The 917,194-nt window shown below is 48.3% G+C and overlaps 287 protein-coding genes across 287 annotated transcripts; 139 read left to right on the forward strand and 148 right to left on the reverse strand.

Moving 5' to 3' along the window:
• Window positions 1-331: 331 nt before the first annotated feature.
• Window positions 332-2,339, forward strand: T069G_04730 (heterokaryon incompatibility protein (HET) domain-containing protein; the record flags this gene model as incomplete). The annotated part of the gene is made up of 3 exons (XM_056171940.1): window positions 332-809; window positions 870-2,258; window positions 2,326-2,339. 3 exons carry the CDS (start codon window positions 332-334, stop codon window positions 2,337-2,339), a joined length of 1,881 nt encoding a protein of 626 aa, XP_056028798.1.
• A 3,565-nt stretch (window positions 2,340-5,904) lies between these two features.
• T069G_04731 (uncharacterized protein) lies at window positions 5,905-6,291 on the forward strand (the record flags this gene model as incomplete). Its single annotated transcript, XM_056171941.1, has 1 exon — window positions 5,905-6,291. The coding sequence occupies one exon, from the start codon at window positions 5,905-5,907 to the stop codon at window positions 6,289-6,291; it is 387 nt and encodes a 128-aa protein (XP_056028799.1).
• Window positions 6,292-8,601: 2,310 nt separating this feature from the next.
• T069G_04732 (beta-L-arabinofuranosidase) lies at window positions 8,602-10,940 on the reverse strand (the record flags this gene model as incomplete). Its single annotated transcript, XM_056171942.1, has 7 exons — window positions 8,602-9,287; window positions 9,337-9,478; window positions 9,528-9,649; window positions 9,691-9,824; window positions 9,876-10,402; window positions 10,458-10,828; window positions 10,874-10,940. The coding sequence occupies 7 exons, from the start codon at window positions 10,938-10,940 to the stop codon at window positions 8,602-8,604; spliced, it is 2,049 nt and encodes a 682-aa protein (XP_056028800.1).
• A 305-nt stretch (window positions 10,941-11,245) lies between these two features.
• On the reverse strand, window positions 11,246-13,030 carry T069G_04733 (uncharacterized protein; the record flags this gene model as incomplete). The annotated part of the gene is made up of 3 exons (XM_056171943.1): window positions 11,246-11,415; window positions 11,824-12,759; window positions 12,916-13,030. 3 exons carry the CDS (start codon window positions 13,028-13,030, stop codon window positions 11,246-11,248), a joined length of 1,221 nt encoding a protein of 406 aa, XP_056028801.1.
• Window positions 13,031-14,343: 1,313 nt separating this feature from the next.
• T069G_04734 (RTA1 like protein domain-containing protein) lies at window positions 14,344-15,419 on the reverse strand (the record flags this gene model as incomplete). The annotated part of the gene is made up of 3 exons (XM_056171944.1): window positions 14,344-14,843; window positions 14,913-15,164; window positions 15,239-15,419. 3 exons carry the CDS (start codon window positions 15,417-15,419, stop codon window positions 14,344-14,346), a joined length of 933 nt encoding a protein of 310 aa, XP_056028802.1.
• Window positions 15,420-17,053: 1,634 nt separating this feature from the next.
• On the forward strand, window positions 17,054-18,229 carry T069G_04735 (endonuclease/Exonuclease/phosphatase family domain-containing protein; the record flags this gene model as incomplete). Its single annotated transcript, XM_056171945.1, has 1 exon — window positions 17,054-18,229. One exon carries the CDS (start codon window positions 17,054-17,056, stop codon window positions 18,227-18,229), a length of 1,176 nt encoding a protein of 391 aa, XP_056028803.1.
• Window positions 18,230-18,820: 591 nt separating this feature from the next.
• On the reverse strand, window positions 18,821-23,498 carry T069G_04736 (ankyrin repeats (3 copies) domain-containing protein; the record flags this gene model as incomplete). The annotated part of the gene is made up of 8 exons (XM_056171946.1): window positions 18,821-19,339; window positions 19,619-20,484; window positions 20,608-20,910; window positions 21,241-21,758; window positions 21,822-22,446; window positions 22,495-22,755; window positions 22,837-23,137; window positions 23,190-23,498. The coding sequence occupies 8 exons, from the start codon at window positions 23,496-23,498 to the stop codon at window positions 18,821-18,823; spliced, it is 3,702 nt and encodes a 1,233-aa protein (XP_056028804.1).
• A 1,041-nt stretch (window positions 23,499-24,539) lies between these two features.
• T069G_04737 (uncharacterized protein) lies at window positions 24,540-25,931 on the reverse strand (the record flags this gene model as incomplete). Its single annotated transcript, XM_056171947.1, has 1 exon — window positions 24,540-25,931. One exon carries the CDS (start codon window positions 25,929-25,931, stop codon window positions 24,540-24,542), a length of 1,392 nt encoding a protein of 463 aa, XP_056028805.1.
• A 984-nt stretch (window positions 25,932-26,915) lies between these two features.
• On the forward strand, window positions 26,916-27,761 carry T069G_04738 (uncharacterized protein; the record flags this gene model as incomplete). Its single annotated transcript, XM_056171948.1, has 1 exon — window positions 26,916-27,761. The coding sequence occupies one exon, from the start codon at window positions 26,916-26,918 to the stop codon at window positions 27,759-27,761; it is 846 nt and encodes a 281-aa protein (XP_056028806.1).
• Window positions 27,762-28,402: 641 nt separating this feature from the next.
• On the reverse strand, window positions 28,403-28,828 carry T069G_04739 (uncharacterized protein; the record flags this gene model as incomplete). Its single annotated transcript, XM_056171949.1, has 1 exon — window positions 28,403-28,828. The coding sequence occupies one exon, from the start codon at window positions 28,826-28,828 to the stop codon at window positions 28,403-28,405; it is 426 nt and encodes a 141-aa protein (XP_056028807.1).
• A 712-nt stretch (window positions 28,829-29,540) lies between these two features.
• T069G_04740 (glycosyl hydrolases family 11 domain-containing protein) lies at window positions 29,541-30,276 on the reverse strand (the record flags this gene model as incomplete). Its single annotated transcript, XM_056171950.1, has 2 exons — window positions 29,541-29,940; window positions 29,996-30,276. 2 exons carry the CDS (start codon window positions 30,274-30,276, stop codon window positions 29,541-29,543), a joined length of 681 nt encoding a protein of 226 aa, XP_056028808.1.
• Window positions 30,277-36,422: 6,146 nt separating this feature from the next.
• T069G_04741 (cytochrome p450 domain-containing protein) lies at window positions 36,423-38,055 on the forward strand (the record flags this gene model as incomplete). Its single annotated transcript, XM_056171951.1, has 5 exons — window positions 36,423-36,528; window positions 36,593-36,784; window positions 36,837-37,168; window positions 37,236-37,671; window positions 37,766-38,055. 5 exons carry the CDS (start codon window positions 36,423-36,425, stop codon window positions 38,053-38,055), a joined length of 1,356 nt encoding a protein of 451 aa, XP_056028809.1.
• Window positions 38,056-40,735: 2,680 nt separating this feature from the next.
• T069G_04742 (aminotransferase class I and II domain-containing protein) lies at window positions 40,736-42,339 on the forward strand (the record flags this gene model as incomplete). The annotated part of the gene is made up of 6 exons (XM_056171952.1): window positions 40,736-40,812; window positions 40,878-41,210; window positions 41,286-41,455; window positions 41,518-41,733; window positions 41,795-41,896; window positions 41,948-42,339. 6 exons carry the CDS (start codon window positions 40,736-40,738, stop codon window positions 42,337-42,339), a joined length of 1,290 nt encoding a protein of 429 aa, XP_056028810.1.
• Window positions 42,340-43,292: 953 nt separating this feature from the next.
• On the forward strand, window positions 43,293-44,998 carry T069G_04743 (major facilitator superfamily domain-containing protein; the record flags this gene model as incomplete). Its single annotated transcript, XM_056171953.1, has 5 exons — window positions 43,293-43,412; window positions 43,471-43,494; window positions 43,573-44,471; window positions 44,530-44,724; window positions 44,797-44,998. The coding sequence occupies 5 exons, from the start codon at window positions 43,293-43,295 to the stop codon at window positions 44,996-44,998; spliced, it is 1,440 nt and encodes a 479-aa protein (XP_056028811.1).
• An 836-nt stretch (window positions 44,999-45,834) lies between these two features.
• Window positions 45,835-47,172, forward strand: T069G_04744 (pyridoxal-dependent decarboxylase conserved domain-containing protein; the record flags this gene model as incomplete). The annotated part of the gene is made up of 2 exons (XM_056171954.1): window positions 45,835-46,930; window positions 46,991-47,172. The coding sequence occupies 2 exons, from the start codon at window positions 45,835-45,837 to the stop codon at window positions 47,170-47,172; spliced, it is 1,278 nt and encodes a 425-aa protein (XP_056028812.1).
• A 1,205-nt stretch (window positions 47,173-48,377) lies between these two features.
• On the forward strand, window positions 48,378-49,247 carry T069G_04745 (iron/manganese superoxide dismutase; the record flags this gene model as incomplete). The annotated part of the gene is made up of 3 exons (XM_056171955.1): window positions 48,378-48,507; window positions 48,599-48,864; window positions 48,948-49,247. 3 exons carry the CDS (start codon window positions 48,378-48,380, stop codon window positions 49,245-49,247), a joined length of 696 nt encoding a protein of 231 aa, XP_056028813.1.
• Window positions 49,248-49,726: 479 nt separating this feature from the next.
• Window positions 49,727-50,972, reverse strand: T069G_04746 (uncharacterized protein; the record flags this gene model as incomplete). The annotated part of the gene is made up of 2 exons (XM_056171956.1): window positions 49,727-50,538; window positions 50,594-50,972. The coding sequence occupies 2 exons, from the start codon at window positions 50,970-50,972 to the stop codon at window positions 49,727-49,729; spliced, it is 1,191 nt and encodes a 396-aa protein (XP_056028814.1).
• Window positions 50,973-52,381: 1,409 nt separating this feature from the next.
• T069G_04747 (uncharacterized protein) lies at window positions 52,382-54,010 on the forward strand (the record flags this gene model as incomplete). The annotated part of the gene is made up of 3 exons (XM_056171957.1): window positions 52,382-53,659; window positions 53,714-53,765; window positions 53,823-54,010. 3 exons carry the CDS (start codon window positions 52,382-52,384, stop codon window positions 54,008-54,010), a joined length of 1,518 nt encoding a protein of 505 aa, XP_056028815.1.
• Window positions 54,011-54,160: 150 nt separating this feature from the next.
• T069G_04748 (short chain dehydrogenase domain-containing protein) lies at window positions 54,161-55,171 on the reverse strand (the record flags this gene model as incomplete). The annotated part of the gene is made up of 1 exon (XM_056171958.1): window positions 54,161-55,171. One exon carries the CDS (start codon window positions 55,169-55,171, stop codon window positions 54,161-54,163), a length of 1,011 nt encoding a protein of 336 aa, XP_056028816.1.
• Window positions 55,172-55,994: 823 nt separating this feature from the next.
• On the reverse strand, window positions 55,995-58,355 carry T069G_04749 (heterokaryon incompatibility protein (HET) domain-containing protein; the record flags this gene model as incomplete). Its single annotated transcript, XM_056171959.1, has 3 exons — window positions 55,995-57,858; window positions 57,970-58,034; window positions 58,089-58,355. 3 exons carry the CDS (start codon window positions 58,353-58,355, stop codon window positions 55,995-55,997), a joined length of 2,196 nt encoding a protein of 731 aa, XP_056028817.1.
• Window positions 58,356-60,250: 1,895 nt separating this feature from the next.
• On the forward strand, window positions 60,251-60,970 carry T069G_04750 (DJ-1/PfpI family domain-containing protein; the record flags this gene model as incomplete). Its single annotated transcript, XM_056171960.1, has 1 exon — window positions 60,251-60,970. The coding sequence occupies one exon, from the start codon at window positions 60,251-60,253 to the stop codon at window positions 60,968-60,970; it is 720 nt and encodes a 239-aa protein (XP_056028818.1).
• A 1,051-nt stretch (window positions 60,971-62,021) lies between these two features.
• T069G_04751 (alpha/beta hydrolase fold domain-containing protein) lies at window positions 62,022-62,756 on the reverse strand (the record flags this gene model as incomplete). Its single annotated transcript, XM_056171961.1, has 1 exon — window positions 62,022-62,756. One exon carries the CDS (start codon window positions 62,754-62,756, stop codon window positions 62,022-62,024), a length of 735 nt encoding a protein of 244 aa, XP_056028819.1.
• A 1,695-nt stretch (window positions 62,757-64,451) lies between these two features.
• T069G_04752 (tetratricopeptide repeat domain-containing protein) lies at window positions 64,452-67,977 on the forward strand (the record flags this gene model as incomplete). The annotated part of the gene is made up of 3 exons (XM_056171962.1): window positions 64,452-65,127; window positions 65,185-65,740; window positions 65,793-67,977. The coding sequence occupies 3 exons, from the start codon at window positions 64,452-64,454 to the stop codon at window positions 67,975-67,977; spliced, it is 3,417 nt and encodes a 1,138-aa protein (XP_056028820.1).
• An 865-nt stretch (window positions 67,978-68,842) lies between these two features.
• Window positions 68,843-70,187, reverse strand: T069G_04753 (cryptococcal mannosyltransferase 1 domain-containing protein; the record flags this gene model as incomplete). The annotated part of the gene is made up of 3 exons (XM_056171963.1): window positions 68,843-69,223; window positions 69,278-69,872; window positions 69,949-70,187. The coding sequence occupies 3 exons, from the start codon at window positions 70,185-70,187 to the stop codon at window positions 68,843-68,845; spliced, it is 1,215 nt and encodes a 404-aa protein (XP_056028821.1).
• Window positions 70,188-71,109: 922 nt separating this feature from the next.
• Window positions 71,110-71,565, reverse strand: T069G_04754 (uncharacterized protein; the record flags this gene model as incomplete). The annotated part of the gene is made up of 2 exons (XM_056171964.1): window positions 71,110-71,247; window positions 71,302-71,565. 2 exons carry the CDS (start codon window positions 71,563-71,565, stop codon window positions 71,110-71,112), a joined length of 402 nt encoding a protein of 133 aa, XP_056028822.1.
• A 745-nt stretch (window positions 71,566-72,310) lies between these two features.
• T069G_04755 (peptidase a4 family domain-containing protein) lies at window positions 72,311-73,105 on the reverse strand (the record flags this gene model as incomplete). The annotated part of the gene is made up of 1 exon (XM_056171965.1): window positions 72,311-73,105. One exon carries the CDS (start codon window positions 73,103-73,105, stop codon window positions 72,311-72,313), a length of 795 nt encoding a protein of 264 aa, XP_056028823.1.
• Window positions 73,106-75,935: 2,830 nt separating this feature from the next.
• On the reverse strand, window positions 75,936-76,344 carry T069G_04756 (uncharacterized protein; the record flags this gene model as incomplete). The annotated part of the gene is made up of 2 exons (XM_056171966.1): window positions 75,936-76,132; window positions 76,188-76,344. 2 exons carry the CDS (start codon window positions 76,342-76,344, stop codon window positions 75,936-75,938), a joined length of 354 nt encoding a protein of 117 aa, XP_056028824.1.
• Window positions 76,345-77,428: 1,084 nt separating this feature from the next.
• Window positions 77,429-79,757, reverse strand: T069G_04757 (fungal zn(2)-Cys(6) binuclear cluster domain-containing protein; the record flags this gene model as incomplete). The annotated part of the gene is made up of 7 exons (XM_056171967.1): window positions 77,429-77,924; window positions 77,976-78,011; window positions 78,080-78,149; window positions 78,264-78,433; window positions 78,500-78,816; window positions 78,881-79,558; window positions 79,614-79,757. The coding sequence occupies 7 exons, from the start codon at window positions 79,755-79,757 to the stop codon at window positions 77,429-77,431; spliced, it is 1,911 nt and encodes a 636-aa protein (XP_056028825.1).
• Window positions 79,758-81,592: 1,835 nt separating this feature from the next.
• On the forward strand, window positions 81,593-84,943 carry T069G_04758 (ATPase family associated with various cellular activities (AAA) domain-containing protein; the record flags this gene model as incomplete). Its single annotated transcript, XM_056171968.1, has 5 exons — window positions 81,593-82,645; window positions 82,702-83,386; window positions 83,435-83,778; window positions 83,840-84,050; window positions 84,117-84,943. The coding sequence occupies 5 exons, from the start codon at window positions 81,593-81,595 to the stop codon at window positions 84,941-84,943; spliced, it is 3,120 nt and encodes a 1,039-aa protein (XP_056028826.1).
• Window positions 84,944-86,038: 1,095 nt separating this feature from the next.
• On the forward strand, window positions 86,039-86,815 carry T069G_04759 (uncharacterized protein; the record flags this gene model as incomplete). Its single annotated transcript, XM_056171969.1, has 1 exon — window positions 86,039-86,815. The coding sequence occupies one exon, from the start codon at window positions 86,039-86,041 to the stop codon at window positions 86,813-86,815; it is 777 nt and encodes a 258-aa protein (XP_056028827.1).
• Window positions 86,816-87,148: 333 nt separating this feature from the next.
• T069G_04760 (uncharacterized protein) lies at window positions 87,149-88,453 on the reverse strand (the record flags this gene model as incomplete). Its single annotated transcript, XM_056171970.1, has 4 exons — window positions 87,149-87,587; window positions 87,644-88,017; window positions 88,087-88,191; window positions 88,304-88,453. The coding sequence occupies 4 exons, from the start codon at window positions 88,451-88,453 to the stop codon at window positions 87,149-87,151; spliced, it is 1,068 nt and encodes a 355-aa protein (XP_056028828.1).
• Window positions 88,454-89,265: 812 nt separating this feature from the next.
• Window positions 89,266-90,603, forward strand: T069G_04761 (short chain dehydrogenase domain-containing protein; the record flags this gene model as incomplete). Its single annotated transcript, XM_056171971.1, has 4 exons — window positions 89,266-89,382; window positions 89,673-89,957; window positions 90,062-90,347; window positions 90,431-90,603. The coding sequence occupies 4 exons, from the start codon at window positions 89,266-89,268 to the stop codon at window positions 90,601-90,603; spliced, it is 861 nt and encodes a 286-aa protein (XP_056028829.1).
• Window positions 90,604-90,816: 213 nt separating this feature from the next.
• Window positions 90,817-92,756, reverse strand: T069G_04762 (cytochrome p450 domain-containing protein; the record flags this gene model as incomplete). Its single annotated transcript, XM_056171972.1, has 6 exons — window positions 90,817-91,115; window positions 91,173-91,456; window positions 91,517-92,000; window positions 92,063-92,245; window positions 92,339-92,363; window positions 92,442-92,756. The coding sequence occupies 6 exons, from the start codon at window positions 92,754-92,756 to the stop codon at window positions 90,817-90,819; spliced, it is 1,590 nt and encodes a 529-aa protein (XP_056028830.1).
• A 1,538-nt stretch (window positions 92,757-94,294) lies between these two features.
• On the forward strand, window positions 94,295-96,146 carry T069G_04763 (GMC oxidoreductase domain-containing protein; the record flags this gene model as incomplete). Its single annotated transcript, XM_056171973.1, has 3 exons — window positions 94,295-94,498; window positions 94,563-95,367; window positions 95,419-96,146. The coding sequence occupies 3 exons, from the start codon at window positions 94,295-94,297 to the stop codon at window positions 96,144-96,146; spliced, it is 1,737 nt and encodes a 578-aa protein (XP_056028831.1).
• Window positions 96,147-98,048: 1,902 nt separating this feature from the next.
• Window positions 98,049-98,966, forward strand: T069G_04764 (ubiA prenyltransferase family domain-containing protein; the record flags this gene model as incomplete). Its single annotated transcript, XM_056171974.1, has 1 exon — window positions 98,049-98,966. The coding sequence occupies one exon, from the start codon at window positions 98,049-98,051 to the stop codon at window positions 98,964-98,966; it is 918 nt and encodes a 305-aa protein (XP_056028832.1).
• A 2,052-nt stretch (window positions 98,967-101,018) lies between these two features.
• On the forward strand, window positions 101,019-102,869 carry T069G_04765 (FAD binding domain-containing protein; the record flags this gene model as incomplete). The annotated part of the gene is made up of 3 exons (XM_056171975.1): window positions 101,019-102,165; window positions 102,244-102,520; window positions 102,581-102,869. 3 exons carry the CDS (start codon window positions 101,019-101,021, stop codon window positions 102,867-102,869), a joined length of 1,713 nt encoding a protein of 570 aa, XP_056028833.1.
• Window positions 102,870-103,789: 920 nt separating this feature from the next.
• On the reverse strand, window positions 103,790-104,922 carry T069G_04766 (EF-1 guanine nucleotide exchange domain-containing protein; the record flags this gene model as incomplete). The annotated part of the gene is made up of 4 exons (XM_056171976.1): window positions 103,790-104,019; window positions 104,145-104,521; window positions 104,775-104,814; window positions 104,883-104,922. The coding sequence occupies 4 exons, from the start codon at window positions 104,920-104,922 to the stop codon at window positions 103,790-103,792; spliced, it is 687 nt and encodes a 228-aa protein (XP_056028834.1).
• A 519-nt stretch (window positions 104,923-105,441) lies between these two features.
• Window positions 105,442-107,874, reverse strand: T069G_04767 (uncharacterized protein; the record flags this gene model as incomplete). The annotated part of the gene is made up of 6 exons (XM_056171977.1): window positions 105,442-105,751; window positions 105,829-106,085; window positions 106,150-106,462; window positions 106,522-106,933; window positions 107,008-107,251; window positions 107,317-107,874. The coding sequence occupies 6 exons, from the start codon at window positions 107,872-107,874 to the stop codon at window positions 105,442-105,444; spliced, it is 2,094 nt and encodes a 697-aa protein (XP_056028835.1).
• A 1,898-nt stretch (window positions 107,875-109,772) lies between these two features.
• T069G_04768 (ankyrin repeats (3 copies) domain-containing protein) lies at window positions 109,773-113,580 on the reverse strand (the record flags this gene model as incomplete). Its single annotated transcript, XM_056171978.1, has 6 exons — window positions 109,773-109,836; window positions 109,884-111,656; window positions 111,707-112,147; window positions 112,223-112,523; window positions 112,578-113,021; window positions 113,097-113,580. The coding sequence occupies 6 exons, from the start codon at window positions 113,578-113,580 to the stop codon at window positions 109,773-109,775; spliced, it is 3,507 nt and encodes a 1,168-aa protein (XP_056028836.1).
• A 3,102-nt stretch (window positions 113,581-116,682) lies between these two features.
• On the reverse strand, window positions 116,683-117,143 carry T069G_04769 (ribonuclease domain-containing protein; the record flags this gene model as incomplete). Its single annotated transcript, XM_056171979.1, has 2 exons — window positions 116,683-116,795; window positions 116,861-117,143. The coding sequence occupies 2 exons, from the start codon at window positions 117,141-117,143 to the stop codon at window positions 116,683-116,685; spliced, it is 396 nt and encodes a 131-aa protein (XP_056028837.1).
• A 2,581-nt stretch (window positions 117,144-119,724) lies between these two features.
• T069G_04770 (cellulase (glycosyl hydrolase family 5) domain-containing protein) lies at window positions 119,725-121,176 on the reverse strand (the record flags this gene model as incomplete). Its single annotated transcript, XM_056171980.1, has 4 exons — window positions 119,725-119,873; window positions 119,934-120,201; window positions 120,275-120,888; window positions 120,945-121,176. The coding sequence occupies 4 exons, from the start codon at window positions 121,174-121,176 to the stop codon at window positions 119,725-119,727; spliced, it is 1,263 nt and encodes a 420-aa protein (XP_056028838.1).
• A 1,618-nt stretch (window positions 121,177-122,794) lies between these two features.
• On the reverse strand, window positions 122,795-124,262 carry T069G_04771 (beta-lactamase domain-containing protein; the record flags this gene model as incomplete). Its single annotated transcript, XM_056171981.1, has 4 exons — window positions 122,795-122,917; window positions 123,020-123,725; window positions 123,788-124,052; window positions 124,163-124,262. The coding sequence occupies 4 exons, from the start codon at window positions 124,260-124,262 to the stop codon at window positions 122,795-122,797; spliced, it is 1,194 nt and encodes a 397-aa protein (XP_056028839.1).
• A 689-nt stretch (window positions 124,263-124,951) lies between these two features.
• On the forward strand, window positions 124,952-125,980 carry T069G_04772 (NUDIX domain-containing protein; the record flags this gene model as incomplete). Its single annotated transcript, XM_056171982.1, has 2 exons — window positions 124,952-125,004; window positions 125,083-125,980. The coding sequence occupies 2 exons, from the start codon at window positions 124,952-124,954 to the stop codon at window positions 125,978-125,980; spliced, it is 951 nt and encodes a 316-aa protein (XP_056028840.1).
• A 2,230-nt stretch (window positions 125,981-128,210) lies between these two features.
• Window positions 128,211-131,311, reverse strand: T069G_04773 (bromodomain-containing protein; the record flags this gene model as incomplete). Its single annotated transcript, XM_056171983.1, has 4 exons — window positions 128,211-128,567; window positions 128,662-130,728; window positions 130,813-131,131; window positions 131,247-131,311. 4 exons carry the CDS (start codon window positions 131,309-131,311, stop codon window positions 128,211-128,213), a joined length of 2,808 nt encoding a protein of 935 aa, XP_056028841.1.
• A 2,674-nt stretch (window positions 131,312-133,985) lies between these two features.
• T069G_04774 (dip2/Utp12 family domain-containing protein) lies at window positions 133,986-135,194 on the forward strand (the record flags this gene model as incomplete). Its single annotated transcript, XM_056171984.1, has 1 exon — window positions 133,986-135,194. The coding sequence occupies one exon, from the start codon at window positions 133,986-133,988 to the stop codon at window positions 135,192-135,194; it is 1,209 nt and encodes a 402-aa protein (XP_056028842.1).
• A 1,106-nt stretch (window positions 135,195-136,300) lies between these two features.
• T069G_04775 (uncharacterized protein) lies at window positions 136,301-138,337 on the reverse strand (the record flags this gene model as incomplete). Its single annotated transcript, XM_056171985.1, has 1 exon — window positions 136,301-138,337. One exon carries the CDS (start codon window positions 138,335-138,337, stop codon window positions 136,301-136,303), a length of 2,037 nt encoding a protein of 678 aa, XP_056028843.1.
• An 8,530-nt stretch (window positions 138,338-146,867) lies between these two features.
• On the forward strand, window positions 146,868-149,567 carry T069G_04776 (uncharacterized protein; the record flags this gene model as incomplete). The annotated part of the gene is made up of 1 exon (XM_056171986.1): window positions 146,868-149,567. The coding sequence occupies one exon, from the start codon at window positions 146,868-146,870 to the stop codon at window positions 149,565-149,567; it is 2,700 nt and encodes an 899-aa protein (XP_056028844.1).
• A 1,042-nt stretch (window positions 149,568-150,609) lies between these two features.
• On the reverse strand, window positions 150,610-155,315 carry T069G_04777 (NACHT domain-containing protein; the record flags this gene model as incomplete). Its single annotated transcript, XM_056171987.1, has 8 exons — window positions 150,610-152,162; window positions 152,490-153,689; window positions 153,741-153,990; window positions 154,051-154,320; window positions 154,383-154,439; window positions 154,496-154,721; window positions 154,783-155,123; window positions 155,184-155,315. The coding sequence occupies 8 exons, from the start codon at window positions 155,313-155,315 to the stop codon at window positions 150,610-150,612; spliced, it is 4,029 nt and encodes a 1,342-aa protein (XP_056028845.1).
• A 990-nt stretch (window positions 155,316-156,305) lies between these two features.
• On the forward strand, window positions 156,306-156,797 carry T069G_04778 (uncharacterized protein; the record flags this gene model as incomplete). The annotated part of the gene is made up of 1 exon (XM_056171988.1): window positions 156,306-156,797. The coding sequence occupies one exon, from the start codon at window positions 156,306-156,308 to the stop codon at window positions 156,795-156,797; it is 492 nt and encodes a 163-aa protein (XP_056028846.1).
• A 3,227-nt stretch (window positions 156,798-160,024) lies between these two features.
• T069G_04779 (amino acid permease domain-containing protein) lies at window positions 160,025-161,866 on the forward strand (the record flags this gene model as incomplete). The annotated part of the gene is made up of 3 exons (XM_056171989.1): window positions 160,025-161,480; window positions 161,555-161,666; window positions 161,728-161,866. The coding sequence occupies 3 exons, from the start codon at window positions 160,025-160,027 to the stop codon at window positions 161,864-161,866; spliced, it is 1,707 nt and encodes a 568-aa protein (XP_056028847.1).
• Window positions 161,867-162,134: 268 nt separating this feature from the next.
• Window positions 162,135-163,619, reverse strand: T069G_04780 (uncharacterized protein; the record flags this gene model as incomplete). The annotated part of the gene is made up of 1 exon (XM_056171990.1): window positions 162,135-163,619. The coding sequence occupies one exon, from the start codon at window positions 163,617-163,619 to the stop codon at window positions 162,135-162,137; it is 1,485 nt and encodes a 494-aa protein (XP_056028848.1).
• Window positions 163,620-167,069: 3,450 nt separating this feature from the next.
• Window positions 167,070-167,909, forward strand: T069G_04781 (major facilitator superfamily domain-containing protein; the record flags this gene model as incomplete). The annotated part of the gene is made up of 1 exon (XM_056171991.1): window positions 167,070-167,909. The coding sequence occupies one exon, from the start codon at window positions 167,070-167,072 to the stop codon at window positions 167,907-167,909; it is 840 nt and encodes a 279-aa protein (XP_056028849.1).
• A 348-nt stretch (window positions 167,910-168,257) lies between these two features.
• T069G_04782 (fungal specific transcription factor domain-containing protein) lies at window positions 168,258-170,131 on the reverse strand (the record flags this gene model as incomplete). The annotated part of the gene is made up of 6 exons (XM_056171992.1): window positions 168,258-168,836; window positions 168,936-169,193; window positions 169,264-169,538; window positions 169,598-169,696; window positions 169,791-170,012; window positions 170,095-170,131. 6 exons carry the CDS (start codon window positions 170,129-170,131, stop codon window positions 168,258-168,260), a joined length of 1,470 nt encoding a protein of 489 aa, XP_056028850.1.
• Window positions 170,132-170,819: 688 nt separating this feature from the next.
• On the reverse strand, window positions 170,820-173,049 carry T069G_04783 (hsp70 protein domain-containing protein; the record flags this gene model as incomplete). Its single annotated transcript, XM_056171993.1, has 8 exons — window positions 170,820-171,152; window positions 171,238-171,473; window positions 171,534-171,766; window positions 171,831-171,983; window positions 172,035-172,082; window positions 172,137-172,496; window positions 172,536-172,736; window positions 172,856-173,049. 8 exons carry the CDS (start codon window positions 173,047-173,049, stop codon window positions 170,820-170,822), a joined length of 1,758 nt encoding a protein of 585 aa, XP_056028851.1.
• Window positions 173,050-175,906: 2,857 nt separating this feature from the next.
• T069G_04784 (protein kinase domain-containing protein) lies at window positions 175,907-178,262 on the reverse strand (the record flags this gene model as incomplete). The annotated part of the gene is made up of 2 exons (XM_056171994.1): window positions 175,907-178,036; window positions 178,098-178,262. The coding sequence occupies 2 exons, from the start codon at window positions 178,260-178,262 to the stop codon at window positions 175,907-175,909; spliced, it is 2,295 nt and encodes a 764-aa protein (XP_056028852.1).
• Window positions 178,263-185,935: 7,673 nt separating this feature from the next.
• T069G_04785 (stc1 domain-containing protein) lies at window positions 185,936-187,435 on the forward strand (the record flags this gene model as incomplete). Its single annotated transcript, XM_056171995.1, has 5 exons — window positions 185,936-185,970; window positions 186,205-186,436; window positions 186,499-186,660; window positions 186,714-187,232; window positions 187,289-187,435. 5 exons carry the CDS (start codon window positions 185,936-185,938, stop codon window positions 187,433-187,435), a joined length of 1,095 nt encoding a protein of 364 aa, XP_056028853.1.
• Window positions 187,436-188,133: 698 nt separating this feature from the next.
• On the reverse strand, window positions 188,134-190,004 carry T069G_04786 (mitochondrial branched-chain alpha-ketoacid dehydrogenase kinase domain-containing protein; the record flags this gene model as incomplete). The annotated part of the gene is made up of 4 exons (XM_056171996.1): window positions 188,134-188,281; window positions 188,476-189,509; window positions 189,592-189,740; window positions 189,890-190,004. 4 exons carry the CDS (start codon window positions 190,002-190,004, stop codon window positions 188,134-188,136), a joined length of 1,446 nt encoding a protein of 481 aa, XP_056028854.1.
• A 4,373-nt stretch (window positions 190,005-194,377) lies between these two features.
• Window positions 194,378-195,694, forward strand: T069G_04787 (uncharacterized protein; the record flags this gene model as incomplete). Its single annotated transcript, XM_056171997.1, has 3 exons — window positions 194,378-195,148; window positions 195,282-195,361; window positions 195,460-195,694. 3 exons carry the CDS (start codon window positions 194,378-194,380, stop codon window positions 195,692-195,694), a joined length of 1,086 nt encoding a protein of 361 aa, XP_056028855.1.
• A 1,523-nt stretch (window positions 195,695-197,217) lies between these two features.
• Window positions 197,218-199,390, reverse strand: T069G_04788 (uncharacterized protein; the record flags this gene model as incomplete). Its single annotated transcript, XM_056171998.1, has 4 exons — window positions 197,218-198,131; window positions 198,191-198,293; window positions 198,357-198,925; window positions 198,994-199,390. 4 exons carry the CDS (start codon window positions 199,388-199,390, stop codon window positions 197,218-197,220), a joined length of 1,983 nt encoding a protein of 660 aa, XP_056028856.1.
• Window positions 199,391-203,293: 3,903 nt separating this feature from the next.
• T069G_04789 (pyridoxal-dependent decarboxylase conserved domain-containing protein) lies at window positions 203,294-205,189 on the reverse strand (the record flags this gene model as incomplete). The annotated part of the gene is made up of 3 exons (XM_056171999.1): window positions 203,294-204,287; window positions 204,392-204,997; window positions 205,089-205,189. 3 exons carry the CDS (start codon window positions 205,187-205,189, stop codon window positions 203,294-203,296), a joined length of 1,701 nt encoding a protein of 566 aa, XP_056028857.1.
• A 1,697-nt stretch (window positions 205,190-206,886) lies between these two features.
• Window positions 206,887-207,954, reverse strand: T069G_04790 (galactosyl transferase GMA12/MNN10 family domain-containing protein; the record flags this gene model as incomplete). The annotated part of the gene is made up of 3 exons (XM_056172000.1): window positions 206,887-207,102; window positions 207,166-207,593; window positions 207,660-207,954. 3 exons carry the CDS (start codon window positions 207,952-207,954, stop codon window positions 206,887-206,889), a joined length of 939 nt encoding a protein of 312 aa, XP_056028858.1.
• Window positions 207,955-209,183: 1,229 nt separating this feature from the next.
• Window positions 209,184-210,143, reverse strand: T069G_04791 (RING-variant domain-containing protein; the record flags this gene model as incomplete). Its single annotated transcript, XM_056172001.1, has 1 exon — window positions 209,184-210,143. The coding sequence occupies one exon, from the start codon at window positions 210,141-210,143 to the stop codon at window positions 209,184-209,186; it is 960 nt and encodes a 319-aa protein (XP_056028859.1).
• A 655-nt stretch (window positions 210,144-210,798) lies between these two features.
• Window positions 210,799-211,968, forward strand: T069G_04792 (proteasome subunit domain-containing protein; the record flags this gene model as incomplete). The annotated part of the gene is made up of 5 exons (XM_056172002.1): window positions 210,799-210,842; window positions 210,907-210,926; window positions 211,046-211,096; window positions 211,177-211,776; window positions 211,850-211,968. 5 exons carry the CDS (start codon window positions 210,799-210,801, stop codon window positions 211,966-211,968), a joined length of 834 nt encoding a protein of 277 aa, XP_056028860.1.
• Window positions 211,969-212,256: 288 nt separating this feature from the next.
• T069G_04793 (regulator of chromosome condensation (RCC1) repeat domain-containing protein) lies at window positions 212,257-213,470 on the reverse strand (the record flags this gene model as incomplete). The annotated part of the gene is made up of 3 exons (XM_056172003.1): window positions 212,257-212,740; window positions 212,846-213,170; window positions 213,317-213,470. The coding sequence occupies 3 exons, from the start codon at window positions 213,468-213,470 to the stop codon at window positions 212,257-212,259; spliced, it is 963 nt and encodes a 320-aa protein (XP_056028861.1).
• A 2,328-nt stretch (window positions 213,471-215,798) lies between these two features.
• On the forward strand, window positions 215,799-221,114 carry T069G_04794 (ribonuclease III domain-containing protein; the record flags this gene model as incomplete). Its single annotated transcript, XM_056172004.1, has 6 exons — window positions 215,799-216,620; window positions 216,701-216,729; window positions 216,846-216,894; window positions 216,955-217,204; window positions 217,291-219,756; window positions 219,829-221,114. The coding sequence occupies 6 exons, from the start codon at window positions 215,799-215,801 to the stop codon at window positions 221,112-221,114; spliced, it is 4,902 nt and encodes a 1,633-aa protein (XP_056028862.1).
• A 261-nt stretch (window positions 221,115-221,375) lies between these two features.
• Window positions 221,376-222,268, reverse strand: T069G_04795 (AAA domain-containing protein; the record flags this gene model as incomplete). The annotated part of the gene is made up of 3 exons (XM_056172005.1): window positions 221,376-221,888; window positions 221,957-222,062; window positions 222,129-222,268. The coding sequence occupies 3 exons, from the start codon at window positions 222,266-222,268 to the stop codon at window positions 221,376-221,378; spliced, it is 759 nt and encodes a 252-aa protein (XP_056028863.1).
• Window positions 222,269-222,737: 469 nt separating this feature from the next.
• Window positions 222,738-223,495, forward strand: T069G_04796 (peptidyl-tRNA hydrolase PTH2 domain-containing protein; the record flags this gene model as incomplete). The annotated part of the gene is made up of 2 exons (XM_056172006.1): window positions 222,738-223,098; window positions 223,179-223,495. 2 exons carry the CDS (start codon window positions 222,738-222,740, stop codon window positions 223,493-223,495), a joined length of 678 nt encoding a protein of 225 aa, XP_056028864.1.
• Window positions 223,496-223,849: 354 nt separating this feature from the next.
• On the reverse strand, window positions 223,850-225,578 carry T069G_04797 (uncharacterized protein; the record flags this gene model as incomplete). The annotated part of the gene is made up of 2 exons (XM_056172007.1): window positions 223,850-224,821; window positions 224,883-225,578. 2 exons carry the CDS (start codon window positions 225,576-225,578, stop codon window positions 223,850-223,852), a joined length of 1,668 nt encoding a protein of 555 aa, XP_056028865.1.
• Window positions 225,579-225,947: 369 nt separating this feature from the next.
• T069G_04798 (uncharacterized protein) lies at window positions 225,948-228,450 on the forward strand (the record flags this gene model as incomplete). Its single annotated transcript, XM_056172008.1, has 2 exons — window positions 225,948-226,050; window positions 226,118-228,450. The coding sequence occupies 2 exons, from the start codon at window positions 225,948-225,950 to the stop codon at window positions 228,448-228,450; spliced, it is 2,436 nt and encodes an 811-aa protein (XP_056028866.1).
• A 145-nt stretch (window positions 228,451-228,595) lies between these two features.
• T069G_04799 (uncharacterized protein) lies at window positions 228,596-230,202 on the reverse strand (the record flags this gene model as incomplete). The annotated part of the gene is made up of 5 exons (XM_056172009.1): window positions 228,596-229,007; window positions 229,069-229,175; window positions 229,233-229,361; window positions 229,438-229,677; window positions 229,756-230,202. 5 exons carry the CDS (start codon window positions 230,200-230,202, stop codon window positions 228,596-228,598), a joined length of 1,335 nt encoding a protein of 444 aa, XP_056028867.1.
• Window positions 230,203-230,974: 772 nt separating this feature from the next.
• On the forward strand, window positions 230,975-232,167 carry T069G_04800 (oxidoreductase family, NAD-binding rossmann fold domain-containing protein; the record flags this gene model as incomplete). The annotated part of the gene is made up of 2 exons (XM_056172010.1): window positions 230,975-231,572; window positions 231,644-232,167. The coding sequence occupies 2 exons, from the start codon at window positions 230,975-230,977 to the stop codon at window positions 232,165-232,167; spliced, it is 1,122 nt and encodes a 373-aa protein (XP_056028868.1).
• Window positions 232,168-232,823: 656 nt separating this feature from the next.
• T069G_04801 (NACHT domain-containing protein) lies at window positions 232,824-236,483 on the forward strand (the record flags this gene model as incomplete). Its single annotated transcript, XM_056172011.1, has 7 exons — window positions 232,824-233,964; window positions 234,049-234,443; window positions 234,501-234,900; window positions 235,237-235,371; window positions 235,462-235,527; window positions 235,687-235,770; window positions 235,825-236,483. 7 exons carry the CDS (start codon window positions 232,824-232,826, stop codon window positions 236,481-236,483), a joined length of 2,880 nt encoding a protein of 959 aa, XP_056028869.1.
• A 1,088-nt stretch (window positions 236,484-237,571) lies between these two features.
• On the reverse strand, window positions 237,572-238,789 carry T069G_04802 (EGF-like domain-containing protein; the record flags this gene model as incomplete). Its single annotated transcript, XM_056172012.1, has 1 exon — window positions 237,572-238,789. The coding sequence occupies one exon, from the start codon at window positions 238,787-238,789 to the stop codon at window positions 237,572-237,574; it is 1,218 nt and encodes a 405-aa protein (XP_056028870.1).
• A 1,278-nt stretch (window positions 238,790-240,067) lies between these two features.
• On the reverse strand, window positions 240,068-240,793 carry T069G_04803 (uncharacterized protein; the record flags this gene model as incomplete). Its single annotated transcript, XM_056172013.1, has 1 exon — window positions 240,068-240,793. The coding sequence occupies one exon, from the start codon at window positions 240,791-240,793 to the stop codon at window positions 240,068-240,070; it is 726 nt and encodes a 241-aa protein (XP_056028871.1).
• Window positions 240,794-241,902: 1,109 nt separating this feature from the next.
• T069G_04804 (uncharacterized protein) lies at window positions 241,903-247,387 on the reverse strand (the record flags this gene model as incomplete). Its single annotated transcript, XM_056172014.1, has 8 exons — window positions 241,903-242,070; window positions 242,125-242,433; window positions 242,497-243,430; window positions 243,488-244,105; window positions 244,166-244,513; window positions 244,582-246,245; window positions 246,296-247,157; window positions 247,215-247,387. 8 exons carry the CDS (start codon window positions 247,385-247,387, stop codon window positions 241,903-241,905), a joined length of 5,076 nt encoding a protein of 1,691 aa, XP_056028872.1.
• Window positions 247,388-248,639: 1,252 nt separating this feature from the next.
• T069G_04805 (uncharacterized protein) lies at window positions 248,640-249,940 on the reverse strand (the record flags this gene model as incomplete). Its single annotated transcript, XM_056172015.1, has 12 exons — window positions 248,640-248,714; window positions 248,772-248,789; window positions 248,838-248,858; window positions 248,920-248,940; window positions 248,991-249,011; window positions 249,141-249,161; window positions 249,221-249,262; window positions 249,324-249,344; window positions 249,632-249,646; window positions 249,718-249,753; window positions 249,843-249,857; window positions 249,935-249,940. The coding sequence occupies 12 exons, from the start codon at window positions 249,938-249,940 to the stop codon at window positions 248,640-248,642; spliced, it is 312 nt and encodes a 103-aa protein (XP_056028873.1).
• A 4,026-nt stretch (window positions 249,941-253,966) lies between these two features.
• Window positions 253,967-255,450, forward strand: T069G_04806 (uncharacterized protein; the record flags this gene model as incomplete). The annotated part of the gene is made up of 7 exons (XM_056172016.1): window positions 253,967-254,130; window positions 254,184-254,249; window positions 254,303-254,580; window positions 254,651-254,807; window positions 254,863-254,952; window positions 255,003-255,036; window positions 255,103-255,450. 7 exons carry the CDS (start codon window positions 253,967-253,969, stop codon window positions 255,448-255,450), a joined length of 1,137 nt encoding a protein of 378 aa, XP_056028874.1.
• Window positions 255,451-257,832: 2,382 nt separating this feature from the next.
• On the reverse strand, window positions 257,833-259,248 carry T069G_04807 (uncharacterized protein; the record flags this gene model as incomplete). The annotated part of the gene is made up of 5 exons (XM_056172017.1): window positions 257,833-258,221; window positions 258,284-258,664; window positions 258,731-258,821; window positions 258,892-258,996; window positions 259,063-259,248. 5 exons carry the CDS (start codon window positions 259,246-259,248, stop codon window positions 257,833-257,835), a joined length of 1,152 nt encoding a protein of 383 aa, XP_056028875.1.
• A 1,005-nt stretch (window positions 259,249-260,253) lies between these two features.
• Window positions 260,254-261,750, forward strand: T069G_04808 (FAD binding domain-containing protein; the record flags this gene model as incomplete). Its single annotated transcript, XM_056172018.1, has 3 exons — window positions 260,254-260,555; window positions 260,706-261,121; window positions 261,194-261,750. The coding sequence occupies 3 exons, from the start codon at window positions 260,254-260,256 to the stop codon at window positions 261,748-261,750; spliced, it is 1,275 nt and encodes a 424-aa protein (XP_056028876.1).
• A 2,785-nt stretch (window positions 261,751-264,535) lies between these two features.
• Window positions 264,536-267,334, reverse strand: T069G_04809 (uncharacterized protein; the record flags this gene model as incomplete). The annotated part of the gene is made up of 1 exon (XM_056172019.1): window positions 264,536-267,334. The coding sequence occupies one exon, from the start codon at window positions 267,332-267,334 to the stop codon at window positions 264,536-264,538; it is 2,799 nt and encodes a 932-aa protein (XP_056028877.1).
• A 2,357-nt stretch (window positions 267,335-269,691) lies between these two features.
• T069G_04810 (alpha/beta hydrolase fold domain-containing protein) lies at window positions 269,692-270,661 on the forward strand (the record flags this gene model as incomplete). The annotated part of the gene is made up of 3 exons (XM_056172020.1): window positions 269,692-269,807; window positions 269,861-270,444; window positions 270,489-270,661. 3 exons carry the CDS (start codon window positions 269,692-269,694, stop codon window positions 270,659-270,661), a joined length of 873 nt encoding a protein of 290 aa, XP_056028878.1.
• A 419-nt stretch (window positions 270,662-271,080) lies between these two features.
• Window positions 271,081-271,728, reverse strand: T069G_04811 (uncharacterized protein; the record flags this gene model as incomplete). Its single annotated transcript, XM_056172021.1, has 1 exon — window positions 271,081-271,728. The coding sequence occupies one exon, from the start codon at window positions 271,726-271,728 to the stop codon at window positions 271,081-271,083; it is 648 nt and encodes a 215-aa protein (XP_056028879.1).
• Window positions 271,729-271,752: 24 nt separating this feature from the next.
• On the reverse strand, window positions 271,753-272,430 carry T069G_04812 (major facilitator superfamily domain-containing protein; the record flags this gene model as incomplete). Its single annotated transcript, XM_056172022.1, has 1 exon — window positions 271,753-272,430. One exon carries the CDS (start codon window positions 272,428-272,430, stop codon window positions 271,753-271,755), a length of 678 nt encoding a protein of 225 aa, XP_056028880.1.
• Window positions 272,431-273,864: 1,434 nt separating this feature from the next.
• On the forward strand, window positions 273,865-274,758 carry T069G_04813 (nmrA-like family domain-containing protein; the record flags this gene model as incomplete). Its single annotated transcript, XM_056172023.1, has 1 exon — window positions 273,865-274,758. One exon carries the CDS (start codon window positions 273,865-273,867, stop codon window positions 274,756-274,758), a length of 894 nt encoding a protein of 297 aa, XP_056028881.1.
• A 1,686-nt stretch (window positions 274,759-276,444) lies between these two features.
• Window positions 276,445-280,131, forward strand: T069G_04814 (WD domain, g-beta repeat domain-containing protein; the record flags this gene model as incomplete). The annotated part of the gene is made up of 6 exons (XM_056172024.1): window positions 276,445-276,482; window positions 276,536-276,913; window positions 277,124-278,033; window positions 278,083-278,221; window positions 278,279-279,268; window positions 279,524-280,131. 6 exons carry the CDS (start codon window positions 276,445-276,447, stop codon window positions 280,129-280,131), a joined length of 3,063 nt encoding a protein of 1,020 aa, XP_056028882.1.
• Window positions 280,132-280,427: 296 nt separating this feature from the next.
• On the reverse strand, window positions 280,428-283,816 carry T069G_04815 (uncharacterized protein; the record flags this gene model as incomplete). The annotated part of the gene is made up of 4 exons (XM_056172025.1): window positions 280,428-281,435; window positions 281,496-282,040; window positions 282,080-283,136; window positions 283,184-283,816. 4 exons carry the CDS (start codon window positions 283,814-283,816, stop codon window positions 280,428-280,430), a joined length of 3,243 nt encoding a protein of 1,080 aa, XP_056028883.1.
• Window positions 283,817-284,962: 1,146 nt separating this feature from the next.
• On the forward strand, window positions 284,963-286,404 carry T069G_04816 (uncharacterized protein; the record flags this gene model as incomplete). Its single annotated transcript, XM_056172026.1, has 7 exons — window positions 284,963-284,965; window positions 285,075-285,239; window positions 285,297-285,384; window positions 285,438-285,652; window positions 285,719-285,981; window positions 286,047-286,071; window positions 286,153-286,404. The coding sequence occupies 7 exons, from the start codon at window positions 284,963-284,965 to the stop codon at window positions 286,402-286,404; spliced, it is 1,011 nt and encodes a 336-aa protein (XP_056028884.1).
• Window positions 286,405-287,079: 675 nt separating this feature from the next.
• T069G_04817 (uncharacterized protein) lies at window positions 287,080-287,908 on the forward strand (the record flags this gene model as incomplete). The annotated part of the gene is made up of 2 exons (XM_056172027.1): window positions 287,080-287,512; window positions 287,577-287,908. The coding sequence occupies 2 exons, from the start codon at window positions 287,080-287,082 to the stop codon at window positions 287,906-287,908; spliced, it is 765 nt and encodes a 254-aa protein (XP_056028885.1).
• A 2,028-nt stretch (window positions 287,909-289,936) lies between these two features.
• T069G_04818 (CHD5-like protein domain-containing protein) lies at window positions 289,937-290,751 on the reverse strand (the record flags this gene model as incomplete). Its single annotated transcript, XM_056172028.1, has 3 exons — window positions 289,937-290,304; window positions 290,400-290,586; window positions 290,665-290,751. The coding sequence occupies 3 exons, from the start codon at window positions 290,749-290,751 to the stop codon at window positions 289,937-289,939; spliced, it is 642 nt and encodes a 213-aa protein (XP_056028886.1).
• Window positions 290,752-291,076: 325 nt separating this feature from the next.
• Window positions 291,077-292,105, forward strand: T069G_04819 (uncharacterized protein; the record flags this gene model as incomplete). Its single annotated transcript, XM_056172029.1, has 1 exon — window positions 291,077-292,105. One exon carries the CDS (start codon window positions 291,077-291,079, stop codon window positions 292,103-292,105), a length of 1,029 nt encoding a protein of 342 aa, XP_056028887.1.
• Window positions 292,106-295,919: 3,814 nt separating this feature from the next.
• Window positions 295,920-297,583, forward strand: T069G_04820 (eukaryotic aspartyl protease domain-containing protein; the record flags this gene model as incomplete). The annotated part of the gene is made up of 3 exons (XM_056172030.1): window positions 295,920-296,096; window positions 296,155-297,250; window positions 297,309-297,583. The coding sequence occupies 3 exons, from the start codon at window positions 295,920-295,922 to the stop codon at window positions 297,581-297,583; spliced, it is 1,548 nt and encodes a 515-aa protein (XP_056028888.1).
• Window positions 297,584-298,295: 712 nt separating this feature from the next.
• T069G_04821 (beta-1,3-glucanase domain-containing protein) lies at window positions 298,296-299,630 on the reverse strand (the record flags this gene model as incomplete). The annotated part of the gene is made up of 1 exon (XM_056172031.1): window positions 298,296-299,630. One exon carries the CDS (start codon window positions 299,628-299,630, stop codon window positions 298,296-298,298), a length of 1,335 nt encoding a protein of 444 aa, XP_056028889.1.
• A 785-nt stretch (window positions 299,631-300,415) lies between these two features.
• T069G_04822 (amidase domain-containing protein) lies at window positions 300,416-302,299 on the reverse strand (the record flags this gene model as incomplete). The annotated part of the gene is made up of 8 exons (XM_056172032.1): window positions 300,416-300,576; window positions 300,627-300,815; window positions 300,876-300,998; window positions 301,056-301,182; window positions 301,235-301,606; window positions 301,665-301,781; window positions 301,835-301,981; window positions 302,045-302,299. 8 exons carry the CDS (start codon window positions 302,297-302,299, stop codon window positions 300,416-300,418), a joined length of 1,491 nt encoding a protein of 496 aa, XP_056028890.1.
• A 1,336-nt stretch (window positions 302,300-303,635) lies between these two features.
• Window positions 303,636-305,256, forward strand: T069G_04823 (aldehyde dehydrogenase family domain-containing protein; the record flags this gene model as incomplete). Its single annotated transcript, XM_056172033.1, has 4 exons — window positions 303,636-303,866; window positions 303,932-304,234; window positions 304,295-304,615; window positions 304,684-305,256. The coding sequence occupies 4 exons, from the start codon at window positions 303,636-303,638 to the stop codon at window positions 305,254-305,256; spliced, it is 1,428 nt and encodes a 475-aa protein (XP_056028891.1).
• Window positions 305,257-305,632: 376 nt separating this feature from the next.
• On the reverse strand, window positions 305,633-307,335 carry T069G_04824 (FAD binding domain-containing protein; the record flags this gene model as incomplete). Its single annotated transcript, XM_056172034.1, has 5 exons — window positions 305,633-306,116; window positions 306,180-306,492; window positions 306,549-306,903; window positions 306,966-307,199; window positions 307,252-307,335. The coding sequence occupies 5 exons, from the start codon at window positions 307,333-307,335 to the stop codon at window positions 305,633-305,635; spliced, it is 1,470 nt and encodes a 489-aa protein (XP_056028892.1).
• Window positions 307,336-307,774: 439 nt separating this feature from the next.
• T069G_04825 (cupin domain-containing protein) lies at window positions 307,775-308,934 on the forward strand (the record flags this gene model as incomplete). Its single annotated transcript, XM_056172035.1, has 3 exons — window positions 307,775-308,063; window positions 308,143-308,577; window positions 308,630-308,934. The coding sequence occupies 3 exons, from the start codon at window positions 307,775-307,777 to the stop codon at window positions 308,932-308,934; spliced, it is 1,029 nt and encodes a 342-aa protein (XP_056028893.1).
• A 347-nt stretch (window positions 308,935-309,281) lies between these two features.
• T069G_04826 (amidohydrolase domain-containing protein) lies at window positions 309,282-310,308 on the reverse strand (the record flags this gene model as incomplete). Its single annotated transcript, XM_056172036.1, has 2 exons — window positions 309,282-310,145; window positions 310,207-310,308. 2 exons carry the CDS (start codon window positions 310,306-310,308, stop codon window positions 309,282-309,284), a joined length of 966 nt encoding a protein of 321 aa, XP_056028894.1.
• Window positions 310,309-311,057: 749 nt separating this feature from the next.
• On the forward strand, window positions 311,058-312,720 carry T069G_04827 (major facilitator superfamily domain-containing protein; the record flags this gene model as incomplete). Its single annotated transcript, XM_056172037.1, has 3 exons — window positions 311,058-311,878; window positions 311,948-312,339; window positions 312,410-312,720. The coding sequence occupies 3 exons, from the start codon at window positions 311,058-311,060 to the stop codon at window positions 312,718-312,720; spliced, it is 1,524 nt and encodes a 507-aa protein (XP_056028895.1).
• A 952-nt stretch (window positions 312,721-313,672) lies between these two features.
• T069G_04828 (fungal specific transcription factor domain-containing protein) lies at window positions 313,673-316,129 on the forward strand (the record flags this gene model as incomplete). Its single annotated transcript, XM_056172038.1, has 8 exons — window positions 313,673-313,734; window positions 313,819-314,051; window positions 314,107-314,607; window positions 314,654-314,846; window positions 314,904-315,065; window positions 315,121-315,581; window positions 315,637-315,849; window positions 315,903-316,129. 8 exons carry the CDS (start codon window positions 313,673-313,675, stop codon window positions 316,127-316,129), a joined length of 2,052 nt encoding a protein of 683 aa, XP_056028896.1.
• A 170-nt stretch (window positions 316,130-316,299) lies between these two features.
• T069G_04829 (zinc-binding dehydrogenase domain-containing protein) lies at window positions 316,300-317,650 on the reverse strand (the record flags this gene model as incomplete). Its single annotated transcript, XM_056172039.1, has 6 exons — window positions 316,300-316,484; window positions 316,548-316,734; window positions 316,789-317,006; window positions 317,071-317,173; window positions 317,231-317,361; window positions 317,425-317,650. The coding sequence occupies 6 exons, from the start codon at window positions 317,648-317,650 to the stop codon at window positions 316,300-316,302; spliced, it is 1,050 nt and encodes a 349-aa protein (XP_056028897.1).
• Window positions 317,651-318,648: 998 nt separating this feature from the next.
• Window positions 318,649-319,589, forward strand: T069G_04830 (methyltransferase domain-containing protein; the record flags this gene model as incomplete). The annotated part of the gene is made up of 3 exons (XM_056172040.1): window positions 318,649-318,768; window positions 318,823-318,843; window positions 318,903-319,589. 3 exons carry the CDS (start codon window positions 318,649-318,651, stop codon window positions 319,587-319,589), a joined length of 828 nt encoding a protein of 275 aa, XP_056028898.1.
• A 247-nt stretch (window positions 319,590-319,836) lies between these two features.
• Window positions 319,837-320,952, reverse strand: T069G_04831 (uncharacterized protein; the record flags this gene model as incomplete). The annotated part of the gene is made up of 1 exon (XM_056172041.1): window positions 319,837-320,952. The coding sequence occupies one exon, from the start codon at window positions 320,950-320,952 to the stop codon at window positions 319,837-319,839; it is 1,116 nt and encodes a 371-aa protein (XP_056028899.1).
• A 2,129-nt stretch (window positions 320,953-323,081) lies between these two features.
• Window positions 323,082-323,729, forward strand: T069G_04832 (ahpC/TSA family domain-containing protein; the record flags this gene model as incomplete). The annotated part of the gene is made up of 1 exon (XM_056172042.1): window positions 323,082-323,729. The coding sequence occupies one exon, from the start codon at window positions 323,082-323,084 to the stop codon at window positions 323,727-323,729; it is 648 nt and encodes a 215-aa protein (XP_056028900.1).
• Window positions 323,730-324,606: 877 nt separating this feature from the next.
• On the forward strand, window positions 324,607-325,743 carry T069G_04833 (short chain dehydrogenase domain-containing protein; the record flags this gene model as incomplete). The annotated part of the gene is made up of 4 exons (XM_056172043.1): window positions 324,607-324,750; window positions 324,811-325,219; window positions 325,289-325,625; window positions 325,680-325,743. 4 exons carry the CDS (start codon window positions 324,607-324,609, stop codon window positions 325,741-325,743), a joined length of 954 nt encoding a protein of 317 aa, XP_056028901.1.
• Window positions 325,744-325,865: 122 nt separating this feature from the next.
• Window positions 325,866-327,472, reverse strand: T069G_04834 (uncharacterized protein; the record flags this gene model as incomplete). Its single annotated transcript, XM_056172044.1, has 4 exons — window positions 325,866-326,523; window positions 326,591-326,897; window positions 326,957-327,058; window positions 327,130-327,472. 4 exons carry the CDS (start codon window positions 327,470-327,472, stop codon window positions 325,866-325,868), a joined length of 1,410 nt encoding a protein of 469 aa, XP_056028902.1.
• A 480-nt stretch (window positions 327,473-327,952) lies between these two features.
• On the reverse strand, window positions 327,953-328,956 carry T069G_04835 (metallo-beta-lactamase superfamily domain-containing protein; the record flags this gene model as incomplete). The annotated part of the gene is made up of 2 exons (XM_056172045.1): window positions 327,953-328,684; window positions 328,750-328,956. 2 exons carry the CDS (start codon window positions 328,954-328,956, stop codon window positions 327,953-327,955), a joined length of 939 nt encoding a protein of 312 aa, XP_056028903.1.
• A 479-nt stretch (window positions 328,957-329,435) lies between these two features.
• T069G_04836 (fumarylacetoacetate (FAA) hydrolase family domain-containing protein) lies at window positions 329,436-330,442 on the forward strand (the record flags this gene model as incomplete). The annotated part of the gene is made up of 3 exons (XM_056172046.1): window positions 329,436-329,712; window positions 329,764-330,270; window positions 330,336-330,442. The coding sequence occupies 3 exons, from the start codon at window positions 329,436-329,438 to the stop codon at window positions 330,440-330,442; spliced, it is 891 nt and encodes a 296-aa protein (XP_056028904.1).
• A 2,631-nt stretch (window positions 330,443-333,073) lies between these two features.
• Window positions 333,074-333,907, forward strand: T069G_04837 (cutinase domain-containing protein; the record flags this gene model as incomplete). The annotated part of the gene is made up of 4 exons (XM_056172047.1): window positions 333,074-333,224; window positions 333,270-333,430; window positions 333,489-333,668; window positions 333,737-333,907. The coding sequence occupies 4 exons, from the start codon at window positions 333,074-333,076 to the stop codon at window positions 333,905-333,907; spliced, it is 663 nt and encodes a 220-aa protein (XP_056028905.1).
• A 221-nt stretch (window positions 333,908-334,128) lies between these two features.
• Window positions 334,129-335,181, reverse strand: T069G_04838 (zinc finger protein domain-containing protein; the record flags this gene model as incomplete). Its single annotated transcript, XM_056172048.1, has 1 exon — window positions 334,129-335,181. One exon carries the CDS (start codon window positions 335,179-335,181, stop codon window positions 334,129-334,131), a length of 1,053 nt encoding a protein of 350 aa, XP_056028906.1.
• An 872-nt stretch (window positions 335,182-336,053) lies between these two features.
• T069G_04839 (heterokaryon incompatibility protein (HET) domain-containing protein) lies at window positions 336,054-337,460 on the reverse strand (the record flags this gene model as incomplete). Its single annotated transcript, XM_056172049.1, has 1 exon — window positions 336,054-337,460. The coding sequence occupies one exon, from the start codon at window positions 337,458-337,460 to the stop codon at window positions 336,054-336,056; it is 1,407 nt and encodes a 468-aa protein (XP_056028907.1).
• A 1,919-nt stretch (window positions 337,461-339,379) lies between these two features.
• T069G_04840 (peroxidase domain-containing protein) lies at window positions 339,380-341,336 on the forward strand (the record flags this gene model as incomplete). Its single annotated transcript, XM_056172050.1, has 5 exons — window positions 339,380-340,027; window positions 340,128-340,195; window positions 340,247-340,541; window positions 340,605-340,976; window positions 341,034-341,336. The coding sequence occupies 5 exons, from the start codon at window positions 339,380-339,382 to the stop codon at window positions 341,334-341,336; spliced, it is 1,686 nt and encodes a 561-aa protein (XP_056028908.1).
• Window positions 341,337-343,744: 2,408 nt separating this feature from the next.
• Window positions 343,745-344,649, reverse strand: T069G_04841 (cobW/HypB/UreG, nucleotide-binding domain-containing protein; the record flags this gene model as incomplete). The annotated part of the gene is made up of 2 exons (XM_056172051.1): window positions 343,745-344,390; window positions 344,480-344,649. 2 exons carry the CDS (start codon window positions 344,647-344,649, stop codon window positions 343,745-343,747), a joined length of 816 nt encoding a protein of 271 aa, XP_056028909.1.
• A 511-nt stretch (window positions 344,650-345,160) lies between these two features.
• T069G_04842 (uncharacterized protein) lies at window positions 345,161-346,379 on the reverse strand (the record flags this gene model as incomplete). The annotated part of the gene is made up of 2 exons (XM_056172052.1): window positions 345,161-345,853; window positions 345,924-346,379. 2 exons carry the CDS (start codon window positions 346,377-346,379, stop codon window positions 345,161-345,163), a joined length of 1,149 nt encoding a protein of 382 aa, XP_056028910.1.
• A 3,157-nt stretch (window positions 346,380-349,536) lies between these two features.
• Window positions 349,537-350,848, forward strand: T069G_04843 (ras family domain-containing protein; the record flags this gene model as incomplete). The annotated part of the gene is made up of 5 exons (XM_056172053.1): window positions 349,537-349,604; window positions 349,738-349,765; window positions 350,208-350,405; window positions 350,492-350,626; window positions 350,690-350,848. The coding sequence occupies 5 exons, from the start codon at window positions 349,537-349,539 to the stop codon at window positions 350,846-350,848; spliced, it is 588 nt and encodes a 195-aa protein (XP_056028911.1).
• A 2,930-nt stretch (window positions 350,849-353,778) lies between these two features.
• Window positions 353,779-355,641, reverse strand: T069G_04844 (transmembrane amino acid transporter protein domain-containing protein; the record flags this gene model as incomplete). The annotated part of the gene is made up of 4 exons (XM_056172054.1): window positions 353,779-353,807; window positions 353,879-354,451; window positions 354,523-354,685; window positions 354,754-355,641. The coding sequence occupies 4 exons, from the start codon at window positions 355,639-355,641 to the stop codon at window positions 353,779-353,781; spliced, it is 1,653 nt and encodes a 550-aa protein (XP_056028912.1).
• A 1,553-nt stretch (window positions 355,642-357,194) lies between these two features.
• T069G_04845 (uncharacterized protein) lies at window positions 357,195-358,709 on the forward strand (the record flags this gene model as incomplete). Its single annotated transcript, XM_056172055.1, has 1 exon — window positions 357,195-358,709. One exon carries the CDS (start codon window positions 357,195-357,197, stop codon window positions 358,707-358,709), a length of 1,515 nt encoding a protein of 504 aa, XP_056028913.1.
• A 2,155-nt stretch (window positions 358,710-360,864) lies between these two features.
• Window positions 360,865-361,885, forward strand: T069G_04846 (cytidylyltransferase-like domain-containing protein; the record flags this gene model as incomplete). The annotated part of the gene is made up of 2 exons (XM_056172056.1): window positions 360,865-361,211; window positions 361,303-361,885. 2 exons carry the CDS (start codon window positions 360,865-360,867, stop codon window positions 361,883-361,885), a joined length of 930 nt encoding a protein of 309 aa, XP_056028914.1.
• Window positions 361,886-363,042: 1,157 nt separating this feature from the next.
• On the reverse strand, window positions 363,043-364,619 carry T069G_04847 (uncharacterized protein; the record flags this gene model as incomplete). The annotated part of the gene is made up of 3 exons (XM_056172057.1): window positions 363,043-364,244; window positions 364,397-364,457; window positions 364,521-364,619. The coding sequence occupies 3 exons, from the start codon at window positions 364,617-364,619 to the stop codon at window positions 363,043-363,045; spliced, it is 1,362 nt and encodes a 453-aa protein (XP_056028915.1).
• A 2,430-nt stretch (window positions 364,620-367,049) lies between these two features.
• On the forward strand, window positions 367,050-369,029 carry T069G_04848 (FAD binding domain-containing protein; the record flags this gene model as incomplete). The annotated part of the gene is made up of 1 exon (XM_056172058.1): window positions 367,050-369,029. One exon carries the CDS (start codon window positions 367,050-367,052, stop codon window positions 369,027-369,029), a length of 1,980 nt encoding a protein of 659 aa, XP_056028916.1.
• Window positions 369,030-369,226: 197 nt separating this feature from the next.
• On the reverse strand, window positions 369,227-370,101 carry T069G_04849 (uncharacterized protein; the record flags this gene model as incomplete). The annotated part of the gene is made up of 3 exons (XM_056172059.1): window positions 369,227-369,357; window positions 369,433-369,982; window positions 370,072-370,101. 3 exons carry the CDS (start codon window positions 370,099-370,101, stop codon window positions 369,227-369,229), a joined length of 711 nt encoding a protein of 236 aa, XP_056028917.1.
• Window positions 370,102-370,806: 705 nt separating this feature from the next.
• Window positions 370,807-372,603, forward strand: T069G_04850 (major facilitator superfamily domain-containing protein; the record flags this gene model as incomplete). The annotated part of the gene is made up of 4 exons (XM_056172060.1): window positions 370,807-371,157; window positions 371,247-371,422; window positions 371,475-371,868; window positions 371,929-372,603. 4 exons carry the CDS (start codon window positions 370,807-370,809, stop codon window positions 372,601-372,603), a joined length of 1,596 nt encoding a protein of 531 aa, XP_056028918.1.
• A 128-nt stretch (window positions 372,604-372,731) lies between these two features.
• T069G_04851 (hemolysin-III related domain-containing protein) lies at window positions 372,732-373,205 on the reverse strand (the record flags this gene model as incomplete). Its single annotated transcript, XM_056172061.1, has 1 exon — window positions 372,732-373,205. The coding sequence occupies one exon, from the start codon at window positions 373,203-373,205 to the stop codon at window positions 372,732-372,734; it is 474 nt and encodes a 157-aa protein (XP_056028919.1).
• A 2,141-nt stretch (window positions 373,206-375,346) lies between these two features.
• T069G_04852 (male sterility protein domain-containing protein) lies at window positions 375,347-377,815 on the forward strand (the record flags this gene model as incomplete). Its single annotated transcript, XM_056172062.1, has 1 exon — window positions 375,347-377,815. The coding sequence occupies one exon, from the start codon at window positions 375,347-375,349 to the stop codon at window positions 377,813-377,815; it is 2,469 nt and encodes an 822-aa protein (XP_056028920.1).
• Window positions 377,816-378,374: 559 nt separating this feature from the next.
• On the forward strand, window positions 378,375-379,844 carry T069G_04853 (uncharacterized protein; the record flags this gene model as incomplete). Its single annotated transcript, XM_056172063.1, has 1 exon — window positions 378,375-379,844. One exon carries the CDS (start codon window positions 378,375-378,377, stop codon window positions 379,842-379,844), a length of 1,470 nt encoding a protein of 489 aa, XP_056028921.1.
• Window positions 379,845-381,068: 1,224 nt separating this feature from the next.
• T069G_04854 (fungal specific transcription factor domain-containing protein) lies at window positions 381,069-383,171 on the reverse strand (the record flags this gene model as incomplete). Its single annotated transcript, XM_056172064.1, has 6 exons — window positions 381,069-381,207; window positions 381,264-381,591; window positions 381,643-381,913; window positions 381,968-381,998; window positions 382,046-382,164; window positions 382,218-383,171. The coding sequence occupies 6 exons, from the start codon at window positions 383,169-383,171 to the stop codon at window positions 381,069-381,071; spliced, it is 1,842 nt and encodes a 613-aa protein (XP_056028922.1).
• Window positions 383,172-384,051: 880 nt separating this feature from the next.
• On the forward strand, window positions 384,052-385,635 carry T069G_04855 (major facilitator superfamily domain-containing protein; the record flags this gene model as incomplete). Its single annotated transcript, XM_056172065.1, has 4 exons — window positions 384,052-384,351; window positions 384,444-384,700; window positions 384,756-385,152; window positions 385,213-385,635. 4 exons carry the CDS (start codon window positions 384,052-384,054, stop codon window positions 385,633-385,635), a joined length of 1,377 nt encoding a protein of 458 aa, XP_056028923.1.
• A 244-nt stretch (window positions 385,636-385,879) lies between these two features.
• T069G_04856 (subtilase family domain-containing protein) lies at window positions 385,880-389,616 on the reverse strand (the record flags this gene model as incomplete). The annotated part of the gene is made up of 8 exons (XM_056172066.1): window positions 385,880-386,562; window positions 386,631-386,724; window positions 386,803-387,420; window positions 387,490-387,642; window positions 387,694-388,100; window positions 388,161-388,709; window positions 388,749-389,188; window positions 389,231-389,616. The coding sequence occupies 8 exons, from the start codon at window positions 389,614-389,616 to the stop codon at window positions 385,880-385,882; spliced, it is 3,330 nt and encodes a 1,109-aa protein (XP_056028924.1).
• Window positions 389,617-390,153: 537 nt separating this feature from the next.
• T069G_04857 (uncharacterized protein) lies at window positions 390,154-391,050 on the forward strand (the record flags this gene model as incomplete). Its single annotated transcript, XM_056172067.1, has 1 exon — window positions 390,154-391,050. The coding sequence occupies one exon, from the start codon at window positions 390,154-390,156 to the stop codon at window positions 391,048-391,050; it is 897 nt and encodes a 298-aa protein (XP_056028925.1).
• A 357-nt stretch (window positions 391,051-391,407) lies between these two features.
• On the forward strand, window positions 391,408-397,527 carry T069G_04858 (ankyrin repeats (3 copies) domain-containing protein; the record flags this gene model as incomplete). The annotated part of the gene is made up of 7 exons (XM_056172068.1): window positions 391,408-391,688; window positions 391,746-391,971; window positions 392,031-392,093; window positions 392,145-392,210; window positions 392,293-392,761; window positions 392,844-397,132; window positions 397,186-397,527. The coding sequence occupies 7 exons, from the start codon at window positions 391,408-391,410 to the stop codon at window positions 397,525-397,527; spliced, it is 5,736 nt and encodes a 1,911-aa protein (XP_056028926.1).
• A 1,095-nt stretch (window positions 397,528-398,622) lies between these two features.
• Window positions 398,623-400,678, forward strand: T069G_04859 (heterokaryon incompatibility protein (HET) domain-containing protein; the record flags this gene model as incomplete). The annotated part of the gene is made up of 4 exons (XM_056172069.1): window positions 398,623-399,032; window positions 399,090-399,429; window positions 399,499-399,900; window positions 399,980-400,678. 4 exons carry the CDS (start codon window positions 398,623-398,625, stop codon window positions 400,676-400,678), a joined length of 1,851 nt encoding a protein of 616 aa, XP_056028927.1.
• A 2,338-nt stretch (window positions 400,679-403,016) lies between these two features.
• On the forward strand, window positions 403,017-404,217 carry T069G_04860 (glycosyl hydrolase family 88 domain-containing protein; the record flags this gene model as incomplete). The annotated part of the gene is made up of 2 exons (XM_056172070.1): window positions 403,017-403,527; window positions 403,595-404,217. The coding sequence occupies 2 exons, from the start codon at window positions 403,017-403,019 to the stop codon at window positions 404,215-404,217; spliced, it is 1,134 nt and encodes a 377-aa protein (XP_056028928.1).
• Window positions 404,218-404,584: 367 nt separating this feature from the next.
• On the reverse strand, window positions 404,585-404,893 carry T069G_04861 (uncharacterized protein; the record flags this gene model as incomplete). The annotated part of the gene is made up of 1 exon (XM_056172071.1): window positions 404,585-404,893. The coding sequence occupies one exon, from the start codon at window positions 404,891-404,893 to the stop codon at window positions 404,585-404,587; it is 309 nt and encodes a 102-aa protein (XP_056028929.1).
• A 2,829-nt stretch (window positions 404,894-407,722) lies between these two features.
• Window positions 407,723-408,996, forward strand: T069G_04862 (uncharacterized protein; the record flags this gene model as incomplete). The annotated part of the gene is made up of 2 exons (XM_056172072.1): window positions 407,723-407,879; window positions 407,936-408,996. The coding sequence occupies 2 exons, from the start codon at window positions 407,723-407,725 to the stop codon at window positions 408,994-408,996; spliced, it is 1,218 nt and encodes a 405-aa protein (XP_056028930.1).
• A 92-nt stretch (window positions 408,997-409,088) lies between these two features.
• On the reverse strand, window positions 409,089-409,943 carry T069G_04863 (uncharacterized protein; the record flags this gene model as incomplete). Its single annotated transcript, XM_056172073.1, has 4 exons — window positions 409,089-409,313; window positions 409,369-409,544; window positions 409,608-409,703; window positions 409,763-409,943. The coding sequence occupies 4 exons, from the start codon at window positions 409,941-409,943 to the stop codon at window positions 409,089-409,091; spliced, it is 678 nt and encodes a 225-aa protein (XP_056028931.1).
• A 1,915-nt stretch (window positions 409,944-411,858) lies between these two features.
• T069G_04864 (uncharacterized protein) lies at window positions 411,859-412,617 on the reverse strand (the record flags this gene model as incomplete). Its single annotated transcript, XM_056172074.1, has 1 exon — window positions 411,859-412,617. One exon carries the CDS (start codon window positions 412,615-412,617, stop codon window positions 411,859-411,861), a length of 759 nt encoding a protein of 252 aa, XP_056028932.1.
• A 1,438-nt stretch (window positions 412,618-414,055) lies between these two features.
• Window positions 414,056-414,706, reverse strand: T069G_04865 (uncharacterized protein; the record flags this gene model as incomplete). The annotated part of the gene is made up of 1 exon (XM_056172075.1): window positions 414,056-414,706. The coding sequence occupies one exon, from the start codon at window positions 414,704-414,706 to the stop codon at window positions 414,056-414,058; it is 651 nt and encodes a 216-aa protein (XP_056028933.1).
• A 1,054-nt stretch (window positions 414,707-415,760) lies between these two features.
• Window positions 415,761-417,891, reverse strand: T069G_04866 (uncharacterized protein; the record flags this gene model as incomplete). Its single annotated transcript, XM_056172076.1, has 4 exons — window positions 415,761-416,532; window positions 416,784-417,152; window positions 417,209-417,783; window positions 417,844-417,891. The coding sequence occupies 4 exons, from the start codon at window positions 417,889-417,891 to the stop codon at window positions 415,761-415,763; spliced, it is 1,764 nt and encodes a 587-aa protein (XP_056028934.1).
• Window positions 417,892-420,036: 2,145 nt separating this feature from the next.
• Window positions 420,037-421,454, forward strand: T069G_04867 (alpha/beta hydrolase fold domain-containing protein; the record flags this gene model as incomplete). The annotated part of the gene is made up of 5 exons (XM_056172077.1): window positions 420,037-420,251; window positions 420,314-420,741; window positions 420,791-420,977; window positions 421,036-421,156; window positions 421,215-421,454. 5 exons carry the CDS (start codon window positions 420,037-420,039, stop codon window positions 421,452-421,454), a joined length of 1,191 nt encoding a protein of 396 aa, XP_056028935.1.
• A 705-nt stretch (window positions 421,455-422,159) lies between these two features.
• On the forward strand, window positions 422,160-423,242 carry T069G_04868 (nmrA-like family domain-containing protein; the record flags this gene model as incomplete). Its single annotated transcript, XM_056172078.1, has 1 exon — window positions 422,160-423,242. The coding sequence occupies one exon, from the start codon at window positions 422,160-422,162 to the stop codon at window positions 423,240-423,242; it is 1,083 nt and encodes a 360-aa protein (XP_056028936.1).
• Window positions 423,243-423,358: 116 nt separating this feature from the next.
• Window positions 423,359-425,062, reverse strand: T069G_04869 (voltage-dependent anion channel domain-containing protein; the record flags this gene model as incomplete). Its single annotated transcript, XM_056172079.1, has 5 exons — window positions 423,359-423,499; window positions 423,612-424,197; window positions 424,268-424,335; window positions 424,395-424,695; window positions 424,821-425,062. 5 exons carry the CDS (start codon window positions 425,060-425,062, stop codon window positions 423,359-423,361), a joined length of 1,338 nt encoding a protein of 445 aa, XP_056028937.1.
• Window positions 425,063-425,894: 832 nt separating this feature from the next.
• T069G_04870 (fungal zn(2)-Cys(6) binuclear cluster domain-containing protein) lies at window positions 425,895-428,283 on the forward strand (the record flags this gene model as incomplete). The annotated part of the gene is made up of 10 exons (XM_056172080.1): window positions 425,895-425,932; window positions 425,983-426,028; window positions 426,099-426,219; window positions 426,278-426,443; window positions 426,512-427,079; window positions 427,131-427,169; window positions 427,225-427,293; window positions 427,347-427,606; window positions 427,669-428,159; window positions 428,225-428,283. The coding sequence occupies 10 exons, from the start codon at window positions 425,895-425,897 to the stop codon at window positions 428,281-428,283; spliced, it is 1,857 nt and encodes a 618-aa protein (XP_056028938.1).
• A 1,356-nt stretch (window positions 428,284-429,639) lies between these two features.
• On the forward strand, window positions 429,640-433,623 carry T069G_04871 (repeat domain in vibrio, colwellia, bradyrhizobium and shewanella domain-containing protein; the record flags this gene model as incomplete). The annotated part of the gene is made up of 15 exons (XM_056172081.1): window positions 429,640-430,015; window positions 430,077-430,114; window positions 430,212-430,940; window positions 431,020-431,146; window positions 431,409-431,479; window positions 431,565-431,811; window positions 431,882-431,897; window positions 431,969-432,050; window positions 432,118-432,304; window positions 432,369-432,628; window positions 432,772-432,893; window positions 432,950-433,265; window positions 433,328-433,393; window positions 433,467-433,527; window positions 433,598-433,623. The coding sequence occupies 15 exons, from the start codon at window positions 429,640-429,642 to the stop codon at window positions 433,621-433,623; spliced, it is 2,724 nt and encodes a 907-aa protein (XP_056028939.1).
• Window positions 433,624-438,356: 4,733 nt separating this feature from the next.
• T069G_04872 (anaphase-promoting complex, cyclosome, subunit 4 domain-containing protein) lies at window positions 438,357-440,997 on the forward strand (the record flags this gene model as incomplete). Its single annotated transcript, XM_056172082.1, has 5 exons — window positions 438,357-438,597; window positions 438,677-438,989; window positions 439,067-439,658; window positions 439,725-440,634; window positions 440,723-440,997. 5 exons carry the CDS (start codon window positions 438,357-438,359, stop codon window positions 440,995-440,997), a joined length of 2,331 nt encoding a protein of 776 aa, XP_056028940.1.
• Window positions 440,998-441,243: 246 nt separating this feature from the next.
• On the reverse strand, window positions 441,244-442,568 carry T069G_04873 (gtr1/RagA G protein conserved region domain-containing protein; the record flags this gene model as incomplete). The annotated part of the gene is made up of 4 exons (XM_056172083.1): window positions 441,244-441,431; window positions 441,480-442,102; window positions 442,165-442,266; window positions 442,330-442,568. 4 exons carry the CDS (start codon window positions 442,566-442,568, stop codon window positions 441,244-441,246), a joined length of 1,152 nt encoding a protein of 383 aa, XP_056028941.1.
• Window positions 442,569-444,674: 2,106 nt separating this feature from the next.
• Window positions 444,675-447,051, reverse strand: T069G_04874 (subunit of cleavage factor IA pcf11 domain-containing protein; the record flags this gene model as incomplete). The annotated part of the gene is made up of 6 exons (XM_056172084.1): window positions 444,675-445,055; window positions 445,119-445,314; window positions 445,372-445,655; window positions 445,821-446,228; window positions 446,286-446,756; window positions 446,890-447,051. 6 exons carry the CDS (start codon window positions 447,049-447,051, stop codon window positions 444,675-444,677), a joined length of 1,902 nt encoding a protein of 633 aa, XP_056028942.1.
• A 1,406-nt stretch (window positions 447,052-448,457) lies between these two features.
• T069G_04875 (uncharacterized protein) lies at window positions 448,458-449,255 on the reverse strand (the record flags this gene model as incomplete). Its single annotated transcript, XM_056172085.1, has 1 exon — window positions 448,458-449,255. The coding sequence occupies one exon, from the start codon at window positions 449,253-449,255 to the stop codon at window positions 448,458-448,460; it is 798 nt and encodes a 265-aa protein (XP_056028943.1).
• Window positions 449,256-452,840: 3,585 nt separating this feature from the next.
• Window positions 452,841-453,953, forward strand: T069G_04876 (uncharacterized protein; the record flags this gene model as incomplete). Its single annotated transcript, XM_056172086.1, has 2 exons — window positions 452,841-452,860; window positions 452,921-453,953. The coding sequence occupies 2 exons, from the start codon at window positions 452,841-452,843 to the stop codon at window positions 453,951-453,953; spliced, it is 1,053 nt and encodes a 350-aa protein (XP_056028944.1).
• Window positions 453,954-454,103: 150 nt separating this feature from the next.
• Window positions 454,104-455,935, reverse strand: T069G_04877 (GRIP-related arf-binding domain-containing protein; the record flags this gene model as incomplete). Its single annotated transcript, XM_056172087.1, has 6 exons — window positions 454,104-454,310; window positions 454,365-454,494; window positions 454,551-455,383; window positions 455,459-455,641; window positions 455,697-455,827; window positions 455,890-455,935. 6 exons carry the CDS (start codon window positions 455,933-455,935, stop codon window positions 454,104-454,106), a joined length of 1,530 nt encoding a protein of 509 aa, XP_056028945.1.
• Window positions 455,936-456,744: 809 nt separating this feature from the next.
• On the reverse strand, window positions 456,745-457,970 carry T069G_04878 (RNA recognition motif domain-containing protein; the record flags this gene model as incomplete). Its single annotated transcript, XM_056172088.1, has 3 exons — window positions 456,745-457,766; window positions 457,828-457,890; window positions 457,943-457,970. 3 exons carry the CDS (start codon window positions 457,968-457,970, stop codon window positions 456,745-456,747), a joined length of 1,113 nt encoding a protein of 370 aa, XP_056028946.1.
• Window positions 457,971-458,487: 517 nt separating this feature from the next.
• Window positions 458,488-459,289, forward strand: T069G_04879 (uncharacterized protein; the record flags this gene model as incomplete). Its single annotated transcript, XM_056172089.1, has 5 exons — window positions 458,488-458,580; window positions 458,631-458,704; window positions 458,769-458,886; window positions 458,990-459,077; window positions 459,180-459,289. The coding sequence occupies 5 exons, from the start codon at window positions 458,488-458,490 to the stop codon at window positions 459,287-459,289; spliced, it is 483 nt and encodes a 160-aa protein (XP_056028947.1).
• A 1,867-nt stretch (window positions 459,290-461,156) lies between these two features.
• On the forward strand, window positions 461,157-462,190 carry T069G_04880 (uncharacterized protein; the record flags this gene model as incomplete). The annotated part of the gene is made up of 2 exons (XM_056172090.1): window positions 461,157-461,706; window positions 461,763-462,190. 2 exons carry the CDS (start codon window positions 461,157-461,159, stop codon window positions 462,188-462,190), a joined length of 978 nt encoding a protein of 325 aa, XP_056028948.1.
• Window positions 462,191-463,066: 876 nt separating this feature from the next.
• Window positions 463,067-467,623, forward strand: T069G_04881 (ankyrin repeats (3 copies) domain-containing protein; the record flags this gene model as incomplete). The annotated part of the gene is made up of 8 exons (XM_056172091.1): window positions 463,067-463,229; window positions 463,287-464,835; window positions 464,881-464,923; window positions 464,996-465,707; window positions 465,807-466,269; window positions 466,366-466,700; window positions 466,788-467,431; window positions 467,489-467,623. The coding sequence occupies 8 exons, from the start codon at window positions 463,067-463,069 to the stop codon at window positions 467,621-467,623; spliced, it is 4,044 nt and encodes a 1,347-aa protein (XP_056028949.1).
• Window positions 467,624-470,594: 2,971 nt separating this feature from the next.
• T069G_04882 (ankyrin repeats (3 copies) domain-containing protein) lies at window positions 470,595-472,688 on the forward strand (the record flags this gene model as incomplete). Its single annotated transcript, XM_056172092.1, has 1 exon — window positions 470,595-472,688. The coding sequence occupies one exon, from the start codon at window positions 470,595-470,597 to the stop codon at window positions 472,686-472,688; it is 2,094 nt and encodes a 697-aa protein (XP_056028950.1).
• A 2,880-nt stretch (window positions 472,689-475,568) lies between these two features.
• T069G_04883 (eukaryotic aspartyl protease domain-containing protein) lies at window positions 475,569-476,735 on the forward strand (the record flags this gene model as incomplete). Its single annotated transcript, XM_056172093.1, has 1 exon — window positions 475,569-476,735. One exon carries the CDS (start codon window positions 475,569-475,571, stop codon window positions 476,733-476,735), a length of 1,167 nt encoding a protein of 388 aa, XP_056028951.1.
• A 919-nt stretch (window positions 476,736-477,654) lies between these two features.
• Window positions 477,655-478,243, forward strand: T069G_04884 (polyketide cyclase / dehydrase and lipid transport domain-containing protein; the record flags this gene model as incomplete). Its single annotated transcript, XM_056172094.1, has 3 exons — window positions 477,655-477,723; window positions 477,800-477,943; window positions 477,998-478,243. The coding sequence occupies 3 exons, from the start codon at window positions 477,655-477,657 to the stop codon at window positions 478,241-478,243; spliced, it is 459 nt and encodes a 152-aa protein (XP_056028952.1).
• Window positions 478,244-479,195: 952 nt separating this feature from the next.
• T069G_04885 (uncharacterized protein) lies at window positions 479,196-479,689 on the forward strand (the record flags this gene model as incomplete). The annotated part of the gene is made up of 2 exons (XM_056172095.1): window positions 479,196-479,529; window positions 479,589-479,689. 2 exons carry the CDS (start codon window positions 479,196-479,198, stop codon window positions 479,687-479,689), a joined length of 435 nt encoding a protein of 144 aa, XP_056028953.1.
• Window positions 479,690-481,438: 1,749 nt separating this feature from the next.
• Window positions 481,439-483,220, forward strand: T069G_04886 (major facilitator superfamily domain-containing protein; the record flags this gene model as incomplete). The annotated part of the gene is made up of 4 exons (XM_056172096.1): window positions 481,439-481,548; window positions 481,630-481,699; window positions 481,757-482,225; window positions 482,304-483,220. The coding sequence occupies 4 exons, from the start codon at window positions 481,439-481,441 to the stop codon at window positions 483,218-483,220; spliced, it is 1,566 nt and encodes a 521-aa protein (XP_056028954.1).
• Window positions 483,221-487,937: 4,717 nt separating this feature from the next.
• Window positions 487,938-490,367, forward strand: T069G_04887 (uncharacterized protein; the record flags this gene model as incomplete). Its single annotated transcript, XM_056172097.1, has 1 exon — window positions 487,938-490,367. One exon carries the CDS (start codon window positions 487,938-487,940, stop codon window positions 490,365-490,367), a length of 2,430 nt encoding a protein of 809 aa, XP_056028955.1.
• A 430-nt stretch (window positions 490,368-490,797) lies between these two features.
• T069G_04888 (uncharacterized protein) lies at window positions 490,798-492,360 on the reverse strand (the record flags this gene model as incomplete). The annotated part of the gene is made up of 1 exon (XM_056172098.1): window positions 490,798-492,360. The coding sequence occupies one exon, from the start codon at window positions 492,358-492,360 to the stop codon at window positions 490,798-490,800; it is 1,563 nt and encodes a 520-aa protein (XP_056028956.1).
• A 1,629-nt stretch (window positions 492,361-493,989) lies between these two features.
• Window positions 493,990-496,267, reverse strand: T069G_04889 (uncharacterized protein; the record flags this gene model as incomplete). The annotated part of the gene is made up of 5 exons (XM_056172099.1): window positions 493,990-494,885; window positions 494,946-495,419; window positions 495,493-495,700; window positions 495,753-496,017; window positions 496,089-496,267. 5 exons carry the CDS (start codon window positions 496,265-496,267, stop codon window positions 493,990-493,992), a joined length of 2,022 nt encoding a protein of 673 aa, XP_056028957.1.
• A 606-nt stretch (window positions 496,268-496,873) lies between these two features.
• On the forward strand, window positions 496,874-500,336 carry T069G_04890 (ATPase family associated with various cellular activities (AAA) domain-containing protein; the record flags this gene model as incomplete). Its single annotated transcript, XM_056172100.1, has 3 exons — window positions 496,874-498,446; window positions 498,537-499,274; window positions 499,336-500,336. 3 exons carry the CDS (start codon window positions 496,874-496,876, stop codon window positions 500,334-500,336), a joined length of 3,312 nt encoding a protein of 1,103 aa, XP_056028958.1.
• A 407-nt stretch (window positions 500,337-500,743) lies between these two features.
• T069G_04891 (eukaryotic aspartyl protease domain-containing protein) lies at window positions 500,744-501,949 on the reverse strand (the record flags this gene model as incomplete). Its single annotated transcript, XM_056172101.1, has 1 exon — window positions 500,744-501,949. The coding sequence occupies one exon, from the start codon at window positions 501,947-501,949 to the stop codon at window positions 500,744-500,746; it is 1,206 nt and encodes a 401-aa protein (XP_056028959.1).
• A 2,406-nt stretch (window positions 501,950-504,355) lies between these two features.
• On the reverse strand, window positions 504,356-506,046 carry T069G_04892 (cytochrome p450 domain-containing protein; the record flags this gene model as incomplete). The annotated part of the gene is made up of 3 exons (XM_056172102.1): window positions 504,356-504,646; window positions 504,706-505,566; window positions 505,636-506,046. 3 exons carry the CDS (start codon window positions 506,044-506,046, stop codon window positions 504,356-504,358), a joined length of 1,563 nt encoding a protein of 520 aa, XP_056028960.1.
• Window positions 506,047-507,882: 1,836 nt separating this feature from the next.
• Window positions 507,883-508,692, forward strand: T069G_04893 (GDSL-like lipase/Acylhydrolase family domain-containing protein; the record flags this gene model as incomplete). The annotated part of the gene is made up of 1 exon (XM_056172103.1): window positions 507,883-508,692. One exon carries the CDS (start codon window positions 507,883-507,885, stop codon window positions 508,690-508,692), a length of 810 nt encoding a protein of 269 aa, XP_056028961.1.
• Window positions 508,693-509,088: 396 nt separating this feature from the next.
• T069G_04894 (polyketide synthase dehydratase domain-containing protein) lies at window positions 509,089-516,275 on the reverse strand (the record flags this gene model as incomplete). The annotated part of the gene is made up of 3 exons (XM_056172104.1): window positions 509,089-509,937; window positions 509,998-515,999; window positions 516,086-516,275. The coding sequence occupies 3 exons, from the start codon at window positions 516,273-516,275 to the stop codon at window positions 509,089-509,091; spliced, it is 7,041 nt and encodes a 2,346-aa protein (XP_056028962.1).
• A 1,856-nt stretch (window positions 516,276-518,131) lies between these two features.
• On the reverse strand, window positions 518,132-519,273 carry T069G_04895 (uncharacterized protein; the record flags this gene model as incomplete). The annotated part of the gene is made up of 2 exons (XM_056172105.1): window positions 518,132-518,861; window positions 518,924-519,273. 2 exons carry the CDS (start codon window positions 519,271-519,273, stop codon window positions 518,132-518,134), a joined length of 1,080 nt encoding a protein of 359 aa, XP_056028963.1.
• A 674-nt stretch (window positions 519,274-519,947) lies between these two features.
• T069G_04896 (pyridine nucleotide-disulfide oxidoreductase domain-containing protein) lies at window positions 519,948-521,957 on the forward strand (the record flags this gene model as incomplete). The annotated part of the gene is made up of 4 exons (XM_056172106.1): window positions 519,948-519,993; window positions 520,107-521,301; window positions 521,353-521,617; window positions 521,676-521,957. 4 exons carry the CDS (start codon window positions 519,948-519,950, stop codon window positions 521,955-521,957), a joined length of 1,788 nt encoding a protein of 595 aa, XP_056028964.1.
• A 958-nt stretch (window positions 521,958-522,915) lies between these two features.
• Window positions 522,916-524,771, reverse strand: T069G_04897 (FAD binding domain-containing protein; the record flags this gene model as incomplete). Its single annotated transcript, XM_056172107.1, has 3 exons — window positions 522,916-524,170; window positions 524,233-524,433; window positions 524,497-524,771. The coding sequence occupies 3 exons, from the start codon at window positions 524,769-524,771 to the stop codon at window positions 522,916-522,918; spliced, it is 1,731 nt and encodes a 576-aa protein (XP_056028965.1).
• A 3,687-nt stretch (window positions 524,772-528,458) lies between these two features.
• Window positions 528,459-529,224, forward strand: T069G_04898 (uncharacterized protein; the record flags this gene model as incomplete). The annotated part of the gene is made up of 4 exons (XM_056172108.1): window positions 528,459-528,527; window positions 528,605-528,667; window positions 528,740-528,995; window positions 529,070-529,224. The coding sequence occupies 4 exons, from the start codon at window positions 528,459-528,461 to the stop codon at window positions 529,222-529,224; spliced, it is 543 nt and encodes a 180-aa protein (XP_056028966.1).
• Window positions 529,225-529,993: 769 nt separating this feature from the next.
• On the reverse strand, window positions 529,994-532,285 carry T069G_04899 (fungal specific transcription factor domain-containing protein; the record flags this gene model as incomplete). The annotated part of the gene is made up of 5 exons (XM_056172109.1): window positions 529,994-530,725; window positions 530,784-531,315; window positions 531,368-531,583; window positions 531,652-531,895; window positions 531,955-532,285. 5 exons carry the CDS (start codon window positions 532,283-532,285, stop codon window positions 529,994-529,996), a joined length of 2,055 nt encoding a protein of 684 aa, XP_056028967.1.
• Window positions 532,286-541,001: 8,716 nt separating this feature from the next.
• T069G_04900 (FAD binding domain-containing protein) lies at window positions 541,002-542,566 on the forward strand (the record flags this gene model as incomplete). Its single annotated transcript, XM_056172110.1, has 3 exons — window positions 541,002-541,306; window positions 541,403-541,674; window positions 541,743-542,566. 3 exons carry the CDS (start codon window positions 541,002-541,004, stop codon window positions 542,564-542,566), a joined length of 1,401 nt encoding a protein of 466 aa, XP_056028968.1.
• A 1,336-nt stretch (window positions 542,567-543,902) lies between these two features.
• T069G_04901 (short chain dehydrogenase domain-containing protein) lies at window positions 543,903-545,006 on the forward strand (the record flags this gene model as incomplete). The annotated part of the gene is made up of 3 exons (XM_056172111.1): window positions 543,903-543,989; window positions 544,053-544,809; window positions 544,873-545,006. The coding sequence occupies 3 exons, from the start codon at window positions 543,903-543,905 to the stop codon at window positions 545,004-545,006; spliced, it is 978 nt and encodes a 325-aa protein (XP_056028969.1).
• Window positions 545,007-545,401: 395 nt separating this feature from the next.
• Window positions 545,402-547,339, reverse strand: T069G_04902 (multicopper oxidase domain-containing protein; the record flags this gene model as incomplete). Its single annotated transcript, XM_056172112.1, has 4 exons — window positions 545,402-546,485; window positions 546,543-546,741; window positions 546,787-547,026; window positions 547,075-547,339. The coding sequence occupies 4 exons, from the start codon at window positions 547,337-547,339 to the stop codon at window positions 545,402-545,404; spliced, it is 1,788 nt and encodes a 595-aa protein (XP_056028970.1).
• Window positions 547,340-548,470: 1,131 nt separating this feature from the next.
• Window positions 548,471-549,439, reverse strand: T069G_04903 (uncharacterized protein; the record flags this gene model as incomplete). The annotated part of the gene is made up of 2 exons (XM_056172113.1): window positions 548,471-548,769; window positions 548,821-549,439. The coding sequence occupies 2 exons, from the start codon at window positions 549,437-549,439 to the stop codon at window positions 548,471-548,473; spliced, it is 918 nt and encodes a 305-aa protein (XP_056028971.1).
• A 767-nt stretch (window positions 549,440-550,206) lies between these two features.
• Window positions 550,207-551,436, forward strand: T069G_04904 (uncharacterized protein; the record flags this gene model as incomplete). Its single annotated transcript, XM_056172114.1, has 1 exon — window positions 550,207-551,436. The coding sequence occupies one exon, from the start codon at window positions 550,207-550,209 to the stop codon at window positions 551,434-551,436; it is 1,230 nt and encodes a 409-aa protein (XP_056028972.1).
• Window positions 551,437-552,019: 583 nt separating this feature from the next.
• Window positions 552,020-552,652, reverse strand: T069G_04905 (uncharacterized protein; the record flags this gene model as incomplete). Its single annotated transcript, XM_056172115.1, has 1 exon — window positions 552,020-552,652. One exon carries the CDS (start codon window positions 552,650-552,652, stop codon window positions 552,020-552,022), a length of 633 nt encoding a protein of 210 aa, XP_056028973.1.
• A 3,654-nt stretch (window positions 552,653-556,306) lies between these two features.
• T069G_04906 (fungal specific transcription factor domain-containing protein) lies at window positions 556,307-558,310 on the forward strand (the record flags this gene model as incomplete). Its single annotated transcript, XM_056172116.1, has 6 exons — window positions 556,307-556,385; window positions 556,537-556,773; window positions 556,836-556,910; window positions 556,989-557,275; window positions 557,346-557,600; window positions 557,663-558,310. The coding sequence occupies 6 exons, from the start codon at window positions 556,307-556,309 to the stop codon at window positions 558,308-558,310; spliced, it is 1,581 nt and encodes a 526-aa protein (XP_056028974.1).
• Window positions 558,311-558,709: 399 nt separating this feature from the next.
• Window positions 558,710-559,802, reverse strand: T069G_04907 (short chain dehydrogenase domain-containing protein; the record flags this gene model as incomplete). Its single annotated transcript, XM_056172117.1, has 2 exons — window positions 558,710-558,830; window positions 558,886-559,802. The coding sequence occupies 2 exons, from the start codon at window positions 559,800-559,802 to the stop codon at window positions 558,710-558,712; spliced, it is 1,038 nt and encodes a 345-aa protein (XP_056028975.1).
• A 5,172-nt stretch (window positions 559,803-564,974) lies between these two features.
• On the forward strand, window positions 564,975-566,533 carry T069G_04908 (FMN-dependent dehydrogenase domain-containing protein; the record flags this gene model as incomplete). The annotated part of the gene is made up of 7 exons (XM_056172118.1): window positions 564,975-565,291; window positions 565,348-565,477; window positions 565,548-565,622; window positions 565,684-565,826; window positions 565,884-565,908; window positions 566,018-566,446; window positions 566,501-566,533. The coding sequence occupies 7 exons, from the start codon at window positions 564,975-564,977 to the stop codon at window positions 566,531-566,533; spliced, it is 1,152 nt and encodes a 383-aa protein (XP_056028976.1).
• Window positions 566,534-567,004: 471 nt separating this feature from the next.
• T069G_04909 (uncharacterized protein) lies at window positions 567,005-567,346 on the reverse strand (the record flags this gene model as incomplete). Its single annotated transcript, XM_056172119.1, has 1 exon — window positions 567,005-567,346. One exon carries the CDS (start codon window positions 567,344-567,346, stop codon window positions 567,005-567,007), a length of 342 nt encoding a protein of 113 aa, XP_056028977.1.
• Window positions 567,347-569,128: 1,782 nt separating this feature from the next.
• Window positions 569,129-570,128, reverse strand: T069G_04910 (ecdysteroid kinase domain-containing protein; the record flags this gene model as incomplete). Its single annotated transcript, XM_056172120.1, has 2 exons — window positions 569,129-569,147; window positions 569,212-570,128. 2 exons carry the CDS (start codon window positions 570,126-570,128, stop codon window positions 569,129-569,131), a joined length of 936 nt encoding a protein of 311 aa, XP_056028978.1.
• Window positions 570,129-573,127: 2,999 nt separating this feature from the next.
• Window positions 573,128-574,445, forward strand: T069G_04911 (uncharacterized protein; the record flags this gene model as incomplete). Its single annotated transcript, XM_056172121.1, has 6 exons — window positions 573,128-573,265; window positions 573,323-573,424; window positions 573,478-573,774; window positions 573,879-573,964; window positions 574,022-574,064; window positions 574,131-574,445. 6 exons carry the CDS (start codon window positions 573,128-573,130, stop codon window positions 574,443-574,445), a joined length of 981 nt encoding a protein of 326 aa, XP_056028979.1.
• Window positions 574,446-577,053: 2,608 nt separating this feature from the next.
• T069G_04912 (oxidoreductase family, NAD-binding rossmann fold domain-containing protein) lies at window positions 577,054-578,451 on the reverse strand (the record flags this gene model as incomplete). Its single annotated transcript, XM_056172122.1, has 3 exons — window positions 577,054-578,045; window positions 578,146-578,279; window positions 578,339-578,451. 3 exons carry the CDS (start codon window positions 578,449-578,451, stop codon window positions 577,054-577,056), a joined length of 1,239 nt encoding a protein of 412 aa, XP_056028980.1.
• A 793-nt stretch (window positions 578,452-579,244) lies between these two features.
• T069G_04913 (uncharacterized protein) lies at window positions 579,245-581,072 on the reverse strand (the record flags this gene model as incomplete). Its single annotated transcript, XM_056172123.1, has 4 exons — window positions 579,245-579,666; window positions 579,733-580,019; window positions 580,080-580,944; window positions 581,003-581,072. The coding sequence occupies 4 exons, from the start codon at window positions 581,070-581,072 to the stop codon at window positions 579,245-579,247; spliced, it is 1,644 nt and encodes a 547-aa protein (XP_056028981.1).
• Window positions 581,073-581,901: 829 nt separating this feature from the next.
• T069G_04914 (pyridine nucleotide-disulfide oxidoreductase domain-containing protein) lies at window positions 581,902-583,042 on the reverse strand (the record flags this gene model as incomplete). Its single annotated transcript, XM_056172124.1, has 3 exons — window positions 581,902-582,002; window positions 582,062-582,549; window positions 582,612-583,042. The coding sequence occupies 3 exons, from the start codon at window positions 583,040-583,042 to the stop codon at window positions 581,902-581,904; spliced, it is 1,020 nt and encodes a 339-aa protein (XP_056028982.1).
• Window positions 583,043-584,177: 1,135 nt separating this feature from the next.
• On the forward strand, window positions 584,178-585,690 carry T069G_04915 (cytochrome p450 domain-containing protein; the record flags this gene model as incomplete). Its single annotated transcript, XM_056172125.1, has 2 exons — window positions 584,178-585,229; window positions 585,306-585,690. 2 exons carry the CDS (start codon window positions 584,178-584,180, stop codon window positions 585,688-585,690), a joined length of 1,437 nt encoding a protein of 478 aa, XP_056028983.1.
• Window positions 585,691-586,059: 369 nt separating this feature from the next.
• On the forward strand, window positions 586,060-587,379 carry T069G_04916 (o-methyltransferase domain-containing protein; the record flags this gene model as incomplete). The annotated part of the gene is made up of 2 exons (XM_056172126.1): window positions 586,060-586,291; window positions 586,361-587,379. 2 exons carry the CDS (start codon window positions 586,060-586,062, stop codon window positions 587,377-587,379), a joined length of 1,251 nt encoding a protein of 416 aa, XP_056028984.1.
• Window positions 587,380-587,814: 435 nt separating this feature from the next.
• T069G_04917 (ABC transporter transmembrane region domain-containing protein) lies at window positions 587,815-592,243 on the reverse strand (the record flags this gene model as incomplete). The annotated part of the gene is made up of 13 exons (XM_056172127.1): window positions 587,815-587,958; window positions 588,029-588,088; window positions 588,155-588,417; window positions 588,479-588,868; window positions 588,918-590,304; window positions 590,366-590,951; window positions 591,004-591,079; window positions 591,131-591,554; window positions 591,616-591,684; window positions 591,746-591,788; window positions 591,829-591,931; window positions 591,988-592,066; window positions 592,115-592,243. 13 exons carry the CDS (start codon window positions 592,241-592,243, stop codon window positions 587,815-587,817), a joined length of 3,753 nt encoding a protein of 1,250 aa, XP_056028985.1.
• A 1,249-nt stretch (window positions 592,244-593,492) lies between these two features.
• T069G_04918 (cytochrome p450 domain-containing protein) lies at window positions 593,493-595,428 on the reverse strand (the record flags this gene model as incomplete). Its single annotated transcript, XM_056172128.1, has 5 exons — window positions 593,493-593,917; window positions 594,000-594,650; window positions 594,829-594,910; window positions 594,966-595,100; window positions 595,159-595,428. 5 exons carry the CDS (start codon window positions 595,426-595,428, stop codon window positions 593,493-593,495), a joined length of 1,563 nt encoding a protein of 520 aa, XP_056028986.1.
• A 525-nt stretch (window positions 595,429-595,953) lies between these two features.
• Window positions 595,954-597,447, reverse strand: T069G_04919 (fungal zn(2)-Cys(6) binuclear cluster domain-containing protein; the record flags this gene model as incomplete). Its single annotated transcript, XM_056172129.1, has 1 exon — window positions 595,954-597,447. The coding sequence occupies one exon, from the start codon at window positions 597,445-597,447 to the stop codon at window positions 595,954-595,956; it is 1,494 nt and encodes a 497-aa protein (XP_056028987.1).
• Window positions 597,448-600,106: 2,659 nt separating this feature from the next.
• T069G_04920 (uncharacterized protein) lies at window positions 600,107-600,927 on the forward strand (the record flags this gene model as incomplete). The annotated part of the gene is made up of 3 exons (XM_056172130.1): window positions 600,107-600,483; window positions 600,534-600,605; window positions 600,657-600,927. 3 exons carry the CDS (start codon window positions 600,107-600,109, stop codon window positions 600,925-600,927), a joined length of 720 nt encoding a protein of 239 aa, XP_056028988.1.
• Window positions 600,928-601,134: 207 nt separating this feature from the next.
• On the forward strand, window positions 601,135-602,577 carry T069G_04921 (membrane dipeptidase (Peptidase family m19) domain-containing protein; the record flags this gene model as incomplete). The annotated part of the gene is made up of 7 exons (XM_056172131.1): window positions 601,135-601,198; window positions 601,251-601,404; window positions 601,465-601,768; window positions 601,829-601,905; window positions 601,958-602,047; window positions 602,115-602,416; window positions 602,471-602,577. The coding sequence occupies 7 exons, from the start codon at window positions 601,135-601,137 to the stop codon at window positions 602,575-602,577; spliced, it is 1,098 nt and encodes a 365-aa protein (XP_056028989.1).
• A 239-nt stretch (window positions 602,578-602,816) lies between these two features.
• Window positions 602,817-610,911, reverse strand: T069G_04922 (AMP-binding enzyme domain-containing protein; the record flags this gene model as incomplete). The annotated part of the gene is made up of 8 exons (XM_056172132.1): window positions 602,817-603,143; window positions 603,200-603,673; window positions 604,280-605,098; window positions 605,237-606,637; window positions 606,695-606,784; window positions 606,840-608,480; window positions 608,562-610,240; window positions 610,302-610,911. 8 exons carry the CDS (start codon window positions 610,909-610,911, stop codon window positions 602,817-602,819), a joined length of 7,041 nt encoding a protein of 2,346 aa, XP_056028990.1.
• A 332-nt stretch (window positions 610,912-611,243) lies between these two features.
• T069G_04923 (cytochrome p450 domain-containing protein) lies at window positions 611,244-613,027 on the forward strand (the record flags this gene model as incomplete). The annotated part of the gene is made up of 6 exons (XM_056172133.1): window positions 611,244-611,327; window positions 611,431-611,594; window positions 611,652-612,243; window positions 612,297-612,531; window positions 612,575-612,648; window positions 612,707-613,027. The coding sequence occupies 6 exons, from the start codon at window positions 611,244-611,246 to the stop codon at window positions 613,025-613,027; spliced, it is 1,470 nt and encodes a 489-aa protein (XP_056028991.1).
• Window positions 613,028-613,134: 107 nt separating this feature from the next.
• T069G_04924 (aminotransferase class I and II domain-containing protein) lies at window positions 613,135-614,507 on the reverse strand (the record flags this gene model as incomplete). Its single annotated transcript, XM_056172134.1, has 5 exons — window positions 613,135-613,650; window positions 613,710-613,819; window positions 613,868-613,958; window positions 614,019-614,152; window positions 614,219-614,507. The coding sequence occupies 5 exons, from the start codon at window positions 614,505-614,507 to the stop codon at window positions 613,135-613,137; spliced, it is 1,140 nt and encodes a 379-aa protein (XP_056028992.1).
• A 563-nt stretch (window positions 614,508-615,070) lies between these two features.
• On the forward strand, window positions 615,071-616,100 carry T069G_04925 (methyltransferase domain-containing protein; the record flags this gene model as incomplete). The annotated part of the gene is made up of 4 exons (XM_056172135.1): window positions 615,071-615,272; window positions 615,330-615,396; window positions 615,453-615,920; window positions 615,977-616,100. The coding sequence occupies 4 exons, from the start codon at window positions 615,071-615,073 to the stop codon at window positions 616,098-616,100; spliced, it is 861 nt and encodes a 286-aa protein (XP_056028993.1).
• A 235-nt stretch (window positions 616,101-616,335) lies between these two features.
• On the reverse strand, window positions 616,336-617,124 carry T069G_04926 (DJ-1/PfpI family domain-containing protein; the record flags this gene model as incomplete). Its single annotated transcript, XM_056172136.1, has 2 exons — window positions 616,336-616,460; window positions 616,527-617,124. 2 exons carry the CDS (start codon window positions 617,122-617,124, stop codon window positions 616,336-616,338), a joined length of 723 nt encoding a protein of 240 aa, XP_056028994.1.
• Window positions 617,125-620,626: 3,502 nt separating this feature from the next.
• T069G_04927 (short chain dehydrogenase domain-containing protein) lies at window positions 620,627-621,486 on the forward strand (the record flags this gene model as incomplete). The annotated part of the gene is made up of 3 exons (XM_056172137.1): window positions 620,627-620,713; window positions 620,772-621,139; window positions 621,198-621,486. 3 exons carry the CDS (start codon window positions 620,627-620,629, stop codon window positions 621,484-621,486), a joined length of 744 nt encoding a protein of 247 aa, XP_056028995.1.
• A 3,128-nt stretch (window positions 621,487-624,614) lies between these two features.
• T069G_04928 (ankyrin repeats (3 copies) domain-containing protein) lies at window positions 624,615-625,858 on the forward strand (the record flags this gene model as incomplete). The annotated part of the gene is made up of 3 exons (XM_056172138.1): window positions 624,615-624,693; window positions 624,756-625,352; window positions 625,500-625,858. The coding sequence occupies 3 exons, from the start codon at window positions 624,615-624,617 to the stop codon at window positions 625,856-625,858; spliced, it is 1,035 nt and encodes a 344-aa protein (XP_056028996.1).
• Window positions 625,859-635,012: 9,154 nt separating this feature from the next.
• On the forward strand, window positions 635,013-636,743 carry T069G_04929 (fungal zn(2)-Cys(6) binuclear cluster domain-containing protein; the record flags this gene model as incomplete). The annotated part of the gene is made up of 4 exons (XM_056172139.1): window positions 635,013-635,130; window positions 635,210-635,793; window positions 635,858-635,932; window positions 635,997-636,743. The coding sequence occupies 4 exons, from the start codon at window positions 635,013-635,015 to the stop codon at window positions 636,741-636,743; spliced, it is 1,524 nt and encodes a 507-aa protein (XP_056028997.1).
• A 205-nt stretch (window positions 636,744-636,948) lies between these two features.
• T069G_04930 (uncharacterized protein) lies at window positions 636,949-638,058 on the reverse strand (the record flags this gene model as incomplete). Its single annotated transcript, XM_056172140.1, has 1 exon — window positions 636,949-638,058. One exon carries the CDS (start codon window positions 638,056-638,058, stop codon window positions 636,949-636,951), a length of 1,110 nt encoding a protein of 369 aa, XP_056028998.1.
• Window positions 638,059-639,847: 1,789 nt separating this feature from the next.
• T069G_04931 (fungal specific transcription factor domain-containing protein) lies at window positions 639,848-641,446 on the forward strand (the record flags this gene model as incomplete). The annotated part of the gene is made up of 1 exon (XM_056172141.1): window positions 639,848-641,446. One exon carries the CDS (start codon window positions 639,848-639,850, stop codon window positions 641,444-641,446), a length of 1,599 nt encoding a protein of 532 aa, XP_056028999.1.
• A 548-nt stretch (window positions 641,447-641,994) lies between these two features.
• On the forward strand, window positions 641,995-643,105 carry T069G_04932 (NAD(P)H-binding domain-containing protein; the record flags this gene model as incomplete). Its single annotated transcript, XM_056172142.1, has 4 exons — window positions 641,995-642,099; window positions 642,162-642,388; window positions 642,442-642,776; window positions 642,849-643,105. 4 exons carry the CDS (start codon window positions 641,995-641,997, stop codon window positions 643,103-643,105), a joined length of 924 nt encoding a protein of 307 aa, XP_056029000.1.
• Window positions 643,106-643,489: 384 nt separating this feature from the next.
• Window positions 643,490-645,010, reverse strand: T069G_04933 (uncharacterized protein; the record flags this gene model as incomplete). The annotated part of the gene is made up of 3 exons (XM_056172143.1): window positions 643,490-644,456; window positions 644,514-644,747; window positions 644,823-645,010. The coding sequence occupies 3 exons, from the start codon at window positions 645,008-645,010 to the stop codon at window positions 643,490-643,492; spliced, it is 1,389 nt and encodes a 462-aa protein (XP_056029001.1).
• Window positions 645,011-646,237: 1,227 nt separating this feature from the next.
• T069G_04934 (taurine catabolism dioxygenase tauD, tfdA family domain-containing protein) lies at window positions 646,238-647,047 on the reverse strand (the record flags this gene model as incomplete). Its single annotated transcript, XM_056172144.1, has 1 exon — window positions 646,238-647,047. One exon carries the CDS (start codon window positions 647,045-647,047, stop codon window positions 646,238-646,240), a length of 810 nt encoding a protein of 269 aa, XP_056029002.1.
• Window positions 647,048-647,633: 586 nt separating this feature from the next.
• Window positions 647,634-649,303, reverse strand: T069G_04935 (uncharacterized protein; the record flags this gene model as incomplete). Its single annotated transcript, XM_056172145.1, has 3 exons — window positions 647,634-648,584; window positions 648,640-648,888; window positions 648,947-649,303. 3 exons carry the CDS (start codon window positions 649,301-649,303, stop codon window positions 647,634-647,636), a joined length of 1,557 nt encoding a protein of 518 aa, XP_056029003.1.
• A 926-nt stretch (window positions 649,304-650,229) lies between these two features.
• On the reverse strand, window positions 650,230-655,161 carry T069G_04936 (uncharacterized protein; the record flags this gene model as incomplete). Its single annotated transcript, XM_056172146.1, has 1 exon — window positions 650,230-655,161. The coding sequence occupies one exon, from the start codon at window positions 655,159-655,161 to the stop codon at window positions 650,230-650,232; it is 4,932 nt and encodes a 1,643-aa protein (XP_056029004.1).
• Window positions 655,162-655,877: 716 nt separating this feature from the next.
• T069G_04937 (phytanoyl-CoA dioxygenase (PhyH) domain-containing protein) lies at window positions 655,878-656,895 on the reverse strand (the record flags this gene model as incomplete). Its single annotated transcript, XM_056172147.1, has 2 exons — window positions 655,878-656,300; window positions 656,407-656,895. The coding sequence occupies 2 exons, from the start codon at window positions 656,893-656,895 to the stop codon at window positions 655,878-655,880; spliced, it is 912 nt and encodes a 303-aa protein (XP_056029005.1).
• Window positions 656,896-657,729: 834 nt separating this feature from the next.
• T069G_04938 (glycosyl hydrolases family 18 domain-containing protein) lies at window positions 657,730-659,034 on the reverse strand (the record flags this gene model as incomplete). The annotated part of the gene is made up of 2 exons (XM_056172148.1): window positions 657,730-658,457; window positions 658,524-659,034. The coding sequence occupies 2 exons, from the start codon at window positions 659,032-659,034 to the stop codon at window positions 657,730-657,732; spliced, it is 1,239 nt and encodes a 412-aa protein (XP_056029006.1).
• A 1,693-nt stretch (window positions 659,035-660,727) lies between these two features.
• On the reverse strand, window positions 660,728-661,947 carry T069G_04939 (phospholipase/Carboxylesterase domain-containing protein; the record flags this gene model as incomplete). Its single annotated transcript, XM_056172149.1, has 4 exons — window positions 660,728-660,812; window positions 660,959-661,368; window positions 661,446-661,481; window positions 661,555-661,947. The coding sequence occupies 4 exons, from the start codon at window positions 661,945-661,947 to the stop codon at window positions 660,728-660,730; spliced, it is 924 nt and encodes a 307-aa protein (XP_056029007.1).
• A 597-nt stretch (window positions 661,948-662,544) lies between these two features.
• T069G_04940 (uncharacterized protein) lies at window positions 662,545-664,072 on the reverse strand (the record flags this gene model as incomplete). Its single annotated transcript, XM_056172150.1, has 2 exons — window positions 662,545-663,674; window positions 663,742-664,072. 2 exons carry the CDS (start codon window positions 664,070-664,072, stop codon window positions 662,545-662,547), a joined length of 1,461 nt encoding a protein of 486 aa, XP_056029008.1.
• Window positions 664,073-666,198: 2,126 nt separating this feature from the next.
• Window positions 666,199-670,163, reverse strand: T069G_04941 (tetratricopeptide repeat domain-containing protein; the record flags this gene model as incomplete). The annotated part of the gene is made up of 10 exons (XM_056172151.1): window positions 666,199-667,706; window positions 667,791-668,242; window positions 668,291-668,300; window positions 668,485-668,514; window positions 668,618-668,846; window positions 668,898-669,188; window positions 669,238-669,297; window positions 669,364-669,589; window positions 669,670-669,707; window positions 669,765-670,163. 10 exons carry the CDS (start codon window positions 670,161-670,163, stop codon window positions 666,199-666,201), a joined length of 3,243 nt encoding a protein of 1,080 aa, XP_056029009.1.
• A 1,066-nt stretch (window positions 670,164-671,229) lies between these two features.
• On the forward strand, window positions 671,230-671,916 carry T069G_04942 (acetyltransferase (GNAT) domain-containing protein; the record flags this gene model as incomplete). The annotated part of the gene is made up of 3 exons (XM_056172152.1): window positions 671,230-671,640; window positions 671,691-671,756; window positions 671,824-671,916. 3 exons carry the CDS (start codon window positions 671,230-671,232, stop codon window positions 671,914-671,916), a joined length of 570 nt encoding a protein of 189 aa, XP_056029010.1.
• A 766-nt stretch (window positions 671,917-672,682) lies between these two features.
• Window positions 672,683-673,915, forward strand: T069G_04943 (FAD binding domain-containing protein; the record flags this gene model as incomplete). Its single annotated transcript, XM_056172153.1, has 1 exon — window positions 672,683-673,915. The coding sequence occupies one exon, from the start codon at window positions 672,683-672,685 to the stop codon at window positions 673,913-673,915; it is 1,233 nt and encodes a 410-aa protein (XP_056029011.1).
• A 524-nt stretch (window positions 673,916-674,439) lies between these two features.
• Window positions 674,440-676,218, reverse strand: T069G_04944 (adaptor complexes medium subunit family domain-containing protein; the record flags this gene model as incomplete). The annotated part of the gene is made up of 5 exons (XM_056172154.1): window positions 674,440-674,529; window positions 674,592-675,393; window positions 675,449-675,642; window positions 675,699-676,142; window positions 676,216-676,218. The coding sequence occupies 5 exons, from the start codon at window positions 676,216-676,218 to the stop codon at window positions 674,440-674,442; spliced, it is 1,533 nt and encodes a 510-aa protein (XP_056029012.1).
• A 1,089-nt stretch (window positions 676,219-677,307) lies between these two features.
• T069G_04945 (uncharacterized protein) lies at window positions 677,308-679,767 on the forward strand (the record flags this gene model as incomplete). The annotated part of the gene is made up of 4 exons (XM_056172155.1): window positions 677,308-678,408; window positions 678,463-679,201; window positions 679,262-679,690; window positions 679,745-679,767. 4 exons carry the CDS (start codon window positions 677,308-677,310, stop codon window positions 679,765-679,767), a joined length of 2,292 nt encoding a protein of 763 aa, XP_056029013.1.
• Window positions 679,768-683,616: 3,849 nt separating this feature from the next.
• T069G_04946 (magnesium transporter NIPA domain-containing protein) lies at window positions 683,617-685,259 on the forward strand (the record flags this gene model as incomplete). The annotated part of the gene is made up of 6 exons (XM_056172156.1): window positions 683,617-683,630; window positions 683,708-683,751; window positions 683,834-683,859; window positions 683,961-684,051; window positions 684,120-684,663; window positions 684,746-685,259. 6 exons carry the CDS (start codon window positions 683,617-683,619, stop codon window positions 685,257-685,259), a joined length of 1,233 nt encoding a protein of 410 aa, XP_056029014.1.
• A 1,359-nt stretch (window positions 685,260-686,618) lies between these two features.
• T069G_04947 (KH domain-containing protein) lies at window positions 686,619-687,773 on the reverse strand (the record flags this gene model as incomplete). The annotated part of the gene is made up of 2 exons (XM_056172157.1): window positions 686,619-687,387; window positions 687,751-687,773. 2 exons carry the CDS (start codon window positions 687,771-687,773, stop codon window positions 686,619-686,621), a joined length of 792 nt encoding a protein of 263 aa, XP_056029015.1.
• Window positions 687,774-688,954: 1,181 nt separating this feature from the next.
• On the reverse strand, window positions 688,955-691,429 carry T069G_04948 (myotubularin-like phosphatase domain-containing protein; the record flags this gene model as incomplete). Its single annotated transcript, XM_056172158.1, has 3 exons — window positions 688,955-690,523; window positions 690,569-691,288; window positions 691,415-691,429. 3 exons carry the CDS (start codon window positions 691,427-691,429, stop codon window positions 688,955-688,957), a joined length of 2,304 nt encoding a protein of 767 aa, XP_056029016.1.
• A 631-nt stretch (window positions 691,430-692,060) lies between these two features.
• Window positions 692,061-694,140, reverse strand: T069G_04949 (b3/4 domain-containing protein; the record flags this gene model as incomplete). Its single annotated transcript, XM_056172159.1, has 3 exons — window positions 692,061-692,106; window positions 692,195-693,892; window positions 694,088-694,140. 3 exons carry the CDS (start codon window positions 694,138-694,140, stop codon window positions 692,061-692,063), a joined length of 1,797 nt encoding a protein of 598 aa, XP_056029017.1.
• A 1,451-nt stretch (window positions 694,141-695,591) lies between these two features.
• T069G_04950 (HEAT repeats domain-containing protein) lies at window positions 695,592-698,024 on the forward strand (the record flags this gene model as incomplete). Its single annotated transcript, XM_056172160.1, has 8 exons — window positions 695,592-695,657; window positions 695,767-695,872; window positions 695,980-696,131; window positions 696,193-696,684; window positions 696,746-697,005; window positions 697,062-697,162; window positions 697,234-697,571; window positions 697,653-698,024. The coding sequence occupies 8 exons, from the start codon at window positions 695,592-695,594 to the stop codon at window positions 698,022-698,024; spliced, it is 1,887 nt and encodes a 628-aa protein (XP_056029018.1).
• Window positions 698,025-698,617: 593 nt separating this feature from the next.
• Window positions 698,618-699,556, reverse strand: T069G_04951 (methyltransferase domain-containing protein; the record flags this gene model as incomplete). Its single annotated transcript, XM_056172161.1, has 2 exons — window positions 698,618-699,389; window positions 699,501-699,556. The coding sequence occupies 2 exons, from the start codon at window positions 699,554-699,556 to the stop codon at window positions 698,618-698,620; spliced, it is 828 nt and encodes a 275-aa protein (XP_056029019.1).
• An 805-nt stretch (window positions 699,557-700,361) lies between these two features.
• On the reverse strand, window positions 700,362-701,347 carry T069G_04952 (eIF-6 family domain-containing protein; the record flags this gene model as incomplete). The annotated part of the gene is made up of 3 exons (XM_056172162.1): window positions 700,362-700,995; window positions 701,055-701,126; window positions 701,313-701,347. The coding sequence occupies 3 exons, from the start codon at window positions 701,345-701,347 to the stop codon at window positions 700,362-700,364; spliced, it is 741 nt and encodes a 246-aa protein (XP_056029020.1).
• A 1,263-nt stretch (window positions 701,348-702,610) lies between these two features.
• Window positions 702,611-703,744, reverse strand: T069G_04953 (uncharacterized protein; the record flags this gene model as incomplete). The annotated part of the gene is made up of 1 exon (XM_056172163.1): window positions 702,611-703,744. One exon carries the CDS (start codon window positions 703,742-703,744, stop codon window positions 702,611-702,613), a length of 1,134 nt encoding a protein of 377 aa, XP_056029021.1.
• Window positions 703,745-704,987: 1,243 nt separating this feature from the next.
• Window positions 704,988-708,149, reverse strand: T069G_04954 (uncharacterized protein; the record flags this gene model as incomplete). Its single annotated transcript, XM_056172164.1, has 3 exons — window positions 704,988-705,088; window positions 705,149-706,000; window positions 706,112-708,149. The coding sequence occupies 3 exons, from the start codon at window positions 708,147-708,149 to the stop codon at window positions 704,988-704,990; spliced, it is 2,991 nt and encodes a 996-aa protein (XP_056029022.1).
• A 3,063-nt stretch (window positions 708,150-711,212) lies between these two features.
• Window positions 711,213-713,029, forward strand: T069G_04955 (cytochrome p450 domain-containing protein; the record flags this gene model as incomplete). Its single annotated transcript, XM_056172165.1, has 6 exons — window positions 711,213-711,541; window positions 711,609-711,639; window positions 711,695-711,842; window positions 711,925-712,080; window positions 712,136-712,775; window positions 712,840-713,029. The coding sequence occupies 6 exons, from the start codon at window positions 711,213-711,215 to the stop codon at window positions 713,027-713,029; spliced, it is 1,494 nt and encodes a 497-aa protein (XP_056029023.1).
• A 1,998-nt stretch (window positions 713,030-715,027) lies between these two features.
• On the forward strand, window positions 715,028-716,363 carry T069G_04956 (domain found in IF2B/IF5 domain-containing protein; the record flags this gene model as incomplete). The annotated part of the gene is made up of 2 exons (XM_056172166.1): window positions 715,028-716,011; window positions 716,076-716,363. 2 exons carry the CDS (start codon window positions 715,028-715,030, stop codon window positions 716,361-716,363), a joined length of 1,272 nt encoding a protein of 423 aa, XP_056029024.1.
• A 499-nt stretch (window positions 716,364-716,862) lies between these two features.
• Window positions 716,863-719,483, reverse strand: T069G_04957 (THO complex subunit 1 transcription elongation factor domain-containing protein; the record flags this gene model as incomplete). The annotated part of the gene is made up of 5 exons (XM_056172167.1): window positions 716,863-717,108; window positions 717,186-718,085; window positions 718,141-718,296; window positions 718,360-719,142; window positions 719,199-719,483. 5 exons carry the CDS (start codon window positions 719,481-719,483, stop codon window positions 716,863-716,865), a joined length of 2,370 nt encoding a protein of 789 aa, XP_056029025.1.
• Window positions 719,484-720,086: 603 nt separating this feature from the next.
• On the forward strand, window positions 720,087-724,661 carry T069G_04958 (AAA domain-containing protein; the record flags this gene model as incomplete). The annotated part of the gene is made up of 6 exons (XM_056172168.1): window positions 720,087-720,370; window positions 720,435-720,535; window positions 720,601-720,987; window positions 721,054-722,224; window positions 722,309-724,137; window positions 724,198-724,661. The coding sequence occupies 6 exons, from the start codon at window positions 720,087-720,089 to the stop codon at window positions 724,659-724,661; spliced, it is 4,236 nt and encodes a 1,411-aa protein (XP_056029026.1).
• Window positions 724,662-728,794: 4,133 nt separating this feature from the next.
• T069G_04959 (MIF4G domain-containing protein) lies at window positions 728,795-733,702 on the forward strand (the record flags this gene model as incomplete). Its single annotated transcript, XM_056172169.1, has 6 exons — window positions 728,795-729,388; window positions 729,455-730,090; window positions 730,136-730,456; window positions 730,523-733,102; window positions 733,170-733,519; window positions 733,594-733,702. 6 exons carry the CDS (start codon window positions 728,795-728,797, stop codon window positions 733,700-733,702), a joined length of 4,590 nt encoding a protein of 1,529 aa, XP_056029027.1.
• Window positions 733,703-734,905: 1,203 nt separating this feature from the next.
• Window positions 734,906-739,522, reverse strand: T069G_04960 (DNA polymerase family B domain-containing protein; the record flags this gene model as incomplete). Its single annotated transcript, XM_056172170.1, has 4 exons — window positions 734,906-736,663; window positions 736,723-738,996; window positions 739,060-739,163; window positions 739,225-739,522. 4 exons carry the CDS (start codon window positions 739,520-739,522, stop codon window positions 734,906-734,908), a joined length of 4,434 nt encoding a protein of 1,477 aa, XP_056029028.1.
• Window positions 739,523-740,240: 718 nt separating this feature from the next.
• T069G_04961 (PPR repeat family domain-containing protein) lies at window positions 740,241-742,392 on the reverse strand (the record flags this gene model as incomplete). The annotated part of the gene is made up of 3 exons (XM_056172171.1): window positions 740,241-740,368; window positions 740,460-741,891; window positions 741,955-742,392. 3 exons carry the CDS (start codon window positions 742,390-742,392, stop codon window positions 740,241-740,243), a joined length of 1,998 nt encoding a protein of 665 aa, XP_056029029.1.
• Window positions 742,393-742,923: 531 nt separating this feature from the next.
• Window positions 742,924-744,118, forward strand: T069G_04962 (uncharacterized protein; the record flags this gene model as incomplete). The annotated part of the gene is made up of 4 exons (XM_056172172.1): window positions 742,924-742,966; window positions 743,068-743,198; window positions 743,278-743,790; window positions 743,855-744,118. 4 exons carry the CDS (start codon window positions 742,924-742,926, stop codon window positions 744,116-744,118), a joined length of 951 nt encoding a protein of 316 aa, XP_056029030.1.
• A 1,624-nt stretch (window positions 744,119-745,742) lies between these two features.
• T069G_04963 (protein kinase domain-containing protein) lies at window positions 745,743-749,067 on the reverse strand (the record flags this gene model as incomplete). Its single annotated transcript, XM_056172173.1, has 5 exons — window positions 745,743-746,617; window positions 746,713-747,451; window positions 747,511-747,670; window positions 747,726-747,925; window positions 748,012-749,067. The coding sequence occupies 5 exons, from the start codon at window positions 749,065-749,067 to the stop codon at window positions 745,743-745,745; spliced, it is 3,030 nt and encodes a 1,009-aa protein (XP_056029031.1).
• Window positions 749,068-752,037: 2,970 nt separating this feature from the next.
• Window positions 752,038-753,732, reverse strand: T069G_04964 (RNA recognition motif domain-containing protein; the record flags this gene model as incomplete). The annotated part of the gene is made up of 5 exons (XM_056172174.1): window positions 752,038-752,234; window positions 752,304-752,424; window positions 752,497-753,144; window positions 753,235-753,330; window positions 753,394-753,732. The coding sequence occupies 5 exons, from the start codon at window positions 753,730-753,732 to the stop codon at window positions 752,038-752,040; spliced, it is 1,401 nt and encodes a 466-aa protein (XP_056029032.1).
• A 2,583-nt stretch (window positions 753,733-756,315) lies between these two features.
• T069G_04965 (uncharacterized protein) lies at window positions 756,316-757,596 on the forward strand (the record flags this gene model as incomplete). The annotated part of the gene is made up of 3 exons (XM_056172175.1): window positions 756,316-756,387; window positions 756,460-756,603; window positions 756,745-757,596. The coding sequence occupies 3 exons, from the start codon at window positions 756,316-756,318 to the stop codon at window positions 757,594-757,596; spliced, it is 1,068 nt and encodes a 355-aa protein (XP_056029033.1).
• A 975-nt stretch (window positions 757,597-758,571) lies between these two features.
• T069G_04966 (PH domain-containing protein) lies at window positions 758,572-759,873 on the reverse strand (the record flags this gene model as incomplete). Its single annotated transcript, XM_056172176.1, has 2 exons — window positions 758,572-759,594; window positions 759,664-759,873. The coding sequence occupies 2 exons, from the start codon at window positions 759,871-759,873 to the stop codon at window positions 758,572-758,574; spliced, it is 1,233 nt and encodes a 410-aa protein (XP_056029034.1).
• A 1,963-nt stretch (window positions 759,874-761,836) lies between these two features.
• T069G_04967 (cytoplasmic tRNA 2-thiolation protein 2 domain-containing protein) lies at window positions 761,837-763,089 on the forward strand (the record flags this gene model as incomplete). Its single annotated transcript, XM_056172177.1, has 2 exons — window positions 761,837-761,925; window positions 761,994-763,089. 2 exons carry the CDS (start codon window positions 761,837-761,839, stop codon window positions 763,087-763,089), a joined length of 1,185 nt encoding a protein of 394 aa, XP_056029035.1.
• Window positions 763,090-763,630: 541 nt separating this feature from the next.
• Window positions 763,631-764,752, reverse strand: T069G_04968 (mitochondrial carrier protein domain-containing protein; the record flags this gene model as incomplete). Its single annotated transcript, XM_056172178.1, has 3 exons — window positions 763,631-763,878; window positions 763,965-764,641; window positions 764,736-764,752. The coding sequence occupies 3 exons, from the start codon at window positions 764,750-764,752 to the stop codon at window positions 763,631-763,633; spliced, it is 942 nt and encodes a 313-aa protein (XP_056029036.1).
• A 1,632-nt stretch (window positions 764,753-766,384) lies between these two features.
• On the reverse strand, window positions 766,385-768,452 carry T069G_04969 (carboxylesterase family domain-containing protein; the record flags this gene model as incomplete). The annotated part of the gene is made up of 6 exons (XM_056172179.1): window positions 766,385-767,155; window positions 767,217-767,534; window positions 767,598-767,920; window positions 767,987-768,110; window positions 768,168-768,231; window positions 768,301-768,452. The coding sequence occupies 6 exons, from the start codon at window positions 768,450-768,452 to the stop codon at window positions 766,385-766,387; spliced, it is 1,752 nt and encodes a 583-aa protein (XP_056029037.1).
• A 2,726-nt stretch (window positions 768,453-771,178) lies between these two features.
• T069G_04970 (uncharacterized protein) lies at window positions 771,179-772,626 on the forward strand (the record flags this gene model as incomplete). The annotated part of the gene is made up of 5 exons (XM_056172180.1): window positions 771,179-771,364; window positions 771,420-771,459; window positions 771,521-771,588; window positions 771,663-772,098; window positions 772,187-772,626. 5 exons carry the CDS (start codon window positions 771,179-771,181, stop codon window positions 772,624-772,626), a joined length of 1,170 nt encoding a protein of 389 aa, XP_056029038.1.
• An 824-nt stretch (window positions 772,627-773,450) lies between these two features.
• On the forward strand, window positions 773,451-774,742 carry T069G_04971 (WD domain, g-beta repeat domain-containing protein; the record flags this gene model as incomplete). Its single annotated transcript, XM_056172181.1, has 3 exons — window positions 773,451-773,588; window positions 773,656-773,890; window positions 773,946-774,742. 3 exons carry the CDS (start codon window positions 773,451-773,453, stop codon window positions 774,740-774,742), a joined length of 1,170 nt encoding a protein of 389 aa, XP_056029039.1.
• A 304-nt stretch (window positions 774,743-775,046) lies between these two features.
• On the reverse strand, window positions 775,047-776,917 carry T069G_04972 (carboxylesterase family domain-containing protein; the record flags this gene model as incomplete). Its single annotated transcript, XM_056172182.1, has 5 exons — window positions 775,047-775,378; window positions 775,421-775,711; window positions 775,781-776,000; window positions 776,061-776,541; window positions 776,601-776,917. 5 exons carry the CDS (start codon window positions 776,915-776,917, stop codon window positions 775,047-775,049), a joined length of 1,641 nt encoding a protein of 546 aa, XP_056029040.1.
• Window positions 776,918-780,458: 3,541 nt separating this feature from the next.
• On the forward strand, window positions 780,459-781,526 carry T069G_04973 (phosphorylase superfamily domain-containing protein; the record flags this gene model as incomplete). The annotated part of the gene is made up of 1 exon (XM_056172183.1): window positions 780,459-781,526. One exon carries the CDS (start codon window positions 780,459-780,461, stop codon window positions 781,524-781,526), a length of 1,068 nt encoding a protein of 355 aa, XP_056029041.1.
• Window positions 781,527-781,700: 174 nt separating this feature from the next.
• T069G_04974 (alpha/beta hydrolase fold domain-containing protein) lies at window positions 781,701-782,833 on the reverse strand (the record flags this gene model as incomplete). Its single annotated transcript, XM_056172184.1, has 2 exons — window positions 781,701-781,864; window positions 781,942-782,833. The coding sequence occupies 2 exons, from the start codon at window positions 782,831-782,833 to the stop codon at window positions 781,701-781,703; spliced, it is 1,056 nt and encodes a 351-aa protein (XP_056029042.1).
• A 518-nt stretch (window positions 782,834-783,351) lies between these two features.
• On the forward strand, window positions 783,352-784,906 carry T069G_04975 (fungal zn(2)-Cys(6) binuclear cluster domain-containing protein; the record flags this gene model as incomplete). Its single annotated transcript, XM_056172185.1, has 3 exons — window positions 783,352-783,412; window positions 783,488-783,957; window positions 784,022-784,906. The coding sequence occupies 3 exons, from the start codon at window positions 783,352-783,354 to the stop codon at window positions 784,904-784,906; spliced, it is 1,416 nt and encodes a 471-aa protein (XP_056029043.1).
• A 1,159-nt stretch (window positions 784,907-786,065) lies between these two features.
• On the forward strand, window positions 786,066-787,809 carry T069G_04976 (NACHT domain-containing protein; the record flags this gene model as incomplete). The annotated part of the gene is made up of 3 exons (XM_056172186.1): window positions 786,066-786,777; window positions 786,874-787,616; window positions 787,753-787,809. The coding sequence occupies 3 exons, from the start codon at window positions 786,066-786,068 to the stop codon at window positions 787,807-787,809; spliced, it is 1,512 nt and encodes a 503-aa protein (XP_056029044.1).
• A 1,577-nt stretch (window positions 787,810-789,386) lies between these two features.
• On the forward strand, window positions 789,387-791,213 carry T069G_04977 (uncharacterized protein; the record flags this gene model as incomplete). Its single annotated transcript, XM_056172187.1, has 5 exons — window positions 789,387-789,610; window positions 789,675-789,966; window positions 790,008-790,089; window positions 790,155-790,536; window positions 790,586-791,213. 5 exons carry the CDS (start codon window positions 789,387-789,389, stop codon window positions 791,211-791,213), a joined length of 1,608 nt encoding a protein of 535 aa, XP_056029045.1.
• Window positions 791,214-791,601: 388 nt separating this feature from the next.
• T069G_04978 (subtilase family domain-containing protein) lies at window positions 791,602-795,428 on the reverse strand (the record flags this gene model as incomplete). Its single annotated transcript, XM_056172188.1, has 5 exons — window positions 791,602-792,597; window positions 792,676-792,951; window positions 793,034-793,217; window positions 793,301-793,724; window positions 793,868-795,428. 5 exons carry the CDS (start codon window positions 795,426-795,428, stop codon window positions 791,602-791,604), a joined length of 3,441 nt encoding a protein of 1,146 aa, XP_056029046.1.
• Window positions 795,429-796,012: 584 nt separating this feature from the next.
• T069G_04979 (uncharacterized protein) lies at window positions 796,013-797,035 on the reverse strand (the record flags this gene model as incomplete). The annotated part of the gene is made up of 2 exons (XM_056172189.1): window positions 796,013-796,830; window positions 796,915-797,035. The coding sequence occupies 2 exons, from the start codon at window positions 797,033-797,035 to the stop codon at window positions 796,013-796,015; spliced, it is 939 nt and encodes a 312-aa protein (XP_056029047.1).
• Window positions 797,036-797,778: 743 nt separating this feature from the next.
• T069G_04980 (ankyrin repeats (3 copies) domain-containing protein) lies at window positions 797,779-804,755 on the forward strand (the record flags this gene model as incomplete). Its single annotated transcript, XM_056172190.1, has 9 exons — window positions 797,779-797,912; window positions 797,990-798,200; window positions 798,267-798,326; window positions 798,385-798,450; window positions 798,577-798,819; window positions 798,875-798,995; window positions 799,042-803,330; window positions 803,389-803,721; window positions 804,366-804,755. The coding sequence occupies 9 exons, from the start codon at window positions 797,779-797,781 to the stop codon at window positions 804,753-804,755; spliced, it is 5,847 nt and encodes a 1,948-aa protein (XP_056029048.1).
• A 662-nt stretch (window positions 804,756-805,417) lies between these two features.
• Window positions 805,418-806,870, reverse strand: T069G_04981 (ribonucleotide reductase, small chain domain-containing protein; the record flags this gene model as incomplete). The annotated part of the gene is made up of 3 exons (XM_056172191.1): window positions 805,418-806,365; window positions 806,480-806,749; window positions 806,841-806,870. The coding sequence occupies 3 exons, from the start codon at window positions 806,868-806,870 to the stop codon at window positions 805,418-805,420; spliced, it is 1,248 nt and encodes a 415-aa protein (XP_056029049.1).
• Window positions 806,871-808,815: 1,945 nt separating this feature from the next.
• On the reverse strand, window positions 808,816-809,810 carry T069G_04982 (uncharacterized protein; the record flags this gene model as incomplete). The annotated part of the gene is made up of 3 exons (XM_056172192.1): window positions 808,816-809,350; window positions 809,425-809,639; window positions 809,736-809,810. 3 exons carry the CDS (start codon window positions 809,808-809,810, stop codon window positions 808,816-808,818), a joined length of 825 nt encoding a protein of 274 aa, XP_056029050.1.
• Window positions 809,811-811,085: 1,275 nt separating this feature from the next.
• On the forward strand, window positions 811,086-813,132 carry T069G_04983 (dcp2, box A domain-containing protein; the record flags this gene model as incomplete). The annotated part of the gene is made up of 2 exons (XM_056172193.1): window positions 811,086-811,116; window positions 811,190-813,132. The coding sequence occupies 2 exons, from the start codon at window positions 811,086-811,088 to the stop codon at window positions 813,130-813,132; spliced, it is 1,974 nt and encodes a 657-aa protein (XP_056029051.1).
• A 569-nt stretch (window positions 813,133-813,701) lies between these two features.
• Window positions 813,702-815,346, reverse strand: T069G_04984 (uncharacterized protein; the record flags this gene model as incomplete). Its single annotated transcript, XM_056172194.1, has 7 exons — window positions 813,702-813,864; window positions 813,962-814,215; window positions 814,275-814,835; window positions 814,890-814,945; window positions 815,013-815,094; window positions 815,153-815,171; window positions 815,333-815,346. The coding sequence occupies 7 exons, from the start codon at window positions 815,344-815,346 to the stop codon at window positions 813,702-813,704; spliced, it is 1,149 nt and encodes a 382-aa protein (XP_056029052.1).
• A 1,135-nt stretch (window positions 815,347-816,481) lies between these two features.
• Window positions 816,482-817,886, forward strand: T069G_04985 (uncharacterized protein; the record flags this gene model as incomplete). The annotated part of the gene is made up of 3 exons (XM_056172195.1): window positions 816,482-816,550; window positions 816,633-816,656; window positions 816,729-817,886. The coding sequence occupies 3 exons, from the start codon at window positions 816,482-816,484 to the stop codon at window positions 817,884-817,886; spliced, it is 1,251 nt and encodes a 416-aa protein (XP_056029053.1).
• Window positions 817,887-818,811: 925 nt separating this feature from the next.
• T069G_04986 (uncharacterized protein) lies at window positions 818,812-819,719 on the forward strand (the record flags this gene model as incomplete). Its single annotated transcript, XM_056172196.1, has 3 exons — window positions 818,812-819,050; window positions 819,116-819,401; window positions 819,459-819,719. The coding sequence occupies 3 exons, from the start codon at window positions 818,812-818,814 to the stop codon at window positions 819,717-819,719; spliced, it is 786 nt and encodes a 261-aa protein (XP_056029054.1).
• Window positions 819,720-820,614: 895 nt separating this feature from the next.
• On the forward strand, window positions 820,615-822,661 carry T069G_04987 (AMP-binding enzyme domain-containing protein; the record flags this gene model as incomplete). The annotated part of the gene is made up of 5 exons (XM_056172197.1): window positions 820,615-821,029; window positions 821,084-821,826; window positions 821,882-821,976; window positions 822,039-822,160; window positions 822,225-822,661. 5 exons carry the CDS (start codon window positions 820,615-820,617, stop codon window positions 822,659-822,661), a joined length of 1,812 nt encoding a protein of 603 aa, XP_056029055.1.
• Window positions 822,662-823,463: 802 nt separating this feature from the next.
• T069G_04988 (2OG-Fe(II) oxygenase superfamily domain-containing protein) lies at window positions 823,464-824,579 on the forward strand (the record flags this gene model as incomplete). The annotated part of the gene is made up of 2 exons (XM_056172198.1): window positions 823,464-823,826; window positions 823,881-824,579. The coding sequence occupies 2 exons, from the start codon at window positions 823,464-823,466 to the stop codon at window positions 824,577-824,579; spliced, it is 1,062 nt and encodes a 353-aa protein (XP_056029056.1).
• Window positions 824,580-824,824: 245 nt separating this feature from the next.
• On the reverse strand, window positions 824,825-825,404 carry T069G_04989 (uncharacterized protein; the record flags this gene model as incomplete). Its single annotated transcript, XM_056172199.1, has 2 exons — window positions 824,825-825,148; window positions 825,243-825,404. The coding sequence occupies 2 exons, from the start codon at window positions 825,402-825,404 to the stop codon at window positions 824,825-824,827; spliced, it is 486 nt and encodes a 161-aa protein (XP_056029057.1).
• A 495-nt stretch (window positions 825,405-825,899) lies between these two features.
• Window positions 825,900-826,604, reverse strand: T069G_04990 (uncharacterized protein; the record flags this gene model as incomplete). Its single annotated transcript, XM_056172200.1, has 1 exon — window positions 825,900-826,604. One exon carries the CDS (start codon window positions 826,602-826,604, stop codon window positions 825,900-825,902), a length of 705 nt encoding a protein of 234 aa, XP_056029058.1.
• Window positions 826,605-830,563: 3,959 nt separating this feature from the next.
• T069G_04991 (uncharacterized protein) lies at window positions 830,564-832,171 on the forward strand (the record flags this gene model as incomplete). The annotated part of the gene is made up of 4 exons (XM_056172201.1): window positions 830,564-830,924; window positions 830,979-831,244; window positions 831,295-831,410; window positions 831,466-832,171. 4 exons carry the CDS (start codon window positions 830,564-830,566, stop codon window positions 832,169-832,171), a joined length of 1,449 nt encoding a protein of 482 aa, XP_056029059.1.
• A 119-nt stretch (window positions 832,172-832,290) lies between these two features.
• Window positions 832,291-833,482, reverse strand: T069G_04992 (bacterial extracellular solute-binding protein domain-containing protein; the record flags this gene model as incomplete). The annotated part of the gene is made up of 3 exons (XM_056172202.1): window positions 832,291-832,931; window positions 832,988-833,269; window positions 833,326-833,482. 3 exons carry the CDS (start codon window positions 833,480-833,482, stop codon window positions 832,291-832,293), a joined length of 1,080 nt encoding a protein of 359 aa, XP_056029060.1.
• A 4,720-nt stretch (window positions 833,483-838,202) lies between these two features.
• On the reverse strand, window positions 838,203-842,115 carry T069G_04993 (WD domain, g-beta repeat domain-containing protein; the record flags this gene model as incomplete). The annotated part of the gene is made up of 3 exons (XM_056172203.1): window positions 838,203-838,685; window positions 838,764-840,332; window positions 840,496-842,115. 3 exons carry the CDS (start codon window positions 842,113-842,115, stop codon window positions 838,203-838,205), a joined length of 3,672 nt encoding a protein of 1,223 aa, XP_056029061.1.
• A 3,280-nt stretch (window positions 842,116-845,395) lies between these two features.
• Window positions 845,396-846,127, forward strand: T069G_04994 (GPR1/FUN34/yaaH family domain-containing protein; the record flags this gene model as incomplete). Its single annotated transcript, XM_056172204.1, has 4 exons — window positions 845,396-845,534; window positions 845,598-845,708; window positions 845,766-845,811; window positions 845,863-846,127. 4 exons carry the CDS (start codon window positions 845,396-845,398, stop codon window positions 846,125-846,127), a joined length of 561 nt encoding a protein of 186 aa, XP_056029062.1.
• A 697-nt stretch (window positions 846,128-846,824) lies between these two features.
• On the forward strand, window positions 846,825-847,630 carry T069G_04995 (HD domain-containing protein; the record flags this gene model as incomplete). The annotated part of the gene is made up of 2 exons (XM_056172205.1): window positions 846,825-847,044; window positions 847,113-847,630. The coding sequence occupies 2 exons, from the start codon at window positions 846,825-846,827 to the stop codon at window positions 847,628-847,630; spliced, it is 738 nt and encodes a 245-aa protein (XP_056029063.1).
• Window positions 847,631-847,808: 178 nt separating this feature from the next.
• Window positions 847,809-848,501, reverse strand: T069G_04996 (uncharacterized protein; the record flags this gene model as incomplete). The annotated part of the gene is made up of 1 exon (XM_056172206.1): window positions 847,809-848,501. The coding sequence occupies one exon, from the start codon at window positions 848,499-848,501 to the stop codon at window positions 847,809-847,811; it is 693 nt and encodes a 230-aa protein (XP_056029064.1).
• Window positions 848,502-852,311: 3,810 nt separating this feature from the next.
• Window positions 852,312-853,106, forward strand: T069G_04997 (peptidase a4 family domain-containing protein; the record flags this gene model as incomplete). The annotated part of the gene is made up of 1 exon (XM_056172207.1): window positions 852,312-853,106. The coding sequence occupies one exon, from the start codon at window positions 852,312-852,314 to the stop codon at window positions 853,104-853,106; it is 795 nt and encodes a 264-aa protein (XP_056029065.1).
• A 533-nt stretch (window positions 853,107-853,639) lies between these two features.
• T069G_04998 (f-box-like domain-containing protein) lies at window positions 853,640-854,938 on the reverse strand (the record flags this gene model as incomplete). The annotated part of the gene is made up of 1 exon (XM_056172208.1): window positions 853,640-854,938. The coding sequence occupies one exon, from the start codon at window positions 854,936-854,938 to the stop codon at window positions 853,640-853,642; it is 1,299 nt and encodes a 432-aa protein (XP_056029066.1).
• Window positions 854,939-855,576: 638 nt separating this feature from the next.
• T069G_04999 (FAD binding domain-containing protein) lies at window positions 855,577-857,108 on the reverse strand (the record flags this gene model as incomplete). The annotated part of the gene is made up of 3 exons (XM_056172209.1): window positions 855,577-855,698; window positions 855,765-856,911; window positions 856,971-857,108. The coding sequence occupies 3 exons, from the start codon at window positions 857,106-857,108 to the stop codon at window positions 855,577-855,579; spliced, it is 1,407 nt and encodes a 468-aa protein (XP_056029067.1).
• A 610-nt stretch (window positions 857,109-857,718) lies between these two features.
• Window positions 857,719-858,848, forward strand: T069G_05000 (alpha/beta hydrolase fold domain-containing protein; the record flags this gene model as incomplete). Its single annotated transcript, XM_056172210.1, has 3 exons — window positions 857,719-857,836; window positions 857,891-858,177; window positions 858,297-858,848. 3 exons carry the CDS (start codon window positions 857,719-857,721, stop codon window positions 858,846-858,848), a joined length of 957 nt encoding a protein of 318 aa, XP_056029068.1.
• Window positions 858,849-859,821: 973 nt separating this feature from the next.
• On the forward strand, window positions 859,822-862,122 carry T069G_05001 (fungal specific transcription factor domain-containing protein; the record flags this gene model as incomplete). Its single annotated transcript, XM_056172211.1, has 4 exons — window positions 859,822-860,469; window positions 860,527-860,688; window positions 860,751-861,017; window positions 861,076-862,122. 4 exons carry the CDS (start codon window positions 859,822-859,824, stop codon window positions 862,120-862,122), a joined length of 2,124 nt encoding a protein of 707 aa, XP_056029069.1.
• Window positions 862,123-864,084: 1,962 nt separating this feature from the next.
• On the forward strand, window positions 864,085-866,487 carry T069G_05002 (pyridine nucleotide-disulfide oxidoreductase domain-containing protein; the record flags this gene model as incomplete). Its single annotated transcript, XM_056172212.1, has 10 exons — window positions 864,085-864,790; window positions 864,863-864,883; window positions 864,937-865,040; window positions 865,096-865,278; window positions 865,366-865,462; window positions 865,511-865,579; window positions 865,630-865,668; window positions 865,731-865,981; window positions 866,071-866,299; window positions 866,369-866,487. The coding sequence occupies 10 exons, from the start codon at window positions 864,085-864,087 to the stop codon at window positions 866,485-866,487; spliced, it is 1,818 nt and encodes a 605-aa protein (XP_056029070.1).
• Window positions 866,488-867,074: 587 nt separating this feature from the next.
• T069G_05003 (short chain dehydrogenase domain-containing protein) lies at window positions 867,075-868,248 on the forward strand (the record flags this gene model as incomplete). The annotated part of the gene is made up of 4 exons (XM_056172213.1): window positions 867,075-867,617; window positions 867,689-867,869; window positions 867,929-868,045; window positions 868,106-868,248. The coding sequence occupies 4 exons, from the start codon at window positions 867,075-867,077 to the stop codon at window positions 868,246-868,248; spliced, it is 984 nt and encodes a 327-aa protein (XP_056029071.1).
• Window positions 868,249-868,413: 165 nt separating this feature from the next.
• T069G_05004 (heterokaryon incompatibility protein (HET) domain-containing protein) lies at window positions 868,414-871,026 on the reverse strand (the record flags this gene model as incomplete). The annotated part of the gene is made up of 3 exons (XM_056172214.1): window positions 868,414-869,887; window positions 869,984-870,178; window positions 870,230-871,026. 3 exons carry the CDS (start codon window positions 871,024-871,026, stop codon window positions 868,414-868,416), a joined length of 2,466 nt encoding a protein of 821 aa, XP_056029072.1.
• Window positions 871,027-872,739: 1,713 nt separating this feature from the next.
• T069G_05005 (uncharacterized protein) lies at window positions 872,740-874,709 on the forward strand (the record flags this gene model as incomplete). The annotated part of the gene is made up of 4 exons (XM_056172215.1): window positions 872,740-872,908; window positions 872,948-873,254; window positions 873,326-873,561; window positions 873,763-874,709. The coding sequence occupies 4 exons, from the start codon at window positions 872,740-872,742 to the stop codon at window positions 874,707-874,709; spliced, it is 1,659 nt and encodes a 552-aa protein (XP_056029073.1).
• Window positions 874,710-875,803: 1,094 nt separating this feature from the next.
• Window positions 875,804-878,246, forward strand: T069G_05006 (peptidase family m49 domain-containing protein; the record flags this gene model as incomplete). The annotated part of the gene is made up of 6 exons (XM_056172216.1): window positions 875,804-876,127; window positions 876,212-876,998; window positions 877,094-877,143; window positions 877,199-877,637; window positions 877,706-877,803; window positions 877,860-878,246. 6 exons carry the CDS (start codon window positions 875,804-875,806, stop codon window positions 878,244-878,246), a joined length of 2,085 nt encoding a protein of 694 aa, XP_056029074.1.
• Window positions 878,247-878,339: 93 nt separating this feature from the next.
• On the reverse strand, window positions 878,340-880,841 carry T069G_05007 (uncharacterized protein; the record flags this gene model as incomplete). Its single annotated transcript, XM_056172217.1, has 6 exons — window positions 878,340-878,601; window positions 878,743-878,928; window positions 878,980-879,477; window positions 879,529-879,873; window positions 879,923-880,466; window positions 880,520-880,841. 6 exons carry the CDS (start codon window positions 880,839-880,841, stop codon window positions 878,340-878,342), a joined length of 2,157 nt encoding a protein of 718 aa, XP_056029075.1.
• Window positions 880,842-885,869: 5,028 nt separating this feature from the next.
• On the reverse strand, window positions 885,870-887,528 carry T069G_05008 (beta-lactamase domain-containing protein; the record flags this gene model as incomplete). Its single annotated transcript, XM_056172218.1, has 1 exon — window positions 885,870-887,528. The coding sequence occupies one exon, from the start codon at window positions 887,526-887,528 to the stop codon at window positions 885,870-885,872; it is 1,659 nt and encodes a 552-aa protein (XP_056029076.1).
• Window positions 887,529-888,777: 1,249 nt separating this feature from the next.
• On the forward strand, window positions 888,778-892,195 carry T069G_05009 (NB-ARC domain-containing protein; the record flags this gene model as incomplete). Its single annotated transcript, XM_056172219.1, has 7 exons — window positions 888,778-889,068; window positions 889,145-889,343; window positions 889,407-889,946; window positions 890,009-890,579; window positions 890,647-890,806; window positions 890,852-891,690; window positions 891,748-892,195. 7 exons carry the CDS (start codon window positions 888,778-888,780, stop codon window positions 892,193-892,195), a joined length of 3,048 nt encoding a protein of 1,015 aa, XP_056029077.1.
• Window positions 892,196-893,465: 1,270 nt separating this feature from the next.
• Window positions 893,466-894,602, forward strand: T069G_05010 (uncharacterized protein; the record flags this gene model as incomplete). The annotated part of the gene is made up of 5 exons (XM_056172220.1): window positions 893,466-893,804; window positions 893,859-893,946; window positions 894,008-894,104; window positions 894,163-894,413; window positions 894,499-894,602. 5 exons carry the CDS (start codon window positions 893,466-893,468, stop codon window positions 894,600-894,602), a joined length of 879 nt encoding a protein of 292 aa, XP_056029078.1.
• Window positions 894,603-895,583: 981 nt separating this feature from the next.
• Window positions 895,584-896,905, forward strand: T069G_05011 (o-methyltransferase domain-containing protein; the record flags this gene model as incomplete). Its single annotated transcript, XM_056172221.1, has 3 exons — window positions 895,584-896,075; window positions 896,208-896,602; window positions 896,659-896,905. The coding sequence occupies 3 exons, from the start codon at window positions 895,584-895,586 to the stop codon at window positions 896,903-896,905; spliced, it is 1,134 nt and encodes a 377-aa protein (XP_056029079.1).
• Window positions 896,906-897,868: 963 nt separating this feature from the next.
• Window positions 897,869-899,186, reverse strand: T069G_05012 (carboxylesterase family domain-containing protein; the record flags this gene model as incomplete). The annotated part of the gene is made up of 5 exons (XM_056172222.1): window positions 897,869-898,155; window positions 898,220-898,270; window positions 898,340-898,654; window positions 898,718-898,856; window positions 898,917-899,186. The coding sequence occupies 5 exons, from the start codon at window positions 899,184-899,186 to the stop codon at window positions 897,869-897,871; spliced, it is 1,062 nt and encodes a 353-aa protein (XP_056029080.1).
• Window positions 899,187-901,796: 2,610 nt separating this feature from the next.
• T069G_05013 (alcohol dehydrogenase groES-like domain-containing protein) lies at window positions 901,797-902,962 on the reverse strand (the record flags this gene model as incomplete). Its single annotated transcript, XM_056172223.1, has 3 exons — window positions 901,797-902,076; window positions 902,148-902,583; window positions 902,662-902,962. 3 exons carry the CDS (start codon window positions 902,960-902,962, stop codon window positions 901,797-901,799), a joined length of 1,017 nt encoding a protein of 338 aa, XP_056029081.1.
• Window positions 902,963-905,474: 2,512 nt separating this feature from the next.
• T069G_05014 (ankyrin repeats (3 copies) domain-containing protein) lies at window positions 905,475-909,497 on the forward strand (the record flags this gene model as incomplete). The annotated part of the gene is made up of 7 exons (XM_056172224.1): window positions 905,475-905,768; window positions 905,832-906,031; window positions 906,101-906,203; window positions 906,279-906,389; window positions 906,468-907,171; window positions 907,223-907,321; window positions 907,391-909,497. The coding sequence occupies 7 exons, from the start codon at window positions 905,475-905,477 to the stop codon at window positions 909,495-909,497; spliced, it is 3,618 nt and encodes a 1,205-aa protein (XP_056029082.1).
• Window positions 909,498-911,519: 2,022 nt separating this feature from the next.
• T069G_05015 (uncharacterized protein) lies at window positions 911,520-911,914 on the reverse strand (the record flags this gene model as incomplete). Its single annotated transcript, XM_056172225.1, has 2 exons — window positions 911,520-911,797; window positions 911,866-911,914. 2 exons carry the CDS (start codon window positions 911,912-911,914, stop codon window positions 911,520-911,522), a joined length of 327 nt encoding a protein of 108 aa, XP_056029083.1.
• A 1,518-nt stretch (window positions 911,915-913,432) lies between these two features.
• On the forward strand, window positions 913,433-916,116 carry T069G_05016 (major facilitator superfamily domain-containing protein; the record flags this gene model as incomplete). The annotated part of the gene is made up of 9 exons (XM_056172226.1): window positions 913,433-913,841; window positions 913,951-914,290; window positions 914,407-914,419; window positions 914,490-914,525; window positions 914,592-914,988; window positions 915,111-915,218; window positions 915,287-915,602; window positions 915,645-915,948; window positions 916,042-916,116. The coding sequence occupies 9 exons, from the start codon at window positions 913,433-913,435 to the stop codon at window positions 916,114-916,116; spliced, it is 1,998 nt and encodes a 665-aa protein (XP_056029084.1).
• Between the last annotated feature and the right edge of the window lie 1,078 nt (window positions 916,117-917,194).

A 917,194-nucleotide genomic window follows, 5' to 3' on the forward strand; every position in this document is an offset into this window, starting at 1 on the left:
TTAAGCGATCATACGAACGGGCATCGGCATAGGAATTGCCCCGAGGGAGAGAGGCAACCATTTCACCCTGCCAGTTGCCTAATAAAGAGGATTTAGATAGCAATGCCCAGCTACCAAAATGGAAAGAGACATTGTGTTATATGTTCTTTCTCTCTCATAGCCATGATTTGGTAATTTTGGTTAATAATACTCAATCCCCGCCTTTGGAGTAAAATATCAAGCGCAATCTACGACTGGTAGTTCGGAGAACAGATATCTTACTCTATGTTTCTAGAGATACTACTATCTTCCCATCACTCATTTTATGTCCATCATTTCTTATTGCGCAGACATGGCTACGATGAAAGATTACAAATACGAATCGTTGCCCAATGGTCCCTCGATCCGCCTATTGGTTATCCATCCGGCTAAACATCTTGATGAGCCGTTGGTCTGCGATGTCAGAGTTATTTCACTAGATGAAAACCACCCAGACTATGCAGCACTGAGTTATACTTGGGGTGACAACACTACGAACAACAACAACGTTGCCCACTATGTTATCTGCAAGGGACAAAGGCTGGCCATTACCACAAATTTGAATCAAGCCCTCCGGCGATTTCGCCAGTTCGAGACCTGCGAGTATATATGGGCCGATGCTATCTGTATCAACCAACTCGATAACATGGAGCGCAACACACAAATTCTTCTCATGAAACGAATCTATCAGCAATCTAGAATGACCTATATATTTCTCGGAGAGCAGGAAGATCAACCCCAAACACCCAATGCAGTTGATTATGTGGAGAAAACGATATTCCGTCCTCTACGCACGTTATCTGAGCCGTCGATATCGATTTCGAGTCTTATCAGGTGCTTACACCACCAAGATATTAGGCGGACAAACGAGTTGTTGAAGGATATTCTACATTATGTCGAAATGCCACAAGAAGATGACTGGGCACCATGGATGTCATGGCAAATTCTCCTAACACGGCCATGGTTCAATCGGATATGGGTTATTCAGGAAGCTACTGCGGCACCTGATCGTACCATCGTCCAAGTTGGCGCCTTTCGGATGACGTGGAATGAATTAGTGGCCGCAAATGCTGCTTCACTCGAATTTCTGTCTGAAAGTGATGTGAATCTTGGATTCTCTATGGTCGGCGGCTACAATGTCGGAGGACAGAAACTCGATGCGATCGAAGCCATTACGAGATGGAAGGCAAACCGAGTGACTTTGGAAGCTATGGAGATGATTTCGCAAACTCTCCATCCTGGACGCGATTATCTGAGTATTCTGCTTGGACCAAGGCGCAAGATGGTGATATCCGATCCTGATCCGTCTCCTGTGAAGTACTGGATCCCACTCGCAGGGAACAACAACGTCCCAAATCATCTTACATCTGGAATTGTAGGCCTTTTTTATAGTCGAAGCAGGGCGAGCAGTCTACCAATTATTGCAAATATCCACGAACAAGGAGAAACGGATACTCGAGATGGAGGCTCTGATAATGCGTCGCTAACAGAGTCAACACTGCAAGGGACAGAGGGAGGAAATGATGCGGATTGGAAAGATGTATTGAGACTTACCGCTAAAATACAGTCCCTTCACCTTTTCCAGCTTCTAAAACGATGCTGCAACTTCAAGGCTTCGGATCCAAGGGACCATCTCTACGGCTTGCTGGGTCTCGCGACCGACGCACATATGGCACCGAAACCAGACTACGAAAAATCCACGGAGCAGATTTATCGTCAATTTGCCGAGTACTTTGTTTCGCAAGGATATGGAACTGAGCTGCTATCCATGAGTGACTCGAGAATGAGCCCGTCCTGGGTTCCGGATTTTGCTGCCCTCGGCCAAAATGTCCCAGGTCTCGCTGAAGGTTGGGATCTCAGGCACTTCTCAAAATTTACCGCTGGTAGGAGCGCCGGTGGAGATATTCGTTTGAACGGCGATCGATTGACTACGAGGGGTGTTATTGTTGACGCTGTCGTTGCTCTTGGGCCGCAGTTGCGTTCTAGTTCATATTTCGCTTCTCAACCCAAATTACCAGATGATAATAAAGAAGCATTGAAGAAATTTGAAGGCCATATCACAGATTGGGATCGAGAAACAACTATGTTTATCCAGAATGCACATAAAATGGGCATGTTTCAAGGTCAAAGCCAAACAGCGTTATCGAGAGTATATAACATAGTCATCTCTGCCGGGAACAAAGTGATCCATGGAGGAGAGATGCAGTCAATTATTGCCCAATTGGGAACCGGATCTTACAGTACGGAAATGAAAGATGACTGGGAAAGGAAAATTCGTGATCAGATTGTTGATAATCTGCAAGGAAGGAGAATTTGCATAACTAAAGGCGGCCTACTAGGGTTGGTCCCAGAAGGAAGTAAAGAAGGGGATATTATTTGTGTTTTTCTTGGTTCCCCTGCTCCTGTCGTTGGTCGAAGAAAGGGAGATATGATAACAATAATTGGCATATCGTATTTTCATGGTTTGATGCGAGGAAGAGGAATTTCCCAAAGTCAAAGTAAAATACAAGATATCATCATAGGCTAGAGTAAATAGTTTTATCTAGTATAATACAGTAGTTTTACTGTATATGAAGGACAAACTTCTTAAAAACTAAGATTAGAATACTTGTTATTGAACATTTGTCCAGCAGTTATTGACTGACAGTAGCCTAACGGACTCACGTCTTCTCTTTCGTTGATAGCTTAGGCTGCCCTCATTTACCTTGCTTGTTGTTGAGGCTCCGACAAACCTTCTCTGCTATGTTGACTATGCTCTCATTGCACTTCTTTTCATCAGTGGCTGTTATTTTGGCCGTAATCGCAGACAGCAAGTTGAACAAAGCACGATAGCAACTGAAGCAAGAAGATGTTCATGTATCGCAAAAGAATCGGGAGATTTACGGCAGTATAATGACATAGTAGTTATGATACAATAGGGAGATATCCAAACTCCAATAGCATAGAGCAGAGCGTGAGCAGTGTGTCCACGTCTGGAGCTGATCAGACCAGGTCTTTAGGCTTTTATTCTCCCAAAGAGAGTATGGACTACAAAGTAGACTTCTCTAGAATCATTCACCGCCATTTGGAAGACATCGGAAGAGGCTTGCGAGGGGTAGTCCCAACTGTGGGTGCATCATCCGATGCCATTGGTAAGAAATTTCCATGAGGCTCGTATTTGCGGATTCTACGACGAGAGGTGGTCAGCAAGAGTTATTAAAGCTACTGCGCCAGCTGCCTAGCCGTGAGCATTAAATCCGAAAGGATTCCGTAATATGTATTATAAGCAGGATGTGTTTGTCTTATTTTAACTACATGTTTCGATCAACTGCATGAAACGCCAAGATATTATCGGTCGATGGCAAAAAATGAATGTTTAATGGCGAGTATATGCTGCAGTCTAAGTGTGCTTTATGATTCGATCGCGCTCATTCCACATACTGACGCAAAACTTTTTGTAATTTTTTATTCTAAGTTGCTCTAAGAATGATACATCCTTCATTATTGATATGGCATTCACGGATAGCGTCCATCAATTGGAGTTTTCCAGAGTCTCTAGGGTAGAAAGTCGGGTTGAGAATCCATCCGCTGACCTTTTTTGAGGATTTGAATTATCCAGCGACTTGGAATAATTATTCGTATACTCTCTAAAAATAGATACTGAATAGCAAGAAGTTTGGTAGGGCCGGAAATTGGTACCGGTTACTCCCATATATTGGGCTGATTAACTGTATGGGCTTGTTCACAGATAATCGCATGCTAAGCCCTAATACTGGCGTATAAATATTAAATACTTATAATTGTTTGACAGGAAGAGGTAATTAATTTTCGACATTTGGATCAAGTTATTGAAAAGAAGGTCATATCTGTCGTCATGCGCAGCATATTAGCAGCAGCCTTGATATGGCCAAACTAGTACAAGAGATGCAGCACCGAATGGAGAGAGGTTCGTGCTTGTCTTTAGATGATCCCAGCCAGGCGTGTCAGATTCCTGAAGTTGCCTGCTTCTCTCAAAAGCTGCGGATGAGTCATGACCGTCCAGAAGCAATTCCAAATTAGTGAATACGAGTAAGGGCAGATTACTTCTTATTATAGCAACTGCCGATTATGGATGGAGACAGGGCAGGATGCAATTGACGGTTATGTAAAATGTTATTTTGGGTATTTGATGATGTTTTTGTAACTTCCACCTCAGCATTGATAAACATGAGCACTGATTATCGGGAAAAGGACATGAACCGTGGCACCCATTTACCAATTTTATTACGTACAACCTTTTCAGCTTATTCTTCTCACATTGGATATGATCAATAAGATCTAAGGCTGCCTGAAATCCGCATCATTCCTTGACATAAAGGTGGCTGAGCCTAGTCATGAGTAGTGCCTCGGCATCAGGCAATATTTTGACTAGTGCTCGGGATGCTGCAGCCTCACCGGAAAAAAGAACGCAGAATGTAGAGAGTGAGAAGTAGCTAGAGGATGAGATCCTGCCAACATGCCCATGCAAGTGCGGAGAAATTAGAAAAACCTAATCTAGGCGATATTGTGAAGGGGGGGAAGGGATTGTAGGCAAGAGGGCCAACGAAGGTATGTAGCTATTTCTAGCTTGTGATAGAAGACCTACCGCCTCTCACTGGTGTGAAGCTTCATTTAGCGAGCCCAAAGAAGATCATTGCCCTAGACGTTTCTGACAATAAGATCTCCAAGGCTCTATATGCATTAAACTTGTTTTGCGTGGAGCTGGTGAAGAAGGTTTCAATCCGCGAGAGCCACTGGGATGTTTTTTCGGAGGGCACAATTAAGGCTGTTCAGTGCAGCACGCAGCCCATCCTTCGGGATCCTCTCCGTCCAAGGATTGGGCTCAGCTGAGGCGGAATGTTAGAAGAAGTTGGTGGTCTCGATCCTGGTGGCGTTGAGACAATATACAAACGACTGCCCAGCTTGTGGGAAGAAAATAAGTTTCGCTTGAACAATGCGTTGCGATCGGGTGATCATAAAGTTTGGCTTGCAGTAAGACCGGCTTATGAGAAAGACCATTGTGAGAGATGTAAGGCTGATCCGAAGCTCTACGTCATCTGAGACATGGCATTGGCACGATGAGGGTCCAGTAACTAACTGATGATTGGGGTAATTGAAAGAGATGCAGAGAGGAGAAACATGCAATTGTAAGTTGAAGCGAAGACATCACGACGGTGCTAATTTTAAGCCAGCTGAGAAAGCGTCCCGTTACACACGGAATACACTGCCTCCGGGCAGCGGCTTGTGGCTCATTGCTTGAGTCCCTTAATCAGCAATCCCCAGGGTTCTCTTGACAGCTCAGCGGTGCAGTTTTGCGGGCACAGCTGATCCACCCGTCAACGGGGCGGGACGCCGGGAAGCCGGGACTCCGGGGCTAAAATGACATCGCCATGACATCCGCACCGTCCGACCAGAACGTGGACTACTCAAGACAGTAAGCCAGTGCTAGCAAAAGTGAGTTTTACGAGGTAAGCAAGTAGGAACGTGGCTTATAAAGCCACAGCTAGCTTGAGGCGAAGGCTGCTAGTAGGAACCGGAGTCAGCTTATACTATTTATAAGCTCACTGCATGGGCTAGTAATAATAGCTTGTCCAAAAAAGAACTTCACGTGTTGTAGTGGAATAATGCTGCTGGTAACACAATTAAGCCACTTCGTAAAAGTCAAAATGTGTATGGTGTAAACATCTAATAATAGGGTATCAATTTGATAATAGGCATTGAAGCTGAACAATTCATCTATATAAACATCTCTTCATCTTCCTCTCCAAACATTCTTCTCATCATCCACAACAACATCTACAGCTACAACAACTACTTCAATCAACAACTACTCTCTTACCACATCTTCCAATCTAAACCTTCAACTCAATAACTCAAATCACCATCAAAATGCAGTCCGCTATTGCCTTCACTGTCTCCCTCCTTGCCCTTGTTGCCTCGGCAGCTCCCACCACTCGCACCGTTGGCACTGTTCAAGTTCAGTTTGCCAACGATGTCACTGGAGCAAACGGCAACGCTCGCATCCCTCTTGACGGATCCAACATCAACCTTGGAGAGGCTTATGGCAACACCAACCTGGAGAAGGACGGCACCCTCTTTGTCACCAGCCTGCAGTTCACTGCCGACTTCCAGAACGTGCAGTGCGTTGTCCTCAAGGACTTCCAGACCAGAGTCGCCTTCATTGCCGACCCTCACACGGACTTCCAGACCTTCTCTCAGAAGCCCCTGGACTGGCAGAACAACTTCACCATTGCTTGCAATGTCGCTTCTTCTTAAGCATTCTCTTAAGCACTCTCTTAAGCACTCTCAAGGTCGCGGGGTAGAATGGACAGGTCTTTGGAGGGGCGTCGATTTGGTTTGATTTTTATCTCCTTTGTCAGGGACGGAAGCGATCGGCTTAGCACAAATGGCCAGAAGGTACCTAGTTAATACATAACTAAGAATTACATCATTTAGACGGATAGGATGCATTAGCAATATACATACATTCATTTCAGAAATTCTTGTCAATTAGTTTAAACTACAGATGAATTATCAATTACAAAATGGATAGACAGCCTCAATATTGTTTTGTTTCATTACTGTAAACGTTCATAAGTATGATACATTTCTCTGGCCTACATAAAAGTCGAAATGGCTGTTTCACAGGGAAGTTCTTCATATAAAAGACCTGCCTCATGATTAAATAGCACAATGATAATCTACCAGCTAATTTCCCATAATCTACCAGACATCGACCGTAGAAAAGCGGCTGGCAGAACAAAGAACATTGAAGGCTGCCGTCGTGAGTGACATAAGCTACAACGCCACAACATTAACAACACCATGCAACCACATTTATCAACACAACATGTTGATAACGTGCAAAAAAGAATTAATGCAAGGAATGAAATAAAACATATAACAATAGGTTTTTGCCAGTGGTCGCCTGCGTGTGCCGGCTAGTAGCTTATTTATAAAAGGGCAGGGTTTCTCGCTTCCTAATTGAACCGGGCCTGACATTTTGCTATTTCCTGCCTTTGAGACACTGCCGAGCTATCTTGGTTCGCACGTGCGAAACGGCAATCAGACGTGCACCTCCATGTGTGCGAACCGTGGGCGACAGAACTACGCCTCATAGCTAACTGTGTTGGCTGCCGAGCTGCTGTATGTAGCCTGCATCTTTTGGCGGCACGGGGAATGAGTTCCGTGTTGTCTAACATGGATGGAATACTAGACTAGTCCTCTCTCCATCTCTCGTCTTTCCATGGGCCGTGCCGCACGGGATTTAAGCATGGAAGTTCCTCCTCAGTAATACCCCACCGATAAATAAGTCGCTGGACCCAAATCCCATCGATGTAACTCCCAAATCTTCCAAATCTTCCAGTCCCGCAGGTCCCACACAGCCGCGCTTGACCCTCACCATGGCAGCTAGTCAAACGGACTACAGCTACTACATCAATTTGTTCGTCACTCAGCAGGACTTCAATAGGATACCAAAGGGGTTTTCAGCGGCCCTTGCTGCTGCGCAGCGTGCAGAAGAACTTCTAGTGAGAAGCTGTTCCTAAACCATGGTGGATCCTCAACTTGGGCTGCATACTACCTCGCGAGACGTGATGCGGAGTCTGGCTCTCATTTTGCTGGTCAAGCCAGGCTTGCTAAATCGCTGCGTACATTCGATGAGAAACCAGTCGAGTTCCGCATATCAGTAGTGAAAAGAGTCAAGGACGCCCTGCCCTCTGAATTTCATGAGAAGTTCCAAAATTTTTCGGAGAAAGCAAGAAAAAGGCAGCGTAAGTATTTCTTTAGTTGCCCCTTTCCCTTACTAACAGTCAGCTAGGTACAACAGCAGCTTCCGCAGATTTAGGAGAGGAGAATGACCATCAACGGAGAACATCTGTGCATACCCCTATTGGATCAGCAGATAATATCAACGTTTCTACAGATACATTCCAAAATAATCTTTTCTTTAACGCGGAAGGGGTGCCGGGTTTAAGGCTCGCAAATGTTTTCCCACCATTTCTCGCCGCTTCAATTAGCGCGCAACCTTCAACTAGCCATTCTGGTAAACAAGCAGCGGACATCACGATGTCATTCCCTCTCGCCATGCATACCGGTAACAAATTTGACTCCAAAATGAGTTTAAAACTTAAGCCTCACAGAGTTGGATATTTTGTAATGCGATTATTCGACATTTATATGGAATCGATAAACGAAGAGCGATGCATGGTCCTACTGCCCTTTGGCTCGCAAGCTGTTACTTCCAGTGAATGGATCATACAAGGCTGCAAACGGGAGGTCATTTTGGAAGTGTTTGGGGAAATTGTGGCTACAGCTGTCGAAGCAAGCCTGACTTACATAGAAGACGAAGCGCGAGGAGAACCTGTGACGGAGTGCGTGACCATGGCGGTTTCGGGCAAGGCTAGTGAGGGAGCTGTTATAACTCTATCTCTGGCTGAGAAAGAGTGTGTTCAAATAAAATAAGCTCTATGGCCAAAATAGCTTAGAACGGCCTCTGATAATTACTGCGCTTACTGCCTTGGTTCTAAAAGGCAAAATAATTCATTTTCTTCGATAAAGCTAGTATTTAAGAATAGTATAGTTTTCTCAAGTTTTGTTTGGAAGCCTAGCAACAGGAAACTGGGCTATATGTAGCTTCGAAGCTCCATATGGGATTAACTTGAGTCTTGTTTTTGTCTCTGGGTCTACCTCTGGATTTATAGGAGGCAGAGCAGCTGTGTCAAATTGTATCGGCCAGTCGATTGGATACGCGTCCACGTATAGTGATATTAGTGGCCCACCGCGACTGAAGATGGGATTCGGAAGAGTTTTGCCCTGCGCGGAGCCAGTGTTGACTGAGATAGTCTCGGGATCGATGGCGAACTTCCATGGCGATACCGGCTCGAGAATGTGGTCCATTGCCTTCGGGTGCGACTCAGAGTCGTCGAGTGGGGTGCGGTCTGTCCAATTCAAGGGCTGATGAGCTGTTTCCTTGTATGCAATATCGGCAGCATAGAGCAGAGGACCGTAGTAAACACCAACGGTCTCGTTGCGAGTGACAATATGTACGTCCATGGGGAGCTTGACTATGATCTTTGTGACTCCTGGCAACACTTTAGTGTAGTGTAAGCCATTAGAATCAGGGGAGAGGTGGCAAGGTCTCTGCCGTCCAACTTGTGCAGTGGCCTCGGGCGTCGTCCAGTTAGGAACGCGGACACCAAATTCGAAAGATGTCTCTGTAGTTATTGTGTATTGCAATATGGATGAGAATGGATAATTGGTATCACATTCAACTGGCCCGTCTTAGCAAGGTCCTGGGCATGATTTTCAACTCAGACTGACCTTTGACTCTCTTTCCTTGGAGTTTGGTTTCTAGTGACGTGGGGCCTAGCAGAATATGTGCAATTTTATTGTGCTCCGTGTAAACGTAAGAAGATGCAACATATTTTGGGTACCCTTGAGGGTGGTTGACAGTGCAACAAGGCTGGATAAGTCAGCTTGGAGCCAAGGGCATTAAGAGAGGCGTGGCATACAAAATTAGGCTCCAGCCCGTAAGTGTTGCCGTATGAGACAACATTGAAGAAGGGATCCCCAGTGAGATTCCGCGACCAAGGCTCATTCGTCTGCGTGACGTATTGATGCGACCACCCTAGAGCTGTTAGATAAAAAGCCAGCGATGTTGTTAGATGCACTCACAATCAGGACTCATCGCTGCTGGGAAGGCGTTGAAGGCGGCCAGCTCAGCACGGTCGGCAAATTCGTTAGCACCGTGGAAGCGGTAGAGGTAGGCATACGAAAACATGGATTCAACAGCCATGCAAAGCTCAGAGCTTGTAAGGCAAGTCAATATCCTTCAATAGTGCATGTAGAAGTCGACTTACCCTCGTTGTGGGCTCAAATTACCGATATGCTCGTCTCCAATTATTGTCCCGGACAGTGATGTATGATACGTGGCGGTCATGTTAACAGCGTCGAAGGTCTGTTGAACAAGGGCTTCACTACTGTTGCGTCTATACAGCACTGTTGGATACCGCAGGCCCTGTGCCAAGTTAACACCATGGGTGAAGCCGCTAGTTTTAAAATTGCCATCTTCTGGGAAGACGCCTTTGACGAAGAACTTAGTCCAGTCCCTGCCGCCAACACGGCCGCCCTCAAACATGAGATCAATTGTCTCAAGGATGACGTCCCCATTCTCACGGGGATGGTTTTCGTACAGCCACATCAGGGAGATGGGCAGCTCGTGGGTTCGCGACAAGCCAAAGCCGAAAGGGTCGAAGTTGTCTTCCAGAGATTTGTCCTGCAGTAAACCAGTGAAATTGTCTTTGAGCATGGAGTGGACTAGTTTCGTAAAGCGGTGCATAGCATCAACAATTCGCTGCTCTTGGCTTTCGTCGGCTTCGGCGTATTGCTTTACTGGTTAGTGCTTGTTTTTTTTTTTCTTTTTCAGTGTGTTGAATCCCTACAGTTAAGCCAAATGCTAGCAGGCTTCTCGCCCATATGCCCCGTGTCTGTCTTGTTGTCTCAGGCCCGAGCCAGCCGTCATCAGCTTGATTGTCGAGTACATAATCGAGAAACTGCCGTGCTTGTTTCTTCAGTCGCGCATCGTCAAGAGTCCAGGCGAGAGGCACGATGTAGTTGAACCAGTAGGGCGCTGACTCGTGAAGCTCGCTATACTCATAACTACCGCCGAGCCAAGTAGAGCGGGCAACGTAGCGGTAGAAATCGAATAGATGGCCACCAAGGCCGTCCGCCGACAGCTGGATCTGGTCTCGTAGCCAACCCCCTGGACGAATGGACCCAAGGGGGAAATGATCAAACTTGAAAGGCGCGAGGGCTTTGGAAATTAGCAATGCCATCGAGAGTTAGATTCAGCACCTACAAGCTTGGTGTGCGACAGCAGACGACATGCTCGCCAACAGGGATGTGAGGACAGCAGAAATTTTCATAATGGCAGACAGTCAACATCCAGTGGTGCTGTCTAAAATGGTTCTGTGACTGTACTGTCGCTTAGCTGTAGGACCCGGGGGTATTTTCTTCTTCCCTCGCTCAACTACGCGATACCCCCCATTGGTGGCAGTTTTCCAACTCGCTTCATCGTGCGGAGATGATGAACACCCAGAAATACCGTGTATAGCTTGGAGTTGTAGGGCACTGTCGGTACATCTTCCGGTAGACTGCCCGGACCTAACATCTTCGCTTGGTTAAAGATTATTCGTACAGATCTAATCCACCGAGGTCCACGATGGGCCATCTACGCTTGGCGAGCCTGACCACTACGTAACGACACAGCCTTTTCAAAAGCATATAATAGTAAAAACCGGGCCGCAGGCTCTCCGCCCTTGAATCTTGAAACCGAACTTTTGGACAATCGACCGGCGTGAGGTTTTGCATCATCCGGGATTCGGGAAAACTCTCGGAAAACTATCCGAAACATCTTTGAAGTAGTTGGGTTTGCATAAGGTCCCAGAGCTAGCTATAGCCTAACTTATTTAGGCGCCGAGTTAGGTTCAGCATAAGTCTGAAGGTGAGATTCCAGTTCCATATACATGTGCTCATGAGATTGTCAAATGGATTTATTTGGGGTATCTCATTATCCAGTACATATTCTGCGCCCCATACGACAGGATAGCGATGAGGAAATGAATACGCAGCAACATAATTCAAATTTTGTCGTTACTCCTCAAATCACTCTTGGGCACACAATATTAAGTGTATAGATGTTCAATAATGCGTAATCATGTTTGCACAGCCACTTAACGCATCATAGAGACTTCAGAACGTCATTCGGCCAAGCCATCCAGTCTTGCCAATATGTACCTAGATATTTACTGGCGGATTCTATCATGAATCGACCAGTATCGCCAAATACCCAAAACTCACGGTCGCGATATAGGAGCACGGCCCAATGGGCTAGAACTACTAGTGCCTCTGGCCTTCGCTGCTTAAGCATCTGTAGATAGTCGAAAGAGACGAGTACTGGCCATGCCATTGTGATATGTGGATGGAGCTCGTCGGGAAGACCACGCTGCCGCCCAATGACCCACTGGAGCGACTTGACAGCCTCACAGCATGCGTTGAATGAGGAGGGACCGAGGCTTTCGATGGACGCTGCAAGATGGGCCAGGAGCCCGTCACACTCACCGCAAGAGACGGTTAGCTGAGGGTCCAATTGGTCGAGCGCGCTTATTGGGTCGATGATATGTTTCATCTCGGTCTCATTAATGATGTGCCAAGATTGTCGAGTAACGGTGCGTATTCCGCGATGAAGGGTAACGAATTGGATAAGCTTGTCCAGAAACTCGGTGAAATCTCTCTGGTAGATGGTTGTGTCGAAAAGCGTATGCAGGCCGAGAAATGAGGAAAACAGGAACAGGGCTGTACAATTTTCATCGGAAACCCTTGGTTGGATTGCGTTGAAGTGGCCGAGAGCTCGCGTCTGGAGCTGTGCCGCTTGGTGGAGGTATTGGTTCTTCTCTGCCGGATCAAACGTCTGGGTGCTCAGATGAAGAGCAGCCATAGCGAGAAGCTCATCCATAAGAAACGGAGTCGTTATGGCGGATTTAAAGATCAGCTTGGCGATCTCCCCTGCTTTCGTGGCATCAGGGAAAAGACCTGCGTCACCGGAGTTGAGCAGGTTGCTTTCGAGGTGATGTAGGAGGGCGAGATGACCGAGGTTGTAAACATCTGGTAGTAAGCTTTCAGTTTCGGATTCAACCCCATCCGTAGGATGAAAACCGGCCGCCCCGATCGCGGCCACAAGATTTGCTGGGGAGAAACTGGGTGATGTATCGGACGCAGTGGGGGTTTGCGACGAGTTCGCGAGTGTAATCATCCCAGCATCGTTGGCACCCAACCGTTGGCTGTAAGAGCACTCGCGATCACAGGTAGAGCAATTGACGCAGGTCGGTCGATGCTCGTCACATTTCATATGACGTCGTTTACATTGCTTGCAGCCATTGCGAGATTTGCGGTGTGGCCGTCGGATTGTATTGCTGGGCGGGTTAGCATCTCGGGCTTGTTTGGAGACGCGAGCCATTGGAAGGGGAATTGATTCAAACAGCTAATCAGTAAATGAATTCAGAAGAGCCGAGAGGACGGACTATGCGTATCGGGGAAATGAGCTTGCACAACTGGGGAAGAGCCTCTTTGCATGGATTGAGCGCATTCAGTGAGCTATACGGTGGTGGCACGTATTCTACATGAATATACGGCATCGAGTAGAGAATTTACGCACTCGGAAGCTTGAAAAGGAGGAAGGTACTGTGTGGGCTAGCCCTGGAGAGAGTAATGAGCGTATCGAAGCTCAAACGTATATGGGGCTAAATCGCTACTGACAATACGTAATCACCTTGCACCCTTAACCTTTGGACGACCCATGGCTACTACAGTAGGTAGTTTGCTAGATACTGGAATCGAGATACGGAGTATGGAGTACTAGCGGTCCAAAATGTTGGGTGGCTTAGCCAGATACGTAATGAAGCCCCTGACATTCTGAATGATAGTGGTCCGTATAGGCAGGCATTGGCGACGTCGAAATACGCGTATTCGACGTATTGGCGTATTGGTTATTCCGAAGTGCCGATTTTCTAGTTCCATGACAGCTACTACTCCGTTATGGGGACAATAATCAGCTGCGGTTCTTCTATTGAGGATATGACTTGCCCCACAAACTTGCATCAGACTTTTAGCGGTAACTCTAGATGTTGTCGTAATCTCTTTGGTGTTGGGCTTGGTATTGGTGACTAGGCTGGCTCGGACTGACACCTCATCAAAGCCGCTCGCAGGGGCTTCGCGGATAGTGTGAGCCCTCTCCCACAGTTTGCGCACAAATTTGCCCCGGTGCCAACGGAGGAGGAGAGTGTGTAAGTTCCCTTTTGCTTGGCCGATGCCGTTAGATACATCAGTCATAAATGAGAAAGTTAAATTTTAGAAGAGCTGGTAGCGTTTGCATTCGGTTTATTTGCTAGCCGAATAAAGCTCAGACGGTTACAGGCAGGGCGTAGCCGAAATCTCTATTTGAGTACGACTCTGCTGCAGACATTGTTCCAATGGTATGCTTATTGATGTAGAGAATGAATCAGCCATAACTTCACCAAAGAAATGATTTCACGAGGAATTAGTGTAAAGCATGTAAAGCGTCGTATAAAGGTATATTGGACTATAAATGCTTCGTACCATAGCGGTTTATACTATAGATGCTTAAAACAGCTACCGTCTACTCATAAATTCCTTGAAATGTGATGCGACATTTCTTCTTCTTCCCCATCTAAGCCGGCTCAACCCCGATCATATAAGAGGGGGAAAACAGTACTAAAGAAATCTGGTACACCCGAGCCTATAGCTACAAATTTAATGATCGTTTAAACTTTGTAAGTTAGACTCATCCGCCCAATATCTTGCAGACTTGGAATCTTTGCGATAGTTGTAAAGCTGAAAGCCGCTGGTGAATGGTTCCTGTCCTTTTAGAAGCATTCCGATTTCTCCGGGGTGCTTCCACAGTAGCCAAACAACCACGATAAACATAGGAAGACTGTCTAAAACATAGAGAAATACTTCGCTCGCCATCAAATATCCGGAATTTCCCTGAGCATATTCCACGACGCGATATAGAGATCTGATCATGATCAAGGCGCTGACAAAGTAGAGCGTATGGAGGTAGTTTTGCCAGCGAATTCCCGGCTTCAGAGAAGATGCAGTCGGGACTAGTATCATACGCCGGTGGAAGGTTGCAGCAACGATGACGAAAAAGATGAACCACAAGAGCTGCAATACAAGCCCAGCGATGATTATGCCGTTCCCGATATTGGTCATGGATTGGTTGTCTCGGCTCCCAGCCATGAGACCACCACCTGAATCTCAGTTAGATAACATTGTGTAAGACGCACAAACCTTTGAGGAGGATGCAAAGAAGGACTCACCTCCAGACTGAAAGAGAAAACACAAAAGATCACCAATGACGAAGGTTTTCGTAAGCCAGCGCTGCTTGATGATAGAATGTATCTCGCCATCTGTCAACAGTATGATTCTTCCTAGAATCATGTATATAGAGGCCGCAAACAACGGAGGGCCCAACAGGATATACATGTTCTGGATGATGTATGGCATCAGTTTCCAGCAGCCTGGCTCTTGGCTCGCGGAAGCAGCTCGAGCGGTGTAGCCAATGAATTCGACTGACGGGAGAGTTAGCAATTATAAGGGTTCGCTGGGTTTTTTTTCCCTCTTGGTTTTGCAAGACTAGACATACACAAGCAGCCAAACACCAGAGCTGACAGGAACCAGGTCTTTGTTTTGAACATTTGAAACAGATGCAAGCCTGTTGCGACTAAAAATAAAAGGCAGAATATAACAGCAGCCGCTACCGATGGCACATATCTGTAGAACGACCACGTTGCATGCAACCAGTCGGGGTTACAGACGATAGCCATTTTGAAGGCGGAAACGACGTATGAGATTGGTGGATGGATTTGGATCAGGAGATTGGACGATTGAGAACAATAGAATGCAGAAGATCACGGGTGTGCTGAAAGTTGGGAGAGTTGGTTTATATCTAATTTGAGTCTTATTTCTCCATGCTCCATCATGGCCCAAAGCGCGACAAAGTGTACACGGCAACTATCCCCAAGACAAACACGGATTATCCCAAATACAGACGCGGCAAGGTGATTACTCGCTTAACAATCGCCATTTATGCCCTGTGGCATAGGCTATGTGTGAAACAGCGCGTACAGATGAGTCGACCCAAGTTCGGGGCTGAAATACGTGGGAGAAAGATCGCATACGCGGAAGAAGGATCGAATACGCGGAAGAAAGATCGAATACGTGGAAGAAAGGCTGAATCCGCGGGATAGTAACTCGCCTGTGGTGTGGGTTTACATGAGCCAAGGACGCGGTTGTCCTTCTAAATATGGTTAAGTCGTCTGTGTTTAGTAGCTTCTGGTTGGAAGTTGTTTGTTTGATATAGGTTTCTAAGCGACTGTATTAACATCATAGATATGAGACCTTATGCGCCAAAAATGCGTGGGAAATAGCTGAGTTCCAGAGTTGACTCATCCATTGTTATCACTGACTGTGGCAATGTGGAATGATGAAAGCTTTTACTCTGATGGAGTGATTATTGACTTGGGTTTCGTTTTTATTCGATTTGTTAATACACTTCATTGATCTTATAATATAATGATAGCTCTTGTATCCGATTAAGCCGAAAGTTATTTTGATCTTAGATATTCAGTCATTAGCGCAATAGTCAAACTAGATGTTTGGTATCTTATCACTAAGCTACAAGACTCAATTGACCCGACTTATCTTCTCTGCGAACATAACGTAAACTCAAGTTTTTCTCATTTACTAATTCTGAAGCCTACCCCATATTACCGGTGCATAGATTGGAACGCTGCAATAATAAAACAAATAAACGAATAATCTAGCATTTATGGTTTAAACGGATGTATTATAAGCTGTGGAGGTGCTTTTTAGGGAAAAGAAAGGATAAAGAGCCTGTTCTTTAGGCCTAGAATTAAATATACAACTATCGAGAGACTGGCATGCAGGGTATGAGTATAAAGAAACCATCATCATCAAAGGCAGGCGGCGGGTCCATGACATCACGTGAACTCAATGCCAGTGTCATAATTATATCTACACTGTGGACTGTTGCCAAATTCCTATGGCTGAAATCCAGCTGACCTGAAGCTAGCAGCCGTCTCAGGGTACATAAAACCCAAATCCTTGGATCATCTTGTCAGAGTCATCACTTCCATTTAGCAGTATCACATCGATAGCAGAGCAGTGGCAATTTTGATATCACGACAACAAGACCAACGCTTAACCTGCATTCATGAGTATGTATGGCCCATTTACAACCCGAGGCTTTTGCCTTTCTATGAATAGGACTGTTTTGGTACTATATCTAGGTCAACGATACCATAGATATAGGAGTTCGTTTGATAGAAATGGAGGTTTAAATCAGCGCTGGAAGTCAGGGTTCCAAAGAAAACCACAAAGCACGAATCTAATTAGACCTTACCACACTTCTCAGTACCCATCACGGGAATCTCGCCTAATGGCTCTCGAACTCAAGCGTCGAGGCGATTTCCGCAACGTCGACGACCTCTCTGACTTTGAATTCAACGATTTATATCTCGACGCCATATCAGGGTCCCTCGAGTTCATGGTCGACACAGCTACTAAGACGTCCATACCACAGTCTCTCATCGACCAACAGACCAGCCCCAACTTCCTCCAACCACAGATATATAACTCCCAATCTGCATCCTGGGCACCTTTTAGCAATGAAGCCAGAACACTTAGACGGGGAGATATCCTTAAAATTGCATCCTGGAACTTGTTTTTCTCGGCTCCCGCCGCCGCCGCTCGTGCCTCCACCGCCATCGCCTATTTGCGGACCATGTTTGGCCAAGAACCTCATAACCTCGTGGTAATGTTCCAAGAACTCCGCCAAGAATCACTAGAAGTCATCCTGGAGGACAAGTGGACTCAACAAAACTTTGTCCTCTCCGATACGGAGCCACCATACTTCGATTGTGCAGACAATAAATCCTTTGACGAGAAACCCAACTGCATACCCAGTCGATATTTTACTCTCATGATGATTTCGCGGAATTTGCCAATATCAAACTGCTTCCGTCTCCCCTTCGTCTCTGAAATGGAGAGAGATGCTCTTGTGGTTGAAATTCCCGTGTCCGAGGACCATGGCCCCGAAGCATCAAAACGGTCACTTCGCCTGTGCACAACACACCTTGAATCACTCTACACAGGAAAAGAGCTCCGTTTTCGCCAACTCGTCCAAGTATCAGCACTACTGAAAAGCGACTCGCCTCAGGGGCAGAGATTCTATGGCGGGCTGGTTGGCGGCGACATGAATTCGGTTGATCCGTCCGAGCACAACACTCACCGAGCACCTGAGGTAAACCTGAAGGACGTTTGGGAGGATGAGCCAGCGCGGACACCGCCGGCCCTAAAGCCCTTCCAGAAAGATATCACATATGGCAAAGCCAGAGGAAATACGTGGGGCTACCAATCCGACAGAGCTAAAACCCGAAAACGGTTGGACAAGTTTCTCTACACAGGGTCTATTGAGACGTTTGCGTTGAGTGAAGCTCAGGACATCACTGGAAAATTGGGTCGCTTTGGAATAGGGCTGAAAACCAAAGCCGGTTTGGATGATGTTTGGGTCAGCGATCACTTTGGGATTACTGTTGGTATTAAGGTTATCTGAGGGCTTGAACTCTGACAGATAAGTTCACTGGCACTCGCTAATCATTCCTTGCCCATCGAATTCAACCAAGATTCATATAAACCAAAAAGCACTGTATACCTAGCGTCTCCTAAAGACAATTAAATCCCTTACTCTCTTACCCCATCCACGAATAGTTCCTCCTCTCCACTCGCAACATTGGATGGCTCATTACGACCATAGCAAAGCTCATTCACGATATTCAACTTCTCGCCCTCGATGGCGGTAGTGTTCGTGGCCGTCAAGCAGACCCTAGTAGACAGCGGTCACAGCAAGGACGTCCTGTGGTGTGTTTCCCTACACTTCCACTCGTATTATGAGCGCAGTCGGAGCTCTACGGCTAAAGTTTGCTTCCTTCCTAATGTAGGAATCTGTAGCAATCCATCATAACGGATACTTGTGACACAAAAGATTACCATAACCGCAATTGTAGCAATCTTACACCATACCTGATAAAGGGAGTTAATAAGGGGTACAATTTGTGATTTTGCTGAAGTGCTGTCTAATATAATAAGCAGGAATTGGAGCAAACCAGTCAATGATACATAATAAGAATTATCATTTACCAACCTCCTATACAATTCTATTCCCATGTACTTTCCAAAATGCCTCCCACCTCTGCACAGCACCTTCGCCATGCTCCTGTCGAATTTGCCCAAGCCAGGCCTCATCTCCATTCTCAATAAACTGGCAGCTTTGCTCTCTTCCCTTTTCGAGCAAGATATCCACAATATCCCAGTGACCTCTGATAACTGCTGCGTTCAAAGCATTTCTATACTTACCCCCCCATATGCTTATCTGTGCTCCCCTTTCTAATAGCATGCGAACCGACCTCGTCTGACCAGAATATGCCGCTGCTTGCAAAGCTGTGCCAAAAATTCCGCCCTGGGCATTAACATCAATACTTTGACAACTGTTGGCAGTGAGGAGAGTCATTGCCCCGTGGGCTAAAGAATCAAGATTAGTATATGCAGGAGGTGCGCGATAATCATCTAGAACTTGTGGTTCCACTGCGCATGCTGCTTGGAGTGGAAGACCATATTTGCCACCTGCAAGGTTGACATCAGCTCCCAGGTCGAGCAGGAGCTGAATCTTGCTCGCCCATGTTGTTTGTAAGGAATCAATATTCCAGTTGTTGGCTCTACCGTATGCCATATACCAGTGCTGCGATAATACAGCATGCAGAGCCGTGGCGTATGGGTAGGTCTCTGGGAGCACATGATTGACTATTGCACCGTGTTCGTGTAGCAGCCGTAGTAGCTGGAAGTTATCCACATTGTCACAGGCATTTTGAGCAGCAGCATGCCATGCACTCCCGTATTTTCCACCCAGAAAATGAATATTCGCACCGCGTTCCAGTAATAGACGTACTGTATCGAAACCACCACTGCTGGTTGCACAAGCCGCCTGTAGTGCAGTTCCATATTCACCACCTTCAAGATTCACCTCAGCGCCATGGTCCAGCAAAAATTGTACAATAGCAACACGCTTTGTAGTATCATTGGGGGTCCCCTTTCCGCAAAAGCACGCTGCTTGCAACGCCGTGCCGTATTTCCCACCTTGTGCGTTGATGTCGACGCCGCAGTCAAGCAAGAGCTTCAATATTTGAACGTCAGGTACCCTCCGAGGATGTCCACACGCCGCTTGCAATATGGAATCAAACACACCACATCTGCTGTGGACATCAGCTCCATGATCAAGCAACAGCTCGACGAGAGGTAAATCCCTCTCATAGCAAGCAGTATGAAGAACACTTCCACATTCCCCTACTTGAGCCCAGGTGCTTATATCAGCGCCATTTTCCAAGAGTAACTCCATCGCGGATTGGCCGAAGAAAACCTCGTCTGCTTGAAACAAATTTCCATACTTTTCTCTGAAAATATTCACATCTGCCCCTCTTTCGATAAGAAATAAGGCTATTGGAGTCATGTATCCGTAATCTATAAAGAGATTGTTCGTACATGCCCGGTACAAAGGGGTACCAGATGTCTCAGTTGAGGCATTCGGGTCCGCGCCAAGATCAAGTAGACGTTTCATCCGCTCCAGGACACGGTCTAATGGTCTTCTCTTATGCACAAGCATATTTAGTGACATCAATCCGTGAAGGGGATACCCCAATTTTCCAGGGAGATTGACGTCTGCGCCCTTGTCGAGCAACAAGTCAAATTCATCCCAGTATCCGCGGCTTGCTGCTTCATAAAGCGCAGATGCATTACAGTCAACGATATTGACATCAGCTCCATTTTCAATCAGATATTGAAAGCAATCAGAATGCAACACGGCCGATGAAAGGATGCATTTTGTCGTATCTGGCGTGTAATTTATTTTAGCCCCGCGGCTTAGCAAGAGCTCCAACGTACCAAGCTGACCATTTCGTCCTGCAAGTTGTAAAGGTGTCGATAGTCTTAACGTCCGATCCCAATCGCTAATACTTGAACCTTCTGCTTCGATATCAGCCCCCTTATCTAGGAGGAGGTTCACGATAGCAAGATGCCCTTTGGATGCTGCGGCTAATAGCGCATTACCGAATGGCTTCCCTTTTGCGTTTACGTTGGCACCCTCGTGTAGTAGCTTCTCCACGATTGCTTTATTTCCCCCAAGTGCTGCATCTTGGAGTGCCAAGTCCAGATCTTCTTGCGTTCGATACCGGTTTGCACCAGAGTCTTTCGGAAGGAGCAAATTTGTCAACTGAAAACACCCCCGCCGGGCGACGTAGAAATGCGGTCGTTGCAGCATCCGTTCAACATCGGTCGATCCATATCTTATCTCTACCAACCAGACTGCAGAAAGCATCTTTTGTAAACTATGGCTTCGAGCTGATAATGCATTCAGGGCATTTTCAGTCATTGTTGTAGGCCAAAAAACATAAGGTATCTTTTCTAAATGCATCGGCCACTGGTCACTTGCGTAGTCGCGTAATCTCCAGTGATGTTTTGAACTAGCGTGGTCGAAATGTGAAGAACTGAGTAACTTGTGGTAAGCTATGCACGAACGTGCAATCCAAAGGTGGGCGTCGATATCTGTGAATGAAAAATCTGACATAAACCCTTCGCGCATTCGATCAGATGTTAAATATTCTTTGATAGAAAAGTGCGCTAGGCGAACTTTCACCTCTCCTGGCGAATAAGAGTAGTCATGATAAAAGGCGTCTTTTTCCTGGTTATAACCTCGTTGATCATCAGGCTTGACCTTGTATGTGATAACGAGTCCTGAAAGGTATTTCAGGACGTCGTCAGAAGAAAACAGCTGATCTTCAACTGTCAGAACAGCATCACAATCTGGACGTAAAATAAAGATGTCTGCAAGCATATCAAGGGTTAAGATTTCGTTTGAAAAGCAGAGCCACTTCAACAGACTTATAACTTCCTGGCGAAAATTGGAGTGTATGTTCTGAAACATTCGGTTATATGTCTCATCAAGGCCGGTAGGGAGATTCTGCAGGGCCTCGTTAACTCTGAACATCGAATTTAATCCCCGTAGTGCTTCGAACTGATAACGGACGTATTGGAACCTGAAATTATGTTACTCAAAGTGCAAGGTGTAGTTTTGAATGAGAACTCATTGGATGACTCACATGCCATCCGACTTTTCTATGAGAACTTTTCTTGCTTGAACCTTAACTTTCTCCGGCCAAGACTTATATTCTTCATCTGACGAGAGAGTAGAATCCACGTATCTTCCAATATCATGGTCAATCATATTTCGTTGAGACTGTAGATCAAGTTCGATTCTTGTGGGCGCAGAGAGCGCAGGTGATAGTCCGGTCCGAATATCTGGCTCGTTGCGGCTTGTGCACAGTATATGGAGATTATCCGGCGCATTCGTTAAAATGCTGCGTAGGGACTTCAGTAACTTTTTTCGATGTCCACCGAGTTTGGCGCATTCATCCAGCCCATCGATAATAATGTAAACAGCCGAAAATCCGTACACACTTGATAGCAGTACTTCTTCAAGTCTTTCAGTGTCCGGTTGGCCACCTTTGGTCTTAAATTCGCCTAGTTTCTGGGCTGCTTCTGGTATATCTGGTCGACAGCAACATATTTGCTTGATGAGTGATGATAGCATTGTATTCACGTTATGCTCTTTTGAAAGAGTAAAACTGAAGTAAAAGTAAGCCACGGCAACAGTTGGACTTTGAATGCGTCGAGTCTCCAAGTATTTAATGACCGTTGAACTTAAAACCGATTTCCCACAACCGGCTATGCTTGTCAGGGGGAGAGCTTTGAAGAGTGAAATTTCAGATATACCTTTACCATGAATCCATAGAAAAGAACCAGAGCTATCTTTCCACGCTCTGAACTTTGGGCTCTCCTGCAGTAACCATTCACCCGTGCCATTCTCGTGCATATCGCGGTTAGTATTGTAAAATAATGTTGGATCCGCATTGGATAGCCAGCTCAGTAGGTCTTGGCGACCTCTTTGTTCATTGGCATCTTGTATGACTTTCTGGAGGCTAGAAATGGAGATATTGGTTGTTCCCCAATTCTGCATTATTTCCTCATGTCGACCTTTGGCAGTAACACATTCCTCGTCATATTGCATATCGCGCCAAATCTCACTGACTTCAATGAATACTTGGTTTTTCTCACGCACCTTGTCCATGAGAGCATCCCAATCATTCCACTTAATGATATCAAGACCAAGACGAAATGCTCCATTATTAGCATAATAGCAATAACTTGTCATCTGAAAGCGTAAAATTTCTCTGTACAGCGCTTCCAAAACTTTCTTGTAATCATCGTGAAGTAATTCAAAACCGCCGATTGAGCCACGAGACTTATAACGCCGATGATACAGCTCTTCCCGCATACGACTCTGCACGATGAGCGAAGAAATGCTCTCCAAGCCTTTTAAAAGAGATGCTGCTTGTGTGCTTGGGCGAAGGAAAAGCTACATGATCAGTTTTATCGCCTCTGTTTTGCATGTGTATAGAGATACTCACAGGCAATAGTAAGCTTACACCAGCCCATGCAATTGATGCATACATATTAGTTCTTAGAGATGCGGTGATGTAGTCGTTTGCGTGACTAATGATGGCTAGGATAGGTGGCAAGAGATCCCTCATGTGGATCTCTGCGCCGCCAAACTTGAGTTTCCAAGCGGTTTGAGTAACTTCATCCATCTTCTTCCTCAATATGATGTCCATCTGCTCTCGCACATTTTCCTTAACACCCAATGGCAGTATTAAGGCGGTAGACACATTGCCTTGAAGTTTCCTCTCATAGTCTTCGACAAGCGTGGAATCCTCCATTTTAAGCCTCTCATATGCTAAGCTCCATAGTTCTTTGATAGGAACATGTATGAGATTACCCTCAGATCTTGATACTGGGGATCTTGGCAGGCTTGACGAACTTTGAGCTGGTTCGAGTGATGTGACATTTGACGATATGGGCGATGGGATCGCATGGGAACTGCTGTTATTGATGAGCGCTACCACGGGCATTGCTTCAGCACCATCTCGACTGGCCTCTCCACTTTCATTATTGTATTTCTTTTTTTTGCTCCTGAATACTCGTTTGACCTTCCCCTCCAACCTTTGTTTTAAATCTGCTGATGTGGACCTACTTGCCATCATAAAAAGCGCCGCACAAAATTTGATGATTCAGTAGACGTAAAACGCTGATGCAGAAATTATAAAATGAATAAGTTTGAGGCTCGATGCGCGAGATTAATTTCATCATACAGGTGTCCTAGATGCCTAACATCAAATGTAGGGCTGACCGAACTGCAAGGTTGCCTAAGGCAGCAACAGGGGTGATCCATGTAACCTCTCAAGGCTATGAAGTGCATATGAGCATGTACTTCCAAGGTTATCAATTCCCGATAATATTGAGTGTACATTAGTGATTTCAATGCGACGGCCAATAGCCCTTGTAGTCCTACCAATGGAGACAGGGCAGGCAAGAATAAAAGCTTTCGCCCGCGAAGACCACGTTGCGATACGACATGGGTTTAGCTGATGATACCAGTTACAGACGATGCTCAACCAATATGGGGGAAATAGCTCCATTGCGTGGCCATGCCAAATTACATATCCGTATTGATTAGTCTTCTGTTGAATGTCTGGCCTGCTACAGATAATTACTCTCATGTCAACTCGCAGTTCGGAGGCAGCTGCAGAACACAAATAATTCGTGTGAGTCCTTCAGACTATTACACAAAGGTGAATCGTGGAACCGCCTATTGTGATTCATGGCCACTTTTATAGAGACAAGTATAACTAATTGAGTTCCACGGAGTACAGAAATAAATAGCAGCTGCGCCATGTAATTGTCGCTTCGAATGCATGAGATCACCAAGACATTGGTAATTGATAGTCTTGCCAATGATCTTCCGTGTCAGCCTCCCTCCATTTCCCTATCCCACCAGTTACACCATCACCATCGACTGCCCACTTTCTTTTCTCCACCATATCTGCCCAGTGCCACAGAACATGCTTTAATTGCACGTCGTGCGTCTGAATGAAATGATTAAATCCCTGTTGGTATAACTGTGTGCTACGTGGCACTGGGCTTGCTGTTGGTCCTTTGGCGTGCGTATTTTCTCCAAATAGTGAGCCATCGCTTGTCCGAGCCCAGCCATTTTCTCCGATAGCATAAGGCAGGATAAGCTTGCAGCCGTCTTCAAATGGATGCGCGCCGTGCGGATCCGTCTCCGTGAGATAGATCCCGGCAGGGTAACTTGTGATTTCTCCAAAACGCTGCGGAAATTGTAATATGGGAACTTCTTCTCCCCAAGGCGTTTGTTCCGTATCTTGATGAGCCTCCTTACTGCTCTCAAAAAGAAGGATAGGCCTTATCTTCCCTTCTTCAACGTTGATTGAAGAAAACGGCTGCTGGCGGGCTATACGAAGGCCAGGTGCGATGTGGCTAAATCGAGTTTTCCGAGCTCGCGCCAGGAACTGGCCTGCGAAGCTATTTGGTGAGAACTCGCTCGAACTTATCGCATCTCCAAGGCGGTGCGTTTCATTACTTCGGGTCGCAGGCATGCGAGACTCAACCGCATGTGTTAGTCGGCTGAAGGCTTCGAGAGTCTGGTCCAAGTCACAGACCGTATAAGAGGGCATAACCCAAGGCCTGACTTTTTCTTGCTCTCCGTCATAGGAAGAATCCACTGCAAGAGCTTTGCCTTGGTCTATCATGTCAAGGAAGGTTTCGAGGATGAGTTCGAGTGGCAGCCAGATTTGACGACCGTTCATTGTGATGCTTGTGTCATGAATAGACATGTGCTGCATTGCCGTAGAGGTCTGCTGGTCAAAGACGAGACCCAGTGGATGGCTTGCGCCCAGCGCCCAATTCGCCATGTAGAGTGTCACATAATGCGCTTTGTTCGAGTCATCCTCGCCGTCGCCATAGTGGGCGTTCTCCCAAAGATCATCCGGTGAGCAAAGTCCCGAGAGGTACCTGAAGAATGCATGTTGTGGTTGTGCTGTAATTGCGTAGCCATGCCACGCTGTTTTGAGAAACGCAATCACAGAAGAGCTCAATTTCGCAGCGTGTGGCGACAGTTCCGCGTCCCCGCCATAACACTCCCACCACGCCCGTCGGTCGAGATCGCTCAGGCTGCGGCCGCTTTCAGTCCATCCTCGCTCAATGATGAGATTGTGTAGAGCGGCACATCGTTCATGGTCAAGTCCCTCAGTTTCTCGGAGTGGATGCTCAGCTGTTACTCGCCATTGTGACATGGTTGTAATGGGACCGTGTCAGGACTGTTTCAGAACCATGTCAACACCAAATAATGTGTCTGTCTGATGATAGCGTTGCATTAATAAAGCAGAACAACCATCTTTTTGTGACTGGTCCGTCGGTCCGTATATAGTTCCGATTACCACCGCTGCCTTGTTGCAACCACCAGAAATCTGGTTGGAGATGACAACAAGATCATTGGATTGGCAAATTAGATCCCGCTACATAATGGTGTGTTAGATACGGAGTACTGTACCTGGCTTGTGAGCCGCGGTTTTATAGCGCAGTACTTCATTCTCAGCTTGTTGCGCAGGTTGAAGTTCAACTCATCACAAAAAGTTGAACCTCATCCATCAAGTAGGTACATGTAGGTATAGGCTACAAGGTGCCATCAACTAAGAGAGATATAAGGTAGTCTATGATGTATCCAAGCCGATCTCATTCCAGGGCGGAGATAGAGCTGTATGCCTGCACTGTGTTGAAGCACATCTGATTGCCCCGCGCCGACGGGCCGACATCAGCTAAGCCGAAGTGCCACTGCAACACAAACATCCTAGAGGAACAAGGAAAAGACGTCACAAATTCCTTGTTCAATTTTCTAGTTGACTCATCCTATGCCGAGATTAACGTCCACAGCCGCGCCAAGCCTTGTACGAGACGGTATGTATATCATCATGTAGGCTGTGAGTCAATACTACGTGCCCTGCAGAATACTACCTCGTAATAGTCTACAGGTTGACGCTCGTTGTGTAAGGTCTATCGCTGCAGCAGTGGGGAGAATGTTGTGTTCAGAACTAGCGATCCAATAGAATATTCTACTTTCCTCCCTAGTTTTGTGTCCCTGAGTTGCAGGATAAGTACCAACACTTTGCCACCAAATCTATTTAATGGACACATCTCGTCCTTCAGTTCAAGAAACCGAGAAACTTCAATTGACTCGCAAACATCACGACATCTACCAACATTCCTCCGCATAAATTGCCATGGCGACAACCTCGAACTCCACATCCATGGGCACCATTGTCTTTTATGACATCGGCCATAGGCCCCCCGTAACTGAGTCGTGCTGCTCACCGAATCCGTGGAAGACTCGCCTTGCGCTCAACTTCAAAGCTGTTCCGTACTCGACGTCGTGGGTTGCCATGCCCGACATCGCGAAAGTACGCCGCAGCCTGGGCGAGAGTGCCGGCCGCAAGTTTGCCGACGGTTCTGATTTCTATACCTTGCCTATGATCCATGATGATGCCACTGGTTCTACAATCAGCGACTCTTTTGACATTGCTGTCTACCTGCAGCGTACATATCCCGACTCGGGCGCTGGCGACTTGTTTCCAGCTCAAACTCTCGACTTCACTTTTACGCCTCCCTTTGACCTGGCTGTGCCACTGTCAGAACGCGGAGATGGTGGCTTTCCCGAGTATTACCGATTCAATACAAACGTGGATGCGGTATTCACCACCCACACTCTGCTCATGGTGAGCGGCATGCCGCTTGATCCAGCGACGATTGAGCAAACCAAGGCTGAATTTGTCCGTCGTGCCGGCGTCCGCTCCTGGGATGATTTCACCTTGACCAGCGAGGCGCGCGAGAAGCTCATGGAATCTTTTCAGAACGCACTGGGAGGCCTGGCCAAGCTGTTTCTCGAAAATACTGAAGGCCCTTTCTTGTTAGGGCAGCGGGCCAGCTACGCGGACTTGATTGTTGGCGCCTGGTTGCGAATGGCATATGTATGTTTGCCCAAATCCGAGTGGGAGGAAGTGAAATGCTGGCACGATGGTGTTTTTGGGCGGCTGCATGATGCGCTGGATACATTCGCCGAGGTGAAATAAGACCTTTCACATTAAGCCATGATAGAACTATAGAGAGTCAACGTGATGGGAATAAACTACAATATTATATAGGTTATGTATTGGTAACCCATCCTGCAGTAAACCTTGAAATGTGATTTATATGAATCAGCTACACTAAATCTCCAGATATAGGAGAGGGGTCGAGTCCCAAAATACATTTAATACTCACATTGCTTAAACAATTAAGATCAATAAATTTTACAATTCGGTATGAATGATGAATAATTACCGTCCATACCTAAAACTGTCCCCTTTCATATCTGAAAGACGGCAAAGAAATTTCTATGCGACGTTTAAGACTACCTACTCATATAAAACTAACGGAGCATAGAGGAAAATAACACAAGTTCATTTCATTCGTATCTTCATCTGTAGGAGACATCTTTTTGTGGAATGGCTAAAGAGAAAACTCATTACATTCTCATTTTCAGAGTCTCATGTTGCTCGTATAGGATGGTGCTCCGGGGCAGATTCTGAGATGGTCCTGTCGTACACAACGTCTTGACGGAGGCTTTCTCTGTCCACCCTCAACTGATCCCAAACCTAATCACATGAGAAATTTGAAGTAGGGACTCTTCGATTAGAGCTACAGATTATGTTAGCCATCGTCTAATGAGCGATCATGGTTTCCGTACACAGTAGTAGACACTTCGGCAGATGTTACCGTTGCCGCCAAACAGTTGTCGGTTGTTATCTTTATAACAGTTGAAAAATCTCTCTCTGTTTTCACCTTGTCCGGCATATTGGCCAGTAGCCAAGTTCTGGGCTCCAGCGTTGATGTTGCTAGTAAACCTTTCGCCAGACGGGAAGTTGCCGCTGCGAACGGTGCCCTCCCAAGTAACCACGTCTGCACAATTAAAGCCTTCTACGCATGCTTGATTGTCAGCAGTCGGGAATTCAGTGCCACTTGGGTCACCATCCGCATAGTAAAAGAAGGCGCTGTGCAGCTTGCCATCGGAAGTATACTGGCAATTCGAAAGGAAAACCTGCTCAGCCGCCACAGAAAATACCAGGCAGGATAGGGAAAGAAGTGATCTATAAAGCATGTTGAAGATGAATTTATAGCTGATGGGCGAAATGGTTTTGGATGTAAGTATTCGAGTATAATAATGATTCATGAAGGTGAAGAATTGGGTATCTTATATAGCTTGGTCATCGCGACCACGCCCTAGTTCTCATCGAATTAGCGGATGACGGCCTCTTCTAAAAAGAGGCAGTAGTACGAATCACATACCAAAGCTTAAGATGATGCAAATCATCAACTTCTCCGATACATCATGCGGCTGTTGTTGGAATCTTACACAGAGCTAGATCCCTAAGTTACTAGTTTTTGCTTCTGCGTTTCTCCTATAGGTGGTTTTCCGGAATAAAAGGCTGCGGATTTAGATGCTAATGTCGCTGGTTGGTGTAGAATAGTGGACCAAACAACACAGATCGCATCAGCAAACAGCAGAGATTGCATCAGCAAAGCCCCATTCACACTAACCATATATACTATAGATGATTATTTGTTTATAGATAGTGTAAAATAATTTGGTTGATTCCAGCAAAGCTTATAAGGTATGTGGAATTATTGCTGACTGGTGGAGGCATGCAGTTCTTTTTCCTCGGATTGCACGCGCTATACTTATGATATATCACATTTCCGATGCTGATAAACAGCTGAGTTATAGTCATACAACACAATCAGCATCTAATGCTAGATAAGCGTGGTAGGGGCAATATCGTATTATAACTTCTCGGATGCTGTTAAGAATACTAATTCGAGACAGTTTGTTGCACCCCGCCTTGGCCGCCCCAGCCTTCCACAGCTAAAACCTGATAATTCATAGTGCCTAAGTTCATTCCTAACGATTTCCATGCATTGAAGTGATTTGCAACAGTTACTGTGCCACTGGATCTTTTGGAGTTCCGCACGGAGATATACTGGTTAAAGGTCGCTGTGCCCTGGATGGAAGGCTCATTGACCCGCGTATTCTCCCAGATCGTGTAACTGGATCCGTCACTGGTGACACTACCCTTCACCGTGCCGGCGGAAGGATAGGCAAAGTTGTCTTCCATGATGTAATATTCAACAAGAGGGTTGGTGCTCCAGCCATAAACAGAGAGCAGGCCAACTCCGCTGCCGACACCAAAGTTACCGCTGAACTTGATGGGGCTTTCGAATGTTGGTATTAGCAAAGGAATGGGAAAGAAAGAGTTATGATTCTTACGCGGATCCTCCAGTGCTCCAACCAACTCCTACGACGAAATCATTGGGAAACGACCAGTTAACCGCAAATCCTGTGTTTGAGTGGGTGTAAACCACATCGCCGCCAGTAGTGTAGTCTTGGTTATAGTTTATGGCAGAGCGGCGAACGGCATTATGTCCCCCCAGAACGAAGTCGCTGGGTCCACGCTCGATTATGTTGGCATTGAGAGACTCATCCAAGGGAGCAGCCAAGGAGCTGCCAATGCCGACTAAGGCAACCAAAAGTGATGAAAAATTAACCATCATGAAAATTCCCTTTCTGAAAGCAGTGATAAGATGATAAGATGATAAGATGCTGTTGATATGAGCTCAAGATTGAACACTTTAAGTTTATATACATTTCGCACCAACGGAAACATTTGGAGTATCTTCATATCAACTGACATTGAAAGGAAGCTTCATCAACATCCGCTTTCGGATTTTGCCTAAAAGCGGCACATGCCTGCTTCACGGCACTTGCGTGCCGATGGAAATTACTAACCATCCATAAAAAGAGGACTGATATCAAGAGTTTGGAAGGTGATGCATTGCGCCAATACTGTTTCATTGGCGCGGCAAGCGGATCTGGGATCTGGGGGGCATCCGGTTAAGTATGGGATTTAGCCTACTAATTATACTGATCTATTTTCGGGGCTGCGGAAGGGGTAGCATTCCAGACATCCGATATATACAGAGCTACTCGCACGAGAGATTCTTAAGTTAATTACGAAAGCAAGTTAGACATATGCTTAACTTTGCATTTTGTATTGCGGGATGTTAGCCTCAGACATGCGTAGAAATTATGTGTTATTAAACACTAATGGCGTCAGGTATCTGTCAGCATGGTCAAGCAGTTACTGTAAGTAGAGGTTAATACAATTTGTGACCAAGTAACCTTGCTTCCGCACATTCCGTTGTTCTCCTTCTATACTCGCCTCGGTTATTATTTAGAAACTAATTTTCAGTCATATAGCTGTATCTTTAACGTTTGTTAAACTTCAAATTTTGTGTAAAAAAATGATAACCCAGAAGTAGTAGTTGTAACGTAATAATTGGCATCGGATAGAACGGCAACGATTTTATTTTATTTCCATTTTTCTCTTATATTCCTGGCTTCTAAACTGAAGCTTTTTAGTGCTCTTTTAACTTAAGCTTAACATAATTCTTACCCCGCATTGCTGTTACGAAGAAGCAACTTGAGATTACAAAATATGGACTCCATATTACTGATGTTTTGCAGTCAAACGTGACGCCTACAAGCACAAGGCTGCATCTGCCTAAATGCAAAAATATTAGCCGGTTGTGTAGATACTGAGCGGCCGAACTTATTTGTGCATCATTTTGTATTACTACAACTATGCCACACATCCAGAAGCGACTAAATCCATTCCTTGATGAGTATCGTGGTAACTTTGTTTTTTCATCTATGGTGTAGATATACTGTCACTTCATGATATTGGGGTCCAATAATTCATCATTTTATAGCATCAAAAGAGATCGTTGATATGCCCTTGAAGGTGAAACTATTTGAGTCTCATAATATTGACGGAGTTATATATGAATACAATACCAAAAACTCTTCCAGACTTCAGAAGACTTAAGAGTGACATCACGTTCTGGCGCAAGGCAGCTGCAGAGATACTAGTAAACCTTGTTGCCTTCGTTCAGGCCTCCTGAGTCTGAAGTCATGCTCCAAATGAGAGAGATCTCAAAGGGTTATTGTTAGTAATGTAGCGCACTTGTTCTTAAGTGATCTCTTACTTTTATATGAATATGACTATGTGCTCCTGAGGTACTATCATGGTAATACTACCTAGTTACGGGAGAAATAGCGTGATGGCGACTTTCTAGAAATAAGAATATGCCTTAGCCTCCACTACTCCATTGAAGAGCGTGCAAAAGTAGTTATTTATGTCCCATAAACTGCCAATTATATAATTACGAAGATGCCACATTTTATTCAGTAATCATGGCAGTGACTACTGGAACACATCTTTAGACGTTGTCGAGAGATTGGTATCTTGCCTCCGGTGCGCATTGGGATTAAGACTTAAAATGCTTCGTGTGGAATTTCGACACACTGGAAAGATTGAATAGAAGAACCTAAACACAGGCGTGTATATCTCCAATGACATTTTGAATCATGGGAAATTCAAGGCTGAGCAATGCCCTTTTGAGTTAATTTGCCTCCACAGAGATCCTGCACGACTTGGGTATTTGGAGTGACGCCTTCGATCGAAGCTAGATTACCCATTTACACCCACCTCACTAGTGTCCTATTATATTTGAGTTTAGTATATAACAGTTCCAATCAGAAAATTGTTACAAATGAAACCGAGTATACACAAGAAAATGGTCAAGATAACCCGCTCCGCAACCTAAGTTTACCGTGATGCTCTTCAATAGAGGCCTTTGTCAAGTAAGTATAAGACCATATCGAAGATTTCTCCCATATGTTGGGATACCTAGAGGCGATTGAGATTCCTGCAGATCATTCAATGACTGTTGACAATTGTGTCATAGCGGTACCATCGGCGACTAATCCCAAACTCGGGAATAATCATGCAAGGAACTACTGGGGTACGTCTTCGGGAAATTTCTCACCCAGCTTTAGCGGTGTCTTTATTACAAGTAATCATGAAGACTTGTCCGCGGTTATCTCCGAGAAAAAGCAATAAAGTGATACAGCGGCAAAAATTATTGATATCGGCTCAATTAATTTCCATGTTGGAGTTATTTATATGTCCACGACAGCCCACCACCCCGCGGCAGTAAGCATAGATCGCGACCTAGCGTGTGGAAGTTATCAAGAACTTTCCGCATTATTCACTTTACTAATTTATCCTATCTAGGAGAAGCAGGACTCTCCTCTTCTCCAAGAATCCATCTGAAATCTGAACACTACGATTAATGTCTAATACGTAAGATTGCAAAGCTAACAATATGCATATTACTCTGACATCCCTAGGTCATTGCTGGACAATGCGATCGAGGCCGCCGGCGGCCTGGAATACTACAACTCGATTAAATCAATTTCCATCAATGCCTCTCTTTTAGGATCAATAATGGAGCATAAAGGGTTGACTTCACAAGTTCTCAAATTTACTGTGGATACAAAGACGCAGAAAGTCGACTTTCATAAATTTGGCGATTTATTTAAGGGTATTTATACACCCCACAGAACAGAAATTTACTCTCAAAATCCAAAGTCGCCGACCAGTATCCTCTACAACCCTCGTCCACGTTACATGGGATGTAGCAGTGGAACTAGGGAGGAATTACACTACCAACTGTACTTCTATGGCTATGCATTCTGGTACTACTTCAATGTACCATTCTGCCTCAAGCTTCCAGGATTCTCTACGAAGGAATTAAGTCCGTGTTATCGTGATGACGGAGAAGTGTGGAGAGTTCTGGAGATTGTTTCCCCCGACGACTTTCACACGCATACCAAAGTACATCGCCATTATTATGACGAGGAGTTCAAGCTGCGCAGAATCGACTATTCCGATGATCTCCTAAAATCGGGCCCCGTGGCCCATTACTGCTATGATCATACAAAAGTTGGTAATCTCGTCATTCCCAGGTTTCGGTTGGCGAATTATGACTCTCCATGGTTTTCACACAACGATGCATTCATGTTACTTATTAGTTCAGTGGAAATCCACACAACCTCCGATTGGGGTAGATAGAAGAATGAAGAGGTCTAGCCTTTGCAGCCCAACGCCTGAAGAGTCATTCATGGGTAGGCTACATGATGCCATAAATACGACATATGAAAGAATATTATTGTTCGTGACATTGAACGCATGTGAACTAGCAATATACTAAACAATTTTACCAGAGTATCTAAAGACATTAGCATGAATCAGTCTTTTAGAAATAGAGAATATTAGAGATTGTTGCCCAATTTGTGATTACTTCAATAAATTAGAACCATGACACTTAATGCATGATTACCGGAACAATCGGAATCGGGCGTGCCTGTCTATGTAACTTTACTTATGAGAGAAAATCCGAGCACATGCACTTCTTATCATGGGATTTGGCTTCTATGTAACGCAGCGCTTGATACCATGCTGTACTCAGTAGCTATACGGACAAAAGATTTGCCATGGTAGACAAATAAATGAGATCCATACCCGATTATGCTCCTCAGGCAACCATGAGAAAACCGACCCCAGAAATGCAATCCTACTTGGGGATCCTCAAATGCGTACGTATATGTATACGAATGATCAAGTGAATTGTGCGCTTGAGAACTTCGATTCAATGCGCGCTCGATGTATCGAGAATTACCGAGTTCTTAGTACTCAGGTAATCATGCATGAAACATCACGATTTCGGATCTCCTTAACTGGCCCGCGGCTGCAAAACTAAGAGCGTGCATGCAGATGCAGTCAGCTTTACGTAAAATTCCCCTGGCTCTCAAGGTATTCCCGAGGGCAAGTCTTTCGCAACCCTCGGCAGTTCTACTTGGGAATACACGCTATCGAGACCATAAAATAAAGGTAAGGTGTAATATGAACCGCCACCATGAAGTATCACGATTCCGACTCCATTATATCGTATTACAGTCATGTACCGTGCTCAATGTACAACTCTTCGCGTGATTACGACAACTTCGCACGAATGACAGGGCATCACATGCCTAGTAATCAAGTTCTCCTTACCCGTGATGAATGTAATTGGAATCATCATTGACCTCAATACGAGTATTGACGTCAAGACTAAGATCTACAACTTTGCCCAGTCGGCTCACTGCCCGGACCAGTCTTTCGAAATCATTATATACACTAGTATGCGGTATTTGCATTATAGAAAACTCCGCATAACCGCGCAGCTGCAAATCGTGTGCATCCAAAATAGCCAAAATGTGAGTAGTGGCTGCGTATACTTCCTGTTCTTCCGCAATGTCTTCCGAGATGCCCTAGCGTAAGTCGATGGCAGTCAGCTTAAGGTATCCGTACCCACCCCAAGAACCCCGACGAGAATGCAGTGCAGCACCATCATCTTATTCAGCGGTCAGAACTAATTGTCTCATCATGTCATAAGACCTAGGAAGTGACAGTGTGGGCGGCAAGCTTCGTTCTGACATTAGCTCAATAATAAAGTCAAAGTTGGAATGCGCCGTTTGCGCTTTCATCCGACGTCTTATTGTCCATTGAACATTCACCACACAGACATATATATATTGTGATGGTTAAATGACGATGATATTCTTAGGATTATCAGGAATGACACTAAATTGCTCCAGGTATACTATTTCCTCCGACATGCATCACATGGCCGGAATAGGGATTTGATGCAGCCACCAGTGTCCACACATAAAGCGAACGCTATATGAGAATGCGGCATGGTTTGAATACCTAACACCAGATGGTTTAAGATAGAACTAGCAGTTTGGAGAACACGAATAGGAGGCAAGGGGAAGGGAATCCGTGGAGTGCGAAACCGGTAACGGGCAAAAGGTCACATCAGCATTAGACGACAAGAGAGGGGGTTAGTCGTAGCGTAGCCTTTATAAATGATCAGAAGCTGAGTCGACAGAGAGACATCTCGACTTATAACAATATATGCAAGAGTATTGACAAGGGATGCGGGTGATAGGTGATGCTCTAACAATATAGATCATTGCAGAAAGGGCTACTAGGAGAAACACGCCCAATTACATATGCATTCAAATATATAAAGAGGCGCTGTGTCATCGAATGGAGAGCCGTGGAGATGAAGTTTTCGTGATCCTGAATAAGCCCTAGCAATCCTGCTCGCGACGCCACCAATCACATAGTGCTAATTACAGCGTGTGGACTGAAAGAAGTGTAACAATAAACTTATAGCTGCGAGTCTTCTCGGTTCTCGGCTAAGTTTGGTAAGGTGGCTTGGTAAGGACTCCCAAGTTAGCATTTGGAGCACTAACTTTCATCGCGCTTATATGCCCCCTCGCATACGAGTACCTATCACGGTAAGTTATTCGAGCTTACTTTAAAAATGCACTGGCCTTGAGTCTGATAAGAAGAGTCACTCTTTTCTCCTTTCTATTTCTTCTTTCACGCCCAGTTCAATCTTCTTCAGGCATCGTCTCGTCTCGTCTAATTCTAACTGCACAATTATATGGCACCGTCACCATGAGGTATGAGCTACTAGGTGTCGCCTCGGCCTCGGCCGGCGTTCTATCGCATCTTCTCTACTTCATCCATGGACATAAGGCCATGCAAGCGCCAAGAATTTTTGTTTTCTACTTGATGGCAGAATGTTTACTATGGGTACGATGCTTTTACCTACAGGGGGCATTTCAAGGGACTCTCAGTGCTACCACTATATCTCTGTCCTACTTCCTAGGCCTCTTTGCTAGCATCGCAGTATATCGCCTCTTCTTCCATCGCTTAAGACGTTTTCCTGGACCGTTTATGGCAAAGCTCACCAAGTTCTATGGGCCCTACAAGGCTCTGGGCGGCAAATCACACATTAACTTCGTCGAACTCTTCGAGAAATACGGAGATGTTGTCCGAACTGGTAAGTTGCCGGCCAACGACTGACATCGAAGTGAGGATATTGACTTGTCTATTTTTGTTGTCAGCTCCAAATGAGCTCATAGTGTTATCAACGGACGCTCAACAGAAAGTCTTTGGAGTTGGTACCCGATGCTCGAAAGAAAACACTTCTTATGAATCCGTGGCCTACAAAGGCTTCCAAAATTTGGAGGCTGCGACAAATCGTGAGGAACACCGCAAGAGACGACAAATCTGGGACAAAGCTTTTTCTACAAAGGGTAGGTTACATGTCTTTGAAACTTGTTGATCTAAAAGCTCAGACAATACTAGCCTTGGAATCCTACGAAACCTACGCTCGCGAAACAGTATATGAATGGCTGGGAAAGTTGGCATCTCTGCAGGGCCAACCGGTTAATACTTCATTGTATTCTCTCTTGATTCCTTTCGAAAATATGGGCCGCATGGGCTTTTCCATCAATTTTGGATCCATCCAAAAGGGTAAAGAGGACATTATGTTGCACTACCTTGAAGAAACGCTTGGTATGATCGCAAAACTCGGCACAATGTGGTGGCCGATTGCTTTGATCAACTCGATAGGAGGCAGCGGTGATCACATTGAATTCGAAAAGCTCGCTTGTAGGATGGTCGATCAGAGAGAAAAGGTAGGTGATGCAGCATGAAAGCTCGGCGTCAGAATCTCCATAGCTCAATTTGCTGACATTCTTATAGCAAGCCGATGATGAAAATGAGGACATAATGAAATATATTCTTCAGGACCATCACTCAAAAGTTCCGAAGGGTTTTCACCATCATGATCTTTTATACGCAGACGCGCAAGTTATCATGGTCGCAGGGACTGATACTATCGGGGCAACTTTATCATTTGCTTTCTACCATCTAGCCCGCGATCCTGCCCTACGACAGAAATTGCTTACGGAGCTTGAGCCTCTCTATGGACGCACGTTGACTGGTGAATTCACCAACCATGACTTGAGCGACGCTGAAGCACCATACCTAAACTCGATTATCAATGAGACGATGAGATTGGATAATCCGACTTGTTCTAACGGTGGTCGACTTACGCCACCTGAAGGGCTCGAGGTTGATGGTATCTTTATCCCCGGTGAGGTGGTGGTCTATACACCAACGCATGCTATACAACGAAGTAAGTATCTTTTCAAATACAAATCTTTCAGTTTTAGTATTCTGTCGGTGTCAAAATTCTAGTAGATGCCTTCTAACCATCTCAATTATGATAGGCGCCAAGTACTTCAAAGACCCAAACAATTTTATTCCAGAACGTTGGACTACGCGACCCGATCTAATTATTGATAAGCGGGCATACCTTCCGTTCTCTTGTGGTTCTCACAGCTGCGTGGGAAAGAAGGTTGCTATTCTTGTGCTACGCTTGATTTTGGCGTATACGGTCTGGTACTATGACTTCCAGTTTGCTCCCGGTGAAGATGGGCTCGCCATCCACCGAGATTCGATTGATGCATCAATTTTGAAGCCAGGCAAGCTGGAATGCGTCTTCTCTCAAAGGACTTGAATCAGGGTATGAGTGTAAGCACCATGGCTTTGCTTGTCGAGTTCCTGAATTTCTACTAATATCAGGCAGATGCAAATTGACGGCATGCCCGTTGGAAAAGAAGTGGTGATGTATGTGCAGTCACTTTGAATGCCACCGGCATAGTTATTAGGTGTTCCAATCAGCAGCTACGACAAGAGGAGGTATTCCGTAGCCAAGCAAGAGTGATGAACAAAGACGGCGCGGAAGCAAATAATCGGCCGGCGCGAGGTCCGAGTCTTGAGTTACATGCAGGGTTCAAAAGTTTCTTTCCGATGAACTAGTAATCAATCTCAGACGTACAGTAAGAATATGATATCAACGGCTAGATTCCGGATGGTTGTGATTGTAATATCGCGAAAGAATATAGCGTATGTGCGGCGCTTATTAGTGCTTAGTTCATCACAATGGTATTGCCTGATCGCTCCGACTCATGGAGCGACTGTGTCCATTAACCTACGGAATACAGCGCTGAACAAACTTCGCGACTCTACGGAGCATTGCGATTCTCCAATATTCTTCTGGATTAAGAATCATTGGTTACGGAGTGCCTATGGATGTAATAAGTGGCTTTTCCGTAACCAGAGTGTACCAGAAACGATGCCTATCTCTCATTTGCTTTCTGCCGTCAATAGTTGCGTAAGAGTCCACACACCGGCTACATGTACTCAGCACTTGTAGGTGAGCGTTAGAGCTCGGTGGCCTTGTGGCGTAGCCAGGATTCAGAGTGCTAAAGATTTGGATCCGGTTTCCGAGGCGATGTGCATACCTCCACGGCATCACTTATTAGATCCTCCGAGCTGTCGATCCCTTAAACAAGCTGAACTGACTTAACCTTCTGCGACTCAATAATACTTGTGCACTATAGCACAGCGTTGAAGTTGACGATACCAGGGTTGAGAAGGACAGAGGCGAGGAACTCAACAACACTTCAATTGAGTATCGAAAGATGGCAACAAGATATCAAGAAGACTATATCATCCTATTTTGGGTTCCATCGTCACCTCATCATTTTGAAGCGATATTTCTTCAGTATTAACTCAATGCAGCCGAGAGAGACTCAAGATTAAGGATGCTGAGATTCACGAAAACCGACATTTAAGGATGCGGGAACTGCCGAAGAAGCAACTATATTATCCTGAATGGGCAAATTCTCCTTTCTGTGATTAGTTACTCGTCCTGGCGACCATGGATGAGTCCGCCCAGGACGCACAACATGAAACTGGTGATTCATGGTAGCATACCACGCTTTTCTATTTTAGGGCCGTTGATCCCTTGCCAGCGAAGTATAGCAGCTGGAATCCTGTTTATAGGATCAATTTCCCTTTAGAGTAATAAAGCGATTACTTTTCCAACCCATCAGATTGAATGCAACGCTCCCTTCTAAAGTAAGGATGCTAGCTGAGTTTGGCATCACGCCGACGACGCCATCAAGCATGGTAAATGGGGTCTGTGGGACAAGAGTTTAGCTAGCCTCGTGGGAATCTCGCAGCTGCAACTTGAATACGTAAAAGTTCAGATCTATCAGCTATGGCTAACAAAGACACGAGAGAGCTTGCTGGTGATGAACGGAGTGGGTCGTCGCCATCAGCCTTACAGTATTGTGCAGTTTACAGTACATCCATGCCCATGTATGTGGCTGGCCGGTGATCGGAAAATCTGCCGTATTTGTTTGCTCTGTAGTCCGTAGCAGCATAACTCACATGCGGCAATCGTGTATGTATAGACTACGGATGTCGCTCCGCAGTGGAGCGAAAGATTCGCCTTAGCCACACGCGAAGGGCGAAATCTTGAGCTTGTCAGACGCAAGACCCGATCCGGAGACTCGGATCACTGAACATAAATAACCCAACGCCGAGAATCGGAGTTCTGGTCATACCTTGTCGCTCCGATTTTGCAATCTTCATTTTGGCCCATATTGATCCGGGTAATAGGGGTTTTCTCTGAAGTGCCAAATAAATAGCGGTGTTAAGAGAGCTGTGTAGGCGATGTTGGATTCACCGCGGCAAGCTCGGATCAATATTGCCTGAGGAGGATGGTCATGGAATTAGTCATCGTAGTAAACATCGAACTTATTACGAAGCAGCAGTGGCTTTATTCGAAAGGATGGCAATCAGGGGCGGCTTTGTACATTCTGTAGATCTGCTCAAATTTGTAGACCGGTGCCTTTGTTTGGCTGAGCTACGGGCCGCCGTGTCGCGAAACGGGCGACAGTAAGGCGACTACTGAGTAGCCACTAATGAACTCGAGAGGCCAAAAAATCATTAAAGCCAGTAGCACAGCTATACATATCATTAAGTGGGCGCATACGGATCGAGTTTACCATTCGACTGGAAACAATAATGCCCGCAGTAATACACAGCACCCCATATAATGGGAGAGTTGAAGCCAGTAACATTGAGTCATGCTTCAACCAAGTTAACACAGTCGGTAAGCTGGCGCAAGTGCGCGCGGGCTTGAGAATCCGATGGCAAAACGAATCCACCCTCGTAAGATTTTAGATGCCGGGGCGTGTACGGCGTGTACGGGGCACTTCTTTCTGGGATGGGTGGAATAGTCATATATAAAGCAGGCCATGGGCAACTCTGCCATTCGTTTGAGATGTTGAATCACTCGGAAGAATAGCTGTTAAACGTTCAGACAACTTCCATCACAATACAAAATGACTCAATTAAAAAACGGAATCAAGTCGCCAATTCAGCCCTCCCCACGAGTAGCAGGCAACGTGCAAGATGTGTGGTGAGTATCCATAAGAGACTCATACGAATGTCTTACCTTGATTGTGACTCACTGATTGCATTCAGGTCTATCATCAACGCTGCAGCTGCAACTACGCCCAATCAGCCTGTGGTGAACATGGGACAAGGCTTCTTTGGCTACAATCCTCCCCAGTTTCTCATTGACGCCGCGAAGAGTGCGGTAGAACGCCTCGACTGCAACCAATACGCACCTCCAAAGGGCCGTCTCCGTCTGAGAGAAGCCGTTTCCAATGCCTACTCTCCTTTCTGGGGCCGGAAGCTTGACCCAGAGACCGAGATCACCATCACCACGGGCGCCAATGAAGGTTTTCTGAGCTGTTGCATGGCCTTTCTCCAGCAGGGCGACGAGGTGTTGCTGCTAGAGCCCTTTTTTGACCAGTAAGCGTGCCAATCTTACGCCGTCTCAGCAGCCGGCTTAAAGATATGAAGTGTTTTGATGCTAAGATAAAGCAGATACATCAGCAACATTGAGATGGCCGGTGCCAAGGTTGTATCTGTGGCGTTGCAGCCACCAAAGTCAGGAATGACAAAAACTCACTCCGCTGGCGAATGGTCGCTGGATGTTTTGGCATTGAAGAAGGCCATTACTCCTAGAACGAGAATGCTGGTTTTAAACACACCTCGTTAGTAGCGCTCCTGTATCCGGATATCGGTGGTGATGCGGCTAACATATTCGATCTGGTAGACAACCCATTGGGCAAGATTTTCAACCATGAAGAGCTGAAACAGATTGCCGATGTTTGCGTTGAGAACAACATTCTCATCATCTCCGATGAAGTCTATGACCGACTGTTCTACGTACCATTTTCTCGCATTGCGACCATGTCGCCCGAGGTGGAGCGCATTACTTTGACTCTCAGCTCAGCGGGAAAGAACTTTTATGCCACGGGTTGGCGAGTTGGTAAGAAGCTTCGCCATATAAGTTAGTTTATGATCTTATCGCCAGCTGACTGAGTATACAGGTTGGGTTATGGGTCCATCCGAACTCGTCTCATACGTCACAAAGGCGCATGCACGAATTTGCTATTGCTCTCCATCACCTCTTCAAGAAGCGTTTGCCATTGGTACGTTAAGATCGCTGATATCAACATACAAAGTACTAATGAAAAACACAGGTTTCGAACAGGCTGAAGCAAATGGCTTCTGGGACGAATGTATCTCTGACATGAAGTCCAAGATGGACATGTTTAATGAGATTTGGCACGAGCTTGACATGCCTTACTCCGAGCCTGAAGGTGGCTACTTTGTCGTGGTCAACATGAGCAAAGTGCAACTACCAGAGAATTACGACTTCCCTACCCACGTATTGAATCGTCCAAGAGACTTCAAGTTGGCGTGGTTCCTGATCCAAGAACTTGGAGTGGCAGCGATTCCACCGAGCGAATTTTACTCACCGGCTAACCAACACATTGGAGAGCAGTGGATGCGGTTTGCCGTATGTAAACCGAATGAAGTACTGGAGGCTGCTAAGGAAAGACTAAGAGGATTAAAAAAGTATATTAATTAGACGATTCACGTGGATCAGCTGGCGCTTTGTTATAGTAGATTTGATTAGTTGTATATAGATGCCCCCATTTGTCAATTACAGCCAAGTGTTTACTCAACATATTCGCAGAGCCTACTGTATAATGTGAGGCCCAAAACTACAATTCACCGCCCATCTAAGGTCGAGATCTCTGGGATTAGCCCCATCGTACAGCGGTGTGGAACTTGTGGTCAGCTTATTTGTTTATGCTCTTGTTGATGGAATCATTTACACGACTCTCCATAACTAAAAATAAGGCAATTCAAAAAGAACCGTTGCCATTACTCGGGTAGTGTTAGTGTGCCCGTAGGGCTACACTTTCTCTTATTACTTTAGTGGTTTATGTACCTGAAGCCACTACTCGGTTGTTTAACCTCTTAAGTGCTTACCGTTTAGTAACTAAAAATCCCAGAGAGGGGCAGAAACAACATGCGTTGGGCTCCAGATCTTGTTAGGTTGCCATCAACGGCTGCAGCTTCACTCAACCCTTGATGGCTGAGAATGGCAGGTACCTAACTTCTAGCAGCATGAAAATGGCCCAATTTCATATAGATGCAAACGATTTTGGTACTAAGTATCTGCTACTATATCTATATTTCCCTAATAATCGCTACTATATGTATAATTCTCTAGTACTTGCTATTTGAATTATGTACTTATTGATTTTACGGTCTTGCTTTTTCTGACCTCCGCTTGCTAGGGTGTCGATCGACATGCGAGTCGGTATACCCTGTCTAGCTTTTTAACAGGGAAATAACCATTGGTTTCTATCCGATTGCGGGCGCTGATCTTCCCGGAGATGGGTGGAGAATGCTCAAGTGCCGTCGTTCTCGTCGAGTAGTATTTAATCTGACTACCTGGCAATTGATCGTCGTTCTCCTGTGACTGCTTCAATTTTTTTTTTCCTTCGTTTTTCACGTGCCAGTACTGCGCTGATGGCGACAGAAAACAAAAGCGCCGTAGAGGCGACGAGCGAGGCCAACTTGCCCAACGTCTCCGAAAAAGATGTTGATCGCGCGCTGCTACGAAAGATTGATTGGCGCGTGATGCCAGTGGTAAATCTCTACTGTCCACATTTTTTTACTCAAGATACTGACATGACATGTTTCCCAGCTGTGCATTACATATGCCCTTCAGGTAAAGACATCTCTGTCCTTCTATAGCAGCCACTTGGCTTTCGTTGTTAAGGCGAATAACTGACCAATTCCGTATTAGTACTGGGACAAAGGTTTGCTTGGCCAAGCAGCTGTATTCGGGCTACGAACAGACCTTGGCTTAACCCAGGGCAAATCTTTCTCTTGGGTGTCTGTGGTATTCTACTTTGGTCATATAGCCGGCATGTATCCCGGCTCTCTACTAGCACAACGGTTTCATCCTAAGCGCACCTGTTCCATCCTGGCTATCGTCTGGTCCATCATCATGCTCACCACGCCAGCATGCACGTCTTATGCCGGTATTATTGCCAATCGCTTCTTCCTCGGCGTGGTCGAAGCTGGCGTTAACCCCGTCTTCATGCTTGTTGTTGGTACATGGTACACGCACTCGGAGCAGGTCCTGCGATCTAGTATCTGGTATTCCTTCAGCGGAGGCTCATTGTTAATCTCTCCGGTCATCAACTTTGGTCTTGCCCACATCCATAGCAGTCGATTGAACCCATGGCAGATAATGTACTTATTTGCAGGGGGTATTTCCTTTCTTTGGGGCATCGCATTGCTTTGGGTCTTCCCAGATACCCCACAGCGTGCCAAGGGCTTTACGGAAAGCGAAAGGGAACTCATCGTCGAGCGCACGCGTGTTAACAACGCAGGCACCGAAAACAAACACATAAAGTTCTATCAGATCAGAGAAGCTTTATTCGAGTTCCAGTTCTGGGGAATTCTCGTGCTATCCCTGTTGAGCTGCACAGGCTCAGCTGTTGTCACGCAGTTTGCTTCCATTGTGTTTAACGGACTGGGTTTCGATGCTTATACCTCGCTCTTGCTTAACCTCCCGACCGGCGCGATGGCTTTCATCTGTGTCCTGGGCTCAGGATACCTTGGAAGACACTGGAAAGACTCACGATTCTTCATTATCTCATTATCTTGTCTACCGGTCATTCTTGGCTGCTCACTTCTGTAAGTCGAAAGTCTCCTCCCATCCAATTACTGTTCAGAATACTGATATGCACTCAAGCTGGAAACTTGATAACAGTAGAGGTGGGAAAATCTTCGCCTTCTATTTGCTGAACTTCTTCTCGTCTGCCTGGGTTCAATGCATCGGCCTGGGTACCTCAAATACGGGCGGTTATACAAAGAAGGCTGTGTACGCTTCTGGAACCTTTATTGGCTACTCGTTAGGCAACATTACGGGCTCTTTGCTCTTCGACCAGTAAGTGACGAGAATGAGCTCAATTTTTTTCACTGGCAACCGAATGGATGCTAATGCCGTTACCACTAATAGGAAATTTGCTCCCAAATTCGGTCAGAGCTTCACGGGTGTATTGATCTGCTTTGTGATTTGCTTCTTCCTCGCACAGGTAGTCCGTTTTGTGCTTGATAGAGAGAACAAAGAGCGGACAAGGGTCCACGGACCGCCCACTTTTGAGAAGGGCCTTGATGACTTGTCGGACAGGGAGAATATGTCATTTAGATACGCACTATGAGTGGCTCTTAACCACTAGGATATCAGGATTCCCCATAGCAGGTAGTATTCGACACCGAGATGAGCGGGACCTAGGTAGAATTGCATGATTCACATGCTGTTTGGCTCCGGTCCTAGGCTGGGGGCCAGATCCATTCTTATAGGGCTCGTATCAATTTAGTGGTTTCTTTCTGCTTAGCCGCCATAGCCTCCGAGACAGATCCACCCAATCCCATCGCAGGACTTTTAAATGTGCATGCACGTAATGGTCACTGAGCTCCTGGAAGAGCGGATTGGTTGCATGCACGAAAAGAGATTCGGTCCCCCGGCGAGCGCTAGAAGAGGATCTACCTTTGAAAGGTCAAAGATGCTTACTCTTCCGAAGACGGTGCCTTTTTCAGCTGCCAAGTTTTGCCCTTCAGCTGGAAACACGACATGTAGTCTCCAGCTCAGCTGCACGTAAACTAGCTATAGGCAGCCACGACGATTTGATCTAGATTATCTTGTGGTCAAAAGAAACATCAAAGCAAAAGATGCAATAGGAAGGCATATGTCAAGGCTTTTTGGCCAAATAGACGCCCTCTGATAGTATATCTATGTAGATCATTTCGCAATAAAAAATAGAATTGCTTTCTTGAAAATTGACGGATCTTCTTGACATTGAGAAGTTGAGCTACGCAAGCTTATCACACCTCTACAATGGCAGATCTCAACTTTTATCAAAATGATGGGAGCACATCCCCGAATGCGACCCATATACAACTAATGGAAGAGCTGTGTAACTATTTCTTAATCACGCAAAAATTATCCTTGTCATCAACAATTGTCGACATAGCAAATGAGGACGAACTTGCATATATGCGAAATGCCGCGAGGCCAGGCGCACAAGCATTACCGTTGAACCAGGTTATCGGTGATATGACCAAGATCATGTCTCATCGAATAGCAATGGACCACCCAAGATTTTTTGGCTTCATTCCTTCTCCGGTCGACGAAAACTCATTTCTAGGAAGCATGCTCACTACCATGTATAATGTTGGCGCTGGTAGCTGGTATCAGAGCTCTGGCGCCAGCACCGTGGAAGATTCTCTCATCAAGTGGTTCGCTGAGCAAGCTGGGCTTCCACCATCATCCGGCGGCATTTTTGTGTCTGGAGGCTCAGTAGCCAATTTGACGGCTGTTGTAACCGCACGCGATGCCAAGTTGCAATTCGAACAGAGGCCAAAGGCAGTGATTTACATGTCTGAGCAAACACATTCTTCCATGGCAAAGGGCATAGTCGTGGCAGGCTTTCACCGGAACCAGATCCGTCGTGTGCAATGCGACTCGAGTTACCGGATAAAGCCTTCGAGTCTTAGGCAGCAAATCGAAAGCGACAGAAAGAATGGCTTGATACCATTTATGATTGCGGCAACTTGTGGTCTTACCAACACCGGGGGCATAGACGACTTGAACGCGCTCGCTGACATAACCGAGTCCGAAAACCTGTGGCTTCACGTCGATGGCGCATATGGAGCATCCATACTTCTCTCAAAGACACACAAACATTGTGCTGATGGCATTGGTCGCGCGGATAGCTTAACATGGGACGCTCACAAGTGGCTGTTCCAAGTGTACGATTGCGGCCTGATACTCGTTCGAGACAAGCGCAACCTAATCGAAAGTTTCGCGACGGGTGCCTCATATATCCGAGATGCTGATGAAGCCTCATCAGAAAAGGTTAACTTTTGGAATCGAGGCATCGAGATGTCTCGGCCTGCGCGGGGCATGAAGCTCTGGTTTACCCTTCAGAGGCTGGGCCTTGACAAGGTCAGCGATATGATTGACCACGGAGTCGACCTCGCAGAATTCGCCGAACTGGTATTCCGAGGTTTCGAAAATTGGGAGATTCTCTCACCAGCCCAGCTGGGAATACTCAATTTTCGTTATGTTCCGCCCATTTCTCAGCCTCTGGGTGAGGGCGTGGATTTCGATCAGTTCTGCGATAGAGTGAATGCAGAAATATCCCGATTAGCGGTGGAACGGAATATTGCAGCACCTCTAACAACAAGGATCACCAAAGTCTTGAATTTGCGAATGTGCACTGTCTCACCTCATTTGAGTAGGGATCAGCTTTTTGAAGTGATACAAAGTCTGGATTCGATTGCAAGGGAAATTTCTGCCTCTTTCGTGATGAAGAGAATTTTGAAGATTTGAGGTGGCCACTTCTAGTTAAATATCTTCTCTTTTGTGTATAGTTGGACATAGACTTTGTTGAGCGCGAGTATACAAGGGGTTGCTGCCTAGGTAGATAGCTGGCAAAGCAAAGCCAAACTAGAGTGGTGGATTTTTGAATGCGAAAGAATGCCTCGAAGCAGTTTCCAAATATTTCAGGAGTCCCTTGATTGAACTTCATTTCGGTCAACTACCACGGATGTCTAATTGATGTTAAATACATTAGGGGTAGCATTAAGTACACAGTGACTCATCAATCTTTGACTTACATGGCTCTTTAAGTGAGTAGATATGATGCTATAATGCCACTTGGATACTGGTTAAAGACTTAATGGACATAATCGCCCTATTGGTTTTATCCTAGAAGCTATAATAGAACATTAGATATATATTGAGATAATTCATTTTTAATATAGATGAGCTGATGGGCGGTTGTGTCATGGATGGTATAGGAAAATATTGTAGCTGTAGGGTGGTAAAAGCGAGTTCGTCAGCTTACCTATGTCATGATGCATCCAGTAACACCAACATAACAGCTCTAATGTAGGTACATATTCCATCATTATTGCATCGCCAGCAAACAGAAAAATCAATATAGATGAAGATACACCTACATGAGCCGTCATCTTCAACACTCTTTACGTCTGAATGAAGCTTCATGTCTTTGCAGATCTGGTAATTCTTCAAGTACCGGTACCAGCTCCCCCCCGCCATTCCCGCACCCCGCCATCAAGTAACAGTACCAGCTCCCCTACCTGTAGCTCCATCCCTCTGACAGCTCTTCCCCCCGGGTCCCCCACCAAAGTGACGAAACGATGCGCTCAGCTCCGCCAGAGCTCGGCAATCCGAAGCAAAGCTCCCATTTAGCCCGAAGACTTCCGCTTTTCCCTTGACATCATCTTCCTCTCTCTCAAGCAATCCGCCTCTGTATCCATTGGTAAGCGCCCTTCGGCATTTTGCAATTCCCCTTTCCAATCTCATCATTCCAAAGGCGCATCTTTGAATTGCATCTTCATCTGCCTTTTCTCCTCCCAACTCTCCCAATTGAGCTCCCCTCAAGCTCTTTGCGCCGCTGCCCCTCATCCCGTCGCATCTCCAATTTCCCGCGATTCAACACAGCAGACAGCTCCGGACTCTTCTTACTTACCTGCGAATAGCTGCGATAGACCAACAGCAACAGAGCCATCATGTCCTCCTCCCTCCTCCGTACGACGCCTCTCCTGCGCGCCGGCCTTCGCGCCCGTGCCGCAAAGCCTCTCGCCGCCATGGCCACCACAAGCTTCACCCGCGGCAAGGCTACTCTCCCCGATCTGCCTTGTAAGTTGAAGAGTTCCTAAAGCAGAACAAGAACGACGTCCCTGCTCCGAATCATGCAGCACAGAAGAGCTGATAGAATACTGCGACTCAGACGACTACGGCGCGCTCGAGCCCTACATCTCCGGCCAGATCATGGAGCTCCACCACTCCAAGCACCACCAGACCTATGTCAACGGCTTCAACGCTGCCGTCGAGGCCCTCGCCGAGGCTGAGGCCAAGGGCGACTCTAAGGCTGCCGCTTCTCAGGCACCTCTGCTCAACTTCCACGGCGGTGGTCACGTCAACCACTCCCTCTTCTGGGAGAACCTCGCACCCAACGGCAAGGGCGGTGGTGGTGAGCCTGAGGGCAAGCTTTTGGTATGACTCGACTCACTCCCCTTTGAAGCTCTCTTCTTCCTTCGCGCCAAGCATTTCGCTGACCAGTATATGTAAACGTACAGACTGCCATCAACCAGGACTTTGGCTCCTTCGAGAACCTCAAGAAGCAGACCAACGCTGCCCTCGCCGGCATCCAGGGCTCCGGCTGGGCCTGGATCGTCAAGGACAAGGCTTCCGGTAACCTCACCCTCGTCACCCGCGCCAACCAGGACCCTGTCACCGGCAACTTTGAGCCCCTGCTGGGCATCGACGCCTGGGAGCACGCTTACTACCTCCAGTACCAGAACCGCAAGGCCGAGTACTTCAGCGCCATCTGGGATGTTATCAACTGGGGAACCGTTGCCAAGCGATTTGGACAGTAGACATTCGCATCCGAGTCTGCACTGAACAATCTGTAAAATAAATTAGCATGTAGCACATTCCATATTGTTACAAGTCTGCAATGTCAGTTAGTAGGATTGAAAGCCCAAAGCGTATCCATCCAAGACAACCCAGTTTGCTGTTTTTGTCAAAACACTCAGTCCAGAATACACAACATTCATTGCTGATTTGCTACTACTAGCCGAGGGAGCAATGATACACGCAACGTAACCTAAGCCTCACGTATATTGATACACTGCATACACTTGACATTTGGACCCCACGCCATGCGCGCTCATCCCCTTCACATGTATATATATGCGATGCTGTGAAACAGGCGAACAACGATCTCTTTTGCGCATGCGTCTGATGGATCTCAATCCACAGCGCGCATATATGAGAGACAAATAAGCATGACCAAAAACCCGGTATACTCGTACAGAGAGCCATGAAAAATTCCATGCTGCCTTTTCAAGCAGATTCACTGTCTTTGGCATCTTGCAATGCCTTGATACGCCACTAGTTCGCTCGGATAAGTTTCTGCAAAAATATCGCGAGCATAGTCATACCAGTCTTGGTTTTCCGGAGCAGTGCGAGCCTCAAAGAACTTGACGTATTCCCACCACTCCGGATACCAACCTCCACTGTCCCAGCCGAGAATACACACAATCTTGCTGTTCTGAATAATGATATTCTTTGGGCTGAGCTCGCCATGAGTGAAGCGGATATTGTAATCTGACCGAAATTGACAGGTTAAGGCATCGGCGACCTGTGTCGGAACAGATTGGACAAACGACGCGGCCAAGAAAGCAACGAAGTGACGGCATGTGGGCTTGACACGGACCGCCCAATAGGTATTCTGGAGATGCTGGTCCAGTATCAGAGAGTAGGGGCCAGAAGAGGCAGATCCCAGCATGGCCCCTTTGCCCAATATAGTCGAGCTGACACGAATTGGATTCATGCCACTTCGCATATTGTTGAGGATATGACGCAGTTGGCGGGCATAGGCAAACTTTGCCTCAGGTGTGAGATCGTACCAAGCGTTTTCCAGAAGCTCTCCTTGAACGACCCGCTTTATGGTCCCTTCCACTTCGCTCGGAACTGGTAGCTGTAGAACCGGGAGATCTAGATGGTATTGGATCGCGTTTCCCAGAAGCAGTCCTGCATCTGTAATTGAACGATACTGGGTCGAAATCGACTGGCCAGCACCACACCATGAATTGAGCGTCAACTGGAGGCAGCGTGGCGTAAGTAGGCTTTCCAGGTACATGGTGTGCTCATTTGGCGCTGGTTCTATGAGGCAAATGAGACATTACTCAGGCATAATGGTGAAGACTCATCCACTTACGCGGAGGCAATGAAGGAGGATTCGAGCACCACTGCTGCTCTGAATCGTCTAGATGATCGCGGGGCCTCTTCACTCCCGCAATCACCGAGGGAAGATTCCTTGGAGTATACACAAGCGATTGGGATCCTCCATTTTGCGATGGAGGAAGCTCTTTTTTAATGGTCGTAGGCTTGTGAGAGGTAGCCACGCCCAGTTTGAGGGCGTTGCTACCCGTCTTGAGTGGCCCAACCGCGATTTTGGTTGGCAGTTCTGGAGAGCGTGGCTGCAGCAATCGCATGGCACGCTCTGGATTCAAGCCCTCCATCTTGCTGAGGGGATCTTTCTTATCGCCGTCGATGATGGGAGTAAGGCGGAGATTGTCTGCCATCGTATCCGCCATTTCTCGAGTCTTGGGAGACCTAGATGCGTTAGTACTTAGAGGGAGACGGTGCAGCAGACGGCGGCTCAGTCAGATGGCAAACTGCTGCTACCTGAATGATTCGAATTGTCGTCACTGTTTGTGGAAGATTGGAAGGGGAGGATAGCTCGACAACATGCACAATTGGTTAAGGAAACAACAAAAGTGAAGATGAAGCAGCAGAAGAGCCTCCTCTTCTTGCATGGATGAAACAAAGCGGTGCGAGTTGACAGAAGATGGAACCTTCACGATAAAGGAGAAAAAGGGGGAAAACAAAAAGAATAAAATGCATGAGGAATTTCTGTTTGTTTCCTTCTTTGTTTGACTTTGGCTGGGCAACGGTTTGGAGGAAGGAGCAGACCATGGGCAGTTGGCGGCCAGTTGCCTTGGACTGACTTGCAAAACGGCAATGCGGCACTCAGGCAAAAGGTACATGCACCTGAATATACCCTGTTAATGTTTGTATTAATCTTACATAGTATTCTTTAACAAAAATGATTGAATTGGCTGTTAATGAATGCATCGTGAGTTGAACAGCACTTGACGACGATCTGTTGAGCAAGCTCTTAGTACTAAAGGATACGTCTTCCTGCCAGGGCAGCCACAAGCATTACGGCGGTTACCGACAGCAATATGAGCAATGGACCCAGTGAATAAGGACCAGTGAATTAACATACTACTAATCTAATAATACATTTGCTGACATGAGTGCTGACTGGCTGGTAAATGAAGTCTAAATTTTAAGTTGAATGAATGAATGAAATAGTGCTGATGTACTCTTGTCATCTTGGGTGGTTAATACAGCACGCGTTGCAAGTGCGGCGAACTTGTGTGCGGCTACGGTGTATTTGATTAGTAGACGGCCAACAAATATACCAACAGCTGCGACAAACAACCAACTGCCATGTCTCATCTGTAGAACTACACCATGCACATACATCCATGGTATTATCATGTTGCTGCCTGATCTCAACCAAGCACCTGTAGCGCCGCAGAATTGTGGATGTTACCTGTCTGTATTTACAGCCTCAATGGTTGACAGCCGAAGCCGACAATTACATCCATGGATGCGCTTACCAATGAGTGGATGTAAGTAAGGTTAAGGTATATCGTTTTTACGAGTTACTCCGTAAATGACCTCCGAACCCAAAATATTTCCGTGAAAAGATATACCATAATAGATCCAACACTCCGTCCTGATTCGCTACTGATAACAAATCCTCTCAATGGTTGCAAACAAGGGTTGCCTGAGCCAATCGTAGCGGCTGTCATCATCCGAGCCGCTTGCGCTGAATAAGTCTGGTGTCAGACCAGGAACGCGTAATGCCAGCAAATCCTCCTGGCCGTGAAATCCATGAAATGAGTCTTTCGTTACACATGTGTTGCACACGATGGCTTCCATCGCAGTTAACATGAAGTTCATCACCTTGCTAGCTTCCGTGGCGGCGGCTCAAGTCCAGACATCACCAATCCGCCCAAGTCATGACAGCGCAAAGGCTAATGCCAACCACATCTTCAACGCGATTCATTCTGCCGGTCGTCAATGGGGGTCTTCCTTGAACCATAACGGCTTCGGCTTCATCCCTGTTGTTGTTCCAGCGGGGACTCTGCTTTATCATGGAGGCTACTTCGAGGATCCTCCCGATCGCTTCGAGTGGCTGGCTTTCGAAGTTGAACATGCGGAAAACTTCGTCAGAGTACCAAACAGGGGCCGTGTAGGTTGTGGGGATGAGCAGCCTCATCCTCCATCTTCTGACCAGAAACTTCTCGGCCAGCCGGAAACAGGTCCCGGTGACTGTGAGGAGGGAAGAGTGAGAGGATATCTACAGACCTATCAGACGACGCGCGACGTGCGGCTGCTCTATCTCGATGGCACATCGGCAGGGAAGAGCCCCATGGGGACCCTAGACTCACAAGATGAAGTGCTTTGTCCCAGCAACGATTCAGACAGGGGGTTTGGAGGCGAAATGTATCGTGCAAAATGCCTTTGTGATCTAGTGACCGAATGGGGATGGGATGGCATTATGCGCATGGAGATTGGTTTCGAAGCTATATACTGCAACTTCAGCGCCGGCTTACATCTTGATTCCTCAGTGCGGACAATTATCCCAGAAGAAAGATTGAAGCCTGACGGCTACATGATAACTTATCTGTGGTCAAGAGCAGCCGCCGAACGATATGATGACATTGGAGGCGACCGAGTTCAGATGGACTTTTCGTCCATGATATCTGGGTTTTTCTTCCCTATCAACGTTTCTAATACGGACCCAGACCGGCCGGACCTTATTAGACTGGGGGCTGCAAAGCGAGAGCATTTGAAAGATATCAAGACCTATATACAGAGCGCTGTGGAGGAACCCAAAAAGTTCAATGTCAACTGGCAAGCCGTTGTAGACATGATCATCACTCGTTTCAGTAAGAGGCTGGCAGCAATGGCTTCGACGAACGTATCGACAGATTTATTCATCGGCGAGCTGGAAGGTGCAATAATGACCTATCTCGAAGCCCCAAGGCTCCCAGGCGATATCACGGTGGCAGAAGATGACGATGGCAAGAATAGAACCGCCGAGGCTGTTGATCGCTGTGCTTCACACTACCTGAAACCGGCGCTGTTATCACAAAAAGACTGGACGCTGTCAGACTCATTGATTCACACCGCCCTCGGAGTCGTAACGCAGCGCATCTGCAGTGACCTCTATCTCATCCGATCAATCCTCCTCCAGGCGTCCCCAGATGTGGAAGCCGATGCATACTTTATCAAGAGAGACGTAAAAAGTGCCGATATGGAGATAGCAGCGAATCAATCCCGCGCAATTGTACGCGATCTCCTAGAAGATCTTGCCTGGACCACATGGAAGAAACCGCAGCTATGTGATGTGGATCAGATCCTATTAACAGCAATGTGGCCGTTTGGAGACAGCGTCGACCACTTCAACCCCGGCTGTGTCTCCGTCCAAAATGTCACAGCGCGCCGAAGAAATTATTGGACTCCCCATGAGCGAAGGCCTTTTACCTATTGAATGGGACTAACCACTTCCATATAACCTCATTTACCTTGTGCAGAATCGAGAAATTGGACATGACGAGACACGAAGGATTTGTTATCAATATTTACAACTATATAATGCTATGCTATTTCTTTGCGCCAGTCTTCTCAACTATGTGCCAAATTAAGCCTTGACTCCGAGCAACTTCTCGGTGACCTCCCAAATCCTCTTCGCAGCAGTCTCGTCGTAGGTATGACCAGGGTGTCCCAGCCACTCCGGCTTGTCCGTCTGCTCCGTGGGAAGTGAAACACGACAATCCTCCAAGTACTTTCCTCTGGCCTCGGGAGCCAGGACATCGTCGCTTACCGCCGCCCACACTTGCGTCGCAGCGCCCTGCGTGTTGTTCTTGAAAAGTTTAGAAGGCCAAACGTCCATGAACCCGTCAATGGCCTCCTGGGAATATCCGGCGTTCTTCATAAAGGCCGACTCCATGATGCCACCGGGGTGGACGCTCCAGGCGAAGAGGTTCTGGGCTCCGTAGCGACGGTCAATCTCGGTGGCCGTGTAGATGCTTGCGGTCTTGGCCTGGGCATAGGCGCCTGTGGAAGGGTATTCTCCCTTCTCAAAGTTGAGGTCGTCCCAGTTGATGTTTCCGTAGCGGTGTCCGAAGCTGGTGACATTGATCACACGGCTAGGGTTGGAGGCTGATGCGCTTGCAAGCAGAGCGTCCTTGAGAAGGGCGAAAAGGAGGAAAGGGCCCAGATGGTTGATGGCAAGCTGCTGCTCGAAGCCGTCAACAGTAACCTTGCGCTCAACGAGGACACCGCCGGCGTTGTTGAGCAGGACATTAAGCTTGCCACCAGACTGTTTCAGGAACTCGGCAGCAAAGGCCTTGATACTGGCATTCGACGCCAGGTCAAGCTCGAGAAAGTGGACATTGGGAAGGTCGGCGATGGTGGGGAGAGCGGCCTTAGCCTTGGGAATGCTTCGGCCGGCGAGGTAGAGAGATGCACCAGTAGCGGCGAGGGCTACGGCACTGGCACCGCCAATACCGGAAGAAACACCGGTGATGATGATGACTTGGCCCTTGAGGTCTTCCTTTCCGGCGTCCTTGATGATCTGTTCGGCAGAAGGGCGGGCATCGCCAGGTCCGGCGAGCTTATCCCAAGCGTGAACCGCAGCGTAGCGAGCCATTTTCTATATAGAACGGTATGTGTAAAAAGTGGTTTAGAGTTGATATATAAGTGGTAATAGAGTATTGAAAGCGTATATGGATGTTTGTTTGTCTGTTTAACTGAAACAATGAAATGTATCTCGACGAGTCGTTCAGTCCCTCTCTCTTATATCCTTTCCACCATCATCTAATCATGACATTTTCAATTCTAATCTCCGTCTATTTCTTCCCGTCGGCTCCATCATGCTTTAAATCCGCGAAACAACATCCGCAAGTTTTATGGATGTTTTGCGGACTCTCCTCAATCCCGTGGGTTTGCCTCCTCTTTCAATGGATGCATTACAAAAGGGTGCTCCACTACGTATGGTCCGTCTGCCAATAGAATTACTTCAATTGCGAGCTGGCCAATGAAGTGTAATATCTGTTATGCTAGTGGGGCGATCTGAAGATTTTCTTTCGGGCGGCAATTTTGATGCTGTGGCTGTTCAGCATTACCTTAGTTTAGCAAGGGGCGGAGCTTCTCTCCCCCCTTTGTATGCTTCTCTTGTATGGAAATGATACAAGCCTTCTTGATGTGTTGGAGGCGGAGATAGACTTCTTACAAGTGGAAGGCTGTAAGCGGAGAATAGCGGTAACTCCCCGCGTGCTTAACAACAGGGGTAATATGACGCAAAGAGGCGAGCTTTCCGGCCGTTGAGAGCAAAAGTATATACTCCAACAGTTGCTATGTAGACATGAAACCTGGTTAACTTAGTCCATTGTTATCATTTTGTTTTGGGCTTGTTGTATTTGAGGATTGCAGCAACACAGATCCGATACGTATCCCACATCCACATCTTATCTTCACCAGCTCCCCCGCACTCTGGCCATTCTTCTCGCATCCTCAAGTACGCGTTTCAATGCCAAAACATTACCGTTGCCTCGAGCCGCATCAAGTGCCTCTTTTGTCATTCGGACTTCGCTCCCCCTTTCCTCCAACAGAGTAACTAGTACCGACTTTTCTCTGTTATTTGCTGCTGCCACAACCACTTCTTCTGTAACCTCAAATTCCGTCCCTTTTGCTTGCAATAATATTTTCAACGCCGGAAATTGTTCGTTTTCTGCTGCTGCGACGGCAACTTTCGGTGTAATCTCGATCCTGTCTTTCCATCTTCCAAGGAGATAGACCAACACAGAGCGTTCCCGATTCTCCGCTGCAGCAATGACAATTTCTTCTGTAAGGCGAATCTTGCTTCCATGTCTCTCGAGAAGATACTGCAGTACAGACTCATTGTTCCTCATTGCCGCTTCTATGACTACCCTCTCTGTAATCCGTATCTCGTCTTTCTCTCTCCCAAGTAAGCACCATAATACTGAGCTGTCGTCGTTCTCCACCGCCGATATAAGTATTTTTTCTGTAATTTGGACTTTCTCTTGACAGAGTAAAAGGTACGTTGCCTCGATATTCTCTTTATTGACAGCTCTTAAAAGCAGAGTTTCCATCGGCGGAGGAGTATATTTTTTTCGGCCAGGCGTCTGATCAACTTCCGCTTCGCTGTTGAACTTCTTCTCTGCTGCAATGACAGATTTCTCTGTAACTTCAACGTCTCTCAAGCTTGCTTGGGCTAGAAGGACGGCAAAGTCTTTGTCCGCCATCAAGGGATACCGTCCGGCCATCTCTAATAAGCTGGCTACTTTGTCGAAATTCTTCGCCCTGTGAAACTGTCCTTGGCCTTTGCACATTGCCACAAAATTGGTCACTTCTCTGACGATATCTTCACGTCTCTCTTGCAAATTCATCCTCGTCCAGAACATTCGCCAAAACTCGCTCTCAGCTTCCCATAAATGGCCTGTTCTTCCGTACATCAAGGCAAGTTTGCTCATACACGTCAGTGTTCGTCGGTCCGCTTCTCCAAAGTCTCTTGCGAAAGCATTCTTCATGTATTGGAGAGTGTCGATTATAGTTTTGTCGTTGCTCCCTGCATTGCTCATAATCAGAGCCATAATCCCCAGTCGCGTTTGCTTGTCAGGATAATTTCTCGACTCTTCTTCTGAATACAAGTACTCGGGCACTCGACTTGTCATCCATGATTCATAATCTCGACTTGTCGTCACCTCATCGGAGCTATTCCAATCCCATACAAGGAGGAAATCATGTACAGAGGAAGTCTCTAGCTGTTCTAGCCGCTCTAAGTCCATTTTTTCCATTCTGTCATCTTTTGGAGCAGTGAATTCAACCAGAATGATCGTAAAATAGTCATGGCGCGGCCTAATGACCATGGGTTTTGTAGCTCCAAGTAAGTGACAGAAGAGGTCGCCAGCCTCGATTGGCTTCCCCGCCACTTGGATGGTCCATGATGGCCCAGGGACGTCCCTTATCTTCAATTTGACGTGCTGCTTGTCTCCACGAGAATCGTCATGCGCCATTTGAACCGAGGACACGATGCCAATAACACATCCTTTCGCAAATACCACAGTCGCCTCCTGCTGCATCCACGACTTGACAAATACCTGGTCGCCTAGTATAAACTTGACAAGTTGTGCCATAAGTTCGTCCCATGGCGTTTTGTAGTTGGGCAATAATCCGTGGGTGGTCGGATCATTAGAACTCATTCCTAGGAGAGCAAATATTTTGTCATGGCGCTCAGTGGCCTCGTGTGTGTGGTACATATCTATGAGCGCGCCCAGAGGACGTATATCTAAAGATATGCCACCCAGTGAATTCATGCTATACTTTGGTCGAAATATGCAGCCTCTCATCAGATAGGTTACCGATCTTATATGACTCGGGATATCTTCATACGTGAGAAGTGACGGTAGGCCTAAGCAAAAAGCGTACCCATCAATTCTTGTAGAACCACACATCATGACAATATGCTGAGCAGCAGCAACCTCTTGAAGAATCTATGACGAACATTAGTGCGTCTCATTACACGGTGAAGTAAATGGTAAGTTCACCCATATTCGTCGAAACCATGGGCGCTCCAGTATAGTCAGAACCGCCTGTTTGTCCGTATCCTTCTGGAGCGATTGGTGCTCCTCATCTGCTGCCATTCGTATGCTCTTAAGAGCCTGATCGCTATTGTCAGCTGTTTCACCGAGCCACACAATTACACGATTTGCTTTGGAGTAGATCTCTGCCATATACTGAATCTGTTCTCCTCGCTCTTCGATGTTGGTCTGGTCAATGCAAACGGCGTCTATCCATAATATCCTCTCAATCATTTTATCTCGAAGACGTAAGAGTACCTCGTAGAGGTTTGCCGTGATTGGCAGGCTCCTTTCATCAATATGTAGAGCGTGTGCCCTTTCTGAGCTCCCCCACACATATGATAACGCCTCGTACATATGTTGTCCATCGCTCAACTCCAACATAGGGTAATCGAAGAGCTGAGAATGAAGTGGGGCATTCTCATTCCGGTCAGGTAGCAGGCGAAGCAATCGAATGTGCCGATGGCCCAATAATGGTGAATAATGGTAGGCGTTCTGAACATCTTCATAACGCTCATTCGTAGGCTTCGGGAGTAGTGAATTACGGTTGGTAGATGCTATCCGAATGTCGGGTTGTGTGGCTGCCGGTAGAGGCGCAGCAAGAGGAGAAAAGCCAAACCTGTTCCTCCCGCTGCCTTGCACGACAGGCATCTTTTTGTTGTTTTCTGGAGCTGAACGGGTTAAACCAAGAGTATGCATTCGATTGGTGCACGAGGAAACCTTTAAAAAACGCCAGAACTCATATTAAGAGGGAATACTTTGCATCTGATATATCATTAAGGTATGCTTCAATTGTTTTGTCTTCATTTGCGCCTCCGCACAGCGATTGGGCATTAAGAATTTTGCCCTGGTTTAGCCTCAAAATAGCAACAGGCAACAAGGCGTTCTACGACTCTGTCTGCAACGTCTGACATGCCCGAATACGTCGACTTGGCGCCGGTGTAACCTGAAAGTCACATAATAAATTAGTAATCATGGATAGCAGCTACGTGGGTAGTGAAGATGAGAATAATCGGAAAATAAAGATGATTTGAGGGAGTGGACAGAATAGCCTTTGCCTGTGTAGAAAGGCAGATGAGATTAACATCTGGAGACAGCCGCAGGAAAATGGGTGGAGTTTCTCCTCGCTAGAAATACAAACCCGCCAATTTCCAATCGCATGGTGCAAACCGGTCCACTCTTCTGTCACGGAAAATAAGCCTTTCCTTTCCGACTTGTTTCTGGTAGGAAGTAACGCTTCATATTGCCAAATACGGCGCGGTGATGCAAGATTGATTGGTTCAGAAGTCCGTGTTGGTTGACCGGATGGAAGCCGGGTAGGTAGATGACGCCAGTACTCTCGGGCTGTGGCTGGCTCATCGGGTCGGAATAAGCATATACTCTAAATCTATGCATAGCACGGATTTGCTTAGGAAAGGCCAAAAAGATGACCTGTGCACAATGCAAAGGAAAAAGAAAACCTAGAATCGATTATCCATGACTTGAGCTGGGTACAGGTCAACGCGGTTCAATGGTGTAGGTGGAACGGTGTGCATATTTGTGTTGTTTTGAGGAGGCAATGATGTTCTTGTTCTTCCTCTTTGAAGACGCATTGACTCCCTACATATTCTTCTCTAGAACTCTTTGGCCCTGGCAGTGTATATTGCAGATCTATCCGAGAGCGCTCGGCTTAGATCTGTCTCGGTAATTGAACATGTCACATCGCACCGCCTCCATCATAACTATAGAGTGCGTCTGAGCAAGTTTTTATTGGAACTGAGCAAGTTTGACTGGGATCTTAAAACTCCACCTATCTAGTCAACACCGAAGAGGGTCGGGTTTAATGCGATAGTTCTCGATTTTGCCGCCAATTCATATCAAGTTACGCAACATTGAGACTTTAAGCTCACAGTAATTTAGTAATTTCGGAAGAGATCTGACAAATACCGTGCTTGATAGGTGCAAAATCCTTGCTCTTCCAGTGAACTCGACAGAATTGGAAATTCTTACGAGCTCTACTTTCGATTCATGGACTATATATACTACTCAACCGTTTCATTTTGTAGACGCAGAACTCCATCAACACACTTCCTTCATCAAGTTTGCTCTTCAAAATCCCAATTCTATTAAAAAAAATCCCTCTTATCAAAATGGCTCCCATTGTTGTTGGTTCCCTCTGCTACCAGTATCAAGCCTCCGATGTCATTGCTCCATTTGACATGATCGCAGGTGGTAGCAAGCAGTTATTGGAAGCTATCAGGACGTACTCGCCAGACGTCACCGATTCGGGAATCAAGAACGCCCCAGAATTCGTCTTTCATCACATTGGCCTTTCTCGCGACCTCGTGGACCTGACCGCTGGCACAATTATAAAACCTACATGCACTGTGGATGACTGCCCTCAGCTGGACATCCTTCTCCTTGGAGGTCCAAACCCCGTCACTTTCGAACTTGACCCACGATACGCCGAATTCATTCGCAGACACGTCGCTTCTGGAAAGATACTCTTCACCAACTGCACCGGTGCCTTCGTTGCCGCCATGACGGGTGTATTAGATGGCAAAAACGCCACGGTCAACCACATTGAGTATGAGTGGGTTAGGCAAAAGTACCCGAAGGTGAATTGGTCAAAGGACAAGAAGTGGGTTATCGATGGAAACATTTGGACAGGGTCTGGTCCTGTGGCGGGCATGGATATGATGATTCACTGGCTGCGGGAGAAATATGGGGAGGAATCGTTTAAGTGGGCGGCTCTGAATCTTGACTTTGAGCCTCGGGATATTGACGGAGTTAATGTGGTTCCTTTCCGGTATGGCGCGGATGGAAAACAGCTGTTTACCTATGTTCATAACTATTACGATTCCTACTAAGGGTCTACTTAGAGATGGGAGTTGAATGACTAGTCACTCTTTACTAAACCAATATAACTTTCCATGCTACGTGTTTCATCAGTGTTCAACCACCTCTTCATCAGATAATTACGAAAAAGAATTAAAGGGGGCATTCTATTGATTACGTACATTTTCCTACAAGAAATAGAATCTGCCACTGCCTCGCCCCTTGGAGTCCCTCGCTTAGTAGACTTGGTGTGGGTTCTCCTTGGTTCTGGGCTAGAGAGAAACTAGATTACACGTTGAAGCTAGCTGTATAAATACATGCAAGTTAAAGGATATCGGAAAACAAGAGTAAAAAGAGTGACAATAAAACCAATGACTGCAAAAAAGAATCTAATTACGGAACCAACACCAGCAACGGCAATAAAGAATCTTTCTTAGACAGAAGAATAGTGAGATTAGGTTCAATAGTCAGCTTCAATGCGCTGTGGCTGCTAATGTTCTGACCAATTCCGATAAGCCCTTGTCTGATCTCTTGGTAAAGAAAAGCCTAAATTTCCCAAGTAAGCTTTTAGTTTATATTTGGCCGCATGAGTATGTAAATAATTTCTATATCCGGGATGATACGGATATAGGTATCTTCAAAATACGGGAAAATTCACCCAGTGCTTGTTGCTACAACTATCCATTTACCTTCGGCTTTAATGAACCTTCGGCTTTAATGACTTCCGCTGCTTCTTATTCCGTGCCTCTTCCTCTCTCTATCATCGTCCCACGAATTTCGTAACCTAATATTGCAGGTAGAAATTATTAACAGGGATCATGAAGACTTCTGATGGAAGGACATAAGGATAAACCTGCAATTCAATCATATATTATACTGCAAGACGTAACATCTAATTGCACCTTTGTTTGGCGTCGAATTTAAGTTTTGAATGGAGTAAAATTGATATAGATTGAATCTATACGAACTCATCATAGGATTCTACACATCGATTTCGGGTTTCGAGAAATTGATTCTTGATCCGCTTCTCATTGCAAACATTGATGCTGTCATCTCGACTAATTCTAACAGAATCCAGAGGAACTACGTCGATCTGACTTTGTGATCAGCTTCAGCGCAGTCTTCCTCCGAAACCTCTTTCCCCAGCAACCAACCGAACCCTTTCAAAATATCCCTTCTTTGTTTGCGGGATGAGTCCAGCTGTGGAAAAACATCATCGTATCCATGAGGAATGCCAGGATACACGTCAATTCGCGTTTGAACTCCATGATCGCGCAGCACTTTCTCATAGATAAGTCCATCATCCCTTGCCGGATCATTTCCATTCACCTGTAGATACACAGGTGGGAGACCTTGATGCGGACTTTCGGCGTTGAAAGGTGAGTATTCGGGCGAGTTGATATCTGGTTCATATAACGACCGAGTGAATTTTAGCGACGCTTTATTGAGAATAATCGCGTCCGCATTCTGTTCCCTAGAGAACCACAGTTCCTTGTATTGATCAGGAACGTATTGCTCTTCAAGCAAGACGGGCATGTTTAGCCAGAGTCCAGTCATACGAGGGGATACTGCTTGAGTGACCCATTTTTGGGCTGCGACGGCCGCCAGGCTCGCTCCAGCGGAAGTACCGCCAACAATAAAACCGGTAGACAAATCTGCACCGAGAGATTGCGCGTTCTCTTGGATGGATAACCACTTCAAGTTATCCCAAACATCATTCGGTGCAGTTGGAAACTTGAACTCGGGAGCCAACCGATAGGATATACAAACAACAACAGCGCCATATAAAACGCTTAATGTTTCAGCGTGGGTCCTCATGAGACTGTTATCGCCCAAACAATATCCCCCGCCATGAATCAATACGATCAATGGCCTGGAACGGGAAACAGTTGTCGGTTTGTAAACCACAGCGCCATTCTGGTGGCCATCCCTCATAGGAACGGTGATTACCAAGGCATTTCCTGGTGGTGCCTGTAAGGGCAGAGTATTCTGTCGGGACATTTGCAATAATGTCGGGAGAGGTATCAACAGCATTGGGTTTTTGGAGCCCTCATTTGCAAGGTACTGAAAATAGTCAGTCTCGTTCAGTCACTCTCTACAGTATTGCTTACTTCAGACACCTCTGGGCTATATAGTGCGGGTGTTATTATTAGCTATACACCAAAAGCCATGGAAAAATAAGATGCACATACTCTATATTGCCCAGACTAGAGACATCTGCTTTGGTATTGTATACAGCCATTGATAGAATGAATTGTCGCTATGAAGTAGATGCTGGTGTTTTTGGTATTGTTAAGAAGATGCGATTTAAATTGCCATTCAGGTGGATTACATTGTCTTTTTATATCTTTTGGTAGATTTGAAGATCCAAATGAACATTATGAATATTCTTCTTAACGTTGAGGCCATCAATCTAGTTGGTGGAATAATAGTTGGTGGAACAATGGGAATAATGTCCAGGCCCCTGGTTACTAGCCTCTTACTATATCGTGAATATCACGGGCACATTGCTACTTGTTCAGTCACGCCAAGAAAACAAAACGTAAACGTTACGGAAATAAGAAACAGCAGTTGCTAAAATGCGGAATTCCGCTTGCTCACTTTTTCTTATACGTCGCTGGTTGAAGTAGGGACCCTTGCCATCACCCTCGTCTGTATCAGAAAATTAATTCCATATTTAAACAATGGCCAAAAGTCTTGAATAGTCATTGCGACCTAGGGGTAACCTTTAACTATTTAGGATAAGGTCTTACTGGCCTCAAGAGTGGGCTCATATCTGTTACAGCACATAGCCAAATGACGCTGAGTCTCAATTGGGAGCTACCTCAAACTATACAATAGTACTGCAGCGTGGAGAATGCTGACACGCTATAACTCTAAAGAGGAGGAAATTGAAACTCGGGAGATCTTTTGCGAAGATTCCGTTATAGGGCACTTTCTTTGTAAATCCTTGCATAAAGTGACAAGACTCTCTATAGGCTATGATATCCAGAATAAACCCAGGTAAGATGACTTATCGCTATTACACTTGGGAAGAGTCTCATTGGGCGGATATTTTTACACGATACTTAACAAAATGTTTAAGAATGACCGCTCCTAACCGGTTGCTGCCTAACCGAGCCTTGTTTGTCCTGCAAGTCAGGTCAAATGAGCAGGCTACCAGTGATAGGACTGCAGATGGCGGGGAGGATTCGCGGTGTGACAGCCAAACTCTTGTTCGGTGTTCAACAGCCTATCATAACGGACAATGTACGCCTCATTCTCCCGAATGGCATGTTATGTTCAAAAAACCAATAGGCTGGCTAGAAATTATAGAGTACCTATTGAGAATGTATCCCAGAGAACTGCTCTCTTCCCCGCTTCGTCTACTTGTTGACATATGGTCCCTCCTACGCATACTTCCGCCATAGCTCTTTGAAATACAACGGAGACAGCGCTTCTAAGCTTCTCTACCAGCCTCTTGTGTACTCGATTTTACGAACGATTTCCGTTGTGAGCGCCACTATAATCACGATGCAGCGACCACTCGTACGGGAAGACTTCGAAATAGGCATCATTTGCGCGTTGCAATGCGAGTATGATGCAGTAGCTCTGTTGTTTGACGAGTTTTGGGATGAAGAAGGAGATCTTTTCAACAAAGCCAACGGAGACTATAATGCCTACAGAACTGGACGCGTTGGCAAGCATAACGTTGTGCTTGCTCTTTTACCTCACATTGGCAAGGTAAACGCAGCAGGTGCAGCGGCTAGCTTTCGATCGAGTTATGGTGCTCTTCGGCTAGTGATTCTAGCAGGAATATGTGGCGGCGTACCTTTTATTCAAAGCCGAGACGTTGAAGTCTTGCTAGGAGATGTTATTATAAGCAAGAGCGTTGTTCAATATGACTTTGGCAGGCAGTATCCAGATAGGTTTATCCGCAAGAACATGGACGCAAATAACTTCAGCAAACAGGATAAAAATATCCATAACTTGTTGGCGCTATTTGATACGAGAAGCGGCCGAGAGACTCTCGAAGAAAGAACTGCCTATTTTCTCAAGCAGTTACAGTTGCATGATGCAAAGCTTTGGGGTAGTTATCAATATCCAGGTCCTACCGAGGATAAGCTATTCGAGTCGAAATATCGGCATAAGCACCACCTATTACCAAATTGCACCTGCGGCGGCTGTCAGGAAAAAATGGATCCTGTCTGCGAGGATGCTCTTCGCTTGTCATGCAGTGATTTGGGATGTGATGAAACATATTTAGTTACAAGGAAACGGCTCCAGCAGGGAACTCCAAGGTCTATTATCCATATTGGAGCAATTGCGTCCGGTGATAGCGTTATGAAGTCTGGAGAAGATCGAGATCGTATCGCTAAAGAAGAGGGCATCATTGCATTTGAGATGGAGGGAGCAGGTGTATGGGAAGAATTACCATGCATCATTGTCAAAGGTGTGTGTGATTACGCTGACTGCCACAAGAACAAGAAATGGCAAAACTTTGCAGCGGCAGTGGCGGCGTCGGCGTCAAAAGCAATTCTCGAGCGATACATCAAAACAGACAGACGGTCGCCATATCTTACGCAGAAGCAATCTGACTCGAAAGGCGAAATTAATTCGGTGAACGCCAGCCTTTATATTCCGCAAAAGCATTCGAGTCCACACTTTATAGGCCGAGCGGACTATATAGATCGAATCGCCGCCTTCTTCCAGCCTCGACGGAATGATGAACCTCCAGGCCGGCGAGAGTTTCTCCTGCATGGACCTGGTGGCTTCGGGAAAACACAAATTTGTCTTCGATTTGCTGAAGAGTATTCGAGACTGTAATTGACCCCAAGCCATATACCGATGATAACCTCGTTGACTTTATAACAGGTTCTGGAGAGTATACTGGATTGACGCGACCAATAAACAGAGTCTCAACAACAGTTTCCACAGGGTTGCACAAGATCCAGAAGCTAAGAGTGCCGGACTAGACGGCTCCATTGAAGCTACTTTCCTGTGGTTATCAGCACAACGTCGAGAATGGCTTCTGATCTTGGACAATGCAGACGAATATCATGATTCCTTAGATGAGTCAATTCCTGGCGGCATCCGATCCAATATCTTGATCAGTAGCCGAAGTGCCAGCCTTCAATATCGTGTTCCTCATGATCAAGCCATGCGCGTCAGCGAGCTGAGCCCTGATGAGGCAAAACAATTGTTATGGAGCGTCGGCCCAAGCCACCAATATCCCGAACTTACAGCAAAAGTGGACGAGGAGCTTGGTAAGATAGTACAAGAGCTATCTGCCATTCCTCTTGCCATCCACCATGCAGCAACTGCAATTCTCAATGGTTACTGCAAATTGTGGGAATACCGAGAAATGCTCAGCGATCGTAGGAAGTTGATGCTGCAGAGCCCATCTTACCGCGGAGACTCGGGGTACAACAACACTCTCTATAGTGCATGGAGTTTGACGATAACTCAGTTAAAAAACCGGACCAATTCTAGGATTCCTAGTTCTAGTTCTAAGGGCGAGATAAGTAAGGACTCAATATGTCTTGAAGTCGAACTGCTCAGCCTTCTGGGATTTTTTCATCACAGCGCCATCTTAGAAGATATATTCCATCGAGCAGCAATACAACATAACGAGAAAGTACAACTAGTACATGAGGTCAAACTCCCAAGGGTCTCATCAGACATACCTCATGGCCTCCTTAACCTCAACAAGAACGGCAATTGGGACCAGCATTGCTTTCGTGAGGCTATACAGGCCCTTCACGGAGCATCTCTGATCCAAATCGATGTGGGCCATAACACTTACTCTATCCACCCACTCATTCATGCTTGGTCTAGGGAGCGGCTCACACCGAAGGAACAACAACGAATATACTCGGCAGCTAGGGCGATTCTTGTCCAGGCAATTGCTAGCGATACGACGCCAGACGGCCACAATCTTAATCGCCAACTTATTCCACACATGATTTCGCTTCGGAAAGCGATGGAAGATCTCAATTTGAAGGACCTATATGCCGATGATTATGCATCAGACTTTTGGAGAGTTTTTCTAGCACATGGGTACTATGCCGAAGCAGAAGTCTATGCGAGGATGCGGAGGGACGGCCGAACTCATCATCTATGGGAATTGCACCCCCTCACGCTCGAAGCGATTGAGCGACTAGCAATGACTATGAAGGAAAATGTTACTCCTGCTATATTGAAGAAATCGATTGACCTTTTGAGTCACGCGGTTGAGATTAGAGAGCTACTGCAGCCGGAGAGTGTCGATACTCTCAATGCTAAAATCGCTCTTGGCACTCTATACCAACATAAGGGTGAGCGGCAATCTGCTGAGGTTCTGTTCAAATACGTATGGGACACAGCCAAAAATCGCTTTGGCGAATCAGAAGATGTTTCTATCCGGGCTGCTACAGCGCTTGGTGCGATCTACATGGACCAGGGAAAGCTTGATGAAGCAGAGAAGTTGCAGCGAGTCATACTCTCTTATGCTAAAGCAACATTTGGGGAGGATCATGAAAAGACATTAGGCATTATGGGTACTTTGGCAGCAACGTTAAACCTCCTCAACAAATTGGAGGAATCAGAGGCGCTGAAGATTCACATCCTAGAAAAGCGCAAAGTAATTCTTGGAGACGACCATCCGGATACGCTTCTTGCCCAAGCAAATCTTGCTGCCACATATTCTCGGCAGAAGAAATGGCAAGAAGCAGAAGCAACCATCCGAGAAGTGACAGACAAGAGACTGAAAGTCTTGGGAGAATATCACCGAGAAACATTACGAGGTAGGGTTGTCTTGACAGGTTGCTATATCGGACAAGGGCGATTCGAGGAAGCCATAGATGAAGGGCGGAAGGCTTTAGAAGGTAGAGAGAAGATTCTTGGCCACAGCCACCCGGATACTTTATGGGCGATGCGGAAACTGGCAGAGGCGTTGGAAGGTCAGGGTCAAGTTGAAGAAGCTACTGGTCTGCGAGAAAGGGTTTTGAAGCAGCAGTGTGCCAAACAATTTGATGCGGCGAAGAATATTGTTGGTGAGAAATCTGCAAATGCTCCGTAGAAGATTGAGCTCGGGAATGTTGGCGGTGATAACTCAGTTTAATTCAATTCAAATATCATTACTCCTCCAAAATCCCCAATTGATTGATAAAGAAACACGAATACTGAACTTCATCACGTGGGGAGTGCACAAATTGACAGACAATAGTCAACGTTCTTTGGAGCCCACCGACGCTAAATCAACCAAATGTGAATGACTTTCACTCATGTTGAAAGAATTAAGTACTGCATATTTGGTTCGGTATTGAGTACGTGTAGAGGATGAAGAGCCCAGCCAAGATGCCGTTTCTCTTTAGGAGACTCTTCGTGATGCCAAGCGCATACGACCATAGGTAGTGGAGAATTCGGGGTCTCGTCTGCTCCCCCAGAGACAAGCCACTAACCGGCAGATTAGTAGTTGAGTGGGAGACCATCAGCGAACACCGGCTGTTGTATGTTTCTTTTTTTGTTTCTTCTCTCATTTAATCTCATTTTTTGGTGGTCTTTTACCTACGGCTTCTGGAATTAAGCCTGTGCTTCGCATCGTACATTACTTAAAGCTAATGGACAGCGGCAATAGTGACTGACGACTGAGAGAGGCTCTGAATAGTTGTAAGTAACAGGAAAAGGAGTCCAGAGCGTGGATGGAGAAAAACCTTTGTCCATGTAATCCTAAGCCGGAGGTAGATGCATGTGGTGCTAAGATTCTGGGCTTAGTTGCCATCTTTGCTGGCGAAAAGTGAAGGCAACCCAGATTGCCATGTTCAATATCTATTATTATATTTAATGCTATTTCATGTCCTAATTGTTAATTTTTTTTTTGCTTCATCGCTCTGATATGCACAAAAATGCCGGAAAACAACACGCAAAGGGCGGCCCAACCGCACCTACGGCTTCAAAGTCTCATTCCACGACTGCCAATACTGATTCTCCCAGGTAGGCATGCATTTCACCATACTTGGAGGATCGAGCCGCCATTCTATTTTATCGCCCTCAGGCTCTTGTTTCGAGACTGTGTCAGACGTAAATCCCTTGGCTTCCTTGATCTTCTTTGCTTTTTCCACAGAGTACTCAAGGTTTACGGACGGAACGACGGCGATTTTGCGGTAGCCCTTGAACCAGAGGTCTTTGCAAAATAACTGCGGCTCACCTTGTCTGCATTCACCAGCGGTTTCATTCGCTGCCCTAAATTCTACAGTCTTTTCTAAAATTGGCTGGACTGTGAATGCTGTAGCGCCGTTCCAACACGAGAATACTTGAAAGGGACGCTGCGAGTAGAAACGATCTTGAGTCTCATCGGCGTTCCAGAAGAGATTCCATGCCGAGTTCCAATTCCCGTCCGGGGGGATTTCGAAGAAAGAATCGCCATGGATTGTGCGGGCAATCCATACATCGTAAAAGGTAGGGTGCTCGCCAACATATGTCCAGTCCATGGCGCATGTCATATCGGCACCAAGAACATTTCTTTGATGGACAAGCTCGAGGATATCTTCGGAACATGCGGATACATCGTTGAGGAAGATGACGGTTGTATCACTTGTCGCTTTACCATGCAAGTCCAGGAGCGGTGCTAATGCTTTGTTTCGAAGCTGTGCAAGGCGCGCCACACGGTTGTCCTTGCTTGGATCAATTGCAGATGACTCGAAATAATATGTGACTCTTAAACTCTCAAGGGCTGGCCGGAGAGCAGCAAGTACATCGGCGGTGCCGTCTGGAGAGTTGCCTTCAACTATGGACAGTACACATTGTGTCGGGCCGAGAAAACGAATCGCTTCGACAATGCTGCCTATTAGTTGGGGTAACAAAGGCAAGTTTTGTCGCAAGTTGAGGGCGAAGAAGTATTTGATGGCGGGATCGGAAGGAAGTTTGCTATTGAGCGAGCCATATCGTGTTCTGTTGATCGCAGGACATTCTAGACTAGGTAGCGTTGAAAGCTGTGGTGTGAGGATTGCCTCGAGATATTGCGTGATATTCGCGGCCGGCAAGATGCTACCTGGGAGATCGAGAAGGGTCAGCCAAAGCTGGTTGTGTTTGCGAAAAGAAACAACGAGGGCCAAGAGCAGAGTACCAACCATCAAGAGTAGGCTTTAGCTCCGGTGTCTTGGGTCTTCTATCATCAGCGTCCTGTTGAAACAAAGGTCGCGCAAATCGATCCCTTCCCATTAACAGAGTTGTAGCGACAATGAAGCCCGCGATCAATGGAGCTGCCAGTATCAACAATCTCGTACGCATCTCGGGAACTGACAATTACACAGCGCGTTGGCTCAAAATTGCATCCTCGGCTACATCATGAGGCACAGAAGAGGATGCGAAGACTATCATATTAAGGGGACTGTAGCCGCTGACTGGTAGTTGTTGGTTGTTGGTTGATGATTACATGTGCATCGCGCAATCCTTCCAGTGGTCAAGCTGAGCAGAATTGCGGGCCAAACGAGGCCGCGAAGCGCCGAGTCTACCGCAGTCGCCGAGCCGGGGTGGGGGCACTATCGGTGCAAGTGGTGCCACTGTTGAAGATAGAGTAGCCGCCCAGGTTAAACATGGAACCAACAGCTTTGTTGAAACCTCAGCCTTGACACCTGGAGCAGTTGGGTGTTCGGGTATGTTGTTTGGGTGTCTTGTAACATGCTATATGTATGGCTGAGGAGAGGGGGGAACCCGAGCATCGGGTAGAGTGATACAGTCCTGCTCTCGTTCTCAGAGTTATCCGCTTCCACTTATGTTGCAAATCCGTCACAATATTTTCATGGTATACCAGCTAGGGCATGATAGAAAAGAGCCATGGTTGTATATATGACGAAAATACTCGCCTTTTTCCTTTTCTTCTCCCAAGTCAACAAGTGTAGAGCGTGGAATCATGGCAATACACTACCCACTCTCGCACCGCAGCTGATTCAACGCAATGCAACGGGATTCGACAGACGAGCTGTTATGCAGACAGAAATGTCTACTTGCGGATACGAAAACGGCGATCCCAAAAAGATTCGCACCGCCAATCCTGGATTCGACTGTCGAGTTGACACCATGAATGGCCTCTGGGGCTTCTGTCCCGTCACTGTCATAGCAGCTACCGACTGCGGCTTGGCTGGAAGCTGTGTCGACCATGCATCGTGCTCGAGTGGGTGTGGAAAAACTGCCAATACCAAGTTGACTACATTTACTTGGTAGGTCTCATCTTCCAATAGTCCCAGATTGTCTTTGTGGTGCGGCGGTTGTTGATGACTTGACTCTGCAGCGGGCCAAAGCAATTCTGCTCCACCGCCCTCTTGACTTTTGGCGTCGACCAAACATACTCCTATATTGGCTGTGGCGGGAGTCCCAGAACGGACCATTATCTTATTTCCCCTACCGCCGATTCTGGTTCAGTCTCCGACAAAATATCTTCACCAACGACACCGGCTACCACACAGATTTCGACGACTGCGCTTTCATCGTCATCGTCATCCACTGTTGACAATGCATCAGTGTCGATAACACCATCAATTGCCGTAGGGCCTGCAAAAGAAACAAATGGCGGCAGTGACAGCACCAACAGTGGTTCATCTGCAAACAACACTGGAGCAATCATTGGCGGTGTCATTGGCGGCATAGCTCTGCTGTGTTTCTCCGGCATTGTTGCAATTTTGCTATTGAGGAGGAATCGATCATATCGCCGCCAGACACCAATTAAGAGAGTGCAAAGAGATACTCATGAGTCTTGGTATCATTCGAGTCCAAAAAACAAGCATCGTCGCACGGGTGGCTGGGGACCTATAGAATTGCAAGGCTCACAATATGAAAGAACCCTTAATCATGCAATAGAACTACCCGGCTAGCACTCTCAAACACTACCTGGGTAAGTTTTGCAAAGGCAAACTTGAGGGGTTAATATCTAGAGCGCGAGGCAGTAGCGATTTCCCTGGGAAGATCTCGAGCATCTGAAGCCTGTTGCCAAATACTAAGGAACGGCAAGGTGCTAGTGGCTGAAGGGTGTTGGTGAAACGAAGCAACCACCATGTTAAGCAACGTTGGTCGGTGAAACACCAACAGTTATATGTCTATTTGTTGTCTAGTTTTTTACTTTAGTTTAATCGCAATTCTGTTACGTTGCTATTCTCAATATATAGTCTACATTTTGTGTGGCAACAGGTCCTGTTGGTGGCTATTGCCGATGCTCTCGTGGTGGAAAAAACATATAAAGCAAATCAACAGTAGTATATTTGGCTATTGCATATGTTAAATAAACTACCGATGGGCCCCTTCATCCCCTAACTACTGTCTGTCCTCAACCCTAATATTTTCTTTCTTATTCTCCGCATTTTAGCTCAGCAGGGAATCAAGTGTAAGCTCAAAGGCAGACTTTTTATGCACATAGACGCTTAGACGTAGGTGTCGGTAACGGTTGAGCCGTCAATGGTGACGCTGGTGAGCACCTGGTTGTTCTGTCGAATGTCGATGACTGAAGCGGTAGAAGCATCCAGCGAAGAGCTTCCGGTCGATGCCGTGGCACCAGTAAAGACAACGCTGCCCCAGTTGGCGAGGGAAACCAGAGAGGAGCCTTCCTCGAAGTCCTCGACAATCCATTCCGCATTCTGGCCTCCAAGAGCATAGGTAGAAGTGAGAGACTTGGAAACGCTCTTGCCGGTGGTGACGTTCTCGATAACTGCAACGCCAGCTTTGCTAGAGGTTGAAGTGACGGTAGTCTTGATGGTATCGCCGGGAGAGATGGCGAGAGTGAAGTCGTATGCATAATCGGGGAACCACTCATACCAAGCGTCGTAGCTCACTTTACCATTCGTAACGGTAAAGTCAACGCCTGTCTGCAGGATAGCATTCTGGTAGGTGTCGCCATCAATACCAACCCAGGCGGAGGCACTGTAGGTGCCGCGAGAGGAGCCACCCGAGGGAACCTTGGGAGTGGGCACGACGAAGCTGGCCGAGACACTCTTGAAAGTCTCGCCAGCTGGGGGAGAGGTGATGACGGCTCCCGACCAGTTGCTGGAGTAAGAGACGTGTGTGTCATTGCCACTGGCCACGGATTCAACATCAATGCGTTGATTGGGCCTGGAAGAGCGTCCTTGTCTGCGGGCAACACGCTCGCTCAAGGTGCTCGGAGCGGCAGTGACATAGCCAGCGAGCAGTGCGTAGCTGAGAGTAATGGCGGAAAACTTCATTTTGAAAGGTTGAAGTTGTTTTTGAGTGTTTTCAAGTTGTGCTGGTGCTATGAGTAAGAGCTGGATGCTTCTGGACTGTGTTGTTGAAGAGTGATGCTGAAATCCAAATTCACTGGCAGGTCCGTATGCTTTTATAGACATCACAAGATAGCTTCACTCACGAGAATAACCATATGTATATAGCTTGTATGCTTATTGATACTACCTTCCCAAAATATCGAGTTACCACTTAGCTTACTGAAGACAACAAAAAGCATGCAAGATAATGCAATGAGTGAACTCCAGCATGTGATAGTTGGCATGTTGACTCCGTCTCTGGATGAATCGTAGAGTAGCAACTCGTCGTAGTAAGTGACGACCCACCATCTCTGCTGCATTCCTATCCCTAAAAAGAAATTCGGATCCGGGAACCTTTGCATTATAAAGGCGTAATTACAGGGCTTGTATTGCTAGAGATTATCGTGAGAGTTTGCATTGGCGCGGATGCCATGGAAGGCATCACACTTCAGTGCCGTGTTCCGGCAGATGGCACTGCTTGCCAAGACTCGGGAATGATCTTGTAAACGATCTTGAACTAATATTCCGCATCGTTAACCTCAGACTGATTCACCTGCCTAATTCAGCGCATCCTACCGAGATTCTAATGGCGTATTGTGTTGCTATAATTGCCCTATAAATCGTTGCCGTCCCAATGGCGTATTTTGTTGCATAAATTACAGAATTACGTGGGTTGTTGTTGTGATACAGCATTGCATAGTCGCCATAACTAGGCCGTGTCGCGGGTTAATTACGGACCGAGCCGTTGATGAAGCCAATGGCGACCCAAAGCGGCAATTGGTTAACAGCTAGATGGAATAACTTTAAGCGAAGGTTGCTTCCGAGTGTTCTGAGAATGCTACATAACTACATGACTATTGTACCAACGGGCTTAAATTGGGGAGGTAGGTGGCGAACGTGTAAGCAAAACTAGGCGTTCTCCATGGTTGTGGACTGTGATCAGGTGTATCATATGATCTTACGAAGCCTATTCGTTTATATCTTTCGAAGAACCCGGCAGGATACATTTCATCAAAAATGAAAAGGATGTCGCCATGTCTGTGTAAGTGCATATTGAATCCAAATTCGTCGGGGTGGAGTTCATTATCATTATGAGTGCGACATCGCGTTAGCTCCTAACAACCTTGCATTAGAAAGACCAACTGATCAATGTCATGTGAGAAAGCTGTGTTGTTTGTTACAGATCAAAGAAACATGTTTAAAAAAGTTTTAACTGTCAGCTATGAAAGACATGGAACTATTACATAGTACTAAGAAATGAAGCCAAGAGGGTTCCGTGAGTAGATCAACTGGGTTGCTGTATCTGTACGGTATGCCTCGTCTTGGGCAGAAACATCACCCAAGCGTGCATGCAGTGGTTCCAGTTGACCCTCATGCGGACAAGATTTCGTCATACGCACTCTGTATGAGGCGTAGTTCTTGTTCACTTCGTGTACTCTGCTATGCATCAATAAGGTTGTGCAGGCTCAATTGGGCTTAACCAAATAAGGGAGCAAAGGATGAGTTATACAAAAAGGATGATCAACAACCTGGGTGATGAAATACTTGGATGAACCTTGAGTAATGGTAAAGTACCAAGGTCAGTCAATCTTAAGATTGAAAGGTTAATACCGGTAGGGAAAAACTGCCATGATGCACAGAAATAGCCGACTGATAGCCAATGCGGTCAAGCGATGTCATCTGCAGATGATTCTGATTCTCTAATCATTTGTTGGAGGTTAATTATGAAATTGATATGCAGGTGTATATACTTGTACATGTATGGACATCAAGCGTGTACAGCTAACAACCTCCACGGATTCATATTACACTGCTATTCATACTTCACATTTTACTTCGTACAAGTCTGGAGCAGAACCATATGTGTCTCTCCCAGTATACTGTACCATTTTCAACTCATCTAATCCCTCGCTAGAAAGTTAACTAAATTACCTTGCCAACGTCAATGACTATTCAGATGTTTTATAAGAAACTCAATAAGCTTCTGCTGTTTTATAAAAACTTCCTTAAGAGACTGGTATAGCCCACTGTTTGCAACTTTTTGTTTCTCCAATACCTTCAACTAAACTCTCGAAAACAGCCTTCTTGGTATAGGGCTGTTGTCCAAGGCTTTTCAACTAATCCTCTCTTCTACGCTCTCTACGCATTGCTAAACCCAAAGTAAGAAAAAAATGGGGAGCGAGCCGCAAGGTTAAGAGTGGACTTTGCCAGAGAAACGAACTGGGTCATAATCCAAGGCATACTGGCACGGATGGATACACTACTCTCCCATGGTAGAGAAAATTAGAAGGAGGAGTATCGTATAACCGATGACGATGGTTGCACTCCTCCACTTTGAGCATGCAATTACGTCTATTCTGCACTTATTGATCAGCTATCCGTTTTGGCACAAAGCTTTGGCACAAACAAAAAGAGAACAGACATCACAGTAACATTCGCTGTATATAATACCTGGCTTGTCATAACAGTAGAGGGGGAGACAGATAGCCAGGACCGATGCCCTTTTGTTCTTCATGTCCTTATTCCATCATTGATCCTCAATTCGCTTGTCACCTAACTAGAGGCCGCTCAAACATCCCATGCAAAGCATCTTTTGTAGTTTGTATCAAATTTATAGCTACAGATGATAAGCTCAGATTTATATTCACTTTTGGACACTTAAATAGCACACGGCGGTAATGGCTTCTCAAGAACAAAGAAGTTTCATTCATGCTCAGACAACGGCTAATTACAATTCACTACCACTGGGTATACCCATCTTCACAAAGAAAAGTTAATCAGTGTTGCACTGAACAAACTCGATAACATCTTTGGACTCGAGAATGATAATTCCAGGTCCATTCACCTGACCAACTCCTAGACCGCGGCTCAGGGCATCCAAGAAAGCGCAGCGAGCACCAAAGTATCTGCCGGGGAGGGCAGGGTTCGCAAGGGGCTCGACGAAGACATTGTCAACAATGCCGCCGCTGTCTGAACAAAGGGGTTAGTATACGTTTTGAAGAGTCAACTGCCAGATACCACGTACTGAGAGCCACCTGAGAGATGCTGTCCGGAACCCACTGCATCTCAGATTGAGATCCGTTGGTGTAGGTGAAAATGACACCGATCTGGTTGTCATGGCCAGCCGCAGGGGCGGCCATGACGAGGCTGCTAAGAGCTGCGAGAACGACGGCGGCGCGCATGATGATTATTGGTGGCGGCAGTTTATTGAACCAGGTGTAGGATTGAAGTTGGAGATGCTGCTGTCTTCAAAAAAAAGGAACATCTTTACCTGTTGAGAAGGAGTCTTATATACAATTGCCCATGGTGGAGCACCTCCTTGACTTCGTATTTCGCCAACGCCCCCGGCATTTCCCAAGCCCGTATCAGCAGTGATGTACTCTATACGAGTAAAGGCCAAGCAATTTCAACCCCGGACTGCAGACGCCAAGACTCTACACTCTCCCCCACAACAGCACCGTTGTTGAAGAAGTCACGGAGTAGATGAGCAAATCATCATCATACGAGGACTTTCTCATGATGGAAAATAGCGGTTGAGACACGGAAGCGGTGTGGCTCTTTGCCTATTTGTCTTCTCTGACACCAAAAATGCATTTCTGGGACTTGAGAAGGTCTCCGGTTATTAGGCCCACATGAGTAAGAGTGCACATTTAAGGGGTTAGACTTCCCAAAGCAATATGCCAGGGGTTTTCCACTACGGCAATGCGGATTCCCCTATTATTCCTTGTTGACGAATCGCATGCACTACTGTATCAAGTAAGCATCATGACATTTAAGCTTCAATACCTACCTCATGGCTTTGCACGATATTGGCATCGCAACAACTGTAAATATTGTGAAGCGTCCGCTTTAACAGTCCACAGAAACTAAATCTTTTTTTCGGAAATATGTTCTATAAAGAAAAGAGAGGGAGTCGGTTTTTTTTATAATGCGCGGTCTAGCTGCTACTAAGAGCCATGTTTACTACCAACGTTCGAGCTGTCGTCGCCCACTATAATTGCAGTAGGTGATGATCAAACATACGCATGCGGGTTCTTCCATTGAATCTCAAATTCTCCAAAAGGATTCGCGGTTCAGACCTGATCCAATCAGTTTCCTTTTACCAACACTATGAGATCAGCTACGGCATTATAGGCTAAAGACGAGGGTGGTGGAAGGATCCTCAAAAACTGCTCATCTTGGAAACTCATTCGGTTAAGGTGAAGGCCATGCTAACAACTAGCCCAATATATTTCTAGAATAACCTGCCAAGCCGAAAACCCTTTTCTATTGTTTATTGTCGAAGATATTTGTGTACTGCTGAAGCAAAAGATTCTGGTCAAAATCCTGCGCCATCTTTTCAACTGTTGCAGATTCAGGATCAGATTTTGCCAAATCCAAGTCCATCATGAATGTTGCTCTAACGTCTCCTGGTAATTGGTTTCCATTACTATTGCTGCCATTGATATCGTGCAAAACTTGCCGCGCGGTTGGGCTTGTGATATCTCCTTTACGCAAAGCCATCGACAGGAGGGCTGTCGAGATGGCTCGTGTAACACGCCAACACGGTCGAAGTCGTTCGTAGCCATAAACACAGAGTAAAAAGTAAAAGAACCAGTTTTCGTCTTTGGGTTGGTGTAGAACGGCGTTGGCCAAGTAAGTCAAAGCCGTATGCCATAATATCGAATAAGATGATGAGGCAAAGTTGAGCCTATAGTTGATAATGAGCTGCTTAAGCTGGCGAGCCGATGCGATGCACACATTTTCCGGAGTGCTATGAGGACTGGTGAAGGTTTTCAGGTGCTGATTCTTTATGTCGCTAGACATTGAAAACCTAAACAAGTCGAGGATTGCGGCATGAAGCCATATGCTACAGATATGATTAGGGTTTGGGCTGAATGGGGATACATTCACTTCAATTACATGATGCATACGTACTGTAAAATTTGTACATAATGCGGGCTTTGATCGTTTCGAGACAGTTTTGGCGGTAGGCGGTTGCTCCAGGCTAACAATTCACGAAACTTGAATTCTGCAAAGTAGAGAGTTCTCCTGTCACCCGCGAGTGGCCCTTTGTGCCTGTACATTATAGCTAGTTCATGTAATATGGACCAGAACTGACAGATATAAGGGAATACTCCTCCCATATACGGGGGATCAGGCTCGACTTGTGGATTGTCTGAGTTTTCGGGCTCTCCTGTTGTATCTGGTTGGGGATTCCAAGGGATAGGCAGTTTAGGTGGAATCTTGGGGCATTGCAGACCTGGTTGGCGGTAAAATAGAGACATGTGACTGTTAAAGGTGAGCATTGAGATTGTCTACTCGAAGTGACGGGAGGATGAGAATGTGAATACTCACGTAATCCAGTTGAATGATCCCCAAGCCGCGTACAGCTGCGCAGTCTTTGCTGGTTCTGGCATAAGCTCAATTTGTTGTTGTTTGTGATTTGCCCCAACCCCAAAGAGGCCCATACGGACGGCCATCTGGGATGCTTCGTTGAGATATGCCAAGACAACGTGATCTCTACCCTGGCCCAAGTAACCTAAACTCAGAAACTGTACGGCTGCTAAATTCAGTATTGAGTCATAACTACGCTGGCGTTCCCAAAGCGACTCCGCCTCAGCGCAGAAACGAAGTGCCAGTGAGCCACTATCGGGGTCTTGAGCATTATTCAGCTGCTATTTCTTCAGTTAGATCTTGAATTGCAGAGACTAGTTGCATGTATATGCTAGTACTTACGCATGCCCAATAAAGAAGCGCGTTGACAAGCATTGGGGAACAGTAGTCCGTCTTGCCCGCCGTGAGGCTACCTACAAACAAGTTTGGCTCGAAGAATCCCAAGAGGGGGTGATCTGTTTCCAAATATAGAGAGATTGCACGAGCAGCATACTCATTACTAATTATCACACTCGTCCAATTGCTTATATCTAATTGGGCGAGACGACTGTCACAAAGAGGAGGTCCAGGTACTGCTTCGGGCTCTGCTTCGTGCTGTGTTATGCCTTGCAAAGACTCAGTGCCCGAACCTCTCCTCGTTGTATGCACAAGCTGCTGGTACGTGGCCTCTTCTAGAGTTTCTAGGCTCAGATTTGGTGTTGCAGGATATGCATTTGGATACTGAGGTCCTAGCTCCAAAGATTGAAATGCATCGCTCATCGTCGCCGCTTCGAAGCTAGGATCAGAAGGCTGCAAAGTGCCAGCTTTATCTCTCAGACTAGAGAGAACAGCAGAAGCGTCACCCTCTTTTTTCAGACTCCTTAATTTGTCCAAGACTTTGTCTTCTGGAAGTTCGTTCAGCAGGCGAATTGCTTCGAGGAGTAGCGATTGAGACTCTTCCGATACTGCAGAATCATCCCTGTACACGCAATCGCTCTGTGTACTCTCACAAGCTGAACAAACTGGTCTTTGGCCGTCGCACTGTGAATGTTAATTTCAATCGATGATAACTTCGCATCTCTAATAATGGACATACCCGGATCTTTTTGCGGCGGCAGGCGTTGCAGGCTATTGAAACACCAACACGACGTCGCTTGGATTCTAGTACCCCCGAGGAGGTGGCCCCAGAATCTTTGTTGTCTTGTGAGCGTTTAGGGGTGATGGATACGTAATTATGCATGGTTGTGATTCATAGATTCATGATAATCGACTGAAATAGCATGGAACCGCACTTGAAATAGCCTTTGGGAGGAAAGGGTATTGACAGCCTTGCCACATGCTCCGGTCACATCATGTTGACGATGCTCAGAGGCTGTAGCGGTTGTGCTGTACGCTAGGGCTTAGCGTCAGAAATGGCTGAGACATGACAGCATGCTAACAGCTATAGTGGACATGATCTGGCTGGCGAAATAATGTGGTGATCTCATAAGTTGCCAGATTGGCATCATCTTGAGCCCGGAGCGAATCAGAAGGCGGTCATTGTTTCGATCGCCATGTGGAAGCCGTCGCGTGCGGCGGGTGAGAAAGGGCTGGAATTCCACCTGGTATCCAGTTAATCTGACGGCTACTCCATGCTAGCTGTATGTTATACATGTGGATATGAAGTCTTCACCACGCAACAGTTTATAGTGAAGCACTATTCAATGGGCCATATTTATCATTCTCGTGAGCAGTGACCTCGACAGATTCCTTACAATCAATTGTCACCGTGTCAGTCGCAAATCATTGGCCATTGTACCCATTGGTTATCATTCCAGAGGTGTAACCACCAAAACGACCTTCTTTATCAACCCATCCAACCAATACACAAAGTTTTCGGTACAAGAAGTATCGCGCGCTTGATTTCCTGATTCCGTACGGTTATATAGTATTAAGTAAATTATTTCCGAAGAGATTTTCTAAGCATTGATCACGAGACAGCTCTCAACATGGTTCTATCCAAGTGGCTTGAAAGGCATCCCACTAGATGGCATTGCGGTAGCCTATTGCCACATAGATATAAGGCGTGCAGCAAGTCCTTCCAATTACGCATCCAGAAACATACTGAATTAGCGTTAAATGCCACTGAAAGCACACCAAGATAGTATTTGATAATAGTCAGTACCCCAAGTTGGCTAATCGGTACCCTAGCGACTGCGTGAGGTTCAAGTGTGACAACAGGATGCGAAGGAAAACCTTTCATTTGAGATACTTACGTACTACCGGTTCTTTATTCTAGTGTCTGCTAATATAATCTGCAAATATGGCGATATTCCTCGGGTTTCTGGCATTACGACTCACGACTTATGTATGCAGCTTTAAATCTGAGACACAGATGCTGGATGACAGACTTGGGGTACTTGCTCATATTCTTTTCAATCATATATCAGCAATGTCGGATAATAACTAGCCATCGTAATCACTTTATCAAAATGACTAAATATTCATCATTGGTTGTCGCTGGTTTTCGGCTTCTTCTCTCGGCACTGATAAAGCGACGCAATGGAACAGCTTCATTCTTCGGAAACTCTCTGTAGCCTTTGAACACCTACATCTAGATCCGTGCGGGCCAGGATTTGGCATCTCTTGAAATATCTTCGGATATTAAATCTCAAGTACTGTCTCTTTGTTCTTCCAGTTAATTGACAGACACGCGACATTCTATGTCCGACAGCGCCTATCCCCGCAGCCAATGCCAAGATGCGGGCCTAAATCTACGAAGGATTCGTTAACGTACAAATAAGAGAGGACAGTGCACAACTGTATTATACAAGGTTGGATGCCTAAAAGTAGTCAGGCCATGCTTGTCTCGCCTTTCCAATCAACATTGACTCAGCCTCATTTGTGAAACTCTTCCCCTCCATTTAAAAGGCTGCTCTTCACTCTTCCACTCAACATTTGCAGCGTTGCATTTTTGTATTCGGCAAGCAAATCAGGCCCAACTTCATCAATTCATTCGCTATCTCTGCATCAGGTATTGTCTTCCTCCCAATGGTTTAGATCCAACATTTACTCATATTTGAACCATAAGCCGGGATGTCCATGTCCCAGCCGGAAGGACAAGAAGACTTGGTGAAGGTCGCCGATATAAGACCCCTCCCGTTCGATGCATCAGAGCAACGACAGTCCTCTATGAATGAGAGCAACCCTCAAGACGGGGTGAGAAAAAACGATGCAGCAAAGCATCATGTTATCCCTGACGAGTCTGCACTGCGGAGCTCTACCACAGATAGCCCACAAGCCCTTCAAGATGTCGCCTCTCCAGAATCGCTGGGCGATACCAATTGTATAGTGTTTGATAAAGAAGCCGCCGACTCAGACACAGGTACCATCGAAAATATGTCTCTTGGAGACTTTCAGATACCCGAAGAGTCTCCGGAACCTGCAGCCAGCACGCCCCTAGAAGCCTATCAGGCGCAATTGATGCGCATTGAGGCACGAGGGAAAAAACCTCTGCAGATGACTCGTCAAGAACAACCAGAGCCTGATATTAATTTGTTACAACAAAAATATGAGTCGCGATGGAAGCTTCTTGAGGAGCAGACCAAAACCCGCCTTGTCATGGCACGTCAAGAACAGCCGGAACCTGCAACTGGTTCAACCCAACCAGACTATGAGTTGCAATTGAGACTCCTCGAGGCGCAGAACAAGAGGCGCATTGAGATGGCTCGTCAAGAACAATCTAAACTCAATACCCAGCAGCCGCACCTTGAGGCACAAAGCAAACAATCTTCTGAGATGACTGGTCAAGAACAGCCGAAACCTGCAATCAGTTTAGCTCAGCAAGACTACGAGCAACAGCTGAGGCTCCTCGAGGCGCAGAACAAAAAGCGCCTTCAGATGGCTCGTCAAGAACAATCTCCACTCAATATCCAGCCGCCGCAGACTCAAATGAAGATGAAGGGGTCTCCAGAGCCTAATGTTATGGCTATTATGCCCTCAACGCAAGGAAATGCAACCGCGGGTAGCGGAAACATGATGGCAACTCTGCCACCTGGAGCTCGATACTTCGTACCGGCCTCTACATCCCACCCGTCGAATCCAGTGGCTATGGATGTGAAGATTATTCCTAATTCAGAAGCCCAGCCCGTCAGTAAACCCAATTCTGAAGACTGGGCAACATCAATGCTAATAGATTCCTCCAGACAACCCTATCAATGCCACCAAACCCTCCAGGTTCTCAGGTTCTCGATTTACAAAGGCAACTCAGAGTTTTCAAGCTTAAGAACCAAGTACTTAAACGACAGTTGAACGAATCAAAAGGGCTCAATTTCGCTATATTCCACTGCTTTATCGGACAAGAAGGGGAAGAGACCTATCTCGGGAAGCCTTACTGGATAAAAAGTGGTGACAAATTCCAGCTCAAGGCCTACCCACCTGTACTTTATCCCGATGCATACATTCTCTACAAACCTCTCGCATTCGTTATTTACAGATATTACTCGTCGGATATATCAACAGAAGACAGAGAAGCCCTACAGCAAGGTCATATGCCAGAGCCAGAGCCGATCCGCGAGGTCATAAAGCTCTTTTCAGACGATATAATAAAAGCAGTAAAGTTATTTGAGAAAGAGGATGAAGAAGCTCAGAAGAAGCTTTCCGTCAAGAAAGAGATGTCAGCGCCGTACCGATGGTGGTACCACTACCGCGCCAATCGAAACAAAATCTCTAATCTACCGAAGGCCGAACGCAAGCTCATCCACCTTTTGGCCAATTGGATTGATGTCAATTACAGTGAGCTATACGACAGAGTTGATGACCAATTCAAGCGCGGCGTGGTCTCCGCCGCATCTTTGCCTTTCTTGGTCCAGCCTGGAGAGGTTTTGGTTCGTAAAAATGCAGAGGGCGTCGAAGCTTTCTGCGCAACGTCTTGGTTAGATAAAGAGAAGAGAAATTCTGAGATGCAAGTGCCTCCTGAAGATCCGGACTGGACCTTCCTATCGGTACCGTCGCCGAAGAACTCCGACTGGAGTTGGGAGGTTGACGCTTGGTCATACGTGTATAGCGGAAATTTTTATCGGCTGATGAGAAGACTCGTTATAAATCTTGACGTGGCTACAGCTGATACGGAAGTTCCCATTTTGGACTTGGATGTGTTCCCGCTCCGATTTGCCTCACAAGAGTTGCGAGAAACGCTGGAGCGGCGAGGCAAGACCTTCTGGAACAGTCGATATGGCAACTACGTCTCATACTATAACCAAAACAAGAACGAAGAGCATGCTGTGAGTTATCAAAATTAGCTACCACCTAGAAACCGAAATTGCTAATGCGTCGACGTAGCAGGAAGAGTCTTACATGATAGATTGGCGAGCATACGCAACCAAACCCCCTCTATCGATGCCTGGTCAACGCGCAACACCTAAAGAAAATGACTTGATACCTGAATTCAAGGTGAAATCCCGGTATATGCAGATAGATTTGCGTCCATCAGAGCCTGACGTGTATCTTTTTCCTCGAACTGCCATCGGTTACCATCTACAGCGCAAGGAATGGAGTACGTATTCCCATACTCGTGAAAGTGATATGCAGACGGGCAACACACTGACACCTTACAACTTAGATCACCTGAACGTCGATCAAATCCAGCAGATGCCTTGGAATGAGAAGGCATTTGGTAACATCGCTTCAGACGTCGAGATGAAAGAACTAGTCCAGGCTCTCATAGCAACCAAGATTTCTGCTGCGGATATAGCAAAAGACTGGATGCGTAAGAAAGACGACATCCTCATCACGGTCCTTCATGGAGGCCCAGGAACAGGAAAGCCATTCACGACCGAGAGTATTGCTGAGATAGCACAGGGACAGATCTTGCAGGTGAAATGCAGCAAACCTGACATCACAGCCGAGTATCTGAAGTCAATGTTCCACGATGGCGGACGTTGGCGCGCTTTACTTATGTTCGAAGATGCAGAGGCTCTCCTAGAGCAGCGCTCTCTGGATGGCGTGCCATCTACTACGCTCGTCTCGGACTTTTTATCCGAAGTCGAGCGCTTTGATGGTCTTATCATCTTAACTTCAAAGAGTGCTGGTGATCTCGATGAGTTGCTCAAGTCACGCACACGGCTATCTGTACACTACGAAACATCAACTCAGCAACGACGGGCGCAGATCTGGCGCAACTTTTTGAGTCAACTCGACCCCCTAGGCGAAAAGAACATTGACTTTGATGGCATTAATACTCACATGGACGAACTGTCAGAAAAAGTTATAAGCGAGCATCAGATCTGCAATGCCATGACTACCGCCTGGCAGTTGGCTCAGTTCCAAGGCAAAATGATGACCATCGACCACTTGAGATATGTCAATAGCTGGGCTGATCTTCGTGAGGGAATGACTCTCGGCTGGCTCTGGCCTGGCTCTCACGAGTTGCCAAATTACAAGCGGTGAAGGCTGTGCTCAAGATAGTCTCCCGAATATCGCTCATTCCGTCTTTTGAATACTCTGACCAACAGTTTTACGACCAACAGCTTTACGGATTTACAACTTTACGGATATAGAGCTTCACGACCAACAATATGAGCCATTCATTAATAATGCGATAAAACCATCTGCCAACTAAGGAAAACGTTTACAAAAACAGATTGATCAATATGTTTCTTAACCTCTTCCAATATGATTATGTTCTACCAATTTCCTATTTTTATTCAATCTATATGATGAATTACCTGACTGTGTTCCCTGCTTAAACATCAACCAACACCAGAAGGATTTTCCACCATGTCCAGAGAAACAAAAGAACCTGCCGATTTCAGACTAGTCTTAGTTGTCCATAAATAATTTTACCTTGGCTGTGAAGGCTGTGCTGCCTCCACGTTGAATCCTCTTGATACCATGGGAAATGCATGTTGTTAGGTTGACACTGATGGATCATTCAGATCTGGGTTGTCTTAGGGTAACACTAACCTGCTGTCCAGCATCCCATGTCTTAAATTTAAGACTACCAGAGTGATAAAAAATAGGACCAGAAGCTAGACAAATACAGCCATAGCAGCTGTTATATATAGCGACAGTAGTAGAAAGTAATGATAGTGCCAAATACCAAAAGAGCTCGATATCTACTATTGACTACTAAGACTAGAGAAGTACATTGAGAGGCCGTTTTCCAAGTATCTTGTCCGACAATGCAAGCTCACACAGTCAATAAGATGTCAGTTAAGCAGCATTTCCCTCGTTTCATTATAAATGCGGTGACGTTGTGTGGCCTACGTGCAGTTATATGTACAGCAGCCCCGCTGCTCGGGCATCAAGCCGAGCAATGACATGAAGGCGTTAGGCGCCGTTGGGTCTATCTTAATGTCACACATGTATAGATATGTACATGTACAGTACTCCAGATTGCAAGAAACTCTTGTTTATCTGCAATGATGCTGCCAATTCTCAACATCATTGCATTCTCAACCGTTCATACACATCGCAGCGCAGAGTGTCCCAGTTATAAGAGAGCAGCGCCAAGCTAAGCCGAAATCACGGCTCATCAGCACAATGTCCACCTTCCACCCCTTCCCTCGTCTACCAACTGAGCTTCGCCTTCGTATCTGGAGCTTGACAGCGTTCCCTCGTATGATACATGTGAAGCGACAGTGTGTAGGTGCATACGTGGAGTTTGGTCTGCAGTATATGGCTACATCGACGCCTTACCCTGCGGTGGTGCAGGTCTGCCAGGAGTCTCGACAACACGCGCCATACCAGCGAGCCTTTACAACCGGTGCCAATCCGCGGTATATCTGGGTCAACTTTGAATCTGACCTGATTTGCAATGACGACAGCCGCGACCCGTTGAATCTCGAGCCACACGAACAAGATATACAACGACTCAGGTTCTCCATTAATGACGAGTTGGCTTACGACTACATCACCAATTACGGCAACCAAGGGTTTAAAAAGATCACCAATATCAAAGAGATCTACATCGCAGTAGATAGAGAAATCGCGGGCTTTAGTATTGAGTTTCTGGCAGCCACTGTGAACAAACATGAATGCTTCAATGGAAATGACGACAAGGTCAAATTCCTCGACGTCGGGTCAGGTTATATGATGGATGCCAATCAGCTCCGCATATTCAGTGATTGGAAGAATTATTATTCTTTTGATACTCATGGAAGAGCAAATGTAGACACCTTTGAAGGGGCCGTGCGGTTCCTGCGATTACTTGGTACTATTCTCACATTGTCGGAGTTGCATGCTCTTGATGATGAAGATACCAAGTTTAAAAAAGACCAAAAACTTCTAAAGCGCAAGTATAGGAGAGAAGTCGAGTAATTATTGTTTTTTTAGAGCCATAGTCCAATAGGTACAAAACCAACATACTGCAGCATTCGGAATTCGAGCCTGTTGGTGGTCCTCATTCTAAATATAGTACGGTATATTTCCTGTGTTCATGTGTTGGTCAGCAACTTTGTGTCTGTAAACGGGTATAACATGCATTTCGGAAGATTAAGTTAAGCTAATTCGATCCTGTAGACGTATACGACGTCATTAGAGTCTTCCCAGGCAACATTGAAATCCAGCAAACGCGGACATGACAAATGGACTTGCATTTATTTACTATTTTACACACTATATCTACAAAGGAACTAGTTCATAAAGACCTTATTACTGTGCTTCAATGTCATGTTGAACATAGATGACGCCCCGCGTTTCTGTCACAACCTTTTTCCCAGGATCATACTTGATGTTTGTCGTTACCGTCGGAATCTCAGCTCCATTGGTATGGAAGCTCTTTGAAGACTCTTCCTCAATCTGACTATACTGCTTTTTGGCGTATAGAGTGCTCCTACTATCAGCCTTGGATCCAGCAGTGGCACTCTGGAGGCGGATATTATTTCCATCAGACAATTCAGTCAGTCTTGTGATGACCGGCTTGACGTAGGTCTTGAGCAGGGGTCCGAGGGTAGGAATGCAGGCGGCGATGATTCCGAGCCATAGTTCCAGCAGACTAATCAATCCGATGTCGAAGAGGTTGAAGACGAAATCGGTATCGTTGAGTGTCGAAATGGTGAACTGTAGTCTCCATGCCATGATGCCAATGGTACTGGTCAAGTTAGCCATCCGTATTGTTACCTCAAATCTAGAAGAAAAGCCACTTACATGAAACCAATGCTAAACATGACGGAGACGACCAGCTTTGAGCGAACAGCCAGCTGGAGACTCCAGAGTACGGGTAGAGGCATAATGACAATTCCGATATCGACAACCATGTTTAGCGACACAGAGGTCAATTCCTGGACGGCAATGTTGCGGCATGTTCCTCCCGGTACCGGAGCCCATTGCTGAGAGATGGGTTTACATTGAGTCATGAAGAGAATCAGAAAGGCAACGCCGTAGCAGGCGACGACTCCCATCATGATATGCGCCCATAGCTTGAAGTTCTTTGTGCTAAAGATTCTCGTGTACAGCCAAAGAACCGACAGCTTAATGAAGACAGTGCCCAAGAGCCATGTCACTCCACTCGCGAGGATAAGCTGGTTCGTGCCGTTTAGTTTGGGGTCACAAGATTCGAGATGATCGATGATTGATGGATGGAGCCATACCTTGAACTGGACGCCGAATTCATACGGGTTGAGCTCATTTGTGTGCTTGCCCATGCCATTGTAGATGGCCCAAATGACGACTCCCTCCAAGGAGATGGTGTTGGCCTGAGTTTCTATTATTAGCGTCTCTATTTACATAACCAACCAACAACCATCTGCATCCTCTGATTCCATTTGAGGAAATCGCAGGCATAAGGCGTCGAAAGCTGCTACCTACCAGGGCAAACAAGACCATGTAATCATCTGGAAGAAACTTCCGCCTGGACAGAGCGGCCGCCCAGAAGCGCAGTCCGATGCAAACCGTGCACAGCACGGTGAATACAATGATCCATATGAGGAGCTGGATTCCTCGACTGCCTGCAGACATTGTTGCAACGGACGAACGACGTGGCAATGTGTGGATGCGAATTGCTATTGTCGTTGGTTTGAGGGGTCGAGGAAGTGGTAGCAGCACACGAGGTGGGTTTGGCATAACTGCCTTATAAGTATAAGCACGCCCGACGGGGAATATGTAAACGAGCATCTCTGACTGCAGGGCATAATGCTACTCTGCAAAGTGCACATGCGTGGTGCACTTACAAATGATACACAATCAACTGGGGGAAGACAATATCGCATTGTATCACGGACGCGATGGGGGGGGGCGTGCGGTCACACCAGCCCATCAGAGTGTTCCCGCAAAACTGCCCGTTGCACCATCTGCTACCACTTTGTCCTGCCGCTCTGAAGTACCTCTACTGATAATCTACATGTACTCAATTTGCCTGCTGCATGTACGCCGTAAGACGAGTGGGGGTAAGGATCCTGGCCCTTGTCAACCCATGTAAACCATGTAACCCTGCTGCATTAGGATCTCTGCACCCACAGACAGGTGCTTCGACGGACAGACAAGTCCGTGCGACGAGGGTTAATGTACATTGGGAAGCATTGTCCGTGTAGATAGCCACTCCTCCTACCAAGTTGCTCTCTTCCAAAGACTTTCCAAGGATTGTGTAAGCGCTTGGACTTATGGGCCTGGACCTCGACTACATAAGGCTGCTTGTATAACCCGGACATTGACGCCTCCCCCTGGTTTCTGGCGGACCAAAGCATCCCGATACCTGTATAAACCCTCAAATATTCCATCTCAGAAGACCACAAGGTCCCTAAAGCCAAGCACATACGCAAAACTCCCACATCATGCAGCCTCCTTTGCCCTCTGCTACGCCAAGCTGGCGCAATGACACTTACACGGCCATCTCGCCCACAAGGCCTGAGCTCAATGCTTCAGGCAAGACCATTGTCATCACCGGTGCTGTAAGTCATGTCATATCTCGCCGATAGCCCATTTCTTTCGGCCGCTTGTACTCCGTTCATACGGTGTTCAGTGCGGCCTGGCCTGACCCCCCTCCCCCCCTTGTCGCCACCACAATCAACCCTCTAGAAGCCAGCTGGCGATCTTCTTTCTCCACCCCAGCCCACGAAGCTAGGGAATCTTACCGCAATGGAGTTGTTTACAATGGCTCAGCGTAATTGGTGGAGAGAATGGGGGATCATTGTCCCCGATCCCGGCTAATAGATTGTGCTAATCTGTGTGCGTCCAAAAGGGGAGCGGCATTGGCCGCGAGACGGCCACGGCATTTGCAGCCGCGGGAGCTGCCCGCATTGCCCTGCTTGGCCGGACGGATGCGTCGCTAAAGGAAACTGCTGCCGCACTGCCCTCGTCTGTTTCAACCTCGTCCCATGTGGTCGATGTCACAAGCGAGGAGTCTCTGGCCAAGGCGGCTGGGGTGATTGGCACGTGGGATGTGCTCGTCCTGGGGGCTGGTCATGTCTCCACGCCGTCGAGCATTGCGGATTCGAACTTTGCTGAGTTTTGGCAGTCTTTCGAGGTGAGTTTCATGTACTCGTACTGCTCTCCCCCACGTGTTGTGGCGAACTGAGCGTTCATGTCGCATTTGCTGAACCGTTCTCCCTCTCTTCTCACGAACCACAGACCAATACCAAAGGCACCTATGCTTCGCTTCACGCATTCTTACCCACTGCCAATGCTACCCATGCCGCGGTCATTGCGGTGACCACAGGCACCACGGCCCTTCCAGCAACCATGGTGCCGGGACTGTCGGCGTACATGTCGTCCAAGCTCGCACAGACGAAGCTGATCGAGTTCCTGGCTGCCGAACACTCGAACCTCTTTGCAGCGACCCTGCACCCGGGCATGGTCGAGACGGGCATCTTCACCAAAAGCGGTGCCAAGGCCGAGGCTCTTCCCATGGACAAAGGTGTGTTTCGCTTGTGCTTCTGAATTTCTTTTGCGACGGCATTCAAACACACGTTTTCTCTAACACGTATCACACTTGCCCAGTACAACTTCCGGCGCACTTCACCGTCTGGTTGGCGAGTCCTGAGGCGGCCTTCCTAAACGGGAGATCGGTCTGGGCGAATTGGGATGTTGATGAGCTCAAGGCAAAGGCAGAGGCCATCCAGCAGAGCCAGCTCTTCACTGCTGGCATCAACGGCTGGCCTTTTACCCCATAGGCGAACTGTAGATAGGCAGACTTTAGACAGGCTCGAAGGAGCAATTAGGAAGAATGAAAGATGTATAGTTGAATATTTTAATTACTATTGAATCACTTTAAAAAAGAAAAGCGCTTGTCATTTGAAAAAAAAAAAATTGTGAATTATACATGTATTCTAGAACTACATAGACTCCAACCGCCCACATTCCGACCTGCAGATTGGCATCGATTCCTAATCAGTGGCGTGTCTCCTCTCGAATTGCAATTTCAAGGTACCAGGATTCGACGTAAACTGGTCCTTCACAGTTTCCAGGGCACTTAAGCTATCGTCCCCCGGCGCAGCCCGGAAACGATAGTTCTTCAAGATCCTTGCCAGCACATACTTCATTGTGTCTAGGGCCAGGGTCTTACCCAGGCAACTGTGGTGGCCCGTTCCAAATGGAGCATACGCTGCTGCATTTCGAACCATTTCGGGCCGAGTCGTCCAGCGCTCTGGGACGAATTCAGAAGCCTTCTCAAAGCAGCTTTCGACTAGTAATCACGTACACAGTTAGCACATGCTTCATTTGACAATGATCGACAACTTACGTCTGCCAATGGTGTATCGGGGAGCGACAATCGTTGTGTTGGGAGGAATAAACTGATCGCCAATGGTGAGGCCAAATTCGGTCGTCTTGCGATTGCCGCCCGTGAGGAGAGCTGGATGCAAGCGAAGGGATTCCTTCATGACGGCATTGAGATGCGGCAGATTGACGAGCGTCTTGAGATCCGTGACATCTACATTCTTGACTTCCTCGTGAATCTTTTCAGCGTGCTCCGGGTGTTTGCCAAGCTCGCAGAATACAGCAATTAGAGCAACTGCTGTTGGCTCACTGCATCACGGTCAGCACTCTACGTCTTTGTCATTCTTGCTGGTCTTGTTCATCTCTTACCTTCCAGCTACAATAGCCAGTAGACTGTCTCCTGCTGCCCAATGCCACTTCTCATTCTCAGAGAATCCATGTCCTTCGGAATCCTTCTCCATCAAGTAGTAGGACAAGTCTTGCGACTGGCTAGAGCTACCATTTTCGAGTCTATCACGCATCTGAGACTGGCACCATGCCACTGTGTCAAACCAATCCTTCAGGACGCTGACTCGTGGAGCCAAGTTAAAGCCAACCTGGATGAGCCATGGCACTGAGCTAAAAGGGCCCAGCAGAGAAAGAGCCCGCTGCAGACGCACAATGATGTGATGCCACTGCTGGTTCTCAAGCATGCCAAAGGACTTGCTAAAAACAAAGTCTCCCATGATGTCGAATCCGAACCAAAGAAGCAAGTCTCGCATATTTGTCACCTTCTGCAGCTTAGCATCCTGCTCGATGCATTGGTCAAGCTTATCGACATATTTGAGGATTTTGGCTTCATGCTCCGCCAGGGCTGAGAAAAAAATATTCCGGTGTAAGCAACATGACAAAATTCCGATGAGAAGCTGAACTGACCTTTTGTAGTAAAGCCTGCGTTCCATTCACGACGACGAATGGCATGGACCGACTTGTTTCGTGCTGTGACAAGGGCCTGGCCCGGGTGTAAGATGTCATACCACTCTGACTTGACACATTCGGAGCGCGGTCCATCGACTGCCATGAAGACATCTGGATGAAACACGGTGATCTCGGCAGGGCCTGTATAGATGTCAGCTTAGCCAGCCAGCTCCCTTGCTCTGTCTTTTCTTCCCCGCAAAGACATAAGGGAAAAGATCTCTTAGGGATTCTTACCTGTTCTCACGAAACTTCCGTATTTCTTGTGAATATCGTTAAGAACATGGTGATTCTTTGATCCCTTGGCCGCCCACATATGCCAGATCTTGGTACATCTTGCATACCACGGACCCCGGAAGCCAGTTCTGGTAAGAGGATGAAAGAAGACGCGATACAAGAGAATGCTCGCAATGAGGCCGGGCAGATACCCGTAGCTCCAGAATATGACTCCTTGAAGAAACCTAGCAATCGCTGTATCTTTCAGGGTCTGTGCCAGTACAGGGCAACCGACATATAGGGCAAAGAGTTGAATGGTGATCTGAGGCGCTTGAACATGCCACTCTCCCCGGATGTAGACAGCATTGTGGGCGATGATGCCGGACAATGCGCCCACAGCCGTGAGGATAGCTTGCTGATTCGCGTAGTAAAAGTCCATTGCCTCCGTTTGTCTTTGCAGTAGAAGGCAGATGCCAATGGGCAAGGCAATAGGTTATCAGAGGACAAATTTATCACGTCAACAAGTCCGTTCGCGTTGAGGCACAACTTCTCGGCGTGGGATTATATCAGATTGACCTTCCCATTGTGGCTCTCGGATAGATCAAAGGCTACTACTTCGGCTGGATTATATTTCATTTTTAGATAGTCGTGCATGCAGTCACTCACATACAGCCGGTGACATCTTACACGTAGGTACATTTACAATTCATGTAGCTTCCAACTATAGCCGGTACCTGATATCACATATACCATCTTTATTGCATATCTTCGGAACCTACATCAAGCTCGGGATAGATTCTCTTGACATCATATTTCCGACCCAGCTCCCAGATTGCCCTTGCCGCATATGCAACCTAACCAGGATGAGCCTTTTTTGCCCCTCGCTATCATGGGCGCCCCGACATGCTCCTCTTCTGTATGGGAATTCTGGCAAAGAACCGTGTGTTTGCATTAGCTCAAGGTCACCGAATGTAACATGAAGGCCTGTGATTCCATGTATGTAAGACGGCATGGCATTCAAGTAAGCTAGACCGGCAGCTATCTACAAGGGTGGAGGGCTCGATGGACCCCGATCTACCACCGGGGCCCCTGGCCTGGCCCCCAATATTGACAGGGATGGCACAGCATGATCTCCATAACCGAGCGTCACAAACGCACGCACCGCAGCGTAACCCAAAATGTGACTCTGTCGAACGGCAGACCCTGGCCGTTACTCGACCATTTGCCAGGGGACTTTCCTGAAGGGGCTTATCAAGCACGGGATGGGGGCTGTTCGTATCAAGCCAACAACTCTACTTGGACACGCACAAAGGGCTGACTGTATCCCCGCTACTCGTTAACGGTAAATCCGCGTACCAACAGATAGGGAGTACAACCGGGCTATTATCGACACCCCCAAGCCAAGACCAATGGCAGGATCAGAGCAAGCCCCGTTGACGCAATCTGTCATCTCATAGCTCTATTTGCCCGCTTCAAAGTGAGGCCATTTTGTTTTGTCTTTGTCTGGTCCGTGTAGCCACCAACACTACACAGCCAACCCCCGGCCACCTTCCTATTGGTGATGATGGCTCAAAGGCTCTTGGCGGGATGGCGGAACGGCGCCGTTGAAGAATTTCCTCATCTTACCAACAAACTAACAGTGCACGGCGGCACGGGGAAGAAGGGAAAGCCGAAGCATCGCCTCCTCCTTTGACGCCATGACGAAGCGGCAGTTGGTTGAATGCATTGTTATGTCTGAGCGGCCATCCATCACGTGGTAAGCAAGCCGATCTCGACGGAAGCGATGTGATGTTGGGATGGGACGGATTTGAATCCATCTCAAGCGTGAATTAGAAATCCATATTTTTGCAGTCGTTGTTATTTCTTCCTCGACCTGCGCTCTCTCCCAACTACACGAGACACCTTTTTAGTACATGAAACATTCGCCGCCTGAAATTTGAACTTCAATTGTATTCCACAAACGACAAATTATCTACCATGGCTAGCTACGACTACATCATCGTCGGTGGAGGACTTGCAGGCTTAGTCCTGGCCGCACGCCTGACTGAAGATTCCTCGAAGCGGGTCCTTGTCCTGGAGGCGGGCGAGGATCTGACGGCAGATGCCCGTACGTCGGTTCCGGCTATGTGGCCGACGCTGCTGAATACTGACGCAGACTGGCAATTCAAGACAGTCCCTCAGGTAAGAGACGAAACATTGGCTGTTTGTTCTATGGTTCATCACCTCATACTAATCATTGTTTCAGCCTGGCTTCAACAACCGTCAAATCTCCTTCCCCCAGGGCAAGCTCCTCGGTGGATCGAGCGGCCTCAACGGCCTCTCCTTCACGCCCTCGTCCAAGGCCAATGTGGACGCTTGGGCCAAGCTTGGGAACCCCGGCTGGGACTGGGCAAGCTTCTCCAAATCGCTGGCCAAATCCTACACTTTGACCACCGCCGCAGGGACCACCGCCGGCGATGGCCCGCTTCAGCTCAGCTTCCCCAAGGATACCGACAACAGCTGGCCCAAGATCTGGCAGCAAACGCTGGGAGGCCTGGGGTTCCGACAGTCTGGAGAATCCTACGCCCAGCAATCCACGGGCCCGGTAACCGTCGCGGACAGCATCCATCCTGCATCTAAGACACGGAGCTATGCTGGAAACGCCTATCTCGAGCCTGCTCGCAGTCGAGAGAACCTCACCATTGTGACTGGCGCTCCAGTGAGCAAGATTGTCTTTGCCAAAGACGGCAGTGCAGTCACCGCCGAGGGCGTCCAGTATGTCAAGGACGGCGAGACTCAAACCGCGACGGGCAAGGAGATCATCCTCACCGCCGGCGCCATCAACAGCCCCCGGATCCTTGAGCACTCTGGAGTTGGCGATGCGAAGCTCTTGTCCAAGCTGGGTGTCGACGTCATCATTGACAATCCCAATGTCGGTGAGAACTTGCAGAACCACCCCATGGCCGGCTTGAGCTTCGAGGCTGTTGAGGACGCAAAGACAATAGACGGTCTTGCGCGCCAGGATCCAGCTGCTCTTCAAGCTGCCATGGCCGCTTATGCACAGCAATTGGGTCCGTTTGCAAGCAGCGGGACCAACAACGCCGCCCAATTGCCCTTCCCAGGCATCCAGACCGCCGAGGGCAAGGCTGAGGTTGAAGCACTTATTGAGAAGCACATCACCGGCGCAAACAACGGTGGCAATGCCGCCTTTGCCGAGGCTCAGGCTGAGTTTGTCCGCTCCATTCTCACCTCTCCTGAAGAAGCATCTGGCTATTACATTTCGTTTTCGGGCTTCGCCTCGTTTAACCCTGACGGAACAATGGCAGCACCGCCCCCGGGGACTGAGAAGTACTTCTCCGTTGCTCTGTTGCTTACGCATCCCCTCTCCAGAGGGTCTGTCCACATCAACTCTGCCTCTCAGTCATCGACAGACCTCACCATTGACCCTCAGTACTTCTCACACCCTCTGGATCTCGAGATCCTCGCCCGTCATCTTCGCTTCGTCGAGTCCCTTGCCAGTGCCGAGCCTCTGGCCAGCCACCTCAAGGCCGGCGGCAAACGCAACCCTGCCGCCCAATCAGCCGGCACCTTTTCCGCGGACTCTGGCCTCGAAAAGGCAAAAGAGTACCTGCGTCAGACCACAGTGGGCGCCCACCACTTCACCGGCACTTGCTCCATGATGCCCAAGGACTTGGGGGGTGTCGTGGATGCTCAACTCCGGCTTTACGGATGCCCTAACCTGAGAGTGGCAGATGCGAGCATCATTCCGCTGACGCCTCGGGCAAATCCCCAAGCGACTGTGTACGGTGTGGCCGAGCATGCGGCATCCATTATCAAGGGTGGACTTTAGGAGAGCCGACGACATTGGGGGCTGTATCCGTAGTGACCACATGTTGTTTTTTTGGCTTGTGATTTGTATTACGGGGGTGGACCATTGTTGCATAGAGACATATATAGTAGTATAGCAATGTTAGTTAGTTTGGAAATAGTATTGATATCATCAAGAGTCCCTTGCAGGGAACATTGAAGTGATCGGCCAACTGCCATTCTAGTGGAACATCATCAAGCTTGCGTAACCGTGACTAAGTTGAAGATTACACTGCGTATCGGATTGTTACTGCGTATTGAATGCCGCATCTAAAACTTATTAGGCAGGCCTTGTAGAGTTAAACATGTAAACGTGCGGGTTCTACAAGGCTCATACAGGCACACAGCACCTTTAGGCGCTCTCCCATCCCAGCAGCCACATCCCGGTCCTGTCAACCCCCAGTCCATTCCCAATCCAATACCAGTGAACTGTGCCAAAGAGCCAAAGAGCCGGAACACCCAAAATCCCACTTTTTGGTGCTAAAAAAAACGTCTGGTCTTTCCGGGCCGAGGAAGCCCGTCTTGAAGTCCGTGGTCTGACACAATCTCCCGAGACTAATGTAGTGACTAATTCGCGAGCCAAGTTTAGCATCAAACTCGCTAAAAACCTGTAATATCTCAACACGGGTTCCTCCTTCGGGTATGTAGTGTGAAATCTGCAATATCCCAACTCGGAAGCTCCCACTGATATCATTGCACAAGAGATGGGACGACACCAAGACGCGGCACTTTACTATCCGTGCAACAGGCTAAACTTGGCGCAGATCTTTTTCATCCCATCTCTACCGTTTCTCTGTATACCCGGTCTGTGCACAACCCAGCCTGAGACCCGTGCACCTTGAGAGACCAGGGCAAACAGGGATGGTATCTCTCTCGCAAGGGTTACTGATATACGAGTAGGCAGTACAATGCAGGTAAGAGCTAGATATGCGCATCCGGTATACATGTAAGCATTATAACGCCATGGGTCTGTGCTCAGGTTCTAGGCCGGGGAGCTTGTAAGCCGAAGCGGGATCGAAGGAAGCGGTTTTGCATGCCGCTACTTACAAGTACCTATGAAACAAAGATATCTCATCGTCATCACATGGAGAAATTTCCAACATCTTCAAGATCAACCGTACTTGTATGTACTTGTCATAGTTTTGAATGCCGAAACCGAAGCCGCATCCTGTAACAAGATCCCGCAGTCAAAGATCATGGACCCGAGCGTTGTCAGTTGCCGCAAAGAGCTTAATCAACGCTTATCAAACTCCACAAAATATGCTTGGTAACTAGTAGCCGAGTTTTAGCTTGTTACTTGGAATTGTCCGAGTAGCAAAAAAAGACAAACACAAGAGGAGTGGCATTATCAACACCATTTTCGGCGTCTCCAAGAAAAGTCACACAACTCATCCCGCTTCCACCAAGGTACCGGATGATCACAAGATGTCGAGTTTGCACCCGGAAAGGCTATTATAGCTCATGGAATATAGCACGTTTCGGGCAAGGGGTGAATGTCAAATCAGTTGAGGACGTGGTTGGAGTTCCCACAGATATCACCTCGTCTTCTCCGGATGGGCCAATAGGATAATTGCAACTGACACTGCTCAGGGACTCGGTAGCCATTTAGTGCTTCCGTGTGGTATCTACATTGTTTCCGTTATTGCTTGTTTAGTATTTTCTTAGCATATTTCTGAATAAAAAAAATTAAAGGGGAGAGTGACAGAGAGAGGGCGGGAGGGAGAGAATTGTAGATATATATGTCGAAATGTCGACAATTCTTTTTCCAAACCACTATCCTCCTCGTCTTCATGCAACCATACCAGGATCTACAACAAGGATCAACTAAATCAATCTGTTCAAAACGCAGTCTCTATTTACGATGGAGAAAAGCACTGCAGACGCCATGCATCCCGAGCACAAAGTTGAGCCCGCCTCGTCGGCCGTCTCCACGATATTCAACATCCCGTACCTCATCTGGGAGTTTACAGAAAGCAATTTCCCAACCTTTGTCATCCCAAACACCACGTTTGGCATTCTAGGAGCCCTCGCCGGCTTTCATCTCGCAGATGGCCAGCTGCCTTCGCTGTGGCAGGTGGCCCAAGCCCTCCCCCTAGTCATCGCCTTCAACTGGTACAACGTCCTGATATTCGACCTCGCGAACCAGAGATCCGAAGAGTCGGTTCGCGAAGATCTCATCAACAAGCCCTGGCGCCCGATTCCGTCCGGCAAGATATCCGGAGACCAGACCAGACGATCTATGCTGATGGCCGTCCCGATCGCCCTCGCCCTCAACTACTGGCTAGGAGTTTGGAAGGAAGGTGTCTTCATCCAGATCCTGACCTGGCTCTACAATGATCTCAAAGGTGGAGATGAGGTAGTACGGGATCTGATTATATCTGTCGCATACGGTTGCTTCAACCACGGTTCGCTGCGCATCGCGCTCGGATCACAGGCCACCGTCAACCAGGAGGGCTTGACGTGGATCCTCATCATCAGCGGAGTCATCCTTACGACTATGCAGGTGCAGGATCTCAAGGACCAGGAGGGTGATAAAACACGGGGGCGTTTGTCCATTCCCTTGCTCCTGGGGGAACAGTTCTCACGCATCTCCATCGCCATAGCTGCAGCTGCCTGGTCCAGCATCTGCCCATTCTTCTGGAAACTCTCACCATTGGCTTATGTCGGACCAATGGTAGTTGGAGCAGTCTTGATGACGAGTGTCTTGTTTCGAAAGACGGTCAAGGCAGATGACCAGTCGTGGAAGATTTGGTGTCTATGGACAATGTCTCTTTACACATTGCCATTATTTACGCTATCATGATGGGTTGATGGGGTTGATGGAGCAATTCGACGAGTTACGCAATTGAGTGTAGTGGCAGGCGTTTTACTTTGTTTCAGTCTTTCTTTTGTTACCCTTGAGGAAAAGTGTTTTTTATATCTACAATTGGTTGTAGTAGCGTTTTGTACGAGTAGCTTTCTCTTGTTCTCTGTTTAAATAGGCTTGTAGCAAATTATATATGAATATCCTGCCAAAGCAAAGCTTTCACTTCAACATAGCGAAACGATGAACCACCACAAAACGCCGAGAAAAAGATATCATGTGTTCCCTTGCTTCCTTTTTATGTTGGTCGTTCTTTATAGAAAAGCTTCGACGCACGATATCGGTGTTGCCGAAGGTCCAGCCCTTTGCTTTGTCATGAAGGCTGCATGTCGTTACCCTTGTCAGCCATCATACATCCCTGATACCCCAACCTGATGTTGCACTCGCGCAAGTACTTTGTGTTCTTCTCATGGTACCGTGCCTGTACCTGTAGACTCTCAACCAGGTTGATGCCCGTACTTAGCAAAGAAAAGGTCAAGGGAATGTCACTCTTGCTTCCAACTGAACCACACCTTGGCGTAAATCCGAGACTGAACAAGGACCAGATAGACCAGGATGACAGCCAGAGCGTCGTACTCAATCTGGAGCAGGCAGATCCGCGGTCAATGCACCTGTCAATGCGCCGAAGCATTTTCCAAAACCACATAATGTCTCATGCACGCACTCCGTGGTCATCGGCTCATTTGTTCCGTTCCAGTTCAGCTCTGCTTCTTTTGGGGACAATATCCGCTCTGTTCATATCACAGAATGGGGAACATTAAAGATTATTGATAAAAGCCTCTGAGGAGTAAAGAATCCTCAGCGGTCAAGTTTTTCTTTTTCTATACAGGAGACAAAATAAACACAGATATCGCTTCCAATCGCAGCCTGTGGCTACTGCACGCGGCCCATGGCCCAACGAGCTGCCAAACCGTAAGCGAACGTTTACAACCCATGACAAGACCTTCCCATTCAGGCAACCCGTCCGTGCAAAAAGCAAATAACTTACATGTACGAAGTAATCTCACCGCCCGGCCGCACCGTCAATCTTTTGCGCACTGACATTCAATATAGTGTCACTGATGCGTCGGCGAGTGCTGGTCATACGTGCGGAGAGAACTAACTGAGTTGCCTGAGAAAGTTCCATATCAACTACATGTACGCACGGATATGGCGGCGGGCTGAGCCCCACGATGCTCAGCTATGATTCATTCTTGGGGTCTTCCAGAATGCAGGTGGTAAGCATTCGAGAACTATTGCTTGAGCAGTTTCTTCGAGAGAGTCTACTTGGCATGTAATATGAAATAGTATCACCATCGTCTCACGACTCCTCTGTGTAGTTTCTACAGCACTTGGCAAGTGTCCGTGTATACGGGGGATCAGGTCAATCCGGAGTTCGGAATACAAATCCGTGGATAGTTGATAACGGAGCTGCTACACAAACTGCATCAATTTGTTCAGCTCCCACGCATTATTACACGAGTGCAATATAATTCCCTCGGTCGTAGAACTCAGCTAATGCACAACTCACCTGAACCAATCCTCCCGTTTTCGTTCCATGTTCTCCGCTCCCCTCTTCACGTGGCAATCTACCCACGACAGCATCCCAAAGCAAGGGCTTGCCTCGTGGGCATGTCGTCCTCGTCTTCCATCTCTGCATCTAGATTGAAGGAAATGACCCCATCTAACCCTCTTTGCAGCCTAGCTCTTACATCCTTCGAGCCCACAGCTCGCCATGGACGCAATATGAATGGCCGAACGGCTTGGAAGGGGTGGCACACGCGGATAGTAAAAAACGTGGTCTATGCATGGAGCACCCCCCTGGTCCTGGGAGAGACGCAATATTGGCTCGTAAGTCCACCAGGCATCCTATGAGAGACCTTCTCCATGAATGTCCACTCACTCTTTTACCTTACCATGGAATATTCTATATATCTTCTCCATGATTCCCTGCTGAAGTGTTGAAAGATTCTCATCATCACAGCTTCGATTCGGACTCAATTGACCTCAGCAATGGCTCGACTCATCGCCCTCCTGGCCACCGTGCCTGCCTTAATATCAGCAGCTGCCATCGCTCCCTCTCCCGCTGCCAACTCATCCTGCCGCTGCTTGCCTACAGACACGTGCTGGCCCTCCACAGCAGACTGGAATGCCTTCAACAAGACACTAGGCGGCAAATTGATCGCCACGGTTCCCCTGGCCAGCGTCTGCCACAGCTCTTCCTTCGGTTGCTTCAGCGCCTCAAAGTGCAATCAATTGAAATCCGTCTGGGACTTCCCCGACACTCACATCGAGTCCGCCTCCGACCCCGTTGCTCCCTTCTTCGCCAACCGCGGCTGTGATCTCTTCACGGCGCCCGACGCTGGCTGCGTCGTTGGCTCCCTCGTCCAGTACTCCGTCAAGGCTTCGACTGCTGCCGACTACCAGGCCACGATCAAGTTTGCTCAGCAGAAGAACATCCGCCTGGTCATTCGAAACACGGGCCACGACTACTACGGAAAGTCCACTGGAACCGGTGCCCTGGCTCTCTGGACGCACAACATCAAGACCATCCAGCTCCTCAACTACAACGCAAACGGCTACAAAGGCAAGGCCATCAAGGTCGGCGCCGGCGTCCAAAACTTCGAAGCCCAAGACTTTGCCCACGCCAATGGCCTCGCACTAGTCACTGGCAACGGCGGATCGGTTGGCTTTGCCGGAGGCTACAGCCAGGGCGGTGGTCACGGCCCCCTCGCCACCAAGTATGGCCTTGCTGCCGATCAAGTCCTCGAGTGGGAAGTTGTCACCAGTACCGGCCAGCAGCTCGTCGCCACGCCCTCGCAGAACTCCGACCTCTACTGGGCCCTTTCTGGCGGTGGTGGTGGAACATACGCCGCCGTCTTATCCATGACCGTCCGAGCCTACCCTGATCTGCCGTCTTCTGCTGCCAATCTCACATTTACCAACCAGGGAATCACTGACGATGTCTTCTACGGCGCTGTTGCTCAGTTCCTAACCACGCTACCCAGCATTGTCGACTCTGGTGCAAGTGCTGTTTTCCTGCTTGCGCCTGGTGTCTTCCTGCTGCAGCCTGTGAATGCTCCTGGCGTGACCAAGGCGCAGCTCCAAACTCTGATGAACCCTACTCTCAACTACCTCACCTCCAAGGGTATCGGATACGGTAAGCTTATTTATCCACAATGATCTTATTTCATCATTTGATCTCTATGAAGATGAATCTAACCTTATCCAATTGTAGACTTTCACGTCGACCAATTCTCTACCTTTTTGGATAGCTTGAATGCCTACAACCCTCCTCCCAACGTGACCGAGTACAACATTGGCGGCCGTCTCATCCCACGCAACCTCTTCACCACCGCATCCGGAGCCGCTTCTGTCGCAAGTGTCTACCAATTCATCAACAACGCCGGCGGTGTCGTCTCTGGTGTTTCCGTCAACGTCAGCAACGGTGCCAAGGTCTCCAACGCCGTTAACCCTGCCTGGCGAACTGCCATCACAAGCACCGTCATTGGAGTGTAAGTCTATTCACTATTTACATCAATCACCTAGTTCCCTCTTACTAACATGTTTTGCAGCCCATATGATCCCCTCGTCTTCCAGAACAACCTCAACGCCCAGAAGAACATCACCAGTGTTCTTGTTCCTAAGCTGGATGCTCTGTCACCCATCAAGGGTGCCTACTTGAACGAGGCCGACATGAACCAGCCCAACTTCCAGCAAGTATTTTACGGCAACAACTACGCAAAGCTCAAGTCCATCAAGAACAAGTATGACCCGACGGGCACATTCTTCGGCCTTACAGCGGTCGGAAGCGATGACTGGACTGTGGATAGCACCACAGGAAAGCTTTGCAAGATCGCATAGATAGAGAACCTAGACTAGGGGGCATATATAAACTGGAGGATATAAACTAGGAGACGAAGACTTTATGATATTTTAGACTAATGGCAATATACTCTCTTTAACTGTTAAACTCACTTCGCTATCTACATTGACTTTTGGCTAGAAGGGGCAAATTGGGTATTCTTTTCATGCTTTTAAATACTAGGAAACTGGTCGCTTATATGCTCTTAGGAGAAATTGGTCTGTCGTGAAAGTCTAGCTTTCACAAGTCCAAGTCTGCGTGCCGTCCTATGTCAATATCAATTTTAGCTGTTTAGAGTGTATATACTGAGGTTCGTCTTCATCGGCTTACACATCGTTGCCCGTAACGAAAAGAGCAACCATTTGGCTGCTCCGTACCTGTGTGCAGAGGCGAGAGTTGAAGGTAGATGTGCAAGTCTCCATTTTACACAGAAACATCTAGGGTAAGACTCAACTTACTTCACGAAGAGTCCAACAACTACCTTACAAGACACCAAGCTTCTAGGGTACTTCTCCAGTATCTCAACGACACTTTCTGCACGTCTCTAGGATGTCAGATAACCAAGTTTGGTATGCCGAATTAACACACCAGACGAGCCGATTTCGCATGTAGGTCATCAAGTGTCTCTCAAACTGGAAGACATGTCTGGCTGTTTCAGCTCTTCCGAGACCATTAGCCTATTCCTTTCCTTTCCTTGCACAGATCACAATAACAAAACAGGGACCCGGAAAGAGACATTTGTCTATGGCTTCTTATTTTTTGCTTTTTTGAGAATCCGTGACTATGCGAGAGGGCGATTTGATAGCCCTTACCCAGCGCATACCAAACTATGTGAGACACTGATAGATTCTGACCCCCCCAATCATTACCCATGATAAATTCGTTCCAACAACTCTCAACACCGGTATTTTGCACCCGCTTACAGCTTCTGCATGGCGACAACGTCGGTGGACTGGACCCAGTCCTCGAACTCCTGGATCTGCTCCTGGAGCTCATCCAGGGAGACCTTCTCGTCCTCAACAACCAGGTTGATCTGGAGCTTCTTGATACCGAAGCCAACAGCGACCAGCTTGGAAGCACCCCACAGCAGACCATCCTGCTCAATGCCACGGACGGCAGCCTCCATGGCAGCCAGGTCGGTCTCGTCATCTGTAGTTGCAAAAGTTAGCATCACTACCCATGAGAAAAAAGGAAACCGTCGTGGTGCCGCGCCAAAAGAGACACCAGTATCGGCAGGAGATGGATTCGGAATGTAGTAGAAGAAAAAAACGTACCCCAAGGCTTAACATCGAGGGTGACAACAGACTTGGCGGCAACCTTGGGCTTGGCAGCCTTCTTCTCGCGGTAAGCAGCCAGACGCTCCTCACGGACACGGGCAGCCTCGGCATCCTCCTCCTCGTCGTCAGAGCCGAACAGGTCGACATCATCGTCGTCCTCGGCGGCGGGGGCCTTGGCGGGGTTCAGGGTGACCTCGGCGACCTCAGGGCCGTAGACGGTGTAGGGCTTGCTGGCATCGCCCTCGAGGGTGGCGAACTCATCCTCGTATGTGGCAATGTGCTTGTACCAACGGGCAGCAGAAGGGTACTTGGCGGCGTTGGGAGCCTCCTTGAGGGCCTTGAAGACGGCGACGTCGGCCTGGCTGGCAGAGAAGCTATATTTGGCGGGGGAGGGGTTAGTGAGGGGTGTTTAATGAATTTTTTTTTTTTTTTTTTTTTTCGTCGCTGTCATGCAGGCACTGAGGGGTGGAAAAATATGAAAGAGGGGCTGGGCTGCATGCAAATCATCGCCTGATTGTGACTCAAACGATGGGAAAAAGATGTGTGATGTATGCGATAAAAGGGTCGAAATTCAGGGACAGGAGAAGAGCATCGTCGTTGTCGCTGCGCAAGGGGAATAGGGCATACCCAGTGATGTAGGAGCGGGTGGAAACCCAGCTGTTCAGGACTGTCGACACATTCATCGTTAGCACAAGTAGCCACCAGCAGCACAGAAAGAAGAGATTTTTGGCTTACGGGTGAGGCCAGCATCGGTGAGGAGATCGGTGAAACCCATGGCTGCGGTTTTGTGTATGTGTGGTGAATAAAAAGACGAAAAAAAGAGATTCGTTTAGGTCGAGAAGAGTGTTGGAGTTGGGTATCTACGAAGAAAAAAAAGATAGCAGAGCAGAGCAGAGAACAGAGCAGAATGCGCAGTATTGAGGCAAACCCCCACTAACGGGAGCCCTAGCAGAGGGGAGTTGTGGCCTGAGGCAACGAAAAAGAAAAAATCACCCCGCCTGAGCAGATGAAAAAAAAAATTGTTCAATTGCCTGGAAAAGTGGCGCATGTGGGCGATGGGACGCTGGAAAAGGCATGTGGTGAAGCCGTGCGATAAGATTAGAGGATGGAGGGGAGAAGCTGAGCCACAGAAAGTTCAATGCCCCGCGTCAAAACATTTTGAACCCCGCCAACCATCAATTTTCAGTGCATGATGATGGTGATGATGATAACGACATGAAGTACAACATCGACAAGAAGGGTTCAATTACAGAGTCCATATATACAGATACAAATACAATTACAGCTATACAGGCTAATGCTCGCAAAAGTTGTACGATACCCACTCCATATTGTGCTTCGCCTTCTCCTCATATCTCGATCGCTCGTGCATCAGCTTCACCCGGTGCTCCTGAGCCTCCTCCACCGTCATAAGACTACCCAGAATCTCCCCCTGACTATCCTCTGCCGCCTTTGAAGCCTCCGTCCACCAGTCCTTCTGCTGGGGCGGCACATTGGCAGTAGACACGATGCGCTCATGAGGGTCGACAAGCCAGAGAGCCAAAAACCTTCTGTGGCCTGGTTTGGTCTCATCCTTGAGACGGAACGATGAGACCCGATGTTGGCTAAAAAAAAGAGACACAAAAGATGATTAGTGTCTTGCATTATATAACAGCGTGTAACCGTTCACGACTCAACTTACTATACGTTTGGAAAAGCAAGGACTCGCCCCTCACATGTCTTGACATCTCCATAGTTCTGGATGCAAGATGCCCCATGCCCAAGGCGAGTGCCAAAGACTCGCTCCAGCCAGTTGTAATTGTCTTGGCCAGTTGAGATCCTTTCATTCAGGTAGGCTGACGTCTGCATGCGGAACGACAGATGGCTGTCCGTCACGTTCTCGCTATCCAGATAAAACAGAGCCGTGGCGCATATTCTCTCATTCATCTGCCCTTCAACCTGTGAAATTCGTTTAGCATACGTTCCACATACTCATCCAAGAAAATGGTAATATTGGACTTACATGCCATGATCCAGCTGGGAAATGAGGCTTCTCAGGAGTCAGCTCGATGCTGGCCATTTTCACAATGACCTGCAGCCCGTGCTCCTTGAATTTCTCCTGGATCCTCTGCGGCGGAGTGTAATCTATCTCCTCGAATTCCATTGGCTCCGGGAGAATGGCGTCTCGGTCCTCAACCCACTGGCCAGGAAGAAGAGTCTCGCCCCTACTCGGCTGTGGTGGCTTGCCATACCGGTACCGATTCAAGTAATTATATCTAAACTCTCTCGGTCGTTTATACCTCATCGACGTTTTCCACAAATCTTCGTCATCATCACTAAGTCATACACCGCCGTCAGTTTGTGATTTTATCCAGAACATCTTAGGAAAACTCACTCTGCCTCGGAAATAAATTCGAACCGCGACTCGTTTCTTCCCGCAGTGACACTTTTGTCGAATTTGATATCCTCCTTAAGGCACTGATCCCACGCTGGTAGGGCCGTGTCAATCGCATGCTCAATCGCCTTGTATATGGCTGGATATTTTCCTGGGTGAAGGTTATTGATGTAACTGGTAAACTCGGTTGACCCGTCCTCGCGAAATGCAACATTGGCTGGCAGCCACTGATATAAGCTTGACCGATACTCAGGAGGGACAGTCCCCCGGTCTTCCGGCCTCCAACAGACATTGATAAATCTTCCCCCAAAGTCGGCAAGGCGAGTTATTTCGGGTACAAGTTCGCCTTTACCAACAAAGTCAAAGGCATTTTCCTTGTTGACCTGTTCCTCTAAAATAAAGCTGGATCGGTCTGTGTTTCCAAGCCACTAATGATTAGATCTGGGTCCCAACATTTAGTTGAAGAAGGTAATACTAAACACATACTGTAGACAAAGGGGTACATGGAAGGATGGACCAGGTTCTGCACCATGTCGTTGGTTCCAGGATGCCAATCCACGTTTCCAGCCTGGTCCGCCCGGAGTGTCTCGAACGCTTGCTTCAGCTCATCGCGAAGCTCAGTGCTCATCAAGTTATCAGACTTGACAATGGCATTGCCATCCGAGTCAAGAGTCGGTATCAGACCGGTCTTAACAAAGTAAGCCGCCTTGTTGCGCAACTCAGCAATGCACTATGATTTTTCCAAGTTCCACGTCAGCAGGTCATCTTATTGCAAAAGGGGGCAATCCAACGAACAAACTCAAAAGCCTCTTCCGAGATAATACGTGATTGAGGCGTAGGTATTGTGTTCCAATGCGTCTTTCCCTCCATGATCCTTGAGTAGAGGCCATTCTCCGACTGCGTCCTGGCCTCTTCCCGCCATTTCTGGACAATGGTCTCGTCAAACACTTTTTCGTGCCAATTCGGCTTATCCGTCAATTTCTCCATGACCAACATCATGGCAACCTCTCTAATGGGCAATATCATCGAAGTGGCCCCTCGCGCCTGCGGCATCCCAATCGCATAGACGGGCGGCAACTGGTCAAAGCGAAAACGGTCCGATGTATTGAGCGGCAGGTTGACGCCGGGGTACTGGAAGCCAGCCATGCTGTCTTGTTTGCCTTGAAGAGTTGCTAAAGGATTTGAGAAGAAATTGACAACCGCGGCAAAGGCTGATTGACTCGGAGGTGAAAATGTTTTGGCAGTGCTGTTTGGCTTTACCTTTGACTCGCTGGGAGGTGGGAGATCGGGAAGGGAAAACGCCTTTTTAAGCTCGTCGTCAACATATGGCTGAGATGCTCGCGCTTTTGGCATCTTGAGCGGGTCTGTTTTTCCAGGCAGGACTGGAGTCGGTAGTGGACAAAAGAGGAAACACCGCTGGAATCAGACAAGGCCGTTGACATGCCCATCTCGGATATCGGCTCAAGCTGCTTTAATATACATGCAATTGTAATAGCCTCCAGGCAATAACGCCGTTGGCCCTAAAGCTGGTGAGCGGGGAGCCGGAATCATCATGGCCGTATTGCTCAGGCAGCAGCCCCGTAAATCCACAAATGGTAATATTGAAAGTGAAAATTAACTGCTATTTATTATGTTCCATATTCACAGACACTACTGCGTATACCAAGTTGAACAACAAGGATGCTGATACAGACTCGTGTTGTCTATTTCAGAGGATGCTTCTATTGCTCAATTGGGGTTGTCTGCCTAAACTATCCTGGAAGAGACTGGACTCTTCGGAATTTTTCAGGCTAGAAACGCCCCCGAAATCGTACCGTAGCTAAGGGGTAAGCGCTGCACCTTGCTATTTCGGGGGCTAGTTCAGATTCCAACATCCAATGTTGCTAACCCAGTGTACCTATTTTGTTGAGAATCCATACGCGTTTAATGAGATCAGAATGCTCCCGAAGTTGATAGCGTTGTTGGACTGCTACATTAGAAAGCAGATTGGGTGTGCCGAAGAGGTAAGTTCTCCCCTAGAACGCCCAGCGCAGCCACACCTCGCGTTGGGCGCCGTAGCTGCAGCACACCAGAATTTCGGACATCAGACATGGCAGTGATCCGAAACTGTGATAAAGCATCGGAGAATGTGGCATTGTAATGCTTCATTGATTTGGGGGTTGTTATATAATTTCAGGCGCTATGGAGGATGTCACAGGCTGGTGGGGTTACCAGTAGATACATGTACATGTATATAGTAGGTTCATCAGCTATAGTTTAGTCTCAAGGTTGGATCAGTCCGTGTGTATCCATTGTTGCGAAGTCACAGTATGGGAGTTTGCTCTGTATCCAAAGGGAATTGATGTTATTTCCTAGGGGTTTGAATATTTACAGATAGTCATACAAATCATGAAATCGCCGCAGATTCATCAGCATAGAACCTTTTATTTAGCAAGTTTGCGATAAATATAATGCCCATGATCTCCACGTGTTATATAATTGCTGTTCAATCAATATAAGTTACCTGATAGATTCATGTTTCCTTCTAGCTGTCGAGACGGATTCTTCTTGAAACATTCCAGAGTTTGATAGTAGTATCAACTGACCCTGATGCTAATAGCTTTGAGTCATGTGAGAAAGCCACTGAAAAGACGCTATCGCTGTGACCTTGGAGTGTCCGTTGGCATTGGCCTGTAGTTGTATTCCAGAGTTTGATAGTAGTATCAGATGACCCTGATGCTAATAGCTTTGAGTCATGTGAGAATACCACCGACATGATGCTACTGCTATGGCCTTGGAGTGTCTGTCGGCATTGGCCTGTAGTTGTATTCCAGAGTTTGATAGTAGTATCATATGACCCTGATGCTAATAGCTTTGAGTCATGTGAGAAAGTCACTGACAAGACGCTTTCGCTGTGACCTTGAAGTGTTTGTTGGCACTTATTTTTACCGGTCCTTAAATTCCAGAGTTTGATAGTTGTATCAGTTGACCCTGATGCTAACAACTGTGAGTCATCTGAGAAGGCCACTGAACGGACCGAGTCGCTATGGCCTCGAAGTGTCTGTTCACGTTTACCTCTACCTGCTACTATATTCCAGAGTTTGATAGTATCATCAGATGAGCCTGATGCTAGTAGCTTTGCGTCAGGTGAGAAGGCCACTGAAAAGACGAATCTGTTATGGCCTCGGAGCGTCTGCTGGCATTGACCTGATGCTGTATCCCAGAGTTTAATGCTTTTATTATCATATGACCCTGACGCTAATAGCTTTGAGTCAAATGAGAAAGCCACTGAGCGGACCGAGTCGCTGTAATTTGGAAATGTCTGTTGGCATTGGCCTATTGTTGTATCCCAGAGTTTGATACCTTCTGACCCTGAAGCTAACAACTTCGAGTCATGTGAGAAGGCCACGGAAAAGACGCTGCTGTTATGGCCTTCGAACGTCTGTTGGCATTGGCTCATCGTGGCACCAATGTTGACATCTTGCTTAGGCAAAAGTTGCACGATATCCCAATGCCCTCTCTCAGTAGCCAATTGAAGCGCAGTCCAGCCATCTTGATTTTTCGCACCAACATCCAGCTTACCCTTATCGAGTAGTAGCCGAACCACATCGACATGTCCCTTACTTGCAGCCGCATGCAATGGCATCCATCCGCCTTTATGGACGACCGCTGTATTAGTACCTCCATTGAGAAGTAACTCAACTATTTCGGCATAGCCATCTTCGACAGCCCATCGAAACAGTGTCGAGTCCCTTATTTTCTCTAGTTTGCTTTCGTGTTCATAGCCATCAATCTGCCGGAGTTCGTCTAACCGGGTTTGTGTGTATATCCATTGCTTAGATAATTGTTCACTTTTTCCCGTAAACTCTACTTGCACTTTATCAAGATGGTGTATCTCTCCAGTTTTATCATTTTCTTCCTCAGCTAAGAAAGTCTTCCGCATTTTAAGCTTTCGCAACTCTTCTTCCACTTTGCTCTGTTGTTCCTTAATTTGTCTCAGTTGAATGCTGATGCTTTCCGTTTTCTGGGACAGTAACTGCTGTTCCTTTTCATTTTGCTCGTTTCTCCGAATCATTTGTACTGACTTCAACATTAGGTTAAATTTTTGCAGTTTTCCATCCGCATTGGCTACAACGGCTGGTTTCGAATCATTGCTAGCGGAACCCCCCGTTGTTGGCAGCGATGGGAATTCCTGCTTACTTGTATTGAGCAGCCGCACGATTGCCTCGTGTCTACCTAAGGTGGCCCACGAAAGCGGCGTCAGACCCGAATCATCCATCGCCTTGGGATTTGCGCCCTTGTTAAGCAGCAACCGCACGATAGCCTCATGCCCGTTCTCAGCGGCCCACGACAGAGGCGTCCGGCTGTAACTATCCTCTGGGTCCCAGCCATATAAGTCGAGTGGGATCCGCACAGCTTTCTCAATCCCAAAGTATGCGACCAGGTGAAGTCCCGCCGTCTTTTTTGGAACATTTTGGCTATAATGTGGTTTTCTTGACTCTTTGACAGCGAATAATGCCTGACTCGACGCTTCAACCTTTGATTGGTGCTGCAGAAAATCTAGGACTTGTGGATCGAGGTTCATTGCCTCGCGGGCGTGATGCCCCCATTCATGGGCGGCATAATCGTAGAGCTGGTATGACCGCAGCCGTTCTTCGAACGTCGCATCTGTTTGACAAAGTCCGGCCTCGAAGACATCGAATGAGAGATAGGTCACACAAATACTTGTAATCTCGTCTTCTGCGTCTGGGAACCAGTGTTGTTGCGTCTGCTGAAAGTATTCCTGCGCCGTATAATGAAACAGCCGGATAATATCGCTATCTTCGTCCACCGTGACTAGCCCGACACAAACAGATACCAGGTCCTGGGCTTGTGGAAGATATTTTTCGTTGAGTCTAGATTCTCCAATTTCAACAGTGAGAGCATGTCGTAGCTCCGATATAGTCAATGGTCGCTTGGCGCAAGTGATCCATGACAGAACAGCCTTGGCTAATTTGACGGATCCCGGGCCTTGGTGTTCTATTCTTTTCATAATTGTCTCATACGCATGGCTATATGCTTTTGAGCCCTTTGGAAGATTTTTCAACTTTGCTCGGATATCCCTAGGTAATTTCACGTCCAGGAGTGAATCTAGGTCCAGTTTTGCTAAGAGAAACCTGGGAGCTGATTAGCAAAGGTTGCGTTCGCTCAGTTAGGTTATACCTACATGCCATCGGCAGCGCTCATAATTCCTGTCGAGGCTTCTGCTTGCATATCGCGTAACATCGCTGACCCTCCCTGCGAAATCTGATCTTTTACATATCTGCGTATGTCGTCATCGCTAGCACGGATTTCCAGCCGAATGCTCCCCTCGAACTTGTCCGTGATGTCCGGGATGGATCTCGACGTCGCAAAGATATTTGCGCCGCAATCTTGAAAGTCAAGGAGCCTTTTTATGAAGCTCATCCGGCAGTTTTCAGATGCTTGGCATTCATCGAGAGCGTCTATAATGATAAAAGCTCTTGAGCAGTATACTCCAATAACGTACTGGAGGACTTTTAAGATCTCGTCTAACGACGGCCGCGTCCCTTTTCCCTTGTGTTGATCATAGAGGTTTTTCAAGCTTGCTGGTATGGAAGACTGTCCTCGAACTAATTGCTTTAATAGACTGGCAAACAAGTCTTCCACCTTGTGGTCATCTTGTTGCCAAAAATTAAAGTATATGTAGGCAATTCCAACTGACGGGTCATGTGCAAATCGTGAAATAAGATTATTAACCACAATAGCTGTGAGAATTGTTTTCCCTGCTCCGGGCATCCCTGGGCAGAATAAAGTCTGTTTCTCGGTTTCGGCCCATGTAATAAATTCAGCGGAATCTAGAAGCCATCGCCCTGTTCCTTTTTGATGCATTTCAATGTATTTATTTTGTTGCAGACTGTAGTCTTTTGACGTAATCCAATCAAAGATCTTCAGATCTCCCTCTCTTTCGATTATAGAGGTTATTTGAGCAACGTCCTCTCTGGTTTTAGACACAATATTGTAGACTACACAATATCGGTTAGCGACCTTATACAAACTTAACTCGGAAATCGACTGACCATTGCTAAGCGTGTCCTTTGCTAAAGGCTCTCGTTTAACATCATCTGGCTGTACATATTGCAGAAGCTCCTTCGCCAAAGCCGCTGCCATAGCCGCTGCATGTTCTCGCCAGTTCTTGTTCTTATGCGAATCGGCATAGTCACAAATCCCCCGGATGACGACACATGGGAAATTTACCAGTCCTGCCGCCTCCATCTCAACACATAAAACATGACCACCAAGATCGTTATTAAGCTTATCCCTGATAATAGCATCTTTTATGACCTGATTCCCAGACGCAATCAGGCCATAATGCACGCGGGCATCTCTAGGTTTCCTTTTTACAATCCTGGCCTTGTCGCAAAATGTACAGCTTTCTTTCTCGTTGCCCTCGTCCTCATCTCCTGTACCACTCTCATTGACATGGTTGTAGTCTGAGTGAAATAATATATCTTCAAGTGAATCTGACCGTAAATATTTCGATACCAGCCTCGGCCAGTTCTTTCGCAGCGCCTCGAGGTATTCAGGTATCTTCGTACCAAGCAACTCGTGTTCCGTCTCTAGTTTTGACAGTGCCGTAAGAAGTGAGGCAGGCGGATTGTTTAATGATCCAGTGCGTTCAAAGCTGCCGTTTTCCTTAGCCTTGCCCATATCCCATTGGACCACGCCGGGAAACTGTCCCACAGGTGTGCCAACTACCACATCACCGAGTCTAACTTTGGGGGGGATACCGCCGCCAATACCGACCATTAAACCAAACTTAATACGCGAGAAGGTGGAAACCATCCGAGTAGCAACAGTTGCTGCGGAGTTAGTACCGACCTGTCCTTTGGGTAGACAAGCAATAACAACATTGTGTTTGCCTATTGACCCGAGAGTGTAATTGTTGGGGTCAGTCGAGGGCTTCCGAACAGCGGGATGTATGTCATCTAGCATAGCTGTGGCTGCTGTCTGCTCCTTTGGCAGCGCGCAGACCCATCCTATGGTGTATTCGTCGTAGGATCTAGGCTTCGTAGATGCCATGGCAAAGCTGAGGGGATCTAGGGCGTAGTTATAATAAAGAAACAGAAGCGGAATGGCGAATGGCGAATTTTATGTCAAATCGGGTTCGATTGGTCGTCCAGTTTCGTAGCGATTACATATATATTTGACAGTAGAATTACTCAAAAAGTTTGCATGTGTCAAACCCCAGTGTTCACCAAGAATCGGAAGAACATAAAGCTGATTCAGAAATCCTCAAAATACTTTCTTAGGTGCCGGCAGAATCGCTGCTACATTTAATACATACATCATACCTTATCCTCCACCGCGAGTTTAATCATCGCTGCCCAATCTTGTTGTGAACTCTTACTGCCCGATCCTACTGCCTGACCGTGCTGCCGACTGCCCCAGTCATAGGCAGCGTTGAAGTACAAACCAGCACCCAACACTACATTTCCCGTAATTGCATGCAGAGGCACTTCCAGAAAAAAAGAAAGAAAAAAGGGCATGGACCACTAAGAATTCCCTTCGGTGAAACACGCTGGGCCCAGAGCTGGACAATGCCGTCGCTCTACACGAGATTAGTATACACAGTAGCAGCCTCATAACAAAAGCAGAGCTGATCATTGCTCAATCTATTTACAGCCTCTCCTCGCCAGTTTTTGGCAACTGCGATTTGGCCAAAAAGGATCTCAAAACACACAGAGTCCAGTCCAACGTAGTAAAATGACCTCATCTCAGTCAATCTCACTTCAGTTGAACCGGTAGTAATTGTCTTCGTGCTCGAATCTGCAGGACTCTGTCTCTCCACTGCCTTGCACACAATCAAGACAAAGGCTGACTCTCCTCTTTGCTTTCTCCAGCTTCTCAGCAAGAGTTGCGATATACTTGGCCGGTTCGTGATAGTAATCCTTGTCATATCTCGAAGTACTCGCGTGGAATTGCCGGTTACCATCATACGAAATCGATTGGATCCGTTCAATGACTTTCGAGATGGGAGTCCCCAGTATCCTTAGAGGGGTATACTCATATAACAGATCTCGATAGCTATCACTACGACTTTTACCCCAGCCGCAGGAACAGCTGTTTTTCGTCTCCCTGAGCATTATTTCCCCTATTTCCGCTCTCATTCGATTTCTGCGTTCTTCTAATAAGTCTACAGATGTTAGCGACTAGGCCGAAATCTCCGAGGTATAGGCTTTAGCTTACGAGGAGTATTCGCAGGTAGTATCTGGGATAACGTGGAGTCCGCTAGAAGCTCGATATAAGAGTCTTGGTGCTGAAGAATAAGAGCTTGGCTATGCTCTATAAACATGTCCATGTCGTCAAACAAGAAAGCTGCCGCCATGAGGTATGCCAGTTCCATCATATCGGTGATATTTTTTATCTGCAACCACTGCGCTTTCGCAAAGAGGAGGGCCGTACGAAGGTCATATTTATCCGCCTCGATGGCAATCTGAAGCAATTCTCGAGGCGAAATCCTTTCAGGTAGAATGTCGTTTCGGTGATGGACGACGCAACAAATTGTGTATAATGCCTTGGCGTCGTCCTCTATAAGCGGAATCTCTTTCGGCGAGTTTTTGGAGAGATTTTGGCCCTCACTCCAGTTCGGGCCGAGCATTGCGCCAAAGACCTTTGAAGCACTGACGAGGCACTGGGAATGAACTCTCAGTTCGACCTTTTGCTCTCCGACAACAAGGATAACATCGCCATCCGAGGCAATAGCCTTGACGAAATCCAGTTTCTTCCCATCATCGGAACTCATCGTCTCCCTGGTAAAGGTGCCTTTGGCAATATTGTATGAGGCAACGTCGGAGAGATGAGTAAATGTTTAATGAGTGATGCCAAGTTGAAGAGCTGACTGAACGAGGGCGGTCTGTCGTTTTTATTACCCCGCATTCGATTCCAGAACCATTTCAGCTTGCAGACCAACTCCTTGCAGCTGACGATTAGACAAATCAGCCAAGGCTGAGACAAGATGCAGGTGGTTCCAAGATGGTAGTATGTGTGTTGCAATGTTGCAGGGTGGGCACGCGCCCGCTCCGATGCGCCCGACGAAAGACGCCGAAACTCTTCATATTGTGTGGATGGAGAGAGATCCAATGGGTTGAAAAATACTGTTCTAGATATCTTGGAATTGATGATTTGTCTTATAGATGGTCTCTATATGGTCATTAAGTGTTGATGCGGGATGGTTGACAGTGCAATGATATGTGTGGATTTAGCTACGTGTAGCTTCTCATACTAAATTATGTGTACACTTTGGCCTCGGCCAAAAAGAAGAAAAAATTGAGACATACATCAACGAGCGCATCAGAAAAATTGGATTTAACAAAAAAGATGAAACAAGATAAATATTCGCCTATAAATGAAACGAAAATAAAAAAAAGACTTATCTAAAAAAGTCAAAAAGAACAATCCGACAGAGACAGGATTCGAACCTGCGAGGCCGAAACCATATGATTTCTAGTCATACCCATTAACCACTCTGGCACTCTGCCAATGGCTGGATTGTTATGACAGTGACTCCCACTAACGCATTTATGAAGGTTACTTTTGCGGAACACAATACGTGCGAAAGGATCGTCATAGAAGCAATTGTAATTGATGAGACCGATCTTGCCCTTTTTTTTAATGAGCAAGACAGAAGCTGAGCCTCTTCACCATATCCCAGAGTAGAAAAATGTTTCACTGCTAATACATGACTAACCAGAAGCAGCCGTGAAGTGCCATGTCTCAGCCTTAGGTGTAGTTCAATATTCCCGCCCGTTGCATCTTAACAATATCTTGCTCTATAGCAATGGGATCTATCACGTTAGTTTGAGTAAAAATTGATAGTCCATAAGAATCCATGTATTACGGCTCTTTTGAGGGGCTGGATAAGATCGCATATTCTGCAAGCCCCAACGATACAGCTCAAGTTCACACCCAAAGCGCACAATTCAACATGACATAGCTTTCATCACCAGGCGTTGAGGATTCTCATTTGTCCATCAATTCATCAATATTGCTTGTAGATATCACACATTTCTTGAATATAAAAGCATCTTTGCCCTTTTTTATGTCCACATAGCCACCTCTACCACACCAATTTTTCCACTCCATTATTTCCACCATTTTCGTCCAACCGCCATCAAGAATCGTCTAAGAAGTACCGGCGCAAGCAACAAAAGCGTTACCGCTGGCACCAGTATGTGTAATAATACCAGCAATCGAGCACTGGCCGTTAATCACAACACGGTCAGCCCCAGGAGAACCTACATCATCCTCAAAAGTCAGTCTCACTTCTCATACTCATACGAAAACATCGAGAAACACTCACCTCCAGTATAAGTCTTGCCCGAAGACAGAATAGGAAACTCGTAAAACGGTTTAGAAAGACCCTTGAAGCGGAAACCCTCGTAATTGTTGTACACGTGAGGATAAGTCGAGCCTCCAGCAGTGCTGCCAGCCCGGACGTAGTTGCAGGCAGAGTTGGACGCGGCACTGACGGCGCTGGCGCTGTAAAAGACCTTGCCGCAGGTGGCAGTGTCTCTCTTGGTGAGCTCATCCAAGGGAGCGGCGCTGACAAAGGCGACGAGGGAGAGGAGGCTGAGGAACTTCATCTTGGCTAGTGATGGTGGATTATAGGCAGAGAGATGGGAGGACAAGGGTTGGTGTGACAATGGTGGAAGGACACTGGCAGATGTCAATGGAAAGCAGGGAAGTAACGTCGTTTTATACTCGATCCGCTATGATTCAATTTCTTCTTGTCCAACGTCTCACAATCTCATCTCGCCTGCCAACTCTGGCCCAAGTGCGAAGCTACTACCATCGAGCACCATGATCAACCTCCTCACATCTTACACCAGCGGATCCGCAAAAACACTCAATCCTACTATTTTCTACAACACATCAATCACATCGATATACATCTTCGGTTCCCGTTTGAGGTTGGAATAGTTCCCTCCCGCATCAAACACAGCGAACTGCCCCCGCCTGATGCGCCGCCGCCTGTCTTGGCCCTTCTTGGCACTCTCGCATACCGACATCTCCGACACGCACTGCCAGCCACTCAGCTTCTGCATCTGCAGCCATGTGCGATAGGTGAACCCCAAGCCGGGAGAGGTTGCGCAACTGGGAAGGTCAAGAACGTCGTAAATGGAAAGGAAGCAAGCTCCAGAGGTCAGTCCGGCGGTGGCGGAGCTCTCCGGAGAGATTACCGTACTAGGATGCCGTATGGATGGATAGATGGACTTGTAACTAGAGAATTGCTTCGAGGATAAGATATGTCGATTGGCGGGAAATAGTCTCTAAATTTACTAGTTTAGGAGACCCTGTTCTTTGGAAGTCTTGGCAGCTCCCCAATCGCCAAAGTCAAGAGTTGATCAGTAAAGTTATCCCCTCCGTTCATTATATCCGACGAGTCTCCCTCTTCTACAATATCATGTATAAAGTAGGGCAATAATTCCTCGGAAAAGGCCAGACAGAAGAAGAAACAAAACATGCCGGCCCCATTCCACAGAACGAGGGACCCAGGCACTATCGTCAAATAAGCTTATCTGGATGCTCCCGCACGGCCCGACCTATGAGCAACGAGCGTCGATCCCACCTTTGTTTCAAGTCGTGATGCTAAGGCATTTAGCATCGAACCCCCACCCATCCATACCACGCTTTGGAGCCTTCCGTGTTGAGATAATTCTCCTTGGAAGAGTCCACAGGCGGTGTTGAAGGGAGTGCAAGTTGTGATTAGCACTCTAGGGACCTTTGTAGAGCGTGCTAAAGAAGGGGCGGAGGTGGCCGATGAAGAATAGGGCGCAGTTGTATAGAACAAACTGTATGTATAGTAGTTTTAGCAGCCAGATGAATCCATACATATACTCTTCTGTCAACAACTGCAAAGTGTGAAACAGCTGGGCAAATGGGTCTTGGGACTTGATAAAGACCTTATTGAGCAGGATTCCAAACAAAACAGAATTGTTTGAAGCAGATTGTTAGCTGCATCTACTTCCTAAGGCTACAAGCACAGAATGGATTTATGCTATTTACAAGGCAATGCTGTAGTATCTACGGAGTATGGGCAATGGATAAAACTCAAAGTAAGCAGCGAAGCACATAAATCAAGCACCACCAACAAACTACATAAAATTGACAAAAAAACAAAAAAGAAAGGGGCCAAACCGTGGATTGAACACGGGACCTCTTGCAGTTGCGTCAAAGAACCCAAAGCAAGAATCATACCACTAGACCATTTGGCCTCTAGTTGTTTACATGACTAATACCTCTCTACACTCCCCTATATACCCCTCCTCGCAATTCATCCTCCAAACAACAAAAAGAGAAAACTCTCTAGCTCTAAAACCCCACATAGATACATCCACAAACACCCCACAAAGGACCAACAAAAGCGTGCACTTTTCAATTAGGAAGAAAAAAAAAGTGAAAAAAAAAAACGCAAAAAAAAAGAAAGAACACGTGGAGACAGAGGGATTTGAACCCCCGACCTTTTACAGGCTTGTATTGAATGAACAATGCAAAGCAAACGTGATACCCCTACACCATATCCCCTATGTTGAAATGGGCGGTTCGTATTCAGCATTATACAGGCTTCTGCAAAAGATTGACAATTCAGCAAATCCGCGACAATCTTACTGCGTAATTCTCTTGTCCATGAACAAGTCGTGATGATGCACACTTCTTCTTTAGATGATGCAATAATTGCCGCTGCAGTAGAAACATTTGCATTTACTCAATGCTCGCTCCCCCAGCTCATGATCGAGACACACCCATCAGAGCCATTGGCGCTCCCTCAGAAACACCATCTAAAAATAGCGCCCAGCCTCATGCAAGTTCTCAAGGGAGGCATTAGACTTTCTCGCCTCCATGCAACCGACACGTGGGAAGCGAAACGCCTAGTACAAAGATAGCACATGCCAAAATGCCAAAAATGCCCTCGTATGAGATCAATGGCATTGTTAATTCCGACTTCAACCCTCGTGGCACCAATTTGTTAAAGTTTCCCCACGTCGAGGCAAGCACAACATACATGGACAAAAAAAAACATGACAAAATCCCAGCCCCGAGCCGCTCAATTATTATATGCATTTCTACATGGCGTATTAAAAAATCGACAAATATTCTAGTGTATGTACTCATATGTATATATAAACCATCTCTCTTCAAATCATGCTTGGTATATTCAAATCATCAAACCACAACCAACATGTAGCAAAGAGCAGCAACTGTCAGCATGACAGTGCCGGTCAGAGCCTGGGTGCTTGGCGTTGCTGCTGAGCCCTTGTCCTTGTCGTCCGAGGCATTGTTGGTGTCGGGTGATGGTTTTGTGACCGGGTTCGCTGTGGGAGAGGGGTTAGTCTGCTTGATGGGCTTCGTGGACGATGGTGAGGAGTCGTTACTGGAGGCGGCGGCGGTGGAGGTGGAGGTCTCATCCGGGGCCGTTGAAATAGACGTAGGTGTGGGCTTGTACTTTTCGTCCATGGTAAACTGGTCCAGAATACACTCGTTCATGAGCTTGTTGTCGGTATAATTACCGGGCTCGCCCAGAGGAGTCAGGGTCAGAATATACGTGGTGTCAAAGCTACCAGCACCCCAGCCAACGAAGCCGATGTACACATCGCTGTTTGCGCTGATGGCCTTGTTCTGAGCGCAGAAATCAACCATGCACTGCGAGGAGTTAGTGGATTTTCTCCAACATACTGACGAGTCAGCCAGTGAGTGAGTTGGTCAATAATCTTACCGAAGGATCCATAGACGCGCCGGTCTCCGAGATGATGGCCTGTCGCTTGTTCTGTCTCAACCAGGTCGCGAAATCCTCAAAGGCCTGGACATTGTCCTGCGTGCACTCGACGTGCGATCCCGAGTTGTTGATGTCGAGGTACTTGTGCACGTCAAAGTACAGCAAGTCGGTGCTGCCATCGGGATTGGTAATCTTGGAGAGAGCATCCGCGCTTCCGGTGGACACATAGCTCTCGACACTGGCAAAGTTGGTTCCGGGCAGGAGAATCATCTGGGACGTGGCGCCGGCCTTTCGGATGGCGGTGACGACCTTTTGGCAGGTCTCGGCCCAGATGTTGATGTCGATGTCGTGGGGCTCGTTCATCAGGCCGAAGATAATCTTGTCATTGTCCACGTAATACTTTGCAATCTGGACCCAGAGCTTAACAAAGATGTCATCCGAAACTCCTCCCTGGCCGATGATGCCGCCGTTGTAGCGAGCAAAGTTGTGCATGTCAATCATGCACCAGGCACCAGTCACCAGGCAGGCGTCGATGACTTTGTTGTAGGATCCCCAGTTGAGCTCGTCCAGCTCGCCGTCCACCGTGTTGTTGAGGACAAACTGCCATGTAGCGGCTGCGTCGTTGGGCATTAGCATCAGCATCAAGAATTCGTCATACAGCAACGCTCACAAATACGAAAGACATTCAGGCCGTCGTCCTCGGCGAAATGCTTCATCTGGCCCGCGCCATCACCTCCCTTATAGCTCAGCAACGGCACAGACGAGGTGTCGGTTGGGCAGCTGCCGTCAATGTCGCACCCAAAGTCGATTCCGGGGATTGCGACGCCCAGATACTTGATCTTGCCGGCGAGAGTGTGAGAGGCCAGGGCCAAGGCGGCGGCCAAAACGGATGTCGCGCGCATGATGAATACAGAGTCCGGAGGTGCCGCGCAAGCACCAGGGAAAAGGCGAAGAGAGTACTGATTAACGAGATGGATGTATCGTGTGATGTCTGATTAGGTAGCGAGAGAAATGCGAGTAATACTGCTACTAGTATGGGAAAAAAGAAGGATGGTAAATAAATCAATAAGAGCTGTCAATAGAAGCCCAAAAATGAAATGAAACAGATTCTATGCAAGAAAGAGCAACGAGCAGAACCGACGACAGCGAAGAATAACTAGAACGAGTGTGTTATAGCTGCGTCATGGTTTTGCTGCAGAGCGAGCGTGAAAGAATTGAGGTGAGGTGAGGTGAGAGAGATTGGAGAGATGGAACGAGATGGAGAGACGACTAGAGACTGGATGGAAACATCAGCAGCGTCTCCCCTTGATTAGGCGTTGCAGCCGCTGTATTCCGGGGGCTGTGAACTCGGCCTTAGCGCCGCAGTTGCCTGTCACGGCTCGTGTTGGCGCCAGGAAAGGCATAGCGGGCGTCTCGATTCGTATTCACGTCAGCCTCTGCAGCTTGTCGTATTTGACGATTAGGGCCGAGAATCCGTTCAATGTGGTTGATTGTTGAATGCAAAGGGCCGGAACAACTAGTGCCGGTACGAAGGGGGGGGACAGACAGAAGTTACGAGTCAAGTCAAGAGGCGTCACGTCACACAATCCCGATCCGATTGTCGAAATGTCACCGCATCTCCAAATCCATCTCATGTCAAAGCCAACATGGAATTCTATAGCGGCCGAGAATGCGCTTCAGGGTCCACGCACTTTGCGCCGGGGCCTCACTAAAACCCTCCAGCGCTGTGGGACTAGTACAGAGCGGAGCCGCTACGAATTGAATCGCTGGAGAAAAAGAGCCCAGGCCGCCAAGCCATGGATTTATTTTCTCAATGGAGCCTCAATCGTTGATGGTGCAAGACCAAGACGCTGGGCATTGACGGCAAAGAGAACAATACGAGGCTTCTGTGCTAGTATTCTATTCTAGGGGACTCGCCTATTGCGGTGGGAAAAGCGGCACCTGTGTGCGTATTGATGCATTTGATGTGTTGTCTTTTCACCGACATGTAGCCTGTAGCAATGGACCAGGCACGGATGGGGTAAGAAATTGGGTGATGTGCAGCATTATTGACATCTGATGTACAGTCTGGTACACCACCATTAGCCTATGGATGCAGTATATACTCCGTACCTACACTGAAATAGTAGAAGAATACCTTACTGGATGGCAGTGCTTACAGTATATGTACGAGTATATACGAGTGTGCACAGAGCGCGCAACGTTGAAACCAGTGGTCCGATCATCTAAACCAACAAAGGCGGAGGATCCGCGCACTAGACGGGGGGTCGAGCACACTCGTACAGGGAACACCCCGTAATATTACGACAGGAATAGGTGCTGTGATGGAGTCTGTTCTGCAGCTCTGGTTTCTATTCATAGCCCAGCATTCTTCAACAACGGCTTCAACGCTGAAATATCGCCGCTTCAGATTTGATGTCTCAACGGCATGGCATACAACAGCGTCAAATTAAAGTATGACATTTGTCTCAGACAGTGTAGTCTCATAAATGTCCTCACTCCATTGTCCTCTCCATTCATTTAAACAAGCTCGTCATACACGGTCTTGATCAGGTCCGCATACAACTTGGTTGCCACCACATCGCCAAACGGAAAGACGGCCACCATCAGCACAGCCGCAATACCCAACTCCGGATCAATCCACTATCACCAGCAGTCACCGTCAGCCTCAAATCACACAATAAACGCACAAAATGCAGAAATGAACCACCAGAGACAAGACAAGATAAACAAAATAAAACTCACCCAGCGCGAATTCGCCGCCCCCGTCCAACAAAGACTCCCCTTGCGCCGCTGCTGCCCCGGCCAGTCGCTCATACCCAACAACCCCCCATACCCATACTGCAACTCGACGCCGTCCGGAAACTCGGGGATAAAAGCGGGCTTCCCACCAGGCGAATACAACGTCTCCTGCAGCATCGTTCTCTGAGCTGGATCCAGCTGCGGCGAAAACATTTCCTTGGCTGTCTTCCCCGAGACCACGCCCGGCTCGGCTTGCAACATGGCGCGCAGCAGGCGGGCGTAGTCGTTTGCCGTCGTGTGGATGCCGGCGCCGGCGCTGTCTATCTCGGGCTCCTCTGGGACGACGTCGAAGTGCGAGAGAGTGTTGTCGTCGGCATCGCGGAGCGCGACTTCAGCCCTCCGGCCTGCTGTATGAGGGAGCTGGTTGACGCGGAATCCCGTATCGTGCATCTCGAGGGGTTCAAGGACGTTCTGCTTCATGTAGTCACCCAGCGTCGTGTTAGTTATCGTCTCCAGGGCTACGCCGGCCCAATCCAGGGCAGGGCCATACGCCCAGCCGTCGCCGGGAGGAAACGAGAACGGCACGTTGAAGCCGTCTCTGCTGAGGCGTATCGTCATCCCAATCGGCCGACCGATTGCTTTTGACCATCTTCGCAGATCTGGATCCGCAACGTCATATCGGAGACCGGCAGTTTGAAGTATCAACTGTCTGTGCTGTGAATTCAGTATGCATGTGCGAGTGTACGTGTCAAGTCATGGCCAAGCACATACTTGAGCGTGATGGGTCTCTCATTGTCCTCGAGTATAGGCTGCTCATCCGGAGTAAACCCTCGTAAGATCTGCATCTGCTGCACTTCAGGAACAAGCTTCCGAACATCACAATCCAATGGAAGCCTATCCTGTTCCACCAGTTGCATGAGACAGACGGCGGAGAGGAGCTTGGTCAGAGAAGCGCCGTATGTCAAAGTATGGATGTCGAATTTCGGTGAGTTTACATTCATGCCGGCTCGACCGGCGGATCCAGAATAGATGACACCTATTTCATAGATTTTTGTTCAGAGGCGGGTTAATTTAAGAAGGAAGCGTATGCTCTTCGTCTGGGGGCTTTGAAATGAAAGCTGCAGTGAGAGAGATTGCTGTGCTTACCATCGCGATTCGTCACTACAAACGCAGCTCCAAGCAGCTTGTCCTTGGTATCGTCACCAACGGCAATGTCCCGCCTCAAAAGAGCGTCCAACGTGTTCATTGCCAAATTCGATCCAAACCCTCACGGTAACGACAGCTTAGTATGAGGTAATTAAGAGATTGAATCCTTTGGCCGTGATGGGAGGAACGTCGTCTTATAGCTCATCTATAGCTCATCCTTCGGTCGTGACTTCTGCCGCTTCTCCGCCGAACTTCACACTATTCGAGCCCGATCGGCATGGGACGTCAAGGGCTTGTTTGTGTAGCGAATGCCAACCCATCAACTGACCCAATAGGCATTAGCGCTGAACTCTGCATCTAGACGCATGCAAGCTTCAAGTTGTGCCAGGACCAACTACACTTCCTAGTTCTTGTGTTTGGTGTAGCTATAATCAATCGAGTGTATAAAAGAGGAATTGCCAAGTTGATATCGGATTCAATTCCTTGTGTATACTATTCATGAAATCCTCGTTGCTATTCGGTGCAATTGTCTGAAGAATTGATTCACTGATTCCGACATCGCCGTGTCCATGCCACTGGGAGCGGGGTCCTCTTTTTTCTCATCACGGCAATTCTGAATCTTTCCGAGACAATCGCCTCTTCATCCGTCGACTGTACCTGGACCGGCTAGATATCCGTCCGGCGTATGTGAATCAAGTGCGCGTGGCTACTCCGTACATGTCCGGCACCTTTCAATCCCTGCCAACTCCATTCCGATTCCCACTCGGTATCTGAACCGGACCCGACATCATGGCCACTCGGACATCGTCCCGGCTGCTGGATCTCATTACCGTTTTTGACAAGTAAGACTGTCTCACAGTGTAACAACAAGTTTAGTATCAAACAGAAATTAGCTGACTCTACTTCCCTTCTTCCTCCAGTGTGCCGCTGGACTTTGAGCAAAACTGCCATCCTTACTATCGTTTGATCCTGGCCCCAGATGAGCGTGTCCATGGCTACATCCACCCCAACACCATAGCCCGCATGCCATGGCCAGCAACCTTCACCATCGATCATGAGAAGCGCCAGGTAGTCCTCTCTGCTCCGCCTGCCGGCACATCACTGTCCGTACACGCCAATTCAGCATTCCAGGAAGCCGTCGATGCAGCCATTGACGGCAAAATATTCCCTACTCTCAACGGCATGCACAGCGAGTACTTTCTCGTTCCCGGAGCAAGGGAATTCGTCCAGATTGAACGTTTCGCCGCCACATTGTTCGGCATCGGGACTCGCGGCGCACACCTAACGGCGTATACAAAAACGGCAGACGGAGAGCTTCGCATCTGGGTCGCGCGGAGGAGCAAGACACTGTACACATATCCAGGCATGCTGGACAGCACAGTCGCCGGCGGCGTCAAGGCGAGCGACTCTCCACTAGACTGCATCCTCGCAGAGTCAATGGAGGAAGCCTCATTGCCGGTGTCTCTCGTCGGGCCTCGAGTCCGCACCACCGGGGTGATCACCATGGTGAACCGCAATCCTCGCTCCGAGCTGGTCCACTCCGAGATCCTCTACACGTACGATCTGGAACTTTCCGGCGATGGCGAGGAGGTGCCTCGCCTGGGAGACGACGGCGAAGTGGAGGAGTTTGTGCTGATGAGCTGCGAAGAGGTTGAGCGGCGGATGCTGGCGGGCGAGTTCAAGACGAATGTGTGCGCCGTCATGATTGACTTTTTGATTCGGCATGGCAAGATTACGCCCGAGGGGGAGCCGGACTATGTCGACATTTGCGCGAGGCTGCATAGGAAGCTGCCGGTGCCGACCAGGTCGGATGTATGATGTGATATTAGATGGAGCATGGACTAGAGGAAGCACTCGTTTGGGTATAGAATAGACAGGAAACAAGACTACGAAATTTGGCATCATGATGTTGCGATTCGAGTATCAAGCCACAATGTAGAAGCATTTTACAGCCAATGTCTCCCTTCATCTTGCTCCTTAATCCACTGGCCAAGAATGACAAGGTACCAACATGTAGGTATGCCACATAGTGGCTTCGTTTTCATTCGATTAGGTTTTTGACTTTTCTTTCACGCCCCGATACATGACTTCAAGCCTGCACCTCGTCAACTACATACCTAGGTACCTTATGTAGTTGACGAGGTGCAGGCTTAACTCTTCCACAGGATTGGAATCACTGCTGCCTGGCACACAGCCCGTGTACTCACCCCGTAGCAAAGCAGCAAGGCAAAGCTACAGCAGTTACCACAGCAGTACATCCAAGCCAACGGAATCCGCCGCAACAAGTCCGTAAAGCCGGAAAAACAGTGTCCCATATCTCATTTATAAAGTTACTTTATACAAGAGTAGATGATGATGCTAAGATATTGGAAAAGTGTAGCAATAGTACCGAAGGTAGAGGTAGATGTTGAACATGGTGATAGTACCAGAAAGTTAAAAGGGCCGAGTATTTCCCACCCAAAAAAAATCCCATATGAAAGGGCAAGGCGCCCCCCAACTTAATCTCCTAATACATCCTCACCTATTTTCCCCCCGTCCCTATACCTTTGCCAACATCGAACAACTTCCTCTGCCATCACCCATCCCTTTATTTTACAATAAATACCATCCAACATCTATTTTTCTTCAGCATCCCTTAAAATTTCTTTCCACTCTTTTACACTCTCGCGCCACAAACACACACGCACACACCCATATTTTTTCTTCCCTCGTTAATTCCTCGTTAATTCGGCTACTACTACTAATCACATAATATCGGACCTCGCCGCCAAAATAGAGACGGGAGAAAAAAACCCGCCCAGCGCCCGCATGACAGCAACTCGTCGATCATGCACCCTTTTATTATACCCGCAAGGGGACATCCGCGCCCCTCACTTGACATCTTTCTTTCTCTTCCCTTGTCCAACATGGAGTTTTATTCTCGCGATATCTCCAACCAGGCTTTCCCATGATTTAAACTTGCAGCCAGGAAAACGCCCTGACCAGCTGGCACATGTCAAGGCGCTGGAAACACAAAGGTAAATGCTCCAACTCTTTTTCATCTCCCCCCCAGCACCGACCATCATATACCATCCAGTACAAGTCCATCCTCTGTTCCCTCCTCCATCTTCCTCTTCTTCTTCTTTTTCAAACACAAACATCTCCTCACACTCATTTTTCTTTTCCTCTTTCTTTCTCCTACCATCTAGCGACAAATCAACGCTCTTAGGGCTTTACGCTAGCCACCCTGCATCTCGTCGTCATTCCGCATCTGCATCCACTTACATCCTCCACAAAGCTCACCACCCTTAAATCGATAGCTTCAACAGCACACTCGTCTCGTTTGCGCTCCTGTTAATCACGATGCTTAGATTCTCTAATTACGATGCGCATCCGCCTCCCGATCCTTCCGCCATGTGCCGTGCTACGATCCAATCCATGGTCACACCCGACTTTATATAAAGAGCGACATTAACGTCACCAAGTCAGCTACCCATCAAACTGCTACAATCAACCAAGCCGACAGTCCACAGGCTTCACCAAAGCACCGGCACAGAAATCAGGCACGGAATATCATCTCAAGCGTCGTTGTCATGTTATACAATGCATCCTACACTACATACGATTTCCTGGCGTCCTCCAGCAGGCCCGCCCACCATGCCTCGCATCCTCCTCAAGTATCAAAGCATCAAGCAAAATAGCAACAAGAAAAATGCAATGATGCAGCGCGATTCCAGCAAAAAAATAAAGCTTCCGCAAACCCTGTCGTTACCGGCCCAAACTCCCCAGCGCCTCTTTTGTCCACCGAAACGTCCATGGCCCTCGGACTTGATCATCCGCGCCTTGCCCTCCTGTACCCCGGCCGCTCGCTGCTGAAAAGCAGACAACTCGAAATATTACTTGGCCAAGAAAAAAAAACACACGCCGCTCTCTCTAGCTTGCTACGCTCGGTGCAGACCTCAGCCGGTACCCAAACCAAATCATTACCGGCGCGCAGCCCTTCCTTTTTACCAACAGAACCATTTGCGCCATTGCGAGTTCTATTAACCTGAGCAAAGGGAAGTTTCCTCTACTCCTCCTCAGAATCCGAGTCATCGCTGGACTCATCATGGCGATTCGGTCCGGCGGCAAGGGGTGCCTCATCGGCAGGCTCTTGGCCAGGCTTGTACAGCTGTTGGATGGCTGTCAGCTGCGCGATGCGAGCCTCTTGCTCTTGGGCGCTCATGGGTTTATTCTTCTTGGGCTTCGAGGCCGATTTAGGAGTCTGCTTTGCGGGGACCGCCCTATTAACTTCGGGCGACTTGGCGGCGGCGGTTGAATCTTTACCGAATCCAGGGAGCACCTTTTTGCAGAGTTCCCAGAGCTTGAGTAGAGCCTCGTTACTGAGCTGGTCAATATCCAGCTCAAGCTCACCCTCGTTATTTTCCTAATGGAATCATTTGCATTAGCACACGCACATCGATCTGGGAAATCACACAGATACAAGAGAGATGGAAACGAGGCACGGAAGGATAACTCACATTCTGGCCAGTGTCACGCTTGATAATGTCAATGGCGCGATCAAGATGCGGATATTCAAGATCGTTAATGGCGCTTGCAATCTGATCTTTATCGGCCGCAGACAGACTCTTCTTCGGAGCCGGCTTCTTCGCACTGCTCGATTTCTTGGGAGGCGGTGCGTGGGTTGAAGACTTGCGCTGGGGAACGCTACCAGCCGCCTTGCTCTTGCTGGGCTTGCTGGCCTTCTTGGCCGACTTGTCCTGGTGTTTGGTCTTGACATCGTTCTGGCTCTGCGCCACCTTGTACAGGGCCTGCTGCACAGTGTCGACAATGACCTTTTGGCAATCAATCAGCGCCTGGGGAGTGCCCGAGGCAAACATGCGGTTGAGTTTGCTGCTCTCCTCCTCCAGTTTCGCCTTGAGCTCCTGGATTTCCTTGGAGTTGTCTACGCTGGGGGCCGCGGCCTCGTCCTCTTCGCTATCGTCCTCGTCATCGTCGTCACTGGCGTTGGATGCGGAAGCGGCAGGGGCATTGGCCTTGGCGTATCTGGCCAGCCAGGCATCCTTGCCCTTCATCTGCTGGAGGTACAAGTCCTCAAGCTGCTTGGCAACCATGGATACCGGGTTTCCCTGGTCAGGGGGTCCGTTGAACTGGTAGCAGTTTTGGAAGACGAGGCGCACGTTCTTATCGAATTCCTTTGCGTTAGTGATGTCGCCCGCATTGATCATGCGCGACACCTTACCCAGGTCCATAGGCTTCTTGATGATGGAGTAGTAGTCGGGGATGTTCAGACCTTCAGCATCGACGGCGTCGAGGAACCACATGTTGAGCGTCGAGTTCTTGGGGTGGACGAGCTCCGCCAGGACCTCGTCGCAAAATTGCATTTCGGGCTTGAGTTTCTTGCGAGAAGGCTTAGTGGTATAATCGATATCCTTGGGCTTCGGAGCCCTTACCGTCCGTTTTGGTCTATCTCCGTCTGTGGCGGTTGAGCCGCGACGATCAACGCTAGGCTCTGCGGCCTGCGGCTTTGGTTTCGATTCGGGTACGGGGGGCGGCGGGCTGGATGCTGGCCCTGAGGATTGCCGCCGCACAGCGTTATCGGGACCGGGTAGGACGCGAGGCTCACGAGGGGGCTTTGGCTTGGCCACAGACTTGGGTCGCGCGGGCTCCTCTTCGGGAATAGTAACAGCTTCCTGCCACACAGTTCGGATTGCGTAGAATGCGGCATCTGTAACTTCATGCTGGGGGCCGTTGAAGGTATGGGCATTCTCAAGAATGAGCCGCAGGTCGTTCTTCATGTCGCCAAACGTAACGTAGACTGTGTTGGGGTCGCGGAGGCCTCGATCAATCTCGGACAGATCCATGGGCTTGTCAATCCTTGCCAGGTAAGATTCTGCTAGTGCCGGCCACAGCTTGGGAACAGAGTCTCGGAAATGGCCACCATGCTTGGTCTTCTTGACCCTGCCGATAATCTTGCGAATCTCGCGGCGCTGGAAAGGCGAAATCTTCTTGTCGTGAATCGTAGTGTCCTTCCACTTTGATATAGAAGCAAGGCGTGACATGCCACCATCGTTAGCAGGTGCAGGAGTACCAGCATTCTCGCCAGAAGGGGTCGCAGTCGCAGCGCCGTCTTCTTCCGTGGCCTCCGTCTTGGCACGCTTGGCGGCCGGCTCCTCATCCATATCCTCATCTCGTTCTCGAGCATTCTTTGCTGGTGCGTCGGTCGAGGGTGCGTCAGTCATGGACACCTCGATTGAGGTGTCGGCAGGTGAGGTGGACTCGATGGCCAGCTGGGAAATGCTTGAGGATCCAAGGTCGACCTCGGATGAAGGCGGCGCCTCCGATTTCTCCTCAGCCCTGGGCTTCTCGGGCTCTTCAGCCTTGACAGCGGGCTTGTCGTCAGTCATGACAGTGTCGGCCTCAGCGTCAGCATCGGCATCGGCGTCGGCGTCAATGTCATTGGCGCTGGAAGGTTTGGGCTCGTCAGAAGCCTTCTTCTCAGTAGACTCTTCGGGTGCAGAATCTTTGGCAGCCACAGCAGGCGCAGCTGCAGGTTCCGCATCAGTTGCATTCGCAGCGTCTGTCATCTGCACGTCGGACTTTTCTTGCGCCGCCGGCTCGGCCTCTGTCTCTTTTTGTGCTACTGCTTCCTCAGAAGGCTTTTTCTCTACCTTGTCCTCCTTGTCTTCCTTATCCTCCTTATCCTCCTTGTTCTCCTTGTCCTCCTTGGAGCTGTCAGCTGGCTTATCTTGTGCGGATTCCGTCTTGGCTTCTGCGGGTGTGGCATCGCGTGGAGCATCCTTCTCCTCTGGCTTCTCGTCGCCTCCGTTGACGGCGGCCACGCCATTAGGGGTAGCCTCTGCTGCAGCTGGTGACTCCTTGCCATTGACAAGCGCGTCGTCAATCTTGTCCGACGAAGTCTTGTTTTCTTTCTCAGAATCGGGTTCGGTCTGGGCGTTCTTGGCAGAATCTGAGACAGGCGGCGTGTGGCTAGAGGGACACAAACAACAGCCATGGTCAGCAATACAGGCGCATATGATGCAGATGAGAACATGCGCATCCAGGGCAACGTGATGCCAAGCCCTCCAATCGTAGCTGCACTCACCCGTTCACATCGGCCGCATTGTCCTTGTCGGACAGCGACGGTTTGTCCGTAGTTGGCGACGCCATGGCTGCCATTCGTAGACGAGATTGCAAATAGGGCGCGCGCGCAAGAGGCAGGTGAAGATCCGCAGTGGTGAATTCAGTAGAAGAGGCGCGACATCAAACACAGCAAGGGCGAGTGCCCCGCGAAATCAAGCTACGCTGGCGACGTCGAGAGAAGCGCAAAGCTTCACGATTGCGACAGGCGCGGGGAGGTAGGCGATGGTATCGGATAATCCTAGGTGGGAGAGGAAGAGGAAAAGAAAGGTGAAGAGGATTAAAATGGGATTAAAGATGTTGCGCACAACAGTTGGCGGAAGCGATTCGAGGTGGGAAGCCGAGCTGCACACGATGCGCGCACAATGCGGGAAGCTCTAGTTGCACCACAAGCCACACAAAGCGACGTCCTGTGAAAGCAACAGCAATGCTGCAATAATTCTGCGGCAATGCTGCGAGAAAATAGCTGAAGCGCAATTCGTGCGGCTGCGCAACTGCTGGATGCGATCTGATAAGATGCGCCGGACTGGATGCAGCGAATTTGGAGGCGATGCGGCTAGTGACGAAATCCGGCGGAAAGGCTTTCGTCACGATGCAAGGAAGAGCTTCGCCGAAAAAAAGGCGGGCGGAATATTTTTTGGAGAGAGAGAATGCGAAAGAGCAGTGGTTGGTCGGAATAAGCAACAAGTAGCTAGCCGTGCCTTGCGACGGGGTAAAGGTCGGCAAAGGCGGATGCGGGAGACGTGGTTGGCTGGAGGCTGTTTTACGGTTCTAGAGAGGTACTTTGGAAGCAGGTACCTGAAGGCGTGGGAGAGTGTGATTTCAGGTGCTGGAAATGGATGTTGACGGCGCTGTCGGTACGGAGTGAACAAGTCCCTTTCTTGGCAATCGTCGGGCTTGCTTCGGAAGAGGGGGAGGGGAGCCGTTGCGAGGAAAAGCGCGTGCACGTCAGTAAGTTTTGCCGGTCGGAGGCGCGGTGCTATTTATGAGAGACGAAGACGAAGTGCGCGCCGAGCTTGATTTGAGACTACCGGGGCGGCGGGCGGATTATTGCTTAGCCGGGGCAGCCGGCTTAAGGGAGCTGTGGCTGGTGGCTGGAGACTGGGCGGCGCTGATTGGCCACTGCGAGGCTGATGCTTTTGGCTAGGGCCACTTTGCGGTGTCACAGGCAGGAAGAAAAGGGAAAAAATTGCAGGCTGGCAAAAGGCTACCGTTTGTTATGGTGAGCGGGACGAGGCTAGGCTAGGGGTGCTGATGGCAGAAGCGTGGCAACTCGGACTTGAACTGACCGCGTTTTTGCCCATCCATGCTATTACCCTGTAATGCCATCATGACCATGCCTTTTTGTCTTTGCCTTTGCTTCAACTGTGCAATAATGAATCGAATTCATGCAAGAGATAAGTAGGGAGTGTAGGTAGATGGACGTGGCGTAAAACAAAAACAGACTTGGTCAGTTGGAGACCATGTTGGGTTCCGTGGATGCCTGCATGTTGTTGGGATACCCGAGGGGGGAATGGGAACAGGGTTAGTCTTGGGCTCAGCTGTGTATAACTCGGGAACAAAACAGGTAGCCATGTATTGTTTTCACAGCATCTGGCTTCATTGATGGGTTCACAAAGAAAAAAAGAGGACATTTGTCGTGTCAATCGTGTTTTGACTCGCTGCCTCCCTCTCCCAACCGCCACAGTCCATGATTTCTGTCCTCTGACAAATGCGGGAGGCAAACCAGCAAAAAAGACAAAAGGATTAGTACTGACTGACTGATGACATCTCACATCCATCGTTCACGTTCACATTATCCATCACCAACAAACAAAATAACACTCAAACACAGCAAAGGAAAAGAAAAGAAGAGAAAAAAGCAAGAAAAAAGTGTATCATGTCAGCGGCATCCATTATGGAAGTGTGTTTGCCAAGTTGATGACATGGTGATCCACGCGTCGCTGATAACAAAGCACCAAGGCGTGCCCAAGACAAGCCTGGAGACGCGCCAGAAAATTCTTTTCACGGGGCGTATGCAATAACCCGGTGCTGCATATTCCGAGCTCCGCAGTCGAAACTGAAAAAGCTGTGGCGCAGGCTGTGGCGTTCTTGAGTTCTAGTGAGGTAGTCAGGTGACTCTCCAGCACAGAAGAGGAAATGTAATTTGGATCGCCTCTTTTAAGGTAGACGCAGCGAGCCAATAGGCAGCCGAGTGCGGGTACATGAAATTTTACGGCAGCAAGGGTCCAACAACCTTGTCCTGATGGCGCCGGACTTGGACAGGAGCCTCACTCCGAGGCACGTGAGCAGCGTCGAATTGAAGTATCACGTGAATTCCGATAAGAATAAGAAAATGTCTTATGTCATCCCTTATCGGCAGGCCAATGCAAGTGTGGGGAAACATCAACTCACGCTAGACTTGGCCAGTCCAAAAAGAAAAAAAAAAAAAGTTCGGGCAGATTGGTCGACTACTGTGAAATTTTCCCATCCACTCGGTGATAAGAGTGGTGAAGAAGATCAACGACACTTGGGCATTTTCTCTTTCATTTTGTCTCTAGATTCTTGTTCTTGCATTGTCGTTGCCGTATCTCAAAGAGGAGAGCGAAAGGGGACGAACAACCAAACGGATATATACCCCCGACGAGGCTCCTAGAAGTTGCCTTCTCATCTCATCCATCTCTCACTATTTATTTATCTTCACACTCTTCACGCTTTTCACAACATGTCAACCCCAAAGAGAAAAGCTGCCGCCAAGCTGGCTACCCCCGTCGTCAAGCCGGATGCGAGACGGGCCACCAAAAACACAATTGACGAGTCCAGAACAACCGTGGCTGGAACCGATGCCCTGCGGAGCTCCCAGGTCGAGACGATAGAGATCTCTTCCGATGCCGACAGCGACGAGGACATGTCCGACGTCGACGACGTGAACAACGAGGCTGAGCAGAACCCAGAGTCAAAGCCCTTGGCCAATGGTCACCAGAAGCCCAGCAAAAAGGACGACGCAGACGATGCCGAATCAGACGCCGAGGGGACATCGCCCTCGTTTGGCGAGCTGCTGCGCGGCAGTGAGGCTATCGACGTCACCGCCATGCTGCAGCAGTCGTCCACAGGCAACAACGCCGTCGTCCAGACGTCGCGCAATGCCATCGCCCCTCCCACCCACCAATCCCTCACAACCGTCCTCACCCAAGCCCTGAAAACCGACGACACAGACCTTCTCGAGTCCTGCCTGCACACAACCGACATCCCCACCATCCGAAACACAATCGAGCGCATCGACAGCTCCCTGGCCGGAATCCTGCTCAACAAGCTGGCCGCCCGGCTACACAGACGGCCTGGCCGCGCCGGCACCCTCATGACCTGGGTGCAGTGGACTCTGGTTGCTCACGGCGGTGCCCTGGCAGCGCAGCCTAAGCTCCTGCACGACCTCAACAGCCTGCAAAAGGTGCTGGCTGAGCGAGCAAAGGGCCTCAACAGCCTGCTCGCTCTCAAGGGCAAGCTAGACATTCTCGAGGGCCAGATGGAGCTGCGGAGGAAGATGCAGAGGAGTGCCGGCCTTCTCGGCGACGGAGACGAGGATGCTGATGAAGAGGATGTCATCTACGTCGAGGGCGAGGAGCGCGATGCCGAACAGAAGGATATCGCCAACGGAGTGCGCTCCCGGAGAAAAGGCAAGGGCGGCGAAGCTGATGAGGACGACGATGACGAGGACCGTGTTTTGAATGGCTTCATTGGCGACTCGGAGGACGAGGAGGAGGGCTCCGAGCAGGGCGAGGATGAGAGTGACGACGGCGAGGAGCCCCTGGATGAGGATGAGGTCAACTACGACGACGTGGATGAGTCCATGGGTGAGGACGAGGAGAGCGACGTCGAGGTTGCCCCACCGACAAAGATGCAGAAGGTGTCAAAGGGCCTTGGGAAGAAGAAATGAGAGACGCGAGCATGAAGAGAGAGATGTAACAAAAAGATCTGTGTGTGGGGAAAGAAAGAAAAAAAGCAAAGCTGGGTGCAAAGAGGCATAGCATTCTGAGGTCCTCATTCTGGGCGTTTGGTAAACTACTTTTAATATGTTTTTGTCAAGAGTAGATAAGTGGATATTTTGTACTTGATTCTTCTTTTTGTCTGGTCTTTGTATAAATCCTGTTTTTCTACTCGTGAATGCCAAGATATATGTCGCTATGATAAAATCGACGAGGCATGATATTCACAATTGAAAGAGTCAAGAGCAAATTACTCCGTTCACGATAGCTTCAATTCCTCATTTCTTTCATCCAGCCACCCCATGAATAAAAAAAAACACTTCAAAAAAATCCCAAAATCCATAATCAACGTCTCTTTGAATACACGTTATTCTTATAACAAAAACCTCTTCAGCATCATCAATCTCTCCTTTTTTTCTTTCGCTCGGAGAAAAGGAAAAAAAAAAAATCCCAGTGTCTCTCTACCAAATATCGCTCTCAACTCATTTCAACTCGCTTGCTTTGTGTGCTTGCCCGCTCATGTATACTATGAAAAATGAAGAATGAATATAAAAAAGGGAACAAAAACAATGGACAAGAAAAATAAAAAGAAATCCCGATATTCCTCCTATTTGGGGCAAAGTTTTGACAACGAACTGTGCCTATTACGCCGGTTGACCCATCGCCATGCAAGTTGCAATAAAAAAACACGCAGAAAAACACCAGAATGATCAAGGAATGAAGACATAGCGAGCCTGAAAAGACCAAAAAAAATAGAAAGTGTGCGTCTATGGCCATGAATGATGAAATAGGGGGAAGCCATTAAAAAATCATATAGTGGTCTTGTGCGTTGTTGTGTTCAAATGTAGTATATGCCAAATGCAGCAACAACAGCAACAGTCTTTTTCTTCGCTCGCTCGTCTTTATAAAAAAGCAAAGTCATGCCATGAAACGTTTACATAAACGATGAGGCTGTGTGAAGATGGTGAGGAAGGGGGGTATGTGTGTCAAGCAGCATATGAAGTCATAACAGCAGCATAATGGAGAAGGCGGAGAAAGAAAAGAGGAAAGGCCAAACTTAGATGGCCCAACTGCCTCTCCTCTCGCGCACGCCCCAGGCCAATGGGTCGAGGTTGTCGAGATCAGGGTGCTGCCTTGCCCACTCCGTAATGTAGGATCGCAACGCCGCCCACCTTGGGCATCTCTCCTCTTCTGGGGCGGAAGCGTCGAGCTTCATCTCCACCATGTGGCCCTTGGCCAGCTGCTTCGCGTCGTCTCTCCGCAGCTCGTCGACGCCAATGTGGCTGATGCGAGACAGCTCTTCGTCGAACCCACGTGCCATGGCGGGATAGCCCAGCGACAGGTAGTTGTACACCTGAGTGACAAAGTCCTCGCCAAACTCTTGCAGGATCTTTTCGTCGCGATCGGCCTGGGCCTTTTCTCTCAGCAGCCGCTCGTTGAGGCCGTTGACCATGTCAACATCGCCCTTGTGCTCCTGCTGCTGGGACTGCTGCTGGGACTGCGGGTGCTGGTGAGAATGAGAAGAAGAGCCCCAGAGGCCGCCATTGCTCGACGTCAGCCCCGACGACGCGGACTCGGACGGCGAGAAGATGGAGACGGGCTCTTCGCTGATGACGCTGGCGTCGACAACATCACAGGAGCAAGACTTGTCGGGGAAAGACGAGTCAGTGGGCGTCTGGATCAGCTTGGGATTGTGCAGATCGGGGGGAACAATGCATCCTCCGGTTGATTCCGACCTGCAGCAGTACCCCCTCCACAGCCCGGCCTGGCCCGGCAGATCCCGAGCTGAGTCCTCAATCATGTGTGCTTCAAGAGGATCTTCAGGTTCCAGCGTGGTGAACTTGGGAGAAGGGCATCGTCGAAAGACGAGGTCCCTGCCGAGCATGGGAGGAGAGGGACCCTGGCGCAACTTAAGGAGCTTTGGGTCATGATCGGGCACATGTCGGAATCCTCCAAACGGCCGGCCAAAGGGACTAGCCTCCTGGCGGCCGCGGTGGGGCTCAGCCGGCTCGCCCTGGGCCTGGGTTGGGGGAACCGCCTGCGCGGATGAACTGACAATTTGGGCCTGGGACTGGGCTGCATGACGATTGGCCTCTGCGAGCGCCATCTGGAGCTCAGCCACCGAGTCTCGCCGGTCATCGGTAGGCGATAGGGGCTTCGTGGTGGTCCACATGAGATCGGGAGGGGACGGCAGCTCCATCTTGTCCAGATCAGAGTCGGATCGGAAGATAGGGCTATCACCAGCAGTGGCACCGGCAGTGGCACCAGCGTCAGGAGCGGCATCAACATCGACATCAGCGTCTTCCTCCGTCATCACCACGGCCTCTTCGTTGTCGATATCCATCTGGTCATCTTCGCCCGCCTTCTCCTGCTCCAGGCGCGACGCATGCTCCTGCATGTGCTTATGCCACCAGTTCAGCCCCAGGTTTGACGATTTACGCCGGAGCCTGTGCTGGCCGGCCTCTTCATCACGAGGGCTAGCTTCGGGCGAGTTCTCGCTATCTGAAGAGCCCTCCCGAAAGTAGAAATGGGCCACGCCACCTTCGCGGGGGCGGCTGTTGGGAAACGCAGCAAGGGCAGCCTCCTCTATCTGCCGTGCGACTTCTTTAGCCGCCAGCTCCAAGAGGTACTCCTGGACACCCTCTTCTTCCGTCTCACGCCTAGTGGGCGGAAACGGTCGCGACGCTTGGCGCCGGGGTTCCTCATCGGCGGCGGCGGCTGCTGCTGCTGCTGCTCCATGCTGCCGGCGATTTGACTTGTGCTTGGCAGAGTAGATGTGGTTTGTATAGGGAGTAATGTCCGTCTTGTCTTCAGGCCGAGTGGCCGGCCCAGGGTCGCCAACCCTTCTGGACCGTCTGGACGTCTCGATGAGCTGGGGAGCAAAGCGCCGCCTCTCTTGCGATGCTTCGTTGCCCAGGGCCTCGAGAGGAAAGTGTGCTAGCGGGGATCTCGGCGACGGCTCCGGAGTCAGCTCGGGATTGGGGCCTATCCTCTGGTGCGACGTGTAGTCGTAGACATTCTTGCGATAGGATTGAAACGTCGTCTCGATCGGGACGGGCACAAAGCGCCGTCGGGGCGGATCGGTATTGGCCATGCCTACAGTACCTGGACTTGCAAGTACGAGTATAAATTATGCGGGTGTGGCGATCTGCGCTGGGGGGCTCGCTCGCTCGAGAGAGATAGAGAGAGATATAATAACAGTGACAGGTGACAGACAGTCAGGACAATGCCCGCTGGAAATTAGGGTATTGACAGTGGAAGCCTTGCTGGAAGGTCCAGGAGAAGAGGGAAGAGCTGTTAAGAGCAGGACATGCGGCAGCGGCAGAACGCTTTTGTCGGTCGAGGCGGTATGGACGTGGTCGCACCGGGTCGAGTCGCCTCCGTGCTTCGTATGCGGGTTGCGGTATGCAGTATGCGGTATGTGATATGCGGTATGGGGGATCGTACTCGTCAGGGTATGTACAGTGTCGCCCGTATGTGTGAATCTGTAGGATAGGACAGGAAGCTATGCACAGGTCAAGCCGGGCATGCCATGCACCTGTATGACCTTGTATGGGCGGACGGCGGGGCACCAGCGGCTCTATCTGCCCTCTTTTTCTCTCGCGGCGAAGGTCGATGGCCGGATTCTAGACGTTTGGACTGGCAGGGGGTCGCTGGATGCAGATGCAGATGCACCAAGCCGTGGCCCCAGGGCTTTTTGCTCTTGGGGATCCCCGGGAGGAGTTCGTGCCTTGCTCTGGATACTCTCACTCGTACAGGACAGGCGGAGGAGCGAGTGACGATGCGGGGACGGGCGGATTCGCACCGCAGTCACCGGCCTTCACGATATGCCAGGTTGGAGATGAGTGGTCGGACCCTTGCGTGGCCAAAGTGCCCGCACAGTACGGGATGGCGCATGCAGGCCAGGGCGCACGGTCTCAGGTGACGGCGGAGCGGGTTAGGGGGGCCACTGTAGGGGATTGTTTAGGGGGGCTAGCATCGGCAGTTTAGGGGCCACCCCTGAGCTGTCAGTCAATCTTCGGTCACTACAATGGACTGGTTGGAGGAGCAGCTAACAGCTAACAGCAACAGCAACACTTCCAAGTGTAAATAGCAATCAATTGTCGCCATCAATGTCCAAGGGCAAGCCATCAACGATATCTTGTGTTCATCACGTAAACTGTGACAAATTCACGGCTCAGCTAGATAATACGAATTGCATGGACACGTGCCGCGTGCCACTCAGCAAAAGCGCCCCCCGTCAGAGCCGGACCCGACGTTATTGCTCTCCAGCGCTGACTATCAGTTTGTCCAAGTCATGGAAAAAGCCCACAGTCCGCTGCTAGGCCGCTGCACGGTGCCTGTACCTGGGACTGGACCCCTTCTGAAAGGAGCACTGGAGCAGAAAAAAAAAATGAAAAAGCTGCCCCTCTCTGTCGTGCTCACCGGTTCCAAGCCCACGATGCAGGCTGGTGGCCAATCGTTCTGCGTCGTCGCGGCTGCTGGTCATGAGAATTCAAATCCCCCGCATGGCTACCGGCGGGCCACCACGTTTTCTCGTCTTGTTTTCTCGTCTTCTTCTTCCTCTTTTGGATCCATGATGCATCTTGTTAGGTAATGTTAGGTAATGCAGGACGTGAGCTGACAATGGATGACACTTTGGCATGGCACGCCATCGTCACTAACACTGGGCGAATGTATTGCCATTCGCAGACATGGAAACAGGCAAGCAAGCCGAGGCACTGGCTGGTATCCATTGATTGATTCGTGATAATAACCGCATTCAGCCCCCTTCGACTCCATCCATACCACCAAAAGCACTGTATGGCAACTTATCAGAAGAGCACGCACACTCGCCCTAATGCAAGTACTCAGACTCTCTCGCCCCTCGTTTCCAGAAGCGTCGAACCTCTGCTCTGGCCAACCAACCCCCCTGTGCAGGCTAGTTTCTTAGTGCTAGGGCTCGCGGATTCTATCCGGCTTCTCGTGATGTGCCTTTTCCGAACCTTGTGCTCCTTTTAGACGATGCAACTTCACCGACACTTTTCTTTTCTTTTTCTTTTTCCCTTGTTCCTTGTCGGTTTTAGAGAGAGGGGTTGCCCTTTGCCGACGGCAATAGTGTCGCTAGGCAAAAAGTAAAATACACCCTGTTCACGATGTTATTCGTTGTTGATACGCAGTGTGGTTGGCTTCTAGCGACGCCACAGTTGACGACAGCCAACTTGTCATTCCGATGACGGACAACTGGCTCGCCAATTAGCTTCAATTCCAGCATCCTCGGTTTGCTGAATCCAGATGGCCCGTGACCAGCAACACGGAAAGCTGCTAGAGAAGTTTAGCACGGCTTCTAAAGATTTGCTAAGTTACTAAATCCAGGGGGAAGAAGAAAACGTCAACTGCGCCACGAAGGGGCTGGAGAAAGAAAAAGAGGGCTAAGATTGCCACAATTTTACGGAGCCCAGATATACGGTACAGAAAACCCAGCACTCTTCTTTTTTGGGGCCTGTGAGCAGATCCGAGATTATTTCGGGCCGGGCAATGTACCTTGTCAGTACCGAGAGAGAGATGCTGTAGCCGGGATTTCGCCCAGATGTGCCGAGTCGACGTGGTCGTAGATACAGGATGCTACTCCGTGAGATTTCTAGGCTTGCCGATGGAAACGAGGCCGTGGGACCTCGACTCCACGACGGCGTCTTGGGCGATGACATGCTGTCAAACCGGTTCTCTTTCTTTTCTGCTCGGTGCCGATTTTTTCTTTCTATTTTTTGCTCGACCCTATTTTACTAAGATTGCGCCAATCTTTGTTGTCTATGGATAATTTCTGGCAGACGCCGCTTTCCCTCTCTCGAGTACCGAATCCGGTCATTTTGGCCGGCCTTTCTATTTTGAGACCGGCGGGAGTTGAACAACGCTGGCTTCGGGCGAGAAGTACGAAGTAATGCTACCTACCTAGTACAACACTTAATTTCTGTATTGATCTGTATATATGGGTTGTTGAGCAGTTTGTGGAAACGCGTGCACCACAAGGGCACGATTCCAGCTGTTGCTCCTCGTTAAATCGCCTCATATATACCGGCAACTTAAAGGAGATAACACCGTATTTGTATACTCGTACTACCAGGACTCATGACAATTAAGTTATGTCAATGATTGCCCGTTGCAAGTATTGTATGCATGTTATAGAGCACGCCGTTGTATGCAAGCTTCTGTATCGCTGGGCTCGCCAATGCCAAGCATCACGTTCCTCCACAAAGAAAATCCAGCCCCGTCCCGCCGGGCACACCGCCATTGAGACAACAGGTCACAATGCAGCATGGCCGCCTCTTGGCACTTGGGGTAATGCAGGCACGACGTGTAAAACCCACCGAGATGCAACCAAGGGGTGGAGATGGCAGCAAAGGATGCCAAGTGGGCGAGTTCTTGGGGTGTTGTGCTGGTATCATGTCGCCTACCCTGTAGCCTTAATATGCAATTTGAGGTTGAGCAACAACACGCCAACCATTGATACTTGTGGTCGAGATATACATGTCCAATTCTTAGGCTGTGCATTGGAAATCAAGTTTACTACAAATAATTGGTGGATGTTGTACCGATTAAAGTCATAAAGCCCCCCCCGTTACTATTGTGTGCCTGCACGAGTATAATCGACAAACAGCAACGGCGCCACCAACCAAAGCGCACCACAACAAAGGGCAAGCAGCTGCAAGTAACACACAAGCCGAGACAATTAAAGTTGAAGGGGCCCATTGCGACGTGGCACAGGAATTCTGGCAGCTGGGCTGAACTAATGGACGCTGCTCATCCAGTACATGTATGCAGATGTGGATAGGCCTGGAGCTGTTTGCGCGGTGCATGGACTCTCATTTTACTCTTCTCCATTTTACCACTCTCTGTCCCATATGACTCGAGTCACGGAGCAAAGGATGGATGAGCATCTCAATGGAGTGTTGTATATGAGAAACGGAGAATCCACTGAGAAAAAACAAGACAGGCGAGACATGATCAGCATACAACCCGAGTTGCTGCACCAGTAAAATCATAGGGCTGTGGTCTCGGCTCCATCCGTGCTGGGAGAGAATGAAGATGAATTGATGCCTGTATGGCTGACGCCTATCTATACACGTATCCAGCTGCTCCCTCGCAGCAAGGCACATGAACAGTCAGAGGCCCGGCTGCCTCTTATTTATTTTCTTTCTTACTTCGGCTGGCTTGCAGGAGGCGCAAATCGATCGGCCGACTGGAGATACGCGCGATCGAGGGGTGGATGTCTCACAAAGAAAAAAAGAACAACATCTACAAGAGAGACAACGTTGCCCCTTTTCTTTACCTTTGTTTATTTTTATTCCCAGTCTCTTCGCATTCTGTCTCACATTAATATACATTTGATTTTCCCTTTTTATTTCCATCTGTATTTTTTCTCGTCGTCTTCAATCTGAAGGAGTTTTGTAGTGGTGCTTGTTTTGGGCACTCCAGCCAATCGGGCTGCTGCCCCTTGCGAGCTGCCCCTGGATCCCCTGCCGCGTGCGTTGGAAAAACTTGGACAGCGGCCACAGGCTGCAGGGGAGGCCCCTGTTTGTGCCGCGAGGTACCTCTACTTTGGTGCCTGTGCCTGTATTCCGGCCGGGCGGCGCTCGGAATGCTGGTGGACACGCTAAAACAGAAGACAACGGCGTCGACGCCGAGACTTGTAGAAGAAGTACTTGTACATGAGTGTAGGTCTGCAGTAGCGAGAAGAAGAAAATGAACCTTGAAGAGCTGAACTCGATTTACACCAAAACTCTTCGCCTCGCTTAGAGAAGAAAAAAGAAAAGAGACAAAAAGGAATCAATGCAGGGCACGAAGTCTCGGCTGCTGGGAAATTGGTGCCATGCAGGCCGTTGTCGTACGAGCGAGATGCAACGCCTTGTGAGGTGGCACATGAGGAACCCGGTTCATGCATCCGGTGAAGCTGCGCGTCCAAGACACTCTACAGAGCCTCAGCTTGATAGGACGAGAGAGGCATACAACGCAGGTCCAGAGGCTTACACGCTGCATTGGCGGGTTTCAGAAGGATCAGCGCTATCTCCTCGGGTGCCGTGCGAGCTACACGTCTGATTTGATGGGGGTTCAATTGGTAATACTAAGCTTGAGGTCCTTTGTTAGTATGGAGTCGCGGTCCAGGTAGCAGCGTTTTTGATGGATTGGATGGAGAACTCAATGGCTGTGCATCCACGTTGATGGGCGGGACAAAAGCACACGGGTCCTTGCATGGGGTGCAATCCCGAGAGGTGCAAAGGCGGCAAACAAGGCCGAGCGAGGGATCAGCGCTGAACCGGATCTCGATGCCATCAGTATGACATGGTGCCAAGCAGGGAGCTCCAGCCAGTAGCGCCGGAAGTCGAGGAGATTTGAGATGTATGGATCTTGGGAGGGAAAACCGCGCAAAGTTTGGGATTGACGAGAATACGATGAATGAATTTTGTACGGTAAGTGAGAACAATAAGAGGTGTATGTAAGTACCAGTACTAATGGACATAATAAAGCACCAAGCAAATGATGGAGGGCAGCAAACGGCTCTTGAATGGAAAGTTAAAAAACAAGACTAACGGGCGCAGATTAAGATGCAGCTGCTTTGTCCTTGTCCAACGCAGCTAGACCAGGATCAGGACCAAGGAGGCAAACGGCCTGGGCTTGGCCTTTGTTCCGGTTGCAGCGCTGTCTGTCAGCGGTGCTGTGGTTTGATGTGGTGTGACGTGGGTTCCTTTAATCAGATTTGATAGTGCCCAAGTCCAGATAGAGGGAGAGTAGAGGAAAAAGAAAGCAAAGCTGAGCTGAGCTGAGCTACCTCAGAAATGGTTGGAGGAGAGGAGGGGTGAAAGAGAAGGGCCTTATCTTGGTCCTTTTCCTCTTCTGCACCAGCATCACATAGCATCTGCATCTGCATCTCGGCTCTGCATACATACAGCCCTGTCTCTCGGTTCTGCCTTTTCTCCCTGCTTGCTGCTTCAGGCCGTTATCTGCTTGCTTCAGTAGTGCTGTCTGCTTTGCTGTTTGTGTGGCTCGGCTGCGATATCAATTGGCTTTCTGGCTGCCACACACTTTTTTCCACTGGCGGCTTCTCGCATCCGGCACTTGATAACACCATAACTCACACTCACTCACACACTCACACTCACACTCACACACCAACACACACTCTAACCATCTGTCTATTTGTGTTGTGAATAGAGAAGCACACAGAGAGAGCATCAACTAACCCCCCCCAAATCAAGTAGCGGGCTACACCAAAAGACGCAATCATCACGGCCGTCATCTTTATCTTTAGCATCCATCAGCATCATCCATCAGCCCTCGTCAGCATCAAATCCTCCCCGTTAGCGCGCTCCAGTCGTCTCGTCTTTATCCGCCACTAAGTCCCAAGCTGCTCCATACTCGTACTCCAAAAAAAGAGGCACTTGACGAGTCGAGTCGAGAACTCCTAGTTTCGTACAGGTACTTTGCGTGCCTTAGCATCAATTCTGAACCTTTGGATTGGAACGGGCCACGCCGCTCCGGCCACTATTGCGCCTTGCCGCCGAATCTAAACCACAAGTTTTTTTTTCGGGTTCAGTTTTCTGGTTTTATTCTTTTTACCTTTTTTTTTATTTTATTTACTTTATCCCTTGTTTAGCCAACGCCCAAACCGACGCTCTCGTGGGGCTATTGCTGGTTGATAGAAGGCTTTTTTGGTATTCCTAGCCTTGTTCATCGCTCGTCCTCCATCGCCGGCCAAATTTTTGTTGTTGCATCTTGGTTTGATCGCCCTTTCACTTACACACAGCCTTACCTGTATCCAAACTCGGTCTATTTGCTTTACCAGAGTCTCTTCTGTAGGAAAATAGAAGAAGGAAAGGAAAAACACATCAATTGGATAGTCCAAGCTATACAAATACGCCGTCACGAGCCTGGATCCAGACCCTTGGCGGGCTTCTCATGTCTCGGCCATCACGCGCGCACCCAATCCAGCGAGATACGCTCCAGCTCACCCACCTGACCATCCCGGATAGAGACGCAACGGGGGGGCACATACTTGGACTGGGAGTAGCGTAGAGGGCATTCTTGGTCGATAATACTAATACGAGGTCGCATTCCCTCGGCCGCTCGCCATGCCAGTCGCTGAAGCAGACGCCGAAGCTGCTGCGTCAGTGGAGGGTTCTGCAGCTGTTGCTGTTGCTACTGCTGTTGCTTCTACAAGCTCGCCTGGGAATGACGATACCCTCAGACTCGCCTCGCCACTCTCGACTCCAACAACGGCCACGAGCCCCGTGTCGCCGACCTTTCTGTCTGTCGCCGGCAGAGTCAGCACGCCCTTGAGCCTGTTTATCGACTCTGCGCCCAGCAGCGGCAAGAAGAAATCGACCACCAGCCCCGAGTCCGAGTCTGCTGCGGCGGTGCGTCAGCGTTATCTCGCCATGTCGCCCACGGCGGCTGCCATTGCGCCGGGCGCTGCGAGCGCCGACGCCACAGAGTCCAGGCTCGCAGAGGCCAGTAAAACAGAGGCAGATGCAGATGCAGAGAGCCTGCAACAGGCGCTGCGCGAACAAGAGCAAGAACAGGACCAGGAAGAGCAAGACGAGGCGGGCTGGAGAGAAAAGAACCTGAGCACGAGCGCAGGCGCAGGCACAGGACCACCGCTGCCGTGGTCTCCCAGCAGCACGACGAGCAATTCTAATGCTAATATCACTGCCGCCGCCTCTCTCTCACTGTCTCCCACCGCTGGCGACATTAAGCATGACCTCTCCAGAGGCGTCATTTCCGCTCCCCTGCCCCAGAGCCCCAACCGACACGAGCGCCCCTCGATTTCTGCCCGGGATTCGGACATCGCGACCCTAATTACGGGTGCTTATACCACTACCACTGCCACTACTAGCATTGCCACCGTTGCCAGTAATACTCGAGCGGCCACCGTTCGTATCCCTGCACCTGCACCCGAAGAAGCGCCATTGCATACGGGCAGCGTGCAGCCGGGCACCAAGCTGGCCCATCCAAAGCCCATCCTGCACATTGCTACCGACGTCTCATCGCCATCGAAACACAGTCACCACTCCGACCTGCTCACCCGCTCCGCGTCAGCCGTCAGCAACATTGCCCATCTCGAAGCCACGGCCGAGCGCCTGTCCATGACCAGCAGCATCGACGATGCCATCCGAGAACTGCACTGCGAACTGAAGCGAAGCGACAGCAGACGATCCTCCATCCTCGCCGCCAGGGCCGCATCGGCTGACGAACACTCGACACGCCTGCGACGATATCCCTCCAACTCATCCTCCTCCGCCGCTGCCGCCGCCCGACAAAAGGGCTACTCTCCCGCGTACGTAATGTCACCCACGAATTCCCTCTCGGGCCGCATGCGATCGGGCTCCAACGCCTCGACCGGCCGCCCGGAGCACGAAGTCATCAACTCCATCCTGTCCCGCCACGGCCCGGGCAAGAGCTCCGTCAGGAGTGTCCGGTCGGCCAAGCCCTCGCTGGCTGAGATATCCGAGTCCGAGCCCATCTCCCTGACCCAGCACGTGCTGGATCAAGTCGACGCCGTGCCCCCTTTTGAGCACGCCGCCGCCGCCAGCTCCAGGAGCATCATCGAACAGGACGCTGTTGGCGTCCCACAGACCGACGAGTTCCACAACATGCTCGAGGGCGGCTTTAGAAGCCATAGGGCTTCTAATCTGGTCCTCGTAAACCCGGACCTGCCCTCTGACCACGACGAACACGATGGCTACGAGGCCGAGCGGCCCATGACAGCCAACTCCACAAATACCTTCCAGGTGGCCCAGGACGCGTTTGTCGACTTTGACGGCGCCCACTGCGAGACGGACAACGAGGATGATCGTTTCGCTACGGCCGACATGGGGTCGCGCTCGCAGAAGCGAGACAGGCTGTCCGACGTGCACCAGCTGCCGGCCCAGCTGCAGGCTCCTGCTCCCCAGATGCCCCAATCTCAGACCCAACCTCCTGTCGTCGACGATGAATTATTCCTGCCCACCCCCCAACAGTCTTCGGCCGAGTTCGTGAGCGAGTTCGTGAGGCCGCAGTCTTACTTTGACCAACAAACCGGCCAGCACATGCTGTACTACCCGGCTCGTGTGCCTGCTATGCTCAACCTGCCGCCCAAGCTGTCCAACAAGCCCAAGGCCGCTGACCGGAACCAGCGACGCTCGCAGATCCTGAGCGCCATGATGCAGCCCAAGGAGAACAAGAGAAAGTCGGTCGTCCCCGACCTGGACCAGATTGCCCTGCCCGACCCTCTCTCTGGCCACCGCAACTCGTTTGCCGCCCTGACCCTGGCGGACAACTTGGAGGACGCTGACGATGCCACCACGCCCACTCCGTTCCTCGAGGAGCCCGCACCTCAATCTCGGAACGGATCCGCGCCCTCTCTCGAAGATCTTCGCCGGCCCCAGCGGCTGTCCAAGATGGACACTGACAAGCACCAATCCAATATACCCAACCTCGAAAACATTCCCCCTCACCTCCGAGCCAGCGTCTTCTTCGACCAGCCATCTCTCGAGCTTCCCGAGATCGAGGTCAAGGATGGATCAGCTATGGCTACGCTCGACAGCATTCTCGATGCTTCGGCCACTGCTCCCGTCAGTGCCTTTACTGATCACCTGTACGCTGGCAAACTGGGCTCTGAGACCTACGGCAAGGAGAAGAAGAAGAAGGCGTCCAAGCACAAGCAGCAACCCTCCACCAACACCCTGGGGGCCGCGCTTGCTGAAGCGCCCAAGGAGCAGTCGACAATCAGGCTGCTCACCAAACGAAGCCAGAGCAGCTTGTTTGGAAGGATTAACAAGGACCATGATCCCAATGACAATGCTCATGATGGGGCTGATGAAGAAGAGGAGCATGAAGAAGAGGAAGAGGAAGAGGTTGACGAAGGCATCCTTGATGGAATGCCCACGACGCTCCTCGGCGAGATCCATCTTCGAAAGCAGCAACAGAAACAGCGAATCCTCAACCAGGGCAACGTAGCGCCCCAAGGCATGCGTGCCACCCTCCTGGAGATGGATGCTGTCGCCGAGATGCAGCGCAAGCAACGCCTCAAGCAGCGCGTCAACCTTGCCTGGGAGGAACAGAATGTCGCCGCGGAGCAAACCATTTCCGACGACGAAGACACGCCCCTGGCCGTCATTGCTGCCATGCACCAGGGTGCCAAGAATATGGCCGATGTCGACCGCCCTATAGGACTTATGGAGATGCGCCAGCTAGAAGAAAACGAACCCCTGAGTTCACGCGCTGCTCGTCTGCAGGGACGAGCCTCCACCGTCTTTAACGCGAAACGCCAGAGCAACCTCAGCCTTCCAGTCACGCGCATAGCTGAAGTGCAGCCGCCAGCTTCGCCGCGCATCATCGAGCCGGACGCGAGCGTGGTGGATGAGGATGCACGCACTACCATTGCTCCAGAACCCGAACCCGTGGCGGCTGAGATTGAGGAAGAGACGCTTGGTGCCAGGAAGCGCCGCCTGGCAGAGTCACAGCTGCCCAAGGCCCGTCCTGTCAGCAGCACCTTTTCTGCTGAGCTCCTGGGCCAGTTTGCTGATCCTGAGGAGTCCAAACCCAAGCCTAATGCGGGCGTAGAGGATGAGACCCTGGGCCAGCGCCGTCGCCGTCTGCAAGCTGAGCGGGAGGCTCGCGAAAGAGAAATGAGCTATGGTAACCTGACTGGAGAAAGACCAGGCGAAAGGCCAGTCAGTTACGGCAACCCGATGGTCGAGCCGCCCAGGAGAGGCGTGATGCGCCGTGTCAGCATGGCGGACATGCTCTCGGTGCACCAGAACGTCCAGGACCCTCGCATTGCGGAGCAAAGGCGCCAGCAGGAGGAGCAGATGAGGCTTGCTCAGCAGGATGCCATGCTGGCGGCAGTCAGAAGCCAGATGCCCACCGCTCTTGTACAAAACGGCAATGCTCGCCCCGGAGGTTTCAAGGGAGGTCTGTACAATGACGGAACGGGCGGACTTGGCGTGGAGGCGGCCAGATCGAGCACAGCTCTCAATCAATTCCAGACCCGCAGCTTTACCAACACCGGCTCTAGGAACCGAGCTACCATGATGGCGCCGCCTAATGGCTACGGTATCGCGCAGGGAGGCTTGCAGCATTCCTACAGCACGCTCACGGGCTTTGGTCCGGCCGCCATGAACGGTAGAAGTCCTATGGCAGGCATGAACCCTATGGGAGGCATGAACGGCATGAAGCAGATGAGCGTGTACGGTGCTGGTAACCTCTATGGTGCTAATGGACTCATCCAGCCAAACATTGGCATTCCCATGTCTAATCCTAACGGTCAGATGGACCGAGTTGAGAGGTGGCGACAGGGCGTTTTCCCATAGATGAGGAGCTCGGCATCGCATAGACGTGGGAAGACGCATCGCTGAAGACATATACCCATCCGTACACACACACATTTATATATCATACTACTACCAAAGACTCGCACAAAAAGCATCGTCATCACTTCCCTTCGTCATTTCGGACATGCGCTGCGAGAAACATGGGGGTTTATACACACACAACCCCTTATTATATCTGGCGGACGAAAGATCTTGCCACAAATTCGCATACGAGCCCTATAGTTTTTACCTGTTTGGTCCGATCTTATCTGATTTTTTGTGTCTTTTGCTTTGTTCATTCTGTGTAGGGGGAGGGGGAAAGGGGAGGGCTTGTATTGTATGGCCTAGCATTGCAACGGCGCATTTTGGGAAAATCAAGAGACAAATTTGCTTGCGGAAGAAGAAGTTTTTGTCTTCTATATATATTTTACTGGGCTACTTAATTTTTTGAGATTAATTAAGGGGAGGGATTGATAGAGATGTAGCGTATGTACGAATGGATTTGAATGCTTTTTTCCATCTTGATGCTTTGTTGGTGTGGATGTCAGTATTGCGTGTGCAGTGATGTTTGCTTTCTCTTTGTTGGTAATGCGTGTGTAAATGATGTTTGTTCCTTGACTGAATGACTTTGGATGCTACATCTGTAATCTAATGATTCCTGTTGGAGAAAGGCAGGGACTTCTATCCACTCAGTTTGTTGATGGGGACTTCGAGGCCGAAGAACTTCTCGCACCTGTGACAGTACCCATTCAATAACGTGGATTCTATTAGCACCGCGGAATGAATAGAGACTTTTACTAACTGGGATTCGGAAAAGATTCTGCTGCTATAGGGAGAAGTATTGTGAATGCGAGCTAGGGGTTATATAAATGGATGTGGAGGCGAGAGAGAGAGAGAGAGAGCCCGTGGAGCTTTGTTGAACTGATGGGGAAGACTTTTGATGCAGTTGGCTGATGAATAGACGAAGTAGGATATTGAGTAATTTCTAATATCTGCGACTAAAGTTGTCATATAACATGCCTATCATTGTCCCTTTCCCGTACTATCTGTCTTTTCTTGCGAGTTCAGGATTAAGAGCATCACCCCAAACCGGCCAGGATGTTTGTGGGTAAAAATCCGGCCATTTTCGCGTTTTAAAGGAGAACCAGGCGTTCGCCCCGTCATCCTCCAAGTATCTTTCTGCAGCCTTTCTAATGTCTTTTGTCATAATAACCTGACCACTCGTATTGTCAAGAAATAGTTGTAATACTTCCTTACCTTGTGTGCCATTTCCTTCAGCAATTTTCAGAGTTTCTTCTGTAATGACTACCTGATCTGCTTTCTGATTAAGAAGTAGCCATATTACGTCCTTAGCCTGTCTGCGGTTTCCCGCCGCGGCCTTGATAATTTCTTCCGAATAGACAATCTGGTCTCTCCGTTTGTCAAGGAGTAATTGCGTGATCTTTCTAGCCTGGAAGAGGTTTCCTACCGCAATTTTTATAATATCTTCTGTAATGGTAATCTCGTGGCCCCTTCTATCAAGAAGTAATGCCATCACATCGTGGCTTGAATTTCTTGCCGCACTTTTAACGACATCTCCTGTAATGTTGATCTGCTCCCCTCTTTGGTCAAGTAGTAACGCCATTAAATCCTTGTTTGGATTGTTTGCTGCAATTTCGACGACAGTCTCCGTGATATTTATGTTATCTCCTCGTCGGTCAAGCAGTAATGCCATTAAATCCGTGTTTCGATTTTTGGCAGCAATCTTCACAACCTCTTCTGTGACGTTGACTTGATCGCCTTTGCTGTCGAGAAGTATTTGCATCACTCTCTTGTCATAATGGGAGGCTGCAATCTTGACAAAACCTTCTGTGATGGTAATCCGGTCTCCTTGCCGACCAAGGAGCAGCGCCATTATTTCATCATCAAAACATGTTGTCATTATTTCAAATATTCGGTCCGTTACGACCATGTTGTCTCCCCGCCGGTTTAGGAGAACCACCATGGTGTCTCTGAGATGCTTTTTTGCAATCAACTCAATGACTTCACCCATAATCGGGGTGTCTTGACCTGACTGTTCCAGCAAAAACTCTACCATTTCCTTCCCGCCATGTTTCTTTTTAATCGCAGCGGACAGTATCACACTTGTGATTTTGACATCTTCTCTGGTAGTCAGCACGAGATTCATAGTTTCAGTGCCGAATCCAGCCACTATTGCTACCATTGCCTCCTCTAAGATGTCTGTGTTGACCTTGCGTAAAATTAACTCCATAGCATCTTTACCGGTCTCTCGATTGTTTGCTGCCAAGTTCACCAGGTTTGCAGTAATCTCAAAGTTGCATAGAGACTCTAGTAGCAAGCCTATCACGAATCTGCTATATTTTTTGTTGGTTGCCGCCGCCTCTATGATTGCTGGGGTGATATTGGCACCCGTATGCATGAGTAGGCGAATCATCTCATGATCAAAACATTTAACAGCCGCACAGAAAGCTTCGGTAGTAATGCGAACGTCAGCTTTTCTTGTAAAATCTTTCAAAAATTCGTAGCCTGCAATGCCGCTCCTTGCTGCTTTCTGAATAACGCCCTCAGTGATCATATGGCCTTTCCACTGGAAATCTGTTAGCCATGGAATGTTGGCTATTGTTGCAATGTCATATGTATCTTCTGCTTTATCGAGTGCCGTTATTCCGGCTGCTTCACCCCAGGCTAAGAGGCCCAGAGAGCCTATCTCTGTTAACTGGCTTATGATCCCGGCGAAATTGTTGATATCGTCATCTGAGCCAATGTGGCGATGCCAGTTGCGCGCGGCGTAATGGAAAAGGGGGTATTGACAATATCTTTTCTCCAGCAACTTAGCATCCTCGCAGGGTCCTGTTTCCGCAAAATCCGCAAAACACAAATATTTCATACAGATCTCTGCTAGATACAGGTTTGGATGCAGACCTCTGCAAAACTCAGCCTCGGCTAGCCGCTCGCTTTTGAGGAGGAAGTCTTTAGCTGACTGATGTATGAGATAAACTTTGTCGTCAACGATTTCCAGAAAAACTCCAACAGCACTGGTAACTGATTTCTTTGTAAGATATATCCGATGTTTTTCAATAGATTCCTGATTTCTTGACTTCTCCTGAATTGCCAGAGCTACTTCGAGCTCATCCAAAGTCATAGCGCGTCGACTAAAGACGGCCCAAATCAAGAGCTTTTGCGCCGCTATATCGCGGCTTTGTATAATCTGAACAAGAAGGCTTTCGTAAAGGTCTGTCAAACGAGAAGGGCTCTCGGTAATAATCTGTTCCATATCTGCCTGCGACAGCAATGTCGATGTTGTTTTCAACTTCTTTAGGACGATTGATATCCACAAGAAAGTCTGCTCCACACGGCTGCTCAACAAATCGATTATCTCGTCCTCGTGCTGCTTCTCGAGATCGAGCTCTTGAATCCTGCTCTGGATAAATGTCTTGAGATCATCAGAGCTTGCTGTTAGATGAATAGATGGGAGTTTTCTTAGGGCTCGACTTAAGTCCGTTGTCGGGCGGCTTGTCAAGAAAGCTTTCAATACTGGATATTTTGCTTTGCTTTTTGCCAGCGGCCTTTGAGTAACCTTATTGATAAACACCAGCAATCTCTGTCTAGCTTCATTATCCTGGCACTCATCTAGAGCGTCAATCACGCAGTATATGGTACCGAATATCGGCGATCGAAGCAGTTCTTCGAGTACATCCCACGCCAATTCGTCGTTTATAGTAGAGGTTTCGATATTGAATTTATCAGAGATGACATCAAATGCGCCTTGTGTTGACAGTAACTGCTTAATGAGTGATCTTATAGCGGAACTCACAGTTCGGTAACTATCGTCTTGGTCATAGAAGAAGAAATAAATGACTGTCGTGCGATGGTCGAAACCATGTTGCAAATCTTCCAAGTACGTCAGGAGGAATTTTGCAACAATTGTTTTCCCTTGACCTGGCGATCCGTTCACCCAAAGAATCGATGATTCATGAGTTGTTAACCAAGAGGAAAGCTGCTGAAGTTTCAAGAACCAGCCAAGCGTGCCAGATGTTGGATTATCAATTTTATAGTTTCTGAATGCTGCATAATCGGGAGCTTTAAGGGCCTCAATATACTGGGCTTCCATAAAAGAGAGTTCTTTATATATGGCTTAGCACGCGCTTTCCAACTTCTTCTAATGCCACTCACTTGTTCTTAATCTCGCAAATCGCTCTCGGATGACAGCCGGTGCCTTCTTAACCCATTTCGCTATCCTCGATTGAATGATAATATAATCAGAATTCGATGCGTCGCTGAACTTGACAATTTCGGAATGATCTGCTTCTATTGGAAGCTGGTCGTAAGATTTCTCATTCGGGCCGGCATAAATTGCCGAATTCTGAGGAACCATCATGACTTCGGGCCCTGTTCGTTCCCATGATTTGGTATCCGAGTTCCACTTCGAAAAAGGTGAGCAAGGCCCGTGGCTAAGACAGTGAATGTTCAGATGAAAGCATACCTCAACTGTGGGGGTTGTTTTAGTTTCGTATACACATATGATCTCCGAATCGAGTGTAAAACGTTTGTTAAAACTTTCATGAAGGTGGTTTAGAAATGGAGAATTAACACCCAGATCTCTCACCAAGTCTTCATTAGGCTGTCCTTTGACCATAGACTTCAAACTTAAGTTGTCAAGACCTCTGTTCGGCACAGCAAACAGTAGGATGGCGTAACAAGATCTAAAAACAGCCAGGTCGTCTTCACTGCCTTCAGATGCTTGGACCAGGGCCTACATTAATTGTTAACCTCAACATTGGCTCAATATGAGCTCCTCTAGGTCTTCCAACATACATGTTTCACGACAAGACCGCCAAGGCTATGTCCAATAAGAATAAGTGGTCGATGCTTCTATGATAAGTGAGCTTCAATTTGAGAAACATCGATAGTTCGTTTGAGAATCTTACTGTATTTTCATCCCGGGCTGTCTTAATTGACTCAAGTAGCTTCCTAGAGAGTTCAAGGATAGAACTTTTAGATCGACTACCAGGTAATTTGGTATTATATCCATATGTTAATACCCTGACGTTTGGAATTGATGCGGGGAGGAAATCTCGCAGCCACATATCGGGCTTCTTTTTAGATTTCCAAGATCCAAACGCATGGCCAGCAAGTCCGGTCACTGCGATGATGCTAGTAGAGCATTAGTGCTCAGAATCGTGTATATTGCATGTCCTTGTATGAATAGACTTACTCCACAAGGGTATTTTGTAAAGGGTCAGCTAACGGCGTAAGACCAAAGAAATCCAAGTCAACAATCAATCTATTATCACGATCGTCCATTGCCTTTTTGAGGATCTTCTCTAGCTCGCCCAAATCGGGGGCTTCTGCAAAAGTAACAGTGGCTACGGCAAAACGTTTAGCAAGCATCGAGACTGCAGCGGGCGAATATGAGAATCGAAGCAAATTAGATTGACCATGACTAGTTCCGGTTGTCTTAGGTAGCTTGGTCAAGACATCTTCAAGTTTGTCTCTGGTCACTTCTAGCGGTATGTTGGAAATTCTGAAAGTTAATGACCTGCGAATGGCAGGGCTCTGGAGTAGGTAAATTAGTCATATTGATCAAGTCGGCTATAAAGCTATAACCTGTCATACATTTAGTCTTGTGGTCTGTAGTTGCAGACTTGGCCATTGTTTGTGCCTCGCTGAGAGCCAGAGGAATAGGCACACAATAGCGGCAATGCCAGTTGTGATAGGGACAGGCGTCGACGGAATATAATCCGTCATGACTGCCCCTAATGCTTATGGTCTTTCGTCGATTGTTCTTGATACATGTAGGCACTGATTGGTCACAAAACGTAGCGGAAACAAAATAGAATCTCAGCACACAACGTGCTTCGAGAAATCACTTTGAGCTGTACTACCAGGATATGGATCACTTTGGATGAGTACTTGCAGAATACATTGATGAGAAACATCACCCTCCCAAGAAAGTGTTGAATAGATTGGGCTCTGATGAGTGCGGGGTTGGGCTGAATTAGTATGCATGTAATCTCTGCAGGCGTATGGCCATTGATATTTGATCGATAAGCTCCATGTCCATGTGAAGAGAGAGGTGGCTGAGACAGCTCGTATTGGATTTGTAAATAATCGAAGACCTGGATGATGGGAATTGGTTATGATTTAGCTCAGTAATTGAGTCTATCAGTTTATTCGTTCTCACCTCTATATATACCTGAGAGGGCGAGTTGCTAATATAGCAGGAAGATAATGTTTAGCTGCTACTCTACTAGCTGGTGATGAGCTTGCCCGTTTAATCATCCAACCGTGTCGCTAACATATTTGAATTCTAGACCCAGAGATTTGGCCCTTGGGAATACCAACCTCTACTTACATGTACATATAAGAACAGAACCGGGTTGTCACAAGGGTGGAAACGGATTTCTAGGTGGATTCTACCCACTAGAACATCTAGTCCAATAGGACAGTGTTATTAATTGTTAAAATTGTCTATGAATCTTTGTTGCTGTCTCATTTCTGTTTCTTAGCCATTTTATGTCACATAGCATTGCATTTTAAAATTCTAGGTTTTTTTATCTTCGGATAGCATTCTTGCCAAAGAGGAGAGGTTCGGCATTCCCATAGCCGAATCAAGTTAGATAGCTTGGGTAAAACTGCATATTACCTTAGCCGCGGGGACGCCTTGCAAAACGAACATGAACAAGACCTTCCTTTAGCATTCACATTCAAGCTCAGTCGACAGGTATCCGGCTGGCAATGAACATCGCTTCAGAGTTCTTGAGCGAAACGGAAGAGCTACAGAGCGTCATTTCGAGCCTAGGTCTCCAGCCGCCCTCGATGGAATTCATTGATAATGATTCGCGCAAATACCACCCACAATTCCATCCCAGCGTGAACTACGACCGTGCCGCTCCTAAGACTCCAACGAGGTATTCAGAGAGCGTGCAGCTGTGGAATAATATTTTTCCCGCGGCTATGAAGCGACTCAAGGAACAGCCTTTACTCAGATTGAAACCAGAACTCAGGATTCGGGATAAGACGTCTTGGGAGGATGTATACGTCCAGCTACAAAGAGCGCAGTGGGTAAATAAGAGCAACGGGGAAGATCGTATCATGCGACCCCCAAAAGGTGATCGATGGCTCTTTGATCACCGTGCACCTGGTCCAATAGCAGCAATCATAAACCTTCTAGATGTTCGCAAAGACTTCCTATTGGGCGGAAATGCAGGAAGCGACTTCTCTAACTGAGATACAGGTATTTCCAAAACCCTCCAGTATTCGAACCAGGATTGAAGAAACTCTCCAACCAAAAGAGCTTGCAAGAGATTTTACTCATATTGAGCTGATTATGAAAATATTTCCAGAAGACAAATATGTCTATGACGCATATTTACAGCTGGCTGTATCTATACTTCTGGCGATAGAATATACAATTGAGATGTTGACGAGCAATCGAGGCAAGTACTTTAATTCATATTAAACCTCAGGATCGTGGCTGATAGATCATTCCAGTAGTAAAGAGTGCGATTTTTGGAAGAAGCGAGCGATATAAAAGCATTGTTAAAAATATGGACCAAATTAAGAAGGCTAGCGATACATTAATTAAAACCTTTGAGACGTCTGGCCTTATTAGAAGTCAGCAAGCAATGATGAACTTGGCCGAAGGCATGTACCAAAACTGCGAAACCTTTCGAGAGTTCTATCAACGCATATATCTTGCTAACGCTTAATATTCGTCAGATCCAATGAAGATGGCAACTATCCAGGCTCGTACTATGAATGAAGCAGATCTTAGAAGCACGGTTAGCGAACAAATCGCTTCACTCTTAAGAACGATGCAAAACGATATAAATATGCAACAGTACTTGCCCAACAACTATCCGCCGTATCCCGCACCAAATATGCAACAGCACTTACCCAATTACTATCCGCCGTATCCCCTGCAGCCACCACTTGGATGGCACTCTTTATCACATACGAGAGAGTATCTACTCAAGCGCGCGCCACGCCCTTCACGACTTTCCCGACCGTTTCTTGGATACTACCCTCCAAATACTTACCAGACTCAGACAGCAATGCCGCTCAATTCCAGCTGGCTTCAGGATGTACTTTACATTCCGTATTCTGATGAAGAAGACCTGAAGCGAGTTGTAAGTGGCCAACATGCCATTCCACCAGCGCATATCGGCCACGCAGATCAGGTTGAGAGCACCCAACCATTTCAGAACTGGGTGATTCAACCACAATCGAAAGCGCTGCTTGTAGAGGGCAACTTCGGGTCTGATGACTGCCATTACATATCAGCGCTCTCGCAACTATGTTTCCGTTGGACTGGGGGGTTCCGAATATTAGGATACACATCGTTAGTATTTTTTTGCGGCTTCCATGGAAAAAAAGAACAAAGTGATGAAGATGAAAATGACCAAGATGTTGGGGGAGTGACGATGATGAGGAGCTTCATCTTGCAGTTGTTGAAGCAACATCCCAACCTTGATCTAACAGGCCTAGAAAAAGGTACCCGGTTAGATTCCCTGGAAGAAGGAGATCTTGACCAACTGTGCAGTCTCTTCGTGTGGTTAATGAAACGGTTCTCGGATGATATAATCCTGGTGTGCATAATCGACGGAGTGGTGCATTACGAAATAGACGACTTGAAAGATGAGCTACTAAAGGTGGTGGAGTGTCTTCTCAGCTTATCCAAAGACGATGGGATACGCTTCCCAGTCAAAATCCTCGTTACAAGCCCGACTCCAACCAAGATAATACGAGAGCTATTTACCGAGGAGGTGGATGGGGATGGCGATTCTCAATTCATATCATTGAATTCATTCCCTGAGGCCAATCACATACCCGAGAATGAGCCCCAGCTCTATCCTGGCACATATCCCGGCACAGCTCAGGATATTTACAAGGCATATCCTCCTTATCCGAACCCGTACAGGTACAGCGGAATATAAGATTCCCCTTGGTGACTTGAGCTGTATGGTGGAACGGGCCAGTCGCAGATTCATCTCACTCGTGACGCCTACAAGCTGGAATCCAACGACAAGAAAAACGAACAGTCTATGAGGTTTATGAGTAGCATCCAATAGAGAATTACCATTTTTAGAATAAGATAAAATTGGTTACATTTTCTCTAATAGACAAGTCCTTTGCTTCAACAAGTATAGATGCAGTTCAATAGTCAAACCAGCTCTAAGATAGAAAACAAGTGGACTGAAGCAAGGATGATTAAGTTGCCCGCACTCGTGATTTGTGCTATTAATGCCGATTTGAACCAAGCCGATGTGCATTATATGGTTACAAAAGACATTTTTCTGCAACAGAGATAACTGCTGAGTGAACAATCATGTTGCTCGGGCAGGCTCTCTTTAGCGCAGACATTTGTAGTAAGACATGGCATAAAACAACATTGAAAATAAGCTACAACGGATGAGATATCTATAGGGAAATACCAGCCAGCATCCCGAATCTCAAATTTGAAGCCACACAAGCAGTAAGTTATAGCATCCTGTTCCGATACTTGAACCTCACGCAGTCACTAGGATGTTGGATGGCAGAGTTGTCTTGCTGATTAGTATTGCCCTTAATAAAGAACAATTGAAGTTTTACTTAGACGCAGTTACCATCACGCGATTTTTCAAGGTGCTGACGGCCCCCTTTGCCGAATCAGCTGCAAAAGTCCTCTGTAGCGCGTGAAGCTATTCGGTTTAGGGGCCTTGACAAGACGCCACGATGCGCTAGAATCAGCACCTACGGTCTGTGTTTTGCACCAGACTCAATATGAAGCTGGCAACCATTTGAAGTGCATCTGCGTTAAGACATAATCATTGAAATGCTGTAGTTTGACATCTGAGGCAAACTTCTTCAACTGTACATGTATAGACATTTACATCTCACCATCATCCCACGGCTATCAAAAAGCAAACATCAAATGCTTCCACCAACAAAACCCATCTCGTGTTTCGATACCCAAAACAGCCAAAGAATCGCAATGTGGAGCCCCCGCCGAGTTCCTTGTACGACACAAAATTGGGTGAGGTCAGCCAGGGTTGCGATTGCGATATCAGTGCTAATCGACACTAAGCCCGTCCGGTGGGCGCTCGGAGGAAATAATCTCTGTACGAGTGAGTTTGTATATGAATCGGCTCTGGCCGAGGCTCGTTGGAGATGAGACACGCGGTTTTGCTCTTTTCCAGCCGGAGACGACAGACGACGTCAAAGAGAGGGGTCAAGTGAGACACCAGACAAGTCGGAGAGGAGAGGCTTCGATTGCGTCTTTTCTGTATCGTTTCACTGGAGAGACTGACGACCCTGTCAAAGTTCAAAAGAAGCTGAGGGCGGAGAAAAATCTGACTGCGGGAGAGATAAGCACTGGACACCATCCTTCGTCTTGATCTCGAAAATTCAAAAGCAAAACGGCGTATCAATCATCTTGGGGCATGACGAGCGGGCAAAGAGCACCACCAACCACGATGTCGCCGCTGATTGATCGATCTGGCGGAAATGGAGGAGCAGGAGGATACAACACCACAAGCAACACCGGCTACGACTATGGAAAAGATGCCTCAGTAACAAAAGTCACCGACGACCTGGACGTCGAGCGAGCGCCCTCGCACTTCATGGGCGAGACTGACCCCATCAAGGACCTCGGCGACCTCGACGGCGATCTCGTCACCGCCACCGAGGAGCGCGATCTCAAGCGCGGGCTCAAGGAGCGGCATCTGTCCATGCTGGGCATTGCGGGAGCCATCGGCACGGGACTGTTTCTGGGCCTTGGCAGCGCAGTGCAGACGGGCGGACCGCTGGGAGCGCTGCTGGGATACGGAACCGTTGGGATGGTTGTCAGTGCGGTGCAGTTTGCGCTGGGAGAGGTGTCGGCCCTGCTGCCGGTGACGGGATCCTTTGTGAGGCACGCCGAGGTGCTGGTCGATCCGGCGCTGGGCTTTGCCGTGGGCTGGAACCTGGTGTACGGCAACCTGCTGTCGATTCCGAGCGAGATCACGGCCATTTGCGTCTTGTTTGAGTACTGGCTTCCGGACCTGAACCCGAGCGTGTGGATCATTGTCTTCATCATCTTGACGGCGGCCGTGGGCCTTTCCGGCGTGCGCTGGTTCGGCGAGATCGAGGCCTTCTTCGCCACGCTCAAGATCCTCATGGTCATCTTCCTCATCATCTTCGGCCTCGTCATCGACCTGGGCGGCATCCCGGGTGTCAAGCCGACGTACTTTCGCTTCTGGAAGAACCCAGGCCCTTTTGTCGAGTACATTGCCACGGGCAACTGGGGCAAGTTCCTCGGCTACTGGAGCGTCATGACGGGCGCCGTCTTCTCCTTTGCGGGTGTTGAATCGCTGGCCATGGCTGGAGCAGAGACGGCGAACCCGCGCAAGGCGATTCCCAGGGCCTGCCGCAACGTCTTTATCCGAATCCTACTCTTCTACATGCTGGCCATTCTCATCGTCGGCATGATTGTCAGCTCCGACGACGAGCGGCTCAACGACTACTCTGGCACCGCCGCGCAGAGCCCCTTTGTCATTGCCGTTTCAGCTGCTGGATATCCTGCCGTGCCCTCGGTCATCAACGCCATCGTCATCACGTCGGCGTGGTCGTCCTCGAACCAGGCTCTTCTCTCGGGTACTCGTGTCCTGTACGGCCTAGCGCTCAAGAAACAGGCGCCCAGAATCTTTTTGCGGACGACGTCGTGGGGCGTGCCGTACGTGGCCGTGAGCTTGTTCATCGTCTTTTCGTTCCTGGCCTTTATGACGCTGAGCAGCGGCGCGCTGACTGCCTTCTTCTGGCTGATGGACTTGGTCGGCGCGGGTGTGTTGGTGAGCTGGATCTGCATCGTGCTCAACCACGTGCGATTGAGGATGGCGCTCAAGGTGCAAGGAATTCCGTATACGCGGCTGCCGTGGCACAACAGCTGGACCTGTGAGTTTCTGACTTGATTCCTTTGTATCTATATTCTCTGTGAATTGTTTGCTGACGAGAGTCGTATCATGTAGTGTACAGCTCGTCTGCGGCACTCTTCATGTGCAGCATCATCCTGCTCACCAACGGCTTCGTCGTCTTTACCAAGGGCAACTGGAGCCCTAGCGGTTTTGTCTCTGCCTACTTGTGAGCTACCACCTACTGAAATCCCTTCATTTGATATAATGCTAACACTTTTCGCGAAAAGGGATATTCCGCTTGTGCTGGCAGCATATCTGATATATAAATTTGTCAAAAAGACAAAGGTGGTTGCGCTAAAGGAGATTCCGCTAGAAGAGGCCTTGATGCAGGCCGAACTGAAGGATCCGTTGCTCAAGTCGCCATGATGATATTTTGTTTTATCTTGTTTAAAACGCGGAGTGATTTTGTAAATACGTAGAATAAAGGGGTGCTTCAACACGGCAGCGAGCGTCTGTGGTATAATGCTTTCAACGAATAACATTACTATATATATATTTATACGTGTTCTATCCATTCCGGGTCGTCATCCAGCCGCATGTCCACACCGTCATGATTCATAACTCGTGCTGTCTTTTTTCTTTTTTTCTTTCTTTGTTCTTCTTCTTTGACGTATCCATTCTCTAGAACTTGGGCTCACTCGCCATCATCCTGCATCATGTCGTCTTCTCCCATGGTACTCAGAGTATTCTCCAAAACCTGCCGGCACCGCTCCCTATACTCCAACGCCAGGCGCTGGTTCGGCGACAACAGCTCGGCATCCTCTCCCACAACCTCCATGTCCGTCTCGTTGAGCCTCTCGAGCTCCTGCAAAATCTTGTGCTGGATGATGGCGACGGTCTGCTCGAGATAGTCCTGGCACTCGTCGTTGACGTGGCCGGAAAAGAAGCGCTCTTGACGCTGGCGCACGGCCTCCTCCTCGGTAGGGAAGGTGTTCGAGTTGAGGGGGATGAGCTTGATGAGCGGGATGGACGAGTGCTGCAGCAGCGTCAGGAAGATGTCCCAGACCATGTCGTGCTGGACGTGCTTGAAGGCGCCGAGAAGGCCTGGCAGCGGTGGAGGGGGGAAGACGTTGAGGGTCTGCTTGGAGGCGGCGAGGAGGGAGGACGGATGCGAGATGGGCCGTAGGGAGATGAGATATTCTTCTGGAGAAGAGCTGCCGGGTTGGGTTGGCGCGGCAGAGGGAGAAGGGGCAGTGCGCTTGCGGACGTGGATGTAGTCGTTGTGCAGAGCGTCGGTGACGGGGAGCATGAAGCCGTATCCAAGTAGCAGCTCGGCGTTGGTCTTGGGGCTGTAGTTGTTGAAGATTTGCTGCCCGGGCTTGTGCTCCCTGCCGACCTTGAGCTGGACGGCAGCCCCTGAGCCCCTGATTCCAGCTCCAGCTCCGGCTTCGTCTCCGGCTGCGAGATCCCACCTCACGTGGACCGTCATGTCGTGGTTCCCAATGTCAAACAGCGGCAGCAGCACGGAAAAGTCGTTGATGCTGACGCCCTCGGGGAGAGACTGCTGCTGCTCCTCGGACAGCACCAGCGACGGCCGAAAGGAGCGGCTCGAGAAGATGCAGTACGCCCACTGATACAGCTCGCGAGTAAGATGGTCGCAAAAATCATCCTCGGCGTCCTTTTGCGAAGCAATCAGCAAGTTTCTCGCATCGCGAAACTCACGACCGAGGTCCTCCCGAATCTTTTCCAATCCAATCTCGACATTCGTGCCCTCGAGCAGCTCGGCCTCCTCCTCGGGCCAAAAGGGCGGCAATGCCCAGTCATCGAAATCCTCGGGCTGGGGAAGGGCCTGGATGTAAGGATACCAGAAGGACTCTTGGCCCTTGAGGAGCTCCTTGATGAGAAACAGGCGGCCGACGACGTGGGGCCGTGTTTTTGAGAGAAAGTCGCTGGGGAAGGCGGGCGTGGGTTGGAGAGCGTTGAGGTAGGAGAGGGAGAGGCTGGTGGGGAGGCTGACGATGGGCTCGTAGGGGGGGATTGAGGAGGTTGAGGAGGGATTGACGCGAAAGGAGAGGCCGGTGTCGGGGTCGTCGTAGATTTGGGCGGATGGGTGGAGGAGGGCGTTGTGAGAGGAGGCCCAGTTGAGGAGGAGGGAGATGCGGTCGTCGATGGAGTCCATTGTTGTGAGATAGTCTTGAGATGTAAGATGAGATGAGATCAAGTGAGATGAGATGAGTTATGACAAGGTGAGATGAGACAAGGTGAGTCCCAGGTGAAGAAGTGAGTGAGCCGAGGTAAAGGCAAGGCTCCGATATCAAAGACGAGGCTATCTCGAGAATCCAACAACCAGACAGACAGACACTCAGCCCCGTCAAACAACCACTCTCTCACCACAACAACAAAATCCAAACGGGAATAAAGAAATGAATAAAAAACACACAAGCACAGCGTATCGCCAATTGGGTGGCCGCAATCGCAAAAGCCACACGCACTGTTTAGATCAACGATAGTGTGATATGCAGCTCTCCGAAGCGTTGGAACTCGCGCAACTGAAATTTTCCCCCGCATTAGTCACAGCTTTTTTTCCGTGGTGTGCTCTGGTATTGTTAGTGCGGTACATAATTTTTTGGCGGGGATATGCAGTTATTTGGGTGGTAATGGCTTATCAGGAGCTAATTGAGCATGTGGTTTGGAGCTTTGAGCTTTACTTTTGTTTCGTTGCAGAGCATCTATCCATGCATTGGGCTCTTTAACACAACAGGCATTTCAATTCAAAATCTCATGATATTATGCCTCTTATTGATGGAAAAAACATCATCATCGAAACCTACTCTGGAAACACACAGGTCAACACCATCCTTTGCATCATCCAAGCTCACATTACTTGTACCTTGCTTACCCTTTTACCCAATCCAACTCCAATGAGAAAACTCCTCCATCTCCCGTGCCAACACCCGATCTCTAAATCTACAGTAGCATTTCCTTGCCCAATTCCAAATCCAGGGGCCCTTGCAAGTGGCAACCCGTGCGTATATAATATACTCGTACTCGTACATACAAAGATGATCGAGATGCACTTCACCATCCCAAAACGGCAAATGGTGTCCCACCGCCACCAAAACAGCAAACGGTCTCCCCTTACACAAGGCACGCCCTATTGAAACTTTTCCTCCTTCTTCCCGGATCGTGTAATAATTCCCTAATTCCCTATTTCCTTCATCTTTTACTAAGCAATGAGATACCTATATCTTTTTGGGTTCGGAATTTTGCTGCATCACGTAATGAACCAACAGGGATGTCATGTCATGTAATGAATGACTCTTATTCCGACAAAACGTGCGTACTAAGCAGGCAACTTTGCCCGCTGGTGTGTATATCCGTAGGAATACGGGTATACAAGTTGACATACAAAGAAACAGCAACATAGACTATGGTTCCAAAAGAACTGCCTCTTCTCCACAGCGGCACAGCAGTCTGGTTCTCTAGCAACATACAGTATTTACTTAGGTAGCAGGAATAAAAAAAAAGAAAACAAAAAAAAGCATCTCCGGGGTAGTTCTACAAATACGCAAAAATATGGCACGGCACATGCGTCAACAAAAAATAAAAGACCCTGGCAAAGGATTCGCCGGCTAATGGCGATAAGCCCGCGTGGGGAGCGTGCAGAAGCTGCTTGACGCCGAAAAACGGGTGGAGCCGAGCGCCGATTGTAGGGGATTTTTTCGGTGCTATGGCCACTGGAGGCGTCGTTTAAGGCCGAGGAGATGGATATAGATGGATTGTTACGGAAAACGAGATCCATTGTAAGCTAGGCAGAGGAGAAGAGCAAGTATTGAGCAAGTAATTAAATAATGATAGATAAAATAAAATCAATTAAAACAAAAGAGTGAGAATCAAACACATGGGGGCAAGTAAGAGAACAAGAGACCGAGAGAAGACCAAGAGTGGTATCTATGAAGCAAAACCAATAGAAAATCTCAGATCTCAGCCCTGCCGCGCAAAAAGAGATCCAAACAAACCAGAATCAAGTAATACTGTAACCCCCTCCCTCTTCATATATACCAAAACCCCCCTTCGCAAAAAGGAGCTTCTCGTCAGTTAGTTCCCTCCCCCCTGACTCCCATCATCATCAATAGCAACAGGGCAACTATTTGCTATCCCTCTTACACCACCCACTACCCCTTCAAGTCTAGCCCTCTCGCAACAACTTACCCACCGCCCCAACGTGGATGCGCCCGCTCCAGCTCCTGATTGGACACATAGCACCAATCTCACCCAAGTGCTACGGCGGCGGGGCTCGGTATCGTCGTGCCGCGATGGCAGATATGCTTAAACAAAGCCGGTGCTGATGCAATTTTTTTTTCTCTTCTCTCTCTCTGTATCTCGCATTGCTAGAATTTGGAATGGGCTGAACGGCTATAGTGGTTGGCTTGGCTGGGGGGAGCTGACAAATTGGCGACGGGCTTAGAAACCAAAGGCCGGGCCCATACATGTAGCTTTCTGTTGCTCTTGCATGGTCATGTTGGCTTATCGTTTTATAAAGGAGAACGTTGCTGCTGATGGGGTTTGGTGGTTTGGTTTCCATTGCTGTATCGACGCTTTGGTTGGGAGCAAGTCTGCTTCGACTTGGATCTTGTATAGATATCTATATATAATCAACTATAGATAGATATATACAAATCTCTTCTCTCCTGACTCGATTCTAGTCAAACACTACCTTATATATCAACAGCATCACCATCAACAGCATCAATATCGACAACTCTTACACACCACCGCCACAATGACGGTCCAAACAGCCTTCCCCCCTTCCGACACCGAAACCCCCTCCATCGAAAAAGAAACCCTCCCCCTCTCCTCCGACGAAGAAGCTCCCCCCTCGACACCCAGCTCCCCTCCCAACGAACAAGAGGGCCGCCAGGTCTCCGGCTTCCGCTGGATCCTCGTCTGCGTCGCCCTCTACGTCACCACCTTCGTCTACGGCCTCGACACCACCATCGCCGCCGACGTCCAGGGCTCCGTCGTCGAGGCTTTCGGGCACGTCGAGCAGCTCGCCTGGATCGGCGCCGGTTTCCCCCTCGGCTCCGTCTCCTGCATCCTGCTCTATGGCGTGCTCTATGGCAACTTCAACATGAAGTGGGTGTACGCCGCCGCCGTGATCCTCTTCAGCGTCGGTTCGGCGGTTTGTGGTGCGGCACCAACCATGACGGCCCTCATCGTCGGAAGAGTTATTGCTGGTTCTGGAGGTTGTGGCGTCTTCATGGGTTGTCTCAACTACTTCACTGCCCTGACGACGCCCAGGGAGCGAGCCACGTACATCTCCGGTACGGGTTTCTGCTGGGGTATCGGCGCAGTCCTGGGTCCCGTCATTGGCGGCGCTTTCGTCGAGTCGAGCGCAACCTGGCGATGGGCCTTTTACATCAACCTCATCATCGGCGGAGTCTTTGCGCCCATCTACGTCTTCGGCCTGCCAGACATCCACCCCGTCGTCGGTTTGTCTGTTCGGGATCGTGTGATGAAGATTGACTTCCTCGGACTGCTTCTAGGGGCCGGCACATGGGTCACCTTCTGCATGGCCTTCACCATGGCCGGCGGCCAGTGGCCCTGGAACGACGGCCGCACCATCGGCATGATTGTCGCTTTCGGCGTCATCATCATCCTGTACGCCATCCAGCAGACGTATTCCATCTTCACGACGCCCGAGGACCGCTCGTTCCCCATCCACCTGCTGCGATCGCGCTCCCAGGTCCTGCTCTTCATCGCCACCGCCTCCAACATCTCCGCGCTCTTCGTCGTCGTCTACTTCATCCCCATCTACTTCCAGTTCGTCCACGGCGACTCGGCCATCTCCGCCGCCGTCCGTCTGCTGCCCTTTGTCGTCCTGACGGTCAGCTTCAACATGGCTGCCGGCCACCTCCTCTCCAGAATCCGATACTACATGCCCATCTTCCTCGTCGCCGGCTTCTTCATCACCCTCGGCAGCGCCCTCCTCACAGCCTACCTCGACCCCACGACCCCGACCAGCTACATCTACGGCTTCACAGTCCTCACAGCCGTGGGAGCTGGCCTGACCCTCCAGATCGGATATGCCGTGGCCTCCCTCAAAGTCGAGCCCGCACAACAGGGTGGCGCTCTCGCCATGCAAAACGTCTCTCAGATCGGCGGCACCGTCCTTTGCCTCGTCATTGCCGGCCAAATCTTCCAGTCCGAGGCCACCAAGAACCTGACCGCGGTCCTGGCAAACACAAACTTCACCGCCTCCGACATCCAAAACGCCATTGCCGGAGCCCAGAGCACTATCTTTGAGGAGATTACAGGACAGCTCCGGGATCAGGCCATTCTGGCTATCACAAAGGCCATGCAAAAGGCGTTCATCTTGGTCTGTGTGGGAGGCGGCGTCCACATGCTCAGTGCCCTTGGCATGAAGCGAGAGAAGCTGTTTGGTGAGATTGTTACCGGCGGCGCTTAAAAGTTCGAGAGAGCAATGATAAAAATTCTGGCTGTTATGAGGATCGTGTAAATGATATCTATTTTTTAGCATGACGTTTTCTGGTTTTTCTTTTCTTTTTTTTCCTTTTTTTCATTGTTGTATTGCCCTCTTGGGTTGCCTTCAAACTCCCCTCCTGCCTCCCTTTTACATGATTCCCTATTTATGATTTGACATAGACGGCACGAGATAGATTGAGGAACTAGAATGGGAAAAAATGGGAAACGTCCCTATAATCTCTTTGTAATTAGATTGAAGCATAGCATACCTTATAAAAGCTCCTTAAAAAGATAAAACACCAGATACTCTAGATTGTTGCAATCCGGGTTTTTATGTAAAGCACGGCGGCACCCGGTGCCTGCTGATAATCATGCCGTAGAGCGTAAAGGGATCTATTGACGACTCGCGCAGATCCTGCTGCGTCCAGGCATCGGGTATCATCTTGTTGACCAGCCTCATGGGCCCCAGCGGTCGACGCTCCAGCGACTTCTCCAGCACCCTCAGCATGCGCATGCGGTGCTCCTCGGAACGGGCCTCGAGCGCAATGACAAACAGGGGCCAGGGTCGCTCGCAGTATACCAGCTGGTCGAGCAGCTCGTACGCCTGGTCGACCACGGGAAGAACGCTCTTAGAGTTATCGGGCTCACCCTTGGCCATGCGCAGGAGATAGATGATGGCGGCAAGGCGGTACAGCTCGGCAACGATGGCCTCCTGCCTCATCTCGGGCCCATCTAGCGGCGCTACTGTGGACTGCCGCTGCTGCAGATATTTTAAGCGGATCTCCAGTGATCGGACCAGCTTGAGGTGTGCCTCGGATTGGTAATCAGGGTCACCGGGCTCGTAAACTGCATCTATGGCTTGGCAAAGCAGGTCAAGCAGTTCCAAGGAGCAGCCAAGGATGGGAACAATCTAACAGCAGATCAGTTAATATGAGTTTCACTCTCACTCTCAGTCGCCCTGTCCTGACTGTTTTGGAGAAGGTAAAAAGAGGGGGAGAAAAAAACTTACCGTCTGTCTCTCTGGCGAAAATACGGCCTTGGAGAGAACCTTTCTCTGCGACGCCAACATGATCTGGTCCTTGTTCTTTTCGATCCAATGCCGAATACTAAACTTGTACATGACGTCGTGATAAAAGACCCAGTCAATGATGAGTGCCTCGTCCCCAAAATACGTGTCGTCGGTTTTGGTGACATAGTTGGCAATTCGTTTTGTGCCGCAGAAGAAGATGGACCAGCTGAGATCCGAAGTGTCAAAGTTGAGCGTCTGCTACCCGTTAGCAACTCTGCCTGAAGTCGTAAATTCAAGGGGGGAAACTCCTTATGTAGCCGTTACAAACCTCGTAAATGTTTAGAAGCATACTCGCCGCCATCAATTGCATACACTCCGAGGGAACCGCCGTCTCAATGGCGGACTGGAGCGCTCGGATCGCTCTCGTCTGATGCATAACGGCCGTCTTGTCCATGGCTAGATGTTGATATGACAGCGCACTGATGGCATACCTTGACGCCAGCGACGGCAAGCTGTCGTCTTGAAATGACATTCTGACGAGCAACCCGTAGAGTTCATCGCAACTCTGACTGGATGAGACCAGCCGGGCAACTGGGCTGAAGGCTGCAGCACATCTCTTGTCAGCACAGCAACACAACGACATTCCAATTGAGCAGCCTTACAATGTGAAGCAAGGAAAGGATCCAGCCTTGCCATGTTAAAGTTGGGCTGCCGCGTCAACCAAACCTCGCCAAAGGAGGTTTCGTCATAGCGGGCCAGGGCTGATAAGTGAAAGAAGATTAAGTCAGTCGGTCAGCCACCAGAGCAAAGACACACTCGAGACATAAAATCGAGCTTGAAAACTCATTCACATACTGTCATCCTGAGACCCCTTGACGTCGTCGCTCGTGGCATTGATAAAGATGGGGTCCTTTGTCCGGATAGGGATGATGAAATGCTCTTTTTGCAACGACGCTGACCGTCTCTGGTCGCCCTTGCGCGGCCACGACAGCTTCAGGCCATATCCAAGACACTGGCGGCCCTTTTTGACGCAGTTCCGGCAGTGCGGCAGCGTCTTGTCGCAGGCAATCTTTTGCTCTGCAGTTGGCAGTTAGCCATGGATCAGTTGATATAGTGAGTATAGCAGTGAGTGCTTATGAGAGTGGCGGGCTCTCCCTACGGCGACAGTTCCAGCAGCGCTTCTGCGTCTGGCTCATGGCAACGACAGGACGGGCGAGGGCGATTGTGATCCGGGCAATTATACGAGACTTTGCAATGTTCCTGAATGTCCGGCTTGATGAATGGGCTTGAGTTGTCACGACACTCAACTGACAAAGTCGAGGATTAATGGTTCGGGAGAGTTCAGGCCGGGCGATAGGGAGAGTGGCTACTAAGTTGAGCATGCATGGTACATGTATGGACTGTACAAGCAGCATGCTGTAGTGCAGTGCTCCATACATGTATGTACAGTACAGTACAGTGCATTTGCATACAAGTACAGGCTGCCCGACTCTTATGTCAGCCGCCTAGACCTTGCTGGACTCGGGGCTAAAAATTGGCAGCATCCGCCTATTTGCTGCATCGTACTTCTCGTATCGACAGTTTCTTGGCCCGTCTGCAGCCCTGTTTGGGATCGGCTCCAAATGATCGGAGTTTGGGTAATATAACTCATAGTATATAGGTACTAGGGGGAGTATATAACCTTAGTAGGATAGGTATTGTAAATGGTTAAGAAACAGAGGCATTGGTAACCACCTTGTATAATAATTATAATACAGACGACCATGTATGTATAATCTGGCCAATAGCGCTTATATCACCAGACATCAGACCAGCCTCAATCCTTTCCCCCGTCTCTCTCCCTCTCTCCCTTCTCTTCAGTGTCCTTCTGTTCAGTGCCCTCTCTCAGTGAAACTCGGCTTCCACCCGCCCATACCGCACCCCGTCAACCTTGAGCTCAAAGCCCAACCCCGCACTGTCCACAATCATCTCCAGCGTAAAGTCCAGGTTGTCGAATTCCACCCCCCTGGTCGTCGTCAACCGCGTAAACAGGCTCCTCGGCACGGCATTCAGATCCGTCGTCAGCGTGCACACGTTGATCAGGTCGCGCGTGTGCGCCGCCGGCGGCTCGTCCGCATCGCACGCAATCAGGTCGTCCGTCACGATGAGCGACTGGCCCGGCCGGAAGTTGCGGGTGTAGTGGAAGGCAATGGGCGATAGAGGAGAAAGCGCCTCGCCCTGTTTGGCAGTCAGTCATGGAATCGAACAAAGATATAAAAGAGACAATAAGAGAGAGAGACGCAGAGAGAAAGGAAACCCTTACCTTGGCAATGTGCCACTGCATCCGATCAGACACCATCCACCGCTCCCATAGCGGCGACCAGTACCGTTCACTAACAGAGTGCTTCTCCTCGTCATACACCGTCGCAAACGACGTCCCGTAGTGCATCCTCGATTTTCTCGAAATCACCATGTTGCCCTCCAGTCCCCGAAGCACCGCGCCGCGCACCACCGCTGTCCACGCATAGACCGGCTGCATCACCTCGATCGATCCGCCGTCTTGCGACACGCTCGCGTTCGCATGCGTCGGTCTCTCACTATACGGAGGCGGCGCCGCGCTCGAAAAGTGCGACTTGAGACGCCGGTATAGATAGTCGCTCTGGCCGAATCCTCCGACCAGCACGATGCCTGAGACGATGCCGCCCTTGGCACGGAGTCCTTCGACCTGGCCTTGGACCAAATCGCAGACTTCCTTGACGACGGGCTCAAAGATGTCCTTGATCTGCTCTGCGCTCATGACCATGAATCCCGAGTCCAGCCCTGCCTCCTCGTCATCTGGGAGACCGGGAAAACTAACAAAAGTCAGCAAAGAGAACGGTCCAACCGCTGGGTATAAGTAACAGGCAAGCAACATACGGAACATTAATCTCCTGATGCTCGTCCTCGTTGAAATTGCGCTTGACAAACTCTTCAAAGTACCGCAAGCCCATCTGCCATGTCTTGCCCTTTTTCGACTTCATCTCGTCGAAGCGGGCCTGGCCCAACCTCGTCCGAACATGCTCCTCGAACCTGTAGTTTAAAAAGGCACTTCCACACAGCCCACCTGTTCCCACGGCAGACTCTTCGACTCTCAGGGGTTTTAGAGATATGATTTTATAGGCAATTAGGCTAGATTTCTGTCAGCTCTGTCTCACATGTCAAGGCAGTAGATGTAAAACTCACTCCACTGTGCCGCCTCCTGCGTCGCACACGATAAAGTTGTCCCCAATGTTCAAGTGATTGGGCTGAATCGCCTTGAGCGTGTATACAGCCGCCGCTTCAGGCTCGCTAATCATCTGAATCTCGGAACGGCTGCCCATGCCCGCCCGCTCAGCCGCCTGCAGCGTCGTATTCTTTGCTGTGTCGCTCCAAACCGCCGGGCACGTCAGGACGAACTCGACCTTTGTCGAGGCCATGAAGGATTCTCCGTAGCGCCGTGTCAGAGTGTCCATGGTGTGCTTGTAGATCTGGGTGAGGTAATCGCTGACGGCATCGACGACGTTCTTGTTAAACTTCTTAAGCTGTGCTGCCGTGTCGAGAGGACTAACGTAAAAGGGCAGCTTTTGGGCGCGATCAAGAAACAGCTTGATACACCGGAGCCTTGACTCGTCTGGCTTGAACTGGAAACCCCATTTTACCGTGGGCTCAGCGCCGGGCGAGGCGTCGGGAGGGAAGCTGTATGTAATCTCGGTAGGCACCTTGTCTGAGGTGATGCCGTTGCCGCCTGGCCACGTCTTGATGATTTCGACGTCGTCAGGCGTTGATGTATATACTGCGGCGACGCTGAAATGACATTAGCTGAAGATCTGTGAAGAATCTTGTCTCATCTCATCTCGTCTCATCTCATCCCAACTCATCCTCATCCTCATCTCATGTCATCTCTCACCAAGTCACTCACTCACCCTGAAAACGTCGTGCCAAAATCCACTCCCACAATCAACCGGTCAGTCATCGGCGGCTGCTCCCTCACCGGCTCCCTCACTGGCCCATTGATAGCCTCCGTGGAGCTCGGCGGCGTGTAGCTCGTAAAGTAACTCCTGCTCTCCTGGTTGCGCCGACTGGCGCTCGTGCGCACCGGCAGCGCAAGGTTCTGCATCTTCTCCAACAAAAGCGCGACTCACAGCGCCCTCAATTACGTGAAATCTCGGCGATGGGTTCTAGCGGTCATGCAGTGACGAGCGGTCTGTTTGTCTTGTTGGTGATGGAGTCTCGCCTGGTGTTGTTCTTCAGCTCTCGGTGAGCTCACCAGGGCTCATGCCTGAGGGGCCCGGAACCGTGCTACACCCCTCTCTTCTCCCGCCCTTCCTCCTTTCGTGGCGGGCCGTACAAATGACGAGATGCAGTATGGGGGATGGATGATGCTATTCGCGGGTGAGGACCTCGGGAGTCGCCAAAACCAGATGGGGGTCTCGGGAGTCGCCGACAAGCAGATGAGGCAAATCGCCCCTCTTGTAAAATTGCTCCAGATGCCACGTAGATGCCACAGCAAACGAGTCTCGATGCACAAACAAGCCGTTCAGAACAAGAGAATCGCAGTCCCTTTTGATCGTCGTCCACTTGATGCCTTTCTTCGCTGCTGCTTGTTCAAGCAAAAGACAGACCCGCACAAGCAGAAAAGCGCTCTCCAGGCACGGCAACTCGTCACCAGATATAAATATCCATATAGAACCCCCCTCTTTCTTCAATGAGGAAAAAAGAGAATTGATATAAATGAAAAAATGAATAAAAAATAAATAAAAGGCCAACCTGTCACAGACTCAGGTAAGAATCAAAAAATAAAATAAAAATAAAAAATGCCCCGTTCGTCTAAAATTATTCTGTTGCCTGATGATGGCTTGCACTTGTTTTTTTTCTCCCCTGGTTTGGCTCTCTCAAGGCTGCCTCAGCTGGACCTTGTTCCCGCAGGTTTTCCGCAGGTATCGCCTCGTTTCTCTTCCGTCTGGGGTCTAGCGCTGGCACGTGACTGTCTTGCTTACGTAGACGCTCAACTCGTGGCAGCTTTTCCCCAGAGCCTCATTCTGACAGGTCCCCGGTTTTCTCCCATTCTTCTGGTGCACTGCTACGGAGTTACACGCTGCGTGATGGAGTACGTACTTGTACACCGCAATCGCAAAGGTGATGCATGTACCCAACCTTATCCCTTGTACAGCTACAGTTACCTGCCCCATCATCGTTGCCGGACTCCAATGGCCTGACAGATCAATGATATCCTCCCAACCCCAAAGAAGAAATAATCATAATTAAAAATGATAAAGAAGAGAAAAGAGACGACGTGGCACAGCACACCCCCAGCCAGGGTTCCCATAAGGCTGCCAGATTTCGCTGCGGATCCCCCCCCAAAGGTACTCGTAACACCGCCAATACCGTTACCGGTACACACCATCTCGCTCTGCCTTGCGCCCAAAATGCCCATCGCTCCGCTGCTTATACAAACCGCCCCCCTCTCCCCTTTCAATCTCGTTCTCGTAAGCCAGGCAACAACAACATTGAAAGTCAGGTAGCCAGATAGGTAGAGTAAACCCGCAAACTCCCAGGCATCTATCTAAACAAATCCGCATTCCTACGCTCCTTATCAAAAAAAAAAAAAAAAAAAGGGATCCTACGAATAACGCTTAGTATCAAGAGAGAAAAATCAAGTCAGACGGACACAAGAGATGCATCTGGCTACCGCTTACTCTCGCCATGCAAGAACATGCATCGCCGCGCCCCTCAATATGCACAAGCAGTCCCACTTCGCAATCCCTACAAGTGCACACGACGAACTGTTTGATATGTAAGATACGGTAATGGTACGGAGTACTGGTAAAAAACTGGGAGCAGCCTTGGACCGTTCAGGCAGCAAGATACAGCCACGAAAATGTACAGTGTAAGCCGAGCGTGATTCTTGCATATAGTGGTGGTGCTCTTGTCCTACTCAGTGCTCTTATATCCGGTCAACGATTTAAATCATGCAATAAGGACAGAGAGAGTATTGAATAAAAGAAAAGGAAGAAAAAGGAGATATATAATATAAAAAAAGAATAAATTATGCTTCATTGCTTTTTACAAATTGTGAGGGGTGTTTTAACACAAAAGAACACAGACAGATACATAAAAAAACTCCTGTCTCCATGCGCCCTCACAAATTCTGTCTCTGGGCAGACGACTACTATTGATTGTGCAAGTAAAAGTATCGAAAAAACGACCGTAAAATATCCAACCACGACAAGAAAGAAAAACGCCTCGACTCCGTCCCAAATCTCCGTCTCCTTCTTCTGCTTCTTCTTATTCCTCCTCTTCAGCTTCTTGGTATAAAGGAAACAAAATTGTTTAACAAAGGAAAAAAAAAGTTGGTGTACTATGTGAGGTATATTTTGCTTCAAGCAAGGCGAGGGCCAATGCTCGCCCTTCTTATTTTCGGTCTATACGGGGTATTTCGGTGTGCCATGAGATGAGTTGCTCAAAATGTTCAATATTGAAGAAAACGAAGCGAAAAAGCGAATCGAAATCCAAAAAAGTAAATCAAAAGGCTGCCTCGAGCTCTGGTCTCGATTTTTGTATGTCGAAGGCCCCTCGAGGGTGATATATGGTACGGTACGCTCTTTGTGGTAGTAGTAATAAGTAGTAGTAGTATGTGTGTGTGTTTGTGCCAGCCGAGATACGCAGAATAAACCAAAACGAGTTTTTATACCCCAATCGAAAGAAGATGTGAAAAAAATAAAATGTCGAAAAAATAATGATATGATGGTCGACCCGGCGACTCATGATTCAAGGAGCGAGGAAATATGTGCCGCAAACCAACACCAAAACACCATTTATCATGCGAAGAAAAAAAAATAGTACACGCCATATTAATAAACAAAAAACAACTTTTTTGCCTCACCACTCAACAGTGACATGTCCGAGAGAAGGGGGGGGGGAAGGACAAAAGAGACTCCACCGAGGAAAATATTAATGACGTCTCCTTTTCTCCTTTAGATACGGTTTCCGGCGGCCCAGATGCTGGCAGAGGCCGAGGCGCTCCATTCACCACCCTCGTATGGCGGGGTGGGCCACTTGTACTGGTTGGCCGTCTTCTTGCTGAGATCCAGGGGCTTGGGCGCCAGAGCTTCAGCGCCGTCGGCGTAGAGCAGCTGGTTGCTGTTGGCAGACGGTGACGGGCTAGGGTACGGCTGCGAAGTCGACAGGCCCAGGTTGCTCGCCGACTGTCGCAGCGACTGGGCGTTTCCCTCTAGGCGCTTCATGGCCTTTTGCGTCGAGGTGAGGACCTCATCGAGCAGCTCGTCTTCTTCGGCCGGTGCCTCGTACTGCTGAACACCCTGCACTGCCTGGGCACGTCGGGTACGGCTCGAGACGGGACCGTTTCTGGCGGCGCCAATCAGGTTGTCGACGGATCGGGGCTGCTGGTAGGGCAGCGAGTGGTGACGCTTGAGCTTCCCGGCCGCGGCAAGTTGATGCGATTGAGGCACGGGAGCGCGTGGCTCAGAACCTTGAACATCGCTGAGAGTCTTATCCAGAGACTCGTACTCGGCCTTGGGAATGGGGCCCACTTGCTGGTCGACAATCATGGAAGACCGGTTGCTGTTCCAGGGTCCGCATCCGACCTGTGCCTCCATATCGTCGTACGCTGGCGAAACGGGGGTTTGGTGGCGGCCGGAGAAGCGCCTGGCACGCTTCCGAAGGTGAGAGAAGAAGCTCTCCTTGTGGGCGCTGGGAGGGGACGCAAGGCCCGTCTGTCCGTTAAGAGCACGCTCGGCCTGGGCACGGTGCATCTCGGTATAGTTGTTGCTGCTGGAGTTGACGGAGAGCTGTCGGCCCAACTTCTTGCTCTTGTCCTGGCTGTCGGCGTTGCTGTTGGCACGCGCCGTCACAGCGTCAGACAGGGGAGAAATGGGCTTGATGGAGGGCAGAATCGGCATCGGCGCAACGCCAGAGAGGCCGTTGGCCCACGTACTCCGCTTGGCCTTGGGCTGCTGCTTGGTGGTGGAAACGTCAACGGTGCTGGAGGTCTGGACAGGCGAGGGCTGAGCAGGGGCCACGACAATGGTTTCGGGAATGTCGCTGCGGCCGATGAGAGACTTGCGGAACCACGACTGCTTGGAGACGGAGTTTGAGGGGGCCAGGCCCTCCTTGGAGTGGCGGCTAATGTCTGACTGCTTGCGACCCAAGATCTTGGAGGCAGACGACTTGGGCCTCGACGGGTCCGTAGCGTCTGCAAAGTATTCGTGGTTCAGAGACTGAGTGGACGTAGGACGGTTCTTGGGATCCCACATCAGGCACCAGGTGACAAAGTGGCTCAGAGCAGGCGGCCACTGGGGGGATTGCAGGATGGTGTCCATTGCGTGAGGAGCCATCTTGGGAAAGGAGAAGCCCAGCTTGGAGGCCAATCTAGTGCCCTCGCGCCACTCGCCGCCTCCCACGCGAGCACCGGCCTTGTTGTACCAGTTTCCGGGGCTGCCCATGATCTCGCATACTCTCCACACCTGGTCGACCTCGTTTCCACCGGGGAAGAGGGGCTTGAGTGTGGCAATCTCGACGGCCATGGCGCCGACGGCCCAGATGTCGACAGGAGCCGAGTACTCACCGGCGCGCAGAAGCACCTCGGGCGCGCGGTACCACCTGGTGGACACATAGGTGGTGTAGGGCAGCTTGGAGTGAGTCTCACGGGCGAGACCAAAGTCGGCCAGCTTGACGGTGTAGGTGGGAGGGGTCGATGGCGGTGTAACCAGGGCAGAGTATCGTCGGAAGGAGTTTGAGGTGTCCTGGTGGGCCGAGGTGGAAACGAGAATGTTCTCGGGCTTGATGTCGCGGTGGAAGAAGTTGTGGGAGTGGATGTGCTCAAGACCCTGCATGATCTGGAACAAGATGCTCTTGACACTTGCGTTGTCGAGGTACTTGTGGTCCCTGGCCTTCATCAGCTGGTACAGGTTGCCCTCCATGTACTCCATGGCGATGTGTAGCTTCTTGGTGAAGGGATCTAGGAAGATGTCGAGAGCGGGGACGAGATGAGGGTGAGGCGGCAGGGTTCGCAGGAAGACGACTTCTCGGAGCTCCAGGCAGGGCGCCAGAGACTCGAACGTCTTCTTCATCGACTTGATGGCCACCTAGATAGGATGCGTTAGCAATGGGGATCCAGGCCGAGGTTGGTATGCTGAGCTGTCTTACAAGAGTGCCTCGACGGGCGACGGCGGCACCCGCTGTTCGAGTTCGAGCCAGGACAACGCTACCGAAGCTTCCGTCTCCGATCTCCTTGACGACCTCGAAGCGGTCTTCGAGCGCCATGTTGCCGTGAGGCTGTTGCCGCAGCGTCATTTCTGTTGTGGCCGTCATGGTGTATGGTTGACGGCTGAGAGTGCTGGCGCTGGCGCTATCAATGAAGTTGCAAAGGCAGCTTCAATAACGGTCCAAGAATTGGACGGAGATGAGGGAGGCCAGTCGAATGCTTTAAACAGAAAAGCAAAAGAAAGAAAAGAAAATCGACAGGCAAAAAAGAACAACACCTATTGGCCCGCAAGAGATGAGCTCTGTCGCAGAGCTGCTGATCGTTTATCGTGGCATTCAGGTAGGGCAAAGGGGGAGAAGAGAGCTTGAGGTTGCTGCAGTTTGTCGTCGGGCAGGAGGGTTGGTTTTGGTGAGGTTGAGGTTGATGGAGCGGGTCGCTTACACAGACGGATGAGAAGAATCGAGATCGTGAAAATCCAAAAAAGATGGAGGAGAAAAGGCCGAAAGGAGGTCAGTGTAAGGAGTGACTGAAGTGAGGATTGATTTCAAAGTGGATAGGCTTGGAGGTTATGAAAAAGGGGAGCTCTCAAAATGTCAACGGCCCAGGGGGGGTTGGTCCAGTACTCGTAGGTACTTTCTGGCACTACAGGACTCCCAACAGTGGCTAGACCCAGCTGATCGCGGAGGGATCCTGGGACCCGGACCGCTAAATTAGTATTAGTTGGGCCTGTCTGGATTGAGTGGGAGGAGCCCGCTTCGGCTTGGCAAATACGAAATGGAAGAGATGAGATTTGATGGGATGTGAAGATGAGATGAGTGCTAAGTAAGAGTAGAGAGGACCGTAGTGTAGGTACTGTAGCAGGTGAGAGTGGCTAAGAGCAATTTGGGGCGAGAGATGATGATGCGGTTGGTGAGATGAAATGAATGACCTGCGAGTTGACGACGGAGAGAGACGACCAAAGCAGAGCAGTGGAGCGTGAACAGAATGACAGGGTTCCTTTTTTTTTTTTTCTCTCTTCTCTCTCGCGGGGAGGCGGTCGAGGTTGGACGATTGATTGAGCGTCGTCGAACGGTGCAATATTTGGGCCAGTCGCAGGCCGTGGGTAACCAGCACTGTACCAGAACGAGAACCAGAACCAGTCGACAAGCAGCAGGCCTGGGCAGAAGCGCGGCAGTCAGCCAGCCAGCCCAGTGCATTTCCAGACCATTTGGTGTTTAGCCGGGGTTGAAAAGGCGCGTGTCGCAGACGAGCCAAAGAATGAGCAGCGGCAGAAACAGGGTGCCAACAGGGGGCTGGACGTCTTGTCTGTCGACTTGCACGCACTGCTGTGTGAGTGTGAATCTGGTGTGTACTGCACGCATGTTCACGGTCCGTGCATTTGTTTCTTTCTTTCTTTTTTTTTTTTGCTTTTCTTTTCCCGTTATTTTTTTTTTTTCTTTCCTTTTTTTGTGACTTGTATCATAAACGAGCTACTAGTAGTATTGGTCGGTTGCATTGAATTCAGCTGTTCAACCGTCGCGCACAAACGCGCATCGTTGAATCCATCCAGCTCAACCTCAGCTCAGCAGGTTGGCACCCGTAATACAACGCAACACACCTGTACTTGTCAAGCAAGTACTGTCATTCCCATTCAGTGAATGGCCCTGCAAAATAACAACAAAGCGAGCGAGTGGTCTAGGTCCAAAGCAGAGAAAAGCGTCTGGTGCTACTCTGCTATGGGCGATGGGGTGACCCCAAGGCCCGTCCGTCATGCCATGGGCTCGACAAGGCACTGCAGTCACCAGGCAGGGATCAGCTCCGCCGCCGCCGTTCGCATGAATGGGCGACTTTCTGGCCGCCAGAATTTCTGCTGTGATTTGATTGATTGATTGATTGACTCGAAGGGGGGCGCGGCACAGGAGGTGGTACATGAGGAATAAAAAACGAGCACAAGACGGTTTATGCTTGCCCATTGAAGGACGCCCATCAAAAGCCACCCGCCCGAGTCGTCACAAGTTGCCGGTACGCGCCGTTGCAGGCTCAGTGACTTGTGCGCACAGCTCCCACAGCTCCCGCGGCCGCTACTTGACCGCACTTTTCACGGTCGCGGTGCAGTAGCTCCTGGTAGCTCGCGCGGTACCCCATACATGTGGCCTTTCGCCCAACCACCCGCGTCAGGTACTAAGCCCGCGCCGCAGTGCTACCACACGCCACCCCGTATTCCGCAGCCACGTTCAAGGTAGCGGTACCGGCGGGCACAAGTACCGCGCTCCCAGCTCGTCTGCTGAAAGTTACAAGTTCCAAAATGCAGAAGTTACCAGGACCCGGCGCTATGCCGCACTTGGTGCTGGGTCAATGGAAGAGAAAAAAAAGGGACCTCCGTCTCTTTAATTTATCAAGTGGGGCCTGGAATCTATCGCAGAACTTCCTTTTGTCACGCTCAAATTGGGCAATTTGCGTGGCGGACAAGGGTCGGAGAGAGAAGGGGAAACAAGCAGAAATTTCCAGAGGCCACTTTTTAAATGATTTCTTCTTTTTTAGAGGGGGGCTATTTTGTTCTTTTTTCGCTTCTGCGAGAGTTGCAAGGGATCTCCCGTCAGGCGACCAGGCAGCTCCATTTCACCTGTGGCCACGGGCATATCTGCTGCCAATGAGAGACCTGGCCATTCGGTAAATAAGGTATGAATAACAGTAACCGTATCTTGGATGATATTTGATAGCACCAGACGGCACAGAGCTGCTCTACAGTGCTATTCCTACTTGAATTTAACCTAGCTACGTGCTTTGGGCATTACCGTCCATATCAACCTTGCACTGATATCAGCCCAATGTACCAAAGCGCCAACACGTGCAAGCCCTCCACTCCTATACTCGCTCAACTCGACACATCTACGGCTTACCTTGTACTCGGTACTCCTCCGCGTGTTTCACTGTGAAAAAATTTTCCACCTTGCTTACCAGAATTTATCATATACGCGGTGCTGGAGGAGTATCGGAGAAAAACATTGTTAATGCTTGTAAAAAAGTACGGAGTACAAGTATCAACTGTACCAGAAATCGCAGCGCTAGTACTTCCACGATATGCCCATCTTCTGCAGATGAGGGCCCAGACAGGGCAGCAGGCCTGGTGCCAGCACAGCACACCGGCGCCCCGGGGCACATTTTGCTACGCTCCTATTCGATAATATTGTGCCCAGCGCCAGGGTCGCTTGGGGGATCCACGGGCCAGTCAGAGCTGCCGGGGTCTTTAGGTGGTCGAATTGTCTGGTGTCTTGCGGCTGGAATACGGAGCGCCGGAGCCAGTGACAAGCAGAGCCGTGCAAAGAGTACTTGTCGCGTCAATACAAAACGTGGGCTGTCAGCAAGTCAATGCAAGATTCACGTTTGATGCAAAGTACCGAGTACAATTTACGACTACCGTGTCGTAACAACAATGCACACCACAACTCGAGATACAATCCAATCCAGTCATTTCAGGTTCTCTTCATTCTCTTCCCACCTGCTGCATAAGCGAAGCACTCACACGCGACGTTGCTGGAACGCCGAGAGGGGCCCCCACTGCGGCTAGTCCGCTACAAGAAGCAAATCCAACAAACGCCTAGCCGATCCAGGACTAGCCCGTTACAATGGGAAATTCTGCCATGTTTCAATTCCGGCGCAAGTACCTGCCAAACGGCCCTTCCAAAGTACCTTAACGCGTCCGAGCCTACGATCGTATACTTGTGCGCTTGTACTCGTGCATGTGCGAATTTCTCAGCAGCGCTGGTCCGGTCGGTACTTCTGATTGCCGCCATTTTACAGAGCGAGATTGGTGATTTTGACCCGGCCCCAACAAAGCTCCTTATATTTCCAGCGGCGCGAGTGCTTCACGGCGATGCCTTGCCTTGTCATGCCTTGTCATGCTTTGCATGCTGAGATTAAGAACCTGGAAAGTCTTTGTCAGCGCTTGAACAATGTGAGTGCTGCTTTACATCTCACAACGCCACCAAATGAATGAGCTCAAGAATCACTCGAAAAACTCGTTGGAGCCCTCCAGCATGGATGCGCCGGAAGAGCTACTCGTGCTATGTCTCCGGATCATGACGGCTCACTGCCGCGGAACAGGTATCTTGACAAGTACGCCCTCATGGATTTTACTGGAGCACCCTTTTCACATCTTCGCCTCCTGCTGCTCGGGATTGGCGGCGTGAGATGCCTGTACAGTACTTGGTATTGGGGGCCGAGACGCAAAGCTCTCATCTTGGCCCATTCTACTGTAAGCCATGATGCCTTCACTCCTAATACGGGTACGAGCTGCGCACATAAAAAAAAAACACATATAAATAAAAAAAACTTGCACCTCCGAAAAGGAGAATGTCATCCGAGAGAGGGGCCGATGGCATGTAGTGTGCCTTGGTAGCCGTCCTCCAGATCTGCAGCCTCGCGGTCTAGAAAAGCCTGAGGAAGGCTGCTACTGCACGTTGCTTGAGTCTATCAACGCACTGGCCTGCTTTTAGAGAGTTCAAGGCTTGCCCGTAATGCAGGGACACACACAGACAGGCGCACAAAGGAGAGAGAGAATGAGGAATAGAAAAAAAAAAGTGTGGCGGCTACGAGGCGATTCATGTCACATCCAGCCATGAACGCGTGGTGTCACCGGTGACACGCCGTTGGCCATTCTGCTGTGAGCTGGAACGACTTGAATCGGAGCATTTCCAGGTACAAGCGCCAAGGGGCCGAGGGCCTTTATCGAAAAGGCCGTGTCTCACTTCTGCAAACATGTGCCTGCACCGTTTATGGGCTGACGAGAGACAGAGAGCGAGAAGGCTTTGGCCATGTACCAGTATTCAGTTGGATGCTTACGGGAATGCTCCGGGCAGGATTCCGGTTACATTGTGCTCGGCCAGAACCGGACTGCCTGTTCAAGATGAAGTCTTTCAGTTAGTTGGTGACTGATTTGGTATGGATTTCATATCCAATAATGAGAGGCACGATCATTTGTTGCGCCACCACCCAATATCATAACTACATGTACCTCTACCTTCACCTCAAACCCATTCATCGCAATGAATTATTGCCTTAGACGAGATGGGATGGGATGGATCAAAATAGGTATCATCCCAACTATTGAAACGGCTGCTAGCACCAAGCACAGACTCGCCTTCACTCCAGCCCAGCTGCAAGAGAGTCTCCATCCTTGTGCCAGTAGTTCCGCATGGCCGGTATTGTATCCAGTGGCCAGGGCCTGCTTCTCCCCTTGCATCAGGGCTGCAGCGGCTGCAACTCCGATGTCTCTCATTTTCCTCCACTATTCCAATAGACCGCGGTTCCGGCAGCAACCCCCTGACAGAATTGGATCTTCTTTGCTTTTTATTCTCCTCCCCGCGGCTTAAAGTAAAAGAAGAAAAGCAAGAGAGAAAATTTTCACAAGAGCCCCTCGTGTTTCTTCTCTTGTGAGACGGAACAAGCGCGAAGTGACCCGTGCGAGAGACACCCCCGGGGAATCATCCCGCCGCATGTCTGAGCTGCATGTCATCGGGGGGGGCCTGGGGGGAAGCGTCCCAAACTGACAATATCAAAGGCCATCCCACCGTTGCACAAGGTGCTTCAGATGTGTACTCGTACCTGGGGAGCTTGAGCATTGCATTGCACATTCGTGCGTGGTGTGCCTGCCTAGGCCCTTCCGCTGTGGCGTTGCTTAGGGACACTGACTTGTCATCCATCCTGTTGTGCCTGAGATGGTGGCGATTTTTCCCTTCTCTTAATGTTGGTGGAGTGGGGATTTATAGGAGCGGGATCAGGAGCTTCGAAAGGCAGACAGACAGAACAAGACGTGAGCAATGACAGCTACGGCAAGGCTAGACTTGCTCGCCCCCCTATCTTGCTTCTCCCGATCGAAGCTATCCATGATGGTACCTGCAGTATGGAGTACTACTTGTACATGTATAACCAGCACCAGCAGCTTCTTTGACAGGTAAAACAGACCTCATCGAGTCATTCGTCAGAAGCAGTGGCCCGTTTGACAGCCGTCGGGCGCCGCTCTGCGTTGAACGTGCCAGCCAAATCGCCATTGGGCCTTGTACAGCCAGGTCAGCGTGGCAATGAAGCAGATACGTAGCTGGAAGCCTAGCATCGAGAGCGCGGGAATCCATTTGATCAATCCTTTTTAGTGGAGTGGCCTCTTTGTTGAGACTCCGGGATGGCCTGCCGACATGGGACGGGACATGAGCCCTGCCACTGAAATACCGTTGACATCGGTCTTGATACTACCAGGTGTTGTTCCGATGCCCCTATCTGGCTCCGGCGTCTTTTTTTTGTCGTAGATCTGGTGTCTTGTGGCCTGAACATTGGACTATGCAAAAGGTCGGCAGCTCTGGTCTCAGTCTCACCCGTTGATAGGCCGATTCCATGGGTTTTACATTGTAGGCGCTTTCGCGTTGAGCGTGACGGATAGCCACTCATCTCGTATCAGATGCGAGCACTTTAGACGATGGAGAAGCCCATTTCAGGCGAGCCCCGAACATGCCTGTACCTGTTAATTACAAGGTAGCAGCAGCAAGTCTATCGCACCCGCACGTGTGTATCAATCTCGGTATTCGGGACATGGGCAGCGGTTAAACACGACCTTGTCGACTGTTGCAGTAAATTACGAGTATTGGTGTCTGGTGCTTTTCAACCTTGTGGTTGGGTAGAGAGTGTCTGTTGTTTCTTGTGGGCATTCACATGCTTGGAGAGGAACCCAGCGCATTGGCTTTTGATGAAACAAGCCCATGGTCAGAAGAATATGCGGCATTATGATGAAAATGTTTGCATAAACGGGACACGGTTTGGCGGAGTCCGTATGAATTATGCGGATTGCCATTAATGACTGAAGTTTTGAAACAATCCTCGGTGACATCATCCGCATCGGCGCTCCAGTTGTAGGGTAGATCATCACCACTCATACTTCAAGACGCCAATGCAAATGGCATGTATAGACTACTAAAATATCGAGTGGATTTACTTTCGAGGAAGCTTGTTGAAGGCTCTTTTGCGGTAAAGAAAAATATTAAATTAAATATTACGCAGCATGCACAACTCCTAGATACTCGTAGCTTCCAGTTGGTAGATGTGAGGTTTCTCCTATAGTTACAAGGTGTAAACCTATAGCGGTGATATTGGGGTGGTGGTGTATGTTCAAAGACCGTCGATATCTACCTCAATATTTTGGTCATACAAAGACACGGAGAGCCAAGAATCAACGTTTCGGCACTTGGCCGTTTGTCTCCAGTGTGATCAACCTGCCCTTTGGTGAATGTAGCTTACGGTATCTCTCTGATGCATTCACTCGCGAATATAGTTGCACCACAAGTCTTAACTCTGCCAGCATTAATTCACCTGGGAACTGCTGCAACTTCAGATGGAATGTGACGCAACAATTAGATGTCATGTGCATCTTCCTCACCTCGGATATTGGCACATTGATTCATTGCGCTGAGCCAGCTGCAACCAGCCGTTGATATAACAATAGCAGACTCGTTATTCAGATATGCCAGCTGCCGTTTGCAAATCTTGATGCCTGAATTTGACGGCTTTTTGGTCACAAGGCACAGCGAGGAGAGATAGAAAGAACGATTGTGGCCGACTTTGGCTCTTGCTGTGAATCAAAGCAGCGCCTATAAAGTACACTCTCCTCTTCCACCTCCGCCTCCTCCTCCTCTTTCTTCTTCCAACCTCTGCACACTCCCTTTTCTCTTCTTCGTACGAACTTTATTCTGAACTCTGCACTACTTCATCGTTTCCTTCCCTTCATAGTGAAAATCAAGAGAGTCACTCGCGAACCATGGCCAACAGAAGGGAAAACCCCAACTTCAATTTGTGAGTTACCTGCCAACTCGTTTCCAACCCATCTCCTTGGAAGTTTTTGGTCCTTTTGATACAACTCTTTATTTGAGCCTCCACACCTCTCTCCTTCTTGCTCACTCATATTGGAGGTGTAAAGGTTGACTGATGTGTTCTAGGGCGAGCTTTCCAACGAGGTACGAATACGCAATCCAACTCCCGTGCCTTTCTCCATCGCCTTGTATCAATTGAATTGACCCATGTCACTAGATTTCGATGCAAAGTCGGCGGAGAATGGAAGCCTCTCGAGGAGTTTTCCAAAAACCAACAACGCCTCGCTCTAAGCAGCCAGACTGGCCGATCTCGCATCAATGCAGCCAACTCGGGAATGACTTGCCGAGAGCACTCAGCTGGCCAGCGCACAGAGATGACGTGCGAGTTGTGCGGCCTTGTTAAGCCTTTGTCTGAGTTTAGCGGCAATACCAAGAGAAGTGGTAGTATTGTATGTTGGCGTCCTCTCATCCCAACGATACATTGCATAGAAGTTGGCTGACCTGTCTAAAGAGCTGCAAGAGATGCACCGCTTGGGTCGAAACCCAGGAGCCAGAGGTTGTACCCGCTCCTCTTGAGACTGGCCACATCTCGATTGAAGAGGAGCGTGGAGAAGCGTGGCCCGCTAGATTCATCGACAGCACTGATTTCTTCTCTGATGATGCCTATCCCCAGGTACGTAACTGTTTAGCCCATATAATGGTCGCGTATAATAACATACACACTAGGCTCCTGTCACTGGATATTCATCGCTTGGCTTGGAAGATGGCGAAGTAGCGTCCATTATGGACGGAAGTGCTCCTTCCGAGTACTCTGCCTCCGAGGCATCGTCGAGCCGGGCACTCCCTCCCCATCTGCGTGGCTCCATTGGCCAAGATAGACACTCTCTGGCCACTTCCACCGATGGACGGAGTGCTTCCAACAAGTCCTCGTTTGTACAACACCTCCCTCCTCATCTCAGGCCTCTGGTACAGCAAGGCCTCTCCATGGACGCTCCGTCCGACGCCGCCAGTAGCGAATTCGGTGGAAACCCAAGCAGTATCTCGACAGCTACAACAGCGAGGGAAGCACGATTCGAGAAGCAAGCGCGCCGAGTGTCCTTTAATGCCTGGGATCCAAATGGAATGCAACATCGAGGCTTCAGATCGGCCACGGAAAGCTCGGCCATGGGAACCTCGGAGGCGGATGAAGAAGAAGACAGTTTGCCAAACCCGCCAAGCCAGGCCAGAGGCAAATGGCCAAAAGTTGTATGTCATTTTGCACTATCACATCATATCCAATCTGTCAACTGACCATGTCCTAGGTACGCATGTCCCAGCAGGAGTTGCGCCAGGTCGGCACAAACCACCATGTTGCGGCTCGAGATCCCGGCCCTGTGAATCATCGCCCGGTGCAACACGACACGACCAAGTGCTGTGAGCCGGACGATGAAGATGGCGAGGATTACTAGTGTAGGCGCGTGGATATTGACCCCGAGGAAGACGTCTTTTGCTTTTGATTCTTGCATTTTGTTCATTTCAGTTTAGCTATGAGCCCCCATATCGGGGACACGCCACGCCGGGGAGAGAGATGTTCGCAATGGTTTTCAGATTTAGTCTAAAAATTGATGATGTGGATGATATACATTTCGTTTCCACTCCCAGCATCCAAACGGAGGCTGTAAAAGCCTGTGCTTGGTGGATGTTGTAAAAATGCATCCCAGTCCCGTTCCTTAATCGCCAACACCCGACGACCTACTTATGCTGTTGCAAGCATCCCAAATTGTACTTTACACTTGTACATCAAAACACGTCTCCTTTTTCCGCCTGTTCCTCTGTGTTTGAAGCACTTCTTAAGGCTCTCCTTCCACTGAAAAGAAGCCCCTTTGATGTGGTTAAAGATATAAGTCCTCCGTGAAAATCCTAACATTGTTTTTGATGTTGTCCTGTCATATCCAATATAATAAACATGATGATTCGTGAGATGGTTTCTCTCATAGCTTGAGAGAGGCCGGTTGTTGTAACCTTGTGTGGTTGCTGGTGGTATGCTTTGTAGATTCTACAATGCCTTGTAAAATAAGGTTATGCTCCTTTTTTTGTGTGTTGTTTGTATGTATTCCTGTTTTTTCTTCTTTCTTACAGCTCCTTATCGCCCTTTTCTTTCTTTTTCTTACAGCTGCTTGTCGTCCTTGTGGAGGAAGCTGCTCGGAGGCGCATTCACCACCGCCTCTGCGTCCCCGACCTGCCGGCGCTCAGTGACCTCGCGCTTGCTGTTGCTCTTGAGCTTGCTGCGGATGCTGAGGGCCGAGGCAGGGGTTCTAGCGTGGGCGGTGCTTAATTGCTATTGGAGGGGTTCTGAGGAGGAGGAGAGGCGGTTGAGGTGGAGGTAGACGTCGGTGCCGTAGCTGGAGAGGAAATGAGGGTTAGTACTGAACAATACTTGAGGATTAAGGGAGCTTCAACGGGGGAGAGAGGGATTGGGATTCCCCGTGCAAGAGAAAGGAAAACGTACCCTTCCATGCTAATGAGTTTCAAGTCGCCGCCAAAGTAGCGGGCGTACAATCTTGATATAGGCAGACCATATCCGAAGCCGGCCATCGGGGCCTTGAAATCGCTCTTATCAAAGTCCGGGTCGAGGTTGGGCGTGCGGTCGACGGTGGTGTACATATATGTCCAGACCAAGGGGATGGCGCTGCGGGGGATGCCGCCGCCCTCGTCAGAGATCTTGATGGTGATGTCCTCCTTGCCCTCGGCGACAATGACCTTTGTGACGGGGAACTCCTGCTTGTCCATGCCGTGGGTCTCGACGACGGCGCGCAGCGAGTTCTTGAGCGTCTCGAAGAGCATGTGCGACAGGTGGCCGGGGACGTACATGAAGTCGAGGTTGGGGTTGCAGACGAGCTGGATGCGGGGCGCCTCGAACAGGCCGTAGTGGTCCTCGCAGACGAAGCGGGCGTTTTCAATGGCCTCCTGGGCCAGCTCCTTGACGTTTGTCTTTGTGCAGATGACGCCGACGTAGGTCGGGTCGCGGTGGTGGCTCTGGTCGGTCAGGGCAATGTGCTGGCCGATGAGCATGCGGATGCCGATGCGCGACATGTAGAAGCGGTCGAGGAAGGACTGGATGTTGGAGTCGATTTGCATGCGCTGGCGCCGCCGCTTGTACTCGAGGATGCCCTGGGCCATGGTGGTGACGACGCTGTCGTGCCGCCGCTTGATCTTGTGCAGGCACTGGGCGAACTTTTGGTTGTAGAGCTGCAGCTCGGGCGGCCAGTCGCCCGTGTCGTCGACCGTGGCAAAGTATCTCCGCGCAACGGACCGGGCCTTGCCGTGGCCGTTTGATGATGTGCTGTATCCGTTGCCGTTGCTGTGGCCGTTGCCGTTGAGGTGCAGGCGACCCCAGCCCGAGGCCTCGCCCTCGTCGATGGACGGGTTCGGCGTCGACTCGGAGAGCTGCGCATAGCCGCCGCGGCTGCCAAACTTGGCGGGCTTCATGAGGCGCTCCTTGATGTCTTTGGCGAGGCGCGGTCGAGGGAGCTGGGTGATTTCCTGTTGGGAGAGGGAGGGGTTAGTTTGGGGACATCAATGGATAGCTAACATTTGCTCGACATGTCATGGGCTTGTGACGTACCTCAAAGGACTGGGCATACCAGTCCTTGACCTTTTTCACAGAGGGCATGTCGTTGAGGCCGTCGGGCAGCAGCTCCAGCTCCTCGACGCGGTGCGCCAGGCGGATTGGCAGCTCCTCGGCCAGGAATTGTGAGGCGCGGAAGAGGGTTCCTAGAGGGGGCCATGATGTCAGCGTCTCTCGCCATAAACTTGCTTGCTGTTGGTTCCATATTCTTGTTGCTTCTTGTTCGTGTTTTCCTCCTCTTGTTTTCTTTCTTTCACAAATTGGCGCGCAACAGCCAATTCAAGCACAAACGCACCTGTGGACGGCTTATCGCCAAACTGCACCATCTGGCGCAAGCTCACGCCAGTCGCTGGGAACTTGGCGTAGTGCCGGATGGTGTCCATCAGGGTCTCGGACGCCCGCCATGACATGATGGGCGCTCGTCCCCCAGGAAGGGCAGAGGTAGAGGCGGGATTGGTTTGGGGCGAGATTGGAGGAGTTTGCGCACTCCCGCAGCGGTCAATGGCGGTTCAAGGCGAGGCAGCGCGGGCGGGAGGACGGAGAGGAGGCAGAGTGGAAGCCGAACGAAGCAGGATAATTACGGAGGATTGGACACAGAACGAATAGACCAAGACAAGACAGTGCAAAGGCCCGGCGCAAGGGAGAAACAGAACCAGCACAGGATAAGCTGAGGGGCTCAAAAAAAGAAGATTGAACTTCAGCTGCTTAGACCAGTCTCGTCATCGGCACATGTAAGATGAGAAATTGGGATGATTAAAGCAGGTCGAGGCGCTTCTGACTCAAAAGTGGCGAGCGATTGCGGCCCCGCGGAAGCTGCTAAGGTTAAATGGCTGTAGCCGAGGATGTGTCGGACGGAGCATCGAGAGCCGGAGCAGAGCAGAGCTTGGGGGGTCTGGGCCGGGCATTTGCGGCACGTGGGCATTTATATGTTTTTTTTTTTCTTTCTTCATCTGTAAATTGAATCTCTAACGTACTATTTAGTTTCGTCCAGGGGATGGGATGGGGGTCCTCCCCTCTCCCTAACAAAAAAAGAGCCTCTCTTGACGATGTGACGTCGTGGTCATGCTTCAATGCTCGTGCTCATGCCCATCACAGTCGCGTGAACGGAGCTCACCCAGAAACGGCGGGTTTCGGGGTCCGGGTGCCCCCACTCTGGGCAAACGGCGGTGGTGGCTAGGGGGGATTCATCGAGCTGTTAGTGGACGAGGGGGGCGCTGGGCGTGGTGAGTTAGGGGGGGCACTCACCTGGACTTTGCCGGCGGTCCAGGCGGCTAATACGCTATACGGAGCCCGTACTGTCAAAGTCCGTATCGATTGAAGCTCAAGACACAGAGCTGAGTCTTGATGGATTCAATTGCGCTTCCATGGTTGAGTCGTCACTCCATCCCATGGATCCTAGGCAAGATAAGATGTGGACTAGGGGGCAAACATCTCGATCAATGCCACTTCTCATGTCATGGCTGGAGCCACAATCCACCGGCCATCAGCCAATGCAGCGGCAACTTGCATCGCATCTCATCTCGTCTGGCTCCCCTTTACGCTGCGTCTATACATGGTAGCAGGGATTAGCAACGTTGACAGCATACCAAAACAACAATTTTGTACGGTTACAGTATCGTCGTTGTCTGTTGTCTGCTTCAAGTACTCTGCACGACCGTCAATAACCGTTTATTACCCAGTCCGTCCATTGCTTCGGGCTGAGGGATCGAGTCCTCCCAACTACCGCCAGTCCTGCCAAAATAGGCCACGGACAAACGGGAGAGCCCGCACATGCAGTGCAGTGACATCGGATGTGCCTGGTGTATTGACAGCTGCCAGGTACCTTGCCCAGTATGCCTATCACTGGTGCTAATTACCTAAAATCGAGATGAAGCTGCATACCCGGTTGTTGGCACGTAGCTTGCAACATACATCTGTAATGATAGATAAAAATGGCATGACTTGGAAAAAAGAGAGGAAAAAAAGATTTTCAAGCCACGGCTGGTCAGCCCACCAGTTCCATTGAATCTGCGAGCGCATTGATCGTATCTGGCAGCCCTTACCTCAGCTCCCGCCACCAGTAAGGGGGCATGTAGTCAGAATCCATGGCTCGGAGAATTAAATTTTCATTTATTTCTATTTTCTCTCTATTCGTATATCCCGCGTACCTTACGATTCGATACGACCAGGCTCGGAAGGCCATCCATCGTCATCTGTCATAAATAGATCCAAGGGACTCCCCTGGCGGACACATGATTGTCGTCTGGAAGGTGGTATGGAACGGGAAGAAAGAATCTGCTGCAGGTGGCCAGTTGGACCAGATCGGATCCATATTTTCAATGGATGTTGATATCTTGGTTGACCCTTACTGTATGCTTGGCCGAAGGCATCAATTACATTAGCTGCTGCTATTACTAACCTCTGGGCGGCTTAAAGACGGACGTGGACTGGAGACGTGGAAGCTCTCAGCTATGGTTAGGTTCTGTTAGTATGATTCGACTAAGGCTGCTTGCTATTGAAGCTGTTTTATTGGACGACGGATCATTCATTCCCCGATGCACGACAGCGGTGCTAATGTAAGTTTGTACGAGCAGGCGTCGACATCAGCACCAGCATAAGCCATCCCGCCTCTGCCGCACCACAGCGCAGCGAGAAACAAACAAGCGGTGTTGAGAGTCGAGCCAAGGCAAGGCAAGGCACCAAGGGTCTGGCGAGTCCCCCAATCCGTTACTCGTTACGCTCGAGCTACTGCACCGTCATTGTCAATTCTCCACGGTGGCTCCCGGGGGGCGGTCAGTTCCGTCTGCAAAGGCTTCGCTTCCATGTGCGAGCATAGGGGGGCCTTCATGCGGCCACCTGCTGCGACACGACATCACTTGAAGATGCCCCATTTTCGATAAGGGGAGGGGGAGGGGGAGGGGCGTCGGTGTAGAATCGACTGTTTGTTACGGTATCTCGAAGAGGTGACTGCTGTGTAAAGAGTACATGTAAGAATCGACACTCGTTGGAATACAGCCTGACGGCTGAGCGTTTGGGTGGTGTTTGTACCCAACTCATACAACTCATAAGACAGCTGCTGCCGATACGAGCAAGGCAGGGAAAAGGTACAGAGTAATACCATCAGCCATGATTTCCGCAATCTTGAACCAATTAATGGCACACACGGGCACTAAGCCCCTCGCATGGCATCGCGATGAATGGCTGATGGACTGCATGGTGGCTTGGGCGAGCGGCTCGCCTCGTCCAGTCAGGGGCGGCCAGCCTTTGCAGACCGGATTTCTAATGGCCTCGCGCGTTTGTGTGTGTGTCTGTGTGTGTGCTTGTTGTGTCTGCGAGTACATGTAAGCATCACGTATCATGTATCATGTATCGACCTTGTACCCAAGGCCACGATAATGTCAATGCTGGTGCTTTTCCCAGGCCGCAAAAGACGCCTCTTGAGGGGAACCCGGCAAGCGTAGAGGCGAAGAAGGTACATGTAGAGGTAGAGAAGAAGAAAATAGGGTGGCGGGCAGATCAGAGGGACGGCGTGCTGGTGCCTATTGATTTTCTTAGTCTTTTCCGTCATCTTCTTTTTCCATTCACGCTTCTCCTTTTTTCTGTTTTCTCTCTTCAATCTCTTTTCTGCCATTGTGCTTCATCCGTCGTTATAAAGCCGGTGATTCTTCACCAGCACATCATCAGCAGCAGCATCAGTCTTACGCCAACATACAGACACGTCCAAGGCGCTGCTTTAATGCAATGCATGCAAACGTCACATGGCTGCCTCTTGTCTCTGCCTCTGCACGGTATCGGTCCAACCAAAGCGTCATCATGTTGCTTATGAAGCAGAAGCAGCCTGCCAATGGCCGAGCCGAGCATCTCCAGTCCAGTCCAGCCCAGGCACTGCATTGGATCAAATCACGGCCACACCCACGACTTCGCCGTCTAATGCGCGATTATAAAAGCGCCTCGAGCTGGCCTCTCATCGTCCGACGTGTGGCGCGAGTGGCGGTGCGAACCGGTTACGAACCAGTCCGAGCGCGAAACCTGGCAGCGCAGCTTAATTAATTTGGCTTTGGGTTCGGCCGGGGAAAACCTAAGACTGGGACTAAGAGCAAAGTAACACACACAAAAACATGGAGTGATGACTTGTCAAATCCCGGCCAAAGTTTGTCGTGTTCCAAGGGTTGGTGTTGTGCTCGGAGCTACGGGGCCCCATTGATCCGCCCACCACAACAGCCCAGGCGCTGACAACTGCTGGAACTGGACTCGCACCGCTGTACTGTATTACTGCCGCTCAGGTACCTGCACTGCACCAGCCAATGCCAGCCAAACTCGTCCCCCAAAAATCCTGCTGCCACTCTTCCATAATAAGGGAGAGGCTAAGGGTAAGGTAGTCACCGAACCGCCAACTTTTGGGCATTGCCAATGGGCTTTTCATCCTCATCCTCATCGCCATCGTCCACCGCCGCGCCCCTCGATTCCGACCAGTTTCTGCACCTGCGCCCGTCTGGCGTCCCGGTGACGCGTGCCGAGGGGAGCGCCGACAATTAAGGAAGACAGAAAAAAACAAGGAGAGGGGGCTTTTCGACAGCGCGGGACACCGACAGACAGCAAAGACAGACAGCAGGACGTGGGTTTTGCCGCTTGATTGAATATCCCCTTTCTCCTCTCGCATTTTCCATTTTTGATCGTGTTTTCGGGCGTCGTTGGGACGGCAGAGTCGAGCAAGTCCAATCTCGAGAGTCAAGTCAGTCACCAGAGAGAGAGAGTCATCGCACCACACCACCACAGCCAATTCATCACCACAACCACCATCGCAATGGGTCGACGGGACAACGACGACGACAAGCCCACCGGCCTCGAGGCCATGCGGCGACGCTCCTCCAGCAATCGCTCCAGCCCCAGCGGATTGAATCGCAGAATCAGCAGCCAGAGCACCCGCACCACCAGCAGCACCACCAGGCGAGAAAGCCTCGCCGGATCCGAGACGCCGCCGCCGCTCATGCGGTCCAGCCCCAGCGTCGGCTCCTCCAGCTACGGGTTTTCGGCGGGAAGCAGCGTGCTGAGCCCCCTGCGAAGGGAGGTCGACTTTACTCGCAGCCGTGACGGAGGCGACATTAGGGCCGGCAAGCTGGAGCTGGCTAGGCGCTTGAGCATGCTCGCCCAGCGCCTGACGTACGGCGACAGCATGGAGGAGCTGGTCGCGCTCGACAGCCAAGTCAATCAAATTGAGCAGGCCCTGGGCGGCGGCATCAGCCCGAGTGTCTATGGGAGCCCGCCGCTGTCGCGAAAGACCCGTCCGCTGAGTCTGGAGACGCCTGTCCGCAAGAACAGGCACAGTGACATGGACGGCAGCGCCATTTTCAGCTCACCGTCGTCTCTGTTCCGAACCCGCTTCGCCGACCAATTGTCCCCCACTCCCTCATCCCCCATGATGCGTCACGATGAATCGGATGAGGAGGATGCTCCCCCGCCCAAGAAGGGAATGACGGCGGTGCAAGCCAACAAGATCATTGGCGAGTTGGTCAAGCTGAATGAAGAGCTGGAAAACACCGTCACCAATCTCAAAGCCCGCCAAGAAGAGTCGGAAGTGAGTTGCCTTTTCTCATTTCACTTTATTTTATTTTTATTTTTATTTTCATCTTTTTACATTTCATAATCGTCATTACGAATCATCTCATTCAATTCATCTGCATGGTATCGCTAACAGACATTTTGTGCAGCACATTCATAGGCTGTTAGTGGATCGTGCTGAGCAGGCTGCCCAACGCATCATTTTTCTCCAGAACCGCATCCAGTATTTGTAAGTGGTTTCTTCCATTCTCATCCTCCCTCTCATTTTTCAATGATTGCGAACCCCTTCCATCACTTTCTTGCACCCGTTTGCTTACACCTCGACAGGGAAGAAGAGCTGCAAGAGAATGATGCCGAACTGACACATCTCCGCGTCTGCCTCAAAGCAGTCGAGATTCAGCTGCCACCACACCCAGACAAAGAACTGCAGCGATGCTTTGCCGTCTTCAAAGAAGGCTATAGGGCTATTAAGAAGAAGCGCGCCATGCGATCTAATATGGTTAGCTACTTGGGTTACGATTCTTCAATAGCTGCCTCTTCGTCAGCGAGATCAGCGAGATGACCAACGCCGACGACCGCGTGAGCATGATTTTTTATTAAACCACTGCCGCGGCTGCCGGTGGGACTGGAGTCGCCCGCCATAGGAGCATTACGGGATAAACGATGTCGAGGAGGAATTTTTACGACGATATGCACGGCAACGGTGTTTTATTGGATGAAACGGAATGATACACGGGGGAAACGACGGCGCTTTCCAACTACGCCATGATTCACGAAACCTTTTTCTTTCCTTTCTGGTTCACGCATCTATTTTTGCCTTGACCGATTGATTATTTCCCCTGTCTATTTTTTCTTCTTTTGTGCAGGGAAAGTTGACACAAACCAAAAAAAAACAAACACAATGAATGCCCCATCTTTTCGACTGGGCATCAACGCATTTACCCCGTGGCCCAAGCAAAGCGAGCGAGCATACTACGAGCATACAGACTGATTGAATTGCGATCCATTCTTTGATCCATTCTCTTTTTTTATTTGCGGATATCTCCCCGAAAGAATGCAAATCGATGGGAGTCTAAGTTTACGAATGAAACACAACAAAAACTGTCACACGAGCGATATCTCGATACGCCGTCCTTCGTTTCTTCTTCTTTTCTTGCTTCAACTACTCAAGATCGACTTTTCCTTTGGAGCGATTAGTGAGATTTCTTACATCTCTATTATTTTCTTATTACTATCTCTACAATCCTTTCTTGTTGAGGGAGGCTCACCTTGGCTGTACTATTAGTAGCCATGGTGAGCGTTTCCTTGGCTTGATAAAAAGTAGCACAAACTGGGCAGGCATAGTGATGGGCGCAAGGCTGTTTATTCCCAAGGTCGTTTTTGCTTTTTTTTTTCTCTTCCCCGTATTATCATTTTTATTTTTGTATCTAGTGCGGCGTGCTTTTTGGTCTTTTTCTCTTTTTCTTTATTATTACACATGGGCTACGCATCAACAAAGTGTTTGTGTCTGCGGGCAGAATATGAAATTTTCTTATTCTTTTATTCTTTTTTTGTGGCGGTTTTATAAGTCGTTTTTTACATATTACACATCCACACATATTTGCTGAGGATTCTTTTTGTGAACTTTGTCTTTATTTTGGGTAGAGAGGCAAGGGAAGGAGGATGAATGAGAAATTTAATAACGTCGTGCTTTATGAGATTCCGCTGCTGAGAAAAAGATGGAGATGTTTAGTAGAGGAGATGACAATGGTCAAAAACAGGGGGAGAAAGAAGCAGCTTTAGAGTATCCGAACCTCGGAAATTTCTAGTTGAATTTTCATATTGTTTTTTTTTACGTTTTTAACTAATTATACCTATCTAACTAAGTGAATAAGACCATGGCTATTTGGATGCTTATTTCAATCTTTGAGCCGTCCGTGAGAAACCTAATGTTTGTGACTGATCAATCTCTCTTACACACACTCGCCTGTCATTAATTACCAGGCTATTCATGTCGCTTCTTCCCCCCTTTCTCCCCCTTTCCATAATATCATCTCGCTTCATGCGTTTCTTCATAACAAAGGGAAATAATAATAATATAAATAATTAGTTGCTTCCCCTTCTTTCTCTCTCTCTTCGTCTCTCATCGCCTCTACCAGAAGCATACCGCCCCTCCGTCGAGTCGGGGCTCGAGGCTCTATACCGCCGACTCTTGTGATGCCGCCTTGGAGACCTCTCCCTCTCCGACCGGCGAGAGGACCTTTCTGAGGTGCGATGGCGGGACTCTCTATCGCGCGAACGAGAGGAGCGGTGCTTGGAGGACGATGATGAGCCAGAGGAGGAGGAGGAGGTTGATTGCTGGTCGTGCGCGGGCTTTACGTCCACAGGGGCTGCGGAGGAGACGGTTGAGAAGGAGGATGTTGGGGAGGCGGGGGAGGATGGGTATATTAGTGAAGATGGGCGGAGACGGGTCTGGTCGAGGATGTAGGAGGCGTCTTTGTGGCGGCGAGTGTCTTCTTTGAGGGCCTTGCTTGCTGCGGGAGGGAGTTGGTGGATGGAGGAGGGAATGCTGGGGGAATATGCGTGGAGCGGAGGATGAGCAGCAGCAGCAGCAGAAGAAGAAGAAGCAACGGCCTCAGGGGGCACGATGACAGCAGTAATAGTGTTCCACTCTGCAAACGACGAGGCAAGCAGATCAAACACCCTAGGATGGCCTCGTTCGGGGAACAGCTCCCGGGGAAGCTCCCGAGGCAAAAGTCTCTCCGCGGCGGGAAGACGCTGGTGCCTGTCGTCTGCGATGAGGGGAATGTCCGCGAGGACGAGGTCGAGGCGTTTGGCCTCGCGGTCGGGAAAGGCGCGGATCATGAGGGTCATCCAGTCCTGGAAGCCGGCGGGGGTGAGGGCCGGGATGCAAGGTTTGGAGTCGATGGTGGGTTGAACGAGATGGTGCTCGCAGCGGAGGTCGGAGAAGAGGAAGGAGATGCCGCGGAGGGATTTGTGGTAGCGGGTGTCGAAGACGCCTGAGAGAAGAGTTAGTTGAGATGAGGAGTGTGAGGATAGGGGGTTGAGGACGACGTACGTTGGAAGGGAAAGAATTCGTTGTCGAGCTTGTAGCGGGAGTAAAACTTCAACAGCTTGTCAGGGGTGATGACGAGGGAGTCTGTTGGAGAGTACTCGGCAATCTACAGGATCACCTGTGTTAACATCATGGACAACGAAAAGGGGGCGAAGTGTCAATGGCTTACAATGTGGTTTGCCAGGCCGCGGAGGAACCGGCCCAAAGCAGGCGTCGGCTCATCCCTCTCATTAAACAGCAACGCCCATGAGGGCCCCTGTCTCTCAGGCGCAGGACCCCTCAAGTGCGTAGGCAGGGAGTGAGTCCGATGCAGCTCCGGCTCAGGTTCCAGCTCAGGTTCGGGTTCAGGAGGCTCGGTGACGACCTCATAGTGGATGACGGGCGGCTGCTTCTCTGCGAAGCGGACGGTTGGACGCGGGGTGGGAGAGTCTGATGAGACGGAGCTTGGAGGGGTGGGGAGGGAGTCTTTGGATGAAGAGGATGAGGAAGAGTCATCGGAGGAGTTGGAGAGTTGGGATTCAGTGCGGGTGAGAGGTTGGGTGTCGTCGATGGAGACTGTTGGGGTGAAGCCGTACTCGAAATCTGATGGTTCGTCTTCGTCTTCGGGGTAGTCTTCTACTGTGGGCTGATAGCGCTTCATATCCTCTTTTGACGAAGACTCGTCGGATGGGGATGTTGATGTGTGGTGGCTGTCATCTGAGACTGAGGCATCGTCGCCATGGTCTGTCCCATCATTGACTATATAATTGTCAGAATATCGAACATGACTCTCACAACAATCTCATAAGAAGAGGGTTTTCACTTACGTTCTCCCTTGACCTTAGCCACCAACTCATCCAACCACCGCGAATTCCACTCTTCCATAGCAAGTCCCCTCACGACATCTTCGACCTGCTTCTCCTTCATGTCGCTCTGTGAAGGTGAAGACGGAGTCTCGGCCTTGGTCATGACGTGTGACAGCACAGACTTGATGATATCCCTGTATGGAAACGACGAAGACGACGACCTTGACGAGTGTCCTCTCCGGGAGGCATCGTCTTTATCTTTCTCGCGACGGCTGTCTCTGTCTCTTCGATGCCGTGATGAGCTCGAGGGCATGGATGCACTGTCGAGCGTCTCGTCACCGCTGCGCAGCGTTGACGAGGCTGTGTTTCCGTGTGCCGACGGCAGATGGCCGTGTAAGACGGTGGTCTCGGCAGTCATTGTTTAACGGCAACACGGCAGATTTTTTTTATAAAAATTCTCCTTTGGCACGTACGTCCACAACAGCAATTGGGGTTACCGAGCCCGGGAAAGGTAGATTTTATGTCTCCGGTTTATCGTGTGATGCCGGTTGGTTGATGTTGTTTATCGTAAGGTTGTTGAGGTGTGAGAAGAGTCTGTGAGATGGCGAGGAAGTGGCAAGATGAAGAGGAGGAACACAGCGTATTAAGAGGCAAAAGAGTTGTGTTGCGTGTTTTTGGCTTGTGAGAGATGAGAGATGATTGACAGGTTTTGAGAGGGAAGGTTGTGAGGTTATGAGTATTTCAGCTCTGAGGCTTACACAAAAAGGCACGGGGATGCACAAACACAAGCACAAGCACAAAGGGGTGTGTGTGGAAGGGACAACGGGAAATTATATGAAATTGATGAAGTGTCAAAAAAAATCAGATCAGGGTCCTCAACGGAAAGGGGCAGTGAAAAGAAGAAAAAAAAGCGTTGGTGGAGGGGGAACGAAATCCAAGGCGGCAACAAGGACGAGGGAGGCACAACATGATGACATCGCGGGCCTCTCATACAAGAAAGACTACGGCTATTTTTTGCTTGGTCGTTCCCATTTGTCCACTCGGCGCGAAAAACCGACGCCTGTACTGTAATGCTATCTCCTGCTGCTACTGGACACCCCTGGCATTGGGGGGGAATGGAACAAGTGGACAGAGAACCCGGTTTGGTGCTTTGGCCACTTGGGTTTCGCTCGACATACGTGGTCCCCAGGCTTGGGTTGTTATTTTCCCGTATTGAGACAGGTAAAAGGAACAAGCACAAGCAAGGGTTTGAGGCGAATAATCCCAAAAAAGAATAGACACAAGAGCAGCAGCGGATGGGGACAAGCATACAAGGAAGCAGGGTTGGCTACAGCAGGGTGTTACAGGGGTGGGCCTGTTTCTGGCAACGCGGCGATACGCCTTTTTTTTTTCTCCCCGTTGCTTTTCGAGGTTGCCTTTTTTTCTGTCTTTGCCTTTTCTTTGGGTGAGACAGGGGTGGGAACGGTAGGGGGGCTTGGAGGGACCCAGAGATTTGCATCATGGGCTTTTGAAACGTGATGCGTGGAGGATCTGGGTTGGTTGGGCTGCTTCGTGGCGGGAGTTGGGCTGAGGTGCATGTGAGGTGATGTAAGTGACGAGAAATGCTTGATGAGTCAGGTGGAGAGTGCGGATTGATGGGGTTTGATAGGATCAATGCTGGGGACTTGTTTCAGGGCAGGATTATGTGCAGTGCTTGGATGGACGTGGACTGTTCTGTAGGTACATGATATTTGCTGTGTGTTATATCAGATCAGACCATGGAGCGGGCTGAGCTGTAGTATCTGATATCCATGTATGTAGGTACCTGCGGATGTGAGTCGACGCGTGTAAGTGAGGGAGACACAACACAACACAGCTGTAAGGCAAGTAAGCATCACAGCAGCAACACAACACAACACAACACAGCTCAGCAACAGCTCAGCACACGGCACGGCACAAAGAGAGAGAGGGATAGCCGGGATTTCCCCCTCCAATTGCTGCCTCCTCCTCCTTCTCCTCGCATAAGAGAAGAAAACACACACAATCCCGTGCTGTAATCCAGAGCCCAGTAGCGAGAACGGGAATAGCTGCGTGTCCCGTCCACTCAAGGCCCTCGCCACATCTGCAAGCCTCACCACTACTTGGCTTGCTCTTGGCCCCCTCTCCCTCAGTCCCTCTCCTCTTCCCCCCTGCTGAGAGCGTCCAAGCGTCCTCGTTCAGTCCAAGCAGAGCAGAGGCCCAGCACTAGCTCCCAATATGAGCCCAGCACCCTGTTTTTAGCTGGTGGAAAATGCAGCCGGTGTAACAATGAAGTAAGTCAGTCAGTCAGCCGGGCAAGTTCCTATTCCTATTACATACTATCACGAGTACGAAGGGCTCCCTGCTATCAGGCCGTGGTTGTTTCCGTTCGGGTATTTTTCTACCGTAGTCTAGTGGCCTTTTGGGCTTTGGGTACGGACGGTGAGAGAATGAGCATGACAAGGGTTTGGCTGGTTTGGGGACGAATGTCGTCATGACGGTGGTTTGTTGCCTTGTTTTGGCACTTTTTGGCAGAGACGGCGCCTGTATAAGACGGGCTTAGTCTGTGATGGGCCTCCCCATGTTGACGTCCCGTATTCAGCACATTGGCATCATTGCGCACGAATTGGACGGATGATGCCGTTTAGCAGCATCAATGCATACCAATGCACATCAATTGCATGAATGCGCTGTGCTATGCCCTGCATAACTCTTACAGTGCAGTGCCGTGATGCAGTCAGATAGATAACCAGACAGCCGGCTAGACGGAGAGACAGATAGAGGGACAGACAGACAGACCACTTACACGGCATCATCACAACCCCCGTCATCCTTGGATATCTTTTGCACATCTTTTTCCCTCCTCAGCTAGCCACTTGTCAACCCAAACCAAACCCAAAAAGAACACCCATTTATCAACTACAGTAGCCCAAACTTCGCCTTCGTTCCATTTCACATCAGCCCTCTTTTTGCCTCCCTTTCTTTTGCTTTTGCCGATCGCCTCGTCCTCAGGCGACCACGTATGTAGGACCGCTTCGCCATCGTCCGTCGTTCCTTTCGGGCATCGGCGGTGCAGCCACCCGCTTGCCGCTTTCCATCCCCTTTTCCCATCGTTCGTTCGTTCGCCCGGGCCGATGCACCACCCAGGAGCATGCCGCCGTAATCTTTCGTTCTAATGCGTGCATCGTTGCCGTGTCGAGATTGTCCTTGTGTTCTATGTATGTAAGATAAGTGATGCTAATGCTAGTTATGGTATGAACTTCCCTGGATGTTGCATGTACGACTACGTGGACCAGCCAACAAATGCCGATATGCTCTCTTAATTGCCCATAGTAGCTGTAGACCATACATAAGATTGGATGGGACATGCACATCACCAGAACATGAATGCAGGCATAATGCAGGACCAAAGAAGGGGGGCGAAAAACTACTCGCATTCGTATAGTACAGTTCATGCATCCCGTTCGCCCTGCAAGGAGCAAGGAGGCCAACAAGAACCAAAGCTGCAAGCCATCACGCCGGCTTAAACCATCGTTTGTTTGCCAACAAGCCGAACAAATCAGTCACGCAGGCTCTCCCATGACAAATAATACAAGCATCGGATCAACACTCTCGCGAGACAAGACAAGACAACAAGGCCAGCGAATAAAAAGAGGGGCGGTGAAGCTAAGCTGTAGTGGAGCTGGGACAGACAACATCCGAGGAGAGTCGAAAAAGTGAGGCTGTCTTGTTGTGTGCCGCTTTGATTGGACACGGGCTCGTTTGCCTCCCCTCCTCTTCCTAACCCCGACGATGCTGTATTATGTGGATGAGATGGCAGACAGATGCATGTGAAGTGGGTTATACTCGTACGGCGAGTCCAAGGCGAGGCAGGGCGATGCGAGGCCAAGGGGTTGTTCAATGGATACCTGCAGATGTGGGAGATGCAGATGAGAATCAATCGATCGAACTGGAACTGGAGAAACGCATCGCATGCATGTTGTCCAAGCTTTGTGGATGTAATGTAATGTGTCTGTGTCTAGCAGGATGTAGGCACCGTTCGTACAACCCGGCATGGACATGGCCGGTGTAAGTCATTCTCCCGTTTCCCGCCTGCTGCTTTGTGAAGAATTCCAAAACACATCATCATATAAGAACCCAGTCCCATGGAGAGGGTCAAGATACGTAAGATGGAGAATACAAAAAAGGAGAGAGACAGCCAGATTCGAGATATTCCCCCAAATCATGCTACAGATAGACAAGCAGTATACAGTAACCAACCCATCAATAGATAAAAAACTCCGTACGCACACAAGCACAACTCTTACAGCACGACAAGTCACAATCATACCTTGTACAGCAAATCGAGGAACCCTGTAGCCAGATCAACCACGACCCCCTTGTTCGGCAGCGATCCCGCCACGCCGTACAGCGCAGCCGAGTCGCCCATGGCCTTGCCCTTTGCCCCCTTGCCCTCCACCAGCCGGACCCTCTCCTTCTCGCGCTCCTCCTCCACCACCGTCTCCAGGTCGCTGACCAGCCGCTCCCACACCTTGACAATGGGCATCGTCACGGCTACGTGGATGGCCGGGGGGCTCTGCAGCGCGTTGAGGTGCCAGCCCTTGGATGACATGCCGTCGGCAATGTCGTACACATCCAGGTTCTTGGCCGAAAAGGCCACCACCGAGACGAGCGGCTTGCCGAGCACCTCGAGCTCGCTGCTCAGCACGGGGCCGTTCTGAATCGCCTCGGTAATCTTCTTGGTCGCCCCCACAATCTTGCCGCAGGCATCCACGTATCCCGTCTCGCCCAGCCGCATCATGCTGGCCCAGCAACCGGCTATCAGCGCTCCAGGCCGTGATCCCGCCAGCCCAGGCGAGGCGTAGACGCCGCCGGCCCAGTCGGGCGAGACAAAGTACTGGTACGACCGCAGCTCGGCAGAGCGGTAAAGCACCGTCGAGCTGCCCTTGGGCGCGAAGCCGTACTTGTGCGTGTCGCAGCTGATGCTGGTGACGCCCTTGAGACGAAAGTCGAACGGCTGCGTCTCAAAGCCCGCCTTGTCGAGGCAGGCAATGACAAAGGAGCCGAGGCAGCAGTCCACATGCAAGCACAGCTTCTTGCGCAGCGCAAGCTTGCTCAGCGCCGAGATGTCGTCAATGATTCCGTGGGGGAAGTTGGGCGCGGAGCCTACCAGCAGCACCGTGTTGCGGTTGATGAGGCGGGCCACTCGGCGGACGTCTACTTGATACGTGGGAGCAGGGCAGTCTACGTAGTGAATCTTGATCTTGAAGTACTCGCCGGCCTTGCGGAAAGCCGTGTGCGCAGTAGCTGGCAGGATCCTATAAAAGTTTTGAGCATCAGTATTAGTAGTTTGCACTCCCGGTGTACTTTGACACGTTACGTTGAGTTACGTGTGGGAAACAAACAAACACATATAACTTACATCTCTGGCTCCGTAACTCCACGCTCGTTGTAAGCCCTTTGGCGCGCAGCCAGCACGGCCATGAGGATACTCTCGGTGCCGCCCGACGTCGTCACGCCGGCAGCACCAACCGGGGCATGAAACAGGTTGAGCACCATGCTCACAATCTCAGCCTCCATCTTGCGCACGCCCGGGAAAACATCCGGGTGGATGGGGTTGGCCACGGTAAACTTGCCAAACGCCTCCGTCTGCAGCTTCAGCAGGTCGCCCTCGCCGTGATACACGGCGCCAGAGACGTAGCCGTCCTCCCAGCGGGTGTGATCCATGTTTGCTAGCGAGTCGAGCTCGGCGCGCACGGCTTCGTCCGTCAAGCCCTCCTTGGGGAGCGACAGGTACTTTGTCTGGCCGGCCGGCACCAGCTTGTTGGACATTTTGTCGAGCGATTCCTTGACCTTTTTCTGCACCTGGCCGCGCACGCCCGGAGCGCGCAGGAAGTAGCCATAGAGGGTTCGTTCGACGTCGCGGTACAGCTCGAGGATGGCGCCGATGATGCCGCGGCCCTTGAGCTTCCACCACAGGCGCCGGGTCCACCGGAGGACGAAGTAGAAGAAGATGATGTTTTTGAGGCTGTCGTGGGGGAGTAAAGCAGAGCGTCAGCGAACAATCAATCCAATCCAATGCAATTGGTCTGCTCAGCACAGCACAGTGACCGACTCACAGTTCGAGATTGAGCATGTTGAGCGACAGCGCCTGTTTCCGGCGCTTGACGCTCTCCAGACTGCCGCGGAGGCTCTGCGGAATGCGCGAGCTGCCTGGCATCGTGGCGGTTGTTCTTCCTTGTCGTCCTTTTTTCTTTTTCCTTCTCTTTTTTTTTTGTCGACTTCCTCACAGACGCATGCAATCGCTGGAGCAGCAGGTCAATTCCTCCAATCCAGCATTTCACCTGTTTAAAGAGGAGAAAATGATGAATGGAACAGCAGCAGATAGATGGAGGAGGAGGCAAGTTTTGGCTGTCTTGAGCAACAAAGTTGAAGCAACTTGCCACTAACACGAGCTACCTAAGACACAGGTACCATTACTGCAAATCTACTGCGGCAGAGTACTTGTATCTGGCACCACCTGATAAAACCACAGCCGTTCGAGCTATTCCACACATGATGCGTGCTTCCGGGAAAGAGCCAGCCTGCCACCTCGGCTTGCAACAACTAAAGACAAAATACATGCGCTGGGCCAATGACATGCTTCCAACGGTGCCAGATGGTATCTCGATGGGGGTTAGCGTGGCGAGTGGGCGCACCTTCACATGTCTGGGCGGGGAACTGCGCTAAACCGGGAGAGGAAGAGGGTGGAGGGCGTGAACCCGCGGACGCCGCGCATCCGGAGACGGAACCGGAGGAAATGATTGAATTGCAAGATGGACGACATGAGATTGTGGGAATTTTTGTGTTGTTGGGGCCGGAGTTTGAAAGATACGATGGAGTAATTGTGCTGCCATTGGTGTATTAAAAATAACGCATTGTCAAGGATTGATAGTGCAGGCGTGAAAGTGAGCTTGCTCTTCTACTGTATCATCAGTGTCATCGAAATATTGGAGAATAGTGATTTGAGACTCGATCTTAGTGTACAGGATAGCGGAGAACTGGCGTACCATGTTCATAGGATACCTTGCCTGCCGTATTGTATCGTAATGCAATAGTTGGTCATGAATATTTCATTGCAATGCAAACGTCTGGTATGACTCTATATTACACTTACAGACAGACCATCAACGTCAAGTCAATAACGTCCCTCCATGCCAAGCACATCATCATCAAATTATCACTCCCACTTGTTCATACCCAAAGCAGCCTACTAGGCAGTATTATATAAATGAATTATCAGAAAGATAAAAATAAAAAAGTAAAAAAAATACTTTGCCTCCCCAAATGCCAACTATACTCGACACAAGACAAGAACAGAAAGACATAAATTCATCAGCGTAATACAAAAAAAGAAGCGTGCCCTTTTGCTTTATATTTCCGTCCCCCCTCTCCCTTTAATACTTCCAAGTTCCAAGTATAGCCGTCCTCGTCTTTTTAATACTTCCAAGCATAGCCGTCCTTGTTCTCTGTGATACTTCCAAAGAGCCGTTCTTCTTCGTCTTTGTGATACTCCAACTCGCTGGCCCCCTTCTCTATGTCAAGTTTTTGCCGATTCCACTTCCAAAAAAAAGCCGTCAACGACGCAACAACGTTGTCAACCCAGATAAACGCCGTGGATATAGACTCCAGAGGATAGATATATGCTCTCCGAACGAACGCCGGTTATTACGCAAGTGTTTTTTGTGCCCTTGCCGCCGCCGCCGCCGTCGCCCGCCCTCCATATTTTCCCAGTGTTCGTTTTATATCTTTCTCTTTTTTCCCTTGTTTTTTCTTCTTTCATTCTGTTGATGTGCCCAAAAGTCGCCTCCCGATCCGTCCTTCTCGCTTTCGCATGATAGTAATAGATTTGAGTAGCCTCTATTTCGCTCTCGCTTTCTAGCTCCTAAACGCCGAGCTCCATTTCTGGTAGTAGGTTGCCGACTCGGTCTCGCAGCTCAAGACACCCTCTTTGGTGCAGCCGTTGAACATGACGACAAAGTCGCCGTCTTGGTAGGCATCGCCTTTGTCGGTGCGCGTGTAAGGGCCGAGGATGCGTTGTGGCACGAGCGCCAACTTCGAGAGGATGGTGGGGTGCCATTGGACAATGTGCTCCTGTAGTCTAGATTAGCTTTTGCTTCCCGTGTTTCTCTGCCTTTAGTTGATATCTAAACTCACCAGAGCGTGTCTCTCGGCCTTTTGGAAGTTGTAGCTTCGGTACAGAGGGTCCATCCACGTCTCGAGGAAAAACTTGCTCCATTGGCTGTTCCTCACCACGACGCTGCCGGCCACCAAGCCCGAGGTATCCTGGCTGACAACAAGATCGACCTCGTCTGCCCTCAGGTGCGAGAACGTCTTGATGATGCTGTCCGGTGGCACGACGGGATAGTTCTTGATCATCAGGCTCTCTAGCCTCCGCTGTCCCAGTAGATGCTCCTCCAATGACTTGTTTACGTCCATGATGTAGGCGTCCTGGTCGAGGTACCAAACGAACTTGCACTCGGGGAATTTGGCCAGCGCATGTCGCATAGCCATGAGCTTGGACCAGCTCTGCGGCGCTCCTTTGGTGTCGTAGTCGAAGGCTCTCACCACAAGTGCTTCATATCCTGTGATTCCTGCATGTCAGCAATGGACGAGTTGAGGGTCTGAAAGAGTGAGGAGGGGCTACCCACCATGCTTGGCGGCATACTGCTCGCGGTTCTCCTTGACCGTCTTCAGATAGGAATTGGGATACTGGGTCGGGTCGATGACGGTCACAACGACGACGGGCGGCTGGCCAGAAGGCACGCGCTCATGATCGGGGCGCGGCACTCGAGGGTTGGAGAAGAACCAAAGTACCGCAAACACGACGAACAGGCCAATGCCAATGGTCTTGATGCGACTCCTCCGCAGGCCAGGCAGCCTTGAGGATCGAGGCCGGAAGGGCGGCGGGTTGGAGCTCTTGCGAGAAGGATATGCGAAATGCATCTTGTCGTCTGGGCGAGTTTGTCTTTTGCCCCAAAACGGCACGAGCTGAAGAATGGCTGGGGCGGGCTCAGCAGTATCGACTTGGCCAATTCAATTTCTCTCTTCGTTCGTCTCTCTCCTCTCTCGTCTCCTCAAAGTCCTGCAAGGGTCGATAACAGCAAATCGCGCCGTGGTTGGAAGACGGAGGATGCGGGATGCAGCGGGTTAGGAGGATCAAGTGCTTGTGCTTCTCCTGATCTGAGTTCCTGAGGCCAGCTGTGCGACGGCCGATAAGCAGAAGCCAAGCGATTCCGTGAAAGGCCGCAGCGAACGAGACGATTCGATAAAGAATTAATCAATCAAACGAGTGGCTGGCGATGAGTGCAAAGCAAAAGACGGGCCACTGCGAAAGGCAGTTCGCGCGCGGTGAGGCGATGGCGATCCCTTATGCTTATGACATTTGTGGCCATTCAATGGCTAGGGGTCTTTTTTTTGGGTACCTTCTTTGGAACACGAGGCGCTGGACCCGGCGCCGGGAGTACGAATCGCCGGCCCAGCCAATATCGTCCGTGGATTGCAAACGGCGAGCCATCCTTGCGCCTTTCTCGTATTACTGCATACGGAGCTGAGCTGATTTGCCATTGATTGAGGCTAGTACCAAGCTGGAGATGTTATTCAGGTGTTATCAACTTCTTATCGAGCACAATAGGGCTGATTTGCGATAACAACGGCGCTGTTGCCGAGTAACAATGGCCTGTGATTTATATGCAGGTACCGCACGGATGCTACATGTGCTCCAGATTACGATGAGCACAGGCATTTTCAAACAAATCTTACGACAAGGGGTGATGAATCTGTTTAGTAATTACTAAATTCAAGAAGAGTAAAATGGGATCAAAATCCATCATATTATGTATTGTGGTTGTGCCGGCTGTTCCAATGATGCTGCTCAAGGGTGGTGTACTGAAGGCGTACGGAACAGATGCTCAGAGGAATGGCGACGTCTCCAAAACCCAAACGGGCATCTTCAACGCGCGCAAATCGCACCGGCAACTCACACCAGGCCAGCGAGCAAAGGACCAAGACGGCCTCTGCTCAAGGCGCTGGAGGAGCGTCGCTATTTGCACGCAGACTAGTTGACTTGACACGGAAGAGCGAGTTCGAGGCAACTTAAGAGTGTGCAGATGGGCAACGACATGAAAAACAACATAATGTACAAGATTGTCGTGAGAGGAGAGCAAAAAATGTCATCATAAATCCTTCTTCCCATTCGGGATATCCTCATCGTCATCAACATCACCGTCGTCTCCGCCGACGTCCAAGACTCTCTCACTCACATTCTTCAGCACGCGCTCACTCAGCTTCTTGACTCCTTTCCATATTCCCATGAGGGCAGTAAAGGCTCCGATAATCACAAACACGAGGCTGATGTTTTCCACTCTGGCCCTTCCCCCTTGGCGTCTGCTGGTTCCCGTCAAGCTGCGCAGGTTCCACCAATGCCACGGTGACAGTGCAATCATGGATTTGAAAATGCCAACCAGCCCGAGAGAGAAGAATCCCTTGAGAAAATGCTCGCCCCAGGTCGTCGGTGGTTCCCAGTCGGGCTCCTTGATGGCCTCAATGTCTGTGACGACGCTTGTAACGGCATCAGTGACAGTACCGAAAGGATCGACCCAGAGGTTAAGGATTGGGTCGGCCATGAACCCCAAAAAGAAGATGCTCGCCACAAGGATAAACAATGTCAGGCCAGCTTGAGCCCATTTGCTGCTTAGCATCGAGGCCCAATGAAGGCGGACCAGCCGGTAGGAGAATTTGCACGTCGGGCATTGCCAGTAATTTCTCTTGACTGTCGGATTTGAGAGTCGCCAAGAATTGAGGCATCCCTCGTGGACATATTTTTGCGACCCCTTGCACTTGCAAGGAGACAGCAGTCTTCCCAGCTCGGGGTCGTCAGACACGTATATCGGCTTGCTCGACTTGGACGAGTTGGCAGGATACTTTGGCTCCACGGTATCCAGGCAAATGCGACATGTCCGTGGCCTATATCGCCTGTGTCTGTGTGTAGTGTCTGGTGACGGTTGAGCATGCGAAGATGCATACTCTCTCGTATGGTCAGGTTCCGTTTGTTCCTCGTGATAGGCGGTGGTGGATGTCTTTTCGTGGACCGACGTTTGGTACGGGGTCCTAGCCCTCTCTCCAAACCACTCCATCTTGGCTGTGATACCTCGAGAAAATGTGATGCCCAAACTTGATTATCAGCTCTTGACGCGCCAACAGGGGTATGAGCCTGGTTATCGTTTAGGGAATAGTTGGTAAAACAACAAAACAGCTTTGCAAGTCAAAAATCGTGGTGGCTTCACATGGTATACAGAGTTTTGCAAACTCTCTGGTTACCTAGGCAGCAACGCGGGGAAGAAACCGAAAAAAAGGTACGCGCCAAGTCTTCACATAGATGAAATAAAAGAGGCCACTTCATCGCCTTGCGCGTCACATCCCGAGGAGCCCAGCTAGCCGAATTCTCCGGCTGTGTGGCAGCGGTGATATTTTGCTGGTGGAAATTTGTCGAAGGAAAAAGCTGTCTGGTGGTACAAGTTACTTCTTGGGCTTAGCTGAGATGAATAAGGCACAAGGGACAAGGGGAGAGCTCCCCACCGGAGCCCGGCAAAAGAAAAGTCCGCCCGCCAAACTGCCTGGCCCAAGCTTGACGCGCAGCTCAGTGTGCCTGCTGGGTGGGATTGTATTATGGCCGAGCAGCTCAGAATAGCTTCCACTCTAGCAAAGCAAAGCAAAGCATTGGAGCACCGCAGATTCAGATTTACACAAGCAGAACAATCAGCCCGGTAGACTATCGATAGGCATCCAGCCATGGCGGACAGATACTCCTTCTCCCTCACAACATTCTCGCCCAGGTACGCAGGTTGATGTCATCTCCAGCCCCAAAAGACCCCTCTGCTAACTGGCCCTTCTTGATAGCGGCAAGCTGGTGCAAATCGGTACGCACTCCTCTCGATTCGACAGCCAAGTCTATTGCACCGATTAGTTGGACGATGGAATGGCATGCCATGGCTCGAATGACTTGGAACGAGGCTGACATGTAGAATCTGCCCCGCAGAGTATGCTCTGAATGCGGTCAACCAGGGTATCACTGCTCTGGGTATCAAAGGTATGCTGGAACTGAACTGAACTGCCCTTGGAGGAGGCATGGCATGGCATGACAGGCTGGCTAATGGCGCAAATACACAGCTACGAATGGCATCGTCCTCGCTACCGAAAAGAAGTCGTCTTCCCCTCTCGCCGACCAGAGCAGCTTGTCCAAGATTAGCCACATCACCCCCAACATCGGCACCGTCTACTCCGGCATGGGCCCCGACTACAGAGTACTAGTCGACCGAGCGCGCAAGGTTTCCCACACAGGCTACAAGCGCATCTACAACGAATACCCTCCCACCAGAATACTTGTGCAGGACGTGGCCAGAGTCATGCAGGAGGCTACCCAGTCAGCTGGTGTCCGACCATACGGTGTCAGCATGCTGATTGCCGGCTGGGACGAGGGCATCGACCCCGAAGAGGAGGAGACGGAGGCCAAGGAGGGCGAGGAGGTGAAGAAGACAAAAAAGACTGGCGGCATCCACAAGGGAGGCCCCATGCTGTACCAGGTCGACCCGACTGGAAGTTATTTCCCTTGGAAGGCCACGGCCATTGGCAAGAGTGCGACCAAGGCCAAGACCTTTTTGGAGAAGCGATACTCGGAAGAGCTGGAGCTGGAAGACGCCATCCACATTGCTCTGTTGACGCTCAAGGACAACATTGAGGGTGAAATGAGTGGAGATTCCATCGAGATTGGTATGTTGCTTTTCTTTTTCGCAGAGGATTCTATAATAAATGATGTTTATTCTAACATGTGTTTCTTTCTTAGGCATTGTTGGCCCCCCAGCTGACCACCTGCTGGGCGTTGAGGGAGTGGAGGGTGCCACGGGCCCCAGGTTTAGAAAGTTGACTCCTCAGGAGATTGAGGATTACTTGTCAAGTCTATGATAGACGAGCCCATACACGGTATGATGATGACGCAGGCTTTGATGTACAATAATGAGGCATAAAGCTTAATAAACAAAAGAATTTTGGCACATGGCAATACTGCGCGATGGGAAGTATGATGAGTATCAGGCTGAAGCTTAGAGTTATGACGTCCGTGGTGTACTGTAAAGGTATGTCATGCAATTCGCACCAGAGTATGTGCCTTTGCTTTGGCATTATCAGGCCAAGGTGGCTTCTCTCTTATACCTTGACCATGATCTGGCGAGAATCTGTTATCGTTGGTTCTGTCTATGTCTTGGCAGTTAGAATAAAGGATGCCCGCGGACCAGCCGCCACTCCTACTATCTTAGAACCCTCGGCAGCATTAAAGGGCACATTGATCCATTCTTCTGCTCTCTCGGTAACCTTACCAATCCCAAGCTGGCCATTGTTATTCTCACCGATGACGTAAATGAGTCCATCCGCCGTTAGTGCGATGGCGTGTGACTCTCCGAGAGCAACATCCACGACGTCTTTCCCGTCGTCGATTTCTGTATAGTTGGGCATGCCAGAGAGTTGCTGGAAAGCATGTCCTCGACGATGATGACGATGATGAGAAGTGTCTGATGCCTTTGACGCCGTCGACGAAGTACTAGAAGAACCCCATACGTAGACGCTGCCGCTCGTCGTCAGAGCCGCAACGGCGGTTCCGCCAGCCGTGACGCATTTGACGGGATCGTCAGCCGAGGCGATTTCATGGAGATCGGGTACCGGGCCCGGAGTTTCAGACGGTCTTTTTTGGAGGGGGTCAGGTCAGCCCTGGAACAAAAGGTGGTCCGGAATCGGCCGGCGAGGCTGCTTTGGGGGAAGGAGGAGGGAGGAGCTTAGTATTACTTACCGGTTTGGCGGATCGATGTCTCTTCCTAGACAAGCTTCGAAACGAGAGTCGCCAAAGGTAGAGACGGTGCCGTTGGAGTGGAGGATGACGAAGCCGGTGCTGAAGGCCGCGATTTGCGTCGCTGGAGGGGTGCAAGGGAAGATGGCGTCAGGTTCTAGGGATGATACTGACGAATACTTGACGAGCTTGTTGCTGTCGTGGGTATTCTTGTCTTGGACGATGGTTAGGATTTGGCCGGAGGTGTTTTCGGCTGACGTGTAGAGCTGCTCGAGATGCTGAGGCTCGGGGGCAAGGCCGGCGACGATGAGGCGCCCATCTTGTCGAACTGCAGAAGGGCCTTTTGTTAGTATTGGGATTCCGAATCGGAGGGTTTGGGGGATTATGTGATTTCTTGGCATTCAGTGGTCGGGATGGGATGGGATGGGATGGGATGGGATGATATGATATGTTATTTGATCGAGATGAATATACTAATCGTGTAAGTGAGGCGCGAGACAGGCCGTTCAATGGCTGTTGCGGAAAGAACTTTTGTAAAGGCGAAGAGGTCATGAGGCTCGTCTGTGAGGATCTTTTGCTCTATGGAAAGCTGGTTCCAGGCATTGAAGCCTGTTGCGAAAAGATCCATCGGAATACGCGGATTACATGGCAATTGGGCAAAGGGATTTTTGAATGTTGGCGATGGTGTTGAAGTTCAATTGGCTGCTTTGGACACTACAAAAAATCCTGGGCTCCCAAATGAATGGCGATAGGCTATCAGGCTGCCTAGCACTACATGCATTTACTACTGCACAACACCAATCATGCGTGCATTTTGTCTTTACTCCGTACAAAAGGACACTTTTCGGATTGAAAAGGACAGATTTTTTGTCTTTTCTTGCCTCCATCACGCAGAGAGTTTGGTAACCTAGCAGGAACTTGATGCCATCGCCGGAAGTACGCGGGCTGAACGGTCACATGGATCCTCTTTTCACGCAGATTAACGGCTCGAATCCAATTGGACGCTGTAAACAGCTGGCGGGTTCATGCCGCTGCGTGACTGATGACTCTTTTGCGAAATTTATTCACGGGAGCTGATCGTTCTCGTTCTTTGCTCTTTGTGGCATCTCGATCCTACTTTGTAATTTCCCTCTGTCGTGAGGCAAATAAGCATGGCAAGTCATCTGCCCTCTTTTTCAACGGCAAACGTGTAAGTTTAAGTGTGCTAGTGTTCCAGCATCGGGCTTACCCCGATGTTTTTTCTGGGGCCGGTTTGTTCGTTTTGGGACTTATTGGGGGCAACAATACGCTCCTGTTTAAGGATACGCTTCCCTTTTTGAAACGAACTCCATCGTGCACAAATTAACGTGGATGTAAGTTTTCAAACTAGCAACGTCTAAGCCACATCACACTTTCTTGTGACTCTTCATATGTATGTATGACTCCCAAGGTGTAAATGGGAAATTGGACAAAAGTTCCTTGTGCGGACTTGACCGTCCAGCGAGATCCGCGATGGTGGGTCGAAACAAGTCCCGATCTGTGTTGTGTGGGAAATGCCGGTGTGTGGCTTGTCATATCGGGGCATCTTGAAGGTTTTGATTACGGCGAGCTGATATTACAGTACATGCAAGGCAGCACTTTTTGATTTCTTGTTTCTTGTTTCCTTGTTTTAAACGAGCTAAAAACAACACGTTTGCTATGCCAATTCAAGTCATTGTCGGTGCCTTGTCAATTCGGCCGAGATTGCATTCGTTGGTTGCAGGTTTCATCTTTTAGGCTCCGGCATAATCAATCATTGCAGTGGACGTCTATTCGGTCATGATGATCGCCGTGAACCTTGATAGGCGGCAAGCACCGAAATAATACACGCTTTGGATTATACTTAGATGCCTAGCCGAATCCTTCCAGACCAATTCCTCCGTTGGTTCCGTGGAGCCTTTGGAAATAATTATCGCAAAGTTTGCCGTGCCCTTGTGACCATAACGCGTTTGCCGGGTAATTGAAGCCTCATGAGGGCCACCCTTGTCTATTTCGTATACTTGCCAATGAGAGACAAATTGCCGAGTTGGGAAGCAAGCAGCGCTCGTGGGGCTGAGACAAGCATAGTAGGAGTAAGAACAGGGAACCTAAACCTGTATTTGGTTTTGCCGTGCTAGAATTATTTTGTAAATGTTGACTAAGAGTACGAACCGCAGCCATCATGATTGAATGTGGGTGTGCATTTCCTAAACTCTCCGAAGTATCGGCATGCTTGATCCGAAGCGATTGAGATTTTATCTGAGCTCGTATGTTGCCATGTTACTATTAAGCACTAGTATCTTGTCCCGAAATGAATGAGTGGTTTTTAGCTGGGCAAATGATTGAGAGGGTTTGTGAACCTGAGCAACGTAAGTTGAGTCGTATGCTCGGAGGTAGGTATTATCAAGTGTCGGACTTACAAGAAAACTTGGTTGCGGAGCCTAGCCTTGCGTGGCTTCAAGTCCTACCGTCTAAGCGTCCCTACCTATGTGACTGTGATGTGCGTACCTTTTGTAAAGAGAATTTGAAAGCAGATCGTGATTTACTGGGATTTCCAATCATCGAAACTGTCTCTTGGTAACATTTTGTTTTGCTTGCTACTACCAAAAGTCCTTGAAGCTGATTTGACGTCGTCATGTTACCCCCAAAGGAGACACACACATCGACTCCCCCACGTCACCCAATTGCGTCTCCTCCTCTTACACCTTTGTGCCGACTGTCGGGAAAAGAGGCCAGCAGCCAACAGAAGCACAGGAAAGCGCTGCGTCCCACTTGCGGGACAAGCTGCTTGCAACCACGAACCGTGACGCCTCAGCTGTTGACGCCGCGTCTCTCTGCTTCTGCTTTGGGGCCCATCGATGCTAATTAAGCTTACCTTACACCAGCAGCCCTGGCTAAAGTCTTAGCTCCAGACTCCAGTCCCAGTCATACGAAAATCCCGTCCTTTGCAAGGGCTGGCATGAGTCCATCTCCATTGCCGAATCCAGCAGCCCCATCTGCTTCTGCTTCTGCTTCTGCCCCGTCCGAGTCGAGGTCGAGGTCGAGCCCGAGGCAACCCCGCAACCAGCGTCGCCGTCGTCGAGCCGGGATCCTGTCGAGGACGAGATCACGGACAAGCGGCCGCTTCCCCTTCCCATCATCATCATCCCAGTTCCAGCCCCAGCGACGAGACCGCCTTTTGTACGGCTCCGCCTTTGCGTCTGCCAGACACGTCAGGCTGCCATCCTGGGCTCGCTGCCTGAGTCACACTTCCAGGGCCAGAGCGGGAGCGCCAAACTACCGCCGTCCCATGTGGCGGGTGACTGGGGAACTAGCGGCGGCTGGCGTGCAATCCGGCAGCTTGAGCCCTGCTCCGGGATCTGCTCCGGGCCTGTCGCCTGGTGACGTGCTTCGGCGGCCCTGCCCAGACGCGGATGCAGACGCAGACGCAGACGCACAAGCACAAGCACAATGGGCCGCCGTGTCCAGATCCTCAAGCTCTTCTGGGGCCTCGCTGGCACCCCTGAACATCGAGGTGACTAGCCCGAGCGTCGAGAGGTGGGCGGGCACTAACACGGAGGCTGCTGATGCTGCTGCTGATGCTGGGGATGGCGTTGCCATGGACGAGGCTCCCGGGCCCGGATTCGATATCAGGGAGCCTCCGTCCGCTCCAGATGGCGTGTCCTCAGGCTCCCAGGCAGCACCACTGGGTGAAGATGGCGAGCAGACAGGAATAATGGCGTCTAGAGCGTATCAGATTGAGATGCTCGAGCAGAGCCTCGAGCGAAATGTGATTGTGGCTGTATGTTTTGCCTCCTTCTTGATGTTATTTCTTGGCTTGAGACAATGTCCATTGACCAAAGGGGTGTGTGTATCGTGTAGATGGATACAGGAAGTGGCAAAACTCAGGTGTAAGTCGCATGCCCCCCCCCTTGTGTGGCGGCTGCACGTCACTGAGGCTATCGTCGGCATCCCTTGCTTTGTACTGCTCAGTCCAGGCTCACGCTGACCTTGGGATTTCTATTAGGGCTATTCTTCGTATCAAAAAAGAACTAGAAACTTGCGATCCGAAACAGGTGAGTCGCCCCTTGTAAACGGACACGAAGGAACCACTAACGGAAGCTCCTCGTTAATAGATCATATGGTTTATCGCGCCAACAATCTCGCTGTGTTCTCAGCAACATGACGTACTCAAGCTACACATCCCTACCGTGTCTATGATGATGCTGGCTGGGGCGTCCAATATCAATGCTTGGGGCCCGGATATCTGGAGTACCCTCTTGGATACAGCTCGAGTTGTCATATCAACGCCTCAGATCTTGCTAGATGCTCTTGACCATGCGTATATTACCATGAACCATCTGGCGCTGATTGTATTTGACGAAGGTGAGATTTTATGCTGCTCGCACTTATAGAAGAAAAATAGTTGTGGCATAGTTCCAACTGCTGACACCACCCCTTGATCCATCTAGCCCACAACTGCGTTGGCAAAAATCCTGGCGGCAAGGTCATGACGAATCACTACCATCCACGCAAGCAGACTGGCCAAAGTGTTCCGTCCATCTTGGGCTTGACAGCAACTCCAAGTATTCAGTCCGAGAAAGAGGGCCTCGAGGCTCTGGAGATACTGCTGGATGCAAGATGCATCTCGCCCACTCTTCACCGTGACGAGCTTCTCAAATGTGTCAAAAGACCGACCATATCGCACGTCATCTACACTCCTCGCCCAGATCGCCCGGAAGATATGACTCCCACTATGCGCACCCTGAATCAAGTATATAAAGATCTAGACATAACAGAAGACCCCTACATACATCAGCTACGACGTGACCCCACGGATAAGAACATGCGTAAGCTGGCCGAGGTCATTGAAAAGTACGACACCTACACGCAGAATCAGATGAAGTCATTCTGCTCTCGGTCGAAAGAGATATGCAAACAGCTTGGCCCCTGGGCTGCTGATCTTTACATCTGGAAGGCCATATCGGCTCACCTTGACAAAGTCGAAGGAGACCGTGACCTCGCCAGCCAGTGGTGGATGGACGCGGAAAAGAAGTACTTGGCCCAAGTCTATCACCGAGTCAAAGTCCAACGTCCTCCCAAGACGCCGCAGACATTTGATGACATTTCCGACAAAGTAGGCCGGCTCTTGTCCGAGCTTCTATCCACACAAGAACACAACGTGGGCATCATATTTGTCGAGGAGCGCGTCATGGTGACGATGCTCTACGAGATCCTGAATATAAACCAGGCCATCAGGGCCAAATACAGAATCGGGACCATGGTTGGAACCTCGGCCTATGCTACACGACGCAAGGCCGTATATGAATTTGGCGATAAGTCCGATTATAAGGATCTGCTGAGCTTTCGCCAGGGCAAGATTAACCTCCTCATTGCAACGTCAGTTTTGGAAGAGGGCATTGATGTGCCTGCTTGCAACCTTGTCATCTGCTTTGATACCCCGACGACTTCAAAGTCGTTTATTCAAAGGCGTGGTCGAGCTCGGAAGAAGGATTCAAGACTCGTCATTTTCTTTGAACAGGCTAATCCTGCTCTTCGGAAATGGGAAGAAAAAGAAGAGGAGATAAAGAAACTGTTTGACGACGAGCAAAGGGAGTTCCGCGAGCTCAGTCAGTTGGAAGAGGCTTCGGAGAACCCGGCCGACATCTTCTTCATCGTACCGTCCACTAAAGCGAGACTCGACTTTGACAATGCCAAAGCTCATCTTGAGCATTTCTGCAGAGTCTTGTCTCCAGGTGAATTTGTCGACAGCCGGCCAGATTACATCATCCATCAAGAGCCTGATTCCAAGGACCTCCGTTGCACCGTACTGCTTCCACCGTACTTGCCGACGAGTCTGAGGAAGCATAGCAGTGCGTCTGCGTGGCAATCCGAAAAGAATGCTACAAAGGATGCGGCTTACCTGGCCTATCGCGCTCTATTTGATGCTGAGTTAGTGAATGACAATTTGCAGCCCTTCAAGGCTAGCGATATGGGCAGCATCGATGCTCGAGCGTCTGAAGTGCTTGTTGAGCCGATTATGAAGCCATGGCACCACGTTGCCAAGGAGTGGCGCAACGAATTGCGTGACAAGTGGCTCTACTCTCTGACTTGCGTTGATGAAGATGGACAAGTGGCGAGCGAGTATGAAGTTTTGCTGCCCGTCCGGATTAACCAGCCACAGCCTCTGCAAATGTATCTTGATCGAAGTCACAAGATGGAGCTGCGGCTTTCTGCTGGAACTCCCGTCCCACATGATAGGATTACGGATCTTCCAGATCAGACGTCCACTCTGTTGGCGCTCCATTTTGGACATCGGTGGCCAATTGAGCCAGTTGAGCACGTTATCCGGGTTTGGGCAAAGGGAGAATCCTTGTCGATGCATCAAATCGGCGAGATGACATACGATCCGGAAAAGGAGGGCGTAAAAGAGGGCCAGTACCTCATCCGAGATAATACAAAGTCTCCTTACACATACAAGGATACGGTTGGATTCAAGCCCGCCATAACCCAAGTGCAGCATGCATTCTACGAATACGAAAAGGCGCCAGAAGACGTCCCCTATCTCGTGCTCAACAAGTGGACGCGGAGAACTGATTTCTTGCACCGCCTTCACGGAGACCCTACCAAGGAGCAGGCGAGTAGCAGGCCGTATTCACGAGTGTATCCATCGCAATGGGCGACGGTCGACACGATCCCGGCGAAGCATGCGCAGTTTGGCATGATGATTCCTACCATCATCCACGAGCTCGGCATCATGATCATGGCCAAGGAGCTGGCCAAAACTGTTCTCTGGGATGTTAAGATCAAGAATCTGGAGCTGGTCAGGGAGGCTCTAAGCGCGCGAAGTGCTGCTGAACCGGTGAATTACGAGAGAGTGGAGTTTTTGGGCGATTCTATACTCAAGTTCTTCACCTGCATTCGTGTCGCTGCTCAATGTAAGTGCCTCTTATTGCATGCATATACAACCTTTGTTTAGATCTTCTGCTGACCATACTGATGCTACTTAGATCCCGATTACCCCGAGGGCTACCTCTCGCACAAGCGGGACAGGCTCATTTCCAACTCTAGACTTTACAAGACGGCCATTAATTATAGACTGCCTAGATTCCTCATTACCAAGCCCTTTACGGGCCAAAAATGGCGTCCACTATACTTGGACGCAATTCTTCAGGAAGAAGAGACCGAGGCTATAGCGAATAGAAAAGTATCGACAAAGACACTCGCAGACATGGTTGAGGCACTCATAGGAGTCTCATATATAGACGGAAGCCTCGATGGCGGCCTCAAAGGAGGCCTTCACAAAGCGGTTAAATGCCTCTCCACGTTTCTCCCTGAAACCAATTGGACAAGTGTGGAAGAAGATAGGCACATTATGTTCGACAGAGTGCCAGAGGGCGAACCACTTCCGCCAACTTTGGAGCCAGTGGAGAGGCTGATTGGATACTCGTTTAAGAAAAAAGCCCTTTTGATCGAGGCTTTGACGCATGCTTCATTTGCGGCAGAAATGGGCAAGCGATCTTTCGAAAGACTCGAATTCATTGGAGATGCCATTTTAGACAACATCGTTGTAACGAAGCTGTTTGATGTCAAGCCGGAATTACCCCATTTCAGGATGCATACACTCAAGACGGGGTTGGTGAATGGCGACTTCCTGGCCTTTATGACCATGGAGCACGGCTTGACATCGACAGAACCTGCTGTGGGAGAAGACGGCAATGTGAAAACCGTAGAGACAACTTCTTATTTGTGGAGTTATATGCGACAAAACTCGGAGCCTATTGTGGTTGAGCGCAAGGAAACGATGAAGCGACATGCGGCCTTGAGAGAGGAGATTCTCGACGCCATGGAGAATGGCACGCATTACCCCTGGGCACTTCTAGCTGCGCTGAACCCAAAGAAGTTTTTCTCGGATGTGTTTGAGGCAATTCTCGGCGCCGTGTGGGTTGACTCTGGGTCGATGGATGAGTGCAACGCCATTGCTGATCGGTTCGGGCTTTTGAAATACTTGGACCGGTTGCTTCGAGATGAAGTCCATGTGCAGCATCCTAAGGAGGAGCTGGGCAAGTGGGCGAATACGGAGACGGTCACGTATGAGCTGGATATGAGGGAGAACGACCAGAATGCGGCCGAGAAGGAGTTCTTTTGCAAGGTCCTTGTTGGGAAGAGGGAGGTTGTGGCGGTGAGGGGAGGGATCAATAAGGAGGAGGTGAAGACGAAGGCTGCGACGGAGGCGATGAAGATTTTGGAGCGGGAGAAGAGGAATGGGGAGGGGGATGTTGAGATGGGTGAGTGATGATGATGATGATCATGTTTTTTGACGACACTGCGTGAATGATGTTGAATGAGCATTGCGTGGTTTTGGGTTATATAAAAGGGCATTGAGAGACGCAGATTTTGTCAGTCTCCATGTTGGGAATTTTGGGATTCGTTTTGATGAAAGAGTTTGATAGATCAGACTGTGTTTTACTTCTAGAGCGGTGCTCGGGCTTTTGAGCCATTTTTCAGAACAAATGCAAGAATGCACAGAGAATCATTTTTGTTCTCATCTATTATTCTAAGCGTGCTTGTCCAACTCTTCCAGTATTAGATCTACCAACCATGCCAAAATCGTGTCCATGTCGCCATCCAAGGGCCCTCCATCCGGCACCCTGATTGTCTCTCGCTCAAGCACATCAGCCTTATACTTTCCCTCCACATCCCCATCCTCAAACATCCAAGAATGCTCAGCCACGTAATTCGGCCAGACAATCTTGTCGACGTAGCCCGGGGGATCAGCCCAGAAGCCCTCGAGGGTGACGTATCCGTCTCTAGCTTCACGACGGGCTTTAGCCTGCTCGTAAGAAGCCCGCAGGAAGACTTTGACGTCGAGATGGGGCTGGATGGCGGCCATGGAGGGAGGGTAGAGAAGGAAGCCGTCCAAGAAGCAGAGATGGAGGGCGGATGTGGTTAGGGGGTGGTTGGTGGCGGAGAGGTGGGAGGTTACTTTTGATTTGAGGGCGGAGATTGTGGTGTCTGGGACGGGGCATTGGCCGACGGAGTTTTTGTCTTGGTAGGAGTCGAGGGTTGGCTGCGTGAGTTGAGTTAGTTAGTTTGATCTTTTGTGTGAGTTACTGTAGTTTGAGATGAGAGAGTTACGGGAAAAGCGGCGTGTTGGCGGATATATGAGAGGGCGTCGGCCATGGCGGGGATGTCGATGGATTCGGGACAGTCCCAGTCCAGCAGGCCTTCTTTCATGGGGAGTCTTAGAATTCGGCCTGTTAGTAAGGCTGAGGTTTCATACATAAGTTGTGAGGGACCTTTCACTCACTCAGTCTCGGGCCGGTAAAAGTCATCTTCGTGCAGGATGAAAGTGCTGGGGAAGATGTCGCGGAGGAGGCGTGCGAGGGTGGTCTTGCCGCTGGAGGAGCAGCCGGAGAGGGCCACGATGAGGGCCTTTTTGTCTGCCATTGAGTGAGGCTTTTGGCGATGCGAGATTGTTAGTGCCGGTGTTGATGAGGTGAGGTTTTGACTTGACTGTGGGAGTTGTGAATGGATTTATACCAAGCTGGGAGTGTTGCCGTATTACTCACTCGCACTGATATGGCGGCTGCGTTTTTAGCGGTTCGAAGTCCGGGTTTAGCGGGCTGAGGGTGGGGGTTGGAGGGGGTTCTTCAGGGCGGGCAGATCGCCGGAATCCGATGAGTTACAGGGCATTGAAGGCTAGGCGGGGCATGTGCTTTTTTCTGCTGCTGCGACTGGAAGCTTTGCATGACGCATCAATTGTTTTCTCTTACATTGAACTTCTCCTGAGCATCATCACCATCACCGCCTCGGATTCCGCCTCGCACTTACCCTTCCATTAACTCATTGTTGTCTTCTAACACGGAGTCCTCTATACGTCGCATTAGCCACCGAATAAACCGAAACCTCAGCCGCCATGGCTTCCCATGAACAGGCCCAGCAGACGGGCGTCATCCTCACCACTGCCCTTGCCAGCCTCATCACCGGCTACATGTTTGGCATGTACACCGCAAGAGGGTACCTCATCTCGCCCGCCCTGGCGGAGGAGCGCCGAAGATACCTCAACGACCCGGTCGAGAGCGAGGAGAGCGACGTGGACGAGGACGACACACTGCTGGACCATGCGCCGAACTGGGCCAATGGTTTCGATGCAGATCGGAGACAGGGTCTTAAACTCGAGGATATGGGCATTGCAGAGAAGAAGAACATGATGTTGGAGAGTAGCGAGGAGTGTAAGCTGGTGCTGGTTGTGCGGACGGATCTGGGCATGACAAAGGGTGTGTTTGCTTGTTTTGGCGTCCCTCCTTGGATGGAGGGTGCTGTTGAAGAAGAGAACTAACTGGAATTGAACAAATAGGCAAAATCGCTGCTCAATGCTCACACGCTACACTTGCCTGCTACAAGGCCCTCGCCCGTGCCGACCCGGCCTCTGCCGAACGCAAGGTGCTCGCTCGATGGGAACGGTTCGGTCAGGCCAAGATTGCTGTACAGATCAAGGGCCAGGCTGAGATGCTGGAATTGCGAGGCAAGGCTCGTGCCATGGGACTCACGGCTGAGGTCATCCAGGATGCTGGGCGGACGCAGATTGAGGCGGGCAGCATGACGGTTCTGGGCGTTGGTCCGGGGCCAAAGAGCTTGGTGGACAAGGTGACGGGAGATCTTAAGCTGTTGTGAAAAAGTCAACCAGGGGTCAAGATTGATACGATTGTACCATTCGTTGGAGTAAGCCTGTGTTGGCTGGCTGAATGGACGGCGTCTAGGTGATGGCTCGCATTTGGGCTAGAGTAGGATGCTATGCTGCTTGTACGGGACATGAGCGAGTTTATAAAATGGCACATTGGGAACAGAAAATATATAGAAATGGACGTTTTGATGCTTTTTTTTTTTTTAACAACACGACAAACAGATGGACACACATAGGGAGCCACATTCTTAGGAGCACTTCTATGTACCAAGACAAGGTGGTATCGGTCATGCTATGGGTATTAGTATATGCGTTTTGATATGTACCTGTCACTATTCCATACATTACTCCTTCTTGGCAAACCGTGACAAGGCCGGTCCCAGGTCCTCCTCCACCTCCTTGCGCTTCTTGTCGTTCTTCTTCTGCTGTTCCTTCCACAGCTCGTCCACCCGCAGCCTCTTCTCGTCGATAATGTTCCTCTTGCGCTGCTTGCGCAGATACTTCTTCAGCGCGCCATTCTTTCCTCTCGCGCGGTTGCGAATCTCCTCCGCAACGTCGACGGGCTTGGCGTCGAGGTCCTTCTCGGCCTTGCGCTGGGCGTCGGAGCGTAGGTCGATGTTGCCGATGAAGTTGGGGTCGAGGGCAATCATCTCGGGCGAGAGCTTGTTGAGCAGGCCCTTGACCTCGGTCTCCTGGCGCTGCTTGGCGGTCTCGAAGGGGTTGGCCTCGAAGGCGTCAAAGTTGGCCTCGCCGGCGCCGGGGACGATGATGGACGAGAAGCCCTTGTCGTGGCTGATGCCGAGGACGTCTTCGAAGGGGCACCAGCGGACGCACTCGACGGCTTTACCTTCGCGGCCCCATTTCATGTACGGGTGCCGCACGCGCTCCTGCTCGGCGGCGTTCTTGTTGAAGAGGCCCTTCCAGATGGTCGTCGAAGTGCCCCAGCCGACGGCTGTGAGGCCTGTGTCTGAGATGGCGACGGAGGATGCGGGTGTGTATGTTGAGTAGGTGTTGACTTCTTTGAACATTCGAATGTCCCAGATTGCCATGCGTGCGTCTTGGCCTGCGGAGACCATGTATCGGCCTTCTCGATCGACGGCGACGGACCGCACGGGGCCTCGGTGTGCTAATAGCTTGACGACTGGTTCGGCTGAGTTTGGTGACCACAGGGTGACTGTGCCGTTCTGGTGTCCGGCGTGTATGATGGCATTGTAGGGGTTGTGGGTGAATGCGGTGGGAGGGCCGAGGCGTGATGGGATTTCGGCGACGACTTGACCGGTTGAGGTATCTTGGTATTTCAAAACACCGCCGGTGTTCTGATCAGTTGTTGTTAGCAAGTTGTATAACTTGACGCTTTGAGGCATGTATAGTTCTTACCATTGTGGCCAAGAGAAAGTGGTATGGGAGAAACTCCATATGTGTAACCTCGGAGTGCTTCCGCAGGCAATGCAGCTCGACACCGTTGCGGTCATAGATGTAGACGTATTTCTTCTGCGCAACCGCAAAGAATTGGTTGTTGTGCAGCCATTTTACGTCTCTGACTGTCTCCCCCAATTGAATCTCGCATCCCAGCTTGCCTTCTCGCCAGTCCATTGTCGCGACATGGCCCTTTCGGCCACCGATCAGCAGCTCTCGTCCGTTTCTTGAGTAATCGCATACATAAGGTCCCAACTGATCTAGGTTGAGCTCGAATCGCTTCTGCGCCGTCTCAACTGCCACATTGGCCACAATCTCGCCTTGCTTGACATTGTAGGTTCGTTCCAGCTCTCCTTCGGCCTTGAGGAATCCAGGCGTGTTCTCCAACAGGATCTCAGCATCCTTTGCTTTCAATGTCGCATTCTGATACTTGTTCTCTAGCTCTTTTAGGTTTCTTCGCAGCTTCTTGTCCTTGATCTGCTTGGTGTTGATCTGTTTGCCTCGACCGTAGGCTTGGTTTGCTTCTCGTATCCGTCGAGCTTTTTCTCTCTCGGCGCGGGTTGCAATGTCTGTCCGAGGCTTTTGGGTGATGATTGCCTCGCTCTTTCGCGCTGTTGGCGCTGTGGGCGCTCTCTTGACATCTGTGTCCGCACTCATTGCGCCGGTGTAGAATTTCTGGCGATTTTCGTAAACTCGAGAATCGGACGCTGGGCGACTCGTAGAAAACAATTGGTATCAAAGTTGCAGCAGACAAAATTTCCACCGCCCAGGCTTTGGCGCGGCCTATCGCAGCGTCACCATTGGCAGGGCCCTGATCTGCCGGCCCACCGCGCTTATCGATAATGTGCCACAACAAAAAATTCTTGATAACCGAAAACCCCACCATCGCAGCGATTCTGCATTGTCTTGCGCCCAGTGCAAATACATAATATCCAGGGCCTCAGTTTTGAGAGAACAGAAATTAACCTCACGAATTGCAAACTGGCATCTCTACCTTTTCGGTTCAAGGCTGGTGGCGACGGGAAAATGTCTGCTGCCGTGCACTCGCACCGGCCCACGACGAAAGTCACCAACAAGCCGTTCAAATCAAAGGCTGCGTCCAAGCATGAGCTGAGGGATCGCGCAAAAGGTTCGATTGCGCATTTGTGTGAAGCATAATTCCAACTTGAATATATACCTAACATTGAGACATCTAGGCCGAGTTCCCAACGAAAAAGGATCGCGCAAGACTCCCCACCAGCAAGTCATGTCCAAGTTCGACCGACGAAACCAGGCGAAGCAGACTCGTCTTATCAAGCACAAGGAGCACCTGAAGGAGACTTCCATCTTCTCCGGAAAGGATGCAGCCCCCAGAATCGTTGCGGTTATTCCTCTGTGTGCTGATGGCGACGCCAAGGCGGCTATTCAGTCGCTCAACAGCAGCCTCGATATCGAAACCGACCTCAGCAGCAGCAACTTCCAGGTGCCGATTGATCGTTTCAAGCAGAAGCTGCAATATGTTGCCCTCGAGCGGGACCTCACTGCCTGCTTGGATGCCGCCAGCGCCGCCGATTTCGTCGTCCTTGTCCTCTCTGCCTCTGTTGAGGTTGACCAACTAGGAGAACTCATTCTTCGAAGCGTCGAGAGCCAGGGCTTGACAACATTGTTCACAATGGTTCAGGGTCTCGATAAGATTGAGCCTGCGAAGCAGAGGCCTGGCATCATGGGCTCGCTCAAGTCCTTCATTATGCATTTCCACCCCGAGCAGGAGAAACTTTACAGTGTCGATAACAGACAGGACTGTGCCAACCTCATGCGATCTCTGTGCAGCACAACCCCCAAGGGCATCAGGTGGAGAGATGAGAGGAGCTGGATGCTGGCCGAAGACATCAAGTTTGCCTCAAACGACTCGGAATCTACCGTCATTACCGGAGTGGTTAGGGGTAAAGGCCTGAAGGCGGATCGACTTATTCAGGTTGGCGACTGGGGTACCTATCAAATTGAAAAGATTGTTGCTGCTCCTCTTCCCAAACACATCAAGAAGAAAGGTGAGGAGGTAGCAATGCAGGCTGAGGAAGATAAAGTCTTGGAGGAGCCTTCTGACGACCGTGATGACTTGAACGACCTTGCTCCCGAAGACGTCATGATGGATGCCGAAGATGATGCTGCCATGTCAGTTGCGCCTTCAGAAAAGAAGGGTGTATTGCTGGACGAGCACCACTACTTCTCCGATGAAGAAGATGAGGCGACAGCTGGTACCAAGAAGGTTCCCAAGGGAACCTCAAAATACCAGTCAGCTTGGTACCTGGATGATGTGTCAGACTCAGGATCTGACATGGAAGATATGGAAATGGATGATGAAAATGATGAAGAGGAGGAAGCGAGACCTGAAGACGGTATGGAGGGTTTCGCCCAGCCCGAGCCTACGGAGGCTGGTCCTTCGGAGTACCCTCAATCTGAGATGATGGAGCCGGATGAGGAAGAAGATGCTGCACAGCTGGAGCAGTTCCGAGCACGAAAGCGAGACGAGGTGGAGGACGACAAAGAGTTCCCCGATGAGATTGAACTTCACCCCAATGTTTTGGCTAGAGAAAGATTAGCCAGATATCGTGGTCTGAAGAGTCTCCGAACCAGCCCCTGGCAAGAGGACGAGGATCGAGCACATGAGCCGGAGGAATGGCGTCGCCTTCTGCAAGTTCCCGACTACAACGCCTCGCGATCAAGGGCTACACGTGAAGCTTTGGTTGGAGGAGTTCAGCCTGGTACCCGCGTGCACATCTACATCAAGGGCATGCCTGCTACTGCGGCCAGCTCCTACAAGCCCAGCTCCCCAGTCACCCTTGTTTCCCTGCTGCGGCACGAGAACAAGAAGACTGCCGTCAACTACCTGATCAACCTCAGCTCTGATCAGACTTCTTCCATCAAGTCCAAGGAGGAGCTGATTGCCCAGTGTGGTGCTCGGCGCATGGTTATCAAGCCTCTCTTTTCACAGTCTGGCTCGACACCAAATGATGTACACAAGTATTGCCGATACCTCCACCCCGGCCAGTCGGCCATCGCCACCTTTATGGGACCAATCACATGGGGTGCTGTTCCAGTCCTGTTCTTCAAGCGAACAGCTCCTAGCGAAGGCGCTGAAGAAGACACCTCGGCTGGTGGCATGTCATTGATTGCCACAGGCACAGCCCTCCCACCTTCGACGACCCGTGTTGTCGCCAAGCGTGTCATCCTGGCAGGCCACCCATACCACATCCACAAGAAGATCGTCACCATCCGATACATGTTCTTCAACCGCGAGGACGTGGAGTGGTTCAAGGCGATGCCGCTGTGGACCAAGCGTGGACGCAGTGGTTTCATCAAGGAGCCTCTTGGAACTCACGGTTACTTCAAGGCGACGTTTGATGGACGGATTAACCCTCAAGATTCTGTTGGCATTAGTTTGTATAAGAGAGTTTGGCCGAGACACGCCGTTCCTGCCACTGGATCATTGTTGGAGGCGGGCGCTATTCAGGAGGTGCAGGGACACGATGAAGATACCATGATGGAGTGATGGATTCTTAACTAAAAACATGGCATATTTTAGAGTTTATGAATATTACGACTGGTTTTCTTATCATTAATCATTACCTGTGCAATCGCTTCTCAGAAAGGATATTGCTGCGAACTGTTCTACCCTCTACTCCGACCTTCATCTTCTATGCAATCTTATTATACACATGACTGCTTATTATCGACGGTCCATTCTCATACTTGACCAGCGTCGCCGCCAACGAAATCAAAGTCCCAAACTGATCCAAGCCCTCACACCACCTAATAACATCCTGCGTGATGCTCCCTCCCCCTTCCCCCGTCCCGGTCCCGCTGACGAGCTCCTCCGCCGACAGCTGGTGCGAAAGCTTGTAGTCGGCCAAGGTGAGGATCTTGTCGACGGCCCTGCCGCGGAGGAACGCGGCGTACCGCTTGCTCCACTCGTAGGTGGAGGGGACTTCCCAGAGCTCGCGGGTGCAGGGGAGGGGCGCGTTGGCGAAGGATTGGCAGCAGCGGGCTTCGTGTTGGCGGAGGGTGACTTCGAGGAACATTTCGACGACGTAGAGGAGACAGAATGTTCTGTTGTGTGAGGATGAGCATGGTGGTGATGGGGGATGAGATGGGATAGGGGAGGAAGCACCTTCGTGAGCTTTCATAGAGGACCCAGGTTGAACGACAGAAAGGGGTTTCGATGGTGTCTAAGACGGTGTTGTATCCGAGTGTTGTATGCATCTTCTGGCCAATTTCCTAAGTTTGGTTGTTAATATTGGTGATGACGGGTACATATGAAAAATGAGAGCGTACGCCTATTGTGATGAGGAGGAATTTGACGTCGTTCTTCGCAAGTGTCTCTGTGTCCTGGGCTTGAAGTAAAAGGTATACTGTCAATGCCTGGACTGACTCCAGCAATGTTTCCGAATCATATGCCTCGTGCTATAAGAAGATGTTAGTCTCTTCTGTTACAATTCTTTTTTAAATATGAGTGTACTCCGGGTTACAAGACAATTACCTCCTTCTGCAGCCTGGCAACTTCATTATATATCGTCTCCCACACAAACGGACTGTTGACTGGGGTTTTGTCCAACCACATTCCCACCAGGGAAGCACATATACTCAACGTCCTCCTTAAACAGTTGTGCTTTTGAGCCTTTGCGCAATCATGCGTCAGGCTATCATCTAAACTACACCGGCTGTGAATAAACGGAGGAAGAATAGGTCCCTTGACCATCATGGCGGGATACGCGCACACCTGGCCAAGGATCGCCCTCGTGGAAAGCACCGTAGTGGCATTGAGACCGCGGCGCTTGGTAAGAATCCGGGACCTCACGTCATGCATGAGAAAGTCAGACTGCGTGCCGGAGCCGGTGATGGGATTCCGAAGACGAGTATCTTCATCTTGAACAACACCTTCAGGGGCTGCATGGCCCGGCATGGTCATGCTGTTGAGGAAACCGAAGACGTTTTGGCAGGGCTCAATCGGAGGCATTGCGGAAGTGTCGAGGCCGGCTTCAGGGCCTAGATCAACGTGCAGCAGCGGCCAGTCTGAGCGGCCAGGAACCGTCATTGGCGCGGCGGATGAGAGAGGAGGTGTGGATGAGGACGATGAGACCATGCCGAGCGAATCTAGCAGGACGTTGCCCGGAAGGCCGTGGCTGTGATGTCCGTTCCTGGCGGCGAGGACCCGCAAATCTGCCGCTGCATCGCGCAGATCCCCGGGATGTGTGTTGGCATTAGTAGCTGAAGGAGCAGGAGGTAATACGGAATAAGGGGCCATGCGTGCATAGTCGCATGCGAGACTCTTGTCTATACATCGCGTGCAGCGCGGGAGCGTCAGGCTGCAGCGGGCTTTTGCTTTGCGGCACTGGACACACGTCTTCTTTCTGGATATGGGCATGTCTGTCTCCTGACAAGCTTTAGAATTCCGTTTCTAGTAGGGAAATTGTATTCACGGCAAAGGAAGAGGAAATCCGGCGATGGACGCTCTGAAGGATCTTGGTATTAGTCAAGACGCGGGCGATTGAGCCTCCGAAGCTGGTTCTGGCCATCGGAGTTTGGGTGGAGCGGGCCGGAGTTCGAGTGGAGACGGCAAGGGGTCTCGATGGAAGAGCAAATGAAGATGAAGCGCTGACTTGATCTGGTGGCGCCAGATTAAGATCTTATTGAGTGGGGTGTGAGTCGAGTAGATTATTCATCCGAAGAGACAAATTTACTATTGCCGTTCGTTTCGAGACAACGGAGTTCCGAATGGTGTTATTGATAATGTGATATGAACGCCGGAGGAGGACGCGAGACGGACCGGACACGGCACGGGCTCGTTTCTGGTGTTACGGAGGAGTAGGTGAACGGAGGGGCCAAGTGCGTATGCGATGGATACAGAGAGGGAGAGGGAAAATGAAAAAGGCCTCGGGTTGATCAAGTACAAATAGTGCCGCGTGCCCTCGAGTGGTGTAGAGGAGCTGAACAAGATCAATATCAGTTCTATCATTGCCATCATCATCATCAGCTTCGTTTAATAACATCTTTCACAAAAATTCACATTGCTTAGAATGGCTCCTGTTAAGGTTGGCATCATCGGCCTCGGCGCCACTGGTCCTGCTCTTGGCCCTGGAGCTTGGGCTGTGGCCGCTCATCTGGCTTCCTTCGTCCCTTCTCCTCACTATGAGATTGTTGCTGTCTGCAACTCCTCTGTCGAGTCTGCTCAAAGATCCATCGACTTCCATAAGCTACCTTCTTCCGTCAAGGCATACGGCAATCCCGAAGATATTGCCAACGATCCTAACGTCGACCTGGTGGTTGTCTCCATCATCGTCACTAACCACCACAAAGTGGCCAAGCCTGCTGTCCTGGCCAAGAAGCAGGTCTTTGTAGAGTGGCCTCTTGGAGCTAACACGGCAGAAGCCGAGGAGCTGACCAAGCTGGCCAAGGAGGCAAACCTTAAAACAATTGTTGGCTCGCAGTTTCGCATCGACCCTGCGCTGATCAAGTTCAAGGAGCTCATCGACAGTGGAGCTATTGGCAAGGTGACGAGCACACAGGCTCAGTACTCGCCTTTCTTTGGATCTCCGGGTACTTGGATGGCAGATGCCGCTTACTACTTGGACTTTAAAAGCGGTGGCAACGAGTTTCACATTGCATTTGGCCACTGTAAGTCATTGATACGGCCCTTCAAATCTTCTTATCTTGATGCAAAACGAAAGAGGTTAACCATGCGACAGTCTTTGACAGCTTCCTTTACGTGTTGGGTGACTTTTCTACGATCAAGGCGACATTCTCCCAGCAGTATCCCATCATGAAACTCGTCAACACAAAGACTGGCGAGATTGTTGACCCAGCCTTCCCCAAGACGGCCCCAGACCACATGTTCGTCCAGGGCGTCCTCGAGAGCGGCGCCATCGCCAGCGTCAACTATAACCGCCCAGGCGAGCTCGTCGGCAAGACCCTGCGGTGGACCATCTCTGGCACCGAGGGCGAGATTGAGCTCACTGTCAACGGCGCGCTGCAGATGGGCCACTCGGAGCGGGAAATTCGTATCAAGACGGGTGAGGACAAGGAGGCGAGGGTTGTTGATTGGCAAGTGAGCATGCCGGCGCATGTTGAGGGCGTGCAGTTTCCGGGACAGAACACGGCTCGTTTGTTTGAGGCTTATGCTCATGGCGATAAGAGTGTTCCCGATTTTGAGGATGGTTTGAGACTGCATAGGCTTTTGGATAGAATTGCAAAGGATGCGGGCTATGCTTGAAGCTTCATATTTTACGGCGATAAAAAGAAGTGCTGGGAGATGCAGGCTTATGGTTATATTACTACCTATTTACGCATCATTTTCACATTTCTTCTTCACCTACACTGAGTAGGTGTGTCTCCATCGAATTCTTCATCCACCTGCTGCTTCTTATACCAGCTATTTGCAGATATAGCTGTGCATAGCGAATGACTACATGTATACAGTATCTAGTATCGCGAACTAGAAGGTGTATGTAACGATGATACCCTGTACCTGGGCGGCAATCGAAAGGAAATTGAGGTTACAGTAGAGGAAAGTGGAGGTACTATATAGAGAGGGTTAGTAGAAGACAGCATCAATTATAGATGAAGTGAAGTATCTGTAGCGATCATAATACGCTGGGTGCTAAGTGCTGGATACATGTACCTACATATATATAGATATATAACCATATCGTCATTGCTTGTTATAAATCTTATTCGTTACCGTGAGGTTTGATAATGCAGAGCAATTGAATGGCCTAAAAGCTCTGAAGTGTGATTGGTTACATATTCCGTGTCAGAGTGAGGGGTTGGGCAATATAGTGTGTCCATCACCCGGCTTGCAACCAAGGTTGCGTGCCCAGCAAGTTCAGCAGCCTGGAATTGCAATCATTGTTTCACAGTCGTTCAACAATGAATTCAATAGAGCCAAGCTCTCGCAATATTGCCAACAACAGCTTTGGAGACAACGTCACCATTTATCAAGGCAATATACAAAATCCGGTAGCGGACCAAACAGACCAGTGCCTGAAAGATCTGAGGCTGACCGATCCCCGCGACGACAAAAGACGTATCCAGCAGACAAAAGGTGGACTTCTAAAAGAGTCATCTAATTGGGTTTTCCAGAATAATACATTCAACCGGTGGCGCTATGATGATAAAAATACATTACTTTGGATCAAAGGCGACCCTGGGAAGGGCAAGACGATGCTTCTAAGTGCCATTATCGACGAGCTGACGCCAAGCACGAAACTGGCGAAGCCAATAGATAGGGCGAATAAGAAATTTCTGTCCTATTTCTTCTGCCAGGGCACCGATTCGCGCATCAACAACGCGACTGTTGTGTTGCGTGGCCTTATTTACCTCATCATCATCCAAGAGCCCTCGTTGATATCGTACGTTCTGGAGAGGTACAACCATGCAGGTAAAGACCTCTTTCTTGATGCAAATGCCTGGGTAGCCTTGTCGGAAATACTTCAAAATATTCTACGAGACCAAAAAGTGAGAGATATTGTGTTTGTCGTCGACGCATTAGACGAATGCGAGACGGACTCAGATAAGCTGTTGGATTTAATTACCCGCTATACATCGTTGCCTCACGTTAGATGGCTTGTATCCAGTCGAAACATACTTAATATCCAACAAAAGCTTCAGCCGTATGTGTCTCAAGGAATCCTGAGCCTCGAGTTGAAAAGAAACGCAGAAACGGTGTCTAATGCTGTGGAAATATATATCGAGCACAGAATTTCATGTCTGCATTCGATAAAGCATAATCAGGGCCAAAGAGATGAGCTCAGAGATATTTTGAGGCAAAAAGCCAACGGAACATTCTTATGGGTGTCTCTCGTGGTGAAAGAGCTTGAAGATGTTCAAAGCTGGGAGGTGATGGAGGTAGTTAAGGAGATGCCGACAGACCTGACAGCAGTCTATAGGCGAATGGCCAGTCAGATTCGGCAGCAACGACGAGGAAACGCAAAATTCTGCTGGAAGATAATCTCGACAATATTTACGGCATATTATCCCCTCAGCTTAGGCGAACTAGGAGTCCTCTCTGGTCTACCAAAGGATATTTCAGCACACCTCGAATCCATTGCAAAGCTTGTTACTTTATGTGGATCATTCCTCACGATTCGCCAAGGGATCGTATATTTCATTCATCAGTCGGCAAAAGACTTTTTATCAACAGAGATGTTCCAGTCTGATGCAGCCCGAAGACATGCGGACATCTATGATCAGTCAACCGCAGCCATCTCGACACTACCACAAAATATATATAGCGTCCCAGATTTTGGATTTAGATCGGAATACGCACCGATACCTGAACCGAACCCATTGGCTTCGATGAGATACTCTTGTTTCTACTGGGCGGACCATTTTTGCGACGCATATGGTACAAACCCTGAAAGTGGACTAGCACTCAGAGAAAAGTTGTGGCTATTCTTGAAAGATCACGTACTCCGCTGGTTAGAGAGTATAGCTCTACTGGGTGGACTTGCAGATGGCGTACGTTCCATACAAAAGATGTTGCGAGAGGTATGTGCAGAAAGAGTTTTATCTAGGTAGGTATAGACACTAAATGTTACCTATCAGTTACAGTTTGACACAGAATCTCAGCTCTCGAAGTTCCTACGCAGCACAGAAAGGTTTATAATTAATAACGGTCCGCTTGTTACTCGCGCCCCCTTGCAGGTATATGGCTCGGCACTGGTGTTCAGTCAGGCATCAAGTGACATGAAAAAACAGCAATGGAGAGAACGTCTGCCTCTTATTGAGGATATAAAAGGAGTTATCGAAACCAATACTGCTCACTTACAAACGCTTGAGGGCCATGCTTCTTCAGTTACAGCCGTCTGTTTTTCTCGGGATGGCAAGGCGATAGCGTCATGCTGTAGAGAGACAGTACGAGTATGGGATGCAGCAACCGGTGCGATCCAACAGACCCTTACAGCTCTTGACCATGATATCCTCGCGGTTTCATTCTCTTCTGATGGCGAGTCACTCGCGTTTGTGTCTAACAGACAGGGCCCCACTGGCAATCGGTCAGCTCTAGTCATTGTGCTACTAGACAAGAAGACCCCGTCGACACAGCTGCACAAAAGCGACATACTATTAAATGGCGCAACGGCGTGTGGGCATTCACAGATGTTGAAAGCAGAGAAGCCACTCTCACGTGCTACGTTCTCGCTAGATGGCGAGATGTTTGCAACAATAGGAACATTTTACGGCCCAATAGAGTTGTGGAATACTGCAACATGTATGCCTTTAAGGGCATCCCAAAAAATGAAAGAAAGTGATGCGCTAATTTACTCTATGGCATTCTCGCCAGATTCCAAGACGATAGCATCAGGTCACACAGGCGCAACAGTGAACCTATGGGATGTGGAAACTGGTGCTCACTTTCGAACGTTCACGACCTCGCGTCCGCGTCTACCGATAAATGCCATTGCTTTCCAACTGGATGGTAAAAAACTACTTTTGGGACGAATGGTACATTGCGAAAATCTACGAGTGTTGGATATGGCAACTGGCAGAGACCAAGAAACTCATATAGATCATGACCACAGGATATGCGCAATTGCATTCTCGCCAGATGGTAGGATAATAGCAGGGGGATCAAGTGATAATACAATACGACTGTGGAATGCAGATCTAGGCATGCAGCTGTGGACGACCCGAGATACGGCAAGACTAAGATCGAGATCAACAAGATTGAAAATCATTGAGAGGATAGTATTGTCGCCAGATGGCAAGACATTAGCATTATCTACTTCGCTAGGTCGGGAAGTAGTAGAGCTATGGGATACGTCAAAAGGGGCTCTCCAGAAGAAGATTTCTGTACCCTCATGGAATTGGGATTTCGGCTACCGAATAGATTCTGAGGACCCGATAGTCGCAATATGTACATTTTCACCAGATGGCGGGACGCTAGCGGTAGGAAGCTGCGAAATATCCCTATGGGATGTAGCAACGGGCCAACGAATCCGTCAAGGGACTGTTTTGGGAACTCGTTGCACAGCGATCGCATTCTCGCCCAATGGAGAGGAATTAGCATCGAGTTTTGATGAACTTGGAATAAATCTACAAAGCTTGGTAACAGGAAAGGTTGAGAGGAGATTCTGGGAGCACAAGGACGAGGTTGTGGCCATCACGTTCTTGCCGGAAGGCAAAAGATTCGCGGCAGTGTACAATTTGGGCCCCATTCGAGTTTGGGATGCAGCGACAGGCGTGTGTTTACAAGAGTTCTCGTTCCACGACGACTTTCCGTGGAGTGCTTTTGCAGACCCTTCGTTGAGGTTTCGATGCACCTCTATCAAGTATTTAGCTGATGGACCATTCCTTTGCCTAAACCATCGATACGTCATAAATCTTCCTCTGGGAAATGCAGAATCTTCGAAACACGATTTATTACTGATTGATGAAGAGTGGATAACCAAAGGTGGAAAACCTCTTCTATGGCTTCCCAGAGAATACAGGTCAAATGCCGTGGCCATACAAGGTAATATGGTGGCAATGGGGCACAAATCAGGTATAACATTCCTGCGTCTTAATTTGTCAGCGCTGAAAGAACTCTAAGCTTATAAAGCAATGCTTTGAATATATGGAAAAGCTCTTATAACGGTGAAGACGTGAGCACTGGGCAGTTATAGAAAGAATAAGGCATCATTTACTACAGGCGAAATACTCAAGTATTACACACAGTCTGCGAGATAATTGTGAACATTATGGTGATCCAATGGATTTTGTGCCCAAGCTCTGTCCGGCTTCATTACCTGATGGCATATCCCAAAGTGTTTTGTCGTGACTGACTCTATGAGGAAGTGAGGCCAATCCCTTTGGCTGTTTTTGTTGGCGGTGTCGGTTAGCTACGCAGTGTAGTCTCACTTACGTACGAGAACATTCATGATTAAGAGGCCTATACTTAATTTCAAGCTTATAAACCCAGCGGTGGATCATATGACCGACTCTGACTCTAGTAAATTATCGTGTTCGTGACCCTCGTGCCAAAGCTTCGATTACCGATATGTTAAAACAGCGTAGAAGTCAAAGTCTGACCGGAACAGGATGAGAAGAAAAGCCTTCTATTTATCAGTATAAGTATCCATCTAGATAGGTAATTAAGAGATATACAGTGCCTCGAATACAGCCCGAGTATCTGCTAATGTCACTACATGTCCTTTCCTCTAACAGTGGCTATTAGCTAATTCCTCAATTGTCTTCTATTGTAACGACGTAGTTTCAAATTACTACACGTGATGCTGAATACAGGTAGGTAGCCACTCCCTAAAAAACCCAAGCTTCTCTTCCAATGATCATATTTACCGTCGGCTTTGGAATATTGAGCTTACGTTTATCCAGAAAGCTTGTAGCTCTGCAAGAAAGATTATCCGGCTTGAGGCTGAAGCTGAACTACAGTGACATCCCATACTGATGGTGTAGGCCTATGGCTTGTGATTTTGACTCACGCGTCTCGATGGGTCTGCCGTCACTCCTTATACAAACATTTCTTCATCAAACACCACATTTCACATAGTCGACTCCAAAACTTCATAATTAGCTAATACATCCGTACGAATCGAATCTTTATTGCTACTCAGATCAATATTGCGTCGTACTGAACTCTATTCATCACAGTGTGATTCGTCCTATCAGCAGCTCATCGTTCAAGATTGGCCCTGAGCCTTCACTCCGGCGTCTCCAAGAGGGACAACGAGACTGTAACTTTGACCGCTATTCTGTTCTTGCACACCGGTTGACAGTAAAAGAGGTGTCATTTGCCCATCATTCGAGAAATACAATTCCGGCCTCTCTCTGCGGTTGAATTGAGTAACATATCCATCATCGTACTGGACATACGTGCTGAATGCAAGTGTTCGGTTGCCGAATGTCCATGGTCCTGTGTAGTTCCTCGCATAAGCATGACGGCCAACTTGAGGTCCCCAGCCAAATCCACCAGCAGGCTCGAGAGAATGCAAAAGCATGTGGAAATTGCCTCGCTTGTCGCGCCAGACAAACGGATCCTCGTTGGCATCATCAAAGATTGGCTGTGACTCAATCTTCTTGTATGGGCCCTCATAGCCAGACTCTGAGAAGGCCACGTTGATCAGCTCGGAACCACCGCAGTTGATTGGGCAACCACGGTAGACCAACAGCATAGCGGCAGTGTGGCCAGGACAATGTCCACCATCAACGGTTGACTCTGCGCGTCCGCAAGAGCTGGAGTACAGAGGGAATGCGGTAGGGTTTGTCAAATCGGCATCCCAGTCACTCGTGTTATCGCCCTGCATGACTTGTCCCTTGAAAGTCCACTTGCGGAGATCTTTGCTGCTCAGGACAGAAACTCCGCTCTCTCCATTGACATCGTTTCCTGGTCCGCAGGTGAAACTCTTCGATTGGCATGTGTCTGTCACGTTTGTAGGGCATCCGATATAGTAGAGAAGCCATTCTTTATCCGCGGGGCTGTAGACGACAGTTGGGTTGTGGGCAAAGGTGCCCACAACTTCAGCGGCAAATTTGTAAGGGCCAGCGGGACCTGTGCGAGATTCAGCCCGAATGATGCGGCTGTAGGGAGCCCAGTAGTCAAGGCCACATCCGTGAGTGAACTCAGATGCGAAGAGATGATACAAATCACTCTCCTTCGGGTCCTGAATAATCTTGGAACACCAGGAGGACGTTCCCTCCGGAGTCAGATTATAGCCACCGTTCCGCTTAGCTGGACGGATGTCGAGCACGCCACAGTCGGTGCCAGTCCACGCGGGATCACACTGACAGACGCCACCTTTGGCACAAACGCCGTTAAGGCTGCAGTCTTCATCGGTTGAGCATGTCTGGTGGGACAAGCCAACGAATAGGCCGACTAGAAGATACAAAAGTCGGGCCATTTTGGACGAGACCCCACGGTGAAAGCGAAACAAGCGAGATAGTCGACGAACAGACTCAGCCTCGTTTGTATAAAAGACGGTGAAAAAGAGGCCAAAATTCGGAATCTCAGGTCTTCATACTATCCAAAGTATTGCTTGGTGACCATGACAGCATAGCAGAAGCCAGGTGTTGAGGAGTCAACGACTGATGCCTGACTTTTATATGTCATCCCCCGGTACTACAGCTACATGAGCTTCATATCTAAAAGATCGCGACGGAGATGAAAATCTGGGGATGCGGGGTGACGCCGACGGGTAAATGCTTAATAGTTATAGGCGACGGGAAGAGCAAAACATCAAAGATAGGTGAAAACCGCGATATCGGAATATGAGGCCGTGTTGAGATCGTCAGGGCTCCATCTCGTCGAGTGGAATCCGACGGGTATATTGCTCACTGCGTAGGTGAAGAGGGGTTCTTATAAGTGCCATTACATACTTGGAGATCATCGTATTTATTCCTCTATTAAGCCGACTTCGATACCGACCATATCTCCGCATTTCAGCGATTTCCCGCGGCTAGCAAAGGCTTCGGCAATTGAGACTCTTCTTGTCCAGCTTCTTTTCTAGAACTAGCACGACGAGATAGCGTAAAATAGGCGTATAAAGCTACAAGTTAGAGCTCGTATAACTTCCGCGGGGACGCTATAGACGCGACATAGGTAAATGATATGATAAGCAGCTGACGATAGCAGACTGTTCTCGGCCACTCGAAGTATTGGCGGAATAATGTCGCCTCGTGGAGTCCATTCTGAAAGATAAGTCTTGAAGATTGTTCTAAATTTTGTCTTTGAAGAAAGGAAAGCTATGAATCTACAGGGAATCGAAGCATTATAAGAGGAATGATGCCTTCATTGTGTAAGCGACGTCTAAGCATCAATACGAACTCGTAGTCACACCAATCGGATTCAACCCAAACTGCCGAACATCAACTAGGCTTGATAAGGATATACATGCGTTCTGGGTCCGTTCCCTTTGGGTATCTCACAGAAATGAGGGATGGTATTTCCTGTCAATTTGGCATTATTGTACTACCATCGCCACTCCTGCTACCAAAGGATTCGCCAGCCCGCATTGTAAGTAGTGACAAGTGGGAGCCACGACGCTTTCCATCTACCTATTAAAAACTACTTCAACAATAAATCCCCTTAATGAGCTTATTCCATCTCTACAGAATGCACCGTCGCAGGTGACATCTTCACAGCTCCTCATTCGAAAGTATGTTTTCTTAACACATATGAGTTACTCGGCCTTCTCGCATTCTAGAACCTCAGCATGAACCCAGATGTTGTACCAGCCCCATTTTTCCCAAGTATCGCATCCATTGCACCCAAAATCGCCTTCAAAACCATGCCCTAAACAAAAATGTGTGGGGTTGATGCCGCCGAATAGATCGTTGATTCTATCTACGAACTCGAGTGCTGAACGACTCCAAGTGTCGGAATAATCACCCCAGTTCGGGCTGGCTTCGACAAATCTTCGATCAATACTGCTGAAAACTTTTCGTTTGTTTGACAAGGCATGACTGTCTTCGGTCCTGGTTCGCTTCAAATTGTAATCGATAAGATATAGCGTTTGGTTACGTGAATAACTTTCGACCATCCAGACTATGATGCGTACGAAAAGACCTCGAGGACTCATCTCTTCAAATAGAACATTCGGGTTCCTAATCTCGTCAAGACCATCGCACCAACTAGGATCGTATTCGAGCGCCAAATTAGGAAAGCCGCGCATCCCGATCGCATAATCGACCATGCAGAAGTCTTCTATAAAGTACGGATTCTCCCTATAATAGCCGACAGTGCCTGCGTTAACGGGCTGTAGGCAGACGAGATCTTGGTTTGGATGAATAGCGAAGCACCAGCTCCCGCTACTGTGTGGATAAATGAATGGCACACAGGCGTCCACAGGTAGGTTGTCATCCATTGAGCTTCGGCCTTGACGAAACTTTGCTGTCCAGTGGTTCATTTTATAATGCTTCTCGATAACTTCCCTAGACTCACGGCATGCATTCCACATGCCATAGTCCCATAGATACGCAGACGGGTTATTGTTGGTCCACGAATGGCTGTCGCCAAATTTTGGTGCAGCGAGGCAATATGTAGTACCGTGATTAATTTCGCAATCAGAACCTAGATGACATTGCACTCTGAGCTTTTTTAACGCGTCGCTGTCTTCTTTATAGTTGGTCACCGAGAAGAAATGAGCCCTAGGGCGGGACGGGCTGAGTGGTTGTAAGGCGTGTTTCCAAATTTTGAGCCTTAGCTCAGTTGGTAGATTCGGAAATTGGTGGAATTCCGATGGCATTTTGCATGTATCGTCAAGGTATTATCCTACAGGCGCCATGATGTTCTTGAAAATTGCTTCTCTGGCAACTCAGCTGGATTATGGACTGTATGTATGCCTTCCTCGAGGAACGTTGCAATGACTGTGTTGTTGCTTAATAATGGTGAGGGGAGGAGAATTTTGTTAGAGGGAGAGTTGAGATGGAAAAGAATTGTCGAATGGAGGGGGGGCTTCGTGTCGCTTATATAGGTGTCCCGGTGGGTAGATGTAAATAAACAAACATCTACTGGAAGATTAAATTTCTCAACATCTCAACACTCAGGAAGAAATGGTGGAATCTTGTTACTCGAGGCTTGCAGAGGCTTCTATTTGGACGCCTCCGAAGTACCTGTGAGTCATTTGGTGCACGAAGTTAGGTATAGCCACAAAGGCTTATAGTAAAGTTATAATAATTATAGATATCTGTGGATAACTGCCAATGATATGAAACTTCATCACGCCTCCCCGAGAACTTCAGTCAGTAAGGTTTACGGTAAATAGGTATCCCTTATTTACATAGAAGGCGAAAGCCTTTCTCATTGATAAACTTCGATGACTCACAAACGCAACAAATATAGTAGTATGCCATAGGTATGATAGCTGACCTTGACAGAAGATATGGGTGGCTATCAACACTGATGTAATGTTCACGATCAGCTTAGATACGTGGGCCATAAAGTCAATCTTTTCTGATCTTTTTATATACTTAAATGATCCTAATATAATGAAGCAACCAAACTCTACACCACAGTCTAAGCGCCAGGCACAACAGACCACGTTTCGGCTGTAAACAAAAGCTCTTCTTTGGCCTCCAACTCCGCTGGGTCCACATAGAGACGCAGCCCGATATTAGCATTCCCGACATTAAAGACTCTCATGATAATGTATACGGAATCTTCTTTTCCACGGTTATCGTGTAACTGAAATCGTTTGTTAGCAGTGAACCAAAAATACATCAATCAGGGAGTCCGTACCATTTTGTACTGGTTCTTGCTTACAAAGAAGCGAGTCTCGCAAGAGGAAACCGTCGTTTTTACCTCAAAGTTGTATGTTGGCCTTCTATGCTCCCATGTACTGGCATTAAAATAACAGTTGTCTATGAGTAACTTTGTGAAAGTTCCCATTTTGTCGTGATAGACAAGATCTGACGTCTCGCGGCCATGCCAAGGTAGCATAGATGCATATTCCGGATGCTTCTTCGCATACGATCGAATCTTGCTCTTCCAATTATCTATGCCAAAATCTGGTAGCGAGGGATTACACGCTTTTAGAAGTTCAAACACCTAAGCTTTTAGTCAGTATCAAGGGAATTCTAACCCATTCTCTTTTGTCCCTTGGAAACTCACATATAGCTCTCCTGCAGCTCCAATCATCTTGTCTCTCTCCAATTGGGGAAAGGTACTGTCAATTTTTTCATACCACGGAATTCCAAAAACACTGGAAAGTAAGGGTAAAGATTCTCGAAGAGTATCCAGGTCGAAAATACCCTTTGTCGGAAACGGCGCTCTTCGTGCAGCAGAGACGACATGCCTTAACAGCCCAAAATATACGAGATCAACCGATAAAGATTCCCTCTGTATAGAGGTAGACACTTCAACATTTTCTGCAGAAGCATTCGATGACGTTTCCTGTATAAAAAGCCTATTGGCACTCGGCGAAGATGCAAACCGGCTAATGGAAACAGTTGTATCTTGATGAGCAACAGTAGGTCGTATCGCATCGTGATCGAAGATCGTCCTTGGAGAGGAGATATCCGTTGATGGAGTCGACATATCTGATACAATTTCTGTCGAACCACGCAGCTCGGAGGCATCTCCTGTCACCGAGCTAATCAAGATCGAGTCTTCACCAGAAAGCTCCTCACCCTCTATTGTGATTTCAATTATACCTTCCTCAAAAAGAATGTGGTTATAGGCATAAGAATCTTCTTTCAAGATATCCTTTACTAGTGAATAGCTTCGTTCGTAGGTAGAGCTGGGATCATCCGCAGAGCGATTCGTTGTCAGCCATTTAAATAATCGCGCAGGCAAATCTCGAGCGAGACAAAGCGCTCGAGACTTTTGCTCCAGAGGAACGAAGATATCAAGGCCTTTACTAGACTCTTCCAGATGAAATTTACCGCGTCTTATCTCATGAGAATAGGACTGGCCACCTTGTTGTACGAGTTGTATGCAAGATATTTTATCTGTCTCAAAAACCTTGGCTTCTTTTAGCAGATAATACAATTTGTGTATCTCCTCACTAGTACGCCATCTTGGGAAACTAAAATGTTTGGCAATCCTGAACAGACAAAGATTATCAGCTGCATATATCAAGAAGGGGGCCTATATGGCTTACCGGCATAAAGCAAGGGCTCTTGATTCGATGCTATGACTCAGCGCGTGATTCAGAACACGGTCATCGTCTTCCACTTTGGACGTTTCCGTGACTAGGTATGAAAGATATCTTTCCTCTAGAGCTAACCATCTTATAACAGGGCCTAGAGAATGGACTTCGTCAAATGCGAAGCCCAACATTTTGATCTTTTGTTGAAAGCTCTCTTCTAGAGGACGTCTGTCCGCTATCGCGAACTCTGCATTGCCGTCACAAAATCGGACGTCTTGCTGAGCGCCAGGATATCGGACAGGAAAAATAGTGAGTTTTCTCATTCCATCTGGATTGATGTTTTTATAGCTGTCGATAGTATGTAGGTGGTCCTTGAAGGCGAATAACTGTTCCTTTACCAATTCGACCGTAGGTGTCGACTCTCCTAGCCTTGAGAGCTCGCGGTAAATCACCCCAATATTGAGCGTCTCCACACCCAGGATGTCGACGAAAAACGTCTTCAATTCATTGTAGTCGCTCTCCAGGGCCTTCTTGCTGCGAATAGTTGACTTAGACCAGAGACATTGAGAAATTTTGCTCCAGCAATTGTCAGACTTTGTATATATCAGAGCTTTATCTGCGAATTTGCTTCTGTGGATAGGTATTAGCTCTACTTTTAATTGAGTGGACAGATTTTCGCCTCAAACTCACTTCATTAATTCCTTAGAATCATTCAGCTTCTTCTTACGCAACATGCCCCAGAGCGAAGTATATAGGTCCTTGATTCTGTCAAAATCATTGGAACCGCAACTTCTTAAATCGTCTAGCTGATTGCAAATGATTTCTTCGTCGCAGTGGCCTATATCGAGTACATCGGTCATAAAGGATGCAATCGATGACAAATTACTAATTGACATAGCTTGATATCGAGCCCGGAGCGGTGCTTTGTTGGTTAAACTTTCGGGGCCTTCCCACACACAATCTTTCGGGAACATGTGTGATGAAGCACTGTATTTGGTCTTTGGAACATATATTAATGGATTCCTCTGAAAGAACTTTCTATTTTGAAATAGCAGTAAGTATGCGTGATGCAGAAGCTAATGACTGGAACAAATATTGTAACATACCGGATATATTCCTTTTGCTTCTTTTTCTCAGCCTCATCACTCTCAACATATCTGTTATGGATGTGCTTGTAAAGGTCGATTATACGAAAAGCATCATCTATATCCCCTCCCTTGTGGTGAGACATAATATAGAACAGGATCCAGAGGTAGAACCGAATATTGTCCTCAACGCCAACCGAAAGGCATGAAACAAGAAAGCCCCAATCTTGCACATATGTCTCGCGTGTGATTTCTTTATCGAGCTTGATGAACGGAAAGATTTCAGAGCCCCTTGAAAATCTTTCCCACTGGCGTTGCAGGTTTGGTAACGGAAGATAAATAAACTTAATATGCGTCGATTTGCCGCCATAGCAGGGAACGACGACTCGTTTAAGCTGTCGAATCAAGCCAGGAGTGGATTCTATCGTTTTGCGCTCCTGCTTCCAGCTATAACGCAAATATCCAAGGAATTTATCGGCATGATTGGCTGCAATGTATAGGCATTCCTTTGAGAGTTCGTTCGTGTTATGTTGAGATATAATTCGTATATGGCGCCTCACCCCAGCATAGCTGCAAAGCCAGTCCTTCCACGAGCTGATCAAGTTCTCATCTTCCTTCTCAAATATGCTACCCATACAAGAGTGGTGGAGGAACTTAAAATATATACCATCTGTTCGTTTGACTTTTCCAAGGAGCTCTGAAGGACCAAAAATGTTGCCGCTGTCAGGCATGTATACATCTATAACATACGCCGACTGTTTTTGACCTTCACTGTCCACTATCAAAATGTTTTCTTTGTTTTCCCACAGGCCTCTGAGTTTGTCTGTTAAGAACATAAATTGGAGTTGTTTCAACGATGATGACGATGCTGTAACCCTGAACCCACTCGCCAGAATAACAAGACGCAAGTAGGAAATTTCGACCTCTCGCACGCCCAGTTGGTGGAAAAGGTGTCGACGATGTACATTGTGAGCAGCTTTTGAATCGATGATTTTGAGGTCGACTTCTGGTGGAATCTCTAGTCCAGTCTTGGTTTTAGGGAAATATACTGCTTCATCATCAGGTGCAATCCATGTCCCATCTTGAAGTGGCAGCAATGGAAAACTGCACAATGAGTTCTTGTACCACGTCTCGTGCAACATGCTGCTTAAGTACTTTGAAGCTCGCGTATGCCAGTCATCATCCGCATCTTTGGATCTCAATTTCGATTCCGCTGAATAGCTGTATAATGATAAAGCAGACAGAACGTAAGACATAGGGTATTCTGTTAAGCCGTAAGAACGTAGTGTTTTAATGTCCAACTCGCTGTACTGTTTTGAGATGTAAGCTCCTCTATATATATCCTCAAATAATGGATTTCCATGGCAATCAAGTTGAGAGCTTAATGGGAAATGGAGAGAAGTAATTAAGCGCAAAGAATCTTCGCATATTGGTCGCAGTACTGGGGTTTCTTTCAGTCTTTCTTCTAGTAATGTAACTAGTTGAGACCAAAATGCATCGTAATGTTGATCCTTGCGTGGTAAAAATCTCATCCAAGTATATTGAAGTTTTGGATGATGGCAAAATTTCATGATAGCTTGGATGAATGCTTCAACTATGCCCTTTCGAAGGCCTAGATTTCTGCGAGATGTCATAACAATGTCTTGCCGATTCGCCTGAGTGACAAAGTCGCTATTGATTAAAAACTTGACAATTTTGTTAGCATGGAATAAGTTGAGAGGATAGAATGGCATACGGTAAATCCTGCTTGCTTCATAGGCAAATATGCAAAAATATGTTCGTATTCCAGAATTGGGATTGATTCCTCGGTTAATGGGAAACCTAGGAAGATCTCTGCCGAAGCATATGCTTTGGTTGCCTCTTCGTCTTCTGAATAGATACGATTGTCGTGTTTGTCGAGGTTTTCAACGTTGTGCTTGAAAATATAGTAATCTTTAGACCCGGTTTCGATGGAGTCAGCTGCATTCGTTACTTTAGTGACCCGGATGACATTTGCACTGATACGCAGCTTCGAAAAAATATATGATTTTTCCATTTTCCCCCCGTTATCAAAGATGGATATGCGGATTTCTTCCAGATTCCGCATGAAGAGTAGTATGTTCTCGTTTAAACTGTTGAATTGATCTAGGATAATATCGTAGTCACTGGGTAGAATAGGGCTGCGGCCATCACCAAGAAGTAGTTTCATTCGCGTTGTTGGATGCGGCGGGCCCTCACCTGGCTCACACCAAATTGGACGAATCATTCCCAATCCATTGTCCCCATTTCTGTGCTCGAAGGCGAAACTGAAGTGACCGGATTGGATATAAACTTTCCACGCCATCTTGAAGACAGATTTGAAGCCAATGCCCTTTTGGCCGATATATCCATTCTGAACACCCGTTTTTGAACTTTGTCCAATATCGCAGATGGCTTTGAGGTTCTTGGATTCGAAGCCATCTTCGTTGCACTCGGTAATGATGTGATCAGGATGAACTTCGAAGGAGACATACCGGGTCAAGTTTGCTTCACGTGCTTTATGGAAAGAGTTATCTTCGGCATTCTGCAGCAGCTCAAATACAAATCGTGCATCACTAGTGTATATATTTGTCGCCAGACTGGGAGAAAGAGTAAGTACATAAAAACATGTCCTAGTTGGTTCAAATGTGACGGACGTAGAAATTGTAACTCCGGCGATGCCCTGCAAGCCACCCACTGCATTTTGTAGTCTTTCGCGAACGTCAGACGGTACTAACTTCCAGTCGTCTTCATCAACGTAGCCATGGTTCTGAGCGATGGATTGAACGAGTTTGCGAGCCTCGTCTCGACTCGTTACTGGTGCGGACATTTTTTGGGTTAGATTACTATTTGGTACGAGCGTATTTGACATCAACCCAAATATAGCATTGGATGTAAGAAATGGGTGTGAAAAAAGAAAGCGAAAGCTTTCGGGTCAGAAAGGCAGCCAAAAAAGAAAAGAGAAAGAAAAAAAGAAATGGCAGGGCATGCGCACTTAATGGGTTAGGATTGCAGAGAAAGGGATTTCAAGTGCTACATGCTAGTGATGTAAGCATGTTAAATACAGCAGTTGGGAAGCAATTGTTGCACGTAGAAAGACTACAGTGCCTCTATTTAGAAATTGCAGAACCAACATGCATACAACGGCCTGCTCGGAAATTGGCACTAAGCCGTGTCGGAATATCTATCAACGAAAATGTCACGGCCTGTGAAAAGAACATTAGCCGCCAGCGGTACCCTTGGATCATCGTTATGAAACGCAATAGATCTGCAGGACCGCGGGCAGTACACCTCAATCAGTCATGGTCTCGTTTGTACGGCTGAACGGAACATCTCCGTTGGAGAGCCGAGATTCCACTTTGGTGGTTACGACGTTTACTTATACGACCTGTTGCACTGTACTCGTACTATCTTGTATGCGCGCGCACTTTTATTAGCGCTATAGTGCCGAAAATCTCGCGATGCTGGGGCCGTGTTAACTACATACTAATGTACTCGTCCTTTACATCTACGTTACCAACGAGGCTCGTTGTAACTTATTGCGGGCATGTTATTAGCCGTGCCACATATCATCAATTGAAGTCGTTGTGCATCAATGGTGTAATTTTGTCTCGCTTCCACAAGTCCCTCGAGCCTGTACAGTACTAGAGGCAGCCTTACACTCTAACACAGATTTTACAAAATACGCCAAACAACAATACAACATGTAAATTGCGTCATTTAATAAGAAATGCAAGTACTAGCTGTGAATACACCAAGCCCACTAAAGACGATCCGGATATATGCTCCATGGCACATTGAGAGTAACGTAATTAACCACGGCATTTGTTAGCCAGCACCCCAAGTTGGCTATCCAGCACTCTAGCGACTGTAGGTGGTTTGTTAAAGGCCCCGGCATCTACTACAGCTACTTTCTTCTACTATCGCTGCTTTCTTCTACTATCCTTTACTTGCTTCTACTATCCTTTACTTGCTTCTACTATCCGTTACTTTCTTCTACTGTCGCTACTTTCTTCTACTGTCGCTACCTCGTACTTTAGTGTGATGCTCCCCAAACATTTGTATTCATTGCTTAATATGTTCTACCACCAAGATGTGCGGCTTTCCTCCCCCACGTTCTCCTCGGCCTTCTTGGCCACTTCCTCATCTTTCTTTCCCTATTTAGACAAGCCTTGTCAGTATTCTAAGTTGCGCATATTTATGAATATACTCACGCATTGTTCGAACAAGGCCTGAAATCGTCAGTATTTTTCCTTTGCCCACCATGATGAGATGCTTACCTCTACTTTGGCGTCCAAATCCTATGATGTTACCGAGACGCTGAATTAGTAATGACCCATCATGAAAATCGGGCATACTAACGTCGTCGTTGCCGACACGAAGCTATAGATTGTCAATAGTAATTGTACAATAAAAGTCCGATAATCACTTACAGCGAGCTCTTTCTTCCAGTGCTTCATTATATGTCAGATTACCATGACTTAAGACATCGGAATGACAGAAGACGTACCTTGATTCGATCAACAATTTTCTTCGACATTAGTATGATATGATTTCGGCAAAATATACTTGGCTATACTTACTTCCTTCTCCTTTTCTACGTCCTGTAAAAAAAGCCGTTAGATTGTCCGTGGCATAACGAGATTGAGAAGATCAAACCTACCTCGATCTTCTTGACAACGGTCTTCAAGTTGGTTTTCAGATTCTAAAGATAGTGTCAACAGCGTTTGCTCAGTTCAACATCAGTACAAACTGTATAGTCTTACCGCCAGCTTGGTCTTGGCCTCCTGTATTTGCAAACTATTGTTAGAGAAGATACTCTCGCTCTTGTAGATAGTATGATTTACCAAACGAGATCCTTTCTATTACGTTTCAGCGACGTTAACGTAGAGATATTCTCTCTATGTCTGACTTACCTCCGGTTGTTTATTTTTCTACAAGATTATCCCCTTGTAAGTACATGCAATAATCTCTTACGGCAACAAAGTACATACCTTTGCCGGCTGCTGGGCCGGTGCGGGCTGACTCGATTGTTAGTAAGCTGTTGTCAGTGCTTCAAAGAGTCATGTCGTACCTGTTCATTACGGCGCTGAAACAATTGGTTAGCAACATTGTCATTTAGGGAACAGAGGTGGTCGCAGAGATCAATATGAGACTCACTTTCTGACCCCGGGGGCCCTGCTGCTGGTTGGCGTCCTATAATCATATCAGCTCTCACCTCCCTTCAACCGGTAAAAGACAGCGTTGAGCAGATGTCAGAAACTCGGCAATTGTGGTCAACTTACGTTGTTCTTGTTGGCCTAGGAGAATCAATGTCAGCTGGATTCTTGATTGGACGTATCGGATTGGAGGCCACATGGCAGATGTTCATACGTACAGGCATCTTGAGGAGCTAGCATCAAACATCGTTAGCTCATGTTAGATTACTCTGGGATATCCCTTGACGGGGACTTACGAATGGCTGGTATTTCTATGGTCGCAGCAACAGATTAGACGTTCGGTGTAGGTGGATCGGCGTAGTGCACGGAAGACTCCCTGGAAATTTGGCACTGCAAACCAAATTCAGTATTGCATGGCTTCTAAATCTTACCAATTGCTCCATGAGCAGAGATCAAGAGAGGGGTTCAGGATACTTACAAAACAGACGTGGCGTGGGACTTGGAGAAGAAAAAAAGAAAGAAAAGTTATCCAAGGGGGAAAAAAAGCCAACAAAAGATGTGCATGTCGAACTGGAAGGAGCGGCGGTATCAGGTATCGATACCATGTCGATGTCAGGAATCGCGTAAACGTGTATGTAGGTACGTACTCTCTGCACAATTCCTCAGGTGTCTATCTCAGGAAGTCGCGACGAAATAGTATCATTTACATTCACATATATTCTTAGAAAATATAAGATAGAAAGTAAATAATATTTTTCTACTACATCTACTACATCTACTACATCTACTACATCTAGCAATACTAAAAGTACCTGCTAGACGGTTTAGTTATTGTCACGCCGAAAGCGAATTGCAAGTTACAGCCAACACCCTTTGTATTGGGTAATATGAGATGAGGCCTATAGCAAGAAGGAAAGCCCGCTACGTTAATAAAAGAAAAAGACGAAGATTTAGCATCGATGAGATGGAATTCGTGTTCTCCAATTATATACACGGAGCTTTCGAGTCATCGACAAAAACGCCGACCAGCCTCGACAGCGACAAGTCTGACTGGGAGCGTCTCGATATTTCCTGGGGAATTTTCGAGAGACTGGTCAAAATGTCGAAAGCTCATGCGGCGGAGATGAAAGAGCTATCCAACAAATTGACCAGAGTCGAAAGAGAACTGACAACTGTCAAAGAAGTGTCAAGCACTGGCAAGGCTTGCCTTCAGAGACTGCCATTATTCCTTTTCGAAGAAACCAGGTTGCCCAAATCATAGGCTGGATCCGCCAATACGAAAAGCCCAAGGCCAATGTCGAAACATCGAAATACGTTATACCTCGCATCGGAGAAAGGGGAATACGTGGCAATCCTGACATCGCAAATAACAATCAAGTGGTTAGCTGCATTGCACCCGAAACCCCGAGACACCTCCATCAAAAACCCAAATAAGCACAGAGACCGTGCCCTCACGAGAAAAAAAGAGGCAACGCGCCGGCTCACCAAAGAGATCGTACTTGGCGAGATCATCCTCATCAACCCGCGAGAGAAGTCCTGAACCGTGTGCCTCAAGGCCCTCAAGACAGGATTTCCCCCACGCCGTTCGACGAGATGAGTGACGATCCGGCGAGAGTCTCGTTTAATACGAGCAGCGACCATCCTACTTCCACCTGGAGCTGGAGAGGTATACCCATCATGATGCATCATGACCGGCCACCAAGTTCAAAAGTCTATTCGAATGATTGAGGCAGAAGAATTTAAGGTGAAAAAAATGGCCTGATGAAGGATCAGACGAAACCAAGACTCCTCTCATTCCCGATCTGGATCGTATTGACGACGCATGTGCCAAGGCCTTACACCATCTAACCTGCATGCGAGAGGCCCCTAGAAAGAAGTTTCTGTCCAGTCTGCTAGCCTTCAGGAATAGTATTCCGCTCATTTCCCCATATTAGATGTTGAGAAGCTTATAGACTTGTTCAATGGGGCTTTGTTTATATATATTTCCTACTATCTGTCTAGGTACAGCATCTATAAAACCACATGGAGCAATATCTTCATGCCACAAAAGCTCAAATGCCTCAAGTATGCGATGATCACCGCAATACAAGTGCAATTGTATTTTCGCCAGACAGTAAGATGACTCGGTACCTTAAATATGTTGACGTGAACAGTCATAATAGAGCATCATCATTGTCGCCGACGGAGTTCATTTTCGCCCTCCATCTCATTACGAGCCGTGCCCATGCATCGTAGGCCAGAATTCGGGTTTCAATCACATATCTATTGAAGATTATTCACGTATTCGGTCAATAGATGTGTCTCCCCTGTCTCTTGAACGTTTATAAGGATCTAGCAGCACCAGAGTACATGCAACTTGTAATTAACCCTCAAGTAGATGTAACCAAGTATTTAACCTAGCCTTGCCCTCTGCACATGATGGGGCATTAACCACAATTATGCGCGTCATCTTGCATCATGTCCAATGAAAAATAATTAATTGGGTAGTGTGGCCAGTTATTTATCTTCGTGATGCAAGGCACAAGGCTTGAGATGCGCACGTGAGGTATCTGTCGAATCGCAAGTAAGTCTCAACCTCCAAGATCCATCAACGCTACATTGATGCCATTCTTGCATTATAAATTTGGTCTTACAGACCGTACCAATGAAGAGCCAATGTGCTGAACATCATATTAGTTTGAGCCTGTGTGATTCTGCTGGTAAGACAGCGGATGGTTCCCTATTGCAGGCTACCTATCACCACCACTCCTTCAATCTTGCTTTCACAGTATTACGTATTCGCCTTGACTGGGTATCCGATGTGTCTGGACTTCAATCGGTTAAAATATGCTTTATCCCAATGGCGATCTCTTGGCCTCAATGTCTCGCTTTATTACCGAGCAAGGCATCTGACTGGTTGCCACATTTCAATCTTTTCCACCACCTGGGCTCCCTCAACGGCGGACCCGGTCATATGGGGCCGTCTCTCTCTCCCTGGTGATCATCTCCAGCTTATTATGCTCCCACCTTTAGCCGGCGGGAGTCTATCCTTTAGTGCTTTGCTTGCTGGATCAGCGGCTGCATTTATTCGCGAGGGATACCAGCCGCTTCGCATTCTAGCACTATATCAACCGCTATGGAGCAATAAAGACCATCTTTGATATCTGAAAAATATTTTGTTCTCTTCATAAATATGAGTCAAATATGACGCGGCTTACGATTTGTAAGATACGCAGAGATATCTCTCGGCGCTGAAGATTGACCGACAGCACTGTTTCGATATCGTCATGTCGCGCGAATCAAAACTTAGAATCGCTATGGATGTAAATGCCAGCTTTTCGCAGCGCTTACATCCCCACTGCACAGCCGTGCTTGTGCAAAGCTGAATATCAGAGTACTATGTGTAACGTGGCGAGCTGAGTCCCTCGGATGATGCACATCGGGCTAGGGCTTTGTCTTACCTTCAATTCAGAGTGTGCCTGGCACGGTAACCTAATCTGGCATCATAGACAAGATCCAGCGCAGAACCGCGATCCCTACAATCTATTCGGGCGAGGGCTGTGAGTAGCGTCATTGCTGTGTGCCTTGCCTTCGGATACACCGAAGCTACTGTGCAAACATTTGCGATAGCCCTGAACTACCGAATGCAGAAATGCTTCGCAAACTGAACTATTGGTAGTGGCAGTGATGCTCCATCGTACCGTCCAACAGATAGCCTTTTATGTCGCAGACCAATCGACAGAGCTACAGATGCATAGTCTCCAAAACATCTCCATTGAATCCACACGATAGCCGCGGGAGTTGTGGATCTCACCGCTAGCAAATGCTGCAGCGTCCGCAATTTACTCTCTTTTCGGATATGCTCAGCTTCACTCACGCAAGGCTGCCACATGGTTTTGCTAAAATATATCCAATAAAAAGTGAATAACGTCATCTGATCTTGAATGTGAATGATATCTTTACTGATGTACCATCACGATGGGTCATATCCCATCGATCTGTTTTTGTGGGCATGTCTATGAATCGGGCCCACGCCGAAGCACAGGCCGGGGCCGATTAGAATCGTGAAACCTTACATGAGCTCTGATAGGTAGCCTTAGTCTTATTGTCAATCATTAGTCCCTATTGAATACGCGAGGATATCTATGATGAACTCGGAAAATTATCATGGCTGCCTCCAGACTCAATCTCATATAAAAGAACCATGGCATTCCCGCAAGCAAGGACATATTCAAACCAAACAACAAGTTCTTCAATCAGACAAATAAATCATGGCACCTAGCAGATACAACCTTGGAGCTAATGAGCTCGCTTCCATGTTGAGTGGAAGTACTCTTCCCATTCCGAACTTGAAAGCTCCCCTGGCGAATTTCCCCAAGGGTGTCAACAAATATTTGCATGAGATTCGACAATGGGTAGATAGACTTATCGACGAGTTAGTACATCATTCTCATCCTAGAGAGTCATCAATGCTGACCGGGAGTATAGGAACATTCATGACAGAAGAAAACGTGCTGGTGTCAAGCGTTGCGATTTTGGATATCTCGCAGCTTGGTAAAAGTGCTCACATCAACGTTCTTTGAATTCAACTAACCTTTCTCTGGCAGTTGCTACCCTTATTCAGAATGGGAAGAGCTGAAGGCCTCGGCAGCATTTCTGGTCTGGGTATTCACATGGGACGATATTATTGACCATGGAGAAGACGATACTGGCATCATCTCAAACGCAGATTTAGCTCGGATATTTTGCGATCAGTCACTGGATCACATCAAGCTCAAGTTGGAACTGGATGATTCTCTCCAAAGAGCAGCCTCGACAGAGCCTCTACCTAGCATGACCATGTTTGACCATGTGGCTAAACCGCTAACCGTGGCATGGAATCACCGTTCGTATTCACTCTTACATCGCAATCTACTAAACTTTGGCTTTAATGCATACTAATGAGAAACGTTTAGCACGGAAACAGCGTTTATATAATGAAATTGAACATTATGTGAACTGCTGCTTGGTTGAGCATATTCAGCAAGGGGATGATTCTATCCCTACACAAGAAGAATTTACAATCATGCGATTCGGTACATCAGGCATCACCCCCGGGATTGCTATATGCGAGTAAGTACTGGTCTTTTGTCGTGCTGTTGAGGCGGTCGATACTAACGCATATCAGGTTCACTATGAATGTGTCATTACCAGATGAGATTGTTGAATCCGCCCCCATGAAAGTGATTTGGAAAGAAATCACTAGACTTTGCATGATGTAAGAGATGATAGACAAGTAAGAGTGTGGATTATGCTAATTAAAAAAAGGATCAACGATATCTACTCCTGCCAAAAAGAACTGGTAAGTGCATACTCTGGCTTCAAGATGACAATGAACAACGGGAATCTAACGAATATTCCTCATTAGCGAAGCGGCGTCATCCAAAACATAATTCCCGTCATAGCCTATGCTAGCGGAACAGACGACATCAGCACAGTCACCCAAGAATTCATGCACATATTTCAGACTTCGGTAAACACCTTTGAAGAAGCCTTCCAGGTTCTCAAAGCGCTTGCATCCCCCGACACGAAGCTATCAGAGGATATACAGAAATACATCGAGAATTGCCAGACTATTACAACGGGATTGCTTGACTGGATGTTGTCATCAGAGCGATATGGCGTCACCAAGCATTTACAAGCTGACGGGTCGGCATTGGTGCCCCTTATTTTTGAAAATCCGCAGAGTCAGAAATTGGCTGTGGTTGAGGCTTAGATGAATGGGTTATGTACTTGAGCATGTGTATGGCATTTCAGAAGGAGTTTCATAGCGGTATTTGGCGTTTTAGGGTTTATTTGATATAGATGTTGGATCCATCTTAGAACGAAGCACAATCGGACCTCTTATTCTTCGTTGGCAAGATTTGATTTCGAATCCTCTGTCCTATTTATCGTATAATTGTGTCAAGAGTTGTATTCTTCGACCAGCTGTATATACTCGAAGATCCTTGATCTTCTATAAGATTCTGCTACCATCCTGTTACCCTGTACATGGCCAACTCTGCTTGTTTGGAAAGCCCGCTTTGACATGAGAAAAGTCAGTCATAACAGCATCTGCATGTTATTCAGAGTTGCAGTCAATGTAAGTGCTGAAAAGGGGCAGTAACCATGAAGGTAACTGTGCAAGTCGAATACAAGAGTCTAGTAGTAGATACTATATATAAGGGCCCCCTGCCCGACTAGAGTCGAGCAAGGAATTAAGCCAATTGAACATGTCGAGCATACATTTCAACAGTAAGGATAGTGCTGTTCAATATCTAGGCTACGTGGAGGCTACGGGGAGGCTGCTCGGTAAGTCTGACTCTACTATATTTGGCTGTAAGGCTTCGTCAATACCAGCTTGAAATCTTCAAGACTCAAGATGAAGAGCTGTGAGGTACTAAAGTGCATAGCATGCAATACTCAAATCTCCAGCATGAGTTCAGTGAGATCCAATTCAGCTCTGCATCCGTCGGAGTGCAGCTACCAAAAAAACATTTATCATGATTGAAGGCTCGTGGGCCGCGTTAACAATTCCTCATCAACTAAGTACTAATTCGAAGAAGAGAGGGAAGTAAAACAACGGATCAGACACATGAGGATCGTAATTGACATCAAGCGATATAAGGCTGTTGGTTAATCATCGCAATGATCGACAAGTAATCTACGAGAATATGCTTTCCCCAAGGCCCCAGGGATCTCAAAACGCCCATTGCCTGAGTTTTTACTCCGGTGTTGTCCATAACCCCGGCCAGTGTCCGAACCCGGCCAGGCATGCAAGCAAAAAAGGTTCCTTGCCTGTCGAAGAGCTAATGGACCCCACGCTGACTCTTTTCTACCCACTTCCGTTTACGAATCTGACTCGGTTAAATCCCAGTTCCCGCCTGTCAGCACTGAGTCTCGGTGATTACAATGGGCTGTTTTGCCCGCGAATATCAGATGTTTCTCAGGCCTTTTTCATCTGAAATGGTAAACTACCTCTCTCGTGAACGACGTCCGAGGCACGAGCATAAGACCCGAGGATGTCAGCAACAATAAATCTCCCCCCAGCACTCACCTTGATAGCTTTGAAGCCAGGGACCTGCAAGTGGCTGTGTTCCAATGTCTTCTAGATACTCCTGAAAAGCGGATTACTGATCCAAAAGAAGCAGCATGCAGGAGTTGGACCTGGTCTCTGTGCCTGGTCTCTGCTTGCCCATATTGCCCTGCAATGTCTCCGATACATGGGTGCACTGTGCACTCCGTGATGAGCTACTACGTTTTAGCAGTAGTAGGCTTTCAACGGTTTGGGCAAGGGGCTATAACTGCCGCTCGTTAAGGAGCACATACCCGGGCGGTCGCGCAGATCGACCTCGTTGTTCCTGGTACAGTTGACCTGCCTTCGTTTGGTTGACGAAAGTATGGCAACATCTCTGTCGTTTTAGAAGAAATGAGCCAGTCAACTATTTCTATAGAGGTAGAAGAAATGTTGGCAAGTCGGAAGCAATTTGGCTATTGCGGTAAGACTGGAACATACCGACGGCTAAACGGCAACGGCGTCTTAATTTCGTAGCGCAAGCCACATGGCGCCGCCTTATTTTACGTACCGAAAGAAAGCTGCCTTGAAAGGCATTCGTTATTGGCTGCTAGAACTGAGGGAGATTTTGGATCAACCATGAAGCAATGTATATCGCTTGTTCGATGATGCTGTCTCATCAAATGTTGTGTGTAACTTTTTAATGCTGCAAATCCTCAGATAAATGACAGCAACTCAACGAGATCTCTCCCCCGATCGTCATAATCTGATAAAATGGCACAATATATTCACGCGAGGGCTTGGAGCAGATTTATTAAAGTTTAACAAGGTGTCCCTCTCAATATTTTCACATCCCGGTATCGCCTTTTGCCGTCTCATTAGACAAAGATAACATTGCTTTTTAGTCTATAGTATGGTAGAAAGAAGTCAAATTACCGCCCGTTTAGCTCCGCATCCAGGCCTTGGAGCTGGTTGGTACATTAAATCACAAACACCCAACAATGCCGAAATCGGCCAGATATATCCCATCGTGTTTCCATTTTTTATCAGACATTACAAACTGGGTATCAACATCGACGGAAGTACCAAGTTTGAGACGCTGGTTTAATCGAACTGGCGCCAGGCCTGCTGGTTGCCTCGTGAATCTCCCTCTCGAGCTTCGCTAGTCACCGTAAAGACCTCAGTCTTCACAATCCGTGCTTCCTCACTATCTCGTGAAGAATCATCTCTGTCCATGACCGTTTGGTCCAGTACACTGTCTCCTTGGAACCTGTTTTTGCTTCCTTGGGTTCGTCTTCCAGTTCCCCATTGCTTGCTATTCTGATCTTCGAGTTGGTACGAAGGTGTGAATTGGTTCTGGCCGCTGGAAGCATCTGCGCTGCTACCGAACATGCCGAGACGTTGGAAGAGCGGACGAAGTGCTGGAAGGGATCCGGCAACTAAACCCATGTTATACTCAATAGCCATCCAGTACAAAGAAGATGCACCCTCAACTATGATAGACTCTGATTAGCTGGATCTCTATTTTCTTGAGGGCCATAAGGGGTAAACATACAAGTAGTATCGGTACTTCCTGTCTTGTAAAAGTTCAAGCTCTTGAATCTGATTGCCGGGGCGATACAGGCGACAACGCCGCTTCCAAAGACCGCCAACAGCGCAAGACTCTTCCTGCTGTTCAGTTGCACGCTCATCAAAGCTGGGAACGGCAATAGGAACATGATGATATCGCAGCAGAAGATGAGAACCGCCTGATACATGAAGATGGCATAAGACGTCATTGCTGGGAAGCAGAACTTGGCGCGATCGGGCGACATGAGGAAGACGATGTCATATGTGTACTTGGGCGGGTTGCATTGGAATGCAGCGAGGAAAGTTCCGGAAATAGTAAACAGCGTAAAGAAGATCAGGAGTCCCATAGTAGTGTATTGAACGTATGCTGTGGGAAAGGCTCAATGTTAATGCGCCAAAACCCTGAGAATCGATGGCTAAGAGTTAAACTTACGGACAGGGAAGACTCGTCGAAGAAAGAGTAGAATACTCGATTTGACGGCAAAGGAGATGGATAAGTAAAGACAAATGCAAACGTAGTATAGCTGGTTGATCAAACAGTGGTTAGCTACCTCTTGCATGTGGCGGGATGGAAGGGGTAGCAGAACAACCTACCATAAACCAGTGCTTAAGTTCGTCTGCCGTGACATGTTGAATATGTTTTCCAGCGCCATAGTATACCACTGCCAATCCAATCCCGTTGAATGTCGTAACGAATATCTAGTCGCAAATGATTTGTTAGGATGAGGAACACATCGATACCATAATTGAGCCGAATCAACTCACCAGTCCAACCAAGCATGCCCAGTCATCAATACCGAAAGAGTTCAACATAAACTTGCGAATGTAGAGTTTCGTACTGCAAACAATAATTGCAAAGACACCTGTGCCAATGATGGTACCGTACGAGACAGCAATCTCGTACTTCTCATCCGGCAACAGTGTCATGTCTACAGGTGCGGAGGTCGCCATTTCGGAGTCTTGATGGAGCCCGAAGCACACTTTGAGAATCGCCCAAACAACGCATGATTCCGGTATCTTGGGACGGCATTGTTAGCTATATATGATGGTCATAGCAACGGCGAAGCCGCACTCGACCAACTCCCTGTGCCGAAACAGGAATGCTCATACGACAACGACAAGGTACCCCGTAGCAGTACGAAGGAGAGAAGGGAAAATCTTTCTGTTCCTTGCATGGATCCAATCCTTGAAGGCCTGTCGTTTTGTTACAAGTCTGTGAGGCGTGCATGTGCCTTCACAGCAGCTAAGGCAGCCTAACAGCTGGACTCGCCACCCGCTTTTGGTAGCGAACTGCAGATATCGGAGACAAGCTAAATTTGGTCCCTGAAGAATTGACAACTGTCTACCTCTTGCCATCCTTGTTCACCCTGGACATTTCCCCCATAGCCATGTATCGCACGTGTATCTGGAGGACCCGTCTCCTCCATGCGCTTAATTTTCCATTGGCTAGGGACCCTTGCAGGCGTAGTTCTGACAATCGTTCCCAAGAGCGACTGCAGGCGCAGGCAATTCAACATCCGTCTTTCCGCATGATATGACCTGTAAGAATTCGATTGCCAGCGCCCATAATCTTCACTGCTAGCTGGAGATGATTCAATTTTATATGGGGAGATCCATCATCTCGGGCAGCGCAGACAGGACAGCGTAGACAGGCTAAAATGTCCAAGGTAGGGGTATGAGACGACCAGGCGACGGGGAAGACGGCACCACCCTAGTTGCAAAAGAAATACGGCCGCGCATCAATCATGTAATGCCATCTAACTGGTATTAATACTCACTGTGTGTACTTCGTACTCGGGGGCTTATTAAAGACACACGTTGCTGTTACGAGACCTAAATCTCGCAGTCACTTTCACGCTTGTTTTTTACGCCCGCTGAACCCCATATTGATGAACCTGAACGTTCACGGCATTGGAAGACACACACTAAAATCCTCCCGGCTTGTTTTCTGATACCATGGCAGACTCCAATTCGTCGCGGTTCACGGTAATCATTGCCGGCGGCAGTCTGGTCGGTTTGACAACGGCGGTGACGCTGGAAAAGGCTGGGATCGACTATGTCCTGTTAGAGAAGCGAGAGATCGCTCCTCATCTGGGCGCCTCTGTCTCAATTCATCCACATACCCAGAGGGTTATGGAGCAGCTTGGCATTTGGCCCGAGATCCAGGCTGGCGTTGTGCCGTTAGAAACTCGACAACACTATGATGAGAATGGTAACATGTTTGAAGACTCGGCCATCTTGCAAGAGATTTCCAAGATGTAAGTGTGTGAAATGAAATTGCGAATCCTACGATACCGTAGCATTTTCGTTTTCTTTTCTTTTTCTTTTTCCCCTGAAAATGCTACGCTATGCCTGCAAGAAATAAGCGAAGGTGACAACCCGACTGATTACCATCCCGTTCCTGACAGGACCCTCCATCGATGGACTACTTTTATGGAGCGAAGGTTTATGCTTAGCTGTATCTATAACCAGATTGCAGACAAGTCTAGAATCCGAGCTCACACTGGTGTTGCTTCCTTCACTGAGACAGAGGATGGTGTTGAGGTAGTTACGGATAAAGGTGAAACCATCAAGGGAGACATCCTCCTCGGTGCCGATGGCATCCACAGCACAATTCGAAACTTGATGGCCGATAAGATTGCTTCTACTGATCCTGCTGCATCAAAAGAAATGCAAAGTGGCTTCATCAGCAACTACCATTGCATTTTTGCAACCTCAAAGAACTCTAAAGAGTCAGCTGGCGGCAAGCAATTCTTGCCAGAGCGAGCTGTCCACAATGTCTACTACCCGGGCTTCTCCGGTGTCATTGCTGCCGGTGTCCCTGGTCTTGTCTTTTGGTTTCTGTTTGTGAAGAGTGACCGTACAACACAGACTCCCAATACACCGCGCTTCACAGAAGAAGAGACCGAGGCCACAATCGCCAAGTACGGAGACTATGCCGTGGGCCCTGGCTACACCTTCAAAGACTTGTGGGAAAGCAGGGTTAGGGCGAACATGCTACCCCTTGAAGAGGGAGTCTTGAAGCCAAAGTGGAATACCGGCGGTAGAGTTGCATTGATGGGCGACGCAGTTCACAAGGCGACCATCAATCCTGGACTCGGAGGCAACTTGGCCATCGAGGGTGTTGTCCACTTAATGAACGAATTGATACCCTTAGTGCGACGATGCGAAGCAGATGGTGGGAGAAAGCCGACAAAGAGCGAGATCACTGCTGCTTTGGATGCTTATGAGGCGAAGCAACGACCCCATGCCAACACCATTGTCACCATGTCTGGGTATGTCACACGGTATGAAGCAATGGAGACATGGTGGTTGAGGCTCTTGCGCCGTGTTTCTCCTTGGGTCAGCGATAAGACCAAGGCTGGTGGATTTGTTGGATATATAAATGAAGGACCATGGCTGAACTTTTTGCCCAATCCGGATGAGCAACAGAAGGTGGATGAGAAGCCGTAGCGCGGAGTTCAATGGTCTTTAGGTGTTTCTTGCATTGTGTCGAGGGGGAATTGGTTACTGTATATCACAACTGCCGGACAGGGCATTTCCAAACTTGTAATTCTTATTAATATACTTACGTACTTGGTATGAAGCTCTACATGAAGTCTTGCAGATGCACTGTATTATTCCCCACGTCCGCCCGCAGAGAGCCATCTCACTCAAAGCTGTCTTTTACCCCTGCATCAGCATGGCACTGAAACATACTTACCACATCAAGTAGAGTCTTGCGCTGCGAATCCGCGGTCTCGGAACCGTCTTCTAAACCGCCGATCACGAAGCGGCCGAAACCTGCTCTAGATGAGTAACAAACAGAGAGCACAGCGTTTACTAACATGGGAAGCGCAGGGCTTACCCCAGGCACCGCGCATTGATCCCTGGGAGCTGGGCAGAGCATTGGGAAGTGATCTGCAGGAGCCGTGTGGAAATGAGAGTCTTTTAGACTACCAAGCAGACTGCGGAGTACGGAGTGCAGGTAGTCAGAAATGATAGCCAAAGAGGATAGAGGCAGCTTGTTCCGCCAGTTCAACGTCGGTTTCCGATAGGGCGCAACGGGATATTGTATCCGGCTGCCAAAAAGTTCCAGGATATCGCGAAAATTCGGCATACATGTTCCGTAATTGTGCGATAGTGGGATGATTTCCTTCGTAGGATAGCCATAATACACTAAACTACAAGCTGAACGGCCTAAAAATAACAATTCGGAACAGTTATTCCTTAGCTTATCCAGCTCTCCTACTCCGTGTTCCCCTAGGGCTCTGATACGTGTAATATCATCACCTCCCTTATACTGGTAGCTTGCTCTCACTTCGTGGGCTAAGTCTTATATGATCACTTCACACCGGTAGCTATACGGGCGTTTCCTGCACCTAGCCTAACTTTCGGCCCTGAGTCATGTGCTTCACAAGCCGTGAGCCGCACCCTGCAAGTTAAATCTCAGTAGTCCGGAGTAGAATTCGCGGAATACGACCCCTACCGCCGTTTTACTGTATTTGCCCGCGAAATGCCGCGAAATAGCGGCCCGACGACCGGGTTGGCGCCACCAAACCAGCAGACGGCCATCCATGAAGTACGAGTACAATCCGAGAGAGTATAACGTATTGACATCAATTACAAGAGGGTCATTATGTCAAACCCCGCATATGCTTTCATCATTCAGCAACTTATCCACGAGATTGGGCAAGGATCCTCGATGAATCCTCGATGAATCCAGCCAAGGACCAAAGGCGACCAAAGCGCGTAGCCAGAACTCCCCTATTTGCGGCAGATATGCTCCGCGTGAAAGCTCGGTGCCCTTGCTAGCGCTCTGTTTGGTACAGCGAGAGCCTGGGATTTCAAGGTGAGAATTCACATTACAGGGGTCCCTTGTTAGCTACAGTACAGGGGATTACTTCCGTCTTCCATTCTTTGAGCACATGTTATAGTGATAACATTTGCGGCTGATTGCAGGGTACTAGGTACTTCCTCTCCAGGCACGGTGCCATGATAATAGATGCAGAGCAGAAAACGTACTCGTATACGAGCATGCCGATTTGAAGGTCTCGTCAACTTCCAGGCTGTTGAACTTTTCTTCTTCTTTGCCATTTTGACTCTCCCCTATCGTGGGCATGTACTTCTAAGACAATCTCACAAATACGAACTCGATATGACATATCGTGATTCATACGTCGTATGTAACGGATATATGATCTTCTATGCAGGAGGCAGAGCGGTATCTTCACACCAAGGATTGCCTGAGGCTGCAAATCGTTTTCATTTGGCATCAATCTCGTTTCTTCATCGCACTCACTCTTCACGTAAGCCCCTTTCATCAGCACTTTTCGCTTCAAGACTGAATGCAGCCTACCGAGAGCTAAACGAATGGCAAGCCCTGTTGACAGCCATGGATAAATTTGGCGAAGACGCCCGGTCCAAGCGAGTAGCCGATCCTACGGGGTATCCGGCTATTCTCACCGCTATACTCCGTATTCCTATAATTTCTGGAAGGGGGAGACAAGAAAGGCTAATAGAAGCTCATTGGGATCTACTGACTCCCACGCTTACCTTAACAGCTTCAACATCTTGGGAGTGATTGGTCATCCCCTTTTCCTGTATCACATGTCCCTCCTGTGACCTCGGAACTCCAAGAGCGTCTGTAATCTCCCAGCAGGCTCTTGAATGAGGGCTGTGCAGCCGGGTGAACCTTTGCTCTTAGCAACCTTTTCTCTCAGTTATTAGTATCGCACCCAGCACCAAAAATTGACCAATTTGTGCTGCAGTTTCCTGGTTCTAAAGATCCTGGCCACCATGAAATAAAGGTGGTGGCATGGACAAAGTGCCGGTACATGAACCCAAAAAGTGCTAAAGACATATCTCTTTTATCTAATTCGTCAGTCGACAGATTGAAACAAAAGCAATCGCACCCTTTTGGACGGAAATTTCGTGGGGAGAGCTGTTCAAAACACTCAGCTTTATGCACTTTCCATTGTCACTATGATGTATATTTAGTCATAAACACCACGTAATTGCCTAGACTTCGAGTTTTGGTTCTCAACATTAAACACAATGCTCTAACGATAATCTGTAGGGTCTATAGAGAAGATAGAGGAAAAGACAGAGATAAACTCCAATTGCGTAAAACATTAAACATAAATATCAAAACTACTAAAGCAAGTAAATGAGCGAATGATAGTTAAACAAACATTGTCTTGCCTTCTCTTCCCAAATCCCTGTTCCCTTTTTATACTAACAATCTGTTAAATTAACTTTACTGCAAACCTTCTACCTGTTTCTTTTTCAGCTCGAAATTCTCCAAAGACCATTTAAAATGCTTATTCAATCTCCATCCCATGGATCGTGCAACGTAGAAAGGCAACTTTTTGTGCGGATGAGGTTCGTGGAACAGAATCGTCTGTTGTCTGTCATCATTCACCCTGTTAAATTGCCAAATTGATCCCTGCAACTTTTGTGCAGAAAATCCTGTAGAGACCATGGCGTGGATAAAATCATTCCATGGAACCTCACCTGGTGAAGAAGTCACATCTGGATTGTAGAAGAGAACACGGAAAACCTTCAGTGCTCGTGTGTCCACAGGCATGACGATGTTTATTTCAGGTATAACCTCTTTAGAAGGATTTGCATCAGTTGGCATAACAGCTTTGTGTGCTTGTCCTTTCGTCTTGACCTTGACCTGAACGCATTGACGACCCTCTTGCTTCAACTTTTTTAGACTGCCACTCTGGTCATCGCAGGGCGCAAAGGGAGGCCTGTAGATCTCAGTCTCTTCTTGACTTGCATTTCTTTGTCTGACAGCCCTTGGTATTATAGATTGTTCTTCCTCAATCCAATCAGGCGTCCGTCGAAGGTTCTCTTGTACACTTATTATGTATTGCCCGAGTAGCGATTCACGGAAATTTTCAATTGCGGCAAACATGGCTGAATCGGCTGCGTCCCAGAACTTATCCAAGTCCCGTTCAGCCTTCTGCATCGCCTGCACGTTTTCTTTCGTCCGGCGTTTATCCCAAGGATATATCAGTTTCCTAGTGGCAGTATCGGCCAATCCGACGATCTCATCATAAAGATGACCCTCTAATTGGAGGAGAGAATAAATATGATCCATGTCTTTGGTAAGTTGATGAATACATTTGTTCTCTTTTTCTTCATCGCAGCGTTTGTAGCTTCTTGTCCGTCGAAGATACATATCGACTTGCTCCATACACTGCGCAAGGATTGCAAGCTCGTCTATAATCTCTCCTGTAAGGGAAGATGTAAGCTCCCATGCCTCTGGTTCATTTTCTCGAAGAGTCTCTATCTCATCCATGATCAGAGGTAAGATCAAATGAACAGCATTGGCAAGGCTGGGTAACTTTGGGTCAAATTCAGTTACACACTGAAGCAGCCATACCAAGTGGCGGCGAACTGAACTCGACTTATAATTCACTAGGTCGGATCGGAAAGAAGATAGGCTTGGACGGCCATCAGTAAAATGCCGGAACCATTCGGGAGAGTTCTGCACGACTGCTCTGAGAGCCGATCGTCTAATATTTACCGTCTCCCAAAGGCGCATCTGATACTTGTATAGTGCCGACAAAATCTCGTCGGGTACATCTTTGAACGGCAGGACGTCTGCTTCATATTTGGCGTGTAACGTTTCCAGTTGTTGAACTTGCTCATACAAGTCCGCAAAGAACTCAAAGTCGGCGTAGAGCTTTGAAATGAGAAACTGTAGACCGTTGGTAAAATCATGTCCTGCGCACGGCCGAAAGTAAGAACCCTTATGCCCTTCCAACTCTTTTGGTGAATGGTCTTTCATCACCTGCATGGCAATGGCAAAGCAAATCGGATCTTCACGCAAGTTCGAGACACGATCCTTTAGTTCTGCCACTTTGGCACCAAGCAGTAATCCGATTTGCTTGAAGTTGGGTCTTGCCGGGACTCTGTAAGGGGCCTCTGCTGCCATTATAGCAGGATCATATAAATCGCTGTTATTCAACAGCTTTGGTGTGTCGGCTATAATTGGGAACTCATCTGAGATTAAAGTGTCCTCCGGAATGTCGTGCAATATTTTCTTGCAGCAATTTACCAGAAACTCCATGAGTCTGTCTTGTGCCTCTAGGATGAGAATGCCATAGTACGGGCTGATCCGCTTCTCGTCAAGACATAAAATCTCCCCTTCTGAATATGTCGATATATCGACCAGCCTTCCATAGTCTTCAATGTTCTCAGAATCCAAGAGGGTCATGCGATATCCTGGCAGGGGGACTGATTTCAAGATTCCCATCTCCAACCCGAATTTCATCGCAGCCAAATCACCGTCCACAAAATTAGAGGGGGTGTGAAATGCGCGTGAATTGATCAATAGGAGCAAAGAATCTCGCGCAGTTAGATCCTGCTTATTGATATAAGGCCACATATACCAGTCTCTGTATTTTTTATTCCGCTTCTGAGCTCCTGCGCAGCGAAAGGCATAGAACTCAGGACGATGCTTTTCTGGCATATTCGCCCATAGTTCATGCAAGACCTTTTGTTTTTGGCTTGGGCGTTTCTTGGTCCAACGAGCTTGTATAGTTGGCTGGTGACGGAGTAATATTTCGTGCAGAGCTTCATAGTTAATGACAATGCGATGTGCTCGCTCCTCGATTTCACGGCGGATCTCGGAGGAGTCGGTGGACGGATCGCTTGAATGCCGACGTTCTGGGCTTACCAAGGTCCCGTGAATATATCGCTGGACGTAGTCCTTGGATTTCTGACATTTTATGTTCCACTCAGCCTCTCGGGCCTCTTTAGAAGCCTGATCCATTTTGGTGATGTCATATTCCGGTACATTTGGAGAAAACTCTTCGTCGCTAGATTCTTTGGTCTCAATTCCGAGAACTTCATTATCATATCTCTTGGCTAGATCTTCGGTTTCCGATTCATATCCAGCGGTCTTCTCCTTAACAACGCGTTTCTTCTGACGAGGTCCCGATGTACAGCAGTCATGCTGGCATGAGCTATGTCCCTTTTTGCGGTGGCGAAGGCCTTTGCGCTGACGGATACGCAATGCTTCAGACTTGCATCGCTGCATCCTGATTTATGCTAAGAATGGCACGAGGGAATCTGGGAAAAGAAATTGGGACAAACGACGAGATGATAAATACTATTGAGCGAGGAAGACACAAAGAGATGCAAAAAGAAACAGTATCACCTGAGGATTGCCAAGGGTATATAAACATGAAGAGATCCCTGGATTGAGCAGAATATGAAAAGTGCAGGGCGAGAGTAGGCAGCTTGCTTTCCAATGATCTTTGTGCCACTGAGCTGCGGCTGAACTCGAAATTCGAAGCGAGAACATGGGAATATTGGATACGAGCAAACCGGTGAAGCCATGGCTTCGCATAATGGTATGACTGGCGCTTCTCTGACCGTATGCAATATGTAAATGGAACAAGATCCTATTGGATGCCTTATTTATTTGCTTTTTCTGGCTCGCATTAGTTGCAATAGCAACGCCAAATCAGGGACTGCGATCAACTAGGCAACTCTTCCCAGTGCATACACATGCTGCACCACTGCATCGTATGTCTTTTGCTCTTGTAAAGAGCATCTCGAGACATGTATGTTGTTGTTTCTGCTCTTGATAATATTTGCAATGGCATAAAAGAGCAATGATCAATCGTGGTAGCATAGACAACTCTATAGGAATAATAGACTCCCAATATTGCCTACGCGTATCCATATCGTCTATCAATCGCCGATTTGATCGTCTAATACAGCTCCTCCAATCTCTTGCTGCAAGCCACAAATCCATCACACCGCATTTATGACGCTCACCGGTAGAGGATAGGCATCAGCTTTGCGTACGTGTACTCATTAATAGTAAACAGCTGCGCTGTCTAGCACCGGGGTGCTCAATTGATGCTCTGTTTTTGGAATGGTGAAACTCGCGTATACTGCGGCAAACCATCTCTGATCACCGCCTCCAGCAAATATGTTCAGCCCAGTTGAGATGTCATTCTATTGGCAAGCTACGTGGGCTTGGCAATTTATATAAAGAGGGGTTATAGCCAATCATCAACAGCTAGAAACCCGTGGTTACATCAATATACAGATTCCCAGGCCGGGATTTGTGTCTGGAACTCTCTGTGCATGGTCTGATGAGTAGAATCCTGGCTTTAACCATTGTTGGTTACAAGTCCTCCTCTTGTAAAGCACGGATATGGCAATGATCTTTATTTTTTGGGCCGTTTAGTTATCTCGACCAAGGTATCTCATTTTCCGAATCAATGTTTCTCATTTCATATCCCCTCAAGTGTTTCAGCCTCTTTCAGCCGCACTCACGAATCCATGTAGCTTGTACGTACATAGCAAGGTAAAAGAAACACTGTAAATTATACTGAGCTCACAGGGTACTCTCTAACTAACGAACTGAATAAGAAATAAGTGCAACAACCATTATGATCTACTTAGGCGATGATGCTGCCCCGCAAAGATCGGTCCTATGTTTACGGAGCCTTGCGGCCAGCTTTACCTGCATACTAGGTACTATCATGCAGCACCATAATCCCTCCAATGAGGGCCTACGTATAATAATCTATATAAATAAAATACGATTGGTCAAAGAAAAAAGAGCCTAATCGCTTTCTCTTTTGTTTTGCTGGTTGCAGAGCTCATTGACAACTTTTGTCTCAGCATCAACGAGAAATAAGAGGAATATAACAGGCTTCTCAATCTCACAAAGTTTTCTTGTTTGAACAACTTACAAATTCATCAGATGGCAGTAAGATATCCCAGTATAGTGGTCGTTAAAATTGGATTAGCACGGGTCATGTATATGCTGGTCGTTAGAACAAAGAGTGCCACATGGGAACTAACAATGTGCTGGCAAAGAGGTGGCGATGAGGTAAAACTAAACTTGACAGGTCCCCACAACCATTTTCCACATCAGATTAGTGCAGATGCTAAGGGTCGGAGGATAATAATGTAGCAGTAATAACTCCGTCGTGGACCAGGGTGCCACTGCCTTAATTCGACGATTTTGTTTCCACCATTAGCCACTTCCTATCCTGCTATTAAATGCCGTGTTGATCAAGTGAGTAACTGATGTATACTACCCTAAAGACAGAAGAAGAATGCCAATTACTTGAGCTTGATATCTTTCGATCAGTAATCTCAATCTCCCCGTTAGTTCCGGTCTTTCATTATGAGGCTGTGGGTCCATTACTACTGTCAAGAAACAGTGATATTCTGTTCAGCATCAATAATCGCTGCTGGGGTGTTGATAAATTTAGATAGAGATATATATAAGCGATATGAAAAGATGATCTCGAAACTATTCCTTCATTTTCCAACTTTCCAGCAGAGACGTTTCCCTCTACCACCAACTAGAACTAAAAGTATCGAATCTTAGACCATATCATTTACATCATCAAACAACATATCAAAATGTCGACCTATGCAACTGCAAAAGATGAATTTGTGGACATTGATGGCATAAAGTTTGCTTACAGACGACTGGGCTTGGCAGAAGGGGTCCCTCTCGTTTTGATCATGCACTATAGGTGATTCAACCCACAAGAAAAAAACACGGAATCTCAATACTAATGTACTGAAGGGGCACCATGGATCATTGGGATCCAGCTCTCATTGATCCATTGGCAGCGAAGCGGCCAGTGATTCTTATCGATCCCGCGAATTCCGGAAGATCTAAAGGGCATTTCCCATCAACTGTGGCTCAGCTCGCACAGTACTTTATTAACATCATAAACGCATTGGGCCTGAAGCAGGTGGATGTTATGGGATTCTCAGGCGGTGGATTCAATGCCCAGATGATTGCTCTTAATGCGCCCAAGCTTGTCAGCCATCTCATTCTTTCGGCTACAACACCAAGTATTGGCGAAGGCGTTCAGCTTGGCAACCCTGCCGTACTGCAAAAACTCCAACAGGCCGTTACTGTTAAGGAGCATAAAGGTGCATTTATCTCAACCTTCTTCACTAGTTCTGCTCAAGGCCAAGCTGCTGGCCACGCGGCGTGGGAGAGAATCACTACCGGGCGCCAAAATCGTAGTGACTACGCAAGCCGTGAGTCTGCTGATGAGCAAAGCGCCGCATACTTTAATTTTATCGATCTCAACAAAGCAAGTGACGGATCGTATGATCGGTTCCATGAGCTCCAGATGCCGGTCCTCATTGCCACTGGTAAGTAAACTACCAATGACCAACTCTATAAGCGCTAATTAAAGGCAAAGGCTCTGATGATGCTATAATACCGACTAAAAACAGCATCCTTATGTGGGAGAAAATGAGCCATCCTAATGCTGCGTTGCATATATTCCCTGACGCAGGACATGGATTCCTCTATCAGTATGCTGATGCATATGCAGCATTGATCAACGATTTCCTTGATCGTCAGTAACAATTTAGGATGCGAAATTTCTCCTTCTTAGCACGAAGCTCATCATATCTGCACATGGCGATTCAATACCAGGGGAATCAGGCCTAGTTTTAACATAGACACCCAGTTGAATTGACAATACATGCAAGCCAATGTTCCGATCTTTAGTGATGACCTACCTGTTGAAATGCAAAAATGCCGAAAGCCAGAAGGCTGTTGAGGCTTATATTTCATCACTAACTATTTCTACGCGTGCTGTAGTAAGCACTACTAGGGGTGTTCAATTGTAGACTGAAGTTGTGTGATGCTATTAAAACAATACGTAGACAAAATAATGAGCTCTGGAGTTTTCTGTCATTAGAGTGAGAAGTCCAAATTCTTGAAAGATAGTTAATAAGGTTCTCTCCATTTTAAACCCAATACGGAGTACAATCTCCCCTCTAAATTTTCCATGTCCCTTTCTTTTTGCTCATGGGAATCCACGACAAGCACATGAAAGCCGCTCCCAAGGTCAAACCTCCCGCAGAATATCCAATACCACCCAGCCAACGCGTGCGTGTAAAATTTCCGAATATGGCACCTGCTATAGGCGTGCCGACAAGGATAGCTACTCCGAAGAAAATAAATGACATACCCAGACGCGTTCCCATTCGCGACATGTCGGGAGATCCGACCATGACGACGACTGGTGTTCCCACAACAGTGGCGCCAGAAGTAATTCCGTACAGAAGCGTAAACACGACGATGCCGCCCAAATTTTTAAGCCCCATCCAACCAAATGCCAAAATTGCAGAGGCAAAGGTAGAAAAGATTGTAACGTTCAACACTCCATACTTGTCGCTGAGGTACATGGGTAGCAAACGACCAATCACGCTTCCAGCGTTCAGCAATGTGACTGTATACGGTGCAAACTCCAATGTCGACAAATGATTGAGCTCATCAAACACTTGGATGTAGAAAAAAGCAGTGTAGAGGACCAGGAAGGTCAGAAAAGTACCGATGATGAAGGTTACAAACGCCATATCCCTGAACGCTGAGGTGTCGACAAGAGAACGAATTTTTCCCGATGCGGGTAACCGAGGCCGCATAAAGACGGCGGGTATAACAGAGAGTCACAAAATAATAAATGCAATGACACGAGTAGTCCAACCAAAGCCAATTTTCGGAAGTAAATGGCTGAAGATGATAGGGAAGATAATTCCTCCAACAGGTGACCCGGTCCCAGCGACGCCCATTGCAAAAGCTCGTCGCTTCGCAAAGTATTGCGACTGAATAGCCGTAGCGGGTAAAAATGTCAAGCCCATTCCAATACCGACGCAGACTCCCTGGGCAAGCAACACTTGCCAGTAAGTTGAGCAGAGAGATGTCATAAACATTCCGAAGCAAATGAGCAGCAGCCCCCCGATCATAGTTGGCGTGAAATAACCAGCGTCAAAGAGAGGTCCTGAAACGAGGCCTCCAAGTAATAGAAGGCATGCTTGTAGAGAGCCAATCCAGGAGATCGTAGACGCTGACTCGGATGTGAGCATTACCGTCTGATAATATGTTTGGTACGCTCCAAAGGTGTTTACAAGGCCCCAGGAGGCTGCTAGTACAACCCATCCTCCCAAAACTTGAAGCCATGCGTTGAGTCCGCCATCTGGTACAGGACTGGTTGGAGAAGCGGCAGGTGGTGGCGTTGGAGATGTTTCTTCAGGAGAAGACGTATTTGACTGCGAGCCCTGCTTCAGTTCAATTTCGGCATTGTCGTCCGAAATGTATTTGGAAGCTACCTCGCTATCTTTGTCCATGTTGTCGAAATGCTAAAAATAAATAACGTAGAAGAGGAACCGCTGGCGCTTGGCCGTGCAGGAGGTTTCTGATGGCTACGTTCCTAATGGCCAGATACTCGAAGTTCGGGATCGCTAATCAGATGACTTCAATAACATGCTGAATACTGCTCAATAACGCGTCACAATTTATATCATTACTGCAAACCAGGGCCCATACGACAATGTTGAGGTGTGATCTTGGTATATCGGACAGGAGAGAATAGAAGCTCCGTCGCCGTTGGTCTCATTAGATTTGTAAGCTAGATATAACTACATGCCTCGTACACGTATTAGACATGATGCAAAAGGGATACAAGAGTGGAAAGGGCTTTAACTTCAACCTTATGTGCTGTTGGTGGGGGACTGACCAGTCTCTAACAAGGTGATCAAATCCACCAATGTCCATTTCTGGAAATTCCACCATTACAATAGATTAGTGAACGGATCCATCTCTCCCGTAAGCTTCTGCGCCAAAGTCTTTAGCCTTTACGCGGATACTCGTATCTAACCCTATCCAGGAAACATTACAAAGAATAGAGATGCTAAATGCATGCAATGATGAAAGTACGAGTAACACTTTAAAGAGTTTTATTGTCGCCCTTGTTTGTGTTTCATCCGGGCTTGGGCGTTGATCATCTGCGGCATCTCAGGATGTTGAATCCCTAGTTGCTTACCGGTGAATGACGAGGCGTCGGCTACAAATCAAATATATCTTTTACATTGCTTCTGAAGAGCCTAATGCTGAACAGGGCTAAGGTCGGAACTTGAGGCTACCCGGATGGGAAAACGTAACCTACTGAAAGGAGGTGCCCACAATCTACCTGTACGTTGTCGAGCGACACCATAACGAGGGAGGCTTGCTGATAAATCAACATCCGTCAGAGATGTTTAAGTCTTTGAGAGATATGCGCAGCTGTACATAGCTAATAGCTAATCAAGTCTGCTTGGAAATCCAACATGGGGTTTGCTACGGACCTTAACCAATGAGACTACTTCTGTTCTCAATGGGAATGCGTTTCATTTTCGCAAAAAACAGGCTGCCTGAAGTTTTTGATGGAGCAATTGCCGGATCAGTTTTGTTAGCTGAATCGTTGTCAACTGTTTAGTATATGTTTTGATGAAAACCGATCTTAATAAAATAGGCATTTGACCATACGCTGCTATCCATCCTTCTTTGGAGTGCTATACAAGGCGCTTCATTCAGGGTGAATAGATAATCAGAAGCTTTAAAGTAGTTGTTGGCATAGAAGTCGGGAACATATTGAGATGGAGAAAACTATTTACGATTATCGAACAGATATAGGATATAAAAAACATGGACAACCCCAATAATCTGTATTTAATCTACATCAATCGCCTCAGCATTTGCATCTATAATTGTCCATTGTTTTAAACCACCAAATAACGCCAATAATGAGCTCCTTCAAGAACATTGCAATTGCTGGTGCAACTGGCTACCTCGGGCCAGCAGTTGTCAAAGCCGTTAAAGAAGCCGGATTCAATGTTACGGTGCTTCTACGAGAATCGAATTCATCCAAAATTGAGCTTGATGGCGTCAAAATTGCGAAAATGAACTACGGATCCATTGACTTTATGGTGGATGCTCTCAAGGGCCAAGACGCTGTTGTATCGACCATGAACCACTTGTACTATGACGAACAAAAGGCGCTTGTTGAAGCCGCAGTCAAAGCTGGTGTCAAGAGGTTTCTTCCTTCGGAATACGGTCTTGACGTGAGCATCCCGTCAGTTCGAGCCGTTCCTTACTTGAGCGCGAAAGGTCTTATTCAGGATCTGCTCAAAGAATTGGGCATGGCGTATACAATCTTATATACTGGACCGTTCCTTGAATGGGGCCTTGATAACTTCTTTGTCGACTGGAAAACGGCCACGGCGAATGTATGGAACGGGGGCGATATTTCTGTCGGCATCTCCACCCTGGCAGACACTGGTCGAGCTGTCGTCAATGTCTTACTCAATCCCAAAGAGACGGAAAACAAAGCCTTTTACACAACCACTGGCATGGCAACCCAGAATGAAATCTTGTCCGCTGTACAAGAAGGCCGCCCCGACTCGAAGCTCTCTATAATTCACCAAGACAGCAAGAGCTCACTTGCTGCTGCATATGAAGCTGCCAAGGCCGGCAGAGGTATGGAGTTTGAGGTTGCACGAGACTTCCTTGGTTCTACTATTTTTGGGCTCGAGATCGAAGCGGGCGTCCCGTACGGTAGAGATAACGATTTGCTCGGGATCAAGATGGTAACTCCAGAGGAGTTTAGGCAACTGGTGATTAATCATGTTAAAAAATAGGTGTGTACATATGTATACGGCTGCCCGCTATCAAGAAATGTACGTAGCGTAGATAGCAGAATAAACAATATTTTCGCGGGTATGTTTCAGACTCAGAGACATTAAGTCTTGATAAAGTCTACTAGTGGGAAGATGAATGATATTGTTCTTGTGGAGAATAGCCGTGAGAATACCGCTAGGAATGGCATGATATGATTCCTAGTATGTTTCACCGGGCGGGATGTGTAGAACATGTAGATACAAAATATAATTTGCTGTCTTCAAAGCGTTATTCTCCCATGGAGCAACGATCTGAATGCCATTTCTAGATACTGCATAGGCTCTAGTCAGGTAGATCCAAGTCTATAATCCAAGTCTCACAATCTCTTTGCCAAGTAAAACCAGTCTAAGGGCCTCATTCCTTTGTGTCTGTAGTCCATTTCCAGCCATTCTAACCGTGATTTGAATCGAAATTGCGATATAAATGATCTTTTTATGGGAATTAGTTTCGTTTGACCTATATATTGTTAACAACTTATGTTAGTGGATACTTGGAAACGCAGCGAATTATGGCAAGTTTCTATAGATGTCTAGCAACAAACATTGGATCATAATTCACCACATGAATCAGTCTCAATGAATTGAAACATTAGGGTTAAGAGTTTCCAAAGCTAGAAGATCGAGGGCGCAAATAAATATCATCATCTGGTTATTCGAATTGTCCTGTGAGGCATTCATACCCCGCATTTACGTCTGACCCAAACCCGATCGCTCGGGGAATTGCGACGACAGACGGAATATGCTGGCTTCTTTTCGTGCCATGGCCGGCTGTACATGAAGACAAGGATCACTGGTATAATTTCTGATATAAGAGATGGATATGAGACTCCGGAAATGATTAAGAAAGTTTGACAGCGACTCGTTGTGTTAAATAAGAGCTGTGGATGCAAAGCTCGAATTATCTCTTCAGAACGAGGAGTTCTGTATCAGTACCCAATTTACGGGCACACGAAATCGACCGAGACTTATCAAATTAAGAAGCCCCAAGCAGAGCAAAGAGGGCGTGGTGCAAGCTCAAAGTACAAATAGGAATACAACGGCGGATTCATGTATATAGAGACTGCAAGGCTGTACGCCAGTTGGGTACACACACAAGCCAAAAAGTGGATCCAGCTGCATGGATTGGATCAACGGTATTGAAGGAGACTCGAGAGGTACAGTACATGAGGGGGTTGTTAGGATGATGGGAAAATCTGCACTCGTAACAATCACTGAAGCGCTGTTCGCAGCGCATCTCCATTGTCGACAGCCTCGCAGAACCTATGGCGGGCGACTTTACTCTCAAGAAGAAGCTGTTAAAGCAACTCAGACGTAGAGGAGGGGATTCAGCGAAGCTGAAGACGCAAGATGGCTCACCTACAAATGTCCCGGTCTCAGCAAATTCTTCACAAGGTATACTCAATATCTGACCTTGATTGTTCCCGCTGACAAACCTCAGAGCACTCATCCAACTCTCATAGCAACGCAGATCCACAGACCATAACCATCTATCCCACCCCACAGTCGACCACAGATGTCTCAACGTCGTTTCCCACCGCAACGCCTGCTGCTCTCTCAGACATAGTATTACATACCTCCCCAAAGAATTCGGTAGAGGAGCTCTGGCTGATATACCCCAGAGAGCAAAAGGCGACCAACAGTCAAACAATGCAGAAGCAGCTACGGACCAAGATAAGATCACTCGAGTTCGTTCCAAACTTTTACAACCGACAAGGCAGGCTCTTCTTGATCTTGAGAGGACTTATTTACGACGTTTCCGAGTGTCTGATCCTCAGCAAGATAAAGTCCAAATTGAGGCAATCAAAGGTGGTCTACTCGAAAAGTCATACAGCTGGATCCTCGATCACCCCAACTTTCGACAATGGCGCACCAAGCAGAATCGGATGCTCTGGATTAAGGGTGGGCCTGGCACGGGCAAGACCATGCTTCTTTGCGGTATCATCAACGAAATAGAACCATCGACGAGATTGAGCGACCAAAACGCCGACACACTACTCTCCTACTTCTTCTGCCAGGCAACCGACGTTCGTTTTAACAACGGTACTGCCATGCTACGCAACCTGATCTACCTACTCATTGTTCAACAACCATCGCTCGCACGGCGCATACGCGAGAGGTATGGTCCTATCGACAGAGCGCCCTTTGAAGATTCAATTTCCTGGGACGATTTATCAGTCATCTTCATAAACATTTTGCGAGACCTGAGGGGAACGACCACCTACCTGATCATCGACGCACTTAATGAATGCACTGATTTGGAACGCCTCATTGGCTTTATCGTGGGATGTATCCCTGAATGCCCGCATGTCAAATGGCTCGTATCCAGCCGGGAAACACACATCATCGACCGATTCCTAAGGTCTGATGACTTTGAAATGGGGCTGAGTATCGAGTTAAACAATTCTGCGTCTGTATTTGACGCTGTTGGCACATATATTGACGAAAAGGTGTCCGAACTCAAGTCCTTGCAAGACAACGAGGCTCTCCAGGAACAAATTCGGCATACTCTCCGCCAGAAGACCGACGGTACTTTTCTCTGGGTATCCCTAGTCATCCAGCAACTGCAAGCAGTGGGATCCGGGGATGTTGAGGCCGTGATTAGTGCCGTACCAACAGACCTACAGGGCATTTATGCTCAAATGCTAGAGCAAATCCACAAACAGCACGAAAGAAAGTACTGTCTGCTCGTGCTTACGACAGCTACTCTTGCATATCGTCCCCTGCATCTGCTGGAGCTAGCTGTTGTATCTGGACTGCCGCCAATCAATACTGAAAGAGTTGAGGAATTTGTCAAGATGTGCGGCTCATTCCTTACTTTACGAGACGATCATGTCTACATGATCCACGTATCGGCTAAGAACTATCTATACCAAAATTACAGCTCGCTTCAGCTAGCTGGGGTTGCACAAAGACATGTTGACATTGCTAGGTACTCCTTCTCTGCGATAGCAATGCTGGAGAAAAATATCTACAGCATTGACTTCGGCTTCAGACCAGAGAACCTAGATACACAACCGGTTCATCCAGATCCGTTGACTGCAGTACGATACTCTTGCATATTCTGGGCTGACCATCTCTATCAAAATAATAATGATAAAGAGTGCAAAGAGGCGTTGACAGACGACGGAGTGGTGCTCCCGTTTCTAAAAGCACACTTCCTTCGCTGGCTTGAGTGTCTGTCATTATCGAGGAGCTTGTCAGCCGGAGTAAAGTCGATTAGAGAGCTTCAGCAGGTAGTACGTTAGTGAGCCTTCTTCATGGTATCTAGCGACTAATCGCCTCCAGGTATCGCATCAAATGAATAGTCATGAGCTCACTGCCTTCCTGGGAGATGCTGAGAAATTCATCCTTAGCTATGGATCAATCATAGAACGCGCTCCTTTACAGACATATGGCACTGCACTCATGTTCTGTCCGAAAACAAGTATTATCCAGAAAGAGCAATGGGGGGAAAGGTTATCATTCATCAAAACAGTTGCAGGTGTCAGAGACCACTGGGGCGCGCTCCGGCAGACTCTCGAGGGGCACAGCGGTTATGTTAATGCCGTTGCCTTGTCACCGGATGGTAAGACTATAACCTCGGCTTCAAACGACCGCACGATACGGCTCTGGGATGCAACTATTGGCACGTTCAGGCAGAAGCTTGAAGGACATGGCGAGTGGGTAAGAGCTATTGCCTTCTCGCCAGACGGCAAGATGTTGGCATCAGCCTCAAATGACCACATGGTACGGCTCTGGGATGTAACTACAGGCTCATTCCAGAAGCTTGAGGGTCATAGCGCGTGGGTTAGAGCTGTTGTCTTCTCACCGGACGGTAGCACGATAGCCTCGGCCTCAAATGACCGTACAATACGGCTTTGGAACGCAGCTACAGGCATGTTCCGGCAGAAGCTCGAGGGTCACAGCGGGTGGGCTTATGCGGTTGCTTTCTCGCCAGACAGTATAACACTGGCCTCAGCCTCGTTTGACCACACGGTCAGGGTCTGGGATACAAGTAGAGGCGTACTTCAACAGACACTCAAAGGACATAGGGGTCCAACTAGGGCAGTCGGATTTTCACCAGATGGTAAGACGTTGGCCTCAGCCTCGGATGACCGTACAATACGGCTCTGGGATATAGATACGGGTGTGCTTCAGCAAACGTGTGAGGGACATAGAGATTGGGTCAGAGGTGTTGCTTTTTCACCAGATGGTCAGACACTAGCCTCCGCCTCGAACGACGGCACGGTGCAGCTTTGGAATACCGCCACAGGCACGCCCCGGCAAATGCTAGAGGGGCATAGCGATTATGTCAATGCAGTTGCTTTCTCGCCTGATGGTCAGATGCTGGTCTCTGCCTCAGATGATTACACGGTACGGCTCTGGGATACAGCTATAGGCTCACAGCAAACGCCAAAGGGACATAACGATAATATCCACCTTGTTACCTTTTCGTTAGATGGAAGAATGCTAGCTTCGGTCTCAGACGACGGTACAGTACAGCTCTGGGATACAGCTGCAGGTACACTTCAGCAAAAACTAAAACACAGCAGTTATGTTACCGTCATTGCTTTCTCACCTAACAACAAATTATTAGCTATAGCCTCAGATGACTGTATAGTATGGCTTTGGGACATAATTACGGGTACATTTAAACAAGCGCTCAAAGGACATAGCAGCTGTATTAACGCTATAGCTTTTTCACAAGATGGGAAAACGCTAGCCTCAGCCTCACACGATTGCACAGTACGGCTCTGGGATACAGCTACAAATACACTTCAACAGACACTTAAGGGACACACTGAGGCTGTCGGGGCTATTGCTTTCTCACCCAATCGCAAAACGTTAGCCTCGGCCTCAGTTGACCGTACGGTGCGGCTCTGGGATATGACCACAGGCACGCTTCAGCAGACTCTTCAGGTACAGAGCATTTCAGCTTGGGTCACGGCCATTGCTTTCTCACCCAACGGGAAGATGCTAGCCTTGTCCTCAACAGACCACACAGTGCAGCTCTTAGATGCCGTTACAGGAGCGCTCCAGCAGACGCTCGAGACTAATCAACTCCTCACGAAACTGGCATTCTCGAACGATGGTCGGTATCTGAACACGGACTATGGAATACTCAGATTTGCAGAAACCGCTTTATACGAGAAGTCTCACGGCAAGAATGCTTCTGATTATGCACTATTCGTCGAGAAAGAGTGGGTGACTCTTGGCGGGAGGAATATTCTTTGGCTCCCTCACGAGCACAGGCCTGCTTGTGCAGCTACGTATGGTCAAACTGTTGTCCTAGGTCATCGTCCTGGCGGGTTGACATTCTTGCAATTCAATTTTACAGATCTGGATTGTTATTGACTCTCTTTTCTCTTTCCTAGCAGAAGGGTCAGAGAAGAAGCATTCCATTTCTTTACATCACACTAGGTTTACTACTAGAAGTAATCTTTTAAGTGAATTTTCCACGTAACCCTTCAGCACCATTAACGTTTAAGTTCTGACAATTGGAACAACTTTGCACATGTGGTCAAAGCTTCCAGGTTGACTCAAGTCAGGAAACCAGCCTATACACTAATAATTCGTGTATTTGACTATTAGCTGCCGTACATTGAGAGTTAGTTTCTTCACAATTTAGTGCTGGCTTATCCTACAGGAGCTCAGGTAGTCTCCGCTCTTCTAGGCTTTCTCTTGACAGACTCCTCGTCAACCTTGTCTTCAGGCCTTGTCATTGCCTTAAACTTCTTCAACTGGCCACGAGCAAGTATTCTCATTCCAACTTCGTCGACATATCCAGATAACGCGTCGAGTATCTCATCCCCAAACCTAAGAAGGCGCTCAAGCCTGGAGAAGTTATCGAGTGCGAATTTCGCCTCGTAGCTTAAAATTTCAGAGATACAGCATTCTCTCTCTCGGTTAGTTCCAAAATTTGAGACAATTGCGTTCGCCAAGGCAAGTTGTGTCTCAGCCTCACTGCTGTACGCGCGGCATTTTTGTTCAAGAACTTGTGCTGCATTTTTCTGGGCGTTGTCTGAAAGCCATTCTTGTATGAACAGAGGGAAGCCTAGAAGGCAGGCGAAAACGATTGGTGAACATCGGACAGAGAAGAGGCTTGTTGAAGGCCAGACATCCAAGTCATTCGAACTCTTGCTAGATCCCTCAATGTAAAGAGAGCCTTCTTTCGTTAGGAGACGTCCGGAACGGTGTCGCTTCATAAGGAATTTAATTTCTGCCATCATATCAGATGACAACAACCATGCGGAACGTGTAGGATATGTCATTATTAATCGGTATGCTTGAAATAATGATTGCTTTGCGATTTGATGAGTACCCCCAATCTCCACACAATCTGCGGACATCTCTACGAGGTGAAGTTTTGCTGCTCGGAAATGGTTCGCCCAATATGTTGAGCTGTATTCAAAGAAATCGTCGGAAATGCTCAATCGGCGTCTGAATTCCCTTATACCATCGTCATATACTGTTTGATCATGCTCCCATGCATCTTCAATGAGCGCTTCAAGTTCCGTTGTTTCTGGGCGTTGCCTGTATATCGATAGGTTGGCTAAGCAGCATTCACTCATTACAAAATGAGCCTCTTCTTCGGTGTTTATTGACCCTCTCCATTTAACAGCGTTCTTTGGTAAAAGTTCAGTGCTTGACGATTTCGTCTGAAACGAGAAGACTTTCTGGTTTTCGTTTGTGATCCTGTCCATTGAGGTCTGCATTACCGGCGAAAGGAACTCTTTCGCCGTTTGGTGTATAAAGAATAGTTTGCCATCATATTCGGTAATGAAAAATCCGCATGTGTTAATGACCCATTCCTTAAAAGCTGTTTCATCTGATAAACCAAGATCTTCCAAAGAGTCTAGCAAGTATTTGCCGCGAATATTGACAGCTACGTTTGCTGCACTCATACTCAGAGGCTCCTTAGCGACATAGATGAGACGCAAGAGTGTCTCGACATGCCTGCGATTGGTACTGCTGACATTGGATAACAGTTTTTCGTAAGCTCCAGGAACATCCTCGGGGAGCTGATCCAAAAGGTCTCTCCACCCATCCAGATTCAGTGGATAATTGTTGTCTAGGAATTTGAAGACGAGACGAACCCAAAGATATGTCCGCTGCCCCTTTCCCTTCGTGTGAAGTCGTTCATACAGCAGCTTAGATACCTTTTGGCCTAGCCTTCTGTCTTCAATCAGACTCTCAACGCGGTGGCGGAAAACAATGTCAATCTCATTCTGCAACTGATCTTTCTCACTCTTCTCTTCCCCTTCTAGACGCACAAGATTCTCAGCAATAGATCGGAACGAGCCTATAATTGCTGGATAGCCCCGGCTTGTAATTAAGAATCGTATACGCCTCTTGCTAAACTGATGAGAGGCGAGCAAACGCACCAGTCTTTCACGGCCGTCGCTATTACACTCATCAAATGCGTCGAAAACGCAAAATACAGTTCTCTCTGAGAGGTTCTCGCAAGCGTCCTCGATAAGCCCCCATAAATGGCCACAGTCTTTGAGCAACTCAGGCGACAACTTCTTGATATTTGTCCCTAGAGTATCGAGAACATCTGGGCAGAGATTGAGGAGCTGATGAAGAATGGCGCTCAGTGCGTTTATCAAATTGTTTTGCACCGGATTATCTTTGAAGAAGAAATATCCAATAACGGCATCTTCTCGCTGAGACGGCAACTCTGTTTCGACCAAGAATCGGGCTAATACCGACTTACCGCAGCCTGGTTCAGCCGTGACGAGAAGCAATTCGTTTTTGGTGGAATTCAGCCACGAGTTATACTTTGGGTGTCTACAAAACCACTCACAAGTACCTGGGTGCCTTTGAGGGTTGAATTCCATTTGATCGCGGTACGTGGTGGCTCCAAATCGCGAAATGAGCCCTACCAGATCCTCTCTCCTCTCGGCAGCCCTCGTTTTTTCAGCTCTAGTGGCAGCTTCGTTAAATTTCTTGACTTCAGCCAGGATATCCCTGGTGTTTGACGCTGTTTGCAAGGAATACTCCGCCAATGTGTTTATTCCATAACTCTGGAGATCCTTTTCAATTGCTTCCCCGTACTTTTTGATATCCTCTAGCTTACCTTCCCAGCCGCTCAGGCTAACAATGTCTCCAAGGACGCGGACGACTGGATGTGTGCTGTAAGCCCGGCAGGCGCATTCCATCTCGAATTTTAGGAGAGATGTGAACAGGGTGACGACATTGTCTCTGAGGCTGCTTCGGTGTTGTTGAAGTGCGACGTTGTCTGGCCACTCCCGCTGCAAGACCACTTTGGTCAGTGGGATATACCAGTCCATGCGGTTCATTACATATTCTAGCCCCTCAGTCATTTTTTCTTCTTCTTTAATTGGTTTAACAATGATCTGGTTTAATTAGTACGATGATACGACCAGCATATGAGAACACTTACCGGGAGCAAGAGGCAGATGCCTGACCAGGCCATGGCGGCTGGTGGATGGGCTTGCAGGGCGTCTCCAACCCCTTTACCAACATTTGCAATTAGTGTATCGGCGTACAAGGCGACATTTTTCCAAGTCTTCTCTTGCTTGGCCTTTTCCAAAACCGGACTTAGAGTAGCCTTCATCATATCGACCCTGTCGGCCTCAGCAAGGCCTTCGAATTGGTTGGGAGCATCGGCCTGAACATCATCGACATATCGAGTGCCCGATATGGTTGCAGTAGCACGGTTAGTGAGTATCTTTTCGTACGCATTGACGAGTTTTCCTTCTTTCTCGTCGTTTCGCAACTTTTCGTACGCCTCAATCCAAGGGTCTCGGTCGGCTTCGGAGAGTTTCAAAGAGCCAAACTTGCCTGTGACAGATCTCTTCTCTTCGATAACGGATTCATTTGAATGATTGCGACTCTTGTCACTCCCCCCTCTATCTTTTCCCAAGAAGAGTGATGAGAATCGTCCCTTTCGCAACTGGCCGTTATTGCCGCCACTCACTGCGGTAGCCTGAGATTCACTCGACTTATTGGAGGGCTGAACATGGTTCGCGTTCGAAATGCGGCTCCAGAATGATGGCTTGTCCTGTCGTTCCATAGCAGCGCTTACATCGGGCGCGCGACAAGGCTAAGCTGTTTCGTTCTAACTAGACAATGGACCAGACAATGGACCATTACTCACTGGCAGCCTGACAGCAGATCGGCCTTGTTTGATGCCGAACTGGACTTTTTTCTTTCTTTTTCTTTTCTCTCTTTCTTCTCTTCTCTCTTTTCTCGATTTAGTTGCTTAATTATGTTTCTAAGCTTAAGCTGACGTTTATTGCCTTGGGGAGCGATATGTTCAACGTTAGGAACACAAGGCTCAATGTTACAGCCTACAGGACAAGCGGGGAAGCAGACTCTGCCGCTCCCATAGGTAGGGAAAATATCGGAATAACAGTAAGCGAAAGAGGTTTCACAATCCGCGTGGGGTACAGATGAATTCTTGTTGATGCAGGGATTGCCTACTCCATTCTTCAATCTCCAGCTCCGCTCCTTAAGACTCTTATACGCAAACAGCATACAACTTCTGCCTCGTGGGACTTATGATTAGCACAATTAGCAGGGTTGTAAATATTAGGGATCAGCCTTCATAAATCTTTGAGCATTGTATCTAATTGGCCTTTATAGGTCCATGCCTACAGCTATTTAAGCTATAGGCATTGTTAAAGATGCAGTTCCTATGGACTCCTTCAATGAAATTACTCCCAGAGCCTAATGAAATCACTTCACCACTCGAATTGAGCTTTCCAAGTGTCGATTTGGGCAAGAATTCTCTAAAAGAGTAAAGCCACAAGCTTCTGCTATTATACTATTATAAATGCCCATCAAGCATCAAGCATCTAAGCTACGCCCTATAACGCTAAATCAACAGGCGGATCGATTTACCTATTTTGGCATCTTTCTAGTCTAGTCCACTTCCTAGAAACGACCTTACAAAGCGTCTACTACATAAACTTCACCAATGAATACGCTCAGGTTATGGAGTAGCTTCCCCGATTTGCTAGTAGAACACGATTCTGGTGTGATGCGATTTACCGCGCGGCATGAGTAAGCAGGCGCAGCTGATTTATAAGGGTGAATAAGAGAGAATGCATTCAAGCACTCATATGCCGCCTTGTTTCCCCTCTTGTTGGATAACATAGTAGAGCTTTTACTTTCCTGTGGCAATTGTATCTATTCATTGTGAATCGTTCGCTACAAAATGGTAAGTATCCTGGCATCGCTCCGCGCGATGCGATATTCGGCTTACATCCAGTACATTGATGGACATGCCACAATAGAGAACGTTGCTAATAATTCCACGATTGAAACAGTCTAACGGCAATATTACTAGTAACTGGAAGAGCTTTTCCGACAAATCTGGTAACTTCCAGCGCCCTGCTGCCGTCCTCCGTGAAAAAGTCTCCAAAGAACCTGGAGCCAAGTTTCCAGCAGAGAAAGGCAGATATCACCTCTATGTCAGCTATGCTTGTCCATGGGTATGCCATCTTTTCACGGTTCCAATATTTCCATTCCAAAGCTCATGTGTATCACAGGCGCATCGAATTTTGATTGCTCGAAAACTCAAGGGTCTAGAAGAGATCATCCCATTCACATCTGTGCACTGGTATTTGAAGGACGGCGGTAAGTAGCGACTCTCGACCCTGAGACACCACAAACAGCTGATCGTTCTATAGGATGGCGGTTTGCAACTGCCGAAGATACAGACGCCGAAGGAGAAAATGTTACACCAGACCCACTTCACGAAGGCTTTACTCATCTACGACAAGTTTACTACGAGACTGATCCCGATTACCAAGCCCGATTCAGTGTTCCAGTGTTGTATGACAAGATCCAAAAAGTGATTGTAAACAATGAGAGTAGCGAAATTCTTCGCATGTTTGGCACAGAGGTTCGTTTCCAATCGCTTTTTCTCGATCGATTGATATAACACGAGCTGATATCTATTCACTGCCAGTTTGACGACATCATCGACGAAAAGTATCGCAACGTCGTTCTATACCCCGAAGCACTCCAGAGCCAGATTGACGAGGCCCATTCTTGGCATTACGATAACATCAACAACGGCGTGTATAAATGCGGTATTGCGTCGACGCAAGAAGCTTATGAGCGTGCCGTTACCGAGCTTTTCGATGCCTTGGATAAATGTGAAAAGCACTTGGCATCTACTGAGGGCCCATACTGGTTTGGCAAGAATCTTACAGAGGCCGACGTTAGACTGTAAGTTGCTGATCAATGCTCCGTTCTTGTAATTGAAGAAGCAAATGCTGATATGAAAACTACAGCTACGTTACAATTATTCGGTTTGATGTAGGTATTATCGTTTTTTTTTTCTCTGACTTATTCTATCCCTTAAAGATCATACTGAACACACTGCTAACGGTTATACAGCCCGTATATGTCCAGCACTTCAAGTGCAACATTCGAGACATCCGCTCCGGCTACCCGCACATTCACAAATGGTTGCGAAACCTCTACTGGAACGTCGCGGGCTTCAAAGAAACCACCAACTTCCTGCACATTAAAAACCACTATACCAAGAGCCATACCCCCATCAACCCTCTTTCAATTACTCCCGTTGGACCACTTCCGCACATCTTGCCTCTGGACGAGGAAGTTGCTGCTGTAAAAGCGAACCTGTAACTCTGATCGTTATTGGACAATTGCTGGAGTGCTTGCTAGTACACATATAGCTAGTGGGGGATTTTCAGCCAGCATCTTTGAATTGAACCATTGGCTGTCCTTGTCCCCGTACCACTGCCTTGCACTGCCTAATCTTGTGTTAAGAGATGCGCCAGTTAGAAGCGAGAACAACCAGGTCAGCTCGTAGATCAGCTCGTCTCTTCACCGAGCTGAATTAGAAATAGGTAGCATCTGCCGGACTGACTAGCGTATGCAGGCCTAATTCGTATTGCTTTCGACCTGCCATTCGTACGGTGAAAATCCACCGGTCTGACCGAATGCGTTGAAAGCCACAACGGCTTCTCCACTAATTAGGCACTCTGACAGGGGTCGTCATCTTCAGCTTCAGCAAATGTAGGAGGAATCGGTCCGCTTTACCTGATGCGTGTAAGAATCATCACAGAAGCAGTTCCTAAACTAGCAACACGTAACTAAAACAACAAGATGTTACATTGGATGAACGCTCGAATCTCATTGTGGTATTTTTTCGAGAGGCGGAGCAAGTCTTCAACCTCAATGCCTAAAGAATTTCTATATAAATAGATGGCAACGCATCTCTCTTCAATGGCTATTCTACAAGCGCTCGAGACTTATACAACTTGACAACAATCCTCTTTCATTCTCATCATTCTCATCATGCCTTCTTTAAGCAATCTCAAAGTTCTTCCTGTTGATCTTGATAAAGATTGGGATGGAGTCTTTGGCAGTTTTTGGAAATCATGGAGCATTCCAAGACAAGCCCCAATGGTAGTCACATTCCCTCATATTGGCGAAGGCGGCCCAAAAGAAGCTGCAGCTTTTGCAGTGAAGAAGGCTCAGTACCTTGCTGCTGCACGGACTAGTCCCGGACAGATGTGGTTCAAGCTCGTCGACACAGAAAAGTCACCACCGCTCATTGTAGGAGGTTGCTGCGTGACTCATTGGAAGGACGAAGAGAATCCGAGGAATATGCCTGATACTCCTCATTACGGATTTGAGCCGGGATCCCAGCTCCGGTTGATGTCTGAGCAGTTGTATGGACAGTTGGATGTGTGGCACCGCCGAGCCATGCAAGGGCGAGAGCATATCTGTAAGCTGCCTTGTTCTTTACATTAATGAGTTCTTACTGACTCTTGGGCTTTGCAATTATCTAGATGGCCAAGCCATGTGGATCCTGCCTGAATATCGAAGTCTTCACGCTGCACCGCTCCTTACGGGCAAATATGAATCCATACTTGACGAATTTGACGTCGAGGGATATACCGAGTGTGTCCAATTGAGCCGGGGAACTCTCGAAAGAGCCGGGTCTATCCTCTTGAACATCATCAATTTCCCAATGAAAGTTGAGAACCCAAGCGACGAGACCAGGGATTTAATGGAGGATTTCTTATCTGAACCGCTATATATGATGTGGAGGCCAAGGAAGAGTGACAAAGGAAAGGATATTGCTCCTCCCTCTATTGGACTAAGAGATTCTAAGCTATGAGGAGACTTCTGGAATTTGTATCGTGTATTCCGTATATGAGTTTTATATACGGGCTAAGACCTTTCATATTGGAGTGTATCTTTTTTTTTTTTTTCAAGTTAAACGCTGTGCCGTTTATGTTTATACAGGTATACCAATGCATTTGAGTGTTATGTTATATAAGAAAGGTAAGCATTTTGTTTCCAAATGGAGAAATTTGCGACCACCCATCCCCTACCTGTTTATATCCAATTCGGCAGTACATGTACTTAAACACTCTAAGCTACATAGCACTGCAGATCTGTTTCTGTTTCATGTCCACACCATAAATCGGCATACAAAAGAAGCAGTGTATTTTTAGCAGCAAGATCCTGATCCTTTAGTTTCATGAGGGATGCCGGTCGCGTGTGGCATCCAAGACCCCAAATGTATGAAACAAGCACAGCTCTTGGCTCAGCCCTATTCATGGTGCTTCCCAACTATCCCTGTCCTTGCCTGTTTCCTATAGTAACTTATAATTAGCGCAACAGAGTAACAAAAGAAATAGAATCGGCAGGATCTTATTGTAACGCCACTAGTTTGTTGACGCCGTGGGTATACCAAACATGTACTGCCGCTTACAACGTGATGTTTTAAATGCATGCAGGATCGGTGGCGTTTCGTTTCTACAACTGGGGGTCGTGCATTTGAGATGGACCATATTCAAGCATATTAATGCTCAAAGAGCTATTATTTATAACACACCCTACCTCTCGCTCGACCAGCACCCTCTGGCACAGACGGCAGGGGAAGGATTCGACCCGTGTAGCCATAGAAACCACAGGAATTGAATTACAGCCACCTTCACCATACACTCAAGCATGCCAAAGCACATATAGTCGGTACAGCCACGCTGAGTAGAGCACATCTCCAAAACTTCTCGTTCCATATCACAGACAATAAGATCGACCTTCACACACAGACACATAGTCCCAGGGTAGTATTCCGCCTACCCCAAGGTGGTTAAAGGAAGACACCTTCTCCAATCTAGACGCGACTTCCAAGAGGGTAACAACAGAATTCTACCATAACACTTGCACAGGCTTCCAATACCACATCAAATCTTTCACCCCCGTAATCTCCATCAACAAGGGCGGTTGTCTGGGAACCCAATTGGCGGAGACAAACGGCAGCAAGCACTCAAAGTTGCCGTTGAGGCTGCATTCAAAACACCACACGAAGAAACTTCCGGTTGGTGAGCACAGACTTCCTGCGTCGAGGCGCCATTCCAGAACGAGTCATTGTACCCCAGGAAACGTCACGGAATCATTACTGGATGTCTCAAGTAAGCCTAGTGTTTAGCAAAAAAGACTCCCTGCCGCATGGATGGAAGCACTCGGAAAATTAATGGCGAATGAGAAGGTGAAGAGACATGGCACTTGATTGATCGCCATCCTTATAATCTGTATATTTTGCATCAATATGTCCTTGGTAAACACCAAGGGAGCTTAGGAGCATTTGAAGCATTTGGCAACGAGTGGGGACGGGAGCGGGTTTAACTATTGCCGGAGCCCCGCCAACTTTTCATCTATGAATCTAGAATTTTTTTTCCGTTTTCCCATTTCCTTGCTTTCCTTCATCACCTTCAATTTCTTCCTCTTCTCTTTGCGAATTTGTGTGCACCTGATACTTCGAGCTATCAGCACTACTACAGCTAGCAGCAGTATCTTCATCAATGAGATATACATGTTTCCCCCTTTGCGCTTGACCGATCTCGTGCCTCGTGCGACTCGTGAATTTTTTTTTTCCTCCTCCTTCTTTGGTGGCACATTCGAAGCTTTAGCGATCCTCTTTTCTCCGTGGTCGCCAGAGTCAATATGATGCCTATATAAACCCTTTTCTCTGTCGTGTTACAAAGTCTCAGCGTTTGCAATGAGGAACTTTGCGTCAAAATTCTACGAGATACATTCTTCCACACAATTTCCTTTTTGTTTCGTTGGTTTTCGCAATGTCGAGACCACGTGGGGCGTAGGGTTATTCTCTCTATTATCAAACTGCCTCTAGCGCCATCTATGAAGTCTTCTTCTCGTCCGTAGTACTCGTCTCCTTGCTCTTCTCTTCGGTAGGAGTTTTGACAGGCGTTTCCGGCTGCTTTGAGCCCAAAACGAGCTTGAAGATGAAGGTCAAGATGTCGCTCAACAGCGTGACAATGCCTGCGCAAGCGAGCTGCCACGATGCGATACTGACGCTCCCCAGGGGAGCGCGCGGGAACGAGATGATCCACTCGGCGTAGTAAGGAAACCAGCCGTGCGGCAGCCAGAACATGGGCTCGGTGGCGTACCAGAAGGGAATAATGTATTGCGGCGCGCGAGTAAGGAGGAAGCGCAAGGCTGTGAGGGCGCTGTCGAACCTGGAGCGGGCGGAATCGAGTCCCTTTTCTACACACGTGAACGCACGCAACACCGGTCAGTATTTCGGTCGTAGGTACTAAGGGAGATGTATAATGTCTCGGGGATGTAAAAGATGCACGTACTCGATGCCTCAAGCTGCTCGAGGAGCTTGTCGTGCTTGCGCCTCAGCTTTGCCCACTTTGCAAACTCGTCCTGGCTGCTCGTGGCGTTCATCTCCCGCCGCACAGCAAGATAATCGGCTTGGACTTTTCGCTGCTCGGCGGCGGCTTTGGAGGTCGGCACGGGGAGGAAGTTGATGAGGGTCCAGAGCTGCGCAAAGACTGTTAGCACAAAGTATCCAAGAGAATTGTACGAGAGAGGTCCCAGGGTAATATGGCTGAGGCGTACCAGGTCGTTGATCTTTGCTGCACCGACTGCGTTGATGAAGCTCACGGTGGCCTCGACGAGGAACACGATGAGCATAAGGTGAGCCATGTTGGCGGCGTCGAAATAGCTTGCGAAAAGTGTACAAGGTGATGCTGATTTCCCAGCCTGCCACTTTCTCTCAAACTGCGGCAAAGGCGAAGCTCTGCTCTGCTTGTGGCTCGTGGTGAAATGTTGGAACAGGTGACTCTGCAGCTTGACTTTGGCCAGCTGGACAGACATACAGACGACGTATGTCATAACCCCGAGCTATTGCATGTGGGCTGTCTGCCGTGCCTCGCCAGCTGTGCCGACTCCACCATGCACTTACCCTGCACTAACCTTGAAAGCGATACAAAAACACGCGTGCAATCGACAAAACGACTTGGGGTTTCAAATGTCGAGAGCTTTGGATGACGATGTTAAGAGGGCAATCAAGCAGGGCGACCATGAGCAGGTTTTTACCAGAATCGCGGATGCGCTGTCGCAGCGGCTGCCAGAATTGCTAGAGATTGAAATGCTGGGGCGAAGCCACATGGTTGATGGACAGACGATACTTCTACAAGATGGACCAGCAATTGCGGTGCCAAAGCTACGATTGGTGCAAGCTTTTCTTTATGCCCGCAGGATACTTCAAAAACACGTGGAAGGAGTGCGGGATGAGACCAACGAGGATGGGCTTGTGTTGAGAGCGACAGCTGTGATGCTCTTGATGGACCCTGAACATCTTACAGCCGCAAACACGAGGAAGAGGCTCATTCAAGACACGATCAAGTCAGGCACAGACATTGAGTCAAGACTTCACGATGAACAGTACCTGATAGACAGCCTTCTTACGAGTCGCCTTCATCGCCATACGAAATCGCCCACGCTATGGAGCCATCGCCAATGGCTCATGCAGCGCTTCCAAGATCACGGCCTCGAGATAGATGCTACAGACACCATGAAAAGGGTCATCTCGGTAGCCGCCGAGCGACACCCACGCAACTACTACGCCTGGCTTCACGCGCGGTATCTGACCAAGGCCGTGTCCGAGACGGCGTCGCGAGGGGACAACCTCCCGGGCATGCGAGGAGATAACCTTCTGGGCATGCTGGACGCGGCGAAGAAATGGGCCATGGCCCACCACGATGACATCTCCGGGTGGGCGTTCCTCATGTTCTTCCTGGACCGGCACCCGGAATACGCTGGGTCGGTTGTTAGCGAGGCGACGAGGCTGGCGGCTTCATTTCACTGGCGGAATGAGTCTGTCTGGTACTTTTTTAGAAACATTGCTGCGAGGCCTTGGTGTGACCAGGGCTGTCGAGAAGGGGTCGAGGCTACGAGGCTGGCGCTGCTGGGCGGCGTGGAGGAAAAATCGGATGGAGCGAGATTCTTGGAACAGGCATCAAGTTGGATCCAGACGTACCATTCCACACCTGTATAAGCGATGGGGGGAGAGAGAGATATGGAAGAGATGCCGGTTATTTTGTCTTCCCATTTGCTCAGTAAGAACTTTAAAACCTCTTCCCCCCCCCCCTTCTATGCACGAAAGAAATCGAGCCACAGCGTTCAGGGGAGGACGATGTGGCTGTGAGCAAGGCCAGAATCTCCGCGTTTGGACATAGTTTAATAAGGTGCACCGTGCTCGATGCCAGGGGTTGTTTACTCGAGGGCGACGTCAATCCTTGATTTTTCCCTCTTCGGCCGCCACCAAGGCTTTTCTTGGGCCTACCTGCAGTTTCCGTAGCTGCGGTGATTTTAGGATTCAGGTATCCCGAATAGATTAAGAACCGCATTATCCGCATTCCAAAGCCGGGGGTGACCACTCATCGCAGCGTGATGTCCCTGAACTGCCGAAGACGGTGGTGGGTGACGAATATATTGACAGGCTGACTTCAGCATGAGACTGTCTGCCGAGTTAATTTACGTAAGGAGAGATGTGACGGATGAGTTTTGACAGATGGAAGGATTAGAGTTGCATGAATCTCGGGTTTGATGGTGAGCGGCGTTGGAGAACCCTTTCCGGGGCGCCAAGCCTACGAGGGGGTTGAGCAAGCGACAGCATTGAAGAAGAAGACAAGCGAGAATGAGGGTGGGGGAAGAGAACAAGCGAAAATGCAATGCATGGAGTTGAGGCTCTAAAAAAAGGATTAAGCTACTGCTATTTAAAAAAGACCGCGGAGATGAGAAGAACATAGACGAGCTCGACAAGTAAACGAGATTATCTTCAGAGTGAATAGCGACAACAACAACCGGAATATTGGATCAACTGGCCAATACTCCGTACATCAACTAGATGGATGTAATGTACAACAAGATCGTGGAAATTGTGGCAGTGTAACTCCGCTAGTAGCGTGCGGACGCGGGTGTAAGTCCCAGGGCCTGGGTGATCGGGCCTTTGGAGATGAATCCTTGGGCTAGCTCCATGATCTACAGAGCCATTGCCCCGACAGAGCAGCTCCCGAATAGGGTCACTGATATCAGATGTTACAGACTGGGAGGTAAGGTGGTATCAACTCGAGCAAGTATAGGAACAAGTACGGCTTGTACAGGCATACTGATGATGCGGTTAACAGCATTTTGGATGGCAGATTCGGGATTTATCGTAAAGAAGGAATGGGAAAGAAAAGAAAAGAAAGAAAAGAAAAGAAGCTGAAGACACACATGATTGAAGTTGACGTGTATGACCGTGATTGGCAATCCCCGTCTCGCGCACGCCGTAGTCACAGCTGACAAGCTGGATTGTGAGACTTTTTCCCCTCGTTCTCCCTGCCTCTACTTGCTTCAGCAGCCACATCTCCATCGACATCTCCATCGACATTGATAGGTAAGATGGATGGTGGTTGCATTGCGTGTCGAGTGCGACATGCAGATGGTCCAGTGGTTGCGTGGTACATGGACTCATACTAGGCCCTTGGCGCCGTTGCAAGTACACACACATGAAACCGAGCACATACATACATTAGCACGTGCAGTTGGCCGCAGGTGAACTTCGAAGCCTTCCATGCATTGACAAGGTTCGATCTGCGCATTGGCAAGGTGCAGGGTTCAGGTTTGAGGTTTGAGGCTAGGCCAGGCGTGGAGAGTCTTGACTCTTGAGGGTGCTGGAACTGGATTGGGATTGGCGGCCTCGAGCGCTGAGGCTTTTCGTTTAGTAGCGGCCCGCTCGGCTAAGCACAGTCGCCCTGCGGATGGCCGATTTTAGAGGGCGAAAAGCCGAGAGGCAGCGGCGGTTGGAGGGTGGGCAGCTGGTTGAAACGAAACGAAAAAAAGACAGGCGAGAGACATCAGATGATGTGCGCTGCATCTGAAATGTCCATAACCGATTTTTGGATTTCCGCATCTCGAGAATAGGAGGACACAGGCACGGTCGTGATACCGCCGTTCGGTGTCAATGGATGTGCTCAGTGTTTCCTACAGCCGTAGCTGCCCGCCAGGCCAATAATTGGCACTCGAGATGACGCCCAGAGACAAAAGTCAGGCTGTCATGTGTGTTGCAGCAGAGCATCAGCATCAAACCCAAGAAAGATAATACCAAAGCCCACGACGTCACCACAAAGCGAAGATTCGTCCTCCACTGGCTCATCTGAGACTCCAGTTTGCTGCAAGTGTTGCTGCAAGTGTTGACGCCAGTGTGAGCCGCATTTTGGGGGAGTTCTAGTGCAAGGGTTAGCGGGGAGGGGCCCCCATTTGAGCTGCCCTCTTAGTCGATACTAGACATCCAGATCCTTGCCGTTGTCTTGGGCGGTGGTTTTCTGCGTCTGGTTGTTTGCTTTAGCGACACAGCACTTGGCTCCAAGCGGTTGGTTGGTATGCGGATAAGTTGGGTTAGGTGGGATGGCTTGCAGCAGACCTGGTAACGAGTTCATTTGGATTTGATGCTAGTCCAGCTTGAACCTCGTTGATTGATATTCCAGTATCGTGGATGGGGTTTGAGCGGCGCCGCTTCGAGCTTAGCAGCCTCGACCAATGCAACATGATTCAGTTCCAGTTGGTCTGGTGGTGTACTGTCAACCTGGACACTGGACTGTATCGAATGGATATCACTCACTCAATCCAAGCCCCGGAACGTGCTAAGCAGGCATGACCTCCACACGATGCAACGTGAGGTAATACGCAGCAAACCCGCATGCACGATAGATTGAAGGAGGCGCCACGGAGAGAAAGACACAGATGCACACGAAACAACATCTCCAATTGACGAGCAAATGGCGATTGCGATCAAGGCCGATTCGAGACAGGGCTTGCAGAGAGGCTTGAGGCTTGCGGAAAAGACAGCAGGTGATGCATCATGAGGGCCATCAGCTGGAAAGATGTGGAAGAAGAGAAGAAAAAAAGACGGATGAGGCGTCGCCAGTTGGTACCACCGCCGCTGGTATCGGTACCTGTACAAGCCCGCTCGCGCTTTTCCCCGCGCTAGAGACAGCGATACGGCCCTGCCCGCGCCAAATGTGTCGACGCGGCCGGTCGCTTTGGTAGCGCTCTGGTTTTAGTACTTGTACTGGGCCAAGTCCCCGAGGGTTTCATTAATTTGGACATCTCGCTTCAATCTCCCTAGTTCTGGGCCTCCTTTCAGACTCTCCACAAAAGCGACGTCGATTTTCAGGGCAATCTTTTGCTCTTGCTTTAGCTTAGCGTCCGTGGCCTCGATAAGGGCCTCGTTCAATTTCCATTGATCCAACTTCTGTTATCTTTCTTCGCCTCCCCTCATCGCCGCATCGCCATTCCTCCATCCTCCTCTACCTCTCCTCCTCTCCTCCTATACCCTCCTCCTCCTTCCCCTCCCATATAGACTTGCCGTTTCCTTTGAGTCTTTCCCCCTCATATTCCTTTTTTATTTATTTATTTTATTTTATTTTCCCCATTGCTTTCCGTCGCGTTTAGCGAGCTGCAGCATCGTCTATCCTTAATATTAGCGCATCGTTCCTTGTTTTGCTTGTACCGGCATTTGCATAAGCTATCAGCTTCCTCTTACGGTTTCTCTCGTCTTGTTTGCGATACCGAACCGACAGTCCGATTCGAATCCATCTGCAGCATCTTCTCTCTCTCCTGCTTGAATCTGATTCCCGCCTCTGTCGAAGTTTTCTTTGCATCTGCTCTGCTTCGCCACCCTCGAATTTGTCGCCATCCAATTCCCTCCAATTGTTCTGCTCCTTTCCAGTAATCTGGCAATGTTATATGCGTAATTTCTAATCACCTAATAACTTGACTCCCGGGCTTTTCGAACCCCAAACCGCTCCTCCTCATCTTAATTCAACATGCGTCCAAATACGGTCTTGCTGGCGCCGCTGGCTTTGTATGCGTCGGGCGCCCTTGCGTTCTATCCGTATACGCCGCCGTGGCTGAAGGAGCTTGAGGAACACAATGCTGGTGAGGCAAAGAGAAGTGTGGAAAATGGCATGACGTTCGACGTCAGGCGAAGAGCATCCAGACGTGTAAGTCCAAGTCGAAACCTCATTCGTCGCTTATACATGCTGACCCATGATTCGCTAGGCTCCTGCATCGCAAGAAGAAAAGGCTGCATGGCAGGCGGCTTTGCTAGCTCACAAATACAACGAACGGAGCGCCCCGAATTCCAACCATGATTCGAATCTCTCAAAAAGAGGCAACCAGTTCCATATCATGGAGGCCGTTGACCCCAAAACCCCAAAGACTGCGGGGCTCGACCAGGACGGAACCGATTATTCGTATTTCGTAGAGGCATTGCTTGGTTCTGAGAAAACTAAGATGTATATGCTTCTCGACACTGGAGCTGGCTCGAGCTGGGTCATGGGCACCGACTGTACATCTCAAGCATGCTCTTTGCATGACTCCTTCGGACCCGATGATTCGAGTACACTGAAATCCAGCTCAAAGGATTTCTCCATCGCCTATGGATCTGGATCTGTTAGTGGTTCGCTGGTCACTGACACCATCGAAGTGGCAGGCATGAGCTTGTCATATCAGTTTGGTTTGGCCACCAATACCTCTTCGGATTTCGTGCACTTCGCTTTTGATGGCATTCTCGGCATGTCCATGAACAGTGGCGCCAATGAGAACTTCCTATCGGCATTGGAGGGTGCTGGCATGTTGAGCCAAAGCATCTTCTCCGTCGCATTGGCTCGAGCATCTGACGGTTACAACGATGGCGAAGTCACCTTTGGTGCCACAAACCCTTCCAGGTACACTGGCGCCATCACGTATACCTCCATTCCTACTGGTAGCGACTGGTCCATCCCGTTGGACGACATGTCCTACAATGGCAAGAAGGCTAGTGCCGGCGGCATCAATGCTTACATCGATACCGGCACCTCCTACATGTTCGGCCCGGCAAAGAATGTCAAGGCTTTGCACGCTGTCATTGATGGAGCGCAGAGCTCAGATGGCGTCACTTGGACAGTTCCCTGCGATACCACCACCCCGCTGGTCGTCACTTTTTCTGGTGTTGATCATGCCATCTCCAGCGAAGACTGGATCTCCCCCAAGGATAGCACTGGAAAGTGCACCAGCAATGTCTACGGCTATGAGGTAGTCTCTGGATCCTGGCTCTTTGGCGACACATTCCTGAAGAACGTCTACGCCGTCTTCGACAAGGACCAGAAGCGAATTGGTGAGTTTCTTTTTGCAAATACATGACCTGAGGCCCACGGAATACTAACTTGATTCAGGATTTGCCAAGCGGACCGGCTCCTCCACCGGTAACAAAAGTATCGCTACGGCCACGGATACGAGCGTTGCCTCTGCTACTGCAGAGAGCACCGGCACAGCCACCTTTGAGCCCCCGTCCTCGACCGAGCCTCCCATGGGCCTCAACGGCCAAGAGACGTCAACCGTAGCCCAGCCCACTCAGACCCCTGGCTCCTCAGGGGCTGCATCGCTTATCCGGAGTGGCAGCCCGGCTCTTGTTTTATGTATATTGCCTTTTCTTGTACTGCTGGCATGAAATATTGCTACGCTCAGCATTCACTACTTTACTTTTAATTGTTTGAAAACCCCGAGATAGTCCCTGGCTACCTCCATGGAAATACGTTCCACGTCACGGCACGATTGTGCGGCGATTGCAGCAGCTGCACCAATGAGAGTCTTTTGAAGCCATTTGAGCACATCCGAAATAAACGCGTCACTCGCTATAGCAGATTTAGCTGCAAGATACCCCTCGTATGAGTTTCAATGGCAACAGGATGTGAAAATCCTTAGCTGCTCCGATTCGACAAGGCTTCGTGGCCATATCTATATACATGTAAACCAGGGCGGCGCTTATCATTACAAATATTCTGCGACATATCTGCGAATTGTTGCGCACTCCATTCGTTGAAGTAGCATTCTGCGCACGGAAGGCGTTGGGCAATGAACCCTCGTTTTGGGCTGGCATACACGTCATGTTTACTTTGCATTGTTTGTTTAGGATGGCATATTCGTCACGTTCACTTTGCATTGTTTGTTTGTTGTCACATTGGCCATGTCAACGTTTGTATTTTTGTAGTAGCATAGCGTGTTATATAGTGAAAGCCATCAATGTCGAATCCAGTAAAGGAGAATAACATTGAAGTGTTCCAAAGTTCATGTGTATATACACTGTCGTCCCTTGTATGTCCTGCTTGCCCTGCTGATAAATTCCCGTTCTCAAAGCCAACTTATGCTGTCAGTACATCTGATTATACATCTGTCGGCGGAGAGCCAACATAAATCGTCAATAGACTTGGATCCCCTGCCGCAACTGTACCCGACGCATCTTCATTCCCATTAGGATTGACGTCGTCGTAAGAAAACGCATAGCCCCTACCATCCACCTGCAATTCATGTACAAGGCGACTGTAATGATTCGTTGGGCTGACCTTGTAGTGATAGTCCGATCCCAAACTAGGCTGGACGTGTCCTCCTTGGAGGAGAAGCGTCGAACGCACGAACCCGGCGCAAAGACGGGGGACTACGGCAAGGTGAGTGGAAGTTTCGTTCTCATGTCGGGCAAAGGGGCCGCCGTTGCAGCCCCAGATATCGGCGGCGGTAGGCTTGGGATATCTGTGAGGGTCGTCGCCGCAGTGCATGGTGTCGTTGTCGACTAGGCATGAGACGTTGCCCAGCTCACGTTGGGTGTCGATGATGAGGGGCGTTTTTGAGTAGGTGTCCCAAACGTCGTCCACATACTTTGTCCAGTACTCTTTGAAGGCGTTTTCGTTTATGCGCTGGTAATAGTTTGGAGAAATGACCCGGATTGGGCGGTTGTCGTTGGCCATGACGCACATTCCGAGCCAGTGATGGCCATCCTTAATTTTCTGTTCGTAAAGGCCGTAGCAGAGCTTGCGAACGGCGTCTGGTTGGAGTCCGCGGGTGATTTGGGGAGTGCCTCCGCCTGTAGTTGAGAGAACCATGCTGAGCATGAGTCCGACAAAGTCGACGTAGCTGATGTTGGCGTAGATCGATCCATCTTCGGGGTACGTCAGTTCTATGAAACCCCAGTTGAGAGAAGCGCTGGGATCATTGGAGTTGACAGAAGGCTGTACGAGGCCTTCCCCGTCTCCGCGGTCGAGAATGGCGAACGTGAGATTGCCCTCGCAGAAGTAGATTCTTCCCGAGTTGAGGGGAATGGAGAGATTGACGGTGATGAATTCGTTTATGGCGGGTAGAGGAATCGCAATGTCTTGCTTGATCTCGACGGGGAGTGAAGAGCCGTTGGAGTTGGGGTATACGAGTCTGCCGTCTGTGGTGATGAAGACGATGGCGCCGTTCATGTCTAGGCCTTGGATGTAGGCATTGATTGGGCCGCCAGCGTATTTATTGATGAGCTTCAATGGTAGAGTGTGATTTCCCGATGGCTTGCTTTGGTCGACATTGGGGCGATATGCGCCGTTGAGAATGTTTCCGTCGGTGATTACCACGTCTTGGGGCCCGCCGGGCTCTGCAAGGGTGGCTCCCCTCTCTATAAAGGATGCCTCATGAGATGCTATTGACAAGGCGACGCTCGCCATGAGAAAGAGGCTTGTGAAATGCATTGCGATGCTCTGCGAATATTGACAAAGAGTTGATACGTTTGCTGATAAGCTATGATTCGTGAGATGTCCTGATGGATGATATTGACATGTTAGATACTATTTCGTCAAGAAATGCATCGAATACTAAGCATGAGAGAAGATGTCGTGCTGGGTAGAGAAGACGCTGCTCAAAACTCCAAAACCAAAATTTCCCAAGCATCGCATGAACAATGGCGAAGTGCCCCGTTTTATATTTCAGTAATTAAGTTACCACGGCCATTCCGCCATTTTTACGGATGATTTGATGATACATATAATTGTGGAGTAACTTTAAAACCTTATACCAGAGGGCTATACGAAGCATCCAGTTACTACTCCAAATGTGAGAATTATATACCTGTCGAATAGTGTCTTGTTGTCCTGCGTTCAAGTCACGCCATGCCATTGACACACTGTGGAATAGCATAAACTTTACTATTTGATGCTTTGGAGATGACAGCGGAAACATATATTAGTATCTTCTGGTTCATATGGCTGGTTCTCCTGTTCCTAGGTGGAATACCTGAACAATTTCCCTCGTTGGAGTTCACACGGAACGCCACATAGATGTATAGTGTAGCTAGGGCTGTTCTAGATTTGAACGTGTGGATCAAACAGAGTCAGGAACATACTTTTCCAGAAAACCTGAAATGACTACTAACAATAGATAAGTATATGTATATAGATGCGCCACGACGCTGCTCGTGAAAGCTATAAGAAAGTTTGATAAGAGATACAACGGCATTGATGTTATTGACCACGAGCAATTACAAACTTGGTACCGGACGGGGAGCAGCAACCGCCTCGTATGCCGCCATGAAACGCAATAGTAGCTCTTCTTCGTTTGCTCTAGCCAATATACACAAGCCAAACGGTCGTCCATTATATCGCAGTTGGCCCACAGGCACCGTTGCGATTGGATAGCCTACTGAAGTTAGCAAATTATGTTCCTATCTTGTCATTCATGGGGTTCTTTACCTGCTGCGGCGGCGTGTATACAGAGAGAACTATCGCCAGGAGCCACGATAAGGTTCACACCCTGGGTGTCGAAGGCAGTGTCGATAATCTGTTGGCCTACCTGTCGGAGGCCATTCCGTAGCCCCTCAATCTTTGCTGGGTCATCGTTGCAGCTGAGAGTTTTTTCGAGGTCACCTTGTTCAGTGTATGCTGGAGACATGGAATCTTAGAGATCATCACTCAGTTGCACCTTTGGCTACGAGAACTTACGCGGGGGCATCGCCTTTTCGCTATTGTCTTTGTTGAACTTGACAATATCCTCTGCACTGCTGACGGGGCATTCGTCAAACGACTCGATGAAGCGGAGTATACCTACGTTTTTAAACTCCCAGACTGATAGGTGTGCGGTTAGCGATTCAGGCTTGAGATTTTGGGTTACTTGATGCTCACATGCGATGGGCATGATGGCCTGCTCTCCATCCACCGTCAACTTGTCCACGTCGGCAATATTGACGGGGTATTTCAACGAGCAGCCATCTTTCTGAAGGAGTTTGGCGACGTTTTCATATTCTTCTACCTGTATAAAATTAGCTGTAATGAATATTGGTGCATGTCGAGGATTTACTTACCATTTGTTCTGCAGTGCCTTCGTGCGGCGGACACATCTCCTTCGCCATTTTCCACACATTGGGGTCCAGAAATCCGACAGACAGCCCCTTCCAAGTCCCGAAATCTGAAGAGTTAAACCTGCGCTGCAATAGGATCTCGGCCATTGTTCGCACGTCTGCGGAGCTCTTTGCCATGGGCCCTACGCTGTCAAAGAAGTCTGTCATTGAGTATGTACCAGTAGTATCTAGAGCGCCAGTTGTAACTTTGAGAGCATAAAGACCAGCACGCGTCGAAGGGGTGACGATGGATCCGATCGTTTCTGTGCCCATTGCTAGAGGACTAAAGCCAGCTGCCACAGCAACTGCAGAGCCGGTGGAGGATCCTCCTGGGGCCTGGTGTGTATAAGCATTGCCTGTCACGGCTTTAATAGGATATCAATGGTCTACTGACCGAGTGCCCTAATAGGGTTTCATTTTCTTCAATCTTGCCCACGTATGGAGATAATGTTTGGCCGCCATGGCTGGACCATCCTGGCATCATCTTTGTCATTTTCATGCCAGCAAATTCCTATCATCCTACCCATTAGCAGAGTATTAAAAAACATTCAAGTCTATTCGTACCGTCATGTTAGCCTTTCCTATTATTATGAGACCAGCATCTATCAGCAACTGTGCGATGGCAGAATTTTTGCTGGCTTTGGCACCGACAAAAGCCCATGATCCTGCGGTGTTGCTCATCCCAAGATTGGAAGCCGTTATGAAGCTGTCCTATAGGGCAAATCAGCCTGTGTATTGCGCTAAGTAGAGAGCCAACTGTCGAAACAAACATACCTTGAGAACAATCGGGATTCCGTGAAATGCGCCACGTAAACTGCCATTGCTGCGCTCTTCATCCAAGGCTGCAGCAGCGCGCAACACTTTATCGCGGGGTGCGGGGGAGATGAGGGCATTAAGAGCTGGTTCATGGCGATCTATTTGGTCCAAGCACTGTTGGACAATCTGGACGCTGGTGATTTGGTTGTCCGCCAGAAGCCGCTGTAGATCCACGGCAGTTGTGGTTAGAACATTAAATAATGAGTTGGCCATTTTGGTATGCTAGATGGCAAATTTTGGAGAGAAAGGATAACAATTGATTTCACAATACGGACTGTAGATCTGACAACTGCAGGCGAGATGGTTTTAAACAGATATATAACGACTAACATACATATGCAGATTAACTAATGGACCTATGGTCATCCTACACATGTAGTTTAGCTTACCCCGTACATCCACTATCGCGACTGTAAAGCCAACCTGGAAATTAAGGTAATACGCCTAGGTAGCAACATTGAATCCTACCTAGGTAACAAAGATTGAAGCCTGGGCAACAAGTCTAGGTATAACAGGCCTATTATCTTTTTCCATTTGGAGTGATTAAGATTAGACCACTAGCATTGGTGTAAATTATTAGAAAGCTTTTTAGAACCGTCGCCGTCACGAATAATACAAATTATGGCTACTCAGTTCGTTGAGGGGAAAAAACTGGCTAATGGGCCAAACTCATACAGCGAAGTTTTGTTGTTACATACCTCTCTAAGTTGAAAAAAAAAAAAAAAAAAAACATCGGTCAAAATACACTTGCGTGCAGTACGCGCGGAGCGTATTCCTTCAGCCTTGCTGGATTTACTGGAATTGGTTGCTGAGGGCCTCCTTTATTTCCAAACTTGGCTGCCTGATAGCACGCTGTCGTATTTCAGATTCCTTCCGGTCCCATAGATACAGAAGTTCCGAATGAAATCCCTCAGGCAGAAATATTGGCGTGATGCGTAAGGATGAAGCGAAGCCGGAATTGCGCGCTTTTACAGGCAACTTGATGGTGCGATTGAAATGGGAAATGAACTCCAAGCCAGTGCTCAGAATTGTCAAGTTGACCCCCTTCCCCTACCGTGTTACACACATCCTAGGACCACTATTACGACCTCTGCCATAGAGCTCATTAGTGCTGTAACAGTTGCATCATGATGCCTACCGCGGCACATGTGTAGCCCATGTGAATGAGCAGCGTAGAGGTCGCGAAGCCTGTAGAGCCGCGCAGAAAAGTGATCCAATATACCCCCGGTGTTCTAGTTACTACTAAACACTTTTCAATAACCTGGTCGATAATACTGACGAGTTCAATTATGTGGCTTCGGGGAAGAAACGGAGTGCCCGCCGAAAAGCGAGCGCCACTGCATCCGCCACGGAACGTTTACCATTGAGCTCCGAAAGCCGAAAGTCGCAATAGTGAGTGTGTCTTCAGTTCACTCAACGGTGAATTGACTTGGAATAAAGATGTTCACGACCACCTAATATGATGCGTCGAATTTCTACATTCACGTATTTCTTTTATGAACTCTAGTGTCCCTAAATCGACCATCTCATTTGCATCGCCAACCTCATCATGAAGTCCAACACCGTCCCACTAATCATTGATGGCAATGACATTGTCCTTCAAGACGAAAAGTCCATTTTCGTTTCAAATACCGACAGTGGCAGAGCATCGCAATGGAAAACTCAAGGTGTTACACCAGAACTGTGTAAGCGAGCCTTGGAATCCTCCACCGCGGCATTCCCAAAATGGAGAAAAACGTCTGTTAGGGAGCGGCAAGTATTGTTCCAAAGAGTAGTGGAGGTAAGTTAACAAATCTTCCTTCCGCAATGACATGTTCAAAATCTCTAATTCTTGGCATACTCTAGCTTTTGAAAGAGAGGGCATCTGAGTTGTCATCTATTGTAGCAGAAGAGCTTGGCTGTTCTTCCGTATGGGCTTCGATCAACTTTCATGCCACGCTTGAGATTATCGAACAAGTGACTGCTCTCATAACATCCGGAATCTTGTCCGGGCTGATACCAGAGACCGAATCACCAGACTCACTCGCTCTGGTCTTCAAAGATCCGCTTGGTGTCGTGCTAGGTATTGCACCTTGGAACGCGCCAGCTATGCTGGGAATGCGATCTATTGCTGCTGCTGTTGCAGCTGGGAACTGCGCGATACTCAAGGTAATACTAATTCTGATGTACATAACAAATTATCGTCATGGACTGACTTTGTCAACTAAGGGATCCGAGCTTAGCCCTAGAACACATTACTTCATCGCCAACCTCTTCCGAGATGCTGGATTCCCGCCCGGAGTGGTCAACTTTCTTGTGCACAAGCCTGAAGACGCATCAGACACGTTTAATTCTCTTATTTCACATCCGTCGGTGAGAAAGTGCAACTTTACCGGGTCAACGGCCGTGGGTAGACACATTGCCTCCCAAGCAGGCCATTTCTTGAAGCCTGTACTTCTGGAATTAGGCGGCAAAAACTTCAGTTTGGTACTAGAAGATGCCGACTTGGAAACCACGGCTTCTACAATTCTAGATGCAGCTTTTATCAATGTACGTGAAAGCAACTTTACATTTCTTCAGATGAAGATGTATGCTAATCCATGACTTTTGGGCTATAGAGCGGTCAAATTTGTATGTCTACGGATATCGTCTTAGTGCCTAGGAAATTGAAATCGGCATTCTGCAGTCTTGTCCGACAGCGACTCGAATCTGCTTCTGCTGTTCAAGTCAAGCACGTCATTAATAGACGAAGCACTACTCGAATTTTAGGGCTTCTGGATGACGCCGCCCGCAAAGGTGCCACGGTAATCACCGCTTCATCCTTGGACGGAGAACACAGTCCACTGTATGGCACTGTGATTGAAGGCCTTACTAAAGATATGGAATTCTGGCAAAATGAATCCTTCGGCCCTGTTGTTGGAATTGCAATATACGACACTGTAGATGAAGCGGTCGAGATGATTAATGAGTGTGAATATGGCTTGTCTGGGGCGATATATACTGCGTCGAGTCTGCAAGCGATACCTCTGGCAAGAAGATTGGACAGTGGAGCAGTTCATATCAACGGACCGACTTTCCATGACGGATTTACCTTGCCGCATGGAGGGCATAAGAATAGCGGGTTTGGGAGATTTGGTAGCCACTGGGCGTTTGAGGAGTTTTTGCAGACAAAGACTGTGATTGCAAATTAGATAGCCATCGAATGTATTATGGACGAACTATGATAGACAATGATGATCAAATCCTCCACCGCACGCACACGTTTACAGAATGAGATGCATCTTCATCTACCTAGGTATGAAATGACTTGGTAACAACTATATACATTTATATGGAATAACAGTTCCTATTGTGTTACACTTCACGTTTGTATTTCCGCTTCGTCAGATTGAACATAAGTTCATGACTTAAGATCGCATGACTTAAGATCGCTAAAATGTGAAAGGTACAGTACTGTACGGACTGGATCATATGTAATGGGATGAAAATAATAATGATAATAATGTATTATACCTGAGAATCAATTACAAGATAGTATGTAGCCGATCGCTACTGTTTAACAGCTATTTACTTCGACTGCTTCCATCGCTTCTCAATTTCTTCCTCAGCATCATACCCATATGCCCATGCTTGCGTTACTGGATCGCTCCACTGGTTAGGACTCTGAATGAAATGCCTTCCTTCAACCTCCGGTCTCATCGCTTCATCCCTAGCTTGTTGCTCAGGCCCGTCTTCGAAATGCCATAGCTTTCCATTCACTAGACTGGCTTCCTGCATCTGGCCACTGCGTTTCATGCGCTCAGTCTCGAAGATAGAGAGCGCCTTTGGCAATTCTGAGAGGTCTGTAACATGGGATAATGATGTTGCCAGAGCAGCTCCATCCTCAACAGCCATGGCAGCTCCTTGCGACATGTACGGGACCATTGCATGTGCAGCATCGCCGAGCATTAAAAGCTTGCCAGATTGAGCCACCCAACGTGAGATAGAAGCATCCCCGGACATAAGAGGCCACTTGAGCGTCTTATTAATCTTACTGATAACCTTGAACAGCCTGTAATAAAATGCGTTAGACCAATGTTAAGAAAGGTAAACGACTAGATCTTTCATGACTTACTTTGGATCCCATCCCTCGAAATAAGCTCTCATATCATCAATGGCCGTCTCTGGACGCCAAGTACTGGGATCAGAATGATCAATATGAGACAGTACCATGTTGAAAGATTTGCCAGAAGCAATTGTGTATGTCATGACATGCCGCTCATGGCCGATCCAGATATTGAGAGCGGGTTTCTCTAGGAGCCATGCGGTATCAGGATCATCGCGCATCTTTTCAACATCCACAGTTGCCCGATAGGCAGCAAAGCCTGTGCAAATGGGCTCCTTTTTCTCGTGACGCAGGATGTGGTTGCGTGCTAAAGACTTGACGCCTAGGGCAGAGTTAGAACGGATAGTATACAAAAAGAGGAGGGAATAAAGGGTTTACCGTCGGCGGCAATTATGAGGTCGGCTGAAAGTATGGTTCCATCCTCGATTTTGACAGAAGGATTTTCTTCATTGTATTCAATGACTTTGTGGTTGACTCTGACATCTACTCCGAGCTGTAGCGCCAGTTGGTGCAATGCATCATGGAGATGGGCTCTGTGTACCACATAATAAGGCGCCCCGAATGAGCTTCGAAAGTCCGGTTGAAGCTTGGTATAACCAATGGGCTTTCCATTGCTCCATCGCCGAAAGGTAATACCCTCAGGCTCGACGACTCTTTTTCCAAGGAGTGGCCCAAGGCCCCATTTCAAGAGCAGCCTAGCAGAATTGGGCGGAACTTGGATACCAGCTCCAACCTACGCACATCTTGTTACTCACCGTGCTCGATAAATTCAGACGGGAAAGGATAATAGCCTACCTCGCCAAGTGCTGGGGCTTGCTCAAGCACTGTAACAGCGTGACCTTTCCGTGCTAGGGCAATTGCTGTGGCGAGACCGCCAAGTCCAGCGCCCACAATGATCACCTTGAAAAGCAAAGGTGATGATTTCGATCCTCCATTGAGGTGCGATGAGCCGTTGTGAAGCCCATGAGAAGCGGTTGTTTGATCCAATTTTTGGAGAAACTCCAAGCTGCGCGTAGGATATGATGCGGTCTGCAGCTGCATTAGAGAATGGTTCAAGGCTTACTGCTATCGAACTTCTAACCTTTATGGATGATATAGAAAAAGTTGCCTTTTTGGTGACAACTCCCTCTGAATTGGCAATAGAATCGGTAGTGCTTGGAGCCATTGTGGTCGATCTTGATTGTGATGATCGTTTCACTTTTCGAGCTGAGGCATCTTCTTATTCATCACGGGCAAAGCAGACAATCTTGCTGCTCCATATACATCATGACACCACTTCACGCACCATAAAAGCGTAAAACAAGTTCCATCGTTCCATATCCCCTGCCCCGATAGTGCGAATACCCCCCCTTCTCAGCGTTCCGGCCCACCCCCGGGCAGATGAGCTGCGTCGGGGATGCATCGGAACGCCACAAACTATCAGCTACTCCATTCATTCGAAACCTCAAGATGACTGCAAGAAGCCGTCTTGCCACTGCTGTGCATCAAATGGAAAGATACAAATACAAAGAAACCGAGAACATCTCAGAATTGATCAACATTGTTGTCAACAGAAAAACATCTTCTATAGCATCTAACGAAGAACATCTAAACTCTCCCCCGACATGGCTATCCTAACTGAAGTCAAGACAGAAGTTGCGCCACAGCAGCTGACTGGGGACGGAAAAACAAAAGAACAGCAGACAAATGAGCTTCTATCTCAGTTACAGTCAACCAATACTTTACCACTATGGGCGCAAATGTCCAAGCTTAATCCCCCGGCCCCCAACCCAACCTGCATCCCGCATATCTGGAAGTATGATGAGATTAAGCCGTACTTGCTCCGTGCAGGAGAGCTTATCACGGAGAAACAAGCTGAGCGAAGAGTGCTTATGCTGGTAAATCCAGCCAGAGGTAAGCCGTCTCAAGTCGTTGTGTTTAAGATAGTCGATGTCTTTAAGGTAGTTCTGTTGACTAACACATCCTCGAACAGATGCGCCTTACACTACAGATACTGTGTATGCTGGTCTTCAGTTGGTTATGCCCAATGAAACCGCTCCTGCCCACAGACACACAGCATTTGCCATGCGATTCATCATTGAAGGCAACGGTGGCTTCACCGCCGTTCATGGCCGCCGTATCAAGATGAACCGCGGCGACGTTATCCTCACGCCAACCTGGAATTGGCATGACCATGGCAAGGATGGGTCTGGGCCAATGATTTGGCTTGATGGTCTCGACTTGCCTAATTTCCGACACTTCCCCGTGCATTTTGTAGAGCACTATGACAAGCCTAGATACCCTGCTGAGGATGTCGACACGGACAATAGCCCCATTGTATTCCCTTGGGCTAAAATGCAGGCTCGCCTAGATGCCGAAAATGGCGACTGGGTGACCAAGCCATACCTTAAGGAAAATGGTAGCGAAGGTTTGTCTATCTGTTAATCATGTAACCATTACCTAGCTAACTTGTGATTCAGTGTCAAAGATTCTCGGTGGTTCAGCAGAGAGATTGAACGCTGGTACTAGCTCCCCAGAAATCCGCGAGACGGCATCGTCCGTATATCACATCGTGGAAGGCAGCGGCCACTCCGTCATTGATGGTAAGATGTTCAAGTGGAAGAAGGGAGACACTTTCTGTATCCCGGCATGGAACAAGTACCAGCATTTTGCGAATGATGAAAGCACGGCATATTTGTATCGGTTTGATGATAAGCCCATGCTGAGAGCTTTGGGATTTTTGCGGACTGAGGGCGTTGATGTTGAGACTTTGGTGTCCGAGTGACGATATAATATGTATTAATGTTAGGCTAGATACTTATACTTACTCTTTGACTAATACAACGTGAAATTGAATCAGATAATCCTTGACAACACCATCTCTCAATTGTATCAGGTTTAAGTAGCTGCGCCCATGCCTCAAGCATACAATTTAAGATACCGACCCTCTTTGTCTTCTTTTTTTTCTAGCCCAACAGACACACGTATTAAGAACAGTTGTTATTTTGTTCAACATAGGTAACTTACAACACATACTAACAGACTTGATGAGCGGCACAGACATTTTTGTAAAGTATGGCTATGAAGTGTATTCATGTGTTCATCTATTGTATCTATCTTATTGCAGACAAACTAAAGCTTTAACAATCTCTTCGCATGTCCAGAGTAAATACCCTTGATGGTTTCCTCATCAAATAACTCTCTAAGTCCACTATCCATGGTCCGGCCTTGAAATTCTATCAAGTGTGCTGGCGTATATGGGAAATCGGTACCATACAGCAACCGAGACTCATCACAGACGCGAAGATATCCATGAATAAGGTCAGGAAATGGAAACCCGGCAAGATCAAAAAAGAATCTAGTCTTGAACAGTTCTTTAACCTGATCTGAGTTGAGCGTTGAAGGTGCGTTGATAATGGCTGCAAAGCTTGTGAAACGCTCCACAAGTGGTGGAAGAGTAGCTCCGCAATGAGAGACGAGGAATGAGATGTTGGGATTTCGTTCCACAGTTCCAGACAGTAGTAGATTTGTTACTGCGCGCGTAGTGTCAAAGAAGAACTCCAGCATTGGAGAAGGATACTGGTTCATGGGCTTGACAGCGCCAGGATCGCTTCCACAGCAAGTAGTGGGATGCATGAACAAGATGGCGTTGACTTCATTAAGCTTGTGGAAGACAGCATCTAGAGTAGAATCTCCGAGATATTGGCCGTGGGCATTGGTCATTACAGCAAAACCAGATGCGCCAAGCTTGAGGGCGTGGTCAATCTCGGCCAGAGACCCCTCGATATCGGGCAGAGGTAATGATGCAAAGAAGCCAAAGCGAGAAGGGTACTTTGCGCAAATTTCCGCCAATTCCTCATTGGTCTCGCGAGTGATCTTGCGCGCAAGGGCATCATCACCAGGCTTGAGATAAGTGCCAGGGGATGTGATGCTGAGAATGGATTTGCTAACTCCCAGTTTATCCATCAGCGCAATATGCGCTTCTGGTGTCCATTCCTACATAGGCTACCGTTAATTGAGTGAGCTATACAATTAAAGCTTGGAAGTTTCCACATACTGGAATTGCTGGCATTCCGTCAGGCTTTCCAAACCCATGCTCTTCGCAGTACTTCCTCCAGACAGGAGGGACAACATGCGCGTGTGTGTCGATTTTCTCCATGATGTTCAAGTAGATTGTCGATGATGTTGATACAGTTTGGTAACAGAGCTTTGCGGTAAATAAATCTCTCGATTGTCAGTTGTGTCTCGGTTGCTCAGGTGACTAGGAGAGACTTTGTACTACGTGTGCTCTCCAAAGTGAGACAGCATATTCCACCATAATTAGGCATCTGAAACAAAAAGTTATACATTTGCCCGTGGGGAAATTTCGGAGCGGATATCCTGGATGGACTTTCGGATCTACTCAAATCGATGGTCATGACTCTTGGGTCTCGATAATTCCGTAGACTATTTTAGCCTGTGGAGTTCTTCTCACGAAAGTGGCATCTTCCCCACGGGGAACTTGTCGAGACCCTTCCCCGCGTCTTCGCGGGCAGGTCGGAACTGCATTTGGCGATGGACTTGAACTTTCTTCTAATCAAATAGAGAGAAAGAACCCCATGCAAAACTAGGCTTGAAGCCACCAGCTTGGCAACCAATGGTAGCTTTGGTAACGCATTGCGGCTGGGTTTCGCTAGCCCCGGCGAGTAATTCTGCTAGATAATTGAGTGAATGTGTAAAAGGGGATAGCAATGGTAACGATTTCATACAACTACCTACTATAACGAGAAAGATATAAAGATGGCGAAGCGGTGATAAAAGTTGTCATTGATTAGATCTCAAGACTATCGCGAGTCTCATTAAATTTCCCTTCAAGAATTACCTTCTTCCTTGAATACTATCCCATCAACCTTCACCACCTAAGCAATTATGGCTACCGCACACTCTTCTGAGGACATCGAGAAGATGGACTCTCCCATCCATGCTTCTGTCCAAGATGAAAATCTTCCTGTGGTCGAACCCAAACTCTCGCGGAGGGGCCTGCCGCTTATTCCTCAACCTAGCGACGACCCATTCGACCCTCTCAACTTTGCCAGTTGGCGGAAGTTCCTTATTCTACTGGTTATGTGTATATGGACAATCATCGGACCCCTTAACATGATTTCCGTGGCTGCTGCCTTCTTCCCAATTTCGGAAGACCTACACATGAGTCTCAGCTCAGTCACTTACCTAGTCGGAGCTCCTTTGCTCTCTTACGGAGTTGCTTCCCTGATCTGGGTTTCTGTGGGAAATCGCTTTGGTGTCCGCCTTGTGTTTGTACTCACAAGTCTGGCCACAGGATTATTCTGCATCTGGGGAGCAGTAGCCAAATCATCAGGATCACTCATTGCTGCCAGGACGTTGGCCTCCATCTTCTCGGCGTCTCCAGAAACACTCGGACCCCAGGCCATAGCGGACGTGTTCTTTCTCCATGATCGTGCCAAGTGTATGGGACTCTATGTCTTGTTCCAGGCTTCGGGTTTCGCAGTGGGCTCTCTTATTGGAGGTTACATTACGGCTGACCTGGGCTGGCGCTGGATTCAATGGACTGTATCCTTTTTGTCGCTTGGATCTTGTGGCCTCCTTTTCCTTTTCTTCCCGGAGACACAATACACAAGACAGTCCGGAAATCTCCATCACCGCCAACCCAAGCTCATCGACAACTTCAGATTTTGGGCCGTGTCAGGAGGTGGTCGCAGCAAGGTGGACAGGTAAGCATCATATACTTGGGTAGCCAAAAGCTACGGTGTTACTAACGTAACATTTTTTCTTCGTAATAGCCTCTGGAAGTCTTTTTGTTATCCCTTCAAGTACTTGCCGCATCCCGCCGTCATCGCCATGACCATTCACTTCAGTATCATGTTAATGGCAACCAATTATATGCTTACATCCAACACTTTCATCTACACGAGCGTATACAACTTCGATATCAAGCAAATTGCCTTGACTGGCTTTGCACCGTTGATTGCGGTATGGATCGCCATTCCGTACTGTGGTATCCTAAACGACGTTGTAATCTCAAGACTCCGAAAACGCGCAAACTTCTTGCCGGAATGGCGACTCATGTTCTTTGTACCCACTTGTATAATTGGACCTGTTGGATGTATCGTCGTGGGAGTCTGCGCTCAAAACAAAAGCCCTTGGATTGCTCCTCTCATTGGCGAAGCCTTAGGTACGTCTCATCAAACAATGCGGGAAGACACAAAGAGACATGATTGCTGACTATGTGGTTTCTGGTTTAGTTATGTTCTGCTTCGTCACTGCCAATAACCTCACGCAAACATACCTGGTAGATATTTACGAAGCCCGAGCAGACGCGACACTGGTCGTCTTGAACGGATTCAAGAACTTTGCTGCCTTTGGCATTTCATATGCAGTAGTGCCATGGAATACCTCGGCAGGCTATGCAGAACCCTTTGGAGTTTTGGCGGCGCTTATTTTCGTTGCACATATTCCCATTTTCATCTTTTGGTGGCGAGGCAAAGAGATTCGCGAATGGAGCGCAAAGCACTGGAAAGAGGCCAAGCCATCACATCATGGTGATGCTTTCTAGTTTTTCATATATAAGATATATTGGCAATTACTGCAAATTTATATGTTCAGACTTATACCAAAGTGCTAGAATCTCGTGAAATATCCTCATGTGGTCGCCAACACTTTGTAGAAATTATGCTTGAGGGCATCGCAAAGCCATCAACTCAAATGTACATGTGATGCACATGTACAAAGCCAACCCCAATTATACTACAAATCTTGAGTCGTAATAATTATTATCTTCACAGCGACTGACACATTACCACTAAGCCCAAAACATAAATGTGTGCCTGCAGAAAACCAGCTGAACTGAAATCCGGGGGACCCGGAAAATAAAATGCTGAGGTGTGCCACACATCTTACCCCGGTTTTTGTTGGCACCAAAAGCTGTTCGTTCTATGGCTTTTTTTCTCCACGGTATAAAAGATCCGTGATAGCCCCGGTCTAGCTCGCCTCCCACCTAGATCTTGCATCGTTCTCGCATTGTTTTCTACACACGAAGTGATCTTATCATGATCAATTAAGTGTCGGTCGAAAATACGAATATCCGGGATCGCTTAGGATTTGATAAGCGCAACATTCATGGGCCGATTGTTTTTAAACCACACACAATGAGTCCAAACACCAGCGGGGGTAAGAATGGCGAGAGGAAACGATCCGCCCCCTCAGATGATGCTGCTCCTCAGCAGACATTTTTCAAGCGTCAAAGAACAGCACTAGCTTGTAACAGTTGCCGGTAATAGAACACCCTATCTTTGATGCCATGTTCCTATGTGAAGATGAAACACTCAACTTAAATGAATTGAGAGACCGAAATCATCATACGGGATATGGCTGAAATAAATAGTTTGCTGACCTTATACTGCATATAGTTCCCGAAAAACACGGGTATGTACCGGGTAATAGTATCATACTATCATTCGATTTGTCTGACCATCATTCAGTGTGACGGATCGCGTCCCCGGTGCACAATGTGTGTCGAGATGGGCCTAGAGTGCTTCTATCAGCAGCCAGCAGGGGCGCCGGGGAAACAGTATGACTCGGGTTCTCTTTGTTCTTCACGTTGCCTTGCTATCTCATGGCCTTATCATTGCATACTGACTCCACTTTGATCTAGATACTCTACAGAGCTCGAGGGAAGGCTGCACTCTATTGAAGAGACTCTACGTCTACTGGTGGGGAGACAAGAAGCAGCTGCCCCCCCTTCATTAAACGCTAGAAGTGTACTGGATTCAGAAGATGCCGAAGAGTCAATTAGAGATGACTCTCAAGCTCAAATCCAATTTGAAGACACGGTGGACGGAATGGGGGCCATTACCTTTGCAGATGAACAGGAATCTGGTTTCTTCGGTAACGCCATCTCATTGTCTGCCGATTGCGCATTTCTAATGTTTTTTGAACACAGGACCTTCTTCCAACATTGCCTTCATTGGACAGATCACACACGCCATGGCTACCGCTGCAAACGCGGACCCCACACGAGCTCTCCCAGTTGATGCAAGGATGGAGGGTGCAATGATGAGCATCTCTCGACCAGCATCACCAATCGCCGGAGCACAAAGTCTAGACCATAGTCTTTCGGCGGCAGTGGATGTTTACAGCCTTCCACCCGAAGCAGACATGTTACACCTTATCCGACTATTCTTTGCCGACACAGGGATGCTATTTCCATACGTGCACGAGGGCTCTCTGCTGGAGGAGTTTGCTGCGGCAAAACAAAACAATTTCACATCAATCAGGCGCTCATGGTTATGCCTATTAAACATGATCCTAGCGTTTGCCACTTGTGTCAGCGCCCGACCCGACTTGCCTGTCGAACGAAATGCGGCAGAGTCAGATGTCTTCTTCAAGCGCGCCCAAGCTTTGTCTGGAAAGATGGCATTCAGAACGGCAAATGTCGAGATAGGTAAGGAAGATTGGATCAAACAGTGGCATCAATTAACGCATTATAGTTCAATATCTATTGTTGATGACGCAATTCCTTCAAGGAACACAGCGCTCTGCTCAAACATGGAATCTGCATGGGCTCACAGTAAAAGCGGCACTCCAGTTGGGGCTCCATACCTCTAGTTCGTACACCAAATTTACGCCTCTTGAGCGAGAGATAAGGAAACGCACTTGGTATGGCTGTGTAGTTCTTGATCGGTGAGTGGCTAGATTATCTTTAAAGGTACCATACATATCAACTCATCATACATCTAGGACGCTGAGCATGACATTTGGTCGTCCCCCAGCGATACCAGTTGAGTACGTTCAGATGGCACTTCCTTTAGATGTCGAATTTGATGGAATCAATGCCGTCACTGGCCCACACATGGAAATGCTGGGCAGCCCATCAACAGTATCATTTTATATCTTCACAATGTGAGAGCCTCTTATCCAATGTTATAAGCTTTCTTTTTTGCTAATGATAGCACAGAAAGCTCTACTCGATCCTAGGTGATGTAATTGCCGACCAATATGGCCAAAATCTCGGTTGTGCTCCACAGCCCTCAATCTCTCTGATGCTTGAGAGCGTAATCAGGTTGGAGAGTAAGCTACTGCAATGGAGACGCGATCTGCCGTTGCAGCTCAGGGCCCGACCGTGGGACGATACACTATCTGAATCTACTCAGAACATAATTTTTGATCGTCTCTCGATCATCCTCTCACTGCGCTATCTTAATACTCGAATTCTGCTCCACCGGCAAGTCCTGGCAAGATTTTTAGAGCAGATCAACAACGGCGATAGAAACTCTGAAGAGGGGCTTTTCTTACGTCAATTTGGACATGGAAGCCTTCACGTCTGCTTAGAATCTGCTTCTGAAATCATCTCTATTGTTCACAAGATGGGAAAGAAGCCGTCTCTTCTTGGAGCTTGGTGGTTCTCAACCTACTATAGTAAGTTGTAGTTGTACTACGAATGACGAAGCGAAATTAGTACTAACCAATTTAGCTTTCAACGCTGCTCTTGCGGTGTTTTCTGGTCTTTTGATTCAGGCGAATGGAATAGCAGGCCCTATGACTGCTGGATTGGAGACCGAAGACCTTCGGACAAGCTTGTATCTAGCCGTCGAGGCACTGCAAAATCTTGGTGGCGGCGCGCGACTAGTACAGAGATGCCGTAAATATCTCGAAACACTCGTGCGGGTCGCTGCAACAACAAAAGGTAAATTTCTAATTCCATTTTTACATACTCGTAGTCACTTACAACGATTTCAGGTGGAGGCAATGCTCAAGCAAATTGGTTCAACATTCTCCAGCCGGGCGAGTTGGACTCTTCTCAAATGCCAGGCTTCCCCTCCGCACCGTCTCGCTCTGACACGGAATTATCTCCTCTTGGATTAGATCTTGGAGAATTTTTGACTGAGGATAATCTTGAATTTCTTACTGGGCTCATGGATTCATCGCAACAGGTTGTAATGGAGGTTCCTATACAAAGTTATTGACCAAAGAGGAAGGGCTTGATCAATGCGGGGAAGCATATGGGATTTTGTCGTCGACTACCTACACAGGGTAGGAATAATGATACCATGAAAGCAATAGCAATGCCATAATATTAAATCTATCTCTAATCCCACCTTCACTAACAATGCTGAACAAATGAAGTGATTCATGTTCATTGGGGCAATCTCAATACCGCCCTGCCTTTTACCTGGAATTTTGCCAATTTACCCATCACATCATTGATATCGTTAAAATCGTACACCTCGATTTGTGGCTTTATCTTTCCTTCAGCAGTCAGTTTTAAGAGTTCTTGAACATCGCTTTCCGTGCCGACGGATGTTCCCACAATTTTCAAGCCTAAATCCTCATCAGCATTCTTTGCTCACGCAAACATGCCTTCTCATGGGCAGCTTGGCTCACCTCGAACAATAATCTCAAAGGGTGAAATTGGAACGTGGAAGTCTAATCTTGGAATTCCAACGCATACCAAGACACCGAGATTTCTTAGCAGCTTCGGCACAGATTCGTAGGCTTTCTCGGAACCAGCAGTCACCATGACTGCGTGAGCTCCAATCCCACCTGTCAATCCCTTGACGGTTTGCTCCACCTGAATAAGTCAGTATATAATTCGTACAGTATGCGAATTTTAAACAGTACACACGTCTTGCTTCAAAAAGTCCACGAATTCAGTGGCACCGCTTGTCATGCAAACATCAGCTTTATCGCCACTGTCGACGGCGATGACACGATATCCAGAGACACTAGCAACTTGAACAGCAAGATGGCCAAGGCCACCACCTGCTCCTAGGATGACGATTGAGTCCCCTTTTGTGATGAATTTGGAAGCCTGTGTAACTCCTGCGTATACGGTGACCCCAGCTGCATTATTGTATCAGCCACTTAGACTCCATTCATGTATACCACTAGACGCAGTGAAGCTTACCACAAAGCAATGGAGCTACTATTTCTGGCTCTAAGCCCTCGGGGACAATAGTTGTGTATTTCAGCGGTGAAACAACATATTGCTGAAAAGTCCCTGGTACATTCTAGTGTGTCTGTCAACATTGGTTCAACGTTTGATTCAGATAACAGGGCGAACTTACTCTCCCAGAATTGCTCTGATGTGGGCAGTGCACGTATCTCACTTTGCAGGTCTCACACTCTCCGCAGGCACTATAGACCCATTTTACGCCCACCAACTTCCCCATTACATCGCTTGATACACCCTTGCCAACTAATGCATATTGATTAGCACAATATGGACTTTTTAGGCAAAATTTATTATTGATGTACTCACGTTTGACAACACGCCCCACGCCCTCGTGCCCCGCGATGTTCGTCTCCATGGGTGTTTCTCCATAGATGCTGTGCACATCAGAATGGCAGAAACCAGAGCATTCTAATTTCACCAGAACCTCTCCCTCTGATGGTTCAGGAATAAGAATGTCATTTCTTAGTGTAAGAGTCGCGCCATGATGGGGATGGTCCAGCCAGGCCGCAGTTTGTGTGTTGGTCAATAACATAATTACAGTTAGATTGGTAGCGTGCTGACAAGATCTGACAGGGAGACAATGGCGAGCAAGACAGCTAAAATCGAGTTATGACATGCCGCCTAAAAAGGTCAACCCAACGTTCCCTGAACTAGCCATTGCTGGTATACGTCGGAGATGGACTTGTGAGAACTCAATAATTCCGATGGCTGAGCTAGCTCGGAACGAACCAGAGGGGGGATCCCGCCCGACAGACCCGGCGCGTGTGACCTGGAGTTTGAGCAGCGTTCCGATATATCCCCAGAAATGAAATTGGAAAACATACTCCGCAAGTAGCGAACGGGAAGCAAATTTCCAAACAACAAGTCTCGTAGTAAAGTAGCCAGCCAGTGATATGAAGTGTTCGTAGTTGTGAACCGTCGCTGTTAACAAGAGTTTGGATACTTTAACAGTAGTCGTATGGCTTAAATTAGGCGCTAAGGGGGTGTAATGAGTAGCAGGAGACTGCACTTTGTAGGGCGTCTTGGATATTATAATCACTATCTTGTTGTTATCTTTCTGGTACTGTTTTTGAGTTTATTGAATCTGTTCTCTTTGTAAGCGCCGATGTCTTACAACGGTGCCTTTGAAGCTGTCTATTGGCAACTCCAGTTAACAACAGAGCAGGTGGAGAAGTCACAACAGGATTCGACTTCTAGAAGCGACTAATAATTGACTGTGAGCACTCAATAACATTATCTAAATACAATTCTTAATAATACAAGCATCATTGTGTTCGCATTTGGAATATCCATGGGCTAGGATGTCCTTTTGTTGTCTTTTATTGAACCAACAAAGGTTCCTCGTGAACAACTTGGTTGCGTTTCCTTCCTGTTTGGGCCTAAAAATGTTGATCCCACGCTGGTGCCTACTGGCTGAGATTTTGACTCACGACAACTTTGACAACAGCATCTCAAGTCCAAGTATTTAAGTTTCCTGGATAACCAATCTCACATCAATCTACACAATTACTAGTAACCGTGTCTAACAAAATGAGTCCCCCAAATGGAGAAAATCCATACGAAACCTACGATCTTGACTCGGGGTTAAAGCTGCTGCGCGAGTACAGCGGAATTCCAGATGAGGATGTCAAGAACCATGTTGAGTTGATTGTAAATTTGGCGTCAACTTCCAACAAGTTATAACTTTAGCTAACATTGGAACAGAAAGAAAAAGCTATGGAAGTGGTAAATAATCTCATACCAATCGCAATCTCTCCCTTACCACATATACTGACTTGTCGCAGCGACATTACCCCTGTATTAGACGGTACCGTTTCCTGGATCTGATCATGATGAATACAGAAGTTTATCAAGAAGTTCTGGAGCGAGTGAAAAATGGCGAGAAATTTATGGATCTGGGCTGTTGCTTTGGCCAAGAGATCCGTAAACTTGTCCATGATGGCGCACCTTCTGCCAACACATATGGCTCTGATCTTTGGGGTGAATACCTCTCTATGGGCTATGAGCTTTTCAAGGATAAAGATCGACTCCAGACTACATTCATAGCAGCGGATATCTTTGACAATTCTTCGCCGCTTGCGAAGCTATCCGGACAAATGAACATCATTTATGTGGGCGATTTCTTTCACCTGTTCAATCTTGAAGAACAAGAAGAAATTGCTACAAGAATCGTTCATTTACTAGCTCCACAATCGGGCTCATTGGTTATTGGAAGACAATCAGGCGGTGAGACTGCGATAGAATATTCGCGAGCTGGCGATGTGAGTGGGAGAAAGCAATTTCAGCACAACCCTCAGAGCTGGAAGGGGCTATGGGACCGTGTTGGAGATAAAACTGGAAGCAAGTGGTCAGCAGATGTAGAACTCTGCCAAGAGTTCAAGTTCAACCCGTCTGTGACAGTCGATACATCAAGCGAAGTTCAACGGCTTATAAACGCAAAGGGGTTGAGATTTACTATTAGGAGGCTCTAAAGGAATTTTAAGAAGATATAACTGAAATGGTATATGGTTGTTATTCAAGCTAATGGATTAGGGGTATGTCTAGGTTCAAATATGGGATTGTTGCACACTAGATGATCACTTCCATCAAGGCATAGCTTTAGACTCTACCACCAAGCTGATTTCACCCCATGGCGCGAAAACCACCAGTGGCTAGGCAATTGTATACCAAAGTAGAGGACAAGGAAATATGTGTGCCGTATTTGGTTCGGAGTTACCTTCAATATTGCGGATTCCACCACAGGTTTGTGGCGTGATGATCGGGAAATTGTTCTCCTGTATAGCATTTGCGAGTACAATATCGCACGACGATTTGTGGCCGCAGCCTGGGTGCCTTCTCTCTGGCTTGCTTTACCCATGGGTGATCTTCGTTGGGCAAATACTCAAGCATTGAGAAATAAAAACATTCTTCCAGCTGAGGCGTCCATGCCGAGGACGGATCTGCACCCAGGATATCGTCGTAACGTTCCGATTCTCGTGCGTAGTGCCACAGATTAGCCATGATGATCCAGTCAGCTTGTCTCGTCCATGTATCCACTGCTTTGCGGAATCGAGAGCTCAAGAATAACTCGAACAGTGTTTGCACGGCCGGTTCCTCATCCAGTGCATTTTCCTTAAATAAAGTGTAGAATTGCCTCAAGCGAGCTTCGTCGTCAAAATCAACCAGTTGGACAGGCGCATCGCCTAGTAATCCGAACAAGCCAGAATCCAGAGCTGCTTCCGCGGTGATATGCAGAGATACTGCGGCCATTGCTATGCCCAAGACTATCTTTTGCAGTTGGATGCATTCTGCATAACCCGCGATGTCACCTGAATCGCCACTGTCTGCTTGTTCATACATAATACGAGGGTTTTCGGAAGCAGCATCGCCATCTAGCAGCGTCTTCAAATTAAAATCGTGAAGAACCTTTGCGACGATGCAAGGCTGCATCTTGTGCTCCTCGGCTCGCCATAAGAACATAACTACTACACTCGAGGTGGCGTCGATGGTTCCGTACATAACAAGGTCACATGTCCTTGTATAGTTGAGAAGCAGCGCATCTCTATTCGGTTGCACCCATATCGACTCCAAGCTGTGAGGGTCCGGTGGCTCCCAAATTTGTCCGTGCTCTAGCACGACTTGGCGAGATTCTCTATTCACAAACGCGATGACGGGCTTCTGGGAGTTTTGATATGTTGAGCTTTTGGCCCAGCAAGCTTGACGAGATTCATTGCCATCGAGAAGGAGATAAGGAAAGTCTTCTTCAGCTATGCGATGTGGTAGGCAGTATTGCCAGATGTGCCGCCGGATTTCGGGAGGAAATTTCGAAAAGTAGTGGAATGAGTCGTTATTCATTTCGTATCTAGGTTATCGCAAAACGGGGCGTTTCCATGGAGAGGAAGAAGTTCGTGTTATTGACAGAGAGATTGCCTAATGCCTTGTGGTAAACAGCACAGCTCCTCAACATCATAAGCATATGGTTGATCACAAGCGCATTCCTGACATTATGGTGGTAAGTGCCGATTACCTGTAAGATCGAATCGTTGTGCTGCAAAAGTGCTCAGAACAATTGACGCTAACGTGAGGAGACGCGGCTGAGGTAACCCGTGATATTTTGGTAGCACTATGGAATTAACCCATGTAGGTGATACAGCTGAGCATATCTTTCAGCATCCAATAGACAACTACTGGTCGTGCTTTGGCAATGCAATACTCTGATTTGCTGAGTCGATTGACAAATAGGAGAAACAAAGACATGTATAAGGTCTTCTGACTGATTGTCCTAGCAAAGAAAGAAGGCATTACCACCGTACACTTGTTGCGGCAGCATCTAAGAAACAATAGCAAAGGTATGCTGATGTGGTCTTCGATCTATTGCATGAAGTGCTTGGGTTGGCAACTAGCCCTCTTCCAATATTCTGCCACTAGAGAATCCGATGCTCCTCAAGAAGTATATTTACTTGCATTACAAAGTCAGGTGTCTGCCACCAGAGGAACAGCCCATGTGAACTTCTCGTTCATCACGATTGTATAAATGGAAAAGACTTTTGCAAGACCTCTGTGTGCAAATAATAAAAAGCCTCCAGAGCTTGTATTGGTTGTCATTACCAAGATGACACCCATCAAATTATTTCTCTGTATCCTAGTCGTTCGCTCGGTACTCTTGTGATCCGTCGTCGGCCGGCCGTCGTGTACGTCGTTTCATCGATATTATTGATATCAGCATCAGTAAAGGTGTTGCAGTCGTCTTTTTGGATACTTCTAAGAGTAGATATATCAATGCTTTCTCGGGCAGGGAGCAGATACTGATATTTGAGTGGTAAAGTTATCAATAACAACCCGATGTAAAAGTAACTCTTTGTTGATTTAGTTGGCAATGGACTATAGTCCAAACTGCTATCTCGACAAAGAGATACTCCTGTTGAATCCGATGTATGGCTCGTTCTTTGGTGATTGTATGAGAGGATTCTTTCAATCCCCGATGAGCCACTGCAGGGCACAAGAAGACCGGGGGGTTACACCTGCTGTAATCCTAACGATCCTACTACTGCATAGTGCAAGAGGCCATTACGAAAGCGTCATATAAGCACTCCACATAATTTTTATCTCGCTCCCTAGCCCCTTTTCGGTTCATGATTCCACAGATAGTTTCATGCTAAGACAGCACGACACTTGATCGGAGCAAGAATTCATATCGAGTCGACTTTGCAGCATCAATTGATTAGAAATGCGGATTCTCTACCGAGTGGGATATGGGGGATATGGAGCTGCAAATCTTATTGATGCCGTTCATTGCCTTCCGATTGAATCCATACGTGTTGTGTAAACTTCTCTAGTGATTCAATCCTATCCGTTCGTAGCAATAGGTGTTTACAACAATGCGTTTCTATCTTGTTCGTCGCATTTTCTTGCCATTTTTCGCCGTAGTTTTCTAGCCAATCAGACATTGTAACTCACTAAAACCCCCTAGACGGCGCAAGTTTTTGCGACGGCTGAAAGTGGCAAGGTTTCTGGTCTTCCACCAATAGAATCCGCTTCGCAAAAACTTACCTCGCGCTAGATTCTTTAGCAAACGAGTTGGCCTATAGAAAACTGGGCTGCAGACAATAGTCCAGTGACGTCGTACTACAGAGCTAAGCGCTATCCGTGTAAGTGAGTTGTAAGCCAAATATCGAAGGAATGGGCTTGTGGGCATTTCTCATCGATCCACAACAGTGACCGGAAACAGAAACAGCACGATATTCACCAATGTGCATTACGAAGCGCTTCCTGACAAATTCGAATAACATACCATTTTATTTCAATCTATCAATGGCAAAAGATGTATATATTGATGGAAATGTTGTCGTGGAAGTTGAAGTTTTGTTTCGATATCATCACACACACATACAACACATCTTAGAAAACACTCTACTACAACACCCTCAACAACTACAACAATTTCTTCACTTTTATCCTTCATCTCTTACTTCAAACATCCAAAAATGGCTACCCTTGCTGCTCAGTTGTCCGCCACTCACCAAGGTGTTATCGACAACGCCCCTGCTCCTATCTACGCCGCCATCAAGGAGTCCATTGACGGGATCAAGTCCACCTTCGACAAGAGCGCTGCTATCCAGGCCGGAACAACTCTCCCCAGCTTTAAGCTTCCCAATGCCCTCGGCCAGGAGGTCACCAGCGAGAGCCTCCTCGCCAAGGGCCCCATCCTGATTACCTTTTACCGTGGTGACTGGTGCCCCTTCTGCAATCTGGCTCTGCGCTCTCTGCAAACGCACTTGGATGCCTTCAAGGCCAAGGGTGTCACCGTCGTTGCCATCTCTCCTGAACTTCCCAACACCTCTCTGACAACTACTGAGAAGAACGAGCTCAAGTTCGAGGTCTTGTCCGATGTTGGCAACAAGTTCGCTCGCCAGCTCGGCATCGTCTGGGACCAGCCCCAGGTTGTCCAGACTGTCTTGGACGCCTTTTCCGTTGACCTGAAGGCTCGCAATGGCGACGACTCAAGAGCTGTCCCTGTTCCCACCACTCTCCTAGTCGACACAAAGGGAGTTGTCAGGAACGTCCACACCGACCCCGACTACATGCAGCGCCTCGAGCCCACCATCGCGCTCGAATGGGCTGATGCTTTGTAACTGAACATTCTACCCTGAGTCAGAAGATCGCAAGCACCGGATTTTTCTTTTTTCTCTGTGAGATCTTGGACCTAGCATCATTAGCCTCATAGATCATGTCTAAATCAAGTTTTGCATTTTTCTTGAATTCTTGCGCTTACCTGTCAAATTAATTGTGAAATGTACAAGTTCTCACTTTCCAGTACCGAGTTTATGCAAGCCAATTCTTGACTAATTACTTGTATGGAACAAAGTTTTTGAAGCAGCGACTTGATTGGCCAATGCGATAATATAGCTGTATACTGCGGAGTTTGGCAGATGCATACCCATACTATACATCGTAAGGACAATAGATTATGGAGTTGCTTTTCTAAAAAAAACTCATTTATTTTATACAGCCATATGGCCGAGGTTCGCAATAAGTAACTAAAAGGAGGAGCGGAACTACAGCGCATGACACGACACAGCCCTAGCAATACGCCTAGCAATACGACTGTGTCGCGAAGCCCGAATTAGGAAATTAATCTCTTATTGGCTGTTCATAGGTTTGGCGGTGCCGCTGTACCACATTAGGCAACAAGTCTCTCATTGGCTCACAGACTGCACCGCGGAGAATCAAGGAGTTTACAATATACAACAAGTATCAATTTGCGGAGTTTGTGTATAATGTCCTTCTCTTCCGAATTAGGCATCGAGTCTCTTATTCGCTGTCAAGGCCGTAGTCGAAAGCCAACGAGGTAATCAACAGAGGACAAGTCCGCCTCAACAGAATATAAAATGCCTGGAGTTGTTCTGGCATTCTTCATTCAAGAAACACAACGCAATCTCCTCAGTCTTCAAGTGCATTTCATTGTTCCTGCCAACCAATCTCTGCAATTTTTCAACTTCTTCTTACAAAATGGCTACATCACACCCAGAGTTCAGCAAGGAGACCGAGGGTCTCGACGTGGCCAAGGCTTTCTCGGATGGAATCCGCAATAAAACCATCATAGTTACTGGCGCCAATCGTAATGGAATTGGGTTCTCTACTTGCCACGCTTTTGTAAGTTGCTATATCATGTGTCAGGTTTCGGTCTGTTTTGCTGATTAACAAGTTATAAAGGCCTCTCAGTCCCCAGCTTGTCTGATCCTAGCTGGACGCAACGTGGATAGAATCCAAGAGTGCATCGATGCTATCAAGCAGGACTTCCCCGATGTCAACTGTCGTGCGCTAAAGGTTGATCTTTCCAGCCAAAAGTCTGTTCGTGCAGCAGCTGCGGAGGTCTTGGCCTGGTCTGATGTGCCTGCTATTGATATCTTGGTGAATAGCGCCGGCGTGATGTGCCCCCCAGAGCGAACACTTAGTGTTGACGGACTGGAGATGCATTTTGCGACTAACCACATCGGACATTGGCTGTTCACATGCCTGATCATGCCAAAGCTGATCAAGTCAGCCGAGGGCAAGCCCAAGGGAACCACTCGAATTGTCAACGTCACTTCCCTGTCGCCTACCGTTGCGACTATGCGTTGGAGTGACATCAATTTTGACAAGCCAAACAAAGAGCTGCCCGAAGTAGAACAGCCGCCCTATCCGATCCTAGAGGCATGGGGGTTTAAGGACTGTGAAGATAAAGCATACGTGCCTATCGATGGCTACAACCGCAGTAAAGTAGCCAATGTGCTTTTCAGCATCGGAGCAACCAAGAGACTGTACGAGAAGTATGGTATCCTCTCCTTGGCCGTGCATCCTGGTGTCATGCCAACGGATTTGGGCAGGGCCTTTACTGAGGAACAACGGGCAGCCTTGGACGTCATGAGAGCAAAAGGCATGTTCCTCTACCAAACCCTCGGCTCGGGGGCTTCAACTTCGCTGGTAGCTGCCTTAGACCCCAAACTGAAAGCTGGCGAGACCGTCGATGGCAAAGAGAATTACGGATCGTTCCTGGTGGATTGTCAAATTAGTAATGCCGCACACCCCCTTGCTGTATCCAGCAGTGAGGCCGAGAGGCTCTGGGCGCTATCGGAAGATCTGGTGAAGGAAAAGTTCTCTTGGTGAGGTTATTCAAGATTATGGTCTTTTGGGCTCCTTGTCCATAGAGTCGAGTAAAGAGAGGCTTAGTACAATTGAAGATGAAATACTAGGATTCACAACATTATCCCTCTGGGAATTAGCTCGTTTTAATGTGCTTGATCCCATAATGCATGGCCTGGGCCATCGTGCAGGGCGTGAATCCAGGGGAAACGACCAAGGATGGTGTATGCTTCATCCCAGTTGTGAATATTAAGTCTCATTGCCATTGGCCGTATCATTGGTGGAAGCCAGTGCTCATCGTAGCCATCTGACACCCAAACACCACCAAGAATTAAAAGCCAGAGGGCGAGTTCAGGATGGTAATCTTCTAGATCACTGTCAAGGATGTCCTTCAATCGACAATCTAAGCGCTCGTAGTCCAAGATTTGGCGGCGTCCACCATGTAGAAAGATAGTCATTGTCAATATTGTCAGGCCGGTGTGATAGGCGTCTTGTAGCTGCCATAGCCTTCGTTCTTCTTCTAAAGGGCGGAACTTTGTGAGGCGATATCCGATCGAGAATATCATCTCTTGAAGAGTTTCCAAATCGAGTTTCACACCATTGTTGAACAGCGACGTCGCCCCCATCATATCCGCCAATATGTCGTGAAGATATGGTTCTAGCAAATCGTGCTGCGGGCACAATCTGGCAGCATTGACATTGAAGTCTATCTTTTTCCGCGCCAGGATATCTCGTACTTTCGCCATGCTATCTCTGAAGAATAAGGGCGGCCCACCATGCTGAATTGCAAGCATAATGTCCACTCTTTGAGACTGCATGTAAGCTAGAGTAGCTACACGAGCGGTTGTATTATTATGATATCGGGACTTACTTGCATAGTTTCATTAATAGTCCAACACTTCCTTCAAGTTTGGGCAAGCCACCACGAAGCTGAATCATTCTCTGCAGGCCGTCGAGATGGACTCTGAGGTTCCCGTATCCCTTTCTGATCAGCTCTTGACTGACAAGAGTCACCACGATCATGATTGCAGCATCTGATAGGGCATTGGGGCCGGCAAGTAGATTCGTAACATAATTGAACGTCTCTGATAAATGGTATAATGCTTTGGGCGAGGAGTCTCCATTGTCGGAGTAAATCTCGTTGCACGTTTGCATTAAGGCGATGTTGCAATGGTAAGCTGAAGATTATGATAGGTTAGAGTGATGGCATGGCTTCGGCAGACACGCTCAAACATACCCGGTTGATTGGCAAAAATGAGAGGGAGCCACATTCTCCTAACCTCATCCATTGAAAGCCATGGATTAAAGCGATACAACCTATTCATGATGCGGGTAAAATCTGGTATGAGTTATCAGCAGTGGCTTTAAAAGTCGGGTTATAAGAAGTCGCAACGAATGGTAGAGCCTCACACTCGTTCATTATTTCCATTGAATGATTCGTGATGTTCACCGGCAGACCTGCCAATATTGCATTGCGAGGATATTCCATGATGGCCATAAGCTTAGCGTATTCTTCATCGCTGTAATGGAACTCTTTTTGCGATTTGTCCAGATCCCGCCGCAAGATGATTGCTCGTTCACCGGCATTGACCCTTGGCGGTGCGAGTTGGAGCCTCGATCGCCGGTGGAATTTCTTGCCAGCATTCTTGCCCATCATGACATGGCTCCGGGCCAGCTTCTTGGCCGCTCTGTTGGTTTGAGCGCCATCGACGAAATAGAATTTTGTTCCTGCCATTTGCTTCAGATTGTTCATGTTGAGAACATGTATCGAAAGTGTAAATTAAAATGTCTGGTCGGGAATTGCCCCTACGGTATTCGGAGTTAGGGTTGGGGAATCTCCGCAATCATCAGTCTAAGAATAGGAGGACGACTATCTAATATGCGTTAGGTATAGGTACCAATGAGTACTTTTATTAAAATACTAAATGGCTTTTTAAATCACTATCTTACGGTGCTAGGCATATACAGCAATTAAAAACAAGTCCGACGTGCTTTTTAACAGCTCGATACTACAAGGGCCGATTAATACAGCAGAACGCGCCAACCAAGTTCGGCGGCCATAACAGCGCACGCACTCTTCCTAGCCATTTCCTTACAAGACTATCACATCTAGGACGCCCTCCGATGAAGAAGGTCACTCTGATTATTTCCAAATTAGCTTGATAGAAGTCAACTTGATTTGTTAGAACATGATATACCTTGGTAGTCTAGTGTACTTCTTATCCCCGACCTGCTAGGAGTACATCTGCTCAACTATGTCATCTATATCCTGTTTCCACTGCGCTCCTTTCCATCCATTGAGCTTCTCCGGATATAGAGGCATCAGTCCTTCCAAAATAGCATCGTGAGCCAATGCAGCCATTACATCCCCCCGGCTCTGTAACAAATTTACTTTCGCAATAGTAGAGATTGCCGTTAGGGGATCTTTATGAAAGCTTGGTGTCCCATTTGGACCAACAGTGGTACTGACTGGTCGCGCTCCTACTAGCAATGCGCGATGATGGCAACAATCACCACCCAAGAACACCCATTCATCCGTATCTGTGTGTGCCAATGCACCTAGATGGCCAGGCATATGACCAGGTGTGTCAAGAAGGTAGAATGAACCATCGGAAAAATAATCGTATGCGCGCTCAAAGGGTCCGATCGGAACCCACGGATCTGTCTCAAATGAAAGCTCTCGATACTTTTTGTGTTCAATGACGACAGATAAAAATGGCGATTTAGCTGCTCTAGGATATCCTGGAGTGGTTGCCGCAGAAGATCCTGGGCCAGTCACAAAAGTGGCATGAGAAAACTTGGCTGGATCTCCGGTGTGGTCAAAGTGAAGGTGTGAAAACACAACAGTTGAGATATCAGAAGATTTTACCGGGCCTTCATCAAGAAGATCGGTGGCATCTTTTGGTACGACTGGTGAAATGTAAGGATAGTCAGCCCGGATGACGTCCGGATTGTTCTCTAGTTCCTATCATGGAGGAGCTGTCAGTACGGCAGCACCGCTTCATGGAAAGACTAATAATAATAACACACTTTTCTCATTCCAAGATCGAACAGAATGTGTTCGCCAGATGGATGACTAATTAGGAAGCTAAAATCGGGAGAGAATTGTCTTGCTTTCCGCATATCACTGTCGCCATCTTCAAAGAGCCATCGATCGGGTAAGTAGAGTTTGCCAGTGGGGAGCGCAGAAACGTCAACTGTCGCTGATGGAGAAGGCAGCTTCCCCTTCACGGTCATGGTGACAAGTCAGATAATGCTAGCAAATGATGCTATTTTACAGAGGTTTGCATGTGTTGGTAAAGTTAAGACGGTTCAAATAAATAATGAAGTTGTGCGATTTGATAGAAGCTTATAAGTATTTGATGAGGATTAAAGCTGTCATAGAAAGATCTTATGACGGCGTCAACTAACCAAACGATCGGGACTTGGGACTAAGCACCTTATGCAAGAAGATCGCATATCTAGCGCCACCCCAGGCTCTAAAGCCGTGTAAAGGCAAATAAACCCGAAAGTTCATGTTAACTGCCCCCGCCGGAAACGCGTCCGAAACATCCCCGGAATGTGGCTTACACTCATCGAACCCATTCGGATACCGTCCCCAGATCCCCGGATTGTTAGTAGTAGTGTTTCATGAAATAAACAATGATTTAAATTAATCTCCGTCATCGAATAGCTTGATTAGTTAGCATTGTATACTTGTATCTAAATCTACGAAGATGAAGGTTGTTTGGCAGCGTCTCATTCGCTTCGTGGCGACCGATGGTCGGATTCTTCGTGGAGAGCCCATCCTCCCATCGCCAAATTTTGATATAGGCTCTACCACAGAAGAAACGAAACTAAAGGCCAAGATCATTGTCGGGGATGACATATACGATACCACAGGAGAGACTAAAGTGACTGAAGAAGTTGTCACAGTCAAGAAACTGCTTGGACCGCTTGCGCAAAATGAAGTGCCAGTACTGAGATGCGTAGGGCTTAATTATGCCAAACACAGTCAGTGGCTATATGTACGTTTCCAAAACCAGAAGCTGACTTATTTCACAGTTAGAGAAGCCAACAGAACAGTTCCACCATACCCTTTCATTTTCTTCAAGCCATCAACTTGTGTCATCGGCCATGATGAACTCGTCCATATTCCAAAGATTGCGCAAGATGAACAGGCAGATTACGAGGGCGAGCTTTGTTTTGTGATTGGAAAGCCAGCCAAGAACGTATCTCGAGAAGATGCACTTTCTTACATCGCAGCGTATACTTGCGGCAACGATATTTCGTCACGCAAGCTGCAGCGAGACAAAACTCTGGCAGGTCCTGTACCTCAGTGGGGCTTCAGCAAAGGATTCGATACCTACGCTCCGTTAGGCCCTTGCTTGGTGTCTTCTGAGCTGATTGGCGATCCATCAAAGCTTCAATTGAAGACGATTGTCGATGGAGAAGTCCGCCAAGATGAAGGAGTTTCCGACCTTTTATTTGACTGCGCTGAGCTTGTAAGCTATCTAAGTCAAGGAACAACACTTGAGGCCGGAAGCGTTATCATGACTGGAACGCCTGGTGGTGAGTCTTATGTGATACCCAGGTAACGCATTTTACATATCAACTAACTCTTGGTTCTCAATTAGGAGTGGGTGTAGGCTTCAACCCACCCAAATGGCTGCAGCCAGGAACTCAAATGGAGGTAAACATTTCTGGCATTGGGACGCTGAGGAACGGCGTTGTTTTTGACTAAGATTTGTGTCTTGGGAGCAAGTTCCGTAATCACGCATTGAACCTAGACTCATAGACCAAAGCGGAAGGCTTGGACAAAAGGCTATGGTATAAGGAAGCATGTTGGTAGAATATAAGTCGAACCAGGAGATGATGGTTCTTTCGCTTAGAATTCACCTGTCTTGATTGAGTTGCAACGTATCCGTTCTTTGCGTCCGTTTATTCTTTCCTTTGACTGACGAGAGTGGTGGAGCAACGATTGGCAATTCGTTATGTGTCGAATAACATGTGATGAAAATTATTTGAAGAAAAATTATTATGCGAGGACAAAGAAGTCTCACATGGTCAATTTTCAATGAAAGAAACTGAAGCACTCCAAACAAATGGCGGCAGAAGCAAAAAGAGAAGTTGAAGGGTATTGAACCCAACCCGATTCGAACGGATAACCTTCAGGAGATTCCGAGCTGGAATCTGACGCGCTACCGTTGCGCCATGGGTCCTGTTGATTGGCTAACCAAAATATTTGCACTTATAGAGCCCTGCTGCACACCGAACAATATTCATGGAAATCTAGAAGAAAGGAGTGTTGCGAATTGCGAGACTGAAACTGGATCAATCACTCAGGATATGTTTTGTTTTATTAAATTGTGTTGGCCGTTAAGTTTTGATGATCAGCCCATGTGGAATCACTTCTTTTGGTGTAGATGAATGTCTTGTCGGACTACGATCACCTCTTGACTCTAAATTGCCTAATTTATACTTCAAGTGAGCACAAAGAATGAAACACATCAGTACATCCCCATGCGAAACAAACAATGAAATCAGGCGTATCACACTAGCTAGAACAAATTGGCTTCAATCTTGCTCATTATTCTATCGAAACAAGAATTTTATACTATGTTTATGGCGAGGCAGCTATCGTTATAGCATCAACGAAAGGACGTCACAGGAGACCAAGCCTCTACCCTGGATAAGCAGTTCTTTATGGCAAATGCTACTTTTCGCGGAGATCTCATTCATCTGAAGACGGATAGAGCAGTGACATAGGATGATTGGCAATTTTTGCATCGACACGTGAAATCTCAGCGCATAACTAGATACGAACAGAAATACAATGGAGTCACAAGGAGTTCTCGCGAATACTTGTGTTCGCATCCAGGTTGAATCACACATCGGAAATGACGGTAAAGTAGAGTCGGTGTACTCGTAATGACCAGTAAAGGTTTGTGGGCCCGGCTCTTCATTTGTTGTCAATAAAAGAGGCAAGAATATTGCCTAAACTTCACAAATGCCGGTTCAATGGCATTTCCAGATGAAGTTAATAATCACGTTTCATGCCAAGTCATCTACAGCGAATCAAGCAAGATTCACATCCGCGCTCTAATGTCCAGTCATTCAAACCTTAAGTCAGGCTTCGGGTGGTCGCGACTGACCTTGCAGATCTGGGGTGCGTCCGGCTAAGTAATTGCAATTAGCCTACCAATTAGATGCCCAAGAACTAATGCTCCCACGTTGAAAAATATACCGAAAGGTTGCATCATGGTATCTCTATGCACCCTCACTCACAATAAGCATCCGACCCCAGTGTGGGGTTGAAACGCCTTTCCGCCCCCGTTTCTCGGTCTATTTAGTAACACTTGCATGAGATGACCTGCAATTGGACAGTATGGAGGTATGGGGAGAGAAGGCTAGAATGTTGGATGCAGATTAACCGGCACATAGGGCTTTTTTTAAAGTTAACATATTAATATAAGAAATCTTGGCAAATGGACACCTAATCAACATTGATCTTGCCTCATATAGCTAATGTTTAAGAATGGGCCGTAGCTAAAGGGCGTCTAAATTTATGAGAAAGTGATCTGTGAGTTGTTGCGAGCGAAGAACGATACTTCTGTCGAACCTTTAACTCTGGCAGTCTATGAAATGGTAACTACCTAAGATTATGGCTACGGCATAGCAAGTGTGACTATTTAGGGCAAAGTCAAGCCTGGTTCGTATGACTGAGCAACTTACCCGCTGGTCGTATCAAGCATTACGCATTCTCCATGCAGAAGATTGGGGTCGTACAATGACCCACGAATATGCGGTTGAGCCCGGCAAAAGAGGAAACTGACCTTTGTCCAAGGAGCCGCGTAATTGAGATACTGCATGTCGGCTCCTCGGTCCAAAGGGTTTGGGCAAAACAATTTATGTGAGATTTCTGACAATTTTGGTACATACGATGACAAGCTAACTGACGATCTCCGTTAACATATTATCCCATGTGCAGTGATGAGAATGCCAGACACGTTTCGCTAGCAATGAATAATAATAGAGCATCCAATCGGTGTTCATGGCTGCAATGGAACTGATTTAGCCTAAACCTCAGCATCATCTGGACGGCCGGCTGGGGAAAAGGAATACAACGGTAACTAGAACGAATTGGGGCTTTGGCATGGAAGTGGAATAAGCGGCTGGTGAAGACAAACACCTTGACACTGTGAATAAAAATGATCATCAATATCATCAAATTACCTCTCTATACAAGTACTCGTTTCTATATAATCTCCCAATTTCTCTAGGCAAAGTCATGTCTTTGAACAACCAGCATCTTACCATTCATTCAACCCACGCAATTGACTTACACCCATAAAGAACTTCCCCTCAAGATAAAATGCCATCAGTCAAAAGCACCATTACTTTCTTGTTGAGCCAGGCTCTTCTCGCCACGGCCAGCCCAGTAGAGTTGGAGAAGCGTCAATGCCCCGGAATCCACGTTTTCGGCGCCCGTGAAACCACAGCACCACCAGGATATGGCTCTTCTGGTACTGTTGTGAACCTCATTGTCAACTCTCATCCCGGCACGACAGCTGAGGCCATCAACTACCCAGCTTGCGGTGGTCAGAGCCAATGCGGTGGTATTAGCTATGCTAACTCTGTGGTGGCTGGCATCAATGCTGTTGTCCAGGCAGTGAACAACTATCACAACCAATGCCCCAACACAAAGCTTGTGTTAGTTGGATACTCGCAGGTCTGTGTCCCTTGAGTGTATTGACGGAATGAAATACATGTACTTACATGTTGCACAGGGTGGCCAAATCATGGATGACGCGCTATGTGGAGGAGGTGACCCTGGAAATGGCTACCCAAACACTGCTGTCCCTCTCTCTGCGGGAGCAGTCAGTGCTATCCGGGCCGCAATCTTCATGGGAGACCCTCGCTATGTCCGTGGACTGGCGTACAATGTTGGATCTTGCCAAGCCCAGGGTGTACGTATTCGAACTCTTTCAAAAGATTGTCTTCTTACAAGTGCTGTCTCTAATGTGTCGTGTATCAGTTTGCTGCCCGCCCTTCTGGCTTTGTCTGCCCCAGTGGATCAAAGGTCAAGTCGTACTGCGATGCTTCAGACCCCTACTGCTGCAATGGAAACAATGCAAACACTCACCAAGGTTATGGTCAAGAGTACGGGCAGCAGGCTCTCTCCTTTGTCAACAGCAAACTCGCTTAAGACGGTGGTCGCATCTGAGAACCGGGGTTTGTTTTGGGCCAATCGGACAATGGAATGGATGCAGTTGAGCAGCAAGATGTTGCTCTTTATTTATGCACGCCCTTGTTCCTGGAGCAGTTGATCTTATGGCTACTAAATGTAAAAGAATGAACGTATTTCTATGCAAATCTTGCTATTGTTATAAATCACGGATGCCTCATAGTTCCCCTAAGCGCTCTTGCCTAATTGCTACCAATCGCCATAGTTGCTTTTGCCTGTTTGATCCTCTCTATAAGAAGTTTGGGGAGCTGTTTAATCTGGCCCGGCTCGGATCTCAACACCTCAGCGCTTGAGACCATGAATCGCTCTTCAAATATTGTCCAAAGCCTCTGGTTCTCTGTATTCGAACTACCAGGTCGCGGATAAAATGGATCGTTGCGCCAAAACGCCTTACAGGCTTGCTCAATGCCTTTTTCATCGAGGGTCAAATCTCTGCAGAAGTCAAAATCCAATATCCACAATTCATGAGGACCTAGTATGCTGCTATTATTCGAGCGTCGCTCATCGAGCTGACCCTGAGTTGAGGCAGTATCGGATTGGTTTCGAGGCTGTGCGAGCACAAATTCGACATCATTGCCGTCTACCTTGGCAATCCAGTGCAGGAGAGCAAGAGCATCTGCCATTCCTATTGCATAATCTCGTGCATCAATCCCAAGTTGTTCCATCTGGTCCAAATGTAATGGGAAATTTCGCAGACTAAATGCTCGTAATCGTTGTCTTGGCTGTCCCGTAACTGCCTCGGCCTCACTGCGACGGTATCTTCGGCGACCAAGATACGGTCGAATGAGACAATGCTCGTTGCTCTGGCTGGTTATGACCTCTTCCACGTTGACATCAGGTCGAAGATTTTGCACAAGAAGCCTCCTAATGGAAGTTGAAACTGGCATAATCTTCTCGCTAATAATGGCGTTGCATCCTGTGTAGTTCTCAGGCAGCCTTGGAAGAATGCCGGACCAAGTCGCGCTGTCCTGAGAAGCCAAGTATCCAAAGGATCCAGGTATGGCGAAAGAGGTAAATCGAGATGATAGGGAAGCTTTTAGTATTTTTTGATGCATTTGGTATTCGAGAGTGATTGATCTCCCAGGGGCGCCATCCTCACGCTTCATGGCCATGTGATGATGCCCAGCACAATCCGAACAACGAACTGCCCACACAGTCCCGCAGTGGCCTTGGCCGATTCTTTCTAATTGAGTCGATCCCAGTGTGACAGTGAGTTCTTCAATTTCCAATTCCATATTGACACTCTTTGTTAGTTGCTTTCATATAAGTGTTCAATGCGTGTATAATCGAGAGGACGTTGTGGTTTGCAATATTCGTTATGACATTTGACGTAACAAGATGTAGCCTTTGGAAGGGTTGTTTTGTTTATTTTATAGTCGAGAGATTCCTGGCCTCCAAAGTATAAGAAAAATGCACAGAGTCTATGGCCCTTTTGGTGGTGGCGTTGCGGTCTGGCTTTTGTGGCTGTCTGCTAGTAAACGATAGTTTAAGCGCAGGCAAGCGGAGGACAGAAAAGCCGAGACTGAGAAGATTTCGAACACCTATGCGTTGAGTTATACGCCTTCTTTAAATATCTGCTACTATAGCTATATTTCTTTAATAACTGCTACTACAGCTATATTTCTTTAATGCCTGCTATTATAACTGTATTTTTCTAGTGCTTAGTATCAAGCTGATTGGGTATTGCTATTGCTGAATGCATGCACTTATTTATTTTACGGTTTCGGACCTCCACTTGGTAGGCTACCTAGTCATAGTAGGAAGTTATCCTTTTCTTGTCTCATGACTCACCTGATGCTCTGCGTAGAAGTTTACTATTTTCGCCTGGCATGTTCAAGGTTTTATGCTCCAGCCTTAGTGTCCGTTGGTAAGCATGTTTCTTCCGAGCTATCGCGTTCCTTTTAGACGAGCCGACTTCACTCAACCCACATTAACGCTACTGGAGCATCGGAATCTAACTTTGTCGCTATTCTACTTCTAATGGGTATCAAAATCCTTTTCACGTTAGTAACCTACTATATGAAGCCTTCGGTCTCCGTCGAATCTTCATTGATCTAAGAAATTGGGTCAGTAAATGTACATCTTCAATCGTCCAGAAGAGAAAAACTCACATCTTCTCCAATAAATGCCGTTGTTTGTTGTGAAACCTAAGCAACAGCGGTCTATCAGCATCCGAAAATGCGTCATCGTCCAGTTCATCATCGATGATCATATGAGTAAAGGCGCGATAGTGAACGGCATCCGCCCCTCTCCAGCCATAGTTGATATCCCACTGTTCCTGAAAGAGGACATCCTCCATTCGTGTCTTGAAATCGAGTTCGCGATATACTTGGCGGAATATCCGTACGCTGATTTCATCCCCCATATTGAAAGCGTCTCGTACCTCGCAGAAATACGAAATCCAGGAGTCCCCAAGTCCCCGAGCAGAGACGCCATAGCCTGGGCATAGCTCCGACAATCCAAATTTCAGCGCCTGATAAAAGGCATACTCAACACTCCTGTTGTAATCTGGATTCAACTTTTGGCGGCTCCTCTCATCAAGTAGACCGATGAAGCCGTATAACCGGTCTCGTATGTCTGTGCATTGTAGGCGGCCGAATTTGCGCATGATGCTATGGAGCTCATCCGAAACCCGAGACTGATATGGTTCAAAGCTCATTGAAGGCTTTTGAAGATCAGACACCATGTCTTCCAGAGTCCCAATAGCACATCCTTCCGGAGCAGTGTCCTTCTTCATCCGGGGAACAAGTCTCATTCTGTGCGCAAGAATGGCCTCTGATGGGCAGCGTAGTCGGCTTGTATCGCTTCTCGAAACACTTGGCCTGCCGTCTGCACTAAATTTCGTGTAAACAGCTTCTCTGACCTGTGGTGTCCTGCCCAGGAGCGTGGGTGAGAATGTAAAAGGCCCGCACCATATCGTCAAGTGAGAAGCCAGCAAAACCTCCTGTACAACCCAGACACGTGTCCAATACGGCGCATAGCTGAGATACTTGAGCGCTTTCCATTCTCTTTCTGACCACCTTGCACAAGACACTTCTGATGCTTGGCTCAGAGCTCGACAGCCCTCGTCATACTCCTGTGGCAATGTTCCAAGCCAGGAAATGACGCATGTTGCGCGGCTGTAGACCAAAGCCATTGCTTGAACTTGCGCTTGCCGCTCGTCATAATCGAGCTGATTTATGCACACGGCGTCGACGAAGAAAAGTCCACATTCTTCCTTGGCTGTTGCTGAAGCAAGAAAGTCGAAGAGGTTCTGTCGCACAAAGAACTCCTGATTGCCGACTCGTATTGATCGGAGGTCATCTGCTGAAGTCGCCTTACCCCATGTATAAGATAGAGCTCTATAAGAGGTAGAAGACAAGTCTTCCAGCGATACCACAACTAAATCGTATTGCCAACTTTGATCCGTAGGGTTTCGTGATATCTGCAGTAGTCGAGTTTCTGTTGCACTTTGGATAGTGGGATGTCGAAATCCTGACTTGCGATTTAAGTTATTGTCGATGCTGTCGTTCATGCTCGTTGATGCGTCTTCGTGGCTATTCATAACACAGCAGGGATATATATATATCTTTAATGCACGAGTAATGATGCATATAAATCTGCTGCCCTCTCTCGTCAATCGATGCAAATCTCGATCGTGACACCAGGCTGCGACCAAATATGATTGGGTCAACCAACAAGTGTGCCTTACGGCTTATTTTCTGCCCAACCAAGTCTTTGGGAGGCCTACTTGTATGATGGGCATCATGCGCAGCGCGGCGGAGCCGATGCTGGACTTTTATTGGCTTATTGCCGCCGGCGATGCATCCCACTGAGCAGGACTATTTGTTTCTCAAGGCGCAGTGAAGATCTAACAAACCCTTAGTGTTGAACAGCCACAATAGTAACTGCTCGTACATCTCATTCGACATTTGGAGGCCAAGAAATATTGTAATTGTTTGCTTTTCGAGAAATCTGGTTGCGAAAATAGCTGATGATTTGTTCATCAATTGAGATCTGTATCACCGCTTCATGACGATGCTCAACGTTGATCTTCCATTCCTCTAAGTACATGTAGTTGGCAACACCACCATAGATTTGATTAACTACAGACAAATGACAAAATTGCTCAAGGCGACAACAGAGAACTCATAAATCGAATAATCGAGTAATCGGTCCTCCAGCATCTTCAGGATGTTATGACGTCCAAGAATTCAACCTACCTAGGTACTGTGAGATTCTAGATGAATCTAATGCGGTTCGTCTAGCTTTCTGTTACCATGAAGTTTATCTGCGCCACACGGGTACTCCCGGCTGTTTAGGTGTATCTCAGATCTTGAAGTCTTGCCCTGGCCGTCGCCCTGCGGCGCATCCGGGACAAGGGGGGGAATTTAACTTTATAGCATTAGAAGTCTCGTTCAAAATACAAAATAGATGTCTTCAAATTAAACCGCTCCTGTACATGTTCTTCAACCTTGTCCGTGAGATAGGCACTCTGCTAACACGTCTTTCTTGACATGCGTCCCCTGTATCATCCCTAGTTGAGTGTTGAATAATAAAAGCCGAAATTCCGCACAAGGCACATTGCCGGAAATCCGTTTGGATAGGATGAGATTATGAGAGTTGTGATAAACACGCAAAGCGTATTTCGTATCCGAGTTCAATGCTGCTCATCTTACGTACGCTGTGCCATTCCTATGCCGTAGATAGCAACTGGTTATTTATACGGTCGATTTATTCGGGAATACGGACTGACGGGATCCCCAAGTGTCAGCTTCACACATGCCAGTAAAGGCTAGCCAGACGCTGACTTCTCGATGCCCAAGCAAATATGGTTCGATGCATCCGGAAGCCGGGCGAGAGTTCACAAGGCAATGGTGGATCGTTGAACCACTATAATTCTCTTCTTAAGAGCCCCGTATGCTAAAATCTCACCCAACTCTAAGTTTTTCAGATCAGAGGGATCCTAGCTTACAGCAGTCCCTTGTTTATAACACGCACTTGCCTTGTCCTTACTTGAACCATAGATCTTGCTTTATAGGCAGGTCGTATTGGCCCTTGCATGATTGCCAGCGCTACGGGCTGACCGCTGCGCGAGGCACCCAATGGCATTTGCCGAATTATACACAGGAGGATGCCAATTTTGCAACCACGGGAGACTTTCTTTGCTCTTTATATTACGTCCGCGATTCAGGGTATATCTTATTCAATGCGCTCCCAGTACGTCTTAAGAGGAAGGTGACCAAAATTTGGGAATGCTTGCCTTCAGGAACCAGGGACGGGCTTTGGCCAAGAACATGGGCACAACGTTGCTCTCAGTTCCGGCGTCGTACCATATGCGACAGGTGGATTCTATATAAGATGCCTCTGTGTTGTTGAAACCTCCGTAACAGGGGCGACAAACTCCTAGCTCACGAAAATTCCATAGGTGTAACACGCTTCTAAACTGTCACCATGGTGTTGTCAAATCGTTTCCTCTCTGCTGTCGCTAAGCTCGGCTTGGTAGCTGGCTCAGCATATGCCGAGAAGGAACAAATCTGGCCATCCAAAACTGATCTGCTGGAGACTATGCTCTTTGAGCAACAGGGCTTCAACTCCGGCAACTCTCCTGCAACCTTTATTGTCCCCTGCGAGAAGGTTACCTTTGGCACCGGCCGCAACGGCGCCGCAGAATGGCTGCGTACAGCATATCACGACATGGCAACTGCGGATGTTGAGAATGGAATAGGAGGTATCGACGCGTCGATTGGATTTGAAGTCAACCGTGACGAGAACCCGGGTATTGGATTCAACGAGACGCTGATGAACCTGGCTGCCTTTCTGACACCGCGGTCGTCGATGGCGGATCTTATTGCTATGGGGGCACTGTTTGCGGCAAATGGTTGCTCAAATGGAAGCGTTGAGATTCCTTTCAGAGCCGGTAGAATTGATGCCACTGGCCCGGGTCCGACAGGCGTGCCCAGACCAGAACAGCCCTTGGATGAACACATTACCAGCTTCCAGAAACAGGGATTCACTCCACAGGAAATGATCGGGCTCGTTGCGTGCGGTCATACCCTTGGAGGAGTTCACGGGGTGGACTTTCCGGAGATTGTCGACGTCGTAAATGACCCGGTAAGATGCTCTTTTGGTTACGTCAACATGGCTATGGGACTGGGGGCTGCCTACTCGAAATCGAAGATGGGCTAATGGTTACGCGCAGGCCACGGATGACAACACACAGACATTTGACACGACCAACTCAGGATTCACTGCCTTCGACAACACCGTGTAAGATATCAGCACTTGCTTGAGAAAGACTCCCAGCTAATATGAAGCAAGTGCTGTGCAATATGTGAACAACGTCACACAGAACCCCCTCGCCTTTGGCCACAATGAGACCACTAGATCCGATGGGCGAATCTTTGCTTCAGATGGAGGCATCGAAATTGGGCGCATGGCAACTTCTCCCGCTTACTTCTACAAGACGTGCCAAGATCTGCTCGAGCGAATGATTAACACAGTTCCCAAGGGTGTGACTCTTACCGAGCCTCTCCAGCCTTATCCTGTGAAGCCATCGCGTCTGTTTGCTACCGTCAACTCTAATGGAACGATGACCTTGACTGGCTACATCCGAGTTAGTTCTTTTTTCTTCACAGATGATGCATAAAATAAGATTCACTAACGGAGTTCACCGCAGCTTATTGGTTCTGTCGAAGCCAACCCCAACCGCTCCATCAAGCTTCACATTCATCCTCGTGCCGGAGTGACATGCACACCGGCTAAGCCTTGCACTGTTAGCAACAACATCGCAGCATTCGCTTCCGGCCACGTCATGTACGGAAACCCGCCGCTTACCTTCTGGACGTATCCCTTCACGGTTGAGGTGCCTCTTGCTCAGGGCATCTCCGGATTTGACGTCGAGGTTATCGACAACATCAACGGAGTGACTAACAGCACTCTTCATACAAATGGCGGCCATGGATTCCCATTCGATGACACTCTTCTCACGCAACCGCAGCTCTCGTGCACCGAGACACACACTGAGGGACTAATGAACTTGACTGTTGCGGTAAGCTCACCCACTCTCGCCCGGCGTTTGGGAATATCATCTAACACTATGGAATAGATTCGCGACGACTCCTATCTCAACACACTAAAGGCCATCGTGCATGTCCCAGAACCCCTATTGTCTCTAACTCCTGCCGTTGGGTCTGTTCCCCTCGACTTTGTCAAGGCTGGACCCATCAGTGGATCAGGATACACTCTCTACAACGCCTCCATTGCCACGGGAGTCATTCCCCAAGATTTTCCGAACAACCAAGCTGGCACGTACATCCGAACATATGACTTGATTGCCTCAAACGGTACACATACAGTGGAACGAGAGTTCAACATGATGGATGGACTTAAATCCTGTCCCGGGTTCTAAAACAAAGAAGGCTTAAGCTGACTTGACCTCTGTACATATTACACATGCGTATATACAACCATTAGATATACTAGACTCAGAATAGAACATGCCTGACGATTTCACAAAGTGTCTGTTCGAAAACGTAGAGGGAGATAAATATTAACTGCTACAAGGTCGTTGGAAGACAGGAGAGATTATGTGTATCTCGCATTCCAATTTATTAGCATAGATTACTTTCTAATCTCTTGCCTATAGAGTTTAGGTGGTGGAGTGTATTACCTATGGATGCAGCAGGAGATTCGACAGCCGACACCAGAACCTAGCCGTTTGGTCATAAAACATTTAGTCAAGCATAACATAAAAATAATAGGGCTGTTAAGGTGCCTTTGAGTGCCATCTTCAGGTTCTAGTATGCGAGGCTTCCAGGGAATAAGTGTATGCGTCTCTTGGCCACTTGCCCAGGTTAGTACAACCGCATTCTGAGTCACCATGAGAACAATAATCGATAGAACGTGTAAATATTTCCCTAAATCTGAAGAGTTTTCTCTTCTTTGAGCAAGTGAGCCCTATCAGCCTAAGCAAGAAAAGAATGCGTGACTCCTTTGAGCACAACGAAAGAGCTATTGAGTAGACGCGTACGACGAGCAGCCCAGTATAAATTCCCAAGGTATATATGTGAAGCAAATTCCATTGCGGCAATTCAAAGCTTTCTTTCCTCTTCCAAATGAGACATTATTATCCCGAGATCATCTTGATCTCAACCACAAGTTCTCATGTGCTCTCTTCGCACATCAACACACGAATCTCGCCATGGACATACGGAAGCCCATGATGATAAGATCGATTATCACCGCACAAATAGCATCTGCCTGCGCCATTTATGTGATGCACACAGTGACTGATATTGGTGCCACGAAGCAGCCTATAGAGGCTACTGAGAAATTCCGGCGCCGAGCTGTATTCAGACGAAAAGTTACGTCTGGATATGTACCGGTCGACCTCCACAAAAGTCTGGTTGTTGCTGTAAAATACTTTTCTCCCCTTTTTCCTTTTAACGCCGCGGATTTGTTTTAGATTGTAGTCGATGAGCCAAAAAGTTCTGTTTTTAATGTAGTGTCCATAAAGGCGAGAATCCTCGTCGATAGTGGCAATAGTGCGTAGGAAAAACCCTCGGGCGCTTGGCTCTTTGTAGAGACTGCGGAGATCACACCGATCGATGTTCTCATCGAAGTTGTTCCAACTTGGATCATACGCTATCGCAACGTTGCTGAAGTTAAAGAAGCTTGCGCTATTATCACCGAAGCAAATCTGGTTTCTGTCCATACTGGCCCACCAGTGGATCGTATTTAGATCAAACGCTTGTAGACAAACAAGGTCCCGCTTTGGATCAAAAACAAAGTTCCATTCCCGATCATTACTTTGTAAGATGATCGGAGCGGGAGGTCGAGTATCACGGCGAGACCATCTGCAAGACCATGTGCGAGACTCTGGGCGCGTTATAGTCCAACCTCGTGTCTTGTAATGTGCCTTGATAACCTGCCTGGACTCTTTGCACGCGGTCCACATGCCAAAGTCCCAGAGATACGTAGATGGGTTATTGCTGGTCCATGAATGGCTTCCTTTGCTGGGATCAAGCTTGGGTGCAGCAAGGTGATAGCCGGAACAATATCCGTTACCGCAGCCTTTACATCGCGTACTGATTCTTGCTGCCTGGTCGCCATCTCCTTTGTGAACCAAGGAGAAGAAGTGGACGCCAGGGATAGAAGAATCCAGTGGCCGTAAGGCATACATCCAAATTAGAATCCTAACCTCGGAAGGCAAGTCCATAAATTCAGGAGCGCGCGACTGCATCTTGCGTAGCTGATGGGAGATGTCGAGATGGGGAGGCTGGTTTGATGATGATTCTAGACACAATCATGTGAGCTTGATGAAGAATCTCGGTTGGCTGTAGATGGATGAATACCTTGGTTGAGTGTTTGATCGAGTTTCTGGTCGAGTGTTTGGTTGAGTGTTTGGTTGATTTCTGGTTGAGTGTTTGATTGAGTGTTTGGTTGAGTTTCTGGTTGAGTGTTTGAGAGAGATGGAGGTGGGGGAGAATGTTTGAGGAGAGTATAAAATGAATGGAAGCAGTTCCCTTTTCTCGAGTTGGAGAGACCTTTGGCGGTGAAATGATCTGCCGTTCAACTAATTGGAGAGGTAGTGTCAGAACAGAGTCCAATATCGAGCAAACGTGTTGCCATGTTGCCAATGTTAATATTAATCGGCGTCGGTTGGCACCAGCTGCTCGCAGGCACACAATGTTAGAACGATATACGAACAGTCCCAGCAGTGATGGTCAAGATCAACAATCACAAACAGCTACAACTGTAATATCTGTGAGCAAAATTGGCCAATTTCCTTGTTGCTGTTTGATATCATCCTGTCTTCTATGCCTCCTTCTTCAGCCCCTCAATACCCTCCGTCGGCCTCGGCCCTCCACGACTCCTCCTCTCCTCCTCGGCACCACTCGCCTTCCACGCGCTCAAAATGAGATTCACAATGTGATCCACACCAACATCCTTCTTCACCTGCGCGAACACCGTAGGTCCTCCCTCCCGCATCTTTCTCGCATCCCTCTCCATAACGCCCAAATCAGCACCCACAGCCTCCGCCAAATCCGTCTTGTTCACCACCAGCAGATCACTCTGTGTGATACCAGGGCCACCTTTCCTAGGCACCTTGTCGCCGCCACTCACGTCAATGACATAGATGATAAAGTCAGCAAGCTCGCGGCTGTAGTTGGCGGCCAGGTTGTCGCCTCCCGACTCGATGAGCAACAGATCTGAATCGAACTCGGCGTGGAGATCCTCCAGGGCGGCAAGGTTGGCAGAGATATCCTCGCGGACGGCGGCGTGAGGGCAGCCACCGGTTTCAATGGCACGGATGCGCTGCGGGGGGAGAGCAGCGTGGCGAGTGAGGAATTCGGCATCTTCTCTAGTGAAGATGTCGTTTGTGACGGCGGCGAGAGAGTATTTCTCTCGGAGGGCGAGGCACAGCGCCAGCATCAGGGCTGTCTTACCTGAACCAACAGGGCTAAAGATGTCTCTCGGATTAGTTATCTACATTACATGTACTGAGGTTGAAAAGGCGTGAAGCTAGGACTGGGGATTACTGTAACTTACCCGCCGATTCCAATTGTGAATGCGCGATCTGACCAGGTGCGGCCCTCGACGATGGGCATCTCACGGCCTATGTAGCTGCCGGGACCATCGAGAATCTCGTGAGAGTGGCCGTGCTCTTGCGCAGACACGCCGCCGTGGGAATGCGAAACACCGTCGTGAGAATGCGACATGTTGGGCGATGACGTTTCTGTTCTATCTTATAGCCTGTTGTGATTTACTGAAAAAGAGGAGGACTGAAATGAGATGAGAAAAAGAGCGAAAAAGAAACGAGGCTGGGATATAAAATAACAGGCTGAGAGAACGTCATGTTCGTTGCGCCTTAGTGAATAGCCAACGCTTTAGGCGGGGGAGGGGTTGATCAGATAGAGGGTGGGTGGAGCCAAGAGATTGAGGGCAATTATCAATTGCTCTGATGCTTATCTTTAGTTTATAGCACGCAGGACGATAGTCTCCCGTCCTTCTTACACATAGAGATGACATTGATTTAGTTCATGGATGGATACGTGAGTTGATGAGTCAATGTCTTCATTTTTGCTCCGTCATAATGTACTGTACAGCTTGTACACACAAGGTCTAGTATATATAATTACACATGCCATGCCAATTGGTGCTCGTCCCGTTGGCGTGGGTTTTTGTTCATCCCTCCTTTTTCGCCTTCCCATTCACCATCATCCACATGCCTCAAGGACTAGCAGTTGGTGACGGCGCGTTGGGATTGTCTTGTGGAGGAACTGGTGCTGCCGCCACTTCCGCCGCGCCAGCATTTTCCAGAGCCGTCGACTTCTTCTTTGCCATGAACTCGCCAATCTTGGCCAGCAGCTCCTCCGAGAGCTCTGGCTCTCCAGCCTCTGCGCGGGCTTCCCGGTTCTTCTCGTGGAACTCATCCAATGGCGTCTGCATAGCCTTGATAGCCTCTCGTCGTCCCTTCTTCAAAGCCTCCTCCGTTTCCTTCTTTTCGATATACCATGCCTCGTGTCGTGTTCTGAATTTAGAGAATTTGTTTCTCAGCTCGTCCACAACCTGCTCTGGCATCGGTGGTGACAATAGGCCGTAGTAAAATGATCTGTCCTCAACTTGCTCTCGAACAGTGTCTGCGGCCATGGTTTCGAACTCGGGTACTTCAACTTGAGGCCAGGGGATGACAACATTGAGTCCGGGGACCACGCGATCCCACTTCTTTCCGTACTGCCATCGGTCGAGAGACATGTTACGGGACTGCATGTTCGGGGGCACAGCCTTGAGCTGGTTGATGACGACGTCTCGGGTGACTCCTGTCTCGGGGTTCGTAATGGGATAGACCAGGCGGACGGATCCGATGGATATCGGCATTGGCTGCGGTCGACTGGGGTTGCCAAACATGCCTTGGACAACAGCCTGTGCACAAGTCCATGATTAGTACGAATATTGCGTGAAATGCTGTAAAGAATCTCCAAGCACAACATACCTGATGACGGTGCTCCAGGGTCACAGTTCCAACCTGGGGCTGAACCGATCTGATGCGATCAATCTTCCCCTTGTCCGGACCATCCTGAATCACCACTCGATCTCCAGGCGCAAGGTTCAGCTGCTTGACACCTCCAGCCCAAGCGCAACGCTGCTCAACAACCTTTGGGTTTGGCTGGTGCAGGCCATAGTTTGACCAGTCCTGTCGCACGTTCTCCTTGAAGGCGCCGTAGTCATTGAAGCCCAGATCTCGCTTAGGGGCCAGGGGTCCCAGCTCCCAATCCTCTTTCCGGGCCTGTCTCGCGTCCTTGAGATTCTGTCGGACTTCCTCCACGGCTGATCGCAGCGCCAGTCGACTTCGAAGCTTGCCGTCGATATTTTCTTGCTCCATCTGTAGTCTCGTGCGGCGGGATGCCTGGCGCTGGGCCTGTGCCGCTCGCTTCGCCAGCTTCTGCATGGTGGGTGAAGAGGAAGAGATTCAGAGGGATGTCCAAGATTCCAAACCGCAGCCCATTGACCGCAAATGGACGCTGCCCGCACCGCTTGCAATTGATGGTGATATCGACTGATGACCAGATGGCTCGGAAAATCTTCGACCCAGCAATTGGCCTAGCGCGGGACACACCGGTGCGGCACTGATAAGCTGATAGGGTCCAGCGCTCTGTGGGTGCGAGATATGTGTTTTCACACTGTACGGTTCACCCGCAAATCTGTGCTCATCATACTGAGCTTTAAGCATGCACGACACAGTGTGGGCTGCAATAGGCTTAGGTCGAGTGCTGGCCTAAACGCTTTAGTACGGGGTACTTCGCTTGGCAGCACGCTAACAATGGGTAAACAACATTGTGATGCTACAAGCGGCGCCACGGAGTTATGGAGCGACGAGAGTCGTGAAATAAAGGAGAGCCGGAATGAACAAGAAAAAAGCAAAAATAAAGATAAAAAATGAAATAGAAAATAGGAGAGGCTACTAGTATCCCAGGGTAAGGAGCCGGAACTGGTGGTGACACGACGCTGTGACGGAACACGGAGTGTACGAATGCTCCGTGCAATGAGGTCTCACATCACAGAACTGCCTACCGGACCTCTTAGCTCACGCAGCTTGTTGCTGCAGAGGCGGCAATGCCCCAGCGCTTGCACCGTCACAGAGACTGATACGAGTTCTTGACAAAGATGTATACAGCCCACGAATGACATGTAAACACAGGGGACTGCATGCACTGCTGGCGGCATCCACGCATGCTGGTCAATGAGCGTGTGAATGAATGAATGTACTCGTACATGTCTAGGAGTCGATTCCGTGGAAGCCTCGGAACCGTCAGTCATCCTCGGGAGCAATGGCGAGAGCGCTGTGCAGTCAACAGTATTACAGTACTCCGTAGAGCAGCCGCCAAACAAGGAAATGCGTCGTCTGGTGAGCACGTCGATCATGTGATTGCTTAATTTGAGGTGCATCAGCTTGGTTCACTAATGCAGCAGCTCCCACAGCTGCGTGAATGTGCATTTGCTGCTAAATTATGACAGCTTCCGGCGTGCAAGTCCTAGATGCGTAGGACTTTGCCACCAGGATTCACCGTGTCAGGAGGCACACAAGCCGTGTCACCCTGCCTAGGCTTCGGGAAGCGGTCTGACCTGGGGGAAAACAAGACACTGGACCAGACCAGACCAGACAAGCACCGCGGTGAGATTTTGTTGGCAGAGACAAAGAGCGCGCATCTGGTTGGTGGCACCAAATACGAAGTACCGGTACTGGACTGGCGCCCATTCTGATACATCATCCAGAGCACCAGAGCACCAGACTTGATATTAAGGTCTAAGGTCGGGACTCCAGACGCCATGCATCGTCATCCCAATCAAGAGTAAATTGGACGGGTGGATACGAATTGGAGGTTAGCACTTGGTGCTACCGCTAGGTACTGAGCTCCGTTCAGACAGGCCCTACCTACTTAATGAGATAAGGTCATGTCGTGAAATTTGCACGCTGCTGCGGCTTGTGGACAGCCTCGTGGCGCTGAGGCAGAGCTGATGAGTGAGGTCTGGACCTTGGTGGATGAGGTCCTGGATGAGGTACTTGGGGGAATGAATCTATCCCTACTCCCTAGGCCTAGCAAATGAATTGAACGGCAAACAGCCTCAATGCACGCATATCATGTACATGTACCTTGGCCCTTTGCAGACTCGAAACAGACCGCCAGATGATTCACAAGCCGAGCATCATCTGGGGATCAAATTAAAAGTGGTCGTCATCTCAGCCTCTTCCATCATCAACCGCGCTGCAGTACGTACCGTGGTTCTCGGCGCTCGTACTCTGCACAGGCGGCAGTGCAGGCAGCGCTACCTGGTTTCGTAACGCGCTGCTATTAATGTTGCTGAGGTGCCTCGTACTTGTACTTGTCTTACATACACTGGTAGCGCCTTTTGCCTCACATTTGACTTGTAGAGGTACGCAGGTTGACTCAGCGGTGGAGTTTCGTAATATAAAGGATCACGTACTTCCAGACTCTGCGCAGTACGGAGCGCCGAGTAGCGTGTACCTGGCTCTAGCGCTGCGGTTGTACTTGGCCGCATGTATCTGGCCTTATCTCCCAGCGTCTCAGCCACCTCCCGCTGCCGCTTCCAGGCAACGCAACGCGTCCAGCCCCGGGATATTCTGTTTGCTACCTATGGATGTTCAGCTTTTTCTTGCTGGTACTCGTACTGCATGTAGTAGCGGTCAGGTACGAACTGCACTCGTAGCTTTTGAACACGCATCAGCGGCTAATACCGATGATTCAAGCTGGACCGCCAAGGCAAAAAGAAGGAAAAAAAGAGGCTGAACAAATCCGTACCGAGTATCGAGTACGCGCACACCCGTGCTCGTGCATGTACATGTACCTGCCTGACCTGCGCCTACATGTGAGAGTGCCTGGTACGGTAGGCCACTAAACCGCAGCTGGGGGATGCCTGGAACTCGGGCTGGCTCAATCTCAATCTCCCTCTGAAAGCTCGGTGGCTGGAGGGCTCACAGCACCCAGAGCTGCTCCCCGGGCTCAAGCCGCCCCTCCTTTCTGCCCTGGAACATGGAACAGAGCAATCAAGCCATTGGCGAGTCCCCAGAAATTGTTGGCTGCCTCAGGACACGCTAGCCAAGGTACGGAGGACAACGCAGCTCAAGAAAAGGCCATTGACTGACTGATCGTCGCCATGTTCTCCTTCACCTAAACTGCACCGGTGGGTACATGGCCGCTACCTGACAGTCCTAATCTTTTTGCTGCTCCCCTTCAGCTTGGACCCCCCAAAGTCCCAAAGTCCTCGTAGTCACTCGCCCCGAAACAAAAAGCCAGGCTGCTCTCACTGCTCTCTGATTCTTCCCCCTCTCCCCACCCAGTCACCTGTACTAAGCACTGCTAGCACCAAGTACCCAGTACTTTGCGTCTGCAAAAGCCAAAAGCCCCAGCAGGCCAAACCCAGACAGACCCAGACCAGCTCTCTTCCGTCACAATCCCCCTTCTGACGTCCGTCTTTCTTCCTTTCATTCCATCCCAACCGCCATCGCCAAAACCGCCTGAGACGCTCTGCCTTCATCCTTTCCAGCCGACTTCTCATCTTCCACTCCGCAACACTACACAGACACCATGGCTGAGATCCGCCGAAAGCTCGTCATCGTCGGCGACGGTGCCTGCGGTAAAACCTGTTTGTTGATGTGAGTTGCTCCAACGCCCATTTTCATTTTCGGCGGCACGCTCCAAGGCAGCCGTGGCCTCAACACCGAAGCAACGCATCGCCGTCTGGAGCCCGCCAGAGCAACGAGTCGAGCTAACCGCGCCGTTCTGCAGTGTCTTCTCCAAGGGCGCTTTCCCTGAGGTACGCATTGAGCGCAGCATCTGCCATCCCCTATTTTGCCCTATGCCGCGTTTTCATTAGCCGCCGCCGTTTTATTTTCCCGCCCAAGAGACCACAACAACACCACCATTGAGGGTTTGATGGCGGGCTCGATGCCTTGCGGGCGCCGTCATTCGTTTTTCTCTTGACGGTGATGCACTGCAGAACAGAGATTGGGTGCTGCGTGACGTTGGCATCGGCCCCAGAGCGCGGCGAGAAATCCCTGACGTGTCAAATCTGGGCCGGGGGGCTATGGCTTCATTTCAGCCTATAGCCCATCAGCATCTCCATCAAACTGCTCCTCATCATCTAACCCACCATCATAATCGATCCATCTCGCACAGAAAAATGGCAAAACGCCGTCGGCACCTTTTACGTGCTGCTTAATAAACAACACTGTGCTGACATGTTATATCATTTCTAGGTCTACGTCCCCACCGTTTTCGAGAACTACGTCGCCGACGTCCAGGTTGACAACAAGCACGTCGAGCTGGCCCTCTGGGATACGGCTGGCCAGGAAGATTATGACCGTCTCCGACCTCTCTCCTACCCCGACTCTCACGTCATCCTGATCTGCTTCGCCATTGATTCTCCTGACTCTCTGGACAACGTTCTTGAGAAGGTATGTCACCCTTGCATTTGCACCCCCCTGCATGTGCCCATCTAGATAAGGAAACAAAAACATCTAACGCGTATCACTCTTGATAGTGGATCTCTGAGGTCGTGCACTTCTGCTCAGGCCTTCCCATCATCTTGGTCGGCTGCAAGGCCGATCTGCGAGACGACCCCAACACCATCGAGGCCTTGAGGGCAACCAACCAGAAGCCGGTTTCCTCTTCGGACGTGAGTGCACTCTGCCTGGACGCTTGATTTACTCTGACGAAACTGACATTCCTATCCATACAGGCTGAGGCTGTTGCCAAGAAGATCGGTGCGTACAAGTACTTGGAGTGCTCTGCTCGAACTGGCAGCGGTGTTCGCGAGGTCTTTGAGCACGCCACTCGCGCTGCTCTCATGTCTCGCTCCACCCGCAAGAGCAGCCACAAGAAGTGCCTTGTTCTGTAAACGTGTTTTATCCTTATACCCGTCTATCCCGAGTACACCCGTTTCCATTCGCGGCTCGATTCCCCCCTTTTGTAATCCGATGCGTTTCTTCCGTACTTCACAAGCCAACTCATACAAACAATACGCGGCTGGTTGTGTGAGGAAGGATGGGTGTCGGCCACCATGGTTTGCCGGTCGTCTGCGGGCATAGTTTTTCTTCTCGGGGATTTGGAATTTGATTGTCTCGTTTTGCGTGTCTTGCGTCTTCACTTTGCGGACACGGCGAGAAAGGGTTACTTGGTTGCGTGCATGGTTCTACAGTCCCATCACCGTCATGGAGTAAGGATTCTCTAGGGAAAGAGAGATGATTGCGAAAGAAGGTAAACCAGATGTTTTCCCCCATATGCCTCTGTCATAATGCCGGCGGGCAAGCCGGTCTTGCTTTACTGTATCTTCCCAGTGGTGCGAAACGGGGTCGACGGGCCTAATGTTGGAGCTGGCTTTCTTTTTTTCTGAGCTACGAGCGGTCGATGGTTGATTCGGGAGCGTACAGATGGAATAGAGGGCTTGCAGTTTGTCTAGCTATGAGGAGAGAGATGGGTGTGTAAGTAGGTAGCTGTGGATTTGTCGCACTTTGGAAGTTGGCGGGACTCTCGCGAGCGGTCTCTACAACAGGTTATCATACATTTGTTTCGGTTTTTTTTTTCTTTTTCAACTTGTTTCAGTCCAATGGTTCGAGGATCTGTGCAGTGTGTGTTTTTTTGTCTTGTATTATCCTGGCTTTTTTTTTTTTTTAACTTGGCTTTGGTTGTAATATCGCTTTTGTCTTTACACACTCAACATGTTAGATTGCGGGTAAACTCTATCGTGAATCTCGAGGCAGTGAACCCCCTTGAAACATGTCGTGCTGTGGGGATTGTAGGCCTGTTACTGCATGGATATCAAATGGATCCGTGTAGTTGCAGTACACGTCATGTCATGCCATTGCCATTGCCATTCTAGATTCCTTCCATTATGAGGAACTATCCTAGCCGCCCGTACTGAGCCTGACTTATAACTTAGAATGTTAAAGACATACATAATTGCTTCTCTTCTTCATCAACGCCTTGTCTCAGTGTCCCATGCCCTACTGAGGTATATCATTCCTTCATCTATTCATTCACTCATCCGTGTGTCCACCCAATCCCCCGCACCTCAGTATATTCTCGTCATGTTGTTGCGATGATTGAGGTTGATGGCGGGTGGAGCTGAGGCAGCTTAGACGGGGCAAGTCTATCATTCAAGGTAGTTAGATGAATATCCCAAGGAGTATTTAGGTTACAATAAGAACAAGGGAAAGGGAAGAAGAAAACGTACAGCGCCGCAGCTCGAGCAAGTCTTGGACTCGGAGGTGAGAGTGGCAGAGCACTTGGGGCAGGTCTTGTGGTTGTAGTTGACGAGTTCCATGATGATGTTTTTTGTAGCTTGATAGCTCAGAGAGAGTGATGTAAGTTGAGATAAATAAAAAAAAAGCTGTGTCTTAATATTGTTGTTGTTTTGAGGAAGAAGAGATTCAGGGACTTCAAAAGCTGGGGCGGGGTCAGTCCAGTCTGGACCCTTTTATATTTTTACTACTCGTCAGAGAGGCATGACATGGGACGACGCGCCGGGCATGTGTCGGTTCCTTAGGCCAAGGGGTAGCAGCTGTCGTTTTTTTGCCCGGCTTGGGTTTTGCTGCTAAGCTTTTTGGCAGGCTGAGTGGACAAGTTTCTTATTGGTTTTGGGGGTTCTGGGATGGGGGATGGAGGTTGACACCATTAGTTTTGGGTGCGTTAGCACTATTGGGGGAGGTTGTCTAGTTTGAGGGAAACTACAACTACCGATATCTCTACAATGTATAAACCAGCTTTATTTTTTAGTAAGACAGTCTTCTATCTTTGCTCTCTTGCTTTATCAAAGACAGGTATTAGTGAATTCCTCGGGATTTCTAACGATGCGAGAAGGAGGAAAACGGGAGGGGTGGGAAGCTTTTGCTATCGTGGGAGAATGGCTGTCAGTGGATTGGCGGCCGGTTTGCGGTTTTAGTGCAGCGGGGAATTTCTGCAGGAAGAGGGTGGGCGGCTAATCTAGATGGATTTATCGGGGACTGTTGGTTTCTTGAGTAATGAGCGAGAGGCTATTGGCTGTTGGAGATTATTGGGGGTTTTGATGGTTGCTGTGTTGTGACCTATTGAGCGCCTTGGGGAAATAGGCAGACATCTGGTATCTACAGCAGTGAGAACGCTTGGATTGCTCTTGTCGTTATCACTGTTATGAACTGCCGTGTATCGTACCTCTCTTACTGGCAAAACTGTCGGTCAGATTTCAGTGGCTGAAAGGATCCTTGTTTGAAATGATGATCATGTGTCCTTGGGGACTCGTGACGAGCTGTTTTGGGGAAAGGAGAGACCACGCGGGATGGTGCACAGGGAGGGGGGCAAAGGGTCATGAAGTGAGGCGAAATGAGGCTGTTGTGTGTTTTGAGTAGAGTGAGGCTGGTATGAAGAACCTTGAACAGAGATAGCGAGTGACAGCTTTAAGTCAGTTGATACATGGGGTTTGGCTACCCGGGAGAGATGAGGTTTGTCGCGAAACTGCGTATTGCTGACAGCATCATGTAAGTACATGACATTTATGATGATACATTCGTGCTACAGTTGTGAAAGTATGAAGTTGTTTTGACATGTATTGTATTCTTCTGACAATATACTCTGTATATCTGCCTCTGTATGGTGGACAACGCTCCTGTATAGTCCAAAAAAGCATAACCGCATAAACGCAGCATCCCATATTCATAGCTCCCCTTATCGTACAGTCCCATCCAGAGCCCTTCTCTCTCCATCAAAGGGCAGTATGCTTATCCGTTCCATGCTCTCTATATATAGTCATACAATTAAATTTTCTAAAATCGATTCGTCGGCGTCAGCCTTGTTCTACGTGCATTTCGCTGCGGCATCTGAACCTGTTGACACATCACCGTGTTAGCCAAAGGAATGCGCTCCTCGAGAGAGGAAGAGATAACAACAGACTTACCATGTATCAATTTATCTATCGCTTGAATCACACTAATGATCATGACGACAACTCCAAACACCACCACCGCCGCGGCCACGTATGTGCGCCAGCTTCGCGTCGTCAGCTTGATGTAGCACATGGGCGGCAGGATGTACGCCATGGCCACGGCGCTGGTTGCGCCCACGAGCTCAAAGACGATGCCCAGGTCGCACGTCAACATGCTCAAAGTCGTAGCACCTGCGACCAGTGCCGTGCTGATGATGAGATGCCGCCGGATATCAAACGGCTCGTCGGGGTAAAAGTAGGTAATCATGACCTCGCGGCAGACAAACGCCTCCAGAGGCAGAGTCGTCAGCATGTTGAGGCCAAAGCACAGCCGCGCAACATTGACCATGGAGTTGTCTGACGAAAAGTTGTTGAGCACGTTGCCCAGCGTCTTGTCGCCAAAGGTGAGAAAGCCGCCGAGGGCCATGATCAGGCAGGCGAACATGGAAACGCCGGTGGAATAGTGTGTGACGCGGGAGAAGTTGTCGATCGTGGGGGTCTTGAGCGAGCCGTAGATGAGGAGGGAGTTGTGGTGACAGACGAATGCTGCATAGATATACGTTAGCCATGAACCAGATATTATGTATAATTGGCTATTGGAATCGAGGTGTCCATACCAAATGATATAACGCCAATGGCTTGGAATATACCGCTGTTGACGGTCAACAGCGGCATGCTAAAGGAGCCTCGATCGGCCGATGGAACGAGCACGCCTTGAACCAGCACCGTAACGACAATGACCAGCATGCCGATAAGGGCCAATGTGCTTGCCTTGGCCAGCTGTATCGTAGAGCACCATTAGCAAAGCGTCCTTTTGCTCGCAACAAGTTAAAGTAAGCAGCCCTCACCTTTGCAATGTCCCTGTATAGTGTCAGAGGATAGCTTATTCCCATGCAAAACACAGCAATGGAGACTCTTCTATCCGTCAACAGCCCCAGCACCGGCACATTCGCCAGGTCGGTCCAGATGGCTGTCAACACGTGTGGAATCGTATCGCCGACAATGACTCCAAAGGCCACCATGCCGCCAAAGGCAAACACCCATTGCGCAACGCTGATGGCAATGAGTCCCGGCCGCCCAAAGCAATGCTGCACCGTGCCCTGAAAGCTGCTGGTGCCGCTCAGCTTGCTGTTGATGACGATGAGGCAGATGGTCCAGTCCACCACAATCGTCAGGGCAATGAGGAGCAGCGTGCCCGCCAGCAGGCCCGCTTGCCGCATTGCATATGGCTGGCCGATGATGCCGGCGCCGATGATGGAATTGGCCATGTTCATAAAGGCAGACTTGAGCCCAGACTTGGGCCGCCGCAGCTCGGCCTCGGCCGCGTTCTCCTCGTCGCCCTCGCCAGCATCATCCCACTCTCGGGCCACGGTTATACTCGGCGCCTCGAGGTCCGTCAGCAGCGGCACGCGGTGCGAGTCGTGGCCGGAGCCGGAGTCGTCGAAGTCGAATCGATCGGCCGACGAAAAGGACGACGAGGTCGAGGGCCGGCCGTTGGGAGCGTCGCTGAAGTTGAGGATGCGCGGCGTCAGATCGAACTGGACTCTGCCGGGGGTCCGCGGCGTCTTGACTTCGGGCTCGAAATCGGGGCGCGACGACTTGAGGACGCTGGTGATGATGCCGAGGTCGCCGCCATTGCCATTGCGCTCTGTCTCTGGCTCGGGATATTGGGCGAGCAGGCCGCGGTCTTCGTCGTGCAAGCTGATCTCGCCGTGGTTCTTCTTGGCCATGGTCATTGTAAGGCGGCGTCTTGCCCGGCCACCATTTTCGCCCGGGCAGCAGCGATTAATAAAAGCAAAGCGCAGCAAAGCAAAACAGGACGAAGTAAAATGACAATTTCCGTTCTGTGTCTGCCTAGTCGGACAGCTGAGAAATCCGAAATCCAGCAGGAAAAAAAGTCCGTCGAAAATAAACAAATGGCAAATATCGCGGCGACAGATTCAGGGGCTGCAGGGCCAGAATCGTGTTTGTTGAAATGCGCTGGAGCTGCATGCAATTCGATCATTACGGAGTTTGGAGGTACGCAATGGACGATCCCGTAGGGGGACTAGCGCGGCTGACAGATGATGAAAGTGGTTCCCGACTAGGATAAGCGGCGCAGCGGGCTGGCGGAGCGTAGTCGCTGGAATTAGTGGACAATAGGCCTAGAAGCCCCCGTAACTCCATTAACGGGTCTGGTGGCATTTTCTAGCTGCTCGCGGAATAATTGGAAGCTTGTTGTCATCGGGCTGTTGATTTAGAATCAATAGACGGACGGTGAGTGAATAAGAATTAAAGTAAATGACGGAAAATTGGCATTGTCTTAATAGCAGAAGGAAAAACCGGGGAAAGATTCTAGTGCTAAAACAGAATGAATGCAATTGGAGCATCTAGCATTGTAATTGCAATTGGCGTGCGAGTGACAAGATACGGCAAAGCCATGAACTCGACTTACACCCACCACTTGGTAGACGTCTTGAACAGACATGATAGGATGACTTATTAAGTACTCTGTGTGATCTTTTCGCCAATGAATAATGGAATATGTATAAACTAAGACATCTCATCATAGTTGCATAGCTGGAGATTAGGTACATAGAGGCACCGTTATGTATTCTTATCTGTTTAATCGACCGATTCGGAGTCTCCCATAACAGAGTCTAGGCCTCTGTTGGAGGTTCACGTTAGCAATGTGATTTGGAAAGTTCCAGAAAACGCACCTGGTATTTGAAATCGTCTTTCAGCTAAAAATCTGGCGTCAAAATAGACAATCTTTTGGGCAACAAACAGTTACACTTAGTACTACGGTTTGTTATAGGGTGGGCAAGAGGCAGCACAAGTATCGGCATCAGCAGATGCCCTTTATCGAAATAATGTGTGGATACCTAAATGAACATTCGCCTGCTCATATTATATCTAGAATACAGTGGATTGCTCATATGTACTCTCGGGGTGATACAATCTGTTCTCCGTCGGATTTTCTAGCTGTGTCATCTACAGACAAACTTCTATACTTTGCCTGGACAATGATGCCGACACCAAAGTATAACACACGCTTCACGAAGCTTCAAACTGTGATGGCTTTTCTCGGAATCTTCTGCCCTCTCTTTCGTAAAAGCTTGTCCAACGCCTTCTCTGTTTGATTCGAATCGGATCTGTAGGCAGCACATAAAAGATGCGCTCCCCGTGCCAAAAAAAAAAAAAAAAAAAAAAAAAGTTTCTTCCTCGTCTTCGTCACCTTGACATCTTCAAATTCCTTCAACTACACTACGTATATTCAGTTGCGGTATTCTAAATACATCAAAGCAAAATGGCTCAGTTGTTCGATTTACCTCTTCAGGTGAAACACAGGATCTTGGCCTACCTAGATACCTCTGCTCCCCCCAATCCCACCAAATTTCCCTCGCAAAGCAGGCGATCTGAGCTCGGCCTCTATGCCTCCGTCTCGCACGAATGGCAACTCTTCTTCGAAGATCGACTATATGCCCATTTGGTATTGACACAACATTGTCTACGCTACTTCAACAAGCTAGTCCCTCGCCAGAGACAGTTGGTCCGTTATATATGGCTTCGCATCCTCCTCGGAAATTATTATTGCTCGAAATGCCTAGGCCCTCAAAATCAGGAAGTGACATCTTCAGACTCAGAGGTTTTTTCAAAATCCATTTCCTATCTTTTCTGGCTCCTCAACCCATTGGACGCAAGTCCGGAAAACGACCTAACCTTGGAAATCGGCGCCTATTCGCCTTGCGATGTGACACATGCCGTCAAAGGAGACGAATATCTCAGCTCAGACTTAGTTGAGATGCAAGACATGGTGCACAGTAAAGGACTGCCAGTTGACGATCTTGCTCACGGATGGAAAGGCGGTCAACTGGTACAGAGCCATGATGCAAACGATTTCTATGACATAAGGAGTGTTCTGAGCTACGATTTACCCCCTACACACTCTATACTGTCAGCCGCCCACGGGGTCACCCACTTGATCATTCGTCGGACGATGCGACGGTTTATCACGGTTCCTCTGATTCGATGGATCCTAGAACGGCTACCTGACCTTCGCCATTTCATTTATGAACCTTGGCGACCACTTACAAGTCCCAGTCAAGGCTTCGTTGACTTAAACCATGAGAAGATAATCTCAGAGTTTCTCCCAAAGACATTGAAGAAATTCAACTGGTTCGAAGACTTCAACGAAGAAGCCATTCGAGTCTGCCGCAAAGACGGCCCATCGAATGAGCTTTGGCGTATCGGGACCGACTGCCATGCTTCTAGCGTCGCTCTGGCTCGCAAGAGTATCTCATTCGAACAACTCACTGGATGTTACTCCGTTGACGCAGTGCCATTCTTCCAAGCCCTCGACTTTCGTTGGACTTGGCCCAGCCTCACCACGCTCTCACTGACGTGTAGCCTTTTCGCCATGCCCGAGAAATGTGATGAAATAGTAACCCTTCTGGAAAGAGTGGGAATGGCGGCGCAAAGAATGCCCCAACTCCAAACTCTCGATATTTGGTATGGAATGAGGCATCACGCCGCGGCGTTTAGGCACCGGGTTACTGACAGCCTAATCATAATCTCATGGCTCGGAACATGGGACCTGAATTTGGAAGCTCAAGAGGATGGAGTCGTCGCAACGGCGTGGAAAGCCCTCGCAAGGCTGCAGGGCAACCGAATTCTCTATATTGCCACTTATCGACCAGTGAAGATGGAAGATGTTACATCCCACGCGGCGGCGATTCGTCTGCTCGAAATTGGTCGAAGTGTCATTCACCCGGCATCTTTGGAGGAGATTTCCAGGGAGACTAAGTATTACTTTCCTACTTGATACTCGCTCTTGGAAACGGTATTTTCGCTGGTAATTTTGCTGTTTCTTGAGAGTAATTATAATCCCACTGCGAGGAGTCAGGCCTTGGTGGATATCGTGAGAGAGGTTGCGTTTTTGTTTTAAACTATTACAATGTGGTTACATGTATCTATTACCATGTAAACTGCTACTATAATGACAATGTATTTGCATCAGAAAGTTTTCCTGTCTCTACTGCTGTAACATCGTTGAAGTGGACCATGCTACGCCCTTTCTATATCTTCTAGTTGGAGTGTGATTCCTGTCATTCTTATTACAACAAATGTGATCTTACAATGCATTAGGTAGGTACTTGTTATTACACATAGCAAATTGTGCAAGAAGAGCTAGCTATCTGAATAACTGTTCTAGTGTTCGCCACTGCCACATCTACCTCAAGTGCCGATATAGCTACCCAAAGATGTTATAGAGCAACGGTTAGCGGCATCTCTCCGCATGTTATGCACTCTGCACTACTGATATAAATCCAGGATGCATGTTACGGAGCAGGCCATATGTTTTAATTTTACAACTGTGTCTCCATTGTCGTGATATGCGCTGACCGTACAAGGATCGAGTGCAGCTCTGCATCTAATCTCCGCAACTTGGTGAATCGAAAAACTGTTACCAAGTAAGATCTTTATTCTATTTTAATAACCTACAGTCCCACAACTAGTCTCTGGTGATAGAATCAACATCTCGTTGTCATCTTGCTACTGTCATAAGCTATGTAAATAAAAGACTTCGCCTCCACAAGTCAACGATAGACTTTTGTATCGGGCATGCTGACCTCGAGTCTTGGCGAACATCATGCTGTGGAGGCGGAGCCAATAAGCCACGATAACCACCTACGCCCTGATCCTCCTACCAAACCACACGTCACACACAGGTAGTTGCGTCAAAAGCTGCCAGTGACGGAGGCAACCCATCTGTGGGACCGGGCGGGTAAGGCTAGACATGCACATAACCGCGACTCGGGCGAGATTTGCATGCTGACGGCATATTCCGTGCAGGCGCTGATTCATCAGAGAATATACCGGCGAACGAAGCTCCGGGGACGCGGGTGTGGTTTGCCGACCGAGTACGGGGCATCGTTTGCCGGCGAATTCCTTGCTGCTTGCAAATCTAATCTACTACGGACATTCACGCACATGGAGATACGAGTAATCACACGCCTTGGAATTACGAATGTGTCTCAGAGAAACAAGAGCGGAGAACTTCTTGGTATTCCCGCAAGAATCCTTGCAATTCTTTCCGCAACAGGCGGATGGCACAATCCGGCGTAGCCACGGGGACAAGACAAAGTCCCGGCTAAGACCAGAGGAGCCAACTTGGCGAGGGGAGGAAGAGAACCTTGGAAAAAAAAGGCAGAGAAAATTGCTGAAGAACTTTTATTGATTACGGATCCCTCCCTCGCACGGAATAGGCAGAAATGCGTAACCCGGCCCACTCGGACCTAGGGCTGTGTGTCTCTCTCTATCTACGAAGAGTGAACCATGACTCTGACTCTAATCTCGAAACCAGCCAATGGCCGGCGGGCGCGGATTGCGTTTTAGTCCAAGGTTTTTGGTTCTTGTCTGCGCCATTGGATTGGCGTGAACAAGCCGGAACTAGCAAAGAGTCGTTAGCCTGCTCACAAACTCAACGCCCGAGCACGGAGCAAATCTAGATTTGCAAAGTCCCTGCCCCTCCCGTCTGCACGGGTTTGCTCTCCACACATTGCAAGCATCCCTCGTGATCACCAACAATCCGGCATATGCTTGTTGCTTGGTGCTCGTGCCTCGTGCTTTTTGTCCTTACCATCTCGAGTATACCCGAGACGTTGCGGCCCGCAAGCTGACGAGCCGACAACCGGCATCACGGAGCCTTCCTGAGACGGCCAAGTTACAAGTACATGGAGCTGCTACATAATAAGCGTCGTCTGTCGTCTCCCTCTTCGGCTGTGGCCGACCTTGCTCTCGCTTCTCCTTCGTCTTCTTCCTCTTCCTCTTCCTCCATCTCTACCTCACTCTCTTCCCCTCGCTCTGTTTCTGTCTCTCTCGTCAACCAACAAATTCAGAACCATAACCACAACCACAACCGCAACTACACTCACACCCATAACAAAATTCACAACCATCCGCCGAATCCCACAACCATGGGCGGCATCGCAGCAGACGTATTTGCGTCGTCTCCTCCACGACCGACGAATCTCCCGACTGGAACTCCGACTCCCCCTCCCGAGCCCATGTCAGAGCCGTATCACGGCTATTCTTTCCCCCACAACAGACTCAAGCGCCGCCTGACGCATCCCAACAAGACGCCGCTGGTCCTGGTGTCGTGCGGCAGCTTTTCGCCGCCCACTTCCTTGCACATGTCCATGTTTTCCGTCGCCGAGAGTTACGCGGAGCGCACCGGCTTCGAGCTGGTCGGCAGCTACATGAGCCCTTGCAGCGACACCTACGGCAAAAGTTCTCTGGTCCCTGCTCACCATCGCATTAACATGTAAGTCTCCGGTCAACTCAACCCCTCTTTTTGGAAGACGAGAGAAGGCCGAGGTCGAGTCTTACTAATGCTCTTTTTTGTCGCAATGCAGGTGCCGTTTAGCCATTGAGCAGACAAACAGCAACGCCATGATCGACGACTGGGAGACTCTGCGCCGCGACGAGGCCGGCCGCCCAGTTTACACACGCACTGCCGATGTCCTCAAGCGCCTGGACGAGCAGCTCAACGACGTGCTGGGCGGCATCCAGACCCTGGACGGCACATTTGTAAGAGCAAGGGTCATGCTGCTTATCGGGGCCGACTTGGCCCTCACCATGAGCGATCCCAAGGTGTGGGCGCCGGCCGATATTGACGTGCTCCTGGGCTACTATGGCGCCTTCATCGTTGAGCGGCCTGCTCTGTGTGCGACCCAGGACGCCATCCAGCCCTTGAAGAAGTATCACGGCAACATCATGGTCGTCCCGTCCTTTCAAAACGACGTCTCGTCGACCAAGGCCCGAGCCCAGATCCGGAACGGCGAGGTCGCACAGGATTTGCCGAGATCCGTCTACGACTACATCAAGCTGCATCATCTGTACGGGAGCGCGCCCCCCAAGGACCGGCATGTGGACAAGAATGGGAAGCCAGACCTGGAAATGGTCTCGCCCCGTCTGCCCGTCGCATCGCACAGATGACACTGGTGAAACCCTGAGAAACCATGTTTGCCATGACACACAGGAAACTGAAAGTTTCAAGGCAACATGCCCCTTCATTTGTACGCTTGGCAGGGCAAATTCTTTGGAGTTTTTTGTCCGCCTAGCCTATGTACCACCTTTCATCAGCGTCAGCCCTTGTTTCGCGAAAGATGAGCGATGATAGATGCTAGATCGTAGTGTCTCACTTCCTTGTCTCATTTTCATTTTCATTTTCTTTTTGTTTCATCTAGGGTACGGAGTTTATTTTTCTTCTTCTTTGATATCACGCGAGCATTGTTTAGCTGCATGTACGCTCTTTGCTCTGCCATGTATCTGGTGCCGCAAGCCTCTATCATCATGAGGACTGGCCGCCTCTAGCATCTAACAAGATGGGAATGCTCTTATATGGGCTGTCTGGGATTTAAACTGGGCTCAATAATGCAGTTGATGGAACTGGGCTTGGGTATATAATCACTTGGATATGATGGCGGCCATGTCTGCCACGAGGGAATCACGCGACAGGGTTTGACGATTAGAACGAGTCTTTAACACAACCTCTGGGAAACAGCGATAAACGGACCAAGGCGAAAGCTATTGTGATAGAGTTTTCGGACTGATGAGATTTTGGGATGGACATTTGATGATTTTAGAAGTTGTACGCCCTGTTTTCTATTGATCATGACCTTGGTTTCATGTCGGGCGTCGAGCATCTTACATGCTCTCTGCATTACGTGTACTTTGTACATTCTTACCTACTCGTACTCTCATTTCAGAAATCCCGGGCAAATGGATAAAAAGGCCCGGATGAACGGACAGTTCAAGCAGCTCTAGGGTATCTTGCTGCTTTCTACCCTCCTTTCCTCCTTTCCTCCCTTTCCCATTAAAGGGCCAGGAATTGTGAAACTCGTAAATCTCTGAACTGCGTTCCATGTCGCCGGATTCGTGTTGTGGAACGTAATGTTGACGCTGTGTGGGTTTCAGAGCCGTATCGTGACTGTTTGCGGACATGTCTCGGCTTTCGGCGTCTTACATCGTGTATATGTTGAGGGTTGGCATAGCGATATCGCATGGTTTTAGTCATCTTTTGGACAAGATAATGACAAACAGAATAATTAGTTGAGGAAGTAGATAATTTAGTAAAGGCAGCGGATTCCATGTTACATAAAATTACGTCCATCCATCATGTTGCCGTATGTTATAGGATGGACTACAGTTGTCTTTGTACGAAGCAACGACATGATATCTCCACTCCATCCTCGCCTGTTTTTACCTGTTGACCTGATCCGGTTCTCCTCATGTTCAAACACTTTTGTGCCGTGGACATCTGCAACTTTCTTCCATACAGATATGACCTCGGGCGGGAAATTCCACTTCCAGGTGCTGTCCCAACACAATATGCTGCCAGTGCTATCGTGAATGTAGGTGAATATGGCTCCGTAATTCCACTTTTTATAATATAGTTCCATGATTTCCAATCTGGGCATACGTCGCGCAGCTCGGGCAGCTGATATTAACAGAGGAGGGATTTCGGCTGTTCTCCACGGCGATATGACGGCGGATGTCAAGACGATCGAGGTGAGATTGAGCCATCCCAGCTTCCAATGAGGCCGGCTGATCTGTGGGGTTTGGAAGTCGGAGAAGAAATTAACGGCGTCGATGATGAAGGACATAGATATCACCTCTGGTTCTTTGTCTTGACTGATTTCCGCCACAAGCCGACCCAGTGAGCCGTCTCTATCACTCACGTATCCTGACGGTATCCCATCTCCGTAAACGTCAGGGCTATCCTCAAACACCTGAAGTCTTCTGATGGATGAGGGCATCTTGGTTATGATATTTTTTACAGCCTCTTCATTTTCGCCCCCCAACGCCGTGAAGAAGTTGAGAGCAAGAGGCTCGTAAGTTACAAACTCAAGATTCGGGAGCGAGTCCACCATGCAGTTGACATAATGGGTAAAGAAACTGATGTGCATCTGCCGGCGAATAGTGAGATCTGTTATCAATCTTACCACAGGAAGTCGCAACGTTGTTAGACTGGGATGTCTCCGAGGGACATAGAAGGGGTGTAATTCGAATTGCTGGCTTCCCTCATGGTCTGTTAATGTGCGCCTGGCGCTGGGCTCCTTTTCATAAATGGCGTCCAAGGGCTCACTGTCCACCGTGAGATCTACTCCTTTGAGCTCGTCTGGAACAGTGTCTTTCATGGAATGGTCGGGGTCCGCAGCCGAAAATGCTGTTAATTCTAGGGCAATACCCGGTTGGCCTACAATTCTCTCTGGCCATTCCGACAAGATCTGAAAGAGTTGGAATATCGTCGCATTAAAGCGCAAGGCATCCAATTCATGACGGAATTTGACGCCTGTTACACCAGATTGGACCGATCTCTCAAACCGTAGCCATATATGTTGGACGAAGTGGCATCGAGATCCTGTAATAATGGCTTCTAACTCGCTGAGCCGCTTTATGGACAGCGTCAGACGCCGGAAGATGTATGGCTCGAAATAGTCATACCACTCTTGGCAGACGGTAGCGTATACCGATGCTCTTGCTTTCCCGCTCTGTATCGAGTCCTCTAGATGTTCGAAAATTAGTCCTTTCAGTTCTTGTGGCAGGATTCCCCAGGGAGAATGTGAACATGGTTGCCCTTGCCCTTGCTCTTCCTCGGGCTGTTGACTTGGATATGGACCACCTCGACCTCTACCTCGACCTCTACCTCGGCCTCGATTTCGCCCATGGCGTGCCATATTCCCTTGTAAAGATATAAGGAGTTCGATGTTTGATCAAAATATGACCCATTCACGCTGCGGCGAAAGATACATGTGAAAGTGACGGAATATGAAGAATTGGCGTGAGTTTCCATGTTGTTGGTCGACATTTTATACGTGATTCCAAACCTTGATCATTACACGTACATAAGGTACATACACTATAAAAAAGGTACATGTATGAACGAATACTTCTTTGATCACGGTGTCTTGTGGTAAGCATTGATACCCTCAACAAGGCTGAAAGGGATCGCACGCTCGAATTGAAGCTCGTGCACCTATGTACTTACATATTTTATACCAGTATTTTGCACGGATTCAAGCTGACCCAATCTTTGCTCATAAAATACGTTTGTATGATGTAGGAGTAAAGATACTCCCCATATGCATTAGTAAATGTTACTTTAGATGCAACCTAAGGCACGTCAAAACTTTATTGAAATGTGGGCAAAGATACCACAAGTCTAGTCTCAAGAAAGTAAACAGTTTCTATGTAAGAAAGATTCAAGCAAAATGTAGTTTCCAGGACTATCTTTGAAGGAGATACTGGGCTTTATACAGAATTTGCCTATTATTGTTTCCATTCGTCTATGTACCTGAGTAGACCATAGTGGGCGTGCTAAACCAGGAGAATAACTCATTGAATGAACGTTTTCATATCTTCTTGCTCCTTGTGTTTTATGTGTCGATTCTAAATGCTTGATGGCCGTAGAATAGCAGAAGCTATCTAATATCTCGGTATTTTGATGAGAAATAGAACGATTTTGACATATTTAGCAGGGTTAGGCATTTGAGTGATCAATTTTATAACCGTCGTGTAAAAGCAGGGCAAAGCCGCTGGGTGCTGCGATGAGAAGAGGTGAACTCGAGCTGATCTGTGCAATTAACACCAATGTAATAGTCACAATTACTGACCGTACTACTCGATTATGAAACGAACAGTTGCTCTCCGTACATGAATCTATGGTTGTTAGGTATCTGCAAGAGCATGGTTTCAACCCCTCTAAGAATGGCCTTCAGTCGCTGGTACACCTTTGGCTCTGAGCTATTCAGCTCTATTCCGCGACAGGGATGATGATTTTCTGCCAGTGTCAACACATGTTATATGAAGTGGCAGAATTCCAAGCGAAATCGGTCTCGTTAGCAAATCGAGACAAAGTCAAAAATTCCAATAGTGCTTTGAAAGGAAACGTCCGAGCTTATTGAGAAGTTATATGGATTCCATTATAGTAACGTATATCTGAAAACTGTTCATCAAGTTGTTTAATGGTATAAAGACTAGCCTTCTTGAAATGATGATATGGTGGCTCGAGTGAGGAGACAGCTTGCTGGGTGTGCATTTGTATTTTGTTCTTAAGAGAACAGAAGTGGTCTTAAAACCAACCACGCTCTCTCTTAGCCGCTAATTTCGCTAACATAGAGTCATTCGTGTAACACGTCTAGCTATCCGAATAAATGGGGTGGTGCACATTACAAGCGACTTCCAGCCTTGAGGCATCAGTAATAGTTTTCGTCTCCTCATGACGGCCTTTGAATATGAACTAGTAAATCATTTTGTTTCGGCTAGGACGTCCATGGTTCATGACTGGCCCAACCTGTGGTCTAGGACTTCTACGAAGTACGGTCGGTAACCGCAATTCCAAATTGCAATGCAAGGTTATTGTGACCTACGAGAGCTGGGCACATTGTATGCGCCTACCGCATCTGCACAATTGACAACTCACAGTCTGACTCGTGAGTGCCTAGGTAGTTGTCTGACTACAAAGCACAGTTAACAACCAAACAGCAGTTGCAATGGCTAAATTGATATAGTTATTCCCTGCTGTTTTCCAATGAGTTGCTCCTATTGATTATGTAGGTTGCATTTTACCTGAGGGGTGCATATGCAGGCGCCAGGGTTTCGCCGCTATTGGATTTCTACAGCTATCAAATCTGACATGCTTTCATCACATGCTAGTCAGCTTGGAACTAGCAAAGTGGGTGGCAATCCTTACGATATTAATTGTAGAGAGCTGATAACCAGTTCTAGGTGCCGAGTACCTCGAGTTACTTGCTTCTGTTCCACTCCATGTATCTCATAGTTTTGCCCAGGTACCTTGTTCGGCGCAAATCAGCACTAGGGGTCTAGATTAACTATTCCATGTAAATTTCCGGCAAATGCTAGCGCAAGACCTTTTGTATCGAGAGCTTACAAGGTGCTTGCCGCTACACCTTTTACACCCTTTGCACCCTTATACAAGACTGGCGAACAAAAAGTCGGAGTCATATTCGTGAAGAATTTGGCTAGACTGAAAATCGATAGTCTTATTCAGGGCCTTGATTTTCTTTTGGTATTGATTCGCTTCAGTTTTGCTGAGTCCCGAGGTTCACAACAAGTCGCTCTTTGATCTAATCTCACAATGAAGCAATGGCAAGAATACTTTCAGTTTCTGTGGTATCAGTTCACTTCAGGAACCGTTCTGCGGCTCAACAAACACCATGCAAATACTTTAGCTCGTCTATCCTCACTTCGATCTCTGAAAGATAGAGAAAATCAGGGCGAAGTCCAACATGAGACACGCATCTATGTTAATCAGAGCACCAAGAAGGAGAGTGAAAGTGATAGGGAAAGTGATGATGTCTGGGGATTCAAAGACACTTCATATCGTGCCAACCCGGATGGTACAGTGGAGGTGACGGGTTCTCGATATCTTCTTAGCGGTTGTAAGCTACCATCGCTTTTACCTTGGGCTAGCGATGTGCTTGGTGTCGATGTACCAAGGCAGCCAATGCTTCAGACTTTGGAAATCCCCATCCCAGAGCCCCAGCATATCAATGACGAATTCCTTGATTACCTTCGCCAAGTGGTGCTTCTTCGAGAAGACCAAATCAGCAGCGACGCCAAAAACCGGAGGAGACATGGGCATGGCCACACCCAAGAAGAGATGTATGCCATCAAGTACGGGTCTGGGCTTGCTCGGGTACCTGACCTTGTTGTCTATCCAGAGACTGAATCTCAAGTGATTGGAATTGTTGAAGCAGCTCGACAGAAGGGAGTCTGTCTTATCCCTTATGGAGGCGGAACAAATGTTAGCGCCGCGTTGAGATGTCCATCCAACCAAGATGGCGAGAATCGCATGATTGTCTCCGTTGATACACGACGGATGGACAAAATTATTTGGATTGACCCTGTGAACCGTCTCGCGCAGATCGAAACAGGGGCAGTTGGAAGCAACATCATGGAAGCACTGGCAGAGAGAGGATTTACCATGGGTCATGAGCCGGATAGCTGCGAGTTTTCGACACTGGGCGGCTGGATTGCGACGAATGCTAGTGGCATGAAGAAGAATCGATATGGAAATATTGAAGATGTCGTACTCGACATGCGGGTTGTCATGCCCACAGGAGGTGTTATGACCAAAGGCAGCAGCAGCGTTCATCCTCGGGAATCTACCGGGAGCAATCCTCTACGATACACGTTTGGCTCAGAAGGCTCTCTGGGGATTGTCGTCTCTGCCGTTGTTAAGCTCTTTCCTCTTCCCGAAGCCACAGAATACGCTGCTGTCCTGTTTCCCACATGGGAGAATGGAGTACAATTCATGTACGAGCTGCGACAATCCAACTGTCAACCTGCCAGTGTTCGTCTGGTGGACAACGAGCAATTTCGTATGAGTCAAGCACTCAAGCCAGCTCAGCCGTCAGGGTTCATTGCGGGTACTCTTGCTGGGCTCAAGCGCACGCTGGAGCACATGTACATCCTTCAGATCAAGGGATTTGACCCGCGTGAGATGGTAGCTTGCACCATGGTGTTTGAGGGCAGCAAGTCAGAAACCAGGATTCAGCAACAAGCCGTTAAACGCCTGGTTAGTAAACACGGAGGTGTTGATGCGGGCGCAGAGAATGGCAGACGGGGCTACCAGATGACATACAATATTGCATATATTCGCGATTTCGCGATGCAACATTATATCCTGGCTGAGTCGTTTGAGACCAGTGTCACTTGGTCACACGCCTTGGACCTCTGTGACCGTGTCAAAGACCGCCTACGACGAGAACATAAGGAGAGAAAGCTTCCTGGAAAACCACTGGTGACTTGCCGAGCAACACAGCTATACGAGACAGGGGTAGCCATCTATTTCTATTTTGGGTATTATTTTGAGGGCGTCACTGAGCCGGAAATGGTTTATGCTGAGATGGAAGAAGCGGCTAGAGAAGAGGTCCTTCTCGCGGGAGGCTCGCTATCACATCATCACGGGGTAGGTAAGTTGAGAAACAGGTTTCTGGGGAGTGCTTGGTCGGATGCGGCCTTGGAGTGGCGAGACGACGTGAAGCGAGCGTTGGACCCGGAGAACGTGTTTGGATGCGGGAATCTGTTAAAGCCTAGGATCACCCACGATTAATCATCTATATTATCTATTTACTAACGCATCACTATGTACTATACATATTCAGTTCAATTTTCGATTGTAGAGAGCCATTTGATCAGCGGTTTACTAAACAAATCGAGTCGCTTCAACTACCGCCCCTGGTAACACTGGTAGCCGCCTCAGCACTAACACCGGGAAAGTCCAAATAGAGAAACACTACATGATGTAAGCTATTCTGTCAGCAGCTTGTTTTGGTTCTTTTGCGACTGTTCGTGAAGAGGCACCGCGCCCGTGATGGCCGTAATTGCCCTTTCGAGACCTTCAAAGAAGCCAATAGCAGTTAATGGGCGGTTCATCCACCCTGTTGTGATGCAGTAATAACAGTCATGGGGACGTATGTGGTGCAAATGATGGTGTTGCCGCGACATAAGCAGACCAGTATCCTGCAAACCTCTCACTAACATAGGAGGATTCTCCATGTGAGCCCAGCAGTGGAACTGGTTCGTATATCCGCAGAAGAACGCAAACGAGAGCCAGAAAGTGGCTGCAGACAAGGCCGAGACGCTGTCTTCCGACCCAAGGGCAGACGATGCTACCCAGAGCGCTGGAATACTGACAATGAAGTTATTCCCATTGAGCTCCAAGAAGCCATGCCGTGTTATAGACCGGGGATCGGTGTGGTGATCTCGAAAAGGTCGGATGAAGGCAGGACCGATACCTGGCCAAGTTCCGCTGCCCCAATTATCAGCGCCCCAGTGGACAATTCCAGACACTACGTCGGCTGCTAGGATGCCCAAAAAAAGAGATATGGCCATGTATACTCGGATGTAAAGGATGGTAGATGAGCTGATGCCGTCGGTTGTATAACGGTCGTACATCTTGTTTGCGGTAACAGCAGCCTGACCAAAGAAAAGAGCCACGCCGCAGACTTCCATCACAACAGTGGCCGTTGTGCGATCTTCAGCGACATGTTGACTCTCTCTTGCCTGTGTAGCGGTGAACACACGTTGTTGTTAGCATGGCGGGCATTGAAGATTGCTTGAACGGGAGATGGGATACTAGCATTGATGCTTACATCTTCCGGCTCTGGATTTGTGGTATCCATGACTGCAGTTGAAGAAACGACTTGTGGTCATTTGAAACTGTCTATGACTGTCCATACATCGCGACAACATGCATACAAATCTATTTATACTCCATAGCAGCAGTATGAGTATTAAAAAATGACTGCCTACATGTAAAGTAGTTACAGATAGCCCAAATTCGCTCATCTATTCTTGTACACTGAGCAGACAATAGCTACAGCATGCTACAATTCGGCAGGGATATGCTCCAGGATTGCCTGTATACATACATGTAATTACGTGTATTCGGGCAACCGGGGTTGTGTACGCTAATAGCCTCTAATGCAGCCTCATGCCAGCCTCTGTAACCGACCTTTAGAGCCGAGAAGCGCACCTGAAAAGGCTGCATTAGTAACGTAATAGTAAGCTCGGAGGGATTCTGAAGTCCATAGCATGCATCTTCTATTTGGCAAAAGGCGAGGCCTGGTATGACAGTGGGATGGCCGCATGTATGCTTGGACCTGTAGGAGGCCCCCAACAACTAAATGGGTTAAATGTTTTGAAAGGATGAAGGACTGTTTACAAGGATATACATGCAGTAGACATGGGTTTGACTTGAACCTCGTCACTCTTTGTCCTAGGCAATCCCGGATAGAGAGTGCCGTAGCATATTTACTTGACTTTAATTGCCTATCCTCCATCATTCATACGTGAGCTATAGGTAGCGACACGTTCGTTGATGTCCAATGGATCACACCGCCTCAGACGCATCCTCTCCGTATCCCGTCAAAGATTTCCGTTTTCGTGTAGTCATTCTGTGTCTCTGCGTCTGCTGCTTTATTGCGTCGCTCGACACCATCATCCTTTCCTCGACCCTGCCAGCCATTGCAGCAAGCCTCCAGGCTACGACGACGGATGCGTATTGGTGTAGTGCCAGTTTTCTATTCGCTCAGAGTGTGGTCCAACTCATCTACGCTGTCGTTGCTCGAGCTCTTAACCGCCGAACATGCATGCTAGCTGCTCTTGGATTCTTTGGCTTTGCGAGCATCTTATGCGCAACGGCTCGTAACATACAGTGGCTCATTGCCGCGCGGACAGTGAGTTGTTTGTATCCTTATATCCTTCTTTATTTTCCATATTCGTGATATGCAGATTGTGGCTCCATGTCTTCTGACTTTCTTCAAAGATACAAGGTGTTGGCACTGGTGGAACCAATGCACTTGTCCAACTCATCTTGACGGATATAGCTCCTCTAGCTGAAAGACCCAAATACACGGGACTTGTAACCCTCTTCTCGGCACTTGGCCTGGTGATCGGAGGCCTTTGCGGCGCTGCAATCGTGCAACATACCACATGGCCATTGTGAGTCTAGAACGATTCTTTTACATGGGTTATGGCTAATGATGATACATAGAGTCTTCTGGATCAACCTGCCGATATGCGTCCCCACAATGGTCGGTTTTGCATGGTGCCTTGATGCTCCCCCAAGACAATCATCAGTCTGGACAGCCATCAAGAAGACAGATTGGGGTGGTGGCATCATAGTAACGGGATCTTTGGCAGGGATTCTTTTCGCTCTCAACAGCGGGAATGCCGTATATCCTTGGACATCTGGCAGAATTCTGTCACCTTTGATATGCGGCGGCGTCGGTTTACTTGGATTCGTGGCATACGAAAGATTTGTTGCCAAAGAAAATGCCATTCTTCCAGGCAGACTCTTCTCCAATGTCACTGCCGTGTCAGCCTACATCATGGCGCTCCTCCATTCGATAATTCTCTGGACTGCAACGTATTACTTCTTCTTATATGTGAGTAGCAAAACTTCCTATGAGTAATTCTTCGGCTAATTATTTAATTCTGTAATCTAGCTTACCTTTTGTTCTCATTCGTACTTGAGCGCGGCGATTCTTATGCTTCCAGCCACACTCACATTTCCACCGTCCGCTGCCATTGCAGGCCATATTATTGGCCGTACACTCAAATACCAGCTGGCCAACATAATTGGCTTTGCGTTTCTCGTTGGTGGCCTCAGTGGCTTAGCCAATCTTAATGAATTCTCTTCTGTGGGTCTTCAGATTGGCCTCTTGTTCATTGTGGGAACTGGCTTTGGCATCCCGTTTATTAGCAAAGTATTCATGGCGCAAACAGCCGTCGCAGAAGATGATCAGTATATGGCTACAGCCATCGTATCGACGGTAACGAGTGTTGGAGAATGCTTCGGAGTGGCCATATCGAGTACCACATTTCAGAACAGATGGGATGCCCTCCTCGAAAAAGAGTTGAAGCAAACTGTCCTCTCAGTAGTGATCAAGGGGAGTGATGCAGAACGAAGTACTGTCTTGTTTGGGACTCTGGACAAAGAGACGGCAAGTTTCTATCGACACATTGCCATGCAAAGTTTCCAGACGGTGTGGATCGTAATGGGCTCATTGGCTGGTGTTGCCCTTATTCTATCTCTTTTCATCAGGGATCCTAAGACAAAAGAAGCAACTCCTACAGAGTCGAGTGTAGAAGCTATAATTCTAGATAAAGAGAAAGCATGAATGCTTTCGTTCTATTTCATTTGGATTAAACTATGATGGTGATTCATCTAAATCTAGCTCTAGTGCTCTCTCTAATTTCTACTCTCAACCCAACTAACAAAGCTCTATACATATTACATTCTTCTGGACTACACAATCGAGGCTTCAATGCTTGTTCGTATGGTACCAATACCCAGCCAGATTGACCACACAGCAAAAACATGAAGGATATTATGGCTACCACCAAAGTAGTCGAAACGACCAGGCCAAACACATTCTGGAAATTGAGAAGCATAGAGAATGGCGCCCACCACTATCGGTCCATACGGGGTCATCATTGGTCCGTACAGGTTCAAAGTTGCCTGCAGTCCTCTTGTCCATAGTAAATGTACCACAGGTATGGCAACGCCCTCGGCAACGAGTCCGATCCACACGGCAATTCGAAGCCAGGAGCTTCCCGTCGCTCGCATAATCGGGAGCCAGCATGAGGCCACTGCTGCAGTGCCCAGGACTACGGACATGCCCATGTAAATCAACTGGAGATAGGGGGACTCCGCGAAGGCGTTGAATTGCGTTACCAGGACCGAGGCCAGGGCTAGTGTCGTCACACCCATAAGATCCATAGTTGAGAAACACGACAAGGTGCTGCTGGAAGAGATACAGCGCATTGTGTGCCAGGAGACACTGCATGCGGTGCAAGCAATGGCCGCCATTAAGTACACATAGTAAACTCCAACAAGGCCTTCCGTGATATAGATATTATTGGGGTTGCTGTATGACACAGCCGGATCGTCATATATGAGAGTCTTGACAAAGTATAGGCAGCCGAGGAGGTGTGACCAGATATTGAAGGATTCATTATGAAGATGGAAAATAGAGCGTATGCAGTATGTACATGACTCGGTGAAGCGATAGCCGTTGAATATGTGGTCGTTGTGACGCCAAGGTACTGGAAGTTCCGAGATATGGATGAGGTTCGTTTTGGACTTGCGGGCTGCCGCCAAAGCAAAGCTGATTTGCTGATCCAAAGCCTTCTGCGTCGACATGTTTGATGTGAGAGGTGCTCTCCAGGCTATTGTGAGACAGTACAAAGACCACGATTTAGGTCCTTTTATCCCCCGTTAGAGGCGTTAAAGGCGGTAAACCTGGAATTGATTGCATTATTCGCAGTTTACTGGATAGCAAGGGGTAGAAAATTCGTCCAAAGTCTCAAGTCACTCACAAGAGCTGCTGAATCTGTCAGCGAGTACATCAGGGTACATAGACGGACATTGTTGGAAGTACTCATGCCACCGTCCACAATTAGGGCTGACAAGATATGGGGGACTGATAGGGATGCATCCCTTCATGATACTAGCAGGGCCTTCCTACTTGCCCGCTAGCTCCCTGCAGAATCTCGGTAAGCTGATGTGGGCGACCGATTCAGCTCCTCGTAATTTACTAGGCACGGCCCGATTCAGGCTATAATATTTCACATTTCTACTACTACCACAAGCATTGACAACTCTTTACTGGAGTGAACAACTGCATATCAGGCCCAGCCAAGCATCACCGTCTCTTAGATTGTAGAAGCTAAGCTCTTACATGGCCCTCCTTGACTCAACTAGCGGCATCTGCACTTAGCCTCGTTGTAAGCGGCTAGTTGGTTGGCATAGTTATCATCTGGTCTACATTCGGTAATTGCAAAGCTGGGCTTTTGTGCCTTGTCATTCGGTGGAAATCATGGCCACACTTTGTTGATTGGTGCGTGGACACTTGCTGTGCTCTACTATTCTATCATCAAATCGGGCTGTATTTATCCCGGTCTGACTCTCAATAGTTGCATGAATGTGGTGGAGTATTACTACCAGATATGCGGTGTGTATTAACCCTCCCGGACAATAATACTGGCTCTGTTAATTTGCCAACCATGACTATTGATGATCCCATCGTTAGCAACGGTGCTAGCAGCACTTCTAGATTGCTGCCACACCTTTGCCCACAGCCAAGGACTTGGTAGCCCCCACTGCTAGGTTCTCCGCTCTTACACCCGCAACCTTCTCGAGAGTCCTTCTGTTTCGTATTCCTGGCAACCATCATTTCAGTTCCACTATTTTATTGAATCCCACTTCCAGTGACACCAACAGGCTGATATCTATGGTAGGCTAGTTGAAGTTCATTGGCCCATGTTCTAATAGTGGTGGGAATACTGTTTACACTACTTGCCTTACCAACAGTTTAGTAACTGCTCATGAACATTAAGTGGGATAAATTCTGCTCTTAAGAAACTACGGTCAATGTAGGCTTGCAAGGACCAGGAGGGTGAGATTTCAGCTGGAATAGCTTCGTGGCCTTGGCCATAAAGGAGGCTCAATTCTGTGCTGGCGCATGCGCAAGTAAGACTCCTCATTTGGCGAGATGCTGCATTAGTTAGCATTTGGAGTCCAAATGGGGAATTTGCAGCTTTGAAGAGACTACATGTAAATGATAGCAAGCTGACTGATAAACCTGTCTGTGTTTCTTTGATAGAGCCTCTATGCGTACCTTCATGTTTGCGCTGACGAAGTAGTACCTTCACAGAAACCCTTTATCACATCTCGTTTTCGCACCCCCGCAAGGTTGTTCGCAAAGTTTGGCTGAGGTGTGCACACCCACCCTCTCCTTCAAGTTGGTGCCTGACCTGGTAGTGGCCGGTTTGAAGATTTAGAGAAGATCAACAGCAGAGCAACCCCGAGAGGGTTCCTGGAAAGGCAAAGTGTATTCTGATAGAGCATGAACACACGACATGTCTGAAGCTCAAGCCAATGGGAGGAAAATCTTCCTCACTGGAGTCACAGGCTTCTTAGGCAAAGTGGTCTTAGAAGAACTGATCCGTCGACGCTATGAGTTGAAGATTGAAAAAGTCACAGTTCTGATCCGTCCTTCTAAGCCATCGACTCATGAGGCTACCACCAAGGAGTCTCATTTTTCATCTCGCTTTCATGACGAGGTCGTTGCATCCAAATGTTTTACGCAGCTAACTCCTGGATGGACTCGATATGTTGAGCCAGTATACGGAGACTTAGGCCAGGCCCAGTGCGGATTGGACGCTGCCACCTATGAGAAGATCAGCAGAGAAACGACTCATATCATACACTGCGCGGCTTGCGTACAATTTGATCTCTCACTCAGCAGTTCCCTAGATATTAACTTGCAAGGAACGCTCAACATCCTCCGACTTGCTCGAACATGCTCCAGCCTTGAGCGCTTCGTATACACCTCTACTGCATACGTGACACCTCATGGAAAGTATGACCAAATCCGTGAGGAGCTGGCACCATTGGGCCCCTGGCAAGATGCACAACAGTTACTTGATGCCTTGCACTCTGGATCAGTGACCGAGGAACAACTATTGCAACAGACTGGCCACCCCAACACATACACTCTCTCGAAATGCATCACAGAGTATTTTGTCCTGAAAAACCGTGGTGAAATTCCCATAACCATTGTGCGCCCGAGCATCATTACTGCAGCTCTGGAGCGCCCATGCCCTGGTTGGTCTGATAGCGCCTCGGCAGTTGTTGGAGTTGTGTTGGGAGTTCAGGATGGCGGAGTATCTGCTCTTGGAGGCAATCCGACGGCATTTATAGATCTGGTTCCTGTTGATTTTGTCGTCGAATTCATTATCGACGAGATATTTGCGATACACGCTTCGTCAGCAACAGTACCAATTGTTCATTGTGTGTCAGGTCTGGAAACTATCACGCCAAAGATCTTTTCTTCAGTTGGTGCCGTGTATTTCCAGCAATCTGAGATGCAATGGCTCAACTACCGGAGCTCTCCGACGACTCACCTCTACCGATATGTATGGCAGACGATGCCTCTCAAATTGGCCAGGACATTCTGCTGGGCGGGAGGTGATCATCGTGCCGTGAGGCAATTGACGCGAGCCACCCAAAACATCGACAAACTTGATCACACATTTGGATACTTTCTCTCAAACTCGTTCAACTTTGCAGCGAGCCGTCCAACTTTGGCCCAGAGAGCTCCGTACTTTAAACCGGCTGCTTACATGCAGATGATGTTTCGGGGAGCGCAGCAGTTCATGATGCGCCGTACTCGCGAGCGGAACATGGTATCCACTGAGAAATCAATTGCTGGAGAAGGCGTTAATAATGGCGGTGAAAATGCTCTGAAGCTGTTTCTGACTTCTCGAGCCAGTGTGATTTTTCGCGTCACTGCAGTTGTTGTCGGGGCGGCTTTGAGCCGAATGTTTCAGAGAGTAACATTTGACCAGCAGTCTTTCTTCGATGCTCTTGAGGGCTACAATTCGGGATTGTCTGACGAAAAGATCATAATCATGCCCACTCATCGAAGCTACATGGACTTCGTCATTTGTCCTTATCTCTTCTATCAGTTCCCTGTGCTGGGTGTCAAAATCCCGTCTATCGCTGCCCAAGATCAATTCTCGCGGATACCCATTATAGGATGGCTGCTAAGACGACTCGGCGCTTTCTACGTTCGGCGCGGTATTGGCCGAGCAGATCCAGAGCTCAATGACCAAATTCGGCAACTGGTCGAACAAGACGAGCACATCCTCTTCTTCCCCGAAGGGCAACGAAGCCGCTCCAGAGAGTTTCTGCCCCCACGACGAGGTCTTTTGCGATCATTGCAGAGTACGGGCAAATCATTCAAGATTCTACCAGTCTCAATTAGCTATGAACGAGTTCCAGAGGAAGGCGCTTTCATTCGAGAGACACAGGAACAAGAGAGACCTCGCATGAGCCTTTTTGCTCTCATCAGGTGGACATACAGCATGATTCTCGGCCGCGTGAGGCTTGGAAGAGCCCACATCAAGTGCGGGAAGTTGCTAGAACTCAACCCTGAAACCGATGTGCATGCCATCTCACACCAGGTTCTGAACGAACTTCAAGAAAATACTGTCTTGACAACATATCACCTCGAATCTTTTGTCAACTACCATCGTCGAGATTGTCGGTGCTCTCCTCCATGTGCTATCAGCGGCGCAAAGCGACGTTCAGATGCTGTAAACTGGCTACGAAAACAGCTCGAAGAACGAGGGGCAACTGTTCTCGATGGTGCGCTTTCTGTGGATGAGAATCACCCCGTATCGCCAGCGCTTGAGACCAGTCTCATGAACCAATGGATCCACTTCTTCGATCGTGACACAGTCGTGATGCCTCCGAGTTCTGCTTTTGCAGCATCTGATTACAAAGTCTTTGATGTGCCCAAGTGTCAATCGGTCATTGCATAACGGCCATGTCGATAGGCGGCATGACAGAGAAGAAATAATGTTACGGTTACAATAGGAGTGATTGGAGGAATTGGTTGAGTGTACTGGTCCATATTACTACAGATCTACGTAAATTTTTATGACTATAGACACTGGAAATTACGAAACTTTATTCGCAATTTGGCTTAGTTATCTTATGATTATCAGGGGAGTTTGCGGTAAACATGAGTAAGAGAAGAAAAGCTTTCCTCCTCACGTCTTTTTGCCATCATCACATCTTCAACATCCTCATGATAAGCCATAGCTCTTCAAACTAGAAAAGAGCAGAAGAACAGACTTTTGACACCCCACTGTATATGTGATTGGCTGGTGCGTACTCTGTACTAAAGCCTGAACTATTTCCGCTTTTGGTAACCCCGAGGCGACCCGGCGTCTCTGTGGTGGGCTGTCAACAACAGCTAGAATGTACCGTGATTCTATTTGAAGCTTGGGAACTTTGGGCAGAGCGGACGATGTTTATACAGCGTTCTTAACAGGCAATCCAGTCACATGTACCAGCGTTGCTAAAGTCGGCAAGCTTATGGACTATCAGAAGTTTCCAGACGTTAGCAGCCTGCTTGTCACGGCAGAGAACCCAGCGCGTAATGATACGCTCGGTCTGGATCACGCACGATGTGTCGCTCTGCACAACCATCTGGTTCACTATGCCTGGACTGCTGAAGGACGCCCGCCCGATGATCTAAATAATAGCAGCAAAACATTCTTTACCACCTACGGAGCTGCAGCAGAGGCTATTCGTGAACGACTTGACCCCTCGCTGGCAGCTTTCCTTGACGCTGCCCTGTTGCCTCCCGATGGGTCTGATGGCCTTGATCCCGCGCCCCTCTCTGTCTTTGTGTCTGAGTTCTGTGAGCCCGACAGTTTCTTTGCTAACGAAACGGCTGATCTGTTCGACGAGCCTGTTGACAGTCTGGTCTGCCTATATTATCCCAATGTTGGCCAAGGTGGAGGAAGTGGCGGTGGCCTATTCTACCATCAAGGCTACCATCGTGCCGCTGTCTTCATGCATATGTGGGATCACGATTATGCCCTGCCTGTTGCGGCACACCAAGAGCTTTGGCACCCTCTCGAAACAGTGCTCTCCAACTGGATCGAGCTGATTCATCTTGGCAAGACTCAAATCACGCCTTCACCGAGAGACGAGGGGGGCCGGTATGGCAGCGAAAAGATTGGACCGTGGGAATGGCTGCCGTATAGTGAAGCCCAGGTTGCAGCTTGTTTGGATGCGTGGGAACAGCTGTGTAAGGCCATTGAGGCGCGTAACTCACAAATTACCAGCAGCACCACCTCCGATGCCATGAATCCGGTGCGGTTGCTCGATCCCGCTGTCTTGGATGCGGCTTCAGTGCCCAACCCTTCTTTTGCCCGCTCCTTTCTCACCCGCGCGCGCCGACCTCTCTTTCGTAACATTGCCCCAGGTCTTGTCCTGCCACCGGCAGACGCAACCGAGTTTATGGCAGCGCAGCCCTTCACTGGATTGCCTCGCGGCCATCATGCCGTACCGCCGGTATGCCTTTTCCCTGCGGCGAAAGGCGAGCCTAAATTCAACCTGTCGGCATCTTCAAACCCCTTTTGTAATGACTTTCGTGCAACAACTGCCGATTCAGTCGTTCCATCACAGGTCGGTGCCGGTGTCTACAGTCAGTCGGTTGAGAGGAATGCAGGTCACGACTACGCCGAGGAGGGATTCTGGCTGCTGCTACCATACAACTTCGAGAGTAATTGGGATGCAATCGACGGCGCGCGGAAGAGCGACGGTTCGTTAATTGCCAGGGATAGGTTGACTGATCTGTTCCAGCATGGATACAAGCCCTATGGTGGCGACTACTACCGACCTCAGAGGCTGGAACGTTTGTTTGACTGTTGGCGCAAGCTCATTGAGCAAAACGTCTGGACTGTTGGGCCACAAGGAGTGCAAGGCAATCTTGACACATTCAAGGAGGCTGGAACAGCCCGTTGGAGAGACTATATTATTACACCTACTTGGTAATAACTTTCACATATTGACGTTTAGAAAATCTGGCTTTCTACTACTTTCGCTCCCAGAATCTTCCACGATAGATTATATGACAGTTTATAGTTTGCTAGATGTTGCTTCTTGTAAACAGTGGCCATCTATGGCAATATTCAAGTTGGCACCCTAGTTTCTTAATGATACTCTAAACCCTCTTTCAAAGTGTCTTAAAAGATGCTACGAGCTGAGGTATGAGTTATTTGGCACAGAACAGCTATGCAAAATAAGTCAGTTTCGATTTCTATATTTTCTCCAGCTATAACACTCCACTGTCTATCACGAAACAAGTCTCAGTAATGGATGCCAATTTCCCAGGCCTCCCTTCAAGGAGAAAACGGAGAGCCGCAGCGGCTTCTGTGGCTCACTTGGGCTCCTTGATGGACCTATCGAGCGCTATACCGTACGTGTTAGTGGATGCGTTCTCACCAACTTATTGCTCGGCTCTCGAAGCTTTCAAACTCGAGCCAGCACGGCTGAGCTTGAATGCGTTTATTTCTGGACAATAAGCCAATGATCATAGTAGGCTAAATAAGTCTTTTTACAACGTATTTTTTTGATCGTATTCATGTATGAGGGTTGATCATGCAGTGCCCTCACATTTTGCGGCACAGAGCGCTATAATAGCGGCCACACGTGTAAGTGATTATGTCTTAGTCCAGTGTCATTAAAAAATACCCCGCGAACAACGCCTCCCAACCACGATTCAACAACAACACCAAGGAAGAGAAATTCTAGCAAAGAGCAAAAAAAGAAAAACATACAACAGCCGGTGTTCGCCAGTGGTCACCCACCTGACTACTAATCTGCCGGTTAGCGGCTTATCTATGGGGGAGCAGACGGGACCCCGAGTTCTCCGCTACCTATGGTCGTATGTGCTAGAAACACTAATATTTTAGCTTATATCACAACCTTAGCTGGTCATGCTCTCCCAATATCAGGAACACGCATATCATCGCCGGTGGTCCTTAATTTCCCAAATAAGGAGGCGTCAGTAGACATGGTAGACGTGGTTAGTGATCTGATCGTGTCGAACGAAGATTCTACCAGCACAGCTTTCCGGCTGTAACCATGGGAGGCGATGGTATTTATCGCAGTGTCTCCTTGGACTGCCATAACGAACGAATCCCGGTGGATAGATGCATGTATAGAAGTTGAGTGAGTATGATTACATCACCCCGCATCACCCTAGCACGATAGACTTCAGGCAAAGATTATCTCCCAGTCAAAGTCTGCCAATATACTGAGCCAATGGATGGAAAGGCGTCCACCTTGGTTCTGGTCCCAAAGCTTCTGCACAATCTGTCTCGATCGAGACATGTTCAGAAATGCCAGCTTGTCACTGTGAAGTACCCAAGGATTAGACAACATCCTACAGCTAGTAGGAGTAATACTCACATAGCAGTCGCATAAAGCTTGCTAGCTCTCTCTCTGTCACTAACATTCGATTCGCTTGACCCGCCGCGCCCAGTGTGAATATTGTCTGGGTGATTATCATTGGATGATGTCGAGCAGATTGACACAGTGAAGATGATCCAATGAGATGATACAAAGCCGGGCAGATTCAAGACCTCCATTGTCTCGAGCAATGAAAGCGCATTGCGGACCAACAAACGCACAGAAAGAGCGTCGGGTGACAGACAAAGGACAAAACACTTGATTTGTAGAAGGCAGGCTATGCGAAATCCGTCGTGGAAATATCGATGACTGGCCATGTCCGGTCGGTCTGATGAAGGCATTAGTACGGTTACAACCGCAATTGGAGTTACAGACGCACCTCGGACGAAATTCTCCAGCCAAATTCTCTCCTTCTCAAGAGTTGCCTCGAGATTTTCTGCCTTGCTGACAATTTCGGCCAGTTCCTGATCAGTCCATATGGCATTACGTTGAGCCCAGCTCTGGTTAACCAGTTTCGCGATACGCGGCAGGATGCAGTATAATGGAAGAGCCAATCCAGTCAGAGAGTGTGGGATTCCTCTTTGTGTATTCGCATATGCCGTCGAGACTTCAGGGTCAATCGCGGGACCCTGGGCGTACAACGAGCAGCCCTAGGTATGATCGATCTCAGCATTGTCCAATCTCATAGGATTATTCTGACTCACATAAGAATCATGATATATGACGTTTTCTAAGCTGATATAACTAATCAGTATGTTAACTAGTACAAAGTTAAGACATACAAAGAGAATTTGGTGTTACTCAAGCCTTTCGGCGCTTGTGCAAGGGTGAAGATTGCCGCGCACAGCCGCTTCAGCTGCGTGAAGTAACTTTCGAAACCCCAAACATCGCCTCGGCAGATCTATGACAAGACGTAAGCATGCATTCTCACGAGAAGGTGAATCCAAGACCTACTTTGTACATGACAAACATGAGTAGCCCAGCGAGGAGAGTGATCGACTCTTCTTCAGTGATTTCTTCGACCTTGGGTATATCCTTTAATCTCTGCAGGATAATTGCCGAGCCCTCGACACCAAGTTGTTCACTAATTCGCTCGTAGCATAGTTGACCCTTGTTGAACATGTGTCTCGATGCTAGAGCTAGGATGCCATAATGCAGAGCTCTTCCAGCAGAATTTCCGATGTTAGCAGAGGCCGTAGCGTTAAAGGCGTGGAAAGCGTTCGGGAAAAGGGTCTGGTCATATGATAGAAGACTGGCCAGTCGATCGCGGAAGTATTGTAGGATCTGGGCTTGAGTGGTGCCATCCGGTAATGTGCTGGAGGAGTCGCCTGGCATCGATGAGATTGTATCGCTGGAGTCAGGCACACTCTTAGACATAGTTATTGTAGCGGGCAAGGGAAGAGATGATGGCCGACGGCCGCTGGAGACAGCTTCACTAGCGTCGTCAGAAAGGAAAGGGGCACAAGTCTCGGCCCAGAGTTGTAAGATGGCCTGCGATGTCAGTCTCAGCATGATGCGGTTTCTAAGAAGGACCTTGTCACTCACATCGTCGATGGGATTGAACTGAGGAGGGAAGAGATTGCCTCCGAACAAATCTTGAGGTGCATCATCGGCTCGAGTATGAGACCAGCCTGGATGCAAAGTCGAGGTCGAAATGCTATCAGGGCTGGGCCGGGGAACAGAACATCCTGGATGACTTGTCTCTCCGGAAGATAATCCCTGCTCTTCAGGTACATCTACTGTTCCGACAAGCGGTGATAAAGTTCGCGCGGTACCGTCCGCAGTCTTGGCGATTCTCTTCACCGCAGGCCATTCGCATTCCTGAAGAAGCTGTGAGTTGAGTGAGAGACACCAGAATGATAGTATGTGACCCCTACCAGGTTCAGTCTTGTACAGTCTCCACAGCATGGCCTGGTCATATCACAGCGCTTTCTTCGAGATTTACAAGTCATGCAGCCAGTTCTTGTGCGCGAGACTTTACGCCGCATCCGCTGCTTTCGGGCACCGCGAGAGCTCGTGGATAGCCCATCTGGACTATCGTCCGCCGTATGAGAGCGCGACTCTGACGCCATTGGATCTTGGCTTATGACGGAGTTGCCAGTAACATGATGGTGATAACTGGTTGGAAGTAAGACTAACACTAGCTGTTGAGCTAGCGAGTTGCTAACGTGTGGCTGGTCCCGATCGAAGAGGAGCCTCTCTTCCCTAGACCAACCTTCGTAAAGCAAGTGGAGTATCATCAGCCATGTAATCCGCGGCACAGGCGTATACGGCGTATACAGCGTATACAGCGCATCTCAAATGTTTCTTTCACATATCGCTTTTGTCATGGTAAAAGTCGTCGTTTATATGTTCTGACTTTAGAATCAGCATATCAAATTCAAGCGTCAGCCGCTTCCAGGATCTTCTAACTTCCATAACTATATATCATCTCTGAAGGGCATTACATCATCAATCTTACTTTAACACTGCCGCTCACTCAACGGGTCTTACTCTCAGTTGGGAGCCACCCAGATCCAAGAGTGATCGAAATACTATCACGATACCTTGCGTTACTAACGAATAACCTCCACAACCGACGATTGGCTCACGGAGAAGCCTAGTGGGTGAAGCATAACAATCTTGTCTTGATAAACAAGCTTTGCGCCGCTCGCGTAAACCTCGGAATCTGTCTAGAAGATTGAGTCTTTTCGTTCTTCTTCAGCTTTGAGGAACATCACACGTACAGATCTAGTCAAGCGAAACCGGCAATGATGGCGGGTGGGATGGTCTAAGTCTTGCCACGGCCATGATTTCCATACCTCAGTCTCATTTCGACTGGGATCAAGATACCAGGAACCCGTTTAACTGGACCCAGCGTCGGAAATGGACGACCATCGCCGTGGCATGCTGGGTAACCTTCATCACCGGCCTCAATGCGACATCCATCACCACGGCCGCCGAAGTCGTTTCTCGCCAGTTCCACCTCCCAGATAATCGGATTGAGGTCAACTTCTTTGCCGTCGTGGCATGGAATGCCGCTGCCGCATTTGTACCCCTCGTCACGCTTCCGCTTATGGACACGTACGGTACTAGAATTGGATATTTGGTATGACAACTCATCTAGATACACCACATGTGTTCGACCTCCTTTCTATCAGCTTGATAAGGGTTGTCTTATTGTTCTAACGCGTGATTCAGGCGTGCTATGTGCTCTTCACCATCTTCGTCATTCCGCAGGCACTGGCACAGAACTTTGCCACCCTTGTGGTGAGCCGTGTCTTTGCCGGCGCTTTTGGCGGCACGGTGCAAAATGCGGCCGATGGTATTATAGCCAATGTGTTTCGCCATCACCATGAGCGAGCCTTGCCTTTAACGATTTATATCCTGGCCTTACTCATGGGAGTTACCATGGGACCCGTGCTCGGCGCTGTTTTTGAGCCTCTGAATTGGCGATGGTGAGTTTGCATCCACAGGCTTCATACGTGGCCGGTTTCTGACTTGATGTGCTAGGATATTCTGGGTTCAACTCATCATATGTGGAGCGACATTGCCTCTTGTTGCTTTCTGTGCCGAGGAGACACGAGGTTCTGTCATTCAAGCGCAGATCTTGTCAAAGACCGGATCTGCTGCCCCGGCCAAATTGTCTGAGGATGAGAATCCTATCAGAATGCTTAAAGAGACCATTACACGCTCTGCCAAACTCTTAGTTGCCGAGCCAACAATCACCTCGTTTACAATATGGACCTCTTTTGCGTTCGGCCTCGTCTTCATCTCGACTCAGTCGGTCCCTCTCGTGTTCGCTCGGGCATATAGTTGGGGTTCCTACAGCAGCGGCTTGGCCCAGTCCGCCATCGCCATCGGAGAGATAATTGGCTTTGCGGCCTGCCTCTATCAGAATCACATATATGTGAGAAGCGCGAGGCATGAAATTCCCGGTGCCGGGGATGGGGAAGACAGTCGGGAGCAGCACGACCCGGTTCCCGAATCCATCTTGTATCTCTCCATTCCAAGCACGGCGATAGCATTATCTGGCGGCCTGTTCATGTATGGTTGGAGCATCTTCCAGGCCCATTGGGTTGTCACAGCTTTAGCGCTGCTACTTATTGGTTACGCAAGCATGGTGATTGTGACGGCTGTCACGATTTACATTACACATTCTTATGCCGGGTTTGCTGCCAGTGCCATTGCCGCCGTTGCATTTGGTGAGAATTTGTTCGCGGCTTTCTTGCCTTTGGCCACAAAGGCCATGTACGAGGACTTGGGATACCAGTGGGCAAGTAGCTTGCTCGGGTTTGTTGCTTTGACCCTGACGCTTGCTCCTATCATTTTACTGTGGAAAGGCCGTGCTATCCGAGGGAGAGGTAAAATGGTTCAGAGTTTACCACGCTGAATGCGAAGATTTACGGTACCTACAAAAGAAATACAACTAGAAGGATTAGCAACCTGATAGACGCAAATAATTGATTTCTACAAGAATGAAATTACACTGTCTTGTCATCGAGTCAATACCAATCACGCTGAGAGAAGAAGACCTGTAGATGATATGGTCTGCTTCTGAGCTGGATAGTATGACTATCATAGATGAGCTTGACAACGCCCCCCGCCGTGACTTAAAAGAGTTTCTGTACATTCGACTACATGCCGAGCCCATTATATTCTCCCATATTCACATCTGATTGCTTACCGTTGAGTAGCATCGATGCAAAGTTTACAAACGACTGTGTGAGTTCCCTTTTTTCATCATCCATGAGTACCTTGGACTGTGCAACCTCCAGTTTATCGCTGATGGCATCTAGCTTCTCCCAGACCTGAATAAATCTGCTAGCCGTTACGTTGCCTAGGGTGGAAAAGGCCTGTTTCATGGCATCGTGCTCAGAAATCCTCTTCAAATCGCCATTCGTAATCGCAATGCCTATCACAGAATCCATGTTCTGATTGGCAATCCTGAGGGCCATGATGCTGGCCTTGACGCAGTAAATAATCATGGCGGCCAAACCGGCGGCCAGAGCCGTAGCCACACTCGAACCAGTCTCGTACTTGAAGTCGGCCACACGACTTGTCACGCCAAATGACTGCGTCTCTGACGAGGTCCTCCCCGCCTGCTCTTTGACGACGTCGACGCCGGGGAGGACAAAGGAAATTCCGTCCTCGGGTGTCCATTCAAAAACGGTGCCATCAGCACGAGCGGCGCCGATACGAAAGAAACGGCTACGCCATGGGCCGCTTGGATAGTCGAGTTCGGTGAACTTCCCTGCATCGGGCGACGAGCAGAACATGATGACTTTTCGTTTGACTGCCACCTCTAGAATCTCGTGAACTGGGTGGAAAATAACAGTTAGTAACTATATATTTTAGATACGGCATCCATTTATGAGAGCAACTTACGCTCATCTTTAGTTTCATTCTCTGCCGATGATTTCGGCAGCGTCCATGACATAGAAATAATAGTCGCATTTTTTGCGAGCGCTGCTTCGATTGCCTAGAAAAGAGGAGCTCGGTAAATTAGTATTGTAGTGGCTCTTGGCTACTATTTATAGAGTCAATAAGAGATATTTACCTTCGCTGCGTATTTTCGGTCAATTTGACTTTTGCCTCCACTAACATCATACGTCTTGAGTCGTATAGGATAAATCTTGGCCATAGGGCATACACGCAGGATCATACTGGCCATGACCGTCCCATGGCCTCTCGCCGAGGAAAATGGCGGCCGTACCTGACCATCATGATAATCGAAACTTTTCCCTTCTAGAATTTGGCCAGATAGGGTATTATCCAACCTATCGACGCCGTCGTCGATCAAAGCAACAACAACGTCGCTTTCAAAGTCATCCTCGGGTCGTGGTAGCTTGTTATGAATGTTATTCCATTGTTCTACTGTATTATTCCAGAAGGACCTCATTTCGCCGGCAAATCTGGATGTAGAGTTCAACCATCGATGTGAGTTGAGGCCCTGAACAGAAGTGGATGTTGTGAAATTCGAAACACCTCGAGCCGTGAGCTTGGAGCTACCATCCATATCTATGGCTTCAAGTAATACTTCTATTTCGTTGGTTGCCTGAAAAGAATCCTCTTGTCCCACTTTTGGATCTTCATCTCGAGCTCTTCTAAAGTTCTTGTTGAGTCTCAGTCGAAACTCTTCGACCTTTAGTTTAATCCACTGAGGATCATCAAACATCTAGTCCCTTACATTAGCTAGTTACCTCTCGTTTGGAGTCTGGGGCCACCTCTATAATGGGTTTCATACTTTGCCAGCCGGCGGAGTCAGAAGATGGACTCTTTCCAATCGAGGCAGCATTGCCAAGCCTTCTGGCTCGCTCCATGCCCGAAGTACAGCATTATTCCCACTCCATCTGAGTCGTAGCTCTCTCAATTGCCTATCAGGGAGAAGCTCCACATTCTTTGGATCCTCACTTGTCGGTGCAGCCTTCTCTAAGCTCCTCGCGCTAACTCTGAGGATTGTCTCTGGGTCCAAGTCTGTCTTTTGCCAGTCAAGTGATTCCACAACAAAGCGCTCAAGGCATTGTTGAATTGACTGGTCTGTATGAATCTTTTCTCCTGGGTCGCCAGAGTCATTGACGGTTACTCTAATGATGTGACGAACCCCCTTCTCATAAAGCCAGTTAAAGAAGTGCACCATGTCTTTACGGCCAAGATGCTCCTGTTGACCTTTGTCTGCTCCCATCTGCCGGTCCATAAGACGACCCTTGACGGTGACTTCAACTTGGGGAAAAGTTACGTATTGTAAAACTCTATCAAATTTGAACCCAGATTTGTTGTCTCTGCCAAACTGCTTCTCAAACTCGTTCCACACAACCTTGGCTGGCAAACGATCGTAATCAAAGCTGATTTGGACATCTAGATTCATTCTAGTTAGCCATCTTACATATGTATCAATTTTCATCCATTGAAACTCACCGTTCATATTCGCTCCATAAAGGAAACTAAGGACCATCTCGGAGGTTCTAGTTCTCATGTAATGTAACTTCAATTTTAGCAGAATCTCCTTGGAGACCTTTCGCTTAACATTGAAGTCGCCTTGAATATTGGGTTTACTGGCAACAGGAGGAGCTTCAGCGGCAAGACCACCTTGTTCTAGCTTGCCATCCAATCGACCCGTGTCTTTTCTTTTGATAGACATATTAGCTAACGACTCGACTGACTTCATCGTCTTCCTCCCATCATCCAAAGTGGATGGCACTGTAAGAATTTGACTCTCTATATCGTTCGTCTGAGACTGAGAGTTCCTACTGGCGTCACGGCCAGTAGTTCCTTGGCCTTTTACGAAGTCAATACGGCTCTTTCGTGCGAGCGCTTCTGCCTCTGCTTTTAACCTCTCAGCCTCCTCTTTCTTTTTTTGCTGTCTCTCCCTTTCGCGGTCGTCTAATTTTGCCTCTTTACTACTATATTCCAACGAGGGTGCAGCTTCTCTTGCGCTGACTTGCACGCTGATTTGCGCTTTGCTGTCTGCTTTGGGATATTTGTTACTTGCGGGGCGAGCAGTACTGACTGATTGATCAGGTATTTGATTCGGAGCGCGCTGCTTCTTCCTCGCTCGTTGTCGCCTAATTTCGTTTTGTCTTGAAAATTGAAGTTCCTCATAAACGGAGCGTCCCTCGGCGTTTGCTAAGTCGAGAAAGGTTGCCTCGGATGAATTTTTTCGGCGAAGAGCCTCCAAGTCTCGGGCAATAAGCAGAGCTATGATTTCAGCGCCAGCGTCAGTGCATTGCTTGAACGATGCCGCGTAGTGCATCGGCGTATTATTTTTATCGTCTTGAGCTTCCAAAGCGTCGTCGCTAGCATTCTCTATCAACATTCTAGCCGTGCTGAGGTTCAAGTTGCCTGAGAAAGCAGCATGAAGAGTTGTTCTTCCGCCCTGCGCGGTCTGTAGGAGCGTTATTTCAAGGTTTTGCCTAGCAGACGGTCTAGTTGCATCTGTATTCTTGCTGCTGATGCAGGCAGAGATCATATACTCGGCAAGTTCATACGCGGAGTCTCTAATTGCCATATGTAATGGGTTGTATCCGTCGTTGTTTTGATGTAGCAGAAGCTTCGGATAATACTCGACTAGTCGCTGAACAAGACATCTCACATGTTCTGATTTCATGTCGTCGCGTTTGATCATATCTACTATAGCGTGCAATAGATTTTCTGAGCCATGGCCAGCGGACTGGCCAGCAATGGCGCCGTGTGCAGAAAGAAACTCATCAACGTCGATTTCTCTGTCGTTTGTTGTTTTTATTGCCTTGACTGCTGCCTTGTATTGTTCCTCGAAACTTTTGACATCTTTGCTGTAGACATAACTGCCCACACCTTGTTCATTTTCATTGTCATAGTTGACTGAGTCGTCAGAGTCAGAATCCGAATCCGCCATATCAGGTGCTGTAGAATTTATTAAGATGTTGGAACGAACAAATTAAAACCGTATGTATATCGAGTTGAAAAAAAAAGAACGCATCCAAGATAAATATGTGATGAAAGTGAGAGAGTCTCTAGTATTAGAATGAGGGGGAAAGTTGTTAGGCGACCAATTACTGGGCACGTAGCAACAACCCCTTCACTCCTATCGTAATCCAAAGTTGACGAAGCACACAGTGTACGGTGTACATGGAGACATGAATAAGGCGTGTGACCCATTGAGCTGCTGGAATATTCACGCAATTTGTTATAGCGGGCCGCGTTCCACAGGTGTTTAAAGAATATTGTTCTCCGGCTGGAGGGCCCTGTATCTTCAAACCCGAAACAGGCAAACGGGCGGGGTTCGGGACAGAGCCTCAAACCGAATCTACATTTAAGGCATCCCTTTCACATTCTTACATCAAATAGTTTGAGAGTCGGCTGAGGCTTTAATCTTTAACTTTCTCTTGCCACTACCGTTAGTCCTATTATATGATCTCCTACCTTGCTCAACATGCTTGAAATGGAACAAAACTGTACGCCTGATAATGAAGATGCCATTGAAACCATGGAGTTGGGCATGTATGAGGCTGGGGGAGAAGAAGGAAGCGGTTTCCACATCTTCAATGTCGCTCCAAACCAGTATCATCGCGCTGAGGTTCTTCAGCGAACAGGTGCCATCGATATTACCTGTAGACTTGAAAAGGTGATCCACGGGGCAATGTCAGCAGACAGCGAGCGATACGCAACCCTGGTCGTTCTACAGTGGTTCTTTCAGTCGAGCAATAAGCGCCGCATTTCGGAGGCTTCTATTGAGCTTTTGTTTGAAGCAGATTCGGGCGATGATAATGATGTTGAAGTTGAGCGGATCTCATTCGACGGTACATACAGCTTGATGCCAACAACACAACAAGAGAGCCTCACTATTGGAGGCGATGCTAGCATCGGCATTAGCCAGCTGGCTAGCGTTAGTCTAAGCGGAAAGTGGGAGAAAGTAATCAGTAGGCAAACCTCAGACGCCATCACACTGAGCGGCGGGAAACGCGTCGTCAACAACAGGCCACCAAATCGCATCGCAAAATGGATCCTCTCAGAAAACAAATCACAGCCTGCAGGTATCCCGGCTTCTCTGAAAGTGGCTGTTCTTGTCTCGAGACTGGAGGAAAAGAAATTTACTTGTCGACTAGGATTATCATGCAAGACGGATACAAGGACGGCTGCCGAGAGCTTCTTTAAGAAAATCCCTAAAGATGACCCAATTTGTTTTCAGCCAGATTTTCATGACAAGGGGACGCGCCCAAACAAGAAAGTGACTTATGGCGATGAAACGCTGGGAAGTATAGATCTTAACGAGCTTGGCGATGTGACCTTTAGGCCTGTCATTACGAATGGGGAAAATACGCTACAATAGGGCATATACTGTATCTACTTTAGATTTACTCATGCTTAATGTTAGTTAACAGCAGTAGAATAGTGATATTAATACTGGACGAGATCCCAGCAACACTGTTACCTAAAACGGGTTACATTCTGAAATGGTGAATAAGGCTTCTGTCATCACCCCATGCGCGATTATTACGATTGCTATCTGTACTCCGTGGGCAGTTCCATCAATTAAGACTGGTTACGCCAAATAAATACATACAAGGATGCGTGTGAGGGGGGAAATGCAGCAACCCCGCAGGCTCCAAATCTCTCTGAAAACTCGCTCTATACAAGCAGAAGAGGGCCTCATGCAGCATCCTGAAATCGTTCATTGATCGAAGCAATGACAGAAGAGGCGCCTAGTTCAGGCGAAGATCCAGGTTTAATTATGGAACCAAACTTGGCACCTTCCATACAAGAAGTGTCTCAAGAGTTGGAAGCCGACTCTGAAAGGCTGAGAAATGAAGATCAAGCCGACGCCATGGATGCTATAAGTGTAGAGACAACAACAGATCAGATCTTCAACCCACCGACGGAGCCACAATCCGAGTTGGAGCAACGGAAGCTTGGACTGAGCATTATCCGAAACCTCGGCTGGTCTGGTTCCAATTATGATGATTATGAGTATGTGTAAATTTTACATATAAGTTGAAGGATTAAGGACTCACTGTGGAACAATAGCGTTATCACGGTTCATGGCATACGCGATGATTATACAACTGCCTGGATAGACAGAGAAGGCTCATGGTGGATAAAAAACAAACTATTCCATGATCTGTCGGCTAGGCAAATTGATTATTCATATGAGATTCATGAAAATTCAGATTTATACGAAACTGATGGCCTGCGACTGCATGCCGAACGGCTTGTGACGGCATACGCGAACGTTCGTAGGGAGCTCGAAGATGTAGGTTTACGACATTACAAAATTACTCATGTTAGTGGCTCTGACAAGAAAATTGATAGACTGAAAGGGATCGCCCCATAATCTGGGTCTGCCACGATCTTGGCGGTACAATCGTGAAAGAAGTATTGATAAACCGGCCTTCTACCCAAGCTACTGTTCACTAAGAATTCCAGGCTCTTTCCATGGCGTTGGCCCGTCCTGATAAGTTTGGAAGAATAGCAATGTTGACCACAACCATTGTGAGTTTAGGAGTCCAGAGTCTTTTTTTCAGTAGTATTTTTCCCCTTATGAATAGAGTATGATATTGACCATCTTGAATAGGTGTTTCTCGGCTCTCCTCATCAGTTCCATTCCTTTGGGGACCTTGAGGACCAACTCCTTGCACTTATTCTGCTTCAAGGCCCTGCTATCAGGACTCAGTTACTTAAAAAGGTCAAGATGCTTGCTAATCAGGTAGAAAGAGCTAACCAGACATTTCTAAGCACCAAATTATTCTATCGGGTTACGATTTTCAACATCTTCACTCATAATACCCACGACGTAAAGAACCAACGATCATTTAAGAACAAAGCGGCCCATACAAGCAGCATGAAGAATAATCAAGAGGTTTTGGACATACCTACGCCGATTACTCCATTCGCCGACTTTGGATACGGTATTGGATACCCCATTGAATCAGCGGGCAGATTTGTTCTAGATAAAGTGCATCATTTAGACATGGTCAGGGGAGACGGACCAGACGAAAGCTGGGTTACACGAATCCTCAGTATGTTCAACATAGGAGGTTGCCGTAAGTTCTTCTTTTGAATTATTCAGAATATTTGTGACAAAATTACATTTGCCTTTCTGACAGCATATGCTCAATGCATCAGCCATCAAACTCCATCATCGGATTCTTACGCTACAAGCATGCCTCCTATCACTTGCTCCTCCGACACGGCAATTCGATGTGTCATATGATCCAATGATGCCTAAAGATGCAACAGTGTGCTGGATCGTCGAACAAAAGTTGTTTGCAGAGCTCAACAAGACATACAGACGCCCTGAGATAATCCATTTGCATGCAGATGGGAGCCCTCATATTGATATTCGTGATATCTCTCGACGTCTTTACGCTACTTATGATGACTCTCGAGTCATCACTAGTAATGGGACTCGGACACCTATTAAAAGTGTCATTTACTTTGAGTTCGATCAGTGGGATTCTAGATACAACAACATTTCGTCCATGCTATTATATTTTATCAACGTTATGTCCTGGCGCTTCTGGCCGTATAACCCTTGGTTAGAGGACTTGGAAACCCCCGTAAGAGACACCAAATACTGGTCGTTGGAGACCATCTGGCATTTTTTCATTGTTCCTCTTTTTGCCCCCGCGACCTTTAAGCTCACGTTCTTCATTGGTTGCTTTGATCAATGCCCTGAAGAGGAGCGCAAGTGGTTTTTGCAACGCATCTTGCTCTTTCAAAGTTATACCGAGCAGAGCGTTAGCTTCATCCTATCTACCTCTGGGAAAGATGGTTTAGCGACCGAATCGTTATCCGAAGACAGGCGCATCAATATGCATAGATGCCCAGCACTCAACCAGCCAACCATCAATAACACGCCGACTGATGAACTTCGGTCTGGTCTATTTGATCTTATATCAAGGCGTCCCGTTTATGAAATCGTCCAGTTGCAGCTAGAGGCGCTACTTGAACAGTGCAGCGATATGCCATATCTTGGGTTCATTATCCTAAGATGGCTTAGCAATTACCGTCGTGGAACTTCAAAATCTGAGATTGTCCATCTTGTAAGGCAACTTTCGCCTGTCACTGTGGAAAATACAGTGAGAGTCTTTGTTTCCTCGTTAAGAAATGAAGATCAGTCAATAATGAAAGATATATATAACTGGATCAAATACGCAGCGGAACCATGGACGCCAGAGTCATTAAGCGAGGCGCTTACCGTCCATCAGCAACTATCTAAAGAAATAACAGTTGAAGAAGAACCATCTATTGATGATGTTCATCCTGAAGATCTCGTTCTCCGTATTGAACAAGTATTTGGTGGAATCATCGTCATCTTGAACCGCGATATCAAGTTCAGCCACACGTCATTCTACAATGTTTGCATTGACGGAACGACACAAAAAGACGATGAAGAGAGAGGCAGAATAAATGGCGAGATTGCCACGGCTTGTTTACGATATTTTCAACTCAAAGGCACACAGGAGAAGTTAATGCTCTACCCTGGAATCCTCGATGGTGGTCCATGGACCTCCTTGCTTGATGCAACCGCCATTGCTCACCAGCGAGACAGCATGGCTGAATATGCGGTGCGGTTTTGGCCCCAGCATTATAATTCCAGTGGCAAATTCAAGCCCAAAAATTTAGTACATCACCTGTTTTCCGTTCGCGCAGCTCGAGCCGCCTGGGAGGTGCCTTTCTTTTTCTTCTCCAATCCACTCACCCGGATCAACAGAAGCTACGTCTCGTCGCTACCAATATTCGCTCGGCTAGGCTTTGAAGATCTAATTGATGAGTATTTGGAATGCAACAAGAACGAACATGGGTTCTTCGAGGACTGTTGGTATGCTGTCACAGAGGCATCGAGGGTGGGATATAAAACTATCGTTCAGCGATTGCTTGAACAGCTTCCTGTGGATGAAAGCGAGCTCAAAAATTCCTTATTTTGGGCTGCAGCTTACGGGAGAGATGGCGTGGCAGACATTCTCCTTGAGCATATACCAAATCTCAGTACTTTCCAGTGGCCAGAACATATCTCGTATCAAGCGGCTGCAGCTGGATTAGACAATATTCTCGCAGCTCTCATACAAGCCGGCCATAACATGAACGAACCTGGTCCTTTGTGGAGTTCACCCCCAGTATTAGCGGCAGCGTGGTGGAATCAAACTTCCACTGTGGAGTTTCTGGTAGATTCTGATGCCAAGATCGACCTCTCAATATGCGCTGATGACGGCGACAACGCACTAATGGTTGCCTCACAGGTAGGAGAGCCGCACATGGTCGATACACTTCTTCGAGGAGGTGCGAACGTTCACTACAAAAATACAAGAGGCGTCGGACCAGTCTACAAAGCCACTGCTCATGGTAAATATAAGGCGCTGAAGTGCCTTTTGGCGGCCAATGCGGAGTTTGAGAACGACCTGGAGGATGATGCGATAGACATCTACATACGACTGCCCTTGCTTGACGCAGTAAGTGATGGCAATCTAGAATGCACTCGTTTGCTGCTGGATGAAAGCATTGCCCGTCAAAATGCTCAAACCAGCACAGCCCCAGAAGATGTGCCTCTCGGTATTAGTTCGAGCAGTCACACACATATTACGTGCATGCTGCTTGAGAATGGTCCAATTCCGCCAAACAATACTCCTAGCACTAAGCAGCTCCTTCTTGAGGCTATTGAATCGGACAATATCCACCTTGTTTCGCTGCTGATAGAACATGGTGCTTCTGTCGATGCTTTTGAAACACCCTTGACATTGGCGTCTAAAAACTGCAGCATTGAAATAGTGAGCTTGCTCCTTAAGAACGGGGCCGACATCAATGAGATGACGAAAGACGGATGGACAGAATCACCTTTATTTCGTGCCATCGAAGCAAACAACGTAGAGGTTGCAATGTTGTTGTTGAAGAAAGATGCCAATCTGAATTGGAGGACAGATTTAGGGTGGGGTATTCTCAACAGCGCCTACAAGACTCCAGAGGTGATTCCCGAGCTACTCCAAAAAGACCTTGATCGTGATCATCAGTGTATTTATGGAAGTGTTCTCCATATGGCTGCACGTTGGGGCTACCCAAAGACGATGAAAGTCTTGCTGGAATCGGATCCTAAGCCTAGCCTGGACCTCGTATACGGGGTCGCTGATATCTTTTCGGAAAGCGTGGGCCCAGAATACATTATTGAAGATGAGCTTGGTCTCACGGCTTTGTTAATCGCTTGTCAGAATTATGAGCCCGAGTGTGTGGAGCTCTTGTTGAAGGCCGGTGCGGATCCTTACTTCCGTGGTAAAGATGATATCGAGGCTATCGATATACTCATGCGGGTGGGGGATCTCGAAAAAGCTGAACGATGTCTCCGAATGTTCCTATCTGGACCTTATAAAAGATCGGCAGCGCAAAAGTTGGATAAACAAGGAAATACACTATTGCATAAGATTGAAAAGAAGACGCTCATATCTGTGCTACAGCTTCTGGTCAAAGCCGGGGTGCCAGTGGACAGTAAGAATCGGGATGGATATACTCCCTTGGCCGTCGCCGTCCATAGGGGTAACGAAGCAGCGGCTAAGTACCTCATCGAGTGCGGAGCCTCTCGTGCGAGCAGTATCTTGCATTCAGCTTGTATACAAGGTTCCTTGAACCTTGTCAAACTGCTTATACAGGAGGGTGCTGATCCCGAGGCTACAGAGCCGGAAAATGGCAGGTCACTTCTCTACACGGCACTCCATATAGATGACGAGGCGGCACGCATCCAGATGGTGCGTTATCTCGTTGATAAAGTCAAGGTTCCGCTTGACCAACCAGGTGGACAATTCAAGTACCCTATCATCCGAGCCGCTCATAGGGCACGTGGACCCGAAAGTGCCGGATTCAAGGCGCTCAAATTGCTCATCCGGCGTAAGGCGAGGCTCGATGTGGCCGACGATCAGGGGCGTCGTGCAGTGCACGTTGCAGCAGCGTGTTTATGTAAAGACGGTCTCTCTGCCCTTGTTCGAGCAGGTGCGGATATCAATGTGCGAGATAAGCTTGGGCGCCTGCCAATTCATTTTGCGGCTTCAGTATGCTTTGAGGACAACCTTGAATATTTGCTAGGCCGATTCGAAGACATCGACGTCAACGCAACAGACGATGACAATTGGACCCCGTTGATATGGGCAAGTCGGACGGGTTCCGTTTACAGTGCGGCCCAGTTGCGTGAAAGGGGTGCTGACGTATGGGTCCGAGGTAGAAGGCGAGTTGAAGACTCCAAGCCAGAGGATACGTGGTCGGCGTTAAAGATGGCTCGTTTCTCTGATAGGAGTTCTCGGTGGTATGAGCATCTCGCGCCCAAGGAAAGTACAAGAACCAACTCAGGTGGTGGTACCGAGGAATGGAACGATTCCCTCCACAGAAGTTTGCCGGGGGATCTGAAGGAGATTTTTTGTGAGAGTTGTTTGACGGCAAGTGTTAATGTTGATACGCCTGCAAAGTCAAGTATGCTAATGACTAGTAGGAAATACGGGGGATTCGCTGGGAATGTCAACAATGCGCTGGTCAAATTTCCTTTTGCTTCAAGTGTTTCGGCCGTCGTGATGACATCCACGATACAGGTCATTCTTTTGAAGAGATAGGGCCTCTCTATAAACAGACAGTATTGGCGCAGCGCAGAGACTCTGTAGTAGATCCTGGTGACTTGGAAACAGACTTGAATTTGGCAGATGGTTCAAGATTGCGAGAGGAGATGGAAGCTGTAGTGGACGGCGAGCTTGACGCAATAGCTCCGGGGAATGAGGCTTCTAGTGACATAGACTTGGACTATCACAGCGAGGATACGGACTCAAGTTCCGAGTTCTGAAAGCAGCCTTGTTTATTTCGATAGGTACCTAGAGTCAAAGTAATTGTCAATGGAGCTTCAGGCTTTATTTAATCAGGGCTTAGTATGGTACGAACCCGCCTCTGAGAAGTCAGACATACATCATCAGTATGTGTCGTTCCTTGTATTATTTTTGAAAGTAAGATTGTTTCGCCAATCTACGTGTATTTTGGCTCGATGCTAAGGCTCCGATAGTGTGATCGTGCAATATCTTACACAGCGTAAGTCGGTGTATTCTCTCACGTTGAGAGTGTGTTGTAGCTAGCCCATCCCTATGAACAAAACAGTATGTGACAAGGGGATACTAAAGAGACATAGAAAATCTCGATAACGCATTTTAAAAGCGGTTGATCACATTAATAATTCTGTACTGCAATTCTTTTGTTGTCTAGGTATGCAAATGGCAAACATTCTGCGATGACGCTTGACTTGCAAATTGTTTGCAAACCAGCGGATATAGAAAGTACCTAGGTTATGATTAAAAAGGAAATGTCGGCTAAGGATTTAGCCTATGGCAATAAAGTTGCCCACGCTAATTATCAGCCCAGAATCACAAACAGATCACATTAACCAGAGTCACAATTCACCACCTGAAAAATATAACAAAAGCAAAAAGAAAAAAACATACAACAGCCGGTGTTCGCCAGTGGTCACCCACCTGACTACTAATCTGCCGGTTAGCGGCTTATCTATGGGGGAGCAGACGGGACCCCGAGTTTTCCGCTACCTATGGTCGTATGTACCTGGAACAACTCAAATCTATCCTATGGAGATATCTAGAATTAGCCACCATGCATCTTCTTGTTACAGTATGAATAATGGATGCAGCTGTTTATCTGCCGAAGCCTGCCTAAGCTGTTGCCTAAGCTGTTGCCTGGCTACCTAACCAACCATCGTACAGATATTTCACTTTATCACCACTCCGAACATAGAGATATGGTGGCTTGGCGGGCGATATTTTAGGCAGCAAGGCGCATTTTGCTTGATTACTGCCGCTCGTTGTTAAACCGTATTTCTTAGCATAATAATGTTCAGAATTATCGCACTCAAGAGTCGATGAATTTCACTTGGTCAGTCATGGCTATGATATCTGATGACGACGCATTTCAGTATACTTCTTCCCTCAGAGGCAGGCGAATTCGTCTACTCTTCATTCAACCACCTTACTCAGGTGATCGCTCTTCCCTCTTACAAGTGAATCTTGTAGAAGAGCCTCTTGACGCAACTGATTTCGATGCGCTGTCTTATGTGTGGGGGAAATGTTCTCAGAAATTTCGAATAAGATGCAACGACAAAAATATCGATATCGGTCAAAATCTATACGAGGCACTGATCGAAGCTCGTAGTCGAGGTGTCTCTCGTGGACTCTGGGCAGATGCGATCTGCATTAATCAGGCTGATGAGGCTGAGAAGAATGAACAAGTTCAACTTATGAGCAGTATATACAGCGCCGCAGCTCACACAATTATTTGGCTTGGTGCCGGGCTGTATGATGATGAACAAGGCATCCATCTGGCTCAATTTATTCATGCCAAATGTCATAGTGATGATCCATGGCCAATGGACGACACTTACAGTAATGCTGATTTCGATTGTAGAGCCCGAGGTGTTCCTACTCTTCGTAACGGCTCGGACATTAATCCTTCGTGGAAGGCCCTCTTTCATATTCTCAATTATCCCTGGTTCAGTCGCGTATGGGTTATACAGGAACTTGTTTTGTCGTCCAATCCCTTGATATGGAGAGGTAGCAGGACCATCGATACTCACGCTCTCATTTGGATGGCTTATCATGTTGGTTCAAAGCGGGATATCCAAACGTGCTTCGCCACCATACATGGCTTCGGTAATTTTTATGCCTCGAGTATCGTCCATTTTTTCTACAACGTCCGCATGAAACAGATATGCCAGAAACCTCCCATTTGGACTAATTTGCTCAATTCGATGGGTATGCAGGCAACAGATCCCCGCGATCGGTTTTTTGCAATTGCTGGCATTTCAGCTCACCTTCCAACCAACTTTGTAGATTACTCTAGAACACTAGAGCAGGTAGCATCTCAAGTTGGTTTAATTACTTTTATGGGTGGCCAGGACTTCCCCGCTTCTATATATTTCGACGTATTGGCCGATTACCCTTCCATACATCTCCGTATTCAACATAGTCAAATACCCTCTTGGGTTCCCGACTTCTTTTCGGATCAGATTAGGGGAGTTCCTCTCAGTCGTTATTATTCCACAAAGGTAATTCGGAAACAGCAGATTGGGTTTCCGAACGCCGAATTGCGACTTACCATCGAAGAACCCGATGGATCATTAAAGCAGTCGGTATCTCCCAGATTCCCGTGCCTTTATCACAAGGTATGCCTCCCATCATCTGAAAGATGTATAGACTGGTATTTTTATGTATTGAAATAGAGTATTTCTAAACTGAGATTAGGTCAAAGAAGCACATGTTAGATCCATTATATTTGACAAAATCAAAGATATAATGCCCCTGACCGATTTGATAAAGAATGAGAAGTCTCACCAGAGAGAACTTGATAGATACTCTACCGAATCCCTTTACCAACAATTCGACGGCGCGTACCAGCTTTCAAGAAGAGTCATCTCCTTCATTGATAAAGCACGACTGCTTGCTGAACCAGAGCTCCGCAACTGCAGCGTAATGTCTGGACAAACGTTTGATGCATTTTGGCGCACTCTACTCTACAACAGGAAACAATTTGCCTCAGATAATGAGATAGAGCCCGACAACGGTATAGGCATATCGTTTGGATACTGGTATTTGATGCTCAAGCTGATCTCCACGATACCATCAAAGCAAGATCCGTGGTCATCCTCATTGCATTCTATGGCTTTGCGGCCTTTGGCGCATCCGTTCAAGAGCATCTTCGACCAAATTTACAGTAATCGCCGATTTTTCGTGTCAAAGAATGGTAAAATTGGTTGGGCTCCGCCCTATGCTCGTTCTGGTGATTCCTTGGTCGTGTTTCAGGGCAGTCGTATTCCTTTAGCTGCTAGACTTGTGGGCGAGAACGTCTGGGAATGCGTTGGTGGTTGTTATGTGCATGGCTGTATGGACGGAGAAATTTGGAAAGCCACGAAATCGGACTGGGACTTTTTAAAATTTATATAAGCCATTCGACAGTCTTCAAACATACATCGAATTTAAGCTTAACAAGCATGTGCCATGTAAGCTGTGTATTTTGATAATCTGGATCACTATAAGTAACTCATTCTACATTATACTATAATTACTAGCTAGAAAGCTATAATTTCTATGTATTGGATTTATTAGAACAGCGTAAGTCTACTGTTGTGGTAAGAACCGTTCTATCTCAATGTACGACTTTTTAGGGATGAAGTACTTAGTCTGACACTTGGAGATATATATACGGATAGACGGCTGTATGATCAACGGCTATAGCAAACGGACATTGTTGTTACCAGATGAAATGTCCAAAGCGAGATGGCCTATGGTTCTACAAGTGTGGCAATTGTGGCCGACAGTTATAAAGAAAAACTTCGAATGTTCCAGTCCTGACAAGCTCGGAAATTGCCATTGCCTACGTATCAAGCGTGGGCTTGGCATGCCATCCGTTTGCTGGCTATCGCAGCCGTTGTTCCCAAGATTTGATATAAAAGATCCTCAAGGCTGAAGAGATGAACGCCCTGAATAAAATCCAACGTTTATCACCGCATTTTATGAAGCCCATATGGTATCGTAGTCGGGTTGCTTCTAGCGGCTCTATAAATTTAACAGTCTGCATCTTATTGCCTGCTATAACTTCTGCGAAATGCGTGTATGGTATTTAAACCTTGACTTTATAACAGAAGTCACTTTGATATAGTAGCGTCCCAAGCCACAAAATATGGATTTCACCACCACCACCACCACCAATCCCACAGGGCTTCCATTCCTCGTGACCCGCTATGTACTGTGAGACGTCATAGCTACCGTCTGAAATAGGTCACTGGGGCTACACCAGATGCCCGGCCGAGGTCCCTCCGTCCGCCTTGCCATCCCGCAAATAACAAGATGTAGAGCAATCAGAAAATAGATGGCCCAACATCGACACCCAAATTTTAGAGGTGTATTAAAACGGTGGCAGTGTTGGCTCCGCTTTAGTTGTGGGTGGAGGACTAAACGGTGGCGAGCGTCTTAGCGCGGCGGTTGCCCAATCACCAAAAACGGAACTATAAGACCAAATTTGGACTCTTGGAATGCAAAAATTAGAAAGCATCAAACTCAAGAAAAGAGCTTGACGGGACCCCGAGTTTTCCGCTACCTATGGTCGTATGTGCTAGACAAACTGAGGAGAAGATTTATATAGAATTGAGTTACATACGAAGGAGAGTATGTGAAATAAGACGAAATGCGTGTGCCATAAACATCCGTAAATAAGCTAGGGGTAGATCGAGTCGATCAGACAGTGACAAGAGTAAAGCACCTGAATGGCACTAGAAGTGTGCTCCATACACGGATATTGCGGGTAACATCCCTTGTCTTTTCACCGTCAGCGCATAACATTGAACATACATCACGCCTTATCACGAGAACTCGCACTGGGCCTTTGAACCAATACGGCAAGAAATGAATAATGTGAAATGGTACAGTAGATAGACCACGAAGTATATATCGATTGGCGACAAATGCTGCATAGATTTGCTTCATCAACAAACTTACTCAGCCATTGTCCTGACTGCGTACTCGTATTGTGGCATTGGCCAGCCTCAACCAAACCTCAGCGTCGTTTTAACAGCTACATAGTCTGTTCCATGACACCAAGCGGTGTAACGCTAATTCGAAGGCAACGCATACCGGTGAGCATCAATGGAGGTGGTTAACGGCAAGGGAAAGAAGCTATACGAGATAGCCCACCATGTATCCACTGTACTAGAACAAGACTCCCTCTGTATATTGTTACACACAATGCCTGACTATGGAGAACTTTCCTCTTTTTAATGGGGCTTTCAAGCATCTAGACGGAGCTGGACGGAGACTCGCAGAGGAGGTGACGCAGAAGGAATGAAGCATACATGTAACTATAACTACCTACCTTACCTTGTGGCTGTTAGACTGGCTTATATGCAAGGAAACGCCATGTCGCTTAACAACGGTCTCATAGCCCTCGGGAAAAGGACAAGTGCATCCATTCACCTTGAGTATTACGGATCAGGTACAATTCGCGAGCTTCCCATTTTACAGCCACCGGTACAAAGCTTCAATCAGCAACTCTCTGTAGTTGGTCAAACGAATCTTGCCGCCCCAAAAATCCATGCGAAGACGCTTACATGCAGTCTGACAGTGAACTGATGGCCTCCATGAATGATACCTTCCACTTTTAGACAAATCTCCTGAAAATCAACCTCAATTTCTAATCTGACATGGCACCTGAAAATATTATAATACAATTGTTTCGCCCGTTCAGAAAATTTCGCACGCAAGAACACAAAGCATCACCAGAGTCAAGATGCCGTCCTTCAATTCGGGTCTACTTTCACTCTTAATCTTTGCCCTTCCCAAGGCTGCCAATGCCGTCAATGATGTCGATGCCGGCTTTGATGCCTACGCAGCGTCCCAGGTGATGGTCGACAAATCCTCTCATTCCTGGGAATGGGGCACAGCCGCTGAAGCTCTTTTAGAGCTGTATAACCCTGAGCTATCTGTCTTTGGATCCAATCCTTTCCCCAATGGCAAAGTTCCCCAGGCCGACCCTAGCACCACCGCCCTTGCATATGCAAAGCAGTTCATAAACCGCAATTCGCAGACACTTGTCAATGATACTGCGGTCGGCGATCCGGCATCGCTGGGTGTTTCAGCGATTCTTCTTGGCCAGTCGGACAGTGTCTACATCGGCGCGGCCAACCGCGAGTCTGACTTTCTTCTCAATGTTGCCCCGCGATGGAGTAACGGTGCGATTTCCCATCGACCGGATGTTGCCGAGCTGTGGGCTGACAATATGGCCATGTCTTTCCCATTCTGTACGTCGTTTCATCTTGTTATTTGAACATATAGAAGGCACAACTAATATGATTCGTCTATTTCCAGTGGCTTATCTTGCCGTTCAGCATAACGACACTTCATTGATGTCTCTTACGGTCCAACAGTGCGGCCTGCAACGCGCTGTTCTGAAGGGCAGTAGTCTCAGCTGGCAACACATCATCGGTCCCCAATCCCAAGACACGGGCCTTTGGTCAACAAGCAACGGTTGGGCCGGTTATGGCATGGTGCGAGTGCTGCACACACTCCAGAAGTGGAGTGGTTCAGCCTCGATGACTTCACAAGCCAGTCAACTCAAGGGGTGGATCAAAGAGATTCTGGACGGCGCGATCCAATCGAGCTTAGACGGCGGTTTATTGCGCAATTACCTTAACGATTCCAGTTGGTTTGGCGAAATTTCCGGAACCGCAGTCTTGAGTGCTGTGGCATATCGAATGGCCGTTAATGACCCTAATATGTTTCCGCAGTCCTACATCACCTGGGCCGACTCAAATAGAAAGTCTCTAGCACAGAAGCAGAACAGCGGTGGCCTCTTCTCGCCGGCTGTTAACCCATATAACTGGCATGATAGAGCTAAGTATACTGCTGGATCACCTGAGGGCCAGGCATTCGCCGTTTATCTGTACACAGCATATAGAGACTGCGTCAACGCCGGAATTTGTCAAGCATGAACCGCAGCTGCGGCTACTTGAACAATTGCCTTGGGCCAATTGACATTTTGTCTATAATTATACCTAGCTACTGTATATATTCTTTTGGAGTACTCGCTAGCTCTGAACCAAATAAAGTTGCATCTGAAGACTAAAACAGCTCAGCAAAGGTCATGCCCGACCTCGGCGTTATTGGCCGCAAGTTACAAAGACGTATGTCCAACTCATTTATTCGCTCTATTTATCATCTCTATCTGTCCTCTCTTCACCACAATCTCCCTCATATATGCTTGTGCATAGCCAGCAGGGTCAGTTGACCACCCGCCGTTGAAGGAAGTATGCCCAGCCTTACACTATTGATGCACAGACAACAAAAGATATAAGCACCTTATTTGTCGGACACCTTGTAATAACGCGACCAGACGCTCTTTTCTTGATCAATCTTGGCGAACAGTTCGGCAGCGCCGGGTATCTTTTTGGAGTTTTCGATTGACTCGTCTGCTGCTGCCATATCGCGCCAAATGAAATAGTCAACCCAACGATTATCGGGCTCAGCATAAAAGATCTCTCGAGAAACAAATCCTTCCGTTTTAGAGGAGTTGATTCCGATCTGCTTCATAGTCTCAAGCTGCTCCTTATAATCGATGCCATCCTTGAAATAGACGACAATGATCTCATGAGCCTGTTTGTTCGCCATTGCTGTCTTTGCTGCCGATTTAGGACGGTTGTATGGATTGTCGTACAGTTGAAACTTTTACTGTAAAAATCAGTTAGCATTCAATAGCACTTATCGAGCGACTATGGACTCACTTCTTTTTGTTCTCTTATTAGTTGAAGAGTAATCTGGATGTGTTCTTGGTGCAAGAGATTCCACAGGGAGAATTTATCCCCTCTATAAATGATTTCTACAGATAGGGAGCTGATATTTTACCAAAATGATACACAGACAGCGGCTAAGGCAAAATGGCGTCACCGAGCAAACAGGACGCTGCGATCAAGAGTGGCGACATATTGGAACCTAAGCTCTCGAGAGTTAACATTCGTTCTTGGTAATAGATAAAGAATGGATTATTTAGTAATCCAGCAATTCGATAGGCTGACAATAAAACAAGCCAACAGGCATGACGCGTCAGATAATCAGCAAATCTCAATAATAATGTGAATAGAATGTGCAGTGATACTCTCTTTGGAACCTTTTTAACCTAATACAAATCGCACTAGGGTCAGTATCAGATGTGGCTACTGGGTAAATGCGTAGATAGATATTCATTAGTTGCTAAATAGAGGAGTAAGCCATCCTTCGTCATCGGACCAGAACAGTGACTAGAGGTAGAACCCATTTTCAATGAGGTTATGGTTTGCTTCGTATGTTCCCCGCTATATCAGCTTCTCATTGAAATATGGATAAGCCATTGCTACCCACTCTACATCTGAATCAGACTCCACCAAGTAACAAAAGTCCTTTTCATCTTTTCATCATTGAAAGTTCCTTTCTATTCTGCCCTACTCCACATTGATTTCTTCCTGTTCACTATAAAAGGGAATATCCTTTCTGCTCTTACCTACACAAGTATATCATCCTTCAATAGCTGTCTTTCCGGCTTCACATTCTTTCAAATTATATGAAAGAGTGCCTCGTGTACCCTTCTTCACACTTGGGTTTCTTACCTTTTCAATGGCTTCTTGCAGCCGTGTTTCTCGAAGACTCTTTTCCCAAAATGTAACTAGATATTATGTCGTTGGATTTTTGATCGGTGTTCTGACTTGTTATTTCTCTTTGCAGAGTAGCCGACTACTTCAAATCTCCAGAAACCGATTCAGCTTTGCTTTTACCACCCTTGGAAACAGGAACATGTCTACCGACTCTCCCAACGGTATTCCTGATTCACCAGCACCTATCTCCCAGACCGAACTTTATGATGGTTCCTGCCATTGCGGCTACTTAAAGTATTCGGCATCCTTTTCTCTTTCGAAACAGTCATCACATCTTCAGAAATGCAACTGCTCTATTTGCCGTAAAGCAGGCTATGCACTCTTGTCACCTGAGCCAAAGTCTTCATTCAAAATTATCTCACCAAAGGCGGGAGTATCAGGCCTTACTGATTACACCTTCCATACCAAATCGATGCATCACTATTTTTGCCCACACTGCGGGGTCCGCGGTTTTCTCATGGCTTCGTTTCCAAATGGTGGAGAGGAAATTACTGACGTATTTGTTAATGCCGGGACAATCGATGGCAAATCCGACGGCAGTAAAATGGAGGAGCTCGGCAAATTGAAGGTGAAATATATAAATGGAAAGGCAGAGGCTTGGTCGGACCCTCTCTCAGATACCCCTTATGAAGGGGGACTTGCGTAGTTGAACACCTAGCCTGCATACATATCATTTTTGGTTCGAGAGTAATATCTCTGTACTTTTCTGTGAACTGTCAATGTTTATGTACATAAAAATCACATTCAGATACATAGTATTCAGGCACTGAATGCCTTGAACTAATCATTGTGTATACCACTAAACCATGTTTCAATGTGTTTTGAAAGCATTCAAACAGAAAGTACGTACTACGTATGAATCCTCTTAAAATCATCGATTTTTCTTTGGCATTGACAAGATGGCGGCGTTCAGGGATCGAGGAAGTTGCTGAAAGCAAGTAATGAATATCCTATCTCTTGAATCTCTAGAAACAACAGTCAAGCCTACAAAAATTAATCAAATTCGTCTCTCCCTCCTCCCCAAAGAACTGCATTACTACCTACGCTATACCATTAATGAATAAGGTCCGGATTCTGGACGCTGGTGGGTAACCAGAAGCAACCTCCCCCTTCTCTCTCTCACGGTGATATGCAAACAGCCTCAATTACTTAGTGTCAGTGCTATCATCGTGGCTTACTGCCTATTCTAGACTACTCTAGGCCTCTAGTGCAGCAGAATGGGAGTAAGCCAAATGGCTTATTTCCTAAGAAGGGACAGAAGCAAAGAATCTACTAAAATACGCGATTCATTTACTCAATACCACTCGGCAAGCTTCAGGTCGGAAAGTCAGAAAAATTGCTCTCCCAGTCTGAGATATAATATGCAAAAGTCGCACTCATCTTTCGCTTCCTGCGCATGCCAATCAGCTGAACGAAATAGTTGAGGGTTAAAAAAAAAAAAAAAAAGAAGTCATAGTGACAGCAAAAGTTGACAATTGGTTCCAAGAGTAGAGTGCCAGAAATTCCACTAAAAAGATGGGCCACTGAAAACAAGCCCATCCACAACTAATAAGGCTGGGAGCGCCTTGAACCTAGAATTATGTAACTAGTCTACAGTATTACACGTCTTCCTAATGTATTACCAACAAATCCCACTCTGTGTGAACCACTTTAGTTCCGTACATTCTTACACCAGACATGAACAGTAAACATTCGCGGAGACACCGAACGGCCGATGGGAGGCGTCGCAAACTCTGCCCTAGCTATCAACTCTGCCAACTTACATTACAATCTACAATCCCGTGGATATAATTTATAAACTCACCTACTACCAATGACCAAGATAAATGAAGCTGGCTATTCTGGAAAGTCATCCGGGTTAGAGCTTGTCTTCCAGTCAACCACACCAAAACGCCCACGTGTGGCAAGAAAGCGGCGTCTACTTACTCCTGCGAGACGAGCGCAGAATCGAGCATCCCAGGCGAGATACAGTATGCGGTTCTCCTCCCTCGAGAATATCAGCTCATGTGCTCATGAATACTACTAGGACTGAAGCAACGACAACTCAGTGAAGAAGAATCAGCAAGAACAGAGTCCAAAATTGATGACGAGTCATCCGATGTGGCCGCGCTACTTGACAACCAGCCTAATGCAACAGCCACCTTGATACCGCCCCAAGAGTTAGATCAACCAAAAGTCACTACTAAATTTAACCATCTCTTATCCCCATCCTTCCGACGTCTTGAGGCACAGAATGATGTTTGGCAGCATGTGGAAAATACTTCCCTCCAAGCTGAACCCTTTGTTTTACCAAGTACAGGAAGGCCAAATGACAGGACCGGTAACAGTCAGTGGGACTATAATGACACGATAGTGTCTAGAGAGCTGGAACCTAACACTCCAAACAACTACATCTCCGTGTCGGAGATACAAGATTATTCATCTTCCATACCGTCGAACAGCCATATTCTGACCGCGTCAAAGTGTCTAGATCAGACGGGGGTAGATGGAAACCATTGGGCGAGAGAACAGCAATCAATAATCCCACCAACGCCGTTCCTACTGATTAATCATATCCGTTTACGTGATATGACATTCTTAGCAGCCACTCTAGCAATCGCAGCTTCAATCGGCGTTACCTCTGAAGACTATCTTAACGACAGACCCTCTCCCTTTTACATATTCAGCAACGCCACCTCTGTACAAACCGCAGCGCACTATTTCGAGCAAACTGTGAAGCCGCACCTTCGACCAAGCTTGACTCAACTATCTCAACCACATGCTTCATACCTCGATTTGATCATCTTTCCTCATTTTAGGGAGCGTGCGGTCACTTTTGCTACCAACGATCCTTGTATGCTGGATCAGGAGGAATTATTTAATGACATGATATCGGGTGGTTTGACCTGCTGGGGGAACGCTGACAACGGCGTTGGCGTCCGAGGTAACGGAGTACCTTGGGATATGAGAAGCTGGGAGGCAAAACCATGGTTCACGAGGAAATGGTGGTTTTTACTTAAAGAGGATAGCGAGATGCAAGATGCCTCAAATTGGTGGCGGCAAATGCGTGGAGAAGATATCGATGAGACTCTAAATCTAGGAGGTTGATACACATTGGTTTAATGTACTAGACACACCAATTATAATGATTGCATCTATCTGACTATATTTAGGCACAGGTTCTTAGTTCCACCCGATGCTTAATCGAAGTCGTCATAATAAGTAACGGTAAACCCGCCGTCAGTGCCCTGGACCACGCGGGCATAAAATTTGCCCTGGCCTTCACCGCTGCTAAAATCAATTGTAGCGCCGTCTCTAACAACAGAACCATAGTCAACAATCTCGCCTGGAACTTGTTGGCTTTCGGAGACGAAGAACTTCATCTTTGGGGTAATTTGGACATTCATATTGTTGCGTGGGGCAATCTGTAAGTCCAAGTCAGCAGGTAGTCCACGATTCTGGAATGGCTAGTCAGCATACCGAACCAACTGGGGCAACTTGTCCGCGGTTGTTGACTTTCGCAAGACCAATAAGATAGGTATTGTTCGGAACCTCAAAGTCGGTACCAGTCTTAATCTCATAGGCACCAGGAATGGCACTTGGCTCGATCTCGGTAATCGTGGGGAAGCTTTGAATAATCTTTTTGTCAAAAGTGCCTATTTGGAAAAGTCGTTAGCCTGTTGATCTTGTTCTATATGGTTAGGACAGTTGTTCCTCACTTCCGGGGACCCCAGTTGTACCAAGACGAGCCAACAGGCTCATGCCACTGGTGACTACGACCCCTAGTGCTGGTGCCGTAGGCACGGTGCCAACCCCTGTCAAGTCGCTCATTAGCATTGATGGACATATCTAAAGTAGTTCAGAAGTTTCTTACACGCATAAAAGTCCGCTCCGGTACGGATTTCAAAGTTTCCATGATAAGGAACGAATGAGGTGTACCACACATTCATCCAAGGTTGCTGGCCTCCAGTGAATTCCGGAGGGTCCATGAAAACAGCATAGTTGGTGTTCTGGCCGCGTTCGTTCTCTACAGAGATGGTGTAGCTGGTAGACATATTGATGGAGGACAGATTGTGGTCAAAATAATTTCTAAAATGAATAGATCTGCTTGCCTGCATATACGGCGTGCAGAATAGGGAATGGAAACATGAGGGTATGAGACATGTTTATATAATAAAATGGGGTGGAAATAATACATGTAGTCTGTTATGCTCGTTTGCCACGCGGCACTACCACGTCGTTACAGGTCAGCTTCTTTCCGATCAAGAATTATTTTTGTGTTACAAAGGTCAAAACAGGAGAACAAGGTACAGCATACAACGCTCGTGACTATGAGACCATGAAAGCTGAGACCGGGGTCATGCAGCAATGTTTTGGCGCATCAACAAGAGCCTGGAACTACCTGGGCGACACAAATCTGAAGCCGCTGCATGACACTACTCTATGTAAGTGTCTCACCGGTCAATGGCCCCAACCATTGAAAGAGAAGATTTGTCGGGAAGAGGTACCTGCGAGTGTCGTTTGGAGCGATCTAGTTTCCAGGGACAAGGAACGTGCAGCCGGTGAAAGCAATTGTGCGTAAGGCTCATGCATCTCAGCCGCGTCTCCGCTATAGCCCATAAGAGCAAGATACGTATGTTATTATGAAGCATTGAGCATTAGAAACTCCATTTGTCACAAATCATTTGAATCTAGATACAGGCTTAGGTTTATGAAAGCCATGTGCTCTACCATTTTTTCCTGTCACATAGAGGTGAGTGGATTGGCTGCTAGTTAGATGATAGAGGCTTGCCCAAGGATGCATTTCACGCCATTTGCGTAACAGAGGCGGTTCTCTGGAGAGCTGAGTAAATTGTGTTTGTGTTCTTATGCCGTGCACTTATGCTGTGCAAACGCATCCATTGTATAATTGTCACCTACTCTCAAGAGATCTTACATTATTAAGTACTACGAGGAAGAACAATAGCGTCGATGGGCGTCATGCTACCCCACCGCAAGATGCACTTCAATCGTGACTGACATTGATGTCAGGGCTGAGGCAAAGACTCTCTCCCATTCGTGGTCTGGAACAGACAGGATCTAAGCCTAGGTCCATCACTCGGAGATCTTTGCCGGCTTTGTCATTTGCAGTCTGTTAAAATGACCACGCAGTCGTAAGTGAGGATATTATTGGTGATTTTGACGAGACAGCATCTGGAGCGGCATCCGCGGTTTGTAAATATACACATCCTTGCATTTTACTCCCTTACATTCCTGGAGCCAGCGATTGCATTGCACTGGCCATGCAAAAGCGCATGAATTGACCCTGCATTTATACGTGGCATTCAAATTTCGCCGTTCTAATATCCTGCCTGCATTGCCCTTACATCATGTTGCCAACATAGCCTGACCACTCACTCACACTCCTCGCCCATGCTCTATCTTGATCTGAGACATTGTAGCTGGTCCAACTCACTGACCGGCGGGGTAGACAAGGTCCATATCTTTCCAGCAAACCCATCAGAAGCTATTAATTTGATTCAGCTTCGAGATGCGCGTACGTGTCCCGATATTATTGGAACTAAGCAAGCCGTGCCACGTTAAAAGGAAGAAAAAGCCGCCGTCGGATTGCAAAAGGACCAATTAAGTATACACTTACGCATACCAATCACCAGTTCACGCTGAAATTGGAGGCATAGCATCTCGTAAAGCATCACATTTGGTTTGGAATAGAATGCTTCGCTATGCAAATACGATGCCAGCGAGTAATACGGCGGCCCGCGTGCAAGAGGTAGATGATGTTAACGACAAGCCAAAGACAATAGGCATACTGAGAAATAACATTACGCACGTAAAATAGAAGTCAGTGAGGACAAGAAGGTGGGCATGTGAGTCTAAGATGACCCAAAACTCATAATGTGAAATAAAGGAAACAGTTTCCGCATGTAGTAAGCTCTGTATATAACGTAGCGATGGTCCATGGCAGAGCCTTTAAGGCACACTCACCTCCTCACGTCGAATATCTACATATTTATCCAACTCCTCGTGATCAATCGGCTTCACCCCATCGAGCAGCATCCACCAGCCTGATCGTGGCTGGAAAGTGTCAAATACCCCTTTGCTCTCACTGGCAGTTGCTGTCATACCCACAGAACCTGCTATAACGGTTGTGTCATAGTCAAGCATTGTCGACGTATCCAGGACTTTGACGGGGACTTCGACCACAGCCTGTGGCACGTCTTTAGCCCTGATGATTGGGAAAACAACGTCATCAATAACGAGTCTCTTCCTGTCTTCATCTCCTTCTCCGTCGAACGAGAATAATTTTATGTTTTCGTCTGTGTACTGACGAATCATCTTGCCTTCTTTATCCCAGAAGCAGAATGCCGTTATCCATCCGGATAGCGTGTCAACTCCTCGTCCTGATGCCTCAGCACCAGCTCTGTGGACTGCCTTCATCCAAAACTCCTTTGTATCTCCGTCGTCTGGTCGATCAAATGTTTCAATCATTTTTTCCACTACTTTAACGAGTAGTTTGCTCCATTCGGCAGGCTCATCACCGAATGTCGCAAGTTTAGGTAGTTTCCCAAGGAGCTTTACCCAATCTTCTCTCTCACCTACAAGTGTGACGCTTGGGAATCCACAACCGCATAGTACAATGTACTCAAAATATGCCTTTGTAGTTGCCATCATAACCATTGCCGCGACGCTGATATCATTGTCGGTCGTTGTGGAAAAGTCGGGTAACATCCAGCTTTGAAGGTCTGGATCCCGCACATTTTTTTGGATTAAATTGGTAAAGAGTTTTGCCGCGTATGGTATGTCAAGATTGATCATGGTCTGAGGTGACAAGTCGATGACGAGTTGTTTCTTGCCATCATGTGCAACGAATAAGCTTCTCAACTCTTCAGCATGTGCATTGATATAAAAGCTGAGCTGGACTGTAATAGCCAACCAGATGTCATCAGGACGGAGGACGAGATGAAGATCTTGCTGAAACGCTCGGATAATTCCATCAACAAAACCATTCCCATAAGGTACCACGGCTAGCCGGCTGTTTCTATTGATATCCCCGAAGGAGTGATGTAGGACAACGCGCGACTCTGGACCCTTTGGCTTGTTTGTCTCCGTTGCTTCTCTCATCCATTCATCATCGCTTGGTATATGTGTCCAACCTTTGGACGCCCTCTGGAGGAAGTGGGCCGATGAATTGGACATCTCATCTTTGTTAGAACCGACGACCTCAGGGTTCGGTCTCGTCACCACGCTTGCCTTATATACGGGCAGGGGGATGTCTGGTTCCTGTTCTGGTTCTGGTTCGGTAGATTCAGGAGGGAAATAGCGGAGGAGTAGGTTTTTGGTAAATAGGGGGCTTGCTATTACAGCAATCAAGCCGCAAAGGAGAGTTAGCCTCCAGCTGAAACGCAGGCTTTCACGATTCATTTTGGTGGAAGTGAGAAGCCAGATGTGATTTTGACAATTTCCTTCAAGCAGAGAGTCGGGATTCTCTCATTTTAAGGCTGGTGAGAAAGGCCAGATGGCCGACTTCACTGCCGTTCTGTATTCGTGTCAACAACGCGATAGCCTATCTGTCGGCTTCAAAAATTCCCTGTACCTTGCACGCCAAGCTCACGCATTTGGGGCATATCAACGGATACAAGGATACAGCTCCGAACCAATTGGCATCGTTCATCCCAAGTTTATTGAACTAGTCTAGGAGAGCTTAAGTGTAACTCTAAATGCTGATGGATGAGACTCCACCGAGTGCAAATTACGGGATGAACTTGTCAAGTTTTCAGGCCATTTTCCAAGCTACTGTACTAGAATGGCGCTGTGTTTGGACCCTGTATGTGATCAGTAACCTCAGCAATTCAGCTCAGTTTTCGGCTGCTTCGTTAGGTGTTGCACAGAGAGGAGATATTCAGAGCAGTTTTTGGTGCGTCATCTTGCTAATTTAAGTTTGTAATCTCATAAGATGTAAAAAGCAACTTTTAATTGATCTATTAGGCATTCTATTCTTAATCTCGTAAATCTATAGCGTCTCGTGGTATTGTTTCTATAGCTGCACCCTTCTAATACGAGAAATCCCCCCATCGTATGTTGTAAGACTCCGCTAATTCGACAAGTCACCTTCTCCTGTATTATCATTTGCATGTAAAGAAAAAGTCATGAATCAAGTCCCAGACATTTAAGCACTGGCGGCGATCTGGGCCTTGTGGACAGCGACAACTTCGGCCTCATCCTTGATAGTCTTGATGGCGGCAGGGCGGGCCTCAAGGCGGGCCTTCCAAGCGGCGAGGTTCTCAAGGTGGGACAGGTCGACACCAGAGCGGGAGTTCCAGAAAGTGCCCCAGACATAAGCGTCGGCAACAGTGAGGTTGTCACCGAACAGGTAAGGGGTCTTGGCCAGGCGGTCATCAAGGAGCTTGTAGGCCTTCTGGAGCTTGTTGGAGTGGAACTCAACACCCTCAGGGGTCATGAGCTTGCGCATGAGAGGAATGTGCTTCTGAGCAATCTCAGTGGCCAGCTGAACGAGGAACTGGTCGTACTTGACACGTTCCAGGGTCCCTGCAGCAGGGACCAGACCAGCCTCGGGCTTCTGATCGGCGAAGTATGAGCAGATGACGACGGTCTCGGAGATGATGTCTTTGGTCTCGTTGTCCAGCTTCAGAGCAGGGACGTAGAGAAGAGGGTTGACAGCAGCAAAGTCCTCGCCACTGGAAGTGCTCTTGCCGAAGACATCAAAGTGAACAAGCTGGTGCTCAATGCCAAGCTCATTGGCGATCAGCTGAGCGGCGCGAGAGCAGGTGTCGTCGGCGATGTAGAGAGTAGGAGCCATTGCAAGGCTTATAGTTGGTAAGACTTAGAAGAGGCTTGATAGTTGGTTTCTGTTTGTTTTAAGGTAGTTGAGTTGTTGATTGGATTGAAAGCGATGCAAAATGAATTGAACACTGAGTCCCGGATCAAGCAGGGCACTTATATACTTATTGTTGCCCATTGTTGAGCACCGAATTGAAAACCGAGTTGAGGTCCAAGTCGCACACCGCAGCTTCGATGTTTCGCCATTACTACCAACATACTTACACCCATTAGAAAATTGCAAAAGAGCATGGCAACTATTTGCACCTGAAGCGGGGAGCCCGGCCAGTAAAAACACAACAACCAGCGTAGGGCACTGTGCTAGACACGGACGGCCTTAGGCTGCGGAGCTGTTAGCTGGTACTCAGTAAAGTTGGGAAGAAAATGCGATGGGCCGAGGGGCTTCTTTAGCTGCAATTGTCAGCAGTTCGCCTCACAAATGTTTGCGGCGGTTTCACAGTGGATTACTATAGTTGAGGGAATTCCGCAAGCAAAACAGGAGAGGGCAAGAAATTGCATCGAAGCGGCGGGCCCTCGATTTTATATATTCATGCACTTATAAGGCCTGCCGCCTTGATTATGAATACAAGACATGGCGCAATACATTTTAAATTGGACATCATTAACTGTCGATAACTTCACGGGCGAGGATTGGACAACTAGCTGGTAGAGATTGCACACTTCTGCATTGAATGCTACGCTGCTCTGGGGAACCCTTGAACAAATCGTGTTGTTGTTGTGTTGCAACGAGATTTTAGTGTTACGGTCGCCGAATCACTGCAGGTGGTGTGTCGAAAGCAACCAATAGGCACTTACATGTGAAAAATGACAGCAAGATCTGATATCTAGGCACATATACGACAGATGCGAGCCGTTACATTGACAGAAGTGCTTTTAGCATATCTATGGGATAAAACTAACGCTGAGACAGAAAATCGCATAAATATTAACAAGATGCCCATGCCAAAAATGTACTCTTAAAATTCCAGTTGACCAGAATCACACCAACATAGCTAGCTCATATCTCCCAGGCATCAATTTGTCCGAGTATTCCTGTTCCATCCCTGATGCAGCCTGTTGATATGGCTTGCTGTTGGCCATCCTGTATCTGCCTCAACATCTTGTAAGAGCTGAACAACAGCTGTCCGTAATCGTGGCTCCACCAAGCATTGTCCAGCTAGGAAGAGTGGCTGCACTGAGTGTATCCGAGCGGTAGGGCCTGGTCGGCCAGCTGCAATCCCGCATATCTTTGTACAATGGTCCTCTATGTCCGTCAATATCTCGCGGTAATAAAGCAGCATCGTCTGGGGGTTTGATTGGTCGGTCGGTTTAGCCAGGAGTAAAAGGATGCGAGCAAAGTGATAGTATGACAGCGTCGCTGCGGACACTGGTGATGGAAAGAGTATCTCATCAAAGACCGGCTCTACCAGGCCTTGTGAGAGTGTCAAATGGCTAGAAAGCTTATAGTGAGAATACGGCTCAAATTGTATATCGAGTTGGGCGTGCCACCGATCCAAGGCATTCCAGAGATAGTCCCAGCTGCTATTCCGGTCCACATCCTTGGTCCCATGATCACGCCGGCTAGGATTAGTGGCAAACTTGTCAATGATTTGAGTTATCAATATAAACAGTTGCACCCAGGGTGTCTTGGTCATGAACGGAGGCTCATTGAGACTAAGCCGATCGTCGGAGTCTCCCAGCCCGTTATACGGGATTTCACAATCCAGTATAGATATCCTTTTTTGATCATATGAGCTAAGAAGATCGTGGGGCAAGCAGTGCCAGTAGCTGGCCGAAGCCGCAGGGCTGCCGTGAAATTTGAAGGGTGTGAATGGCGGCTGTGATGTTGAGCCATCGTTGGGGTATCTTACTAGCTGGCTCTTTATCTCCCGGATCCGCCTACAGTCGAGGTTAGATTTGCTGACGTCTTTTCAATAATAATCAACTCATGAGGTTCGCCGGTCTTTTTGCAGAGCAAACACCATGAGAAATATCAACAATTGCTGGGGTGGGGCATTGAGAATGATTCTGCTTGCAGACATAAGGCAGGTACTTACGTGTAAAATTCATCATAATTCGAGTCAATCATTTCATAAACGGTTAAAATAGCATTGCTGGCCACTGCAACGTCCGTCAAGATCAAACTAGCTTCAGTAGTGTAAAGCGGGGACGAGTCCTGCGAGTGTGTAGCTGCTTGATGGTAGTAGCTGGCAGCTTTGAAGGCCCAGTCAACATTGCCTGCACTGGGATAAAGCTCCGTCAAAGCCAGGGTGCTCATGGGGCCGCAGTTAGTAGCTCGGAAGCCGCCCAGGTTGCTCAAATGCTTAGCAGCAAGTGCCGCTATTGCGTATTTGAGCACGGGGTGAGTCCCAACCAGACGAGGGACACAAGTCTGGAAGAAGCATTTGTCTCCGAATATATCTAACCTGATGTTGTCCATTAGAAAGTTAAATGGCAGTCCGTGGCCAGGATGGAGACATACCATGGAGCCAGATTGTCCGTATAGTGCCGGAGGAGGAAAACAATCTCCTGTTCGCTCTCAAGCATAAACTCCGAGGCTAAAGCAGCAAGCCCCATCTCAAACTCGCCAGTTGATCCAGAGGATATCAATCCCGGGGATTCCTCAGGGGCGGGTAAAGGAGCTCCGAAGTGACCAGGCTGCAGGCCAACAACACTCGCTTCGTTGACATGATGATCGCCGAGATCGAAGTCCAATTCGACCTGAAGGGGCATAGATGAATCCAAGTTATGTAGGGCATCATCGGATGCTTTGGGGAACTCCAATGGCGAAATATCCAAATGCTCTTGCCTCTGGCTGGTCGACACCGTGTTGGTGCGGCGGATTTCTATGACAGCGTCTTCATTTGTCTCGGTTATTTTCCCAGTAGATGTCTTTGCATCATGCGCTTTGGCTTCTCGTATAGATTGCCTCTTCTGTCTCTTGCGAGGCGGCTTGGCCCCATTGTTGATGAACTTCCAGTCCTCTGGGTATCCCGGACACTCATGCTTACTAGACACACACTGCTTGCAGTTGGGTCTTGTCGCATCACACTGGTGCTGCCAGTTAGGGTCTCCGTAGCAAAGTCAACACCAAGGGAGACGCCGGAAAGCACATACCTTGATGTGTCGCTGCCTGCATCGTTGACACGCTGATCCGGGGGACATTGCCGTTCGCAGTCTACGTTTACTGGTTCATACAGCAGTCAACCAGTGTATGTTATGCCCCTCTCTCAGCTAACAACAACAGCCGTGCGAAGTGTTGGTGGCGGGCGGTGGAGGATGTTACCCATTGAGGTAACAGCTCAAGCTTTGGCAGAATCAGGAGATGTACGGAGTGTGGAATGAAGAATTGGCAAGACGTAACACAGCTTTATCCATGTCACATGAGGACAAGAAAGAGAAATGCCCAGATTGAGTTTGATCAAGCTCTTTCACTCACTCCAAGCTGAGCGGCCCAATGTCGGTAGGATGACGTTGCTGCTTTTGGCTAAAGTGTCCGCGTATGCCGGTTTGGGCAAACCTCCCCAGTCCGGCATCTCACGGTTCTTTTGCCTCCACATCACTTTTCGAGGGATGCCTGCTGTTAGGTCATAATAGAGCCTGGCCTGGAAATCCTCCACGCTGCTTGTTACAGCCTGATTCATGAAGGGGCCTTGAATCCTCACCATCCTATCTGATCCATTTCACTACTTTGAAGCAAAGCGCCATGGCAGAGTCTACACAGTCTCAAGCCAAAAGACGGCGGACGTCCACCGCGGAGATCAGTAAATATCCCGTCATCGCCGGGTACAGAATCTCTACCTACGCCGCACCAGGGACTATTTTGACCATGAATGAGCAGAAAATCATATACCATGCATGGAAGAGTGAGTATTTCATGTTTATTTTTTTTATTATAGAAATATTCTCTTCACTGCGAAAGAACACCAAGGCAGAATTCCGCGGTCGCAATCATTCTTTATTTGTAATGTTCGTCCTCGCGACGATTCTGCTTATTTGAAGCCGTTGGGCCTGCGTCTACATCCGCGTCGTAATCCCAATTATTGGTCACACAGTCGAGAATACTGACAGCTAATACTTCATAGAGAGCGGCTCACCACACAATGCATTGTGCTACACCTGTCGCAAACCAGGCAGCATGCTAAATTGCCCCACGTGCTGCCGGTCATATCACCAAAATTGTGTTGTGCCGAAGGTATCGGAGCGACAAAAGACTTTCTACTGCGATGCATGTACCAAGAGAGGGTGGCATATTCAGCCGCCATCATTTGAAGACAATAAATCGAATCACATTCACGCCAAACCAGCTAATGAGTCTGTTCAAAGACCTGCAGCCGAACCCGAAGAGCCCAAGCCAAATCTGGAGGCTCGTAGAAGTAGCAGGTTGAAGAAGGATATGGCCAAGCCTGACGATACTGAAAGCTCATCTACGAGGGTAACGTCAAGAAGGTCATCAGAAGGAGATGCGAGCGCAGGTGGACAGGGTGACGTGATGCACTCTCTCCAGAGCCTCCGAGAAAGGGTGACAATTCTCGAGAAAGAAAACGAGGCATTGCGCCTCAATTCACGCACGAAAAATCCAAGGAAGCGTGAGCGTACCTCATAGTGGGCAATTAGGGAGGAGAATCTTTTTCAGTTAATGCAGCGATTGCTTTTTGTTTGACAGCGAGCTACAATACACAAGTTCATTATACTACTACATAAACGAGTTGAAGTTGTGCCCAAGCCCATGATTTCACAACTGAATCTTCTCTTCAGTAAAGCCTTGTAAGTAAAGTCATCATTGTATCTACCTCAAAATCACCAGAATCCCAGCAGTTAAGGATAAGTATGTTCTCCATCCTGCTCAAATGTATTAAGCCGACTATACAAGGCCCCGGTCTGGAATATCTACCTTTCTTGGGAAATCTGTATGAAGAATGACGTCAAGGCAATGCCTTTTCATAAAACATAGTTCAGAATGCTCTCCCAGTCGCGGATGGCATTTCCCTATTGGGCATAAGACACTTAGGCGAGACACCCCGATAGGCAATCCGAGGCATGGAATCAAGCTTTCGGAGTAGCTTCAGATGGGAACAATGACCATGTTTGTGAAGAATCTACGTATGAGACGAAACTCCATTAATGTTGTGGAATGGGTTTAAGAGATAAGAAAAAAGAGAGCCAAGATGAGAACTATAAAGCAGCCTTGGCTCTCCATCATTATGAAGATACTGTCAGACACCAACTCCAACCATCAAACAACACAACTCTAAGCCAACAACTTCAAGCAAATCTTCAAGAAAGTCATACGATTGAAAAGCTATAAAAATGGCGTCCTTCGCAAGCCTTCCCGCCAACAGAAAGTCCACTCCAGCTCCCTTTACTGTGTCAGTTCCGGAGCAACAGCTTAGCGACTTTAAAACTATATTGAAGCTATCCAAGATTGGGCCAAAGACATACGAAAATGAATTGACAGATGGCCGATTTGGTATAAGCCGAGACTGGCTAGTTCAAGCCAAAGCAGAATGGGAGAACTGGGACTGGTAAGCTCAAGCTCATAAACAGCACCCGATGGACAGCTTCGCGGCTGACATATTACATGTAGGCGCAAATGTGAAGACCGCATCAACAGCTTTCCCAACTTCACTCTGCCTATCAAGGAGGGCGGGGATGTTTTCGATATCCATTTCGTTGCATTGTTCTCTCAAAAGCCCGATGCAATTCCTCTTCTCTGCCTGCACGGCTGGCCGGGTAACTTTTTGGAGTTTTATTCCATTCTGGAGATCTTAGCTCAGCACTACACCCCGGAAACACTTCCGTACCATATTGTTGTTCCTTCTTTGCCAGGCTATGCTTTCTCCTCGCCCCCACCTCTCACACGAGACTTTCAGCTTCAGAACATTGCGAGTATTATGAACACATTGATGATTGAGTTGGGATTTGGCAATGGCTATGCAGTTCAGGGTGGAGATATTGGTAGCAAGGTTTCGCGTGTTATGGCTGCAACTTTTGACACTGTCAAGGCTATCCATAGTAAGTTGAGAGCTTTATCATTAAAATACGATACTAACGCCCGATATAGTAAACTTCTGCATCATGCCCGAGCCAGAGGATATCAAGGACGCTCAGATTAGCGATATCGAGAAGGAGGGTCTGAAGCGAGCCGATACTTTCTTGAACCTCGGCTCTTCATATGCTCTTCAACATGCAACCAAGCCCAGTACAATTGGCCTTGTCCTTGCTTCAAACCCAATTGCGCTTCTTGCATGGTACGCGACCCTTCAACAATCCCATTCCAGAATGCAAGACAGCTAATCAATTTATTAGGATTGGTGAAAAGTTTCTTGCTTGGACCGATGAGGACCCTCCGCTTGATGAGATTCTTACTTCAGTCACGCTATACTGGTTGACTGAGACATTCCCACGATCCATCTACCCATATCGGCAGGTAAATGCAGTCTGTTTTGAAAGTATCATTCTTAAACATATGCTGATTAATTTATTAGCTGTTTACCCCCGGCGTTGTTGGAGCTCACGAGAATCCTGAATGGTACATCAAGAAGCATTTTGGCTACTCCTTCTTCCCGAAGGAGCTTGCACCAATCCCTCAATCTTGGGCTAAGACGACTGGCACTCTTGAGTTCTATCGCCAGCATGAAAGCGGTGGTCATTTTGCTGCCATGGAAAAGCCCGAAGTTTTACTTGCTGATGTGGAAGATTTCCTGAAGCAAGTTTGGGGGCAGTGAATGCGACCTGGATTGTAGGTGGGGTTCATGGCATTTGCCCTCGGTATAATGCGATTTGGTCTGGGATTTCTCTTGGAAATAGCAGGTAGTTATCTGTTTATGTACGATATAAAAGTTCATTTGGTTTGAATAGACGCGCATATTAGATTGCTAGGGTTAGTTGAAGGAGAGTCACCGATGAAACAAAAGTTCAAACAATTTTCTGTTCCGCTACGGCCAATACCGAAGCTTTATCCACCAAATACAGTCGACTGCTCCACATGACCGCTGCAATATCGGTCATTTATTAATGATGATGTTTTATCGTGCCAACTTGAACAAATTTATTCGACCACTGAACGATAGATGCTACGTAGACGGTGTCTCAACCAAACATATTCATGCGCCCATCTGACCTGTTGGTTATACAAAAATTACCTTTGACAGTTAGCGCTTTAAGCAGATCTGGCTCCGGGCAAAACTAGGCTACATCAGGCAAATTGCGTATGCTGTGGCATCTACAGATTTGATGATTGCTAGCTAATAAGGGTAAGATGAGATGACGTCTCTGCTCAATAAGCCCAGAAATGGCAATTCGAAATGTAGGAGGCTTGCCTATATCTCTTTATGTATAAGTAGTTGAAAGTGGCTACCATCAACAATACTCATTCACCTATACAATCCTTTAGCCGCAATTTCGTCTGCTACCTTCTACAGAAGCTCACAATGGCCTCACAACATGTCTCCAAAACCTTTATTATCGGTGGCACAGGAGTCCAAGGAATCCCTATCGTTAAAGCGCTGGTAAATGACAAGAAGTATCAGGTTCGGGTTTTAACTCGGGATACTTCATCTCGCCGCGCCAATGAACTTCTCGCTCTAGGCAATGTGGAACTGCTTCAGGGCACTCTCGACAATGAGGAGACTCTTCGTGACGGCTTCAAGGGCTGCGATGGAGCATTTGTCAACATCGACGGGTTTCACACGGGCGAAAAGGCCGAGATGTACTGGGCCATCCGCACATATGAGATTGCTATTGAGGAAGGCGTCAAATTCTTCGTGTACGGCAGCCTCCCCTATGCACTTAAGCTGGGAGGTTATGATTCCAAGTTTAACGCCGGACATATGAATGGGAAAGGGAGAATTGGTCAATGGATTCTCTTCCAAAATATCGACAACAAAGATAGAATGGGCGCAAGTCTTTTCACAGTGGCTCCATATATCGACATGACCATTGGTGCTCAGACTGTCATGACACCGACCATTGAGAATGGGACTCTCACCTGGCGTGTCCCACTCGGTGCGAGTCGTATGCCGTTGAGCTGCCTCGAGGATTGTGGCCATTACGTCCGTTGGCAATTCGATAACCCTGAGCGTGCCAACGGTATGGACCTCGTAACTGCGATGGAGCACATCAGTTTCAAAGACTTGGCTACAGCATTTGAGAATGTCACAGACCATCAAGCACAGTATATAGATATATCATTGGATGAGTACTGGACCACGGGCGCCTTATCAGGAGTTGCACACTCACCAGTGGGCGCTGGAGTTGATCCAAAGGATCACAATACGATGACGATGCAACAAAATTTTACTGGATTTTGGAACGTCTTCAAACATGAACTATTCAAGGTAGACTATGATCTTCTAGATGAAATTTTCCCGGAGAGAGCCAAAAGCGCGGAAGACTGGTTCCGTCAACAAGACAAGGTATTGCAAAGTTCTGGGAAGGGAGGTCTCTGGGATAGAGTCCAACCCGAGAACATCTGGCCGGTTCTTAAACGAAGTGAAGATGGAGGAAAGAAGTGACGTGTATTTTGTTTTATTAGGCGAGATAGCTCCATGTCTAAAAGAGTTTAAATAATAACAGGCGATGATACTCAAACGATGTGAGTAGGTGCGCCAGATTCCGCACAACTGACGTCTTACGCCGCTTCTGTGGCTTGGATCTTTTTCTTCTTCCACTGTTCAAAATCCGGTGCCAGGAAGATTTTGCCATCTACAATTTTCCGGATGGTCCCTATGGCCACCATGATCCACAGCAGCGTTACTACGACCGACGCAATCTAGTTTGCAGAGCAATTAGCACCCAATATCGTGATAAAAAAACATTTCGCAACAAGCAATCGAAACAGCCAAACAATGAGAAATGGTTACAATTGGGAAGTTATAACTTACAGTTCCCAAAACATTGAAGAATCTGGACGGCATTTCTTGTCCAATCCCAATAGTTGCACCAGCCCATACACCAAGAGGGAAAGTAAACCCCCACCAACCAATGTTGAAGGGGAATTTACGTCGACTAATGCTGGCCAGAGCAAAGAAGATCCATGCCAGACCGTTTGCCCACATGATGAAGCCAACAATCCAGCCTATCACGTATAGTATTTCTCCTGAGTGGGTGCCCATCTTGCTAAGAGTGCCAGTTTTAGGGAAAACTTCTGCTGCGACTTTTCCCAACTGCATGATTGCATATCCGCCTTGACCAAGAGGCGCCACGGGCAAGAACATGGACACAATGGCCTCAGGGGGTGGCAGATTGTGCATTGAAAGGCGTTGGTAGAAGATCACCAGACAGGTGAGGGACAGAGGCATTGCGGTACCCCAAAGAAAATATGATGTAATGAGTGTCCATAGAGCATGTTGTTCGTTTTCCAGGACTTCGGCTACAACTGCGCCTATGGCGGACGCAACAATGGGAGCGGCGATAGGCAGAAGCCAAGTTGCAGAAAGCGTCGCCAACTTGATGTCGTGGGTATGCATACTGCCAATTGCGTTAGTTTTGGAGACTTTCTTTCATGGTTCATAAAAGCTCCATAATAGACGTGGCTTACATGACAAATGGTATCCAGTAACAAATTATGATCGATATAGCAGCGTCAATCCACCACAACGTCCATGCCTGTTGAACAGAGTTTAGTTAGTGATTGGGACTTGTCATACTTAGTTACTGTGACTAACCAATGTAACCGTCCAGGGACCCCATGCCGGTACGCAGACAAGAACAATCATTTCAACGATCGTAGAGAGAGCAATTGGAAATGCTCCCGAGAGGAGAGGTACTGCCGGGTGTCTGATCATGGTCATGAAGAGCCCGGGGTATATCAAGTACCGAAGAGCGGATATAACCGTAAAGAGGATAAATAGCGTAAGGTTGAGAACAAAGAAGATGACGGAAATCCAATATAGCCAAGCGCCATTATATGGGAGATTATGAAGAAGAATCGAAACAATTCCAGTGCCCATGTTCATTGTAAACCATCTGTAAACCTTTTAGACTCCATCCGCACAGAGTAACACAAACCACGAGGTTCAATCACTACGCGCCCTTCAAATGACCAGGCCAAGACATGAGGGGGGAGGGAAAAGGGTAATGGGTAGACTTACGCTGGAGTAAACGCGCGAACAACGATCCAAATATTCTTCTCGCGCTTTTGTAGGGGAGGCGGACTAATGTCCATTTTGTCCATTTCGCTTTGCGGGGCATTAACCGTAGGATTTACGGTCACGTCGTCGGGCGGTGATAATAGAGTTGTCAAGGAGGCGGTGACGTCTTCTGTGCCGTTCTTTGAATCAGGCAAAATCTTTGTTCCATTAATAGCACATGTTCTCTTCACAGTGCCGTCCATGATGGTATCTCTTCCTACATGAAGGAGGGGCCCTCTCGAAGGTAGCAGGAGATTGAGATCAGCAGCGGGACACTATGCCAGAGGGTGTCGAATTTTGTTCGGCTAAACGCGCAGGTCTCAATACTTATTATATATAAAAACCCGTAAAGCTTTAGAACTGCCTTTTACATCGTTGGTCGCAGCTGGACCAGTAGGGTGCTGTCCCTGACTAGTGGAACAGGGCTCACCGAATACCCGACCCAGCCCGCTCAACTTACAAACTCAAGAAACTCTGGAATTTGCCGTGATTGTAGACATTTCGAGGTCCACAGTAGGCCAAGGAAGGCCGTAGTTCGTATAAGAAAGCAGATTATAATAACTAAAAACTGAAAAGAAGAATTGTTGAATCACCGGTTCAAACACCGAGCAGAACAATACCCGGCCCGGCCGCCTCAGCTCCACTGGTGGCTTCGACTACTATGCATGAAGAAATCCACTCCCCAATAAGGATCTCCGGCCAGAAGCTTGTTCAGTGGACAAAATTCGGCCGCTATTGCCCTTGTATTCCCGCCAGCTTAGCTTGCGGCATCTTCCTTTGCCACCTTAATTAGTCAGTTGTCCTGTTGCTCGAGAAATTGAACAATACAAAAACATCAAATCCCGCGGTGTTTGAAGAAACACCTGGCGATCCATAGATATGCTGGCATTAACCCCAACCGAGTCGCGATTAGTTGACAGAAACATTTCGTGATTGGTGTAAAACTGCAGCGTCTTGTTGGAAAGCGAGTTTTGTCTCCTCCACATCAATTATCCTCACCATACCATGTCTCAAGTGAAAAGAGTAGTGAAGAAAATGCCAATGCCGCCGACAAAATTGGCATGCCTGCATTGGTACATACCGTTTCCTTTCCTCTCCCAAGATTGTTTCTAATAGGCCGCAGTCGCGCATCGAGAACACGTTGTGATGGTGAATTGCCATGCCACAACGTAAGTTGCATAGCAGTACCCGCCACTTTAGCGATACTAGTACAACACGGTTCCTAACATTATCTTCTAGTGTGAAATCAGAGATCGGGATTGCTCTTATGTTCCTAGTAAAAGGGGCGGCTCACGGAAAAGGCGCATTCAGAGAAACCCCATTAACGAACGCGAGACATCGAGGTCTCCTTCAACTCAGCGTCTGTCTTCTCCTCTTGATGTCAACCTTTTTCGATCATAGCTAATTCCTCTTAACAGTCCTTACTCCTGAGAGTATTAAACACTTTGTTTTCCCAGGTGCCGGCCTAAAACGCCCCGAAGCCATTGGAGAGCAGCAGCAATTCTATGCGACAAGCGAAACTCTTTCTGTAACAGAATCAATCGACGACCATTGTGCGAGGATATATGACAGCGAGCAGGCAATGTAAGTGAGACTACGTAATAGACTCCGATGCTGATTTCACGATTGGTTTGGCTGACGAGGAAAAAAAGTTTGAACGCATACTACATATTTATACATCAGTATTTTCCAATACTCCCTCCACCGAAAAGTCGTCCAACTGTCGATTGTCCTATTCAATGGCCACTTTCTGTTACAGAAAAGATAATTCCGCATCAACCGATCTCTCCACTCAGTCTTGCACTCTCTGCCGTGCTTGCTCTGATTCCTCTATCACAGGAGACACGCTGTACAGCCGCGGCATGTGTCTCGTTTCGAAAAGCTCTAGCTCAACAATTCGCTCAGGCGGCTCTTCAATGTATTGACGCAGATTCAGAATATCTCGACTTTATCTCTGATCGCCAGATAGGCTCTATGACCGCAGTTGAGCAACGTTCAATATCCCGCGAGCCGTTGCATCCACAAACACCAGTTGAGCTAGAGAGCATCCTGGCACTGCTTCTTCTAAGTAACTATGAGCACACAGAGCGCGCCAATTTGCTCAAGATGACGGCTCGAGCAAGTCAAGCGTTGATCATAGCAAAGAATATGTCCCTTCATCGGATGGGTCTCGAAAATGATGCTTTTTCAGAAGCTAAGAGGAGAGCTTGGTGGATGACGGTTCGTGATTCCCACTCATGGAGAAATGCCAAATCGTTAACTGGCGAGTAGTATTTCTGTGCTCATCTATGTTCTGTGGTTCGGCAAAGTGTGAGTGTTGGAAACTATATGTTAGAACTCAATCCGAACTGACTAACATCAATAGGCTTGTTTAAACGTAGATGATGACAGCCATTTCACAACTCCATATCCAAAGTTGGAATCCGATCCAGAGGTGAGTTTTTTCATCGGCACTTGTACCTGCGCAAACTAACTCTGGCATCTCAGGCGTGGTTGATCTTCCTCGAAGCTCTGCGAATCGGCGTTGCGAGTGTCAAGTTCACTACCAGCTATAGCGAACGTCTAAACTCGCACTCGGATATGTCTAGAGTTTTTGAGCAAATGAAGATACTCGACAAATGGGTGCTTCAAGTCTCCGCTCGGATTGAAAACTATGTACCTAACTCTAGGTCAATGGAGCTTGATCCTACCTACGAGTCAGTCACAGCAGAAGTAATGCGACGACTTGCTCGCATCAGATTATCCAGGTACTTTTGCTTCTAGTTCCACAATTTCCGTGTATATCCCAAAGCTATTAACAATACTTCAGCACAAGAATCCGTCTTCATCGATTTCAAGCTTTCTCAGACACGCCACTCTTCACTGAGAATCACTGTGATCTCACAGTCCCAAGTACTCTAAATACTTCTTCTAACATAACCAATGATGCCGAAGCAAATATTGCCGTCTACACCATTCTTCAGTCACCTCCATTCACAAACGACCAGTCTACCGAAATTTGCGTAGCATCAGCTCTAACAATTGCACGGCAGCTACAAAGATTGCCGATTGCCAAGACATCTGACGGAGTGATTAATCGAGCGATGCCTACCTGTACATGTTGTGCAATGCAAGCCAGTTACGTTCTTCTAATGCAATTCTACAAACTTCACGTCACACCCCATACCACACAAACATCATCATGCGACATGTCTGTGGATACAGAGCGCCTCATCGATGAGCTTCGGCATGGCTTAGAGGATATCATCGGGGCAATGAACAATTTCGCCGCTTCTTTCGAAGCCATTGCTGGAATGCGAGGTTTGTATATCTGATCAACTTCTGAACGTATATGAATGCTGACAGCATTGTTCCTTACATATTAGATGAGATTGAGATTGCCTATCACATTGCTTTTCCACATATGGCAACAGTCTCAAAGTAGTTTATGGGCAGCTTGAGATTAATACTGTGTCGTTGGCAAAGATGTCATTCATTTGTTTCTATGTTTTCTAGGTTGCTCCCCTTATTTCACATGCCCGCAAAACAAATCAATTAATAGATGAGGTGTTCATTTAGATACCCCGCGCTCCAACCACTGCCACTCAATGACCGAAATCAACCATCCTACCAGGTAATTATACATACCTACACAAGATGGAAAAAATAACAAAAAAACATACAACAGCCGGTGTTCGCTGATGGTCACCCACTCAACTACTAATCTGCCGGTTAGAGGCTTGTCTATGGGGGAGCAGACGGGACCCCGAATTTTCCTCTACCTATGGTCGTATGTGCTAGTTTTTTCCTTCAATCAGTTTATAACCATGAAGCATGAGTAGGTCGTAACCTTATATAAATGAGATAGCAGATGTGTAGATCATACCTGTATATTTGCTACTTCATGGTGAATTTCTAGCGCGCCATATGCACTCGGGATTGCCTTTTCCTTGAAGACAACGCTAATATGCCACCGCTGTTTATGGCTTCTCCATACATGATTCATGAACATAGCAGTCTCCGACTGCCCCAAACGACGCCCCCGAATTGTCGAAGAACGATTGGAACTTGACAGCCGTCAAGTATCGTGATGATATCCCCTACTAATGTTGTACTTGGAACAAGACATAGCATACGTTACCTCCCTGCACGATGCCTAGCTTCCGTCCTCGGCAATGAGAGCCTAATTGTTTACCAAACAGCCAAGACTTAATTCGAAAGGTGCTTGGGGTCCTCAATTCGACAACAACTGATACGCAGAAGGCTTAGGGCGAGATGAGCCGTGGATATTAATGCTTCGTGATGTCATATCAATCACATCCCAAGACCACACCTGGATGCTCCAGTTGGGTACCCATGTTCAAGGATATGTAAGTTTTATGACCAACAAGCATGATCCTTCTATATACCCCCGCCTCACTTAAGTAGGTGCCTAAAGGCTTGGGTTACATAGGCGCAACTACCAAAAATGGCTATTAGTCTCTTATAGGATCGTTGGGGAACGCACTTGTTAGATCAGCATACATCGAAAACCACACTTCAATCCTCTGCAAGCACCCGTGTCTGCGCGGCCGCATCCCTTGCACGCCTGCAGAATACCCACTAAGTTGTAGACAGTTTCCAGTTTAAGTCAAGTGCTATTTACGAAGGAATACGCATGGCCCGATTAAATACGCAGTTTGGCAGTGATCTGCCAAGTTGACAATATAAAGGATCAGCGTCTGGTCGTGATGGCGTAAAAGAATCTTCAACAATACACGCTGAACCTTGTATTCAAGGTTCTTTGCAACAGGTCCCATCTATGGCGCCTAAATTGGGTGTTTGCACGGTGCTCTTGGCTCTTCAGTCTGTCTCTGCTCTACCCGCTCACGTCGGCGCACAAGATGTCATATCGCCATGGAAGGATACCGCGACAGGTTTCGGACCAGATGTTGGCCTCGCCAAGACCTGGAACGCCTCCTTCCCGCTGTTTGAAGGCATAACGTCGTCACCGACCAACAACAGCGGTGCGACTGGTAGCGACGGGATCGGACTCAGTCGCAGAGCCACCAAGGATTTCTGGCTCAGGGTCATGCCTCTAGGTGCCTCTATCACGCAGGGCATACATTCGTCAGACGACAACGGCTATAGGAAGTGGATACGAGAGCAACTGCGCTGGGAAGGTTGGCAAGTGAACAGTGAGGGATTCGAGGCCCCAACTGAAGTAAATGCCAAATTACTGACTTATGCTGGCTACAGTGGTGGGATCAGGACAGGCGGGGACAATGAAAGACAGGGTAACCATTAACCTAGGATAAAGAGGCTATCCTCTTCCTCATTTGCCGCTACTTCTACTACTCGATATAGCACTAGTACGCTGACTTGTGCGTAAAGGATCACGAAGGTCATCCCGGCTGGATCATTACGGAAAGCCCAGGACACAGTGGTGTACAACAGGCCTGGGACGCCGCAAAATGGATGAAGCCCAACCTGGTACTGCTTAACGTCGGTACCAACGACTGCAGTTTCAATATTGACTTGCCGGATGCCGGGGCTCGAATGCAGTCCCTGGTTCAAAGCATCTTTGACGCTGTACCTGGTGTCGTTGTTATCATGTCAACCCTACTTCCAAGTCCTGGTATTACGGACTGCGCTAAAGATTTGAGCGCCCAGTTCCGCCAGATTGTACCAAAGATCCAGAACGGCAGGCTAGGTCTCGCCGACTTCAACGCCGCTATGGATCAAGCGACCATGTTCTCGGACGATCCTATCCACCCAAACGACTATGGGTACGAGTTCATGGCCTCTGTCTGGTGGCAGGCCATCAATGAACTTTCTTCTGCCCTATCAGCGCCGTTAGATAACGGTCAAGACGACTCCCAACCCACCAATACTTGTGCCAAACAGGCCGGTGTCTCGCGCGGGCCCATCATTACGCAGAATGGTTCTGGCCACGATGACGGCATCTACGTCCACAAGTCCACTAGCAAGGGCGTCCTAGTTGATGGCAGGATCCAAAAACCTACAGACAAGACCGAGTCTGATGCTATCCCTTCGCACATGTTCTTTGCCGAATTGACCAATACCAACGGTGTCGACAGAAGCGCGGCCTTAGATGACTGGGTAGGCTGCCTTTTCTTTTTACGCCTCGAGTTTCAGGCCCATTGTTCCATACGTTGATCATGCTGGCTAACTGCAACAGATTCGCATTTACCACAGGTCTGCCACGGATGGTAAGAACGAGTACTGGTTCCGCGAAAACCTCGGCAACGGCAGTTTTGCGTCGTCAGTGATGCTGGACGTTCAACAGAATTGTGACGGAGGACCAAGTAAGTTGTTTCCCATGTCGATCCATAGGGTGGTTTTTGCATTCCTGCTAATATAGTCTGGTTGTCTTTTAGATTATGCGTGGGCCGATTTTGTTCGTGAACCTTCCCCAAACAGTGTGCTTTGAGGCCACTACTCGTTCTACCATCGTACTAACTGCTGTCATCTAACCCTCCAGGATAATGATGGACTTGGTGAGATATCTTTTTGGGAGGGTTCTCCAGTGAATCCGAGCCGTGCTAACCACTGTACTCTTTACCATAGCTGATTTCTGGTGCATTGGATCGGACACGCAGATCACAGTCTCCCTCAACAAGGGAACAAGTCCTCCCACGGTGAGAAAGCTAATTACTAACTCCGGAGTAATATTTCATCAAGAAGATGCGAGCAGCTGCTAATAGGACACATCTTGGTTATTAGTTCGAGAACATCGGCGTGGTTGTCCCGGCGAGTGGAAACTTTACATCAGCAGACGTCCGGATTGCTGATATAGACGGCGACGGGAGGGCTGATGTCTGTTTCATCCACGATAACGGTGACATTGGCTGTTCCAGAAACGGAGGCCAGGGAAGGAACTATTATTGGCAAGGCTTCTCCACGGACACTGGCCTGCGAGAGACTATCTTCACTGGCAAGAACAAGGGCGATAAGACCGGCGTTCGCCTCGGTACGAGACTCCACTCCCTTTTGATGTCTCTTCTTTCATCTTGAATCAAGCACTAACAATTCCCTAATAGCCGATCTAAACGGAGAGTAAGTTGCGGTTCCGTATCGTAAAGCAGTATTTCCTTGTGGGATAGTGTTACTGACTCGCGGCTAAATAGCTTCCGAGACGATTGGATGTGGGTTGGTGATCAGGGAGACGTCGATACATGGATCAACCAGCGTGGGTCAGGCTCTGGCATTGTAGGCATCATTCTCATTGTCCTGGTATTTGAAATTCTTTGAGTTTTTGACTGATGAGGAGGGTTAGGTGCCGAACTGGTCCGCGTCTGGTATCACGCATGCTGGTATGAACACGCCTGGCGTACGTGAGCAGATCAAATTCGGCCGGATCTACGGCTCAGGTCGACGCGATTACATCTACTTCAAGGAAGAAGACACTTACTATGACATGCTGGTATGGGAGAATCAAGGGGCCGGAGGGACAAAATTGAAAGGTTTGGAGTACTACCCCCTTTTGTATCGAGCGGAATAAGTAACAACCCTGGTTCTCTTTTCTAGGCGATGGGGTTTTCTATTGCGACATGACAGGCAGCGGGAGCGATGATTATGTCTGGATCTACATGGATGGCCACGCCGATTCGACCGATTTCTTTGCGAACGTTCACTCTCCGCCAGATTGGGGCCATAGCATCTCCATCACGCTGTCAGTCCCAGGGCCGCGTGTGGGCATCCACCTAGCAGATTTTGACGGCGATGGACGCTGCGACGTAATTGTGCAGAACAAGGCCACGGGAGCTCTAACCTTGTGGCATAACGATGTATGTAACATCCGCGAGACATTCCCTTTTTCCCATTTTCCGCTTGTCTCTAGTTTCCTGAGCAAGTGCCAGTATCGGCTCATCGGACGAAGTCTAAACGAAACGTAAAGAACCGGAAAAAGTGCTAACTCATGGCAATAAAGTACGATGCAGCCGCCAAGTTGCTCAAGTTTAGTAACCAGGGAGTGAAGTCGGGGAGCGCTGGCTGCACCCAGGGATGGGGTGTTGGCATTTTCGACCGCGGCATGCGGATTGCCGATATTGAGTATGAACACACAATCAACACCGATCCTCCTAAGTCTATAGCTAATGGCATGATAGTGGCGATGGTCGTGCGGATATCCTGTGCTTGGAGCCTGATGGACGGATAACGGCTTGGCTGAATACAGCAACAGGGCTCCAAAATGTTGGTCAGGTCAAGTTCAGTGAAGGTTGGGACAGGGCCAATATACGCTTCGCCGATGTAGAGGCTTCAGGCCGGGCCGACCTCATCCATGTTGACAAGTACACAGGTGCCGCAACATTATTCAAGAACGACGGGTACCAGCCCAATGACGTTGACGCAAATGGTGGGAGCTCGTTCCATTGGACTAACCGTGGTGTTGTGTACTCACCGATAGACCGCGGGGAGAATATGGTATGTGATGGATTCATGTGCATATACTCACTGCCGTTCAGAGTTAACAATTTGCTTTGTAGCACTTTGTGAATTTCGGGGGTCTTGGGCGGGCAGACCTTCACCATGTTTGGCCTGATAAGAACAATGTAAGCCGACCAATACACAGGATCCCTGTTTATTCCCATTTTACTGGAGACAACCTAACTAGGCGATTGGCAGGCCGAGACCTTTTTCAACGAGTGTCCTGGCGGAGGCAGTGGAGGCGACGACGGCCCTATCGGTAAGTCATTATTCCTTGTGTGATTGCAGCATATTATATCTTTGTACTTTACTAAAGGATGTATATCTAGTCGATCCGGGACTCCCAGCCTTGTAAGGGATGTAGAGATAGCCACATTTGAAAGGTGATTATTATCTTTCAGCTTCATATAGCCCTCAGTAGTAGATAATGTAAAAAGAACTACCTCCGTTGCAATATAAGAATATAGACGTTGAGGCTGTATGAATAGGCCATGAAAGAGGATTGTAAAGATTTACTTATATCTCGAATGAAAACCGCAAAAGCAAAAAAAAAAGAAAAACATACAACAGCCGGTGTTCGCCAGTGGTCACCCACCTGACTACTAATCTGCCGGTTAGAGGCTTGTCTATGGGGGAGCAGACGGGACCCCGAATTCTCCTCTACCTATGGTCGTATGTGTTTGGAATAGTTGTAAAATTAGTTATAACAGCAGGTTTCTGAGGTAGAGTTGAGCCAGCCTCCATGATGCTTCCGTAGCCGTCAACGACATCGCGAGTATTGCTCTAAGCCGTATACATCAACGTGCATAGACCGATGTTGGATCTCATTCGCTGGGTGGGAAGGGGTAGGCTTGATTGGCTTGATTCAGCCCTAGTTTGTTTGCGCTAAATGGATGCATTTACCGATGTTTACGTTGATTGGATATGTCTCTCTCTGTAGGATCGCTAATGGAGACATGGGCATAGGCCTGCGCAAGGCGGCTGGGCAACCTTGTAAGCCATTCAATAATTGCTTTGTCTAGATAGTTGTCTCTTAGGGGTTATTCGAGTATAAATTTACTCGGACCAGCCCACGTTTGATCTTTCCGCTCAACATCATCAGTCATGGATTCTTCTAAGAACCAAGAAAGTGTGGCGGCCCAGCCTCCAAACGACGAGGGGCAAACTGGGCAGTCACTTTCAATTTCGTCGAATCCCTTGGTCACCACAATGCAATCTTCCCTGCAGCCATGGAACCACTTCCAGACACTCATTGCAGATTACACACGTCCAGAAACATATCAACATGATGCTCTTTTATGGTCAGAGCAAGAAGCAGCGGCGTTGGCCCAAGGTACGGCTTCAGTTGTCACTCGTTGACTCTCCCAACATATTCGGGTATTGACACTAAGATCAGGGCATATGATTGACTGGGAATTGCATACCTAATCTAATCAGCAATCATTATCCGGTGTTGCATTCTCTATGGACGCCCAGATGGGTCCTTCAATAGTATATAATCCCTCCTTTCAGTCTCATGGCGACGGGACTTTTGATATGGAAACTTCATTATTTGAAGATTTTACCTCTACGAGTTGCTTCCTCATGGTGGACAATAGGATTTGACAAGAAAGTAAGACATATGATGTAGTGAATTCCCCTTCCCCTTCAAGGGCGCTAATACTTTCTCATAGATCTTGGCAACTTCTTTCACTCAAACGTTGGACTTGGACAAGAGCAGTTGAATATGTCCGACCCTTTTCCCCATATCGGCGACCAGAACAGCACTCCGGATATTCTCCAGCCGGATGTTCAATATGGTGTTGAAGACAACGCATATGCAAGTTCAACATTGTACAATCAACATGATATTCATGGATCTTGGGGCAATGATACAAACGTACTTCAACACAACTTCGCGAGCGAACATGAGATCAACTTCCCAGATGGTAGCAAATTTTCTCCTGTCTTCATCTCTCGTAGTCGATTACTCAACTAATACACCATTATGTTGCACAAATTCTTCTTTTAACCTGTTTCTCTCTAACATCATCGTAACAGACTACCAATCTGCATGGAGCCTTTCTTATCAGGAAACCAATCTCTCTGATCAATTTTCCTCCATTGAGGACAGCCATCGCAATGTCTGTCTCGACGTCGCAAAAATTGCACATCCTGTTAACCATGGCCCTTTCTTATCTCGTTTTGAGAACGGCCCGGGATGTCCTTCATCATTGAACACGGCAATAACCCGGAGCAACGTTTGCGTAGATGATCCAGCTACTTGCACCGATCAGACACTCGTGGGTGAAGAACAAGAGCATTGATACTATTGTTTCTAACTTTCATGGTATCTAAACTTAATGTGTAATATAGGAACTTCCTGGATCAGCAATGGGAGAATCCCACCTATCTGCAAATATATCGAACACCAAAACTCAGCCTAGTATCAAATTGGGCGACACAAGCACCCTCCAATTGAAGAGAAAGTACTCTCAAGTCTCTACAGCTGTGCTTCCCGCAAGAAAGACGGTTCTACGGCGCAAATTGACCGCGAAGGAGTCGAAACAACGAGCTTATGTACGAGAACAAGGGGTTTGTATTCGATGTCGTTTAACAGGAATTCAATTAAGTCGTTTCATATATAGATAGCCGAATGATGATTAACCATTTTTAGTGTTCAGGAGACACACCTTGTACTAGGTGTTTACGTATAAAAACCCCCAGGATTTGGATTAAGCCTTGCACAAAGGCCGAGTTCCTGGATATCATCATAGATTCCTCTTACTTTCCAGGTAAGTCAATTTCACGGTATATGAAATGTTTGACTATCTCATTGTAAGCTACAGATCAATATATTTTGCACCACTATCTCCTCTCGCCTTATCAACTTGGGCATACATTTTTGCCGGTCATGGATGTTCTGTTTCGTCTACCTCATATGAAGAGTTCTATGACCATATATACCGGACTAGTAGGAACAACAAAAATCCCACTTTCCTGGAAAAAAACCATCTTCAATTTATATTTATGCTCTTGGGAGAACTTCGAATTCCAAAATCGTATTGACTTCTCCCCTAGGGCAAAAAGGGTCATGCGTAAATATCGTTGTTTAAAAGGGCATTATCTTGACCGGTATAGGTCAAAGGTTCGTTTAATTTTCATGCTCGAAATATACGTACTGACTGTTCATAGAAAATCTTTCTAGCCTTTCTCAGTGCATCCATAAAGCTTGATTCTAAGATTGCTAAGTCTGACGGCGAGCTTTGGCACACACACTGCGCATCGATCTTTGGTGGCTATGTATCAGGGCGCTCGAGATACGATTCTTCTTCAACCTTCAACGCCTGTGCCTCAATCTATATAAGCTTAAACAAGAGGAATTAGAAGATTTCATCGCAATTGTAATGGACTTCTTAATTTTCACCCCGCCTTTTCCGAGCATTCGCTTTACAGCCCTTAATAGGGTGAGATTAAATGGATTATTGTTTTATTACCCATAACATAAGCTAACCGCAGAAACAATAAATCAGAATATTCCTCACCCAGTCTCGGTGGCGACAGAAAATGATTATATCGATCGAAATCGTCGTATTCGCATGGCCCTCTGGGTTTACGTATCTATCGCAGTCCGCAGACTTGAATCGTGGTCTAGCCCCCGGTGTGGTTCGCATGCCAAATGGCCAAGGCTTTTTTGGAAATATTTTCAACCGTATTTTGAAGCTTTTGAGTCAAAATCACACGATTTCGAAAATCGGTTTGGAAAATCGCTGCTCCAAATGGCGCTCCATACACTGTCGTTGCGTGACACTGACTGGACTCCCTTCACCGACGACCAAGAAGTTAATTTTGGCAAATGGCGTGGGGATATACTCGCGGTAGATGTCAAGCGAAATAGTTACTATATACTCACCAGCACGCAATTGAACGACCTCTCCATGAATATTGATCAGTTGGTGGAGGGAACACTGCTAGATGGAGGCGATGAAGTAGCAGACGAAGGCGAATCAGGTATCACGTTCTCCTTTATTTAGATATATATCTTAGATAAACAGCGCTATCAATACATACCTCTTCACAAATCCGCATACACAATGGTGCAAACTGGACCAAAAAACCCAATCCTTCTTGCTGGAATGGGTCTGACCCAGCAGCATCCCATACGTCGGCGTGCCCTTGATAGAGACAGAGCTGCTGCTAACCTTCACTAGAATAGTGACATAGCCAGGTGCCATCAAGTCCTGTAATTGACTACTGAGCAAATCTGCCTAAGCTGTTAAATCCTTGGCTAACTGTCGCCACACAAGCTGCCATTGCGTAGCTTTTGCCAAGCATCCGAAACACGGATATCCCCTTGTCGAACGGTTTGCGCGCAGTTGGTGTTGATGGGATTGCAAAAATGAAGCCAATTGTGGTGATTGTGATGTTTCACGGATACTGGGAGAACTCTTACTAGCCATTCACGGTGTTCGCCTCCGTGATGGCCTAGAGGCTAGAGTGAGTTCGTAGCCCTTATAGATTGAGTTAGGTTGATGAGAGACAAAAAGGCAAAAAGAAACATACAACAGCCGGTGTTCGCTGATGGTCACCCACTCAACTACTAATCTGCCTCTCATTGGCTTGACTCTGGGGGAGCAGACGGGACCCCGTATTTTCCAATGGATATGGTCGTATGTGCTTGGTTGTAGTGTTAATCGTCTTATAAGTGCTACGGTGGAAGGAATACAAAAAGGCAAAAACATACAACAGCCGGTGTTCGCTGGTGGTCACCCACCCAACTACTAATCTGCCGGTTAGTGGCTTATCTATGGGGGAGCAGACGGGACCCCGAGTTCTCCACTACCTATGGTCGTATGTGCTTGTTCTTTCTTTCCGCTACATTATATCGGAACTTTCTCTAGAAAATGCTGCTTCTTCAAGAAGCAATGGCTCGCAATGTCTTGCAAAAAATACAGCGCGATGTGCCCGCGTCTTCGCCCGTGATTCCAGACAGTCGCCAGTCTGCCTCTTCATATGTTGCACTATGCCCTGAATTCCGCAAATGTCGAATTCTCATCTTGCATTGCACATGAATAACTCTTCTTTCGGGGAATGATTTGAATCGCGGAAATGGCGCGGCCTGAGCTGGAGCTGGAGCTTCTAGGCGAAACTGAGCTCCAGACAAAAACGCCTGCGGGACGGCGCTTCCCTGTTGGCTGTCCAACACTGGATCTGGCGGCAACATGGGATCAAGACGATAAAAACCTGCTTGTGTATCGACCGCCGGATCAGATCGTGTCCAAGATCCATCAGGTTGCTGCTCCAGGCGAGGCGGCGCCTGAAGTGCGTGCTGTGACTTGGAGACCAGATGGTAAACACCAGCTCTCCCTTCTTTATTGCTATATCGGACATCTTGTGTTCTCAATCTAACTCGTGCTGGAAAATAATAGGCCAATTTCTCTGTTTAGGCTGGAGTGATGGCGTTGTGCGGCTGATGGGCCTGGAAAACAACAAGGCTGCTCACCAGATTCCGGTATGCGACAAGGCTGAGACCGCAATCACGCATATTGGCTGGTCAACCGCCATCATCGCCAGCAAGTCAGACAGCGCAGTCTCCAGCAGACTCGGGGATGAAATCACCAAGGGATGGGCTGAGCCGGGAGGCAAAATCCCACTTGATCTTCCGCAGGAGCTGACCTTTCTGGAGGTTGAGACGGCGCTTCCCAAGATCAGCCCCTTGCCAATGAGCAGTGCTGGTGCAAGGTGAGTTTTCTCTTTTATTCATGTTATTCCAAGCACATATACATATGAGTAGCATCTCTAACTCTAGCATAAAATAGCGAGGATACCACTGTTTTCACACTCCGCAGTGGCATCGACTTTCTCTTTCGAACCCCCAAGCGGGACACTTATGACCAAGTCAATGTCATGATCGTGGGCACCAGCGACGGCAAGCTGCAGCTGAGCATCTACGACTCCTTCATCATCGGCACATTCCCACAACCAGCACTCGATTCGTCCGCATCAGAATTATCTGGTACGATTCACATGATACACCACGCATCTCATCCACAGGTGTCGACGCATTCTCTCATCTACGCAGAAAAGCAAAATGAGCCCCAGGAAGTCCACCTCGTCCCCATGGACTTGCCATTCCTTTCCTTCTCCCCCATCAACTTATCTCTTTTATCCTCCAAACTCACCACACTGCAAGCACTGCTACGATACCTAAAGCAGATATCCCTTCACATGCAGGTTGAATGGAAAAACGCAAGAGAGCTCCCGTCTCGCTTCCTCCGCAGCGTCCAGGGAGGCTTGGAGGAGATGAGCAGTGGCCCCAAGGATATTGTCTCAGCTCTATTTCACACTGCCATAACCGGTCATGCCTACCCAGCCGTAAAGGAATGGCTCGTCGACAGCCTAGCAGAACGAGTACGCATACGCCTCGCTCCCCCCACCCCCAAAATACTCGCATGCTAATAGAAGCCATATATATAGGGTCATAAACGCTGGGACAAGGCTGTCGTATCTGGCCTCGAAGGCCTCCGCAGTCTCGTCCATCAGCACCTCCTCCCAGCCCTCGAACGCTGCTCCATCATCCTCAGTCGCCTCCGTGGCCTAGCCCGCTTCTACAACGACCGCGAAGACATTGGCTTATCCATTCCCCATCTCAACCGCGTCCTCGACATCGTCAGCTGCCTCACCTTGGTCGGACACAAAGTCCTTATCCACACAATGGACGAACTCCAGCATTTCTCTGCCTTTTCGGCATGGCTCCGCTTCCAAATCGATCAACTAGCAGGACCCAGCACGGCAAATGACGAACTAACCGACAAGGAAGCCATGATGGATCATTCCAAAGTCCTAACTTACATTGAGCGCTACCTAACAAACAGCCCGCTCGACATTTTCCTCAACGAGTTCACCAAGGAAGACTATGACTCTGATTACAACTTTATCGAGAATGGTCCAAAGCTCCTCGACGTCTTGGACAAGCAGCTGAAGAAGCACGAAGCCGGCCAACCCGCCATGAAAGCCTTCCCACACGTCGACTTCCTCGTTACCTATGCCACGACGTGGTCAAACAAAATCTTTAGCAGCATCGCCGAAGCCAAGCGGCGCAGCGTTCGTTTCGGCAACCCGGTGAAGATGTCTATCGGGAATCCCATTACCAAGATGGACATGAAGATGTGCAGCTCCGATAAGCGGTCGGGGACCGTCTTCACAGCACTGGCTTCGCAGCAAGATCCCAATAAGGTGCATGTTTTCCGGGTCGACATGACGATTACAAACGGCATCAGCGATAATCAGCCCGCTGCAACCTGCGTCATCGACCTCGCTTCTCGGTCGCTGGTGGACTTGAAGTTCCTTGACGACAAGACACTTATTCTTTTTTGTACCGATACCGGTATGTTACACTTTCTCTTCCTTCATTCTCTCTATTCCTATCCTTTTCAGATTTGCCTTAGTGACTAACACACTCCCCCATCACGTAGATAATACTCCTGCCATCCTTTCCGTTCCGATTCAAGACGAGTCAATACTCTCCTACAACCCTTACAATGCCGCAAATCCTGCTCAGTTGTCATCCGTAACATCAGCCGAACACTTCCCCAAGTACAGTCTGCCCGCCAGCCACCACAGTCTCCGGCCCATTAGAATAGAAGTTCACGATAAAAGTCAAGTTAGAGGGGATCTGCCTGCCAGGATTTGTCTTTTGGGGAGCAACCGCACAACGTGGCGGACATATAAATTTCCGTCCGACGGTTAAATTGTTCTCCAGCGTGTTGCAGGCTTCTCCATTTCAAGCTTTGATACATCATTTAGAGACTTGGGGCTCATGAGAAACGAATAGATAGTTTTTCATTACGAAAAATGGCAAATAATTCAATGACAACAATAATCTGCAAAGAACTATTTACTATGAGGCTATAAACATTGCCCTGCCCCAGATTAACCAATAAAACGCCAAGCTACAGCCATTGTCCTAAGTCCCCATACAGCCCAACAACCAACCTCATTTCTTGGGCTTCGTAATGTCAAAAAACTCCGTCAGCCCTTCCACCACCGCCTCGACATTCATATTGACCAGCGGCATCCTATCATACGAATCATCCGTCATAATCGCCACCAGCGCAAGATATCGGTCGACTTCGCGTAGCATGATGGGCTTGTGGCTATCGTGTAAAACGAGGCAGCTCTCTGCTGTCGAGCAACCGACTTGATCCTCTAGTTTGGCATTGAAGGGCTCGCCCTCGAGGCGTTTACGGCCTTCGTCGCTGCGCTGCCACGTCCCATAAATCTCAGTGATATCAATAATAACATCGATGTAGTCGCTGCAAATCTCGTAGCTGGCCATATCAGCCGTCGCGGTGTCAGTGGCAATGTAAATCTTGGAGAGCACATCGAAGAGGTAGGCTTTTTCGAAGCGACACGTTCGGCACAAGTTTGTGAGCATGGACTCGAGCGTTCCAAGACGGGGGATAAGCTTCTGAATAACCTTGCTAAAGGCCTCGAAGATTGAATGGTTGTAAATAGAGGTGAGGTGGAAAGTAACAGGAGCATTTTCGAAGCCATGGTCGGACAGCTCGTCTTGAATGCGAATAGTAATGTCTCGCTGTATATCTAGCTTGTAGTCGTCTGAAAGCCCATCTACTTTGTGAATAAACACCTCAATGTTGATGTTGGGATATGTGCGTTGCAGAGAGAGGATGGTGATGTTGAGGCGAGCAACAGCCTCGAGATAGTCGTCCTGGGCATCAATGACCCAGATCAAGGCGCCGATTTCGCCAAAGATGGCCTCCATGTCGAAGCTGGGGTTATCAAAGACGTCAATCTGGCCAGGAAAGTCCCATACTTGAAAGTCCATAAAGGATCTTTTGTCCTCAACATGTCAGCTAGGAGGGTTGGCAACTCGTAACGGGAGAGGAGAACTCACGCCATCGTATCCTTTTGTATTCGTGCCGTTGACTCGAGAAACAGGGTCTCATTAGGAGCAAGCTTGTGAAAAACCACACTAGAGATGGATGACTTTCCGCTCCTATCAATGCATTCATCCGTCAATGGGGCTTTTCTCATGACCTCCTGTGACAAGATGACCTACCGTCTCTGGCCCATCAACAACAAACGGGGCTTCCCCTTCTCCGGCACGCCGCCGGCTGCGTCTGCCGGTTTCAGCGCGCCTTTTAATACCGGTCCTCGGTTGTTCTGCTCGTAAAGAAGCTGAAGTTTTAGCCTAGCCGGACTCATAACACCTGAACGAGCGGGGGAGCGACTGAGGGCATCGAGTTCAGCAAGCTGCTTGTCTGCAGGCGAGCCGTAGATGGGGGGGCTTAGGGACATGATTGATGATTCGCCCTCTGGTGAGAGAACACGTTGTCTGCAGCTTCAAGATATGCACTCTCTTGCTCCACGCTTGTGAAGAGTTTGACTTGTGCAGTTGATGCCAATGTACGCAAGGAAAATCCTCCGTAGTAATATCCAAGCTGACTGATGGTTGCCGGCAGTCAACTAGTAAGCTGTCTCTGTCTCTCTCATCATCTCTCTGACACACGCACACAGCAGCAGCAGCTACCTCACCGGTCTTGTCTCTGCGCAGCCGTGGCTTGCTTGCCTCAGCACACGCGCAGCACAGCTAAGCACAAGCCTCGAGAGTCCCCCGTCACAGGAAAGCAAGAACAAGGGCCAAAGCCTCAACCTCCGAGCACGGTTGCAGCGCAATCAGGCATCAAGGTGACACGAGCCGTCACACGGGCTGCTCGGCTCTTGCATGCTGGCCTCCTGCTGCCGCGGCCCAACTTGCCGGCTGCCCAAGCGAGTCGAGCCAGAACCATGTTCACCGGTGCCCACTCGAGCTGCAAATGTCTCTGTCATCCCACGTCAAAAGAGGGAGCAAGATCCGGGTCACGAGCCAGGGGGGAGAGGGTCTCAGGTATCAGATGTTTGCTTGAAACCAGGCTAGGGAAAGGGCAAGAAAAAGAAAAGAAAAGGTGAAGGCAAAAAGGCAAAGGGCAGCTTGTAGTCCGCCATCAACAAGAGACATAGTGGGTGACACACAAGGACCACGGCGAGAGCTCACTGGAGCAAAAGCCCTGCCCTCTTGCGTATGACAAGGCGCTTATCGAGACACACGCATGCACCTGCAAAATCCTCTCGCATCGACGGCTGAGAAAGCCATAAAAAGCAGAAGCCCGCGAGCGAATGGAACGAAGCAGAAAATGCCAAATCTCACCTCCATGCTGTAGTGCGAAGGGAAGTCGGAACAAGGCCAACGAGCCAATCGAGAAGCGCGGGTCAGAAGCCGGCCAGCCCCGACCTGCAGCAATCAAAAGATAAAAATAAAATCAAGAAACTCTGGTGCCTTCGCGTCGGTGTCGCGTGTCGCTGCCGGGGGGGTGGGAATGGACTTCTTTTCGCAGGGGAGAGAGGCTTGGGAGTGGTTACAGCTGCATTGGTTTGGTTTGGTTGAATCCAATGGATGGGATTTGGCGATTGACGGATCGACAGCCGGTGGATGGGAGTTGCTTGCGTAGGTAAGCAGCTTTTAGTGGCTGGGGCAGAGCGGAGTGCGCTAAAACTGTTTGCTCGCACCCACTGTAGCGTCGGTGCTCAAGCGCTGTGGGGGCTGCGGGTTAGTGCATGATGGTGCTTTTCCCAGGTGCGGCTGGGCGCTAAAAACGGCGCTCCAGTCCAGCTTCCAGGTTGCCGTGATGGCGATGAGCATAAGCTTGATCCTTCAGGTTCAGCCTCACGGGATGCGTTTCGTGTCTGTTTAATGGACATGACAGGTACGATGATGGCTGCCGGCCTTTATTTGCCGTCATTGGATGTAATTCAGGAAGCTAAACTTGAGAAAATACGAACAAATCATCACTCAGAGCCCAATAGCCAGTCAAAGTATCTCCACTAATAACATATGAGTACACACGAGTACATCACCAACATCATTCACACGTAAGGTACCTAGTATCTACATCATCGGCGTGAATACAGTTACACAAAAGAATTCATATCAAACGTACTCGTATTTCTTCTTTATTTATAAATATACTAAGCTATATGCCCGTTTTCCTTAGAAAATGCCTCTTATATCCCACGCTTGGCTAGCCACAGTGGTTGATCCGCCTAACATCACCACATCGTCCAAAAAAAGGAAATGGCAAAAAAAGCAAGGCCAAAACATGCCCTCCCAATGTCTCTTCGCTGCTCTTTATATCTTTTAATCAATGGTATATTCCGCAAGTCTCCCGGCTCAACTGAAATTAAATGTCCGCAGAAATAGATTCATGATCCGCAATGCATCCAAACGCCATTCCATGTTGGTTTTCCATGTGCTTCGATCAAAGGTAGACAGCCCTTGGCATCCCATCTCCTGACGCGGTGCAGTTGGTTGCCCGCGCCAAACAAGCAACGCCTCATTTCCGCCGAATAAACAATATGCCCATGTCGTTACACAAATGTCTTCTGTACTCTAATCTTTGGTGACGTAAGACCGGTCTCTGCTTTTCGCTTTCCCAACACCGGCTCGGGCGTGCGTCGTGATAAACCGGGTGTAGATTCTCGATCTCTGGTTGCCTCGGCACGGCATGAGGCGTGATATGCTCGGTTGCCAACCAAGACCGTGTCAAGCCATACCCATTCTTGCACGGTGTCAAACCACTTGTTCTCAAATCTCTCCTGGCAGATTGGGCACACATTATTGATGCCGCTGCTTGAATCCGGCACGAGAATGTACTTGGGGCCCTCCGAGTCCTTTGATGCTTGAGCAGACTCCTCTTTGGAGGATACATCGTGTATCGCATCAACCGCTTCGCGAGCCTTGACCCAATCCTGCATATCAAGTCAGAGTCTGCCTCCCTCTGCGGAAATTACTCTTAGGGGAAAGAAACTTACCTGCTGGTCCACATACCAACTCCGATGTGTGCCTCGTTTCTCCGCTTCCGTGCTTCGTTGGTGCACTTTAAAATGCCAGTCCATATGAGCCGTCTTCTTCCTTCTCCCCTCTTCATCGGTCTTGAATCGCCGCCCACACTGCGTACAGGGAGGTCCCAGGTCATCATACAGCGCGGCGACAGCGTCGGGGCGGAATCTGCATCATTTTGTGAGCAAATCATTCGTAAAGTCAAAGCATTGAAGGTCGACTTACTGTAGCTTTAAAGCGGCCGAATCCAGTCCAGCAGAGCCACCCAGTACGTCTGCGCTAGAGCGACCAGAATCTGGCTTGTGAGCAGCCAGCAAACTAGCAATGCTCGCTGAAAGGCCTGGAGGGAACATGGAGGGCGGCGGTGGAGGAATTGGCGTCGGGATTTGAGCCGGCATATTTGGAGGCGTAGCAGGTGGGAGCATTCCTGCTGCCCGAAGCTGATCTAACAAGGACGAGGCATTTGGGACAGGAGCTGCGGCTGCCCTGGGTGGCTCGATATGGTTCATCTGTGGTGACCGTATGGGAGCACCAGCAAACGGAGGCTGGGGTGTCGTATTCCGAGAGTTGGCCGACTGCATGCTCAACAAGGCCGCCATCGCCCCTTTCCCAAGCAATGAGTCAAGGGTCACTGAGGCAGCAGACTGAGCTGCTGGCACAGCTGACGGAGTTACAGAAGTTGAAGGAGGGTGCACAGGAAGCGCCAGTGGTGGCGCCGTCGCTGGTGCTGGAATAGGGGGTGTAGAAGTCGCAGAGTTACGAGCCAGAGGAGCCCTCATCGTCACGGCAGCAAGTTCTGTTACTTTGTTTTTAATGAGCTCAAGCTGGTCTGGTGGCAGATTCGAGTGTTGTACAACGCCCTGAAGGTCCAATAGAGCTTTTAATCTGCTCTGGACACCGCCATCATGTGGGTTCTGCGAGAACTCGGCCCTCATAGCAACAATCAGGTTTTGAATGTCACTGTTCAAGGTCTCTACGCTTATTCCAGACGGCAGAGGTAGACCTGAACCATACGCTGGATGGAAGGGAACAGGGGTTGAGTTGTAAGAGCCCGTGGTGGATGGTGGGGGATAAGGAGCGGGCTATACGCAGACATGTTAGACGAATATCAAACACATTTCATATTGAGAAAGACTGACCTGCTGCCCAGGGTGCGGTGCATTGCCGGGTATTGGCTCACCAGGGTGCCCTCCGTTGGAGAACGGGTGAGGTTGAGGCGGAAAATTCCCAGCTGGGCCTGGAAATCCACGCATCCCCGGCGGCGTCGGTGTGTTTCGATGAGGGAACATTCCTGGGCGAGGCCGTCCAGGTATGCCACCCTGACCCTGCTGCGGCATGCTCGCTGCTCTGACCTTCATCAAGGCATTCTCGATCGGCCGTACCAGCTCGTGTGAAAAGACGGGCCGCGTGTCCATTGATCCAGGAACAGGATCCTTCCATGTTTTGAGCATCTCCTCCATCTTCCTGCGTATGCTGTGATCAACCACCGCGTATGATTCCATGAATATCTTGAAGAGCGATCGACCGAAGTAGAGCGTATACGGAGTGCCAACATTCTTGACAATCGAATCCATGACATAGAGGGCGGGCAGTTTCTTGTTCGGTGGCGCCTATAGTAGTTATATATGAGCATATGAATATTCAACAAGAAGGAGAAGGGGGGAGAAAGAGAAGCGGAAAGAGAGCATCGCATCACAAAGTAACTCCCATCAACCAAACACGCCAAATAGAATGTCCTCCTACCTTTAGTATGTGCTGCTGCAGAACATCTGCAATGGCCAATGCATGCTCAGTATTTTCTCTAGCAATTACTGTCAAATTGCTAATTTCAAAGCGCATATTAGATGAGAGATCCTCCAGGGCAAGGCGATAGTCCTCCGCCACTTCGGCCCCGTCAGACGACATTTTGAACTGTTTTGCCGATAATGCAAATAATATTCTTAAGAAAACAAACAGACGGTCTCGTGACAATCAGATGCGTTCAGGGAGAGGGAACAAGAAGTAACGGTGCTTGCGCAGAGGCCCCAGCAGAAAAGACAAAGAAAAACGCTGCCGCCTTGAACAAGAGATATGAAGCTAAGTTTCGTATACCAGGCAACGAAATGAAAGCGGACACAATAATCGCACGTTCAGGAGGGGGCGAAGTTTACTCCAAGAGATACTGATCCTGGCCTTCGCCGTCCTCAACCTCTAAACCCAACCACAAACTATCGTATAGAACCTTGAGAAAGCCCTCTTCAGCTCTGCTTCTTGATACCACCGAGTTCACTCGCCGCGACTTCAAACACTATATCCGCAGGCAAGCCTACGCTAGAATGGCCCCCTGGGGTCTGTTGGATGCTGCTGAGATGCCGCGACAATGGCTACTTCCAATGATTAAGTCGAATGCTGTGACGCTGTGGCGAGAAGACGTCTCCTGCAGAGGCGTGGAGAGGCGAGCGAGGACAAGTCGTCCGTCTGGAAATGCGAAATGCCGAGGTTCTAGGGTGCAGTCTGGTTCCCATCTGCAGAGAGAAGGCTCACGCCGTCACAAGAGCAGCGTCAGGTCGCCAGAGCTATCGTTGAGGAGGGAAAACAAACAGAGTTGGATGGGCAGATGGAGCGATTGCTTAGAGGTTGATGCTAATCTGGGGTCACGTGATTTATCAATTATCGCATGCCGCACGGGCCATTGGAGGTGAAGCAGCTGAGTCGGTACCTTTGTAGAGACAAATGTTTCTGAAGAGCCGAGATCTAAATCAAGGAAACAATAGCCGCGTGGGCGCATTGTTTCGCGACGACGATGCAGATAATGCAACAGTTTAGCTCTGTTCGTCTATTTCTACAGTAAATTCCATCCCTCAGATCGGTTTCTTTACGCATGATCAGCAGTTATGTCACTTACTTGATCACGTGCCCACGCGACTTGGCTCGGTACGTCCTTTGATGTCACGAAATGCAGGCAAAGATCAAAAAACATTGAAGGGTGTGTACAAGTCACGCTTCTTTCAAGATGTTTTCTCTTTTATGATATAATTTTTTTTTCTCGCATTGAATCATTGCTAAAAATCACTCTTTAAAAAAAAAACTGCACATGCAAACAAATCAGAAAGATCATGTCCAGCCCTCTTTGGGGTATCTCAGTATTATCAGCCCGCGCTTATTCCCAGCCCTCAACGCCCTTGATCCATTCGTCCAAGTCTCAGACTGTCATTAGCCATCACGAGGCCATGTTCCTTTCTTTTTTCCATTTATTTTATTTTTAATTTTCTTTGTTCCATTTTCCCCTTCGAGAGGAAGAGGGCCCAGGCTCTGCCTTTGTTTGACTGCAATCAAAACCGTGACATGTTGGCCTCAGAATACCGACTGCTGCGAATACTGCGACTGTTCATTGGGTGCAAAGCCGTGTCAGGGCGCTTGAGTCCTGGAATAATAGGACTGTCGCTCTGTGCTTCGATGTCACGGGCCGGGTGGCTAGTGTAGGGAGGGCTGATCTCGGGATGTCCATTCGCGTATTCGTCCTTTTCCTTCTTCCAGAACATGGAGGCAATCTTGCTTCTGTACTTTTCGTTTCTGATGGGAGATGCCCGGATAGAGTTGTCGTATTCGGTATACTGGCGTTGCGATTGAGCCAGCGAGCCATTTGCTCGAATGTCGCGAGACGTAATGCCTTCTTTTCTATCACACCAGATAAAGGAGCAGACGACGTTGAGAAAGCCAAAGATGAAGGCCAGGATGCCCGCAGCCAGCACCAGCGATGACAGGGCAGAGGACATCTTCAAGTCGTGATTAAGCATTCCCAAGATGTTGCAGCCGATGATGATCATTCCAAAGCCCAGCCAGCTAAGTCCATGGTGGTCGGACAGGACGGGCCACATGCGACGCAGGTAAACCTTGATAAATTCCGCAAATGCAAGTTCCGAAACAGCGAGTAAAGAGCAGAAAACGGAAACGAAAAAGAGAGTAAAGCACTCAAAGATGAAGTACGGCTTGTTCTTTTCGACGTTGATGATCAGGATCCAGCAGGCGGCGCCGGCAGTCAGGAGGGTAATAACGGTGGCCACTCGAAGAGCCTGGAGAACGACCAGCCCAGCGCCTCGGAGAGCCGGTGATTTCATGAAGCCAGCCATGGTAATCGTAATCGCTCGTGAAAAGGTAGTTGTGTTGGAATGAGTGCTACAGAAAATGGTCAGCCGGGGGAGTTGGACGGTTGGTCGGGCTGAAATACTCACTATGAAGAGGCTTGAACAGTAGATGCTGCCCGTCAGTGAATGAATGTGAAACGCAACAGTTCAAGCAGTGTATTGCGTTCAAGTCGTGTAGATTTTGGCGACAGAACAAAGCCTAGTAGATGCACAGAGAGAGGTCGAGAGGATGAGGGAACCAGCCCGGTGGCGATGAAGATGAAGAGTATGAAGAAAGGAGAGTGGAAGGAAAGCTAGAAAAGAATGTGAAGCTACTAGAAAACGATTGGAAAGAAGCTTCAATATCTTTTCACACAAACACCATTGTTAGGCAAGACAATAAGAAAAAGAAAAGTGATGGGCAAATCCGAAAAGCACGCTGGAAGAAACGGTGTGGACAATCTGAAGAGAGAGGCTCAGCACTTCTTTATTAAGAACTACGCACCCAATCGATGCCAACCACAACACGGCCGCTTGCCGCCCTCACGAGAGAAGCAAAGACAAAGCCCCTGCTGCTGAAACAAAGCACAGCTGGAGAAAAAGTAGCGCTCCTCTGACGCGCATCCAACAGATCATGGGGGCGCTCGCAGCAAACAGCTGGCCGTCGTCTCATTCACAGCTTCAGCCAAACACCCGCCAGCCTCCAAGGCCAATCGTTTCCCGCAGAACCACTCCAGCAGGCCAGGGGCCAGAATAGAAAAATAGAAAAATATTAGCCGCGCCGAGAACAGCTTGTTTCATAAGCAATCCGGCCGCCATCAATGGCCGCGCTTGCAACTCCGATCAAGCTCCAGAGCTCCTAATCAGAGCCGCGATCCCACCTCACCTATGCAAGCCCTGTCAGAGACTACTGCCACGCCGAGGGTCTGCAAATAGCAGCATCGGGCCATGATGAGATAATGCGTCGTTTGACAAGATCCAATGAAGTCGCGGCGGCAAGCGGCCGAGAAACAGGCCATCCGTTGGGAGTCTTTGGTTCCATCTCAAGGCCGGGATTGTGAGGCGGGTTGATTGGCTGCGAATGCGCGTGTAAGTGTTTCAGCAGTTCTGCAGGCCCTGTGCTGAAGCGCTACTCCGGTACGTACCCACGGCACAATTACCAGCGATCAAAGGGCGTGAAGCAAGTACCAGTACTTAGCGCGAGGCAACTCTCGTCCCCGATGTTAACAACCTTTGGTGCGACCAAATATGGGAATGCTTGTGGCATCAACACACACGCACATTTTTGTAAATAAGAAAGTAAATAAAAATAAAGCTTATTACGTCTTTAGCCTTTCGACTATCCGTTGCAGAATCCAATGTCTCGGAAACGTTGGAGTTGCACTCGGTGCCGAACAGCTTTCCGGCACTGTATCTGGCACTGTGTTGTTGGCTCGAGATTCAAGTCTCATGGCCGGAACAGGAACCGAAGTCGTTGGGTCTCATGCATCAAACTGCCGGGATGGATTCTTAAATAGTCAATGCGCCCGGGATATTCAAAAAGGCAGCTCTCTCTATTTGAAAGCCTCTCTGCTCTTCTTTTAGTCCCGAGAACATGGGAGGAAAAGGAATATGCAAGGCTGACCATGGCACTACCTATACCGAAGACCTTCTGGCACCTTCGGCAACGGGCTCGAATTCAACCTAGCCGCCGAGATTTGTACCGAATGCCTGGGTCGCAAACAGGGTTCGCATATCGAATGCGGAAGTCCCTGCATAGTTGCCCTCGACATCGGATGGTCATATAACGGCGATAGATCGTCAACTCAAGTAGCGAGACACGGCACACGTCGAGGGAGAGCACAGACGCAAGTACCCTCACGTAGTGTAAAGTATGAGGAGTTACAAGCCGGAATATATTAGTGGCTTTAGATGGAATGCTTACGGACCCTAGCCACGGCATTCTCCGATTGGCTCTGAGGCCACTACCGTAAGTCCACGTAGATACTCGACGCGAACTAAAGCCTCTTCTTGATCCATCCTCACATCCTCATCTGTATCATTCTTCACCAGTAGCAGTATCACTCCACTGTCGCTATCATGGCCCGCGGAAATCAGCGTGATTTGGCGCGAGAAAAAAACCAGAAGAATGCGGCTAAAAATGTGAGTCGATTTTGCATATAATTCTCAACAGGTGGACTAATTCGGTGTTATATCTTTACAGAAAGGCGGCAATAAGAAAGACGGCTACGAGCAAGCAAAATCCAAGTTGAGCGATGCCGAAAAGATGCGGCAGAAGCAAGCCAAAGGTCCGAACAACCAAATCTACCCAATACCTCTCACGAACCAGTCAACTTACCAAGGCAACAGCCAATGCCGAGAAAGAGCTAGCGGCAGCAAAGGCATTACAAGAGAAAAGGGACGCAAAAGCGAAGAAACCGACTGAATTGGGCGCTTCAGCTTTGGATGTTACTGGACATGCAAATAACCCAACAGCATAGCAAGAGATGGAAGAAAACACGGCACGGCGAAATCAGGCGCTCCTTGAGACTTTGACAATACGGCGCAAATTTGGGACGATCTAGGTGAAGAGGGGGAAGCGTTTTTTGGCTTAACCAGGTATAGCCATGGATAATAGCGAAATTGATATTTTGTTGCGGCATTGCTATTATTATTCTAGCAAAAAAAGTTCGACCTTTGTGTCCCTTTTTTCCCCTTGTAATTTACTAATTGCTTGTGACATCGCTACGGCTAGGCCTCTTCATTACCAACCCATTACATGCATATAACAGTATTAGCAGATACTTGATTCCAAATTGAGCAATCACATAATTAATCTAGATTTGTAAATGTTGGCTTAGCAGTTATTTAATGCTGATATGTTGCGAGCGAGCGGTATCGTATAGAAGCACAGGTTTATATCAGGGGCTAGTATATCAAAAGAAAAAAAAAAAAAAAAAAAAAAAAAAAAAAAAAAATGCCACAAAGTGGTATTGTTAAAAAGCGCGTCGTACATACTAGATAGGGTATCCGCGTGATGCGCAATCCTTGTGTGTAAATTTTTGAGAGGAAGAAATTGTTTTTACTTTTTGAAGCACCTTTGCGGTAAAAAAAACCCTTACTGACTGGTGATGCATCTGTCGTAAAGCCATATAGTAAATTCACAAACTACAGTGAAATCACCAATGTACCTATGTAAGTTTCGAATCATAGAGACTCTGCTTAACAACGGACACTATATATTATATACACTCTATTTCATATCAATGCAGCCTCTAAATTGCATCTACTCTGATTCATATAGCAAACTGCTCATTTATTATTTTCGTTTTTATTCTCCAGGGTAAGGTAGTCTTAGTACCTTAGTACTCCGTAATCATTCAGCAGATGAAACTTTCCTCAAACATGTGACTAAGCAGGTAAGTTGGCTACAGATACGCCGTGCTTTTGATTCGTCACATGCACCCCGCCGCGATTAGATAACACCACAAGGCTGCAGATATGTTGACGCCACCTGGACTTTTGGCTTCTCAGCCTTGTCCATCTCTCGCTGGCCACTTTGCCCTTTCACCTACTCACCCATGCTTTGTTAAGCGGAGTGTGGCGTTCAAAATGGCAATCTCTTGGGATTCGTGAGTACATAACTGTTAAACTATGCATACTGGAGGAAATACTAATCCTTTCAATCATAGCATCCGCGCATTTGTCCTTTTCTTTGGGCCTATGCTGCTCCCAAAGGCCATCTCCTACTATCGCAGCGTCCGAGCAGCTCCCAAACGACATGGCCTCTCCGTGCAACCCCTTCCGCCGATGATTCGTGTAGTTGTCTTTATGCTCTACTTCTTTGCGTTTCTACTTGTCGTGAAAACACTACCGGCCGCTTCACCAGAGAACATATTCACCAAGACTCAAAGCCGACTGCAAATACCGGTCGATGTGCTGTTCAACCGTGTATCGGCTTTACGACCTGAAAATGCCTTCACGGCGTGGGATCATACCCTGAGATCCAAGTTTGTCAACTTGGAAAGCCGGCTGCTGTATTTCCAGTACGGCCCGGAGGTGCTAGCCGAATGTATCTTCTGCACAGCCGATGAACCCAAGAGCTACTTCTACTATGCTCTTCCTTCAATATTGTGGCCACACATTGGCAACCTGATCATCCTCGCCATCGTCACAAGTCCATCAGTGACAGGAAAATACGGCTCGCAATGGAGAACGACGGCGACAATTTGTTCTGGCATTCTCGCTGGGCTGGAGGTGTACTTTGTCAGCTCTTACAATTACCAGGCCAACTCGAGGGCGCTTCGGCTTAACGACTTGGACTTCTTTTACTGGACGATGCGAAGCTACCGATTTGTTGCTCTTGCGGCACTAGATGCGGCCATTGCATATGTTTTATACCTTTCATCTACCAATCGTGCATTTGTGCTACCCCCATCTCCGGCGGAACGGATTGAGCTTGTCAACCGAGCACTTGTAGCTGCCAGGAGCAAGGTGAATGCAGCTGGAATAGTGAAGAACACAATCATGCGCGATGAAGATCTACGGTCGCGCTCCCAAGCCTATTGGCAGCATGAGGTCCGGCTGATGGGTGAGGTGATGGAGGAGCGAGAGGTCATTGATGGCGTAAACGACGCCTTGAGCAACAGGATTGATATCCAAAACATTACGAGGGATGCAGAGACATACACTCAGAACGTCCTGCGACCAATGCAACAAGAATAGAGACCTGGCATAGCATAGCATTTCATATACGCATTTGTTTTGTGTTCATCTTCCACTTTAGTTGCATTTCATCTACAATCTTTGAGTCATTTCGTCGATGCCGAAATATGTATTGCGCTGTAAAATATCTATCATTGTCTAATAGCTACATCAAGACCTAGATTCTGGACGCCCTATTGTCACACCTGCAGTTGCTACGCTACTTGTGCTGCCTTTTCTTGAGGGGCCATCGCTGGTTCCCTCTTGTGCACTACGTTCCAGAAAGCCAGCCCAGAGCTCCGCTAGGGACTCCCGGTCTCTTGCAGATGAAGGCTCGGAGAATATATCGGCACTTAGTGATGGTGAGCTAGGAGTGCGCTGGAAGGGCGAGAGAGGAAGACGAAGACTGTTCGTAGACCCTCCCGGACGAGCAAGTCCAGCTTGTTCGCGTTGTTCGTCAGTCCAGTTCAGGTAGCCGGCCATGACTTGCAAAACTTGGAAGCGCTTGGCGTCGCCTCGGTCTAGTGTGAGGAAATGGAGTAAATGATTTGTGACGACTTGTCTGTTGATATATATTAGTATGACTGTCATATTCTTTCAATAGGGGATAGTGCTTACCTGTCAACGTTGTCTTCTGGTTTTGTCTTTTTGAGATATCTCAGGGCTTTGGTGAGGTGGTCATTTAGCACGATAGCCTCGTGTCGCAACTTTCCGATGAGAAGATTCTTCTCTTTGACCTCCTTCTCAAAGGGAACGGTGCGCTCGAGTTCCTTGACGAGCTCGGCCTTGGCTTCTTGTGCTTCTGTAGCTTTCGCGACAGCTTCCTGTACCAATTTCTTCTGCTCTTGGAGCTGGGCTTCACTGGTCTCAACTAAGTCGCGAAGCTCCTTCTTTCGGGCATCTTGGATCTCTCGTAGCGCATTTTGAAGGTTGTCGATTAGTGTCGCCTGGCTATCGCGCTCGGCGGCAGCCGCCTCGTATCCTTCTCTTAACCCGACAACTTCTTCCTCCAGCTCGGCAACTTTGTCTCCAAGGTTCTCTTTGATAGAACGCTCCTCCATGGCAATGACCTCCCATTCGCCCATGGCATTGGAGGTTGTCTCCATCTCCTCCTTGAGATGCTGGATGGACCTAATGAGCTCTTCCCTCTCCTTCCCCCAATTGTTTGCAGACAAGTTATTGCGACTTCGGAGTGTCGTAAGCTCTCGTGTGGCATCTTGGAGCTCTTCTCGAACCTTTGCCAAGCTCTCGCTGGACGACTCTGCTGCATTTCGAAGCTCCTCGTTTTGCGCCTCAAGCTCTTCTATGTGTTCTTTTGCCTCTTCTAGCTCGGCCTTGTCTCGCTTAAGTCGGTCACTCAGAGTCTCCTTAATCTTCTCGACTCGCCCAAGTAGTGTCTGGTATTGCTCCTCGGCGGTCTCTCTTGCGGCATTGCTGTCTTCTAGTTCCGCCTGCAATTGTGACACCTCAGCCTGGTGATTCTCTTGAATGCTTTCCAGTTGTTTTCGCAGCTGCTCAACCTCGACTCGGAGGGCCTCTCGCTCTTTACTCATGGCTTCTAGCTTGGCCGATGTGTCGGATTCGCCGTCGGGTTGCTGCGCAGGCGCATGCGGCTCAGGAAGATCGTGGTTCGACGGCGCTACTGGGTGTCCGTTGGTCTCGCTCTTTGGCTCTTCGGTGTTGTCGACATTACTCGTACTTGGGATTTCCTAGCAACGTGATTAGCGCGATTATACAGAAATCGAAGCTTCAGCACTGGCTTACGGCGGTCGTGGGAGTGTCTGGCTCGTCGTCTAGCTCGTCCTTGTCGATTCTGGCATCGCCGTTGCTCGTCTGCGCCGGCTCCTTGCTCTTGTTCGCATTCTTCTTTTTCTTGTTGTTCTTCTTCTTTGCCGCTGTCCCATCACTAGCTTTAGCATACGACATCCCGCCAGCTCTCGTGAGAATCACGACTAACCTGAATTGGACGCTAGGCTGGGCTCCGTGGCCGCTGTCGACGACATGGTAGGCAGGTGTTAAAGAGGTTGCATGCGGCTCGCTGCGATGTCTCTGGGCGACTCCAAGGCCCTTATATCGCGCCCTCGTACGAGTATCTCTGGCGCAAGGGCGTGCGGGATTGCCAAATCAGCGATCGAGCTCCTCCGCGGCGTCGACTCCGATTCGTCTATTCGATGCTGCGGATACTCGTATAGCTGAAGCTGAGGTTTGAGGTGGCGATGCGGCCTCGACCTGCTGAGGGAGCAATTGAGACAGCGGGCCAAAAATAGAGAGACAGACAAGGGTTCTCAACACTTCTAGAAGGATTGGACACGCGTGAGAGAGGCGGCTTGCAGAAGACAAGTGTTCCAATACGAGACTATCGTGGGATACGAGGCCCTGGTGCAGATTGTCGTACGTATCCCCATGCCGCATTCGGTCGGCGGGCTTAGTCATCACGATTTTCCCTTATCAAAGTCCTCCACTTCCGCGGGCTTTTTTCATTTTTTTTTTCTTCTTTTCTCTTCATCTTACAATATCTTCGCCATCACACTAATGAAGGAGATCATACCACTAATGGCTTTTTCACAATCTCGCGCGAAGTAGATAATCTCGCCTTTTATAATCCCGTTGCTTGCTCAATAATCTCACGAGCGCGACGGGTTCGCTTATGTGCGAACATATTTGGATACGACATTTTTCTTTCTTTCACAGAGGGAAGAGAATGAGTTTTTGTCAAGATAAAGTGCACTTGTATTTTATTAAACCACTGCGCCGTAATGAACCTGCCGAGTGTGAAATCAAATATATGTATAATAATCACCGATTATTGGGCTCAAGCCTTGGTCTTCCTCGTCCTTGTCGTCGTCGACTTGGTGGCCTTGGCCTTGGCTGCCTTCTTGGGAGTGGCAGCCGATTTTGTCTTCGCCGGGGCCTTTTCTGTTGAATCTTCCTCCGTCTCTTCAGCAGGCTTCTCTTCCTCCGGGGCTACCTCTGGAGCAGCCTCAATCGCCTTGACCTTCTCTCCATTCTCAATCGCCGCGGCAATAGGTGCAGGAACCTTCTTGAGCTCTGGCGCCTCAAACTCGTAACCCAACTCCTTGAGCTTGGCAGCCTTCTTTGCCCGGTTACCTCGCTCCTTTGCAACCTTGGCTTCCCAGGCCGACTCAGTCAGAGGCTTTTCCAACTGGATACCAGCCATCTTATTCCACGGCACCTTCTTGAATCTTCTGTTCGCTCCCTTGAACAAGTCGTCATGTACCTGGTCCTTGGAGAGAACCTTGCATTTCAAAATGTGTCCAAACAACAGATAGTTGTCCATCGTCTTTGAGACAATCTCGGCAGTGCTGGCCTCGTTAAATTCGACAAAGGCAAAGTGCTTGCTGGCGCCAGTCTTCTTGTTGCGTGATAGACGCAGCCGGGAGATGGGGCCGAATTGAGACAGGTATTGCTTCATTTCGTATTCGTAGAAACCATGGGGTATTCGGCCAATGTAAACAACGCCAGGCTCTTCCTTTGAAGCCTTGATCGACTTCTGAACATCTTTGGAGACCTTGGGGATCTTGCCAACGTCCTGACCGGGTTGGAATCCTTCGTCATTGATGGGGGCTTCTTCTTCCGGGTCAATGTTGACGGCCAGAGCCTGAAGGTTACCCTCATCTTCTTGTCCCTCAGACTCGGAATCTTCATCCATGTCAATCACATCTTGCTTCTTTTCTTCTTCTTCTTTCTTCTTCTCCTCCTTCTTAGTCTTTGGTGACTTGGCTACCTTGGGTGACTTGGCTGCCTTGGTCTCCACATCTTCCTTCTTGGAGGATTTCTGCTTCTTCAGCACAACGGGAGAAGGCTCTTCAGCGGCTGCGATGAAATATATATCAGCATGAGGTGGAGGTAAGTCAATTCGAGTCGCTGGCCATACCCTTTCTCTTGCCCTTTGGGGTGCTGTCAGGCTTTACGGCGTCGGTGGTTTTCGGTGACGCAACTATACACAATTAGATGAAGGTCGTTTAAAATAGCCGTAAAATAATTCTTACCCGCTCTATTGCGAAGTACTCGCGCCATGATGTGGACTGTGATGTTTTGTCGTACCTTGAAGGCGATGGGCGAATCGTCGCAAACTTGCGTCCCAAAAAAAATTACTGGAAAATTTACAATTCTGCCGTTTTTCTTGGGCGGTGAAAGCGCCGAACATGCGCCATTGGTGGGGGGTTCATGTCCACTAACAGCCGCTATGCCGGTTTCAGTAACAAGCTCTGTCGATAATTCAGGGCACTTTTTATCAATGATGATTGTCCAGGGTACGCTTGAAGTGTTGAGGAAGGATATCAAGATTTCAACAAATAATTATCGACTTGGCCGTGTGAATACCCTCTGTAAGTTGGTGTTGATTTATTTCTTAGTAATTGGCTTCATAGGGAATCCAGTGCAGCGTTCACGTAAAAGCTTGATGAATAAATTGTACTTCTTGCGCTGCTCAACTAGGCTTAGGTCGTTGCGTTTGGCAGCTCCTTCTTCCATTCACTCTTTTCATCTCTCTACCTTACCAACCTCAATATTCAAACTTCGCATTTTCATCACAATGAATATGGATGAAGCCGATACTCACCACGAAGAAGTCTGGGACGACTCTCTCCTGATCGATTCCTGGAACCAGGCTCTGAAGGAGTACAAAGTAAGGCCCTGACAAAATGAGACAGAGAGGCATTGCCTTAACCAGAGTAGAAATACCACAGCATCCATGCAAAAGGCGGCAACATCCGAGACTTGGGAGAAGCCGACGCTAGTTCATCCAATAAGTGTGTCTACCTATCTCATCCCAGGCTCAATGGTTGTCTGGTTTGATGTTGACGCTGAATATAGGGTCACAGAGGCTCTCAAAGTGGACGAATCAGGCAGTCAACCAGTGGCCGAGACCGTGACCGAGACCGAGAAACACGTCGAGGAACTGCCGAGCAACGACGCTGATGCAGCAATGAACGTATGTTTCGACGCACAGGCTAAGAAACCAACCGTCTATCATCTGCAAAGATCCTGCTCCTGTCATGGCTATTTGGAAATTTCAGCTTACCAAAGAATTGTAGGATTCCTCTGAGCAGCATAGCTCACAACCGGGGCACGGCTTAAGCTCCATCCCTAACGCGTTTCCGTCTCAGGCAATCCTTGGCACAGGTCAGTAACATGAGCGAGCAAGGCGATACCCCTGTTCTTATCCGATGTTCCTTGAAGATGCCGCACTGACACTGGGGAAACTTTCCGAGCTGCGATTAACAGTGCGCGATGACAATCTGAAAAAGCTCCTCATGTCATGGTACTACGCTGGCTATTATACCGGCCTGTTTGAGGGGCAGCAGCAAGCACAGCAGCAGGCACCGCAGCCCTGACCCGGACCACGTTAAATGAAGCTGGGCCCGTCCGTCGGTGTCGACTAACTGATCGCGGGGAGAGGAACTGCTGCGCCACAGTTGAATGGTGAAGCTGGGGTGGAAACACTGCGACAAATGGTGTTCCACAGCCCTGCTAGTACGGCAACCGTTGCGATGCTTTGGGCCTTTGGCGTCTCAGGATGGCGCTGGTGGAAACAACGTGTCAGTGCATTTCCAATTTATCTCAATGCATGGATGTTTGGTCAAGCTCTACCGATTTCAGCCACGCTGCGAACCGATAGCTTCTTATCGGATCATTTGTTTCATGTTGAATAGTGGTCGGAACGGATAAGGCTTCTGCATTATGGAATTCGTGATAAAGCCACTACTAGAATTACGCGTTTGTTTGATCTCACGTCTGGACCAAAGATGATACTCGTCTTGCAGCGAATCGTTGCGGCTCAACACTGCATGCTATTCTTCTTTCCTTTCCGCCTCTTTCTTACCTCTTTCTTCAACCATCTGCATTCTGCAGGCTACAATTTGATTATTAACTCTTTTGGCTGTCATTGTGGGGATTCTGCGGGCGGACAGGTTCTAGGCTCCAGGCCCCAAGCTTTCTCTCCTTGCTGTCAGTCTGGTAGCGAAGGAGCCTTAAATTGAAGGGAGAAAGATCGCTAGGTCGCGTTTCGATAGATCCGGTGAAGGCAACCCAAGTCGGGAAGACCAAGTCGAGATCGCATTGACTCCCTAGGATTACAAAAGCGACAAGCTACCGATGGGAAATGCGCTACGGCCCTGTCCCCGGCCCATCTGGAAGCCGTGTTTCACCCTCCACAATAGCGGTTTGAGGTTCCTCGCGACTAGTTTGGCCTCGAGCGCTTGACAATTGTTCTGACCTCAACCCCTTATAGCAGACAATTGTGACCTGTCCATGCTATTTCGGGCGTAATTGGAAGTTTGCGGCCTCCAGCGTTGATGTAGCCACCAACTCTGAGTCTGCTTCTGCGTTGACGATGGCTTTTTCTTTAAGGGACGTTTCTGGCTTATGAAATGGCGCTAGTCGCATGAAATTAATATCAGAGTTGATATTGCGCATTACTCAGGCCATACTGAAAAGGAAAATGAATGCCCGACTGATATTAGCACCTCACCTAAAGAAGTCTGGAAAAGAGCACGGCAATGCGCAGTGCCGTGCACTCTTTATTTGCCGTATCCGGGGGTGCTCTGCATTGCATCTCCACCACCTTCTCGCTTGCTGAGCATCATACAGGGGCTTAACGTGGCGACCGATAACCAAACGCAGCTGATTCACGGTTAAGAAAATGCTTCAATAGAGCTACACATGCATATGGCTCTCAAGAAACATGCAGCTTTCTTGTGGTCCAAGGCCCTAGCCGCTGAACCGGGGTTGGTGACTGGGCCACGCCAAAACATCGCCAAACGCCACTCGAGACAACTCTGTTACAGGTTTCTCCTTGACCCCCTGCAAACCACCAAATGCGCAAAGCAGCACGGAGCGCCGCTGATTCGGAAGCATCGAGCCCCGGAATACAACTCTTTAGCTCGGAAACGGGGGGTTCAAGGGTCTGGTTCCATCAGACAGAAATGGCTGGCCCTATGCTTGGCCGCATGGCGTCTTGACAGATAAAATGTCTAGCCCTCCCCGAGTCGAGTAAAACATTCTTTCGTTTCCTCATCACTAGTCTCCAATTGTTTCGGCAGTTGCTCTCTTTCTCTCTTTTTTTCTGTTTCCTTTCCATTCGCTTCACGAGCAGGCCCTCGCCATACCAGCCCTTTAAACTTGGTTGATTCAAGTATTTCGACAGCTCTCCTTTTTTACGTGTACAAGTCAGATTTTCAATAATTCACCCACACCGTCAAGATGAAGTTTTATTCCTGGTTAGCTTTGGCCTCTGCGCCTCTTGCTATGGCCAACAAGGTCCAGAATGCCTACCCGGATAACGCTGCCCGATCAGTTGAATTAGAGATGGATGAGCGAAGCATCGCCATTGCCAGCGGCATGGCTGGTCACGGCATCACTGCCAATGCTCTGACCGAGATCATCATCATCTGGGCCAACCCTGGTGGCGGTGCCGCTACCACCACCTACAACCAGAAGGTCACCGTCACCGAGACCGTGACTGTTGGAGGACAGACTACAACCGCTGCCGCTGCCGGTGCTACCCACACCGTCACTGTCGGAGGAGCTGCTGGTCTTGTTTACTCTCCTCCTCAGCTCAACAACATCCCCGTTGGTGACACCGTCATCTTCGAGTTCCAGTCTATGAACCACACCGTTACCCAGTCTGCTTTCGACACTCCTTGCAAGAAGCTCGACGGTGGTATGGACTCTGGTTTCCAGGCCAACCCCAACAACACCATCTCTCCTGCTCCCCAGGTTGCTATGCAGGTTATGGCCTCTACTCCTCTCTGTAAGTAGATAATTGCATGCATGAAACGTCTTAAAACAGCTTCTAACAATGTCCAGGGTTCTACTGCCGACAGAAGGGCCACTGCGGTAAGGGCATGGTGTTCTCCATCAACCCTACTGCTGCCAAGACCCAGGCTCAGTTCCAGCAGATGGCTATTGCTCAGAACGGCACTGGTGCTGCTACTCCCATCACTGGTGGTTCCAGCTCTGCTGCTCCTGCTCCCCCGCCTGCGCAGTCTGCTCCTCCTGCTGCCGCTCCTCCTGCGGCTGCTCCTCCTGCTCAGTCTGCTCCCCCCGCTGCTGCTCCCCCCGCTGGCGGAGACAACAGCATCCAGCCCGGCAAGGGCACTGTTGGTGCTGATGGTAGCTGCTCTTGCTTCGTCCAGTGCGCCCCTGGTAGCTTCCCTGTGAATGCTGCTCAGGGTGTTGGTTCCACCGGTGGCTGGGGTGGTGCTCTTCCCATGAACATGGCTGCCATGTCATAAACGCATTAATGTGATCACAACTGGAGGGAGACGGTGGCTTGGTGGTGTTTTTAAAAAGGGATTATTGTAGATCTAACTCATTTCTTCTTACTTGTACTCATGGAGACTGCCCAAGGGGCCTGACTCTTTTTTCTTCACTTTTGTCGAAGGTATTGATATCATATGACTGGTTCGTATACATTTTATTTGCAAACTTAATGAACTATTTTCAACGCACATAAATTCTTCTGTGATATGAGTACTGCTTCATTGTACTGACTGCGCTTCTTCGTACTGCTCTTTGGAGATATGAGACAAAGGTAAATTATTCTGTGTAGACGTCTTTAGTAGACAGGGGGAAAGCTGTTTGGCATACCTAGGCTGTACTGCGATTACCAAGCAAAATTGCAGCGACTAATCATGGAATGAATCTACTCGCGCTCACTTCCAGACTTATCCTTGTCCGCTAGATATGTTGAAATCCACTAAAATTGGCTACATCTACTAGAATTGACTACCTACATCTACTAGACTTGCCTGTATCTACTAGAATTGTCTATAACTACTAGACTTACCTATATCTACCAGCATCTACTAGACTTACCTATATCTACGAACATCTACTAGACTTGCCTATATCTACTAACACGTACTAGATATATCTATGTCAACATATTTGTATATTTTAAGCGCCGTTGAGCGCGTAGGAGAAATATCGGAGGTGGTACCACAGCCGGGCGGCAAGGCAGTCGCTTTTGGAAAGGGTGGGCGCCTAATATATCATAGCCACACTAAGAGACCAGGATATAAAGATCCATCATATCATGAGGCTACCCCTCCTGTAAGCTTCACATATACACATGCACTCATTTACATTCTGCATACCTCCCAGTAGGTATGGACCCTGTTGGGCTAGCAGTTGGAGTTATCGGGCTCGCTGGGCTATTTTCGACCTGTCTTGACTTGGTTAAGAGGGTTGATAGCTATAAGCACTTTAAAAAAGACGAGCAGATCTTAGCCACCCAGTTCGCGGCCTACAGGCTCCGCTTTGAGAGATGGGGCAAAACTTTGGGACTGGACCAGACAGCGTTGTCAGGGAATCAGACGGCATTGTCAGGGAATCAGACGGCATTGTCAGGGAATCAGACGGCGCTGTCAGAAGACCAGCACGAGGCTCTTGCCGACTCTCAAACTTTGGAGACGGTGCGCAGACTTATCGAGATTATCCGCGAAATTTTGAGTGATCAAAAGCTTCCGAACCCTATTAACCCGAGCCTGGTGAGGAGCTTGACAGAGCCATTTCGGCCCAGAAAGGAAAAGCTCTCATGGGCCCTAAAGGGCAAGGCAAAACGAGAGGACCAAGTAGAGCTTTTTGGGAAATTAATCCAACACTTATATCACCTTGTACCCATAGACACCATATCTCGAACCACAACTGTCAACACCACAACTGTCAATGGGAATCCTCAAACCATAACTGTCAATGGGATTCAGTCACCGAATACCACTGCCCAGATTGACAGCTCTTGGAAAACAGAGGTTCGGGATACTCTGCAGAGATTGGAGGGAAAGGCTTACGCAGAGACGCGCCGGGAATTACATGCTTGGATAGTGCGACATCCGCCCAATGAAATATACCAAGATGCCATGAAAAAAAGACTTGAAGCCACTTGTGAGTGGATTCTGAAACGACCTGTCTTGGACGAATGGCTGTCTTTATCAAAGGGTTCCCAAACGCCTGGACTCTTGTGGATAAATGGACCGGCTGGGTTTGGTAAAACCATTCTTTGTTCTCGTTTAGTCCAACACCTCCAGAAAATAGTCAAGACTCCAGTGGCGAGTTATTTCTTTTCCTCGGATTTCGAAAGCCGCGACGATCCGTATGAGGCTATTCGCTGGTGGATATCTGAAGTCATATCTCGCAGCGAATCTGCATTTGACTATGTGCGCATGAAGCGGGAGAAGCAGAATGAGCCGACTGCAACTCGTGCATTCATCTTAGAGATATTTTCGGATATTATCAAGATGGTTCCTGGTTGTGTTTTTGTCATAGACGGGCTTGATGAATGCACATGGTTAAATAAAGGAAATAATCCTGGACGGAGAGATTCAATCACAAGCTTTCTAGAGAATCTTGACCAAGCAATCACAAACTCAGCTACACGTGTTCTAATCGTGAGCAGAGACGAGTCCGAGATCCGTTGTGGGGTCGAGGATATGAAGACCACCATCTTCGAGTATAGTGTCCTTCCAGAGGATGTTGATAGCGACACTAAACGCTATGCTAGGAGCATTGTCGATAAGAAGCTCTCAAAAAAAAGCGAGCCACTTAAAGTTGATATCTCTGAGAAGATGGCCATGAAGTGCGGCGGCCAATTTCTCTGGCTGAAGCTCCAAGAAGACTCCCTCCGCAGTTGGAAGAACCAGAAACAGTTACAAGATGCTATTGACACAACGCCTTCCGGTCTTGACAGTTTGTATCATAGAAGCTGGGTAAGATTGTCCAAACTCCCAAAGGATGAGAGAGACCGCGCGTTTTCATTACTCCGCTGGGTCACTTTTGCCATACGACCATTGACTGTTGCTGAGATTGCTGAGGCAGTGTTAATCAGCTTTGAGAACGAAGAATTACCTACAGACGAGCTGCCCGATTCCATTGATGACGAGTACGTCAATAGTGAGATATTGGGGATTGGTGGCTCACTACTCAGTATCCGAAAAAGCTCAATTATGTTGGATCCTAGAGTCGACACCGTACGGCTTACCCACTTTTCAGTGAAGCAGTATTTCCTCTCTCACGATTCTACCACGGGAAATACTCTACAGGCAAATGAGAAGCTGAGATCCTCCAATGAAAGGACCGAAAACATTACCTTAGCTCAACTTTGTCTTTGGTACATTCATTATGAGCAAATCTGGCAATTTGAGAACGAGCAAGACTCGGACCAAGTTCAGGGGTCATTCAGAGATTACGCGGCAGGCTATTGGCATCACCATGCCCTCAATGGTAGCCTGGAAGATGAGCTGGTGGACTATCTAATCACCTCTTTATTCGACATAGACGGTACAATTTGGGAGGCATGGAAAGAATGGTTCGATACCAGAGAAAGAATGGCAGTGGAAGCTTACTTGGAGATGAGCGGCGACGACGACGATGAGAGACAGATAAGGCAGTCTACCCTCTCTAAATCGATGCCAAACAACCCTGTTTATTATGCCTCGAAACTTGACATAACAACAATCACTCTGAGACTGATTGAAGAGTATCGGCATCAATTGGATGAAGTATCTTACTTTGGTGAGACAGCCATCGCAGCCGCCTGCGGAAACGGCAATCAGGCGATTTCGCAGGCTCTAATTGATGCGGGAGCAAATATTAAATGCCCCAGCTATGATGGAGAAACTGCTTTGCACAAGGCAGTTGATCAAGACCGTCTGGATCTAGTAATGCTGTTGCTAGAGAATGGTGCAGATTTAAACGCTGTTAACAACAGCTCAGCGACGGCCTTGCATTACGCCGCACACTCAGGTCATGCTGGTATTACAAAGCTTCTTCTTCAGCACGGCGCGGATTGCATGATTCAGAATTTTCGAGGCGTGATTCCTTTACATCATGCTGCTGGGCGTGGAAATTTAGATGTGATCCGGCTGCTGATCAGCCAAGACTCCCGTCAAAATAATATGATGACAAAGAGGAATTCGCAAACACCATTGCACACTGCTGCCATTAGGGGACAAGCCGAGTCGGTGCAATTGCTGCTAGACTATGGGGTCGACATCTCTGTTGTTGATGAAGATGGATGTACGCCATTAATTAGTGCCTCCTTCTTTGGCTTCACTGAAGTTGTTCGGATACTTCTCCGTTGGGGAAGCGACATAAATGCGCAAGACCTTAGGGGTATGACGGCATTGGCATTGGCAACACAAAATGGGCATACGAAAACAGCAGAGCTATTATTACAAAATGGCGCCGACACGACTCTTGTGGATAATATTGCAGGCTGGACAGTCTTGTTACATGCAGCTTACTATGGCTGTGTGGACATATTTCGCGCTCTGCTCACATACGGAGCCGATATTAATTTCACCGACCCGGATGGGTATGATGTACTTCTCTCTGCGACCGAAGGTGGGCAAACCTCAGTCATCAAGGTGCTCCTTGAGCATGGGGTTGATGTCTCAACCTCACGACCTAGGAAGGCGGGAACTCCCCTCGGTATGGCCATTAGACATGGCCATTACGAAGTAGTGGAGCTACTACTTAATAATGGTGCAAGTCATAATGCGGTATTGGAGACTGATTGGCTACCACTTACGCTGGCATCCTCTGAGGGCCAAGTCAACATTGCTAAGCTCTTCCTTGGTCTTGGAGCTGATATAAACGAATCGACGTCGGATGGATTAACGCCCCTGGTAAAAGCTATATGGAAAAACAAAGTCGATATGGTACAATTCCTGCTAGAGAACGGCGCTGATCCATCGATTGCCGATAACAGTGGGAGTACTGCCCTTAAAGCTGCTATTCATGTGGGTAATATTGAGATAGTCAAACTACTGCTCGATAATATTGGTGACCTTGCAGTCGAGGATGATCCAGGTTTGAAGCCACTTCATCTAGCTGCACATTATGGACATGTTGACATCATCAAGCTTCTTCTTGAGAAGGGATTCAAAACCACTGAGAGGGGCGCCGACGGCTGGACACCGCTGCACGCAGCGGCACATGGCGGGCATCTCGATACGCTTGGTCTCTTCTTGAATGAAGGGGTCCCACTGGCCGCCCTTGATTACACTGGCAGAACAGCCTTGCACATAGCCTGTCAAGAAGGCCACCAAAAGGTCTTCGAGACGTTACTAGAACTATCCACATCTGACGAAGTTAACTGTCCCGATGTCTATCAGCGCACACCATTGTTCTATGCGGCTATGCGTGGCCACAATCATATATTAAACCTTCTTCTTCTTTCATGGGTCGCCGATGTGCACAGAAAGGACTTTTATGGCTCTACAGCGCTCTTTGCCGCCGTACGAAACGGTCATGAGCAGATAGTCGGTCAATTATTGGCTTGCATTGGAGAGATACCTCTGGATTCAAGGGACGCTTTCGGAAAGACTGTGTTTTATTGGGCACGAAAGTGCAATAATATCCGCGTGATTGATCTTCTATGTCAATCTAGCGACAATGCTTCTCAGACCACGGACGAATCTGACGTCCTCGAACATAACTGCATGCCCTTCAACAGCAGAGTGTTTTGGTGCGACGTATGCACTAGATGCATACCGATTGGCATAGAATTTTTCGAATGTTCCGATTGTAAGGACTTTGTCGCTTGTTTGGAGTGCATTACCGCGGGAGTCAAATGTCTTAAAGATGAAGAAGAAGCACATCAATGGGTAACTGCACCAGAACAGCTGGAATATGTAAGCGACGAGGAGAGTAGTGTAGATGAGTAATTGGACATAGCTATAGTAGAAGATAGTAGATGGATATGGTTATAGTAGAAGATAGTAGATAGATATAGTTGTAGTAGAAGGTATTACATAGATATAGTTATAGTAGAAGGTATTACATAGATATAGTAATAGTAGCAGATGCTAGAGAAATATATGGACATGTATCTATAGTAACCGATATTACATAGCCATAATTACCTAGTATAGTATAGACCGATATAATTGGGGTATTAGCTACTGAAGAAAAATGGGTCAGGTAGTAGTAAAGATATATAATACTACCTAGGCACAGCGGTGGCAGATACATCAAGTACTATAGTATTGGTACAGGTATATACCTATCTGCTAGACGTAGGCTCACCACCGCATGTAAATAGACATAAAAAGAGCCTCCAGACGCGAGATATAGATCTGCCAGATACTAAACAAACCTAGTAAATATAGCTATTCATCTAGTTGGACAATGCGATTAAAGATGGAAGTGTTATCCGCTTGTGGGAATTGCGAAGTTGTGGTTCATGAGTGAGCCTTTGGTTTGGATTGTAGAAGCATAATTTGGAGAGCTAGATCTATTTATCTTGGCCGCCTTCCATCAAACTGAAAAGGATTCCATGAACAAAGCTCACTCGTTAGTCGCTGCTTTCAGACAAAGGAAATCGGTTCATGGCACCCATCTCGACAGCCAGAATGACACTGGAGTTTGAAGAGATGGACGCGGTGCGGCCGTAATGAACCAAGCGACAAAAATAACGGCAGCTTAGTACAGTTCCAGCGAAATGCTCATCTTGGAAATCTCAACATGGTTAGCTGTAAGATATCTGCGACGAGTGCGATGAATAGTTATACCATCTTGATAAGCAGAAGAAGACTGTCTCTGAGACTTCCTCCACCAATTAATCAGGACTGCGAGAGTTGGTGGCATGGAAATGACAAGGGCCACCAATGCAATAATGGTTTGGATGTCTAACATCACGAGGCGACTCAACCAGCCGAACCTCTGGTGATCGACTGAAGATAGAGCGGCGACAGCACCTTCGGGTAGGAATTGGCGAAGAGTAACTTTGATAGATGACACCGCAAGCGGTAAATGAAACAACAAGTAGACGGCGTATGTATTTTTGCTCTGTCACGATTGACAAGGGAATTTGACATATTCGCGAAACGAAGACTGGGGCAGTGAGAAAATAAATACGCGACATTGAATAGAAGGTAGGGCGGGCCATACTCCAGGATTTGGTAGTGTCTTGCCTCCTGAGGGTTTTGGTAGTATTTACATCATGAGGGTTTTGGTAGTGTTTACATCGTGAGGGTTTCGGTAGAATGTCAGCTGTTGAGGCTTATGGGGCCTTCTCAGGCTATTGCGGCCCTGGTAATGAAGGCCTTGGATTTGACCAATGATTTACGATGTGGCGCTTTGAGAGGTTTGGAATCGGCCAATCGAACCATGTTCCATCTCTGACGGTTTTGGCAAGGGCTGTGTGCTGCAGTGGTTGTGATTCGTGCCTAAAGGAATTGACAACGCATACAGACTAACAAGGGTATGCCAACAAGATCGCCTAAGCTGCAGCCTTGTATGAGGCGTCGAATTATAAATAAAACGACTGCGTCCCCGCCAACTCATTCCGGAATTTAATCATTCGCAAGCTGACTTGGTCTCAATTTCTTGTCTCTACTCTGACTCTTTGCCATGGCTTCCCTTGATTGGGAGTCTCATAAAGCTGAGATTCAACGTCTTTATATCGATGAAAATAAGAAAATATTGGAAGTGGTTCACGAGATGAAATTCTCTCGGAATTTTATTGCAAGGTCAGATTGTGATGCTGTTCAACAGAATTCAATAACTTACCTGTCAATAGCGAATCCTCATACCAGCGAAAGTTGAGGGAATGGGGAATTAGGAAGAATCGTTTGGGAAAAGAGAACTGGAAAGTTATTGACTATAAGATAAAAAAGAAGAAGCAACAGTCGGGGAAGACCCCCCAAGTTTACATTGATGGCAAATTATGTCCTTCGCAGAAGGTTCGAAAAGAAATAGCGCGTCAGGCGTTCTGTTCAACCATCGACAAGCTTTCTGTCCAAGTAGGTATGACGGTTTTGTTGCTCATGATTATCCGGGCTGATGACTGATTACTCGCCCAGATATACCGTCACCAATGACACCAGATGGAATTCAAATATGCTCTCCAGCATCATCTAATTCCCCTAACCTGTGGCCCTTAGGTTCGCCTTGGCTCGAATTTTTAGATATCCTTCCTTCGGACGTCTTTAAACGTAAATTGAACAATTTTACATATTAATGATATGGGAAAGTTTGCTAAATAAAGGCCTAGAAATCTGCAATTGCCGAAGCCAATTTCCATTTCCATCCTGGTTAAAGGAGTCGAACCGCTTGGCCGATATATTACGCAATCCTGTCCATATCAAACAGTCTGGAGTCTCTCAGCCTCCAGAAACTTTTGTATCGAAAGAAGCACTTGGTATGATTGTGCCGAGATACCTCGAACAGGATCTTGGAGCTGCTAGCTTGCGATTTAGCTGTGATATCTCCAATACTCTCTTGTTTGAACTCTTTTGCTTTTCCAACAATTTTATACACGAATCATGGGCGACTGAGATTATGAAGAGCACTGGGTTCAACACTCCGACGTCATTTAGGTGCCTCCTCTCAATGAGATCCATCGCAGCTGATACGTTGGTGGGTTGTTTCTTTGCAAGTGCGATGGAGACGGAAAATTTTGACCTCTTAGAGATGATGTTAGATGAAGGGGTGGATCCAATTCTTCTGAAAGACCAAAGACAGATCCTGAAATTTACAGCCAAACACAGGAATACCGAAGTGGCCAATCGCTTGACTGATGCTATTTTCTCCCACCTGACTCATCTTTGTACGAAGGAGACATGGGAAGCCACTTTGAAGCTTGCATACGATGCTGGACGGATATCTCTTTTATCTAGGATTATTCAAGCGGGAATGCCCATCCAAGATTTTGACTTGGCCCTCTCAATATTTTCAGCTATATTGGATGGCAAGGTTTCAGTCACGAAGCTTTTCCTTCAAAATGGCGTTGATGTCAATTTCCATACACGATTTTTAGAGGGCTACCGGGGAACAATCATTATCTATACCCTATCTTCTGATGAATACGCTATATCACTCCTCGGCCTTGCTGCAATACGTGGCGACATCGAGATGATGTGCATGCTTTTGAACGCTGGTGCGGATATTGATGGACCTCACGACTCTCTCTACTGCCCTTTGATCCTAGCATTGGACGGTAAACATTACTCTGCGGCAGAGATTCTAGTACAGGCTGGTGCAGACGTTCCACTTGCGGAAGCAAAGCAGTTTGAACTGTCAAAGCGAGAGAATTGGACTACTCGTGGTGATGAATGCCTCATCGACTATCTCTACGATGATAGCCAATCGTGTTTATACCTATTAAATACTTTGGTGTCAAATGGGGCAAAGTCTCCTTACATCGCTATTATGAAAGCAGTCGAAAGCAACAACGCGGAATTTGCTCTTACAATATTACACCGACTTGGCGCATTTGAAGAGGAGCCCGGAGACTTGGGTCATGACGCCATACACTATGCCATTGTTCTCGAGAAAAAGGAGCTTGTTTGGAGATTTCACTTAGCCGGTCTCCCTCTTGCAAAAGCTGTCCGTTGGATTCCTAGCGAAGAAATGCTAGATTTCCTAGAATCTCTTGGTATCATATCTGACATTCCTTGCACAAACTGGGCTAGGATCATAGGCGCTGCAAGGATTCTAAAAAAGCAAACACTCGCCCAGCGTCTTATGCTTCTAAGTACCAGCAGCTGCACTGATCTACCCTTACCAGCGTTTCCGTTGCCCGAAATGGCTTCTTGGCAGCGCGAAATGGAGTATCTTAGACAAGATATTTCACAAGGACTCCCATCCTCGGGATTAGTACTTAGAGTTGCTGGTTGGAGTGCTGAAGCTTTTACGAACCCAATGCTAGACATTGCCGATCCAGTCGTACCCATTATGGGGCTGTTTTTGGTCCATGCACACAACTTGTCTCTTCCTGCAGCTGCACATGTCGTTGGCAACGGATTTCTACACTCTATAGGTCTACTACTGGATGCTGGTGGGGATGCGATAACTGCACAAGCTCATTTAAGCGAATATTATAATTTACATGAGTGGCTAAAGAACGAAACAGTTCCAGACAGGTTTATTGGGAGTATGGATTGGTGTGCGCAGCGAGCCATGACAGGTAAATGCCATTGCAAGGGCAACTTCTGGCTTGCATGTGGCTCATGCAACGAGAAATCTGTCCTGGTAACAATTGCCAATGGGGGTAGCCTTCCCCTGTTTCAGACATTTCTCTCTTCTTTCAAATGGAGCAGCCAAGACATAGGGAAGGCACTTGTTGCCGTTTTGGATTCGAGGAGGAACCGCAGCGTGATCCAGGAATTATTGGCTTTGCACCCAGACCCCAACGCAATATACAAGGGAAAAACAATTCTCGAATCTGCGGCGCGACATACAGAGGTCTCGATAGTGCGCAACCTCTTGCGAATTGGTGCGAGTGCCCAAAGCATTGGATTCGCCCTACAGAGAGCAGCCCATTGTGGGCATTTGGAACTGATTAACATGCTGCTTGAGGCTGGCGCAGACGTCAAATGCCCGGCTCGGAAAGGGGTTGCAACCGCACTGCAAAGTGTGGCAGATCTCGGACTAATCGGTATTGCTTCTCAATTGATTGATGCTGGAGCAGATATAAATGCGTTAGGGTACGGGAAGTACAGCAGAACAGCGCTGCAGAGGGCAGCATCAAACGGCCGCATCGACATGCTGCACATGCTTCTCTGTCGGGGTGCCAGGATTTATGATGATGTTTCTAATCAGGGCTACAGAGCGAATTATGTTCGAGCAGTTCGAATGGCCGAGCAAAACGGCCACAAAGCTGCCGCAAAATTACTCAAATCTCACGGTGGCTGGACTGATGAAGATAGGATCTTGTATTCCCAGATTTACGAATGGGACATTGAGCTTGCCTGCCTCGATGATGATGACTACCTAGAAGAATATTGATGCATGTTAAAGGACATCTAAAAAACACATTTGGCTTCCTTCCAATTTATCTCCTTCTTCTTTGTCTTCCTCTCATAAAATGCTAGTGCATCCGCAGGTTAATAGTAGGAGACTCGACTTATCGAGTGGGCTAACCGTTTGCTTGATCGCTGAAGGCTACACCAACATCCTTAAACATGCAATCATTTAATCCATCGGATAATACACCTACACGAGATGCAATGTGGTGCCTATCGGACCGTCTTCTTGAGTGCTTCGGACAATAATTGATACATATTTGGTTTCTGCGCCGCAACTCTCTTCAATGGCGAGGGACGAGATGCCTCTGTTACGCGAGCTAGGCTACTACACAGCTGTCGTATGTTTTGGCCTAAAGGAACGAAAAAGACAAAAGAAAACAAAAAAAATAAGACAAAGTGAAACAAAACAAAATAAGAGAGGAATGTATAAAATTGGGTCGTGAGTTCATACTTCTGCAGTAACGTTATAAGCTTGGGCTGTGGGTGCTCTAGTACATACGACCATAGGTAGTGGAAAACTCGGGGTCCCGTCTGCTCCCCCATAGATAAGCCACTAACCGGCAGATTAGTCGTTGGGTGGGTGACCACCAGCGAACACCGGCTGTTGTATGTTTTTTCTTTTTTCTTTTTTGCTTTTCCCCATTTCCTTGTCTTCTAGCGTCTCCTGAGTGTTCCTGGTCTGTGTCCGATTGTGATTGTTGCGTTCTTTGTGCCTGTCTTGGGTCTCTTGGCTCATCATCTCTTCCATCTTCCTCCCTTACATATCGTCTCTCCCTTATGTCTTGTCCCTGTATGCTAGTATCTCTGATAACTCCTGCTCCTTCTCCATTCTCCGGCAATTCTTACACCTCCTACCACAAGTCAATGAAGCAATGTGTGTAGCAATGACACGGATTCTAATATGATGTCAGAGTGAAAAGGACAACAAATCATGATTTGTACTTACATGAACAGACCACAAAAAACCCACTTAACCCATCCTTGAGCCACATATAGAGGCCTTGAGCACAAGCGTCTTTCCAGCTTAGTAACAATATCTTAGCAAATAAGTGCCTACCATGATACAATTCATGAGGCACAACTAGGGGGATAGAATCGGGTATCACTGTTTCGAGGGCTGGCCCAATACCAAGAGTCCTGTTGACGAAGGCGACATATACGCTCACATATAGCAATCACCTGTAGGATGGTTTTATTCGGGCACTGTTATTATTATTCGATGCTTTCTGGTGTCTCAGTTGAATGATTCCGGGCTCCTCGTCGATTGCTGCTGCCAAGAGAGAAGCGAGTCGATGCTGAATACTGCTCTAGAGGATGGCGGAGCTGATGAAATGAGAAGGACCATGTACGCGTAACTTCAAATTGCCTGCTAAAATTAGGACTATTGGAGCCCCCATATCGATATGTGAATTCCTGGTTGCCGTATTTTATTCTCTCAATCGCTTTCTCTTTCTCCACGTTTGTCACTAGTGATCAGACATTTCTTCAACAGTAGCTGCCTTATACTCACATTGTGAACTCTACAACAACGCAAAATTTTGAGCCCATCAGAAGCAGAAATTCTTTCTCATCGTATTTCACAGTGAGCAATGTACTTATGGGGATTGCTGTGTTTTCGTGTACAAGTACCATTCTGGTACCAAGATGCTTGCCAATATCGAGAAATGAAGCGCCTGCAAAGTGCCGTGTCTTGAGCAATTGCCAAGTTTGCCACGCAATATAGACCCAGCTAGGATAATAGTGGGTGCAGTATTCGAAATGCCTAAAGAATGCAATATGACCATTTTTCTTTGTCGGCAGTTGAGAAAGACACTTGACAGGTGGCAGCAGCATTGAAGTATAAGTAATAGATCACTTACCTGCGTGCCTCACAAACTTCTGATGTCGTAAAAACTCTATTGCAAAAGCCGTCGCGGTTGTCTTCTACATCCACCCATTCATTCGTCCATTCACCCCATAGATTAACAAATGTTTTGAATGGTTCTGAAACCAAATGGGTGGTCGATGAATGAAGAGTGGAAGGCCTTTGGCTAGCGGCGCGTGCATGATGAAGGGGAGAATCGGAGCCAGATGAAATGTGAAGTTTCAGGCAATGAACTTATAGCTTGAACATGTGTTTATCCCTCAAAATACTCTATCCATTGACCCCATGCTGAAGGACTCAGTGATGAGCTTGAATCGTCAACAGAGGGTCTGGTTCCACCTTTTACGCTTGTTCGTAGCTCACGGAGACTAAGTATAAGAAGCCCACTACGACTCCATACAAGCACATACGACCATATCCATTGGAAAATACGGGGTCCCGTCTGCTCCCCCAGAGTCAAGCCAATGAGAGGCAGATTAGTAGTTGAGTGGGTGACCATCAGCGAACACCGGCTGTTGTATGTTTTGCAGTTTTTTTGGTCGCTGTTTTGTAGTTTTTTTTGCGGTTGCTGCTCCGTAATCTTGAACATATCCATTATACGGAGTTGCAGGCTCAAATGGCATTGAGTTGGTGGGGCTCGCTACAATAATACGAGCACCGGGGACAGCGAACCATTGTCATTTTAGGTGTTAAAGCGCTCTGGAAACCGGGGGCGGACCTTGAGCTCACTCTCCGTATTACATACAAAAGACACGAGTAATCCACTGCTATCCCTGGATAAGCAGAACTAGCAGCGATCACTTACAGGGCACCCGTTTAAGCTATAAGCACATATATAACTGACAGCCCGTTTCGTGAATCAATGAACAAAGGGGTAGCCTCTCCTCGAGCGTTCAAGTTTACCCAACATTCCCTGGATTCGCTCTTTCTGGTGGCGGCGGATTGACTCTCAATCTTGACAACAGCAACGTGAATACAATACTGCTCTTTGCCATCATGCCTGGTGTCAGAAACATCTCAGCATCTTTACTGCTTGCCGGCCAAGCCGCTGTCAACATCCTGCCGGACAATGTATTCAACGTTCCCTTGACGCGGATCATGAACCTGGAGTATTACGGCATGGAGTTCGAAGTTGGCAATCCTCCTCAGCGGTCTTTTCTCAAAATCGACACCGGCAGTCCCACGATTGGCTTTATCTCACCGCGGAGCAACATGTGCCTGCGTCCGGAGCATCCGTGTGATCCTCTGGGAACTTACGATAACCTCACTTCGTCAACAGCGGTGGTGGCATTCCCAGGCAGCTATCCCAACTACAACGATGGACTGCTGGACGGCGGCAGAGGTATCTTTGTCAATGACACGCTTCGATTTGCAGGCGTTTGCGTTGATGATTTTGTTCTTGGCTCGACCGATAGCTTCAACCTCGATGTTCGGCTGTCGCAGTCCAACCCGTTTGCAGGTATCATGGGCTTGAACGCTTTGTGTTTCGGGTCCCAGTGCGACGTCTACCCGACTTTGGTTCAACAGCTTTCGGACCGTGACATTTTGAAGACTCGTGCGTTTAGCATCTACCTAGGCCAGGATGAACCGCACGCAACTGGCCATCTTCTCCTGGGTGGTGTGGACGAAGGTAAGAGGGATGGGCCCGTCTTTACACAGAAATTAGATTCGCCATGGGAGGTTGAGTATTCGTCCTTTACACTGGACAAGGACGGAGAGAAGACGGTGTGGCCTATAGAGCCCGGAAACACAGTCAGTTGGGACACGGGTGCGGCCTATTTTGGTCTGCCCACGGCTGTGTTCAACGCTGTTGCTGCCGTTCTTGAGCTTCCTGCAAACGTTACTTCGACTCAGGATCCGTATGAGGTGGACTGCAAGCACCGCGACATTGTTGACACAGTCCTTGAAGTCGGATTCCCAGGCAATGGAACCATCAAGATACCCGTGGGCCGCCTGGTCACGACGCTCGACTCAGGCAAATGTGTCACTTATGCGCTGAATGGAATTGGTGGCCCTGGGGAGACGGATATTGCGACCAACTTTGGAGCGCCTTTCCTTCGCAGTGTTTATGCAACTTACAACCTGGACACTCTGGAGCTGACTTATAGCCAGGTGAAGTATACAGATGAGGAGCGGATTGTGGCGATTCCCGCAGCTAATTAGGAAAGCTTGGTGGAAGAGCTGCTGTGTTACGCGAGCATATTAAAATAGACCTTAATGATAATCCTGTCTCTACTATACAATTATTCTTAACGATATCATGCGATTGAGTAAGAGTGAGATCCCAAAATACTGTAGGGTCTTGCTCTCCCTTGGCACTAGCGAATGGAGAACTATTCTGCATTTATGGAGCAATCTTACATGTACTTTCGTGAGCCTAGCTATCTGTTGCTGTCCCTTGGAAGGCCTTGCAAGAAAGCAGATACGAAATGCCGCCAAGATACTGTTCTGGACCGTTATCCTGAACTATGTATTCTATCTCTTCGTAGCGCCGGAAGTCGGAATTAAAGATGCAGTGAGATCTTTATCTTGTACCACTTTTCGGTACCATTGAAACTTCTTACATGGATAAGTGCAAGATGTCGCCGCCAACCCTCTCTAACACTCAAAGCATGCATATGCATTTTGAAGTTTACATTCAATGCCACCTGAAATATGACTGTTCGTAATCAATAGTATTGTAGTAATGTGCTTAGCATTTTCATAGAGAAGCCCTGAAAATATACGTATTCAATGGATTGTTTCAAGGGAGCTCGAAGTGGCTGAGCCATCAATATTGCGTTGAACACAGTGGGCGATTCGTCATTAACCGCCGAAATGCACCAACGCTGCCATAGTCTAGTTTACCAAGATTTGTGTAAGCTGGTATATGCAACCAACTGGCGAATTAACTACTAGTAAGCAAGCCACTAGGCCTGTTTAAAGTCGGGAACTCCTCACATGTCGAATCCTTCGACGATAGGATTATCACGCAGATCGAGAGCGTGCTTTAATATCCCTCATTCTATTGTCAAATACAGTCGATTGCCAAAAAAGCCATCATTAACTTGAAAATCAGTTGAAATTAATACTAGGAACCGCCATGAGCCCTATACTGAGCGTGTCTACAAAAATTGAGATCGCGGCGTCTCCAGCTGCTGTCCGATCAGTGGTACGCAAAAAATCTACCTTTACCCATGGCAAACATCATGATAGAATCGCCCTGTGTACTGAATATTCGCTTGCAGTTCCTAGACTTTGCCCGATACACGCAATGGAAGCCAGGCTGGATCATTCAGCCGGTTGACGCTAACAAGCAGCCACTCGACCTGAAACCTGGTGATGGCCTCAAAGTCAGCATGGACGGAAAGGCTCATAACCCAGTGGTAGTGGTAGGTTTCAATGTGACTGGAATGATGAGCAATAGATGTGCTAAATCGCGAAAGGAAAACTCGCCCAAATCTTTCCAATGGGAAGGATCACTGTTTGGGCTTGGAAAAGGCGTCCATCAGTTTCACTTTGAACCAAGCGAAACGAATCCAGGAGGCACCACGTTTACACAAGGAGAGGACTTTCGAGGACTCCTGATCACACTCTCCTCGCCATGGTGGAGTGGAAGGAAGTTTGACATGGACCCTTGGGATAAATTCAATGCCGATCTGAAGAACGAGGTGGAGAAGTCTTCGAACTAGGGCTCCAGGCGCATTTCACTTTCTTCTAAGCGCCCAAAGACACAGAAGGCTGCTCTCATCTGCTACAAAACTAGCAGGCTGACCGGCCAAAGAGTTATCTCGCTCTTCGTCCTCATATAGTACTTTGCTTTCCGTTATATAGCAATTCTACTACTATCACCATCACATACGACCATAGGTAGAGGAGAATTCGGGGTCCCGTCTGCTCCCCCATAGACAAGCCTCTAACCGGCAGATTAGTAGTTGAGTGGGTGACCATCAGCGAACACCGGCTGTTGTATGTTTTTTTCTTTTTGGTAGTCTTGATAATTAGTATATTATTTGGGATCGAAGTTGTCTGCTTGCTTTGCTACCATGTATGCAACCATGGGAGGCGACTTGCACCGTGGATGTATCTACTAGATGTGGACACATCCAGTAGATGTAAATATATCTAGTGAGTGTGGACCAAAGCAAAGTTTCTCCCGAACCATTGTGGAACTCACTGTCAGCGTAATTCCTCCACTGACATAATGTCACAATTAGACGTCTGTCCAAGTAACCGTATTTGATTCATGATAGTAATAGTTAGGTAATTCTCATATCGCACAGGCACATGAACAGTGAAAAGTTGGGAGGAGACCAAGATGAGTGGAGTAAAAGTCTTAAAGATTGGAAATGTTGGAATAGTAACGGCAACTTATTTAAAAGTCACTGAGCTGCTAGACATGTAGATTAAAGCCTCTCAGATATATTAAACAGTGATTTACAAGATGTGCACCTAATTGAAACATAACATTCTCGGCAAAGTGGCGGGTTGTTTGCTCTATCCCGCTGCTTGCTTGTATTTTGCGCATTAAGTGTCACAGACCTCATGGCGGTGTCACAATCGCTCCATCCATATCAATTTCTTCAGACCGCTCCAAGGTAGCGACAGCAAACCTGCTTCGCCATCCTCGTGAAATTCCCTACCATGCTCAAAGTCAACCACAACCACTCGGCCGACGAAGAAAATGTTCACATCCACATCGCCATGAACCAACAGCAGGCCGCGAAAACTGTGAAGATGAGCCTCGCATTTGGACAAGCCATGGATGCAGGTCGGCTCTCCATCAACTTCTTGCAACAAGACTCCCATGGCGTTACTGTCGTCAGTCAGATGGCCGAGGAATTTGGGTGTATTGGGGTGCATATTTGGATGATGACCTGCCACTTCGCAGCGCCTCTGGGTGAAGGCGTACAATTCTCTCCAAGATCAACAAATCAACGTGCAGCTGATAATAATTTGTCAGTGCCCCGAGCAACAGGTTCGTGAAGAGCCGGCTGATGTACGTAAGCCATCTCTGACCCGCGAAATGGTTTATAGCCAACAGAGTTCAGCAGCATGCGAACGAGGAGATACGGCCGACGGAGCATATCATGGTTGAATACATCCAGAGGAGATTGTATAAGGTGGTGGATGCTTAGGCCTACCTTTTCCGAGACTGTCGTATCTAGTGACATCAGCCGTGCATCGGGAGCGTTTTCAGCAGAATCTTCTTCGTTTGTGGTAGGGTGGCAAGTTATTTTGCTTGTTGTGGTTATGATCGCATTGGCTATCACTTTTATCTCAAGAAACTCTGTGCCACCATTATTCGCCCGGTTAATTTGGTTGACACAAGATCGACAATGGGAAGTAAAGTCGCCAAGTCGCCTAAAGATGACACAGTCCAGCTCAGCGTTGACAGCGCAGGTTGCTCAGTGATTAGCGGTAATGGATGTGATGGGCGTAGAAATATTCTCCGACACAGTTATCGTCTTATCAGAATGGCGATTAACCCATCTATCTTAGCTAATTGATGGCTGTTGGAAAGTCCACATTGCATGAGTTACCTCTCGAGATTCCGATTGAAGTTACATACCTACATATAGACAGTGGTATGTTCTTTCTATTGTATAGCTGGGTTGCGATAGCTTTCGCCTGTTTTATTTCCATATACGGGAGATAAGCTAGGTGATGTCACGAGAATAACATCAGATTTCAGTTACAGCACGGCACAGCAGTGCTTCATTTGTAATGATTTACGGGCCAACTGATAGCGGGAAGGGAGACGCCCGACATACAAGAGGAGGCTTACCAATGCAAGCGAATGAAGTTTCCTTATTTCCGTCACGTCTCAGTGATTATGCATCTATGGCTTTGCAATTGCAAATGAAATCTCTACGCCCTTGGAACTGATGAGTCTTCACGGCGTTCACTTGCATATTTGATTCGGCGATAGACACAGAACTCCAAGCATGACGTTGGAGCTAGCTCCAAATGGCAATTTCTGTATAGCTTTTTTCCCGCATGTGGAAAATGAAGACTAGCCTGGAACGGCAACATGATTGAAGCCTCCTCTTCCACATCAAGTATCGCGTTGCTTTTGAGCTCGATATCTTCTCAACCACAGCATCATTTCGAACGTCCGTAGGCAATACTTTACCAGAAACAATGAGAGTGGTAAGGATTCTACGGATTTTGGACATCAGTCTTGATTAGAAAGAAAAGCATTGCGTCCTAGAATTAATTCCAATGACATTATTAATCATCATCAAGACAGATCTAGCATTATTGTACCACGGTGATGAAGTTGTATCGGCGATTGGGTTGTATTATGGACGAGAAACCAATGGAATTGGATCAATTAAATTAAAATTAAGAAAAAAAAAAAAGGGCTGGAGCAGCAGTTTGACAGCTGAAGCCTCGATCGATTGAATCTCATCACAATGGAAAGGGTGGCCTGGGGGAGCATTGGGCGCGGGTCCCAAACATCTTCCGTGGCAAGATCAGAGCTCTTCATTCGACAAGGCTTAATTGCCGAGAGGCTCTAGAACAAGCTAGCGGCTTGTAGAGCTTATTTCTAAACGCCCTCTTGATATGTCAAGATATCTAGACCCCTGCTTAGCAGATCTCGGTACTGCTTGTGAGTCTACCAGATTGGCATGTTTGTCATCCGAAGATTCCGTTCGAAATGTCTTTATTCTGCTTACATTTAGACCGAAAAAAATTGCAATTGATATTAAACTTTTCGATATAAAGTCAGCCTTTTGTCCTCGGTCAAGATGATACTACAACTTCAGCTTCAGCATCTTTACTCCGCCTCACAGCATTGATCCTCATCGCAAGAACATTCTCAGGGCTTACTACAGTTTACTACATACCAATTGAGAAATTGAATATAGAGTCACGGCAATATGTACGAAACCTTTCGAGAATCGGCGCTTGGCCAAGCCATTCGCTTTGTTTCCAGAAACAAGTTGCTGCAGTATCCAGAAGAACGACCAGATTTCGTGCTCCCACCAGAGTACCTAGCATTGCTGTCTAACAGCGAGAAACAACACGAGGCAACATCAGACCGATCACATCTCAACCAACGCTCTGGTAGCCCTGATCCAGCATCAGATTCCTCCCAAACTGCCGATGAAGATGGCGAGGATCTGAGTAGGGAGCGGACGGTGGGGAGTATCCAGAGGGGTCCATACATGGAACATGGAAGATACGATCCTGAACAGCAAATCGAGCTGAAAAAGACCAAAAGCGAACCAATTGTGCCACAAAAGACGAATGACGGCGTCATTCTGGTAGACTGGTATACGACTGATGACCCAGCAAACCCTCACAACTGGTCATCATTCAAGAGGAGCTACATTGTCTTTGTCATCTGCTTATATACATGGGTCACCTACGTGGCAGGTTCTGTCTTTGCCTTTTCTGAACCAGGCATTGTTGAACATTTCGGTGTTAGTGTAGAGGCATCTGAGCTTGGACTTGCTCTATACGTCTTGGCCTATGGTGTAGGACCACTCATCTTTGGCCCTCTCACCGAGATTCCAGTCATCGGCAGAAATCCTGTCTACTATCTCACATTCCTTGTCTTTTTTGCCCTGTCATTCCCAGCAGCGACAATCAACAGCTTTGGCGGCCTCTTGGCGGTACGGTTTTTTGCTGGATTTTTTGGCAGCGTTGGTATTGCCATTGGTGGTGCTTCAATCCAAGATGTCTTCACACTCATCTATTTCCCCTATGGCCTTGGTTGGTGGGTATTGTCATTTTGGGCAGGCCCTGCTATTGGACCAACCTTCGCTGGATTTGCAGCAATGGAAAAGGGATGGAGGTGGCCGCTCTGGGAAGTTGTCTGGATTTGCGCTGTCATGGCCATATTTTTGCTTGCGCTGACCCCCGAGACGTCTGCGCCCAACATCCTTCTCAGGCGTGCCAAGCGACTTCGAAAGCTCACTGGCGATGCTCGGCTCCAATCCCAAAGCGAGATTGACCAAAGGCACCTGTCGGGATCTGCCGTTCTCATTGCTGCGCTGATAAGGCCATTCGAAATTACCATCAAGGACCCCTCAATTTTCTTCGTCAATTTGTACACGGCTTTGACTTATGCAATCTACTTCACTTTCTTTGAAGTATTCCCTCTAGTGTTTCCACCTTTTTACGGCTTCAACCTTGGCCAGACTGGCCTTGCGTTTCTTGCCTGTGAGGTTGGCTCAATTTTGGCCCTCATTCTATACTTTGCCTATCTTCATTTTTACATGATTCCAGACAATATCAAGAATGGATTCCGAGAGCAGGAGCATCGTTTGCTTCCCGCCATTTTCGGTTCCGTTGTTCTTCCAATCGGGCTGTTCATATTCGCCTGGACTGCAAGAGCCAGTATTCACTGGATTGTCCCGTTGATTGGCGTGACCATTTTTGTTTTGGGCCAATACATGGTTATTCAGGGTCTCTTCATGTATGTGCCGGTTTCATACCCGCAGTACGCAGCCTCGATTTTTACAGGCAATGATCTGATCAGATCCGCTGTTGCTACTGGATGTATTCTTGCAGCCAGGCCAATGTTTATCAATCTTGGTGTGCACAAGGGTGTTACAGTCCTTGCTGGACTGAGCATAATGGGTATAATTGGAACATTACTCATGTACAAATATGGCAAGACTCTTCGTGCCAAGTCTAAGTTTGCACAAGCTTAGATAACTGGAATCTTAAGGAATCGCGCGACTCACTATTTAGTTCCGCAGTGCTGTGTCGCTGTTCCTTACGCGGCTTCTTTGCGGTATTGAACATTGTTTGCTTGTTGGATAAGACTGGATGATGGCTAATTAATGAGATCTACGGTGTCGCAAACATTGATTGAAGATGTTTATAAATTGTTTTATGCTTTTATGATATGACGGGTGTGCATAGGTTCAAAATAAAGTATAGGATGTAATAGAATAATCTCATAACATTGTCACTTATTGTTCATTGAACTGCATGTATAACGCGCAGATCGTAAGCCGTCGAACTAACCCAACAGGCCAAGGTGTGGAACTAATGCATTGAGTAGAGGTATTGATTACTTACCCTACACGAGAACAATTTTGATGCAGAATTGTTCAACCACATTCTTCAAGATCAAGTTTATGAAATTATTTCTTTTTCTACTCAAACTTGATTTTACGCAGGACTGAATGTGGTATAATACCACCAGTTCAAGAAAGCCTCAGGACAGACACATACAGACTCGCTCACTAATTTTCTTTGACACTATGAGAGAGATTATGAATATAATTGGGTTAACTGAATCGTTTTCTCTTGATTGTCTCATATGATTAGACTTATAACTATTGATAAATATACTGAACGAGCTCTATGCACGAGCGAATACCAAATACATTCTTTCCGAATTCGCCTGAAAGCTTGAAAGAGATGAACACTTGCAAAACGGCCTTGCATATTTCAATATGATTTCTCTATGTCACGGAGTTTCGAAATCTCAGACTGGCTGGCTGAAATCTTAAAATCTCATCTCTCCGAACAATAAGCCGGATGTTTATCTGTTTGTATACTTCTGATGGAGCTCTTGTGCCGCTTATGCTTACATTAAAGCAATATTTGGACATACAACGAGATAATTACATCATCAATTCAACAATGTCTTCGTTCGGAATAGATTTGGTGCCCTTGGGTTTTTACAAAGAGTTGTTATATCCGGCTCCACCATCAAGAACGTCATCGAGTGGAGGTGACAGGTTAATGGCATCAAAATGCAGCAGAAGACAAAGCAGGTCAAAAACCGCGAGAACAAATTTGTGGTCCTACCAAATACAATTGGCAGAAACGCACAAGGTGGAACGGCCATTTTGCGGTCCGAGATCAAATCACCAAGCTCTTTGAGGATCTGGCAAACATCAAACCGGTGAAGGCTTTGCTCTACCAGAAACTAATGGCAAATCCAAAAGCGCCCCAAAACTTACAGACGATGCGAGCCACACGATGACACGCCGGGGCGACAATTTTCTTGTTCCAAACGGGCCTTGGTCTGATGCTGCCATTGTGCTCTGATGACGAGAAGGGGATAAGTCCCACCACCACCAATATGAACACGAAGGATTCCAAGGTGGAACAACCAAGTGGTATGATGTCAGTCAGGATGGTGCATATACCCGCATTGAGCAGGACTATGTAAACCTAAGCAGCGAGTACGGACCAGAACTTTTCTGACGGCTGAGATGAACGGACGGTGGTGCGCCGGAAGCCGGAATAGCCGGCCCAAGCAGGTGAGGTGATATATTCGCCCTGGCAGACAGGGACAGTGGATTCGGATTCCTAGCGCAAATTCTGAATGCCCGTTGAATCTTCTTGGCATAGCTTTTTCTTGATTCTTTGTTGGTGCCTAGCTTTACATGGGTTCTCGATCAACTGAGACCTGCAGGTATCGCGTCTACTTTGTTGATTTAGTTCCTGGATCATAACTCATATATTGTATTAAAGAAGAAATAACCCCTGGATTGTGACAGAAGTATCTTTGATGGGCCAAAGTATCTACGGAGAGATGCAGTAGTCTAAGGCACCATCGTCACCTTGTTAGGTAAAACAGAGGTAGGCTCATCGGCTGACCAAAACTTTGCCAAACCCAAAATGCGTACCAAGAAGCTAGAGCCAATAACAAAATGGAGCTCTCTGACACAACGTGTATGACAGCTTTCGACTGCTCGTGGATGAGAGAGCATGATTCTCAGGTCAAGACGCCTCACGGGCTGATCGGACTTGGCATTATCAAATGGTTATGCCATGATTGATCGACAGGAGGCTTCGGGCATCGTCCAGTCCTCTTCATGCTGTGGCCTAGAACAGAGAGGATGCCAAAAAAAGCAACGAAAGACGGTCGGGAGCTCTGAAGGATCCCGGAAAATTTTGGCCCTCTAGCTTCTAGCAAAGTTTAGTAGGCTTGGCCATCTAAGTTTAGAAGACGGCCCCAGACACAAGGCCAATCGAGATCGAAGGGAGCTGTGCGATCCCTGTCGATTCGAGCCACGCTTTGAAGCCACAGCGCAGCAGACAGTGCAATCACCTTGGAGCAACTCATCCGGGAAACAACACAAGTAGGCCGATGTCATGATGGTGTGCTCGACAGTTGCGGCTGAACTTAGTAGTCCACCCCGGCTTCCCAGCAGTTCCAAGTTTCTTCCCCACAGCGGCACTTGGTGAGCCAAGACCAAGCCAAGATGGACCAAGGTTTTTATTTTTCCCTTTTTAGGTTATTAAGCATCACATGGACGGTTAAAGCAAACAATGACCACCCACAACAAAGCCCGTATAACAATGGCATTGCTGCGAGACATCGGTGTGTAACGCCCTGGGTGTGCCAATTTTCAGCCCGGCCATCAGGTTGCCATCGAACAGAGCCGGTTTTCCGTCTGTGATTCGGTGCCTGATTGAAAGTAGGAGGGGAATTAGCCCCCAATGGCTTGAGACACGGATGAATGGGTTGACCCGCACAGCTCGGGAATAGTTCACGTTTGGCTGCATATGCTGCAGTCCGTATTCTCATCCACAGCTCGTATGATGTCCCGTGGAAATCGGGTGAAAGCTGACACAGTGCGTGCGATAGCCCGTATTCGCAGGTTGTCCCCGAATCACTGGATCACGGCAGATTTCAGCTTGGTATGACTGCATTTGTCTAAGTGATGCATGTCTTTGCTGGCCTAGGCTTCTCCAATCAGATAGGTTGGGGTATTTGGCTGCAGCAATCCGAGGCCCCCTTGCGTTACTCGAGTTGCAGTAGTACACTGCATTTTGGAAGGATTCGCAGTGTCATGAAATGCACTGTGCAAGCTCTTTGTTGACTTTAACCACTCTAACCCCATGCATCCAAGGGAGCCAGCAACCTGAAGTCTAATTCCCCTCACTAGCAGTTCCGATCGTAATTCTGCGGCACCTTCGGAAGTCGGGCTCTCCACGCACAAGCTCAGGCAGCTCCACCGTCCCCTGGCTCGGCAAAAGGGGCCGCGGGGAAAGCAAGGTCAAGTTATTGGTCTTTGGGACCCTTCTGCCTCCGCATTCTTGCTGGCCATGTGTTTCTGTCAACCGTCAGGCATTGTTTAACCGAGCCAACAGAGTTGACGGAAAAAGACCGCTGTCAATGACGAAACTGGTACAGTAACTGAACCGGTTTTAAACCGGTCTTAAAAGAAACAATGGCAATGAGAAGGAGGAAATCTGACTTGAGTCTCATACTACGGAGTAGACGCTGTCTCATAGTTTAGTAGCTAGCTCTATGCTCATCACTAGATGCCATGCTATGTAAGGGACACCTAACTGTTATTTTTGGAGAACTCTGCTCGGCTTCCGAGCTGATTTCCAGGGAGGCAACTTCACCTCATGGGATTTAGATGAGCTACCTCTGCTACCTGCAGCAACCACCCGGTTGCCACTCACCCTGTCTACGTCTAGCTCCGGCCTTGGTCCATCAGCCATCGAAGACCAGCCGCTGATCCGTTGAAATTCAATTGAGCCAAGATTCCCACCCCAACAACTCCTAGTTTAGTTGAACTGGGCTGGCTTAACCTCCCTTTCGCCCTATTTGGACCAGCTTCGGACCCGCTACTCGCTGAACTCAGACATAGGCGGTCCACCACCATCTCAACGCTTCGTGATGTATCATTTTATTATAGATGATATAAGTGGTATTTAAGGTCTACGATTTGTGTAAAGCCACGACAGAATGCAGGAGTAATCGAGGGAATAAGCCGTAAATTCTGCAGGGATGACAGTTCTTTGCCTTCCATTGTTTTTTCAATAGCCTTCGTAATAAGGTTAATAACCTCGTATTCCCTTGCATATGGGCGTTTTCAGCCGTCCAATGACGACAAAGAGAGGTCTCGTATTGCTCAGCGCTATACCGATACTATGTAATGACTCTAGTAAAAAGCTAAAGCCTTTGGCTGAGCGACGATCCGAATGGATGAGATGTACAGTGCTTGGCTGAATCTATTGATGCTGCTGAAATGCATGTTTCGTTATACAGGCTGTGAATGGCCGAGCTCCGTGATCCTAATTTCCTCATCACCGTCCTTGGCCAGCTCATGGCTGATTGTGGCCGCTTGATCGAATATGGATGCGGCTGAGCCTTGGTCAGAGAGGAGTTCCAGCCCATCTTTCTCTTTCTGGTCGAGTTAGGCCGTATTACCTCTTTCTCTAGGAAGCTTCTCTCGTGTCTTGTAGAGTGAAGAGAGAGCTATATAAACTCTCCATCTCGCCTAGATCATAACTCTCTTTTCTCTTCTTATCAACTCATCATCTGTCGACAATTCCCGAGGCCTAGACACTGATCCCTTCTCCTGGGTCATCAGTTGCCAACAGAGGCCGTCTCTTGTCAATCTTTTGTGAATACCATAGTCTGGCACATTTTGATAGTTGCCCATCATGTTGCTTAAGCAGGTCCTTGTGGCCGCTCTGCTCTCTTTGAGCTCTGTCACGGCTTTCCCAAACCCGAACAACCTCCATGATGTGGAGGCTAGGGATGTCGAAGATAACCTCGTTACTCGTGGCGGTTACCACGACTGTGGCTCTTACGCCAGCTGGAACAACGGAAAGAACTGCTGTGTCTGCAAGGACAATGGCAAGAATTACGACTCCAAGACAAAGTCATGCAGCTGTCCTAGTGGCTACACCTGGAATGGTCACCAGTGCGTCCACGACTGTGGCAAAGATGCTACTTGGCAGTATGGAAACTGTGTCTGCAACAAGAAAGGCGAAGTCTACAACCCCAAGACCAAGACCTGCAGCTGCCCACCAGGACAGTACTGGAATGGCAAGAACTGCCAGGTGGATTGCGGCAAAGACGCTTCATATGACTGGAAGCAGAAGAAATGCGTTTGCAAGAAACATGGCGAAATCTACAACTCCAACTCCAAGACCTGCAGCTGCCCACCAGGACAGTACTGGAATGGCAAGAACTGCCAGGTGGATTGCGGCAAAGACGCTTCATATGACTGGAAGCAGAAGAAATGCGTTTGCAAGAAACATGGCGAAATCTACAACTCCAACTCCAAGACTTGCAGCTGCCCCCCTGGCCAGGTTTGGAACGGCTACGCTTGCGTTGTTGACTGTGGCAAGGAAGCGCACTTTGACAATAAACAGAAGAAGTGTGTGTGCAACAACTACGGCGAAATCTACAACTCTGGCAGCAAAACTTGCAGTTGCCCTGGAGGACAATACTTCAACGGCAAGAAATGCGTTTGCCCGTACGGTAAAGTCTGGAATGGTAAACAGTGTGTAGAAGACTGCGGCAAGGAAGCCCACTTCGACTACAACCAGAAGAAGTGCGTGTGCAACAAGAATGGCGAAATTTATGACTCTTCCAAGAAGACTTGCAGCTGTCCCGATGGTCAATACTTCAACGGCAAGCAATGCGTCTGCCCATATGGTAAAGTTTGGAACGGCAAACAGTGTGTTCCCGATTGTGGCAAGGAAGCCCACTTCGACTATAACCAGAAGAAGTGTGTGTGCAACAACAAGGGCGAAGTCTATAACTCGGCCAAGAAGACCTGCAGTTGTCCTGATGGCCAATACTGGAACGGCAAGCAATGTGTTTGCCCGTACGGCCAAGTCTTCAACGGCAAGCAATGCGTTCCTGATTGCGGTAAAGAAGCCACCTTCGATTACAAACAGAGGAAGTGCGTTTGCAAGAACAAGGGAGAGATCTACGACTCCAAGACCAAGACTTGCAGTTGTCCCGATGGCCAGGTCTGGAATGGCAAGCAGTGCGTCTGCCCGTACGGCAAAGTCTGGAACGGCAAGCAGTGTGTAGAAGACTGTGGTAAGGACGCCCACTTCGATTACAACCAGAAGAAGTGTGTTTGCAACAAGAACGGAGAAATCTTCGATTCAAAGTCCAAGACTTGCAAATGCCCTGACGGTCAGTACTGGAATGGAAAGCAGTGTGCCTGTCCATACGGCCAGGTCTTCAACGGCAAGCAATGTGTCCCCGACTGCGGCAAAGACGCTACCTATGATTACAATCAGAAGAAGTGCGTTTGCAAGAACAAGGGAGAGGTCTTTGATTCAAAGACCAAGACCTGTAGCTGCCCTGACGGCCAGTACTGGAACGGAAAGCAATGCGTCTGTCCATACGGCAAGATTTTTGACGGAAAGCAATGCGTAGAGGACTGCGGCAAAGATGCTCATTTTGATGACAAGCAGAAGAAGTGCGTGTGCAACAAGAACGGAGAGATCTACGACTCCAAGACCAAGACCTGTAGCTGCCCAGACAGCCAGTACTGGGATGGATCCAAGTGCGCATGCCCCTACGGAACCGTCTGGGACGGCAAGCACTGCAACCAGGATTGCGGCAAGGACGCTCATTTCGACAGCAACCAGAAGAAGTGCGTGTGCAATAAGCAGGGTGAGGTTTACGATAGTAAATCCAAGACTTGCAGCTGCCCCAACGGCCAATACTGGGACGGATCCAAGTGTGCCTGCCCCTACGGCAAGGTCTGGGACGGAAAGCAATGCGTGCCAAACTGCGGCAAAGATGCTAGCTACGACAGCAAGCAGAACAAGTGCGTGTGCAAGAAAATCGGCCAAGTCTTTGATAGCAAGTCCTTGACTTGCAGCTGCCCATCCGGAACCTCTTGGAATGGCTACGCATGTGTGCAAGATTGTGGCAAGGACGCTCATTATGACAGCAACCAGAAGTGCTGCGTGTGCAACAAGAAGGGCCAGTCTTATGATAGTAAGTCCAAGACTTGCAGCTGCCCAGGAAACCAATATTGGGACGGCAACAAGTGCGCGTGCCCATACGGATCGACCTGGGATAGCAGCAAGAAGACTTGTAAGATGAACTATCCTTGATATCTATGAGTTCAAAAGATGATGCCCTAAAGCGGTATCATCTTTGCACTTAATAAGATATGGCAATGTTCTGTTCTTCAAAATAAGGAAAAAAAAGCAAATGAAAAAAGATTTGATTTATATTGGATTGGATAGGAAAGGTCGTTCTCTTGATGACGAGTGGGATGAAATGTGTATATTATTCTATATGGGGTACATTTTAACGGCTTAACCACTGTAGTAATGCCGATGACTTAAAAATATCATTCATTATTCATTACTTTGTGATCTCTGTGCAGTTTAAAACTGTCGTAGTCTACGTAGCAAGGCATAGTGTTGTTCTGTCAAAGGAAATTATGAGATTATACTCTCCATATTGAAAACGCTTGTTATTCCAAGGGTATATCTTATGAGACAACTGTTTGTACTATTGAAAAGCATTTACATACAACTACACGGCTGTGGAATTGAAATCCGGGTTGATGATATCCTCTCCCAACACTGTGCCGTTCAAAAATCGGGTACCTTTCCTCAAGATCTCAACACGACCGGGGTGCAAATGACGCGGCGGGTCATTGACTATCGTGCCGTTTGCGAAATGGATACCATTCCAGGGCTTTGCCAAAGTAGCCATTTTGAGCTTTGTGTTTGCGTTTGGCAGCAGTGGTGAAGATATCGTGCTCACGTCGCAGTTCTCACTGACCATGTACAAGTTCAAGCCAATAGCCAACGTGTAAATGTCTGCGCTCAGTTGTTCCCAGCTATGTTGGCCCTTGACAACAACGCCGATGTAATCAGTCAGGATGACGGTCGGCCAGCTCTGGGGAGTCATGTTGTTTACACCCATCCAGTAGAGTGCTGGATTGGTGGGCAGAATTCCAATGCCTTCGATGGTCAGCAGAGTCGTGGTGACAATGTCCGCGCTCACAAGCCATTGACTAATGTGAAACGTATCAGAGCTGCCACCTCGAATCACTTGCTTCCAATCTGATGCCTGGTCTTCTGCCATGGGCTGAGTGTCACCCAAATTAGACCAATCGTCTGCAATTGAAAGTCGATTGGCCTGGTAAATGCCATCTGCTACCGAGTCTTGGGGCACGGTTGGCTGCAAGTCCCCAGCGAGAAGAAACACTACACATCCATTTCCTCCATTCTGGTCCATAAAATAAGATGCAGGCTTTTGATTGAAAGTGGTGCTAGTGTCCAGGTTGCCACAGCGATTGTTGACGCCTTTGAGCTTACCGAAGAAGTCATTCACGATCGCCGTTGTCCAGTAAATTGGTCCCAGGCTGGGCACCTCTCGAATACCGATCAGGTATCTGACGTGAAAAAATATGACTTCCCCAGGGTTCTCAGCGGTAAATTGGTTGATCTCGCTGATGATATCATCGAGAGACTCGCCAGAATTGCCCACTGCAACTTCTGCTGTTTCATCATTGACGTGCAAGGTCCAAAAGCTGTAATCTGAAGTATCCGTGATAGAGTGCACTGATCCGATACGAAGATCAAAATAACGAGATCCTGCGCGGAGCTGATTGTAGATATTGAGACCTTGTGTTTGTGTATTCTCGCTGATGCCTCCACTGAGAATCTGACCACTGATTGTGCTCATTCCAGCGTCGTGAGTGCCGGGCATGACGACGTGCTGTATCTGTCTGTCCTTGATGACTTCGTATATGCTCTTCATCCAGTTTCCAGCGCCGTATCTAATAGACGTAATGAAGCCGTAGCTGTCGCTTCCCGTAATCACCAGCGTCACTGGAGATTGGGCGGCGGGATCCAAATATTCACGTTGACCTTGACCCATGCCGGTGAGATCAATTACCGTTCGTGCCGGATGTGAATCGGGAATATGAGTTGCAGCTCGAACAAAAAAGGTTTTGTCAGTTCCGTCAATGGCATAATATGCTTCACCACCGTCATCCACAGCCGTTTTACCAGGCTTGTTGGTATAGACAACGGTATTTTGGCGCGCATGGCCCTGCGGAATATCACCCCAATCAAAGACATCCATCTGATATGAATGCGTATTCTGCAAAATAAATCGATGAGGCGTCAGGTTTACAATAGTGATGTATTGCTTCGAGCCGGGAACGCTGTTAACTAATCCAATGAGGCTCCATGGCATATAAGTTCCATTTGGTGGCATTTCATTGCTGTAAGTGACATTTTGAGGGTTACAAGCTGCATTGACAGCGGCCGCGAAGAGCCAGCCCAGGCTAATCGCGGCTAAGAGATGGTTGTGCCTCATTGGGGTCCCTTCGTACCCGGGTTTTGCGCTCGTTTTTTGTTCTTGGTGCGCGAATACTGTGATTAATTTCCCCTTCTATCTGTACAAACAGATTAGTCTGTATGAACACTGCTTTCAGATAGATGTCTCGCTTACAAATACTCACAATCGTATAAAAGAATGGTTGAACTATGAGATAACCAGTGGTCGAATTCGTGTACTGATGAAAGAATGACGAGCCGCAGGGCGAAATCTACAGGCTGAGTATATGAGGAAGGGAGTATATGAAAGACAGAGAAATTTTATACATTCAGGTCCTGCACTGCGACTTTATTTACGACTATTTATCTGGTCCTTCCTGGCGAATCCTCGCCCTGGCCCACTGAGCTATTGTTCGTGACCACATGCTTTCAACGGCTGGCGAAAAAAAGTTGTAGTGAGTGATTGCATATTAGTAGGCTTCCTTCCGCCAATGGTCAGCAGATGGTAGCTGCATTGATGTGAATGATACCTACTAATAAGAGCTTCGGTATTCGCCAGGGGTCACGGATGTAATTGATAGGTCAGGAAGAGTTGCACGCTTAAGACACTAGGTCATTAACAGTAGCTCAAGGGGAAAGGAGACGCCAATGATATCCTCTAGCTAATGCAAACTTTACGAAAAGCTTTAAGTGCCTAGACTTGAGAGCAGATTTGGAGGAACATTGGCTAGCGGATTCATGACTGCTTATGGCAGGTCGGAATGCAATGCAACCCAATTGGTCGCCAAGGAACCACGCGAAGTGCGAATGGCAGCTGAATCATAGCCCTCGTGAAAATATGCCGAATGAGATACAAATGAAAGAGAATGAGTATTACAAGCAGTCAAAGAACGGAACTTCGTCAGCACATCTTGTAAGACTTTCAAGACTATGTATCTCGCGCACTGGGCTGCTGACCTTGAGCATCAAAGCGTGAAATGCGCATGTGGTCTGCATACCTGTAACTTCGCACTGTCTCGTCATTCCACTGTCTCACTGGGCACATTTCGAATATACTTTAGCCCGTGACCAAGGTCATGTAAACTACATAAACCATGAGCACAAATGAGCCGAACCGAGGAACCTAAAAAAAATCCGGCTTAAGTTGCGCTCTTTTGAGAATTACACCGCTTTGAGTCCGCGCATGATGTGTGAATTGCCTTCTTTTCCCACAAGGTCTCTATGGCTTACAGCACAACTAGGGTTTTAGTTAGCCTCACCATAGCGCAGAGGCCGTGAGACAGGCACAGCAGTTTTAATACACCACAGGCAGCTAAAACGAAATGCAGCACGGGAATTATGAGGAAGGAAAAATACTAACATAACCCGTTCAGTCAAATTTTATTAAAAATGATTAATACGTTTGCCCGCGTCTACTTGAATCCCGTAAAGTCTAGTAACTAAGAGGCAGCGGCGATCTTGCTCGTCGTGTTTCTCGTGACAATCTGTCGCTGCCTCTCGGTATATCGCCCAGAGCTGCAGCATTGAGCCGAATATTTTCTCTGGCGCGATCGATGCGATGAACTAGTAAGTGGCTCCTATTGGGGCTTGTCATAAAGAGCTTTAGCCTTGGCCCGAAAGCAAATCCTTGGAGAACAGGCCTTATTAGCCGTTGGAACGAAGCCAATACTCGTTCCATTCTTTCTCCGTTGTCGTGGAGACTGGACTCAAAATCTGAAATGCTATCCAAGAGGATATAAACCGTGGTTGTCGGCTGTATTTGCCAGAATAGTCGTTCAAACATGAAGCAAAACGCATCGGTGTTGCCTGCTGCTACCGCGTCATACAAGCTTTGATCAACAAAGTCAAGGGAGAGGTTATAGGGTTTCGGATACAGCAGTAGTTGGCAGATGATGCTCCTTAGGAGTCCCTTGGGACCAGAATCATCCTTTAGGGGGTCGGTATGACTGCTACAAAAGAACTGCAGTACCATACCGCTCTGAGTTTGGAGGAGAGTAGACGCGAAAGAAGCCGTAAAGAAAGACATTGGAGATGATCGTCCTACACTTTCTGTACGACAGCAACCATCAACTAGCAGTAAGCCAGGCGCTTCGGATGATAGCCATTCTTGGAATTGTCGCTTTTGCCTTAAAAGGGCGGCATATCCTAGTGCTTCATCGCTCATTAGACTTTCTTTGCGCAAAATACGCTCCGCATCTGCGATGGGATCGGGCGTCTGAAGCAAGTTGATGATGTCACTCTCAGTCAAGGCGGGCGCGGGAGGAGGCTGAATGGTTTGTTGCGGTGTTGGATTGGGAGCAAGGTTATTTGACGGGAGAGCAAAGAGGCCTATGAGTCTTTGAGTTAACTTTCATTATTCCGTTTGACACAGGAAGGAGGCATACTTACTTCGCTGGACAATAGCATCCGCCACAAACTGATACAAGGCGCTCTGCAGCTGCTCGTGAATTGATGCGGGCAGGGCCTCGACAAGTCTCTGCAGCCCTGCCTCAAACTCTTTTCTCTCTTCTCCATCTTTAGTCAGTCGTTTTCTTGTCTGTGCTATCTCGCCGCTCATCCCATTAGCAGCTTCAACCATCTGTGAGCGAAACTGGTCCACCTGAGAAGACAACCGGTCATGGCCCTCGCTCGTCTCTTGCTGCAACTCTGCAACCTTGACTTTAATATCATGAGCTGTTTTTCGGGTGGCCTCGGCTGCTATACGCCCTTGTTGTGCCGACACTTTAGTATCTTGCCATACGTTCCTATCCAAATGAGCTGTGGCTTCAAAGACCATTTGCTTTGCCTTGTATATCCGCTTCGATATGCCACTAATCTTTGCCGCTTCCACCTCCGGGATCTGTTTGACAATCTTCTTGAAAACTAGTGCCTCTTGTTAGAAAGAACACCGTGCGCATATATCTTACTGGTGGCGCCAAAGTGAACGTGGTCTTACCATTAACGTCCTTATACGTCCTGTTCAAAATACTCAGGAGCTCTGAAAGACAGTCTACTAATGTCCCATAAAAGTCCCAGACCAAGTTTTTTAACCGCACCTCTCCGCGATATACATCGCTTATTTGGTAGACACTGGCTAAGACCCCAGGAACTTCGTCAAGCTCTTGTAGAATATTTCCCACATTAGAGAGTCTTTTTTGAAAGGACTGGAAGACAATTAGTCAATAATACACAGTCGTATTCCTGTGGTAGACTTGCTTGGAAGATAAATACCAGGCCTGTCCTGAGGATACTGAGACCGTTCTCATCAGGAATCGAGTCAGAAAGCCGTTCTAAGATGCCAATAGCTACGTCGCCTTTCCTTATCCATCCTCTAAAGCGATTATCTTCGGCTTTTTTGTCATAACTCTTTTTTGCTTCTTCGATACAGTCGCAAACTCCTCTCCAGCTGACATCTTGAGTAATCGTTGCCGAATCGCCAACTTGAAATGATTTAAGAGCCTCGGACAAATCTTCTAGCTTGCTATGGGCAAATTAGAAGACTAGGATCACAAATAGTCGCGAGACGTGGAAAAAGAGAATGCAAGAATTTACCGGCTGATAGGGATCCTCCACTCTGCACGCTGATTATTATACTCTGTTGGTGAGGCCAATCCCTGGTGAACAGACGCGCCCTCATGTTGTCTCCAGTCTTTCATCACTTGAATCTCGCGATCATTACTCATCACATCCCTCATCCCCTGTCCCACTTCTAAAGGCCGTCGATAACTCATGGCGAACTACACGATATGATCTTTACACAATAATAATAATAAGAGAAAGAACAGCAGCTAGGTAGGGGACACTCGTATAGCAGCCTTTCTCTAATGAAAGGGATACAAAGACTTGACAACCCCAGTTAGTTGAGGCTGAAAGCAATGACAAATTCCGCAGTTAATACTGATACCCCGCTCAGAATGGATGCCCTCATCTCTTCCAAAAAGGACTCAAGTCATAAATGACAATAACAAAATGTGGGCTGAGTATTTATAAGCTGCATTAGTCTCTTGATACAAGATTCTCATTCGACACAGGCCCTGCTCTTTCAGAGCTGCTTTTGCACAGGATCAAGCTCCTGGTTGCAAAGTGGGAAGATTTTACTGGATCACGTCTTTCTTTCTGCCCCCAAGCTGAGGCTCTGATTACAATTTCGCGACTGACCATGCATGAACCTATGCCTAACTGAGAGGAATTGCTTATGTCGCCTCATTTACCCATTTACTTGCAGTTTCGTCTCCACAGTTCTTAAGGCAGCCATCCCCTCTCAGAGGAAGCAATTGCCAAGACCAGCCCTATTTCGCAACTATCTTCATTCCAATAGTTGAACAAACGTAACAAATATGGCTGCAGACGCGGGTACAGCTGCCGATCAGAACGGTGCGACAAGCTCGGGCAAAGAAAGTGCAACATCAAACTCATCGACCGTAGAGGAGGTCAAGAGTGATTCTGTTAAGGAAGTCGCAGAACAAAACGACAAGTCCAAAGACAACTCCGGCGACGGCGAAACACCTGAGTCTTCAAAAGATCAGAAAGCCAACCAAAAGGATACAAAAGAAGATGAAACCAAAGTGAAAAAAGAAGAGCCTGAAACGACATCAACAGAGAAGTCTACCAAGGCTCCTGCACCAACCAATAATACTGTGCCGGAAAAGAAAACTGAGAAGCCAAAGCCAAAGCCCATGCAGGCATTCTCACGCGTTATCCCAAAGCTACGCGAATGCTTTTCTTGGGACGAGTTCAAGAACCATCAAACAGAGGAGCACAACCACGCTATCGAGACGCTTGTTGCCGGCGATTCTCTCAAGGCGGAGATCGAAGAATCGGCCCTTCTTTATGAAGGTCTTCAAGATTATCAGTATATGGGGGGCTGGGGAGGTGGAGGTGGACTTCGCAGAGGTTTTGGCCGGCGGAATCCGCAGCACAAGACTGTCACCGATGACGGAGACGAGGTTTGGCTGCAACGAGTCAGAATTAACTCAAGGGCAGTCATGATGTATCTTGGTCGCCAAAGCCCGGCTGGGAAAAAGTGGAATGGCCGACCTCATGTTTTCCGTCGACCATTCCGTTATCTCATACACTTTCATGATGAGATGAAACAAGCACTGGCTGAGCTAGAAGAATCGGCTTCGAATACCGACGGAAAGCCTGCTGACGGCCAGCAAGCTGAAGCTTCAAGCACTGAAAAGGGCAAAGAGAAGTCTGAAGGGGATACGCTCGGAATCGACTCTCTCTTCAACGATATCGATACCTTAGCCGAGATGAGACTTTATGTCAAGTTTATCGATGAGCAGGTGATGCCAGAATACCTGCGGTTCCAGGACGAAGATATGAATACTGCTCCTACAAAGATCAGATGGGACCTGCTCTGGTACCTCTTCAAACCGGGAGACCTGGTCTATGTGCCTAATCTGAACAGCGGAGTTCGAGCTCGAATTCCAATGGGCTGGGATGGCGTCTTTCAGCGACTACAGGCAGGGTTTGGAGATGGCCCGATGGAGACAACATCATCGTCATCCAACCACAATACGAGAGGATCACATACCGACCAAATGGTGTGGAGGATATATCGAGCTCCATTTAAGCAGTCGATTATTGATGGCTGTACCTGCGATACCTGCATGAAAATGGAGTCCACTTGGGCTATATCCTGCTACCACATCGATTATGATGGCCAAAACTACCGTGCAGTCGGACGCACAATTGAGATCCCTTCTTTCGAAGGTGAGCGCGAGATCACTCAGTTGGCCTGCTATCCTATGAAATACGTCCAGCAGAAGGACGAAATAATGGAGAGGGGTAGACAGTACGGAAGCAAGTTCATTCAACATATTGATCCGGCCAAAAGATACAGCTTCTACCGTGGCTGGACTCTTATCAAGACACCTCTTGGCCAATCTATTGAGGACAAGAACGGCAGGATAATGACAAGCCCAGAGCATATTGAAAGCGAGATTCTTGTCGATTTTGAAGAGGCCTTCAACACAGACCCTTCCTGAAAACCAGATATTCTGGCAGTTGACCCGACCACTTACAAAGTTGTGATTTCAGTCGATAATGAGAGCCCATTGCAGGAATGGCACGACAGCAAGCGCACAAACCTTAAAGACGCATGGGAGGACAAGGTCATTACCGAAGACGGTGTCGATATACTCCAGATGAACAAATTTATCGAGACGGATTTGTTGCTGAGAAAGAAGAAGGACAATGATAATGAGATTGGCGAGCTCGAAGGTGACAACCTTGCGCTTTTGCCCAGGCGACTCTTTGCATATGCCCTTTGGGAGCGCAAGTTCGTGCAAGTTGATGTTCGCGATGTGTCATTTCCTGAGCTCAAAGACAAGGATAGAGCTTTCGATAGCCTTCAGATCTCCACGGAGCACAAGACTCTCATTCAATCTCTGGTCTACTCTCATTTCAAGAAGAGAGTGAACGAAAGCAGCGTCGAGATTGCAACACAGGATCTTATCCGTGGCAAGGGCAAAGGCATCGTGATTCTGCTCTTTGGTGTTCCGGGAGTCGGTAAAACTGCTACTGCTGAAGCGGTTGCTCAGAAGTTTGAGAAGCCTCTGTTCCCCATCACATGCGGAGACTTGGGATTTACTCCCGAGAGTGTGGAGAGCTCTTTGAGCGAGATATTTCGCTTGGCTCACCTGTGGGACTGTGTCCTTTTGCTGGATGAGGCGGATGTCTTTATTACACAGAGAGACAGAAAAGACTTGGAAAGAAATGCCCTCGTTTCCGGTAAGAACTGCACCATACGTGATTGACACCCTTCAATACTAACAGGTTGAAATCACTCTAGTCTTTTTGCGCATGCTCGAATACTACAATGGTATTCTGTTCCTCACTACCAATCGGCCCGGCGTGCTCGACGAAGCAGTCAAATCACGAGTGCACCTCAATCTTCACTACAATTTCCTCACTGAGGAGCAAGTCGTTGCTATATTCAAGTTGAACATTTTGCGACTCAAAGAGATCGAAGATCAAGCCGCCAAGGCACCGAGGCACAACAAATTATACATCGATGAGGCAGATATCATTGCTTTCGCCAGTGAACACTGGAGAAACCACACCGATGGCATTGGACGATGGAATGGACGACAGATTCGGAACGCATTTCTCATTGCTGCTTCGTTGGCTCATTACGAGGGAGACATGGGCGAGCGACCAGAAGGACTGCAAAAGCAACTCACTTCAAAGCACTTCAAGAAGGTTGAAGAAACTACTAGGCGCTACGATGAGTATCGCGTGGCATGTCTTGGAGACACTGACAGTTATCTTGCACATGACCGATATGAGAGAGACGATGACTGGAATCCTCTTGCAAGAGCAGGGGCAGCTAATGCCTATATGGCTCATGGTCAGCCTCAGGTCCCAGGCTATCTACCCAGAGCGGGAAGTTTCCCGTGGCAACGACCGGTACAGGCTCCAGTTAACATGAACCCAAACTCAACGCAAAGGCAAGGAGCAGAAGGATGGTCAAATAACGGGGCCGCACGGCCGCCTGTCCCTGGATATCAGCCGCCTGCGCAACAACAAGCCCATGGACACCCTCCACCGCACCAGTTCTCACAACACCCGGCGCACTTGGCAGGCAATACGCCTAGCAGCTCTGGTAGCCCAAATTATACTACTCAAGCACCGTACGGTTCATCCGTGGGAGGCCCCAGTGGACCACAAGGCTATGACATCGGAGGGAATCCACAGATGAAAGCCGGAGGAGAGCAAGGAGTGGGTGACGAATGGAACGGGGGAGCTCCGCAACGTTGGCAGCAGAACCAGAATGGATTCAGCCACTATTGAGGGGATTACATGTCCTACAAGAATAGTTGGTTCCGTCTCGTTGGATCATTGTGTGGCTTGCAAAAGGGGCAATGGCCGTGTTGGCTTGAAGAATTTTACTACAGTGCAGTTAAATTGACACTTTTTGATACCCGGTAAAGCACAAGTTGTCAGATGATAGAGTATGTTTGTAAATAATAGGCGCCATATGCTAAATTTGCACAGCCTTCATTCACTATGGCTTCTTACATGTATTGACAGAATTGTAGAATAATTTACACTTGACAAAATATAACAACAGGACAGATCATGAGAGAACAAACTCCAGCTCGCTTTCAGTGTGATCCATATTATCTTCCTTCAGTCGCACCCTTATTGGTTATCCCAAAATTGTACTCGCTCAGTATCTGGAACAGAGCACGCACAGTTTACTTCTTCTGTGCCCAGCCAATCTGAGTCTTGCCGCTATCAAAGATAACATGTGCAGCTTTGAGGGCAATATCCCCCAAGATGGTAAAAGGCAAGCCACCAGAGGGCTGGATACCACCGAAACACTCGCCGTTGCCGGCCGGGGCGTAGTTGACCAAACTACCGGGAACTGTGATCGTACCCTCTCCAACGGTGAATTTGAAGTCTGGCAGAGTGGTGTTACAGCCGAAAACATATCCTCCCTGCACCGGATCTAGGCGGGCACCCTGGACCTTTTGGTAGTAAGCTTTGGCGAGGTCGTCACCGGCCAGAATGAGAGTTGTGCCGGTGTCAGCAATAGCATCAAATTCTCCGCCGATATCGCTGCTGGTGCTGAATTGCCAAAAGCCCTTGCTGTTGTCGATGGGAGCATAGAGGATATTGCTTGCAGCAGAGGGGACAGCGCCGAAGATGTAACTGCCAGGGGTCTCGTGGCGGAGATCGGCAACAAAGAGAGGAGAGTCGAGGCTGCCGACAATGTTGTCGAACCAGGTCTTTTGAGGAGTAGGTGTGACTGTGTTAATAGAGCTGAAAGCGAGACCAACGAGACCATCGTTGTGACCCTGGGCAAATTGAGCCGAGACTTGCTGAGCAGACTCAACTGCCTGTGTCTTCACAGTGAGGCTTCCAACGGTAACAACATCGGTATAGACGTCTCCAGAGGACGATGATTGGTCTCCATAAGTAATATTCCAAGTCGCGCCATCCAACTTCTTGGATGATGTGCTCTTGGATGGGTTGTAGACGTCATGGCCCTGAGAAGAACTGGCGTCTGTCTCGGAAGAGAAGACCCAGAGGTCGGAGCTACCGGTATCAAAATCCAAGTTGAGTTTCTGAGGAGGAGTGCCTATCTCAACAGGGACTAGATATTGGAGGTCATCACCGTCAGGTGTAGCGGTGACATTGCCGCTGCCGCCGCGCTTGACAAGCTGGGTGGACTTGACGAGCTCAATAGCCTCAGTCAACGTCTTGGAAACTGGAACACCGTACTTGGCGTAGGCGCGGGCCAAAGCCAGAGGACCATTGCGGCCTGTGAAGCCTTTGTTCTCAGTTCTCTTGATCTCGAAAGAGCCAGAGGTAGAGATTGCGTTGGGAATAGCACTGCCTGCTGCCATAGAGGCAGACAGGAATGTGACAAGGAAACTGCCGAATGTGATGGGCTGCATTGTGAAGTATGTGGAAGAAACGAGTATCTTCTAGAAGAGAAACTGGGCTGAATAAATAAGAACTGATCAGAAAGGATTCTCGTGATGCTGCTGTGGATGACTTCTAATTACCTTGGCTCTAGGCGAGATTGTCCACCTTATTTATCTTCCGTCTTTAGGGGGATCGACAGCAATAACTTCCAACAAGAAACAGCACGATAAAACATACACGAGATATCACGGAAGACCTTTTGATATCGCGAATATTAGGAGGTTAGTATAAGAAGAGAAGGTCGGAGTGCTTCCGACGACATGAGGTTGCTTTGATAGACATTCGAAACTACTTGTAGGATTTTACGATGCTGCAGCGCCTCATTAAACAGCCTAATTTGGCAGCTGGATACAAAGAGATATCTGAACTTTTGCGAGTCAGCTCGGAAGTCATCCTATAACTTGCTAGCAACAAGCGCAGTGGACAAAGACGTGGAGATCGTGGAGCCTGTGGATGCGACCAAGGCTGACCCGAATAGTGTCCTTAATACCGAGCCGACACTATTTGGTGTTTTACAGTTAGAGATCTAATGCCATGGGTTATGCTGTCGGAGAATATAGGCCAATCTCAGTCTCAGATCAGCCCTGGGCCATTAAGCATAGTTTCATCTAACGTGAAGTTGCCCGAGGGTGAGTCTTCTATTTACTGTCATTTGTGCCATCCGGAAATGGAGGTGCCATTCAGGGTCCAGGAACTGGGTAACACATGCTCGAATCAGCACGCTGAACTTTATTTCACATGCTACGGTATCGGAGATCCTCATCTGACAAGAGCGCTTTGTTCAAAAGGTCAAACGGCTTTGGTGAGGCCTTTTGGCGATCTGCAACAAAGAGCCCCAGGAAGAGGCGATCAGCCCGGCCGATCGCAGTGGACCAGCCCCGCCAGCAATGGCCAACGAAAGGGCTGAGTCTCTTCTTACATACCAAGAATGTTTCAACTATATCTGCCCTTGAAGAGCACTGTATTGGTGGAGGAGCTGACTTACCCTAGTTGTTTGTTTCCCCATAGTATAATGGAGATGATGGAGCTGTCTGCCAATGCTTCCTGCCACTGATGAGGTGGCATGTCAGATGCAGGTCCAGTTTCCTAAAACACTGCCAAAGACGACTTTCCCATGGAGACAAGGATCAGCCAATTCCCCTGGCTAGAGCTAACATGTCAGTTCCTTTATCGGCGTACGATCACATGCGAGGTAAAACAGTGAGGCAAAGACGAAAACTCCATGCAAGCTCGTGTACGGCTCACGCCACTGCACAGCCAAGCATAGTAGTTCACTTAGCATAAAAGTATGAATGTTCCCTAACATAAGAGGCAAGATGGGCTAGGCGGAATTACAGCCAACTCATTGGATGAACCTTTGCGCCATTTTCGCCTCGTACCACAATTGACCGGAGTGTGAAGCCCGAGCCAATAGTTAATTGAGGAGAATGCTCGGATAGGTTATTTACAACAACAGGAAACTGTATTTCTCCAATTCGCTTGGCCTTCCCCGCGATTTCTTGTCCTTAGTCCGCGAGAATCAGCATTTAGAACCAAGCTTAAATCCCGGATGATGTTGGTACGTATTGCAAAGTCGTACCGAGAATCGCCAAGTCGGAGAATTACGAGCCCAAGCGCAGCGGATCATGCGAAATGGTGTGTGACAGTAATTGGTATGAAAACGCACTTGGTGGATAATCTATAGTCCGGAATGACTCAAGTTGTTGAATAAACTCTGTCTTTAAATTGTGTCGACCATTGCATGATTTAAATCGAGATGTTTGAGACATGGTTGCGTAGTTAAATAGCACATCAGAATAATCTTCAGCACAGAGGCTAAGTAAATCATCTTTAATGAGAGCATCGACAATTGCTTGCAATGATACATCTGGCAAGAAGAGTGACCATTACACCAACTTGATGGGCGATACCAAATCGTAGAGCGCTCGCCATATTGACGCATTTGTCTGAAGGTCTTATCGAGACACTGGATAGATTTCATCTAATGTTTTCGCATTGAAAATTGGTTGTCTCACGGGCTTTAATCTTCAATCTTTATATAGGGTATGTGAAAATTGGTTGATAAAATATGTTTGTGCCGTTGGGACAGTTCTCCGCACGGGAGCTAACCTCGGCCCAAACACAGAGAGAATGTGTGAAGCAGACAGAGATTGGAATAGCATAAGAAGTCATTAATATTTGACCAATTCTGGCGCAATACTGCTATTTAACATTTGCTGGATAATGCAGTTAATGCTCGCTCCACAGCTCATATTTGCCTAATAGCTTGGTAGGCTCAGCCCACTGCTCCGCTCTTCCTCTTCAACATAGTAGATACGACAATGTACGAAAACGATTAAAGAAAACTAGAAAACTTTTTCGTGAGATGGTCATATCTACTCAGCAAAATGTAGCTTGACATTAACTCCCTCGCCAGGGCAGTTGGTCAAAGTCAGGCCGTGCTTGATGGGGCCAACTTGGGAACCATCAATGTTGTCGATGCGCTGCATCAGTCGGATGACAACATAGCCAACCTCGGTAAGCGCAAATTGCTGGCCGATGCAGATTCTTGGTCCTCCATTGAAGGGAAGATAATCCCAGCCCGGCCTGCGTGTCTCCCATCTCTCTGGCTTGAAGATTTCAGCGTCAGGGCCCCAAATATCCTTGCGGCGGTGCATCAAGTGAACCTAAACGAATGTGTTAGCATGCTACCTTTGGATTTGAGTCCATTGAACTCGTTGCCTACCGAATAACCAACATCCTGGCCCCTTGGCACGAAAATCGGCGACTGTCCGTCTGGGCCGCCGCCAATAGGCAGCGTCGTGTCTACCTGTGCAGTGCGGACATTCATCGGTACTGCGGGATATAAACGCAGGCATTCGTTCAGACACCATTGGAGATATTGGCAACCTTTCATCTTCTCAAATGTGATTTCCTTAGGGCTGGAATATGTTCCGAATTCTTCCAAAATGATTGCTCGCAGTCGTCGGAATACGGGCTCATACGCGGGATCAGCCATGGTGTAGAAGAACCATCCCAGTGTAGATGCAGTGGTGTCTCGGCCGGCAAGCAAGATGTTGAGAAGCTGAGATCGCAGCTCTTCGGGATCTCGGGTTTCTTTGGCCAGTGCATTGAGGAAGACGTATTTGTCCTCATTCACAGGCATCTTCTCGCCCTGAACGAGAGCCTTTTGAACAAAGTAGTCGACATAGGCGTGAACCCTTTTAACCATGCGTTTAAACTCGGGAGTGTGGACGACCCAGTAATTGGGACCCAGACGAGCCCCGATCGATAGATTATACTGTGCCTTGTCAAAAGCAAATGCGAAGTTGCCGTCTTTTTCAGATGTGGGGTGGACTTGATCGAGCTGGCTATTGACGCTTTCTCCAAAGAGGAACTCGGTTGCGGAATCCAGTGTGAGGCGGAAGAACAGAGGCAGAAGGTCTACAAGATCAGTCCAGCCATCCGGACCAACCTGACGATTGAGCACCGTCATCAAAGACTTGACGTGCTCTTCTTCTAAGTTAAGGTCGCTGACTTGGCCACGGATGAACTGCGGACGCAGCAATGCCCTAGAGTGCTCCCATTGCTTGCCGTTTGTCGCGAACTTGTACGCAAAAGCAGTCAGCAACCATCGTCAAACTATGGCGTGCGTATATCTGCAGAGTAAACTTACAATGCCGTGTCCCAGCAGAGGTTCAAAGTTCTCAGTCCGGTTCACACCTAGGCCAAAGTCCTTGAATTTCAGCGCGAGGATGGTCTGGATGTTCTGAGGATCAATCGTCACCAAGGTGTCTCGGAAAAGCGGCGCCTTAACACGCAGTGTGCCCACTGTACGGCCATGCTTCTTCGCTTCGCGTTCAAAGTTGTCAGCAGCGTGGATGGGGAATCGCTTCTTGCGGCTCGCATCCACGCCCAAGACGATATCGGTAATGCCTGTCGGGTCATAACCCGACATCCACACGGGGGGCTTGCATCCCAGTTCCCTGGATCGGGCTCTGTATCGGAAGCTCTCGAGGATCAAGTTCAAGACGTAGACAAAAGCCAACGCCGCGGCCGCAATGCCCGCTGCTAGAGACAATTGCATGGCGACAGTGTCAGCGAAGGGACATGTGGATTGGAGGAATGCTGAATGAGTCAACAATGAATATTGCGAGAATAAAAAATTTGGCAGAAAAAAGCACTGACACCCTCGGCTATCAGAACTTCATTTCATTATGACAAACTAAGAGTGGTCATAGAGCGGCTATATACGGAGCCATCGGGGATCACTACATAACACTACATTTATAGCGGCAGCAGGAGAGGAGAGACGGACCAACTCAATTGCTGAAGACGGACCCCTCAAGCTCGTCCGGTCCCGTTTGGTGCTCCCACAGACAACTCGAAAAGCCGTGTCTCCGCACGCACTAAGCATGGTTTAGCAATACCCCAGACCCCAATGGTTCACCCGCGATTTACGACATGGCGCCATACCGAGACACCCTGGTCTATCTCTCAAGACGACCAAAGGTGAGAGACATTTGCTGTTGTGTCTCGCTGTAACCTATTACAGGCGTCAACCGATGGAATGGCAATGTCTCAACGCACGGGCGTCGGATCTTATCGAGTGGCCGTCGCAAATCGTTTCTTTTCCGCTTTTGGCAACACGATCCTCATTGTTCCCCGGACTCGAACTGATGTCCGTCATGTGTGCTGCTAGTGCGATCTTCACATGTTTTGGGGCTTATCATTACCAGCAATAGATGCGGGGGACGGCACGAACCCGGGGAGTTGACGAAGCCTTTTAGGCCGGAAAAGCTGTGTTTTATATGCTGTGCCAGGTCATACTCCGTGTTAGCGTTTGTCCACGCAACATATGTCTCACTTTTATGAGAGCTGAAGCCGAGGTAGGTCTGCATGAGTACGTCAGCTTGTGAAGATGACGTGATAAATCCGAACGAGTAATTCAGCCGTCGTTTGTACAACTGGGGCCAGAGTAGGAAATCGAGTCTTGGTCGTCAAAGCTATACCATACTTATCTTATTCATAATGCTGTTTGAAAATGCTCATAAACAAGCTTCTGAGTGGCTTGAGGCCCCAGCGGGCGAAAAAGAGCAAGTGAGACGGGAGAATGTGGATCAGCATTGAGGAAGTGCTTACTCGTAAAATTCTCATGGCCTGTTTTCACCCTCATTTCTTTGCCCCGCCTGTTGGCAGACAAATAAACTCCACCAAAGTCATGCTCCATACAATATCGGGTATATATAAGCACGTCTGATCCACTGGCGGAAGCCTCACTCATATCTAAGCATTAAAATCTAGATCTGAGAGTCGGAGGAATTGTCCGTCTCCGGACATTTCTTAATAGCGCTTACTTACTTCAGGACTTGATTGGTTCAGCCCTAAAGACAAGGCATGATACATTGCGACTCTTGAGTTGGGCAAATGACAAGTCATTTCAACATTTAGATGGATATAGCACGTGAAAGAAGTCTGAAAGAGAGTACCCCCTTAGGAATTGAAGCCGGATTTTTATTCTTCATTCTTTTCGCCAGGTGGGTTGTGACCTACCAAGCTCCGGCTGACTGAAGACATTGTTGCCCGAGTTAGGATGAAGAATAATCTAAATGGGAAAAATTACTCTTTACAGGCACCGTGAAATCATCTCAGAATTACATACAAGTTGAATTATCTTGATAGTCTGAAAACTCATCGGTCAATGTGGAGCTATACAGACGGCGTTCCATTAGTTGTTATCTAAGCCCCGCCGTTCAACTTACCTCAATGTATCTTTCCGAGTATATCACCAAGAATTAATCCGAGGCGAAATCAGCCATTTTTATCGTCTGTAATGTTTTAATACGCACGATTACTTTTAAAACGTATATCAGCGCACATTGGTGACTTCCAGCTATAGAGCCAATCGTCATAACTAAGCAGAATGGCAGTCGGCGAAAGCAACGAGCCGTCAGCCCTGGCTATCCGCCGAGTCACACACGATAAAATTCTCATATTTGGAGACTCCCTTACAGAACTCAGCAGCGATATTCACTCGCTTTCCTTTGCTCTCACACCTGCTCTGCAGCATTATTATTTCCGAAAGCTCTCCGTGGTTGCGCGTGGATATGGAGGCTACAGCTCAATTCATCTGAAACACGTACTGCTGCCTACCTTGCGTGCAGAGACTGCAGCTGGAGAGACAATCAAACTCTTGGTGGTGGAAATTGGCACGAATGATGCAGCAGAGCGCGATATACAAACCGTGCCGGTAGAAACATATCGTGAGAATCTCGAATGGATTGTGGAACAGGCACGGAAATCCGGCGTCGAGAGAGTCCTGCTGGTGGGACCCGGTCCTGTGGATGAAGATATGCTGGAACCTCCCATTTACAACAGAGTGATGCACAATCTGAAATACTCAGAGGCAGCGAAGGATGTTGCAGCACGCTGTGGCGTACCGTTCATTGACATGTGGCATACGATGATGGAGCGGGTAGGATGGAAGGAAGGACAGCCAGTGCCGGGCCTATCAGGCACGGGTGGAACAGTGCTGACAAAATTATTGACGGATGGCGTTCATCTCACTGGTGAAGGATACAGGATATGGTATGATGAACTGCTAGCGGTGATTAAGAGGGATTTCCCAGAACTGCGATCAGAAGCACTACCGACGGTATTACCACACATCTTTGATGTAGATAGGGCGAATTTACCGGACACGCTATGGCAGGAGGTTCAAGTGAAGGAATAATAGAACTGACGATGGCCTGTTTGGAGTCTTTTCACCATCGAGTTTGTGACTGAGTTGCTCACTTGGTGTCTATTTTAAAGGCAAGTCTGTACCGTCAACACATCTAGACATTTACTAGAAAAGAAAAGCCAAATAAGACTTAGAGCAAAATGAGTTCAAAAAAAAAAAAAAAAAACGCTTTATTCATAAACTATCAATCTGACTGTCTATATATTAAGAAGAAAAGAGAATTGATATATCGTTATGCTATTGGAAAAGAGAAAAAAGGAAACCATTTTATCTATTACTTCTTTTTTTTTTTGGTCGATCACATCAATGTGACTGCACGCCCCCACAGCGTTTCATCCATCTCCGTTGACCGAACTATTTTCGTTCATTATAGCATGTATCATCCCCTTACGCCTCACGTCCCTGAGCAGCGCAGACCTGGGCGGCAAACTTGCAGATGGTCAGAGTAGGTCCAAGCAGCTGCTGGAAGGGCACGTCCATCTTGTACTCCTTGAAGATCCAGTTTCGCAGCTCAGCACCAATCATGGAGTCGATACCATAAGAGGCAATGGAACCGTTCTCAGGGTCGACATCTTCAGGGTTGAGCATGAGCATGCGAGCCAGCTTGTCAACAAAGTGCTCGTTGACAGCAGTGATAGCCTCAGCGAGGGTCTCGGCGGCCTTGATGGTAGCAACAATGCTCTGGCCACCGGCACCAGCACCGGCGTCATCGGCGGAGGAGTTAATGTCGTGGACCATGTGGCTGAAGCGGGCGTCCTCGAGCCAGAAGCTGTCCACAGCAGCGGCATCGTTGACAGCCTTCTGCAGCAGAGCTGGGTCAAGACCGACAACAACGTGGTCAGGAACAGTCTCCAGAGTGTTGGAGATCATGGCAGCCTCGAAGGACTGGAGAAGGTGCTCCTCATCAACACCGTACATACCCTTGCGCTTAAGGGCATCCTCAAGCTCAACATTCTCAGCAACGACACCAACACCGAGAACCATAGGCAGGACAACGGAGGTGGCGGGAGCCTTGGATTGGGTGTGGCGGAAGCGGGCAAGGGAGTCGAGGTAGGCGTTGGCAGCAGCATAGTTGCCCTGGCCGGGAGTACCCAGGATACCTGAGACGGAAGAAGTCATGACAAAGAAGTCAAGAGGAGTCTCGGCCAGAACGGAGTGAAGGTTCTGGGCACCGACAACCTTGGGGTTAGTAGACTGCTTCCAGGCCTCGTAGGTCATGGAGTGGAAGAGAGCATCCTGGTGATTATGGTTAGTCATGTTTATCCTATCTTGAAGACTTCAAGGTTATTAACTTACTCTCAGAACCATGGCAGCATGGACAACACCCTTGATAGGGTTCTCGGCAGGGATGCCGTTGACAGCACGGACAACATCATCGCGAGAAGTGGCGTCACCGCGGACAACCTGGACGATAGCTCCAGCGGCCTCAAGGTCGGCGACCAGCTTGGCAGCGGAGGGTTGGTCCGCACCAGATCGGGAGAGGAAAGTGAAGCGGCGAGCTCCAGATTCCATCATCCACGAGGTCAAGCTACGACCGAGACCACCCAAGCATCCGACAAGCAGGTAGGTAGAGTCAGCGTTGAACTGAAGCTTGGTGCGGGTAGGCAGAGTCTGGATGGGCGTCACAGAGGCCTGGTACTCGACAACAGACTTGACTGAGCCAAAGGCATCGGAGTAAGCAGCGACAGCCTTGTCAAGGTCAGCCAGCTCGATGGCCTTGGTAGCGCCAGGAGCGGCAGAAGGCTGCTTAGCAATCTCAACGATGGCAGGCAGGAGTCTAGCCAGAAGCTTAGGCTTAGAGCCCAGAGCCTCGATGATGTCGAAGGGAAGGTAGCTGGCGCTCTTCTGGACGGGGATACCGTCAAGGACGCTGCGGCTGAGGTTATCCTTGCGACCGCTGTCAACGAAGCGACCAAATGAAGCAATGGTACGCCATGCCTCGTGAGCATCGTTGGAGTCAACGCTGCCAGCGCTGAAGACAACATCGGCACCGTGGCCATTGGTGAGCTTCTCGAGCTGCTCAGAAACCAGGCCGTTGGAAGGACGGAGGATGTTCTCAGTCTTGAGGCCGAACTGCTTCTCCAAGAAGGCAGCCTCGTCATCAGTCTTGGCCACAGCGTAGACGGTGGCGCCCTTGAGCTGAGCAACCTTGATGGCGGCGGCACCAGCGAAACCAGAGTTGCCCAGGACGAGAACGTTCTCGTCGTCCTGAACGGAGGCAAGAGTCTGGAGTCCGTGCAGAGCAGCGGCATAAGCAGTCAGGCTGCTGACAATGCCAGTGAGATCATCACCGCTGGCAACCTTGTGAAGCAGCGTAGCCGGGACTTGCTGGTAGCTGTCGAAGCGGCCAATGTTGAATCCAACAACCTTGTCACCAACCTGGAAGCCAGAGGCGCCGGATCCAACACGCTTGACAACACCGCCAATCTCGTGGCTGAAAGTGGTGGCATAGTCGACACCGTTGATGACGAGAACGCCCTCCTTGGTGAGACCGCTGCTCAGAACCTCAACCTCGACGTGGCCAGGCTTGACCTCAGGGGCGGAGTCCTCCTTCTGGAAGACGACCTTGTTGCGGAGAGCCTTGCCGTGGATGCGCTCACCAAAGGTGAACTTGACATCCTCAGCCTTGTTGGCGCCAGTGTAGACGTTGTTCAGGCCCTTGGTGCGGACAAGTCGGCTGATGTAAGTCTTGCCGTTGGACAGGACAAACTCGCGCTCAGGAAGCTCCTCAGCCTTGGCCACTTGAAGCTGGGCAATCTTGGTGATGGCCTTGACAGTCTGCTCGGACTTGACGTTGTCGAGATCGACGTCAAGGGTGCGGAAGTCGATGGAAGCCTGCTCGGAGGTAATGGCACGAGCAAGACCAGAGATCATGGCGTACTCGGGCTTCTTACCCTCGAGAATAGCACCAGTGCTGACCCAGAGAAGGTTAGAGGTCTTAGCAATGATGTTCTGGATAGCAGCAAACTCCTGCTCCTTGAGGGTGAACAGAACAGGGCCCTCAAAGTCAGCCAGGACGACGACGTGCTCAGGAACAGCAGAGGTCAGGGAAGCCTCAAGGCTGGAGAGAGTGACCTCCCAGCCAAGAGCCTCGAGGGCAGTTCGCACAGGAGAGACGATGGAGCTTTGGGTAGTGCGGTAGACCAGCTGCACAGAGTGCTTGTCGGTCTTGGTGGCCTCCTCAGCCTTCTTGGCGACAGAGACACCGGCGCCAATGGCAGTAGCTCCGGCCTTCAGGAGGCTGTCCAGGGACACGGCACCACCAGCCACGAGGATATCGAAAGACTCCTTCTTGAGACCCTGGGCCTCGAGCTCCTGGCTGGGGTCAACAACGACGATCTTGGCGTTGTGGTAAGGAGCAACAATAGGCTTGAAAGTCTCAGCCTCCTCCTCGGAGACGGCGACGATGGTGTAAGAGGCCTGGGGGTTCTGGCTGAGGATGGCAGCAGCGTTCTTAGCACCCAGCTCAATGGACTTGTAGCTGGGGTACTTGAAGAGAGCAAGGTTAACCAGCTCAGGAGCGCTGAGGCCAGCTCGGTTCTCGACGGCGTCGACGTCAAGTTCCCAAGACATCTCACCGTAAGGAGCCTCCTCAAGAGCACTCTCAGCCTTCTGAGGAACGGCAGCCTCGTAGGCAGTAGCGCGCATGTTGGTGAGTTCCATGATCAGCTCACCGTCAGCAGCAACCATCTGGACGTTACTCTCCGAAGTACGGAGACCACGGCGGTGGACAGTAGCATAGGCGGAAGCCTTCTGCACCTTGAGCTGCTCCTCGGTGGGAGGCCAGATGGCGACCTCATCAACCTGAACGGGCACAACACCACAGTCCATGGCGTTTGTGCGACCAGCGTAAATGGCAGCGATGGCAAGCTGCAGAGTAGAGTCAATGACAGCAGGGTGAAGGATGTATCGGGACTCGCCCAGGGTCTCGTCAACAAACTGCTTGATGTTGGTTGAAGAGGCGGCCTGGTAGTTTCGGCCGTCGAAGCGGATGTCATCCATATCCTGGAAGGTCGGGCCGTAGTCGAAGCCAACCTCGCGCAGAGCTTGGTTCCAAGCCTTGCCAGTAGCACGCTGAGGCAGATGAGGAACAGAGCGAGGAGTCTTGCCGCGAGGACGAGTGTTGATGCTGATGCTGCCGGACATGTGGTCCTTCTTGACACGCTCAGAGTCAACAGATGAGACGTTCCAGTCCCACCAGCCAGCACCGATGATGGATGGGCGCATGTTGAAGAGGACTTCAATGCCATCATCATCATCAGGGGTCACGAGCGCAGTCTTGATAGACACATCGCGGATAACATAGCTCTCAATGTTGACGGGGTTGGCACTCGTCTCGTTGATCTGGCGGATGGCTTCAATGGCCATGGCGAAGTAGCCGGCAGCAGGGAAGACAGACTCACCACCCAGGTGGTGGTGCTTGAGCCAAGGCAGATCGCGGATACGGAGCATGTTGCGCCAAGTGGGCTCAGCCAGCGAGTTACCAACGACAAGCTGTCCGAGGACATCGTGACGAGGGTACTTGGGCAGACGCTGCTCCTGAGAGCTACGGCTCTCGGCCCAGAAGGGTCGAGTGTAGTTCCACTGGTAGGGAGGGAGATCGACAATGGTTTGACCCTTGAGGGCCTTTCCATTGGAACCACGCTGGTCAACGTAGGCGTTGGAGATCTTCTCCATGTTCACAGGGTAGCTGCGGAGGAAGAGCTCACCGGCAGTCTTGAGGAGCTGCTCGGCACAGTTCTTGCCACGCAAGAGAGTAGGGATGTAGTCAATCTTGTCGTTCTTGACAGCAGCCTTGATCTGCTTGATGGGACCGGCCATGGCGGAGTGAGGGCCAATCTCGATGAACAGATCGACATCGGAGAATTCCTCAGCAGCCAGGATGGTGGTGACAGCCTGGTCGAACAGGACAGGGCTGCGAAGGTTGGCACTCCAGTAAGTCTCGTCAACGACGTCCTCATCGCCGAGAATCTTGTTGTAAACAGATGAGACCATCTTGGCGTTGGTAGCCAGAGGAAGGCTGCCCTTGACCTTCTCCTTGGTGGCTCGGACCATCGCCTCATACTTCTCGGCGACAGGAGCCATGTGGTGGGAGTGGTAGGCCTTGCCGTTGGTCTTGACAGGACGGGCAAAGACACCGTCAGCGTCAAGCTTGGCCCGGACGAGCTCAAGAGCATCACCGTCACCAGACAGGGTAACAAGAGCAGGGGAGTTGTGACAAGCAACTACAACCTTGCCCTGGTACTCGGCCAGGTACTTCTCAACAGCCTCGGCGCCGAGGCCAACGGCCATCATGGCACCGCCAGTGTTGACATCACGGGCAACCTTACCACGGTAGTAAGCAGCAACAATGGCCTCATCGGCAGAGACCAAGCCAGCAGCGTAAGAAGCGGCAATCTCACCAGAAGAGTGACCAACGGTGACCTTGGGAGTGACACCCCAAGATCGGAGCAGCTGAACAGTGGCGATCTGGATGGCAGTGCAGAGGGGCTGAGAGAACTCGGCATCGCTGATGGGGGAGGTCTCGGCGTGCTCCAGGAGAACATCCTCAATGGACCACTCAGGGCCATCGGGGAGCTCCTCAAGGACGAGGTCAAGAGCACGAATGGAGCGGAGGAATGAAGGGCAGTAAGCCATCAAGTCAGCACCCATGCGAGCCCACTGAGCACCCTGACCAGTGAAGACGAAACCGACAGAGCGGATGTTCTTCTTGTCAGCGAAGGTGAAGTTCTCGCCGACATTCTCAAAGACCTTGGTCAGAGAGTTGTAACTAGCGACAGCGAAACCCTTGCTGGCAAGGTTGCTACGGCGGTTACCCAGAGTGTAGGAGAGATCAAGCAGGCTGTACTTAGAAGCAACCTTGCCGTGGGCGTCAATGTTGCGGCGGACAGTGGCCTTGTCGTGAGCAGAGAAAGGCAGCAGGAAAGGGCGGTTACGCTCAAGAGCACGGCGGCGACCGGTGGTCTTTGGCTGCTGAGCCCAGCTGTCTGTGAAGGTGTAGGCAGGGGCGTTGCGAGTCAGAGAGTCGGTGCCCTCAACGATAACGTGAGCGTTGGTACCACCGTATCCGAAAGAATTGATGGAAACACGACGGACGGGGAGGTGACGAGGGAAGGGAACGGCATCAGTAGGGACCTTGACCTTCCAGTCATCCCACTTGATGGCAGGGCTGGGGTTGACAAGACCGCGAGTGGCGGGGATAACACCACGCTCGACAATCATGATGGCCTTGATGAGGGCAGACAGACCACTGGCAGCTTCAGAGTGGCCAATATTTGTCTTGACTGCACCAATCCAGAGGGGCTCCTCACCAGGCTTGCGGTCCTGGTTCATGGCAATGGAAACGGCGTTGACCTCGAGAGGGTCACCGACGGCGGTACCAGTACCGTGGCACTCAAAGTAACCAGTCAGGCGGGGATCGAGATCACCACCGCGCTTGTAGGCAGCGGCAATGACATGAGCCTGACCATCACGGTTGGGGTGGGTGATACCAGCAGCAGGGACCTTGCCGTTGGAGTTGGTAGCACTGGATCGAATAACACCACGGATTGGGTCACCATCACGGATAGCATCCGAGAGACGCTTGAGGTAAACGGCACCGACAGCATCAGCACGGCCATAACCATCAGCGGAGGCATCGAAGGTGTGGCAAGTCGAAGTGGGGGACAAGACACCAAGCTTGGCAGTGTTCATGTGCTGGTCAACGGTGATAATCAGGTTAACACCACCAACGATGGCACCCTCACACTCCTTGTTTCGGAGGGCGTTGCAAGCGTTGTGGAGGGCGTAGACGGAAGATGAGCAAGCAGTGTTGCACATGATGCTAGGACCGTTGAGGTTGAAGACGTGGCTGATACGGTTGCTGATGATACCAGTGTCGACACCGGTGGCAGCCAAGCTGTGACGGAAAGAGTGCTCCTTGAAGGCCATCTGCTGCCAATCAGCAGTGAAGCTGGCGGCGAAGACGGCAGTTCGGGTGCCAGCAATCTTCTCGAGGGAGATACCACCGGACTCGAGAGCCTCGTAGACAACCTCAAGCAGCTTTCGCTGTTGAGGGTCCATCCACATGGCCTCGACGGGGGTGATACCGAACAAACCGGGGTCGAAGTCCGCAAGATCATCCTTGAGGAAGTATCCACCAAGGACACCGAAGCTTCCAGGTCGGTCATTGTTCTTGTGGATGTGGGCGTCGATGTTGAATCGAGTCGAAGGGACCTTGGGCGTGTTACCAGTGCCCTTGCTCATCATGAGGTCCCAGAATTCGGAAGCAGACTTGACATCGCCGGGCAGACGGCAACCTGTAAGAGGGAGGCATGTTAGCAACTCATAATTCATGAAGATCAAAAGTGAGTAAGTGTGAATAAGTGAGTGAGCAAATACGTACCCATGCCAACAACAGCAATTGGCTCCAATTGTTCATCGAGAGGCTTCTCAGCGTAGTCGGGGAAAGAGGCGGCAGCATACTCGTCATCGCCAGCGGAAGAGGCAGCGCTGGATGGGGACGTATCAGAGTTGTGCAGACCGTCGAAAGACGACTGGGAAGAAGGGCTAGCGTTTCGAGTAACAGCAGGCATCTTGAAGTCTTGAATAATAGATGTATTTGGGGGATACAAAAGTTATTCAGGTGGGGTTGACTTGTCGAGTTTGCGTTTTCAAAACGAAATCGAAGCTTTCGAAGAGAAGGTTTCGGGGCTTTGGAGCTTCTGGAGTTGTTTGCGAGGGTGCTCTGCACCAAGGCTGTGTGTAAGTTGATTGATCTTGTGGGGGGGATGGAGAGAATTCAGTTCACTTTGGAAGCGGCCAGGACGAGACTATTATACCTATTGTCATTCATTGTTTGACTCCTACATGGATATCACATATCTCAGAAATCTGCAGCATCTAAGGTACTACGGCGTATGCCGCTCCGGAGCGGTGCCCGTCTGCCTCTCAATCTGATAGACAGATACTGCGCTGCGCAAATCCGATAAGCCGTTGGCCAAGTGTAAGCACGGCGGCTGCGTTACAAGCTCCCGCCGTCCGAGATGACTCCATACGCCTCGCGGAGTGCGAATATACGGATCACCGAGTATGCTAGTATCAGGTCCGCCCAGCGGGTCAAGTGTTAGATGCAGGGTCTTATGCATGTACGGTAGGAAGCCGTCCAGTCTAGTGTTACAGTTTACAGTTACTGGCCTTGTCTGAAGGGGGCTGACTGCACTTCCTTACAAACCAGAGCCACGAGGGCCTTCGCCATTGTTCTCACCCCTGCCACCCCACGATCCGCGGCCCTTGACTCCCAAGCCTCCAAAGCTGCGGCGATCCTCCTCCTCCGGTGTAAGACGCACTTGAATTGCGCGCCCTCGGATCCACAGATCAGATCGGGGCTGCCTCATCGGGGCTAGCATCCCATCAGCACAGCTTCTCTCGTGTCCGAGCAACGCTTCGACCCGCTCCGAGACCCTGGAGACCGGGAGGGAGTGCGCAGTTTGCGCGAATAAGCGCTCTCATCTTATCTATCCCAGATCCCAGGGGTGCGGAGGCGATTATGTACCATTACGAAATGACAGGTACATGCATCCCGGCCACATGTTCGCGTTACTGTGCATGCATCGATTACCAGTAAGTTACACACCCATTTGTCACATATAATACTCTAAACCTAGTAAGCGGAGCAAGCGGTTCCGAATAGTGCTATCAAGGTTCGGAATGGGAAATCGAGAACGATGTCGACAAAATAACCGCCAACGCTTACATGTGAAGATTAGAATTACCCGGGAGTAACACTGATAATTGATGATCCAACGGAAGAAGGGAATCAGATAACAAATAAAAGATTGAAAATGGGAAATTGAAATTTTTACAGCTTATTGTTTTCAAACTCTGTACTGCAGGAGGATTCGTTTGCCCAGAGTTAGATCGGAGTGTATGGTCAATTGATTTCTGTGTAATTTTCGCCACCATCTACAACTACCCAGACTTTCAATGCACTAGATTTACTCTCACGTAGATAGGTTTATCTATGTTCTTACAAAAAATGGAGAATCTAGGTTGTTTGTTACATAACAGCGGAAGTTTGTTCTCGAATAGATTTCACATAGATTATATCGTACCATGGCTAAGGAAGCCATCAACAATTACCAACAGAAAAGTTTAACGGCTAGCCAACAACATCATAAACTACCAATGCTCTAGGAAGGTATCAGTCTGTTTCATGCATGCATGTTGCATTATCTGTACATATAAGGAATTCCTATTATGCCAAAATATACCTCTCAGCCACATCCTCCATTACTGTATCCACCGTGTTCAACGATACAGCCCCATGTCCCCTTGCTTACTTCGCTTACATGCAGCTCCTACAGGCTAGACTCCCGCCTCTCGGTCATTAACCATCCGAGCCCCAGCTACGGCAATTCCTGCTAGTATTCAACAAAACAAATTCGCCTATTCATCTGCGTTTCCTCTGTTCGGCTGCCGCATCCAACTCCCCTTCCCTGTGGCACATCAGCCATGCCAGACCCGCTCCGGGCCCTGCAGCTGCGGTAATGGCAGTCAGTTTTACCATCGGCCAGCCCGCCCTGATCTTCTCTCCCAGAAAGGTAGAAGTTACAGCCTTCTGAGGACTGAGCATGTACAGCCCCATGCCGATCACACACAGGTAGATGAGGACATGGTCATATTGCATGAAGAGCATTGCACCTTCAGTCATGTAAGTCGGGCTGTCAGCTATGACAGCAGCATGATTAGGCCAGTAAACGCGATACCACGATAACTCGGGAGCAGTGTAAGCCCACACTGCAACTCCAATGTGGACCACAGCGCTGGTGAGGCCAACAATCCAGTAAGCGAGAGTAACTGGCTTGCGAATTCCCTTGTAGTTTTCACCGGAAAACAGGACGCTGACAAGGTCTTGGAACAGGCCCAGGAAGAAAGGGCCAAAGAACCAGACTACCACGCCGTCCTGGATATCAAACGGCTGGGCTCCCAGGGCTGAAGGGAGCAATAGCGGGAGCGAAATGACGATACTCCAGAGTGCCGTAAGTGGTAGGGCCTGGGCCTGGTCGTTTGAAAGGAGCGAAGTCTTGCTGCCTAGTCTCTTCGACACGTACAGGTGGCAATACACGGGGAGCACGGAAGCCGCGCCACACCAGTTCCACAAGAACTGCCATACCGCCGGACTTATCAACAATTACAGATTAGTCTGGATCGTGTAAGTTGGGTTGTAGTGGAATAAACATACTATCTCAGTGGGCCTGTTTTCCTGTTTCGACGATCTTCAACCAATGTCATGATGTTGAAGACAACCAGTGCAAAGACCAGATCCACCAGCATCAGGAATGGACCAAGATCGCTCAAGTCCGCCACGTTGTTGACGGCGCCAAAAAAGACAACTAGCAGGCCGAGAACAAAGTCAACGGGCCAAATGCCTGTCCAGGAAGTCTTGACAGGGGTGCCAGTGGGAAACACTCCTTTCAGATTGGTCCAAAGCATTGTCATGAAAGAGCCGTTCTGCATCATGACAATCCATTGTGAGTAAAACCCAAGGCCAGTAAAGGCCCTGAAGACGTAGTAAGCGTCGACCAAGGCCATGACTAGAGTGATAATTCTTTTGTCCTTGCAAGCTGTGCTAGTGCACTGCAACAGCAGTAAGTCGATATACGTACGAGTACGAGGTGGCAACAACTAGCGGTTCCGGTTCGTTTTTTTTTTGGGCGACTCCGGTAAGGGCGTTGTTTCGTGTGAGAGGATGGCATCTTTGTTTATACTGGCATGCTGCGGAGAGCAAAACTACGAGAAGCGCGATCTTTCAGGCAAACGCACAGAAGCCGCGCTGTCAGGATGCCGAGCTGACGCCAAAATTCGCTTAGTATTCACAGTGTTTGACCTTGTAGCTTGGTGTAAGACCGTTGAGCTCCGAGTTCCAGGCGGGCCGGAGGTCCCCGCTGCGGTCCGAGGTCGCCCGTGCGGCATCGTCAGCCATAAGACCGGGATTTTCGCATTCGTTTGCTGAGCTCACAGATAAACTAAATTCCAAGCAGCGAATCATACGACTTGACCATGATTTTCGTATGTTCCATCATAAGCAGTAGTCGACTCTTGGGCTTGATGACAGAGGGTCGATTGATATAAAGAGTAAACTAGCAGGCTCATCGTGCACTGAAGCTCATTAAGAGAGATGAATTCGACTGGCAATTAACCAACTTGGTATTTTTTGCACGTGCTAGATCTATAAACGCCGCTTCCCCAGACGTTTATCGCCAGCCATGGACTCTACAGCGGAGAAAGTCGACGTTATTGTCGTTGGCGCTGGTAAGCACTAAGTTCCTGGCACACCCCTGCCTACACATTCGGGACACAAGCACACATACTCTTGTTTGCACCTCGAAACACTGCTGATACTGGCCAATTTGTGTGGCGTGTAGGCTGGAATGGTCTAATTTCTGCGAAAACCTACCTCGACTTCGCGCCGACGACCAATCTTGTTATCATCGATGAGCAGAGCTCGTTCGGTGGTGTATGGGCAACCGATAAGCTTTACCCGGGTCTCTACGCACAAATCAAACATGGATTGTTCGAATATTCCTTCTATCCCATGAAACATGAAGGCATCACCGACGATGGATACGTTTCTGGCGAAACAATTCACAACTACTTGACCGATTTCGCCCAGGACTATGACCTTGTCCGCCGAACTCGTCTGCGAACTAGGGTGACTCGTGTTATTCGACTGTCGTCTGGCGGATGGCGTCTAGAGATTGAAGACAAAGCTCCCATCGAGTGCGAGAAGCTCATTTACGCCTCGGGAGCAACTTCACACCCTGTCATACCTGCTTGGCCGAGAAACAACTTTACCTCTACCGTAATCCATTCCTCCGAAATGGGTGTGCATCTTGAGGCGCTTGGAAAAATCAATACCGCCACTGTCATCGGAGGAGCAAAGTCAGCCTACGACACAGTCTTTTTCCTGCTGAATGCTGGCAAAAAAGTTAACTGGATTATCCGAGAAGATGGATCAGGACCTTTGGCCATCATGCCTCCAACTCTCCTCGGCCTTAGAAACACCATGGACGTGGTTACCACTAGATTCATGGCATTGATGGGCATGACTATTATGAGCACCGACGGTGCTGGTCACCAATTTTTCCAAAGGACTCTTCTGGGACGGGGATTTGTCTACATCTTCTGGCTAATCGTCAACTGGATTGCTGATCGACACGCCGGTTACTCCAAGTCCGAAAATGCCAGGAAACTTAGGCCCGGCCCCGAAGGAAACGGAATCTTCTGGGCGAACGCAGGTCTCGGCGCAGCCAGTGTTCCACTCTTCTGGAAGACTTTCCACCGTGGCGACTGCACCGTTCACAGGACAGATATCGCGTCACTTGATAACGGCAACGTTGTCAACCTGAAAAACGGCGAGAGCTTCCAGACGGATTACATTGTTATGTGCACTGGGTTCGACAAGTCATTCCAGGTTTTCAGCGAAGAGCTGCAACAAGAGCTTGGATTCCTGCCCAACCCCGAAGAAGATGAGAAGTGGGCCAAGCTTGGTGAAGAGGCTGAAAAGACGGTTGATGAGCTTCTACCTTACCTCAAGAAGAGCCCCTTTGGCGAGAAGAAGTTTGAACGAGAGTTGACAGCGGGTGGACGGAAGCTTTTGCACGGCCCTAGTCGACACTATCGCCGCCTTATTGTTCCTAAGCTCGCTGCTCAAGGAGATCGTTCAGTCACATTCCCTGGATTCATCCACTCCATTTTCACTCCCACAGTATCTGAGACACAAGCCCTCTGGGGCACCGCCTTCCTACTCGGCCTTCACGATGTCCCATCTCAGGAAGAAATGGAACAAGAAGTTGCTGAATGGAACACCTGGACCGGAAAGCGATATGTTGCTCAGGGCCGAAAACACGCCTATGCTATCTACGACTTCCTCCCAGTAAGTGGATCTTTGTCCCCTTTGTAACCCTTTTTACTTTATTCTGACTCGCATACAGTACATTGACACTCTCCTCGGCGATCTTGGCGTCAAAACTTACCGCAAGAAGGGTTTCTTCTCAGGACTATTCGCACCCGCATACCCGAGCGAGTACAAGGGCATGCAGCAAGAATACCTTCAGTCATTGGGCCAAAGGGCAACCCCCGATTATACTGCTTCTGGTTCTATGACCCCTGTCTCCGCCGGGTCTGAGACACCCAGTGTTGGCCCTGATGGGCTTAGCATTGTGAAGCAAGAAAACGGCCACACCAACTCGGTTAAGCCTCTTGGATTTAACTGATTGTCAATATGGTGTTGAGTGTTTTCTGTTTTCTTTTTGGTTTTACTTATGATGGCCGACGTAATGATACATATATATATTTAGTTTGAAAAGATGGTATTTCTAGCAGTAACCTTTTCCTATGTCAGTTATATCTATATAAGAGAACCCACAAGCAATTAAAATGAAGTTGACATATTTCTGGAGACATTCTAAATCTTCTTGATTCGATGTGCAATTATGACTGATTCCTAGTAAATGTTGTTAAAACTCCCTCAAAGCTGTCACGAGAAAAGTTAATAATTCAAGGTAAACTTCATAGTTGTAATGAAAATTCCGGGTTTCAAAATGATAACATTCAAACTTGTGTGATATTGCAATGATTTGAAGAAGAATGAAGCAAATGTGTAAAAAAACGAAATGGATCAGTTCGATACAAGCTGTAAGACTTGTCAACAATGGCGTCTACCCAACTCTTGGACTAAACTAAGTTAGAATGCTATCTTGATCGTATTTGGCTCATTGTTCATCTAGCAGAAAAAGGAAGCCTGTCATTATAGACTCTGTTGTTATTAAGAAGTCCCGGATTTACAGAGTCCCATTTAAGTGGAGATTTAAGCTACGAGTGTTTGACTACGTTAGGTTTAACAGAGTAAGCGTATCCTATGGCTATCAGTAAAGCGTTTCACTGAGTAATGAACGTGCATAATTGTGCAAGTAAACAACATTATTATTGATCCTCTGTCTCACAACTACATTGATAATCTAAGTGCAAGGAAAATAGTTTCTAGTAGAGAATGCAAAGGAAAAACAATGACCTAAAATCCGTGCTACCCAGAGATTTGGGTTACAAGGGGGCCCTCTAAACCTCAGCGTATCCATACCACTTCTGTCTCATACCCCAGTTCCAGGGCAAGTATATCATCCTCTCATTCTATTCAGAGCCTCCCAACAATAGTCAATAGACAACGCCACAAGTTTAGGCGCGGCAAAGTCTGTTGTTGCCGTCCACAGTCCAGGCCTCACTGCCGACAGCAGTGTTGGCATAGAAAAGGGAGTTAGGGTCGTACTTCTTCTTGATTGAGAGAAGCTTGGGGTAGTTAGAGCCGTGGAAGGCCTCCTGCCAGTTGTGCTGCTTGTAGTTGGCCTCGTTGAGGTAGACACCACCACCAGGGGTGACAGCATCAATCATGGGCTGCAGAACGTTGGCGGCATAGTCCTGACGAGCCTGCATGGCAGCGGGAGGAGCAGTAGGATCCCAGTCACCAGGAGTCAAGCACACAGACAAACCAGTTCTCCAGGCGGGGTGAACAGCGTTGTCGGGGTGAGCCTGGTAAGAGACGTTAAAAGCCTGGCAGGGGAAAGGTGCATAGCCCTCGGTCATGGTGGCATTGCGAAGGGCGTTCATGATGATGGGGTTCTGCTTGGGGTCGAGGAGGAGATCTCGGGGCATGATTCGGCTACCGGTGAAGGGAGCGTAGTCGGAGGTACCCTCAGGCAGGGGTCCAAGGTAGAAGGAGACGTGATCGTAGTAGCTGGCAGAAACACGAGGAGCATATTGGTACTCAATGCCGCGGCTGGTAAGATCATCAAGGAATGGCTTCATCAGAGCGTTGACACCGTCAAGATCCTTGCCGGGCATGGTGAAAGCCAGAGTAAGGAACTCGTGAGGAGTAAGAACGTAAGTGGCACCGTTACCGGTGTCGACAAGGTTGGGCAGAAGAGTGTGGAAAGCGCCAATAGCCTCCCAGAAAACGTCATTGCCAACCTTGCTGTCGTCGAAAACGAGAGAAGCACCGCCAACAATACCGTCCTTGTGAACTCGGCTGGTCATGGACAAGACAACACCAAAAGTGCCGCCACCACCACCGCTAATAGCCCAGTAGAGATCAGAGTTCTGGGTAGGAGTGGCAATCAGATGGCTACCATCAGCAGTGACGACCTCCCACTCGAGAACGTTATCAGCAGCGAGGCCAAAAGCGGGCATAAGCATAGAGTGACCACCACCCTGGCTGTAACCACCAGAGATACCGACTGTAGGGCAAGATCCACCAACGATTTGGTTTCCGGAGTTGTAAGCAGCAAGGTAAGCCTCGAAACCCTCGACACCAGCGCCAAGCTTTAGAGCAGGGCCGTTGTAGTGAGAAGAGCTGTACTTGGGGATATACTGGGTGGACTTGAGGTTGTGAGTCCAGAAGGTCAAACCGCCCTTACCGGTGCTCTTTCCCAAGTAGCTGAAGATATCCTGGTTAGTCTCATTCTTATAGAGGTGGATAGTGGCTGTTAATCTACTCACTCGTGACCAGTGTTCTTGATGTTCAAGCGAACATTGTGCTGCTTGGCAAAGCTGATACCAGCCTGGACATCGGCAGCTCCAGTGACGTTGATAATGTAGCTGGCGTAGTTACCCAGACCACAAGGCTTGGACCGAGGAGTGAACGGGTCGCAAGTATAGTTCTCAAAGTACATGTTCAAGAACTCGGCGGGCGAATCGATGCTGAAATTATGTCAGTCCATTTGAATCTTCTCAATATGCGCTTCTATGCTTCTAGTAACGTACTGGTACAACTTGGTCTCGTTCCATCCGGCTTGAATCTGTGCGCAGAATGTAGCGTTGTAGTTGTTGAACGGCGCATCGTGGCAAGCACTGGCCTGAGGCACCGCCGCGATCAAGCGTCCATGGATGGTCTTGTTGAGAGCATTCCACTGAGAAGTCGCAGGCCAGTCAGAATCTCCAGGAAGAACTCTGCAGTTGGCAGGAGCAGGAGTTGCAGGAATGTAGCTGGCGCTTCCCACGGCGGCCAGACCCATGAGGAGGGCTGATTGTAAAGCCATTGTAGCCGAGTTTCTGATGCCTCTTGAGATGCCTCTTAAAAGTCACTGGAAGCTGTTGTTGAGAGTGATACTGAAAAGAAAAGTCCTCCAGAGACGCAGAATGCCCGACCTCTTTATACTTCTTTCGCTTGACGACGCCATCACAAAACAGTCAGTCTCAAGTCCTTGGCCACCGCTGATTCCAGCCCAACGGATCACGGCACAATCAATCATAGCGAATGGCTTCTACCAGTACAACTCCTCCAGGGAATTGTTTCTCCAAGGAACCGTCGTCCAGCATTGCTATGGCCATTGACAAGGGTTGCCTCAGCTGACGGCGCACTTGGGAAACCCGCGACTGGGGTGGGTCTTTGCACCGTCACAAAGCGCGGCCCGGTGTGGAGGCGGGTCATGGGGGTTCATGTAGGTACAGCTTCAACTCGAGATTGGATCAGCGCTGAGCCACGCATCAGCGTCGCATTTCCAGGTATCTGGGCGACATAATACCATGCGTTATACCATGCGTTATGGTTCTGGACAATGGGTGTCTAGCGCGGCTCGAGCTGTGCCGGTGGATGCAACTGTTCTTTGGGAACGGCATTGGTACTTTGCGGCAGACTTATCCGAGTGACACCGAGATCTTGAGCTTCACGCTGGGATACCCCAATGAATCACACAAACAGATTTTGATTCTAGCTGACTGTCGGCCAGCGGCGCCGAGGATCCGGTAGTCCTCTGGGTTTTTGAACAGCCATAGGCTATTCAATCTTACTCTTCGGAACGCCGTCTTGCGAGAACATGTCATCAATGGTACGATGTAAGAGAAGATGAAATCTAAATATGGTATTTTGCGCGGATATTCCAACAGCGTCGGATTTTGAATAACTATTCCAAATGAAGTACCATGGTTTCTTTTTGAGTCTAGTCCATATATTTCGGAGTTCAATGGGGTCCACCGCAATTCGAGGCTCTTGCAGTAGTCTACATGTATGCAACATGATTCATGCCCGGGTACCCTAGATCTGCTCTTTGCGCGTTGGCAAAGCTGGTAGCAAACATGGTTCCAAAGTTGCAGGGCCTTGATGAGTTGTGATCTAGGGTATTCAGAGCCTCATTATCGAGTTGATAATCAGAGAAGTATTGCCGTTGTAGGCAACTGACAGTAGTTAGGTAACACTCAGTAAGTCAAGTACAGAAGCGTATAAGCACACAACGGCGTACATTGTGCCACGTGTACGACTTATATACTGGCCGTAAATTGAATTTTAGTAGCCTTGATCCATCATGAAGCCATCATGAAAAATGACTCGGCATTGTAAATGAAGTTTCAACATCCTTGAATGGGATTTGACCCTCTCTACCCCAAATTGGCAGTGATGGCTATTACCCCTTGGCCCTAGCAAGGCATGTTGCTTGACCTGGTACTACAGTAGATCAGCCAGGACAAATCATTTTCCCAGTCAGATGGTCGTACAAGTCTGATGAAACTTACCATGGGTACATGATCTGCGAAAGATGTACATCACATGAGTTTTCGTTGGCTAAGCTCAGCCGGCATTGCCGTGAATCCAGGTACCCGTGTGATGCCTGTTAGATTAGCAGATTACTGGGCCTCATTACTCCGTAGTATCGGTAATCTTAATCACTTATCGCTCTGATCTCCGCATGGAAGGTAACAAGACACAGCTAGTAAAAGCGGTAGGCAATCACTAGGCCATTTATCTATTCATATGGTCTGCATGACTTATCACAGGTTATTGATATTAGTAACGTGAGAGTACTCTAGGGCATCTCTAAACAAAAATTCACAGCCATACGCTTGCATTCCTGGTAAGAAGCTCTTCCACGTCACAGAAGAGGTAGACGCAAATATGAACGTTTGGTACATCATCACCTCAAATGGATCGTAGAGAAGGTGCAGAGTAAGAGATTGCTCCATAGAAATACCAATATAGAAGACTCTCTCTTAGTTGAGTTGTAAGTTTTTGGGCTCTCATGCCACATAAAGGGGCTACCAACTTCCACCATCACCCCTTTCCCCCACAAGGCATCTTACATGTAACACGGCTACACCGACAAATGCAACAAAGAATTATCACTGATTCTAAACGTTTTGACAAGAAATGCCTCACACAGGACTAACATAGTGACTGAGCAGAGTAAAGCCTCTTATCTCCACGATCCGTTGGCCTCGGCGCGTGTAGCACATCTGGACACAACAGGAACACTGCTGAGAAGAAAAGTGATGGGAATTCGGGAAGAATATATACATGTTTTATAATCACTCGTTATCTAGAGCAATATGTATCAATAATGCTTTACTTTCTTATTGGACGATAAAGTGCCAACAGTGCTTGTGGGCGGAGAAGAGCCGCAGTTGGTATTGGCAGTTCAATCTTGACGGCGCTAACTGAACGCTGTTTCCCGTCACATCTACCTCGGACGATTTGCCTTTGTTTGGTAATTCTACCGATCCCCTTAAATCCACAACTTTGAGGCAAGCTCGTAAAGAATAGGGGGAATGGTATCACGAATGAGGGTGGCATCCAGCGTGAACAACAAAGATATAAGAACAAAGATGTAGACAAAGAGTTACCAGAAGTCCAAGTACAAGCTTCTAAAACATATTCAATTTCCTAGATTGATGTTATTTCTGAGCAGATATTGACTCCTTGGGAGCATGGAGCGACTCTATGTTTGCCTGATTCTTTGAGCTCCAGCCCGAGTTGTCCAACATCTACGACTTATCCTTTCAATGATTACAGCTATCATGGGCTATTTATGATCGTTACTCTGATTCTTCGAGTTGAATTCCTTATAATATAATCAACAAACTAAGTTCCAATTATTTTGCGAGTTTTCTGACAGCCCCTGAGTTTCTCTCTGAAAGAGTGTGCCAAGGCCGCGACCAGGCTAGGAGCGACCGAAACCAAGCTCTCTTCGGTTGCCTACGCATCTCACGCTTGTCTACCTACGATTCCATCTTCTAATCTCTGCCGTCGCAAAAAGATTGAGTCTCGGAATTAAGCTATTCTCAAGTTTTATCAAAATCGGGCGAATTCGGCACTTGGCAGGCATTGCGGAGAACCGTTGCCCGAGGTGTGGGTCCCGGGGCGGCATGGCGGAGAGCAGACTCCGAGCATCGTTGCCTGACGCTCATCTGGGAACAGAAGGGCGTTGATTGGCCAGGATGTCAGTAACCCCTGCATTAAAGTAGACGTTAGATTCATCTAGTAGGCCGGCGTGGGGGGCTCCATCTCGCAGGTCCCGATGCCACGCCACAACCATCTTAAACTCACCCAAACACCGCCCATGGGGTGTACAGATAGCAGATACAAGCGCGGGCCGAGGGCTGGCTCGGGGCATCTGTGACAGGGTTGGCGGACACTTGTCGATGCCGCTCCCATCCCTGTCTCGCAGATCCAGCGGCGCCGCATAGGCCTGCATGTGTGGTGTCTGATGAACTGGCGTCCCGATAGTTGCACGTTTCCCGGCGTGTGGATATGCGTGTATAAGACTGAGCCTCTCTCTATATGCTTTAAGATGTATAAATACCCATGCTTGTTGTGGCAAGGTCATTGGAATCAGAGCCAGCACATCAGGAACAGGCAACACAGTAGCAATAATACGCCCTCGGCATTCTCGAAAACAGTTCAATTTTGAGCATTGAGAATTTCTAGTTTAGTCCATTCAATATCTTTATCTACAATGGCTTCTGAAGACTTCGTGGCTCCTCTCGAGAGCTTCCCCACCCTGCAGCCGGCCTTTGTCATCAAGGTTCGTCTTTGGAAATCTTTCCGCACCTGGTTGGATATATCTGCAGAATAAGTCAACAAGCCTAACACACTACGCAGGTTAGCATTGCCGGTCAGTTCCCTTGTGGAGACATCTACACTGGTTCTTCCCTCGTTGGTGTTGTAAGTACATTCTTTGAATTCCCAGTTCCAGGTTCGCCGAATCAACACCCACTCACAAAAGTACTCTGATAGCCTCTTGGCTGGGGCACCTTGAAGTCTGTCGCGGGTTTCGAGCCCAAGCTGGACATGACTCTCAGCCATGGCCACGACTGGTTCCGTATTGATGCGGACAAGACCCACGCCCGCCTTAGTGTTTCTTGCATCATTTCAGACAAGGAGAACCGGTCCATCCGCCTCGAGGCCAATGGCGTCTCCCAACTGACCCCGGCCATTCTTGGGCTGATCACCGGCTCCCCCGATGCAAAGACTCCTCCTTTTGGAGATGGAAGTGAGTATTCGTGCTTCTAGTCCCCCCCTAGCGCCGGCATGGCCGTTTTGGCTAATCTCTCGTGTGTGTCCTAGTTGAGCAAATGACAATCACATCAGGCCATGAGGCCTACAAGCCCCTGGAGGGCATGATGTTTGCTTGCAGCCAGCGCTTTGCCATTAGCGAGACCGGTGAACCCCTTGCTGAGATTCGTGTTTCTCGTATCCTCTGCGGTACCGGTGATGTGTAAATTTCAAAGAGGAGTCTCACAAGTGGATGATATGCGGGGGCTTCGAGTATGATAAAGTAATGAGAGATGAATAAACCTGGTAGATTAACTACTAGCAATTGCACCCTTGCTTTTCCCAGCAGACAATACTTCGATGTGATAGAAAGAATAATCGTGGTAGATTATGTTGTTCAATAGAAAATCAAAGCTGTTGGCCCATCATGGGATGAACTTCCATTGAAACACCAAGTTAAACCGTATATTCTTGTATTGCAGCATTCAAAACAGACAAACTTATATCCACCCCCTTTTCTCTACGCTAAGACTGATGGTACTATCGGGAGACTTGTCACTGTGGCGTAGAAGGTTTCATAGAAGGACTGATCGGCATTCTAAAGCTAGCTTGATACTGAATAGGTACATATAATGCTACCTACATAAATGCAGATAATGTGGTAACCTGATCCTTGCCGCACATCGCCAAGTATGATCGACACCCACACACACACACAAGATGCAGCCGCTGCGGCTATCTAACAGAAGTAAGCAAAGAAAAAGGAACGAAGTGACGCTAATTAATCAGATACACCGCCCAAACAAAGAACAACAAAAAGTACAGGAACCAGGTGTGCGTGTACTGGTATAGATATTACCACCGATGATACTCCCCCGGCCCGGACGTTACATCATGACTCCATATGCCTAGCCCCAGGCAGATGGAAGAAAAAAAAAGAATTGAGTGAAAAAAGAACACAAGTTCTATTGAAACCATGTGCACATGTAGGAAATATCATAGCTCGTCGTCAACTGTTCGTTTCTTCCGTGTAGACCGCGCTGCCTCGGCAACCCGAGCCTCGGCCTTTTCCAGCAAACCCGGGGCGATGTGCTCAGGGTCGATAAGGTCCTTCATCGCATTGGAAAGAATGCGAAGGGAGTTGATGTAAGGAGTGGCATCATCCTCTCCATTGTAAAGCATGCGGAAGCACACTTGAATAGAAGTTGTAATTGGCCAAACAAGGAACCGGTCCAAGTGTCGGAACGTTTCCAGCTTGTTGCCCGTCAGCCGCATACCCAGCTGGACGGCCTGGACAATGTCGGTGACGGCGCAAACGCATTGAGCCACCGCATCTGTTGCGAGGTTCACTGGCAATTGATCCTTCTCGACCTTGATAAGCACCGTCTCGTGCAAATTGATCTTGAGGGCATTCAGGTTCATTCGCAGCGCAATGGAAGTCGGGTTCTCGCCACTGTTGCCGTTCATGTGCTGCGCTAGCAGGGTCGTACGGCAATGGTTGAGGGACTTGTCAATCGCATAATGCGTCTCCCAGAATGCATGGGAGGCTTCTGAATATGCGGATTGGATGTGGCTGTAGTAGCGCTGGTAGAGGCAGATCATGATGGCGTTGGCAGCAAATGAGGAAATGGGAGCCGTTTCTGTCAGGTCGAATACCTGCTGTAGTCCAGGCATCCTCTCGTTCGAGTAATCCGGGTAGTCGCTCAGACTAGGGAGCTGGACATTGACCTTTGAATTTTGTTAGCTGGGATCAAAGTAGAGATTCGCATCCAATACGTGTACTTACATCTCCATCAAAGGCTGGGCCGCCGCTCACCCGTAGGCTCGCAAATGAGTCGAAGATGAAGAGGCTCCAAAAAACTCGCCGCCTCTCCTCCTGGTCCGCTGAGCTAATCGGATGGATGAGCTGCTTACGCAGTCCCCATTGTGTACCCATGCTCGAATCCGTTTCCACAGTGTCCAACCCCATCATTTTGGAAAGCCGAATCGCGCGGCCGAGTGTCAGCCAGGCTCGGGCAAAGTTTGGCTGCTTCAGCTCGTAGAGGGTTAAGATTACGTAGGCTTGCATTATGTTGATGTTGCTTAATGAATCGCCGCTGTCCTGACGCTCGCAAATGTCCATGAGATTGCGAGCCTGTTCATAGTAGTGATCTACGTAATAATGCAGCTCAGGTACGGAGAATGCGGTCAAGGTGCCGATGGCATACGACAGCGCCTGCACTTCGACCGACGGTGACGGCTGCGACATCTCATGCTGGAAACGTGTCCTGTTAATAATGGGGATGATAGGGTGAAAAACTTCAAAGTATCGGTCGTAACTATTCATGTCAGCTTCGCGTCGCCGGTTTGGAGAATTATTTTTCAACATACAGTCCCTGCAGAATTGTGGCCGACACTGTGGGCACAGACTGGCTCGTAGATGATGATGAGATGTCAAAGAACATGGGCTCGAACTCGAAGGGGGGGTTCTCTGGCATCGCCTGGCTCATCATGATGTCCGCTGACAAGGACGTGGCAAATGCATCAAACGGTGAGAACTCGGGTGCCTCTGTAGGAGCAGTAGACGTTGTGCTCGTTTGGTTGCACCTAGTTAAAAAGGCCATGTTAATCTCTCTATTCAAGCCCCTGCGGGGATTCTTTCTGCTGTGACTTACCACTCTGATACGTTTTGCTGCACCATGCCCTTATCGTGCATCACCTCCATCTTTTGCAGATCATAAGTTGAGCCTGGTCCGGAGGCCAAGTGTGGCGGGGTCACCTCTCTCGTGGGACTGGAGTTTGGCGATGAGTTTACTATTTGCGGCGTGATATCAACATCTCCCCATGGCATCGCGTAGGAGGGTTGTCGATTCCGCTGCTGCATCAGGCGTGTCGTAGCGAGCTGCGCCTCTGCTTGTTCTGTATTTTGTCTCAGCCACGAGCCACAAAGCATGGCCTTGGGGGCGGCCAGAACTTACTGAGTCTATTGTTGAGGGTGACGAGAAACCTCGACAAGTCCATCTTGGACGGCGTCGGTTTTGATCGGCTGGAGTAGCGGCATGTTACTCCCACCTTTGCGCATCTGCTACACGGCGGATCTTGTCTGTCGCATCTGACCTTGCGGGCTCGACAGGCGTCACATGCGAGCCTTCGTAGAGATGAAGACGACGATGTCGTATTTTGCGTCGTCGACGTTGCTGGCGTTGTCAACGCCCCCTCCTCCATAGTTGTGTGGTTGTGCTCATCACCAAGAGCGCCCATGGGAGCAATTGGCTCTGCAACGATTGCCTCGTTTACCATGGATCCCATATTTGCTGTGTTTGAAACCTGTGTCTTTAATCTCTCTTGTTCAGCTTGTGGCGTTGGTCCGTCGATAGCAAGTCCGCATTGTATTAATACTCTCAATTCCCGATGATTGGCGCCTGGCCTGGCAGGCTGAGTCAAACCTGGTTACAAGGATTGGTCACTCACGCTTACACCACTAGCCTTCGTACGGAAATCATGGCGAATAACCGGCAAGGTACCAGAAAGGTACAGTTTCCGTGGGATGATACCGCAGTCTCAGCGCTTATTATCTCAGAGGAGCGTGCGAGTAACAACTAGGTATCTAGTGTACCTGGGCTGTATTGATGGGGGGTCCCGTTGTCATACGCATACGCATACATCAATATCCACTCACAAGCCCTACCTTGCCATGGGTTCCCGTCCCGCACATTAGCTAGGTACCAGCATCCTGTGTCTCTTCGCTGAATTGTCAGCTTGCTCGTTTTCCTCTTATTGTGATGATAGTCTTCATGCAACGCAACGGTATCGTTGACCTGGAGAAGAACGAGAGCGAGAGCATGGTTCAGCTGTGGGGAGCGGGGGCGGTGGTTCCATAGCTCCGGTCGGTTCGAATGGACTGGCATTTGAGGACATGGAACATGGAACATGGAGGATTCTGCACAGGTTGTCATACGGAATTCATTACTATCGGTATCTGCGACAGAAACCATCCGCTGCTTACTAGGGACTATGTATGCCAGGAGCCCAAAGCAGACGGACGTCGCCATCTCTTGCCGTGTCGCCGCTAGTGATAAGCAAAGGAATGGAAGGATTTGAGGGTCCAAAACACGCACTGACAAATTAAACGTGTCCAAGGGCCCTGTCAGCCTACATATAACCGGGTGTCTACATACACGTACCCTGCCTGGTAGGTACACTCCGTCCAGCTGCGTACGTGTATAGTTACAGTACAGGCAAGCCATGCGGCATTATGCTGCTGAGAATCGGGTCAACCCCAGGTAGCAGGGCCTTTTCTAATGAGCTTCAGCATGATCTGGAACCAAATACGAAAGCCTACCATGGACGGTACACAACAGATGCTACCTACTACCCAGTACCATGGATACTCCAAGACGCTTTGTCCAGTGCCTGCCAAGGCAGGAATTTTTTGGAGGAATCAATCCATGTACGGTATTACACCGCTTTCTTGAATATGTAACTAGACCCTACTTCCTTTGGAGCGGACTCAATCCATTCCATCTGCGGTTTACGCCGCTTTCCTGAATAACTAAAGCCCCTACTTGAAGCGGACTCAATCCATCTACGGTTTATGCCGCTTTCCTGAATAAATATAGCCCCTACGTCTTATTCTTTTTATACGGAGACGCCTCCTCCATTGTCTTGTGTGCGTGGGCTCAAAGTAATCGCCCTCCCTGTCTTGCCAGTCCCCTGTCGCGACAGCACATCTCCGTATCGCTCTCCGGGGCTGCCTCCGGGGTCTTATGCTGATGCTAAATAGACGAGCGATAGGCTTAATGGGGTGTGAGTGTGGCTTGATAGCGATGTTAGCACTTGAAGACACCACTATGTACAACAGACTCAACCAACAGGGGTCTTGGGCGAGGGCAGCGTTCCGTGGGATTCCGCGCAGTCCGAGATCCTGCGGGGAGTAGAATGGGTCATAATTGGTGGTAGGATTTGATGATTTTCTTTTATACAGGTGTCAATGCATGGAAGGTTGTGTTACACAACAGTCTGGCATTCTAGAAGTCTGCAGAAACCACCATCACGTTGACGGGAGATAGAAATGTGGCGGTATTGACACAGCGATCCATCCCAGCTACACCAGCGCCTTCATTGAGCCTTGGCGAAAGGTCAAAGGTGGAGCGTTTGACGTTTCTGCAGCAGCCGGATTTCATACATGAAAGTACTAATCTTGTATTCTGCTCTGTATGAGAACCTTGGTAGCGAAAGACCCGCCCGCCTTGCTAGGATATCTCTCTCTGTCTCTCGACCCTGGTCCGCCTACGTACATGTGCTAGTATTCATCCCCTCCACACGTGTGTATGGGTAAATGTAACAGGTACCGCGCGGAGTACACAGCGGAGATAAGATGGAGTGCTAGTCAAGTTCATCTCAACTCCTCCGTACCATTCCAGCCAGCCAAAACATATCCACTCCATTCGTTGTTCATCCATCAGTCAGTCATTGGATCACACCGCTTGCCTGTTTCTTCCAGGCCCACATGCCGTAGAGAAAGGTCTCAATTCAGCAGCCCGATTCACATCCCATGCTTCGGTTGGGTTCTCGGCCCAATTACAAAAATGCCTCACGCGAGCAAGGCATTCAAATACTACCCTCAAGTTCACATGGAAACAGAGACAACACGTGCGGGCGGACATGCAGGCACCCCCGGATCTCTCCTCCATCTCGTGAAATCCTCGGCTCTCCATTCCGATGAACCACGTTTTTGATCAGCCCGGTGTGACATGACAGCGTAGGGTCAATGCATATGCTGGCACATAGTGTTTTAGATGCAAGAACTCATGATAACCAGAGCACTGGGAAACTCCAGCGGACTTGGTCATTTGTCTTTCAATACGCCAAGACAATGACGACTGTGAGGATGCAGCACGAGCCGACAAACTAATGCTCACATGTAAGCAGAGCAACCTTGCCAATGCAGCAATCCCATGCTGCTATCAATAATTCCATCACGTCGTAACCCTCAGCTTGGTGCTTACCCGTATCTCATTGAATGGTTTCAATGTAGTATCTTTTTCGGTATTAGGCCAATCACACGCACTAAGATACGAGCAAACGCAAGTTCTCGGGCATTTCAGCACATACTTTTACCGATCCATGGATCAATGGATATGGATTATTTACATACACAGCAACACACTGCCTAAAATAGTGGATTTCTGAGCGCTAAACATGTTGCCAGCTATCTTAGGCGGCGGTAAGAGGTAGCACTGCAGTTCTGACAAAGAAAAGGCAAGAATCCTGCCTCAGCCAGCTTAAACGAGATACTGTACTTGTCCTTAGCATGGCCCGCCTTCAACTGCAAGGGCGTGTCTCTGACTGGGATCTGCCTCCCTCAATGCCACCCGTTTGCATAATCATCAACCAGGAGATTAGCCTGTGGCAGATCCCATCCTTCTGGTAGGATGTCACCTTGCCATTTCATGCTCAGCGGCTGCCATGGCGCAATGGTCGGCATGCATATTTTCACTGCGGAGCATACTGGGAGGGCTCCAGCTCCAGTTTCAGTTTCATCCAATCTCCCGGCTTAAGGGATTTTCCAATGGACGTCCCCTCTCTTGAAATGACCGATCCCGTCATGAAAGCATCGTCATGCTAGCACCAGATTTTAGGCCCAGTTCTACCCACCATCAAGGCTACAACAGATCGAGATTTAACCGCCGGGGGCTGTCGCAGATCCTCCTGCTATGGTTGCTGACTCTTTTCCTAAGCCGGAATCCCTTTCATCTATTAGCTTGGTTTTATGAAACTGCTAGTAGTGGGTTGTCAACAACATGGCGCAGATGCTATGTAGACCCACAGGTGCCAAAGGCCCGTGTTGCCCCCAAAAAAGAAATTCCCGCCTTTTCAAGTAAAAGCTTCATATTACGCTCTTTTTCTGAGTTATTTCGACTTTACTACAAATTGTGTATTGCGGGTGAAAGCCCATTCATCTATCTACACATACCACGATGGAATCTATCTCTCGCAGTGCGACATCTCCCTGTATTTGTATTTCCCATTTTTACACTAGAGGACTCCATCTCCAGCAACCTGCTGGAACCGTGCTGGCCGATGGCTCCGTGACGGCATTGTAATAAGACCGAGCATACTATTTTCTATTTTCTACTACGGGTATTATAGTCTCTAGCTTTACACAGAATCCAGGATACCACCCAGTCGCAGATATCCTTATCTCCCTACAAATCACCGGGAATGGTCTCTCTAGTCCGTATCTTTAGTACGTAATATTGCAGTAGTCTTGAGCAGGCTTCATAACACATCGTCAGTTCGCCCAATGCCAAAGCTGTTAGTATACATATTTTGGCCTACTCGGCCCTGGCACCTTGAATCATTTGCCGACGGGAGGTATTTTGGGCCGACTCGAATCCCGTACGGAGTAAATTCGCTGTGTATGGTAATGTGTAAGCCTCCGCGATTCCGCAACTTAGCTGTTCAACGCTCCGCGCTAATTGAAACCCATCTGATGCGGCTCTCCCGGGAATCGACTAGTCTCATTCTTACCCCTAGAGCACTTGAGATCTGCCGTCATACAAATGCCCTCCCATGCACAGACCTTGTGTTTAATGGCCAGTCTAGGGTGTGTTTTGTCTCCGTCAAACAAAGACCGGAGACATTTATAAGCTGATCGGAGGAGTCTCACCTATTCTTCTATCATCTACGAATATGTCAGCTGGCCCATGCTTATTCTTTCTGTCGGCATTGCCCAGTGCCCAGGGCACTGATGAGGGGAAAGCAGGGGTTGTTGTTTAGGGGTGTGGCAGAAGGGAGTTTCTTCATGGATACGTAGCTTATATCTGTTCGATACAACCTCGGTATTCGACTTCTGAAAAAAGTAAACATACGCAGCACCTACAGGGCACAGGGCATCTAATGCAGCTGCGATACGACTACCACACGATGACACGAGCTTCAGCGAGAGTTAGTGCTTAGTATAGTATTCAGGGAATGTGTCACTGGTATGGAGTACATGCAGTTATCATCACGATAACAAGATAAAAAGCAATACACAGTGTGCCACCATTTGCCTACTCCAGCACGACATTTCAACAAATGAAAATTGACATCCGTCCATCGCCTTTTCCTCATCTCAAATGCATATAAAAGACCAATACATTCTTTGTCTGCTGTTCTAGGGCCCGATTACATAAGTTCTGCAGGATTGCAGATCTTTCGTTTTCTAGCTTTTTATTCCGAGTCGGACTCTCGCTAAGCACCCGATATTTCCGGCCGTCGGAAAGCTACACGATCAATGCAGACCGAAGGATTCTGAATCCTGCGTATCACAGGGTTCTTCATTAGGAGGCGCAGCCCGTAGGAGTTACTTGCTGGCTAGTAGACCGCGCGTACATAGCATGATGTAAGAAAAACCAGATTAAGTGTTGTAGTTTATGCGCCTGTCGTATGTGAAGCGTATGAACTGTCGCGCAACTACTTCGTGAACACTAGCCACAATGACAATCGAGAACTGTACGCCTACCGCTGTATCTATTTGCATGATATATAGGGCTTCTCTAATATAATAATTACGATTATATATTATATACAAAGCTGTATTCTTACAAGGGCGCAGCGAATGTGGCAGGTGTAGGTCAGTTCCATGAGTAATAGTTGGCTGTTGTTGTTGTTGTATTTCTTAGTGCCCGTGACCACTAAGTATAAGGCTGCTGAGTGCTAGTAATAGTTGGCTGTCACATCGTTATTACTGTCTAGGTATTCTTCTTGCATCAAAGAGTTGATGTGAAGTTGAGCTAAGTGGAATATACTAAAATGGTGGGCCTGGTAAACGGCAAAAAGCTTGCTTTCCTTCAACCGCCGTAGAGTCTTCGCATCTTGTGTACAAACTGAAGCAACTGGCAGCAGATCAATGATCTATATCCTATTCATGTAATTAGGTTATGTATTTAGTTACTAAATTGCGTAACATCTATAGAAGCGCACAAGCCGTTTGTTTGTAAAAGGTCTACCAACTTCCGTCTGTTTTCATGTCAGAAAGGGTAGAGTTGCCATATATATGACTATAGATATGAATCTCAACGCTATTTTAAAACCTCACATGGAGACACACAATACCAAATGAAGAGTCAAAGTTAACAGTATTGATGTGAGTTGTCAAGAGATCTTCAATGCCGCGTTACCTCATGAGTCAATTACATCAATACACTTATAGGCGCCATAAAGTTATAAGGGCAGCCCCTTTATGTCTCCGCCTATTCAAGTAAATAAGGAAAGGCGATAATAACCTTCCCATAGAATGGTTGAACATGTTATAATCGTTTCAATATGATATGACATTAGTGTTCTAGAACAAGACCGTAAGAACGGAGGTACACGTATGGGATGTTTTTCCCACATGCGATGTCACGGTGGCGACAATTGATCTGCAAAGGGGAAGTGAGGTTGTATGCTTTACCAAATGAATTCACATTGCCACGTCACTAGGCAATTATCAATGATAGCAGCCCGGTTTGGATTCGCCAAGTAAAAAAAAAGGAGTTGCTTGCACCCCCAACACAGTCCAGTACCCCTATCCAGGCAGCAACCAACAGACCAATGACACAACCTAGTCAACGCTGGTCACCATTTCGAGGCTGACTTGCGTATTCGTGACTAAAATCCATTCAAACTGATTGTCACATACTCGTATCTACTCAGCCGCGCCTGATTAGGTATCTGTGTCCCGGTTCCGCAGTTGTTGTCGAAGAAAGCCTCTATCGGCCACCCTTTTTCTTCAACGCTCTTTGAACCATCTTCAAGGTATGATATGTATAGAAATTCGGAATCCATTAAGATATTGATCGTTTACAAGCTACTCGCATTGTTTACGTAGAATGGTACTCGCTGTGGCCTAAAATGGCTCTGCTATAAAGGGATAAAGCTAGTAAGAGCTATCTATAAATATAAGTATATTCGTAAGTAATACATGTCTATCATTCGACGGAATGAGGAGCTTACTCCTTCCAAAGTTGCCTAGTAACAAATTACTTTTACATAGGATGCCAACCTGTAATATCATTACAGGCGGTAAGGTAATGATGATAAGTTTATTTCGAGTCTACGACCTCAACGATTTCATCATTGCTCTTTTATCGTCTTCTACAAATATTGCATTTCACTCTACAAATCACAGAAGCACGAAGAAAAACAGAACTTCCCTTTCAGGATCTCTTTTCTCTGGAATACCCTATACAGAAGGCTGTTCGTATTGCAGTGTTGTTTTGCGACACTTGGTAATTCCAAGCCACACCATGAGTTTCCAGTCAAAGACGCCGCAGCTCCCGCGCTTACTTTGACGCTCCATTCCTTACAGTACGACTCGAGAGCAGGGCTGTGTATGGAGTAGCGCCTACTCTGTATTACAATATCTTTTGTAAACAAAGACCTAAAAGAAGCCTAAGTACTAGGTAGAGCAATTTGGCAAAGCGCCTGACATGGTTTAAGGCCATGGGTACGAGGTAGCTTGCAAACTCTAGCTAAGATGGTGGGTGGATGGCTGTGGATTGGTGTGTGGAGGCGCGGCCCGAGGTGGAACCCACTAAGAGTTGGAAAGTCTGGAGCTTCAATTAATATGGATTTATCTTTCGTCCGATGGCAATAAAAAACTCAGCCGTCCTATGTCCGCATGAAGCTGAATGATGAACTAATCTACTAAAAGACACAAAGCGCGCCTCCATACAGCCCAAATTTCCTGTTAGTCCAGCTCTCTTGTTCCCGATGTCTAGTACCTAATGCCGCAGACCAGAGTTGATGACTTCATTTGGGGATGAGATGAGACATGCCGGGGTTATCGGCGTCCTTATTTAATGGGTCGCGCCCATGCTATTTTGTCATCAGGCGTTTTTCGCCGTACTCGGTACTTCTAAAGTGAGGAAACAGGGGGATGCTCGGCGAGACAGGGAAATGATTTAGACAGATGTCAGATGTTGTAGTGTGATGATCATCTGCTGGTAAGCCCTAAGATAGCAAATCAAGGTGTGCACTCCGCAGGGGGGGAGTGTGGTAAGATACATGTATTCAACTGCATGTAGGCAGTTACTAATTTGGGTAAACCACTTCTCTAAATGCACGTAAAAAAAAGTCGCTATTTTGTTGAGTGTTTAAATCCAGTCGGATATTTTCCTCCGTTACTCCGCTCCGAGTAGCTATTAGGATTCTCACGCCGGTTTTGCGGCCGACACTTGTGTGTCTCTCTGCAGCCTCCTCATTGGGTTAAATCTGGCCGAGCTTACGGGAAACCCGGTCGTACCACGTGGAGCACTAATGGGATCCTACTGGTATCAGTGATATGGGTGTATGATGAATGCCGAGGCTACCATCGACATCTCTTGTTTCTAGAGTGCGGAATTCCGGACACCGAGAACCTGGAAAGAACGTCCTCCGTCAATGTTAAAGTCCGTATTTAAAGATATCGCTGTGCTATGTAAATCACATAATCTTACGTAGAAACAGCCTGCTATAACTTTTGGGATACTCTTATAAGTGGCTCATAGCGGACGTCGGGATATACACCCCGAGAATCATGAGAGACTGTCCTTGCGCCGTGGGTTTTCTGGTACCATAGATGGCCTTACCTCAGCTTACAGACTAGAATTGAGCCGTAACAGTGACATGAAGCTATACCAATGGTAGTAGATCTGTAACCCTTCGTTGGTTCATGCACCCGCGCGGTGGTAGACTCCTTCCGCCAAAGCGGGCCGAGATCATCATATTGGCAACACCCTCATAGGATGTTGTGTATCGAAGTGGTTAGTTAGATCTAGCCCCTCTAGAATAGATCGTAGCAACCAATGGAACTCTGTTCCCCTCTTCAATATATATTTGCGTCTTCCGCTCATCAGCTGTGATTCTGTCTCTTTGAAAGGCCGATCCTCCGAGCCACCCCTTTTAAACATCAACCCCGACAACCGAGTATCAAATTTTGACAATCAGCAACTAGTATCATCGAAGAACGATCTCGAATAATATTGATTGAGAAGAAGGTCCTGCTTCACTAACCATGGTGGACCAAGCAGAACGCCCCTTCCGGATTATTGTCGTGGGTGGTGGAGTGGCTGGAATAGTTGCTTCTAATGCTCTTCAGAGGCTTGGTGTCGACCATGTTGTTCTCGAGAAGTATTCCGACATTGCACCCCCTCTTGGTGCAGGTATCTCTATGTGGCCACATGGCCTTCGTGTCCTACATCAGCTAGGCTACCTTCCTGCAATCCAAAAGGCTTCTGTCCCAATTTCCCGATTTTGCTCTCGAGATCCATCTGGACGACTGATTCACGACAATCTTCTGTATACCCATGTCGAGAAGAAGTAAGTTTAGAAATACAATGTGCCGTTGACTTGGGCACTGGCTTTCTTTTGTCAAAGTACCACTATAATAAATGGATATAATCTGACTATTGCTAGCCATGGAATTGGATTTTATCCCCTAGAGCGACAAAACTTCTTGCAAATTCTCTACGACGGACTACCAGACAAATCATTCATCAGGACAAATGCCGGAGTCGAAGATGTAGCGCAATTCGCGGACCGAGTCGAGGTTAAGCTCAAAGATGGCAGTGTTGAAGTTGGCGACATGGTCCTTGGCTGCGATGGTGTCCATAGCCACATGCGAACCTTGATGTGGCAACACGCCGGGAAGACTTCCCCTGGCTTGATACCAAACACAGAGAAGACTTGTATGTTGATACACCATCCGTATCTTGCAATGTTCACTGTTGATTGTACTAACATTGTGGCACTATAGCCCTTAAAACATCCTGGAAGACTCTGGCAATGACAACGCCACCCATACCCGAGCTTGGCGACAGCTACCTTACTGTGACATACAACAGTGGAATAACATTCCTCGCAACATCTCAGCCACACGCTGTGTACTTTTTCGTCATTTTTGCTCTTGACAAGCCCTTCACTTGGCCTCACCGTGAACGCCACACGGAGGAGGAAGCTCAACTATTGGCCGAAACTATCATGGATAAACCCGTCACTGAAGAGTTGCTTTTCGGAGAAGTTTGGAGACGCCGTACTCGAGCCGTTGTCATCTCTCTTGAGGAATGTGTGATGGATCACTGGCACCATGGCAGAATTGTTCTGGCTGGTGATGCCGTCCACAAGGTTCATCCGAATATGGCTCTAGGTGGAAACTCTGCTATCGAGGGAGTGACTCGAGTGATTAACAACATCCACAACATTATGCAGACTACCAAGGGACCGAAACCAAGCGGGACAGCTTTGAGCCATGCATTTGCGGCATATGAAAAAGAGATGAAGCAGCGAATGAGAGAGCTCATGGATATCAGCAACATGGTTGCCAAGATGCATACATATGCCACGCCAGTTCACAAGCTGCTAGCCAACTGGATTCTTCCCATTGCCAATGATAGGCTCTTTGCGAATCACATGGGTGGATACCTGTCTGCAGGTCCAAAGCTCAACTTTTTGCCCTCCATTGGCTTTACGAATGGATTGATGGAATGGAAAGTGAAGCCAGACGACTATGATGAAAAGAAGAGTCTTGAAAAAGAGATTCGAATCACGACTACGATCTCCGAATTATCCATTAGCGCGTAAAATGCGCTACCTGTTTATTTGACAACTGCTCTGGGAGAGATTAACTAGAATCGCGCTTCACCGGAGCTGCACCATTTTACTTTGGGGGAACGTCTTCTAGACAGAGAAAGAAGACATTAGTGCTAGAAGGAAAGTTTCTACTGATGAATTTGAGATGAGCAGCGTTTTTGCCATGATAATATGTACAGGAGTTGGATGTCTTGAATTTGTTAATGCATTTGCTATCTTGTTGGTATCCAATTTCCTTTTATTAGAGTAAAGAATGATGAAGGCTACGTGGTCGATTAAAGAGAAAAAAAAGATAAATTATCAAGAAGCTTTATTTCACGTTCATGTCAAGCTAATGTCACTTGAACGTATAGTTCATTTAGAAGGCTATTGCCTGTGATGTTGACGAGATACGATGTACCACACTAAACATGGTGGACTTGTGTCAAGCTCTCGCAGCATCAATAATCACTGCATTCTAAAGATAGTCAAGAGCTAGCTATAATTTAGTGATTAACCATCTACACTATATGCCACTCTAGTTTCGTAGTTTAAAGTTGATGTGTTCCGAATCCACAACGGCTAGCGCCCAGCTACCGTCATGGCATTCACGGACCCTTGCATAAGAAGATGGACTTTGACGGCCGTCATTAACCTAAAAGATCCGCTCGTGGTTCTTGGCAGTAACTAAGAGCAGATCATCATGGAGATTACTCCGTAGATTGCCACGAGATGTACTCGTATAGATACCGTATTCGGCTCAACCAAGTCAACCTTCGCACAAAAGACTTGCGGTGGTATCGGCGCCAAGGTCCCTTAATGCCGTCAAATCGTCCGCATGCTTGGCGCCGGACAATCATGAAAATGGTGTGGTAGGATTAATATTTTGCGAGCACAGCCTCAATTGCCGCAGGACGGATCGGATTGGCTGATTCCCCTGTCAGGCGTGTCCACTCCGTATCTCCGAATCCTCTGCATCTAAGCTCTTCTCGGACCCCGCGTTGTCCGCACCTCCACAAAGGCCAGGAATCCTCTCGGGCACGGAGCTCAGAATCCGTGACTATGCCCAAAGAGCGCCACAAATGCTTGTGATGATGACAGCGACCCAACGGCATAGATAAGATCAATGGATGTTAAAAAAAAGAAAAAAAATTCCATATATAATGAGCTGGGTGTCAATCCTTTGCTCTGGTCTAATTCTCCCAAACTCCTCCATCAACAGCAACAAAGCCCAGTAAAAGCCCAACCCGCAAGACGCAAAGTGCTACTCGTTCCAGTTCGCCATTGACGCAAGAGCCAACACTATAGACCAACTCCCCATAGAAAAAAGGCAACAAATCTCGCCAAAATGCCTGGTACTATGAGCTTTATGAAACAGTCCTTCCCGGGCGCCCCCAAATTCACGGACAAGGATGTCCCAGATTTGACCGGAAAGGTGTGTAAAACATCCTCAGCAGCTTGCTTCCGCTTACACCATCGCTAATGCTGGATTTGATAGACTGTCATTGTCACTGGTTCCAACACTGGTCTGGGCAAGGTTATGGCCCAGGTCCTCTACTCCAAGAATGCCAAGGTCTACATGATGGCTCGATCTGAGGAAAAGACCAAGACCGCCATTGACAGCATTAAGTCAACGGTCACTAAGTCTGCTGGTGAACTCATCTACCTGAAGCTTGATCTTTCCGATATCCCAAGTGCCAAGGCCTCAGCTGAGGAGTTCTTGCGCCGCGAGAAGAACCTCCACCTGCTGTTCAACAATGCCGGTGTTGGATACCCTGAGCCTGGCAGCAAGACGAGCCAAGGTTATGAGCTCCAGCTGGGTGTCAACTGTCTTGGAACATTCACCTTCACCAAGACTCTGACTCCTGCCCTCGTCGAGACCGCTAAGACAGCACCAAGAGACTCCGTTCGCGTCATCTGGGTTTCATCTTCAGCCGCCGAGGCCATTGCTCCCAAGAACTACGTCGAGAACCTCTCCAAGATCGAGAAGATGGGTGCTTTCGAGCAGTACTGCGTCAGCAAGCTCGGAAACTACTGGCACGCTACTGAGTTCGCTGCTCGCTACAAGGCTGCTGGTGTTGTCTCCATCCCTCTGAACCCCGGCAACCTCGACTCCGACTTCTGGCGTACTCAGGGCAAATTGATGACTTGCATCCTGCGAAAGACCCTCCTGTACCCTCCCATCTACGGTGCTTATACCAATCTCTTCGCTGCCTTCTCTCCTGAAGTCACCCTTGAGAAGTCAGGCTCTTTCGGTAAGAAATCTCATTTAATCCTTTATACGGGTTAGAAACTACAGATAGCTAACTGAGATACAGTCGCCCCGTGGGGTCAGTTTTGGAACGTTTCCAAGGAGATGGTTGCGGGCTCCATTCCCAAGTCTGAAGGAGGCACTGGCATTGCCGCCAGCTTCTGGGACTGGACTGAAGCTCAGATCAAGCCTTACGTCTAATTAAAAAAGCGTTGGAGATGTGGACCATGAGACTTTGCTTTTTCTTTTTTCCTAGACTTTCGGAGTTGGAGTGGTTTAATAAATGAAGACCGGATGCTTTCTATACTCTCGAGATATTCAGCTGTGGGAGCCAGAGCTAGCGACCATGTTGCTTGATTAGGTTTATGTTGTTACGTCAAATTTGGAATCAATGATACTCTTTATTTACACTTTTCATTTCTCTTCACCTCGCTGTCTCTTGTTTATTACCTTACCATGCCCATGGCCGAACGCGAGCAATACATGTACACGATTCGCAAGCTGCATGGACGAAAATACAACACAACGCAAGTTAGAAAGCGATTATTTTTTACTGCATTAGCTTTATTGTGAAACCTTCCCATTTACTTCCATGTTCAAAATTTCCAATCCAAATATTTGTCAGGAACCGTCGGCCACTTGTCGATACCGTCCCGAATAACAATAGACATGCCTCCTAAAAGATGGTTGCTAATGTGGCAATGTAACAGCCACGCACCTGGATTTACAACTTGGTATCGCACCACAGTCCACGTCTTGGAGGTGATGGCGGGTAGCGATGCGATGCTGTCCCTACGGGGTGGGTTCACGAGATTAAAGAGCTCTGGCTTCTCCTTGATTGCTTCTTCGACAGAATCCCAAGTAAATTCGCCCTCGCCGGCGCCAATCTGGAACATTTTGTTGCTGTGCTTGTGAATTGGGTGAGGCGGCATTGGCACTGTGCTTGCAAAAAGAACAAGGTCAACCCATGTACCATTAAAGGTTGAGATGGTCACATTGTTCTGCACAGGTTCCGGGTGCCGAAATAGGATGGGTGGTTCGCTGGAGCTGTCGAGGGTGCTGGGCATGAGACGAGATGAGTTCAAGGCCCAAAGGTATGAAGCCCCATCAAGCTTCATGTTGAGTTTATACGTCACATCGGCTTTCTGTGCAATTGGCTCCGGTGGGAACGGCGCCGCTGTGGCTTGGTTGAATAAAGTTACGTTCTTTGACAACGGCACTCCTGTAATGCTGATAAATGGCTTCGACTCGCTTCCATAAGTCTTGCCGCAGTTGCTTTGTACTTCCAAGACAGCACTTCCAACAAGCACCTGTGGAATACTGATGGCATTACAGCGAATGTTGAACTTTCCAGCCTTCATGATTTTCACCATGATGCTATACCGATCGCCGTTGGTGAGGACAAGGGCCTGCACCTTCTGGGGATGAATGTATGACCCGTCCATGGCATACACCCACATATCATGCTCATCAATAGACACCATGGATGTGATGAAGTTGATGGAGCCGATGATGTTTATTGCAAGCCACTGATGAGTGGGAAGCGACGAGAGCTGTGCCTGAATGACTTCAGTTGCGCCTTTGGTTTCCTTGCAGCCGGAAAAGGCTCCAGCAGGAATGGCAGAGAGATTAGCCTGAGCCGGGTCACCCAATGCAGCGAGCGCCGCAGGAGGCAGGCATCTATTTAAACTTGCATTAGCACTGATGGATGTATAACACGGCGAAGATGCAACGTACGATTTGTCAGTCATGGCAGTTACATTGCCCATCTTTAAAAAGGCCTTTTGATCATCGCTTAGGTTGGCCGAGACTTCGGCACTGGGAAGACACTGCACATGTCCCTTGCCGTTGAACAAAATGGAATCATAGCATGAGTCCTCAACACCACTGGCCAGTGCAATGTTCCACTTCTCTTGAGATGTAAAGTGGTTAAAGTCTGCAATAGCAAGCGGCTTGACGTTACGTTCAGCCTCAATCATGCCAGCGATGGCATCGGGGTCAGAAGATATCAGATGGAAGGGCTTTGGGTCCTGTGGGCGAGGGTGAATGATGATGGGGCCATAGAGACCGTCTTCAATCTGCCCGTGAAAATGAGAGTGATACCAGAAACTGCCATATTGGGTTGCCGCGAATTCATGAACAAAGTGACCACCAGGTGGGATGGATACTTGAGAGAGTCCAGGAACGCCATCGGACCATGGTGTGCCAAACATCTCAATGCCTTTGGGAGTTAGCATTGTCTGCCAATGAGATATTACAATCGACTTACCGTGGAAGTGAACAGTAGTGTTCTGAGGTGAGTGATTCTTGACACGCACTACGACCCAGTCGTCCTGATCAACCTCGATGGTAGGGCCCGGCGACTGGCCATTGATCAAGAACATCTGCCGTGAGAAGCCATCTGGAGCGTGCTTTGCCCATGTCAGAGTAAAGTTAAACTCACGCACCCGCACGGGAGGAACATAGGCTGGGAGCGCCCATGCTGATAGCAACTGCGCAAGGAGAAGGAAGAAGATCGTGGACAGCCGCGCCATTGCGAGTTGAGCAGATCGATCAGGATGGTCTAGCCCCTAGAGACAATGGCGTCGATAACACAAAGGGAAGGGCACGTTATATCATATTATACTCGGCCAACATGTCTCAGTCTCACCACCCAAATCCACGGCTGTTCGGCGAAGACTTAGCCTCGTCATGTCTCAGATCAACACTCGTATACGGATAGAAGCTGGCGATAGGCGTCATCCGGCGGCAACTGGCCCCTGCACGCCCGCCTCCCTGGAATCGGGCCAGCGAAACAAAACAATCAGAGATACAGCATGCGTGTTGGTTGCAAAGCCTTGATTGGGACCGTGTGGTAGCCCACCCTGAATCTGGTGGATCGCGATCCGCTTTCAGCTCGTTTCGTTCGCAGGATTTAGCAAACTTGGCACCTCATAAGCGCGCCAGCGCAGCAAAACTGCAGCTACTCCTCTTAGTGAAGAATCCTCTTAGCTGATTATCCATGCCCTAAATAGCATCATTCGTCGAATTTGAACAAAAGTTTGGCTCTTTTGCAGCCTGGTGAGGTGCTGCGGCGACCGCCGATCCAGCCTGAAGGATGATTCAATGTTGGTTGTTTGCCATTGTTTTGATGATGGCAAGCATTGGCCAGGCAAACGGCAATTAATTTCGGTATTGAACGCGGGAATACGCCCAGTCTATCTGTTCGTCTTCTTCTTTCGTTTGTTTGTTGTTGTAATTTTAGGCTCAATTTTAAACTTCACTACCGCCCTCTCGAGTTAAAATAGAACCAATTTTGTATGTCGTGCCTGCAGTAAGTTTGCCTTGGGCATTGTTTAGTCCTTATTTTTTCAGGCTATAGATGTATGTAAGCGCGGCTTCATGGTAAGAAATAAGCTGATGGTTTGCTGTTGGCGCTGCGAACCGGCGGATCTGTAATTCTGGAAGGCAATAGTCTAGTATCGTATACCAATGGCTTGTTCTCGAAATGATTGCATAGTGTGAGTGTAAGACACTCTGTATCACCAATATTTGACTGATGGATGACAAACGAAAGGTCACGATGAGCTATTCTTATCAAGCCACTGTCGGGTTGGCTGGTCTATCAAGGACGCCGTTTGACAGACATGTGATGAGAAATGAAGCACATGTAATTCCTCTCCGTGCTACAAAAAGAATTCTATCACGCTGGGGTGAGCTTCGCGTGGTGCATCTTGTCTCAGAAGCCACCATCCCACGACTTCTGGCAGCCGATTACCCGGAAACACGCATTTACTGTTGTCCTCCTCCTCATTGTCTTCATTTTCCAAGGTCCAGTCCAGCACTGCCACTCGCTCATCTTCATCTCCCTTCAACTCTTCCTCCAATGCCCTCTCCATATCAGCTTTAATGTCCCCCCACGTCGTCATAGTCAACATTGTCCTGCTCCCTTCCGTTGCTCCGGGTATGACCATTACTCCTGGGGCTGCATTTCCCGCGGCTGCACCATTATGAACCGCATTTCGAATTCCCATACCCGCACCGGCCCATGGAATCTCCGTTCTCTTTGGTAAAGACACTAGCTGTGTTTCATACTGCTCAGATTTGTATGGTTCGCGGCCCCAGGTCACGCCTCCCTTGTGACGAACGCGCGGGAGCACATAGTGAATGCCCTCTAGCGCAGGCATATGAAAGTAAAGACCTCTGACGACGTTCCGCCAATGCCGTTTAATATCTTCATCTCCAGGCGCCGTCTGTCTCGGAACGTCTCGGAACCAAGCTCTCCATTCCAGTCCCACATGTAAAACCTCCTCCCAGCCGCATATCCATGAGTGGCCATCTTTGGTGCGAAGCATGTGTCGCTGATTGCGATCAAAATACAAAATATCCCGCTTCGGATTAAACCAAGGCCCCGTGCCGGGCTCTGGAGCAAGAAAGAAACCTCCATTCCGGAGAGCGGCGGCCCGGGACTCGGCGCATATGTGGAGTGCAATTGGCGGGGGATGTTTCCGGTGGAAAGTGAAGATCCTATGCCGACCGGTCATTGTCGTGTCTTTAACGTGAAAGATTCGCGCAGGGGGAAGAGTAGCCTCCCAAATGAGAGCGCGGATCTCAAAAGGCAGACCGGGGAGGTTAAACGATGCGTTTTGTGCCATGGCTACTGTAACTTGATTTGAATGAGGAATTAGATGGATGGATAGATTCGCTTCATACAAAGCTATAGCTTTATGTAGTATCTTTCTTCTTCTCAGCTCAACCCGCCGACACTGAGGTAAGGCAGCCAAACCCCTTGCTAGGCAGCCGGGTTTCCAGAAATGAAGCTGCCTGGTTGGCTTGTGGCGGCTGCGATGAGAACGCGTCGACTTTACGTAAGGCAGCAAAATGAATAAGGCGCATTTGACAAGAGCTGGAGAAGAAACGCGGGCAGCACCGCCGCAAGATTGCAGCCGCAATTGACATGGATGAGCTTGACGCCTTTGATTGGACGTAGCTGTCAATGATGGAGCGGCGAGTTCGCCATTGTCTTAGAATCTGTGTTGAGTAAACGATTGCCTAACTGCAGCAGGAAATGCTCTGTAGTTCTAATCTTGTACACCAATCACTGCCGTATTCACTATAACGCAGGAATTGAAGGATTTGTACAGACGTCACCGTAGCCAACTCCATCTCTACATATCGCAGCCGCAGAAGCGCGTAAGACTTTAGCTTTATATGTTAGTTCTTGCATGTTCGAGTTAAAATGGGAAACCACAGGCAAACAGAGCCGCACGAAACTGAGATGACGCCACGTGATGACGGCTCTCTCCAAAGACTCGCCCAGGCTATTCAGCCTGAGTCTCTAGCACGCATCTTCGTATACACTTATGCATGATTGCATCCTCCCTGCGGTCATCGCCCTGCTTCACATGGAAATTAATAGCCCATGCCTCGTAATAATGACAACTCCAATTCTCAACACCAAGTCAGCGTCAGCGCGGGCCCGATCCGATCGGCCAACTCCATGCATAAGCCATCGAGAGTGAATATCTCAATTCTCACCTTGATCGCTACCTTCATCTTCATCTTTGCGATCGTTTTTCCTTATTTTGGCATTTGGTTTCATCTTGAAGAAACCCTTGGAATAAAAATCTCCAAAGAAACGGCGACTTGCGCGCCTTTTTCAACTGTCCCTCTAAACATCACCCTCCATGACGACTCACCTTTATCACCATCTCCACTTCCTCCCTCACACGCGGCCTCCGATGGAGAAACAATTATTGAACTGTTTCAAACACTCGGAAGAACAACAATCTGGAAGAGTATCGCAAATATTAGCTTCCAGGGCGACACTTTTGAACCCGAAGGTCTCGTCCGCTTGGGTCCGGATCGTTATGTGGTCAGCTGCGGGGAGTACACCGAGCATACGCAAAAGTATCCCCATCCCATCAATGGCACCGACCGGACGCCAGGAAAAGGATTCGCCCACCTGATGACGTATAATGGTAAGGGAATACGGATTGCTGACGCGACAATCACAAGGGAGGGAGAAGAAGAGTACCACAACGGCGGGATTGACTACGATGGACGGTGGATTTGGGGGACGGTTGCGCAGTATCGGCCAAACAGCACATCATATGTTTATAAGGCGGACCCTTATACCTTGAAGCCACAGACCGTGCTACGGTACACCGATCATCTGGGTGGCATCGTCCACGATACCACCAAAAACAGACTCACGACACTCAACTGGGGAAGCCGAAATGCAACTGTCTGGACTCTCAAAGACGGAGTGGCAGCCGATTGTTCTACCGAACGGCCTCAATATACAACCCGCAACCCGAGTTACTTTGTCGACTATCAGGACTGTAAATGGCTGGGACGAAGTAAGTTTCACAGTGGCGCGAGCGTAATGCTTTGCTCTGGGGTGACCGCGCTGGATGGCGGATACAGTCTCGGTGGGATCGCGTTGGTTCATACTGAAACAATGCAACCTTTGGCTGAAGTGCCAATCATGCTTAAGAGCGCGCTCGGAGTGAGGATGACACAAAACCCGATGGATGTGAGCGTGGAAAATGGAAAGTTGCGGTTTTACTGGCTTCCAGATCAGAGAAACAGCACATTGTACATATATGAAGCAGAACCTAATAGTCCTTTTGAGTATGGTGGTGGATGAATTTATGCCTTCTACCAGACATGTTACTAATAAGTCGGAATATGGATCTTTCTTGCAGATACTGTGGTCATAAGAGCGATTCGCTGCATATTCATCATCACAGCTCCGCCATAATGGTTCCTCTGTGCACTATTTCAAAATGACTTTCATGCTTCAGAACATTCAGACAGGCTAGTCTCTACTTTTTTATGACAGAAGAACTACCTTGCCGATATCTACTGGCTCCTAAACAACTTTGGGTTCAATAGATAACCAGTCAGTCCTAATGTTGGGATTTATGCTCTTGCGTGTCCAGGCTAAAAGCAGTCATATCTACAACGCATATTTTCACAATTAGCTAAATCTGATGCATTCACTCAATCATTAGCTCTTAAGGCTCTCTTCCTTTGCAGACATTATATCTCATGGTGTTCTATTTCGTATCATACGATATTAACTTGTTATAAGATACAAATGCCGTTATCCATGCAGACATGTAAATATTCTCAGATCCCCTTTCTCAGCCATCTCTATTTTATGCGTCCCAACCTGATACTTTGTTATGAGCTTTTTTTGTCCACGTTTGGCGTGCCTCCATATAGATTTAACATGTTGGCTGGTCAACTGAGCTAACGTTGGTCAAGATTGCGACAAACTCGCATTCAGGTGGGTAGTAGGTGACCCAATCGACATATTGGAAATAGTACCATGGAGTACCGTCTTCGTTGAGATCAAAATCAGCCTCACATATCTGCATACCGTTGAGAGTGTTGACGGGCTCGTTGTGCCAAAGGTTGTACGTGTTGGTGCCCCCTGATGGCCCTAGGAGCCAGTTGGAGTCCGAGGCATTAGGAAATGATGAAGTGTTGGCAAAAGCGAGCTGGCCCACAAGAGTAGGGTGCAAAAGAGGGATTTCCGTGTAGTTTTGTAAGAAACCCTTGGGACCAAAGTCGAAGATGGTACCATCAGAGTTCTGGCCTTCACTGACAAGGACTCCATTGTCGAGGTTGGCAAGCAGAGGAGGAGAGCTGTTGTCTAGAGCAACATAGCTAAATTGGCCATCCTTGCTGGGCCTAAGTTGAAGAGGCCTGAAGTTGTTTGAGGGGATAGAGTCGTCATAGAGGTAGAATGTGAGACCCGCGGTCGTGGTTACAACATTCTGGGCACAGAGCTGTCCGGTAACTTGAGAGACGCCAGCGGCCAAAGCCAAGGCAGTTGCCATCAACTTATAAGACATGATGGAATTGGTTTACACTTTTTCGTGTTAAATGAGGAGCCAGAATAGTGTTTGTTTGGAACTCCAGGGGGAAATGGTATGAACGAGGTTGGCTTCTTGAGCTTCTTATACTTCTAGTCAACTCACGGAACGACTTAGAAGGCGCATGAAGTTTGGTGATAGATACATTGTACCACTACCGTCGGGTAGAGATGTAGTCCAGTTGAGCGCGATTAACGAGCTAAAACCTGCATCGGTATATTCACGCGGACCAGGGTGTTCTGCATGTGGAGAATACAGCAATTCCCAATCGGTGATGCCTTGCGCATCAACTAATACTGATGTAACCTCAAATACACATGGTGTTGATAAAGGTAGGCCTATAAGTGCAAATTAAAATGCAAATTCAAGCAGAAGAGCAGCGACTTTGTGTGTACTACAGAGTAAATCTCCATTGTTTTTACAAATAGTAGATTCGTGAAGTAGCTTGGCGGTGCGCACGTTTGATTCACATGCTTGAGCTTCGATAATCTCGCACATCGCCATCTTGTCCAATGTTCTAAATTTGTCGAGTCTTAAAGCTCGCTTGCAAAATTGTTGAGCAGCTTCCATTTGTAGCTAGACAAGATTGTACATTATATGTATGTAAATATATGCGAATCATGCAACTTTCCCTGTAACGTTATGGCAGTTGCGCCAAAAGTGGAAGGTATTTCATTGTGGTTAATCTGATTACCACTTTCAGATATACTAAACCGGTGATGATCTGATAAGGCACAGGCGCGGGGAAATATTAGCAGTAATACGGCGGCTCAAACGGTACCAGGAGATTAATATAATCGTTCCACTTTCGGAGATAACTACCAAATTTTAAGTCGCAGACTCTTTCCTTGAATCTTTTTATAAGCCTGTACAATGACGAGTATCGTACAGCCTCATGTCTTGAATACGAATCGACACCCAAGAGGCGCCCATGACGCGATGATATGCAGCAAGGATGAGAGCGGGATATTTTTCGGTGGAAGCTAAATACATACGAGTACGCCCTCTTCTGCACATAAACTGAATTGCCTAAATACTTTCCAACATCCTCAAACCTGTTTGTGCAATGCCAAGACGAGAAGCGGAGTATGACTGGATATGAGTGAAGTTCTAGTCTCATATACCCAGCATCCAGGCTGCAACTTTCTCATACATGCAACTTGCTACTATGGAACTCAGAGCTACGGAACCCTTTCCCGGCGATGTGCTACCATGGAACTCAGAACTCCGGAACACTTTCCCGTTTCCCGGAGATTTTTGCTTCTAGGTAAACTCCGTACCCTACCCAGATTGCGTCGTCTGCCTGCTCCGTCACGCTCTCTTGAGTAGGACATAGCAGTGGCAGATGAACATATGCGACTAGCTTCTTCACAATGACGAGATATCTGGTGGGTCGATTTCCGAAATATTGCGAGAGCCGGATACCAACTGCTCGCCAACACTGCATCGTATATATTGCTATCAAAAGCTCTAGGCTAATACGGCATCATGGCTGGTTCTTCTCTTGCTTAAAAATCAACCGTAAGTCTTTTGTAAGCCAGATTACTGCGCAGAAATTCCAGACTAATTGTGCCTACAGGCCCCAAAAATGCCAGCATTGTGAAGACATATTATGCCCGTTGAAATACAGGGTTGTTTTATAGCCTTTTATCGCGACACAAACCTGCATTGCGGTTAATATCAATACTATACATGCAGTAACTGCAGCAGTCTAAGCCAGGTTATAACGGAAGAAACTACTATAATCGTTCCCTTCGCCGAAGTATGCTTCAGAAAAGAGAAACTGCTTAGTCCAGTTGGTAGCGCGATAAGCGAAACTCTGCCCCGAGGAAGCGAGGGTGGATCTTCTGCTGAATCACGTTGGGTAGTTATCTCTCTTGCAAGATATTGCCGTTGTGCCTATACCATGGTTAGATTATTCAGATTTCGTGCCAAAAGACAACACCTGATGGCAATGGAGAAATCGCTCTTAGTAAATACTGGACAAGCATGGGTGTACAGTAGGTACTCTTCCACTCAGCTAAGCGAGAGCGCCTTGGCTGGTTTCGATATCAATATCATCAACAGTTTCAAGAGCTGCTGATTGGCTATTGTACGAACAACAGCGTGCCACACAAATCAGCATACTTTCCAAAAGTCCATACTCGACAACAATTTAGAAAGTGACTTGACAAACACCATTCTATAACTACTCAGTAGAAGTTACAAGTGAATCCGGTCTGCAGGGAAGACCCAACGGCCGAAGGCATGGAGCTGTGTTGCTGAGCGCACTCGCGCCTTATCTGACTCGTCCAGTTGCCGCAATGAACATTCTGTTTTCAAGAATTTAGACACATTCTTGAGGAGATGGGCAGCTATACGATATCTACGATCACCACTAAGTCCATATAGCAGATACGCAGTGAGAAAGAGATCCAATTCATCATTTATCTCGCCAAGCACGCGCACGTAGTGAACTGGGCGCGGTATGTCGGCAGCTCGTTAAATGCAAAAATCTATGTCTGATTGACATTCTAGTGGTAGCTATGAATCACATTGTTTTGTCACGAAGACTAAGAATGACGGGACAGAGATCTTCTTGGTGGCTGTCAAGCTACAACGGTCATGTTGGAATTGGTTAGACACGGAAATCGATGGCAAGATGCGGCTTTCAAGAGCGTGCTAGAATTTCTGGCCAGGGCTTGGGGTATAAGCCGGGAATTATTAGAAATTTCTGTTGATGGAGTACATCAACGCATGAACCGGAGGAGCGACGATCGAAAATCGGGTTTGGAAAAGTATGAAAACAAAAATCTTGCCTCAAATAAAGGCATAAGCTTAATTCAACATACGAGGCAATTTTGCAGAAATTCACGAAGCTCCTCGTTTTTGAAATGTGGGATATGGCAAGACTCTCCTGCAGATAAACAAATCGTGGTGTTGAGGATCTAACACTACCCGGTAATCATTGTAACAACATTAATGCCAAACTCAAGTTTCTCCGGTGTAATCTTTTTTAATCGATAATATGCCTTTACAGAGGATATAATTTTCGGATTATGAATATCTTCCATTCTTATCTTGCGGAAAGGTGATATACATAGTTCTTAACAGGTAATAGTGCCCATGACATGGAGAGATATCATCAGTGGGCTGTCATCTCTCACTATGCCCATTTTAGGGTCGGAGTCGTTATATAAGGTATCCCGTAAGAGGAAAATCCCCATAACTCATAGAATGACGCAAATAAAATAGATAAAAATTCCATTCCAGAACCGTAAGGATTTGTTAGCCTTGATACTTTCCAAGGTTTGAGGATCACGAACACATCAGTTCACTCAGAGAGAAGCGCTGCGAGCGTCTCTGGCTTATGACTAAAGTGGACAATGGCTCGAAAGCGCTACGAGTCACATGACGCCGTGCTGTGTACAGTGTCTGTTTCATAACATAAACTTGTGCAGCAACTTTGACGGTGGCTTGAAGATTTTGGCTCGGAACTCCACTCCGGGCTTAGCCTTCTAATCAATCGGACATTCAAACACGAGATTCAGACGTGTGAGATGTCATCAAAAAATCCATCGATCCATCAGCCTTTCTGAATTCTGTCGAGATAGCTTTTGAACGTGTCCAGCGCATAAAGTATAGCGAATCAAGATGGCGACACTATGCACCACCACTGGCCGCACCACTGGCCGCACCACTCAGGCGAAAAAGTCCTGTACCAGCTGTCGGAGTACGTGAGATTTTCATATCATCTCTAGCGTCGGCCATTTTACGTGATGGGGGGTTTTGACATAGATCTCCTGGACTCTGGCGGCGACAACGACGACGCGAGAGGTATAATGCTATATTGGATGAGCATAGACTAACTTAACCCTCCTTAGTACTGAAGATCGCATGCGATAAAGCGCTGCCCGAGTGCACGGCCTGCAAGATGCGCGGCAAGACATGCTCAGGTTACAGTGAGAATCTATCCTGGCCACGGAAGGGCGACAAGCGCCGTGCGGCCATGGCCAACGTCCAGAGCCGGGGCAGATATCGAGCCAATCCCGTCGTGTTCTTAAATACCTCTAGCTGGGATGTAAGCCTGTATCGCGAGCACGTTGATACGGGAGCGCACTGTAAGTGAATTCGGCGGTTTCTCATCCTGCTCCGTAACCCCTTGTCTAATCTTGAGTTATAGTGCAGCACATGGGAGCCTGGACACCGCCATCGATATCACCTAGTCAATCCATATGGTCATCAAAACTTGGCTTTTGTAAGTCAGACTTCGCCTGTTTTGGCGAGATGAGATGTAACTCTCGCAATTGTTCTTCGATGTACTGAGACATTATAGATGGACCTCAGTTGCCGACGGCTATCCGCCTTGTTACGTCAGGCCAGTTTCATGACGATGTCTGCGGGCTTTTGTACCGGATGTCGCTTGGTGATAACACCGTGCCATCTCTTTCTCTCCGCCACTCCATGAATGCGATTTCGCTATTGTCACTACACAAGTCCAATGAGGCACTGAGATACAAGATTCTTGCAATTTCGTATCTTAAAGGTGCCCTCACACAGGGCCTCGATAATAAATCTCGGCCACAGGCTATTGCCACTAGTTTGCTTTTGACGCTGTACGAGGTAAGACGTGAAAAGGATTGTTGTCCGACAAATCTTTATACAGATTCTAACCTTGTGCGTTGTGCCTTAGGTTCTGAGCCAGAGTGGCAAGACCAATGATTGGTCTGTATATTTCGAAGGCTGCATGAAGATCGTCAACTCTGGCTTCAACATCCATCGCAGATATGCAGGAGATTGCGCAATTCTCCTCAACTGGGTCCGCTACCACAAAGTGCTATATAAGTTTAGTATAAAGCACTGGCAACAGCGCACTCCGCAGATGGAAATGATGGCCAAGTCAGATATTCTTGTTTCTGATTCAGCAAACGACATAGATCTAATAACCGTAAGAATCTTCGACCGTTCATGATTTCATACTACGCTGTTGCTGACGTCTTCAAACTTCAGATGCATAACATGCTTGGCTGCTCTCCCGAAGTATTAGACTTCTTGAGCGAAGCAATGGACCTCGTCAAAAATCGAGATGATCCGAATTACCTGTCCCTCAAACGACTACGGGCAATTAACGAACTTGAGCTGCGGCTCAAACAGATTGACGACTTACGCGACTGCTTTGACGTGGGAGCGGATGACATTACCATCAGCAAAGTTTCAGAAAGCATGAACGATAGACTGTTCCAGTTTGCTTTGATCATCTATGTAGACCGTGTAGTCAAAGGCGCATTCATGTCTTCGTCAACATCCCAAAGCGCTGCCGCCAAGGCATTTGTTCTTCTGGAGAAGATCCGACTGTACGACAGGCCATTCCCGCTTTTCATTCTCTCTATTCAAGCAGAGACTGATGAGCAACGCCTGCTGATTCTGACCACAATCCACCGAACCATGGAAGCAAGACCAATGAATAACCTAGGGTCGACGGAAGAAATGATCAAGAAGCTTTGGGCTCAGCAAGACTTGCAGGGACCCGAGCAAGCGGATGCACTTTTCCTCTTGAATGCTGTGATTAGCGCTAGCAGCATGCCACCGACCTTCACCTCACCTTTCGTAATCAACGCTATTACTGGTGCGAATGGTGTGCCGTTCTTATCTATCTAGTGTTCTGCGAAGGAATTATTCCTGCATTTAAACTGGTTTCGGATCATTTGCGACAGCGCTGGATATTGCATATATAATTGGGCTCGGCATAATATGTACACTGCGTAATAAAAAGACAACAATAGCCATGAAATTTATGTCGATACTGTTTTTAGATATTTCTTTTCAAGAGTGAAACAATATTCGAGGGCGACACCTCTTCACGTAATGTTGAGAGGGCTTCACTACGTTGCAAGATTTTTTCTAAAAAGACAAATTATTTAAATAAAAATGTGCAACATCCATGAACTCCACTCTGTTGATAACCCAGTTGAACAATACTATCATCGCAAAGTATCAAATACCCTTTTCCCCTCCAACGATGTTTAACAACATCACTATCCATTTACCGGTGCCTCGCTACCTACTTAAAGAATCGACAATCTTGGCAACATTTGCAAAAGCAAGTTCATCCAAGGTTTCTCGCCAAAGTCTTTCCGCAATCTTTTCGCCTTCCGGCTCATACAGAAGTGGTGGCATTCTGATTTAAAAAAGATTAGCAAAATTTCGTCTAACTGTTGAATCAAGGCACTTACGGCTGGACTTTTCCGTCTTCAAGATACTGCCCATGCGATTCCGCTCCTTGTTTCACAGCTGCATCCGTAAAGGCGCGTGCTCCGACCGATAAGGTACGCCCGAGAAGAAAATAAAATACTGCCATAAAGACTTTTTGAAATGGGCTGTTCATTTCGCGAGCAAGACTCGACTTGCAAAGGCCAGGGTTGGGAGCGTTTATTATGGCGACTGATGACGGCACCCGCTTGACCAGCTCTGTTAAAAACATTTGGCCTAGCAATTTAGATGTGGCGTATCGATCTTGGCTATCGAAAGATTCGGGTTTGTCAAAACTAGCCAGCAGCGGTTCCGAGTTCCTCTCTTTGAAAGCCGCCCATGCAGCGGTATCGGACGACACAATGACAAGGCGTCCAGGCTGTCCAGAGACGCTCTTCTCCTTTAAGACTGGGAGTAGCAGTAAGGTGAAGAGAGCTGTAGCAAGATAATTGACTTGAACAGTCTCTTCATGGCCTGTGAACTTGTTTTTCTGAAAGCCGCTCTTGATAAGACCCGCATTGTGGATGGCGATATCAAGACGCTCAAGTGTTTTGGCGCGCTCTGCAAACGCCATGATCGAGTCATAGCTAGATAGATCAAGCTTCCATACTTCAATAACAGCAGTTCTGCCGGGTTTTAAGTCTGATAGCAATGATCTCTTTGCTTCTTCGCCGTTTGCTTCACTGCGAACCGCAAGAATGAGCTTCTCGAGGCCAAGATCCAGAAGCTGACGGCTGCATTCAAATCCCAGGCCTGTATTGGAACCTGTGACAATAGCAGTCTTTCCGCTTAGATCTACGTCCTTTTGAGTCCATGCGGGAGGTTCCCTGAAGAGCTGGCGTTGAATGAATGCAAGCTGCGATGCTCGCTGTTGGGGGGTTATGTCGAATTTTGGGGCCATTGAAACTGGAATCTTTATGTAATGGCTATGGGTTCAGGTGAATGACTTTGTGTAATGACGATGGGCTCAGATGAATGATGGTTAATTAGGGCTATAGCTGTGAGAGAATGTTTCGAATTTAAATAGATTTGTGCTGTCTATGAATCACTTCACCCACTGAGTAATGATTAATTCAAAAGCTACTTGTCGCCTGCTTTCTAGCCGCGGGCTCCGTCTCGCGCCTTTCTACGTCTTTTCTCCGACATTCAAAAGCTGGACTTACCGGGTCGCATAATGTCGAATCCTGCAGGAAACGCTTAGATAAAGCCATGCTGCTGGTCAAGATGGGATCGATATAGGCAACGGATTTAGCCACCTTCTTAGTGCCGGCCAACCGCGAATTTGCATGAGCTTGGCGCGATTGGCTCCCGCTAACGCACGAATGAGCATCGAGATGGCAATAGAACATCTGATCTCATTTGATAGATCGCCGGCGTTATGGAGCAGTGGCTCGCGACTCGTTGTAAGTGTAAAAGGAGAGGCTACGGAGGTAGTATAAGCAACCGGCATCCATGCACCCGCGAGAAGTCGGCATGTGGGGCAAAGGGAATGCCGCTGCACTGCAGACGGCGTTAACAGTAAATGCCTAAGCATCATAGACGCGAGGTGCTCTGTTATATCGGCTTGTAGATGAAACATCTTGACCGCATGAAGACATGCGTTTGTAGATTCCACGGTAGTACAATAGTTGGCAGCACCGGGCTCATCTCGTAGTCCAGTGAAAAAGGCGGTTTTCTTTACATCGCACACAACTTCTCTAAACGCCGGACTGAGATCTAGTTTCTGCCTGAGCCCATGGCTAAACAAAACCATGCGTGGATCTAACTGACCTGATCCATGCCCGAAATAAGAATACCACAAAAGAGAGAGATAAAAAGGCACCCAAAGCATCGTTGCTATGATGAAAATTTTTGGTTCATGCGCAGCTGTATAGATCGTTTTGGGAAGGCCTTCCGGAAGAAACTCCGCAGGACGCAGGGGTTAGCAGGCTGCATTCGCGGAAGTCTGGATTTCGGAGGTCCGGCAAAGGCCGAACGTCGCATTGGTCATGTTGCCGTAATAAAACGAGTCTGATGCTGTAATACAAGGAATCTGGGCCGATAAAGATTCTTAAATTGCCAGAGTGATTGATGACTTCGGTAGTTAATATTAAGATGCTTACGACGGAGATGTGACTAGAGCTATTTAAATAGCAAAATGTACGGCGCGCTCGGCAGACTAAGCATCTTACATAGAGTGTGTTGCGCCTATACTTTTTCACATCGTAATCTTCTGTAAAAGCAATTATTTTTATTACTACCTTATTTTATTCTCGCTGCTGATAACACCGAGGATTCCGTTGATCTTATCGTGCTATAGGTAACCGACTATTCCGGGTGTACTCCGATTTCTTCTTCTTTTCTTTCTGTGACACCATCTCGGCCACTACACTTGCAACGTATATTGAGCAGCGAGTTTTCCCACGATGTTCAACAAAATAACGTTGGCTATACTTGTGAGAGCACCTTGTTCTAATCTGGACATTGAAAATATGGAGCAAATTAGACGATATCGTGAAGTGTATTTAAGTAATTCGCACACATCTGATCCAAGAAAGCTTAGACATCGATCGACATGCAGTAGTGAACCCTTTTTTGACGACAGCCTGATCTGGCACCATTCATATAGGTAGCCCACGTGTCAATTATTGGGAGCTTGTCAAAATGTCTAGACCATGCCCTCGTTGCATGTGCAAAGCCCATATCAGTTACTGCCTGTTCAGCCCAACTCAGCCGTCAAACTCTAACCCCAGCTTATCAGCTCATCAGCCACAGCCCATATTCGCCACGTCGAGATGGCATCCAATCAGTGGAGTTCAATGGCAGCAGCTGAAGCCACAGTTAACCAACAGCATGAACTGCCGACGTCACATTTCGAGAGCTGACAAGCTGTTATGCTGCACAATATAAGAATGAATTCCTCTCCAATGGCTACCTTACGCCCCTGCTATTGGTATCTGCGCTAGAGGCGATCTTAATGGAATGAAGCTTTTCTGCTCGTTATTGGAGACATATGCGGAGAATCCGAAATGCCCAATACTCCAGCAATTGCCTTTACTCTTAGGGTCTACGAGAGCCTGGGTCAGCGCCACCGTCAGGATTCGTGGCGGCGCCTCGGCAGCTATGAACCAGTCCTCTGGTACGTGATGTATGGGGGTTTTAACGAACCATTTCCCCTCATAACGTGGCGATGGTTAAGGTTTCTCGTGATATTAAAGCTCATGCTCCCGCCTGGGGTTGCCCTCCGCAATTGCGGTAGCATTGGCGTCCAGATAGAGCATCAGATCTTTTGCGAGACAAATTCGACGAATACACAAACATGAACTACGAAGAGACTTTAATTCGTTCGAGGATAACGGGTTTATCCCATATTGCCAGGAGAAATTCTACGAGTGACACATCATCAGGAGGTACCAGTCATGACTACGTTCCCATCATTGTTATGACTGTCATTGTCGTAGCGATTGTTCTAGTACTCCTTATCCTTGCGTACGTTTTAAAATTCCCCCAATCTTACTCTTCAATCATGCCTGAAAATGCAAGTAGCTGATGGTTGTAACAGTCAATACACCAAAGTACTTGATCGGAAAAAGCCAGCCAACGGGTTTGATGATCCAGAAAGTGCACAGAATGCCGGCAAAATCGAGAAACTGAACCAAAAGGCCCCAACTCAATCCTACAAGAGCTGGAAAGAGAAGAGCGAGGAAGGGACTGGTTCCGTTAAACAAAGTACTACTCATGTCGTATGGTAAGCTGCCTTTATCATCTGCGTTCCAAATGACAAGCCAAGACACTAACGAGTGGCAGTGCAATATGTTTAGAGACCCTACAAGAAGACGATACGATTCGCCTGCTATCATGCGCGCACATTTTCCACTCTCTTTGTTTGGCAAAATGGTTTTTGAAGAGGCATAATACTTGTCCGCTTTGTAAGGCGTGCTTCATGTCTTCGTCGGAGAAATCCTCGATACCCGTACAGATTCCGGAAAGAACACATACCCGATGAGAATTTTCAAATAATAATGTATTTGATACCCACAATGTATATTTAATACAACATATTTCGCGTCCATTACTATTCTGCCCCAATGATGATGGGCAAAACCTGTCAATGAGTCAACTAATATGGCCGCCATCTACAGAGACAGCGCCATAGTATTGCTATCTTACAACCTCTTGGAAGGTCTCCACTATTCGCGTATGCATATTGCCATTGCATATTCTGCGTAAAAAGAACAAATTTGCTAAAACAATGCAAAAGTGGGCAAGAAGCAGGAAGCTTGCTCGTGGGAGATTGTAAATGGCATACTAGAACATGCTCGGAAAGGAGACTATGTAGTAATTTTTTTTTTCGCCAACATCATTACTTGAGTGCAATAAGGCAAACCTACGTTGTAATTGATGTGGATTTGGTAGTCTTCTAATCACTACTTTCGTGGCAGCCGCTACGATGCTTCAATTACTGGAGTGGAGTGTTGGAGCGGACAGTGATCGCTTCCCCAACGAAGCAAGAACTACAAATCCACGTTGTAAGGCTGTTATTGGCTTTGCTATTTGCTCTGCAATCATTAAGTGCTCGAAATGATGTGGTGTGTTCTGCTCTAAGGTGATGTTTCAATAGGCTACGATTTGATCTGTATTGTAGATTCGCCATTGTAGGCTGCCTTACGGATAGGCACCGTCGTTTCGAGAAGCAAGCGCGGAAAGAAAAGCCGAATAAAAAAAAAACTCCTCAATATCCGCTAAGCTTTCGAATATGATGCTATTCGATGGTCCCTGCCAAGACTTTTGCCCAAGCACGGTAAGATGCATCTAATGGGTAGGAGGTGGAATAGCAGCCATCCTGCCCTATCCACACCGTGATAGGAGCATTTGGACAGATTTTGGGTGTAACATAAGCACAAAGAAACAAAATGGTAAGAAAGCATCCTTCACATGAATTTAATGTAGCAATGGGCTATAAATCCCGAATATCTTAGGCCAAGGTTGAAGACAGTTTGGTTCTCCCCTTGGTCTTTATGTGGGCTCGGGTCATTAATGTCCCCGTGCCGAGAGAGCCCTCCATATTTGGATGGTGATTCATAGGTAAAAGCGCCGGCCAAGCCGCCGATTTGGGTAGAGACAAGAGATTATGGTGTAAAACTTATCCCTCATACTGGGAGCAGCATACGGTGCTTGGGGACGCAGGGGAAAAAAAGACGCCCAGAATAAGCTTACTGGAACATCGGAAGATGGCTCTACTTCGTGCTAGATTCCTGGCCAAGTAAGCTTAATCCCTAACCTTGTCCTAGGACATGCAACACGGTTCCATTTCGGGAAAGAGATAGCTGCTAAATGGTAGCAGCTTCACGTATGTTTCAATCTCCGAGCTCAGAGTGGGAGCATAGTATTCTGCGCTTTGTGGGTAACAACAATGCCAATGCCTCGCTATTGTCGGCCGAATCATGTCTGCCAACAGCCATTGGTCACCAGGGCGGGCCAAGTGAGCTTGCGTGATTAGAAGGCCCAGCGCCGAGGTTACATTCTTTCCGAGCTTCCCTTCCTAGCAACGAGCCTTCATTGCTTACAGGTACGGTCATTGAACAGATGTTGACTTTCGATGGCATCATTCGTCTCATTATTCTTCAAATGGCATGGCATTTAATATGAGTCATCGACGTATTTAATACTGGTATTCCTCCTTTTGTACACCGTGCTCTAGAGGCTGAATCGGACAGATTTTAACGTAAACACTCAGTAAGTTGTTACCCGCTGGCACTATTGCACGCAAAGACCAACCTCTGCGTCTGCAAGACAATTTAAACTACAGAAAGACCGGCCCCTGCGTGCAAACACCCTGGTACAGCCATCATACTATGCCGGTGCGAAAACCGGCTCTTGGCTCCCACATTGAGACGCCAGCGTGAATATCAATCTCAAATCCCTGCAAACGGAGTTTTTGCACCTGCGTCACCCCTCTTAGAGATCTGTGATTCAAAGGAACACAGTGCCACAGGATGAAAATTTATATATCTTGGCGAGTAGCGCCTCCTGCGTCCGCAGACACGATCAGGTTTCCGTAGGTCCTGTCTCTGACTAGTACAATTCTGCTACCATGCGTTCCCATCTATTTACCGCCTTCCTTGCTTCGGGGGCTTTTGCCGCTCGAGAATTCCTGAACGAGCCTGACACAGGCATTGATGATGTTCTCAGCGATCTCCCAAAGGGAACTCTGCCAGACTTAACGGACATTATTGGACTTCCTGACTTTGACTGGGCCGCTCGTCATTACCTCCCAACCAAAAATTACACTTACTACCGTAACGGTGCTGCTGGAGAATGGTCGTACCGCAACAATTTGGAGGTCTTCCACAGATATAGGCTGAGGCCCAGGGTTATGGTTGACATCACAAAGATTGAGAGCACGCTGCCGTTAGTTCCGAGCGCAGGAGACAATAAAAGCTTTATTTCTGACAGCCAGCTCATAGGACAACTATTCTCGGCCACAACTTCTCTGCGCCCATCTTCATCAGCCCGTGTGCTCGTGGTGGCTATGGCCATCCCGATGCAGAGCTCAACCTAGTGAAAGGTGCAGCAGCCGGCAACATTCTCTACATGGTATGTTAATTGTTGATGACCTATAAGGCCAGTTCTAAATCACAGGGTCAATTCTAACTGACAAAAATAGCCGGCACTTCTAGCATCATACACGATTGAAGAGATCGCTGCTGCCAAGGCGGAAGGCCAGGTCGTTTTCCAACAGGTAGAAATCCGTCAAACCTTCGTTCGGAGTCACGAATATTACTAACACAATTGAATGGTAGCTCTATCTCTCCTCAAACGACACCGAGACCCAAGACCTTTTGGACCGCTCCAAAGCAGCAGGTGCAAATGCCATTGTATTCACTGTCGACTCCGCCGCAGATGGAAATAGACACCGAGCTGCGCGCTATGGCGTCGGGTCCGCGTGAGTTAAACTCAACCATCACACACCTTATTACTTGTTGCTGACCATGGCTGGTAGTGATTCTGAGTATACTTATATCACCGTAAGTCTCCGGATTTCTTTCTTTCTTTCTTTCTTTCTTTCTTCTTTGCTCTGCCAGTGATTGATACGAATCGCGTCAACGCCCTGTTACTAATTTGCAGTTCTTGTAGTGGGATTATTATAAGAAAATTACCACTATGACTGATCTACCCGTCATTCTCAAGGGAATCATGACGGTCGATGATGCTAAACTTGCTGTTAAGCACAAAGTTCCCGCGATCATCCTGTCAAATCACGGCGGCAGGCAGCTCGATGGCAGTCCTTCGTCTCTTGAGGTTGCTCTCGAGATACATGAGAAAGCTCCCGAGGTCTTCAAACAAATCGAAGTTTATGCGGATGGTGGTGTTCGATATGGTGCAGATGTGCTCAAGCTGCTATCGCTAGGTGTCAAAGCTGTTGGCTTGGGTCGCCCGTTCATGTTTGCCAACGTCTTTGGCACTAAAGGTATCGAAAAAGCCATCGAGATTATTAAACACGAAATCGCCATTGATGCCGCGAATCTTGGCGTCGGGAATCTCGAGCAGATTAACCCCAGCTATGTAAGAACAATGTTTCCGCTCATTTGCTAAAGGCTGAACTGACAACTCTCATAGGTTCAATGGACCCCTAATAACTGGATGGGATGAATATACAGCTGGCCATAATATGACGCTCTCATAGTAGATCCTACGAGCTTATTTACTAAGTTATGGCGTGGAATACTACTGGCGAGAGAGATACAACATCTCATCAAAATAGACAAATAGATAATTTTAATGGATTTAGCAATAATTTGTCCGACAGTGTTAGTAAAACCTTCACGTGAATCTTATATGCGGATAGTGACCAGGATCATGATAGATGATATATTTCAGGTACATGGGATTGGTCAAGTCACTAGGCTATATGCGTCCCCTTGTAAAACTATTGTCACAGAGACACATGCAGTAGCCAAATAAGTGTCCAAATAGTTCTAAAGAATGTACGGACAATATCCTAGTTCCAAAGTTGATTCCGCCTCTTGGCACTACTTTCCCTCTTGCATTGTAGACGAATTGCTGACTCAATGTTGTTGTTCTGCATATGAAGGCCAACCGTCCGTCAATCTATGTGATTCCTTATCCGCATCGTGCAGTTCCAGAGCCACAATCACCTCCGACACCATAGTCGCAGCAGCCTCCAGAGGGCGAGCACTCATAAACGTGATTGTTGACGCGCTTAGCAGTGATGATGTAGCCGTCGCCGTTCGACCAGACACAGTTGCCGCAGTATTGGCCTTGTTTCAGGGGATGTTTGGTGCTGCATTTACAGCCGGTGTTTTTACAAGCGCGTTTATCCAAGGAGAGAAGGGATCGTTCTTCGACTTCGGCAACAGCCTCCACACGGGCCTCAATGTCGACGCCAGCAACCGCTGCCGAGACCAAAGGAGCAATAAGAGCTGCGAGGACGATGAAGCGCATATTGGTGGCTTTGTTATGTCGTTGGAATTTTGTAATAATGATTTTTGGTGAGGAAGGACTGTGGTAGACTGTTGATGCCGATGGTCCGAAACGGATTGTCGGAAGGGCTTTTATATACTATTCCATGTCGCGATGGCTTCCTGTTTGAGCTAAATCTATGCTTAACCATTACCATAAGCCCCGGGGAAGAATGGCTCCGACGACCAATTGACATGTCCAATCATCAGAGCCAGAGATTCAGCTGGTCTTGTGAAAGCTTCACTCAGCATCATAGCTGAAGTAAGACGATGTTCCGAGCAAGGATGATCTGCGTAATTGTAGCACTTCACTAGTACAATGTTTCACTTTCAAAGTGTGTTTGGCGCAGACGGTATACTACATACCCCGCTTACTTGAGGTTACATTGCATCAAACAGCTATGCTGCCAGGAGGCAAAACCTGGAAAGCTTAGGATTTAAATACTTGATTGGCTGCATTACCAGTAAGCAATGCTTTCTATTCCTCCATGTCAATTTATTAGCATAATGTGGTTGGTAATAGTGTTGATGTACCCAATCCACGAGTGACAAAATGCCTTACCACAACACGGCCCCGGCTCTTCAACAGAACATTATTGGTTCATTATACCATATGTATGATCTAATTGTTCCGTAATGAATGAAGTTATACAAAATTGCTTGATTATTGGACGGACAGAGAAGTTTTCCCTGGTGCATCTGTGGTATATGCAAAGCTGACAGGATTTTGCACCCGTTATCAGTACTATTTGAGAGTATAGTAAAGCTGGATATGAACCAGAGTGAAGGACTGAGAAAGATTGAGACCAAATCCTAGCATTCACATTCATAAGTTGAAGCCAGGATTACCTGATGGCACTGCGCTCTCTCCGCCCTTTTCGTATCCCTACTTCGCCAATATCGTAACAGTTGAATACATCGTATTCATATCAAGGGCCAATTACATCTAGTCAGCCCATTGCGTCAATTTCGCCCAATCTTCCCTAGCATGTATTAATCGGAGCCTAAAAATAGAATGTTTAAGGTTGTCGGCAAATGCTAAATGACCTCTCTAGATCATGGCATGGATAGCCCAACTAGGCCGGCACGAATCAACTTGATGGTTTCCCCCTTCAAGCCGGTTCTTAGGTTTTCTCTATGAGAAGAGCCCTAATGTACAGGTTCGGCCCTGAATATAGAACATGGACCACCATACATTGCGGATGATCCGATAGAGTCATATAACGGGCTTAACAAGGTAGCTGAAAAACATTGAGTTGAGAATATATGTACTGCTAGGTTACAATAAGCGTATCATGATGCTTGGCCTTATTAGACACCTTAAAGAACCTTCGTGATGCGCCAGCCCATTGATCAAATCGACAACTCGTATATCAACTTCACTTTCCGAATAATAGAGTATCAAGTCTATCGACATGCCTATGACAATTATCGCTTTGGAAGGCATAATGGGCATCATTCAACGCACGATCGTAGCGAAAGGTGATAGAGTAAATATACAGACACATAGAATAGCTCATTTCTTAAGCTTCATTAATAAAATTTGCTATGCTTATTAACTGTAATGCAGGCTAATTCACGTCCGCCATAGTCAAAATAACAATGCTATTCTGAAAACAATCCATAACCGAGGGTATAGTATGACAATAAGGCATTAGCGACGTGAATCTTTTGTGCACATGTTGTTACCATCATATTTTCCTTCAAAGAGACTCTACAAGCTCAATTGCCTTGTGGTCAACAATTGCTGAGCCATATCTCTCACTCATAGCATGCACTCTCTCCTTAGTTTGCAGTTTGTAGGGCGTAAGCATCCATCCAATACCGGATAAGAGAGATTTGCGGTACTCAACCAGCACATCGTCAAGAGTGAAGGTTGGTCCTCCGAATTTAGCGAGAGAATCGAGGTAGTGTTGCAAGATGGACATTTCATGTTCCTTGCGGTCCTTGACGGTCAAGGCTCCCACAGCGAAATAGGCAACATCGTGGAAGGCCGATCCAACGTGGATGAGCTGCCAGTCCAGGAATCGTGGTTGACCGTTGATGAAGTATGTATTACCCGCATGAGGGTCGCCGTGGAGGAGACATGTGAATTTTGGATCACGAGACTTCAGGTGCTTCTTCATTGCGGCTGTGATACGCTCCTCGTTCCAGTCCGAGGGGAAGTGAGGTCGTGACTCGCCAACAACCAGGCCTTGCCACCAGCTACACAGGCTCAGGATGGTGCTGTCGTAGTGTTCTGGGTCAGTGAGCCAAGCGGGCAGATCACTGCTCTTATCTCCCCAAGTTCCGGCGTGGAGGCCGGCGAGCTGCTCAACGCCTGCCTTTACCTGGTCCACTGTCCAGGTCTCTGTTGGTTCTCCGAATGTGCCACCTTGTTGATTGAGGTCGTCCAGGATGACGATTCCTTGCTCGCTGTTGGACCCTGACCACCAGCACTTCAGCATGTCCACGTGGCTGAGTCTTGGAGCGACCCAGGTGAAGAATCCAACTTCCCGAGTGTAAATGCGGATCATGATATCTGGATATTGGGCGACGACAGCCTGGTTGAAGCCTCCCTTAAGGCAGATGGAGGTGGGCTTGCCGGCCGCACTGGCCGCCGCTGCATCATCATATGTAATTGTGACGAATAGCTTGCTAGCAGTTGCGAGGAGAATCTGGTTGGTGAACACAAAAGATTTGACCTTTTGTCCTAGGACACTGGAGAGCCACTCTGAGGAGATCTCCTCTGGGGCCAAAGGGAGCTTTTGTTCGGTCTCTGACATTGTAGTAATTTGGTACTTTCTTCAAGATAGTCCGTGGTGAGTGGTGATTGCAGAGAGTGAAGTGAACAAAGGATGTTGGCTAGCTTTTAATTATCAATAGGTTAGAGCCCAGACCGTCTAAAAGATAAAGAACCCACTCAGGGGCTTCCAAGGCGCGTGAATGAGCTCTTAGATGTGCTCCTAGGTAGGGAAAAGCTGTGAACAGCTTCACCCAACAACACACCTCTACTAAGAAGCAAGGTAGTAGTCATCTACTACAGGCTAACACTGCTCGTATACGTACTTCCTATTCCGTCTTTCACCGCTGCTTTGCACCGACGCATTAATCTAGAATGTCTTTCTTGTCCATTCGGAATCAGAATGAGCTCCAGATAGACATGGATGGCCCTGCAGTTGCCACATCCCGCAGTACGGAGTAGTGGTGGTGAAGTTGCAAGGGTTTGTCACATGTTGACGACCTGTCATGCCCACAATTCTAGGGGAGCAGGGGAAGCCAACGACAACGACCAACAAATGTAGGTACCAATTACGAAACGAAAAACACGCAATACTAATTGAACATGATCCACGGACAGTTAGTATTGAGACTATGAGCCCACGTACATAAGTAGTCTTGCTCAATGTGAGACTTAAAGACCAGTAGTGGCTACGCTAATGCCTAGGCTTCAAGTAACGCTCTTTATGCTCCTAGACATAGCACTGCAAATTGACTGAGTGAATGCCCGTGGAGATAGGGAAAACGGCCGCAGGCGTTCGCTGCGCCCCTGATGCTCTGGAGAAAATACTAGTACTAGTATAGCTTGACCAACAGTATGACAGGTAAGGCTTGCCAATGCTACTTACTGCCGTTCGAGAAATGAGTCGACCCGCTACGTCCACATTTATCCGTTGTAGACCTAGCTAACATGAGGCGTAGCTCGTCTTATCCAAGTTCAAACAGACTAAGGCAAGGGACAGGAGTTCGGCATTCGCATTAAGAATCCCACATACAATCTTAACGCTTATACGAACACTGTACCGCGGATTTTATACCATCTACTGCAGCTGTTGCCGCGACACAACTCACATAGTTATATCTAGGAAAGAAATGTAAGACCCTAGTCTTTACTATTTCATAGTGCCGTTATTCCGTAATTCCGATTTGCAGATATACACGTACGGCACGGAGGGTTCTATCTGGTACCGCCTTCATACTGCACATGCGACGGGCATGCTATGGGGGTGGAGTGCTTCGACTCCATGATCAATACAGGGGGAGGCTCAACTGCTTTCGAGCTTCCACGATAGGACCGAGGAAGGTTCGTTTTGGTATCCATGCCAAGCGGTGTCAAAAATGTGTCAAAACCATGATAGGAGGCCCACAGGGCAAAAGACGTTGTGTCCCCTCATACCTTGGCGAAAGGGCAAATCTCAAGGCGCCCTTGGCTGCTTGCTTCCATGTGCCATTATATATTCTGAGGAACACGAAGTGGCTTTACCGCAGCTGCTTACAAAGGAGTTTCCGGAATTGACATGTTGCAAATGAAAAGTAATCTCAGCCCAGAATTGCCCAGTATCAGGGTAGTTGTACCGAATATGGGCAGCAAGGAGCAACATCCGTAAGCCGAAAACAAGGTACGAGTGCCGCGGCAGATTATCTGTTTTTAGCAATTTTCCCAATCGATTGACACGTAGCGAGAACCTAGCGCCGCACTAGCCACCGGCATCCCCTTTCCTCTCCCCCGTGCGGGCGAAGAAACCTCGCGTGACCGATTGCTCTCTCTGCGATTTGGAAGGATTATAGCAACGATTCAGAGATATCAGTTGCAATTGGACGAATTGCCCCGGAGAATAGAATTGTTAAATGGAACGAAGAATTGTTGCTTTTGAATTGAGCATCTGAATAGTTGAATTACTCATCATTCGTGGTTCTGACAACGCTACGTGTATATGAGCTTATGTCGAGATATGAGCTGACCCCTGTTTTCATGCCTTGCTTATGCCAGTAATTCTCGTACACAAAGGGCTTGCACGTGGGAGTGCTTTGCTCGGCGATAACACAAAGAACCGAAAGAATACTAATACGGAGTACAGTACGGAGCAGTAATGGCAGAGGGAAACAAGGTGCTTTACTCCGTATGTAATACGCACTCGTAAGTTTCGTTCAAGGCCTGTACAGTAGTGCTAGGGTCTTTATATGGATCCGGAACAATACGGAGGACATGTTCTTCCAGCAGGCCACCTCCAAGCTAGACAGATACGACGGCCGCTTCTCATGTGCTAGCAATCGGGTGATGTCCGCCTTCGGCAAATAGCATTAGGACTAGGACAAGCCAATTCTACTGCGTAGTCGTACTAGGGAGCTTAGCTGTGGCACTTCGTTGCCGCGGAAGGCTGTGTCTATCCCCGAGGGCGTAAAAAGTGAGCAGTTCTACAACTTCTCGGCTCGACGAAGAGGCACATCTTTTCCTTTTACAGATATCAACCAGCACCCGAGAAAGAGGGGCCGAAGAGTCATTTTTGTAGGCTAGGATCCAATTACTGACTAAAGAAAGGCGCTACATTGCTTCCCCCGCAAGATTTAGTGTAACATTCATGTACCATCCCTGTCAGAATACAACTGGACTAACTCAGCTCCCTCCCCTGTCAACTGCTGACATGGATAGAGAATGGGTCGTTTTCAACCCACTCCGTTCGCGCTTTAAACAGTAGGCCGTATCGATCTTTGCCCGCAGGAAGAACCAGTTGAACTCGGTACCCCTGAGGTGCACTGTTGAAACAACGGCAATTTTTCTCGAAAACAGGGAGCTGTAGTAAATTGGATCAGTGCAAATCCTTTGTATTAAGTAATCAAACGGTTATGAAGTCCGTAGTAGTAGGTACTTGTACTCCCTATGCCCTGAAGAGGCAGGCAAAGCAAAAATACTGGATAAACAACCTGATGCCGCTGGATACCTCTTCTCTCTCCTCCACATACCCGCTTCACCTCCCACAGTCAGGCATGAGAATAAGGTGCCACGATGAGCCCAAGGGATAGTTTTTGGTCGGTTATGGTGGCGTTTGTTGTCATCAACAGCGTCACAGTTGGGTTGAGACTATGGCTTCGGATTACAAGTGGGAGCTTTGGATATGACGACTGGGCTACATGCGTTGCTTTTGTGAGAAACGGACTTTACCAACCTTCCGTCCCGGTCTATTAACCCATTGATATGCAGGGCGTCTTTGTTGTCTTCTGTGCGTTTGAGTTCCAGGCCCTTGGTTATGGGTATGGGGCCACGGAGATGCTGCCTGGATACAATCCAATATTAGCAGCCGAGGTAGGTTGTTCTCATTGGCCTCAAGACTGATCGCAAGGTTAATGATTTCGCAGTTCTTCGTCATAGCGCAGCTGTTGTATCTTGTCGCGCAGCTGGCTGCAAAGATCAGTGTGGCGTTGGTCCTCTACCGCATCGCTACAATGGCGCCTCTGATACGAAAGATTCTGATCGCCTCCATGGTTATTCTGTCTATCGTGTCTGTGGTATCAATCTTCATATTTGGTTTCCAATGTCGTCCTCTTTCAGTCGCTTGGGGTGTTGGCACTGGCACATGTCTACCCGGATCAACCATCGCCAATACAGCATATGCTGTATCTGCTGCAGACATTCTCTTTAGTTGGTTATATGGAGTACGTGATCTGACTTCAAAAAGCCCATATTCCCAAGGCCGAATATTGTCTATATTTGCAAATAAATATCAATGGCTCCATGACTGACTCTTGGGAATCAACAGCTTATGCCAATTTACTTGCTCTGGAGCGTCCAGATCAGCATGCGAACAAAGATTGTCGTGTCAGTTCTGCTGGGTTTTGGCGCAGTGTAAGGAGTATCAATTCCTTTTGAGAACAACTTTGGTGCTAATAAGGGGTAACTTAGGAGCTGCATTGCCACCATTTTGCGACTCAACTATGCGATTATGGTTTCTTCGCTACCGTCTACTGCCGCAGCACAGGCTGTCAACTTGCTTCTAACGGCAACGATCTAGTATGCTGAGCCTACCGTGGACACAATAGCCAAGATACTAACCAACATGTGTAGTTCCGCAACTGAAGTCGGCCTGGCAATCTTCTGTGCTTCGCTTGCTGCGCTGAAGCCGCTATTGAAATTCATCCCTTGGATCCCTGGGTCTTCCAAAGGCACTTCAAAATTCGAAAGTAATAATCTCGAGCCACGAGGCCCAAGCATTCGCCTTCAAGATCGACATGCGGATACAGGGAGCGAGGAGAGCATTCTCCCAAGTAACCAGCAGCATCACATCCAGAAAACGACACATTATGAAGTCAGCTATGAGTCGCACTAGAGGCTTCTACGAATTTTTGGCAATCCCAGGGGTATTGTCTACCCTTGGAACTCAAAAGCATTTTGAATTTTTTTTTGTTACCCGTTATAGACTTATAGCTACCTGGTGTAGCGAGGATTGTTCCTCACTAGTAGTAATATTCATTTTTCTTTCTGCTATTCAATAGCCTACTTATAAATATTCTTTTGGCTGGCTTTTAGCCAGCGCTATTAATGTCTTTGACAGTTAAACTGCACTGCGATTGAAGAGTTGCCCCCTTTCGAACAATCTGATGGCCAATATCTAACATGGGAAGGTCTTGCACAGAGCTCATAAAGCCGAATTACGGATGCATTGGCCACCAGTTTTCACCCCGTAATACCCCTTACGTTCATGTACATGGTAAGTAAGCATATGCGACAGACGAAGAGTCAACGAAGCCCCTTTTCGTTTCAGAATACTCGGATTTAACACACACATTACTACAGCACCAAGCTCCCATGACCAAGTATGGGAAACGAACGGCATATTGCGACCAATAAACAAAGAAACTAGTAGTAAATCTATTTATTTTCCGGCAGATTTGCAACCGTATCCATCGTTTGAGTTGCGGATCATGGCGATTAATTCTCCGTATCAGTTGGATGCTGTCGCTGCGGGTATTTACTTACCCAGCTGCATCGTAAATGAATAAGCATATTTCAGGCCCCCGTCATGGTGAGTCAAGTAGACTCATTCATACAAACAGTTGGGTGAAATTTCAACTGTTGCAAGCTCCACTTTACGAAGAGCGTGGGAATCCTTTCAAGGGGCATACAAATACACCGCCGCCTATCTCTTAAAATGGCGGTGTTTTTTGTAGCCCGCATTGCCGACGTCCTACTCTAGAAACTTGACCGAGCTGAGCTGGGATGCCTAAAGCGGGTATTAACTAATTGAGCAGCTGCAGAAAATTTGAATCTCGTTTCTCGTAAGGCACTGGACGGCAGGGTAATTGATTGGCTTTAGAGAACCAGCTTAGGGTTGTGGGGGATTGCCCTTGCAGAAGACAAAATAATTATCGACCAGGTATCTGGACTTAACATCGGTATCGGAATTAGTATCGATAGATGATTGCGCAGAGCCGCTCACAATCCAGGATTCAACTCCATCTGCGATCGAGAGGGCACACTCTTAAACAGTTATATTGTGATAACCCCTCGATGCCTTTCGTTTTGCGGCTACAATCCGTCACTGAACGCCCACCATATGCGGAGTGGCAGACAACCCCATTGCCGAGAAAGATTAACTTCATTCTCATACAAAGTACGGAGTGCACTTTACTGTTTAGCATCTTAGTCCAAAGAAAAGGGGTAGTGCTAGTCTCAAAATAAGGGCTTACTGGTATACAAGTTTTCTATACGAACGGGTTACCAGTTTTGGACAGATCTTCTCATGCCGAAACGCCCTATGATGGTGCGATTCCGTACCTGTAGGGACTGCAGTATGCACGTCCAGCAACGAGACAAAGGGGAGATTTTCTTTTAATAAGAAATTGAGCAAAGTCTACTGATTCCCCTATAGCAATTAATGATTGGCAAAGCTCAGAGATAATTAGAAGGTCAACTGCGTCTGATCTTCGGACATGGCGAAAGGCCTCGATCACCAGCGGATTTCCACAGCATAATGTAAGCTAACACGGAGATGCCAAATTATAGATCGGTAATCCGGCACATTTCGGCAGTTCGGCAACAACACTTAGTAATATCGACGTGATATAACAGGAGGACGTGATACACAGCTATTTGAAGCGTTCTAACGTAGGAATAGACGATCTATTTCTTTTAGTTTTAGTACTCTTGTTGGTAAATAGTAGGTTGTCTTGCAAAATATTGCCTCCGTTGCGAATATATGTATTGTATGAGAATGAAGTATGTTATGCTGCAATATGAAAAAAAGGTGAAACGAAGGAATAATTCAATAATTATAGAGAACTGGAAAATCTGGTAGGAATATGTGTCACCATATCTTCCCATCGAGCAGCATATTCTCTCAAGTCAAAGGTGAGTTGATGCATCGACATTAATTGCTACTCATTCTCAAAAATCTCCACATCCCTTAGTAGAACTTCTTCATAATCAGAGTGGTTATTTTTGTGCACATCATAGGCTATGGCGGCAGCAAATTGCTCCATGAGGAGATCCCGAGGATCGGATCGCCTGGGGATGATATACAGACAGTGCCTTCGAATCTGTTCATGAAAGACCCTTTTCAACAATTCATTTTTTCAATCAAGAGTCAGGTTTATCTTGCCAACACGATAGACAAGAGATTTATATTGAGAATACGTGAAATATTTGATTATCGATTGGTGAAACCTTATCATAAATCTAGAAAAAGAAAACAGTTTGGACACCGTCCTGATGACCCAGGAAAATTTGAACAAGAGACTTAGGCCCCTCGAGGACTCCATGTGTTCTTGATCAAGCTGATCAAGCTTGAGCTTTGGTGTGGGCGAATATGTTGCTCATCTGATACGGATACGACCAAAAAGGAGTAAATAACCGATAGTATTTTATGACTTTTAAAGGCAGTAAGTCAACATACATCTCAGATTATATGAGTTGCCTTAGGTTGGCAGTGAATCCCCCTATGAAACTGGCCGCTCATGAGACGGCCGCACGCCGAAGCCAGATTTCTCATACACCATATCTATGGCCTTCATCTGTGCTATACTTTGGTCTGCCGAAACCCATATGCCGTTTCCCCTGCGACCTTTGATTCGATTGACGAATTCTTCCAGCTGATATCGGTAAGACTTCCAGTAAAATTCGCCAGGTTGTTCCACGTCAATTTCCCGGAAAGAATGTACCGATTTGCACTTCTTTTCCGTCCACGTCTTGATGGGCTGCTGATCGTCTTTGTTGCGCACTTCATACGTATCTTCTGTATCGATGCGATTATATATGGTGGCAAACATGTGCCCGTAAAACACCACCTTTCGTGTCCGTATTTTCACTTGGTTGGGCCCGAGAGAATCGTCGTGAACTTCAACCCCTCGATGCAAAACTTCAATGTGGGGAAGTCGGAACTTTAACCATGATTCATTGTATGTTCCTTGTATCTCTCCGATCGCGCCGTTGGGGAATTGGAGTTTGGCCGTATACTCTGCGTCACAAAGCTCGCTCGCCGGCGGCACCGTTGGTTTCATATTACACTCGATGCAAGATTCTGGCTCTGATCCGAAGATAGCTCGTAGTGCCGATATTCCATATGATCCAATGTCCATGATTGCCCCGCCGGCCAAGGCATAGTTGTATCGTATGTCAGATGGTTTGATGATGCCCGTAGGGACTAATACCGTATGACTCGCATAAACCACGTCGGCTTGGCTGATTTGAGACATGAAGTATTCCCATGTCGGGTGGAAATTATAATGTACTGCTTCGAGCAAAAGAGGCGCTCCAGGCTTATTCAAGAGAGAGGAGTGAAAGAGCAGCTCCGCTTCTTCCGCATTGGATACAGATGGCTTCTCTAATAATACGTGTTTACCCTTTTCAAGTGCTGCCAGTGCCCAATGAAAATGAAGACCGTTTGGCAAAGCAATGTAAACAACATCAATGGATGGATCAGCAATCAAGGCTACATCTCACGGATCAGCACATATGCCTGTTTCCACGTGGCTCGTAGGCGGCGATCATGGCACACCAACAAGGTCAAAGAGCGAAAAGAAACAGCTTACCCTCATAAGAGTCTAGTACCACTGGGATACCGTGTTTGTCGGCATATTGTTTTGCTTTTGCTTTATCTCGCGCGGCTACAGCTTGAATCACAACTTCCGGGTGGGTGCGGGCCGGGATAAAAAGAGCATCCGGCCTAAGAGATTGAACATAAGTCTCGCTGCACATTTGAGCAATGCATGATGAAATGCTCACCCAATATTGGCGGCGCCCAGTATCCCAAAACGTATGGGATCGGGGGATTTGGGGACACTTGGCGGGTTAGACGCAGTGTAATTTCTGCGGAAAAAAGTAAACAAGCCCGCCATATTGTACAGAGCTGTGTGTGTTTTGTGGATATACAGGCTAAGTCTTGAGGCTGTTGCTGAATAGACGCCAGTATTTATTCATCTGTGAGTGCGATTTAACGAACTGAAAGCGGTGTTTCCCCGGTATCTCGGTATCTCGTTATTTTGTCTGACGTCTCACTCAGCGCTGTTCCTTGATGTGAGACTCTGTCAAGCTATCAACGGGATCTAGCTTGGTGGCGGATGTTACTGAACTCTGCTGGTTTGCGGACAATGATGAGGTAGAAGCAAGATTAAATGAGGGCGAAAGATCTCCTCATTGAGATAAGACATCGTACGGTAAGCACTAAAAAGCGCCATGGCATGAGATCTGGTACCAATCGCGAGGCTTAAAACTCGCCTCCACAAGATGACACATACTGTAGTAATTCTACTGGTGATCCAGCTCACATGCTTCTATTGGTGCCCTACGAATGCTATGACTGTTTAACCTGTTTGCGGAGAACACGGGCATTCTATGCAATGGGGCAACTGACTTTTTCCAACAGCAGAATCTCAATTTGAGAATAACAGCAGTCAACGAGCTAGAGATGTCGGAAACACCCTGAAACACGGACTTGGTGGGCTTGGTACTGCTACGTATGCGAGTGAAGAGTCGCCAGGAACAATCACTTTCATTGAACCGCAACTATTCATAATGGTCGGTTTTGGTCTGAGTGGCATATCGAGAAGCGGACAAGGGTCATTGGTGAAAAATCGTCAAGTATATAAATATAGAATATGAGAATCAATACTTACATTCCATTCTAAAAAGCTATCCAAGCCGCACTTTGTGCCACATTCGTAAACATTCCTGCAAATCCATGGCCAGCGTCCCCTCCAACGCATCAGACGTGTCTTTGATCAAAGCAATTAACAACGTTGCCTCAGCAAATGTCGATTGGTTCTCTTGAATGGTCTGGTAGTCCGACTTTCTCATGCCTCCCATGTCCGCCCACGCCTTCCAAGTGTCCAGCATCTTGCAGATAGTCGACGTGAATTCTCCGTCGCGAACCATGCGATGCAACATGAAACCAACAACTTCTTTTACCGACAAGGATTCGTCCCAGATATTTCGAGCTTTCAGCCATGTTAAACAATAATCGGCAACGAGTTTTGTGTCCCATTTCGGACTTTGCAGAGCTTCCATCGCCCGCTGGTCACGCTGCTGGTGTTGGGTTCTCATTTGATCTCGCACTGCATTGCGAACATTGATTAGTACGTTATACGGATGATTCATTCAAGAACCTGAAAGTTACTCACTGTCCTGCATTCGCTGCTCTGATTCTCTGCGCATCCTGTCTCTGACAGCCTGTTCACGCTGAGCTGGGGCCATTCTGGCCTCCGCCTCCATGGCTTGGCGCGATTCTCTGGTTCTTTGTGTGAACAAATCGAGAGAAGCGCCGTAGTCATGATGCTTGGTAGCCCACTCGGGTGTCTCCGACTCATCCACCATGCCGAGCAATACCAGGACGCCACACGGCACCGTTTCTTTTCTAGAAAACGACAGGATGTCATCCGGGATCTTGTAGTTCCACAGGATTGTCTGACTAGAAGTCCCATACGCTGTAACAGCGCTCGCAAACCAGACACCGTTGGATTTTCGCGACTGTATGCGGAGATGTTCGATGTAGAGGCTCTCAGGCGTGCTGTTGCTGTGAAAACCTCCTTCTACCAGGGCTGTGACAAGCCCGGACAAGGATATCTCGCAAGTGATGTCGTTTTTCATGTTTGTGTGAACTTGATGCTCGATGGAGTTCGCATCGTCGTTGCTTGCTGCTACGCTAGCGCTGCCGCTCTGGATCTGGTCCTCATCAGCGTCCGGTGCCTTCTTCTCGTCCTTCTTCTCGTCCTTCTTCTCGTTAGAGGGCGTCAGTTCGCTTGATTTGCCAGCCAATGCTGGTAAGCGAACCCAGTATGGCGGGAGATGGGCGTGATCGCGAGTAATCCAGGAGCTGGACCATGCCACAGCAAGTGATAGATGTCCGTCTGAGTCGTCCAGCGGGGCAAGGTAAAGAGCCTTTTCTCTCCCATCAGGCGAGTTCATCAAAGAGCAGCCCACAGGAGCCCACAGTCCCGTGGATCTCAGTAATTTCCAGCCATGGGGATCTGGGACAGCTCCGAGATCCAGAAGATAGGAAACCAGCTCGTCAAACGCGGCCTCGACCTGGGGCTGGCGCACCTGATCGGCATACTCGACGCGCTGAGTCTTCATCCCGATAGCATTCGTCTTCCAGTTAAAAGTTGTCCAGCTGCCGCCAGGAATCGAGCTGGGGTGGCGCGACAGGGTCCAGTACTCTGATCTGTTCTGAAACCTGTCCAAGGGCATGACGGCATATCGCGGCAACTCGATTTCGATGACGCGATTCACAACATCGCTACGTGTCAGTGCAGTCAGGCGACTTCGCCGGAGCATGCGCTTTATACGTGAGAGAGACGCGAGGGTTGCGAACGTATTGTAGAGAATAGGGAGAACTATTCACATGGTCAGCAGCTTTCACCAAGAATGATGATGATTGCTGTGTCGCGTTACCTCCCAGCACCGCCAATGGCACACCGATATAGGTGATGATGTCTGTCGGTGACTTGCCACTGTCGGCCATCTTGATCTGAGACCTCGCAACTCAATCAATGGAGAACTCCAGGAGCTCAACTTTTGGCAACAGGAGAATAAGTTCCAGTTGAGATTCAAGAGAGATGAGGCGCAGTGAATAGCTGCCTGTTAGCCTCAGCTACTCATCTTGTTTGGTGTTAGCGCTGTGACTTGGGCATCTCAGCTGAACTCAGCCCTGGGATCCTAGACACAAAGTCCTACCAATTTTCCATTGGCTGGGGCAACAATTTTACAGCACAAAGCACTCTCAAGAGTTTACTGATGACTGAAATAAAATGAACACACCGAGAAGATATCTTGTTCCGCCATCTTTGCATCCTGGACCTGAAGCATCATCAACAAGTGGAAGCAAGACAACACAAGACGAGGCCGCCCCAGTCTCAGATTTTCTTACGCCGGGTACCTGACGCTATCTCAGTTAGATGCTCCATAGTATGGATCAGCCTCAACCCCAGCTCAGGCTCCCGTCAAATCGACCAGGGCTTGTTCCCACTGAATATGACGGCCCGGGCTGACACAGCGACACCAGGCACCGAGGAGCAGATGAAGAATTGGCCGCCAGGGCGCTTTTCCTGGATGACTTCGGCTACAGTCAATTAGTCGTCATGTAAAAGCACAATTGTCACTACAGGCCCTAGTAGCCTGATTGCTTTTGAATTGCACCTGTAAAGATTTTGTGTGCTATATTTTATACTTTGAGAGCGCAAAACACATTTGGGGGCTCCTCTTCTAACTGAATAATACCTGGAGCATTGCAATCCCCTTCCATCAACCAGTCGCAATTTTTCTCTACCTACTCATCAACAGCTACCTGTAAGCTATAGGTTCATGTTGACATCTTTTCCTTCAAGTATCGCCAGTGCTCGATCTCCCTCTTCGCTAGCAAGTTGAAATGCAATTGAAGCTCCAACACGAAGTCCTACAACGTTGTTAGCATAATGGACCCAGTAGTAGATAGGATTGTACTATTTGGCTCACCATTGCTCCCTGCCATGAGTGCTTGCTTAATCGATTCCTGTGTATCGCCGGCAGCAAAGCATCCCGGCACACTAGTACGCAGCATCATGGAATCAGCCACTATATCGCCCTTAGGATTAGTTTCCAGTCCCAACTGCTCAATCAAGTCCCGGCCACGAGGTTGCATTGGAGGTCGATGCAGCAACATTCCCAGCTTCGCGCGAGGACCAGTCTCAAATTCAATTGAGATCCCGTTTTCGGGACCCCAGCCGTTGTTGATGAGACGACGGACCTTGCGCTGATCGAGTTTAATACCGGTAGCCAAAACCTTCCTCAGCGCCATTTGGGTGGGCTCATCTGTTGGCACTGGCCCATTGCTGTAGATTGTAAAGTCTTTGTTGAATGGTCGAACCATCAAGGCGAAGTGGGCGTACGAAGGATCTGGGAACGTGAGCAAGCCGATGGGGAAATCTTTTTGCTCGTACCCGTCACAGAAAGGACACTGGTAACTGCAGCCGAAGTTAGCACGACGTGGGCAAGCTGGCTTTTGGGGTAAAGGTTGACGACTTGCATATGTTGAGGCCAGTTCTCTTTGTATCCCTCAATATCCGTTGGCAGAATATCCTCAATACCTGTGGCTAGAACCAACTTGCGACCAAAATACGTATTATTTGCGCTGTCGACGGCCCGAAACCCTTTGTAGCCAGGGAGAATCTCGTCGTTCGAGACCGACACAATCTTGGTACCCTCCACGAACGACACCTGGTCCGAGTATTTATCTTTGATCTGCCCTCGTGAAATATTCCGGAATGACTGTGGAGGTATTCCATCACGAGAAATAAACGTGTGCATCTCCTTGGCACCCTCATTGCGATACTCGCGAGAGTCGAAGACGATCGAAGTTCGGCAAACGCGAGCCAGAGTCAGCGCCGTCGACAGGCCGGCCGGGCCACCGCCGACAATGAGAGCATCGTAGATGACGGGAGGTGTGCGAAACATCATATTGTCGGGTTGAAAATCGTAAGATAATGGGTATTGCTGACTATGACTGAGATGTCCAAAGTTGAGAATAAGGACGAGGGAGAGCTTCCAGATCATGACCTGGATAAGAGAGATGAGCAGGCAGAACAGCATCTGCAGTCAAGTTGAAGGAAGTAGTGAAGTGAAGTAAGACAAAGTTCAAACGAAAGCACGATGAGCGAATCGTGATCAACTGGTGAAACAATAAGCAAGAGAGTCCATGTCGGCTGCCGACCTTGATAGATTAGAAGTTATGTGGGGTGGGAAGATAAAAGTCTCCGGAAACTTGGCGGATTCAAACAATTCTGCCAATTGGCAAGAGGGATTATAGTGACTTACATGTATTCATTAATAAATTCAAGTAGCTGTACGAGGCTAATATTTACAGTGATTGTGCAGCCAATCGCCTCCAAACGCGTTTGTGAATGTGCGTGTGCTTGTGTCACTCAAAACCCTCGAGTCACTGCGCCTGCACCAACGCGAGTCGGAGGCTTGATTCACTCACCTAGCGTATTAACAATGCACAAGTGTGCGATATCTGTAGAGAATATGGGGAGTAATATACAAGAGTTTAAAATAAATGATTCATGTATTGGGGGAACAGCAAAGTCTTGACGTGAATAAGGCAAGGTTGCGTCCCTTCTATCACATGTCGTCAAATCGGAATAGTGGCTAAGCATTGAAATAATCCGAGATATCACCATGCTTCTAACTGATATTAATATGCAAAATTTAATGCAATTGTAAGCACATCGGTTTCCGTCTCAAAAAATCGGCAACCGTGTATCGCTATAGCTGCCGAATATGTGCGTATGAACGAGATTAAGAAGAGCCAGTCAGGACTTCGTCGTTTAACGCAAGTTGAAGCAGACAGAATTTAAAGTTTATTACAGCAAAATTACAAGAATAAAAAGGCGATATGGAAACATCTTTGGTGATAAAGATAGCAATCATATCTCCATTGGTTGGTAAACACCACATCCTTGAACAAATCTTGCTGTGTGCATGGCTAAGCTAGATTGACAAGTAGATATGGCTCGCGTACAAACTATGGGCGCGCGATCCGCGCATGAAAAGCCTTCCGCCAGGTCCCAAAGGGCTCCCCATCATTGGCAATATGCTTGATATGGCAGATACCGACAAGATGATGACCTTGGCGAAGCAGTGGGCGGACGAATACGGCGATGTGTTTTACACCAAAGTAGGTCTGCAGCACTTCATATGGCTTTCATCACCCACTGCCGTCAAAGATCTCATGGACAAACGGGGAGCTATTTACTCTTCTCGAGCGGCAAGCCCCATGATCAACATGGTTTCCAACGAGGAGCGCCTCAACTTTCTTCCCTATGGCGAAAAGTGGCGCACTCTCAGAAACATCCTCCACTCGGCGCTCAACTTGGAGACAACTTCGACGTACAAGCCCGTACAAGATTTTGAGTCAAAACAGGCCGTTTGGGAAATATTGCATGCAAAAGATGACACCGAGTTTAGCGACATCAACCGCAGATACTCGACCAGCACCATCATGACCATCACCTATGGACAGCCTGTGCCCAGTCTCAGCGACCCTCTATACCAAGACATTCTCAAAATCGTCCGTCACTTCTCACTCGCCACAGCGCCTGGCGGCTGGATGATTGACACGCTGCCCATGCTTGCAGACATCGTCCCAGAGTTTCTCCTACAAAACTGGAAGACGGTGGCCAGACAATGGTACAAGGAAGACTCGCAAATATACCTCCGCATGTATCACACACTCATGGATAAGGTCAAAAATGGCACAGCTCCGGATTGTTTCTTGAAAGACTTTGCGCGCGAAAAGTTGGAAAAGAGCCTCATCTCCGACGTCACCGCGGCGTTTGCTGCGGGAGCGTTGATCGAGGCCGGAAGCGATGCAACGACAACAGCTCTCAACAATGTCATATTGGCTTGTCTACTTTATCCTGAAATTGTTGCGGGAGCTCATGAGGAGCTTGATCGAGTAGTGGGAAGTGATCGCATGCCTGATTTTAACGACGAGCCGAATTTACCGTACATTCGCGGCATTGCAAAAGAAACGCTCAGATGGCGCGCTTCTACTAAAATTGGGACATGCCATTCGACTACCCAGGATGATTGGTATAAGGGCCATTTTATTCCTAAGGGCGCCGTAATTGTTCTTAATTGGTGGTGAGTATCTCATCTGGGAGTGATTAGAGTACCTAAGATATCTCATATCCGTCAACTGACACTACGGCATTTATAGGGCCATCCACATGGACGAAACTCGATGGAAAGATCCCCAGCGCTTTGACCCGACACGCTACCTCGACGACTCTCTAACAGAAGCAGAATCCATGTCCCAGGCCGATGCCAACCAGCGAGACCACTTCACGTTCGGTGCCGGCCGTCGTAATTGTCCCGGCGTCCACATCGCCCACAACTCCCTCTTCATCAACATTGCCCGTCTATTCTGGGCCTTTAACATCCGCAAATCCACCGACGAGAATGGCAATCCTATTGAGCCTTCTACTGCAGCGCAGCCGGGATTTTTGCTAACACCGGTCAAGTTTCCTGCTAGATTCGAAGTGAGAAGCGAGAAGCACGCAGCCATCATTGAGCAGACCTGGTCGGAGGCGCAAAAGCATTGAATTGTCTGGCTGGAACAAAAAGCAAATGCGTGTGCGTGTTGCTGGGTGATTGGTCTAAGGCGCATATCCCTGTGAGAAGCTGAAAACACGGATCCAATGAGAGCCATACGAGGCTGCAAGGGGGCTCTCTTCCTTTTTCTCAGCCTTCGGGTTCTATTACCGCATGTATGTATAGATGCCCAGTCTATGGATCTATGAAAATATATGCCACTGGTCGGAAGCCGGTTATGTGATCAAAGTCCGGGTATAAATAAATACACATGCCTAAGACAATCCCATAATGCGCTATCCCAACGTAAACCACAAACAATATCAATCTTATTCATTGTACAAAAAGTGTAAACGTTTTGAAAAGAAAATAAAGATACAATGGCTACTCTTGAAGAGTTCTTAGCACAGTTCAACCGCGTTCTCGAAGATGCCACTACAAATCTCCAAGGGCCACTCAACGATGAGCGTATCAAGACTCTCCAGACCACCGAATCTCTCCCAGCTAATAACAAGAAGCTGTGGGAGCTCTTATCTCGGACGGTCAATATGGCCGATCAAATTGTGCAGCTCCTTCAGCCTCCAGCCATCAGGCTCGCAGAGACCTATCTTGGTACGCCGGAGTAAAGTCGTCTCACCACCATATTAGGACAAAGACTCTAATACGTTCAATCTACAACAGCCTATCTAGACACGAAAGCGCTTTTTTCCGTTGTATCTCATAACATTCCAGACCTCTTATCTTCCGGCCCTCTCAAAGCTTCGGTCCTCGCTCAACAAAGCAACCTCCAACCTCTCCGTCTCAAGCAAGTCATGCGCGTGCTTCACAACAACGGCATATTCGACTACGAGCATACCACAGACACATACTCCAACAACGCCGCTTCCGTCCTTCTCCAAAAAGACCACTGGACACAATGGCACCGCTGGGTAAGCCTCTATGGCGATGAATTCTACGACGCGGCCAAAGGCATCCCCGAAGCCATCAAAGAAGGGGAAACCCGCAGCGCCGCTCAAATCACATACGCAACCGACAAAAGCATATTCACCTATTTCGCCGAAAAGGGCCTCCAAGAGAAATTCCACAAGGCCCTCGGCGCAGGTGCTGTAGCGCAAGCTCCCGGAATGCTGGCTGATTACAACTGGAAGGAATTGGGCGATGCCGTCGTCTGTGACATTGGTGGCGGCGGAGGCGACTTCATCACGGCTCTGCTACGAGATAATCCCCCCATGAGAGGCGCTCTTCTTGAAATACAGCCTATTGTTGAGATGGTGAAGCCAAAGTACAGCAGTCCCGACGGCGTATTTGCAGACGTTGCGGATCGCATGACTGAACTGCATGCCGGAGACTTTCTTACCAAAATCCCCTCTTATGAAGTGTACACGATGAAATGGTGTCTTCACAATTGGACAGACTCGGATGTCGTGAAAATCTTGTCCAATGTCCGCCGTTCCATCAAAATCACACATCGCTCGAGAATGGTTGTCATCGAGTCAGTGCTTGTAGAGGGTCGGAGTTCGCGCGTCTGGAGATTTGGGGATCTTACCATGATGTCTACTGCCAATGGACTGGAGCGCACAGAGAGTGAATGGATCAAACTCGCTAGACAGGCTGGCTGGGTTGTCAAGGGGATAACGCCTTTGCGGCACGCCTGGGCTGCGGCCATTGACTTGAGGCCCTTCTTCACTGTGTCCATATAGTGTCCATGCTATCTACAAGCAATTATCAATGTTCTAGTCTATAGTACCTAGAAATGGCCTGATGTTCATTCTAATGCATACATGAGTCAATTCATACTCTCCAACTCTCTTTGTGTCCTGACTTATAGCCTTTAGAGTATGGTATTTTGCCTTTTCATCCACATAAATAAACAAGCAGTCAAGATACGACATCGTAAGGAATATTCCAATCAGCTCAAGAAACATCGCAGTGAATACCGGAGTTATCAGCTGAATTAAAGTACTAATAAAGTATTAATAACATGGCTTCTGTATGGCCACTGTCTGGATATACTCCCAGCCTATTGCATCTATTATGTATGGCCCGGGTGACAGAAAAAGAGAAACAAAAGACCGAGATTTCCCGCATCTGCAACTATCGCAGCGCATTATTAATCATCACATAAACTTCCATTCTTAAACTTCCTCTCCACGAGCAGATTGATATAGCTTGAAGTAGTGGCCGTGTTGGGCCATGAGCTCGGTATGCGTGCCCTGCTCCACGATATGACCCGCAGCCATGACAATGATCACGTCTGCGGTTTTGACAGTATTCAGTCGCTAAAAAAAAAAAAGCGCAGCGAGTCAGCATGTTTATCCCTTCTTGTAGCTAGAAATCGAATCAACTTACGTGAGTGACTAGAATCATTGTTCTGCCACCTTGAATACTTTGGAGGGTTTCTTGGACAAGCTGTACTTGTTAGCCATGCATTCTCAATAGTGCATATTTTCATGCCTAGATAGTCAGCTTGCTCACCAGTTCAGATTCCGCGTCCAGTGCGCTGGTAGGCTCATCTAGCAGCAATATCTCCGGGTTTCGAATAAGCGCACGTGCAATCGCAATGCGTTGCTTCTGGCCCCCAGACAGAGCAGTACCTTTCGCCCCGCAATCACTGTTGAAACCTTCCGGAAGTGAAGCAATCAGGTCGGTCAAATTAGCGGCGTGGCACGCGCTGATGATGTCTTCTTCCTTAACTTTGTCTTCGTCCACTCCAAGAGTGATGTTGTCGCGGATCGATCCTGTTCATAAATCGGTTAGCTGGAAGTTCTGTATCAATGTAGCATTGTGTACTGCACTTACCTCGATACAAAGTGGGCTCTTGAGGCACAATCGCCAAACGCCTTCTGTACAATTCTGCCTCTTCGGATGAGATAGGCTTCCCAAACACATTGATAGACCCGGCTCTGGCGTCATAAAATCGCTCTAACAGAGCCAGCAGGGTCGACTTTCCAGATCCAGAGCTACCGACGACTGCCACTGTCTGCCCCTGCGAAATCTGCAACGAAACATTCTTCAGTACAGTAACTTCAGGCCGGGCTGGGTAAGCAAATGAGACGTTCCGGAAATCAACAACGACGTTTGCATCCTTTTCGCCTTCGACATCAAGCAAAGGTGCTTGCTCTTCAGGCGCATGAACTTGTCGTCGGATGCCGAGGATATTGTTGGAAGCTATGCTGGCCTTGCTTATGTCTAATATCTTGTTAGTATCAGCATCTTTGAAGAATCGAAAGCGACCTACTGGAAGAGAATCCGAAAAGAGCACCTGCGGCTTGTCCACCAACAATGACGGCGATGAAAACCGTAAAGAATTCTTCCGTCGACGTTTTCCCCTCTTTCAACAGTTTACCTCCGTACCAGAAACCCAGTGCAGCTGCAAGTAACTCGGCACTTTCTGAGAAGGCAAAGAATAGGGTGATGGCGGCTGTTTTTCGAGACAGCTTTCTCATTGTTTGAGCTAGGTGTTGTTCATACGACTTTTGCACAATAGTTTCCATTGTGAATGCCTTGACTGTGCGAATGGACGATAGTGAATCTGATGCAAATCGAGCACTTTCCTCAAAAGTCTTGGCCGTTGCTTCTGCCAGAGATGAATCGAGTGTCATGCGTATGAAACCGGCAGCGAAGACGACGGGCATGGCGCCAAAGATGGCAACAAGAGCAAGTCTCCATGAAAAGACCAGTGCAATGATACTGCCACTAATGATACTCACAAAGATGGAGATGAGAAGACCGAAATTGACAGAAATCAGTTCGTGAAGATTCGCGGGATCGGTTGAGAGCCTCGAGACTAGAGCACCAGATGTTACGCGATCAAAGAACTCAATGCGCTGGCTGAGGATGGCACGGAAGTAGTCGAGGCGGTAAAATTTGGTAAGGCGAATACCCAACAAAGTCATGAAGAATCCCAAGACGGCGTAGGAGATGAGAGCACCAAGGCCGACAACAAAGAACATAAGAGACCAAAAATTAGCATCCGAGGATAGTTGCTGCGACTGCCTGGTGTTGTTTTGAAAGGTGTCAAGGACTCTGCCGAGGAGAATGGCCTGGACCGGGAAGATTTGTGCCGTGACAATAGCAGAGAGGACGCCAATGAGGAGGACCGGCCAGTAGCGCTTCTGCTCTTTGGCGATGGTGCATAGGTTAGAGAAGAGTGAGCGTTTGGTGATGTCTGGAATCTCTGCAAGATGGGTTGGGGAAGAGTCTGGCTCAACGGACGGCCCTTTGATCAAAGGATTCAACTCGATTAAAGAACTTTCAACAGGCGTGAACTCGGTAGGTTCGGACTCGTCCTGTAGCTGTGCATCATGCAACCGCTTGTAAAGCCCACTACCGGCCATGAGCTCTTCGTGAGTACCTTGCTCTACAACCTGGCCTTTGTCGATGACAATGATCCTGTCGGCTTTCATGGCAGATGAAATCTTGTGCGAGATAAATATGGTTGTTCTGTCCTCAGAGGCTGTCATCAGGGTCTCGATGACTTTGGAATTCTCATTGTCAAGGGCACTTGTTGCCTCATCCATCAGGAGAATGGGACGCCGTCCGATCAAAGCACGCGCAATCGCAATGCGTTGCTTCTCTCCACCAGATATGAGACCACCTTGATCACCAACAATAGTATCAAATGACTGATAATAATCGCGTTAGTGGTCAACTTTTCTTATGGGCAGATTAGGGACTTGAGCTCACATTTGGTAACTTGTGGATAAATTCGAGCGCTCGAGCTTTTTGGCATGCTTCTTCCACCAGCCTCATCTTTTCTTCAATGGACGCATGTTCCTGTTCGGTTCCAATGAGGCCGTATGTAATGTTTTCGAATATCGATGCATTAAATAGCTGTGGCGGTTGCTGGACAAGGGCGATCTGGCTCCTTAGCCATTTGGCGTCAACCGTGGTGATGTCGTAACCATCCAACGAGAGAACTCCTGCTGTAGGCTGGTACCATCTCTCCAAAAGAGAGATTAGCGTGCTTTTTCCTGCACCTGATGGTCCAACCACGGCTGTTGATGTGCCTCTGGTGAATTCGATGTCAACATCCGTGAGGGCTTTCTGGCCTGGCCGCGATGGATAAGAGAACGAGACATTGCGCAATTCCACATGGCCGTTACACGTGTCGAGCCTCGAAGCAATGGAATCGACGGTACTATCTGTTTGGTCTGCGTCATCTAGGATCTTGAATACATCGCCAGAGGCAGCGACGGCCTTGATGAAGGAGGGCATGTTGGGACCCAAAGCCATAATGGCTCCCAAGCCAATCAACATGGCGAAAAAAACGCTGCGTGACAGTCAGAAGGGGAGAGTAGAGCCGAGCTGGGAAGCAGACATACGAAAGAATTCTTCCAGGATCCGTAATTTTTCCATTCTTGTACAAATATGCTCCAAGATAGAAGCCAATAGCCCAGCCTGTGAACATGAAGAAATATTGGCAGGCAAACATCAAGCCGACAAAAGGACCTCTTTTTTTACCATCCGCCTGGGCTTGGTCCAAGATCGCCTCATACTTGGCCAAGAACTTAGGAGCAGCTCCAAAAGCTATGACAGTCTTGATGCTTCCAAGAGCATCTTCGGCAATGGCACTGCAATCAGCGTATCTCTTGAGAAGCCCAGCTTCTATCTTCTGGTCACTGCCCACAATGAACCCGATCAAGCCGAGTGTGAGGAACACGAGGCCCAGCATGACCAATGTGAGATGCCACGACTGCGAAAAGGCGACGGCAAAAGAGGCCAAGAGCATGGCAAAAGCTTGTATCATGATTCCGATTCGATCGGACAGTGCTGATTGAATGGAATTGCAGTGGATTGTGATTGCATTCGACAGAGCTCCCGGCGTTTGAGCATCGTGGGCCGTGACACTGCGATGTAGGATACGATTCAGACACTGGCAATAGAGCATTAGAGAGTACACCATGGAACAACTCATGCATAGAGCTATACAGTACCTTGAGTCGTAAAGCTTGCACCATTCGATTGGCAGAATAGCCAAAGCCAAAACTCCAGATGTACACGAGCTAGAAAATAGGATTAGGCTCACAAAACTTAAACTCGAAGGGCATAACGATCACGACGTACTGTAAACTTGGCAATGAACAAGTAAAGAAACCAAAGGCTGCCACTGTTAGAAGGATACTAGAAGTATTGGAGATGGCACATACGCATTTGTTCGCACATGTTTCATGAAATCCACCGAGGCCTGTTCGTCTTTGTCCGTAAAGTTGGCAGTCAGGCGGCCAAGAACGAGCGCCATCAAGGGCATTGCTACAATGATTGTAAGCATAAAAAAAGTTATATCGCACGACCAGTGCTTAACATACCGGCGCCGCTGCAAATTGCGGCCAAGGCGCAAACGATCTGGATCATCCTATCTTTGGGTTGACCAAAGGCAAACACCCTCTGGCTGCTCGTCAACAGATATCGATCTCTATAGAGAATATCTCATACCATCAGCGTTCCAAAACTAGCCTTGGGCGGCTCATCGCTTGCTTCGGCCTCGAGTTCGACCTTGTTGGAAACTTCGTTGCCTCTGGGAGTTGCTTCGAGGCCACCCGCGGCCTCGTCTTCGTCCTTCATCGCGATGGTCGATAAAGGAGATCTCGGGTGGAAATATTCTGTGAGGGCCGAGAGAAAAGAGTGTTTTTTTCCTGAGGGAAATGCGTAAATATGCCGCGTCAAAAGTGGCGAGAGTTTGGAGATGCGGCCAGGTGACGAGAAGGAGAAATAGATACCTAGGTGCGTCGATGTTTTTGTTTGGAAGAAGAGGGAAGAATTGGGCGGATCCTGTATCAAACAGTTACGCTCGGGTACTTTTCCGTTTGTACCTGATAGCACTAATCTCTGAAATGCTCCTGCACTGAGCCAGTTGGCAGTACTTTGAGCTGTGTCACTCGTGTTAACAGGTATCAGGTAGTGGCAGCTGTATGGCGGCTGTGCAAACGGCCGTCACCTCCAAGGCGAAAAGACGCGGCATAGGAGAATATCAAGGCGCAATACTGATAGAAGATTACAGGTACTACAGGTTACAGGGCATACGGCGTAGAGGAAATGAGGAAGCGAGACAAGATGGCGTGTGCTACGCGTGTTTTCGTATCAAGTGCAGCACCTGTGGCATGGCTTTGACCAGCTCTAGAAATGTTTGGTTAATTTCACTCGTGTCTCCAGGGCGTTACTACAACTGGGCATGTCCTACCTGTTGGTCCTATCAAGGTTCTAGGGATAGTAGCATGAGCACATGTTAGACTCTGTAGTGATACAGGCCCTTACTCAATCCAACAAGCTGTACGACCAAGGTGTAATTGTGAGTTGAGGCACTGTTGTTACGTCGAGATAGCTACAGGGACGAGAGTAAATTTTAGCAATTGCAACTATAGCTGCTATAAACTATTGCTCTTCTGACGATCCGAATCTCTGCTTCCACTGGCTAATCATTCACCTCAAGGCCATTCAGCTGAAATAAAGCGATACGCGTAGTCATGGAAGCTAATTGATATCCAAGACATGATGTTTCCAGTAGCGGCAAAAACAAAAGTGGCTGATCCTGACCCCTGGCCAAAGCTAAAAGTTACCGATTGGCTGATCCGAACAATGAACATGGAACTACCTTAGTTTCCGACAGCTACCAACAATGCGCAACTGATGTCATTTCTTTCCCGTTCCTCAATGTGCCCCGTGCTGAGCTGAAGTCCATTATGGTGGCCTCTTGGGAGTCATTGCGTAAACATGAACAGACGACGGGATGTCACAGGTGATACCCAGCGTCAGTGGCAGAGATACAAAGCCGATAGCCCGGATTAAGTGGCCAGTAATGCGTCCATCGTGATGCTTACTCGTGCGTCTTTGCCTCATTCCTCAACTTCAGCACAATTTTGGCATAATATGATGGGAGTACCTGGCCTGGCATCACAATGTTATCCGGCTTCGCTCTTTTGTCACCTTCAAACAGAGCATCGTATCGCATCAGTAGCTTGGCAAAAATAATCTGAGTCATTCGAACACCAAGATAGCGGCCAGGACACATTTGCGACCCGTATCCATAGGCTAGAAATGTATTACTTGCAGTCGTGGCCTTTGTAGTGGCAGTGTTGGTCGTCTCGTCATAAAAGCGATAGGGATCAAACTCATGTGCCTTCGGATAGTTGTCTTCGTCTCTGTGGATCATCCAGGACGGCGACGTGATGATGTTTCCAGGTCGTAGAGCAAGGCCAGACTTTAGCTGAAACGGTTTAAGCACCGAACGCGTGACACTGACTGAACGATTGTTAGCTGAGACCATGTTCAAAATTTCCCGAGCGCCTTCAAGGAGCTTCTGGTGACTCATACGGAAACTCACATAGTGTTGGACCATTGACACGGAGAGTTTCCCGCGTGAAGCTTTCCAGGCGAGGAAGAGAGCTCATCATCTGCACAGACCATTCACCGTTGTTATTCGCAAGTGCTGTGGAAATCTCAGCTCTCAAAGCTTCCGTAAGCTTTTCATCCCGAATAGACTCATAGAGAAGTTGAGTGACGAGGCATACAACCGGACCTGCGCTGTCAAAGGCTGTAAAAATGACTTCATCAGAAAATATGTCGATCTGTCGCTTTTCTTCCTCTTCGCTCATAGCCGTAGCATCGCGTTTGATCATGCCCCGCTCTTCTTTCAGATCGAGCATCGCTCCGAGCAATGTGTATTCCTCATCCGATCGTCCAATCGTGCGCCAAATCTGAATTGTTCGTTGGATTTCAGGAATGATGAAAAACTTCAACTTTTTAATCACTTTCCGGACCCTGGAGCCAGCAGGCGATAAATACCAAAACATCTTCCGGAGCGGGGCGGGAACCCAAAAGTACTGGTGAACAAAACCTGGCACATTGAGACAGTAATCTTCGATGTAGCTCATGTACTCTGGATTACTCGCGAAATGAGGCCCAATGAGGAATGACGCCGCAACCGTATGCACCAGATGCCAAAGTTCGAGAAATCCGGCGAACGGTTCCTGACCTACAGTTCGTTAGCAAAATGATTCTCCTCCTTCTAGAAAATATTGGTAGTTTACTTTTGGCGAGAGAGTCAAAAACTTTCGGGATGGACTCATCACTTTGCAAAACAACTAAATTATGCAATGAATCTATTATTGTAAGCCAACTGTATTGCTTTCTTTATCACCAGGCACACGTACTCATATTTTTGTTTACTGATTGCCGGACAGCGTCGACGTGTGCACGACCAAGGATATTGGTGTGTAGTTTAAAGTGATAACTCTGCAATCGTCAATCGTGCCAATCTTCTTCAGATTTTACAGTGGAAATAGCTTACATCTTCGACAGCCTGTAAGAAGCTCATCTGACTTATATCCGCGTTTTTCACCTCATCGCATGCTCCCGGAGGAAGCACAAGGATGAAATCGTCATGTTGGCCCCAATACGCCCATGGTTTCAACTTTTTGCTGAACTACTCACGATCAGCTGCATTCACATTAATTCCATGCCATTGTATGATGACATCTTACCGTATCGTAACCGCGTTGGAGAACACCGTTCAAGTTTGACTCATTTTCAGTCCAACGAAGCCGCTTCCATAGATATGGCGCATCGCCTACAACGGGAATATTCCCAAGTCGCTTTCGCTGTTTTTGGTAATTGAGCCAGTCAAAGAATAATATCAGTAGAATTGAAGAACCAACGACAACGGCTGTAGCAGCCACTGTGCTTTCTACAGCGCGTTGTAGAATGGACCGCAAAATAGTCGTTTCCATACTCAACAGGTCGTTCTGCCACATTGTGAAGGCCTCCATGAAAGGTACTGGGGGAATGATCTAGTAGTACATCTGGATTTTTTTTTTAAAGAAGCTAAACATGCAGGTAGTCATATTTGAGTATTCGGTCACCGAAAATGCGCGTCAAACAGCGCAGCTTGAGCAGATGCTCATTTGGCCACCCCATTCATGTCGCACGTAACCCGCCGCCCGCTACCCTGGAATTGTCGCCCATGGTTGAAACCACCCACCAAATCGTAAGAAATTCTGAGAATGGATGCCATGATACTGTTGAAATCGTGATGAGGAACATTAATGAAGCCCCTTTTTTCAACCTTAATCGTTCTGGGTGGGCATCAAAGCGTAATTGTAATTATAGATACTCAGAACGATAACTGGTACCGTTCACACAAAAGCCACAGAACCCCAATTTATCGAATAGCACATGTATATAGGTACACGAAAATGATCTCAAAATGCCCCAATATCACGCAATCATGGAACGGTTAGTCATAATTGTAGTTTACTTAATGATGATTGACAGAGTATCTAAGCCTGTCTCGCATTCCACAGCTCAATCCATCCCATGATAGTTCGCAAGCCCCGTGATATATCGCCCAGTAGCGAAGATGCCGACTTTGAGAAACTATCTTGCTTCTTTCCAGTTACCAGTCTTTCCCGCTCTTCGATTAATGCCACCAATCTATGAAATCGAGCTTGTAACGCCTTCCGAAGAAACCTAAACCGTACTCGTGAGGGAACCTTGAAGTGACCTATGCAAAGGGCAATGCCGTCATTTGAGCTGTCTGGCATTGACTTTGGTCTCGTCACAAACTCGCTGCGAGCAGTCTTCTGCAGAATATCGAGCATCATGCGCACACTAACCAACGCCAATAAATGCAAGATACTGTCAAGTCGGCAGTTTTTACATTTGTGGAGATGAGCAAGCGATTCTTCCACCTCCTTCTCTAGCATTAACACACAATCTATTGGCATGAAGCTTGAGCTCTGTTGCTCTAGCTTTAGACTTGCAATGCGTTTCGAAACGGTCTCCATGCAGTCGCATTGGATTTGAACCAAGGTGACTTGCGTTGTACGCCAGGACAATTCAGAGCTGCTTTCACGACTGGCATGAAGGTTCAATGATGAGTCGCTGGGCTGCGAGGTATTTGATGGCGATTCTGAGCCCTCTTCTCGAGGAGAACAACTCGCATCTTGAAATGAGATTGATGAATAGTGTAGCAGCTCATTTGCTTGATCCTTGTTGTCAGAAGCCAACATGGAATTGTTCCCCGATGTTGTGATTGAGTGCTGGCACATGCATGGCTCTCGTACTAAGGACGACTCGGGTTCTTGCATCGATAGCGAATCATTTACATCTGATTTTGCGTTTATATCTGGCAAGGCAAACGATAGCATGTCATGAGGATCAAAAAATCCTACAGGAATCGCCGATGCAGAGGCTTGGGGTTGAAGGGAGCTCGAGATATCGTCCAAAAATGAAGGCATTCCATCAAATGCAGTTATTTCAACAAGCTCCATCGGAGATTCTGTTGATAAGAACTCTATCGTTTCATTCTCCGGTTGCGGCGTCTGATTGAGCTTGTTGATGGTTTCTGTTTCGTTAAGTTGCCCTAGGTCACCTAGCAAAGGCACCCAAGCGTCGGGTATTTGTCTAGGCGTAGATGCTGGAGGATCGCTCGGCTCAGCCTCCACAGCGGAAGACTCAGCTAAGTGTGTTGCAGGCTCAGCATCTTCAATCTCAATTTCCGGAGTGGCAGGCTTTGGGATCTCTGTCTCGTTGGGCTCTGTGCTAGTTGGCAGCCTACGACCAGACTCATCATCCGCGACGACTTTCTTCGCTCTCGGACGACCCATTCGACGCGACAGGCTGTACACACAGTCCACTCTGTGCACAGAGCATCGGCGACAGGATGGCTTTTCATGACCGCATTTGACCTTTGCCGTTTGGCAGTTGTCGCATGAGGTCCTGTATTTCGGGGGTTTCCCTCTCTGTCGGACTCCTCCATCGGTACCAGCCATCTCGAATGCAAATTGCCGCGAATGTTTGTGAGGATCATCGACCGCGATTGGTATGACTAAAAGATGTTTGGTTGTTTGTTCATTTCAATACGCGTCTCCCCGTGCCGTCGACTTGATTGCTCCACCCGTCCACCCGTCTCTTGGTACACAAAGAGGGGATAGATAATCCTGCTGTATAAACAGCTTATGATGAAGTTTGTTTCACAAATCATGTTCTACTAATACAGGGCCTGTAATCTCATTGTTGGTACCCTCTTTTTTTGCCAGTACGCAGGTAGTGGCGATGAACGAATAACCGAAGCACGGCAGGCTTGGGATGCAGCTAACCCGTTCGTTGCTGTGATTTAAAGTTGAGCTTAAAATATCCTGAAAACTCGCCGGAGTTATCTTGACCTTAATTCATCCCTCTTACGAGTAAGGAAATTAATGAATTACCCGACGAGAAGAAAGTTGCTAAACAAACTTACTTATTGTCAGGATTATGGAATACTCAACTGCGCTCATGATCGCTACCCCAGTAAATTGCACGTGGAGGTTGGAGGACTCACGAGGTTCCGTGATGGTGCCTTTCCCGACGACCCGACATGCCAACAGCTGTTCTGCTTAACAAATTGTACATGCGCACCGATAGTAACCTGAATACTGTTCAGTTGTAGCTTACAGAGCTCAGTAGATGCTACTATGAGGTACGAATTACGTACTAGTTGGCTATCTTGACTGCTGTATCTCTCTGCTGTGTAACGGTGCACGAAACTCCGCTCAACACCTTGATAGGTAGATTGATCCATGATATACACCTGATGATGCATGGCCGTCCAGATACTGGTAAGACTCGCAAGTAGGCCATGGTACAGCTACCCATATATCTGACAGCTGTTTGATGACCGTTATAATGTAAATCCTACAGAAGCTGCGGAGCGGCCTAGTTAGCTACTGCGTTCATGACGATGTTGATGATGAACTAAGAGGAACATGTTAATTCTATGAATAGACGGAGCGTGTTAGGGGTGGCCAGGGGAAAGATGAGATGATCCAATAGCGTCAACCGTGTTAAACCTTGTCCCAGGTAAGCATGATAACTTACCGTACTGAATATGTAGTAATATCGGACGTTGTATATAAAGTTATTTTGCAAGATGCAGAATACATCTCATACTTCATACCTTTTTGTTTCAACATGCAGCGAAGTCATTGCAACTGCTCGTTCACCGGACTCCAAACAATTGCAGCAAATCTCGGCCAAGAGAAACTTTCTTTCGATGACCTTTTACAAATCGGCTCTGACTTCATTGGCTATTTCCAAACAATCATCAATTGCGAAAGATGTGTCACCACCAAGCGGATGACGAATATGTTGTCTCAAATCACCTCACGACTGGTTTGCTTCTATGAAGCGGCCTACCTCAATGCTGCTACAAATACGATACAACCCAGAACACGGTCGACCAGCGACGCGGGGTTACTACTGTCGCCTCCTCTATCACAGCATGATCATCTAAGCCCTTTGTCTCCGGCAACACAACCATCACCAAGCTGCCAGCTGATGCTCGGCGAGATGAAACTTGGGAAGCTTACACTCGAGGGGAAAGAGGCAAGGATCCTAGCAGAGGTGATTCTGGTGGATACTTGTCTCGAGCTCAATGGCAAGATACAAGAATGGAGACTCGTCATGGATGAAACATCGGAGTTTACTGATGACCAGTGTGATACTATTTCATCAAATTGCTTGGATAGATTGGCCAAGTTAATCGGCTTACTGCAGTTTGATGGGCTTCCTCAGGTTTGCTAAAGCGGCGAAATGTGTTTCCAAGATTAGTCTGTATTATCGTTGATCAGTAGTATTTATTGAGAATTATTAGTCGATTGTCTTAAAATCTCACTCGATTCTCTCTATACAAATTTCCAACCCTGCTGTCTGGATCATTATCTTCCTCTCCCTCAAGGAAAGCAAGTATACAGCGTAATATAATGCCTGTCGTGGGTACGGGGAATCCCTCCTATGCAAATAGCCGCCTACGGTGGACATGGATCCCATGCAAGCGCTGTTCCACAAGATTGGTAGTTGCTTGCTATGGTGGAGATTATGATATGACGGGAAATGTTCGTGATTTAGCAATTTTATGTTTCTAGAGTGCAATGTACCATAAATAATAATTCATTACTTGGGCATAACAACATTCCTGTTCGGCCGTGAGGCTATACCACTCACTGTCAGAAAAGCCCTGATGCCTTTTTGGCAAAGCTCTTGAGAAACGCTTACTGTGAAGATTGTGCTCCATCAGGTGGGTTATCTCATGGTAACGGTTAGAGCTGCCCCACGTCGTACCAAACGGTGAAGGGTATTACAAAGTTGATCTGTCTTGCCACTCGGGTTTATAGAATAATAGTGGAATTATGAATGGATAAGGCCACGTCGCAGGCTTGTTGAAAACCGAACCCGTACCATAGATCTCGGTGATCGAGGCTCATCGTCGGGAACTTGGAGACTCATCGCCGGTTTCCGACATGTCGCAGATACGTTAACAAGTCTAGATATTTGCCCCAGCACATTCATTTACGCGTTGCCCAAACCGGTGATATCAAGGTGGTGTTTGTAGTCCATTCAATTACTACTGCCTTGGGCTAGAACATCGAGTTTTCAGCACTCTGCGTAACCAAAATGCCGATCAACAAACTTTCCGCAAAGTCCTTGGACTTGGATGTTCCAGACAAGCCACTCATCTTTGTCGTCGAGGGACGATACCAGAATTGGATCAAACCAATCATTCTGCTCGAGTGTATTAACAAGGATTACGATGCGGTCTGTCTAGATGGGCCAGCAACCAGGACAGAGTGGTACACCAGAATTCATCCTCAAAAATATGTACCTGCAATGATAGATAGCTCTCTTGGTGAGCGTATTACCTCATGGGATAGCTCTCAGATCCTCTTGCACCTGGCCAACAAGTATGATGTCGAAAAGTCATGGTCAGGGTCCACTGTAGCTGAGCAGTTGGAAATTGGGAACTGGCTGACATTTGAGACCGCATCTCTTGGGTACGTAGTCCGCCATTCATCCATCGAATAGACGACTGACTGCTTTATAGGCCCACCGCAAAGTACTGGGTGTGGTATTCTATTCGAAAGCCAGAGGACAAGAACCCCAAAGCTGAATCGAAGTACGACTATCTCTTTAATCCATATGTTGTTTAAGCTAAAAGTTGTTCTAGGATGCTGGCTGATCTGAGGGTCCAATACGGTATCCTCGACAAACATCTGTCTCAGCCCGGCCAGACATTCATTGGCCTCAGAGATCGACCAACAGTTGCTGACATTGCCATTTATCCTTTTGCTGACGATCCAACTATGGCTCGCATGGGACTAAGCAAAGATGACTTTCCAGCTTTAAAGGAATGGAGCGAGAGATTCTCGCAAATCCCAGGAGTAATGAAGGCATATATGGAGATGGACTCTAGAAAGGAGGACGTAATTGAGGAATGAACAATTTTGATGGGGATTCTAGTAGTAGCATATCCGAAGGAATACACTGGAGTTTAATTTGCATTCACTACGCAATCATTTTAGCTCTCTCATCTACGTACTAGAGCTCGTTGGCCGACATGTTACTTATAGTGTTGACATATATATTCCACTCTTTCTCTATACAGGGTTCTCCAGATACTACAAATCTCAATCCACTCTGAAACCATGGAGTCCGCTAATGACCATCTCATTCTTGCTAAGAAATTACTCGCCGAAACTCCTCTAGTCGGTATGTATTCTCAGCACCGACAATGCAATTTGCCAAACTAATTATGGCATAGATGGACATAATGACTTTCCGTTTATGATTCGGGGGTGGCATTCCGGAAGAATTGGCGAAATTGATGCTCGCCGAATGACCATTGCTCATACTGACATGGAACGACTACGAAAGGGCTGTGTTGGAGGTGTATTTTGGAGCGCCTATGTACCTTGGTAAGAAGTGAACGTTTATTTGGTCTTTTTGGATACGCTGATCAGGTGCTGTGCTGGCAGCCCAAACGAAAATTCGACCAACAATTTCTCGACCGAAATCCACTACGAGAGCCTTCGAGCCACACTTCAACAAATCGACATCATTCATACATTAGTCGAAAGGCACCCTGATGACCTTCAGCTTGCGACAACTTCTAAAGAAGTATGGCATGCTTTCCAATCTGGCAAAGTAGCAAGCTTGATTGGTGTCGAGGGCTTGCACCAGATTGCCAATAGTGCCAGTGCTTTGAGAAATTTCCACAGGCTGGGTGTGCGCTACATCACCCTAACACACGACAGTAACAATCTCTATGCAGACTCAACTGTTAGTCATTTGACTGAAAAGAAGAAATTATTCTTGGCATGATACTAATGGAATCTTCAGAACGCCGCCGCCTCGCATCATGGTGGATTGTCTGAGAAAGGCGTGGAAATGATCAAGGAGATGAATCGAATTGGAATGTATGAGTGCTATATGGTTTCTACAAAATTTTATGAATACTAACTATGACAGGATTGTTGATCTATCGCACACGTCGGTACAAGTCCAGAAAGAAGCTTTGTCCATAGCTAAGGCTCCAGTCATCTTCTCTCATTCTTCATGGTTAGTGAAATCTCCTTCTTCTCATTTAACACTCGATGGATCAATGATGGACTTACTCTCAAATAAGTTCTTCCGTAACATGGCATCCGCGCAATAGTCCAGACGATGTTTTGGATATGCTGAAGATCAATGGCGGCGTTTTTATGGTGTCATTTCTTCGCAAACTTACCGATGCCAATAATCCGACTTTGAGCAGAGTCGCAGACCACATACAATATGTTGGAGAAAGAATTGGATATGAGCATGTGGGCATTGGATCCGATTTCGATGGTGTTATGCAAACTCCCCTTGGGCTGGAGGATGTTTCCAAGTTCCCCTTCCTTATTGCTGAGCTGCTAATGCGCGGTATACCTGAGCCGTCCATCAAAGGTATAGTGGGCTTGAATGTGCTAAGAGTTTTGGATGAAGTACAAAATGTCTCAGAAATAATGAAAGGGAAAGGTGTAGAAATGTTACATGACTGGATCGAGCCGATCTGGGACGAGCAAGTCAAAGATGAGGTCAAGCGGGTTAGAGGTGTTGTTGAATAGCGGATATTTCTTACAAAGACTTGCAATAGGAGCGACCTTTGACAAAGGTTGATAGTCTATTGAATTGATTCGTCCGCTAGATAAAGTTCAGCATGGCAGCTGTCGTATTTTTAAGCCTGAAAAGATGTTGAGTATAAATTTAATTGAGCGCTAATCTAACCACTTCGTGGCTTTTTATGATACTGCAAATGATGTGATACTATTTGAAGCGAGTTTTCAGGATGTTTTCCTCCGATAGCTCATTGATCTATAGCGTCCCAGAGTATTTTACCTCCATCGCCCCTACCAAGAATGTGCCTATGGACATAATCGTGATATAACCACATCAGTCGATATGCCCAGACAATTATCAAGGCGATGTATGCTGGACAATTGCCATCGTCATCAACTCTCCAGGTCGTAAGACGAACCAGCCGCTTCAAGAATGGCCTCCATCCTGCGTCGAACACTAATTGGCCGTATGTTCTGTCGGACCCTTCTAATTTTAAATAGCGGGGGAAGGTTTCAAGGTAGTTAATGTATTCTGGTGGGAGATTATTTTCTCTAGCTCCATGGAGGAAAAGATCCTAATCACAAATTAATAAAAGTAATTGATGGGTGATCTAAGGCTTCCATTACTTACCACGTATCGAGCACTTGGAGTACCGTTAGGCCGCAACGGCCATTTTGCCTTCAAGGTATACACGGCGAAGCTTTCACCAGAGACTTTGTGCGCTTCGTCTAGTTGATATGCTTGGAGCTTAACAATATCGTACACAACTCCACTGCCTTCAGTTACCAATAGCTGGTGAAACTCGATTGCAGTCAAGAGATGAGCGATGCCGCACAGTGATGGAACGGGAATCTGTGTGTCGCCATGGAGCAGTTGGCGTTTTCCAGTCCCGCCATTTGGGAATTCTTCGATGCTAGCATAGCACGGCTCGGAATACGGGATTCCAAAGACGTCGAATGTGACATAATGGGTTGGGACATTGACAATCCTGGTAGCCAATGGAGTGATGTTTCGACCCTTCATGGAGCTGGCTTTCATGTTAGAGCCATATCCAAGATACCAAATGTGCTCTTCCTCTTGCGCCGCAATTTTCCAAATCGGAAGCTTTGTTTCGTTAGCCATTCGCAAATTCGTTTTTCATGAAGCTGTTAATTATGACAATCCAAGAGGAAAGAGCATTGAAAGTAAAACGTGAATAGCCGTTATCGATGAGGAATTGTAGTCATCGAGCTCGGTTCCCGACATTCAGCAACGGTAGTGGAAGACTCAGTGTCCTTGTATGATATCTTCTCTGTATCTGGGAATCTCACCATGGTTCATAAATGATTCCAATATTGATGCTCATTCATGAAAAACTAGATATCAGAAGACACGTGGGATGTCGCATTCATGAATGTTTTAAAATTGGACAATATGGTTATCTGGTACTCAATCTTGTATTCCGAATTCTATAATAGCCCATAGCGCAAGCCGAAAGTCTTAAGGAGCCTCAATTATCTACACTGTAACATGCCTTGCAATTTCCATCGGACTCTTCGCCGTAAATATCTCCCTCAAAGGCACTTCAAGCCCCAGTGCCCGTAGTCGATGACGAAGTGCGACCGCAGCATTAGAATCTGCTCCAGCAGAGAAAAATGACGTGTCGGGCAATATTTGTATATCGCTCGCGTTTAAGCACATCATCATCTCTCTCTGAATGATTTTAATTACCTCTAAAAATGGTAGCAATAGCCCATGCCCTGGAGCCCGAGGCGGGACACCATTCGAAACTGACGTCCCATTGTGGTCCATTGAGCTTCCGTTAGCTTCTGTAGCATCTGCTAGGCGAGTATGTAGATCATGTAGCAGGCATTCATCTGCTATTGCCTCGAGAATTGTCTTTAGAACATGCTCAATGGTGTCAATAATAGCATGTGGTAACCGGTTTGTATCGTGCTCGATATGAAGCGACCAACAGTCTGTATCTAGTTCGAACCATTCCAACATTAATGGAAATTTGGCCCCTTCAGCAAAACGAGGAGATACAGTCACATCGCAATCTGGTAACTGCAGCCACTTATCGAGGCTATTGTTTCGGAGATGAAATGTCACCATGCAATCAAAAATTGGATGTTGAAGATCACCGCTTGAGATGTTGAGTGCCTCCAAGATTTTAGGGAATGGGATCGCATTGGTTAAAGCTTTGATTGCCGAATCACGGACATTTTTCAGTATCTGCGCGAGGCTCGCTCCGCCTGAAGTAGATCGTGGACAATCGAGCTGTATGCGGATGGGGAGTCGATCGAGGAACTGTCCCAATGCTTCTCGTTCAACTGAGGAACAACGATTGGCATTTGGAGCCCCTAGTACAATGTCATCCTCATTCATCAACCACTGCAAAAGAAGAGCAGCGACTGTTAATGCCATGTGATGGTGTGTTATACCAAGCCGCTCTATCAAGGCATTCAGCCTGGTGATTAAATTCCCCCGGAACTCGCAAACTCGGTATGTCCCATGGAAGGCTGCTGTCACAGAAGGAAGAAGAGGGACCTTAAAATGGGATAGTTTGGAGATCTCTGCATCCTCTTTACGCAAGTAGTCTCTCCAAAAGCTTTGCTCAAGGATTGTGGGAGTATTTTGCCAGCGATTTGAGCTTAGATGCTGCGGCTCTTTGTGTGCTTTTATGACCTTTCCTGCGTATGCGGTTGAGACAAGGCGAAGTAAATTCTGCAATGTGGCCATATCGGCGATGCTGTGAGAAGTTGTGATGACGATCTCGGCCATTGATGTCTTCTCTTTTCGGTATTTAGGTTGACATATAATGTGGACGCGAATTAGCTCATCATGCTCCAAGTTGAACACACAGTTTATCTCTGATGCTATATCGAGCTGTTCCACCTCGCGAACTTGAGGAGCCGAGCTTCGAATAACTCTCCTCAGGCCGTCAGGCCCTTCCACGAAATTGCAGCTAAGTACTGGGTCCGACGCTAATGCTGTGTTGAAAGAGTTCACGAGCCTGGTGTAATCTATTTGGCCATTGACGGTTAAAATGTTGGCAATGTTGAATGCCGTGACTGTCGTTCCAACCTGATATTGGAACCATACTTGCTTTTCCAGCTCTGTTAACTCCTCCATTGGCAACGCGTGGTTGCGTATTGATTCCTTTGTATGACCCTCTGAGCCTCCCTTAGTTTCCAGCAGATGTTTAATCGCGTTGACTTGGTCTTGGAACACTGGAGACGGCAAAAGTTCGCGAGTTGTAATCTCAACAGCGAATATTCCCGTAAGTTTCGTAGCTAAAAGCAGGACCAAAACCGAGTGCCCACCCAAGGAGAAGAAATTATCTTCGGGACTCAGGCGTACGGGAGGTATTAGTTGAAGAATTTCGCACCATGCCTCTGATAGCTTGGATTCAACACTGGTGTCATCCATTGATATGGATAGTCCAGGCAGAGTCTCGTTATGAAGAAAAGACTTTGATTTGTACATCTGTTCCAGGGCTTTGTTATCAACTTTCCCATTTGCTGACTTTGGGAAATCAGCAATTGAGATAATCTGTTGAGGGACCCATGAAGGAAGTTGGGTTTCGACCATCCTGTTACGGAGCCGATCTATCCGCTCTTGTGTCCAAGTTTGAGATTGCTTTGAACCAAACGAGACATATGCCACGAGTAAACCATCAATTGCCAGCACAGCACACTGCGAAATGTCATCAATTGCTGGCTCAGACAGAATCGCATGTTCTACTCCATCAAGCTCGATGCGAAAGCCACGAATTTTGACTTGACGGTCTATGCGACCCATATATATCACCCGACCATCTTTCACGCCGATGCCATAGTCGCCAGTGCGATACATTCGTTCTTTTGGATGCCATGGATCAGGGAGTACACGTAAAGCCGTTTGTTCAGGAGCGTTGATGTACCGTTCAAGCACCTGCACACCGGCCAGGTATATCTCGCCCTGAACTGCCCTCGGAACGGGGTTTTGCTTTTCATCGAGAAGATACATGCGCGCTGTCGCTGAAGCCTTTCCAATCGTGATTACATCGCCTTGGATCATTCGTTCGAACGAGGTGCTAATGGAACACTGAGAGAAATGATTGGTTAGCTGCGTCTAAACAAGTAATGTATTAAGCTATCATACCTCTGCTGGCCCATAGGCATTATAAAGTAGCTTCTTAGTAGCGAACTTTTCGACAATAGGAGCCGTCATCGCTTCTCCGGTAGCATATATCTTCAACATTGAGCATTATTAGCAGAGAACACATGTCGAAGTGATAGCGACTCACAATCTCAAGGTTTGGGTAATGTTCTGGCTCCAGCACAGACAAAACTGCCGGGGTCATGGTTACTGTATTAACTTTTAGTAGGTGGGCATATGGATCTAATGGATCTCTCAGAATAAGTGTTGCTCCATGCAGTAGCGCAGAAAATATTTCTTCGTTGCAAGCATCAAAAGCAGGTGACATGAATTGGGCAATTCGCCTCCCGGGAGCGGCAAACATCGTTGCCTCGGGATTGCTCTGGAATGCCAGAAATGACCGATGAGTTGTAGGAATACCTTTTGGTGCTCCAGTCGTCCCCGAAGTAAAGATGTAAACAAGAACAGAGTCTGCATGGCCAGTATCAGGTAGTCTTGAGGCCCGTTCATGGCTACCTACACCAGACAGCATATGATTTACAGCTAATGCTTTCTTCTCACCTACTATTGGGACTTCGTTTTTCTGTGCAGAGTTGGGGACAATAATGGCAGCTACTTTGCTAGCTTCTAGGACCATAGCCTTTCTTTCCATCGACCACTTAGGGTCAAGAGGAACAAAGGTACGGCTTGTTTTGAGAATTCCTAACAAGCCTAGCAGCCACCCGACTGACCCATCGCCATATATGGCAACACTCGTGGCCGCTGTATCAGACAAATGCTTATTAATCATATTAGCAATAATGTTTGTTTGCTGCTCGAGTTGTTTATAAGTGAGCGTATTGCCTTTGCAATCTTCAATGGCGATGTAGTCTTGGAACCGGTCGATCGACTCCTCCAATGCCATCTTGACTGTTTGTTCAGTTTGTTTGATCCTTAATTTTTCTGCTTGAAGATATGCCGTTTCTTGAATGATATTCAACCGCATACATTCGCCCACCAAGGTGTGGTTTAGCACGCCCCGAAGTGCTTGCTTAAAATGCCCGCCTAACCGTCGGATTACACCTTCATCAAATACACCGCTATTGTGCAAAATACGAAATTCCCCATTAGATTCTATCAGCAACGATAGTGGAAATTCGCTATTTTCCAATGACTCTGCCCGAATAGCAGGAGGGTGTGAATTCTCATCGGGGAGTGGTGGTTGAAGTGCCACCAGGCTACTTATGTGGCTGCCGATGCCAACTTGATCTGAGCGTGCCCAAGCATATTCTCCAAGAGAAAGTATGTCGCCCATAGTCTTGTGGAGTAGCTGGTATACTGTTTCATCTGCATCAATACTGATAACCAAAGGCAGAGTCGACATGTATAAACCAATTACGTTATGGAATTCAGGGTGTGACGCTCTGTTAGAGAACACGGAGCCCATGACGATTGTGGAGTTGTTCTCAAAAGTGCTCATAGCCATTGCCCAGGCAGTATAATACATGCATGCTGGCGATACACCAATTTGGGTTGCAAAATGAGCAACTTCATCACTATTAACAGAGGGCCCGAATAGGATAGAGTTATTCGGACTGGTGAGGCTCATATTCCCTCCAATGGCGACATCGGGCTTCTTAGGGAGGTTGTCTGCCAGTTGCACTTTTCTCAAGTATTCGGAAAAGAAACTTTTGGCACGAGCATCGTTCTTTTGCTGGATTGATATCAACTCGAGATGGCCCTCAATGGAACTGAGACTGTGGGGAATCTTCCGTCCCTTTGCAGCGTGTTCAACATTCGCCAGGAGGATCTGCAATGACAAGCCGTCCATTAGGCTGTGATGAGCCGTTAAGACTACTGTCAACTCTTCAATTTCTTTTGGCATACTGACGGCTGCCGTGGCTCCAAGAACCGCAGTTGGGTGATATACAATAAATTCCAGCGAGCAGCCCAATCCGACATTAGTATCGGCTTTCTGAACTGCTTCTTCATAATCGGATGAGTCGTTAAAGAACTGCATCTTGGGCTTTCTCATTGATCGTTTATGGACAATCTGAGCGCCGCATCCTATGGTCAGACACAGGTCAGTTCTGAATACTGGTTCCGCTTGCCAGACCGCTCGCCATGCTCGCTCAATCATGCTAGCATATTCACTTCTGTAAGACAATTTGACTTGATTCACATTTTTCCAGCTGCAACTCAATGTTGGCAATGCTAGAGTTAGCTGTAAACTGGTCAAGGGACCAATGTCGAAGCTGTCATTCTCCAAAGCTAAAATGCTTCGGGCTTGGTTTCGAAGAGATGTTAATTTCTGCGTAACAGCGGATCTCTCGTCTGCGAGTGACTGCAAAGACCCTTCTTCTGCAATGGTAATACTCGCTGAGGATTTGGCTATTTCCTGAAATGTATGACCACTAAAAAGATCTTTGGGGGAGATGTTGAGATTTAGCTGACGGAGGGTTGAAGCAAGCTTGAATGCTAAAAGTGACGAGCCGCCTAGCTTTAAGAAAGAATCGCTTTCTTGTATTCTCTTCGGTCCATCTCCAGAAAGTCCAAAGATATTTGAAGCAGCGTCCAAAATCTTTGAAAGTCGTTCTTCTTCAGCCATTGTCTTGGGATCTGACTGTTGTGCTGCGGGTGGTAAGGGCATGGCAACAGGTGTGTTCGAGCCCGTTGTGCCATCCGTAGCTGAGATAACCTCCAGCACCTTTCTATGCTGAACTTTACCGTTGGAAGATGTAGGAAAGGATTCCACAGTCTCTATCCGATACGGAATACAGTAGGTAGACATTGATTCCCTCGCTTTCGCCAAAAGTGCCACAGTATCAATGCTCTCTGGAGTCACCACTGCAACAATTCCATCTTCTGTCACTGCAGCGCAGACAGATGTTACACCGAGCGACATACCCACATGGCTAAGAGCATTTTCAACGTCTCGGTCTAGATTCACAAGGAACCCCCCATTCTTGACTGTTCTATCTTTTCGTCCGCGGAACTCGATCAACCGGTCACCTTCAGGATTTGGTATCCATCGGCCATAATCGCCAGTTTTATAAACTCGTGTTGAGTTCCAGTAGATGAAATTATTGTTTGTTTTCTCATCATCCTTGTAATATCCGCGAGAGAGGCCATCTCCTGCGATGAATATCTCTCCTTCCACAAACGCGTCTTCGATCAGTTGATGGTCGCTGTTCACAAGCTGAATTGGGCTTTGTTTGATTGAGATCCCGATCAGTAGCGGATTGATTGCATTCGTTTCTGGGTCACGGGTTACAACATGTATAGAGCCCATAGAGGTCGTTTCTGTCGCTCCATATCCGACCAGAACTCGAATACCAGCATCCAACAAGGATCCCAGCAAATCCTGTTTTGCAGTCTCGCCGCCAAGAATGACGGTATGAACATGATTTAAAATGCTAGTGTCCGGCGAAGAATCCATTATAGTGCTCAGTATTGAAGGTGTAGCAGCCACTACAGTACATGAAGGGGCTTTAGCGTATATGTCTTCGGCTTGGGTTGGGACCACGGTGCCACCATTTCCTAGGGTTGAGAAAAGCATACAAGCGCAGGCTGGAGTATAGTATTAGCTCATTTATATAGATGATAAAAGTTCGATAAAAATAACGCTTACCATCAAAAGCCACCGACAAAATATGGAGCAGCCTATCTCCTGGAACGATGTCCAAGTTCATGGGACTCGTCGTAGAGTATAGACGCAAAGACTTGTGCGAGAGGATGACGCCTTTTGGACACCCGGTACTACCACTTGTAAAGATAATGCATGCATCATCATCTTCCAAGGTCTGAGGATATACGGACGGGGAAGTCTGGGACGACGATATCGACGGAAGACTGGTCAAATGTAATACGTGATGCGACCCCTTGGCGGCTGAGAAGGGTTCTGGAGTAGTATTGATGATGATACGACTTTCGACTGTGTCGCATACGTAATTGATCATTTCAGGTGACCATGTCTTGCGATCGATGGGAACAAAGCAGCCTCCAGTTTTTAGAATGGCTAGGATCGCGATAATGTTGAAGCTTCCGTGAGTTGTTACCAACAGAACTGGTGATCCCCTTCCAACTCGCAGAAGAGTCAAATCGTGAGCTAAGGCTGATGAAATGTCATCCAACTCTCTATAGGTAAAGGATCCATCTTCATGTTCGACCGCAAGATTTTCTGGATATTGCCGAACAGACTGGGCGAATAGTTCGCATAAGTTGGTGGGTAATGATGCCATGACTGTCGAGTCTAAAGTTGCATAATGGAATGAGAAGAGTTATCTAGTCTAGTCCACGGCTTAAGTATATAGTATACATATAAATAAGAACACAATTAATTTTGATACAAATCCAGCGTCATGATCGTCTCAACTGCTATCAGCCATCTTATTCCGATCCCGACGGTCCGATGACAATCGGACCGTCGGTTACCGACACCAATCCATCACAGAGTGTTATACAAGTAATAAACGTCAAAGGCCAGAAATAATATGGTAATTTTGAATACTTTGTAGAGCAAATTTTACCGATTCCTCATATGCTTCCAATTTACTGTGTCATGCGTTGAATCATGCTTTCACATTTGGTGAACCGACTGAGTGATTACTATATCCTCACATTGCCTCTTTTCGTTGTTTTAGTTTACTTTCTCCTTGTAAGATACTTCTCTAAAGCTTCTCAATCAGAAATTTAGATTATCCCTTTCAACTAATACCCATTTCAAGCCGTGCTAATTATATCTGGCCTTGCCATTGCAGTCCGCCCAACGATCTAGTCGCATAAAACCATTTCCTGGCCCACCCTTTCGCTTTCCTAACGGACAGGGAACAGAGAAGTTTTTTAGCGGACGAAACGCAGCTCGAAGATGGAGAAACAGCTACGGATCTATATACAGTATCTGGTCAGGCTTCAAGCGCGAAGTGTGAGAATCACCTAGCATACAGGAGTGCCATAATGCCCACTAATGCATGCTTTTCAGCGTCATAACCAAACCTGAGCACGTACAAGCCTTCTACAAAGATTCACATAATCATATCAAAGCATCTGATAACAACGCAGGATGGCTTTTTGGAGAGCTACTGGGGTCTTGCGTTGGTGTTGTCAGTCAGAAGCGGTGGGTGAGAGTTCGCGCACCTTTTGAACACCACTTTACGCGGCCAGCATCTCTCAAGAGATCATTGCTTTTCCTCAACGAATCAAGGGTGTTCTTACAATCGATGAACAAGGAGAATAATAGTACCACCATTAACGTAACAGATGACCTTAAATATTGTCCCTTTTTTATGGTCGCAAGCATCTTCTTTGGTCCTTTGTCGGCAGCCCAGCGGCATGAGATCTACATGATTGGACCTTTGAGAGAAGTTTTATTCAGGGACGCATTCAGCGGTGGTGTCAATCGATATTCATTTGCCAAGTATCTACCTGGTTCGGCTATGCCAAAACTTCGAGAGTTTCAGCGCCGCTGGGAAGACTTCGTCAAGAGGTCGCACGACGAGGCCACCCTTAACAGCGGAGGCGCCATTGTGTCCCTTTGGGAAACGGTAGAGCGTGGGGGATTATCCAAAGAAGAGGTTTGTTGAAGAATTTCCACTTCCTCCGGCCATCTCTGAACGCATCTAACTAGAAGCAGCTTCTTCAAACCTTAGATGAGTCTTTATTTGCCAATCTAGATGTCACTGCACATGCATTATCTTGGGCCATGCTCAGAATTGCTCATCACACAAGCACTCAACATGATGTTCGCCAAGAAATCGGGGCAAATTCTCACTCAGAAGAAGATTACGAGGAATATCTCCGCCAGGATAATACTCTCTTGGCAGCCTGCATCCTGGAATCCTCCCGGCTGCACCCAATTCTCCGTAAGCGGGCAATTTCACTTGACTCCATGTATTCTGCTGACAGTTTTGACAGCTTTTTCAAATCCCGAGTCAGCGCTGACCGATAAGACTGTCGGCGATTTTAAGATTTTACGAAATGTATGACCTCCGCGAACATTTACTGAGATTTACATGGACACCAAACTAATCGCACTAGACCGATGTTATAGTAGATTCGTACGCAATCAATGTAGACAACGCCTACTGGGAGGACTCTACAATATTCAACCCTCGCAGGCACCTCGGCCAAAGAGACCAATCGCGGCGATATAACATGTGGCGTTTTGGATTTGGTCCTCGGCAGTGCTTAGGGAAGAATGTGGCCGACATTATTCTCCGGGTAATTGTTGCGGAGATGGTACGCTGTTATCGGATTGACATTATAGGTAAAGGTGGAATTGATGGCATTGAACTACAAGCCGATAGCTGGATCGGCTTGCCTGAATGTATGGTAAAACTAACTCCGCACACGGGGTAACTTCTCTATAATAGGCATCTCCACGAGTAATTAATTGAAATTGTATCTGGAAATATAATCTGAAGGCAGGATACAAAGAGAGCTCAAAAACACGCCGACGGGCAGATCTACCCTCGTATTCCTCTCCACCACTTAGCGCATACCGTAGCCCAGCTTTGAACACTCGAGTCAGTGGTAAATACTACTTTAAATCCAACTGCTTCTTCAATACGCCGCAATCCCTGCAGTAATTTGTCTTCTGGAATTGCAAAAGTCAGCCGGAACCAGCCCGGCTGGAGCTCGGCGTAATCCGCACCACTGCCAACGAACACTCCGAGCTGAGCACATCGATGAACGAGAGCCTCTTCGTCATCAAAAGTAGTACATTCTGCTGATAATCTTAGCCAGATGTACAATCCAGCTACTGGCTTGTAATATTCCAGTTGATGAAACTCGGCAAACTGGATAGCTATTTGAACAGCTCGATATAACCTCTTTGTATTGAGGTCCACGATCTTTTCCATTTCCGATGTATTGGAAAGCATTGGTGAGATCATGACGGTGGCAGCGTTGCAAAGCTTTGCATTGTTCAAAATAGCCTGCGACATTCGTAATGCCTTATTCGCTTGGCTGACCAGGCATCCCTAGAATGGTATATCGATTAGCTCAACAATGATTTGCACATGAGAAATATTGCACTCACTAGTCTAATGCCACTGCAGCCGAAATCTTTGCTGATGCTATAAAGGACATGAACTCTTGACCTTTCGACGCACAGGGCGTCCAAATTTCTTGACAAAACCGAAGTAAATTCTGTCTCCGGGGAATTATATACGCCTTTGCATCTTACCAATAACTCGCCTCGGTCTCCAAATGTTGAGAGTGCGTAGATCTCGTCAGAAATAAAGTGCAAATCGGCCTCTTGGCAATATTGTAGCAAACCATCTATCGCCTCAGTAGGGCAAATATGCCCATAAGGGTTGTGAGGATTGCAGAACAGTATTCCTCGAACCTTGCATGAAGCCTCTTGTGCTGCTGATCTATAGGCTTGGACTATGTCACTTGCGCTTTGAGACTGTTCAAAAGGAACATAAACCGGTATCAATTGAACAGAATTTCTCATAACCGCCGATATTTGAAAGCTTCCTACTCATTTATAGTAAGCTCGCTGAGTTGTTAAATACATTACCATATACGCAAATATTTACTCACCCCACATAGGAGCTGTTACAAGGAGGCCATCGCCCATATCGCATATATCATGAATTAGCGTATCCAAGACCGTGCTACAGCCAGGTCCAGTTACAATATGTTCCGGTCGTACCGGTACCATGGGCGAGAAGAAATGATTGAAGAATGTTGAGAGGCTCTCTAGAAGTTCGGGAGTTCCTCCTAGACCATTGGCGTATGAAAGGTGTTCTTCTTTTAAGGCTTGGGAGCAGTTTCTTTTGAGTATGGACAATACTTCAGGCCGAATAAGCCAATTCTCAGCAGTGGCCATATCGATGATAGAGATATTCTTCGACCCCTGCCGTGCTAGTGGTCGTTTGAACTGCTCCCGAAACCAAGCGTTGTTCTCGATTGCCCGCCGCGATAACATGATTCCTGTTCAGCTATGGACAACGATGCGGCTATCAGTATTGTGAAGTTTGCTGATAAGCTACTCGGGCATTCATGGAACTGAACACCCCATGAAATCGAAGATTACAAGTGAGATAGAGTATACACATTGGTTTTCGCCAATTTACGGGTTTATTCGAGATTAATACACTACTTGCTCCACGATTAAACTTTTCTTACCATCTTATTTTGCTTACCTAGGTACCCTAGGATAATCGGAACCCGGCAAGGTGGCACAGCTCGGTAACCGATTTGAACCAGGAGAACATGAGAAATTCCAACTGAGTGGATGCACGCGCAGAGTGGATGATCATCAATAATTGTTTATTTTATCAGGGAAGTAATTGAAGGCTATATTCCCCTTCCGTGTCTTCTCGGCATAACAAAATTATCGCTCTGTATTCATTACTATCTTGGCAGCTAAAGGAACGGAGCTACAGCGCCATGGCTTACGACGCTAGATCCAGTGAAACATCCGCGGAAGACGCGGCAAGAAAAGCATACATCCTGCCCCATAATCGACAAGAAATTGAGCGAATGAAGAATCAGCATGAATGGATAAAGGGCTCCTTTGGTGGCTTAATTAAAGCTCCAGTTGACTATGAACGAAAGAATCAGAAGATTTTAGATTCGGCAACTGCTGATGGTACCAAGTTCTATCAATCATCCATGTCTCGAATCATGTGTACTGACTTTGTGTGAGGTACTTGGCTATGCGACGTTAGCTCATTGTTTCCACCTGAGACGGAGTTTGTCGGATTCGATATTGCGTCAGTCTTTGAAGCTGTATAGCAATCAGGATTTTAATTAACATGATATATCGCAGACCTGAATTATACCCGCCATCGGAGAGTCTTCCATCCAATGTCAACTTAACCCTCGGCGATCTATCACAAGAACTCCCTTCCCAGTGGACTATGTATTTCGACCTTGTCCATCAACGATTTATCTTCCCAAGTTTCTCAGTCGCCGCTATCGAGAAATCTGTCGAAAGATTAGCCAAATGTGTTAAGCCTGGAGGCTGGATCCAGTTTGTTGAACCGGCAGCAAATGAGAATGTCTCAGGTCCAGGCCCTTCAGCCTTCGCAACGTTGCATCAAATTGCCGATTTATTCATGCAATGTCCAAATCCTAAAGAAATCATACTGTCACAACTCGAAAAAATCGGATTTGTTAATATCAATGTCCAAACATTGGATATCGTTATTGGAAAATTCCAAGATCATCGCGAGTTGGACATCCGTGGGCGAAAAAGCATGCGCGCAGCCTTTAATAACATGTACCCGAACACTAGGTAAGTTATTTTCGAGCATAGACTATGCTGCCATGCGCTAATCGTTCTCGTTTTAGCCCTGAAACCCTGAGTATGTCTACAAAGGATTGGGAAGATTTACCTACCCGATTTAATGAAGATTTGGAGACTTATCGTACTGCCATCAGACACCACATTATTTGGGCCCAGCGACCGGAGTAGATATACAGGGAGATTCTACTCTCCAGGTGCCTCCAAAGGATGGCACTGGGGCTATTATGCCCATTATATCGATAGTTAGACACTAACCGCTGTGGTGTAAACGAATCTCTACATATCTTTTGAGTAGCTTACGGCTTACATCACACGAAACGGCCAGCGATTCAGATAGAACAACACTGGTCTATATTCTCATTAATCTATTGTCTTCCTGTCTACTATGTTATCCACACTTGATTCAAAGGCTGTTGTAAACTTCCACGGCAGCCTTAGCCGTCGACGTAGCACTCGCGGGGTTGGTACCGGTTACTACGCGTCCATCAACAACGTGCAAATCAGCCCAAACGTTGTCGGGACGCTTGTCTATTATTTCGATCTCTGTATTAGTCACGTTTAATCACTCAGAAAAGGTGAAAAGAATGCACTCACAGGTAGCACCAAGAGCCGCTGCATGCTCCTCCACGAGAGGCTTGCCCCAGCTCTTAATCTCGGACATGATCTTCAGGACATCTTCTCCCTCCGTGGTGAATCCAGTGATAGTTCTACCGGCAATAATGGGCTTTCCAGTGGCCTTGTCCTTGATATTGGCGAAAATGGCAGGACCGTGGCAAACGGCAGACACAACTCCACCATTTGCCCAGATATCCTCGGCGATTTTCTGCAGGCCAGTAGCAGTTGGGTAGTCAATGAGGGCAGCGTGACCAGCCGAAGCGAAAAAAATTCCGTAGTTATTGCCATCAAGCTCAGAAGGGGTCGGCATGTTATCGAGTTTCTTCCGGAACTCGCTCTGAAGGTCATCGTACATCTCCTTGTCGGAGCCATTTAGGAAATCGGACTGCAGTGACAGCCAATCCGGCGTGTACTTGCCAGTCTCCGAGACCAAGTCAACCTCAAAGCCAGCATCGCGGAACACTCGAAATGGGTGAAGAGCCTCCGAAATGAAGACGCCAGTTGTCTCTTTGCCGTTGAAGAGGTCAGCCTTGGCTGAAGTGACGGTAATGACAGCGCGCTTTGGGAGAGAAGCCATTTTCTTTATATTATTTCCTGGGATCTTTTGTTGAAGATGTTAGGATGGTATAAGATGAAGTCTGGGAAAGTTACACTGCAATTACTGAGTTGAAGGCGTGCTCTTTGAAGATTGTGTCTGTGAATGATGGAAGTGATTCTTTCTCCTCTTGTTCTTCCGGCCAGCTTGATCCTTATATAGTGACACAGAGTGATTAGTTTCTTCATACTTCTTCAGAATACGTCATTACATCTCCTGTTTGAGCCACCTCTTTGTTGGTAGGCCGGCTAGTGGTGGCAACGACTGTAGTTTGTCGGGCGACAGAAGGCTGGAGTGCAATCCACTTTGTCTGTATCCAGTGGGGGCAGCGCATTCGACATCAGCTCTATCAAGTAGTTCCTGGATGCAATTCATTCCCTTTGAAGCATAGTGGTACTATTTGGAATAATGGTCCGCAGAAGTAGTATGAAAAGGTTGTCTATCGTGAAGTATCTTACGAATATTCAAACTTTGGCTGTGTCTTGGCTCAATGCAGTGACATTGTGGTTACTGGCAAGAATGTGCTTGACTTTGGGAGAAAATTGAATACTAACGGATTCATTGGCTCGAACTCCTTTTCATCAACGTCTTTACCCAGATCAAAGTGCATGGACATACCGAAGGAGCTTGTCTCATATGATTCGTCTGTTCAATTCTCGCAATGTACATTGTCTGGGCTGTCCGGGCGCCGCATATAGACACAGCTGAGAGTCTTAGACTACATCGATGAAACTTGACTCGAAATACGATGATCGGTTTCTTCCGTTGTTCTTCCCACCTCTTCTTCCGACAGTGTACCGAGCTTTTGAGGGGCAAGTCAAATAGCAACACAGCCCAAGTGGTGGTACTCTAAATAGACTATTTGTGCTAAATTTTAAGATGAAAGATATTATTTACTTGGCAATCATTCTTATTGGTTACTTTGACTCTTTTCTTGCATTTCTCCTCAGCTCGGAATCCTTCGGGAATTGCTGTGGGCGCACCACGTCGCTAGCTTACCTCGCTAACCACTTCAATTGTCGCTTGGACCGGTTCTTTAAGAGTGGCATCTACTGACTGAATCAAGCTAGGTCTTCTTCTTCTGGGAATCAGGACGGATACCCCAAGGGACCAATTGTAGGAACACCGTATGCTATAGTTCTGGATGCGGAATGATCAGCTGGAGAAATTTGGAATCACTCGGAATTTCTCGCGCGAATCGTTCAATCTAGGTTATAAATAATATATTTCTCGTTTCTTCTACACATCATTCATCGTTTTACAAAAATGTTAAATACCAGTCTCCATGGGGGTCAAAGCGAGATTCGAGGCGCTAGAAATTTGCTCATTTCGTGCCTGAAATGCTATATTTTTACTTGCTACTTATTTTTTCTGCCATGTTTATCTTATCAATCATTTGATAATTTGATCTTTTGCATTGCCTGTTTGGTTGATTGGTGGGAATATTATTTTTTTCATCTTGCCGCCAAGGCGGCCATATGATGTACATAATTGGCTATTGCCGATCGGGATATGGGAATACTATGCAGCTATCCCCGTTCACATGCAATATACCACTTGAGTGCATGGGAACAGATGTGACCGGTATATCGTCAAAATAATAGAAGAGCGATAATTGTTGGCAATTAGATCCTCCAATCTGTCATATCGAATTTAACACTTGTATCTATGCAACCATATGATGACTTTTGTATAAAGGCCAAACTCTCTCTTTGTAGACTCAAATGGTCATCAATTTTGCACAATATGAATCATAGTGAATCAGTTGACCAAGTAACCTTGTCCGCTCCGATTACAGAACCTAAAGTCAGTGTTCTTAAAAGATGAGCAGAGGTTTTGTTTGGGCCTTTATAAGGGCAAGCGCAAGAAAACATATAGACAGGATTCGCCGCATGATGATAAGATACACGTTTCATAAGGTTATATGACTAGAATACTAGGTGAACGGTTGAGAAACTGATCGTTGGCACGAGATACTCACTTTTAGTACGCCCTAGATACTGCTTAGATGCACTAGATTGTATGGACGAGCACGTGGGTAATTGTGTAGATAAGGAGACATCAAAACACCTTATGACTAAGAAGCATACGGTACAAAGTCCTACGGGAGTTTGCTATTAAGAGGCTCCGTGTATCGTGTCTCATTAGCGTAAATGACATGTTTTATGCATAACCTATGGTGTTAACAAGTGCTTACGTGGTATTTCGTGTGTGTACTGGCGTGGAATTGAGCCTCAATCTGCTGTGCATGGGAAACCGCCCGTCTATGCATTGTCATCATGCAGATGATCATTCAAACGATGAGAGTATAGGCGGATGGCGAAATGTTTCTGTTCCTTGCGTATACGCAGGCAGCACGTGCAGGACAGGATGTTAATGCAGTTGAATCAATTGGAATTAGAGGAAAGCTTTTTCCACGCTGATTTTACCACTTCGCTACCATGTTGATTTAACAAAACAGAACAATTTTTACAGGCTGAGGCCAACTACGAATGAGAAGAAATAGAGGTAGAACAAAAACCGATTGCTCTAATGAGGAACAAAGCATATCAATAAACAGTGATCAAACGATCTAAGGCTTGCGGACCCAATCATCGAAGGATTGCGGACTTAATGAATATCTAACAATTGCGGACTTCATAGACATCTAACGATTGCGGACTTGACAAAGGATCTAAAAATTGAGGTTTCCTAATCAATCAGATGATGTCACAATCCGCTCTACCAAATGCTTCTAGACGAACCATGGAGCCTCAATACTGCGGGAATTGATGCAAGAGTTGCGCCAAAGGAGGCAAATAGTGACTTGAATCTTGGGTTTACTTATGCTAGTGTACTTCCATAGTAGCCGAGTAGAATTGTATGGAGTAAAAATATTAGACGATGTCAGCATACATCAATCTCTCATACGAAAGATGTATATAAAGATCATTGTATCTGAGGAGCTTGTTGCATTGCGCTCAGTCCTAAGTGTCCCATAATTGGGCCAAAGGGCCTCTTTGAGTTAGTTTCATCCGATACTCGCGTCAAAATATTAACCTCCCTCGATAGACTATAGGCAAATGCGACAAACCTCTTTGAATTAACAACCCGACACATTAATATGGTCTGTAAGTAAGGGCTAATGTTTCTTGAATTCTTTTCCTATCTGCGGAGTGCGGATTTTGGAAGCATACGCGTCCCTACCCCATCTATGTATTTCCAATTGGAACACGAAACATTCGTATGTCGCGTCGTTCAACCAACACTCAATGTTTGTTGGGTGTTGGTTGGAGTTCCGCAGCTAAGTCCGCGTTGTGATTATTAACCTCGCATTTGTCATCTATGAATCCCTCTGAATTTGTCATCCCGCAAGTACTATCATCGAACAAAGATAAGGAACAGCATTTACTATAGCCAGAATTAAATATAATAATAATATGTTTAACGCCATCAAAAAAGCAATCATCAGCGATTTTCTGCAAAAAATTCACCTAAGTCGATAATGAGTCAAACTGTTGTTCTTATTACTGGTGGAAACCGTGGGCTGGGCCTTGGGCTAGTTGAGAGCTTTCTTTCCCAGCCTAACCATGTCAGGATTCTTATGACAATCCATCTTATAAACGCATCTCGGTTAACGAGTAAAACAGACTGTTATTTCTGCCAACCGGGACACCAATCATCCAACTTCCAAAGCACTTGCCGACTTGCCCAAGGCTGAAGGCAGCAGTCTTGTTGTCTTGAAATACGATGCTGGGGTTGAGCAGGATGCCTTTGACCTTGTTAAGTATCTGAAAAGAGAGCATGGAATTAATCACCTTGATATTGTTGTCGCCAATGCCGGCATCTCAAAGTCTTACCCACTTGTGAAGGATGTCCGGCGAGTTGATATCCAAGAACATATCGATATAAATGCCTACGGTGTGGTATCTTTATACCAGGCCACACGAGATCTTTTGCAACAGTCGACTAAGAAGCCTATATTCGTCACCATTGGTTCTGGGGCCGGCGCACTTGGGTAAGTCATCAGTGTTCTATACTACTCGAGCTCAAGGAGATTAATAATCATATTGTAGAAGACAGCCACCAGTCCCGAATGCTGCGTATGGGCCATCGAAGGTTCTGGTAAACTGGTACGGTGTCAGAATTAACGCCGAGGACGAATGGCTCAATGCCTTTGTCTTAGAGCCTGGCTTCGTTCAGACGGACATGGGCAATGCAGCAGCGCAAATCTTTGGCATTGGTGAAGCTCCTACTTCAGTAGAGGAGTCTGTAGGGGGCTTGTTTAAAGTCATTACAACGGCAACCAAGGAGACACATGGTGGTAAGGTCGTGTTGTACACTGGTGAAATTTTGAGCTTTTGATAATATTTTGGCTCGAAGAGATAAAGTTGTGTTGAATGATCCAAGCAACGTCTGTGAAATAAAAATTCTCATGGTTTTCTGAGTAGATGGCATACGAATATCAGATATATATGATGCATGATAAAGCAAAGAAAGTAAATGCATGAGCATGTTATGCTTGAGTGACTTACGACTTCATTCACCGTCTTATTGAGATGCAAATGCATAGCAATTCCAATCTCATCTTTTCCTATACTTACTGACTAGTGTATTCTTATTTAAAAGAAACATTATAGAAGCTCTCTTCTCTTTCTTAATTGTTTTGGGGGACCTCTACCGGTCGATGGTGGACTGGTTTCCCAAGTTTTGGAGAAGTTCCTCATCTTTTGGACAGCACGCCATTGCTGGTCCACAAAGAAGATCAGTGTTATATGACTTTTTGATCTTTGAAGAAGTATACGAAGGAGCTTATGTCGGAACGACTGGTGTCTGTTAAACCAAATCTTTCATCTGTGGAATAGAACGTTCCAATAGCATTACAATGTGGTTATCCCTAAAATCGTAAAGGCTCTTTAGATCAGCTGCTGCGAAGTATTTACTACTCACTATTGAGAAAGTTGTCACAGAATTCTGTCCATTGAAGCGTCAGAGATGAACGTATTCTTTTCCACAAGGCCGAGTACTATTTCTATTAAGTGAATATCTCACCTGTGTGACCTTTGACTCCTCTTCGCCAATATCATGCCTAACATGTGAGTACGATAGCTGAAGAGAAGGTTTTTATACCTATTAATTAATGAAACTTATTCAGTGATGACAAAGCCATGGTCTAGGTTTTAGTCGTCTAGTGTTTTGGGTTACGAGCTTCGGCAAACTCGACGAGCGTCGGCAAAATTGACGAGCCCTCGGTATTTCCCTATATCGCTTACTTTTGAAGGCCAAATCTAACTTTATTACACCGTAATATCGTTTTCTAGGGCTGCATATAAAAGCTTTGCCTCGGGTTCGGTTCGGACGGACAGAGTAGCATTAGAGAATCCCAGTTGATCTTCACCGCCAGGGGGTCACCAATCTTGGCACACAACTCGCTTCCAGTAACAAGGCGAGATCGAATACGCCACTGTACAGTGATTTATCTTCATCTGAGTAAGCTTACAATCTGTCTTTACGAGTACGTAATGGCAATGTTTCCAACACAAAAGATTGCCGCTGATATCTGCTTCTTGGAAGAGCCACCTACAGGGGCAATGTTGAGCAACACCCCCATCAACTTGTCAGAGGAAGGGGCAAAAATAGTTGTATTAGATTCAGGAGATTGCGGGTCCTCCATGGAGTATCCGGACAATGAACACATCATCTCTCCATACCCAAGTTGTTTAGCTGCTGCTCGGAAAATAATCCACACGGAGATGGCCGGAGATGGCGCACATCGTACCTGATAAAGGACACGTCGGCAGTTGAGAGTGTCAGTAATAGTATTCAGAAGTAGCCCAGGCGGCTGATTCGTCTTACATGCTCAATCTAGATATGATCCTTTCACCCGAGTCGTAGTTGCGGGTACAAAAACTGCATCACACAGATCCATCCCGCACCAAAACGTTGATGTGTCTTCCGGTAAACTCCCCCCAAAAGGATACTAGGGCTTTAGACACAATTGGAGCGGCTATTTACCTATGATATGCGGCACGACGTGGCAAGAAAAGGTACCTAGGGTGGCAATTCTCTAGCATCAAGCTCCCCAATTTCATCAGGTGCCAGTAAACTACCCTCGCATGCCTCGAAACAACTTTTAGCACGTACCAGATTATCTCTCGTCGAAGATAAGAATTGGGCTATTGGAAAGAGATATCGATATGCCGTGGGAAAAATCGAGAGTCCGAATATGTAGCTGCTAGTACCAACACCAATGAGGGCGCCGATCATAATGGGCTCCAAGGATGAGATAGTGTAGTGCCAACTATGATGTTATAGTGACTTCATTTTGCCATAGTAGCGAGCAGAAATATGGTGTGATCTGAATCGAAAAAAGAGAGTGAACATCTCTGTGTGTTTCACGCGGCAATATTCACTTTGAAAAAGATTTAAAGGCTGGCATATTCAGAATGGAATAGTCAAAGACACAAGTGTAATTATCGCCTTTAAATACTGCGGACGTCTCATCTCCAACCATTGTACTCACTGTCGGAGTCTTTTTCGTATTCTCTAAACTCTCATTCACGGACAATTGAGCTCATCTCCTACCCATGCAACCGAGTGGTCTCCTAGTGAAGTGGCTCCTCTTTGCTGACTTCAATAGCGGTGTAAATTCGTCCCATGTAATATCCTCTTTAAGGCAAGACCTATTACAAACCAGCATAGACAATCTGTTCAGCAGCTCTAGTGAACGCCATGCATTGGAGATGCGCCCTTCTGATCGACGTGCAGGCATCTGAGCCCCATCCGTATCCGCCGTATCCTAATAGGTATATGCAATACTCCTAATTAATACGCCCGGAAACAAGCAGGGCAACGGAATGATACTGATAACACTGAATTGTCCCACCGTCAGAAGTGGTTGAAGTCAACCGCCCTCACTTCCAGTATGGGAAAGCGGTGGTCCAATCAGGTTGCTGTTAACTAGGTTATGTTGATAATGTTCACATCTCATTCAGGAGTGAAAAAATCGAAAGGATTGGAAATACAGAAGCAACACTTTAGTACTAGTGTTCTCTTAATATATTAAGTATTAGTCACTAATACTAATGCTACTGAAATTCCGGTCCCATGTACGGAGTAAATAAGCACATCATCTTAGTTGTGCCTAGGGCGGGTATTGACAAACGGTCCAAAATATCCCTGTTTATCGATCTGACGTGCATGGCCAAGCCTAGGTGGCGGTCCGCATTGACAGCAAGGGACCAGGGCCTCTTACAGGCCAGTATTACGGAGTGCGCAGGAAGCAAATGTTTCCATCATTGTTACCGCGATACTTTGCGCATAAGAGGCTCCACGTGAGATGGATCCTTCTACAACAGCAGAGCAGCCATACCATAGAAATAGCGGCAGGGATTTTCCTATGATTTATTTACATATAGCATTCAGCCCAATGCTCCAAATTTCTCAGTGTATTATTAGATTACAAGCTGAGCCGCGAAATTACCGTCATCATAATGTCTATTCCAGAGGACCCGCTAGAACGCCGCCGTTTGCAGAATCGCATGGCGCAACGCCGCTTCCGATCCCGCCAGAGTACGTGCAACTCTCACAATGAAGCGTCGTTTATTGTTTTTCCAATATCTTACCAACTCTAGAAAATCAAGAGCAACGAAATGCTATTGAACTGGCCTCTCAGCTGCAAAGTGCCGCAGCCTCGCTGTATTCTGAGTCTGTAAATATGGAAGGTCGCCTGGAGGACTTTTCAAGCACAGCAAACACAGCACACGATGCGTCATCGCTACGCGGTGGCTACTCTGCCTCTTTGAACGGCGTAGGGGGGATTCATGAGAGTTTTTCGCTATTTGATAGCAATAACAGGCATGACCATTTCGTCGGCTTGGATGCAAATGGAAATTGTATACCCTACGCCCTGTCAGAGCCAGTGCCTAGTACGATATCAACGTCTCCCGGTAACTCGTCCCCTCTCGATGTCCTCGGATCGGGCAGGATGCAACATCGCAATTCATCACCAGCCCACTCGGACAACTATTTCTCGTCTGAGGATCACCTGTTGGAATCCGCAATCATCGCAACCAACGATCTGATGAAGACAACTAACTTTGGATCACCAGATCTATCAAGTGCAGATACTAGCCCAAGAGCCAGTGATTCTTGTGCTATGAGCGATCCCGGCTGGCTTAGCGCTCTGCACATGGCGGCGAGGCGGGGCCATGGAGGGATCGTACGTCTCTGTAAGTGGCACCTCGAGATCGAAGTAACCCGCAGTTGCAATTGTGCGGGCTTGTCTTTTCACAATACACGTACCCATTAAGCCTGCTACGAGCCGTTTGACAAAAAGAATCTCTGAGCCAGAATGACGCTGATAATGGATGCTATAGTGCTGCAGAATTGCATGGATACCAATGAACCAGACAGCGATGGCCTAACGCCCCTGATGCATGCGGCTGCAGGCGGCCATGAGGAAGTCGTCGGCCTGCTGTTGAGCCATGGGGCTCGGCTCGGGGATCGAGACAACCGACGGCGGTCGGTTTTGCACTGGGCTGTGCTTACATACAGAGAGGCTGTACTTCGACTGCTGCTCAAACATGCCGCCACCGACGATCCTCTTTTGATTGACGCCTACGATGAATCGGGATGCTCTCCCTTGCATGCGGCAATTGACTCAGGATTCGAGATTGGTGTCAGCATATTAATGGAGTTCGGCGTCAACATACACTCCAGGGCAAGGAAACCCTGAGTCCTCTAGGATACGGCGTAGCCAACCAGAGGCTCAATCAGCAAACAAAACGAAGCTAGGCTGCTCCAAATGAATCCATCACCGCGGCATCTTTTACCTGAATCCCTGTTATCGCCACCATGATCCGTCTATCTTTCATTCTCTGACCCCTTTCCGCCTCTCACCCCACGCTGCTCAAAGACAAAGGATGGAGAATTCTCTCAGATCGTCCGAAAAAGCAACTACTGAATGAAGCAACTCCGCATCAGCCTCTTCAGGAAGCGGCGTGAGGCACAAATCGAGATGGATCTCCGCCTTGGTTCAAGACAAATCTTATCACCGATGTCTCGGCGGAAGTGGGGCCGGTCCGCGGATCTCCGGATTGTGGGGCCTCCGGTACCTGGTCGTAGCTTATTTACAGGTACAGCCGAGCCATGAGGGCAAGCCAGGATCTACGTTTAGTGAAACGTCTAGTGGCGGCTGTCGGTTGATTCGGGTGCCATAGCAGTCAGGAGCACTTGGACCGGAGAGTCTTCCACGGAGAATAAGCGGCCCCGGTAGTGCCGGTGTTTATGTGCCGGCACTAGTAATGGCGCCCGGCAAAGGGAGAAGAGTTGGACATTTCGCTCATCTAAGCAGTTAGAAGGGGATTAGAGTACGAGGACATGGTTGAGAAGAAGTGAAGGAGGAGACCTGGAAAACTACCAAGAATCCTTACAGTGGGGGTTCATGCATGATTACCAAGGCTAATGCGTGCTTACTCTCTCCCACCACAATATAATAGTAGCCTACGTCCTCGATATTCGCCGGCTTGGCCCGTGTACGTTTTTTAGTACGCGACTTTAAGTTAGACGTTTCCATATATATGATTTTCAAGGTGTTTGTCAAAAGAACTGCCAAATGTGATACTTGATAGGCACCTAATCCTTCGTAACCGGGACTAGTAAGTTGAAGGGGATGTGCAGAATGTTAATGCGATTAAATTCCGCCAAGATAGCGGGAATGCTCACCTCAGATGGACCAAACCCGATATAACCGTGATTACCTTATGGTCAGTAACATCGCCGTTCGCTTTTCATTTGCCAAGCCTTAACGGCCTTCGCTTGTACTCGTACGCCGGTCTTGCTAGGGTTAAATGGCCGGTTCGCTCCGGAGTTAACTCCGGTACTCATGGCCAATGTGTGCCACGTTTTTGATCAACCCTGTGTCGCTGATCAATTTACGGTAGGGCGGTACGGAGAACAGGGGCTTTCATACATATTATTGTGGAAACACCGTGAGTTGTCTTCTAATTGGACATTATATATACTCGACAAACCCCTGCCAAGTTCACCCACGGGGTCCCGAGCAAGCGGTTGGAGAAAAGAGAAAAAAAAAAAAAAAAAGAAAAGAAAAAAAAGAACAGGGACCGCAAAATGAATATGTGCACACAGCTGTGCGTGTTGTGGGTTTCTGTGTGCCGATCCTTTCTCCAGACTCTTTCTTTTTTTTTTTTTTTTTTTTTTTTTGACAAACCACTTGCCGGGTTAGACACGTGTTTAAAAAAAACCTCAAGGTATTAATGAATTTGCCGAAAGTCTTGATTTCGTCATTGTGCATTATATGCAGCATTTGTTGTCAAGGCATATTTGTCAGATGAACGGCAGCAAAGTCCCTCATGGGGACTTGATGCAGCTGGGCATCCTCGTATACTCAATAAACAAAAGAACCCAGCTGAATCCTCATCTTAAAGAGGCTGAGTGTTTCCAGATCCTCCTATCGTAACACGCCACAGATATTGCCGCGGTATGCGTTCTAGAGCCGCACCTCATCTCGGCGTTTCGCATGCTGATTGGCGGGATCTGTTTCAAGATGCAACTAAGAAAGCCGCAGATAGTATCACCGCGCAATACTTGTTACGTCCGACTATCTCGGTACGCCATTTCACGCTGACCCATCGTTGTAGGTGCAGAGGGGGTGGGGGTGGGAAGGTTTCTACCATGCACATATTTTGCCTGTAATCGAAGCTAAAGCCTTTTCCCGGGGGCTATGCAACGTGCCCTAATTTAGATCCTTGTTCTAGAAAAATCTCAACTTCAAGTGCATGTAAAGCGGCCGGATACAACCTTTCAGCTGGCTGCGAGTGATTAACTTGTCTCTGTTTTGATAATGTCCAGCTGTTATGTCGCAAAAGTTCGCTAAAGCAGCCTAGATCTTTGCCCCTGCAGTAGTAACCGTATTATTGAAGATGTCACAAGGTCGAGGTCAGACATACACATCTTTATCCTAGGAAGTGAGACTCACTTTAATAGTCATCCCAAAGTCAATTCTCAGAATGGCAGCTTCGCTGTTTCTCTCCAGAAAAATAGCCGAGCGAAGGAGAATTCTTCGTTTGATCAGAGAAGAATCAGCCCTAAGCTCTTTATAGCTAAGACACCTTATCCGAGTGTTAGTGCGAGCCAACATAGGATGTAGCTATATCCGTTTTGTTCACATTCGGAGTGCAATGATGGCTCCGGAGGCGAAGATCTGACAGAGATCGAGAGGAGGGCATAGAGGGTATTTAGTGAAAAGGAAATTGTGGTCATTGTTATTTTACCTGCCTGTGAGCTGCTGTTGGGGATGTCACACACTCCACAAAAGACGTTGCACTCCACAAAATCCCGCTGAATCATAGGCATCCCTTATCCATGGCATTTTTCTAGCTGGGAGGACTCCTGTCATCTTGCCTTGACAGGACCCTTGAGGGTCAGGAGAAGGATCCACCAGTACGCGCATGGGGAGCAGGTTTCATGTGACAGAGTCACTTTTGCAACCTTCTCCAATCCCAATCCTCAAGAGGTGCGTCTGATCGGCCGGAGCGGCCGCTTAGCATATGCAAGTCAGACAGGATGAACACCAGAATCCACAAGGACCGGGGGGCTGCAGAAAATCTCTATATAAATGACAAGTCAGTTAGGTGAATTTGTACATTATCATCTCATAACGGCGGATTTCACAGCCACGATGAAGCACGGTGGGTGTGTCAAATAGCCCACTCGCAGATTCCCGCCTGCAGTGTTACATTATCTGGTTTTCCGTCGACCTAACCAGTTGGAGTATTACAGTTGGCTGTAGTAGCAATTCCCAACTGAAGAATTGTTTTCCCCATTCAGCAAGATATGCGCAACAGCATCCTCGTCTTACTCACGCGGAAGACAAATTATAGTACAGGCTTTGAGCGGGGCTATTCTAACGGTCCGTCTCATTATATACCTACCTATAGGTCATATTCTATTTGAACTCGGAGTAAGCAAAGTGGGGATATTATGTCCAAGTATGGTTGATTTTACGAGCGGCGGGAACTACTCAGCCGTGGCGATCGGGGAGTTTCACGAGCGTGGCAGGAGGTTAGCGTTACTACAACCAGGAGCCTCTAGTCACTCCGGCGCAGTCTCGTTAGCTTCCGGAAAGATCACCTCTCGCAGATGTTGTGGGTGGGCTCCTCTTATAGGTGGGCTATTTCTGGGCAGATAACATTGCATTATCTAGATACCCATCTCCACAGAGCAGGCAATGACCAAGCAGCCATGGCGCTAAGGTAACAATAAGATTAAAAATAATGACTCTTCCCTTTAGACTTGAGCGCGGTTGCAGCAATATGATTACTTGGTTGACGACAAATAGTCAGATATACATTCCGAGGATTCATCGACATACTCGAGAAAGAGCAGCTTCCTCTCTGCCCTTTTCCCCTCCGAAGTATTGTAGATCTCTAGCTTAAAGAAGGAGCATATACACAGATCATCCCGGAGTCTAGGCGTTTTTCGTTTGGCTGCATGTGCATATGTTGCTGTCCAATGATGGCCCTCCTGGAGGGCTAGTTTGGACAACCTGCTCGCGAAAAATTACTGATTCGACGCAATTGGTGGGGGTCCTGCATTTGATGAAGCACGATGATGATAACTTGTACCATCAGGGCTAATCTCGGTCAATATATCTCGGTCGATATGCACCGGCTTTTACGGATTATGGCTTGCCATAAGTTTGGCAAATCATGTAAGCAATTCTTCAGAAGCGTATCCTCTGCTGCCTACTCGTACACGACAAGGATTCCCCCGCTAATCATTACACATCATCTTTGAACATGGCCATTCCACCAATGGTATTACGCTCTGAAGTACGGTGCCATTCGTACAGTATGCTGTAGATTAGAGCCCTGTAATCACATTCTTCCCCATGTACCTTCAATCAGATCACGGAGCGCGCTCCGTGTTTCCCTCCACGACTCGCTGCAAATGGCAAGGAAAGAAACCGGGGTATTATGCCATCCACAAGCATATTCCAACTTTGATCTTCGGATAAGCCAGGATGTTTCTCCGTCAACGCTGTGGGGGTTCATGGGTGTGTGGACCAGGCACTTCGCTTCGTAGGCAAGATGAGCTTGCGGGACCTTCGATTAGCTGCCGACGTACGGAGTAGAGTTACAGCCCGTTAGCCCGTAGAGGTAATATTCGTAAGGTAAAACCTTGGCATTTCCCAGTTAGCCGTACCGTCTGTGTTGGTTTTCGAGGTCGATGACATCTCGGAATTCCATGGACGCTGAAACAAAATCTTCGGCTTGGCACACACGCGTACCAGTTGTTTACTCAACTCGGAATCTTACACATGCCGATCCCAGCTAGAGTTTTGGTTAATGCTAGCAATCATATGTTTTGACAACACTTTCGTTAGATACTATTAATGGTTACCAATTTCTGCTAGTGTGGGGAAAACATTTCGTACTCTGTAAATGTATTCCTTTCAATTTTGACCTTGGCGGTTGAATGCCACAGCCCTGCCTAATCCTACGTTGGATTAGCCAATAGCTGAGGAGGATTCCATCGTTGTTCTTGACTAATGATGTCTCGCAAAAGCACCTGTCGGCTCAAAATGACTAGGTAGTACTGCAATTCCTCATGTCGTATCCAGCGGTTGATCTTGGATGGTGGAGACACAACGCTTTTGCGATTCGACATGTGGCAACGCCAAGAACAATGCCTGATTTAGATAGTTACATGTAAATCCTATAAGAGCTTCATGCACTGGGATGTTCTTTTCAATGCCTTCATTGGGTATGAGATAAAATACCTCAAAGATTTACAAAAGTTACTTGCTTATTTCCGTGCGGACAGCATAGTCTAGCTTCTCCATCAACAACCAAACGCCCTTATCTAAACACAATTCGTTACCAGAAAGATGATTCCATCTTGCTAAAGATTCATCATTCGAATTAATTCGAATCCGCCGTCTTCTTCCGTCTCCACTTAAAGTCCCTGCATTCAATCTTTGACACAAGTGCTACCTATAAGCATGGCTCACCCCTACATCTACATAGCCATTCATGTAGGGGCGTGGCAATCTGCATGTCAGTGAGCAACCCACGGCGATAGTGGTCTCCGCGGAGGTAATTTATTGAACCACCTCTTGGTGCTGCATGACCCCCATTCTTCAGCAAGATCTGACACGACAGGCTTTTGCATCCTTGCATTCACCCCAGACGTGGCTCATGAGTAACTCTCAATGTAAATGCGACACACTCTACTCTAGGGTTTCGGGATTATCTGCTACAGTATTGCGCGCGGATGCGGCACCCGTTATTAGACGTCCTGTAGGGACCCTTGGCATCAAATATCCCCGACTTAGGTAGGGTAGCATCAACAAAGTAGACAGATAACGGCTTTAACGGAAGTTCTACGCCGCTCGACATTCTTTCCTAGTTGGGTTGTCTCAAACCAGAAACCCTTTTGGTTATCAGATGGCCATACAACAATGCGGAATGCGTGGCATTGTACAAGGCTGCAAGTGGCAAATCTAGACATAGAGAGAGAACAGGTATCCAAGGCTGCCCATGAGTGGCCAGTTGTTCTTTCTTTCGCTTTTCCTCATGAGATTATCATGAAAGAGAGGGCAGTAATGATGCGTTGGCGACCATAGTGAGGAACAATGCTCTTCGAAAAGTCAAAAATAAAGTTGGGATCACGGCGCTTGTATGGCTTAAATCATGTTATGTATTGTTTCACATCCGAGGCAATTCCTATTTACGGCTTCATTCTCACAGTGCTGCAGTAATTGACCGGGTCTCAGCGGATCAAACTGTGTTCACTTATACATCTGCTTTGGGTAGCTCAGTTCAGAACTCATTAGATTAGCTCGGATGAACATCTGGAATAGAATAATTCAGCAAGATTTGCAGATTGTTTTTCGATGTATAGATCACTCAAAGTCGTTTCTGAATCGCAGGCTTAAACTAACTTTGCTAGTCGCATCTACCATTGAAACAATATACCCACCTAAATTTAACCACTGGTTAATATTCTTGTAATAGTGTATTCAAGAATGATGCCCGTTACTGTGTTATATCTATTATCATATCTCGACGTAGTATAATGCATTCATCACGATACTTCAATACCTGATCCCCATGAGCAGACATCAAAGGCCAATCTCATTTTCGAGTCTGCGTATCCAAATTGCAGATGTAATTGCTCTGCGATTCTCAAGGAACAACTTCACACCAGCAGTTCCATTCAGCGTTCCGTGATCTCGATAAGTGCTCATGAGCTCGTATCTCCCCTCTCCCGAAATCCAACCATTCAGCCTATACCAATCTCACTGAGAGGAAAGAGCATAAAAGACTACTTTGAAAACAAGATAATCATTCCAAACTGCCTTTCATGAAGATATTTGGTCTATTCTTGCTAAGACAGGAGACTTCTCTTAAGGCTTATGAAGGTGAGAACGATACATGTAGCTTGCTTCAATAGCATTGCGGCGCATACAGTTGTATTATCGGAGGGAATTCCTGTGCATGTATAGTGAATGTACCAAATGAATAAATTAGTCATCGTGGATAGCAAAACATCGATTGATTTCTTTGTATGCCCCTGCTGCAACGAAGAATCCAGCATTTCTCCCGTCAACATAGAGACCTTCAGCAAAGAACAGCCTTGGCACCATTTCTTTCCGCTGTCATCAATTTTCTAAATTAAAAGAGACTTGGTATCGGGTTTTTTAACTGTATCAAATATACAATGAATGTGTAAAGAGAAATGATTGGCAAAAAAAACTTCACTGTTGCTTGATATAGCCCTAAAGAAGCTGTATATTGCGGTCTCTCAAAGTCCTTATTTTTCCCAATTTGATCTTCTTCTCCAAGCAGACATATGGACAGCTTATGTCATGAGTTTCATTACTCTGCTTTGTACTGAGACTGTAGCAGTGACCTTTTACAGCTTTAGCAACTGCGCTATACATTGCCACCCTCATACTCTCAAAGTTGGAGATGCCCGAACGCTGTTAGTAGGCAATATTCTTGTAAAATATTGTCAGTACTTACTCTGCAAGAGAAATTAAATGAAGCAAGCTACCATCTATGACAAATACTCAATCAAAAGCTGTAGGGTACAAGGAAGTACGCTAACATAAGAGGAAAAGGTTGTTCGGAGCAAAAGTCACTCATCACTGCATGCGATGAGCAAAACTCTCCGCTGCTAGGATCAAACGAAGCAATATTTATGTGCAGGGATTTACCGTTATGGGAGGATTACACAGGCTTCTCAATAACTTGGAGAGTCTTGGACAGATCAGCATCAGCCAAAGTCCTTTGAGTGGGCAATCCTTTCAATAGGAGACAGACCTAACATGGCAACAAGAAGTCTTTTCGTCGCTAAAATTAGAAACAGTTTGACTAGCTATGATCTAGATTCGCTATTGGAGGCATTTCTCTGTAACTTGGAACGACCTCGTAGGCTTCAACACAGACGGTGCGTAAAAGGCATCGGCATCTTCATCATCAAGCACTTTCTACATGTTCTTTGTCCAAAAACCACCGGGTAGTAATGAACAAATGAGTTGTTGAAAGTACAGCTTGTCAATTCAGCGTACGTCGCCCAAACAGACTGGATTCAGATGTCTCGGTAGGACTGATCAGCGTAATAACATCCGAGGCCGGGTCGTCGTCGCTACGTTTCTGACGCTGAGGTCACAAAGATGAAGTTCAAGGAAACAGAACTCATAATTCTGGGAATTCTGCAACAGGATACTGTATTAAGGCATGAGCTTTGGCTTGCATATTGGGAAGGGATTGGAGAAAAGGAAGTCAGATAGAACGCTAACCATGGCTCATAAACTGGCTCAGAGGCATCTTTCAGCCCACTAATCAATCACTTCCTGACCAATCTTCAAGGTCTATTAGCAAATTAACGCATGCGGCTTGTGCGTGCTTTCATGACGGCGGTGATGAGATGCTAGATCGAAGATAGTTGACTTATCAGTTGATCAAAACTAGAGTTGGTTGAGACTCAATGTACAGGGACTCCGATCATTCGATTTCTTTACATAAGAGGCAATAGGAGTTTTACATCCAGATATTTAGCTACATCAATAACTCAAGGTGATTTTTTAGAATTGTAACTCTAGTAGTTACGCTTGCCTCTAATCAAAAGAATAGATTTCTCACACTAGAATAATTTTAAATAGATACAAATACATATAGCTGAAGCTACGATTCAAAGACGGGCTTCTCTAAATCAAGAATCCAAGGTTGCAATCGGTTCGGCGGATCCTGCGTGGGGCTTTGTCTCGTGGACTTCGTGAGGCTTCAGGACAAGCCACTCAGCACTCATATCTGTTTAAAAACACATGAAACTAGCTGGCACGAAAGCTAAGCCTTGCGATAGCGTCAAGCACATCGAAAGGCTAGCTTTATCTAGGCGATGCGCTGTGCTGTGGTTGACCGTTGCGCGGCTCTTCTGTGAAAGCCAACCCTTCAGTTAGTTGCGCGTCTTCATGTTATCTCTTGCCAATAGACCCTCTGTGACATCCGTCTGAACTAGATTTGCCGTCTTCCCGAGCTCTGCCGCAAAAACTTGTCTAATTCCGTCTTCACACATCGCCAAGGATGCCTCTAAACCCAAGCCGTCAGCCACTGCATCGCAGGATTGGCAGTCAAGCAAGGATACGTGCCGGTCTAGCGCTATGGGGTAAGATTATGGTGGCACAAGGGCATTCTCGCGTTAGCTAACCTGTTCAGGTATATCAAGGGAGTTGTCTCTGCTTCGGCGACGAACGACATTTCAACAACCCGAGTTGCACTTGGGCAGAAGGCAAAAGATTCGCATTCGCAAGAAGTTTCTTAGCTTGGCATACGGATTAACCGAGTGCAACAGTGGCCACGATGGCTTCTTCGTTCGCTCCACTCTCTGTCGAGCCTCAATCGCTAGTCTTGACAGCTAAGCCGCGCGGGCGTCGCAGCAGAGGCTGTATTACCTGCCGACAACGAAAGGTGAAATGCGGTAAGATGAGAACCTTCACTCTTTTGTTCAATTCCGTTTTAGAGCCCTCATCTAATCTACTTACTTCTCGGCTTCAAAGACGAGAAGCTTCCCCACTGTCTTCGATGTCTAAATAGTTCGCGCGAGTGCCTGGGATACGGGAACCCCCAGGTCTTCATCAATCAAGTGCTAGCTACAACACCGTCCGCGAAGACGGAGAAAAAGGACATGAAAGTAGTTACTAAATTCTCCACCACTGGTGTAAAATTCCCCTTGACGGCATCTCCTGATGTCGGAGGGCAAGACGTCGTCATTTCTCATCTGATAAACAAGTTCCCCATCGACTTTGCATGGAGGCTTCCACCAGGAGCAAAAGGCTCGCCCTTGTCTGCAGTATTCACGAACTTAAGCAGACGCTCGACCGCCTACGTCTCTGGAATATGTCTAGCCCAGGCGTTTTATGCTCGGGCCCACAAACGGCATGATCTCATGGCACATGCAACGGTCCTGTATAGCTGCTCGTTACAGCATCTCCGCCAAGACCTACAGGTATTAGACAAGAGTACATCTGCAGCATCCATGTACTCGAACTTGTGGAGTTCATTTCTTCTCTGCCTTTACGAGATCGTATCTGGGGTTAGCTCGGCCGGGTGGCTAGAGCACTGTCATGGCATCACCGCTCTTGTATGTAGGCTGTCAAGATTGATTAAATCGGTCGATTTACCGCGGAGCTAACAGGCTGTTCAAGATTCAGATGCTGGGGCCTCATGCCTTCCAAGAGCTAGGCGCAAATCTCATGTTGGAGACGTACAGAGGCTTAATTGTGGGCGTCCCACCCTCTTTTCCTTTGTGGCGCCTTGATGGAGCTAACTCTTTTGTTTGTACAGATTGTGAATTTTCTCGTGAAACGAAAGCGCTGCTTTCTCGAGGCTCCTGATTGGAAGACAGTCCCCTGGACCATCAAGAGGAAGTCACTAGGTTCCCAGCTCCAGGATCTTTTCTGTGACGTCCCGGGGCTTATGGAGGAGGTGGATGAGATAATGCAACGGTCAGCACTGGGTCATGAGACTGGCAGCATGGAAGAGAGCCTACGCGAGAAGGTGTCAATCCTGATGGAGCAAACATGGAAGCTCCGTTGGCAGTGGGAGGCTGCAAACGCTAATGCATGCAATGAGGAAGCATCCACAGAATATGGCTCGAACTCGTCAAGAGACCGGGGACCCTCACCCTTCCCAACTGTTTTTCACTTTCAGAGCATGGACCGAGCCATTGACATTGCTTTTTTCAATACCATTCAACTGCTTCTCGACACCCTGTTGGATCCCCTGGGGCCTGGAACAAGGCCGTTTTTGAGCCCATCGCAACCACCCATGGGACCTTTTACAAACCCTTTGCTTCTTCCAGGTCAAGGGAGCAGAGAGGATCATGCTCTTGAAATCTGCCGAATCGTCGATTTTATGTCTCATTGCAAACATGATAGTTTGGGCATGTTTATGCTCATGTTTCCTTTGTATGTGGCACGCTCGTGTTTGGTTCAGCGTCCAGATGTTAGCGCTTGGATAACGAGTATTTTGAGTACATTGGTTCGCGAGAAGGGATTTCATATTGGAGGACATTTGTCGAAAGAGGAGTAATCTTGGTTCGACACTGAAAAGAAAGATATCTTAGATAGAATCGTTTTCACTGCTTGCAATGTGTGCTTCAATGTTTGAACAGGGAATTTATAGGTATCAAATTTAATGAACGACGTTATGATCTATGGTATCTACAAAACTCAAATCGTAATACAAGCAAATAGGAAGCAAAGTGAAAACATAAACGCTCTAGTGCAGTGAAGAATTAGATGTCATTGCCCTTGGGGACAACCACAAGAAAGCCAATTCTTCTGAGGCTCCTCTCTTCTCTGTCCTTCTTTTGGTAATTCTTTTCTGCCTTCTCTTTCTCCTTCTCATATTTCTGCTGTGCCCTATATCGGCGCTCTTCAAGCCGTTCCAGATCTCTGTTTGCTCGGCGGTCGTCGACGTCAATGCCCTTCTTCTTCTCATTGTATCGCTCCATGGAATTCTCATACTTCTCGAGCGCTTTTTGGGTCGCTTTGTCGTGTTTGTCATTTACTTTGACTCTCTTTTTGAGCATAGACTTCTCTGCAGACTTTCGCTCCGCCTCGCTAATGTACACATCCACCTTGCTCAAAACATTGGATGGATTAGCAACCGGCGGGAGCTCTTCGATGTCAAGAGGTGAGATCCATGGGTCGAGAGCCCTCAGGCGGCGTTCCTGTGCACTGATGGTCTTGAGCTCGTTGGCCTCCGCCAGGCTTTGGAGAGATTCCAGAATGGGTGACTTTTTGTTCACGTCTCCCTTTTCGTTCAAGATCGGCATGTTGGTGAGCTTGGCGACTGTCTTTAATTTAACAATCTGCACTTCCAGACCTCTAGGATTAAATATTTCCTTGTTTGCTTGGCGAATGACGACCTCGGATCGAATCTTGGACATAGCATAAGTTCCAACCATAGCACTAAGACCAGCAGCCGTAGAAACAATCTGGGCAGTGGGTTCAGGCACGAATCCAACAATGTCTGAAGCAGCCCCGAGCAGGCGCAGAGGCGGGCTTTGGACAATGTTGCGGTTGAGCTGGTCTACAAACTCCAAAAACTCGACTTTTGAAATGTTCGAATTGGCCAGTGCGGGCGGGTAGGCTCGTAAAAATGCAGATCCCACGTCTGCGTTTGTGGAGGGAATTGCAATGATTCTTTTGGCATTGCTAATGCTGGCCGAGCTTTCCAGGCTCAGGGCTTGCTGCTGCTTGACTAAGATGTCTTCATATGGTGGCGGCTCAGAGTCCGAAGAACTTCGTGCGTATGATGATCCCTCGAGCTCGGCAATGGTGGTTTCTCTGTAGGTCCCATATGGGAGATCCTCTTTAACATTGACAGTCGAGATACCCATGGTGTAAATAACAAGCTTATAAAAATAACAAGGTAGTCTTGTCAGCTAGTCCGCGCGGTATTGAGTGAACAATGTTGTAGACTGATTGCCTTTTGATGTTGATGCTGGATGCTGATAATGATGAGTTTGTAGAGAAAACAGTCAATGGTCTGGTGAAACCTCTCTCTTTAAATCCTTCAAACTCATCATCAGTGCCCTTGCTCATCCTTCATCATGATTCTACAAATAGATGCCTAAAGTCTCTAACAGATCCTCTCAGCCTTGCGCGCACGACCCAAATGCGTAAACTTACTGCGAGTTGGTTCATTCCTTCCGGACACAGCGTTTGAGTAAGCTGCAGATCAGGGCGACACTAAACCCAAACTCGCTAGCTATGGCGAGATGAAGGGCAGACTTTCTCTTAGTGCAAATCCTTGGGGTGAGACCTGCAACGCTAAGAAGCAGGGGAAGCAGGGGAAGCAGGGGTTTGTGGAGAGAGGCGATTGCATTGCTGATGAAAAGAAGTTAGTGATTCGAGTTCCATTCTATCAAGACTCGATGAAATGCATTCGAGTTTTGGTGAGAGTATTTGTTTGAGCTTTCCATTCGAGCCCTCTATTCGAGCATTGATAAGGAAACCCTTTCGAGCGTCGATTCAAGCTCTTGCTGCTGACTATCTCGTCACCTTCGTGACGACGCTCCTCATCTTAAAATAGTAGAAAGCTGATGCAGGCGATGATGTCTTGCCACGCGGCCTATTGTGACACAAGACAATGCCCACGAAGAAATTGTAGCAGCTGCGTAAGAGGAAACATCGAGAGCGGTATGAATTTGCTGAGTTTGCTCTGCACTGAGGGGCAGCGGTACCTATTTAAAGGCACGGGAGCCTGCAAGAGTGAGTGCATGTAGTATGAGTAATGCACGGAGTATCGGGGCTACATCCTTTAAGATCTAGCTATGACTATGGTTGATTGGTCTTGGCACGATCTCTTTGGTCTTTTCGATCATTGAAAGAATTGACACCGTATTTCTCTACATTCTATTGGCTTGACACTCAGGTTCTCGTTACCCTTGGTCGTTAATGTCCAAATATGTGAAGTGGCTGACTGCTGTGTGTCACACTCAAGAATTCGCACTCATGGCAGTTAATTATTGCCCTGTATTTAGAAACACTACCTAACTGTCACATGTACATATGAGTTGATGCCCCAGCCCGTGTATCCAGTGGTTTGTTATAGGGTAAACACCTGTATGTGGAACATGTACGATTTACGGCAATGTACGACGAGTGATGGTCATGGAACATTTTTTGCTGAGTAGTGACTACGTGGTAATACAAATTGTTTTACCTAAGCCTCGGGCTACAGTGATATAATGTGAAGAAACTCATTCTAGATTTCCATGTCATACAAGCGTACAATTGTCTGCACACGATAAACTACATAGGTACATGTAAATACCCAAGAGAGCAATAAGCCGCATAAGGCAAGAAGCGCCTTACCCCAATAGGAAAGCGCGCGTTCTCCGTTCCTATCATAAATCGTCTACTGTAGGCGGAAGAGAATCAACTCGGACTCATAAAGTTTCTAAGCAACAAATTGTCTCTAAAATGTAATCCATCAAGGACTCTATTAATTTGTATTATTCTATACACTCTACCCTTTGAATTCTATTCCACTCAGCCATGCCCTCCCTGGCCTGCTGGACCTGCCGGCTCCGGAGAAAGAAATGCGACCGGACTCAGCCAATATGCCGGAGTTGCGCCAATCTGAACATCAGTTGTTGTTACAGCAAGGACCGTCCCGATTGGATGGATGGAGGCGAAAAACAGATGCAGATGACGCAGGCCATCAGGGCCCAAGTGAAGCAAGGAACCTCGACTCGTCGTGGCAACGAGGCCACCATTCGGGTCTTTTCACTTCATGATGGCCAGCATCAACAGACTGAAACCACACTGACGAGGCGCGAGACATCACAAGACAACTCCAGTGTAGATCAGACAAGCTCTGGCTCTCCTGCGTCTGCGTCTACGCATGTGGTATCTCAGGAAGATACGAATGAGTTTCTCACCACCCTGTATCTCGATACTGTCTTGCCGGCTCTGTTCCCTCTGTACGAACCGGCGACTCTGTCCGGCGGTCGCTGCTGGGTACAGACGCAGTTAAAGTCAAACAAGGCAATCTATCACAGTGCGCTCAGTCTCAGCGCCCATTACTTCACCCTGTTGCTAGCCAAAGATGCGAACCACACTCTCCGCACTCCTTGCGAACAGCACGTGTGGGACACTTTGGCGATGCACATGGACGCGGCGATCCACGTCATCAAGCAAGACATGGATCGGTACCATAAAGAGAGTAGCCAATCGGATGTATTCTGCAAGCTCAATGTCCTGGGCGGCGTTACGCAGTACTTGATCTTTGCCACAGCGATGCCCCAGGATGCAGGTTGGAAGATGCATTTGTCCGCGGCCTTGACATTGCTGGATGAAGTGTTTCAATCACATGGAACGGAGAATGGAGAATACTACCTAGAAGAAGTTTTGCAAGCGATGCTTAAGCCTTCGATATTCGAAGGCATCCAGCTCGGCTTCCATGTATGGAACAAAGACCAAGCTGCCTTTCAGTTTTACACCTCGTTTCTGCTATACGTTGATATCATGGCTAGCATTCAGTTGGGACAGCCCCCTCGGTTTCAGCACCACCACAGGGGTTTGATGGCTGGCTGTAAAGTGCCCACGGCTCTGGATGGCCAGCCTCGACCGGTTCTCGAAATAGAGTCTTACGTTGGCTGCCCAGGGTGGATTCTTACTATTCTCGGCGAGATCTGTACAATGGAAATTGCAAAGCATTTCGCTCAGCGTGAAGGTGTGGAATTTATGACGGATGCCAAAGCAGAGAATCATGAATTGATGAAGAGAATGCGACGAGGCATGACGGAAGTTGATGCCACCATCCAGTCAGAGTTTCTTACAACGCAGTTAGACACTATAAGACTGGGTGAGCAGCATCAAAAAACACAGGCTAAGAAACTCGCACTCATAACGAAAGCTTGGCTGCATGCAACCATGATTTATCTGTCAGTGGTCATTGATGGCTGGCACCCAGGCAATCCCTTTAATCGCGGCAATGTGAACTCCATCTTGAACATCCTGGATATACTCTCGCCAAACCTTTCAATACGCAGCCTCATGTGGCCGGTTTGCGTATGCGGTTTCTTGGCTACACAGGAGCAAGAACATATCTTTCGGGATTTAGTATCTTCTTTGGGGCCATTACAAGCCCTTGGGCCCGCAAGACAGGCCATACGGCTGATGGAAAAGGTATGGGAGCTTCGCCATCAAGTAGATGAAGAGACGTGGGGAATACACGACTGCTTCCAGCTATCTGGATCCGATGTACTCTTCATTTAACTGCTTACTGGGCATTGCAAGTTCAGGCTACAGGCGTGTGAAGAAAGAAAGACAAGTCATTTGCAAGCTCCTTGCTGGGAACTGCGACCCTTTATGTACGAATTCTAGTCAACCTGGTATCGCTTAAACTATTACACGCTCATATATGTAATTACATGCTTTAATTGTCAGCGAATGGATCACAAACATGGCGAGATGCTATCTCCATATTTCCAAATTCGGAAAGCGCGCGCGCCTCATAGTGTTGACGACTGGCGACTTAAACTATCGGCCATCAGTTGAGAACAACGATATTAGCAAGCGAGACGGGCAAAAGCTCCTTTTTAGGTTGAAATGCTTGGAAATAGACCTTCTCTAAAATTATTAATTGTGAATGCTGACAAACTGAGGACGCGATGTTTCAAGTGACTATCATTGAAGCTCATGAGTTTCTACATATATAACCAGTGGATTGGAACTTTGAACAGATCTATTTCACCAACTCACGGCCTTCAGTTACCATTCATCTCCAATTCCAAACAAAGCAACTCAACATTCACAACGAAAAGATGTCTGTCGTCGCTGTGGCTGGCGGTACCGGCAATGTTGGCCGAACCATCGTGGAGACTCTCACACAGTCATCCAAGCACAAAGTCATCGTCCTGGCACGCAAGGTAAGCTCAAAGAGCCAGTATTTGGAATCAAGTTAAGCTGACTGAGGAAACAAATGAAATAGGTCCAGACGGTCGTTGAGAATGTGCCCACTTTCGCCGTTGACTATACCGATGTCGATGCAACCGCCAAACTCTTGAAGCAGCACAAGGTGGAGGCAGTCATTTCTGCCATCCAAGTGACTGACGAGACCTCCTCTGCTGCCGAGATTAGCCTCATCAAAGCCGCAGAGCAGTCATCGACCGTCTCTCGATTCATTGCCAGCGGCTGGGGATCACTCCCAAGCGAGGCGTAAGCTATCTAGCCAATCCTGTTTGTCACACTTATTCTCACCATTAAGTCAGGTCTCCTACGTCAGCTTTCTCGCAGGCTTCAAACAATACTCTACGCAGCACCATGCTTGAATGGACGAGATTCTCTGTTGGCCTCTTCTTGGACTACTATGGAATGCCTGCCATCAAAACGCACCTGCCCCCCATGTCGTTTGCTGTCGACATGAACAGCAAAAAGGCGGCTCTTCCAGGAACAGGAAATGAGCCGTTTGCCTTTATTTACTCTTACGATATGGCCAAATTTGTTTCTGCATTTTTGGATGTACCGAAGTGGGAGGAGATTACGTACATCTACGGAGAGAAAACAACCTGGAATGAGTTTATCAAGGTGGCCTCGGAGGTGACAGGTAAGACAAACTATGCAGACATCATTACAATTGTCTACTAGTTTCCGCAGCTGACGTTGAAAATATTCGCAGGTTCTGAATTTGAAGTATCGTATGACCCCATTGAAAAATTGGCAAAGGGTGAAGTCACTGAACTTCCTTCGCACGAAGAAGAGCTGGCCAAGTCTCCTTTTCCAGAGCCTCTTGCTCGCCAACTGTTGGCCGTTCTCGGCTACTGGGTCGTTGGGGGACAGTTTGACATACCTGCTGATAAGGCACTCAACAAAAGTTTCCCGTCAATCAAGCCCATGGGGGTTCGAGAGATGCTCCTTGCTAGACAGAGTTCCTAGTGCTACTGGGGCTCGCTACATGGCATTTCTGGAGATTCCAGGCTAGATGGTCATCAGAGTTCAAGCATTGAGAATTTATATGGTCCTGAATCGGTTCGTAGGACATAATATCAGGATGAAGTTCTTTCTCAACTATCGAAAGTATATTTAACAGATGAGATTGATACGTATTTACTGATGTACATGAGAATAAAACAAGTCTAGATATTTAGCACTACAAAGAATCCGGTCATTTTATTAAATCTTTTACCTAGTACAAACGAACATTAATTTTTCCTCCTACCATATACCCAACATGGAAAAAGATTATGGTATGTCTATATCGCTACTTCAAATTCTGATGCAACAAATGCAGGCCAGGATAAACACACGAGATAGATACAGTTAGTTGTATCGGTTGACAAACTTAATGACCTTGCGGCCAGTGGTGCTCCTCACAAACCCATCCAACTCATTGACAAACGTCGTCTTGAATCGATAGTCATTTGTCTTTATAACATGAAGGAATCCCTTAATACGAGCAATGAGAGCATCGAGCGAAAGGACCCGCGAAGTCCGCGGAGAGCACATCAATCGGATCTCCAAGAACGACTCCAAAGATGGCTCCAACTTATCCAGAATGATCTGCCATTGTAAGATGCCGCACTCTTCATTATTCAACAAGGCCGCCATATCTTCAAACTGGATGTATTCTCCATCCCAGTCGAAGCTAACTCGCCTGTCGCGGCCTTGGAGACGAAGAATCCGGAGGTAAGGCCAATCAGCCGGGGGAATCTTGTCTCGAGCTGATTCGGGTAGAGGATGAACAGACCCAATATCACCAGTAACATATCGTACGAGTGGGTTACGCAAACGAGAAAGAGACGTCTGAACAACTATGCCAGCCTCTCCTTCGGGCAGAGGATCGACGTTTTTGTCACCTTCCTCAAATGAAGCTGGAAAGACTTCGAGCAGCATGGCTCGCGTGTCGAAGATAAGATCCTCTACACTGGTGGTGCTCTCTTTTCCAACGATATCGGGGCTACTAGCCGCCCATGGCCCAGCCTCTGCGCTGCCCAGGACAGAAATGATCTTGACACCCTTCAGCGTCGCTTTAATGTGCGCTCTCTGCGCAGCAGTAAGCACCTCAGAAGTGTAAATGAGCTTGTCGAGCCTGATCAGAGCGCGCTCCTCCTCGGGGAGCATCGAGATGTGGTGTACCATCTGGACAATCTGGCCACTATCACCAGCGAGGACGTTGATGTGGTATTTTGCCAAGAGTTTAGCAACATCTTTAGGCGGCATGAAATTGCCAGCGCTGAGAACCGAGGCACCAGCATTCTCCATGATCTCAAGCATGAGATCCAGGGACCTGTTGTTTAAGTCAGCACCTGTTGTTCTGTCTGCGCCGCATCTTGGAGTAACTAACCTGTAAAGTTCGCCTGCACAATGGGTCGTCAGTGCCCAATCCCCTGGCTTGATGACTCCAATGGTTTTGAGAAACTGGCCGAAATGGGCCCTGTGTTTGCGGTTCTCGTATACATCTGTACCAAAGAACAGTGGCTTCGAGCCGAAACCCCCACCGGTGATGCTTGCGTATACGCTCTGGCGATATGTATTGTCGGGGTCTGTGTCGTTGATGAGCCGTTGAATGGTGTCGTACCTACGTGCAGTATATAGTTAGAGAAACGGTCTAATTACTCATACACGCAGCCTTCAGTGTCTCTCTTTCACTTACAGGTCCTTCTTCCAGATAACGGGCCATGACTTTAGATCTTCATTTCCCTGCTCTTGCTCGGCGGCTACTCTCTCTTTTACTGATTGAACAGTCTTTTCATCGGGAGGATACTGTATCTCCTCTACATAAAAAGGGTGGATTTTGGCAACGGCCAATACCTCGCCTAACGGATGTGGCCGAAACTCCATGGCCGGAATTCAAGCTGAAATGACGCTGCTGTGTTATTTTATTAAAGAGAGGAAGTTGATTAGAGTAAATCGTACGTTGTTCAGCAGTAGCCGTAGAAATACTACGCGGGCCACAGCCCGAAAATCGTCGCTCTGCTCACATGCCGAAGCTCTTGTTACGTTACTGTGCGGCGCTCACTGTATTCATTTCAGTCCCATCCGTACGCCTCACGTCGAGATCCGCGCTCTATTAGTCGAACGACAAAGCAGCAAGCAACAATAATTGCTTTTCGGTGGGTTTTTAGGCAGCCAAGGTGGAAAAGCTGCGCTGATGACCGGCCTAGTCTCACCCTGAGACATGCATGCAAAGCACACGTAATTTCCCTTGCAGCAGATGGCTAAGAAAAGGCAGCGAAAAGGCACATTCTTAGAGATGAAAAAAATGAGGCGAACAGATGCCCTGTACGATCTACCATAGGCGACCGTATGCAGCTAGTTAGACCACGTCAGAAGCTGATGGATCTCATCTCGTCTTTCCGGGGCTTGTCGCTGTGTCTACAAGATTGAGCATGGTAGTGCCAAAGAGAGACAGTGTTTCATTTTTGACCGCCATTATTACTACTGCTACTATAACTGAACCGACGGTAGCAGTTATGTAGATACGAAAGACTGACTTGATTGACATATTGTACTGTAAATTATTAGCACGAAGTCGGGTGTCATGGCGTCGCTCGGCAAATATCATGACCCCTGCAAGATTGGGATTCAGCTGCGTTCAGCCCAGCCACCCGTCATGCGTGTGGTGTACAGACGACAGGCCAATGGAAGCGGACCGGGGGAAAAGAGTGGTTGTGATTTTCATTACAGTTAATTTCTAGGAATGTTACACGCACTCAAAAGTGCATACAAGTATAGTGGTGCAACCGCAATAACCCTAGCTGCTGCTGTCAAACTAAATATTACCGTTGAGGTTACATACGGACAGGATACCCTAAGTACATGTTCGTGTATCTATCGTATGTTACATATTACAAGCAATTTCATGTGCTTTCACAACAGGCCAATGGTATCCGCGAACTATTGAAGCCACTCTTGACAAACAGCCCGGCCAGAGTAGGGCCATCCCGTGTCTCAAATTCTCAAATCAAGTGTACACCATCCCATTACCTCCGCATATCCGCTCCTCGTCCTCCGATACCCCTGGCTACTTTTTCCCAGCCTTGTTCGGGTTGCTCATATGCCGAGTATCTAGCAAACCGTAAAGGGCACGGCGTCCCACCTCACCCGACGTAGGTGCCGCTCCGGATCCTTGACGTGGTTCCGCGCGTGCAGCCACCGCCTGTTATCGATGAGTATGATGGACCGCTCTGGAAGAGCCTTTGCAGTAAGGTGCAAGGTCGAGTGGCTTCTCGCTTCGGCGCCCTGCAGAGCTTGTTTCAGCTCTTTGAGAGCGACAGCCGCTCGCTCGTTCAGGGGTGTCAGGAGATCTTCCCGGAAGCGCATCATGGTGAGCCGGCCCTCGTCGTCGGCCATTAGGATGCTCCCCACGATGTGCTGGTGGTCGGGATGCTTGACAAATTCCGGTGGCGTCCGGATGAGGAACTCTGGCCTGGCGAGAGACTCCCTGGCAGCGGATGAGAGCAGTTCGCTAAGGCGCTCCACGTTCATCACAGAGAGCGTTCCGCCACCGCAGCGATCAGGCTGGAGCACCTGCAGGGCAAAGTAGCGTGGTGGAGGATCCTCGTAGCTGCAGTCCGTGTGCCAGGGGAAGTCTTCCATTGTCTCTGAGCGAGCTTGGCAGTTGGCCGTTTGGAAGCTGGTCGAAGAGGGGAGAACGTCCCAGAACCAGCCGCGGGTGGCGCTGTGAGCAATGGGGAGCTGGTGACCGTGGTTCTGATGCAGGCTCCGGAGCAGCTGCTCGAGATATCGGCTCTTGCGGTCTGCAAAGCCCAGGCTGACCTTGAGGATGCCCTTCTGGCGGAGCTTCTCACACACACTGCGGACGTGACCAGGTTCCTGGGCGCAGCTAAGATCTGGTGCGTCCAGGATCGGGACCATCTGTGAGATTTCGGCCGATAGAGGAGGATTATGACGGATTTCATGGAGAGGAGGATGACTGGTTTCATGGACTGCAGCTCGAGAGTGCCGAGGATATTGCTGGCGGATCGAACCTTGTATCCGATGAGCAGTGAGGATATTCAGCGCAACGCGGCGATACATGATGGGCAAAGATTGGGTTGTTCAGTCAATCACGAGTTTGATCTGGTGATACTGTGGGCGGAAGAGTGGTGACGGATAAGGGCACTGAGTTGCGTATTCTCCTGCAGACTGCGGATGAACACGATCTATCTTCCACCGACGCAAAGGGTTATTTATCTTGTCAATTATACCGCTACTAGCACAAACAAGTATGCACATGTCACGATGTACGAGTACGAGCCAGTACATGCCAGGTGTCATAGCATCGTGTTTACCTGAGCCCCCCCTGTCAAGCTGGGCAAACAGAGACGCTACCATTTCCAAGGAAATTGCCGCCGTCATCAAATTAGATCTACGAGAACAGGTATACTCACACATGTTGTGGATACAGGCTTAAGAAACAAGGTGTTGAACCCCAGTAGACAATAGTAATAATAATACGATACTAATAGGAACCCTCTGAGACACTCTCGCCCGCCGCAACCACATCCTTGCGTATCACGGAACAAAGCCAAGCTCCACCGTGACTGATGGCACAGATCCGATCATCACTACTCCGCCAGAGTGCCAGCCCGAGCAGGCCTCCGTGGATGACCATGAACGTGCCGATCAAGGGGTACATCACTCTCTCTCCCGAGGCCTTCAGTACCACGTCATACAGGCGAGGGATAATCCGACGCTGTATCACACAACATCTGTCTAGCTCGAGATTTGGAGACAGCTGAAGCTTTAGTGCCGCCATCCACTCCTCGTCGGTGATATCATCGCCAAACCTGATGCCATCGCCCTTTCCGCTGCGAATGGGCTTCAAGATGTAATCATTGCGAACTTCTGGATGTGCCTCCGAGTGAACCAAGAGTTGTCTAAGCTCATTAGACCCTGGGAGATATGTATCTGCGATGCTCCTGTCGAGGATCATCGCCTGCCTCTTCGTGATGATCCCGAGAAACGCTTGCTTCGGGAGTTCCTGCTTAATAATACCCAGCATTCGCTTGTCATGAACCAACAAAATGGTCCTCATGTCGTTGAAGCAGCGCAAGCTAATCTCACGCAACATCTCGGGGCTCATGGCAAGCAACTCACGCTGGTGCAGCTCCAGCCCTACCTGATAGACCTCCTCTACTAGCTCTCCATCACTAGTGAAGGAGAAGGATGACACGTCGGGTGTGGCATTACCTTGCTCAGGCTTCTTGACGACGGCACAGAGTTTATACCCGGACTTGCTTCTGCGATCTGACACTAGCCTCAAGTCTGCAGGGCTAATGATTCGTGGATCATAGCCCATGCGGCGTTTGAAGGCGTCGACGAACATGTGAATGTCCATTCCAGCCTCCTCGCCTTTGAGAAGATGGACAGGGCGATCTCGCCGGAAGAGAGTAAACAGCTTGTCAACAATCTATAACCCGCATTAGAGAGAAATCTGGCAACTTCATGACTCATTTCGGTCATACCTCTTTTGGTTGTGCAGCGCTGACGAGTCCATGACTCCCCATGCCTGTATCTTCTAAGGCCATGTGTCCATATGTCGCGTGCATAAACCCATTGAACGAGAACCGAGCATTGATCTCGGTGATCCGAAAGTTTTCCACTGCAACGCCGTCTCGGGTCTTGATTTCTTCGACCATGAAGTCGGGCCTCCACGAGCCTCTACATGCTTCATAATCCGGCAATCTGCCAATTATAGACTGCAGTCCCACATACTAAATTCATGTTCATGTCAGTTGTTGCTGATAAGCAGAAAGTTCAGAAGTCACTTACTTTCAAGAGATCCTGCTCCTTCTCCCCAAGAGGCATTCGCTTGGGGAGTTGAGCGTCAGCATCGAGCCACCAGCGGCTCACGATATCAGTAACCGAGGTTACCAAAGCATCGCTGAGCTCCCGTAACATTGACTGGTGATGACCGTTGATGAGGATGGGTCGAGGGCAATAAGCCTTGTAGGACTCTGCAGGCCAGAGGGGAGGGGGGCAGAGCCTCATGAGCTTGGCTTTGAGCGTCTCATGCTCCCATTTGTAAAAGGCTTCATCGGCATCTGCGGTTAACACATTTTCATATCCATTGGGGCCACGCCCAACATGGATCTGCTTAAGAGGCTCGGGATATTGAAGATAATTCATCTTGAAAGTACTATATCTGCTGCGTATACAGTAGAGTCAACTAATAATTTGTGAGATATGAAAAGAACCACTGGATCAACCCTCTACCACTATGGCTTAAATATCCTCCTCGCCGAGCTTACCAAAAATGTTCCACGATCCATGTCATCATGCAAGGCCACTCCCAAGCACCACGTATCCCATCTGACAAGGCCAGATCGCCAGCCGCAATCTCTCGATCGTTCAGCTCCACGTAGATCAGATCATCCACCCATCCCCCGTCGTATACAAAATACGACGCCATTTCAAATAGTCCACCGGCTAACAGCGCCAGGGGGTCAATCGGTTCCGGACGCCATTGTATTTCCCATTCGGCCAATGCCCGCGCCGAGACTTGGGTCATCTACCCCCTTGCATATTAAAGTCTCAGACACGCCCGCCAATGACCAGCTTCGGGGAAGACACCGCAAGCCACCGGCTCTGCCGCCTTGACGGTGATGGCACTTACAAGCGAAAGAAAGTGGGGAGGAACAGGTGGCTGGCTTAGAACCAATGGGTGTATACAAAAAGGAAATCCAAGACATGAGGCTTTCGAGATATTACTCAGAAGCGGCCACCCCCCACGTAATACTGGCTAGCCTGCATCGGCCCGGTCCTAGCTAGCTGTCTCAAGCTCAAGAGGCAAGGAAGTGTCAATAATGGGCTTCATCCACGGTGTACTTGGGCCTCTGCTCTGCATAGACACACGGACATTTATTTATGCACTTAATGGTATGCTTAATGGCGGCAGTAGTAATGCTACCCTAAGATGAAGATCGATCTGATGCTACCAAAGACGGACGTAATCGTTGATAGGTAGGCATTATACTAAGAATTCTAAATAGAGAAGAGCAGGAATATTCGTAGACTATCACAATGGAGAAAAGACTGTCTCGATAGCCTCTGTTTCAGTCGAACAAGCCCCAACCCTCAGTATTCTCAATAATTCCCTTCAAATGCGCCGCCAAATTCCGGAAATTCTCCAGGCTACTTCTGCTCACCTTCATCACCAGCTCCTCAGCCCTCTTCAAAACATCGTCTTCAGGTGCCATACTGCCTTTTTGCTTAAAAATCCAGCTCGAGTCCAACATCATCATCGCCAGCTCCACGCGGAGATGATCCACCAACGTCACGTTGTTTGGGTTGTCAAGCGCAGGCGTCGATCCAATCATGATTGCGATCAAAGCCTTGGGCTGAGCATTCCCCAACTCCCTCTGAAGCGCGCTGTAACTGTTCTGATATGGAACTCCGCTGGCCACAATGTCGTGTAGAAGCCCTACAGCCTTCTTCGCGTATTTGGCCGCAACCTCTTTAATCTCATCTGGGTTTGAAGCTGGGAGGGACAAATTCAGCATCTTGATCTTGAGTGATAGCGTATCTGGAAGAACTGCTGGCTTTCGATTCTGATCAGCTTGCCACGCCGGGGTTCGAAGGCTATCGATCCGCTCCAGAATCCGCCCCCAAACAGGATTGTCACGAGTAGCAGTCAATGTGTCGCTCACGAATTGATCAAACTTGTTCAGGTTCCCTTGCATGATGATGATATCCGCAATCTCAAAGAGAAACGACGCAAGCGACTGATGAGAGTCTTTCTGTTGAGTCTTTTTGTCGTGATTTTCTGCATCATTCGTCTTCTTCTCCAATTTCGTAAGATGGAGGCGAATGGTCTCGAGGAGACTTTTTGTCAATCTGTCATAATCATGGTTCCATAGATAGCCCCAATGCCTACCCGAGTCTGAGCTGACCAGCTTCCGGTCGGCTCTCACAGCATCGGTTATAGCAGAAACCCAGTCAGGGAGCTTCATTCTTAGCAATAGGTACTGCTTTGCCATATCAACATACTTGGCTGAGATGTCGGTTTTCATCACTCTGAGAAAAGTCTCCAGCGCAGTCGGAAACATGGGTATGGCGGGAAGCTGAGCATCATCAGGCATAGTGAAGCCATGTTTCTTGATAAATAGTTTCATCCACCGTTGGTTGTTTTCCGCCGAAGCATCCATTATGGTATAAATGAGCTTCTTGTACGCCCGGCTTTCTTCTGACTGCCAATCCTGCCAGAATCCTAGTTTCAAGACGAGGTCCATGATTGTGGGAGTGGTCAAGGTTCCATCACTAGATTTCCAAATTTCAGGCAGCTCGTCATCAGATGACAAAGCATCCCAGTCTGTCAACGGCTGTGATTCGTTGATTGAAGATGCAATCGGCGCAGCATACTCGAGTAACGCATTGAATATGCGCTTCTTTACCTCGGGATCCGTAGTGTTAGCTATAGCCTCTGTCAATCCCTTGACAGCAGCAGTCCGGATGTCAACATGGCTTGCTCTCTTGAGAATCTTGATGTTTAATTCCACCGCAAGACCCGGATCGACAACAGGAGATTCTCTCAGAAGCTGGGCCAGCATTTTGACAGTGGTGACTTTAACAAGCGGTCCCTTGTTCGCAGATTCATCATCAGACTTCTGCTTCGCACGCTTTTCTGCCTGTTCTTGGAGTTTATCCAAGATGGCATCCGTAAAAGTTTCAAAAAAATGCTTCGCATCGGCAGGGCGGAAATGAATGAGAGCCTTTGGGTTAAGAAGCGGCCTATGCCATGAGCTTGCGTCCGGGTTCTCCAAGACAAATTGCTGGATCAAAGGGATCGCCATCGAAGGGCTGGCCCCTTCCAAGAGCCTATTGATTACCCATACCAACGTACCAAACGGTTTATCTGTTTCCGGTCCTCTTCTTATACTCTCAAGGACCGAAGCCCCCAACTGAGAGAAGAGGCTAGCCGGCACATAATACTTGAAATGATCAATTATGCCGGTAAATCCAGACACGTGCGCGTCGACTTCTCTCTCTAGAAACTCTTGATCGAGATATACAGCCGGAATACGCACTGCTTCTGAGTTGGGAAGCGGCTTTTTTAGCAATGAGATGTCAGAGCCTTTCTTCATGTTGAGAGCCAGGATTCCCGCAACCACATAAGCATCCACATGCTTGCAAGTGAGCTTTGAATACGTGGTAGAAAACGAGTCCCAGAAGGACAAAGGGCGAGGCTTTTGAGGAATGACGCATTTCACTTTCCCAAATTCAGAATCCCTAGCCGAGATGAATTTAGTCAGGTGGCCATTCTTTGGCCGACTTAACAAGACATCCAAGCACGTTGGCGTAAGCGTTTTGCTCTTTTCAGTCTGCGAGATCCGTTCATACTCAGGGTCAGGATTCCACTCAATGGGCTGCATATCCTCATCTGCATTGGGAAGAGACGGTTCGGGTCGTTCATCCGCCTCTTCATCAATCCCAACTTCATCCTTCTTGACACCGATACCCTCAAAAACAGACCACCAAAACCTCTCAGCCTCTTCTGGGGACATGCGGTCCTTGCTCAGGTTGATGGTAGCATGTTGCCAGGCCCTTGATATGCGTTCTTTCCGCTGCGGTTCCTTGGAGAGCTTGCCCGGCATCCGAATGTACTGCTGCAGAGCCGCGGCCCAGCTATCAATAAACGGTCCAATGGCCAGCTGAGTTTCCTCGTCAATCTGGATGGGCTGCAAACCCCTGAGAGGGTTCATAAACACAATGGCTTCGATCCGCGACCGTCCATATGGCAAGTATGGCAGGGCTGACTCAAAATCGTACACCAAGTGTTGGATAGTCAGTCCTTTAGGCCAAATCTCATCAGCCGTGACCAAAGCCGGCGTATGCCGGAGGCGAAACTCTCTCCATATTGAATCGTGATACCTGGCCAGTTGATCAAGAAACCTGATGGTGGGCTCGCGCAAAGATTCGGGGTCTTTCACTTGGAAGCGGGAGAGGCTGGAGTAAGCTCTGTTATCAAATCTTACTCCACCGGCGGGACCAAAAATATGTTGATGCGGCAACATCTTTTCCAGCATGGCAAATGTTGGCTTCCATAAAGCTTCAAACAGCGCGTCATCTGATATCTTGGTCCGGTCCTGAAAGTCATTGACAAGGGCTATACGTTTGCAAATCACCCGATTGATCAGCTCAAACGCATTACCCCAATCGCTCCAGCCGCGAAAGCTAGGCTCATTGACGCCCATCATAGCCGTGTCAAAGAGAATCTGCAAGATGTCATTGGCAGATTGTATCCGTTGGCTGAGCTCTTCAAAGTGGACCGGTGTACTTTCTTTGGCGGGCAGAAAAGCCACAAGGTCAGTCAGTTCTCTTGTCCTCAGGAAGTATCCACCGTAGATTTCTTGAACCGTCAATGGATCCTTATTAAACCGCCTTGCCCAGCGAAGTGTTTCTCCGTAAAGCTCGAGATCCCCAATCGCGACGCATAGCTCCAAAGCAGCCACGGCCCATTTCGATCTTATTTCAGGCAAGCGACCCTGAGTGGCCTTTTTCATCCTCCTAGAAACCTCTTGACGAAGATCAGACCGTATAGTGTCCAATTCTGCTGCTGTAAATGGAGGAATGGCCTGACTCTGGCGCAACAAATAGGCTCGAATAATGAGGCAGTCGGCCAGATTGAAGTCATCTTGGTCCCGGCAACCATAAATGGACGTAGGGGTCGGATATCTTTCCCAATACCCAACATCTTTTCCGGCTCTTTGTACTTTCTCCCACAAGGTGAAGGCCTCGTCTGCCGGCAAGAGGGAGAATAGCTCAGGATGCCAACGGATGGATGACTTCTTAAGCCCAGAGTACTCCAAGCTAAGGGCCTCTCCAATATCAAACTGAAACCCTACCGTGTGTTTCAAGAACAAGCGTAAAAGCTGATATCTTCGTGTCGGGGCGACGTCCTTTATGAGATCTACCAGCGAGTGTCTCTTCAGAACAGTCTCGGGAATAAGGGGGAACAACTCCGTCAACATCTCAGAGTACTCAGTCCTCCCACGTGAGTCATTCCATACTTTGACCAAACGAACAAGGATCCGTTTATAGTGCTCGCTCGAATTCCGAAACTCTTTGTGAAATGGTTGGCGCTCTTTCAAGCACAGCATAACACGGCTCCAGAAGCGCATCGTGGTGTCACTGGTTATCATTCGTCTTGACAAAAACCGCTTGCTTAGCGGATAGATTACTGCCTCAAGGAGGGCATCTGGAGAAGCTCCAAGCAGTGTTTCGCTGTCGATGAACCTGTCTAGAACGTCCAAGCCATACTGGGTGCGGTAGATGACTAGAGGCTTCACCGCGGTCAAGAACTCGGAGGCTTTGATTTCGTTGCGTCGCAGCTTTTCGTCGTAGTGCTGCTCAAAGAACTCGTGGTCCGTTTCAACGGCTATATCGTAGTTATCAGGGAGCTGTCGCTTCATTTCCTTCCACTGTAACCTGAAAGCACCACCGCAAGCTGGAAGAATCTTGACATATTCATCGCGCAAGGGACGGCTATCCAGCACAGCATTCTCATCTCCATCGAGTCCCCAGAGCAGAGTCAGAAGCTCTTCCGTTGCTCTCTGGCGTTCTTTGCGGGCACCTTGTGCACGACCACTGATTCCAAGCCATTTGACGAGGGAGCGCACGCCGCTCACGCTGAGCTTCGCCATCAGCTGAGCGACCCCCGTCGCTCCGCCAGCGGCTTCCCATGTCTTTGCAAATGTCTTTTCTTTGCATAGAAGGCGGTAGAATCGTGTGATGGCAGCTTGTTGTACATTGAGGCAGTGTTCCTGTCGAATCACTGCTATAGTCGTCTGAGGCTCCTTGGAGGCAGAGGGCCATAAAGAGAGGGCAATGGACGGAAGAGAGTCTGAAGCGACGAGCGCGATAAGCTGAGGAGTGATAGACGACTCTGCGTCTGCATTGTTTTTGACAAGATTGCGTAGATAAGTTGCCTGGCCTCGAGGTGTAGAGCCTCGAAGCAGGTCCAAATCAAGCACCACTTTATTCGCCATGGCCTCAGAGAGGTTGTGTGTTAATGCCAGTTGAGGATGGCTCACAAAACAGATGATGGTGACGACGCCAGTGATTATTATATCCTCAACCACAAGAAGTCCAAATTTTCAATCGAATCATTCAACCCAATGCCAAGCCACAGAGACAATTTGATTCCCTTTTTTCCAATGCAACCTCGTAAGGCTGATTTTCAGTCATGTTTGAGTCAGACTGGAGCCACCTTTTTGTACGGGCGTTGGTCGCTTATACGAGCTAGCCATTATCATATAAAACAACCCCGCATCCTGGAGATCTAGACTCGAGCATCCAATGAGTTGCTGGCTCTGAGATGTCATTGACATGGAAGTAGTTAATTTTCAATACGAGACAGGATCTAGGCAGCCAATGGGGGAATGAGTCACGGTGCCGAATCTGTAGTGGACGAGATCCAGATGGACAGCTTTATGTTAGTTGAGACATTAGTTGAGACCTTGGCGCACAGCTCACACAAGAAAATCCTTGAAGAAATCCAACTTGATCACGCAAAAGCAGCCTCAAACGGCCATAAACGACCCCTTTACTTGATCAACATATTCATTATACAAATTACGTGTACATGTATCTACAATTGCAAGCGCCAAACAACATACACAACACCACTCGCCCCATCATGAAAAGTCGTTGCCGTAACCACACCAACACAAGGAAAAACTCCAAAGTAAAAACTTCCCAACCCTCACAGCTTCGCCTCAGCAATCCCCTTATACTTCTTCAACAGCCTCCCCACCGCCGCCCTCGGACTCCCCCCATCCACAAACCCAAGAAACGGGTTCCCGACTTTATACCCAAGCATGTCCACCAACCTTTCCGGAATATCATCCAGCTTCTCCCAGTCCACCGCCAGGATCTGATTCTCCATGGGCCTAATCCACGGCTGGCAGTACTGCGCCGTCAGTGCCAATCTGCTCCCATCGCTTGTATTCGCACCGCCGCCGTGCCATAACGTGCTGAGGAAGAAGAGCATGCTGCCAGCCGGCATGATGACGGGAATCGTCTCTTCGGCTGAAGGCACGCGGTGAGAATCCCAGAGATGCGAATCTGGGACAATGACAGTTGCGCCATTGTTAGCCGTATAGTCATCCAGCGCAATCATGACACCCTGCTCTTATAAGTCAGCCCTTCCCTCTCTCTCTCTCTTTTCCATTCTCTTCTTCAACCCTTCATAAGAAAGTACAAAGATGGACAAAATTGAATAAGTCACTCACCGTCCCAACCGGCTTATGAGGCCTCTCCATCGTCACATACCCATGATCATAATGCAACGTCTGCGCACTCTCCCCCGGCAAGATATTAATGCTCTGAAACGAATTAACCAAGTACCCAGGATCCAAAAAGTAATCAGTCAGCGCAAGAACATCCTCATGCAGCGCAAAGGCGTCAAATACGCGCGACTTGTTCGCCAGCGCGTACAGCCGCTGCGTCTTGTACCCTTCAAACGTGTTCCGGCCCTTTTCGCCCGCCGGCCCAACCATCTCGGGGTCCGCCGTCAGCCGCGCGACTTCAGCTTTCGCCTCGGCGACTATCGAGGGGGAGAAGGCGTTGGGTATGATCGCGTAGCCGTGCTCGTTGATTTGATGGATGAGCTGCTGGATGCGAGCGTCAGGGGCCTTTGAGAGTGATGGCCGGCTCAGTCGCGCCGCGGATCCGACTTCATTGGGGACAGTGCCCCCCGCAAGAGGCTGTTTATTGCTCATTGGTTTACACGATATAGTAAGTACGAAAGAAACTTGACAGATGAAGTCAAAATAGCGGTATAGTATTGACCAGATAAATGGCCTACACCATCAACCCCATCTTCAACTCCAAGACCTCGGGCTCGTATATATACATACTCCGTCCTGTCTATATATAATCATTATACGAGCAATACAACTCTATCGAAATTCCATGACACACCAGCGGCCCATACGGAGAGCAAACGCAGATACCAGTGGGTCTAAAGCAAGGTCATCTTGCCAGCCAAGCCGAATCCAGAACCACGATAACCTATTCCGTACTACACGCAAGGGATAAGCGATCCATGAATGCGTAATCAAGCTGAATCCCAATCCACCAGTCTAGCCAAAGCCTCGGTAAAAAAGTTTTGCGCGTGGTTCAAAGAAGGGGAGAGCCTGGCCGATCTGGGGGGTTGTTCGACATGAGCTCGAGATCGGGGGCTAAGCTGAATACCCACTCGTGAAGGAACGGTAAAGTTCTTGGCCGTCTCCTTGACTGTCTATTGGCCCCTAGACGAAGACACATGACACCACATCAGTAGAGCCAGCCATTAACAGTTAGTCTCATGCATATTATCCATAGATTCAACGTCTAGCTCCTGTCGTGTTAATCATTCACAAATGTGGTCAAATTGGATCGTAATATATTCAATATATGCATTCGCTTTATTTAGCTAGTTTGTATATGTAAACAGAACAGGGCTTTGTACACTTTTTTTGTGCCCCCAAAAGTTAGATATTAATTTATATACAAGAAGGCTCGGCATTCCACTTTGCTCACGCTCTCCGCGCCGCTTCGTCCCTTGTCCAAGCTTAGTTGGAGCAGACGCCGTTCTTGCAAGAGTAAGGGTCAGAGCAGTCGTTGTCGTTGCCGCAAGAGGCACCGAGACAGTGACCCTCCCAAGAGCAGGTGGGAGGAGGAGGAGTAGAGCCAGCAGTACCGCAGACGCCGCTATTGCAGGTGAGATCGTCAGAGCAGTCGTTGTCAGAGCCGCAAGAGGCACCGGCGCAGTGGCCGGCCCAAGAGCAGGTTCCGCTGCCACCGCTGGGAGTGCTGCTCTGGGTGGGGGGAGGAGTGGTGCCGGTGCCGGAAGAGATGCCAGCCTTGACGGCCTTCTGGAAGTTGCCGTTCTTGACAGCCAGCTGGGCCTCCCAAAGCATGATACCGCCAATGTTGGGCAGGTTGAGAGCAGAGACGCCCTGGTAAGCAGAGAGGAGGGTGCTGGAGGAGACGTAACCCTGGTCACCGTCGGCACCGCTGGCCAGAGCACCAATGAAGAGAGTGGCGTTGCCAATGTTCTTGGACCAGTTCTTGACAGCGTTGTTGAAGCCAGACTGGGCAATGTTGCAGTTGCCGTTGTTGTAGAACTGAACCCAGATGTAGTCGGCCAGCTGGCAGACGTTGAGGGGCTCCGAAGCATCGGGGAAGGGGCACTGGGGAGCAGCAGTCAGGTAGTACTTCTTGCTGGTGTCCTTGGCGAAGTTGGACTTGAAGCGCTGGGCCATGGCAAGGTAACCAGTGGGGTTGCCAGTCTCGTTGTCTATCATGGAAATACAATATTAGCAACTTGAAGATTAAGACACAGAACATGATTCTTTTTACTCACCGAGATCAACACCGTCCAGCTTGACGCTGCCAAAGGGACGGAGGGTAGGGTTGGCGGTACCACCAAGGAACAAGTTCCAGACGGTATCGGCAATCTGCTGACCCTGGGCGTCACCAGTGAGGGTGACGGCAGAGAAGTCGGTAGCACCACCCATGGAGAGGATGACAAGCTTGCCGGCGGCCTGGCAGGCCTTGATGGCGGGGACCAGAGAAGTGCCGTCCTGGAGGTTGGTAGCACCGGCGGAGCGCTGGGCGGAGGAGGGGCCGCCGAGGGTGCTCAGAGAGAGCTCGGGGTAGCCACCGCCGGCGAAGAAGCGGCTGAGGAAGGCCAAGTTGACAATGTCGTATGAAGGGTCGGCGCAGACGTTGGCCAGAGTGGTGCTGTCATCCTCGGCACCCCAGTAGATGACGAGCTTGCCACCAGCAGCGCGCTTCTCGACGGTGGCGGTGGGAGCGGCGTAAGCAGCAGTGGCCAAAAGGCCGGCAGCAGCCAGTGCTTTGCTGAAGATCATGGTTGAGAGAGTGTGAGAGAGAGTATGTATATACAATCAGAAGGACAAAGATATGTACAAGAGACCGGTAGGAAGATTACCAGATCTTCACTGCTGCTGCTGCTGTTGATGAGTTATCCAGAGGGAAACTTGCTTCTTCCATAAACGACCGGAGCTGCCATCTCTATTTATCTTTTCTCAACGTCCAATAAATCCAATATAATTCCAAGGGTCGTCCTCGAAGCCACCACAGCCAGTGGTGAAACACCTGACTGTGTAAGCTCGGCCGAAACAGCAGAGTCCCGATATGGCAGTCAAGAAGACTTGGCCTAGTTGACAATCCGGAAGGTGGCTCCAGGGCCCGGCTTTGTCAGAGCCGGCTTGGCCTCGTCCGGCAAGTTTGAGGTACCCCGGACGGCGATAATCCAGGGCGACGACTTATTAGCGTACCGGCCTAGACGACACCATGCCATCCTGGGGCACAAGCGTTTAGATGGCGGATGGATCCTTTCACCACATATGATATCCGATGGAAGAACAAGTTTCCTTCGGACAACGTTACATGATGAATCGTGAGGGCTTCATATACGAGCATACGAGCCCTCATGCAGAAATCGGCCAGGCCAGAGATAAAGCAGATGCCCAACTGGGACACGCCACAGCACCCGATGGAGGAAAGACGGCGGGGGTTCTCGCGATAACCTCAATTCCAACGGCGCCTCGAACGTCCCAAACGTGCAAGCGACCGACCGAGGGTCCGCCGTATGGGGATGGTGACAGAAAGTACGAGTACAGTCCAGTCTCATCACGGCGGCTACCTCTGTTAGCGGAGAAAGAGAGGGTTCCATTCCGTCTCTTCCAGCTGCAAGCTTAAACACCAGACGGTAGCTGTCATGCCAGGGCAGCCTTACGGAGGGCAAATGAGAGTTGCTGGTACCTGAACTGTGTTAGTGAAAGCCTTTCTTGTGAGACGCTTATCTGGCCTTGTAAGGCCCCTCGGCAATGAATGGTGGGAACGACTCCAGCCAGATTCGGCAGGTCACTAAGAACAGCTTGAGATTGAAGCCCACGTTGGGGGTCGTCAGCACCGAAGTGCAGCCGGTTCTTTGTCTCGTCGTATTTTCGTCTGGACCGATTGATTTCAACTTTCCTAAAGAGTTTAAGAGTTTAAAATGCCCATGTGCCGCCGTGTTAATGTTAATGTAGAAGCTCGTTTTAGCCGCGTTACATCCGATCCGTGGAAATCACCATGGATGCCACGGAACGATTGCGTCGCATTGTGCCAAGGCCGGCCATTAGTGGGAATGGATTTTTCCGTCCTTGACAGATGAAATGCTGGCTCAAGGCAAAATTAATTTGCACATGGCGATGCTAGCCCAAACTCTTGCGGCTGGGCCGTGATGTTGAAACAGGAACACGCCAAACAAGGTTAGAAATAAAGCACGCCGCAGCCAATGGAGAAAGTCACTTGGGCGATGCAGAGTCTTGTGGGGGTCGCTAAATTGGGCCAGGGGATCGCAAGAGGAACCGTCCCGTGAATTGGTTTGAATGTCTGCTATTATTCCGTCGTGGGCCGTCATGCTTCATGCTCATGCTCAGAAGATTCCGCATTGACGCGGCATGATCCCAGTCCCCCTGTTCATCTTCCTGCGAGCTCTCGAGTTGAGGCGCGCACCACCTTCTATATGCGGCGGACCTTGCCTTCACGATGTTATTAAGCCTTGTCTGAGGCGAGTCTGGATACGAGAAACGACTCGACGTCATCAAACTCTTGTATGCAGGCAGAGTGCTGCATACCCCTGTGGTTTGTTGGTTTTACGTCAGCAAAAGAGGTGGTAAACGACATGACATGATTTCAGATGGCAACACCATCTTTTAAACATGTAGTAGTTGCAGAAGTTGCAGAGAAAGGAAAGTCAAAAGGGAATGATGGGGTGATGCTCACTCATATGTTTCCAGCTTCACGTCAAAGCCAAATTCCTTGAGCTTTTGCTCAGTGGCCAACCCCCACTCATAAAGAACCAGCTGGTCACTGTCTCCATGTCCCATGAAGATTGGGGTTTCCTTGTTCGGGTTTGACTCTGGGATGAACTCCTTGAATTTGTGATGAAGAAGCATCCAAGAAGACAAGCCAACAATGCCACCAAGCTTAAAGGGAGCCGTCAAGCCAGAGAAGATGCTCATGGCACCGCCTTGGGAAAAGCCACCGAGCACAATGCGTTCAGATGAGATGCCCTCTGAAACCTCTTGCTGGATGAGAGAATACAGGTAGGCGCGAGACTCGAGAATACCAGCCTCATCCTCATCGCGAGCTTTGGCATCCAAGGTTCTGCCGGATGCGCCACCGAGAGTTTTCTGTTACACGAGCAGGAGTTAGACTGAATCACAAATGCACAGGGGAAAGAAACAAAGGTAAAGAGGGAAAGTCGTACGACATCAAACCAAGCAGGCATAGGGTAGCCTTGATTCTATATGCGATAATACCCAGCATCAGCTCATCGTGCTCCAAGAGTTTACTCGTATATCGATTTACCAACTAACCATTGTGATGGGCATGATGCGGGCATTTGGCAGGACAAACTTGACCTCGTCCAGCCGGTGCTTCCTCTGCCACAACTGCACGGCATCAGCCCAGCCACTGCCACTGTCACCCAGTCCGTGGATGAAGATCACAGTGGCCGTATGCCGACCCAGGGCGGGAAACACCAGCGGAGCAGCCCGACGCAGTGAAGCCATTGTGTCGTCGAGGATGTTGGTCGCCGTCTCTGTTTGAGTCTGCGTCTGTGTGTTTTGCGGCTCTGGCTTTAGCTTCAGCTCCGAAAACGAAAAAGAGTCCAGACCCAGAAACGACGGTAAAATGGCCAATGCAATCGCTATCAAAGCTGCAAGACTGACGCCCGAAACGACGATGCGGCTGAGGCTGAAGCTGAGCATGAGGTAAAATTAGAAGGACGGCGAGCGGCTTCGGGAGTGGAGAAGCAGTTGAAGGCCTCGATTCTTTCCCAATTGGCATGTCGGGTCCGGGAGCTGTGATTGGCCGCCGTAGTGGCAAGGAAACCCCTGGACGATTAGCGGCTTGTGTGCTGTAAGCCCCCTGTACTTGCCTTAACTGAAGCGGCAGGAAGAATTGAGCCTTGTAAGACGGATCGCAAGCGGATCAAATAAGACGGAGAATAAAGAGAGAAGCAATAGAAGAAGAAGGTAATTAAGAATTACAAATGTTGAAGATCGGCAGAGTAAAAATACGAGAAATCAGCATACAATGGGTCTTTATACGTGGTTAAACACAAGATATGTCCATGTACATGTAGGGTAGGCAAAAGACAATGGAAAAACACCAGAGATTGAATACAGTCCATCTTGTACCTATCTTCCAGTCCAAGACGTAGCAGTCGAGATCGGACAGATCTGCCAAGAAGCCAAGCTTCAACCGATCAATCTAGATACCCATCCAGCTAGAAGCTTAATGTAGCATCGCGGGAATAAGTGCATGTGTTTTATAATCATTTCTTTATTTTCATCTCACTTCAATTACTCATCCATCAACACATCTTCTCCCTGCCGTCTAGTATTATATCGACCACGTCTTAACTTAATAGATCCATGAGAGTCAATTCCCTGTTCAACTACATCTTCACTTAACCGATGCTGGCGGATCCCTTCGAGCATTGACTGTGTCTTCAACGATCCATCTCGCTCCAACACTGGCTCCAGACCGATCATCGTCACCGGCTTACCCGAGACAGCAGTATGTTGAACAGACTGAATCTTGAACTTGGTGCCGGGAGCAGCCGTATATTCTATCTTAGACGGATCGTCAGATAACGGCGTGATAAACGATATACTGTCCCACAGCGAGGTACCGGACGGCGGATTCAACACGAGCACGATCCCGTTAGAATAATGCATTGCCTCTTCCATGCTATCCGTAAAACTCCAGACCATCTTGGTTGTGATGGTCTTTCCAACAGCCATGTAACTGTCCAGGGCATCCGCCAGTGAATGCTCCAGCTCGACCCCAACAGGGCCCTCGTTCAGCGGGCACTCTTCAAACTCGATGCCGAACCGCCCTGTGCCAAGTTGCTCGATGTCAACCTGTCCACTAAACAGCCGTGGCTTCGAAGCAATCGAAGTCCGAGGCATCGACTGCATAGCAGCAACCAGAAGGCGGTTCTCAATCTCGCTAAAGTTGTACACCTGATCAATAACCTCTTCAAGCTGGGCAGTGAGATTGTCAAACGAATGTGCGGGCTGCATCAAAAAGGTCCGCATATAGTCTGCATCCTGGGGCGTATATACAGAAAAGTTGCTCTGCCAAATGTTGACGGCGAGACTGTCACGATCCAAAGGGTGAGGAAGTGCTGCGACCCCCGAGCTGATACCGGTGTACTGAAAGATTTTGAACAGCACCATGCGCGCAAATGACGCCGTCGTCCAGTCGTAAAGAGTCATGGCAAGCTCAAAGCTGTAGGGCGTAAAGGGAAAGTGTTGCCTTCCTAGAGCCCTGATTTCTTGGATGGGCTTCAATGGGGCATCCGGGATGTTCTGGTATGGTACGAACTTCTGCTCAATCATGTTACTGATAAAGGCTGCGTCTTCGGCAGAGATCTCAGGCAGGGGCTTGAGACGGCCTGACACTTGTTTCGGAATGCTATAGCAGGCTATGTACATAGTCGAGGTGAGTTCATGGACATGCTTTGGCTGCCGTTATTGGATAATGATTCTAACCTGTCATTATAGATGGGATGTTGACGATGCTCAGGTTGAAGTTGCCACCATCGTCAATTTGAAGAGACATGCTCAGCGGATATGGACTGTTTTGCAGCGAAGGACAAGCAAAGCGGCTGCTATATCTCTCGCGCCTCTTTAACCACAGAGTTTCTCCATTAGCATCTAGAACCATCGAGTCTGATGAGCGCATCTCGGTGACATCCAAAAACCCCTGTCCGTCGACAATGAGGCGAGATGATACACCATGGCCACCTCGCTGTGCCGCAATTGGATTCCCATCGCTGAACCAAAGTCGCGATACTGCCAATATCCGAACAAGATGCCACATGTCAAACGATGTCACAAACAAAACAATGTACTTGTGCTTCCTTGAAAACTTCAGAGGCCCTCAATGGGGCACTACGGTAGCATCTCTCTTCTTATACATGCATGCAGACCAAGAGCTCAATATCCGACTTATATCCTGTTTGCTCTCTTTTCCCTCTTTCCTCATGTGCCCATCATCTCTCCTCGGGGTTAGAATGTCTCAGTTGACTACACGCGATATGGACTGAGCTGGCCATCACGTGGAGACATGATTCTCTGCGAGACATTGGTTCCGTTCTGTCAACGGTTGCAAGTCGCATAGCAGGCAAGGTACGTAAAATTTGACCAGAATTTCCAGTAGGACGAATTACGGATGTCATTGGCATCATGGTGCGCAACAGACATGGGTGCAAAGACAAGAAAGGCTCAGTACAGCATCAACAACATGGCCAGCGGATGAACAACCTCGTCTCCTCATCAGCAGAGCTGCTCACCGCCAAGGGCGTCTACCAGCGCCACTTACAGGGAAGAGTTTCTAGTTCCTGGTGATACAGCCATACAGAAGTGCTTTGATTGGCGTCGCATCGGCCGCCTCTTGTCTCTGGACGGCTGAAAGATATCACCGGAACTGAGCAAAACCCATGCAGCTAGCATCCCCGGATAAAGCAGGGCGAAATACAGGAATCTGTCAGAATGACGAGGAAATGGATATGCCACCCAGGTTTGATGCGGGATTGACGCGTCCTATCTACGGATCTACACGACTAATACGGACAGGGGTCATTTCAGCTGGCAGCTTGCTGTGAGATCGTCAAGCGAGCATCCAAAAGAGATGTGTGTTTAATTAGTAAGGCAATGGCATGGGTTATGAGATGCCTGGGGACTTTCACCATGGCCAGCGAAATGTGAGCAGATTGGGTAGAGCACCGGGTATGTGATCCATCATTAACGCATCTTTCCAGCCGGCTGTTTAACACTCGCGCGGAACACGGAACATAAATCCGAGACATTTGGCTTTCTTTCAGCATTGCCCTGGACTCTTTTTTTTTTTTAGTAATACATGCATGCTGACTTGTGATGCTGACTAGCAAATCTATCAGAACGTACAACCGGGAACTCCTATGCTGTTTTCGAGTTTCGCACTCTATTGCACGGAAACTACCTACATGTAATCTGTCAATTGGCCAACCTTCTGCTTTCGCACCAGTCTCATTGGCGCATCCATGGAGTTAACCACCGTGACCCAACTGGCTTCCGGTGTCATTCCCGGTGTGTCCAACGTGCGAACGTGATCTACGACGCCATATGCTTTCGACGTAAAGTGGCATGTTTGTATCGCGTCATATGGATCGTATTTCTGCAACTTCCCATGCCGAACCTGAACCTGAGCCGAACGCCCAGGGGTAATTCCAATCAGCATCTTCTGCCGTAACCTAGTATTACAGTAATTGTCATAGAAGGTGTCGCAGTTGCCGAATCTTATGGATGTGGATTTTCACCAAGGACCATGGTAAATTGTGGCTTATTACAGTGTGAAATATGTTGATGCATACGTGTAGTATCAATGTCAAAGGTGGCACTAACATTTCTGCCCCTCCAGTTTTGGCTGATTCTATGTCTTATGGATGGCCATGACCTAAATGCTATGCCGGCTCGTGAATCAGCAATGCTGCTTTCCCAGGCCCAACATGATTTATTACAAAAAATGCTTTACGGATGATGACGCGGGTTCTTGAAAAATCGAGAAATAGCAGGCATGAATCGTCTGAAAGATGACTTCTGGCCACTTCTTTACTTGACCAATTACTTAGAGTCATTCACATTCATTCTAGAGTTTACAAAGGGTAGCCAAAAGTGTCTTGGGAGGAAAACACTCTTAGAAGAGTGAGCCAGAAGATACCATATTTCTCCTTGAAAATACCTGATTAACCTGATGATTAAAGCTTAGATCTGTGATAGGTTATGATTTACCATGTAAGTCACGGTAATTCTTCCCAAATAAAGCAAAGACTAAACATTGAGATTAGGTGGCAGGTACCTATGTAGAACTAGCAGAATTGTGGTCTTTTATTGCTTCATACATGTAGGGGGTGACTACGTGTAAGGAGAGGGTATGAGTGCAAGACTTCAAAATCGCTATATAAAACACTAAATCTCCCACTCTTCTACTGTTGATTGAGCCCGGATTGTATCAGGATGCATCGGACTTAGGACTTGATGTCGAGTTTGCGCACAGGTCTTCATTAAAACTAGGGCATCATTATGTCGACCTTGGTTTTTCCACGTAAAGGCCACATTATACATGCTGACCAGTGTATGTGGATGATCTGCGCCTAGCTTCATCTTGCGAGTTTCCATCACTTCCACGTTTAGATCCTCGGCCTCCTTCCATCGGCCCTGGTAGGTGTATGTTGATGCAAGGTTGCTCATGCTAGTCAGTGTATCTGGATGATCTGCTCCTAGCTTTATTTTGTAAGCCTTTGTCACTTCCATGTTTAGATCCTCGGCCTCCTTCCATCGGCCCTGGTAGGTGTATGTTGATGCAAGGTTGCTCATGCTAGTCAGTGTATCTGGATGATCTGCTCCTAGCTTTATTTTGTAAGCCTTTGTCACTTCCATGTTTAGATCCTCGGCCTCCTTCCATCGGCCCTGGTAGGTGTATGTTGATGCAAGGTTGCTCATGCTAGTCAGTGTATATGGATGATCTGCTCCTAGCTTTATTTTGTAAGTCTTTGTCACTTCCATGATTAGATCCTCAGCCTCCTTCCATCGGCCCTGTTTCCTGTATGTTAATGCAAGGTTGTTTATGCTGGTCAGTGTATATGGATGATCTGCGCCTAGCTTCATCTTGAGAGTTTCCATCACTTCCACGTTTAGATCCTCAGCCTCCTTCCACCGGCCCTGGTATGCATATGTTAAAGCAAGGCTGTGCATGCTATTTAACGTATCTAGGTGATCTGCGCCTAATAACTCTCTTCGTATCTCTCTTGCTTCCGTATGGAACATCTCTGCTTGACTCCATTTGCCCTCAAAGTTGAAGTAATCAGCAATACAGTAGAGAAGAGATGCCCTTGATTCCTTCTCATCTTTTGATTTCAACCCATTTAACTGTAACACAGCGTTTGCATGTGATAGGTATGCGGCGCATTTTGTTCGGGTTTCATATTCGCCGTGGGGATACATGTTCGATACTGTAATCAGTGCTTCCGTGCTGAATCGACTAATCGTTCCCCGGCTAGTAAGCCATTTACGCGTCACCAGCTGTACAAGCCGATGCATATCGAAGCTGCCACTAATCTCCGTCACGAAGGAGAAGGCCTTGAGGATTCCCAACGCTTCTGTAAGCTCCATTTCGCCTCGCGGGACCCCGTCCCCTGCTTGCTCGCTATAATGTGATAAAAACTCAGCCGGGATATCTTGTCGATCGAGCATACTCATTAAGGAGAGGAGTTCGCTGGCCAAGACGTGCTGCCGCTCGATCTGCTGGAACGAAAGCATCCATGTTTGTGCTACTGCCTGAGGAGCTTCTGTGTCTCGCCCCACCGTCTCGAATTCCCTGCTCAGCAGGTGCACGATGTCCATGTCGCTATTGCTTAGTAGTTGAAGATATTTGTGCACTGTTATGCTAGTTTCTTGAATGAACGCAGCAGCCTGAGCTAACGCAAGTGGCAGGCGTTCTAATTGAGAAGAGAGCATTGACACTTCAGTAATGGTTGCGCTTGTGTCTTTGAGCTTCGCACAGAGGAGCTGTGCTGACTCCTCCTCATTCATTCGCAGCACTTCTATCGGCTGCTGTCCTTTGGTCATCCTAACTCCCACCTGCTTGTTCCTTGTCGTGATGAGAATTGTACCGTGGGCACATTCGGGCAGGTATCGAGCCAAATGCTCCTCATCTTTCCCTTTACTGGGGCTTGTAGTAGTGCCCGCAGGCTGGCCAAAGAAAAGCTGCATATCATCTGCGTTATCAATGATCATGAGCCACTCTCCGCGGTCCTTCTCCTCCAACCAACCTTTCACTAATAGTAGCATGTCAACCTTAGGTTCCGCGTAGCCAGGGATGTCGTACTTTTGTGCGATAGATGCGAACGCTTGGCGAAATCGGGCGGCACTGCTAGCATGAATCCAGAAAACGGAAACTGTAGGGTGTGTCTTTTGCAGCTGGAATGCATATTCCAATGCGATTTGCGTTTTACTATCCCCTGTTAGCATACGAAATACACCAAAAAAGTTGATAACGTACCCAGTCCCGCCTAAGCCATATAATGATGCTCTTGCTTGAGATGTACCACTCGTTTGTTTTGTATGCCCCAGCTGGTCTTTTAATAATTTAAGGATTTCTGAGCGTCCTACAAAGTCTGGATTACTTGTGTAGGGTATTAAATCTAGACTTTGGCTTAGTATTTCGTAGATATTACTGGCGGCAGCCAAACCTACACTTCACAGTCGAAGTCCGTTGGACTCGCGCTACAAGTTGGTATTAGCTAAAATCAAGCAGAATGATGATTACAAAAAGACCGTCTTCAATTTACATAGAACTGGCGAGGCGAGAAGCATTGAAGCTACTTACAAAAGCGAGCCTTCACCACGTTTGAAGCCTCCTGCTCAAACTGTTGAAGCTTATCCAGCGCGCTGGTATACCCCGTATCATTTCTATTACCAAACTTGACCATCATTGAATGATCCGAGTCCAGGGGGATTTTATCCTCCATAAAATCGGGAAGTTGAAGAAGGGCCGAGTCGTTGTCCACCTTGGTAATGAAGTCGCCAGTTCTTTCCCAGCGTTGGCTGTCGCTGTCCTATTGCTGGTCTCAGTCATCTCCTCGGTGCTATGATACCACTTTACTTACAAATTGAAGCTGCCTAGTCTGCCTTGTTTCATAGAAGCTTACAACCTTCCGGTCTCGGACGAGATTCTTGAAATCGGCCAGCTGATTCTCTAGCAAGTCAGACTTGACTCTGATCTGCTGAAGCAGCGCGCTCCGCGGGTGGTTATCTCGACCAGCCAGCATCTTTTCAATATCATCTACCACTAGCCCTTTATGCGGAATCCCAAAGAGAAGCATCCCGTATGTAGCCTTGTGGAGCGTTGCAATCGTTGGATGATCGTCTTCGTTCGTTTGGACCGCTTTTACAAGGCACTATACTGCTATTGAGCTTTTTACATGTGAGTTACAACGGATAACATACGTGAGCGAGTATGATACCGCCAAAGCTGTGTGCGATGAAGAAGAGCGGTCGCTGCCTTAGCTAGAGCGGTGCATTTATTAGCCTCCGATTCATTCTCTTATGACAGCATGTTGAAATAGAGCTTACCTCCTCTGTGTTCCGGATTTTCTTGAGTGCCTCCATTAGCCCCCGGCTATAGTCCATAATGGTGTCGATTCCACGAGCTGAGAGCTTCGAGTTGTAACCATAAGTCATCGTGCGACAGTAGGGCAAGTCTTTAGACAGGAAATGGCGCAACCACATCCGCCCAAGGTTTCCCTTACCCCTCCACGAGCCATATGCATGTCCATCGAGACCGGTGATGGCGATTATACTGCGACCCAGTGGATTAGCGTTAGGGCTGCGCACAGGAACAGCAAGAGCAGACTGCACCATTAACGAAATGTCACATACTCTGCGGTAACTGGCTTGTCTGCTTTGGGGGTGTAGAGCTGTGTAAACCCAAAGAAATGTTGGTCAAAATTTATATCCACATCACCCATCTCAACCTGCCAATCTTCCAGAGGGTTCGCGTCTAGCTCGGACAAGAAATCGGGAACTCTGCCGCCAAACTCCACTAACGCAACCGTCTCCTGCTTATTGTTGGAGCAAGATGGCACGATGCTTGCGGTGACTTTTGATTGTGACTGTTCTTCACCCTTTAATAGGTTTTTGCAGATGAAATCCACCAACGCATCGTTCGTCTGCGAGGCCAGGAGGCCAGTAACGCGAAAAACAAGGTTCTTTTGCCTAGTAACCACCCGCGAAGAGTCGATCTGTAGTCGAGAGGTGGCAGTTGCGGGCGCTTGGGTATTGGATGAATTCCGAAATGTCTCGGCAGCGTTCGGTGTGGCCACTCCCTCGCGGGATGGACGGTGGCCCATGTTCCGGCGTCTCACGGCTGGCATCGTGTAATTCGTAATCTTACTCGTGTTCACAGACTCGGCTATCAGCCAATGCGGCGCCTATGGCATGTCAAGCAGATAGAGAATGGGATCCATGGATGATAATCAACGAGAAAAGGGAGTATTAAGAAAACTACAAGACGCGGGGGGGAGCAATAAGGCGTCAGGCTGCTTCATGCGGCTGAAATTGGTTGCAACCAATGATAGCCCAGAGTAAGGCCTAAGTAGAATATCGACGACAAAAGAGGCACTGGGGAGATACACGTCTGATATAGAACGGTCCGTTCCTAGCGTTCTTTTACACCTTGAATTAATACATATATTAGTATCAATGAGATGGCGGAAAAGGCCTTGTAGCTTCAATCGTCGACATTGAGCTGTACGGCGGTCCAGCAGCGAACAGATTTAACCATCTCGTTAGCCGACAAGCCGCTTTGAATCATGGCTTCGATCTGATTCTATTGGGAGAGAGTAATATTGAACAACTGTGACATCTTCAATGGCAAGGTCTGTATTTAGTTGTTACATGTATAGATAATCTTCAACTTTAAGTACCGTAAGTAAGTTGCTAGTGTTTCTCCATAGACAAGCCCCAGTTTAATTGATTGCTGATGGTATGAATTGACTCAGCGGCAAGCAGCTGCGTGTATTGATGCCGTCGATCCGCCGCTATCGTTAGAGCTATAACGCTGGCCGTAATAGCTGCCGCCGCCTTTGAGACTGAGACCGAACCCGAGCCCGAGACCGAGCCCGAGACCCAATCTAAGGCTGAGGAAGTCATTAAAGTCATCCCGGCCGCCTAGATCAAAGAAGACGAGCCGGATGAGCTATCCAGTCCGTAAGAGGTGTATTCGCGGCTTCTTGGTCGCTGACGTGCACTTTCTCACGCTACGAGTCCCCATTGCGCGTGCTAGCAGCTTCGGATTTCTCGTGAATTATAGACCGAACCAAGTATTTATTCCCAACTTTGCACTCTTAAACCACAACCCCAATCTGTCTTTTCCTTTATAAACTAAGTAAATTGAAGTTCTGCTAGTATACAATATTTTAAAAAAGCAACAACGACATCATGGAACACATCACAATCATTCCATTCTCACCCTCTCAACACACTCATCTAATCCCCGCCATCATCCAAATGCACATTGATTGCATCCAATCCGACGGCGCTCTCCTACGCTTCCACCCACCCTTTACTCCCGAAAAAGTTCAAAAGATGGAAACTTTCTGGAATGAACGCCTCTCTCAAATATCTACCGGCCGTCGCATCACCCTGATTGCTCTGGTATCACCAGACGGCAAAGACCAGGGTGATGTAGCCGGCATCATAGAGCTAGGCATGCCGGAAGCAGACACAGGTCCTTTCCGAGGCGACGTCGAGATGCTCATGGTGTCGCCAAATTATCGACGCAGAGGCATAGCTAATAAACTACTCAATGAACTGGAAGAAATCGCAAAAGAAAAGAAAAGGACACTGCTGGTGAGTTGTGAAGACGTGTATTTTCGTAACCGGGGCTAACATGTACGCAGCAACTAGGGACAGACGTTGGCTCCACGGCGGAAAAATATGTATATCCTCGCCTAGGATATGTTCTTGTATGTTCTCTTCTGCATCTTCTTGATCCTTTTATTGTGACTGACTTACTTACTCTTGCCTTTACAGATAGGAACTGTCCCCAACTATGGCATCTCGCCTCGGGACGGCTCGCTGAAAGACGGTGCTTTCTTTTACAAGCAGCTGGCTCCAATTTGCTAGTTAGATACTGCATGGTTATGATTTTACATAGACTTGATGATTACATTTCTACATAGATTTAAATTCTTAAAAGAGATCACTTGTAAAACCACATCAACTAATCTTGTGAATAACATCATGCGCTGTTACGCCACTGTGCACGCACCAACCAATACACCAAAGATAAGACTCAATTCCATCTTCACCAATCCCATCAACCTTCTCAATTCCCCCTCCGGCTGTATCGGCAATACGAGCATCCTCCTTTTTCATCCTTCAAGCACCTCAAATCCTTCTGCTCTGCCACATTCAGACTCATTGGCTTCCTCGGCTCAAGGCGGCCTAATTCGTCTCCGAGACCACCCCACTCGGCCGAGTGGGGTCAAGACCCGGCCGAGACGGGCACCAGCAGAAGCTGCCGAATTTCCTCGTGCCGACGTCCCTCCGGGTCCGATCGTGATATGCCGGGAGGACTCCCGATGGTTGTGAATGCCGGCTTTTGATTAGACGGCGGAGATACGAAGGATTGTCTGCCTTGTTGAAGGCAAATCCTTCGCAATATGGCGTCGAATAGACCGTGATACCACGTATATGCCGTGATGAAGGCAGGTCTGGTATATACGAATGTAAGTGGTATATATATCAGCCAGATCATCAAGCAGTTTGTTTCTCATCTTTATTATCATCACCATTCAAGCTCAGCAACACAAAAAGCAACATCATAACCTATCACCAAAACATCTCTCTTTATCCTTAACTTCCTACTATAAATTAAAAATCCCAAGCCATGGCCTCTCCATCAACCGGCGTTGCCATCATCGGCGCAGGCCTCTCCGGCCTCACCTTAGCCCTCGCCCTCCACCGCAAAAACATCCCCTGCATTCTCTACGAATCCCGCGAAGCTTCCCTCGACATCGGCGGCGCCATCATGCTCTCCCCCAACGCCCTCAAGATCCTCGACGCCCTAGGCGTCTACGCCAACATTGCCCCCCTGGGCTACCACTTTGAAGAGCTCTTCTTCCACTCCGATGACGACAAGCCCGTCGACAACTTCGAGTTCGGCTCCCAGGCCAAACACGCATACAAGGCCCTCCGCATCTACCGCTACGAGCTCATCAACGTCCTCGTCTCCATGGTCAGCGACGCCGGCATCCCCGTCCAGTACAACAAGAAGTTCTCCCATGTCACCTCCGAGTCTTCCTCCTCTGTAACCTGGGCCTTTGCCGATGGATCCTCCGCCACCGCAAAGCTCCTCGTCGGCGCCGACGGCATCCACTCTCGCGTCCGCAAGCACCTGTACCCAGACCTCGTCCCCAAGTTCACCAACATGATTGGCGTCACGGCCGCCGTGCCCCGCGCGCAGCTCCAGGCCGGACCCAACTACCCCCTGCCGGTCACCATCATGAGCCCCAAGCACGGCGCCTTTGTCATTGCCCCGCAGCGCGCCGACGGCTCGGAGGTCCTCATCGGGAAGCAACGTCGTCTCCAGCAAGAGTACGACCGCGCTGGCTGGGACGAACTGATGGAAAACAAGTCCTGGTGCGTCGATTTCCTGCGCGAAGGAAGCGCCGACTTCCCCCCTATTGTGGCCAATGCCGTGACCGACATCCCGCTCAAGGGCATCAACCTGTGGCCGTTCTATCTCGTCCCCAAACTGGACACTTGGGCCCAGGGCCGCGTCGTCATCCTCGGCGACGCAGCTCACGCAATCCCTCCCACCGCCGGCCAAGGCGTGAACCAGGCCTTTGAAGACGTCTACACCTTTGCTGGTGTCATAGCCAGGGTACAGCAAATGAAGGAGTCCGAAGATGACAAACAGGATGCCTTGCGTATCGCCAAGGCGCTCAAGAACTGGCAGCTGGGACGACAGGCTCGTGTGGACAGGGTGTTGGATCTGAACGACAAGCTGAACCAGAGACGTTTGCCGGATGCAGTCAAGGCTGGTAATTTTGAACCTTTTCACTTGGACTGGCTATATGGTGTGGATTTTGAGCAATTGATTGCTGAGTGGGCGAATTGATGGACTCTAAAGCTGTTGTATCTATGTAGTTGAAGTTGATTTTTCTTTGTTTCCTTAAGTAGCACCCAAATTGCAAGCGAGATCTGTCAGCGTCCCGGAGTTAGTGTTGTGTGATAAACCCATGCTTTTCATGACAGGTAGGCCATGATGATACAATCATCAGTCCCACAGCGACTGTAAATAAATCAGATTTGCACATTCCTAAATCAAGAGGCACATTGTTTAGAATCACATCTAGGGAGACCATAATCAGTTCAGCCATGTGTGATCCCAACCCTGGAATGGCATCAATATTGGCGACTCCTATGGTCATATCACAATCCTGTTTGGCACGACGCAGCGATACGCACCTTGTGTCACTTTTGTAAGAACTTCGCATCACGTCATCATTTGAAGCATTATCTTTCTACACGTTCCCGGAGCAGGGTTACCAAGCGCCCAAGCCTCCCATTTTATAAACCCCATATTGAAAAAAGAAATGACAAGAAAAGACAATCCACGCTTCTAGTATTAACTCTAGTCATCTACTCGACCAAATAGTTGTCCGCTGCGGACTTGACATCCTTTGAGAAAGTAACCTCCTCGTTTTCTTCAATCAGCGAAACGGAAGTGACCTGAGAACAAATATTAGCGACAAAGACTTTCACCGGGCGCTCAAAATCAGCAGCAAACTTACATCAACATCCACAAATGGTGTTGTCTTGTTGAAACGAATAGTCATGGGGAAGAAGTCGTTTTCATCATTGGATTCCGCTTCAAACTCAAACGATCCACTGGGGTTCTCATCATCGACTGAACCAATGTTCCACTCCAGTGTGTCTCCCGATACCTCGTAAGAGGCGTCGAAGCTAGAGACAACAGGCTCGCTTCCTTGGTAAGGAATAACGACACCGACATCTCGCAGGGCATCGCCGCCAGTCAGCTCGTACTCGACCGTGATGTTGTACTTGTCGGAGTCCTTGTTAATCCAGACAGTGAACGTAATAGGACAAGCGCTTGCGTCGTCAGCCTTTGGTGAGGCTCTCCATCGTAGGAGTCCTACGCCTTGGTTGACTGGGAATCCTCGAGCCGCATTGCTCATTTGCAGAACCTTGGAGCTGTTGAAGAGGTTGCGGTCCACGTTGGGATGAGGGCGGAACTGGGCACCGTGGGAAGGAATAGCGTGCAGGCCGAGCTTAATCTTTGTTAGGCTGGGATCTGAAACTCGCAATGTCAAATCTCCGTTGATTGCAATAGAGTTGACTGCGCCTTCTCTTGAGAGCTTGGCGCTTATCGTCTCGGCAATTGTGACATGGATGGCATCACGGTCCAGCGTAGTTGAGATTCGCGATTCGGGCTCGGCGGCGGCAGCAGGTGTTGGCGTGATGAGAGGAGCGTCGTCAGCTCCAGCACCAAGGTCTCCTCGAACCTTTTCGAAAATGTCGGTCGTCTTTGACTTCTTGCCCAGCTGCATTCCCTTTGCCTTGAGGGTAGATGGCCTAGCGAATTGATTAGCACTATGGAGAGCAGGCAACAGGATCCAATATCACCCACTTGTTGAATGTCTTGTTCTTCTCAGCTTCGTATGAGTCGTATGCGCTGGCAGCAGGCTGGGAGGGAGGGGTATAGGTAGGATAGACGGGTGTTCGCGGGGCGGCAGGGCGGCCACTTCTGGCGGACTCCTTGCGCTGCATCTCCAGCTGCTTCGCCTTGCGTTTCCGCTCCTCGGTAGCCTCAAGCTCTTTGTTCTGTCTCGGTGTAAGCAATTCAACTCGCCATGGTGACAGAGCAATTGGGTCCATACCCGTGCAATGATTTCCTGGATGCGCTCCTCATGACTCTCCATTTCCAAAAAGGTCCTGATCTGGCTGATGGTCAGGTTCTCTCGGTAGCCCAATGTGACCAGTTCGTCGAATGCGCTGAGAAGCTCGTAGGCATTTCGGACAATCTCTCTCTCGTCTAGCGTCTTGCAGGTGCTGGAGACGACCTGGGCGAACAGGTGCAGGGAGTCGATGTCTTGCAGAATGTTGGACTGTCGGTTGGTGATGAGCACCATGTAGAGCTCGTCGAGAGGTTGGTAGACGAATCGAACGTTGTCCTGCTCGACGATTGTGTGCTGGGTGCCGCTGTCTGCCAGCTTGGGGAACGACGCAAGGAGAGCCTCAATGCGGGATCTGGGCATCTCTCGAAACTGTCTCGAGAGGACAGCTTTCCCGCCTCGGGTGCAGATGGAGGCCGCGAGAACAACCTGGCCAGCCGTTAGTTGTCAATGAAATCAACATTAATTCGATTCTCAGGGCATTTTGGAGCTGTGCGCGCACCATTTTGGCAATAACGTGTTGTGCACTGAAGAGCAATCTGGGGGAGGCTTTGGTGGGATGTCCAGATGGTTCAATTGAGCCACGTCTAACTCAGGAGCTGGAGTTTAGTTGCTAACTCAGTGACAAGGCTACTGCTCTCTCTAAAAGCGACGTCACGTGTTGGGCCTGTGGAGGGGCTTTGAGAGATAAGGTATCGGCTACCTGAAGCTGGAAGAAGAGAGGAGGGCGTTTGATGTTGCATAGACTGTGGTAAGCTCAGTATATACTCTCCATTTACTCCACAAGTGTTGAAAAAATTATTTCAAGAAAGAGATTTCATATAACACATCTCTGATAGCCCAGTTATTAATCCATTAGCCGCTCTCAAACTTCTTTGATGTGTTGTTTGCTGCTCCATTGAGCACTTCTCTCAAAGCACAAGCAATAGAGGTATAGAGTACAAACTGCCACCAATTACCCCTGTCTTTCAATCATCTCAAGTTCTCAGTACCCCTCGTTGCCACAGCCAAGCCTGCAGACTTCAGGTACTAAGCACTTAGCTGACTCCCATACCCGCTATTCCTCTTTTAGTCAGCTCTCTCACGTGTGGGCCAGCTTTCTCCAGAGATCCAGCAAGCAAAGCTGCCTTTGGAAAGTTTGTTTGTCGCATTCATTAGCCTCAGCCGCAACTTTCATCAGGCTGCACTGCATCTGTCAGCATCAACCTCGACTACGATCCCTTTGTCTTCAACTTCCTCTTATACGACGCGTTTTCCGTGTCGCCCGACCCTGTTTCTTCTTTTCTCTTCTTTTCTCTCGATATCAATGTGTCACTCTCCTGTCGCCAGCCACCAACCTGAAGACACGATATCGTGAGTGGCGCAACACTACATCATCTAGCTCTCGACTCAACAAAGGATTGCCCTGGGCATCTCCAACCTTGATCTCCGGAAAGCGCTTCTTTCGCATTGCCGTGTAGCTTTAGAAGCTCACGCCTACCTGTAAATCCATCAACCACCGACTTACGACCATCGGAGCATTTGCAATACCTGTCCGAAATTCACACCCTTGCATTAACGATACAGCAATCCAACACTCAGGCCGTCACACGCCATGGCTGAGATTGAGATGGATGTTGACTTGGCCCCGTCAATCAAGTTTGACGAGCAGGCTGACGATGACCTCATCGACTACGACATCGATACGACCGAAGATCAGACTCACGAACAATGGCCGTCTCACCAGGATGAGCAAAACTCAAGTGCGCCAGAGCATGTGCACCCAGTCGAAGATTATGTAGGTACCGAATCGAAAAATACCGAACTCGAACACGACGAAGAACGCTTCCAAGATACGGGAGCAGACCGCCCTCAGGTCGATGCGGTGTACAACCATGACGACATTGCCGAAGAATCCCACCAGCCGGCAGAAGTAGCCGCCGAACTACATGATGAAAATGTTGCTTTGGAAACGGAACAATCCAAAGATGTTGTCGTTGTTGAGTCCGAACAGGTAGTAGACGAGATTGACTACGAGGATGGCGATGAAACGGCGACAAATGAGCCAATCCATCATCTAGATGAGGAAGAGAATCCTGTGCACGACACTATCACTGTGGAAGGCGTCGCCGATGCCGTTGTAGCAGAGCCCGCCGTACCTCAGCCACCAACAGAGCCTGCTGGTAATGCTGACGTGCCGGAGTCAGCAGCTAAAGATGATGAAGATGAAATAACGTGGGAGCATGAGGATGAACCAGAGGCTGCCAGTGGTGCTGCAGAGACCATTGTTTCCGAGACAGTCATTCCACCCACGAATGAAGGCTCGTACGAGCACCCTGAAACCCAGAATAGTGATTCACACGACCAGGCGTACGAACAGCACACTAATGCAACGGGCTCTGATAACGAGGAGACCATGGTGGATGGCCCGGGAGAACAAGATTCTGTGGAATATCAGCAAGACGAATCGCTGTCACAGCCTGAGGAGCCAACCTCTGATGAGCACGATTTCCCAGCCATCACTGTACAATATAAAGGGGACGAATTTCCATTCTTTTCGCAAGATAAAACGCAAGGTTTCTTTTCTGACGTATCCGTCCTGGATCACTCAATGGACTCAGTGCTTGCTGGTTTTCGAGCGGAGCTAGAAAATGAAATCGCAGCACAAGATGAACTTGTCTTTCAAGTCGACGAACTCGGGCTTGAATTTACAGAGGTACGTTTCCATCTATGGCTGTTTTTCAAAGGAACTAAACTAACTGCTCTGCAGACCACAGAACAAAAGTCACTCGCAGCCATCACACTACGACAAGTGTTGGAGGTGTTTGACTTGTTAGTGAAGAACCAAGATCCCGATAGTTCGCGAGTTCTATACACGTACCTCTTCACAAGGTCGAACGCTAGCAAACGATTTGACTTCCTGGCTGAAAGTGCGGCGGCTGGTAGGGGGCTCGATGAAGTGATTCATTTATTTGAGTCTCCTTTTGGACATCATCATGCTGCCGTTGATGCCCATCACAGACATGAGCATGATGATGATCATGATGAGGCTAGCGAAACCAATGATGCCACAGAAACTCACGAGAGTGTTGAGGACGATGATGAGAATGATGAAAACGATGCCGACGGTGGCAGTGAAGAATCTGAGCCGTCGGAAGAAGATGAGGAAGAGGAAGAGGAAGAAACCTCAGCCATCGAAGAACAGCCTGTCGACACTGCGGATCAGGATGAAGAGGAAGAAGAAGAAGAAGAGGAAGTAGAAGAGGAAGAAGAGGAAGAGGAAGAGGATGAAGATGAGGATGAGGATGAAGACTTCATGAGAGATACCGAAGACTTCATCGCAGAGGTTGAAGAGATTGCGAACCAGGAGGGAGACTACAGTGATGGCGGGGACGAGGAGTATAAAGATGAACAGCTTCAGGCAGTGGTCGTAGAGCCAGTGAACCATTCCGACAACGCGCATGCAAATGCAAATGCAGAAGATGCCCCCGATGCAACATACTCATATGGTAAGGCCACCAACATGAAGACAACGTTCGTTCCCTCATCCACTAACAAATCACGCCTAGATGATGAAGATGACGATGCCGACGCCAATCCATTCATTCACCTGGAACTTCAAGAGACCATGACAACCGATGGGGGCGAGATTCAGTACGAAGAAATTGTACATGTGGAAGGAGGCGATGGAACATCTCGCCAGGTTCCCATGCATCCGATGGACGAATATATTGAGTCCAATGAGCCCGACACTGGCACGACCAACACATTGGCCGATAATGCCGAAGCTATCTCTACCCTGCTAGACATTGGTGCGGTGCAAGACGAGGAAATTACCAACGAGGATCTCGCCTTTGATGATGATATGCCCGAGATCGACTGGAGAGATGGTCCAGACGCTGCCGATGATGCCAAAAACGACAACGACGTGCCTACACCCTCCGGCCTACCAAAACGGCGTCGAACCGAGGACGAGCAAGGCGCAGAAGACGAACAAGGTAAGCTCACTCGATGCCCCTGACTGCGACAGACGGAAGCTAATTGTTTTGTAGACGTCAAGCGCCGCCGACCATGATTGATCACATTACACCAAGACTAACGACGATGATTCAACACCCAATCCTCCCCAACATATCTTGTCACGCAGCTACATCTGGATGATACCCAAACGGGCGAGATGGCCCATTTAATATAACGGAATACTAACCGCAGTCAACAGCGTGACGTCTAACGATATATATCCGATACTCATCTACGTGCCGTCGGATAAACTGTCATACATTTCAACGCTCTTGAACGGAGGCGAATTCCAGGTAGGAATCCAGCGGGTTTACTAACAATCAAGACATTGCGACTATGTAGCTGCAGACGACTTCGCTTTTGGGTCGCTCAATGGCCAATTCTTTTTGGCAGCCGATTTTTTCTCGGCCATTCTTCTTTTCCCTCTTTGCTTTTTCTTTTTTTCTTTTTCCCTTTTTCCTCTCCTTTTTTTAATCCCCAGTCTCTTTGTTTTCCAACCTGGAGTTGGGGGTTCTGATACCACATTCTCTAGATTCAAGAGCCAGATTAGTATTTGGCACGAGCCGCTGTGCTCGACTTGGATCACTGGAGAAAGGATAGATATTCTACGGGATGGCTCTTGAGAAGTAACACTGGAAGAAAAGGTATGCCAGGCGAAGGCAACATGGCGTTTTTGGACAAGATGGCCCAGCCCCGATGTTTAAGGTGAAGTATGTCTGCACATAGATTTCGCTAGCTCTACGGACAGAGGTCTGTTGCACATGTCTTCAATGAACGTATCGAATGAATGAAAGCTGGACCTGAACTTGAGTGAGGGGCGTGATATATATGGCTTGTGCAATGGGTGAGTGGGTGGATGGGGATGTTCTCGTTTGGTGTCTTGCCTCTTGGACACAGGCTTTATAAGGGCCAATATCAAACCCAGCTTCCATCAAACGGTCACGGGATTCCCAGACCAACAAATCCGACGTGGTGTAGTGGCTAGCATACCGCGCTTTCAAATTGAGAGTACCGCGGCGATCCGGGTTCGACTCCCGGCGCCGGAATATTTTTTTGCTCATTTTGCTTATTTTGCTTCTGATCTACTGTTTCACATTGTCCATATTTGTTTTTTGTACGTCTGTCCTTGAGATCCTCTACCAGTAGTATACTTCATGACCATGCAAAAGCGTCGTGACAGGATCTTTGACAGCTAAACCCCGATCGCGACAAGCCCCAAATTCCTTTTTCCTTTGTATCCCAAGATCGGACGGAGCTTTCCTGGCGCCCGGCTTGACGTGTTTTGCTTTGCTTGGATGCACCACATACTCGGGGAGACGGGGACCAGGGGGGGTTCAATGTTTGCGCGTCCTAGGTCCACTTATCCAGGGGCTCTTGATTTTGTTTCCTCTGTTTTGCACACAGTTTGACCCCCCTTGAACCCGGTTTGACCAGGGGGGGGGCCCTAAATGTGAAGCAGAGCGCAGGTCGATCACTTTGTCGGCACTGTGCAGTGTAAAAAAGCTTGGAAGCGGGCTGGGTCGAGGGGTCCCACCAAGTTACGATTCAGGGATGAGATGAGGGAGGCAGCCGTTTTGGTGTGGAGAGGAAGACAAAGAGAAATAGTCAATGACAGGCATGTTGTAATGAAGGAAAAGACGATATAAAGCTGGTGACGACCCCCAGATGGCTCAGATGGTCCGTCAATTTCATTATCCTAGAAGTTCATATCACGAAGCAATAGCCAAGTGTCCTCGTGGGAATGAATACTGTAGATTTGTTGGGGGGGAATTGGGGATGCATTGAGGCGCAGCATGTTCGTGTCTAAGACGGCCATCTACCAGTCTCGTGATGGATGGAGGTTCAATTCCGAATCACACGGCGGGTGATGGCTTGAAGCAGTAGCGCTAGTAATGATCACGAATACGGAGTACTGGTATAAAATAGTAAAAGATAAGAGAAGATTAAACAGAGAAAAAAAGAGGACCGTCATTGGTATTTCGAGGGATTGCTGTTCCCTGCTTTGTACCTTTAATTGATGACATAGTACTGGTAGTTCCATCTACGAGCTGATGCGACCCTGTGACGAGCCGGCCAATGACGTCTTGGGGAATCGACTTGTAATGAATGCTATTGATCGCGTCCATCCCGGCAGAAGTGCGTGATGAGATTGAACTCCATGCGCTGTTTAAGTGCTTTAGGTGGCTCCGCTCATCGGAATTTTTTCTGTTTTTGTTTTTTCGCGCCGCCTTTGTCTCGGGCTACATCAGTATGTTGGCATTGATAATATGCTACAAGAAGTGTACGAGTATGGGGGGTTCGTGTTTTGTTTGTGCTTGATGCTTACTTGCATTTACCGCAACTCGGTGAGTAATAAGTACATAGCCCTTGAGTATGCGAGTAATACCAGCAGTGATATTACGTTAGCACTATGAGCCGAATATTGAGAACCTAAGGAAAACACGAGGAGACCCGGCATCATCTTCCCCATCATTTGCAGTTATATTGAACTATCAATACTATAGATGACGCGGAGGACACCAATGTCAAGATCTCCAGCCTTGCCGAAATGAACAGCAGCTGATGCTCAGATGAAACAAACCAAACACGATAAAGGCTGAAGCTGCGTCTTGCTCTGCTGTGCTTTGCATGGGGCCAGGAATTGGGATTGCAGCTAGACTAGGGGTTGGGCAAAAGGGCTTCCCTCCCTCCCTTGATTGCATGCAGTCAATGTGCTTTGGTAAATTGGCTGCTTTCTCTGTACACAGTACCTCTCTACCCACATGATGCGTCACCAATCATCAAGTATCATCTACCAGGACAGAGCAAGGGTCCCAATGTTCTTTTTATAGGGCCCTTGGTTTAGGTGCTGTAAGAAATCAGTGCAGTCACAAATGGCCCGCTAGCCCCTCAGGTACCCGTCTGGTCCCTCCAGCTTAGCGCGCTCAACTGTGCTGTGCTCCAGGGCCTTGCGCCTCTGTCGTGGCCCGCTGATACCGATGCCCGCGCCCTGTACACGCACTGCCAGAGGCCCAGAAAGACGCTGGTGAGACACGCAACTGATTGATCCAGTTGAGGTCACTGATCTCATTCCCAGAGGTTCGCCTCCCCCCCTCCATGTCCACTCCCACTCCCCAAAAAGCGCCACCCACTATTACAACCTACGCCTAAACCGAGTCCCAACTTTCAATCCAATCCATTGATTCGATCCCATCCAGCCACAAGCCACCACAAAATACATCCGCGATCGTTCCTTTTTTCCTTCTTCTCTCCTTCACTGCGCAAAAACCATCTTCGCCAGGCCTTTTTTCTACCCTCTTTCTTCCTCTTCCTCTTACCTCTCCTCTCCTTTCACGGCTCGGCGTTGCATCTGTGCTGCGTTTGCATCTTTGCATTTTTCTTTGCCTTGTAACGAATTGGACGACGAGCAACAGCATCTGGTGTGACTTGGGGAAACAGGCCACGGCACGACTGCTAGCACCTTTTGTCGCCTCTCCCTTTCTCTCCCTTGCAGACAAAAAAGGAACGAAAAAAACATCACGACGATCCAAACGACGATCCAAACGACGACAGGAGCCTCGCTCTCTTTATTTCTTTGATGGGCCTGATCTGATCTGATCTGATCTGACGACGCTTCTCTTACTCTTACGCTCAGCATTTCGACCTTTCGGCTCCCCCGCCTTCGAGTCGCCGCGAATCCCCAACTGCAGCGTTTTCTTTTTTTCGGCTTCGTCTTCATTTCTTTCGGCACCACGCATTCGCTACGATCCCGCCCTCGCGCACGCACGCTCATTTTGTCCCGTTCGCGACTCTTCCCTTTTCCAGGGAGCGCTGAGGAAGACTCGATCGACACAACACACCTTTGCATTTGCATTTGCTCTGCCTCTGTCGCCGGTTTGCGCGCGCCAGAAACTACTCGCTCAGCATGATTGAAGACAAGTGCGTTTGCATCTAGAAGAGGCCTCTTTTTGGACCAACAGGACGTCGTCCCGCTGACTTTTTTACCCTTGCTCTAGATATATCGGCCTGGCGTTGGCCATGTCATCAGCCTTAGCCATTGGTATGTCCAGCCCTTGCCCACCATCTCGCTCTGACTCCTTCACTTTTGCAGCGTGTTCATACTGACTCTTGGATCTCTTCAGGCACCAGTTTCGTCATCACCAAAAAGGTCAGACTCCTTCTGCGGCGGCCACGGCGGTTCTCGGCAACATGCGATGCTCAGCCGGCTCAACCGAAGACTGGAACCTGCTCTGCTGACGCCTTGCACAGGGATTATTACAAGCCGAAGAACGACACGGATTCGAAGGCGACGGATTTGTATATCTGAGAAGCCCCTTGTGGTGGGCTGGTATCGCAACCCGTGAGCATTTGACACCCATCCCCAGCCCTTTTCACGCACGCGTGTTAACTTCTTCCTCCTCTTTCTAGTTGGTGTCGGAGAAATCTGCAACTTTGCCGCCTACGCATTCGCCCCGGCCATCCTCGTCACTCCTCTCGGTGCTCTCAGTGTCCTGATTGGCGCCGTCTTGGGATCATACTTTTTGGATGAAGAGCTCGGCACGTTGGGCAAGCTGGGCAGTGCCATCTGCCTCATCGGTGCCGTCGTCATTGTTCTGCACGCCCCCCCGGACGAGGACATTCAGACGATCGATCAGATTCTGCACTATGCCATCCAGCCAGGCTTCCTCTTGTACGCCTTTGCCGTCGTGGCTTTTGCAGTCTTTATGATTTACCGAATCGCACCCGTCTACGGCAAACGCAACGCCCTCATCTATCTTTCCATTTGCTCCACCGTTGGCTCCATCTCCGTCATGTCCGTCAAGGCCTTTGGAATCGCTCTCAAGCTCACCTTTGCGGGCCACAACCAATTTACGCATCCTTCGACCTACGTCTTCATGATTCTCACGGCAGTCTGCATTCTGACCCAGATGAACTACTTCAACAAGGCATTGGCATCATTCCCGACCAACATGTGAGTTTTAGCTTGGTGGACACCAGCCTCGTCTGAGATTTTCTACTTTGTTAGTCGCCAATACTGATCGACGATTTCCCAGTGTGAACCCGCTCTACTACGTCACATTCACCACCGCGACTCTCTGCGCTTCCTTCATCCTCTTCAGCGGCTTCAACACCACCGATCCCGTCAACACGCTCTCGTTGCTCTGCGGCTTCCTCATTACCTTTACCGGCGTATACCTGCTGAACCTTTCTCGAGGAGACCCTCACGGCCAGAGGCTGGTTGCGTCACGCGGTGACTTTGACGCTGCTGGAACAGATATGATCTCTGGCTTCCAGACTCGCCGCAGCATGCAGTCCCGAAGGAGCGAAAACACCTCGAGGCACAGTCTCAGCAGCTTTCACGGCGACAGGCAGGGCCTGATCCGGGCCTATGACGAGGAAGAGGCTGCGGGATTCGGCCTCACCGACCTCGCCGATAGCGATGACGAGGGCCGTCGTCCTAACGGTGCAAACGGCTCCAATGGCTCAGCCAACGGCTCGGCGAACGGCAAGAAGCAGTATACCAGCAACGACATTGAGCTCGAGTCCCGAAAGCACTCCGACAGGTAGTAGGAAACTTGCTCGACCAGTTTTCTTTTCTTTCTTTTTACAATTATCGAATTACATGAGAGAGGTCAACGTATGATGGATATACCCGCAAACCATTGCCATACATCTCTTGTGAGATAAACCAAAAGAGTCGCTCAGAGTGGCCAACCAAATCTGTATATTTGCCATGCAATGCCATTTCTGAAAAAAAAGGGGGAGGAGCTATATTTCCATAGCGCAAGGGGGGAGATTTCCAGCCGCGTATGCAGGTCTCAGCTACTGCAAGCCGCTATCAATGTCCGGCAGAAAGAGATGGAGGGCCTGAGCCCAGGTGGCCTAGGAGGTCTTGTTCTTTGAAGATTCTGCTCCTCTGTCTCTTCTTCGCTTCTTTTTCCTATCTCACCCTCCTCGCTGTCCAAGTTTCCTGTCATCGTTTACAATGGGAGCAAATTCATGAAAGGGGTTGAGGTTCCGGAATCTACTGTCTTTTTTCTTTACCATTTGCTTTTCTTTATTCCTTTTCTTGGTGGGGGGAGAGGCGTTTGTGTGTGTACGTGTCTCTGTGGGATAACTTGCTTTTTATTTTACGGTAAACATGACTGATCGGAAAGGAAACTGGATTTGAAAGCATGCTCCTGTTGTACGATATATATTTTTTTTCTTGGGTTGGTTTGCATTTCTGGTGGCAATGGTAGAAAGAAAGAAAGCGAAGAGAAGAATCAAGAAATGGGCCGGTTCTATGTGGTCTTTGGAAATGAAAAAGAGTGTGTGAGGGTGACGGAGGGAAGGGGAAGCGAGTGTTGTTTTTCTTTGTGTTGACACGATGTGTTATATATACCACAGGCTGTTGAATGGCCTATAACAACGAACGGCCATTTCCTTCTTACTATTATTCTTACATCCCCCTTTTCTTATCCTGTTGATTGTAAATTTAGTACTACTTACCTTGTATTACACTTTGTCTGGCTTATAGCTGGATATTATATGTTTATATATACCATACCATATCATGCGGCACGGCAGGCAGCAGCACTCTTGTGGGCAACGAATGGGGGAGTTTGGCCATGAAGTTATTTTTGTATCATAAGATTCTCGTAAGTCTCACTTTTTTTGTTCTTCACGGCTTAATGATGTTCTACCAATGCCATGTTTTTTTAAAAAAAGGAAAAACAAGACGAAACCTTTTTCCATGCCCTTTAGCAGATGCAAATGATCAATTGACGCCTTAAGTTTGACCGCCATCCCTTTGCCCTGTGGCTTGATATATCATCCTCGCAACCACAAAACGTTTGTTCCTTTGCTTTGGTTCTTTTCCTCCCATTTGCAAATAACACACACACAAAGACCCTTTTTCCCTCACCATTCACCACCGGAAGCATCCTACTGCTCCTCAGCGGCGGGCTGGGCCTCCTCAACAGCACCCTCCTGCTCGGCGACTCGCACGTCCTGGCTGCCCTGGGCGGCCTGGGCGGCCTTGGCGCCGTAGTCCTGGCTGACGGGCTGGAGAACAGCCTGCTCCTCCTTGGGCTCGATGATGGTGACGGCGTCAGGGAGAGACTTCTGGGGGCCGGCCTTGCCCTCGGGGTCGGAGCCGCGCATGATCTTGACCTTGATACCCAGGACACCCTGTCGGAGCAGGACGTGGCGGGTGGCGCTGTCGATGAAGTCCTTTGCGGGCTGGCCAGAGTGGATCATGAAGCCGTCGGTGAACTTCATGGACTTGGCACGGGCAGCACGGAGCTTTCCAGAGACGACAACCTCGCAACCCTTGGCGCCGGACTCCATGATGAAGCGCAGGACACCATAGCAGGCACGACGAACGGCAAGACCGTTGAGCAGCTTGTAGCGGAGAGACTCGCACTGGGCGACGGCAGAGAGACCGCGGTTCTGGACCTTGGCGGCGTAGAGGGAGACGGAGTTCTCGGGGAACTTGAAGCGCTTCTGGATCAGGGAGGTGAGCTCGCGGATGCGGCGGCCCTGCTCGCCGAGGACCTCCTGGGTGTGGGTGGCGCGGACGATGATGTCGGTGACGGTGGGAGTGACGCGGACCTCGACGCCGGAGTAGCCCTCCTCAGCGAGCTCGCGCTGGAAGAACTCGTTCAGCTCGGCGTAGAAGACACCGTCGGCGACGAACTTTCTCCGCTTGGAGCTGTAGGAAGAGAGAAATGTTAGTGGTATGGTCTGATATTATATGCAAACGGTGGTAGCTGCAAGGGTTTGTGATGCTGGTGGTGGGTTATGGCGGTGGTGATGGTGGTGACAATCCTCCCCAGTATCGCAACGACTCTTTGGATTTTTCGATGTTGATTGATCCCCTCAATGGATCAATGCATTGTCCCTTTCCCTTTCCCTCCTCTTGTCCCATATTCTTCTCCCATGTCTTCAACTCTTCCCTGACGATACCATCATCACCACCAAACCACCAACCACAACCACCATGAAAAAAAACGACGTATGCTTGCTTGTGTATATCGATATAAGAAACGACATGGAGGGGCAATTCTGCACTCACATCTGAGCACCAGGGTGGGACATTTTGACTGGTAGGGATTCGAAAGTCTGTTGTGTGTTGACTTTGAAACTGGTGATTTCGTCTGGCCGTGCAAAAAGGGAACAAAGTTCGCGATCTCTTGGGAGGAGGGTTTGGCGGGCTGGGGCTGGCTTGCTTCACACACACTCGCAAAATTGCTTGCTTTGGCCCGCAGGGCAATTTTCGCCTTTTTTGTGTGGGTTGAGCCCTAACCGGGACGAAGTGGGTGCCTCTCTGGGAGCCGAAGAAAAAATGTGGAATTTGAAAGTGGTACGTACCTGGAGCCGCTAGTCTGGCATGTACCTTGTACCAGTAGCACCCAGCCGGAGAATCAGTTTTGGCGACTGCCGGCTCTGGGCATTTGATAGAGGCATGCATATCCGTGTAAGTCTAACATCGTTCGTGATAAATGAAAAGGAGAGCAAAGCCCAACACAACCTCACCAAAGACATGCAAAAAAAATCTCATTTCAAATCATCATAATTTCCATAACTCCCATTTCAAGCCACGCTATAAACATTCCCAAACCGCATCCCACAGTCGCTGAGACTGCTGTCTACAATCTACTCGACATTGTTGTTTTACACGCTGCCAATCACTGCTTCTTTGCCCCCTTTGAAGCAACGCAGCCATACTCATAACACCCCAACCGCCCGACCAAGAGTGAAATGATCACGCCGCTGATGGAGCATTGCTATCCAGGGAGCCGCTTGTTTAAATTGAAGTCTGTCATCCCCATATTATAACCCGCTGGTACTTTTGGCTAGCCAAATAATATGAGTTCTTGCCAGAACTCATCTTCTATCCGCCTTTGTATGACCTTGTTTCTTTTTGTAGGTAGCCAAAATCTGGCTTTGGCAAGAGGAGTGTATTAAAAGACGAGGAGAAAAGAGGAGAAAACGTCATGATTATCATATCTATCGTCTGGGCTCATTGTAACCACATCAATCTCATCCTACACGATCATCTTCAATGTCATCATTCACAGCCTTTTAAAAAAGGGGATGCCACGGGTCTTGCGTCTGTTTGGTTTGAGTTCGAATTATGATTCGGATGATGACTCGGATACGGGATCAACTTCAATCATCGTCATCTCCGACATAGTACGCGGTCGGACGTAGCGGCGGGTGTTTTGCGTCTCCGTGATCAAATAAGGCGCCGGGCCTTGGTCTGGAAACATGACCTCCTATGTCATCTCTCGCATCTCTTGATCGCGAGAAATGGGCGGTGTCGAGTCTTGCGCAATGGGCTCGGTAGCAGGCTCAGCTGGGCGGCCAAAGTTGGACATAACGGCCTTGCTTATGTTTAGCCCAGCGATGCCATCGCGTAGGGCGGCAAATGCGCTCATCCCATCAGCGGACACGCTGTGCTGCAGGGCGGCCTGTCTATCCTCAGGCGTCAGGATGGTGTGTGCAGTCTCCACCGCTGTGAGAGCCGACTGACTTGTGGAGAGGCTGGGCGGCCTTGGGCTCGGAGCTGAAGAGTCCGGGGCCTCTTCGACTCGGGCAACGCTGGGGTAGTTGAGGCTCGAGACGGCGGCCTGCCTGTCGCTTTCCGCAATGGCGGCGGCGTTGAGGGCCCCGTTCATTTCGTCCTCGGTCCTGCCAAACAGCTGATGCCACCATCGAACCTCTTCAAGACGCGGCAGAATGATGCGCTCTTTCCCCTTGATGTGGTCATCAATTGTCGGGTCGTAGTCTGGGTTGGTGAATTCGGCTCTCCGGCAGAGGAAGTAGTCCCACACGGAAGACGTCTTTTCCGCCACGCCGGCATCTTTTCTCTGCTTCTCGGAGTTGTACAAGAAGGTTCCATATTGGCACGAGTACGAGTGGTATAGCAGGCGCCGGAGGAAGCGTTCGTTGAACTCAAAGCGAGTCTTGTTCTGCCGCAGCAGCTGGTACATGCAGTCGAGGAACTGGTGGAAAACCGGACTAATCATCTTGGGCGAGGTGGCTTCCTCGTCCACCACTTGACCGCTGGCACCCTCACCCATAGTGGCGAGATCGGCGGCATCTTCCTTATTTGAGGTAAAGAATCGTTTAGCACCACTAATGACGTTTTGGAAGGCGTCAGTCCGGCCGTCGTTCTCTCCGGGTTGAACCTTGAGACCAGCGAATGCGTCTTTCTGAATGGTAAACCAATCCTCTGAATTGAGATGGCCCGAGCGTAACCTAAACATGTAGCCAAAGGACAGCCAATCTTTCTCTATGAGGACGATGAAGCCGTCGATAGTGCGATAATAGGGGTCCAGCATGATTTGGGACAAGGCACTCAGTTGGCTGGTACGATCCCAGCCGTCTGAGCAGTGGATCAAGACGTGCGAGTGTCTGATGCCAACCTGGCGAGCAATGAGGGCTGACCCGTCGAGGATATCGTGAATGTGTCTCAGCCAGTTGCTCTGGTGTAGAAGCTCGCGGTTGGGAGGCAGAGGAGACAGGTCGGCATCCTTGAGCGCCTCCACCACCTTGAGCAAAGAGTTGCGCATGATGTGAATGTTGTCAATGTTAAGGAAGATTTTCTGTGCGAATTTATACTTGTCCATAGGTTCCGAGCCCATCCCCTGTACCTGATTCATTATAGCATTGATTGTGGGACGGGCGTCAACGATCAGATTGTTCTGCTGAGCGCCATAGATGAGCCGCTTGCCAGTCTTGTCGTCATAGAGGGCAGCAGATTTCGAGATGAGTTCGTCCTCGTATCGCTCAGTTTCCGTCAGCTGCGTCTCCAGCATAACGGTGCTGGTGGACACCTCTGCCTGGCTAGACATTGGAGACGAGTCTTCTGAACCTCCATTGCCTACCGAGGCTGAGAAGGAGGCAGCAACGAGCTTTTCGTCTTGAACGTTGGTCCTCCTGGTAATGCCTGCCAGGGGCTGGGAGCTTCTTGTAATGGTACAGTTATTAATGGGGTGGATGTATGAGAGGGCAGGTATCCGGTTTCTCGAGCGAAATTCCTTTGCGTACTTGAGGACATTATCGGAAATCTTGGAGGGCACGACGAGAACGGCCGGGTAGGTATCGCAAAAGCTATAGTCCTGATTGATGTTGGTGATCCTCCAGCCTTTGTCGGGGAGCTTTTCACTGATGCCCTGCCGGCGAAACTCTGCTCTGGGGTCATAGAGATTCCAGCCGTTGACCTCCTTCTCCATCTTGGACGGCTTGTGGCTAAAGGCAAAGAGGTTCTGTACGGTGCCAAGCTTGCAAGTCCGACACTTGATGTGGTCATAGGCCTCTCTGGCCACTTCGGTGGAGGTGAAGTTGAAGGCGATAAAGGTAAAGTCTCGGCATTGGATGCGTATGGACGGGGCCTGGCGGGAAGACGGAGGGGTCGGCCGGAAAGTGCAGTGGGAGAGCATGGGATACGTGATCCATCGTTCGCGTTTCTTTGGCGGAGGTGCCGGCTCTTGGCCTTGTTGCTCTGGCGGTTCGATGGTCGCGCTGAAGACCATGTGGAAGTCGGTCAGCGTCAGCGTGCCTGTGGCCGTCTGGCCGCCGTTGATGCCCTGGACGCGCTCGATGATCTGAAAGAGCCATGATCAGTGACCTGCGAACATGCGAAACTTGGGTCATAAGGCTTGTAATCTGCTTGTGGTCTGCTTTGAAGAAACAAGCCAAACTAGCCCCCGGAACTGTGAAATATATCGCACCTTTTTGGCCTCCATGATGGGCGCAGGGCACAGGCACAGCGGCTGTGATGTGAGAGGAGAGAAGCGTCGTCAGAGCTCCAAAAGCGGCATCACATGGAGAACCTTGGAAGTCGAGCCTCAGCAGGGCCAGCGCTGGCGGGGCACCTGCCCGGGGAGTGGGGTTATGCTGTTATGCTGGGAGAGCCCCCAAAAGACGTCAGGCGTGGTGGCCATAGCGCCTTAAATAGGTACATGTAGGCACCTGTACAGGCTGTACTACGGGAGTACAGTGACAACCTCGAACCTTGAATGAAAGGGGAGTGGCTACAGTGGCTACCCTACAAAGATATCAAGGGATCTAATTTCTCGCCTTGAACTTTCTTTTCACCCCTTTTCCTTTGTTCTTTCACAATATCATCGTTGAGCTGCTAGGCAACCATCCTTTGATGCTACAGTCTACTACCCTTGCACCTTTGTGAGACGGTCCTTGACCCGCACCGTTGCAAAACAGCGAATAAATATGTTGGATGAACAAAAGACACCAGCCATGCGTTTTTGGAAAAGATTTCTACTGCTTTTTTAAACTACCAGATCTACTGTATTTCTCTTTTTCAAAATTTCTTCCTTTCTTGCTCATGAGGTCTGTAACTCTAGCATAGCATGCAGATTATAGGAAAACCTCTAGGTTAATCTCCAAAGTACTGACGGGGAATCTATAAGGGGGAAGAGAAAAGATAGTTAGCATCTTGTATTGTTTCTATTCGTCGAGATAGTAAAGGGAAGAATATGCACAAAACATACCTTAGATCAAACTTTTCTAGCACAGTGGGGTGCAGAATGCCAAACTCGCCGATGCGCTGCTCCTTGCCGCCCAGTCTGAGATAGACGGCGGCAGCGTGGCCGTGGAAGAAGGTGTCCTCGTTGAGCTCTTCGATCCAGTAGCCGTCGGGCTTGACAGAGGCACCGCCGTCTGTGCCGGCAACAAAGTTGGTGCGCAGCATGAGCATGAGACGATCCAGCAGGCCGTGCACGACCTCGAAACCACTCGACTTGCCACACCAGGCGGCGGCAAAGTGGCGCTCATTGCGAGCTCTGCGCTCCGACTTCTCGTCCTTGAAGACAACATCGGCGGCCTCGAAGATCTTGATGGGCAAGCTGTGGCTCTTGTTCTCGCGGATCGTCTTGATCAAGCCGGGCAGCAGGGACGTCCGCACGACCTGGTACTCCAGCGTCTTGGGGTTGGCGAGCTTAACTACCGTCTTGCCGTCATCCTTGCGGTTGAGCCAGCCAAAGTTCTCGTCATAGCTGCACAGCGTCAAGGGCATGACCTCGCTCCAGCCGGCCATGGCGGCCTCGATGCGCACAATGTCGCTCAGCTTGTTGATGGGCAGAGGGGCGGCCACGGTGGCGCTGTTGTTGGGAGAGCTGCGAGGAAGCCTGTTGAAGCCGTAGCAGACAGCCACGTCCTCCATTATGTCGGCCTGGTGCAGGACATCGGCACGGGTGGGGGGGATGGCCACCTCCAACAGGTTGGGGTCCTTGTCTGATGGGCGGGCGACGTAGGCCATCTTGGCGAGGAGCTTGCAGAGGCTCTCACGGGACTCGTTGAGGCCGGTGCAGCTGTTGAGGTAGTCGACCTCGGCGTGAGTGACGCGGGGGCGGAGATGGGGGGTGACGCGGGTCTGGTTGTTGTGGTCCGAGATGATCTTGACGGGCTCAACAGTGAAGGGCTCGGCGCAGTACTCGGAGAACATGGTCACCATCATGTCGGTGACAATGTCCAGCTTGGTGATGTCGGTGGCAGTGATCTCGATGAAGACGTTGGTGGTGTTGAGGGTGATCTTGGAGTGGTCGCCGTTGATGATGGGGGGCAGCGAGCAGATGACTCGGTTGGAATCGAGAATCAGGGGGTATACGGGGGCATCGCGGATGATGTGCAGGTAGCGGCCCAGGTGTCGGTCGTTTTCGTAAAAGGTCATGAGCGTCTCGCCAGTCAGCTCCTGCGTCTGGTTGAGAGGGACAAACTTGAAGTCCTGGGGCGGCAGGGCCTCGTATGTGAAGGGGCCCTTGATGGTGTCGAGGTCGTGGGTTCCAATGGACACCAGTGTTCGCTGGCGGGCGAGGTTCTGGTGCAGCTTGTCCTGGAGGGCGATGAAGGACTCGTATCGGTCCTTGGTGAACTTGATGTTGCGCAGGATGGCACCGGACACGTAGGGCCGGACCTTGGATGTCTCAGGAGAGACGGTGATGGTCTGGAGGATGCCATCCTTGGGCTCTACCACTCTGTAGTTGGGAGGCTTGGTGCGGCCGAGGAAGATGTTGAGGTTGAGGGCAATGCCCTCGAAGCAGAGCATGTCATAGCGGTTGGCGGGAATCTCAATCTTGAGCTGGGGGGGTTCCTGCTCGCCATTGACAATGGGCCGTTCCTCGTCTTCGGTGTCTTCGTCGAGCTCGATGCCGAATTCGAAGCAGAGGTCCTCAAACTCGGCCGTGGTGAATCTGGAATTGCAAGTGATTAGACATGTGCTATAAGATGTGCAGGATATAATACTGCATGGGGGGGTATGCAGCGTATAATGTGTCTATAACAAAGTAGCCTTTGTATGATATCGTAGGCTATGGATGGAGAGAGGGGTGGGAGACGGCTTTCGCATTCGCATTCACAGACGCAAATGCCCAGCTGAAGAGACATACTTGCGGCCGAGAGCCTCGTAGAGCTTGTACTTGTCGACGGAAATGGTCGGCATCGTGAGGACGAGATTTGATGGTTCGTGATGCCGGATTTGCGAGTCGTGCAAATTGTCGTCGCTTTGAGTCACAGGAATTTTTGGAGGGACGATGGCGGGGTGATTGATATGGATTGATGGTGATAGCGGAACGATGCGGAGGGACTTGGCTGCAGGCGGGGAACGCTGAGGACAGCCAGGTACCTCGCTAACTGGCAGCACAAGTCAGCGCTTTCGCAGGTCCTGAAATCGGCGGGGTGACGGAACATCGATGCTCCCTTTTCCATTCATCTCACTTTTTTCGTAGCCGCATGTACGTACTCTGTATAGGTACCTCTAGTAGCAGCCCGTTCTACCAAGGCACGATCCCCGCCTCTGCCATTTGCTGGGCACATGCACTTAGGAGCCCAATTACCACCTTGTATTAAGGCTCACTCATAGGCACCGTATCAGTGGCAATTGATGCTAACAAATAGGGCTAGGACACGGGTGAGGGGAATGAGGAGGGGCTAAAGGCAGAGAAATCGGCTGCATCAGCTGTTGTTTGAAGCTTGCTGTCATTGTACAGCAGCCTTTGAAGTCTATATCACTTTGGTGCCTCAGCCGGACAATCTATATGCCTGTACCTTTGTAGTATGATGATGTATTCGATCCATGTCTACCAGGTACCTATGCGAGACTGGTGTAACGTTGAGCAGCATCTTGTACCCTGATTTCACTTTCTTATAGCACCTGACAGCCATTTTACCTATATACTCCGTATCAAACCACACTGCACCCTGCATTTCGCTTCGACATCTATCTGCCAACAGGCGGTACATGTAATAACTCGCACACGTACCTGTACACACGGCAAAGGGGCAAATTACAATAAAAGGACGGGCTACAGGGGCAGCGGGTGGGGGCTCACAGGTACTTGCGTGGCGGGGCACTCCATGTTAGTGCTCAGGCGACGATCCCACCACCGCCGCTAACGCCCTGCAAGCATCACCGCTTGTACCTCCAGCTTGCTAGTCCCTGTAGCACCTGGCAGCACCGCTATAACCGCCTCGCTGCTAGGCTCTTGCTGGGCTCCAACAACAGCTTCGTGTCTCTCGATCCAATCTTCACCCCTCAACTCCGGCACTTCAGCTGTCCACCTCCAGCCTCGTCCCGCCGCCTCTCAGCCCTGCTTCTCGAGCTCTCCAGGATCCGACTCTCGGCAGCGGCAAGGCGACAGTCGCTGCTCAATTCCGCCCTGGTTCTGGTTCTGCTTCGGCTTCAGGCTGCGCAAAAGCCATTCGTCCATTGCATCACCAGCTTCATCCCCATCCCTACGCCATCGGCCTCGTCGCTCGCCGCTCGCCCTGTCAATCCTCGATTCCCAGCTACATCTGCGGTGCTTCAACCGTCTCGATTCGACTCGCTCAACGCGCCATTTTTATTCTCTCCACCGCCCATCTCCCGCTCTGCCTCCCCCCTCGTGACACGCCATGGCTGAAGCGCCAAACGCAAACGACGAGCTCTACCCCATCGCCGTGCTCATCGACGAGCTCAAGGTATATCACGCCCAGTACTCTTTTCTACTCCGTCATCTTCTTCTGGATATAACTTTTTTTGCTCTACTTGTGACGTGGTGCTGACTTTGGGCTCTCTGCTATTCGCTAGCACGACGATGTTTTGCTCCGACTCAACGCGATTCACCGGCTCTCCACAATTGCTCTTGCCCTCGGCGCAGAGCGAACAAGAGATGAACTGATTCCCTTCCTCGACGGTCAGTAACAGCTCGATTCTTGCTATAACCATGCTGCCATTTCCATCACTCCCACCTTCTCAACTGCTTGCCTGGTCTTTGGGTTCTAATCTGACGTTATGACGCAGAGTCTGTCGAGGACGAAGACGAGGTCTTGGTCGCCCTGAGCGAGGAGCTTGGCAACTTCATCGAATACGTCGGAGGCCCTTCGTGGGGTCACGTCTTGCTCTCTCCCCTCGAGAACCTCGCCGCCATTGAGGAGCCCGTCGTCCGAGACAAGGTAAGACGCTCAATGACGCTAGCTAGCCCGAGCGCTTTTGGCTGACGGCGCAAAATTCTAGGCCGTCGAATCTCTCAACAAGATCTGCGAGGAGCTCTCACCGCAACAGGTGGAGGAGTTCTTCATCCCTCTCACAATCCGACTCGCCAAGGCAGACTGGTTTACGTCCAAGGTGTCTGGCTGCGGTCTCTTTACAGCTCCCTACAAGAAGGTGTCTCCCCCCGTCCAGGAGCAGCTTCGCCAGCAGTTTGGCCTTTTGGTCCACGATGAGACTCCCATGGTCCGCCGCCAAGCCGCGTCCAACCTGGCCAAGTTTGTCAAGGAGATGCCCCCCGCTATTGTCATTGAAGAGATGATTCCCCTCTTCCAGCACCTCGTTTCAGACGACCAGGACAGTGTTCGATTACTCACTGTTGAGATTCTCATCGCCATTGCCGAGGGCGTGCCCAAGGAACAGCAGGCTAGCCATGGTGTCCTATTGACCTCTCTGCGAAACCTGATTGAAGATAAGAGCTGGAGAGTCAGGTACATGATTGCCGATAGGTTCGAAAAGGTCGGTGGCAAGATGCTTGAAACGTTGCAGTCACTCTCCTGTTGCTAACCCTCCGTTGCAGATTGCCAAGGCCGTAGACGAGGAAGTCGTTTCTAGAGATTTGGTGCCCGCATTCGTCAAGCTTCTTAAGGATAACGAGGCTGAAGTCCGGACAGCAATTGCTGGTCAGATCCCCGGCTTCTGTGGCCTGGTGGACCGCCAGACACTTCTCAACGACATCATGAGCAGCGTCGAGGATCTCGTCTCAGACACATCCCAGCACGTGCGTGCCGCTCTCGGAACCCAGATCAGCGGCCTCGCCCCTATACTGGGCAAGCAAGAGTATGTATCTACACAAGCCCCTTGGAATGTTGCATGGTTAACACGTATGTTTGTAGGACGATTGACCATCTTCTACCCATGTTTCTTCAGATGCTCAAGGATGAGTTTCCCGAAGTTAGGCTGCATATCATCTCCAAGCTGGAGCTGGTGAACCAAGGTACGAAGCATGATGATGTTGTGATGTGATTCAGGGGAATCCTCGTAGAGCTAACAGCATTGGGAAAATAGTCATTGGCATCGACCCCTTGTCCGTCTCGCTGCTGCCCGCCATTGTCAACCTGGCTGAGGACAAGCAGTGGCGTGTACGCCTTGCTATCATCGAGTACATCCCTCTGTTGGCTAGCCAGCTGGGCGTCAAGTTCTTCGACGAGAAGCTCAGCAACCTGTGCATGGGATGGCTCGGCGACACTGTCTTCTCCATTCGTGAGGCTGCTACGCACAACCTGCGAAAGCTGACAGAGGTCTTTGGCGTGGAGTGGGCAAGCGAGGCCATCATTCCTAAGGTCATGACAATGGGCAACCACCCCAACTACCTGTACCGGATGACCACTTGTTTTGCCATCTCGGTAAGTTTCGACTTTTATCATATTGTAGCCATGCCTATGATCAGTGACTAACCAGCTTTTGTCTTATTTCCCTGGGTACAGACGCTGGCCTCTGTAGTTAGCATAGATGTCATCTCCAAGTCGATTCTCCCCATGCTCGACAAGATGACCGAAGACGACATTCCCAACATCCGATTCAACGTGGCAAAGACGTACTCGGTCCTCATCAACGCCCTGCAGCGCCTGCCGGAACAGGGCACCCTCTACACAATCGAGCAACAGGGAGCCGGGGCTGCACCGACAACGCCTTCGCCTCGGGGCCAGGAGCTGATTCAGCAGCGCATCGTCCCGAACCTAACCAAGCTGCAGAAGGATGACGATGTGGATGTCCGTTACTACGCGACACAGGCGGTCGCCGAGGCTTCAGGAACCGGAGCGTCAGGAGGCGGAGAGCCCATGAATACTTCACCATAGATGAGAAAACCCGTAATGAAGCAATGATTTTGTCCCTTGTCCCTGTCTGTGCTGCAGCGGCTTTTGGTCTCTGCGTTTCGAAAGGTTTTTTTTTTTAATTTTACAATTTTCTGTTTTTGAGTCCTATATCCTTGGACAAGCTGTGGCGTGAGAGAGTACAAGTTTTGATGCAACGAATCACAGAGGCAATGTCGACTGAGGGCGAATGGATGGATTGATGGATAGGGGAGGGGGCAGCAAGGCAGACAAGGGGAGAAAGAAAACAAGAGGGGAAAAAAAAAGAACTAAATCAGGTAGTGGATAATGGGCAGCATAAAGGTGGAAGCATTCTTTGTAGACTCGAGAGGTGTAATGTAGGGGGCTAAGGTAAACGAACATGCCGTTTTTTTCTTTTTATAAATCATCCGTAGTTCTTCGGTGATGTAATTCGTGCTGTATGTTTGCCCATGGTTTCTTACTCGACTGAGCATGCTATTCATCTTATCCAAGGAATTCAAGCTATACAGATATATGCAAATCTAGTCTAAAGCTCCCCCTCCTCTTCTACATCTTTTATATCAATCACCACATGGTATCATTTTTATCAAAACAAATCACTCGCTCCCAACCACCCCTCTCCTAAAACACAATGTCGTAATCGTCTGGCCCTTGACCCCTCCAAATGTAAACGTCGGATACTCAACCCTTCCCACGACGCGCAGCTCCCCATCCTCATCCTCCTCGAACCAGCTCCGCAGCTCAGGCTCCGTCCAGTTACAACTCGTGACGAGAAACACGCCGCCGTGGGGGTTGAGAAGCTGCAGGAGGCGCTTGCGGTACGTCTCGCAGGGGTTTGCGTTTGGGTCGGAGGAGAGGCCTGCGGAGAGGCTGATTGCGTCAAAGGTGCCCTTGTCGAGGATGATGTCGAAGAGGGTTTCTTGGGAGGGCGCAAAGGATAGCGGGGAGGATGCGTCGGAGGGGGAGAGAGGGCCGGCGAGGAGGTCCCATTCCAGAAAACGGACTGATGAAGTCTTTTCTGCTTCTTCTTTTCCCTCGGTTTCTTCTTCTTCTTGAGCGTCCCTCGTCTCGCCAATTCTCTTCGCCAGCGCAACGCTCTGCGCACTGTAATCCACGCCCAGCATCTGCCCTTCCCACCCGTCGTCCCTCAGCGCAAACAGTAACTCGCCATTACCGCACCCGAGATCCATCAGGGCAGCATCCTCTTTAGACAGCGGCTTCTCAAGAATATCCTGGTCGTCTTCGGTGAGGGCGTCGAGGAAGGCGACGATGCGGCCCTCGGCGTCGGAGTCGTCGAACCAGTTTGTGCCGGTGTCGGAGGGGTTGGCGGCGTGGTTTGTGAGTTCGTTGGTGTAGAGCTTGTCCCAGCTGCGGAGTGAACAATGTTAGGATATGATGTGATATGGTGATGGGGGGTTTTTTTATATCGAGTTGTGATATATAAGAGAGTAGGGGGGAGTGGGAGGAGGGGAAACTTGCTATTCTTTGGTACCGAGCTCGGAGGGGTCGAGATGGGCTGGTTTACTTGACGCCATTGTATCTGGGGAACTGATTCTAAAAAAGACGAGGCTGTTGAAAAGATGCTTGAATGGGAAGTGATGTGAAATAATTATACTAGCAAAAGATTGTATGTCGATAGCATATGGAGGGGCAGCTAAAGTATTGCAAAGTGCCTGCAGCCAGTCTAATTGGGGCGGGTTGGATGTGGTAGGCGGTGAGTGTCGCTGGGTGAGGGGCATTGCCTCAGCTGCAAACTTGCGTCAGAATCGCATTTGATATTGGATTGGATGATAATTCAGTAACAAGCAGATAAAAGGAAGATGGCTATAAGTCTCGCCGATATAATAATGACATGTCCATGGTTTGTTCCAGGATATGGCAATTACAGTCAAGTACGTTCACAAAGAAAATATGGTCCAGAGACATCGATTACACAAGAAACAGTCCAGTTTCATCTATTGATTCAGGCCTCTTCCTCTCTCTGTATGTAGTAGGTAGCCATTATATAGCTACACACCAGATCCAATATCAAGTGTGAAAAGAAAAAAAAAGGCAAAAAAAGGGTAGTGAAAAAGTAAATGTACACTCAAACGCCTCCCATGCATGACCAGCATATCTCGCGCGCCCACGAGTGACTGCCGTCATCCCGTTCGGTTTCCCGTCTTTTTCTTTTTTCTTCCAACATAGATATATAAAGAAAAAGACGGTTTCGTAAAGAAAGCAAACAAAATGGGTTCCCATCAACACCATGCCTGTGTCGGTTTGTTCAAACAATCCCAAAACAAGTAAAAAACAACATCAAGTAAGGAGTATAACCACCAAAAAGACAGAAGAAACCGCTTAGTAGAAGCTCTCCACCATGGTGTCTTTCATTGTGGTGTTGATGTTGCTGGGGCCCTGGCCTTCGCCGAGTCTAAAGACGCTCTCGATGACGCTCAACTCGGTAGACGTGGTGTCGAGTCCGGTGACGGCCATCCAGTCGTTGACCACCATGCCGGCGCCCACGACGTTGCTGCCTCGGTTGACACTGCCGGCCACCAGGGGAATCTGCAGCAGACTGGACAGCTCGTCCTGGTCCTGGATGGTCGTCTTGGGGTGCACCAGGCCGCCCTGGTTGGAAATGCTCATGTAGCTACCGACAAGGACGTTGTCGGCGACGGTCTGGCGAAACACTTCGACGCCTAGCACGTCGGCGATAATCTCCTCCGTTTCGCGCTCCAGATCCGGGTGGACCAGGGCAATGTGGTCATTGGTGGCAATGACGTTGCCTAGGGCCGACAGACGCTCCTCGATGCGCTGGATGCGCACCGAGTCGGGCAGCGAGTTGCGCAGGTGCTGCAGCTCCTGGTCCGAAGTCGTCGTGGGCACCAAAAGGCCCTTGCGGTTGCCGGCCGTGAGGCGTCCGATAATGCGCGTGCCGGCGATGGTGGTGCGCACAATGGGGATGACGTCCTGGAGCTCAGCCTCGAAGACACTGCGAGATATCTCGTTAGGGCTTGTTACCATCGCTGCTGGTTATGGTATTTGATTTACCTGTAAAAGTTCTCGCTGGCGCCGAGAGCCACCAGGGCGTATGAATTTGTCAACGTCGCAAAGACGCCAACCCTGCAGAAAACCACCAGAGTCAGTCAAAGTCCGGATATCCAATAGTTGAAGAAAGAGAGGAAGAGGGAGAGAACCAGGGAAATCCCAAAGCAATCCGATCCAGGTCGACAAAAGCTCAAGATCCCTCCTCGTTCCGTCTTCTTCCCCCTCCCCCTCTATCAATCACAAGACGAAGAAAAAACATACTCGTTAGAGTTCTCAAACTGAGCACGAACAGCCATGATGCTTGTAGTATCAACAACACAGTTCTGAATCGGTAGAATAGTGACGGTGTTTAATAAAACAATTAAAGAATTAAAGAAAGCTTCGAATCTAAAGAAGCTTGTCTTTTTTGTCTGTATGTCGATGTAAGGAAAGAAAAGAAAAGCTCAAATGCTAAACCCGCTAAAAAAAAAGACTGCTGATGCAAGCAAAGTGCCCCGCGGATCAAGTTTTTTTTTTCTGCCGGAATGGGAATGAAGTGGAAGAGGGGAGACGGACTAAGGCAGTGGTTTCTCAGCGCCTTTTAAGTACCAGCGAGCACTGAGGTACCTGTACCTGTACATGCAATCCTTCAGCGCCTAGCGATGACTCTATCTCTCTTTCAGTGTAACAGGCCGCTGAAAAAACAGCCTGTGTGATTCGCCTTGCAGCAAAGCCTCATCTCATCTCAGCTACTAGGTAATCTCATGCTCCATTCCGCGCCCCAGAAACAAAAGCAACGATTCAAGATAAAAAAGAATTACAGAAAAATAATAATTAAAAAAGACAAAATAGGAAAAAGAAGAGTCACAATCTGCTCACAAGCAGCATAGCGCTGAAAACTGACACAGCCAACCCGCAGTAAACAATTAGGATTTGATGTCAAATCAATTCGAGCCCTCGATGACTCAGTCCAGCTTTTAGGGGCCAAAAGTACCTGCCGGGTCATTCCGCGCCACCAAGGGTACTTCAGTCCCAACTAAGCCAAGACCCTGAAGCTGTGACTCAACATTCAAGGTTGAGATTGGAATCGTGCATTGCCACAGAACAGGGTGCGGTGACTCTTTTCCCCATAGTTTCATCGCATCGACTTGATCAGAATGGGGAACAAAAATCAATGCCGAAAGAGGCAAGGAAGAAAAAAAGAGTGAAAAAAAAAAAAAATGAAAAAAAAAAGAATGAAAATATTACACTGAGAGGCGAAATAGGTGTCGCTCAGGTAAAGGTTTGTTGAATATAGTACCTTATATCGAACAATATCCTCTTTTAGGCCCCTATAGCTTGCATTTACTACCCCCGCTGAGTTTGTTCTTCGAAGATATCGTCATTCATTGGTATAAGATGGATACTATAACAGAGAGGCATGCCATTTCTTGTTTACCTCTGCACACTTATACTACATTCAGCCCCCAGTATATCCATGCTTGCATCATAAACATCTAGTGTCTCCATACGTATGTTGCAGAATGCGATTACAACCAAGACGATCACACTCTACAGGAAAAAAGGTTGTATCTCATGAACTAGCCAAGAAATGCTGGTGGTGGTTCTTCCCATGCGCTCTCTACTGCCGTCGCCACCGAGGTTGTTGCTAATGCTGTGCCAACGGCGCAAGCGAGGAAAATAGGCACGGCCAAGGGAGGGCATGCAATGGCCACTGCCTCTACAGCGATTGGAGTAGCAACCATCCATGTAGCCGTAGCCGTAGTTATTGTAGCACTAGTTACTGCGAGATCTTTCCAGCTGGATTCGGGCAAATCGTCCAAGTTGCCGACATTGTTTAGTACTGGCCGGTCATACCCATCCCTTCGAGGAAGATTCAGCCAGACCAGGCATTCCCCTTGTGCTATCTGGCCATCGATGGTCAAGGGAAATAGATTCCCAAGGATGACAAAGGAACGAGGGATGACCAGCGTGCAGTATGAGGGTATGAGAAGATGAAATGTGATATTCCTAGCACCGTCCCCGGCTTCTGCTTCTAGAGCAACTCGGGCACAGAGCATTAACCTGAATATTGCAAAGAGGTCGTTACTAAGACCCAACAAAAGCGGTTGTTTAGATCCAGACTCGTGACGTATTCTAGCAAAGGCACCGTGCCAATGCGTATCGGGATGGTAGATGAAGAAGCGGTGCTGTCTGAAGCGGTGCTTTCTGAGGCGGTGCTGTTTGAAGCGGTACTTTCCGAAGCGGTGCTTTCTGTCATCATCCGTACGAGTATACTCTGCCACCTTGAGGTTGAAGAAGTCAAGAACATTTCGAGCGAATCCATCTGGGCCGCCGCCTCCTCCCGCAACAAGGTTATTATGGATCCTGAGCTGGTCTGCAATACCCTTGAGCTCTCTCCTAATCTGCTCTGCCTGATACATCTTTATGATTTCAAGAACGATTGTTGTAGCAGAGAAGAGACTCTGCATCTGATTCCCAATACCACCCCTTTCACTCAGAACCCAAGTAGATGGGGGTGCTTGTGTAGGTAGTGTTGCGGCAGGAGGTGCTGAGCTCTCAGTCGCAGAGCTTGTGAAGTAGTCGTATGCCCATCTCGCATCACCAGCTAGTTTGCGGGCTCCATCACGGACGAGTGGGTAGATAGAAATGCCAGAGCTCGCGGTAACCAAATAGCGGCCTGCAGTGGTGGCGATCCAGCCAAGAGGCGCCATGGTAGCTTCTCGCGGCTTAATGTGCGTTTGAACGTTAAGATGTCAGTCAAGGTGAATAAGAGACCCAACAGGAGGACGAATTAACTGGCATATATTTCAGCGCAGCAATCGCGAGCCACGCATCACCAGCATCTATGCTCTTGTCCAAAATGATCTGGCCTGGCTCGTGAGAATGCCGCTGATAAAAAAACAATTGTGAGGCCTCATAGATAGCTCTGCCTTGGCGCCTGATGAAACGAAATGGGAGTTTCCCAACACACCCATTGACCTGGGTGGCCTTCAATAGGTCGCATCTTGTAGTTCTGCCTGCTGTTGGCCCTTTCCCGAGGCCTCATCCTTTTGTTTAGTTGCGGGCAATAGCTTCAATTGTATTTGGGAGGGTGCATAGCTTGCTAGATTTAGAATTGGACTTGCCAGCCTTTCCGAATGCCTCTGGGCCTCAAATTTCCTCCATACCTTGGCACAAAGTCAGATCAAGCATTTTGAAGCGAGAGAGCTGATGGAAATTACCTATACATAGAAGATCAGATGCTGCTAAACTGTGCAAGATGCCTGCTAATCGAGGTATTGTACCACGTGAGGAAAGTTACAGAGGTGCCCAGGTGGTCAATACAGCCCTCCAGCTGTTAAAACACTTGAATACACGCTGAAACAAGGCAGTGAGCAACTGATTGAAGTCAATAACCAGCCCTGCAGTTATTTCAACCCGACGTTGTCAAAAAGAATATTATACTAACTACCGCTCTTAGTCATGCTAACCACAACCTCCCCCCTAAACCAACGCTTCACCCTCATCAGTCTAGACATCACCTCACCACAGCTTCCACGACAAATGGCGTAGCAATCATCTCTCATCATCTACTCTAATAGCCTCTCAGGACCGTCCGTCTAGCTTTTTTCTTCTTTCCTCAGACGGCCCCCCAAGTCTATTTACAAAACACAGCTCAGCCTCGCCTCGCTTCGCTTCAACATGCCCTCATGCCAATCGTCATACAAGTCCATAACCAAGTAAACAGACAATAAGGTAACAGTCTCTCTCACCATCCACAGGCCAAGAGAGGTAATTAAAGGAGGAAGAGGAACAATATATCCATTTCGGTCATCAATACCAGCCTCCGTAGAGAAGAAGTGAATAAATAAAAAAGGAAAAGGAAAAAAATAAACCGAGGGGAAATAAAGGGGTGTCATTTCGCCCTCATCACAATACACATGATGCGCTCTTGTCACCGCCCTGTTCCGCCCTCTACAATGTCCATACCGGCGCCTTCATCAACACCTGTCGCCCTCTTACTTCAATGGCCACAAATCCTGCAAATCGCACGCGGCCGGAATCTTTGGGGAATCCTTTTTAGTCAACAAGTTAGCAAAAAGTTCATACAAAAAGGATGAAACATAATAACTTACCGGCCTTGCTTGAATCTCCGCTGCTGCTGCTGCTCTTATCCTTGTCTGCATCGGCATCCACCTTGGCCTCTTCCTTCTGACCATCGAGAGAAGGCAGTCCTCCCTTTTCGACTTCCATGAAGCCCGCCTGCATCACGTCTCCCGGCAGAGGATACATGATGGTCACGTCTCGGCTCTCTCGCGGCAAGTTGGCAGCAATGCCTATGGCCAGCTCCACAATCATCGAGGTGCTACCTTCGACTCCGGCCGGCGGCGGCTCAATGAGGAACTGGTACAGGTGCGCGGCCAGGTTGGTGGTCATCTTGGCAATCAGCCCTGCGCGGTTGTCTCCCGCTGTTGTCGAGTTGAGCTTGTGCTGCAGCCCGTCCAGCGTCGCCATCCGCCAGTTGACCACCTTGGTCGTCAGCGCGTCAAACTCCTCCTGGCTGTGCATGGTGTACGCATTGCCTCGGATGTGGAGCTCAATCTCCTTGAGCTGGCTGCTAAAGGCGGCATCCAAGTCTGGGTGGAAGCACTTGTTGAAGACCTCGTCCACTATCCACTTGGTGATGACAGCTCTACCCACCGCAGTCATCTCCTGCTTACCCGTCTTGAGGGCATCGGGGCTGACAACTTTCTCCAGCCACTGGGGCAGGCGTCGCCAGTCCTTGCGGATGTTGAACGACAGGTTGTTGATAGCGCCGTTAAGTCGGTTGAACCTGTTGACGTACTCGTTGTCGTCGAGGGCGGTCCGCGATTGCGACATGCGCTGGTTGGCGACGGCATTCTGCAGATGCTCAATCTGGCCATTAAGCTGTTCGATCTGGGACTTGCCATCAAAGTAGAGGCGCTTCACGTTCTTATACTTTGTGACTGTAAAAACGAGCAACGTTAGCTGTACACCTTACTTGGATAACCTACATCATCCCCATGAGTCGTAAACAGAGGCGAGAGGGGAGAGAGTAAAGGAAATAGGAGACAAACGTAGTTCTTTAAATGCCTTTTCCGATTCGGCATTGTCGCGCTCGTGAGTCGAAGGCTGAGGACTATTCCGGCCTTGATCGCCAGTCGCCGCTTCATACCGCGGGGGAGCACCCGCACCGCCAGCGGCACCGGCGGCGGCAGCACCGGCGGCAGCTCCAGCAGGCTGTTGGCCGGGCTGGAGAGGTGCGCCGGGTACCGAGGTCATGTTGGAGTTGGTGTGAGTGTGGCGATATCCAGGGGGTGCGCCAGGAAGGGCCTTGTCAGCACGGTTCGTAGGTGCGCCTCCTCCGGGCGGTGCCATGGCAGGTTGCGAGAGTTGCTGCTGCTGCTGCTGGTTCGTGGGCTGGACGGGAGGCAGAGTGATGCTAGACACGGATTCTTGTGCCGGCACAGAGTAATGGACGGCAGGTGACGGTTGCTGCTCCAGCTGTTGGTTGAGCGATCGCTGGTCCGAATCGGGGGCTGGTGACTCGCGTGAGAGCTGAGAGATGGTTTCTGGGTTCTGCTGCTGGTGCAGCTGCTGTTGGCCTAGATGCGTAGTGACAATGCGAGGGTCTGTCGTCTGCTGATATTGATCTTGCGGTGAGCTGGCGGTGTAATACTGCTGGGGGGCCTGTGGCAATTGCTGCTGCTGTTGCTGAGGGTGGCCCTGCTGATCGTAGATGGCCTGCTGGGGATCGTACTGAAGCTGCTGATGCTGCTGCTGCTGTATCTGCAACTCAAACTGTTGTTGCTGCTGTTGCTGCTGCTGTTGCTGAAACTCAAACTGCTGCTGTTGCAGGGATTCCTGAGATGCAAGCACCTGTGGGTGAGCGGACTGGGGCTGCTGCAGCTGAGGCGGCGGCGGGATCTGCTGCTGCGAGTGGTGATAGTCGTCGTAGGGCGATTGTATCTCGTCGGCGTGCCCCTCACGGATGGTGTTGATGGGCGGCACGGATAGTCGGGGGTCGTGCTGGAGGCGGGCCTGGTCGTGATCGTAACCGTACTCTTCAGCCTCGCCCACTCCTTGCAGCGGCGATGTCTGGTGGACGGACGAGTTGGGCGTGTGCCAGTCGCGGTCTGGCTGGGGCGAGAGTCCCGTCTTGACGTTGGGCGGGTTGCTGTGACTGATGCGCTTGGACGGCCTGCGGGCGAGTCCAACGGTGTTGTCGTAAGACTGAGCTGCTGCGGGGGCGTCGCGGTGGTTGTCGTGGTTGTTGCGGCCGGAGAAGATACCCTTGATGATCTTGCGTGCCGATCGCTTCTCGGGGGCAGAGCCTTGCGAGGCTTGAGAGGCTGAAGCAGAGGCGGCGGCCTGGCCCTGGTGATGGCCCGTCAGTTCGTTGAGTGACGTCTGCGAGACGTTGAAGAGGTGGTGGAGCGATGCGCTGTAGCGCTGACTCTGGCGGACGGCGGAGGCGGCTTCAGCAAAATCGCCGGGGGGCTGCTGCTGCTGCTGCTGTGGTGGCGGCGGCTGTTGCTTCTGCAGCTTGCCCGTGCTCTGCTGCGGCGGTAAAGGTTGCGGCTGTTGATGCGGCTGCTGATGCTGGAGTTGAGGTTGAATTTGAGGCTGTTGATTCAGCTGATGCTGTTGCTGGAGCTGCTGGAGCTGCTGGCGGCCATCAAAAGCGGGCGCTGGCCCAATGACGGCGGGGTTCTGCACAGGCACAGGCGAGGGGCCGACGCCGGACGAGCCCGAGTGAAACAGGAGAGCCGGACCAGCACCAACTGCTCCGGACTGTTGCTGAGCTTGCAATTGCTGCTGAAGCTGAAGCTGTTGTTGTTGCTGCTGTTGCTGCTGCTGCTGCTGCGTCACGTTAAACGACTCGCTGGAGCTGAGGGCACTCGTCCGCAAGGCTGACTGAGGGGTCGCGTCGGGGTGCGGCGGGTGCTGCAAATCTGCCTCAGCCGGCGCCGGTGGTGCTCTTGTAGGTTGTTGAGACACAGCTCCGGACTGCTGCTGCTGTTGTAGTTGCTGCTGCTGCTGTTGTGGCGACGCCTCGGCAACCGCGTGCTGCGAACGGTTGCTGTGCTTGCCCAGGCCTCTGAAGCTGGGCATCCTTCCTCAGTAGCGATTGACTGATTGATGACCTGGGTCGAGTTGCGCAGGTTTATTTTTGGCGCCGATGATCCAATCTGATGAGCTGGCCTCGCCTATGCGGCTTAGGCGTGTTAAAGGGGGGGACCCAACCGCTTGCGCTTTGCCTGAGCCCGCTGTACTGTAAGATCAGGTTTGGCTTGTGCTTGTGCTTGTGCTGTATGTACTCCGTACTATGCCCTCTAGCCTCGACGCTGTCCTGCACGTCAAATTCAATTTCCTGTTTTCCCCTCCTCTTGCTGGACACAAAACAAAAAGGGCTGAGTTTGTTTGTTGCTGTTCCTTGTCGAGTTCCCGGGCTTAGACTCGAGGCGGCGGGGGAGCAGTGAGGCTGTGTAGATTACCTGACCTTACCTGTACCTGTGCCTAAGGTAGTAGTGCGTGCTGTGCTGTGCTAGACGTCTGGTTACAAGCCAGAGAACAGCTGAGAAGATGCGCGAGTTTGTTGCGTGCGGCCGGGGATACTAAGGCTGTGTCCAATCCAAGAAACAAAAAAGATAGTCGAGAGAGGAGAAAAGACACCAGTCGCAACCTTTTTGTCGCTCAATTTTAAAAAGGGCCTCTTCTGCGGCCAATGCCCGCTCTTCAAAAGGCTGGACAGCCGGGGTAGCGCGACACGAGGATGCAGAGGCTTCCTTGTCCCGGTCAGCGAAGATGGATGGTTTGGTTTGAGTGATTTGACAAGTTTGACAGGCCGTGGGCACGGACGGGCCCTGCTTCTGCTAGTGCTGGCAGTTCAGGTGACGGACTGGCTGGCTTGTTCAATAGTTCAATAGTTTCAACAGCCGATGGAATGAAATGACCCAGAATGAGAGAGACGAGAGGTGATCCAGGCAGTCCGGCTTCAAGCCATGAACGGACTTTTGCAGATATCAACGCTGAAGTGTGCCAAGGCCACGGTCCCCCGGCGGGAAAAGGCTGCTCACAGGGCTGAGTGAGCCCGTTCTTGTCTTGTCCATAATTTTCTCGCCCGCTTCCATTTTCCTTTTTTCCCGGCCTTTCTGCCTGCTAGGAACAGAATCTTACACCACTCGCATCCGAGGCTGCCAGCAGCTCTCCATCCAAAACCCACCCACAGAGCCGCAGGGCTTGCCCAGGATGGTTAAAGTCCTACCAGCGGGTGGGCGCTAGGATCCCAAAGCCCCAAAATCGCCGTGGCTCGTGGGTCTGGAGGATATAATTAGAACCCATGTCATTTGATGTCCATTGTCCGGTCCTGTTTTGTTCTGCTCTGTTCGTGGTGGCGTCTGTATTAGTAGCACGAATGCGTAAATGGCATGGGGGGTTATGCCTCTTCAGCTGCAACGCGCAGCAACTAGAGTAAAACCTCTGTCGAACAAGGATAGGGGAAAGACGCTGATTGATCGAATCATTGAATTGAATACTAATCCGCTCACAGGACCCTCGTATCAATCTTCTGTACTGCCACCTTTGTGCCAAGCATTGCACATACTCGACCGGATCACAGCAGCTGAAAGGGATTGGATTCGATGTCCTCGTAAGATGGGAGGATGATGTTGTACCAGGGCAACAGGGACAGGCAAGTACATGTACGTGGACACATCATGTAATCAAGACTCATAGCCTGTCAATTCAAAGCCCAGTACTGCTAGGTACCTCTCAGGTAATCCAGTCCAATCATCCGGCCCGATTGAGAGGTACAGATACTCCGTCATCCCATACCCAAGCCTGTCTGTTCTGTGTCTCTATACCAAAGACCCTGAACTAGCTGATATCGTCCGCTACCACGGAGCTTGAGCTCTGCATCCTACGGAGCTGGTGCTAAGCAAAAGGGAGCTCAAGTTTGCAGATCCCCATCTGCCACTTGCTTCTTCCAACTTAACTTCATACTCCCAATTCCATCACATGCCGCAACGTGTCCAATTCAGTCCATTGCTGAAGATAAGAAAACGAAAACGGACATCATCGTGCATCCGCATCGTGTCGACCGACCTCCTGCATGTCCCTGCAGAGCTCATGCACGGGAGGTATAAATAGCAACGCGAACACAGCCATCGGCATTGTATCCTCACATGCACATGCACTTTTCCATCTGCAAATCAGAAGTACCTCATCTCGTAAATGGATGAATGATGTGCGAGATACGAAATACGATGGCGATTTACAAAAATCAAGCACATTGAGGTGCATATGCATGCATACTATGGAGCAGCAACACCTATTTCGTGTTGTTGAAAATCAAGATTCAGCACTCGTCTGGCATCAGGTACCTAGAGAGATGGTGGAGACTGCCGATGTATCGTTGCATCGAGGCAAAGCTTAACAACCCGATTCTAAAAATGAATCTGATCTGGATCCGAATTAATTTCCTTTCTTGCGCCTACCTACCTAATCTATGCATATAGTGGTGGTGCGACCTCAGGTTGCGTGGTATCACCATCTCCTACGAGTTGCACGCAGTGTCCAGGACTCCATCAACTGGAGCTCTCATGGATTGAGTGCGGCGGTGCAAATGTCCTTTCTACCGCTACTCGTCAATGCAGTTTCCAAACACTTTACGGCTTACCGCCTACCCTGAATTGGAATCCATTTCTCTTTTGAACTGACAATTTGAAGATGAAGCTCGTCTCAAGCATCATACCTTGGGAGCAGGCACACCATGAAGCCCAAAAAGAGCAAGGCAGGGAAGAAGCTTCATATTCACACATCATGGCCACTGAATTGACAAAAGTTGACCGGACCATGCGATGCCCAGACACCAATGCCTTGCTCTCACAATATTGTCCATTAACGGCAAAGGCGCATCACCACCAATTGCATATCCAGAGCTTCTGGTTTGCCCTCTCTGGCTGTCTTTTGCGGGGTTTCGTGGGGAATCGCGGCTCTAGCGGGGTTGTCGATAGCCGTTTACGGAGGTTGTGAGTTTAACACTAAGCTCGAGATTGCAATGATAAGAACATTTGAGATTATTTACTCTTCATCCATCACTTGGATGTGTTCCTCATGGATGAAGCCTCTATCTTCTGTCCACGGTAGCCAGAACGAACGAATCCAGTCATCATCATGCTGCTGCTCTCTCCCATCACCCTAGTAGCGGCAGCAACCCTGCTATTTGCCATCCACCTGATTCGACGCCTCACATCTCCATTGAGTAAAATCCCAGGACCGACAGCGTCCAAATTCACCTCCTTGGTCCTCAAGTGGAAGGAGATCAAGGCCCTCAGGACTGTCTACATCCATCAACTCCACCAGCAATATGGGCCCGTTGTCCGCATCGCACCCAACGAGGTGTCGTTCACGTCTTGGGAAGCTTTGAAGGAGATTTACTGCTCCGGAGGCAGCGGGTATGATAAGACGGAGTTTTACGATCTGTTCAAGATCTATGGGAGGAGGTGAGGCAATGATCTTGTCTTTTAACATCTAGAATCAAAATGGCTTACCGGTGATGTTCTTCTCCAGGACCATGTTCACCACGTTGAACAAGGCAGACGTATGTTTCTTGCTGATAGTCTTATTGTCAATACGACTCATCTAACATGGATCAGCATGCCAAACGTAAAAGGATTCTCGCCGACCGTTATGCTAATAGCAACGTCATGAAGAGCGCTTCAGTCGCGGGGGTCCAGGAACGGTCTTCCAAGTTTGTTCGGCGGTGTGCTTCTACTCCAGGAGGTGTATCGGACATTTTTGTAAGTCTAGGCCATATATCAAACGCCATTGAGAGACAAAGGCTGACAAGACGTTTCTTTAGATGGGTTTGTCTCAATGACTTTAGAAAATCTGGAATTGATACTGACCGTCACAGCCTTGCATGCGTATGCCTGCGATTGCATTACGCACCATCTGTTCCATCCCTACGGTACCGACTGCATCACCAAGAAGGAAGACGAGGAGATGATGCACCAAGTAGCAGCAGACGACAGCCTGCAGAGCAAGTCGACCCTTGGGCTCTTCAAGCCGAATGCCCTTACTAACAGGATCCATAGATCGCCTCATCTCGCATTACGCCCCGACTTTGCATCGTCTGTTCTCTAGAGTGCTGTATCTGTTTGCAAAGCCCCGAGAAACTCCCCTCGCCGATGCCTTTGTATTGGAGACTAGCCAGCTCAGCGGCACGGCCTCATTCACCCTCATGAGCCGCTTCGACGAAAAGACAGGTGACCTCGACTACATTGACAAAGCAGCAGAGTGCCTCGACCACATGGCCGCGGGCATCGACACCACGGGCGACGGACTATGCTTCCTCCTGTGGGAGCTGTCGCAGCCGCGCTCGCTGAGCATCCAGCGCAAACTGGCCGCAGAGTTGCGAGCGAACCCCGAGACGCCCTTTGACAAGCTGCCCTATCTCGATGCCGTCGTATGTGAAGGTCTGCGGTGCTTCCCGCCGATCCCAATGTCGCTGCCGCGGTACGTGCCTCAGGGCGGTCGCTCCATTGATGGGTTTTGGCTGCCTGAGAAGACGGTTGTGAGCTGCCAGGCCTATTCGGTCCATCGGCTCAACAGCGAAATATTTCCCGATGGAGATGTGTTTAATCCTGAGCGCTGGCTGGAGCTTGAGGGAGATGCAGACCGAAGGAGGATCCAGTTTGCTTTTTCCAATGGAGGAAGGGGCTGCGTCGGGAAGCAGTAAGTTTTTCGTGCTCTTTGAAAGATTTGACAATGGATACAGTGGCTGACTGAAGATTGATAGTCTGGCTCTCATCGAGATGAAGACTTTGTTGCGGGATGTTTATTCCAAGTTCAGCACGACGCCGCATGAGTCCATGCAGGAGGAGGCCATGGCCATGTCGGACCAGCTCATCTCGGCACGGCCGCTGGGGCAGAAGTGCCTTTTGCGATTTCACCCGCTTGATGTAGACGGTGAAAAAGTGAAGTTGTAAGATATAATCAGGAAAGATGAACAATTGAAAGAGCTTGAAGTCACATGCAATGATTGTAGAAGTCGGTGACAGCAGTGGGCGTGCAATACATACTATATGTAAGTACATGTACCATGCAGTGATCGTTAATGGTAGCACCACATGCTTCTAGTATTACGGAAAGCCCAAGAGACGACACAACATCAACGCCATCACATGTCTACTAGATACCCAACGGCAACCACTTGCAATGCGAGGGCAATATCAGGGCAGCACCGCTCGGTTGGTTGGGCGACAATGCCACAATGCCAGCAGAGAATGCAGAACGCAGCTGCAGTTGGCTCCGAGTTGAGCATCGATCTGCAATGCAAATACCAGACACCAAACACTGTAGATGCCTCGGTACCTGTACTTGTACTCATGTGTACCTAAATCTCAAAGCCGGGCCATAAGTCCAAAGTCCGGCGTCGCTTGTGGCCCTGAGTTACCTACTAGGTAGTATGCTCAGTAGAAACATTCCATGTAAGAATTGTGTAGTCTCTGCTCTCTCTCTCTCTCTGCCCCAGTACCAGTGGCATGATCTTGTTCCATCTTTGTCTCCGCTATATCACAAGCACGTAATAGCTCAAAATGTGCGTCTCGGCCGGCTCTCCGCAAGAATCTAGGGCACAAGCATGATCCCATCTTGTGCTCCATCCGCCATGCCTCGTGCCATCCTGCAGCTCCGTAACATAAAGTCGTGGGGCAGCAGCCAGTCGCTGGAACTTTTTTTACAGACAGCCCCCAAGGCTTGCATTTATTATTAGTAGTATCAAGTTACTGCATGTGAGCAACCGCCAGTCCCAGCAGCGCATTCAAGCACACGTTTATCCTCGGTGGCCCGGACATGCTCGTTATGCCGCATCTGCCGCAGATTCTCCGAGCCAGCGAACCTAATGCACGCACTCTGCGTCTGCACAACGCACATGTACCGGTACACGCGGTCGAGCGCTAAAGGGCCCCAGCACCAACGCGCTGAAGACGCAAGTGATGCCCTGCTGTCAGTGCTGTCAGTGGTCCAGGCTGTCCAGTTGGCGCTGCTTTAGCGGACGATAGCGCCCAGCCAGTTTAACGTTTCGGTACCTGTACTGTAGCGCACCGGATTTTAGCCTCCGATTCCTTCCACTAGGCTTCCTTGGTCCTTCTCCAGCCCGTGATTCACCACAGCAAAACGAAAAAAAAAGGAAAAAAAGAAAAAATAATCCGCTTTGCTGACAACTCTGCCCCCACTTGGAATCTCTGCCTGATTCAAAATCCCAGCAGCCTCTTGACATTTCTTCTTCTTCTTCCCTTTTCCCCTCATCACAACTCGTCGTCTCTCCAGAGATTGCATCTGTCAGATTCCCCGAGCATCTTGTCTCGCCCGCTATCCAGCCATCTGCCAGGCCTGCTGACTGTCTAGCCGGTCGCAGCGCACTTTTTCCCCCCAGTTCTTTTTTTTCTTCTCTTCGCCTCCACAGCTACCAGCACACAAAAAAATATCAAAAGTCGAACAGACAAGAGACCCCATTCTTCGTCTTTTTCTGCTCTTCTGGCCAATCTCCTAGATTGTCTGTCCACCAGCATTCTGCCCACTTAGCAGCTCATTGCCGGTACATTGTTGTTTATGTATCAGCACGATTCCGCCTCCGTATCCAGACGTTTCTTCACGCTGCAGTTATTTCGCATACCGCGGAAACCTAGCAGTCCCGATATTAGATCTGACGGTTGATATTCCCCTCGATTTCCGATCCGAGTTCATGCCTGTCCCACTGCAATCGCGAATCTGTCCGGTCCGCCCTATGTCCAGTACGCATAACTGTTGAGTTGTTCAGCTTCCCTTTGGTCCTCGACTCGCCCGCTCTATCCGGCGCCAATATACCGTCTCGAGCCTCTTAATGCCTATACCTCCGTCCCAGGAATAATTCCAGCCCTCGTCAATTCAATCCCCACAGACAAACCTCAAGCATCTCACTCTGCCACCCTTTTACAACCGTCACCATGGCTCTCGTCAACGTTCGTCGCGATGTCAGCGATGCCTTCTACCGCTACAAGATGGAGCGCCTCCAGACCAAGATTGAAGGCAAGGGTAACGGTATCAAGACCGTTGTCGTCAACTTGTCCAGCGTCGCCCAGTCTCTTGCCCGCCCCGGTTCTTATGTCATCAAGTACTTTGGTTTCGAGCTGGGAGCTCAGACCAACATCGACCCCAAGGACGACCGTTGGATCATCAACGGCGCCCACGATGCCGCAAAGCTGCAGGACCACCTCGATGGCTTCATCAACAAGTTTGTTCTCTGCAAAAAGTGCAAGAACCCTGAGACCGACGTTGTCATCAAAGACGATCACATCGTGCTCGACTGCAAGGCCTGTGGTCAACGCACCGACGTTGATCTCCGCCTGAAGCTTAGTGGATTCATCCTCAAGAACCAGCCCAAGAAGGGAAAGAAGGACAAGGCCGAGCGCCGTGCCGCCAAGAAGGCAAAGCAGAACGGCCATGCCAAGGAGAACGGCCACGGCAGTGGCGAAGATGGCTCCGAGAATGGCTCCAACGATGCCGCCGAGAACGGCGACGTCAGCGATGACGAGTTCCAAAAGGTGCAGGCCGAGGCAACCACTGCCGCTACCAGCGCCGAAGTCGAGGTTAAGGACGACGAATGGGCTGTCGACATGAGCGCCGAGGCCGTCAAGGCCCGCCAGGCACAGCTCCCCGGCGAGCTCAAGCAGAAGCTCAACATTGGCGACGACGAGGATGAGGACGGCGAGGGCGGTGGCAACACCGTCTACGACGAGCTCGGCAACTGGATTGCCGAGCAGGCTGAAGAAAAGGGCGGCATTGACAAGGTTGATTCCATCAACATCTATGTCAAGGCCAAGGAGCTTGGTATCGAGGCCAAGCACCGAACTGTCCTGGTTCTGGTGCAGACCGTCTTTGACAAGAACATTGTGGCTCAGATTCCCAAGCGCGCCAGCATGCTCAAGCAGGTTAGTTTCACACAGCATTTCTGTTTTCTAATTAACCAATTTACTAATATGTCTCTTTTTCCAGTTTGTTACTTCCGAGAAGCATGAAAAGGCCCTGCTTGGTGGTACTGAGCGCCTGGTTGGCGGCCTCAGCAAGGAGAACCCTGACATAATCCAGCAGGTCGTCAAGATCCTGCAGCTGTACTACCACCACGACCTCATCACCGAGGAGGTCGTCGTCCCCTGGGGCTCCAAGGCTAGCAAGAAGTACGTCGACGTCTCTACCTCTCGCAAGGTCCGCAAGGCTGCCGAGCCCTTTATCAAGTGGCTCCAGGAGGCTTCTGAGGAGGAATCCTCGGAAGAGGACGAGTAAAATCGCCCTCCTTTTGACTTGGCAGACACGTCTCTTGTTTATCCTACACCATCACGTACTAGATTGGAACTTGTGATGTGGCAGGAAAAAAGAGGCCTCAAAAGCTGCCAAGGAAATGGTACAGAGAAATCGGGATTGATCTTATCAGAGACTCTGTTGCCTCATGATTTATTTGTATCGGGCTTGTGTAACAACCGGACTTTGTGTATTTAGCTAGATTGTTTATTAATCGCAAAGTGCCCAATTCCACTCTTAACAAGAATCTTGTGCCTTTGTTGTCCGTCTTATGTGATAAAATTTTAATCCGTCTTATATGGTGAAATCATATGTATCCCAGTTTGACGCCCTTGGGTATTAGACCCGCTCTGTAGCATTTGAAACATGCAGCCATTCTGAAAGGCAATAACGCAAAAATCGAAGTTCCCTTTTAAATCCTAATCCCGCCATCATCGTACATGTATCCATTGTGCCTACCCTTCCTCTCCCTAGAAAAATCTCTTCACGCCTCTTCTTCGCCATTTGCAGACGGGGCATCGGCCATGTTCGCATCGCCGTTGGTCTCTGCATCGGCTTCTCCCTTGAAAATGAATTCTCCAATGCTAGCTGCAGTCTTTTCGACGTCGCCGTCATCTACAATGATAGTGTCGAAGAGGTCCTTGGTTTTTTCTTCATCAACGTCTGAGGAGGAAGATTTGATGAAGATATATCGTGCTGAAAAGTCCATGTCTTTGGCGAATTGCGCGGCCTAGAGGAGTTAGCGATATGTTGTAAAGCATGAAAAAAAAAAAGGGAGAAGAGGAATAAGGGGATATGTGTACATACCTCGAGATCAAGCTCAACGATGGGAACTTTGCCCGTGTCGACGACAGCATCAACGGCCTTTGTGCTCGTGCCATAGTCTACACCGTCACGAGTGCCATACTCGATGAGCCGATCGCCGTCTCGCAGCTGATTGAACTCTTGGGCCTTGACGAAGTGAAACGTCTTGCCATTGACTTCGTCCTCTGCGGGCTCACGGACAGCATGTCGCACGACAGGAGCAAAGACGCCCTTGTGCTCGCTCATGAGCTTCTCCCTCAGGGCTGATGTTGCAACGCCAGAGGATGCAGATAGGATGATCGGATCGCGATTGCTAGGCATGTCTTCCTCGCTGGCCGTCGGCTCAGCATCTTCCTCATCCTCGTCCCCTTCAACGTCGTCTTCGAAAATGATGTTAATCTTCTTGGGGTCGTCGATTTTGTCAAAAGACGCCAGCTTGAACCGCGACGCTATCCGAAGGGCTCTCCAGCTCTTGCTCGCCTTGCCCGCAACAGCCGCGGCCTTGGTCTCGTTATTCGTCGGCATGTCAATCTCAAAGTCGTCATCCGCAATTTTGCTCTTGAATCCATCAAGTTCAGGCAACTGATAGCGTTCCGCAGACTTTAATTCCTCCATTGCCGAGCCTTCGTCTTCGTTTGCCAAAAAGTCGAGCGGCACGGCATTCAACGGGTTTGGTCTCAGACGCTTATTCGTCGCCATCTTCTGCGCAGCATCCTTTGACTCGACGAAGCTCGCAGCTGACACCGGGTCGCGCTGGATGGGCGGACAACTGGCCATCTTCCAAAAGACCCAGTTCTTGTCCCTAGCCAGCACTGTTTCTACCATGCGAAAAAAGTATGGCCCATCACTTCCTTGCTTGAGATAATCTGATATTACCTTTTTCATGTCGGTAGCCCACTTTGTCTAAAGGGAGGGTAAGTATACGAGCAGGGGAGATTACATAGGATAGAGCTCTTACATTCTCCTCGTTGAGTTGGTCTGGATAAATGACCGACTTGTTGGATACATTGATGTTGGTTCGCTTCTCCCTTTCTTCTTTTGATAGGGATAAGAGAAAGTCTGTGATGATGAGAGCCTGCACGAGAACGTGTCGTCGAAAGGAGAGGTCGCTGATCTGTATGTGGTCTGGCTGTTAGATATTGTCAAGGGGGTGTGCATGTAATACCGCGATACTTGCCTCAAGCTGGAACAAGTCCTTGCTGGTAAGATACTTGGGATTGAACGCCTCCGGGAGCGTCTCGGTTCCGTCGTCGTCTCTCTTCCGCTTCAACGTCCGCTTAAGGTTCTCCATCGACTTTGAGGAGTATATGCTGTCTTCGTGGATAGCCTGGAACGCGCTTATCGTGGATTCCAAGCTGCTCTTGAATTTCGTAAAGTGACCAGCATCAAATAGTCTCAAGGGTTGGCTGAAGCTCTCTTGTAAAGACCAAAACAAAGGATAAAGTGTGTCAGGATCGAGGGCTTTGCTTGAATCCTGCGCGCCATTCTTTGCGCCGGTCTTGACATCGCCTTGCTCCTTTGGAGTATCATTGGTGTCGACTTCCATTTTACTGTCGTCATCTTCTGTTGTTTCAAACACTGTCACGTTCTCAACGTGGTATTCTCCTCGAAGGTTGACAGAGCTCCTGTCTCCCAGAGGGAAACTCTGAAACATAAAGATGAATACTCTTCCACAGAAAGCCGTATCCTCAGCGCGTGAGAGTCTCCGCAGCAACTCATTGCAGCTTCGGAGAATCACAAGATTCTTCTGCTTGAAGTGTTTGGCCGTGATGCGCTCTCGTCTTGACTCAAGATAGTCGAATATCTTGCGACATCCCGCAATCGTCTGGCTGTCGAGGAGCTCTTCCACAAGCCAAAACAGCAGCGCGGGGTCGCATTGGCCATCATCGGAGAGTATTGAAAGAATATCCAGCAGGTTCCACATCTTCACAAATTCTGGGCTATCAATTGAAGTTGTCGCCTTCATGGATTAGTGTTGGACGTATGGGGCGGGCAAAAGGTTGCTTCTCGGCTTACGATTAACTTGCTGAAGAAATCGCGAGCCGCTGTTTCTACAAGGGCAAACTGCCGTGATCTGAGGGTATCTGGAGGCGCATTGTTCTCTGTGCTGCCCGCGCTCTTGGGGCGGGTGAGCGAAGAAGAAACTCGGTCGTGGATGTTGGCAAAGTCGGATTTCGCGAGAGCAGGCTCGATGGTTGTCGTTTGCTTTGCCGCTGAGGCTTCGTCCAGAAGCTCTGTGAGAAGCCGTCCGAATGCGCCCACGGCTTCGACGCCTGGGTTCTCTATATCGAGAGCTGGCATGATGAAAGCAGCCGCGCAAGAGGCACAAGGTTGGCCGTCAAGCTTGGCTGGAGCTCGACACGGATGGCTTGACTGCCCAGCGAAGATATTTTGAATGCAGCGAAGCCGAGATTAATCGAAATGACGGATCATGAATTAAACGTAGGTGGATTCGGCAGAGGCGATATTAGGGAGGCGGAGCGCGTTGCCCAGCAAACAAAAGGCTATAGAGCAGAGATGATGACAAGAGAAAGTCGTCGCGAATGGCTCCAAGATAAGATGCGAGATGGGAAGGCTGAGGACCGCTGATGGCCCCCGTAGTTCCAGGCCACTGCAGGTACAAGCAATTGCCGCGGTGGCTGCGCCGGCAAACAGGTACTAGCCGCGAAAAGATACCTGTGCCGCTACTGCTCAGCGGGCCCACAGTGCGCAAGGCTGAAATTTTATGCACAGGGACCAGTAATTCCGTCTGCCAGGCGTGGACTCTCAACTTGGCTGCGCTTTGTATGACCTCGCCGTCCCGTCTCAAGCTTCACCAAAGCTCAAGCTCAAGGCACGAGCTTGTCCTGCAAACGCCGGTCGATCCATCGAGTCTTTTCCAGCCCATGACGCGACACCCTCGCAATGCCTAACGCGAAGCGATCCAAAAGCTCTGGCGGGCGAGCTGCGGCCACACGCGAGCCGCCAAAAGATACGACAGACGGCCGCCCGACGCCAGCAGAGGTGGAGGAGCAGGAGCATCGCTTTGTGCAGGTTGCTCGGCAGCATTGGCTGAAACCCGGCAAGAAGACGGCAAAGGTCAAGGTCAAGAACGACGTCATCAAGCAGGGCATCTGGGACGTTCTGGAGCAGGATGGCTTCTCGTATAAGCTGCTGCTGCTGTTGGAGAGTCTGCAGACGTTGGAGAGGTATGGCTGCCTTCAAAATTTATGGGATTCGGTGTGTGAAATCAGTTCTAACGCGGTGGAATAGCTATCTGTGGCCTGGGTATTCTGAGCAAGCGTCCAATTACCACGTCTTGATACTGGCGTTAATATGCAACGTCAAGAGACGAGAGCACCTCGAGACATGGAGTAAGTTTGGCAGAAGTGGTCCCCTTCTGAGCTGTGTCCGACAAGAGACTTACGGTACAATCCAGAAATCTTTGAAGAGAGGCCCGACGACTTCTCGTCCCTCTTCCGCCGCATCCTATCCATGACCCTCGACAGAACATTGTCGACGACGCTGCGAACACACCTCCTCTGCTTTCTCATCCACGCCTTCCAGAGCCTAGACTGTACCATTGTCAGGAAAGAATGCGCTCCTTTAGTGTCGATTGGCATCTGGCATAACCTGTCCACCGAGAAGCGTCAAGAAGCCCAGCTTGACTCTTCGCCCCATCTCAGAAAGGCTTGGAGGGCTGCTCAGAAGCGATATGACGCCGCAGACGAAGCTACCAAGGCACGGCTGAGATTTGAGCGTTCATGGCTTTACACCCTTATCCTTGATTTTATCAATCAGCTGTACAACGAAAGCAGCAAATCAGGTACGTCAATAGGCACCTGAAATACTCATGTCTACCTATGTTCGCCAAGCTAATCTGTTTCTATAGACCAGACGCTTCTCTACTGCGAACGATTTACCGAGTTCATATCTGACTTGCAAAGCCAATTGCCAACGCGGCGTTACGTGAATGCCCTGGTCCATGATTTACATCTCACTCCTCTGATGAGACTGTCTCCGCTATACAACGATGCTGGCAGCGCTCTGCTGCGTGACCTCCATGCACTGCTCTCTCACTACACATTCTTCGCCATCGATGACCAGAGTGGCATCCAACTCACCCGAACAGAGGCATTTGACCGGCATTGCTCATTGTTGGGCAAGCTTCAACGAATTGCTCTCAAGCATTTCAAGGACAAACTCACCATCTTGGCCTTGTCAAACTACGGGTCCATTGACAAGCGAGAAGAATTGATATCACATCTTGATCCCCTCACCGATGATGAGCTGCTCGACTTGGTGAATCTTTTGGATCTTAGGTCTGCATATCCCGAAAGCCTCAACTTGACCATTGACCGCAAATTTCTCATTGAATTCCTCCTTACTACCTTTGAACGGAAGAAGACCTTCCAGGAGACTGCCCGGAGAATAAGTATAGTCCCGACTGAAGATACGTTGTTTGACGACAACTTTCAACGGGCGGATTCTTACGATGGTTCACATCCCCTGGCCCTGCCGAAGCTCAATCTTCAATATCTGTCAGTTGGTGATTTTGTTTGGAGGGCACTAGTGTTATATCGCTGTGAATCCTTTTACGGAATCCGCAAGGACATCGAGGCCGCGCTGCGTCGTCTTCGCCCGGAAGTCAGGCGGCCCGGCGAAACTCATTTTGCGGGCTTCTCGAAAATGGCCATGCCCATTGCCAAACCAACAATACTGGAAGTCGTCCCCGCTCTCGTTGGAGATGATAAGCCATCCCTTGTTCGAGCCGAAGTGTCTTTCGATGCTCGACGCCTAGGAGACGGTGTGCGCAGGGAATGGGACACTCTTCGGCCTGGCGATGTCGTCTTCTTATTAGCGATACACCCTTCCCCTTCAGCCGGCCAAGCTGCCGCAAATGGTAGCAAACCGGCCCAGTCAGAGGCTGAAAAGGCTGGTGTCTTGACGGTGAGAGCTGCTGAAGTGGTTCACATCACCGATGACAGAGGTCGCCATGCCAGGGAAGGCGGTGAGCGCCTCGACCAGAGACGACGTATCCAGTTGAAGCTGGATTCAGCAACGTACGCACACGATGCTGAGCAAGCGGCAGCCGGCAAGCCTGACGTATATGCAGGCATTAACCTGCTTCTCCGACGCAATAAAAGAGAAAACAATTTCAAGCCGGTTCTGGAAGCCATTCGTACTCTTGTCCTGTCAGAAATGCCACTGCCTACATGGCTTCATGAAGTATTTTTAGGTTATGGCGACCCAGCCGGCGCACATTACAAAAATCTGCCCAACAGGCTCAAGACGATTGATTACAGGGATACCTTTTTAGGCTGGCAGCATCTAGTCGAAAGCTTACCTGGCAAGACGGTCGAACCTGACGATAATGTTACCGGAAGCTTTGGGCCTCCGTACGTTCTTGAAGCCGTCGATAAAACAGAGGAACCCCAGAGCGGGAAGCCATCCAAGAAACGACGGCGCGATGCTGAACCAGCACTGCTCTCGGAAGTGGAAACCCTCAAAGTTTCAACTTACTTGCCTCCCAATAATGGACCTTACCCCATTGACGCACCCAAGCAGAACACAGTACGGTTTACTCCGGCTCAAATCGAGGCCATCATGTCTGGATCGCAGCCCGGGTTGACTGTGGTTGTTGGACCTCCGGGTACAGGCAAGACAGACGTTGCCACACAAATCATAAACAACATCTATCACAACTTTCCAAACCAAAAGACACTACTCATTGCCCACAGCAACCAAGCTCTCAACCAGCTCTTTGCCAAAATCATTGCATTGGATATCGATGAGAGACATTTGTTGCGTCTTGGTCATGGTGAGGAAGATCTGGACACTGAAGGCAGCTTCAGCAAATACGGACGTGTTGAATCGTTTTTGGACAACCGAGACAGGTTTTTGTATGAAGTAAAGAAGCTCGCAGCAAGCTTGGGGGCTCCAGGAGCGCACGAGAACTCGGCCGAAACCGCAGGCTACTTCAACGCCGCCTACGTTGAGCCTGCTTGGGCCAAATTTCTTCTGGTAGCGGAGTCTGGTGCATCCACTGCCTCTGACATTGTGCAAAACTTTCCCTTTCACTCCTACTTTTCGGACGCTCCCCAGCCCCTGTTCCCGCCGGAGGCAGACCGAGCACAAGTATTGGGCATTGCTCAGGGCTGTTACCGCCACATTAGCAAAATCTTTTCCGAGTTGGCAGATATTAGGCCTTTTGAGATCCTTCGTCGTGAGAAGGATAAGGCCAATTATCTCCTCACCAACGAAGCCCGGATTATTGCAATGACCACGACTCATGCAGCAATCAGGAGGGGTGAGATTGCGGCCCTTGGATTCCACTACGACAACGTCATCATGGAGGAAGCGGCTCAAATCACCGAGATTGAAACGTTTATTCCTCTTGCCATGCAGAAACCCGTTGACGGCGAGTTGCCACTGCAGCGAATCGTGCTATGTGGTGACCACTTCCAAAACTCACCGGTTATCCAGAGTCTGGCTTTCCGTCATTATGCCAACCTGGAGCAGTCGCTGTTCTCACGACTAGTTCGACTGGGCGTGCCAACTGTTACCTTGGACCAGCAAGGTCGTGCTCGGCCCTCTATTGCCAAGCTGTACGAGTGGCGTTATCCTAAGCTCGACAACCTCCCCGATGTTCAGACTAACCCAGAGTTCTTGCGGGCAAATGCTGGCTTCAAGTATGACTTTCAGTTCATCAATGTTCCCAATTATAAGGGGCGTGGCGAAGCTGAACCGACACCGCACTTTATTCAAAACCTCGGCGAAGCTGAGTATGCGGTGGCCATCTATCAGTATATGCGACTTCTCGGATATCCTGCGGACAAAATCACCATACTCACAACATACGCTGGTCAACGGGCTCTGGTAAAGGATGTACTTGCCCACCGATGCGCAAACCCTATTTTTGGTCTCCCCAAGGCTGTTGCTACAGTCGACAAATACCAGGGAGAGCAAAATGATTGTAAGTTTATACTTGTCATTGAACATTCGAATAACTAGACACTAATGGCTGCTTTCTTAGACATTATTCTTTCTCTGACTCGCACGTCGCGAGTAGGCTATCTTCGCGATGTCCGTCGTATGACTGTGGCCTTTTCTCGAGCGAGACTAGGACTCTACGTCCTCGGACGCCGAGAAGTGTTTGAAGCCTGTCCCGAGCTCCGACCAGCGTTTGATGTGCTTTTACAGCGTCCAGACAAACTCATGTTGGTGACGGGAGAGCTGTTTCCAACTGAGCGGCAAAGCACGGACGAAGATGGTCCTGTGGAAGGAGAAGTGGTCATGGAGGGCGTCGAGCACATTGGGCAGTATGTGTTTGAGATGACGAATACAAGGATACAACAGCTGCAGGCAGAGCAGGGCGTGCTGATGGACTCTACGATTGATGAGGCGGAGGAAGATGGGCAAGAGGGGTATTACGATGAGGAAGATGAAAAGACGCTGGACCCGGATATTCTTGAGGTTCGAGAGGGAGAGGCGAACTAGGCGTCGCGTTTCCGAAGAGCATAGAAATGAAATGACATATATCGAGAGAGAAAAAAAGAGAAACAAGGGATTAATTGAGGATGGGGGGGGGGGGGGGGGGGGTGTTTAAGGGGGGTGTTTAAGGGGGGGGTTTGTATCGAGAATATGAAATTGCACATTTTGTTTGGAGGGACATGCTTTCTTTCCTTTCTTTTTTTTATTTAGACTATGGCAAAATGATGGAAGATTTCTGATGCGAAGGTTATTTGGCGAAGATGTGCATGTGATTTGATATGGTTGCGTGGGGGATGAGATGAAGTGCGTCACTGGTCACTAGGAAGCGGGTGATCTGCGACATGCAGATTGTCTGGGTGCAACGCTGTAAGAGTATCGTTATCGTTTTCTTTGCGGTGATGGTTTGCGTTCTTTTGTATCTTTTGGACTTCTTGCATTACCTCCTTAGGTACTGATCTACAATTGAGGTGAGGCTCTGGTTCTGGTATGGACAGTACCTTATTAGTTGATATAGCTGTTGGTGGCTGAAGAGGTAGATGCTTACCCGGGAGTAAATAGTTTAGATGGAAAGGGACGTGGATCATGATATAGTACGCTTGTTTTCGTTATTGAAGGCGTATGCGTTGATATTCCTATTTTAATCAAGGTTATGAATATTGGGGATTATTGATATTTCACATCAAACCACCCTATTTACTGGCCAAAAGTGAGGCATCACGAAGAGCACAGGCACAGCACTCTAGGGCCGGCATTTCGGAATTACTATTTGTCTCGGCGAAAAGGATGTCGAGGATCCCGGATTGTCATCAGCTGATGGGCGGGCGGCCTCATGCATGTTACTTTTCCAACTGATTTGTACTACCGAGACTGGGATGGGGGATTGGCAAACTGATGGTGGTATAGGCAAAAAGATCCATGGCGGGTGACGGTATTCTCCATTGTACATTTGATACCTAGGTAAGGTAGATGTGCGCTATATTTATCCCACCTTTTGGCTCTGGTCAACGCTTATTGTCTTTATTTATTCTGTATTCAATGATGGTAAACCTGTTCAACAAAGCTACCTCTTGAACAATGCTCTAGGTAAACAATATCATTTGATATCACCAACTACAGACAGTGCCCTAAGAGTGGATTTCGCACATGGCTCGTTAAAAACAAAGAGCTCCAGTGATGTTGAGCGCTGTGAGGGAGGAAACTTTTTTTTTTGAGTCATACAGACACACCCCGGGGTACACGGACTAAAATAGTTTCTTCCCTCTTTTTGCGTTTGCATGTGGTGAAATGAAATGGCCCGTTTAGCGGGCTGCTAATCAAGGCGCTTATTACGGGCGATGGCAGTGATTGGGCTGCTTTGGTGCTTTGGGCGGTGGTTTTTGAATGGATTTCGCACGTTTTGAATGTCTGAATGTCACCTTTCATTTCGCTGGACGGGGTAGCAGATTTCATTATCTTTTGCATGTGAGGGTTTTCAGCGGTATGCCCTTTATATCTGTATCATACTACAGATAAAGAAGATGAACCCTGCATGAAAAGATGCTTTGTACCTTACCCACTGGTGGCATTGAGATGCTCTATTCTAGTACAGAGTAAGATATAATCCGTCAGCAAACCGCCCCGTAGCTATTGTTTCCCCCCTCTGCTGTTTTCTTTCTTTCCTTTTTTTTTTTTTTGCTGGGCCTGGTGGAGATCACCTTGGAAAGCTGAAAAAAGGAACGGAAAAACAAAACAAAATGTGGCGTAGTGGTACAATGAATAGGTACGTACCAATGCGCCGGAATGGCGGGAACCAAGTGCAAGTAGCAGAATTGCCGTCTCAGCTCGAACCAGGTACCAAGTACCCAGTACTGCAGCTCATCAGCCACTCCAACTTCAAACTCAATTTCTGCTTTGTCGAAGATACCTATTATATGCTCCTTTCATATTGAGAAATCTCATTGTCTGGACACAAAGATGTTGATACAAATATAAACCATAAAACGATAAAAAGCAAGGTACAAAGGGACCTTAATTTAGCATTGGGACTGCATGTAGAGACAAACGCCGCGGGCTCGCACACCGCTCACGGCAGAGTAGCCTGGGAATCTCCCTTGAGCTGACTGCATAGTACAGCGCTGTTCATGGAATATGAAACTGCAGCATGCATTTTTATGCATGTTCAGACCTGGTTTCTATCTTCTCCTTCTGTCCAGAGCCGTGGATGGTGGCTTTGTTGTTGACGTGGCCCAGCTACTGTGCAGGAGCCCGGAGTATAAACCGCGCTTTGTTAACGCCGACAACGCCATTTGGAAATAAGGGTAGAAACCCCGGCATCTCTGTGGAAAGCTTCTAAAGTGGAATGACTAAAATGAAAACAATGTAGGGCATTGCCAAACAATCTACTTATTAGGTAGTCCTGCACAAAAGATTTGTCGATGAGTCAGTGCCCAACAGCGAATGTCACATGTGATTCTCTGTCTCAAAGACGGGGATCCTGGGGATGGCTTCCTCCGCAGGCACCAACGCCACATGAATGGGCTGTGCTAAGGGGAGAATATGCAGCAATGATTCACTGAGATGGTTGTTTCCCATGGCCCTTGAGAGTTTGTTAAAGACGAGAACTTGGGACGTTTCTATGATATGTATTCAAGACTTTGATGCCGTAGAGTCGTAGGGTTGCGGGATGAAGTTAAAGTCACGTGCTGATAATATCAAGTAAGCCCACGTCTTGTCGTTGACGATCCATTCCCTGTGATTTGCTTAGCAAGTAAAGGATCATGCTTTTTCATGTATTGAGCAGTTTGAATGAATAATTTCTAGAAGATCATACAGGTAGATGGACTATTAGATCGGTATGTGCTGTGGTCCTGGAAATAAGAGGTAAAGCGATCTTAGTCTCCGGTATATCCCAAGCCATCAAAAATGACATGGATGACAGGATCGACGTAATGCCACCATGAACTACCTCCTACTGGGTAAGTGGCATTTGTAAACCCTGAACATGAGTAATGGTTCAAAAGAGAGTGCGTCACCAACGACGAGCAGTGAACAAGAGTTTGTTTCCGCCTTGTTTTAGGTTAGGCACAGTTTACCTAATACACTTTTGGCCGTGGAGAGATTCCGAGATGCTGGCGGCGCTGAGTTTCCGTGATGCGGACAAAGTTCTGTTTGTTTGTCTGCTATCTATAGTACAGTATGTGTAAAGGAGAGTTCATTGTTTGCCCTGCCAACCAGTGGCGGTTAGAAGCAGTTGTGTTTTCATATCAAGAGCAGCCAGCCCGATACATTTTCTTCTTCCTCATTCACACAGAATCCTTTGCAGTCAAACATCAAAATCATACCAAGACACAAACACGCTCTCACATTTCTTCTTCTTCTCTGGTATTACCAAGTCAGATACCAGAATATCACCCGCTATCATTACATGGTACCGTCTAGGTACTTGACACGCCCGCAAACCACCCGCCATCCCTCAAGTACCCGGAGCTTCCCGCTCAACCCCTCCAAACCAAAAAAGCTGGAAAAAACCCCAAGCGGCGTGCAGCAGGGAAAGAAAGTCCCAAGTTCCCTAGCGCCACACCCCTCCTCTTAGTGGCCACTGCCCCTTCCGCCCACATCCATATCCTAATTCCTGCTGCCCAAAATTTTCTTAGAAAACCTCCTCTCCAACCCTCACCACTCCAGAATCATCCAGTGGCCGGTGGAATCTCCCTTCTCACCTGGTCCTTTTTCCTCATAGCATTGAGCGTCTTCTGCAGCTTCGGTAACAGAAGATCGATTTCATTGCTCTCCTTTTCCTTCGGACGCCGCGCGGGATCGTAGCCAGCCAGAGCCTACGGTCGTTTCCCCCACCCGGTCGCTTTCTTTGTCGCTCTCCGTCTCGACCAAGCCAGGCTCGCCTCCCGGTCGAACGAACGAACGAAGCAATATCCTCTCTTGGGCTGTGTTCTTGATTTACTTCGAGAACAGTCTTTTTTTCAGAGAGCTCATCTCTCAGGGATCGTCTCAACGAGATCTGCGGAAAACTCGTCCCGGCTTTCGTTTTTTTTTTTTTTTTTTTTGGCCCTCACTTTTGGCCCCGCCACCAGACCAAAAAAAAATCAAAAATCAAAACACCAACCAATCCTTCGTTTTCCGCATCGCGAATCGCCTCTCCCCATATGACGTCGCCTGCGAACCAGCAGACTCCGATCCCGGCGACCACCACCAACGCTCCTACGGCAACTTCATATGCCTCCGCAGCAGGTGCGCCAAAGAAGTCCGCTCAGGCGCCTGTAGTTGCGCCCACCTCCAACGCCCCCCTGGTGGTTGGCTCCTCTGCCCAGACGGCACAGAATGCCAAGGCGGCCTCATCGCCTTCTCCAGTAAACGGCAAACAGCCCGTTCCTCCCGCAGTCCCGGCCGTCGCCCGTGGCTCTTTCAACGGCTCCGGCCCCGATCACCTTCGAAAAGGCTCCGTCACCATGGCTGCCAACGGCCCTAGCGGCTACGTCGCCAATGGTGGCTCCATTGGCGGTGCCAAGTCTGGCATCCAGTTTGGCTACGACTCGCCCGCCATGGGACACAGCACTCCTCACGTCGGCCACTCTGCTCCCATCCCGGTCCCCGATGCGAACAACAACCACCGAGTGCCCTCCCCCGCCCACTCTCCTGCTCCTATCCCGCAGCCCTCTGCTAGCGGTGGCCGACCTCCGTCTAGCCTGCAGCAGCCAACGAACCAAATGACCTTTGGCAGCCTTGGTAGCGACGGTGATGTAAGCTCCAACCCTCAACTTAGTCCTCCAACTCGATCACAACAACTAACCTGACAATGCTTCTAGCGCCATATGAGACAAGGCTCTGTGCCTCCCAACTCGACCCTGGGAAATCAGGGCACACACTTCCGCCGCGAGTCGAGCCATTCCGTCCAGAGCGACAGCAGCCGTGGCAACTTTGGCCCTCAGAACAACCGACCGAACAGAGGCTCCTTCAACCCCCATGCCACTCAGTTCAACAACCAGATGGGATTCCCTCCCAACAACCAGTTCCGACCTCCGGGCCAAAACCGCGGCATGCCTCCTCCTTTCCAGCCCGGCATGACTCGACCCTACCCGAACTCGCCTCAACCTGCTCGGAGCCCTGCTCTCGCAACCCTCAACCCTTCGCTCCCCGGCACGCCGAATATGCCTCCCGCGACGATGCAGCCCAACATGGCCATGCAGAATCCCCCCGCATATCACTATCCGCCACCGATGGCAGCTCCTCATCAGCAACAAGTACAGTACCCCTTTCCTGCAGTAGCAACCAAAGTGAATTTAAAGCCCAGTATCAAAAAGATAAAGGGTCGTCGTGAGCGCGACGGGCCTCTTCAAACGGGACGCCCCTTGAATTCCGCGCGCGAACCATGTACCAGCGATGTTTTGCAGCAGCCGCAACAGCAACCGCAACAGCAGCAGCAGCAGAATCAACATCGTATGGTTGGCAGTGGCCAGCGTGCAGATACAATGTGGCGTCACGAAAAGAACAACATGCGTCCGGTTTCTAGTGGAATTCCAAAGGACTGCCCTCCTCCCTCTGTCCCCCTTGTCAACCCCCCAAGCCATCCAGCTTCGCTTGACCTTTCTCCTGAAAACGGAGGTTTTGAACTCTGGCTAACATGGAAGAATCAGACTTTCGGTTTCCCCCCGCAGCAGTTTGGCCAGCCCATGCCGTACTACCCCGGCGGGATGCCATACATGGCTCCTCAGCCCAACACCCAAGCTTACAACCAGCAGTTTGCCCCCCCTACTTACCACCAGCAGAGCCACAGCATGTCCCGATCGCCCTCGCAGCCTGAGCGACCGGTTAGCGCCAGCCAGCCTAGCCAGCCCGCTATTGTCTCATCAAATCCCGGAGCCCTGAACTCTCAGCCAAAGCCCAACAGCTTTATCAAGCCCAGGAAGAGTGCCGCGGTTCAAATTAAGAATCTTGCTGGCGAGGTTGTCGATACTTCAACTTTCAAGCAGCCGGCTTCTCCCGTGCCCAGCACTCACCAGACCAAGACTCCTCCCGTCGTCGCAACATCCACTCCTCCCCAGCAGAAGCTCGACACGCCCACTCACACCCGCACAGACAGCCAATCGCCGTCAAAGACAGCTAAGGAGATCCAGGACGAGTTGAAGGCCAAGATCCAGGCTGAGATCAAAGCCGCTGCTGCTAAGGCCGCCGCCGGTAATGATACCAAGCCCAAGGAAGAGGAGAAGAAGGAAGTGGTAGAGGAGCCAAAGGCCGAAGTCAAGCCAGAGGTCAAGCCAGAGGTCAAGGCCCAGCCCGAGGCAGCACCCGAAGTCAAGCCCGAGGAGAAGAAGGTAGAGCCTGCCGAAACCAAGGTGGAGGCTAACCCTGAGGCTAAGCCCGAGCCTCAACCGGAGGCTCCCGCCAAGGTCGAGACGCCAGCCCCTGAGAAGCCTGCCGAGGCTGCCAAGACTGAGGAGGCCCCGAAAGCAGAGGAGCCGGCCAAGACTGCCGAGGAGACTGCTGATGAAGAGCTTGAGCGAATCATCCGGGAGATGGAGGAAGCGGACGCCAAGCGTGAGGCAGAGGAAGAAGAGCGCCGTAAGAAGAGGGATGCTGAGAAGGCCGCTGCTAAGGCCGCTGAGGAAGCCAACAAAAAGTCCAATGCCGAAGAAGCGGACCGCAAGCTGCGCGAGCAGGAACGCGAGATGGAGAGACTCGAAGAAGAGAAGGAGAAGCGACGAGAAGCCGCCGAGTCCTCTGGAAAGTCTCTCTCCGTTGCTGAAGCCCTTGCTCAGATGCGTACTGGTGGTGATGACCAGGGCAAGAAGGACGAGTCTGCTGAGTCTGTTGCTGATAAGCTCGCCGACATGAGCATTGGCGACAAGTCTGCCGATGCTGCCGGCCAAAAGGAAAAGCGAGTCGCCAAGCCCGCCGCTCTCAACCTGGCCCCTATCAAGACCAGCGCCGTGGAGCCACCTCAGCCCAGTGCTGCTCTCCAGTCTCTGAAGTCGGCTCGTTTCCTCCAGGTTATGGATCAAGACATTTACCCCGAGGGTATCAAGTCTCCTAACCCGGCCCTCAATGCCGCCGTTGCGAAGAAGGGCAAGACATTCAAATACGACGCTGCCTTCTTGCTCCAGTTCCAGAAGGTCTTCACTGAGCAGCCTTCGCTTCAGTTCGGCCAGCAAATTAAGCAGCTGATTGGTGATGGTGATGGCAACCGATCTGCATCGCGGGGCCAGACCCCCAGCTCTGCCAGGCAAGGATCTCGTGGTGGAGGCGGTTTCCCCGGCGGCACGTTTGGCGTTCCCACTGGACGCACTCTGCCTCCAGGAACCACATCTGCCGACCGCATGGCCATTGCCAGTGGCACTCTGCCGCGGCCCCAGGTCAACCCGATGGCGTCTTTCCAGCGTCCCGGCACTGCTTTCCCTGGATCCTCTTCCATGTCTCGCACTTCTTCCCAGAACATGCGCAACATGCCCAACTCTCCGCGCCAGTCCAGCAGATCCACTCGTGGTAGCCGACGCAACGACATTGCTGCTAAGGAAGCCCAGGCTGCTAAGACCATGCCTCTTACTGCCGGCATGGAGGTCAAGCCCATTACCATTTCGGCTACTGGCTGGAAGGCTTCCTCCCTTGGCAAGGCTCCTACCGCCGCTCCTGTGCCTGGCTCTGGCCAGCTCCTGGACCCTGAGACGGTTCAGCGAAAGGTCAAGGCTGCTCTCAACAAGATGACGCCAGAGAAGTTTGACCGCATTGCGGACCAGATCCTCCTCATTGCTTCACAGTCAAAGGATGAATCTGATGGACGCACGCTGCGCCAAGTCATCCAGCTCACCTTTGAGAAGGCCACCGACGAAGCTCACTGGGCTTCCATGTACGCCAAGTTCTGCAAGCGCATGCTTGAGACTATGAGCCCTGATATTCGCGATGAGAACATCAAGGACAAGAATGGCAACGTCGTCAGCGGTGGTAACCTCTTCCGCAAGTATCTCTTGAACCGATGCCAGGAGGAATTCGAGCGTGGCTGGACATCCAACCTGCCCGAGGCCCCTGAAGAGGACGCCGACAAGAAGACTGGAGAGGCTGCTATGCTGTCTGATGAGTACTACGCCGCCGCCGCCGCCAAGCGACGAGGCCTTGGTCTCGTTCAGTTCATTGGAGAGCTGTTCAAGCTGGGCATGCTTACTGAGCGTATCATGCACGAGTGTGTACACAAGCTCGTCGATTATAAGGGAATTCCCGACGAGGCCGAGATCGAGTCACTTTGCAAGCTGCTCCGCACTATTGGTGCCAACCTCGACGAGACCGACAAGGGCCGTCCTATGATGGACATTTACTTCCAGCGTATTCAGGGAATGGCTGATCTACCCGAGCTACAGAGCCGTATGAAGTTCATGCTCATGGATGTCATTGATCTCCGAAGAGCCCGCTGGGTGTCCAAGGAGGCCAACAAGGGCCCCAAGACCTTGGACGAGGTTCGCGCGGAGGTGAGTTTCAACCCCCCTTTATCCTTTCTCTCCTTTACTATGGAAATACTAACCAAGATTAATTTAGGCCGAAGCTGCACAAGCCGCCAAGGCTCAGGAAGCGGCACGAACCACCCAGAGAGGTGGCCCTGGAGGCCGACCTCCTGTTGGCCGTGGCGATGCTCGAAACTTCTCTGGAAACTTCAGCCAGCCCGTCAGCAACCAAGTTGGCATGGACGACCTCAGACGTCTGAAGGGCTCATCTGTCAACCGAACCTCAAGCTCAAATGTCACCCTGGGCCCCGCATCTATGCTGTCCTCTCGTAGCAACAGCGGACGCCGATTTGGACCAGGTGGCGCTCTTGGTCGTCCTGGCGATGACTCCAACAGCTCGTCCCGCGCTGGAACTCCTGGCCCAACAAGCTCTAATGCTTTCAGGTAAGCATTCCCGGCTCCTCTCTTCTCCCCCTACCAAACACACCTCATACTGATCCTTTTTTCTCTCCCTCTAGCTTGCTAGCCACTATGGATAATGACCACCCGGCCTCCCCTCCGTCTGCTGGACCCTCGCCTCTCATGTCAAAGGCAGTCCCTGCTAGCGACAAGAAGGACAATGAATAAAAAGACCCATTTCTTTATTCTCGGTGTCTCTGCATTTTTGGGGGGAATAGACTCGGCGGGGTTGTGTTTTTTTTCTTGCATTTACAAGGCTTTCATGCGACGTTTTCACTAAAAGTTTGAGCACGCATTTCACACGCGATACCTTTGCCCCATAGACCATTTGACCAATCGAGTGGACAGATGTGGCCTCCCTCAAAGAAGAGGAGATAGGGGGCACTTTTTCTCTTTTTTATTTTACTATTTTCTACCGTCTTCCGGCCTAGGGATTCACCATGCCTTTTTATTCATGATTGTGTTTATACCTTCTTCTAATGTCCCCTTTGGTGTGCTCCAATTCTTAATGTTGAGTGGCTCGGAAACGAGAGAGAGAAAATAAGGACACAGTTGATGTCCTCATCTCCCAGCATAAAAAGGGTCATGCGTTGAAAATATGGACGCAAATGCCCCTAGCTGTCAGTTTTGAGGCCAATCGGCGAGATGATAGAATGCCCACACCCGAGACTTTGTTAAGGGGGGGAAATGAAAGCACAAATGGGATGCGTTCTGTGTTTGGAAGTTGACGAGGGAATTTCAAGACGCTCATGGTTGACACAAAAAGGCAAACTGGATGGATGGCTAATACTTTGTTTGGCCCAACAAAAATGACGATGTATTTATGAAGGAGTGTGTGCAAACAAAAGGGGGGTCGGAGGAGGATAAGACAGACAGATTCGGAACGGAATATGGTTGTGTGGTTTTACAAATTGGGGAGGGAGGTCTTGATATCTGATATTTATTCCTCATGTTGCCCTTGAGCCAATTTTCTCGTTTTGCAGACTTGTGTCCTTTTTATCTCGCCATGTGTACTGTGTGTATGTCCAGTGACGTACCGGATGAATAGTTCATCATCTAACAGTACGAGCATCAAATTCTTCAAATCGTTCATTATTTCAATCACATATTTCCTCTCTATCGGTGATATAAGTATTTCTTAAATGACTTCTCATGTATACAATATTCATTCAGCTCTTGCTTTGATTACAATTGTATAAGACGTCTCTCCCTAACCAATATCAACACGGCGAAAGCCAAGTCTCCCACAAAAAGCATGATATATCCCAAGTCCTAAAACTCCAAAGCGCCCTCTCAGATCCGCATAATCACTAATCTTGCCCTTCTTTTCTTTTTCCTCCATCATGAATGCATTTTTGTCTCGCCCACTTCTCATGAGGCAGCAGCAACAGCAGTCGAGACAGAGCCCAGCATCTTGCTAAACCCAAGCTTCGTAAACAGCGTGTCCATGGCAACCCATTGTCTACCACACTTATCCAAATACTTGTCAACAACCGTCTTGACAGTGGTAAAGCGTACACGGTTATGCTCTGCCATCGCCCGGATCTTCTCCCGTTCTTGCGCCGTCAAGTCATTGTTAGCATCGCCAGCTTTAGTCTTTGCCTTGTCTACATCCCACAAGCTGGCAAAGTAAACTAGTTGATTATATATCGCCTTTTCGGTATACTCGTAAAACATCTTGCCAGTGCAGTCACGCGCCAGACCCTTAGGTCCCAAACAGCATGTGCCGTAGACGCTCATCTGCCGAGTACGATTGCCACACTGAGGATCATTACAGACGAGCCAGCCTTCGTAGTACCGGGACGTCTGGAGGCGAACCGCATGTTCAACCTGCGCTACAACAGATAGTGTCGGGATAACTGCGCTGCAGCCAGGGCAGGTGACGCCAGATGCGGTAACGCGATCAGGGGAGCCCATAAGACCCTCAAAGTCAGATGTAGCTTTGCATTTGCGGCAGCGGAGAGAGAGGCGTTTACAATCGACGAAACGGACCTCGTCGGGAATCTGAGACTCGAGAGGGTGAATTTCGAGATCGTCGCTTGAGCCGCTCTGTTGTGTTTGAGTAGAGGTATACCGGCGAACGTCCAAACCCAGCTGTTCAGCTAGCTGTGATGTCGAGGTGCCCGCAATATTGGCGCAAAGACGTTCCACAGGCGGGAAGATCTGCTTGGCAATGTACCAGTCCACGTCGGGCTGCAGAGAGGGATCAGCCTTGAGGTCTGGAGGAGCATAAGCACGCTTCGGCGCAGGTTCTGAGCTTTGGCTGGTGCCCGTAACAATGTAGGAAATCACATCACCCTTGCGGACAGTTTTACCCCTGGCCATGTCGCGGAGGGCAACTTGCACTTGAGGCATGGAGTCGGCATTGGGATATTCCTTGGGGCCCTTTCCGAGCTGCGTGTAGATGGTGTACTTGGGCACGGGAATCGCAAAGTCGCGCATCTTAGTAGCGATATCGCGTAGATATTCGTGGATGCGGGCCACGGAAACCTCGATGTCATCTCCAGACAAGATGTCATCGAGCAGATGCTTGGAGACTTCCTTGGAGAGCGCGCAGTACTCACGACGCCTCATATCCAAACCCTTAACCTCCATCTTCTCGATGAATTTACCATCCTTTTCAATGAGGTTAATGGCAGCGTACTTCTTCTTGGCTTGCAGCAAGATGCGGCGGAACACATTGTCAATGTCAATTTCCAGCAGCCTGTACTGCTCATTGACTGCTTTCTTGAACTCGTTGCCGACCTTGAAAGCGTCTGCAACGTTATCGACGTTGGCATTGATCATGACGGAATCCGTGTCACCGTAGATGACTTGTAGAGATTTGCTCTCGGCAAGATCCTTGGTGCTACGTAGAATTTCTCGGCCTTTGTGTGTGGTCAAGATGGCGAGGGGGCGAGCGTAGAAACGGGAGCGGGTATAACCCAAACAACCGTACATGGAGTTGGCTGTGAGCTTCAAGGCCAGCTGTTTAATGTCCCAAGTGGCAAGCTCTTCGGGCGTGGCCTTTTTATCTTTCATCAGATTCTTGACTTGGCGACGACGACTGACAAGTGTAGCAATGAGTCTAGGGAGAATGCCCTGGTCCTGGTTAACAGGTACTTCGGGGACAGCGTCTTCATCCTCGGCCTAAGTGATTAATGTTAGTAAGGACTGATCGGAAAAAAGGATTGTGGATGGTCTCTTACCGATGTTGTTCTATCCACTGTGGTGAAGCAAATATTAAACTCCTGGATAATGGAAGGATACAGAGAGTTGAAATCCATGACAAGGACAAATTTGTCATAGAGACCCTTTTCTGGCTCAAAGACAAGACCACCCTTGTACTTGTCCTTTTTCTTGCCTTCACCTCCCTCTTCCTCGGCATTTTCCTCCTCGGCCTTTTGCCGTCCCTTGAATGTCTGCTTGTCGGGGCAAATGTATTTGTTACGGTGGAACTCGTGAAGGAGAATGTATTCGTTTCGCTCAGCGCGAGTACCGGTCAGGGTACGAGCCCAAGAGTTACCAGCCAAGTTAGTTAAGACCTTGGTGAGAGGCAGCAGCTGCACACTGACAGCCAGCGCGGCAATGTAGTGCGTATCAGCTTCCATATGGGTCACGTAATCCATGAGGCCCTGGCTCTCCTTGGCCCAGGTGTTGAGAGCAACTTCATTGTCAACATCACGACGGCGGTTGTCACCCGTGAGATATAGGCTGCACATTTCCGTCAAGCTCCATGTCTGACACTTGAACATGGCAGATTTTCCTGCATCGTTGGCAAGATCGCAAAGCAATCGGCCGGCCATGACCTGACGTTCAGCAAACACGTTGCCGCCAACCTTGCCAATGGCAGATGGCCACTGGGTTCGTCGCAGTCTTCCGAGCCTCGACCACTGATGGACCTTTTTCTCAAACAGACGATGTAGGAGCACACTGTAATCGACACCTTCCAGCTGGTGACCAAGAATAACATCGGGATCCGCCACGTCAACCTGGGCCAAGAAGAAACTCAGCAAGTCGGATTCTTGCTTCTTCAAAACAATGGAACCCCGGTTTTTCTTCTTTGCGAGCGTGTTCTTTACGAGCGTGTCAAAGCCCATGGGAAAGGCCTGTCCGTGAGGTCGAATGACGGTAAACGTTCTGCAAGGAAGCTTCTCAGCGGGGGTTGTATCGCTGAGATGCACCTTCTCGTAGATTCGCGCACTAATGGCAAGGACTTCTTGCTTGTTCTCCTTGGCATTGAAAGCGGTTCGGAGAGCGATGCTCATCAGAGTCAACGGGGGCATATCCATGTTGTCAGAGTCGCTGATGGCCGACACCATGTTGGGGTGTTCAGCCAACACCTCAAGCTTGCAGTGAGAGGCATTCTTGATGGCACCAAAGTCGGCATCTTGGATCTTGAGCCAGCAAGGACCCATGATGTTCTTCCAAAGAACAAACTGCTCGAATAGAGCAGTGTTGGTGCCAAAGACGTGGGAAAACGTTTCTCCCTTTGCATCCATGTTGATAGCAGGCTTCGTGTAGGGATACAAGAGTTTCATGTACTCTGCCTCCTTGGGAATCTCGGGCAGCTCAAAGGCATATTTCCGCTCGCACTTTTTAATCTTGTACATGCCAACATTCATCTTGGTCATAATCTCATCAACCTCGTCGTAGACTTCGCCCATGCTAACTTCCTCCCCGGTTTCCTCGCCATCTCGGACGCGCTGTTGACGGGGTAAGAAGTAGAGTTTTCTGAGGATATTGTCAATCTTGACAAAGCAGCTGACGTATGATTGCGTCTTCTTGTTTAGCACTTTGCCAAAGAGACAGAGACTGCCGTTGATTTCGGTGTAATCAGTCCAGAAGAAGTTCAAGGACCCATCAGCCTCGAGGGCGTCATTGTGGTCTATTTTGCCAATGCCCCTGGACTCTGACATGGGGGTGCTCACGACGTTGAGCTTCTCCGTCAGTTCGTTCCAAGATGTGGGATCGACCGAGACGTCTGGAGCCTTGATGGGGGACGAAGTCACGGCCGGCTCTTCCTTGATAATTTTCTTCACTGGTCGAGAAGCCGCCATGTTTACACTGGCAACCTTGACAGCGCCAGCATGAGCAACCTCCATCATATCGTCATCGTCGTCGCTCTGCGGCTCTTGCTTTATCAGGGCCTTGCGTTGGGCAACTTTGGCGGCGGGTGAGGACGGTGCTGGGTCGCTCATGGGCATCTCTGCTGTGCCCATGGGCTCGTCATCAATCAGAGGTGCGAAATCGTTGTCGTCGTCGAAGCTCACAGGTGCGGGCTCTGGTGACGGCAATCGAATATCAACCCGCTTCTGCTTCTTGTGACTGGGTTCCGGGGCAGGGGACAAGTCTCGGGGCCTGCGCCTTTCGCCTCCAGACCGTTCGACCTTGGACGCCCTTGGGGCTGGAGCAGGGATATTGGCGTCTACCTCTCCGAGGAGGTCGGCAAGGAAATCGTCGTCGGCCTTGGTCTTGGTAACCTGTAGTTCTGTTAGGTCATCTGGGGGGTTGTAGAGCAAATACGCTGAATGAATGTGCCATACCTTTGGTTTGGGCTGTGCTTTACCGGCGCCCTTGGTAAAGTATTCGCTGATGCTGCGGTCGTTGGCATCCCGCTTGGCCTGCTCTTCCTCACGGCTCTTTTTGGCTGCATTTGTGATGAGCAATGGAAAAGACTAGAGGAGAGACAGTTGTAATCCATCACTCACCTGATTTGCTCGGCCTCCCACGCACTGGCAGCTCATTTTCTCCCTGGCTGTCTGATTCGTACTGCCGCACTCTGTCCCAGTCTTCGCGGCCGTCGTCGGCATAGCCCTCGCCATTGTCGTCGACCACAAAGTCGTCCTGATTCAGGCGATCTCGCACAATCTTCTTGTATCCGGCCTCGTCCACTTCGTCATAGAGATCGTCGGCATCCTCAACCTGGTAGCTCTCAAAGGCCTTCTTGCCCGCTGCACGAAGGGCCTTGAGCTCGGCGAGCTTTGCCCGGCGGTCGACCTTTGGCATGGCGGAGTGACTGTGGATTTTATTTTAGGGTATCATGAAATCGTAAAGGAATGTCGAGTCAAGGCCACACGCTTATTGTTGTGGTGAGAATAAAAAGAGACGGAGAGACGGAGAGAGAGAGGCAAAATGATGCCGCTGGGAAATCCCAATTGTTTGTTGGAGGGTCCGCCTGTCAAGGTGAGGTACCTCCCACATGCCCTAGCTGGCATACACTGATCAGGTACTGCCAGGCGCGTCTTTACGCGTGAGTCGCGTTGTTACTCGACACGCTAAATGGCTAATGGCCGTCAATTAATTGGCAGCCCGCCAAGGTGACGTGGGGCAGCTCATGCATCCAAGAGGCGATATGACTCTATCGAGGTCAGCGTCTCATGCCACCAAGCTGCCCGTGTAAGTCCACAACTTATTCATAAAAGATATAAAAGGCCAAACTGACATGAGAAAAAGAACGATAAAGGAGAGATGTATAGTATTCTAAAATAAGACCAAGGATATCTTGTCACAAGGTACCACCATGATATACAAAAGGTTGCTACATGTCTAAATCATACACTCATGACTCTTACATCTCGCACATTTGGTTGAGCCTCTTCCATCTACCACTGGCTGCTGCTGCTTCTGTTGTTACTCCATGACCTTCTTGGTCGTCTTTCTTCATCCACTCCCCATGATCTCCTTGGCCGTCTCTCTTCTCTCTCTTCTTTCCCTTTCCATGACCTCATTGGTCGTCTCTCTTCTTCCCCTTTCCATGACCTCCTGGGTTGTCTTTCTTCATCCACTCCCCATGATCTCCTGGGTCGTCTCTCTTCTCTCTCTTCTCCCCCTTTCCATGACCTCCTTGGTCGCCTTTCTTCTTCCACTTCGGCTTTTCTCCATGTATCCCAGACAAAATCGCCAGCCGGCCTGAATTCGGCACTAAACTTGTCCTCCCCACTACCTTCTTCAGACCCTTCAGCCGTGTCTTCTCGGCCAGATTTGCGCAAGTTGGGCTCCCTGTCCTCACGACCCGAGAAGAACTTTTGAATCTCGCGGTTTATCTTCGCACCGACCACTCGAAGGTCCTTTTCGTCCTTCTCATCAAGCATCTTTTCGTTTAGGACCTTGTTGAAAGCGCTAAACATGTGACGAGCCAGGGCGATGACCTCACGCTGGCTGTTGTATAGCGCTCCCGTGCTAGAATCCTTGCCCTTTGCCTTCTCCTTGAAGAAGTGATAATGAACTTTCTTGTAAGGCTCCCAGAGATGGGCAAGAGCAGTTGTTATTTGGAGGCCATACTCACGCTTGGCCTCTTCTTCAGCACGCTTGGCGGCTTCTTCGTCTTCTTCATTACCCTGCTTGAGTCTTTCGCGGAACTGAAAATGACTGACCAGAGCAACCCTCAAATACAGACGAAGGGTGTGCAAGTCTGGCACAGGGAGGCGCTCAAGCATAGAATCAAGCACTCGATTCGAGTTGTCAATGGCATTGGGGTTGATGTTATCACGGACGCAGGTCTCCATGGCGATGCGGTAGTGCTTTGCATCAATGTATTCGTCGGGCATTAGGCTCAAGATGGAAGAGGCATGGCCGCTTGCCTTGGCAACTTTGAGCATGCCAAACATGCGCAGCCAGTTGTCGTTGTCCGGTACGACACCGTAGTAACGGACCAGGAGGTTCCAATACTTGATACCGCACGTTGTGAGCCTTGATGAGGCTAGCGTCGTGAGGACCAGGGCCAGGGTATTGCGGCCGGGGACAGCATAGACAGCTCTGGTTGAGGGCACCTTCTTTGGAGCACCAGTAACAGCAATCTTTTCCATCTGGGAATCTTGGAACGCGTCCATGCCAGCATCCTTGGCCAAGTTGGGTATGCTCATTGTCTGGTATAACAAGTCGAGAACCTCCTTCTTCTGTTCCTTATTCGGGGCAAGGAGTAGGACACGGCCCATGGAGCATACTAGCTCTTCGTCTATGACCAGCTGGGCCTTTCTCCATTTATCAATGACTTCATTCCAGATGGCTTTTGCGCGATCTATAGCCTTTTGCGTGTTGGTGGCTTGCTGCTCCGGCGTGATGTCGCCCGCATCAAGGGTTGCTTGATATCGCAAAGCATTGAATATGGTAGTGTAGGTGTAGGGTGTGGGGGCGCGAGTAGACTCGTTGGCTGTGTCGGCTATGAGGAACATGGAGTCAAGGTCGCCAGCTCTCGCGCAAACATTGAGGACAGCATTCATGTGAATCGAATTGGGCTGCAAGCGTTTGTCGCTGAGGAGAATGTTGTAGTGCTTGACAGCCTCGGCGACAGCGAGCTTTGGGTGTTGCGACTGGGCGCAGCCGCGGAAGATGACTGTATAGGTCTGCACATTGGGTAGCTGCCCTCTTTTCTTCATCTACACGGATTGTTAGTTAGCCAATGCAAAAAGTAAGAGAAATTGAGATTCCAAAGTACTAACATCGTTGTAAAGCTTGATGGCGTTCTTCAGCTGCTGCTTGCCCAGCAGATAGTTGATGAGGTGGTTCCAAGCAACAACGACTTGGCGGTCTTTGCCAGCAGTCTTGGTGAGAAGCAAGGCTTCATCAAACCTGTCATTGGCGAGAGCTCTTTCAACATACTGGGCAATCTTCCAAGGGTCGTCCATGTGCTGGAGCTCCTTCTTGACAATGCGCTGCAGCCGCTCAAAGTCTTTTTTCTTGGAGACATCTGAATCGACGGGCTCCAGAATAAGACTCTTAGGAGCATCGGTTCGTTCAATGCTTGGGGTTGCAACTGAAGCATAGGGCCTGCTGGTTTGTGGAAGAACGGGGAGGATGCCGGCGAGGGGTCTGTTGCGAGACGAAGCCTGCACTGCACGGCGCAAACAGGCGGCGCAGTTGACGAGACTTGCCGACATTGCGCAAAGCCGTAATAAACAGCAAGAGAAAGAAACAATGATTATAATAGGGACAGATCAACTGAACAACTGCATTGTGTATAACGGTAATATGTTGTATGTATGTTTAGTCTAACAAGACATTCTCGACCTTTTAAAGAAAATTGTCTTGGACGCTGCACAATTAGAGTGGACTGGCCTTATCTTATCGGCCACACTAGACAGGGATATCCCGCCCCCAAATGAACTAAACTTTTTAGAGTCTAACGCTGCAGCGCCGTCAGCCTCTCTCTTGCGCCTCCAGCCAATCACAGGCCTCACTCCCCAGGCCATTTCAGTCCCCCTTCAGTTTCCAACCAAAAGGAACAGACGCGACAAAAAAGTGGCCAAAAGCATCCTCGTCCCTTGACCCTTGATCTGTTATCCGTTATCCATCACAATCTCTCTCTCTCTCTCAACGCTTTGACAGATACACCCTCCAATTCTCTACAATATTGAACGCTCTCCATCTCGACTTTTTCCCCTCTACAAGAAAGATCAAATCATCCAACCATGGCGCCTGTGGCCAAGGAATTCGAGCGAATCATCAATACCGGTACGCACATGGCCGTCTAACGTCGTCGCGCGCGCAGAGACAGACACTCGCATCTCGCGACACCACCGTCGTTGGCCCGACCAATTACTGACGCCCTGCAGCCCGCGAGCGCAAGAAGAATGAAGCCCTCGCCGACAAAATCTTCTCCAAGGGCCGCCGCCAGAGTGCGCCCACGAGCATGAAGGGTGCGCAGCCCGGAGGATCGCTGGCCAGCCGTGTCGGTGTCAAAAAGGTACAGACAGACATGAAATAGACCGGCTTTACATCTAGAGGAGAATCAAGACGGTACTAATCAATCTTCCCGACATTAGGCCCAGCCTCAGAACAAAGCCACAGTCTCTGCTCAGCGCCGTCGAGCAACCATCCCTGCCGGCGACGTCAACGGCGAGTGGACTCACGACCTCCACAGCTCCGTCAACCGCCCCAACACCTCCTCCAACGCCCCCCTCAGCTCCCGGATAACCCTCCCCGGCGGCCCCAAGAAGACAGCTGCTCAGAAAAAGGCCGCCAGGCTGGCTGCCGCCGTCGACCGCATGGACACGGACGATTCCGTCAGGCAGCAGGTCAACATTGTCAAGAACAGCAAGTCACAGAGACCAGACGCTGGCATGACGATCCGGGGGCTCGCGGGCCCTTTTGCCGTCATGGGACAAAACTTTGCGCCGGGAACGACGGCCGCGGATGTCGAGAGTGCCATGACGCCCGTGGGTGGCGAGATGGTCAGCTGCGAAGTCGTCAAGACGCAGCCCTTTATGATTGTCGAGATGGTGTTTGCGTCGAGGGAGGGCGGAGAGAGGGTCATTGAGACGTTTAACAACAAGACTGTAAGGCCTCGGTTTCGTCTTCCATTCACTTTTGACTTCTCGTTACTAACAATTTCCCATCTAGGCCGATGGCAGAATCCTCAAAGTCTACGCCAAGCCCGGCGGCTACAAACCAAGCCGCGACTCAGCATCAGGACGTCAGGCGTCATCACACCGCGACCAGGTCGTTGACGGCTCCATGGGCTTCCCCGACAACGACCTCATGGACACCGAAAACGTGCCCCCCTCGACTAGGGGCAGCAGACTGCACTACGACGGCGGCAAGAACAACTCCGCCAACAAGCGTGGTCGCGGGTTCCAGAAGGGCTCCAACAACAACGGGCGATAGAGTCGTTCGTCGTCGAGGGAGTACCGGGGGAGGAGATCTGTACCATATTGAAAATCCCAGTTTTTTTACAAAGCCCGAAATCTCTCCTCCCCGGTGGTGTGGCGGCATTTTTTTTTATTACTTCTTTGTATGTTTTAGGATACAACGGCTCTGGGATAGGGGATAATTGGTGAAATAATTGAGCGTTTCTTTTTTCTTTTCAGGGCAACTGCTGTGGTCATTGGCAGCGTCAGTGAGGTGCATTGCTTGCAAATCTAGGACGGGCGGAATGAATGAATGAAAACCCAACAAAAAGCAGAAATTACAAGGCTAAATATATAGAAATACAATCAATGCATATATGATGTCTTTTTAAGAGGCCCGTCCATGGCAACTGAGATAGTAAATTAGCATTCAACTGCACTTTAACAATCAAAACACCACAAGCCGACCTTCGAGACAGTAGATACTATTCAGATGATAATATTCACAAAACCCCACCCTCCCCCTTCCATGACAGGTATCAAAATATTCATCATCTCGACTGAACCCTTCCCCTCCCTCCTTTCGGCGGCAGTTCATCCCAAACCCAGGATATATAGCCAAACTAAAGAAACCCCAATGACGGAAACACTCACTCATGTTTGAAACCACGATAAAACAAACCTATAAGAAAATCCACAACCAAGAGAGATGATGAGACAAAAAGAGAGAGAGAAGAGCAAAGAGTAGGGACAGGGAGACACAAAAGAGGCAGCAAAAAGAAGAGCAAGCAAAAAGAAAGCCATATCTACTAAAAACCCATAGTCATCCCAATAATCCTCCCAAATTGCAATCTCTCTTTTATCCTTTCTTTTCCTCCCATCTCCATCTCCTTCTCCTTTATCCATCCTCATCCCCCAAACCACATGATGCGGGGACAGAAACAAACAAAACACGAATTTTGCATCCTTAATCCTCCCCCTATTCCCCCCACCCATTCTTGAACTGTAAGAATCATACTCTGCAAAGCACGTAATAGAGCCAGTCTCGATTGCAGATACATACAAGGAATAACGAGAAACAACGACACCGAGGCAGACACCAAGTAGTCGTACACGGGGCAGGAACATAAGCTGATCCCACAAAAATAAATAGAAACACAAACAAAGAAACCCCTTTCCCATCCACCGATATGCTGATTACGGGCAGCCATCTTACAAAGAGGGACACTGCCTTTTGGTTTACGCACAGACGGCAAACGCTCTCCGTCCCAGTCCAAACCCATATATATCATTCATGACGTGCGTCGCAGGAACAGGCCTAGTGAGCGGCTCGGGTATGAGGCTCGGACGGCGGGGGATTCAGAGAAACATCCCCCGTCATCGCAACGGGATCCCTCCTTACGACCAGCTTCAGTGGGATTCATCAATAGCCAAGTTCCCAATCGCCACGACTCTCTTCCAAGTCATTGGCGAGTGCGCTGAAAAAGAGCGTCGGATCCATGGAATGCAATGCCCCGTGCTCTGATTTCAAAGACGGACGGTTGTCTTCTGCGGCGCCCATTTATTTGGTCATGATACCGGCGTAATTAACAAAACTACCACAGTCGGAGAAACTAGATTTCCTTGACTTCGGCTGAAAGGTAAGAGGAAGAAGAATGGCTTCAATGCCATGGGTTCTGGTTGCCCATAAAGCCTTCTTCCAATGTTCGCTCTTCCAGGTTACGAATAAAGTCCCGATTGCTGCGGGCACCTCCCTGTTGAACCCGGCTGCCTCGTCTTCCAGCTCGGCCTGGTGCGTTATCCAATCCCTCGCCAGTTGGCGGATAGTACGCCGGGCTGGGTTGGAGTCGGATGGGTTGGCTCGGGTCAAGGTGGCTTGCGACTCGCTGTAGCGCAGGAGGGATACCGCTTTGCTGCTGCTCCATGGTCGAAGCCCGCTGCCTATTTGTTCTCATGCCACCTTGCTGGTACATGTTGGGCTGTGAGGGGTTCGAGTATTGCGATGACTGGAGCTGCTGAGGAGGCTGCGACATGACCATTTGACCGTACTGGCCGGTCTGAGGTGGCCCATACTGAGGTGGGACGCTTCCATGAGCAGCACCGGGGTTATAGACGGCGCTGTTAGAGTACAAAGGAGCTGGTACATGGCCAGAGGGCTGGTACTGTCCACCATATGCGTTCTGCGCTGAGTTGGCCTGGGCCTGGGCCTGGGCCTGAGCTTGCGCTTGAGCCTGAGCCTGGGCTTGTGCCTGGGCTTGCGCTTGTGCCTGGGCCTGGGCCTGAGCAGCCTGAGCTTGCGCCTGCGCGGCTCGTTGTTTGCTGAGGGCCTCGGCTTGCTGCTGTTGCTGGGTGCCGGGAGCTGGTGATCGGTTGAGGGAGCTCGACTTCAAGTTCATCGGCGGGACAAATGGACCTGTGTACTTTTGTTGTGTGATGAAGGGGTGGAGTTTTGCCTGCTGTGGCGACCACCGCTCTAGAGGGTTGATGTTAAGCAGACCCCTGACGAAGTCGATGAAGGCGATGCGATTGTTCATCTCTGTAGCAATATCAGGTTAGGTTAAAGGAACTCGTAAATGCATTGAAAGAGGATGGGAAAAGAAGGAAAAGAGAATTGTTTCCAAGATTTCTTACCTCGGTCGATTTCGCTCTGCTTCATATTCTTGCGCGGCATGGGGTACGACTTGATGATTTCGGGCAGCGTATTAGCCTGGAAGTACTTCTTACTAGGCTGTTCCTTGGTGTTGTGCTCCCGCGAATACTGTTCCATGCTCTTCATGTGGTATGTCCGCCTGCCAAATTCATCCTGCCGCCGTTCGAAAAACTCGAGGCCCTGCTTGCCCATGTCAATCATCCAGTTGGGGGGGTTGCCAAGCATCTCGACGATTCGAGCAATCTGATTGTACTCTGATGAGCCGGGGAAGAGGGGAAGACCCAGGAACAACTCCACCACGATACAGCCCAGTGACCACATGTCGATGGCGGACGAGTACGGCAAGCCCAGCAAGACTTCGGGGGATCGGTAGAATCTGGACTGGATATAAGTGTAGACCGTCTGGCGCTCGTCGCATGCCGAGCCAAAATCGATAATCTTGATGATTGGGCTCTCAAGATTCTTTAACAAAATGTTTTCCGGCTTCAAATCGCAGTGAATCAGCCGAGCCTTGTTGAGGAGGGCCAGGCCATTCAGAAGCTGCTGGGCGAAGACGCGGACCAGAGTTGTGCTGAGGCCGCGGAACTGGTTCTGCTTGATAAGCTCGTACAGGTTGACACTAAGTAGCTCGAAGACGAGGCAAAGGTGTTGTCGGTGGATGAAAGTGTCTTTCAGTCGGAGAAGATGGTGGTCATCGTTTTTGTCGAGCTTCGTATTGAGCTTTTTTTGTATCAAATCAGCGCAAGCTAATAATCATAGAATGGAGGGGGAAATCATACCAAGTCGAGCACAGACACCTCCATCATACTCTGGTTGAAGTAGGCGGTGCGGTTTTTGATAACCTTGACGGCCACGACCTCTTGCGTCTTGAGGTTCTGGCACTTGACGACCTGACCAAAGGTACCCTGACCCAGCACATCGAGGATGAGATAGCGATTCCTACAACAAAGTTAGACAAACATGTCATGACAGCGAGAGAGAGGAGTATACGCACTTGTGGCCGGCTTCTTCAGAGCCCAGAATGTCGTTTACGTAGAGGATGTAATCGCTATCCTCGTTGTCATAACCATCGTTCTTGGTGCCCTTGCTGGGCTTCGTCAGGACTCGGCGAGGATTCCGCGATGACTCGTACTTGAAGCTCGGGTTGCAGATGCGGTACGTGGCAGGCAGATGCAGCGTCAAGGCTTGGAGAGGCTATATCAAGGTTGGAGAGAATGAGTTAGAAAACTGTCGAGTCACACAAAAAAAAAACAAGTTGTAGTGTGGCATGGCAGACTAACGCTGATGAATCCTCCCTCTGGGTTTGCTCGCCTGAAGCGCGGCTGTCTCGTGTTCTTGGGCTGCAGCTCGGCAGGCGACTTGATCTTCTTGAACTCGGGCACCGTCTTCATCATTGGGGGATTCTGGCGGCGAGGGGCCTTGTTGTCGCTAAAGGAGCCGTCGAGCGTGGCCACGGCAGACGAGGGGTAGCCATCGTGGGAGTAGGAGGAAATGGGGGGCAGCTGGGGCTGGCGACCAACAAAGTACGGGCTGCTCGAGTAGTCGGCGTTGGGCGGCGTCTGCTGCGAGGGCGAGCTGGTGTAGGCCTTTGAGTAGGGCGACGTGGGCGACAGCGTGTCCATGGGCGAGTAGCGCTGGGCAGCGGACGACGGCTGTTGCTGGTGCTGGTTCTGCAGCTGCTGTAGCTGGAGCTGTTGTTGCTGGAGCTGCTGCTGGTGTTGGTGCTGCTGGTCCTGGGGCGAGTACAGGCCCGACGAGCGGGTGCCCGACAGATGGGCCTGGTGGTGCGGCCTCATGGGGTACTTGATGCCGGCGTGGGCATCGTGGGCGTCGTGCATGGCGACGTCGCCGCTGTTGTCGCGCACGGGGGCGGTAGCGAGAGGCGAGGTGGCCGGGTTGAGGTTGATGCTGCTGGAGGAGCCGTGGTGGGCGCTGAGCTGCTGCTGCTGCTGCTGTGGGTGCTGGTGGTGCTGGTGAGGCAGCTGGTAGTGCAGCTGGTGCGGCAGCGTGTGATGCTGGTAGGGCTGGCGGTCGTAGCTGTTGCTGCTGTGGCTGCTGGACGAGGTGATGTTGTTATTGTTGTTGTTGGGGTTGGAGCTGGCGATGTTGTTGCTGCTGCTGTAAGGCGAGCCCGAGGAAGAAGCAGCGGCGGCAGCAGGCGGAGCGGACGCAGACGCCGAAGCTAGGGCAGAAGCAGACGAAGAAGCAGACGCGGCAGACGCTTGACCGGCCGGGGCGTGGCCAGAGGAGGAGGCTGGCAGAGGCGAGGGATAGTCTCGCGATGTCTGGCCGCTGTTCTTGTGTCGAGAGTCGGGGTACCACGACGGATTATCCATGGCGGGCAAGGCAGAGCAAAGGAGGGGCGTCAGCGGTCCAAGCAGCGGCCGACCGGGCCACACAGCACAAGCACAGCTCAACACAGCACAGCACAGCAGCCTCCAGACCAGAGCGCTATTATTCTGCACCAGCACAACACAGGCGGTTGGTCAGCGCCGATTTGCTGCTGCTTGCTGCGGATTTGCGACGGCGCTCGATCAACGGATCAGAGTCGCAGCAATTGGGCGCTCGGTGGAGGCCCAAGTTCCGGGGGGATGCGATCAACTGCGACTTGATTGAGGGAGTGGGTAAGAAATGGCTATGGCGGGAATGGTCTGGATTGGATCTTGGTTTTTGGTGGCATAAGCCCAGCCCAACCTGGAACTTGTCGTCGCAGCGCAGTGGTGATCAGTCTGGTGCGACTCTACAGTGCAGTACAGCCAAGGTACATTTGATCCAATGCTCACTGCACTCAATCAAATAGGCCAGAGAGGTACCCTTGCCTGGTGGAGGATTGATGCGAATGGTAAAATTGTATAATCCACGCAAAACCGAAAACAAAAGAAAGACGCATTTGCTTCATTCGAGTATAAGGTTTGATGCTAGCCTCATTTCTCTCTCTTCTTCTTCTTATTTTTCCCTCTTCGTTCTGCTTTCCTTCTTTCAAATCAATGTCGTTTGCCGAGACCGAACACGTTTGCAACGTACAGCGCATCGCCTCCAGGACTTGCACTTGTAGCGGTACCCAGTCCGTTGAACCATGCGCTAAGACAACCGGAGCTCACTGTAGCGGGCAGTCAACCTTGAGGCCTGTAATCGGCGCTGACTGTCTGCAAGCGCCAAGTACCGCTACATCCAGGGCGGGGCGCTGCCGGTTGCCCAGGGAAGCTCCCACTCTTCGCTGGCTAGGCCGCGTTGGTGCTAGCCGCTGCTACAAGTCAGGCCGCAGTTCTGGTACATGCAGCTGAAACATGAACTCGAAGCATCAGCAGCAGATCTCGCTCGGCCACAGCCAAAATGTGAGGTGCCTATAAATGTCCATCCATGTGATATTGAATGACATTAAATGAGCACAGCCGATGCTTTACCTTGAATATTGACAGACAATCAGGAAGTCAATTGTTCACCGGTGACAGAACCATTAGTCCCTTGACGCTGATTCATTGTATCAAGACTTACTCTGAGACGTCAATCACGACCACGACGGGCAGAAATCACCGTCTCAGACACGTCCAGCATCAACAATCCATGGCCCCCACTAACTCATTTGAACAGCGTCCACGTAATCCAAATCAAAAATATACCCAACCTGAATTCATACTTGCACGATCCATTTGACATCAATCCCATCCCATCCCATCCCTACCAGGTACCTGTCTCCAAGCTCCCGAAACAAGGCTTGCAACGTATCATCCACTCACTGCCCATCCATGGCATACAAAGTACATGTACATGTACTTGCACATCCAACCGCCGCAAGCACCTGTCGCTGGCTGGTTCCACTCTCTTCTGCCCGTCTTCAGCGAGTCAGCATCGCCAATTGCTCTTCGTGCTCAGCCATAACTCATCCATCCATCATCATCATCATCATACGCTCGCAAAATCACCCTCCATTCATGAAAGCGCCTCCTTTTCTTCCCTCGTCCTCAGATGTACAAACATGAAAGAATCCCCTCCCCTTCCCTCGTCATATCATGCAATAGTTCCACTGATTTTGCCCCCCCAAAGGTTCCCTGCTTTTTTTGCTCTCCATCTTTTTGCCAAGGTGACAGCCAGCAAGATGGATTATCGGCTGGGCTCCGTCATGTCCCCTGCATAATCTGCAGCTCGAAATCGCCACCGGCTCTTTTTTTCCCGCCCAAATTCTTGGACGTCATGCCATGTGTAAATTCGAGTCGCTCATGTACGACGCAAACCATCTAGAATACGAAATTGTGTGCAAAATACAACTGCACATTCTCTTGTTCGTGAGATGGTGCGCATGGCGACTGTAAACATATGCATCCATGCACAATTAGATGGTATCACATGCAAGTCAGGTCTAGCAAGCCAAGCAAGCAAGCTTTCCTCGTGAACCCCGTAGATGTAGCGTTGATTGTTGCAATAACTGCCTGCAATCCAGACATAGGTATTTACGGTCATATAAACCACCTTCACTTTCTTCCAACTAGTCAGACCGAAAAGGCATTCTGGCTACACATTCGCTCTCCCACTTGTGCTTGTTATTTTTCTTACACGACATAAAATCCGCATCATCTTTTCCGACGTCGTCGTACCGCGAAAGCCTCAGTCTCCTGTGGGAGAAGAAAAAAAGAAAAATCTCAAGGGGGTGAAACAACCCCCCTAGCTGCAAATGCTCTTCTCATGTTATCCAACCCTTCTTTGACACAATATGTTGATGCCACGCTCATTTCTTCAGATCGCGCAAGACAATAGAAATTCGTAATCATCATCATATGGGAACAGACAAAAAACAAGTATGAAAGGGTGAGAGACAGAGACAGAGAGAGAAAGAGACAGAAAGAGAGAAATTACCTGCTCCAAATGCTCTCATGTGGTATCCCAGCAGGCGGCGCTCGTTTTAAAATGAAAGAAGAAGAAAAAAGGAATAAAAAATAAAATAAAAGCATTCCAAACTTTTCGTTTCTCTCGTGCATAAAATGAAAAATTACACGGGCAAAGGAGCAATGAGAGGAAACCCCTGGAAGAAACAACCTTTGGAAAATCACACTGGGAAAGAAAAAACGATGGCTGGTACAAAATGAGAAGAGCCCATATGCTGAGAATGGCAGTAGATAAAAGGGAGTGGGGTGAGAGGAAGATGACAACAAAGTTGGGCAAATCAACAAGAAATGGGGGAGACAAGGAAAGGAGTATGATACGTCAAATGGTAAAAGAAAATGAGTCCCCCCTCAACCGTGAAATTTCTTCTTTCTCAACTCCTCCACTCTTACAGCTTGCGATCCCGTTCGCACTTCATTCCCCGATGACTACGATTGATAGCCGCCGAAACCGTTGTTGAAGTTTTGTCCCTGGTTTTGGTTCCATTGAGCGTTGGGACCCTGGTGGCCACGGCCGTATCCTCCGGCACTCTGAGGGCCGCCATATCCCATGGGGGAGCCGCTGTATCCCGCGGGAGATCCAGCTTGCGGGCCGCCAAAGTTGCCTTGTTGTCCGTTGTATTGCGCTGCAACAAGGAGCAAAACGGTTAGTGTCCAGTCTTGTAACCAACAGCCAGTTCAATATAGCAACTTACCTCCATACTGAGGGTAGTACGTGGGAGTACCAGGGAAGCCCGGGGCCTGGGAGGTCTGGGGGCTGTATGGCTGCTGTTGAGGGTCAAACGATCCAGAGTTGGGTGTCTTGTCCTTGCCCCACTGCTCAACATGTCAGTGATACGTCCCGCCGCCATTCGTCACTCAACATGTTTGAAAGAGAGGTCTACTTACGCTGCACTTCAATGGCCGGCCGTTGACATTGTATCCGTTCATCTGGCAAATGGCCATTGCCGCATTCTCGTGAGTATCCATCTTGATAAAGGCAAAGCCGCGGTCCGCCTGGAATCGGGACTCGACGACAAAGCCAAAGTTTTGAAACAGGGGGACGACGTCGTTTGGAGTCGTGTAGGGTGTGAGGTTGCCCACGTAGCACGTAGTCTGCCAGTTGGGCGTCTGCGCAAGGATCATCTCGTAACTAGCGATTCCGTGGGCAGGGAACTGGTGGTGGCCAAAGGGAGTGGTAGGAGTCATGCCCATGGCCTGCATTGCCTGCTGCTGAGCCATTGAGGGCTGACCCTTTTGGTTGGCCCAGTTGCAGCGGATGGCGCGCGATCCGAGCCACTCTCCATCCATGGAGCTCAGCGCCTTTTCGGCATCGGGCCGATCGCGGAAGGCCACAAAGCCATAGCCTCGAGATCTACCCGTCTTCATGTCCCACATGACGCGAGCTTCCGAGACGGAGCCAAAAGCAGAGAAGGCCTGAAGGAGGATATCATCGTTGACTTCGTTTGAGAGATCGCCCACGAAGATGTGGAAGTGGTTTGACGTATCCTCTTTGCTGGTGGTGTTGGACTGGTAGGCCCAGTTGACCCGGATCTCCTATATTTCACAAGAGCTGTGTCAGTGGAAGCTGGGAGACAAATACCTCATGAGAGACAAGAAAAGAAGCAACATTTATGGAAGACGTACCGATTGGTGAACTCGTCGACCATTCAGGGTCTGCATGGCCCTCTCTGCCGCACCGGGGTCATCGTACTCGACAAAGCCATAGTTGTAGCCCTTGGCCTATATCCCACGGTTAGCAACATGTATAATCCAACACAACACCACAGAAGGATATATCCATACATTCTTGTCTGGGATAATCTTGACGTTCTGGACATGGCCCGTGGTCTCAAAGATCTGACGCAGCACGTCCTCGGTGACCCGCTGATCCAATCCGCCAACGTAGAGGGCCCGCTTGTTGGGCTCAGGCGCAGCTCGTCGGAAGCCGGTGGTTGGGGAGAGAATTCCACCGCCGTCAACGCCAGATCGGGGAGAGGTGATGGCCGTCGGGATTGGGTTCGTGTTCTGCGGAATATGGAGGGGAGGCGGGGGGAGGTGAGTTGGGTTGCCTTGGCCGTTTTGGGCGGCAGAGGCGCCCACGCCAGGCTGCGCAGAGGTCGGAACAGCGCCAGCGTCAGCCATTGTCGCGACTATGAAGATTCTTTGGAGAGGATCGTATCGGGCACGCGAAAGGGGTTGAGGAAGCGGAGGCGCGCAGGCGGTTGCGTGGGTGGCGATGAAGATGAGTGAGGAGAAGTCGGTAGAGAGGAGGGGTGCTTTTTAGGGGGGAAGAATGCAACGAATAGATCTCGGACGACGAGCTCGCTAAGTATCGATGACGAGGGAACAAAACAGACGGGAAACGCTGCCGGCGAGAAGGTTCGGAAAGATGCTTGGAGTAAATCGAGGCGAAACCGAGGAGATGCGTTGAAGGAGAACTGAGAACTGCCCGGCCGAGCTTGTGGGAAGCTTGCAGCGCTGGTGAGGCGGGACAAGATAGGAACAAGACAGGGGACAGAAAACTGAACAAGAGCTGCAAGGATGCCGAGAGGGACTAGGAAAATATGGAAAAGAAATAAAAGAAGAAAACGCAGAAGAAAACGATAAAGGAAACGAGTCCCGCAAATCGCAACCAACCGCTCCGCTACTTTCGTGCACACACAGCGAACTTTGTCTGAGGAAAAAAAGAGACAAAAAAACCCGGCATGTACTAAGTTGGACGGGATGTCAAGGTGAAGGTTTGTGCTGGGCAAGAGTGGAGAGCCAACTTTGATGGATTTGCAACTAGAGCGGCTACCCTACAACGGGCAAGGTGCAGATTGGATTTTTTTGTGCGTGTGTGCTCTTTGGAGTCTCTCTTCTGCCGAGAGAGCACGGGAGAAGGAGAGGGGTGGGCGCGGCTGAACCGTGGGCTTTTAATTGTTTGATTCTGGGCAAAGCGATAAGGAGAATGGGGAGAATAATATGGATCTATGGATGTTTGTTGAGCAGTTTATTGTTGATAGTTGATGCTTTACCATGCCTACTAAGGTGCTATTCAAGAAGGCAGCAGGTCTGTGACATGGCCTCGCAGGGGGTTGAAGCTCTATCCGTCACATAATTTGGCTCCTAGACACCTATAGACTGGAGCGATGGAGTCGCCTGTGCCCGACACCTCGTATTGCTGTCAAGACTGGGCGTTTTGGCCGTTATATACAGCCAATAGAAGGTACATCTCAGCACCATTGAAGGAATAACACAATTTAGTTTAGGTATCTTGGTTATATCCAACATTTTCAAACCAACGAGATAGACCAAGGAGATTATTCATTTGATTTGTTTTCGTCTTGCTGAAACCCAAGGCACATTCATTCTCAATCCGTGCATCACTGCGCCGACTCCTGCGCCTCGAAATGCGAAATACTTCAATGATACCCTGATCGGTGATGATAGATCACGAGGCTGCCCTCTTGCTCAGCGCCACGCCAGTTTCGGCGGCCGGCTTCTGCGTTGGTCCGCGAGAATCCTAGCATGGCATGGCATATCGATTATTTGCTTTGTAGACTTTGTAGACTTTAATGACATGGGTTGGTTTTGCAACCTGGAGTTGTGAGACATGCGGCCACATGGCTGATTCAGCTGTCGATGGAGCACGAGAGCTCTCTGATGGACTGACTGATCTGATCCTTGCAACTTACAGCACCTATGGAGGGAGGTACCTCATCCTGCACAGCAAGCAAAGCCCCTACCTCGCCCCTACATACGAAGCTGAGGCTGAATATACATTGAAAGTACAGAGTACCGTCAAATTTAATCATACAGCTCCACAGGAACTCTTATACTTTTAACCCCTATCCAAGGTTTTTGTCTTGGTTCTTACAAGCTATTTGGCTGTACATGTTTAGCCGTTCTTCAGGACGTGGCGGCATCTGCGGGGAATTTCCGAGCCCAGCGCAACCATCTGAGCCACAGTTTGCGGCGCTGGATCGCGGAATGCGGGATCGGCAACAAAGATACAAGTACACTCTACTTACGCGATCGGGTTCTGACGGCGCCGAGATCTGGGATTTGGGGTATTCCCTCCGTAAAAGAGCGGCATGATTGCTAGAGCGGTAACGGAATAGTACCTAAATTGCGGAAGATGGCTTGTAATCTGTACTTGTAGACTCCATGGACTGAAAGTATAGAGAACCTTACTCAGCCACAGGCTCTCTCCCACCGGTGCAAGCCACAGCCACAGCAGAAAGTGCCCCTAGCACTAGCACTTCTCCGAATGCCAGCCCTCTCAAATGTTCCCAAGGGAACGAACGTCCAGTCTCACTCTTTGAGCTTTCACTTGCGCCGCTACAAACCCTTCAAAACTTTGTATCTTTTGCGTCTCCTCTTCTGCTAGTCTCTTCTCTTCTCCCTCTTCTCTTCTACTCCTGCTGTTCTACTCTCCCCTCCTCTCCTCTTGATCAACCAGTAGAACTGCGCCAAGTCCAAGTGCAAACCCCATTGGGAGCTGCTCATCGATCCCAATCGAATCGAATCGCCACTTCGTTCTGCGCCTTCGCTTTTGGGTCCGCGCACCAAAACAGTCTCACTTGCGCTGTGAATGCGCCAACTGAGCGCTGTCTGCTGACTCCTAATTCCGACAATCTTCATCTTCAATCTTTGCTGGTTGGCTCTCTAAACCGGGCGCTCCAGCTGTCTCTGTCTCTTACTCACGCTCACGCTCACCCACGTACTCGCATCGCCAGCGCAATGGCAACCTCAACCTCAACCTCGCCGCCAATGGAGCCGTTAGACGCCCTCCAATCGCTCATCAACGATGTGGTGAATATTTCCCAATTACCTTCCCCCCTAATTTTTCAATCCATCACCGACTAATTTCTTCTCCTTATTAAGCTCGTACAAACTGGCAAAGCTCTGCGGGCCTCTCGCAGAGACGCTCAGGGGAATCTGACGCATGCTTATGGGCCTACACAGTCAAAGCTGCCAGACACCATCGATCACTTTCACAATGCGCTCAACGAGCTGGAAAGTGAAATTGTAAGTAGTGGCCCAATCTTTGTTTCTTTCTCTTCATCTTCCCCCAACCCCCCCTTTTATGTCTTTTTTTTTTTTTTAATTAATTCCTTGTTACCCTCAATTTACTCACCACTGACCCTTTCTTTCTCCCCCACTGGCTAGATTATGGCCAAGTCAGTCTTGCTCAGAGATTACAATGAGCTACAAGAAAAGAAGAAGAAACTCTTGGCTCGGCCCACACCTCAGCCCGTCGAGGCACAAGCAAAGCGACCCCCAAACACGGATCTGCCCTCACCGCCAGAGCCCATTTTCAAGGACGAACCCATGGTAGAGGACACAGACGTGAAGCCTATGGCGCCATTCCCCAACATGAGCATCGATCTTGCCGAACCCGAACCCATTGACATGTCCATCAAGGAGCCCAATGGCCAGCAATCGCAACAGCAACCACCTCCTCCAGGCGGGATGAACGGGCTAAACGGAATGGCTAGTCCAGGGGATAAAAAGCCCATTGCAGACATGCTTCCTGAACCTGCCGGATCAAACCAACCACCAGTGTTACCGGAGGCTTCCGGGATGAATTTTACGGACATGGAATTTACTCTTGCGCCGCCGCCGGGCAACGAGGTTTCCGGGCAACCAAGCGCCTCCAAAGAGCCATCCTTCGATCTAGCTACCTTTGCACCAGCCGACGGCGGCGACGACCTTTTGAATCTCAACCACCTTCTACCCGCTGACCCCAGCGGTTCGGCCGCACAGGCCAACCCGGGCCAGGTAAAGATGGAGGACGTCAAGGTCGAGGTACCCGACGCAACCATGAATACCGACTTCTTTGGCCCGGAGTCTGGGGCCGCCGACGGGATGGACTTTGACTTTAGCCTTGGCGGCTCGGGAGACGATACTTTTGACGACCTTATGAACAACCGCGACAGCACTTTTGAGCTGATGGATGCTGGTGGTGACTTTGACACGGCGTTTTTCGGGCTCGACAAGCCGGATGAGAATCCTGCGTGAGAGAAGGATTGGGTAGGAAAAGACATGACTATTCTCTTTTCTCTCTCTCTCTCTCTTTTTAATCGCAATGCTTGGAAGTTATTGGTGTCAGATGTGATGATATAATTCCTTTTTTTAAGGCCCAGGATGGCTCAACCCATTTTCTAACGTGTTTTTTTTTTTAAACATCTCTTCTCTCTTTTTCTTACTTTGCTTTTATTAATTTGGACATGACTGGTAACGTCACGGTGTCTTGGGAATGGGAATGGGGATCAAAAGAATATACCCATGCTTTAATCTTCAATATGGTCTCGTCGCATTAGTTAGATACAGTTACGCCTCAATATTACTATTATCAATCATATGCACCGTTCTACGCACTGGGAAATAAGATAGATGAGCAATAAGCTTCTCAGATTAACGAGCATACAGGTTATTAACACCCATTTATGCCTTTTAACTAACTACCTAAGCTAATAAAATAGAACAAGCAAGTGTTTTGATATAAAAATGTAACCAACACAAATGTCCTGAGCGAAGAAAATTAACTAATCAAAAGAGTCATCAACCCAGCACAGCTCCTTCCCAGCTATCAAAGCTTTCCGAGGATTTGAGAGGTAGTGCTGGAAACCACAAGAAGAAGAAGAAGAAGAAAAGGTCCACCAATTCGCCGTTATTATTCACTAAACTTTCAAAGTTGTGATGCGCCACCGGGGAGAGGATTAAAGTAAGGTAAATCGTGTAATTGTAATTGTTGACTGGAGTTGGTATATGAGATAACCAGTCGGGGGGTCATAAATTCGTAAACCAAGATTAGGTACGAAACAAAAAAGAAGGGGGTATTTATCATACGACAAAGGAAAAATGTAAAAAAAAAAAAGAGGACGTTCATCTAAGTGCTTGAGGCAAGGAAAAGGAGACAAAAAGAGAAACAAGTTTCGAGTGAGGGTATCCGGGCTTGAATCAACGCTTCTCAGATAAGATGTTGATCAAGCATTATGCGGGAGGAGGGTTGACAACGACTACTGCAGCTGCGGCGGCGGCTGCGCGAGCTTCCAGTCCTCGCCTCTTGGCCAACAGGCTCTTAAAGGCACCGAGAAACTGCACCAGCGACTCCTCGTCGGGCGTGCAGAAACGATATGATTTCTCTGCCGTGATGATCTGGAGGCAGTGCGTCTTACTCCTGCTGACGGGGTCGGTCTCGACGACATTGACGACGTCAGACACTTCGAAAATGACCTCTGCAGCGTATTCCGACTCGTCTTTGTACAGGACCAACTGTCGGGCGCGCAACACTCCCCAATAGTGCTTCCATTGGCGCACGCCGCGCTTGGTTCGCTGCATCCACAGGGAGCCCTGCCAGACGACGCGTTCGGATTCCTGCTCGGCGGTCACGGCGCTGACTTGGCTCGCTGAGCGGCCGCCTGTTTCGGGTCGTTGGCCGGGCATAATAGGTTGTCGAGGCTGCGTGCTAGGCGGTGGTTGGACGGCCAGGTTCTCAAAGGAGGCGCCCTGTGCTCGTGGGATTTCGGTGTCGGAGAAGTCAGAGTAAGAGAGCATTTCGTTGCCAGACAGGCCAGAGGATTCCAACGTGTAGGACAAGCGGCGATTTGAGCCCATGAACTTGGGCGCCGACGGATCGAGAATGCCAATGTTTTCGGGGGAGCTTGAAAAGGCGTTGTAGATGTGGTGTCCCCAACCGTCAGGCGCTCCAGGGGACAGTATATGCGCGCCAGGACTGCCCATGTACATTTCCTCCTCCTCTTCGTCGAGCCTGGCGACTTTGCGAATCAAGTCGACCCATTCCTGCGCGTCCTGTGGCGTGGGGGCGGCGAAGTGAAAGTTTCTTGACGGAGAAAAGAGGCCAAACAGGTTCTTGCGCTTGTGTTTTGGGTCCTTGAGGATGGTCACCGCGGAGAGGTCTGAGAGGTACAGGTGGTGACGGAGCTTGGCCTCCTTGTCGTCCTTGTAGAGGGAAATGCCATTCGGTCGCAAGACAAGATACACCGTCTTCCAGTTCTATCGCGGCGCAAAAAGAAACGCGTTAGCACGAATGCTTTTGGATTTAAAATCACGGACGCGACATACCTTTGTCTTTTGGGTGCGCTTCTGGACACACCCGCTCTTGATGACACGGTCAACTTCAAAGCAGCCGTTCTGGTGCACGGGAGCGACCGTCGTATCCAGGGGTAAGCGACTGCGTCGGTTAAGGACATTGTTTTCGCTGGAGCCGCGGGCAGCAAAAGCCGCCTCTTGGGGCCTCGTTTCTCCCTGTCGAGGGGCAGCAGCCATAGCCATGCTTGGCAAGGATGTTTTGTTTTTTTCTCCTCTGGTAGCAGATCAAAGTCAAAGCTTACAGTCGAGGTGGAAGTATGAAAGATGCGTCTCGATGGGAGTCGGTGTGTGGAGCCGAGGGGCAGTGGGAATGTCGATCGGATTTGGTCGTTAGTCGTCGTAGGGGTAAAATAAACAAGCTTGACAAGCTGCTGTGTATGTGTATATATAAAAGACAAGCTGGATCTAAGACAGACAGAGGCAGCCGTTGAAGAGGGAGGCGAAGCACCAAAAGTAGAAAAATAGCAAAAGGTGGCCGCGGCCAAGATGGACCGCAAGGACAGGACAGGTGTTGTAGGGTCGGGTGATTCGAGCACCTGGAGATGCCGTATTCGTACTTGGTTGTAAGCCTTGCGATCAAATGGTGGGCAGCGCAAAAAGAGGAAGCCTAGAAGTGAGGCTGACAGCGACGGTTACAGGAATAAGTAAGTACGAGCACTGATTGCGAGAGCGAAAGCGACGTCTTTCCCCGGGGCCTAAGCGCGTGGGGGATGGAAATAGAAGCATTGATGCTTTGGGGAATGGAAATGCAGGCGTCTAGTGCTCAATGCAATGCTGAAGGAGGTTCGTTGCGGTTTCAGCTTCTGAGGCGCCGTGTCGAGTCGAAGCGATGAATGACTCTCGCCTTGCCGCAAACGCACAGGGATCAGGGGGCCAGTGATTGGCTAATGCGGACGGGCGACGAGATCAGCGATTGAGGTAAAAGGGGATGGACGGATGAAACAAGAAACAGGGCCTGTGGCCTGGTTGGTGGGCGGCTTTTTTGTTTTAGTATGCAGACACTCGATGCGTTGGCGGTTGTTGTTTGGGAATTGATGTTGGTCCATTGATTTCACTGTGATCAATACTGTACTGGATTATGTGATAGTGATCGGATGGATTCAATGGAAGCTGGATTTATGATCAACAGCGCCACACGGTGGCCAAGGATACGCGGCCTGTTTGACGTCACAGGGCTTCCAACAAGCGCTGTGCTGTCCACGGCGGCAGTTTTAGGCTCGAGAGCGCTGGAACGAGGCTCCCAACGGCTGCGCCTCTGGAAAGACACGCAACGCCGAAAGTCTGTCCTCGATTGTGGCTGGATCGGATCGGAGCAAAAGGCAAACTGAAATGTTTCCGCTCCGACTTTGAGTCTATCTTGGCTTGTCTACTAGTACAGTACAGTTATTAGAGTTGCTAGCCGCGATATGCAACATGCAACATGCAACATGCAACATGGAACTTGAAATGTTGCGCCGGGTCAATGCATTGAATGCAAAGCCCACAGAAACAAGGCATGGGGGCACCCGAAGCGAGCGCTAGAATCAATGCGCTATGGGTGCATGATTCGTCTCGGTAGATGGTTGGACAGGCAATTACCGACAGGGGGACTGAAATGAAGCGTGCTGCTGCTGCTGCTACCCGGCAACGTTGGTATTTAGTGTAGTTTTCAGAAGAGGTGAAACAAGAAGACGAATAAAGGGAGAATGATTCAGAAAAATGGAAATTGTGGGATCAAGAAGAATAAATAGAATTGAGTTCAATGGTTATGGGAGATTGGGAGTTGAGAGTGTAGCAAGGAAAGAGAAGCTCATCAATTAGGCTACATGTCCAAGTATCAATCAATTCTGCTTACCTCAGTCGCTCTCAGGTTTAGTTAGTGACCCTCGCCTTGGCAGCGTTGACTGCAAAAAAATTCTCGCCACATGTTACACTGTCTGCATGCAAAATTGGATATACAAGTACTTGCAGCTCAACCCATTTTCTGCATACTAGAACCGCACATTATCCTTGTAGTTGCAACAACTCAGCCAGTCAACAACGAGCCATCATTTATTTTCAGAAGCGCTCTTCTCTTGTAATTCTCTCTTGAACGAGTCTGCAACCCCCCACACGGACTCATCCGTACTCCTTATTCTCTTCTATTCCACAACCTCCCAAACCCATAATGGCGGGATCACAAACCCCAAGCCGGCCATGCATGCGCTGCAAGAAGCCAGATGCCGCATTTGAACTGCGCAATGTTGCAACCTGCCAGTATGCATGACTCACCCCTCTCATGACAGCAACTCATACACACACTTTAGTACTTACACGCAATACAGGGATTGCTTCATCGACTATGTCGATTCTAAGGCCGTCAAGAGATTCACTGTTCTCCAGCGAGAAACCAGAACTTCTACCAAACCTGAGCCCCGGAGATATGTTGCCGGCCTCTCCTTTGGACCCTCATCCACCGTTCTCACTCAGATCCTTGACAAGACCGCCCAATATCATGCATCAAGAAAGGGATCATCGCCATTTGAGCCTCTCATTGTCCATGTCGACACAGATCTCTCCATCCGCACTGACTCCCAAGATACCCCTGCACAGAGACTTCTCGCCAAGTACCGCGAGAGGTTCCCCAACGTCTCGTTTGAGTGCGTGCATCTGAGCAAGGTTCTTAGTGTCAAGACGATTGACTGGACCACCATACCCGTTCCTGAGGGTGGAAACGATGCAGAACGACTACAGCTCTTCTTTTCCTCATTGCCGTCAGTGACTTCACGCGCTGACAGTCTGAGACTGTTTATCCGCCATCTTCTCTTGGATGTTGCTATACAGAAGTCTTATTCTGCGTTGCTGTTTGGACACAGCACCACGGCGCTGGCTGCTCTGACCTTGTCCGAGGTCGCAAACGGCAGAGGCTTTGCCGTACCCTGGCAGATCAACGACGGACTGTTCACCGTCTGCACCTACCGGCCGGGTGCAGATCCGGCTAGTAGTACTAGCACCGGGGAAGCAAGCCAAGAAGATGCCAAGATCCAGTTTCCCATATACTACCCCCTGCGAGAGATTCTCAAAGCCGAAGTCATGACATATCTTGGCACGACACCCGCTGTGCAAGAGCTAATCCCTTCTACCGATGGAGCATCGTCCAGTGTTGTCTCTCACAAGGACCAGAGCATCGAGGAGGTCATGGCTCGGTATTTCGACGGCGTGGAGGGGCCTTACTCGGGCATTGTGACCAATGTCGTCCGCACGGCGGGGAAGCTGGACAGGCTGGTTAGTTCGCATTATTGTCGCTTATGTGGCATAACCCTGGACCAGGAGGGCGATTCGACGTGGGCTGGTGAACTGGGTGATGACTTGACACAGGACGCCGTGAACCCTGAGACGGGGAAGCTGTGCTACGGATGCAAGCGCTCCATGGGTGGATAGTAGGGGATTGACTTCGAAACAAAGGGGGTTAAAAAGAAGGAAAAGAATTGAATTCGAGGCAACGACAAATGAAACAAAACAAGACGAAGGATTCAAGTATAGAGGAGGCTTAGAATAAAAAAAAGAATATAAATTTCAGCAGCGTCGGTGCGCTCAGATCTATTCATGAAGACTACCAACTCCAGTGCAAAAATCATGCCGCCTTGAGCTTTTCCATTATTCCGCCCAATGCCTTATTGCCCCTCCTTCTCTTTCCAAGTTGTAGGAGACACCCTGAAAAATACTCCTTGTGATCTATAAACCAGAGCAGTCGCTCCTGAAAGATGTACAGCATACAAGGTATACTAGTAGTAAACAGTAGTAGTACTACTAGTGGCTGTATGGTATGCGTGATGAAATAACAAGCCTGTTTGTTAAAAAATAAATAACAGGACCGGCAGTGTGGGGGAAACCAAAAGCAAACCCCCGGACTTTTTTGTGACGCCAGGGCCTCTCGGAATTTAAAGGCACTCTTCCTTGAATTTAGAGGCGCTCTTCTTGTTTAGAGGCGCTCTTCCTCGTCGTAGCCTAGCATAGGCAGGATGCGGTTCTCAACCTTTCTCACCAACTTGGCGGTTTGCTCGGCCAAGGAGAGGGTCAGGATGGTGTGTGGCAGGATTCGGGCCAGATGGGGGATGAAGCCCTTGTAGATGGCGAAGATGCCCTCCGTTCGGATCGTCTTTCCGAGACAGTCGAAGATGCCGCTGTAGAGGTTGCCGTGCTGGTTGTACAGACGGGACATGATTGTGTCTTGCGTGGGTATATATGTTAGCTGCAAAAGACTCTGACAGACAAAAGAAGAAGAGAGGAATGGGTAAGGACGAGTAGATGCTCACCAGGGGGGTGCATGACGCAGCAGACGACGAAGCCGCTGACCGAAGAGCTGGCCAGATGCAGCGCCGGTCCCTCCTCCATGCCGGCGTGCTTGACCAGCTGCCTCTTGGCCAAAAAGTACGTGGGCAGCTGGACAGAGCTGCCGAATCCAGTCCGCACCATGGCGGCGGTGATGCCACGGTACAGACCGAAGAAGCCCTCGCCTTTGTAGATCTGCCTCAGGCCGTCCCAGGCATTGCGGTAGTTGTGCTGGGTGCCCACGGGCCGGACGGGAGAATAGCTCTGCAGGCGGGTCTTTACGAGGAAGAAGGGGCTCCCCGCAGCGGCGCCGATGATGCCGGACGAGGCGCCGCAGAGGACGTTGATGGCGAGGTTCTGGGCGTTTTCGTCGCGGAGGAAGAGGCGCGACATGCCCTTGCGCATGGGCTCGTAGAAGCCCAGGCGGCAGCCGTTGAGCAGGACCTGGTAGATGTAGGCGGCGCCGAGACCGCGGTAGATGCCGCGGATGCCTTCGTTCTTGACGATGACGCTGATGCCGTGGATCGGGCCGCGGTAGTACTGGGGCTGGGCGCCCTTTGTCTGCAGCTCGCCTTGGAGTTGTTGGCGGATCTTGAGGACTTCGGCTGGGTGGGTGACGGTGACGGCGCCGCACGCCGCCAGAGCGCCTGCGGCGAAACCGCTGGAGACAAAGAGTGTTAGTTGTGGGTTGAGTTGAGGTGAGTCGCGTGGACGAGTTGTGTAAGTAAGAGTCAAGTCGCAAAGATGTAACGTACCCGATTGTGGTGGACATTGGCGCTGTCGCCTTTTCGCACAGCTGCGAGGCCTCTGTTTCTTTCCTTTACCGCCTGTGTTACAGTATTACAAAAGAATAAAGGAACAGGAATAGTAACAGCAGAAGAAAGAATTAGATAGAGCCTAAACGATGCGGGTTAAAAGATAAAAAGAAGGGTGTTGGGGAGCTGCAGGAACGGATTTCGATTTTTGGTGCGAACGAGACCCGATGACGGCGGCCCGGCTAGCAATGGCAACAGCTTTAACACGCAACCCGACCGGGATCCCGCAGGTGGAGCAAGAAACGAAATCTCGCTGTATTTAATGCTTTTTTGTATGAGGGGCGCAATTGAAGCCGCTTCTTTCTGCGGTAAGCCTAAATTGTGTCGTGGGTAGTAGAGGAGGGTGTAGAAAAAAAAAAGGGTCCCGAGAGCCACAGTGGCCGAAGAACGGAGATTCGGAAGACCTGGGGAAAGTTGAGTTTGGCGCCGGTTGGGGGAATCTAGGCGGTTCAGGGACCAATTGAGGAAAATGAAGAGGATGGAAGGATATCAGGTAAGCTGACGCCGAATAAGAAGCCGAGTGAAATATTACTGTACTGTCGCGACTGTTTTATTTGGACAACAGACAGGAGGATGAGATGAGACTGAGAGAGATGCGGATGGCGGAGGATGGATTCCGAACTCTTATAATCATCAATCATCCTCTTTTTCTTTTTTTAATCTTTATCTTTATCTTCACTTCCTTCTCTCCAATTCCATCTCGTCGCCATTTTCCTATACGAGATAAAAGGGCTTGAAAAGGCGCCACCGGTCTGACCGATGCCGTAACGCGGCCGAGTGCAAATCGCCCAAGATTGGCTTTTTTGACAGGCTGGGATGCAGAGCGGTTTCCGCATGGGGGGCGAAGAAGGGCTTGAACAGTACGAGAATAAAGTACCTAGGCAGAATATTATCTTAGATTGGATCCTTGCGACCCTCCACTCCCCGCAATCTCCCGCGATTATTCAGCGTCGCTTTGATTCGATGATAAGTTTCGTGGGGTTTTAAAGTGAGGGCTGTCGGATAATTATGTGTGCTAAGACATTGTTTCTTCCTGGTAGCGGACTTGACTTACGGTTGCGCCGATGAAAGCCGCTGGGCTAAACGGGGTAGCGGTTTATCGGTAAAGTTGTGTATACATATCCATGGATGCAAAGAGGGAATATGCCGTCAGTCAGAGTACATATGTAGTTTTCATAGTATTGCTGCAGTGACAAAAAGCCGAACAATTGGATGTTGAAGCTGGGCGGATCTCGGTCGCCGATGGCTATGTGTGTATTTACTGAGGGCATTCCCGAGTGCCGTGGGTAAACGAGAGACAACGTTAGGAGATCTAACGGCAGCTTATCTATAAGCTTGTCTTTTTTCATGAATCGTATTTTATGGAGAGCAAGGGGAAATAATACCGAGTAATCGGATTACGAGGCCATTGTCCTGCTATTACTCATCTCACCACCATGCCTCATTACTATGTAAGTACGTGTAACTTCGATGATATATACGGGTAAAGTACTGCCGGCCAAATCCCGCCGTTTAAGCTCGTTTAAATCTCAACCCAGATTTTAAAGAAGAGGAGGAGAATGAACGGAAAAGAAATTCTAATCTTCACTTCAGTTGGGCACTCGTGGCGCAACAGCCCTCCAGAATGCACATCTCTCACCACGCCCCCCTTCCCAGCTTTTCGCATTAGCCAGGCGAAACGTATTAACAATGCCATCTCCATGGCGAATATTGTAGCTCAGCTCGTCCGTCACAGTCACCAGCTCGACCTCTCCGCCCGTCGTATTGAGATTCATAAACGTCGGGTTCTGCTCGCTATACTGCGGCCACGAAATCATCTCCGGGTGCTTATCATCAACAGGCACCGTAGCATTCTCCGCTCCCGCAGTTGCATCCTCAACAGAAATAACAGGACTACCGCTGACGATAAAGTTTCCCCATATCCTCTGGAAGCTGTGCCGGAAGCTGGGATTGGGAAAGCCGCTGCTGGCAAAGTAAGCGCCGAGATCCGCACCGTGGTACGCCGGGTCGAGCGAGTACTGATACTTCCACGTGCGGCGGCCTGAGGTCGGCGAGCTGAATGCCTCGGCGACCCACTGGGACGGGCACTGGAAGATGGATTCGGCGGCGACGTTGAAGGCCGTCTGCTGGATGCCCGTGGCCATGCCCGAGACGGTGTTTGCTGTAGGGCCGGCGTCGCCGCTTGTGTCGAAGCGTGTTCCGTTGTCGCCTGGCTGGGCGGTGGCCGTATTGTAGATGTGATTGAGGGAGAGGATGTCGGAGGTGGTTAGGTGAGGGAGGGTGGAGGAGATGAAGGCGTCGAATTGCGGCTTGGTGGTGATGTTGGGATTCGTCAGGGGAACGCCCTCATCTGCATTGGTCTGTCGAGCATTAGCATGGGAACGTGGCATTCAAGAATCATAGAAAAAGGCCTCATCGTACTCCGATTAAAGCATGCTTGCCGCTGACTTTGCCGCACTGAAGCTGTTCCGAGGGTCGTTGCCGGATCATGTCGCCGTCAATGACGGGGAGCCAGGCGAAGCTCCCAAAGTAGCCCTTGGAGGTCGATACAAGGCCACTGGCATTTTGCAGGGCATTTGTATCTGCGGCGACAAGGCAGTGGAAAACGCTCGAGTGTCTTTTTACGGCAGCCGAATCCTTTCCACAGCCAGCGGCTTCGGCAAAGTCGTTGTAGTGACTTGTGGAAATATTGCTGTCGAAGGGATAAATGGGAGGGACATAGTTGCTCGCCAAGATGAGCTGGAACTCATCAGTCATGTGCCATCGTCATAAGTAAGAGTTGGGGGTTTTAGAAATACGTACGTTGTTGAAGAGTCTAGATTCTTTACCCCCATACGCCAACGACTGATACATGACAGATCCCGCACCAGAAGATTCACCACCAAGAGTCACACGTGTTGGATCACCGCCAAACTTGGAGATGTGCTTCTGAACCCATTCGAGGGCGAAGCGCTGATCCAAGAGTCCGGCGTTGAGCTTGCCGTGCTGGCGAACTTCGGCTGAAGCCAGCTGGCCGAATGCGCCGAGGCGATACTGGATCTCGACGACGATGAAGCTGTTGTTGTTGGTGTTCAGCATGGAGCTGGGGTCGTAGGTGGCAGCGAAGACGGAATAACCCCCGCCATCTTTGTGGTTTGTTCAGAGTCAGCTTCGTTCAATATTTAGCCTGATGGTGATGCGTTTTTGCTTACGGATCCAAACAAGGACGGGTAGATTCTCAGCTCGCGGCGGAGCGTAGACATTGAGATACAGACAATCTTCGTTGCCGGAATTAGAGTTGAAACCATATACCGGTGGCACGCCAAAAGCTCCCGACTGAGGGCACCAGGGAGGCTGATCTATAGCTTGAACGACGCGATTTCGGGTCGTTGCCTTTGGGGGTTCTTGGGGAGCTTGCCATCGCAGTTTGCCTACTGGCGGAGCAGCGTACCGGATGCTGTGCAGTGGTGAGTCTTTATGTTCCTGTTCTTCTCATCTGTAGAGAGAGAGAGAGCTTGATCCGCACCTTTTCCATATTTTCAGGTCGGTAGTGGCGTTGTAGAGACCTTCGTAGACGACATATCCAAGATCAACTCGAGGGCGAGGCGCAGGTTTTGGCACTGCTTGGTCTGAGGTTGTGACCAAGGCGAGTAAGAGGAAGCTGATGATGAGCCTCATCGTGGTGATTTTTTCTCGATAAACGGCTATCTACTCAAAAAAGGAAGAGGAAGAGATTTTCAAAAACATGCAGAATGAAATTTGAGAGAAAGAAGGAGAATAGAGGCAGCAAAAGGCTCAAACGGTTTTCATCAAGTGGTTCGCCAGCTGGCGGATGTGCTCAAACAAATGTACTGGGCATTGAGTTTTGTTAAATCTGTATTATCTAACGGCACGGCACGTTGTAAACTCTAAACGATGCGCCCATAAATGCTGATACACTACATGCACTGTAGCACCAAATATATCGGCATTAAGCAGGTTAGGAATATGAAAATGAGTTGCGCGAAAGCAGCTGAATGATTAAATAGGACGCATAGGGGATGCCTGAGGCTTCCTGTTGGACGTGGTGTTGGATGTTGGACGCATCCATGTGGTTTTATGCATGTGGTTCATTACGGCACGGCACAGGTCGATATGCTAGCTGACGATGGGAGCCATGGGCGAGACAAAGGAAGCTGAAAATGCGGATGCTTGCGGCTACATGTGATGTGCTAGTTTTTGTGTTGTTACCGTGGTATTGGAAAATATCGATGTTAATCCCTGTGCTTCTGTTCCGATGGTGGAGTGGGCGAGATTCCGGGTCTTGATCTCTAATCTCTGGCCACTGCAGGGGGCCGAAGCTTTTAAGCCCTTAAATGGATGGCGGACACAAGACAGGGATTCAGGTTGGTGATATTACTTGCTGCATTTGAGAGTACGGATGCAGATAATGGAGTCTCTTGTCAAATGAAGCATGACTGATTCAAGGACACGCACTTCAGGGCCCAGTCAGCTGGTTTGTGGTCGAAAGGGCGACTGAGACATCTTGAAAATAGATGGCTGAGACTTGTTCATTTCCCCTCGGTCACAAATCAGATTCACGGGATATCGTCTCAGAAGACCAATACTAGCAGGATCTGTACATGTAGGCATTCCGCAGCTGAACAACCTACCATGGATGCATGCGCACAAACGTGCAAATAGCGTGGCGATTTATATGGGATCCTACATGTGCTTTGTGTTTTGTGCGAGGCAAAATCCGACCATGTAAAGGGCTTGTACTGGTACTCGTCCTACTCGATAACACACATGCACACTTTATTGAACTTGACGTCGTATTATCGACTCTGGCTAGTCTGGCTTGGGAGTCGTCTTACATGCATGGATGCCCAGGATCATTGCTTTGTCCCACATCTCTGGGGCATTCTGTAGTAATAGATGATACACAGGCTTCTTACAAAGAGGGTGGCTTTCTGTCTTCAATGTTCTTATCGATGGTATACATGTTTGTTTGGTCAGTTGGCTGCCCATCTGTGGCGATTGCAGCTGGTTGTTGGCTTCAAGAGGTTGCTGGCTGCGTGCTGAATGAAATGGTATGGTGTGGTCAAAGACGATAATGCAACGCATTAGCACATGTATGTGAGTGAGTGGGTGTGTAGACCCAAGGAAGCGACATGCTTGATTCTTCTCTGTCGCTTCTCCTTTGCTTCTTTTTTTTCGATGTTATGCCCCGGTGGATATACCGATTAGAAGAGGGGCTGGACATAGAAAGGGTAGAACAAGTCTGAACAAGGATTCAAGGTATCAAGACTTGCTCTACAATACTCCATGCCGCATGATCGCCCGCATCCTTGTATCCTTGCATCCATTTACGTAGCACGAACCTCCCGAGTCCAGCTATAACTCTGCACACATTGTTTGCTTCAGCATATGTGGCTTAAATTCCAATCTATTTTCGCCGTGGTGTCTGCATTTAAAAGAGGCGCATTGACGTTACAGATTGAGTAGGGGATCAAACCGTGAGAAGCGGATCTGGTGATTATACGCATAGCTGCTGTATGCAACTTGATGTGACGCTTGGTGGTGTTGGATCAATTACATGTATTCCCCCCACCCATCATGCCGGTTTAGCTGCTAAACTGCTGATTCGACATGCCTCTTCTTTTGTCATTTCTCGAATTCTTCCATCGTCTTGCTCAAGCTTATGCTGCAGCAGAGCCTTGCCAAACTGGTATTCATTGGGCATCCTCCATTCCTCTCTGGCGGCATCTAAGTGGCCGGATCGGTCCATGAGGAGCAAAGAGGGTCCCCCTGGGTGGTGGTACCGTTGAGTGGCGACGAGCATCATGTATGTATCTGTACGGGTTTATACAGAGCAGAGAGTGGTGGATTTCGATATGGGAGGGTGATATCGCATGTGTGCTGCATATCAAGTCAGCCATACAATGATGCTTAACTACATGCCCGTTGATGTAAAGAGTGGCCTACTGCAGCCTTGCGCATCACCTTTGTTTTCTTTTCTTTTTCTTCCTTTCTATCCACATCTTTTCTGTCTCTTTTCGCTGGCGCATCTCTCGCTCCTTTTCACAGAACTTTTCCATCGATATTATCATGTGCGCTTGAGTCTTTGTGAGCATGACATTGTGTCAGTGACGCAGCCAGCCGGCTGGTTGGTGCTGCTACTGTTACGAGCTGTCGACCAACCGATTAGATATCCCCCACGCGACCCGTATGGCAGGATTTCCTTCAGATAGCAAGGCCTTTGAAGAATGCTGCTCTGAATATATATATATATATATAACAGTATATATGTCACTGCGTGGGGCAGTGGCTGCTTATTCTCCCGAGCTGTCAACTCTTGAACGACGACACAGCGTCGTACAACGCAGGAACAAGAGAAAAGAAAAGGAAAATAAACGTTCAAGATGGCGACGAATTCGACGCTGAGTCCAGAGTACTTGGCTGAGTCCAAGACGGGCTTGGTCACGACCATGTATGCGATTCCCATTGCGCTCGAGGCGCTCAGCACTGGGTGGCGGCTATGGGCGTCAGCATCTGCACAGTCGGGATTTTGGTTTTCATTTGATGACTATCTCATGCTTTTTGCGACGGTATGGATTCATGATGTTGTTTGAATTGTGAAAAGAGCTAATGAGGTCTTTGAAGTTGGTGGCGATGACTGTGTGCGTGCTTGGGATTGTATATGGTAGGTTGAAAGTGATACTATGGCCTGTTAGAACAAGATGAGGATTGACTTTGCTATGTAGGACCACCGAATGGACTTGGACGCCATATAGAGGCTCTATCAGAGCACCAAGTACAACAGTTTCTCAAGGTAATACCTCTTGGCTCTTTTATGCTGATATGAAAAGAAAATTGCTACTGACAATCATCCCTCCCGTCTAACAGGGAGACTACATCTTTAGTCACTTTTACGACATCGCCATCGCCTTCACAAAGCTCTCTATCTTAGCGTTATATTACCGTATCTTCATCACACGCAAATTCAGACACATCGTCCTCGGCACTGCCTGCTTCGTGATCGTCTGGGTCATTGTCATGGAGGTGACGCTGGGCTTTGGATGTCGGCCCATCAAGGCATGGTGGGGTGAGGCAAAGGGGAAGTGCATCAACAAGGAAGCCTTTACGTATTTCACCAATGTAACGAACATGGTAATCGACCTGTGGGTGTTTCTGATGCCGATCCCGGTGATACTGGGGCTTCAGGCGGCCAAGGAGAAGAGGATTATCCTGTGCCTCATGTTTGGAGTTGGACTGGCAGTGTGTGCGATTAGCGCGGCGAGGCTATCCTTTGTGTTTGGCGTTGCATCTGCTGATTTTACATGTAAGTCTTGACCCCCATCCCTATTCATTGCCAACCAGCCGTGTAAGGGACAAATGATTGCAAAGCCTAATCAACGATGTTACAATAGGGAACGAGGCGTCTCTGGGAATCTTATCGGCCTGGGAGCCCTGCTGTGCCATTCTGTGCGCAAACTTCCCCCCAATATACCGGCATCTCGTCATCATCAGCGAATTCCTCCGAGCCGGTGTCCGGAACGTGACGCAGTGGACGGTGACGCAGTCCCGGAGCGCCGCAACGGGCGTCAGCTCCGATCGGCACGGCGGTTCCAAGGGTAAGGGCGAGGTGCAGCATCACGACTGGGCTAAGCTGAATCACAGCGGTGCCTTTACGGGCGAGACGAACCGCACCGTTACGGAAGTATCTGCGCAAGGGCCGCCAAGCGATGCGGTTGAGATGGATGGAGTGAAGGTGGGAGGGATCATGGTGGAGAGGGCGTTTACGCAGGTGAGCGCGCAGGATGTGGAGGCGGCGTCTTCGTCGAGGGATATAGAAGAGGGCAAAGAATGAGATTTTCAGTTTTTAAAAGGTTAACTTTGTTTTTATTAGAATAGATATATGTATATATAGGGAGCGGCTATCACCAGCGCTGCGACTACGGTGGCGCTGTATTTGTAGATACAACGGGAACAATTTCATCTACAGGTTCACGATTTTTGCGTCTGTGTTACAGTAACTGCTTTAATCTGGATCCTTAGTTTAATAAGAAAATATGTTGAGCTATCTGTGCAGCTGTTTAGAAAAGGCGATCATATATATATGAGTGTGAAGGACTTATACGGGGATGCGCCTCATTGGTGTTGAAGTATGATGCAACCACATATTTATCGTGCCAATGGCCGACTAAACTATGATAAACACATTAATATCATATCAGTTATGTAATAATTACTTTAAAACAATGTTTAATGATAAGTAAAACTTACTTGAATTTAACCGTCAGCACAATACTGTATGTCCATCTTCCCGTGCTTCTCTCACCGTTGAGCGGCACGTGCTTTGGCGTCGAAATCGGCCACGCGAAAAAAATAGACCCCAGAAGCGTGACGTCGTTGCTCTAGCAAAAGCTCTAACAAAGGAAAAGCACCATCGCAATTTCGCACCTCCAACACACTCACACAATCACAGCTGCATCCGATCATCTCCTCCACCAGCCACTCAATTCGTCACGGCCAGAATCTTAAATCGCACATCATCACCTCAATTCTCGTTTCGACCGCTAAAAGAGCTTCTGCGACGCTACAGCGGCCTCTGTGGCCTCGGTCGGAAGACGCACCGCATCATCGCAGCGTGGCTTCAGCTTCAAAGCTCTGCTAATTCGGCGACACAACAAAATGGCTTCCACGCCCATGGACCTCGATCTTCCCGCCAGCTCAAACGGCTCTCCAGCTCTCAGTATCTCGAGGAATCTGGCCGCCAGCGCGCCCGTGTCAAATCTCAGCGACGTTGTGTCTAGCTTTCGCCCGACAAAGGTCCGTTTGTTTTGCTACCTGTATCGCCAGACAATCAGTGCTGACGTGAATCGGCGCTCCCTTTTAGCTTCTACGTCGCGATGATATCAAAGATGGACGGCCTCAGCCTCGGGTGCTCTCAATTGACTACGATGACGATGGCGAGCTGCTCATGACCTCTGCTAGCGATGAGACAATCCAGATCTACAACGTCCGAGAGGGGCGCCATGACAAGAGCCTGCTTAGCAAGAAATACGGCGTCAAGCTGGCAAAGTTTACACATACGAGGTCTAGTATAATCTACGCCAGTACCAAACAGAACCGTAATAGCATTCCCTACTACCCTTTTGGCACCGCTTGCATCTAATCGCCCTCTAGACGCCATTCGATACCTCGCTACTCACGACAACTCCTTCATTCGCTACTTTGAAGGCCACGACGCGGCAGTCACAGCACTTGCCGTACATCCCGGTAGCGACAACTTCATATCCTGCTCACAAGACAACACTGTCCGGCTTTGGGACACCCAGACGAAACATTGGCAGGGCCAGCTCTTCCTTCGATCGCCGTACCTTGCAGCCTATGATCCTTCCGGGACAGTCTTTGCTGTTGCGTGTCCCAGCAGCGGCTCTGTTCTATTGTACGACGTTAGAAACTACGACAAGGCGCCGTTTACCACCATCGATATCGTGGAGCAGTGCCGCGGAGTCGATTCTCAGTGTCTTGTCAAGGGGTGGACCAAGCTCGAGTTTTCCAACGATGGGAAAACTATCCTAGTGGGAACAAAGGGCCGAGGACACTTTCTTCTCGACGCTTTCCAGGGCAATCTGAAAGCCTATCTTCGACGGCCCGCAGGTGGGACGCGTCGGCTTGCTCCGGGCGAGAACATTGCCGCAAACGGCGCCGCCCCGGCTCCCACCGACCCCGGAGCATTCGAAAGCAGCGGCGACTGCTGTTTCGCACCGGATGGACGATATGTGCTCAGTGGTGGAGCTAAGCAGGACGTGCTGGTTTGGGATACACTGAAGCAGCCAGCAGAGAACAAGGTGTTGGACCCAACATGGACGCTGCCTGATAAGAGAGAGGCGGCGGTGCTGGCTTTCAACCCGCGGTTCAACTTTTTCGCGACAGCAGACCAAGATTTGGTTCTTTGGCTACCAGACCCTCACGCATAGAATGCGAGTGTCGCTGCTTTAAAGAAACGTGTGTAGAATCGGCGGCCTTTTTGTTTCGATTCTTGGATCGAAGTTCGATATAAGAGGAGAATATGAAAGGGACCATGTAGATACCCGACGTCGTGTAAACTGGCTCATTCGATAGGATCAGCTGCTTTACGACTGTCTTTTTAACATGTACATATATATAGATGCGCTTCAATCATCAGTGAATGAGTGGCGTTTAACACTTGCTCTATAACTATTAAGATTATCTCTCTAATTGTTCATTCACTCTTGCATCTTGTGATCATCCTCTAAGAGATCACACTGCCGGGCCAAATTTGACACCGCCCATTGCCGCCCAAATTTGATCCCAAAACTCGCACTCTGTGAAATCCAACTCGGCTGGTGCAATAGTATCCTGAATGTACACTCCTCGGTTTGAGTGGGCATCAAAGCGAGGCCATTTCACACTCTTCGTCTCAGGATGCCCTCGTTCGGCCAATGCCGTCCACGCAGCAATCATCGAAGCGCTTATACTACGATCCTGCTTCGATGCACTGCACGTACCATTGCCAAAAGGCTGGTTATCCATGTTTCCAAAGACAAAGGGCAATTCAGCCGTATGCGTACTTCCAAAGAAAGGGGCGAGATCTGCAGAGGGGAAAGGCTGGCCGTCTTCGTCGAGCCAGGGACAGGAGAGGGTGCGGTTGAAGCGGTAGGCGTAGGCTGGTGCTTTGGCGGCGCGGAGGGCTTTGTAGGCGGGACAGTTGAAGCCGGAGACGGTGGTGATGTGGGTGATTGCGGCGACGACGGCGAAGGAGGTTGAGCCTGTGGTGTTGAAGAGGGATAGGGGGTATGCTTTGGAGATGGAGGAGGAGGAGGGGCCCCATTGGGAGAGGAAGTCTGTGTAGTTGGATTCTGTGAGGACGTTGGATGAGGAGGAGAAGTAGACGGGGAGGGTGAGGAGGCTGCTGTCTAGTTCGTCTGTTTGGTGATGTTAGTCTTTTTGTTTTTTTATGTGCTTTTTTTTTGTCTAGGGGGTTGTTGGCTTACTTTGACCGATGATGATGGGTACTTGGGAGCCGACTGATAGAGGTTGATGCTTGATGATTTCACCATCGAGAACGGAGGAGTCGAGAGATGTGATGTTGGGAAGGTCGATACCTAAGACGGTGGCGAGGAGGCCGCCGTTGGTGGTTGGATCGAGGAGGGCTGGCGTTTGGGAATGAGCCTTGATAAGGTCTTTGACAGACTTGGATTGTAAACAGCACAGCTGTACAGGTGGCATTGTCAGTTTGAAGGGCTTCATATTGAGAGAAGGACGTGGACTTACATCGTCTGAACGGCAGTTGAGCGTCTTTGCGAAACTTTGTCCCGTATACGTGGCTGTCTTGTAAGGAGCTACGTCTTGACCTCCTCCAGACTCCATCACCGCAGCAGAGATCAAATGCTTTGCCTCAGGTAATGTTGAGACTACAAAGGTATCGTCCGCGCCGGCACTCTGGCCAAAGAGCATCACTTTGGTCGAATCACCTCCGAAGGCTTTGATGTTGTGTTTCACCCAGGTGAGAGCTGCAAGATAGTCTTGGATGGCCATGTTGCCCCTGATGCCGGCATCTGGTAGTGCTAGGAAGCCGAGAGGACCTAATCGGTAGTTGAATTTGACTACGATGGCGTCTATGGCTAGGTTGCAGGAGTCGTAGAGGGGGTACGTGATGGCTCCTCCGTCGTTACCGCCGCCGTAGGCGAAGGCTTTGACGGGGAGAGATGATTTCGATGTTGCGTGTGGAGGGACGTAGACGTCTAGATATAAACTAGATGTAAAAGATTAGTATTTACATGGCATTTTCTGTCAGAGTTTATGATAGCTTACCAGTCTTCTGATAGGGGAGTGTCTGTTACGTCGAATGCGGATCCCCATTGGATACATGCGGGTGGTGGTTTTGTCGCGTCAAGATGTCCGTTTGGGTATCGACCGTTGAATAGTTCTGGGGGCATAAACCTTCGATGGCCGACGGGTGGATGAGCGTATGGAATGCCTTGAAATTGCTTGACTGGAGTGCGTTTGCATGTGTTTCCTAGGATTGTTCCTGAGGAGAGGTGGACGGTGGGAGGCTCTTGGGGGTGAGAAGCTGCAGAGATGAGGTCTGCGACGAGCAAAAGACTTGCCAGAGTGGTCGAGTGAAGCATTGTGATGATTTATGACTCGACTCGTTCGTATGAATGAATTAGAATGATGGTACAAGCAGCTTTCTCGTCCATCTATTGTTGAGATGTTGCGCTCTCTATATAGGAGTTGAGCTATTACTCCTTGACCCCTGAACCACACCAGCCCATCTTCGGGCTGCCACTCAACCGCATTAGTTGGCATGAAAACTCCTTCTTTCAGCCAGGTTTACAGCAACTAGACTACGTAAGTAACCCTCAGAATCTCAGTGAAACGTAATTGAAGGGTCCGTGATCAGCATCAGCCACCGAAGCTGACATTGACCGATCTGGAAGCATTTCACGATGTGAGGTCCTAGCGTTGCCTAAAAGGGCTACCTATTGCGATATAGGGCTGTGTTTTGAAGGGGCAAAGTCGAGATGGAGACGCTAAGCTCTTTGACGGCCAAATCAGCTGCTTGTTTGAGTAACTGGGGGTGGCTCGAGCTCAGATGAACTAGAGGATGATGGAGATTGTAAATAGAGTCATGCATCACGGCTAATTTCCAGGGCGTTGTCGAATGGAAATGCTGGATGGAGACTTGGTCTGTTGGTTGTCTCTGAGTGCGCTCATTTTGACATGACATTTGGTGACTGGACAATAACGTCTGTAGCGCCTGGTAGGATTCTCACTTTAGGAAATGCCATTCGAAGACTCCCTATTTTTGCAATTATTGTTTAACAGGGGTCAATAATACAGGGGCTGTAGCGCTGATCTAGTTCAACTGGGAGCTGGCTAGTTGTGCATGCGTCTTATAATTCAAGGCAGAGTGATTTAACTGAGTTCGTGTGCCGAAACTTGTCGATAGTCGCCCAAAATGTCTGTAATTAGCTATCAGTTGAACTTTGGCTTCCAATAGCTAGGTTCTACAGTAAGATCACATCGAACCACTTCTTTTGCCGATTATCAATATTCAAGGGGTTGTGACATATGTCATCTACCCACTAATATAGTTGATATCGGTTCAAGGCTCAGTCAATGCTAAATTACCGTTGGATTTCCATACCCAACTGGTCGGTAAACGGGAACTTGTTTTCAATCTGCACCCGAAGTTTTTAAAAAAGACACAAAAGAAAAGTATCTTCTAGCCTAAAGTAATCCTTATGTTTTCAGGATCACTTTTCTCCCAAGCTTCCGCCAACACACGTCCGCAGCCAGCCCTATATGCCACATCATTATCCCCGCGTTGAACCCAGAGAACGTTGTAGAACTGATACTCCTGATCATCTTCATACTCTGGTAGCTCTAGGTTCTCCTCATACTGTCCTGTAGCAATAACTTGATAATGATAGCCAATGCCCCACATCTTATGACCAACCCATCGTCCAGCGCGATCATATACAGCGTGAAACGGCCTTGGATCTGCGTATCTGCTCCTTCGTAGGACCTTCTCCTCGTAACAGCTCCGTAAACATTTGCCCTTTGCACTTCCCTGCGAGATTGCAATGAGCTCAATGGGCTCTGCTGGCCCACACGTCGCGTCTCCCGTAATACGAATCACGCCTCCAAACCTTCCCTCTGTATCTCGAAGAGCAACCACCTTTGGACAAATTGGTTAGGGGGCTTTGGACTAGGACCGGGTTCGCGAACGCCAAGAAGAATGCCGCTTCTTTTATGGGAAGTGGCGAGTATCTCCAAGGTTGCTGCAGGAAGAAAAGACGCACGAGTTACAGAAGCTGAGATGTGATTCGATATGGACAACGTTCGCCGGGCAGATTCTTTTGGCGAGTCCACATGTTCCCATGTGACGGTGTTTCGCAGTTTCCAGGAGTTCGTAATGCCTAGCTTCTTGTGGCCATGTTGATCGACATTCAGAACTGATTGAAAGCTCTCAGGGTCAATATAACATTGCCATCCACACCAGGCCCAGGAAGGCAGCGTGGGCCTTCGGGTTGAGGGACCGTTTTCCCGGTCGGCCTTGTTTTCTCGGTCCCACGTATGAAGATAGGTGCCTTTCAATGGCTGCCAGAGTAGTGCATGGTCTAGATAGAGTCTGGGTAACCCGAATAAAAAGCCTTCTGGAAATGCAGGAGCCAGATAGTTCAAGACTCCTAGGAACGCAGAGAGACCGTCTTCTTTATAAGTCAACTGCCGTCCGTTATAGGGGCAAACCAGGTCAGCATAAATACTGAAGTCAGGCCATGTCGGTACTGAGAGCTGCCTCATGGGCGCTACTTCTGATAGAGTCCCTGGTGAAGGTTTGTCATTTTGTTGCGGTCGAAGTTGACTTGAATCCCACACTGCGCACTCGCACTGCCAGAATATTGAAGTACCCAGAAAGAAGACTACCCGTTTGCTGAGAACGTATTCTTGGTACGTCCAAGCTCTTTCTGCCCACTCAGACGCACATACTGTCTCGTAGTAAGATCTAATACGATGTGCTCTGGCGACCTCGGCCGCCTTAGTGGGATTTTTCAAGTCCGACTCTGAGCACATAATATTCGATACATGCCTTACTTCTGGACTGTGAATAGTCGCCTCGGGAGTATGAAACATCCCATACTCGGCTGCGGCAATGATAGTCATGCAGGCGCCAGAATAGACATGATCCATTGATGAAAACTCGGATGCTTTCCCTGGATCGTCTTGAACGATGCAGAGTCTATCCACCCATAGATACCTTTTCCCAATTGCGCTAGTTAACTCCATAGCATCGATTATAACTTTGGGTAGATTCGATTTATTCTGTTCCAGTGCATTGACCTTCGTCAATAACTCGATGTTATTGCTGAGCAGCTGTAATTCAGCATCCTTGTTGGTCTGACTTGTCTTGTTCTGCCAAGTATAGCTGAGCGCCAAATATTCGTTCGAAGCAGCCCCTCGTACTATACAGCGATCCCTGACATCAATGAGCCAAGAAATTTTCTGCTGTATGCTAGATGACGAAGATGATATGGTACAGGTACCACTGTGGCGACTGTCGCAGTTTGATATCCAATCTTTAATTGATTGGATAACAGGTGGGTTGTTATCAGGGGTAAAAAGCGGAACAAACTGTTCACTTTTGTCTAAACCACGCCTTCCCCGACGTTGCCCTCGTCTTCGAATTGGTCTCATGGCATAGAAACATCAGATTAGCCAAGTTGTGGAATGAATATGATGAGGAAAGAAAAATGGTTTGGAGGGGAAGGCATATATGCAAAGGAAAAGACAGACGCGTCTTGGTTGGGCATTAAAGTCCATCTTCGCCTTGTTTTTTCCCCTATAGCCATGCACAGACTTGACTTTCATTGGGGGAACGGTGGATGAAGGATTGCATGTAATTAGGCAGCAGAAATGTTGGCGGCGATGGACAGTCTGAGCCTAATTCATACCCATCCAATATGAAATCAGTTGGACCCCGCATGTCATTGATTTCTAAAGAATCAGGCTGTCGGTGGAGTTCTGCACGATAATGGATGTTACCTCATGAATTAGTCTGGTCCTGAACACCCCTCGAAAACTTCCCGATCACAGGACACTCTATCATTCTCAATGGCATCATAGTAGCTAGACACGAATATGGCACAGGAAACGAGAGACAAAATGTCCTACGAAAGCTACACTATTGCGGTGATATGCGCCATGAGCTTCGAAATGAGCGCCTTTCGTTACATGCTGGACCGGGAACACCCTCGCTTACAGAGAAAAGAAGAAGACTCGAACACCTACGTTTTGGGCGAAGTATACGGAAACAACATTGTGCTTGCATGTCTCCCTGGGAATCAAGGGAAAGGATCTGCGGCAACTGTTGCAACCAATTTGGCGCGAACATTTCCTGCTATAAAGTTAAGATTCCTCGTGGGAATAGGCGGAGGAGTACCGAGTACGAAGCATGACATTCGTCTAGGCGATGTGGTTGTGAGCATGCCCAGCGGGGAATATGGCGGCGTGGTGCAATATGATCTGGGGAAGAAGACAGACTACGGCTTCGTTCTCAAGGGGTTTCTGCAGCCTCCTCCGCCATTGTTACGGAGCGCAGTCGAGACAATGCGCTCTGATCATCTTGTTAGCGACAATAAAATCGAGGAATTCATCTCTCAGATGCTACAGAAAGGGCCGCGCCTATCCGACTACTATCAGCAACCTTCCACCAAGAGCGACATCTTGTTTACGAAAGGGTATTCTCACGAGTTTAACCAACCCAATTGTGACCGATGCGACCGTGAGAGAGTTGTTACCAGAAGTGTCCGCCAGTTTCCTGGACCTGAGATACACTATGGACTGATTGCCTCCGGAGACACGGTCATGCGGAGTAGCAGTACCACTGCTGTGAGTTATCTAGAGGATGTGCTCTGCTTCGAGATGGAGGCGGCGGGATTGATGACAGAATATTCTTGTCTTGTTATCCGTGGCATCTCAGATTATGCGGATTCCCACAAGAATGATAAGTGGCAAAAGTACGCGGCTGCGACGGCGGCTGCTTGCACAAAGGAGCTGCTTTCATATCTACAACCCAATGAGAATGTGTCAGCGGCGGCAACTTCGTCTTTTCCGCTTTTGACAAGAGACGATGGGCCAGTAGTGAATAACACGTCTCATTTTTCTGGAACAGGTATGCAGCACTCGGGGGCGGGAACTTTGTCAGTTGGAGGCGACGTGAATATTGGCTGAGCATATGTATGTAGCCATCATATAACTATCTCGTCTCTGTAATCGATTAAACTCCCTTGATAAAACAACTTCCATTACCAATATATGAGCCGTATTTTGATATGCTCACGAGGTATCTAGATACATATACTATAGAATCTATCCATTACTTTCCTCTCCTTGGTGAACAAGAAATCACTCCTGAGAGGCAAGTGCAAAATTATGATAAGTTCCAAAATATCCTACCGAGAGCGTCACCTTATTTTCGAACCATGACAAGTCCGCGGCCGGCAACCGGCTAGAGCCTTCTGAGAAAAACTTGTTGATTCTTTTCGCTAGCCATTTGGGATTCTCGTCGGCTATATTGAGATTAGTTTCACGAACACAAACAGGAGCCCCCGGGAATTAGGAGGGTCAAGGTCTATGTAATACGCACCAATCCAGTGTCCTGCTTTGGGTACAACATCAACCTCCAGATTGTCAGATGCCGGGCCAAAGATCTGCTTAAGAACCGAAGGGATTCCAAAAGAAGCTTCCCCTCCTAAAGCTAGCAAGGGCATGCTGAGCTTCTGCTTCCCAAAAGCGCCTTTGAAGAAGGCGGCATCCGTAGCCACTGTCTGGGAAGTAAAGGGCCCCAGCATAGCCCGCAAGAAGCCAGGTTTGGCGATTGAAGATGTGTATTGATTGACAATGTCCTCAGGAATAGACGAAGCGCCTGAATAGCTCCCGTGGTAAAAGTACCACTCCAGAAACAGCTTTTCTTTGCCCGATATAAGAAACTCGGCAAGATCAGGAACCTGGAAGAATGCCAGCTGAGGGTTTCCGTACAAGTCCCAGTAGGGCGCAGGATTAGCCGCTGTCTCGTATCCGTAACCTGGATATGCATACTCGCCGACGCCGAGCTTCTTCACGAGCGACGGATACTTGATGGCTAGGGCGGTGGCGGCGCCGACGCCCTTGTCGTGGGAGAAGACGTAGGCGGAAGTGATGTTGAGAGAATCCAGCACGCCTTTGAGGTCGTCTGCCGATACCGAAGAGCTGTAGTTGCCATCCGGCGGGATCGAAGAATCTCCGGCACCGCGATTATCTGGGGCGATGACGGTGAAATTCTCGGCGAGCAACGGCCCAACCTCGCGCCAGGTGAGGCTGAATTGAGGGTTCCCGTGGACAAGCAGCAATGGGGGACCTGACCCAGCATAGCGGAAATGAATGCTCACATCCTGCAGGGCCACGCGGCCGTGGCTCCAGTCGTCCCAGCTTGTAAGAGCTGCTGCAGCTGTGGCAAAGGCTAGGGAGACGAATGGTCTGCCAAGCACTGTGGACCGCATGGTGTGATGGTGATGGGGGTCGAATTGGAACACTCTCTGGTTGTATCTGAATTAATGAGGAAAGTAGCTACCTTGAGAGTAAGCATTGATAGCACCAAGCAGTTGGGAACTTTGATATAGTTATATACATATAACTTATATACGTACGCACGTATGTATATACCGTTGACATGGGTGGCCTAGTCAGGTAGTCATCCCGTTTAGGAAAGTTTCGTCAAGATGCAGGAGAGCTAAAGTAGCGCTCTTCTTACTGATTGGTAATGCCTCAGCTAATAAGCCTCCTTACAGTTAGTTGCTCTGAGCTTAAATAACATTGATTGAAGATGATGGATCGGAATTACAACTACATACTTGTACCTACATCAATATCAAGGTGCTTACCTAGTAAGGAGTAGATTAAAAGCCTCCAGCCGCCTCTCCACACGTCAGTTGTTTTTCTTATTATTAATATACAGACCATCGTTTGGGAAAGTTCCCTCGAGTTGCATTGCTCTCATCTACTTTCACCTCGGAGTATCATGGGAGCTCCACCGACCAGTGGCTACTGTCTGACATGTCGGAAGAGACGGGTTAAGTGTGGCAAGTCCCCCGACACTTTACGAGATAGTTTTTGTTGGCTGGACACTTATTGACTCGAGGTTTTGTTTACTATAGACAAAGGGACTCCGGCGTGCCAGAGATGCATCAAGGCTGGATACAGATGCAAGGGTTACGACCTGCCCCTGCGGATGCAGAATATGAGCATCGTGATGGAGGGGCCGGGAAGACATCGACTGGCCAGAATCCCGCACTTCACCGCGGATCCGTCACGCCAGCTGAGCCTTGTGGCCTTCAAGGACCACATATGCTTCACCTATCTCTTTGAGAACTGCAGCTGGGCTCATTGCTGGAGGCCGATGATCTCACTGACCAAACAAGATGCGTTAGGGCCGCTGGACTATGATTGTAGCTTGGCGCTTGCTTACGCGTATTTTGGTGTGAAGAAGCAGGAGAAGAAGTTGGAGACGGACGGAAGAATACTGTACGGGAAGAGCCTTCACGCAGTGAAGACGATCCTTGAGAGTGACGACAAACAAGAGATAGGAAGGACGACGAGCGCCGTTTTAATCTTGGGCCTCATCGCGGTGAGTACCTACGCAAAATCGCCAGCTCTGAATATGGACTGTATTGTTGACACCGCCTTGACAGACTGCACTGGATGATAACCCTTACATGAAGCATCACGATGGTGTCATACAGATTCTGAAGCGCTGTGGTCCACGGCACTTTCAGCAGGAGCCGCTGCTGACCGCTTTTCGACGAAGCCGGGGAATTCTAGTCTGCAAGTCCTTTGCGCTGCGGAGACGATGTTTTCTCGAAGAGCCTGAATGGAAGACGATACCGTTTGAGATCTCTGGGAAAGACTCATCAGATGAGCTTTTGGACATACTGTGTGACATACCAGGCCAAGCAGAAGATTGTTTCTCCTCTCCGCCAAACATAGTGTCCGACTCCCATCCTTCACCAATGTGCCAAATCGCTCGACTTTCCAATCAACTGCGCATCTGGCGCCGCAAGTGGGATGAAGCGAATCCTCATCTGGCCACTGGGATTTCGACCAACACGACAGACTCAAAGAATCACGGTGCAGAAACGCTGGCTTTCTGCAACCTTAAGCAAGCAACTGAGATCTTCACATACAATGCTGCGCTTCTCTATCTATCACAACTTCGAGACGCGATACAGGACGGCAGACGCTGGACAGGGCCTCTTTCAATAGTCGAAATGGACTATATCATGAACATGACTAGAGCGAATCCCCAATCTCCCCTCCTCCAGCCTGATCCGGTTGTGTTTACGCTGCAGCCCGCGCTGGAAGCTGCCAACATCTTCCCTTATCTTTACCACTGCATGAGGACTGAAAATCTCAGCGACGTTTTGGTTATTTTGGCTCCTTTGGGTATTGTGTACTGTGCGCTGCAGAGTCGTCCGAACCTGCTTAGTAAAGTTGCCGGACAGTTTGAGATGCCGTTCATCAACGAAGTTGGATCAATGCTGCAAAGGTACTCTTTCCCAAGCGCTCAAGCGGGTTAGAAAGACCCTAAAGCATTTTAATGTGCAAAAAAGACCGGGGAGAGAGCCTGTAGCTCTTCTAAAAGCGTTAGTATGCACGAGCGAGCGTGGCTGAATCATGCAATATTGGATGAGAAGGCCTAGTGTCCCTCTATTGTAAACTTAACCGGCTCACTGAAATTGCTGTATTCCTACTTCACCCTTCAAGTCGTTGGCCAGCTCCGGAGGTTTGAGCTTCAAGTATCGGAAAGTACCTGTGTCCGTCAGCATGTTGGTGTCGACGAGGCCGGGACGCATTGCGACGCTGGTGGCATTGCGACGCTGGTGACATTGGGACGCCGGGAACCACAAAGAGATACTGGGACGGTGTCAAATGACATTTCTCAATTTATGGAGTATGTATTCAGCATTCAGGATCGGGAAATTAGTTAGCTGGAGGCGACATAAATATCAGCTGACGAGATGTATGTACATGTGTTGAGGTCTAAGTAAGAGCTGGGATATGGCGACGACTTTTACTAACGATCACGCTGAATCAAGTATTAACATCACATCATTGACGTATCATACATGCATTATACATACATGTTTATGCTAGATCTTTATAGTCAACTAGTCTCTTATTATAATGGATTCTGTTATTTTACGCAGGGCAAAAGTCACGATTCATGTGCAGTGGCTTGCGGTGATGTTCAATCAATGTAAGCAAGAATCAGGGTGACAGTTACTTGAGAACAGCCAAAGGCGAGAATGCCAAGCGGATCAATGTTGACTGTACACACATTGATATTCTGTGTGTAAAGATGTATGTGTTCATGCATATTCTTCTTTCAGACAGAATACTACAACTTATATTCCTCTTCGTCGTTCAGTACACATTCCTGTCATTTTCGGACCTATACTATATGTATATGTACATCACGGCATGTACTTAATTAGGTATATGTACATGTATGTACTCTCATATTGTGCCAATCAAGGCCCAACATTCAGCCTCATCGATGCCGTCTTGATGCCCAATAACCCAGTTGGGCGCATATGGATAGAGGGCATGAGATAACCTCGCTGCTTTCCCCTCTTACCCAAACTTTGGTAGAATACAACATCTTCTGTTGCGGTCCTATTTTACACAATAATTCGTCGACTAACTGCAAAACTTTGACGAAATCTGACGTTAGTCATGGATCCGATAGACGGCGAGCCGCAATTTGGCGAAAAGCCTCTTCTTAATACCAATTCGCGACCATATATAACCCCATTAGATGCAAAGGCTGCTACCAGTGCTCCTAATTCTACCCAAACTATATTCCAAGGCTCAGGTGTCCAACACTCTGGACAGGGGCCTTTAATTGTCGGAGGAAACGTTAATATTACGTCGAACGCACAGCCGGATTCTAAGGAAGCAGTCGAAAAGTGCATAAAGGCACTCTTTTTGACTGATCCATCCGAAGACAGAGACATGTTGAAACGCAAGAAAGGAAAGCGTGCAGGTGGGACTTGCGAATGGATTCTCAATACAAAGGAATTGAATGATTGGCTTCGCCTGGAGGAGACGGAACAGAAGTCTCGGCCAAACGGCATCTTGTGGCTCCATGGGAATCCTGGAACAGGGAAATCCACCATGGCCATCTATCTCGCGGAGGAACTATCGACTGCTTTTGATGCAATGGAGAATATGACACTAGCCTATTTTTTCTGTGACGCCAGCTTCGAAAAACGAAACACAGCGACGTCAATCATCCGGGGTCTCCTCTATCAGCTTGTTCAGAGGCATAGGAATCTTCTCTCCAATTACATTTTACCCAAATATAAGGAGCGAGGAGATCAATTGTTTACATCATTCGATTATCTATGGACCATTTTCATTGCCGCAGCTGCGGACCAGGAGACTGGTCGGAAATATTGTATTATTGACGCACTGGATGAATGTGATAATGACTCCAAAGATATTCTGCTATATCAACTGCACGAAACCTTTCTTTCCCAAGGGAATACTACACCGAATCTCTCTATCTTAATCACAAGCCGACCATATCCTGAAATCAATGAATATTTGCAAGACTTCATGAATGCGGACTTGGCTTCCTTTGATGAAGCGAGACAAGACATCAACAGATGCATCACAGAAAGAGTCGACGACCTTGCCAAGAAAAAACACTACACAGATAAAGTTAAGAGGGAAATTACAGATTTGCTGAGAGATAAAACTGAAGGAACCTTTTTGTGGGTTGGATTAGCCTGTGAAGAACTAAGGCGCAAGCCGTCTAAAGACGCTATTCCGTTCCTACGAGGTATACCGAAAGGACTTACCTCGATCTATAAAAGCCTCCTCGAGACGGCCATTGAAAGCGAAACCGGCGAGCGTATGGCAATTCAACGCATCCTAAGCTTTGTTGCTATATCGTTTAGAGCACTAAGCGTGCTAGAGCTCTCCGAAGCTTGTCAGTTACACCAAGATGAACCGGATCTGGATACTCGTCTGCAGTACATTCGTGATCAAATTGCATCCTGCCGTCTCCTGGTCGTGGTTTATGACGAAAATGTGCAATTGCTTCACCAATCCGTAAGAGATTTCTTAACCGGCTCCGGCTCGGGCTTCTTCATTGAAAGAATCGAAGCACATGCTGATGCTGCCTCGTGCTGTATCGATAATTTGATTAAACGATTCCACAGTGGCAACACGTCATCAACTCACTTTCTCTATTATGCGATGGTATATTGGCCGGAACATGTACGTGAGGCAGGGGAGAGGTTCAAAATCCGTAAGCCACAGATTCCGTTCTTTGTGGCAAACTCGAGATCCCTGCGGCAATCGACGTTAAGACATCAGCCGGGGATCAATTATTTGCATGTTGCTGCGGAATTAGGCCTTCCAATATTGGTGGAATATGCTTTGGGGATACGTAAAGTCTATCCAACCTTGAGAGGGTCTGCTTTCAATATCAAACAAGACCTGAATCCTCCTCCCAAGGGTGGCTCGTCACAACGCGAGAGCGTCGTATCCCCACTCAGTATGGCTCTTGGGTCACTTCTTATTAACGGGAAAACTAAGAGTGAAATGGTGAATATGTTGCTAAAGGCTGGTGCAATTGTAACCACAGAGGATATGGATCTCGCAGTTTACGAAAATCGGACCGACCAAGAGACAGTGCTATCACTTCTTGACCACGTGCATCTACAGACTCGAACTACATATATCCAAAAACTCCTAAGGAAAAAAGAAGGATGCGAAACTCCGTTTATGCCATCAATTCTAGCGAAGTATGGAAATCAAGTTACAGTGGATGAAAAAATTGTAAATGCCGCAGTATCAAGTTCCACTGGAATGGGAATTTTGCCGTTTCTGCTAGACCAGAGAAGAGGTCAGATAGCAATTACAGAACTTGTAATGAAAAGCGCGGCAGAAAACGTGGACCAAGGCAGCGAACTCGTCAAACTACTCCTGAGTTATCAAAGGGGCAAAATCTTGATACACGAAAACATAATACTTGCTGCGATGTATAATGAACAACAAGGCATAGAGATTATTCAACTATTGTGCCAACATCAAAGTTGCAGGATCAAGATCACGACAAAAGTACTGGAAGTTGCAATGTATCGGGAGCAAGGCAGAGAATTCTTTGAACCGTTACTTCGGCACCGAGGTGACAAACCCACTGTTGCCATCACATCGTATGTGTTGCATTATGGAACGATAAATTATCGTCGAGCTAGAGAAAATATTTCCGTCATTTTCCAAAATCTGGGAAATTCGTTTTATATTCCAGATGATGCAATGATAACTGCGATAAAATACATTGATGACTGCGAGGAGTTCGTTGAATTTCTTATTCAGGAGGGAGGAGTTCATCTTGTAATCACGGATGAGATAGTGGAGGCAGTGCTGAGTGCCAGTAGTCGTGGATACGAGCATCGGCTTTTGTGGATGGAGATGTTTTTCAAACATCGGCAAAAGCTTAAATTCACTGGAAAAGCATTGGCTACTATTCGTGAGTTTGAGAGTGATCAAGTTAACGGTGAGTGATGTTCAACCAGCGCCCAAAATCTTCTAAAACATCTGACAAGAGCAAAAGAGCAGATAATGCAAGTTACCGCACGATTAAGAGAACGATCTCGAATCAACCGGCAGTTTTGGAAACGCTTTGTGCCAGAAGAGTGACAACATAGTTGTATTATTTGCGTATTATAGCATCTTATGCGCAATCACGACTGCTACACGCAACATCATCGGCAAAGAAATAAGAATAGAGCTCAATGAATGGTAAAGCATTTAAAGACTTAAGCCGAGGAAATATAATTGAGTGAGAGAGACTAGTAGTCGATGCGCACGCAGTTATGTTGGTCGTGACTCCGTGACATATGTGGTCAAAGCTGTCCAACCTCCCCTTTGTTCTTTCGAAGCAAGCGTCGAATCTTCTCGTCTCTTTAATTCGTTTCTTATCAACTGCAATTCAACACTATTCATCAAACGTGAGAGCATCATCACCAACCCTTAGGTAATATGGAGAACCACTTGACCAGTCTCTCGCGATACTGTATCGCTGAACCCCCTACCAATACGCTGTCCGATTTTAAGACTGCCCTTGAATCGCTCCGGGGCGAGTTGAAATTGAACGACAATGTCTTCCGTGGCGTGGATGGCTTCTTGGCTAAGCATTTCAAGAAGTCTGACACAGTCCAGAATATCATCGATGATGCCAAGTCGGCCGACATCGTCAACAAGCTGTCCACAAACATCTTCAATATTGTCCACTTGGGCACCTTGATGGACTGGATTGATTCTTTGCAGTCGCTTCTTCACCGCCAATTCCAACATTCACTTCTGCCGCGAGTCCATCACCACGCCAAAGTCGCGCTTCAGTGCCAGCATCTATCTCGAAACGGAAGATGGCTCGACCGCCGCAGGCAGTACCCGCGTGTATGGCGAATATCATCATGGCGGTGCTCCCGCGGCGAGTTACGATAGCGGCTTACTACCCTTTGCTGCGCGTGCTCTGCAAGTGTTCAAGGCTCAGCCAACTCGATACTTCTTACATGCTTTCATCCTTCATGGACCACTCTGGAGCTTTGGGTGTTTGACCGCGCGGGCGCCTACAGCAGCGAACTGATTGACCTGGATCAGAACCCTCAAGAACTGTTGCGTATCCTGGCGGGCTACGGTATGATGAATGACAAAGAGTCCGGAGTCAACACGTTTGTAAAGGGTCTCGGGCCCGGATTGGACAGCTATGTTTCTTTGAGTGAAAACTTTTTTTTTTTTTTGGCGAAGACATTTCTTCTGATGAGAGCATTTCTTCTGATGAAAGCGTTTCTTCTGATAAAGACAACAAGATGTATCTCCGACCAGAGATGATTGCAGCCCCAGGTTACTTGGTTGGGCTGGGAACGACATGCTTCGCCGCCTCGAAATCGACAACCGACGAGCCAGATATTGTTGTCAAGTTTTCTTGGAGAGCCGACAACACAACTACCGAGCCTCTGATGATTTGGCTAGCACACAAGCGCGGAGTCAAGGGTATCATCAAGCTCCTCGGCCATCAAGACCTAGTCAGCATTGCCGACCTTCGCCAGCCACTGCAGTTCCCTCGATCATTTGTCAATCGAACCTTGTCGTGCTTCGCCACTAGCCCTCTCGGCCGTCCGATCAGAAAGTATGTGTCGATCAGTGAGCTTCTTGAGGTCTTAGGCGACCTCGTCAAGGCAATTCAGTCTCTCTACTGAGGATGGAAGAATGATTCATCGGGACATTGCCATCAAGAATTTGGTCATCAGTCCCCAGAGCTGCTGGGGTAACCCCATGGGCATCCTGATCGACTTTGACTCGGCGCTGAAAGTCAAGAAAGGTCACCCTGTTGGGCAGCGGGTTGGGTCGGATGGGTTCATGGCCATCGGTGTTCTTCGTGGGGAAGAACACACGTATCGACACGACCTGGAGTCTTTGTTCTATGTTTTTTTGTGGCTAGCCATTGCCAATGATAGAGAGCATGACTATTCCCGGGAGATCTTGAAGGGATTGCCAGAGAAATCTCGGCTCCATAATTGGTGCTCACCGGTCCTGGACTTTTCCGCCGTCGAGAAGGCAGTAACAACCGACATGAGCCCGCAAGGCTTCGAGGGGATTCTGGGTGAATTCTCTCCCGACTTTGTTGAACTCAAAAACCTGGCTAGGAAGCTACACGGGCTGATTTTCCCAGTGCGCGACGGGGTGATTTTCACGGGGACTGACAAGGATAAGAAAACTGCTACCTGGCTCTTCACTACGATGGCAAATGCTTTTATGGATAAGACTCGCTGTCAAAAGACTCGCTGTAAAGGTCGTAGTCTTTAACCGAGAACTACATGTACATAACTGGCCAAGTCTCAATGAAACAGGCTCGTTTCTCGTACTTCTCATAGTCTAGATGAATCCACTTGTGTTACTAAACTAGCCATAAGAGAGTGAAACATTTCGGAAAGAACAAGCATGCATACTAGCGTCTCACTTTCATAAGTGCAGTTATGATTTCGTCGCAACGGCGGAGACTGTCAGCTTCGCACATATGTCAACAGAGTCATAGAGCCCAGCACTTCAAGATACAGGAGACGAAATTGGTCTCGAAGAAGCCATTTATTTTAGTTGTTCCATTGAGAACAATTATGCTTTAATATTCCAGGTTATATGTATACTCGCTAGTTACATATATTGCGTGTCTTGCTTTAGTTTTGTTCCCCTTGCCTTACTCTGCCTCAAGTTTATGACAAAGAATTCTCACCAGATTCTCCAACTCCACAATCTTCTTCTTCTCCCCTTGAGCATTATTGATTCGCTCTGTAGCATCCCCAAACGTCTTCCAGACAGGTAGAAATTTTTTGTCGTCATAATCCGGAGAATTTATGTTATCGAATGCGGTCCGCATGTTCTTGTGGTTCCGCAACTTCAACGCCCAGTCAGTAAAGGGCCTCGAATCGTCGTAGTAGGTTTTTACGACATTTGTGCAGTAAATTATTAGTGATGCAAGTCCTGCAGCTAATGCAGTGGAAACGGAAGATCCATCATGATATTCGACGGGTTTTGATGACCGAGGATTCCTTGCCTCTGCCACCTGGTTTCCGGGGAAGAAGTAGCTTATTGTGTTAAAATCTTCGGAAGTTGGATCTCTTTGGCCCTTGGGCAGCGCGGCGCCAATACGAAGAATACAGTCCGATGCTGCGCTGAAAGGAAGTGATTCCCTGCCGAGGAGTTGGATGTCGTCGGCGGCGGAGCAGAACATGAGGATGTTGCGAGACTTGGCCTTTTCGATTGCCTTTTGAAGCGCATCCATGGCCACCTCCTCGGGTGATCTCTTGTGCTCTTCGTCGGTTCCGACATCCAGGGCATTAGGTACACTGCCTATCTTTTTCGCCAATTTCCGAATAGTCCACGACATGGATATGATGTCGGCCTTGCGAATGATGGCGCCTTCAATGGCTCTCGCAGCGCTCTCTGCGTATATGGTCCGTGTTTTGCTTCCAGGGCTGTGGCTAGTGCTTTCATGTATCTTCATAACATCGAGCGAAACCCAAGGATTGATGCGCACAATCATGTTGGCCATGACTGTGCCGTGACCGTTGGTGGACTGATGCCACGGCCGTTCCGTTTTCCCATCTGGTGGGCAATAGCTCAGACCAGTAGCCTGAACAATGTTGTACGTATCCAAGTTTAGTAGATCGACGCCATCGTCTATTAATGCAACCTATAAAGAAGTGTAAGTATTTATCTTCTGTAGTAAGTGACGGGAGTGGAAAGCTCAAGATGACAGCTTTATACATGCCTTTACGGGCGGTATTTTAATCTTGCCGCCCAGAAGTCGGTGAACAGAGATTAGAGAGCTTCTGAAATCCTCCATTCTCTCAACCCAGACCTGCTGTGGAGGGCCGTCTGATGTTCCAATCTCTGACGGGTCCAAATCATCGTCCGACTTGATACTGGATGTAACCGTGCCAGAATGTATCCTCTTCTCGATTTTGACCCTTCCTTTTGTGCGGTCAGTGATCTCGGTTTCGAAGGTTTCTATCATTTTCATCATTCTATCGCGACTTTCGAAACCCTAAAGTTATTGTTAGCTTATGCTCTGAGATTCGAAATATGTCCCTTGATAATAAGGCGTAGATTTTGAATGTGAGACATACCGGAAAGGCATGGAGCGTCACCCTCCTTAACTTGCCATTGGATGTTGCATCTCTTGCAATACCTTCTGGGTAGCCCCAGCCTTTGAGAATCGTCTGGTTTCCACTCCAGTAGAGGTTGATGTGAGTAGCATCTGGTGCTGCAAAGGATATAACGTCCATGCTTAGGTCTGGCTTTCTCCAGTCCCTGTTCAACAGTCAGAATTACGTCGGTTACTAGACTGAGAGATATATTGGTCTCGTTGGAACCGCAAGGCGATATTAACGTACCAGGATTCTATCTTAATTTCCTCTTTCCTGGAATTACCGAGACCAAACGAATCCTGACCTCGTATAGCTCGTTCGATTGCAGCATCGGTGTGAGGTAGACCTTCTCTGTCGTCCACCTGCAGCCGGAGTATGTGTCGAATGTTGACTGACACCAGTTTGTCAAATACACTTATTAGAGCACTGCGCCCCAACTTGGGATTTTCTTGATGAGCCCCTCCGCGTTGTCTTTTCTCGTTTGAACTGTATCCTCTGTTGTCTGACTTGGATGCGCTTGACTTTTCGTGAATTGTCGTTAATATCGGCAAATTGACGTAGGATAGAGTGTCCTCAAACCCGCCCGCCTTGGAAAGCTTCTCGATCAGGTCTACGACTTGATCTACAGTCTTTCCCGCGAGGTGAGATGCGTCGAAATACAAGTTTTTGTCTAGCGTAGCAAGAACGTCAGCCAGATACAAATTATTGTAAAAGCAGTGTGTAAGTATGGGTAGCCAGAAGACATCTCATTTTAAGACGACTGAGTAAGATAGATGAGGATTCCCTTGAGAGGTCGAATTGTCGCAGACCTACCTGAAGCTACTTTACCATAAAGTAATTCCTTTGCTTCCATATCTGTTCTGGTGCGTATATAATGAACTTTGACAAATTCCCCGATTTTGCTTGCTGCCGTATCCGAGTCTAGAGAAGTTTTGCTTGGATTGGATTTATCTTCGTCTAGCTTGACGCTGGCTGGAGCTTTTGTCTGACCGGAATCGCTAGCCTGGTCGTAATTCTGTGTTCGAGTGCGCGTAAGAGACTTGGGAAGAGGATTATCCAAGGATGTAGGAGTGGCCGGGGTTGCATGAATGGGTTGGTTCTCTGAAATATGCACAGAAGGACGACGAGACTGCTTTGGGTCATAATCTGAAGCTTCTGTTCCATCTTTGGCTTCCTGGGCTGTGGTATACAATGTCCGACCTTTGTCAAGCGGAGGTGGAGGGCCCATTTTCGTTCTTGATGGCTCAGTCGTCCCTGGCTTTGGCGGGAGCATTTTTTTCTGATACTCCCCTGTCGAATAGTCATCTTTTGACTCCTTTCTAGACTCATACAGGGCGCCTGTCCTAATAGGCGGTTTTTCTCTGCCAGTACGGTTGCCACCTCTTTCTGAAGAGGTAGTCGCTGGTCCTGTTGCGGCGGCGGCTCTTCTATTTTGCTTTAACCATCTTTCTCGCGTCCTTAGATAGTACAAATATGGGGACTCGTTGTTCAAGTTGAACTGCTGATCCGGGTTCCTCTTCAGTATCTTATCGCCTGTTAGAACCAGGTATTGAACTATGTTGTTGTATTGCTTTACTTGGAGTCGACAGTTATTGTAATCCATGGCATAGTGTATGGGAGTGTTGCCGTAATTGTCCCTTGCGGCTATTGTCTCAGGTTTTGCCTCTTTGACAAAGCCATGGATTGTCTTAATCGTTACACGTAAATTCGGTCGTTCTGGTGCAATGGCCGAACTCTGCTTAATCCCTTGGTGGGTTCCTAGAGCCTTTGGCAGCTGTTCCTTGAAAGCGTAGTGAAGGCAATTCATCCCATCGTGATCCGTCGCATTAAGTAGTTCATCTAATTTTCCCGGAATCTCACTGGAACATTCGGTGACGGATTCGATGAACTTGGTGTTATTGAACTCCATCGCTACCCGCAGAATCGGGTCATCCTTTGGTTTGCTGAGACCACTCTCTACCAAAGCACTGTCCTGAAACTCAAGAAGATACTTGAGAATCTTTGACAGTGTATCTCCCGGCAGGTTTCCAAAGTCATCAGTATCTCGCCTCTTTGCCAAGATGTGAAGAAACGTCGGCGTTGTCCTCTCACGAGCGTCTCGACTCGTCAGTGCCTTCTTCTTATATTCTTCAAGTAAGCGGCCTTGTCCTGGCTCGGATGTATCCCGCCGTGCCTCGCCGGACACAAGAGATCTGACAACTTCCTTCCACTGTTGTTCCCATGTTTGCTCTCTGAACTGAGCCTCTTCACTTTTTTCCTCAAACGGATGCCTGTCGATGTCCTCGGGATCAAGGTCAAGTATCTCATCGTATTGTAAGTTGTCTAGTGTAACAGAGCCCGCTTCTGAAATTTCATCATCATCATAGTTTGCCATGATTCGCAGCAGAGAATTCGCGCCCCTGTGCCACAGACTGCTGCACGTTGAAGACCGGAGACGTAGAGAAAAGGGATAAAATCACCCCCAATTCCAAGGTAACCTAAAAGGCGACGAACTAGACTAAAATAAACCACAAGAGGTTAAAAGATTAGACGTATGATGTTCAAGAGAAATATTCGACATTAAGAAAAACTATTGGGGGACACAAAAGACGGCAGCTGCCTAGTCTTCTATCCTGAGTTGAGTTTGGTGTCCTTCCAGCCGGTGCTTGTGATTTATTTAGGTGCTTTGAAAGCGGGGGTTAATAAACATGAGGCTCAATAGATTGGCTGACAGGAGAGGGCTGCGTGATATAACAGGGATTAATTACATGTTATTAACACCCTGCTGCAGTGATCCCGGCAGAACGGCTGGGAGCTGAATACATCCCACCAAAATACAGTGTCAAGAACATTTACTCACTCTTGGTGGTATGAGTAACTATGACAAGTTGAACAATATCAAGGAATCTTGAAACTGGCAATAATAGAGACAGCGCTAGTCGTCATTGTTCTTGCTATTCGATTGCTTTCTGCACTGTCTTATTCTTGAGTACGCTCAGCACTCTCCGACCCAGATCGCTTGATAGATTGCCCGTACTCGTTGTATGTAGTGCAGTCCCAAAGCTGATCCAAGTCGATTGCTCCTAGATTATCGACATCAATATCGACTCCCGTATCTAATTCATTGAGAGGAGGCTCGTCCACGCTAAATATAATGGGATCATCGGGCTCTCTAGAAGAGAACAAAGAGGTCACCATAGTTGTAAAGTTTGGTGTTACTTTCAGATAGGGAACACAAACGAAGTCTTCGTCGTCGTCTCGCTCCAGCAGAATGCAAGCACGAAGCTTAGAAGGAATGCCGCTGGCTTGTGATTTGTTCTCAGACAGAAAAAAGCGCGCCTGGAAGTAATTCCCCCAATCGTCCGACTGAGGATTATCGCCACTCACCACGGTATGATGCTTCGTAACTTTCTCCACGCCCGCTTCACCGTAGAGTGTCAAACCTGTGTCGATAGCGGGAATGTTTGGACCGACTGTGAGTTCTACTCCATGTTTTGAAGATTCAGATTGGCTTGTTTCTTCCATCTTATGGAGCCCATATGGTGCGACTCGGTGAACTGATGGCCCGCCGGCCTTGCCTTTCATGGCGTTGAACTCGAATAAGACGTCGGCTTCTTTGATGCGCGCTCCCTTATATGAGTTGAATTTGAACTCGTATACAAGAAGGGTAGCGTGTTTATCTGAAGAAGGACCCATTTCCCCGTGGATTATTGCTTTCGCATTGCAACTAACAGTGAAAGCAGGTCTTCTCTTCGAGCCGCCGCGGAAGGCTGAAACTGCTTTCCTTTGCTTTTGTCCTGGTCGATTGCGGACATGGAAACCTGTTGACGTATATGTTGTTATTGTCGACTCTCGTCTAAAGATAAAATACACAGTCTTACCTCCCTCTTGGCCTTGGTATGTGAGCCCGAGATTGAAAAATGTCGGATCCGAGGTTTCTTCATCGTCCTCATCAAAGTCTCCCTCGTCTCCGTCACTCAACCAAATTTCACTTTCGTCCATGTTGCACAGGAATTTTGTGGTGTATTAATTAACTGAATGTTTGAGTTTCGATGGGAATAAAGTATACCTGTTGAAGGAGTGACTTATTTAGCTTAGATGAGAACATTGGTCGACTGGGTCAATGATCGAGAGCTTGACATCTGGCTGCTCAAGTGACAGCACAGTATGAGGAAACAGCGCACATCGGCAGCCAAACATGCACTACCGGTTGCCAATATTGGTGCTAAACCCAAGCTCGCAGGTTCGTCCGAAGGATTTTCTGACTTGTCAGAAGCGGGTTGAAGCGCCGCTTATTCTGCAACTTGGATTCGCACAGATCCCTGTCGCTGTATTCTGGGCCACATAGTGAGGCGAAGCTGTGTGATGGTGTCACCCCATAGTGAAAAAATAGAGGCCAAGGCACCAAAGGAGCTGAATGTCGCACCATAGAGAGACTGAGCCGGGACGAGTATATACCGGGGAGGCAACGAGGGGAATATATTGCCGCGATGAGTGGACGAAACCCCGCAGCTTGTGGAAGAAGCACGCTACATACAGAGAGAGTTAAGAACAGTTAGAAGAGTTTGTGAGGCTCCAGTGAGTAAACCCTGGGCCGTGCTGATCCTTCACCGAGCGAGACTTCTCAAGATTTATGTACTTTTAATAGAACTGCCTCTTACGATTCCATATGATCGATATCAATCATCGCGGCGGTCGACTTGGTCTGCTCACAATCGCGCCGACCACATCACTTGTTCGCCATCATGGAGACCAGTGAAGATGATCAGCCATCTCCCATCACGTTTTGGGAAGGCTACCATCGAGATGACCTCACCTTAATGACTATTAAGGATTCTACACAACAAGATTATGATACAGACAAGTCTCCAGATATCGAGTAAGCCGTAGCATAGATGCTATAATTCCCTCGATGCTATTATTTGATTAGGATTGACTGAAACTAGATGTTCGCAGTGTTGTCCATGTCATGCCGGTTGGTCAAGCGGATGAACGGCTGAAGCTCGATACTCTTCTTCTAGAGTCAGTGGCTTCCAGACGAAGAGAATTTGTTTTCCTGTACCATATAGGGAGCTTACTGGCTGGCGAATTCACGGGCCAGTCTATTGATGGCCTTGCCCGAAAATTGCTGCAAAGTCTCATATTTTTCCAGCAGAGAGCTGAACAGGTCTGATTACACGCCCCTGCCTTGATACGGATATCATTTGCACGACTGAGCTAATATGGAGAGTAGCCATCAAGAAGAGCGTTGGTGTTTGTTGCCTACGATTTGGGGGATTTAATTGTCAAAAAGGTATGTATGCGCATAATCTCATGAACCGGTCATCTATGAGAAGCGCTGATCGTGATAGGCCATCTGCATCGCTGGCGCAAATGAGCAAGAATGGCCAGGAATTTTCATGAGCGCCGCTCAGTTTGTATGTGTCGATTTTCTCTTCCGCAGTCTATGGATCTTTTTCTTAACAAACCTTTATGTCGCCTTTCTCCTATCAATTACCCCCTTAATTAATACAATGCTACAAATTCTGACAAGAATTGAGTAGATATTCGCAGGCGGCTTCCAAAGAGCAAATGACTCACAATTGCTCTATTCCAAAGTATTCGACTTCCTCATGTCTCGAAAGGACACCTCATGGGAACGAGCTTTGTCACCTGAATCAATCAGTAGTCTTACAAAGTGCACAGTGGAAATTACTGAAGCTTTTATCGCTTCCAAAATAACGCTTCGAAGCCAGGTTATAAGTCTTTATGCAAATGTGGTAGGGCAAGAGGAGAAGATATCATATGTAAAGTATCCATATGGCGTTATGACAGAAAGTCTTTTACTCATATTTTGTGTAGATATTTGATCAAGCCACCGCGACAATGGGGGTGCCAAACGAGATCATACTTCGAGAACAAAAGCAGAAAGACAAAGAGCCATTTTGGGATTTACATAACACAGTTTGTTCTAACATTAAATGTGAGTAAACCTCTCATATTTAAGATCGTTTGACTGACATACCAAGCTTGGCTCCCTCACGAGTCTTGGATTCCCTTTCAGCAATCCCTTTTGGCAGTAACTTCGGCACATCGTCCGTTGTCGTCAACATGTCTTGACGATTCACACCCGGTGTTTAACAGCACTGAATATGAAACATGGATGGCATCTGCTGGTGCGCGCATACTATATGTTTCTGGTGATGATCATAACGCGGTAACGGAAGCTGCTGAACAGGTATTCCTCGACTGGAGGCTCAAACAAAGAAAGAATCGGAAGGAAGGGGTAGTATTCTTACCCATCTCGTTTGTTTTCTCTGCCCGTGACCCAACACGCTCTTCAATGAAGGACATGATCAGCTTGCTCCTGGTCTCATATCTTTCTGGCATTGCAATTGCGAAAGGCGACCCATTGCCTGGAGCCATAAGAGATCAGTTGGTGCTTCAACACGCATGGACGGAAACGGATCTCTTCAAGCTTTTGGCAATATTTTCCCGCGAGTTTATGGGCTTCAATTTGGTTCTTCTACTTCAGAATATCGACGAATGCGACAAACACAGTCGAGATACATTCTGGGATGTGCTGAGCGCCTTCGCAACCAGGAGTGAAACGCGGTTCAAGGTAGTGGTTACATGCGGGAAATCCCTTGATCTTCATGATGAACTACGCCACTGGGCAGATATCCCGGTCGACACATGGATTCTCCCGGATGATATGGATGAGTCGAACGAGAATGCTGAGGATGATTACCCGGATGACCTGGTCTCTACCTTTTGTCCCGGTGGGCATGGCGAGACTGAAATTAGGCCGAAGCTTGAAGAGCTGAAGCTTATGAAGAAAGAAAACCGAGACATGATTCTTAAACTGATAGGGGAAATTACTAACTGGCCCCAAGAGCTGTCAACAAAGGCATTGCACAAGTTCTCTTCTCACCTCCGAGCCGTTACCTTGGCTTCTACACCAGCTGATATTTTGAGAAAAGCTCTACGAAACGTTGCTCATCAGGAGGGCCTCAGCTGGATTTTGGGATGGCTCTTTAAGGGGCAACGACCCCTAAGCTACCCTGAACTGGCAATGATGCTGTACCATTACAAACGTGGAGAAACTCAAGGTTTCCAAGTACCTTCTTCTATGGAGCTAGACGACTTTCTATCGCAAATTCGGCTATGGTTTCGCGGCATCACAGAGTCTGTCAGCGGGCAGGTCCGTATCAAGGAAGAATTACGGGATTACCTGCAGAATGAGTTGAGCAGCATTTGGGCGGAATCAGCATCACCTGGCGCCATCACGACATTTTTACTCAATTACTTGAAAGCACCCAATATTCAGCAACGGCTAGAATCCATTAACAAAGAGTATCAGTCTCGAGTTGAGTCTTCTGGTGAAGCCATTACGCCACCGCTTATCTCGGATGGACAAGACATTATATTCTATGCTATTCAGGCTCTCCCTTATCATCTATCCGAGAATCCTGTCGTCTTAAAGAGTATCAAAGATGAATTGATGGCTAGCGACGGCAAATTGACAACATGGTCAAAGGCATACTGGGCTATGAGCAACCCATTCTCCCGTCCCGAATCTGGAGCTTTACATTCGCCTTGTGAAACACTTCTTGCGCTGGGGAATCTGAAGCCGGAAGCCATTACCATTCTCAAGGAGATGCAGCATTCATCACTCTCATCTACAACTGGTAGCCGCGCGAAGAATAGCTCACCAAAATCACCAGATTTAGACTCTCTATCCAAGGCGATTAGAGAGGCAAATGAGGATGTCGCGGTGTCTATTGCAGAGGAGCTGATTTCCGCATCCAAAAGACAAGATCAAGACTACGAGCATATTGACGGTTCAAAGTTTAGCTCAAAATTACCCTGGCCGTCGTGGTTCCTATGGAGAGCAGTATATCTTAACATGGTCCGATTAGTTACGTTGCTCGTGAACGACGGCATCGACCTAGACCCAACAGATGGAGGTCCCGAATTCTTTCCATCTCCGCTCTACATGGCCTCCCGTCTATGCCACGACCAGATAATAGACATACTGATAGAGCATGGGGCCAATCTCCATGTGAAGAGACTGAACAAATACAAGCCAGTACAGACTGCGACTTCCAATGGTAGTATGCATGGCGTCAAGCTTATGATATCCAAAGATGCCTCGCTTCTGGAGAGTCAGGAACCGGAAACACCACTATATTTCGCGGCCCTCGAGGGTGGCTGGGCCATGGCAAAGATGCTATTAGATCTTGGAGCCGATCCAAACTCAGGATTAGGGGAGAGACCGAACTATAGATGGGCTCCTCTTGTCGTTGCAGTAGAGGGGAACCATCTTAAGACAGTGGAGATTCTACTCGAAAACAAAGCAGATCCTAACATTTGCGGACCAAACAATCTGGACACTCCACTCTGGTTTGCAGCTATCAAGGCAGCGAGTGCGGACATGGTTCGCCTCCTCCTCGATCACGACGCAGATCCCAATCACGAACTGCTAAATCCGCCATTACCTATAGAATTGGTAAGATCATCGGTATCAGTCAAGGATAAGCTTGCTATCTTCGAAGTTCTCATCAAAAACTCACCCCCCGTTCGGATCAATGCAACCGACGGGGAGATTATGACGCCGCTCCTCTACGCCGCAGAGGCGGGAGAATTGTCTCTGGTGACATGGCTTCTAGAGCACGAGGCAGATGTCAACGGCACAGACAACCTTGGCCGCAGCGCCCTCTGGTATGCCATTAAGAATTTGCGTGTAGAGGTAGTCCGCGAGCTGCTGAATTGGAAGCCCCAGCTGAACAACTTGACCACAAGCGGACAGCCGCTTGTCGAAATTGCAATAGAGGACGTCGAAATCATGCGGATGCTGCTAGATGCTGGTATCGACATGGAGCAGCCAAACTACAACAATCACACTGTCCTCAATATCGCCGTTGATTGGAGGAAGACGGAGGTTGTGAGGCTCCTGGTTGAGAGAAAGGCGAACATGTACCACTGCGGCAACGGCGGCTGGAATGCAATTACGATTTCAACCTGGAGTACTGCAGACCCGCAGATTCTGCGAATTTTGGCAGATGGCGGTGCAAATCTTGGTGTGGTTCATCCGGAGACTGGAAACACTCCCCTGCATTTCGCCATGGCCTGGCAGGAGGAGGAGCTCACCAAGATCATTCTAGAACATCGCAAGAGCATTGATCTGGAGAAGCGCAACAACTACGGCAGAACACCTCTTTTGTATGCCTGTGGAGAGGATAACGAAGACTGCATCGAGCTCCTCGTCAAAGCTGGAGCCGATGTCAATGCGGAAGATCAATGGGGCTGGACAGTCCTATCGCTTGCTGCGAGACGCGCGCTCAAGGCCCATGTCACTGACCTGCTCCTCGCACAGCCAGATCTTAAAATAGACGCTGAAGGGAAAACCAAAGGGACCGCGCTGATGGTGTCGTGTCGTTCGCTGAACCGTGAAATGGTAACCAAACTCCTTGCCCACGGAGCTGATGCGAACATATCGGTCAAGGAGCTATCTTACAACAGCACGGCGATAAAATCTGCCTGTATACCCTGGAAGGAACTGTACGATGATAAAAAGAACGAGATGGATGGAATTGTTTCCGAGTTGATCGCCAATGGAGCTGATGTCAATGCCGTGGGAGGATGCAACATCTACAATGCCATTTGTGCAGCCTCTTTTGCAGGCTTCGCCAGTACCATCAACCTTCTTCTTGATAAAGGGGCTTCCGCGCAAGACCCTGATCCTTTAGGTCGACTCCCGATCCACTATGCTGCCGCGAATGGCGTCAAGAATTTCGAGGCAATAGCCCTTGTCCACAAGGGAGATATTTTGGTCTGCGACCGCGCCGGCAAGAACGCTCTACACTGGGCCGCTCAGTTCGGCAACGTGAAGACGATTGAAGCTATCCTGGAGCTTCTGGACTCTTCACCAAAAAAGAGAAAGGAGTACGTCAATCAAGCTGATATTGATGGCTGGACGCCGCTTTGCTGGGCCGTACGCCCTGTTACTGTGCGCCTTGGGCCTGACTCGGAGTCTGAGCCCCGTGATTATGTCAAAACCGTGAAATATCTCATTGAGCAAGGAGCCGATTGTTCAGTCAAATTTACCATGGGAACGGGCAAAAATGTCGAGACGTTTACTCCCGTGGAGATGGCCAGGCTCTGTGGCGCTGCCGTTGCCAGCGAGATCATCGACATGTTGGATACCAGCCTGGATGACAGCTTAGCAAACGGTACAGAGAGGAAAAGCAGCGACGCCAATAAGCCGAGTAAAAGATATAAGTCAAAAACAGCCTATTGCGACATATGTCTAAATGTGAGTACACCCAAAGCCACCCAATTTGACACATCACTGCTGACAGAAACCTTGATAGACAATTTTTGGCCATTCATACCAGTGCCAGACGTGTCCCGACTTTGATACCTGCAAGAAATGCTACGGCAGAATAGACTTTTATCACAATGATATCAGTTTTGATGACAAACAACATTCTTTTGCGTTTCGGAAAGATTACGAACAAGAATTTGAAGACCTTCCGGCTGAAGAGTCACCTGACCCTGAGAATGGAAATCAAGAGAACGTGGGTGGAAAAGAGACGGAACGATCTGATGATGGTGAGCTGCAGAAGAATGGAGACGACGAGACGGATGACTTGGGTCTTGGGAGTTTGGATGATTTGGACGAGTTGGAGGTGGCGGAGGATGATGTACTTACTCCTCCTCCATGAAGTTATTCTGGAGGGCATTTCAACTATATCTAATACAGATACTTTTGTGTTGAAGCTTCATTATAATCCAGTTCCAATGCTGCTGCTCGATTTCCAATCTCTTTGTACAGAACTTCGTACATCTAGAGGCAGCTTTTCACTTACACGTCTGTATTCGTCTCACTGACCGGAAGAGGCAATGATACTTGTGACTTGTACCTTTGTACCATCAGCCCCGCTACCCCACCAAAAATTCCCAACGCCACAATGCCAGCCACTACCTAATAACACCAAATCCATCAATCCAATATCATATGGCCATTCTTTATCACAAACCACAGCCTCGCCTCAAAACTCCCCCATCAAATCGCATCACAACCACAGCCTCTCCCTCCTCTCTCCCCGCTCTCGAAATACACACGATACAAGCACACACATACATGGAGTCTCGCCAATCATAACGCCCAATGCCATACTTTAAAACGAGCCAAGAATGGCTCGACCTCTCCGTCGCTCTCCTTGAGGCTCGGCCCTCTCAGGCAAGTTTCCTTCCCCTTCATCTACCTCCAATCTTCCCTCCCCAAGCTACACCCTCAATATTCCCTCTACCAAGCCTCAGCTAACAATATCCCGCCGTCAAACAGACCCGCGTCACCGCAAAATACTCCATCAAGCCCGTCAAACCCCGCAAAGCAGCAGACCCCAGCTCTACCTCCGCCGACGAATCCTCCTCCCCCTCGGACCCGAAACCCCCCCGCGGCAGCCTCGTCCTCAAGACCTACGACCCCGTCAGCGGCGTCGCGCTCAAGTACCGCACCACAAAGGCCGCGGAGGTCACGCGCCTCATGTACGCCGCCATGGGTCGTCTAGGCAGGGCGCAGGCCGGCGTGCAGGACGTTCCCGAGGAGACGATGCAGGATGCTGATGCGGTTGAAACGCCGCAGGGAGAGCAGACGCCGACGCAGCAGACGCAGCAGCAGGGTGCGGCGGGAGGTGGTGGGGGTGGGAAGAAGAAGAAGAAGGGCAAGAAATGAATATCAAGCGGGATTGAATAGACAGTGTGGCTTTTGGTTTGATATGGTGGGCATGAATGCGGACACCGAATATACTCTGCAATTTGCGTTGGAAGACACAACCTGTGGATATCAAAGGCGCAAAAGGAAGAACCTAGAAATGGAAAATGTATATGCACATCACAAGATATGAGCAGGCTCCGAGTCTTCACTTACCCGGCCTTCTATGCCAGGCTACCTATCTGTATTCCTTAACTACGGAATATTACAAATTTCATCCAATGTGCACATCACGAAGAACGAGCAAACTCTGAGTAATCGTTCATCCAGGTCTATTTGCTGGACTATTTATTCCATAACTACGTACCCCATGCAGTGTATCATGATCCAACGCGATCCGCAATTATCATCCACTGTGGGAAAGAACACATCGCATTCATAAGACAAAACCCAAGTGCATAAACCTAAACGCCCGCAGTGTTTGTGTGAACCTCTGAACCAATATAGCGGGAGACTCTAGAATAGTCTCCCAGTTTCAACGCCATCTTCGCCGATCCAACCCGCGGATGGCTCTTTTTGCAAATATACAAGCTTCCAATTGTGAAGCAAGAAAAGTGAAGAGATGAGAGAGAAAATGCGACAGAAGAAAAAAGAGGGGGGAATTGAGACATGACGACCATGATTTAAAAGTCATCGTCAAAGGAGAAGTCACCACCGTTGGCGTCTTTGGACTCAGCGCCGGCCTCCTCGACAACCTTCTTGGTGCTGTTCATGACACCAGCCTTCTGGTAGTCGGCGACGCGCTTCTCGAAGAAGTTGGTCTTGCCACCGAGAGAAATGTTCTCCATGAAGTCAAAGGGGTTGGCAGACTTGTAGATCTTCTCGTTGCCGAGAGCGACAAGCAGACGGTCGGCAACAAACTCGATGTACTGCTTCATCAGGTTGGAGTTCATGCCAAGCAGAGCGCAAGGGAGAGCCTCGGTCAAGAACTCCTGCTCAATTCGGACAGCATCAGTGATGATGTCACGGATCACCTCCTTGCTGGCACGGTTCTTGAGGTGAGAGTGCAGCAGGCAGGCAAAGTCAGTGTGCAGACCCTCGTCACGAGAGATGAGCTCGTTGGAAAAGGTCAGACCAGGCATGAGACCTCGCTTCTTGAGCCAGAAGATGGAGGCAAAGGCACCGCTAAAGAAGATACCCTCGACGGCAGCAAAGGCAACCAGGCGCTGGGCAAAGGAAGAGTTCTTGTCCTGGATCCACTTGATGGCCCAGTCGGCCTTCTTGCGAATGCAAGGAATGGTCTCAATGGCGTTGAACAGATAGCTGCGCTGGCTGTTCTCCTTGATGTAGGTGTCGATGAGCAGGGAGTAGGTCTCGGAGTGGATGTTCTCCATCATGATCTGGAAGCCGTAGAAGCATCGGGCCTCGGGGATCTGGACCTCGCCGCTGAAGCGCTCGACCAAGTTCTCGTTGACAATGCCATCAGAGGCGGCAAAGAAGGCCAGGATGTGAGAGATGAAGTACTTCTCGTCATCGTTCAGGCGGTTGTTCCAGTCGTGCAGATCCTTGGACAGATCAATCTCTTCGGCGGTCCAGAAGGAGGCTTCGGCCTTCTTGTACATTTGCCAGATCTAATTGACAATTTGTTAGTCAATTGGTGATTCCATTTTCGCTTCCCTGTGGCATAGTGGGGGTGCCACTTTACGCGTCGGCGCGCGACAGGGGAGGGGTGATTGCCCACATACCTCGTGGTACTTGATGGGGAACAAGACGAAGCGCTGAGGGTTCTCTTGCAGGATGGGCTCGTCAATCTCATCAGGCTTAATTGTAGGAGCCACGGCGGGCTTGGCCTCCTCCTTCTTGAGGGCCTCGGTAGGCTTGTGGTTGTCGTCCATCTGCTGGGCAAGGCTCTCGAGAGCGGACTCGTCGAGAGGCTGGTTCTCCTTGTTGGCAGCGTCGAAGTTGATCTTCTTGACGGGGGACTCAATCTTGAACGAGTCAATGGCAGAGGCAGCCTGTTGAAGAAACTGTTAGCTCTTGTTTTAGATATTGTAGATGCCGTGCTCTATTTAGATCACGGCTCCGGGTGAAACTGGATGTACTCACCTGCTTGGAGGGGGTGAGTTCGGTGGCCATTGGTTATGATGGTAGACGAAGCGAGGCAAGACAAGACAGCAGGGCAGAGCGCGTAAATTGAAATGAAGAAATCAAAAGCGAAATTAATTGCTCTGAGATGCTGTGCAGACGCGGTGGTTTGACAGAGAAGACAATTCTAGCATCGCGGGTGGCGCCAGAGGTTTTTGTAACGAGCAGAGCAGCGCTGTCACGTGCGGCGCGACGCGTTCAGGACGTGTTTCCAGCGGGTCGCTACAGCGGGTCTGGACAGCCTATTAAGCATCCCTGGGAGGCTGGGCAGCCTGGATCGGGCAAGGCCTGCAGGGATGGCAGCTGGTCAACAGGTACCGAGCAGGTACTCGCCAGGGCTGCTCATCGCCATGGTGGGGTGCACAGCTGTGGTGCACCAGCCACTGCGCAGAGTGCGGCGGCGCTGGCAGACGCGTGAAGCAGCTTGGTCGCGTCAAGGTATTGCGCTACCTTGATGACTCCATGATCCTGGCTGGCTTTGAATGGCCTGGATGGCTTGAGCAAATGACGATGCGAGAGACCCTCTCTGCTCCCTGTTTATCAATCTTGAATCAGCAAAAACAAACACCTTTGGATCTCGTGTCAGTGGGGCGACAGTCAGGCTGTGATTTTTTGTTTTCGCCGGAGCTCTCTCGTACAATGCAACAGCGTATAACATACATACAATATGCTAGTACTTTCTACCACTAGACGTTCGTATGATGGAACAGCTTCACAGAATATCACAAACGTGGGACAAGTGCAAGCAAGCATGGATGAGTCGTTTGGACGAGACCCAACTGTGTCTCTGTTCCAGCAACTCCGAGCGAGAAGCTCCAGAGCGTGGGGCCGCAGGTCTGAGCTCTGGAACGCGAGAAATCTCCATACGGGCGTCATGACTTTTGAGTTTCACGCTCAGGCTTGCTTACTTGGTACTAGCAACCACTCTAGACACAGTCTTATGAAATTGTGACTGAGAATTACAAAACCAATTGCAAAATAGCGAGCCTCGCTCGGCGGAGATACGAGGAACCCAGGCACAGCATTGCATTGTTTTTGAGTACTGTACGAGTACCGACAAGCCGACTCTGCAGGGTGCCCTGTCTCGCTACAGTAGTGCGTAGGTACAATATGCAGCTAGGGCTGGCTTCTGCAAGGCGATTTGCATGCAGCTCAAGCTACAGAAGAATATGGATCCCTGCCCTAGTCTTCATGTTGTCTTACTCAACGTGGCAGCACGTCGTTAATCAGCGTGACATGAAACCATAAGACATCCGTGGATATGTACGAGTACAAGTCATGCAGGTACATACAAAGGAGAGGAACGCTGCCTTCACCGCAACAAATCGTGCTGCTCTTAGTAAAGCATGACTACCTTAGTAGTATGCAGTCCCTTGTTGTCTCTTGTCTGAAACAGTCGGACCCTTTACCAACCTGATGCACTTGAGCAGCATTATGCTGCATATATTGTACTGTACTGGATTTATTTTCATCTATCTAGGCTTGATATCTAACTAGTACTTTGCAATGCGAAACAAGGCGAGTCTTAGTCTAGTAAAGCAGATTGATAGGTAAAGCACACTATGGTATCAAGCAATATTCCCAACCCATTCATTCCAGCCCTTTTAAAATCCTCAGAGCGACGCGTTGCAAAAGTCTTCGCGCAATTACCATTATTAATGAATGCCCCTCCTCAACCCCCCCGTTTTTGGTCTTTTCCCATCAATGGGGCTATCGAAATGCATGAGATCCACTCCCAGAGCTTCACAGCTTCATAATTGTACAAAGAAACACGTTCCAGACATGCGCAAAACTCCCGTTGCTAGACAAAGGAGATGCAACCAACAAAGGAAACAAACAAAGAAAACTCGTAGCGGACGTTTAGACAACCGATCCAACGATATACGCACTCCCCGCTTAAACTAACAAACAACCGTACAAATGTCTAAAGAGGGCCTCAGTGTCGCCTGCCTGAGTGCTTTCCAGTCCGTCGTGATTCGTTATACTGCGACTCTGAGTAGATCTGGCCCATTTCAACGTCGCGCGGGCGATTCTGGCTGCGGCCAAAGAATCCGCGACTATCGTGAACCCGATCTGGCACTCGTGGGGCGGCCGGCTCCTGAGCTTCAGGCCGGGCCGGAGAGGGTCGGCGAGACGGAGGGTCCGACTGATACTCCGGGGGGTCTTCCCGCTGAATCCTGTCGTACTCTTCGGGGCTGCTAGGGTCAACGGCCGGGATGGGTTGTCCGCTTTTCCGTAGTTCCTTTTTGCCCTTTTGACGCAGATGCTCCTCCAGCAGTGCTGCGTTGCGGGTGTTGGCGCGGAAAACGGCATCAGCCAAATCTCCAATGAATGGAACCAGTCCGACAGCAAAGTCGAGAATGATGTTGAACAGCATCTGGAGTCGGATTGAGGTTGGAAGGCCGCCCTCTACTTGACAACACGTCCGGTACACCATAAAGGCCATAAAGGCATCGAGTGCATCGCCAGCGCTGTGATGTATGTTAGCGATAAAACCCAATTGATCTGCACAAGTCTAGGGTGAGTGGTGGGGTGCAACACTTACGCAGGGATCAAACCGATGACGCTGCTCCAGCCAAAGCGAATTCCCAGAAAGTTGAACAGACTCATGTCCAGACGATATGCTCGTCTCTTGACCTTTGTGAGCACCTGGCCATCGTGTTCTGAGATGCCGGGGGGCAGAGCCTTCTTGCGCTTCTTGACCTTGCCGGTAGGCCTCCCGTCGAGTCTGGTGGCGGGGACTTGCTCAAAGTAGGGATCCTAGAGCAGAAATGGTCAGTATGTCGTGATCAAGCCATGAAAAAAATAAAAATAAAATAAAATCGGCGAGATTAATCAGGTGATGTCGCAACTTACCTCTTTGCCAAACTTGTTCTTGACCGACTCTCCTAGAATTCTCTTGCTGATTTGCTTTGCCAATATGCTCGTCATGGCGGCGGTGTTGTTTTATGAGAGGGTGTGAATAAAGAAGAGATGAAGGTTGTTAGGCTCTAGGAAAAAGCTGAGGGATTGGATATTTATGCTTCTTTTCAAAGCAAACAAAGCCTTGTCGAAAGTCGAAAGCTGGCGACCAGGTCGATTGGAGAGGCGCTTGCTGTCGTTTGTTTCAGAAACCGCCGTTGGGCGGCAAGTTGTTTTTAGAGCTCGGGCGCTGATAGCCAACCAAACAAAGGCCGACAATGTGAGACAAGGCAATCAAAGGACAGGCGGCTGCACTTTGCAAGGGACAAGAGTAAAAAAAGAAAAAAAGGGAAAAAACAAAAGGCCAGTGTTGGTTTTATATCCCGTGCTTAGAAGCGAGGGCCAGATGAGCAGTGAATGGAATGGCGCCGCTCACATGGCCCGACCCTGATAACCTGTTTTGGCTGGTTGCTCAACAAAACTCATGATGTAATTCAGCCGTTGTGCTTGACGTGGATCACTGGAGCCGGCTTTGAGGCCGCTGGAACGGTGCTGCATCGGCGCTGTATCAGCCAATGAGACGTCGCCGGAGGTGCTCCAGCGCCCGCCAAACGTGGTCTTGTTACAGGGGAATCTCTAGCGGCCGATAATAGCTGGCTGCCTCTGACGTTTTGCCACGGCAGATCTGGCGCCAAAGATCCAGAATATGCGGTTGAGCGCTGCACCGCCACGCCGATGAAAACCATGCAAGCCACGTTGTGGCGATGCCGTTGGGCTGCCGTGGCTGAAGCTATCAGTCTGCATATCTAGTATCTACACTGTGTGGCTAGTGTGGCGCTCCCATAAACTCTAGCAGACTCCCACAGCGGAGACAGTGCGAACCTTGCTGAGCCCTCCCGCCAACACTGACCTGATTTGTACGGCTGCAACGGCCAAGCGGGCAACAACCTTCACCTATCTCGTAGCATCTGATAGCTTCACCATCTTTCGGGTCGGCAAACTCCATCTCGGCATATCCATCGAATCGCTGCCAGCACAGCACAGCCATTGTACCGGCAAATCTCCGCTCTCCAACTCGACGATAGGCCGGACTTCGCTCTCATCGCTGGTGGCTGAAGCGCGCGTCGCGATCCAATCCTCAGCTGCTCAACCTCGGAACGATTGACCATGCCCATTATCCTGTCACATGTTCGAAGCGTCCTGAGTCTGGCAAAGTCGTGAAGACCGTATGATCAAGCGTTATAGTATTATTAATCAGGGCATGGGGCTGAGCTGAACACACTCAAACAATAACGAGAGACAAACATGGCTCAGAAACAGATGCAGCTGGAAGACTGTATGCTGCCAACCCCCTTCACCCCCGCCTGCCATGCCGGTCTGAATAAGGTACTGATCTATTACTCTGCTAGGGCTGGATGACCTATGCGTCCGGTTCATCATCAATCTTCCGCAGGAGGACCTGTCTTCGGTTGCCCGACTGTGCTTCCAAGTTGAAGAGGCACAATGGTTCTACGAAGACTTCATCCGACCCCTCGATCCGACCCTCCCGTCCATGACATTGCGCACCTTTTGCCTGCGAATCTTCCAACACTGCCCTTTGCTGGCCTCCTTTTCGGTTGAGAACCATATCAAGGCATTTGAAGAGTTCTTGCAGTATAAGACTCGTGTGCCGGTTCGTGGCGCTATTATGCTCAATCACGAGCTGGATTCAGTCGTCCTCGTCAAAGGCTGGAAGAAGGGTGCTAGCTGGAGTTTTCCACGTGGCAAAATCAACAAGGACGAAGACGATTTGGACTGTGCGGTCAGAGAAGTCTACGAAGAGACCGGCCTGGATCTCCGAGAAGCAGGGCTGGTGCCAACCGAGGCGAAACCGAAATACATTGAAATCCCTATGAGAGAACAGCATCTCCGACTCTACGTTTTCCGAGATGTCCCCATGGATACGGTTTTCGCGCCTCGAACAAGGAAAGAAATCAGCAAGATTGAGTGGTATAAGCTGTCCGACCTACCCACTCTGAGGAAGAAGGGCCCTCAAAACAACAACCATCAATACGACTCTAGTCCCGGGACCAATGCCAACAAGTTCTACATGGTCGCGCCTTTTTTGGTTCCTCTTAAGAAATGGATCATTTCCCAGAAAAAGATTGATGAGAAGAGGTCCTTCAGTGGAAGCATTCCGGTCAACCCTGCCTATCACCATCACAATCCTATTGAAGAAGATCCCACCGAGGATGAGGCGTGGGTGCCCAATGTGCCAGCTCCCATGCCAGCCATTGAATCACTTGATGGGGCCACCAGGGAGTTACAGCGTCTGTTGAATTTACAGCCATCGGCTCAACCGCCGGTTCCAGTAGCTGAGGCAGCCCGGCCGGCATTCCAACCTGCGCAAGCCCCTCTCGCTCCAAAGGATAAAGGCAGTGCTCTGCTTTCTCTTCTCCAGTCCTCGAGTTCCGCTCCTCAGCATGTCCCCCAGCCACCTCCCCAGCATGTACCTCAGGGAGCCTCCCAGCTACCAGACTTGTTGGCAACGCTGATGCCGGCAGCAAGACAGCCTCAGAACCCTCAACAAAATGTCCACACTATGCCTCATGCCATTCCTCCAGCCGTGCCTCAAGCTGTGCCTCAAGCTGTGCCTCAAGCCGTGCCTCAGGGTCAGCCCACCTTTCACCAGCAGCTTCCAAACTTTGTTGCACCACCAAATCCGAATTCTGTCGCATTGAGTATTTTGCAAAACAGGAATGATGGCCATATTAGCGGTACACCGCCAAACCACCCTGCTTATCCAGGATATTCCATTACGACACAGCAACAGACTTATACCACTAGCTCCACTGTCAAGGCCAACCCCATGCAGCCGCTTCAAATTCTTCAAAGAGGACAGACCATCCAACAGACTCAACAAATCAGCCCTCCAGAGCCTCCCAAAGCCAATCTCGCTCCATACGCCGGATCCTACGGCCAACCAGGGCAGCTCCGTCCCGGACAAGTCGTCCAGCCATCACCGTCTACTCTGCCGATCCCCTTGAGCTCTTCGTCTGCAGCAAACAACTACAACCACAGACCTGAAGTATCACAAGAGCAAAAGAAGCAACTACTCTCTCTCTTTGGAACACCGAATAAAGCTGCGACAAATGCCCCACCCGAGCTTGTCGGCCAGACTGGACCACCTGCGGCTGGGATGTCTATGCCTCGTACGGGATCCCTGTCCCTGGCCTCGGGGGCTGCTCAAGGGCCAGCGGGACATCGTAATGCACCGCCGTCTCGCAACAGCAATATGACGCCTATATCTCAGGCCGACCAGAGCTTTTTGCTTGGCTACTTGCAATCTATTACAAAGGATACTACACGTTAGAACCGATGAGGTGATGCAAAAGATGGAACGGACTCTGTTTGCAAGGGATATGGAGAATCTAGGGACCTGTTAGGGGGTACATTCTTTGATTGGGGGTCACGGTAATTACAGCGAAGCAAGGCGAACTGGCTTTATACTCTTTTTTGGTACTCTGCTTGTTGGAATCTTGTGAGAGTTTTGGCCACTTAGGAGCGGCTCATGTCTGTGTAGTCTTGGAGCTCAGCGCAGCGAGGATATCAATATTCGCAGCGGGGATATCAATATTGAAGCCCTAAGCTTCTCGAGGTTAATCTTGAGATGCTTGTGTACAGAAATAGCGTCTTCACCCTTTGCATAGAAATGCAAACAACTTATTGGTGGAAAGCGTCACTGAATTATTAATCTATCTTGACGCTTCTTTACAGTCAGCAAAACAGGGCAGTGATATAAATGACCTTTTGAATGTCTAGGCTAATCATCCTCAGCGGTGGAAGCCGTTGGCATATAATAAAATCCACTGCTTCCAAAAATTCGCCAGTAATGCAATGTTACACGAGTATCAATGAGAAATCGTAGGACCGTAGCTTGCCTCATTCTTCAGCAGCGAGGAGCTGAAAGCGATTGCCCGAGGAGACGGATCGACGCACTGGGGCGGCGAGAGATGGTGTCTTCAGACGAGGCATAACAGGCACTTGGCGCAACGGCTGGGCACATTCGTCAGCATCCCACTCGAGGCGGGAGCTCTTGTACTTGCTGCAAGTGGAATGGAAAAGTTAGTTGGAATGAGTATTCTAATGCAAGGAGAAGGAGGGAAAGACTATTCTAAGGCAAGGGAGAGGAGATTGCTTACAGCCGGCTCATCATGCAGGTTCGCGCGTACATGGCACTCGGGACGGAATTGGTGCTGATACGGCACGTCCCGCCGTAGAAGGTGATGGAAACGATTTCGAGACCGTGAATGTGATCGAGATCGTGGCGGATGGAGGCTTCTGAGTGGGTGGCGTTGCAGTTGCGCAGGACGAGGTTGCGGGTTGCGCCGTTTGCGATGCGTTTGGCGAAGTGGTCGTGGAGAACTTGGAAGCGATCTGACCAGCGGATATCGATCTGGAGATTCAAGTTAGAGATACACCATGGATGGAAGCTTACTGTCTTGCCTTGCTCACTTTTCTGTTTTTAATGTAGAGGTAGTTGTTGCGTACGTGGGTGTAGTAGGCCTCGGCATCTCTGGTCTCGGCAAAAGTGACAACTGCGGTCGAAGAACGACGCATGAGGGAGACTTCAAATAAAATGCCGCCTCGAACTACGGCGGTGATGTCGGCGAGGGTTGTATCCTCAGGGATGTTGAGCAGCTGAACGGAACGAAACGACGGCTCTTGGGGGAAGTTGAGGCCGGTGGGTGTGTGATCAAGCACATCACTGGCTGCTTCGTCGTCGTCATAGTTATCATCCAATACCACGCTGGAAGTCTCGAAAGAGTCGTATGTCATGCTGCTCCCAATATCGCTTCTGCATTGGCTGCGTATGACAGATTGGGGTGCAGGAAACGGGTAGATGCCGTGTTGGGCAGCGTGGGCTACCAAAGAGCTGGTCGACGTTGTGATTGAACTCGTATCGGAGTCGTGAGAGGCAGGCTCGAAGCTCAAAGCGTTCGCATTGTAGACGTGCTTCTTAGGGGCGGCGGTTGAGCATTGAGTTGACTGCGAGCTTACGCATGCATTGAGAGCCTAAAGATGGAGTTAGAACAGTGGATAGATAGAGATTATGATGGGATTACTGACCTGGACGACTCCAGCATCTTCAATCTGGGCATTGAGAAGGCAGCGGCAGAGTTCGGCTATCAAAGTGGTTTATGACAATTAGCAGATGCCATTCTAAATTGCAGAAGACTCGAGAACACATACCGTGATTCTGAGCGGTTCTGACGAGGCTTTCGTAATCAGCCCGGAGGATAGTGATTGTGTCCTCAGACTGAGGTCCGGGGTACTGGAATGGCAAAGGGTCAGTGGATTGACTGCACGATGGGCGGGGATCGAGTACGCACCAAAGTGTCACTGGGATACCTAGATAGAATCGAGTTAGCAAATGGTGTCCCTATTTTCTGTGATTCCGAGGAGAACAACGGATGATGGAACGATGGAAGAGAAGAAGCTGAGCAAATACATTCAGGGGGAATTGACGCAATGGTTTCATTAGGGGCACACTATCGATCGAGATGACTCACCGGAAATTCTGCATCTTGGAGGTAGTTGGAGGATGATGAAAAAGGAGAAGAAGAATTTGGCAGTGGCAGTGGCAGTAGAAGGAAGAAAGTACCTGAGCTTGAAGGCAGGTCCCTTTTTGCACGGCGGCTGGATTAACCTGTGCGGCCGTTTGCCGGCTGGCGTGATTGCATGGCACCGAGACTACGAACGCATTTGATGTTGCAGGGGAAATTTGTGTAAACGAGTGAAATTTAAAGACAATGTGAGCATGGCTATTCATTATAATAAAGGTAAAGAATTTGAAGAGGATGAGTGAATGCAGTGTAGAAATGGGGGATGATACTCAATTGCATCTCTCTTCTGGGCGGCCTAGGTGAGGCCGGCCTTAGGTCCTGTGGTATGCTTTCAGCTATCACTGTTAAGTTCTGTTTATAGCCAGGCAGGTTATGCGAGAACCTTTATTCAAAGAATCTACGTACAAGGATCAATCATACATAGCATCAGCGCCCCCAAGTGCCAAGATATGGCTCTGATCGGGTACACCTGGAAGCTATATGCACCTACTGTATACGTAACAATACATCCAGCCCTACTAAAATACTACGAAAACCGCAGTGTCGTATGGTGAAGACTTTAGTTTCGTTTCACACTGGCTAAAAGTCCGCTTGTGAAAAGCTGGATACAGGATGCTATGGCATTTAATTGCTTTTTGTGCAACTCACTGTTCCATATAGAAGGCGAGGTGTGGTTGACTGCAGTAGAATCGTGAGAACTTTGGTCATCCAGTTCGAAGCCCATTACAAGGTATAGAACATTGAAAATAGAGATGTAGAAGTGAAAGTCAGCAATTAAGACATTATAATATGCCTTTAATTGTTTATCACAAATTGATGCTGAATCATGATTTATACCGTCCAAAGAGTCCTCTGGGCGGCCTCTTATAGCCCCACGTGATTTGAGGCGCCGTTGCTGTGAATTTATGGAGATGCCTTCGCTCCTAACCTGCAACAGCAACACTTAACTTCGTGACATCTAGAGTCGGTATTTGAGCTCTATCATTGTACTTTTGCTTAAATTGAGAGCACAAAGCACAAAAATTAAGAGAATTATAAAGATCGTTTATAAGTGTGAGGAGTTGATGGAAGTCTCACGGGATACATATCATCGCCATGCCTCCTCGACTTTATCACACTAAATCCAAGACTGGCTGTGCTCGCTGCAGAGCTCGTCGCGTCAAGGTAACGTAGCCTCACGCATCTTCCCCTTGCTTCTTAGTGTTGTCATTAAAACAACTGACTCATATTTCCTGTATAAATATAGTGCGATGAGGCCAAACCAAAGTGTGTTCGTACATGCTCCAATTTAGTTCTAAATGTACATTCTACATGTGTTATAAACTCTAACAATGAGACTTAGGGTTGCTGTGTTCGCCATGAAGTAGAGTGTTTCTACGACAGAACAGACCGCTGCAAGTCTTTGAGGCCAAATATTACCAATGTCCTCGATTCAGTATTACACCAGGCAGGGACAGCAGCGGGCCAAATCGCTGCTCACAACAGCGCACACACTGAGGAGTTGATGCCGATCATGTCGGCAGAAAGCCGCGATCGCCGCTATCTCGAACTCCGACTGCTTCACTTGTGGACTACCGAGGTCTGTCAAACGCTTCCAGGCTGCTATGATCCTCAAAACCTCAAAATCTGGTCTCGTGATGTCCCCAAGCTTGCACTCGACTATGAACCTTTACTCACCGGCATCTTTTCCATCTCTCTCTTGTACATGGTCTTTAGCAACTCTCAGGTCGGCATTCCGGAGGCCGAGCTTTTTGCGTACAGGGCAAGATATTTTGAGGCGACCGTGCGGCACCATCGCAAGGCGCTTGGCTCAATGGATCACCGAACTGCTAATGCGGCCGGCTTTACATCCATTATTCTCATTTTTGATGCTTTCGCTAGCCTCAGAGAACGCTGGATGCAACCGATTCATCCCAGCATGCCCTATAAGCCACCGACGGCATGGCTTCAGATGTGTAGAGGAGTCAGAAACGTTGTTGCGCTCGGGCTAGATATGATCGGTGAAGACTCTGATTCATCTCTCAGTATCATAGCCAAGGGGGCTTCGCTCTTCGTTGATCTGGATACCATTGACTCGGACGCGAATCGTGCGAAATTTGCTTATTTACTGCCTGCAAATGCCGATGCATCTCTAGATGGCGCTGACTATGAGGCATACACAACCGCGGTTGCGTACATAGGGTCGGTCGCGGCAGCAAAGGAAGCTGGAGAAGAGCATCCGAAAATATCTCGAAGACTTGCGATTTTCCCCACCATCTTGCACGACCGTTTCCTCACGCTGCTCGATGTGCCAAGCCCGCGTGCCATGGTTATCCTCGCGCACTATTTTGCTTTGCTATATACCCTCGACGGGCTGTGGTGGGTGGGTAACTGTCCAGAAAAGGAGATTGAAGCCATCAAAGCCAATCTTGGTAGCGAATGGCTTGGTTTGATGGAGTGGCCGCTGCAAATACTCCGCGATCGTGGTCGAACATCCGCTGGGGGCGACGATGGGAAGTGATGTCTTTCGTGGACAAAATATTGTGTGGCGTTTAATCTGGTTTGGAATATAAGAGAAGCAGGGAATCAATGTTTAATGTATGTAATATAAATTAACAAGAAATAATTATTATTGTTGCCTTGCCTTTTGGATGGCTTCAGACAGGGTTGGTCTACATCTACACCACTCAGAATTGGATAATCGAGCACAGATTACGTTGCATAATATAGATGATGAACCAACTAGAGAACTAGGACTATGTCTTATGTACTATTCAGCTCCTCCATAAAAGCATTCAACTCAACTTATTCACTTCTTCCTGCACTGCCACTCCTCTGGACCCTGGTTGCCTATTAGCTCGTTCTTCGGTCTCGTTCCTCGGTATCGTTTAGGTTCCACTTTTCAGATGCCTGTCGCAGATCGGTTGCGTTGCAGGACGCGCCATTCTGTTCTAAAAGAGCTTTTGAATCGAACCTGATTCTAAACCTGCCGACTTAAAATTCGTAAACGATGGAAATACTGTCAGTTGAACGACGGGAGGCCTCGAGAGATGAAGAGACATATAAGGGCTTGGACGGCTGGATGGGTTGGTGTTACCGCCTTGCTCTTACATCTCACTCTCTCTTTAAGCCATAAACAAATGACTGCTTGCGCAAACCACCGCTAGACTTACACACCGTGAGTTTTCATTTTCCTTCTATATCATCTAATCGGGATCTTGCCAATTTTCTAACCTTTAATTTATCAGTTTTTGCGCTCATTTTTATTCGCATTAGTTACGATTGTCACTGCAAGAAACGAGCTGTCTAATCCTTTAGCGACGAGGGACGGTAGAAGCCAACATATAGTATTCGAATGATAGTCTAACTTCGACCGAAAGCGACATCACTATATCCTTGCCAAGTACTTGAAGACGCTCAGACGGAAAGAACCCAAGTTACACACAATGACTGCGACATCGACCGCCGAGCTGGCCATCTATGCTGCTCTTAGCATTCCGAACATATACATCCTGTTCAAACATGGTCGCACTGGATTGCTTGGATGGGCTTACCTTCTCGTATTCTGTACGCTGCGTATCGTTGGAGGTGCTCTGGATCTGTCCGGAAGTACCACAGCAGGCATTATATCAAGCATTGGCCTATCTCCTCTTCTCCTTGCTGCGTCTGGCATTCTCAAAGAAGCGTAATGTTCCATTTCCAAGACAGAATCGTCGCTGTTCATATGTATATACTAATATATATGAATAGGAGGACTTATTACTGCGACCCTTTGGATAAAAAGGTGGAATGGACTGTCGTGCTGTTGTTTCACGGCATTGCTACTACCGGTGTTGCTATTCTAGCCATTGGCGTGTCGAATCTGGATTCTAGCAACGTCAAACCCTCAGATGTTCCCACGGACGATGCTATGGTGAAAGCTGGTATAGCTCTTTTGACTCTCTCTTGGGCGATTGTTGCCATTGTATCAGTATGGGCACTCGCTCATCCAGCAAAATCTCAAAAGTCAAAGTCTTCTATTGTTGCAGGAACCAGGGTAAGTGTTTGTCATGAGCGTGTATACAAATATCCTAGTTGACTAAATCAGCGATAGCTTCTCTGGTCTGTCCTCATATCGGATGTTTTCAGTGGCATTCGGGTTATTTACACCCTCGTTTCGCTGGTCACACAAGACGAGACTCTAAACCCTGTTACAGGCTCTCTCACAATACGTGTCCTCTTATCGTTGATACCGGAATTGGTTTGCGTACTGGCTTTCCTAACAGCTGGATTTGTCACGCGAAATGCTGCTCGAGATTCCTCAAAGGCAAACAGGGCTGCAGGTAGGAGGGATCTCAACAGCGCAGAGATTTAAGGAGACTGACGTCAGTTTCATCTTAGCCTATATTGAATTATTAAATACTCGATAAACTGGTGATAAACTGGTGTTTTTAATTTATGAGTTCCAATATTTTAATTCATTATGATATGTGCAAATTAGTCATTACGATACACGTTTGCATCATTTGACATGGTGATGTCTATACCTTTTGATCATGTTGCACATCTGCCTTACCCGTATTTAATATACTATACATGATTGGATGCATTATGTTGTGCCAGTTGCCTGTTGACAGTTCTTCGCTAGGCCTTCAGAAGACCGGGGTACGTGTAGTAAATCTTAGCAAATCACAGAAACTAAAATGAACCAATATGAACGACACATCGCAAACTGCTCATCGTCTAGGCAGGCTATAGTAAAACATTGGTATCACTGTCACCCAATTGTGCCAATGTGCGACGTTGCTCGCAGGGATCCTTCAGCCGCAGTCTTAGACAGGTTTCACCCCAGGCAGCCACCGGCCACAAACTGAAGGCAGCTCCAGGATTTGGGGACTGGAGCCTTCTGAGACATGCATGGCGCCAAAAGATTCAATCTCGGTATAAGGTGATAGATGAAGCTAAAACCATGTCATCGGCTCTCCCTTCACGTAGCACTAAGTCGCTTGCTAACACGACTCCGTAATGGACAATCCCACTTCGTGTTAAGGGAATTCTTGGGCTGTTGATGCCGTGTTTGCTGGTTTTCAAGGGTAGCATGCCGCTTTTAAATAATCCATACCGCTATACTCGTTGGTCGGCTCTAACTTCTGCTATCGCCGCCAGCCTTTATGGTATTTAAGGTGCGTAGTATTCCAGGCTGGTGGTTAGCCAGAACGAGTTTGCTCGTGTGGTTTCTCAACCGCTTTTGGCCGTTATTAAACGACAAAATGTTTTCTGTTGCCTATTCACTTGGTGGCATCGGGTCCATAGCTCTATCCGGACTCTATGCAATCTTCAGGCGCCGGCCATCCAAAGAACCGGCACTTCAGACCGAGATCGCCGCTGCTATCGAGAAATTCCCGAACGATGCCATATTCAATAGACTCCTCCGACTTTCCATTGAGAGGCCAGATTTGCAATTTCATGACGACTACGGCGTGGATGCTAATTATAATGATTTGATCCGCGACATCATCCACGTTCGTCGGATACTCCAAAAGCAGCTCCCGGTGTCTTCATTCGAGGAGAATGGCCTTCTTCGCAAAGATGCCTCATCTATAGCTTTCCTCGCTTTCAGCGGATACAACTTTATAGTGAGCTTTTTGGCTATTGTTGCACTGGGAGGCGTGTGCATACCTCTATGTAAGTCAAAGAGACATGCAAAAGCTGTTAGTGGTTGCTAAACGGATGGACTAGCCCCCGGGTGCAATGCCGAAGAAGCAAGTTTCTTCTTGAAGAAGACCAAGGCAACATACATTCTCGTGGAGTCAAACACTCTTGACATGGCCATCAAATTTAGAGACCATGCACAAAACCAGAATGGCCAAACATTGAACTTGATACAACTATCAAGGGCACAGCTTGAGTTGAAAACGAACCCAATTGCCTGGGAAATCGACAAAGAGTTGACATTCCCTCCAACAAGTGGCTGTCTTGTTCTCTTCACGTCTGGAACCACTGGACTGCCAAAAGGCGTTCTTCTCCCACGCAAAATGTTCCACTTCACAGAAGCTCCTCCACCTCAGGAAGTTGTCTATTTAGCGTCCTGTCCTGTCCACTGGGTTGGAGGCACGGGGCTCATAGACAGCGTGCTCAATGGCGAAAACCTGCATATGATGAAAGCCGAATCTGAGCCCGCAGACTTTTGGGAAATCCTACAAGGAGGTAAAATTACAGACATGAGCGTGTCGCCGACGCTGCTGAGAAGACTGGTTGAGTATTACCACAATAACATCCGTCATCTTCCTTCCGAAGATCGCGAGGCGTATGTCAATGGATGTCGAAGCCTAAAGTCTGTGTTTACAAGCGGTTCTATGCTTAATCCTTCTACTGCACAACTTTTTACAGATTTGGCTGGTGCAGTGCTCAGGAATGGATATGGGATAACGGAGATGGGTGGAGGTGTTATGGCGACTCCAGAGGGCTCAGCTATTTCCGAGGTGCGTATTTTGGCTTGAATATCATTGTCATGTGTCTGTTTTAACCGTTATGCAGGGCTACGTTGGAAGACCTTTTCAGGGCGTCACGGTGAAACTTTCTGACAGAGACCATGGAGAGATTCTGGTTAAAAGTCCTACCATGTTCATTGGGTGAGTACATTTTAGCATACTCCGAAGACTTTTGAGACGCACTTTATAACTCTTGTTTGCAGCTATTTCGAAGACGAAAAGGCAACCAGTGCTTGTTTCGATGACGACGGGTTCTACAAAACAGGAGATCGTGCTCACCGCGTTGGTGAGGATTATTACTTTGACGGCAGGATGTCATGCGACTGTTTGTTTTCCACTTCATTTCAAGGAGCTTACTAGAGCCTACTTAACTAACGATGAACGTTTAGGGCTGCGTTTTCACGAGTACACAATATCTGTCCTGGAGCTTGAGCAGCGTCTGGTAGACCTTCCATATATATCCGAAGCTCACGTTCTTCCAGTGCGAGATCACCATGCTGGCGGATTAGCCGCCGCGCTTGTTCGACTTTGCAAGAAGGATGCCGGCGACGAAGCGCAAAACATCACCCTTCGGACTATTCGTGAAGATCTCGCTAGCGCTGGAGTTGTCTCCTACAAACTACCAACGTTGCTTCGGATCATCCCAGATAGAGAGCAGGTCCCACATACAGCCTCTGGAAAGGCGCAGAAAAGGGAGGCTCTGCGAAAATACTTTAACATAGTTGGCCATATGCCGGATGGGTATGAGCATGAGGGTGTGGAATACTGGGGAAATAAGCTGGATTTGGCAACTTCAGCGCGACTGTTTGACTGGGGAGGCTTGTAGATATTCACAAGGGAAAAAGAGTGTATTTCTCCAGATGGGATGCATTCTAGGATTGGGTCTTTGTAAGCTAATAGGGTAGACGTGAAAATTGGGTTCTTTTGTATAACTGTTAGTGCACTTATTATACGAGAACTGGTTCTAATCCAGCAATGACTATATATGTACTAATGAGCATGAAGTCGAGCTTGAACTAAGACGTTAAAAAAGACGTGTGTGAAAAAGCATTCATTAGTAAATGCTAACTACATGTAATTAGTGGCCTGGCGTAGCCTCTGGCGTAGGCGCTGTAAGCCATTAGATCAAGTAATCCATGTCTCCCTGGTAAAAAGATTTTCCTTAAAGAGATCCAATACCATATACCTTACAGTAAAATAAACTGTAACGTACCAGCGACTATAGGTTAGTATAGACTGTAATTCCCAAAGCGTAGACCTGGCTGTTGTCAACGATGGGTGTTATTGGGGTTAGCCGAGTTCCGACATTTGCGACTCTACACTACTAGGTACCTAAGAACGGAACTGGGGTAGATCGTCTGCACATGTACTCTCAGATATGGAGAATATACCGAGCGGGGTCAATAGCTCGATCACAATCGGACTGATTCTCGGGGATGAATATCAGCCTATAGAGCAGCGCAGTGGTATGAACGGAACTGAGATGCCGAGGTAAGTAGGAACTAATTTAGGCGCCCACTGGTATTTAATTCTGTTGGATGCAACTTCCAGCTTCTTATATCGCACAATACACTGATCTTCGTCAACAAAGAGCACCGTTTATAGCAACCATCGAAAACGACATCACCATGGCCCCAGCTACATCGCACCATCTGTACCCGCCCTTCCCTGATGGCGTGGTGACTGCCCCCCTGGTCTCCATCTCACTTGCTGAGTTGGAAACAGATAATGTCGCCGCCTCAGAAGCTCTTTTCAAAGCGTCAAAAGAGTTGGGTTTCTTCTACTTAAAAATGGATGGTTCTCCTTTAGGCGAAAAGATGGTTCTGCTAGCAGAGGAGCTCCATGCTCTCCAAAAGAAGTTTGATGATTTGCCATTCGCAGAAAAGGATCAATTTGCCCGTGAAAAGCTGCATCCTTTCTTCGGCTATCGTCACAGCGAGATAGGCCCCGTAAGAGAAGACGGCACGCGTGATCGGAACGAGCTATATAATGTAAGATGCTCAAGTCTATCAGCGTCCTAGAAAATGGCACTGACCGCAATTCAGATGCGCAAAGATGACATTGTTGGGAATTGTGAGCCGCTGCCGTGTCCCGATCTGATAAAACAACACTGGGAGTTGCTTCGCGAGTATGTCTATAGTTGTCGAGCGGTTATCGACCTCTTAATTGTACATCTCGAGAGGCATCTCCAAGTACCTTCTGGCACGATTGCCAGACTCCATCGCATAACCGAGCGGTCTGGTGATCACATTCGATTCAATAAAAGCGGAATACAGCCATACTCGGAAGAAGCTGCACGCCGGAGTGAGCATACAGACTTTGGAACGCTCACTATCTTGTTCAATTGGTTAGCTGGGCTGCAGATTCGCCTGCCGGACACAGAAGACTGGGTTTACGTCCGGCCCATACCCGGCTCAGCTGTGGTGAATCTTGGCGATGCGCTCGTCAAGTTTACGGCTGGCCTGCTGCGATCAAACATACATCGCGTTGTTCCTCCGTTGCCACCCCAAGATGGCCTAAGCAGACACAGCCTTGTGTACTTTTCACGGCCAGAGGATAGTGTTGTCCTCAGAAGGCTGAAAGGTGGTCTAATCGACAGGCAGCCTGTCAGTGAGGCGAATGATCCGGAGATTTCAGCCGAAGAATGGATTGTTCGGCGCTCCGTCGGAGACTTGCAAGGCGTTTATACCCACAAAGGAGGTCTTGAGCCCCGTTCCTTGGTAGTCGTTGAGGGCTCTATTTAGAGATACAGGCGTCAAGGTAGACCCTGAATGGCGGTTGTTATGAGATGCTGGGTGCTGCAGCCCAACTTACATGTACATATCGTACATATGTACGCAACAGACCCCAGGTCCGGGTAATTGCGACTCCAACTCGGAATTGTAACTATGGGATTTAACTATCTGAGCTAGGAAAATGTGCTTCAAATGGGAAGCCCATGCCTATCACAATTACATGCATTTGAATGGGCTTGAATTGTTGATTCTCTCTACTCTTTCCCAAGCCGTTTCCTATCTTCCTCTGTTGGAGGTCGAGCAGTGTCAGTTAGGCTGCAAATCTTCCACTCCACCTTCTGCGGCAAGCTTTCATCCCAGGCCGCTTTAATAAGAGTAAAGCAATTAGTCCCCAGGTGGGTGAGAGCACCCTTGCGCGTGAACCAGTAGGGCGTCCAAACCATAGCAAGGTCGCGGTCAATTAACACTGTAGGCTTGCCATCAAGCCCTTCTTCAAGCTCGCCATCCTCGATCGAGTCCCACGGCATGCGGTTTGCAAAACCGTGCGGGAATTGCTCATGTTCAAAGCCCTTGTTTACCTGTTGCATTTACGTTTGTGAGTATATTGTATTGTAGTTTCGGGGAGATGGTCTCGCAATGTCCATGTCATTACGAAGTGAAACAAGTCCCTACCATAGCTCGAGCGTGGCACGCAGTTCCATATGGGGCAAGAGTAGCCAGAAATTGCTCTCGTCCTGCTGCACCGCCCAGCTTTAAGGTCTCAAGAATTCGAACGCATAGGTTGACAACTTCTTGCTTATCGGCATCCGTAGCAGTTGGTGACGAAGATTCCATACCTGAATCTTTAAAATAAAACTATAAAGTCTTGGAGAAATATGGCTTGATAAAAACGGTCAGAGCTCAGAAAGGCGCGTGAACAAGTGGTTGTTTCTCACCACTAATAGCGACTGAGAGCAATACGAGTACATGGCTGTTATATATATGCAGAGTTTCCGGCCGGTAAGCACTAATTTCAAGTGGAAACAAGGCGGGTTTATCAGTGGAGGATCCTAGTTGGCCATATCATCAGCTACCAGCAAATTAGTACCGGCTGTTGTATGTTTTTGCTTTTTGGTCTTGCGGCTTCAACACCAAGCTCCTTATCAGTTGACCCATCACTATATCGAGCACATACGACCACAGGTAGTGGAAAGTTCGGGGTCCCGTCAAGCACTTCTCTTGAGTATATTGTCTTCTAATTTTAGTATCCCAGGCGACGGCTGCCCTGCTGCGCTCCCGCAACTGGCAAGACAACTCTAGTACCCCAGTTGATCAACCCTTTTTTCTCCATTAACGAATCGTAACAACATCCTGCCCTTTCTTGCTCGCAATCTCGCCGTCCACGCAGACTCCGATGAGCCTGTACGGGCTCATCGGATTGCTCCGACAAATAAGCAGGTTGCCGCAGCTCTTCCTCGCCATCTTCTCCTCCTCCGACAGATCGTCCTGGTGCTTGTTGTCGTCGCCGCCGTCGCCGCCGCGGCGCTGCGTCTGCCTCGCATCCGGCCCGGTCTCGGCGTACCCGTAATCTCTCAACATACCGTCAGTGGCAGAATGGCTGAACCCGTCCCTGACGAGCGCTCTGCCCGTGGGCCACGGCTTCTCGGGTCTCGGTCTCGGCAGGGGCTTGCTTTCCTTCTGGCTGCGGCACTGCGAGGCATGCCACTTGTGAGCGTCGATGTTGCCGCCAAAGGCCACGAGACGGAGGACGTTGTTGTGGTCCGAGTTGTCGAGCCACTTCTTCCCTACTCCCCCGGGGTTGACCAGGCCGAGGCCGTCGCGGATGATGATGCGGTTGGCGCCGTCCTGCGTGGCCGACCTCGTCCCGAGCGGGCTGCCGTGCACAGCGGTGAGGCCCTCGAAGATGAAGGAGAAGGGCGCCTCGATGACGCAGCCGCAGTTCACCTCGACGCGGCAGGAGATGTTCCGCGTGGAAGGGTTCTCGAGGCGAGATAGGTAGTCCGTGATATGGCGCAGGCGGTAGTGCATCGACATGTTGTGGTGGCGTAGGTACTCGTACGATGGGTTCTCCCACTCGGTGCCGCTCACGCACCGGTCGATCCAGTTGAGTGGCCGAGCGCTGGGGTCGGTGAAGTCCCAATAGGGCTGCAGCTTCTCGAGGAGGGTCTTGCGGAAGATTCCGAGGTCCTCGCCCGGGTCAAAAACACTCCCCAGCATGGTGGCGAACTGGACTAGATACCCGCCGGTCTCGTCGCCAGATACTTCGACCACCTGCTCGGAGTGATCAAGTATCGGTTCGGTCTTCAAGGTTCCTGTTTTGATCTTCTTGCCGCAGTTGCAGCCCCGGAAGTAAAAGCTGAAGTCTGGCCGGCCACCCCCGGTTGATGGAACCTGATTAAGACTTATTTTCATGTACGCCCGTGGGCTGCCAATGAGGCCAGTCGTGGCATACACCTTGGCTAGACTTGTGTTTTGCTTTAGGATGCCGAGATTGATTACTCCAGAGAAGCAATCGGTGGTCGTGAACTGGTCGTCGCTCTTGTTGTCGTCGTCGGTTCCATCTCTTTCCTCCTGTTCAAGTCTATCCTCCTCCTCATCGCTCTTGAAGTCCTCCTCGTCCCCCATCCCGATGAGCCCGTGGTCAGTACATTCTTTCTTTTCAGGAATTGCACTTTCATACTTTGTGCCAACTGGAATCCAGCCCCAATCACGATCCTCCCCACTGCCGATGGCGAGCTTGGTCCATGCTTGGCCTGTTTTGATGGACAGCTGCTTGAAGAAGGCAAACGAGAGGGCGTTGAGGTCGGTGGTGGTCATATCCCGCTCAAACTCTGCCGGTGTAAACAAACCGCTAAATACACCCAAAAGCCCCGTGAAGGTGTCGGGCTTCCAAGTCGCCTTTCGGGGGATGATGGAGATGGACGAGAACACGTTGCCGACGCCCTTGTGGTTTCTTTTCCACCACAAAGGGCCGCCGTTGATGATGTCGCCTCTTGCAGCGTTGATACCTTCCACTACCACCTTCAGGTAACCGAGGATGTCATTGTCATAATTGATCAAGGCTAGGATCATTCTCTGGGTTGTGGTCTTGAGATGCCGAGAATCGTTGATCCAGTGGTACAGCTTGGCCGCCTTGTCCATCGAGTCGGTCGCCAGGTCCATCCAGACACCCAACTCGCCTACGCACGATAACGTGGTCTTGTCGACACTCCAAAGTGTGGTGTTCTTACCCAGCAGCATCTCTTGGTACGTCCAGACGCGTTGAAAGTACACATTGTCGAACACGGCCTTGACTTGGTTGACGCATGTGGAGTAGCAGTTAAGAACGCCCATATCTATAGAAGCCGACTTGACAATGGATTTATCCATGGGAAAGGCCCAGGGCGCAGTATTAGCCCACTCAGACAGGCTGTCGACCATGTTTTGCGTCATTTTCGCTTCCGAGGTGATGGCCTCACCACTCGTTTGCGACATAACGTGGCCCACGAATCCGAGATTGGCGACCGTCTTCTGAGGGTCCCATACCTCGTCAATCTCGAGGAGTATATGGCACTTGCGAGCGCTCCTGTAGTACTCGTACATCTTGGGCACCTCGCGAGCCTTCTCAGCATCGTCGCTCTGGTTGATACACACGCAATCCGCCCATAGATATTCAATCCCGTCTTGCACCATCAATTTCTTGATATTCCGCAGCTTCTTCTTGGATAAGTACAAGGGCCAGGTCACTCCCTCGATTTTAGTTTTGAACGGCATCCTTCTCTTCAGTCCCCACGTGTACGAAGTTATGTCAAACGACTGCACTCTATGTGCACCCGGGGCATTGGGCTGCACGACGGCAAAGCTTTGAGAGGCGGCATCGTAGCGGAGTAAGCGGAGGGGCAAGACGGACGCCATCGTGGGAGAAATGAGTGCGAGTACGCAGTGAAAGAAAAAAAAAAAAAACAATTCGCGAAATTCAAGACGCGAGTGATTGAGACAGGTAATGAGAGACCTACTTATTCGAAAATTCGTAAGCTGGTGGAAAACTGAACAGATGGAAAATCAAGACTGCCTGTCTCTCAGCCACTGAATTGCAGAACGAAGCGGCTGAGCAGTGCTATCGTGGCACTGCGTGTATGTGCCAGGGTCATTTGGCCGTGAGGGTTAAATGAAAATTCATATCGCGTTTATGCATAAGGATATCCCCGCTTCCTTCGCCCACTCCCGATGCAACCTAGATGAGGCTCTGTACGGATATCTCTCCCATACATAAAGGGACACCATTTCGTACACACCACCAGGGCTCCGAGCACGACAACCACCACCAGCACCATCACCACCATCACCATCACCACCACTACAATCAACACGCCTTTCGTTGAATTTTGCATTCGCATCCTGTTGAATTAGGGGCCTCCTTGAGGGTGGAGTTGGCCTGCTAACTCCTAGGGTGTTGCCTTTGGATATTGACCCCTCTTACCAACCCTTCTCTAGAGCTTTGCATAGAGCTCTCTTTGCATCTAGAACACAGCTTAGAACTACTTAGCTAATATTTAGAACAGCCTAATTATATTTGACTGCTCGCGAGCAAAGAGGGAGGAAGGGGGCGTGACTTGTCTACAGCTCGTCGGTATCGGATGCTATATTACCTACCTAGTAGGTAAACGGCAGTGGAGTACATGTAGACGGGGCTCTATTATCTACGGAGTACTCCGGGGGAAAACAGCAGCGGGTCCCACTGGACAACGGAGGCCAAGTCAGTAAGACTTTGGGTATGTTCAATAACTAGAGCAGGTTCCTTATCCGCTCTCCCAGAGTCAAGCTAATGAGAGACAGATTAGTAGTCAGCCAGATGGGTGACCACTAGCGAACACCGGCTGTTGTATGTTTTGCGTTTTTGCAATTTTCAAGAAGCTCGTGTTGTTTTGTTGCAAGCAGGAATATAAGGTCTAGTTGGCGTAAGTCTAGTACATACGACCATAGGTAGAGGAAAATTCGGGGTCCCGTCTGCTCCCCCATAGACAAGCCTCTAACCGGCAGATTAGTAGTTGAGTGGGTGACCATCAGCGAACACCGGCTGTTGTATGTTTTTGTTTTTTTGCTTCTTCTTCTTCTTCTCTTTTTTATGTGTGTATGTGTTTGTGTGTGCGGATGTGGGATTGCCCAAGTTTAAGTAGCTTCATGCAGGCTGTGTGTGGTGGTGTGGTGGGGGTTTTTGGGCGGCTGTATGCACGTACACAGCATATAAGTAACATTGAACACTACGTGAAGACCTTTGGCTGCCTGTAAGATAAAACCTTCAATTACATGCTTGAATCGGTTCTATCGATGAATAATGAAACCAGCAGTCTATTACTGTAGTTACCCAACTCTCTTCCATTTGTGTTTCTGAACACAACCTAGCACGCCAGGACGCGATTCAATAAGCTGCAGCACCGACTCTCCCGTCTTATTGACGATACCTACCATAATGCATGCCATCTCTCTTCGAAAAGTATTCTTCATCAATTGAGATCACACCAGATGTTAAGCAAATAGTGCTTACATCCATTAATATCGCTGGGGCCAGATCTCTGCAAATCAGGAAGCAAGAATGCAATCTAAAGTCAGAATGATGTAGAGCTGCATAACTGACTTGACCCTCGCCGGGAACAAAAAGATGAATAAATAACACTGCTTCTTTTAGTCATTGAATAAAACAAGGTTAAAGTTGAATCGGTAGTGGCTCATTCGTAAGGATTACACAGTGGCGGCTTCGTATTCTTTTCATAGTCAATTTTCACATGTTCTTTGATGACAAATAACGCGCTACGCCTAGCCTATGAGCTCACCCATGGCAATTTCCCGGGATTGGTGAAACTGCCCATACTCAACGGGCTATGCAAATTGTCATTACTGGACTATATGTAAGAGAGCATACATTATAAAGAAAGAAAGGGTTCTCACTGTGGGGCCAGTTGCGGCAACGCTGGCTTCAGCTTCTTATCAGTTACACCAGACATCTGCAACACGCAATGGCGTCCGAAGGCGAAAGTGGCAGCTTACGCGACGAGGCTGGCAAAGTCTCTGATTCCAGGACTGGACGAGGTACAGCCAGGAAATCACGACGTGGAGGTGCTGCCGGGACTTCAAGATTCGGAGAGGTCCATTTTGTAAACATCTCACACCCTAGTGATGTTGGCTCTCAGATGACGGACATCCGCCGCTTTGTCATGCGGGGCGGAAACCAACAGCGGCGGACACAAGAATCAAGACCAGAGAATCCTCCAAATATACGCCCCGGATCCGATAACAGCTCTCCCGGCCGGTCATTGCCACCACTCGGAAGCTTCCCCGTGCCAGGCGACACGCGCATGCTGGAACTGGTCCGCTTTGGTAAGATCTAGATCTTGCGTCTTTTAAACGTAGCTGCTAACCCCCCTGTCTTAGCTAACGAAGTAACGGATGTCTATATCCCTTTTCGCGCTACGTGGTTTGAGGTGTCCTTAATGGACCCCGGAGCTTTTGAAGTCATCCTCGGCAATAACGCCAACCTATGGGAGAGGCTAAGAACAAATAATATTGTAGCCAAGACTCCAGAAGCCATGAGGCACTATTCACAATCCATAGTGCAGCTGCGGCAGCGTCTTGATGACGAAGCCGCGGTAAAGGGCCAGGGGATAATAGCAAATGTTTTAGGTCATGTTTGTCTTAACGTATGCTTCTCTCCTGCTCCGATCAAGAGACTTTAGCTGACGATAGCTAGATGAGACACTGCGACTGGACAAGTTGGAAAGTTCACATGGATGGATTATGCCTCATCTTAAATACTCGTGGAGGACTCTGTGACTTGTCTTACCAAATACTTTTACTGATACTACTGTGAGTACCGGTCGCTCCTAAGGATAGAGTTGCCTTTCTAACTGCAGTGCTACAGCTACGACTTGGTCGGGGGGCTAGTCTTCGACACCAGACCGCGATTGCCTCTATACGCAAGTTTAGGAATCCCAAGCCCAAATGGAGATATCCTATCGACACCTCCGAGGCTACGAGCCTTGCTCTTGCGATTGGTGCAGAAATCTGACCTGGTTGAGGCAGGAGAAGCCATGATGAAGATGTCACACATGTCCGGAATCATAAAAGAGAAAAGCAGATCCAGCACGTTCTGGAAGAAGGACATTGATGGGCTTCTCATGATTAGCCCGGCTCTACACTTTCTACTATCAATGCCAAGATTACCAGACGATTATATGACCCACACTAACCGTACCGACCTCGTTGCTAGAGAGTTAGTCCGACTTACATGTCTGACTGTCATGTCTGTCTTGAAAGAGAGATTGAGCTTCTTTACTGTTGAGAGAGCTGGATTACAAGCTCGGCTTGTGCAATTTATTGCTGCCAACATACGCTACGTGGAACCCGACTTCTTCGACCTCAAAGTCTGGGTATTAATTACTGGTGCGTTGATGGAAGAACGTAGCTTGAGAGACTTGTACATCAATGAGATAAAGCACACCATGATGATAACAAATACCTCGGTGGGAAATTTAGTTCATATTACTCAGGAGATGGTCTGGATTGATGCTCTAATGTCGTCTTCTGCCAATGAGTTGATACAGGATATCGCTCAAGGAAATTCTTGATAGCATTTATAGCAGATTATAAAAATATATTTAAACACTCAGCGACTCGAATATTAAGAATTAAAAACCACATGTCTTCTCAGGATCTTCAATAGTTATATAATCTCTGCATACGAGCTTCAAGGTCCAACCAAGACCGGATCGACACCCTGGGGAAGACCAATGGACGACTCATATTGGAAGCGCCACCACTCCACAACCTCACGATTGACAATCCATTTGGAGAACTGCGTAGGTGGCACCGTAGCATCCCGGAAGATATTGCCTTTGGTGTCGTTAATGTCCATCCGAGTGGTGTAAAGCACCGAGCTGTTCGCTAGAGATTGTTGGAACTCAGTGTCCATGATCCACGACATGAAAAGTTTCGAACTTTCCGGCCTCGGCGTCGTCTTGAAAATGGCAGCCGCCTGGGGCCAAGCAAGGCGAGTATCAGTAGGCGCTTTGGCCGCCAGGTTGGTCTGATCTATAATGTTGGTGGTGAAGCTGAGCACTGCGCTGGTATTTCCCGTGGTGAGATATTCCAGTACAGAGCCAGTGCCACGCCTCCACTGTACGCCTTGGTCGGCGACGAGCTTCTCGAACCATTGCCAGCCGTATTTGTTGATGGCCAAGGTGAAGAGATAGTTGATCGCATCGTCATCATTAGGGTAAGCCAGAATTAGCTTATTCTTCCAGCGCGGTTGGAGCAACTCTTCAAAGGTAGAGGGCACATCATTAGCGTGAAGTCTGTCCTTGTTGTATACGAACTGGCCAAATTGATCTATAACTTGTGAGCAGCCAGTCACGGTTTAGGTCTTCTATGTTCCAAGAACTTACAGAATAGGATGGACAAGAATCCACCGTTAGGATCCTTAACATCAGGATAGATGTTGTTCCACGAGGCAGGCTTGTAAGGCAAAAGTCTGCCATCGCGATTCCAGCGGTCAAAGTCATTCAGCTGCTGAAGTATGGCAATGTCGGCTCCATCATGCTGATTCTTTTGATACTGCCGGTCGATGCGGCTATCAATGTACTTGGACAATTCAACCTGCAAATTCAGTTTGATCTTTGGGAATCGGGCGTTGAATGCTTGGATAGTGCCTGCAGCCTGGTCGAGAGCTGTAATGGCGTTAGTTACCTAACTTGAGTGTAAGATGTAGAATCAGAGCACATACAGTCTCCACCCCAGAACACAAGCAATTCGCCAGTCTCTTTCTGAGCAGCTCGATAGATTTCGTCCAGAGAACGAGTGTCGATGGGAGGATTAGCACCGGGATAGGAGTTAAGTGCAGCCCCCAGGGCGATACCGGGGAAGAGCAGAGAAATCTTCATGATTGTGATTGGTGAGGTTAAATGAATATTCAAATGTATGCTGAAGGTCAGATGTAGCAAAAGCAAACAGAATGAAGGAGTCGTCTCCTTTTATAATATCAGAAATGCCAGCAACATGGATCGACAGCCAGAGACTAGCTGGTTGTATTTCAGCTTACTATAGACTGCTACAGCCAAATCACTGTTTGAAGCTTCCTTCAGCGTATGCTTCAAGATGACAATTTCCGCTGCTGATTGATCTACATCCTCCTGACTTCCCCCTTATCTCCGTATAGCAACGGTAAGTCCATACTTTCAGACGTAAATACGACTTTACAGAAGGTCATGTTGAGTATGCTTGATCAGCCTTGTGTTTATCAGATGGAACTAAGAAGCCCAGTAAGCAGGCTAATGCCGTAGCCAAATAAGTCTCGGCTTCGGGGTGGGCGTACTTTTGGCTCAGGCACAGAAGCCGCGCGCGATGACAATTCAACCTTAATCCACAACCAATGATCTCTAACACATACCAGCAATTTGGTTTAACGTAATAGAGGCTGAAGTGCTAATCCATATTTGGCACGCAGCTACCACGGTATTATGCAGCCTCGATGCTTTCTACGCAAAGACCAGGGTATGTAATCTTGGACGTTTATATTCCGCCTCCGTAACACCCTATTCGTGGAAGTCGCCCTTACACAATAGACCCGTTCATTCTGCTTTAAGCTTGGACCATTCGGCGAGATCATATTCCTTTTCGGGTTGCATGAGTGGAGGCCCAGAGGCTGGTCTGACAGACTAACGGGATCTGCGCTGGTGTTTATGCGATCATCTTAACCAGGAGTTACCGGTAAGCAGTGGAAAGCAAGGAACAACCCGAGAGAAGTTATCGAAGGAGAATGCGGGTTACCAACGACATCGTCACCGCCAAACTTAAAGGGGCGGTCGGCCTGCTCAAAACAGGTAACAATCTCTTAGCTGCGAGGCGTTACACCGGCAAGGTCTTTGTGTTATGTAATGGCATTTCTGACATGAGCTGGACCTGCATGAAGTTCTCAGTATACCCTATATGTTGGTAATGCTCAGATACGTAGTTGCTGTCATGGCTTATAATAGCTTCTTTGGCAACGTGAAGCTAAAAATGAAGAAGAACGGGTATATTTGGAAGAAAAACTTAGAAGGCCGCAATATCCGTGGCGTGCAACTCTGTATTGTCGTCATCCACAGTAGAGAATGAAATAACACTCAATATTTGGCCAACCAATTTCCACCATGTCTATTATCAGCAAGTCTCTACAGAGAACGCTCGCCATTGTGACCGACGCTGGCAAGCCCAACGGCGTGGGTTTTATGGCTGTCTCTACCATCAAATCTCTGGCGGCTAACGGATTGGACATGCACATTGGATCCCTTTGTAGAGCTGGGGTTTAGCACACGTATTATAACAACCTGTTCCCGATATTGGATCATGTAAAACCCTGGTTGAATTCCATGTTAACCCAGCTGCTGGACATTTAATAATCGGCGATTAAGGCTTTTAATAAGCAATCCTGCATGTAGGATTGAGGCCACGCCATTGGCCCAGCACTCAGCCGTTGGTGGCATTTACTCGTGATCCTTCTCCGAAAATGAACCACACCACAAGTCGATGAATTCTAGCAACAAAACTGTTTCATAGAAAACACCAAAAAACGAGCAAAAAAACAAAAAGAAAAAACATACAACAGCCGGTGTTCGCTGATGGTCACCCACTCAACTACTAATCTGCCGGTTAGAGGCTTATCTATGGGGGAGCAGACGGGACCCCGAGTTTTCCTCTACCTATGGTCGTATGTGCTTGTTTACTTCTTCTACCAGATTATAACCATGCAACCTGAATAGGTCGGGAGCTTTCTGTAAGTTTCGCAGTGTCGCGTAACATACCAAGGGAAGAAATTCAGCATGCCAGACCTTGCATAAAATTCTTACTCCCACATGTTGAGAATGGAAGGTAATCCAATATGGGCGATAGCTGTGGTGGTGAAACAAAACAATGCCAGCTAGCATCTAGGGCAAAGCAATGCTTGTAGCAAAGCCAGGAGGTGGTTATTTCAGAAGGTGTATGCGTGCATGTTTTTTTTTTCAAGATGTATACTACTGTATTATAGCTACCGGCGGTATCGGTATTGCCGTACATACAAACTGGTGCATTAACAGTAAATTTGTATGGGATGGAGGAATCTGCGTCAGGCCCCTCATTGTTACAGCACGATTATCGTCCATCTTAGGCGGTTCGCTAGAACCAAGGCTTACACCAAGGTTTACTGTACATAAACGGTGAGACGGGGCATTTAGGCAGCAATCGTTCGACACAGCCTCAAAATATTGAGCACCTCAATACAATTGTAATGTATAGCTTGACCTGCACGAGTGTCTACTTCCTTCCCTCGGACGAAAGCATTCTATAATACCCCTCTTCTTTACTTATCCGGGATATCTTATGTCTTCTACTGTTAAAAGAAACGAAAATGATAATACAGATGCGGCTAAGCTGTCTGACGTTTCCCTCGGACGATGTGTTAATTGTCGGAATCTTTGTCTGGGCGATATTACTGCCGAAGGCTACATGCTCTATTCAGACATTGCGAGTCTTTTAGGTAATATGAACGCCAATGGCGCTACTTCATGCGATTTATGTACTCTTATACTGTCGTCACTAAGATCAGACATGCATAAGCTTCAGTCTATGAGTTCCTGCAGTGTCACCTTGTACAGATATCCACCAGATCATCAATTATTGGAAATGATATACGTGGTTGTGACAGAAGAAAAAAGGCGCTCCGATTTCATGTGGTGTCCTGAGGGAGATGGACGTTGGTATCTTGGCCCACCAGACGAAAAGCCTTGGCTGGTCCGTGGCTATATCACCGTATATGCTGATCTTGATCCTGGTATGTAGTATGACCATCTTTGGTAGATATGTGTTGAGTTTAATGTGTGTAGATTTATCCTCGAGCTCTGCATGCACCATCAAGTGGAGGAGAGCAGAGTCATATTCCGGATCGAGTCGCTGCTTTGATCTGGTCTCCAATTGGCTATCAGACTGCCTAACGAATCATCATGGGAGGTGTGCCGTTAACGAAAACTCTCCTTTACCTAGGAGAGTAGTGGACGTTGGGCCACCGGATGGTTCTAAGCAGCCTCTATTGGTCACAACAACCCAGGGTCAGACCGGAAAGTACATCGCTCTCAGTTACTGCTGGGGTAAAAGACCATTCTTTACATTAACAAGTTCCAATATGGAAAAGTTCAAACAAAGCATTCCGCTAATAAACCTGCCGCAAACCGTCTATGACGCCATCACATTAGCAAGACGACTAGATGTTCGTTATTTATGGGTAGACTCTCTCTGCATCATACAGGGTCAAGATTTCAAGGCAATCAAAGATTGGGAACGAGAAGGGAAGACTATGGACAAAGTCTTCCAAGGGGCTTTTTTCACGGTCAAAGCCACGGGGGCATCTGACGCATACCAAGGGCTTTTTAATCATCGAACCCCTCCAGCAGGTCCTTGTTGCACAATTCCCATCGACCGGGATCAACCCAGACTGGTATATCTTGGCCAAAATGCCAATATTACGTTGCCGATAAATGAGCCGTTAGATCTGCGTGGATGGGCTTTTCAAGAAGCGCTACTTTCCCTACGATGCGTCTCATTTGGGAGCGAAGAGCTCTCTTGGAAGTGTCAAAGTTGCAGCAGAAGAGAATGCGCCTCGGACAGTATAGCAGTCCAAAAATCATCAATTAAAAGGGAAGAGCCAGGTCAACTGCGTTACAGCTGGAATGATATTGTTGAAGAGTATAGCTTAAAGAGCTTTACTTTTGTCTCTGATAAGTTGCCTGCAATAGCAGGACTTGCGCGGCTTGGTAGTACTCCTCCAGATGAGTACTATTTTGGTGCATTTAAAAACAGCATAATAGCGTCGCTCCTATGGCGTCATCTTGGCCGGATTGAAAATGGAAAGTATGAGTACGTGAAACAGGATAACATGCGACGACGAGCGCCTTCGTGGTCTTGGGCTTCTGTGGATGGAAAGGTTAAGTTTCTAACCGGCTATATGGACGATTCTATCGACATCAAGGAATTCCGAATGGACGGTTCTATTTATCTTGAAGGGATCATTAAAAAGGTTGATACGATGCGCCTGCAAATTTCTGCAAGTTATTACGGCGGATACGACAACTATTTACCCTGGGCAAAGATTCCTCTTGGTGCAAAAACATACCTAGATAGCCTTGCCGCTGTCCCACCTTCTCATCAGAAAATCACCCCAAGAATCACACCAGAATTATTGGACGTGAGGTTTCTATATCTTGGGATTCACTGCGGTCTCATTTTGATAAAAGAAACAAATAATTCGCCAATCAGAATGAGACATGACACAAAGACCTTGTGGACTAGAAGGGGGAAAACTTTGGCATTAGCATCAACGGCGACGGCACGCAGATTAGGAGAGCGACTCCACCAAATTTGCGATACCTATGGCACTGATAAGGATAACATAGACGAAGAAAGCGAAGAAGAGAACGAGGAAAAGGAAAGCAGCCAGTTAGGGTTTCATCGTCATCGACACTCCTTTTTGCGTATAGGGGCATTTGAAGGAGTTGCACAGGGGAGGGACTGTAGCCGTGCAAAATTGTTGCTCAGGTAGCTTACATGTACTAACGATTGTGAAAGAGCAGAGCTACCCCCTTCATGATAATTCTATTCATTCATGAAACTCATCAGAAATAGACGATTCGACTCGCGTGTGACCACACCAATAGCTATCTGCGACCCCCGTACTGCCGTTGCTTTGTTTCGGTAGTCTGGAGGCAACAAAAGCAGCCTCTCCTTGCCATTTACAATCCACATACCATCAAGGCTTATACCATAGCCATGGTGGACAAGTCCTCGCAATGATATATTGCTATCCGTTTCAGAGCTACCAAAGCTCAAATCCATAACTCCAATATTAGTGTGGATGCGGGAACTGCTTAATGGATCGAAGGAAAGGCTGTTAATTGGCGGACCAACATCCAGTGTCACCAAGCAGGTACCCGAGGCGGCGTCCCAGATTTTGATCATATTCAAAGTCTTCTTGGATCTCGTGGTGCTGTCCAGTATGCCCCTCGAGTATGACACCAATAGCTGGTTATTTGGTGAGAAGGCGCATAGCTTCATATTCCCCTCTAGTTCCTGGAATGTCTGTAGGCATATGCCCTCAGACACATCCCAACTCTTCACTTGCTGCATCATGCCAGGGTATCTGTAACTCTTTGTTACTGTACCGAGAAGCTTTCCATCTAGAGAGAAGAATATTAGGCTGCAATTGGGCGTGTTCAAAGTTTGAAGGCGCTTCTTCGTTGTTAGGTCCCATATCTTCACTAGTTGAGAGCTATGCGTCGAGGGCATTGTAGCGACCCCAATTGCTATTCTCTGACTATCTGGCGAGCATGCCATAAGTACCACAGGCCAAGTATCGTGAATGGTCTGGACACAATCTCCTGTCGTTGGCTCCCAGATCTTGACCATTTCATCTCCCATGGTAACTAAATAGTGACCATCTGAAGTGAAACCAATGGCCCTTAGCTGTTCGACGTATCTTTTTGGTATCTCAATGTACCGTGTCAGATCTGCATTCGTAATATAGATTGTGTGATCCTCTCCGACGAAAGCGAGCCGTTGTCCATCTTCCGAGAACATCGTTCCTTCAGTGGGGAGGGTTTGGGAACAAGTGCCATCTAATGTGTTCCAAATATTAACCTCACCATAGGATATTGATTCGATCAAGCTGTTATCTTTAGAGAAGATAACTTGGTCGATTCCGCGATTTGGGATGTCGGGTATCAGAGAGGTATGGCCTGTATCTAAATTCCAGATTCTGGCTACCCCCTCGCTCGAAGCTGATGCCAGTTCCCGCCCATTTGTAGAGAATGCCACCGACAAAAGCGTATGATTCAGACCGTGTATTGTCTGTAGACAATTCCCGGTGATTGTGTCCCAAATCTTGATGGTTTTATCACCCAAGGCAGACGCAATTCGTAGGCCGTCTGGCGAGAAGACTACCGCCATCGCAGCTCCACTCCTTGGCAATATTTTGATGCATTCTCCCGTCTCAATACTCCATATTTTAATTTCTTTTTCGTAGACGTATGAAGCAAATTGTTGGCCGTTTGGTGAGAAAGCAGCCGTATTGTCTGCAACAATAAAGCGGCCTTGAAGAGTCCTAAAACAAGTATTTGTCGCTATATCCCATATATGAACCTCATTTGAGTAAACGAGGGCAAACTGCCGACTGTCTACTGAAAATACAGCATCAATCAATAGGCCATGAATAGGTACATCGAGAAGATGCGAGGAAGCACCTGCTAAGTTCCAGATAATGAGATGGTCTGTCTCCGAGATTGTAGCAGCTAGCTTGCCATCTTGTGACAGCGTAGCCCAAGACCATTTGTAGCTCTGGCATCTGAGTGTCTGGAGACAGTTGCCAGCCCTCGAATCCCATATCTTGACTGTGCCGTCACTTGAAGACGAGACGACCTTTTGGCAGTCTGCCGAAAAGGCAACCGACCCAACTGTTTTGTGGTGGCCTTTTAGAGTCAAAAGACACCCCCCGGTATGGTAATCCCAGATTTTGACCGTTCTATCCCGCGAAGCTGTGGCAAGTCTCTGGCCATCCGCTGAGCAGACAACGCTTATTATCGTATCCTCATGACCCTCTAGTGTTTGGATGCAAGGGCCCCATTTTGCATCCATTATTGGTTTCGATGCAAGCCAAGTTGGCTCTTCCTTACTGAATAGCCGCCTTATTAGGCTTTCGGTAGGACTAAATAGGAGTGCGGATGCGTAAAGCTGTAACGGTGCAATCTCAATCATTTTCCTATACGTAAGAATGAATCGACGAGCGTCTCTTATCATCTCTGATGATTGCATAAGTCGGTTCTTTTCCAACTTTTGCCAACCAATTGTAAGTCCCCAGCACACAAGTGTTAAATGTGACAGTGTGTGCACTTACCAGTAGTGTTTCGAGCTTATTGAGTGCTACTACACCGTAAGATATACTGCGCTGCAAGCTCAGGGCTTCTAGCCAATACAGATAATGCTTGTTCAAGAATTGATGTATGATTCCATCGTCTTCAAGGTCATTGGTTTGAGCCCAATTTTCGGAGATGCCATCACATAAGTGGTCGGCCCAGTAGACACAAGAGTAGCGTGTCGTGGCTAAAGGGTCGGGCTCTGGAGCCATAATTTCATCAATGAGAACTCCGGGGGCCTTCAAATCCCATACGTCGCGCCTTAGGACCTGAGACATGCCCTGGAGCGACCTGGAAAATAGAAAATGATGAATCTTCTCCACTCCATTGGGGAAAATAGTCTGCAAAGCTTCAGTAGACAGGTAGTCTTTAGCAGATTGGTGAACAAGGTAAACATTCTCGTCTCGTATTGTAAGAAATGAGCCGCACATGGTTACAACTCTCCGGACGGCCCCTGGCTTCTCAGATATCCCACGCGGTAAGTCCGAGAGAAACCCTAGCTCTGAGAGGCTGAGTGGGCGATATGTTGCGCACGCAGTTGAAAGCAATTGTATGCAATGCCTGTCGTTTCCTCTCTTTAGCTGAAGGATTTGCTTCAACATGCGAGCGTAAACTTCTTTCAAGTCCGACGGGATTTCATCGATAACCTGCAGAGCGTCCCAGCTTTCTACTTGTTCAAGTTCTTTCATAACAAGCGATACCCATAAGAATGTCCCGCTAACTTTTTGTCGCATCGCCTTCTCAAGGTCATCTTGAAGCACCTTGTCATCCCGGATTAATTCTAGTTGCGAGATGCTATACTTGATGTAAGTATCAACGGCATCTGATATGCTGGCCTCGTTGTCCTTCAATTCTAGGCTAAGTAACGCCCGTGAGTTATAAGTGCTTAGTTTCTGCTCAATAAGAGGTCCATTACGACTAGTAATGATCCATTTAACTCGGGATAGTGATGAGTGCTGCAGAATAAAATCCAGGAGCTTTGCCTGATCTGCCTCGCATTCGTCTAACGCATCGATAACTAATATGGTGCCATCTATGCCTGTATCTTGTAAAATATTTATGAGTATCTGTGATAATGCTGTCCAAGCGTTCACGTCTTCAAAGAGGCTCCTGCCTGCAATATCGTATTTGGTCCTAACATGTGAGATGAGTGACGGCTGCTGGTGAATAATAAGGTATAGAAGGCCGCGCAGCACGGCTACAGCAGAGTTGATACGCGAGTCGGTACCCTGGCAGAAGAAGTAGGATAGCATCATCTTTGACTCTGGATTTTTAATTCTCGTTTGATCTGCCAACTCGTCGATGATACCGCATGCTAGCATAGTCTTTCCCTTCCCTGGATCACCGGTGATCCACAGTAGCTGGCCTTGTGTATCGTCATCGTCATACCACAGCTTGAACTTGTCATTTTCGAAGATCCAGTTATATAGCTCTCTCAAAAGGCCACCCTTTGTTTGCTCAATCCGGACCTTGTCGTCGCGGGGGTCTGTTGATCGCAAATCTGCCAAGCAGCGGTCGCTTGCGCCTTCGGAAGAATAGTGATACACATCCCCTTGGTGGATGGTGGCGTTGTCGCCAAAGCTGTTTCCCTCGATGTTCATTTCAAATAAACATCTATGAAGAGGTTGCGGTCCTCTTTAATGAATTATGTTCTGACAGTATGCATTGGGTGGAAGTGAGAGATGAGATGCACTTCCGTCGAGTGATAAAATCAGGCATCCAATTGGTTTGCGGGATGCCGCTGAGAGTGCGGAGTATGTCATTCCAACCAATCAACGAGCATCTTGGCCAATAAAATTGCTTCATGAGTGTCTATCATTTGCTTGAAGCGCAACAGGGCAGAGGCAAGCGGAGGTCAAAAAAGCGAGACGGCAAAATTAATAGATACATACATTCAGCAATATAAGCGCCTAATCAACTCGAGTGGTGCTTTTGTAGGGGAACGCCTATTCTGCCAGCACCTGGATTTTCCGATATAACTATAGTAGCAGTTAAAAAAGAAATATATATATAGTAGTAGTTACTAGAGGAATATAGATATAGTAGCAGTTATTAGACAAATATAGATATGACAAAGGGTTAAACCTTTTTAGTGGTAAGCAACATATTGATACTACCCCTTGGATCGAATTAATTTATAAAGAGCACTTGACTCTTTACACAAGAAGCCAATCTCCCCCTAATTGACCAATCCTGAATATCCAATGTTTCTGGGTCGAGTCGTCCCGATCTTCCCACTGCCACAACTTACGTAGTATAGTGCCGGTATTCACCACATTCAAGCATCTTGTTTCAAGCCAAAATTTCTCCAAGCAACCTGATATAAACTCCTTGTGCACCTGTTCGCGGGATTCCAATCCTGCAATAACCATTGGCCAGAGTATGCATTTGAACAAGTTGGCGTCACTCTCTAACTCATGAATGACGCTAATAAGCCGACGCACGAGACGGTCCTGAGAGGTCTCCTCCCTAATGAGAGCGTCAAGAATGCGTCTGCCATATATCTGAGCCCCAAGTTTATAAGACTCTGCTAATTTGGAAAGCTCTTGGATCTGCACTGAAGTTGAAGGCAGTCGTGGTAGTGTTGCCGCCCAGGAATCACAGTTAAAGCTCTCCATAGATCTAAGCACGTCATTTACTCTATGAATACGTGTTTCAATGTCAGCCTCGCTTCTCAGCTGTGAGGACAAGAGAAAATCTCGACAGGACGAAAATGCCCCGAGAGCGTCTAAGATGTACTCGGGGCATCCCAAGTACGAATGTTCCAGCTTTTGCTGTAGCGGTTGTTTCGTTACTCGTAAAGGGGTAGGCGTATTTGACAATAACTCAGGATTTGCGTATGTTGGGCCAAGATTTTCGATCCTGATGGGAAGTGGTTAGCAGTAGTAAACGTGACAACAGTGGCTATGCTAAACAAACATACACGTAAACCTGTCTAGAGACGAACTCCCGTATACTTATAAGATATGTACCAAAATCTTCTTGTACTGTTCCTTTTGGCCTGGTGTGGGTTTCAATCTGGGTGATTAATTTCTTGACCCCTTCCAGATGTATATTCCAGGTGCCACTCCCCGATTCTAAGAGATCGAGAAACAGTAACAGAAAGGCACTCGTAATCGTTGCGTCTAGTGCGCGCAGCTTAGGATCATTTACAGCATCCGAAAGGCCCCGCAACGTCTTGTGTTTGAAGCGGAGAGCAGTGTGGTCGGTGTCTGTTAGAATTGTGGATGAGGTTACCAGCCCACCCTGGGAATATGAGAGCTTTGAGTTTGCCCTGTGACGTGATGAGAGTGCAATAATAGAAGACAGTAGGAGTGGACTGTCGAAAGCAGCTCCTATTACGTTTCTTAACGGATTCACGGTGCTGTCATACATGATAAACAGCTTGCAAACGCATCTGCTATCTGAACCATGGGTTAAACATCCGCCAAGTTGAACCAACCTGCAGTTTTAAGAAACTTTATACGTACAATAGTCTAAGTAATACCGAGTAGTCTCGTCAAGGTTGGATAAAAGAGGGTCATCTAACTGTGTGATGGGAGTTGGCCGAAAGTAGTAGTCTGTTATGTGCGCATAACGTCTGTCAGAAATAAGGATAGTGTAGTGAGAGAGACACATTGCTCATAGAAAAGGGACGTTTAATTGTAGCTTGGGATATCTCACCTCTGTATTCGCCATTGGTAACAAGTACAGACCCGGGATGTGTGGCGGTTTGTACGTGTGATACATCTCTTGCAGCCAACCTCGGTCCGAAGAGAGTTGTTTTCTTGGATATAACGGGTTTATTTGCGGCCGTCTTTTCAGTTTTCTTGGTCCGATATGTAGCACCTTTCGCCCATCGTAAGGGTCTGGTCTGGGTACATTCTAGTCCAGCTTGGGTGCATTTCCTGCACGGCGGCTGATCCATGCGGCATTCTATGCGGCGACGGCGGCATGTGTAGCACGAAGTGTCCATGGCCCGTACGTAATTGTATTTTATGGAACACCCCTGACGAACGGAATGATGGGGATGAGGGAAAACACGGAGGATCCGGTGTGGCCGAAGTCGGGGGCATGAGAAATGTTGCTCTCAGCACCACGCAAGGTAGAATGGTAATGCGAAAAGTGTTACCAACTTTGGCTTCTGCGATCCAGACTGAACTGAGCCCTGAAGAATAAAGGAAAACCTTTTGCTTTCTCTGGCACAACCACCGCGCTCGACTTGTGAAGGGCAGCCCAGAACTCGGATAGATCACATTAAGTCCCGCCAACATTCCGGGTAAGCTATGCCCTACAAAGGAAAAGTTGGGGAATGGAGACGGGCTTAGCCGCCCATGTTAAGTTAGTCCCAGCGAGCCCAGCTTGCCATCTGTGGTACGGATGGCTCTGTATCCGATTCTGTGACAATTGATCAGACCACAACGGCGGGCGGCGCCTCTATTCCATTGCTCGGTTTGATGCCCTTGACAGCGGGGCTGGTGTGTATGTAGCCGCATATAGGCCATAACTCGGCATTTACTTTAATAAAAATAGGGCTATTTGGATGACCTTCCGCGGCTCCAATCAGTGCGACCGCGAAACGTAATAGATTCGCTTCCCACTTATATTAAATCATCAGTTTGTCAAGAATTAAGAGAACTTACATTGCCACTGTTTGAAACGTATTCCTGAGCAACAACTTTTGTAAATTTTGTAATGAATTCAATTCAAGAGAGCGACATTAAGCCGACTGGGTTGCCCGTCGTCAGACAGAGGGGCCTTGCCAATCCAGTATGAACCACCGACTCTCAAATTATAACATTCTTTCAACACAAGGTTATGGTAGGCCGCTAATATATACGATAGAGTGCATTGGGTTTTGGCAGTTTTGCAGCCACATTAATGGCGTTGTCACTGTCTGCCATGGGCTTCCGCGGAGTGTCAAACCAATCCGTCTTTGTAGCAAACCTCTGTTTTCTCGCTGGACTTGGGCTCTTGATCTCGGCGCAGTGGGAAATGGTCAGGGGCAACACGTTCGAATACACAGTTTTGGCAGCTTTTGGTGAACACATCCCCTTGGAGTTGTCGTGGTTTACTGAGACTAACGCCTGACATCTTCGGATAGGGCTATACTACGGCGGTTACGGAGTGCTGATATTACCTTCGATGGGCATTCTCGAGTCATATAAAGGCGACACAACCGAGTATTACAATGCATTTGGGATTTACCAGCTTGGTAAGTCATATTCCTGTCTCAAGGAGCGCACTGACTAGGAATCTAATGTCCACATAGTTTGGTGCATACTCAATCTCTTCTTTTTTATTGCATCTTTGCCAACGTAAGAACCTGTCTAATAAACAACTCTAGAACACCGCTAAATTTGATACAGCGGTGGTCCTAATATTATTATATATGGTGGATTGGAGCTCTCATATATCTTCAACTGCATAGCGCACTTTGTTAGGGCAGATGGTAATGTTGCGACCAGTACCAGCCTTATGAAAGCAGGGGGCGCATTCGGATTTATTGCATCTCTGGCTGGCTTTTATATGTTGGGTCATGAGCTTTGTCAAGATGTTTTACCCTTTCGCGTTCCGGTGTACAACACGAGTCGCCTTGCTGGGAGAAGGAAATCGAGCGACCAGAGTAATTGATTCGATAAGCGCATTATATCTAGAAATACACAGTCAAAATAAGAGTAATAATAGTAATAACAACAGAAAAGCCAGATCTTACTGGACATGAATGCACAACGGCAACCTCGGTTTCATTTAGCTGCATTTGTTTGTTTCGCTCAAAAAGTTACACATGCCTGCAGCAGAAGGACCTCAAATGTGATTGTGGCGCTACCCTTGGCTAAATAGCATTACTGGTGCACTGCGCTTTATATCGGAGTTTTCCTGGCACGAAGTAAAACTTCCAGCAGCAGATGTAAGACGGCTTGGCTTTATCGAGCGAGTCAGCTACCGTCGGTCCCATGACGTAGTTTATTATCTTCCGCCACTCAAGGTCGTATCTGACTTGCCCCACGTAAAATAACTACCGGAATAGGAAGTGGAGCGATAGCGGTCGTACATGAAGTTCTCCAGAACGAGCTGCATTCTCCTTACACCCGCACGGCATGAGTCTTTTCACGAAGAGATTATGAGCAAATTATAAATTGTCTGATAAGGAGCTGTAAATCTGGTCTTGGTATATCTAGGAATGGCGTATGGCGTAGGGATGATAAAGACAAACTATAAAGTAGCAAACTGCTCGCCTCTGCCGTTTTAGACATTCCCTCCTCTTTATCACAGTTGAACAATTTCTTGTTTCTTTCCAGTCTCACAGAACTCATACCAGATCACAAAGATGTGTCAAGACGAGGTTGCTTCCAATGGCTGGACTAGCGTTCCCAGACACGCCGGGACTCTCTTTGGTGATAAGCTATCGACCATTGAACCATTGCCCCTTTCCATCAGTGAGCTCGGATTTCCATCCAGCGACGAAGTAGTGGCGAAGACTATTGATTACGCCAAAGCCACTCTTCACCCTCAGACTTTCAATCATTCTATGAGAGTGTATTATTTTGGTGTGTAATCTATGCCAATGAAGTACCTGTTTAGGTATATTGGTTCCGTGCTAATACGTCTTTTGAAGGAATGGCCATCACCAAGCAATATTTCCCAAAGCAAGCTGCTGGGTTTAATCCTGCCACTTGGGCTCTTACTTGTCTACTCCACGATATTGGGACTGCGGAGGAATTCTTGACTGCTACTAGAATGTCTTTTGACATCTATGGTGGCATCAAGGCTCTGCAGGTTCTCAAGGATATTGGAGCCTCCAAGGACCAGGCAGAAGCTGTTTCAGAAGCCATTATTAGACATGAGGATATGGGCATCCATGGAGAGATTGCGTATCTCGGCCAGCTAATTCAGCTTGCCACAACGTACGATAACACGAGCGTTCACCCCTATGTCAAGAACTTTGAGAAGTTGTTGCATCATACGACGGTCGCCGAGATCAACGAAGCGCATCCCCGGTTGAAGTGGTCTTCGTTTTTCTCTGGAACTATTCGCAAGGAGATGACCATTAAACCGTGGTGTCATTCAGGAAACCTCCCCAACTTTGACAATGAAATTGAAGCTAATCCACTCATGAAGGAATGGGACTATTGAAAGATTACGTGATAAGTTCAGTAAATATCACATGCACATGTAAATAGACCTTGACTGTTATCTCACTGGAATTCTCTACTGAATAGAGAATAAACAGATTTACCTAAGAGTTATCTTATACCTTTTGCTCTGTTCTTTCATTGCTTCTACCAGGCGATATTGTAAATAGCAACCTCTACTACGCGTAACCAAATAAGTCATTGAACCATTGATATATCTCCACGAAGGCCCCCTTCATCGTGTTCCACGCCTCTTTGACCTTTTTCCAGACATCTTCAAGCCACTGCGAAATAGCGTTATGCATGTCCAAGAAAAGATTGAAAATTTTATCCGTGAATTTTAGAAACTGGTCATAGATGAGTACCCACGCATCAGCTACCATCTCTTGTTGGTCCTCTGGTTGATGGTCAGTAATTTCAACAGCGTTATCATATGACCTATCGATACTATCGATAGACTGCTTCTTTGCTCGCTGGCGAGCTTCTCTCATCTTCTCCATGGCCATTTGCTTGTCCACTTTGTCGTCCTGAAGCTTATCCGTGACGGCCTTGACATCGCCACTTAGGTTTCGATGATCATCAATGAGGGCCCTGGTGATGGGTTCAAATTTGTCATCAGAGGTTGGGTTTGCACGGAGTAATGTCAAATGTTCCTTTAGCTTCACCGCATGCTGTTTCAGTTGCTCAATGCTATCGTCGGCACTGTGAAGACTTTGATGGTCAATGCCAAAGGACTCAAGGTTGGCCAAGTACGCCGTAATGTTAATGCTGCCTTGAGATTCTTGAGTCTTAGCCTTAGCCTGAGCCTGGGCACCACGAAGCCGCAACTTCCAGGCTGGGACGTCGGTGGCGGTAGAAGCGACGGTAGTCATTGCGTTTACTATATCAAATTAGCACAAACACATGTGAGCGGTAAAGGAGGATTAACATCGGCAAAAAGAAGCTATAGTTTAGTAGTTGGTTTTTGAATTGGTTTGTAGCGGTTTGAGGAAGAAAACCTCTCGTCTTTATGAAGCCTATATATAGCTATATATGCTCAAATTAATACTGCTTCTGTGGCGCCAACTTGTGTCTGCCAAGTGTGGGATCAACAGCCCGTGGTCGCACTATTGACTGGAATAAACCATACCGACCTTAAGTTGACCAAACGTAATGAACTGTGAATTGGAGGGATTTGATGTTTGGTTGAAAGTAGGCAGCTGAAATGTGTAAGCAGCTGATTTAATAGCCGCATGCATTGAAGGCGCATTTCAGCTACTCGAGAATGACCCGCGTTGCCTAACTAGGTGCAGAGTTCTGGATATGCATGCACTCAAGGACAATGGACCATTGCCGATGCAAATCTATACAATGCCAAGAATCCTATCCCTTGTGATTTACTGACTTCAGCGCTTCGTTCAGTGAGTTTCATAAGAACACTTCTTACTCTTTTTCGTGAAATATGTAGCTACCTTGTACTTGAACCTGCACAGGCTTAGACATCCTGCAAAATACAATACTGCCTATTTATCTACGGCCAAATCACCTGCTAAGGTAGCATTCCCTGCTAGTGCATCCAGCAGGCTATCTAGGCAAGCCAGGCAGAAAGCTGGCCGCTCACTTGACCAGGCCATGCTTCATGCCAATAAACAAGAGCAGCAATTGAGATCTTAATACGTTTGATGGTTGCGAGCCCTCACCAGCCTGTTTCTTACTTTAATAAACAACTCATTCTCCCTCCTATTCACTATCATAATCCCACTTAAGAAATAGCGCATAATCAAGAGAAAGATCTGATGCGAGCGAAAGTGACTGATCCAGTTTCTAAAGTGCGGACGCACCACCTTTCACTGCAGCCAACACGGCTAACGGGATCTGCGATCTTCCCCTCAGCCAAGCCAATCTTAAGACATCGAAGATTTCCTAGACGATCGCGGTGTGAACACTAATGACCATGCTATGATATGAGAAACAACCATCAGCATCCTAAAAATAATGTGTAAAGTCTCAGCGAGCTTGGCTATGGGCATCACCTACGGTAAGTGCGACTGACACACAGACTTCGTCATGTCACAGAAGAAAGCCATTTCAACGGTAAACTTGTCTTTGACGAATACTCTCTGTCTCTCTCCCTTTTTTTTGTGAAGGCCAAATTGACAAGGAAGTTCATATGTGCAAGGTTGAACACTCCTAATGCCGTTGACTGGCACATGATCCATGTAGCGAACTGAATAAAGCGGCACTCATACGACTACACCATCAAAACAAACGATCGATTCATGCAGATGAAATGCTCTCATCTGAAGGTGGATAACCCTGCCTATTGGCTGGTCGAATTACCGCTCAAATCTGCTCTGTGTATTTGAGAAATTTCGCACCAGTAGCACACCTTACCTCCAAGGTAGCATTCCAAACATAAGCGAGGGGCCCCAGAGCTTTACTGATATCTGAAAAGCCACTGGTTAAAGCAGGCTGTGGCGCCCACGGAGAGTGCCACCTTGACCGACGTATTCAACAAAGGCTTCACAATAAAGACTCATACCCAGACTCCCGGTATAGTTGATAATTTGCTATAGATCGTATTAGAAATCTAAATGGCAGCACGAGGCAGTTCGTCTTCAGGTTTCCTCAAAAGAAAAAGAAGGCCATTGGTGCGCCTCTCAAAGCTTGCCTGATGCGAATATTTGCTCATTTGCTTCGCTTAGATGGCTTCATCGCGGGGAACGGGACCCCGGGTCCCGATTCATGTTGCTCTTGAAGAATGCCGACTGATCCGTTGGAGATGTCCATTACGGACTAACATGCCGACTCGCGGTCGCCCGATGCAGTCAAGATCTCCCACTTGCCGCAGTTCGCTGCAAGGGTGAATGATCTAGACAAGGGAGGAGACCAGGGTTCTCAGATAGCCCTCAAGTACAATCTGCAACACAATGGGAACAAGGTTTCACTCTCAGCCGAGAGAAGGAGAAAACGTTAGAAGACAAAGGTGGCTAGGATAAACTTATTTTTATAGATGAAAATCTGACTTGTTCAGGGAAGGGAAATATGATCAACAGCAGATGCAACAATGCAGAAAAGTGGCGACATGGAGTCTAATATTAGTTAAAAGATGCAACTATTATATCGACTATTCGTTTTCATCAAAACTCAGTATATAAGCTATATATGCACATCAAAGTCTCGTCTAGCGTCGGCATGAAGCACTCGAACAACGGGAATAGGAGATAGGAGACTTAACCCTTCTTTGACCCATCCTACTGTCCTAGTTATTTCTCCGTTCCTCAAGCCCCCATGCAAGCATCCATATGCAGATGGATCGGCTTGGGAGTGTAACAGGAAGGAGCCTGCTGCTAGCTATGGGAGATGGTAATTACGATTGGTATCACATGCATGTTGAAAGAAATGTGTGTACCGGGCTGAAGTTGATTATGGGGTAGCATTGCACCATGTTATTTCCGAGCCGTTGTTACTACATAACATCATCCACGCTTCTCATAGTTATTTACCCCACCTTACAATGGCGTTACTCAGCTTTATAGTGGCGTTAGCTCGTTGAAGTAACATGCGAAGATGAGTTGTTCTCAGCCTTTACCAAAGAAGAGATAAAATATCACTATATAGAGCGGTTGCAAGGGTATTCAATGCTCCTACGCGACGAAACAACTACAGTAGCTACTACCCCTCAAGAGAATTTGGAATTAGCGTTGATATTTTTCTTATCAAAGAAGCAAAATAGGAAGCTGCATTTTACTTCACCCGCCGTGACGCGGCTTTACTTGATGAAGAGTTGAGATAGAACTAGTTAATTCCTGAGGGATCCTAATGGTGGTTGAAGCTACTACCGATTGCGTTAAAATGACAAAAGAGCACGTCTTGATCCAGTTGCTCATTAGATGAACAGATGATATATATGGGCGCTTTATGTAGCCTAGATGAGCCTGCAGTCGGTAATATACATACCAGACACTAACCTGTACTAAGACCATATAAAGCAAATAAAGGAATTGTTTACAGAAGCATGCCAGTTATTGAACCCCATGATCATGGTTCTATATATCATGATCAAGGACTAATTTCTCCACCTAGTTGGGGACCATGTCAAGCAGCAAAACGTATGTTCCTGTAACCCTCGCCGGCAAGGCTAGCCGAACTTCAATCTTGGCGTCTCTATTTCTTCATGATGCTTCTAGTACTGACCACACCATTCAATACACTATTATCGGTGGTGTTCTCTGTAATAGGCAGGTTGTAGAACGGCGCACTCGCGAGTCTCATGATAATGTTAGTTTCTTCTTTCCTTTTCTTTTTTATTAAAAAAGGAGCAGTCTACTCCTGATTCGGACCAGCAGCTAATGACATGTAGCCGTGAGAATGATATCTTGAAGTTTAGATAAATGGCCTCCCGCTTAAAGGCAAATCATACATTCCTATTTTGACAATCCCCCACGATTGCGTCTTTGAGTCATTATTCGCAAAAGTGAGGGTTATCTATGGATGAGTCGGTGCAATGTATACCGAAGACCTAGAGATTGCAAGTATATAAAGTCCCTGGTGAAACCCGTTTAATTCAGATCCAAGCACTGATAGGAACAGTTTAGACAACAGTCTATCATCTACAGACGCCTCGACTCATAGCCTTCTCTACATACCTTGAACCACCTTCACTAGTCTGAGTTTATCAACCTCATTCACAGCCATTCAGGATGAAGTCCGTCACTTTAGTCGCAAACGTCTTTTTGGTGGCCACTGCCGCCTTGGCGTCTCCTCTTGCTGCTCGCAAGCAGGCAGCTATGGATTCTATTCGCGCTAGGGCCGCTGCTCGTCGTTCTAATAGATTCCAAGCCGGTTCGAACATTGGCAATGGAACTGCCGACGTGGAGTCTACCAACTGGGCAGGCGCTGCTATCACAACTTCAGGCATTACCGAGGTAACCGGCACCTTCACTGTTCCCCAGCCCAGCGTTCCAGCTGGCGGCAGCTCTCGCAATGAATACTGTGGTGCTGCATGGGTAGGAATTGATGGCTACTCTGATGCCGATCTTATCCAGACTGGCGTCCTCTGGTGCGTCGAAGGTGGTGAATACTTGTACGAAGCCTGGTATGAGTATCTCCCCGCTTCGCTGGTCGAATACTCGGGAATTTCTGTCAGTGCTGGAGATGTTGTTACTGTTACTGCCACCAAGACTGGCACTAACAGTGGAGTCACGACGTTGTCGAGCGGTGGACGAACCGTATCCCATACCTTTTCCAGGGAAAGCTCACCCTTGCCCGGTACAAGCGCTGAATGGATTGTCGAGGACTTCACCTCCGGCAGCTCATTGGTTCCATTTGCTGACTTTGGATCTGTTACCTTCACCGGAGCAAGCGCCCTCATCAACGGAGCCACTGTTTCGCCAGGCAGCGGGTCTGCGGTTATTATTGACCTTGAGGATTCAAGAGGAAACATCATAACTGGAACAACTGTCTCTGGCAGCTCGGTGACTGTCAACTACGAATAAAATTTGGAGCCATTTGACTCTACCAAACCTTGGCGGAGAAACATGACACGCTGGGCAAGAGGTGGATTTTGAAGAGCATTGGTTCCATATGCCTTTTCAGAAGCAAACTCGTGTTGAGGACCAGGTGAAGAAATGCAAGGACGAGTCACTATAGTTGAAGAGTAAAAATAAAGTCTTATTTGCCCCTGATTAATATTATATATGATAATTGGTGACTTGACTCTGTTATTACAGTGTAAATCATGTGACACTCTATATTGTGGTCTAGGCGCTGGCTTAATGTCTTCAGTAACCGACTATGTTAAGTCAGAAAAGCAAATCGAAAAATACTCAAAATGGAAATTACTGCCTCTTCATCATTGAGTTGAACTTGGTGGGACCAATAACTGATGCCTCGCCCGATCCCCTCACAAACTTTGCAGCTGATGCTTCTTACTCTATCCCGAAGTTTTATATGACTCGTTATCCAAATCGCCACTCAGTATGTACACTAGAGTATCTTTTACATCAAGAGAATGACTCGTAAACCAAGATCATTGCTTTGACTTTGCAGCGTTCTCGGTTACAAGGCCCATGAGTCGATCAAATGCTCTCTGGTCGTCTCCTTTTTTAAACTCCTCCTCATTCGTGTCCTCATCTAAAAAGAACATGCCATACTTGTCGTCCACCGCCCCATATCCAAACAATCGCAGCCTTGGGTCGGCCTTAAGCTTTCGGCGAATATCCTGGATATCTTCAGGTTCGTCCTCAAAGTGATAATCGGGGCTATATTTCTCGTCCCTCGTGAGTGGTACATTATCGCCATCGCCAGCAATTAACTCGGTAAGCGCGGGCTTTGCCTCGTATACCGCATCAAAAAAACTGGCCCAAGTGTAGGCTTCTTCCATGTAGGGATGCTCACCCCCAGCAACACATTCCTTGACATCGAGAGACTTGAGAACATTTAGATGACCGCCTATAAACGAGACCAGCTCCGGGCCAACGAAGCACCTCGTCAGCTTCAACGACTCCAATAGTGGAAGATCGTCGGGCATAAGCGAAAGCTGGATGGTGCGAACCGGTTGATGGCCGAGGGGATCTGCCGCATGGATAGCAAGGTGTTTGAGTCCCGTCATGTGGTGGAAAAAGGTAGTATCCATTTTCTCAAGGAAGTCAACATAACCCCACACTGTATTGGTCTTCCACCCTGCGCCGTTATCCGTGCCGAATATCTTAAAGGATGCAGTCTCTAAACGAGAGAGAAATTGACGAAACTCTTCTGTTAGGAAAGCCGATGTTCTCTTGGGAATTAGCTCATCTACGATAAGCTCCCTCACGTGGATATTGGCTGCCAGGGCCCGCCAGGTCTCGTTTATGAGGGCTCGCCACTGCCATGTCTCTTCCCTCTCTCGGATGTGTTCTTCGGTTTCCACACCTTCGAATATATATATTGACATTCCCATCACGGCGTCTGGATGCTCCGAATCCCACTCTTCGCCGTTGTCAAAGTCAAAGTCAGACTTGAGACTGAAGGTGCGTAGATTGGGAGTGAGATGACCTTGGATGACCTTGGCTGCGGCTGGCGTGAGAGCAGGTGTCGTTAACTCGTCATTGGGACCGCAGTGAGCTGTAAACTCCATACGAGTTGTGTACTCGCCATAAGTCTCGATGGCGCCCAGTACGGACTGTGCAATCCTCTCATTGTTGGTAAGGCGAATTGTTTTAAAGATCTCTGGCGCCAATTGAGCTCGGTATTGTCTACAAGTTGCACTGAGACGAACTTTGTCACCGAGTTCGAGGAGTCGGAATATCTGAAGGGTTAATTCCTGTGGAAGAGCTGAAAGGCGCGACATCTTGAATCAACATGGACCTCAACTCACAAACGCGAAGCTAAACTAACATCTTGTTCATGGAACTAAATAGCCCAGCGCGTAGTCATGTGATTATGATGATTTGGTGCTATTCTCGTGCTAATAACCCGTTGCTGCCTGGTGTGCCTGTTTGGACTTCGGAATAGGCCTAAAGGGTTAGTGTTTTAAGACAAAGAATTCACGGCAACGGATGCAAAAAGTTCCCCCCAGTGGTGCAAATTGGGAGGGGAAAATGAGCGCCAGCAGTGCTGCCTGTATAAGAGGGTCACACAGGCGTTGTTACCCCTGCGTTAACTCCATTTCAAGAGCCAAGCATGGCAAAGCTGAAAGACGCTGAACCTTGAGTAGCCTCTTGGCAGGAATTCAGCCCACAGTAGCGGTGTTTCAAAGACTGTATTTAAACAATTCCCTCCAATTCTGTCCTTTCTCAGAAGTAATTGTACTGCTTTTCCTTTGAAAGCTACGAACAGATGTTTGCGTTTTTATTGTCATTCCAATTTTTTACCATATTCATAGTAGAGAGGTGTTGTTCCCAATAAATATACAAATGGTCGTTTGCGATGGCTCAAATGCTAAATGCAACACGAACGCGGCACGTCTCCATTCATGAAAGCGCTATTTCAAAAGCTAAATTTACCTGCTCCCTTGGCAAAAATGTTTTTGGGATCGTACATCTTCTTTAACTCCAAAACTCTTTCGTAATTGACGCCAAAGAGATCTTGAGCCGATGAAGAAGAAACACCTATCCGACGGAAATTTGAGTCAGTCATACAAAACAATATCTCAAGAAGCGTGCTCGTTCACCTACCGTCATAATTCCCGTATTCTCCAACGCCTTCATTTGTTTTAGTCTTGATAAGCTCATTAGTGACTTTACGGCCCATATTGCGAGTCCATTCTCGACAAATCGCGTCATTTTGTGCTCCTGTCCATCGTGTGCTAAAGAGAATGTTATAATGGGACCCACGATTGGCAAAGGACATGGCTGTCTGAGCCACTTTGTTCACCATTCTTTGGCTAAAATACTCCATCAAGATGATGGTCTTTTTAGCATCTGGCACTTCGTTGATAAATTTGGCATAGTCTTGGACCAGAGTTTGTGCCAGAGCGGTAGGCAGCGGAACAGTAAATGCAGAGCCCTTTTGCGTCTTACGGTCGCCATGTGTCGATACCCCATTAAGCATGCTGTTGACTTGCTTATATGTCATTTCCGACGTCCTGTCTACAACAGGGCCGAGCTTGAATAAAGCATCATAGTATGCTCTTGCTTCCTCTTCATTGCCGTCGTAGAAGAGGATTGTTAGGATACGAACTTCGTGAGTCGGAGCAGGCGCACCAATTCCCACCACCATCGCACTCTGGCCTTCTGTCGTTTCAACGAGCTTGTTGGCGAAATCAATCACTTTATCCAAAACAGAGGTGTCGAAGGCTAACAGACCTCCCCATACGGGATTATTTTGCTCGTAGCCACGGAAAGTGAAGCTGGTTGCAACACCAAAGCTTTGGCCGGCTCCACGAATGGTCCAAAAGAGATCGGGGGTTTCCTTTTCAGACGTTGTCATGATTCGACCATCGGCGAGAACAATTTCAGCTTCAATCAAGTTATCAATTGTTAGGCCGTATTTGCCGCTCAGCCAGCCATAGCCTCCGCCTAACGTGAGGCCGCCGACTCCAGTGTGATTGACGGTTCCGCCAACGGTAGCAAGACCGTACTGGGCCGCAGCCAAATCGACGTCTTCCCATATGGTTCCTCCTTGAGCTCTGATCGTCTTTGCAGAGGGATTGATCGTTACTTGGCGCATTTTAGTGAGGTCAATAAGAAGACCGCCCTCAGTCGAAGACGATCCAGAGGTTGAATGTCCTCCACCAAGAACTGCAACCTCTAGGCCATGTTCCTGTGCGAATAGTAACGCTGTAGATACATCTTCAGCAGATCTTGCTTGCACTACAACTGCCTTAGCCAAGGATTCAATGTTAGCGTTATGTTTGTTATACAGATCAACTGATGACTTACCGCTCTCTTTTCAGCAGCTTCAGACCATCTGTGTAAGCTTGCTTCGTAGCCTTCTGAGTCAGGCGTCAGAGCGAATGAACCTTTGAGGGCAGCTCTGAGCTTATTAATTGGCAGAGTCTGAGTACTGCTTGGATCCATGATTAGCTCTTGTTCTAAAATTGTTGTAATGCTGATATCACAGTGAAGAATTTTAAGACCAGGATTCGAGTAACCCTACTATTTCACAATATATATGTGCCTAGTCAATTTGACCTAGAGATGTCCTTAGGTAGAGACGGTTATCAAGCCGGCAGATAATCATCGATTGACGTCGTCTCCGTGGTCTGCGACTTCCGCGCATCTGCCGGATCTCGTCTCGGAGTTGCTGTGGTAGCAATTGCGAGGACCCTCCACACGATCTCCGACGCACCACACTTGATGTGACGTCTGATCATTGAGGTTATTATACTTCCTTCTTCCATCATATTCTTTATTACTACATAGCCGATATTTGCTTGTCATCCGGAATCGAGGTGGCTGTGCCATCGCGCGAATTGTAGAATTCTCAGCATTTGCAAAAGAGAGATTGCACGCATGTTTATGCCAAATTCTCACAGATTCTGAAATACATTTTTTATTCATTTTAGAAATAAGCACTCTAGGTCATTCGATGCTGACAGCTTTCTCATCCTGTGATTCCATCAATGATCTAGATTGAAAGCAGCCTGGCTTTACCTTTGTTAGAGTCTATTTTCTTAGAGTATTCCACATGGCCATGGAATCGAAAGAATACACGTATCGAAGCCTCGAAGGAGGGTCTCAACTGACGGCAGATGTTTACTATGCATCTTCTGCGACAGCACCGGTCGGTGGCGCGCAGCCTATCGGTATGCCTGTCGTCTTTATCAATGAAGAAGTACTGAACACTAAATTCGATGCAGCAATCATGTTCTATGGCGGTGGCTTCGTTGTTGGATCAAAAGAACTCGTGTCCAAAAATGGGATCGAGACTCTTGTGTTAGAGTTTGGCTTTATTGTGGTGGTGCCCAACTACCGTCACTGTCCATCCGTATCTCTATATGAAGGTCCAATCAGTGATGCACACAGCTGTTATGATTGGGTGCAAAATGAACTTCCCAGGCTGCTATCTAACGTCAGTATTATTGCCGATGGTGGCAGAGTTGCTGTTATAGGATTGTCTGCGGGAGGAACTATGGCATTGCATCTGGTGAGTTTTTGTAAAAATTTCAAGATTAACTCTCTTTCTGTGTTTGCTTCGAAAAGATTTTGCTTTCGCACTCAATGAATGGTACCTAAAGAAAAATGCTAATAATATTCTGGGTCTAGGGTGCGGCGAATAATCCCCCCAAAGCAGTATTGGCATTCTACTCAGGAATCTATTTTGAGGACGCTTTCTGGAAGTTACCCATGCCTGCATTTTCCAAACTTCCTAACTTTCCACAGGAATTTCTAGACAAGATTTATGAAGAAGGGACTGTCGTATCAGCACCTTCGCTGTTCAAGAAGGCTCAAGGTGATTCGCCTCCAGAGCCAGACATTTCCAAGCCAAGAAACGCATGGCTTCTCTCTCATTTTAAAGACGGTACATGGCTTTCGTCTATTGTGCAAGACGGCGACTATGCACGTGTTGATCCTGCAAAGTTATTCTCAAGTGCTTTCCCACCAACATGCTTGGTGCACGGATCAGAGGACAAGATGTGTGATGCCAAATTTTCTACAATGGCTCACAAGGAATTGCTAGCCAAAAATGTAAAGTCAAAGCTCGTGATTGCAGAGGGCCAGGGCCATAACTTCGACACAAAGCTGGCAAAGGACGATCCGTTATTTGAGCTTGTACGTGATGCGTTCCGATTTATTGCGACGGAAGTGTCTTTGTAAATAACCGGGACGCGTCTGCTTAACTCTCGACTAAATAAGATGCAAGCATGCGTAACTTTATAGACTTCTTCCATTGGGTTTAACCAAGATTGGTAGCTAGACGAATTTAGCGACTCTAGCGAATTGATCTCTTACACTGAGCAAAGAGAGGGGCTATTGTAGTATGCCTATCCCAAAGCGGTCCGTAGATTCCCTCTGCCGTTCTTGTGGACTGGGGGAGACAGCAAATAGCAAATAGCGGCGGCGTGAATCGAGTTGCTCCGACTTGCTTATAGATTGCGGGGATTCGGCCTGGATCTGGACCTCGCTGCCGAGCAAGATTCGGCGTGAAAACAAGTTTGGAATTAGGAAGAAATACTGCATCAATCGTGCTTAGCTCCGCCATTCCCGCCTACCGTATTTTGAATCTGACAAGCCTCTATCATAATTGCATACTCACCCATTGGGATGACAGTTGCTCTTCTTACTCAGTATCAGTGAAGAGCCAAACCCTTACTGAAATAGATATCACACTTTATCCTGCAAGTTTATCAGCGCCACTAGCCTATCTCCCTTGCTGTATTCCTAGTACGAAACACTATGAATTTGTGTCAAATCTGTGGTAGAGAATTCCGGCGCAAGTATGCATGATTTCTTTTATGCACTTGAAGACATAAAGAGATATTAACGCTGATACATAAATCCATAATAGAGATAGTCTAGGCCGGCACATGAGGATGCATGAGAGAGGGCCCAAGGCACGAAGAAAGTCATGCGATCGCTGTCAAAGGTAGAGTTAGTGAAGAACTATTTGAAGAAAAGAAGTTAAACATACCCTTTTAGGTCAAAAATCAGATGCTCTGGTCATCGTCCACAGTGTCTCGCATGCGCTGAACGAGAAGTCTCCTGCGTGTATACTGCCGATGCTGAGAAGCATCGGAGTGGTGATTCTCAGTCTATTCACAAGTCGACTCCACATTCCGTAACACCACTTATGATTGACCATGGAAAGAAACAACCAATCGATGGAGGATCAACTGAAGATACTGACCAGGAACCACAATCCGGTTCCGTTGAATCGGACACACAGGATCTAACGCCTCTCACATCTTTTCCTACGGAGAATCTTGGATCGTATCCTAGTGGAGGGACGCACAATGTTCTCCTGGCGGATAGCTTTATTCCCAATTACGAAGATACGCACTTTGATTGGATTCTTCGAGATGCTGGGGACAGGATGGACTTCAACGCTCTTAATTTCTCTCCTGACCGCATGCTACTTGACCACGCAACTTCGCCACTGTTCTGGTCAACATACCCAAGTTATCAAAATACCGCCCAAGAACCAGCCTCTAAGTACAAAGAGCCTAATGCTCAGCAGGAAGCGTGGCTCCTCGACCCACATGAGCCTTTCGAGAGATCTCTGGATATTCCAAGTCTGGGTGGCCAACGCACTGATCTATCCAAAACGGGATCGTACTCTCAGATCCGGCATCTTGCTGAGGAAGATCGAGATCGTATCCGACGATCCGCCAAGGCTTGCCTTGAAGAGCCGCTCTGGGCTACTGTTTCGTTTTCTGATTTCCCAAGCAGAGAAAAACTAGACCACTGCATTGATCTCTTCTTCACAAATTTCCGACCGGTAAGTAGGGACCTTTGTCTCAAACTTTGATGAATGTAATATTGAAGCAGTTTGAAGGTTCTGAGCTTCATTCATAAACCCACTTTTGATCCAACAACTGCCCCAGATACGCTTATTCTTGCAATCGCCAGTATAGGGGCACGATTCACCAATCTTACCGGGGCAGCATCCTTCGCTAATGTTATTGCCAAATTAAATCGCCGCCTATTACTTTCGACGGTCTGTTACCATAATAAAGCCTGGTTCACGTAATATAGTGCTTGCGCTAATGAAGTCATCAGGGTGAACGCGAACCACGAGTCGCACGCTCCGAGTCTTTTATGGCGGCCCAGCTGCTCCAGGGCATCTACGGATATTGTAGTGGCGATAAGGTCTTGTTCAACTATAGCGAGAGCCTGAGATGGTCGTTAGTCCAAACGGCGAAACAAATTGGCTTATTTCATGACGCACCACGGCAGACCTCCTTTACTCATAGCGAAGATGCAGAGGTTCGGTGGATGTCCTGGGTTGCTACTGAGCGACGTAAGAGACTGGGATGGGCTATATACGTATGTTTAATTTCCGAAGTCTCAACCCCTAGAAACCTGTTCTAACATCTTTCCACAGGAGTTTGATGCCTTGGTAAGCGTTCTTCACAATCAACGCCCGGCTTTCAGCACGGGCGATCTGACGCTCTCCCTCCCTGAAGATGCAGACTACTGGGAAGCCCCATCAGCCTACTCTTGGATAGCACTACGCCCGTGGAAGACAGATCCAGAATCGATTGGCTTTCGGATTGCAGCTCGTAGCTGTTTCGATCCAAGTCTGATGGACAGTGTTCGGTTGACCGATACACAACATATCCATATCATTGTAGTGATGTTGGCTCGCTTTGTTTGGTCACTTAAAGAGCTACAAGTGTCGCCCCTCATGGAGGTGGTGCCCGATTATTTGCCAATTGCTCAGCATAAAATGACACTTACGGACAAGATGGGAGATTTCCTGGTTTCACCCCATGCAGTAAAATACTCAACAACAGCAGGAGATCGCGCCTTTGTTCATGTTGTTCAAAGAGCCCTCATTATCCACACGTCGTATTTATATGCCGCGAGCGACTTGATGGACTGGCTACCAGCTCTACTTCGCAGCGCGGGCCTTAACAAGGCGGCTCGCGAACGCATGGCCAAGTGGGGAGAAGAAGATCCAGCACGAGTACGCAAGGTCATATATCATAGCTCGCAAATCATAGCGATTTGTCGGGACTTTCCGTTCAATACCCCGTACGAGTCTTTTTACGTTTTCTACGCCGGCTCTGTATTGTGGTGTTCCGCTACACTGTTGACCTCTCCTCTTGGAGATGGCATCCGCGGAGGTAATAGTGAGAATATTGGTTCTGAAAAGAAAACGGACCATATTATTCTTCTATTGGACAAACCGTCACCTGATGATGTGGCAGGTTGGACTTCAGAAATTCTTCAGTGGGTTCGAGAGGGTGGCCAGAACATTGAACTCGGAATGTATGGCGTGCCAAATTTGAGCGCGACAGAGAGTCGAGTGCAGGTGCTTCAAGAGACTGTCCGCATATTACAAAACATGCGCTTTTGGGATATCTCACGGGCGTTTGCTTCCACTCTCAGACGCCTCATACGAGCTGTAGAGGTCACTAATATATAGAAGCTAGTATACCAGCTTTTGCGCATTTATTAACTACTTTGTCCAGACGTACCTTGTTCAATGGAGTAAACTATCCTTTTCCTATGTACACTGCCCGATTTCAAGTCGTCTAGTCCAGAACATATTGCATTCAAACCCCCAGGCCGTACTTCTACAGCCCCGTGTTTAATTGCGCTAGTTGTTATGAGCTGCTCTGCAAGCGGAGAAAAATTAACTGCGAAGTTTACATCATCGTGGTTAATATCTGCTCGAATGCCTTTTGATTCGAAGAGGAATTCTCTATTCATCATTGTGAAGCCGAAAATCCTGACAACCGTTATACGTGGATCGTTGATCCAGTTCTGCGCAGTAAAGCTTATGTACTTGCCTCCAGAAATTTCCATGTTGGTGGCGCATATAGCAGCAGAGTACTTTGTCGCGATACAATCGACTGACGCTTCTATTTTGCCTTGCGTTGCGCTACGCAAAAGCGTCAAAGTAGTCGGATCGTCCTGTATGTTTGCACATTTAGTTGTAGTTTCCAGGGACTAAGAAAGTACTGGATAATAATAGACCAAAGTTACAGGTATGCATAGGAGTTGGTATAAGAACTTACATGATAGAAAACATAATCAGCACCACATCTTTTCACCAACTCGAAGCTCTCTTGAGAACAGACGGTGTATACAGTTAGCCCCGACCTTGTTTTTATTTGTGTGTCAGAAATCCATTAGTGCGTTAAGTAAATCTCAACCAAGATCGTTAATTTAGTCGGTACTTACAGCTTCGCCAATTGAATTTGCATTGACCCGGTAGCCGTGCCGCCCCCATAGATTAACACCTCCTTGAGTTTACTCTCATCGTTTGCTAGAGGCTCTTTGATGGCTTTATCACCTAGAAGTGGTGGATATGGTATTGGCAGACATTTATATAGAGCGAGTCCACCAACAAATAGAGGAGATGGCACTGATGCGCCGTCTTCGAACGACATATTATTGGGTAGGCGAAGAATCATATGGGCTGGAGCAGCAACATACTGGGCAAATGCACCGTCTGTTGGCCTCAGAGGATTGCCTTTTCAACAACCCAATTGATTAGCAGAAGCTTCCGAATATATCGCCCCAGTTGAGTTGTATACTGAGCTTCAGACTTAAAACGATGGTTTGACCTAACCTCCTGCTACAAAGCCGATGACACGTTCGCCGATCTCGATCTTTGTCACCGCATCGCCAACACAAGTTACGGTGCCAGCAAAGTCACAGCCAAGGATGGTTGACACTGAAGGCTTTGATCCATGAAGTATCTTCCAATCAATTGGACTCAAGGCTACGGCGGCAACTTTGACGAGAACCTCGCCGCTGGTAGGCGCCGGTATTTCGCACTCCCTGACCTCAGCTGCTCCACACTCGTGGTGATAAAGAGCGAGCTGGGAACTCATATGGACCGCTTAGACTGGAAAGAATATTTGGTATATTGTTTAGGATTTGGAGGATTAAAAAATTCTTCAGAATTGCCAAGGAAAATAATTCTGTCTTGTGGAACTTCTAAGGTTCTCCGGAGAGCAAGGTCGGCACTCAGATGACGAACACCGACAATCGCTGCAGTAAGAACGGGCGACTCTTCAGCCAAAAAAACCTGGCAATGTTTTCTGGTACTGTTTCTTTGAAGAATGGAGAGAGTCTACGGATGGAAAATTTGGTGCAGCTCGCCCGGAGCGTATTTATCGACCGGGCCGCTCTGTTTACCACTTACACACCATCTCCGACACATCATCTCCGACACATCATCTCCGAGTCAACGATCGCCGAACAGCGATAGATGTATCTCGAGGATTTGCATCAAATTATCTTTCTCTAACTGAGCGTGGTGTCTTTCTATATAAACCATGCAGTAAATGTACATAGAGATGCATTAGATTTCTGGACTATTTTGCAGCCGTGCTGTTTTCCATAGTAACATTGAAGCTTTAATCGCAAGTAAAAAATGGCGATTTCATCTAATGACCAACCATCTTCGACAAGCCTCTTGGAACGTCTTCCAGGGAAACTACCTCAGACCCGGATTCCAGATGACGTCGATCTCCAAGCAGGGCCAAATGCCATCGCTGATAAGTTCTCTCGACTAAGCGCAGATGACTTCACGGACGATGCGTTATGGCGTGATACTTACGGCCTTACTGGCACGATGCGCACATTCTATTCTGGAGACACAATTGCTACTATTTGGAACATTTTAAGTAAAAGTCGCGGCATTGTGTCCCACGCCAAAGTCGTTCCGAGCTCTGCCAAAGTCCTTAGGTTGGATGAAGAGACCTCTTGGATAGAGTGTCGGCTTTTCTTCCAGACCGAATATCCTGCGACAGACTGCTCAGCAATCATACACTTGGTCCCAAGCGCCAGTGGAGAATGGAAAATCTGGGTATTACGCACAATCCTCGAGCAGATTTCTGGCCATGGAAACGTCGATTCTCTCGCGCCTTGTATGCCGCTGGCTAACGGCTACATACAAGTAGAACACAAAATTACATCATCAATGAAGGATCCTCATTTTCATGCTGTAGTTGTTGGTGGCGGCCAAAGTGGGCTCAGTACCGGCGGCCGGCTCCAAGCACTGGGAGTGTCCTACGTTATATTAGAGAAGAATGAAGAGGTTGGCGAAGCTTGGGGTCTAAGATACAACTCTGCCAAACGTACGACTCACATCTAACGCAAACCTCATTGAGTCTTATGGTCGGTGGAATTATTGCTAACATCATCTTTAGTTCACACAGTTCGAGAATATTGTGAATAGTAGACACTCAAGCAATATGGACGTAATGGGCTAACAGTAGAACAGCACACCTCCCATTTGACCGTACATTTGGCTCTGAGCTGGGCGAATACCTAGGTAAAGATCAATTGGCCGCTGGTCATAAAAGATGGGCTGAGAAGTATGGAATCGTAAGTTTACCAAATTTTACCGCCCTTACCTGCAATTTTTACGCTCCTAACTGAGCGCCGGAATCAAAATATCTGGCTTTCGACGACGTTAGTATCAGGAAGCTGGAATGAAGATCAGCAACTTTATACTCTCATGATTAACAAGACTGGGATTATCTCAAAAATAACAGCGAAACATGTTGTTTTTGCTACAGGAGCCGGATCGCAAGTTCCTTTAATACCGGAGTGGCCAGACAAGGTAAGTGGGTGAGCTTTGTTTGAAGAGGATCCTATGATGCGACGTGAGATGTGAACAGCAATCTGACATATCGACAATATAACCCAGGATAAGTTTAACGGTATCATAATGCATTCACAGAACTACAAGTCAGCCGAGGGGTGGAGAGGAAAGCGAGGAATAGTTGTCGGCACAGCAAATACAGGTAACTGAACCTCTCACAAATACCGGTATACTGGCGCTGACATTGTAGCTCATGATGTTGCTGATGATATGCTTGAAGAGGGAATGGCGGTAACGATGATTCAGCGTAGCCGTACCTGTGAGACTCGCATGCATTCAAAGCGACATCCTTATCTAACAAGACACTAGTTGTGCTCCCAGTAGAATACATCGCGAGTCGATATCACGGTAAGCAAAACTTGGAGATGTGCTACAAATAGCGAACTAACACAGCTTCTACTTCTCGCCAGTGCTGTATAATGAAAACATACCAACAGAAATGAGCGATCGAACGATGTTTAGCAATCCCGTTTCAGTCAGTCGACTCCTCTCAGCCAAATCGTTCCATGCTATGGCGAGAGCAGAGCCGAAAAGATGGGAAGCCCTTGAGAATGCTGGCTTCAGGGTGGATCCTTACGGGGATATCCAAGAAGCAATCAACATCAAATTAGGAGGCCATTACATCGACGTCGGCACGTCAGCCAAAATCAGCAAAGGCTATGTAAGAATCTCCACCCTCTTCAGTTCCCAAAATTATTCATCTGCCGCTCATAAATTACACGTCTAATACTGATATCACATGCGACACAGATTAAAATCAAGTCAGATGCGTTGGTGGAAAGATATACTTCCTCTGGCCTGCTTTTCACGGACGGCACGAAGATTGATGCAGATGTTATTGTGCTTGCTACAGGCTTTAATGGCAATTTGCGAAATGATGTTGAACGCATTTTTGGCAAGGCCGTGGCGGATTGTGCCGGCGACTGTTTCGGCATTAACGAAGAAGGCGAAGTGCTTGGAGCTTTTCGCGTACTACAGCGTAAGTCCTAACCTAGAATTACCTCTTCAACTAGCTATGATGCTATTACTAGACTAACGATAATTCTAGAGCCTGGTATGTGGTATCTTGGTGGAGCGTTGGGTCATGCAAGATATTATTCTCGGTTCATTGCACTTTCAATCAAGGCAGACGAGCTGGGTATGCCATTTCCCGTATATGTAGACTAGAGCTCCAAGTAGACGTGTAGCACTTAATAAACCAGAATACATGAAAGTAATTACAAATACAGTAAACTCGGAGATTGAGGTGATTATCCCAGACTCACTATTACTAAGAGACATACGAAGTATATCACTGAGGCCCATCATCTTGATGGAGATAAGCGGAGATACTATTATAGTAGCAACCCCGACGTGCGCTTAGGGCTTTGGATGTGTCGGAGCCATAAACGAAAGTCTAGTGATTTATGATCTTGCCGGGGCAATTCGAAGCCGAGTATTATAAATCGCACTGGTTTTTAATTCATCAATCTAGATGGAAGAACTGGTCGCATATCCGTAGTTAAGGTATTCTCCGAGAAACAGGCATCTAGGTGGGGACTAACACAACAGCTCCGCGGCAATGAAGTGGTGGCGTGTTGAAGGCCCAGTTTAGGTATACCGAACGCTGAAGAGCTCGATGTGTATCGTGAGTGAAGGTTCGTGGAATAGAGACTCATAATAAGCTTAAATAACATTGATTTGTTAGAAAATGTTCACTCTCTTCCTTCGGTTACTCATTCGACATAATCTCGCCCAGGACTAAACATTCAATCATGGCTCCTCCTGCAAATGGCAACTCCGTCTCCGGACACCAACTGGCTGCTACGTATGCAGACAAAATCAAGGACAAGATCATTCTTGTTACTGGAGTATCTCAAGGAAGTCTTGGAGAAGAGTACTGCTTAGCTATTGCTAAGTTTCAGCCCAAGATTTTGATTCTCGCAGGTCGCAGTGCCGACAAAGTCAAATACATGTCCGATGCTATCTCGAAGATCGACTCCAAAATGGCCACCAAGTTTCTTGAACTGAATCTTGAATCTCTCTCTGCAGTCAAAAAGGCGGCTGAAACAGTTAACTCTTGGGATGATGTGCCATATATCGACGTCTTCTGCCACAATGCTGCCATCATGGGTACGACCCACGGCGTGACAACAGACGGCTTCGAGAGGCAGTTGGGCATTAATTATCTGGCTACTTGGGTCTTTACAAACACCATTTTACCGAAGATTCTCAAATCACAGGACCCAAGGGTTGTGCTTCTTGGTAGCGATGGTCATCGCTGGGGCCCGATTCGCTGGAATGATCACAATTTCAAGGTAAGAGATTTGGCATTCATTACCTTACAAGGAAATTATCGGCTGATAAATCCTATTATAACGTCGTACAGGGTGGTGAAGCTTACAATAGATGGCGTGCATACGGTCAATCAAAAACAGCAATTCACCTGTATGCTCTCTATCTTGGTAAACTACTTGGAAAGAGGGCACAGGTATTCGGCCTCGACCCTGGTGTGATAATGACCCCATTGGGAGGACACGTTGACTGGGCAGGCGAATTTGGAGACATCAGTGAGTTGCTAATGTACTATTATTTGGAGGCAATCCCAGATTACTGACACACTCCTTAGACAAAATCGACTTTGAACTGGGTAATGAAGAAGCCGCGAATGGATGGCCAAAGTACCGAAGTAAAGAAGCGGGCATCGCAACGAGTGTCTATGCTTCATTTGATCCAGATCTTTCGGGTAAGCATATCTACTACTTCATTCCTTAGTGTTGTACATACGCTAATCCTTGCATGAAAGAATATACTGGAGCGTACCTCGCAGATTGTCAGGTCGCAGACCCTTATGTTCATACTGTCAGACCTTGGGCATCCAGCGAAGTCGAGGCCAATAAGCTCTGGAAGTGGACTGAAGAGCTCCTCAACCTGAAGTTTTCATTCTAAATTTGTCGCGGTGGATGAGCAACTGAATATGAGAACTTGATGGACGAGTCCAGTATCAGTTCTAGTAAGAGAATAAGCATGGTATCATTTTATAGACTAGTCTTTCGTGATATGTAGATAGTATATAACCAAACATCAAGACAAATTCTGCAATTAATGTATGAATCATAACAAAAGAAGCATCTGTGCCTCAGCCGAGCCAAGATTCCACTTCTGAATAACCTCACCCTGCATTATCCCGTGCACATAACACTCGCCCACAATCTTCCAAGCCCGCTTTCCCGTAGCAGATACACACTTCCGAAGCACAAAAGGTACACCGGAGCCAAAGAGCACAGCTACCCTATCTCCAAGCTCTGATTTATGGGGACCTAAGCCAAAGTAGCCCTTCTTAGTGATGAAGAATTTTCGTCCCAGAGCATACTTTTCGATATCTGCAGGCAGAGTATTCTGTGGCACAAGACTTACTTCCTGCTTCAGGGTTTCATCCACCTCATCGTACGCCCGACGCAAGAAGTCTTGATCAGAAGGATCTTCGATAGCCTCAGGATACGATTTGATTCCTCTTGACCGCCTGTTTTTTGCTTGGTGCTTGGCGAGTTCGTCCCTGTGGCGTCTGGACTCCCAGTATGGACCAGGAATTACGTTTAGCAAATCAAATGGTCGATGGTATAAGTCGTATGGTTGTTGGTGCCATGCTGAAGCAAGTTGACCAAAGAGCGCAACGTATTCGTCATTGTGAGGTGGAAATACCTCCTCCCTTAGCTGAGGAGCAAGTCGGTGCTCAAATCTAGAACCACCATCTCTTTCTTTTTCTTTGTTGAAAATAGAAGTCGGACGCTTGATAACTTCATTCATCTCTGCAAGGCTAATCAATCCTGTGGTTCTAGCTGTTATAGGAGGCTGGCCTGGTACCCATGACTTTGGGATTTCTGGGAGCCAGTCTTCATAGCGTGGATGATCCTTAGTTTCATCGTCTTCATCTGGGATTGCTTGTCCCACAAACAATGTAGACCAAAACGCTTCCAACAACTCGGCTGCAGTAGGATACCTGTTTGCTGCGCTTTTGTTAGACACGGCGAGATGTTTGCAACAACCCACTGCAACTATGAAATTGGTCGCATCAGCCAAATTTTGGTCGATATCTTCAACAAAGCTATCATGACACACTTCAACTTCATCCCACAAAACTCCCTTGATTTGCAAAGACTTTTCGTTCTTGTTGATCTTGAAGCTGGCATTGACCGACATGGCGGTTGCATACAATGGCTTTGCAGTAGAGTGTCGGAGCTCTTGTAGAAGCCATTTCTTCATCTGGCGCTCAGTGATAAGCTCACCTTGCTGTATTGCGTCGGGGTTTTCCGGCATATTGGGGTTTTCATCTCCAATCGCAAGGATGAAGTCATTGCGAGACAGCATTGCTTCAATCTGTTCTTTGACATGATCCGGGCACTGTTTGTGGAATGTAAAATGGTCCGGTATGTCTTTCAGGCTTTTGACGACTGCAGAGCCGTTGGCAGCTATTTCTAATCGTTTTATCCGACGTTCCCTCAATACTTCTTCCTCGGCACTGCTAACCAGAGGATTCACGTGGAATCCGGCTGGTGTCTCTCTGGCTTCATCATCGCCGAAACGAGCCCTAGGCTTTTTAAAAATGGGCTCTGCCCACCACGGAACGTCGAAATACCGTTGAATATTTCTGAAAGGCAGTGATAGCGCACCAGGCGGAACAGACCAGTCTGGAGCCCAAGATGGTATGTCTGCACTACCATTCACACAGTGGCGGAGGACTTCCAAACCTGTCTCACCGGATAGCAGTTCTGCAGCGAAGTCGACGTATACGTCCTCCACGGATTGATCATATCTTGTCGGTAGTCGTTTTGAAGGTACTCTTGAAAACATGTTCCAGATTGCATAAATCTTGTCTCGCCTGTTTGTAGCCAGGAAGTGCCTATAACGGCAAATCAAGTCAAACAGAGACTTGGACGTTGGCTCTTTCGTAAAATAGTATCCGGCACTATCTCGCAAGCTATCGAGCTCTAAAATCTCTGTAATAGTTGGGAAGGCTTGCCTTCTATCGTCTTGGTAAGCTTTTATACGAGCAGCCGCAATTACTACGGACATCCACGAAACGCGGATATGGCCGCAGATAATCGAGGCCTTGTCCAACTTTAGTCCCATTGCACCCGCAGTGAGCTCTTGCACTATCCAGATGCGCTTCCACCAAGGGCGTTCAAGCAGGCTCTGCATAGCTTGCCAGGCATGGTTGGGAATGTTGGGCATCTTGTCATATGGAGAAGCATGGCCAAGATGGTTGATCCAATCCATTGCCCGGTCGCTGTCGGATGAAGGTTCCCCAAGCCAGATAATCAGCGCCCTGGCTGCTGCGTAGATTAGGTTCATCATTGGAATCTGGTGGTTTTTCTCCAATAAGTCGCTCTGATTGACACATATTGCATCTATCCATAGGTCAACGCCCTGACCTGCTTCCTGGTAGTTTTCTAAGAATGCATATAGATTTGCGGTAACTGGGAACGCGATTCCATTGATAAGGATGTCCTTGGTGACTGTAGGCGGGCCCCAGGTATATGATAAAGCCTCGAAAAAGGGACCCCCTCTTTTAATGTCCAGTAAGTTGCGTTTGATAAGCGAAGCTTGAATCTTTGTTGACCCTGTCTTCGGCTCTAGTCTTAAAAGACGTATTTGGAGCTCATCTAATGGTAATTGCTGGTAGAGCAGTTCTGAGTTCCCGATATTGTTTGGATGTTGCGCGGACATTCTGAATATTGGTCAAGTTTGCTTGGCAGCTTTTCTAAGATATTGAAATGGAAGAGAATGTGTTTCCGATGGTTAACAAGTTGCATTAAATAAGATATACTACTCTTTCTTTATCTCCTAGGCAGACGTGATAGACACAGCCCCAGAAGGTTGTTCCCAACTTTGCCATTACAATGTGATAAAATGTTGAAGGGGGTGCCGCTAACCTACTTGATTGGCTGGAGCCTGCTTGAAGATCATGTCACCAGTAATGCCTTGTCGGATGCCTCTGCAACATCAGATAGGCGCTGTCAGCCCAACTACCAAAGTGAATGTACGCGCCCTCCCAGTCAGCATCAATTCAAACTCGCAAATAGCCCCATTTTGTATTTTCCTAGACGACTTCACCCGAAACTACTCTCACTGTACCTAAAATCGAATTTCGTTTTCCTACTCTGTCGTCCATGTTCCAATTTCGAATGCTTAGGTTTCAGATAACGTCCTGACAAGATCTTGCCATTTTGACTAAAGGTATGACAACGTAGACACCTAGACCTTCGGACGCAAACACCTTATAAAAGTCGCTTTTTGAACCCGCATCAAGGCTATTTCAGTAATAAATTTCTGCTAGTACCTAGTTTCAGCCTCTGGCAAATCGCTATCTTTTCTAGTCCTTCTGATAGCTCGAAGCTTCACAATTCTCTTGCTTCTGTTTCTGTACCAGAGAGAGAGAGAGAGAGAGAGAGAGTGGCGAATAGAGCAGATTTACCCCACCGATGACCAAGAGATGGCCAAACCCAAGCGCTAGTTATGGAGTAGCCAAGCATGCGCCATCTTTAATCTTTCAGCAACCTACAACAGCGGAACCGATCGTGACACCCCGAATCGTGAGCAGGTAATGCGATAGATTCGATGAGAATAGGAAAACATAACCACCAGTGCTCCTTGTTGGACGGGACATGTAATGTGTTACCGTTGGCGGCTTGAGCTGTCCGGGTTTATCTTCCGATGTGAGAGCTGAGCTTGGTAAAGCGGGGGGAATTTCGTGCCGAGCCGCGAGCCGCGAGCCGCGACGGAAATAATGGAGTAACAATTCTAGCGAACCTGAGCTGCTGCTCTAAATCCACCGTTGAGACAGACGGGCGTTGGGCGGGCGCTTCTGTTTCGTGTAACTCCCAGCTCGCGAATCCTTCCGTATAAAATGGAGAACAGACCCCTCGGAGCTCTTTATTATCCCCGGGACTTTGAGGCCAGGCTATGAAAGGATTAGTAGCATTGAGAAGCGTGAATCTCGCACCAATCATCGACTCCTACGCAGTTAGTAGAGAGAGCGCGGTTGCTCGGATCCTCTAGAGACTAATACATGTGGCAAGACAGTAGAACAGGGTTACGCTGCATGTAAAGAGAAACGCGCTAAGTCGCGAGTTAAGCGCAGGCAATTTATTCTCGTCCAGAAGTACCTCTCAAATACCTGTTTTCTACTCACCTTAGCCTGTGTTGAAGTTAGTTCCAATCCTTCGTGCTATGGAGTACGCATGATCCGAGGGTGATCAACGGCTGAGTTATCAGATGTAAGAGTACCTCAGCTCAGCTCGGTATTAATAAATGAAGCGCCAAGACCCGTAGAAACGCTAATCTCTGTTCCATTCGCATTCGTCTTCTTGTTGTATCACGTTCATTGCTCCGTTAGGTTGGTGGGTGCAGCAAGAACTGCATAGCATTCACATGCAAAACATGGCCGAGAACCATGAACTACGAGATTTAGAAGATCAATCTGCCGAGCATGACCGTGAACATCTTCTTAGAGACGACCATGAGGAATCTCCTCCTAACGCCGACCAGCGCCCTGCCTCCGCAATGGCACCGCCAGACAAAACTCCAACACCACGAGTGCAGCCGCCAAGTCGGCGTCAGCATCTACGCTCGAGATGGCATTCAATAGCCTGGAAGGTAGAAGTCTCAAGTTGGATCGCCAGTGCCAGCTGCTTCATTGCCCTTGTCATAGCCTTGAGGGTTTTTGATGGTCATCCCCTGCCGCAGCTGAAATTCGGTATCACTCCTAATGCTATTGTTCAAATCTTGTCGACACTGTGCGAGTTTTTCTTGGAGATATCTTATGGCTCTGGTGTTGGGCAGCTAAAGTGGTTAAATGCGCTGCAAAAGACACCGTTGGCTGATTTTCACACCATTGATGAAGCAAGCAGAGGCGCTTGGGGGAGCGTAGTGCTCATTGCTAGTCGCAGAGGGGGGTGAGTGTGATATACGTATACATATGGGTTCGCTTAACCACGACTGCAGTTTCTTACCTTTTCTCTCGCAGTTTAGTTGCTGCCCTGGGAGCCTTTATCACCATAGTCGCCCTAGGCATCGGCACCTTCGCTCAACAGGCGCTGAACTACGATACGATCTACACAGCCTCTGGTGGGAATGCACTGATGCCTATTGCGCAGTATATGAACGGTGTCGGTTCTGCGCCCATGAATAATAAAGGAACCATACAAGGAGTCGACTCGGTGCTCACTTCAGCCCCCTATCTAGCCTTCTACAACCCCTCTGGTACGAACTTTACCGCGACAGCACATTGCAGCAGTGGTAATTGCACATGGAACTCGTACCAGACGTTGGGGTTCTGCAACACTTGCAAGAACTTAACAAGTGAACTGAAAAGAGGCAAAATACGCATTGTTCCTCATAAACTGACTGACGAAGCTTATGAGACAAATGTATATACTTTGCCGAATGGCTTTGGGCTGACAGGTATTCAACCAGGGGAAATGAATAACCAAGTCGATTTCGCCATCACAAACGGAGTTGTCAATGTGACCACGACGATTGCTGCGAGCAATGGGATAGAGGGATGGGACTCAGTTGCATTTCCACATAATGGGTCAGTGCTATTGAGCGCTTTCGCTGTCGCCGCTGCTCCTGGCACAATTCCCGAGCAACCAGATCAGACAAAATTCGACCCTGATGAGATGGTAGGGGACATGTATGCGGCACCGGTGGCTTTTGAGTGCATGTTGCAGTTTTGTGTTCGAAACATGAGCGCCGTCTTCGTGAACGGCACATTACGCGAGACGGTCACTTCAACATGGACAAACGAAACACAGGGGACACTTCCTCAGTATGAACATTACACATTTCGTCCACCTCACTCCAACGAGTTCCGTGTTTTAGGTATTTCGAAGGATTCGACAGCCGACTGGCTCAACTCTCTACTTGAGGGAAGTGCATATTCGGCCGATGTCGACTCACTCGAGGTTGCCACTTCTTCAGATCTCATGCAGATGGTGCGAATAGCCATGAACAGCTCGGAGACGGGGTTTCCTGACTTGATGGACAACTTGGCCAACAGTCTATCTCTCAGCCTTCGAAGTGCATCGTACCAACCATCACCTACACATGGTCAAGCATTTTCTCCAATTAGTCACGCTGTTGTGACTTGGGAATGGCTCATTCTACCCGCATTCGAGCTGGTGGCCTCTCTGGTGTTTTTGGTGATTGTTATGATGAGAACGAGGAAGGCAGGCCTAGTGCCGTGGACGAACAATATACTGGCGGTCTTCTTTCACGGGTTTGATCAACGACCTATTATCGATGGCGCTGATGAGAGCGAGACGGCTATGGAAAAAGAATCCGACGGATTGCTTGTACAATTCCAAGCAAGGGAGGAAGGTGGGAGGATAATCACCGTGAATAGGTAACGGTCGCATGTATGGAGCAAATACTCCGTATAGACAGAATAGGTTAGATCTCATTTACCACAATTACTGCTTGTTGGAGGGGCTGTGTGACAGACCGCGCCGCGAAGCGCTTAGGACAGAGTCGAAGGATTCAATTGCTCCCGCTGGTCTATCGTATAACGTTGGCGAATTAGTCACGATGTGCTCCCAAAAGGATCGCCATTGCTGCCTCAGAGAGCAGTGATCTAGACCATATCAAGCCATTGTAGGATCAAAAATTGCCGCACTACTTAGTGATGCGTCCACGTATTGTGTTGAGTGAACCTTGGAATTGTCGTACGAGTGAAAACGAGTGCCGTTTTGCTGTAAACGCGTAATAAGCGCAAACAAAGCTAGGACAGCGATCGTCGTATAGTGGTGTTCGTGCCATGAATTTACAACATACCCAATCACGACGAACGTCAACTTCCACCCCAAAACTCTATCTTCTGCCCTTCCATTCCGAACAAAGTTACTTTATTGCATTTTTATATTTATTCTTATAGCTATTGTGTTTGCAGTCGGTTCCTTATCACCTGGAGCCATCGTGGCTGTTTTGCGACTTTACTCGGCCGTTGATTCGTCTTTTGCTCTAGACGTTCTTTGCTTTTATGCTGCGTTGTTCGTTGAGTGGTCTTTCGATCTTGGAAAAAAAAAAACGCAATTCGTTTTCGACAATTTTTGCTACCTTTTATAAGCTGCTAGAACGATCCTGTCTGAGCAGTTTGGTTAAGTTATTGAGCTATAGGTTCATAGTCAGGATCTCTTATACCAACACCATGTAGAAACTGGTCTTCCCTCGTACATGTACCTACCTATAGATGAGAAATAAAGTATAAAAGACACAGGTTGAGCCAGATCAATCTCTAGGTCATGCTCGCACCAACCTCTACAGAGGCCATGGGTGAATTGGATTGGAAAGCCTAGACCATGCCGGATCACGATTATTCCTAAACCGGTATGCACGTCCCTGCCTAATAGTTAGCATCATAGTTCTCCTCATTCCGAAGCTCTGAAGCCATCCTACTTAGCTTCACCACTCTTGTTCCCACGTCTCTTCTTCGTCAAACATCTCCATGTCTTCAGCCGAGAGCTCCCATACTCCGCCTCTCGGCGCTACAATCCATCAGCTTAAGATCAAGACCATATTCGATGCCCTCGACGAGCGAGACAAGTTGTATGCCCACCACCTTGCACGAGCAGCATGGCATGGAAGCAGGATCATCATGCGGCAAGTGTCACCAGAAAGCACTGACATATTCGACTTCATCATGGATCTCTACGAGGCCTGTGGTGGGAAATGGGACACCTTGGTAGCGCAGTGCAACATCGCTCCTGAAGAGCTGACTTCATTTCTCGAGTATGCTGCCATGTTCCTTTGCAACTTGGGCAATTTTTATGTAAGTCAAGAGTTCAATACGCCGTTTTCTGCGTCTTTATGATCTTTCTGGGTCTGCTAGTGCTGACGATGAACGATTAATTAGGGAGAAGGTGACCAGAAGTTCGTCCCTGACCTGTCAGCAGAAGCTCTGGGGAAGCTTGCTGGGATTTCCCTGAAGACGAAAGCTGGGCTGGACAAGATTATCGACCCTTTGTTGGCAGTTCCGCCATTCAGCCTCGGATACCCTAGCAAGAATGCGCAGTCGGGCTACTACCCTACCGAGGAGCCCATTACCAGGGATGACATCGCGAAGGTCTCGGACATCATGAACAAAAGGTCGATCGGCCCAGAGAATACTCGCGTTCGAAAAGTGCTCAAGGATGGCAAGCCTGTGTTGCAGGTGTTGCAAGCTTCTGCAGAAACTCATATACCGAAGGATGGCGACAACGAACTGGCAGATGGCATCTTTCTTGTCCGGGTAGATCACTCGGTCGAACTGGCCAAGATCTGCTCTGACTTAGAAATGGCAAAGCAGTATGCAGGGAATGATAAACAGATCGAGTTCTTGACACAGTACATCGAATGCTTTCGCACCGGCAGCTTAGAAGCCTTCCAGGAGTCGCAGAAGGTTTGGGTGACGGATGTATCAGCCAGAGTCGAGAACATACTTGGCTTCATCGAGCCTTACCGCGACCCGGCTAGGATCCGTTCTGAGTGGGAGGCTATGATAGGCATTGCCGATGCCGATGAAATCAAGACATTGAAAACCTTTGTCAATAGCTCAGCTACATTCATTCGACAGCTGCCATGGGCGGTCGAGGGCGTGAATGATGGCAAAGGACCATTTGAGAAGAGTCTATTTGAGGCTCCAGACTTTACTAGTGTCCATGGTTAGTTACCCGGTGATATAGCTTCTTCTGTTCTACCCACCTGCTCTACCTCCGCCCTCCTCTATGAATGGAAAAGGAGACACTAACTTTCCCAGCGCTGGCTGTGTGTGGCAGCATCGTCTTCGAAGCCTCCAATCTCCCGAATGTGAGTTTGTGTTTTTTTTAGTTCTTGTTAGCCGGTAATAAGCTAATCTTGACAGTACAATTACATCCGAGAGACCCATGGCTTTAAGAATATTGTCCTCGCGAATCACCTCAGCGTCAACAACAACCTTGACCTTCCCTGTTACTGGGTTGACTCATCCGAGCTCAAGTTTTTCAAGGAAACGACGCACATTGTGAGATTTATCGCCACTGCCATTCATGAATTGCTTGGCCACAGTACAGGCAAGCTCCTCAGCGAAACTTCGGCAGGAACCTACAACTTCGACAAGCAGAATCCTCCAATCAGCCCTCTCACCGGAGAAGCCGTAACTTCGCACTATCTACCCGGTCAGACGTGGGGAAGTGTGTTTGGGGAGCTGGCAGAAACAGTTGAAGAATGTCGTGCAATCTTGATGTCGATATATCTCATGGACAATAAGCATCTGTTGAGTATTTTTGGCTACTCTGACAGTAGTAGCATCACAGCTGAAGACCGTACGTTGCAAAAGTCCAAACTGCCTAATGTATATGCATAAGATGACACAAATCCCTATCAAACACAGTTCTCTACGCCACATATCTCAACATTGGCGTCAGTGGTCTGCAAGCTCTCGAGCATTACAACGTCCAAACCCAAGCCTGGGGCCAAGTCCATAACCAGGTATGCATAAAATAACGTCCCTCTCAGACACCTCTATCTAACTAACCCTCACCTAGGCCTACTTCTCCATTCTTAAACACCTCCTACAAGACGGAGACGGAGTCATCTCCATCGCGCATAACCCCACGCAGCAATCTCTCACAGTAAATGTTAACCGGTCCAAATTCCTTTCCCACGGTAAGCAATCTCTGGGCTCGTATCTCTGCAAGCTACACATCTGGCGCTGCACCGCCGATGTATCCGCATGCAGCCAGTTCTATGAGCCCTTGTGCGCAGTTGATGGTGTATATGAAGAATGGCGCAAGATTGTCGCTTCGAAACCAAAGATGAAGTGGAAGTTTGTGCAGCCAAATACCTTTCTCGCGGGTGAAAGTGTCTATGTCAAGGTTTACGACGAGACCAACGAGGGTATTATCCAGTCTTGGGCTGAGAGGGACATCTGAAAGTTGGAAAATCGCTAGACATAGTGTACCAAAGATTCATATTCGTATTTCCATCCTTCCTTGCTTTCTGATGTAGGCTCCCTCATATACCGCTTACCGCCAGAAAATCGGCACCCATTTATCATAGGCATCTTCGTTCCCAAATTGCGTCGCACTTTTATCCCGCCTGAGCAGATATTTTTCCGCCTCGTCTCTCAAATATTCTACTTCCTTCTCGCTGCCATCGTCCTCACCCTCATTTGTAGACGATTTCTGGACTAAAGCCTCGGAGAGTTTGAACAGGCCACGCGCGTGCTCAACAGGCATGGCGTCGCTGTGGAATTTTGTGATCTCGAGCGCGTCGCGGAGATGTTTACTAGGCAGCACATGTTGGTAATTGGTGAATTCAGAGGAACACACAGTATAGGGCTGAAGTACAGGAGATGGATGGATAGATGGATTGGATAATTGAAGGAACAGGGATAGGGAACAGAGAAGGAAGAGGAGTGAAACGTACATAGCAGTCTCCACCTTGCCTTGATCTAGGCAAACCACGCCCATCTTATAAATGCATCCGGCATTGAACGGGTGAAAGCGCGTCTGATCACCTTTGAACCACATATTCTGCGCTTCCATGAAATTTGCCTCAGCAGCTTCTGGTCTGTTTCTGCGTCGTTCAAGGATGCCTTGGACAAAGTATGTGCTACGAAAGACGTTAATCATATTGCATGAAAGAACGAGAGACGGTACTTACAAAGCCAGCATAGCCCAGTTGAGAGGTTTGTCCTGCTTGAACTCTCTGATTGAAACATCGAGTAATGATTGCGCCTCCTCGTACCTCCCTAGATACACAAGACACCTCGCGGTATTCTTCTTTGTGACCGTGGGCCAGTCCGCTTCCCTACCTTCCTTTTCATTCCACGCCGTCCAGGTAACGCGTGATTTTTCAAACCACATGAGCGCTGTTTCATGCTGGTTAGCAGTATTGTAGTTGTATCCGAGGTTCTGCTCGAAGCCACCGATGAAGCCACCCTTGCGAGGTTCTTCTTCTAAGCGCATGTTGTAGCCCTTAGTGTTTAGTTTGATGGCCTCTTCGACCCTGCCGATGCTTTCATACATGCTGGCTTGGTGGGACATTGTCGAAGCCTTGATATCGATGGCCTGTTCCTGATCATCGAGTGTCTCCACGGATAAGAGATTTAATTCGCAGACGTCCTCAAGCTCTTGAAATGCATTGATCTCGTAGAGATACCTGATGTTGAGTCAGTAAATTGTCGCAAAATTGTAGCAGGCGATATCTCACCTTTGGCAATCCTTTAAAAGCTCGCAGAACAACGACGACGCCTTAAATTTCTCCGAGTGTCTACGCTCCTCCTGAAAATTGTCCTTCAAACGAAGAACTTGCTGTAAGCAACGATTGCACTGAGTCCACTGATGATACAATTGATGCTTGTTTGTCGAGTCTGACTGTTTGGGAAAGGCGTTGTATACTAGCACCACTGCATTGTCAAATGCTTGTTGTCGCTCCTCTAGAGATAGGAAAGATCGGAATTGCATCTGCACCATGCGATGGCACAAGAAGATACGAGCGTCTTTGTCCCATTTTATCAAGGCAAGGGCCAAGAGAGGTTCCATCGCTCCAGAGAATCTGTAGTAGAGGTTAGACAAACTTCTTTCAAGGAAGAGATCAGACATACTTTGAATCATCAAGAAAAAACTCAAGATCATCTGGGAGATCGTGGCCTTGCCTGTTCTCAAACAGATCCTGCGCCGTGTTGTCTGGGACCAAGAATGATGCAACTCCCAGGAAAGCTCGGCTATTTCTTTCCAAAGTACCAAATGATACATCCCACACCGCCTGTAACTCGGATTTATGAAGCCTCTTTGGATCTTTCAAATAGATGCGCATGAATTCGGCAATGGTGCAAGACCTACGTTGAATTAGACCAGCCATGTGAGAGATACCCAACGCATGACCACCGAGCTTTTCGGCAAGTTCAACTGCCGAGAGTCTCTCTGATTGTATATCGCGGCCTATGTTGTCCTTCAACAAGAACAAGAGAAACTCAGAACCGGCCTTTGCATCCCATGAAGTTATTTCCAAGCCAGAGGTGGCAAATTTGTGCATCAAGTTATGACTGCGAGTGGTAATGATAGCTGTCCCATGACTACTTTCCGGCCAGTATGGCTCTAAGAGGTTATCATCTTCGACATTGTCGTAAACCACTAACCATTTGCAGTCTGCCATATAGAAAATCAGCCAAGATAAAAACTAATAGGGGCTAATGACGTACCAGTCGTTTGAAACCAGTTCTGAACTAGTTGCAAGTTCTCATTGTGTAGATTGGGCTGTGCTCCAGGCAGCTTGAGCCGCAATGCTACGTCTTTGAAGCTCTGTCGCAACGATGCCGCCGTCTCACCATAGACCCAAAATACGGCGTCATACTTCTTCTCTTCCATATTTCTCTCAATATATTGTGCGGCGATGGAGCTTTTGCCGATAACGCCAAAACCAAACAGCACTATAGATCGGAAAGTTGTTGCTGATCCATCCTGGCCGAGGACTTGGTCGATTTCCTCAAATGTGCTCTCTCTGCCGAAGAAGTTTGAGCACATCTTTATTGGCAGTTGCATAAACGATACTTGCTGTGTGATTGCGGCAATGTCTACGGAGCTGCTTTGCCCCAGCGGAGGTGAATTCATGTCGATTCGATGTGAGGATAGGGAACACCCTGAAATGCCTCAAGATCGTTGGAGATGGCGGAATGGGCACCTTGATGGGCGAGTGTTGGATACAGCAACGTCAATATAGCTCGGTGCCACTTCGGAAGATGTAGATACTGGTGAGAATCTTTTCATGGTGTAACCGTGCGTGAGAGGGGAAGTGGGCGAGAAAGGAACAGACCGGTTGGACGGATGATATAGGAACCAACGAGGGGAGACAGCTCCGGTAACGAACTTCACTCGGAGAGCTGTGGCCGCGGCTGGCGAGGCGGTTCTTTTCGTAGCTCACGGCTGGCTGGAGTCATATCTCATCACTTTAGGGTTGCAGAGTAGCTGATTCAAAGTGCTAGCCTTGATGCCGCTGCTACGATGGAGAGGGATGAGGCGACATCGGGCAAGAAATGGCGTTTGGTGTTAGTCGCGATATATAATGAGTTTATGATCATGTATCTGTTAAATAGAAAGTCATAATTAATATGTACTAGAATCTAGAAGCGTTCTTAGCTAAGTCAGTTGTTAAATATGAGAGTGCCGGGAGAAGTTCCCTGGGTCACTCGCCTACCATACAGTGCTTTCCAGACAACCAGACGTTATATAACCCAAGATAAGCCATTATTAAAATTACCTACTTAAGACAGAAGAGTTTTGACATAATACTCTAGTAGATCAAAAGGATTTAGTACATGGATGTTCACCTTCATGCCTCTGTTGAGTCAATGCATAAAGCGAAATAGGGGGCCCATCGACGGCAGTGAGCCCCACCCGCATGTAGTCTTTCACGTAGGATTGTGACCTCTTCAAATTACTTGATTGAGGCACAGAAAAAGTGATTCATTGACGCGTTTAGATGTTAAAATGAGAAAAAAAAAAAAAAAAAAAAAAACATACAACAGCCGGTGTTCGCTGATGGTCACCCACTCAACTACTAATCTGCCGGTTAGAGGCTTGTCTATGGGGGAGCAGACGGGACCCCGAATTTTCCTCTACCTATGGTCGTATGTGATGTATAGGAGGCTTGTTTAGGTATATAAGTCTAATTTCTTAACATTGTGGTCCTTCCCAACCTTCTCCTGAGTAGCAACTTCGCAGCTAATTATGGTAAATCGCCCGAGAAAATTCAGAGTATATAACACAGGCTATATATAGCATATTTATCACTGATGACAAAAGTGTCATTAAGAAATAGTATTGCATTCTTTTGGCTTCGTATTATTACGACCTGACCCAAAGTAGTTGGTACATACCCGAAGAAAGTATGGGTAAGACAGCCGATGAGCGAACCAAGATCTCCGCGTCTCACACCGATATGTACTCCAAGAACCGCGAAAATACCCATGGCCCCATCTTCACAAGGACCAGTAAACAAGAGCGTATGATAGTTCAGGAACAATAGGATATATAAGTCCGAATCCATACGCTCTTTAAGATTGTGCAGGCAGCTAGTCGTCAAAACATCAAGACTAAATACGAGCCATACCTTCTATTCTACTCTTACGCACTTGTAATCACAGCCGCTCAAATTATCTCCCGTGTTCTGTAACATCATTACCTTATTAATCGAAGCATTTTGGCTTATTACCTCGGGAACTTACCTAAACGTACCTGCATTCAGCATCAGGACGCCACACTCGACTAGATGCGTCTTGATTCAAAGTGTCCCACTTACCTTTAACAGCTATCTAGCCCGTTACAGTAAATTGTGCGATTGATACTTAAGCATGTAAGCCAGACTACATACGGCATGAAATTTATGATAACGTAGGCAATAAGGAGTAAGCAGCCGCTAAATCAGGAGATCTGCAATCAAGCTTTTACCTCAACGCCGGTACTTACAATCAGGGATTTGTGTATGGCCATCGTAAACTCCCGAACTCTAGATTTAGGTAAAATTTCAGTTTACCTTCAGCTTTCTTTTTCTTTATTTTTCTCTTTCTTTTCCCATATGCAGCAGTAAATGTATGGCATACGTAGGGATTAGGGCGGTGTCATATTTCATTTACATACAGCTGATGGATCTCGCAATCAATTCCTCTGTTTTCTTAGTTTGCTTCAAGGTGTGGAGATGAAAATTTGAACGGCAGAACCATGGCTGCTATTCCCTATACCGCAGGTGCATGATAATAAGCTTACCGAGTGTCTCATGATATATGTACGGTCTTCACCGTAGAGTCCCTCGTATAGCCATGCTAGCGCTGCCGAAGTTCATGTATATACGAGAGTCATGTTATACTATAGGTGCAGGGCCATAGGAGTTCATACAATTGACGAAGCTTCAAGAAAGGATGTATACATTTCTTTTGTCAGTTGACGCAGTAAGCACAGGGGTACTATAATTAATGAGCTGCTAGGTATGGAAGGATCTAGAGATTCAGTCTTTTCATCCAGGTATAAATTGGCCATGGACCGCGAGCTCTCTCTATTATTCAAACGGCACATCACTTCAACAATTCAATCATTCAGCACCTATCAGTCAATCAGTGACCATGCATTTCTCTACCACTACACTTCTCGCGGTTCTTACCGCCTCTTTTGCTTCTGCGACACAAATGCAGATCAATTATTATAAAGATGCGTGTCAGAACTACGCCGGTCAAGTCAATGTGAACTGGGCAACCAAACTACGTGGAGGCCCTAATAACTGTTACAACTATCATTTCGCCCAATGGGCAAACGTTGCCAATTGCTTCGAAAACAGTTGCACATGCATCTTTTACAGCCAAAGCAACTGCCAGGGAGGAGCGTTGACACAGTCCAGTAATGGAGGCCAAAACTGTGTTCCGGTGCAAAATGCTCAGTCTTTTGCATGCTATTACGAATAATCATAAGGAAAAGGGTCAGTGTATGGAACAGGTTAGACTAGAAGGAGAATCAACGTCGAGGTTGCAATGCAAAATACCGGACTTTGCATTAAGTGACAGATGGGCCACACAATATTGAAACGTCGACCGTGGACGGACGACTTCAGTTGACCAGGACATATACACTTTGAACATATAATCTTCGCTTCTCGGCACTCTTTAGAACAGTTACAGAGACATTTTGATAATGCAGCAATCAGATTGAATCTATTTGAGGGCCTCTACTTGTTGCGTGATAAAAAAAATCGTAGCTCGGTTATCTGGCCTGACCTGACTTAAACAGCCTCTTGAGCTTCACACGTTGTCCCTTGGGAATACGAACTTTACCAACCATTAGTTGCACGATTCGTCACAGCATAATCTATTTTTGGGCGGTGAGGGCAATTTTTATATGATTAGGGAAATAAACTATATGCGCTCTAGTATCGATTGGATCTATATCCGCATCTCTAGATAATACAGCAAATTTGTAATTCAACCCCCGAAGAGACCGGTAAGCCTTCCCCGCTCTCTCAAAAATGGTTTTAGAAATACTAATTTTTCTTATAGTAAGCCATACACTTTCCCTCACGCGTAGGCTGTGGTAATTAATACAGGTTAATTGATGGTTCCCTCGCTTCTTGTCTTGTTCCTATTTCCCTACTAGTCCTGTTGGTGTTGTACATATGAATCAGTATCGTATCGAAAGTCATAGTGCTATGAGCCCTTCACTTTACAAGCGACTGTCATATGTTTGTCTGGTGTAATCATTAAGCCATAATAGCGTTGTGCGAGATTCAGGTGTCGGATCATCAGCGTTCGCAAACAAGGGTGGCAGCCGCCGAAAATGGTGGCGCTGACAGCTATTTCTGGGGGCGATCGAACTTCAGACAACATCTTTAATAGAACCGCGAATTCTCCACTGCCTATAGTCGTAAATGGTGGTGGTATTACCACTGCAGAGGATTGATACAAGTAGGCGATACTACCTATCGTAAAGCGAAGTAATAGTATAAATCGTATAAAGTAAGGTAGATGAGTGTTTTTGTGCTCTGTGAGTATTTTTTTTTTTTCCTTTTTTTTTCCAATGGTGCCTTTCTTCTCTAGACGGCGCGATAGAGGCTTATCGCATGGAAAGCTAGATGACATTGGCTCTCTCTTAAGGTCTGGGGCAATTCTTTCTTCCCTCAAGACTTGGTACAAATTGCAGAAATTGCACAAACAGTCAGTGACGGATAAAATAAGCAGGACTACTAATTGCCGAGATACAAGGCAATACTCTGAACTGGCACAGACTACGCAGTACATGAAGAAAGAATTAACGTAATGGTAAATTTGTGTTATATGGTCTATTATATACGCATGTACGTTTGGATACATTTATGCTTGCTAATACTATCATCTATTATAGCCAGTCGTATTCTAATTTCCGCGAATCTTTCTTCATTCTCACTAATTTTATCAACCACTTTGCCTTTAGGGTAATCTCAACGAATTTGATGGTGGGGCTGTGATAGAGCCTGATGGGTTGTCAACAAGAGTATTGGGTACCTATCTATTCTAAAATGCTGGATCATGTCAGAGAATGTGTGAGAAGCATAGTTTCAGAAGAATTAAAGTAACATATATTGTCTAATCAACACACACTTCATATATGCAGGTTATGCCGATGCGATATATAGAAGTGACTGCACAGGTTATTGGAAATATCATGACGAGTAGGATACATGTAGTCGCTACTATGGCTATCTAACTAAATGTTCAGAATTATTGAACAATCAAGATTGACCCCTCTTGTATGCCGATGACCTTGCTTCATGCATGCAGTTGGGCATCAATACGTTGCGACTATTGAATGCACTGGAGAAGGGATTGAAGAAAACAGGAATAGCGACAAGGAGTGGGGGGATGGGGGGATACGAGGTAGAATGGGGGAAAGATGCTTGGTACAGGCAAAAGCTTTACCTCGAAGGTGCTATTTCAATATTTCGCCCTATGGTTAAAGTAACTAACAATTAGGTAGCTTGACGAAGACGAGAACTATTTATAAACAATACATGATAGTAAATCATTATAATCTTCGTTATTTCAGCTCCATCGACGTTTTCAAGACACGCTGCATGTCGCTGGACACTTTGTTTCCCTTCCTTTGGAAAATCTCTCCGTCCCCAGACAGTTGGAATTCATGTTTCCAAGTTAGACAGCCCATCCTAACATTGGCGCCGAAACTCCACTTTGTAGGCGTAGATGGGCAGCCAAAGCTCAAGATGAAGTATTCCTTGGGAAATCCTGATAGCCTTGCCCGCTTTACAGTCTCATCGTAGTCAATCCACCAGAAAAAACTGTCAGTCTGATAGGGTTCCAAGTCAAACGTATCGCGATCTGATCCCATGTATGCTACTTGAAGCTTGCCATCTACCTCGTTGATATCGATGAAAAAATTCTCAATGGCATTGTAGTATCGGCCTGTATATGCTGAAGTGCTTCGACTGGGTGAATCACGCGTCTTTCCATCGAGTAGATCCTGGTACACATAATTGGGCAACATGACATTGTTTGTGGAAGCCGTCTTGGCCGCTTCAATGTATGTCGGTGCATCGACCTCGTTGCCCAGCACAGTTTCTACAATGATCTGACCCAGCAGCTTCATCGCGTCAGTAAGGCCGGCAGAATTGCCCAGCAAAACCACAGCGGTTGTAGTTTCGGGGAATAGCGCTACAAAGCCGGCGTTACCGGGGATGTAGCCTTGATGATAAATCATAAGGCGCGATTCTGAGCCGTTATTTAGAATGGGAGGCTCGTAATCAGCAAATAAATCGAGAATTGCCGGGAGCTCTGCTCGAATCCATCCTGACGCATAGCTGTACTCCCGCAAAGATTGGTTAGGGACGCCAATTTTACCCTGTAAAAGCATCGGCATTTGTTTGAAAGGATTCTCAGAACCTGGTGTCGATGTCTGGGCCACTTGTGAGTTGGCTGCCTCAATCAATGCCCTGTATAGCACCAAGAGATCGCTAACGGAACTGCGAATTGCGCCAGCCGCACCAATAAGCAAGTCCTTGCCATGGCCCCAAGGCGGAATGCCACAAAATGAGCCATCCCCTAGAGCTGCGTAGGATTTGGCTGTGTTATTATCGAATGGCTCTTGGGCGAAAAAAGTTCTATTCAAGTGTAGTGGTTCGATGATGCGCTCGTGAAGTAGCTCCAGGTAGGATAAACCGGTCAACTTCTCGAGGACTTGGCCAAGAACCTCGTAGCCGATATTATCGTATACAAACCGTGTACGCAGTGGACTTGCAGATGGGACATAACTCAAGGTTGGGATAGCATCGGAACGGTTCAAAAAGATCCGGTTATCCGAGCCAAGCCAAAGGCTATCATAAGGCGCGAGCCCCGTCCTATGACTGAGAAGATCTTCGATCGTTATGTTGGCCTGGGCGTCATCCCGTTGGTACTCCGGAAAGATTTGTCTCAGTTGAGTTGTAAAATCCAGCTTGCCCTCTTCAACCATCATGCCGATCATGGAAGCCGTAATGGCTTTTGTGATGGAGCAGAGGAGGAAACTTGTGTCAGCATTGGGCGCAACGCGGTTCTCAACATCCTGAAGTCCGTAACTGGCCGTATGAAGGATTTCGCCATGGTGTAGAACGCCAAGTGAGATTCCGGGGGTGCCAGTGATGTTAGAAATCTGCGTCAGGAGCGGGCCTAACGCCTCGAGGGCAGATTTGAGGAGCCTATCCATGGTAAGAATGAAGGCGTCTTGGAAATTGAGAAGTTTCCCATTGGAGGGAGCTCTGAGACGTACATTGTGGCGCGACTTGCCGGCTTCAAGCTGATTTCACTTCACTTGCTGCGCATGCTTGTTTGGTCCAAAGTTTGAGCAAAAGGGCGATGGAGGGGACACAGACATTGGACGCATCAAGTAGAGGTGGCTGGGCCGATAGTAAGCCTAGTAATATCAGCGAGGGATGAGAATTCCTTCAAGGTTGTGTACCGATAATAAGGGATAAATAGCCCAGGATGTGCAGCCGTAGCAAGCAAGGATGCATGCCGACCGCCTGTTCGCAACAGCTCTCACAAGATATGGCATCAATTCGCGTTGAGTTTTACGTGCCGATAGGAACACGACCATGACGTATATAATCAGCAATGTTATCATAAGATGAGAAAAGAAGATGATGTATCAGAGTGGAGTTCAAGTTTTGGAAATAAGATTTGTCTCAGGTTGTACAAGTGATGTTGATTTATGTGATACAGAGCACCTTTTTACCTATCGGGAACATGAATGCACACCAATACACCCCCACACTAAGCTATCGACTAGCGCAATGGATCAATTCATTCTTGTCGGGTCTCATTCCGTCGCCTGTGAAATCGAGGTCTCTTGTCTACTAGCAGAAATTGCATAACGACTATAGGAATAGAGATAGACTATTACAAGATACACGATGGGGCGTCTACTAGACTAATTGTTCGTTTCATCCGTAATAGACACCGACAAAAATATCCTGAAAGAATTTAAGGTTAGGCTGTTGTTTAACTGATAATTGTCAGCCATGCTAGCGCAACACCAAAATATCGTCGTACTACCCACTTGGGCAAATGTAGATCAGAAGTTCAAATGCTCCCAAAGACTAGGCCAATGCGGGACAGCTGAAGTCATTTCGACGACTTCCTATTGTAGAGCTGCATGTATATACATACCTGTGCTTGTGCTCCGTAATATGTGCTCCTCATCTCTTCGGCCTGTCCAGCTCGAAAGACGTGCTTCGTGGCTGCTTCAACACCAATCAATCATTGCAGGCTCCACGTCGCGATGCAGGCCGTCTTTGGCCTTCGTGCAGCCTGATTAATGTAGGAGGCAATATAAACGCAGCCGACGCGGTGTCCGTCCACCCAACACTCGATATGATTGAACATGTTTCAGTTTCACTCAGCTGTCTCCCTTCAGTGGCACCACACTCGGCTTCCATCGCCAATCTTCAGCAGCAATGAGCACCGCACTTGAGCAGCATTGGGAAACTGAACTGCAGTCCCAGAGGAGGCGGCTTCTGGGGCGCAGGTATCAGCTCGCCGTTGAAGAATTGGGCTACTCGTCGCTTCAGGACTGGCTTAAGTCGGAGAATGGACGTTACAGGGACCAGGCGCTGACTCGATATCTTACAAAACTCGGGCCAATACTTGAAGAGTTTGAGGTTTTCGTCCGGTCGATAACAACAATGGTGCAAGGAGGCGGGCAAATCGCAGGGCTTGTTTGGGGATCCATTCAGGCTGTCCTCGATGTCAGTGCCAATACGACGTGCCGCTGGTGCCACACACACTCCCTCGTGATTCGATCTGACTAATGCGGATAAGCAGGCTGCGAGCAAGTATGCAAAGCTGCTGGAGAGTGTGACGAACATGATTGAGGAAATATCGCTGTTGATGCCTCAGCTTGCCACTTACAGCACCCTATTCCCAGGAAAGAAGGCGCTCGATAATTGCCTCCGGATTCTGATATCGGATTTTGTCGGCTTCTGCATAGAGGCTGTCATTTTCTTCAAGAGATGGCCTATATGTAAGCTCCCGAAGGTCTTGTCACGCATTCCAATTGTTTTATATGACTAACTGGATGGGCAAGATTCTTTGCTCAGAATATTCTGGTTCTCACTTGAACGTAACTTCCAGGCCTATAAGTCGAACATACTTCGGCACCAGGGTCAATTTGACAGGGAAAGGCAAGTCCTTGTTGACACTGAGCTGATATATGGAGGTAGAATTCGGACCGTGGAAGCAATGATCCCCATTACGAGTAGCGCTACCAGGGAGCCCGAGAGGTTGTACATTGTGCCATTCCAACGAAATCCGCGCTTTCAAGCTCGGGGAAACACATTGTCGTTACTTCATCAGAACCTCTGTGAAGTGACAGATGATGAGACTATCCGTCAAAAATCGTGTGTCGTCCATGGTGGTGGTGGCATGGGGAAAACTCAGCTTGCCATCGAATACACCCACCGGTACCGAAGGCACTTTGACTACATAGTATGGATTTGTGCCGAATCCAAGACTGAGCTCACCAACGGAATGGCCGAACTTGCGAAGCGCCTGAAAATATCTGATGCCCAGGGTGCGACGAGCCGAGCGTCAATCGAGGCTGCGAGGACCTGGCTGGAGACTACAGGTTAGAACAGGGAAAAGAAATATGGCCATTTAATCGTTTGCGTATGCCAACAGTTTTCACAGATAAGCGATGGCTTCTTGTCTTCGATAACGCCAATCGATGGGAGGATTTGCAAGGTTATTGGCCCTTTTGTGCCAGTGGCTCGGTATTGGTAACCTCTCAGCTCGCCAGGCTACGCACCATGGTCAGCTCAGAAATCCGTCTATCTACTTTGGAGCCTTCCGAAGGCGCCAGGTTCCTCCTCGACGAGATTGCGGGCGACAATGACCCTCAAACGGACATGGACAATGCGCGCCTAATCTCAGAAGCTCTTGGTGGCCATCCGCTGTCGATTGTGCATGTGGCCGGATATATTGCACAGTCGCATATCAGTCTCGAGGCCTTTTTGCACCTCTTTGAGAATCGACAAAGAATTGCACGCATCTTGAGTCAGGAGATTACCCCGCTCCAATATGAAAGAAATATGGAAGTCGTTCACGATATCGCTCTACAAGAGCTTGATGCTCCTGCTCTGATGCTGGCTCAAATTCTGTCTATGCTAAGTTCTGAGGGTGTCCCCAGAGAAATGTTACTGGTAGATGCAGATCACGGTGACCGTTTATTAGGGTTCCTAGAGTTTGATGACGAGGCGAGGTAAGATTGGATCATATCCGCCCTCCATTTTACCAATGTGTGGAGTAAATCGCTTAGACTTTTGCAGCTTTCATGAAATGATACGACAATTAAGGGCTAGACATTTAATTGACTGCCAAGGTCTCGACCGAGATCAGCTGTATCTCATGCATAGATCACTGCAGCTGAGCCTCCTACGAAAAATGGATGAAGAGGAGGGGAAGATTGCATCAATATTCAATATGGCCGTGAGCCTTACACGCCGAATGTTTCCTCGTCAGTCTCCCGTTCAGTTTCCCCAAAATGACATTTGGGAAATGTGCGAAAAATACTCCCCGCATGTCATGAGCATCATGAGTGCGCATGCAGCCTCGCCAGCGCCGCCGGAATGCTCAATCGATTACGCCTTGCTTTTGTCGGATGTCTCCAACTATTTCTATGAGCGCAATATTTTTGGCGACGCACTGGACACCTCTAACGCGAGTGTCAAAGTCTGTGAGCGCTTTGTTGGCCGTCACGAGGCTGTGAGAGCCGATATACATACAATCGCCGCGGCCGTAAGAGATACGTGCGGAATCTCCGAGAGACTCAGGACTCTACACCATTACGTGATGACTGTTGCTCTACGTCAAGAGCACCTGAATAAATCCAACCCTATTGATGTAAGCTCAAACGACCTCTGGAACTACGCCAATGCCTGGGGCAATATGACGCCCATACTACTCGATTATGAGTGCTACGAAGACGTCATCATATATTCCGATCTTGCCATTACCATCAAGAAAAAACTACTTGGATCAGGTCCAGATTCCGCAATTGCATGCTACGAACCGTATCGCAATAAACATATTGCACTTGCGGCTCTAGGGCGTCTTGACGAAGCTCAAAGATGGGAGCCGGATCCTGACAATTTCATGGCGGATCCCACTTATAAGGTTATTATGATTAGATATTATTTTTTCTATGCGAACATTGCCATACTTTGCGGGAATCTCGATTCAGCCTATGCCACCTTGCAAATGGTGCTCAGCATGCGAACCGACATTTTTGGTCCTACTGGACGGAGCACCCTCGATACCTATTACTTGCTGGCAATGCTTGAGTCAAAGAGGCACAACAATGAGGCTGCTGAGTATGATACTTCCTACGCATGAATGAGGAGACATAGCACGTTTACTAATTGATGCAGAGCGTACCTGAGAAAAGCCTTGGAGAGACCCGATCAGTGGACGGACGAGGCTTGTGCACGAGCCAAGTATCAGCTTGCCAGACTACTATTGCGTAAAAAGAAGGACGACAAGAAAGATGAAGAAGCACGAAGTCTTCTGAAAGAGGCTACTCAAGTACGGGTTGCACGCTGGGAGAAGTATGCAGGATACTGGCCGTTTGACGTCCCCTTGCCAGATGAGGACGCGATATACGATCATATTGTCCCCGCCGAAGCTGGCCGTCTTGTCATGACAAAGTCGCTACCAGCAAACACGCTGACCAGGCAACTCAATGACGTGTGTCGCCATCTTCAGTCTCGTCTTGGGTCCAAGGATGATCTTTTGCCTCCGAAAGATCTAGCTGAGCTTTTGAAGACTTCCGGTTCATTGTTCCACCTTGTCCCTCATATCCAAGCCTACGCTGTATGAAGGCCTACGCATTACAATCATCATGCTCTTGTTTCGTTCACTTCAGTTAATTTAAGTTTTAGGCTGGGCCGCAAACGATTGATTCGTGCGCTTATACTGAATAGAGCATTTAATATTAGATACCCAGTGCAATATTCCAGAATGATAGCCTTCATGATGCCTCATGTGCTCTGCTATACGTCAAGTTATACAGACAGCCTAATTAAGTAGTAGGTATGGGTGGATTTGCTCGACGAGGAGGGGTAGGATCGGAAGAACTATATCGAATAGAGGCAGATCGGACAGCGGTGGATTGAACACCGGTAGATTCGGACTGGGAGGCCAGAATAACTTCATCCACTGTAAGGTATCTCCTAGGGCGGGCATTATGTTCCACATCCTCTCTCCATGGCTGCTCTCTTCTGTCCGACTGTCGTGACTCTTCGACAGCTCCGACCCAAGAACTTCTATCATTTGTCTTCTCTGTGTTGGTGTCCTTCTCTGTGTTGGTGTCCATTTTGCTACTTGTCTTTGGCGCTTTGTACTAAGCGCTCCTGTTGACATATTAGCATTGTCTAAAACCGGTAGTAATCTAGAATACTTTACAAGCACTCCGCAGTCTTGATGGATTTTCCTAACAGAAGGGGAGGGGGGACAAAGGGGAATAGGAAAGAAGATGATAATGCATTTTTTTGCCAACAATGCTTGGAATTACCCCACGTAACTCAGGCGTGAGAAGCAGAGCGGGAATAACCCCTCAAATGTGATTTCTCAGCTCTGCAGGCTGCGGTTCCCATGGTCTCTCCCACCTTTCGAAATTTGGGCATTCAGGCATCAATGGTGCCTGCTATGACGGTCAATTGGTTCAATTGATATCCATTGTTGCCCAACATCATAGGGCTTGCATGTCTCGGTTAATGGTCAAAGCAAAAACAGCAGCCTCAAGGTGCGCAAAGGACCTCTTATCATGTCGCCTAATGCACGTTGACTAGCTGTCGACACGGCTTTCGGTGATGCCTAAATCAAGCAGCGGGGTAAATTCCATTTTCATTTGATGTGATTCTTCATCGTACGTTCGTTTCGACTCAGGACAGTCAAGTTGTGCATATTCTCTGAGGGGTTGAACCGGGTGTGGTAGGCTAGCCTTGCCAAGGACCTTTCTGTGACTTGGTCGGGCAGGATAGGCTGCAGCAAATCCATTTACAAAAGACACCGGATGGTTAAGAGTGCGAAAATGGATTCCATCAAGGTTTAGTCAAGCAAATTCACAAGTAAGATCTCTTCGTCAGCAATGGATCAACTGGTGAAACTAAACTATTTCCATGATTCTCAGTGGACCAAGACGCAGAGGCCCTACATCGCACTCCCAGGACTTCTAAAGACGATCCATTATGCCAATTTTGACTATGTTACGGGACCTGAGCAGCTGATCAAAGACGTGCGTGGATGTACAGAGACATTCATGTTGCATGAGCAAGGCTTCACCTTCTTGCCTTGGTCTCCCTCCGACATTGATTGGACTGATGAAGCGGATATTGAGAATCGCTATCTTCCTCAAGTCAAGGACCTGCTCCAGAAGGAGCTTGATATCGGCGAATCTCTCAAGAGATGTGAGATATTTGATTGGAGGGTAGGTTGGAAACATCAAGAACAAGTATTTTTCAGTGTTTGATGAATGTAATAGCTTCGAAAGGCAGACTCTCAAGAGGTGATGCGTCAGGTATGCGACGGTAGAATGATCAAAATAAAGCCAGCCGACATCGTGCATATAGGTACCTTTTTGAGCCTCATCTTCTACAGCGGAAAAGTCCTGTTAAGCTGATTCGCAATAAGATCAAAGCCCCGCTGGGGCCCTGGACCGACTGCGTCTGCATCTGCCCCAGCAAGAAGTGGACGAGCTCCTAAAAAGATACAGAGTCCGGATTTTCAAGTACGAGCGGTTTATATGGCAAAAGATTTAAGCTGCCATGCTAACAAATTCGCTGTAGCGTCTGGAGGCCCTTAAACGACGTCGTTGAGGACTGGCCGCTTGCAATATGCGACGCCCGCACCGTAACTACAGGCGATCTCGTCGAGCTCGAGTTTGTCACCGATGAACTCGTGAAGCTAAGTTACTTGGCGCGATGGAATGAAAAGTACCGCTTCTACTATCTCAGCGAGATGACGAATCAAGATGCTTGCATCTTCAAGATATTTGACTCCGCCTCGTTTGAGAATCAAATGGATGCAAGCGCAACGCGTACGTGCCATCTCTTTAGCCCATTAAGAACGCCCTCAGAAGTAAAATTAAATAAACTTAGAAAAAAAGCTGACATTGCAGGCAGTGGGCTGCCCGCATACGGCATTCCGGCTTCCAGCTACTTCAGAGACAGGTAAACGACCTCGAGAGAGTGTCGAAGTGAGGCTCTTTGTATTTTCCACGGATTAAACGGCGCATATGCAAAGTAGCGGGTCACTGTGGAAGAGCTAGTTATGAGGAACAAGGGACAAAATGAGATCAATAATCATGCTGTTAGGTGTAGTACACATCCCAAGTGCTTCGTGTCTTCGCTCTGTTACATCAGTATCAATACATCCCGGACATATGCACATATACCCAACTTTCTATGAATCAAAAGAGTATCTATCATTTCCCCCGCCATTTAGTAGTCTGCAGCATAAAAGACGAAACTAGCATCAGGTGCCATTCTGAGGCAAGGCTTAGTGATTTGGGCTAAGGCGTACAACGGCATCAGATGCATTAATGCCTTGGGCACGAGTGACTTCATAATATATTTCGCTTTATTAGTAGTCCGCTACCGCCCAGAGGAGCTTCTATAGAGAAGTTCTTTTTATAATTACTCTCCAACATCTTATCTTTCCCTTTCGTTTCATTTTTTGCCTTTGCGAAAATGCCCAAGAGAACTTTCGCGGATTTAGCCAAGGAGATATCCGACCTTTGTGACACTCTTGATACATTTGTCGAGAATCACGAGGAGTTAGGAGCATTTGAACCATCGTTTTCAGACTATAATTCTTGGCGAGATTTCATAAATTGCCTAAATATTAATGGGTCGCATGATGAAAAAGATGCCCGGACAAAGCTGCTTGACAAAACGGCAGACCTCCGTGACATTGTTCTGGGACCGGCGGGTATGGTAGTCTGGCCAGCTCTCACTGTCAGTCTACAGCTTTATTTTTCCTAAAACTGAAACGAGACAAATAATGAGGGAAAGAAAAGGGATGGATGAAGAAGAAAGCCGGATAGCGCTAACCAATGGCTTAGTATCCCTATCAACTTTCAACGTTGAAAATACTTAATGACTTCTCAATACCACAAATCATCCCTCTCGACAAACCTATAACATTCTCCGAAATCACCAAAGTACTCACTGATAGGATCAGTGAGGACCTCGATAGAAGATTCACCATGTCTGAAGATTTTGTTACAAGGGTAATCCGACATGCGTCTACGTTTCACATACTCGCCGTCGATGAAGATACAAAAACCGTCTCACATACTGCACCTTCACAAGCTTTTCTAGACAATCCAATCCCGCCATTCGCTCCACTAAAGGTTCCTTCATATAGTGTGAAGAGTACTCTAACGATTTGTTTGGATCCGAGATTCCTCAGCACAGCCTTCCGAATTGGCGATGCATTGCTTCGATATGGAGATATTGTTGAGCCTTACGAGACGGCCTTCAACCTTGCCTTTGACACACCGTATGACTACTTAAGATACATGGCAGACGATGCGAATCTTGAACTTTGTGAGACTATGCTAGACCACCTGACGTTTGTCATGTCGAGTCACAATATGGCTACAAGAGATCACGACCAAGATACACTAGCCAATAATATAATCAACAGGATAATTGCCAGTCAGAAGAAGCCTCCGAAGATCTCCAAAATTGTTGACGTAAGCTGAATCCATCCCCGATCGATAATACTTGCCTCATACAAATATCACGGGGGGTCGGATCTAGTCGTTTGCCCTCTTCACGTCTCTTATGGAATTCCTGCTGACAACATTGTTTCTTTCATGATTTAGATGGGAGGCGGCTGGGGCGATGTATGTATCAGCATTGCCGACGCCCTCTTCCACACAGACCAACTACCAGATTCATTTCCAAAATTCGTAGTGAAAGACCTTGATAGAATGATCATCAATGGACCAGACCATGTTGAAACATCGAATCTTGACGGAAGCATAAAGAAAAATATCACCTTTGAAAAGTATAATTTTATCGACGACGGGGAGAATGAGAAAGACGAAGCTGACATATACATGTTTCGCTTTGTTATGCACGATTGGTCGGACAGCCGCGTGATTACAATTCTAAAAAACATTGTGCCCAACATGAAGAAAGATGCGCTCATCCTCATTATGGACTACATCATTCCTAAATCAAATGTGTTCCCACTGGTGGTTGAGAGGCTAAAAAGGTTCGTCAATGCTCACATTTAGCAATGATGATTAGTGCGTTAACAGTTGCCACTAGGACAATGGACATGGCCGCTATGTCTATCTTGGCAGGCAAAGAGAGAACGGAGGATGACTGGCGCCAGCTAATTACGAGGTTTAATAATGAGAATCCTGATAATGAGCTGGAATTTACGCTTTGTCCAGGAAATGAATCTTGTACAGATAATACGCCCTGTACACACAATGAGCTTTGTAACAGGAAGCATGCGTTCGGGGTTGTCGAGTTGAAGTTTGCGTCTTCGTCCAAGAGCGTATGTAAATAGCTTCCGTGGGATGGGATGTCAGGGAATATTTGAATACGAGAAGTTGAGCCAGAGTAGGCATGACCCAAAATGAATTAGAAGACTAATATATGTGACTTTTAAGTTTGTAGTACTAGAGATCTATGTTAGACAGCCAAATGAGGCATTCTGAGTTGGATACAGACTCAGATATTGCAGAAACGAACCAAAATAGGCGATCCCAAGGCTTTTCACAACCTACTGAAGTCATCAACAACCTAGTTCAGTACAAGCTATTAAAATGTTATAAAGAACTTAGTGGAAACTCGAATTCTATGGTCGTAATTGCTGGATCGAGGAGATGAAACATTCTGAAGGAGATTCTCGTGAAGTAACCAACCTGCCGACAAGGGTGGTCCTTGCACATGTATCTAGAGCTCCAATTCGAAGTTGAATGCTAGTATTAAACGCTAGTATTGTACCTTAATTTGCATTATCTAAATTCTATATCACATTATGAGCATGAGCTGTTACTGCAGCTACTATATTGCGTGCATATTCAATCACAAAGTATTCAGTAGAAAAAGAGCCCTATTCGCTGGAAACAACCATATGGTATGCCATTCAAGATGTCTCCAAATAAACGGTTAAGGGGAAGGCGTTGGTGTAGACATTCCGAAAAGACCAAAGGTAACAGTGGAACATGGGGAGTTCCATTCCGAGGGGGGCACGAATTGGGCTGAAGGGATATTATCTTTGCCAAGCAAGATGTACGAATTCTCATTCTGATCAAACTGTGGCGATCCCAGTTCGGCAAGGCCGTTGACAGGATCGTTAGCAAAGGAGGCCCAGGCTTTTTGCATAATCTTTGTCAAGTTTCTTTGGTCCGCTGTCGTTGGAAGTCCGGTAACATCTTCCGAAGCCCCAAAAACCATGTGTAAATCGACCATGTGGTAAGCTCCACTCGTGCTGTCGTTCGTGCTGTATAGGCGAGTATTATCCCAATCAGCCATATATCGAAAGGTCCATGCTGGAACCCCATGGCTGCGACGAAGCCGCAGCTTGAAAGGTTACTGGGCACGTGAAAGATTTGAGAAGAAACTGGGTAACATCTTGAGAGGTCGGTAGAAGACCTGTTTGGGCAAATGGAACGAGACGATAGAAGCCGTCCTCGTTGTTCGTATTTCCAAGCATGATAGGTACCTTGGCGAAATGACCTGCAGTGGTTCCGTTGATGTAGTCAGAGAAGACAACCTCATCATCGGGGAAGGGAGCAAAAATGGGAGATGGATCTCAAGAAGTTGTCGCTTGGAAGAGGTCTGATTGTTTCCGAAATCGCCAAGATGTTTTGCCAGCCGACTTGTCGGACGCAAGCCAATTGATCTTCTTCACTCGTACAGTTCACTCCTGCGACAATGGTATTCCAATTATTCTCAACGGTAGTGGCAGTGTTAAAAGGGAAACTGAAAGCGTTGCCAGAGTGGGCTATGATGCCGCTGACAATAGGATCTTGCTCATAAGCATAGGCCCAAAAGTCAACTGCTTCGCCCCCAACAGACTGTCCAAAGATAGTAATCTTCTCAGGATTACCTCCAAATGCGGCAATATTATCGCGAACCCATTCAACACCAACGCGCTGATCACGGAGACCAAGGTTGGCAGGCTGGCCTGGGGCTCCAGGGAAGCCGAAGACGTCAATTCGGTAGTTAACCGTAACAATGACTACATCCTGCGCGCCCGCAAAGTATTTGCCGTTGTAGAACGCAGTGTCAGTGCCTCCAAGGTTGAATCCTACCTTCAGTTAGCACTACATTTCTCACACCCCTTATGGATCGTCAACGAATAGATACTGACCTCCTCCAAAGAAGAAGACCAAGACGGGCTTGGAAGCATCTGCGACATTAGTTGCTTTGGTCCAAACGTTTAAATATAGGCAATCCTCGCTCTGAGGAGTGGCACCATCAACCAAAAAATCTGCAACACACTTTGCACCCTGTGGAGTGAAACCAGGGTAGCCAGAAAGGTTTGTATTTCTTGGATGAGGACAGGCTGCCGCATACTTTGAAGTTATGTAAGGCTTTGAACTGGCGTTGAGCTTGACAGGAGCTTCGAATCGCAACTGGCCGACTGGTGGTTGTGCATAAGGGATGCCCAAGAATTCGACAACACAGTCTGAATTCCATGGAACATGTCCGGTAATAAGGCCACTAGTTGTAAGCACGTTGCTAGATTGGCTGATGCTGCACCCAACGTTTGGCTCCACGGGGATGGATGTTACAAGCGTCCCAAAGACAAGAGCTGTAACCTGAGACTGAAAACGCATGATGCAGTCACTTGTGGTAAATGTCTTATATCTAATTATTCATGCTGGTGGAATATTGAAATCTAGAACTCAGAGAAGCCTGCGTATATATATACTTAGAATCTCAATGTTGATCATGAGGACACTGACCACTATGTAGAACTACGGTTGCAGCAGACGATGCCTGCAAGCAGGGGTTTTGGTAGTAACAATATTGTTCTGTAATCACTATTTCCTGTTTGTTGCATGTGTATTCACTGGACATTACGTTGATGACTGGCTACCTGCTAGTCAATAGAGATTCTTGGTATCAGCCCCTGGAGCGGGTAATACGCATCGTCTCAACCATGTAAGGGTTGCCAGCTAATTAATCACGAGCTTACCTGCAGCTGATCGTTCTATTTCTGTAATCGTCTAACCTTGTAGTTTACATCTCTGCCTCTGTGTGCCAATGAATACCAAGAGAGTGAGAACTACATATGCTGAAGCAACCCACAACATATGTATTTAAATGATCATTCATCGCTTGAAAGACATACTGCGAGTGTCTTCACGTCTTGATATGATAGATGGCACAGAACTACTTCAAACGTTGAAAAGAGACACACCTATAGCTTGTCGACGTGCGATGAAGAATACCTGTTGCATCTTGAGTTCCCTTTGGGGAATGCGGCACCCTAGTCATTTACACAGGGCAGTCATCATCATCAACCCAACGCTTTCGATAATAGTATTTAAAATCGGATGATTAGCAATGCAACTTCAATTACTACTAATCGTTTTGAGAACCTCAATCAATAAGTGGTTGCAACAGTCTTGAAGACAGGGCTGTAGGAGTGGAGGCGGCCGCGAATCCAAGGTCGAAAAGGTTGATCTGACGATCCGCGCGTCCGGATGCCTAAACTTGATCACATTGCCAAGTTATGCTGCATGAAATGAAAATTTGCATAGATTAGTGTCACAAGCCTTAGCAGTTTCACATATCATTACGGTATGTAGCAGGAGTAGTTGTAGTAATGGTTGTGGTATTGGTGCCAACTCCGATATCATGGAAGAGCTGGTAACATATCTCAATTGATGACAACACCGCTGTCAAAGTTGCCATAGATATGACTATCTATATCGCCTTTAAATGGAGAACTGCCAATTATGGAGGTCCAACCGTGATTGTTTCCATTAGTGATACTATCTTGAATATTTGGGTGAACAAGTTATACATTTGTTGAAGAAAGAGATATACAGTGGCGTTGGAATGTTTGATAACCTGGACTGTATCCTTTTTAAACATTCATTTTCTTGGCTGGAAGACTCGTGTCATCCCCAGGCGGAAATTCGGCGTAACTTAACCAGCGTTGTGTCTACTTGAACGGATATCCGACGTAATTGTGATTTATGCAGGCTTCCTTTGTTGGGGGGAACATGGGGGCGAGCATGGGGGCGAGCCGGCGGGAGAGCATGGGGGAAGAATTGTGAGAATCTAACGCTACTCAAGATCTGCATGTCAGACTAGGTCATGACACCAGTTAATAGCGCCGGGTCATTAAGCTGAGGGATTAACAAATGCAGAACTGGATGACAAACGAGGGACTCGTTTTTGGTAAAATCATTTGCAGGGGAAAATAGCTGCTACAGGGCACATGTTACGCCTCTTCTTCACCCACCGATAAAAAGCTATATATTGTTTCAGCACTAGTCGCGGAAGTAGCCATTCCAGTATTTTCTAGAGTGTGTTTTTAATTGCATAAAGTCCACTGGGACAGTGGCGGCTGCAAAATAGACAGCCTCTTATAACTCGAAAAGACGTTCTAGCATACAAACGCATCCACAGACTTTAACGCCCAATTACACAGCTTGTACAAAGCGCACCCTTTATTTTGTTACCTGAAAATTGATATTAAGCTCGCTTGTTATTATCTGTCCATTTCTATATATTTCGTCTTTATCATCCACTGGGCGGGCTGGGCCTTGAAAGCTACAGAGATCATGGAATTGCTTGGTCTGAAGGTAAACACCTCGGATGGTTTTAAGATGAAGACTGCCTAAATAGGGATATGCTTATTACACTAGTTGCCTGGATAGGGATGTGCTCATTGCGCTGGCCTTTCAGTCTTTGCTTATATCACCTGCACTTTTAGCGTAGCCTTCTTTGATCCTCTACAATAGAGCCATCTAGCGGCCCCGAGCTCTCTGCTACTTATGATCGCATGTGTCTAAGCCGTGGAAGGAGATCACTCTCTGGAGGTATGTACAAACACAGCTGCTAGAAAGAAGTGAGTCTACCATACCCTTGTCAATGATAGCCAGGATCAATTTGGACTCCAACTTCTAGCTTGTAGATCTATGTTGCTGAGGGTTTCTCGAAAAATCCGAGTTATATCTTCATATAAATCTGAGAAATAATTTTTTGCTAACCTTTATATAAACCGCTTAGCCGTTTATTTACGCTGTGTATAGCGATTAATTACAAAAGGTGGCATTATCACCTATTAGGTATCATATAGAGCAAAGGGTGGGTAAAACTTCTGGAAGGAGTAAGATCTCGCCGCTTGACCACGCTGCGTATCAGCTCTATATAGAGTGGTTATCAATTGTTTTAGTGGGCTTAAGATATAATTCGACAAATTTTCTCATCTATCGGACCAGCACTCCTCGGTATCTCATCTTTCCACTTTTTAACGTATCAATGGCCTCTTTGACTCCATCCTCCGTCATCGGGAAAGTCATAACTGTTGGCTTGATTCCATGCCGAGAAGCAAATCGAAGCAATTCACAAATAGTGCGGCGCGAAGCTGTCAGTGATCCTCTGATGGAAGCTCCTAGACCCGTCAACTCTCCAAGATCAATGGGGGTATTCTCCGCAGAAACAGTCAATGGATATATTGTGCCATGAACGGCCAAGAGTTCAATCAGACTGCCACGGTTACGGTTACGTTAGTAAATGGGTTGGTTTGCGTTATCATGGTGTGAAATGGGATAACGTACTTGTTAAAGTTTTTGCTTCCAGTATTTCCGCATAGCAATAAATGGTTCAAGGGTCTAAAGCCAGGTGGAGCAGGCTTCTCTGAATCGTAGACGTAAAATTCTGTCGCTCCATAGTCAAGTGCTTCCTGTCGTTTTGATTCAGAAGTTGATAGAACTACGACTTCGTGACCCATAGCTGCAGCAAGTTTGATGGCTAAGTGACCTAGGCCACCGATACCCATGATACCAATGCGATCCGTCGATTTGACATCAGGGCCGGTCAAGACAGTGAAGACTGTAGAGCCTGCACATAGAAGCGGCGCTGCATCAGCAGAGTCATATCCGTCTGGGATCGGAAAGACCATGTTGGCTGACCAGATCACACCCGAAGAAATAGTACCCATCTTGTCAGCGTTTCTGTTAAAGTCAACGCGTGAAGTACAGTACTGATCCCTCCCTTTTCCACCCAAACCATTAGCCCTTGTCCACTAACCGAGAGGATATCTATGGATATGTTTCGAAGAGTACAACTCACCACTCAAGCAGCATTCACAGGTGCCGCAGACCTTGTGTGTATAGCCGAATCCGACGCGGTCTCCAACCTTAATGTCTGTTGACACACCAGGGCCGAGCTGTCTTACAACTCCCACACCTTCATGGCCGATAATGCGCCCGCGCCTCAGGTAGTGAAGATCGGTGCCGCACAGTCCTGAGTGGGTTGTTTCAATGTATACCTCGCCATAGCCAAGAACGCGAGTCGTCGTTTCAACAGCCAACTCTCCTTCAGGTGTACCTCTGAAGATGTCGAGGGTGATGGCTGAACTGCTGTCGGCCATGTTACTATACGAGTATATTTCTCTTTGGAAAGTATCGGATAAGTGTGGTTGAAGTATAGATCAAAGGAAAAAGCCTTTCAACGTAGCAAGTAATTGCGCCTAAGTATTCTCAATTCGGCCTTAGAGGGCTTGAGACTGAGCAGTTTCACCTTTTATGAGGACTGCCAATTTGCTTTTTAAAAGAAACCGAAATGCGTCCTACTTACTTATAGACAATTAGCTAACACACACACATAGATCTATATATAATATAAAAAAAATGACGATGGCGTCAATTACACCAAGCGTTTCCCGAAACAAGGTGGCAAAAGGCGGTCCTCGTACCAACTAACACGGTGGGGTTCATCTGTTGAGTCTCCAGCTTGTTTACGACTCTGAACATGAAATTGTATTGCACCGACGCTGGCCGCATTAGTAATTCAGTTTTGAAGTAGCTGTCCAGCCAATCATCGCACAACTGACTAATGCTCATTCAAGGATTTGTTCTAGACCTGCTGTTTTTGCTACTCTTCAACAGCAAAACCCGCAAAAGTCCCGTTTTACTTGCACAGCTAAAATTCTTTGTCGATCCACTTGACTCTGTTCGGAATGCCAGTCTTTCTTCAAAAGGAGAAACTCCTTATTAGACGTATCCATCTTTCTTCTGGCCAGAGGCTGACGACATCGTCACGCGTTCTCTTCGGCTTTCGTACGTATGTCCTTGGTATTACTCCGTGGTAACTAGTAACTTGATGGCATTCTAAAGTCTAGAACGCTCAAGGAGTAGCCAGAAGCACGAAGATGCTGTATTATGGTCAACCATACAATGGCTAATCTGTAACGTGGGAGTTGGAAATCTCAAACGCAAGCCACATCTTGTCAATCTCACTACAGCAGCGTTCTCTGTCCCACTTGGCCCTATTATATCGAATGGCGTCAAGCCAGCCTCTTCCAAGCTCTCTGTAGCTCAACTCAAAAGCTCTTACAGATCCCTACCATGTCCATTGACAGTGCAGTGAACGCAGAAGGGAAGTGGATTTTAACGCACCGTTCGGGTCTCTACGAATTGACAGCTCAGATTTTCTGCGCAATCAATCTGAAGGAAACCCGGGTTACAAGTTTTATTTTTTTTCCCCACCGTATCAGGCCCCCCACGCCATAACAAAGGTGGCAAGCGCTCACCACTCTCACCGAGATTGCTTTACCTTGCGCCTTCAGATGAATAAGATAAAATAAAATAAAATTTAATCGCTGCATTTTAAAACCCATCGGTCAAATGCATTTTTTGTAGCACCGATGTCAAGTTCAAGATCGACTACTGTACTACGATGACAAATGGCCTCTTAGCCATTCTCAACTGCCATCTTATCACGACAGGCAGCTTCTTTTATTTAGACCCAATGTCTCTCACGTTAGACAGGCTCAAAATATGACGACCCCAAACTCTTCTTAGAAATTCGATAAAGACATCTATTCTACGGACCTCGCATGCCACCTCCCGCACTTCTCTGTGACATTTATAACTTGGAGCGATCCGCACAGTAACCATACACGATGTTGATAGGCAGCCCATCTCTTGGTTCCATTTAGTTCATTGTGTCGTGGCTGTTGTAAACTCTCTTTCAAAATTCTAGCGCCCTGTTTTCTCTCACACAATTGGCTTAGTCACCCACTCAAAATTCTGAGAGGTAAAGTGGCTTCAATTGCGTTGTCAGGTGCTGTACTTCGTAAGAGGTGGTTGGGTAACTCCATGGACATGGACATGTACACGTGCGCAAGTAAGTGCATGTATTTAAAGTGTCTGTAATGCTGGGGACAAGCACCTGTAGGTACTGTCATACGCAACACATATGTCAGGATGAGTGTGTTAGGCTACAACTCTACACCTGTATATTCATGCCTGATGGTACTGAATGTCAACCCATCACCATATTTACTAGCGCAACATGGATAATGCTCACAATATTTCGGGAAACACTCTCAGAGACAATGCGTCACTCAACCAAGGCAATTTTAACATCACCGGCAATGCTAGTAAGAGCTTCTTTGCGTTATTGGGCACATCAGTACCTGCTGTAGCTCATCCTAAGCCTAGCCTAATCAGACGATAAGAGAAAATTCCCTCGAAACATTAGCAAAACCGATCCTACCTAACTTATGATAAGAAACGAATGCAAACATTAAAGGGCCTTAAGCCGCCGAGTAGGAATACTATGACTTAGTATTATACTTCTTACCGACATTAAAATGGTTCTGTGGGAGTGAGCTGGTGTACTGGTCCCTGTACGTCTTGTTTGTTAAGACAAAAACACAGCACCGGTCTTGCTACTGTCGAATCCTTCTGCCGACCTATCACCGATTGGATTCATGTTGCTTTGGTGGTGTAATTAATCCGTGAATACCCCGCCTTGTGTACAGGCAACTCAGCTTCCAAAACATCTCATCTCCGCTGTCTCAACTTCCCTATGAAGAAAAGGCAGGCGTACTAGAAGAGATGAGCGAATCAGAAGAAAAAAGAGATTCCAAATCGGATATGGGGGAAACTGTCTTATTATGCGCATCCGGCGAGAAGGAAGCCAGTGAGGGTAGGTCTGCGAGCAGGTGGGCGGAGGCCTTGCAGAGACTAAGTAAAGAGGATCAAACACAATTTGAGCTTGCACAAAACGGCATAGACGACCCGAAATCCGTCCTCTCTAATGTACTCACCGCTACTAACAAGCGAAAGGAAGACTGCATGAAGAAGAGATGGAAACTGGTAATTAAAAGGCAAACAATCATTATAAGAGACATTCTTGAAAAGCTCAGTAATTGGGTTCAAAAATTATTAGTATGCATAACACCACCGATATTTTAACGCATATATATATGCTCATCACTGACTTCTCTCTAGGCTGTTGGCGACGTTATCATTCAATATGACCCTATACATGCAGCACTACCCTGGGCAGCTATAAAACTCATAATGCAAGCCACCATAAACGACATCGAGATCTTTGGCCATGTCCTCAGTTCGCTAGAAAACATCAGCAATCTTATTGCTCAGTGTCAACTCATTGAGGTAATATACTTTACAGAAAGGAGAAAGCAAAGGTAAGCGTACTGCTTACTTTAAATTTAATAAATGATGATAGAAGAACTCATCATGTGAAATTATTATAGTGGCGAACTGTTTGATCAGCTTTCGGAATGCATAACGTGCCTCTACGCCGCCATCTTGGGATACTTAGCAAGCATTATGCATTACTATGGCCTGACTACGGCAGTACGAATACTAAAAAGCGTCGTCGTTTCCAAGAATGACATGAAGGCTAAATACGAACCCGTCGAAATTGCCCAGGCCAAGTTTAGGCGCCTTGCCGAGATTTCAGGAGCTCAAGAGTTGGGGAGCGCTGTTGATGGCATCCAAGGAATTGAACAGCACCTTAAAGATAAGGATGAACGAGATCAGGTGGAAATGCAGTCCCTTAGAGATACCATGAAGGTTCTTCACCAACCTATCGATCGCATTGACAGCCGTCTTGGGCAGATTCAAGATGGTATTGAGCAGCAGATGCGGACGCAAATCCTCAAGGCCATTTCCACCATACCATACGGCGTTCACCACAAAACTGCCAGCAAAGGTCGCTTGGAGGGTTCTGGCAGATGGCTTTTAAATAAATTAGCTTTCATTGACTGGAGAAAGAGAAGTAATTCATCTGTGCTATGGCTTCACGGCATTCCCGGCTCAGGAAAGACCAAACTAGCGTCTCTAGTTGTGGACGAGGTTAAAGGAAAAGAACACATGGCCTATTTCTACTGCCTAAGAAATCCGGCCGAGCCACACCGAGCACAATGCGACAAGATTCTTGCGAGTTTTGTTCGCCAATTGGCAAGCCTCACGCCGAGCGATCCGATATTGCCGCCTGTGAAAGAACATTACGAAGATGCTATTGAAGGGTTTGTGGGATTCGAGGACCAGGTTTGGACATCAGACGAGTGTGTCGAAGTTTTGATCCAGCTTGTCGACGAGTATCCTGCTGTGACATTTGTTCTAGATGCCCTAGACGAAGTGGATCAAGAGGATAGACAGGAACTCTTAGATGCGCTCAATCGTATTCTACAAGAGTCGAACTCTCTTGTCAGAGTGTTCATCTCAAGCAGAAGCAATTACGATATTGCTTTCTATCTAAACGGGACGCCAAATATTTATATTGAAGCCGATGACAATGCTGAGGATATTTCAACATTCATGTACGACACTTGCTTGCATTACTTGAAGACTGAGCTGAGCATGACTCTTAGTGACACACAACTTACTTCTGCAAGACTGCTGCATGGGAAACTCACGCCAAGTCTACGAGAGGAAATTACTGATACACTTCAGGAGGGAGCCAAGGGAATGTAAGTCTCTAGCCTTTACTAAAAGACAATTTTTCACGAAAATTGCTCTGATAAGCCAATCTTTATCAGGTTTCGATGGGTGGACCTTCAAATCCAGTCGCTCAAAAGGGTCAAGGTAGCTGCTGATCTGAAGGCGCGTCTCGGTGCTTTACCAGATACACTCGAGGGCTCGTACTGGGAAATCTATCAAGAAATCCAAGAGTCTGGAGAGCATGCTTTTGAACTGGCCAACTTCACCTTCCAATGGCTACTGTATGCGCAGGAATCCATCTCCCTTGAAGCGCTCGCTGTGCTCGCGTGCACAAAGTCGAAATCCGAATCCGGAACTGCCTTTTCCAGCGATGAGGTCCTGGACGTCTGCTCGAATCTGATTGTCACTCGCCAGAACTCGTTTGACTTCGCTCACTTGTCTGTTCGAGAGTTCTTTGAGCGACTACACAACCGAGACATACATAGTTATCAGTCTGAGATAAGCCACGCCGCTATTGCAGCCGCTTGCTTGCGATATCTTAACTTGGCTCAAGTTGAAAACAGAGGGAAAGCGTTACGAGAGAAAGTTATGAATAGCATCAAAGAGGAATGTCGGGTAGATGGTGATCTCAATGAGCAGAAGAAGGAGACAGGCGAGAATACGGCAGAAAAGGACGACGAACCCCTCCAGGATGAAGTGGGTGACAACGCAAAAGAAACTAGTCAAATCAGTGACGGAGAGGCGTCCGCGGGCCAAGACGACGAAGAAGATCCAGAAAGGACAGCTAAGAAGGTTGCTAGGTGGATCGAGAAAATGAAGGACGACCAACTAAAATGTATAAGTTTCGAGATCTTTGCAGTGGTATCATCTGATGATGTTTACGGCCAGCCAAGCACATATGCTGTAACTTGGGTGATTGATCACATTGATAAAAGCGATAAGTACCGGTTGGAAAGCCCTCTAGCTGACTTGATAAAGGCTTTCATGCTGGAGAAGAGCAGCGAAATAGGAGACTCAGCCCACAAAGTTTCCAGATCCTTTCACGTGTGGAGCGCTCTAATGAGCAAAGTTATCAAAAACTCGAACAACCAAAAGGAGCTTCTTGGGTCGGCAGCTCAATTACCGTCAAGTCCGATATGGGTGACCTGTCAAATGGATTGGCTCGAAGTTGCCGAGTATCTCTACGAATACTCGTATCCAGGTATTAACGACGGCCGGAGCATGGCTTCTCTAAAAAGTTCGTTTGAAGTTAATCCCATGTGGTACGCGATACTTTCCAAAAAGCTCAACCTCATCGACTATTTGACCAAGTGCAATGCGGACGCGAATCGAATCTTTGCTGTCGGTACATACAGCGAGCCGATCGTGACGGCGGCAAGGCGTAATGATACCGAATTGATCACCATTTTATCAAAACAGAATTACGGAGGTCAAGAAGCTGCGACGGAGGCCTTTATAAGCGCAGCTGGTGAGGGACATTGCGAATCCATGAGTCTCCTTCTAGACCTTTCCCTAGTGACAATAGATAAAGTGGGACACAATGCTCTATGCTCTGCCTGCGCCGGTGGGCATCTCGATGCGATTAGTCTCTTGCTTGACAAGGGTGCTCCCACCGGAAGAGGCGCTTTTATGCTCTACAGAGCGGTTTTGCACCAGCATATAGAAGTATCAAGGTTCCTGATAAGTAAAAACATTGGCCTTGATGGTCTCTCTGCCGCACTCGTCACTGCCGTATCTAACTCCGATAAGGAGTGTGTGGATTTCTTGTTGCAGAAAGGAGCACAAAAGGAGGGAGTGGCACTTGTGCGAGCGATTCGAGACAAGACGTCCATGACTGCGCTAGGGTTGATCAAAGCTGGCTATAATGTACATGGAAAATATCTACAGAAGAGACGGAGTGCTCTGCATTACGCGGCCTTGTTGGGGCAACCCAAGATTGTCGAGGCCCTGCTTGAAGCCTCTGCGGACGCGAATTGTAGGGATGCCGATGGAAGGACGCCTCTGCATCTGGCGGCTTTGAAAGGGCACGATGACTGTGTTCGATTGTTGATGAAGCATGGGTCAGATGTGTTGTGCGAAGATTCTCAGGGAAGAATACCCTTGGATTTGGCGGAGGAGAGGGATTGTATTGGTGCGGAAGAGATTATTAGGGAAGAAATGGAGAGGTTGTTACAGAGACTGACGGCGAAAAGAGATACGACTTAGAAAGTTTGACTGACATTCAAAGACTCTGAGATGTTGCTTATGTCGTCTATATCACTGAAATGGCCGCGTTAGGCGGCTGACTTCCAGCCGAAATGAAAAGGATATCGAACGGGAGCGCCGATTGATTCAACCACCACAAATATTGAACTTGGATCATGCCAAATACATCTCAAATTTTATCAAGATATATATAAACAGACTCATAGCAGAGATTGAAGCCTTGAAATACGACGAAGAACTTCAAATTAAAACTCAAAAGATTCTTAAGGATAAGGCGGCAGACACTTTCTTATGGGTAGCTTTTGTTATAGAACACCTACGCAACGCCGCCCATTGACAAGTAGAAGACATAATCCAAGAGATGCCAGAACGCTTGGATAGTCTTTATGCTTTAATCTTAGACAAATACAGTTTAAACCAATCCATTTCCTATTGAAGAAAGAAAGGCCAGGACGCTTGTCAACTACTTATATAGATCGTTACTACAGCAGAAAGACCACTTCATGTAGAGGAGCTTTGCACATTCATGAGCTATCTCTTAGGATAAATATAGCGCTGAGCTTTTAAGGGGAAAGAGTACTTATCGACGCTTTGTCGTTTCGGCGACTCGAGGCAGTACCACTAGGAAACAACTGAGAGCGGTTGGACATTCTTGTAATACGCCTCTTATGCCATTCTACTTGTGCCATTGGATGTCATTGGAGTGATACGCGTATCTCAATAGTAAGGATTTCGGCGGTTCGTTTAACATGCACCTCAACAAATGCAAGCAACTGTAAAAGTACATACATGCCGAAACAGAGAACAGCAGTTGATGAGCCATGGGAGGAAACCCAACAGACGAGCTTCTATCCAAGTATGATATGACCGAATTTGCCAGGATGCTGGCAATTTCACATGTCAATTGGATCTGCACAGATAAAGCACTGATAGATAACCTTGTTTTCTCATGGGTATTGCCGCACGAGCCCACATCACATGTAAATGACCGGGATGGTGGCCGGGATATGCACTTCGTATTCCAGCAGAAAAAGAAGAGGCCGGTAAAAAAAAGAAGCAAAAAAGGAGACATACAACAGCCGGTGTTCGCTGATGGTCACCCACTCAACTACTAATCTGCCTCTCATTGGCTTGACTCTGGGGGAGCAGACGGGACCCCGTATTTTCCAATGGATATGGTCGTATGTGCTTGAAGTCTTACACAAATCGCCTTATAATAAGCGATACGTGGGGGTCAGCGGAGAGAAACCCCCACCCACGGCGAAGACAGAAACCGAAATGCCAATAAAAGAAGAAAATGTAAAAGCCAGTGTTCACTAGAGACTAGCTAAAAACCGCAGGTTTATACAAATTTGAGACTGTCCATAGTGGAGCAGATGGGATCCAGAATTTTCCCCTATTTGTGGTCGTATGTGAAGGGCTGGGCAGCGAATTCTCACGATGCCGATTCAATTATCACTGCTCCGCAAAGACTGGGCAGTCTGTGGGAAAATTGTTACGTCCAATCTCATTACAGGATCTATCACCACTTACATATCCAATAGCAATACCAATAGGGCGCCCGCTGCCGACTCGGCGGATTAGCAGACTCTACAAAACCTCGTAAACTGTGAATATCAAGAAGTCCCGGCTTCATCACTTTTTCGGTGCAGCCCTCCATTCGCCTAGCCCTTGTGGATGAATTCATCGAAGCCCAGCCTCACTGCTCATGCTGCGGACATAATCATCTTTCATTTCATTCCTGCAACAACCAAGATGAAGAAAGAGGTCAATCACAATAAATAGAGCTATTTCATATTTACTACAGTTGTTCTTAGGGTAGGTGCATAAATGTAAAGGTATATATATATCAAAGGGAAGTACAAGATGCAACATTCCAACGAACACAAACTCGACAGATACTACGTACTTATAGAGTAACATGGAAACAGAAATAGAAGAATGTATAAGCTACATCAATATAAATTGCTCAACGCGCCGCATCCTAGTCCGCGCTTCTATCCTCCGGTCCCGAGTATCCCACTAATGTTCATTGACCATCTCCCAGACATCAACTGCGACTGTGGCCTGCCCCAAGGTGGATATGCCGACGGCAACAATGTTGTTCAACCAGAAGTATTTGTCGCTGCCAGTCTCAAAAGTGATGTGGTTCAAGACTTGTCCGTTTGGCTGTGTTGGGCCGGTGACATGTATAAAGATGTCTGCGCTATCATTGGTACGCAACTGATAGCGAGCATCGGCCCTGAAAGTGCCGTTCGCGTCAATCGTCCCCCAATCTGCCCCGACACTCATAACTTCGCCTGGTGATAATGTATATAGTCAGTATGTTGAAAGGCCAAGGGACAGATGTCGACGTCGCAAAACGTACCGCGGATGTTAGGGCCCTCAACAGTCCCGCCAAGAATAGGGATAGACATCTTGGTACCGCTTGGGCCGGGACCAAAAGAGACCGGTTCTCCAAGGGTGCTATTGAGGTGATATAGAAACCTCAACGCTGGAGCGGGTGGATGATGGGGAGCTGGCTGGCTGCCAGCGGCACCTGTAAAGCGAGATTAAGTTTTGTAAGATATCTAATGCGATTTGTTCGGATTGATCTTGGCGTTGTGTCTCTGAGACGGCGCGATAGAATAGTCTAACGTATATACCGAACAAGCGCTGCTAAATATGGACGGGGAGCTAGTGAGGATTTATATCTCCTCTAGAACTGCCGACAAACCAAGCACGGTTGGAGCTTAAGGAACAATAAGGCTGACTGATCTATATCCCAGAGGGCCCCGAGATGAACCCAATGCTAATGTAGTATTCGATTCTAGCAAGCGGGCTTGGTCCTCAACTCATTTAACCCGCAGGAATGCAGTGTCCAAGATCCCCAAACGTTCATCGCTGGACCCTGTGAACCCGTTATTCTTCGCAATCAGGACAAGCGTTCCCGCCCATTATCCTTGTAGTCAGGGACGGCTAGATGAGTTCATCTAGCATTCAAGCCGAGTTCCCGTAGAACAAAGATTTGGAAGTCTTAGGGCTTACTCCGTGCTGCACGCATGAACACACAACTCGATCCTTACTCGTATTCTCTGTAGGTCTACCAGACCTAAAACGGAAGCATTCTGAGAGCTGGGCTGATGTCAATTAAAGTGGCTGTACACTCTGTGCTTATTTCCTCTTATCAAAAATAGCTGCCAGCTAGCTCACTCTAAGTGTGGCAATTTCACGATGAACAGCATCAAACTATTATTAAACGTTCATGGTGCTTGTGGGCTATGAAGGGGAATTAAAACCACCGCGATCTTGGTGCCGCCGACAAAGCATTCATGATACGTACGCGTAAGGGACACACGACGCTGCTCCTAAAACGGAAGCATTGTGAGAGCTGGTCTGTGCTTCTTAATTGAAAAGATCGCGAGACCATGCGAGACGATAGTTTGGCGATGTTTCTGGACTATCCGGGGATTTAATCTTACGAGAGAACCTTATTATTGTTACACGTATACGTTTTTTATTTCAAGCAGTCTGCGCCTTGAAGATGTATACGCGGCAGTGCGTGCGTTGATTAAGCTATGTGGATCGAAGATCTTCACTAATACCGCTCTCATCGTATTTCTGTTTTGAGCAAGCGATTCGAGCTAGTGATTCGAGCAGACGATTCGAGCAAGCGATTCGATTCGAGCAAAGCTCTCCTAGCGGTATCTATCAAATTATATCGTATTCATTCGTATATGTATATCCAGTTGAAATGACAGTATATGGATCGCGAAAAATATCGTCGACTTGTCTATATAAATGTATACAAGTGTTGCTCTATATCGCACCCGCGCATTACATTACACTGCATCCAAACGATTTTCTTTAAGACTTGATGCCTCATCTGTGACGTTTTACAAGCTACCATATTGTCTCTTTTTGCATCTCAAAGAGCAGTCAAACTTCGCTCGACCATGATTACTGTGGAAGAAATGCCACCAGCGCACCAACACGACTACTATCGCGAGCAGGCTCACAGCCGCGAAGACCACAATACCTATGATCAAGTATCGCCCCAGGAAACAACGGATCACCCTTCTCAGTCTCTAATAGAAAATGGCTCCAAAGGGTGTCCCCAATATGATGTCTCCAGGAGAGACGTCGGCGACTCGACTGGCGCATTCATGATGGAGCCCCTGGATGCGGATAGCCGACACGCTTTGGGTCAACCAAACCAGGCCTGCACTTGCGCGAATAAGCCCCGGCAAAATAACACAAAATACCGGATTAAACTGATTGCGGGTTTGGTGCTGCCGTATTTCTTGGCATCGTTGGACTTGACCGTCGTCGCGACAGCATTGCCCTTTATCGCCTCCCATTTTGGTAAGTAAAGTGTCCAACACACACATCATCAGAATCATGGCGCAACCTTTCTGTCATCCCTATTGTTGCTATTGTCGTTCTAGAGTTCTAATCCAATCACGCATCACAGACAAGTTTGACCAGCTCAATTGGATAGTCACCGCCTACACCCTCACTTCGACGGCGTTCATTCCCTTCTATGGCCAGTTTGCGGATGTCTTTGGCCGACACATTTCGTTACAGGTAGCCATATTCTTTACAGTAATTGGCAGTGTTCTCTGTGCCGCTGCTCAGTCCTGGAGCATGCTCCTACTGGGCCGCGCGTTGCAGGGGCTGTCCTCGGCTGGCTTGAACAGCATCATTCTTGTCATCTTAGCTGATAAAGTTACGCTGGAAGAGAACGCAAAGAACAACACTCTTTTTACCATCGTGTCTGGTAGCACGTATGCTATAGGTCCGCTGATTGGTGGGTAAGTGACTGGTCTGCTTCCTCGTTCCCTGCCGCCTGGCAAGCCATCATCACTCGTTGTCGTGATGTCAGCATGCAAATCTCCAGTCCAAAAGCTGACGTGTTCTTGTTTCGCAGATATTTGACAGACGTATGTGATATACTGGCCTTCCAATGTCATCTACGCTTGGGAACATTGTTAACACATAGTAACTTCACAGGCAAACTGGAGATATGTCTTTGTAATTGCCATCCCAGTAAGTAGTAAAGTTTACTCATAGACACTTTCTCCTACTTCTTGGATCACGGCTGACGTTATGGAGATTGCTGTAGCGTCCCACGTCCTTCTCTTCTTCATTCTGCGGAACGAGCTGCTAGAGGGCACCCACTTCCACAAGGGCTCTAAGTGGTCTGCCATCTTCCCAGCATTGGCAACTCTTGATATCGGTGGCGTCATTCTATTCATCTTCGCTGTCGGCCTCATCATTCTCGGCACTTCCTGGGGAGGGAGTACTTTCCCATGGGACTCCGTACAGGTTCTAGCTCCCATTATCGTCGGGGGCGCTCTGCTGCCCATGTTCGTTCTCTACGAATTCCTTTTGGGAGATGGTAGGATACTAGCACGGCTGTTTCCACACCAGTCACCTATGCTGCCTTTGGATCTCTTCTCTCGAAAAGATACACTAGTTATAGCTGTGATTCAGTTCTCTGCTGGAGCTGGTGAGTTCACCAACCCCCTTCCCCAATTGTTCTACCGAGTACTCCTCCAGTCTCTCTGTATTATTTTCTTTTCCCTCCTCTCTTCATATTTTGCCGACGACGACTAATTCTCACCCTTCTAGCTATGTATGCCGTGTTTTATTTCGTGGGAATCTATTTCACACTGGTCGAGGGCAAACCCGCCTCCAGCGCAGGCATTCAGTTACTATACTACATTCCAGGAATCGCAGGTCAGTTTCCCCACGATTCGCCTCCATGACTCTGTGTTATAACTAAGACAATGGTTTACTATACGCAGCTGGCGTTTATGCAGCAATGTACTTGTGTAACCGATGGCCAGGCCAAACGTTTTGGCCGCTGCTCCTCGGCTCCGTCGAGGAAGCCGCCGGACTAGGCGCCTTGACCTGGGCCGTTTCCGCGAGCCGACCCAATATCGTCTCCGGCATGATGGTCTTAACAGGCGCCGGTACGGGCTCGCGCTTTATGCCTGCTTCTCTGCATGTTGCTGGAGTGTGGCCTGAGCGACTGGCACCAGCCATGTCACTCATGCGCTTTGCAATGCCCTTTGGAGGTACTCTAGGGTTGACGATCATGAACGCCGTATTCAACTCCAAGTTCGCTTCAGCCACTTCCTCTCTTTCCCTACCTTCCGGTAGCGGAAATATTGGGAACATCATTGCTCAGGACAGCCAATCGCTGGACGCCATTACAAAACTACCCAGCGCTTTGCAGGCCGCTGTGAGGGAAGCAGGCCGCAAGGCAGTTGAATGGGCCTTTATTTCCATTCTGCCGATACTCGGGATCAGTGTTCTTGCTTGCTTCGTTCTTGGTAATGTCTGGATCAAGCACAAGGTCAAGAAGGGTGAGGTTGCTAGCTCTACATCTTCTGGTCAAGGCGAGAAACAAGATACTAGAGCCAGCACGGTGGTCTATGTCCCGTATCTCTACGCTTTGCTAAAGGTAACTATTCCGGCTCAAGAGTTTCCCGTCTGGAGGCTTTCTAGTCTCATTTCTGCTGTACCATGTCAGTCGACTAATGTAACTCTTCCGTAGGGAGTCGATCGCTACAAGCACGAGTCAACAAGACTACCAGCGACGGAAAGACATGCCAGCGCTAGTGGCGTATAAATGGAAGAGCCTTTCAGAAGGGTGGGTGCATAGCTTATATATACCTGAGCATGATAGGAGTTCAAGTCTATGCGGCAGTATCAGGTGGTACATGTAATAAATGATGAGGTGAGCTTGAGGAGGATATATAGAAGTTCAACTAGCATTATGTGGTTCAATTGCGTGGTCATATTCGCCACGTAATTATTGTAACTTGTGCTTATATAGAATTTTCGTTATAATCTGCTTGATTAAAAAAAGATATGAACTAAACAGAGATGAAAAGAAAGTACAATATCCAGTGTTGCCAATTGACTTAAACTGAGAACTAAAGGCTGGGTAATAGTCTTGTATTGAACCAACTAGTACAGCGTCATAGACCATCCCGTTTTGACTCCAAATATAATGTCTATGTATTCCTTCTAGATAATGATTTGAATTGCTTCATCTCTCTCTATTTTTTTTTACCTATCTGACTTGAGACCGAGGCTTAGCGAGACCAGAGCTTTCCACCACCAACAATCGCATGTGCCTGGTCCCCCACACAAAGAGCCCCACGCTAGTGGTAACGGGTGGGGGTCGGCGAAGAGAAAAAAAGAGTCGACAAAAGACAACCAAAATGCCAAAACAAAACATCTAAAAAAAAACATACAACAGCCGGTGTTCGCTGGTGGTCACCCACCCAACTACTAATCTGCCGGTTAGTGGCTTATCTATGGGGGAGCAGACGGGACCCCGAGTTTTCCACTACCTATGGTCGTATGTGATAGTGAAAGGTGAAGATTTACATTATGGCGACTGTTGTTGTGAGCCTTGACGATGGATGACAATGTGGCTGGCCCCCAGTGGCTGCCCCCAGTCCCTGATTCCAATTGAGCCCTAAAAGGGTCCAGGCCGAAAGCGGACTAAACCCAGGGGTCCTTGAATAAACCCCCACAACGCCGTTTGGAACTCAACAATACGTGTACTAATGCGCAGCGGCGCCCCTTGAATCCATGAATCCCCTTTGATCCCCAAGACAATAGTCCCCTAAAACGCCCCCCGAAAGCACCTTAGGCCATTGGCACGTGCAGCGTTAGTGGGCTCAGAATTGTTGATC

The sequence above is a fragment of the Trichoderma breve genome, chromosome 3 (genome assembly GCF_028502605.1).
Source record: "Trichoderma breve strain T069 chromosome 3, whole genome shotgun sequence".
NCBI classification, from domain to species: domain Eukaryota; kingdom Fungi; phylum Ascomycota; class Sordariomycetes; order Hypocreales; family Hypocreaceae; genus Trichoderma; species Trichoderma breve.